Source organism: Geotrypetes seraphini, chromosome 1, assembly GCF_902459505.1.
Source record: "Geotrypetes seraphini chromosome 1, aGeoSer1.1, whole genome shotgun sequence".
Classification (NCBI taxonomy): Eukaryota; Metazoa; Chordata; class Amphibia; order Gymnophiona; family Dermophiidae; genus Geotrypetes; species Geotrypetes seraphini.
The window spans coordinates 127,881,903-129,035,335 of record NC_047084.1 but is presented as its reverse complement, the minus strand read 5'-3'; the positions used below and the strand labels follow the sequence as shown (position 1 = coordinate 129,035,335).

At 44.5% G+C, this 1,153,433-nt stretch overlaps 8 protein-coding genes and 85 non-coding genes across 102 annotated transcripts; 90 read left to right on the top strand and 3 right to left on the bottom strand.

The window, feature by feature from the left end:
• Positions 1 to 73,889: 73,889 nt before the first annotated feature.
• On the bottom strand, positions 73,890 to 159,377 carry LOC117357606 (caltractin). 2 transcript variants are annotated; one of them, XM_033938445.1, is made up of 5 exons: positions 159,149 to 159,377; positions 141,959 to 142,117; positions 112,956 to 113,084; positions 96,794 to 96,931; positions 73,890 to 75,997 (listed from the first exon to the last, which is right to left on the bottom strand). In XM_033938445.1, exons 1-5 carry the CDS (start codon positions 159,149 to 159,151, stop codon positions 75,908 to 75,910), a joined length of 519 nt encoding a protein of 172 aa, XP_033794336.1. In that variant the 5' UTR covers positions 159,152 to 159,377; the 3' UTR covers positions 73,890 to 75,907. The 2 variants fall into 2 exon arrangements, with proteins under 2 accessions (XP_033794336.1, XP_033794329.1); XM_033938438.1 differs by lacking the exon at positions 159,149 to 159,377 and adding an exon at positions 153,994 to 154,014.
• On the top strand, positions 159,377 to 194,816 carry BBS12 (Bardet-Biedl syndrome 12). 3 transcript variants are annotated; one of them, XM_033938416.1, is made up of 2 exons: positions 159,377 to 159,591; positions 192,230 to 194,816. In XM_033938416.1, the coding sequence occupies exon 2, from the start codon at positions 192,237 to 192,239 to the stop codon at positions 194,313 to 194,315; it is 2,079 nt and encodes a 692-aa protein (XP_033794307.1). In that variant the 5' UTR covers positions 159,377 to 159,591; positions 192,230 to 192,236; the 3' UTR covers positions 194,316 to 194,816. The 3 variants fall into 3 exon arrangements, with proteins under 3 accessions (XP_033794307.1, XP_033794299.1, XP_033794316.1); XM_033938408.1 differs by having other exon boundaries at positions 159,377 to 159,595; XM_033938425.1 differs by lacking the exon at positions 159,377 to 159,591 and adding an exon at positions 160,423 to 160,550.
• A 46,507-nt stretch (positions 194,817 to 241,323) lies between these two features.
• On the top strand, positions 241,324 to 241,442 carry LOC117352712. The gene has a single exon (XR_004537781.1). It is a non-coding gene; the product is annotated as a 5S ribosomal RNA (ribosomal RNA).
• A 190-nt stretch (positions 241,443 to 241,632) lies between these two features.
• Positions 241,633 to 241,751, top strand: LOC117352711. Its single transcript, XR_004537780.1, has one exon. It is a non-coding gene; the product is annotated as a 5S ribosomal RNA (ribosomal RNA).
• A 191-nt stretch (positions 241,752 to 241,942) lies between these two features.
• LOC117352710 lies at positions 241,943 to 242,061 on the top strand. The gene has a single exon (XR_004537779.1). It is a non-coding gene; the product is annotated as a 5S ribosomal RNA (ribosomal RNA).
• Positions 242,062 to 242,252: 191 nt separating this feature from the next.
• LOC117352717 lies at positions 242,253 to 242,371 on the top strand. The gene has a single exon (XR_004537786.1). It is a non-coding gene; the product is annotated as a 5S ribosomal RNA (ribosomal RNA).
• Positions 242,372 to 242,561: 190 nt separating this feature from the next.
• On the top strand, positions 242,562 to 242,680 carry LOC117352709. Its single transcript, XR_004537778.1, has one exon. It is a non-coding gene; the product is annotated as a 5S ribosomal RNA (ribosomal RNA).
• A 190-nt stretch (positions 242,681 to 242,870) lies between these two features.
• LOC117352707 lies at positions 242,871 to 242,989 on the top strand. Its single transcript, XR_004537776.1, has one exon. It is a non-coding gene; the product is annotated as a 5S ribosomal RNA (ribosomal RNA).
• A 190-nt stretch (positions 242,990 to 243,179) lies between these two features.
• Positions 243,180 to 243,298, top strand: LOC117352706. The gene has a single exon (XR_004537775.1). It is a non-coding gene; the product is annotated as a 5S ribosomal RNA (ribosomal RNA).
• Positions 243,299 to 243,488: 190 nt separating this feature from the next.
• On the top strand, positions 243,489 to 243,607 carry LOC117352705. The gene has a single exon (XR_004537774.1). It is a non-coding gene; the product is annotated as a 5S ribosomal RNA (ribosomal RNA).
• Positions 243,608 to 243,797: 190 nt separating this feature from the next.
• Positions 243,798 to 243,916, top strand: LOC117352713. Its single transcript, XR_004537782.1, has one exon. It is a non-coding gene; the product is annotated as a 5S ribosomal RNA (ribosomal RNA).
• A 190-nt stretch (positions 243,917 to 244,106) lies between these two features.
• Positions 244,107 to 244,225, top strand: LOC117352703. Its single transcript, XR_004537773.1, has one exon. It is a non-coding gene; the product is annotated as a 5S ribosomal RNA (ribosomal RNA).
• Positions 244,226 to 244,415: 190 nt separating this feature from the next.
• On the top strand, positions 244,416 to 244,534 carry LOC117352722. Its single transcript, XR_004537791.1, has one exon. It is a non-coding gene; the product is annotated as a 5S ribosomal RNA (ribosomal RNA).
• Positions 244,535 to 244,724: 190 nt separating this feature from the next.
• On the top strand, positions 244,725 to 244,843 carry LOC117352702. Its single transcript, XR_004537772.1, has one exon. It is a non-coding gene; the product is annotated as a 5S ribosomal RNA (ribosomal RNA).
• Positions 244,844 to 245,033: 190 nt separating this feature from the next.
• LOC117352701 lies at positions 245,034 to 245,152 on the top strand. Its single transcript, XR_004537771.1, has one exon. It is a non-coding gene; the product is annotated as a 5S ribosomal RNA (ribosomal RNA).
• A 191-nt stretch (positions 245,153 to 245,343) lies between these two features.
• Positions 245,344 to 245,462, top strand: LOC117352700. The gene has a single exon (XR_004537770.1). It is a non-coding gene; the product is annotated as a 5S ribosomal RNA (ribosomal RNA).
• A 190-nt stretch (positions 245,463 to 245,652) lies between these two features.
• Positions 245,653 to 245,771, top strand: LOC117352699. The gene has a single exon (XR_004537769.1). It is a non-coding gene; the product is annotated as a 5S ribosomal RNA (ribosomal RNA).
• Positions 245,772 to 245,961: 190 nt separating this feature from the next.
• LOC117352698 lies at positions 245,962 to 246,080 on the top strand. The gene has a single exon (XR_004537768.1). It is a non-coding gene; the product is annotated as a 5S ribosomal RNA (ribosomal RNA).
• Positions 246,081 to 246,270: 190 nt separating this feature from the next.
• LOC117352697 lies at positions 246,271 to 246,389 on the top strand. Its single transcript, XR_004537767.1, has one exon. It is a non-coding gene; the product is annotated as a 5S ribosomal RNA (ribosomal RNA).
• Positions 246,390 to 246,580: 191 nt separating this feature from the next.
• On the top strand, positions 246,581 to 246,699 carry LOC117352695. The gene has a single exon (XR_004537765.1). It is a non-coding gene; the product is annotated as a 5S ribosomal RNA (ribosomal RNA).
• A 190-nt stretch (positions 246,700 to 246,889) lies between these two features.
• On the top strand, positions 246,890 to 247,008 carry LOC117352694. The gene has a single exon (XR_004537764.1). It is a non-coding gene; the product is annotated as a 5S ribosomal RNA (ribosomal RNA).
• Positions 247,009 to 247,199: 191 nt separating this feature from the next.
• LOC117352693 lies at positions 247,200 to 247,318 on the top strand. The gene has a single exon (XR_004537763.1). It is a non-coding gene; the product is annotated as a 5S ribosomal RNA (ribosomal RNA).
• Positions 247,319 to 247,508: 190 nt separating this feature from the next.
• On the top strand, positions 247,509 to 247,627 carry LOC117352692. Its single transcript, XR_004537762.1, has one exon. It is a non-coding gene; the product is annotated as a 5S ribosomal RNA (ribosomal RNA).
• Positions 247,628 to 247,817: 190 nt separating this feature from the next.
• LOC117352691 lies at positions 247,818 to 247,936 on the top strand. Its single transcript, XR_004537761.1, has one exon. It is a non-coding gene; the product is annotated as a 5S ribosomal RNA (ribosomal RNA).
• Positions 247,937 to 248,126: 190 nt separating this feature from the next.
• On the top strand, positions 248,127 to 248,245 carry LOC117352876. Its single transcript, XR_004537927.1, has one exon. It is a non-coding gene; the product is annotated as a 5S ribosomal RNA (ribosomal RNA).
• A 190-nt stretch (positions 248,246 to 248,435) lies between these two features.
• On the top strand, positions 248,436 to 248,554 carry LOC117352875. Its single transcript, XR_004537926.1, has one exon. It is a non-coding gene; the product is annotated as a 5S ribosomal RNA (ribosomal RNA).
• Positions 248,555 to 248,744: 190 nt separating this feature from the next.
• On the top strand, positions 248,745 to 248,863 carry LOC117352874. The gene has a single exon (XR_004537925.1). It is a non-coding gene; the product is annotated as a 5S ribosomal RNA (ribosomal RNA).
• A 190-nt stretch (positions 248,864 to 249,053) lies between these two features.
• On the top strand, positions 249,054 to 249,172 carry LOC117352873. The gene has a single exon (XR_004537924.1). It is a non-coding gene; the product is annotated as a 5S ribosomal RNA (ribosomal RNA).
• A 190-nt stretch (positions 249,173 to 249,362) lies between these two features.
• LOC117352872 lies at positions 249,363 to 249,481 on the top strand. Its single transcript, XR_004537923.1, has one exon. It is a non-coding gene; the product is annotated as a 5S ribosomal RNA (ribosomal RNA).
• Positions 249,482 to 249,672: 191 nt separating this feature from the next.
• LOC117352870 lies at positions 249,673 to 249,791 on the top strand. The gene has a single exon (XR_004537921.1). It is a non-coding gene; the product is annotated as a 5S ribosomal RNA (ribosomal RNA).
• A 190-nt stretch (positions 249,792 to 249,981) lies between these two features.
• On the top strand, positions 249,982 to 250,100 carry LOC117352869. Its single transcript, XR_004537920.1, has one exon. It is a non-coding gene; the product is annotated as a 5S ribosomal RNA (ribosomal RNA).
• Positions 250,101 to 250,290: 190 nt separating this feature from the next.
• Positions 250,291 to 250,409, top strand: LOC117352718. Its single transcript, XR_004537787.1, has one exon. It is a non-coding gene; the product is annotated as a 5S ribosomal RNA (ribosomal RNA).
• A 191-nt stretch (positions 250,410 to 250,600) lies between these two features.
• LOC117352868 lies at positions 250,601 to 250,719 on the top strand. The gene has a single exon (XR_004537919.1). It is a non-coding gene; the product is annotated as a 5S ribosomal RNA (ribosomal RNA).
• A 191-nt stretch (positions 250,720 to 250,910) lies between these two features.
• LOC117352723 lies at positions 250,911 to 251,029 on the top strand. Its single transcript, XR_004537792.1, has one exon. It is a non-coding gene; the product is annotated as a 5S ribosomal RNA (ribosomal RNA).
• A 190-nt stretch (positions 251,030 to 251,219) lies between these two features.
• Positions 251,220 to 251,338, top strand: LOC117352867. The gene has a single exon (XR_004537918.1). It is a non-coding gene; the product is annotated as a 5S ribosomal RNA (ribosomal RNA).
• A 190-nt stretch (positions 251,339 to 251,528) lies between these two features.
• LOC117352728 lies at positions 251,529 to 251,648 on the top strand. The gene has a single exon (XR_004537797.1). It is a non-coding gene; the product is annotated as a 5S ribosomal RNA (ribosomal RNA).
• Positions 251,649 to 251,838: 190 nt separating this feature from the next.
• Positions 251,839 to 251,957, top strand: LOC117352866. Its single transcript, XR_004537917.1, has one exon. It is a non-coding gene; the product is annotated as a 5S ribosomal RNA (ribosomal RNA).
• A 190-nt stretch (positions 251,958 to 252,147) lies between these two features.
• LOC117352727 lies at positions 252,148 to 252,267 on the top strand. The gene has a single exon (XR_004537796.1). It is a non-coding gene; the product is annotated as a 5S ribosomal RNA (ribosomal RNA).
• A 190-nt stretch (positions 252,268 to 252,457) lies between these two features.
• Positions 252,458 to 252,576, top strand: LOC117352865. Its single transcript, XR_004537916.1, has one exon. It is a non-coding gene; the product is annotated as a 5S ribosomal RNA (ribosomal RNA).
• A 190-nt stretch (positions 252,577 to 252,766) lies between these two features.
• LOC117352864 lies at positions 252,767 to 252,885 on the top strand. The gene has a single exon (XR_004537915.1). It is a non-coding gene; the product is annotated as a 5S ribosomal RNA (ribosomal RNA).
• Positions 252,886 to 253,086: 201 nt separating this feature from the next.
• Positions 253,087 to 253,205, top strand: LOC117352863. Its single transcript, XR_004537914.1, has one exon. It is a non-coding gene; the product is annotated as a 5S ribosomal RNA (ribosomal RNA).
• Positions 253,206 to 253,395: 190 nt separating this feature from the next.
• Positions 253,396 to 253,514, top strand: LOC117352862. The gene has a single exon (XR_004537913.1). It is a non-coding gene; the product is annotated as a 5S ribosomal RNA (ribosomal RNA).
• Positions 253,515 to 253,705: 191 nt separating this feature from the next.
• On the top strand, positions 253,706 to 253,824 carry LOC117352861. Its single transcript, XR_004537912.1, has one exon. It is a non-coding gene; the product is annotated as a 5S ribosomal RNA (ribosomal RNA).
• A 191-nt stretch (positions 253,825 to 254,015) lies between these two features.
• LOC117352859 lies at positions 254,016 to 254,134 on the top strand. Its single transcript, XR_004537910.1, has one exon. It is a non-coding gene; the product is annotated as a 5S ribosomal RNA (ribosomal RNA).
• Positions 254,135 to 254,326: 192 nt separating this feature from the next.
• Positions 254,327 to 254,445, top strand: LOC117352858. The gene has a single exon (XR_004537909.1). It is a non-coding gene; the product is annotated as a 5S ribosomal RNA (ribosomal RNA).
• Positions 254,446 to 254,635: 190 nt separating this feature from the next.
• LOC117352856 lies at positions 254,636 to 254,754 on the top strand. The gene has a single exon (XR_004537907.1). It is a non-coding gene; the product is annotated as a 5S ribosomal RNA (ribosomal RNA).
• Positions 254,755 to 254,944: 190 nt separating this feature from the next.
• On the top strand, positions 254,945 to 255,063 carry LOC117352855. Its single transcript, XR_004537906.1, has one exon. It is a non-coding gene; the product is annotated as a 5S ribosomal RNA (ribosomal RNA).
• Positions 255,064 to 255,254: 191 nt separating this feature from the next.
• Positions 255,255 to 255,373, top strand: LOC117352854. Its single transcript, XR_004537905.1, has one exon. It is a non-coding gene; the product is annotated as a 5S ribosomal RNA (ribosomal RNA).
• A 191-nt stretch (positions 255,374 to 255,564) lies between these two features.
• On the top strand, positions 255,565 to 255,683 carry LOC117352853. The gene has a single exon (XR_004537904.1). It is a non-coding gene; the product is annotated as a 5S ribosomal RNA (ribosomal RNA).
• Positions 255,684 to 255,873: 190 nt separating this feature from the next.
• On the top strand, positions 255,874 to 255,992 carry LOC117352842. Its single transcript, XR_004537893.1, has one exon. It is a non-coding gene; the product is annotated as a 5S ribosomal RNA (ribosomal RNA).
• Positions 255,993 to 256,183: 191 nt separating this feature from the next.
• LOC117352831 lies at positions 256,184 to 256,302 on the top strand. Its single transcript, XR_004537883.1, has one exon. It is a non-coding gene; the product is annotated as a 5S ribosomal RNA (ribosomal RNA).
• A 191-nt stretch (positions 256,303 to 256,493) lies between these two features.
• Positions 256,494 to 256,613, top strand: LOC117352726. Its single transcript, XR_004537795.1, has one exon. It is a non-coding gene; the product is annotated as a 5S ribosomal RNA (ribosomal RNA).
• A 191-nt stretch (positions 256,614 to 256,804) lies between these two features.
• Positions 256,805 to 256,923, top strand: LOC117352820. Its single transcript, XR_004537872.1, has one exon. It is a non-coding gene; the product is annotated as a 5S ribosomal RNA (ribosomal RNA).
• A 190-nt stretch (positions 256,924 to 257,113) lies between these two features.
• LOC117352716 lies at positions 257,114 to 257,232 on the top strand. The gene has a single exon (XR_004537785.1). It is a non-coding gene; the product is annotated as a 5S ribosomal RNA (ribosomal RNA).
• Positions 257,233 to 257,422: 190 nt separating this feature from the next.
• On the top strand, positions 257,423 to 257,541 carry LOC117352809. Its single transcript, XR_004537863.1, has one exon. It is a non-coding gene; the product is annotated as a 5S ribosomal RNA (ribosomal RNA).
• A 190-nt stretch (positions 257,542 to 257,731) lies between these two features.
• LOC117352796 lies at positions 257,732 to 257,850 on the top strand. Its single transcript, XR_004537852.1, has one exon. It is a non-coding gene; the product is annotated as a 5S ribosomal RNA (ribosomal RNA).
• A 191-nt stretch (positions 257,851 to 258,041) lies between these two features.
• On the top strand, positions 258,042 to 258,160 carry LOC117352785. Its single transcript, XR_004537841.1, has one exon. It is a non-coding gene; the product is annotated as a 5S ribosomal RNA (ribosomal RNA).
• Positions 258,161 to 258,350: 190 nt separating this feature from the next.
• Positions 258,351 to 258,469, top strand: LOC117352774. The gene has a single exon (XR_004537833.1). It is a non-coding gene; the product is annotated as a 5S ribosomal RNA (ribosomal RNA).
• A 191-nt stretch (positions 258,470 to 258,660) lies between these two features.
• LOC117352725 lies at positions 258,661 to 258,780 on the top strand. Its single transcript, XR_004537794.1, has one exon. It is a non-coding gene; the product is annotated as a 5S ribosomal RNA (ribosomal RNA).
• Positions 258,781 to 258,970: 190 nt separating this feature from the next.
• Positions 258,971 to 259,089, top strand: LOC117352763. The gene has a single exon (XR_004537827.1). It is a non-coding gene; the product is annotated as a 5S ribosomal RNA (ribosomal RNA).
• Positions 259,090 to 259,279: 190 nt separating this feature from the next.
• On the top strand, positions 259,280 to 259,398 carry LOC117352752. Its single transcript, XR_004537816.1, has one exon. It is a non-coding gene; the product is annotated as a 5S ribosomal RNA (ribosomal RNA).
• A 515-nt stretch (positions 259,399 to 259,913) lies between these two features.
• Positions 259,914 to 260,032, top strand: LOC117352747. The gene has a single exon (XR_004537813.1). It is a non-coding gene; the product is annotated as a 5S ribosomal RNA (ribosomal RNA).
• Positions 260,033 to 260,222: 190 nt separating this feature from the next.
• On the top strand, positions 260,223 to 260,341 carry LOC117352721. The gene has a single exon (XR_004537790.1). It is a non-coding gene; the product is annotated as a 5S ribosomal RNA (ribosomal RNA).
• A 190-nt stretch (positions 260,342 to 260,531) lies between these two features.
• On the top strand, positions 260,532 to 260,650 carry LOC117352746. Its single transcript, XR_004537812.1, has one exon. It is a non-coding gene; the product is annotated as a 5S ribosomal RNA (ribosomal RNA).
• Positions 260,651 to 260,840: 190 nt separating this feature from the next.
• On the top strand, positions 260,841 to 260,959 carry LOC117352720. The gene has a single exon (XR_004537789.1). It is a non-coding gene; the product is annotated as a 5S ribosomal RNA (ribosomal RNA).
• Positions 260,960 to 261,149: 190 nt separating this feature from the next.
• On the top strand, positions 261,150 to 261,268 carry LOC117352745. The gene has a single exon (XR_004537811.1). It is a non-coding gene; the product is annotated as a 5S ribosomal RNA (ribosomal RNA).
• A 190-nt stretch (positions 261,269 to 261,458) lies between these two features.
• On the top strand, positions 261,459 to 261,577 carry LOC117352744. The gene has a single exon (XR_004537810.1). It is a non-coding gene; the product is annotated as a 5S ribosomal RNA (ribosomal RNA).
• A 190-nt stretch (positions 261,578 to 261,767) lies between these two features.
• Positions 261,768 to 261,886, top strand: LOC117352743. The gene has a single exon (XR_004537809.1). It is a non-coding gene; the product is annotated as a 5S ribosomal RNA (ribosomal RNA).
• Positions 261,887 to 262,076: 190 nt separating this feature from the next.
• LOC117352741 lies at positions 262,077 to 262,195 on the top strand. The gene has a single exon (XR_004537807.1). It is a non-coding gene; the product is annotated as a 5S ribosomal RNA (ribosomal RNA).
• Positions 262,196 to 262,385: 190 nt separating this feature from the next.
• On the top strand, positions 262,386 to 262,504 carry LOC117352740. The gene has a single exon (XR_004537806.1). It is a non-coding gene; the product is annotated as a 5S ribosomal RNA (ribosomal RNA).
• Positions 262,505 to 262,694: 190 nt separating this feature from the next.
• On the top strand, positions 262,695 to 262,813 carry LOC117352739. Its single transcript, XR_004537805.1, has one exon. It is a non-coding gene; the product is annotated as a 5S ribosomal RNA (ribosomal RNA).
• Positions 262,814 to 263,003: 190 nt separating this feature from the next.
• LOC117352738 lies at positions 263,004 to 263,122 on the top strand. The gene has a single exon (XR_004537804.1). It is a non-coding gene; the product is annotated as a 5S ribosomal RNA (ribosomal RNA).
• A 190-nt stretch (positions 263,123 to 263,312) lies between these two features.
• LOC117352737 lies at positions 263,313 to 263,431 on the top strand. The gene has a single exon (XR_004537803.1). It is a non-coding gene; the product is annotated as a 5S ribosomal RNA (ribosomal RNA).
• Positions 263,432 to 263,621: 190 nt separating this feature from the next.
• Positions 263,622 to 263,740, top strand: LOC117352715. The gene has a single exon (XR_004537784.1). It is a non-coding gene; the product is annotated as a 5S ribosomal RNA (ribosomal RNA).
• A 190-nt stretch (positions 263,741 to 263,930) lies between these two features.
• LOC117352736 lies at positions 263,931 to 264,049 on the top strand. The gene has a single exon (XR_004537802.1). It is a non-coding gene; the product is annotated as a 5S ribosomal RNA (ribosomal RNA).
• Positions 264,050 to 264,239: 190 nt separating this feature from the next.
• LOC117352731 lies at positions 264,240 to 264,358 on the top strand. Its single transcript, XR_004537799.1, has one exon. It is a non-coding gene; the product is annotated as a 5S ribosomal RNA (ribosomal RNA).
• A 191-nt stretch (positions 264,359 to 264,549) lies between these two features.
• LOC117352719 lies at positions 264,550 to 264,668 on the top strand. The gene has a single exon (XR_004537788.1). It is a non-coding gene; the product is annotated as a 5S ribosomal RNA (ribosomal RNA).
• A 190-nt stretch (positions 264,669 to 264,858) lies between these two features.
• LOC117352708 lies at positions 264,859 to 264,977 on the top strand. Its single transcript, XR_004537777.1, has one exon. It is a non-coding gene; the product is annotated as a 5S ribosomal RNA (ribosomal RNA).
• A 190-nt stretch (positions 264,978 to 265,167) lies between these two features.
• On the top strand, positions 265,168 to 265,286 carry LOC117352729. The gene has a single exon (XR_004537798.1). It is a non-coding gene; the product is annotated as a 5S ribosomal RNA (ribosomal RNA).
• Positions 265,287 to 265,476: 190 nt separating this feature from the next.
• On the top strand, positions 265,477 to 265,595 carry LOC117352724. The gene has a single exon (XR_004537793.1). It is a non-coding gene; the product is annotated as a 5S ribosomal RNA (ribosomal RNA).
• A 190-nt stretch (positions 265,596 to 265,785) lies between these two features.
• On the top strand, positions 265,786 to 265,904 carry LOC117352714. Its single transcript, XR_004537783.1, has one exon. It is a non-coding gene; the product is annotated as a 5S ribosomal RNA (ribosomal RNA).
• A 190-nt stretch (positions 265,905 to 266,094) lies between these two features.
• LOC117352696 lies at positions 266,095 to 266,213 on the top strand. Its single transcript, XR_004537766.1, has one exon. It is a non-coding gene; the product is annotated as a 5S ribosomal RNA (ribosomal RNA).
• A 190-nt stretch (positions 266,214 to 266,403) lies between these two features.
• Positions 266,404 to 266,522, top strand: LOC117352871. Its single transcript, XR_004537922.1, has one exon. It is a non-coding gene; the product is annotated as a 5S ribosomal RNA (ribosomal RNA).
• A 190-nt stretch (positions 266,523 to 266,712) lies between these two features.
• On the top strand, positions 266,713 to 266,831 carry LOC117352860. Its single transcript, XR_004537911.1, has one exon. It is a non-coding gene; the product is annotated as a 5S ribosomal RNA (ribosomal RNA).
• A 190-nt stretch (positions 266,832 to 267,021) lies between these two features.
• Positions 267,022 to 267,140, top strand: LOC117352802. The gene has a single exon (XR_004537858.1). It is a non-coding gene; the product is annotated as a 5S ribosomal RNA (ribosomal RNA).
• Positions 267,141 to 267,330: 190 nt separating this feature from the next.
• On the top strand, positions 267,331 to 267,449 carry LOC117352742. Its single transcript, XR_004537808.1, has one exon. It is a non-coding gene; the product is annotated as a 5S ribosomal RNA (ribosomal RNA).
• Positions 267,450 to 267,639: 190 nt separating this feature from the next.
• On the top strand, positions 267,640 to 267,758 carry LOC117352690. Its single transcript, XR_004537760.1, has one exon. It is a non-coding gene; the product is annotated as a 5S ribosomal RNA (ribosomal RNA).
• Positions 267,759 to 275,873: 8,115 nt separating this feature from the next.
• On the bottom strand, positions 275,874 to 730,686 carry BBS7 (Bardet-Biedl syndrome 7). 5 transcript variants are annotated; one of them, XR_004538826.1, is made up of 21 exons: positions 730,383 to 730,686; positions 665,128 to 665,360; positions 655,835 to 655,900; positions 633,862 to 633,924; positions 625,099 to 625,274; positions 614,137 to 614,323; positions 575,010 to 575,082; positions 561,464 to 561,580; positions 534,813 to 534,943; positions 519,009 to 519,093; positions 509,645 to 509,747; positions 495,850 to 496,042; positions 451,947 to 452,021; positions 437,552 to 437,617; positions 436,909 to 437,048; positions 398,331 to 398,495; positions 369,781 to 369,890; positions 369,598 to 369,701; positions 363,241 to 363,364; positions 323,045 to 323,525; positions 275,874 to 276,067 (listed from the first exon to the last, which is right to left on the bottom strand). XR_004538826.1 is itself a non-coding variant. In XM_033938299.1 (20 exons), the coding sequence occupies exons 2-20, from the start codon at positions 665,161 to 665,163 to the stop codon at positions 323,392 to 323,394; spliced, it is 2,148 nt and encodes a 715-aa protein (XP_033794190.1). In that variant the 5' UTR covers positions 665,164 to 665,360; positions 730,383 to 730,686; the 3' UTR covers positions 321,674 to 323,391. The 5 variants fall into 5 exon arrangements, 4 of the variants coding, with proteins under 4 accessions (XP_033794190.1, XP_033794198.1, XP_033794218.1 ...); XM_033938299.1 differs by lacking the exon at positions 275,874 to 276,067 and having other exon boundaries at positions 321,674 to 323,525; XM_033938307.1 differs by lacking the exons at positions 275,874 to 276,067; positions 730,383 to 730,686 and adding an exon at positions 712,690 to 712,835 and having other exon boundaries at positions 321,674 to 323,525.
• CCNA2 (cyclin A2) lies at positions 730,611 to 797,587 on the top strand. The gene is made up of 8 exons (XM_033938364.1): positions 730,611 to 730,860; positions 736,429 to 736,678; positions 737,205 to 737,320; positions 758,492 to 758,715; positions 758,830 to 759,034; positions 766,964 to 767,077; positions 767,978 to 768,111; positions 796,522 to 797,587. Exons 1-8 carry the CDS (start codon positions 730,723 to 730,725, stop codon positions 796,568 to 796,570), a joined length of 1,230 nt encoding a protein of 409 aa, XP_033794255.1. The 5' UTR covers positions 730,611 to 730,722; the 3' UTR covers positions 796,571 to 797,587.
• On the bottom strand, positions 788,135 to 861,751 carry EXOSC9 (exosome component 9). 2 transcript variants are annotated; one of them, XM_033938350.1, is made up of 12 exons: positions 861,538 to 861,751; positions 852,799 to 852,893; positions 846,815 to 846,934; positions 846,010 to 846,112; positions 844,394 to 844,531; positions 842,832 to 842,914; positions 827,756 to 827,888; positions 823,355 to 823,443; positions 820,248 to 820,394; positions 817,161 to 817,354; positions 811,162 to 811,228; positions 788,135 to 788,298 (listed from the first exon to the last, which is right to left on the bottom strand). In XM_033938350.1, exons 1-12 carry the CDS (start codon positions 861,601 to 861,603, stop codon positions 788,271 to 788,273), a joined length of 1,263 nt encoding a protein of 420 aa, XP_033794241.1. In that variant the 5' UTR covers positions 861,604 to 861,751; the 3' UTR covers positions 788,135 to 788,270. The 2 variants fall into 2 exon arrangements, with proteins under 2 accessions (XP_033794241.1, XP_033794231.1); XM_033938340.1 differs by lacking the exon at positions 788,135 to 788,298 and adding an exon at positions 800,269 to 800,781.
• A 118-nt stretch (positions 861,752 to 861,869) lies between these two features.
• ANXA5 (annexin A5) lies at positions 861,870 to 1,007,092 on the top strand. 2 transcript variants are annotated; one of them, XM_033938384.1, is made up of 13 exons: positions 912,925 to 913,027; positions 913,116 to 913,161; positions 940,900 to 940,975; positions 959,250 to 959,344; positions 962,753 to 962,866; positions 964,599 to 964,689; positions 965,804 to 965,883; positions 966,389 to 966,445; positions 970,200 to 970,293; positions 995,264 to 995,359; positions 995,890 to 995,948; positions 1,002,271 to 1,002,393; positions 1,006,768 to 1,007,092. In XM_033938384.1, exons 2-13 carry the CDS (start codon positions 913,150 to 913,152, stop codon positions 1,006,828 to 1,006,830), a joined length of 960 nt encoding a protein of 319 aa, XP_033794275.1. In that variant the 5' UTR covers positions 912,925 to 913,027; positions 913,116 to 913,149; the 3' UTR covers positions 1,006,831 to 1,007,092. The 2 variants fall into 2 exon arrangements, with proteins under 2 accessions (XP_033794286.1, XP_033794275.1); XM_033938395.1 differs by lacking the exons at positions 912,925 to 913,027; positions 913,116 to 913,161 and adding an exon at positions 861,870 to 861,925.
• Positions 910,576 to 912,270, top strand: LOC117357571. Its single transcript, XM_033938374.1, has 2 exons — positions 910,576 to 910,889; positions 910,995 to 912,270. Exons 1-2 carry the CDS (start codon positions 910,751 to 910,753, stop codon positions 912,080 to 912,082), a joined length of 1,227 nt encoding a protein of 408 aa, XP_033794265.1. The 5' UTR covers positions 910,576 to 910,750; the 3' UTR covers positions 912,083 to 912,270.
• Positions 1,007,093 to 1,039,218: 32,126 nt separating the features above from the next.
• On the top strand, positions 1,039,219 to 1,069,646 carry ATP5ME (ATP synthase membrane subunit e). Its single transcript, XM_033938286.1, has 4 exons — positions 1,039,219 to 1,039,375; positions 1,048,736 to 1,048,790; positions 1,055,426 to 1,055,524; positions 1,069,516 to 1,069,646. The coding sequence occupies exons 1-4, from the start codon at positions 1,039,340 to 1,039,342 to the stop codon at positions 1,069,539 to 1,069,541; spliced, it is 216 nt and encodes a 71-aa protein (XP_033794177.1). The 5' UTR covers positions 1,039,219 to 1,039,339; the 3' UTR covers positions 1,069,542 to 1,069,646.
• Positions 1,069,647 to 1,153,433: the final 83,787 nt, after the last annotated feature.

Here is a 1,153,433-nt window from a genome sequence, read left to right as displayed (position 1 = left end):
ATAAAGCTATAAATTTGGGTGCCAGACAATATGACAAACAAACATACGGTAACGACAGGCATAAGGGATAAGAAATACAATTCAGTAGGATAGAAAGCCATTAAGGGTTGAACGATAGGGGGGGAGGGGGGGATCCTGTCTGTAAGCAAAAAAATTGAGGAGAAAAAAGATTAAAGGCGTCCTTGAATAAAAATGTTTTTAATTTACCTTTGAAATGTTCTAATGTTGTTTCTTCCTGTAATTCTAGGGGCATTGCGTTCCAAAATGTAGGTGATGTAACAGAGAAAATTGCTGTTTGTGTTATACTTAGAAGACGGATTGATGGAACATTTAAGAGGTATTGGGAATGCGATCTGAGAGTCCTAGATGGAATATAAGGGATTAGGACCTATTCAAGAATTCTGGGAGGTTAGAATTACATGTTACATGTTGTGAATGTCAGGAGTAAAGTTTTATTTGTTATTCTGTGGGTTATGGGGTGCCAATGTTCAAACCCCCCCCCCTTCGTGGGTCCAACAGACCCAGTAAATCCTCTCCCACCCCTATGGATAGAAAAGCAAAAAACCCAAAAGCTTTACTTGTGGGTCAGTTCGGACTGACCCCTCTATGCCTCCTCTCCAGTTCCTCTCCCATCCCGCCCTATCAGTACCTTAGGACTGGAGCTTCAGCAACTGAAGAAAGAAATTTCCTGCTCTGGGCCTTCCTTTCCTGCTCTGGGCCTTCCTTCAGCTGAATCTCTCCTTCCAATGTAAATTCTTGTCAGGCAAATCTGGAAATTGGAACTATGAGTGAGGTGATTAAATTTACAGATGACATTAAATTATTTAAAGTTGTTGAAACGCATGCAGACTGTGAAAAACTGCAAGAAAGACCTTAGGAAATTGGAAGACAGGGTGTCCAAATGGCAGAAGAAATTTAATGTGGACAAATGCAAAATGATGCACATTGGGAAGAATAATCCAAATCATAGTTACTGGATGCAGCGGCCAAGAGAGCAAACAAGATGCTAGGAATTATTAGAAAAGGGATGGTTAACAAGACTAAGAATGTTATAATTCCTCTCCGACCTCACCCTAAGTTATTACATTCAATTCTGGTCTCCTTATCTCAAGAAAGATATAGGGGTCCTTTTATCAAGCTGCGATAGGGGTTTAAAGCGCGCTAAACCGCCTGCCGCGCTAGCCGCTAGCGCCCGCATTGAGCAGGCGTTAGTTTTTTAACCGGCTGCGGGGGTTAGTGCGTGATGAAATGTCTGACGGGCTAACCCCGCTAGTGCGGCTCGATAAAAGGACCCCATAGTGGCGCTAGAAAAGACTCACAGAAGAGCGACCAAGATGGTAAAGGGGATGGAGCTCCTCTCGGATGAGGAAAGATTCTTCAGCTTGGAAAAGAGACGGCTGAGGGGAGATAGGATTGAAGTGGCGTAGAACGGGTACAAGTGGATCGATTTTTCACTCCATCTAAGACAAGAGGACACTCGATGAAGTTATAGGGAAATACTTTTAAAACCAATAGGAGGAAATATTTTTTTCACTCAGAGAATAGTTAAGCTTTGGGAATGCGTTGCCAGAGGATGTGGTAGGAGTGGTTAATGTAGCTGCTTTTATTTTTTTTTGTAAATCTTTATTCATTTTTATACGTACAACAAGTGTGATAATACAGAAACACATTTGCACATTGAGAATAACACTTAATATTCAGCAATAATACCAATCATAAGATCTTATCTCCCTCCCTTCCCACCCCTTCATAATAAGTAATTAAATTACTTTATATAAAATGTTATACTTAAAATCCCCCCCCTGAAAAATGAACTTTAAGAATTAAGGGAAAAGTAACAAGTAATCATTAGAAAATTTTGTTAATGGCTCCCAACATCTTGAAATTTCCTTATATATCATCGCTGTGTTGCTATTACGCTTTCCATTTTATACATATGACATAATGAATTCCACCAAAAATTATAATTTAGTCTACTCCAGTTCTTCCAGTTATAAGTAATTTGTTGAATGGCAACCCCAGTCATTATGAGTAATAACGTTATTATTTGATGATATCTGGCTCTTTGCTCTCATTGACATACCAAATAATACAGTATCATATGACAATGCCACTAATAAACAATTAATTTTGTCCCAAATTGATTTTCAAAAAGTCATAATAAATGATCTAAAGTCTCTGCTTCAAGGTGCCAATGCCAACATTTATTAGACTTAGAGCTATCCAATTTGTGTAACCGAACATAACACTCTATGTAACAGAAAAAAACATGTTTGTCTCATAGATGCCGACACTGTACATCTCATCCTCCAAGTCCAAATTTGTGGCCAATGAGACACAGAAATTTGATGTTTGAGCTCTATGCTCCAAATGTCTCTCAGACCAGTGTTTGGTTTCTTTTTAATAAATCCAGTCAGCAATTTATACCACTGGGCAGCCTGGTGACCCAGGAAGTCCGCCTGAAAGCATAAGAACGCCATACTAAATTAATTATTAAGGTTTTTCCACTCAGGGAACCCCGCCTGAATGGCATTCTTCAGTTGCAACCATCTAAAACTTTCTGATTTATTCAGGCCATATTTATATTGCAACTGTGAAAACTCAAGCATTTTACCATTAGAGATAACATCATCTAATAAACTTATTCCTGCTATCCTCCAATGCTTTCAGACGAGCTTTTCTCCGCCAATTTGAATCTTGGAGTTCAGCCATATAGATTGATTTGTAGATTTGTGAATTGGAATAGTTGTTAAATTACTTACATATCGCAATGTTTTCCATGTATCAACTAATATTCTGTTATCTTTACAGTACCTAGGCATTTTGATACTGAGCACATGGCACGACGTATAGGAGACATGAGTTACCATTCTAACCACAACCAATCTGGGAGTTTTTCCATGAACTCTGGGAGGACCCAATACATACCCTGGTGCAAAATATAGGATTGATGGTACCTATAAAAATTGTAGCTGCTTTTAAAAAAGGTTTGAACAATTTCCTGGAGGAAAAGTTGAGACAGACATGGGGGAAGCCATTTCTTGCCCTGGATCAGTGGCATGGAATGCTGCTACTATTTGGGTTTTTCCCAAGTATTTGTGACTTAGATTGGCCTCCATGATTCAGGATACTGGGCTGGATGGACCAATGCAGGGCCGCCATCAGGGCAGTACATTCAGGGGCCCGGAGCTGACAGGGGGCCCGGGCTCCCCCAGGGTCCTAGGCAGTGTTCTAAGGCAGGGGCGCCAGTAGCTCGCTCGATCACCCAGGACTCACTTTGCCTTGGTGATCTATCGGGCCGACCAGCATTCCTCTCCCCGACGTCAATTCTGCAGGCGGAGAGGAAGTTCGGGCCAGCCAATCGCTGCCTGGCTGGGCGGAACTTCCTCTCCGACGGCAGAATTGACGTCGGGGAGAGGAATGCTGGTCGGCCCGAAGCAGGGAGAGCATGCGTCGGCTTTGGGGCCTGTTATCCATTGGTAGGTCCTGTTCCCCGATGGCAGTGGCAGTGGCTTGGGGAACGGCAGGGAGAAAGAAAGAAAGGGGGCAGGCAGGGAGACAGAAGGAAAGAAGAGAAACAGAAAAAAAGAAAGGGGGCATGAAGAGAGGAAGAAAAAGTTGGGGGAGGGAATGAGGTGTGGAGGAGAGGAAGCATACAGGCTGATAGAAGGGAAGAAAGATTGGATGCACAGTCAGAAGAAGAAAGTGCAACCAGAGACTCATGAAATCACCAGACAAGGTAGGAAAAATGATTTTATTTTAAATTTAGCAAAGTGGAGGCAGTATTACCACAGTTTTCAAAGGAATTTGCCCAAATAACTTAATAGTTAACTGGGTAAATTCCCAGAGATGAAAACTTCATAAGCACATAAGCATTGCCTCTGCTGAGTCAGACCACAGGTCCATCACGCCCAGCAGTCCGCTCCCGCGGCGGCCCCCCAGGTCAATGACCTGCAGTGATCTATTTCTCTACTACTCTATTAATTTACAGCCTTCTGTACTGTATAGTAACCCTCTAATTGTACCCATGGATCCCCTTTTCCTTCATGAACTCGTCCAATCCCCTTTTGAACCCCAAAGTTGTACTCTGCTCTACCACCTCCTCTGGAAGCGTATTCCAGGCGTTCACCACCCTCTGCGTGAAGAAGAACTTCCTAGCATTTGTTCTGAATCTATCTCCCTTCAATTTTTTTGAGTGCCCTCTAGTTTTTGCTGCCCCTGCTAGTCTGAAGAATCTGTCCCTCTCTACCGTCACTATACCCTTCATGATCTTATGAGTTTCTATCATATCCCCTCTAAGTCTCCGCTTTTCCAGGGAGAAGAGCCCCAGCTTCTCCAGCCTCTCAGCATATGAGAGGTTTTCCATGCCCTTTATCATTTTTGTCGCTCTCCTCTGGACCCTCTCGAGAATCGCCATATCCTTCTTAAGGTACGGCGACCAGTACTGAACGCAGTACTTCCCTTCACTTACTATGCACAGTTCTGAATTTATATCTGCTGTCTATATTTTACAATATGATCACCTTTTACTAAACCGCAATAGTGGTTTTTAGCGCAGGGAGCCTATGAGCGTCGAGAGCAGCGCTGGGCATTCAGCGCAGCTCCCTGCGCTAAAAACTGCTATTGTGGTTTAATAAAAAGGATGGAGGGTATATTTGTCTATTTGTGTATGGTTCTTCATTAAAGAATTTCAAAAGTCAATCTAAAAAGTTAAAATTAAAACTGAGCCAACGAGGATATCCAGAGCAAGTTTTGAAAAATGCACAAAAAAGAGCCAGATATTACGATCGTGATATGCTTTTGGTTAATACCCCTTTAAAAAATCAAGCAGAACAAGACGACATACAAACATGCAATTTACGCTATTCAGCACATGGTAACATTCCAGCAGCTATTCTGAAAACCAATTGGAAAATTGTACAATCACATCCACTGTTTCAAGAAACAGATTTGAGAATAGCTTTTTCCAGAGAACAAAATTTAAAAGACATACTTTCTCCAGCAGTAATTGCACAAAAGAGTTCATCCACTTCAAAGCTGTTACCACAAGGATTCTTTAAATGTGGCAAATGCAGTTTTTGTGACTCTGTCGTCTCTACAAAACAATTCACAAATCCAAATACAGGCAAAGTGCATAAAATACAATATTTTCTTACTTGCAACTCTGACCATATTATTTATATAATAGTATGTCCATGCAGAATGTGGTACGTGGGAATGTCCACTAGAGCTTTTAAAACAAGACTTTCGGAACATAAATCTAATCTAAAACACAAAAGATTATCTGCACCCCTCGTTGAACACTGCATACATGCAGGACACGTTTTTGAAGATTTAAAAAGCTTTTGTATCGACAAAATTGACTGTCTTACACGAGGGGGCAATAGACAAAAATTACTCCATCAAAAAGAATGTAAATGGATTTTTAATCTTAAAACTTTGAAACCAGCTGGTTTAAATAGTTCTATAGATTGGCATGCTTTTTTCTGAACATCTTAATTCATTGATAATTTTCATTTAGTCCATCTAGTTTGTAGAACTGGGTTACAATATGATATCATAGCATGATGTAGACATACTTTGCCTATTTAACACATGCGCAGAAACGGCAGTGTGCCGACGCCATTTTTAAATCTGCAAATGCGGATTATGCTATACACGGTGAGTACCGCTGAGAATTTCTAAGGCTTAGTCTTTTAAAATATTTGTATTTATAACTTTTAATAAGACACTTTTTCATTTTGTTAGCTTGACGACATTTGACCCCTGAAGAAGCCACACTAGGCGAAACGGGTCCCGTTGGGCCATTAGCTCAAGCTGAAGCCACTATTGCTCAGCAAACAGTTATTCAAACTTCAAAAGATAAGTGTCACGATTTTTTCACTTTTTGGTTTCTGTTTGCTATCACTATAAGTTGAGCATAAAACGTATAATATAAAATTTAAATTAAAAAAAGTGCAGTTAAAAAAACATCATTAAAACACACTGTTAGCCCGATGAAAGAAAACGTGCCAACCTGATAAAAACTGCGTTCCGGTGTGTTCTTTTGGACCACTGTGCAGCACAGGTATCTGAGGGCTACAGTGTTTACACTAAGTGATTTCAAGTCCTTTCTCATTCTGTGATTATAATTTTCTGGGACTTGACACCATTGTTTTGAAAGTAGTGTTACTAAGGTGACAATGCATAGAGTCATCTGCCTTGACCTCTTTGAAAAAAACCCAGAATAGGAATGATAATTAACATTTTCTCAGCGTATAGTGTGCTTTGTGTTTTTTAATTTTATTGTTGGTAGATCATTTTGACTTGGTCATTTTAAAGTAGCTCGCAAGCCCAAAACGTTTGGGCACCCCTGAGCTAGAGCGTTGAAGCTGTGTATTTCTATTTTATCCCCCCCTTTTACAAAACTGTGGAGCGTTTTTTAGCGCCAGCCGTGGTGGTAGCAGCGCTGATGCTCAGAATTCTATGAGCGTCAGGGCTGTTACCACCGTGGCTAAAATCCACACTACAGTTTTGTAAAAGGGGGAGGGATTCGTTTGTGATGACATATTCCATACTAGGCGAAGGTGTTTTCTGTGTTCTGTGTGTTCGAAAGACATGGTTTTCTGTTAGGATTGACGGTGTAGGATTGATCTGTGCTGGTCTGGCTTGTTTAGTTTTACAATGGGTGTATTGCTGTTGTACTGCTCACTGCAATATGTAAGATGCTGCCTTTTCCTAGGTACTCATGTGTGACGTGTGGTTTGTTACTAAAAATCATGTTTTTCTTACAGATGGGGGGGTGCCAAAAAATGATGGGCCCCGGGTGTTACATATGCTACGTACGCCACTGTATGTAAAGATACCAGAAAGCTGGCATAGCAAAAACTTTAAGTAAATTGTTATTCTTCTAAGTTTTCAGTATTTAACCCTCCCACAATCTCACGGGCACTCGTTTCAAGTTTCAAGTTTATTGAGATTTTGATTTAAATGCAATATCAAATATTTTCAATGCGTATAACAAAAATAAATTTGGGGAAATAAATAAAACCATTTGAACAATAAACATACAAACATATCCATAGATGATTAAAATTACATAAGGAGTACAAGGATAAACTACATTTGTTTAAAAATGCGTTCTCCGCGCCTGCTCCTAAATTTGTTGACTGGAAGGATCCAGCAATGTGGCCAGATGTCATTCAGGACAAAGACAGAGAAAGAATTGTGCAATTTGGATTAATGATGGGAGATGATTTAAAGCAAATGGCACAGTCTATGAGTAAAGATCTTGACGGACGTTCTTTTTATGAATATCTCCTCTATGCCAAATCACCCAATGGACGTGAGAAGATTTTAAGGGACTGGCTTAGGTGGAGCATTAGCAGAAAAGTATGTGTGTATTCGGCCCATGGAAGAAGGGGAGGGGGGTGGGGGGGAAGGGGTGCATGAGGGGCCCGATGTCTATTAAGTAAAGTGGGGGGGTTCCCCCCCACACCCCCCCACACCCCCTATCGGAGCCCTAAAAACTGTAATTTTGAGTGGCGCGCGCCTCCGTGCTGCGCTCAATTGTCTGGGCGTGCCTTTGTCCCGGCGCGCTTTTGACCTGACACCCATAAAAATAGCCTTACTGGGTCAGACCAAAGATCCATCAAGCCAAGTGGCCCAATCTAACGATGGCCAATCCAGGTCACTAGTACCTGGCCAAAACCCAAAGAGTAGCAACATTCCTTGCTACTGATGTGAAATATTGGAACATTATAAGAAGAAGTTTACAATATAAAGAAATATAAAGATTTGGGCTCCTTAGAACCAATGAGAGGTGAATATTTGCGACTCACTGATGATTTTTACATCCGTAAGCAACACTGCTGAGGTTCATCGTGATTCATGTTTTTTTAATAATATTTGAAGAGTTTAAAAGGGCTATTTATGGATATGTAAGATGATGATATTGGTCCTATAAGAAGACAATTGCTACAGTAGTATGACAAAAACTGGCCAATAAGACGATACATCTCTACTCCTCCAATCATGACTGCGAGAACAGGGCTTTTCCCAATAGCCATCTCCATAAGGGCTTCCCATTTTTCTTTGCATAAGAACATAAGAATTGCCACTGCTGGGTCAGACCAGCGGTCCATCCTGCCCAGCAGTCTGCTCACACAGCGTCCCTCAGGTCAAATACCAGTGCCTAAATGAGTCCAGTCTCGCCTGTGTACGTTCCAGTTTAGCAGGAACATGTCCAACTTTGTCTTGAATCCCTGGAGGGTGTTTTCCCCTATAACAGACTCCAGAAGAGCGTTCTAGTTGTCTACCACTCTCTGGGTGAAGAAGAACTTCCATATGTTTGTACTGAATCTATCCCCTTTCAGCTTTAGAGAGTGCCCTCTCATTCTTTCTACCTTGGAGAGGGTGAACATTCTGTTTTTATCTACTAAGTCTATTCCCTTCAGTATCTTGAACGTTTCAATCATGTCCCCTCTCAGTCTCCTCTTTTCACAGGAGAAGAGGCCCAGTTTCTCCAATCTCTCACTGGATGGCAACTCCTCCAGCCCCTTAACCATTTTAGTCACTCTTCTCTGGATCCTTTCGAGTAGTACCGTGTCCTTCATGTATAGCGACCAGTGCTGGATGCAATATTCCAGGTGAGGGCACACCATAGCCTGGTACAGCAGCATGATAACCTTCTCTGATCTGTTCGTGATCCTCTTCTTAATCATTCCTAGCATTCTGTTCACCCTTTTCACTGCCGCTGCACATTGTGTGGTCAGCTTCACTGACTTGTTGATCAGAACTCCCAAATCTCTTTCCTGGGAGGTCTCTCCAAGTACTGCCCTGGATATCCTGTATTTGTGCATGAGATTTTTTTTACCGACTTGCATCACTTTACACTTATCTAGGTTGAACCTCATTTACCATGTTGATGCCCATTTCTCAAGCTTGATTATGTCACGTTGCAGATCTTCGCAATCCCCCTGTGTCTTCACTACTCTGAATAACTTCATATCATCCGCAAATTTAATCACCTCACTCGTCGTACCAATGTCCAGATCATTTATAAAGATGTTGAAGAGAATGGGTTCAAGCACCGAGCCCTGTGGTTCTTCCAGTCCGAGTATTGTCCATTTACCCCCCACTCTCTGTTTCCTATGCTCCAGCAAGTTTTTAATCCACGTGAGTATTTCATCCTCAATTCCATGGCTCGCAATTTTACAAAGTAGTTGTACATGTGGAACCTTATCAAACGCCTTCTGAAAATCCAGATATACAATGTCGACCGGGTTACCCTTGTCTATCTGCCTGTTTACTCCCTCGAAGAAGTGCAGCAAGTTCATCAAACAAGATCTACTTTTGCTGAATCCTTGCTAGCTGGTCCTCATCAGACTGTGCCCATCAAGGTGATCAATGATGTGGTCCTTTATCAGCACCTCTACCATCTTTCCTGGTACGGAGGTCAGACTCACTGGTCTGTACTTTCCCGGATCTCCTCTCGAACCTTTTTTGAAGATCATCGTAATATTCGCCCCCTTCCAATCTTCCAGAATCAGAATCTTTCCTGATTTGATCGACAGATTGGTTATTAGTTGAAGCAGTTCAGCTATAGTCCCTTTCAGTTCCTTGATGACCCTCGGATGGATGCCATCTGGTCCCAGGGTTTATCGCTCTTAAGCCTATCTGCCTGCATACCTCTTCTAGACTGATCGTCAACCCTGTCAGTTTCCCATCTTCATTTCCAGCATATAGCCTGATTGGTTCTGGTATGCTGTATATATCCTCTTCGGTAAATACAGACGCAAATAATGTGTTCAGTTTGTCGGCGATTGCTTTGTCCTCCTTTAACACTCCCTTTATTCCATGGTCTTCCAATGGTCCCACTGCTTCCTTCGCAGGTCGTTTCCCCTTAATATATCGAAAGCACGGCTTGAAGCTTTTCGCCTCCTTGGCTGCTTTTTCCTTGTAGTCTCTTTGGGCCCCTTTTACCGCCTTATGGCACCTGCGTTGATGTTGTTTGTGCTTATTCCAGTTTTCGTCCGTTCTTGACCTTTTCCATTCCTTTTTTGTCTCTGATCATTTCCTTCACCTCTACAGTGAGACACACCGGTTCCTTGTTCTTTTTCCTCTTGGATCCCTTGTTGATACGTGGTATATATAGATTTGCGCTCAGAGACTGTGTCCTTAAAAAGAACCAAGCTTGCTCTTGTGTTTTTACATTGCTTATCCACTTCTTAAACTTCTTCCCCACCATGAGTCTCATCCCTTCGTAATTCCCTTTTCGGAAGTTCAATGCCGTGGCCGTCGTTCTGGACCGAAGTTTCGCCCCTGCGTCCAGGTCAAAGCGGATCATGTTGTGATTGCTGTTTCCCAGCGTCCCTTCTACTTCTACACCTTGTGCCGGTCCTCGCAGTCCATTTAGAATTAAGTCCAGAATCGCATTTCCTCTTGTATTTTCCTTGACAAGTTGTTCCAGGCAGTGACGTACCTAGGGTATGTGGCACCCGGGGCCCATCATTTTTTGACCCCCCCCATCTTTATGAAAAATATGATTTTTAGTAACAATCCACATATCGCACAACAAGAGTGTACCTTGGAAAAGGCAGCATCTTAAACACTGCAGTGAGCACTAGAACACCAACACATACATTGTAAAACTAAACAAGTCAGATCCCGCACAGTCAATTGATCCTGTAGTCAATGCCAAATGAAAATTATGTTCTTTTCATACACACAGAACAGAGATGCACCCTTGCCCAATATGGAATAATCACAAACTAAAAATAGAAATATGTAGACAAAAGTTAAACTGAACCGCCAAGAAACCAGACCCTGGATACAATGCAACACCACAAAAACAGTAACACATGTCCTCTAATACAGTGCAAAATATAAAGACAGTAGATGTAAATTTGAAAAAACTGATATATAACAATCACCACTTTACAAATTAACAAATAAAAATAAAACAAATAATGAGAAATAAAAAAATACCATTTTATTGGACTAATCCCCGTAAGCTCGGTCCCCATCCCCCCAAATCACCTGATTCCATCCACACAAGCCTTGAATTGTTTATATTAAAGAATAAAAAGAAACAATATTCTGTACAATTGTCAATTTATAAACCAGCATCTTCTCCCCACTTTCTCTTCCCCATTTCCCTTCAGCGTCCTCAGCCCACTCTCTCTCCACTTTCCTTCAGCGCACGCATATAAAAACAAGCAAGTAATTTTATATCATTTTCATTCTATTCATTCATAGAAATTAAAGTCTAAATAATGCCAGTCACATAACAAAACATGATTTTACAAAAATAATTCCCTGCACAGTCAAGCCTGCAAGGATTACTAGATGTCTTTCAGCAGCTCCCCTCCCTCCCTCTCCCTTATTTTTGTGGCCAAGTCAAAATGATCTACCGACAATAAAATTTTAAAAACACAAAGCACGCTGTACGCAGAGAAAATGTTAATTATCATTTATATTCCGCGTGTTTTCAAAGAGGTCAAGGCAGATGACTTTATGCAATGTCACCTCAGTAACAACTATACAAAAATAGACAAATATTCCCCCTCCCTTTTTACTAAACCGCGATAGCAGTTTTTAGCGCAGTGAGCTGCGCTGAATGCCCCACACTGCTCTCGACGCTCATAGGCTCCCTGCGCTAAAAAACGCTATTGCGGTTTAGTAAAAGGGGGCCCTAGTGCAAAATATAGACAGCATATATAAATTCTCAAAACGGACACATTTTGATCACTAAATTGAAAATAAAATCATTTTTCCTATCTTTGGTAATTTCATCAGTCTCTGGTTGCACTTTATTCTTCTGACTGTGCATCCAATATTTCTTCCCTTCTTTCAGCCTCCTGTATGCTTCCTCTCCTCCAGACCTCATTCTCTTCCCAAACTTTTTCTTTGTTTCACCCTGCCCCCTTCTTTCTTTTTCTCTCTCTCCATACCCCCTTTCTTTCTGTATGTCTGTCTTTCTCTCTCTTTCCGTGCCCCATTTCTTTCTTTGTTTCACCCTGCCCCCTTCTTTCTTTCTCTCTCCATGCCCTCTTTCGTTCTGTCTGTCTTTCTCTCTCTCTCTCTCCGTGCCCCATTTTTCTTTATTTCACCCTGCCCCCTTTCTTTCTTTCTGGCTCCCTGTCCCCCCCTTTCTTTCTTTCTCTCTGCCCACCACTCCCCCATGCCACCACCATTGGGAAAATGCTGCCACCGCCGCTAGGGAATAGACTGCCACTGCTATCATCGGGAACAGGCTGACACCAAGTTCGCCCTGCTTCTCTTCCCCGCGAGGCCGACCAACTCTCGCCGCCGATGTCAATTCTAACATCGGAGAGGACGTTCTGGGCCAGCCAAGCAGCGATTTAACCTCGCGGGTTCCCCGTTGTCCCCATTCAGCTCTCTCCTGTGCACCCCCTTGGGGCGTGCACCCGGGGCAGACCGCCCCCCCACCCCCCCATAGGTACACCACTGGTTCCAGGAAGCAATCGCCTACAGCATCCAGGAACTTGTTCTCCATAGCGCAGCCAGAGGTGCCTAGGTTCCAGCCTATCCCCGGATAGTTGATGTCACCCATGATAACTGCGTTGCCTCCCTTGCAGTTGCATTTAATCTCATCCGTCATTTCTCTATCAATTTCTTTGGACTGCCCTGGGGGTCGGTAGTAGATGACGATCTTCATTTCAAGTCCATTTGTTCCCGGAATTTTGACCCATAAAGACTCTAACTTATCCGTCTGTTGTGGCGTGTTCTCTCCAGTAGATTCAATTCCTTCTTTGACGTATATGGCAGTGTCCCCCCCTTTTTGAGCCACTCTGTCTCTGCGGTACTTGTAACCTGTATTGGCCACTGTGAAAACAGGAGGCTGGGTTAGATGGACCTTTGGTCTGTTCTAGTAGGGCAATTCTTATGTTCTTATGTGAGCCAAGTATAGGACAATCAAGCCATTGTGACATCACTGATGAGGTGGGTCTTAGGCATTAGTGGAATGAGGCATTATGATGTCACAGTCTCAGCTCTGGAATGTTGCTACTATGTGGGTTTCTGCAAAGGTCCCTGTGATCTGGATTGGCCACTGTGGAAACAGGAGACTGGTCTAGATCAGGGCCGCAATCCAGTCGGGTTTTCAGGATTTTCCCAATGAATATGCATTGAAAGCAATGCATGTACATAGATCTCATGCATATTCATTGGGGAAATCCTGAAAACCCGACTGGATTGCGGCCCTCAAGGAGGGACTTTGAGACCCCTGGTCTAGATGGACCATAGATCTGACCCAGTAGGACTATTCTTATGTTCTATATACCTCCTGTTATATTTTTGCTTTTGTTTATGTCTAGATTTGGGATTCTAAATTTTTGAGTCTCTCAGGAAAATAGTCAAAGAAAAAGTGCTGATGCAGTCTGTTTAAAAGATTTGAAAGCTGCAGCTATTTCTGATGAAGAAGATTGTAATGGGCTACAAAAACCTTCTGTCTCTAGAGCTGCACTTGGGATTGTGTCATAGTATGGAAAAGTACGAGTTTGGGCTCTGTTTATATGACCACGCATAGAAATATTGAAGAAAATATGTATTTCCTATTTCCTCTTCTTGAAACTTCCTGTTGCCTGAGTCTGTTTATTCTTCTGAGTGATGCAATGGGTTATGAGATAGTTTACCTCTTATCAGCAAGGAAATCTTTGAGTTGCAGTGACCAGCAGGCGCAACTCCTCATACATGGAAAAATCAATGAGGTGGATGGAGACTTTCATGTATGCAGGTAGAGAAGTCCATGAAAATGATCTCTTTTCTGCTTTCGTTTGGTTTGTCTTCAGTCCTAAGTCTGATTCAAGCTTTCTACAAGCAAACAATAGAAAGAGCTAGAAAAAAGTGATTATCTAGAAAGAGATTAGACATTTCCTTAGATTAGTGAAGCCTTCACTTGCCTGAAAAATCTATTTGTAAATAAATTGGATTATTTAAATGTGGAAGATCAGGCAGAAGGATGAAGAGCTTATGAAGTTGAGAATTAGCTGAATTGAATCCAATTTCATGTTCTTAGTCTGCTTTGCAATAAGGATACAAGGTGGATTATACCCCAAAGAGAATGCTACACTCCCAAGATGAAATACGCCAACATACACCATCAGGACAATCCCTCCAAACAATCCTAGTCCTATTTCTTACCAGCCTACCTCCTCAGATCAGAGCCCTGAAAGGACTTCTTAACTTTAGAAAAGCTGTAAAAACCTACCTCAACCTTTCACCAGCATCAGTAAGTAATCCTATATGAAGATATATTGTTAACAGTGAATGTAATTTTTGGGGCGGACGAGATATAAATCTAAGTAAACATTTATGTATTTATTTATTATTTTAAAAATTTATAGACTGCTTAGATCTAAATGGTTTACATTAGAAATATATATAATGTTAAAATGCATGACATATAACTCAAATATTACAGGACAGTAATGTTTGAATTTCTCAATAAGGCATGTAATAAAGTAACAATGTCAAATATAATAATAATAATTTATTTCTTATATACCGCCCCACCAACAGTTCTGGGTGGTTCACAACCAAGAAGAAAACTGAACAATTCAGCGAAAAATACAAAATTGACAAAAACAGTATGTCCTACGGCAATGATTAATATACAGTTTAAAATATCCTAAAAACTAAAGAAAGAGAAGAATGATATCAAATAATACATCCTACTGCAATCGAGTTAAAATACAATTTAAAATATACTAAGAATTAGGAAATGAAAAAGGGTAAAAATGAAACTCATTTCTATTAAAATCAACATTCTTGTTTATCAAATAGATATGTTTTTAAAGATTTCCTAAAGGTAAAATAAGAATAAGTTTGAGCGATCAGCGGGTGTAACCAGGAATTCATCTTCCTGGCCTGATACTCCAATGTCTTGTCTAAAAAGGTTTTATAACGGCAGGACCTTGGGGCAGGGAAGACGAAAATACCTGAGTTTCTAGTACCTTTTGCTGAACAAGACACCAGATAGGTTGGCAATAATCCAAAAAGTGCCTTGTAATATACGTTTCTCCCTTCCTTTAAATCTCACTAACATCATATCACAATATTATGCACCGTGACCTGCAATCTTGCACATAAAACCTCAAATATTTACCATTGACGCCAAATCCAATATAACATACGAGATGCATTTTACCATTTTAGAGGTCAGGTTTTTAGTTTCCTACAGAAACTCTACCACCATCTTCAATGCAAGCCTCTGGGAATTGTAAGACAGCGCTAAGAAGCCCCGAACTGGCTTTTTTTTCCCCTCGTGAAAAACCTAACTCCATACTGTTAACTTTCACCCCCATCCCTTCGAAACCTCTTTTCCCAACTGTATGGGAGCTCCTAGCTCACAAGTTCAGGGTTTCCTAGGAATGCAAGATTAAAATGAGAAAATGATATTTGTAACAGAGTTTGGGGTGTTTTCTAAAGTGATTAAACTCTGCTTGCATATGAAGGAAGAAGAAATTTGTGTTTATCTTTTGCTGCTGCTGAAATAGCTCAAGACAGATCAGAGAGTTAATTGACTTAACCAGCGGTTTACACAATAGGTACTCAGCATACAATATAAGAATAAAATTCTAAGTAACTAATACAAGCATTCAAAGTAATGAATAAAACCCCCCACACAATATAAACTAAAATAAGTATAGATAAAAAGATTAAAAGTACATTATAACTACATGATAATATGAAAATTGATAATGTATATTATATGGTTTAAATATGTGAGTTTTAAGATCTTTTCGAAATTGATAGTAAGTAAGAAATGGAGAAACGAGAAGATTCAAACATGAATTCATTAATTATGACTTATTAATTAAATATTACTCACGATGATCAGGAACATTAGGGATTTGAATGCTGGCACTTCCCTGGTTCTAACCATGAAGGGGCAAAGTTGGAGCATTCTCCATTGAGGGCTCTACACTTACCCCCTCTTTCACTAAGGTGCACTAACCGATTAGCGAGCACCATTCGAATTAGCGCACTAACGCGTGCATGTTAGTCTATGGACGTGTTAGCATTTAGCAAGCGCTAATCGGTTAGCGCACTTTAGTAAAAGAAGGGGTTAATTCAACGCTTTTCCACTTTTGTCGTTCCATATTTTTCTGACGGAATGAAAAAAGCGGAAAATCACTGGACTAAGTGCATAGCCCTCAATGGACACTGCCCCAACCGGGACAACTAGGGAAAATGCTTGAAGTACCTGTGTGTGAACGGCTTTGAGTGTGGTGGTGAGACTAGAGGTGCCCGATTACCCATTCGTTCATTCTTTTAGAGTCGATCTTCTGAGGATTATCTGTTTATGTTTGTTTGATCTTATTTGTTTTACTGAATTATGTATGTAAAGATATGTAAACCGTTTCAATCAGGGGTGTCCAACCTTTTGGCCGAAAAAAATGTTTCTGGGGCCGCACAAATGCGCAAACGCTGAGCAAGACAGAGGAGGGAGCCGGCAAGACAGTAAACACCAGGGGGCAGCAGAGGAAAACACTGCATCGCCCTCGACCGGGGCCGCAGGTTGGACATCCCTGGTTTAAATGGTATAGAAAAATTTAAAATAAATAAATAAAATTCACTTTGGGTGAATCGATTTGAATTGATTTGTTTCAAGAAAAAAACTGAACTCACCGATTCATGAGCCCTCTTGCCGCTGATCTAATTTTCAGACACCCCTTCAGGCCTTCCCTCTGCCGGAGTCCTTCCATCTAATGTAACTTCCTGTTTCGTGAAACGTGAAGTCACATCAGAAAAAAGGACTATTAAATGTCTGTGTCAAACTTCCTGGGTAACTGATCCAACCTCTTGTAATGTAATCTGACCTTGAACAGAACAGGTAAAGGCGGAATACAAAACCTGATTAACAGAACGGAACGTAATCCCCACACTCTCACTCTGTCCGTTTCCATCTTGGGCTGATTTTGCATCCTAGACCTGCCCCCCAGGCCCACCCAGTTCTACATATCCCTACCTCATTACTCACCAGCTCTGTCCCCGCTGCCCGTTCGTCAGGCAGGAAGGCATTTGCTCATATGTTGTTTCTATAAATTAAGAATGATCCGCTCATTGGTTCCCCTTCTAGATTCATTTTCACTCAATACCTTAATACATTCTCTAGTGATCTCAAAGCTAGACTACTGTAATTCATTGTTAAAAGGGGCATATCTCAAGGATATAAGGCGCCTCCAAATCATACAAAACACTGCAATAAAGGTAATCACAGGTTCAAAAAAATTCGATCATGTTACACCACTGCTTCAAAATGCTCACTGGCTACCAATTTCATATAGAATCACCTATAAAATAGCACTATTAGTCTTTAAGACATTAAGAAACAATACACCTGCATTTATAGACAGGCTTCTGATCCCCTACAGCCCTTCTAGAGTTCTTAGATCTTCCTCACAAGCGTCCCTTTATGTTCCCTCTTTGAAAGTCATAGGTACTCGCCGTGACCTTATTTTTTCGGTTACAGCCCCTACCATTTGGAACTCCCTTCCTCTTCATTTAAGACTTGAACAAGATTTGAATAAATTCAAAAACAGTTTAAAGTGTTTTCTTTTTAAAGAAGCCTTTAACTAAAAGTTTATTTTTCGGTTCATTCCTAATTTTATCATTTTGTATTATACTCTGAGTATATACCCCTTTTTTTTTTTTTCTTTCTCTGTGATTTTCAAGATTGTAAATCCTTTTCTCTTAGATTTTCAAGATTGTAAATCCTTTTCTCACATTATCCTTATGTTTTAACCCAACCTGATTAACTCATCTTGTTTTTTTTATTTTTTTGTTGTATTTTTTCTTTTCCCTCCTTTCCTACTGTTCCATGTGTTTGTTACCCCAGTTCGTTTTTTAATTTTTTAATTAATAATTTTTATTTACGATGTATTTGTATTTTTAATATACCCAATTTTATTTCTTTGTAAAACGCTTTGTATTCTGAAAAGCGTTCAATCAAATATTTTAATAAACTTGAAACTTGAAACTTGAAACTTGATATGCGGATGCGCATTCACACGTGACATCACTGCACTGCATTTGCTCATGCGCGGATGTGACTCGATGACATCACACGTGACATCACTGCACTGCATTTGCTCATGCGCGGGTGCCCCCCTCCCAGTGCAATTACTTTTAAAAACCTGGACAAAGTGCCGGGTTTTGAAAAGCCGATTGGGGAAATCCAGACATCTGGTAAACCTAATTGCAACAGAAGGTGGGAGGGAGAAGAATTAGGGACTGATTATGGGGATTTTAAATACTTGGCTCTGTGCTTTGTATTCCCTTAGCCTGCAAGCACATTTGGGGTTAGATTCACCAAGCAAACCAATCGTGGACCGATCGGTTTGGGACCCCTTTGCGACCCGATTTTACTCCGGCCCGATTCACTTACTTCTCCTCCAATCCATGCATGCAAATGAGGGGAAATCTTGCAAACTGACTGGGCTGGCCGATCAACACCGCTGAGGACCAGTCACTGAAGTCCTTTCCGACTGCCCTGCTTCTCTGCCCCGATCTCCTGCCTGCCTCGATCTCGTGCTCTGCCCTGAATCTCTCCTGCCTGCCACCCCGACTCTCCTGCCCTTCCCTGCACTGTGAGCCCGTGGTTTTAACCCGCGGGTTTAAAGCAGGTTAAAACCACAGTTTTGCTGGGCTAGTAAAAGTTTTTAAAAAAGAGTTGCAGCTCTAGACGGCTCTTAGACGCATGCGCAGACCGTCTACAGATGGTCTGCGCATGCATCGGGATCTAATTTTGTGTAGAGCATTTCATAAATGCATACACAATATTTATATATATATTTTTTTCATAATATATATATATTTCATAAAAGCATACACAATATTTAAACAGCGCTTTCATTCGCCAAGTTTTTAGAATTGATGAAATGCAGCAATATTTAAAAACTCAAGCATGTTGGCTAACATGAACACAGTATATATGGAATATAGCCCTCCCTTTCACAGATCACAATTTATCTTTCTGCTTACTGCCACTTTGCTTTCATTCCATTGAATCCAACTGGTATTGCATTGGCTCTATTGTCCCTTGTATTCGTCATTTTTTACTTTAATATTTGGAAAAAAAATGTATATGTATATATTTATAAACTAGTCTTTAAGCCCGTTACATTAACGGGTGCTAGAGCAGATGTCTGTCTGTCTGGCTTTTTTTCTTTGTCTCTCTCTCCTTGGACGCTGTCTGTCTGTCATTTGTTGTCTGTGTCTCTCCCTGGCCCACTGCCTACCTGTATTTCTCTGTTGCGCCATGCCTGCCTGTCTCTCCGTGGTCCCTTCCCATCTCCCCCCTCCCTCCCAGAGCAAAGCATGATTGTTTTGTGCCCCCCAGCACACCTCTTCCCCCCAGCAACACTAGCGATCCGTGCGGTCGGAGAGGGGTGTTCCTCCAATTGCAGCTTATTTCAATATTTTGGTTTTGTAAATTTGTCGGGCCTGTACGGATCGGCCGCAGATCAGGAACGCAATGGAGGTTAGTGAATCTAGCCCTTGGTCTGTGTCAAAGTTTTGGTGACACACTGGCTGAGAACTGCTGGGGGTGACGGACAAACGGATCCCGAAAACTAATGGGATCTGGCAGTGTTGTTGTGAATCACCCAGAAGTTCAGAAGTGGATGATTCACTGTAGAAAGTCAGACTCACCTTATCTCTGGATTACTGTCTGTGAGATTTTGTGGTTGTGATTCTAGAAGTGTGACAGTGTTTTACTAGAAGAAGGCCAAACAGTCAAAACTGAAGCATCTGGAGGAGGGTTTTTTTCCTCCCTGCTTGATTTTCATTCACTAGATGTCTACCTTTGATCGGCTCCTGGACAGCAGCTGTCGGTACGAGTCGGAGAGCTCAAGGTCCTTCAACAATCCTTTCACCCTAGGCAGTGATTTATGGGAGCTTAAATTCCATCTGTCCTGTCCTCTAAAACTACTTATTATCATATATTTATTTAAAAATGTACATACCGCCTAAAAATCCTAGGCAGTTTACAATCAACATACCAAGGGCTAGATTCGCTAAGGGCACGGATTGGATCCGATCCAATCCAATCCGTGTCCAGGGGGCTGATTCACGAATCACCCTCATGCAAATGAGGGCAATTGGAATTGGTCTGTACATGCATCTAAGAGCCGGGACTTTAAAAAAAAAACCCAAAAAAACACTTTTACTAGCCCAGCAAGCCCATGGTTTTAACCCGCTTTAAACCCACGAGTTAAAACCATGGGCTCGCACTGCGGGGGAAGGCCAAGGCAGCGCTTGGGGCATAGAGCCGTTCAGGAGATTCGAGACAGGGTCAAGGAGCAGGAGAGCAGATTCAGGGCAGAGCAGGGTGGCAGCAGAAAATCACGGCAGAGAGTTGGATAGTTGGGGTAGACAGCAGGCAGAGCAGGAGATGGCGGTCGGAAAGCAGTGAACGACTGGTTCCCCAGCAGCCGCTCGTTTGCGATCGGCCAGCCCAGTCGGTGTTGCAGGGTTTTTGTATGTGAATCGCTGCCTGCCATCATTTGAATGCGCGGATCGGAGGATGATCAGGACAGAGGTTAGTGAATCGGGTCGCAAACCAATCGGTACACGATCGGTTTGCTTAGTGAATCTAGCCCAAAGTAATTAAAAACAATACATCACATATTCACTGAAAGCTGTCCTGCTGCCTACTCTGCCAATCTTTTTTATTTTACTCACATAAATGCATCAACAAATAACTGTCTCTTCAAAAGCTAGCTCTAATCTTGCATAAACGCAGCTGACCTGGCAATGAATTCCAAAATTTCACCCCTGCTACGGAAAAGCTACAATTCCCTTGCATGCATCCCATTCCCCTCTCTCTCCACAGATAGTCTGAAACCATTTTCAGATCTTAATTCCCTCCCTAGATATTTCTAGCTTTTAATCAGCTGAGAAAGATTCAGCTGCCAGATGGCAAGACTGGGTTTGGTTTTTAATCAGATTGTTGGTAAACCCAACCGAACTCTTTCTTAATTGCTGGGTGGGACCGTCCAGTGGAGTAATAAGGGAGAGGTAGACTGCCCCAGGCTCCATGTCGGTGGGGGCGCTGGCACCTCTCTGCTCTGCCCCGCTGCACCATGCCTTTGTAGATCTTTACTAGTACAAGCAACTTCTCCTGCCTGTTGTTCATGCCAGCCTGAATCACTTCTGGATCATGGAAGTGATATTAGGGGGAAATCCAACGTTGGCACGAGGAGCCATTCGCACTAGCGAAGATTTAGAGGTACAAGGGTGGGGAAGGGAGAGCACAAGTGTGGAGTGAGAGGCATGGAATGAGGGGGGGGGGGGGTACCACCCTGTGCACCTCTTACCCTTAGAACATAAGAAGAGCCTTATTGGGTTAGACCAATGGTCCATCAAGCTCAGTAGCCCATTCTCAAGGTGGCCAATCCAGGTCACTACTACCTGGCCAAAACCCAAAGAGTATCAACATTCCATAAAGAATCCCAAGGAATAGCAAGATTCCGGAATCCCAAAGAGTAATGAGATTCTAGAATGCCAAAGAGTAGCAACGTTCCATGCTAGCGATCCAGGGCACTGGGTCCGTCTTACATCAAGGTGCACCACTCTCCGCTGATCCACCTGAGTAGCCTGGGAGATGATTTGATGTTGCAGATCTCCTGCCACTACAGTGGTCTGTGCACCCAATTGCTTATTGTGGATTCCACCCAAAAGAGATTAAGGAGTACCACCTTAAAACTAGTTTGCTAGAAAAGTGCTTCTTATCCATTGCCTCAGGTACAAACTTTGATTGTAAGGTCTCCAGGTGATAAAAATAAAATAAATATAAGAAATTAATTCTCGTTATCTCTTGACTTCAACTGAGGCTTATTAGACATTTCTCATATAACAATAGGGATAGATTTTGTAGTAGGGTTTCAGCTTCATGTAACATTTTTATTTTTTGTGCAAATGGGTTTTGTCCTCAATTAAATCTCAACTAGTGGACACTTCAGATCTTACCCTTTACTCTTTTGTATCTAGCAAATTGTTTAGAACTGCAGGCTTTAAAGGCTAGATTCACTAAGCAAACCGATTGTGTACCATAGAAACATAGAAATAGACGGCAGATAAGGGCCCAAGGCCCATCTAGTCTGCCCAACCTAGTGTCCCTCCCCTACCTTTGCCTTGTGAATAGATCCCATGTGCCGATCCCATTTGGCCTTAAAATCAGGCACGCTGCTGGCCTCAATCACCTGTAGTGGAAGACTATTCCAGCGATCAACCACTCTTTCATTCTTTACGTATCTTTAATGTAACTATGGATAAAATTGCATGTATATGGTTTTAAACTGTTTTATTTGTCCCCCCCCCCCAAATTATTATTGTTATACGCATTGAAAATACTTGATATTGCATTTAAATCAAAATCTCAATAAACTTGAAACTTGAAACCTATCGGTTTGCGACCCAATTTCCCTCCAACTCGATTCACTAACCTTTGTCCCGATCATCCTCAGATCCGCGCATGCAAATGAGGGGGAACAGCATTCAAATGTACCGACTGGGCTGGCCGATTTTTTGCTCTTACATCCTTGAGCAGATGGAAAATTAAACAATGCATTTGATTCTCTCCTATGTGCCCCGGACTCTCCTGCTCTCTACCCCGGCCTTCCCCCGCAATGCGAGCAGGTTTAAAGCGGGTTAAAATCATAGGCTTGCTGGGCTGGCTAAAAAGTTTTTAAAAAGGTCGCTGTTCTTTAAGCATGTGTGGGGATTGCTACAGAGTGATCCGTGTGGTCGGTTGGGGGCGTGATTCCGATCGCCCTCATTTACATGAGGGTGATTCATGAATCAGCCCCCCGGACACAGATATGATCTGATCCGTGCTCTTAGTGAATCTAGGCCTAAGTGTTATCCAATCAAAGCATGAATATGTTTTAATCAGACTTCTTGCTAAGAATATGGAATCATCTCATGGTCTTTGTCTTCTACAAACTCTTAAGAATCTGTGTTCCTTCCCATTTTATTCCTTTAAAGATGCCCCTTTATTAATAAAATACTGAGTGGAGTGCAGCTGGACTCGGCCGCCTGCTGCACCAAGCGTCAATCGGTTCGGCTCCTGCACGGAGCCTGGTTTCAGCCCTCCCCCAGCCAGGCATGCGAGCTTGCTCCGCCCCTCCCAACCTACCGGAAACATTCAAATCCTGCTGAGGGAATAGCACCCAGCCTTAGCGAATCGACTGAGCGGAGCTGAAGAAGCTTCCCTGCAGCCTGGCTCTGCCCTGTGCGACCTAACAGCGGGCATGGGAGCCTGCTCCGCCTCTACCTCTACCTTCCTAGCTGCACTGGGATTGCCAACGGGAGAAACTTCCCTACACCACCACACTTTCTCCTCAGCAACCAGTGCACGCTTGAGCGGTCTCTTCTCCTTTCTTGGAAGACCCCCCCGTAGGCCTACAGACTGGAAAAACTGATAAGTATTTGTATGACTACTCCAGCTAAATTCTACCCTACTCTCTGCATGGTTTAATCTACTAGTTTTATTTCGGATAAAGCTTTTTCAGTCTCTGTTGATCACTCATTATATGATGGCGCTCTTAAGTAATTATCTGATTTGGTTCCAAATGTTGTATTGGCTCTGTTACAAAAGCAGGACAGTTGATGCTTTTTATGCTATTCCTATTCCAGTCCTTATAAGGTCCCGTTCTACTAATTTAGAACCTCTTAGGGCTGCAAATCATTTTCTATACGATTGTTCTGAATGGGGTCCCTTTCAAATCCCGGTTGTACCTCCTTCACGAAAAATTAGCAGACTTTATGGTAAAAAACAGCGGATGCTGAGGAAGCTTACCTACTCAGTAACCACTGATGCTCCTTACTATCAAAATCTTCATGGTTTCTATTTAAATATACGATCTATTAGGAACAAGTCGCAGCTGGTCAAAGATTGACTGGAGGAGACCAACCCTGATTTTGTTCTCCTAACTGAAACATGGTTGGTCTCAGATAATGATATTATACGTGATTGTCTGCCTCCTGGGTTCAAAATTATATCTCAACCTAGAAGCAGGGGAAAAGGGGGAGGATTAGCTATTATCTTAAGAGAGTCCTTCGAGTCTACAATCCTAGCTTCAAATTCCTCAGCGGACCTTGAAATTCTTTCCTGTAAACTCTGGATAGATCAGTTAGAAGATGCTCTAATAATTACCCTGTTTTACATTCCGCCTATGAAATGGCCCGCAGCCAAGGACATTTTCTATGAATTCCTCCTTACAAACTCAATATCAGGCCCCTATAAACTACTGATCGGTGAACTGAATATTCACCTAGAGCAGGTAGAGCAGGGTGACTAACGATTTCCTATCTTTTATTTCTTCATTAGACTTCTTTGTGCCGGCCCCTGAAAACTTCCTTGCATTTGTTTTGAACCTATTTCCCTTCAGTTTCTCCGAATGCCCCCTCAGTTTCTACGAGGGGGCATTCGGAGAAACTGAAGGGAGTTAGATTCAAAACAAATGCAAGGAAGTTTTTTTTCACCCAAAGGGTTGTGGACACTTGGAATGCGCTACCGGAGGAAGTGATCAGGCAGAGTACGGTACAGGGATTCAAACAGGGATTGGACGGATTCCTGAGGGATAAAGGGATCGTGGGATACTGAGAGAGGTGCTGGGATGTAACACAGGTATAGAAAGCTAACCAGGTAATAAGTATAGAAAGCCAACCAGGTCGTGCATGTGCAAGACCGGGGGGTTAGGACTTCGATGGGAAAATAAGGCTTCAATGAGAAACCAAGGTGGCAAGGGGGCCCTTTCTGGTGATTCAGACAGGTCGTGACCTGTTGGGCCGCCGCGGGAGCGGACTGCTGGGCAGGATGGACCTATGGTCTGACCCGGCGGAGGCACTGCTTATGTTCTTATGTTCTTTAAAAAGGCCATCAGTTAGATCTAGTTACTTTTTCCTCCAAAGAACTAGTCAATCCCAAGATTTACTGGAAGCAAGCCACTTGGACTGACTCTCTATGGTCAGACCACCATTTATGTAATTTCTAATTTAGCTGGCAATTAAGATGCTCCCCAACCAAATCCAAGGAGGCAAAAAGAAATAAGAAAATGGTAGCTAGCAGAGATTTGGTGAACCCAGTGGAATTTTGGTCACACTATGACATAACTTCTAGTTCAGACTCAGCCTCTTTTTCGGTGGACTCTTGGACTAACATGAGTATGCACATATTAAACAAAATGGCCCCCACTAAATTAAGGAAAACGAGAAATAAGAATCTGGAAGGCTGGTACGACGCCGAGTTTGGAAATGTGAAATGAGAGTTACAGAAACTCGAAAGACAATGGTTGAAATCAGGGGATAGTGAAGGGAGATCAAATTGGAGACTAAAATTAAAAGAATACAAAAAACTAATAATAAAGAAATGCGCTAACTTTTACGCCCCAAAAATTGGCTCACCGAACACGAATAGTTGAAATCTCTTTGAATTAGTTACCAATCTTTGATATACAGGCCCTTTTCCTGTTCTACCTTAGATTCCTCACCATCTGCAGACGTTATTCCTGAATTTTTCAACAACAAAATCAATAATTTGAGATCCAAACTAACGGGCTCCAAAACCAAACATTTGAACTACTCTGTTGCCCAATACAAAGATGAACCTAGGGTAGATATTTCCTGGAATAATTTTATTACTCCATCCTGGCAACAATTCTGCAAATTTTATATGAAATACGCTGATTCCTATTGCAGAATAGACTGCTGCCCTCCAAATATTATGAAAGTTGCTCTAGTCACATTTAAAGCCAAGCTATACAATTGGCTTTCCTCTCTATTACTAACCGGTACACATCCTGAGGATCTAGGCCAGATTCTGATCACATCGATAGTAAAAAATCCTATGGAATTTATCAAGTTGCCATCAAATTACAGACCTATTGCGAGCACTCCCTTATTTGTTAAGCTGCTGGAAGGTTTGGTCAACCAGGAATTAGTAATGTATTTGGACAAATTTAGCATACTACAAGACAATCAGTCAGGTTTCCGATCAAGGTTTAGCACTGAAACAGTCATTGCATCATTGCTAGATTTCCTTCATACCTTATTCAGTCAAAGCACAAGTGCACTAGTTCTGTAATTAGACTTAAGTAGTGCCTTTGATTTGGTCGATCATGCTATTCTGATTGACTGTTTGGAGTCAATTGGTCTTTCAGGTAATGTATTAAAATGGTTTCAGGGTTTTTTGAGTAAATGATCATATCAAGCCTATACTGATAATAAACAATCCTGCAGCTGGGTAAACTCTTGCAGAGTTCCGCAGGGCTCTCCTCTATTCCCTACATTGTTCAACATTTACCTTGCCTCATTGGGGAACTTACTGCAAAGCTTAAAAGTTAAATATTACATCTACACAGACGATTTCACTATAGTTATTTCCCTAGAATTCAAATTGAAACTCAACTCAGACAAAACCAAATTTTTCTTAGCAAGCCCGGATGATAAAATTAAAGACTCATCCATTTTCTTGAATGGTCAGGTCTTCCCTATTGACTATTCCATAAAAATTCTGGGAGTGACTCTGGACCGTCACCTTACTCTAAATGTTCACATAGATTTATTGGTTAGAAAATGCTTCTCGATACTATGGAAACTCAGAACCATCAGCATCATTCCGCTTATTGGTTCAATCTTACATCTTAAGCATGCTTGATTATTGCAACATCATTTACTTGGGATCCTTCAAATAAACCCTTCAAAGACTCTGAGTTATTCAAAATTTGGCAGTTCGATTGATTTTTGGGTTGAAGAAATAGGAACACATAAGCCCCTATTAGCAAAAACTTCACAGGCTTCCCCTGGAAGCACGAGTTTTGTTTAAATTTTTTTGTCTTTGTTTTAAATCAATATTTGGTCTAGCCCCCACGTACTTGGTTTCTCAATTTAATCTGGATAGTTCTATTAGGCCCACACGTAGAATTCATCTGTTAACCTATCCGACAATAAAGGCCTGCCACTACAAAAGATTCCTGGACAGAACTCTTGCCTTCCAGGCAGGTAAATGGAACGATTGGCTGGGTAACATTATCCCACATTCCTCATCCTACTTAAATTTTAGAAAATCAGTAAAAATGAATATGTTTAATCGATTTGTAACCTAAGAATTTTATAGTTATTCACTTCTTCCATTCTGTAAGCTTGTATTCGATGACTTTGTATGGTGACCACTTCGCTGATTGTCCAGCATCTCTTGTTGTAAACCCCCTCAAACTATCATGGCTTTGGTGGTATATAAGAATAAAATTATTATTATTATGTGAATCATTTGTTTACTCTTTCCCAAAATACTACTGTAGGACTAGGAGACATGCAGTAGTAGATTTTAAACCAACTTGAAAAAATATTTCTTCCCTCAACAGGTAATTAAACTCTGGAATTTGTTGCTAAAAAATGTAGTGAAAGTGGTTAGCTTAGCAGGGTTTTAAAAAGGTTTGGATAATTTCCTAAAAGAAAAGTCCATAAACCATTATTAAGATGGACTTGGGAAAATCCACTGCTTATTCCTAGTATAAGCAGCATATAATCAGTTTTACTCTTAGGATCTTGCCAGGTACTTGGGACCTGGATTGGCCACTATTGGGCTTGATGGGCCTTCGGTCTTTCCCAGTATGGCAGCTCTTATGTTCTTATTTTAAGTAATAATTTCCACCCAGTCCAGATATTCCTATTCATGGCCATCTGTTAATCTTTGTTTGGGCTCTATTTACTGGACTGCATTATTTTATTAAATTTTTATTAATTAAAAAATGTATATACTGCATACAACTGTGTGCAGTTAACATTGTTAATTTGAGTTAAACACTGCGGCCCAAGGCACCAAATGCTTTGACGCTCATAGGCCGCAGTAGAAACCTCTACTGTGGCTTTTTAAATTTTTTTATTATGATTGTTAACTATTTAGATTGCTTTGTAATGTAGTGGTATATCAAATTAAATAAATCTGTACTCCAGGACTCCCTTGAGAAAAATGCCTCAGCTACAAGAGGGTTAAGGGACTTGCCCAGGATCACAAGGAGCTCTAGTGAGAATTGAACTAGGCTGTCCTCATTCTCAGCTCTTGCCTTTAACCATTAGGCTAGGGTTGTCCAATGTTGGTCTTTGAGGGCCACAATCCAGTTGGGTTTTCAGGATTTTCTCAATGAATTTGCATGAGAACTATTTGTATGCACTGCTTCCATTGTATTCAAATAGATCTCATGCATATTCATTGGGGAAATCCTGAAAACCAGGCTGGGTTGTAAACCTCAAGGACCAGATTTGAGAACCCTAAAGTGTAGGACTGTATTTATCAGGCTGTGATACTCTTTTCGTGGATTTTTGGATTTAACTTTTAATAAAGCCTGCATCTTGACCATCTTCTCCACAGTGTCTTTGGTTTTATCAGATTTTTATTTCTGTGGAGCACTTAGGGTCAACCATCTAAGTATGCATCATTTATCACCAAAATACCTCCAGAATTGTGTAACGCCCTATGGGCCCTCTGAACCATTGCGCTTTGTTACATGTTATAATTTGGTTATTCCAACTCATAATGAAGGGGGTTGAAACCTGAGTTGCATTCAGTTGCTTGAGATTGATTTTGGCATAGGAGAAGCGATTGGTGCTGTTATTATTGTCAGGCTTATATTTTATATGGAATTTTTTTACTTTTGTAAAGCTCTAATAGGTGTGTGTTGTACTTCGCCTTGTAAAAAGCGGATTATAAATAAACAAACCATAAACTGTAGCCATAAGAAATTATGTTTACAGATTATGAGATCTGGAAGGGGAGGAGAAAAGGGAGAAGGGGTACTCCTGGACAAGGGAGGGGAAGGGGTTACTGCAGACAGGGGAGAAGGGAAAGGGAAGGGACGAGAGTTACTGTTGGATAAGGGGAGGAAGAAAGGGAGAAGGTACTGCTGGACAGGGGAGGAGGAACATTGGAATGAAACAGCTGGCAGGGAGATTAGAGGAGGGGAAGGAGTCAGGATGGAATGGAGAGATCAGATGAGAGAAAGGGGAGAGACAGAGGAATGACAAAGTAGAAAGAGATTAATGCTGGGAAGGGGGGTCAGATGAAAAATAAGGAAAGAGGGACAAAGATGTTAGATCTGGTGTAGGAGAGAGGGGCATAGAAAGAACGCAGATACCATATGGAAGGGGGAGGGGTAGAGGACAGACAGTGGATGGAAGAGGCAGATGCTGGATTGAAGAGACAGAGGGCAGACGCTGGATGGAAGAGAGTGAAAAGAAGATGAAAGCAGATCCAGTATTTTCCAATGTGCGGGACCTGCTGCGTGGAATAGGATGCTAGAATATATCAAGCAAACAAAAAGATTTGTGGGGAGTGTGTGGTGCAGTGGTTAGAGCTGCAGCCTTAGCACCCTAGGGTTGTGGGTTCAAACCCACACTGCTCCTTGTGACCCTGGGCAAGTCACTTAATCCCCCCATTGCCCCACGTACATTAGGTAGATTGTGAGCCTGCCGGGACAGACAGGGAAAAATGCTTGAGTACCTGAATAACTTCATGTAAACCGTTCTGAACTCCCCTGGGAGAATGGTATAAAAAAAATTTTATGTGATATACCGACATTTTTAACAAAAAAGCCAAATCACAGCGGTATACAATAAATAAAAATAGTGGGCAATATTTAAAATAAAAAGATAACAAGGGGAATGTACACAAACAAATTAGCCAAACTAGATACAAGAGGAAAAAAGGACAGGAAAGGAACAAGAGAATATAAGAATAGCCTTACTGGGTCATGGTGGCCAATCCAGGTCACTAATACCTGGCTAAAACCCAGGGAGTAGCAACATTCCATGCTACCAGTCCAGGGCAAGCAGTGGCTTCCCCCATGTCTTTCTCAATAACAGACTATGGACTTTTCCTACAGGAACTTGTACAAACCTTTCTTAAAACCAGCTACGCTATCCGCTCTTACCACGCGTTCCAGAACTTAACTATTCTCTGAGTGAAAATATATTTCCTCCTATTGGTTTTAAAAGTATTTCCCTGTAACTTCATCGAGTGTCCCCTAGTCTTTATAATTTTTGACGGAGTAAAAAATCGATCCACTTGTACCCATTCTACTCCACTCAGGATTTTGTAGATTTCAATCCTATCTCCCCTGAGCCGTCTCTCTTTTCCAAGCTGAAGAGCCCTAACGAGAGGAGTTCCATCCTCTTTACCATCTTAGTCGCTCTTCTTTGAACCTTTTCTAGCACCACTATATCTTTCTTGAGAAAAGGAGATGAGAATTGAATGCAATACTCCAGATGAGGTTGCACCATGGAGCGATACAGGGGCATTATGACATTCTTAGTCTTGTTAACCATCCGTTTTTAAAAATAATTCCCAGTATCCTGTTTGCTTTTTTGGCAGCCGCCCCACATTGGGAGGAAGATTTCATCATATTATCTACAATGACACCCAGATCCTTTTCTTGGGCGCTAATCCCCAACATCCCCTAGCATCCGGTAACTATGATGCGGGTTATTTTTCTCAATATGTATCCTTTGCATTTGTCCACATTAAATTTCATCTGCCACTTGGCCCAGTCTTCCAATTTTTCACAATCCTCATGCGTTTTAGCAACTTTGAACAATTTAGTGTCAGTGCAAATTTAATCACCTCACTTGTCGCTCTAATTTCCAGATCATTTATAAATAAGTTAAATAGCACCAGTCCCAGTACAGACCCCTGTGGCACTCCACTGTTTGCTCTCCTCCATGGAGAAAAATGACCATTTAACCCTACCCTTTGTTTTCTATTCGATAACCAATTCCAATTCCACAACTGAACTTTGCCACCTATCCCATGACTCTAATTTTCTCAGGAGCCTCTCAAGAGGAACTTTATCAAAAGCTTTCTGAAAATCTAGGGTAGGATACAAAAAGAACAAGAAAAACTACACGTGTAAGATAGTGACTACCTGGTCATAAGTAATATGAAAAAGTTACAAGGAAATTAACTACCTAGTCAGAGTTATGAGAAAATATTGCACAGATAAAGATTCCCTTGTCACAAGTCATGGCAAAAATTGCAAAGTGACAAACTAGAGCAGGGGTGTCAAAGTCGGTCCTTGAGGGCCGGAATCCAGTCGGGTTTTCAGGATTTCCCCAATGAATATGCATGATATCTGTTTGCATGCACTGCTTTCAATGCATATTCATTTGGGGGAAATCCTGAAAATCCGACTGGATTCCGGCCCTCGAGGACCGACTTTGACACCTGTGAACTAGAGTATTAGGATCTAGGTTCAAATGCCTTCAAGTGAGACGTAAATGTCTCCAGAGATTTTTCTGGAGAGAGTTCCAGAGAGTTGGAGCCATTACAGAGAAACTAGAGTCTCTGTAAATATCCCAAAACAGCTTCCTAAAGGATGGAATAGACAGGAAGGATTTAATTTGAGGAACGCAGCTCTCTCCTGGGTGTATAGGGAATCCAATGAGAAAATAAGAATCAAGGAAGACTAGAGTCCGGAATCTGAAAAGTGAGAAGGTTTTATTTGATTGGAAGCATGTGATCAAGTCTGTCGAATTTTGAGCAATTAATTACAAAGAAGCCTGAGCAAAGTATTTTGTACACTTCTCCCTCCGTATTTGCTGTGACAGAACCGCAAATAACATGGTGGGAGACCTGATCTGTTCCTGAAGGAGCAGCAAAACACGGTGAAGAAAGTGCTGGGACTCAGCGATTTTCTCTGTAAACACTTGGACTCAGCGATTTCTTTATGCAAGCTGATATAATTTGGGGGGAGGAGCCAGCAAGCTAAAAACTGTGAATAACTGGAAAAAGTGAATGATGGAATCGCAAATACGGAGGGAGAAGTTTACTAGCTGGAGTCGACGCACTTGGTATTGCGTCATTTGTTTTGTAAGATGAATTATGATGGTTGATGCCTTTTACACAAATTGGCAATTTTGATGTTTTTTGATATGTTTGTTTAAAGGCGGAATATAAGGAATAATTGATAAACTATATTCAACATGGTTTAAGCCAATGCTTCTCAACCCAGGCCCATCAGGGTTTCAGGATATCTACAATGCATATGCATGAGATACAGTTACACACTGTGGAGGCAGTGCATGCAAATGAATCTCATGCATAGTCATTGGGGAAATCCTGAAAACTTGAAGGAACTAGGTGTCCCTCAAGGGCTGGCTTGAGAAGCACTGGTTTAAGCAGGCATGAGAGATCCTGTCTGCTAAACCACAGTTCTTCAACCGCCGGTCCGCGGACCGGTGTCGGTCCGCAAAAAAATGTTGCTGGTCCGCGAAGGATTCGGGTCCCCCCCCCCCCGCAGCAAAAAGTGCCGGCGTCAGCTGATGTGCAACTTCCTGTTGCCGTCGCTATGCCGGCACTCCTGCCTTCCACCTCCTACTCCTGCCGCGTGTCTCCGCACCCCCAGACAAGCAGGGGCAGCTCTGTGTGCTTTTAACTTCGGCACACAGCTGTCCCTAAGCTGTATTTTAGCCGCGGTTTCATGAGGCAGCCTCGGGGCCTTTGGTAGGCCGGCTCGTTTCGATGATGCAATGTAGGCCGGCCTACCAAAGGCCACGAGGCTGCCTCATGAAACCGCGGCTAAAATACTGCTTAGGGGCAGCTGTGTGCCGAAGTTAAAAGTACACAGAGCTGCCGCTAGCCTACATAGAGGAAACATTTGCTGGAGAGGGAAGGGAGTAGGGGTACTCCTGGACAAGGGAGGGGAAGGGGCTACTGCTGACAGGGGAGAAGGGAAAGGGAAGGGACGAGAATTACTGTTGGATAAGGGGAGGAGAAAAGGGAGAAGGAGTACTCCTGGACAAGGGAGGGGAAGGGGTTACTGCAGACAGGGGAGAAGGGAAAGGGAAGGGACGAGAATTACTGTTGGATAAGAGGAGGAGGAAAGGGAGAAGGGGTACTCCTGGACAAGGGAGGGGAAGGGGCTACTGCTGACAGGGGAGAAGGGAAAGGGAAGGGACGAGAGTTACTGTTGGATAAGGGGAGGAGGAAAGGGAGAAGGGGTGCTCCTGGACAAGGGAGGGGAAGGGGCTACTGCTGACAGGGGGAAGGGATGATAATTACTGTTGGATAAGGGGAGGTAGAAATGGAGAAGGTACTGCTGGACAGGGAAGGAGGAACATTGGAAGGAAACAACTGGCAGGGAGATTAGAGGAGGGGAAGGAGTCAGGATGGAATGGAGAGATCAGATGAGGGAAAGGGGAGAGACAGAGGAATGACAAAGTAGAAAGAGATTGATGCTGGGAAGGGGGATCAGATGAAAAATAAGGAAAGAGGGACAAAGATGCTAGATCTGGTGTAGGAGAGAGGGGCATAGAAAGAACGCAGATACCATATGGAAGGGGAGGGGTAGAGGGCAGACAGTGGATGGAAGAGGCAGATGCTGGATTGAAAAGACAGAGGGCAGACGCTGGATGGAAGAGAGTGAAAAGAAGATGAAAGCAGAAACCAGAGACGACAAAAGGTAGAAAAAAATAATTTTATTTCTATCTTGTGATTAGAATATATCAGATTTAAAATATGTATCCTGCTAGAGCTGATGTTAGACATAACTGGGGAGTGCAAAGCCCAGGCAGTGCGTGCGTCTTTAGCTTCCAGCTGGCTTAGGGCTCTCTCTGACCAGGAGGCAGTTGCCCTAGTTCCACTCCCCTAACACCATTCCTGCCATGTGTGACTATGGTATTCTGTTAGCATGATATTTGTGTAGCATTCTGTAATAATTTGGCTTATTCAGTTTTCTTGATAGTAGAGGGGATATATGTGAAGGGGAGGGGAGACGGGGGTTTTGTTGATCCTTGCCCTGTATCATTTATATTTATAAAATGACAATTGTACAGAATATTGTTTCTTTTTATACTTTAATAAAATATGTTCAATATAAAATCATAACTATTTGAGGCTTGTGCGGATGGGATCAGATGGTTAATGGGACCGAGCTCGCGGGGATGGGGCGGCAATGGGGTTTTTAAAAATTTCAGTCTTATTAGTTTGCCGGTCCACGAAATAATTATTTTATTTCCGCCGGTCCATAGGTGTAAAAAGGTTGAAGAACACTGTGCTAAACCACAGTGAGTGGGCCGGACACTGATATTCACTTGCCCTTCATTGGCTCTAACTGCTGCAGCAGTGCCAAGGAAGTCCCGAAGCAGAGTCACAGAAATGCCAGCAGTTGTGTAGACACGAGCCATAGTCTGCACCTCGGATACCACACAAAGGCAGTCCTAATATTACATGACATTAGGGACTTCCATTCCGCCTATACCTGGCAGTTCAAGGCGGATTACAAAAGAGCTAACTGGACATTTCCAGTGAAGTTACAACAGTTTTGGGGGTTTTTTGTTTTTTTTTTTGGTTACAAGGGAGGAAAAGTACCTGGATTAATTCCGGAAGAACTTGCAAATTGCCTCTTCGCTCTGTGGTTCTGGTAATAGATATCAGCCGACACCTGTATAGCTTCCAGATAGAGAATGACATGGGGGCAAATTTTCCCCATCCCGTCCCCATGACTTTTGTCCCTCTCCTTGTCCCATTCCTGTAAGCTCTGCCTTAACCGCACAAGCCTCAAACCCTTATGATTTTAAGCCGTTTGAGGCTTGTGCAGATGAGGACAGAGCTTAGGCATTGGTGGAATGAGGCATTATGACATCACAATCTGAGCTCTAGAATGTTGCTACTTAGGATTTTAAAGTGTTTGAGGCTTGTGCAGATGAGGACAGAGCTTAGGCATTGGTGGAATGAGGCATTATGACATCACAATCTGAGCTCTAGAATGTTGCTACTTAGGATTTTAAAGCGTTTGAGACTTGCGCAGATGAGGAGGAAGCTTGGGCATTGGTGGAATGAGGCATTATGACATCACAATCTGAGCTCTAGAATGTTGCTACTTAGGATTTTAAAGGGTTTGAGGCTTGTGCAAATGAGGACGGAACTTGCAGGAATGGGGCAGGAACAGGACAAGAACTCATGGGGACGGGATGGGGGAATCGAGTTCCTGCAGGGATGGGGAAAAATTTGTCCCGTGTCGTTCTCTATTTCCAGATTAACAACTGACCCTGGTGCCTGGATGTGGCTCAATTCAGCCCATGACTCTCAATGGCTTTAAAGCACTGAACCCTATGGGCTGAATATTGAAGGGAGAGGGGTACCAATTGGGCCATCCAATCTGTCAGTCATCTTGATCTCTGGCCTGAGCAGATGAGGACTGTATATATATTGCTCTGCTTAAACTAGCATCTCCTTCATTTGCTATACAGCAGACCCTCAACATTTGCGGGGGTTAGGGACATAGCCGGACCGTGAATAGTGAAAATCGCAAATAATTTTTTGGGCCTGCTCTGACCCACTCCCGCCTCCCTCCTCCCTCCTGTGTCCCCGACCTTACCTGGTGGTCTAGCAGCGACGTAGGGCAGGAGCAATCTTCCTACATTCCTGCCCCGTGCAGAGCTATCATCAGAATGGCTGCCATGTTTTCCCATTGTAGTCATAACGGGAACTCATGGCAGCCATTTTGATGATGGCTGTGCACGGGGCAGGAGCGTAGGAAGATCGCTCCTGCCCCGCGTCGCCGTTAGACCATCAGGTAAGGTCTAGGGCAGGGGTGTTCAACCTTTTGGTTTCCCTGGGCTGCATTGGCCGAAAAAAATGTGTCTGGGGCCGCACAAATGCGCAAACGCTGCAGCAAGAGAGAGGAGGGAGCTGGCAAGATGGTAAACACCCGGGGGCAGCAGAGGAAAACACTGCATCGCCCTCGACTGGAGCCGCACAAAATACTTCATTGGGCCGCAGGTTGGACACCCCTGGTCTAGGGGATGTCTGAAGCAGCGTTTCTCAATTAAAAATCAAGGAGCAAAAAAAATCGCGAAAAACCAAATTTGCAATTGGGGAAACCGCAAATCACTTTGTTCTTACAACTGCTCTCCATGTCTGTTTTCTTTTAGAGTTGGCCTCCACTTCTACTGTTTTTACCATTCCCAGGACTCTTCCCTGGTTTTACAAGGAGTTGCTGAAAAATTCTCATCCCAACCAACCAACTTCCTAACTTCTGAGCGTTATTTTGCCACTGTTGCTGAAAAGTGTGTTATCTTTTTTCATGAAGTGCCAATTTGCGGAAACAAAATTGTCTATTTTGACATTGTTTCAGTTCATTGATTGGACCATATCCACGTCATTCTCTTCTTGGATGGGCCAGAACTTTTCAGCACCTGGTAACTAGAGCTGAGATTGTGATGTCATGATGCCTCATTCCACCAATAAGAGCCAACCTCATCAGTGATGTCACAATGGCTGAAAGGTTCTCAGCCCAACCAACCAACTTCCTAAATTCTGAGCTTTATTTTGCCACTGTAGCTGAAAAGAGGGTTATCTTATTTCGTTAAGTGCCAATTTGCAGAAACAAAATTCTGTGTTTTGTCATTGATCGAACCATTTCCACGTCATTCTCTTCTTGGATGGGCCAGAACTTTTCAGCACCTGGTAACTAGAGCTGAGATTGTGATGTCATGATGCCTCATTCCACCAATAAGAGCCAACCTCATCAGTGATGTCACAATGGCTGAAAGGTTCTCAGCCCAACCAACCAACTTCCTAAATTCTGAGCTTTATTTTGCCACTGTAGCTGAAAAGAGGGTTATCTTATTTCGTTAAGTGCCAATTTGCAGAAACAAAATTCTGTGTTTTGTCATTGATCGAACCATTTCCACCTCATTCTCTTCTTGGATGGGCCAGAACTTTTCAGCACCTGGTAACTAGAGCTGAGATTGTGATGTCATGATACCTCATTCCACCAATAAGAGCCAACCTCATCAGTGATTTGATTGCCCTATACTTGGCGCACTTTTATTACATACTAGCTGATGCCCCGGCGTTGCACAGGTATTTAATTATAGCAATAACACTGTAAATGGATTCAAATAAAGATACTTTATAGTGGTGAATGAAAGTATTTTTTTACAGCTTAATAAAAAGTACAATATTCAAATTATAATGTGAAATATTTGACAAAATGAATACAATACAACTAACGCAAAACGTGATTATAAACAACAATTTTAGTTTCACCTCCTGGAGCAAGAACATATAAATTCTTGGGTGAACCCACTCTTGAGCAAGCAACATAGAGTTGTGGGCCGCGAGACCCCCAGAACATATCACCCCAGGTAGTGAGGGATCTGCATACCAAGTTTCGTTCAAATCGGTCAAGCCGTTTGTGAATTACTGTGAGAATGGCAGCTTTTTACATTTTTTCCATTGACATGAATGGGTGAAATCTGAATTTCTGTTTGTAGCTCCGCCCACGTGTGCAGGTGGGCTGCGAGACCCCCAGAACATATCACCCCAGGTAGTGAGGGATCTGCATACCAAGTTTCGTTCAAATCGGTCAAGCCGTTTTTGAATTACAGTGAGAATGGCAGCTTTTTACATATTTTCCATTGACATGAATGGGTGAAATATGATTTTCTGTTTGTAGCTCCGCCCACGTGTGCAGGTGGACCGCGAGACCCCCAGAACATATCACCCCAGGTACTGAGGGATCTGCATACCAAGTTTCGTTCAAATCGGTCAAGCCGTTTTTGCATGATCGCGGCACATACACACATACATACACACATACATACCTCCGATTTTATATATATAGATGAGGAGGTGCTGAAAAGTTCTCAACCCAACCAACCAACTTCCTAACTTCTGAGCGTTATTTTGCCACTGTAGCTGAAAAGAGTATTCTCTTATTTCGTTAAGTGTCAATTTGCAGAAAGGAAATTCTATGTTTTTCGACATTGTTTCAGATCATTGATTGAACCATATCTAGGTTATTCTCTTCTTAGTTGGGCTGAGAACTTTTTAGCACCCCCTGGTAGTACCAAGCTTTATAATAATCTACCAGTCAGGCTGTTCTCAGGGTTATAGTGACTCCATATCATAAAGAACAGACTGAGGTAATCCAATCCTATCTAATCCTTGATTTTATATACCAATTCATCCCTTAAAAAGGGCTTGACTCTGTTAACAACATTTCCTAAATTCGGCTAGAGAATGAGATGATTCTAGTCCAAAATTACCTTAGGACACAAGAATCAACCCGAGATTTTTGAAATAGATAAGTTTTTGTTACATTTTCCGAAACGTTGTCAAATGAAACTAACCTGATCTCCGAAGGAAGCTCATTCCACATTTTTGCAGATAGAAAAGTATAAGATTTGCAAAACTTGGATATAGTTTTAATGCTCATAACTGATGGAAAGCCAAGTTTATATTTCTGAGTATTTCTTGAATGAGATGGTAAACAAGAATTGAAAAGGACAGGAATTAATGGGGAGAAAAACCCATACAAAATCTTAATAATCACACAAGTCCATTTGAATTGAATTCTCCAAAACAGAGGAAGCCAATTAAGTGCCCTAAGCCCTGGCTTTAACTCACTGTATCTCTAATCAGAAAAACTGGAAATCCAAAGATGCAGTAGTCAAAATCCAGGCTGGGCTCTGTCTGCCTCTTATGACAACGTCATAGTATGCCTGAGAGCTGTTTAACGCCATTGCTGGCCCCTCACATCATGCATCTCTCTGTTCGCCATGCCCCATCTGCAAACTATTGCAGACACACTCTGAATATTGTATTGGGATGTGAAGTGATATCGTATGAGACTTAGGCAGTAACAGCGGAAACCCCCGTCACACCTGTCTGTCACAGAACCTAGCAAGAGCAACTTTTTCTTCGATCTGTAATTGTTATTGTTGATATTATTATATTAGAATGATCATCCATGGCTGTGCAGCTTGAGGTTACGTAGAAGCCCAGGACTATTCTCACCAAGTTTCAGAATGAATCGTGCATGGGAACAGAAGAAAAAGCACCTAGTGCCCATTTTTACGGTAAGTGCAAAGGAAAAGAAACCCTGTAGGTGGAGAGAAGTCTTTCTGAGACACTACCTCTTGTCAAGTGTCCCCTTCCCCTCCAAGAAATGACAGGAACGTTGCCTTGAGAAGGCTCAAGCCATGTTGATGGAACCAAAGCACCCACTGTTTTGCCACTCGAGACAACGATTCACGCATCACATTTTGACCTGGGGGCCCGCCGCAGGAGCGGACTGCCGGGCACGATGGACCCCTGGTCTGACCCGGCAGAGGCAATTCTTATGTTCTCCAATGTTGTGTCTGCCTCCTAGTATTCACAAGAAGTCCCATGCGATAAAGGAAGGCTTGGGCCACTTTTGATGTTACTTAGTGGTATCTACAGATTTTGATCTTGATTTCCTTACAGACAATGGAATACGTCAAGGGAAAAAAGAATACCTTTTTAATTAGGCTAACTTGAAGTAGTTATGATTAGCTTTCCGAGGTAAAACCCTATTTCTGATCTGATATAAGGAAGAAGGGTTTACCTTGGAAAGCTGCTCATAAACTACATTAACGTCCCCTAATAGCTTTTATTTTAATTATTTAAAAAATTTATATAACATTTAAACCTAAACGGTTTACATATCGTTACATACATAATTCAGTAAAACAAATAAAATCAAACATTAACATATAATCATCAGAAAATCACGTAAAGTGCCCATCAAAAGAACAATCGCAAAGATCAGTTCCTAGAAAAATGCATTAACAAATAACTGTGTTTTTAATAGTTTTCTGAAATTACCCTCGTCATAACATCTGAGTAATTGACCGCCAAGCGAATTCCATTATTTGACCCCCGCACAACAAAAGGCCATTTTAATGGTCTCAGCATATTTGGGATTAGATTTCCAAGCCTACATCATCAAAACTGAAGCAAATAAGAAATTCCAGAAATAAAATTAAGTAACTAACCCCTCCCTTTTACAAAATCGCAATAGCATTCAGGCCAGCACGCTGAATGCTCTGCACTGCTCCCAATGCTAATAGGAGCTCTATGAGTGTCGGGAGCAGCGGACAACATTCAGCATGCTGGCCTGTGCTAAAAACCGCTATCGTGGTAAAGGGGGGGTTTGGGGTAAATTACAAAGAAACAACAAAATATTTTACCCACAATATTAAGGTTCTAGAGATGCAAAAATAGAAAAAGAAATATCTCCCTAAAAAGTCCTCCTTTTATCAAGCTGCATTAGAGATTTTTTATTGCTCGCTGCTGCGGTAAAATCTCCGACACTCATAGAATTCCTATGAGCATTGGAACTTTTACTGCAGCGGCCCTAATGCGGCTTGATAAAAGGGGGCCTAAGTTAGTCAAATAAAAAAGCAAACAGAATGCTAGGAATTATTAAAAAAAGGGATGGTTAACAAGACTAAAAATGTTATAATGCCCCTGTATCGCTCCATGGTGTGACCTCATCTGGAGTATTGCGTTCAATTCTGGTCTCCTTATCTCAAGAAATATATAGTGGCGCTAGAAAAAGTTCAAAGAAGAGCGACCAAGATGGTAAAGGGGATGGAACTCCTCTTGTATGAGGAAAGACTAAAACGGTTAGGGCTCTTCAGCTTGGAAAAGAGACAGCTGAGGGGAGATAGGATTGAAGTCTAGAATATCCTGAGTGGAGTAGAACAGGTACAAGTGGATCGATTTTTTCACTCCATCAAAAATTACAAAGACTAGGGGGACACTCAATGATGTTACAGGGAAATTCTTTTAAGACCAATAGCAGGAATTTTTTTACACTTAGAGAATAGTTAAGCTCTGGAATGGATAGCGTAGCTGGTTTTAAGAAGAGTTTGGACAATTTCCTGGAGGAAAAGTCCATAGTCTGTTATTGAGAAAGACATGGGGGAAGCCATTGCTTGCTCTGTATCGGTAGCATGGAATATTGCTTCTCTTGGGTTTTGAACAGGTACTAGTGACCTGGATTGGCCACCGTGAGAACGGACTACTGGGCTTGATGGACTGACCCAGTAAGGCGATTCTTATGTTCTTAATTTAATACTAAATTCTAAGATGTATGTAGTCAGTTTTAAAAAGAGCAACCCTTTGATTGTTGCTTCAAAATGCTTGTTGTTCCAAACTCCTTCAGACCCATCGCTTCCTGTATAACTGTTGTCCTTGCATTCAATATTTTTTTTAGCAGCAGGTTTAAAATCGTCTCAGGAGAGCCACTACAGAAAAGAGGGCATTATCTTCATTGTCCACAGAGAAGCATAAAGTTACCAGGATTTTTATAAGAGGACAGGTACAAAGACAGAAAAGTTGGAGCCAAATAAGAGTCCTTTTTCAAGAGAGAACATGGGACGACACTGCTGTAGATTTTGAAGATTGGCATTAAAACTAGATGATTTTTTTTAATGTCTTAATGTTTTAGAAAACAAATTAGCCTAAAATGATTCTAAGCCAGGTGTGAGTGTGTCATGGAGAAATGAGCTTCAGAGAATAGAGGATGATTACTCACTGCTTAACAGAAAAGAGAATAGAGGGTTCGACTTCAAACCTAGTCAGCATGGGAAACTGAGTTGTCTAGAGAGAGAGTCATGAAAATACAGTAGAACTTATAAAGATATTCAGAAACATAGACGTGATAACAGAAAAAGACCATATGGCCTATCCTGTCATATGAACATAAGAATTGCCACTGTTGGATCAGACCAGTGGTCCATCATGCCCAGCAGTCCGCTCACGCGGCCGCCCTCTGATCAAAGATCAGTGCCCTGAGACTAGACCTACCTGAGCACATTCCGGTTCAGCAGGAACTTGTCTAACTTTGTCTTGAATCCCTGGAGGGTGTTATCCCCTATGACAGACTCTGGAAGAGTGTTCCAGTTTTCTACCACTCTCTGGGTGAAGAACTTCCTTACGTTCGTATGGAATCTATCCCCTTTCAATTTTAGAGAGTGCCCTTTCATTCTCCCTAACTTGGAGAGGGTGAACAACCTGTCCTTATCTACTGTCTATTCCCTTCAGTACCTTGAATGTTTCTGCCCATACACATCAACAGCCCAGTCTCTATAATCCTTTCTTCTCCTGTGGCTTGGCCCATGCTTTTTTAAATTCTGATATAGCTATTGTCTCCACTGAGAAGCTGTTCCACACATTCCGTAAAGAAATATTTCCTTTGATTACCCCCTTTTCAGGGTTTCTAATCTAATCTAGTATTTCTGAGTCATGCAGGTTCAAGGCAACTCAATGTAAGGAATTGCAGAATATATATAATACATTATAGCAGTCTATAGTAGTTTGAGGAGGGCTGAGTTATGAACGGAGTAATGGGGAGGGAGAGAGAAGGTTCTAAGCCTGCACTGGTAACATAGAAACATAGAAATAGACGGCAGATAAGGGTTGACACTGACCAGGAATTGATGAATAAGTTTATGAGTGGTTTTGCAGTTTTTGCATATAGAATTTGGAACATTATACTTGATAGTTTGAAGGTGATATGAATTTTGACAGTGGCAGCCAATGTAAGTATTTATAGTAAGGTGAGATGGAGTCAAATTTTTTTTAGTTTGAATATTAGTCTGATTGCCGTGTTTTGAATCATCTGTAATTTGTTCAGGAGAGTAGAGTTTAGGCCTACATAAAGGGAGTTGCAGTAATCCAGCAGAGACAGTAGAAGCATTTGCATTCCTTTGTTTCCATTTAAAGAGGCCTGGGTCTTGTGCACATAGACCAGGAATATTGTTAAAAGTCTTTATCATATCTCCCCTTAAGCTCTTTCCTACCTCTTCTGCTCCCTTCCAGGGCTGGGAAGCAAGCTTCACTCAATCTGAACACACCAAGTAAAAGTAAGCATCTTGTGACTGACGGGAAGAAAAACCCCATCCTTTGGAAACACATTGAAATTGTTGGCAACTTTCTATGAACTATTATAGATTTTTGTTTTCATAAACATACAAGAATAAAGCATAGTTTGAATTTTTCTTTTTGTTAAGCTGATCAGTTTATGGGTGTTTCTGTGTTGCAAGATTGTACAATCTGCACAACTCAATGGGGACAAATCTATAAAGGGCCACAATCAGGCCTGTTTAGCACCAATTCTACAAGAGCTTCAGGGTGTACCTAAGCCATTAAAGAAAGATTAGCCCAAAGTTGCACTAGCATGCTGCAATTTAGGTATGCCCACCTACATCAGGACAGAGGCTGGAGGGTCAGTTGGTGCACCTCGGTATGGCAAGCTAAACCCCAGTTATTTAATGCTGAGTATAGAGCCTTATCGTTTCCTACCTGAATAAAACATTTTTTCTATAAGAAGAAAAAGGCCTTAGAAGCCACAGAGAGCAATGATGCCCCCAAGCTGTGAATGAGAGAGCTGTATTCACCTACTGGCTCACCTGCACCCTCCTATCACTGACCACATAAAACCTCCTAGTTCTGAAATATAAACTTTAAGAGCTTCTTGAAGGACTAAAGGCTAGATTCACTAACCTGCCTGATCGTGTGCGATCCGTGGTAGGCTGACAAATTCTCAATGTGTCCTCATGCAAATGGGGGCGATAGGAGGCACGCCCCCCCCCCCCCACCAACCACATAGATCGCTGGAGAGCAATCCTGATGCATGCACAGACCATCTTCTTTGCCTGTAGATGGTCTGCGCATGCTCACTGCGAAGGAAGAGCTGGAAATGTTCAACCACGGGTTGAAAGTGGTGCTGCACCGCAGGTTAAAACCATAGAATCAGGGCAGAGAGCAGGGTTTTTGTACAAGCGACTGGTCCTCAGCAGTCACTTGTTTTTGGATCGGCCAGCCCAGTCGGTGTTCCTGAAATTGTTTTGTGAATCATGTCCTTCCTACTTTGCATGCTGTTCCCCCTCATTTGCATGTGTGGATCGGATCGAAGGATGATCGGCACAGAGGTTAGTGAATCGGATCGGAGGAAAATCGGGTCGGTACACGATCGCAAACACGATGGGTGGGCTTAGTGAATCTAGCCCTAAGTCAAAGTGATCACGGGATGGCAATGTTTACAAGGTAGGGATATAAAACATCTCAAATGAAGGTTTGTAGCTGGAATCAGGAAGAAACTTTCAGGTCAAAATTAGAAGAAAAATAGCTGAAATGGTGTGGAGACCATGGACTAGATTCATTAAGGACACCGATCGTGTCCTGATCACTTTGCAACCAGATTGTTTCCCAACCCGAATCATTAATCTTGGTGCCGATCAACCTCCGATCCGATCCGATCTGCGCATGCAAATGAGGGAAATGGCATGCAAATGTAGGAAGGCAGCGATTCACTAAACAATTTAAGGAACATCGACTGGGCTGGCCGATCAAAAAACAAGCGACTGCTGAGGACACGTCTTTTCCTACCCTCTGCGCCCTAAAATTCCTGCTCTGTAGCAAAAACCCTGCTCTCTGCTGCCCTGCCTGCCTCTCTTCTGCCCTGACTGCCTCTCTGCTGACCTGCCTGCCTGCCTCTCTTCTGTCCTGCCTGCCTCTCTTCTGCCCTGCCTGTCTCTCTGCTGCCCTGCCTGCCTGCCTCTCTTCTGCCCTGCCTGTCTCTCTGCTGCCCTGCCTGCCTGCCTCGCTTCTGTCCTGCCTGCCTCTCTTCTGCCCTGCCTGTCTCTCTGCTGCCCTGCCTGCCTGCCTCTCTTCTGTCCTGCCTGCCTCTCTGCTACTACTGCTCTCTGCCCTGAAAGGAATCAGCGCTCCGACTCTCCTGCTCTCTACCGCCCTTCCCCGCAGTGCGAGCCCATGGTTTTAACCCACGGGTTTAAAGCAGGGCTGCACTGCGGGGAAGGGTGGCAGAGAGCAGGAGAGTCGGAGTGGCATGGGCTTTATTTCAGTCTCCTTTGGCATTCTCCTCCCGGCGGGGCTTGCTGTAACAGCCTGGGCACCTGAGTCATTGCCTGGTACAGAGGACAAACCAAACCCAACGTCCCCGCACCACGTAAAATGCCTGGACCCAGATGGGCATTAAAAAGAAGGGTAAAAGCATAAAAAAGAAAAGTTGCTACGGAGGGCAAGCACGTGCGGTCGGTTGGGGGCGTGATTCCAATCGCCCTCATTTGTATGAGGACGCTTCGTGAATCAGCTCCCGGCCATAGCTTAGATCGAATCGCTCATGGATCAGATCGGATCCGTGGACTTAGTCTACTCTTCAAGGTAATAAAGGAAAAAAAATACCTTTTTTATTGGACTAACTTACGGTAATATAGTTTAGAATCAGTTTTTGAAGTTAATCCCTTCTTCCTTTCTGATCTAAGGAAGAAGGGTTTATATAAGAATATAAGACTAGCCTTACTGGATCAGACCAATGGTCCGTCAAGCCCAGCAGCCCCTTCTCACAGTGGCCAATCTAGATCACTAGTACCTGGCCAAAACCCAAAGAGTAGCAACATACGATATAGAATCCCAAGGAATAACAAGATTCTGGAATCCCAAAGAGTAGCAACATACCATATAGAATCCCAAGGAATAACAAGATTCCGGAATCCCAAAGAGTAGCAACATTCCATATAGAATCCCAAGGAATAACAAGATTCCGGAATCCCAAAGAATAGCAACATACCATATAGAATCCCAAGGAATAACAAGATTCCGGAATCCCAAAGAGTAACAAGATTCTAGAATCCCAAAGAGTAACAAGATTCTGGAATCCCAAAGAGTAACAAGATTCTAGAATCCCAAAGAGTAGCAACATTCCATATAGAATCGCAAGGAATAACAAGATTCCAGAATCCCAAAGAATAGCAACATACCATATAGAATCCCAAGGAATAACAAGATTCTGGAATCCCAAAGAGTAGCAACATTCCGTGCTACCAATCCAGGCCAAGCAGTGGCTTCCTCCATGTCTTTTTCAAGAACAGACTATGGACTTTTCCTCCTTCGAAAGCTAATAATCCAATAAAAAAGGTATTATATTTTTTCCTTTATGTTGTTTTATTTCTACGTTTAACCAAGAAAAATAGCTACTATTTCCTGTGGAGGGGCATTTTCAAAAGGACGTCTAAGCACAACTTTGGATGTTTTGAGAAAAGCATCCAAAAACTGGGTGGAGAAACTGTCCATTTTCAAAATTGCCAGATGTCTATCTTTTTTGGCCATTTTCAAATACAAAACCATCCAAATCTAAGCCATTTGGATGTAGGCAGGGCCACCATCTGTACTAGACTGGCCATACAGACATGCCAGCAGAGCAGTGGGACACCTTAGGGGGCATTGCAGTGAACTTCACATAAAGGGTGCCAGGCACATGTCTCAACAGAACCCCTCCAAAATCTACTGGATACACCTGTCTACCACTCCAATAGCCCTTATAGCTGTGTTTTAAGGTATTCTCGTATTCTCATACCTTTTTAGTAATAGCTCAAGCTGAGTTACGTTCGGGTATCCTAAGTACGAGGGTTCACAATCTAATTTTTTTATTTTTTAAAAGGTATTAGCCAGTTCTGATAAGAACTGTGCCACGGTAATAAATGACGCTGTTAGACCTAGGTCTTCCCTCACCACATCTGCATCATTTCCAAGGGAAGCTGTCTGATGAATGAGCTCTCAAGGAGACTGCAAACCAGAAACGTGTCAAAAGCAAACCTCTCGATATAGCTGCAGGGAAGCAAAACCAACCTGTCCTTTTCTCCCATTTCTCCCTGCATCCTTCAGCAGTGCAGTGCCAACTGGGGAAGTGTTGGCTCCTTTGCTTGTTCAGTCTGAATGCGTTAGCATTTGTTCTCACCCTTTAGGTACAATTAATCATAACCAAAATACTTTCAGCCTGTAAGGGAGGTGTTGACTTTTACTGTTAATAAGAAAGTGTTGGCTGGAATCCTCAGTTTGCCAGATGCATAAACAGTAATTCTTTCCAGAGCAGCAACAAGACAGTTCTTAATGATTTGTTGTGTGTAGTGTGCTTGGGATAGAGACATGATATAGAAACTCAAGTTCCACTATTATTAATCAGATACGTACTACATAAGAACATAAGATTTGCCGCTGCTGGGTCAGACCAGTGGTCTATCATGCCCAGCAGTCCACTCACGTGGCGGCCCTTAGGTCAAAGACCAGGGCCCTATTTGAGCGTATGTTCTGTTCCAGCAGGAACTTATCCAACCTTTTCTTGAATCCCTGGAGGGTGCTTTCCTCTGGAAGAGCGTTCCAGATTTCTACTCCTCTCTGGGGAAAGAACTTCCTTACGTTTGTACGGAATCTATTCCCTTTTAACTTTAGGGAGTGCATGAGTCGAGTCTCTTTCATTTGAAAGGAAACTCTGAAATTAGAGAGCACAGGATGAAGTTAAGAGGTGATAGGCTCCGGAGTAATCTGAGGAAATACTTTTTTATGGAAAGGGTGGTAGATGCAAGGAACAGTCTCCCAGAAGTGGTGGAAACAGAGACTGTGTTTGAATTCAAGAGATAATGGTTACTGTGGATGGGCAGACTGGATGGGCCATTTGGCCTTTATCCCAGGACAAGCAGGCAGCCTATTCTCACAAATGGGCTCCATGGGTGACATCATCCACGGAGCCCGGATGCGGACAGCCTCACAAGCGGACCTGCCTGCAGAAACCCAAAAGTCTCAAGTCTGCTGCACCACGCACGCACAAGTGCCCTCCCGCTCAGCACAGGGACCATGCGGCTTTCTCCTCCCTACCTGCTCTGTCCAATGTCGACCAGACTTGTACGGTCTGTGTCCTGCAAGTGGCGAGAGTCAAATAAGAGTGGCTATATTCAGCATGGGGGAATGAAGCCCAATGCCAGACAGACTTGTATGGTCCGTATTCCATATGTGGCAAAAGATGGGTGAAGGTTTGATAATGCTGGTGGGAGAAATGTGCAGCTTAGGAGGGAGGGTAAGGCATCATGGCGACTTCACAACTGGCATTTAACCCAAGCTGTATACTGTAGAGTGGTGTGCAAGCCTCTGGTCACCTTGTTGGGCAGACTGGGTGGGCCGTGAGGGGGGTTTTTCTGCCATCATTTACCGTGTTACTGTGTGTAATACTTGGGGACAATGGATTTGTTTTTTTGTATATCTTTATTGAATTTTCAAACTACAATTGTGCAACAAGTAATTCATTTACATAAAATATTACAAGACAAGCACAATAAACTTTCAGACATTAATGTACAATTATATTTTCCCCCACCCTCCCACCTAATATTCAAATAAAATAAAACCTTCAAGAAACTATCCATAAATTCCCTGAATCAAATTCCAATGCAACCCCCTCCGCCCACCCTGGATGTGAAATAAAATCACTTATCATTCCTTACAAAATTTAGCCAATGGCTCCCAAACATCCATAAAATTTCTGTAACGTCCCTGTTGTATGGCCATGAAATGTTCCATTTTAAAAATATAACAGAGGGATTCCCACCAGAATGTGTCATTTAACCTATCCCAGTTCTTCCAATTTTTTAAAATAAGCTGCATTATAAGGAGAAGTTTATTATCCCGAGCAGATATTTGACTTTTAGCTCTCATGAACGTACGTCAATGCCACCGGATTTTCCAATAAATTGCTCCCTTGAGTACCCCCTCAATAAAAGCCCTGTTGATGAGAGAGGGGTTTGGTTTTTTTCTCTTTTCTGCCAAGAGCTGGTGCTCAAAGTCTGTGTAAAGTTTGCAACTATATTTGTTAATTGGCATACAGTCTATGTCCCCTGCTTGAAAGCAGGTAGAAATGTTTGTAGGTAAACTTTCAACTCCTATCTAGAGATGAACGAGGGAACGTCAGCAGTGTCTGCACGCGGGAAAATCCCTGAATCGCAAATGCTCCAGTTACATCACAAGAATCCTCCTCTTTGTATACTTTCATTAAACTACTAGTCCCAGCAATTAATAGTCAATATTCAGTATCTCAGTGTCCATCCATATACCACAGTTGAATTCTCCAATTCAAACGGAAAAAGTGCTGTGTTTAAAAGCAACGTCTAACAATTGCCAAACTCAACGGTTTGCCATCACATGTGTAAAATCATATTCATTCTCAAGGCAATGTTCAAGCAACAAACCGGTACTTATTCCTTTTACTTGCTAAGTTCCAGCATAAGATCAAGTTTCTTAAAATTTTGATAAAACGCAAATCAAGACTTCTAAGCATTTTACAATTTGTATTAAAAAGAGGGAAACGATGAATAAATAAGTACTGACTAGACCAGACAATACTTCACAAACATAAAACAATAGGAAAGTGGGGAGAACTCCAATTTTAAAGTAAAGGAAACATAGAGAAGCTAAGGAATGAAGATTATTAGACAGCCCTGGCTGTTTCCAAGTCTATTCAGCAGGGTGACAGGTCAAAAACGCGCAAGACAATTGCGCGCAGACAAAATCGCGCAGACAAATAAGTGCAAAGACAATTGCGCGCAAGACAATTCAGCGCACCGACAACCCAGCGCAAGACAATTGCGCGCAAGACAATTGAGCGCAGCGACAACTCAGCGCAAGACAATTGCGCGCAAGACAATTGAGCGCAGCGACAACTCAGCGCAAGACAATTGCGCGCAAGACAACTGAGCACAAGACAACTGAGCGCGCCACTAGAGGCCGCTTGCCCAACGGAGGACACGCGCACGTACAGCACGTGAACACGTCATCACGTCGACGTTGAACCATTCAGCAGTCATATGCATCTCGGAAGAGGTAGCTTTTTAGATTACCCTTGAATGTATCAACATTTTTTTCCGCCCTGATATGAGTTGGCAAGGAATTCCATACTGTAGGATTCTGAAATTCGCTGGCTATCCAGTCCCCTTCACTGTAATGTTAATATTATATTGTAACATATTAATATTATATTTTGTACTAATTTGTACTCTGCAATCACTGACTGCTCAGTGACATCTTCCCTATTTGTACGCTGTAATTCGCTGATTGCACAGCTCTCTTCACTGTGAACCATTTAGAAGTTGCAAGATTATGGCGGTATAGAAAAAATAAAGTTATTATTATTATAATTGCAAATGAAGTGGCCCGAAGCGTGCTGATTTTCAAGGATGGTGTACAAAGAAGATGTTGAGAGGAGGATCTTAGGATGTCTTCCCTTCCCATCCCCCCGAGATAGGTAAGACCTTTACTCAGATGATTTGAATGTGGTATAAAATATACATTAATTGCACCTGATTCATCTTGCTGTATTTGGGACGAACACCGTAGAAGTCTGTTCAGCAACTCCGCCCCATTAATGGAATTGCCATCAGAGCTAAATTCCAGCCCCTCCTGATCCATCTTGTCATATACGGGCACAGACTGTATAAGTCCGTCCAACATCATCTTCACTTCCCCGATGCTGGGGCTTCCATTTAGACACTAAACTAAATTAAAACTTAGCTTTGTATACCGGGTCATCAACCAAAGGAAGCTCGACACGGTTAACAATAATTAATAAAAAAATATACCAAATTTGCAAGGGAATTAATTTTTAAAATATATTGCAAATAGGAAAGTTTTTAAAGATATATGGAAGACTTGGAAAGGACTAGGACATCGCAAGGTTAAAGGAAGTTCATTCCATAATTGAGAGTTTTTGATCTGTCAACTTTTGTGTCGACACTGTCCTCTTTCTTGAGGGAGCCTTTGTGTCTATGCCATACATTTTTGAACTCCATCCCTGTTTCGGCCTCCACCACCTCTCCAGGGAATGTATTCCAGGCATCCACTACCCACTCCATGAAGAACTATTTCCTGGCATTTCAAGAGGCTTGCGGAGAGTGGGGGAAGCACTCAAGTTGTGAGGGGCAGAGGGTGCATGGTGTGGCGGGGAAGAACAGGGGAGGTGCCAACCCCTCTAGCTATGCCACTGGGTGGGCTTTTACAATGCTATGCATGCTAAATGCTAAGTCGCCCACAGGAACAGCAGCTCAGCAGCACAGCTTTGTAAAAAGACCCGTTAGTGAATAAAATGTAAAAAAAAAAATACAGTATTGCATTGTGGGTTAGATCATGAATTAATAAAGGCGGTGGCTGTTGGGCAAACTGGATGGACTGTTCAGGTCTTTATCTGCTGTTATTTACTATGTTATTGTAACCCTTAATTTAGAAGCTCTATTTGTGTTTTGAACATCTGAAAGGTGGCATCTAGATATCTATATTTCATGGAATCCCGATTTTATAAAACCAGGATATGATTGTCTAAAATTACAGTATGGGGCGAGGTCTAGGATATTTTGGCTGGGACTTGGGAGGGGCCAAAATATGGACATCCCATTCTGATTTCTGAAGGAGAAGAGACGTTCTGGTCAAAAAAGATGGACTTCTGCATTTAGACCTGGACTTGACATGTCCTGGTTTCGAAAAGGTGCTCCAATTGAACAGTTCTCCATTGGAAGGCATAAGAGAAATCATAGAATCATAGTAGGTATTTTTTTCTATCTCTGGAGGGCTCACAATTAAAACCAAAAAAAGAAAACTGAAATCTGCAAAAGTTGTGGGCTTTGAGCTAGCAACCACTGGCTTGCTTCTGGCTGTCTAAGCCACTCCACCTCTTGAGATTGCTGTGGGCATTGTATATAACAGAATAGCAGATTTCTAGACCACATAGCCATAAGTTCAATGCTATGAAAAAATACTGGAATAATATGATATACAGAAATCTAGTTGATCAGAGATTCAGAAAAAAGGAAAATTTCCAACAGTTTTCTAAAATAATAATAATAATAATAATAACTTTATTTTTCTATATCGCCATAGTCAGGCGACTTCTAGGCGGTTTACATTGTAAGAAGGCTGGACATTCAGCGAATAACAAGTACAGTACAATACTAATACAATACAATAAATCCACATATAATACAGTAGGGTGAGTCCAAATTCAATACCATACAATAAGTTTAAATACAGTACCGAATAAAGAGTCTAGATGCAGTACAATAGTCTAAATGGTAAACTTACATATTAATTGGAGATCTAAGGGTAATGAGTGTCTGAAAGATTTAGAACATTTAGAACATCCGTGAGAGGGGTCTTAGTGGGGAGGGGACCGTTTTAGCCAATGAATTTAGCGAATAGGGTGGTTTTGATCGATTTGCGGAAAGTATTATAAGTCGTGTTTGGTTCATTTATGTGGTTTTTCAGCCAGGTTTGCTGTCTGTTCGCTTGGAACTGAAAGGTTCTGTCCAAGAAGGATTTGTATGTTCATAAGATGCAGATCTAATCAATAATGGACGGAAATCTTTATCATAAGAAGTAGCTTGATAAGAAAGACAATGCCCGTGATGTTTGTTGGCTGAAGGGAACGTAAATAGGGCATGAGATTTTCTGCTATTCTGATGTGCCACGATAACAAATCTGTCGGCAACACCAAAAGCAACTTTTATAATCTAGAGATTCCTTTGTTGCCACTTTGTCCCTCATTTTGCCCCATTTATAGTTTGGATGTCTCAGTTTGTGAAGTAGTCAGCACTTGGACATCCTTTTCTCATGTATTGTACGACAGCAGATCCTGTTCTAAAATACATGAGAAATGGACGTCCATATTCTGAGTTTGACCTTTCCTAAAATGCAACTCCATGTTCCAATGCAAGTATTTTATAAAGACATATAGGTGCCTATTTGCCCTCTTAAACCAGGTTCTCTGGTACAAAATCGTATTCCTCCCCCAGAAGGCTCCAGAATTAGATGTAGAGTATAAGATATTGCCCGATCCACAGATATCCCTGGTGCCTGCTGAGAGACTGAGCCGATCAGAGGTTACATAACATAACTTTATTCTTCTATACCGCCATAATCAAACAATTTCTAGGCGGTTTACACAAAAGAGGGCTGGACAATCAGCGAAATACAATACAAATAATTAAAATACAAGAAGTTTCTTAAATATGTTCAATGTCATATCCACATTTAGGAAATGAATTTATCAAACAACGCTGACTTAATGACTTCTCGAAATGCACCATAAGACAGCATAACTCCACCAATCCAATTACCCCACCAGGACTGCTGTCATATGTTATGATGACCACTCAACCCAGTGACTGCAGGAACTCAAGAACCTGAACAGTAACTCGGGAGCTTTCCTGAAAGGACTTTGCTTGAATCAACCAGTTGTCCAGATAGGGATGAACCAGAATGCCCCCCCTGCATAGTGCTGCTGCCACTACCACCATAATTTTGGTGAATGTCCGCGGAGCCATGCCAGACCAAAAGAAAGTGCACAAAACTGAACGTGCTTTCCCAAGATCGCAAAGCAAAGGAACTGCTGATTGGAGGCCCAAATTGGAACATGCAGGTTGCTAGTTTGACACCCAGCTGTCCCCTGAACAGAGATGGCCAAAGTGAAGAGAAACAGAGTGAAGCTGCTCAAGTCTACAGTCATTACCAGGGAAAGGACTGGACTCTGGAGAGTGATGGAGCTGGTAAGTGCTAAGACCCTGAGAAAGAGGAGGTAGGGCCCATGTCCTGAAGGTTGCCTTCAGAGGCTTAGCCAGACACCCAATTGCAGATGTGCCCCCCTATCTGGCATCCCACCCTCTCAGGTGACTGATTGTCTCTCAGCTCCATCCACTGCCTTTTCAGCTTCAGTGCTTTACTGGCAGTGAGCAGTGGCTCAAACCCACTACTTGCAGAAACAAGAAATTGCATCACAGAACCCTACCTAACATTTAAGCCTGCCATTAGGCGACCCTTTAATAATAGTCTGTGTGTATTAGGAAAGAAGGTTTTGAGAAAAAATGTTTTAGCTACATGCCTGAGAGATTTGCAACACAAACCCATGCTGTTGTGTGCAATGTCTAGGGAATGGCATATCTTATCCACTGGTATGTTGTTAGCAATGAAAACAAAGAGAAAAACCAGGACATTTTGTGTTTCCTCATTTGCCGGTAATAGTGCATAGTCTTTCTTGATAGTGAAACCACCACACGTGTGCAAATCATTGCACACGAGTAAACTAGTGTGTAGGCACGCCCTATCAGGAAGAGTATGTCCTCTTTCCCTATTGTTATCAGAAATTGACAAAATGGCCAAATGAAAACAAGTACATAAGAACATAAGCATCGCCTCTGCCGGGTCAGACCAGGGGTCCATCATGCCCAGCAGTCTGCTCCCGCCACGGCAGCCCCCCCCAGGTCCATGACCTGGAAGTGATCTTATACCTAAAACATTCTATTCCCTAATCCTGTATGGTAACCCTCTAAATATACCCTTCAATCCCCTTTTTCTTCAGGAAATCATCTAATCCCATTTTGAAACCCAATATCGTACTCTGCCCTACCACCTCCTCTGGAAGCGCAGTCCAGGTGTCTACCACCCTCTGAGTGAAGAAGAACTTCCTAGCATTTGTTCTGAATCTGTCTCCTTTCAATTTTTCTGAATGCCCTCTTGTTTTTGTTGCCTCCGCTAGTCTGAAGAATCTGTCCCTTTCTACTTTATCAATACCCTTCATGATCTTATAAGTTTCTATCATGTCCCCTCTAAGCCTCCGCTTTTCCAGGGAAAAGAGCCCCAGCTTCTTTAGCCTTTCAGCATATGAAAGGTTTTCCATGCCTATTATAATCCTTGTTGCTCTTCTCTGGACCCTCTCGAATATCGCCATATCCTTCTTAAGGTATGGTGAGCCGCGTGGTCAAAGAAGGAGCAGGCAGCGGCTGAGAGGAGGAAGGAGAGGAAGCCAGAGGGAGGAAGCCAGAAGGGGAGATAGCGGCAGCGAGGAGTGGACAGCGGCGAGAGTAAGCTCTGCCCACTTATACTGCATCAGCAACCGCGTAATCACCTGGACTCCCCCTTAAAAGCAGGGGAGCTGCAGCGCGGAGGCCACTGCGAGACGCGTGGTCGAAGAAGGAGCAGACAGCGGCTGAGAGGAGGTAGGAGAGGAAGCCAGAGGGAAGAAGCCAGAAGGGGAGATAGTGGCGGCAAGGAGCGGGCAGCAGCAATAGTAAGCTCCGCCCACCCACACCGCATCAGCAACCGCGTCATCGCCCGGACTCCCCTTTAAAAGGGGGGGGAGCCAACGGCGCACGGCGAAGGCGAGTGGCAAAGGCGATCGCCTTAGCGAGAGCGCCTTTGCGAAGGGCCAGGCCACTACATCCAGGAACACAAGGAAAGACAGCAGGTAAGGAAGTAGCAGCCGCGAAAGAGAGCATACACATACAAGCAAAGTATACACATACAGGCAAAGTAAGGCAATGGGGCAGCAGGCGCAGAAGACAAGGAACAGGTAGGACCAGGAGGGACCACACCCACACACGACAGGCACAGAGGGCACAGAAGAAGAGCAGCAGGAACAGAAGATAAGAAAAGGGTAGGCTCAAGAGGCAGATCCGAGAGGTAGCATACGCGCACCTCAGCACAAGGGCAGCAGCAGAAGGACAGGAAAAGGCAGACTCTAGAGAGAACATACACCCGCGCACACAAGCAAAAAGGCAGCAGAAGAGGGACAGGAAAAGGCAGACTCTAGAGAGAACACACACACATACACAAGCAAAAGGAACTGGCAGGCACAGAGAGCAAGGAAGAGGCAGACAACACGCACGCACAAGCAAATCCACAATTCTAAGTGGGTAACATAATAAAACATGATAAAAACAAAAGTCCAGGAAATGGCAGGAGAAAAATCTTTCCTGGGGCTCTCTGCAATGGTTAACTTGGTTGCACCAGGCAGCATGTTTTGGAAACAAGTAGGCTTTCTAGAGTACAAATAGAGGTAGCAATGTCGACCATTCACTTTCCTGAGCGAGAAGAAAGCAAGCCAGTGCCTTATGTGAATCTAATCCAGAGGTCTGTACCATGAGTCTCAGCTCTGAATAACAGAACCGTGCCTGGTACAGTCAAAGGAAAATTCTTAACCAGCAGTTGCTTCAGCTGGTGAACGCTTTAGCTAATGTGGTTGAAATATTTGCATGCAGTGATGATCTTCTCACTGACAATATCTATCGGAGAAAACAAACTTGTTCATCAAAGCATTTCTTTATAGCTGCAGATTTGCAGTATTTTTAACCACAATGTGTGAAAATAAGGGGCAGAATTCTGTGTTCCAAAACACCAGAAACATCCCATGATAAGGGCCTTAAATACCTCGCCCTCCGCTAGGAATTATTAATGTAGCCTCAGGGTAGCATCTCCATACCATGACAAAGATGATCCTTACTCCTCTTCCCGAGATCTGTAGAAGAAGATCTTGATCGCTCAGATTTACTGCAAGTGCTAATTTGAACATTTGCATTGTAGCAAAGAGAGCTGCCATCTGAACTTTCTAAGATGTAGCACATATAGGAAAGGTACATTGCAAAATCTGTCTAGAGGCTACACAATACACACAGATTCTTCACATACAAAAATAATCATAGAAATCATATTAAAAATATAATAATCACGGGGCTGATTTTCCTGGAAGGAGTATTGCCAGCTGAATCAGGCACCCCTGCAATCACCACCTGGCATTGCCAACTTCGGGAGGGGAGGTCCTCTCCCCCGAGAGATTTAAACCTGTGAGTGCTATGGAACACGACCCATGGTCGCATGTCCGAAAGGGCGTGGCTTAAAGGGCAAGACATGGCCCTTTTGAGCCTCTTCGGAGCCAAGAGGAGCAAGGACCAGAAAGGAAACAATTATGGGGAAAAGAAAGGCAAAGATTGTCACTGCCTCAACCATTATCGGCCCAACGGATCGTCACCTTTGCCCATCTTCTGATATTCTTTCTGGAGGTAAGACTGAGCTTCGATTCCAATCTGCCTCTCTCTTCGTCTCCACCTCAACCTATGTTAAATTTATTAGATGAAGATGATTCCATCTCCATAGAAGGACTGGAATCAACTTCTCCTCAACCATCTGAGCTGGTTCCAAAAAAGACTTTGATGGAAAAATAAACTTTATCTGTATCTCCTGCTTCAATGCCAATGGGGCCTAATTCTAGTGATAAAATTATCACACTTCAAGATGTTTGGTCAGTAATAAATAGAATTGAGAACTTACTACAAGGCACAGTGGTAAAGCTTTGTCAATTTTTAACAGAAATTACTGACCAAGAAACTCAATTGACTGGAACTGAAAAAAGAGTGGATAAATTGGAGGCATCTGTTTCTGTAATGCAATTAAAGATAACATCTCATTACACCTACAGATGGGAAAAAAATGAAAAATCTATGAGATCTAGGAATCTCAGATTTCTGAATTTTCCTATGCCGCATCATTTGTCTCCTATTGAATTACTGAAAATGTATTTGAAAGAGGTTTTATTATATCCCAGGTGGATCTAAACTTCTATCTGAAGAGGGGGGAATAGATCAAGTAGTAACGCCAGTCCCAAATACCTAAATTTAATCCGACCTTACTTCTAGGTCACAAACTCCTTTACCCTTTTCCCTTAGGTTTAGCCATAATTTTAAAATTATTCTTCATTCCTTAAATGTAGCTTTATCTTCTTTAAAGATTATAGTTCACCCCTCTCTACTTTTGTAGCTATAATTATTTGTTTGTATATATTGTACGTTTATTTGTATAAAATTGTTTTATTTTGTCTCCCAATTTAAAATTGTCATACGCGTTGAAGTACTTGACATTGCGCGTACAACAAACTTTTAATAAACTTGAATCTTCTAAAGATTATATAGCCAAGAGAGCAACATTGTTGGTAACCTTTAGAACTATATTAGAAAATCAACTATATTTTGCAAATAAAAATGCTTTGTTTTGCGGGCAACAATTACATGTTTTTTCCAGATGTTTCTAAACAGACGCAATACAAAAAGATTTCAAAAGAAGGGGGGAAAGATCAATAGTTTGACTATCTCCCAATTTCTGGATAGCCAAAAGAGCAACATTATTAGTCACTTTTAGGAGTGAGATAGAAAACCAAGATATCCTTAAACTGTATTTTCTAAAGAAAACTGCTCTGTTCTGTGGTCAACAGATTAATGTTTTTCCAGACGCAATTCCTGCACATCAAGGCTGAGTCCTGAGTGTGGGGGCTTCATTTTTTCTTAAGTTCCCCTGTAAGTGTTTGGTGGTATATCAGGATACCAGATATATTTTTCTAGATCCAGCTCAGAGAATTTTCTTATAGATGAACGTAAATTGGATATTTTGCCTGTTACTAATGCAGAGGCTGAGATGGAATGAAAATGATAATATCGATGTTTAATTTTACTTTGGATAGAGGCTGCGGCAGAAATAGCCAGCCCTTAATAATGTGGACTTGATAAATGTTAGTATTTTTTTATTTTGATATATTTCCTTTACAGTTGTTTAAATTGTCTGAATTTGTTATATGTTGTAACCATGAATAAATGCATATTCATTGGGGAAATCCTGAAAACCCGACTGGATTGCGGCACTCAAGGAGGGACTTCGAGACCCCTGCTCTATTCCATCTAGACATAAGTGCATGGAAGGTGTAATGTCACAGCATGAGGAAGACCATGAATAGCCTGAAAAATCAAAACTAACACCTTGAATACTACCTGAGATTTATGAGGTAACACGTGTCTAAATTCATTGCCCCCCAAAATCAAATGGTCTCTGATTTGGAACCCGAGGATCTTGTTATTGTGTTTTTCTCCTTTACCACAATGCCCCTCTTGTCTTGCATCATGGTTTTTTTTCTTTTTAGCAGAGAAAATGTCACAGGTGGGGATGAGGATGTCATCAGAATTCAAAGAAACAAGTCGAGGTGACCTCTATAGAAGAGGAAAGGATTGCAGATGTAGGAGAGGAAGGGAAGAGGACAAGGACAGTGAAGAAACAAATGAGAATGAAATCCTGGAAATGAACAGGGATAAAACCAACCAGAGGAAGGAGCAACCCAACTGGAAAATCAAAATGATCAGACAACACAGATCCAAAAAATATACTTTCAGGCTTTAGAAAAATTTGAAAACATCTATTTCTTGTATTTTTTTCTGTTTATCTTTCTTCAGCAGCTCACGTTTCTTCAGGTTTCCATTTCGTTTCTGTGCATGTTTGTTTCAAATTTGTCATCTCAATCTTTATTAGGTGATGGTCTGTGTTGTATTGAGGCGAGCGATTCTGCTAATTTCAATCTTGCTTTTATTCATTTATTTTAAATATTTATAGTTCTATAATGGAGTGAAGGTTTACATACACATTTGAGGTTGCATGTTGGAAACAGGTTATGGACTTCAGTCTGTACCAGTAGGACAAGTACTCCAGCCATACAATATTTGCATTGCTGACTTTTCAGAAGTAGGGCGAGATTCTCAAAACGCACCAGGCATTTAACGATGGACGCTAAATCACTCCTTGACAATTTAGCATCTGCCATTTTTCTGAACGGCTCAGCCTGATGTTTTCCATGCTTCCGAGCAGCCTCCGGGGGAGTGTCTAGGGCTAGGCAAATGTAGTACAAGAATATCATTAATATTAAAACAAGCACATCAGGCCATTCTCTTTTTTCCCCACTTTTTAGACAAAATGTTCCAACAGTGTCTGAGCTGTTGTAGCCTCACTTTCTGGCCAGTGCCTGAGCGGTGATTGGCTCAAACAGTGACAGGAAAGTAAGACCTGACAGCTCAGACCTCACTCAAAAAATCTCCTCCTGCCTACAAATTTTTTAAAAAAGACATTCCTGATTCTTCCCTCCCTCCCATTGAGTCCCTCCTGGGCCATTCAATGCCCCCATCCCCAGTACTTAAAAAAAAAATTCATTAGAAGGGTTGCCCACTCCCCCCTGCCTCTAGAGTTCCCCTCCCCCACAGTAGCCCCACATACCTTTAAATTGAAGGACGGGAGGAGGGATGCCTGCTTGCTAGCCAGAGAGAGTTGGTATCCCTCTTGTCATTGTTCAACTAAAAGGGGTTGAGGGGTTGTTGAGGGATTGGGGGATCCTGGCAGCCCCCCCCCCCGTACCTTTGTTGAAGGATGGCAAAAACTCCTTCTGGCTGGCAGGCCCGCCTCTTCAAAAGGGCAGGTCTTCCCCTTCCCAGTGGATCCCGGAATGCAGTGGGCAGGGGCCTAAGGTCCTGATTGGATCTAGTGCCTAAGGCCCCTCCACTGGGAGGGGCCTTACAACCTTAGCCAATCAGAACTTTAGGCCACTGCCCACTGCATCCTGAAATAGGGAAGGGCCTTAAGCGACTGAGCCAATCAGGGTCTTAGACCCCCTCCTAGTACATTCCAGGATACACCGGGAAAGGGGAAAGCCTGCCATTTTGGAGAAGCAGGCCCTACCGGCCAAAATGAGTGGACATCCCTCCTGCTGTCCTTCAATTCAAAGGTGTAGGTGGGAGGTTATTGGGGGTAGGAACCCTGACAGCAGAAGGGAGTGGGCATCTCTCCTGCCAAGACATGGGATATGTGAGAGAGGGGTATGTATGTGTGGGGTGATATGTGTGGATCTGGGCAACGGTGACCAGGCAGGAGGGAACAGGTATCCCTCCTGCAGATCTTGTACAGGGTGTGAGATGGGCAGCAGCCTGAGATTGGGGGACTTTTCCTTCTGCTGCTTTCTCTGCTGGTCAATCAGTTGAGCTAGCAGTACTTGGGGAGACCTGTGTCTCAGTTGATTGGAGCAGCCTTGACAAGAGGGAGGATATGGACCTAGCGATTACTCTCTGAGGAAGTGCAGGCACAGTCCCTCGCCCACCCATTGGTGATTCTCTGCACAAATACTGTGCATATAATTTGCATGCTATTATGCTGAGAATTGCCAGTAAAAGAAAAATCGCTCCCACTAAGGCCACTACATCAATCCGCCGGATTTTACCAGTGAATTTTGTGAATCCAGCTCTTAGAAGCTTAACACACCATAAGGCAGTGTCTCAAGCTTATTTTGTAGCTCTGGCACACTAAACGGAGCAAATAGTTTTGTGGCATATTATAACTGAAATTATAAAACTGCAAAACCAACAAAAAATTAAATTTGAGCGTTATTTATTTAAAGTTCTTTAAGTTATGGGGCTCATAATTTAAAAAAAGTTCAAAACGTGGCCAAGTCGGTACTTGGACGATCAACAAGACAGATTGTCCAAGTACTGATAACCAAAGCCGGTTTTAGATGTATCTAAAACCAGCTTGGGCCTTTACCCTGCCTCTGTACGCCTAGAGTGAAAAGGGGTGTTTTTGGAGGAGGGCCTAGACTTAGTCGTCTGGCAGCCATAACCAAACAGGTTTGACAGGTTGGCACACAGAACTTATAAGTTTTGACTTAGACCAAGTCAAAATAGGTATAAGTTTTGAATTGGGTCGCTGAGCTGATCGTGGCTGCCGTGATCAGCTCAGCAGCCCAGGCAACCTGTCCCCAACCCTGCACTGATAATGATTGCAGCAGGAGAAATGCCCAATCTCTCCTGCTGAAGAACACCCCCCAACACCACTGCAATTACTGGCAGGAGGGAGCCCAAGCCCTCCTGCCGTAGAACACCCCTCCCCCAAATCTCCATGATTACCGGCAGGAGGGAGCCCAAGAAACCCCCCCCCCGAATCGCCGTGATGCCCAGCAAGAGGGAGCCCAAGCCCTCCTGCCGGAAATAATACCCCTGAACACCTGCGATGCCCGGCAGGAGAGAGCCCAAGCCCTCCTGCCAGAAGGCCAACACCGCCCCGGACCCCTCCTCTAACCTCAATAGTTGAGCAGACAGGTCCTCCTTACATCCGTCCGTCAGGTCTGCCTTCCTCTGAATGGCGGGCCTCCTGGTGCATTGTGGGATGCAGCAGGGAGAGGCCTAGGGCCTAATTGGCAATTTGGGCGGTGTTCTTTTCAGCAGGAGGGCTTGGGCTCCCTCCTGCTTGGCATCACGGTGATTCGGGGGGGGGGAGAGGGGTTCTTCAGCAGGAGAGATTGGGCATCTCTCCTGCTGTGATGGGTGGATGACGACAGTTTAGGATTCTGTAACCGGCGTTGTTTTTGACAGACGCTGGTTACAGAATCCTGCTTTTAGGCGAAGGACTGGCCCTTCCTTCACCTAAAAGGTCTTGTTTTGGGCGTTTGGAACTTGGGTGATTTTTTGATTGAGAATATGTCTTAAGGATAGACATTGTGGTGGTTTGGTAAATTGGTAAACGTAGAGGTAGGCAATTCTCTAAAAACCCAACCTCATTTTGGACCTTTTTTTTTTTTGAGAATGGACATTTCCCTGTTGCCTACTTTCTGAATCTAGGGACTTAGACGTGTCTTTTGATTATGCCCCTCTATGTATGAGAAATTGTAACAATGGTGAAACTAAAGTAGATAGAATAGAATATCTAATCAATGTGATGGATGAGCTTGTTTTTGAGTGCAAATTAACTCAAAATGCAGCTCAATAGTCAACAAGCAAATGCATTTCATCATCCACCATTTGCAGTTGTTCTCTTTTTTTTCGATTTAATTTCAATCAGAGCTGAAAATCCAAGTTCACAAAGATAAGATCCAAACAGTAACAAAGCCTTGATTGCTTTGCTGCTCAAGTTAGGAGAACTACTGCATAAATAATACAATTATTTACCATTAGTTTCAAGGACCAATCATGTCAAAGAATGATGCTCATCTGGACAGTTGTATCCTCACATACACAGGCGCTGATAACATTGACAGACTTTTGCTTACGCAATCCACATGTAGACTATTCTAGTGAGTGTATACGCATGAAGGGAATTTTTAAAAATAAAATTCTGGAATCTCTTGTGGCACAGGTACTAGTGACCTGGATTGGCCACCATGAGAACGGGCTACTAGGCTTGATGGGTCTGACCCAGTAAGGCTAGTCTTATGTTCTTAAGCCCTTTGGGAAACACAGTTTGACACTGCCATAAGGGGATTTTTTGTCATGGCAGTAACATTGCCTGCTTCTACCACTAGATGGTCCTAGTGCATTTCATATAATATTTTATCCTTAAAAGGAATGGGAACCTGGCTCACATCTTTTTCAATAATGGCTCAAGGTGAGCTACAGGCAGGTGACTTACCCCAAATCACAAGGAGGGATTTTTTAGTTCTCCCCTCTCATGTTTTTGATATCCCATCTCCCTTTCCCTCAATTTTAGTATTGTAAGCCGCTTTGGAGGTTTTCCTAAGGCAGGAAAACAAATTTTAAATAAACCCGACTTTCCTAGTTCATCACCTACAGCCTTTACAGATTTGGCTATTCTGCTCCATGCAGAAAAGCTATTTTTCATCCTTTTGTCCTGATGAACTGTCTGGAACCCTCTGGAACTCAGCACCAAATGCTCTGAGATAACTAACCTTGAGAAATTTAAAACATTCCTTTTTAAAGATGCCTTTCAAGTGTAAATGTCCTTTTAAGGATTTTTATAACCCCCCCCCCCCAAAAAAAAAAACTTTATCTTCTACAAGTCCACTTCTATTGGACTTACTTGTTTTTAACCCCACCCCTTTTGTTTATACCTTTAATATCCTACTTTTCTTTCATCATTGTAGTTCTCCCCTTCTTTTCCATTCGTACCCGTTTGTCCAGTCGTGTATGTCAGTGTTCTTCAACCGCCGGTCCACAGAAATTTCTTGCCGGTCCACAGGGCCAGCACGTACATCAGGCTGAAAACAGTGTTCTTCAACCGCTGGTCCACGGTGCGATCGATGTGGCGTTATCTTCGAGCCAGCTTCCTCTTCATCACTGATTCAGTGCACAAAGGCACAGGCAGTGGCTCCTACACACGTCCTGCGCCTGAACCGGAAGCATTCTCTCTGACATTGCAATGTCAGAGGGAAGGCTTCCAGATGAGGCATGGAACGCGCAAGGAGCCGCTGCCCACAGCTTTGTGCACTGCATCAGTGAGGAAGAGGAAGCCAGCCTGAAAATAATACCAGGGCGGCATAAAATGGCCAGGCGGGAGCAGGCCAGAAGGTAAGGCATAACATAGAGGGAGGGAGACAACAAAGGTAGGGGGGGGGAATGATTTTATTTTTGAATTTAGTGATTGAATTATGTCAATTTTGAGAATTTACATCTGCTGTCAGTGTGCTTTGTGTAGTTTAATTTTGTGGTTAACCATTATGTGTTGTTAAAAAGATTATATTATGTATCTTTGAAAAATGAATGGTAAAATAGTGTTACAATTAGTACTATTATGGGGGCGGGGTCTGGGGTGGAGATTGGATAGATATGGGCGGGGTCTGGCCCTCGACTTAGCCCAGTGTTCTTCAACTGATGCCGGTCCACAGAATAATTATTTTATTTTTGCCGGTCCATAGGTGTAAAAAGGTTGAAAAACACTGGTGTATGTCATTGTCTTTATCTAATCATGTATGTTTATTTTGTTAAAGTTATGTTAAATTATATTATCTGTTTTTGCCCTATTTTAAAATGTATAACCATAAGAACATAAGCAGTGCCTCCGCTGGATCAGACCACAGGTCCATCTTGCCCAGCAGTCCGCTCCCGCGGCAGCCCGAACAGGTCACGGCCTGTCTGAGTCACCAGAAGGGGCCCCCTTGCCACCTTGGTTTCCCATTGAGTCTTATCTTCCCATCGAAGTCCTAACCCTCCGGTCTTGCACATGCACGACCTGGTTGGATTTCTATACTTATTACTTGGTTTGCTTTCTATACCTGTGTTACATCCCAGCACCTCTCTCAGTATCCCACGATCCCCCTATCCCTCAGGAATCCGTCCAATCCCTGTTTGAATCCCTGTACCGTACTCTGCCTGATCACTTCCTCCGGTAGCGCATTCCAAGTGTCCACGACCCTTTGTGTGAAAAAAAACTTCCTTGCATTTGTTTTGAACCTATCTCCCTTCAGTTTCTCCGAATGCCCCCTCGTACCTGTTGTCCCCTTCAGCCTGAAGAATCTGTCCCTATCCACCCTCTCTATGCCCCTCATGATCTTGAAGGTCTCTATCATATCTCCCCTGAGCCTCCTTTTTTCCAGAGAGAAGAGCCCCAGCCTATCCAACCTCTCGGCGTATGGGCAGTGTTCCAGCCCTCTTACCAGCTTGAAATAAATGATAAGGTGGTATATCAAAATGTTATTAAACTTATTAGTTACAGATTTTGTAAGCTTAATAATCTGTATCCAGATATTTAGTTAATAAAACTTGTTCTCCTCAGATTACAAGTCATCATAAATAATGGGAACCAACTTTTTTAAATGACTGGGATGCTGAATTCGGCACGCATTCCATGTCTGTAAGAAGGAAAAGAAAGCATGGGACCTACTATATGATTCAGTTATTCATGGCATCTAGGAATTTATCTTCCTGGTAAATTCCTATTATAATTGAATTGTCACTTAGCTTTCTATAGTAAGTGTCCTCATCCTGGTGAGTTAAGTCCACAATGCAGTTTGTGTCTAGCACCTCTCATTTGATACAAAAAGAATCTTTCCCTATTCTTCTTATGATTGCCCAGAAACATATCCTAAGTGGAAAAATTTGAGACAGTTAAACGTTTACTTTTGGTGGCACGATGTTCGACAGCATCATAAATTTAAATGGCTATTGCAGATAAAGTGAGGACAATGAATGAGACAAATCCAACATGGATTTAATCAAGGGAAATCAAGTTTCATCAATCTACATTTCTTTGAAGGGATAAATAAACATGTGGATAAAGGTGAGCCAGTTGATACTGATCATTTGGATTTTCAAAAGGTAAGAGTTTCAGAGAAAGTGGAACTCTCTTAAGCTATATTTGCAAAGCTCCAATCCTTGATTTCTCTTCTTTTCACCCACATTGCTATTTCCATTTCTCTTTTCCCCCTCTTTGTACTGCACTTTTTCTTTAGATTCTTGCTAACAGATGATTGTTTAATATGTTGCTGTATTTCACATGCGTTATACTTTTGTATTGCTACTGTTCTTCCTGTAGTTATCTGTATGACATTTGCTCATAGTTGTACTTTCAATTGTTTATCTCTTATGTATAACAGTACAAAACACAGCCCTGAGACTAATCTATTCACTAAAAAAACATGCTCAATCACTGAGGCATACCTCGACTCACACTGGCTCCCAATTCAAGCAAGAATACTATTTAAATTCTACTGTCTACTATTTAAAACCATAAATGGAGACAGCCCAGCCTACTTGAGCAATCGCCTAATCCAAACACAGACACAGGAGAACCCAAACACTATTCACATACCCTCCAATCAGAGACATCAAACGGAAAAAACTGTACGATGGCCTTCTAGCCACACAGGCAGCAAAACTAGACCACCAACTCTCCAATCTACTAATCGCGACCCCAGACTACAAAACTTTCAGAAAAGAAATAAAAACCCTGCTATTCAAGAAATCCATGAAGACGAACTAAGAACGTATGAAACATTTCAATCCTCTGAAGCAACCAGCTCTACTCTGTAACACCTCTGGACATGTCCAGAAATCCGCCTTGAACCGCAAGGTAATGGCGGAATAAAAATCACTAATGTAATGTAACTTATGAGTTTCAGATCATATGTTTATTCAATTTTATATACAAAACTTTCAATAAATAAACCTTGACTATAAAAAAAATAATGTAGGTAAAGGGGTACAAAATCAACACACAAACAACCCCTTACAATGTCTGATAACAGGAAGGGATTTCAGGCAAAGCCTCAGACTCCAACCTGCCTCTCCTTATTTCAAGCTGGCAATGCACTCAGTTTATTTATCAACTGCCCATGCGCCACCATGTCAAAAGCTTTACTAAAGTCCAAGTACACTACATCTAGAGCCAGACCATAGGAGAGAAGAAGTAGAGGAGAAAGATGCCAGATCATATGAAGGGGAAGGGGGAAAGACAGAGTTGTCTGACCATGGGAGAGGGATGAGCTGGTACACAGGGATGGAGGGGAAGGGGAGACAGGAAGGAACAGGCCACAGCACAACCCACTCCCTAGAAAACTCCAGGAAGGGTGGCCTACAAGAGAAAACCTGCAGCTCAGAAACGCATCTCACAGAAGTAATAGAAACCAGGAAGACTTTGAGAGTAAGGTCCTTCAATGAGCATGAACCCAGAGGCTCAAAAGGAGGGCGCATGAGCACAGACAGGAACAGATTAAGATCCCAGGCCGCAACCGATGGTTGCACTGGAGGCCAAAGCAATTTGGCCACCCTCAAAAAGCGAAGTTATACGTGTACTCTGTAGCAAATCATGAAACGCAGACAAAGCCGCAAGTTGAACCCAGAGAGAAGATTAGGCCAAGCCCCTGTCCAGGCCATCCTGCAAGAACTCCAAGATGTGAGGCAAAGAGGTGTGAAAGGAAACCACTCCTCAAAAATACGCCACATGCGCACATAAGCACAAGAAGTGTAAAGACTCCAGGACCCCAAGAGAGTGGAGCTCACTTTATCCGAATAACCTTTCTTACCTAGGTGTTCCCTTTCAAGAGCCAAGCCGTAAGACAAAAGGGACCCAGATCGAACATTGGAATGGGACCCTGAGTCAGAAGCTCTGGCAAGAGGGGCAGCGGAAGAGGATCTGTCACGAGATGACGAACCAGACCTGCATAACACAGGCACCTGGACCAGTCCAGAGCCACCAGTATCATGCGGCCAGTGTGCCGAGCAATGCGAAGAATGACTCTTCCCACCATCAGCCATGGAGGAAGCACGTACAGGAGGCCCGTTGCAGGCCAAGGCTGTACCAGAGCATCCAGCCCCTCGGCCTGAACATCCCTGCGCTGACTGAAGAACCGGGGTGCTTTGGAGTTGACACTCATAGCCATCAGGTCCATGACTGGCTGACCTCAAGTCTGCACAATCAAATCGAAGGCTGCAGGACCAAGACACTACTCTCCGGGATCTAACACGTGACGAATGAAGAAATCCGCCTGGACATTCTCCACTACTGCTATGTGGGGAGCTGAGATCTCCAGAAGATGAATATCTGCCCAGGCCATGAGCAGAGCTGCCTCCTGCACCACCAGATGACTCCTGGTTCCTCCCTGACTAATGACATAAGCCACCACCGTGGCTTGTCCGAGAGAACTCTAATCAACTTGCCTGTCACCAAAGTCAGGAATGCAGGCAACACCGGCCAGATGGCTCTGGTCTCCAGAACACTGATCGATCAAGATGCCTCCTCCTGAGACCATCTGCCCTGTGCCGAACGACCGAGACATTGAGCTCCCCGACAGGAGACTGGCATCCATGAGAAGCACCGTCCACTGAGGCTAATCCAGACTCACTCCCTGCATCAGACTGGAAGACTGGAGCCACAAACAGAGACTGCGATGAACTAACCACCGAAGAGGAACAGGAGAGTCCAAATCGTGCACCTGGGGTGACTACCACTGAAGCAGAACATTCTGAAGTAGGCACATGATGTGAGCCCAGGCCCACCGCACCATGTCCAGGGAAGTTGCCATAGTCTCCAAAACCTGGAGAAAATCCTGCATCCGAGGACACTGGGAAGCCATCAGAAGGTGAATCTTTGATTACAACTTGACCACTTGGGCCTTTGGCATGAAGACCTTCCTTAAGCTGGTGTCGAAAAGAACCCCAAGGTCCTACAGGTGCTGAGACGTGGCCAATCGGCTCTTGAACAGGTTGACTACCCATCCCAGCGACTGCAGGAACTCCACAACCCAAGCCGTAACTCGGGAGCTCTCCTGAAAGGACTTTGGATCAACCAGTCATGAACCAGCATGCCCTCTTTGTGCAAGGCTGCCGCCACAACCACAATCTTGGTGAATGTCCACTGAGCCGTAGCCAGACCAAAAGGAAGCGCACAGAACTGATAGTGCTGTCCCAAGATCGCAAAGCGAAGGAACTGCTGATGGGAGGCGTGAATCAGAACATGCAAGTAGACCTCCATCAAATTGAGAGAGGTCAGGAATTCCCCCAGTTGAACCACCAGAATGACAGATCCTAGGATCTCCATGCGAAAGGATGGAACTCTGAGAGTCCTGTTGACCCCCTTCAGATCAAAGATGGGCCGAAAAGTCCCCTCTTTCTTGGGAACCACAAAGTAAATAGAATACTGGCCGGTGCAAAACTCCTGAGGAGGCACTGGAACTACTGCTTTGAGATCTAGCAACAGTTGAAGTGTTTGGCGAAAGGCCCGCTTCTTCCATGCCGCCTGACAAGGAGAAGTGAGAAAGTGAGTCGGAAAGGAGCAGGGAAACTAGCGCATAACTGTTCCGAATCACCCCTAGGACCCACTGATCAGTCATGATCTCAGCCCACCCCTGGCAAGGAGTCATTGGGCGGGGTGGGTGATGGAGGGACCGGCGGAGGGATCATGCCCCTCCCGATGGGCTCCGCAAAAGGACTGCAAGTACTGAAAGAAATGGCTCAGGAGAGACCCGGTAGCAGGAAAGGAAGCCGCCCCCGACCAGGATGGTATCTGAGAAAGCCATGCAAACGCCCCCGAGCAATGCCACCCTGCACAAGCAGGCGGGCATAGTCTTCAGGAAGACTTGGCACCTTAGAGTCTGTTAAAGTCTGAACTAACTTGTCCAAATCTTCACCAAACAAGAAAACCCCCGAAAGGGAAATTTCAGATGGCCTAGCTAAAAGAAAGGTGCCTATTAAGAATAAAAAACATAAGTACAGGGAATAGAGGGCTCCCTTTAGACTGGCACTGCCTCAGGATTTTTTTTTTTTATAGAACAGACTCCACTGGCTCTCTAAGCCATATGCCTTGCCGGTATTGGTGGCAAGGCTTACAGCTGAGGTACCTCTACAAACTTTTAGGGAGGTGGAGGAAATGGAGGGAGGGACTAGACCCCATCTAGTGCGACACCCCCGAGGTCAGACAGACCCCCAAAAAGGTCCCTCCAAGCTCAGTCGAGCACCAGACAGGAACAGGCCACTACACAATTTTTAACAGTCCTACACTAACCAAGGGAAGACTAAAACAGCTTATCGCACCTGCTGGAGACTGAGAACAGACTGGTTATGTTAGAGCAGGGGTTTCAAAGTCTCTCCTTGAGGGCCGCAATCCAGTCAGGTTTTCAAGATTTCCCCAATAAATATGCATGAGATCTATGTGCATGTACTTTCAATGCATATTCATTGGGGAAATCCTGAAAACCCGACTGGATTGCGGCCCTCAAGGAGGGACTTTGAGATCCCTGTGTTAGAGGGAAGCATAGCTACATTTTACTACAGCCAAAACTTTGTCTCAGTCTCCACCTGCTGGTCATGGTGAGCTATTACCGGTCTGGAGAGGCACTAACCTCATCATACAAACAGTGGATCATTTCATCTTAAATTTTGCTGTTCAGTGAATATAGCCTATAAGAATAGTGTAGTTGTTTGTTTATTTATCCCTCGCCCTTATCCAGGGCGAATTACACACTTACATACAAAATATAAAAATCTTATAACATACATATTGAATCGACAAACATCACTATAACTATAAAACAATCCATACCATAAAGCAAATTACATACTTACATACAAAATATAAAATGACATACCCGTACCACACAAAGTGCATCAATGACAAACATCACTGTAATAATAAAACAATCCAGACCAAAGAATACATCAGTGACCAGCACCCTGCACTCAAGTCTTCACTCCTCCTCAGGATATCAATCTCAGAACCTGTATTTCATCTGACAGAACAGGAGTCTTTTGAGCAATTTCTTAAAATTTAGTATATTCTGCTGTTGGCGAATGTACTCGGGAAGGTTGTTCCATTCTCTGGGACCGATACAATGGAAAACACTATCCCTTGATGACGAGAACCTGAGATCCCGCACAGATGGAATCAGTAGATCAAAACGGTCAGTAGACAGAAGCAATCGAGACGACTCATGTGGCAGGATACTCAGAATCAGGTAGGCACATGAACATATTTACCAGGAATTTATAGCTTGTGTTGCTTGTGTTTGGATGGTTAAATGAGTTGTATCACTTTAATCTAATCTGAATTTCTGGATCGCACTTATCCAATACAGGTTTAAGGCAATTTACAAGTTAAGAGACCTAAAGGTAGTATGGGCAGTGTTAGATACATCTCATTGATAAGAGAAGGTAATTCCTTGCGAGTAGATAAGGAAAAAGGGGGGAAGGGTTTACATTGCTGGCAGCAGTTCTTGATGAACAGACCAAAAGATTAGGTCCTGATTGCACTACAGCCAGTGATCATCGCTAAACTTGTTTTAACAGCTTTAGTGACAATCGCATTTACCGATCCGATGTAGAAAATGGCTCACCATCTAGTTTTCTGCATGATCACTCAGTCCCCGATTCAACCATGCAAATAAGCTGATTAATATTAAAATGCCATGTAAACTAGTAGAGCGATCGATGCTCTAACATGGCTTCCCAATGCACTAAAAAAAAAAAGTGATCGCTTTAAGTTCAAACAATTTTTATTGATGCAAACAACAACAAATACAACATTAAAACTTTAAGCGATCCAAAAAAGCGACTGGTCAAGACCAGTCGCTTACCTGTCCAACCTTTTTTTTTAAAATGGGCACAGATGCTGTGCATGTTACACATGCACAATATCTGTCCCATTAGTAAAAAAGTAAAAAATAGCACCCCCTCCAACCAATAACAGCCCTCTCCAACGAAGGCACCGTGAACTGCCTCCTCCTCCACAAGCAAAAACTGCAGGAGAAATGCCCACTCCCACACCAGGTGCCCCTCAAACATCCCCTGCCTCACCCCTCATCCCCTGAGAAAAAAGGCAGGTAGGATGCCCACTTCCTCCTGCCACCAGAGGTCCCCCACAAACCCCCCTTCCTACGCATCTAGTTATTGCTAGGTAACAGGTGACTAAACAGCAAAGTGTTCGTGGTGTGCTATAGACTGGCTTCTGCCTTTTCCTTGAGAATTCAGCGTTTATTCCTCTTTTTTTTTTTTACATTGACAGTCCTGTGACCAGTGTGTTATAATTTCTGGTAAGTCACACTTCAAGCAGTCTTTAGAGATCATGTTTATTCCAGTGCATCCCTCTTGCTTATTCATATCTAACGTACTAGTTCTGCAGCTCTGCTTCTGCTTTATATTCACTTCCACTGATTCATTCCTGGTGCCTAGGTTGTTGAATTGTGCTTAACTGTGCTTAGTGACACCTAAAGACAACTCTGCCCATAAATACACCTACTTAGGTGTGCGGCATCACTAGGCGCCCTGTTAGCAGCTGAAACAGAACGTGCCATTTAAAAAAAAAAAAAAAAGTTTAATTGGCTTTTAATGGCACAATTATTGTGCCACTTAAAGCCGATTAAATCAATTAAGTTAAGCACCATCAGCATCTAACTTTAGACGGCCCTTTCAGAATTTCCCTCTTACTTTTTGGCTTTTAGGCCCCTCCCACTGCATCCCAAGATGCAATGGGAGGGGGAGGGTCCGTCATTCTGAGCACGCGGCCCTATAGGCAGGTGAGCCTTCCCTCCTGCAGATTTGTCATCCGAAGGTACAGGGTTTGTCAAGGGATGTGGGGAGATGTTGGGTGGATATGGGGAAGGGTGTAGGTGGATCGGTGGGTGTGATGGAGGGAGGGAGAATTTTTTTTCTCTCTGCCAATTCAGCTGATCCTGGCAGGAGAATCCACCATCAGCTGTGCCAGCAGGACTGCAACAAAACCGGCTAAGCTGATGGGATTCTCCTGCCGTGATCAGACAAGATAGCTGGGTAGGTCTGCAAAACTTTTTTTGTGCATTTTTCTTGTAGATGTTTTTATTTTTGAAAATGGACAAAAGAGACATACTAAGGACCAAAATACTTTTTCTTCTTTTCTTCTTTTAGAGATTTTTTTTTTTTTTTTTTTATGACACACATATAGGGGGGGTAAGGAAAACAATTTATATATAATATATTATAATATATGATACAAAATGTAACATATGATTAAAAAATAATAGAAGGGTGGGGGGAGGGAAAATGAACAAAATTTATCCAGAATATATTGTATTAGATATAAATATGTTATTGAATAATTATCAATTATATTCTAATATGTTGTATACTTTTATAAAATTTGAAATATTAAAAATATTATATTAAAGCAATAAAAGGGTGGGGGGAGGGTGAAGGGGAAAATCAAATCCAGACATACATTGTGTTAGATATAAAAGTGATACCATGCATTTATCAACTGTATTTTATTATTATGTACACTTTTTGTAAAATTTGAAAATAAAAATATAATGAAAAAAAAAAAAAACAAAATGTTTGCATAGTTCATTTTCAAAAATAAAGGACAGATATCTGGCTGTTTTGAAAATAGACATCTGCATCTTGAATATTCTAGTAAAGTTCTGGGAGTCATCATTGACTCTACAACGACCACCTCAACTCCCTAGTAAAAAATGTTTCTTCAGCCTTTACATGCTGAGAAAAGTGAGATCCTGTTTCCATCAAAAACACTTTGCCATCCTTGTCCAATCCACCATCCTTTCCAGACTGGACTACTGCAACTCTATCTACCTTAGCCTAACAAAGAAAAACCTTCAAAGACTCCAGCGGATTCAGAATACCGCTGCTAAGCTTACCTTCGCAAAAAGCAAATTTGACCACGTCTCACCGCTTTTATCCAAGCTCCACTGGCTTCCGATTATCTCCAGAGTCCACTTCAAATGTGCTTGCCTCACTTTCAAGATCTTACACGGTATCCTCCCTCCCTTCATTCCTCTTTCTTGGAACTCCTCTAAACCCAATTCTGCCAGATCCACCCAAAACCTGAAACTTTCCTTTCCCTCTCTAAAAGGCGTTTCACTTGTAGGAAAACTAGGTTCTTCCCTCCCTTTCAGACTCACTCAGCTCTGGAACAACCTTACCTCCCCTCTTAGGAATCTGAGCTCCCTCCAACTCTTCCGTAAACATCTGAAAACCTGGTTATTCTCAAAAATGTAACTCCTCCTCCCTCTCTGGTTATTCTAGTCCTCTAAATTTTCTCTTCATTTTGCCTCTTCCCTCTACTGGAGTTCCTTTCTACCCTAACTCTTGTTAACCGTGTCGAGCTTTACGAATGTAGAGATGATGCGGTATACAAACCTAAGGTTTAGATTAGATTAGACATTTTCTCTACTGGATTTCTGGCTGTTTTTTTCAAAACATCCAAATTAGACTTAGACATCCTACCGAAAATGGGCAGAATGGACCACTGGTCTGACCCAGCAGTGGCAATTCTTATGTTCTTAAATCTTTACTGTGGAGCCTACTTGCACTGGTACAGCTTAAAGGATCAGGATGTTCTTAACCACACAGGCAGAAATGCAAATTTACAGAGACTTCAAGAAAAAAATTGTACAGAGAAATGTATTTGTCTACTGAATTTATTCTATTTCACAGACGATATAAATTCTCTTCGTTTTTAGGTTACAACAATTTTAAACATCACAAAAAATATTCCATTAAAATTCTATCTAAAAGTACCAGAAAATGTTGACTTTTATTCAGCGCTGTGAATCATTCCACCAGAAATGTAAAATAGGTAAGTAGATGAACTAACTGTATGAGCCACACACAGCAGAAATGAAAGATGTTTCTTTGTGGTCCAAAGATGAAACGTTGTGCTAAAAAGCAAAAAGAACCTGTACCTTCTCCATACAGCAGATATAGTTATAGTAAATGAAATGGAAAGGCTTGTGGACACAGTGGCACTAACAAAAAGGTCACCAAGGTGCTATGGAAAGCATTATGTCTCCAGGGCACATCACTAAGCTTTTAAGCAACATGACAGAATATTGTGAGCTCAGAGAGACACCTTCAAATGTGTAGCATACAGTCCCTCAAAGATCACGGAGCTTCACATTTCACATATCACCGTTTGCTGCTCAAAGCTTGGGGGATGCATCACACTGACAAATACTAGTGTCCCACAGTACCTTAGCAATCTTTTACTTATGATCAAGAGAAAAATCTATAAGGACAATTCTGTAGACTAGGTGCCAACGCAGAAATGTTTGGAATAGTAGCCCTTATGCGAGTATATGCCAAAATGCTACCAAACCTCTGTTCTGTAGGTTACTTACAGGGCACAGAGAGGAGCTTAGGCAGGACACTGGTGGAGATCGACTTCGGTGCGTAACTTACGGAACACTGTAAGTTACAATATCCCTGGTACCCTTAGGTACTCTACAGCTGATGTAAGCATGGGCATCTAAACATCAGACATGCCACTATTCAATAATGGAACCTAGGCTCCTACCACCTCCTTATACAAATCAACCCCCACCAACCACTGAAAACACCACTAGCATGAAAAAATGAGGCAATAAGATAGTATATTAGCTTAAGAAAAGGACCAGAATACTTGACTAAAGCTACATAAACGATTAGCAAGCTGGGGAGCGATACTTCAGATACAAGGCATTGAGAAACAGAGAAGCAGCACTTCCAGGAGGCAAGATTTCGAGACGTCAGCTAAGATGGAAGAGGTACTCTGAATACAAGATTCTTGAGCCACGTCAGAAATTCCCAAATTGCTTTTAAGACAAGGCACAAGATGCCTGTGCAATGGCCCAGTTATGTTTTTCTCATTTGTATATGGATACTTTCATGACAGACCAATTAGTTGGCTTTGGCTGGACTCCAGACAGCGTGTGCAATCAGAATCATCTTTATTGCAGGTTACCCAGTTATCCTGCATTTAGATCCCAAAAAAGATCTGTTTGCTCTAAGTTGCATAATTACTCCACTTCCCAAAGGTTAATCACCTGATCTTATTTGCAGGATTATTGGAAACTGCAATGCATCTCTAATCTGCTATGTCATTCTCTATTTTATACATAAGTTTACTGCAGCTTCGCTTCTTCTCTAGTGCATGGGCTGAACGAGACGGTCCCATTTCCAACCATTATAGGCACTTAGCACACAATAACATGTCCAATACAGGGTGATTCACTAAAGGCAGGTAACACTGTTACAACACTCAGCCAGTGATGCCGATGCTAGCACTGAGAGGGAGAAAGGAAGGTGTGAGATTAAGACTCTGGAGCCTAACAGTAATGCTTTAAGTAAAGACCAAAAGACTATAATCCTACAGTGAATGCAGAACATATTCTATGGGCTAAGCCAGAACAAGAGAGCTGGGCCAACTATTAAGGTTACTACTTTGGTCAACAGAGACAATATCAATTTCATAAGGGCCTGATTTACTAAACTTTGTTTCCCCCAGACATTGAAGAGGGAAAAAAAAACGCTTAGTAAATTAAACCTTAGTAAGGGGCTATGGAGGGCAAATTTCTTCTCAATCTCATGGTCCAGTATAGGCCTCTGGTTTCTTGAATGATAAATTTTCCACCCTTCGCAAGCTGAAGTAATAGCTGGGCAGCTAATACAGGCTGGTCTTCTTCATGATGCGCAGAAATTCCTGTTCATTGATCTCTCCATCCCCATCACGATCAGCTTCATCGATCATTTCCTACAAAACATAGTTCACACATTCATTCTTTTTCTGTTCAAGACAAAGTCAAAGCGCAGAATTCCTGGATTACTTCAGTCAATGGCTCTCATGAACTATGTTGATTGTGATGTACAAATGACAGAACAGCCATCGCAACCATCATGTGAGACAATTCATGCCAGATCCATTGAGTGTGAACTAACCCGGGAATTCTGCAATTTCTATGCAGCTAAAATTAATATAAGCTCTATAGGAGAGGAGGGATACAAGAGAAATATCTGAATGTCTCAAAGGCATAAACACACAACCAGCAAGCATTTTTCAAGAGAGAAAAGACTACTGTGCAATCAAAGGACACAGGATGAGGGACCCCAGGTTTAACATGGGTGTTTTCAGTTCTCCTGTTATTGGCCTGGGTCACTGCCGCTAACTGGATTACCGATAGGTCCAAGTTTTTTCAGAGGGGCTCACAATCTATTTTATCACTCAAGGCAATCTTGATTGCAACTTTTGCTCTTAGTCCGATAGACACTGGATTCTTTGGTTGGATTTTTGTTTTTAAACATAAAGGTCCTGTGGCTCTAAAGCAGGGGTGTGCATTTAGCGCTCAATCACATAAGAGGCTGAAATCTAAAGCATAGGCTGTCGCGGGCCAAATTTTTTATTAAAATACTTAGGGGTCAAGATACGCTAACCAATTTAGCAAGCGCTAAATGCACACCTTAATAAAAGGACCCCTTAGTCTTAATAGAAATATAGCTAAAATAATAGATTTACTGTTATAAAAGTTTAATATCCTATAACTAAAAAAAATCACAGGTCTTTGGAACAACCTCATTATCCCGCTGCGGAACCTGGGCTCCTTTCAATTATTCCGCAAACAACTGAAAACCTGGCTTTTCTCTAATATTAAATACTATTTCCCTTCCCCCTTTCTCTTCCCTCTATTTATATATGCTCATATAAATTCTTCCCCTCTCACTTTTTATATTTTTTAGCTTGTAAACCGTGCCGAGCTCCACTTCCGTGGAGATGATGCGGTATATAAACTTAAGGCTTAGATTAGATAATAATAATTTCAAAGTTAGTCTAGAGCACTAGTGCTAGTGTATACTTGGCACATGCTAACATTCTGTAAATTGAATGCAGGTGCCCAGATACAGAATAGGCCTTCCTGTCCTTCCACCTATAAATATGCAGTACCCCCCTCCCCCCACAAAGAGGGCACTATTTTTCTTCACAAGTATTATACTGTAATATAACTGATCTTTCCTATCGTTCTAGGCCTTAGCAGGAATGAGCTATAGTAAAGTCCTAACCCTTTGTAGCAGCAAGTTCAGTATCTACACTTCTCCCTCTGTATTCGTGGGGGATGCGGGCTGACCATAGGTGCGAATACGGAAAAACCACGAATAACTTTTTTAATGTTATTCACGGTTTTTAGAAAAAGCCTTCTGTTTTTATTATTGGAATCGCAAATAACTTTTCTACAGCGATTTCTGGGCAGGCATGCTGGGAAGAAGCCTTTCTCTCTATGGATACTGGGACGCAGTGTTTTTCTCAGTGCACACTGGGAAACATGGAAGCAGCTAATTTGTGGGAGAAAGCATGGTAGCAGCGATTTTCTGAGTAAATGATAAGCGATACACTTTTTTTTATCGGTACAGTAAAAAGAAAAAGAACTTTAATGATGATGTAATTCTTGGGGGCAGAGTCAGCTTCTGAAAAATCGCAAATAAGCGAATCCGCAGATACGGAAACCGCGAATATGGAGGGAGAAGTGTATAACATTTTTGCAAGAAATAAATTTATCATATTTACTTAGTAGAGCAGAATATGGACAGCAATGAAGCACAGTTACTTACCGTAACACGTGTTATCCAGGGACAGCAGGCAGATATTCTCACATGTGGGTGACGTCATCCACGAAGCCCCAATGCGGACAGCTTCACAAGCTGATTTGCTTGCAGAACTTAGAAAGTTCGCGACTGCTGCACCGCACATGCACGAGTGCCTTCTTGCCCAGCGTAGGGCACGTCTCTCCTAAGTTCAGATACCTAGCAGAGAAGCCAACCAGGGAGGTGGGTGAGTTGTGAGAACATCTGCCTGCTGTCCCTGGATAACACGTGTTACGGTAAGTAACTGTGCTTTATCCCAGGACAAGCAGATAGCATATTCTCACATGTGGGTGACCTCCAAGCTAACCAAAATGGGATGGTAGGAGTGTTGGCAATTTAGGAGAATAAATTTTGTAATACTGTCTGGCCAAAAAGGCCATCCCGTCTGGAAAAAGTATCCAGACAATAAGAGAGGATCAAGTGCCAGCTTTGCAGATTTCCTCGTTAGGAGTAGATCTAAGGAAAGCTACTGATGCCACCATGGCTGTGACTTTGTGGGCTGTGACTCGACTCTGTAGATGAAGTCCAGCCTGAGCATAGCAGAAAGAGATGCAAGCAGCTAAACAGTTGGAGATGGTGCGCTTGGAGATTGGATGTCCCAACTTGTTTGGATTGAAGGAGACAAAAAGTTGAGGAGCAGATCTATGTGGTTGAGTGCGTTGCAAGTAGAAGGCTAAAGCACGCTTACAGTCCAGAGTATGAAGAGCTGTTTCTCCAGGATAAGAATGAGGCTTTGGAAAAAACATTGGAAGAACAATGGATTGATTGAGATGAAATTCTGAAACCACTTTAGGTAAGAATTTAGGATGAGTACGAAGGACCACCTTGTCATGATGGAATACTGTGAAAGGTGGGTCCACTACTAAAGCTTATAGCTCGCTTACCCTGTGAGCAGACATAAGAGCAATGAGAAAAACCATTTTCCAAGTGAGATATTTAAGATGAACTGTATCCATTGGTTCAAAAGGAGGCTTCATCAATTGAGCAAGAACAACATTGAGATCCCAAACCACTGGAGGAGGTTTGAGAGGTTGTTTGAAATTGAAAAGTCCTTTCATAAATCTGGATGAGCAGAAAGGGGTTTCCCTTCAATAGGCTGAAGAAAAGCAGCAATTGCACTGAGGTGGATTCGAATGGATGTGGGTTTGAGCCCTGATTGAGACAAGTGGAACAGGTAATCCAAAACTGAAGACAAGGAGGAAGATTGAGGCTCCTTGTGATGAATGGTGCACCAAGCAGAAAATCTAGTCCATTTCTGATTGTAGCATTGTCTAGTGGTAGGCTTCCTAAAAGCCTCTAAAATGTCCTGTACAGATTGAGAAAATTGTAGAGTGGCAGTTAGGTTGAGAGGTGCCAAGCTGTCAGGTGTAGAGACTGGAGGTTGGGATGAAGCAGAGACCCCTGACTGTGTAAATAGAGAGGGAAATACTGGTAGAAGTAGAGGCTCCCTGGTGTTGAGTTGAAGTAGATGGGAGTACCAAGGTTGCCTGGGCCACCAAGGAGCTATCAGAATCATGGTGGTATAATCCTGTTTGAGTTTGATAAGTCTTGAGAATCAGAGGAAATGGAGGGAATGCATACAGAAACTGATTTGCCCATTCCAGAAGGAAAGCATCTGCCTCGAGGCGATGAGGAGAGTATATCCTGGAGCAGAACTGAGGCAGTTTGTTGTTGTGGGGAGATGCAAAGAGACTTATCTGAGGAGACCCCACTGAGATAAATTGTTATGAAGAGGTGAGAAATTTAGTGTCCATTCGTGAGGTTGCAGAAGACGACTCAATTTGTCCGCCAGACAGTTTTCTCTCCTTGAATATAGACTGCTTTCAGGAAGGTGTTGTGATGGATTGCCCAGTCCCACACCTTTTGAGCTTCCTGACAAAGAGGGAGAGATCCTGTTCCTTCCTGCTTGTTGACGTAGTACATGGCGACTTGATTGTCTGTCCGAATGACGACTACTTGGTCGTGAAGGAGATGCTGAAAAGCTTTGAGAACATTGAAGATCGCTCCGAGTTCCAACAGATTGATGCGACACCGATAATCCTTGCTGGACCAGTGGTCTTGAGTACGGAGACTGTCGAAATGAGCCCCCCCCCAAGCATAGGTCGGGGAATCTGTCATGAGGACCTTCTGATGATGGGGTGTCTGAAACAGTAAACCTTTGGAGAGATTGGAAGAGAGCATCCACCAGTGGAGAGAATGTCTTAACGAAGGAGTGACTGTAATGTGTTGAGAGAGTGGGTCGCAAGCCTGTGCCCACTGAGATGCCAATATCCAATGAGGAATTCTGAGGTGAAGTCTGGCAAAAGGAGTCACGTGAATGGTTGAGGCCATGTGACCTAGGAGAACCATCATGTGTCTTGCGGAAATTGTAGTCAAGGAAGATACTTTGTGGCAGAGATGAATGAGAGCATTCTGCTTAGTTGTAGTAGCAGCAGCTCTGGGAACCATGGGCTCCCAGGACAAGCAGTCAGCATATTCTCACATGTGGGTGACATCATCCACGGAGCCCCGATGCGGACAGCTTCGTAAGCTGATTTGCTTGCAGAACTTAGAAAGTTTGCAACTGCCGCACCGAGTGCCTTCCCGCCCAGCATAGGGCGCGTCTCTCCTCAGTTCTCAGCGGAACCGAGAAGTCTTGTTTTTCGATGCTCTGTGCTAGACTCGGTTCTAAACGTCGTGCCTTCTCTCACCATGGCTCATGTTTTGTTATTTTTCGCGGTCGCTGTGTGTTTTGCGTTTTTTTTTTTTAAAAAAATTAAAGACTTTGATTTTCTTTTTCTGTCACAGTGGGGCCTGTTTTGCAGCCTCTGCTGGCGGGTTTCGACTTTGCTGAAGCCATTTTTCTGTCTATGTCCAAGCCGGCCACAGGCTTCAAGAAGTGTAGCCGTTGCCAGCGCACGATCTCCATCACTGACCCACATAAGTGGTGTATTCAGTGTTTGGGACCTGACCATCGTCCAGAGTCATGTACTTGCTGTGCTACCCTTCAACCTCGAGCCCACAAGCGTCGTCGAGTTCAGGTGGAGAAACTTTTCGGTATGGATCCACTTGCCCCAGTCTCGACTTCAACTTCCCATCCAGTCAAGTCTCTCACCGGGATTCCACCTTCTGCCTCGACCTCGTTGATTAAGTCTGCCTTGTTCAGAATGTCCTCATCCTCGGGTAAATCTGCTAAGTATTCCCCTGGTGAGACGCTTGCCTCGCTGCCTCCCTCAGGTCAGATGCCAGCAGTAGTTATCAAGCTATCCTAGAAGCATGTCTCCAAGTCGAAGGGTCATTCTTCCTTCTCTTTTCCGGAGATCATCCCTACACCGACAGTACCAGATCCTCCGGTCTCGGAGTCCCGCTTGGAGGCTATGATCCAGACCATTCTGGATCATCAGCTGGGCAATATTCTTGCCAAACATGCTCCTGCCTCGACTTTGCTTCCTGCAGTTCAGCCTGAGCACTTGGTAGTATCACAAGGAGTCGAGTCCTTGACTGCACCTCGAGCTCAATCTTCTCACTCTATACAAGGAGCCGAGTCCTTAGGAGTGCCTTGAGAGGATTCTTTACACTCTATGCAAAGAGTTGATTCTTTGCGAGTGTCTCATCTGGAGCATCGGCACGCTATCCAAGGAGTCAAGTCCTTGTCAGTGCCTCGACACCAGGAGTTCAATCTCTTGTGGTGTCTCGATCTCCAGCCCTTATTCCTTGCATAAGACTTCGCCCTTCCCTAGGCATAGGGCAAAAACTCCTCGACGCTCTTCTCAACGAGACCTGCCTGGTTCGAGGCACAGTTCTCCACATCAGTCGAGGCATCCTTTCAAACATTCATTGAGGCATAGATCCTCTTCTCGAGACATACCTCATCTCTCTACACCTTGAGGTCATTCGAGGGTTTCTATTCCAAAGTCGAGGACACCACCTCCAACTGCTTCTACAAGGCCTTCATCTGCCAGTGAGTCGCCTACACCGGAATATTCTGGGCTCAGGTGTGAGTATTCCGGGGAAGCTTCGCCCTCGTTCTCTGCTCTTCGAGGCGCTTCGAGGTCACCTTCCCCTCCAGAACAGCCTACTTTGGAACAGATATCTTTCTCTTCTTTTCTACGTCAGATGAGTAAAGAACTCAAGATTACTTTGGGCTCTGATTCCAAATACACTCCTGAGTATTTAGAAGAAATTGGATTCTCTCAACCTCCGGTGGAGTCTCTTAAAATACCCATTAATAGACTTCTGTCTCAAACTTTCAAGAGAAACCTTGAAACACCTTATTCCATTCTTGCTGTACCAAGCAAGCTGGAATCCTGTTACCGAATGATCCATTGAAAGGGCTTCGAGAAGTCTCAGTTATCACATCAATCCCTTCTCATGGAGTCCTTGCTGAAACAGAACAACCTTTCCAAGGTCTATGCCACTATCCCTCCTGGAAGAGAGGGCTGGACCATGGACAAATTTGGACGCCGCTTGTATCAGAATTCTCTGATGGCAACCAGGGTTTTGAACTATAATTTTATCTTCATTTCTTATTTTAAGCATTTAATTGACACGCTACCTGCTTATTTCAAGTATGTTCCTCAACACCGTCTTACAGGGTTTCAGAACACCATCACTACTCTCAATCAACTCTGCATGCATCTTCTTCAATCTTCATATGCATTTGAGCTTTCCTCGAGGGTCACTGCCTTTTCAGTAGCCATGCGCTGGCTTGCCTGGCTTCGCACTGTAGACATGGACCCTGCATATACCATATAAAAACAAAACCTGTGTGCCATCTCATCAGTGCATCCTGTGTGTCCATCTCAGAAGCTGTGTGCCCATCTTAGAAGTAGCATGAAAAGGAACGCGGTAAGTAGGAGATGAATATTTTTATTTTATACATTACAGTACTGTATATTCTATTAAAGTTTTTGGGTTGTGGAATGAATCATCCGAGTTTCCATTATTTCATATGGGGAAACTTGCTTTGATATACAAGTGCTTTGGATTACAAGCATGCTTCCGGAACAAATTATGCTCTCAAACCAAGGTTTGACTGTAATGTATAACTTATATTAAATTAAGCAAATTTGCTACATATTCCTTAAAATCTGTCATCGAGACCATGGTTATTATAGTTAAGATTGTCTAAATTAAAGCCCTCATCCTTTTTTTTAGGACTAACCTCTTCCTGTTAGCCACTAATCTCCAACTATGTAAGTTCAACTCAATTTGTAGAATCTTTGTAATCATTGTAAACTGCATAGAACTTCACAGTCCTGCGGTATATAAACTGTTATTATTCCTATTCTTTTAATGAAACCACAGCATGTATAGGAGTAAGCCTGCCCTTCCAATCCTTATCACAGCACTACCCAATACAAACAAGCACCTTTTGTCAGTTGCAGAGTGCTAATGCTACAAAACTTACAGAGGAAGGATGCACCACAGGCTAACTAATATGTTGAGGCATCTGACAATGTGGATCCTGATCCTCAATAAACTGGTTAGTCTCTGTCAGTTTTGGCACTGCAGACTAGTGCTGCTTGATTTCCGATTCGAATCGAGTGAATCGATTCAAATCGATTTGTTTTGTAATAAAATTGACCTGGCCAATTCGATGACCAACCCTCCTCTCCTGTCTCCTAAAGCAGGAGCGGCAGCGCTGCCTCTTGCTGGCCATCCACTGCCGCTCCTGCTTTAGGGAGCAAGGGGGGAAGGTCAGTCAGGAAGGCACGGACAGGGACCGGGGGGGGGAGGAGTCCGGTGGATTTCAGAGCGAGAGGGAGGGTGCAGTGTCAGGTGTCAGTTGAACGAGGGCAGGAGGGAGCGTGAGCCACTGAGGTGAGCGTGAGGAGGGAGGTGAGCGTGAGCCACTGAGAGCTGGGCGAACTAGGCCCTTTGGATTTCCATCTGCCATTTGTGTCCTGAGCGGCAAGCTGTGCAGGGGTGTAGGAGCTTGCTCAGCCCTCTTCTACTGCGGCAGGAGCTGGGCCATTTAAATGTGCTAGCGCCTAACAGCCTTTGTGAAGTGACTGGTGAAGAGATTAAGAGTTGAATACTTCTAGAAGATAAGTGCTGGTTTACCTGGATATTGTTGTTTATATTGTTGGGTTTTAGTTTATATTTTATGATTTTGCTTTTAGCTTTAGATCAACAATGGCTGATTTTATAGGAGTACTTGTCTTTCTTGTTCTCTACTTGCTAGGTACTAGAAACTAGGTTCCAAGAGCTTTAGCCTTTGAATTAATTCCAACCCATTTTACACAGGACAGAATCACTAGGCCTGAAAAATCTTTTAGTTCCGTTCGTTTTCTTCATGACTGCATGCAATTTGGGCCATTTCCAATTCCGGTGGTCTATACCTCCCGTCAATCCCCAAGATCAATATTTAAAAGACAACGGCTCTTAAAAAATGTGCAATACTCAGAGCCTTTGGTTCTATCAGGTTGCCATCATCTTTTAGAAGCATATTTGAACATTCGCTCAGCTAGGAATAAAAATTAATTAAAGACTGGCTGGAGGGAAGGGGTTAGGGGTTCAAAGATACTTGCATATACCGGACTGGGGGAGGGGGGAAGGAATAATGGGTCTAAAACAGAGGAGATGGAGAGAGATGGTGGACAATGGGATTTAGGGAGGGAAGGAACAGAAAGGGAGATAAGTTGGACACAAGGGATGGTGTGGAGGGATAGATAGGGGATACAGATACTGGATAGGAGGGTAGTTGGGAAGAGAAAGGGACAACTGGTGGACCCTGGGGTTGTGGGGAAGGAGGGAGAGATGCTGGATGAAAGGGTAGTTGAGAAAAGGAGAGATGGTGGATCTGGGGATGGTGATGAAAAAAGGAAAGATGCCAGACCTCCGGGGGACGGAAAGGAAAGGAAGGGGAGAATAGAGATGGAAGATGGATGATTAGTACGGAGAAAGAAGGAGACCCTTGCAAGTGAGTTATCAGAATACAACCAGAGCCTGGGGCCAACAAATGCTCGCAGTCTAAGCAACAAAGTTCATGATCTGCAAGCCCTGATATTAGAAGCAGATCTAGATATTGTTGCTATCACAGAGACATGGTTCAGTGAATCACATGGATGGGATGCAAACATACCGGGATATAATCTTTTTAGGAAGGACAGAGATGGTCATAAAGGTGGAGGAGTAGCTCTCTATGTAAAGATCAATATCCAAGCGAGGGGCGTGGCTTGGACGCGAACGATGACGGTTGGATGAAGAAAGAGCTCCTGTATAAACAAGCTTAAATTTCAGAAAACTACAAAAAAAAAACGATATTAATGGTATAACAAATTGAGTTTACCTCTTTGATTAGATGGAAGAGAAAATTTGAAGGGGAAATCGGGAGAGAGAGGTGCCGTTTTCATTTGATATATGAGGAAAGAGGTGTGAAGGGCTGAATCCGTCTCAACGGCAAAAATAGCAAAATCGGGTCCCTGCTGACAGAGCCGGTAAGATCGGGTCTCCGCTGGCAAAAATAACAAAATCGGGTCCCCCAGGCAGAGCCGGCAAGATCGGGTCCCGCTGACAAAGGCGGCAAGATCAGATCCCTGCTGACAGAGCCGGTAAGATCGGGTCTCCGCTGGCAAAAACAGCAAAATCGGGTCCCCCAGGCAGAACCGGCAAGATTGGGTCCCCCTGGCAGAGGCAACAAGTTTTACTATTAAACGTTACCAGGGTGGGCTGGTCCGGGACGCCGTGAGGCCAAGGAGGCTTTCCTTCCCCTCCTCTTTAACACGATCTCTGGCAGAGAGCAAGAGGAAAGATTTCCCGAAGGTGGGGGTTAACAGGCAGTTGCTCGGTGCACCACGACCGCGGCCATCTTGGATCGGAAAAAAAAAAAAATAAATTTTTACAAAGTCTGGGTCTGCCTAATGACAAAGATCAGTTTTTTGAAATGCCTGATGCCTGTTTAAATCAGGGAATGGGCTTTGAAATAGCTGTCCTCTGCTGGAAATGAGGAGAGATCTGCAGTAAAAGCTACTTGGCAACGGTTTGTTTTTTTTTTTTTTTAACTATTTCCTTGCTGCCAACTTCAAAAATAAACTATGAAAGATCACTATAATTGTTAATCTCTCCTACTATAATTTAAGAGATTCAGATATAAGAGACTATAGGTTTTTGGGCTCTGAGGAAGGTCAAATAAAAGGATTGGTAATTTCTTTGACCTGAAGAAAAGTGATATTGAGACAGTTGAGACAGTTAAGAGACACTGAAATACATATACATGCACATTGAAAGATTAAAGTAAACATATTGGATGGAATATTGCTCTCCTCGGCAAAAGCTGCGATTGGGCTTGTAAGAGGAGAGCTAGAACAAGAAGGTTGCAAAAAAAATTTTTTCAGGCTAGATGCCAACAAGAGTCTGCAATAGAGCCTAAGACAAATAACTTACAGTTGCTTTAAGAATACTGAAAAAAAAAAAAAAGGGGGCGAGGCTTTGTCGAATGGTTGGATAAACGAATAGCTCCTTATAAGCAAATATATTAAAAATATATTAAAAAGAATTACTACTAAATATTTTAAAGAAACTAAAATATATATTGAAATATGACTTCAACTAAACAAAATAAAGCTGACTTAGGAGCTGGAACATCAGGAAGCAATAAGAGGTCGAAACCTGAGCCAGGTACACCCTCTAAAATCCCATTACCAACAGAAAAAAATCTGGATGTTATGGAAGAACTAAGACAAATAAAAGAAATTGTCTTAGATAGTAACAAAAAACTACAAAAAGCAATGGAAGATGCTGCAATCCTAACTAAAAGAGTGGACATTACAGAGAATAGAATTTCAACATTAGAAGATATTACAGAACAATTAAATACAGACATGAATCACAGCAAAATCATATGGAAAGAAATAACAGAGATAAAAAAAAATCTTGAAGACAGCCGGAATCGTGAAAGACGGAATAATTTAAGAATAATCGGATTACCTGAAGGAGTGGAAAAGAATGATCCGATTGCATTTCTTGAAAAATTTCTACCTAAAATACTACCATTGAAATTTAAAACGGAACTGGAAATTGAAAGAGCCCATAGGATTCCAACACAAAGAAATAACACTCAAACAGGTCCAAGAACTTTAATTTTTAAACTTTTAAGACACCAACAAGCAATTGAAATATGCCAATTAGCCAAGGAAATCAAAAATCTTAAATGCCAAGATTCAAAAATATACATTGTTCCGGACTTTGCAAAAGAAACAGCAAAAAGAAGAAAACTATTCTTAGACATGAGACCACAACTAAGATCTCTAGGAGCTAGATTTGGGCTCCTGTACCCGGCAATTATGAAGGTTACCGTTGCTAACAAAACGCAAAACTTTACAGATCCAGAAAAACTACAGGAATTTATAAATCAACTGGAGCAACCTATGACAATCTAAAGAACAATTAATGGGTTCATACTAAAGTCTATTGACGGTTAAAGATAGATCAAAACGGAAAGCAATGGAAAAAGAACACACAAGGATCAAATTAAAGACTTAAACAACTTGCAACATTCTACATAGAAAACAAGAAAACTGAAAAATATAAAAATTCTATTCAGAATAAATAGAATAAACTGAATGGCAGGAACGTAAATGATTTGAAACACATCTCCGAACTCAAATGATGACGAAGAAAGTTTCTTCAACAAACTTAAAAATGTACTGATTGAATCCGAAATTTTGAAAGCGGAGTAATAGTGAGAAGAAAATCATCCTTCAATCACAAAGAATATTATAAAAAAAAAAAAAAAAAAAAAAAAAAAAAGATGAAGTGATTGGTTTGTTATATTTCCGGTTGAAGGTGGTACTTCAGGTTTAAATTTGCGTTTCAGATACATTAAAATGCATTTCAATACGAAATATATGAAAAGAATAAATCTGAAACGCAAATTTTATGTTCTTTTAATTATTAAGTTTAATTTAGTATCCACAATAGTTCAACCTGGGAATCTTCTATGGGAGAAAAAAGGAGAGTTTTTGGCACAGGACTTCACTCTTGTCTGCACAGGCCTCAGATACTTTAAAATCATAGATGTCTAGAGAGTATGCTAATGAGACAAAACTTACAAGAACACTGATGGGAATGTTAGCTCCTCTTAATTGACAATTCTCTCGTGAATCATAAGAAAATAATGAATATAAGAGATGAGTGGATTCCTGTGCTGTAAACTCTTGTTACAGTTCTGAGGAAAGAGGCTAAATTGGAAAGCTTTTTAAAATAAAAATAATATACCACCTGAAAAGAAATGAATAGTAATTGAAATGTTATTAGATATAATTGATTTAATATAATCATTCTTATGGATTTAAAGATATACAAATACAAAAAATAATCTTTCAATACATAAGAATGAAAAACTTTTTACTTATTCTTATAATTAATAATAAAATAAAAGAAAATATACAAAAATAGGGGAAAAAATGGTAGTACTTTAGATAATTATTAATAGCTTGTGGGAGTTATCTAAATCTAACCTCAACCTGCGTATCCAAGTTTTCGTAATTAATAAGGGGGGGAAGGGAGGGATAAGAGGGATGGGAGGGAATAAAAGGGAAATATATAAGGAAATCATGGGAATAAAGGAAAAAAGAGAAATGAAATACTTAAAACATTGGGAAAATATACATAATTTAATACCTGAAAATTTAAAAATAAATGGATATTAAAATTATGTCTTTAAATGTTAACGGTCTAAATCATATGATAAAAAGGAAAAAAGCACTATCATTTTTAAAAAGGCAAGATGCTGATATATGCCTTATACAAGAGACCCACCTCTCACATATAGAATCTAAAAAGCTAGAAGGAGGTTGGGTCAAACAGTGTTTTTTCTCACCAGCTATAGGGAAAAAGGCAGGAGTTGCTATTTTAATTAACAAAAAATGCTCTGCTTCATTTAAACTAAAAGCTTCAGATATTCATGGAAGATGGATAATGGTGGAAATGAATATGGGAAATACTACCATGACGTTAATCAATATATACGCCCCTAATTCGAACCAAAACGAATTCTTTAAAACTCTTCAACAACTGATCATACCACTGGCTACTTCAAATCTTATAGTAGCAGGGGACTTCAACGCTGTAATAGATCCTTTATTAGATAAAAACCCAGGTAGAGTTATGAAATCTATGGGACTAGATAATTTGATTCAATCTTGCGATTTAATAGATATATGGAGAATACTTCATTTTGATGGTCGGGAATTTTCTTTCTGTTCTCATGTTCACAATTCTTTTTCAAGAATAGATTATATCTTTACTTCAAAACATCTTGCACATCAAGTGACACAAGCAGCCATTGATCCAATTATTCTATCTGATCATGGTGGAGTGTGGATCAAAATTAAAACTACAGATCAAAATAATAACAGACCAATTTGGAAAATAGATAATACAATGTTGGTTGACAAAAATTTTTGTGAAAATCTTCTAACAAAAATGAAAGAATTTTTTCAAATAAATGATAATGATGATATTAACATAGAAACTTTATGGGATGCCTTTAAGGCAACCATTAGAGGACAAATAATTTCTTATTCGGCTTTTCTAAAAAAACAAATTAAAAAACAATTTTTAATCTTAGAAAAAGAGATTAAAAATTTAGAATCAAAACTTATAGAAAAATGGGAATATTCTATTCAACAAGAATTATTAAAATTAAAAGGTAAATATAATGAGATCTCATCTAAGATGATTAGGAAAGATTTATTTTCTCAACAAACATTGTACTATGGTAATTCAAACAAATCAGGAAGAATATTGGCAAACTATCTTAAAGCGAAAAAAAGAAAAACAAAATTAATAGCAATAAAAGATGAAAATGGAAATACATATACACAAATTGAACCTATATTAAAACAATTCTTAAAATTCTATAAATCTCTTTATTCTTCTGAAAATTATCCAAATAAAGAAAAAGATGGTTTTGAATTTTTAAAAATGTTAGAGGGTCCAAAAATTCCTGAACATATAAAACGAAGTTTGGAAGAACCAATATCACTAAAAGAATTAGGAACAGCTTTGAAGTCCCTTAGAGTTGGATCCGCTCCAGGTGGTGATGGATATACAGTGGAATTTTATAAAACATTTCAAAACTTTTTATTACCCTATTTATTAAATCTCTATCAATATCAACTCAATAAAGGTTGTATTAAAGGCACTATAGCAGAATCTTTGACTATTGTTTTGCCAAAGTCCAATAAAGATCCCACTTTGGTATCAAACTATAGACCAATATCTTTAATAAATGTAGATGGAAAATTATTAGCAAAAATACTTGCGCTAAGATTAGCTAAAGCTCTCCCCCATATAATAGGTATGCATCAAACAGGATTCGTTGCTCAAAGACATTCATCTCACAATACCAGATTAACATTCCATATGTTATATTTAACAAAGAAAATGAATGAACCTACTTTTGCAGTTTCATTAGATGCAGAAAAGGCCTTTGATAGAGTAGAATGGCCTTTTATGTATCAAGCAATGGAATGGTTTGGTATAGGTCCTGGATTTATACAAATGATACAAACAATGTATAGCTCCCCTTCTGCTAGACTATATATTAATAATACGTTTTCAGAAAAATTTAATCTACAGAGAGGAGTTAGACAAGGATGTCCCTTATCCCCTTTGCTGTTTGATATTGTTTTAGAACCCTTAATATTAGCTATCCAACAAGCTAAGGAGATACAGGGTATACCTCATTCAGATAAAGAATATAAGATATCTGCTTACGCAGATGATTTATTACTATATCTGAAAAATCCAGAATCCACCATTCCGCATCTACTTGAATTGATTGAGAAATTTGGAAAATTTTCAGGATATAAAATTAATTGGAATAAATCAGAAATTCTTCCACTAAATATACATTGTACAAAAGGTTTATTTGATACATTCCCTTTTGTTTGGAAGGAAGAATATATTAAATACCTTGGAATTTTGATAACAAAAACAGTAGATGAAACAATGAAAATTAATGAAAAATGCTTATTACAAAAAGTAATAGAAATGTGTGAGCAATGGAATCCTTTGCACTTATCTTGGTGGGGAAGAGTACAAACTGTAAAAATGATGATTTTACCGGTAGTATGTTACCAAATGGGGATGATACCAGTTTTCTTTCAAGATTCGTTTTATACAAAAATAAATAGGACTTTGACAAAATTTATATGGCTTAATAAAAAACCAAGAATTGCTCTAGCGTCATTACAAAGACCAATTAAGGAGGGAGGGGTAAATTTTCCCAACTTTTATAGGTATCATCAAGCCTATATCTTACGTCATGGTATGTATTGGATCCTCCCAGAACCCACAGATAATATTCCAGACTGGTTTTGGCTAGAATGGAGGCTTATGTTTCCATTACGTCTTAATCATGTAATTAGTATCAAGATGCCAAGGTTATACAAAGATCATAAAATATTTATGGATACCTGGAAAACTCTAAAATACATAAGTAATCTTACTCAAATTCCAATTAGTAAATCAACCAACCAAACTATATGGCTAAACCCCAAGATCAAAATTGGCGGTTTTAAAGTCATCTGGAAACATTGGATGATAGCAGGCATTCGCACTTTGGATGATGTAATTAAAAATGATAAATTGCTGGAGTTTTCACAATTGCAACAAAAATTTGGTCTCAATAAAACACAATATTTTAAATGGTTGCAATTGAAGCAATCTATTCAGAAAGGGTTCCCTGAATGGAAAGATCTCGCTAAATATCACAGTTTGGAATTCTTATGTTTCCAGATGGACTCAATAGGTCACAAAGCCGCACAGTGGTATAAATTAATATCTGGATATATAAATAAAAAACCAAAAAATGGTCTTAGAGACATTTGGAGCATTGAGATAAAACACCAAATTAGTGCATCTCAATGGCCACGACTTTGGTCTTGGAGGTTAAAATGTACGGTGTCAGCATCTATGAGACAAACTTGGTTTTTTCTTCTTCATAGAGCTTTTTGGACCCCTACTCGTTTACAAAAAATAGATAGTTCAAGATCTAATAGATGCTGGCACTGTCATATTGAAATTGGGACACTAGATCATCTTTTATTCTTTTGTCCATTTATCCTATCATTCTGGAAATCAATTTGGCCCCAAATTAACAGAATGTTAGAAAATCCAGTAGCCTTGACATATGATACTATATTATTTGGAACAACTATGAGAGCAAAAAGCCAAATTTCATCCAGTAATAACAAACTTTTATTTATTTTAACTGGAATTGCAATACAACAAATTACATTCAATTGGAAACAACATGATAGATTGAACTATATGTTCTGGTGGAATTCGGTATGCCACATATATAAAATGGAACTTGCTATTGCAACACACAAAGGATACATGAATAAATTTAAAAAAATATGGGGACCATTAACCGATTTTTGTAATGAAGGATAATTTTTCCCATAAATAACACTGGAAACATCTAAAGACCGTTAACATGATTTCTCTAATGAACTTTTCCCATGATAAGAAAATTGTAAAGAGGGAAATGGGGTGGGTTTTTCAATTTTGATTATTATATACTAAATTAATATTTAAAGAATATACAATAAAATTGATTTATGTATTATTGGTTGGGAAGGAGGGTGGGACAGGGGATTATTATATTAATGATAAACTTGATATTAATATATGAGTTAGTCAAGTGTGTATTTAAGTTCCTATTGAGTTTATTTGTAACACTTGTTGTAACACAAAAAAATGAATAAAGAATTTAAAACAAAAGTTTGGAAGGAAAGAGGAGGTTCTGCTGTTGGGAGATTTCAACCTGCCGGATGCGGACTGGAATGTTCCGTCTGCGGAATTGGAAAGAAGTAGGGAGATTGTGGATGCCTTTCAAGAGGCTCTGCTCAGACAAATGGTGACGGAACCCACAAGGGAAAAAGCGATATTGGATCTGGTCCTCACAAATGGAGAGAGTATCTCTAATGTTCGAGTGGGTGCTCACCTGGGTAGTAGCGATCATCAAACGGTTTGGTTTGATATTGTGACCAGCCAGGTATTCTCCCTGCTCAGGTCCCAGTCAGGACAGAGAGAAAAGAAGTAAAAAAGAAATCCCGGGGAGGAATTGGGAAGGGACAGGTTGTTTCTGAGTTAGATAATTACATTGACCACCGGGGGAGCCCAAGAGGCCCTTGGAACACTGCCAGGGCTGACACAGCAGGGCGTTGTCCCAAGGTATATAAACCTGTTACAGAGAACAGGAAGGGAAGCCAGCTAGGGAGAGGTTTTAAGCCCTTTCTCCCTAGAGAGTCCCTGGAGCCAAGCAGGTGCAACAAGCCTATGCCTATGGAGGTGATAGAGGCTGGTCAGGCTGAGGAATTAAATTTTCTAGAAGGTCAGAACATGGATGTGGAAGAAAGCCTGACAGAGTTTGCTCCTGAGTTTGTTGAGCCCATGCAGGTGAACTTGGCTTCCACCCTCAAGCAGTGAATGAGGTTTGTGTTTATGGACTGTTTGAAGAAACTATTTTTCTTTTGAATGCAAGCTAAGGGGTGATTGTATTTTGGGAGAGGTTTTGCTAACACCCTGGGAGGGAATTTTTGAAAGCCGGTCTAGAGGCTTTATTTCGCAAAACCTATCACTCTCCTGACCTGGCAGTGACTGGAACTGGCCAGAGGCTTGTGTGGACTTTTGAGACACTTGTGCTGAATGTGTGCACTGAACTATATTTTGTTTGTGTTTTGGAAGCTGCCTGCTTTGAAGCAGACAACCCTAAGGCTGGGGGCAATTAAACCCTCTGCCACAACTAAAATAGAAACATTGCTGAGAGCAAATTAATGCCTTTATTTGGACTATTATTTGCTGGTTTTGTTTTCTACTTTTTGTGTTACTGTAAGGAAGAACATTCTGACAAGTTTGTCCTCTATTTTGGAAAGCCTACTTACCTTGGGACAAAAGAGAAATAAAATCTGATATTATTTTGTCATTGAAGAATAATCGTGGTGACTTTTGTTATCTGGTTTTTTTTTTCTTTTCTTTTTGGTTCCTGTTTGGAATCCGGTCCTGCAGGGTGGCTCCAGTTCGGGCCACACGACAGGGTGTTATTTTGTGGCCAGCCACTGAGTGTGCTATTGAGCACGGTTTGGAGCTACAGTGGGCCACAATATAACGGCTAAAGTGGAGAGCGGCCGCACGATACTTAAAAGTCCTAGATTTCAAACGTACGGACTTTAATGCAATGGGAAAGTACCTGAAGAAAGAGCTGTTAGGATGGGAGGACATAAGAGAAGTGGAAAGACAGTGGTCTAAGCTGAAAGGAGCGATAAAAATGGCTACGGACCTTTATGTGAAGAAAATCAATAAAAACAAGAGAAAAAGGAAGCCGATATGGTTCTCCAACCTAGTGGCTGACAAAATAAAGGCGAAAGAGTTGGCGTTCATGAAATAGAAAAAAAACCCAAGAAGAGGAGAGCAGAAAGGACTACAGGGTGAAACTGAAAGAAGCCAAGAGAGAGATACGTTTGGCGAAGGCACAGGCGGAAGAACAAATGGCTAAAAATGTAAAAAAGGGAGATAAAAATTTTTTCAGATATATTAGTGAAAGGAGGAAGATAAAAAATGGAATTGCTAGGCTAAAAGATGCTGGGAACAAATATGTGGAGAGTGATGAGGAGAAAGCAAATGTGCTAAACAAATACTTCTGTTCTGTGTTCACAGAAGAAAATCCTGGAGAAGGACCGAGATTGTCTGGCAAAGTTACACGAGAAAATGGAGTAGATTCTGCGCCGTTCACGGAGGAGGGTGTTTATGAGCAACTTGAAAAACTGAAGGTGGACAAAGCGATGGGACCAGACGGGATCCATCCCAGGATACTAAGGGAGCTCAGAGAGGTTCTGGCGAGTCCTATTAAAGACTTGTTCAACAAATCTCTGGAGACGGGAGTGATTCCTGGGGATTGGAGGAGAGCGGATGTGGTCCCTATTCATAAAAGTGGTCACAGGGATGAAGCAGGAAACTACAGGCCGGTGAGCCTCACTTCAGTTGTTGGAAAAATAATGGAAGTGTTGCTGAAAGAAAGGATAGTGTATTTCCTTGAATCTAATGGGTTACAGGATCCGAGGCAACATGGCTTTACAAAAGGTAAATCGTGCCAAACGAACCTGATTGAATTTTTTGATTGGGTGACCAGAGAGCTGGATCGAGGACATATGCTAGATGTAATTTACTTGGATTTCAGCAAAGCCTTTGATACAGTTCCTCATAGGAGGCTGTTGAACAAACTTGAAGGGCTGAAGTTAGGACCCAAAGTGGTGAACTGGGTCAGAAACTGGCTGTCGGACAGACGCCAGAGGGTGTTGGTTAATGGAAGTCGCTCGAAGGAAGGAAAGGTGACTAGTGGAGTCCCTCAGGGTTCGGTGCTGGGGCCAATCCTGTTCAATATATATGTAAGTGACATTGCTGAAGGGTTAGAAGGAAAAGTGTGCCTTTTTGCAGATGATACCAAGATTTGTAACAGAGTAGACACCGAAGAGGGAGTGGAGAATATGAAAAAGGATCTGCAAAAGTTAGAGGAATGGTCTAATGCCTGGCAACTAAAATTCAATGCAAAGAAATGCAGAGTAATGCATTTGGGGATTAATAATAGGAAGGAACCATATATGCTGGGAGGAGAGAAGCTGATATGCACGGACGGGGAGAGGGACCTTGGGGTGATAGTGTCCGAAGATCTAAAGGCGAAAAAACAGTGTGACAAGGCAGTGGCTGCTGCCAGAAGGATTCTGGGCTGTATAAAGAGAGGCGTAGTCAGTAGAAGGAAGAAGGTGTTGATGCCCCTGTACAGGTCATTGGTGAGGCCCCACTTGGAGTATTGTGTTCAGTTTTGGAGACCGTATCTGGCGAAAGACGTAAGAAGACTTGAGGCGGTCCAGAGGAGGGCGACGAAAATGATAGGAGGCTTGCGCCAGAAGACGTATGAGGAGAGACTGGAAGCCCTGAATATGTATACCCTAGAAGAAAGGAGAGACAGGGGAGATATGATTCAGACGTTCAAATACTTAAAGGGTATTAACGTAGAACAAAATCTTTTCCAGAGAAAGGAAAATGGTAAAACCAGAGGACATAATTTGAGGTTGAGGGGTGGTAGATTCAGGGGCAATGTTAGGAAATTCTATTTTACGGAGAGGGTGGTGGATGCCTGGAATGCGCTCCCGAGAGAGGTGGTGGAGAGTAAAACTGTGACTGAGTTCAAAGAAGCGTGGGATGAACACAGAAGATTTAGAATCAGAAAATAATATTAAATATTGAACTAAGGCCAGTTACTGGGCAGACTTGCACGGTCTGTGTCTGTGTATGGCCGTTTGGTGGAGGATGGGCAGGGGAGGGCTTCAATGGTTGGGAGGGTGTAGATGGGCTGGAGTAAGTCTTAACAGAGATTTCGGCAGTTGGAACCCAAGCATAGTACCGGGTAAAGCTTTGGATTCTTGCCCAGAAATAGCTAAGAAGAAAAAAAAAAAAAAAATTGAAATTGAATCAGGTTGGGCAGACTGGATGGACCATTCGGGTCTTTATCTGCCGTCATCTACTATGTTACTATGTTAACATGATTTGAATAATGACCAAACAACAAAAGGTAGAAAAAAATCATTTTATTTTCTGTTTGTGATTACAATGTGTCAGATTTAAAACATGTATCCTGCCAGAGCTGGTGTTAGACCACAAACGTGAGCTAGGATTTAACAGAGAGGAAAAGTCTTTTTTGTTTACAGCACAGCGGGTAGGAGAGGGCAAAAGGGGTGAAGAGGCTATAAAATAAACCCACCAGGATGTTTTAAAAAAACACCCAATAGGCAGGAAAATTGAATTGAAAAATCAATTCAAAAGGCTGAATCGAATTGAATTTTTTTTTCCTGAATCAAGTCGCACTACTGCAGACTAACATAGCTGCCCCCTCTGAAAGTTTCTAATCCTGCAAGGAACTCACCTGCAGCTCTTCATCTGTCAGGTTTTCTCCCAGCTCCTTTGCAACTCTCTTCAGATTTTTGAAGGAGATCTTTCCTGTACCATCATCATCAAACAGCCTAAATGCTTTCATGATTTCTTCTTTAGAATCCTTCTCACTCTGCATTGGAAAACATTAAATGATGATGATGATGGGTGCTTATAGCCCGCCAAATCCTCAAACAAGGTTCAAAGTAGGCTTACATATCAAGAAATGGATTTCACTAATCAGGAAATTGAACAAAATTAAACAGTTATATACTAAAAAAATTAATTAAAAAAAATTCTATCACATGTAAAAGGTTCATGATAAAAATTGAGAAAATAAAGTTTCAATATCTTGTGAACCTGAAAATAATTTGAACACATCTGAATATTCACCAGTAACGTAGTCCAACTTTTGACTAGCTGATATTTAAAAGACTTTTCATATAAGATAACTTCTTTACACCCTTAAGAACAGAACTGCAAACAGGCTTATGATTTCCTAACAATTAGAAACATGATGCAGATAAAGGCCAAATGGCCCATCCAGTCTGCCTATCTTCAGCATTCATTATCTCCTCCTCTCCCAAAGACATCCCACGTGCTTGTCTCATGCTTTTGGGAATTCGGACAGTTTTTGTCTCCACTTCTACTGGGAGACTATTCCACGTATTTCCTTAGATTACTCCTGAGTCTATCGCCTCTTAAGTTTCCAAGTTTTTTCCATGGAGATATTTACATGTCTCTATCATATCTCCTCTTTACTTTTACGACGACTATTAATTATTTCTATAGCGCTACCAGATGCACGCAGCGCTGCACAGAGTCACAAAGAGTAAGAAAACAGTCCCTTGATCTATGTTTAAACAATTTTTTTATTGATGACAAGAAAACCACATAAAGCAATACAACATAACAAAGTCATCAGAGTATACAATAAGCAAGGCAACGACCAACACCAAAAACAAACCCCCTCCCATCCCACCCAAGAACAATCCCCCCCCATGAGCATCCCTTCATACACATACACAATAATAAGAGCTTACAATCTAAACAGGCAAGACAGACAAACAGGATGTGATGGATACAGTTAAGGAGAACGGTTAATCAGCTGGCTGGGTTGGAGGGCAGAGGAGTAGGGTGAAGGATTGAAAGCTATATCGAAAAGGTGGGTTTTCAGTCTGCTTTTAAACAAGGGAAGGGAAGGGGCTTGATGGACAAACTCGGGTAATTTATTCCAGGCATAGGGGGCAGGTAGATGACAGGAATGAAGTCTGGAATTGGCAGTGGAGGAGAAGGGTAACGCTAAGAATGACTTATCTGAGGAACGGAGTTCTCTGGGAGCTGTATAAGGAGAGCTATTGAGGGGCAGCAGAATCAACACACTTGTAGGTCTCTCACCTTTCTTCCAGGGTATACATCTTAAGTTCTCTAGGTCTGTCCGTACATGCTTTATGACAAAAACTACAAACCAGTTTTGTAGCAGCCCTCTGGACCGACTCCATCCTATTTATATCTTTTTGAAGGTGCAGTTTCCTGAATTGCATACAATATTCAAAACGGGGCATCACCAGAGACTTATACAACAGCACTATCATCTCCTTTTTCCTACTGGGCATTCCTCTCTCTATGCACCTGAGCATCCTCCTGGCTTTGATCATCGCCTTTTCTACCTGTTTTTTGCCACCTTAAGATCAGACACAGTCACTCTCAAGTCCTGCTCTTCTTTTGAACAAATAAGTACTTTACCCTTCTCTTTATTTATTCTTATTTTTTGGATAAGATGTTTTGATTGTTGCGAGACTTAAATTTTGAAATTAGTTGTCTAATTGAGAGAAAGATTAGGTGGAATTCAAAAAGGCATGGCATAAAGGCAACTGATCTCTAATTAGAAAATGAATGGTATAAGTTAAAGAATTAAGGTAGGTACTGGGCTTAAAGATAATGACGGAACTACCCTGGATATGCTGTGCCCTCTAGGATACCAAGCAATAGCTTGTTCACACACTGACACTAGAGGTGGAGGAGTAGCCACCATCATTAAGTCCAACCTCAACCCAAGACTGATAGACGCCATCACACTAAACATGCTAGAGTGCCTCACCTTCTCAGTAGGTCACAACAGAGACCTAACCCTTGCCTTGATATATAAAGAACCACACTCTCCAATGACCGTCCTACATGATTTACTATCCATCCTTAGCAAACTGGTCATCACATACAACCAAATCATACTTGGAGACTTCAACTTCACAAACTACCCACATGAGACCGGAGCCCCAGCAGACTTAATCACTTCACTATCGGACCTAGGCTTCCAATAAATGGTCCTCTTGCTGACTCACTCTGCGGGCCACATCCTAATCTTTACTCAAAAAGACACTTCGCTCACCACACAAACTCCAGCCTGTACCAACAAACCAGTATCCTGGTCTGACTACCATTTGATCACATTCAACCACAGTTACACAGCAAAGCAACTGTCAACCAGGAAACAACTTCAACATAAAATAATATACAACGACAACGCAATCAATCTAGAAAATATGTCCACAGGCCTCTCAAACCTAGCAGGAACATTTAAACCAAATTCCCAATCTGTTGACGAAGCTGCGGTGGACTGGCACACCAAAGTAAAAACCCTATACGAAGAACTGGCTCCGGTCAAAGATCAAATACTACCCCTGCAAATATTCCTTCCCCTGGTTTATTGTTGACTAAGAAAAGAGAATTAAGGAGAGCTGAAAGGAAATGGTACAAATCCAGACTTACTAGTGACAGGTCCAAATGGAAGTACTACTCTGAACTACTATTAAAGACCCCCCAATAGATCAAAAAACCTTTTCAAACTAACAAAAAAACTAACAAAAAATATACTCACAACATCACAAGCAGACAATCATAAGAACATAAGAATTGCCGCTGCTGGGTCAGACCAGTGGTCCATCATGCCCAGCAGTCCGCTTACGCAGCGGCCCTCTGGTCAAAGACCAGTGCCCTAACTGAGACTAGCCCTACCTGCGTACGTTCTGGTTCAGCAGGAACTTGTCTAACTTTGTCTTGAATCTCTGGAGAGTGTTTTCCCATATGATAGACTCCGGAAGAGCGTTCCAATTTTCTACCACTCTCTAAGTGAAGAACTTCTTCCTTATGTTCATACGGAATATATCCCCTTTCAATTTTTGAGAGTGCCTTCAGTACCTTGAATGTTTCGATCATGTCCCCTCTCAATCTCCTCTGTTCGAGGAAGAAAAGGCCCAGTTTCTCTAATCTTTCACTGTACGGCAACTCCTTCAGCCCCTTAACCATCTTAGTCGCCCTTCTCTGGACCCTTTCGAGTAGTACCGTGTCCTTTTTCATGTACGGCGACCAGTGCTGGATGCAGTATTCCAAGTGAGGGCGTACCATGGCCCAATACAGCAGCATGATAACCTTCTCTGATCTGTTCATGATCCCCTTTCTTTATCATTCCTAGAATTCTGTTCGCCCTTTTTGCCGCTGCCGCCACACATTGCACAGACAGCTTCATCGACTTGTCGATCATAACTCCCAAGTCTCTTTCCTGGGAGGTCTCTCCAAGTACCACCCCGGACATCCTGTATTCGTGCATGAGATTTTTGTTACCTACATGCATCACTTTACACTTATCCACGTTGAACCTCATCTGCCATGTCGATACCCATTCCTTGAGCCTAATTATGTCAAGTTGCAGATCTTCACAATCCCCCAGTGTCTTTACTACTTTGAATAACTTCGTATCGTCCGCAAATTTAATCACCTCACTTGTCGTACCAATGTCTAGATCATTTATAAAGATGTTGAAGAGCACAGGTCCAAGCACCGAGCCCTGCGGCACCCCACTGGCGACGCTCTTCCAGTCCGAGTGTTGTCCATTTACCCCCCACTCTGTTTCCTATGATCCAGCCAGTTTTTAATCCACATGAGTATTTCATCCTCAATTCCATGGCTCGCAATTTTCTGAAGTAGTTGTTCATGCGGACCTTGTCAAACATTTTCTGAAAATCCAGATATACAATGTCACCAGGTTGCCCTTGTCTATCTGTCTGTTTACTCCCTCAAAGAAGTGCAGCAAGTTCGTCAAACACGATCTGCCTTTGCTAAAACCATGCTGACTGGTACTCATCAGCCCGTGTCCGTCAAGGTGATCAATGATGAGGTCCTTTATCAGCGACTCTACCATCTTTCCCGGTACCAAGGTCAGACTCACTGGTCTGTGGTTTCCTGGATCTCCCTCGAACCTTTCTTGAAGATCAGCGTAACATTTGCAACCTTCCAGTCTTCCAGAATCTTTCCTGATTTGATCGACAGATTGGCTATTACTTGAAGCAGTTCAGCTTCAGTCCCTTTCAGTTCCTTGATGACCCTCGGATGGATGCCATCCGGTTCCAGGGATTTATTGCTCTTAAGCCTATCAATCTGCCTACACACCTCCTTTGGACTGACCGTCAATCATGTCAGCTTTTCATCTTCATTTCCAGCATATAGCCTGATGGGTTCCGGTATGCTGAACTTTACAGTGAAAAGCTCTCAGATTACTTCGCTGACAAAGTAGACAAAACACAGGTCTCACCTTGACTCTGCCACATTACAGACATTGTTCTCCTCCAACTCAGACAAAACTAAAACCACAACTGGGAACCTAACTAATTTCAAAACTGTCTCCCATGATGACATCGTAGAGATACTAGACACAATTCACCCTTCTAGTTCCAACCTGGACCCTTGTGCGCCACACCTCCTAGTGGTGGTGAAAGATGCTTTTATAGACTCCATCCTCCCTCTCATCAACACCTCTCCACAAATGTGCCTAATGCCCACAAACTGGAAGTCATCAGACCGATTTTGAAAAAACACATGCTCAACCCTAACGTGCCCGGAAACTTTAGACCTATCTCCAACCTACCCTTCGTCTACAAGATTCTGGAAAAAACAGCGTTATCCCAATTACATTTCTTCATTGATGAACAAGGCACCCTATCTGCCTTCCAATCGGGATTCAGGAAATTCCACAGTATGAAACGTCCTCTTCGACATAAGAGTATAAGAATAGCCTCACTGGTTCAGACCAATGATCCATTAAGCCCAGTAGCCCGTTCTCACGGTGGCCAATCTAGGTCCCTCGAACCTGGCCAAAACCCAAGGAGTAGCAACATTCCCTCTTACCGATCCAGGGCAAGCAGTGGTTTCCCCATGTCTTTCTTAATAAGACTATGGACTTTTCCTCCAGGAATTTGTCTAAACTTTTCTTAAAACCAGCTATGCTATCCACTCTTACCACAACCTTTGGCAATGCGTTCCAGAGCTTAACTATTCTCCGAATGAAAAAATATTTCCTCCTATTGATTTTAAAAGTATTTCCCTGCAGTTTCATCGAGTGTCCCCTAGTCTTTGTCATTTTTGACAGAGTGAAAAATCAATCCACTTGTATCCATTCTACTCCATTCAGGATTTTGTAGACTTCAATCATATCTCCCCTCAGCCTTCTCTTTTCCAAGCTGAAGAGCCCTACTCTTTTTAGTCTTTCCTCTTACGAGAGGAGTTCCATCCCCTTTATCATCTTGGTCACTCTTCTTTTAACCTTTTCTAGTGCCGCTATATCTTTCTTGAGATAAGCAGACCAGAATTAAACACAATACTCCAGGTGAGGTTGCACCATGAAGCGATAAAGAGGCATTATAATATCTTTAGTCATGTTAACTATCCCTTTTTAAATAATTTCTAGCATTTTGTTTGCTTATTTGGCTGCTGCCACACATTGGTCTATGACCCAGAAATATCAAAGAATGTTTATAACTAATGGGAAGAATGGATGGACTGCCATCATTTACTGCTACTATGTTCTTATTTCAATAAAAATCTCTCTTGTAGATGTGCCTGGTGGTCCTGATCACTAGCGTTATGCATCTAAACCCACAAGTTGCTTGCAGAATGCTGTCAATCATCATTTGAACTCTGCCTCCTGCCCCCTCAGTTTGTACAAAAGCATTCAAGTAGCACTGTAATGACAGACATAACTAGGAGGGAAAAGGCATTTCAATTTAGTTCTGCTCTGTAATAAACATTACTAATTAACATTATAACATTCAAATAACTGCTCAAACCAGATACAAAAATGTGTGCAACCAGCACTAATCTTATATAGAGCTCAGACCTACTCGCATGTCCTGTTATCAAGCAGAGACTTAGATCAGACTTTACATTCTTGAGTGTTTTCTTTTTCTCTCTCTCAGTTCGTCTGAAAGAGAGAATTCTCCAAATTCAGACTGATATTAAGGCACAAGGAAAGTGAAGCCTACTGACAGGGCGGGGCTTTAGGACCACTAGAAACATCTATAAGAAAGATTATCCAAGGTAAAAACCTAATCTTTCTTTCTAGTGCAATGTGTCTTAATGGTCCTGAATGCTACAGACGTACCAAAGCAGTCCCCAGAGTCTAGAGTGTGCCTGTTGAGCCTGCCTTCAAAATGGAGGACCTGAAAGCAGAATCTTTCCTGGCTGCTACATCCACCCTATAACCTGGTAAGGGTGTGAGGGATAGACCAAGTAGCTGCTATACAGATTTCCTTGGGCAAGTTCACCCAAGTCTCTGCCCATGAGGTAGCAATTCCTCTAGTGAAATGCACTTTCAATGCGACTGGCAGCTGCTTACTGCAGCCCATATATGTGTAGGAAATGGCCATCTGGAAATTGGATGGCCTCCCTTTCTTGGCATGTCTGGTCAGAACAAAAAGGTGATCAGATATGCGAAACTCCCTGGTAACTTCAAGGTACCAGAGAAGCACCTGCTTGACTTCCAGAAAATGCACACTTTATCCCTTTTCTTAGACCCATAGGATGAAAATCAGGCAAACGGACTTCCTGATTGACATGGAAGGCCAAGACTTACTGTGTGTAAGGAGAGCCCTGTTTCCATAATCTTAATGAATAGTTCCCTGCAGAACAGAGCTTATAGCTTGGAAACTCATCTTGCTGACATACCTGCCATCAGAAACACCAACTTGACTGTAAGATCCAGAAGGAAAGCTTCCTGTAAAGGCTCTACCGAGACCCTGTAATATGGTGTTAAGATTTGAGGAAGGGAAAGCACCAGAGGGTACAACTGAAGAGCCCCTTTAATTAAATCGGGTGACATCTGGGTGAGAAGCCAGTTAGCTTCTTCCCGTTGAGCTTGGAAACAGAAAAGGCCTGCTGTTTGCACTTTCAATGATCCGATGGATAGACCCTTCTGAAGTCCCTCTTGTGAAAAAGTCCAGGACTACCGAAACTGAAGCTCTTCAAACTAAGTACCTCCTAAGTCTAACAAATATCATCTGAGTACCCCCAACCACCAACAGCCCAAGCTCCGCCCCCAGACCCCACCCCATTACTAATTGTAAAGCAATTTCTTCCATTCAGTGTTCATATACACACAATATACACAGCAGATATAAATTCTCAAAACTGATATTTCAATCACTAAATTGAAAATAAAATCATTTTTTCTACCTTTGTTGTCTGGTGATTTTATTTTTCCAATCATCTTTTCCCAGTCTCTAGTTGCACTTCCTTCTGTCTACACTCTTAACTGTTTTTCCAGGGCCTTCTTATCCAATGACTGGTTTTCTCTCCTTCTCTTTCTGCCCTGCATCCATCTTTGGAAATAACTTTTTAACATTCAATTTTTTTCCATTTTTCTGCTTTCTTCTCAAAATCTACTTTCCCATGTCTTACCTTTCCCTTCCTTTCTCATAGCTTGACACCTCTCTCCTTCCCTTCAACCTCCCAGTGATCCACCTCTCTCCTTCCCTCCACCCCAGAGGTCAGACATCTCTCTCCTGCATTCTCTCCTTCCCCAGTGGTCTGATATCTCTCTCCTGCTCTCCTCCCTCCCAATGGTCTGACAACTCTCTCCTTCCCTCCAACCTCCCAGTGGTCCAACATCTCTCTCCTTCTTTTTCCCCCTTTCCATAGTCTGGCATCTCTCTCCTCTGCTTCCCACAGTCTGGCATATCTCTCTTCCCTTCCGTTCCCTGGTCTGATATCTCTCTCCCTCCTTTTTTCAACCTTCAGATCCAACATCTCTCCTTTCCTTGTGTCATCTCCCCCCTAGTGTAACATTTCTCACTCCCTTCCTTCCCGTTCCCCAATCCCAACTAACATGCTCTCTCCCCATGCACTATTTATTCCTCTCCTTCACCCTATGTCCATTTCTTCCTCTCTAATCACTCACTCCTCCTCAACAATTTTCCATCCTTCCCTCCTTCCAATCCCACTCACAACTAACATGCTCTCTCCCTATGCAGTATCTCTCTGTTCCCCTCACATCATGCCCATTGCTCTCTCTCACCACTCATCTCTCCTGCAACAAATTTCCTTCCTTCCTCCCCAATCCCACATTTCTCCCTCCCATCCATGTTCATTTTTCCCTCTATCACTCACCCCTCCTGCAACAATTTTCCTTCCTTCCTTCCCTCCCCCAACCCCACTCACAACTAATATGCTCTCTTCCAATGCACCATCTTACCCTCTCCTCCAGCGTGCAGCACCTCCCCCTCCCCTTCAATTCCAGCAGCACATCTTCTCCCTTCCCTTTCCCGCCTCCCCTGTTTAGCAGCACCTCTCCCTCCCCCCTCGTCCAGCAGTTATCTCTCCTCTCCCTAGTAGGTCATTGAATTTACTTTTCCAGATAGAGCTTTCTTGAAATTCCAGTAGCTCCATTTCCAAATTTTGAATATCCAACCACTGTAAGCAGGAAAGATCAAGATCTTCAAATGTGGACTTTTCTGGGGAAGTTATAAATGAAAGGGTTGTCTCCATCTTACGGAACTGAGAAAATCTTTTACTAAAATTCTCCTTTGCTTCGGCTACAATGGTGGAATATGCTTTGTGGATTTCCTGGTGTTTTTTATGACTGTCCTCAAATGTTGTAGAATTATCCAAATGTATTTTTAGGTTGGGAAAATATTTTAGCTGTCCACTCTCAAGGTCTTTTTCAAAAATATGCAATTTTCTCTCAAAAGCTTTGATGTCACTAAACATGCTTTCTGCTGTTTTTCCCATGCCTTGTAATTTTTTGTTTAGTACATTAAAGTGGTTAGTAAAATCTGTAAAGAACATGAGGTTGTGTGGTTTTGCAGCATTTACAGATTTGGAGCAATGGTATGATTGTTTCACTTTTGACCATTTGCCATTTAAAGACTACTTGCTACCCAAAGACTTCTAAGACTCCTGATGCAGGCTGGATGGCCGAAACGTGATCATGTCGAGTCATTGAGTTGCTTTGGATGTACGATTTTGTTTTGGATTAATAAAGACCATTGGATTTATCAGATGAGTTGAAAGACACTGTTTTTGTGCACCATCTTGATTGGACATTTCCACTTTGCCCTTGCTTCTACAGCAGGGGTGCCCACACGTTTTGGGCTTGCGAGCTACTTTTAAAATGACCAAGTCAAAATGATCTACCAACAATAAAATTTTTTAAAAAACCCACAAAGCACACTGTATGCAGAAAAAATGTTAATTATCATTTATATTCCGTGGGTTTTCAAAGATGTCAAGTCAGACGATTCTATGCAATGTCACTTCAGGAACAAGTATACAAAAATAGACAAATATACCCCTCCCTTTTTACTAAATCGCAATAGCAGTTTTTAGAGCAGGGAGATGCACTGAATGCCCTGTGCTGCTCTCGATGCTCATAGGCTCCCTGCGCTAAAAACCGCTATTGCAGATATAAATTTATCTAAACAGACACATTTTGATCACTAAACTGAAAATAAAATCATTTTTCCTATCTTTTTGTCTGGTGATTTCATGAGTCTCTGTTTGCACTTCCTTCTTCTGACTATAAATCCAATATTTTTTCTTTCTGCCCCTCCCCTTTTCTTTCTGTCTCTTTCTTTCTCTCTCCCCCCGCCCCCCCAAGCCATCGCGCCAATTTTTCCACTTCCCCGATTCTTTCCCTACCCCCTAAGCCACCATGCCGATTTCTCCCTGCTTCCATGAGCCAGGCCAGGAATGTACAAGCGCTGGACTCACAAGACTTCACCTCTGATGTCAATTCTAACGACAGAGAGGAAGTTCCAAGCCAGCCAGGCAGCGATTGGCTGGCCCAGAACTTCCTCTCTGACGTCAGAATTGACGTCGGAAGTGAAGTCTTGTGAGTCCGGCACTTCTACGCGCCTGGCCTGGCTCAGGGAGGCAGGAAGAAAAAGATTGCCAAGGCAACGCGATCGACTCACATTGCCTTTGCGATCTACTGGTCGATCGCACTTGACCATTTGGGCACCCCTGCTGTTATGGTATCCTGTCCTGACCTGAGGAAAGAGGTTTAGTCCCCAAAAAACTGCCTTATTTCTATTTCCTATTTATACTTTAATCAACAGATACAATACTACTTGATTCTACGTAAAGCAACAAAACAATTTTTTCTACCTTTTGTCGTTTTTGCTTTAATCATCTTGTCTTCACTCTTCTTTCTAGCCAGCATCTGTCCGCTCTGTCTTCCATACAGCATCAGCCCCTTCCATCCACTGTCTGCCCTCTCCCCGTTCCATATGGCATCTTCCCTCTTTTTATGCTCCTTCAATAAACTGTCTATCCTGTGCCCCTTCTCTTCTCCTTTGTACATGATTGATTTCAGCTCTGCCACCTCTCCATTTTTCTCTCTCTGTCACCATCCCGTCCCCTATGCTCTGGCATCTCTCTCTTCTCCTTTCTTTCCTTCGCACCCCATAGTCTGGTATCTTTCCTTCCCTGATTCTCTAGCATCTCACTCCTTTCCTTTTCTTCCATCTCTCCCTCCCCATCCATGCTCTGTCTTCTCCTCCTTCCTTTCCCCCTTCCTTTTCCCTTGGTCTGGCATACTTTCCTCCTTCCCTCCATGCCCTGGCATCTCTTCCTCCCTCCCTTCCCTCCAATCCCTGGCATCTCATTCCATTCCCTCCCTCATCTTCTTTCTCCCTCCAGTTGGGTGCAGCAAGTCTCTCCCCCTCTGCTCCCTTTCCTCCTTCTGTCACCCATGACCTGGCGTCATGAATTTCTTCAGGCAGCAGCATTCACAATTTGCTGCTGTTGCCAGCTTCGGGCCTTCTTCTCTGTCGGGTCCTGCCTTCATGAAAACAGAAGTAGGCAGGACCCGGTGGAGAGGAAGGCCTGAAGTTGGAAACAGCAGTGAATTGTAAATGCTGATGCTAGCCGAAGAAGTTCATGACGCCAGGTCGAACACCCGGGGCAGACTGCTACTCTCCCCCTCCACGACCCTCCTAACGATCCCTCCCTCCCATCACGAGACTCTAAACAGCACTGCTCTACTCTAAGCAGGCTGCTTCAGGACTTTCTCCTGCCGTGATTCCCTCTGGCACGTCACTGATGAGGGAAGGAGGGAGAGATAGGAGGGTCGGATCGGGTTGGGGTTCGCCCGGGATGATGATGAGGCTGCTGCTGCTGCCAGCGAATCCAGCAAGGGTGAGGCCCCAAAGCACAGCACTGGCAGGCCCCCCTGACTATTTCGGGCCCTAGGCCTGTGCCTACAGGGCCTATCCTTTAATCTGGCCCTGCTTCCCCCCCCCCCATATGCCCTGACATCTCTCTCTTCCACTCCATGGTATGGTATCTCCTTTCCCTCCGTCCCATGGTCTTTGCATCTCTTTCCTCCTTTTCCTGATCTTCCTTCTCCCTCCTTCCCTCTCTCTCCCCAATTGGGTACAGCAGTATTTCTCTTCCCCCTCCCCCCACTGAGTACAGCAGTATCATCAGCATTTCTCTTCCCCCCCCCCAATTGGGTACAGCAGAAGCATCATTTCTCTTCCCTCTCCCCCCTAATTGGGTGCAGCAGCATTACTCCTCCCATTCCCCCCACCGTCTCACACACCCGGCAGATTCGCTACAGACAAAGGCAAGTTGCAAGTTTCCCTTGGTCGCTGACCTATCTCCCAAAGGGCAGCGACAGAGGGAAGTTTACAACTTGCTGCTCTTGCTTACTTCGGGCCTTTCTCGTTGCCGGGTCCTGCCTTCACGGAAACAGAAAGTAGGCAGGACCCGGCAGCGAGAAAGGCCCGAAGTAAGCAAGAACAAGTAAGCTTCCCTCCGTGGCTGGCCTATCTCCCGCATGCTCCGGGGCTCTAATGGTCTGTGCTGGCTTCTCTTCTCTACCCGCCCCCCCCCCCCCCCCGACGTAACTTCCGGTTTCGGAGGGAAGCCGGGTTCGAGTCGCTTGCTGGGGGTTTTTTTTGTTTAAAGTCCGGCGGGTTTTTCGGCGGCTCTTCAGGCTGCGCATTAAGCAGTGGCGGCAGCAGGATTCGGCAGATGACAGCCCGGCTGAAAAGCGCTGCGCCCGGCTGAAAAGCGCTGGGGAGAACACTGGGGAGCCCGGGCCCCCTGTCAGCTCCGGGCCCTGCCGGTCGGGTTAACGCCACAAAAGTAAGGGGACCTGGCCGGCTGTGCTGCACACGGGGCGGGGCGCACCGCCCCCCTCCCTTGGTAGCCGCGAGGCTACTCCTCCTTACCTACCCTGCCTGCAGTACAGAGCCGAACGGAGGTCTTCCCGACGTCAGCCCTCCCTCCCTCCGACGTCAGCGCTGACGTCGGGAAGACTTCCGTTCGGCTCTGTGCTGCAAGCAGAGCAGGTAGGGAGAAAAGCCGCGCGACTTAGTACATCTAGCCCCGTTCCAGTGCAGCTCTCTATTGCGGACCTTCCCGCGTGCCAGCTGCAAGGCCTTCGCATGCCACAGCTGGCACGCGTACCATAGGTTCGCAATCGCTGCTCTAGGGTATACATATTCAGGGCTTCCAGTCTCTCTTCATACGTCTTCTGGCGCAAGCCTCCTATCATTTTCGTCGCCCTCCTCTGGACCGCCTCAAGTCTTCTTACGTCTTTCGCCAGATACGGTCTCCAAAACTGAACACAATACTCCAAGTGGGGCCTCACCAATGACCTGTACAGGGCATCAACACCTTCTTCCTTCTACTGACCACGCCTCTCTTTATACAGCCCAGCATCCTTCTGGCAGCAGCCACTGCCTTGTCACACTGTTTTTTCACCTTTAGATCTTCGGACACTATCACCCCAAGGTCCCTCTCCCCGTCCGTGCATATCAGCTTCTCTCCTCCCAGCATATATGGTTCCTTCCTATTATTAATCCACAAATGCATTACTCTGCATTTCTTTGCATTGAATTTTAGTTGCCAGGCATTAGACCATTCCTCTAACTTTTGCAGACCCTTTTTCATATTTTCCACTCCCTCTTCGGTGTCTACTCTGTCAATAGGAAATGGAAATAAGGCAGTTTTTTGGGGACTAAACCCCTTTCCTCAAGTCAGGACAGGATACCATAACAGCAGTATACTGTACTGTCTTGAAGAAAGATTTGGCCTCTGAAAGCTAATTATTGAAAAATGGATTAGTCCAATAAAATGGTATTTTCTTATTTCTCTCTTCCCTGTTTTATTTATATTTGTTAATTTGTAAAGTGGTGATTGTTATGTAGCAGTTTTTTCAAATTTACATCTACTGTCTTTATATTTTGCACAGTTATTAGGGTACGTGTCACTGTTTCTGTGGTGTTGCATTGTATGCAGAGTCTGGTTTATTGGCGTTTCAGTTTAACTTTTGTCTACATATTTCTATTTTTAGTTTGTGATTATTCCATATTGGGTGAGGGTGTATCTCTGTTCTGTGTGTATGAAAAGGACATGGCTTTCTGTTAGCAATGACTGTACAGGATCAATTGACTGTGCAGGATCTGGCTTGTTTAGTTTTACAATGCATGTGTTGGTGTTCTAGTGCTCACTGCAGTGTTTAAGATGCTGCCTTTTCCTAGGTGCACCCTTGTTGTGTAACTCATGGATTATTACTAAAAATGACTTTTTTTATATAGAGGAAGGGACTATTAAAAAATGGTCAGCACTGGCTGTCATATATACTAGGTACGCCACTGGATTTAATGACCCTATGCTAACTTTACTGTTGATGTAGGTGTTGTCCCTCCCACACACACACACACTATAATGAATTAAATTAAAGCTGTATTAACATAAAACAGCTTTCAAATGACATTATAAGCAAATAAAAATAAAATATTTTTAATACATTGCTAATTATTACCTGCATTTTTACCTAAACTGTTTTGCCTAGCTCTCACTTTGATTTTTATCTGCTACTTAATTTTGCTGTAGTGCGATCACACAGGTCTCCTTCAAGGCTCAGTAACACCTCTCCATAAATTATGTGGAAGAGGTTTGGAAGTGGGGATCGCATCTATTTCATATCCTCAGTGAGACCTCAGGAAGGAACCTAGTGATCAAAATATTATTAGAGGTGCTGTAGAGATGTTTCTTATATGACTATATTTATCTTTTTTTTCTTAGTTCTTTAAATTCATGCAGAAATAAATGGCTAGATTGAACCTAATGATTTCATTAATGCATTTCCCTTTTTTAAACCTCTATACCAGGGGTGTCAAAGTCGATCCTCAAGGGCCGCAATCCAGTCGGGTTTTCAAGATTTCCCTAATGAATATGCATGAGATCTATGTGCATGCACTGCTTTCAATGCATATTCATTGGGGAAATTCTGAAAACCCGACTGGATTGCGGCCCTCGAGGACCGACTTCGACACCTGTGCTCTATACCATTTGAAAGAGGGCGAATATCTAATTATTCACTTCTAGAATTGGATACTTCTTAAATTTAGTAAAAATATTCTGGCACAAGTGTCAAACCTTAAAAAAAGGAAGCAATAGTGAACATTGGAAAATAATAATTAATAAAAATAGTACACATTTAGGGCTCCTTTTACAAAGGTGCGCTAGTGTTTTTAGCGCACACACCGGATTAGCGTATGCTATCTGAAAAACTACCGCCTGCTTAAGAGGAAGCAGTAGCGGCTACATGTGCGGCAATTTAGCGCACGCTATTCTGCGCATTAAGGTGCTAACGTATCTTTGTAAAAGGAGCCCTTAATTTTCCCCACCACCAAATTTCCCCGTCTCGCCCACCCCACCCAGCTACTCTTTCATGCCACCCGGCTGGACAAAATTTCTGGGGAGAACACTGCTAATGATCAGACATCTTAAACACCTTGGTATTAGTTAAGATTTAGGGGGGTGGGATTGGGAAAGATAATAATTGCTAATTGTATTATTATTAATAAATGGGTGGGTGGGAAGGGATTCTTTTATATTTATATATTTTAAGGATTATAAGTAAGATTGTCAAGTGATTTGTTAAAAATTTTTCTGATTGATTATTGTACACTTGCTGTAAGATTTGAAAATGAATAAAGAATTAAAAAAAAAAAAAGAACTTTTTCAAGTTCTTGAAGTGTCCGTACCGGGGCTCCGTCGGTGACATCACCCATCAGTGAGAATTTGCTGCCTGCTTTTCCTGGGATAAAGAGCATTACAATAGTCGAGGCGAGAAAGCATAATCGAATGAAGCAATGAAGGGAGCTCAAGGCAGCAATTTCTTGTGAGCAATCTGCACGGGTCAGGAGCGTGGGAAGATTGCTCCTGCCCGAAAACTCGCTAGACCACCAGGTAAGGCTTAAGGGGGGGGAAGAAGGAGTTAAGGGCAGAACCGGCCCAAATATTATTCGGTTTTTTAAATATTCGCGGGCTGGTTCTGCCCCTAACCACCGCGAATACGGAGGGGGAAGAGTATAGAGTGAGGAGGATCAGCTCAAGGCACAGCCAAGGACTCGACTCCTTGTGATACTGCTAAGTGCTCAGGCTGGACTACAGGAAGCAGAGTCGAGGCAGGAGTATGTTTGGCAAGCATATTACCAAACTGACAATCCAAGATCATAGCCTCCAAATGTGACACCGAGACTTGAGGATCTGGTACATTTATCTAACGTTAAGTGTCAGATCAAAGGTCAATCTAACCTAGTATCCTGCTTAATCCAGGTTACAATAATCTCAAACAGTAGCAAGCTACCAATCCTAGGGACAGCAGTGTATTTCCCCATGTTTATCTCAATAGAAGGAATTTGATCATATCTTTTCTCTAAGTAATAAATAGCAGATAACAAAACAGAAAACCACATGCAAACTAAATATATCTGTATTAAGCTAACAATGATAGACATCAGAAAGAATTATTGTATTTATAGACTGAATTAATCAGCACGAAAACAGAAGAAATGTGCTCACTTTACCATTTTCTGGGTCATCATTGAAAAAAAATCCTCAAAGTCAATAGTTCCCGAGCCTTCTTTATCAAAGTCGGCTATCATTTTTTTAATTTCTTCTTTTTTGGGCTCGAATCCTAGAGCTCGCATAGCAACCTGCAATGGGGAAAAAAAGCACAAAAGATCGTTATTAGTCTCATATACCGCTGGCAGAATTTGAAAAATGTGCATCATTTGTGGAAAATATGACAACAGTCTTTCATTTAGGACTACTGGTCAGGTTAAGCAATTGTGTAATCATAATGGGGAGGGGCTATAGGAGCCGTAGCCTCCCCCAAAATTCCTGATACTTCGATCCCCCACGCTTACCTCCTCTTCCTTCCTTCCTGCCCTCCGCTATCGCTATTATTTTAAAGGTAGCTGCAGCGCAGCGTTCACTAGATGAGACTTCTGCCGTCAGCCTGCCCCGGAACTCTTGATTCAGCAACTTCTGGTTCCCACCTAGGCAGGGGCTACTGAATCAAGAGTTCCGGTGTAGGCCGACGGCAGAAGTCTCATCTAGTGAACGCTGCGCTGACCCACTGACATCTCAGAAGTGTGAGGTGCTGTTTAGTGGTGGAGCTGCAGAGCTGGTGTGGGGATGGGGAAGTCCTGAGCTGCAGGGCCGGCATTAGGGGTGTGAACAGGGCAGCTAAGTGTGCTGGTCCTAAGTCGCTGACATTTTTGTCACAGGGGAATGCCGGCTGCAGGAGTGCCTCTAAAACACAGCCTGTGGCCTCCCTCCCCGCCCCAATGATACAACAATGATACAAGAAGAAAGAAACCCCAATGGTTCACTGATAAGGTCTCGCGCCTCGTCAAGGAGAAGAAAAGAGCATTCCTCTCGTACAAACGCACCGGGGAAAAAGAAGCAAACATTTAATACAGGACAAAGTCTGCAGCGGTCAAAACGGCAGTTAGGGAGGCCAAACTTCGAATGGAAGAAACTCTAGCGAAGAACATCAAGAAAGGGGACAAATCATTCTTCAGGTACATTAGTGACAGGAAAAAGAACGCAAACGGGATAGTACGCCTTAGAACGCCAGACGGGAATTATGTGGAAACAGATTCTGAAAAAGCCAAACTACTGAATGATTACTTCTGCTCGATCTTTACCTGCGAGGCACCAGGACACGAGCCAAAGCTGGAAGCAATGCAAAGCAAGGAAGACCCATTTCAGAATTTTGAGTTCACACCAGCTGATGTTTACAGAGAACTGTCAGGACTCAAGGTGAACAAAGCCATGGGACCGGACGAGATGCATCCAAGAGTGCTCAGGGAACTAGGCGATGTTCTGGCGAAACCGTTAGCCATGCTCTTCAATCTCTCCCTAAGTACAGGGAGAGTACCCCTGGACTGGAAAACAGCAAACGTCGTTCCTCTGCACAAAAAGGGTTGCAGAGCAGAGGCAGCGAACTACAGACCAGTGAGTCTCACATCAATAGTGTGTAAACTCATGGAAACTCTACTCAAAGGTAAATTAGACTCGATATTGGATGAAGGGAATCTAAGGGATCCCTGTCAACATGGATTCACAAGAGGCAGGTCATGCCAATCTAATCTTATAAGCTTCTTTGATTGGGTGACAGGAAAACTAGACTCAGGAGAGGCTCTGGACATAGTATACTTGGATTTCAGTAAAGCTTTCGACAGTGTCCCACACCGTAGACTATTAAACAAGATGAAATCGATGGGGTTGGGTGAGAAACTAACTGCATGGGTCAAAGATTGGCTGAGTGGAAGACTTCAGAGGGTGGTGGTCAACGGCACCCTCTCTGAGACTTCGGAGGTGACTAGCGGAGTGCCGCAGGGCTCAGTCCTGGGACCATCCCTTTTTAACATATTCATAAGAGACCTGACCCGGGGGCTTCAGGGTAAAGTATCACTGTTTGCCGACGACGCCAAACTGTGTAACATAGTAAGTGAAAGCAACCTCAAGGACAGCATGACGCAGGATCTGATCACGTTGGAAAACTGGTCCTTGACATGGCAGCTGGGCTTCAACGCTAATAAATGTAAGGTCATGCATCTCGACAGTGGAAATCCATGCAGAACATACTCCTTGAATGGAGAAACGCTAGCTAGGACTTCAGAGGAACAGGACTTGGGGGTAATCATCAGTGCAGACATGAAAGCTGCTAAACAAGTAGAGAAGGCCTCATCTAAGGCAAGGCAAATGATGGGATGTATCAATCGAAGCTTCGTCAGCCGCAAACCTGAAGTCATAATGCCACTCTACAGAACCATGGTGAGACCTCATCTGGAATACTGTGTGCAATTCTGGAGGCCACATTACCGGAAAGATGTGCTTCGAGCTGAATCGGTCCAGCGGATGGCCACTAGGATGGTCGCCGGACTCAAGGGTCTCTCATACGAAGAAAGACTGGGCAAACTGCAGCTCTATACCCTGGAGGAGCGCAGAGAACGGGGTGACATGATTGAGACATTTAAGTACGTCACTGGTCGCGTTGAGATGGAAAACGATATATTCTTCCCCAAGGGACCCTCGGTCACAAGGGGGCACCCCCTCAAACTCAGAGGGGGGAAATTTAGTGGTGACACGAGGAAGTATTTCTTCACAGAAAGGGTGGTAGATCACTGGAACAAACTTCCGGTGCAGGTGATCAAGGCCACCAGCGTGCTCGATTTTAAGAATAAATGGGACATCCACGTGGGATCCCTACGAGGGTCAAGTTAAGGAACCAGGTCACTAGCACTCAATGGGGTGGGTCAATAGAGTGGGCAGACTTGATGGGCTGTGGCCCTTTTCTGCCGTCGTCTTTCTATGTTTCTAACTTCCTTTTCCAGCCTGGATGGACCGTGGCACAAGGAACGCGGAGAGGGAGGCCGCAGGCTGCGTTTCAGAGTCGCTGCCACAGCCAGCATTCCCCTATAACAAAAAGGCAAACAGAGGTGAAGGGGGAGGACATGCAGGGCCAGAAAGCCCCCAGGACTGGGTTTTTTTTCTAAGTAGAATGGGGGATGGGTTTCAAAGACATGCCAGGTGGGAAGTGAAGGGGAAAGACTTATAGGGCCAGAAACATGGGGGAACTAGTGATGGTCTGGAGGGATAGAAAAAGAGAGTAGTTGGATGTGGGGTGTTGTGAAGGAAAGGGGAATGAGATACGAGAAGGGAAGAAAGAAAGAGAAAGGCAGAGATGGTGGATCTGGGGGTGGTGTAGAGGGAGATATATAGGATAGGATAGTTGGAAAGGGAGAGATATGGCATGGGAGGGCAGTTGGGAAGGCAGGGAAGAACATATGTTGCTCAGGCTGGGAGGGGGTTGGGAAGGACAGATTCTGCACAGGCTGGGGGAGGAGACAGGGAAGGACAGATGTTGCATGGGCAAATTCTGCACTGGCTGGGGGAGACAGGGAAGGATAGATGTTGCATAGGCTGGGATGAGGTTGGGAAGGACAGATGATGCATGGAAGGGTTAGAGTGAGAGATGCTGCCGGTGGGGGGAGGGAAGAGAAAAAGAAAATTGTTGGACATAGGTGCATGGAGTGGGAGGGAAAAGCACAGTTACTTACCGTAACAGGTGTTATCCAGGGACAGCAGGCAGATATTCTCTATATGTGGGTGACGTAAGGATAGTGTAAGGAGTCTCCAAATTTTGGAAAAAAGTCTGTTGCAACACCAGATTCAAGGGGAGCCGCAGGGACTCCTTAGGAGGATTGGGAAGTTCCATCTCCTCCAAATATTCCTTGGTATACCTGGAATCAGACTGGAGGTCCAAATGCAACGCCTTCCCCATGTCCTGCACAAATCTGGTGAAGGAAGAAGGCTTGCTCTCAGACTGCCCCTCAATGGGGGAGGCTGAGCAAGACTGCAAAGCAGCAGAAAAGGGGGGGGGGGAAGCCTCCCAGGAGTACTGCGCCAGCACATAAGTGTCAAGAAGCATGGACGCCGAGGAAGCCCTGCTAAAAGAACGGGGGGGGGGGGAGGGGGAGTCAACGACAGCCTGCGTTTAAAGGTTCCCGGAGGCAAGGACCCAGGAGTCCGGGGCACCGAGGCCCGAGGAGGCCGCCCCGGAGAGCCCCAGGACAAACGTCGGGAAAAAGAGGAAGCAACCCCCGACATCGGGTCTTCCTGGTGCGGAGCCCGAGATTGCACTGGAGACCTCTGCAGACTCGGGTCGGATAAAATCAGGTCTGAGGGCTGGATGGACCCCATAGTCCGAGGGCCCAGCGACCTACCCTGCCTCGGGGAAGAATCTCTGGACCGCTTCGGAGACAGACGCCTCGAGCGGTGCTTCAACCGAGGCCGGGCAGCCGGAGAAGCATGCCTCAAGAGAAGAGGAGAGGAATCAGTCGAGGACACGCGTCGAGACCGACGCACCCTGCCTCGAGAAGCCTCGGGGCGACGCTCAGGCTGGTCCCCGACGAGTGAGGTCGAAGTCGGGGCAAGCTGCGCCAAAGCAGAGGAGAGCTCCGAGGAGATGATCGCCTTCAGCATATCCTCGAACATCGGCACCGAGACCAAATTTGGACATACAGGTGCAGCAGTGCTCTCCACCGAGGGCGACCTCGAGGAAGAGTATTCCCTTATGGTGGAGGCATGCTTAGAGGTCTTAGACGGTGGCCTCGTCGAGGCCGGAGGGACTACACTCACAGCCTGGACGGCTAGAGACTCCAAGGGTGGCTTCTTCGGTAACTGCACTGAACCTGAAGGAGGAAGAGGAGACTTACCCGAAGCCGAGGCCTTTGAGGCCGGAGTCACCGAGGCCTTCGAGGTCCAGGGAGACTTGCCCGGGACCGAGGTCTTCGAGGCCGACGTCGAGACCGGGACCGAAGGGAGAGCAGCCTCCATGGCGAAGAGCTCCACAATCCTGGCCCGCCGCCGCCGCAGAGCCCGAGGCTGAAGGATAGCGCAACGAGGGCAAGAGTCCATGGAGTGCCCAGGCACAAAATACACCAGCAGTGCGGGGCTGTGATCGAGATTACCCGACCGCACTGTGAGGACTTCTTTAAACCCGGTAAGAGGCTGGGACATAAGGTAATAGAAAGGCCGTGGCCACGCGAGGCCAGGCAGCCAAGGCAAACCGGGAGCCCCCGGTTCACCAAAAACGAAAAATAAAAAAAATCACACGAGTGGAGAAAAAAACTACAAAATACCGCACAGCGACTCCCGATGTGAAAATAAAGAAGCTGCGGTGCAAGAAAGGCAGAGAAGAGAGACAGGGCTTTCTGGCTCCTTGGAAAACTAAGAACTGAAGACCACTACAAGGGGACGAACCCTCTAGTGGAGCAGGAAGGCACACGCATGCGTGGTGCAGCACTAGCAAACTTTGAGATCTTCAATCAAGTTTGCTTGAAAAGCTGTCCGCGACGGGGCTCCATGGATGACGTCACCCACATGTAGAGAATATGCTGCCTGCTTGTCCTGGGATAAGAGAGATAGTATACATGGGAAAAGGAAGAAGAGGGAGAATTGTTAGATATGATAGTGGTGAAGAGGGAAAGAAAAATATTACACTGGGATGGAGGACAGATGACTCAAAGAAGTGAGAAATGTCAGATTCTGGAGAAGGGTGATGGAAGGAGAGAATTCTCAGACCACTGGAAGGGGAAAGAGATGCCAGACCAGAGAAAGGAAGGAGAAAAGAAAGATTCCAGACTGTGGGAAGGAGAGGAGAGAGATGTTAGACCATAAGAAAAGGGAGGGAAGGAGAGAGAGAGATGCCAGACCATGGGAGAGGAGAAAGATGCCAGACCATATGAGGGTGTAAGAAGGAAGACTGAGAGGGAGAAGATGGTGCACAGGGATGGAGGGGAAGGGGGAAGAGAGAGGAAAGAGATGGTGCACAACAATGGGTGAGGCAGGGAAGAGAGAAAGAAGGAATGCTTCTTATGAAATAGATGGGAATAGAGGAGAAGAAAGAAAAAATGGTACACATGGATAGATGGACAGTGAAGACACGGAAAAGTAGATTTTGAGAAGAAAGTTGAATGATAAAGGTTAATGTCAAAGATAAATGTAGGGCAGAAAATGAAGGAGAGAAAAAGCACAGTTACTTACCGTAACAGTTGTTATCCAGGGACAGCAGGCAGATATTCCCACACATGGGTGACGTCACCGACGGAGCCCCGCAGCGGACAGCCTCGAAATCAAACTTGCTTGAAGATCTCGATCTTTCGAGTGCTGTAGCGCGCATGCCTTCCCGCCCGAACTAGGGGGCGCATCTCCTGTGAGGATCCTCAGTTCAGGTACCTAGCTAAGAAGCCAACCAGGGGAGGTGGGAGGGTTGTGGGAATATCTGCCTGCTGTCCCTGGATAACAACTGTTACGGTAAGTAACTGTGCTTTATCCCAGGACAAGCAGGCAGCATATTCCCACACATGGGTGATCTCCAAGCTAAGTAGAAAGGGATGGAGGGAAGTTGGCAAATTACGAAAAAAGATTTTGCAAAACAGATTGGCCAAATTGGCCATCCCTCCTGGATAAAGTATCCAGACAGTAATGAGAAGTGAAAGTATGAACCGAGGACCAAGTGGCAGCCTTACAGATTTCCTCAATAGGTGTTGATTGAAGAAAAGCTACAGATGCCGCCATAGCTCTGACTTTGTGGCCCGTCACTCGATCTTGCAGAGGAAGACCAGCCTGAGCATAGCAGAAAGAAATGCAAGCAGCCATCCAGTTGGAGATGGTGCGTTTTGAGATAGGAAGACCCAACCTGTTCGGGTCAAATGAGATGAAAAGTTGAGAAGATGTTCTGTGAAGTTGAGTGCGTTGGAGGTAGAATGCTAATGCACGTTTACAGTCCAAGGTATGAAGAGCCGCTTCTCCAGGATGAGAGTGAGGCTTTGGAAAAAACACAGGCAGAATAATAGACTGGTTGATGTGAAATTCTGACACAACTTTAGGTAAAAATTTAGGATGAGTACGGAGGATCACCTTGTCATGGTGAAAAACTGTGAAGGGTGGATCTGCAACCAAAGCTTGTAACTCACTGACTCTTCGAGCAGATGTGAGGGCGATGAGGAACACAACCTTCCAAGTGAGATACTTGAGGTGGGCTTTGTCAAGTGGTTCAAAAGGAGGCTTCATCAGTTGAGCTAGAACAACATTGAGATCCCAGACCACTGGAGATGGTTTAAGAGGTGGAGGAAGATTAAGAAGTCCTTTCATGAAGCGAGAGACCATAGGATGTGCAGAAAGAGGTTTCCCATCTAGAGGTTGATGAAAAGCAGTTATAGCGCTAAGATGGACTCGAATAGATGTAGTTTGAAGTCCAGACTGTGACAAATGAAGTAAGTAGTCCAGAACGGATGTCAAGGAGGAAGATCTGGGTGATAAGTGACGTGTAGAACACCAAGCAGAGAATCTAGTCCACTTCTGGCCATAACATTGTCTAGTTGATGGCTTTCTGGAAGCAAGTAAGATATCTTGAACAGATGGAGAAAATTGAGAAAATTCTGTTATACAGAAAGGTACCAAGCTGTTAAGTGTAGAGACTGCAGATTGGGATGAAGCAAGGAACCGTGACTCTGCGTGAGTAGAGAGGGAAATACTGGTAGAAGAAGAGGCTCCCTGGTGCTGAGTTGAAGTAGAAGGGAGAACCAAGATTGTCTGGGCCACCGAGGAGCTATCAGAATCATGGTGGCATGTTCTGACTTCAGTTTGACTAGAGTCTTGAGAATCAGAGGAAACGGAGGAAAAGCATAAAGGAACAGATTCCTCCAGTCCAGTAGAAATGCATCCGCTTCGAGACGTTGAGGAGTATAGATGCGGGAGCAAAATTGAGGCAGTTTGAAGTTGAGAGGTGATGCAAACAGATCTATCTGCGGAGTTCCCCAATGAGCAAAGATTTGGCGAAGAGTTGGAGAATTGAGTGTCCATTCGTGAGGCTGTAGAAGACGACTCAATTTGTCCGCCAAATAATTGTGTTGACCCTGAATATAAACAGCTCTGAGGTAGATGTTGTGAAGAATTGCCCAATTCCACAATTTCAGAGCTTCTTGATAGAGGGAGTGAGATCCCGTCCCTCCCTGTTTGTTGACATAATACATGGCTACTTGGTTGTCTGTACGTACTAGAATCACCACGTCGTGAAGGAGATGTTGAAAGGCTTTGAGAGCATAGAAGATCGCTCTGAGTTCCAACAGATTGATATGACACCAACGGTCTGCTTGAGCCCATAGACCTTGAGCGCGAAGCCCGTCCACATGAGCTCCCCATGCATACGTTGACGAGTCGGTGGTGAGGACTTTCTGATAAGGAAGAGGGTGGAACAGCAAGCCTCTTGAAAGATTCAAAGAGAGCATCCACCAACGGAGAGACTTCTGCAATGAAGGAGTTATGGAAATCAGTCGAGATGGTGGATCCACGGTTTGCTGCCATTGGGATGCGAGTGTCCATTGAGGAATACGAAGGTGAAGTCTGGCAAAAGGAATCACATGAACTGTAGAAGCCATGTGACCTAGTAGAACCATCATCTTTCGTGCTGGAACAGATGAAAGGTGGAAGACTTGTTGAGAAATCTGAAGAAGGGCGTCCTGACGCGGTTGTGGAAGGTAGGCTCTCTTATTGATAGTGTCCAGAGTTGCTCCTATGAACTGGAGAGACTGAGAAGGAGTCAACTGAGATTTGGGAAAGTTGATGTGAAATCCCAAACTTTGTAGAAAAAGAATAGTCTGTTGGGTCGCTGCAATAACCCCTGAAAAAGAGGGAGCTTTGATGAGCCAGTCATCGAGGTATGGAAATACTTGGAGACCCTGGTTGCGAAGAGCTGCAGCCACCACCACCAGACATTTTGTGAACACTCTGGGAGAAGAAGCCAACCCGAAGGGGAGAACTCGGTACTGCAGATGAAGGCTTCCTACTTGAAATCTGAGGTACTTGCGAAATGCTGGATGAATAGGGATATGAGTATACGCCTCTTTGAGATCGAGGGAGCACATCCAATCCCCTTGATCCATTAAGGAATATAAAGTTTGCAGAGTGAGCATTTGAAATTTCTCTTTGACTAGACATTTGTTGAGAGCTCTGAGATCTAGGATCGGTCGTAAATCCCCCGTCTTTTTGGGAACTAGAAAATAACGGGAGTAGAATCCCAAGTTCCTTTGTGGAAGAGGAAACTCCTCCACAGCTCGCAGGCGAAGAAGGGCCCGAGCTTCCTGAAGAAGAAGGGGAAGGTGCGACAGATTGGAAGGACATTCTCTTGGATGGCGATCTGGAGGTACCTGAAGGAACCGAAGAGAGTATCCCTCTCGTAGGATGGTAAGCACCCAGAGATCTGATGTAATGAGCTCCCACTGGTGATAAAACTGGGAAATGCGACCCCCAATGGGGAGGGGAGAATTTGGAAACAGAGAAATTTGAATGCTCAGGCTGAGACTGTCAAAAAGACTGAGCTGGTTTGGTGGCAGTGGGAGTCTGAGACTTTTGCTGGCGCTGTTGTTGCGGAGGACGACGAGGAGGAGGCCTGGAAAAAGCAGGAGTCGTTTTCCGAGGATAACGACGTGGAGTCTGTTTAAAACCTCTAGTTGGTGTAGGTTTAGGTTTTGGTCTGATGAGGGAAGCAAAAGAGCGTTCATGTTCTGAAAGACGCTTAGTAGCTGCTTCAATAGAATCATCAAACAATTCGTTCCCCTGACAAGGTAGATTCGCCAATCGATCTTGAAGATTGGGATCCATGTCAACAATGCGTAACCATGCCAAACGGCGCATAGCTACAGCAAAAGCAGAGACACGAGAAGAGTCTTAAGAATAAGTTTGAATTCAGACAGACGAGTTGTGGAGATATCCGGGTAAAAAGATGGTAAGATCTTCAGAAAGTGGTTGAAGTAAGATGTAAATATGTAGCTATAATTAAGAACTCTATTTGCCATCATAGAGTTCTGGTATAATCGGCGACCAAACTTATCCATGGTACGACCTTCTCTGCCTGGAGGAACTGAAGCGTAGATTTTTGAGGGATGTGCTTTCTTCAAAGATGATTCCACTACCAGGGATTGATGGGAAAGTTGAGATTTTTCATAACCTTTACATGGAACTGTTCGATAACGAGATTCCAACTTAGATGGAATGGCAGTGATGGAATAAGGAGTATCCATGTTACGAACAAAGGTTTGTTTGAGAACAGGAGTCATTGGTAACCGTAGTGACTCTTTAGGTGGATGAGGAAGCTCCATATCTGCTAAATATTCAGGAGTGTATTTTGAATCTGAATGGAGATCTAGTTTGAGAGCTTGTCCCATATCGAAAATAAATTTGGCAAATGAAATGGATTTGGAATCAGATGCTTCCTCAGGTGACACACTGCGAGATTTAGGAAGTGCTGAGTATGAAGGAGAAGCTTCTCTAGAGTATGGTGAGAGTGGTTCTGATTCAAGACGTAGAGTCACAGAAGAAGCTGTACTGTGTGGTGGAGTAAGAGAATGTTTTCTCTTAAGACTCCTGGATGGAGAAGTACCAGGTGTACGTGGTACTGAGTGGGTCGAAGTTTGAGGAGAAGTGTCTCGAAGGGTGGTCTTCGACGGTGGAGTCCTCGGTCGAGAAGGGCTTCGATTCGATGCTCTGTGGTGTCGAGAGCCCTGCTTCGATTTCGAAGAACGAGGCAATGAAGTCTCGGTGTCAAAAGCAGAAGACTCCCCTCGATGCTTGGAAGCAAGATGTTTCGAATGCTTCGAGCGATGTTTCGGAGGAGGTGATTCTGGAGAAGAATCCGAAGAAGGTGTCCTCTTCGGAGTCCGGGATCGGCCTCGAGACACTGGAAGCTGTGGCTGGGTGACAGGCTGATCCACCCGAGGCAAGGTCGAGGACGGAACCAATTGAGCCACCAATGAGGAAATCTGAGTGGTCAAGATAGACTTTAGCATGTCCTCCAGCATCGGCACCGAGACAGAAGATTCTGGTCTCGTAGGTGCAGCAGTACGCTCCGAAGAGGGCGACCTCGAAGGTGAGTATTCCCTTATCTTGGAGGTACGCTTGGAAGATGGGCGTGAAGAGGACTCGGGTGGCTTCTTAGGTACGGCACCTGAAATAGAACCAGGAGACTTACCCCCTATGGAAGATTTCACCGAGGTCACTGTCTTCGAGGGAACCGAAGGAGGCATGGTCGAGGCTTTCGAGACCGAGGCTCCAGCCGGAACCAGGGTCGAAGCCTTCGAGACCGTGGACGTCGATGTGGAGGGAGTCGAAGCCTTCGAGACCGGGGCAGCCGCCGCGGTCGAGGCCGGATCCAAAGATTGCTCCATGTCTCCAAAAAGTTGAAAAAATTGGGCACACCGTCGTCGAAAGGCCCCTGGAGTGAGAATGAAGCAACGGTGACAGTCTTCTGGGGAATGGGAAGGACCCAGGTACTGAAGACAGCGGCAGTGGAGATCGGTGACCGAAATCACACGATTGCACTGACGACAACATTTAAACCCGGTAAGGGGCCGGGACATAGAAAAAATAAAGTCCGTGTCGAACGGAAGGAGCAATTGGGCCTAGGCCCAAGGCTCACCGGCCGGACAAGAAAGAAAAGAAACAAAAAATGTGTTTGTTTGTTTTTTTGAAAAAGAAAAAATAAAAGGAGAAATTGAAGAGCACAGCGACCGAACTAATCCGAAAAAAAGAAACAGCCGCGGTGAAGAGAAGGCAAATTGCTGCAGAGATGAAGAAAAACGTGTCTTCTTGTCTCCGCGGAATTAAACGAACTGAGGATCCTCACAGGAGATGCGCCCCCTAGTTCGGGCGGGAAGGCATGTGCGCATGCGCACTACAGCACTCGAAAGATCGAGATCTTCAAGCAAGTTTGCTTTCGAGGCTGTTCTCTGCGGGGCTCCGTCGGTGACGTCACCCATGTGTGGGAATATGCTGCCTGCTTGTCCTGGGATAACCATCAAATGGCTAAGAAGGCCATGGAAGCAGAAGAACACAGACAGAAAGAAGTGCAAACAGAGATTGGGAAAAGATGATTAAATCACCAGACCACAAAGGTAGGGAATATGATTTTATTTTCAATTTGCTGATTGAAATGTGTCAGTTTTGAGAATTTATATCTGCTCAAGAAGAAATCAATGTCTTTCTATTTCTCAGGTGTTATAATGCATGTAGAGTCTGACATCTTAGGGTTTTGTTTGTGTATATTAGTACTTTTAGTTTGTAGGCCTGTGTTTGCATAGGGGTTATTATCTGTGTTCTGCATGTGTGACTAAGGCCAGGTGTTCTGGTAGGAATGAATGTTGAGAAGCATACAGTGTGCTTTGTGTAGTTTAATTTTGTGTTTAATCATTATGTGTTGTTGATAAGATTATATTGTGTGTAAATATGATAGATTCCGTACAAACGTAAGGAAGTTCTTCACCCAGAGAGTGATAGAAAACTGGAACGCTCTTCCGGAGTCTGTTATAGGGGAAAACACCCTCCAGGGATTCAAGACAAAGTTGGACAAGTTCCTGCTAAACTGGAACGTACGCAGGTGAGACTAGACTCATTTATAGCACTGGTCTTTGACCTGGGGGCCGCCGCGTGAGCGGACGGCTGGGCACGATGGACCACTGGTCTGACCCAGCAGCGGCAATTCTTATGTAATACTATCATTATTATTATGGGGTAGGGTCAGGGTCGGAGCTTGGGTGGGGTCAGGGGTGGTGTTTGGGTGGAGCTTTTGGGCCCCCTAAACAAAAAAGTGTTCCGCTGCCTATGTAACTGAACTCATACCAATTGCCCCGATCAAAAGTTTACATACTCTTGAATGTTTGACCCAAGAGTATTTACACTTGGGGTGGGTGGATGGGTGGCAAGATATTATTAATCTGAAGAGGGTATGGTTACTGGGAAAATAGATGTCGCTATGTTTTATTGAATAATCATTGAGTGAGGGGTGAGAGAAAATGAGTGGTTATATATATAATTATAAGTTGAATGTGCTTAAACAGATGTATTATGTGTTATAAAGTCATGTATTGCACTTCTGAAGTATGGAAAATCATTAAAGAATTTAAAAATATATTTGTATTTTATGTATATATGTAACTCCTTGTAAACCGTTTTGGAAAAAACAGTATAGAATTTTAAAAATAAATAATGGGCAATTTCAATCACCCTACGTATCGTTGGGGGTGACCGAGTTCATTATATGTCCTACCCATATATAAAATAACAGGAGACTAATTTAGCAATGTGATATTGCCTCTCTCCCACTAAACCCTTATAGGAACCTGAAATCAAAAATTTGGGAGAAAAAAAGCCTCAGTTAGGCTTCATAGGCCCCCAAAAACTTCCCAAACATACTCAGTTTTAATCCTATTCTTATATTATTTTGAAAATCCCAATCATGATATTTCAAAGTCTCAAAAGGTGAAGTTAAACATGGCAGCAAAATGCAGAAAGTACATCCTTAAAGCCATGCACAGCAAAAATAAAAAATAGAAAGCACTTAGTTTGCTCCTGCTCCAAACTGTTTTCTGTTGGTCTTCACAGCTGTTTCCCGTAGGGTCTTCACTTCATGAATCTTTGATGTTGCCTTTATATAAGAAGTGGAATCGTGGTTTGAAGTGAAGATGCCGAGGGAAAGTCCATAGAATGGAAAAGTCTCTGGTAGGTTTAAAGATGTTCTCCCTGTGGAGCTAGATTAGATGTTCTCTCAGTGCCAGCTGCAGAAACCCTGAGAGAACATCTAACCCAGATCCACGGAGAGAACATCTTTAAACCTACCAGACTTTTCCATTCTATGGACTTTCCCGCCAAAATTCAAATTTCTGACCAACTGACTTTCCCGCCAAAATTCAAATTGGTGGACTGCCCTGTTCCCAATCAGGTCAGTGAACCCACTATTTCCAAAGTAACACTGCAGAACATACCCTGAAGAAAGCCACAGCATGGTGACTGAAACGTTGGTTTCTACCAGACAAAGATGCAATGAGACTTGGAAACCTGCAACAAGCACAATGCCAGTTGCGGAAACTCTGAAAACATCTACAAAAAAATTGTTTCAAAACCAAATTCAAATAGTTTTCAAATACAAATGACACCAAAAATGTAGATCTATCAGACATATCAGTAAGATTCTTCCAAAATAGTAGATAAGTCTTGAATCATATTTCCATTTACACAAGACTGAACCTGATTTTCAATTTCCAGAGATAGCTCAGGTATTTTTTCTTTTTGAGGAAACAGGTATATAGAAGACTTTATTCGTAGGTGGAATATTTCCAGAGGAACACTTCAAAATTTCAACAAGGTATTTTTCTTACAGAGATCTACAGGGGTCATCACCGTAACTTTAGGAAAATTCTTAAGTTCAATCATCAATTAAAGTTTTCAATCTTCTGATGTGGCATAGTATTAGATTCATGAGGGATGAAGCTGAAGCTCTAAGATATTTAATGTCCTCATTAACTTGTTCATAAAGCAATGTTACTTACCGCAACAGTTGTTATCCAGGGACAGCAGGCAGCTATTCTCACTAGTGGGTGATGTCATCCGACAGATCCCCGATGCGGACGTCTCACAAGCATACTTGCTTGAAGAAACTTCAGAAGTTTCGAGATGCCAGCACCGCGCATGCGCAAGTGCCTTCCTGCCCGATGCATCGGGCGTGTCTCCTCAGTTCAGGTAGCTAGCAGAGAAGCCAACCCAGGGGAGGTGGGTGGGAAGTGAGAATAGCTGCCTGCTGTCCCTGGATAACAACTGTTACGGTAAGTAACATTGCTTTATCCCAGGACAAGCAGGCAGGTATACTCACTAATGGGTGACCTCCAAGCTAACCTCAATGGGATGGTGGGAGAGTTGGCAACTTAGGAGAATAAATTTTTTAATACTGTTTGGCCAAACTGTCCATCCTGTCTGGAGAAAGTATCCAGACAATAATGAGAGGTGAATGTATGAACAGAGGACCAAGTGTCAGCCTTACAAATCTCCTCAATCGGTGTCGATCTGAGGAAGGCTACCGAGGCCGCCATTGCTCTGACCTTATGGGCTGTGACCTTACAGGGAAGGGGTAATCCAGCCTGGGCATAGCAAAAAGAGATGCAAGCCGCCATCCAGTTGGAGATGGTACGCTTCAATACAGGTCGTCCCAACTTGTTCGGATCAAAGGAGACAAAAAGTTGAGGAGCAGTTATGTGTGGTTTGGTGCGATCCAGGTAGAAAGCCAAAGCATGTTTACAGTCCAGAGTGTGAAGAGCTGATTCTCCAGGATGAGAATGAGGCTTGGAAAAAACACAGGAAGAACTATGGATTGGTTGAGATGAAATTCAGAGACCACTTTAGGCAGGAATTTCGGATGAGTGCAAAGGACCACCTTGTCATGATGGAATACTGTGAAAGGTGGATCCGCCACTAAGGCCTGCAGCTCACTGACCCTGCGAGCAGAAGTGAGGGCAACAAGAAAAACTACTTTCCAAGTGAGAAACTTCAGTGGAGCCTTGTTGAGAGGCTCAAAGGGAGGCTTCATAAGTTGAGAAAGGACAACGTTGAGATCCCAAACCACTGGAGGAGGTTTGAGAGGAGGATTGACATGAAAAAGTCCTTTCATAAATCTGGAAACCACAGGATGAGCAGAGAGAGGTTTCCCTTGCAGAGGCTGATGGAAAGCCACAATTGCACTCAGATGGACTCATATCGATGTAGACTTGAGGCCGGAATGAGATAGGTGCAAAAGATAGTCCAAAACAGAAGACAGGGAGGCTCGTTGAGGCTCCTTACAATTAGAAACACACCAAGTAGAAAATCTAGTCCATTTTTGGGAATAGCATTGTCTAGTAGCAAGCTTCCTGGAAGCCTCCAGCACATCCCTCACCGCCTTGGAAAACTGACGTGGAGTCACGTTGAGAGGAACCAAGCTATCAGGTGGAGAGACTGCAGGTTGGGATGGAGTAGAGATCCTTGCTGCTGAGTAAGCAGTGAAGGAAACACTGGAAGAAGGAACGGCTCCCTGCTGCTGAGTTGAAGTAGAAGGTAGTACCAAGGCTGTCTGGGCCACCGAGGAGCTATCAGAATCATGGTGGCATGGTCGGATTTCAATTTGACCAGAGTCTTTTGAATGAGAGGAAATGGAGGAAACGCATACAGAAAGCGATTCCCCCAATCCAGCAGAAAAGCATCCGCCTCGAGGCGATGAGGAGTGTAGATCCTGGAGCAGAATTGAGGCAGTTTGAAGTTGTGGGGGGCAGCAAAGAGGTCTATCCGAGGTGTCCCCACTGAGAGAAGATCTGATGAAGGGGTATGGAATGGAGGGTCCATTCGTGAGGCTGGAGGAGACAACTTAAGTTGTCCGCCAAGGCATTGTCCTTCCCCTGAATGTAGACAGCTTTGAGGAAGGAGTTGTGGTGAATTGCCCAATCCCAGACTCTGAGAGCTTTCTGGCAGAGGGAGGCTGAGCCCGTGCCCCCCTGCTTGTTGACATAATACATGGCGACCTGATTGGCCATGCGAATGAGGCCCACCATGTCGTGAAGCAGATGTTGAAACGCTTGAAGAGCATTGAAGATCGCCCTGAGTTCCAGAAGATTGATATGGCACAGCCGGTCCGCATTGGTCCAGAAGCCTTGAGTGCGAAGACCGTCCAGATGAGCTCCCCATGCATAATTCGAGGAATCGTTCGTGAGAACTTTTTGGTGGGGAGGAGTGTGAAACAGCAAACCTCTGGATAGATTTGAAGAGGTCATCCACCAATTTAGAGACTGCTGAAGAGAAGGAGTGACTATGATGTGACGAGTCAAAGGATCTGACACCTGTGTCCAATGAGAAGCCAGGGTCCACTAAGGAATCCTGAGGTGAAGTCTGGCAAAGGGAGTCACATGAACTGTAGAGGCCATGTGGCCCAGGAGAACCATCATGTGTCTCGCTGAGATGGACTGGCGAGAAGACACTGACTGGCAGAGATGAAGAAGAGCATCCAGACGCTGTGGAGGAAGGAATGCTCTGAGTTGAATAGTATCCAGAACCGCCCCGATGAAGGGAAGAGCCTGGGTAGGCTGCAGATGAGATTTTGGGAAGTTGATCTCGAAGCCCAAACTCTGCAGGAACCGAATTGTTGTTAGAGTCGCCAAGATGACTCCAGAGGCCGAGGCGGCCTTGATGAGCCAGTCGTCGAGGTAGGGAAATACTTGAAAACCCTGGTTCCGGAGTGCAGCGGCCACTACCACCAGACACTTCATGAAGACTCTGGGAGACGAGGACAGGCCGAATGGAAGCACTCGATACTGCAGATGTAGATGTCCCACCCGAAATCTGAGGAATCTGCGAGAGGCCGGATGAATGGGAATGTGAGTGTAGGCCTCCTTGAGATCCAGAGAGCATAACCAGTCGTTCTGCTCGAGGAGGGGGTAGAGAGAAGCAAGGGTCAGCATGCGAAATCTCTCTTTGACCAGGAACTTGTTGAGGATCCTGAGGTCCAGAATCGGACGCAGATCGCCCGTCTTCTTCGGAACAAGGAAGTACCGGGAGAAAACCCCCCCGGTTGTGTTGGTCCACAGGGACTGGCTCGACAGCCCGAAGCTGGAGCAAAGCCTGAGCTTCCTGAAAAAGAAGGGCGGTCTGGGTCAAGTTGGAAGGATACTCTCTTGAGGGTGGTCCGGGGGGACCCGATGGAACTGAAGAGAGTATCCCTCCCTGATGATGGTAAGGACCCAGAGGTTGGTGGTAATAGCCATCCATCGATGATAAAAATGATGGAGACGACCCCCGATGGGAAAAACAGGGGATAGCAGAACGTTGTTGGTTATGCTCCTTAAGAGAGAGTCAAAAAGGCTGAGGAGCCTTAGGGACAGTAGAAGGCTGAGGTTTTTGCTGAGCCTTCTGTGGAGGCTGTCTCTTCGCTGGTTGCCTCGCAGCAGGAGCCTGCCTGGGTGCATAGCACCACTGATAGATCAAGGGTGGTCGAGAAGGTCGAGACTGCGCAGGCTTAGGCTTGGGACGAAGAATGGATTGAAAGGATTTTTCATGGTCCGACAGCTTCTTCGTCACGGTCTCAATGGATTCGTCAAACAAATCTGCCCCCGCACAGGGAACATTGGCAAGCCTGTCCTGGAGGTTCGGGTCCATGTCAATGGTCTGAAGCCATGCCAAGCGACGCATAGCCACGGAACAGGCGGCAGCCCATGCCGAGAGCTCGAAGGCATCGTAGGAGGATTGCATCAGTTGAAGGCGCAGCTGGGACAGCGAGGTGACCACTTCCTCAAATTCGAAACGAGCCTGAGACTCGATGTAAGGTGTAAACTTCCGAAGCACAGGCAGGAAGAACTCCAAATAAGTTGCAAAATGAAAAGTGTAATTGAGAACTCTGGATGCCATCATCGAGTTCTGGTATATGCGCCTCCCGAACTTATCCATGGTCCGGCCCTCCCTGCCCGGAGGCACCGAGGCATACACCTGGGAAGGATGAGACCTTTTGAGGGAAGACTCGACCAACAGGGATTGATGAGAGAGTTGAATCCCTTGTGATGCACCGTTTGGTACCTGGCATCCAACTTGCCAGGAACAGCAGGAATAGAGTACGGCGTTTCAAAACACCTCATGAAAGTTTGGTCGAGGAGTTTATGCAGAGGTAGACGAAGAGACTCGGCAGGAGGATGAGGCAAATGCATGGTATCGAGGTATTCCTTGGAGTATTCGGAACCGGAGTCCAAGGTGATGTCAAGGTCATCCGCCATCTGCCTGAGGAAAGACGAAAAGGACAATTGGTCTGCCAACACAGGCTGGTGGGACGGGCTAGACGAAGTCGAGGCCTCGGGATCCAGGGAGACCTGTGATCGACAGGGCGAGAACGAGCCATAGGGATCCTCGTACTCCGGCCCCGGAGGAGGAGAGACATCCAAAGAATACCCCACACGAGGAAGCTTCTTCTGAGGCGAGACTTCGACGCCTCTCGAGACGCATTCTAGGCCTGATAAGGAGTGCGGAAGAACTCTTCCTGTTTGCGATGCCCAGGACTTCGATTACTCGAAGGGGGATTCCAAACATCCTCACCCAGAGGCGTAACGGGCTCTAAAGGGGGCATGTCACTAAAAGAGGCCCGCCTCGAGGGACCGACCACCGAGCGCCGCTCCTCCTCTCCGAGCAGCGAGGAGGAACCGGTTGGTCACCTTGGATCGTGGCCAACCACTTGGGTCCCATGGTGGTCATAATCTCGATAAATTGAGCCTCCATAATTGACCGTAACGAAGCCGACAAGGAGGGAGCCGCACCCGAAGTGGGACCTCCTGAACGGTCTTCGCGGTCCCGTGTGGTCGAGTGCTTTGGCTTGGAAGCTTTCGGCACTTTGATAACCACCGGTGGAATGGTAGGAGGAGGTACCTGATTCGAGGAGACGGAGGAAGGCACCGGCGCAGGAGGCGGGGTCGAAGCCGGAATGAAGGAAGCCGGCTTCAGGAGACCCGGCACAGCAGGAGCGGTGGAAGGCTTCGCAGGTGCAGGTGAAGCGCTGGTCGAAGTCGAAGGTTCTTTAGCAGCTTCCATCTTGAACATCGACTCCCACAAAAAACCGCGACGTTTAAAAGCACGTGCTGTGAGAGTGGAACAAGGCCGGCATGATTTCGGAATATGTTCTGGACCAAGACACTGCAGGCAGCGTCAATGCGGGTCCATCAAAGAAATCGCGCGCTGGCACTTGCTGCATTTTTTTAAACCGGTAATTGGCCGGGACATAGGCCGAAAAAGCTCCGCCGCAAGATAGAAGGAGCAGGGCCTGAGCCACGCGGCAGACCCGGTCGAATCACCGGAAGAAATTTTTTTTTTTTTTTTTTAAATAAAAAAACGAAGAAAGAAAGCACACGATAAAGAGTAAAATAACTCAAAACCGCGGCGATTAGAAGGCAAAAAACACGGGTTCAATTAGCACAGAATTGAAGTAAAACTTCTCAGCTCCACGGAAAGAAAAGAACTGAGGAGTCACGCCCGGACCATCGGGCGGGAAGGCACTCGCGCATGCGCGGTGCAGTCGAAACTTCTGAAGTTTCTTCAAGCAAGTATGCTTGTGAGACGTCCGCATCGGGGCTCTGTCGGATGACATCACCCACTAGTGAGAATACCTGCCTGCTTGTCCTGGGATAATGTTTTACATGCTCTTGTTAATAGAGTCCAAAAATTGTGATAAAACTTCAACTTTACTTACAAGTAATGCAGTTTCCTGTGTTGATTTAGTTACCAAATTGTAAATTCTTTGAATCATCTTCTCTGGGCATGGTCCCGCCATCTATGCTCTCAAGCAAAACGTCTTCCGTTGGACCCAAGCACACAGCATCAGCCCGTTCCACAGCCGGGGCACAGGGGAGGGTTAATCATCAGTGGGGACAATGATATGTCTGGTCCCAAGGCAGTGGACGCTCCTTCAAACTGCCAGCAGGAGCGCCTCCCGACAGCTTTTTCAAAAGCTCGACTGCAAAATGATCAATGGACTGCTGAACTGGTGACAATGTCTGCGAAGGCAGCAGAGATGGAATCGCCTTCACACTGCCTTAACACTTAGAATGAGGCATCATTAGAAGAAAAAAAAAAAATCGAGGAAACAACTCCAGCAGCTCTCAACCTCAGAACGTTCGCAGCCTCAGTCCACCATCTTGCCATGTCCCCTCTAAAGCCTCTCAAATCTGAAAACTTGCATATAGCTGGTTTTAAGAAAAGTTTGGACAATTTCCTGGAGGAGAAGTCCACAATCTGTTACTGAGAAAGACATGGGGGAAGCCACTCTATTCTTTGGGTTTTGGCCAGATACTAGTGACCAGGATTGGCTACCGCAAGAACGGGCTTCTGGGCTTGATGGACCATTGGCCTGACACAGTAAGGCTATCTTATGTTCTTATATCTTAACTTTAAGCCATGCTCTTCAATCTCTCACTGAGTACAGGGACAGTCCCCTTGGACTGGAAAACAGCTAACGTCGTTCCTCTACACAAAAAGGGTTGCAGGACAGAGGCTGCAAATTACAGACCAGTGAGTCTGACATCGATAGTATGCAAACTCATGGAAACACTGATCAAACGCCAATTGGACACGGTCTTGGACGAAGGGAATCTACGGGGCCCCAATCAACATGGATTCACCAAGGGTAGGTCCTGCCAATCAAACCTCATCAGCTTCTTTGACTGGGTAACAAAAAGACTGGACGAAGGAGATTCACTGGACATAGTGTACCTAGACTTCAGTAAAGCTTTTGACAGCGTCCCACACCGCAGACTGTTAAACAAGATGAAATCGATGGGGTTAATAGAGACTCTGACGGCATGGGTCAATGATTGGCTGAGTGGCAGACTTCAGAGGGTGATGGTTAACGGTACTTTCTCTGAGACATCGGAGGTGACCAGCGGGGTGCCGCAGGGCTCGGTCTTGGGTCCGCTCCTCTTCAACATATTCATAGGAGATCTGACTCAAGGGCTTCAAGGTAAAGTAACATTATTCGCCGACGACGCCAAACTATGTAATATGGTAAGCGAGGACAATCTACAAGATGGCGCAGGACCTGCGTACATTGGAATGCTGGTCCTCAACCTGGCAGCTGGGCTTCAATGCTGGAAAGTGTAAGGTCATGCACCTAGGTAGCAGAAACCCGTGCAGAACTTATACCTTGAACGGGGAGACCTTGACCAGGACTTCAGCGGAACGAGATTTAGGAGTAATCATTAGTGCAGACATGAAATCTGCCAATCAGGTGGAGAAGGCTTCCTCAAGGGCAAGGCAGATGCTGGGTTGCATCCGTAGAAGTTTCGTCAGCAGAAAGCCTGCTGTCATAATGCCATTGTACAGGACCATGGTGAGACCTCATCTGGAATACTGCGTGCAATTCTGGAAGCCACATTATCGCAAAGACGTGCAGAGGGTCGAGTCAGTCCAAAGGATGGCCACCAGAATGGTCTCAGGGCTTAAAGGTCTCTCGTACGAAGCAAGTCTAAACAATTTGCAGCTCTACACTCTCGAGGAACGCAGGAAGAGGGGAGACATGATTGAGACGTTTAAATACGTCACCGGACGTATAGAAGTGGAAAATAACATTTTCCTTCTCAGAGGCCCCTCAACCACAAGGAGGCACCCGCTCAAACTCAAGGGCGTAAAATTTCACGGCAACACCAGGAAGTATTTCTTCACGGAGCGAGTGATTGATCAATGGAACAAGCTTCCAGTACAGGTAATCGAGGCCAGCAGCGTGCCAGATTTTAAGAATAAATGGGACGCCCATGTGGGATCCCTACGTGGGTCAGGGTAAAACATTGGCTAATCTTAAGGGGAGGGTCTATAGAGTGGGCAGACTTGATGGGCCTTGGCCCTTTTTCTGCCGTCATCTTTCTATGTTTCTATCAGAGATTCTGGTTCCAGCAGTGGAACCTTCCAAGGTGGCAATGTGCTCTATGAGGGCAAACCTCCATGTGCAATAGCAGGTGTAACCCCAGAGGGTGCAGCTATAATCTAATAAGTCATATAGGCATCAAATATAAAATCAGTGATAAAGCCCTGAACAGGATGTGCCAAGGACATCTGCAGGGACTCTCCAAGTCTCTTCATGGGCCCAGAAGCGTCGGCGAATCTGCATTGCACCGAAGACACTTGAGTCGCTGTTTGGGGGCTCTAGAAAGGATTTTTGACCCCCCAGAATGAGCAAACTGCATCACCCTAGAGGGAACACAGGCGACTAAGCCCAGCACTCTCGCCCCCTTCCCTTATATGTGGAACAGGGATGCTCCTCATTCGGCCATCCAGCGCAAATCTGGCAAGAATCAAGTGTAAAACAACCTGAGGAGTCCATCTTGACTGATTTTAATCCAAATTGAGGTGTTTCTGAGGAAATCTAAGACAGTTGCAGTTTGGCACAAAAAAAAACAGCCCAGGAGAGCTGAACATAAAGTTCAAAAAAAATTCAGAGAAGGGATTTTTGGAGATGGGGGGCCCTATAATCAAACCCCAGAAACCACTAAACTCCCATTTAATACCCCCCTCCCGATTTCTCACATAGACTTCAATAGACTATACTGTATGCTGGTGCTGTGCCTTCATCAGCTGAAAACAGCAGCTGTGATATGTAGAATCCTACCTCAGACAAGCATGTAAACATAACCCAAATGTCTTTGGGCTGCCAGTCAGACCCTGAGAGAGTCAGAGAATCCAGTCCCTCACAGCTCCACATGGGTCGGGGGGGGGGGGGATGCAGGTGGCAACCGATAAAAGTCCTCAGGACCAACACAGGACCACACAGCCTATACTCAAACTCCAGTAACAGTCAGGAGCAAGCCTTGCTACCAGGGGAACTGCCCCAGAGCCTCCAAATTCATTAAAGCAGGATAGCCAGATAAGTTCCCTATAAAAGTGTTGCCTTCCCAGCTATAGATTTATGATCCAAAGAATCTTATCTCCAAGGCAGAACTACCTCAGTAACACTCGGGACCTCACGTATCAAGAAGCCTCAAAATCCGGATAAAAACTCGAAAATAAGAAATCAGAATCAAAGTAGATCAGGAAGACACCTTCCAACTTGCTTGCGGAAGGCAGAGCCGAGGAAAAAAAAATGTAAATGCCTTCTATATAACTCGCGAATAGGTGAATAACCCACTGGATCCAAACTCACGTCTTTTGCACTAGAAGTAGTATTTGGATTTCTAATGGCAAGAAAGCACAGTTACTTACCGTAACAGGTGTTATCCAGGGACAGCAGGCAGATATTCTCACATGTGGGTGACGTCATCCAATGAGCCCCAACGCGGACAGCTTTTCAAGCAAACTTGATTGAAGATTTCAAGTTTGCTAGTGCTGCACCACACATGTGTGTGCCTTCCTGATCCACTAGAGGGCGCATCCCCTCCTCATGGTCTTCAGTTTAGATAGCTAGCAAAGAAGCCAACCTTGGGGAGGCGGGCGGGTTGTGAGAATATCTGCCTGCTGTCCCTGGATAACACCTGTTACGGTAAGTAACTGTGCTTTATCCCAGGACAAGCAGGCAGCATATTCTCATATGTGGGTGACCTCCAAGCCAACCAAAAAGGGACGGAGGGAAGTTGGCAATTCAAGAAAACAGATTACGCAAAACCGACTGGCCAAACCGGCCGTCGCTCCTGGACAGAGTATCCAGACAGTAGTGGGAGGTGAAAGAATGAACCGAAGACCAAGTGGCAGCCTTGCAAATCTCCTCGATAGGCGTTGACCTGAGGAAAGCTACAGAAGCCGCCATCGCTCGGACTCTCTGTCCCGGGACTCGACCATGCAGCGCGAGACCAGCCTGAGCGTAGCAAACCAGCAGCCAACCAGTTGGACGAGGTGCGCTGGGAAACAGGGCGTCCCACCCGAGTAGGGTCGAAGGACAAAAACAATTGAGGAACCGTCCGATGAGACTGAGTGCGTTGAAGATAAAAAGCCAACGCCCTCTTACAGTCAATCGTATGAAGCGCCACCACGCCAGGATGAGAGTGGGGCTTCAGAAAAAAGACCGGAAGAACAATGGAACGATTGAGATGAAAGTCTGAAACCTTCTTGGGCAAGAACTTGTAATGAGTACGCAGGACCACTGCGTCCTGATAAAATACAGCAGAAGACGGGTCCGCAACCAGAGGTTGCAGCTCACGGACTCTATGAACAGACGTGAGACCAACCAGGAATACCACCCGCCAGGTGAAACAGATCAAAAAAGCGTTATCAATGGGTTCAAACGGAGGTTTCACCAATTGAGCCAGGACCACCCTAAGATCCTAAACCACCGGAGGGGGCTTGAGCGGAGGATGAACATTGAAGAGACCCTTCAGAAAGCGGGAAACCGTCGGATGGACGGAGAGCAGCTTCCCATCCAGCGGCTAAGGAAAGGCAGCAATCGCACAGAAGTGGACTCGGATAGATGTCGATTTGAGACCAGACCGAGACAAGTGGAACAGAAAATCCAGCACTGAAGGGAAGGAGGCAGAGAGTGGATCCATGCAGTGCTCAGCACACCACGCAGCAAATCAGGAACATTTCTGGGAAAAGCATTGCCGAGTGGAGCCCATACGAGAAGCCTCGAGAATATCCCCACCGACTGAGAGAAACAGAAGGAGGGAGGCACGTTGCGAGGAACCAAGCTGATAAGTGTAGAGACTGCAGATTGGGAGGCAACAGAAACCTCAACACTGAGACAGCAGAGAAGGGAACATAGGTAGAAGCAGAGGCTCCCTGACACGCTGAAGGAGCAGGGAGAACCACAGCTGTCAGGGCCACAGAGAAGCCAGCAAGATCATGGTGGCGCAGCCCGACAGGAGGTGCATCAAAGATCTGAGAATCAGAGTAAAGGGAGGGAACGCATAGAGGAACCTGCCCATCCAATCGAGAAGGAAAGCATCCACCTCGATGCGAACCCAGAAGAATATCCTCGAGTAATATCAAGGCAACCAGTGAGTGAGGGGCGAAGCGAACAGAACTACCTGTGGGGTTCCCCACCGAACAACCACATGCCGCAGAGTCTGAGAATGGAGCGACCATTCATGCGGCCGAGAAGGGCGACTCAACGTGTCCACCAGATAATGCTGCTCGCCCCGGAAATACACCGCCCAAAGAAATAAGTAGTGGTGTAACGCCCCCTGCCAATGACGAAGGGCTCCCCTGCAAAGTAACAGGGAATCTGTACACCCTGGCTTAGTCACAGAATACATCGCCACCGGGATATCGGGACGCACCAGGACCCCGCAATCTTGCAACCAATAACGAAAATCCACCCCAGCATTATAAATGGCCCGGAGCTCCAGCAGATTGATGTGGCTGCGACGGCCCGCACCCGACCAAAGACCCTGAGTCCGAAGGCCGTCGAGGTGCACCCCTAAGCCTATGCCGAGGAGTCCATCGGCAGAACCTTCTGATGCGGGGATATGAAGAGGTGGCACACCAACGAAACAAGCGTGTCAAGGAGGGAGGCACCACAATGTGCCTGGAAGCGGGATCCCGATCCTGCCACCACTGAGATGCTCGGGTCCAGCGGGGAACACGAAGATGAAACCAGGCGAACATCGGGACATGAACCGTGGAGACCCATGATCCCAAAAGGATCAACATCAGCTCGGCCGAGGCCGAAGACTGCGGAGACACCAGCTGACTCAAGCGCAGACAGGCGGCCTGCCGAGGCAGAAAAGACCAGAGGCGGACCGAGGACAGAGGGGCCACCTTCCGGCATAAACAAACAAGGGCCACCCCCTGAGGCCGAGACAAGAAGGAGCGCAGACAAACTGGGTCCAGGTCCGCCCCGACGGACTCCCGAGACTGGGGCGGGCAGAGTCTGAACCACTCCCGGACTAGAACTAGTGCAGGTCACGAAGGGCCTGGACCAGATGCAGATGGGAATGCCCAACCGACAGAAGCGAGGCTATACTCCTGGTGCGTAGACACGGAGACACCCCTCCCGAAGGGAGGGGAGGAATCCCAGAAGGAGAGCAGCCCGGAGGCTATGCGAGAATAGTCAAAAAGACGGCCAGGAGTCGCCGAAGCCGGCGACTGGACCATAACCCGGCGCTGCTGCAGCTATTGCGGCTGCTGCGAAGGAGGCCGAGAACACAAGAAAGGTATCCGGAGGGCCCCTCCGGAGAAGGAGTCCAAACCACCAAGGCAGACGGGATTCAGCTGAAGGCGTCCCGATAGGCGGTTAGTGGCCACCGCAAGAGAGGCCTCAAGAAGCGCAGAACTCACGCAAGTAAAAGTGGCGAGACGATCCTGGAGGTTCGGATCCTCAGCCACACTCTGCGCCAAGCGAGATAACGCATGGCAGGAGCAATAGAGCCGGAGCAGGGAGAGAGTCTCCTCCAGGCAACCAAACTCCATACTACAAGATTCCGTCACGGCTGCCCGGAATGAACCGAAGAGAAAGCAGGGAACCCTTTCGAACAGCAGCCGGAGACGTCGAGGCACAGAGCCCCAGACGACGTCGAGACACTAAGCCCCCGTCGATAACGGGGCGCAAACCCGCAGTCGACGCCGAGGCCCAAAGCCTCAGCCGCTGCCGAGATATAAAGCCCCCAGCGACGTTGCGGCACCAAGCCACAGTCGACATCGAGACACAAGGCCACCGCCAACCAAAGGGCAAAGCCCCAAGCGACGTCAAGTCACAAAGCTCCAGTCGACGGCGAGACACGAAGCCTCGGCAACGACGAGGCACAGATCTCCAGCCGACAATGAGGCCCCCAGCCTCAGTCGACGTCGAGGCACAAGCCTCAGGCGCCGTCGAAGCACAAGCGTCAAGTGACGCGGAGCACACGGCCGCAGCCGACGTCGAAGGTACAAAGCATCCGTCGACGTCGAGACACCCAGCCTCAGTCGACATCGAGACACCAAGCCCCAGTCGACATCGAGGCAGAAAGTCGAAGCACAAAGCCGTAGACGACGTCAAGGCACCAAGCCGCCTCCTACGTCGAGGCACAGGGCCTCAGGCGGCGGTGAGGCACCAAGCCCCAGTCGACGTCGAGGCACCAAGCCGCAGTCGACATCGAGGCACCAAGCCGCAGTCGACGTCGAGGCACCAAGCCGCAGTCGACGTCGAGGCCCAAAGCCCCAGTCGACGTCGAGGCCCAAAGCCCCAGTCGACGTCGAGGCACAAAGCCGGAGTCGACGTTGAGGCACAAAACCCCAGTCGAGGTCGAGGCACAAAGCCTCAGTCGAGGTACGAAGCCCCAGTCGACATCAGGCACCAAGCCCCAGTGGACGTCGAGGCACCAAGCCCCAGTGGACGTCGAGGCACCAAGCCTCAGTGGACGTCGAGGCACCAAGCCTCAGTGGACGTCGAGGCACCAAGCCTCAGTGGATGTCGAGGCACCAAGCCTCAGTGGACGTCGAGGCACCAAGCCTCAGTGGACGGCGAGGCACGAAGCCTCAGTGGACGGCGAGGCACGAAGCCCCAGTCGACGGCGAGGCACGAAGCCCCAGTCGACGGCGAGGCACGAAGCCCCAGTCGACGGCGAGGCACGAAGCCCCAGTCGACGGCGAGGCACGAAGCCCCAGTCGACGGCGAGGCACGAAGCCCCAGTCGACGGCGAGGCACGAAGCCCCAGTCGACGGCGAGGCACGAAGCCCCAGTCGATGGCGAGGCACATCGAGGTTCAGAAGTCGGCACCGTACCAATGAAACTGGTAATAAAGGTGCAGCAGTGCGCTCCATAAAGGGCAACCTCGAGATGAGTATTCCCATGAAAGGAGGCACGCTTCGAAGGTCTCGTAGAGGCGGGCACGACTGCACTCGATGCCTGGAATGCCTGAGACTCAGCCGGCGGCGTTACCAAGGTAACACACCTAGAAGAACAGAAAGAAAGAAAGAAAACTTACCGGGGATCAAAGCTACTCAGTCCGATTCCAACGAAGGAAAAAGGGTCCCGGCCATTCTGCTCACACGAGGTGAGCCCAGAGAGAGGCCAGGGAAGAAGAAAATACAGCCGCAGCCAAATGAGGCCTAGCCACATGGCTGAGGCCCAAGAAGGGCCTGCCAGTGGAACCAGCAGAAACACAATAAAAAGTCCTTTTTTTTTTTTTAAATAAAGAAATACACGATCAATCAACAAACGCACAGCGACTCCCTAACAAAATAAAGAAGCCGCGGTGCTAGAAAGGCACTTAGAAGAACGCAGAGAAGAGAGACAGGGCTTTCTGGCTCCGCGGAAAACTAAGAACTGAAGACCATGAGGAGGGGATGCGCCCTCTAGTGGATCAGGAAGGCACACACATGTGTGGTGTAGCACTAGCAAACTTGAAATCTTCAATCAAGTTTGCTTGAAAAGCTGTCCGCATCGGGGCTCCGTGGATGACGTCACCCACATGTGAGAATATGCTGCCTGCTTGTCCTGGGATAAAGCCTTATACCTTGTCCTTGGTCTTCCTCCTGCCTACTTAAACTCTTGCCCATAGGCATTGCAGTAACTATTAACTTTTGCCTATTTGCCTGCTTTTCCCACTTAATATTGTATCTAAATATGAATCTCAGTGCTTATGCTGCTTTAGAAAACAATTTTCATGATAACAGTGTCCCTGAGCTCAAAGGAAAGGTTCAGAATCACAGTAACCAGGGCCCTGATGTTCATAGTTCTATGCTTCTACATACTACACTGTTTGACAGTTATAAATTACTTAAGAGAGCTGTTAACCTTCAGTTCTTTGACATCAATGGTTCCAGAGCCATCTGTATCGAACAAATCAAATGCCTCCCGGAGTTCCTGCTTCTGTTCCTCGCTCAGCTCTGGTTTCACCCCAGGCTTCTTTCGCTGGGCCATGCTCGAGGCTGGCTTTCTGCTATAGTTAGAAGCCTAAAGGAAAGAGAGAAAAGTCTTTTAAGTCAGCAAATGGCCAAGAAGCCAGATGTGCTAAATGTTTCTTCTCATTTTGCACCTATTGGCAATATGTCTATTTATTTATTAGGAGAAGAGGAGACTTAGGGGGGATATGATAGAGACTTACAAGATCAAGAAGGGCATAGAGAGAGTAGAGAGGGACAGATTCTTCAAACTTTCAAAAAATAAAAGTTGAAAAGGGACAGATTCAAAATGAATGCTAGGAAGTTCTTCTTTACCCAACATGTGGTGGACACCTGGAATGCGCTTCCAGAGGACGTAAAAGGGCAGAGTACGGTACTGGGGTTTAAGAAAGGATTGGACAATTTCCTGCTGGAAACGGGGATAGAAGGGTATAGAGGATTACTGCACAGGTCCTGGACCTGTTGGGCCGCTGCATGAGCGGACTGCTGGGCACGATGGACCTCCGGTCTGACCCAGCAGAGGCACTGCTTATGTTCTTATGTACATGCAGGGCTGTAGAGTTGGTATACCAAGCCTTCAACTCCAGCTCCTGCTGATATTAGGCTTCACGTTTTTTTAATTCTGGATCTAAAGTACTGTACTGGTAAATACTGTATAACTTTAAATCTCAGACAAAGATATGTACATTTAAGTGTAAAATGATAAAGTTACCATATACAGTGATGCCTTGGAATCTGAACTTAATCCGTTCCAGAACCCTGTTCGAGTTCCAAAGCGTTCAAGTTCCAAGATAATTTTTCCCATTGAAAATAATAGAAACTGGATTAATCCTTTCCTGGGTCCAACAAACTCAAATTTTAACAGTAAATACACTGGCTTTTAAGGTAAAATATTAACAAATATTCCAAAGCAGCATTCAGATTCTGGGGCAGGAACACACACATACAATGTGCAGGGAGTTCGGATTCTGGGGCAAAATTTACTACAAAAAAAAGTTCGGATTCCAAAGTGTTCAAGTTCTGGGGTGTTTGGATTCCGAGGTACCACTGTATTATAAATTTTATTTTTTTTTTTTAAGCTGAAGTCGAGTCTATACATTTTTACCAACTTTTGACCAGCCAAAATTGCTTCCAACTACACAGCCCTGGTTTTAATTGACATAAGTACAAGTGAGCTAATTGCTACTCTATAAAGCAGGGGTGTCAAAGTCCCTCCTCGAGGGCCGTAATCCAGTCGGGTTTTCAGGATTTCCCCAATGAATATGCTTTGAAAGCAGTGCATGCACAAAGATCTCATGCATATTCATTGGGGAAATTCTGAAAACCCGACTGGATTCCGGCCCTCGAGGACCGACTTTGACACCTGTGCTATAAAGAAACAAGTTCTATATAGCAAAGTGCGTACAAGTGGGTGGGGCATGGGCAGAACACGAACATCAGCTTACAACAGCCATAGACCTAGTGGAAGCAGGCGAGCCCAACTGTCCCTGTGTCAATGCCGTCATGCACCTATTTTGTATAAAGCAGAATATAAGGAGGCACGTCTATAACATGGTAATAAAGATGCCAGGCACTGAGGCCCAAATTCTGCAAACCGATTGTAGGTAGCAGTAGGTATCCTATAGCTGTCTAACCAGCCAATTGGGATGCATGTTTTCTAAAAAAATGCTCCCCAGGCAGCCCGCCTAAATTAGAGGTGCCTCCGGGAGCCTTGGGAGGCCCGAATTGTACACCTAGGTTCGCCTAAGGTTAGTCATGGGTATGGTTTGCCCCAGAAGTCACCTTAGGTGAAACTAGGCGGCCGTACGCATCTCCCTAGTAGAGCAGGAGATGCTTACAATGTAGCCTACATTGTAAGTAGACGCGGAACCTACACTTATCATGACATGGGATCTCCCTGCTGCGATAAGTATAGCAGCCACGGCTGCCAGTCTCCCCCTTCCCCTTCGAACGAACGAGGCAGGAGATGCCCAATCCCTCCTGCCTGGAAGACACACCCCCCCCCCACCAGCCCCCGACGATTGCCGGCAGGAGGGTGCCCAACCCCTCCTGTCGGAAGGACACCCCCCCCCCCCCACTAACATTAAAAGTTGGTTGGCCGGGTCTTCCTACTGTCCATCCGGCAGGCTCACCTCCGTTGAAATGAGGCGGGCCTGCCTCTTCCCAGTGCATTGTGGGGAGGGGCCTAGGCCTGACTGGCTCAGGCACCTATGCCTGAGCCTATGGGCATAGATGCCTGAGCCTATGCCCCTCCTATGGGCATTTAATACAAAATACTGTACTGTATTTATAGTGTACTGTATAAAATAAAAATATATACAGTAAAACATATAACCTGCACTTTACTTTTGAATAGAATCGTGGCTGGTGTGAGGGAGATGCACTTGTACAGTGCGTATACTATGAGCGCTTGAGCTATGGATAAATTGGGCGTGTTGTTTTTATTATGTTCAGTCGCATTCAGCGTAAGATGTGATCAGAGATGATGTGTGCTTGTACTGCAAGACAACACTCTTTCATAGTTAAAATTTAATAAAATGTTTTGCTCATCTTGTAAAACACTCGCACACCATGTTATTCGCTATCCAAAGTTTGACTGTATTATCACATACCACGATAACAACCACCATGTCAAGTCTCCCGTAGCACAAAAGAAAACCCAAAAAAACTCCACATCTAAATACCTGCAAAAAGAAGGGATATAAATAAATAAATAATGCTCATACAAAATAGTGTGTGTTTAAAAGCTTTTTAATCTGCATGCTTAGCGCAGGGTAACAGGACCTACCCTAGGGCACACTCAGGCATCCCTTAGGAGTTTAATGTTTGGCATGTGCTTTCTGTAAGGTTTATCCTCCAAAATATAAGGTTTGGAGAGGTGATGTTGAACTGGCCTTATAATCTGCCAGGTCCCGGGTTCGTTACCCTCGTTGAATATTCAGTAGGAAGTAAAATTACTGACAAAGACCACTAAGAGTGCTTGCATAAAGAATATACAGTAAAACCTTGGATTGCAAGTAACTTGGTATGCAAGTGTTTTGGAAGACAAGCGGAACATTTTATTAAATTTTAACTTGATATACAAGCAATGTCTTGCAATACAGGTACAGTGGAACCTCGGTTTGCGAGTAACCCGGTTTGTGAGTGTTTTGCAAGACGAGCAAAACACTCAGCAAACTTTTGCCTCGCAAACCGAGCATGTTCTGGTGTACGAGCACCTCCCCCCTGCTCTAACTGGCATCGCCCCCCCCCCCCCCGAACCGGCATCGCAATCCCCCCCCACGAGAACCGCAAAGCACCCCCGTGCTGAAAGCGGCATCCGCCCGCCCTTCCTCCCAAGCACTTGGTCCTTACCCCTTCTGCTCGTTGTAAGTGTGAATGCGAGCTCCCGCCTCTTGCCTGGGCTGGGCCTTGAGCATCTGCGCATGCTCAAGGCCTTCTGGCTCTCGTTCTCTCGGAGAGAACGAGATCTCCGAGAGAACGAAAACCAAGGTACCACTGTATATACAGTATGGTAAAATTATGTTCTCACCTGTTAATTTTCTTTCCTTTAGAAGTAGCAGATGAATCCAGACAAGTGGGAATAGCTCACATCGACCAGCAGGTGGAGATAGAGAAACTGATTAACCGTTGGCCTTATAGCCTGGTATTCTCTCTGTCCATTCAGTTATGCTCCTTGCCCAAGCATCCCGAGATAGGAGAATGAGCATCCTAAAAAAACTTCTTTCCAGTATCAAATGCAACAATGAAACATTACTGAATACAACTACCAACAATAACCCAATAGGAAAATAAACAAAGACTGCCCCCGAACACCTATATAGACATTTAACGTAAAGGGTGGGGCTCTGGATTCATCTGCTACTTCTAAAGGAAAGAAAATTAACAGGTGAGAACATAATTTTACCTTCCTTAGCAAAGCAGCAGATGAATCCAGACAAGTGGGATGTAGCAAAGCAAAACTCAAATCGGGTGGGAAGCTAATGCCGCCTCCGCAATCACTGAAGCGCCAAAACTAACCTCCTCACGGGCTGCCACATCTAACCGGTAATGCTTTGAAAAGGTATTTCCCGACGACCAAGTAGCCGCCCTGCAAATTTCCTCCAAGGAAAGACCCCCGGACTCCGCCCACGACGTAGCTAAAGCTCGAGTCGAATGAGCACGAAGTTGCTCTGGCACTTGCTTCCCTGTCAACAAATAAGCCGAAGCAATCGTCTCCTTGACCCACCGCGCAATGGAAGCTTTCGACGCGGCCATTCCTTTGTTTTTTCCCGCGAACAAAACAAAGAGGTGATTCGACCGACGAAAGTCGTTAGTCACCCCCAAATAATGTAAAATCATCCGGCGCACATCCAGGAGACGCAACAACGAGTACTGCTCCCCCCAATCTTCCTTCCGAAAGGCCGGGAGGAATAAACACTGGTTCATATGAAAGGAAGACACCACTTTCGGCAGGAAGGACGGTACCGTTCGAACCGATACCCCAGCCTCCGAAATCCGCAAAAAAGGATCCCTACAAGATAGCGCCTGCAATTCAGACACCCGTCTTGCCGAAGCCATAGCCACCAAAAACACTGTTTTCAAAGTGACATCTTTTAGCGTAGCCATGGATAAAGGCTCAAAAGGCACCGTTCGTAACCTCCTAAGGACCAGCTTAAGACTCCATGAGGGACACGGTCTCTTCACAGGAGGTCTGATATGGTGAACCCCTTTTAAAAATTGGACTACGTCGGGCTGTGATGCAAGCGCCAAACGAGAAATCCGGCCCCTGTAACAAGCAATGGCCGCTACCTGAACTTTCAGAGAATTATAGGCCAACCCTTTAGCTACGCCTTCTTGCAGAAAGGAAAGAATAGCCGATAAAGACGCCCGGAAGGGCGAAATCCCGTGCCTCCCACACCATGAGTCAAAAACTTTCCAGACTCTAGCATAGGAGGTAGACGTGGAAATCTTCTTTGCTTGAAGAAGCGTGGCAATAACCTGCTCCGAATAACCTCTATTCCTTAGCCGCGACCGTTCAATAGCCAGGCCGTAAGACCAAAGTGGGACGGATCTTCTATGGAGATTGGACCCTGAGTCAGTAATTCCTGAGTCACTTGAAATTTCAACCGATCGCCCGCATATAGTTGCATCAGATCCGCGTACCACGGACGACGTGGCCAATCTGGAGCTACCAGGATCACCTGTCCCTGGAAGAGAGCGATGCGTTGTAACACTCGACTTATCATTGGCCAAGGAGGAAATATGTATAGGAGGGAATTTGGAGGCCAAGGGAGGGTTAACGCGTCTACCCCCTCCGAGTTCGGTTCCTTGCGTCTGCTGAAGAACCGAGGCAGCTTTGCATTGCGAGACGAGGCCATGAGATCTATCTCCGGGAGCCCCCACTTTAGGACTAGCATATTGAATGCCTGAGCGGACAGCTCCCACTCCCCTGGATCGAGACGATTTCTGCTGAGGAAGTCTGCCTGAATATTTTCGTGACCCGCAATGTATGCCGCCGAGAGGAGAGGAACATGCGTCTCTGCCCATTGAAACAGTACCATTGCCTCTTCGGCTAACTGAGGACTCCGGGTACCCCCCTGCCGATTGATATACGCCACTGCTGTGACGCTGTCCGAAAAGATCCTGGTTGGACGGTCCTGAATCCTGGACTGAAATGCCAGAAGCGCCAGCCTGATAGCCCTCAACTCCAGCATATTGATCGACCACTGGGCCTCCACTGAGGACCAAACCCCCTGTATCGATGCTTGGAGGCACTGAGCCCCCCAGCCCCGAAGACTGGCATCTGTCGTGATTACGACCCAATCCGGCGTCGCTAACGGCATGCCCCGAAAAAGAATGACCTCGTTGAGCCACCACTGCATGCTGGAAGCCGCTCGAGGAGTCCACTGTAGACGCTGATCGTAATCCTGGGACGCCGGGGACCACCGTGAAAGAAGAGACATTTGCAACGGCCTCATGTGAAACCGAGCCCAGGGTACCACCTCTAGAGCCGCCACCATCGAGCCTAGAACCTGTACATAATCCCAAACCCGAGGTCTCGGGGATTCGAGAAGTAGACGAACCTGAGACTGTAACTTCTCTCCCCGCTCTCGGGGTAGAAACACCTTTCCCCGACAAGTATCGAACATCACCCCTAAATGCACCAAGGACTGGGACGGGGACAGCGAACTCTTGGGAAAGTTGATGATCCACCCCAAAGACTGAAGGAGAGAAATCACTCTCTGAGTCACCGACAAACTTTCCTGCCTTGAAGAGGCGCGGATCAACCAATCGTCTAAGTAAGGGTGAACTCGAATCCCCTCCTTGCGGAGACATGCTGCCACAACCACCATCACCTTTGAAAAAGTGCGAGGAGCTGTTGCCAGACCAAAGGGCATTGCCCGAAATTGATAATGCTGGCCTAGGATCGCAAACCGCAGAAACCTCTGATGCGGGGGCCAAATCGGAATGTGGAGGTACGCCTCCTTGAGATCGAGGGAAGTGAGGAACTCCCCCGGCCTCACTGCCGCAATGACAGACCGAACTGTCTCCATCCGAAAATGACGGATACTGAGAAATTCGTTGACTCTTTTGAGATCCAGCACCGGTCTGAACGACCCCCCTTTCTTTGGCACAATGAAGTAAATGGAATATCTGCCGAGGCCCACTTCTTCCTCTGGCACCGGCACCACCGCCCCCAGATCCAGAAGTACCTGAAGAGTCATTCGTACCGAGTCCCTTTTGGTTACCCCATTGCATGGGGACACCAAGAAAGAATCGGCGACGGGAGAGGAGAACTCTAACTTGTAACCGTCTCGAATAATTTCTAGCACCCACTGATCCGACGTGATATTGGCCCACTCCGCTAAAAAAGCCGACAGTCTTCCCCCTAAGGGAATAGCGGAGGGAGCCAAGACCCCGTCATTGTGAAGATCGATTTGCTGGGGCACGGGCTGACTGAGCTGAAGGAGGTTTTGCTGCACGAAAGGAACTTTTCTGCGGAGACCTAGGCCTCGAAGAAGGGAAGGAACCACCCGGTTTACCTGCCCGATATCTTCTAACATCCCGAAAACGCTGTCTCGAGGTGGAGGACTTCAACGGGGGTCTAGGCCTATCTTCCGGCAACCGTTGGGTTTTGGTATCCCCAAAATCCTTAACTAATTTATCTAAATCTTCCCCAAAAAGCAAACGGCCTTTAAAAGGGAGCTTTATGAGCCGGAGTTTAGACGCTGCATCTGCCGCCCAATTACGGAGCCATAAAGACCTACGAGAAACCACCGAAAGAGACATTTGTTTTGAGGAAGCCCGAATAATATCATATAAAGCATCTGCTAAATATGCCAGACCTGACTCCAAATCAGCCAGTTCTACTGGAACCGAACCTCCAGACTCCATTAAATTATCAGTCATTAACTGAGACCACTGCAGACACGCTCGTGCCGCATATGAACTACAAATCGCGGCCTGTAGAGTGACCGCAGCTACTTCGAAGGACATTTTCAGAGAGGACTCAATTTTCCTGTCCTGAGTATCCTTTAAAGCAACTCCCCCTTCAACCGGTAAGGTAGTCTTTTTGGTAACTGCGGCCACCAGCGCGTCAACCCTGGGCAATTGAAATTTCTCAAGTTCATTCTGAGCAACCGGGTACAATAGCCGCATGGCCTTTGCTACCCTCAGACTTGCCTCCGGCGTGTCCCACTGCGCCGTGATAAGTTCCTGCATAGCCTCATGCACTGGGAAGGACCTAGGTGGCTTTCGCGTCCCTGTCATAAGGGGATTGGCGGAACCAGAATTAATAGCATCTGCTTGCGAGATGTTTAAGCCTTGCAACGCCTTAGAAATTAAAGAAGAAAGTTCTTCCCTATGAAAAAGACGTAGAGCGGACGGATCATCTACTTCCCTACCCGGGGGATCTTCCAAGTCTAATACCTCACCCTCTTCAAGGGAGTCAGGAAGAGATACCGGGGAGACTGGAATAGGATCTCCCTCGTCCGCGGCTGTGAGTCTGCGTTTCTTTGCTACCCGTGAGTTCCCGGGAGAAACCGCAAGAACCGCAGCCGCACCCGGAGGTTTGCCAGCACAACCAGAAGTGGAAGTAGATGGAACCGGACGCCCTGACACACTCATAGGCACCGGCTGAGCAGGCTGAGAGCCCTGCAACATAAAGGCTCGGTGCATTAACATAACAAACTCTGGCGAAAACGAAGTTAGCCCGAATCCAGCCAACCCAGTCTGATCCGAACAGAGGAGCGGACCCGCGGCTCCTCCCAGCGTCCCTGACGCCACTACCTCCGCTGGCTTCCCCTCCTCCGTCCCAGTAGTTTGTTGTCTGGCCGACTCAACCGCGAGGGAAGGGGAAATAACTTGCGCCTCCCCAACGCGGGAATGAGCCACGTCTGCTGCCTGAGAAGCCTCTGCCGGTGTATCTGAACACCCGGCTGAGCACAGACCTAGCAGTGTTCTTCGCTTACCACAGCGAGAACACCGCTTTGCAGCCTCTGCCGCCATTATTTTCTTTGCTCGTTTAACAAAAAACCAGCCCTCAACTCGCGACCCCGACCCGCCCTCGGTCGACCTTGCAACCCGTGTCGGACGGCCGGAACGCGGAGCGGGGAGACAAAAAATAGCAGAAATGTACTCACCCCAATACGCGATTCAAAGTTATGGCTGGCAGTTGTAAATCTAGCTGACCAAACAGGAACAGCACATTACTATCAGGCTCTATTCTCTTTTTTTTTTTTTTTATACTGGAAAGAAGAACAGCAGAGCCCAATGAATCCCTCAATCCTCCGGAGGGTAGGGTGGAGAAGGGACCTGGGAGGGCCCAGGTGTTACTCCTAAAGCCGGCACCGCTCAGCCAGGCACCCCTGTCTATCTGAAGAGAGCTAGTCTCAACAGCAGACTCAAGTTGCTCAGAAATGCACCCGGCACAGCCAAAATCCAGGAGCTAGAGGACTAGCTCACATTCCTGCTGGGAGATAGAGCAAACTGAATGGACAGAGAGAATACCAGGCTATAAGGCCAACGGTTAATCAGTTTCTCTATCTCCACCTGCTGGTCGATGTGAGCTATTCCCACTTGTCTGGATTCATCTGCTGCTTTGCTAAGGAAACACACATCACAACTGAGCCGATGGATCTTTTCTCTCTGTTTAGAACAGTCACTAAACTCTTGCAGTGTCAAAGTCTTGCAATACGAGTACATACAGGATACACATGTCACATCATCACAACTGAGCCAATGGTTCTTCTCTCTCTCTCTGACACTGAAGGAACGAGGTTCTGCAATACAAGTACATATATTTTTTGTATTAAAGTTTGGGGTTGTGGAATGAATTGTCTTGAGTTTCCATTATTTCCTATGGGGAAATTTGCTTTGATATACGAGTGCTTTGGATTACAAGCATGCTTCTGGAACGAATTATGCTTGCAAACCAAGGTTTGACTGTATATGTATTGTGCAGAAATAAGCTTAATATTACAGAAAAGCAAGATTTATAAATATTACAATTAAGCATTACAGTTAATGAGAGAAAAAAAGGCAGTTTCCCTGCCTTACAGAGTCCACAGGAAAAGAGAGACAGAGAAGCTTGATGTTCCGGGGAGAGCAAGAGAGAGAAGGGGGGGGGGGGAGAGTTCTAATCTCCTATTTGAGGCTACGTTTGAGGCTTGTTCTAAAAAATACAATCTATTGAAGTTAAGTACCCCTATTTTTTGTAAACTGTTTGAAACAATGGTTAGTTTCTTTTTAAAAAAATATTCTTTATTCATTTTATATTTACATCAAGTGTACAGAAAGTAACTATTCTTTACAATAATTTATCAATGGCTCCCACACATCCTTAAACTTATTAAAATATCCTTTTTGAACAGCTAACGCTCTTTCCATTTTATACAAGTGACATGCTGAACTCCACCAAAAACTATAATTCAGTCTTTTCCAATCTTTCCAATTATATGTTATTTGTTGAATGGCAACTCCTGTCAGAATCAGTAAAAGTTTATTATTTTTGGAAGATATTTGGCTCTTAGCTCTCATAGACATGCCAAATAAAACTGTGTCATACGATAATGCCACATGATTCTCTAACAAGCAATTTATTTGGCCCCAAATCGATTTCCAAAAAGCCAAATTAAATGGACAATAGAACAATAAATGATTTAAAAGTCCCTGCTTCGAGATGACAATGCCAACATCTATTAGACTTAGAGCAATCTAATTTTTGTAAACGAACAGGGGTCCAGAATGCTCTATGCAACAGGAAAAACCATGTTTGTCTCATAGATGCACATTTCATCCTCCAAGACCAAATTCGTGGCCATTGAGACACAGTATTTTGATGCTTAATCTCAATGCTCCAAATGTCCCTGAGTTCAGTTTTTGGTTTTTTATTCATATATCCAGATATTAATTTGTACCACTGTGCGGCCTGGTGTCCCAGGAAGTCCGCCTGAAAGCATAAGAACTCTAAACTAAATTGAGCATTAAGATTTTTCCATTCCGGGAACCCCGCCTGAATAGCCTGCTTCATTTGCAACCACCTATAACTTTGTGATTTATCAAGACCAAATTTATGTTGCAACTGTGAAAAATCAAGCAGTTTACCATTAGATATAATATCATCTAACGTGCGTATACCTGCTTTTATCCAATACTTCCAGACAATCTTAAACCCGCCTATTTGAATCTTGGAGTTTAGCCATATAGTTTGATTTGTAGATTTTTGAATTGGAATAGGTATGAAATTATTGACATATCGTAAAGTTTTCCACATATCTATTAATATTCTGTTTTCTTTATATACTCTAGGCATTTTGATACTAAGAACATGACCGAGCCTAAGAGGAAACAAGAGCTGCCATTCCAACCATAACCAGTCTGGGAGCTTTTCCATGACTCTGGGAGGACCCAATACATACCCTGGCGCATAATATAGGCTTGATGATACCTATAGAAATTGGGAAAATTTACCCCTCCCTCCACAATTGGCTTTTGTAAAGACACTAAGGCAATTCTAGCAATTTTACCCAGCCAAATAAATTTTGTAAGAATACTATTTAATTTTTTTATAAAAAAGACCCCTGAAAAAAAAAACTGGTATCATACCCATTTGATAACAAACAACAGGCAAAATGTTTAGTAGATTTAGTCCCTTTGTTAGTTGTGTTTGTTTCCCCTAATTCTGTAATTTTTATTGGATTTGTACATCACTTAGAATTTAGAATAGGCGATTAATCAAATTTTATAATAAACATCTCCTTACGAGAGGCATAAAGGGATACGGGTGACTAAATATTACGCCAGGTGTACACCTGGCTGAGCCTCCGCGTGTGCGGATCGCCAGACTTGATGGACCGAAGGTCTGATCCGGAGATGGCGCTTCTTATGTTCTTATGATAGTTCTTGGTAGACGCTGCCGGCAGTAAATTCAAAGTTTAGGAATGGGTCTTCTGAGCTCTCCCTTGTCTGCAGCTGTGGACTGGATCCCAGCGCCTCACAGGTAAAGACTGAGCAGAAGTATTTATTAAGTAGTTTCCAGTATGCCTCTGACATTGGTTTCTGATTAACTTAACTATCTGTGCACCCGGACTTTTTGTATATCTTAAGCTGTCCATCTTAAGCACCAAAACAAACAACTGGGAAAAGTTATACACAAAGGATTGTTCCAAGCATTGATAACCACAAAAAACAAAAGGGAACAAGCCTAAAGAAGTTTTTAATACCTTTTGTAACCTAGATGGTGCTCAGAATCCACGGATGGAATAGAAAAAACTCAAGATGGGGAGCAAACCCCTAAAGAGATTTTTTCATAGAATCTATCATTGCACCAACTAATGTGTTAGAAAGGTGATTAAAAGTGCTTCATACTGTTTTACATGTCCATAACGTGAGTAAATATTCAATAATTCAAAAAAATTGTTTTTCAAAAAGTGCAAGCAAACTTAACTTGAAAGTCCATACAGCGATGATCCGGCAGGGTTCTGACGCGTTTTGCCAGAGTGGCTTCTTCAGAGAACCCGCTGTGCTGTGTGCAACTCAAAAAATTGAATGCTTCCTAAACAAACAAAGAGAAGGTGTAACTATGTAAAATTCACAAGGAAAGGAGTGTATAAACTTACTCTCGACGCTGTCGGCAGGATACCTGGTTCAAAGGAAAAAGTCTTTCATTTCCTGTGATGTCAGTGCTCAGCTGAGCACCCTGTACTTATGAAATACCAAAATGTCCATCACCGGTGAAGGAACGCCCACCATTCAACTTCTCGATTCAGTCCAGTAGGGGTCACTGTGTTCCAATGATATATCCATCTCTGTTCTTGTTTCCACAGCCAGGCTTGAACATTACCTCCTCTCTTAAGGTGGGCCACTTCCAGGACTATAAACTGGAGATCATGTAGTTGGTGAGATGTAGAATGCCAATGCTGCACTAGAGGGGCAGCTAAATCGTCCCTCCTAATCTTGCTCAGATGCTCAGTTATGCGTACCTTGATACTGCGGATGGTATGACCAATGTATAACATCTTACATGGGCATATAATCATGTATACCACGGATTGTGACACTCAGGGGGTGGTATACATGATTATATGCCCATGTAAGATGTTATACATTGGTCATACCATCCGCAGTATCAAGGTACGCATAACTGAGCATCTGAGCAAGATTAGGAGGGGCGATTTAGCTGCCCCTCTAGTGCAGCATTGGAATTCGACATCTCACCAACTACATGATCTCCAGTTTATAGTCCTGAATTATAGTTTATAGTTTTTGAATTATTGAATATTTACTCACGTTATGGACATGTAAAACAGTATGAAGCACTTTTAATCACCTTTCTAATACATTAGTTGGTGCAATGATAGATTCTATGAAAAAATCTCTTTAGGGGTTTGCTCCCCATCTTGAGTTTTTTCTATTCCATCCGTGGATTCTGAGCACCATCTAGGTTACAAAAGGTATTAAAAACTTCTTTAGGCTTGTTCCCTTTTGTTTTTTGTGGGCATCTTAAGCACCAGACATTAACACATCTTAGCACATCTTAACACCTCTTTGCACTTCTTCGCACCTCTTAGGTGCAAATTCTTTTGTTACCTTTTAAGCACTGATTTAATTTAGGTTGGCTAAGGCTGTTTTCAATGACATTCTCTAAGGTCAGACATGAATGACATGATCTCCCATAGGCCTTTGCTGACATTGGTCAGACCAACTGAAAATGTTGAGGCTGACACTTTCTGTTCTAAAAAATTTTTTTTTAGCGCTGGGGTGGGTATGGAGGCATAGCACTAACCAATTGGTGCAGGAGCCTTTACCAGCAATGCATTCAAGTACACCTGCCACTGAAAAAGCCACCGCACAAGTCTCGGCATAATGCGTCATTGCTACCTCATCAATCGCTAACTATATTGCTGTCTCTGATAAAATACAACTAAAACTTTTACTCCGAGGGAATTCTGCAAATTCTGTGAACAATATTTTAAAATGTTGTACTGTATTTTTATTTGCAATTTCTTATGCATAATTTCCCCAATCAAAGCAGAGGATGAAGGTGATGGGAGATAGATTCAGGAGTAATTTAAAGAAATACTTCTTTATGAAAAAGTGGTAAGATGTGTGGAGCAGCCTTCGACGTAAATGGTGGAAATAAAGACTGCATCTAAATTCAGAAACAAGGGACAAGTACAGAGGACCTCTAAAGGACTAGCAGATGCAATATGCTATTTAGCCTTTATCTGACAAAATTTTCTGTTTTTGTGACCATTTTCATACTTCCTTTTATTTAATTTGATATTGAACACATCTTTGACAACACTCAGGGGCCATTCCATGTCAAGTGGACCAGGAGCCCATGCTCAACCACCCTTGAAATCCAACCAAATTTGGTTAACCAAGTGTTTCAGATAGAAAGAAAAATGGAAGGCAAAGTTGCTGGACCAGTTGACAAGCATGGCATTTTGAAATAATCGTTTGCCAAAGCGGTCCATTGCTCTATCCTCTCTGCCAGGAGGGACAGAAGCATAGACACTGGCTCCTGCAGATTTTGTAAGTGTGGACTCCACCAGGAGAGATTCATGGGGGAGCTGAGACTTGTCAAAGCCCGGAATGGGAACCATCCTATATAGCAAATCAAGCTTGCGAGGAGCCACAGGGATGGTTAAAAGAGTTTCTAAATTTTTGTAAAATCTAATCTAAAAATTGCTTAGATTTTTTTGAGTCAGCTTTAAGGGGTATAGAAAGAGTCTGTGACATTTCTTTCAAAAATTTGGAGAAAGAGGACTTATCCGTTTTTTAAGAAGGCTCTTGAGAAGATGGGAATGGAGAGTCTTCATCGGAAGAGACTTCATGATGAGAAAGAATAGGCTCTTCAGAATCACCCCAGCGATCAGAGTCCCGTGTGAATAGAAGGCGATGTCGAGCACTGGGTGTCGATGGTTCCATATGTTTTATCTTCTTCAAGGCCTTACCCAATTTGACTGACACCGTCTCGGGAGATGTTTGTGAAGAAGAACGGTGTCGAGCTGTCTCCGACATCGAGTCCCTAACCAACCCAAACGGTACCGATGAAGATTTTTGTACTGCCAGTGCCGAGACTGTAGTGGTTGGTATTGACTCAGACCTGACCGTGACTGGCACTGGAGGAGTCGGCATTGCCATAACGGAGTAAGGGCTGTAACTGCTCCTTTAACTCCTCTTGCAGCAGTTCTTGAATTTGCTGCTTGAGAGTGTGCATCGGTACCGCTGGCTTTTTTGCTGGTACCATCGGTGCGGTTCTGCGCTCTGGCAATGAGGCCGCTGATGTCGAGGCACTCACCGCAATAGGAACCGAACGCTTTTTGGGTCTCCTCGAGGTCTGCAGGACTTGGCTCACTGCTGAAGTAACCTGAGGTCCCGAAGGGGTAGGGGAAGGCTTCTTAGCCGGCTTACCTACTGCATGCGACACTGAAGATGATTCCATCGACATCGGATGTTGTGGTGTTAACTTCGGTGCAAACTCCGATGCCGGTGTTGGTGTCGAATCACCCTCCATAATGGGACCAAAGAGGAGATGTTGCTGAATCTGTCGATTCTTAAGGGTCAAGTTTTATTCAAGTTTTATTTCACATTTGATGAATCGCCTATTTTGAAATTCTAGGCGATGTACATAATAATATAATATAGAAACTTTAACCTAATTACAATAAAATCAATTAAGACTCACATGAAAGATAGGGAAGGAGGGTAAAGTTACAATGTGGGAGAAGAAAAAAACAAAAAACCAGGAAAGAACGAAAGGTCCTCTTCAGGAGGGAGGAACAAGTGCAAGATTCAGCCCTGTGCGCTGGCCCCAGACACTGGAGACACCAGCGATGCGGATCTGTGATGGAAATTGGGCGAGCACACCGTCCGCACTTCTTAAAACCCGTTTGAGGACGGGACCATTGAGGGAAAAATGGCTTCGACAAAATCAAAGGTCAAGGCTTGAGGAGTGGAACAGGTCCCACTGGGCTGAACCCGCGAAAGCAAAAATTTTTTTTTTTGATAAAAATGAAAGAAAACGAATACTGACAAAAATATCAGAGAATAAGCTGCGTGAGAGGGAAGGCAGTGAAAAAAGTATCAACGACCATTGATGAGAGATATCTTAGTTCCGCGGAAACTAAGAAACTGAGGGATCACGTGACCTACGTCAGGCGGGAAGGCACTTGCGTACATGCGCCGTTCGGGCTATCGCAAACTTTTTAAACACTTAAAGTGGCGATGCACTTTTAAAGAGGTCCGTACCGGGGATCCGTTGGTGACGTCACCCATTCATGAGACTATGCTGCCTGCTTGTCCTGGGATAAATAAATGAATAAAATAAACATATACAAGTGGAAACGTAGTGAATACTTGTGAGGGGGAGAGACTTATATACAAGCTGAAAAAAATACGACCACATTACCAAGACTCACCCTGGCTCCCAGTACAAGCATGCATACAACACAAATTCTAATGCGAAGGGGGTGGGGCAGAGGAGAGATGGGGGTGGGGTAGAGGAGAGAGCGACGGGGTGGGGCAGAGGAGAGCGACAGGGGTGGGGCATAGGAGAGATGGGGTGGGGCATAAGAGAGAGCAACGGGATGGGGCAGAGGAGAGATGGGGGTGGGGCATAAGAGAGAGCGATGGGGTGGGGCAGAGGAGAGATGGGGGTGGGGCAGAGGAGAGAGCGACGGGGTGGGGCAGAGGAGAGAGCGACGGGGGTGGGGCAGAGGAGAGAGCGACGGGGGTGGGGCAGAGGAGAGATGGGGGTGGGGCAGAGGAGAGAGCGACGGGGGTGGGGCAGAGGAGAGAGCGACGGGGGTTGGGCAGAGGAGAGAGCGACGGGGGTGGGGCAGAGGAGAGAGCGACGGGGGTGGGGCAGAGGAGAGAGCGACGGGGGTGGGGCAGAGGAGAGAGCGACGGGGGTGGGGCAGAGGAGAGAGCGACGGGGTGGGGCAGAGGAGAGATGGGGTGAGGCAGAGGAGAGAGAGATGGGGGTGGGGCAGAGGAGAGAGCGACGGGGGTGGGGCAGAGGAGAGAGCGACGGGGGTGGGGCAGAGGAGAGATGGGGGTGGGGCAGAGGAGAGAGCGACGGGGGTGGGGCAGAGGAGAGAGCGACGGGGGTGGGGCAGAGGAGAGAGCGACGGGGGGTGGGGCAGAGGAGAGATGGGGCGGGGCAGTGGAGAGAGTGACGGGGGTGGGGCAGAGGAGAGAGCGACGGGGTGGGGCAGAGGAGAGATGGGGTGAGGCAGAGGAGAGAGAGATGGGGGTGGGGCAGAGGAGAGAGCGACGGGGGTGGGGCAGAGGAGAGAGCGACGGGGGTGGGGCAGAGGAGAGAGCGACGGGGGTGGGGCAGAGGAGAGCGACGGGGGTGGGGCAGAGGAGGCAACTTGTCAACCCCCAAAGGAATTCGCTCTCGAGATCCGGGCAACAGGAAGAATGCGCATTGGGGGTACTGTCGCGAACCCTTGGCTAGACGGCCCAATTGTGTGTGAGGGTGGGGGGGCTGTTTTCCTACTCTGGTAGCGCTACAGACATATTTGGTAGTAGCCGGGTTGACCATTTACCCTCCCATTTCGACCACTGAGCTCGTCCCACTACTCCTCACCATCGGGAACTCTCTTCTCAGCGTCGGGCCCGGAGCTCTCCTCCCTTCCCGCCTTCCTCTCGCTTCTGCCACCGCGCCACAACAAGCAGCGCAACCCCGGGCAACGTCGTCAACGGGCCCGGCCCCGCCCCCAACTGCAACAGGCCAATCGCGGAGAGGAGAGGCCCATACGGCCCCGCCTTCCTCGCCTCGCAAACCAATAGGGCCCCCGACTGCACGATGCTCGTTTGGTTTTTAACGTTGAAGGACGCGACGCAGTCTCCATGGCGACGCTGCCGCCGCTCAGAACACATCGCGCGCGTGCGCAGTTCGGATGGCGCGCTGCGCGAGAAGGCAAGTCGCGTTCGAGCTCCCTGACAGAACCGCCGCCGGACTCGCTCCTTTTCTCTGACGCTCACGAGGAGATGACAGTGAACAAAGCTTCTCCCGCCTGACTTTGGAAGGAAGGTTTGCTTTCGTTTTCTGTCGGGGGGGCGGGATTGGAAATGCTTAAAAGGCGGTTCTATAACTACGTAACAAGGGGGTGGGGCTCTCATGAGCATGGGGAACTGGCAGGACTGGATACCGGAAGTAACGCCCCACTTTGATGGGCTCAGGGCCTGATGTAACACACAGAAAGACTCAACAGTTCTGCCTATTACTGTTTCTTTCTTCTTTCGTACCTGATTACTTTAAATTCCGTTTGATTTAATCTTGGATCCTATATGAGGACTTGAGCGTGATTTAAGACAGAATCTATTTTTTCTTTTGAAATTTAATATGTTGGATGTTCTTTCTTTATTGAATCTTGCTTTTCTGTACAAGTTTAAATTTGATTGATTATAATTGAAAATTTATAAATATAAAAAAAAAAAAAAAAGAAAGACTCAATAAATGTTGAAAAATATGGTCATGTACAAAACCCCAAATCAAAGACACTGAAATTCATCTTACTTCTGTGACACAAAGAATACCTGAGACTTGGGTTGGCCACTGCTGGAAACAGGATACTCAGCCTTTGGTCTATTCCCAATCTGGCAATTCTTATAAGTCCTGACAAGTAGGTTGAATCCCCCAAATCACCAGCTGTTGCAGAAGGAATCGATACTTTTTCTTCAGCTGCACCTCTTTCCTCAGTGGCCTGTCCTGCCTCTCTTCAGTTTTTCCTTGTGCAAGCGAGCTGGAAGGAGACTTTCTGCTATGAGAAGTTTTATTATTTGGGGGTTTTTTTAAATCTGATTTTGAGGCTTGCTGTGCCAAGTAGCCCTGGGGCAGCTGTGCCTGGGAGAGGATGCAGACTCTCTGATGAGTCGTCTGCTGCTGGCAGGGCAGTGGTAAAGGAACCTGTCTAGCCAGCCTGCACTAACAGTTAAGGAACTTGGGGATCATTCCCTTGGGAACAAGGCTTGCCCTGATTTATCAGGTACTTGAGCACAGCGCTATGGTCTGGGAGTTATTTGACAGATGCCGACTGGTTTTCTCCCCACATTGCAACGCACGGTTTCATTTCATGAGGGTCTGATTCTCAGTCTGGCATCAGCCTGACTGGCAGCCTGAAAACTGAAGGGACCTGGACTGAGGATTACTTGTTTGAGGCAAAGGTCTTCTCTAGGTTTACTGTATTTGTAAAGATAAATTGCTGGAAGTTATTACAGATTCCCTGCAGGAATTAAATCTGGAACCTTTGTAGACCTCAACTAAACAATGTTCTGTGATTGGCTCTAAGATTCAGTCTGCATTTTTCCCTTTGCATCCTTTTATTACTTTCCTAGTCACGGAGCATTGGGAGACCCCGGAGGGCTCCTTGCGGTTGCTAGGACGATGTCAAGTTTATTAGGATTTTATATACCGCCTATCAAGGTTATCTAAGCAGTTTTTACAATCGGTACTCGAGCAATTTTATCCCAGGACAAGCAGGCAGCATATTCTCTACATGTGGGTGACGTCATCTACGGAGCCCTGATCGGACATTCTCGCAAGCAAACTTGCTTGAAGATCTTCAAGCTTGCGAGTGTACTGTGCATGCGCGTGTGCCTTCCCGCTCGAGTCAGGGCATGCGTCTCCTCAGCGTGGCCTCAGTTCTTTGTTTTCCGCGGAGCCAGAATACCTGTTCCTCTGCTCTACGAGATCGGAGTGCCTCTAGCACCGCAGCTTATTTCAATTTTTTGTTTTCGGGTGAGTCACTGTGCGGCGCGTTTCCATATAATACTCAAAAAATAAGCAAAAACCTTTTTCTGCCTTCGTCATTGGGCTCCGGGTCCGACTAGGCCGACGAGCCTCACGCAGCTGCAGCGACACTCTGACCTTATTTCCTGGCCTATCACTGGATTTAAGAAGTGCACCTAGTGCGGTCGGGTGATTTCCATTACTGACCTCCACCGTTGGTGCATCAAGTGCCTCGGAGCCGATCATCGGACTGAAACCTGCCCGCGCTGTGCTACCCTCCAACTGCGGGCGCTTTGTCGGAGACAAGCTCGGATCCTCGAGTTGTTTGGAGCCATGGTTGCAGCGGCCATGGCGACCCCGACTTCAACCTCGGCCCTGGCGGGGGCCTCGGCCTCGAAGGCCTCGACTTCGTCGAAGCCACCCTCTTCCACCAAGGCTTTGGTGGCTGCCCTGACGAAACCTGCGATCTCGGGTAAGTCTCCTCTTCCTCCCTCAGGTTCGCTAGTAAAGAAGCCTTCTCTGGGATCTCAGGGGAAAGCGGTGGGTCGTGCCCCGTTCAGACCTCCTTCTAAGCATGCCTCCACACAACGGGAATACTCTTCATCAAGGTCGCCTTCATTGGAGCGCACTGCTGCACCTGTAAGGCCTGATCCAATGGTCTCGGTGCTGATGTTCGAAGACATGCTGAAGGCCATCCTAAAAATGCAGCTCTCGGTTCTGAGCCAGCTTGCCCCTGCTTCGACCTCGCTCTCGGCAGATCGGCCTGAGCACCCGCTCGATGCCCCCTGGAGATGGTCTCGCAGGCTCTTTTATAGTGGGTCTTCTCCAGCTTCGAGGCTTGGGTCTCCGGCCCATGCGCCTCGGTCGAAGCGCCTCTTTGAAGCCGCTTCTTCGAGGCTCCCGCCCACGAAGTGGCCGAGGGACTCGCCTCGCCGGGGTAGGTCTCCTGCCCTGTGAACCTCGAGGCACTTCGGGACTTCGGTGCAGTCGAGACGCACCTCTCCTTCTCGAAGGCGGCCCTCCCCGTTGGTCTCCCTGGGCTGGTGTGGCTCAAGGTCAAGGACCCCTCCCTCGAAGCCATCGGGGAAATTGGTCTCTTCTCCCATTCCTCGCACTCCAGACTCTTCACCTTACCAGGTGCAACACGGGCGCTCTTCTGCCTCACCGGAGCTTCAGAGCAGGACATCCTCTCCGTCCCTTTCTCATGACTCGGACATCCCTGATCTTTATTCTCGGGAAGCATCCCCATCTTTTTCGGCAGCTAAACGCTCTGGATCTTCCTTACCTCATGAGGTCCTTTCTTCCTCTTGGATCTCCTCCTTTGCAAGGTTTGTCTCAGACATGGTAAGGCTCTTCAACTGGACCTCCAGTCTGACTCCCGGTATACCCAGGAATATCTGGATGAGTTGGAACTCCCCCATCCTCCTAAGGAGTCTTTGCGGCTTCCTCTCAATCAGGTTCTGAAACAGACCTTCTTCCAGAACCTGGAAACTCCTTATGCTATTCCGGCCATCCCTTCCAAGATGGAATCTCGATACCGCACGGTTCCGTAAAATCACAACTTTCTCATCAATCCCTGGTTTTGGAGTCTTTGCTGAAAAAGTCTAAACCCTCCAGGGTTTATGCTGCCGTCCCCCCGGGCAGAGAGGGTTTTATATATAGGATTGTGAGGTGTTACAATACATGGGCTCTATACTGAAATACACAGAGCTCTATGGTGGTGTTACAGAGTTATATGCACGTTTATGCCACCGACGGAGCCCGGATGCGGAAGCCTCGCAAGCAGACTTGCTTGAAGAAACTAGAAGTTTCAAGTCGACCACACCGCGCATGCACGATTGCCTTCCCGCCCAGCGTAGGGCGCGTCTCCTCAGTTCTCAGTTTTCTGCGGAGCCGAGAAGTCCATCTTTGACTCTCTGCATTTAACTTTTCAACTTCGTACCTTCTCTAATCTACATTACATTACATTACATTAGTGATTTCTATTCCGCTTGTGCCTTGCGGTTCTAAGCGGATTACAAGTTAGAAGACTGGACATTTCCAGTAGCATTGCAGTACATATAATCAAGAATGCGTTAAGTTACAATTGTTGTTCTGGACTTTTCCAGGATAAATTGGTAGTAGATAGTAGATAGTGATAGGTTGTTTAGACGAATAGAGATAATATTGTCCGGATTCTGTTGTTTAGATGAGTAGAGATAATACTGTCCGGATTCGGGTGTTGCTGGTGGTGGTGTTTGGGTAGTCATGAGAGCATTTTCTAATACTTTTGTGAGGTTATGATGATGGGAAGTGTTTTTTGAAGAGATGAGTTTTGATTTCTTTTCGGAATGCTTTAATGTCTATTGATTTGGTCAGTAGATTGGTGATGGTAGTATCGATCTTTGCTGCCTGTGTCGCTAAAAGGCTGTCATATAGTTTCTTTCGTCGTGTTCCTTTGAGAGGGGGGTGAGTGAATAGGCTCTGGGTTCTCCTTAATCTGTGTGAGAGGTTACGGTGTAGTCTGTTGTTTAGGTAGCTGGGTGCTGTTCCATGTATTACTTTGTATAGTAGACAGTAGAATTTGAACTGGGATCTTGCTTTTATTGGTAGCCAGTGTGAGTCTAAGTATGCTTTGGTGATGTGGTCATATTTGCCTAGTGAGTAGATGATTCTGAGGGCTGTGTTCTGAACTGTCTGTAATTGTTTTATCATGTAATTTGGGCATGATAGGTATAGGCTGTTACAGTAATCTACAATACTCAGTACTAGGGATTGTACTAATATCTTGTATTGATCTTTGTTGAAGAATTTTCTTATTTTTCTTAGGTTACGTATTGTAAAGAATGCTCTTTGGATGATTTTGTGGATTTGAGACTGCATTGTGCAATTTCTGTCTAGTAGGATTCCCAGGATTTTGAGTGTGCTTTGCATTGGGTACTTGATTGTATTTACTTCTAGTTCTGTGAGAGATGGGTTTTTTTCCCTTTCCAGTAGTAGGAATTTAGTTTTTTCCGAGTTCAGTTTTAGTTTATGACTTGACATCCATTTTTCTACCGTTTCCATTATCATTTTCAGGTGGTTTGTGGATAAGGGGTCTTGAATATTAAAGGGGAGGAGGATAGTTATATCATCTGCGTAGCTGAATGATACTGTGTTTAGGGCGTCTAGGGTTATGCCTAGGGATGCTATGAAGAGGTTAAATAATATGGGTGATAATGGTGATCCTTGTGGTACTCCACATGGGTTTGACCATGGGTCGGATATGTGCTCTTTTGATTTGACTTTGTATGTTCGTGTTTTGAGGAAGCTTTGGAACCATTTGTGAACATTACCTGAGATTCCTATTGCGTCTAATATCTGGAGTAGTGTGTGATGGTCAACTAGGTCGAATGCCGCAGAAAGATCGAGTTGAATGAGAAGCAGCTTGTTTCCTTTGCTGAGGTGTTGTCGGGCAATGTCCAATAGTGATACCAGTAGAGTTTCTGTGCTATGGTTGGATCTGAATCCAGATTGTGATGGATGTAGTATGTGATGGTCTTCAAGGTAGTTGGAGAGGTGTTGTGCGACAAGGCCTTCTGTTATTTTAATGTATAGAGGGATTGAAGCGATTGGTCTATAGTTTGCAGGATTATCTATAGGACCTTTGGGATCTTTTAGGATAGGTGTAATTATGATTTCTCCTAATTCCGGTGGGAAATGACCTTCACTTAGTGTTGTATGAAGCCATAGTGTGAGGCTAGCTTTAAATTTGGTGGAAGCTGTTGCTAGTAAGTATGAGGGACAGTTGTTCAAGTCACATGAGGATTTGCTGTATTTTTTGTAAAGCCTGTTCAAGTCTGACCATTGTATCTTTGGGAAGTTTGTCCATATCCTGTCTGCTGGGATTGCTTCATCTGTTTTGGGATTGATTCGTATTTCTTCTATGTTGATTCTTGAATTGTTGAATGTGGATCTGGTTGTGATGATTTTGTGTTTGAAGTGATCCGCTAATTGGGTGGCTGTGGGAGTTTGGTTTCCTTGGGTGGCGAGAAATGGTTTGGTATCGGTGAGATTTCTTAAGATGTCAAAAAGTATTCTTGTGTCTGGTTTTTCGGTGCTGATGAGTTTGGAGTAGTAGTTTTTTTCGTTTTTCCTTCAGTTTGGTATTGTATTGTTTGATTAGGATTTTCCATTCATCTTTGATGTGGTTGTGTTTTTGTTTTTTCCATGACCTTTCTAATTGTCTGCATTTTCTTTTTAGTTGTAGAAGTTCGTCGTCGAACCATTTATTAGATGGTCTGTCTATTTTGTTTTTGTTTTTTATTGGAGCAAGTTCGTTTAGTGTAGATTCACTGAGGGTCCGCCAGCTGTTTATGAATTCTTTGGGGTTGTTGGGGTCGATTTCGGGGTCGACTGTGTTCCAGAATGTGTGAGGTTCGATTTTCGGTCTGAATTTGATGAGTGTTTTCTTTGGGATGGGTTTGTTGTTATTTTGAGCCCAATTGATGGTGAATGAATATTTGAAATGGTCTGACCATAGAGTAGGGTGCCAGGACCCGTTTGAGATGTAGATGTTTTGTGTGTTTTGATTTGGAGATGAGTAAGCTGCTATATCAAGTTGATGACCTTTTTCGTGTGTGGGTTCTGGGTTGAGAATTTGATAGGATAAAGTGTTGAGGTATGAGAGTATATCTGTTGTTTTTTTGGATGATTGATCTTCTAAGTGGAGATTTAAGTCTCCGAGGATTAAGTTATGTGTGGAGGAGAGTGAGTTCTGGAAGATGAATTCTTCAAGTTCTTGTTTTGAAGTGTTCCATTTACCTGGTGTAATGTAGCAAATAAGACAGTTCAGGTTTCCATTGAGTGATTTGTCAGATATTTGGCAGGCTAGCAGATCAAGATAAGGGGTGGAGTGCTTGGTTAGTACGTCGATGTTGAGATGTTATGATTGCTAGACCTCCTCCTCTTCTGTTTTCTCGACATACTACTTCAAGTTTATATCCTTTGGGGCAGAATTCTGTGATGCTTGGATCTGACTCAGAGGTGAGCCATGTTTCGGTTAGGAAGAGACAGCCTAGATTGTCTTTGGTCAGCCAATCTTTGATTAATTCTGCCTTTGGGCTGACGGATCTGATGTTCATATATGCGCAAGCAATTGTAGTGTATTTTGTGGTTGGTGTAGTGGTTGTATTGATGATAGTTCTTGGTGAGGTTTGGTATTTTTGTGTGTTTGAGTTAGGTTTTGGTGGGGGTCTTTTTCCCCAGATAGTGGGGATGCTGGCTTGGCTGGATAGTGGGCATGGAGTTAGTGTTCTAGTGGTATGCAGTTTTCTGGTATGTTGAACAGGTCTGTGTGTTGTTGTTAGGATAGGGATGGTTTGTATTTGGTAGCCTGTGGTTTTCCATTTTGCTATAAATGTGGCAATTAGTATGAGGGCAAGAATGAGGTTGTGTGTGCGCAGTGCCATTTTTTTTTTTTTTTTTTTTTTAATTTGTGAAGATTGCGGTTTGGTAGTTATTTGAGTTGGTTGTGAGAGTGGATGTATGGGTTGTGTTCAGAGTTCGCTGGAGAGGTGGTTGGAGATGCAGGGGCTCTAATAGAGAGCAGATTCCTCCTGCTTGCACGGCGTCGGGCGGAGGAAGGAGGGACAAGATGGCAGAAACTTCCTCCTTCCTCTGCCTAGGAAGTCGCTGGGTGGGGGAGGCTTTCGGTGGCCCTCAAGGGCTGAAGAAAAAGTCCGACTCAGAAGTCGGTCTGCGTTCGGTGATCCGCGGTTGCTGGAGCGGCAGGGGCTCTAATAGAGAGCAGAGTCCTCCTGCTTGCACGGCGTCGGGCGGAGGAAGGAGGGACAAGATGGCAGAAACTTCCTCCTTCCTCTGCCTAGGAAGTCGCTGGGGGGAGAGGCTTTCGGTGGCCCTCAAGGGCTGAAGAAGAAAAATCCGACTCAAAAGTCGGGCTGCGTCGGCGATCCCCGGTGGCTGGAGAGGCAGGGGCTCTAAGAGAGAGCAGAGTCCTCCTGCTTGCACGGCGTCGGGCGGAGGAAGGAGGGACAAGATGTCAGAAACTTCCTCCTTCCTCTGCCTAGGAAGTCGCTGGGTGGGGGAGGCTTTCGGTGGCCCTCAAGGGCTGAAGAAAAATCTAATCCTTAGGTTTGTATACCGCATCATCTCCACGTTCGTAGAGCTCGACGCGGTTTACAGTAGGAAAAATAGGAAGGAACTACAACAGAAGGTTAGAGGTAGAAGTGGGAAGAAAATTTACAGGACTTGGGATGGCAAGATATAAGAGTTTCCTTGATTTATAAGTTGGAGGGAGACTTACATTTTTTGAGAAAAGCCAGGTTTTCAGATGTTTGCGGAAAACTTGGAGAGAGCTCAAGTTCCGAAGAGGGGAGGTAAGGTTGTTCCAGAGCTCAGTGATTTTGAAGTGGAGGGAGGTCCCTAGCTTTCCTGTGTGGGAAATGCCTTTTAGCGAGGGGAAGGATAGTTTTAATTTCTGGGAGGATCTGGTGGTATTAGGGTTTGAGGAATTCCAAGAAAGAGGGATAAAGGGAGGGAGGATACCATATAGGATTTTGAAAGTTAAACAGGCGCATTTATAGTGGACCCTGGCGATTATCGAAGCCAGTGGAGCTTGGCCAGGAGCGGGGAGACATGGTCAAATTTATTTTTAGCGAAGATGAGCTTGGCCGCGGCATTCTGAATCCGTTGGAGTCTGTGGAGGTTTTTCTTAGTTAGGTTTAAGTAGATAGAGTTGCAATAGTCCAATCTGGGGAGGATGATGGATTGGACAAGGAGGGTAAAATGTTTTTGATGGAAGCTGGATCTAACTTTCCTCAGCATGTGAAGGCTGAAAAGCATTTTTTTACCAAGGATTGGAGGTGGTCATTGAAGGACAATGTGGAATCAATGATGATGCCCAAGACCTTGCTCGAGAACTCAAGCTGCAGAGAGGAGCCAGAGGGTAGTGGGATGGTGGGTAGGTGATCTAGTTTTGGACCGAGCCAAAGAAGTCTTGTTTTGGACTCATTCAATTTCATTTGCACAGTGTGGGCCCAGGATTGTAGGTTCATTATACAAGAGGATATGTTCTTAGACAGGTCGGTGAGGTTCGAATCGGTCTCGAGGAGGACGAGGATGTCGTCTGCATAAGTGTAAATTCTCTACACCGCGGTTTGTGTTTTTTTCTTCATGAATCGCTGTTCGTACGTTCTTTCTTTTATTTTCAGTTTTTAAAAAAACCATAAGAACATAAGAAGTGCCATCTCCAGAACAGACCCTAGTCCGGCACATGCGGAAGCCCTGCCAGGTGTACCCTGGCATCGTATTAGTCCCCATATCACTCTAAGCTTCTCATAAGAGATGCGCATCTAGCTTACCCTTACCTATGTCACCTTAAGCCACTCATAAGGAGGTGTACATCTAACTTACCCTTAAACCCTAGAACGGTGGATTCCGCAATTACCTCTTCTGGGAGAGCATTCTAGGTTTCCACCACTCGTTGCGTGAAGCAGAACTTCCTGATATTTGTCCTGAACCTGTCCCCCCTTAGCTTTAGTCCATGTCCTCTTGTCCTTGTCACATTGGACATTATAAATAGTTTTTTATCCTGCTCTATTTGGTCGATTCCTTTCAGTATTTTGAAAGTCTCGATCATATCCCCTCGCAGTCTCCTCTTCTCAAGGGAGAACAATCCCAGTCTCTTAAGTTGTTCCTCATATTCCAAGTTCTCCATGCCCTTTATTAGCTTTGTTGCTCATCTCTGCACCCTCTCGAGTACTTTTAAATCCTTCTTTAGGTATGGAGACCAATGTTGGACGCAGTATTCCAAGTGTGGTCTGATCATCGCTCTATAAAGCGGTAGTATTACTTTCTCTGATCTACTCGTGATTCCCTTCTTTATCATGCCTAGCATTCTATTCGCTTTTTTTGCTGCCGCCGCACATTGCGCCAACGGCTTCAGGGTCCTATCGATTAATATGCCCAGGTCCCTTTTCTGTTCGTTTTTTCCCAGAGTTGCACCTGACATACTGTACTTGTGTTCCTTATTTTTTCTTCCTAAGTGCATGACTTTGCATTTATCCACATTAAACTTCAAATTTTTAGTTCTTCCGTTTGGCTTCGACCTTGCAGCGGCTGTTTTTCCTTCTATGTCCCGGCCAGCGACAGGATTCAAGAAGTGTAGCCAGTGTCAACGTTCGATTTGTCTCACGGACCCTCACACTAGGTGCCTCAAGTGCCTTGGGCCACAACTTCATCCGAAGTCATGCGAACGCTGTGCTACCCTTCAACCGAGCTCTTAAACGTTGTCAACTTTCGGTGGAGAAGCTCTTCCAGATGGATTCGTCCACATCTTCCACTTCGAAGCCTACTTCGGTCTCACCTTATAGAAACATAGAAGATGAAACATAGAAACATAGAAGATGACGGCAGAAAAGGGCTACAGCCCATCAAGTCTGCCCACTCTGCTTACCCACCCCCTGTCTATGCCCTAATGACCCAATTTCCTTATCTTGACCCTCGTAGGGATCCCACATGGGTATCCCATTTATTCTTAAAGTCTGGCATGCTGTCTGCCTCAATCACCTGCACTGGAAGCTTATTCCAATGATCAACCACTCTCTCTGTGAAGAAATACTTTCTGGTGTCGCCATGAAATTTTCCGCCCCTGAGTTTGAGCGGGTGCCCTCTTGTGGCCGAGGGTCCCTTGAGAAAGAAAATATCATCTTCCACTTCGACACGTCCCGTGAGGTACTTAAATGTTTCGATCATGTCTCCCCTCTTCCTACGTTCCTCAAGAGTGTAGAGCTGCAATTTGTTCAGTCTCTCTTCGTACGAGAGACCCTTGAGCCCCGAGATCATCCTGGTGGCCGTCCGTTGAACCGATTCAATTCTGCGCACATCTTTACTGTAATGTGGCCTCCAGAATTGCACACAGTACTCCAGATGAGGTCTCACCATGGCCCTGTACAACGGCATTATGACTTCAGGCTTTCGGCTGACAAAACTTCTATTGATACAACCCAATATCTGCCTTGCCTTAGATGAAGCCTTCTCCACTTGATTGGCAGTTTTCATGTCTGCACTGATGATTACTCCTAAATCTCGTTCTGCTGAAGTCCTAGTTAAAGTGTCTCCATTCAAGAAGTACGTCCTGCATGGATTTCCGCTTCCGAGGTGCATGACCTTACATTTCTTAGCATTGAAGCCTAGCTGCCAGGTTGAGGACCAACTTTCCAATGTAAGCAGGTCCTGCGCCATATAATTCTGTAAACTGCATTCACTTACTATATTACATAGTTTGGCGTTATCGACGAATAGTGTTATTTTACCTTGAAGCCCTTGAGTCAGATCCCCTATGAATATGTTGAAAAGGAGTGGACCCAGGACCGAGCCCTGCGGCACTCCACTGGTCACCTCCGATGTTTTAGAGAGGGTACCATTAACCACCACCCTCTGAAGTCTGCCACTCAGCCAATCATTGACCCATGCAGTTAGTGTCTCTCCTAACCCCATCGATTCCATCTTGCTTAGCAGCCTGCGGTGTGGGACACTGTCAAAAGCTTTCCTGAAGTCCAGGTACACGACGTTCAAAGACTCTCCCAAGTCCAACTTTCTTGTTACCCAGTCAAAGAAGCTGATGAGATTGGATTGGCAGGACCTACCCTTGGTGAATCCATGCTGACTGGGATCCCGAAGATTCCCTTCATTCAAGATCGTGTCCAATTTGCTTTTAATTAGTGTTTCCATGAGTTTGCACACTATTGATGTGAGACTCACCGGTCTATAATTCGCAGCCTCTGCCCTGCAACCCTTTTTATGCAGAGGAACGACATTAGCTAATTTCCAGTCTAGGGGAACTTTCCCCTTACTTAGGGAGAGATTGAATAGCTCAGCCAACGGTTTCGCCAGGACATCGCTCAATTCTCTGAGCATTCTTGGGTGCAAATTGTCTGGTCCCATGGCTTTGTTCACCTTGAGTCTTGCCAGTTCAATGTAAACTTCACCTGGTGTGAACTCAAAATTCTGAAACGGGTCTTCTGCAGTGTTCCCGCTAAGCTGCGCTGGCGTGCGCTGGCGCACAAAATATTACATCGCAGCGCACAAGTTTCACGTCACAGCGCACACTCGAGCGGAGGTGAGAGGAAGCGGCGGCGGTCTGCCCTGATCGCCTAAGATGCAGCAGCGGCGGCTCCTTTCATGATCCCCGTAAATTACGGGGATGCCGCCGCTGCTGCATCTTAGGCGATCAGGGCAGACCGCCGCCGCTTCCTCTCACCTCCGCTCGAGTGTGCGCTGTGACGTGAAACTTGTGCGCTGCGATGTAATATTTTGTGCGCCAGCGCAGCTTAGCGGGAACACTGGACTCTTCTGTGCTTTGTGTTGCCTTCAACTGGGGACCGTGTCCCGGTGCCTCACAGGTGAAGACTGAGCAGAAGTATTCATTCAGTAGTTCGGCTTTATCGGAATCTGCTTCCACGTAACTTCCGTCCGGTCTTCTAAGGCGTACTATCCCGCCTGTGTTCCTTTTTCTGTCACTAATATACCTGAAGAAGGATTTGTCCCCCTTTTTAATGTTTTTTTGCCAGAATTTCTTCCACTCGAAGTTTTGCCACCCTAACTGCCATTTTGACCGCTGTAGACCTGGTCCTATATTCTACTTTTGCCTCTCTTTTCTCCGTGCACTTGTAGGAGAGAGACGCTTTTTTCTTCTCCTTAATGAGGTGCGAGATCTCCGCGGTGAACCATTGGGGTTTATTGTTTTTGTCGTTTATTTACTGATTTTATGAAGCGGCTAGTTGCTTCATGTATGGTTGATTTCAGTGTTAACCATTTAGCTTCTACATCATCGGTCTCCGCTTGGTCCTGCAGCGTCTGATGGACGAAATCTCCCATGCGTGAGAAGTCTGTGCCCCGGAAATTGAGTACCTTTGTTTTCGTGTTTGATCTAGGGAAGCCTTTCCTAAGGTTGAACCATACTATATTGTGGTCGCTGGAAGCTAGCGTATCTCCTACTGAGACCTCTGAAACGCTTTCACCTTCGACCGAGGGCCCTCCTGCCTCCACCGCTTCGACTTCGAGCCTCATCAGACCTTCTTCGTTTGCAGCAGCTCTTTCTTCGACGACATCTTCCCCTGTTTCCTCAGGTCAGATAGCTCAGCAGACAGTTCCACTGGTAGTGCTTAAGGTGCCTAAGACTTCTAAGTCAAAGCACATTTCCACTGCCTCGGTGGAACCTCCAGCCAAGGTAGGTGATCCAGTTTCAGATGCGGATCCATCTTTGCCGGCTTCCTTCCAGACCATGTTAGAGCAGCAATTTCTTCAGTTCCTTACCAAAATGGGACTGAAGCTAGCTACTCTAATCCATCCTGGGCATTCTGCAGACTCCCGCGAGGTTGAGCCTCTTCCTCTGCTATCGGCTGAAGCTTCACACTCTATGCAGGGAGCAGAGTCTCTGCGAGTGTCTGGTCTGGCATCTAAGCATGTGCAGCAAGGAGCAGATTCTTTGCAAGTGCCTCGGCAGGAATCCTCACACTCTATACAAGGAGTAGAGACTTTCGGAGTGCCTCGAGGTTCCTCCAACAAGCCTCTGGAGCTTCAATCCACAGCCTCTAGTCCCATCCATTCTTTGGTGGCATCGGCTGCTACTGTCTCCGAGGCAAAGTCTCCTCAGTCTTCGAGATCTGCTTCCAAGCACCATTCTCATCGACGATCGAGATCTTCATTGAGGCATCCTTCCAGTCATAGTTCTTCCTCTAAGGAGCATCCTTTTTCCACTAAGCCTCGATCTACACCTACTTCTACTAGACCGCTGACTTCTCATTCAAGGTCTCCACTTCCACACCTTGAGGATTCAGAGGCTTCCATAGCCTCGTCCAAGTCTCCCTATTCTTTTGAGGCCTTTTTTCCGGCCGAAGCTTCATCTTCGACCCAGGCTGCCTCGACAACCTCGAGTCCTTCTCGAGGCAAAGCATTGCCAGATCAGCTATCTTTCTCATCTTTTCTTCATCAGATGGCTGTGGACTTGGACCTTCATCTAGATGCTGGTTCCAAATACTCTAAGGAGTATCTTGAAGTCATGCATCTTCCTCAACCTCCAGCAGAGTCACTTAAACTTCCTATTCACAAGCTTTTGTCTCAAACTTTTACCAGATGCCTGGAGACTCCTTATGCAATTCCAGCGGTTCCAGGCAAATTGGACTCCAGATACAAAACACTCCATTGTAAGGGATTTAATAATTCACAATTATCTCATCAGTCCCTACTTGTGAAGTCCTCCTTGAAGAAACATAGAAACATAGAAAACATAGAAAATGACGGCAGAAAAGGGCCACAGCCCATCAAGTCTGCCCACTCAATTGACCCTCCCCCTTACTGTCCTCTTGGAGATCCCACTTTGATGACCCCTCCCCTTAACTCTACCCTCCTAGAGATCCAACATGTGCATCCCATTTATTCTTAAAATCTGGCACGCTGCTGGCCTCGACCACCTGTACTGGAAGCTCATTCCAATGATCAACCACTCTTTCGGTGAAGAAATATTTCCTGGTGTCGCCGTGAAATTTCCCGCTCCTGATTTTCAGTGGATGCCCTCTTGTGGCCGAGGGTCCTTTAAGAAAGAAAAAGTCATCTTTCACCTCGAAATGACCTGTGATAATTTAAACGTCTCAATCATGTCTCCCCTCTCCCTACGTTCGTCGAGGGAGTATAACCGCAATTTATTCAGCCTCTCCTCGTACGAAAGATCCTTGAACCCCAAGACCATCCTGATGGCCATTTGCTGAACCGACTCAACTCTCAGCACATCTTTATGGTAATGTGGCCTCCAGAATTGTACACAGTATTCCAGATGAGGTCTCATCTGGAATACTGGTTCTGTACAAAGGCTTCCGACTAACGAAACTTCTACAGATACAACCCAGCATTTGTCTAGCCTTGGATGAAGCCTTCTCCACTTGATTGGCAGTTTTCATGTCTTCACTGATGATCACTCCTAAATCCCGTTCTGCTGTAGTCCTAGCCAAGGTCTCTCCATTCAAGGTGTAAGTTCTGCACGGATTTTTGTTGCCAAGGTGCATGACCTTACATTTTTTAGCGTTGAATCCCAGTTACCAGGTCGAGGACCAATGATCTAACAAAAGCAGGTCCTGCGTCATACTGTTGGACAAATTGCTGTCACTTACTAGATTACATAGTTTAGCGTCATCAGCGAATAATATTATTTTCCCTTGAAGCCCTTGAGTCAGGTCAACTACGAATATGTTGAAAAGGATCGGGCCCAAGACTGAGCACTGCGGTACTCCACTGGTCACCTCCGACGTTTTAGAGAGGATACCATTAATCACCACCCTCTGAAGTCTACCACTTAGCCAGTCACCAACCCATGAAGTTAGTGTTTCTCCTAATCCCATCGATTTCATCTTGCTTAATAACCTGCGGTGTGGGATGCTATCAAAAGCTTTACTGAAGTCCAAGTACACGACGTCCAGGGACTCTCCCAAATCCAGCTTTCTTGTTACCCAGTCAAAGAAGCTGATAAGATTAGATTGGCAGGACCTACCCTTGGTGAATCCATGTTGGTGGGGATCACGTAGCTTCTCCACGTTTAGGATCGTGTCCAATTTGAGTTTGATTAGGGTTTCCATGAGTTTACTCACTATCGATGTGAGACTCACTGGTCTGTAATTCACAGCATCTGCTCTGCAACCCTTTTTGCAGAGGAACGACGTTAGCTGTTTTCCAGTCCAAGGGGACTCTTCCCGTACTCAGGGAGAGAGTGAAGAGCACGGATAATGGTTCCACTAGGACATCACACAACTCTCTGACCACTCTGGGGTGTAGATTGTCCGGTCCCATGGCTTTGTCCGCCTTGAGTCTTGATAGTTCGCCGTAGACGTCGCTTCTCTATCACAACTCAGACTCCATCTACTTCAGTCGTCTTATGATGCCTTTGAGTTGTCTGCCCGGGTGGCTGCTTGCTCTGTAGCCATGCGTTGCCTTGCCTGGCTCCGTACCATTGACATGGATCCTAATCTTCAGGACCACTTGGCTAATATTCCTTGTGCAGACCTCTTCGATGAATCGATCGAGGCTGCCACCAAGAAGTTGTCTGAACATGAAAAATATTTTGCTTCTATTGTCAGACCAAAACCAAAGCCGACTCCTACCAAGCTTACACGCCCTCCTCCCATTTACCAGAGGCGTTTTGCTCCAAGGGCGGCTCCTTACACTCGCCCTCCTAAGAAACAGCAGCCTCAGAAGCAACAAAAATCTCACCCTTCTGCACCTAAGGTTTCACAGCTTTTTTGACTGTTTACAACAGACTTCTCTTCCTCCCTATTAGAGGTCGTCTCCATCATTTTTACCTCCGATAGTTGACAATTACATCCGACCTCTGGGAACTTACCATCATCAGAGAGGGATACTCTCTTCATTTCACTCAGGTTCCACCAGAGCTTCCTCCCAAGAGAGTATCCTTCCAATCCATCCCAGACCGCCCTTCTTCTTCAGGAAACTCAAGCCCTGCTTCGTTTCCATTCCATTGAACCAGTTCCTTTGGAACAGCAGAACAGGAGGTTTTACTCCCATTACTTCCTTGTTCCGAAGAAGACAGGCAATCTGCGGCCCATTCTGGATCTCAGGGCTCTCTAGCCTTCAAGATCCTACATGGCATCCTCCCTCCCGTTATCCCACTCTTCTGGAATTCCTCTAACCCTAATTCCACTAGATCCTCCCAAAAACTGAAACTATCATTCCCCTCTACAAAAGGTATATCCCACGTAGGAAAACTAGGAGCATCCCTCCCCTTTAGAACCACAGAACTCTGGAATAACCTCACATCCCCGCTCAGAGTTTCAAGTTCCCTCCAATCCTTCCGCAAACACCTGAAAACTTGGCTCTCTTCAAAAATCTAACACTTCCCACTTTTTGGTTCCCTGTCCCTCTTTATCTTCCTAGCTCCTTTCCTATAACCCTTCATTGTAGCTCCTTTTCAACCTAACCCTGTAAACCGTGCCGAGCTCTACGCTTATGGAGATGGCGCGGTATATAAACTTAAGTTTTAGTTTAGTTTAGTTTAGTTTCCTAAGAAGCCTCCAAAGTCTCAGTCATCCCAGGCCGTGCCTACGGTCCTGCCAGCCTCTACGAGACCTCCAGCTAAGCATGCCTCCAAACATAGGGAATACTCATCCTCGAGGTCGCCGTCTTTGGAGCGCACTGCTGCACCTTCGAGACCTGATTCTTTCGTCTCGGTGCCTATGTTCGAGGACATGTTGAAAGCCATTTTGACCACTCAGATTTCCTCGGTCATGGCTCAACTTGTCCCGACCTCAACCCTGCTTCCTATGAGTGAGCCTGAGCCTCCTGTCGAAGCACCTCGAGGCAAGCCTCGAAAGTCTCGTTGCTTATCATCCAGTGACTCTTCGCCTCCTCCTGGGGCACAATCTCCTCAATCTCGATCGAGGCATCACTCGAGGCATTCGAGGCATCTTGCTTCAAAACGGAGTCAGGAGTCTTCTCTCAAGCAAAAGGGCTCTCCTTCTCCCAGTACTGAGTCTTCTATACCTTGTTTATCGAGGACCGTCAAGGCTCCTTCAAACATAAGTCTCGGTCTCGCAAAGCTTCTACACCTGCTGCTTCACCTCGAAGCCTGTCCAGGTCGAAGACTCCTCCATCGAGATCGCCTCCGAGGGAGCTTTCTCCTCCTGTCTTGACTCACTCTGTTCCTCGGGCCCCGGGGACTTCACCATCGAGGCTTCTCAAGTGCAAACACTCTCTGACTCCTCCTATCACAGGTAATAATAATAATAATAATTTTATTTCTTATATACCGCTATACCATAAGTTCGAAGCGGTTTACAAAGAAGGTCGTGCCGGGAGAGGGTGCAGTGTTTACAGCAGGAGACATATGTTTACAACAAGATACATATGTTTGGAACAGGAAATAAGCTAGGAATTGGAACCAGGGATTTGAGATACATAAGCTATGTGGAAGAGTGTGCATAATAAGTCTGAATTACAATGAATAATATACAGGGAATTACAATGTGGAAGAGATAATGGGGGAGATTTACAGTGAGGAGAGGATATTGCAAAGTGAGCAGGAACAGGAGATGCTTACAATGCGATACAGGTTAATACACATTGAACAGGATATTACAAAGTGAACAGGAACAGAAGTTTACAATACGATACAGGTTAATACAAAGTGAACAGGTACCGGGGAGGTTTACCATAGGATAAAGTAAATTACAGAGTGGACCGGTACAGGATGTTTACAGTAAGATACAGGATATTACAATTTGAACAGGATACAAGAGTTAAACGCTGAATTACGGGAGGAAATAAACAATGTGAGAAGAGAGGAACCCAGCCATAAGCGTTGGAGGGGGAAGGAAGGGTAGGGTGAGCATTTGGAGGGGATATAGCTGGATGAGGGGGAGAAACTTAGGTGGTGTTGAAGAGACGGGTCTTCAGAGACTTTCTGAAGTCAGTGTATGATGTGGCCTCGAGTATTGGTTTTGCTAGCCATGTGTTCAGTTTGGCTGCTTGGAATGAAAGCATTCTGTCTAGGTACTTCATGTAGTGACATGATTTCAGGGATGGGTAAGTGAAGAGGTAGTGGAGCTTCCTCGGTGACCATGGTGCTGGACTCTGAGCCTCCTTGTCAATATTCCAGAGAGGATTCTCCCATCATATTCTGCAGCTCCTAGGTGTTGCTCTCCTTCTGAGGAACCGTCTACCTCCAAGTCTGCCTCATTTGTGAGATTTGTCTTTTACAAGAGAAAAGCTCTTCAGCTGGATCTCCAATCAGACTTCTCTTCTGCCCATTGGAGGTCGACTTCACCATTTTTATCACCAGTGGGAGCTGATCACCTCAGATCTCTGGGTTCTCAACATCCTTCGGGAGGGATACTCACTTCACTTTCTTCAAGTACCTCCAGATCTCCCTCCAAGAGAGTTTCCTTCCAGTTCGTCGCAACTTCCCCTTATCCTTCTGGAAGCTCAGGCTCTTCTTCGCCTTCGAGTTGTTGAGGAGGTTCCCTTGAACCAACGGGACACGGGGTTTTATTCCCATTATTTTCTAGTCCCAAAGAAGACGTGGGATTTGCGACCCATTCTAGACCTCAGAGCCCTCAACAAATTTCTAGTCAAAGAGAAGTTTTGGATGCTTTCTTTACCAACTTTGTATCCCCTAATGGATCAAGGGGATTGGTTATGCTCTCTGGACCTTAAAGAGGCTTACACTCATATCCCGATTCATCCAGCCTCTCGCAGATATTTAAGATTTCTGGTGGGGAATCTTCATCTCCAGTACAGAGTCCTTCCTTTTGGACTCAACTCATCCCCCAGAGTATTCACAAAGTGTCTGGTGGTGGTGGCTGCAGCCCTCGGTACCCAGGGTCTTCGTTTTTCCATACCTGGACGACTGGCTCATCAAAGCCCTCTCTCAACAAGGGGTTATTGCAGCGACCCGATAGACTATTATGTTCCTCCAATATCTGGGGTTCGAAATCAATTTTCCAAAATCCCAGTTGCACCCCTCTCAAACTCTTCAGTTCATTCGGGCCGTTCTGGACACTGTCCGGCTCCGAGCATTCCTGCCTCAACCACGCCAAGATGCTCTTATTCGCCTTTGCCATCAAGTGTCTCCTCTCGCATCAATTTCAGAGACAAATGATGATTCTACTTGGTCACATGGCCTCTACAGTTCACGTGACTCCTTTTGCCAGACTTCACCTTCGCATACCTCAGTGGACCCTGGCATCTCAGTGGCAGCAAGCTATCGACCCACTTTCTCAACACATTACAGTAACTCCTTTGTTGAGGCAGTCTCTCCACTGGTGGATGCTCTCTTCCAATCTTTCCAGAGGTTTGCTTTTCCACACTCTTCCTCATCAGAAGGTTCTCACAACAGACTCGTCAACCTATGCCTGGGGAGCCCATCTCGACGGTCTCTGTACACAAGGCCATTGGTCTCCCTCAGACCGTCTCTGTCACATCAATCTGTTGGAACTCAGAGCAATTTTCAATGCTCTCAAAGCTTTTCAACATCTTCTTCATGACAAATTAGTCCTTGTCCGGACGGACAACCAAATCGCCATGTACTGTGTCAACAAACGGAGGCACAGGATCTCACTCCCTTTGTCAAGAAGCTCTGAAGCTGTGGGATTGGGCAGTTCATCACAACATCTTTCTCAGAGCTTTATACATTCAAGGTCAACAAAACAGTCTGGAAGACAAATTGAGTCATCTTCTACAACCTCACGAATGCTGTTTGCGCCTCCCCTCAACCACAAGCTGCCTTAATTCTTCTCCAGGATATAAACTCCTCATCGCCTCGAAGCAGATGCGTTCCTTCTGGAATGGACAGATCGGTTTTTCTATGCCTTCCCTCCATTCCCTCTGATTCTCAAGTCTCTTGTCAAACTCAAGACAGACCATGCCACCATGATTCTGATAGCTCCTTTGTGGCCCAGACAACCGTGGTACTCCCTTCTACTTCAGCTCAGCACCAGGGAGCCTCTGCTTCTACCAGTTTTTTCCTCTCTGCTTACGCAGTCAGGGGTCCTTGCTTCATCCCAACCTGCAGTCTCTACACTTAACAGCTTGCTACCTTTCAACCTAACTACCTCTCTACAGTTTTCTCAGTCTGTACAGGACATCTTGGAGGCTTCTAGGAAGCCGTCCACTAAGCAGTGTTATGACCATAAATGGACTAGATTTTCTGCTTGGTGTACTACTTGTCACATGGAGCCAGTGTCTACCTCCTTGTCTTCAGTTTTGGATTATTTACTTCACTTATCGCACTCTGGCCTCAAGTCCACATCTATACGAGTCCATCTCAGTGCGATTGCTGCTTTTCATCAGCCTCTTGATGGGAAACCCCTGTCTGCACATCCTGTGGTTTCCCGCTTCATGACTTTTCAATGTTAACCCACCACTCAAACCACCTCCAGTGGTCTGGGATCTCAGTGTCGTCCTGGCTCAATTGATGAAGCCTCCATTTGAACCAATTGATAAGCTCATCTAAAGTATCTCACTTGGAAAGTGGTATTCCTCGCAGCTCTCATGTCTGCTCGAAGATCAGTGAGTTACAAGCTTTAGTTGCGAATCCACCCTTCACAGTTTTCCATCCTGACAAGGTGGTCCTCCGTACTCATCGTAAATTCTTACCTAAAGTTGTTTCAGAATTTCATATTAATTTCATATTAATTGTTCTTCCAGTATTTTTTCCAAAGCCTCATTCTTACCCTGGAGAAATAGCGCTTCATACTTTGGACTGTAAACGTGCCTTGGCTTTCTACTTGCAACACACTCAATCTCATAGAACAGCCCCACAACTTTTCATCTCCTTCGATCCAAATAAGTTGGGGCATCCTGTCTCGAAGTGAACCCTATCCAACTGGATGGCTGCTTGCATCTCTTTCTGCTACGCTCAGACTGGTCTCCCTCTGCAGGGTCGAGTCACGGGTCACAGAGTTAGAGCAATGGTGGCGTCTGTAGCTTTCCTCAGATCAACTCCTATTGAGGAAATCTGCAAGGCTGCCACTTGGTCCTTGGTTCATACTTTCACCTCTCATTACTGTCTGGATACTTTCTCCAGAAGGGATGGCCATTTTGGCCAGTCTGTTTTACAAAATCTCTTTTCTTAACTTGCCAACTCTCCCTCCATCCCATTATGCTTAGCTTGGAGGTCACCAACCTGTTGAGAATATGCTGCCTGCTTGTCCTGGGATAAAGCACAGTTACTTACCATAACAGTTGTTATCCAGGGACAGCAAGCAGATATTCTCACAACTCACCCTCCTCCCCTGGTTGGCTTCTTAGCTAGCTATCTGAACTGAGGTACCTCACAGGAGACGCAGCCCTGACTCGGGTGGGAAGGCACTCGCAAGCTCTTATAAAGATCTTCAAGCAGTCTGCTTGCGAGGCTGTCCGCTGCGGGAATCTGTTGGTGATGTCACTCAACTGTTGAGAATATCTGCCCGCTGTCCCTGGATAACAACTGTTACGGTAAGTAACTGTACTTTTTTGGCTGTCTGATCACCTGTTTGTCCAGACTGGCCCACCTTGGCATGGCAGGTTGGCATGTAAGGCGTTGATTGCCTGTTGGATTTGTATGGATATTTCTGTGTCTTTTATCTCCCGCAGCAAGCAGCTGCCAGTTTACCTTAAGGTTTTCACCTTCGATAATCTTCTTTCTGTTAGTCTCTGGATGATTCAGTACGGCCTGCCCTCTCTGTGTAAGCTCAGTTGTTCTGAATCGCCTGTTTTCTGCCTCGGTTAATCTCCTTCCAGCCAGTAGACGAATCCTGTGGGGAGTTCACTCTTCTGTGAATATGCATATTACCAAAGACTCTTTCATGTGGGTGCTCGTTGCACACCGCAGATTAGTTCTACATTGTTCCTCTGTGTTTTTCTGTATTATCTTTTGCCCGTTTATTACTTGTTTTCATGTTTTGCAGAGCAAACCAAAACAGAAATTATTTATGTGACTGGGGAAGTTCCCCATGCCCTATTATTTTGTTCTGGATTTGTTCTGGTGTGTTGCTTGACTTTGTGACTGAACTGCAGGGAGCTCTAACTCTTTCTCTAAGGTAGGAGGAACACATGCTCAGAAAAGTGCTTGGATTTCTGCAACTCCCGGATTGCAGGAATGGATTGAACACTTAGCGTACTGAATCCTCCAGGGACTAACAGAAAGAATATTATCGATGGTGAAAACCTAATCTTCCTATCATCCTCCATTGTTGTTCCACTGTCAATTGGGGTACCTCAAGGGTCTGTCTTGGGACCTCTCCTTTTCTCCATAGATATCCACTCCCTCGGTGCACTGACCTCCCATGGAGTTCAGTATCAACTGTATGCAGAATACTCCCAGATCTACCTCTCCACACCAGATATCTCTATAGGAATTTAAGTCTCAGCCTGCCTATTTGATAGTGCTGGCTGGATTGTCATCTAAAACTGAATATAGAAACATAGAAGATGACTGCAGAAAAGGGCTACAGCCCATCAAGTCTGCCCACTCTGCTTACCCACCCCCTGTCTATGCCCTAATGACCCAATTTCTTTATCTTGACCCTCGTAGGGATCCCACATGGGTATCCCATTTATTCTTAAAGTCTGGCACGCTGTCTGCCTCGATCACCTGCACTGGAAGCTTGTTCCAATGGTCAACCACTCTCTCTGTGAAGAAATACTTTCTGGTGTCGCCATGAAATTTTCCGCCCCTGAGTTTGAGCGGGTGCCCTCTTGTGGCCGAGGGTCCCTTGAGAAAGAAAATATCATCTTCCACTTCGACAGATCCCGTGAGATACTTAAATGTTTCGATCATGTCTCCCCTCTCCCTACGTTCCTCGAGAGTGTAGAGCTGCAATTTGTTCAGTCTCTCTTCGTACGAGAGACCCTTGAGCCCCGAGATCATCCTGGTGGCCGTCCACTGAACCGATTCAATTCTGCGCACATCTTTACTGTAATGTGGCCTCCAGAATTGCACACAGTACTCCAGATGAGGTCTAAGACCGAGCTCCTTATCTTTCTGCCTAAACCCACCTCCCCCGTTCTCTATTTCTGTGGACAACACTCTGCTCCCTGTCTCGTCAGCTTTCAACCTTGAGGTCATCTTTGACTCCTCTCTCTCCTCTACTCAGATCCAACAGACTCCTAAAGCCTGTCACTTCTTCCTTTATAATATTACCAAAATCTGACCTCTCCTCTCTGAGCACACTACCAAAACCCTTATCCATACTTTCATCACCTCTCGCTTAGAGTACTTCAACTTGCTTCTCTCATTTTTTTGGTTCAACCATCTCTCTCCCCTTCAATCCAGTAAGAGCCATCATGCTCGCATTACCCCTCTCCTGAAGTCACTTCTCTGGCTGCCTATCCATTTCTGAATACATGTGCACTCACTCTGCAGCTCTTCAATATCTATCCATATTCATCTCCTCCTCTGCTCCCTCCCCCCCCCCTGTGAACTCCGTTCATTGGACAAGTCCATATTCTCCTCCACTGCCAACTCCAGACACCATACCTTATATCTTGTTGCATCATATGCTTGGAACAAACTGCCTGAGTCATTATGTTAGGCTCTTTCTCTAGCAGTATTCAAATCCAAGCTAAAAGCCCAGTTTTTCAAGGTTGCTTTCAACTCTTAACTCCTACTCACCATAAAATTACCATACCTATATCCATCCTATCACTCTCTGTAAGAAACTCCCCAACCTCTATATGTCCTCTGTCTCTGTCTAAATTAGATTGTAAGCTCGCCCGAGCAGGGACCATCTATTACATGTTAAATATACAGTGCTGTGTATGCCTCTTAGCACTATAGAAATGATTAATAGTAGTAGTAGTATTCTGGAATCCAGTTTAATATCTGGATATCAAGAAGGGTCATTGTGAGACCACACTTTAAGGGAGGAGTTATCAACCTGGGCTACAGTTAAGATGGGTTATTTTACCACAAGTCATGTTATTTTAGCACAGAGTCTCATTAAATAAAATGGGACTTTGTGATAAAATAACCCATCTTAATGGTAGCCTATGTTGATAACGTCCTCCTACCAGTAGTTCTAAAATATGATTATCCGATTCACTTTGACAGCCTTGGGGCTTTTGCTGAGTCAGGCCCGCCTCTGATGATACAACGTCCTCTTTCCTCAGAGGCAGCACGACCCATCAAAGGACCCAAGGCTGCCTTAGTAAATCACTGCGCTGGCAAGTACCGAGAGGTGCTGGGAGGGGAGAAAGTCACTGTTGGAGTCTGGGAAACTGCTGGACAAGGGAAAATAAAGGAACAGGTGCTACTGGACATGGAGGGAAGGAGAAGGAGAGATGCTGCTGGGAGGGGAGGAGGGAAAGGGAAGGGAAGAGAGTTACTGCTGGACAGGGGGAAGAGGAAAGAGAGAAGGAAATAAGGAAGGAAATAGCTGGCAGGAAGATTAGAGGAGGGGAAGGAGTCAGTGTGGAATGGAGAGATCAGATGAGGGAAAGGGGAGAGATTGAAAAATGAAAAAGTAGAGAGAGATTGCTGGGAAGGGGATCAGCAGAGAAATAAGGAGAGGGAAAAAGATGCTAGATCTGGTGTAGGAGAGAGAAAAATGAAGAGAGCTGGAATGAATCATGTAAAAAAGAGAGAGTGGGCGCAGGCTGGATGGAAAGGGAAAGGGGCATAGAAAGAAGACAGATACGATATCAAAGGGGGAGAGGGCAGACAGTGGATGGAAGGGGCAGATGCTGGATTGAAGAGACAGAGAGGGCAGACGCTGGAAGGAAGAGAGTGAAAAGAAGATGATAGCAGAAACCAAAGACAACAAAAGGTAGAAAAAATAATTTTATTTCTATTTTGTGATTAGAATATATCCGATTTGAAATATATTTTTCGCTCCATAAGACGCACTTTTTCCACCTCTAAAAGGGGGTGGAAATGTAAGTGCGTCTCATGAAGCAAAGATACAAATTAAGGCCGCTGCTGCCGCAACTTTTAAACCCCCCCTGCCGCCGCTACATATTTTATACCCCCTCCCGCCTCTGTGTCTTTTAACCCCCCCCCCCGCAGCCGCGTCTTTCAAACCCCCCCTGCTGCTGCCGCATTTTTTAACCCCCCCCCCCCCCCCCCCGGCTGCATTTTTTTTTTTTTTTTTTTTTTTTAAACCCCGCCACTCCTTAATCTTTAAAACCCACCCGCCCGCTCGCTGCCACAGTACCTGGTGATCCAGTGTATTTCCCGGCCAGCGGCACACAGGCCAGAAGTGCAGGTATGAGGAGCAAGCCCCCCGCGCTCCCGCCTGGGCCTGCTCCGATCTCCGAATGGCTGCAGTCAACTCTCACGGGACTCACAAGAACTGACTGCAGCCATTCCGAGATTGACGTGGGCCCAGGCAGGAGCGCAGAGAGCTTGCTCCTGATCCCTGTGCTTCTAGCCTGTGCGCCTGCTAGCTGGGAAAATGAGAGCCGTCTAAACAGTGAGGAATTTAAAAAGGTACTGAAGGGATATGAATAAAGGTACAGGAGGGGGGATGATTAAAAAAGGTACTGGGGTGGTATGTGGAGGATGATTTAAGGTACTGGGGAGCACGTGGTTGGGGGAATAATTTAAGGTACTGGGGGCACATGGGATGATTTAAGGACATGGGATGATTTAAGGTACTGGGGGGCATGTGGGGGTATGGGGGATGATTTAAGGTACTGGGGGGCATGTGGGGGTATGGGGGATGATTTAAGGTACTGGAGGCATGTGGGGGTATGGGGGATGATTTAAGGTATTGGGGGCATGTGATTGCATGGAGGATGATTTAAGGTACTGGGGGGCATGTGGTTGTATGGGGGATAATTTAAGGTACTGGGAGGGCACATGGGGGATGATTTAAGGACATGGGATGATTTAAGGTACTGGGGCATGTGGGGGTATGAGGGATGATTTAAGGAACTGGGGGGCACGTGGTTGGGGATGATTTAAAGTACTGGGGGGCATGTGGGGGTATGGGGGATGATTTAAGGTATTGGAGGGGTACGTGATGGTTATGGGGCCTACCTGCCACTAGGTCTGCCTGCCTGCCTGTCACTAGGCCACTAGGCCTGCCTGCTCCGTGCTCTGTGGCAGAAACTACCATTCTGGGATTTAAGGGCAAGTTGGACACACATCTTCTTGCAAGACACATTGAGGGATACGAGTGACCAAGGTCCTTGTTGGGGAGCACCTAGCTGAGCCTCCACGGGTGCAGACCACCGGACTAGATGGACCCACGGTCTGATCCGGTGCGGGCATTTCTTATGTTCTTATGTTCTGTCTTGACCTACCACTAGACCACCAGAGGGGGGACAGGGTGCAGAGCCTGGCAGGGAGAATTTGGGTCAGAATGGGGTTTTTTTTCTTGTTTTCCTCCTCTAAATTTAGGGTGCATCTTATGGAGCGAAAAATATGATATATCCTGATAGAGCTGGTGTTAGACATAACTGAGGACTGCAAAGCCCAGGCAGTGCTTCTTTAGCTTCCAGCTGGCTTAGGGCTCTTTCTGACCAAGGGGCACTCCCCTAACACTATTCCTGTCATGTGTGACTGCAGTATTCTGTTAGCATGATATTTCTGTGTAGCATTCTGTAATAATTTGGCTTATTCAGTTTTCTTGATAGTAGAGGGGATCTAAGGGGAGGGGAGACAGGGGTTTTGTTGATCCTTGCTCTGTATTATTTGTATTTATAAAATGTCAATTGTACAGAATATTGTTTCTTTTTATACTTTAATAAAATACATTCAATATAAAATCATAACTGAGGCTTGTGTGGATGGGATCAGATGGTTTGCGGGGACTGAACTCGCGGAAACAGGTTTTTTTAAAATTTCAGTCTTAGTAGTTTGCCGGTCCACAAAATAATTATTTTTTCTTTAGCAACAGCAGCAGATGAATCCAGAGACCAATGGGATAGCACACATCTACCAGCAGGCGAAGATAGAGAAACTGATTAACAGGTGGTCCTATTGGCTGGCCCTCCTCCTGTATCTCCAGTATGCTCCCTCTCCCAGCAGGCGATGGTCGCTATTTGAATAGCTCCTGGATTCTGGCTGTGACTGGAACTTTATTTACTCCTGTTGAGGTTTCTCTTCAGTGAGACTGCCATTTTGTTTCTCCTCTTGAGGTTTCTCTTCAGTGAGCTGGCAATGCTATTTCTCCTGTTGAGATTTTCTCTTCAGTGAGACGGGTGTCTGGCTGAATGGTGCCGGTTTAGGGGTTATACCTGGGCCTCCCCAGGTCCTTGCCTCACCCTCCTTCCATTGCTAGAGGATCTGGCTGGGTCTCAGTTTTTTTCTTCTTTCCTTTTTCTGTTTTAAAAAAAAAAAAAAAATGGAGACCACAGTTGCTACATTCTGCTCTGTTAGTGCTGCATATCCAGCTCTAATTGGCTTCAGCCGGCCCTAACAACAACCTTGTGAGTATGTATGTGGTTTTTACTGTTTGAACTTCAGGCTCTGTTTGGGAGTCTTAGTACTGTGGGTTCGGTCAATGTATGTTTAAGGAATGGATATTTTATTGAGGCTAAGTTTTATGACTAGAAATCCGTTGAGGGAGCCGGGACTTTCCCGCCCTTTGCATACACGTGCTTGGTTTCCTTGTTGGTTGCAGCGCGGCAGTAGTGGTGCGATTTCATGCTCGCACTTGTTCTTCTCGTTGGGTTTCAGTGCAGCAGTAGTAGTCCTGTTTATTCCGAGGCTCTCTTTCATCGGTGTTTGTCGCGGCCATGTGCAGGTGCCAGTTTATAGCAGCGCGCAAGAGATAGGACATGTTTTTTTTTGGCGCTGTGGGAAGCACCACACTGTTCTACTTATTCCCCGAGTCTGATTTTTTTTCTTTGCAGGCCGCGGCGGGGTAAATTTTGCGGGGCTTGAATCTGACTATGTTTCTAGGAGTGTTGATACAGTGGCCACATATCGGCGAGAATCAGGCGCGCGCGTGGGTCTCTGGCGATGGTGGGAGAACTGCAGCATTCCGGTAGTTTATTTCCAGCTGACTTTGGTCAGGGTATGCTGCGGCTTCGCTCCTTTCCGGTTCAGACAAGTTGTACGTGTTTCACCAGCTTTGGGACAAGCTTGGGCAGATTTATATGTCTATGTCTGTGTTCCTGCTGTATTCACTTGAAGGAAGCTTCTAGTTTAATCGGACTTGGGTTAGCACTCAAGGGGATTACCAGAGAGACTCTGACATGTGCTAGGTCACCCAGTCTCGGTTTGTCTCCGGACTGAGTCGACATAAGGCACAGTGAGATCAGCAGTAAGATAGTGCCCTATATTTCACAAGGGTATCTCATTGTCTCTCTTGGGGTCCCTGCAGATTGAGCCTTTGTCTGTTGGTAACTGTTCTTCTTATTTGGGCCTCTGTGTTGCGCTGCATGTGTCTAGTAGTGGCATAGGTAGTACTAATAGTTTCCAAGTTCGGGCTGTCTCTAAGGGCATAATGACACTTTGTATCTTCCTGCGGCCAGGACTCTCTTTCTCTATTTCTGAGAGGGCCTGGACTTCAGATTTCCATGCTTATCACGCTGGTTTCTCCTGTCGCCATCTTCTCATGGCACATGCTATACGGACCCCCCGACCAGACAGGAAGGGCTGTGCATCTCCTTCTAACCAGGTGCCAGTTACCTATTCTATCAAACCCGCGGAGGAGCGCACGCTATGTGGCAGTTAGCCTCATCCCTGAAGCTCTCATTAGTGATGTGCGCTTTGTCTGATGCCTGTTAGGATGCTGTTGTTTTCCACGGGGCAGTAGATGCAGCATCTTGATTGCGTCTAGTACGTATTTACTTTAAAAGACATATGTATTTCGCTCACGTTGCATGGAGTTAGTACTGTTTTCATGGTTCCAGTATACTCCTCTTTACATTGCAAAACTTGATTTTTCCTAGGAGAATTTCTTTCTTCTTACAGATCCTACAGTTCTCATCCTGCCTTTCCCTGACCTTCTGCACTTCATTCTGAGGGGATCTTGACTTCTTCCAATGATTTTTCAGGCTTTCTCATGAGGGAGAAAACGCTATAATGTCAGGTCAGGGGGCTATGAACATTTTTCAGGATGCTTGCAACTTTGCATCCTCCTCAGGTTTCCGGTTTGTTCTTGGAGTCTCTATGTTTTCTGTTTCCCTTTTAAGTGTTATTGGTCCTCAGGGCAGTTCTTGTAGTTCTTCAGGAACTAAGGGACGTTGTTCCACTTACTGCATGGTGCCCAAGATGGGGGCATTGGGCAGGCTGGATCCCATTCTGTTGAATTAGTTTCTCAGGGTTACACATTTCTGCAGAAAAACTGGGAGAATATTTACATTTTCACTATGGACTGCGGTTTGCTTGCCTCTCTTGGAGCAGCGCTTTTGATTTTGGCACATGCCATTTCGCCTACCCAAGGCTTCACAAAACATTTTAGGAAATGTGGGCAGTGGTGCCATTTTGGCGCTACAAGGCGATTCACCTAATTTCTTCTTGACAATGCTTGATTCGGACGTCTTCCAGTCGGACCATTTGATTGACACGAAAAGGGTGGTTTCTTTTCCTCAGTTCTTTGGATGTGAATCTTCGAATTTGCACAGCGCTCTTTTCTCCTGTACTATTTATAGGTATATCGGGGAGATGTTTTTATTCATATAGGAGAGAACAGTGTTTCTTCCCAGAGACTAGGGCTATGGGTCACAGTCTCAGGTTTGCATTCTTCTTCGGTCACCATGACCAAGAGTATGGGATTCTGTACAGCTTCTAGGATCCATATTGCTGACTTCACTGGGAACTTTGGCTTGCTTTCCCATTATAACGCTACAGCAGTCGCTTTTGTTCCGGTAGTTCCCGGTATCTCAGGCCTCCAATTCTTTGGTAGGCTCCTCAAGCATCGATCTATTTGATTTGGTGGCTTGGTGAGATTTCTCTTTTCAAAGGCATGCCTCGGTCTTTGCTGGACTAGCTCATGGCCACCAATAATCCCGGGCTGTCGAGTTGAGGGGCTCGGTGCCTTCCATCCTCAGCTCCAGGAGTCTAGTCTTAAGAGGTGACTCAGTACTTGTTCATTCTTCTACTCTGGAGCATGGTCAGGCCACCGTTTCTGGAGCTTCAGTCCATTCTTCCGGAATGACGCTGAAGGTCTTTTCAGTCAGTATTATGATGGGGGTATTTCTCTACAGCCTGGGCAGTAGGTGATGTACTCTGTTGGCAGGTAAAGTTGTGGTTCTATTTCAATGGGTGGACCCTCATCTTCCTTTTCTGTTGCCAGGTCATTTTATGGGTCAGGAAAAGAGTTTGGATAGACTTTCTCTCTGAGAAATCTGTGCATGGCCCTTTTATTGTATGTTACAGTGTACAGCGCTGTGTACGCTCTAGAAAGTGTAAATGTTAGTACTAGTGAAATCTTCTACATCCTGGATATTGAGAATTTTGGCTCAGGCGTTCCAGCTCTTTTTATGGAAGTGAGATCTCCTGGAACTAGACTTCATGGCCTCGTCTCAAAATTGTAAGCTTCCTAGCTTCTTTGGCAGGCACAGGGAGTGGGAGTCAGATGGGGTAGCAGCGTGGCATTTTTTCTCGCCTCTGGTTTCTCTTTTTTTCAGTGTTTTCCCCTGGCTGATGTTGGCTTCGATTTCCCATCTCAAGCTCGCTTTCAGGGCACAGTATTTGTAGAATCTCTGGATTGGCTGCGCCTTCCTTGCTATGCGGATCTGATGAGTCTTTCGACAGCCGGACTGTTGAGTTTCCTGGTATCTCTGGATTTGCTCACCTAGGGTCCGATCAACATGGATATTTGTACTACTTTGGTATTGCGACCTAGCTTTTGCAAAGTCATAGCTGACGTAAGGATTATGCGAAGCAGGTTGTTTCTTCTCTTATCCAGGCGATACAGACGTCTTCACCTGTGGCTTCTGCTTCCTTTTGGAGGTTTTTCCTTTCTTGGGTACTTCTCAACATTTGCACCCTTCCAGAGTTCTTTTTTGGCACAAGGGCTTAGCGTTCAATTCCCTTCGGCTTCAAGTGCCATTCTTAGCTTGTTACAAGGACTAGGTATATTGCTCTTCGATTACTTCTCAGCTTCATATAGTTCAGTTCCTAAATGTACATCTCTTAGAAAGTACAGTATTAAGGTACTTCTTTGCAGTTTACCGAAGGCTTCATTTCATCCTTGTCTTTTGAGACTCTAAAGGACTGTGCCATTGAACACGGGGTTTTGAATTCAGCTCGTCGGTTTTCTGAGTTGCAGGCCTTGTTTGGCGGGGATTCCTATTTCTGATTTACAAAATCTGGGGTGTCAGTTCGGAGGGTACCACAATTTCTTTCTAAGGAGGTACTCCTTTCTTTTATGACACTCTCACTTTTCCTTCCTTCTTCCTGGGAGGAGAAATGGGGAGACATGCTTTTATTCACTGCATTTTTTGAAAGTGCATAGCATTCTCCGCGAACTAGGTTTCTAACGACTTTTAGTTGTTTAGATCACCTTTTTGTATTCTTCATGGGACGCCTCAAACGTATGGCGGCGTCCAAAGCCTCTATCGCTCGATGGGTCCCGGAGGACATTCTTTACGCTTGCTTGATGGCAGGGAAGCGGTTGGCGAAAGAACTTCATGCCCATTCCGTCAGAACGATGGCTACTTCTTGGATTCGGTCCAGAGGTTTTTTTCCTTGGAGGAGTTTTGTCTCGCGGCTACTTGGTCTTCCGAGAGTGCTTTATATCAGCATAACCAGTTGGATGTGGGGGTGCATGCGTTGGATGCATTTAGTGCTTCAGTTGTTGCGGAGGCGGCGTTTGCTTCCCACCCAGATTGAGGATTGCTTTGCTACATCCCATTGGTCTCTGGATTCATCTGCTGTTGTTGCTAAGGAAGGAAAAATTATGTTCTTACCTGTTAATTTTCTTACCTTTAGACGCAGCAGATGAATCCAGAGCCCCACCCTTTCTGGATATTGCCTGTCGGTTTTTTCTTTTCCAACTTTCGAACTTTGTTATTATTGATGATTGTATTCTGTATTATTGCCCTTTGAGATTTGTTATGGGAAAGAAGTTTTTTACATGCTATGCCTATTGCTGGTTATGTGTGCTTGGGCAAGGAGCTATACTGATGAGACAGGAGGAGTGCCAGCCAATAGGACCACCTGTTAATCAGTTTCTCTATCTCCGCCTGCTGGTAGATGTGAGCTATCCCATTGGTCTCTGGATTCATCTGCTGCGTCTAAAGGAAAGAAAATTAACAAGTAAGAACATAATTTTTCCATTTCCACCGGTCCATAGGTGTAAAAAGGTTGAAGAACACTAGTCTAGTGTAAATTCTGGTGCAAAGTTGTTTTGGTACCATAGCATAAGATTGTTGCTCATCATTCCTAATTCTGGTAACAAAAAGAGCAGCCAAACTAAGCAGAGAATCAAATTTAGCTCCCCTCCCCAAGTTTGGCAATATGTGATGCTATTACTGTTTGATTCTTAACAGAAACTGCTTTTCTTTTTCGTGCAGATACTTAATGGCAATGACAGGAAGAAGCCACATTGGACTTCAGCAGCTTTCATCATTAACAGCATCAGCAAGAACACTTTTAGGGCCAGTAAAATTCTCTAAATTTATAGTAGATCAAAGCACCCATGAAACTGTTTTGACAAGTTCTGCATTTCGACTTGTTGAAGGTTTGAATTTGACCAGCGCAGTTGGACAGCTTCTGTATGAGACTGTTCAGACACACAATAAGGTATATAAAACAGGGACAACCAGCCTGTTGTTTCTTGTTGGAGCTTGGAGCAGTGCCGCATTAGAATGCCTACAGCAAGGTATTCCTGTTTCATTGATTGCATCAGCAATGTCAGAAGGTCTGAACTCTTGCATTGAAGAAGTTCAGTCACTCCAGATCCCATTGCCTAACATATATAAGAAGACTGTCCATGAAAGTAGACCAGGTGACAGCTTTCCACCCAAGCTTGTGCCCAGTCAGGCCAATGTTTGTTTAATAAACAAAGAACAACTTACAGGAAGAGCTTACTTTCAGCAAAAAAACCCTCATGATCTTGGAAAAATAAATTGTGAGTTTCCTACCAGCACAGCAGCTTCATCTGAGCCAGAACACGAGCCTTCACATTGGATCCTTGCACATAGTTTTCCTAGTAGCAGAGCAAAATTAACTCACAGCAGGCATTTGAACAGGTCAGAGAAAAGCTGCTGTCAGTCCCAAAAGTTTGAGAGTTCTCAGGAGCAAGCTGTGGATCCTGCAGGTGTTCTGGCTGAAGGTTATCATTTGGGAAGACTGACAATGTCTTTGAGTCACGGAAGTCAGCATTGCATGAAGCTAGTGGAAGGTGTTGTTGCATGCATGCAACAGAATGTGGACAAAATGAGTAATGTACATTTTGATATTCTAGACATTGTTACTTGTTGTCTTCCTGGTTTGTCCAGTAGCCTCTCCTGTGTCTGTTCTGGATATATTACGTCATTGTCAGTAGAAAGCATCATGGTTGTGAAACATCTGCAAGATAAACCTCTTCGATGTCTTCTTCTTGAAGGTGATTTAACCGATAATTATCGCCATGTGGGGTTCGATAGGATTTCCAATATGAAAAAGTCATCTGATCGCATTAACATTGTAGGAAGTAGCTTGGAAGATAAATGGGTAAAGAGTGCAATAAAAATGTTAATTGAATTAAATGTGAATTTAATTTTAGTGAAAGGATATGTCTCAGAAAGTTTAGTGGAACAGTGTATTCCAAAGAACATATTAATAATCAGTCAAGTGAATCACAACGTTTTACAGGCTTTTTGCGAGGTCACTGGAGCCATTCCTGTGACGTACCTTACACAGGTGACTATGTGTTGTGTAGGTACTGACACCTACGTAAGTATTTGGAAGATAGATAACTCAGGTACAGTACACTTAGACCATGGATTGGTGATCAATGTTAATGCTCCTAGAATTTCTCTGGTGACAGCTGTGCTGGGTAATGCCCTACCTGCAAAGATGCAAGCCATGGAGGATGAGTTTTGGAGCTGTGCTTATAGGTTGAACCATGCCCTAATGGACCAGAAAGTCTTTATTGGTGGGGGTGGGGTTGAACTTTTGTGCATCAGCCACCTTCAAAAACTAGAAACACTTCCTTTAAAACAAAAGAACAAAAGGTGTACTGGAAAGTTTGATTATACTTCATCTTGGCTAGCTGGGTGCGCTGACCACTACAAAGCAAACGTCCTTAAAGCTATGGCAGACGGTTGGTTTAAATACATTGCTACTGTCATGTGCAACACCACTAAATGCAGGTCAGAGTTAGAAGCCAGGACGTTAATACAGAATCACCTCCAGAAAATATCAAAGCTCAGTTCTCCTATAGCATACATCTGTAAAGAATATACCAAAGACCTTGTGTATGTGGATTTTCCTAACAAATCTGAAGACAAATTTGAGATCTATGACAGTGTTACACCTAAGCTAGAGGCATGGCGCCAGGCTCTTGATTTAACCCTACTAGTACTTCAGACAGATGCTGAAATTCTCACAGGTTCATGGACATCCAAGCAGTTGTTAAGCTCTCGGAGATCAGTGAATGAATTTGTATTGCTATAGCACTCTGTAAGCTTAGCTGCAAATCTTCCAAAACCATGTCCCTCTGGTATGTGGTTGAGCAACTTTTATATTCTTAACCCATGAAATGTCTTCTGAAAATTCATTATTGCCGCCATGGGTTGTAAATGTTAATTGCTCACAGATTTGGTTTTCGACTATGAACTTAATATTCCTTGATCACCAAATTGTAAAGCAAATGTTTTAGGAACTATTCATCTGTGAACATTCTCCACAACATGAATGTTTTCAGGTACAGTACAAGCCTTTAGTTGTGATTGGAGGTGCTTTGCGAGGTGTGGTACATTATACTGGACAATTACCTTGTATGTATGTGAATTTTGGGCCCCTACAGGTTCCTTCTGCAAATACCTTATTTCACAATGATATTGTACATGTGCATGAGTGTGTGTATTTTATTCAAAACTGAACCCAGAACCTTGTGAAGGAAAAACTTTTATGGCCACTAACCCATTACAGTAAATTTTTAATTTTTGCATTTTATTACTTTTTTTTTGTTGTTCTTTATTCAGTCACACCACTATCAGAAACTAATAAGAAGAAAAACACCTCAAACACCCCAATCAAAAACTGTGGTGTTTGGTTAAACAATAGAGACGTCCACTTCATCTGTGGTTGTTTTAATCGCAGGTCAAAAAAACCTGTATTTATAAATTGATGACTTGTAACTCAATTATCTCATAAAGCAGAAACAGCACTTGCCTTAGCCATGATGCTAACAGGACCTGTTTCACCATCCGCTTTGTCAGGGGATCGAAAAAATACTACCAGAAAAAATAAAAGTGTTAGCCTATATAGAGTGACATTGACAAATAACGCTCAAAAATCTTTCACTTAACTAAGGCCCCCTTTTATCAAGCCATGCTAGGGTTTTTTAAAGCATAGAATTCCTAAGAGTGTCTGAGCTTTTACTGCAGCATCGAGTGATAAAAAAAACCCTAATGTGGCTTAATAAAAGGGGGCCTACATTTCTAAGCGTGGTGTTCTTTTCTGCTCAGAGTGATAACAGAAAAAAGATGGTGCTGGACAAATAACAAAAATGCTGAGGGTCATAACCAATAACTGGTTTTTGTAAGGATGGTGGTGTAATTTAATAATTTATATTCTGTATATCCTACAATTCTCTGTGGATTACAAATTATTCAGGTATTCAAGCATTTTTCCCTAACTGTCCCAGGGTCACAAGGTACAGTGTGGGATTCAAACCCACAACCTCAGGGTGCGGAGGCTATAGCACTAACCACTGCACCACACACTATGTGAGCTATGTCTTGTAAATTATATCCATTTCTTTCTTTTTGAAATAAAAAAAACACCTTAAGAACTGGCACCAAATGATTCAATGGAACGCCTTCCTAAACAAGCTTGCTTTCAACATGCGGATTCTTTTCATGTTTGGGATGTTTGTAAACCACTTAGACATGATTGCTATCTAAGGAGGTTTAAAAGTTTAATGAAACATTAAACAACCATCTGAATTTAAGGTACTGTACTCACCTTTCAGATGAAATTCTAAGAGCCTGGTGCTAGACACAAACAGATTTACTTTCTAGTGCTGCCCAGATGAAAAAACCCTGAATGCTGGTACAGAAAACAAAAAAAAAAAGATCAGTACAAGACTGTAAACTCTTCTGGGACATAATGCTTAAGTATTACATTACATTAGAGATTTCTATTCCATCATTACCTTGTGGTTCAAGGCGGATTACAAAAAGAGTTAAAGAAAGTGGGTTACAAAAGAAGAACATTGGTCATTTCTAGTAACGGTAAAGAGTAGATCAGGTAGTATCAATGAGTCGGGAAGAAGATGGGAAGAGGAAGGTATTCATGGTGTTAAGACTTTTTCAGGGATTTCTTAAAGAGTATAGTCTAGTTCTTTTCTGAACATCTTGTAATCTGGGGTTGTTATCAGTAGATTGGAGATTTGGTTATCTAGTTTTGCTGCTTGAGTGGCCAGGAGGCCATCATATAGTTTTTTTTCCGTTTAACTTCTTTGATTGGAGGGTGAGTGAATGGAGTGTGTGTTTTTCTGTGTCTGGTTGAGGTAGATTGGATGAGGCAGTTGTTCAGGTAAGTTGTATCTCAAAGATTGAGTTAGAGGAGTCAATTGCCACTGCAAACTGGTACAAAACAGGAGAAAAATAAGCTCTCAAATAACACCCAAAGTAGCCAGAATCAGCTGTACGTTATGTAAGATTTCATAGGCTAACCCACAACAGGCAAAGTATAGTAGTCTCTAGGGGAAACAGCATACAGAGGGTCCACTGGACTGACCCACTTTGGCTATTTTTCAGTTCTTATATTCTCCATCTAAATCTTTGTCGTCCAAGGACTCCAGGATAGGCATGTCCACAACCTCCTCATCCTTTTCCTCCAAATACACAGGCTCCAAGAGAGACATCGGCGGTAGCTGCTGATTCAGTTGTCACTGCCGCACCTCCATGCACAGCTGCTGCCTTGCCATGATTCCAGCCATGGGGGTCTGACACAGTGTGTCAGCAACTCCTTTACTTCTTCCTATTTCTTCACTCCCTGCTTTTCTTTATTCTCCTTGTTGCTGGCCTATTGGAGCTCATGGCCATCTGCGTGGAGAAATAGCATGTCTGTCAGTCATTCTCACACACACAGTGAGCTTTTTTTCAGGTTCAGGTTTATTTAAAATTTGATAATATTGCTTATAATGCTTTTAAGTGATGTACATTTTAAAAACATGGATACAGAGAGAGAAAGAGATAATGGCTACTGCAGATGGGCAGACTAGATGGGCCATTTGGCGACCCGGGGAACTATAGACCGATGAGCTTGACCTCAGTTCCGGGGAAGATGGTCGAATCACTGATCAGGGAAGGTATCAATGAGCATATAGAAAAAAATAAACTGATGAGATCAAGCCAGCACGGTTTCTATAAAGGACGATCGTGCCAAACGAATCTACTACATTTCTTTGAGGGGATAAGCAAACATTTGGACCAAGGTAACCCCATTGACATAGTTTATCTGGATTTCCAAAAAGCCTTTGACAAGGTAGCCCATGAGCGCCTGCTGAAGAAACTGTGGAACCACGGGGTGGAAGGGGACGTCCACAGATGGATCCAAAATTTGCTGGCGGATGGGAAGCAGAGGGTAGTAGTAAAAGGACACTACTCTTGACTGGAAAGGGGTCACGAGTGGTGTCCCGCAGGGGTCAGTGCTGGGACCGCTGCTGTTCAATATATTCATTAACGATCTGGAAACGGACACGAAGTGCGAAGTTATCAAGTTCGTGGATGATACAAAACTCTCCAACAGGGTCAAAACTGTTGAGGAATGTAAAGAACTGCAGAGCGACCTGAACAAACTGTGTGAGTGGGCAAAAAGATGGCAGATGAGCTTCAATGTGGAGAAATGTAAGGTCTTGCACATGGGGAAAGGGAACCCCATGTACAGCTATACGATTGGAGGAAGGGTGATGGGGAAAGGCACCCTAGAAAAAGACCTAGGGGTATTGGTGGATACAACAATGAAGCCAGCGGCGCAATGTGCAGCGGCCTCAAAGAAAGCGAACAAAATGCTGGGCATTATCAGAAAAGGTATCACTACCAGAACGAAGGAGGTTATCCTACCATTGTATCGAGCAATGGTGCGACCACATCTGGAATATTGTGTCCAATACTGGTCACCATACCTTAAGAAAGACATGGCGATACTTGAGAGGGTCCAGAAGAGAGCAACTAGGATGATAAAAGGGATGGAGAACCTTTCATATGCCGAAAGGTTAGACAAACTGGGGCTCTTTACCCTGGAAAAGCGGAGACTGAGAGGAGACATGATACAGACGTAGAAAATCATGAAAGGCATAGAGAGAGTGGAGAGGGACAGATTCTTCAGACTAGCGGGGACAACAAAAACAAGAGGTCATTCAGAAAAACTGAGAGGGGACAGATTCAAAACGAATGCAAGGAAGTTTTTCTTCACTCAGAGGGTGGTGGACACCTGGAACACACTTCCAAAGGAGGTAATAGGACAGAGTACAATACTGGGTTTCAAAAAGGGACTGGATGACTTCCTGGAAGCGAAGGGGATTGCAGGGTATAGATAGAAGGTTACTCTACAGGACATAAGTGAAAAGCGTATGTGAGTTTTAGGGTAGGAGCACTATTAGGTCCTGGACCTGAGGGGCCGCCGCGTGAGCGGACTGCCAGGCATGATGGACCTCCGGTCTGACCCGACAGAGGCAATTCTTATGTTCTTATTACAATTTTAAGAACATAGACAAAATCAAATAAGGAAGGAGGGTCAGGGGTAGAACTGCAATAATTATAGGAAAGAAACAGGTATGGGAAATACAAATTGGGTTAACAGGGAAGAAATGTCTATCCTGTGATTTTTTTGTTTCTTTAAAAAGAAACATTAATCATTTAAAGATTTAATTTTGAAAGGTGTCTTTGTTTGAGAAGAACTTCAGGGAGCTCTTGAATCTATCAAGATTTCGTTCTCTGAGAAAGGAGCGTAGAGTATTCCATAACTGCGGAGCGTATATTGTAAATATTTCATTTCTTCTAGTACTAATTATTTTTAAAGAGGGGATTGCAAGCAAATTTTGGTCTGCGGATCATAAGGTCCTGAATGGTGTGTAAGGGATTAAGAGTTTGTCAAGGAATGCTGGTAAGAGTGTTTTAAAGCAAAGCAGAATAATTTTATATGTAATTCAATGTCAGCAGGAGCCTTGGATCTACCAGGGTTGTCAAACACAGGGCATGCTAGTGGTTACCTTACTAGTACCATACTACCACTAGTGGCTACCATACTAGTGGGACCTTATGTGGTGTGTTCAAATCCTAAGGGCAATCTAGCAGATGGTTTGGGTTGGCAGGTGAGTTTGGGTTGGCACAAAGGATGGCAGGTGAGTTTGATATGGTGTGGTTCTGGCACTTGTATGACACATGTTATAGGAGGCAATGGAATGGTTCAGCAGAGTCTTGTATGCACAATGACAGCTCTACATTTCTGTGGGGGTTATATGACATTACAGTATGTTTGCGTGGCAGTGCTATCTGTTTTGATGTGATTCTTTTGATGCATTAATGATTCTTTTGATGCATTAATGCACATATGCCTTAGTAGATCAGGATCTATCCATGGCTAGCTTATGTTCAACATTGGTTCCACACTTTCCATGCTTCATCCACTTGCAGGTTTGTGTACCTCAGCAGCACCTAGATTGGGTTATATCTTGGCTACATGTTGTGAGCCTAAGGTATGGACCAAGTGAGCACTGGCTCAAGACGCAAGCTTGAAGGGTGCCACAAGCCTATTTCACCTGCAGCAGAAGAGTGAGACTTGAGTGTGATTGTATGTGATGATCTTAAGGTGGCCAAACAGGTTGAAAAGGTGGATGCTAGGGTGCATAGGAAGAGGTATGGCCAGTAGGAAAAAGGAGGTATTGATGCCCCTTTATAAGACTCTGGTGAAACCTCATTTAGAATATTGTATAAAATTCTGGAGGCCGCACCTTCAAAAAGATATAAAAAGGGTGGATTCGGTCCAGAAGAAGGCTACTAAAATGGTGCACGTCATAAGGTGTATGGGGACATACTTAAAGATTTCAATATGTATACGTTAGAGGAAAGGCGAGAAAGAGGAGATTTGATAGAGACATTTAAATACCTACATGCTGTAAATATGCATGAGTCAAGTCTCATTTGAAAGGAAGCTGTGGAATGAGGGCATAGGATGAAGTTAAGAGACGGCTACCTGGACCATGGGAAGGTGTACATCTATCAAAGGAGGGAAGAAGTGTCTGGCAGCAGGCTAGCTAATAATAATAATAATAACTTTATTTTTGTATACCGCAGTACCATAACAGTTCAGAGTAGTTAACAGAGTAAGAGACTGTACATAGACAGCGATGTTACAAAGAAGACAATTGGCTTAACTTAGAAAGTCAGGGGAGTCAAGAAATCCGGAGGAATGTCTGAGATATAAGGCAGGGAAAGAGTCAGAAAAATTTATCAAAGAGATAGGTTTTGATTGATTTCCTGAAAGCTTGGTAGGAGGGGGAGCTGGAAATGAGAGTGGTAAGACATTTATTCCATTTGCGTGCTTGGAATGTCAGAGATCTGTCAAGGAATCTCTTGTAGACGCAGCCCTTTAGGGACAGGAAGGCAAACAGGTGGACATTACGTGTGTGGATGTGAACTGAACGTTCAAAGTGATCCACAGGTAGATTGTAGCAGGGCTGCCATCAGAAATTTCTGGGCCCCTTACTGAGCAATCCTATTGGGCCCCCCACGCACCCCTTCCCCTCCCCCGACCCCCCCTTCTTCCATGGGCCGAATACACACATACTTTTCTCTGTCGCCGCACTCTTTGACCAAAAGATTTGTAAGCCTGCAACCACGTCAAGGTAGACTCTTTCAGCAGGGCCCTAACCTAACCTAAACTAAACTAATCTATACCTATCTATTCTAAACTAACATATGTCTAATACTGAACTAATAACAAACTAACAAACATCTGCATAATAAATAACTAATAAATAATAGTGCTAGTAGCTATAATTCACTTTTGAATGTAAAATCTCAGTTAAGGATTTCTTTTGACCTTTGTAGGCCAGAAGTAGATCACAATTGCACAATATTTTTTGTAATAAGTATTAAATGTGTTTTTATAAATACTGTAAGCTTAATAAATATATCAGAAAAAACTACACATCTGAGCGCATATCTGAACATACACATCTGTATGATCCCATCCTCCTCTGCTTGCCTATAGCTGCATCATGCATGTTAAAAATGTACGATATGTTGATATGTGCACCTTCCTTCCTTCCCATCCATCCTCCTCAGCCTGTCCTTACACATCCACAGCTGCATGTTAATGATGATGTATATGTTATGATGATAAATAAGTGCATATGAGCACATCATTAACATGCAGCTATGGATGAATATAAAAAAGAAACAATATTCTGTATAATTGTCAATTTATAAATCAGCGTCTTCTCCCCATTCCCCTTCAGTGTCCTCAGCCCACTCTCTCTCCACTTTCCTTCAGCACACGCACATAAAAACAAGCAAGTAATTTATATCATTTTCATTCTATTCATTCATAGAAATTAAAGTCTAAATAATGCCAGTCACATAACAAAACATGATTTTACAAAAATAATTCCCTGCACAGTCAAGCCTTCAAGGATTACTAGATGTCTTTCAGCAGTTCCTCTCCCTCCCTCCCCCTTACCTTTGTGGCCAAGTCAAAATGATCTACCAACAATAAAATTTTTAAAACACAAAGCACGCTGTACGCAGAGAAAATGTTAATTATCATTTATATTCCGCGGGTTTTCAAAGAGGTCAAGGCAGATGACTTTATGCAATGTCACCTCAGTAACAACTATACAAAAATAGACAAATATTCCCCCTCCCTTTTTACAAAAACGCGATAGCGGTTTTTAGCTCAGGGAGCTGCGATGAATGCCCCATGCTACTCTCAACGCTCATAGGCTCCCTGCGCTAAAAAATGCTATTGCGGTTTAGTAAAAGGGGACCATAGTGCAAAATATAGACAGCATATATAAATTCTCAAAGCAGACACATTTTGATCACTAAATTGAAAATAAAACCATTTCTCCTACCTTTTGTAATTTCATCAGTCTCTGGTTGCACTTTATTCTTCTGACTGTGCATTCAATATTTCTTCCCTTTTTCAGCCTCCTGTATGCTTCCTCTCCTCCAGACCTCATTCCCTCCCCAAACTTTTTCTTTGTTTCACCCTGCCCCTTCTTTCTTTTTCTCTCTCTCCATACCCCCTTTCTTTCTGTATGTCTGGTTTTCTCTCTCTCACCCTACCCCCTTCTTTCTCTCTCCACACCCTCTTTCGTTCTGTATGTCTGTCTTTCTCTCTCTCTCTTTCCGTGCCCCATTTTTCTTTGTTTCACCCTGCCCCTTTCTTTCTGGCTTCCTGTCCCCCCTTTCTTTCTTTCTCCCTGCCCTCCCCTATGCCACCACCATTGGGAAAATGCTGCCACTGCCACTGGGGAATAAACTGCCACTGCCGCCATTGGGAACAGGCTGGCGCCGAGTTCGCCCTGCTTCTCTTACCCGCGGGGCCGACCAACTCTCGCCACCCGACGTCAATTCTAACGTCGGAGAGGACGTTCTAGGCCAGCCAGGCAGCGATTGGCTGGCCCAGAACGTCCTCTCCGACGTCAGAATTGACGCGAGTGGCGAGAGTTGGCCGGCCTCACAGGGAAAAGCAGGGAGAACTTGGCGCCGGCCTGTTCCCGATGGCGGCGGTGGCACTCAAGTGGCTAAAGAGCCGCAGTTTGCCGGCCTAGGGAGAACACTGGAGGGTGGCCAGCTGTGCACCCCCTTGGGACGTAAACCCGGGGCGGGGAGGACCGCCCCCCTAACCCTAACCCCCCCACCCTGGTATGCCACTTTCTGTACCTCACTCCCTCCCTATGACCAAAAATTCTCCTTTCTTCTATTCCCCGTGTACACAACCATCTCTTTCCCTCCCTTCCTCTCTCCCAAGTCCATGCCTTCTGTGTCCAAAAACTCATTCCCTCCCCCACCTCAGCATCTCTTTCCCTCCCTTCCTCTCTCCCAAGTCCATGCTTTCTGTGTCCAAAAACCCATTCCCTCCCCCACCTCAGCATCTCTTTCCCTCCCTTCCTCTCTCCCAAGTCCATGCCTTCTGTGTCCAAAAACCCATTCTCTCTCCCACCTCAGCATCTCTTTCCCTCCCTTCCTCTCTCCCAAGTCCATGCCTTCTGTGTCCAAAAACCCATTCCATCCCCCACCTCAGCATCTCTTTCCCTCCCTTCCTCTCTCCCAAGTCCATGCCTTCTGTGTCCAAAAACCTATTCCCTCCCCCACCTCAGCATCTCTTTCCCTCCCTTCCTCTCTCCCAAGTCCATGCCTTCTGTGTCCAAAAACCTATTCCCTCCCCCACCTCAGCATCTCTTTCCCTCCCTTCCTCTCTCCCAAGTCCATGCCTTCTGTGTCCAAAAACCCATTCCCTCCCCCACCTCAGCATCTCTTTCCCTCCTTTCCTCTCTCCCAAGTCCATGCCTTCTGTGTCCAAAAACCCATTCCCTCCCCCACCTCAGCATCTCTTTCCCTCCCTTCCTCTCTCCCAAATCCATGCCTTCTGTGTCCAAAAACCCATTCCCTCCCCCACCTCACCATCTCTTTCCCTCCCTTCCTCTCTCCCAAGTCCATGCCTTCTGTGTCCAAAAACACATTCCCTCCCCACCTCAGTATCTCTTTCCCTCCCTTCCTCTCTCCCAAATCCATGCCTTATGTGTCCAAAAACACATTCCCTCCCCCACCTCAGCATCTCTTTCCCTCCCTTCCTCTCTCCCAAGTTCATGCCTTGTGTCCAAAACGCACTCCCTCCCCCCCTTTTGTGTTCCGCGTTTGCCTCCCAGCCCATCTTTGCAACTTTCTCAGCAAAACGAAGCTCAAGCCGCGAGGCTCGTCTTCTGTTCCTGCCTGCCCTGCCGCGCACAAATAGCCGACCGGAAGTATTCTCCGACGTCAGCGCTGACGTCGGAGGGCAAGCTTTGCTTAAGCCCTCCCTCCAACGTCAGCGCTGACATCGGGGAACACTTGCGATCGGCTATATGTGAGCGGCAGGGCAGGCAGGAACAGAAGACGAGCCTCGCGGCTCGAGATGTATTGAACTCCGCGGGTCCCCCGTCCAGCTCTCTCCTGTCCACGTGGGGCGGACCTCCCCTCCCCCTAGACTGTGGCCTAGGACCCTGGGGGAACCCGGGCCCCCTGTCAGCTCCGGGCCCCTGAATGCAGGACTGGTGGTACTGCCCTGATGGCGGCCCTGGATTGTAGACGAGCCTGTTAAGGTTTTGAAGCAGAGGCAGGCAAATTTGAAGATGATCCTAGCCTCCATTAGCAAAAAGTGCAGTTTTTTGTAATAAGGGCTTACATAATCTACTGAAGAGGGCTTTAAACTAGAAGTGATGGGGCAGGGTGATCAAAGCCCCCAAGTGAGTATAAGCCCTCAGGCAAGCAAATCACTGAGTACCTTGAAATAAAAGGCGGTTTATTTTATATCACTGGTGAATGAAAAGCACAAACTTACATTGTATATTCCAAAGCAGATAACTTTCTATTCTAGTAAATAAAAGTATTGTTCATACTGTACTCAGTCAAGCAATCCTGTTATATGAGGTTTTGAATGTTTTTGTATAGTCAATCATGATATTTTCTATTTACTTTCCCTTTCATTTAATATATTGTTATACAGGTTTGGAAGAAGACATTCTGATTGTTTTGGAGGGAAAAATGGCTCCATTTACTCACGATTTTAGAAAAGCCCAACAGAGAATGCAGGAGGGAGGGGGCTGGCTGTGCATGTTCCCTCATAGTAGGAAGGAGGGAGCGAAAGGGAAAGAGATACTGGGCCAAGGGGATGAAGTAAGAGAGAGATAAATATTGAACCCACAGCAGGAAAGAGAAAGGGGAGAAGGACAGGCAGGTGAGCCAGATGCTGGAAGCGTGGGGAGAAAGAGGGAAAGGAGCTAGATGGGGTTGGAGAGGAGAGAGAGATACGTTGGAGTGGAAGAGGAAGAGAGGGGAAATTGACACAGGAAGGTAACAGAAACGGGAAATTATGTGCATGGGGCATAAGGACAGAGATATAAAGGGAGATAGATGCATGGGGATGGTATAAATTCTACTTTACGGAGAGGGTGGTGGATGCCTGGAATGCGCTCCCGAGAGAGGTGGTGGAGAGTAAAACTGTGACTGAGTTCAAAGAAGCGTGGGATGAACACAGAAGATTTAGAATCAGAAAATAATATTAAAGATTGAACTAGGCCAGTTACTGGGCAGACTTGCACGGTCTGTGTCTTTGTATGGCCGTTTGGTGGAGGATGGGCTGGGGAGGGCTTCAATGGCTGGGAGGGTGTAGATGGGCTGGAGTAAGTCTTAACAGAGATTTCGGCAGTTGGAACCCAAGCACAGTACTGGGTAAAGCTTTGGATTCTCGCCCAGAAATAGCTAAGAAGAAAAATAAAAAAATAAAAATTTAAATTGAATCAGGTTGGGCAGAATGGATGGACCATTCGGGTCTTTATCTGCCGTCATCTACTATGTTACTATGTTACTATGTATATGGATATAGGGGAGGGCAATGCCGGACACAGGAGGAAGTATACAGATACAGAGGGGAGATATTAAAAATGGGGAAAATAGGAACACAGAAGGGAGATGGTTTGTGCGGATGGGATCAGATGGTTTGTGGGGACGGGGACCGAGCTTGCGGGGACGGGGCAGAGATGGGGGACAAATTTTTCCAATCTCTCACACCAGTACCCTATATGGAATCGGACATCACTATACAACACTAGAAGGCTTTAATCAAACACATCAGTCATTCACATAGCATAGACAGGCAGGAAAAAAAGAAGTGGAGAAAACGCCTCAGTTCTGCTTCATCTGGCAAAAAACTCCACTTCTTAAAACTAAACACTCCTGCATGTGAACAAAAAAACTAGAAAAAAAGCACTGTAATAGCCTGCAGAGTGATGTCAAACAGCACGCCGGGGCACAAAGCCCAAAATCACTCTGCAGGCTATTACAGTGCTTTTTTTCTAGTTTTTTTGTTCACAGTGTTTAGTTTTAAGAAGTGGAGTTTTTTGCCAGATGAAGCAGAACTGAGGCGTTTTCTCCACTTCTTTTTTCCTGCCTGTCTATGCTATGTGAATGACTGATGTGTTTGATTAAAGCCTTCTAGTGTTGTATAGTGATGTCTGATTCCATATAGAGTACTGGTGTGAGTGAGAGATTGGATTTAACAGACCCTAGTCCTTAGGAGAAGTGTGTAGTGGGACAAATTTTTCCCCATGTCATTCTCTAGTAGACACCCTTGATGGTGTGAATTACATGAGAAAGGCCCTAGCAAAGTTTGAAGAATGGTCTGAAATTTAGCAGCTAAGATTTAATGCTAAGAAATATTTCGGCTGCAAAAAACCAAGGGAACAGTACAATTTAGGAGGTAAAGAACTTTTGTGCATGAAAGAGGAGTGATAGTATGTGATGATCTTAAGGTGGTCAAAAAGGTGACAACGAAATCTAGAAGGATTCTAAGGTGCATAGGGAGAGGTATGGCCAGTAGACAATAGGAGGAATTGATGCCTCTATATAAGACTGGTGAGACCTTCAAAAAGATCTAAAAAGGATGGAATCGGTTTAGAGGAAGGCTACTAAAATGGTGTCTGAATTCAAGAAAGTGTGGGACATGCATGTGGGATCTCTTAGGGAGAGGAGGAGATCGTGGATGCTGTAGATGGGCAGAATGGATGGGTCATTTGGCCTTTATCTCCCATCATATTTCTATGTTTCATTCCTCATTGTTTTTGCTCAGCGTTTCAGTAACTTCTTCCACACACACACACACCCCCGTCCAAAATCTCTTTCTCACTCTCCTCCATTGAAGGGGAAGATATCAATGTGGGCTACCATTAAGACAGCCTATTTTACCATAAGTCATGCTATTTCAGCACAGGTTCCCATTTTATGTAATGAGACCCTGTGCTAAAACAGTATAACTTGTAGTTCAATAACCCATCTTGATAACTATCCCCCTTTTATTTATTAACTGCCTTTTTTAAAGAAGAGATTCACCCAACGTGGTTTACAATATGTTGAATATAAATCAATACTACTTTTCCTATCTGTCCTAGCAGACTCACAATCTGTGGTGTCTGGGGCAATGGTAGATTGAGTGACTTGCCCAGAATCACAAGGAGCAGGTTGGCTGAGGCAGCAGCTTTTACCACTAGGCCACTTCCCTCCCTATGTCCTGTCTCTCTCTTGCTGTGTCTTCCATGTTTCCAGCATCTGCCCTTTTCTCTTCCTGTATCCAACATCTTCTGTCTCATTTCCTCTGTCTCCATTTGCTCCCCCATGTCTAATCTCTCCTCCATCTGTATGTGTCCCATCTCTTATGCCCCCCCCCTCATGATCAATTCCAAACTGTCATCTTCATATGCACCTACTGTGTCCTGTATCTTCCTTCCATCTCCTGTCATCCTGTGTTGAGAATCTCATTTCCATCTCCCAATTCCCACCTCCTATGTATTCACTATCCACTAATGCTACTGCTAATCATTTCTATAGCACTACTGAAGGTACATAGAAACATGATGGCAGATAAAGGCCAAATGGCCAGTGGCGTACCTAGCATATGTGACACCTGGGGCCCATCATTTTTTGACCCCCCCCCCCCATCTATATAAAAAATATGATTTTTAGTAACAATCGCACAAGAGTGTATCTAGGAAAAGGCAGCATCTTAAACACTGCAGTGAGCACTAGAACACCAACACATACATTGTAAAACTAAACAAGCCAGATCCCGCACAGTCAATTGATCCTGCAATCAATGCCAACTGAAAACTATGTCCTTTTCATACACACAGAACAGAGATACACCCTCGCTCAATATGGAATAATCACAAACTAAAAATAGAAATATGTAGACAAAAGTTAAACTGAACCGCCAAGAAACCAGACTCTGCATACAGTGCAACACCACAAAAACAGTGACACATGTCCCCTAATACTGTGCAAAATATAAAGACAGTAGATGTAAATTTGAAAAAACTGATACATAACAATCACCACCTTACAAATTAACAAATAAAAATAAAACAAATAATGAGAAATAAGAAAATACCATTTTATTGGACTAATCCATTTTTCAATTAGCTTTCAGAGGCCAAATCTTTCTTCAGACCAGTACAGTATACTGCTGTTATGCTATTCTGTCCTGAGGAAAGGGGTGTAGTCCAAAAAATTGCCTTATTTCCATTTCCTATTTATAAACTTTTATCAATACAGGTACAATACTACTTGATTCTAAGTAAAGCAACAAAAAAATCTTTCTATCTTTTGTCGTTTGCGCTTGTCCTCTCTCCCTTCCATGCAACATCAGCCCTCTCTTTGCCCCTTCCACCCAGCTTCTACCCTCTCTCTATCTCTCTACCCCTTCCATCTACTGCCTACGCTCTCTCTGCCCCTTCCATCTACTGTCCACCCTCTCTCTCTTTCATATGGCATCTTCCCTCTTTCTATGTCCCTTCAATAAACTATATCCGGGGTCCCTTCTCTCCTTTGCACATGATTCATTTCAGCTTCACCCCCTCTCCATTTTTCTGTCTCCATCCCCTCCCCTATGCTTTGGCATCTCTCTCTTTCTCTTCTCCTTTCCTTCCTTTCCACTCCACACCATGGTGTGGTATCTCTATCTCTATCTCCTTCCCTTCCCTCCCCCCATGCCATGGCATCTCTTCCTCCCCCTCCATGGTCTGGTATCTCCTTTCCTTTCCATCCCTCCCATGGACTTGGCATCTCTGGTCCTCTCCCTTGTCTTCCTTCTCCCTACCCTCTCTCGCCCCAATTGGGTGCAGCAGCAGCAGCAGCAGCAGCATTTCTCTCACCCCCTTCCCTGTGCAGCAGTAGCATTTATCCCCCCCCCCTCCCTGTGCAGCAGCAGCATTTCTCCCCCCTTGCCTGTGCAGCAGGAACATCTCTTCCCTGCCCAGCATGTCTGGCCAGTTCCCCTGCTCAAAGCCTCACTAATCTCTTAAGGTGCAACAACTCCACTCTCGCAACAAATTTTCTGTTCTTCAATTCGACCTCTCCGCAGCCTTCTATGTCGTCCACCACGACATCCTAATCTTCCAACTCTCTGAAATAGGCATAAGCTCCACAGTCCTAGATTGGTTCTCGAAATTCCTACGCTTCCGCTCCTACACCGTTAACACAAACTGTACCTCATCCCCCCCCTGGAAGCCGAAATGTGGAGTCCCGCAAGGCTCACCCCTATCCCCTATCCTTTTCAACATCTACATGTCCTCTCTGAAACTCCTTCATCTATCCCCCCTAGAAACTCTCTACTCCTACGCTGACGACATCCTCATCCTCCTCGAGACCGACTCGAACCTCTCTAACCTCGCTGAGAACATATCCACATGTATTACGAACCTCCAATCCTGGGCCCAATCTGTACAAATGAAACTGAATGAGTCCAAAACAAAACTACTTTGGCTCGGCCCAATTTCAGATCATTTACCCACCTCCATCCCACTACCTTCCGGCCCCACTCTTCAGCTTGAGTTTTCAAGCAAAGTCCTAGGCATCATCTTAGACTCCTCTCTCTCCTTCAATGATCACCTCAACTCCCTGACAAAAAAATGCTTCTTTAGCCTCCATTTGTTGAGGAAAGTAAGATCCTGCTTTCATCATTCTCATTTCGCCATCCTCGTTCAATCCACCATCCTCTCTAAACTGGACTACTGCAACTCCATCTATATAAGCCTAACTAAGAAAAACCTTCATAGACTTCAGCTAATTCAGAACGCCAAGGCCAAGCTTATTTTCGCAAAAGGCAAGTTTGATCACGTCTCCCCACTCCTCTCCAAGCTTCACTGGCTCCCAGTATACTCCAGAGTCCTCTATAAATGTGCCTTCAAGATTCTACATGGCGTCCTTCCTCCCGTTATCCCACTCTTCTGGAATTCCTCAAACCCACTCTCCACTAGATCCTCCCAAAAACTGAAACTATCTTTCCCATCTACAAAAGGTATATCCCGCACAGGAAAACTTGGAACATCCCTCCCCTTTAGAACCACAGAACTCTGGAACAACCTCTCATCCCCACTCAGAAATTCTAGCTCCTTCCAATCCTTCCGCAAACTCTTGAAAACTTGGCTCTTTTCAAAAATCTAATCACCTCCCGTTCTCTAGTACCCTGTTTCCCTCTCTATCTTCTCAGTCCCTCTCCTATATCCCTTTGTAGTTCCTTTCCTCTCAACCTCTGTAAACCGTGCCGAGCTCTGCGCTTGCGGAGATGGTGCGGTATACAAAGCTAAGGTTTAGTTTAGTTAGTTAGTTTAGTTTAGTTTACACCTCACGATCTGCGGCTGCGTTGGAAGCTTTTCTCTGACATCGTGACGTCAGAGGGAACGCTTCCGATGCAGCTGCGGATTGCGTGAGGAGCTGACACCCGCGGCTTTGAACAGGGGAGCCAGCCAGAAGTGAAGCAACCACCGGAGGGAGCACAAGCTGGGACGGACACCACTGTTTACAGAAGGGATGCCCACACTTTTTGGGCTTGCAAGCTACTTTTAAAATGACCAAATCAAAATGATCTACCAACAATAAAATAAAAAAAAAAACAAAGCACACTGTACGCGGAGAAAATGTTAATTATCATTTATATTCGGGGTTTTTTTCAAAGAGGTCAAGGCAGATGACTCTATGCAATGTCACCTCAGTAACAACTATACAAAAATTCACAAATACCCCCCTCCCTTTTTACTAAACCGTGATAGTGGTTTTTAGTGCAGGGAGCTGTGCTGAATGCCTCGAGCTGCTCTCGACGCTCATAGGCTCCCTGCGCTAAAAACCGCTATTGCGGTTTAGTAAAAGGGGGCCATAGTGCAAAATATAAACAGCAGATATAAATTCTGAAAACGGACACATTTTGATCACTAAATTGAAAATAAAATCATTTTTCCTACCTTTTTGTCTGGTGATTTCATGAGTCTCTAGTCCTTCTTTCTCCTCCTGGCCCCCCCTCTTTCTTTCTCTCTCCCCCTGGCCCCCATTTTTATTTCTGCCTTTCTTTCTCTCTCCCCTGGCCCCCCCTCTTTCTTTCTCTCTCCCCCTGGCCCCCCTCTTTCTCTCTCCCCCTGACCCCCTCTTTATTTCTGCCTTTCTTTCTCTCTCCCCCTGGCCCCCTCTTTATTTCTGCCTTTCTCTCTCTCCCTAGCCCCCACAAAGCCATCGTGCCGATTTCTCCACTTCCACAATTCTTTCCCTACCCTACCCCCAAGCCAGCAGCTGATTTCTCCATGCTCCTTCCCCGAGCCAGGCCCGGCGCGTACAAGCATCTGGCCCACAAAAAGTTTTCACTTCCGGCTTCAGTTCTAACGGGGAGGAAGTTGCCGGCCAGCCAGACAGCGATTGGCTGGCCCAGAACTTACCCTCCGACGTTACAATTGACGCCGGAGGTGAAGTCTTGTGGGCCCTGCACTTTTTCCCCATCCACCAGCCCATCTCACCTTTTGTCTCCACCTACCATGCAGTTGCCGGCTGGCCGGGTTAAGGAGTGACTCTGCGGGGAAGCCAGTGCCAGGATGCGGTGGTGAGACGGAGCAGCAGCAGAATAAGGAGAGTGGCCGGCTGTGCACCCCCTTGGGGCATGCAGCCGGTGTGGACCGCCCTCCCCCCACCCCCACTTGGTATGCCACTGCAAATGGCCCATCCAGTCTGCCCATCCACAGTAACCATTATCTCTTCCTCTCTCTAAGACAGGGGTGTCGAACTCAATCAGAGAAGGGGCCAAAATCTAAAATCCAGCCTAAATCGCGGGCCGAATGGTTTACTGAACAGTCATAAACTGACAATGTTAACCAGAAATGTGAATTTAAAATGAGTGGAACAATCTTTTCCTTAACAGTGCTGTTAACCAACTCACATGCTATCAAGCAAAACAGTAATATTGGTATCAAGCAAAACAGTAATATTGGAATGTACCTAAAATGCTCATTGTTTTGTTTTCTGGCTAGATGTCTGACACCGTTTTCCCCGTATCAATGAGTCATTGTTCGGTTTTATTTCTTGGGCTGTAGCAACCCGCAAAACAGCATGGAGGTTGTCATCGGTAATGCGTGATCTGTGCTTGTTTTTGTTCAGATTCATTATTGAAAACATCTGTTCACAAAGATAGGTGCTCCCGAACATGGATAGAATACGGGCAGCATGAAGTCGGAGCTCTGGCATTGAGTCAGGGGGCAGTAGAGGGTAGAAGTCCTCAATTTCAACATCCTGAAACCTTGATTTCAGGCCACTGTCAGACTGAAGCTCGATTATCTCCATCTGAAGGTGATGGGGCACATTGTTGACATCAACTGTAAAAGGATTGGCAAAGATGTCAAAGCCTGAGTGCTGTGTTCTAAAGTCAGAGAAGCGCCGCTCAAATTCACTTAGTAAACGGCTAACTTTGGTAGCCAGCCGACTGCAAGGAAAAGTACCAGAAATAGTGGTTGAGATACTCAAACAAACGGGAAAGTAGGCAAGATTGTCCTGTTCCAGTTGGGACTTCCATAGTTGAAGTTTACGCTGGAATGCTGTGATCATGTCAGACATCTTCGTGATGACTTGTTTGCATCTCTGCAGCTTCAGATTCAGTTGGGCGAGATGCTCGCATATGTCACACATCATAGCAAAATCACATAGCCAGGCGGGATCCGACAGTTCAGGCAAGGGCTTTCCTTTACTTTCCATGAAAAGAGCAATTTGTTCTCTGAGCTCAAAAAATCTTTTGAGGACTGCGCTCTTGCTCAGCCATCTTACTTCTGTGTGGTATGGCACGTCTCCATGCTCTGCACCCACCTCCTGTAAAAACTGCTGGAACTGGCGATGATTCAGGCCACGTGCCCTTATAAAGTTAATAGTTTTAATGACTGTGGTCATTATGTCATTCATGTCCAGAACTTTTCCACACATAGCCTCTTGGTGGATAATGCAATGATAAGTAATCAAGGGTGTGTGGCAGTGACTTTTTTGCATTCTTTTCTTCATTAATCCAACCAAGCCTTTCTTTTCTCCGCACATTGAAGGTGCGCCATCGGTAGTTAGCCCCATCAACTTTTCCTAGGGTAATTTAAAATTATTTATAGATTTCTCCACAGCCTCATAGAACATAGAAACATAGAAGATGACGGCAGAAAAGGGCTACAGCCCATCAAGTCTGCCCACTCTGCTTACCCACCCCCTGTCTATGCCCTAATGACCCAATTTCCTTATCTTGACCCTCGTAGGGATCCCACATGGGTATCCCATTTATTCTTAAAGTCTGGCACGCTGTCTGCCTCGATCACCTGCACTGGAAGCTTGTTCCAATGATCAACCACTCTCTCTGTGAAGAAATACTTTCTGGTGTCGCCATGAAATTTTCCGCCCCTGAGTTTGAGCGGGTGCCCTCTTGTGGCCGAGGGTCCCTTGAGAAAGAAAATATCATCTTCCACTTCGACACGTCCCGTGAGGTACTTAAATGTTTCGATCATGTCTCCCCTCTCCCTACGTTCCTCAAGAGTGTAGAGCTGCAATTTGTTCAGTCTCTCTTCGTACGAGAGACCCTTGAGCCCCGAGATCATCCTGGTGGCCGTCCGTTGAACCGATTCAATTCTGCACACATCTTTACTGTAATGTGGCCTCCAGAATTGCACACAGTACTCCAGATGAGGTCTCACCATGGCCCTGTACAACGGCATTATGACTTCAGGCTTTCGGCTGACGAAACTTCTATTGATACAAACCAATATCTGCCTTGCCTTAGATGAAGCCTTCTCCACTTGATTGGCAGTTTTCATGTCTGCACTGATGATTACTCCTAAATCTCGTTCTGCTGAAGTCCTAGTTAAAGTTTCTCCGTTCAAGAAGTACGTCCTGCATGGATTTCCGCTTCCGAGGTGCATGACCTTACATTTCTTAGCATTGAAGCCTAGTTGCCAGGTTGAGGACCAACTTTCCAATGTAAGCAGGTCCTGCGCCATATAATTCTGTAAACTGCATTCACTTACTATATTACATAGTTTGGCGTCATCGGCGAATAGTGTTATTTTACCTTGAAGCCCTTTAGTCAGATCCCCTATGAATATGTTGAAAAGGAGTGGACCCAGGACCGAGCCCTGCGGCACTCCACTGGTCACCTCCGATGTTTTAGAGAGGGTACCATTAACCACCACCCTCTGAAGCCTGCCACTCAGCCAATCATTGACCCATGCAGTTAGTGTCTCTCCTAACCCCATCGATTCCATCTTGCTTAGCAGCCTGCGGTGTGGGACACTGTCAAAAGCTTTACTGAAGTCCAGGTACACGACGTCCAAAGACTCTCCCAAGTCCAACTTTCTTGTTACCCAGTCAAAGAAGCTGATGAGATTGGATTGGCAGGACCTACCCTTGGTGAATCCATGCTGACTGGGATCCCGAAGATTCCCTTCATTCAAGATCGTGTCCAATTTGCTTTTAATTAGTGTTTCCATGAGTTTGCACACTATTGATGTGAGACTCACCGGTCTATAATTCACAGCTTCTGCCCTGCAACCCTTTTTATGCAGAGGAACGACATTAGCTAATTTCCAGTCCAGGGGAACTTTCCCCTTACTTAGGGAGAGATTGAATAGCTCAGCCAACGGTTTCGCCAGGACATCGCTCAATTCTCTGAGCATTCTTGGGTGCAAATTGTCTGGTCCCATGGCTTTGTTCACCTTGAGTCTTGCCAGTTCACTGTAAACTTCACCTGGTGTGAACTCAAAATTCTGAAACGGGTCTTCTGTGCTTTGTGTTGCCTTCAACTGGGGACCGTGTCCTGGTGCCTCACAGGTGAAGACTGAGCAGAAGTATTCATTCAGTAGTTCGGCTTTATCGGAATCTGCTTCCACGTAACTTCCGTCCGGTCTTCTAAGGCGTACTATCCCGCCTGTGTTCCTTTTTCTGTCACTAATATACCTGAAGAAGGATTTGTCCCCCTTTTTAATGTTTTTTGCCAGAATTTCTTCCACTCGAAGTTTTGCCTCCCTAACTGCCATTTTGACCGCTGTAGACCTGGTCCTATATTCTACTTTTGCCTCTCTTTTCTCCGTGCGCTTGTAGGAGAGAAACGCTTTTTTCTTCTCCTTAATGAGGTGCGAGATCTCCGCGGTGAACCATTGGGGTTTATTGTTTCTTTGTCGTTTATTTACTGATTTTATGAAGCGGCTAGTTGCTTCATGTATGGTTGATTTCAGTGTTAACCACTTAGCTTCTACATCATTGGTCTCCGCTTGGTCCTGCAGCGTCTGATGGACGAAATCTCCCATGCGTGCGAAGTCTGTGCCCCGGAAATTGAGTACCTTTGTTTTCGTGTTTGATCTAGGGAAGCCTTTCCTAAGGTTGAACCATACTATATTGTGGTCGCTGGAGGCTAGCGTATCTCCTACTGAGACCTTTGAAACGCTTTCCCCGTTGGTGAGTACCAGGTCGAGGATCGCCTGGGCCCTAGTGGGCTCCGTTACCATTTGTTTGAGACGTGCTCCCTTTATGGAGGTTAAGAGCCTCCTGCTACCGCTGGTTGTCGCTGAAAATGAGTTCCAGTCTGCATCAGGCATATTGAAGTACCCTAGCAGTACAGCTTCTCCTCGTAGAGTGATATTTTCTATGTCTTCAATTAATTCTGCGTCCATGTCTTCCAGTTGTCTTGGGGGTCTGTAAACCACACCTAGATACAGGCATTTTTCTCTGCCTCTTGCCAGGTTTACCCAGAGGGACTCCCCGGTGTACTTGACATCTGTGATCCTGGTGGTTTTGATGTCCTCTTTAATGTATAGAGCCTCAAATATATCTCTACCAGTCGTCGTCCCATGCATGGCAGCTACATCCAAAAGTTCCTCAGTGACAGAGAGGTCGGTCTTCGTAGCACGTATAAAGATGGACAGCTGCGCTGTATCAGTGTTGTCTGTGCTTTCATCGATAGCAAGTGAAAAAGCGAGATAACTGCATGCCTGTTCGGCAAGCTGTGATGATAGATTTCCTGAGAGTTCTTGAACTCTGTCTGCAATGGTGTTTCTTGACAAACTGACAGTTTGAAAACTCTGTATCTGGTCTGGGCATACTTTCTCACACACTTTTAGCATGCATTGCTTCAAAAAGGCACCCTCTGAAAAACACCTTGAAGTAAGGGCAATTTCTTCAGCCACTATAAAGCTTGCTTTCACTGCAGCATCATTTTTCGCTTTAGCCTTTGTAAACATTTGCTGCTGTGATTGTAGTTTGCCTTTTAGTTCTTTAACAATTTTATGCTTTTCTTCCAAAGTATATTTGCCATACTTAACATTATGTTTGGTGTCAAAATGACGACGTATATTGTACTCTTTCATCACCGACACTGTCTTATAACACAATATACACACTGGTTTGCCCTCACTAAGCACAAACATGTATTCATTTTCCCATTTGTCATTAAATTGTCTGCCTTCACCGTCAACTTTTCTTTTTCTGGACATTTTGGGATCAATATTGGCAGTAAAAGATGTAGTTTATTGGAAATCTGCGTTAGAATGAAAAAGTCAGTCAATAAATGCCTGGCTGGGTACAGATAGCAGATTCTGTTGCGATTTTTATGCCTACACTTTATGCCAGGAACTGGCAGCTTCTGCTGTGTATTTTTTTTACATAGTTCCCCCCCCCCCCGACGTCTGATTCACCCCAAGCAGGACCGCTCGCACGCACCTGCACCCCCACCCCGAAGGACCGCCGACTCCCCGACTCCCAACACAATCGGGGCAAGAGGGAGCTCAAGCCCTCTTGCCCCCCCGACTCCCCGACACGATCGGGGCAAAAAGGAGCCCAAGCCCTCTTGCCCCGCCGATTCTCCAACTCCCCGACAATATCAGGCCAGGAGGGAGCCCAAGTCCTCCTGGCCCTGGAGACCCACCCCCCCCCCGCTAGTTGTTCGGTCCAGGAGGGAGCCCAAACCCTCCTGACCATGGCGACCCCCTACCCCCACCCCGCACTACATTACGGGCAGGAGGGATCCCAGGCCCTCCTGCCCTCGACGCAAACCCCCCTCCCCCCATCGACCGCCCCCCCCAAGAACCTCCGATCCCCCTGGCCGACCCCCACGACACCCCCACCCCCCTTCCCCATACCTTTCTGTAGTTGGCCGGACAGACCGGAGCCAAACCCGCCTGTCCGGCAGGCAGCCAACGATGGAATGAGGCCGGATTGGCCCATCCGTCTCAAAGCTCCGCCTACTGGTGGGTCTATTCTGATTGGCCCAGGCGCCTTAGGCCCCACCAGTAGGCGGAGCTTTGAGACGGATGGGCCAATCCGGCCTCATTCCGTCGTTGGCTGCCTGCCGGACAGGCGGGTTTGGCTCCTGTCTGTCCGGCCAACTACAGAAAGGTACGGGGAAGGGGGGTGGGGGTGTCGTGGGGGTCGGCCAGGGGGGTCGCGGGTCGGCTGGGGGGGCGGTCGGAGGTTCTTGGGGGGGGCGGTCGATGGGGGGAGATAGATAGCAAGTACGGCCGGCGAGATCACAAGCATCCTATGTCACCGCGCGTCATTGTGATGGAACGCAGCGGCGTGCAGTGATGACAGCGCGGTGCGGGCCACATTGTAAGGCCTGGCGGGCCTAAGAGATCCCATGAGATTATACCAGGCCCTTTTGAATTCAGACACAGTCTCTGTCTCCACCACCTCTACTGGAAGACTGTTCCTCGCATCTACCACCCTTTCTGTAAAAAAGTATTTCCTTAGATTATTCCACGTGACTATACCAGGCCCTTTTGAATTCAGACACAATCTCTGTCTCCAGCACCTCTACTGGGAGACTGTTCCACGCATCTACCACCCTTTCTGTGAAAAAGGATTTCCTTAGATTACTCCACGTGACTATCCCAGGCCCTTTTGAATTCAGACACACTCTCTCTCCACCACCTCTACCAGGAGACCTCTTTGCAGCTCCCAACAACTACAAACTGCCTCAGTTCTGCTCCAGGAAATACTGGCCTCACCGCCTCGAGGCAGATGTTTTTCTTCTAGAATGGATGAATCTTTTCCTCTATGCATTTCCTCCATTCCCTCTCATTCTCAAAACTCTGGTGAAATTGAAGAACGATCATGCCACCATGATTTTAATCGCTCCTCGATGGCCGAGACAACCATGGTACTCCCTTCTACTTCAACTCAGCAGCAGGGAGCCATACCTTCTACCAGTTTTTCCATCTTGGCTTATACAGAGTCAGGGATCTCTGCTTCATCCCAACCTGCAGTCTCTACACCTGACAGCTTGATACCTCTCAACATAACTCCTCTTCAGTTTTCTCAATCTGTAAGAGATGTTTTAGAAGCTTCTAGGAAGCCTAATACTAGACAATGCTATCTCCAAAAATGAACTAGATTTTCTACATGGTGTTTTTCTCATAATAAGGAGCCTCAGCATTCCTCCTTATCTTCTGTTTTGGACTACCTGTTGCACTTATCCAATTCTGGCCTCAAGTCTACATCTATCCGAGTCCATCTCAGATCAATTGCTGCTTTTCACCAGCCTATTGAAGGGAAACCCCTCTCTGCTCATCCGGTGGTTTCCAGATTCATGAAAGGACTTTTCAATGTCAATCCTCCTCTAAAACCACCTCCTATGGTTTGGGACCTCAATGTTGTCCTTTCTCAACTCATGAAGCCTCCATTTGAACCAATTGATAAGGCTCATCTGAAGTATCTCACTTGGAAAGTGGTCTTTCTCATTGCTCTCACTTCTGCTTGATGAATCAGTGAGCTACAAGCTTTAGTTACTGATCCACCATTCACTGTGTTCCATCATGACAAGGTGGTTCTTCGTACTCATCCGAAATTCCTACCTAAAGTGGTCTCAGAATTTCATCTCAATCAATCCATCATACATCCAGTATTTTTTCCAAAGCCTCATTCTCACCCTGGAGAATCAGCTCTTCATACTCGGGACTGTAAACGTACTTTGGCTTTCTACTTGGAACACACCAAACCACACAGAACTGCTCCTTAACTTTTTATCTCGTTCAATCCAAATAAGTTGGAACATCCAATTTCTAAACACACCATCTCCAACTGGATGGTGGCTTGTATCTCTTTCTGCTATGCCCAGGCTGGATTACCACTTCACAGTAAAGTCACAGCCTATAAAGTAAGAGCAATGGCAGCTTCTGTAGCTTTCCTCAGATCTACACCTATTGAGGAAATTTGCAAGGCTGCTACTTGGTCCTCGGTTCATACCTTCACTTCTCACTATTGTCTGGATACTTTCTCCAGACGGGATGGACAGTTTGGCCAAACAGTATTAAAAAATGTATTCTCCTAAGTTGCCAACACTCCCACCATCCCATTCTGGTTAGCTTGGAGGTCACCCATATGTGAGAATACCTGCCTGCTTGTCCTGGGAAAGCACATTTACTTACTGTAACAGGTATTATCCAGGGACAGCAGGCAGCTATTCTCACAACCCACCCACCTCCCCTGGTTGACTTCTCTGCTAGCTATCTGAACTGAGGAGACGCGCCCTGTGCCGGGCGGGAAGGCACTCACGCATGCGTGGTGCGGGCGACTCGAAACTTCTAGTTTCTTCAAGCAAGTCTGCTTGTAAGGTGTCCGCATCAGGGCTCTGTCGGATGACTTCACCCATATGTGAGAATAGCTGCCTGCTGTCCCTGGATAACACCTGTTACGATAAGTAACTGTGCTTTCCTTAGCAACAGCAGCAGATGAATCCAGAGACCAATGGTATAGCACACATCTATCAGCAGACTGAGATAGAGAAACTGATTAACAGGTGGTCCTATAGACTGGCACTCCTCCTGTATCTCCAATATTCTCAATTTCCCATCAGGAAATGGTCGCTATTCAACTAGCTCCTGGATTCTGGCTGTGACTGGAACTTTGTTTTCTCCTGTTGAGGTTTCTCTTCAGTGAGACTGCCATTCTGTTGTTCCTGTTGAGGTTTCTCCAGTGTCGTACCAAGGGGCGGGCGGGAGGGGGGGGACAATCCACCCCGAGTGCAGCCTTAGGGGGGATGCACATTCAGCCCGGTCCCTATTAGAAACATAGAAATTGACGGCAGAAAAGGGCCATAGCCCATCGAGTCTGCCCATACCAATGACCCACTCCCTGATTCTTACTCTCCTAGAGATCCCACCTGAATATTCCATTTTCTCTTGAAATCTAACACGCTGCTGGCCTCAACCACCCGCTGAGGCAGCTCGTTCCAATGATCGACCACCCTTTCGGTGAAGAAGTACTTCCTAGCATCACCCCGAAATTTCCCTCCCCTGATTTTCAGCGAGTGTCCTCTGGTTACCGAGGGCCCTGTAAGACTGAAGATATCATCTTTCACCTCTATACGCCCAGTAATATACTTAAAGGTCTCAATCATGTCCCCTCTCTCTCTTCGCTCCTCCAGTGAGTAGATCCGCAGTTTTTTTAACCTTTCTTCATACGTGAGATCCCTGAGCCCCAAGACCATCCTGGTAGCCATTCGCTGAACCGACTCAATTCTCAACACATCCTTTCGGTAGTGTGGTCTCCAGAATTGAACACAATACTCGAGATGAGGTCTCACCATGGATCTGTACAGTGGCATTATGACTTCAGGTTTTCTGCTGACAAAACCCCTACGGATACAGCCCATCATTTGTCTTGCCTTAGACGAAGCCTTCTCTACTTGATTGGCAGCCTTCATGTCGTCGCTAATGATCACTCCAAAATCACGTTCCACCATGGTCCTGGACAAGGTTTCACCATTTAGTGTGTAAGTTCTGTGTGGATTTTTTTTTATTACTTTACATTTTTTAGCATTGAAGCCTAGCTGCCAAGTTGATGACCACTGTTCAAGCTGTCTTAGGTCCTGCGACATAAAGTCGGGCACACTGCTTTTGCCAACTCTGTTGCATAGTTTGGCATCGTCGGCAAACAGTGATACTTTTCCTCTAAGTCCTAGGGTCAAATCTCATATGAATAAATTGAATAGAATCGGCCCTAAGACGGAGCCCTGAGGTACTCCACTCATCACTGCTGACGTTTTGGAGGGGGTACCGTTTACCATCACCCTTTGAAGCCTACCATCTAGCCAATCCCTTACCCATGTAGTGAATGTATCCCCTAATCCCATCGATTTTAGTTTGTTCAACAGCCTGCGGTGTGGGACGCTATCAAAAGCTTTGCTGAAATCCAAATATATCACGTCAAGGGACTCTCCGGCATCCAGATGACTGGTCACCCAATCAAAGAAGTCAATCAGATTAGATTGGCAGGACCTTCCCCTGGTAAATCCGTGTTGATGTGGATCACGTAAATTTTCTTCGTCTAGAATTTTGTCAAGTTCCTGTTTGATCAGTGTTTCCATGAGTTTGCACACTATGGATGTAAGACTCACCGCTCTATAATTTCCTGTCTCTGTTCTGCAGCCCTTTTTGTGGAGTGGAATTACGTTAGCTGTTTTCCAGTCTAGGGGTACTTTTCCCGTGCGCATGGAAAGATTGAAAAGTACGGATAGTGGTTCAGCCAGAACTTCACTCAGCTCTCTGAGAACCCTGGGGTGTAGATTGTCTGGCCCCATGGCTTTGTCTACTTTGAGTCTTGAAAGTTCGTGGTAGACGCTACTAGGTGTAAACTCGTAATCACGAAACAGGTCATTTTGGCTGTCTCTTATTTGTAGTTGTGGACCATTTCCCGGTGCTTCACAGGTGAATACTGAGCAGAAGTATTCGTTTAGCAGTTCTGCTTTGGTAGTATCAGATTCTGCGTAGTTTCCATCTGATTGCCTAAGGCGTTCTATTCCATTTTTGTTTCTCTTCCTGTCGCTAATGTACCTAAAGAAGGATTTGTCCCCTTTTTTAATGTTCTGTGCTAGATCTTCCTCTGTTTGAAGTTTGGCTTCCCTGACTGCCTTTTTGACAGCCTTAGATCTGGCCAGATAGTCTTCTTTTGCCTCCCTTTTCCCAAGATGTTTATAGGTGATAAATGATTCTTTTTTCATTTTAATGAGGTCCGAAATTTCCTTGTTGAACCATTGTGGTTTTTTGTTTCTCCGGCGTTTGCTTACTGTTTTTACGTAGCGGCTAGATGCTTCGTTCAGGATGGATTTTAGATTTGACCACATAGTTTCCGGATTGTCAGTTTCTGCATGGTTTTGCAGCTCTTGATGGACAAAGTCTCTCATGTGTTCGAAATCTGCCTCCCTAAAGTTGAAGACCCTCGTTGCTGTGTTTGATTTAGAGAAGCCTTTCCTGAGGTTGAGCCATACCATGTTGTGGTCACTGGAGGCCAGCGTGTCTCCCACTGATACTTCCGAGACACTGTCTCCATTTGTGAGTACCAGGTCCAGTATTGCCTTTTCTCTGGTGGGCTCTAATACCATTTGTTTGAGTTGTGCACCCTTAATGGAGGTTATTATTCTTTTGCTACCACTTGTAGTTGCTGAGAGGGTGTTCCAGTCTGCATCTGGCATGTTGAAGTCGCCTAACAGTACTGTGTCACCACGCAAAGTGATGTTCTCTATGTCCTCAATCAATTCTTTGTCTTTGTCTTCCTGTTGTCTCGGAGGCCTGTATACCACACCGAGGTAAAGGCATTTTTCGTTCCCTCTGGCCAGGTTTACCCAAAGTGATTCCCCTGTGTATCTAACCTCTGTGATCCTGGTAGTTTTGATATTATCCTTAGTGTATAGTGCTACCCCCCCTCCTGATTTGCCCTCTCTGTCCCGACGAAGTAGATTGTAGCCTGGTATAACCATATCCCACCCATGTGAGTCTGTGAACCAGGTTTCGGATATCGCTACTATGTCAAGGTCAGCATTCCTTATTTCTGTTTCTAGTTCCAGGATTTTGTTGCCCAAGCTGTGTGCATTAACATACATTGCTCTCCAAATTTGTGATGATATGCCTATCCCCGTTAGTGTGGCTCTTGTTTTTTTGTGTATACTATGGGTACTTACATTAGGCTCAGAAGTGTGGGTTTTACTTTCTTCCCCAGTATGGATCCTTACTGCTCTGGTATGTATGTGTGAACCCTCCCCCAACTTACCTAGTTTAAAGCCTTCCGAAGTAGATGTGCTAGTCGATGTCCAAAAACTTTCTTGCCTCTCTTTGTTAGGTGAAGTCCATCAGGTCCCTGTAGTCCTTGTAGCGCTGCTCCGTGGTCTAGGAATCCAAAGTTCTTTTCTAAACACCATTCGCGAAGCCACTTGTTGGTCCTATGGATGCGCTCTTCCCTGTCTCTGCCTTTGTCTCTCCCAGTGAAAGCAGCAATCCTCCCTCCTGTAGCATCAGCTGCTTCGCGGCTTTCTCCTCCCTCTGCCGCGTCACTGATGATGTCATCAGTGACGCTTCACCAGCAGGAGAAAGCCGCGAAGCAGCCGACACTACTGGAAGGAGGTTTGCTGCTCGCTGGGAGGGTCGGAGAGGTTCACTGGGGGGAGGGGGGGAGAAATAGGAGGATCAGTGGGGGTTTGGCTGGGAGGGAGGAGAAGCGGTCTGCCTCGGAGCTCCATTACCTTCTTCGGGCAGCAGCAGCTTTTACAATTCGCTGCTGTTGCCGGCTTCAGGCCTTCCTCTCTACCGGGTCCTGCCTACTTCCTGTTTTCTTGATGACAGGACCCGACAGAGAGGAAGGCCTGAAGCGGGCAACAGTAGTGAATTGTGAATGCTGCTGCTGCCCGATGAAGTTCAGGATATCAGGCCTTGGGTGACAGAAGGAGGAAAGGGAGCAGAGGGGGAGAGAATTGGGGAGAGTGTTGCTGTGCCCAACTGGAGGGAATGAAAGGAGATGCCAGGGATTGGAGGGAAGGAGAGACACCAGGGCATGGAGGGAAGGAGGAAGGTATGCCAGATCAAGGGAAAAGGAAGGGGGAAAGGAAGGAGAAGATGTCAGAGCATGGAGGGGGAGGGCGAGATGGAAGACAAGGAAAGGATAGAGATGCCAGGAATCAGGGAAGGAATGATGCCAGACCGTGAGGTGGGAAGGAAAGAAAGGAGAAGATAGAGATGCCAGAGCATAGGGGAGGGGGTGGTGACAGAGAGAGAAAAACGGAGAGATGACAGAGTTGAAATAAATCATGTACAAAGGAGAGAAGGGGCACGGGATAGATAGTTTATGGAAGGAACATAGAAAGAGGGAAGATGCCATATGGAAGAGAGAGAGAGAGGGTGCACACTGGATAGAAAGAGCACAGAGGGCAGTGAATGGAAGGGGCGAGATAGAGGGTGAACAGTAGATGGAAGGGGTAGAGAGAGGGAAACAGACACTGAATGGAAGTGTGGGGGAGAGGACGGACAGCTGCTGAATGGAAGTGTGAGGGAAAGGGGGAGCAGATGCTGGAAGGAAGTGGGGAGGAGAAAGAAAAAAGGGCACATGCAGGATTGAGGGAAGAGGATAATTACTGGAAGGGATGAGGGAAAGAGGTGGCAAGCTATAGGTAGACAGTGAAAGAGGGAAATTGAGGACTGAATAGTAAAAAAGAATTTAGAGAGAGGCAGAAAATAAATTGAGAAGGAAGACCAGGGAAGAACAGGAGGAAGGGAGCGGAGAGAGAGATGCCAGAGCAGGGGGGAAGGAGAGGAGACAGATACCAGACCAATGGGGGTGAAAGGAGAGATGGAAAGGGGAGGCATACTGTTTCTGGAAGGGGCATAGAAGGAGAGAAGATGCCATATAGGGGCAGAGAGATGGCAGACAGTGGATGGAAGGAAGAGAGTAACAAGAAGATGAGGAAAGCAGAAACCAGAGAAGACAATAGAACAAAAATTTTCTATTTATTGCTTTAGGAGACGTGTCACTGTTTCTGTGGTATTGCATTGTATGCAGAGTCCAGCTTCTTGCTGGTTCAATTTAGTCTTTGTCTATGTATTTCTATTTTATCCCCCCTTTTACAAAACTGTGGAGCGTTTTTTAGCGCCAGCCGTGGTGGTAGCAGCTTTGATGCTCAGAATTCTATGAACATCAGAGCTGTTACCACCATGGCTAAAATCCACACTACAGTTTTGTAAAAGGGGGAGAGGTAAGTTTGTGATGACATTCCATACTAGGCGAAGGTGTTTTATGTGTTCTGTGTGTTTGAAAGAAATGTTTTTTTGTTAGGATTGATTACAGGATTGATCTGTACTAGTCTGGCTTGTTTAGTTTTACAATGGGTGTATTGATGTACTTCTCACTGCAGTATGTAAGATGCTGCCTTTTCCTAGGTACTCATGTGTGACATGTGACTTGTTACTAAAAATCATGTTTTTCGTACAGATGGGGAGGGGGGTGCCAAAAAATGATGGGCCCCGGGTGTCACACAAGCCAGGTACGCCACTGGGTTTCTCTTCAGTGAGCTGGCAATACTATTTCTCCTGTTGAGATTTTCTCTTCAGTGAGATAGGGGTGTCCGGCTGAACGGTGCCGGCTTTAGGAGCCCCCGCCCAGGTCCCTGCCTCACCCTCCCTCCATTGCTAGAGGGTTTGACTGGGTCTCGATTTTTTCTTCTTTCCCTTCTCTGTTAAAAAAAAAAAAAGGAGACCACAGTTGCTACATTCTGCTCTGTTATTGCTGCACATCCAGCTCTAACTGGCTTCAACTGGCCCTAACAACAAACTTGTGAGTATGTATGTGGTTTTTACTGTTTGAATTTCAGGTTCTGTTTGGGAGTCTTAGTACTGTGGGTTCGGTCAATGTACGTTTAAGGAATTGATATTTTATTGAGAGTTTCCACTTTGTACGGAACTGGACAACTTTTTGGGAGAAGAATAAGCTCTACAGGAGGGACGAACTGCACCTGAGCATGGCTGGGACGAGGATACTGGCATGCAACGTCCAGAGCGGCATATACTTGGCTTTAAACTGAGGAGAAGGGGAAAGCCGACAGTCGATCTGACCTCGACTCATCGGACCAAAGTATCAAACAAGGATACTGAACCAGGGAATTGTAAAAGAGGGCTCGGTTCTGAGTGGGAACTTTTGGAAAAAGGACCCAAGGACGCAATGCAGGGGCCCAAAGCACAAATGAACCTAGCAAGCAGGATTCAGAGAGAACAACAGGAGCCAGAGGGGCATCCAAACATGGGGAAGCAGGCTGAGGATGACACAGACACACCGCAGGATGGGGATGAACATAACAAGGCTCGGGGGCTGGCAACCCATGAGGGGGTCGGCAGGAGCGCCAAACCACGAGGAGAACCAGTGAGGAAGGCATACAACTGGGACTTAAATTGCCTATACCCTAATGCTAGGAGCCTAAGAACCAAAACAGGAGAGCTGGAAGTCATAGCCAGTAAAAAGGACCTGGACATAATCGGAGTCACAGAAACATGGTGGACTGATGACAACAAATGGGATGTGGTCATACCAGGGTACAAACTCTATAGGAGAGACAGGAAACACAAGAAGGGTGGAGGAATAGCGATATATATAAAGGACTCCATTCCTTCAGCCAGGATGGAAACAACAGTAAGGGCGGACGGCTTGGAATAGCTTTGGGTTAAGCTACAAAGGGGAACTGGAGCAGACATCAAATTAGGACTGTACTATCGCCCACCTGGACAACCGGAAGAAATCGACCAGGACCTGGAAGCTGAATTGAGGCAGGTATGCAAAAGCGGAAGTGTGGTGGTGATGGGGGACTTCAACTACCCTGGGATAGACTGGAGTATTGGACACTCAAACTGCATGAGGGAGACCAATTTCCTGGAGGCTATGAGGGACTGTTTCATGGAACAGCTGGTCATGGAATCAATACGGGGAGATGCCACTCTTGACCTAATCCTCAACGGGCTAGGGGGGACCCGAAAAGGAGGTGGCGGTACTAGCGCCACTAGGAAACAGCGATCACAACATGATCCAATGCAAACTAGAAAGTGGGACAACAAAGGTGATAAGAACCACAACGACAGCACTCAATTTCAGAAAAGGGAATTACGATGCCATGAGGAAAATGGTGGGAAAGAAACTCAACGGCAGCTCAGGGAAGATGGAGACCGTAGAAAAAGCCTGGTCCCTACTCAAGGACACGAGGCACAGAACCTGTACGTCCCCAGGTTCAGGACAGGGTGCAAAAAGAATCGATCAAAAAATCCAGTGTGGATAACTAATGCGGTGAAAAAGGCAATAAGTGACAAGAAAGCATCTTTCAGAAAATGGAAAAAGGACCAAACAAAGGACAACCAGAAGGAACACAAAAGACACCAAAGAGAATGTCACCGAGTGGTTAGGAAAGCAAAAAGAGAATATGAGGAGAGACTGGCGGGGGATGCAAATCATTCTTCAGGTACATAAAGGGGAAGAAACCGGCCAGGGAAGAAGTGGGACTTTTGGACAATGGAGATAAGAAGGGAGTGGTAAAGGAGGAAAAAGAGATAGCTGACAGGTTAAATGAGTTCTTCTCGTCGGTCTTCACGAGAGAGGACACATCCAATATCCCAGAACCCGAGGAGATCATAAATGGGGATCAGGATGAAAAGCTGGTCCAACTAGAGGTAAGACAAGAGGATGTCCTCCGACAGATAGACTAAAGAGCGACAAATCACTGGGGCCGGACGGATTCCACCCAAGGGTACTCAAAGAGCTAAGGAACGAAATAGCGGAACCACTTCGCCAAATTTGTAACCTATCATTAAAAACTGGGGAGATACCAGAGGACTGGAAAATAGCAAATGTCACGCCCATCTTTAAAAAGGGTTCAAGGGGTGACCCAGGAAATTACAGGTCAGTGAGCTTGACCTCAGTTCTGGGAAAGATGATGGAAGCACTGGTTAAGAACAGCATCTGTGAACACATAGAAAACAGTGGACAGCTGAAGGCGAGCCAGCACGGCTTCTGCAAGGGAAGGTCGTACCTCACAAACTTACTGTACTTCTTTGAGGGAATAAACAGCCAGATGGATAAAGGGGAATCCATGGACATCATTTACCTTGACTTCCAGAAAGCCTTCGACAAGGTAGAAACATAGAAACATAGAAAGATGACGGCAGAAAAGGGCTATAGCCCATCAAGTCTGCCCATTCTACTGTCCCACCCCATTAAGTCAGAGTGCTTCTCGACCCACGTAGAGATCCCACGTGGATGTCCCATTTATTCTTAAAGTCGAGCACGCTAGTGGCCTTGATCACCTGCACCGGTAGTTTGTTCCAGTGATCCACCACCCTTTCTGTAAAGAAATACTTCCTGGTGTCACCACCAAATCTCCCTCCTCTGAGTTTGAGCGGGTGCCCCCTTGTGACCGAAGGTCCCTTAGGAAAGAATATGTCGTTTTCCACCTCGACACGACTCGTGACGTACTTAAATGTCTCAATCATGTCACCCCTCTCCCTGTGCTCCTCTAGAGAGTAGAGCTGCAATTTGCCCAGTCTTTCCTCGTATGAGAGACCCTTGAGTCCGGAGACCATCCTAGTGGCCATTCGCTGGACCGACTCAACTCGAAGTACATCTTTACGGTAATGTGGCCTCCAGAATTGCACACAGTATTCCAGATGAGGTCTCACCATGGCTCTGTACAGTGGCATTATGACTTCAGGTTTACGGCTGACAAAGCTTCTATTGATACATCCCATCATCCGCCTTGCCTTGGATGAGGCCTTCTCTACCTGTTTGGCAGCCTTCATGTCTGCACTGATGATTACTCCCAAGTCCCGTTCTTCTGAGGTCGTAGCTAGTGTTTCTCCATTCAAGGTGTATGTTCTGCATGGATTTCTGCTGCCGAGATGCATCACCTTACACTTCTTTGCGTTGAAGCCCAGCTGCCATGTTGAGGACCAGTTTTCCAACTTGATCAGATCCTGCGCCATACCATTCGTGAGATCGCTTTCACCTACTATATTACACAGTTTGGCGTCGTCGGCAAACAGTGCTATTTTTCCCTGAAGCCCTCGGGTCAAGTCCCTTATGAATATGTTAAAAAGGGATGGTCCCAGGACTGAGCCCTGCGGCACACCGCTAGTCACCTCCGATGTCTCAGAGAGGGTGCCATTGACCACCACTCTCTGAAGTCTTCCACTTAGCCAATCGTTGACCCATGCAGTTAGTTTCTCACCTAACCCCATCGATTTCATCTTGTTTAATAGTCTACGGTGTGGGACACTGTCAAAAGCTTTACTGAAATCCCACGAAACCCCAAGAACGGCTACTTAAGAAGCTGTGGAACCACAGGGTGCAAGGGGATGTCCACTGAGGGATCAAAAACTGGCTGGCAGGCAGGAAACAGAGGGTTGGAGTAAAGGGCCACTACTCAGACTGGCTATGCGTTACGAGCGGAGTTCCGCAGGGGTCGGTGCTGGGACCGCTCCTGTTCAATATATTTATTAATGACCTGGAGGCGGGAACAAAATGTGAGGTTATAAAATTTGCGGATGACATCAAACTCTGCAGGAGGGTTAGAACCGCGGAAGACTGCGAAGACCTGCAAAGGGACCTAACGAGGCTGGAAGGGTGGGCAAAAAAGTGGCAAATGAGCTTTAACATAGAGAAATGCAAGGTCATGCATGTAGGGAAAAAGAACCCGATGTTCAGCTACAAAATGGGGGGATCGCTGCTAGGGGTAAGTAACCTTGAAAGAGACCTGGGGGTGATGGTAGACACAACAATGAAGGCGTCGGCACAATGCGCGACGGCCTCAAGGAAAGCAAACCAAATGTTGGGTATCATTAAAAAGGGTATCACTGCCAGGACAAAAGAAGTCATCATGCCACTATATCGTGCAATGGTGCGCCCGCATCTGGAGTACTGTGTCCAGTACTGGTCGCCATACCTCAAGAAGGACATGGCAGTACTTGAGGAAGTCCAGAGAAGAGCAACTAAACTGATAAAGGGTATGGAAAACTTCTCATATGATGATAGATTGAAAAAGCTGGGGCTATTCTCCCTGGAAAAGCAGAGACTTAGAGGAGACATGATAGAAACCTTCAAAATCCTGAAGGGCATAGAAAATGTAGACAGGGACAGATTCTTCACAATGTGGGGAACCACAAGTACAAGGGGGCACTCAGAGAAATTAAAAGAAATTAGAACAAATACTAGGAAGTTCTTTTTTACCCAGAGGGTGGTGGACACAAGGAATGCGCTTCCGGAGGCCGTGATAGGCCGGAGCACGTTACAGGGCTTCAAAGAAGGTTTAGATAGGTTCCTAGAGGATAAAGGGATTGAGGGGTACAAATAGGAGTTGAGCTAGGTTATAGGAATAGTCAGGGACCATTGCACAGGTAATAAGCCTGAGGGGCTGCCGTGGGAGTGGACCGCTGGGTGGGATGGACCTCCTGTCTAACCCAGCGGAGGCAAATTCTTATGTTCTTATGTTCTAAGTTTTATGATTAGAAATCCGTTGAGGGAGCCGAGACTTTCCCGCCCTTTGCATGCACGCGCTTGGTTTCCTTGTTGGTTACAGCGCGGCAGTAACCAACCAGTAGCGGTGCAATTTCATGCTCGCACTTGTTCTCTATGTTGGGTTTCAGTGCAGCAGTTTATTCCGAGGCTCTCTTTTGTCGGTGTTTGTCGAGGTCATGTGCAGCTGATTGTGCAGGTGCTGGTTTATAGCAGCGCGCATGAGATGGGACATATTTTTTCCGGCGCTGTGGGAAGCACCGCACCGTTCTTCTGGTTATTCCCCAAGTCTGATTTTCTTTCTATGCAGGCCGCAGCAGGGTAAATTTTGCGGGGCTTGAATCCGACTATGTTTCTAGGAGCATTGATGCAGCAGCCACGTGTCAGCGAGAATCAGGCTTGCGCTGGGGTATCCGACGATGGCGGGAGTGCTGCAGCATTCCGGTAGTTTATTTACAGCTGACTTTGGTTAGGGTATGCCACGGCTTCTCTCCTTTCCGGTTCAGACAAGTTGTACGTGTTTCACCAGCTTTGGGACAAGCTTGGGCAGATTTATATGTCTATGTCTGTGTTCCTGCTGTATTCCCTTGAAGGAAGCTGCTAGTTTAATCAAACTCTGGGGTTAGCACTCAAGGGGATTATCAGACAGACTCTGACCAGTGCTAGGTCACCCATTCTCGGTTTATCACCGGACTGAGCCGACATACGGCAACTCACGGCACAGTGAGATCAGCAGTAAGATAGTGCCCTATATTTCACATGGGTATCTCATTGTCTCTCTTCAAACCCTGCAGATTGAGCCTTTGTCTGTTGGTAGCTGTCCTTCTTATTTGGGCCTCTGTGCTACGCTGCATGTGTCTAGTAGTGGCATAGGATATATATGCCTAAAGGTAGTACTAATAATTTACAAGTTCGGGTTGTATCTATGGGCATGACACTTCGCATCTTCCTGCGACCAGGACTCTCTTTCTTTATTTCTGAGAGGGCCTGGACTTCAGATTTCCATGCTTATCACGCTGGTTTCTCCTGTCACCATCTTCTCATGGCACATGCTAGATGGACCCACCGACCAGACAGGAAGGGCTGTGCAGCACCTTCTAACCAGGAGCCAGTTACCTATTCTATCAAACCCGCGGAGGAGCGGGCGCTATGTGGCAGTTAGCCTCATCCTTGAAGCTCTCAGCGATGTGAGCTTTGTCTGATACCGGTTAGGATGCTGTTGTTTTCCATGGGGCGGTAGATGCAGCATCTTGATTGCGTCTAGTACATATTCACTTTAAAGGACATACGTATTTCGCTCACGTTGCATGGAGGTTGTACTGTTTTCATGGTTCCAGTATACTCCTATTTACATTGGCGAAACTTGATTTTTCCTAGGGGAATTTCTTCTTACAGGTCCTACAGTTCTCATCCTGCCATTCCCTGCCCTTCTGTACTTCATTCTGAGGGGATCTTGACTTCTTCCAATGACTCTTCAGGCTTTCTCATGAGGGAGAAGACGCTATAATGTCAGGTCAGGGGGCTTTGAACATTTTTCAGGATGCTTGCAACTTTGCATCCTCCTCAGGTTTCCGGTTCATTCTTGGAGTCTCTATGTTTTGTGTTTCCCTTTTAAGTATTACTGGTCCTCAGGGCAGTTCTTGTAGTTCGGGAACTAAGGGACGTTGTTCCACTTACTGCATGGTACCCAAGACGGGGGCATTGGGCAGGCTGGATCCCATTCTGCTGAATTAGTTTTTCAGGGTTACACATTTCTACAGAAAAACTGGGAGAATATTTACATTTTCACTATGGACTCCGAATCTAAACTAGGTTTGCTTGCCTCTCTTGGAGCAGCGCTTTCGGTTTTGGCACATGCCATTTCGCCTACCCAAAGCTTCACGAACATTTTAGAAAATGTGGGCAGTGGTACCATTTTGGCGCTATCAGGCAATTCACCTAATTTCTTCTTGACTGACTGCTTGATTCGGATGTCTTTCAGTCAGGCCATTTGACTGACACAAAAAGGGTGGTTTCTTTTCCTCAGTTCTTTGGATGTGATTCTTCGAATTTACACAGCGCTCTTTGCTTCTGTACTGTTTATAGGTATATCGGGGAGATGTTTTTATTTATAGGAGAGAAATGTGTTTCTTCCCTGAAACTAGGGCGATGGGTTACAGTCTCAGGTTTGCATTCTTATTCGGTCACCGTGACCGATTATGGTATTCTGTACAGGTTCTAGGATCCATATTGCTGACTCAACTGGGAACTTCGGCTTGCTTTCTCATTATAACGCTAAAGCAGTCGCTTTTGTTCTGGTGGTTCCTGGTATCTCAGGGCTCCAATTATTTGGTAGGCTCCTCAAGCACCACTCTGTATGTTCGGTGGCTCGGCGAGATTTTTCTTTTCAAAGGCATGCCTCAGTCTTTGCTGGACTAGCTCATGGCCACCAATAATCCCGGGCAGTCGGGTTGGGGGGCTCGGTGCCTTCCATCCTCAGCTCCAGGAGTCTGGTCTTAAGAGGCGACTCAGTACTTGTTCATTCTTCTACTCTGGAGCATGGTCAGTCTACCGTTTCTGGAGCTTCAGACCATTCTTCCGGAATGACGCTGAAGGTCTTTTCAGTCAGTATTATGATGGGGGTATTTCTCTACAGCCTGGGCAGTAGATGATGTACTCAGTTGGGGGGTAAGGTAGTGGTTCTATTTCAATGAGTGGACCCTCATCTTCCTTTTCTGTTGGCAGATCATTTTATGGATCAGGAAAAGAGTTTGGATAGACTTTCTGCGAAATCTGTGCACGGTCCATTTATTGTATGTTATAGTGTACAGCACTGTGTATGCTCTAGAACGTGTAAAGGTTAGTACTAGTGAAATCTTCTACATCCTGGATATTGAGAATTTTGACTCAGGCGTTCCAGCTCTTTGTATGGAAGTGAGATCTCTTGGAACTAGACCTCATGGCCTCGTCTCAAAATTCTAAGCTTCCTAGCTTCTTTGGCGGGCACAGGGAGTGGGAGTCAGAGGGGGTAGCAGCATGGCTTCTTTCTTACCTCTGGTTTCTCTTTTTTCAGTGTTTTCCCCTGGCTGATGATGGCTTGGATTTGCCATCTCAAGCTCGCTTTCAGGGCACAATATTTGTAGAATCTCTGGATTGGCTGCGCCATCCTTGCTATGCGGATCTGATGAGTCTTTTGACAGCCGGACTGGTATCCTGGTATCTTTGGATTTGCTCACCTAGGGTCCGATCAACATGGATATTCGTACTACTTTGGTATTGCGACCTAGCTTTTGAAAAGTCATGGCTGACGTGTAAGGGTTATGCGAAGCAAGTTGTTTCTTCTCTTATCCAGGCGATACAGACGTCTTCACCTGTGGCTTCTGCTTCCTTTTGGAGGTTTTTCCTTTCTTAGGTACTTCTCAACATTTGCACCCTTCCAGAGTTCTTTTTTGGCACAAGTGTATTACCAAGGGCTTAGCGTTCAATTCCATTCAGCTTCAAGTGCCATTCTTAGCTTGTTACAAGGACTAGGTATATTGCTCTTCGATTACTTCTCAGCTTCATATAGTTCAGTTCCTAAATGTACACCACTTAGAAAGCCCTGTCCGGAGTACAGTCTTAAGGTACTTCTTCGCAGTTTACCGAAGGCCTCATTTCATCCTTGTCTTTTGAGACTCTAAAGGGCTATGCCGTTGAACATGGGGTTTCTTGTGGCCATGGCTTCAGCTGAGCGGTTTCCTGAGTTGCAGGCCTTGTTTGACGGGGATTCCTATTTCTGATTTACAACATCAGTTCGGACAGTACCACAATTTCTTTCTAAGGAGGTGTCATCCTTTCTTTTATGACACTCACATTTTCTTCCTTCTTCCTGAGAGGAGAAATGGGGAGACGTGCTTTTATTCACTGCATTTTTTGAAAGTGTGTAGCGTTCTTTGCGAGCTAGGTTTCTAACGACTTTTAGTTGTTTAGATCACCTTTTTGTATTCTTCACAGGACGCCTCAAACGTATGGTGGCGTCCAAAGCCTCCGTCGCTTGATGGGTCCAGGAGAACATTCTTTACGCTTGCTTGATGGCAGGGAAGCGATTAGCGAAAGAACTTCATGACCATTCCACCAGATTGATGGGAACTTCTTGGACTCGGTCCAGAGGTTTTTTTTCTTGGAGGAGTTTTGTCTCGTGGCTACTTGGTCTTCCGAGAGTGCTTTCTCTCAGTATTACTGGTTGGATGTGGGGGCGCATGCAGTAGATGCATTTAGTGCTTCGGTTGTTGCAGAGGCGGCGTTTGCTTTCCACTCAGATTGAGGATTGCTTTGCTACATCCCATTGGTCTCTGGATTCATCTGCTGCTGTTGCTAAGGAAGGAAAAATTATGTTCTTACCTGTTAATTTTCTTTCCTTTAGACACAGCAGATGAATCCGGAGCCCCACCCTTTCTGGATATTGTCTGTTGATTGTTTTTTTCTTTTCCAACTTTTGAAGTTTGTTATTATTGGTGGTTGTATTCTATGTTATTGCCTTTTGAGATTTGTTATGGGAAAGAAGGTTTTTACATGCTATGCCTATTGATGGTTATGGATGCTTGGGCAAGGAGCTATACTGGAGATACAGGAGGAGTGCCAGCCAATAGGACCATCTGTTAATCAGTTTCTCTATCTCTGCCTGCTGGTAGATGTGTGCTACCTCATTGGTCTCTGGATTCATCTGCTGCGTCTAAAGAAAAGAAAATTAATAGGTAAGAGCATAATTTTTCCTTTTGTATTTGAGGGATCACAATTGATGTTTGAGAAGAGCTTGTTCCTGACCATACCTAGATTCTGATTTTTTAATTTTTGTAGAGAAACAGTAAGAGATATATATTTTTTTTGGAACAATCAAATCTATCATGTTGAGTAATGTATTATTGAATTCAAGGGTTTCATTTTGAAATGGGAGGTTGACCAATTGTCATGTTGAAGACTGTAGTTATCTAGCATTAAAAATGCATTAATTGTATTAAGATCTCTCCACTGACTGGTTTGGATGACATAAAGCAGGAAGAAGTCAATAGGAAGTGATCATTGTAAGGTAAAGGGAAGGTGGTTTGTTAACAGGTAGATGTTTAAGGATAAATATCATCTCCAAAGTGTAGACTGGGTATGTGTTTTGCCAGTGAAAAGAGGAATGATAAAGATGTCAGAGCTGAATTTGAGAAACTCTTGTGCAAAAGGATGGGAAGTTGTGTCTAGGTATAAATAGAAGTCACCTATACTATGATGGGTTGTCAAAAGAATGACAAAAGTTGCTAAAAATTGATTGAAAAAAGGAGACAACCTATGAACAAGATGGGGGATGGAGATGAACAAGCATGAAGTCTATGATCAAGGTATCAGATAGGCTAAACAAAGTTGATGAGCAAACTTGTGATGTCACTTCTCGAAGAGCTTTGAATAATACTGGAAAAACGCCACTAGATTGCGGAATTGCCTGTCATTTGAAGATCATACTAACGCTCAAGTTAAAAAATGCTTTGGCACCCTCTAGAAACTTTGCACCATCAAACACTATTTTGACTTCCTCTCCTTTAGTTTTCTGGTTCAGTCCCTAATCTTAAGCACCTTAGATTATTGCAATATCATATACCTGGGCTCCTTCAAGAAAATCACCAAACAACTGAGAATCATTCAGAATACAGCCGTCCGCCTCATCTATGGCCTCAAAATATCTGATCATGTAAGCCCGTACTACAGAAAACTACACTGGCTGCCGATGGAGGCAAAGGTCATCTTCAAGTTTGCCTGCCTCTGCTTCAAAACCACAACCGGTCTATTCCCAATCTACCTATAGCATCATTTTGAACTTCCAGGCACCACTTGCACATGTAATGCCTATCTGTTCGCCTTCCCCTCCCCAAAAGGCTGTATTTACATAGACCCAATATCAATCGGTCAATGTGTCATCTATATCAAAAGATTTTTTTGTTCGTTTTTTGGGGCTTCAGACATGCCAATTGTTCGCCCCAATTTTCGGCGATACAACAATCTTAGTGGCTATGGCTGTGGCTTCTTCATTCGCCCACTTACTCAAAAATTTCCACAGTTTTATATTTTTTTAATATGTTTTTAGTTTTTTTATATATATATAAAGTGCTTCATGCTTTCACAAAATATTTGCAAAGAAATAACTTATCTTAAAAGAGTTGTATTCTTGACAGAATCGGGTCAGGGACCTGTCTCATCGACATGTTTCGCCGTGAGGCTTTTTCAAGATTAAGTCCCCCTTTTTTAATTTTTAACAGACCATCCCGATGTTCAACTTTTGTGATCTAACATTGTGATCTAACACTAAGATTGTTGTATCGCCGAAAATTGGGGCGAACAATTGGCATGTCTGAAGCCCCAAAAAACGAACAAAAAAATCTTTTGATGTAGATGACACATTGACCGATTGATATTGGGTATATTACACTGGCCAATGTTGAAGTATTGACTGGCACATTTACTTGTATTTACATAGAAACATAGAAATAGACGGCAGATAAGAGCCACGGCCCATCAAGTCTGCCCACCCTACTGTCCCTCCCCTCCCTTTGCCCTGTGAATAGATCCCATGTATCGATCCCATTTGGCCTTAAAATCAGGCACGCTACTAGCCTCAATCACCTGCAGTGGAAGACTATTCCAGCGATCAACCACCCTTTCAGTGAAAAAGAATTTCCTGGTGTCACCTCGTAATTTTCCGCCTCTGATTTTCCACGGATGCCCTCTTGTTGTCGCGGGACCCCTGAAAAAGAAGATATCTTCCTCAGTCTCGATGCGGCCCGTGAGATACTTGAACGTCTTGATCATGTCCCCCCTCTCCCTGCGCTCCTCGAGCGAGTACAGCCGCAATTTGTCTAGCCATTCCTCGTACGGGAGATCCTTGAGTCCCGAGACCATCCGGGTGGCCATTCTCTGAACCGACTCCAGTCTCAGGACATCCTTGCGATAATGCGGCCTCCAGAATTGCACACAGTATTCCAGGTGGGGTCTCACCATGGATCTGTACAATGGCATAATGACTTCCGGCTTACGGCTGACGAAACCCCTGCGTATGCAACCTATGATTTGTCTTGCCTTGGATGAAGCTTGCTCCACTTGATTGGCAGCCTTCATGTCCTCACCGACGATCACCCCCAAGTCTCGTTCTGCTACCGTTCTTGCTAGGATCTCGCCATTAAGGGTATAGATCTTGCATGGATTTTGGCTGCCCAGGTGCATAACTTTGCATTTTTTGGCATTGAAGCTGAGCTGCCAGGTCCTAGACCAGCGCTCCAGTAGGAGTAGGTCGTGTATCATGTCGGGTGTCGAATCTTCGTCCGTTGTTCATTTGCCTACTACATTACTTAGTTTGGCATCATCGGCGAATAAAGTTATTTTCCCTCGAAACCCTTCTGTCAAGTCCCTTATAAAGATGTTGAATAGGATCGGGCCCAAGACTGAGCCCTGTGGCACTCCACTGATCACCTCCGTCATTTCGGAGGGAGTGCCATTCACCACTACCCTTTGAAGTCTACCTCCAAGCCAGTTCCCAACCCATTTCGTCAATGTGTCTCCTAATCCTATAGAACTCATCTTGCCCAGCAACCTTCGGTGTGGTACGCTATCGAATGCTTTGCTAAAGTCCAGGTACACTATGTCCAGGGACTCCCCAATATCCAGCTTCCCCGTCACCCAGTCAAAGAAGCTGATAAGGTTGGATTGGCATGATCTTCCCTTAGTAAATCCATGTTGACGGGGATCCCGTAGATTCTCCTTATCCAACTGGTGTTTGATTAGAGTTTCCATTAGTTTACTCACTATCGATGTTTGACTCACTGGTCTGTAGTTTGCTGTCTCCGTCTTTGAGCCTTTTTTGTGGAGTGGAATGACGTTGGCCGTCCTCCAGTCCAACGGGACACTGCCTGTACTAAGGGAGAGGTTGAAGAGTGCTGACAGTGGCTCTGCCAAGACATCACTCAACTCCCTAAGCACCCTGGGGTGTAGGTTGTCAGGCCCCATTGCCTTGTTAACCTTGAGCTTTGACATTTCACCGTAGACACTGCTGGGCGTAAACTCAAAGTTACTAAACGGGTCAACTGAGTCGGCCCTTGTCTGTAGCTGAGGGCCTAGCCCCGGCGCTTCACGGGTGAAGACTGAGCAGAAGTATTCATTTAATAATTGGGCTTTTTCCGAATCCTTTTCCACATAGTCTCCGTCTGGTTTCCTAAGACGTACGATCCCGCCTGAGTTCCTACTTCTGTCACTGATATACCTGAAGAAGGATTTATCTCCCTTCCGGATGTTCTTTGCTAGAGACTCCTCCATGTGGAATTTAGCCTCCCTAACTGCTGTTTTGACGGCTTTTGATTTGGTCAAGTAGTCTGCTCTAGAGTCCTGTTTCCCTGATTGTTTGTAAGAGATGAATGCTTTTTTCTTCTCCTTGATGAGGTCTGAGATCTCCACAGTAAACCACTGCGGCTTGTTGTTCCTTTGCCGTTTGCTTACTAATTTAACATAGCGGTTTGTCGCTTCCTGTTTGGTGGCTTTCAAAGTCAACCACATTTCTTCCACGCTATCGGTTTCTGTTTGCCTTTGAAGCGCCTGGTGAACAAAGGAACCCATGTCTATGAAGTTTGTGTCTTTGAATTTGAGGACCTTGGTTAGTGTGGTGGATTTAGTGAAACCTTTCCTAAGATCGAACCATACCATGTTGTGGTCGCTGGAGGCCAATGTGTCCCCCACCGAGACCTCTGTTACACTTTCCCCATTGGTAAGTAATAGGTCCAGTATTGCCTGATCCCTTGTAGGGTCCAACACCAGTTGCTTGAGACCAGCTCCCTTCATAGAGTTTACAAGAGATTCCTTGACAGAACACTGTCATTTTAAGCAGGCAAATGAATAAATATCTAACCAAACTCATTTCCAACTCACCCTCATACCAATCCTTCAGGAAATCAATAAAAACCTATCTCTTTGACAAATTACTCAGACTCCTTCCTGCCTTGTAACTTCTCTGAAACTCTTCCAGATAGACCTAGCTACTCCCGGCTTACCAATATAATTAGAAAATTTTCTTTTGTAACTTTGCTGTCTGTGTACAGTCTCTTCCTCTGTAAACCGCTCTGAACTGTTTGTGGTATTGCGGTATACAAAAATAAAGTTATTATTATTACTAGGGTTTAAGCCCGTTACAATAACGGGTGCTAGAGTAGATGTTTGTATGTCTGTTTTTTGTTTTTTATTTGTCTCTCTCTCTCTCTCTCCCTGGACGCTGTCTGTCATTCTTTGTGTCTGTGTCTCTCCCTGGTCCCCTGTCTGTGCGTCTTTCTTTCTCTCTGTCTCCCTGGCCCCCCTGCTTGCCAAAGCAGCCTCCTTTCCCTCTCCCCCTGTTGTGTAATGCCTGCCTGCTTCTTGGCCCCCTTCTGTTCCCCCCCAAGATTGCTGTCTGCCCCCAGAACAACCATCCCCTCAAAGCAGCCCCCTTTCCCTCCCCCCTTGCCCCCAGTTGTGCCATGCCTGCCTGCTCTGTGGCCCCCTTATGCCCCCCCCATGATTGCTTTCTGCCCCCAGAACAACCATCCCCCCAAAGCAGCCCCTTTTCCCTCTCCTCCTGTTGTGCAATGCCTGCCTGCTCCGTGGCCCCCTTCTGTTCTCCCCCATAATTGCTGTCTGCCCACAGCACAACTCTCCTCCCAAAGCAGCCCCCTATCCCCCTGTTGTGCAATGCCTGCCTGCTCCATGGCCCCCCTTCTATTCCTCCCCCCATAATTGCTTTCTGCCCCCAGAACGACCATCCCCCCAAAGCAGCCCCCTTTGCCTCTCCCCCTGTTGTGCAATGCCTGCCTGCTTCGTGCACTCAGCACAACCCTCCCACCAAAACAGCTCCTTTTTCTGCCTGCTCCATAGCCCTTCTTTTTTGGCTTCCCCTCCCGTTCTTACCTCCCTCCATCCATCCATGGTTCCTGCCGTCGCTGCCGCTCCTGTTCCTGTTCAAAGCGGTCTGCTTAGGTTCATGGGCGGCTGTATTGAACCTCGCAGGCCGCTCTCCATATGATAGCATGTTCCTACTGACGCGATCGCGTCAGAGGGAACGTGCTTCATGTGGAGAGCGACCTGCGAAGTTCGCTACAGCCGGCCGCGAACCTCATCAGGCCACTTCAAACAGGAGCGGCAGCGGTTGGTTCGGGAGGGGGGAGTCGTCGACTTGTTCCCTACTGACACTGCTGTGGCGCAAGGGGATCGGGACCATGCTGGCAGCGAGACAGCCCTCTCCCTCCTCCCCTCGCGGGCTTGGCAGATAAGTAATTCCGTGCTGTGGAGGCGATCGTTGGCTGGCTGCGGTCCAGGCTTGGAGAAGGCAGGGGGTGCTAGCGGCCGGCAGCCGCCACTCCGCAGGTGGAAAGCAGGGAAAGGCGCGCATGTGCACTTGTCTTACCTCGCGTGAGGCCAGACAGTAAGCCGCGCATGCGCACTTCCTATGGGTCGGTACAGCTCACGGAAAACCGGCGCAAGCATAGTAAGTTCGCATGCGCGGCTTACCGTTTTATTATATAAGATTATTATCCTTACTGGAACACAAATTGAGCAAACGATGAAACAAAACAGCACCATTGTAATAAAAATTAAAGACAAATTAAACAATTACAAAGAAGTGCTATTAAAGTGTTCCGCTAATATTGTTATCTAATGCAATGTATTTTGCATTCTAATCTGAATAATTTAACAAAAAAAGGTTAACAACAGACCAAAAAAACCAGTAGAAAAGGGAATATCCTTAGAAATTCACTAGCAATCTTGTAGCACAATGGGAAGACACTGGCCTGGTAAATGCAAGGTTGCAAGTTCAAGACCCTGAAATATTCTATCTGCTTATGCATAATAAAGAAAGTGAAAAAGTCAGTACTAGTAAGCTTTTTTTTTTTTTTTTTTTTTCTCCCCCCAAAGTGCTGTAGGCTTTTGCCTTTTCCCAGAGAGCAATTTTTTTTTTTTCCAGGATGCCTATAGAGGATTTAGACCGAGCATGTTCTGCATCGCCTGAACTCCTCGCAGCCAATATCCGTAGCATTAGGAAGCGGTAAGCTCTGCTCTGCCAAAAGGGATGGCGTGAAATCAAGGCTAAGAAGCCTGAAGAAAAGCCCCATTCTGCCTACGGCCATACCGCCCTGAATGTGCCCGATCCCGTCTGATCTCGGAAGCCAACCAGGATAGGGCCTGGTTAGTACCTGGATGGGTGACCACCTGGGAATACCAGGTGCTGTAGGCTTTCGCCTTTTCCCAGAGAGCAATTTTTTTTTTTTTCCAGGATGCCTATAGAGGATTTAGACCGAGCATGTTCTGCATCGCCTGAACTCCTCGCAGCCAATATCCGTAGCATTAGGAAGCGGTAAGCTCTGCTCTGCCAAAAGGGATGGCGTGAAATCAAGGCTAAGAAGCCTGAAGAAAAGCCCCATTCTGCCTACGGCCATACCGCCCTGAATGTGCCCGATCCCGTCTGATCTCGGAAGCCAACCAGGATAGGGCCTGGTTAGTACCTGGATGGGTGACCACCTGGGAATACCAGGTGCTGTAGGCTTTTCGCCTTTTCCCAGAGAGCAATTTTTTTTTTTTTCCAGGATGCCTATAGAGGATTTAGACCGAGCATGTTCTGCATCGCCTGAACTCCTCGCAGCCAATATCCGTAGCATTAGGAAGCGGTAAGCTCTGCTCTGCCAAAAGGGATGGCGTGAAATCAAGGCTAAGAAGCCTGAAGAAAAGCACCATTCTGCCTACGGCCATACCGCCCTGAATGTGCCCGATCCCGTCTGATCTCGGAAGCCAACCAGGATAGGGCCTGGTTAGTACCTGGATGGGTGACCACCTGGGAATACCAGGTGCTGTAGGCTTTTCGCCTTTTCCCAGAGAGCAATTTTTTTTTTTTTCCAGGATGCCTATAGAGGATTTAGACCGAGCATGTTCTGCATCGCCTGAACTCCTCGCAGCCAATATCCGTAGCATTAGGAAGCGGTAAGCTCTGCTCTGCCAAAAGGGATGGCGTGAAATCAAGGCTAAGAAGCCTGAAGAAAAGCCCCATTCTGCCTACGGCCATACCGCCCTGAATGTGCCTGATCCCGTCTGATCTCGGAAGCCAACCAGGATAGGGCCTGGTTAGTACCTGGATGGGTGACCACCTGGGAATACCAGGTGCTGTAGGCTTTCGCCTTTTCCCAGAGAGCAATTTTTTTTTTTTTCCAGGATGCCTATAGAGGATTTAGACCGAGCATGTTCTGCATCGCCTGAACTCCTCGCAGCCAATATCCGTAGCATTAGGAAGCGGTAAGCTCTGCTCTGCCAAAAGGGATGGCGTGAAATCAAGGCTAAGAAGCCTGAAGAAAAGCACCATTCTGCCTACGGCCATACCGCCCTGAATGTGCCCGATCCCGTCTGATCTCGGAAGCCAACCAGGATAGGGCCTGGTTAGTACCTGGATGGGTGACCACCTGGGAATACCAGGTGCTGTAGGCTTTTGCCTTTTCCCATAGAGCAATTTTTTTTTTTTTCCAGGATGCCTATAGAGGATTTAGACCGAGCATGTTCTGCATCGCCTGAACTCCTCGCAGCCAATATCCGTAGCATTAGGAAGCGGTAAGCTCTGCTCTGCCAAAAGGGATGGCGTGAAATCAAGGCTAAGAAGCCTGAAGAAAAGCCCCATTCTGCCTACGGCCATACCGCCCTGAATGTGCCCGATCCCGTCTGATCTCGGAAGCCAACCAGGATAGGGCCTGGTTAGTACCTGGATGGGTGACCACCTGGGAATACCAGGTGCTGTAGGCTTTTGCCTTTTCCCAGAGAGCAATTTTTTTTTTTTTCCAGGATGCCTATAGAGGATTTAGACCGAGCATGTTCTGCATCGCCTGAACTCCTCGCAGCCAATATCCGTAGCATTAGGAAGCGGTAAGCTCTGCTCTGCCAAAAGGGATGGCGTGAAATCAAGGCTAAGAAGCCTGAAGAAAAGCCCCATTCTGCCTACGGCCATACCGCCCTGAATGTGCCCGATCCCGTCTGATCTCGGAAGCCAACCAGGATAGGGCCTGGTTAGTACCTGGATGGGTGACCACCTGGGAATACCAGGTGCTGTAGGCTTTCACCTTTTCCCAGAGAGCAATTTTTTTTTTTTTCCAGGATGCCTATAGAGGATTTAGACCGAGCATGTTCTGCATCGCCTGAACTCCTCGCAGCCAATATCCGTAGCATTAGGAAGCGGTAAGCTCTGCTCTGCCAAAAGGGATGGCGTGAAATCAAGGCTAAGAAGCCTGAAGAAAAGCACCATTCTGCCTACGGCCATACCGCCCTGAATGTGCCCGATCCCGTCTGATCTCGGAAGCCAACCAGGATAGGGCCTGGTTAGTACCTGGATGGGTGACCACCTGGGAATACCAGGTGCTGTAGGCTTTTGCCTTTTCCCAGAGAGCAATTTTTTTTTTTTTCCAGGATGCCTATAGAGGATTTAGACCGAGCATGTTCTGCATCGCCTGAACTCCTCGCAGCCAATATCCGTAGCATTAGGAAGCGGTAAGCTCTGCTCTGCCAAAAGGGATGGCGTGAAATCAAGGCTAAGAAGCCTGAAGAAAAGCCCCATTCTGCCTACAGCCATACCGCCCTGAATGTGCCCGATCCCGTCTGATCTCGGAAGCCAACCAGGATAGGGCCTGGTTAGTACCTGGATGGGTGACCACCTGGGAATACCAGGTGCTGTAGGCTTTCGCCTTTTCCCAGAGAGCAATTTTTTTTTTTTTCCAGGATGCCTATAGAGGATTTAGACCGAGCATGTTCTGCTTCGCCTGAACTCCTCGCAGCCAATATCCGTAGCATTAGGAAGCGGTAAGCTCTGCTCTGCCAAAAGGGATGGCGTGAAATCAAGGCTAAGAAGCCTGAAGAAAAGCCCCATTCTGCCTACGGCCATACCGCCCTGAATGTGCCCGATCCCGTCTGATCTCGGAAGCCAACCAGGATAGGGCCTGGTTAGTACCTGGATGGGTGACCACCTGGGAATACCAGGTGCTGTAGGCTTTTGCCTTTTCCCAGAGAGCAATTTTTTTTTTTTTCCAGGATGCCTATAGAGGATTTAGACCGAGCATGTTCTGCATCGCCTGAACTCCTCGCAGCCAATATCCGTAGCATTAGGAAGCGGTAAGCTCTGCTCTGCCAAAAGGGATGGCGTGAAATCAAGGCTAAGAAGCCTGAAGAAAAGCCCCATTCTGCCTACGGCCATACCGCCCTGAATGTGCCCGATCCTGTCTGATCTCGGAAGCCAACCAGGATAGGGCCTGGTTAGTACCTGGATGGGTGACCACCTGGGAATACCAGGTGCTGTAGGCTTTTGCCTTTTCCCAGAGAGCAATTTTTTTTTTTTTCCAGGATGCCTATAGAGGATTTAGACCGAGCATGTTCTGCATCGCCTGAACTCCTCGCAGCCAATATCCGTAGCATTAGGAAGCGGTAAGCTCTGCTCTGCCAAAAGGGATGGCGTGAAATCAAGGCTAAGAAGCCTGAAGAAAAGCCCCATTCTGCCTACGGCCATACCGCCCTGAATGTGCCCGATCCCGTCTGATCTCGGAAGCCAACCAGGATAGGGCCTGGTTAGTACCTGGATGGGTGACCACCTGGGAATACCAGGTGCTGTAGGCTTTCGCCTTTTCCCAGAGAGCAATTTTTTTTTTTTTCCAGGATGCCTATAGAGGATTTAGACCGAGCATGTTCTGCATCGCCTGAACTCCTCGCAGCCAATATCCGTAGCATTAGGAAGCGGTAAGCTCTGCTCTGCCAAAAGGGATGGCGTGAAATCAAGGCTAAGAAGCCTGAAGAAAAGCACCATTCTGCCTACGGCCATACCGCCCTGAATGTGCCCGATCCCGTCTGATCTCGGAAGCCAACCAGGATAGGGCCTGGTTAGTACCTGGATGGGTGACCACCTGGGAATACCAGGTGCTGTAGGCTTTTCGCCTTTTCCCAGAGAGCAATTTTTTTTTTTTTCCAGGATGCCTATAGAGGATTTAGACCGAGCATGTTCTGCATCGCCTGAACTCCTCGCAGCCAATATCCGTAGCATTAGGAAGCGGTAAGCTCTGCTCTGCCAAAAGGGATGGCGTGAAATCAAGGCTAAGAAGCCTGAAGAAAAGCCCCATTCTGCCTACGGCCATACCGCCCTGAATGTGCCCGATCCCGTCTGATCTCGGAAGCCAACCAGGATAGGGCCTGGTTAGTACCTGGATGGGTGACCACCTGGGAATACCAGGTGCTGTAGGCTTTTGCCTTTTCCCAGAGAGCAATTTTTTTTTTTTTCCAGGATGCCTATAGAGGATTTAGACCGAGCATGTTCTGCATCGCCTGAACTCCTCGCAGCCAATATCCGTAGCATTAGGAAGCGGTAAGCTCTGCTCTGCCAAAAGGGATGGCGTGAAATCAAGGCTAAGAAGCCTGAAGAAAAGCCCCATTCTGCCTACGGCCATACCGCCCTGAATGTGCCCGATCCCGTCTGATCTCGGAAGCCAACCAGGATAGGGCCTGGTTAGTACCTGGATGGGTGACCACCTGGGAATACCAGGTGCTGTAGGCTTTTGCCTTTTCCCAGAGAGCAATTTTTTTTTTTTTCCAGGATGCCTATAGAGGATTTAGACCGAGCATGTTCTGCATCGCCTGAACTCCTCGCAGCCAATATCCGTAGCATTAGGAAGCGGTAAGCTCTGCTCTGCCAAAAGGGATGGCGTGAAATCAAGGCTAAGAAGCCTGAAGAAAAGCCCCATTCTGCCTACGGCCATACCGCCCTGAATGTGCCCGATCCCGTCTGATCTCGGAAGCCAACCAGGATAGGGCCTGGTTAGTACCTGGATGGGTGACCACCTGGGAATACCAGGTGCTGTAGGCTTTTGCCTTTTCCCAGAGAGCAATTTTTTTTTTTTTCCAGGATGCCTATAGAGGATTTAGACCGAGCATGTTCTGCATCGCCTGAACTCCTCGCAGCCAATATCCGTAGCATTAGGAAGCGGTAAGCTCTGCTCTGCCAAAAGGGATGGCGTGAAATCAAGGCTAAGAAGCCTGAAGAAAAGCCCCATTCTGCCTACGGCCATACCGCCCTGAATGTGCCCGATCCCGTCTGATCTCGGAAGCCAACCAGGATAGGGCCTGGTTAGTACCTGGATGGGTGACCACCTGGGAATACCAGGTGCTGTAGGCTTTTCGCCTTTTCCCAGAGAGCAATTTTTTTTTTTTTCCAGGATGCCTATAGAGGATTTAGACCGAGCATGTTCTGCATCGCCTGAACTCCTCGCAGCCAATATCCGTAGCATTAGGAAGCGGTAAGCTCTGCTCTGCCAAAAGGGATGGCGTGAAATCAAGGCTAAGAAGCCTGAAGAAAAGCCCCATTCTGCCTACGGCCATACCGCCCTGAATGTGCCCGATCCCGTCTGATCTCGGAAGCCAACCAGGATAGGGCCTGGTTAGTACCTGGATGGGTGACCACCTGGGAATACCAGGTGCTGTAGGCTTTTGCCTTTTCCCAGAGAGCAATTTTTTTTTTTTTCCAGGATGCCTATAGAGGATTTAGACCGAGCATGTTCTGCATCGCCTGAACTCCTCGCAGCCAATATCCGTAGCATTAGGAAGCGGTAAGCTCTGCTCTGCCAAAAGGGATGGCGTGAAATCAAGGCTAAGAAGCCTGAAGAAAAGCCCCATTCTGCCTACGGCCATACCGCCCTGAATGTGCCCGATCCCGTCTGATCTCGGAAGCCAACCAGGATAGGGCCTGGTTAGTACCTGGATGGGTGACCACCTGGGAATACCAGGTGCTGTAGGCTTTTGCCTTTTCCCAGAGAGCAATTTTTTTTTTTTTTCCAGGATGCCTATAGAGGATTTAGACCGAGCATGTTCTGCATCGCCTGAACTCCTCGCAGCCAATATCCGTAGCATTAGGAAGCGGTAAGCTCTGCTCTGCCAAAAGGGATGGCGTGAAATCAAGGCTAAGAAGCCTGAAGAAAAGCCCCATTCTGCCTACGGCCATACCGCCCTGAATGTGCCCGATCCCGTCTGATCTCGGAAGCCAACCAGGATAGGGCCTGGTTAGTACCTGGATGGGTGACCACCTGGGAATACCAGGTGCTGTAGGCTTTTGCCTTTTCCCAGAGAGCAATTTTTTTTTTTTTCCAGGATGCCTATAGAGGATTTAGACCGAGCATGTTCTGCATCGCCTGAACTCCTCGCAGCCAATATCCGTAGCATTAGGAAGCGGTAAGCTCTGCTCTGCCAAAAGGGATGGCGTGAAATCAAGGCTAAGAAGCCTGAAGAAAAGCCCCATTCTGCCTACGGCCATACCGCCCTGAATGTGCCCGATCCCGTCTGATCTCGGAAGCCAACCAGGATAGGGCCTGGTTAGTACCTGGATGGGTGACCACCTGGGAATACCAGGTGCTGTAGGCTTTTGCCTTTTCCCAGAGAGCAATTTTTTTTTTTTTCCAGGATGCCTATAGAGGATTTAGACCGAGCATGTTCTGCATCGCCTGAACTCCTCGCAGCCAATATCCGTAGCATTAGGAAGCGGTAAGCTCTGCTCTGCCAAAAGGGATGGCGTGAAATCAAGGCTAAGAAGCCTGAAGAAAAGCCCCATTCTGCCTACGGCCATACCGCCCTGAATGTGCCCGATCCCGTCTGATCTCGGAAGCCAACCAGGATAGGGCCTGGTTAGTACCTGGATGGGTGACCACCTGGGAATACCAGGTGCTGTAGGCTTTTGCCTTTTCCCAGAGAGCAATTTTTTTTTTTTTCCAGGATGCCTATAGAGGATTTAGACCGAGCATGTTCTGCATCGCCTGAACTCCTCGCAGCCAATATCCGTAGCATTAGGAAGCGGTAAGCTCTGCTCTGCCAAAAGGGATGGCGTGAAATCAAGGCTAAGAAGCCTGAAGAAAAGCCCCATTCTGCCTACGGCCATACCGCCCTGAATGTGCCCGATCCCGTCTGATCTCGGAAGCCAACCAGGATAGGGCCTGGTTAGTACCTGGATGGGTGACCACCTGGGAATACCAGGTGCTGTAGGCTTTTGCCTTTTCCCAGAGAGCAATTTTTTTTTTTTTCCAGGATGCCTATAGAGGATTTAGACCGAGCATGTTCTGCATCGCCTGAACTCCTCGCAGCCAATATCCGTAGCATTAGGAAGCGGTAAGCTCTGCTCTGCCAAAAGGGATGGCGTGAAATCAAGGCTAAGAAGCCTGAAGAAAAGCCCCATTCTGCCTACGGCCATACCGCCCTGAATGTGCCCGATCCCGTCTGATCTCGGAAGCCAACCAGGATAGGGCCTGGTTAGTACCTGGATGGGTGACCACCTGGGAATACCAGGTGCTGTAGGCTTTTGCCTTTTCCCAGAGAGCAATTTTTTTTTTTTTCCAGGATGCCTATAGAGGATTTAGACCGAGCATGTTCTGCATCGCCTGAACTCCTCGCAGCCAATATCCGTAGCATTAGGAAGCGGTAAGCTCTGCTCTGCCAAAAGGGATGGCGTGAAATCAAGGCTAAGAAGCCTGAAGAAAAGCCCCATTCTGCCTACGGCCATACCGCCCTGAATGTGCCCGATCCCGTCTGATCTCGGAAGCCAACCAGGATAGGGCCTGGTTAGTACCTGGATGGGTGACCACCTGGGAATACCAGGTGCTGTAGGCTTTTGCCTTTTCCCAGAGAGCAATTTTTTTTTTTTTCCAGGATGCCTATAGAGGATTTAGACCGAGCATGTTCTGCATCGCCTGAACTCCTCGCAGCCAATATCCGTAGCATTAGGAAGCGGTAAGCTCTGCTCTGCCAAAAGGGATGGCGTGAAATCAAGGCTAAGAAGCCTGAAGAAAAGCCCCATTCTGCCTACGGCCATACCGCCCTGAATGTGCCCGATCCCGTCTGATCTCGGAAGCCAACCAGGATAGGGCCTGGTTAGTACCTGGATGGGTGACCACCTGGGAATACCAGGTGCTGTAGGCTTTTGCCTTTTCCCAGAGAGCAATTTTTTTTTTTTTCCAGGATGCCTATAGAGGATTTAGACCGAGCATGTTCTGCATCGCCTGAACTCCTCGCAGCCAATATCCGTAGCATTAGGAAGCGGTAAGCTCTGCTCTGCCAAAAGGGATGGCGTGAAATCAAGGCTAAGAAGCCTGAAGAAAAGCCCCATTCTGCCTACGGCCATACCGCCCTGAATGTGCCCGATCCCGTCTGATCTCGGAAGCCAACCAGGATAGGGCCTGGTTAGTACCTGGATGGGTGACCACCTGGGAATACCAGGTGCTGTAGGCTTTTCGCCTTTTCCCAGAGAGCAATTTTTTTTTTTTTCCAGGATGCCTATAGAGGATTTAGACCGAGCATGTTCTGCATCGCCTGAACTCCTCGCAGCCAATATCCGTAGCATTAGGAAGCGGTAAGCTCTGCTCTGCCAAAAGGGATGGCGTGAAATCAAGGCTAAGAAGCCTGAAGAAAAGCCCCATTCTGCCTACGGCCATACCGCCCTGAATGTGCCCGATCCCGTCTGATCTCGGAAGCCAACCAGGATAGGGCCTGGTTAGTACCTGGATGGGTGACCACCTGGGAATACCAGGTGCTGTAGGCTTTTGCCTTTTCCCAGAGAGCAATTTTTTTTTTTTTCCAGGATGCCTATAGAGGATTTAGACCGAGCATGTTCTGCATCGCCTGAACTCCTCGCAGCCAATATCCGTAGCATTAGGAAGCGGTAAGCTCTGCTCTGCCAAAAGGGATGGCGTGAAATCAAGGCTAAGAAGCCTGAAGAAAAGCCCCATTCTGCCTACGGCCATACCGCCCTGAATGTGCCCGATCCCGTCTGATCTCGGAAGCCAACCAGGATAGGGCCTGGTTAGTACCTGGATGGGTGACCACCTGGGAATACCAGGTGCTGTAGGCTTTTGCCTTTTCCCAGAGAGCAATTTTTTTTTTTTTCCAGGATGCCTATAGAGGATTTAGACCGAGCATGTTCTGCATCGCCTGAACTCCTCGCAGCCAATATCCGTAGCATTAGGAAGCGGTAAGCTCTGCTCTGCCAAAAGGGATGGCGTGAAATCAAGGCTAAGAAGCCTGAAGAAAAGCCCCATTCTGCCTACGGCCATACTGCCCTGAATGTGCCCGATCCCGTCTGATCTCGGAAGCCAACCAGGATAGGGCCTGGTTAGTACCTGGATGGGTGACCACCTGGGAATACCAGGTGCTGTAGGCTTTTGCCTTTTCCCAGAGAGCAATTTTTTTTTTTTTTCCAGGATGCCTATAGAGGATTTAGACCGAGCATGTTCTGCATCGCCTGAACTCCTCGCAGCCAATATCCGTAGCATTAGGAAGCGGTAAGCTCTGCTCTGCCAAAAGGGATGGCGTGAAATCAAGGCTAAGAAGCCTGAAGAAAAGCCCCATTCTGCCTACGGCCATACCGCCCTGAATGTGCCCGATCCCGTCTGATCTCGGAAGCCAACCAGGATAGGGCCTGGTTAGTACCTGGATGGGTGACCACCTGGGAATACCAGGTGCTGTAGGCTTTTGCCTTTTCCCAGAGAGCAATTTTTTTTTTTTTTCCAGGATGCCTATAGAGGATTTAGACCGAGCATGTTCTGCATCGCCTGAACTCCTCGCAGCCAATATCCGTAGCATTAGGAAGCGGTAAGCTCTGCTCTGCCAAAAGGGATGGCGTGAAATCAAGGCTAAGAAGCCTGAAGAAAAGCCCCATTCTGCCTACGGCCATACCGCCCTGAATGTGCCCGATCCCGTCTGATCTCGGAAGCCAACCAGGATAGGGCCTGGTTAGTACCTGGATGGGTGACCACCTGGTAATACCAGGTGCTGTAGGCTTTTGCCTTTTCCCAGAGAGCAATTTTTTTTTTTTTCCAGGATGCCTATAGAGGATTTAGACCGAGCATGTTCTGCATCGCCTGAACTCCTCGCAGCCAATATTCGTAGCATTAGGAAGCGGTAAGCTCTGCTCTGCCAAAAGGGATGGCGTGAAATCAAGGCTAAGAAGCCTGAAGAAAAGCCCCATTCTGCCTACGGCCATACCGCCCTGAATGTGCCCGATCCCGTCTGATCTCGGAAGCCAACCAGGATAGGGCCTGGTTAGTACCTGGATGGGTGACCACCTGGGAATACCAGGTGCTGTAGGCTTTTGCCTTTTCCCAGAGAGCAATTTTTTTTTTTTTCCAGGATGCCTATAGAGGATTTAGACCGAGCATGTTCTGCATCGCCTGAACTCCTCGCAGCCAATATCCGTAGCATTAGGAAGCGGTAAGCTCTGCTCTGCCAAAAGGGATGGCGTGAAATCAAGGCTAAGAAGCCTGAAGAAAAGCCCCATTCTGCCTACGGCCATACCGCCCTGAATGTGCCCTGATCCCGTCTGATCTCGGAAGCCAACCAGGATAGGGCCTGGTTAGTACCTGGATGGGTGACCACCTGGGAATACCAGGTGCTGTAGGCTTTTGCCTTTTCCCAGAGAGCAATTTTTTTTTTTTTCCAGGATGCCTATAGAGGATTTAGACCGAGCATGTTCTGCATCGCCTGAACTCCTCGCAGCCAATATCCGTAGCATTAGGAAGCGGTAAGCTCTGCTCTGCCAAAAGGGATGGCGTGAAATCAAGGCTAAGAAGCCTGAAGAAAAGCCCCATTCTGCCTACGGCCATACCGCCCTGAATGTGCCCGATCCCGTCTGATCTCGGAAGCCAACCAGGATAGGGCCTGGTTAGTACCTGGATGGGTGACCACCTGGGAATACCAGGTGCTGTAGGCTTTTGCCTTTTCCCAGAGAGCAATTTTTTTTTTTTTCCAGGATGCCTATAGAGGATTTAGACCGAGCATGTTCTGCATCGCCTGAACTCCTCGCAGCCAATATCCGTAGCATTAGGAAGCGGTAAGCTCTGCTCTGCCAAAAGGGATGGCGTGAAATCAAGGCTAAGAAGCCTGAAGAAAAGCACCATTCTGCCTACGGCCATACCGCCCTGAATGTGCCCTGATCCCGTCTGATCTCGGAAGCCAACCAGGATAGGGCCTGGTTAGTACCTGGATGGGTGACCACCTGGGAATACCAGGTGCTGTAGGCTTTTGCCTTTTCCCAGAGAGCAATTTTTTTTTTTTTCCAGGATGCCTATAGAGGATTTAGACCGAGCATGTTCTGCATCGCCTGAACTCCTCGCAGCCAATATCCGTAGCATTAGGAAGCGGTAAGCTCTGCTCTGCCAAAAGGGATGGCGTGAAATCAAGGCTAAGAAGCCTGAAGAAAAGCCCCATTCTGCCTACGGCCATACCGCCCTGAATGTGCCCGATCCCGTCTGATCTCGGAAGCCAACCAGGATAGGGCCTGGTTAGTACCTGGATGGGTGACCACCTGGGAATACCAGGTGCTGTAGGCTTTTGCCTTTTCCCAGAGAGCAATTTTTTTTTTTTTCCAGGATGCCTATAGAGGATTTAGACCGAGCATGTTCTGCATCGCCTGAACTCCTCGCAGCCAATATCCGTAGCATTAGGAAGCGGTAAGCTCTGCTCTGCCAAAAGGGATGGCGTGAAATCAAGGCTAAGAAGCCTGAAGAAAAGCCCCATTCTGCCTACGGCCATACCGCCCTGAATGTGCCCGATCCCGTCTGATCTCGGAAGCCAACCAGGATAGGGCCTGGTTAGTACCTGGATGGGTGACCACCTGGGAATACCAGGTGCTGTAGGCTTTTGCCTTTTCCCAGAGAGCAATTTTTTTTTTTTTCCAGGATGCCTATAGAGGATTTAGACCGAGCATGTTCTGCATCGCCTGAACTCCTCGCAGCCAATATCCGTAGCATTAGGAAGCCGTAAGCTCTGCTCTGCCAAAAGGGATGGCGTGAAATCAAGGCTAAGAAGCCTGAAGAAAAGCCTGAAGAAAAGCCCATTCTGCCTACGGCCATACCGCCCTGAATGTGCCCGATCCCGTCTGATCTCGGAAGCCAACCAGGATAGGGCCTGGTTAGTACCTGGATGGGTGACCACCTGGGAATACCAGGTGCTGTAGGCTTTTGCCTTTTCCCAGAGAGCAATTTTTTTTTTTTTCCAGGATGCCTATAGAGGATTTAGACCGAGCATGTTCTGCATCGCCTGAACTCCTCGCAGCCAATATCCGTAGCATTAGGAAGCGGTAAGCTCTGCTCTGCCAAAAGGGATGGCGTGAAATCAAGGCTAAGAAGCCTGAAGAAAAGCCCCATTCTGCCTACGGCCATACCGCCCTGAATGTGCCCGATCCCGTCTGATCTCGGAAGCCAACCAGGATAGGGCCTGGTTAGTACCTGGATGGGTGACCACCTGGGAATACCAGGTGCTGTAGGCTTTTGCCTTTTCCCAGAGAGCAATTTTTTTTTTTTTTCCAGGATGCCTATAGAGGATTTAGACCGAGCATGTTCTGCATCGCCTGAACTCCTCGCAGCCAATATCCGTAGCATTAGGAAGCGGTAAGCTCTGCTCTGCCAAAAGGGATGGCGTGAAATCAAGGCTAAGAAGCCTGAAGAAAAGCCCCATTCTGCCTACGGCCATACCGCCCTGAATGTGCCCGATCCCGTCTGATCTCGGAAGCCAACCAGGATAGGGCCTGGTTAGTACCTGGATGGGTGACCACCTGGGAATACCAGGTGCTGTAGGCTTTTCGCCTTTTCCCAGAGAGCAATTTTTTTTTTTTTCCAGGATGCCTATAGAGGATTTAGACCGAGCATGTTCTGCATCGCCTGAACTCCTCGCAGCCAATATCCGTAGCATTAGGAAGCGGTAAGCTCTGCTCTGCCAAAAGGGATGGCGTGAAATCAAGGCTAAGAAGCCTGAAGAAAAGCCCCATTCTGCCTACGGCCATACCGCCCTGAATGTGCCCGATCCCGTCTGATCTCGGAAGCCAACCAGGATAGGGCCTGGTTAGTACCTGGATGGGTGACCACCTGGGAATACCAGGTGCTGTAGGCTTTTCGCCTTTTCCCAGAGAGCAATTTTTTTTTTTTTTCCAGGATGCCTATAGAGGATTTAGACCGAGCATGTTCTGCATCGCCTGAACTCCTCGCAGCCAATATCCGTAGCATTAGGAAGCGGTAAGCTCTGCTCTGCCAAAAGGGATGGCGTGAAATCAAGGCTAAGAAGCCTGAAGAAAAGCCCCATTCTGCCTACGGCCATACCGCCCTGAATGTGCCCGATCCCGTCTGATCTCGGAAGCCAACCAGGATAGGGCCTGGTTAGTACCTGGATGGGTGACCACCTGGGAATACCAGGTGCTGTAGGCTTTTGCCTTTTCCCAGAGAGCAATTTTTTTTTTTTTCCAGGATGCCTATAGAGGATTTAGACCGAGCATGTTCTGCATCGCCTGAACTCCTCGCAGCCAATATCCGTAGCATTAGGAAGCGGTAAGCTCTGCTCTGCCAAAAGGGATGGCGTGAAATCAAGGCTAAGAAGCCTGAAGAAAAGCCCCATTCTGCCTACGGCCATACCGCCCTGAATGTGCCCGATCCCGTCTGATCTCGGAAGCCAACCAGGATAGGGCCTGGTTAGTACCTGGATGGGTGACCACCTGGGAATACCAGGTGCTGTAGGCTTTTGCCTTTTCCCAGAGAGCAATTTTTTTTTTTTTCCAGGATGCCTATAGAGGATTTAGACCGAGCATGTTCTGCATCGCCTGAACTCCTCGCAGCCAATATCCGTAGCATTAGGAAGCGGTAAGCTCTGCTCTGCCAAAAGGGATGGCGTGAAATCAAGGCTAAGAAGCCTGAAGAAAAGCCCCATTCTGCCTACGGCCATACCGCCCTGAATGTGCCCGATCCCGTCTGATCTCGGAAGCCAACCAGGATAGGGCCTGGTTAGTACCTGGATGGGTGACCACCTGGGAATACCAGGTGCTGTAGGCTTTTGCCTTTTCCCAGAGAGCAATTTTTTTTTTTTTTCCAGGATGCCTATAGAGGATTTAGACCGAGCATGTTCTGCATCGCCTGAACTCCTCGCAGCCAATATCCGTAGCATTAGGAAGCGGTAAGCTCTGCTCTGCCAAAAGGGATGGCGTGAAATCAAGGCTAAGAAGCCTGAAGAAAAGCCCCATTCTGCCTACGGCCATACCGCCCTGAATGTGCCCGATCCCGTCTGATCTCGGAAGCCAACCAGGATAGGGCCTGGTTAGTACCTGGATGGGTGACCACCTGGGAATACCAGGTGCTGTAGGCTTTTGCCTTTTCCCAGAGAGCAATTTTTTTTTTTTTTCCAGGATGCCTATAGAGGATTTAGACCGAGCATGTTCTGCATCGCCTGAACTCCTCGCAGCCAATATCCGTAGCATTAGGAAGCGGTAAGCTCTGCTCTGCCAAAAGGGATGGCGTGAAATCAAGGCTAAGAAGCCTGAAGAAAAGCCCCATTCTGCCTACGGCCATACCGCCCTGAATGTGCCCGATCCCGTCTGATCTCGGAAGCCAACCAGGATAGGGCCTGGTTAGTACCTGGATGGGTGACCACCTGGGAATACCAGGTGCTGTAGGCTTTTGCCTTTTCCCAGAGAGCAATTTTTTTTTTTTTCCAGGATGCCTATAGAGGATTTAGACCGAGCATGTTCTGCATCGCCTGAACTCCTCGCAGCCAATATCCGTAGCATTAGGAAGCGGTAAGCTCTGCTCTGCCAAAAGGGATGGCGTGAAATCAAGGCTAAGAAGCCTGAAGAAAAGCCCCATTCTGCCTACGGCCATACCGCCCTGAATGTGCCCGATCCCGTCTGATCTCGGAAGCCAACCAGGATAGGGCCTGGTTAGTACCTGGATGGGTGACCACCTGGGAATACCAGGTGCTGTAGGCTTTTGCCTTTTCCCAGAGAGCAATTTTTTTTTTTTTTCCAGGATGCCTATAGAGGATTTAGACCGAGCATGTTCTGCTTCGCCTGAACTCCTCGCAGCCAATATCCGTAGCATTAGGAAGCGGTAAGCTCTGCTCTGCCAAAAGGGATGGCGTGAAATCAAGGCTAAGAAGCCTGAAGAAAAGCCCCATTCTGCCTACGGCCATACCGCCCTGAATGTGCCCGATCCCGTCTGATCTCGGAAGCCAACCAGGATAGGGCCTGGTTAGTACCTGGATGGGTGACCACCTGGGAATACCAGGTGCTGTAGGCTTTTCGCCTTTTCCCAGAGAGCAATTTTTTTTTTTTTCCAGGATGCCTATAGAGGATTTAGACCGAGCATGTTCTGCATCGCCTGAACTCCTCGCAGCCAATATCCGTAGCATTAGGAAGCGGTAAGCTCTGCTCTGCCAAAAGGGATGGCGTGAAATCAAGGCTAAGAAGCCTGAAGAAAAGCCCCATTCTGCCTACGGCCATACCGCCCTGAATGTGCCCTGATCCCGTCTGATCTCGGAAGCCAACCAGGATAGGGCCTGGTTAGTACCTGGATGGGTGACCACCTGGGAATACCAGGTGCTGTAGGCTTTTGCCTTTTCCCAGAGAGCAATTTTTTTTTTTTTTCCAGGATGCCTATAGAGGATTTAGACCGAGCATGTTCTGCATCGCCTGAACTCCTCGCAGCCAATATCCGTAGCATTAGGAAGCGGTAAGCTCTGCTCTGCCAAAAGGGATGGCGTGAAATCAAGGCTAAGAAGCCTGAAGAAAAGCACCATTCTGCCTACGGCCATACCGCCCTGAATGTGCCCGATCCCGTCTGATCTCGGAAGCCAACCAGGATAGGGCCTGGTTAGTACCTGGATGGGTGACCACCTGGGAATACCAGGTGCTGTAGGCTTTTGCCTTTTCCCAGAGAGCAATTTTTTTTTTTTTCCAGGATGCCTATAGAGGATTTAGACCGAGCATGTTCTGCATCGCCTGAACTCCTCGCAGCCAATATCCGTAGCATTAGGAAGCGGTAAGCTCTGCTCTGCCAAAAGGGATGGCGTGAAATCAAGGCTAAGAAGCCTGAAGAAAAGCACCATTCTGCCTACGGCCATACCGCCCTGAATGTGCCTGATCCCGTCTGATCTCGGAAGCCAACCAGGATAGGGCCTGGTTAGTACCTGGATGGGTGACCACCTGGGAATACCAGGTGCTGTAGGCTTTTGCCTTTTCCCAGAGAGCAATTTTTTTTTTTTTCCAGGATGCCTATAGAGGATTTAGACCGAGCATGTTCTGCATCGCCTGAACTCCTCGCAGCCAATATCCGTAGCATTAGGAAGCGGTAAGCTCTGCTCTGCCAAAAGGGATGGCGTGAAATCAAGGCTAAGAAGCCTGAAGAAAAGCCCCATTCTGCCTACGGCCATACCGCCCTGAATGTGCCCGATCCCGTCTGATCTCGGAAGCCAACCAGGATAGGGCCTGGTTAGTACCTGGATGGGTGACCACCTGGGAATACCAGGTGCTGTAGGCTTTTGCCTTTTCCCAGAGAGCAATTTTTTTTTTTTTCCAGGATGCCTATAGAGGATTTAGACCGAGCATGTTCTGCATCGCCTGAACTCCTCGCAGCCAATATCCGTAGCATTAGGAAGCGGTAAGCTCTGCTCTGCCAAAAGGGATGGCGTGAAATCAAGGCTAAGAAGCCTGAAGAAAAGCACCATTCTGCCTACGGCCATACCGCCCTGAATGTGCCCGATCCCGTCTGATCTCGGAAGCCAACCAGGATAGGGCCTGGTTAGTACCTGGATGGGTGACCACCTGGGAATACCAGGTGCTGTAGGCTTTTCGCCTTTTCCCAGAGAGCAATTTTTTTTTTTTTCCAGGATGCCTATAGAGGATTTAGACCGAGCATGTTCTGCATCGCCTGAACTCCTCGCAGCCAATATCCGTAGCATTAGGAAGCGGTAAGCTCTGCTCTGCCAAAAGGGATGGCGTGAAATCAAGGCTAAGAAGCCTGAAGAAAAGCCCCATTCTGCCTACGGCCATACCGCCCTGAATGTGCCCGATCCCGTCTGATCTCGGAAGCCAACCAGGATAGGGCCTGGTTAGTACCTGGATGGGTGACCACCTGGGAATACCAGGTGCTGTAGGCTTTTGCCTTTTCCCAGAGAGCAATTTTTTTTTTTTTCCAGGATGCCTATAGAGGATTTAGACCGAGCATGTTCTGCATCGCCTGAACTCCTCGCAGCCAATATCCGTAGCATTAGGAAGCGGTAAGCTCTGCTCTGCCAAAAGGGATGGCGTGAAATCAAGGCTAAGAAGCCTGAAGAAAAGCCCCATTCTGCCTACGGCCATACCGCCCTGAATGTGCCCGATCCCGTCTGATCTCGGAAGCCAACCAGGATAGGGCCTGGTTAGTACCTGGATGGGTGACCACCTGGGAATACCAGGTGCTGTAGGCTTTTGCCTTTTCCCAGAGAGCAATTTTTTTTTTTTTTCCAGGATGCCTATAGAGGATTTAGACCGAGCATGTTCTGCTTCGCCTGAACTCCTCGCAGCCAATATCCGTAGCATTAGGAAGCGGTAAGCTCTGCTCTGCCAAAAGGGATGGCGTGAAATCAAGGCTAAGAAGCCTGAAGAAAAGCCCCATTCTGCCTACGGCCATACCGCCCTGAATGTGCCCTGATCCCGTCTGATCTCGGAAGCCAACCAGGATAGGGCCTGGTTAGTACCTGGATGGGTGACCACCTGGGAATACCAGGTGCTGTAGGCTTTCGCCTTTTCCCAGAGAGCAATTTTTTTTTTTTTCCAGGATGCCTATAGAGGATTTAGACCGAGCATGTTCTGCATCGCCTGAACTCCTCGCAGCCAATATCCGTAGCATTAGGAAGCGGTAAGCTCTGCTCTGCCAAAAGGGATGGCGTGAAATCAAGGCTAAGAAGCCTGAAGAAAAGCACCATTCTGCCTACGGCCATACCGCCCTGAATGTGCCCGATCCCGTCTGATCTCGGAAGCCAACCAGGATAGGGCCTGGTTAGTACCTGGATGGGTGACCACCTGGGAATACCAGGTGCTGTAGGCTTTTGCCTTTTCCCAGAGAGCAATTTTTTTTTTTTTCCAGGATGCCTATAGAGGATTTAGACCGAGCATGTTCTGCTTCGCCTGAACTCCTCGCAGCCAATATCCGTAGCATTAGGAAGCGGTAAGCTCTGCTCTGCCAAAAGGGATGGCGTGAAATCAAGGCTAAGAAGCCTGAAGAAAAGCACCATTCTGCCTACGGCCATACCGCCCTGAATGTGCCCGATCCCGTCTGATCTCGGAAGCCAACCAGGATAGGGCCTGGTTAGTACCTGGATGGGTGACCACCTGGGAATACCAGGTGCTGTAGGCTTTTGCCTTTTCCCAGAGAGCAATTTTTTTTTTTTTCCAGGATGCCTATAGAGGATTTATACCGAGCATGTTCTGCATCGCCTGAACTCCTCGCAGCCAATATCCTCTAGCATTAGGAAGCGTAAGCTCTGCTCTGCCAAAAGGGATGGCGTGAAAATCAAGGCTAACGAAGCCTGAAGAAAGCCCCATTCTGCCTACGGCCATACCGGCCCTGAATGATGCCCGATCCCGTCTGATCTCTGGAAGCCAACCTAGGAGAGGGCCTGGTGGTTAGTACCTGGATGGGTGACACACCTGGGAATACCAGGTGCTGTAGGCTTTGTGGCGAACTGGATTATTCATATTTGCAGGAATTTTTTTATTCAGGATGCTATGTGAGATTTAGACCGAGCATGTTCTGCTTCGCCTGAACTCCTCGCAGCCAATATCCGTAGCATTAGGAAGCGGTAAGCTCTGCTCTGCCAAAAGGGATGGCGTGAAATCAAGGCTAAGAAGCCTGAAGAAAAGCCCCATTCTGCCTACGGCCATACCGCCCTGAATGTGCCCGATCCCGTCTGATCTCGGAAGCCAACCAGGATAGGGCCTGGTTAGTACCTGGATGGGTGACCACCTGGGAATACCAGGTGCTGTAGGCTTTTGCCTTTTCCCAGAGAGCAATTTTTTTTTTTTTCCAGGATGCCTATAGAGGATTTAGACCGAGCATGTTCTGCATCGCCTGAACTCCTCGCAGCCAATATCCGTAGCATTAGGAAGCGGTAAGCTCTGCTCTGCCAAAAGGGATGGCGTGAAATCAAGGCTAAGAAGCCTGAAGAAAAGCCCCATTCTGCCTACGGCCATACCGCCCTGAATGTGCCCGATCCTGTCTGATCTCGGAAGCCAACCAGGATAGGGCCTGGTTAGTACCTGGATGGGTGACCACCTGGGAATACCAGGTGCTGTAGGCTTTTGCCTTTTCCCAGAGAGCAATTTTTTTTTTTTTCCAGGATGCCTATAGAGGATTTAGACCGAGCATGTTCTGCATCGCCTGAACTCCTCGCAGCCAATATCCGTAGCATTAGGAAGCGGTAAGCTCTGCTCTGCCAAAAGGGATGGCGTGAAATCAAGGCTAAGAAGCCTGAAGAAAAGCCCCATTCTGCCTACGGCCATACCGCCCTGAATGTGCCCGATCCCGTCTGATCTCGGAAGCCAACCAGGATAGGGCCTGGTTAGTACCTGGATGGGTGACCACCTGGGAATACCAGGTGCTGTAGGCTTTTGCCTTTTCCCAGAGAGCAATTTTTTTTTTTTTCCAGGATGCCTATAGAGGATTTAGACCGAGCATGTTCTGCATCGCCTGAACTCCTCGCAGCCAATATCCGTAGCATTAGGAAGCGGTAAGCTCTGCTCTGCCAAAAGGGATGGCGTGAAATCAAGGCTAAGAAGCCTGAAGAAAAGACCCATTCTGCCTACGGCCATACCGCCCTGAATGTGCCCGATCCTGTCTGATCTCGGAAGCCAACCAGGATAGGGCCTGGTTAGTACCTGGATGGGTGACCACCTGGGAATACCAGGTGCTGTAGGCTTTTGCCTTTTCCCATAGAGCAATTTTTTTTTTTTTCCAGGATGCCTATAGAGGATTTAGACCGAGCATGTTCTGCATCGCCTGAACTCCTCGCAGCCAATATCCGTAGCATTAGGAAGCGGTAAGCTCTGCTCTGCCAAAAGGGATGGCGTTAAATCAAGGCTAAGAAGCCTGAAGAAAAGCCCCATTCTGCCTACGGCCATACCGCCCTGAATGTGCCCGATCCCGTCTGATCTCGGAAGCCAACCAGGATAGGGCCTGGTTAGTACCTGGATGGGTGACCACCTGGGAATACCAGGTGCTGTAGGCTTTTGCCTTTTCCCAGAGAGCAATTTTTTTTTTTTTCCAGGATGCCTATAGAGGATTTAGACCGAGCATGTTCTGCATCGCCTGAACTCCTCGCAGCCAATATCCGTAGCATTAGGAAGCGGTAAGCTCTGCTCTGCCAAAAGGGATGGCGTGAAATCAAGGCTAAGAAGCCTGAAGAAAAGCCCCATTCTGCCTACGGCCATACCGCCCTGAATGTGCCCGATCCCGTCTGATCTCGGAAGCCAACCAGGATAGGGCCTGGTTAGTACCTGGATGGGTGACCACCTGGGAATACCAGGTGCTGTAGGCTTTTGCCTTTTCCCAGAGAGCAATTTTTTTTTTTTTCCAGGATGCCTATAGAGGATTTAGACCGAGCATGTTCTGCATCGCCTGAACTCCTCGCAGCCAATATCCGTAGCATTAGGAAGCGGTAAGCTCTGCTCTGCCAAAAGGGATGGCGTGAAATCAAGGCTAAGAAGCCTGAAGAAAAGCCCCATTCTGCCTACGGCCATACCGCCCTGAATGTGCCCGATCCCGTCTGATCTCGGAAGCCAACCAGGATAGGGCCTGGTTAGTACCTGGATGGGTGACCACCTGGGAATACCAGGTGCTGTAGGCTTTTGCCTTTTCCCAGAGAGCAATTTTTTTTTTTTTCCAGGATGCCTATAGAGGATTTAGACCGAGCATGTTCTGCATCGCCTGAACTCCTCGCAGCCAATATCCGTAGCATTAGGAAGCGGTAAGCTCTGCTCTGCCAAAAGGGATGGCGTGAAATCAAGGCTAAGAAGCCTGAAGAAAAGCCCCATTCTGCCTACGGCCATACCGCCCTGAATGTGCCCGATCCCGTCTGATCTCGGAAGCCAACCAGGATAGGGCCTGGTTAGTACCTGGATGGGTGACCACCTGGGAATACCAGGTGCTGTAGGCTTTTGCCTTTTCCCAGAGAGCAATTTTTTTTTTTTTCCAGGATGCCTATAGAGGATTTAGACCGAGCATGTTCTGCATCGCCTGAACTCCTCGCAGCCAATATCCGTAGCATTAGGAAGCGGTAAGCTCTGCTCTGCCAAAAGGGATGGCGTGAAATCAAGGCTAAGAAGCCTGAAGAAAAGCCCCATTCTGCCTACGGCCATACCGCCCTGAATGTGCCCGATCCCGTCTGATCTCGGAAGCCAACCAGGATAGGGCCTGGTTAGTACCTGGATGGGTGACCACCTGGGAATACCAGGTGCTGTAGGCTTTTGCCTTTTCCCAGAGAGCAATTTTTTTTTTTTTCCAGGATGCCTATAGAGGATTTAGACCGAGCATGTTCTGCATCGCCTGAACTCCTCGCAGCCAATATCCGTAGCATTAGGAAGCGGTAAGCTCTGCTCTGCCAAAAGGGATGGCGTGAAATCAAGGCTAAGAAGCCTGAAGAAAAGCCCCATTCTGCCTACGGCCATACCGCCCTGAATGTGCCCGATCCCGTCTGATCTCGGAAGCCAACCAGGATAGGGCCTGGTTAGTACCTGGATGGGTGACCACCTGGGAATACCAGGTGCTGTAGGCTTTTGCCTTTTCCCAGAGAGCAATTTTTTTTTTTTTCCAGGATGCCTATAGAGGATTTAGACCGAGCATGTTCTGCATCGCCTGAACTCCTCGCAGCCAATATCCGTAGCATTAGGAAGCGGTAAGCTCTGCTCTGCCAAAAGGGATGGCGTGAAATCAAGGCTAAGAAGCCTGAAGAAAAGCCCCATTCTGCCTACGGCCATACCGCCCTGAATGTGCCCGATCCCGTCTGATCTCGGAAGCCAACCAGGATAGGGCCTGGTTAGTACCTGGATGGGTGACCACCTGGGAATACCAGGTGCTGTAGGCTTTTGCCTTTTCCCAGAGAGCAATTTTTTTTTTTTTCCAGGATGCCTATAGAGGATTTAGACCGAGCATGTTCTGCATCGCCTGAACTCCTCGCAGCCAATATCCGTAGCATTAGGAAGCGGTAAGCTCTGCTCTGCCAAAAGGGATGGCGTGAAATCAAGGCTAAGAAGCCTGAAGAAAAGCCCCATTCTGCCTACGGCCATACCGCCCTGAATGTGCCCGATCCCGTCTGATCTCGGAAGCCAACCAGGATAGGGCCTGGTTAGTACCTGGATGGGTGACCACCTGGGAATACCAGGTGCTGTAGGCTTTTGCCTTTTCCCAGAGAGCAATTTTTTTTTTTTTCCAGGATGCCTATAGAGGATTTAGACCGAGCATGTTCTGCATCGCCTGAACTCCTCGCAGCCAATATCCGTAGCATTAGGAAGCGGTAAGCTCTGCTCTGCCAAAAGGGATGGCGTGAAATCAAGGCTAAGAAGCCTGAAGAAAAGCCCCATTCTGCCTACGGCCATACCGCCCTGAATGTGCCTGATCCCGTCTGATCTCGGAAGCCAACCAGGATAGGGCCTGGTTAGTACCTGGATGGGTGACCACCTGGGAATACCAGGTGCTGTAGGCTTTTGCCTTTTCCCAGAGAGCAATTTTTTTTTTTTTCCAGGATGCCTATAGAGGATTTAGACCGAGCATGTTCTGCTTCGCCTGAACTCCTCGCAGCCAATATCCGTAGCATTAGGAAGCGGTAAGCTCTGCTCTGCCAAAAGGGATGGCGTGAAATCAAGGCTAAGAAGCCTGAAGAAAAGCCCCATTCTGCCTACGGCCATACCGCCCTGAATGTGCCCGATCCCGTCTGATCTCGGAAGCCAACCAGGATAGGGCCTGGTTAGTACCTGGATGGGTGACCACCTGGGAATACCAGGTGCTGTAGGCTTTCGCCTTTTCCCAGAGAGCAATTTTTTTTTTTTTCCAGGATGCCTATAGAGGATTTAGACCGAGCATGTTCTGCATCGCCTGAACTCCTCGCAGCCAATATCCGTAGCATTAGGAAGCGGTAAGCTCTGCTCTGCCAAAAGGGATGGCGTGAAATCAAGGCTAAGAAGCCTGAAGAAAAGCACCATTCTGCCTACGGCCATACCGCCCTGAATGTGCCCGATCCCGTCTGATCTCGGAAGCCAACCAGGATAGGGCCTGGTTAGTACCTGGATGGGTGACCACCTGGGAATACCAGGTGCTGTAGGCTTTTGCCTTTTCCCAGAGAGCAATTTTTTTTTTTTTTCCAGGATGCCTATAGAGGATTTAGACCGAGCATGTTCTGCATCGCCTGAACTCCTCGCAGCCAATATCCGTAGCATTAGGAAGCGGTAAGCTCTGCTCTGCCAAAAGGGATGGCGTTAAATCAAGGCTAAGAAGCCTGAAGAAAAGCCCCATTCTGCCTACGGCCATACCGCCCTGAATGTGCCCGATCCCGTCTGATCTCGGAAGCCAACCAGGATAGGGCCTGGTTAGTACCTGGATGGGTGACCACCTGGGAATACCAGGTGCTGTAGGCTTTCGCCTTTTCCCAGAGAGCAATTTTTTTTTTTTTCCAGGATGCCTATAGAGGATTTAGACCGAGCATGTTCTGCATCGCCTGAACTCCTCGCAGCCAATATCCGTAGCATTAGGAAGCGGTAAGCTCTGCTCTGCCAAAAGGGATGGCGTGAAATCAAGGCTAAGAAGCCTGAAGAAAAGCCCCATTCTGCCTACGGCCATACCGCCCTGAATGTGCCCGATCCCGTCTGATCTCGGAAGCCAACCAGGATAGGGCCTGGTTAGTACCTGGATGGGTGACCACCTGGGAATACCAGGTGCTGTAGGCTTTCGCCTTTTCCCAGAGAGCAATTTTTTTTTTTTTCCAGGATGCCTATAGAGGATTTAGACCGAGCATGTTCTGCATCGCCTGAACTCCTCGCAGCCAATATCCGTAGCATTAGGAAGCGGTAAGCTCTGCTCTGCCAAAAGGGATGGCGTGAAATCAAGGCTAAGAAGCCTGAAGAAAAGCCCCATTCTGCCTACGGCCATACCGCCCTGAATGTGCCTGATCCTGTCTGATCTTGGAAGCCAATCAGGATAGGGCCTGGTTAGTACCTGGATGGGTGACCACCTGGGAATACCAGGTGCTGTAGGCTTTTGCCTTTTCCCAGAGAGCAATTTTTTTTTTTTTCCAGGATGCCTATAGAGGATTTAGACCGAGCATGTTCTGCATCGCCTGAACTCCTCGCAGCCAATATCCGTAGCATTAGGAAGCGGTAAGCTCTGCTCTGCCAAAAGGGATGGCGTGAAATCAAGGCTAAGAAGCCTGAAGAAAAGCCCCATTCTGCCTACGGCCATACCGCCCTGAATGTGCCTGATCCTGTCTGATCTCGGAAGCCAACCAGGATAGGGCCTGGTTAGTACCTGGATGGGTGACCACCTGGGAATACCAGGTGCTGTAGGCTTTTGCCTTTTCCCAGAGAGCAATTTTTTTTTTTTTCCAGGATGCCTATAGAGGATTTAGACCGAGCATGTTCTGCATCGCCTGAACTCCTCGCAGCCAATATCCGTAGCATTAGGAAGCGGTAAGCTCTGCTCTGCCAAAAGGGATGGCGTGAAATCAAGGCTAAGAAGCCTGAAGAAAAGACCCATTCTGCCTACGGCCATACCGCCCTGAATGTGCCTGATCCCGTCTGATCTCGGAAGCCAATCAGGATAGGGCCTGGTTAGTACCTGGATGGGTGACCACCTGGGAATACCAGGTGCTGTAGGCTTTTGCCTTTTCCCAGAGAGCAATTTTTTTTTTTTTCCAGGATGCCTATAGAGGATTTAGACCGAGCATGTTCTGCATCGCCTGAACTCCTCGCAGCCAATATCCGTAGCATTAGGAAGCGGTAAGCTCTGCTCTGCCAAAAGGGATGGCGTGAAATCAAGGCTAAGAAGCCTGAAGAAAAGCCCCATTCTGCCTACGGCCATACCGCCCTGAATGTGCCCGATCCCGTCTGATCTCGGAAGCCAACCAGGATAGGGCCTGGTTAGTACCTGGATGGGTGACCACCTGGGAATACCAGGTGCTGTAGGCTTTTGCCTTTTCCCAGAGAGCAATTTTTTTTTTTTTCCAGGATGCCTATAGAGGATTTAGACCGAGCATGTTCTGCATCGCCTGAACTCCTCGCAGCCAATATCCGTAGCATTAGGAAGCGGTAAGCTCTGCTCTGCCAAAAGGGATGGCGTGAAATCAAGGCTAAGAAGCCTGAAGAAAAGCCCCATTCTGCCTACGGCCATACCGCCCTGAATGTGCCCGATCCCGTCTGATCTCGGAAGCCAACCAGGATAGGGCCTGGTTAGTACCTGGATGGGTGACCACCTGGGAATACCAGGTGCTGTAGGCTTTTGCCTTTTCCCAGAGAGCAATTTTTTTTTTTTTCCAGGATGCCTATAGAGGATTTAGACCGAGCATGTTCTGCATCGCCTGAACTCCTCGCAGCCAATATCCGTAGCATTAGGAAGCGGTAAGCTCTGCTCTGCCAAAAGGGATGGCGTGAAATCAAGGCTAAGAAGCCTGAAGAAAAGCCCCATTCTGCCTACGGCCATACCGCCCTGAATGTGCCCGATCCCGTCTGATCTCGGAAGCCAACCAGGATAGGGCCTGGTTAGTACCTGGATGGGTGACCACCTGGGAATACCAGGTGCTGTAGGCTTTTGCCTTTTCCCAGAGAGCAATTTTTTTTTTTTTCCAGGATGCCTATAGAGGATTTAGACCGAGCATGTTCTGCATCGCCTGAACTCCTCGCAGCCAATATCCGTAGCATTAGGAAGCGGTAAGCTCTGCTCTGCCAAAAGGGATGGCGTGAAATCAAGGCTAAGAAGCCTGAAGAAAAGCCCCATTCTGCCTACGGCCATACCGCCCTGAATGTGCCCGATCCCGTCTGATCTCGGAAGCCAACCAGGATAGGGCCTGGTTAGTACCTGGATGGGTGACCACCTGGGAATACCAGGTGCTGTAGGCTTTTGCCTTTTCCCAGAGAGCAATTTTTTTTTTTTTCCAGGATGCCTATAGAGGATTTAGACCGAGCATGTTCTGCATCGCCTGAACTCCTCGCAGCCAATATCCGTAGCATTAGGAAGCGGTAAGCTCTGCTCTGCCAAAAGGGATGGCGTGAAATCAAGGCTAAGAAGCCTGAAGAAAAGCCCCATTCTGCCTACGGCCATACCGCCCTGAATGTGCCCGATCCCGTCTGATCTCGGAAGCCAACCAGGATAGGGCCTGGTTAGTACCTGGATGGGTGACCACCTGGGAATACCAGGTGCTGTAGGCTTTTGCCTTTTCCCAGAGAGCAATTTTTTTTTTTTTCCAGGATGCCTATAGAGGATTTAGACCGAGCATGTTCTGCATCGCCTGAACTCCTCGCAGCCAATATCCGTAGCATTAGGAAGCGGTAAGCTCTGCTCTGCCAAAAGGGATGGCGTGAAATCAAGGCTAAGAAGCCTGAAGAAAAGCCCCATTCTGCCTACGGCCATACCGCCCTGAATGTGCCCGATCCCGTCTGATCTCGGAAGCCAACCAGGATAGGGCCTGGTTAGTACCTGGATGGGTGACCACCTGGGAATACCAGGTGCTGTAGGCTTTTGCCTTTTCCCAGAGAGCAATTTTTTTTTTTTTCCAGGATGCCTATAGAGGATTTAGACCGAGCATGTTCTGCATCGCCTGAACTCCTCGCAGCCAATATCCGTAGCATTAGGAAGCGGTAAGCTCTGCTCTGCCAAAAGGGATGGCGTGAAATCAAGGCTAAGAAGCCTGAAGAAAAGCCCCATTCTGCCTACGGCCATACCGCCCTGATGTTGAACATTTTTCTTTCCAATTCTATGTGCTCTTTCTATTTCTAAAGAACCTTTTATTTTTATTGGAAGAATTTTTGGTATTAGATCCTCCAAAAAAGAGATCATTTTCTTCCCTTCAGCACCCTCTTTTATTCCAATAATTCTAATATTCTGATTTCTAGATCTGTTTTCCAGGTCAATTATTTTCTTATTCAATTCCATCAAGATATTATGATCTTCCTTGTAAGTTTGTTGTATGTATTCAATTTTTCCCATTTTATCTTCCAATTTGTCCATTCTATTATTGAAAATATCAAACTTACTGTTCATGAGATTCATTTCTTTTTTCATTTCCATTATATTTAAATTAATATTTCTTAATGCTTCCATTACCTCAATTATATCCAGAGCATCCATAGGTAATGGAACCCCACTGGTAGTTTGTGGTTCCTCCTTTAATCTCTTAACCTTTCCTGTTGATTTAGCAGGAGTTTCTTGTAGTTTTAGTTTAGTTGATGCCATACTTTCAAATTTAAACCTGAATCTGGAGAAAATCTAAATTTAAAACTAATAAATTATGCTCATAGGAGGGAGCTCAGCTGTTAGCCTGCCATCTGCTAAGCCTCCAAGTTCCGGAATCAATAACAGTTTATATACCGCAGAACCGTGAAGTTCTATGCGGTTTACAATGATTAAAAGATGTTACAAATGGAATAGAATTAACAAAGTTAAAAGCTAGTGATTAACAGCTCTAGAGATCAGTTATTGTGGAATAAGATTGTACAGGTCAGTTGCCTAAATACTTCAGGAACAGATATGCTTTTAGGTGTTTCCTAAATTCCCCATAAGTAGTAGGCATTAGCAATTCTTCCAGATCTTTACCCCATAATGCTGCCTGATGTGAGAGAAGATGTTGATAATGTCTTTTAAATTTACATCCTCTAACCGATGGAGAAACAAAATTCAAGTGTTGGTTGAGAAAGAGAAAAGGTCCGTTATGTATTTAGGGGCTAAACTGAATAGTACCTTAAAGCAAAATCATCCAAACTTAAACTTCACACGTGCCTTCATCGGCAACCAATGCAGAAGTAGGTAGGAACGTGTTACATGATCGAACTTCTTCAACCAGAAAATCAGTCTGATCACTGTATTTTGCACTAGTTGTAGTCGCCGCATATTCTTCTGTGAAATTGCCAAGTAGGCGATATTACAGTAGTCAAGTTGACTCAGTATGAGGGACTGTACCAGTATTCTGAATGATGACACATCAAAATATGCTCTAATGGACCAAAGCCTTAAGGAAATCTTAAAGATGCTTCAGTAAAGCATAGTCCTATTTTATTTTAGGCATTTATATACTGCCCATCTAAGTGGTTTACAATCAGGGACTCAAGCATTTTCCCTGCCTGTCCTAGTGGGCACATAATCTAGGTAATGTACCTGGGGGCAATGGATTGAGTGACTTGGCCAGTTTCACAAGGAGTAGTGTGAGATTTGAACCCACAACCTCAGGATGTTGAAGTTGTTACTCTAACCACTAGGCCACTCCTTCTTTTGGGTAAAGAAGCTACAGGTTATTGTGACACTTTTGGTCATATTCGCTTTGGCCACAGATCATGGCTAGTTACTCCATATGTATTTTCATCTTTGTGATGCTGCTTTTTTTGAACTGAGTTATCGGGATGTGTCTAGACGTTATTAGACAGACTCAGAAGAGGCAGAAAATGTCTTCCTCTCATATCCGGAGTGCTACAGTTTGGGAGCAGCAAAGACCACGTCCTCATTTGTTTCTCCTGTAATTGTGTTTTTGTGGGAGTTTGTAAGGGAAATGGGATGGGATTTGACAATCAAAGTGGTTTACATATTGCACGAGCAGATACATCCTTTGTACCTGGGGCAATGGTGACTTGAACCCAGTTCCCCAGGATCTTGACCATTAGGCTACTTCTTGTATTATAAAGGACTTTTTAACTTTTCCTCCTACTGCTCTGTGGAGATCTTGTTTTACCCGTTAGGAGAATCTGTGCTTAGTCTTCTTTCTTCTAGGGAATGCTGTGCAATTTGAAGCAGAGAACCTCTGATACAACCAGTCCCCCCTTCTCCCCTAACCTGTCTAGAAGAAACTTCCTCATCCTGGAAGTATGGAACACTATTTTTTAAAGTGGGAGGCATGAATGATGTCACTGACAACTTCCCAGTCCATGTATTTCATTACACTTCCCCCTCCATATTCACAGGTTCAGCACTCGCGACTTCAATTATTTGCAATTTTTAGCCCCCTCCCGCATCTGGAATACTGTGTACAGTACTGGTCACCGTACCTCAAAAAGGACATGGCAATGCTTGAGGGAGTCCAGAGAAGAGCAACTAAACTGATTAAGGGTATGGAAAACCTTACATACACTGACAGACTGAAGAAGCTGGGGCTGTTCTCCCTGGAAAAGCGGAGACTCAGAGGAGATATGATAGAGACCTTCAAGATCCTGAGGGGCATCGAAAAGGTTGACAAAGACAGATTTTTCAATTTGAAAGAAACCACAAGAACAAGGGGTCACTCGATGAAATTGAAGGGGGACAGGTTTAAAACAAACGCAAGGAAGTACTTTTTCACACAGAGGGTGGTGGACACATGGAACACCCTTCCGGAGGCCGTGATAAGAAATAGCACAGTACAGGGTTTCAAGGATGACCTGGATAGGTTCCTGGAAGACAAAGGGATTGAGGGGTACAGATAAGAGCAGTGGAAGGTTTAGAGATAACTGTAGAGGTAGGCAATAAAATTAGTCAGGGACCGCTGACCAGGCAATATGCCTGATGGGCCGCCGCGTGAGCGGACCGCTGGGCTGGATGGACCTCTGGTCTGCCCCGGCGGAGGCGACTACTTATGTACTTATGTACTTATGTAGAACTTATCTTTTAAAACCTCCACAAGTTACTTAGGGCTGATTCTGGCCCACCCCCGCTTACTGGACCCCTCCAAAGAACCTGGTGGTCTAGTGGGGAAGGAGCGATCTTCTTACACTTCTGCCCTGTGCAGAGTCAAGAACATAAATGGCAGTCATGAATTCCTGCTGTAGTCTTGCGAGAGCAAAGGAACTCACGGCAGCCATTTTTGTGTCTCAGCACAGGTTAGGAGTGTGGGAAGATGGCTCCTGCTCCGCTTCACTGCTAGACCACCAGTCTTTAAAAAGAATGTTCTGGAGTTATCCGGGAGGTGGGAAGGGGGTCAGTGTCATCCCTAAGTAAGTTGTGGGGGTGGGTCAGAGATGGCCCTATAGGTATTCACAAATTTTTCTTATTCAAAGGCTGGCTTTGCTCCTAAGCCCCATGAATATGGAGGGAAGAGTGTAGTTGGGAGGGGCAGGGTCCAAATTATAGCAGAGGGTTTCTGATTCAGGGCTGACCTGACCTCAGGCAATCTTTGGATGAGGTGGCAATTGGGCCACATGAGCCCTGTCAGCAGATACTGCACATCATAGAAAACATAGAAACATAGAAATAGACGGCAGATAAGGGCCACGGCCCATCTAGTCTGCCCACCCCAATGATCCTTCCCTACCTTTCTCTGTGAATAGATCCCACGTGTCTATTCCATTTGGCCTTAAAATCAGGCACGCTGCTGGCCTCAATAACCTGAAGTTGAAGACTATTCCAGCGATCAACCACCTTTTCAGTGAAAAAGAATTTCCTGGTGTCCCCTTGCAGTTTCCTGCCCCTGATTTTCCACGGATTCCCCCTTGTTGCCGTGGGACCCTTGAAAAAGAAGATATCTTCTTCCACCTCGATGCGGCCCGTGAGATACTTGAATGTCTCGATCATGTCACCCCTCTCTCTGCGTTCCTCGAGTGAGTACAGCTGCAACTTATCCAGCCGTTCCTCGTACGGGAGATCCTTGAGTCCCGAGACCATCCGGGTGGCCATTCTCTGGACCGACTCCAGTCTCAGCACATCCTTACGGTAATGCGGCCTCCAGAATTGCACACAGTATTCCAGGTGGGGCCTCACCATGGATCTATACAATGGCATAATGACTTCAGGCTTATGGCTGACGAAACTCCTGCGTATGCAACCTATGATTTGCCTTGCCTTGGATGAAGCTTGCTCCATTTGATTGGCAGTCTTCATGCTCTCACTGACGATCACCCCTAAGTCTCGTTCTGCTTCAGTTCTTGTTAGGATCTTGCCATTAAGGGTGTAAGTCTTGCATGGATTTTGGCTGCCCAGGTGCATGACTTTGCATTTTTTGGCATTGAAGCTGAGTTGCCAGGACCTAGACCAGCGCTCCAGTAGGAGTAGATCGTGCATCATGTTGTCGGACATTGAATTTATGTCTGTTGTGCTTTTGCCCACTACATTGCTTAGTTTGGCGAATAATGTTATTTTACCTCGCAGCCCTTCTGCCAAGTCTTTATAAAGATGTTGAATAGGATCGGGCCTAGGACCGAGCCCTGCGGTACTCCACTGATTACCTCCATCATTTCGGAGGGGGTGCCGTTCACCACTACCCTCTGAAGCCTACCTCCAAGCCAGTTCCCAACCCATTTCGTCAATGTGTCGCCCAATCCTATAGAACTCATCTTCCTCAACAACCTGCGGTATGGTACGCTATCGAATGCTTTACTGAAGTCCAGGTATACAATGTCCAGGGACTCCCCAACATCCAGCTTCCTCGTCACCCAGTCAAAGAAGCTGATCAGGTTGGATTGGCAGGATCTCCCCTTAGTAAATCCATGTTGACGGGGATCCCATAGATTCTCCTTGTTCAGGATCGTATCCAATTGGCGTTTGATTAGAGTTTCCATTAGTTTGCACACTATTGATGTGAGACTTACCCGTCTGTAGTTTGCTGTCTCCATTTTGGAGCCTTTCTTGTGGAGTGGAATGACGTTAGCCGTCTTCCAGTCCAACGGGACGTTACCCGTACTAAGGGAGAGATTGAAGAGCACGGATAGCGGTTCCGCCAAGACATCACACAACTCCCTGAACACCCTGGGGTGTAGGTTGTCAGGCCCCATTGCCTTGTTAACCTTAAGCTTTGACAGCTCGCAGTAGACATCGCTGGGTGTAAACTCAAAATTACTAAACGGGTCATCTGCGTCAACCCTTGTCTGTAGCTGAGGACCGAGTCCTGGCACCTCACGGGTGAAGACTGAGCAGAAGTATTCATTTAACAGTTGGGCTTTTTCCGAGTCCACTTCTACATAGTCTCCGTCTGGTTTCCTAAGACGTAATATCCTGCCTGAGTTCTTATTTCTGTCACTGATATACCTGAAGAAGGATTTATCTCCTTTCTGGATGTTCTTCGCTAGAGACTCCTCCATGCGGAATTTGGCCTCCCTAACTGCTGTTTTGATGGCTTTTGACTTGGCCAGATAGACTTCCCTAGAGTCCTGTTTCCCTGATTGCTTGTAAGAGATGAATGCTTTTTTCTTCTCCTTGATGAGGTCCAAAATCTCCGCAGAGAACCACTGTGGCTTATTGTTCCTTCGCCGTTTACTTACTGATTTAACATAGCGGTTTGTTGCTTCTTGTATGGTGGCTTTCAAAGTCGACCACATTTTTTCCATGTTATTGGTTTCTGCTTGGCTTTGTAGCGCCTGGTGAACGAAGTCTCCCATTTCTTTGAAGTTTGTGTCCTTGAATTTGAGGACCTTGGTCAGTGTGGTAGATTTAGTGAAACCTTTCCTGAGATTGAACCATACCATAGCTCAGATAATCTTGCAGTGCCCAAGTAGATCTTTACTACAGAGGAGTTTCTTTTCATGCACTGGGACAAGATTAGTGTGTGAAAGCTTGAAGTAAGGTGAGTACCAGGCTAAAGGTTAGCACAGCTTGTTACAACAGGGCCACAATAATTATCCCGTGCTAGTGTTACAACTCCCCATGGCTTCACCCTCCTTGCTTCCCTGGATTCACTAAGTACTTCCCCGGTGTTTCTTAGATTAATTTGCAGGTATATAGCACTTACAGGAAAATGAGACATGTGTACCCAGACCAAGGCTGGAATATGTGTTAAGGTGAAAAGTAGAAAAACATTCTATCGTTCATTCTACGATGATTGAGAACCACAGCATCTGCATTAGACCTTGCTAGACCCAGTCATATATAGCACACAGACCGTAGAGCATCTTCACAGCTAGAGTTGCCATCCAAATGACGTGTTGAGTGGTACTTAAGTTGGCAACTCTTAGTAGAATGCTGAGCGGAGTCGCCCTCTAAGCCCGACTCGACACATCACACATATGCATCAGTCGTTTGGATGGCGACTCTAGCTGTGAAGAACCTCTATGGTCGGTGTCCTGTATATGGCAAGAGAGATCAGGAAAGGCTGAGTGAGCTTTGACAGCAACTCCAGCAGTTGGAACTTAAGGATATTGCCAGGCAGACGTCTATGGTCTATGTCAAAGAAAGGCCAGGATCAAGCATTTCATAAAACATTTGTTCTTAGTTTTTATCCATGAATTGCTAACAAATGTGAATGTTGCGAAGACTGGGTAGACCATTTGGGTCTTTATCTGCTGTCATTTATTGTATTACCTGGACTGTGTCTTCCAAAGTTGACCAGAGAAAAATGCCAATCTGAATCAATTCAATGGTATTACACTGCAGATCTGGACCTGACTGACGGTGACCTGACCCCCCGTTTCTGGTAACAAATGGAACAGGCCCAGCAGCTTACAAACTTGACTGACTTTGCTGAAGGGTCAGAGCTGCCGTCTTGCCTAGGCTCCAGACCAGGTTCATGAGGTCCTTTTTAGCTGGGTGATAGAAGCCCCATAAATATAAGTGGTATGTTTACCTCAACTATGAAAAGAACTCTTTACCTAACCAGTTGCTCTTGTGTTAGGTTTACAAAATTGTTTACACTGTCGTTTTCATATCAGTCAATTAAAATTTGGAACACTTTATTTAACTTTTAGGAAAGGAGTGAAAACTTTTCTGTTAAGATTTCTCCTTTCCAAAAATGACATTGGCTTCCCATTGAGGCTCGTTGTAATTCCTGGGATATGTCTGGCTCTCTGTAATTTGTGCTACAGAGGCTCCAGCGACTTTTTCATTCCCCTCCCTTTGAACGCATGCAGTGAACCTCAAAGTATGGTGCAGTGGTTAAAGCTACAGCCTCAGCACCCTGGGGTTGTGGGTTCAAACCCATGCTGCTCCTAGTGACCCTGGGCAAGTCACTTAATCCCCCATTGCCCCAGGTACATTAGATAGATTGTGAGCCCACCGGGACAGACAGGGAAAACTGCTTGAGGACCTGGATAAATTCATGTAAACCATTCTGAGCTCCCTTGGGAGAATGGTATAGAAAATTAAATAAATCAGTTGTATTTCAGAGCTCTGGCTTATACATTTTCCCCCCAAATAAGACAGTGTCATATTAATTTGGGGTCCAAAAAACACAATTCTTCCTTTTTCCTTTATCCCCCCCCCATGTGCAGCATCTTTCTATCCCTCCCTCCCATCCCCCTGTGCAGCAGAACCCCATCGACCCTCCCACCATGAGACTGACATACCTCTGCTCCAAGGCCTCCAAAAACAGCAGCAGTGGCAGTGCTCTGAACAGGCTGCTTCATGGCCTTCCCTCTGATGTCATCAGTGATGCGGCAGAAGGAAGGCCCCAGTGGGGAAGGCCACCACCATTTTAGGAGGCCTCAGAGTGGAGGTATGTTAGTCTCACTGGGTGGGAGTTGCGGAATTGACGAGTCCAATTTTTTCCACGAATTGAGCAGCATTACTGTAAGGGTTGGATTCAGGGAGTACAGGGATGTTCAGAGGGAGCTTCGGGGGTCGATCTTAACTAAGGCATATTTTCAGGGAAACATGGTACTTACACAGCACAAAGTATCTAATGCACACCACAAAAACACTGCCACAGAAGAACACTGCTGAATTATATTTATTTTGTTATTTTCATCTTGTTCTTTGTAATTTGAAGTTTGAACTGTACCAGTTACAGCTGGCAACATGAACAATTCTAGGGGTCCAAAAAACGCATTATGGTTTGGAAAGAGTGAGGGAGAGTTCGCTTCTTCTCTTCCTTACCGAGCTCCCTGGCTGATTTTCACGCTTTCATTAAGTTGATTGTAGCTATTGTTGATCCAGAAGAGTATGTCTAAAGTAGAAACAAAGCAAAAGACGCTTAACTAACCAGTTCCCTGTTGCATCTATTTGCATATAACACAGGCAGTGCATGTAAATGGGTCTCATGCACAGGGCCGGATTAAAGGATAGGCCCAGTAGGCACGTGCCTAGGGCCCAAAATTGTTAGGGGGGCCCTCTGAAGGAGGGTAAACAGAGAGCAGCTGTCTCCCTTAACCTTGCCTTTTTTTTTTTTTTCAAACCGCGACAGAAAGTAAGATCGGCAATGCCCCCCCCCCCACACACACACTTAAGATCGGTAACGGGGCCCCCCCGCATGAATGGCAATAAGATCGGCAACGCGGTGCTCAGCCCAAAGCTTTCCTCTGACACAAACTGCCTGGGCGGAAAAAAGGAAGCTGTGTCAGAGGGGAAGCTTTGGGCTGAGTACCGCGTTGCCGATGTTAAGTGCCGTTCTATCACAGCTTCTGTAGCTGTGCTTTAAATAGTATTTCCTTCCCATGCCAGACTGAACTCTACTAAAAAAAGACTTTCAAATGTTCCTTCAGCCGCACTTCCTCACGTCCCATCAGGTCCCAAGAAGAGTCTGTGCAATGCAATCCCTAACATTCTCCCCACCCCCAACTCCCATCCCAAAGGACTATGGAATGTTACAAGAAAGTGTTTCACAACTGACCGAAAGCAGGATTTGCCACTCATTCAGATGGTGTTGCATGTTTATTTTGAAATTATCTGAGCTTTGGTCCATGAGTAAGTAGGAGCAAGTAGGATTTGGTGACTCCACAGATCTCGGCCTTGATTAGGTCATTACCGAAAAAACTGGAGTGTTACTGTGTTAATGTTGACATGTTTGAAAATTGGAGGATGGCTTGGTAAACAAAGTTTAAAGTGTTTTGTTCATGGTTACACATTATTTATTTATTTTATTTACTAGGATTTATTTACTGCCTTTATAAATGAATTCACTCAAAGTAGTGTACAGCAATAAGTCAAAAATAAGCAACAGTCAATTACAGCAGTAAAAATAAGTATGGCATAGTATGTCGATCTTAAGTGCCGTTGATGCCAGAGGAGCGGGGGGAGGGGGCTATAGCCGATCTTACTTGTCACCATTTGAAAAAAAAAAATTGGAAAGAAAGGTGAGTGGAGACCCGTGAAGGTGAGGGGAACATAGTAACATAGTAACATAGTAGATGACGGCAGATAAAGACCCGAATGGTCCATCCAGTCTGCCCAACCTGATTCAATTTAAATTTTTTTTTTTTTTTTCTTAGCTATTTCTGGGCGAGAATCCAAAGCTTTACCCGGTACTGTGCTTGGGTTCCAACTGCCAAAATCTCTGTTAAGACTTACTCCAGCCCATCTACACCCTCCCAGCCATTGAAGCCCTCCCCTGCCCATCCTCCTCCAAACGGCCATACATAGAAGGCAAGGACATGGGCCTGGGGTGGAGGGAGAGAAATAGAGAAGGGGGCAGATGATGATGGAAGTGGGGAGAAGGGGGTATATGGATGTCAGTTGAGAGGGGAGAACAAATGCTGAATGGAAGTGGAGAAAAAGAACACATACTGGATGGAAGGAGGGGTTAAAGAAAAAGGGCATATGCTGGATGGGGGGGAAAAAGATAGAGTTAGTGAGATAGTGGAGAGGTGAAGGAAAGGAGTGGCATGCTGTGGGTAGACACAGTGAAAAGAGGGAAACAAGGACTGTATATTAAGAAAGAATTTAATTTATACGGAGGCAGAAAATAGAGAAGGCAGACCAGAGAAGAAAGGAAAGGGAAGAGAGAGGAGAGAGAGATGCCAGAGAATGGGGAAGGAGGCAGAGAGAGATCTGAGTGGAGGAAATGAGAAGAGAGAGATACTAAAAACCACAGGGGGGAGAGAAGAAGATGGATGCCAGACCAAGGGGGGGAGGGAGGAGGAGAAATGGAAAGATGAAAAGAGATTGGCAGGCAGTTTCTGGAAGGGGCAGACAGTGGATGGAAGGAAGAAAATAACAAGATGAGGAAAGCAGAAACTGGGAGACAAAGGTTGTTAGGTGCCATCAACTCATGCTCGAGTCCTAGTCGAATGTTAGATGAATATTGAAGAAAAGCAAAGAATATCAAAAACCCCTATACCTTTGCTTCATCAACTACAGCAAAGCTTTTGACTGTGTGGATTACAATAAACTATGGCGAACTCTAGTGCAAATGGGAATACTCAAACACATAATTCAGCTGATAGAGAGACTATATGAAAATCAAGAGGACAAAGGTAGAAAACAATTTCTATTTTTTAATTTTTTTGCTTTAGGATAAAGTAGTATTGTGGCTGTGTTGATAAATGTTTATAAATAGAAAATGGAAATACGGTGATCGTTTTATTGGACTAATTTTAATACATTTTTTACTAACTTTACTAACAGGCCAAATTCTCCTTCCTCAGGTCAGGGCAGGATACTGTAACAGTAGTATACTTTACTGACCTAAGGAAAGAGGGTTTTGAACGGACACGTATCAGAACTTTAGTAAGTGTCCTTAGGCATATGTTGTTTAAAGATGCAAAGGTAGGCCCTGTTTATCTTTCCCTTCTTTGAAGATGGTACAAGGACAGGTAATGTTTAAACAGAGATGTAGTGAAGTGAATTCAATTGTTTTGTTAAGCCGTATTTACAGACAGATTTAGATTAGGGTCTCTGCTGGTTAAGGCTTTTTCTGACCCTCTGTGGACTTCAATCTCTAGATAGGAAAAATGCTGATGTGTTTAAAGTTTCATGTGACCTTCCATATATGGTTTGTATTTACGTCACATGCTGACACATGCTGGCAAACCTGATTCGTATAAATATGTGAAACTCATAATAAAAGACGGACATGTTTTGGAAGACGATTTCTGGTCTTTAAGATGTGTCCCCAGGTACCTGACTTCCAAATGACAGAGACAGAGAAAGTATGGGGCAGGAATTGGGACCGAAATCCTTTTCAGTTGGGGGCTTGTCCGCGATGGGCAGATGATATCACCAATATTTTGTGAGTATTTCTGAATTTTTTCTGTTCTTTAATACTCACTGGGTAGTGGTGACCTGTACCCACCCCTTTATTTTAAGTTCAAGCTTTGGGTTCTATTATGGAGTTTTTTTGGGAAAAATCTCGGGGTACTTTCGGTAAGCACCCCTCATAAATATAAGCAGCTGCCATTCTTTCGGGAAGAATGAAATTATTTATAGAACCCCCCTGCCCACTCTGTCATTTGTAAGGTTAAAACTTTTATAGAGTATAAGATTTTATTGTCTCTTATTACTGTACCTCGCTTATAAGGTAAGATAAGCGAATATTTTTGCATTGTTATATTGGGCTTTGTAATGAGTCATAAAGGCACTTACTCCTAGACAAATGAGACTTGTACGGCTGTGTGTGTGTATGACATTTTTCCTTCAGCTCCCATCTTTCTGTGTCACCAATGTTTAATACTGAGGTAGGACATGCTGTTATGTGGAATGAATTGAAAGCGCTGTTTGAATCAGTCTAAGATCTTTCCCTTGTAGTTTGTACACAAGCACTATTTCTTGTCTTCCTTTTGATCCTGACTAATTTTGTGCGTTTAAAAAATTCCGTTTTAGAGGTTTTCTTTCTTGTGCAGAGCAAAGCTAATCTGTTCTTTGCTTTCATTATCAGGGTCTGTGCATGAATGTTTTTGTCCCTTCCCCCAGACTTCTCTGTTTGGGCTTCCACTGACCCCCTATAGTGCTTCTTTGAAGTTACTCATTCTTGGTTTTATCAAGCAGTAAGGTGAGATTCCACTGCTTGTCTCTTGACTTTTCTCCGGCATTATCAAAACCACCATCTCTTCTTATAATACGCCCATCGCTCTTGTTGTCAAAGCTGATGGCATTATTAGGGCTGTTAGAGTTTTGGTAATTCTCATTGCACTTATGTTTCTTCCACCATTCCACCGGCAGCCAATTATTTTTTTTTCTGTCATTGTCCTAAAGAATGTTTTATTTTTAGTCCCTTTGGTGAGGCTGCCTTCACCTTTAAGCAACAGTATACCTAGTGTAGAATTGCCCTTCAGGCTATTCTACAAAGTCATGCACTGCCCTTCATGGTCCTATTCTTATTTTGTACAATTTTTTGTGTTCCATAATTCAGGAGACCTGTCAGGCTGATAGTTTTCACCTTTTATAATGGTTGTCTGTGTGTGGTCACAAGGTGTCACGAAATAAACTGCACTGGTGTACATCTGAAGTGAAATACCTGGGTTTTGTCCTGTCTCATGGTCAGAGGAAAATCTGCACTTTCTGCATTGCTGCTGTTCTGGGTCGGCCCCGCCCAGCTACCAAGAAAGACATGCTTACTTTTCTTGCTATAATTGGTCACTGCCGCCAATGGATCTCTGCTTGTTCCTTCTATGACCAGATTTTGAGACAGACCCTGGTTTCTGAAATGACTGCTCTTATCAGATGGACTTATGAAATGTTGGACATTTAAGATGTGCTTTGGTTTCTAGCTCAAGTTTGGGTTTTCCTGCTTATGCCCACATGTTTTATCTCTTTGTTTGGGACTATTGTAACACCATGAAGGGAGAACATGGCGGTAAGTTACGCTCTGTTGCCTTTTTTTTATAGTCACTCCTGTTCAAGAAAGCCCTGGCTGCTTGTGCTATGGTGGTAGAGATGGTTACTTCTCTGACCCTAGGTCACCCCATTACCCTTCATACTTTTCACGATGTTCAAGCCCTTCTTTTAAATGGGCTTTTGGGTCTCACGGGTGAACAGGATTCTCTTCCTCTCTTTTTTCACAGCTTCCTCTGAATTTGATGCCTGGCGTTTGGCAGGTGCCCAAAGCCGCCTTTTGGACGGACTTTGCTGCAAAGAGGGGAAACCCTGGATACCAAACCCTGGATACCAGCTGTTAGCTCTCCCTTATTCATTGCCCAATATCATGGTATTGGTTATCGTAGTGCTCGCTCGACATTTTAACTTCTTGCTAGTGATATTTTCATTCTTGACCTTTTGCTCCTTGATACAGATATATATAGCTCAATAATTACAACTGGCACGGTTGTGAATTGAAAATAAATTGGAAAATACAATTCCTTTTTATTGTTTTAGCTGAAATTAGGATGTTGCTAATTTAACATGTTTTTTCCAGATTTATACATAGCCATCCCAGATCAGTTTTGGCACAGATATTTCTAATGTTTTCCATGGGTCCTCTTTATCACTGCAGAGATAGAGACGCTCCAAAGAGACATTAGCTTTATGCCTTTTTCCAAATATGAGATGGTTATGATATACATTATTTGTAGTTTTGGTTTTTTTATATCAATGTGTTTATTTGCAGAGTTAAATTCAGCCCTGCACACTTGACAGATGGAGAAATAGCTCCACACTTAAAACTTTATGTTTTGTCTGTGTCATGTCTACTTGTTTTAGTTTAGTGGGTACCCCAGGATACATAATATTGGCCATTTCTAGAGCTCTTTTTCCACTTCTTACTAGCCTAACTGCGCAATGTTCTTTTACTTTTAGCTTTTATATTCTGAATATAGTTTAGTTAGGGGTTATAAGAAAAAGCTTTATTTTATGCAGCATTTATTTCGTGGTGTTCCCTACATATGATCCATTCAGTATACATTTCTGAATACATTCAGTACATCAGTATGGTCTCTCTGAGGTGCATAATAGTTATATGCAGCACGATAAAAACATATCTTTTTGGATTGTTCAATTAAGAACCTTAAGTAACTGAGTATTGTCTCTCTTTTGCCATAGCTATATCAAATACATGAATTGGTATTGTTACATGTTGCCACATTCAGTACAGGCAACATGGTTTCTCTTGTTTTCTATCTCTTATTTGGATCACATTGGAGTACAGCTGCTGAATGATATTTGGAATGCTTTCCAAGCATCTCTTTTCAAGTATCTCTTTCTGTATGCACAGACATCTGGCTGCTCTCCCTTTGAGATTCTCACGGGATGACCTTTCCCCGCCCCATGGGTAGATTTTCCCTTGATACAGGAGGAATACGTCTAAAAGCTAATTGAAATATTAGGGCTTGTTCAAAGAAACGTGTCTTGCACTTCTCCTTTCTCTCCACAGATTCCTACCCATTTTTTCCAGCCTGGTGATTATCCAGCAGCTTTCCAAGGATCGGAAGCAGACGGATTTCCCCTTTGGCCTTCCCACTACTGTGATCGCTGTGACCAGGCCCGCTGCACTCACTGAGGAGTTTCCTGTTTGGATCCACGCAAGTCGCTTGAAGAGGGTTAACCTAAAACCCCAGAAGCAAGTCTTCCCTGCGCAGATTTCACCTCCTCCAGTGGAACAACATGATGATTTCATTGCAGCATTCTACCAACTTTATCATTCTCTTACTGGCACCGCTGCTGCTAGTTTTTCTCCCTGTATGGATCATTTCTAACTGGGTCTACAGGGATGATGTGTTCTGGGTCCACGACACTTTCTGCCCATACCCATCTGTAAATGACACTCCTGCTGTAAACAGCACCCCCGACACCTCTTTGCGAACACGATATCAAGCTGGACTACTCCCTCGCAAAGGCTGTCCTTCAATTGGAATCCAGAAAAGACCGATGCTACCCTTTGGTATAATTCCAGCAGTGTGCAAGTTGCCACCTTCTCCTTTGAGTATTGTGACATTGTGGACTGTTCATCAATTGATATCTCAAGGCTGTGCCATTGATCCTCAGAAATTCCTAAAACTAAAGACATATATATATATGTTACTGACTCACGTTGGGGGTTAAGTGTGCATTCTGGGGAGCGGTAGGGTGGAATGTTAATACTGACTGGGCTTATAAACTAGAAAATACCCTGAAAAACAGTGGACCAAAATGGTAAATCACTGCTTACTTGTATGACCCTTCATAAGATTGGACACTGTTATAGGAAAAGTGTTCCTGCACAAATTATTAAGCTTTCTCTTACTATTGACAACCTTAGACCTACTGATGAAGGTATGTACATTATGGACATGAGGTTTAAGGGTGGGTCTAGGTATCCGACCCATCAGTTTTCTTACGGGATCTATCTACCTCCACTCATCCTCTCCCGCCATTTTGTGGGGGCCCCAAAAAATACTAACCCACTGGCCCCTACATTCAATAAACTTACTGACATGATGGCTATTGCCAATCCCACTTTTGAAGATATTGTGGCTGTTGAGGTAGGGTTTTCAGAACCTAACCTTTGGTTAGAATGGATGAAATTCACTGCTGATCAACATAATAAGAGTAATTGTTACATATGTGCTCAAGCTAGACCCCATCTAGGAACCGTACATCTGGACCTCCCTCCTGGTATCCAACCATGCCTTTCTGGGTTATTTACCAATATCTCCTCTAATTTTACCTATCCTCTTTGTGCACTGCAGTGTTCTAAATACCCTTTGTTGCCAGGACAGCAAAAGCTTGATATTGCCGTTACCATCTATAAGGGCAATTACACATGTCATGTTTCTAATCTGACACAGGGTAGTTTTGTAGGTAATTTACCCCCAGGTTATTGTTCTGTCTTGGCTCATAGGTATGCCCCATTGTTGCTGCATCAGATTTGATATTTACTGGCTTTATGGAGACTTTTGGCTCCCTGTTAAGCTACCCAGCCAGTGGATAGGCCAGTGCACTTTAGTTAAGGTTACCATGCTTCTGCATATTCTTTCTGATAGGCATCCTTCCTATTCACATGGTTTTTCCTTTTATTTGTCTTGATATAAATCTGATCACATGTATACATAGATGCTATAGGGGTCCCAAGAGGGGTCCCAGATGACTTTAAGGCTCGAGCTCAGGTTAAGGCTGGGTTTGAGTTCCTTATTCCCTTTATTACTATTAATAAGAATGTTGATCGGATTAGTTAAAATTATTATAATCAGCAACGCTTTGTGAACTATTCTAGGGACGCCTTGCAAGGTATTACTGATCAATTAGGCTCCACTTCTCAGATGGTTCTCAAAATCATATGGCCCTAGATATGATTCTAGCTGAGAATTCTGAAAAATTCTCCTCAGTATTTTATGCTGTTGTACTTTTCTTTCTGACAATATAGGTCCTCCTATGGACATTCAGAAATTAGCAGACCTCTTTGCTGAGTTCAAATGTAACTCTGATTTATCTAATTCTTGGGATCAGCACTTTAGTTGAATGCATAATCTCTTATTATTTGCACTCTTGTCTTGACTGCTCATGTACTGTGTTATTCGTATTACAGCTCCTAAAAGACCCCTCCTTGAGAGACATATCTAGAGTATCACTCCCTTCCAGCTCATGCTGTGTATTTATGACGTCATTTACATGACGTAAGAGGGGAATTGAACGGACACGTATCAGAACTTTAGTAAGTGTCCTTAGGCATATGTTGTTTAAAGATGCAAAGGTAGGCCCTGTTTATCTTTCCCTTCTTTGAAGATGGTACAAGGACAGGTAATGTTTAAACAGAGATGTAGTGAAGTGAATTCAATTGTTTTGTTAAGCCGTATTTACAGACAGATTTAGATTAGGGTCTCTGCTGGTTAAGGCTTTTTCTGACCCTCTGTGGACTTCAATCTCTAGATAGGAAAAATGCTGATGTGTTTAAAGTTTCATGTGACCTTCCATATATGGTTTGTATTTACGTCACATGCTGACACATGCTGGCAAACCTGATTCGTATAAATATGTGAAACTCATAATAAAAGACGGACATGTTTTGGAAGACGATTTCTGGTCTTTAAGATGTGTCCCCAGGTACCTGACTTCCAAATGACAGAGACAGAGAAAGTATGGGGCAGGAATTGGGACCTGAATCCTTTTCAGGTTTGACCTCTGAAAGCTAATTAAAAAATGTATTAGTCCAATAAAATGATATCTTATTTTCCATTTTATTTCTATTTGTTAATTTGTAAAGTGATTTGTTATTTCTCTTTTTTCAAATTTACATCTGCTATCTTTATATTTTGTTCAGTATTGGGGGATATGCACCACTGTTTCTTCACCCCCTAAACTGTACCGTTCCTTCGGTTTGTAGCACAAGCCAGTATGCTGAATGCTCTGCACTGCTCCAATGATCATAGAATTCCTATGATAGTCAGAACAGCGCAGAACATTCAGCCCATCAGCCAGCGTTAGTTTGTGATTCCTTATTCCATACTGGGTGAGGGTGGTTCTGTGTCCTGTGTGTATGAAAGACATGGTTTTCTGATAGCGTTGACCAGCCTTGTTTGGTGAAATGCAACAGGCATGGTTCCTGGGAGCACCTTGAATAAACCTGATTTGAATCTCCTTATTGTCTGCCGATCTTCTTTTGTTCCACGTTGGATTCTTTGGTGGACCGCTTGCCTTGTTGTTTTGTTACAAATTAACATACATGGAGTGGAACGTACCAGAGGAGTTACAGATTTGATGGAAAGAAATACAAGTGGAAATAAAGAAGTAAAGAAGAAAACAGGTAAATAAATGGGGCGGGGTATGGGCAGTGCGTGGGCAGGGCAGGGCAGGGTGTGTGCAGGGCAGGGCTAGGGGACCCAGTGTACTTGTGTGCCGAGGGGCCTTCAATGAATTAACCCTGACCTGCTCATGCATATTTTTGGGGAAATCCTGAACACCCAACTGGGTTGCAACTGTTGAGGACTGAGCTTGCCCACCCGACTTTCAGGAAAACCCCATTAGTTATGCATAGGAGCCAATTTTTCAAAATGGTTGGGAGTGCTAAACTCAACCAAACTGAATACTCCTTGGCAGTGGCATACCTAGCATATGTGACATCCGGGGCCCATCATTTTTTGCCCCCCCCCCCATCTGTACGAAAAACATGATTTTTAGTAACAAGCCACACGTCACACATGAGTACTTAGGAAAAGGCAGCATCTTACATACTGCAGTGAGCAGTACAACAGCAATACACCCATTGTAAAACTAAACAAGCCAGACTAGTACAGATCAATCCTACACCATCAATCCTAACAGAAAATTATGTCTTTCGAACACACAGAACACAGAAAACACCTTTGCCTAGTATGGAATATGTCATCACAAACTAACCTCTCCCCCTTTTACAAAACTGTAGTGTGGATTTTAGCCACTGTCGTAACAGCTCTGACGCTCATAGAATTCTGAGTATCAGAGCTGCTACCACTACGGCTGGCGCTAAAATATGCTCCACAGTTTTGTAAAAGGGGGGATAAAATAGAAATACATAGATAAATGTTAAATTGAACCAGCAAGAAGCTGGACTCTGCATACAATGCAACACCACAGAAACAGTAACACATGCCTGCTAAAGCAATAAATAAACAGAAAATTTTTGTTCTACCTTTGTCTTCTCTGGTTTCTGCTTTCCTCATCTTTTTGTTACTCCCTTCCTTCCATCCACTGTCTGCCATCTCTCTGCGCTTACATGGCATCTTCTCTCCTTCTATGCCCCTTCCAGAACCTGTATGCCTCCCCCTTCCATCTCTCCTTTCACCCTCATTGGTCTGGTATCTGTCTCCTCTCCTTCCCCCCTGCTCTGGCATCTCTCTCTCCGCTCCCTTCCTCCTGTTCTTCCTTCTCAATTTATTTTCTGCCTCTGTCTAAATTTGTTTTTACTATTAAGTCCTCAATTTCCCTCTTTCACTGTGTCTACCTATAGCTTGCCACCTCTTTCCCTCACCCCTTCCAGTAACTAACTTTATCCTCTTCCCTCAATCCTGCATGTGCCCTTTTTTTCTTTCTCCTCCCCACTTCCTTCCAGCATCTGCTCCCCCTTTCTCTCACACTTCCATTCAGCAGCTGTCCCTCCTCTCCCCCACACTTCTATTCAATGTCTGTTTCCCTCTCTCTACCCCTTCCATCTACTGTTCACCCTCTATTTCGCCCCTTCCATTCACTGCCCTCTGTGCTCTTTCCATCCAGTGTCCACCCTCTCTCTCTCTCTCTCTTTTTCTCTCTTCTTTGGATCACCTCACTACCACTGGATGATACCAGGACTCCTTTCAAGCCGGTGTATCCTTCCCTGTATGCACAGACACCATTTCATCCCAAGGGTGAACTTTACCAGTTTCAAGTGACTGACAAATCCTGTGCAGACATCATTTCATCCCAAGTATGCACCTCACCAGTTTAAAGAGACTGTCAGCTCCTACTGGACTAATTCATATTCCTGCACCCTGACTGCAAATATCTCCTATTTATTTCCTCACACATGCTGTATCACTTCAGAGCTGGATACTTTTGTTTTCACCTGTTCTTTCCACAAAATGTTTCCTGTTCGTTGGATCCCTGGATTCATGACAGCCACCTTCCTAAGAACGCTGTGCTGTTTACTGAACAATACCTGCTGTAGTCATTCATCTCTGTCTTCCATCACCATTAATGGGACAACCTACTCCACATCTCTGGTAACTAATGGTTCTATGGACATTCCAGACTTTATTTTATATGCTGTGCATCCATTACCTCATGGTATGGGGAACAAGACATTTCACAAGCTGCTGAATTTTACAGAACTCCATGCCTTCATTGAACAACTTAAGAAAACCTCCAAAGAAGTAGATCATAACGTCACTTTTAAAAATGGACATATTGCACAAACTTTTGAAAATTTGCTACGAGATGTTCATGTCTGTTTGGGAACTTTTCTTTGGGTATTGAGATGGATAACCTGGACATACTGGCCTCACTACTCATATACTGTCTCTTTTACTCACACACTGGACATACTGGCCTCACTACTCATATACTGTCTCTTTTTCTCACACACAGGGTAGTTCTACATCAACCCCGCAAATTCCATTGAGGAACAGATTCCAGCTGCTTCAGGGAAGACCTGACAATGAGGAGCAGGAAGAGATCCAGCAGGAGGTTCCGGTCCCAGAGACATCAGTACGGCCCTCCCCTAAGAAGCGTAGAGTTGTGGTAATTGGGGATTCAATGCTGAGGGGCACGGAGGGCCCAATCTGCAGACCAGATATTCAATCGAGAGAGGTTTGCTGTTTGCCAGGAGCCAGGATCCGGGATGTAACCGCCTGCTTGGACAGTCTCATCAAGCCCCAGGACCACTTCCCCATGCTTCTTATCCATGTCGGAACCAACGATACTGCCAGGAGCACCCCGGAGAGGATACCTGAGGACTTTGGTGCCCTGGGTGAGAAGCTGAGGAGGTTGGATGCGCAGGTTGTGTTCTCCTCGATCCTTCCAGTAAGAGGCAAGGGAAGAGCCAGAGAGAATTGGATCCAGAAGGCAAACGACTGGCTGCAAGGATGGTGCAAGGAGATGAACTTCGGGTTCCTGAACCACGGAGAGGCACTACAGGGACCAGATGGGTTGCACCTGTCCAGCAGAGGGAAGAACGTCTTTGGACACCGATTAGCCCGCCTACTCCATAGGGCTTTAAACTAGGTAAGTTGGGGGAGGGTACGGGCACTAATAACCTATCTAATGAAGTAAGCTGCAAATACCATTCAGGATCTGAGGTATATACACATAGCAATCATGGATCTGGGGGGGGTGCTCACAATTCCGGGTTCAGGGGGGATACTGACATTTTCGAATCCGGGGTAAGTTCACACTGTGTTTCAGGGTCTAAGAAGAATACACACATCGCAAACAATACCAAAGGAGCCGATGGAGCTCAATCGGGAATATCACTAGATAGCCATAACAAACCTAGGACTTGGAAGGCTATGTACGTCAATGCCCACAGTTTGGGCAACAAGATTCTGGAATTGGAAACGGAAATGAGGGGCGCCGACCTAGATGTGGTGGCAATATCCGAAACCTGGCTTACGGACTCCCACAGGTGGGACATGGTCATACCGGGTTACAATCTGTTCCGCCAAGACAGGGAGGGCAAAATGGGAGGAGGGGTAGCACTATATGCCAAAGATGACATCAAAGTTACCAGAATCACAGATGTTAGGTACACAGGGGAATCCCTGTGGGTAAATATGGCCAGGGGAAAGGACAAATGCCTGTACCTCGGCATAGTATACAGACCTCCAAGGCAACAGGAAGACCTTGATATGGAATTAATCGAGGACATAGAGAATATCACCTTGCGTGGGGACACAGTATTGATGGGGGACTTCAATATGCCTGACGTGAATTGGAACACACTTTCCTCTGCGACCGGAAGCAGCAAAAGGCTATTAAACTCTATAAAGGGAGCCAGACTCAAGCAAATGGTTTTGGAGCCAACTAGGGATCAGGCGATTCTAGACCTAATACTTACCAACGGAGAAAGTGTCACAGATGTCTCTGTGGGAGACACGCTGTCATCCAGTGACCACAACATGGTATGGTTTAACCTCAGAAAAGGTTTCGCCAAACCCAACACATTAACTAAGGTCCTCAGCTTCAAGGACACCAACTTCGAGGACATGGGAGAATTCATCCATCAGTCGCTGCAAAACCAAGCAGAGACTGATAATGTAGAGGAATTGTGGTCAACACTGAAAACTACCATACACGAAGCAACAAACAGATTTATCAAATCTGTAAGTAAACGATGAAGAAAAAACAAACCGCAGTGGTTCTCTACGGAGGTCTCCAACCTCATAAAAGAGAAGAAGAGAGCATTCATCTCCTTCAAACATTCAGGGAAGCAGGGCTCCAGAGAAGACTATCTGGCCAAGTCAAGAACCGTCAAAACAGCAGTCAGAGAGGCCAAATTGCAGGTGGAGGAGAATCTAGCAAAGAATATCAAAAAGGGCGATAAAGCATTCTTTAGGTATATTAGTGATAGAAACAGGAACACAGGAGGGATAGTACGCCTTAGGAAACCGGACGGGAACTATGTAGAATCGGACTCCGAGAAGGCTAAACTGTTAAATGAATACTTTTGCTCAGTTTTCACCCGCGAGGCGCAGGGATCCGGCCCTCAACTACCAACAGGGGATAGCTCGATAGACCCGTTTTGCAGCTTCGAGATAACGCCCAATAGTGTCTACAGTGAACTATCCAAACTCAAGGTTCACAAAGCCATGGGGCCAGACAACATACACCCCAGAGTACTCAGAGAGTTAAAAGACACCTTGGCGAAACCACTATCAACACTCTTCAATCTCTCCCTTAGCAAAGGAAAAGTCCCGCTAGACTGGAAAACGGCTAATGTCATTCCACTCCACAAAAAAGGAAGTAGGACGGAAGCTACGAACTACAGACCAGTGAGTCTCACATCAATAGTAAGCAAACTAATGGAAACTCTAATCAAACACCAATTGGATGCGGTCCTTAACGAGGGGAATCTGCGAGATCCCCGTCAACATGGGTTTACAAAGGGGAGGTCCTGTCAATCCAACCTGATCAGCTTCTTTGACTGGGTGACGAGGAAGCTGGATATTGGGGAGTCCCTGGACGTCGTGTACTTGGATTTCAGCAAAGCATTCGATAGCGTACCACACCGCAGGTTGTTGAGCAAGATGAGCTCTATAGGTTTGGGAGATACCTTGACTACATGGGTGGGGGACTGGCTAGGAGGTAGACTTCAGAGGGTGGTGGTGAATGGCTCCCCCTCCGAAACGACAGAGGTGTTAAGTGGAGTGCCGCAGGGCTCGGTCTTGGGCCCAATCTTGTTCAACATCTTCATAAGGGACTTGGCTGAAGGGCTTCAGGGTAAATTAACGTTATTCGCCGATGATGCCAAATTATGCAATATAGTGGACAAGAACACAACAGGACCTGACAACAAATCCAAGACCGATAGTATGGCACACGACCTCCTCCTACTGGAGAATTGGTCCAGGACCTGGCAACTAAACTTCAATGCCAAAAAATGCAAGGTCATGCACCTAGGCAACAGAAATCCATGTAAGACTTACACTCTTAATGGTGAGATCCTAGAGAGAACTGTAGCGGAACGAGACTTAGGGGTAATCATCAGTGAGGACATGAAGACTGCAACTCAGGTGGAGAAAGCTTCATCTAAAGCCAGACAAATCATGGGTTGCATACGAAGGAGTTTCGTTAGCCGTAAGCCCGAAGTCATAATGCCATTATATAGGTCCATGGTGAGACCCCATCTGGAATACTGTGTACAATTCTGGAGACCACATTACCGCAAAGATGTGCTGAGACTTGAGTCGGTCCAGCGAATGGCCACACGGATGGTCACGGGGCTCAGGGATCTCCCGTATGAGGAACGGCTGAATAAACTGCAGCTCTACTCCCTTGAGGAACGCAGGGAGAGGGGGGACATGATCGAGACATTCAAGTACCTCACGCGCCGTATCGAGGTGGGGGAGGATATCTTCTTCTTCAAGGAACCCACGTCAACACGAGGGCATCCATGGAAAATCAGGGGAGGGACATTACATGGCGACACCAGGAAATACTTCTTCACCGAGAGGGTGGTGGATCGATGGAATGGTCTTCTGATGCAGGTGATTGAGGCCAGCAGTGTGCCTGATTTTAAAGCTAAATGGGATCGAAAGGTGGGATCTCTTCGCAAAGAGAGGTAGGGGAGGGTCATTGATGTGGGCAGACTTGATGGGCCTTGGCCCTTATCTGCCGTCACCTTCTATGTTTCTATGTTTCTATGCTGGACACTACAGACATTTTTAACATATATTTTCTCACAGCCTAAACCAGCTTTCTTTTACAAGCTAACCAGATGGCCCAGCCTATACCTTGCTGTCTGTGAACACATGTATCCTTTGAAATGCTAACCCAGCTGGCGTTTGTTGCAAAGTTCTTGTCTCCATTCCCTGCTGGGAGGATACTTCTCTAAGGTTCTGTGGCCATTGTTCATTTGTGCTGAGCCGTTATCAGTGCTGTATAACATATGCAAAGCACCCTGAAAAGCCATAAAACATTTATAACAAGCAACAACCCCTGCAGGATGAAGGGGGCATAGGAAACATAGGAGCCTGGTACCAAGAGCAAGTTATGGGAACCAGGCACAGCTGGGGTGCTGAAAGATCACCCTTGCCAACTTTCTGCATAAGTATCTACAAGGTCACCATCCTGAAGATGTACAGCGTTGTAAAACCACAAATCAGCATCTGCAAGGTGATAAGGATCTCAGAGCTGGAGGAAGAAAGTTCATAAAGAATTCTCTGTTTTTGCTTGGGCCCCCCTCCTGGGGGGGGAGTGAGAGACATGGACTGGGGGGGAGGAATAGTTAGGTATACATTTTTGTACCAATAGGGAGGTACATGACTAGAGTTCGGGGATGTGCTTTTTGGAACAGAGAGAGAATTTCTTTATATAACAATCCATGCATCACAGTAAAACCAGAAGAGATTCACTTACTTATGTCAGCAGGGATGTGCTAGCCCCCTGCTAGGCATATCAGTGTAAGTTCTACTCTCCATTGCATATTCTGAACTGACAATATATTTCTTTCTGCTATGCCTTTGCTGCTGTAATTTTGTAAGTCTTTATACTAACAATAAAAATATTGTCTGTTTTGGAAAATACAATGCTGTCTCATAGTCATTCCAATGAGGTAAAATAAGTGGCATTACTTCAGTATTCACCCACTGCAAATCATGTCTTTAATGTTTTAATTCACCCTATCGTTATATCTTGCTATGTATTGTTATGATTTTCCTTTGCAGTAAAATGAAACACATGCACATCTCTTTACAATGCATATCCCACAAAGTTCGTCTTAGCTTTTAAGACAGTTATAAATGAATTTCCAGTATCTTCTCTGACACTTGCTAATTTGGTTGATTTGGCATGGCCTACTGCATTGCACACCAGAATCAGAATTAATATATGATCTCATATCCCATACTCGGGGCATCTGGGTACCTTTATGCCTGAACCTCCTGAGAAAGCTTCCTGCATCCCTTATGCACTGTTGATTCGCTCAACGATGGGTAAGATATAGCATATTGGATTTCCCTGCCCAGACAACTGTACAATCTAAGACAGAGGTTTGAACTCATAATGGGAGCTGTTTATCTTCATAGCTTGGAGATTGTGTAGGACAAGGGGACGTGCTGATATAATGTTGGAGGTAAGAGAGGCATTTGCGAGGCAAACTTGCTGTTTACAAAACGATTGCTGAAGTGCATGCCATATAGAAGGGTCCAGCAAGCATGCCTTCATTTCAAAGAATTAAAAAAAAAAACAAACCAAGAAAGTATGGGAGATGTCAGCCTCAGTATTTTCGGTTGACCTAACCAATGTCAGCAAAGGCCTATGGGAGATCATATCATTCATGTCTGACCTTAGGGTATTAATTACTCCTTAAACAATGTTGTGCTACGCACTCCTACCCCAAAAATGTATAGGCTGCTGCCAGAATCACAAGTCCATAATCTCATTCATTGGATTAAATTAAATTCCTTGAACAATTTATAGTGGATCTCAAGTGTTCACAGTTATACCACCACTAGAACATGTCACGGTGTATAACTATCTTGTGTAATAAATAATTTAGTGGACCGATGATAGTTCACAAGATATTTATACACCATGACTTGTTCTAGTGGTGGTATAACTGTGAACACTTGAGATCCACTATAAATTATTCAAGGAATTTAATTTAATCCAATGAATGAGATTTTGGACTTGTGATTCTGACCTTAGGGCATGTCATTGAAAACATCCTTAGCCAGCTTAAATTAAATCAGTGCTTAAAGGTAACAAAGGACCTTGCAGCTAGGAGGTGTGAAGAAGTGCAAAGAGGTGTTAAGATGTGCTAAGATGTGTTAATGTCTGGTGCTTAATATGGACAGCTTAAGATATACAATAAGTCCAGGTGCATGAGCTAACACAGATAACTAAGATTAATCAGATATCATTGTCAGAGGCATACTGAAAATTACATTTAACTCCGGTCTATAAAGGACAAATTCTCCCTCTTTTCTTCTTCAGTCTCTCACACCTCACTCACCTTCCTTATCAATGAAACTAACCACTGTTTCAAACAGTTTACAAATTATAAACAGAAAGATACTGGGAAATACAATACTGTAGTTTCTTTTTATTCCAACCTATAAAAGCCTCCTCTCTGCAATACACCTCTCTCGCTCTCTCTCTGGAACCAGAAGCTTGGAACATCATCCCCCACCCCCCTTTTTCTCTCTATTTCTTTGTCCTCACAGCACCTATTCAGGAAGCTGTTTTTTTCTCTCATTCACAAGTTGTAAAACTTATTTCTACAATTGTAGAAACATAGAAAAGTGATGGCAGAAAAGGGCCAAAGCCCATCAAGTCTGCCCACTCTATTGACCCTCCCCCTAGCTACCCTTGATATATCTTTATAAATCTTGCTTTTCTGTAATATTAAGCTTATTTCTGCACAATATATATATTCTTTATGCAAGCACTCTTAGTGGTCTTTGTCAATAATTTTACTTCCTAATGAATCTTCTACGAGGGTATTGAACCCAGGACCTGGCGGATTGAAAAGCCGCTTCAACATTACTCCCTACAAACCTTACATTTGGGGGGGGCTAAACCTTACACACACAATCGTAAACGTGTTGTGGACAAGACAGCTCAGCCACCCAACTGATTCTCAAAGACTTAGTAGATAAGGACAGGTTGTTCACCCTCTCCAAGGTAGGGAGAACGAGAGGGCACTCTCTAAAGTTGAAAGGAGATAGATTCTGTACAAACGTAAGGAAGTTCTTCTTCACCCAGAATGATAGAAAGCTGGAACGCTCTTCCGGAGGCTGTTATAGGGGAAAACACCCTCCAGGGATTCAAGACAAAGTTAGACAAGTTCTTGCTGAACAAAAACGTGCGCTGTTAGGTCTAGTCTCGGTTAGAGTGCTGGTCTTTGACAAGAGGGCCGCCGCGTGAGCGGACTGCTGGGCATGATGGACCACTGGTCTGACCCAGCAGCGGCAATTCTTATGTTTTGTGTAATCATACATTTTGCCCTTGAATGGAGAACATTGCCTAGATCCCTTTTAATTGTGTCCTAGAAGTTATTACATCTGCCTAACTCGATTTTAAAAGCCACTAGATCATCAGGGCTCCCTGACTAGTTTCTAAATAGGTCTGTGGGCTTCGCCCTTTTGCCTTCTCAGCACACCCTTTTGCCAGTGTCCAAGTTTCTTACACTTCTGGCACAGGTCATGGTTCACCTTGGTCTTATCTCAGCAACATGTTCCACTATGCTGGCTGGGAATCTGCTCTAGAGAATGACAAAATTCATCACCGTCCCCGTCCCCGTGGATAACTGCGGGAAACCATCTTCATGTCATTCTTTAAGGAGAGAGGGAAGAATCAGAGTATGAATGGCCACAACCACTGACCCGCAAACTTTGCTTTGAAAAATGCTAGTGTAGAAGGATTGAGGTTGAATAGACACTAGAAAATGACATGGGATTATTTCCCGCGGTTATCCGCGGGGACGGGAACGTTGATGAATTTTGTCACCATGTCATTCTCTAATCTGCTCCATCATATTCTCCTCGGCAGGGTACAGGTGTTCTTTTCTTGCTTTAACCTCTTCCAGATTTTGACAGCGTCTTACCATCTTTGTCTGGAAAATTGTCAGTATAGCATTTTTGAAAGTAAGGTCTGCTTGAATCTGCACCTGCTGGGATAACTCTATGAAAATTCCTTGTTTTTTTTTTATTCACAAGTATCTGAATGTTCATACTGAGATCACTGCTGTTTTAATGCGTCTCTGAGCCAAAAAAATAGAAATATCGTCTAGTCTCTTTTTGGGCACTATCGTTATGGACACACATTTGTCCCAGAAGTCACTGAATGGCTCCTTCAGTACATAATACTGACAGCTGTGATCTGTACTTTAAAAAAGTGTTGAAAGTCAGATACTAGTGCTGGGCAAAATACTCCAGACCCAATTCCACGGACTAGGGATTGGTACAGAAAAACTTTCAGGAAGAATTGTGGAGGATGTGATATAACTGTAGTTTAGCCTTCTATTGGCTAGAACACCTAGGAAAGAAGGCTCGGACTAAGGCTGACCCACTAAGGGAAGCATGGGCCTTTATGGACTCTTGAGTGACTTGGGGGAGCTCTTCTTTGGGTTTTGGTCAGGTACCTGGATTGGCCATTGTGGGAACAGGTTGCTGGGCTTGATGGACCATTGGTCTGACCCAGTAAGGCTATTCTTATGTTCTTATGAATCACAGCAGTTGTTGGAGATGCCTTCTTTATGGTCTATTACCAAAGCGACTATCCATTCTAGGGTTTTTAGTGTGGTAGGGCTGCAAATGTGGAATTCGCTGCCTAATATAGTCAGATCCCAGTGGATTTAACTTTTCAATAAGACTTAGTTTGTTTGAGTGTACATTGTAACCCGCATAGATTGGTGTGATATGCGAGATAAAAGTTTTTTTAAATAAAATAAAAATGTTCATTCACCACTTCAAAGAAATGTAGTAGATTGGTGAGGCAAGATTTCCTTGACTAAAACCATTTTGGCCTTTTCCTCATTAACCCATGCTTATGTATATGTTCTATCATTTTGTTCTTTATAATAGTCTCTACCATTTTTCCCATCACTGAAATCAGACTCACTGGGCTATAATTTCCCAGATCACCTCTGGAACTTTTTTTAAAAAATCAGCATCACGTTGGCCACCCTCCAGTCTTCTGGTACTATACTGGTTTTTAAAGAAAAATTACAAAGTTCTAACAATAGCTCTGCAAGTTCATTTTTCATTCTATCAGCACTCTAGGATGTATACCATCTAGTCCAGGTGATTTGCTTCTGTTCAGTTTGTCAAATTGACCCATTACATCATCCAGTGTAACAAAAATTTATTTTATATTTTTGTTTTGTTTTTAATCATTTATAACCTGCTTTTTTACAGCAGTTTACAATAAGACCATATACACCGTATTTATGAGTTTCTCTGATTCATCAGAAGTGAATACCATTTCTAGCACCGGTAAGTCCCCCACATCTTCCTCAGTGATGACTGAAACAAAGAATTCATTTAATCTCTCTGCTATGGTCTTGTCTTCCTGAAAGCCCCATTTTATTCCCTGGTCATCTAATGGTCCAATAAATTCTCTTCCTGACTTGCTTTTAATATACCTAAATAGCACAGTTACTTGCCGTAACAGGTGTTATCCAGGGACAGCAGGCAGCTATTCTCACATATGGGCGTCATCGACAGAGCCCGGATGCGAATGCCTCACAAGCAGACTTGCTTGAAGAAACTCAAAGTTTCGAGTTGCCCGCACCGCGCATGCGTGAGTGCCTTCCCGCCCAGCGCAGGGCGTGTCTCCTCAGTTCAGATAGCTAGCAGAGAAGCCAATCAGGGGAGGTGGGTGGGTGGTGAGAATAGCTGCCTGCTGTCCCTGGATAACACCTGTTACGGTAAGTAACTGTGCTTTATCCCAGGACAAGCAGACAGGTATTGTCACATATGAGTGTTACTCTTGACCTCATCCTAAACAGATTAGGGGGGCCTGCAAGAGGGGTAGAAGTGGGAGGACCACTAGGCAACAGTGATCACAACGCGATCAGATTCACATTAGAAAGGGGGACACCCATAGTAAGGAGGACCGCAACAACTGCGCTCAACTTCAAGAAAGGGAACTATGTTGCTATGAGGGAAATGGTGGGGAGGAAGCTCAGAAACATCTTTAGGATGGAGACTGTGGGAAGCGCCTGGACCCTATTCAGGGACACCCTGCAGGAAGCACAAAGAATGTACGTCCCCAGTTTCAGGAAAGGCTGCAAGAACAAGCGATCAAAGGAGCCGGTTTGGATGTCAACTGAAGTAAAGAGGGCAATAAATGACAAAAAAGTATCCTTCCGGAGATGGAAAAAGGACCCAACGGAGGAAAATCACCAGGCGCACAGGAAATGCCAAAAGGAATGCCACCAAGAGGTTAGAAAAGTGAAAGGGGAATACGAAGAGGGGCTGGCCAGGGAGGCGAAAAACTTCAAGGCATTCTTCAGTTACGTAAAGGGGAAGCGACCAGCAAGAGAGGAGGTGGGGCCGTTGGACGATGGGGATAGGAAGGGAGTGATTAAGGAGGATAAAGAGGTAGCTGAGAGGTTGAACACGTTCTTCTTGTCAGTTTTCACGAGCGAAGACACATCTAATATACCGGATTCAGAGGAGCTCATGAGTGGGGAACAGGCCGAAAAATTGGAGCACATAGAAGTAAGTAAGGAGGATGTCCTCAAACAGATAGACAGGTTAAAATGCGGTAAATCACCGGGCCCGGACGGGATCCACCCAAGGGTTCTGAAGGAACTAAGACAAGAAATAGCGGGCACAATCCAGCATGTTTGCAACCTATCCTTGAAAACTGGTGAGGTACCACAGGACTGGAAATTGGCGAATGTCACACCTATCTTCAAGAAGGGATCGAGGGGTGACCCCGGGAACTACAGGCCGGTGAGCCTGACTTCAATTATAGGGAAGATGGTGGAAGCTATGATCAAGGACGGCATTTGCGAGCACATCGAGAGGAATGGCCTACTGAGAACAAGCCAGCACGGATTCTGTAAGGGAAGGTCGTGCCTAACGAACCTTCTGTACTTCTTTGAGGGAATAAGCAGTCGGGTGGACAATGGGGAACCCATAGACATCATTTACCTCGATTTTCAAAAGGCTTTCGACAAGGTGCCACATGAAAGGCTGCTTAGGAAGCTGTGGAACCACGGGGTGGGAGGGGATGTGCACAGATGGATCAAGCACTGGTTGTCGGGTAGACTGCAGAGGGTCGGAGTGAAGGGCCAATATTCTGACTGGCGGGGAGTCACGAGCGGTGTGCCACAGGGATCGGTGCTGGGGCCGTTACTCTTCAACATATTTATCAATGACCTGGAAAAGGAGGCAAAGTGCGAGGTTATAAAATTTGCAGACGATACCAAACTGTGCGGTAGAGTTAGGTCCAGGGAGGAGTGTGAGGACCTGCAAAGGGACCTGGACAAGCTGGAAGACTGGGCAAACAAATGGCAAATGCGCTTTAACGTGGAAAAATGCAAGGTCATGCATATAGAGAAAAAGGACCCGTTGTTCAACTACAAATTGGGGGGGGCATTGTTGGGAGACAGCAGACTTGAGAGAGACTTGGGTGTGCTGGTGGATGCATCACTGAAGCCATCTGCACAGTGCACAGCAGCCTCGAAAAAAGCCAACAGGATGCTGGGCATCATAAAGAGGGGCATAACAACCAGGACGCGGGAAGTCATCATGCCATTGTATCGAGCGATGGTGCGTCCACATCTGGAATACTGCGTTCAGTATTGGTCGCCACACCTCAAGAAGGACATGGCGGTACTTGAGAGAGTCCAAAGGAGAGCAACGAAACTGGTAAAAGGGCTGGAACACTGCCCATACACCGAGAGGTTGGATAGGCTGGGGCTCTTCTCTCTGGAAAAAAGGAGGCTCAGGGGAGATATGATAGAGACCTTCAAGATCATGAGGGGCATAGAGAGGGTGGAAAGGGACAGATTCTTCAGACTGAAGGGGACAACAAGTACGAGGGGGCATTCGGAGAAACTGAAGGGAGATAGGTTCAAAACAAATGCAAGGAAGTTTTTTTTCACCCAAAGGGTCGTGGACACTTGGAATGCGCTACCGGAGGAAGTGATCAGGAAGAGTACGGTACAGGGATTCAAACAGGGATTGGACGGATTCCTGAGGGATAAAGGGATCGTGGGATACTGAGGGAGGAGCTGGGATGTAACACAAGTATAGAAAGCTAACCATGTAATAAGTATAGAAACCCAACAGGTCGTGCATGTGCAAGACCGGAGGGTTAGGACTACGATGGGAAGATAGGACTTCAATGAGAAACCAAGGTGGCAAGGGAGCCCCTTCTGGTGATTCAGACAGGTCGTGACCTGTTTGGGCCGCCGCGGGAGCGGACTGCCGGGCAGGATGGACCTATGGTCTGACCCGGCGGAGGCACTGCTTATGTTCTTATGAGTGACTTCCAAGCTAACCAGAATGGGATGGTGGGAGTGTTGGCAATTTAGGAGAATAAATTTTGTAATACTGTTTGGCCAAACTGTCCATCCCGTCTGGAGAACGTATCCAGAGAATAGTGAGAAGTGAAGATATGAACCGAGGACCAAGTAGCAGCTCTACAAATTTCCTCAATAGGTGTAGATCTGAGGAAAGCTACTGAAACTGCCATTGCTCTGACTTTATGGGCTGTGACTTTACTGTGAAGGGGTAATCCAGCCTGGGCATAGCAGAAAAAGATACAAGCCACCATCCAGTTTGAGATAGTACGCTTAGAAATAGGATGACCCAACTTATTTGGATCGAAGGAAACAAAAAGTTGAGGAGCAGTTCTGTGTGGTTTGGTGCATTCCAAGTAGAAGTTCAAAGCACGTTTACAGTCCAGAGCACAGGTGTCAAAGTCGGTCCTCGAGGGCCAGAATCCAGTCGGGTTTTCAGGATTTCCCCAATGAATCTGCATGAGATCTATTTGCATGCACTGCTTTCAATGCATATTCATTGGGGAAATCCAGAAAACCCGACTGGATTCCGGCCCTCGAGGAGGGACTTTGACACCCCTGGTCCAGAGTATGAAGAGCTGACTCTCCAGGATGAGAATGAGGCTTTGGAAAAAACAATGGAAGTATGATGGATTGGTTGAGATGAAATTCTGAGATCACTTTAGGTAGGAATTTAGGATGAGTATGAAGAACCACCTTGTCATGATGGAACACAGTGAATGCTGGGTCAGTAACTAAAGCTTGCACTTCACTGACTCTTCGAGCAGAAGTGAGGGCTATGAGAAACACCACTTTCCAAGTGATATACTTCAGATGAGCCTTACCAATTGGTTCAAATGGAGGCTTCATGAGTTGAGTAAGGACAACACTGAGGTCCCAAACCACAGGAGGCGGTTTGAGAGGAGGTTTAAAATTGAAGAGTCCTTTCATGAATTTGGAAACCATTGAATGAGCAGAGAGGGGTTTCCCTTCAATAGGCTGATGGAAAGCCGGAATTGCACTGAGATGGACTCCGATAGATGTAGACTTGAGGCCAGAATTGGATAAGTGCATCAAGTAGTCCAAAATAGAAGATAAGGAGAAATGCTGAGACTCCGAAAAACACCACGTAGAAAATCTAGTCCACTTTTGGTGATAGCATTGTCTAGTGGTAGGCTTCCTAGAAGCTTCTAAGACATCTCTTACAGATTGAGAAAACTGAAGAGGAGTTACGTTGAAAGATGCCAAGCTGTCAAGAGTAGAGACTGCAGGTTGGGATGAAGCAGAGATCCTTGACTCTGTTTAAGCAGAGAAGGAAAAACTGGTAGAAGCTATGGCTCCCTGGTGCTGAGTTGAAGTAGAAGGGAGTACCAAGGTTGTCTTGGCCACCGAGGAGCGATTATGATTGTTCTTCAACTTGACTAGAGTTTTGAGAATGAGAGGGAATGGAGGGAATGCATAGAAGAAGAGATTCGTCCGTTCCAGAAGAAAAGCATCTACCTTGAGGCGGTGAGGAGAGTATATCCTGGAGCAGAACTGAGGCAGTTTGAAGTTGTGGGGAGCCGCAAAGAGATCTATCTGAGGGGTTCCCCATTGTGAAAAAATGTGATGAAGAGGCAAGGAATGGACAGTCCATTCGTGAGGTTGCAAAAGACGACTCAAATTGTCTGCCAAGCAATTCTTCGCCCCTTGAATGTAGACAGCTTTGAGGAAGGTGTTGTGGCGGATTGCCCACTCCCAAGCCTTCAGAACTTCTTGACAAAGGGAGGCAGAGCCCATCCCTCCTTGTTTGTTGACATAATACATGGCGACTTGGTTGTCCGTCCGGATGAGGACTACCTGGTCGTGAAGATGTTGAAAAGCATTGAGAGCCTTGAAAATTGCTCTGAGTTCCAATAGATTTATGTGACATTGACGATCCATACTGGTCCAGTGGCCTTGAGTACGGAGATCATCGAGATAAACGCCCCAAGCATAGGTTGAAGAGTCTGTCATGAGGACCTTTTGATGAGGGGGGCGTTTGAAAAAGTAAGCCTCTGGAAAGATTCTCCACTTCTTCAAGGAAGGAATGACTGAAATGTGTCTAGAAGGAGGGTTGCAAACTTGAGATGCCAGGGTCCACTGAGGAATTCTGATGTGAAGTCTGGAAAAAGGAGTCACGTGTACTGTGGAGGCCATGTGACCCAGAAGTACCATCATGTGTTTCGCTGAGATGGAAGAGCGGGAAGACACTGTGTGACAAAGTTGTAGAAGAGCCTCCAGATGTTGTGGAAGGAATGCTCTGAGTTGGACAGTGTCCAGAACAGCTCCAATAAATTGTAGATTCTGTGAGGGTTGAAGTTGAGATTTGGGAAAGTTGATTTCGAATCCCAAACTTTGTAGGAACCAGGTAGTCCATTGGGTCGCTACAATAACCCCTTGAGATGTGGAATCTTTGATGAGCCAGTCGTCGAGGTAGGGAAATACCTGAAGACCATGGTTCCAGAGAACTGCCGCTACCACTACCAGGCACTTGGTGAACACTCTGGGAGATGAGGCCAGGCTGAAGGGTAGTACTATGTATTGACAATGCAGATTCCCCACCCGAAATCTGAGGTATTGATGGGAGGCTGGATGAATGGGGATATGAGTGTAGGCCTCCTTGAGATCCAGAGAGCATAACCAGTCATTCTGCTCGAGGATAAAGAGATGCCAGGGACAGCATTCGAAACTTTTCTTTGACTAAAAATTTGTTGAGAGCCCTGAGATCCAGAATGGGTCGTAGATCGCCCGTCTTCTTCAGAACAAGGAAGTAATGGGAGTAAAACCCCCTGTTCTGCTGTTCCAAGGGAACTGGTTCGATGGCATGGAGAGAAAGCAGAGCTTGAGCTTCCTAAGGCTCCGGGGGGGTCACGGGTCGGGGGCCGATCAGGGGTTCTGGGGGGGCGGTCATTGGGGGGAGGGGGGTTGTGTCAAGGGCAGGAGGGCCTGGGATCCCTCCTGCCCATATTGTAGAGGGGGGTGGGGGGTAGGGGGTCGCTGGGGCCAGGAGGGCTTGGGCTCTTTCTTGGTCCATTTGTGTCAGAGGGGGGGGGTCACCGGGGCCAGGAGGGCTTGGGCTCCCTCCTGGCCTACTTGTAATCAGAGGGGGGCGGGCACATCACCGGGCCAAGAGGGCTTGAGCTCTCTCTTGCCCCGATTCATCGGGGGGGGGGGGGTTGCGTTTCAACGGGGCAAGAGGGCTTGGACTCCCTCTTGCCCCGATGTTGTTGGGGGGGGAGGTTCGCGGTTCGACAGGGCAGGAGGGCTTGGGCACCCTCCTGCCTGGATCGTTGTGGGGAGGGGGGATTCTGTAACCGGTGTTGTTTTTGACAGACACTGGTTACAGAATCTAACTTTTAGGCGTAGGACTATACTTTTTACACCTATATTATATGTACAGGATTTTATGCAAGGAAGGGAGGGGTGGAATCTTTAGAAAGTGGGAGCTAAAAGGGTTAGTGTTTTGGCCAATTAGTTGAAGAAGGGGAGGTCAAAAATTTTACAGATATACAAGACCAATATCAATTAGAAATGAGAGATCTTTTCCTTTATTTACAGATAAAAAATTATATAATGACATATAAGGCAAAGAGGAATGGAAATTTAAAGAGATCTGAATTTTAAAAAGGTTTAGGAAAGCCAGTAGAGAAAGGGTGTGTATACTGGTTATATAAGATTATAAATTGGGGGCGCTGGTGAGCACCGTCTGGGATGGCTGCAGGGTAACAGAGCTCCAGCTTTAAATCAAAAATAATCCGAGATTAACATCGCTTTTTCTTTTGGATTTATTTTTACTTATATTGAACCCTAATAGCGGCCGTCCCATGTCTGCCAACAAACCCGGTAAGAGGAAGAATGCAGAACCGTCCTCTCCTCAAAAATCGAGTGAGGAAAAATCTGAAGAGGTCTCTGGGGCCTCCATTTTGGAAGAACTCCGTTCTATACGGAGCTTATTAATAGACACGAAGCAAGATGTTACTGATATAAAATCAGACCTCACATCGTTGAGGGAAGAATTTGCTAATGTTAAGGCCCGTACTGAATCTCTGGAAGCCAAAATGCAAACTTCGGAGGACTCCATTAAGCTGCTTTTCAAGCAGTCCTCTCGCATTGCCCAATTAGAGCTAGCACTAGAAGCTGAAAAAAATAGGGCTAAGAAGAACAGCTTTCGTATACTTGGCTTACCGGAAGGTCGGGAAGCCTGTGATCTTTCTGATTTCCTTGCTGCTCTATTGCCGGAATTACTTAAACTGCCACCCGAAATGAAAATTGAATTTGATACGGCATATAGGGTTCCTCAGCACGTGGCGCGCCCTAGCAGATTCCCGCGCCCGATAGTGATAACTCTACTGCGACAAGCACAGGTTCAGACTATCCTGCAACGGGCGAAAACACATGCTCCGGTGATGTTTGAAGGATCGAAATTAATTCTTGTTCCTGACCTCTCTAAAGAGACGGCGAAGAAGAGGAAACAACTTTTAGCCTTCCGCCCCAAATTAACCGCTATGGGTGCTAAGCATGGCCTCCTATACCCGGCGAAAATGAGAGTCACCTTTAACAATGCTACTAAGGACTTTACCAACCCGGCTGACTTAGCAGAATACATCGAGAATCTACATCCGACAGCGATTGACAAAACTTGAGCAATTTTGTGCTTTTCCTCTGCTCATGGATCTGACCGGTAACAGTGTGAAACATTTAAAACCTTTTTTTTCACTGGCTCCGTGACATATGGAGCTAGTATAGTGGCCGCGGCCATGTGGCTGCTCAGCTTATTTTTCCTTTTGTGTTTCTTTTATTTTTGATGTTATAACAATGCGTTGTTACTCAGAAAACAGTTCCTTTGCTGGTTTCTCAGTTTCCCTTGGTCCCTGTTCGTGGTTTACCTTCCCATGGTGTCTGACTGTTCTATTTTTCTTATTCATGTTCTCCTCGCTGTAAGCAACTTTTTTTTTATTTCAATGTTTGGTATGTGTTCTTACTTTGTATGTGGCATCAGATATATATGTGCAGCTTCTGACATTTTTTTTTTCCTTTTCAGTTATCTGCTTCTTTGGTTCTGCACAATATGGGTCTTTGTTTCTGCCTCTTATTATGTTGATTTAGATTGTACAATGTGTAGTTTGTGCTTATTGAGACCAGTTTATGCTCCAATATATTGCATTGGCTATATCCTTGTCTTATTTTTCTCGCAAGATAAAATAGCCTGGTTTAGGAATTCCATCCTTCTGATCCTATACAATATGCTACTCAGGTGCAAAATGTACTATATGAGTCTATTTCACTACAGTGTTTTTTACAGGATTGTACTGACTTACATAATTAGACTTCAGTATCTGGTAGACAATTGTCTTATAATATACCTATTTTTTTGGTATACTATTGGGGTTATTTCGATTGTATGGTTAATACATATATATTCTGGCTATAGATTTCAATTTACTTCTCTTCCTTGTTTACAACTATGTATGCACTCTCCTATACCCTTTTTGGTAGATACCCTAGGGTATAACAATTTCAATATATACCATTTGTTCCTCATATACTACTATGCCTGCTGGTATATGTCTATTTTCTACAAAAATCATATTTTACTGCTATGTCAAAGTATATGTTCTCTGGGATCATTCTCATATATGTTGGAATCTTACTGGCTTATGATATACTGTATCCCTGTCTTTAGGATATTTAACCAACTAGATTTCCTAGCATGTTACTGCTTTATACCTGTATTGGGTTTAATTAATATTGATTATATTACTTATATGCTCTGAAATGCCTCTAACTTGTTTTTCATTAAATGTGAAAGGCTTTAATAACCCAATCAAGAGATCCAAAATTCTTCAGTACACGGCACAATATAGTCCAGATGTGGTATTTTACCAAGAAACTCATCTAAATGTATCTGAATCAAAAAAGATCTCTCCCAAATGGGCATACCCGCCTTTATATTCACCAGCAGCGGGTAAGAAGAATGGTGTTATCACACTGATTCGACGTCGGTCTGATATTAAGATTGTGTCACATGCTACTGATGATTGTGGCCGCTGGTCTAAGACTGTGTTATCCATAGATGAATCTCCTATCAATGTTATCAATATTTATGCCCCGAATATGGATGACCCCTCATTTTTCCATAAAATTTCGGATCTGATTGCCTCTGCAGGTGATACACCGTCCTTAGTAGGGGGTGACTTCAATCAAATATTGGATAAACACATGGACAGGCAATCTAAGTCACCTTATCGTCCTACTAAAACAGGGCAAAATATACAAGATCTAATGAGCCATTTGAAGTTAATTGATATCTGGAGAGTATTACATCCGACTGACAGAATGTACACTTTTTATTCACCGCCACATGCCTCTTATTCAAGGATTGACTACTTTCTAATAAGCTATTCCTTGTCTCATAAAGTTGATGCAGCCCAAATCAATTCGATATCAATATCCGATCATGCGTCTATACTTCTTAAACTGAATGATATAGGCAAGCCTCGTCCCTCAAGTCTATGGAGATTTAACTCTTCCCTTCTGTCTGATGAAGATTTTATTAAGACTATCAAACGACATATAGAGTACTATTTTGAATTTAATAATCCTGAGGACACATCTTGGCAGAATACGTGGGATGCATTTAAGGCCTTTATAAGAGGTCATATAATCTCATATGCATCTAATAAACGTAAGACTGAACGTCTTAAGCTACAGCAACTGGAAAATAACATACAAGACGCTGAGAAAATACATCAGGATGATATCAATAACCCTGATAAACTCTCTTCACTCAGGAAATTGAGGTTAGACTACAATCTGACTCTAAGTTCGGAGGCCTCTAAAGAAATCTTTCACAAATCTACCACTTACTACTCAAGTATGAACAAATGTGGCCATCAGCTTGCAACGTACTTGAAACTGAGATCTGAGAAAACATCCATACCAGCTATCAAGGATGAGTCTGGCACTACCCTATTGAATTCCATAGATATTACTAGACAGTTTCGGCTGTTTTATCAGACTCTTTATAGGTCTGAAAACCCAGACCCTGATAGATTTGACTCCTTTCTGGAAAAACTGCCTCACCCTTCTCTGACGGAAGAAGATACGTCCTTCCTCATCACACCACTTACTTTGACCCAAGTGGAACAAGCCCTGTTTTCCATGGCGAAACGCAAAACTCCTGGACCTGATGGCCTGACAGTAGAATTTTATCAAGCCTTTAGTGATGATATACTTCCATTCCTGACTCAATATTTTGCTCACATGATTGATATTGGTGTTGCACATGGAACTTTTACTGAGGCCCTTACTATTGTACTACCTAAATTGGGTAAGGACCCTCTCTACGTTCAAAACTACAGGCCATTGTCATTGATAAATGTTGATGCCAAAATTTATGCGAAATTGTTAGCTAATCGCCTAAACTCCATTCTTCCTGTCATCATTCACAAAGATCAATGTGGGTTTATGAAAAATAGATTATCTAGTGATAACACCAGGCTCTTTGCACATATACTTACACAGGCCAGTTGTTCCAAAGAGCCCATGGTGGCGATGGCTCTAGACGCAGAAAAGGCCTTTGACCGTGTGGAATGGTCCTACCTTTTCAGAGTGCTATCCTGGTTTGGTTTCCCTTCTCAATTTATACAAATGGTCCACGTCTTGTATTCCAACCCTTCTACCAAGCTCAGAATCAATGATGTCCTGTCGGAGGTGTTTCACCCCACCAGAGGAACGAGGCAAGGTTGTCCATTATCCCCCCTACTATTTAACATAGCACTGGAACCATTGCTAATAGCCATTAGAACATCACCCAATATCATAGGAATCAGTTTAGAAGATCTAGACATCAGACTGTCAGCGTATGCGGACGATGTAATGATTTATGCCACTCTTTCTTCTATCCCGAATGTGTTGCAATTGATAGACAGCTATGCCCTCATCTCTGGTTACAAATTAAACGCCTCAAAGACTGAAGTAATGCCCTTGTCTGGCACCCCTTGTGGTGATCTTATTACTGAACTCGGTCTACAATACTCTTCTTCCCGTTTAAAATATCTTGGAGTATATTTTGGCCCATCACTTGAAGAAACTAAACAATACAATGAGGATTATATCATAAAGATAATCAAGGAAACTACATCAGCCTGGTCACCTCTGAAGCTTAGCTGGTGGGGGAGATTGGATTCCATCAAGATGGTTTTGGCCCCTAAAATCATATACGTCCTCTCTATGTTGCCCTTTCTGTTTCCTACTAACACTTATAAAAAATGGGAAACACTGCTCACAGGGTTTTTGTGGAATCACAAAACGCCCCGCATAGCCCTGAAGAAGTTGAAAGCACTTAAATCCAATGGAGGCGTGAACTTCCCTAGTTTATATGACTACCATATTGCTTTCTTGGGGAGACAGGGCTCAAAGTGGCTTATGGAAGACTCAACACATGATAATCCAATCTGGCTACAATTGGAACGACAAATTTATAATAAGACGTTCTTAAAATATTCATCTTTCCTGACTTCTTCTCCTGTACTACGTGAAAATGAGGTATTGAATTCCACAGTTACGGCGGTGAAAGAATTGGACAATGTTGCGCCTATGCAATGGAACTCCACTACTCTAGCTCCCATATGGCTTAACCCTCAAGTTACAATTCAGGGCCTTCATGTAGAGTGGAAATCATGGATCAAGCTTGGCATATGGTCCTTATCGCATGTCATGACAGATGGTAAACTATCTACTTTCGCCATCTTATCACATAATTTTGCCCTCCGGCCGAATCAGTTTTTCCAATGGCATCAACTGTCACATAGCCTACAGGTTTACTTAAGAAACAATTCAGTATCATTTGAGGCACCTACTATTGTTGACTGGTGTAAATTGTTTTCTGGAAAAAAAGGTGAAGCTTCTAAGTGGTACAAGCTGTTAAAACAATTCAAATTTCAAAGTCCCAAGGCGTTATATGACATATGGGCTCATGACACTTCCTTGCAACTATCCTCTACTCAATGGGAATCATTTTGGCTTGTTTCTTTTGGTGCATTACAAGCTGCATCTATTAAACAAATGGTCCTCTATTTGTACCATAGGGCTTACTGGACCCCTCATAGATTGTCCAAAGTTTCATCCAATGTATCTAACAAATGTTGGTCATGCTCATCTCATATGGGTACTTTGAATCATATGTTGTTTTCTTGTAATCTTTTGCACTCTTATTGGACCAATGTTTGGTCCACCATTTGTGATGTTCTACCCATTACAGATCCTCTAGACTACTCTATCCTTATTATGGGTGGACTAGCTTTGACTTCCACATTGGATAAAGGTGGTGTTAAACTACTACATTGTTTATTATTGATTGCAATTAAAACCATCTTATCCCACTGGAAAGACTTTACCACTCTTACTCACCATGAATGGTGGAATACTGTTTGCCTATACGCTAGGTATGAAAAATCAATTGCGGAAAGAGACAGATTATCTCTCTCATCATTTCACCACATGTGGTCTCATGTTTTGACATATGCTGAACATTGTCGCTGACCTATAGTAATATGTATGTATTTACGATGCCACATTTCTTGTGTTACACTTGCATACCCTTGTCTGTATACCAATTGCTTGCAGCGATGAAGATGTGATAGTTCTTCTTGTTCTATGTTTACATTTTTGTATTACTTTTCTTCAAAAATTTAATAAAACTTATTGAACATAAAAAAAAAAAAGATTATAAATTAAGATACAGCAATTAAAACATCATACATGAAAGCATGGGAAAAAGACTTGGGGGAAGGATTGGCCCATAGATGAGTGGGGGGGTAATTGTATCACATCTTTTTCAGACAGCTAGGGCAGCCACTTTGGTGGAAAATGCTATTAAACTCTTAGTACGTTGGTATACCACCCCAATTTTAATTAGTAAATGTAGCAAACAGAGTGATATTAATTGTTGGAAAGGTTGTGGTGAAAGAGGTACATTTTACCATATGTGGTGGGAATGTCAAAGGGTCCAGAAGTTTTGGAAGCAAGTATTTGAATATGTGAGCAGACTAATTTAGACTCCATTAAAGCTGAATCCTGAAACATCATTGTTGTGAGTAAAGATAGAAGGTTTTACACCTTCTCAATCTAAACTTTTGGACTTAGCATTTATAGCTGCTAGATTTTTTTTTAAGATTTATTTTAAATTTACATCAAGTGTACAGAAAGTAATAACAAATTATCTTAATATATCACTTGAAATACCAGAAATTTTCCGTAAAATAAAATTTATCCCTTTCCCATCCACCAATCTAATATCATTTAATGCATACAATATAATAAAATCATCCATTTCCATCATGAACAATAATAAAAAGTCAAAAAAAGCTGCTAGATTGACCCTTGCTCAGCAATGGCGTATGTCAAATGTACCTACCCTAAGAGATGTGAGAGAACGTTTAGGAATAGTCTGTGAAAAATATAGACTTTCGGCCTTTATCTAATCAATGGGCAAAATTTAATGTTATATGGGAGAATTATATTGAACTAGAAAAAGAAACCTTATGAAAATATTATTCTATTGTTATGGAATCAGGTCTCCTGGGAGAGGGAGTTGAGTACGATAGGAAATGGGATTCTTTTAACTTTAACTTTACTATTTGTAAGATGCACTATTTTTTCCCAATTAGTTTCCCAATTGTATGTTGTATTGAGATTACTGTATTGATTGATTGATTGAATGAAAATATTTAAATAAAGAATTTTTTTTTTTTTAAATGGGGACACAGATCGAACATAGGAATGGGCCCCTGAGTCAAAAGATCAGGCAAGAGAGGCAGCGGAAGAGGATCTACCACAAGACGAACCAAGTCCACGTATCAGGGGTGCCTGGGCCACTCCGGAGCCATCAGGATCACACGGCTCGAATGCCAAGCAATGCGAAGAACTCTGCCCACCATCGGCCATGGAGGAAACACATACAGGAGACCCGTCAGCCAGGGCTGCACCAGCGCATCCAACCCTTCGGCCTAAACATCTCTGCGCTGACTGAAGAACTGAGGCACTTTGGTGTTGACACTAGTGGCCAAAAGGTCCAGGACTGGCTGACCCCAAGCCTGCACAATCAACTCGAAGGCTGTGGGACCGAGACATCACTCTCTGGGATCGAGCACATGACTACTGAGGAAGTCCGCCTGAATATTTTCCACCCATGCTATGTGTTAGGCCGAGATGTCCAGTAGATGAGACTGTCCACATCATGAGCAGAGCCGCCTCCTGTGCCAACAGATGACTCCTGGTTCCCTATGATGATTGACATAAGCCACCAACATGGCACTGTCTGAGAGAACCCAAACAGATGGCCATCAACAATGTCTGGAACACTAGCAACACCAGCCAGATGGCTCTAGTCTCCAGAACATTGATCAACAAAGAAGCCGCCTTCTCCTGAGACCAGTGGCCTTGAGGGAGCAACCTAAACACTGATCTCCCCAACCAAGGAGACTGGTGTCCGTTATAAGAACCGTCCACTGGGGTTGATCCAGACTCATCCCTTGCACCAGATTGGAAGATTGTAACCACCAAAGTAAACTGCGACGAACTAACCCCCGAAGGGGAACAAAAGAGTCCATATTGTGCACCTGGGGTGAGCACTGCTGAAACAGAGCATGCTGAAGTGGGCGCAAGTGAGCTCAGGCCCACCGAACCACATCCAGGGAGGCCACCATGGACCCCAAGACCTGGAGAAAACCCTGAACCTGAGGACACGGGGTTGCCATAAGAAAGCAAATCATCGCATGGAAAGTAAACAAAACGTTATATCATTTCATATATATTTTGTGTTGTGAAAAACCACTAACGTTAAGCACATTGTTTACTGAGCATATGTCAAAGCTTTAGAAAAAAACTAAGCAAACTTAACTTGCAGCTTGCGGGTTCCGACGTGCACGTTTCGATCCTGCCTCAGGGAACATACAGGAATGGGTGGAAAAAAACGCTCCTTGCTCGTCCTGTAAAGTCTGCCCGTACAGTGTGCCACTTACCAACATCAATGTACCCTCATGGATGCATAAACGTATTAATATACCTTCTACCAACTGCTCTACTAGCGGAGTCGTGTACGTCATCCAATGTCCTTGCAACATGTTATACGTCGGACATACCATCAGAAGTATTAGAGTACGTATTGGAGAACATCTCAGCAGGATTTCCACTCGAGTAATGGAAGCTCCCCTCACCCAACATTGGGTGACTGAAAATCATCCCCTTACTTCTCTGAAATTTTCCATTTTGGAAGTTCCTGTGCTACCCATGGTGGCAATCTGAAAGCCAAGTTACACGTCAGGGAACAGCATTGGATTTTTAGATTAAACACTCTGCATCCACAGTGTCTTAACAGTGAGATCGAGTGGCGCGCTTTTTTGTAAATCAGCGCTTGTGTAAATCATTTTTTGTAAATCATTCTTTGTATTTTTATTTTTCAACAGTTATTTATTTCTCAATAGTTATTCATTTTTTCCATTTCTTTTTAATGGGTAGTGTCTCTTCAGTCTTTTGGCACTTTCTTTTTTCCGTATTTGTTGTGACGTCATCCCGTGCATTACGCACGTGATCACGTTCCAGACCCCTTTAAATCTCGGCGGTTTTTCCGCTCTTGTTACCTTTCAAAGCAGACAACCTGCGCTATACGTGCTCCTTTGTTTCATGTGAGACAGCAGTCCTTTTTTGGTGAGTCTTTTTTCTGTGTAGCCAAAAGCTGTGTTCAAATTGTTTCAATTTTATATGTAAATTGTTTTTTAACTTATTTTTGAATAAAATATTGATTCGTTTAAATTTCTTTTTTCAGAATCTTTTCATACCCATCGCATGAGCGTTTTTTTCCACCCATTCCTGTATGTTCCCTGAGGCAGGATCGAAACGTGCACGTCGGAACCCGCAAGCTGCAAGTTAAGTTTGCTTAGTTTTTTTCTAAAGCTTTGACGTATGCTCAGTAAACAATGTGCTTAACGTTAGTGGTTTTTCACAACACAAAATATATATGAAATGATATAACGTTTTGTTTACTTTCCATGCGATGATTGGGCTGTGAGGTGATTTTTTCTGGGGTTCGCCCCAGTTTTCCCCTCCATGATTCTGAGCAAGTTTTTGTGAACTTTGTTATTTCATCCATATAACTCTTTGAATAGGTCTATAGAGTGATTTTTCCTTACTACAACAGCAGAGGACCCAGCAGAATCCTGCCACTGTCACTCCAATACAGGGAGAAGGTCACCTGAGGCTACAGACAAGATGGAGGTGCTTCCCACCAAAAACAGTGTCCCCGGGGCCTGTAGCAGCTGAGAGGCCTGAATCATCCCAGCCACTAAAGCAGGCAAGCCGGCAGCAGTGGTAAGGGAGTCCCCAGCACCATCGGCGGTAAGGGAAACCTTATTTCCCTGACTGTCAGCGGATAGGGGAATCCCTGTGTGGGCTCCCCGCTGTCAGCTGCCGGTGAGCAAGGCACTTGCGAAGGGGATCCCTGGATGCCAGCACCCATTGCTGACGAGGATTCCCCTTCACGGCAGCCTGCCCACCGCTTGCACAGGCGAGCCGCAGCTGCCTCGTGTCTGGAGCACTGAGCACTTTTTCCCTTTAAAAGTGCTCACTGCAAAATATGCGACCTAGCAGAAATAAAAGTGCTGGTTAACAATAAGAATGCAATAACAGACAAGGGAAGGATCCCTTCAGACTTACACTGCCTCTGGCTTCATCTAATGATTGAGCTTGTGGTGCAACTTCCATCCTACTGTTGGTTTAGCAAGGAAAATCTTACCAATTTTTTTGAACTTGAGTTATCATATTATTGGTAATTTTTGGTTTTTGAAGCCTTTTTTTAAAAAAACAGACTCCACTGGCTGTCTAACTATATGCCTTGCCGGTATTGGTGGCCAGACTTATAGCTGAGGCACCTCTACAAAAATATGGGGAGGTGGAGGAAAGGGGGGGAGGGACTCAACTCATGACCCATTGAGTGTGACACCCCCGAGGTCAGGCAGACCCCCCAAACAGGATCTCCCCAAGCTCAGTCCGGCACAAGAATTGGACAAGGAGCGCTAAACAAATTCTAACAGCCCTAATTAAGGGGAGACTGGCACAGCTCATCTTCACCTGCTGAGAGACTGAGCAAAGACTGGTTAGATAGAGGGAGCTACAGCTATTAGTACTACAATCAAAATTTGGTCTCAGTCTCCACCTGTGGGATCTGTCTCCACATGTGGGATCTCTAAGAGGGTAAATTGGGGGAGGGCAATCAGAGCGGGCAGACTTGATGGGCTATGGGATATCTAAGAGGGTTAAGTTAGGGGGGTGGGTCATTAGTATGGGCAGACTTGATGGGCCTTGGCCCTTTTCTGCCGTCATTTTCTGTTTCTAAAGTGATCTATTACCCATCAAAGAAGCTATACCAGTTTGGAGAGGTGCTAAAGAATTGGTATTATCGCTTCCCCGATTCTAATTTCTGTAGGCAAATCAGTCATTTAATATTTTGCAAGATACATCATCTGAGTTTTAGAAACATTTAATTTCAATGGTTCCCCTGAATCCAACTACCTATTGCCTACATGCACAGTACAAATTGCTGAATACATGATCCAGAAGAATCTGTAAAAGGTAATAAAAACTGAATCATCAGCATATATACAGTACTGGACATCCAAACAATTTAACAAATTATATAACAGTAGCAGAAATATATTTTAAAAAATGGCAATAAACAAGAGCTCTGAGAGAACTCCATATTGCAATTAACCATACCTGATCTCTTTTTCTTAAAGATACCTGAAACTGTTTGCCATGCAAGAATATAGTAACGTTAGACTAGAAAAAAGTCACAATAAAGCAATAGAACACAACTAGTGATATTCCTTTTATTTTTCTATATAATATTCTTCAGAAATATAGACAGAACTAAAAAAGGGCATTTTTTGCTCTTCTTTAAATAAATAGATCTCATGAGTCAAAGTTAAATATGTTTATGTATACATAGAGTGGTTGAAATAATTTTTAGAAATCTTGGGGGGTCACGTGATGCGCTCGAGGTGATCAGACGTGCGCTGCTGGGCTACGCGCTCCGATCCTCATAAACATCGGCCATTTAGCCACTAACTGCCCTTCCGTGGGATCCGCCTGTGCCGGCTGTGCAACTCGACTTCTGCTGGGAGACTTGGCGGTGGTTTGTGGAGCCGGATGAGCCCCGGCATGCCCGTTAAAGCGGCGAAATCACTCAAGGGAAAATCCTGCACGCCGGAATCCAAAATTGCGTCGGCTCCTACCCTTGCGTCGCCGGAGATGGGTGAGTGGGCCCAGGAGATCTCCCGACTGGTAACCACTGCCCTGGAGGACCGCCTCAATAAGTTGCAGTCGACGGTGGACGGCATACATGAAAAATTTGAGGTCTAGGCGCAGCGGCTGACGGAGGTGGAACAACGTGTCTCCGCCCGGGAGGATGAGGCCCTTCAGGAACAGCGGCGGGTAGATGGCCTGCAGCATCAGGTGGCAGCCCTCCAGGAAAAGCTGGACGACACGGAGAACCACCAACGGCGTAATAATTTGAGGGTTGTGGGGCTCCCTGAGATGAAGACTGCAGATGATCTGTACCACTTCTTTCAGTCGTGGCTGCCGGAAAGCCTTGGCTTGGAGACTTCGGCGGCAACCTTTGTGTGTGAAAGGGCACACCGGCTAGACTCACCTCGGGGTCCTCTCCTCGGCCTAGAGCAGCTATTGCACAGTATGTGAACTGGAGGGAGAAATAAAAAATCTTAAAAGCTTATCGCTCGGACATCAGTCTGCTGTATGAGGGGAAGCGGCTGCTCCTCTTCAATGATTACTCTGCACGTGTTTCTTCTCAGAGAAGGGAAATGGCGCCCATCTGCACCTCCTTGCATCGTAAGGGGGTGCGCTTTGCCCTGGTATACCCTGCCAGTCTGCGGATCTGGAGAGAGGGCAAGATGCAAACGCTGCTGACCAAGGGGGAGGCACAGCGTTTCCTGGACACCATCAATGCCGCCAGCTCATCTGGGGAGGGCAGTGGCGCCTCGGCTCCCTGAAATCGGTGGTGGCTTGCTACTGGGAGTTGGCGGAGTGGGCCTTGGTGCCCTAGTGATCTTCTGTGCTCCCTTTGAATGGCTGTTTTTCTGGACTGGTGTTGACTGCTTCTTCTCCTTTCTCCAGTGCCATGGATTTTCTTGGTAGTTGCGGCTGGGTTTCTGGTGGTTTCGCTGGAGCTGGCCCTCGCTTGTCTTGTGGAGGGGTGGCAGCTGTGCGAGGTAGCCCTTCTGTGGACTTGGTTTCTCACTGCATCCGCCGGTCCTGTTCTGAAGCCTGCATGTTGTGGTGGGGGGTTTCCTCCTGTATTATGTGTACCTTTCTTTCATCTTCACTTTGTGGTGTCATGTTATATCGTACTGGGGTCTATTATGGACAGCAAGCATCGGATCGTGGATAGCCCAGATCCGTGACCTCTTTGTTCTGATTTCCCTTATGGGATTATGTTTTCTTATTCTGGTTTTTTTGGGTTTGGTGGGAGTGTGGGGGGTGTCCTGAAGAAGCATTCTTTGGGCTTGGGTTGGGGGATGGGGTTGTGTGTTTGGGGGTGTGTCTGGATGGTGTGAGTGGGGTGCTTGGTGGGTTGTCTGGTTGTGTTTCTGGGGGAGGGTTGGGAAGTTGTGGGTTGGATCTGCTGTTTTATATCTTTTCTTCCGGACCACTTTTCCCGGGTGGGGCTGGAGGATTCTGGGGGTTGATGTTAGCGTGCCAGGGCCCTGTTTGGGGCGAAGGGGGGGGGGTCTTAGCTGGGAGGGTCCTCGCTTCTTCTTTTTTTCCATGTTTCCTGTCTCATCCTCTCGTACTTCCTTCGATACTGGTTAACCTCCGTTTTTCTACTTATAATGTAGATGGTATTCATTCCCCCGTGAAGAGAAAGAAATTGTTAAATTGGTTCAAGCGAAATCACATAGATATTGCCTATTTATAGGAAACTCACCTCTCTGGTGCTGAGCATGCCAAGTTGCGCAGGAGAGGTGTGTTCCTCCTCCTTTAATTCCAGACAGAGGGGGGTAGCGATCCTGTTCCATAAACAGTTGCCCATTCACATCCATAAAACTCTTTTGGATAAAGAGGGAAGATATGTGATTTTGTTGGGGGAACTTTGGGGTCAGAAATGGCTGTTTTGTAATCTCTACGCCCCTAATGTCTATAGTCATCGCTTTTTCTCTGGGCTCTTGGCCAAGGTGGCTCAGTACTCTGACTACCAACTCCTACTGGGGGGTGATTTTAACATCTCGGCTGACCCCTCGATGGACCGGCGAGGGTGTGCCTGGGGGACCATGGAGCCAAGGGGGTCAATTTTTTGATGGATCAGTTGCATTTCTTGGATCTGTGGCGGATTTTGCATCCTACTGAGCATACTTACACTTTCTACTCCCACCCTCATGATGTTTATGTCCACCTGGATTACTTTCTGGCATCGCCCTCGCTGCTCCCACGGGTCGAACATGTTTCTATTGAGGAGGTTCCATTATCGGACCATTCCCCGATGATATTGTCGGTTCAGCTTACGGACGATGTTTCGCGGCGGGGGTGGCGGTTCCCGAGCCATCTATATAAGGATCTGGAGTTCCACAGGTATCTCAGGGAACGCTGGCAGGAGTATTGTCATCATAATGCTACCCCTGATGTTGACCCGGTGATATTTTGGGAGGCATCTAAGGTCGTACTCCGGGGCTACATTATTGCTTACGTGTCTCGGGCACGGTGGAGGCAGGATGCTGACCTCTTAAGGCTGTCTGGGGAGTTAGAAACATAGAAAGATGACGGCAGAAAAAGGCTACAGCCCACCAAGTCTGCCCACTCTACTGACCCACCCCATCAAGTCTGAGTGCCTTACTAGGCCTCTGTAAGGATCCCACGTAAATGTCCCATTTATTCTTAAAGTCAAGCACGCTGGTGGCCTTGGCCACCTGCTCTGGAAGCTTGTTCAGTGACCCACCACTCTTTCCGTGAAGAAATACTTCCTGGTGTCACCCTTAAATTTCCCTCCTCTGAGTTTGAGCGGATGCCCTCTCGTGGCCGAGGGTCCCTTGAGTTGCGGACTCTGAGACGGCGACATGTAGCTATGCTTTCTGTGGAGGATAAGCATCGGTTGGGGGATGTCCGTTCCCAGTTGGAGGTCCTTTTGACGCAGCGGGCCAATAGGGATATTTATTTCCAACGTTATCGCTTGCATCGCTGGGGGGGAAGGCCGGGCGGCTTATGGCCAACCTCGTGTGTCCTCCTCGAAAACAACAAGTCATTTTGTCTATTAAAGATGGTGGGGGCCGTCTTTATACCGGGGCGGCAGAAATTCAGTCCCAATTTGTGAAATTCTATGAGACTCTTTATTCCCATCGCGAGTCCTCCCAACACGATCGGAGTTTTTTCGGGATCTAGCTTTGCCTCAAGTGACCGCTGCCCAACTTGATATTTTGAATGCACCGGTTACGGTGGAGGAAATTCAGACGGGTATCAAAGCTTTGAAACTCACGAAAGCGCCAGGCCCTGATGGATTCGGGCCCGAATTCTATAAGATAGTGGTGGATTTGATTCCTCCGGCGTTAGGGGATGCTTATAATGTGCTTCATTCGGGACAGAGAAACATGGTCAGAGAAACATGGCCCATGTGGTCTTGCTCCCTAAACCGGGGAAGGATCCTGCCCAGGTGGGATCTTATCGCCCGATCTCTTTGCTCAATCAGGATGTTAAATTACTGGCTGCGATATTGGCCCGCCGTCTGAATGCCGTCCTCCCTCTCTTAATTCATGAAGATCAGGTGGGCTTTATACCGGGTTGGTATGCTTCCATGAATCTTTTTCGGGCCCTGATGGCATTACACTCGAGACGGGGGACGGGGAGTACATCGGCTATAGTGGGTTTAGATATGGAAAAGGCCTTCGACAGCATTTCCTGGCAATATCTATTCTGGGTTCTGCAGCAATATGGATTGGCCGGCCGTTTCCCTGAATGGATTCGTAGTTTATATCTCAACCCGCAGGCGCGTTTGTTGGTGAACGGGGGTCTTACTACTCCTTTTCCTTTGGGTAGAGGTACCCGGCAGGGATGTCCTCTTTCCCCTCTACTCTTTGAGCTAGCCCTCGAACCTTTAGCGGTAAAGATGCGCACTGATCCTTCTATTTGGGGAATTCGGATAGGAGACAGGGAGAGTCGGATAAACCTCTTTGCAGATGATATCCTACTCTATCTTGATAACCCCTTGGACGATCTGGAGCGAGCACTCGGGGTGGTTTGAACTTTTGGTAACTTATCAGGTCTGCGGGTTAATTGCGCCAAGTCCGAGCTATTGCCTTTGGATTCTACTCACAAGGAGGCCTGGCACCCTGCTCTTTCTATACTGCCTGTCGCTGGGCCGTTGCGGTATCTTGGAGTGTATCTGACCCCTGACTTATCCCTCATGTACCAGTATAATGTTTGTCACCTTCTTGAGCAAATCGCGGCTCAATGTGAACGATGGCGGGAGTTACCGTTGGGCTTGTGGGGTAGAGTTGCTTTCACCAAAATGGTTCTCCTACCCAAGATTCTGTATTCATTACAAACTCTCCCTGTGTGGCTCTCCGCCCAGGATGTGCGGGCTTTTCGCTCCACTATTTCTACTTTCATTTGGAAATGCAAGAGGGCTCGCATTAGTTATACTAAATTGATGCTGGACAGATCGCAGGGGGGCCTGAATCTTCCGGATGTTAGAAATTACAACGTTGCGGCTCTGTTTCGCTTTATCCATGAGGACTGGACCGGACATTATAGGTATGCCCCTGGGGGTTGGCTCTCTTCCTGGTGTGCGCCGCACTCATTCTTGGCCCTTTTACATTTGCCGCCCTCGGCAGTTCCCGGGGGTTCCTCGACACTGAGTCTTCTTCAGCCGATTCAGTTGGCGTGGAGGTGGTGGAGGCGTCGATTCCAGGTGTGGGAGCAGCGGGGGTGTAGGACCCTGAGGGATGTTTGGGATGGGGGTGGCGGGAGCGTATTTCCTCCCTTTGCCCAAATTCAGCAGATCTGCCCCCGAACCACTTTTGGGTGTATCTTCAGATCCGCCACTATTATGCTATGCTAGGTCAGCAGTGGTGGGATGCTTGGCTCTGTGGTCCTCTGGATTCTTTCTGGTTCCATCGGCCCAGATTCTGAGAAGGCAGAACTACTAAACCAATACTTCTGTTCAGTATTCACCCGAGAAGCGCCGGGAGTTGGTCCACAGCTGCAGACGGGAGATAACCAGAAAGACCCGTTTCAAGATTTTGAATTTACGCCCAGTAGCGTCTACGACGAACTATCAAGACTCAAAGTAAACAAAGCCATGGGACCAGATAACCTACATCCCAGAATGCTAAGGGAGTTAAGGGAAGTCCTGGCAGAACCATTATCTGTTCTTTTCAATCTTTCCCTAAGCACAGGAAGGGTCCCCTTGGACTGGAAAACCGCCAACGTAATCCCACTCCACAAAAAGGGCTGCAGGACAGAGACAGCAAACTACAGACCAGTAAGTCTCACGTCTATAGTGTGTAAACTCATGGAAACACTGATCAAACAGAATATTGACACAATCCTAGACGAAGAAAAACTGCGTGATCCACACCAACACGGGTTCACCCAGGGTAGATCCTGCCAATCTAATCTGATTAGCTTTTTTGACTGGGTTACTAGACAACTGGATGCTGGAGAGTCACTGGACGTAGTGTATTTGGACTTCAGTAAAGCATTTGATAGCGTCCCTCATCGAAGATTACTGAACAAGCTAAAATCGATAGGATTAGGAGACACTCTAACTACATGGGTTGGAGATTGGCTGAGCGGCAGACATCAAAGGGTAGTGGTGAACGGTACCCCATCTGAAGCATCGGACGTGATAAGTGGAGTGCCGCAGGGCTCGGTCCTGGGTCCGATTCTATTCAACTTATTCATAAGAGATATGACGCAAGGACTTAAGGGAAAGGTATCGCTGTTCGCCGACGACGCCAAACTTTGCAACATAGTAGGTAGAAGCTTATTACCTGATAATATGACACACGATCTACTGCTGCTGGAACAATGGTCAACTACTTGGCAGCTTGGCTTCAATGCTAAAAAATGCAAGGTAATGCACCTGGGAAAGAGAAACCCGCGTAGAACTTATGTACTAAATGGTGAAACCTTGGTTAGGACCACAGCAGAACGCGATCTAGGAGTGATCATTAGCGAGGACATGAAGGTTGCCAATCAAGTGGAGAAGGCTTCCTCCAGAGCAAGACAAATGATGGGGTGCATCCGCAGAGGTTTCGTCAGCAGGAGACCTGAAGTTATGATGCCGTTGTACAGAGCCATGGTGAGGCCTCACTTAGAGTACTGCGTTCAGTTTTGGAGACCTCACTACCGAAAGGACGTGCTGAGAATCGAGTCGGTACAGCGAACAGCCACCAGGATGGTCTTGGGGCTCAAGGATCTCACGTATGAAGAAAGACTAGAGAAATTGCGGATGTACTCACTTGAGGAAAGAAGGGAACGGGGAGATATGATTGAAACGTATAAGTATATCACGGGGCACATCGAGTCAGAAGATGATATATTCCGGCTCATGGGACCCTCAACCACCAGAGGGCATCCGCTAAAAATCAGGGGAGGGAAGTTTCATGGCGACTTCAGGAAGTATTTCTTCACCGAGAGAGTTGTGGATCATTGGAACAGACTCCCACTCCAGGTGATAAAGGCCAGCAGCGTGACGGATTTTAAGAGAAAATGGGATACTCACGTGGGATCTTTAAGGGAGTAAACTCAGGGGGGAGGATACTTGGAATGGGCAGACTTGGTGGGCTATAGCCCTTTTCTGCCGCTTTTTCTATGTTTCTATGTTAAACTCTCTATGTGGGGTCATATGTTGCGGGCACACTTCTCTATGGGTGCCCTTGATGGAGTGGCCTCTGTGTGGTGGAGGGAGCTGGGCTTCATGGGGGATCGGGGCGCGTTCCTTCCACTGTTTGGTCATCTTAAAACTATGGGGGGCTCCTCCGATCTCCAGGAGATGCAGTTTAAGATCTTACACAGGGCGTATATTTCTAGGCAGCACGGGGCTCTTATGGACCTATGGGAGGGGACTGTCTGTACTAGGTGTCGCCAATCTGCTGGAACTTTAGTTCATCATTTTTTGGAATGCCCGTCAACTGATTTGTGGTTGAAGGTTCTCCCTTTTTTGGAGCAAATTGTGCACCGTCCTATCCGCATGACTATGGCATGCTCTTATTGGGCGACCAGAGAGTATTGGAGGAGGCTGGGTTTTCGACTCCTCAGCAGAAATTTCTTTATTTAGCCATCCTCTTGGTGAAAAAACTCCTTTTGCAATATTGGGTGTCTGATCAGGCGGCTTCCTTTACTCATTGGCTACATCGGATTGCACAGGTAGCCCACTTTGAAATTCACCGCTCTCCCAGGGGGGGAAGGATTGACCATCACTGCTATGTGGGGCTCTGGAAGGCAGCTTTGTCGCTGTGTCCCGGGGATTCGGGGGTACAGCTGGACAATTGTTCTTGATACTACAGTTCTTTCTCTTTCTTTTTCTCTCTTTTTTTTTTTTTTCTCTGCTTAGGGGCCATTTGGTGCAGTTTACTGTGAGGGGTGTGTGTTAGTGTGAGAGGGGGGGTGGGTGACTGTGGAGTGTCTGTTGTGATGTGTACGGAGTGTCTGGAGTTTGTGTGCTTGTGGTATGACTGGAGGGGTGATCCTCTGAAAAATTTGCAGACGGCGACGGGATGGTGCTTGCCAGCTCGTTTTTCTATTCGATTTTGTATTCTCTATTATCGGACCTTGTGTCCTTGTACTGTTGGATTTCTGTACCATCTGTGTTGCATTTGCTAATAAAAATTATTTGAAAAAAAAAAAAAGAAATCTTGGAGCTAGGCCAAAAGTTTTAGCGTTATGTGATAGTGCAAGGAGACAGAGCGGTGACAGAAGGGAGTAGCAGGATGGTATTACAGTTCAGTAAGCAGTGCTCCTGTTCAAAGTTGTGGTTCGTCAGCTGGTAGCAGAGACCTTGCAGCCTATGGAGTTCCTGTCCAGTAAGACAGGGGGAGTGAGCTGGCTCTGATACTAAGGAGAGGAGGTTGGACAGTGCTGCTTTACCTGATGGTGGTATTTCTTTCCAGAGGAGAAGTAGTGGCGGGGCAATTGCGCCCTTTGAACTCTAATCCAGGTGAAAGTGGGAACAGCAGCAGTTGTTTGAGTTTGATCCAGATGAGAGGGAATGGCATCAATTTTTTTGTCTGTGGAGGGCTGGCAGTAGAATATTTTTGTGGAATGCAAACTGCTATGATATGTGTAAAGCATTATTCTTCCAATGAAGAGGTACAAGCAAGGCAGTGGACTATGAAACTGCTGAAGCAAAGCCCACTCACAATAAAATCAGCTCTGAAAAATGCTACTAACACCACCTTCCTACGCCCAATCTCCGAGCGCTCTTGCATTCCATATTAAGCAGTGTCAAAGAATGCCATCAATGAATTCTGATCGTAACTGTCCAAAATCTCCAATAGCACTGGAACTTTGGATTTGACATTGGTGCCTTTGAACTTGAATTTATCTATGAAAAGATCTGTAATCATCCCTGCAAAAAGAAAGAGAGAGAGAGAATGAGTTTTAAAATTGGATTCTTATTTAGGAATATTCCTTCAGGATGTGCTATAGGCAATCACTAATAGATATTAGGAAATCTTTCGGAAGCAGTGCAACATATTTCACAAGGAGATGGTAAAATCACCATCATTGAAGGTTTTTAGGAATAGACTAAGTAAAAACCCTCCCAAGACATTATGTTAGTGTAGCAGATGATGGCAGACTTCCCCCCCTACTTCTAGCTGTAGAAAAATGACTTTATTCAGTATGATTTTTGCTTTCTTCCTTCTTTGTACCCTGCCTTAGGCAGACAGACATACCAGACCCTCCATTTAGTTAACAAGGAAAACCCCACCTTTCCCGTGTGAAACTGTAAAGTTTCATTTAACCCTACACAGCTGCTCACAATATTAGCATTGCCAGTGTTGAACTACAGTACAGCTTCTGCCCGAGTTTTCAGCATCCTACGTTGCCTGCACACAAAATCTGCTTTTCCTTCTAGAAAGGAATGGTATGTCTGAGTGTAGACGAGCTGTACTGGAGATCAGTCCTGACTCTGTTCATTATCTTTATAAGTGACGGATAAAGTTTTATCATTTTCTAGATGACACCAAGATTTGCAATAAAGCAGACACCACCTAAGGAAGAAGAAAGCAGGAGAAATGATCTATAAAATTAAGGGTGATGCCTTCATTTATGGAGATTCATTAACTGGCTTTATGAAGAGATTCACCCAAGCTGGTGCAGGCAGTTTAACATAAAACTTACAATATTGTTCAAAATTACCCAATATAAACATAAATTCAATAAATGAGGTAAACTTGAAAACAGCAAAATGAAACATTATATTAGGATTACCATACCATTTAGGCCCTTTTTAATCAAGCCAAGGTAGTGAATGCCACATGGAAAATGCACCAAAGCCTATTCAATCCCTATGGGCTTCAGTGCTTTTACCATGGTATTCGGCTTCATAAAAGAGGCCCTTACAGGCTTAGGGGCTCATTTTCAAAACTCAAAGACATCCAAAAAAATGGCATAAACTGGCACTTGGACATTCTTCTCACCAAAACATCCAAGTCACCATTTTCAAAACCAACTTTCTAGACGTTTTGCTAGGCTTTTTGTCCGAAATGCGTCTAAATCTCAAGGGGGCATGTTGGCGATGTGTTATGGGTGGAATTTCGGCAGGCTTAGCACTTGGACATTTTACAGCGATAATCTAACGTTTTACAAAACACCCAGGGAACAATTTGGACATTTGTCAGTCGTAAGGCGGAAGTCATTATGCCATTGTATAGATCTATGGTGAGGCCCCACCTGGAATACTGTGTGCAATTCTGGAGGCCGCATTATCGCAAGGATGTGCTGAGACTGGAGTCGGTACAAAGAATGGCCACCCGGATGGTCTCGGGACTCAAGGATCTACCATACGAAAAACGGCTTGACAAATTACAGCTATACTCGCTCGAGGAGCGCAGAGAGAGGGGGGACATGATCGAGACGTTCAAGTATCTTACGGGCCGCATCGAGGCGGAGGAAGATATCTTCTTTTTCAAGGGTCCCACGACAACAAGAGGGCATCCGTTGAAAATCAGGGGCGGGAAACTACGAGGTGACACCAGGAAATTCTTTTTCACTGAAAGAGTGGTTGATCGCTGGAATAGTCTTCCACTACAGGTGATTGAGGCCAGCAGCGTACCTGATTTTAAGGCCAAATGGGATCGGCACATGGGATCTATTCACAGGGCAAAGGTAGGGGAGGGACATTAAGGTGGGCAGACTAGATGGGCCGTGGGCCCTTATCTGCCGTCTATTTCTATGTTTCTATGTATTTGGGGCTAGACCTGTTTTAAAAATGATTAAGACTCACAAAGGTGGCCAGATGAAACATAAAAACGTGATGGCAGATAAGAGCCAAATGGCCCATCCGCAGCATCCACCATCTCCTCTTCTCCCTAAGAAATCCTACATGCCTATCCCAGGCTTTCTTGAAATCAGACACATTCTGTCTCCAGCACATCCACTGGGAGACTGTTCCACGCATCTACATTGAAGGGATGAAGGCATGGCCACTCCACACTCCCCCAGTGGTCACTGATCCCCACCCACTCTCCAAAGATCTGAATGAAACAGTACATATCTTTCTCTACGACAGCTGCAGATAGAAAGGACACTCCTAATACAATAGCCAACAGGTGTCTGGAGTAGCCTGGTAGGTAGTGCAGTGGACTCAAGAAGGGCACCCAGATGCATATCTCGCCCTAACTAGTACACTTGTGGTGAAGAGTGTAAGCCCACCAAGATCTGCCAAAATCGTACTATAGAAATAATTGATAGTAGTAGTAGGTGACACCTACAGCTATAAGGGTTATTGGGGTGGTAGACAGGTAGGTCCAGTAGATTTTGGGAATGTTTTGGAGGGCACAGCATACAATGTAAGGGGGTTCTGGTGGGATGTGTACCTAGCACTCTCTATGTGAAGTTCACAGCAGGGCCCCCTAAGATGCTCTACTGCTTGGTGCCAATGAGGATTATCTTGAAACCAAATATGTCCTCAGTGTTTGGTCTGATGCTGACTGGTCTTGGGGTTCCCTATCAGTGCCTGATATATTCAGGTAGGAGATCTCCTCAATACTGGTGCACTCTCAGTGTCAGATATAGTTCCAGCAGCCAAGGGGTCCAATGTTTTTGATGCTGGTGGGACAGATTTAGGAGTGCCAAATAGTTTCTCACAATGGGCCTCTGTTTTTCTGGGTTCTTTTCTGCATATTTAAACAGAGAACACAGTTAGAGGCCGTTTGGCATGACAGACACCAACTATGGGCCTAGGCATGACAGACACCAGCTATGAGGATCAGTCCCAGAGATGACTCTGTTGCACTTAGTCCTCCGCTTAAGTCAAGCTTCAAGTTTATTAATATTTTGATATACCGACCATCACAAGTATCTGGTCGGTTTACAATAAATAATAAGGAATAAAAATTATATTTAAAAAATATATTATATATAAAAAGCAAAATAAAAATGGGGGATAAGGTTGATACAAAGATTTGATTACGAAGGGTATGAGACAAAAGGGGAGAAAAGGGAAGGAAAAGTTTTTAAATTACATTATAGAAATTTAAAAAAAATGGAGGAGGGGAGGATAAAACGAGAGAAAAAAATGGGGTATCCAGATATTAATTTATACCACAATGCGGCTTGATGCCCTAGGAAGTCTGCTATATTGATGCCCTAGGAACTCTAAACTATATTGATTATTCAATGTTTTCCATTCAGGGAACCCAACCTGAATGGCCTGCTTCAATTGCAACCATTTAAAACTTTGTTTTTTACTAAGACCAAATCTATGTTGCAATTGTGAAAATTCCAGCAGTTTACCTTCCGAAATAACATCATTCAGAGATCTAATGCCTGTAATAATCCATTCCTTCCAAAGGATTTGAGCTCCGCCAATTTTAATCTTGGAGTTTATCCATAAAGATTGATTAGTTGACTTGTTTATTGGGACAGGTGTTAATTTACTAATAAACCTCAACGTTTTCCAAGTATCCATTAATATCTTATTTTCTCTGTATCTTCTAGGCATTTTTGATAATTCACTGAGCAACAAAGGTGGGAAGGGTGATTTGTTTTCATTTTGGTGGTTGAAATGTGTCGGTTCTGGAAGTTTGTTTCTGCTGCCGGTGTATGATTGTGGAAGGAAATGTGAGGGGGGCACTTTATGCGATTGAAAATTTTTATTGTGATTAATCATGATTAATTGAATTAAATTAAATGAATGAGAAGAAACGGAAAAATTGCAAAGTCCATGAGTAGTTTTTCAAACTTGTAGGGGTCCGATAAATAACAGCTGTTTAGGTTGATTGCTTTTCTTTCACTGTCAGAAACGAATGAAAACAAACAATAATTTAATTCTACTGATTTTTTTAAAGACTACTGAGGGAAATATGAGTTATGCTCATTTGCTTTGTTGGCTGCAGAAATAGATTTCTTTGGAAAGATATTTCAATATGTCTTTAAATTGCAAGAAAATACACAGTGGTCAGGAATGCTAAACTGAACTCATCTCATAATTTTGTTTTTTGACTATTCATTATCTTGGTTTTTTACCACTGAGTATAGTTTCATGGATTAAGATGACATGATAGATGATTCAGAAAATCTGGGAAAACAGCAGAACACAAAGCAAGAGTACACGGTGATTGTCATTTAACAATAGTGATCCTGGTTCTCTTTCAGCTGATTGGGTGTTTTTGATGAATAGTCTAGTTTTTAACTGTTGTGTAGAATGACAAATTTTTCCCCATCCCTGCAGGAACTCAATTTTCCTGTCCCGTCCCCACGAGTTTTGTCGCTGTCCCTGCCCCATTCCTGTAAGCTCTGCCTTAACCTCACAAGTCTTGAACACTTATGATTTTAAAGTGTTTGAGGCTTGTGCAGATAAGGACAGAGCTTAGTCATTGGTGGAATGAGGCATTATGACATCACAATCCAAGCTCTAGAATGTTGCTACTTATGATTTTAAAGTGTTTGAGGCTTGTGCAGATGAGAGCGGAGATTAGCCATTGGTGGAATGAGGCATTATGACATCACAATCTGAGCTCTAGAATGTTGCTACTTAAGATTTTAAAGTGTTAGAGGCTTGTGCAGATGAGGGCGGAGCTTAGCCACTGGTGGAATGAGGCATTATGACATCACAATCTGAGCTCTAGAACAGTGTTCTTCAACCTTTTTACACCCGTGGACCGGCAGAAATAAAAGAATTATTTTGTGGACCGGCAAACTACTAGGACTAAAATTAAAAAACCCCGTTTACGCCCCTCCGCGAGCTCAGTCCCCGCAAACCATCTGATCCCATCTGCACAAGCTGCAATTATGATTTTATATTGAACATATTTTATTAAAGTATAAAAAGAAACAATATTCTGAACAATTGTGATTTTATAAATACAAATATACAGAGCACGGACCAACAAAACCCCTGTCTCCCCTCCCCTTCACATATATCCCCTCTACTATCAAGAAAACTGAACAAGCCAAGTTATTATAGAATGCTACATAGAAATATCATGCTAGCAGAATACTGCAGTCCCCAGTTATGTCTCTAGCAGGATATATAATTCAAATATTTGTGCGCTGCAGTTTCCCCTATTTGGGAGCGGAGGGAGAGACGACAGGGCTCAGGCAGGCGGCAGGAGGCAGCGATCGAGTCGGGCTCCCAGGATGAGAGCAGCGCAGATGCGCTGTGGTCGTTGGCCTGCAGCTGGGGGAGCTGGAGGGAGACTCCCACGGAACCCACCGTCCGGAGGTACAGGGCGAATCATGCTGGAGCGGGAGACTCGCCGACTTCGGCACCCAAGTGAGTCTCGACATCCATCAGCTCAACTTGCCTCCGGGGTTTCACACCAGAGTCGCGGGATCCATACGATGTGGGGATCGCAGCGGCAGCAGGGCGTGAGTTCCCTGTCAACCTCAGCTCCTGCGGCACTGGCACGCACAGAGATCGGCACCAGATGGTTTTCTTCAGAGGAGGACTTCATCTGCAGTCATTCAAGGTAGCAGCTGGAGCACGGGCAGTGAGACATAATAACTGTAAGGAGGAGACCATCACATTGGAGGAGACAAGACTTCCTGGGACTATCAACCTTATTAACTATCAAACTATCAACTATTTCATTCTCTTCTCTCCTCTATCTTCCATAATACTTAATTCAATACATTCCTGTTAGAATGTTTTCTTTCTTATTTTTTCCTTTTTCTGAACTCTTCACTTCTTTACTAATCTCTAGGCACCTTAGTTAGATTGTGAGCCTTCGGGACAGTGAGGGAATTTCAAAAGTGCCTTTCTTGCTCATAATTTTTAATGTATATTTTCTGTAACCGCTTTGAACCTAACGGATGTAGCGGTATTAAAGAAATAAATTACATTACATTACATTACAAATCTGATATATTCTAATGACAAAATAGAAATAAAATTATTTTTTTCTAACTTTTGTTGTCTCTGGTTTCTGCTTTCATCTTCTTTTCACTCTTTTCCTTCCAGCATCTGCCCGTTACATCCAATGTCTGCCCTCTCCCCCTTCCATATGTATCTGACTTCTTTCTATGCCCCTCTTCCTTGTCCATCCTCCTCTCTCCTTTTTACATCATTCATTCCAGCTTCACTGCCTTCTTCATTTTTATCTCTCCTACACCAGATCTAGCATCTTTATCCCTCTCTCATTTCTCTGCTGACCCCCTTTCCAGCATCAATGTCTCTCTACTTTCTCATTCCTCTCTCTCCCCTTTCTCTCATCTGATCTCTCCATTCCACCCTGACACCCTTCCCCTCCTGTAATCTCCCTGCCAGCTGTTTCCTTCCTTTTTTCTTTCTCCCTACCCTCCTTACTTTTTTTCCTTCTCCCTTCCCTCCTCCCTCTATCCAACATTAACTCTCTTCCCATCCCTTTCCCTCCTCCCCTCCCAGCAGCATCTCTCCTTCTTCTCCCTTCCCTCCTCCCTCTATCCAACATTAGGAGAGCTGGTGGGAGGGGAGTCATCCACTGTGAAGGCTCCCCAGGATCTTGTTCGCACACGCTGACCATCTCCCTCCACCTGTACCTGAATCTGCAAGTCTCTCCGTTCTAATCGCAACTTCCCCGCGGCCCTCTTCAGCAACTCGGCAGGGGCAGCGATCAAGACACGCTGCCGACGTCGGGACCTTCACTCTCTGAGTCCCGCCTATTTTTTTTCAACTTCCTGTTTCTGAACAGGCAAGACTCACAGAGGGAAGGCCCTGACGTTAGCAGCCTATCTTGATCGCCTGAGGCTGGGAGGAACATTAGTCAGCAGGAACTGCAGTCGGGAGGAACCGCAGTCGGCAGGAAATTTAACTGCCGACTTGATTTCGCCGGCCCTGTGCGGACCGGCAGAAATTTTCTGCGGACCGGCGGTTGAAGAACTGTGCTCTAGAATGTTGCTACTTAGGATTTTAAAGAGTTTGAGGCTTGTGCAGATGAGGACGGAGCTTGCAGGAATGGGGCAGGGACAGGAAAAGAAGTTGCCAGGATGGGAAAATGAGTTCCTATGGGGACAAGGAAAAATTTTCTATAGAGGGCCATGGGCATGTGTAGTTCTTTGCCCCATAAGGCAATCCATACTGGCCGAAACATACGCCACATTAGGAGGCTTTCTCTGATCACCTCTGGCCACAAGTGCATGATTGTTAACTGAAATATACACTAATGTTGCTATGGTGTGTACAATATTGAAGAGAGGCTAGCCAGGGAGGTAGGAAATTTCTTCAGATATGTTAAAGGGAAGAAGCCGGCTAGGGAGGAGGTGGGACTGCTGGATGACGGAGAAAGAAAAGGAGTGGTGAAGGAGGAAAAAGAGGTGGCGGATAGACTAAACATATCCTTTTCGTCAGTATTTACAAAGGAGGACACATCCAACGTGCCAGAACCTGAAAAAATCTTCACAGGGGACCAGGTAGAAAAATTAACATCAATGGAGGTAAGCCTCGAGGACGTACATAGGCAGATAGATAGATTAAAAAGTGGCAAATCTCCGAGCCTGGATGAAAATCCACCCCAGGGTTTTGAAGGAACTAAAAGAGGAAATAGCGGAACTATTACAGCAGGTTTGTAACCTATCCCTGATTACAGGCGTGATCCCGGAGGATTGGAAGATAGCAAATGTTATGCCCATCTTCAAAAAGGGATCAAGAGGTGACCCGGGGAACTACAGACCGGTAAGTCTGATTTCAGTTCCGGGGAAGATTGCGGAAGCGCTGATAAAAGACAGCATCGATGAGCATCTAGAAAGAAAAACTGATGAAAACAAGCCAGCATGGCTTCTGCAAGGGAAGATTGTGCCTAATGAACTTATTACACTTCTTCGAAGGAATTAACAAATGAATGGACAAAGGGGACCCCATAGACATCATATACTTGGACTTCCAAAAAGCCTTTGACAAGGTACCCCATGAACGCCTACTACGGAAACTGAAGAGCCATGGGGTGTAAGGAGACATACATAGATGGAGCAAAAATTGGTTGGTGGGTAGGAAGCAGAGGGTAGGAGTGAAGGGCCACTACTCTGACTGGAGGAGGGTCACGAGTGGTGTTCCACAGGGGTCGGTGCTCAGACCGTTGCTGTTCAATGTATTTATAAATGATCTAGAAACAGGGACGAAGTGCGAGGTAATAAAATTTGCACACAACACCAAACTATTTAGTGGAGTTGGGACAAAAGAGGACTGTGAAGATTTACAAAGGGACCTGAACAAACTAGAAGAGTGGGCGGCGAGATGGCAGATGAAATTTAATGTAGAGAAATGTAAAGTCTTACATGTGGGAAACAAAACCCCGAAGTACAGCTATACGATGGGAGGGCTGGAAATGGGTGAGAGTACCCTAGAAAAGGACTTGGGGGTAATGGTGGACAAGACAATGAAGTCGTCGGCACAGTGCGCAGCGGCATCAAAAAAGACACAGCCTCGAGGAAAGCAAACCAAATGTTAGGTATCATTAAGAAGGGTATCTCGACCAGAACGAAGGAAGTCATCCTGCCACTGTACCGGGCTATGGTGCGCCCGCATCTGGAATACTGTGTACAGTACTGGTCACCGTACCTCAAAAAGGACATGGCAATGCTTGAGGGAGTCCAGAGAAGAGCAACTAAACTGATTAAAGGTATGGAAAACCTTACATACACTGACAGACTGAAGAAGCTGGGGCTGTTCTCCCTGGAAAAGCGGAGACTCAGAGGAGATATGATAGAGACCTTCAAGATCCTGAGGGGCATCGAAAAGGTTGACAAAGACAGATTTTTCAATTTGAAAGAAACCACAAGAACAAGGGGTCACTCGATGAAATTGAAGGAGGACAGGTTTAAAACAAACGCAAGGAAGTTCTTTTTCACACAGAGGGTGGTGGACACATGGAACACCCTTCCGGAGGCCGTGATAAGAAATAGCACAGTACAGGGTTTCAAGGATGACCTGGATAGGTTCCTGGAAGACAAAGGGATTGAGGGGTACAGATAAGAGCAGTGGAAGGTTTAGAGATAAGTGTAGAGGTAGGCATAAAATTAGTCAGGGACCGCTGATCAGGCAATATGCCTGATGGGCCGCCGCGTGAGCGGACCGCTGGGCTGGATGGACCTCTGGTCTGCCCCGGCGGAGGCGACTACTTATGTACTTAAGACGAACAGAATGTTAGGCATTATCAAGAAAGGTATTACAACCAGAACGAAAGAAGTTATCCTGCTGTTGTATCGAGCGATGGTGCGCCTGCATCTGGAGTACTGCGTCCAATATTGGTCGCCGTACCTTAAGAAGGATAAGGCGATACTCGAGAGGGTTCAGAAAAGAGCGACGCGATTGATAAAAGGTATGGAAAACCTTTCATATGCTGAAAGACTAGAGAAACTGGGGATCTTTTCACTGGAAAAGCGGAGACTTAGAGGGGACATGATAGAGACTTACAAGATCATGAAGGGCATAGAGAAAGTGGAGAGGGACAGATTCTTCAAACTTTCGAAGACTACAAGAACGAGAGGGCATTCGGAAAAATTAAAAGGGGACAGATTCAAAACCAATGCTAGGAAGTTCTTCTTCACCCAAAGGGTGGTGGACACCTGGAATGAGCTTCCAGAGGGTGTGATACGACAGAGCACGATATCGGGGTTCAAGAAAGGATTAGATAATTTCCTGAAGGAAAAAGGGATAGAAGGGTATAGATAGAAGAATACTATACAGATCCTGAACCTGATGGGCCACCGCGTGAGCAGATTGCTGGGCATGATGGACCTCTGGTCTGACCCAGCAGAGGCAATGCTTATGTTCTTATGTTTAAAGAGAAATGTCTTAAGGAGTGTTTTGAACTTGTTTAAGGAATTTTCAAAACGAAGATTCGATGGCACGGCATTCCAAAGGGAGGGCGTGACAACAGAGAAAATTGTGTTTCTGGTATAGTATAAATCTTTGATTGGAGGGACTGTTAGTAAATTCTGGTTAGTGGACCTGAGGGCCCTGGAAGGGGTGTGTGGAATAATATATTTATCAAGGAAGGCAGGCTGATGAGAGATCTTGATCTTAAAGGCTAAGAGAAGAATTTTATAGTCAAATGTATTTTATTGAGCTCAACAGAAATACCACAGTATGCAGCATATACAAGAAAAACAAGCTCAAATTATAGCAAAGAATCCACAACATCATACCTGGCCACCCAACCCCACCAAACCATCTCTCCCCCTGGTCCTCCTTCCAAGTACAACCCCAAAAGAAACCAAAATACAGTTCATACTACAAAGGTATACGTAAAAGAGCAGAATGGAAGAAAACAATGCATCAGCAATTAAGCAAGTGGCTACGAGCCAGGGGAGTCATAGAGGTCCAAAAGAGTTTCCAAATGCGTTGAAAAGAATACCCTGAGCGGGAGGAAAAGTCTCACACATCTCGATTTTCCCACATCAGGATAGAAACCATCTGGCACCTCCAGAGGTAGTAATCTGGCGCCTCTCCATCAAGCCACTTAAGTAAGATACATTTTAAAACAATAAAAACTGTCCACTTGGGGAAGGTAGCCGCCCCCGATTTCTGGGGGGAAAAATGAGGTATATTACCAAATAACAACACAGGAGAACGTATAATGGTAATGGACCAAATGAGTTCCACAAAGAGAAATACAGCATCCCAAAATGAGCTAATATTGGGGCAGGTCCAGAACATATGTCCCATGCCTGCCTCAGGGGCTTGACAATGAAGACAGGCAGCGGACTCACGAAATCCAGAGAGATAAGCCCTCTTAGGAGAAATATATAAACGAAGGTCTAACCTGTAATGTTGTTCCCAAAAAGTAGTACATTTACGAAAAGCATGTAGTCTGCAAGGACGCGATCCCAGGCATCTCGTAATCTAATGTGGTCAAGCAAGGGGGACTCATCCTTCAGATGACAATGATGAAATTTAAGGGGAACAGGGAGCTGAGAACCAATTGTAAAGGCCGTGGATAACAACTCCTGGCAAGAAGTCGTTAAGGAGTCAGAGGGCAGGGAATTAAGGTAATGGTGAATCTGCATATAAGCAAAAGCATCAGTGGGCGGGAGATCAAAGTTCTCCCTCACTTGAGCAAAGGACCGAGTCTTCCCCCCATCATCCACCAACTGAAACACATATTGAATTCCCCTTGCTTCCCATCATACAAAACTAGCCCCATCTATCCCAGGAAGAAAGGAACCATTAAGGCGGATAATAATAATAACAGTTTATATACCGCAGGACCATGAAGTTCTATGCGGTTTACAATGATTAAAAGGTATTACAGATTGAGTGGAATAACAAAGTTCAGAGTTAATGAATAACAATTTGAAGATTATTTGTTGAGGACTAAGATTGTATAAGTCAGTTACCTAAGTACTTCAGGAACAGATGTGTTTTTCGGCATTTCCTGAATTCCCTATAAGTAGTAGGCACGAGCAGTTGTTCCAGGTCTTTACCCCATAATGCTACATAATGCTGCTTAATGTGAGAAAAGATGTTGGTGATGACTTTTAAATTTACAACCTCTAACTGGTGGAGAAACAAAGTTCAGATGTGAACTTCTCCTATGTCTGTTGGTTGTGAAAGAGAAAAGGCCTGTTATATATATAGGGGCTAAGCCGTAAAGTACCTTGAAGCAAAAACAACCAAACTTGAATTTCACATGTGCCTCCATCGGCAGCCAGTGTAGAAGTCAATAGGAAGGTGTTACATGATCAAACTTCTTCAATCCACAAAGTAGCCTAATCGCTGCATTTTGTACCAGTTCCAATCGCCGCATATTTTTTTGGGAGAGTGCCAAGTAGGCGATGTTACAATAATCGATTTGACTCAGTATGAGGGATTGTACCAGAATTCTAAATGATGAGACACTGAAGTAAGCTCTGATTGACCGAAGTTTCCAGAGGTTGAGAAAGATTTTTATAATAAAGGAGTCTACCTTGTCTTTCATGGTCAGACTCTGGTCCAGTGTTACTCCCAATACCTTCATAGTGGATTGAATGGGATGACTAAGGTTACTGATGCACAGTGATGCTTTAGTGTCAAGTGGGTGTGGCGATGCTATAAAAAAATTTGTTTTCTCTGGGTTTAGCTTTAGTCTGAACTCAGTCATCCATTACTCCATCCGATTTAGTACCTCTGTTGCTTTGGGGGTGACTTCTGAGATAGCGGTATTGAAAGGGATAATTATTGTGAAGTCATCAGCGTAGCTAAATAGTTTTATCCCCAGCTGGTAAAAAAGTAGGGGTAGCTATACTCGTTAACAAAAAATGTAATGCTAATTTTCATTTAGTAAAAACAGATCCTATGGGTAGATGGTTACAAGTGGACATGAGTATGGGAAATAATACCCTGACTTTGTTTAATGTGTATGCTCCTAATTCGAATCAGCAATAATTTTTTTAAAACATTGCAGAGATTGTTACTCCCACTGGCTGCTTCTAAATTAGTGGTGGCTGGAGATTTTAAAGCTGTTATGGATCCTTTATTGGATAAAAAACCTTGTAAAAATATAAAATCTTTAGGGTTAGATAATTTGGTTAATTGATGTGATTTAAAAGATATTTGGCGTATTCTTCATTTTGATGAGCAGGATTTTTCCTTTTGTTCACAGGTTCATGAATCTTTTTCTAGAATAGATTATTTTTTTGTTTCAACTCAAATAGTTCATCAAGTGATTAAAGCTTCCATAGATTCAATCATTGAGCACGGCGGGAACTAGACTACTAGCAAGCAACATCAAGAGAGGAATAGAGCAAGCTTTAAACTGAGAGGAAGGGGAAAGCCGACAGTCAACCAGATGTTGATGATTCGGAAGACAGTATCCCAAAAGGATACTGAGTGGGGAAAGTGCAGGGAAGACACCAACAACGTCAAACAAGCAATGGAATACCAGCAGAGCCAGACAAATCAGGAAAGGGATAGGAGGAATCTACTACATGGGGAAGTCAACAAGGGGCAAGAAGAAGAAAATGAACGTAATGAAGAAACACACCACGCCCCACAGGAGGAAGACAAGAGAGACAATAAACAAAAGTCTGCAGAACAAGAAGGGGACGGAAAGGAAAATGGATCGCAAGGGAAACCAACAAGAAAACAAATCCATCGAGACTTAAACTGTATGTACACTAATGCAAGAAGCCTGACGAACAAAATGGGGGAACTAGAAACCAGGGCCAAAGATGAGAACCTAGACATCATAGCAATCACGGAAACATGGTGGAACGAGGACAACAAATGGGACACAGCACTACCAGGGTACAAGCTCTACCGAAGAGACAGGACACATCAGAAAGGAGGAGGAATAGCACTTTATGTAACGGATACAATTCAATCGATCGGAGTGGACACACCAACAATTAATGACCAACTGGAATCAATATGGGTTAAAATACCAGGAAGAAAGGGAACCGAGATAAAGATGGGGCTGTACTACCGCCCGCCCGGACAAACAGAAGCAATAGATGAAGAACTGAGAGCTGAGTTGAGGCGAGAATGTAAAAACGCAAACACCATAGTTATGGGAGATTTCAACTACCCAGGGATAGACTGGAGCCATGGAGTTTCCAATTGTTCAAAGGAATTGGAGTTCCTAGAGGCTGTAGGGGACTGTTACTTGGAACAGCTAGTCAAAGAACCAATGAGAGGGGCAGCTATTCTGGATTTAATCCTTAATGGGCTGAGAGGACCTGCCCAAGAAGTGGAAGTAGCGGGACCTTTAGGGAACAGTGACCACAACACGATCCAATTCAAAGTGGAACTAAGTATGCCAAAGGGGAGAAGAACCACTGTAACAACATTCAACTTCAAGAAAGGGAACTATGATGCCATGAGACACATGGTAAAGAGAAAACTCAAGAACAGCACCAGAAAGGCACTGACGGTGGACCAAGCCTGGACCCTTTTTAAGGACACGGTGAACGAGGCGCAAAGCCGATATATACCAAGATTTAGAAAAGGGGGCAGAAAGAATCAAGCAAAGGACCCAGCATGGTTAAGAAGAGAAGTTAAGAAGGTGGTAGGAGATAAGAAAAAATCCTTCAGGACATGGAAAAAGGATAAAACTGAGGAAAATTGGAAAAAGCACAGGAAGCACCAAAAAGAATGCCACCGCGTACTCAGAACAGCAAAGAGAGAATATGAAGACAAACTTGCAAAGGAGGCACGGAACTTTAAACCTTTCTTTCGATATGTGAAAGGGAAACAGCCGGCGAGGGAGGAAGCGGGACCCCTGGATGAGGGGGATAGGAAAGGAGTGGTAAAGGAGGAAAAGGAAGTGGCGGACAGATTAAACACGTTCTTCTCGTCGGTCTTCACAAAAGAGGACACATCCAATGTTCCGGAACCGGAAAAATTCTTCAAGGGGGACCAAGAGGAAAAATTATCGTGCATGGAGGTAAGCCTCGAAGACGTACTCAAACAGATAGATAGGCTAAAAACTGACAAATCGCCAGGCCCGGACGGAATTCACCCAAGAATACTTAGAAACGAAATAGCAGAGTTACTGCAGCAGATTTGTAACCTATCCCTGAAAACAGGGATAATACCGGAAGACTGGAGGATAGCAAATGTTACACCTATCTTCAAGAAAGGAACCAGAGGCGACCCGGGGAATTATAGACCGGTCAGCTTGACCTCAGTTCCGGGGAAGATGGCCGAATCATTGATCAAGAACAGTATCAGTGAGCACATAGAAAAAAATAAGCTGATGAGAACAAGCCAGCATGGTTTCTGTACTGGAAGATCCTGCCAAACAAACCTACTGCACTTCTTCAAGGGGATAAGCGGACATTTGGACAAAGGTGACCCCATAGATATAGTATACCTAGACTTCCAGAAAGCCTTCGACAAGGTACCTCATGAGCGCCTTCTAAGGAAACTGTGGAACCACGGGGTGGAAGGGGACATACACAGATGGATCAAAAACTGGTTGGCAAACAGGAAACAGAGGGTAGGAGTAAAGGGACACTATTCTGACTGGAAAGGGGTCACAAGTGGCGTCCCACAAGGGTCAGTGCTGGGACCGCTGCTATTCAATATATTTATTAATGACTTGGAAACAGGGACAAAGTGTGAAGTTATAAAATTTGCGGATGACACAAAACTCTCCGGTAAGGTTAGATCTGTAGAGGAATGTAAAAAACTCCAAAGGGATCTGGACAAACTGAGTGAGTGGGCAGATAAATGGCAGATGAGTTTTAATGTGGAGAAATGTAAAGTTATGCACATAGGGAAAGGGAACCTGATGTACAACTACACGATGGGGGGGATGACATTGGGAAAAGGCAACCTAGAAAAAGACTTGGGGGTTTTGGTGGATAAAACAATGAAACCGGCAGCACAATGCGCAGCGGCCTCAAAAAAGGCGAACAGAATGTTGGGCATTATCAAAAAAGGTATCACTACCAGAACCAAGGAAGTTATCCTCCCGCTGTACAGGGCAATGGTGCGACCACATCTTGAGTACTGCGTCCAGTACTGGTCGCTGTACCTAAAGAAAGATATGGCGATACTCGAGAGGGTCCAGAGAAGAGCGACAAAAATGATAAAGGGCATGGAAAACCTCTCGTATGCTGAGAGGCTGGAGAAGTTGGGGCTCTTTTCCCTGGAAAAGAGGAGACTTAGAGGGGATATGATAGAAACTTATAAGATCATGAAGGGTATAGTGAAGGTAGAGAGAGACAGATTCTTCAGACTGGCGGGGGCAACAAGAACTAGAGGACACTCAAAAAAATTGAAGGGAGATAGGTTTAGAACAAATGGTAGGAAGTTCTTCTTCACCCAGAGGGTGGTGGACACCTGGAATGCGCTTCCAGAGGGGGTGGTTGAGCAGAGTACGGTTTTGGGTTTCAAAAAGGGATTGGACGAATTCCTGAAGGGTAAGGGAATCCAGGGGTACAATTAGAGGGTTACTATACAAGACAAAATGCTCTTGAGTAATAGATCACTACAGGTCATTGACCTGGGGGGCCGCCGCGGGAGCGGACTGCTGGGCATGATGGACCTATGGTCTGACTCGGCGGAGGCCATGCTTATGTGCTTATGTATCCGATCATGCGGGGATATGGATTGAATTTCAACTGGACCAACAGGAGTATTGTAGACCTGTTTGGAGATTTGATAATACATTGCTGGTGGATGCAAAATTTCTTGAAGATTTTAAAACACAAATTAGTGATTTTTTTCACTTTAACTGTTCAGTTGATAGCTCCATGGAAAATTTGTGGGATGCCTTTAAGGCTACCATGAGAGGTTTTATTATTTCATATTCTGCTTATATTAGAAAACAATTTAAAAAAACAATATTCTGAGTTAGAAAAAGAAATAAAAATATTGGAATCTAAATTGATTAATAAATGGGAGCATAATACTTTACAGGCTCTCTTAAAAGCGAAAGGTAAATATAATGAACTATCTTCGAAATTAATTAGGAAAGATTTGTTTTCCAAACAAACATTGTATTATGGAAATTCTAATAAGGCGGGAAGATTATTGGCAAATTATCTCAAAGAAAAGAAGGAGTAATATTATGGCAATTAAAGATGATAAAGGAATTACACATAATCAGATTGAAAAGATATTAAGTCAATTTCTAACTTTCTATAAAGACCTATATTCTTCTGAGCCTTATTTAGATAGGGAAAAAAGATGGTTTAGAATTTTTAAACTTAATTATTGGTCCTAAGTTCCTGTTCATATAAAAAGAAGTTTAGAAGAGCCTATATCTCTAAAAGAATTAGAAACATCGTTGAAGTCTCTTAGAGTTGGATCCGCTACAGGTGGTGATGGTTTCACAGTAGAATTTTATAAAGCATTTCAAATTATTCTTCTACCTCATTTGTTAAATTTATATCAGTCACAACTTACTAATGGTTGCATTACAGGTACTATGGCTGAATCATTAACTATTGTTTTGCCTAAGCCAAATAGAGATCCTACTTTGGTTTCAAACTACAGGCCTATTTCTTTAATAAATGTGGATGGTAAACTTTTAGCTAAGTTATTGGCTTTGCGCTTAGCTAAGTCTCTCCCTTATATTATTGATATGCACCTAGCTGGATTTGTTGCTAAAAGACATTCATCTAACAATTCTAGATTAGAATTTCATATGTTAAATTTAACCCAAAAAATGAATGATCTGGCTTTTTCTGTATCTTTGGATGCAGAGAAAGCTTTTGATAGGGTTGAATGGAAATTTATGAATCAAGCATTAGATTGGTTTGGTATAGGACCTGGATTTATACAAATGATTAAAACATTGTATAGCTCCCCTTCTGCAAGATTGAATATTAATAATAATTTATCTGAAAGATTTAATTTGCAGAGGGGGGTTAGACAGGGTTGTCCTCTATCTCCTTTGCTGTTCGATGTTGTTTTAGAACCCTTATTATTAGCCATTCAACAAGCAAGGGGGATACAGGGTATTTCTCATTCTGACTGGGAATATAAAGTCTCAGCTTATGCAGATGATATTCTGCTTTATTTGAGAAATCCAGAGACTACCATTCCATGTTTGCTGGAATTGATTGATACTTTTGGAAAATTTTCAGGATACAAAATAAATTGAAATAAGTCTGAAATTCTTCCGTTGAATGTGCATTGTTCTAAAGCAGGGGTGCCCAATAGGTCGATCACGATCGACCGGTAGCTCACCAAGGCAAAGTGAGCCAATCACCCAGGACTCACTTTGCCTTGGCGATCTATCGGGCCGATCAGTATTCCTCTCCCCGACGTCAATTCTGCCGTCGGAGAGGAAGTTCGGGCCAGCCAATTGCTGCCTGGCTGGGCGGAACTTCCTGTCCGACGGCAGAATTGACGTCAGGGAGAAGAATGCTGGTCGGCCCGAAGCAGGGAGAGCATGGGGCAGTGTCGGCGTCGGCTTTGGGGCCTGTTATCCATTGGTGGCGGTTTGGGTCCTGTTCCCCGATGGCAGCGGCAGTGGCTTGGGGAAGGGCAGGGAGAAAGAAAGAAAGGGGGCAGGCAGGGAGACAGAAGGAAAGAAGAGAAACAGAAAAAAAAGAAAGGGGGCATGAAGAGAAAAAGAAAGAAAGGTCAGGGAGAGAGGAAGAAAAAAGTTGGGGAGGGAATGAGGTGTGGAGGAGAGGAAGCATATAGGCTGAAAGAAAGATTGGATGCACAGTCAGAAGAAGAAAGTGCAACCAGAGACTTATGAAATCACCAGACAAGGTAGGAAAAATGATTTTATTTTAAATTTAGTGATCAAAATGTGTCTGAATTTATATCTGCTGTCTATATTTTACAATATGGTCCCCTTTTACTAAACTGCAATAGTGGTTTTTAGCGCAGGGAGCCTATGAGCGTCGAGAGCAGCGCTGGGCATTCAGCGCAGCTCCCTGTGCTAAAAACTGCTATTGTGGTTTAGTAAAAAGGGAGGGGGTGGGTATTTGTCTATTTTTGTATGGTTGTTACTGAGGTGACAGTGCATAGAGTCATCTGCATTGACCTCTTTGAAAAAACCCCGGAATAGGAATGATAATTAACAATTCTATGCGTACAGTGTTCATTGTGTTTTTTTTTTTAATTTTATTGTTGGTAGATCATTTTGACTTGGTCATTTTAAAAGTAGATCGAGAGTCAAAAAAGTGTGGGCACCCCTGTTCTAAAGGATTGTTTGATTCCTTTCCATTCATTTGGAAAGATAATGGATTAAAATATTTAGGTATTAAGATTAAAATAATTTGGACGACACAGTTAAAGAGAATGAAAAACTTTTATTAAAAAGAGTTACAGAGTTGTGTGAGCAATGGAATCCTTTACATATTTCTTGGTGGTGGAGAGTTCAAACGATTAAAATGATGATATTGCCTGTGGTTTGCTATCAAATGAGTATGATACCTATTTTTTTTCATGGGTCCTTTTATAAAAAGCTTAATGGTATTCTTATTAAATTTATTTGGCTAGGTAAAATGCCTAGAATTGCCTTAGTATCTCTTCAAAAACCAATTGAGGAGGGTGGGGTAAATTTTCCTAATTTTTATAGGTATCATCAAATCTATATTTTACATCAGGGTATGTATTGGATCCTCCCAGAACTCATGGAGAATGTCCCGGATTGGCTATATTTAGAATGGCGTCTCTTGTTTCCTTTAAACTTGGTTCATGTTATCTCGGTACCTGCAGAGGAGGCTCTGGAACTGCAAAGTAGAGTCCCCTTCCGCTGGGTGAAGGGTCCTATTAGGTATCTGGGGATCCTGCTTGGGGTGGATTGGAATACTTTGTTCTGCCATAATTATCTTCCTTTGGGTACGGCTCTGAGGCAGGACCTTGATAGATGGGACCCCTTATACCTTTCCTGGATGGGCAGAATGGAGGTGGTGCGTATGATGGTCTTGCCCAGATTTCTTTATCTCTTTCAGGTTCTGCCTGTAGAAGTTCCTAAAATCTATTTTACTCGCTGGCACAGGTCTCTTTTACGCTTCATATGGGGGGGAAAGCGTCCCAGGGTGGCGAGATATGCCATGTTCAAATTTAAGGAGGAGGGAGGCTTGGGGTTGCCCAATTTGGAATTGTACTACCGGGCGGCACAGCTTAGGGCGGTTGTGGATTGGCATGCGACTCCGGCCAAGTTATGGGTTCAGGTGGAGCAGGGTCTCTTGGGGGGTCCCAGGGACATCCATGCTTTGTCTTATTTACCGTGGGTGGGTTTACGGGAGAAGGAAATTGCTGCTATTTCTAATCCATTTATACGGTGGACGTTGCGGGTTTGGTGGGGGGCCCTTAGGAAACTGATAGGTAGGGGAAGGGGACTACATTTTTTGCCTATTAGATTTGCGGAGGACTTCATCCCGGGTAGGGAGGGGGGAGTTTTTCGCAGGTGGGAGCGAGGGGGGCTGAGATGTTTTGGCCAGCTGTTGGAGGGGGAGCACATCCGTGAGTTTCCTGAGGTCCGTGCCTCTTTCCACCTGGAACAGCGTGATTTATTCCCCTACTTACAGGTAAAGGATTATGTTATGCGCGTTAAGGCGGGGGACCTCACCTCATATGAGCGTTCGAGGTTTGAAAGGTTGTTGGGGGAACCGGTGCGTCGGGGATGCATTTCGCTCCTTTATAGGTTATTACAAGCTGACCCAGATCAGAAGACATCCTATATGAGGGCTTGGGAACTTGACTTGGGGCTCTCATATACGAAAGAGGAATGGGAACAAATCGCACTGCGAATACACCACGTGGCGGTTGCTCCGCAATTGGTGGAAAATGCTCTTAAGCTTTTGGTGCGCTGGTATGTTACCCCGGTGGTGATTGCCAAGATGAGTACCTCGTGCACAGGAGAGTGCTGGAGAGGGTGTGGTCTGCGGGGAACGTTCTTTCATATGTGGTGGGAGTGCCCTCGCATTGTGGACTTTTGGACCCAGGTGTTCCAATACGTGGAGCGTCTTTTGCAGTGTCCTTTGCTGCTACGGGCGGAAACTGCTTTGTTGGGGGTACTCCCCGGGGCAGTGGAGGACGCACAAGACAAGCTGATGCGTCTAGCCTTTACGGCGGCTAGACTAGTGCTGGCCTCTCATTGGAAGAGTCCCACAGTACCCACGGTAGCGATGATGCGAACGAAATTGGGATGGGTGTGTGAGAAATTCCGGCTTTCAGCTCTACTTACACACCAGAGGCGACAGTTTGAGGGTCTGTGGGGTAGGTTCCTGGAAGTGGAGGGGAGCTCTGAATTTCCTGTACTGGAGTAATGGCTGACTTGTTCCTGCTATGGGAATTCCTTAGCTTCTTGGGCCCACACCCCTTTCCATCTCCTCTATAGGTGCCTCTTGGGTTAGGGGGGGGGACTCGGCTTCCTAATGGAGCTGAATAACTTGGCCTGATCTACGGAGGAGGGGGGAGGTAGGGATAGGGAGGGGGGGAGGGGGGAGGGGTTCTGGCTTGGGGGGAGGGGCGTCTCACTTTGTAATCACTGTATTGTTGCTTGTTTGGTTCTGCCATATTGTTGTAACGATGGCTAACAGTGTTTAAATAAAGAATTACAAAAAAAAAAAACTTGGTTCATGTTCCTAGTATTATATTGCCTAGAATACATAAGGAAAACAGAATTTTATCAGATACATGGAAAACACTGAGACATATTAGTAATTTAACACCTATTCCAATAAGTAAATCTACAAATCAATCTTTATGGATAAACTCCAAGATTCAAATTGGCGGATCTAAAATCTTATGGAAAAATGGATAATTGCAGGCATTCGAACTCTGAAGGATGTTATTTCTGATGGTAAACTGCTTTAATTTTCACAGTTGCAGCATAGATTTGGTCTTAATAAATCACAAAGTTTTAAATGGCTGCAGCTGAAGCAGGCTATTCAGGTGGGGTTCCCTGAATGAAAAAATCTGAATATAGTTTGGAGTTCCTTTGCTTTCAAGCAGATTTCCTGGGACATCAAGCCGCAATGTGGTATAAATTACTTTCTGGATATGAATAAAAAAACCAAAAAATGGTCTTAGAGACATTTGGAGCATTGAGATCAAGCAGCAAATTTCTGCATCTCAGTGGCCACGAATTTGGTCTTGGAGAATGAGATGTACAGTGTCAGCATCTATGAGACAAATTAGGTTCTTTCTGTTGCATAGAGCGTTTTGGACCCCTGTTCGTTTACAAAAAGTAGATAGCTCTAAGTCTAATAGATGCTGGTATTGTAATCTGGAAGCAGGGACATTGGACCATTTACTTTATTATTGTCCCTGTATTAAAAATTTTTGGAATTCAATTTGGACTCAAGTAAATTGTCTATTAGAAAATCATGTTGCATTATCCTATGATACTATTCTGTTTGGCATGTCTATGAGGAAAAAAAGTCAAATATCAGCACATAATAACTAACTATTATTAATCTTGACTGGGGTTGCTATTCAGCATATTACTAATAATTGGAAAAATTATACTAATCTTAATTATACATTTTGGTGGAATTTGGTATGCCATATTTATAAAATGGAAAGAGCAATTGCTTTGCAGAAAGGTAACTATGATAATTTTAAGAAGATCTGGGGGCCATTAGAAAATTATTGTAATGAGTGAACATCATTTTCCTTTGTTAGATTATATATATTTTATGGGGGAGGGGTTTAGGGGAGAAATATTTGATCTTTTTTAATATGTTATGTTTCTACTTGAATTATGTTTATTTGTAGTAACTGAGGATGAATGGGTGGGATGGGTGGTAATTTTTATATTTTATGATTATATGTGTAAGATTTTCAAGTGTTATATGTTTGATACATACTGGTATAATTTTGTACACTTGTTGGATTTAAAATGAATAAAGAATTAAAAAAAAAAATATATATATATATATATATATATATATATAAATAATATGTTCTAAACACAATCTATATCAAAATAGAAAATGAATCTTAATCAAATTCCAATAAATAATAAGTGTTCTCTATTTTAAAAATTACTGACTAAATAAGCTTTTATATTTAACTTAGTAAATTTATAAACTAAATCATCCTTTTTTTTCCTTCTTTTTTTTAAAATTTTCCCTGGAAAATCAGCACTTAATCACCAGTAAGGGGTCCTTTTACAAAGGCGCGGTAGCAGTTTAACGCACGGAAAGCACAGTTACTTACCGTAACAGGTGTTATCCAGGGAAAGCAGGCAGATATTCTTGACTGATTGACTGATGAGTGAAGGCACCGACGGAGCCCCGGTATGGACAATTTTAGAGTGATTGCACTCTAAGAACTTAGAAAGTTCAAGTTAGGCCAGTTGGATAATGTACATTTAGAAACTGGATGTCCCATCCTATTAGGATCAAAGGACAGAAAGAGTTGTGGAGATGATCTGTGAGGCTTAGTACGCTCTAGGTAGTAAGCTAAAGCACGCTTACAGTCCAAAGTATTCAAAGCCTTTTCTCCAGGATGAGAATGAGGTTTCGGAAAGAAAACAGGCAGGACAATGGATTGGTTGAGATGAAAATCAGATACAATCTTAGGTTGGAACTTTGGATGTGTACGTAGAACCACCTTGTCATGATGAAAGACTGTAAAAGGTGGATCAGCAACTAGTTAATGCAACTTACTGACCCTCCTGGCAGAGGTGAGAGCAATAAGGAAGACCACTTTCCAAGTGAGAAATTTGAAAGAAGTGGTGGTTAATGGTTCAAAAGGAGGCTTCATTAAGGCAGAAAGAACCACATTAAGATCCCAGACCACAGGAGGGGCTTTGAGAGGTGGTTTCACATTAAAAAGACCCCGCATGAATCTGGAAACCAAAGGATGAGCAGTAAGAGGTTTTCCGTGAACCGGCTCATGGAAAGCAGTGATGGCACTGAGGTGGACTCTGATAGAAGTAGATTTGAGACCAGAGTCAGACAAGGAAAGGAGATAATCCAACACGAGTTCTACTGCTAAGGAAGTTGGATCATGATGATGAAAAAGACACCAGGAAGAAAAGCGAGTCCACTTCTGCTGATAGCATTGAAGAGTGGCTGGCTTCCTGGAAGCATCAAGAATAGAGCGGACAGGCTGAGAAAGAAGTGAATGAGCCGAGGTCAGCCCGAGAGATACCAAGCTGACAGGTGCAGAGACTGCAGGTTGGGATGAAGAAGGGACTGTTGATGCTGAGTAAGCAGAGAAGGAAACAGAGGTAGAAGTATGGGTTTCCTGGAACTGAGTTGAAGTAGAAGAGAGGACCAATGTTGCCTGGGCCACCGTGGAGCGATGAGAATCATGGTGGCTTGTTCCCTCTTGAATTTGAACAGGGTTCGCAACATGAGAACTTCTCTCTCTATTCTTTCAGATAGCTGCACGCAGAGTTAACTCACACTCACACTCAGCCAACCCTTTCAGATACCCTCAGCTCCTAACTTCGTATTCTCTCAGACACCCAAATCTGTCATAATCTCGCAATAGCTCTCAGTAGGATTTTTTTTTTTCTAACTCTCTTTTCTTTTTCTAATTACTGACAGGCAGATCTCATTTGCAACTCGGAAATGGCAGGGAGGACTAGAAGCGCCAAGGCTACAATCAAATCCAGCATTCCAGCCACCATGGGGACCCTGGAAGAGATCACGGACGGCGTACAAAGGGAGGAGGACTCAGGACGGTGGACAGAGGTCTCCGTGCAGACCGAAGAGGCCGCTCAGCTGGATGGAGCCCTCATGCAGGAACTGTGGAGCCTCAGGGAGGAGGTGGTCCGCCTGAGAAGCATCCGAGAGGATGAAGCCTACATTGACGGAGTCGTCCAGGAGTTGTCCCAAATTACAGAGCAGACCCACGACAATTCCATTCTAGAGACACCCAAATCATCAGCTTTGAAGCCTACATTTGGGATACAGGAAATGGCTGGCGGCAATGACACCTGGCAGTTGGTGACCTCTTCCACAGGTAAACATAGAAGATCCCCCCCCCCCCCCCCCCTTTTTCAACCTCTTCATCCTCTTCTTTTTCTTCCCAACAGGCCAACCCTACATCAACCCCTCAACTCATCCTGAAGAATAGATTCCAGATTCTTCAGGAAGAAGCCGCCGACAAGGTACAGGAGCAGGCCCAGCACGAAGAACTCGAAGAACAGGAGCAGGCCCAACACGCAACCCCATCTGCAGACCGAATTCCCCCTCCACAACGGAAGAAGCGCAGAGTTATAGTCATTGGGGACTCCATGCTGAGGGGCACCGAGGGACCAATCTGCAGACCGGATGCTCACTCAAGAGAGGTTTGCTGTCTGCCTAGAGCCAAAATACGGGACGTCACCACCAGCCTGAGTAAACTACTTACACCTCATGACCATTTTCCTATGCTTCTTATCCATATAGGTACGAATGACACTGCCAGGAACACCCCAGAGACCATCACCAGAGACTTCGGAGCCTTGGGTGAGAGGCTGAAGCAGACAAGTGCGCAGGTAGTCTTCTCATCAATCCTCCCAGTTAGAGGCAAGGGAAGAGCCAGAGATGAATGCATCCGGAGAACGAACGAATGGCTACAAGGATGGTGTCGAGATATGAACTTCGGATTCCTGGATCATAGAGAGGCGCTGCAGGGACTACAGGGACCAGACGGACTCCATTTGACCAGCAGAGGTAAGAACGTCTTCGGACACCGACTAGCCCGCCTGCTTCGCAGGGCTTTAAACTAGGTAAGTTGGGGGAGGGGACCTACTCATATACTGGTGTGGAAAGGAACTATCCTGATGGGACGAGTCGACACTCTGTTTCCGAGGTAAGGACCCAATATGCAAACAGTTCTCTAGGAGCCACACAGACTCAGTCAGGAATAGCCTTACAGGGACTCAGCAAACACAAAGTGTGGAGGGCCATGCATGTTAATGCACACAGTTTAGGCAATAAAATTCTAGAACTGGAAACTGAAATAAGGGATGCCAACCTGGACGTGGTGGCAATATCCGAGACTTGGTTCACGGACGCACATGGGTGGGATATGGCTATACCGGGGTACAATTTACTTCGTCAGGACAGAGAGGGCAGGTTAGGTGGAGGGGTAGCACTATACATTAAAGAGGACATCAAGACCACCAGGATCACTGATGTCAAGTATACCGGGGAATCCCTCTGGGTAAACCTGGCAAGAGGTGGCAAAAAATGCCTGTATCTTGGAGTGGTATACAGACCTCCAAGACAACCGGAAGACATGGACGCAGAATTAATTGAAGACATAGAGAATATAACTCTATGGGGCGAAACTGTACTGCTAGGGGACTTCAACATACCTGATGCAGACTGGAACACATTTTCAGCAAGAACCAGCAGCAGCAGGAGGCTTTTGACCTCCATAAAAGGAGTACATCTCAGACAGATGGTAACGGAACCCACTAGAGCCCAGGCAATCCTAGACCTAGTACTCACCAACGGGGAAAGCGTCTCAGAGGTCTCGGTAGGAGATACGCTAGCCTCCAGCGACCATAACATGGTATGGTTCAACCTTGGGAAAGGATCCCCTAAATCAATTACAAAAACAAAGGTGTTCCAATTCCGGGGCACCGACTTCGCACGCATGGGCGATTTCGTTCATCAGAAGCTGCAGGACCAAGCAGAGACCGGCAATGTGGAAACTATGTGGTCGTACCTGAAATCATCCATACACGAAGCAACTAATCGCTACATAAAATCAGTAGATAAACGACAAAGAAACAACAAACCCCAATGGTTCACTGAAGAGATCTCGCACCTCATTAAGGAGAAGAAAAAAGCATTTCTTTCCTACAAACGTACGCAGAGAAGAGAAACTAAAGTAGAATATAAGACCAGATCTGCAATGGTCAAAACAGCAGTTAGGGAGGCCAAACTTCGAGTGGAAGAAACTCTGGCAAAGAACATTAAAAAAGGGGACAAATCCTTCTTTAGGTATATCAGTGATAGGAAAAGGAACACAGACGGTATAGTACGCCTTAGACAACCGGACGGAAACTACACGGTGGCGGATTCAGAAAAAGCAGAACTACTAAATGAATATTTCTGCTCAGTCTTCACCTGCGAAGCACCGGGACACGGACCACAGTTGATGATAAAACAAGACGTGGATGACCCGTTTCAGAATTTTGAGTTCACACCTGGGGACGTTTACAACGAACTGGCAAGGATAAAGGTAAACAAGGCCATGGGACCGGACAATTTACACCCAAGAGTGCTCAGAGAATTGAGAGACGTTCTGGCAGAACCGTTGGCAGTGCTCTTCAATCTCTCACTAAGTACGGGGAAAGTTCCGTTAGACTGGAAAACAGCCAACGTCGTTCCTCTACATAAAAAGGGCTGCAAGGCTGAGGCTGCAAACTATAGACCGGTAAGCCTCACCTCAATAGTGTGTAAACTCATGGAAACACTAATTAAGTATAAATTAGATACGATCCTGAACGAGGGAAATCTTCGGGATCCCAACCAACATGGATTCACCAAGGGTAGGTCATGCCAGTCAAATCTAATCAACTTCTTTGACTGGGTAACAAGAATACTGGATTCAGGAGAGTCCTTGGACGTCGTGTACCTAGACTTCAGCAAAGCGTTCGACAGCGTCCCACACCGCAGGCTGCTGAACAAGATGAAATCAATGGGATTAGGAGAGACTCTAGCTGCATGGGTTAAAGATTGGCTTAATGGCAGACTTCAAAGGGTGGTAGTTAATGGTACCCTCTCTAAAATGTCGGAGGTGACTAGCGGAGTGCCACAGGGTTCGGTCCTGGGCCCACTCCTCTTCAACATATTCATTGGGGATCTGACTCAAGGGCTTCAAGGCAAAGTATCCTTATTCGCTGATGACGCCAAACTATGCAATATAGTAAACGGCTATAATCTACAGGATGCTATGGAACAAGACCTGCGTACTTTAGAAAATTGGTCCTTGATATGGCAGCTGGGCTTTAACGCCAAGAAATGTAAGGTCATGCATCTCGGTAACGGAAATCCTTGTAAAACTTACACCTTGAATGGAGAAACTTTAACCAGAACTACGGCAGAACGAGACTTGGGAGTAATCATCAGTGCTGACATGAAAGCAGCCACTCAAGTGGAGAAGGCTTCATCTAAAGCACGGCAGATGATAGGTTGTATCAAGAGAAGCTTCGTCAACAGGAAACCTGAAGTCATGATGCCATTGTATAGAGCCATGGTAAGACCTCATCTGGAGTACTGTGTGCAATTCTGGAGGCCACATTACCGTAAGGATGTGCTCAGAATTGAGTCAGTTCAGCGGATGGCCACCAGGATGGTCTCGGAGCTAAAGGGTCTCCCGTACGAGGAAAGACTGAGCAAATTGCAGCTCTACACTCTTGAAGAGCGTAGGGAGAGGGGAGACATGATTGAGACATTTAAGTACATCACAGGACGGGTCGAGGTGGAAGACGATATCTTTCTTCTCAGGGGACCCTCGACCACAAGAGGACATCCGCTCAAACTCAGGGAAGGGAAGTTTCGTGGAGACGTCAGGAAGTACTTCTTCACGGAGAGAGTGATTGAGCATTGGAACAAGCTTCCAGTGCAGGTGGTTGAGGCACGCAGCATCCCAGACTTCAAGAACAAATGGGATACCCATGTGGGATCCCTACGAGGTCATGCCAAGGATAGGGTCACTAGGACTTGAATGAGCGGGTCAGTAGAGTGACAGTATAATTACAATGAGCGGGTCAGTAGAGTGACAGTATAATTACAATTATACTTAAGAGGTCAGAAGACCTAAGAGGGTGGGTAAATAGTGTGGGCAGACTTGATGGGCTATATGGCCCTTATCTGCCGTCATTTTTCTATGTTTCTATGAGAGGCAAAGGGGGAAATGCGTAAAGGAAGAGGTTGGTCCAATCTAGGAGAAACGCATCTGCTGCCAGACGGAGAGGGGAGTAAAGTCTGGAGCAAAAGTGGGGCAGCTGATGATTGTAAGGAGCTGCAAAAAGATCTACTTGAGAAGTCCCCCATTGAGCGAAAATGGACTGGAGAGTCATAGGATCGAGAGTCCATTCGTGGGGTTGGAGAATTCTGCTGAGATTGTCTGCTAGCGAATTCTGCTCCCCCTGAATGTAGACAGCCTTTAGGAATAGATGACGAGTCATCGCCCAAGACCAAATCTTTTGGGCTTCCTGACACAATAGTCGAGAGCCGGTTCCACCCTGTTTGTTGATGTAGTACATTGCAACTTGATTGTCTGTGCAAAGTAGGAGCACTTGAGGAAAGAGGAGATGCTAGAAAGCCTTGAGGGCATAAAACATCGCCCGAAGTTCCAGGAAATTGATGTGATGTTTCTTTTTCTGGGCAGTCCAAAGGCCTTGAGTTTGGAATTCGTTCAAGTGAGCTCCCCAGGCATAGGGGGAGGCGTCTGTGGTGATGACCAGATGATGAGGAGGCAGATGGAATAGGAGGCCTCTGGAGAGATTGTAAGATTTCAACCACCATTGTAGAGATTGACGAAGAAATGATGTCACAGAGATATGTCGAGAGCAGGGATCTGTCGCCTGGGACCACTGGGTAGCAAGGGTTCATTGAGGAGTTCGTAGGTGAAGACGTGCAAGGGGGGTGACATGAACTGTTGAGGCCATGTGACCCAAGAGGATCATCATTTGCTTTGCAGAGATGGAGGGTTGAGGGAGCACTTGCTGACACAGAAGTTGCAGAGTCTGAAGGCGGTTGGATGGAAGAAACGCCCTCATGAGGATAGTGTCTAAGATGGCTCCGATGAACTGAAGTCGTTGAGTGGGAATGAGAAGTGACTTGGGTAGATTGATCTCGAAACCCAGAAGTTGAAGAAAGAGGATGGTTTGGTTAGTAGCGAGAAGCACTTCCTGGGATGAAGGAGCCTTGATCAACCAGTCGTCCAGGTAAGGGAAGACCTGGAGATGGTGAGAGCGCAGAAAGGCGGCTACCACTATGAGACATTTGGTGAATACCCTGGGAGAGGAAGCAAGACCGAAGGGTAACACCTTGTATTGGTAATGGCAACGATTGATCATGAAGCGGAGATACTGACGGGAGCTCAGATTGATCGGTATATGTGTGTAGGCCTGTTTGAGATCGAAGGAGCATAGCCAGTCGCCGTGAGAGAGAAGAGGGTAAAGGGTAGCCAGAGAAAGCATTCTGAACTTTTCTTTGACCAAGCATTTGTTGAGTTCTCGAAGATCTAAGATGGGTCTTAGATCTCCTGTTTTTTTGGGGACTAGAAAATATCGGGAGTAAAATCCCTGCCCCTTCTGATCGAGAGGAACTTCCTCTATGGTGTTCAGAAGAAGAGATTGGACCTCCTGAAGGAGGGAGGACTGAGAGGTGTTTAAAGCAGACTCTTTTGGAAGACTGCAGGTGGGATGAGTCTGAAAATTTAGAGAATAGCCGTGACGGAGGATGTTGAAAACCCATTGATCTGAAGTGATGATTTCCCAACGGCTGAAAAAAATAGAAAGACGGCCTCCTATGGGTTGAGGCAGGAGGGTTGATGGTAGACAACTGGCTAGGCCCTGGAGAACGGAGTCAAAAGGGCTGAGTAGATTTTTGTGGAGCAGGAGGCTTAACCTGTTGCTGTTGTTGAGCACGTGGTGGTTGACGTTACATAGAAACATAGAAGATGACGGCAGAAAAGGGCTACAGCCCATCAAGTCTGCCCACTCTGCTTACCCACCCCCTGTCTATGCCCTAATGACCCAATTTCCTTATCTTGACCCTCGTAGGGAACCCACTGGGTATCCCATTTATTCTTAAAGTCTGGCACGCTGTCTGCCTCGATCACCTGCACTGGAAGCTTGTTCCAATGATCAACCACTCTCTCTGTGAAGAAATACTTTCTGGTGTCGCCATGAAATTTTCCGCCCCTGAGTTTGAGCGGGTGCCCTTTTGTGGCCGAGGGTCCCTTGAGAAAGAAAATATCATCTTCCACTTCGACATGTCCCGTGAGGTACTTAAATGTTTCGATCATGTCTCCCCTCTTCCTACGTTCCTCAAGAGTGTAGAGCTGCAATTTGTTCAGTCTCTCTTCGTACGAGAGACCCTTGAGCCCCGAGATCATCCTGGTGGCCGTCCGTTGAACCGATTCAATTCTGCGCACATCTTTACTGTAATGTGGCCTCCAGAATTGCACACAGTACTCCAGATGAGGTCTCACCATGGCCCTGTACAACGGCATTATGACTTCAGGCTTTCGGCTGACGAAACTTCTATTGATACAACCCAATATCTGCCTTGCCTTAGATGAAGCCTTCTCCACTTGATTGGCAGTTTTCATGTCTGCACTGATGATTACTCCTAAATCTCGTTCTGCTGAAGTCCTAGTTAAAGTTTCTCCGTTCAAGAAGTACGTCCTGCATGGATTTCCCCTTCCGAGGTGCATGACCTTACATTTCTTAGCATTGAAGCCTAGCTGCCAGGTTGAGGACCAACTTTCCAATGTAAGCAGGTCCTGTGCCATATAATTCTGTAAACTGCATTCACTTACTATATTACATAGTTTGGCGTCATCGGCGAATAGTGTTATTTTACCTTGAAGCCCTTGAGTCAGATCCCCTATGAATATGTTGAAAAGGAGTGGACCCAGGACCGAGCCCTGCGGCACTCCACTGGTCACCTCCGATGTTTTAGAGAGGGTACCATTAACCACCACCCTCTGAAGTCTGCCACTCAGCCAATCATTGACCCATGCAGTTAGTGTCTCTCCTAACCCCATCGATTCCATCTTGCTTAGCAGCCTGCGGTGTGGGACACTGTCAAAAGCTTTCCTGAAGTCCAGGTACACGACGTCCAAAGACTCTCCCAAGTCCAACTTTCTTGTTACCCAGTCAAAGAAGCTGATGAGATTGGATTGGCAGGATCTACCCTTGGTGAATCCATGCTGACTGGGATCCCGAAGATTCCCTTCATTCAAGATCATGTCCAATTTGCTTTTAATTAGTGTTTCCATGAGTTTGCACACTATTGATGTGAGACTCACCGGTCTATAATTCGCAGTCTCTGCCCTGCAACCCTTTTTATGCAGAGGAACGACATTAGCTAATTTCCATTCCAGGGGAACTTTCCCCTTACTTAGGGAGAGATTGAATAGCTCAGCCAACGGTTTCGCCAGGACATCGCTCAATTCTCTGAGCATTCTTGGGTGCAAATTGTCTGGTCCCATGGCTTTGTTCACCTTGAGTCTTGCCAGTTCACTGTAAACTTCACCTGGTGTGAACTCAAAATTCTGAAACGGGTCTTCTGTGCTTTGTGTTGCCTTCAACTGGGGACCGTGTCCCGGTGCCTCACAGACGTTGCTGCTGACGTTGGCATCGGGGCTGCTGAGGAGCAGACGGTAAGGGTCGAGCAGTGTATTGTCGCTGGTAAGCTGATGGTTGACGATAAGGCCGGGTAGGTGGAGGCTTCTTCTTGGTTTTATGAAGAGTGTCCCAGCGAGTCTCATGTGCTGACAATTTTTGTGTGGTGGAATCAAGAGAATCACCAAAGAGTTCATCCCCAAGGCACGGAGCATTAGCTAGACAGTCCTGATGGTTGACATCAAGCTCCGAGATTCTCAGCCAAGCCAGACGTCACATGGCGATAGACATCGCTGTAGCCCTAGAGGTAAGTTCAAACGTATCATAGATTGAACGAACCACGAATTTCCTAAGTTGTAAAAGGGAGGAAGAACAATGACGAAATGCAGAGAGTTTGTGCTCAGGTAAATATTTTTCAAAAGAAGCTAATTTTTGAATCAAATGCTTCATATAGAAAGAGAAATGAAATGCATAATTACTTGACCTATTGGCAAGAATAGAATTCTGGTATAATCTCTTGCCAAATTTATCCATGGCCTTTCCTTCTCTGCCAGGAGGGACTGAGGCATAGACACTAGCTCCCGTAGATTTTTTGAGTGTAGACTCAACCAATACTGATTCATGTGGGAGTTGGGGTTTATCAAAACCAGGAATGGGAATGACTTTATATAAAGAATCAAATTTGCGAGGAGCCCCAGGGATGGTCAAGGGAGTCTCTAAATTTTTATAGAAAGTCTCCCGCAAAATATCATGGAGGGGCAACTTTAAGAATTCTTTTGGGGGCTGATCAAAGTCCAAAGCATCAAGAAATGCCTTGGACTTTTTAGATTCAGCCTCCAAAGGAATGGAAAGACATTCGCACATCTCCTTTAAAAATGAGGTAAAGGAGGAATGGTCTGGTTTAGAGGAAGAATCTTGCATAGAAGGGTCCTCTTCACCAGAAGAAACATCATCCTCTGAAAGCATGGGCTCTGCAGAGTCATCCCAGAGATCAGGATCTCTAACCTGGGAACCTTGACTCCGAGAGTCTGGTGTCGAGGAAGTAATGTGTTTGGTCTTACATACCGATTTGCTGGACCGTAAGGAAGCGGTACCGGGAGAAGTAAAAGACTGCTGATGTCGAGACTGTACTGGCTCAGAAGTCTGAACAGCTCTGTTAAGACCTCTTGGTTCCGGAGCTAGTAATGGCACGGAAACCGAGGAAGCCGAATGAACCGGTACCGATAAAGTGGAAGCCGACAATAGGGGTCGTTCTTCAATCGGTACCGGTGGCTCAGACGGGACCGAAGCTGGAAGGTTCGGCGCCAACAGAGCAGGAAGAAGTTGCTGCAACTGCTCTTTGAGTTGGGTCTGGAGGATAGCCGTAATACGGTCATCCAAGGAAGGCACCGGTATCACTTTCTTTTTCTGCGGTACCTGCGGTGTCGCTCGACGCCCAGAGGATGAGGATGCCGAAGAGGATGCACTCACCTCTATGGGGGCGGAGCGTTTACGGGGGCGCCTGGAGGTTGGCAGGACTGGACTCACTGCCACAGCGACCGGAGGACGCTCTAGGGGGGAAGGCTTCTTAGCCGGCTTACCTGTAGGGTGTGACGCCGGAGTGGTGTCATGTGGCGTCGAAGAAGTGGGTGCCGGCTGAGAGGGAGTCAACGTCGGTGCCGATGTCGATGGATCGGTCATGTCGGCACCGAAAAGGAGCTTTTGTTGAATCTGTCTATTTTTCAAAGTCCTTTTCTTCAACGTAGCACAGCGGATGCAGGTGGAAGCCTTATGATCCGGACCCAAACACTGTAAGCACCAATTGTGTGGGTCGGTCAAAGATATAGGCCTCGCACACCGCTGGCACTTCTTGAACCCGGGCTGAGGGGGCATGAAGGTAAACACGGCCTCTGCTAAATCGAAAGCGGAGGACTCGATCATTACAACAGGCCCCGCCGGGTCCGAATCGAAAAATAACGAAAAAAATTGGAAAAAATTTTTTTTTATAAAGAAGAATTAAATAAAAGAATAAGAATGTGAAGAAATTCACGAAAATACGCGAGCGGGAAGGCAAAAAAAGAATTTTCCAACGGCCGTTAGAAAAAAAGCGTCTTCTTAGCTCCGCAGAAACTAAGAAACTGGGGACCGCGCACCTCCGTCGGGCGGGAAGGCACTCACGCACGCGCGGTGCAGCCTAACTAGAACTTTCTAAGTTCTTAGAGTGCAATCACTCTAAAATTGTCCGTACCGGGGCTCCGTTGGTGCCGTCACCCATCAGTCAATCAGTCAAGAATATGCTGCCTGCTTGTCCTGGGATAATACAGCGTGTTAAACCGCCTGCCGCACTAGTACCTAACGTCTCCATTGACGAGACGTTAGGATTTTAGGCTGCCGCGGGGGTTAGCGTGTGATGAAATGTCCGACGTGCTAACCCCCGTAGTGCGTCTTGATAAAAGGAGCCCTAAGTATCAATCTATATATTTTCTTCTTTGAATTTCATCACTTTATCCTTTACTCCCACTAAATTAATATCAAATACATCTAATATAAGTTCATCCTTATACATGTGTATGAATTAAAACCCCATGTGACCTTTGTTATTAACACTGTATAAAGAGAGGCGTAGTCAGTAGAAGGAAGAAGGTGTTGATGCCCCTGTATAGGTCATTGGTGAGGCCCCACTTGTAGTATTGTGTTCAGTTTTGGAGACCGTATCTGGCGAAAGACGTAGGAAGACTTGAGGCGGTCCAGAGGAGGGCGACGAAAATGATAGGAGGCTTGCGCCAGAAGACGTATGAGGAGAGACTGGAAGCCCTGAATATGTATACCCTAGAGGAAAGGAGAGACAGGGGAGATATGATTCAAACGTTCAAATACTTGAAGGGTATTAACATAGAACAAAATCTTTTCCAGAGAAAGGAAAATGGTAAAACCAGAGGACATAATTTGAGGTTGAGGGGTGGTAGATTCAGGGGCAATGTTAGGAAATTCTACTTTACGGAGAGGGTAGTGGATGCCTGGAATGCGCTCCCGAGAGAGTAAAACTGTGACTGAGTTCAGGATGGGCAGGGGAGGGCTTCAATGGCTGGGAGGGTGTAGATGGGCTGGAGTAAGTCTTAACAGAGATTTCGGCAGTTGGAACCCAAGCACAGTACCGGGTAAAGCTTTGGATTCTTGCCCAGAAATAGCTAAGAAGAAAAATTAAAAAAAAAAAAAATTTTTTAATTGAATCAGGTTGGGCAGACTGGATGGACCATTCGGGTCTTTATCTGCCGTCATCTACTATGTTACAATGTTACTATATTCTCAATCATCCTTAACCAATACCTAATTTCAATAAAAACATGTCAATGCACAATATGTCAGACAATTCATAACATTGACCCCAGAATCAACTCATATTTCTATATACATTAAATTCTTCTCAATAAGTCCAATTAAGTCTTCATAAGAACTTTTAAAATTCTAAGCGAACGAGTTCCTTTCTTTAGAAAATATTAATATTAATCTAAGTTTAGAAGATAAAATTTCTATTTTCTATTACTAACAACTTGTATATGAGAATTCTTAAGAGACTCCTCCAAGAATCACAGGCTGACCATATTGAAATTTTTTTTTTGACGATTTGAGTCATACTGTGAACAATCTTGAACTTTTTTTATGTTGTGACCATTCCAGAATGAAGAAACTGTCTCTCTACTTTTATCTACTTAAATGTTTTAATGTCAATTTCAATATTGTAAGTCAATAGTACTTGTTTTCTCCAGTGTTCATATTGTTGAAATTTTTTCTCCCTTTTCTTTTCCTCTTCTTGTTAGATTTTCAAAAATCCATCATCCTCTTCATTTAACTTGTCCAGAAGCCAAGAAATATTGTAATGTCAAGGTTATTAAATCATATCCATTTAAATAGACATTGGCTCAGAATTTGATAAAAAGTCTTTTAACTTTTCCGGATCTTCAAAATATACAGACTTCTTCCCACTTGACACTCTTATTTTTGCGAGGTAGTATAAGCCATAGGTGAGCCCCTTTTCTTTCATTTGAGGTCTTAACATGAGGAATTGCTTTCGTGGATTTGCCATATTTTTTTGCAAAATCTGGCAAGAACAGCAACTTAGAAGCTTTATAATTTAAGTTTCTGTCAGCTTTAGCCAAATTTAATATCTCTAAGGCCTGCTGAAATCGTAAGAGCTTGAAAATTAAAGGCCTTGGCTTCACTTGGCTAGCTGACTGTTTTGATGGAATCATGTGTGCTCGTTCTATTTCTAGGGGATGTTTTGAATTTAACTGTAATAATTTTGGTTAAAGATTTTCTAAAAATTGTATAGCATTTCCCCCTTCCAAACCTTCAGCTAGTCCAGGGGAGGAGTCAAGATGGCGGCAGCGTGAAGCTTGCGATTATACCAGCGGTCCGGGACAGCTTTTTTACTCACGCCGTGATGCCTCATTCTAAACGGAAGGGTAGCGTCCGAGCCGAGCCCTCTGTGGCCCGGACGTCTACCCCCATTCAGCGTTCTATCCTGGACTTTGCTGCAGCTTCGTTTGGCCCCGTAACTCCAGGAGGTAGTCTCGGGCTCTCCCCGGCCGGAAGAGCGGCTGGGGACTTCGGGCAGGAGGTTTCTCTCTCCCCTCCGGAGCCTGTTCCGCCCCCGCACCCTGCTCAACTCGCGGCCCGAATGGAGGCTTCCTCTGCGGAAGTGAACGCTGGGGAGACCCTGTTTCAGGGGCTTGGAGTCGCGAGAGTAGGAGGAGAGCAGGGGGAAGTGAGAGCCAGCATTGTTACTGGCACTGGAACAGCAAAAGCGGAGGCGATTACTCTCGAGAAGATTTGGGATTCTCTCGAGAGACTAAACATCCAGGTAGCCAGATCTTCACGTGACCTGACAACTCTTGTAAGTACTGTGGACGCTTTGGGGAAATCCTTGGAGAAAACTAAAGATGAATTTTCAACGGAGATAAAAGAGGTTAAGGACAATGTGGTAAATATTCAAGCTATAACTAATAATTTGATAAAGGAAAGAATAAGTTTGAGTAAAAAAATTGAACAAATAGAAAATTACAACCGAAGACTGAACTTGCATCTTTTGAACTTTCCAAAGGCTCTGGAGGTTACACCTATAGATATGTGGAAAAGGTATTTAATTGAAGTTTTAAAGTTTTCCCCTGAACATATACCTCCACTTAACAGAATTTACTATTTGCCGAAAAAGAAAATTGAAGGAACCAATCCAGGTGTAGAGGAACGTTTGACAATAGACGCTATAAATGTTACTGAATTATTAGAAACTACACTTTCCGAAACTACAGAGAGAGCCACAATGTTCATATCTTTTGTTTTCGAACAAGATATGAATGCAATTATGCGTTTATATTTCCGAAATCCTCAACAAATGTTTCTAGGAAAGAAAGTATGGATTTTTCCAGACGTCACGAGAACAACGCAGGAGCGAAGAAAATTATTCTTAGCAATAAGAGTAGAGATTTGACCCTTGGAGCGACATTCTTATTAGCATATCCATGCAAATGTTTAATTAAATACCAAGGTGTTAAATATGTCTACTATGCACCAGAACAGCTACGCACCTTTTTAGATTTAAAGAATCTTGCTGCCCGGAATGTTTAAGAGTAGAAAGAAAAGAGGGGGTTAAACACTGTTAAGCCTTTCAAGAATACAATTATTACTTATGTTTGTTATCTCTTCAATATATTCATCTCCTCTCCCTTCAGTGTTAGTGGTCTAAGAAAGAATGAAATTTTTCTGATAGTCGAAATTGTGACCTTATTTAATTTGTTTCTTTTCTGTTTTACTTGTACAAGAGGAATATTCTTGTGAATTATGTAAAATTTCAATAAATATTAAAGTGAAAAAAAAACAAAAACCTTCAGCTAGTCCAATAATTTTCACATTCTTTCTCCTTCCTCTATTCTCGTAGTCTTCAAGTTGTTTCTTCATTTCTTTGATAGTTTGACTGTCAATTTTACATTGCTTCGTGTTGAGTTCCATCTGCTCCATTTTGTTTTCTAATAGCGACATTCTCTGACTGGCAACTTCCATTTGCCTGTTTAAATTCAACACGTCTTCCTTTAGCTCAGTAATTGTTTGCGTTGTCTTGAAGCATTTGTTTAATGCTCCTTAGTTCCGTCATTATTTCGTTTTTGTCTGACAGGTCCGTTGCTTCCACCGGAAGAGGCACTTTCGATGATATCATCTGATTCTATTTTATGCGCTTCGCCATCCCTCCTGCTGCGAAAGCCATTTCAATCTTTGCTTGCTGCGTGTTAGCCATGATAAACAACTTATTATCGCAACTTCAGGGAAGAAAAAAAAGCAAAAAGATATCTTATAATTTTCTATCTGTTGCCCAAGTTAGAGGAGTGCCATGGTTACACCTCCATCTTGTGCGCCGCCAAGCCACACCCCCCAGCTGTTGAATTCCAAATACAAATTTTCAACAGCCATTGAAACGCAACTTCTTAGCTCCGCGGAAACTAAGAAACTGAGGGACCGTGCGCCCATGTCGGGTGGGAAGGCACTTGCGCATGCGCGGTGTGGGCGTCAAGAGTTTTTTCAAGTTCTTGAAGTGTCCGTACCGGGGCTCCATCGGTGCCATCACCCATCAGTGAGAATATGCTGCCTGCATGTCCCTGGGATAAAGGCCGTATACAAGTTCCAATCCCTTTCCATATTCCTATCATGAAAAAGCCCCATGAAATAACAGCATAAAAGATAGAAACATAGAAACATAGAAATAGACGGCAGATAAGGGCCCACGGCCCATCCAGTCTGCCCACCTTAATGTCCCTCCCCTACCTTTGCCCTGTGAATAGATCCCATGTGCCGATCCCATTTTGCCTTAAAATCAGGCACGCTGCTGGCCTCAATCACCTGTAGTGGCAGACTATTCCAGCGATCAACCACTCTTTCAGTGAAAAAGAATTTCCTGGTATCACCTCGTAGTTTCCCGCCCCTGATTTTCAACGGATGCCCTCTTGTTGTCGTGGGACCCTTGAAAAAGAAGATATCTTCCTCCGCCTCAATGCGGCCCGTAAGATACTTGAACGTCTCGATCATGTCCCCCCTCTCTCTGCGCTCCTCGAGCGAGTATAGCTGTAATTTGTCAAGCCGTTTTTCGTATGGTAGATCCTTGAGTCCCGAGACCATCCGGGTGGCCATTCTTTGCACCGACTCCAGTCTCAGCACATCTTTGCGATAATGCGGCCTCCAGAATTGCACACAGTATTCCAGGTGGGGCCTCACCATGGATCTATACAATGGCATAATGACGTCCGCCTTACGACTGACGAAACCCCTTCGTATGCAGCCCATGATTTGTCTTGCCTTGGACGAAGCCTGCTCCACTTGATTGGCAGACTTCATGTCCTCACTGACGATTACCCCCAAGTCTCGTTCTGCTACCGTTTTTGCTAGGATCTCGCCATTAAGGGTATAAGACTTGCATGGATTCTGGCTGCCCAGGTGCATAACTTTGCATTTTTTGGCATTGAAGTTGAGTTGCCATGTCCTAGACCATCGCTCCAGTAGGAGTAGGTCGTGCATCATGTTGTCGGGCACTGAATCTTCGTCTGTTGTGCATTTGCCCACTACATTACTCAGTTTGGCGTCATCGGCGAATAATGTTATTTTACCTCGTAGCCCTTCTGCCAAGTCTCTTATAAAGATGTTGAATAGGATTGGGCCCAAGACTGAGCCCTGTGGTACTCCACTAATCACCTCCGTCATTTCGGAGGGGGTGCCATTCACCACCACCCTTTGGAGCCTACCTCCAAGCCAGCTCCCAACCCATTTCGTCAATGTGTTACCTAATCCTATAGAACTCATCTTGCTCAGTAACCTGCGGTGCGGTACGCTATCGAATGCTTTGCTAAAGTCCAGGTACACGATGTCCAGGGACTCCCCAATATCCAGCTTCCCCTTATAATAGATGCTATCAAACAGAATGCACATTAAGAAATATACAGCCCTAATTGTAGAAAGCCTGACCATAAAGCCTCTCCAGGTGCGCTGGCTGCTTCTTGTACTCCACCAGGAGTTGGTCTGCCTCTTCCAATATAGCACGGTATTCTGGAATCAAGAAGTCCATATTCCCCTCATGGATCTGGAGCTCCTTAGAAAAGGGAAAGCAAAATCAGATATTACCTACTATTCTGAATCAAATGAGAGATCATGAACCCTTCTATATCTTTTTTCCATGTGAAATGTGCACCATAGAAATACAGAACATTGTATAGCATATCCAGTCTCCCTATCTAAACTTATTACTCAGTGCTATAGTCCCTTCTTCACCCTCAAAGACACTGTGCTCTAACTAGGCTTTCTTGTAAAACGCAGCCAGGTTTGTATCCCATAAAACAGTAACTCTTGGGAGGAGGCGTTTTTTTAATGAGCCTAGTCTTCAGTCTCTGGTTCTGAAGAACCAATAGGGATTCAAGATAAACTCAGCTATTCTTTATTTATTTACACTTCTCCCTCCGTATTTGCGGTTTCAGCAATCGCGGTTTCAATTATTTGCGATTTTTAGCTTGCTGGCTCCTCCCCCCAAATTACATCAGCTTGCATAGAGAAATCACTGATTTCAAGCATTTACAGAGAAAATCGCCGATTCCCAGCACTTTCTTCACGGTGTTTTGCCTCTACTTCAGGAACAGGCCAGGTCTCCCACCATGTTATTCGCAGTTTCGCCATATTCACGATGCTTTTTAATAGAAAACTGCGAATAACATATGAAAAAGTTATTTGCGTTTTTTCTATATTTGCGGGTCTGTTAATCCCCATCACAGCAAATACGGAGGGGGAAGTGTACTTATTTAGTCAAATTTCTAGCCCATCCTCCCAGAAGAGGCCAGAACGGGTTACAAGTTTACATACACAATAGAGGTTTAGCAACAAGGTTACAACTTCACATACAGCAGATAGACAGAACAAAAGATATAAAGGATGAAAAGCAATAGTAGACATTGCTATTTACATGTTTTGGGTCCTGAGCATGGAAGCATGGCAAATGAGAGGCCCTATCAGTAAAGCAGCTAGAAATACAATGTAATCGAAATAAAGGCATTCTTGGTATAGGTACATGTAGTAAGGGGGTAAGATCTTACATAGTTGAGCCCCGAGAGTGCAACTAGAGACTTAGTTACATCTGTAAGGCGAGTGGAGGGCACATTTAGCTGGGCTAGAGATTTAGTAAGCCTGACAGTGATTTGATGGTTGATGGGATAGCATTCCATAATTTGGGTAGGAAATGTGAGTAGGAGTGTTTGCGGCACTTTCCAGGAGGGTTGGTACCAGTGGGGTGGAGTCTTCTCTCGGCTTGCGATTGCAGGGGTCGGTTTGGGATGTAGATGGTTAGTTTTGGGGTTTTTTAAAGACATTTACTTCAATTTACCTTGTATCCTAAAAAGAAATCAGCAAAAACCAGATATGGCCTACACAAACTTCACATATCGACATTCCAGTTGATTCTAAGGGCTGTTTTAAAGACTCCTTTGCTCTACTTTTCTTCCACAATGGGGCTTCTGCTCTGTGCTATCAGCTATGAGAACGTAATCCCTCTAATAGTCTAGCTAGGTCTGGCTTTCACTTACTAAACTGAAATGCAAAAACCATGAGCTGCAAGAATTGAGCTGCAGTATCAAGGGCTTGACTCACAAAGGTTTTGCTTCTATTTTCTGTCTATAGGAAAACAAGTTCAGTGACTCGGACACTGGGTAAGATATTGAGAACAGGATTTACATTCTAACACTTCAGACACATGTAGACATTCACATTAAACCAAATTTGATGCTCCTGTACAGGTCATTGGTAAGGCTCCACTTGGAGTATTGTGTTCAATTTTGGAGACCGTATCTGGCGAAGGACGTAAGAAGACTTGAGGCGGTCCAGAGAAGGGCAACGAAAATGATAGGAGGCTTGCGCCAGAAGACGTATGAGAAGAGACTGGAAGCCCTGACTATGTATACCCTAGAGCACAGGTGTCAAAGTCGGTCCTCGAGGGCCAGAATCCAGTCGGGTTTTCAGGATTTCCCCAATGAATCTGCATGAGATCTATTTGCATGCACTGCTTTCAATGCATATTCATTGGGGGAATCCAGAAAACCCGACTGGATTCCGGCCCTCGAGGAGGGACTTTGACACCCCTGCCCTAGAGGAAAGGAGAGACAGGGGAGATATGATTCACACGTTCAAATACTTGAAGGGTATTAACGTAGAACAAAATCTTTTTCAGAGAAAGGAAAATGGTAAAACCAGAGGACATAATTTGAGGTTGAGGGGTGGTAGATTCAAAGGCAATGTTAGGAAATTCTACTTTACGGAGAGGGTGGTGGATGCCTGGAATGCGCTCCCGAGAGAGGTGGTGGAGAGGAAAACTGTGACTGAGTTCAAAGAAGCATGGGATGAACACAAAGGATCTAGAATCAGAAAATAAATTGAACTAAGGCCAGTACTGGGCAGACTTGCACGGTCTGTGTCTGTATATGGCAGTTTGGTGGAGGATGGGCTGGGGAGGGCTTCAATGGCTGGGAGGGTGTAGATGGGCTGGAGTAAGTCTTAACAGAGATTTCGGCAGTTGGAACCCAAGCACAGTACAGGGTAAAGCTTTGGATTCTTGCCCAGAAATAGCTAAGAAGAAAAAATTAAAAAATTTAAATTGAATCAGGTTGGGCAGACTGGATGGACCATTCGGGTCTTTATCTGCCGTCATCTACTATGTTACTATGTTACTATGAAAGGGTGAGAAACCGATTGTTCAGGCAGTACTACTCGAAAGGGTCCAGAGAAGAGTGACTAAAATGGTTAAGGGGCCGTACAGTGAGAGATTGGAGAAAATGGGTCTCTTCTCCCTTGAAAAGAGGAGACTGAGAGGGGACATGATCGAAACATTCAAGATACTGAAGGGAATAGACTTAGTAGATAAAGACAGGTTGTTCACCCTCTCCTAGGTAGGGAGAACGAGAGGGCACTCTTTAAAGTTAGAAAGTTCTTCATCCAGAAAGTGGTATAAAACTGGAACGCTCTTCCGGAGACAGTCATAGGGGAAAACACCCTCCAGGGATTCAAGAAAAAGTTGGACAAGTTCCTGCTCAACTGGAAAGTACGCAGGTGAGGCTGGGCTCATTTAGAACACCGGTCTTTGACCTGGGGGCCGCCGCGGGAGCAGATTGCTGGGCACGATGAACCACTAGTCTGACCCAGCAGCGGCAATTCTTATGTTCTTAGGAATAAGCTACCCTGACTAGCTGTCATTAGGGTATAAACTAAATATACTTTTTTTTTTAAAGTTTTTTATTGAATTTTTTTTCCATTTAACAACAAGTGTCATAAATTTTCATACAATTATCTTAACAATACACTTGATATTTTTATAATATATTTTATATATAACATTTCTTGTCTTATTTTTCTTATGGTTTTATATATCATATAATTGTAATTATTTTTCTTATAAAGTTATACAATATATATATTGTAATGATTTTATCAATTATTATTTAAATATGAACCTTTACCCCTCCCTTTATTACGTTATTTTCATGTAAGAATATCATCTATTATAATATTTTATTTATAATGTATGATAAAGAGAATAATTCCCTCCCCTTAACCCCTCCCCCCCTCCTTCTTTATACTATTTTCTTAACATGGGAAAATGAAATTCAAATATTGCAATATTCTGTTAATGGTCCCCAAATCTTCTTGAACTTATTCATATATCCTTTTTGTGTTGCAAATGCATGTTCCATCTTATATATATGGCAAACTGAGTTCCACCAGAAATTATAGTTCAATCTGTCCCAATTTTTCCAATTACGTGTAATTTGCTGTATTGCTATTCCAGTCATTATAAATAAAAGTTTGTTGTTATTTGATGAGATTTGACTATGGGCTCTCATTGTAGTACCAAATAGAATTGTATCATATGTCAAGGCTACTGGATTTTCTAACATCCTATTTATTTGGGGCCAAATTGATTTCCAAAATGTTAATATGAATGGACAATAGAATAAAAGATGATCTAATGTCCCTGCTTCTAGATGACAATGCCAGCATCTATTAGACTTAGAGCTATCAATTCTATGTAAACGTGTAGGGGTCCATAGAGCTCTATGTAAAATAAAAAACCAAGTTTGTCTCATAGATGCTGACATTGTACATCTTATCCTCCAAGACCAAAGTCGTGGCCATTGAGATGCATTAATTTGATGCTTAATCTCAATGCTCCAAATATCTCTAAGACCATTTTTTTTTTTTAATGTATAAATCCAGATATTAATTTATACCACATTGCGGCCTGGTGTCCCATGGAATCTATCTGAAAACATAAGAATTCCATACTATGATAATTATTAAGATTTTTCCATTCAGAGAACCCTGTCTGAATGGCCTGCTTCAATTGCAACCATCTGAAATATTGTGATTTATTTAAACCAAATTTATTTTGCAATTGTGAAAACTCAAGCAGTTTACCTTTATTTATTACATCTTCTAAAATACGAATTCCAGCCATCATCCAATGTTTCCAGATAATTTTAAAACCGCCAACTTTGATCTTTGGGTTAAGCCATATTGTTTGAGTAGTTGATTTAGTTATTGGAATAGGAGTTAGATTACTTATATATCTTATAGTTATCCAAGTATCCATTAATATTTTATGATCTTTATATAACCTTGGCATTTGAATACTTATCACATGACTCAGACGTAAAGGAAACATTAATCTCCATTCTAACCAGAACCAATCTACCCCTTGCGTTTTACAGTTGGAGGTGTGTCTTAGATGGTTGCAGGTAAAACGCAAGGGGCTAAAGGAGCAAGGGATAGTCTATGTTTTACAATGTTCCTGCAACCTACTTTATGTAGGACAAACCTCCAGGAAATTTAATGTCCGTCTAACAGAACATAAGAGCAACATAAAAAATTCTAGAATAGGAGCTCCTTTAGCCCGTCATTGTTGTGAGAAAAACCATGATTTTTTCTCGCTCAAAGCTATTGTAATAGAGGTCGTTACTCAAAACAACAGAGGGAGTGATTTTAAACGATATTTAGCCCAGCACGAACAACGCTGGATAAACCGTTTAAATACTGTTGATCCTGAGGGTTTAAATGGTAGTTTAGAATGGCAACATTTTTACTAACATTATAGAAGTGATGCCTGGGTTAATAGCTGAAAGTGATGGCTTTCTCTCTGGTAGGGAACTGTTTACTCCTCCCCCTCTAATCTGATAGACATTCTGTCACTTTAATACGTGGGCACGTGGTACCATGGTAACACGTGCTAAAGCATAACGTCGGAGACGTATAAAATGGATGCCGGTGCCATTATGCTACTGTTTTGTAAAACCTGGCAGTGATAAAGTATTGAGTAAGTACCGTTATATATCTTGTTTAAACAACATTTTTGATGTGGTATTAATGCCTATATTTTATTATAGATGTTTGCTGGTTATTGGCCCTGACGCAGTGGACTAATAATGGTGTCCACGAAACGCTGGCCGCGTCGGCTTAGCCATTAAATAGGCTAAATAAAGAACCTGAGGTGGAAGCCTTAAAAAAGAAAAAATAAGAAAAAGCAGATTGAGATAAGTGATTTAGCTGCCTAGTATATAAGGATACACTGTGAATAGGACTGAATTTTAATATCTTAACTTCACCTTTAAGAGTCTTGAATTTTAGTCACTACACTTAAGGTCTATTTATTAGAAAGTTTCAAAAAATTTAATTGGGGTATGGGCCTATGACTGGAGCATGGAGCTATATAAATACGCTGACAGTTGAGTCTGTGATAGGACTACGCGTATGCTCCGAATCTGAGGCCTTCCTCTAAGTCTCCTACACAGTGGATATATAATGTTAAGTGGTATTTTTCTCTATATGAGTAGCTGTCATTAGGCCCAGATTCTATAAATGACAGTGTGTTAGGTGGTGGTAGATGCCCTACCATCCCTCAACTTGTTTGCTTTAAGCGATAAGGTAATTGACTGTGCTGTTAAAAACCAATTAAAAATAAATTATTAAAAAAGTAGGCACCAGAATCACATCCAGGCATGGCACCTAGCAATGCCTATGGTCAAAGTAAGCCTAGTTAGGGGCGGAGATGACCTTAGATGCCTATATGCACAAATCTCTGCCAAACATAGGCACCAGTAATGAAGCTTTAAAACCCTGGCCTACATTATGGGCATCTAAGTTTTTCAGTAGCTGCGATTCTGTTAACGGTGCCTACAAATGACTGACACGCAGTTAGTGCCATTTTTGATGGCACCGGCCAATGCAGGTACTGTTTACAGAATCCAGACCTTAGCATCCTCAGCTGTGCCAGGCACATTCAGATGAATTACCCACCTTCAAAGCATCAATCAGCTGTACTTTCTTAGCCAACAGCAGCTGGTGCTCCAGCTTGGGGTGGATCATCTTTAAGGTGTGTTGAACAGAAGCTTCATTTATATCTGGAGAGCAAAAACCAAGCATGAAAAAGAGCAGAAAACACATGCTGCACAAACACATAGAGATATACACAGCTCTTACCATACGATATATTGAGGTTAATCTTCTTTTTTGTGGCTTCTTTAGAGAGCACATCTTTCAGAATAGATATGGTAGAAATGTTGTCAGATTTGAAAACCCCTTCACCTTTTCTAAAATGTTGAATAAAACAAGCAAACACTTATATGAGAAGAAAAACTCTCAACGTAAAAGCCCTATTTGTGAGTCACAAGTGTACAGCACACAAACTTATGAGATTTGATTTTAGGAAGGTAGCATTCACATGTGAATCTGTACCACGTGCAGTCTATAAGAGGCGTGATTTCAGAAAGGAGATCCATACTTATGTCTCAATAGATCAACCTCAAGATTTATAGCTGCTCCCTTGCACGAGTAGGTTTGGGAAAAATGCTCACTGGGGCCAGCCCTTAATAGGAGGGATTAAAGGAATTCTCCCCCTATTTCCCCTTTAAAAATAAAGGACTGAGGCCTCAGTTGTAAATCAGCAGCACGTATACACATGTAGGTTTGCAAAATGGTAGGCATTCACAAATAAGTAGAAATGTATCATGAAATGATTTTATAATTCTGCTTGGAATTAAAATGTATAGTAGTTTTGTTGGAGGTAAATTATGTAAGTTTGCTGGAATTATTGCCTGACCCAAGACAGGATATGATTTAAATTATGGATTTATAAAGTGAACTTCTATTTTAATTTAAATTAAATAAGTAATTCTGATGGATTTAAATTCTGACTTGGTCTTTGAGCCAGCACAGCCATCTAATCAGAAAGGTGATAAATGCCCCATTCAATGGAGCACAAAAAAAAGGACTGAGCCATCACCTTCAGAAAGTGTTAAGTACAAAGACATTGCCAGGGTGGATACCAGAGCTAAACAGAACTTTAACAGGATGTAGATCAATAAAAGCTCTTCACACCAAATTCATCTCTGGACTACTCCAGTCTGCAAGAACAGAAACTCATCACACCATTTTATTCAATCAGATGACCTCATCCACCTAGAAACAGAGAAAAAGGCTGAACTGCTATAAATCATGGGTCGGACCTAGGATTCTATTTTTAGAACAGGTCTCAACCCTATAAATATGAAGTAGAATCCTTTCTAACACACGCTCTTTTCCCCTTCCTTCGGACCAGCGCTGGATCAAGCTGCAACAACTCTTCTTTTCCCTGGATCACCATGCTGCAACATCACTCTCGGGCCTACCATGCAGCCTGTTCTCCATTTTAAGTGAGTAACTTTTTGAATCCAGATAAATTGATCCTTCTGTTTTAGCAACATTTGTCTTGTGTAATACTATTATCTTTGCTTAAAAATCCTATTTGTAATTGCTTTATCAGCTTGATTTTAATGCTTTTAAATAAATTTTCAGTTTGCTTATAAATGTTCTGAGTCTTAGTTCTTGAATAAATATTCACACACACACACACACACATATATATATATATATATATATATAATTGTTATTACAGAGCTACATTTTAATCAATTTTAAACAATTCTCTGCCTCCTAACGACTCCAACCCTCTCTCTGCTGATAGATCCTGGACTGCCTTCGAAATAGCCTCCGAATCCCAGATCTCTAAACTTTGTCTCAAATTGAAATCCTGCAAATGTATTCTAGATCCTTTCCCATCCTACCTTTACGATAACATTCCTGCGCAGGCCATCTCCTCCCTTACCAATCTTGTAAACACTGCCCTACTATCTGGCCTGTTCTCCACAGAAATGGGACACATTGCCTTATCCCCTCTTCTGAAAAAAGCTGATCTCGACCCTTCCTCATCATCGAACTACCGCCCCAAAGCAAATATCCCCCTCCTAACCAAACTGCTTGAGTCCATAGTCGCTACCCAGCTATCTTCTTATCCAGAGATTCTCCATTCTCCCCCCTATCAACATGGCTTTAGACCCAGCTTCAGCACCGAGTCCCTCCTTATCTCCCTAATATCAAAGGTGCAACAACTACATTCTCGAAACAAATTCGCTGTTCTGTTACAATTCGACCTCTCTGCAGCTTTCGATGTCGTTCACCATGACATACTACTTTATCAACTTTCCGAGATAGGAATTGATTCCACCGTTCTTAATTGGTTCTCAAACTTCCTTCGCTCTCGCTCCTACACTGTCAACTCTAATGGCATCATGTCCGCTCCTTGGTCTCCTTCTTGCGGTGTCCCTCAGGGATCACCCCTATAGAAACATAGAAAGATGACGGCAGAAAAGGGCTACAGCCCATCAAGTCTGCCCACTCTTCTGACCCCCCCCCCCATCAAGTCTGAGTGCTAATGACCCAGTTCCTTAGCTCGACCCCTGAAGGGATCCCACGTGGATGTCCCATTTATTTTTAAAGTCGAGCACGCTGGTGGCCTTGACCACCTGCACCGGAAGTTTGTTCCAGTGATCTACTACCCTTTCTGTGAAGAAATACTTCCTGGTGTCACCATTAAATTTCCCTCCTCTGAGTTTGAGCGGGTGCCCCCTTGTGACCGAGGGTCCCCTGGGGAAGAATATATCGCTTTCCGCCTCGACACAACCTGTGATGTACTTAAATGTCTCAATCATGTCTCCCCTTTCTCTACGTTCCTCAAGAGAGTAGAGCTGCAGTTTGTCCAGTCTTTCCTCGTATGGGAGACTCTTGAGTCCGGAGACCATTCTAGTGGCCATTCGCTGGACCGATTCAGCTCGAAGCACATCTTTTTTGTAGTGCGGTCTCCAAAATTGCATACAGTATTCCAGGTGAGGTCTCACCATGGTTCTGTAGAGCGGCATTATGACTTCAGGTTTGCGGCTGATGAAGCCTCTATTGATGCATTCCAACATTTGCCTTGCCTTGGATGAGGCCTGCTCCACTTGTTTGGCAGCCTTCATGTTTGCACTGACGATTACTCCCAAGTCCCGTTCTTCTGAAGTCCTAGCTAGTGTTTCTCCATTCAAGGTGTTAGTTTTGCATGGATTTCCGCAGCCGAGATGCATGACCTTACATTTCTTAGAGTTGAAGCCCAGCTGCCATGTCGAGGACCAGTTTTCCAACGTGATCAGATCCTGTGTCATACTATCCTCAAGATTGTTTTCACTTACTATATTACACAGTTTGGCATCGTCGGCGAACAGTATCACTTTACCCTGAAGCCCTCGGGTCAAGTCTCTTATAAATATGTTGAAAAGGGATGGTCCCAGGATTGAGCCCTGCGGTACTCTGCTAGTCACCTCCGATGTCTCAGAGAGGGTGCCGTTGACCACCACCCTCTGAAGTCTTCCACTCAGCCAATCACTGACCCATGCAGTTAGCTTCTCGCCTAAACCCATCGATTTCACCTTGTTTAATAGTCTGCGGTGTGGGACACTGTCAAACGCTTTGCTGAAATCCAAGTATACTATGTCCAGACTCTCCTTGGTCTAGCTTTCCCGTCACCCAATCAAAGAAGCTGATAAGATTGGATTGGCATGACCTACCCCTAGTGAATCCATGTTGACGGGGATTCCTTAGGTCTCCCTCATCCAAAATCGTGTCTAATTTACCTTTAAGTAGAGTTTCCATGAGTTTACACACAATTGATGTGAGACTCACTGGTCGGTAATGCGCAGTCTCTGCTCTGCATCCCTTTTTGTGCAGAGGAACGACGTTAGCTGTTTTCCAGTCCAGGGGGACTCTTCCCGTACTTAGGGAGAGATTGAAGAGCATGGCTAACGGTTTTGCTAGAACATCGCATAGCTCTCTGAGCACTCGTGGTTGCAAATTGTCCGGTCCCATGGCTTTGTTCACCTTAAGTCTTGACAGTTCTCTGTAAACATCCGCAGTTGTGAACTCAAAATTCTGAAATGGATCTTCCATGCTTTGCTTTGTTTCCAACCGTGGCCCGTGCCCTGGTGCCTCGCAGGTAAAGACAGAGCAGAAGTAATCATTCAGCAGTTTAGCTTTATCGGAATCTGTTTCCACATAACTCCCGTCTGACGTTCTAAGGCGTACTATCCCATTTGTGTTCTTCTTCCTGTTGCTAATGTACCTGAAGAAGGATTTGTCCCCTTTCTTAATGTTCTTCGCTAGAGTTTCTTCCATTCGAAGTTTGGCCTCCCTGACTGCTGTTTTGACCTCTGCGGACTTTGTCTTGTATTCAATGTTTGCTTCTTTCTCCCCGGTGCGTTTGTATGAGAGAAATGCTCTTTTCTTCTCCTTGACGTGGTACATGACCTCATCAGTGAACCATTTGGGTCTCTTGTTTCTTTGTTGTTTATTCACCGATTTAATGTAGCGGATAGTTGCCTCCTGAAGGGTCGATTTCAAGGTTGACCACATAGCTTCCACATTATCGGTTGCTTCTTGATCCTGTAGTGTCTGATGAACGAAATCTCCCATGCGTGCGAAGTCAGTGCCCCGGAAATTGAGTACCCTTGCTCTTGTTTGAGATCTAGGGAAGCCTTTCCTAAGGTTAAACCATACCATGTTATGGTCACTGGTGGCTAGCGTATCTCCCACCGAGACCTCCGAGACGCTTTCCCCGTTCGTAAGTACCAGGTCCAGGATGGCCTGGGCTCTAGTAGGCTCTAGCACCATTTGTTTGAGCTGTACTCCCTTCATGGACGCTAATATCCTCCTGCTATCACAATTTGTCACTGAGAGTGTGTTCCAGTCTACATCAGGCATATTGAAGTCTCCTAATAGAACAACATTCCCCCGCAAGGTGATATTCTCGATGTCTTCAATTAATTCTGCATCTTTGTCCTCTGATTGTCTAGGAGGTCTGTATACCACACCGAGGTACAGGCATTTTTCTCCGCCTCTGGCCAGGTTTACCCAGATGGATTCCCCAGTATACTTGACATCCGTGATCCTGGTTGTCTTGATGTGCTCTTTGATGTAAAGTGCTACCCCTCCTCCTAACTTACCCTCTCTGTCTTGGCGAAGCAGGTTGTAACCTGGTATAGTCATATCCCACCCTTGAGAGTCCGTGAACCATGTTTCGGACACAGCCACCATGTCTAAGTCTGCATTAACCATTTCTGTCTCCAGTTCTAAAAGTTTGTTCCCTAGGCTGTGTGCGTTAACATACATAGCTCTCCACTCTTGGTGTTTACTAAGCTCCTGATGAGTCCTATCCGCTATCCTTTTTAACATCTATATGTCCTCACTGAAGCACCTCCAGCTTTCCCCCCTTGAAACAATCTACACATACGCCGATGATATCCTTGTCCTTCTTGAAACAGACCACAACCTCACCAACCTCCACGATAACATAACATCCTGCATAATGAGACTCCACTCCTGGTCCCTCTCGGTACAGATGAAACTAAATGAATCAAAAACAAAATTACTCTGGCTCGGCCCAAAGTTAGAACACCTGCCCTCCCTCTTCGCACTAAGATGGTCTAAAGTTCCAACTTCAATTTTACAATGCCAGCATCTATTAGACTTAGAGCAATCTAATTTTTGTAATCTAGTAGGGGTCCAGAATGCTCTATGCAACAAGAAGAACCGTTTGCCTAATAGATGACGAACATCGTACCTTTAATTCTCCAAGACCAAATACGTGGCCATTGAGATGCATTAATCTGATGCTTAATCTCAATGCTCCAAATATCTCTTAATCCATTTTTAGGTTTCTTATTCAAATAATTAGATATAATTTTATACCACTTTGCGGCCTGGTGTCTCAGAAAATCTGCCTGGAAACATAAGAATTCTAAGCTGTAATGATCATTTAAAGATTTCCATTCAGGGAACCCCACCTGAATAGCCTGCTTCAATTGCAACCACTTATAACTTTGTTTTTTATTCAGACCAGCACTGCGACTTTATATTGGGAATTCAATGGATACTCACCATGAATATGATTCTTTTGATTAATAGTGTGCTTATTTACAGATTAAATTCAACCCTGAATCCTTGACTGATGGAAGAAAGTCTACTGGAGCTCTGTTTGTCTGTTTTAGCTTATAGGGGTACCCCAGGAAACATCACACATTGGTCATTTCCATAGAAAGCTTTATACTTGGTGAAATGGTGCTCATTGGTATTTGATTTCATGGTTTTATATATATATATATATATACTAGTCTTTAAGCCTGTTACATTAACTGGTGCTAGAATAGATGTGTCTGTGTTTCTTTATCTCTCTCTCTCCTTGGCCGCTGTCTGTCTCCCCCTCCCTCCCCCGAGCAAAGCTGTCTGCCCCCAGCATCCACCTCCCCCCCAAATGCCTCTCCATGGCCCTCTTCTGTCTTCCCCCCCAGAGCAAAGCTGTCTGTCCCCAGCACACCTTCCCCCAAAGCAGCCCCCTTTCCCTATCTCTCCATGGCCCCTTCTGTCTCCCCCCAGCACACTCCTCCCCCCAAAAGCAGCCCCCTTTCCCTCTCCCGCTGACTCTCTCTCTGGCCCCCTTTCTCTGTCTGTCTTTCTGTCCCTCTCCCTACCCCTGTGTCTTTCTTTCTTTCTGTCTCCCTCCCTCCCGCTGTCTGTCTGTCATTTTTCCCCATTTCCCTGTGCAGCAGCATTTCCATCCCACTTCCCTATGCAGCAGCAACAGCATTTCCTCCTATCCCCCCCTTCCTGTGCAGAAGCAGTAGCAGCATTCCCCCCTTTCCCTTCTCTTACCTTCTCTTCCCTGCTCCGTTCGGCCCATCCCCCTTCTTTTACTGCCGTTGTCCTGCTCGATCTGGCCTGCTCCTGACCCTCCCACCGCCGACAAACCTCGGGGCTCCAGCCGCGCAGGCAGCACTTTAAACAAGCTGCTTCGCGGCCTTCTACTGTCGATTTCCTCTGCCGCGTCTGTCTCTGATGATGTCATCAGAGACCCGGCAGAGGAAATCGGCAGTAGAAGGGTGCGAAGCAGCGTGTTTATAGTGCTGCCTATGCCGCTGGAGCCAGGAGGTTTGTGGAGGGTCAACGGCCGGAGCGGTGTTGCTGTCCACCACTCGGTTGCTGCCACTGGTGCTGCCTACGCCGCTAGAGCCGGGAGGTTTGGAGAGAGCATAGTCGCGCGCATGTGCCTCCAGCTCCTGCAAGCGCCGTGAGGTGTCAATTAGAATGTTGCCACAGAAGCACACCTCACGGCGCCAGGACTCACGAATTTTTGAGAGTGCATGTGCGCTCTAGCGTTTTATTATTATTGATATATATATATATATATATATATATATATTAATGGGAGTAACTAAATAATATCCTGTGATACTATTACAATATATATATATCTAAATCACAGCTTTACACAAAAATATATATATTTCTTAAAATTTATATAGTGCTCAGCCCCACAACCTATTAATTGTTCAAATGTCATCAGACCATCATTGCACCTATATAGCAGTTACTTACCGTAACAGGTGTTATCCAGGGACAGCAGGCAGCTATTCTCACATGTTGGTGACGTCATCGACAGAGCTCAGATGCAGACGCCTCACAAGCAGATTTGCTTGAAGAAACTCGAAGCTTCGAGTCACCCGCATCGTGCATGCGAGAGTGCCTTCCCGCCCACCACAGGGCGCATCTCCTCAGTTCAAATAGCTAGCAGAGAAGCCAACCAGGGAAGGTGGGTGAGTTGTGAGAATAGCTGCCTGCTGTCCCTGGATAACAACTGTTACGGTAAGTAACTATGCTTTATCCCAGGACAAGCAGGCAGCCTATTCTCACATGTGGGTGACCTCCAAGCTAACCAGAATGGGATGGTGGGAGTGTTGGCAATTTAGGAGAATAAATTTTGTAATACTGTTTGGCCAAACTGTCCATCCCGTCTGGAGAAAGAATCCAGACAATAGTGAGAAGTGAATGTATGAACCAAGGACCAAGAAGCAGCTCTACAAATTTCTGAGGAAAGCTACTGAAGCTGCCAATGCTCTGACTTTATGGGCTGTGACTTTACTATGAAGGGGTAATCCAGCCTGGGCATAGCAGAAAGAGATAAAAGCCGCCATCCATTTGGAGATGGTACGCTTAGAAATAGGATGGACCAACTTATTTGGATCGAATGAAACAAAAAGTGGAGGAGCAGTTCTGTGTGGTTTGGTGCATTCCAAGTAGAAGGCCAAAGCACGTGTACAGTCCAGAGTATGAAGAGCTGATTCTCCTCCTCCTCCCTCTCTGGTTATTCTAGTCCTCTAAATTTTCTCTTCATTTTGCCTCTTCCCTCCACTGGAGTTCCCTTCTACCCTAACTCTTGTTAACCGTGTCGAGCTTTACGAATGTAGAGATGATGCGATATACAAACCTAAGGTTTAGATTAGATTCTCCAGGATGAGAATGAGGCTTTGGAAAAAACACTGGAAGTACGATGGATTGGTTGAGATGAAATTCCCAGACCACTTTAGGTAGGAATTTAGGATGAGTACAAAGAACCACCTTGTCATGATGGAACACAGTGAATGGTGTGTCAGTTACTAAACCTTGCAGTTAACTGACTCTTGGAGTGGAAGTGAGGGCTATGAGAAACACCACTTTCCAAGTGAGATACTTCAGATGAGCCTTATCAATTGGTTCAAATGGAGGCTTCATGAGTTGAGAAAGGACAATATTGAGGTCCCAAACCACAGGAGGCGGTTTGAGAGTAGGATTAACATTAAAGAGACCTTTCATAAATTTGAAAACCACTGGATGAGCAGAGAGGGGTTTCCCTTCAATAGGCTGATGGAAAGCCGCAATTGCACTGAGATGGACTCGGATAGATGTAGACTTGAGGCCAGAATTGGATAAGTGCAACAAGTAGTCCCAAACAGAAGATAAGGAGGAATGCTGAGGCTCTGTATGATGAGAAAAACGCCACATAGAAAATCTAGTCCACTTTTGGTGATAGTATTGTCTAGTGGTAGGCTTCCTAGAAGCTTCTATCACATCTCTTACAGACTGGGAAAACTGAAGAGGAGTTACGTTGAAAGGTACCAAGCTGTCAGGTGTAGAGACTGCAGGTTGGGATGAAACAGAGATCCTTGACTCTGTGTAAGCAGAGAAGGAAAAACTGGTAGAAGGTATGGCTCCCTGGTGCTGAGTTGAAGTAGAAGGGAGTACCAAGGTTGTCTTGGCCACCGAGGAGCGATGAGAATCATGGTGGCATAATCGTTCTTCAACTTGACCAGTCTTGAGAATGAAAGGGAATGGAGGGAATGCGTACAGGAAGAGATTCGTCCATTCCAGAAGAAAAGCATCTGCCTCGAGGCGGTGAGGAGAGTATATCCTGGAGCAGAACTGAGGCAGTTTGAAGTTGTGGGGAGCCGCAAAGAGGTCTATCTGAGGGGTTCCCCATTGTGAAAAAATTTGATGAAGAGGCTGTCAGTCTAGCTATCGCTACCATTCAGCATTTTTAGTTGGCATTACTTATGTCAGCGAAGGCCTATGGGAAATTATATCAATCTGACTGTGGCATGGGAATGCAGATAGATCCTGAGGGCAGGGAAACTGTTTTAAGTATCCCTGATATGTTTCAAGTAGCCCTGATTGAATCATGACTAGCTAAAAGGTGTTAATGTCTGATTAAGAGGGTGCTTAGGACAATGGGTCCAGGAGCACATCAAGAAGATAGGCGGCTTGAATGGGACAAAGAAGCCAGAGACTAATCCCATCTAGCATGCCTGCAAGTATCACACCCTCCTTAGCAATTAAATTAACCATTGTTTCAAACAGTTTACAAATTCTAAACAGAAAGATACTGGGACATACAATAGTTTCTATATTCAGAATAAGATTCCAAGGTATAAAAGCCTCCTCTCTGATCTATCAATCAATCTATCTATCTCTTGGCTCTTGGCACTCTGGTCCTCTCTTCTATCTCTTGAGCTCTCTCTTTCTCTGTCTATCTTTCTCTTTATCTATGGAACACGAAGCATCACCCCATCCCCCTTTTCTCTCTCTGCCTTTCCCTGGAACTTCACACTTCCTTCTGGACTCTGTAAGGCAGGGAAACTGCTTTGCTCTCTGCTTAATTGTAATGCTTAATTATTGTAATGCTTCAGAATATTGCTTTTCTGTAAGACTATTTCTATAATATATTCTTTATGCAATCACCTCTGGCTGTGCCTCTTTGATTCTACTTCCTGGTGAGTCTTCAGTGAGGGAACTGAACTTGGGACCGGGCGTTTGTCAGGGCGCCTCTCACTTAACCCCTACCACCTAATATTGTGGGGGCCACTAACAAACCTGACACCCATCTTCCTAGAGGATCTGCCTTAACCATATTAAATGTTGCCGAACATTTTTTGTTAATCAAGATTGCTACTCCTGCCTTTTTTTTTTATCGCTGGTGCAAATAAACACTGTTTTATTCAATTACCTGACAGCTTCATGGATTCTGACCCAGACAAATGTGTCTCCTGTAGAAAACAAATATCTATATTCTGTTGCTTAATATATGACAATACCTTTTTCCTTTATATTGGGTGATTGAGGCCATTTACGTTCAAGGAGAAAATTTTAAAACCCATTATATAAATGAAATTTATTATACAAATATATCCATCTCAAAAATAAAATATAAACTTTTTCCTCATACCAAAAACTTACACCCCCCCTTAAATCCTCATTCTTAAACTCCCCCCATATCCCCTCCCTCATTCCCACCCCTTCCCTCCCCAAAATAAATGCAAACTTCGAAACGCCCATGGTGGCCAAGCAAAAGATAAACTCCCCACAGGCAAATTAAACCCATTCAATCATTAACTTAAAAAACCTTTATAATAAAAAGAGAATCATCATAAGCAAAGGGATAAAATTTCATAACATTCCAAATCTCTTTTCCGTAATATTTATTTTCCCCTATATACTTTTTTTTTTTCAATCCAAAATCAGACCCATTCTTTATATTAACTATATTCAATATCCATCTTATTGAAACCAAGACATTTTTAGTCTTATAACTCTTCCATTCTATAATTGTACCTTACCATAAAATAAAAATATTAGTACTTACTTCTTTTCTAAGTTTCTTTAAAACTTAAAACTTCTTCTATATATATATAAAATCGGAGGTATGTGTGTGTATGTGCCGCGATCACGCAAAAACGGCTTGACCGATTTGAACGAAACTTGGTATGCAGATCCCTCACTACCTGGGGTGATATGTTCTGGGGGTCTTGCGGCCCACCTGCACACGTGGGCGGAGCTACAAACAGAAAATCAGATTTCACCCATTCATGTCAATGGAAAAAATGTAAAAAGCTGCCAACACAAAAACGGCTTGCCCGATTTGAACGAAACTTGGTATGCAGATCCCTCACTACCTGGGGTGATATGTTCTGGGGGTCTCGCGGCCCACCTGCACACGTGGGCGGAGCTACAAACATAAAATCTGATTTCACCCATTCATGTCAATGGAAAAAATGTAAAAAGCTGCCATTCTCACAGTAATTCAAAAACGGCTTGACCGATTTGAACGAAACTTGGTATGCAGATCCCTCACTACCTGGGGTGATATGTTCTGGGGGTCTCGCGGCCCACAACTCTATGTTGCTTGCTCAAGGGTGGGTTCACCCAACAATTTATATGTTCTTGCTCCTGGAGGTGAAACTAAAAATGTTGTTTATAATCAAGTTTTACGTTAGTTGTATTGTATTCATTTTGTCAAATATTTCACATTATAATTTGAATACAGTGGTGCCTCACACAACGAACTTAATCCGTTCCAGGAGCAAGTTTGTTATGTGAAACGTTCGTTGTGTGAAACGCGTTTTCCCATAACAATACATGTTAAAAAAAATAATTCGTTCTGTAGCATAAAATATGCTAAGATGACATAAAAAAAGATAAATTTTTGGTTATTATTTTTATTTAGATACATCTAAAAACATAATTGTTTTTTAAAACAACACACATTTTTTAAATTTAAAGACAGACTAAGTAGAGTCTAATTTTACAGTGAGAGGGCAGAGTCTCAGCGGCAAAAACTGGGACTTAACTGTTCATTTTTTTTTTTTTTCTACCGTGTTTCCCCGATGATAAGGCAGGGCCATCAAATAAGACAGCCCCCCCTTTTTAGAAAAAAATGTAAAATAAGGCACCCCCCCGCAAATAAGCCACCCACCGATACCTGCGCTTACCCGAATCGGGTGGTACGGTGGGTGACGCCGTGTGGTCCCTGGCACCCCCGACACGATCGGGGCAAGAGGGAGCTCAAGCCCTCTTGCCCCCCCGACTCCCCGACACGATCGGGGCAAGAGGGAGCTCAAGCCCTCTTGCCCCCCCCGACTCCCCGACACGATCGGGGCAAGAGGGAGCTCAAGCCCTCTTGCCCCCCCCCGACTCCCCGACACGATCGGGGCAAGAGGGAGCTCAAGCCCTCTTGCCCCCCCCGACTCCCCGACACGATCGGGGCAAGAGGGAGCTCAAGCCCTCTTGCCCCCCCGACTCCCCGACACGATCGGGGCAAAAGGGAGCTCAAGCCCTCTTGCCCCCCCGACTCCCCGACACGATCGGGGCAAAAGGGAGCCCAAGCCCTCTTGCCCCGCCGATTCCCCAACTCCCCGACAATATCGGGCCAGGAGGGAGCCCAAGTCCTCCTGGCCACGGCGACCCCCTAACCCCACCCTGCACTACATTACGGGCAGGAGGGATCCCAGGCCCTCCTGCCCTCGACGCAAACCCCCCCTCCCCCCAACGACCGCCCCCCCCCAAGAACCTCCGACCGTCCCCCCCAGCCGACCCGCGACCCCCCTGGCCGACCCCCACGACACCCCCAACCCCCTTCCCCGTACCTTTCTGTAGTTGGCCGGACAGACGGGAGCCAAACCCGCCTGTCCGGCAGGCAGCCATCGACGGAATGAGGCCGGATTGGCCCATCCGTCCCAAAGCTCCGCCTACTGGTGGGGCCTAAGGCGCCTGGGCCAATCAGAATAGGCCCGGGAGCCTTAGGTCCCTCCTGGGGGCGGGGCCTGAGGCACATGGGCCCAACCCGACCATGTGCCTCAGGCCCTGCCCCCAGGAGGGACCTAAGGCTCCCGGGCCTATTCTGATTGGCCCAGGCGCCTTAGGCCCCACCAGTAGGCGGAGCTTTGGGACGGATGGGCCAATCCGGCCTCATTCCGTCGATGGCTGCCTGCCGGACAGGCGGGTTTGGCTCCCGTCTGTCCGGCCAACTACAGAAAGGTACGGGGAAGGGGGTTGGGGGTGTCGTGGGGGTCGGCCAGGGGGGTCGCGGGTCGGCTGGGGGGGACGGTCGGAGGTTCTTGGGGGGGGCAGTCGTTGGGGGGAGGGGGGGTTTGCGTCGAGGGCAGGAGGGCCTGGGATCCCTCCTGCCCGTAATGTAGTGCAGGGTGGGGTTAGGGGGTCGCCGTGGCCAGGAGGACTTGGGCTCCCTCCTGGCCCGATATTGTCGGGGAGTTGGGGAATCGGCGGGGCAAGAGGGCTTGGGCTCCCTTTTGCCCCGATCGTGTCGGGGAGTCGGGGGGGCAAGAGGGCTTGAGCTCCCTTTTGCCCCGATCGTGTCGGGGAGTCGGGGGGGCAAGAGGGCTTGAGCTCCCTCTTGCCCCGATCGTGTCGGGGAGTCGGGGGGGCAAGAGGGCTTGAGCTCCCTCTTGCCCCGATCGTGTCGGGGAGTCGGGGGGGGCAAGAGGGCTTGAGCTCCCTCTTGCCCCGATCGTGTCGGGGAGTCGGGGGGGGCAAGAGGGCTTGAGCTCCCTCTTGCCCCGATCGTGTCGGGGAGTCGGGGGGGCAAGAGGGAACCAGGTGGAGAGAGGGCAGTTAAGCGCAGTGCCTGCGCGGAAGGATGCAGCTCGGGCGACTTCGTTGTGTGAAACGAAGTTCGTTGTACGGATCAAGACATAAAGTTCGTTGTGCGCAGCGTTCGCTGTGCGAGGCGTCCGTTAAGCGAGGCACCACTGTATATGTGTGTGTGTGTATGTATGTATGTTCCAGCATAACTCTTCAATGCATGGACAGATTTCAACCAAACTTGACATACACATTACTTACTATCTGAGGACAAACACTGTGGGGGTGGGAAGGGGGGGATATGTAAAAATGATTGAAAATGACAGATTTTAGTATCTACCCCATAGTGTTTTCGGGCTCACAGATGAATACTCAGCATAACTCTGAAACGCATGGAGAGATTTCAACCAAACTTGGTACACATATGACTTACTATCTGGGGAAAAATATTGTGCAGGTGGGACGGGGTAAAATACTGTGGAGGTGGGAAGGGGGGTGATATGTTAAAATTATCAAAAGCGACAGATATTAATGTCCAACCCATAGTTTTCGGGCTCGCAGAGATGAATACCGACACTCCCGATGCCGTTTAAGTCTAAGTTCAGCCCCATAGAGAGGGACATTCCTTTGGGACATGTGGAGGGTAGGGGGTTGGGACATGGGGGTGGGGCATATGGGACATGTGGGGGGGGTAACGTGGGGGGTGGGACATGTGGGACATAGGGGGGTGGGACATGTAGGGGGTTGGACATTTTGGGATAAATAAATATCCGGGCAACGCCGGGTAATCAGCTAGTAAACTATATAAGAATTACTTCAATTTAATCATATATGTTAACCTTATACAAGCATCTTGTTATATTTTATATATATACCTTTGCAATATATAATATTTCTCTATTTACCCCATGTATCTCTGAACATTCTCTAATACATCCTAAAAGAATATATTAAACATTAATTTTATTTATTATATATCTCAAAATCCTAGTACCTTGTTCAAGCATTCACACCATTCACATTATCCACTCAGACTTATTATTACATTCTTTATTAATTCATATCCCTTATGTAATAACTTACTAATTAATTTTCATTTTATAATGTCAATATGTCATCTATACTCCCTTATATATTAAAATATTCATATGTTAAATGCTCAGAGAGTAAATCTTATTTTATAATCATTTAATAACCATAAAATCTCTGTATCCTATATTATCAATATCTACTTTTGTATCCAAAAACTCCATTAGTGTATTGCTTTTACTATTCTATCACATATCATTGTCTTCAATAAAATATGTTCAACAGATAACATATATCATTTACTTTCATTTCCTTTTATGTGTTCATTGGCACTTCACATTTTTCTATAAATTCTTTTAATTTACTGGCCTCTTCAAAACTATAAGTTTTATTTTCATACGTAACCTTCATGACTGCTGGGTATATTAACCCATATCTCGCACCCAGAGCTCTCAACTGCGGGCACATTTCCAGCAACATCTTCCTTTTTTGAGCTGTCACTCTTGCAAAATCAGGCACTATTGATATTTTTGAGTCCTGACATTTTATATCTTTATTCTGCTTAGCCAATGCTTATATCTCAGCAACTTTATAATCATTGGCCTTGGTCCTTTTTGTGCAGTTAGTCTTTTTGTTGAGATCCTATGTGCACGTTCCACTTCCAACTGAAATTTGCTTTTAATCGGTAGAATCTTCATTAAAAAGTTAGTCATGAACGTGACTGAATCATTTTTTTCTACCCCTTCAGGTAGACCAAGAACCCTCAAATTGCACCTCCTCTCGCGGTTGGACAAATCTTCAAAATCTCTCTTTAACATTTCAATTTCTTTCTGAGCTTTTTTAAACTGCCCTGATTCCATTTCCGTTTTTTCCACCTTTTTCTCTAGAGTATTCATTTTCAAATCCACTATATACATTCTGCTTTTTAACCCTGCTATCTCATCTCTAACTTCTTTTATATATTTTGAGTTCTCTAACACAATTTCTTGTACCTTTTGAATTTCCCGCAAAAGATCTCTGTTATCTACCTCCTCCACAGGCAAAGGAACTGATTGAGGGGAAATCACTTCCAGTTTTGACCTTTTTCCTCCGCTTGATCTGCTTGCCATCACACTTTTATTTCCTTTACCCGACCCCGATGCCATTTTAACAATCTTAATGCTTCCTTTTTTTAAAATTCTCTTTATTATTTTCCCCTTAAAAGTTCAGTAAACTGCCTGCTTTCACAGAGCTGATCTCCTACACAGCCATCTCTCAGCACGTCGAAGCCATTATTTCCAAACTTGAAAATAAACCAGAACTACATAAAAGGTAATAAGATCTTCAACTTAATCCCACACTAGTCCTCAAAATTAGATCCAAGATTAAAGAATTAGGAGTGAGTACAATACAATAACAATTAAACCAAATCACATTATCTGTTGCTGAAAGAGAGCTTAAATTAATTATTGAGACACAGATGTTTCTCCTTTTTCAAGGCGTTTCATAGAGAGGAAAGCCATCAAATGAGCCGGTTCAAAGAAAATATATTTAAAGGTGCTATATCTGATTATACACTTACAGGGATATCTAAGAAAAAATAAACCCCCTATCTGGGTCACACCTGGTTTTAATAATAAGAATTCCCTCCTTCTCTTTTGGGTTTCTCTCGAAACATCAGGAAAAATTTGGATATGGAAGCCAAGGAAATCTCTAGATCTATTATTAAAGAAAAGTTTAAGGATCCAATCTCTGTCGGAGCCAAAGCCACAGTCAGTAAGACTATCAGATTGTTCCAATAAAGCTGTAACATCCAAAGAACTTTCCTGTGGTTTTCCATCCTCGTCTTTTTTTTTTGAGAGTCCCGATTCTTTTTAGGCAAATAATACACTCTTGACAGTGGTGGCAAAGAGTTCTCAGGAATTTTTAGGATTTCCAGAAAGTAACGTTTTATCATATCTCCTGGAGAAATTGACAAGACCTTTAGAAAATTAATCAAACGCAAATTGTTAAACCGGCTATTATTTTCAAGTGCTTCCAATTTTCTTCTCATAGTCAGGTTATCTTTCACAATTAAATCTTGGTTACTCTTTTGCATAGAGATTTTTGGACCCCTGTTCGTTTACAAAAATTAGATAGCTCCAAGTCTAATAGATGTTGGCACTGTCATCTTGAGGCTGGGACATTAGATCATCTTTTATTCTATTGTCCATTTATATTATTATTTTGGAAATCAATTTGGCCTCAAATAAATAGGATGATGGATAATCCAGTAGCCTTGACTTATGATACTATTTTATTTGGTACAACAATGAGAGCAAAGAGTCAAATTTTGTCACATAATAACAAACTTTTATTCATATTGACTGGAGTAGCAATTCAACAAATAACATACAATTGGAAAAATTATGACAGATTAAGTTATAACTTTTGGTGGAATTCGGTATGCCATATATATAAAATGGAGCGCACAATAGCAACACAGAAAGGTTACTTTGGTAAATTTCAGAAGATTTGGAGACCATTAGCAGATTTTTGTAATGATTAATAACATTTTCCCATAATAAGATATTTGTTAAGTGGGGATGGGGGTGGGTATTATTTTATTTATCTCATATGTATGAATTAATTAATACATTTTGATGTATTAGGTTAGATTTTTTGAAATAGGGAGGGAGGGATTGGTGGGTTTTCTATTTTATTTACATTTGTCATATTTATTAAATGTATTACATAATATTTAAATCATTATAAAATATGAATATAAGTATGATATATTGTACGTAAAGTGTTCATGAAGAAAATCAAGTGTGTATTTATAAGATTATATGAATTTTTCTGATACACTTGTTGTAATATGCAAAACTGAATAAAGAAATTAAAAAAAAGAAAAGAAAGCAAATATAATGCTAGATATAATCAAGAAGGGTATTACAACCAGAACGAAAGAAGTTATCCTGCCGTTGTATCGGGCAATGGTGCGCCCGCATTTGGAGTACTGCGTCCAATATTGGTCGCCGTACCTAAAGAAGGATATGGCGATACTCGAGAGGGTTCAGAAGAGAGCGACACGCTTGATAAAGGGTATGGAAAACCTTTCATATGCTGAAAGATTGAAGAAACTGGGGCTCTTTTCCCTGGAAGAGTGGAGACTTAGAGGGGACATGATAGAGACTTACAAGATCATGAAGGGCTTAGAGAAAGTGGAGAGGGACAGATTCTTCAAACTTTCGAAGACTACAAGAACGAGAGGGCATTCGGAAAAATTAAAAGGGGACAGATTCAAAAGCAATGCTAGGAAGTTCTTCTTCACCCAGAGGGTGGTGGACACCTGGAATGCGCTTCCAGAGGGCGTGATAGGACAGAGTACAGTTTTGGTGTTCAAGAAGGGATTGGATGATTTCCTGAAGGAAAAGGGAATAGAAGGGTATAGATAGAGGATTACTATACAGGTCCTGGACCTGATGGGCCGCTGCGCAAGCGGACTGCTGGGCATGATGGACCTCTGGTCTGACCCAGCAGAGGCATTACTTATGTTCTTTTGAATGTGTGGGGCACAGTGGTTAGAGCTACAGCCTCAGCACCCTGAGGTTGTGGGTTCAAATCCCATGCTGCTCCTTGTGACCCTGGGCAAGTCACTTAATCCCCCATTGCCCCAGGTACATTAGGTAGAGTGTGAGCGCACTGGGACAGATAGGGAAAAATGCTTGAGTATCTGAATGCAAACCACTTAGGTTATAAGTGGTATAATAAATAAATAAATACATTCATATAAACCATTCTGAGCTCCCCTGGGAGAACGGTATAGAAAACTAACTAAACATCTCCACTACCTCTACCAGGAGGTCATTCCACGTATCCATCACCCTTTCTGTGAAGAAGTATAGAACTGTTACTTACCTGTAACAGGACAGCAGGCAGATATTCTCATCCATGTAGATGAAGCCCGGTACAGACAGTGTTAAAATGTAATGTCACTTTAAAAATCTTAAGAGTCTTGAGACTGCCTGTACCGCACACATGCCGGTGCCTTCCTGCCAGACTTTGGCTCATGGGACCATCAGTTCAGTAAAATAGCTAAGAAGTAGGGAAGGTGGGAGGGTTCTGAGAATATCTAACTGCTGTCCTTGGATAATACCTGTTATAGGTAAGTAACTGTGCTTTATCCTAAGACAAGCAGGCAGCATATTCTCACATGTGGGACTCTCCAACTATCATAATTAGGATCGGAGGGAAGTTGGCTTCTAATTGGAGAATAAATTTTGCAGAACTGCTTGGCCGAACTGACTATCCCGTTTGGAAAAATTATACAGACAGTAGTGGGATGTGAAGGTATGGACTGAGGACCAGCTTTGCAGATGTCGTTAATGGGAGTGGAACGTAAATGAGCTACTGAATTTGCCTTTGCTCGGAATATGTGTTTAAATATGGTTTTAAAAAGAACAACCATATTAGTCCATATTATCGTTTACTTTATTGGCTGCCTTTGGAGATAAGAGTATTATTCAAATTTTCCTTTATCTGCTTTAAGCTGATATCGGGATTGTCTCCAGCTTACCTTTTTCCTCATTTTGTGTTGCATAGACCATCAAGAGAAACTAGAAACTTCTACTTATTTGCTTATCCAAAAATTAATGGGTGTAGATATAAGACCTTCTTAGATAAGATCCTAGCATTTCAATAGGTAAATGTATTCAGCAAGCTGTTATCCTGTTGCAGTTTTTGGAAATTAATTAAGACCACTTTGTTCGATAAGTTTATTACTTAGTGAGTTTTATTATTGAAATTCTATTTTACAAATATTTGTATTTTTTACTGTATTATTGTATTTCACTGATTGTCCAGCTTTTTTAAGTGTAAACTGCCTAGAACCTTTGGTTATCCCAGGACAAGCAGGCAGCATATTCTCAACAGTGGGTGATGTCACCAATGGAGCCCCCCAGCGGACAGCCTCGAAAGCAGACTTGTAAGAGCTTCTGAGTGCTGCACTGCGCATGCGCGAGTGCCTTCCCGCCGAAATTAGGGCGCGCGTCTCCTGTGAGGAACTCAGTTCAACGTTTTCTGCGGAGCCGAGAAGTCATCTGTACTTCAGCTCTGCAGCCTTCGTTGCCTTCTCTCACCGCGGCTTTTTTATTTTTATTAAGTCGCTGTGCTCACGTTTCTCTCCGGTTTTCTTTTGTCAAAAAAAAAAAAAAGTTAAAACTTTTATTTTTTGAATTTCTTTCGGCCAGCGGCCTTTTGGCCTAGGCCTGGCCACTTGCCTCATTCGATACGTCAGCCTTTATTTTTTTCTATGTCCCGGCCTCTAGACCAGGTTCAAAAAGTGTAGCCAGTGCAACAAGACCCTTTCAATCACCGATCCTCATAGTCGGTGTATTGTCTGCTTGGGTCCTGAACATTGTCCCGACGCTTGTTCGCGCTGTGCTACCCTTCAACCTCGGGCACTTCGTCGGCGCCGTGCCAAGCTCCTTCAATTTTTTGGCACGATGGATCAGCCGGCTGACAAGGCCTCAACCTCGGCTTTGGGGTTGGCCTCGACCTCTAAGTCCTCGACCTCGACTCCAGCCTCTGCCTCCACCAAGGCCTCGACCTCGACTCCTTCGGCCTCGAAGGCACCTCCTCTGAAGAACTCGACAGGTAAGTCTCCTGTCTCTCCTTCAGGTACCATTCCTAAGAAGCCTCCAGAGTCTCAGGCATCCCAGGCCGTGCCTATGGTCCTACCAGCCTCTTCGAGACCTCCAGCTAAGCGTGCCTCCAAGCATCGGGAATACTCAACCTCGAGGTCGCCCTCCTTGGAGCGCACTGCTGCATCTTCAAGACCTGATCCCTTTGTCTTGGTGCCCATGTTCGAGGACATGTTAAAAGCCATTCTGACCACGCAGATTTCCTCGGTCATGGCTCAACTCCTCCCGTCCTCGACCCAGCTTACTCTGAGTCAGCCTGAGCATCAGTCTGAGACCCTGGTGGAAGCATCTCGAGGCAAGCCTCGGAAGTCTCATCCAGTGACTCTTCACCTACTCGGACACAGTCTCCTCCACCTCGACCGAAGCATTTCTCGAGGCATTCGAGGCATGTCGTTTCCAAGCTTCCTCACAGGACATCTCCACTATAGAAGCTTTCGCCGTCTTTCGATACTGAGACTTCTATGGCTCATTTATCCAAGGCTCCTGAGACTTTTTCCAAATCAAAACATAAGTCTCGAAAAGCTATTACACCGGCTGCTTCTCCTCGAAGTCTATCGAGGTCGAGGACTCCTCCTTCGAGACCGCATCCGAGGGAGTCTTCTCCTCCGGCCTCGACCCAATCTGTTCCACAAACCCCGGCAACTTCACCATCGAGGGTTTTGAAGCGCAAACATTCACTGACTCCTCCTTACGCAGGTTGTGCAGCTTCCTTCATCACTGTGCGCCTGGACTCGGAGCCTCTATCTCAGTATTCCAGGGAGGCTTCTCCCTCCTACTCTGCAGTGCCTCGGTCTTGCACTCCTTCTCTGGAAGATGCCTCGACATTGAAGTCTGCCTCTTTTGCCAGGTTCATTTTTGACATGGGGAAAGCTTTGCAGCTAGAACTCCATTCTGATTCCAAATACACTCCTGAATACTTGGCGGATATGGAGTTGCCTCATCCACCCATGGAAACCTTGCACCTTCCTATGACTCCAGTTTTGAAGTAAACTTTCATCAGGAATATGGAAACTCCTTATTCATTACTGCTATTCCATCCAAGTTGGAATCCAGATATCACACAGTACCTTGCAAAGGCTTTGAAAAATCTCAATTATCACACCAGTCTTTGGTTGTGGAATCCTCTTTAAAGAAAACTCATCCATCAAAAATATATGCAGTGGTCCCTCCAAGCAGAGAGGGCCGTACCATGGACAAGTTTGTATCAAAATTCTATGATGGCTAACCGAATTCTGAATTATAACTACACTTTCACTACTTATTTCAACTACTTCCTCAAACTGATGCCTAAATTCTACCCGGCTCTTGAGGAGCAGTGTCTTCCGGAATTCAAGCAGATTAACACAACTCTGTCTCAACTTCGCCTCTTCATGCTACAAACCACATACGATGCCTTTGAGCTATCTTGCAGTAGCCATGCGTCACCTAGCCTGGCTTCACATTGTTTTATTTTATTTATTTATTTTATTTATTTATTTAGATTTTTATCCCGTCCTCCCAATAGCTCAGAACGGTTTACAAATGAACATACACAGTGCGGAGTAACTAGACATATAAGTAGTACAACAGGTTTAGTGGTTTGTTTTATAGTTTTTAGAGAGAATTGAATATAGGGAGATTAAGCAGAGAGAGAGAGGGGGAAATACCGTAGTTTAATTTACGGAAAGTTATAAGCATATAGATGCAAATTTTTAGTGGATAGAGTAAGAGAGGGTCATACTGGAATTTCGGGAAGGAGATAGGAGAGTGGAGGGAGGGGCTTAAGGGGGGGAGAGACAGAGGAGATCTTTAATTGAAGAGGAGGGTCTTTACCGATTTACGGAATGCTAATAATGAGTTCTGTTGTCTAAGTTGGGGGGGAAGTTTGTTCCAGAGGTGTGGAATGAAGTGGCTGTAGGATCGTTTGTGGGCAGTTTCTGTGAGCAGGGATCTTCCGGGGGGGACGCATAGGCGTGTCTCTGACTTTGAGCAGAGGGTGCGAGTGGGGTTGTAGATGGGAAGTTTGGATTTTATGTAGGAGGGGGTGGTGGAGTAGATTCTCTTGTGGGCAATTGTTAGGGCTTTGAAAGTACAGCGTTGGCTAATTGGGAGCCAGTGTTCAGCATGGAGTGCCGGGGAGATGGAATCGCGGTAGTTGAGGTTGTGTAGGAGGCGGATGGCTGCATTTTGGACCCGTTGGAGGCGTCTGATATTATTTTTGGTTAGTCCGTTAAATAGCGAGTTACAATAATCCATTCTGGAGAGGACATATGCGTATAGGAGTTGGGCGAGGTCTGGTTTGGAGATGTAGGGTTTGATCCTTTTCAGTTGGCGAAGGTAGTAGAAGGAGGTGGAGACTACTTGGGATATGTGGTTGGATAAGGATAGGTGTCCGTCTAGGGTTACTCCCAGGCTGCGAACTTGATCTGCTGCCGTTAGTCGAGTGGAATCCCATGTTAGTGTAGGTCGTAGGTATTTGGTGTTTTTGTTTCTGATCCATAGGAGTTCGGTTTTGGATGCGTTAAGTTGAAGCTTGTTGTTTGACATCCAAGTTTTCATGTCAGTGAGGCAGAGTTCGAGGTTAGCAATTTGGGATGGCCGATTTTCGCCTAAGGGGAGGAGCAGCTGGATGTCATCTGCATAAGAGTGGATTTTGATTTTATATTTTTGCGCTATATCGATGACGGGTTTGATGTAGAGATTGAATAGAAGGGGGGATAGAAGGGCGCCTTGAGGAACGCCATATTTGATAGGCTTAGGGTTAGATTTATGTGTCCCTAGTAGGACTGTTTGGGTCCTTTGGTGAAGGAAGGAGGTGATCCATTGGAGGGCTGTGTCTTTGATTCCGAGGTCGTGGAGCCTAGATGTGAGTAGGTGATGGTCAACTGTGTCGAAGGCAGCGCTAAGGTCAAGTAGGACTAGTAGGGCGTCGTTGCCTTTGTCCAGTATTGACCAGCTGTCGTCGATGATATCAATGAGAACTGATTCTGTGCTGTGGCCCTTACGGAAGCCAGATTGGACTGGGGATAGGGCAGCTTGTTCTTCAATGAAAGGGTGTAGGCGGTGGAGTACAATTCGTTCAAGGAGTTTGGAGGCAATTGGGAGGTTGGAGACTGGGCGATAGTTGCCAGGTTCATTAGGATCAAGGGAGGGTTTTTTGAGAGTGGGCTTGATAATGGCTGATTTCCAGCTGAGGGGGACAGTTCCAGTAGTTAGAGAGGTGTTAATGATGGGGAGGATGGATTCTGCCATGGCGTCTCCGGCAGCCAGCAGGAGGCTGGACGGGCAGGGGTCGAGGATGGTGTTGGAGGGTTTGAGTTCTCTCAGGGTTTCGAGGACCTCCGCATGAGTGGCTAGATGAAATTGGGAGAGAGAGGCGGAAGGGGGGGTGTATGGAGTTGGTTGGAGCTGAGTAGGAGTGGGTTTGGTGTTGAGGTCGAGGTTAGTTCGGATGTTTTGTATTTTGGACTGGAAGAAGTCCGAGAGAGTTTCGCTATCGAGTTCTGTTTGGTTGATTTGATTATTCCTTTGGGCGTTGGTGAAGAGATGGTTGGTGAGGGTGAATAGTTGTTTTGATCTGGAAGGGGCTTGTTGTAGGAGACGAGAGTAGTAGGTCTTTTTTGCTTCTAGAATGGCAGCTTTGTATGTGGTGGATATGTTTTTCCAGTGGGTTTTGGTTTCAATGTTCGGATGTTTGGCCCAGATCCTTTCTGCTTTCCTCAGGGATCGTTTTATAGATCGGAGGTCATTAGTGTACCAGGGAGCAGGTGTTTTGTTGGTGATTGTTTGGGTTGTTTTTGTCTGGACCAGGTTATTATAGAGGGATTGGATGTTAGAGTGCCATGTGGCGGCTGCCAGGTCAATTGATAGGGGATGTTGGGTATAAGATTCGTTTAGGGTGCGAATACCTGCGGCCATATCTTGAGGGTTGACCGAGTTAGGAAGTTGACGTAGGGTGGGGGGGGTGGGATCTTTACGTGGGATTGGGGCAGTATCGAGTGGGAGTTCGAATTCAATGAGGTGGTGGTCTGACCATGGGACAGGTGTGGAGGTGTAGGTTTGCTGGGGTTTTGTCGTTGGGTCTCTGAGGGTGAAAAGCAAGTCTAAGATGTTGCCTGCTGAGTGAGTGGGGGTGGTTATAGTTTGGTGGAATCCTAGGTCGGAGAGGGAGGAGAGGAAGTTGTCAATTTGTCCTGAGGTATTGGGGTAGTCTGGGAAATTGAAATCTCCTAGGATTGTCATGTGTTTGTGTGAGATGGTTAGTTCAGTGATGAATTCGAGGAGGGTTTCTAGGGTATCTGCTGGGGAGTTGGGGGTTCTGTAGAGGAGTATGAGGGCGGTTTTTTGTTTGTGGCCTAATGTGAACGCAATAGCTTCTAGGGAGGGAATGTTGATGGAGTTTATTAGTTTTGGTGTGGCGGAGGTTTTGATAATGGAAGTCACTCCACCTCCTTTTCCAGAGGTACGCGAGCAGGTTAGAGCCTGGTAGCCTGGGGGACATAGTTCGCCTAGCGTTATCCCCTCGTTGTCTTGGAGCCAGGTTTCGGTGATCATGAGGGCGTCCCAAGTCTTGTCGCAAATGAGGTCATGTAGGAGGAAGGATTTGTTGTTGACTGATCTTGCATTGATGAGTGCCAATTTGAGTGTGTTGTGAGAGGGGGTTTGTGGAGAGGGAAGAATGGGGATGAGGTTGGCAGGGTTTCTGGAACGGCTTTTTTTTGGTTGGGGGGAGATATCACCGTATCTGCCTTGGCCTGTAATAATGGGGATGGTAAAGTATAGTGTTGTAAGAAGTGTAGTGGGAGTGGTGGGAGTGGGAATGGGCGGGAGGGTAGTTTGTAAAGTGGTGGGAGGAGGGGCGGGGAAGGTGGTGGCCTGGATAGTTGGTGGCATGGCAAGAGGGGGTTTGGGGCGTTAGGACGGAGGGATTCAGGGGAAACTCACTATCAGGGGAAACTCGGTTTGGTTCTATTGGTGAGTTAAAGTTTGGTGGGAGTCAGTTTTTATAGAATTAGATCAGGAGCTTAGAGTTGAAATGTTATTATTGGGCAGCTGAAGGAGCAAGTAGAGGAGAGAAAGCTGGGAGACAGAAAAGGAAGGAGTCAGAGAGCAATCAGTTAAGTTAAAGAGGATTGAGTAAATTATTGTTACTAGTTATAGTAGTTGTGTAGGTCGTGTATGCTGTTATACTAGTTAAAGAGCATGCAGCTTGTGTGAGGGATAACAGTGGTCTTTAAACAAACAATAGAGGTCTGCTTTCCTGTGTCGGGAGGGGGGCGGAGCAGGGCTCCCACGCTCCTCTCTCGATGCAGGGGCTGAAAAACGAGGGCAGGCACCTCCGAAGAAGTTTTCTGTTTTAAAGGCTGCTTTCCTGTGTCGGGAGGGGGGCGGAGCAGGGCTCCCACGCTCCTCTCTCGATGCAGGGGCTGAAAAACGAAGGCAGGCACCTCTGAAGAAGTTTTCTGTTTTAAAGGCTGCTTTCCTGTGTCGGGAGGGGGGCGGAGCAGGGCTCCCACGCTCCTCTCTCGATGCAGGGGCTGAAAAACGAAGGCAGGCACCTCCGAAGAAGTTTTCTGTTTTAAAGGCTGCTTTCCTGTGTCGGGAGGGGGGCGGAGCAGGGCTCCCACGCTCCTCTCTCGATGCAGGGGCTGAAAACGAAGGCAGGCACCTCCGAAGAAGTTTTCTGTTTTAAAGGCTGCTTTCCTGTGTCGGGAGGGGGGCGGAGCAGGGCTCCCACGCTCCTCTCTTGATGCAGGGGCTGAAAAACGAGGGCAGGCACCTCCGGTGAAGTTTCTGTTTCAAAGGCTGCTATCCTGTGTCGGGAGGGGGGCGGAGCAGGGCTCCCACGCTCCTCTCTCGATGCAGGGGCTGAAAAACGAGGGCAGGCACCTCCGAAGAAGTTTTCTGTTTTAAAGGCTGCTTTCCTGTGTCGGGAGGGGGGCGGAGCAGGGCTCCCACGCTCCTCTCTCGATGCAGGGGCTGAAAAACGAAGGCAGGCACCTCCGAAGAAGTTTTCTGTTTTAAAGGCTGCTTTCCTGTGTCGGGAGGGGGGCGGAGCAGGGCTCCCACGCTCCTCTCTCGATGCAGGGGCTGAAAAACGAGGGCAGGCACCTCCGGTGAAGTTTCTGTTTCAAAGGCTGCTATCCTGTGTCGGGAGGGGGGCGGAGCAGGGCTCCCACGCTCCTCTCTCGATGCAGGGGCTGAAAAACGAAGGCAGGCACCTCCGAAGAAGTTTTCTGTTTTAAAGGCTGCTTTCCTGTGTCGGGAGGGGGGCGGAGCAGGGCTCCCACGCTCCTCTCTCGATGCAGGGGCTGAAAAACGAGGGCAGGCACCTCCGGTGAAGTTTCTGTTTCAAAGGCTGCTATCCTGTGTCGGGAGGGGGGCGGAGCAGGGCTCCCACGCTCCTCTCTCGATGCAGGGGCTGAAAAACGAAGGCAGGCACCTCCGAAGAAGTTTTCTGTTTTAAAGGCTGCTTTCCTGTGTCGGGAGGGGGGTGGAGCAGGGCTCCCACGCTCCTCTCTCGATGCAGGGGCTGAAAAACGAGGGCAGGCACCTCCGAAGAAGTTTTCTGTTTTGTTGATATGGACCCCAATTTGCAGGACCGCCTAGCCAACTTGCCTTGCCAGGGAAGTGAACTGTTTGATGAATCCATTGAAGCTGCTATGAAGCACCTCTCTGAACATGAGCGCTCCTTTGCTTCGTTGATTCGGCCGAAGCCTAAGACTCCCCCTGCTCAGCCATACAAACAACCACTACATTGTTATCCTCAAAAAATGACGCCAGCTTTCTCTAGGCCTCTACCTAGATGACCACCACAGCAACAACGGCAGCAGAAAGCTCAACCACCTGCTGCAACTAAACCAGCTCAGTCTTTTTGACGTTCCCAGTCTGAGCATGCCAATCTCCCTACATCAGAATTCTCTTCTGCCCATCGGAGGTCGTCTTCACCATTTTTATCCCCAGTGGCAACTGATCACCTCAGATCTCTGGGTTCTTACCATCCTTTGGGAAGGGTACTCTCTACACTTTCTTCAAGTACCTCCAGATCGTCCTCCATGAGAATGTCCTTCAAATTCGTCGCAACTTCCCCTTCTTCAGGAAGCTCAGGCTCTTCTGCGCCTTCGAGCTGTCGAAGAAGTCCCTTTACATCAACGGGACAAGGGTTTTTATTCCCGTTGATGGGGGACTGTTGAGAATATGCTGCCTGCTTGTCCTGGAATAAAGCACAGTTACTTACCGTAACAGCTGTTATCCAGGGACAGCAGGCAAATATTCTCACAACCCACCCTTCTCCCCTGGTTGGCTTCTTAGCTAGGTATCTGAACTGAGTTCCTCACAGGAGACGCGCGCCCTAACTCTGGCGGAAAGGCACTCGCGCATGCGCAGTGCAGCACTCGGAAGCTCTTATAAAGGTCTTCAAGCAAGTCTGCTTTCGAGGCTGTCCGCTGCAGGGCTCCATCGGTGACGTCACCCACTGTTGAGAATATCTGCCTGCTGTCCCTGGATAACAACTGTTACGGTAAGTAACTGTGCTTTATGGCGGTATAAAAGAATAAAGTTATTATTATTATTATTCAAGGTCAGCCCAGCCCGAGCATAGCAAAAAGCGATGCGATCCGCCAGCCAAAGTGAGATCGTTCTTTTGGTGACAGGAACTCCAAGTCTATTTGGATCGAATGACAAGAACAGTTGAGTTGAAATTCTGTGAGGTTTGGTGCGATCCAAGAAATAAGCGAGAGCCCATTTGCAATCTAATGCATGGAGTGCTGCTTCACCAGGGTGAGAATGTGGTCTTGGAAAGAAGACAAGCAGTGTGATAATAACAGCAGGTGGGGAAATTGGAGGGGAGGCAGGGAGGAGAGGGGATTGGGGAGGGGCGCTCTCCTTTATTTTCTGCCTTAGCATGTCTAATACCAGTGGGGGTCCCCAAGCATCCTCAGCTGAGGACCTCCTCCAAAGACAGCCAGAACTCCCTTCTACCAAGCTTTGTAGTTGGTGACAACATCCTTGAGCCACTGACAACTAAATGTGCATAGGTTCCAGCATCAGTGGCTTAGGTATGTTGCTGCTGTCTGCTAAGCTTGGTAAAAGGAAATTCTGGTCACCTTCATAAAAGTCTTCAGTTGACAGAGGCTCATTAGCTAAAGTATTTATATTTTGAGATGGGAGTAGGGTGTGACAAAGAAAATTTTGTGCCCACCCACCTTGGCCTAAGACCCACCCAAAATTGGCTGTCTGGTTATGCCACAGCACTGAGGCCCTTTGCATTACCTGTATGTGCATTCCAGCTGCGTGTCCAGAAAGGTGTTCTGAAAGTAGAAGGTGACACTCTCCCCTACTGGAGTCTTCTCTGGAACCTCAGGCATGCAGAACACCACCCAGGAATGAACCTCACCAAAGCTGAACTGTCCTGTCAATGTCAATGTGTTCACTGGTCTAACATAAAAAACAGAAGAAAGAGGTATTATTTTGTTTCTGTCAGATAGCTGTGCAAGAAGAATGGCTGACTGAAAATTTATATGAAATCATGTTTATTAATGACATGATCTAAGTTCCAAGTTTATTTAGCATCTGATATACTGCCCATTTGTTTTTAAAGTCAGTCATATTACTGGCTTCAACTACTTGAAATGGAAGATCGTTCCAACTGTCAACCACCCTTTTGGTGAAGAAGTACTTCCTAGTGTCACTATGAAATCTCCCGCCCCTGATTTTTAGCGGATGCCCTCTTGTCGCCGTAGGGCCTGTAAGGAAAAAGATGTCTTCTTCCACCTCAATACTACCAGTAACGTATTTGAACGTTCTATCCAAAAAGGACCTGTATTTACAACCAGGGACCATGCTTGCTCTAGCGTTCTTACAGTGCTTATTCTCTTCTTAATCTTATTCCCCACCATGAGTCTCATCCCTTCGTAATTCCCTTTTCAGAAGTTCAGTGCCGTGGCCATCGTTTTGAATCGATGTTTTGCCCCTGTGTCCAGGATGAAACCGATCATATTGATCAGTCATGTCACCCCTCTCTCTGCGTTCCTCGACAGAGTAAAGCTGCAACTTACCTAGACGTTCTTCATATGGGATATCCTTGAGTCCTGAGACCATCTTGGTGGCCAATCATTGAACCGATTCCATTCTCAGCACATCCTTCCGATAATGTGGCCTCCAAAATTGCACACAGTATTCTAGATGTGGTCTCATCATGGACCTGTACAGCGGCATTACCACCTCGGGCTTTTGGCTGACAAAACTTTTCCGGATCCAACCCAGCATTTGTCTAGCCTTGGCTGAGGCTTTCTCTACTTGATTGGCTGTCTTCATATCTTCACTAATGATTACTCTCAGGTCCCGTTCTACCACAGTTCTAGTTAAGGTCTCACCATTCAGAGTGTAGGTTCTACCAAGGTGCATAACTTTACACTCCTTGGCATTAAAATTCAGCTGCCAAATAGTAGACCACTGTTCCAGTAAAAGTATGTTCTGTGTCATAGTGTCTGGCAAGGTACCTCCGCCCATTAAGTTGCATAATTTAGCATCCATGTGGGGACAAACAACGTGAGCAACAGGAACTACAGCAGAGAAGTACTGAAGGACCAGTTCCAGATGCTAGGAAGGAAGCTGAAGACCAGAACGCAGAGGGTAGCATTCTCGGAGATCCTCCCAGTACTCAGGGCCAACGAGAAGAGGCAGACGGAGCTGCAAGCAGTCAACGCATGGATGTGGCGCTGGTGTGAAGAAGAAGGACTCCACTTCGTGCGCAACTGGGGAAATAGCAAACTATTCAGGAAGGATGGACTCCACCTTAGCGGAGACGGATCGAGGCTACTTGCAAGCAACATCAAGAGAGAAATTGAGAAGTTTTTAAACTAGGAAGAAGGCGAAAGCCGACAGAGTCGATGGTTCGGAAACCGATATACCCAGAGGATACCGTGCAGGAAGATAGCGAGGAAGACTCACTGGATCATTGGCAAGACAGAAATCCTGAAAGATTGAAAGGGACACAAGAGGGAAGGAAATGCAAGAAAGTAACAGGCCGAAAACTCAAGTGTATGCACACGAACGCAAGGAGTCTAAGGAATAAGATGGGGGAACTGGAAGCTATGGCACAAAAACATAACCTTGACATCATAAGAACATAAGAATTTCCGCTGCTGGGTCAGACTAGTGGTCCATTGTGCCCAGCAGTCCGCTCACGCGGCAGCCCCCAGGTCAAAGACCAGTGCCCTAACTGAGACTAGCCTTACCTGCGTACGTTCTGGTTCAGCAGGAACTTGTCTAACTGTCTTGAATCCCTGGAGGGTATTTTTCCCTATAACAGCCTCTGGAAGAGCGTTCCAGTTTTCCACCATTGTCTGGTTGAAGAACTTCCTTATGTTTGTATGGAATCTATCCCCTTTCAACTTTAGAGAGTGCCCTCTCGTTCTCCCTACCTTGGAGAGGGTGAACAACCTGTCCTTATCTACTAAGTCTATCCCCTTCAGTACCTTGAATGTTTCGATCATGTCCCCTCTCAATCTCCTCTGTTCGAGGGAGAAGAGGCCCAGTTTCTCCAATCTTTTGTTGTACGGCAGCTCCTCCAACCCCTTAACCATCTTGGTTGCTCTTCTCTGGACCCTCTCGAGTAGTACCATGTCTTTCTTCATGTACGGTGACCAGTGCTGGACGCAGTACTCCAGTTGAGGGCGACACCATGGCCCGGTACAGCGGTATGATAACCTTCTCCGATTTGTTCGTGATCCCCTTCTTTATCATTCCTAGCATTCTGTTTGCCCTTTTTGCCGCCACCGCACATTGTGCAAACGGCTTCATCGACTTGTCGATCAGAGCTCCCAGGTCCCTTTCCTGGGAGGTCTCTCCAAATACTGCCCCCTGACATCCTGTATTCATGCTTGAGATTTTTGTTACCGACATGCATCACTTTACACTTATCCATCACAGAAACATGGTGAAACGAAGAAAACGTCTGGGACACTGTGCTACCAGCTATACCGCAGAGACAAAGTGGGTAAAAAAGATAGGGGTATTGCCCTATATGTCAAAGAAGGAATTGAGTTTACCAGAGAGAACACTCCGGAAATGAAGGATAAGTTAGAGTCCCTATGGGTCAAAATTCCGGGAACAAATGGAACGGAAACAAAGATCGGCATCTACTACCATCCCCCAGGGCAGTCCAAGGAAATTGATGGAGAAATGACAGACGAGATTAAACGCAACTGCAAGGGAGGCAACACAGTTATCGTGGGTGACTTCAATTATCTGGGAATAGACTGGAACCTAGGCATCTCCGCCTGCGGTAGGGAGACCAAGTTTCTGGATGCTGTAGGACACAGTTCTTCAACCGCCGGTCTGTGGACCGGTGTCGGTCCGCAGAAAATTTCTGCCGGTCCGCACAGGGCCAGCGAGATCAAGTCGGCAGTTAAATTTCCTGCCGACTGCGGTTCCTGCTGATTAATGTTCCTCCCAGCCTCAGGCGATCAAGATAGGCTGCCAACGTCGGGGCCTTCCCTCTGTGAGTCTCGTCTGTTCGGAAACAGGAAGTTGAAACAAAATAGGCGGGACTCAGAGAGTGAAGGTCCCGACGTTGGCAGCGTGTCTTGATCGCCACCCCTGCCGAGTTGCTGAAGAGGGCCGTGGGGAAGTTGCGATTAGACCGTAGAGAGCTGCAGATTCAGGTGCAGGTGGAGGGAGATGGTCAGCGTGTGCGAACAAGATCCTGGGGCGCCTTCACAGTGGCTGTCTCCCCTCCCACCAGCTCTCCAATTTGTCAGGGCAGTGATTTACCGGCAACTTCCTGCAGGCAAGTACCGAGAGCTGCTGGAAGGGGAGGAAGCCACTGTAGGAGGCTGGGAAGGTGCTGGAAAAGGGAGAGCTGTTACTGGACTTGAAGGGAGATAGAAGGAGAGATGATGCTGGGAGGGGAGGAGGGAAAGGGATGGGAAGAAAGTTAATGTTGGATAGAGGGAGGAGGGAAGGGAGAGGGAGGAGGGAAGGGAGAAGAAGGAGAGATGCTGCTGGAAGCAGAGGAGGGAAGGTATGGGAAGAGAGTTAATGTTGGATAGAGGGAGGAGGGAAGGGAGAAGAAGGAGAAATGCTGCTGGAAAGGGAGGAGGGAAAGGTATGGGAAGAGAGTTAATGTTGGATAGAGGGAGGAGGGAAGGGAGAAGAAGGAGAGATGCTGCTGGGAGGGGAGGAGGGAAAGGGATGGGAAGAGAGTTACTGTTGGATAGAGGGAGGAGGGAAGGGAGAAGAAGGAGAGATGCTGCTGGAAGCAGAGGAGGGAAGGTATGGGAAGAGAGTTAATGTTGGATAGAGGGAGGAGGGAAGGGAGAAGAAGGAGAGATGCTGCTGGAAAGGGAGGAGGGAAAGGTATGGGAAGAGAGTTAATGTTGGATAGAGGGAGGAGGGAAGGGAGAAGGAGAGATGCTGCTGGGAGGGGAGGAGGGAAAGGGATGGGAAGAGAGTTACTGTTGGATAGAGGGAGGAGGGAAGGGAGAAGAAGGAGATATGCTGCTGGGAGGGGAGGATGGAAAGGGATGGGAAGAGAGTTAATGTTGGATAGAGGGAGGAGGGAAGGGAGAAGGAAAAAAAGGAAGGAGGGTAGGGAGAAAGAAAAAAGGAAGGAAACAGCTGGCAGGGAGATTACAAGAGGGAAAGGGGGTCAGGGTGGAATGGAGAGATCAGATGAGAGAGAGGAATGAGAAAGTAGAGAGACATTGATACTGGAAAGGGGGTCAGCAGAGAAATGAGAGAGGGATAAAGATGCTAGATCTGGTGTAGGAGAGATAAAAATGAAGAAGGCGGTGAAGCTGGAATGAATGATGTAAAAAAGAGAGAGGAGGATGGACAAGGAAGAGGGGCATAGAAAGAAGTCAGATACATATGGAAGGGGGAGAGGGCAGACATTGGATGGAACGGGCAGATGGTGGAAGGAAAAGAGTGAAAAGAAGATGAAAGCAGAAACCAGAGACAACAAAAGGTAGAAAAAAATAATTTTATTTCTATTTTGTCATTAGAATATATCAGATTTGAATTATATATCCTGCTAGAGACATAACTGAGGACTTCAGTATTCTGTTAGCATGATATTTCTATGTAGCATTCTATAATAACTTGGCTTGTTCAGTTTTCTTGACAGTAGAGGGGATGTATGTGAAGGGGAGGGGAGACAGGGGTTTTCTTGGTCCGTGCTCTGTATATTTGTATTTATAAAATCACAATTGTTCAGAATATTGTTTCTTTTTATACTTTAATAAAATACGTTCAATATAAAATCATAATTGCGGCTTGTGCAGATGGGATCAGATGGTTTGCGGGGACCGAGCTCGCGGAGATGGGGCGTAAACGGGGTTTTAAAATTTTAGTCCTAGTAGTTTGCCGGTCCACAAAATAATTATTTTATTTCTGCCGGTCCACGGGTGCAAAAAGGTTGAAGAACACTGCTGTAGGAGATTGCTTCCTGGAACAACTTGTCAAGGAAAATACGAGAGGAAATACAATTCTGGGCTTAATTCTAAATCGACTACGAGGACCGGCGCAAGATGTAGAAGTAGAAGGAACGCTGGGAACCAGTGATCACAATATGATCAGTTTCATCCTGGACACAGGGGCAAAACATCGATTCAAAACGATGGCCACGGCACTGAACTTCTGAAAAGGGAATTACGAAGGGATGAGACTCTTGGTGAGGAATAAGATTAAGAAGAGAATAAGCACTGTAAGAACGCTAGAACAAGCATGGTCCCTGGTTGTAAATACAGGTCCTTTTTGGATAGAACTTTCAAGTTTCAAGCAAGCAAACAGCAGTCTTGGTTAAGCAATTACATCAATGGAGCCAGGCTGACTTATGGCGCATTTCAGAAAGAAATTAAGACTGCATTGTTTGACAGATTTATCTCCTAATCAGAAATTATTTTAAAATTAATAATTCTAAACTGATTATTTTTGAGAAATATGTTGTATTTTTGCTATTTGTATTCTGTAATTCGCTGATTGTCCAGTTCTCTTCAGTGTAAACTGTCTAGACGTCGTAACATTGTGGCAGTATAGAAAAATAAAGTTATTATTATTATTATTATTTTTAAGGACATGGTCACCGAGGTACAAAATCTATATATACCACGTATCAACAAGGGATCCAAGAGGAAAAAGAACAAGGAACCGGCTTGGCTCACTGTAGTGGTGAAGGAAGTGATCAGAGACAAGAAGACAAGAAGGAATGGAAAATAATAATAATAATTTTTATTCTTATATACCGCCAAAGCCATAGAAGTTCGAGGTGGTTTACAGCAAGAAGCACTGGATACTCAGCGAACAGGTTACAATCAAAGTCAGCAATACAATCTTACATAATGAAAGAATTTGAAAGCTATATAGTTCTTAGGGTTACTGGTTGAATAAGCAGAGCTGTGTAGATTCTTAGTTTACAAATTGATTGAACAAACTCGTTTTTACCAGTTATCTAAAATTGAAGTAGGATGATGAGAGCGTGAAAACATTACTAAGCCAATCGTTCCATTTGCCTGCCTGGTCAAAAATGGACGAAAAGGTAAAAAATGGACGAATATTGGAAAAAGTACAAACAACATCAAAGCAGGTGCCATAAGGCAGTAAGAGTGGCCAAAATAGACTACAAGGAAAAATAGCTAAGTCGGCAAAAAAAACTTCAAGCGGCTCTTTCAATATATTAAGGGGAAACGACCCGCGAAGGAAGCGGTGGGACCATTGGAAGACCATGGAATAAAGGGAGTGCTAAAGGAGGACAAAGCCATCGCCGACAAACTAAACACATTTTTTGCGTCTGTATTTACTGAAGAGGATATACACAACACACCGGAAGCCGACAGGCTATACGCAGGAAACGAAGATGGGGAACTGACAGGGTTGAGGGTCAGTTTAGAAGGGGTATGCAGGCAGATTGATAGGCTTAAAAATGATAAATCCCCGGGACCGGATGGCATCCATCCGAGGGTAATCAAGGAACTGAATGGGGCTATAGCTGAACAGCTTCAACTAATAGCCAATCTGTCGATCAAATCGGGAATGATTCCGGAAGACTGGAAGGTGGCGAATGTTACGTCAATCTTCAAGAAAGGTTCGAGGGGAGATCCAGGAAACTACAGACCAGTGAGTCTGACCTCGATACCGGGAAAGATGGTAGAGGCGCTGATAAAGGACTAAACTAAACTTTAAGACGAGTTGATGAGGACCAGCCAGCACAGCTTCAGCAAGGAAAGATCTTGCTTGACGAACTTGCTGCACTTCTTCGAGGGAGTAAAAAGGCTGATAGACAAGGGTGAGCCGGTTGACATTGTATATCTGGATTTTCAGAAGGCGGTGACAAGGTCCCGCATGAACGACTACTTCGAAAAATTGCGAGCCATGGATTCGAAGGTGAAATACTCATGTGGATTAAAAGCTGGCTGGCGGGTAGGAAACAGAGAGTGGGGATAAATGGACAATACTCGGACTAGAAAAACATCACGAGTGGAGTGCTGCAGGGTTTGGTGCTTGGGCCCATACTCTTCAACCTATTTATAAATGAACTGGAAACTGGTACGACGAGCGAAGTGATTAAGTTTGCGGATGATACGAAGTTATTCAGAGTGGTGAAGACGCAGAAGGATTGTGAAGACCTGCAACGTGATATAAACATGCTCGAGAAATGGGCCGCCACATGGTAAATGAGGTTTAATGTAGATAAGTGTAAGGTGATGCATGTCGGAAAACAAAAATCTTATTTACAAATACAGGTTGTCTGGTGCGGTACTCGGAGAGACCTCCCAGGAAAGCTGGGAGTACTGGTCGACAAGGCGATGAAGCTGTCAGCGCAATGTGTGGTGGCAGCGAAAAGGGCAAACAGAATGCTAGGAATGATTAAGAAGGGGATCACGAGCAGATCGGAGAACGTTATGCCGCTATACCGGGCCATGGTACGCCCCCACCTGGAATACTGCATCTAGCACTGGTCGCCATACATGAATAAGGACACGGTACTATTCGAAATAGTCCAGAGAGTGGTGGAAAACTGGAATGCTCTTCCAGAGGCTGTTATAGGAGAAAACACCCTCCAGGGATTCAAGATAAAGTTAGACAAGTTCCTGCTGAACCAGAAATTAGAAACATAGAAAAAGACGGCAGATAAGGGCCGCGGCCCATCTAGTCTGCCCACCCTAATGACCCTCCCCTATTTAGCTCTGTGCAGGGATCCCACATGACGATCCCATTTCTTCTTAAAATCAGGCACGCTGCTTGCCTCGATCACCTGAAGTGGAAGTCTATTCCAGCGATCAACCACTCTTTCGGTGAAAAAGTATTTCCTGGTGTCGCCGTGCAATTTCCCGCCCCTGATTTTCCATGGATGTCCTCTTGTCGCTGTCGGACCTTTGAAAAAGAAGATATCTTCCTCTACCTCGATACAGCCCGTGAGGTATTTGAACGTCTCCATCCCAGGGTTCTGAAGGAATTAAAGGAGGAGATAGTGGAACTACTGCAGCAAATTTGCAACCTATTCTTGAAAACAGGCATGATCCCGGAGGATTGGAAGATAGCCAATGTCACGCCCATCTTTAAAAAGGGATCAAGAGGTGACCCGGGGAACTACAGACCAGTGAGTTTGACCTCGGTTCCGGGGAAACTGGCGGAAGAACTGATTAAAGAACACATCGATGAACATTTGGAAAGAAACGAACTTTTGATAACAACCCAACATGGTTTCTGCAGGGGGAGATCGTGCCTAACGAACTTATTGCACTTCTTCGAAGGAATTAACAAACGGATGGACAGAGAAGATCCCATAGACATCATATACCTTGATTTCCAAAAAGCCTTTGACAAGGTGCCTCACGAACGTCTACTCCGGAAACTGAAGAACCATGGAGTGGACGGAGACGTACATAGATGGATCAGAAACTGGTTGGCGGGAAGGAAACAGAGGGTAGGGGTGAAGGGCCACTACTCGGACTGGATGAGGGTCACGAGTGGTGTTCCGCAGGGCTCAGTGCTCGGGCCACTGCTATTTAATATATTCATAAATGATCTAGAAACAGGCACGAAGTGTGAGATAATAAAATTTGCGGACGATACAAAACTATTTAGTGGAGCTGGGACTAAAGAGGAATGCGAAGAATTGCAAAGGGACTTGAACAAATTGGGGGAATGGGCGGCGAGATGGCAGATGAAGTTCAACGTTGAGAAATGTAAAGTATTGCATGTTGGAAACAGAAACCCGAGGTACAACTATACGATGGGAGAGATATTATTGAATGAGAGTAACCAAGAAAGGGACTTGGGGGTAATGGTGGACATGACAATGAAGCCGACGGCACAGTGCGCAGCGGCCGCTAAGAAAGCAAATAGAATGCTAGGCATAATCAAGAAGGGTATTACAACAAGGACAAAAGAAGTTATCCTGCCATTGTATCGGGCGATGGTGCGCCCGCATCTGGAATACTGCGTCCAATATTGGTCTCCGTACCTTAGGAAGGATATGGCGTTACTCGAGAGAGTTCAGAGGAGAGCGACACGCTTGATAAAAGGGATGGAAAACCTCTCATACGCTGAGAGATTGGAGAAACTGGGTCTCTTTTCCCTGGAGAAGAGGAGACTTAGAGGGGATATGATAGAGACTTATAAGATCATGAAGGGCATAGAGAGAGTAGAGAAGGACAGATTCTTCAAACTTTCGAAAAATAAAAGAACAAGAGGACACTTGGAAAAGTTGAAAGGGGACAGATTTAAAATGAATGCTAGGAAGTTCTTCTTTACCCAACGAGTGGTGGACACCTGGAATGCGCTTCCAGAGGGCGTAATAGGGCAGAGTACAGTACAGGGGTTTAAGAAAGGATTGGATAATTTCCTGCTGGAAAAGGGGATAGAGGGGTATAAATAGAGGATTACTGCACAGGTCCTGAACCTGTTGGGCCGCCGCGTGAGCGGACTGCTGGGCATGATGTACCTCAGGTCTGACCCAGCATAGGCATTGCTTATGTTCTTATGTCTCCCCTCTCTCTGCGTTCCTCGAGTGAGTATAGCCGTAATTTATCCAGCCATTCCTCGTACGGGAGATCCTTGAGTCCCGAGACCATCCGGGTGGCCATTCGCTGGACTGACTCAAGCCGCAGTACATCTTTGCGGTAATGAGGCCTCCAGAATTGTACGCAGTATTCCATATGGGGCCTCATCATGGATCTATACAACGGCATAATGACTTCAGGCTTGCGGTTGACGAAACTCCTACGTATACATCCTATGATCTGCCTAGCCTTAGATGAAGCCCGCTCCACTTGATTGGCAGTTTTCATGTCTTCACTGATGATTATCCCCAAGTCCCGTTCTGCAACAGTCCTTGCTAGGATCTCGCCATTTAGGGTGTAAGTCTCGCATGGATTTTGACTGCCAAGGTGCATGACTTTGCATTTCTTGGCATTGAAACTCAGTTGCCAGGTCCTAGACCATTGTTCCAATAGGAGTAGGTTGTGTTTCATATTGTCCGTTGTGCTCTTGCTTGTTATATTACACAGTTTGGCGTCATCGGCGAATAACGTTATTTTACCGCGAAGCCCCTCACCCAAGTTTGCTCACTATTGATGTGAGACTCACTGGTCTGTAGTTCTCAGCCTCTGTCCTGCAACCTTTTTTGTGGAGTGGAATGACGTTAGCCGTTTTCCAGTCCAACGGGACTCTACCTGTACTAAGGGAGAGATTGAAGAGCGCGGATAGTGGTAGGTAAAAAAAGGCTCGGTTAGGGCGCTGGTCTTTAAACCAAGTGTGCAGACTGCTGGGCACGATGGACCACTGGTCTGACCCAGCAGCGGCAATTCTTATGTTCTTATGCTACTCCTTGGGTTTTGGCCAGGTACTAGTGACCTGGATTGGCCACCGTGAGAACTCCCTAGCCCGGGGGTCGGCAACCTGCGGCTCCAGAGCCGCATGCGGCTCTTTTCCACCTTTGCTGCGGCTCTGGTAGTGTGTCACGCAGGCACTTACAAGTCCGGCATCGCGGCGGGAAATAGCCATGCTGAGCAGTGAGCTCAGCACATACACAGATGAAAGCCTTGCTTGCTGATTGGTCCGGCGTCCCCGTGCCGCCGGACCAATCAGCAAGCAAGGCTTTCATCTGTGTAGTGCTGAGCTCACTGCTCAGCATGGCTATTTCCCGCCGCGACGCTGGACTTGTAAGGTGCCTGAAAAAAAAATCATCCTGGCCGGGGTCGGTGTCATGCTCCGGAGATCTACAGCCTTCCTATCTCCCTCTCCCTTCTACCTGCTTCCGGCCACATCCCCTGCTCCGCGGCTCTCTTCGGCAACTCAGCAGCAGCGATCGACACAAGCTTCTAACGTCGGGGCCTACCCTCTGCGAGTCCCGCTTGTTTCAACTTCCTTTTTCCACAAAGGCGGGACTCGTAGAGGGAAGGCCTCGATGTCGGCAGCTTGTCTTGATCACTGCTGCTGACGAGTTGCTGAAGAGAGCCGCGGAGCAGGGGGGTGTTGCCAGGTGCAGGTAGAAGGGAGAGGGCCAGATGCAGGACTCGTGGGTGAGGGAGGAGAAGAGAGAGAGGGGAGGGAAACAAAAGGAAATCTTTCATACTGGGCTGGGCCGGAGTGGAGGGAGGGTGGAAAGATTCTAGCTACAGGGTGCAGTAACAAAGGAAAAGGGGGGAAAGCTGAAAATGGAGATAGTGACACAAAGAAGAGAAAGGATAAGCAGGACCTACTGAATAAGGATAGAGATACAGAGGGGACATGAAGAGGAGGTGAAATAGAGACATAGAAGTAATGCTGAAAAAGTGTGTGGGGGGAGATAAAGACATTGAAAGGGCAAATGGTGAACATGGCGTAAAGATAAGGACAGAGACAAATGAAGATTCTGAAAAAGTGGTGAGATAGGGATATAGGTGAGATGGACACAAAGAAGGGTGATGCTGGAAAATAGGTGGAATGGTAATTCTGACAGACACAGAAGGGAAATGCTGGATCAAGGAGAGATGGGGCTCAGGCTGGATGGAATGAGGAGAAATGCCTTGTTGGCCCGGAACTTCCTCTCCTACGTCAGAATTGACGTCAGGGAGCGGAATGCTGGTCAGCGCAACACTTCTGCAGGGAAAGCTTGGGACGGCGGTGGCTTGGGGCCTGTTCCCCGATTGCGGTGGCAGCAAACCGAGTGGCTTGGGGGAGGGCACGGAGACAGAAAGAAGGGGGAACAGGGAGACAGAAAGAAAAAGTTGGGGGAGAGAATGAGGTCTGGAGGAGAGGAAACATACAGGAGGCTGAAAGAAAGGAAGAAAGATTGGATGCACAGTCAGAAGAAGAAAGTGCAACCAGAGACTCATGAAATCACCAAATAGCAAAGGTAGGAAAAATGATTTTATTTTCAATTTAGTGATCCTGTATATAGCATTAAGATAAGAAACAATATATGCAGTGTTAGATTTGTTTTATAATGGTTTTGCGGCTCCAAGTTTTTTTTTTCTTTTCGAAAACGGGTCCAAGTGGCTCTTTATGTCTTAAAGGTTGCAGACCCCTGCCCTAGCCCATCCTCCACCAAACGGCCATATACAGACACAGACCGTGCAAGTCTGCCCAGTACTGGCCTTAGTTCAATATTTAATATTTTCTGATTCTAAATCCTCTGTGTTCATCCCACGCTTCTTTGAACTCAGTCACAGTTTTACTCTCTACCACCTCTCTTGGGAGCGCATTCCAGGCATCCACTACCCTCTCCGTAAAGTAGAATTTCCTAATATTGCCCCTGAATCTACCACCCCTCAACCTCAAATTATGTCCTCTGGTTTTACCATTTTCCTTTCTCTGAAAAAGATTTTGTTCTATGTTAATACCCTTCAAGTATTTGAACGTCTGAATCATATCTCCCCTGACTCTCTTTTCCTCTAGGGTATACATATTCAGGGCTTCCAGTCTCTCCTCATTCGTCTTCTGGTGCAAGCCTCCTATCATTTTCGCCGCCCTCCCCTGGACCGCCTCAAGTCTTCTTACGTCCTTCGCCAGATACGGTCTCCAAAACTGAACACAATATTCCAAGTGGGGCCTTACCAATGACCTGTACAGGGGCATCAACACCTTCTTCCTTCTACTGACTACACCTCTCTTTATACAGCCCAGCATCCTTCTGGCAGCAGCCACTGCCTTGTCATACTGTTTTTTCGCCTTTAGATCTTCGGACACTATCACCCCAAGATCCCTCTCCTCGTCCGTGCATATCAGCTTCTCTCCTCCCAACATATACGGTTCCTTCTTATTATTAATCCCCAAATGCATTACTCCGCATTTCTTTACATTGAATTTTAGTTGCCAGGCATTAGACCATTCCTCTAACTTTTGCAGATCCTTTTTTATATTTTCCACTCCCTCTTCGGTGTCTACTCTTTTACAAATCTTGGTATCATCTGCAAAAAGGCACACTTTTCCTTCTAACCCTTCAGCAATGTCACTCACAAACATATTGAACAGGATTGGCCCCAGCACCGATCCCTGAGGGACTCCACTACTCACCTTTCCTTCCTTCGAGCGACTTCCATTAACCACCACCCTCTGGTGTCTGTCCGACAGCCAGTTTCTGACCCAGTTCACCACTTTGGGTCCTAACTTCAGCCCTTCAAGTTTGTTCAACAGTCTCCTATGAGGAACTGTATCAAAGGCTTTGCTGAAATGCAAGTAAATTACATCTAGCACATGTCCTCGATCCAGCTCTCTGGTCACCCAATCAAAAAATTCAATCAGGTTCGTTTGGCACGATTTACCTTTTGTAAAGCCATGTTGCCTCGGATCCTGTAACCCATTAGATTCAAGGAAATACACTATCCTTTCTTTCAGCAAAACTTCCATTATTTTACCAACAACTGAATTGAGGCTCACCGGCTAAGCTTACCAGCTGTAATTTCCCATTTCATCTCTTTGACCACTTTTGTGAAGAGGAACCACATCTGCTCTTTTCCAATCCCACAGACCCACTCTTGTCTCCAAGGATTTATTAGACAAATATTTAAGAAGATCCGCCAGAACTTCTCTGAGTTCCCTCAATATCTTTTGATTGATCCTGTTCATTTCCATGGCTTTGTCCACCTTCAATTTTTCAAGTTTTTCATAAACATATTCTTCCGTGAATGGTGCACTATCCACTCCATTCTCTATTACTTTTATTCCACCGAGACTCATCAAGCCTGATGACTATTATCCAATGCTGCTCATTCATTACATTACATTAGTGATTTCTATTCCGCTTGTGCCTTGCGGTTCTAAGCGGATTACAAGTTAGAGGACTGGACATTTCCAGTAGCATTGCAGTACATGTAATCAAGAGTGTGTCCAGTTACAATTGTTAGTCTGGACTTTTCCAGGAGAAATTGATAGCAGGTAGTAGATAGTGATAGGTTGTTTAGACGAATAGAGATAATACTGTCCGGATTCAGGGTGTTGCTGGTGGTGGTGATGGAGGTGGTCGTGAGAGCATTTTCTAATACTTTTGTGAGGTTATGATGATGGGAAGTGTTTTTTGAAGAGATGAGTTTTGATTTCTTTTCGGAATACTTTAATGTCTATAGATTTGGTCAGTAGATTGGTGATGGTAGTATCGATCTTTGCTGCCTGTGTCGCTAAAAGGCTGTCGTATAGTTTATTTTGTCGTGTTCCTTTGAGAGGGGGGTGAGTGAATAGGCTCTGAGTTCTCCTTAGTCTGTGTGAGAGGTTACGGTGTAGTCTGTTGTTTAGGTAGCTGGGGGCTGTTCCATGTATTACTTTGTATAGTAGACAGTAGAATTTGAACTGGGATCTTGCTTTTATTGGTAGCCAGTGTGAGTCTAGGTATGCTTTGGTGATGTGGTCATATTTGCCGAGTGAGTAGATGATTCTGAGGGCTGTGTTCTGAACTGTCTGTAATTGTTTTATCATGTAGTTTGGGCATGATAGGTATAGGCTGTTACAGTAATCTACAATACTTAGTACTAGGGATTGTACTAATATCTTGTATTGATCTTTGTTGAAGAATTTTCTTATTTTTCTTAGGTTACGTATTGTGAAGAAAGCTCTTTGGATGATTTTGTGGATTTGAGACTGCATTGTGCAGTTTCTGTCTAGTTGTATTCCCAGGATCTTGAGTGTACTTTGCATTGGGTACTTGATTGTATTTAATACTAGTTCTGTGAGAGATGGTTTTTTTTTCCTTCTCTAGTAGTAGGAATTTAGTTTTTTCCGAGTTCAGTTTTAGTTTATGACTTGACATCCATTTTTCTACCGTTTCCATTATTATTTTCAGGTGGTTTGTGGATAATGGGTCTTGAATATTAAAGGGGAGGAGGATAGTTATGTCATCCGCGTAGCTGAATGATACTGTGTTTAGGGCGTCTAGGGTTATGCCTAGGGATGCTATGAAGAGGTTAAATAATATGGGTGATAATGGTGATCCTTGTGGTACTCCACATGGGTTTGACCATGGGTCGGATATGTGCTCTTTTGATTTCACTTTGTATGTTCGTGTTTTGAGGAAGCTTCGGAACCATTTGTGAACATTACCTGAGATTCCTATTGCGTCTAATGTCTGGAGTAGCGTGTGATGGTCAACTAGGTCGAATGCCGCAGAAAGATCGAGTTGAATGAGAAGCAGCTTGTTTCCTTTGCTGAGGTGTTGTCGGACAATGTCTAATAGTGATACCAGTAGAGTTTCTGTGCTATGGTTGGATCTGAATCCGGATTGTGATGGATGTAGTATGTGATGGTCTTCAAGGTAGTTGGAGAGGTGTTGTGCGACAAGGCCTTCTATTATTTTAATGTATAGTGGGATTGAAGCGATTGGTCTATAGTTTGCAGGATTATCTATAGGACCTTTGGGATCTTTTAGGATAGGTGTAATTATGATTTCTCCTAATTCCGGTGGGAAATGACCTTCACTTAATGTTGTTTGAAGCCATAGTGTGAGGCTAGCTTTAAATTTGGTGGAAGCTGTTGCTAGTAAGTATGAGGGACAGTTGTTTAAGTCACATGAGGATTTGCTGTATTTTTTGTAAAGCCTGTCCAAGTCTGACCATTGTATCTTTGGGAAGTTTGTCCATATCCTGTCTGCTGGGATTGCTTCATCTGTTTTGGGATTGATTCGTATTTCTTCTATGTTGATTCTTGAGTTGTTGAATGTGGATCTGGTTGTGATGATTTTGTGTTTGAAATGATCCGCTAATTGGGTGGCTGTGGGAGTTTGGTTTCCTTGGGTGGCGAGAAATGGTTTGGTATCAGTTACGATGTTAAAAAGTATTCTTGTGTCTGGTTTTTCGGTGCTGATGAGTTTGGAGTAGTAGTTTTTTCGTTTTTCCTTCAGTTTGGTATTGTATTGTTTGATTAGGATTTTCCATTCATCTTTAATGTGATTGTGTTTTTGTTTTTTCCATGTCCTTTCTAATTGTCTGCATTTTCTTTTTAGTTGTAGAAGTTCGTCGTCGAACCATTTATTAGATGGTCTGTCTATTTTGTTTTTGTTTTTTATTGGAGCTAGTTCGTTTAGTGTAGATTCACTGAGGGTCCGCCATCTGTTTATGAATTCTTTGGGGTTATTGGGGTCGATTTCGGGGTCGACTGTGTTCCAGAATGTGTGAGGTTCGATTTTCGGTCTGATCTTGATGAGTGATTTCTTTGGGATGGGTTTGTTGTTATTTTGAGCCCAATTGATGGTGAATGAATATTTGTAGTGATCTGACCATAGAGTAGGGAGCCAGGACCCGTTTGAGATGTAGATGTTTTGTTCGTTTTGATTTGGAGATGAATAAGCTGCTATATCGAGTTGATGACCTTTTTCGTGTGTGGGTTCTGGGTTGAGAATTTGATAGGATAAAGTGTTGAGGTATGAGAGTATATCTGTTGTTTGTTTGGATGATTGATCTTCTAAGTGGAGATTTATGTCTCCGAGGATCAAGTTATGTGTGGAGGAGAGTGAGTTCTGGAAGATGAATTCTTCAAGTTCTTGTTTTGAGGTGTTCCATTTACCTGGTGTAATAAAGCAAATAAGACAGTTCAGGTTTCCATTGAGTGATTTGTCAGATATTTGGCAGGCTAGCAGATCTAGATAAGGGGTGGAGTGCTTGGTTAGTACGTCGATGTTGAGATTGTTTTTTGTTATGATTGCTAGACCTCCTCCTCTTCTGTTTTCTCGACATACTAATTCAAGTTTATATCCTTTGGGGCAGAATTCTGTGATGCTTGGATCTGACTCAGAGGTGAGCCATGTTTCGGTTAGGAAAAGACAGCCTAGATTGTCTTTGGTCAGCCAATCTTTGATTAATTCTGCCTTTGGGCTGACGGATCTGATGTTCATATATGCGCAAGCAATTGTAGTATATTTTGTGGTGGGGGTAGTGGTTGTATTGATGATAGTTCTTGGTGAGGTTTGGTATTTTTGTGTGTTTGAGTAAGGCTTTGGTGGTGGTCTTTTTCCCCAGATGGTGGGGATGCTGGCTTGGCTGGATATTGGGCATGGAGTTAGCGTTCTAGTGGTATGCAGTTTTCTGGTATGTTGAACAGGTCTGTGTGTTGTTGGTAGGATAGGGATGGTTTGTATTTGGTAGCCTGAGGTTTTCCATTTTGCTATAAATGTGGCAATTAGTATGAGGGCAAGAATGAGGTTGGGTGTACTCAGTGCCATTTTTTTTTTTTTAATATTTGTGAAGACTGCGGTTTAGTAGTTATTTGAGTTGATTATAGGAGTGGATGTATGGGTTTTGTTCAGAGTTCGCTGGAGAGGTGGCTGGAGAGGCAGGGGCTCTAATAGAGAGCAGAGTCCTCCTGCTTGCACGGCGTTGGGCGGAGGAAGGAGGGACAAGATGGCAGAAACTTCCTCCTTCCTCTGCCTAGGAAGTCGCTGGGAGGGGGGAGGCTTTCGGTGGCCCTCAAGGGCTGAAGAAAAAATCCGACTCAAAAGTCGGGTTGCGTCGGTGATCCCCGGTGGCTGGAACGGCAGGGGCTCTATGAGAGAGCAGAGTCCTCCTGCTTGCACGGCGTCGGGCGGAGGAAGGAGGGACAAGATGGCAGAAACTTCCTCCTTCCTCTGCCTAGGAAGTCGCTGGGAGGGGGGAGGCTTTCGGTGGCCCTCAAGGGCTGAAGAAAAAATCCGACTCAAAAGTCGGGTTGCGTCGGTGATCCCCGGTGGCTGGAACGGCAGGGCATGTTGGCACTAACAATACTGCCAGGTATTCCTGCGAACATATCAAAAGTGACTTTGTGTCTCTGGGAGAGAAGGTGAAGCAGTCAGGTGCACAGGTGATATTCTTATCCATTCTCACTGTCGAGGGTAAAGGCCAGGGCAGAGAAGCTCGCAACCTGGAGATGAATGCATGGCTATGTGGATGGTGTCGCTGAGAGATTTTCCAGGGGCTACTGAGCAGGGATGCTGTGCATCTATCAAGGGAAGAAGTGTCTTCAGCAGCAGGCAAGCTAATCTAATGAAGAAGGATTTAAACTAGAAGTGATAGAGCAGGGTGATCAAAGACGCCGGGTGAATATAAGTCCTCGAGTAAGTGAATCATTGAATTCCTCTGCACAGATGGGAAAAGGGGGCAATGTTTGGAAAGCAGTATATACTAATGCTCAAAGTATGGGAAACAAGATTCTGGATCTATGAAGTGTGATGGAAGATGAGTTAGATATAGTGGCGATCACGGAGACATGGTTCACAGAGAACCATAACTAGGATGTAGTTATTCTGGGCTATAATTTGTTCAGAAAAGACAGGATAAGAAGAAAATGAGGGGGGAGTAGCGCTATATGTTAAAGATCATATTAAAGCCACACAATTGCAGGATCAGCAGGGCAAGGAAGAGGCACTGTGGATCAATTTGGAAAGAGGGAATGGTGAATATATTGACAGATGACACTAAACTATTCAAAGTTGTTAAAACGCATGTGGATTATGAAACATTGCAGGCAGACCTTAGGAAACTGGAAGACTGGGCGTCCAAGTAGCAGATGAAATTTAATGTGGACAAATGCAAAGTGATGCATATTGGGAAGAATAACCCAAATTACAGTTACCGGATGCTAGGGTCCCCTTAGGGATTAGCACCCAAGAAAGGAATCATAAGAACATAACATAAGAACATAAAAATTGCCATTGCTGGGTCAGACCAGTGGTCCATCATGCCCAGCAGTCCGCTCACACGGCAGCCCTCTGGTCAAAGACCAGCGCCCTAACTGAGATTGAGACTAGCCCTACCAGCGTACATCCTTGTTCAGCAGGAACTTGTTTAACTTTGTCTTGAATCCCTGGAGGGTTGAAGTAAAGCCGTTTAGTTTACCTCATTGGAATGATTACGAGATGGCATTGTATTTTCCAAAACAGACAATATTTTTATTGTCAGTATAGACTTACAAAATTACAGCAGCAAAGACATAGCAGAAAGAAATATATTGTCAGTTCAGAATATGCAATGGAGAGTAGAACTTACACCCATATGCTGAACAGGGGACTAGCACGTCCCTGCTGGCAAACCCAAGTGAATCTCTCTGGATGTACCTGTGATGCATGTTTTGTTATATAGAGAAATGCTTTTCTTTGTTCCAAAAAGTACATCCCCCAACTCTAGTCATGTACCTCCCTATTGGTACAAAAAATGTATACCTAACTATTTCCCCCCCCCAGTCCACGCCTCTCTCACTCCCCCCCCCAGGAAGGAGGGGGGGCCCAAGCAGCCCAGAAACAGAGGGCTCTTCGTGAACTTTCTTCTTACATGTCTGGAATCCTTATCACCTTGTAGAAGCTGATTTGTGGTTATGCAAAAAGTTGGCAAGGGTGACCTTCCAACACCCCAGCTTCCACTTCCCACTTCCAACTCACTTCCCACTTCCACAACCCACTTCCAACACCCTGGTTCCCATAACTTGCTTCAGAGCCATGCAGCAAATGTCCAGCCTGTGGTTTAAAAGTTCTGTTTTGGTATCAGGCTCCTACGTCTCTTACTCCTCTTTCATCCTGCAGGGGATGTTGCTCGTTATAAATGTTTTATGGCTTTTCAGGGTGCCTTGCATATGTGAAGTCATACAGCACTGACAGCAGCTCAGCAGAACCTTGGAGAAGTATCCTCCCAGCAGGGAATGGAGACAAAAACTTTGTAGCAAAGGCCAGCTGGGTTAGCATTTCAAATGATACATGTGTTCACAGATAGCAAGGTCCAGGCTGTTCCATCTGGCTAGCTTGTAAAAGAAGGCTGGTTTAGGCTATGGGAAAATATTGCCTTGTCACACTGTTTTTTCGCCTTTAGATCTTCGGACACTATCACCTCAAGGTCCCTCTCCTCGTCCGTGCATATCAGCTTCTCTCTTCCCAGCATATAGGTTCCTTCCTATTATTAATCCCCAAATGCATTACTCTACATTTCTTTGCATTGAATTTTAGTTGCCAGGCATTAGACCATTCCTCTAACTTTTGCAGATCCTTTTTCATATTTTCCACTCCCTCTTCGGTGTCTACTCTGTTACAAATCTTGGTATCATCTGCAAAAAGGCACACTTTCCTTCTAACCCTTCAGCAATGTCACTCACAAACATATTGAACAGGATTGGCCCCAGCACCAATCCCTGAGGGACTCCACTACTCACCTTTCCTTCCTTCCTTCCTACTCACCTTTCCTTCAGGTGGTTAATGGAAGGGTCTGTAATGTCCAGCATACACAAATGAGGCCAGTATGTCCAGGTTATCCATCTCAGGGTGTTTTTCCCTATGACAGACTCCGGAAGAGCGTACCAGTTTGCCACCACTCTCGGGTGAAAAAGAACTTCCTTACACAATCTGTGTGTTATTGTAGACAATACAATGAAACCTTCCGCCCAATGTGCGGCGACCTCCAAAAAAGCAAACAGGATGCTAGGAATCATTAAAAAAGGGATGGTCAACAAGACTAGGGATATTATAATGCCTTTGTATCTCTCCATGGTGTGACTTCACCTGGAGTATTGTGTTCAATTCTGGTCTCCTTATCTCAATAAATATATAGTGGCGCTAGAAAAGGTTTAAAGAACAGCAACCAAGATGATAAAGCGGATGGATCTCATCTCGTATGAGGAAAGACTAAAAAGGTTAGGGCTCTACAGCTTGGAAAAGAGAAAGCTGAGGGGAGATATGATTGAAGTCTACAAAATCCTGAGTGGAGTAGAATGGGTACAAGTGATGTAATTTCTTTCTGTTTCTTTAAGTCATATATGGTGATTGTTCCCACACCATATTCTTCAGTCAGCCATTGTGTAGACACACCTTGATCAAGCTTCTTCAATACCTCAACTTTCTGTGCTATTGACAGAGATAAACACTTCCTTTTTTGTTTCTCAATGCCACTCTGAGTGGAATATGCATCTCTCTTTGCCTTTTTCCAACCCTCCGACCTTTCCTCACTGCCACCCTGAGTAGAATCTGTGGCTCTTTTTGCCACTTTCCAGTCTTACAACCTTTACTATTTCTCACTGCCACCCTGAGTGGAATCTGTGGCTCTTTTTTAACATTTTCCAGTCTTCCAACCTCTTCTACTTCTCACTGCCACCCTGGAATCTGCAGCTCTCCACTTGCCAGACACTTTCCAGCCCTCCAACCTTTTCTGCTTCTGTCACCCTGGAATCTACAGCTCTCTATTTTCCAGCCTTCCAACCTGAATTGCACAGAGATCAGGAGAAAAGCATAGAAACATAAAAACATGATGATAGATCTAATCTAATCTAATCTTCCATTTGTGTGTCGCAAAAACCCGTGCAGGCTCTAGGCGAATTACGGTGAGAGGAGAGAGGAGAAAGGCAGGGGAGTACTGAAGGAAAGGCTTGAGAGAAGAGGGGGAATAGTAGGAGCATATAGATTTAATTGTCAAAGAGAAGAGTTTTCAGCTTCTTCCGGAATAAGGTGTAGCTAGTTTCCAATCTGATTGCTTCTGGGAGGTCATTCCAAGTCTTTATTCCCAGGAAGGTAAGCGTGGAGTGGAATATTCGCCTGTAGTGGAGATTTTTTGTGGATGGCATGCTTAGTTGAATTCTATTGAGGATTCTTCTAGAGGTGGACCATGCCGTTGTGAATAGTTGGGTAAGGGAGGCAGTTGAGTTTCCGTGAAGTATGTGGTGTAAGATACATGATATTTTGAAGTTTATCCAATCTGCCCATCTACAGTAACCATTATCTCTTCCTTTCTCTAAGAGATCCCACGTGCATTGGTTTCGGGGTGTGTCACTTCAGGGAAATTGACTACTTTCAGTTTGTGTCAAATGTTGGTTTTCAGAATTTCGGATTAAAGGATCTTGTACCTGTAATTGCTTACGAACTTTTCTTCTAGGAAATTATCCAAACACTTTTTAAACCCTGCTAAGCTGATTTCACCACATTCTCCAACAATGAATTCCAGAGTTTAATTATACATTGAGTGAAAAAATATTTTCTCCTGTTTGTTTTAAATCTGCTACTTAGTAGCTTCATTGCAAGCCTACTAGTACTGGTATTTTTGTTAAGAGTATACAAGTGATTCACATCTACCCATTTTACTCCACTCAGTATTTTATAGTCCTCTATTATATCTTCCTGAGCTGTCTCTTCTTCAGGGTTTGTCAGTTTTAAAATGAATAAAGAATTAAAAAACAAATGCCTTGAAAACAAATGTTAACCCAAAATATGTGGAAACCAATGCAATGACCTTTTCATGTGCAGAGGTACAATTATGGAACGTCCTTGTTGGCCAAATTCGGAAATGCAGTGATTGGAATTCATTTAGAAAACTGTTAAAAACACAATTATTTATTGATGCATTTTTCTGAGTATTGATCATCATTGTTGTAAGAATTAATTCTGTCCGTTTCTACTTGTCTTGATTTGTTTTAACATTTTATGTATGTAACTGTTTTGATATAAAACGGTATAGAAATTTTTAAAATAAATAAATTACATGCATTACAATTTCATGATTAAACGAAAGTGTCTTTTCTTTGATTTTTTTTTTTAATTCTTTATTCATTTTCAAACTTTCATCAAGTGTACAGGCATCAAACAAACAACAGTAAAGGACAACACTTGCAACTCTTTTACTGTATCTTATAATATGTATAATTATAAATAACCCTAATCCCACCCTCCCTATCCATTATTCTTTTCTGAAATGAACAATAAAATATAACCCTCCCCCCTCCCAGCAATAGATGGTGTATTTTCCAATAGAAAATACAATAAATCGTTAATGGCTCCCAAATTTGAATAAACTTCTTATAATTACCATGTTGTATAGCTAATGATCTTTCCATTTTATATATGCGACATAGTGAATTCCACCAAAACTTATAACTTAATCTACTATGATCTTTCCAATTCCTAGTAATATGTTGAATGGCGACTCCTGTCATTATCAATAAAAGTTTATTGTTATTCACTGATATCTGGCTCTTTTTCCTCATTGACATTCCAAATATTATGGTATCAGTGTTCTCCCCAGAAATTTTTTCCAGCCGGGTGGCACAAAAAAGTAGCCGGGTGGGGCGGGACGGGGAAATTTGGTGGTGCAAATTACCCCTCCCTGCTCATGGTGAAGGAGTAGGGCAGGGTTGTCCAACCTTTTGGTTTCCCTGGGCCGCATTAGACAAAAAAAAAATTTCTGGGGCCACACTAACACTAGCTGATGAGCAAAAAAAAAAAAAAAAAAGGGGCTGAGCAGGTCCCAAATTTACAATCTCTAATATAGAAGATGTATGTATCTACTATAATAAAACCCTAAGCGCGCATGCGCACTTCTAACTTTGTGATTCCTGGTTCCGTGATCCGTAGATCGAGCCTGCGCAAGGAAGTGGAGAACATGCCTGCGACTCCCCCCTCCCGCCCTCACTCACTCTAAGATGGTAGAAAATCTATTCATTCGCGTCTGCCCTCTTCTTCAAAGCAGCCTGCTAAGGATCGCCGGCTGGCTGTAGCGTGCCTCACAAGCCGCTCTCCACCTCAGTAGTACGTTCTCTCTGACGCGATCCCGCCCATCCTCTGACATAAGGGATCGCGTCAGATGGAACATGCTACCGAGGTGGAGAGCGGCCTGCGAGGTTCGCTACAGCTGCCAGTGATCCGTGCCGGTGGGCCAGAAGAGACCAGGAAGCCGGGATGGAGAGAGGGTAGGAATGGCGGTTTGGGAGCAGGTATTAGGGAGCAGAGAAGAGGTGCTACTGGATAGGGGGGAGATAAAATGAAGGGAGAAGGGCTGCTGCTGGACAGTGGGGAGATAAAAGGAAGGGAGAACGGCTACTGCTGGACAGGGGGAGCAGTGAAGGGGTGCTGATGGACAGATATTGATGGACAGGGGAAGCAGGGAAGAGGTGCTACTGGACGGGGGGGGGGAGGTAAAAGGAAGAGAGAAGGGCTGATGTTGGACAGGGGGAGAAGGGAAGAGGTGCTGCTGGACAGGGGGGAGGTAAAAGAAAGGTAGAAGGGCTACTACTGGACAGTGGGAGCAGAGAAGGGGTGGTGGTGGACAGCCGAGGAAAGAGAGAGACAGAAAGAAAGACAGAAAACGGCCAAGGAGAGAGAAAGAAAGACAGACACACACATCTATTCTAGCACTCGTTAATGTAACGGGTTTAAAGACTAGTCTAATAATAAACCTTCATTAAAGAGACACTGTGGAGAGGAATGAAAAAAGCAGTAATGCTTACCGTGACTGAGTAATCCTCCATGTGCACCGCTGACAGTGGATACGCACTTCTGGTTTTCCCATTCACATCTATTACAGCTATGGTGAGCCTCTTCAGAGGTGAACCTCATCAGAGCGGAGATGCTGCGTCAGCAGCGCACGTGGAAGATCATTCAGTCAGGGTAAATATTACTGCTTTTTTAGGCCTCCCACTTTGAGTTTAGGCTCCCTCAAAATGAACATCTCCCCTACTGTAGCTGGTAGGGATCCCCAAGCCTTACCAACTGACGGCCACCTCCTCCCCTCCAACTTCCCAAGTTCTGCAGCTGGCAGCAATATTGCAGAGCTGCTGCCTTCCCTCCTCCACCCCCCCCCCCACCTTGGCTTTCATGCATGCACGAAAGCAGTGGCAGCTTGAGGATATTGCCATTGGCTGCAAAGCTTGGAGATTTTGGGTTGTCAGACTGGAAGAAGATGTCTTCAAGTGGCAGGTATTAGAGATCCCCAACAGCTCTAGAATTTGTAAATTGCACTCAGGCAGGGAGAAACTTTGGTGCCTATCCACTAATTTTGGGCTCCAGTCCCTCCCCTAAATCAGCTGTATATAACTAAACCACTGAATACAAAAATAATTGTGATGCACATATCCCAAAGCTAACTTATTTCAGTTAATAAATTCAGAATAAAACATTTTTTTCTAACTTGTTGTCTGGATATTTTGTTTTTCCATCATCTTTGTCCCAGTTTCTCTTTCTGTTTTTTGTCTCTTCAACTAATTCTCTTTCCAGTGTCTGCTGTTCATTTTTTTCTCCTCTCTTGTTCCATTTTCTCCTTATGCTTGTCTCCAGCGTATTGATTTTTCCCTTTCAGCTTTCTTAACTTTTTCTTTTCTTTTTTTGCCTCTGTCCACTCAAATCTTGCCTTCTTTCTTACCCTTCTTCATTTTAAATTTTCAGCTACCTCTCAATTCTCCATCTTCTCTCGGTCCCTAGCTCTCCCATTTCCCATCTCACCCCTTTCTCAGCCTCCTATTTCTTTCTATCTATTCCTCATTACCACATTTCTACCACTATACTCACTGCTCTCTCACTCATCTTGTCATCTCCGTTTTGACCTCATCCACATGGCTCACCACTTTTAGAATCCCCTCCCTCTCTCCACTGGTCAGGCTATAACTCCCTGTCCCTGTCCCTTTCTTTCCATCCCCTTTCTTATCCCAGATCTCATCCCTCCTGCCCTCCCATTGGTCCATCTCTCCTCCTCTATCCCCATGGTCCAACATTTTGATCCCTCTCTTTTCTGTTTTTCTTCTTCCCTCCCCTTGTGATGCTGAACAATGAAATGGAGGGGAAAAAAAAGAGAATGCTGCATCTCTCTGTCTTCCATCCACAGGCCTAAAATTTCTCCCTACCTCCCTTCCATCTCCAGAACCTTCTCTCCCTTTCTCTTCCCAACTACCCCCCACCCCATTTCTTCCCATGCCTGCCTGCCTCCATCCCCCTGGTCCACCATTTCTCCCTCTCTTCCCAACAGTTCTGTCTTTGTGACTCTGTACAGCGCTGCATATGTCTGGAAGCGCTAGAGACATAGTTAATCATAGTAGCAGTTTTTCAACGTAATTATATTTAGATTAGATCCTTTTTTTAAACTGCAGCTGAAGTTCAGATTCGCAGCGCGGCTTTGTACATGGCTCGCTGCTCCTGCGCTCTTTTCGATCCCCTGACTCGCCCCTCTCGGACTTTCTTAGGCTGCTACATGGCTGATGGTTTCTGACCCCTGCCGCTCCCTCCTGCGCTTGTAGCTGCACTCTGCCGCAGTGGCTCCGGAGCCCGGTGGCTCACTGGCCCAGTGCGGCTCATAGCCACCATGGCCACCAAGAGGTCGGGCTCCCGGCTGGAGACGGAGATCGAGCGCTGCGCTCCAAGTGCCAATGGAAGCGGATCCCCGAGCTCGTCAAGCAGCTTTCGGCCAAGCTCATCGGTAACGGTACAGAGCGGGCCTAGGCCTAGTCAAGCCGCGAAGCCTCGGACTTTCTTGCCAGGCAGACCCGGGGAGGGAGTGTTAATGGAAGCGCCCATTCACTTCTGAATATTTATGAGAGGGGGGACTGGCCTTCAGCAATGGGAACTTTACAAGTAAATCTGCAGGGGAATTTGGGTAAGGGCAGAGACGTCAGCAAAACATAACATAAATAGCCTTCCTGTAGGGTTATGGCCACTACATGTCCGGATTTCCCCGTTGGCGCACACGTCGCAAACTCACGCAGCCCGCACATGTTCTGCACCAGTTGCTCAAGCGAAAGTGGCTCACATATGCCTCTCTGTCCGCTGGGGTCTCCGATGCGTGCGATGGCCTGCGCGCTGAAAGCACAGGAACGCCAGTATAGCTGGCAAGTGACCCACGTGTAAGGAATCAGCTGTGGGATCAAAGCCACAGTACACCGTCTGTGTACCCGCTATGCAGTAGAAAAAAAGTCAGGCTGAGGCGGGAATCAAATGTTGAACTTCCGGCGGATCTTCAAGCTGTGCCTGGGGAATCCCCAAGCCGGTGAGAGGGTGTTAAAAAAAAAATATTTGAGCAGCAGGATTTGTGACTGAGATGACAGCTGGGCGGTCATCTAAATTAGCTGGGCGGAGCGCCCGGCTAAAAGGCTCTGGGGAGAACACTGTGGTATCATAAGATAATGCTACATAATTTTCCAATAAACAATTTATCTGACTCCAGATTGAATTCCAAAAGGCTAAAATATAGGGACAGTGAAACAAAAGATGATCTAAGGTCCCTACTTCAATGTTACAATGCCAGGATCTGTTAGACTTTGAACTATTTAACTTCTGTAATCTAACCGGGGTCCAGAATACTCTATGCAAAAGAAAAAACCATGTTTGTCTCATAGATGCAGACATTGTACATCTCATCCTCCAAGACCAAATTTGTGGCCATTGAGATGCTGTAATCTGATGCTTAATCTCAATGCTCTAAATATCCCTAAAACCATTTTTAGGCTTTTTTTTTTAACAGATTCACTAATAATTTTATACCACTGTGCGGCCTGGTGTCCCAGAAAGTTCGCCTGAAAGCATAAATATTCCAAACTATATTGGGTACTAAGACTTTTCCATTCAGGGAACCCCACCTGAATGGCCTGCTTCAATTGCAACCACCTAAAATTTAGTGATTTATTTAAGCCAAATTTATGTTGCAACTATGTAAAATCAAGCTGTTCAGCATTTGAAATAATAGTGTCTTTTCTTTGTTATTTCCAGACCATCGACCTTAGAAGTCCACCCAGTACTGCCACTGAAGCTCACTCTAGCCTACTCAAACCATCTCATCATTTGCGGATTCAGATAGTGAAAGTCTAATCAGCACCGTCCTCATGTTCCAAATAGCTGGGGCTTCCATCGAAGCTCATCCTAAACCGAATAGTCAGATACAGAACACAGATCATGCAAGTTTGCCCGGTACCGGCTGTAGTTCTTTAATTTATATCAATCATGGGGGCGTGGCTTGGAGACATAAGAGAATGGTCGGGTGACTGAACTGCTCCGCGGAAAAAGGCTAAATTTGTTAAATAAGCTACAAAAAAAAATCTTTTAAATCATCTCAAAAGACGAGTACTTGAAGTATAATGACATCGGGTAAGCTGACAAAAGCTAATTCAGCGGGAGGAAGTAACAAAAGGTCAAAAATGGAGTCGGCAGCCCCCTTTAAAGTTCCGTTGCCAATGGATGATTCAGAGGATATTGATATCTTTAAAGAGCTTCGGCAAATTAAGGAAATAGTTTTACAGAATGCAAAAAACATTCAGGATGTTAAGGAAGAGCTTGCAGGTCTTAAAATCAGTCTGCAGGTAGTAGATGTCAAAGTGGATCAATTAGACAAACGAGTTGAAAAGGCAGTAGGAAATAGTTCAGTGCAAGAGGGACTGTAAAGAAATAGAAATATTAAAGAAAGATCTTGAGGAGTGTTCCAATCGAGAAAGAAGGAATAATTTAAGATTGATTGGGGTCTCGGAGGGGGTAGAAAAAAATGACCCCATTGCCTTTCTTGAGCAGTTTATACCTAAAATTCTACCTCTTAAAGTTAAATTTCCTCTGGAAATAGAAAGGCTGGCAAAAGAAAATAAGAACTTGAAGTGCCAGGATTCAAAAATCTACATAGTGCCAGATTTTGCAAAGGCAACGGCTTACAAGAGGAAAAAATTACTTGAATTAAAGCCACAACTTAGGTCGATTGGAGCCAGGTATGGTTTGATATACCCAGCAATCATGCGGGTCACTTTTGCAAAATAAAATTTCAAACTTTGATGATCCATTGAAATTAAAAGAGTTTTTGGAGCAATGTGATCAGCCTATGACTATATGAACTGAGACTGTATTTTTACAGATGGAATGCAGTAGGAAGCATTTTATTTGAGAGGGGTTTTTTTTTTCTCTCTTCTTTGCTTTTCTCTTTGTTTTATTTTTATTCTGATATAAGTTATTTTGTAGGGATTTTTATCTTTGGGGGTTACAGTTTGAATTTGAACTGATTTGAAATTCTGATGGAACTGATTGGAAGGATGTGGATGCAAAACTCTATGATTACATCATTTCACATGCTATGATTCTCAGAGGTTATTGATGTGAATGAACATTCTGAGGTCTCTGCTTGATGTGATTATAATAGTTAAAACATAAACTAAGAGTGACTGGCTCTAATTCCTGAACCTTGGCTCCCTGCAGCAAACAGGGGCAGTCTTAATTAACATTTCCTGCCCTTTATTTGGTCTGAGGGTGGATATGGTGACGACAGCTGTAATAGAAGAACACAGCAAGCTGGGTTAGTGTGAAGTTCCAGGCATTGTGCAGCAGTATATGGGTTCCTGCTTTTTATGCTCTTTGTAGTGCTGGTTAATACTGATGTCATCTTTTTAACATACTCGGCACTTCAGAATTGGATGCAGTCTCGCTGACTTCAGAGAGCGCTTTCCGTCAGTTGTGAACATTAATGGTTTCAATGTTTCAGGAAATGGCGGCCGACGCTGGCGCCTTCCTTAGCCGCGCGGGGCACTTTACAGAAAAGAAGTTTGGTCAAGCAGAGTAAACAGTATTGGATGCTTACTTGGAGTGCACTAAACAATGGATTGAAAATATGAAGCAGACAGAAGCATTATTACAGCCAAATCCAAATCCAAGGAGACTATAAAATTATTTCTAAAGAATGCAAATTGTTTTTAAATAAGAGAATGGATTTAGATGAAGCAAAAGCCAGATCAAAGAAAGCTCGAGCTGCAGAAGCTAAAGCAGCATCTGAACAGGATTTAAGAATAATTCAGAGTGAATTTGACCGTCAAGCAGAGAATGCCAGACTTCTTTTAGATGGAATCAACAGTATGCATGCACATCATCTTCGTTGTGTGAATGACTTTGTAGAAGCTCAGATGACATATTATGTACTGTGGATCTCCAGAAGCGGCTTGAAATCTTTCCTTTTAACTTCTGGTTGAAAAATAATTAATCTTTGTCATCTGTGCAAAATGTTTCAACCCCCACTGTCTCGGTGTCTACTCTGCTGCGTGTTGTTTTAGACTTCACTGAACTGAAAGCTTACAGTGCCAGTAGGAAAGCTAGAGTCCTTTACGACTAGTATGCTGTAAATAACAATATAAAAAACCGGATTATACATTTCAGCATGCCAGTACTGTTGCAAGATGTGGATGCCTGCAGAACTTACTATAGAGTAGAAGAACATTTGTGCAGCAGCTTATGAGTTTCTGCTTTTTAGTCTACTCTGCACTTTAAAATTAGCCGCAAACTGCCCTGTGGTTTATATTCCAACAGCAACAGCAGGATATAGTGCATATTTAACTCAAGTGTGTTTCAACTCTAAGTGGACGCTTGGAGAATTGATTGTAGAATAGAAAGAGAGTGACTGGATTTACTTCAGGTTTTCATCTTAAATAATAAAATGCTAGCCGCGCATGCGCACTTGCCTCGCATGTTCCCTGATCCCTTTTCTGTCGGGATGTGGCAAGACAAGTGCGCATGTGTGCTTATTGCGTCACTGACGGAGAGCAGCAAATGCAGGAAGCGGAGTGGCCAGGTAAACAAAAAAAACAAAAACAAACGAGCGAGCCAGGACGCTGAGCAAGCGCGGGAGGCCTGGCCCGGCCTGCGGACGGGTAAGGAGCTGGGGCAGTGAGCCTTCCCTGTGGCTGAAATGGAGCCTGGCCACCCTCCGCGACAGACCACAGGAGTCCGAGTCCTTTTCCGCTCACCCCCTTTCCCGCGGACCCGACTACCATGGCGATTCAAGCAGCGTGTGCAGCACTCTACACACGCTGCTTCGGGCCCTTCTTCCCTGATTTGCTCTGCCGCGTCTCTGATGATGTCATCAGGGACGTGCCAGAGTAAATCAGGACAGTAGAAGGACCCGAAGCAGCGTGTGAAGACTGCTGCACACGCTGCTTGAATCGCCGGGTAGGTAGTCAGGTCCGTGGGAAGGGAAGGGGGGGGGGGCGCAAGGACTCTGGGGAGAATGGCAGACACCAGCCCTATACTAACTCCCGTGGACGGGGGAGCAGGAAGGGGTGCTGATGGACAGGGGGGGGAAATGAAGGGAGGCCTATTGCTGGACAGAGGGAGCAGGAAGAGGTGATGATGGACTGGGGGGGGAAGGAAGGGAGGCTTATTACTTGACAGGGGGAACAGGAAGAGGTGCTGATGGACAGGGGGGGGAAATGAAGGGAGGCCTACTGCTGGACAGGGGGAGCAGGAAGAGGTGCTGATGGACAGGGGGAAATGAAGGGAGGACTACTGCTGGACAGGGGGAGCAGGAAGAGTTGCTGATGGACAGGGGGGGAAATGAAGGGAGGCCTACTGCTGGACAGAGGGAGCAGGAAGAGGTGATGATGGACGGGGGGAAAGGAATGGAGACCTATTGTTGGACAGGGGGAGCTGGAAGAGGTGCTGATGGATACGGTGGGGGGGAAATGAAGGGAGGCCTACTGCTGGACAGAGGGAGCAGGAAGAGGTGATGATGGACACGGGGGAAAAATGAAGGGAGGCTTACTGCTGGATAAGGGGAGCAGTGAAGGGATGGATGGTGGTGGACACAGGGGAGGTAAAAATAAGGGAGAATGGACAGAAAAAAGCGGCTAAGGAGACAGAGAGAGAAAGAAATAAAGACAGACACACATATATTCTAGCACCCGTTAATGTAACGGGCTATAAAGCTAGTATGACTATAATATGATACAGAGGGAAACTGAAATTGCTCTGGGGATTCTGTAAACAAGATGAAAGAATGCTGTTTGCTGAATTAGTTTAAGTAAGCAACCGAACTGTAGCATCGGAGGGAAACTGAATTTGCTCTGAGAGATTCTGTAAATAAGATGGAAGGATGCTGAAATTGTTCATTTATGATATATAATTACTTATTCTTAATATCAATTTAATGTGTATTTTAATGACAAGAAGGTACTTTATGATTAATTATAGGATTATAGTTAATATACTATATAATTATATGGAGTAGTTAATGGAATGTGGATAGTTGGGATATTGAGTAATACTTTATTAACATTCACTTGTTTTTATAGGCATACAATGTAGTAAAGATTTATTTTAATTTGAAGTAAATTTGACTTTGTAATTGTATGGTATTGGTATAAGGGAATGTGCTTGATTTGATATATTGATTAGATGGTTCTAAGTTTATAGGTTTTATATAATTGAAGGGAGGAGGAGGGAGGAGGGGAGGGGAGGAAAAAAGAAAAAGAAAAAAAATATATATATATATATAAAGAAAAAGAAATTAAAACTTAGATTTTATATAATATTTTATTTATATTATATTATTAGTGTAGCTTATTATGTTTTATAAATGATGTTTATGATTTTAGCCTGATGGGAGCTTTTTGTCACCTGATTCTATATTTGCGTTTCCAAGTTTGTATTATTAATTTGGGGGGATGGGTGGGAGTAGGGAGGGGAATGGGAGGGAGAGAATTAGAAGGGGGGGTTAGTTTTATGTCTGGGGAAAATGATTATATATTGTTATTAAAGGTTTTGTGATTTTCTGGATATTTATTGATAGAGTGATAAAATAATATTATGGATTTTAAAATTTTATCATTAAATGTTAATGGCCTTAATCATCCGGTTAAAAGGAAAAAGACATTATTATATCTCAAACAACAGAATGCGGATATATGTTTTCTTCAAGACACAAACTTGTCCGCTGGAGAATCTAAAAAGTTGGAAGGTAATTGGGTGGAGCACTGTTTCTTTGCTCCTGCTATGAGGAAAAAGGCTGGGGTAGCTATTATAGAAAGTAAAAATTGTAATGCATTATTTACTATGGTAGCTTCAGATCCATTGGGAAGGTGGTTACACGTAGAGATGAGCATGGGCAATACTACTATGGCGCTTTTTAATGTGTATGCCCCTAATTTGAACCAAATTGAGTTTTTTAAGACTCTGTAACAGTTAGTATTACCACTGGCTGATTCTAATTTAGTAGTGGCAGGGGATTTTAATGCTGTTATGGATCCTGTAATGGATAAAAAACCCAGTAAAATCATGAAATCGTTAGGTTTAGAGAATTTTTTGCAATATTGTAATTTGAAAGATATATGGCGAATACTTCATTTTAATGATCGAGAATTTTCTTTTTGTTCCCATGTTCATAAATCTTTTTCAAGAATTGATTGTTTTTATTTCGGATTATTTAGTACAACAGGTTACACAGGCTTCCATTGATCCAATTATTTTATCTGATCATGGTGGGGTGTGGGTTAAATTTAATTTCATTAATAAAGACAGTAGTAGACCAATATGGAGATTTGATAATGCATTGCTTGCGGATTCAAAATTCTGTGAAGAATTTCAATTAAAAATTAATGAATATTTTCAAATTAATAACACGGAAGAAATCTCGTATGAAACCTTATGGGATGCTTTTAAGGCAACTATAAGAGGACAAATTATTTCATTTTCAGCTTTTATTAAGAAACAAATAAAAAAGCAATTTTCTGATTTAGAGAAGGAAATTAAAATTTTAGAAGCAAAATTGATTGAAAAGTGGGAGTATTTAACAATACAAGCTTTATTAAAATCTAAATGCAAGTATAATGAGATTTCTTCTAAATTAGTAAGGAATGATATTTTTTCTCAGCAAGCTCTGTATTATGGAAGCTCAAATAAGGCGGGAAGATTACTGGCAAATTATCTCAAAGCAAAGAAAAGGAAAACACAAATAAATATTATTAAGGATGAAAAAGGAGATACATATTCTCAAATTGAACCTATTTTAAAACAATTTTTAAAATTTTATAAAGACCTTTATTCTTCTGCGCCTTATTTAGATAGAGAAAAGGATGGTTTAGAATTTTTAAAACTAATTGAGGGACCAAAAGTTCCTGATAAGAACATAAGAAACGCCTACACCGGATCAGACCGAGGTCCATCTAGTCTGGTGCTCTGCACACGCGGCGGCCCATTTAGGTACTCCTTTTTGGAGACCCGACTTTACCGTATCCCTCAATATGATATGCAAGAAGGTGTGCATCCAACCTGCGTTTGAATCCCAGTACAGTAGTCTCTGCCACAACCTCCTCCGGGAGTGCATTCTAAGCACCCACCACTCGCTGTGTGAAACAAAACTTTCTGACATTTGTCCTGAACCTGCTGCCACTCAGTTTCAGGCTATGACCTCTTGTCTTGAAGAGCCTATATCATTAAAAAAATTGCAAACAGCATTGAAATCTCTGAGAGTTGGGACCGCTCCAGGTGGTGATGGTTTTACTGTAGAGTTCTATAAATCATTTCAAATTACCCTTTTACCTCATTTACTAAATTTATATCAGAGTCAGCTAAATAAAGGCTGTATTTCAGGAACTATGGCAGAATCATTAACTATTGTTTTACTGAAGCCAAATAAAGATCCTAGTTTGGTATCAAATTACAGGCCTATTTCTTTAATTAATGTTGATGGAAAATTATTGGCTAAGATTTTAGCTTTACATCTGGCCAAGGTTCTTCCTTACGTTATTGGTATGCATCAAACGGGTTTCGTTGCTCAGAGACATTCTTCAAATAATACCAGATTGGCTTTTCAGTTATTATATTTAACGAAAGACATGGAAGATCCGGCCTTCACTGTATCCTTGGATGCAGAGAAGGCCTTTGATAGGGTAGAATGGACCTTCATGTATCAAGCAATGGATTGGTTTGATATAGGTCCAGGATTTATACAAATGATCCAGACTCTGTATAGCTCCCCTGTTGCCAGATTATACATTAATAATAAATTCTCACAAAAAATTTAATTTACAAAGGGGGGTCAGGCAAGGTTGTCCCTTGTCTCCTTTGCTTTTTGATATAGTATTAGAACCCTTATTATTAGCTGTTCAATAGGTAAAGGAGATACAAGGTATTCCGCATTCTGGTAGAGAATATATAATTTCTGCTTATGCAGATGATATATTACTCTATTTGAGGAATCCTGAATCAACCATTACATGTCTGCTTGAATTAATAGAAAAATTTGGGAAACTTTCTGGTTATAAAATAAATTGGAATAAATCAGAAATTCTTCCTCTAAATGTACATTGTGTGAAAGGTTTATTTGATTCATTTCCTTTTGTATGGAAGGAGGAAGGAATAAAATATTTAGGAATTTGGATTAAAAATACATTTGATGAGACAATAAAAGTGAATGAAAAAACGTTATTGCAAAAGTTTACAGAGTTATGTGAACAATGGAATCCGTTGCATCTGTCTTGGTGGGGAAGAGTACAAACTATAAAGATGATGATTTTGCCTGTTGTTTGTTACCAAATGGGTATGATACCAGTTTTCTTTCAGGGGTCTTTTTATAAAAAGTTGAATAGTATTTTGAGTAAATTTATTTGCTCTGGGTAAAAGTGCAAGAATTGCCTTAGTTTCATTACAAAAACCAATTGCGGAGGGTGGGGTAAATTTTCCAAATTTTTATAGGTACCATCAGTCCTATATCTTGCGCCAAGATATGTATTGGGTCCTCCCAGATCTCATGGATAAATTACCAGATTGGTTATGGTTGGAATGGCAACTTATGTTTCCCATTAGGCTTCATCATTTGCTTAGTATTAAGATGCCTAGAATACGGAAAAACAATAGAATTTTAATGGACACTTGGAAAACTTTAAGATATGTAAATAATTTAACACCTCTTCTAATTCAAAAATCTACATATCAAAATATATGGCTAAACTCCAGGATACAATTAGGCGGATTTAAGATTGTCTGGAAGGATTGGATTAAAGCTGGTATACGAACATTAAATGATGTTATATCTAATGGCAAACTGCTGGATTTTTCACAGTTGCAGCTTAAATTTGGTCTTGATAAAAAACAAAGTTATAAGTGGTTGCAACTGAAGCAGGCTATTCAGGCAGGGTTCCCTGAATGGAAACCTCTTAATAATCAATTTAGTTTAGATTTCTTATGCTTTCAGGCAGACTTCCTGGGATACCAGGCCGCACAGTGGTACAAATTATTATCTGGATATATAAATAAGAAACCAAAGACTGGACTTAGAGATATTTGGAGCATTGAGATTAAGCATCAGATTAGTGCATCTCAATGGCCACGTATTTGGTCCTGGAGGATGAAATGTACAATGTCTGAGTCTATGAGGCAAACATGGTTTTTCCTGTTACATAGAGCACTCTGGACCCCTGTTCGTTTACAAAAATAGGATTGCTCTAAGTCTAATAAATGTTGGCATTGTCATCTTGAAGCTGGAACTTTAGATCATTTATTGTTTTACTGTCCATTCATCAAGGTATTTTGGCAATCTATATGGGATCAAATAAATTGCTTGTTAGAAAATCACGTAGCATTGTCTTATGATACAATTTTGTTTGGCATGTCTATGAGATCTAAGTGCCAAATATCTGCTAATAACAACAAGCTATTGATGATATTGACAGGAGTTGCCATCCAACAAATAACATATAATTGGAAGGATTATAAAAGACTAAATTATTGTTTCTGGTGGAATTCAGTTTGTCAAGTGTATAAAATGGAAAGAGCGTTGGCAGTGCAAAAAGGATATTATAGCAAGTTTAAGGATATGTGGGGGCCATTATTAAATTATTATAATAAATAATTTACATTTTTCCCAATTATGATTTACTTGTGGTTTGGGGTGGGGGGTGGGTATTTGGATTTTTTACTAATTATATACATGATCAAAATAAGATATTATAGTCATGTGGTGTATTATGGTTAATTATGAATTGGGTGGGGGGTGGGTGATTAACTTTTTTGCTGTATATTATTGTAGATTTTCAGGTGATGCTAAACTTATAATTGTTTGTTATTTACTGTACACTTGATGTTTATGTTAAAATGAATAAAGAAGTTTAAAAAAAAATTATATCAAGGGGTACAGATAGGAGTAGAGGTAGGTTATAAGTAGAGGATTAGAGGTAAGTTACAAAATAAGTCTGGGACCACTGTTCAGGCGATAGGCCTGATGGGCCGCCGCGTGGGCGGACCGCTGGGCAGGATGGACTTCTGGTCTGTCCCAGTGGAGGCACCTTTTTATGTTCTTAATCATATTCTAATTAGATATCATGTGTTCATCCCATAGAAACATAGAAACTGACGGCAGAAAAGGGCCAAGGCCCATCTAGTCTGCCCATACCAATGTCCCACCCCCTAACTCCCTCCTTGAAGAGATCCCACGGGCCAATCCCATTTTTTCTTAAAATCTGACACGCTGCTGGCCTCAATCACCTCCAGTGGAAGACTATTCCAGCAATCAACCACTCTTTCGGTGAAGAAATATTTTCTGGTGTCACCATGAAATTTCCCACCCCTGAGTTTCAACGGATGCCCTCTTGTTGCCTTGGGACCTTTAAGAAAAAAGATATCTTCCTCCACCTGGATACGGCCTGTGACATATTTGAACGTCTCGATCATGTCCCCCCTCTCTCTGCGTTCCTCGAGTGAATATAGATGCAACTTATCCAGCCGTTCCCACGCTTTTTTGAATTCTACCACCATTTTCCTTTTCACCGCTTCCCTCGGGAGTGCATTCCAGGCATCCACCACTCTATCTGTGAAAAAGAATTTATTAACATTTTCCTAAGTTCTCAATTTATGCCCTCTACTTTTATCAATTTCCCTTCTCTGGAAAATATTTAAATGTCTACATCATATCACCCCTGTCCCTCCTCTCCTCTAGAGTACACATGTTCAGGTCTTCCAGTCTCTTCTTGTACATCTTTTGGCGCAGACACCCAACCATTATCGTTGCCTTCCTCTGAACTGCTTCAAGTCTTCTTATAGCCAGAAACAGCCTCCAAAACCAAACACAATACTCTAAGTGGGGCCTCACTAACAGGGCATCAACCCATCCTTTCTTCTGCTGGTTACACCTCTCTCTATACAGCCTAGCATCATTCTTTCACACCGTTTCATCACCTTCAGATCCTCAGACACTATCACTCCAAGGTCCCTCTCCCCATCTGTACACATCAGCCTCTTGCCTCCCAGTGCATCCATCTCCCTCAGATCTCTACTCCCCAAATTCATCACTCTGCACTTCATTGCACTGAATTTTAGTTGCCAGACATTAGACCATTCTTCCAACTTTTGCAGATCCTTTTTCATATTTTCCACTCCATCTACAAATAACAACATACAATTGCATAAAACATAAATACATTCAAAAACTAATAAACAAGGAGTGTTATTCTTCAGCTGTTACCACAATTCAGAGGCAAAATTCATTAAAAATAGACAATTTGTAAACTTACTCAGGATTTACCAGCCAGAATAAAATCTGTTACTAGCTTACTAGAAAGTTAAAGTTAAGATCAATGAGAAAAAAGGTTTCGGTCTTAAGACTGTCACATCTTTGTATTCTTCTCATGCTGACCCAGAATCCAGTGCTTTCTTGGCAGTCGGAGCAGAATATCTGCTGCTACTACGACCATTTCTCATTTCTATAGCACTATTAGACGTAGAGATGTATTTGGACAGAGTGAATATTCCCCCTTACTCTTCTCTTTTATATATAAGTTCATGTAAACCTTTTTTTTTCCTTCTCTTCCTATATTTTAAGTTCTTGTAAACCGTGCCGAGTTCCACATCTGTGGAGATGATGCAGTATGTAAATTTAAGGTTTAGTTTAGTTTAGTTTAGAGTAGCCTTGAAAGTTGCTGGAATTCAAATGCTCCATTTCCTTCCTAGACCTACCTGTCAGGATCAATAGAATGAGTCCTTTGATGAAGCGACAGCGGCTTGATCTGATACTGCCGAACTTGACAGGTTTTGGGTTGAATTCTTGGAGTTATGTAAGCCTGAAGAGTGCCATACTGGCCTTCAATTGATCGAATCTGCATTAGTAAAGAAAGATAAAGGAATAAAAGGAATAGTGCAATTTAGTCCACCTACATTACCAACCAATCAAGGAAGAAAAGATCTTCACAGATAACCACAAGGAAGACACAAAGTGGAGGTGGCGAAAAATGGAGCGGTGGCCCATGTCCATATGAAAAGACTTCATTTGGACTTGTGGCCATGCCTCTGCTTTGTGTCATCCTTCTAAAATTATTGATTTATTATTACACTTATAACCTGCACTATCAATTTGTTTCTAGGTAGTTTACACATTAACCATATACTCCACTCCACTAATGGCAATAGATGCCCTACAGTCATGAGAGCAGAAGCTACAACAATGAGGCTGAAATAACCGGCCACAGAGATGATCCAAACCACTGCCACCCCAGAGCTCAGTCACATGGACAAGCAGTGAATTCTTAGCTATTTCAGAAGAACCCATGCTGCTCGCCCCAGTACACACAACATGCTTCCTAATGTCACAGGCTCTCTGTACCTTCAGTTCCAGTCTGGAAGTATTAGCTTGACATCGGTAAGTAGCTAGAAGAAAGTTGCCATTTGGCTGTGAAGAAATAAAGACAAAAAACACCAAGCTTAGAAAAAATAGTGTCAAAGACTATCATAGGAAGGGATTTTAAATCACGAGTTGGAATCCTGAGAAACAGTTGCTAGTACACAGTGATTGCGGAACAATAATCATGAAACTCAGACACCACCATCCACTGTGTGCCCTTAGAGAAAACTCTGACATTCCTTAACCCCAGCCCAATCATCTAACTGGCTGGAGCTATTTCTGGCTCTACTTTGTGGGAAAGGTACCAACAAAACCCATCTGCCTTTCAGTTTCCTTTCAAAAAATTATTTCTTAGAGTTTGAGAACCTCACTCATAGTGGACACCACAGCCATTACCATTTCTTTTGGGGGGTGGGGGGGTTTTGCAATATTATGGGAGTATAGGGGCCATTTTCTAAGCTTTTCTCAGTGGTAAACATGAAAAGCCCTCCTAAAAAATGGTTCTCCCTTCTTCAGGGTACAAACCTGTAAAAGTCACAGCTTGATACTTTTTCACTGCCATAAAATGGTGGGGGAACAGAAGAGGTTAAGTTACAGAATGGAAAGTTTGCGTGGGAATCTCACTGTATGAACAAGCTTTCTCCAATTTTTTTAATTTTAGTATAACAGTATGGCAGAATCTTTAACTATAGTTTTACCAAAGCCAAATAAAGATCCCACTTTGGTTTCAAATTATAGGCCTATTTCTTTAATCAATGTAGATGGTAAACTTTTAACTAAGACATTGGCTTTACGCTTGGCTAAAGCTCTCCCTTTTATTATAAGTATGCATCAAACAGGATTCGTTGCTCAAAGACATTCTTCTAATAATACTAGATTGGCGTTTCATATGCTCTATTTAACAAAAGCCATGAAAGATCCGGCTTTTTCTGTGTCCTTGGATGCAGAGAAGGCCTTTGATCGAGTAGAATGGACCTTCATGTATCAAGCAATGGAATGGTTTGGTATAGGTTCAAGATTTATACAAATAATACAAACATATAGCTCCCCTGCTGCTAGATTGTAAATTAATAATAATTTTTCAGAGCACTTTACTTTGCAGAGGGGGGTTAGTCCCTTATCTCCTTTGCTTTTTGATATTGTTTTGGAACCCATGTTATTAGCTATTCAACAGGTGAAGGAGATATAGGGTATTCCGCGTTCAGATAGAGAATATAAAGTATCTGCATATGCGAATTATATTTTGCTTTATTTGAGAAATTCAGAAACAACCATTCCATGTTTACTTGAGTTGATTATGAAGTTTGGACAGTTTTCCGGTTATAAGATAAATTGGAATAAATCAGAAGTTCTTCCACTAAATGTACATTGTACAAAAGGTTTATTTGATGCATTTTCTTTTGTATGGAAGGAAGATGGACTAAAATATTTAGGAATTTGGATTAAAAATACAGTGGATGATACAATGAAAATAAATGAAAAATGTTTACTACAGAAGGTAACAGAAATGTGTGAGCAATGGAATCCTCTGCATTTATCTTGGTGGGGGAGAGTACAAACTTTAAAATGATGATTTTACCTGTGGTTTGTTACCAAATCTAATCTAATCTAATCTAAACCTTAAGTTTATATACCGCATTATCTCCATGAGAATGGAGCTCGACACGGTTTACAAGAACTTAAAATAGTGGGTAGAGAAGAAGAAAAAGGATTACATGAACTTATGTGTAGAAGGGGGGAGAGAAAGGGGGGAAGGATAGAGCTACAATTTGGAAAAAAGCCAGGTTTTCAGTTTTTTGCGGAATAACTGAAGGGAGCTCAGGTTCCGCAGCGGGGTGGTGAGGTCGTTCCAAAGACCTGTGATTTTGAAGAGAAGGGATTTTCCCAGTTTGCCTGAATAGTGGATGCCGCGTGGAGAGGGGAAGGCTAGTTTAAGCCTTTGGGCAGTTCTGGAGGAGTCGGGACTGGAGGAGTTGAAAGACAGTGGGATAAGAGGAGGCAGGATTCCGTGAATGATCTTGAAAGCCAGGCAGGAACATTTGAAAAGGATTCTGGAGATTATTGGGAGCCAATGAAGTTTGGCAAGGAGTGGGGAGGCATGGTCAGACTTGCGTTTTGAGAAGATCAGTTTGGCTGCAGTATTCTGGATTAGCTGGAGTCTTAGAATACTTTTTTTTTGATAGATTTAAGTAGATGGCGTTGCAGTAATCTAGTTTGGAGAGGATGATGGATTGGACAAGGATAGCAAAGTGTTGTTGGCTGAAGTAGGATCTAGCTTTCCTCAGCATGTGAAGGCTGAAAAAGCATGATTTTGCCAAGGAGTTGAGGTGGTCATTGAGGGAGAGAGAGGAATCAATAGTGATACCAAGGACCTTGCATGAGAACTCGAGCTGTAGTGTATCGCCTGTGGGTAGTGTGAAAAGTGTGGGCAGGTGTTCGAATTTTGGGCCGAGCCAGAGTAGTTTTGTTTTAGATTCGTTTAGTTTCATCTGTACCGAGAGGGACCAGGCACAGAGTCTCATTATGCAAGCTGTAATGTTTTCGTGGAGGTTGGTGAGGTTCTGGTCAGTCTCAAGGAGGACAAGGATGTCATCTGCATAAGTGTAGATTGTTTACAGGGGGGATAGTTGAAAGAGTTTCAGGGAGGACATGTAGATGTTAAAGAGAATAGGGCAAAGGGGTGATCCTTGAGGGACACCGCAAGATGGAGTCCAAGGAGTGGACATGGTGCCATTTGTGTTGACGGTGTAGGAACGGGAGCGTAAGAAGTTTGAGAACCACATTAGGACGGTGGAGTCGATTCCAATCTCGGAAAGTTGGTAAAGTAGTATGTCGTGATGGACGACATCAAAAGCAGCGGAAAGATCAAATTGTAGTAGGACAGCGAATTTGTTACGTGAGTGTAGTTGTTGTACCTTTGAAATTAGGGAAACTAGGAGAATGGGAATGTTACCAGTTTTTTTTCCAGGGGTCTTTTTATAAAAAGTTAAATAGTATTCTAACAAAATTTATTTGGTTGGGTAAAATTCCTAGAATTGCTTTAGTGTCTTTTCACCAATTATGGAGGGGGGGTAAATTTTCCTAATTTCTATAGGTATCATCAAGCCTATATTTTGCGTCAAGGTATGTATTGGGTCCTCCCAGAGCCCATTGATAATATCCCAGACTGGTTCTGGTTAGAATGGCGACTCATGTTTTCTTTGCGACTTGGTCATGTTCTTAGTATCAAAATGCCTAGGCTATATAAAGATCATAGAATATCTGTTGATACACAGAAAACTTTACGATATGTAAATAGTCTAACTCCTATTCCTATAAATAAATCAACAAATCAAACGATTTGGCTAAATCCCAAGATCAAAATTGGCAATTTTAAAATCATTTGGAAGCATTGGATGATGGCAGGAATACGTACATTGGAAGATATATTAAATAATGGTAAGCTGCTTGAGTTTTCAGAGTTGTAACAAATTTGGTCTTAACAAATCACAAAGTTTTAGATGGTTACAACTACATAAGTACATAAGTAGTCGCCTCCGCCGGGGCAGACCAGAGGTCCATCCAGCCCAGCGGTCCGCTCATGCGGCGGCCCATCAGGCATATTGCCTGATCAGCGGTCCCTGACTAATTTTATGCCTACCTCTACACTTATCTCTAAACCTTCCACTGCTCTTATCTGTACCCCTCAATCCCTTTGTCTTCCAGGAACCTATCCAGGTCATCCTTGAAACCCTGTACTGTGCTATTTCTTATCACGGCCTCCGGAAGGGTGTTCCATGTGTCCACCACCCTCTGTGTGAAAAAGAACTTCCTTGCGTTTGTTTTAAACCTGTCCCTCTTCAATTTCATCGAGTGACCCCTTGTTCTTGTGGTTTCTTTCAAATTGAAAAATCTGTCTTTGTCAACCTTTTCGATGCCCCTCAGGATCTTGAAGGTCTCTATCATATCTCCTCTGAGTCTCCGCTTTTCCAGGGAGAACAGCCCCAGCTTCTTCAGTCTGTCAGTGTATGTAAGGTTTTCCATACCTTTAATCAGTTTAGTTGCTCTTCTCTGGACTCCCTCAAGCATTGCCATGTCCTTTTTGAGGTACGGTGACCAGTACTGTACACAGTATTCCAGATGCGGGCGCACCATAGCCCGGTACAGTGGCAGGATGACTTCCTTCGTTCTGGTCGAGATACCCTTCTTAATGATACCTAACATTTGGTTTGCTTTCCTCGAGGCTGTGGCGCATTGTGCCGACGCCTTCAATGTCGTGTCTACCATCACTCCCAAGTCTCTTTCCAGATTACTGACCCCTAGCATTGATCCCCCCATTTTGTAAGTGAACATCGGGTTCCTTCTCCCTATATGCATGACCTTGCATTTCCCTACATTGAAGCTCATTTGCCACTTTTTCGCCCATTCTTCCAATGTCGTAAGATCCCTTTGGAGATTCTCGCAGTCAACCGTGGTTTCAACCTTGCTGAATAGTTTGGTGTCATCTGCGAATTTGATGACCTCGCATTTTGTTCCCGCCTCCAGGTCGTCAATGAATATGTTAAACAGGAGCGGTCCCAGCACCGATCCTTGAGGAACCCCGCTCGTGACCCCTTGCCAGTCCGAGTAATGGCCCTTTACACCAACCCTCTGCTTCCTGTCTGCCAGCCAGTTTTTGATCCATCGGTGGACCTCCCCGCGCACCCCATGATTCCATAGCTTCCTGAGCAACCGCTCATGTGGTACCTTATCGAAGGCTTTCTGGAAGTCTAGGTAAATTATGTCTATGGGTTCACCTTTGTCCACCTGGTTATTTACCCCCTCAAAGAAGTACAACAAGTTTGTGAGGCACGACCTACCCTTCCAGAACCCATGCTGGCTCGACCTTAGCTGTCCATTTTTTTCGATATGGTCACAGATGCTGTCCTTAATCAGTGCCTCCATCATCTTTCCCGGGACCGATGTGAGGCTTACCGGCCTATAGTTTCCCGGGTCGCCCCTCAAACCCTTCTTGAAGATGGGCGTGACATTAGCTATTTTCCAGTCCTCCGGGATCTCTCCAGTTTTTAGGGATAGGTTGCATATTTGCTGAAGTGTCTCTGCTATTTCATTCCTTAATTCCTTGAGCACCCTTGGGTGAATGCCGTCCGGACCTGGCGACTTGTCGCTCTTTAGCTTGTCTATCTGCCTGAGGACATCCTCCTGGCTCACCTCTAATTGGACCAGCTTGCTATCTTGATCTCCATTTTCTATTTCCTCTGGTTCCGGAATGTTGGATGTGTCCTCCCTCGTGAAGACCGACGTAAAGAAGTCATTTAACTTGTCAGCTATTTCTTTTTCCTCCCTCACTACTCCCTTTCTATCCCCATCATCCAAGGGCCCCACTTCCTCCCTCGCTGGTTGCTTTCCCTTTACGTACCTGAAGAATGATTTGAAATTTTTTGCCTCTCCCGCTAGTCTCTCTTCATATTCCCTCTTTGCTCTCCTAACCACTCGGTGGCACTCCTTCTGGCTTTCCTTGTGTTCCTTTTGGTTGGCCTGCGTTTGGTCCTGTTTCCATTTTTTGAACGATGTTTTCTTGTTACTGATCGCCTTTTTTACAGCTGCCGTTATCCATGCTGGGTTCTTTATTTGATTTTTCTTGCACTCTTTTCTGAAGCAGGCCATTCTGGTGGGGTTCCCTGAATGGAAAACTCTTAATAATCAATATAGCTTGGAATTCTTATGCTTTCAGGTAGATTTCATGGGACACCAGGCCGCACAATGGTATAAATTAATATCCGGATTTGTTAATAAAAAACCAAAAACTGGTCTTCGAGACATTTGGAGCATTGAGATCAAGCATCAAATTAATGTGTCTCAATGGCCACGAATTTGGTCTTGGAGGATGAGATGTACAGTATCTGCATAAGAACATAAGAAATGCCTGCACCGGATCAGACCTGGGGTCCATCCAGTCCGCGCACGCGGAGGCTCAGCCAGGCTTACCTGGGCGAATACCTTAATCATTTGTATCCCTCAATGTGTCCCGCAAGAAGATGTGCGTCCAATTTTACCTTAATTCCTAAAATGGTGGTTTCCTCCACCACATCCTCTGGGAGAGAGTTCCAGGCGTTCACCATCCGCTGGTTCTTTCTTTTGCATAGAGCTTTTTGGACCCCTGTTCATTTACAAAAACTAGATAGCTCTAAGTCTAATAGATGTTGGCACTGTCATCTTGAGGCTGGGACATTAGATCATCTTTTATTCTATTGTCCATTTATATTATTATTTTGGAAATCAATTTGGCCTCAAATAAATAGGATGTTAGAAAATCCGGTGGCCTTGACATATGATACTATTTTATTTGGCATGTCAATGAGAGTGAAAAGTCAGATTTCGTCAAATAATAACAAGCTTTTATTTATTTTGACTGGAGTTGCCATTCAAGATTACATTCAATTGGAAAAATTATGACAGATTAAACTACAATTTTTGGTGGAATTCTGTTTGTCATATATATAAAATGGAACGCACAATAGCAACACAGAGAGGATATTTTGGTAAATTTCAAAAAATTTGTGGACCATTAACAATGAGTAATAAACATTTTGCAATGAGTAATAAACATTTTCCCAAAGTAAGATATTTGAAATAAAGGGATGTGGGTGGGTAATATTTTATTAAATCCTATAATGCAGTGTTTTTTAACCTTTTTTGGGCAAAGGCACACTTGTTTCATGAAAAAATTCACGAGGCACACCACCATTAGAAAATGTTAAAAAATTTAACTCTGTGCTTATATTGACTATATATAAAGTAATTCACTTGAGTGCCACCGCCGCCATCGGGAACAGGCCGTCGCCAAGTTCTTCCTGCTTCTCTTCCCCGCGGGGCCGACCAACTCTCGCCACCCGTCGTCAATTCTAACGTCGGAGAGGACGTTCTAGGCCAGCCAGGCAGCGATTGGCTGGCCCAGAACGTCCTCTCCGACGTCAGAATTGACGCGAGTGGCGAGAGTTGGCCGGCCCCACAGGGAAAAGCAGGGAGAACTTGGCGCCGGCCTGTTCCCGATGGCGGCGGTGGCACTCAAGTGAATTACTTTATATATAGTCAATATAAGCACAGAGTTAAATTTTTTAACATTTTCTAATGGTGGTGTGCCTCGTGAATTTTTTCATGAAACAAGTGTGCCTTTGCCCAAAAAAGGTTAAAAAACACTGCATTATAGGATTTAATAAAATATTACCCACCCACATCCCTTTATTTCAAATATCTTACTTTGGGAAAATGTTTATTACTCATTGCAAAATGTTTATTACTCATTGTTAATGGTCCACTCAAGTGGCTAAAGAGCCGCAGTTTGCCGGCCTAGGGACAACACTGGTGGGTGGCCAGCTGTGCACCCCCTTGGGACGTAAACCCGGGGTGGGGCAGACCGCCCCCCCACCCTGGTATGCCACTATCTGTACCTCACTCCCTCCCTATGACCAAAAATTCTCCTTTCTTCTATTCCCCGTGTACACAACCATCTCTTTCCCTCCCTTCCTCTCTCCAAAGTCCATGCCTTCTGTGTCCAAACACTCATTCCCTCCCCCACCTCAGCATCTCTTTCCCTCCCTTCCTCTCTCCCAAGTCCATTTCTTCTGTGTCCAAAAACGCATTCCCTCCCCCACCTCAGCATCTCTTTCCCTCCCTTCCTCTCTCCCAAGTCCATTTCTTCTGTGTCCAAAAACCCATTCCCTCCCCCACCTCAGCATCTCTTTCCCTCCCTTCCTCTCTCCCAAGTTCATGCCTTGTGTCCAAAACGCACTCCCTCCCCCCTTTTGTGTTCCGTGTTTGCCTCCCAGCCCATCTTTGCAACTTTCTCAGCAAAACGAAGCTCAAGCCGCGAGGCTTGTCTTCTGCTTCCTGCCTGCCCTGCCGCACACAAATAGCCGAACGGAAGTATTCTCCGACGTCAGCACTGACGTCGGAGGGCAGGCTTTGCTTAAGCCCTCCCTCCGACGTCAGCGCTGACATCGGGGAACGCTTGCGATCGGCTATATGTTAGCTGCAGGGCAGGCAGGAACAGAAGACGAGCCTCGCGGCTCGAGATGTATTGAACTCCGCGGGTCCCCCGTCCAGCTCTCTCCTGTCCACGTGGGGCGGATCGCCCCTCTCCCTAGACTGTGGCCTAGGACCCTGGGGGAGCCCGGGGCCCCTGAATGCAGGACTGGTGGTACTGCCCTGATGGCGGCCCTGACCGTACGGCACACCAGGCAACATCTCGCGGCACACTAGTGTGCCGCGGAACAGCGGTTGAAAAACACTGCTATAATGTATAAGAATATATAAATATTTTTGATGTATTAGGGATGGAATTTTTGTAAAAGGAGGGAGGGGAAGGGAGGGTTTTCTGACCTGATATTAATTGTTTTAGATACTAGGAATAATATATAATATTCAATATATTATATATTATAAAATATAGGGTTTGACTGAAATGGGAAAGGGGGTTTAAATGTTATATTTAAAGTGGTACATGAAAGTTAATCAAGTGTATTTTATAAGTTTGAATGATTTTTTCTGATACACTTGTTGTAATATGTAAACATAAGAAATGCCTTCACCGGATCAGACCGAGGTCCATCCAGTCCGGTGCTCCGCACACGCGGCGGCCCATTTAAGTACTCCTTTCTGGAGACCCGACTTTACCGTATCCCTCAATATGATATGCAAGAAGGTGTGCATGAATAAAGAATTAAAAAAAAAAAAAAAATTAGTATAACAGCTTATTAGTTTAGTGTTTTTTCTTTTGTAAACGGTTTTGTTAACAATTTGTTTTTCTAATTTTATGTATGTTTTTACTATGTAAGCTGCCTAGGGATAGGCGGGGATTTACATTTTTTTAAATAAATAAATTCTGACAGTTTAGCAGATACAAACTGCATGCAAAATCTGTGCAAAGTTTATAAAAATGCTTATTTTATGAAGGCAACATAGATGCCTCCGTGACTCTCAGTAATGCACAAATTGCTCTGAGGCAAGTAGAACTAAGGAAGGCAGAATATTGTAACTTCAGCCCCTCTCCCCCAGGAATGCCTATGCCCAGATCACACAAAAGTCTTGTTAGAATGTATACTTGTTTGCACATATACAGCTTTTCTGTTTAAAGACGCATTTGAATCTTAAAACTCATACAAGGCTTCTCGGTATATTACCAGTTGCTTTTCGGGATTGAGATTTTTTTTTTGTCCCAACCTGTTCTAATTTCCTTTCATAATCTCCTTTACTATAATTATTGTAGCTGTTCCCGCTTCCCTTTTGTACCTTGTTGTTATTTAATCAGTTTTCTCATCCAAGTCTTTGTCCACCAAATACGTGTTGTATGTCCTTACCTTTTTTAATTGTACATTGCTTAGAAATTTTGATAATGATAATACTAAGTTAAATTATACATTTTGGTGGAATTCAGTTTGCCACATATATAAGATGGAAAAGATGATAGCGTTACAACAAGGAAAATTTCATAATTTAAAAAAAATATGGGGACCATTGACTACTTACTCTAATGATCAGATGTCTTAAGCACATGGTTAGGTTATACTTGGGGTGGGGTGGGAAACATGTATCATATGGTCATGGGAATATTGATAATGGGGGGGTATTTATTTTTATTTTATAAGAATATATGAATGTAATTGCAAGTGATTTGTGAAAATTGTTGTATTATTTATAATTCACTTGGTATGAGAACTAAAAATGAATAAAGATAAATTAAAAAAAAAAAAAAAGAAATTTTGATAATGTGATATAATCAAAATTTTTTTTTAAATTTTATAATTTTATATATAGATACATATACATTACTTGTATAAGAAAATAAAGAGAGAACTTCCACAAATTTTTAAAAGGAAAAAATTTATCTGGATACTATCCGTTTCATAATTAAACAAAATTTCACTCTTAGTTAGTCCACATTCTGGAGGAGAAACAATTCACATTTATGAGAGATATTTATAATGGATTAATTTCAGTAAACCATATTTGTAGAGTACATCTTCTTCTTACATTACTATGGGATTGATCCTACATTCCCTTCAGAGATATTTGAAGTTGTTATTCCCTTTCCTTCGAGAAAAAATTGTAATTGTGAGGGCTCAAAAAATTTATATGAATGTTGGTCCAGAAGGATCTTACATTTGCAAGGATATCTCAATTGGTATTTGGCCCCCAACTGTATTACAAACTGTTTCAGTTCAAGGAACCTCTTCCGTCTGGTCTGAGTTGCTTTTGAGACGTCTGGAAACATACTGATCTTACTGTCCAGAAAGGTCACTTCTTTCAGCCTGAAAAACAGTCTAAGAAGTGCCTCTTTGTCTTGTTGAAAGACAAACGACACCACAAGAGTAGTACAACAGATTACTTCATCCACTGAAGTTTCAAGGACTTCTGTTAAATTCAAAGGATTAGGAAGTTCAGGAGAAACTTCTGGACCTGAAGTTTTCTGTTTTGGTACTGGCAAGTAATATATCCTATGTAAAGGAGGTAGTCCGGCTTCAGGATATTTAAATATTTCTTTTAAGAATTTATAAAACATTTCCTTAGGAGGTGTTGTTAACACCTTAGGAAAATTAAGAATTCTTAAATTCAATATTTTCATATAATTTTCAAAGTTTTCCATTTTCCTAGTATAGAGTAGTCTATCCTGCAGTATAACAGTCTGAGAAGCTTGTAAACTTTGAAATTTCTGATCCAAATTTTGAACCTTTCCTTCCTGATCCTTCAATTCCTCCTGTAATTTGTCCAATCTCCTTTCTTGAAGAGTCACCTGAGGTAGGGTTCCTGCACATAGTTTGTACAAAGAGTCTAACGCCGTCCAAATAGACTCTAAAGTTATTTCAGCAGGTCTTACCAAAGGAAGGACTGTTGAAGCTTGTCCTTCACTCGCTGAAATCTCAGCCACCTCCTCCGATATAGTTATTCCTGCCGAGAGCACTTGAGGATTAGGCAAGCCCTCCAGCTCCATCGGCGACGCCATCCGTCCCTGTGGAACCGCCTCTATTCCCCAGTCTCGTGGCTGCAGAAGAGATGGAGGTCCCGCGGGGCTGAGCGAGACTTCGCTCCCGAGAGACAAAATCTCTCTCCGATTCGGCTCAGCCGGCACGCCCTGTGGCGAAGATGTGAAGAAGCGAGTTATTTCCTCCTGCCTCATTGAGGCGGATCCCGGCTGCCGGGCTGAAGCAACCGCTCTGCCTCGTCTTTTCGGCATGTCGGCAACAGAGTAAACCCGATAGCAGGTAGGAAATTTGTATTTCGCAGGAGAGCGCAATTCAGCATCCTCTCTACAACGCGGCCATCTTGTTTCTCCCCCAGATATAATCAAATTTTAATTAAACTTAAAACTACAGCTTACATTTATAACCATTTTTTTGTATGTAAAAGAAAAATTACCGTATTTTCACGTAGATAACGCGCACCCGTGTAAAACGCGCACACGGGTATAGCGCGCGGGAAACCGACATATATGTAAAACATTTTTTATATACCGCGCACACCCGTATACCGCGCATGCTGCCCCAACTCTCCCGTCACCGCCCGACTCTCCTTTCGCCCACCCCGACTCTCCTCTGGCCACCTCGACTCTCCTTTCCCCCACCCCGACTCTCCTTTCCCCCACCCTGACTCTCCTCTCCCCCTTGAAGTCCTGTCCCCACCCTGAAAGCCTGATGCCCCCCCCCTCCGTCCGATTCACCCCCCCGCAGGACCGCTCGCACCCCCACCCCGAAGGACCGCTCGCACGCACCCGCACCCCCACCCCGAAGGACCGCTCGCACCCCCACAGCCTCCCGACCCCCCCCTCATCATGTAGAAGCTCCTACCAGTATCCTGCTGCTTCCTCTTGGCGGTCCCGGCCCTTCTGTGAGCCCTGCGTCTGCGCTGCTTCGTCTTCCGGCGGTCCCGCCCTTTCTCTGACGTCAGACGCCTCTCTTTATATAGTCCAGCATCCTTCTGGCAGCAGCCACTGCCTTGTCACACTGTTTTTTCACCTTTAGGTCTTCGGACACTATCACAAGGACCCTCTCCCCCATCCGTGCATATCACCTTCTCTTCTCCCAGCATATAATAATAATAATAATTTTATTTCTAATATACCGCCCAACCAGAAGATTCCGGCGATTCACAGCAAGAGAACTGAGGCATATCAGTGAAGATGCAAGATACAGTAGGAATCAGTAGAATTCAATGCTATACAATACAATAAAATATAACATGATACAATAGTAAGATTTGCCTTTTTGTGGATGATACCAAGATTTAGAACAGAGTGGATTCCCCAGAGGGAGTGGAAAACATGAAAAAGGATCTGCAAAAAGTTGGAAGAATGGTCTAATGTCTGTGTATTAAAAAAAAAGACTACAATTGTTTTATCAAGGTCTGCTTCTGTTTTATTTTCTTCCCGATGCCTGTTCCAGGACCCTTGGCTCTGGAATTCAGGGACTTGCTCCTCCATCAGCTTCTCTAGTTTCCCCCAAAATAACCAAAAGACTCAACTAAGTTTGATGGCTTCCAGCTTAAAAGCCTTCATGGCTTACCAGTCCTGGCGGTGGCAGAGAAGACCATCTGTCGGGTGAAAGAGAGTTATCAGTGCTGAGGCCAGATGCCAATCTACCCGTTAACAGTGTCATAGCAGCCAGCGACTCCCCGACTTCCAGAGAGGTATGTCTAGTCCAGTGGTCTCAAACTCAAACCCTTTGGAGGGCCGCATTTTGGATTTGTAGATACTTGGAGGGCCTCAGAAAATATAGTTAAAGAAATGACAATTTTGCATGAGGTAAAACTCTTTATAGTTTATAAATCTTTCCTTTTGGCTAAGTCTTAATAATAATATTGTAATTTATAGCTAAAGAAACATATGATCAAGAAACTGTTTTATTTTACTTTTGTGATTATGATAAACATACCGAGGGCCTCATAATAGTACCTGGCGGGCCATGCATTTGAGACCACTGGTCTAGTCCATATATCAAAATAATTTGTCAGACCTTGAAGAGGAGTAGAAGGTTATTATTGAGGGTAAACCCTAACTTTCCCCTTCTTTTTGACCATCGCTGATCTCTAATGCATCAAGGTGCCAGTATTGAAGACCTCTCTGCAGGCAGAATGGAGACCTGCATTGAGGCTGAACTGCAGCTGGCGCAAGTGCCCTTGATGACTGAGCGGTGTGCAGCTGAAACATTTGAACAAGTTCCTCCATGGGCATGGCCCAGTACCACTCATCAAGAGTAGGCATCAGCAAAGGCTATGGAGCTGGTTCAGAGACATCCTAAGAAAGAGCCAGTGCCAAAATGGAAGCAGAAAACTGGCTGCTTAGAAACTGGCGCACCAGCATCTCCATTAAAGAGAGGGAGCGATCCTCTTGGTGCCTGTACTTCTCAGATGCTGGTTATGCTGATGCCCCAGCACCTTGCTTTGAAGATGACCAATGCTTATGCTTCTTTGGCTTCCCTTGACACTCAGCATTGTGGTCCTTTAGTGCTGATGAGAACGACAAACCCATACGTGTTCTCAATTTCAGGTCTGATGTCAAGAAAGATGGCAACCTCCTTGATGCTGATATTGATGCAGTGTAAGATGAAATCTGAGCGACCATCAAGGTCAATGCTTCTAGTGCCGATAATGGACCGGCCTTTGAGAAGTCAAAATTTTCTCCTGATGAACCCGACATGCCCTGCTGCAGGGGTTTTTTTGGACATCGAGAAAAGAATCCTCAATCTTGAGAAACATAAAGGGGCAAGGCTCAAATTGAGGCCGGTGCTCAGACCTAAAAAGCCACGCAATAAAGAAAGAAAACTTGATGAATCAAAATCTAAGAAAATAAAGGGAAAGTTACTAAAAATAAACTTTTGAAGAAAATGTTGAAGAAATAAGAGGCAAACCCAAACAGGAAGGCATTGACAAGGTTTCTGTGAAAACTACTGAAGAGACCATATAAGACCTCCCAGCTCCGCAGAAATAAACAGACTGAGGAATCTGTGCTCACGCATTGGGTGGGAAGATACGTGCATGATGGGATGCTGCTAGAATTTTCTAGTGGCTGTATACGCTAAGCATTAACTGCACCAGGCTCCATCGGATGACATCACCTAAATGGGAGAATACCAATGGCTTGCTTGCCCTTGGAGAAAAACAATACCATAATATTATTCAATCCAAATGCAGATCTACTTAAGGCAGCTAGAAACAGACTGAGTAGCTAATCTGGGTTAGCAGGAAGTACCCTGCAGATCCCTCCCAGGAGTAAGAGGTGGCATATCATAAGTCTTCATGGCTGAAAATGATTTATGAACCTGCTCTCCAAGTACTTGCACATTAGTATTCGGAGCTATTCGAAGCCTGTGTACATCACCCCCAATAGTAATACCTCTCAACTCACCTCAGTGTCACAGCCACTGAAACTGACAACTGCCGAATTCTTATCCACATCTAGAAGGTCAACAGGGACATCGCTCTGTATGGAACAAAAGAAAATTAATTAATTCTGCTTTCAATTATCATTCCTTTTCTGTTAGGTTCAGGTAAAGGTTCATGGATATAATATACCGCCTTCCTGTGGTACAACCAAAGATTACATTTTATTATATACAGGTTCCTAGTACGCTTACAATCTAGGTTTTGTACCTGAAGCAATGGAGACTCACCCCAAAAGCCTGCCCTCAGTACTTCTTACTCCTGTCTCCTAGAGGGAGGGGACAATTTTCAAAGGGTCCTAATGTACCTGAATGTATACCACTTAGGTTATAAGTGGTATATAAATGCTAAAAATAAATAATGTACTGTTAACCAATTAAAATGCATTAATTTGAATTAAGCATACTGGGGTAATTTTATAAAGACTGTTCTTGCATATATCTGCCTGTACATACATGTAAAAGGCCTCAAGTGAATCTCTTCATAAAGGCAGTTATTAAATACCAACAAATACATTTTATAAAATTACTAGGAGTTTAAAAGTACATGTGATGACAACTTTTACAAAACACAGCTTTGGGAGAATAGTGCAGAATAGCAATTTATATGCTTTTTTCTAAAATTTGTGCATACACTTACTTCTAATCCTTAGCAGGCAGAAACATACATGTGTAGGCGTAAAAACGCCTGTAGTAACATAACTAGTGTATTATAGAGCATTATATCAGACCTGTGGTACAGCTTATAACGATCACAGAATATACAGTGCTCTAGTACAGTGTTCTTCAACCACCGGTCCATGGACCAGTGCCGATCCACAGAAATTTCATAGAAACATAGAACATAGAAATTGACGGCAGAAAAGGGCCATAGCCCATCGAGTCTGCCCATACCAATGACCCGCTCCCTGATTCTTACTCTCCTAGAGATCCCACATGAATATCCCATTTTCTCTTGAAATCTAACACGCTGCTGGCCTCAATCACCCGCTGAGGTAGCTCGTTCCAATGATCAACCACCCTTTCGGTGAAGAAGTACTTCCTAGCATCACCCCGAAATTTCCCTCCCCTGATTTTCAGCGAGTGTCCTCTGGTTACCGAGGGTCCTGTAAGACTGAAGATATCATCTTTCACCTCTATACGCCCAGTAATATACTTAAAGGTCTCAATCATGTCCCCTCTGTCTCTTCGCTCCTCCAGCGAGTACATCCGCAGTTTCTTTAACCTTTCTTCATACGTGAGTTCCCTGAGCCCCAAGACCATTCTGGTAGCCATTCGCTGAACCGACTCAATTCTCAACACATCTTTTCGGTAGTGTGGTCTCCAGAATTGAACACAATACTCGAGATGAGGTCTCACCATGGATCTGTACAGTGGCATTATGACCTCAGGTTTTCTGCTGACAAAACCCCTACGGATACAGCCCATCATTTGTCTTGCCTTAGACGAAGCCTTCTCTACTTGATTGGCAGCCTTCATATCATCGCTAATGATCACTCCTAAATCACGTTCCACCGTGGTCCTGGACAAGGTTTCACCATTTAGTGTGTAAGTTCTGTGTGGATTTTTTTTTCCTAGGTGCATCACTTTACATTTTTTAGCATTGAAGCCTAGCTGCCAAGTGGATGACCACTGTTCAAGCTGTCTTAGGTCCTGCGTCATAAAGTCAGGCACACTGCTTTTGCCAACTATGTTGCATAGTTTGGCATCGTCGGCAAACAGTGATACTTTTCCTCTAAGTCCTTGGGTCAAGTCTCCTATGAATAAATTGAATAGAATCGGCCCCAAGACGGAGCCTTGAGGTACTCCACTCATCACTGCTGACGTTTTCGAGGGGGTACCGTTTACCATCACCCTTTGAAGCCTACCATCTAGCCAATCCCTTACCCATGTAGTGAATGTATCCCCCAATCCCATCGATTTTAGTTTGTTCAACAGCCTGCGGTGTGGAACGCTATCAAAAGCTTTGCTGAAGTCCAAATATATCACATCAAGGGACTCACCGGCATCCAGATGACTGGTCACCCAACCAAAGAAGTCAATCAGATTAGATTGGCAGGACCTTCCCCTGGTAAATCCGTGTTGATGTGGATCACGTAAATTTTCTTCGTCTAGAATTTTGTCAAGTTCCTGTTTGATCAGTGTTTCCATGAGTTTGCACACTATGGATGTAAGACTCACCGGTCTGTAATTTCCTGTCTCTGTTCTGCAGCCCTTTTTGTGGAGTGGAATTACGTTAGCTGTTTTCCAGTCTAGGGGTACTTTTCCCTTGCGCATGGAAAGGTTGAAGAGTACGGATAGTGGTTCAGCCAGAACTTCACTCAGCTCTCTGAGTACCCTGGGGTGTAGATTGTCTGGCCCCATGGCTTTTTCTACTTTGAGTCTTGAAAGTTCGTGGTAGACGCTACTAGGTGTAAACTTGTAATCACGAAACAGGTCATTTTGGCTGTCTCTTATTTGTAGTTGTGGACCATCTCCCGGTGCTTCACAGGTGAATACTGAGCAGAAGTATTTGTTTAGCAGTTCTGCCTTGGTAGTATCAGATTCTGCGTAGTTTCCATCTGATTGCCTAAGGCGTTCTATTCCATTTTTGTTTCTCTTCCTGTCGCTAATGTACCTAAAGAAGGATTTGTCCCCTTTTTTAATGTTCCGTGCTAGATCTTCCTCTGTTTGAAGTTTGGCTTCCCTGACTGCCTTTTTGACAGCCTTAGATCTGGCCAGATAGTCTTCTTTTGCCTCCCTTTTCCCAAGATGTTTGTAGGCGATAAATGCTTCTTTTTTCATTTTAATGAGGTCCGAAATTTCCTTGTTGAACCATTGTGGTTTTTTGTTTCTCCGGCGTTTGCTTACTGTTTTTACGTAGCGGCAAGATGCTTCGTTCAGGATGTATTTTAGATTTGACCACATAGTTTCCGGATTGTCAGTTTCTACATGGTTTTGTAGCTCTTGATGGACAAAGTCTCTCATGTGGTCGAAATCTGCCTCCCTAAAGTTGAGGACCCTCGTTGCTGTGTTTGATTTAGAGAAGCCTTTCCTGAGGTTGAGCCATACCATGTTGTGGTCACTGGAGGCCAGCGTGTCTCCCACTGATACTTCCGAGACACTGTCTCCATTTGTGAGTACTAGGTCCAGTATTGCTTTTTCTCTGGTGGGTTCTAATACCATTTGTTTGAGTTGTGCACCCTTAATGGAGGTTATTATTCTTTTGCTACCGCTTGTAGTTGCTGAGAGGGTGTTCCAGTCTGCATCTGGCATGTTGAAGTCGCCTAACAGTACTGTGTCACCACGCAAAGTGATGTTCTCTATGTCCTCAATCAATTCTTTGTCTTTGTCCTCCTGTTGTCTTGGAGGCCTGTATACCACACCGAGGTAAAGGCATTTTTCATTCCCTCTGGCCAGGTTTACCCAAAGTGATTCCCCTGTGTATCTAACCTCTGTGATCCTGGTAGTTTTGATATTATCCTTAGTGTATAGTGCTACCCCCCCTCCTAATTTGTCCTCTCTGTCCCGACGAAGTAGATTGTAGCCTGGTATAACCGTATCCCACCCATGCGAGTCTGTGAACCAGGTCTCGGATATCGCTACTATGTCAAGGTCAGCATTCCTTATTTCTGTTTCTAGTTCCAGGATTTTGTTGCCCAAGCTGTGTGCATTAACATACATTGCTCTCCAAATTTGTGATGATATGCCTATCCCCGTTAGTGTGGTACTTGTTTTTTTGTGTATACTATGGGTACCTACCTTAGGCTCAGAAGTGTGGGTTTTACTTGCTTCCCCAGGATGGATCCTTACTGCTCTGGTATGTATGTGTGAACCCTCCCCCAACTTACCTAGTTTAAAGCCTTCCAAAGTAGATGTGCTAGTCGATGTCCAAAAACTTTCTTTCCTCTCTTTGTTAGGTGAAGTCCGTCAGGTCCCTGCCGTCAGGTCCCTGCCGATCCACAGGGCCAGCACGTGCATCAGGCCCAAAACAGTGTTCTTCAACCGCCGGTCCACGGTGCAATCGATGCGGCGTTATCTTCTAGCCAGCTCCCTCTTCCAAACTGATTCAGTGCACAAAGCCATGGGCAGTGGCTCCTACGGGCATCCTGCGCCTGAACCGGAAGCCTTCTCTCTGAGGTTGCAACGTCAGAGGGAAGGCTTCCAGATGAGGCATGGGACTTGCAAGGTGCAATTAGTACTATTATGGGGGCGGGGTCTGGCCCACGACTTAGCCCAGTGTTCTTCAACCGCCGGTCCACGGACAGATGCTGTTCCATAGAATAATTCTTTTATTTCTGCCAGTTCATAGATGTAAAAAGGTTGAAAAACACAGCTCTAGTATCTTATAAAGGAAATACTTTTACTCAGACATGTCCAGATATGAATTTCTGAAAGTTTCAAGCTTATTTAAAATTTGTTTAATCGCCATATCATATATCCAGGGGCGATGTACAGTTCTAAAAATAATTTAAACAATACACAGGGGAACAAAGAGTTCATATAGCAAATACATGACTTTCAAAACAGACGGGACTATTGGGTAAATAGAACAGAAATACAATAATTGGAGGCAGATGCATCAATCAAGGAGAATTACAAGAGGAGGGATTTTTGTTTTATTTTTTTGTTTGTTTGGGTTAAAAAAAAAAAAAGTATTTTACTTTAATTTAGTGTTTTTTCGATGTCTAGTAGTCAAATGCATCTTTAAAAAGAAAGCATTTTAACTAACTCTTAAATCTGTCAATGTTTCTTTCCTCCCTTAAGTAGACTGGCAAGGAATTCCACAATTGAGGGGTCACGAAGGAAAAAATGTATTGTCTTTGTGTATTAATGGTTTTAAGTGATGGAACGGTTAACAAATGTTGGTCATTAGATCGAAGAGTTCTAGTGGAGGTGTAGGGAATTAGAATCCTTTCAATGAAAGCTGGAGACTTATAGAGTTGGGTCTTATATAACAGACATATTTTGTAAATTATTCTATGCGATACTGGGAGCCAATAAGATTTTTTAAGAAGTGGTGAAACATGGTCAAACTTTTTGCGTTCATGGTAATTTTAATAGAGGCATTTTGAATTAGCTGTAAATTTCTAATCTCTTTTTGAGCAATACCCTTAAATAAAGCGTTACAGTAATCAATTTTAGAAATTATCTAGTTACCATTGGATAATCAAGGAACAAAAGGGGCGCTCAGAGAAAATAAGGACATAGCAAATAAGGACATTTGCTTCAGTCGTTATGGAAGAAGATGTAAGAGATCTACCTGAACAGGAAATGGTTTTCAAGGGTGATGATGCAGAGAAAATGAAAGAAATCTCAGAGAATCTGGAAGATGTACTAAGCCAAATCAACAAGTTAAAAAGGGATAAATCACCTGCACCGGATGGTATACATCCCAGGGTACTAAAGAAACTCAAACAAGAAATTGTTGACCTGCTGTTAGTGATCTATAGCCTGTCACTAAAATCATCTGTAATACCTGAAGATTGAAGGGTAGACAATGTTATGCTGATTTTTAAAAAGGGGTCCAGGGGGGGCGTGGCTTAACGCGAGCACAGAATGGATGTGTGATCGTGACGCTCCTCTCCAAATGGGCAACTGACATTAAATAAAAATATCCCAATACTATTTATTTCAATTGAAAATAATCACAATTGAAGCAGAAACTATTGAAAATCTATATTTAACATCCTCTTGAAGAAACGAAGACAAGAACTGAGTAAGAGAAACCAAAGAGAGATTTGCCGGTTTACTCTCGATGAGACGGCGAGACATTGAATTAAAGACAGAAGAAATTAAAGAGAGAAGAGTTGGCAGATTGGATATTGTCCTCCTCTGAAACTGAAAAAGTTTTTAGCGCTGAAGTGAAGACATCGGGGCACTAGAGCGGAGAGACACTGGTGGCAGGAAGCTGACGGTTGTTTGAATAAAAACTTGTGCCTGCTGAGGGGGATAAATCCCGAAGTAAGAGAACAAGGGGAGTGATAAAATCGGCGAAAACTGTGACAACAGAAAATCAAATGCTGAAGATAATAACTTAAATATAAAAAAAAAAAAAGAAAACAATTCCTGTCAGAAAAAACGCAGAAAAGATCTGAAGCGAAGGAGAAAAGTAAGACAACTAATTTTACCGGTCTTTCTGTGTGGTGATACGGCATGAAAGTGAGAAGAGCTGTAAAAAAAAATTTTATTAACTGACTAATATTGAAAAAGGGACGGATCCTATTGTGAGACCGTTGTTAGCTAGATTCCTGAACTGTGGCGGTTTGAAGCGCTGAGTCGGAGCCGAGAGACTAATTGATTGATACTTTTATTGTTTTTCCCTCGGCGCTAAATCGGCGCAGCATCAAGACAGATAACATATAAAAAGGAAAAAGAAATATCAGCGAAAACAATCTGATGATACTGAAGGTCATAAAAGTTAAAGAAAGTGTGATTATATCATTTGCCGATTTGAAGGCTAAGAAAATGAGAGAAGGCTCTTGAAGACTTAAATTGAAGAAGACTTGCAGCTTTCTCAGAACGGTAAATTATTCAAATTTAACTGAGAGGTGTCTGACAAGAAAGAAAGAGGGGATAAGGAAAGATAAATTACTGATTCTAACGGCTTGTCTCTGTACTGATGTGGAGTTGAACTCCTAAGTGTGGCAGTTTGAAGCAGCCATTTCCAGATTAAAGCTGAAACGGAGACCTGAGTGATTATACTGATCTTATAGCCTGAAGCCAATCTTCTTGTTTGCTCACTCTCAGCGTTGGATCGGCATTGAAGCAGATAACAGGAAAAAAAAAAAAAAAAAAAAAAAAAAAATTAATTAAAAAGGATTTATTCATCAAAGGAGATATTTTGATAGAGAGATTGACATCAATTGAAGACTTGAAAGAAAAGAGACAAGCGGCGAAATATTGAAACTGATACAGAGAGACAGTGAAGGCAGGCTGAAAAAAAAAAAAAAAAAAAAAAATTAAATTGACCAAAAGAGGAACTTTGACTGAAAGTGACTATTGTGTCTCCTAATAAATATAAAGAAAGAAGAACCAAGAAAAAGAAAACAACAACATGGCAAGTACCAGACAAAACAAAAATGAGGCTGGTACATCTGCAAAAAGACAGAAACAAGATCAAATAACACCAAGCAAGATACCACTTCCTATTGATGAACCAGACATATTAAGCAAAGCTGAAGTCATGGAAGAATTAAAACAAATCAAACAAATGCTTAAAGAAACTATAACTAATATGTCTGAAATGAAAGAAGAAATTTTAAATATACATAGACAAATGGAAGTTAACAACAAAAGAACAACTGAACTAGAATCAAAAATGGAAAATATAGAATGTGAATCAAAAAGATGTAAAAACGACAGCCTAGAATTAAATAAATTAAAAGATCAACTGGAGGATTACGAGAATAGAGGAAGAAGAAAGAACATCAAACTCTTTGGAATACAAGAAAATTTAGAGGGAAAAAATACTATCCTTTTCCTTGAAAATTTAATTCCAAAAATTCTACAATTAGACTTGAAACAACCAATTGAAATTGAAAGGGCGCATAGAATCCCAATTAAAAATTTAGAAAATAAAAACAGACCAAGACCAATCATTTTCAAAATGTTGAGATACCAACAAGCAATAGAGATACTAAATGCTGCAAAAAAAGATAAAAACTTAAATTATAAAGGATCAAGATTATGGTTTTTACCAGACTTCGCCAAAAACACAGCAACTAAAAGAAAAAGACTACTAGACATGAGACCTCTACTCAAAGAAAAAGGATTTAAATATGGTCTATACTACCCGGCGAAAATGAGAGTGTCATCTGGAGACAAGTCCTTATATTTTGAGGATCCCGAAAAACTAAAAGATTTTCTCTCTAAACCAGAACCTATGATATATTAACATAATATATTAAGATGGTTTTGAAGACTCTATGAAAAATTAGAAAATATAACATATCGAAATATTTGAAGAAATGGAGGAAAACAATACAAAGAAAAGACAATAATAATTATATGAAAGAAAGAACAGAATACAGAAAAATTATTAAATAATACACTGCATATATGTTTTAAAATAATTATATGTTGAAATCATAATACTAAGGAAATACAAATTAACATATTGTTAAATGGAAAATGATACATTAATAAAATGTTATGGAAAATGATTAAATAAATATAAAAGATCAATATAGATAAATAGAAGGGAAATTTGTTAAACAATTGAATATTGATTGCCTGGAATGGGGAGAGTGTTAGGATTACAGTTCCAATGTGTATCCTTAAGCAGCCAATGTATTGGGTGGGAAAGGGAGGGATAAGGAGAATATTTATTAGAATAATTAAGGGAGATACATTAGGGTTAAATATGTGTGTCGTGAAAAAAATTTTTTGGATATTAAATATGAAAGAGGAGAGGAAGAATAAGATAATGAAAAATATTAAAATATATAATGTCTTTTAAAATATATTCTATTAATGTCAATGGCCTGAATCACGTAATTAAAAGGAAAAAAATATTAACATTTTTAAAAAAACAAAATGCAGATATTTACTGTCTGCAAGAGACCCATCTTAATATGAAGGAATCACAGAAATTATCAGGTGGATGGATAAAAGAATGTTTTTTTGCTCCAGCAGTGGGTAAAAAAGCAGGGGTTGCAATCCTTATAAATAAAAAATGTATGGCCAATATAAAGGTAAAAAATTCAGATCCACATGGAAGATGGATACATATCGATATAGGTATGGGAAATGATACCCTGACGTTATTTAATATATATGCCCCTAATTCGAATCAATCAGAGTTTTTCAAAAAGCTACAAAATATGTTATTACCACTGGCTGCCTCTAATTTAGTGGTGGCTGGAGATTTTAATGCTGTAATGGATCCATTATTGGATAAAAAACCAGGTAAAAATATTAAATCTTTAGGTCTAGATAATTTAATTCGATCATGTGATTTGAAAGATATATGGCGTATTCTTCATTTTAATGATCAGGAGTATTCATTTTGTTCACAGGTTCATAAATCATTTTCAAGAATAGATTATATTTTTGTTTCAACAAATAAAGTGCAACAAGTGATTAAAGCCTCCATTGATCCTATTATCATTTCGGATCATGCGGGAATATGGATAGAATTACAATTAGATCAATTAGAAAATAATAGACCTCTTTGGAGATTTGATAATGCATTGCTTGTGGATGACAAATTTTTGGAAAATTTTAAAACACAAATTAATGAATTTTTTCAAATAAATTTAGTGGAAGATACATCTATAGAGAATGTATGGGATGCATTTAAAGCAACTATGAGGGGTAATATCATATCATATTCAGCTTTTATTAGGAAACAAATTAAAAAACAATATATAGAATTAGAAAAAGAAATAAAAATATTAGAAGCTAAATTGATAAGTAAATGGGAATATGAAGTTTTGCAAGCTCTTTTGAAAGTAAAAGGTAAATATAATGAATTAACTTCAAAAATGATAAGAAAAGATTTGTTTTCCAAACAAACGGTGTATTATGGAAATTCTAATAAGGCGGGAAAATTATTAGCAAATTATCTTAAGGCAAAAAAAAGGAGAACTAATATTAATGGAATAAAAGATGATAATGGTATAATAACAAATCAAACAAATATAATATTAAAACAATTTTTAAATTTTTATAAGGATCTATATTCTTCCGAACCTTATTTGGAGAAACAAAAAGATGGAAAAAAATTTTTAGATTTAATAAATGGACCTAAGATTCCTGATCATATAAAACGAAGTTTAGAAGAACCTATATCATTAAAAGAATTAGAAACAGCATTGAGATCTCTTAGAGTTGGATCCGCTCCAGGTGGTGATGGTTACACAGTAGAATTTTATAAAACATTTCAAAATATCCTCTCCCCACATTTATTAAAATTATATCAGACACAACTTATAAAAGGTAATATAAAAGGTACTATGGCTGAATCAATAATAATTGTTTTGCCTAAGCCAAATAAAGATCCTACTTTGGTTTCAAACTACAGGCCTATATCTTTGATAAACGTTGATAATAAACTTTTGGCGAAAATTTTGGCTTTGAGATTAGCCAAAGCTCTCCCACATATTATAGATATGCATCAAACGGGTTTCGTTGCTAAAAGACATTCCTCCAATAACTCTAGACTATTATTTCACATGCTAAACTTATCAAAAAAAATGGATGAACCGGCTTTTACAGTTTCATTAGATGCTGAGAAAGCATTTGATAGGATAGAATGGAATTTTATGTATCAGGCTTTAGAATGGTTTGGTATAGGTTCTGGATTTATACAAATGGTAAAAACATTGTATAGCTTCCCGATTGCAAGATTAAATATTAATAATAAGATATCTGATGGTTTTCAATTGCAGAGGGGAGTTAGACAAGGTTGTCCTTTATCTCCTTTGTTATTTGATGTTGTATTGGAACCCTTATTGTTAGCAATACAGCAAACGAGGGAGATACAAGGAATTCCATATTCAGATATGGAATATAAAATTTCGGCTTATGCTGATGATATTTTGCTTTATTTGAGAAATCCAGAGTCTACCTTATCTTCTTTATTGGAATTAATTGATAAGTTTGGCAAATTTTCAGGTTATAAAATTAATTGGAATAAATCTGAAATTATACCCTTGAATGTTTACTGTGTAAAAGGATTATTTGATATTTTTCCATTCATATGGAAAGAAGAAGGATTTAAATATCTAGGCATTCAAGTTAAAAAAACAATTGAAGATACTGTAAAAGAAAATGAAAAATATGTATTAAAAAAAGTAACGGAGTTATGTGAACAATGGAACCCATTACATATATCTTGGTGGGGCAGAGTTCAAACTATTAAAATGATGATGTTGCCTGTGGTTTGCTACCAAATGAGTATGATACCTATTTATTTTCAGGGGTCCTTTTATAAGAAGCTTAATAGAATTTTAACAAAATTTCTTTGGCTTGGTAAAACACCTAGAATAGCTTTAGTAACCTTACAAAAATCAATTAAGGAGGGAGGGGTAAATTTTCCAAATTTCTATAGGTACCATCAAGCCTATATTCTACGTCAGGGTATGTATTGGATCCTCCCAGAACTTATAGATAATGCACCTGATTGGTTATATTTGGAATGGCGCCTTATGTTTCCCCTAAATTTAGTTCATTTACCAAGTATTAATATACCTAAAAGATACAGAGAAAATAAAATAATAATGGATACTTGGAAAACATTGAGATTTATTGATAAATTAACACCCATCCCAATATATAAATCAACTAATCAATCCATATGGATAAACTCCAAGATCAAAATTGGCGGAGCTCAAATCCTTTGGAAGAACTGGATTATTGCAGGAATTAGATCTCTAGATGATATTATTTCAGAAGGTAAACTGCTGGATTTTTCACAATTGCAACATAGATTTGGTCTTAATAAAACACAAAGTTTTAAATGGTTGCAATTGAAGCAGGCCATTCAGGTTGGGTTCCCTGAATGGAAATCATTAAACAATCAATATAGTTTAAAGTTCTTATGCTTTAAAGCAGACTTCCTAGGACATCAAGCCGCATTGTGGTATAAATTAATATCTGGATATTTGAATAAAAAACCAAAAAATGGTCTAAGAGACATTTGGAGCATTGAGATTAAACATCAAATTACTGCATCTCAATGGCCACTAATTTGGTCTTGGAGAATGAGATGTACAGTGTCAGCATCTATGAGACAAACTTGGTTCTTTTTATTACATAGAGCTTTTTGGACCCCTACACGTTTGCAAAAATTAGATAGTTCTAAGTCCAATAAATGCTGGCACTGTAATCTAGAACCAGGGACATTAGATCATTTATTATATCATTGTCCTTATATTAAAATATTTTGGAATTCAATTTGGCCACAAATTAATAAATTAATGGAAAATCATATTGCAATATCATATGATACAATTTTATTTGGAACAATGATGAGAAAAAAAAGTCAAATTTCACCAGAAAATAATAAACTTTTATTAATTATGACAGGGGTTGCCATTCAACATATAACTAACAATTGGAAAAATTACAACAACCTAAACTACACATTTTGGTGGAATACAATATGCCATGTTTTTAAAATGGAAAGAACAATAGCAGTACAAAAGGGGACATATAATAAATTTATAAAAATATGGGGGCCATTGACAAAATACTGCAATGATTAAATAATAGAATACTTTTTCTTCTTTTCTTCTTTTAGAGATTTTTTTTTTTTTTTTTTTATGACACACATATAGGGGGGATAAGGAAAACAATTTATATATAATATATTATAATATATGATACAAAATGTAACAAATGATTAAAAAATAATAGAAGGGTGGGGGGAGGGAAAATGAATAAAATTTATCCAGAATATATTGTAGTAGATATAAATATGTTATTAAATAATTATCAATTGTATTCCAATATGTTGTATACTTTTATAAAATTTGAAAATATTATATTAAAGCAATAAAAGGGTGGGGGGAGGGTGAAGGGGAAAATCAAATTCAGACATACATTGTGTTAGATATAAAAGTGATACCATGCATATATCAAATGTATTTTATTATTATGTACACTTTTTGTAAAATTTGAAAATAAAAATATAATGGAAAAAAAAAAATAAAAAAAAAAAAAAATAAAAAGGGGTCCAGGGGAGATCCGGAAAAGTACAGACTGGTAAGCCTGATTTCAGTGTCGGGCACAATGGAGGAAACAATTCTAAAAAATAAAATTCTCCAGATGGGGTGAGGTGGGGGAGGGGAGGTGTTTTGAGATTTTTTGCTCGCAACTTGTAAATTGAAAAATTTGAGTCCTGTTTCATTACAGTATCCGCTGTATTTTTTTTTTAATTCTTTATTCATTTTTACATATTACAACAAGTGTATCAGAAAAAAATCATTCGAACTTATAAAATACACTATCACTTTAAATATAACATTTAAACCCCTCTTTCCCATTTCAGTCAATCCCTATATTCTATAATATATTGAATATTATATAATATTCCTAGCATCTAAGACAATTAATATCAGGTCAGAAAACCCTCCCTTCCCCTCCCTTCCTTTACAAAAGTTCCATCCCTAATACATCAAAAATATTTATATATTCTTATACATTACAGGATTTAATAAAATATTACCCACCCACATCCCATCATTTCAAATATCTTACTTTGGGAAAATGTTTATTACTCATGTTTGTTTTTGAAATTTACCAAAATATCCTCTCTGTATCCGCTGTATTGATTTGGTTTTTGGCTCAATAAAAATCATTTGAACATAAAAAATAAAATTATGGAACACGTAGACAAACAAGATTTAATGGGACAGAGTCAACATGGGTTCAGCTGAGAGAAATCTTGCCTCACCAATTTGCTTGACTTCTTTGAAGGTATGAATAAATATGTGGATAAAGGTAAGCCGGTTGATGTAATGTATCTACTGTAGATTTTCAGAAAGTTTTTGAGAAACATAACATAACATTATACTTATAGACCGCGTTACCAAAAGGTTCTATGCGGCTTACAAAAGATTATAAACATTAAACATAATCGTATATTTGAATGAGTCAGCTAGTCGGGTATTTGGAGAAAAGATAAGTTTTTTTTAGCTATTTTCTAAAATGTCTCTAAGAAACAACTGTGAGCAACAATGATTGAAATTCTTTTTCATGAGAAGCTGCTGAGATGCTAAAGAGTGATTTAGGAATTTCTTGCTTTTACAACTTTTTACAGAAGGGAAATTGAACAGAGCATGAGTTTTTCTACTGCATTTGTGTGTAGCTATGGAAAAACTTTTAGCCAGATAAGTAGGTGCTGCACCAAATAAAACCTTGTAACAAAAACAGCCCAACTTGAACAATACCCAAGCTTCCACAGGCAACCAATGGAATTTGCAATAAAATAACACAACATGATCGTATTTCTTCAATCCGTAAATCAATCCAATTGATGAGTTCTGTATCAATGATAATCTCAATAATTCCTTCTTAGTAATTGATAAATAAGCAATATTGCAATAGTCAAGGAGACTCAACAGATAATTTAAAGGCTGAAAATTAAAAATAGGGTCTATAAAGTAAAATAACTTTTACGTACAACAGCATCTATCTGGTTTTCATAGTAAGATGTTTATCTAATACGATTCCTAAAATTTTAATTGTTGGATGGATTGTATAAGATGTTGAAAGTATATTGATGGAAGGTTCATGAAAAATATTGGTAGGAGATGCTACAAAGAACTTTGTTTTATCAGAATTAAGCTTAAGTTTATCCTCATGAGAGGCTCCTGAGAAAATTAGTCATGGGATAGGTGGCAAGGTTCAGTTGTGGATTAGGAATTGGTTATTGGATAGAAAACAGAGTAAACAGTTGAGTGCCATAGGGATCTGTACTGGAACCAGTGCTATTTAACTTATTTAAAAATGATCTGGAAATTGGAACGACGAGTGAGATGATTCAATTCAAATGGAAGTTCTAAAGAAATACTCAGTTACTCATTACCCATTGAACCCCAATCTGTAACTTTCCCCTCTTCACTATTGTATTATATTTAGACTCATTGTACGATACTGTATTAGACTTATGTATGGTGTTGTCTTTAGACTTATTGTATTGTATTATATTTAGACTCGTTGTATTATATTGTACTGTGTTGTATACACTCATTGTATTATATTGTATTGTTTTGTCTTGTATTGTATGTTGACTTATTGTATTGTATTGTGACCTTGTTATTCGCTGAATGTCCAGCCTTCTTACAGTGTGAACCGCCTAGAAGTCACCTGACTATGGCGGTATAGAAAAATAAAGTTATTATTATTATTATTATTATAAATTTGCAGATGACACTAATGGCCTCTTTTACAAAGCAGCGCTAACGGCCCCGAAGCCCATAGAGATTTAAAGGGCTTCGGGGCTGTTGACGAGTGCGGTGTTGTAAAAGAGGCCCTGAAAAGTTCAAAGTTGTTAAAAAGCATTCAGACTGTGAAAAACTGCAGGCAGACCTTAGGAAATTGGAAGACTGGGCATCCAAGTGGATGATGAAATTTAATGTGGACAAATGTAAAGTGATGCATACTGGGAAGAATAACCCAAATCAGAGTTACCGCGTGCTAGGGTCCACCTTTGGGATTAGAAAAGGGATCTGGGTGTCAATATAGACAATACGATGAAACCTTCTGCCCAATGTGCGATTGCAGCCAAAAAAAGCAAATAAGATGCTAGGAATTATTTTAAAAGCTTTGATTAACAAGGCTAAGAATGTTATAATGCCTCTGTATCGCTCTATGGTGCAACCTCAATCTGGAGTATTGCGTTCAATTCTGATCTCCTTATCTCAAGAAAGATATAGCGAAACTAGAAAAGGTTCAAAAAAGAGCAACCAAGATGATAAAGGGGATGGAACTCCTCTCGTATGAGGAAAGACTAAAAAAGTTAGGCCCTTCAGCTTGGAAAAGAGACAGCTGAGGGGAGATATGATTGAAGTCTACAAAATCCTGAATGGAGTAGAACGGGTACAAGTGGATCTATTTTTCACTCCGTCAAAAATTACAAAGGCTAGGGGACACTCAAAGAAGTTACAGGGAAATACTTTTAAAACCAATAGGAGGAAATATTTTTTCACTCAGAGAATAGTTAAACTCTGGAACGCATTGCCAGAGGTTGTGGTAAGAGTGGATAGCGTTTCTAGTTTTAAGAAAGGTATGGAAAATTTCCTGGAGAAAAAGTCCATAATCTGGTAATGAGACAGACATGGGGGAAGGCCACTGCTTTCCCTGGATCGGTAGCATACAATGTTGCTACTCTGGGGTTTTGCCAGGTACTGGTGGCCTAGATTGGCCACTGTGAGGACCAGTGGTGAATGGCCTTGTCCCCCCAATTAAGGGAGGGAAGGCGTGCGGTCACCGATAGCACGTGACCCCCCTCCCTCCCTACCTATGGCCAAATCTATCTCCCTCTCCCCCCCTTTACCTTTGCGGTGCTTTAGAAAAGAAACTTACTGAAGCCGGCAAAGCCTGCCTGTGCTTCTCCTCTGATGCAACTTTCGGTTGCGTCAGAGGAAAAGCTTCCACTCATACACATGCGACTGCAAGCACAGGCAGGCTTCGCTGGCTTCAGAAAGTTTCTTTACTAAAGCGCCATGAAGGTAAGGGGGAGGGAGGGAGATACTCGAGCCGCTGAAGGGCAGTGAGGTGGCAAAAGGGAAGGGCGGATGCTGCGGGGATGGGGTGGTGAAGGGGACGGTGGGGACAGGGCGGTGAATGGGACGGTGGTCCAGTGACGGGGACAGATTTTTTTCCCTGTGTCATTCTCTATCTCAGGGTTTCATTAGCTGGCATCATGCTTGTTGCAGGTTTCCAGGTCTCACTGCGTCTTGTCAGGTAGAAACTGATGTTATTTCTGTTTCCATTTTTGTTTATATTTCATACTTGTAAATAAATATTTTTGTTATTGTTAGTAGTTATGTGTGTTTTTGTAGATATATAAGAGGGATAGAACAGAGACTAGCTAATAAGAATGCGGCTCATTCCAGAATGTGAAACAGTTATTTTATATTTTTTCACTCAGAGAATAGTTAAGCTCTGGAACATGTTGCCAGTGGTTGAGTTAAAAGCAGATAGCATAGCTGGTTTTAATAAAGGTTTGGACAAGTTCCTGGAGGAAAAGTTTTAATAAAGGTTTGGACAAGTTCCTGGAGGAATAGTCTATTATTAAGACATGGGGGAAACCTCTGCTTGCCCTGGATTGAACATAAGAACATAAGCAATGCCTCTGCTTGGTCAGACCTGAGGTCCATCGTGCCCAGCAATCCGCTCACACAACGGCCCAACAGGTCCAGGACCTGTGCAGTAATCCTCTATCTATACCCCTCTATCCCCTTTTCCAGCAGGAAATTGTCCAATCCTTTCTTAAACCCCAGTACTGTACTCTGCCCTATTACGCCCTCTGGAAGTGTATTCCAGGTGTCCACCACATGTTGGGTAAAGAAGAACTTCCTAGCATTCGTTTTGAATCTGTCCACTTTCAACTTTTCCGAATGCCCTCTTGTTCTTTTAATTTTTGAAAGTTTGAAGAATCTGTCCCTCTCTACTCTCTCTATGCCCTTCATGATCTTGTATGTCTCTATCATATCCCCTCTAAGTCTCCTCTTCTCCAGGGAAAAGAGTCCCAGTTTTCCCAATCTCTCAGCGTATGAAAGGTTTTCCATCCCTTTTATCAGACGTGTCGCTCTCCTCTGAACCCTCTCGAGTTATCGCCATATCCTTCTTAAGGTACGGCGACCAATATTGGACGCAGTACTCCAGATGCGGATGCACCATCGCCCGATACAACGGCAGACTAACTTTTTTCTTTCTGGTTGTAATACCCTTCTTGATTATGCCTAGCATTCTGTTTGCCTTCTTAGCGGCCGCTGCACACTGTGCCGTCGGCTTCATTGTCATGTCCACCATTACCCCCAAGTCCCTTTCCTGGGTACTCTTATTCAATAATATCCCTCCCATCGTATAGTTGTACCTCGGGTTTCTGTTTCCCACATGTAATACTTTACATTTCTCAACGTTGAACTTCATCTGCCATCTCGTCGCCCATTGGTGGCATGGAATGTTGCTACTCCTTGTGTTTGCCACCGTGGATTGGCCACCGTGAGAATAGGCTACTGGGCTTGATGGACCATTGGTCTGACCCAGTAAGGCTATTCTTATGTTCTTATACCTGTCTTTATCCTACCACACCTATTGGTGAGTATTGATACCGTATTTCCCCATATATAGACCGCAGCTTATATAAGGACTTTGCAAGCCGGCCCAGTGGGTGTGGCTTGCATATCTGGGCGTCTATATAGGATTTTAAAATCATCACCCCACCCTCCCTTACTTCCCTCGCTGGCGGTGGCCTCCTTGAGTTGCGCCGCTAGTGTTGCAGAGCAGAAGTGATGTTTATTTACATCTGCAGGCTGGCCCCGTGCTGCTTCCTGTATGGCTTTGCCGTCAGTTCTCGCGGGACTCATCTTGTGAGATTCGTGATAATGAAGGGAACAGACTTAGTAGATAGACTTGAGGTTTGTGCGACTCACAAATGGAAGATTAGATTAGACTTAGTAGATAAGGACAGGTTGTTCACCCTCTCCGAGACGGCACTCTCTAAAGTTGAAAGGGGATAGATTCCGTACAAATGTAAGGAAGTTCTTCTTCACCCAGAGAGTGGTGGAAAACTGGAACGCTCATCCGGAGTCTGTTATAGGTGAAAACACCCTCCAGGGATTCAAGACAAAGTTAGACAAGTTCCTGCTAAAGCAGAACGTACGTTGGTAAGACTAAACTCAGTTAGGGCACTGGTCTTTGACCTAAAAGCCGCCGTGGGAGTGGACTGCTGGGCACGACAGACCACTGATCTGACCCAGCAGCGGCAATTCTTATGTTCTTAACTGACGGCAAAGCCATACATGAAGCAGCGCGGGGCAAGCCTGCAGATGTAAACATCACTCCTGCTCTGCAACACTAGCAGCACGACTCAAGGAGGCTGCTGCCAGCAAGGGAGGTAAGGGGAGCAAGGGAGGGTGGGGTATGTTTTTTAAACATTGTATAGACTGCCCCAGTTACTGGTAGATAAGCCGCGGCTAATACAATGGGGTGGCTTATCTATCAGTTTTAAAACTCATATAGGTATTTTTTGCGGCCTATACAAGGGGGGGGCAATATATGAGGAAATACAGTATTACCCTCACCTATAGATTCATTTTAAGCAAGATTTCTGCAAGTACTGTGTTCATATATCATGTGTCTTTAAAAAATATGCCCCAAATAGGCATCTACTTAGCCTCCTCACTTAGGTGACCTGTAGCTAGTAAATGTTCTCAATGGGGCTTGCAATAAATTGTGTTAACACGCTTTAGTGAAGGAGCCCATAGTTACTTAAATTCCTGTACTGGCAATCTCCAGGTTAAGAAAGTCAGACTTGCGTCAGACTCATACTTACAAAACAGGGTCTTCTCCTCCCTTCCTGTCTCAATGTTACCTTCTTCCTTCCTTCCTTGTCGCAACGCGTCCCTCATTGTCCTTCCCTCCCTCTGTGCTGTGTCCTAAATTTGTGCCTCCCTCCAGCAGGTGTTTACCTCCTCTGGCCAGCTCCCTCCTCCCAGCCACACTTCTCTTCTCAAAGTTGCGAGCAGCAGCTCTTACAAGCAGCCCGCCCAGAAGCCTTCCCTCTGACGTCAAAGGGAAGGCTTCCGGGTCAGCCACATGTAGGAACCACAGCCACGGCTTTATGAAGAGCTGGGAGGAAGAGGGTCACGTTGGGACAGGAAGAGAGAAGCAGGGTCGCTTTGGGATACAGAAGAAAGGGAGGGAACACAAACTTCAGACAAAGGAAGGAAGGAAGGAGTATGAATTTGAGACGTAGGATGGAAGAATGGAGGGAGCGAGGGAAAGAGATGCTGAGGCGGGGAGGGAATAGAAAGGGAGAATTGTTGGGCATGGGTGTGTGAGTGAGAGGGAAAGAGATAGTGCACATAGGGAAATGAAGAAAGAGAATTGTTGGGCGTAGGGAGGGAGAGAGAAATATTGGACATGGTAGTCAAAGAGGCGTGAGGTATAGATGCACAGGGAAGAGAGAGATGAGAGGGAGAAATGTTGGATGCGGTGGTGGTGGAGAGGGAATAGTGGGACAGATGAAGAACGAAAGTATGTGTAAACCTCCCATCTTTTCTTTCCATTTAAACTACAGTACTTCATTTTGAGGACTCATTTCTTTAATGTTTTTTTTTTGTTTTTTTTAAATTTCTTTATTCAGTTTTGCATATCACAACAAGTGCATCAGCAAAAGTCATATGATCTTATAAATACACACTTGATTTTCCTTCATGTAACACTTTAAGTACAACATATCATTCTTATATTCATATTCTATAATATCTTAAATATTATGTAATACATTTAATATGTATAACAATTATAATTAAAATATAAAAACCCCAATCCCTCCCTACCCGTTTCAGAAAATCCAATCTAATACATCACAAATATTAATTAAATTCATACATATTATGAGATGAATAAAATAATACCCATCCACATCCTCGCTTAACAAATATCTTATTATGGGAAAATGTTATCAGTCATTACAAAAGTCTGTTAATGGTCTCCAGATCTTCTGAAATTTACCAAAGTAACCTTTCTGTGTTGCTATTGTGCGCTCCATTTTATGTATATGGCATACAAAATTCCACCAAAAGTTATAACTTAATCTGTCATAATTTTTCCAATTGTATGTTATTTGTTGAATTGCTACTCCAGTCAATATGAATAAAAGTTTGTTATTATGTGACGAAATTTGACTCTTTGCTCTCATTGTTGTACCGAATAAAATAGTATCATAAGTCAAGGCTACTGGATTGTCCATCATCCTATTTATATGAGGCCAAATTGATTTCCAAAATATTAATATGAATGGACAATAGAATAAAAGATGATCTAATGTCCCTGCCTCAATATGACAGTGCCAACATCTATTAAACTTAGAGCTATCTAATTTTTGTAAACGAACAGGGATCCAAAAAGCTCTATGCAAAAGAAAAAACCATGTTGATGCTGAAACTGTACATCTTAACCTCCAAGACCAAAGTCGTGGCCATTGAGATGCATTAATTTGATGCTTAATCTCAATGCTCCAAATGTCTCTAAGACCATGTTTTGGCTTTTTATTTACAAATCCAGATATTAATTTATTCCACATTGCGGCCTGGTGACCAATAGACGCCATCTGAAAGCATAAGTTTATTAGGATTTTTTATATACCGCCTATCAAGGTTATCTAAGCGGTTTTTTACAATCAGGTACTCAAGCATTTTCCCTCTCTGTCCCGGTGGGCTCACAATCTAGCTAACGTACCTGGGGCTATGGAGGATTAAGTGACTTGCCCAGGGTCACAAGGAGCAGCGTGGCTATGATAATTATTAAGATTTTTCCATTCAGGGAACCCCGCCTGAATGGCCTGCTTCAACTGCAACCATCTAAAATATTGTGATTTATTTAGACCAAATTTATGTTGCAATTGTGAAAACTTAAGCAGTTTGCCATTAATTATTACATCCTCTAAAGCAGTGTTCTTCAACCTTTTTACACCTATGGACCGGCGGAAATAAAATAATTATTTTGTGGACCGTCAAACTAATAAGACTGAAATTTTTAAAAACCCCATTGCCGCCCCATCCCGCGAGCTCGGTCCCATTAACCATCTGATCCCATCCGCACAAGCCTCAAATAGTTATGATTTTATATTGAACATATTTTATTAAAGTATAAAAAGAAACAATATTCTGTACAATTGTCATTTTATAAATATAAATAATACAGGGCAAGGATCAACAAAACCCCTGTCTCCCCTCCCCTTCACATATATCCCCTCTACTATCAAGAAAACTGAATAAGCCAAATTATTACAGAATGCTACATAAATATCATGCTAACAGAATACCACAGACACACATGACAGGAATGGTGTTAGGGGAGTGGAACTAGGGCAACTGCCTCCTGGTCAGAGAGAGCCCTAAGCCAGTTGGAAGCTAAAGACGCACTGCCTGGGCTTTGCACTCCCCAGTTATGTCTAACATCAGCTCTAGCAAGATACATATTTTAAATCTGATATATTCTAATCACAAGATAGAAATAAAATTATTTTTTTCTACCTTTTGTCGTCTCTGGTTTCTGCTTTCATCTTCTTTTCACTCTCTTTCATCCAGCGTCTGCCCTCTGTCTCTTCAATCCAGCATCTGCCTCTTCCATCCACTGTCTGCCCTCTACCCCTCCCCCTTCCATATGGTATCTGCGTTCTTTCTATGCCCCTCTCTCCTACACCAGATCTAGCATCTTTGTCCCTCTTTCCTTATTTTTCATCTGATCCCCCTTCCCAGCATCAATCTCTTTCTACTTTGTCATTCCTCTGTCTCTCCCCTTTCCCTCATCTGATCTCTCCATTCCATCCTGACTCCTTCCCCTCCTCTAATCTCCCTGCCAGCTGTTTCCTTCCAATATTTCTCCTCCCCTGTCCAGCAGTACCTTCTCCCTTTCTTCCTCCCCTTATCCAACAGTAATTCTCATCCCTTCCCCTTCTCCCCTGTCAGCAGTAGCCCCTTCCCCTCCCTTGTCCAGGAGTACCCCTTCTCCCTTTCCTCCTCCTCTTATCCAACAGTAAATCTCGTCCCTTCCCTTTCCCTTCTCCCCTGTCAGCAGTAACCCTTTCCCCTCCCTTGTCCAGGAGCACCCCTTCTCCCTTTCCTCCTCCTCTTATCCAACAGTAACTTTCGTCCCTTCCCTTTCCCTTCTCCCCTGTCAGCAGTAGCCCTTTCCCCTCCCTTGTCCAGGAGCACCCCTTCTCCCTTTCCTCCTCCTCTTATCCAACAGTAACTCTCGTCCCTTACCTTTCCCTTCTCCCCTGTCAGCAGTAGCCCTTTCCCCTCCCTTGTCCAGGAGCACCCCTTCTCCCTTTCCTCCTCCTCTTATCCAATAGTAACTCTCGTCCCTTCCCTTTCCCTTCTCCCCTGTCAGCAGTAGCCCTTTCCCCTCCCTTGTCCAGGAGCACCCCTTCTCCCTTTCCTCCTCCTCTTATCCAACAGTAACTCTCCTCCCTTCCCTTTCCCTTCTCCCCTGTCAGCAGTAGCCCTTTCCCCTCCCTTGTCCAGGAGCACCCCTACTCCCTTCCCTCTCCAGCAAATGTTTCCTCTATGTAGGCTAGCGGCAGCTCTGTGTGCTTTTAACTTCGGCACACAGCTGCCCCTAAGCAGTATTTTAGCCGCGGTTTCATGAGGCAGCCTCGGGGCCTTTGGTAGGCCGGCCCACTTTGATGATGCGATATGGGCCGGCCTATCAAAGGCCCCGAGGCTGCCTCATGAAACCACGGCTAAAATACTGCTTAGGGGCAGCTGTGTGCCGAAGTTAAAAGCACACAAAGCTGCCCCTGCTTGTCTGGGGGTGCGGAGACATACGCGGCAGGAGTAGGAAGTGGAAGGCAGGAGTGTCGGCATAGCGACGGCAACAGGAAGTTGCACGTCAGCTGACGCCGGCACTTTTTGCTGTGGCTGGGGACCCGAATCCTTTACGGACCGGCAACATTTTTTTGCGGACCGACACCGGTCCGCGGACTGGCGGTTGAAGAACTGTGCTCTAAAATATGTATCCCTGCCATCATCCAATGCTTCCAAATGATTTTAAAACCGCCAATTTTGATCTTGGGGTTTAGCCAAATCGTTTGAGTTGTTGATTTATTTATTGGAATAGGAGTCAGACTACTTATATACCTTAAAGTTTTCTAGGTATCAACAAATATTTTATGCTCTTTATATAACCTTAAAGCTATATATATCTTGGCCACTTGTCCTATAGTGATAATCCAGCCTCAATATAAATCCACAAACCCAGTATTTACTGGATGGTCCGGATTGAATAATTTTCAAAGATGGCTATATATATGGGCGTGGCTTGGACGCGAATTCCGATGGTCGGGTAAACGAATAGCTCCCTATACTCAAGCTATATTTTTTTGATTTACTACAAAATAAATTCAAATTTTTTCTGAAAATAAACGGGAAGTGACAAAAATGTCATCTAGCAAACAAAACAAAAGCGATTCAGGAGCTGGAGGATCTGGTACAGGGAGTAACAAACGATCAAAACCTGAGCCAAGCACTACTCCATCAAAGGTTCCGTTGCCATCAGATAACAGCCCAGATGTAATGGAGGAATTAAGACAAATTAAAGAAATTGTTTTAGATAGCAACAAAAAATTACAAAAGGCTATTGAAGATGCAGCAGTGTTAACTAAAAGAGTAGAAGAAACGGAACACAGAATAAACATACTAGAAGATAATTCCGAACAAATTAATCTGGACATGAGAAAAAGTAAAATAATATGGAAAGAGGTTGAAGAAATAAAAAAAGACCTTGAAGACAGCCGGAATCGAGAGAGAAGGAATAATTTAAGAATAATAGGGATACCGGAAGGGGTTGAAAAAAATAATCCTATAACTTTCCTGGAACAATTTCTACCTAAAATACTTCCACTAAAATTCAAAACGCCACTGGAAATTGAAAGGGCACACCGGATACCAACACAAAGGAAAACTTCACAAACAGGACCAAGAACATTAATATTTAAACTTTTGAGACATCAACAGGCGCTGGAAATTTGTCAACTGGCAAAAGAAAATAAAAATCTCAAGTGTCAGGATTCAAGAATACATATTGTCCCTGATTTTGCAAAAGAAACCGCATCGAAAAGGAAAATATTTCTGGACATGAGACCGCAATTGAAATCGCTAGGGGCTAGATATGGGCTCCTTTATCCAGCAATACTGAAAGTTACAATTGGAAATAAAACTCAAAACTTCACGGATCCTGCAAAACTACAAGAATTTATGGATCAATATGAGCAGCCTATGACATCCTAAAAGGTTTCTTATTGGAAAGGATTGAAATTTTGACTGAGTAAATTATATGAGTCTTTATACTTTATACTTTATAAAACTTTAATTTATAGTAATAGTTCTTATAAATAAGACCTACGGTTAACTTCAGAATTGTGATTTGGTTTCAAATAACAACGGAATAGAACTACACGTGCTTCAACTCTAAAGTGGAACTATACAAAACCAACATTCTTAACAGAAATAAAACCAGAAATCAATCTACATAATCTTATAATTTTAAAGGAAAATACATGTGCATTTTTAAAGAAAATTTACTTACAAGTGAAACGCAGCTGTAATGGTAATCCGAAAGAAACGTTTGCACAGAAGAAGTATTGGCAACAGTATAGGGGAGTGGCATTGAATGGCTATTTATAGACAAAAGGAGTTGTCTGTAGAAAGGAAGAACTCTCCAATCACAGTACTAAAAAATCGTCAAAACAAAAAGTGATTGGCTGAAAAGAATTACATCCTGTAGGATATACTTCCTGCTTAAAAACTTTACCGAAGGAAAGTTTGACTGACATTAATATGCACTGCTTTCAAAAAGAAGGGGAAATTTCCAAAGAAATTTCTTGCTTATGTCTGTTGATAGACCTGTATAATTTTGTCAGAATTATACAATAACATAAGCTCATTACAAATAGGATAATTTCCAAATTAACTTCTATGTAATCTCAGTCAAGAGAATGTTTCACATTGTTTTGCAGCATGCTCTCCAGTAGATATTTAATTATTTATAGAATCCAGTCACAAGAATATAGCAGGGTAAACGAAAGAAGTAAAAGCTCCAATTTCATGGTTCAGTTAAAGGTATCTTCTGAGTAAGGAATTCACTTAAGATCCTTCTTCACAGCATTTAATTAAAGAATTAATGCATGAAATTGAACCAAATCCAGTGACTATACCATACATTCTCTAAACCTATCTACTCCAAAACTATCTTCACCATATAGACTGTGTTACTTTGATGAACCTTCATTATCTACATAATATTGAAATAATTACAGTAATATAACTATTAATTAAAAGTGTAAAATCAGTAAAGTTTATTTTGAGATAAATATATTTAATATTGCATATTTCATTGATAATTTATATCTAATTTCATCAAGAGGAAATATATTATATTATATTATTTCTTCAGTATGAATTTGAATACATTAAATTTGAGTATATAAACATAAAGAGGGGAAAAAAAAAATATGTATTTGCTAGATACATAGGTATTATAATAATTAACTGGAAATATTTCAAGGTAGTACATAAGAATATTCTGTAGTAGCTTGAGGGAGGTATTTTAAACCTAACCTCATCTTGCGTATCCAAGTTCTCGTATTTAATAGAATGGGGGTGGGAAGGGAGGGGAAGGGATGGATGGGAGGGATTGGGAGGGAGAGACATAAATGGGGGAAAGGATTAAAATGGGGATATTATAATTTACTAAGTGTATTGGGGAAATATATGATTAAGCATCATTATACTATTAATTTTAGAAAATGTATTACAACACTGTAAATATAAATGACTCTTAAAATAATCTCTTTGAATGTTAATGGTCTAAATAATGTTATAAAAAGGAAAAAAGCATTAATGTTCTTAAAAAGGCAAAATGCAGATATATGCTGTATACAAGAGACCCACCTCTCAAACAATGAATCTAATAAGTTGACAGGAGGCTGGGTCAAACATTGTTTTTATTCACCAGCCATAGGGAAAAAAGCAGGTGTTGCTATTCTAATTAATAAAAAATGCTCAGCTTTATTTAAATTTAAAGCATCAGATATTCATGGAAGATGGGTAAGTGTGGAAATATGCATGGGAAATACAACCATGACGTTGTTCAATATATACGCCCCTAATTCAAATCAAAATGAATTTTTTAAGACTCTTCAAAAACTGATCTTACCACTGGCTACTTCAAATTTAATAGTAGCTGGGGATTTCAATGCTGTAATGGATCCTTTATTGGACAAAAACCCAAGTAGATATATGAAATCTATGGGATTAGATAATTTAATACAAACTTGTGATTTGACAGATATTTGGCGAATACTTCATTTTAATGGACGGGAATTTTCTTTCTGTTCTCATGTTCATAATTCTTTTTCAAGGATAGATTATATTTTTATATCAAATCATCTAGCACATCAAGTAACACAAGCTGCCATTGATCCAATTATTTTATCTGATCATGGTGGGGTGTGGATTGAAATTAAAATTTCAGATCAAAATACAAATAGACCAATATGGAGGTTTGATAATACACTGCTTGCTGACCCAATATTTTGTGAAAATTTTCAAATAAAGATGAAAGATTATTTTCAAACAAATGATAAAGATGAGATCTCTAGAGAAATATTATGGGATGCTTTTAAGGCATCAATAAGAGGACAAATTATTTCTTATTCGGCTTATCTTAATAAACAAAATAGAAAAGATTTTTCTAATTTAGAAAAAGAAATAAAAATTTTAGAATCAAAATTAATAGAAAAATGGGAATATTCAATACAACAAGAACTGTTAAAACTTAAAGTAAAATACAATGAAATCTCATCAAAGATGATAAGGAAAGATTTATTTTCTCAGCAGGCGATGTATTATGGAAACTCAAATAAGTCGGGAAGAATTTTGGCAAATTATCTTAAAGCGAAAAAAAAGAAGTCAAAAATAATTGCTATAAAAGATGAAAAAGGTGACACATTAACACAAATTGAGCCTATTTTAAAACAATTTCTAAAATTTTATAAATCTCTTTATTCTTCCGAGACTTACTTAAATAAAGAAAAAGATGGTTTAGAATTTCTGAAAATGTTAGAGGGTCCAAAAGTTCCTGAACATATAAAACGAAGTTTGGAAAAACCAATATCTTTAAAAGAATTAGGAACAGCTTTGAAAACCCTTAGAGTTGGATCCGCTCCAGGTGGTGATGGATATACAGTGGAATTTTATAAAACATTTCAAAATTTTATATTACCCTATTTATTAAATCTTTTTCAATATCAACTTAATAAAGGTTGTACAAATGGCACTATAGCTGAATCTTTAACTATTGTATTACCTAAGCCAAATAGAGATTCCACTCTGGTTTCAAACTATAGGCCAATATCTTTAATAAATGTTGATGGGAAAATATTAGCAAAAATACTTGCGTTAAGATTAGCTAGTGCTCTCCCCCATATTATAAACATGTCTCAAACAGGATTCGTTGCTCACAGACATTCATCTCATAATACAAGATTAGCATTCCATATGTTATACTTAACAAAGAAAATGAATGAGCCTACTTTTATGATATCTTTGGATGCAGAAAAGGCTTTTGATAGAGTAGAATGGTCATTTATGTATCAGGCTATGGAATGGTTTGGCATAGGTCCTGGATTCATACAAATGATACAGACATTATATAGCTCCCCTTTTGCTAGATTATATATTAATAATACATTTTCAGAAAAATTTAATCTACAGAGGGGAGTTAGACAAGGATGTCCCTTGTCTCCTTTACTGTTTGATATAGTTTTAGAACCCTTAATATTAGCAATCCAACAAGTAAAGGAAATACAAGGTATACCTCATTCAGATAGAGAATACAAAATATCAGCTTATGCTGATGATTTATTATTATATTTGAGGAATCCGGAATCTACCATCCCACACTTGCTTGAGCTGATTGAAAAATTCAGAAAATTTTCAGGATATAAGATAAATTGGAATAAATCAGAAATACTCCCATTAAATGTACATTGTACAAAAGGTTTATTTGATACATTCTCTTTTGTCTGGAAGGAGGAAGCTATTAAATATCTTGGAATTTGGATTTCAAAAAATTTAGATGACACAATAAAAATTAATGAAAAATGTTTATTACAAAAAGTGACAGAGATGTGTGAACAATGGAATCCTTTGCATTTATCTTGGTGGGGAAGAGTACAAACGGTTAAAATGATGATCTTACCTGTAGTTTGTTACCAAATGGGAATGATACCAGTTTTCTTTCAAGATTCTTTTTATATAAAGTTAAATAAGGTATTGACAAAATTTATTTGGCTTGGGAAAAATCCTAGAATTGCTTTAGTGACATTACAAAGACCAATTGCGGAGGGAGGGGTAAATTTTCCCAATTTCTATAGGTATCATCAAGCCTATATTTTACGTCAAGGTATGTATTGGATCCTCCCAGAGCCCACTGACAATATTCCAGACTGGTTTTGGCTAGAATGGAGACTCATGTTTCCTTTATGTCTTAGTAATGTTGTTAGTATCATAATGCCAAGGCTATACAAAGAACATAAAATTTTTATGGATACATGGAAGACTTTAAGATATATAAGTAACCTAACTCCTATTCCAATTAGCAAATCAACAACTCAAACAATTTGGTTTAACCCCAAGATCAAAATCGGCGGCTTCAAAATAATCTGGAAAGATTGGATGTTAGCAGGTATTCGTATTTTAGACGATATAATAAAAAATGGTAAGTTGCTGGAGTTTTCACAATTGCAACATAAATTTGATCTTAATAAAACACAATATTTTAGATGGTTGCAATTGAAGCAATCCATTCAGGTAGGGTTCCCTGAATGGAAAAATCTTACTAATTATCATAGTTTGGAATTCTTATGTTTCCAGATAAATTCAACAGGTCATGAAGCTGCACAGTGGTATAAATTAATATCTGGATATATAAATAAAAAACCAAAAAATGGTCTTAGAGACATTTGGAGCATTGAGATAAAACATCAAATTAATGCATCTCAATGGCCACAACTTTGGTCTTGGAGGTTAAAATGTACGGTGTCAGCATCTATGAAACAAACTTGGTTTTTTCTTTTGCATAGAGCTTTATGGACCCCTACACGTTTACATAGAATTGATAGCTCTAAATCTAATAGATGCTGGCACTGTCATGTTGAAATTGGGACATTAGACCATCTTTTATTCTTTTGTCCATTCATCTTAACATTCTGGAAATCAATTTGGCCCCAAATAAATAGGATGTTAGAAAATCCGGTAGCCTTGACATATGATACTATATTATTTAGAACAACAATGAGAGCAAGAAGTCAAATTTCATCAAGTAATAACAAACTTCTATTTATTTTAACTGGAATAGCAATACAACAAATCACTTTCAATTGGAAAAGACATGATAGGTTGAATTACACCTTCTGGTGGAATTCTGTTTGCCATATATACAAAATGGAGCTCACTATAGCAACACAAAAAGGTTATATTAATAAATTTCAAAAAATCTGGAGACCATTAACAGAATTTTGTAAAGAATAATAATTTTCCCATGTTTAGAATTTGATTAAAAGGGAAAGGGGGGGGGGAACATATTTCTGAATAATATACAATATATTAATACTTGAATGTATAATATGAAATATGGAAAGAATTTGCATTTAAAAATTTATTCATGTATATTTGATTAGAAGGGGGGGAGGGGAGGGGATAATATTTTATTAACTAAGAAGTATATAAATTTAGATTTCTGAAATATTAATATGAATATTATATTAATTTTTTTAAATGAAATGTTAACTTAAATATTAATATATGAGCTTATCAAGTATGTATATTTAAAATTATTATTAAATTTATATCATTCACTTGATGTAACATATGAAAATGAATAAAGATTTACAAAACAAAGATGGCTATATAGTATTGAAAAGGACGCCTCAGCCCCACCACTCCACCGCAAAACAACCACTCACATCGCGGGAAGCATAGTGTGGTGCTTCATCATTGGCTGTCACTTCCCATTTATTGTTCACTCAATATTACTCATTTATTTTTCTTTAATTTTCAGATATTTGTACCAAAAATATGTTATAATTATCTTATATGCATTGCTGATAAACTGGCTTAGTACTTATCTCAGCTTATCTCAGCCAACCATGGGGAGTCAGACCCGACATGTTTCGCACAAGAATTGTGCTTTTTCAAGGGTCTCCCTAGGTCGCCGCCGTCATCAGACTCCAAAACTTTAAAGAGCATAAGATCTTATGCTCTTTAAAGTTTTGGAGTCGGATGACGGCGGCGACCTAGGGAGACCCTTGAAAAAGCACAATTCTTGTGCGAAACATGTCGGGTCTGACTCCCCATGGTTGGCTGAGATAAGCTGAGATAAGTACTAAGCCAGTTTATCAGCAATGCATATAAGATAATTATAACATATTTTTGGTACAAATATCTGAAAATTAAAGAAAAATAAATGAGTAATATTGAGTGAACAATAAATGGGAAGTGACAGCCAATGATGAAGCACCACACTATGCTTCCCGCGATGTGAGTGGTTGTTTTGCGGTGGAGTGGTGGGGCTGAGGCGTCCTTTTCAATACTATATAGCCATCTTTGAAAATTATTCAATCTGGACCATCCAGTAAATACTGGGTTTGTGGCTTTATATAACCTTGGCATTTTGATACTTACAACATGACCAAGACGCAAAGGAAACATAAGTCTCCATTCTAACCAGAACCAATCTGGTATATTATCAATGGGCTCTGGGAGGATCCAATACATACCTTGACACAAAATATAGGCCTGATGATACCTATAAAAATTTGGAACATTTACCCCAACCTCCACAATTGGCCTTTGCAAAGACACTAAAGCAATTCTAGGAATTTTACCCAGCCAAACAAAGTTGGTTAGAACCCTATTTACTTTTTTATAAAAAGACCCCTGAAAGAAAATTGGTATCATACCCATTTGGTAACAAACTACAGGTAAAATCATCATTTTAACAGTTTGTACTCTCCCCCACCAAGATAAATGAAGAGGATTCCATTGCTCACACATTTCTGTTACCTTCTGTAATAAATTTTTTTCATTAATTCTCATTGTGTCATCCACTGTTTTTGCAATTTTACAATTTCTTTAATGTTTAATGTTTTTATAGACTGCATACTATACAGGATCCAAGTTACATACAAATTCAACTTAAGAAGAGTCTAAAAAACGGAACTTGTTCTTAACCCAGGGACTGCCTGTATATGAAAATGTTCATTCTGATTGCTAAGAGAAGGCTCACAGTATACAGGTAACAAAGCATAAAGTAATTCAGGCAATGTACATCTTTCTGCAGGTTTTTTCCTATAGTTTTCCATAGCAACAAGCAAAGCTAGTGGCTATCATTTTCAGGTGTGGCCTTTGTGGCCAGGTGATTTAACTCCTGTGCTGCCTCAATTAAACTGACTAAGATAAGCAAATGGCGGTACTGCAACAATTCTGTACAAAATATAAATATTACACCTGGCCAGGATAGTGTTAGGGGATTGCAACATCCCCCTGGCCGAAGAGAACGTTAAGCCTGCTGCCTTATAGTGGGTCCTAACATTAACACTGGCAAGACACATATTTCAAACCTAATATATTTTGATCACAAAATAGAAAATAAAATTATTTTTTCAACCTTTCTTGTCTGGTCATTTTATTTTTCAAACCATGTTGGTCACAGCCTCTAGTTTCCTTTTCCCCGTCTTCTCTTAACTCACTCACCAGGATCTTCTGCTCATTTTACATTTCTTCTTTCTTTGTGCTCATTATCCATCTTCCATCTCTGTGTATCTATCTTTCCCTTCTCTGGGTCCCCTATACTTTCTTGTCCAGCATCTCCTCTGTGTCCATCTCCCAGCATTTATCATCACCACTCTATGTCCTTAACCCCTCCCTTCTGTGTCCACCATCAATCCGGTATCCCTATGCCAAAGTCCAGCATCTCTCTGTGTTCCTATTCTCCCCCAAGTCTAGTACCTTCCCTCTGAGTCCATATACCTCTTCCCATGTCTGGCATTGCTCAGTCATAGAGTCTCTTCAATGGTGGATCCACTCTCCTCTCAAGGAGGATTACCTGTTTCAGCCTCCTCTGCCTCACTTTACCATTACATCAGCTGCCTCCAACACAGGCTGGGGAGCACATTTTGGTCCCTTCAAGAGCCAGGGTCATCGTGGGTCCAGCAGAGCTACATCTATACATCAACTATGTCCCATGTTCTATGCCTGGTGAACCTTCCATCCATAGAAACAGACAGCCAGGGAGCAACATTCTACATCATCAGCAGGGAAGTTCAGGATTCCTATTGCTCTGCAGTGAGGCACACTACCTCTGCTGCTTTGCTCTATCCCTCCAAGTGGACTTCCAAGCAGTTCACGTCCCAGGTCCCAGTTGTATTAGCGAATTCACTCAGTTGCAAACTTAAACCTCAGAAGTGGTCTCTAAACACTGATGGGGAACATAATCATAGACCTCTTTTCCTCAATGGGCCACACAAAGTGCCCACAATATTGTTCCCTCCGACCAGCATAACAAAAGATCGAATAAGGTGTCTCCATTGCTCCTAGGGTGACAAACTCTGGCATGATTTTCTAATAGGGTCCTTCAGAAAATCATCTAAGACTGTGCATCTCATCCTGATTGTTCCTTGATTGGCCAGACAGCTTTGATTTTCTCTTCTGGACCTTCTCGAAGCTCCTCCATTTCCTTTTGGAGCCCACTCTTCTCTTCTCACGCAACAAAACAATCAAATTCTTCATCTAAACCTAGTGAGCCATGAATTTTTAATATCACCTTTCATTTCTCTATCTTTAAAGTACTTAGTTTTAAAAAAATAAGCAGCAACAGAGGTTCCAGACCTTCAACATACTCATCTTCTACATTCATCTATAGCTTCAGATATTTTTTAAAAAAAGGAGAAAGACAGAAACTTAAATTCAACAGGCCTCCACAAGGCCACAGTCAAGTCTCCTGGTCTCCATTTGCAAAAACATCTCTTAAAAAACTGTATTAACTCTGGGGATGTTAGCTAGTCGCTGCCAAGAGCTTTATTATCAATATTCCATTCTCCTTTAATTTGAGGATAATCAAAACTGCCTCATCACACAGTTAGAATGCCATATTTTTCTTCACTACAGCTTATCAGACAGCTTAGAACCAGACACAATTAGATAGATTCAATATCATTAGTTACCAATCCGTTCAGATACCAAAAAAGGTACATGAACTCAAAAGGCATCCTCTTCTATGTCTTGTCTTTCCTCAATATCTAACAATAGTGGCTCCACACTTATGCAGGCACTTTTCTCAGTCATTACATTGATGTGCTGAGTCAGTGATCTCCAAGTCCTAGTGTTTTACTATCCTTTTACTCAGTTCTGTCATAATCATGTCCAACTGGGCACACACCCGGAATTCCTAATGCTGCGCATTCATGGTCCTGATAATAGCGCATAAAATAATTTACACCACCACCCTAGCCTACATAGGATCCAAGCTAACCCCATACATCCCCATCCGCCTCCTCCGCTCTGAAACAGGGAAATGCCTATGCATCCCCCAGGAAGGTCTCTCCTGTCAGAAACTGCTCGCAAACGCTCCTACAGCCACTTCATCCCCCAACTCTGGAACCAACTCCCCCCGCAAATCAGATTACAGAACTCATTGATGACCTTCCAGAAAGCTGTAAAGACCCTCCTCTTCAACTAAAATTCCAACTGCAATCAACCCCCATCCTCTCCTTAAATTCCCCCTTCCTTTCTGCACTCTCTTCTCCATTCTTAACCTATACTTAAGTTGCTGTATAGTCTTTGTACTGTCCAAATGTATTCCACTTGTAACCCGTTCTGAGCTACTGGGAGGACGGGATAGAAATCAAATTAAATAAAAAGTGGTTTTGAATTTCCACCTCAAACAGAATATAGTTCTACCATCCTTCTTCCCTCCTCCACATCCCTCACTAGTGGAACAAAGTCTTCATATGTTAGACTGCAGAAGAGCACTACTGATTTCACCTCCAAGAAACTGCAGCCATCAGTCCTACTAATCACTTCAACCCTACCAATCCTGGTACAAGAAATATGCAAAGCAGCAACCTGCTACTCTCTTCATGTATTCAATAAGCTTTACTGCCTGGACCAGGGAACGGCACAAGACATTAGTTTTGGACAGTCAGTTCTAACCAAATTATTTGCTCCTTGTTTAATTGATTTGTAACCTAAGAATTTTATAACTTTCCACTTCTTCCAAGCTTGTATTCGATGACTTTGTATTGTGACCACTTCGCTGCCTTGAAACATTATGGCTTATATTTGATAACTCTATAGTGTAACCACTTCACTGATTGTCCAGCACATCTTGTTGTAAACCGCCTCGAACTATCATGGCTTTGGCAGTATACAAGAATAGAATTATTATTATTATTATCACCTCCACCCTAATATACATTGTAGCTAGGGACTCACCATCAAGTGTGTCTACATATCCCCTGCTTGTCTCCGGAGAAAGGGGTTCTCCGTAGACAACAGGAGAATGCAGCCACACTTATCCTCCCATGATAATATACATATTTTTCAGCTAGAGACAAAACTGACAAACAAAGGGAGAAATTTTGGAAGGCGGGAGTAGAAAATGACATGGGGAAAAAATTTGTCCCCTTCACCGCCCCATCCCCATGATCACTGTACCTGCCCTGTCCCCGCCCCGTCCCTGTCCCCGTGACCACTGCCCCTGCACCATCCCTGTGACTACTGTCCCCGCAGCATCCATATAAGCCTCAGTACTGCAATATTTAGCTTAGTCCTTCATTATAAATCAAAGTTCTGGCTGCTCAACTAGAGAAAGAGATGTTCAGCTGGCAGGGGTGTTGGGTTTTTTTGTGTTTTTTTTTAAATCTTTATTCGTTTTCATATCTTACAACAAGTGTATAATATTCAATCAAAAATAAATTTTACAAATCACTTGACATTCTTACTTATAATCATCAAAGCATAAAAGAATCCATCCCCACCCATCCCACAATAATAAAAGGCTAAGCGCGCATGCGCTGTCGAAAATCCGTGAGTCCTGGTGGTGTGAGCTGTGCTTCTGTACCAGTGCTCACGGCGCCTGTGCTAGCGACTCCTCCCTCCCACTGCCGGTCCTCTTCAAAGCGGCCTGCTGAGGTTCGCCAGCCAATGTAGCGAACCTTGCAGGCCGCTCTAGCAAATCCATGGAGGCGAAGGCGGGACAGAGGCTGCAATCGGCAGCGGCTGCTGCTACTCCTCCAGCCGCCTAGCTCCTCTCCGCCGGCCCCGGCCCAGTCCTCTCTGCTCCGGTGGCCCGTGCAGGAGAAGGAGCGGATGAAGCAGGGAGACTGTGCAAAGAGAAACAAGGGGGTTGACGGGAAGGGGAAAGGGAGGGGGAGGAAGCCGAGGAATCTCTAGCACCCGTTAATGTAACGGGCTTAAAGACTAGTTAATAATAAACCATTTAAAACAAATATCATATGTCCCAATCCCACCCTACTTATAACCATATATAATAAAAAAAAGGGGTGGTTAAGGTGTCTGATCATTAGAATATGTAATCAATGGCCCCCAAATCTTTTTAAAATTATTATAACAGGGGTGTTGTTTATAAATTTTTATTAACACAACTAATATACTACTTTATCCTAAAGCAAAAAAAAAAAAAAAAGAAAAGAAAAGAAAATAAATAGAATATTTTTTCTACCTTTCTTGTCTGGTTTCTGCTTTCCTCATCTTCTCCTCATTCAATTCCTTCCATCCACTGTCTGCCTTATCTCTACGTCTTCCACTTGCTCTGTTACTGTGCCTCTCCCTTCCATCTCTCCCTCCACACCCCCACCAATTGGTCTGGCACCCATCTTCTTCCCTCCGCTCCCCCCATAGTTTGGCATCTCTGTCTTCTTCCCTTCCAGCGCCTTCTCTCCACTCTGTTCCCCGTTTCCCTTCAGCATCTTCTCCCCACTCTCTGTTCCTCATTTCCCATCAGCGTCTTCTCCCCACTCTCTGTTCCCGATTTCCCTTCAGCGTCTTCTCCCCACTCTCTCTTCCCCATTTCCCTTCAGTGTCTTCTCCCCACTTTCTCTTCCACATTTCCCTTCAGCATCTGTTCCTCTCCACCCCCGTTCAGCACCCCTTGCGAAGTCCAACCATCTCCATCCCTCTTACTTTCCTGGCACGTTACATTGCAATTTGTTCAAGCCGCCAGAGCCTGCCTGAACTCGCATGCGTCTGCGAGTGGAAGCTTCTCCTCTGACACAACTTCTGGTTGCGTCAGAGGAGAAGCTTCCTTCCGGAGACACACAGGGCTTCAGGCAGGCTCCGGCGGCTTGAACAAATTACACTGTAACGTGCCACAAAGGTAAGGGGGAGGGAGAGAGATAGATGCGTAGGTAGGAAGGAGGTAGATAAGTAGATGGGAAGGAGGGAGGGGGGCCGCATGTGTTCCCTCCCTTAACTGCGGAGACAAGGCCATTCACCACTCCATGGGGTGGTGGATGGCCTTGTCCCTGTACCTGCAGTGAGCACTTTTTTCCCCCCACCATTTCGGCGGGTTATCCACTCCTGTGTGTCCAGTACATTTCTCTCTTCCCTCCAGCACTGGCCCCTCTCCTGCAGGTCTAGCACAGTCCCCCAACCACCATCTGCAGGTCCTGCACCTTTCTGCTGGATCCCTCCTTATGATGCAGCTTCCTGTCTTTGTGAAAACAGGAAGCTGCATCATAAAGAGACACCCAGCAGAGAGAAGGCCATGAGCAGGCCTGTGTGGAGATTGGTTGCTTACATAAGGTATGCGCCGGTTGTAGAGCGAGAGGAAGGACAGGATAGTGGTAATTGCGACTTATTTCCCTCATGGGAGCAAGGCTTTGTACCATTAAAAAAAGCCTTTTTTTTCTTTTTTTACTGCAGATTTACCATGGCTACCCATTCCCATGTCATTCTCTACCATCTCCTCTACTCTCCCCTTCCATGATGGGAATAGCTTTCTGCCTGCAACCACATGCTGCATCACTGAAACATAAAGCATGGAAAGAGCAGTCACTTAATCCCCCCATTGCCCCAGGTACATTAGATAGATTATGAGCCCATCAGGACAGACAAGGAAAACTGCTTGAGTACCTGAATAAATTCATGTAAACCCGTTCTGAGCTCCCCTGGGAGAAAACTATAGAAAATTGTTTTTTTTTGTATAAATATAAATATAAATAAGGGGGGCGTGGCTTGGAAGCGCATGAGGAAGGTTGGCTAATAAGTGAGCTCCAAGAAAAAGACCTTGAAAGTCTGCAAAAAGTCTAAAAAAAACTTTAAAAATAAGGAAAAAAAAAGCTTGGATTAATAAAAAAGACAAGATAAAAGAATGGCAACAGGAAAACAGAACAAAAACGACTTTGCGGTGGCTGGTAGCAGCAAAAGATCAAAACCGGAACAGGAGACAGGTTCAAAAATGACAGATATAGAAGTAGTAAAAGAACTAAAGGAAATAAAAGAAATGCTATCAGTATTAACGAAAAAAGTTACGAATATATCAGAGGACGTTTCAGCGCTAAACAAAAAAATGGATCTCCTGGAATTAAAGTCAAATAATCTAGAAGAAAGAATGATGTTTGTAGAAGAAGAAGCAAGTTACAGTCGAACAGATAGAAAAAAAATAGAAATACTTACTAAAGAAATTGAAGATTATTCTAATCGAGAAAGAAGAAGTAATGTCCGTTTGATTGGATTACCAGAAGGAGCAGAAAAGGGAAATCCGGTACTCTTTATTGAAAATCTGTTACCCAAACTACTTCCTATAAAAACAAAATATCCCATAGAGGTAGAAAGAGCACATAGAGTGCCTATGAAGAGAGGAGAAAATCAACACGGACCAAGACCATTTATATTCAAACTATTGCGCCACCAACAGGTCTTAGAAATACTTCAACTAGCAAAGCAAAATAAAGGTCTTAAATATCAAGATGCTTATATCCACTTTGTTCCTGATTTTGCTAAAAACACAGCTATAAAAAGGAAAAAGTTGTTGGAATTGAGGCCAAAACTAAGAGAATTAGGTGCAAAGTTTGGATTAATGTATCCTGCAAACATGAAGGTTACCATCGGAAATAAAACTTTTACATTTGATAATGCTGAGAAACTAGAGAAATTTATTCAAACTCAAGAAATACCTATGTTATCCTAATTTTGAATAATATGTCTTTAATTTATTAATATAAATTTGGGGAAATATTATACTATATATATCATCATATATTAATTATATAGAGAAAAATAACTTTAAAGAATTTACTATATTTCAAAATGCAACGATTTAGAATGTTTTTATTTAGCTTCAAATATATTCTTTTCAACGTCTCTCTTACAATAGAATTAGAATGTAACAGACATTCTAAAAAAAAAAAAATTTCTAAGGCTTAATGCAATTATATGTTTGTAAGTTTAACAGGAAATAATTATAATATAAAATATGAAAAAAAATTAACATAAATTTAAATGAATGTAATATAGAAAGGATAATATAACTAAAAGCCTGCTTTGAAATTGATTACAGACAGAATATATTGGTGGGAACATCAGAGATTAAAAAAAAATAATAATAAAAAATTGAGGGGAATGGTTTTTCGGGTGAAGTTTTTCTTTTCCTGTGGTGAGACTGCTGCGGGGTCGCACACCGGACGCATATATATGCTTGTTTAAATTGTGTTTCCTCTTCTCTCTTTAAAATGACTTAAAAAATCTAAAAACTTACAATCCCGAAGGTCTATGCGTAAAGAACGCAGGAAATGGATTTTTTTCATACCGGAAACACAACATGAACATATAATATAAAATATAAGAAGAAAAAAGAAGAAGAAGAAATCAGAAAATGGATTACAATAACTTTGGAAGATCGTAAAGAACTATTCAATTTAATCTCCTTAAGAAAAGAAGAAGAAAGAAGACAAGGAAAAAGAAGAAAATAAAAATGAGAAGAGAGAGAGAAAGAATCAGATAAGTGGAGAAACGATGTATGTGCCTGGTGTGTGATTTTAGCGGTGTTCTCTCATGGGGGGGAGATTCTTTACTTGTGAAACTATTGTTCCTATATCATTATGTTCCCATATTAATGATATTACTATAATAAAATATAAGATGAGAGGAAAAAGTTTTTTGAGATAGAATGAAAAATACTATATTTATTTAATTATTAATGAATTGATGGTAATAAATATAGACTTTTAAAATATCCTAAGAAATGTATATGTAACTGATTGAATTCACAGATATATAATATATGAATTATTTATATTTTAATTTTATTTAAATATTTAATGACTTAAACTGTATTTGGAAAGCTAAAGGGTCTTCTTGGAGTGTGTTATGGCTGACCTTGATATGCGTGTTACCAAGTATACACTATTTTTGCTAAATGGGGAGGGAAGGGAGGGGGGTGGGAAAAGGGAGATGAAATTAATTAAAGAAAATCTTAAAATTAAGGGTTTAATAATAACTAGAAGAATAAATATTAAACATGTGTGGATATCTGATCAAAAATATATTTATAAAATTTTAATTAAAATATTACTTTTTAATTTAAATGGCTCTTAAAATTTATTCTCTTAACGTCAATGGTCTTAACCATCCAATCAAACGAAAGAAAGTACTAAATTTTCTTCATAAGCAAAAAGCTGATATTTATTTCATACAAGAGACACACTTGTCAGGTATTGAATCTAATAAACTAAAAGAGGGTTGGGTGTCCAAATGTTTTTATGCACCTGCTGATGGAAAAAAAGCAGGAGTAGCTATTCTCATAAATAAAAAATGTATAGCAGATTTTAAGTTAATAAAATTTGATCCATTAGGAAGATGGGTACATATTAAAATGAATCTGAGGAATACAACCCTGGATTTATTCAATTTATATGCTCCTAATTCAAATCAAATGGAGTTTTTCAAAAATATTCAACAGATATTACTACCACTGGCTGCTTCTAATTTAGTAGTAGCTGGAGATTTCAATGCTGTAATGGATCCTATTTTGGATAAAAAACCAAGTAAAATAATGAAATCATTAGGATTAGATAATTTGATACAAACTTGTGATTTAGTAGATATATGGCGTATCCTTCATTTTAATGATCAAGAATATTCTTTTTGTTCTCAGGTCCATAAATCCTTTTCAAGAATTGATTATATATTTGTTTCTAATAACATAGCACAAAAAGTGATGAAAGCAATTATTGATCCTATTATTATATCAGATCATGCTGGTGTGTGGATTGTTTATTCTAAACCAATTTGGAGATTTAACAATGCTTTACTTGCAGACATAAAATTTATAGAAAATATTAAAGAAAAAATGCATGAATTCTTTCAATTTAATGATTTGGATAACATAAACATTGAAATTTTATGGGACGCTTATAAAGCAACAATGAGAGGAAATATCATATCATATTCTGCATATATGGAAAAACAAATTAAAAAACAATTTATACAATTGGAACAAGAAATTAAATTATTAGAACAAAAATTAATTACTAAATGGGAACATGATACATTGCAGAAATTATTAAAAACAAAAGTTAAATATAATGAGATTTCTTCTCAATTTGTAAGGAAAGATATGTTCTGTCGGCAAGTACAGTATTATGGAAATTCAAATAAAAATGGAAGATTATTAGCAAATTTTATTAAAGCAAAAAAAAGAAAATCTAAGATTATTGCAATTAAGGATAAACAGGGCAATACACACACTAGTAATGAAGATATTATAAAACAATTTCTTGATTTTTATAAGGATTTATACACTTCTGATACTTATGAAAATAAAGAACAAGATGGTATAGAATTTTTAAAGGCATTTATTGGACCAAATATTCCGGATCATATAAAAGGAAGTTTAGAAGAACATATATCTTTAAAAGAAGTAGAATCAGCATTGAAAGCTCTTAGAGTTGGATCCGCTCCAGGTGGAGATGGATATACTGTTGAATTTTACAAAACATTTCAAAATATTTTATTACCTTATCTATTAAATTTATATCAATATCAAATAAATAATGGAAATATAACAGGAACTATGGCTGATTCTGTTATAATTGTCTTACCAAAACCAAACAGGGATCCGACATTGATAACAAATTATAGGCCTATATCTTTGATGAATGTAGATGCTAAATTAATTGCTAAAGTGCTAGCTATAAGATTAGCAAAAGCTCTTCCTTTTATTATTGATATACACCAAACTGGATTTGTTGCTAAAAGACACTCTTCACATAACACTAGATTAGCATTTCATTCTCTAAATTTAGCAAAAAATTTGAATGATCCAGCTTTTCTAATATCATTAGATGCAGAAAAAGCATTTGATAGAGTAGAATGGAAGTTTATGTATCAAACTCTAGAATGGTTTGGTATAGGACCTGGTTTTATTAAAATGATTCAAACATTATATAGCTCCCCTGGAGCAAGATTAAATATAAACAATAATTTATCTGATAAATTTAACTTGCTAAGGGGAGTTAGACAGGGTTGTCCTTTATCTCCCTTACTATTTGATATCGTTCTAGAACCCTTATTAATTGCAATAAATCAAACTAAGGGAATAAAGGGAATCACATTTTCTAATTGGGAATTTAAATTATCTGCATATGCAGATGATATATTATTATATTTAAGAGAACCAGAAGACACCATTCCACATCTACTTAATTTAATAGAAAAGTTTGGAAAGTTTTCTGGATATAAAATCAATTGGGAAAAATCTGAAGTTCTTCCAATTAATATCCATTGCACCAAAGGACTATTTGATTCATATTCATTTAAATGGAAAGAGGAAGGACTAAAATATTTAGGTATTCTTATAAAAAATACAATTGATGACACAGTAAAAGAGAATGAAAAACTTTTATTAAAAAAAATAACAGAAATGTGCGAGCAATGGAATCCTTTACATCTTTCTTGGTGGGGAAGAGTCCAAACAGTTAAAATGATGATTTTACCTGTGGTTTGTTATCAAATGAGTTTGATTCCAATATTTTTTCAGGGGTCATTTTATAAAAAATTAAACAATATTCTAACAAAATTTGTTTGGTTTGGGAAAAGACCAAGAATCGCTTTAGCATCATTACAAAAAACAATTAAGGAAGGAGGGGTAAATTTTCCAAATTTCTATAGGTACCATCAAGCCTATATTTTAAGACAGGGAATGTATTGGATCCTCCCAGATCTCATGGAAAATGTACCCGACTGGTTATATTTAGAATGGCGCCTCATGTTTCCTTTACATCCAGAACATTTTATCAGTATAACAATGCCTAGGAGATATAAGGACAACAGAATTCTAATAGATACATGGAAAACACTAAGATTTATAAGCAATTTAACACCAGATCCTTTGACTAAATCTTTAAATCAATCTATTTGGGTAAACTCCAGGATCAAAATTGGTGGATTTAAAATAGTATGGAAACAATGGATAAAAGCAGGTATACGAACTTTAAAAGATGTAATAGTAAATGGATCACTGCTTAGTTTTTCACAATTGCAACAAAAATTTGGATTAGATAAAACACAATATTTTAAATGGATGCAATTGAAGCAGGCCATTCAGGAAGGGTTCCCTGAATGGAAGAATCTTAACACTCAATATAGTTTACCAATCCTTTGTTTTCAAGCGGATTTTCTAGGACACCAAGCCGCAAAATGGTATAAGAAAATAAACGAATTTTTAAACAAAAAAAAGAGATCAGAACTTAGGGATATTTGGAGTATTGAGATAGGACAGATAATTTCTCCATCTCAATGGCAAAAATTTTGGTCCTGGAGAATACATACTACAAGATCAGCATCTATGAGTCAAACATGGTTGTTTTTATTACATAGAGTTTTATGGACCCCTACGAGATTACAAAAATTAGATAGTAGTAGATCTAATAGATGCTGGCATTGTAAGATAGAAGTGGGGACATTAGACCATTTACTATTCTTTTGTCCCTGCATTAATTCCTTTTGGAAATTAATTTGGCCCCAAATTAATAATTTATTAGAAAATCATGTTGGACTATCATATGATACAATATTATTTGGAACAGCAATGAGAACACAAAGTCCGATTTCTGCTGATAATAATAAACTTTTATTAATTTTAACAGGGGTAGCCATACAACAAATTACTCAGAACTGGAAGGATTACACTAAATTGAATTACACTTTTTGGTGGAATTCAATTTGTCATATATATAAAATGGAAAAAGTATTGGCATTACAACAAGGTTATATTAACAAATTTAATAAAATATGGAGACCATTGACAATTTATTCCACTGATCAGATATAATAACACATGTATAGAACATATAGAAGGGGTAGGGAGGGAAAACTATTGTAATATTAATATGATATAAATTCTGAAAAAGGGTTTATTTAATTCACATTGTAAGAAAATTTAATGATAATTTCAAGTGTTTTTTTGTATAATTGAATGTATTACATGTATTTCACTTGATGTAAGAATTTAAAAAAAAGAATAAAAAAAAAAAAAAAAAAACTATAGAAAATTGAATAAATAAATAAAATAAAATAAAGAACAAACACGGCCTGTGGTCGCATTAAGGAGAGCACTCACCTGAACTAGAACATTGTCTATGGCAGTCTGCACCTCCAAGATGAGGCTGTAGCTGGCATCATCTCGATTCAGGGTAAATTTCTCATTCACACTGAAGACAGGAACTGCTGAGATAGCAGTGTTGGACTGAGCAGATTGCTGGTATTTCTCCCGTTCTTGAAGCACTTTAAACTGCAACTGTTCTAACTCGCTCCTGTGGAAAGCATACAGAAGCACAGCTATTTTCACTTTCCTAGGAAGAAGTCTGTTGCTGTTTTCTGCTCAGACTTGGAAACAGAATTTAACTCTTTTCCTGTATGTCTGACAGAAACATTTCTGGGTGTTTCCTGTTTGGAGGTTTTATAAGTGCTTATCTTGTAACAAAATAACAGTTTTCTCGGCTAACATGTTGCTCAGTCAATTGAGCCTGTAATGGAAGCTGGTGAAACCCAAGGTTGATGAATATGCAAAGTCACAAGTGGGGCATTAATTAATTAATTAATTGACATATGATACTATATTATTTGGAACATCCATGAGAGCAAAAAGCCAAATTTCATCAAGTAATAACAAACTTTTATTTATTTTAACTGGAATTGCAATACAACAAATCACATCCAATTGGAAACAACATGATAGATTGAATTATATGTTCTGGTGGAATTCGGTATGCCACATATACAAAATGGAACTCGCTATTGCAACACACAAAGGATACATGAATAAATTTCAAAAAATATGGGGACCATTAACAGATTTTTGTAAGGAATGATAATTTTTCCTATAAATAAAATTTGGAAATATCTGAAGACCGTTAACATGATTTCTCTAATGAAAAATTAACTTTTCCCATGATAAGATATTTGAAAAGAGGGGAATGGGGTGGGCTTTTATTTTTTGATTATTACATACTAAATTAATATTTTAAAGAATTTACAATAAAGTTGATTTATGTATTATTGATTGGGAAGGAGGGAGGGATAGGGGATCATTATATTCAATAAAATATCAGAAATTTAGTTTCATTGCATAATATTATAATTTTATAAAATAATGTTTATCAAAAAAAAAATGTTAAATTTGATATTAATATATGAGTTAGTCAAGTGTGTATTCAAGTTTCTATTGAGTTTATTTGTAACACTTGTTGTAACACAAAAAAAAATGAATAAAGATTTACAAACAAAAAAAAAATAATTGTGGGTTCCATTACCAACTGCTGGAACAGTTCTCCTTGTAGAGAATCCAGGACCTCCCTACTTCTAGAAGATCCTGTAATATCTGGCGTGTTAAAATCACCTATTATAAAAACTTCCCCTTTTTTAGATATACAGTAAAATCGTGGATTGCGAGTAACTTGGTGTGGGAGTGTTTTGCAAGACGAGCAAAATGTTTGATAAAATTTTAACTTGATCAATGAGCACTGTCTTGCAATACGAGAACTTCAGACACCCATCAAGTCATCACAGTACGCACAAAATACGCATGTTGCATCACTGAGCGCAGCTGAACGCAGCAATTAAGCGTAATACAAGCATGCACAGTGTATGCACACAATTTACCTGCAGAACAATATACCCTAGCCCAATACATCCCGGCCTTGCCTTCACTGTTGCACAGTCCCTGAACCCCTACTCATTCTGCCAGTGCCCAATTCCATCCCATTCAGCTCAACATCTACATAGTCCTACCCAATTCCCAGAGTTCCCACCTAATCTCAATATGCTACTGGAGTGTAGTGACTGTTCTAAACGAGCGAGGTCTTGCAATACAAGTACGTACAGTATATTTTATATTAAAGTTTTGGGGTTGTGGAACGAATCATCTGAGTTTCTATTATTTCCTATGGGGAAATTCGCTTTGATATACAAGTGCTTTGGATTACAAGCATGCTTCTGGAACAAATTATGCTCGCAAACCAAGGTACTACTGTATTCTGAATGTCTACTATTAAATCTCTGTCCTCTTCTTCCATCTGTGAAGGAGGCCTGTATATCATACCAATGTAAATATATTCACCATTCCCTCTTTCCAAATTGATCCACAGTGCCTCTTCCTTGCCCTTCAGATCCTGTAATTGTGTGGCTTTATTGTGTGCCCCAACTTTTGAGGGGTGTTGATCTTTCCTGGATTTTATGGGCTATGGAACAACCCCGAAGGACTCAATAGTGAGACTGAATGGCAAGCATTTTTATAGTTAAATATTTTTTCACAATCTCCACATTTCAAGTTCTGCGTTTTCTTAGTTTATTTTATTTTTTCAGTTTACAGTTTAGTTTTTCTAGCTTATTAATTTTTCCAGCTCATCTCTTCAATTTTTTTAAGCTTGTTTTTTCAGCTTCATCATTCTTTTTAGTTCATTTACTCTCGCAGTTCTGTTCGTTCACAGCTCCACCTAGTGGACACATGTCAGCATAGCTCCCCTTTTTAGTCGGCTTTTTTCAGCCTCTCTTATGAACGGACTTTTGAACGAGTCAGCAAAGCTTATCTGATCAGCACGTAGCCCCGTTCCCAGCGGAACCACGTCATCACACCTCATTTTGATATTTAAGCCGGCGTTTGTTAGCCGCCACATCAAAGGAAAATCAGAAGAGACCTTTCGTTTCAACTTATGGCAAGTACCCTTCTCCTGGGAAGCCTTCTAGAGTATCATTATAAATATGATATTATAGAAGCACACTATATATGTTTTAAGGACTGTTATTTATATTTCTATTATCAGAACACAAGTTTTCGTCCGAATCACACAGTAACCATTTCTTTGGCATATGAAGTTTTTCACATCTCCTTTGGGTTCCTTGAAACAGACTCTCGAAACATGGCCCATGTTGGGACCTGCTAACACCTCTTACAGCTAAGTGGAGTGTTTTTTCCTCTTATTGCCATTGAGAACAAATTTAGTATTTTAAGAGCACTTGCCTTTATTTATTATTATTTTTGTACCAAAGTCATACACAGTGATGGGACGGTGGGTTCGGCTATAGGAGCCAGGGCTCTTGGTCGGATTACACAAATCTGAGTGTATGTGAAAACAGTATAATCCTAGCTTTTGACATTCTTATTTAAGTTTCATTATTTGATTTATATTGAGAAGTCTTGTTACCAGCAACATTCCTTTAATGTGATCTTTAACATATAACGCTACTCCCCCTCCTTTTCTTCCTACCCTGTCTTTCCTGAACAGATTATAGCCTGGTATAACTACATCCCAGTCATGATTCTCCGTGAACCATGTCTCTGTGATTGCCACTATATTCAACACCTCTTCTTCCATTACTGCTTCTTAATGATGCTCAACATTCTGTTTGCCTTCCTTGAGGCTGTGGCGCACTGCGCCGACGCCTTCAATGATGTGTCTACCATCACTCCCAGGTCTCTAACCTTGAAAGAGACCTGGGAGTGATGGTAGACACATCATTGAAGGCGTCGGCGCAATGCGCCACAGCCTCAAGGAAGGCAAACAGAATGTTGGGCATCATTAAGAAGGGTATCACGACCAGGACGAAGGAAGTCATCCTGCCACTGTATCGTGCAATGGTGTGCCCGCACCTGGAGTACTGTGTCCAGTACTGGTCGCCGTACCTCAAGAAGGACATGGCGGTACTTGAGAGAGTCCAGAAAAGAGCAACTAAGCTAATAAAGGGTATGGAAGACCTCTCATATACTGACAGACTGAAGAAGCTGGGGCTTTTCTCCCTGGAAAAGCGGAGACTTAGAGGAGACATGATAGAAACCTTCAAGATCATGAAGGGCATAGAAAGGGTAGACAGGGACAGATTTTTCAAATTACGGGGAACCACAAGTACAAGGGGGCACTCAGAGAAATTGAAAGGGGAAAGGTTTAGAACAAACGCCAGGAAGTTCTTTTTCACTCAGAGGGTGGTGGATACATGGAACGCGTTACCGGAGGATGTGATAAGCAGGAGCACGCTACAGGGCTTCAAAGAGGGTCTGGACAGGTACCTGGAGGACAAAGGGATTGAGGGGTACAGATAGGAGTAGAGGTAGGTAATAGGGATAGGATTAGTAGATTAGAGGCAGTTACAAAATTAGTCAGGGACACTGTTCAGGCAATTAGGCCTGATGGGCCGCCGCGAGAGCGGACCGCTGGGCAGGATGGACCTCTGGTCTGACTCAGCGGAGGCAACTTCTTATGTTCTTATGCTTCTAGATCCAGAATCTTGTTTCCCATACTTCGAGCATTCGTATATACCTATTTTGCTTTCCAGATATTGCCCCCTTTTCTTATCCATGTAGAGGTATTCAATGATTTACTTACCCGAGGGCTTATACTCACCTGGTGGCTTTGATCATCCTGACCCCATCCGAGAAATGGCAGTACAGAAGTTCACAGAAATCAAGTAACCATATGCAGACCAGGCTGCCAGAGGAGAACATGAACTAATAGCAGGAATCTTCTGCCAGGAAATCAGCAGCCTGCTTTAGGCACTTCTGCCTGTGGAGGATCCCCCGTTGATTGGTAAATTAATCTGCCCCATCTGCGAGCCCGTGCTGAGTCTGCGAATGAGATCCCATTTGATTGTCCTTGGTAGGCTGAGCATGAGGTGTAAACTGCTCTAGTGGGAAACATAGGATGGCTGCCTCCTCCAGGATACGGACCGTGCAAAGCTTGCCTTCCAAATAAAAAAGCAGACCGAAAGAATACTACCAACAATATTTGATGGTTTTTTCTCTTGTAGATATAACAGAAGGGGCTTCAAGTCTGCATGTCTCCACAAAGTTACTGAGACCAGATCCTAATAAATTTCAACTGACGGAAGCACTGATTAAAGAACACATCGATGAACATCTGGAAAGAAACGAACTTTTGAAAACAACCCAACATGGTTTCTGCAGGGGGAGATCGTGCCTAACGAACTTATTGCACTTCTTCGAAGGAATTAACAAACGGATGGACAGAGGAGACCCCATAGACATCATATACCTTGATTTCCAAAAAGCCTTTGACAAGGTGCCTCATGAACGTCTACTCCGGAAACTGAAGAACCATGGAGTGGACGGAGACGTACATAGATGGATCAGAAACTGGTTGGCGGGTAGGAAACAGAGGGTAGGGGTGAAGGGCCACTACTCGGACTGGATGGGGGTCACGAGTGGTGTTCCGCAGGGCTCAGTGCTCGGGCCGCTGCTATTTAATATATTCATAAATGATCTAGAAACAGGCACGAAGTGTGAGATAATAAAATTTGCGGACGATACAAAACTATTTAGTGGAGCTGGGACTAAAGAGGAATGCGAAGAATTGCAAAGGGACTTGAACAAATTGGGGGAATGGGCGGCGAGATGGCAGATGAAGTTCAACGTTGAGAAATGTAAAGTATTGCATGTTGGAAACAGAAACCCGAGGTACAACTATACGATGGGAGGGATATTATTGAATGAGAGCAACCAAGAAAGGGACTTGGGGGTAATGGTGGACATGACAATGAAGCCGACGGCACAGTGCGCAACAGCCGCTAAGAAAGCAAATAGAATGCTAGGCATAATCAAGAAGGGTATTACAACAAGGACAAAAGAAGTTATCCTGCCATTGTATCGGGCGATGGTGCGCCCGCATCTGGAATACTGCGTCCAATATTGGTCTCCGTACCTTAGGAAGGATATGGCGTTACTCGAGAGGGTTCAGAGGAGAGCGACACGCTTGATAAAAGGGATGGAAAACCTCTCATACGCTGAGAGATTGGATAAACTGGGTCTCTTTTCCCTGGAGAAGAGGAGACTTAGAGGGGATATGATAGAGACTTATAAGATCATGAAGGGCATAGAGAGAGTAGAGAAGGACAGATTCTTCAAACTTTCGAAAAATAAAAGAACAAGAGGACACTTGGAAAAGTTGAAAGGGGACAGATTTAAAACGAATGCTAGGAAGTTCTTCTTTACCCAACGAGTGGTGGACACCTGGAATGCGCTTCCAGAGGGAGTAATAGGGCAGAGTACAGTACAGGGGTTTAAGAAAGGATTGGACAATTTCCTGCTGGAAAAGGGGATAGAGGGGTATAAATAGAGGATTACTGCACAGGTCCTGGACCTGTTGGGCCGCCGCGTGAGCGGACTGCTGGGCATGATGGACCTCAGGTCTGACCCAGCAGAGGCATTGCTTATGTTCTTATGTAATCTCAAAAGTATCCCAAAGAATCACAATTTTTGCTTTTGCTGTTCACATTTTAAACTCCTGAAAACATAGAAACATAGAAATAGACGGCAGATAAGGGCCACGGCCCATCCAGTCTGCCCACCTCAATGACCCTCCCCTACCTTTCTCTGTGAAGAGAACCCACATGTCGATCCCATTTTGTCTTAAAATCGGGCACGCTGCTGGCCTCAATCACCTGAAGTGGAAGGCCATTCCAGCGATCCACCACTCTCTCGGTGAAAAAGTACTTTCTGGTGTCACCATGCAGCTTACCTCCCCTGAGTTTCCATGGATGCCCTCTTGTAGCCTTGGGACCTTTGAAAAAGAAAATATCTTCTTCCACCTCGATACGGCCCGTGAGATATTTGAACGTCTCGATCATGTCTCCCCTCTCTCTGCGTTCCTCGAGAGAGTATAGCCGCAACCTATCCAGCCGTTCCTCGTACGGGAGGTTCTTGAGTCCTGAGACCATCCGGGTGGCCATTCGCTGGACCGACTCCAGTCTCAGAACATCTTTGCGGTAATGAGGCCTCCAGAATTGTACACAGTATTCCAGATGGGGTCTCACCATGGATCTATACAATGGCATAATGACTTCAGGCTTATGATTGACGAAACCCCTACGTATACACCCTATGATTTGTCTAGCCTTAGATGAAGCCTGTTCCACTTGATTGGCAGTCTTCATATCTTCACTGATGATCACCCCTAAGTCCCGTTCTGCTACAGTCCTTGCTAGGATCTCGCCATTAAGGGTGTAAGTTTTGCATGGATTTTGGCTGCCAAGGTGCATGACTTTGCATTTTTTGGCATTGAAACTTAGTTGCCAGATCCTAGACCAGCGCTCCAATAGGAGTAGGTCGTGCTTCATATTGTCGGACATTGAGTTTTTGACCGTTGCACTCCTTTCTACTACATTGCATAGTTTGGCATCATCTGCGAATAACGTTATTTTACCTCGAAGCCCTTCTGCCAAGTCTCTTATAAAGATATTGAACAGGATCGGGCCCAAGACCGAGCCCTGCGGCACTCCACTGATCACCTCCGTCATTTCAGAGGGGGTGCCATTCACCACCACCCACTGACGCCTGCCTCCAAGCCAGTTCTCAACCCATTTTGTCAAAGTGTCACGATGATATCCCGCGGCTTATTGCCATGTGGTGCTAGTAATGTTCTATGGGCATACTCAGACCAATAGATTCAGGAGCCACCGAAGCCATGCTGGATATCTATTGCACAATCATTAGTGTCAGTCCGTTCAGGAACACCCCGTTATCCTAAGGTTTGAGCGCCAGCGTTGGTTTTCAAGGTCCTTCAGCTTATCCAGCATGTAAGCATTTCTTTCATACACACATCCATCTCAAGTTGCAGCTCCTGCTGTTCATCCATACATTCCTCCGCCTCATTCATCCGATGTCCCAGTTCAGCTATCTCACCATGCAAGCTCTTCCCTTACTGTCTTGATGTCCACTCTTGATTTCCTGCAATAACTCCCGAACCTGCAGCATCGGCTTTACTGGAGACAAAGTAGGATAAGTGGTAGGACTCGTCAGAAAGAGCACAACGAGCCACCATCTTAGGAGCCTTGGGGCCGCTGGGTGTATAAAGCAAAATTGTTGAAATTTCTCTGAGCTGGGCCATTTAAGCATTCAACCCACTCTGGCACAACATACCATGAAAACGGGCAGAAGGAACACAATTTACTAGTAAGGCATGCGGAGCTAAGCACTCAGCCATCCATGTTGGCTGGTAATGCCACTTTCCCCCATAAGGACCACTTTTACTTAGGTTATCCCAAAAGAATCTGTTGGCGATTACACTGTTAACCAGGAACAGAATGCCAATCGCATAGAAACATGATGGCAGATAAAGGCCAACTTACCCATCATCCACTATTTCCTCCTCTCCCTAAGAGATCCCATGTGCCTGTTCCACAATTTCTTCAATTCAGACACAGTCTTTGTCTCTTCCACCTCTATTCTATGTGGCCCCAAAGCTCCTAAGAAGGTGCAAAACCCAAGGGAACGGTACAGTTTAGGGGGTGATCTGGAGTGACAATGCAAAAGAAATCTACTGTAGAGGCATTTAATTTTTGAAAGGGACACTATAATGAAATGAGGAAAATGGTTAAAAAGAAGCTAAAAGGATCATCGGCGGCTAGTGAAATTCCTGTGTGGGCATTAGGGGAAGCCTGGGCTTCCCCACTGCCTGCAGCTGACAAGCGGTGCATGCATGAAGGGGAACCCTGCTCGCTGGATTCCCCCTCGTGGTGGCTGGAGTACTTCATGCACACACCGGCCGCATCCACCGCTTGTCGAGCATACAATACACACTTTTTCTGCTTCTTATAAGTGCTCATTGCGAACTGCTAAAAAGTGAAAGGAAAACCGCCGGTTAGCAATTAAAAGCAACTGAAGCTAATTTAAAGCTTCTTTTCAGACTGGCACTGCCTCAGGATGTTTTTTTTTTTTAAATACAACTTTAGTGAGCAAGTGAGCAGACCCCACTGGCTCTCAAAGCTATATGTCTGGCTTGAACAGTGGCAACACTTACAGCTGAGGCACCTTTAAGCCAAAAAATTTTGGGGAGGTGAGGTAATGGGGGAGGGACTTGACCAGTTGAGTGTGGCACACCCGAGGTCAGACAGACCCCCAAAATGGTCCCCCAAGCTCAATCTAGCATCCACAAACAGGGACAAGAAGGCTACTAATTAAATCCAACAGGCCCTACACTAAACAAAGGAAAGACTGCACAGGTTTACCACCTCCATCTACTGGAGACTGATTGTAGACAGGACTGCACAGACTACAGACTCGTTTCGAAATTTCAAGTTTACGCCCAGCAGTGTCTACGAGGAGCTATCAAGACTCAAGGTGAACAAAGCTATGGGACCGGACAAACTACACCCCAGGGTGCTCAGGGAGTTGAGTGACGTCCTGGCAGAACCGTTATCCGCGCTCTTCAATCTTTCCCTAACTACATTAAGAGTCCCGTTGGATTGGAAAATGGTTAACGTCATTCCACTCCACAAAAAGGGATGCAGGACAGAGGCTGAGAATTATAGACCGGTGAGTCTCACATCGATAGTGAGTAAACTTATGGAAACACTAATCAAACGCCAATTGGATATGATCCTGAATGAGGAGAATCTACGAGATCCCCATCAACATGGTTTTACGAAGGGAAGGTCCTGCCAATCAAATCTGATCAGCTTCTTTGACTGGGTAACAAGAAAGCTCGATATAGGGGAGTCCCTGGATGTCGTGTACTTGGACTTCAGCAAAGCGTTTGATAGCGTCCCACACCGCAGGTTATTGAGCAAGATGAGTTCGATGGGACTGGGTGAAACATTAACCGCATGGGTTAGGGACTGGCTTAGAGGTAGACTTCAGAGGGTAGTGGTAAACGGTACACTCTCCGATACGATGGAGGTGATCAGCGGAGTGTCGAAGGGCTCGGTCTTGGGCCCGATCCTATTTAACATCTTAGACTTGGCTGAGGGGCTTCGAGGTAAAATTACATTATTCGCCGATGACGCGAAACTATGCAATGTGGTAGGCAACCGCACAACAGATGAAAGCACAGTGCCCGACAAAAGCTCAATGCCTGACAGTATGACGCAGGACCTACTCCTGCTGGAGCATTGGTCAAAGACTTGGCAACTAAGTTTCAATGCCAAAAAAATGCAAGGTCATGCACCTTGGCGACAAAAATCCATGCAGGACTTACACCCTAAATGGTGAGATCCTAGCAAGGACTGTAGCAGAACGTGACTTGGGGGTGATCATTAGCGAAGACAAGAAGACTGCCAATCAAGTGGAGAAAGCTTCATCCAGGGCTAGACAAATCATGGGCTGTATCCATAGAAGTTTCGTCAGCCGTAAGCCCGAGGTCATAATGCCGTTGTACAGATCCATGGTGAGACCCCCATCTGGAATACTGTGTACAATTCTGGAGGCCGCATTATCAAAAAGATGTGCGGAGAGTTGAGTTGGTTCAGCGAATAGCCACCGGGATGGTCTCAGGACTCAAGGATCTCCTGTATGAGGAACGACTGGGTAAGTTGCAGCTGTACTCAACTCGAGGAACGCAGAGAGAGGGGAGACATGATCAAGACGTTCAAATATGTCACAGGCCATATCGAGGTGGAAGAGGATCTCTTTTTCCTTAAAAGACCCACGGCAACAAGAGGGCATCCGTTGAAAATCAGGGATGGGAAATTTCATGGCGACACCAGAAAATATTTCTTCACCGAAAGGATGGTTGATCACTGGAATAATCTTCCACAACAAGTAATTGAGGCCAGCAGCGTGCCAGATTTTAAGAAAAGATGGGATTGGCATGCGGGATCTCTTCATGGAGGTAGTTAGGGGGTGGGCCATTAGTGTGGGCAGACTAGATGGGCCGTGGCCCTTTTCTGCCGTTATGTTCTATGTTTCTATACTCAAAAGTCAATGTCTATCTCCTCCTGCTGGCAGAGAAGCATAAACCCATCCGTTCTGTGCCAGTCTGGAGGGACGCTAAAGAATAACTCCTTTTTCTTACCTCTCCTTATGAATCCTAGCATCTTTCTAGCTTTCACTATTGCCTGTTTGGCCACCTTAACAACACACTTAAGTCCCGCTACTCTTTCAATTCTTCACTCCCTGAACTGTACCGTTCCCTTAGGTTTTTGCAGCCCAAAAGCATGACCTTGCATTTCTTAGCATTAAATTTTAGCTGCCAAATTTCAGGCCACTCTTCAAGCTTTGCTAGGTCCTTCCTCATGTCATTTACTCCATCAAGGGTGTCTACTCTGTTGTATGTTTTAGTATCATCCGCCAAGAGACAAATATTAACCGAAAGCCTTTCAGCAATATCGCTTACAAAAATGTTTAAGAAAAATAAAAAAGACCCAAGAACTGAACCTTGAGGCACACCACTGGTAACATCCCTTTCCTCAGAGCGATCTCCACTGACCATTACCTTTTGTCACCTTCCACTCAACCAGCTCTTTAGTTTCCAGGTCCCCTCTCTCTGAACTCTGTTCCAGTTAAACATTTTGGTCTAAAGACAGGATTTTTCATCAAGTCTTTGGCTTTGCCCGGCCCGGAGTCTGATAACTTCTACCCCGGAATCCCATCGTCCATCAGCCCGGCTTTTCTCCAGAGCTTCTCGCCGGTGTCGCAAAATCCGTGCGCTGTGATGAACGCAGCAGCAGCAAAGCAGGGGTCCCCTGTCAGCCCCAGCTCCAGTGGCACCAACACACACCAACAACAGCACCGGGCAGCTTTTCCGCAGAAGAGGAATTCTTACAGTCACCATAGGCCTCTTCTGGGGCAGTCTCCTTGGAGCAGCCGTTCAGGGTAGTGGCTAGAGCACGGGCAGTGTGTCATGGGGAGGATGCATGGAGGAGACCATCACAGAGGAGACATGGGCATCCTGGGACTATCAATCAAATCTCTCCACTGAAGAAGCCCTTTTTCTGGGAACGTCATCGCTCCTCCAAAACTTACTTGCTCCACTTCATCACTGACATAGTAACAGAACATAGTAACATAGTAGATGACGGCAGATAAAGACCCGAATGGTCCATCCAGTCTGCCCAACCTGATTCAATTTAAATTTTTTTTTTTTTTTTTTCTTCTTAGCTATTTCTGGGCTAGAATCCAAAGCTTTACCCGGTACTATGCTTGGGTTCCAACTGCCGAAATCTCTGTTAAGACTTACTCCAGCCCATCTACACTGAAACTGTGGATTGAAGACAATGTTTTGATTTTATTTTTATTTTTCTTTCCAGTTTATGAATTATTTTTAATCTCATTCATTGTTTTGCCACTTGTTTTGTTTTATTTCTATCATTTAAATTTCTCCAGAATTCTATTGTTCAACGGTTCCTCCCTTCTGCATTTATTCCTTTCTCTCCTCTCTTCAACCTTCCAAAGTACTTTAGATCAATGTAGTCTTGTTAGAATGTTTATTTTCTTATTTTTTCCTCCATCTCTATTTTTTACTTCTTTATTACTCTCCAGGTACTTTAGTTAGATTGTGAGCCTTCGGGACAGTAAGGGAATTTCTAAGTACCTTTCTTACTTATAATTTTAATGCACCCTAATGTATATTTTCTGTAAACCGCTTAGAACCTAACGGATTAGCGGTATATAAGAAATAAATTACATTACATTACAAATTAAGTTGGGGGTCTACCCTGAGACTGAAAAATGTATTTCTCTGTTCTGTCTGTCTCTCTCCCTTGGATTTTCTCTTTTCTTCTCTGAAGCTGTGAGACTTTCTCTCTTCCTCTGCTTATTCTGTACTGTATAATATGGTTTCTGAAATTGAAATGAAATGCTGTAGAAATTTAGCTATTAGGAATCTCTTCTCTGTGAACCTACAAATTTTCTTTTCAATACATCATATTCTTGGCTCAGTTTGTTTTGACTGCCTAAAACAGGGGTGTCCAACCTGCGGCCCCGGTCGAGGGAGATGCAGTGTTTTCCTCTGCTGCCCTCGGGTGTTTACCATCTTGACGGCTCCCTCCTCTGTCTTGCTGCAGCGTTTGCACATTTGTGCGGCCCCAGAAACATTTTTTCCAACCAATGCGGCCCAGGGAAGCCAAAAGGTTGGATACCCTTGGCCTAAAATGAAAATGGAACTGAAGGTTTAAAAAAAAAAAAGTGTAATTAAGACAAGGACCAGCCCTGAGAAAACACCAACTAAGGCCTCCTTTTACAAAACTGCGATAGCAGTTTCCAGCACGGGGAGCCGCGCTGAATGACCCATGCTGCTCCCGATGCTCATTGAGTTCCTATGAGCGTTGGGAGTAGTGCGGGCCATTCAGCGCAGCTCTCTGCACTAGAAACTGCTATTGCAGTTTCGTAAAAGAGGGGGTTAGTCTTATTGTAAAGGAGAATCATTCTAGTCTTAGGAAGACAATTCTACCACAAATTGCATTGGCTGCCACTTGAATCCAGAGTCCTATTCAAGTTTGCATGCTTCTGCTACAAAACAGTATTCGGCATATCACCAAGCTACCTCAACCCTCACTTCAATTTAAATTACAACAACAACAAGAGCTCCCACAGAATTCACTTGTTCGCCTTCCCCACTCTAAAATCATGTCACTTCAAAAGGTTCCTTGACAGAACTTTTTCCTTCCAGGCAGCCAAACATAACCCTTGGCTAGCTTGAATTATACTCAAGGCCCCCACCTACCTCGCCTTCAGAAAACAACTCAAAACACACCTATTCCATGAACAGAACCCTTAACACCTTCCGCCACCACCCTCCCTCCCCACACCTTGTACTGGAGTCCCTACCTACTCCTTCTTACTGTACTTTCCGAACTCCAATGACTTCATTGTTTGTAACTTCTGTTTAACTGACTTCCGGTCAGCTAACTCTGTTTAACTGACTTCCTAACTTCCACGACTTCTTCATTTGTAACTTTGTTTAACTGATGTGAACCGCCTAGAACTCTCTGGGTATGGCGGTATACAAAATAAAAGTTATTATTATTATTAAAAAGCATACACATACATCATCAAACACATGGGGTCATTTTTGAAAAGAATTTCAGGTTCTGAAAAATCACATCCATATCTTTCCTATGTGTAGCCAGCAGCTTCAATCAGTATTAATCTGCTACATTGATGAGAGAAGCTATTAAGTTATTTTTATCACCTTAAAGATGTAATCTTGTTCTGCATTTCTTGGCTGATCTTGAGCTCTTCTCCGGGCCCAGCTTCCTTATGAGCAGGTTCTGTGCTCAGGCCTGTCACCCAGCCTGTAAAACAAGATAGTGGCCAAAGGCTCATTTCTCCTCCATCCAGTGCAGCCAGAGATGTGCGATTAACTTTTTGGCAAGGTGTTCACACAAGCTGCGATAAGACAAGGTTTGTTTTTATAAAGCAGTTTAACAAGGGGCTCCTTCCTGTACATCAGTTTGCCTTGAAGGGTACAATATCAAATTTTTAATAACCTGTAAACAGCACCTCACTTAGAATCTCTCTAACGGTAAATTGTGTAGGCCTGAAAATCAAAACACATCTCTTCTAGTGCGGCAAAATTATTTTGAAAGAGGCCCTTCTGTGACACTGAACACCTACCGAGTAGGAAGAGGGGAGAATGTGATCTAGTGGCAAGTGTATGAGAACTTTCTTTTTTAAGTCTCCACATGATATCTGATAAGTTATTTTATAAGAATAATAATAACTATACCGCAAAAGTCAAGACGACTTCTAGGCGGTTCACACCGAAGAGAGCTGGACAATCAGCGAATTACAATGTACACATTATAAGATTGTGAGACAACATATTACACAAGAACAGGATACAATTGTTTGAATTTTTAGTGTAGCTTCTGTTTAGGAGATAAATCTATCGAACAATGCAGTTTTGATTTCTTTCCTGAAGGCGCCATAAGTCAGCCTAGTTGTCTAACCAAGACTGCTGTTCTAAGAAGGATTTGTATTTATCATCCTGCAAATGGATAGCAATAATGTGACTTTTTAACTCTCCTTTATGAAAGGTGTCACTTAATATAGTGAAACTATCATTTACATGCCATTTGACTAGTGTCCAACCTTTTGGCTTCCTTGGGCCGCATTGGCTGAAAAAAAAATTTATAATTTGAAAAAAAAAAAATCAAATTTCATCAAGTAATAATAAACTTTTGTTAATCATGACAGGGGTCGCCATTCAGCATATTACCAAAAATTGGAAAAACTACTCTAATCTTAGCTATACATTTTGGTGGAACTCATTATGCCATATTTATAAGATGGAACGAGCTCTTGCTACACAGAAAGGGACTTACAATAAGTTTATAAAGATCTGGGGGGCCAATGGAAAAATATTGTAATGAGTAGACATCACTTTTTATGGGAGATTATATTTTACGCATTGGGGGGTGGGGGTGGTATATTTTCCATTGAGAGTTTGTTTTTATTTCTTTAGGTAGGGCGGGAGGGAGGGGATTAATATTTTTATTTAGATGATTTGGAAAGATGTTCAAGTGTTGTATTGAAATTATAATGATTATATTTCTGTACACTTAGGGCCTGATTCTCTAAAAGTGCGTCCCGATTTTAGGCAGCTGTAGGCGTCCTACAGCTGTCTAATCAGCCAATCGGGATGCACGTTTTTTTAAAAAAATGCTCCCCAGGCAAGCCGCCTATATTGAAGGCGAGGCCCGCAAGACACCTAGGCCCTGATTCTGAATAGGATGGCCAATCAGACCTTAGACTTAGTGGGGATGGGCGGACCTGCTATGCCTAAGGCCTGATTGGTCCAGGCTTCTAGAGCCTGGGCCAATCAGGCCTTAGGCTTCAGCGGGATGGGCCGGGAAGGGGCAGGCCCGCTTCATTTCTACGAGGCGTGCCTGCCGGCTCAAGACGTGCAAGACCCATCTAAGAACAGGTTTGGTGGAGTGGAGGTTTGGGGGTTGTTAGCGCCGGGGGGGGTGCATCTTCGGGTCTTCGGGCAGGAGGGATTGGGCACCCTCCTGCCAGCTATCGATATTGTCGGGGGGGGGGGGGAGATCGGTATTGTCGGGGGGGGCGGTCGATAGTGTCAGGGGCGGTCGATAGTGTCGGGGGGCGGTCGGTAGTAGGGGGGTGCGTCTTCGGGCAGAGGGTTTGGGCCGCCTAGGTTTAGCCTAAGGCCCGCCTAAGGCCCTTAGACGGGCTTAGGCATCTTGCGGGTCTCCCTAGGCTCCCGGAGGCGCCTTCAGGCTTGCCTGGGGAGCATTTTTTTTTTTTTTTTCCCCATTATTTTTTATTTTCAAATTTTACATAAAGTGTACAAAATATTAAAATACAATTGATAAATACATAGTATCACTTTTATATCTAATACATTATATATCTAAATTTGATTTTCCCCCTCACCCTCCCCCCACCCTTTTATTACTTTAATATATAATATTTTTAATTTTCAAATTTTATAGAAAGTGTACAACATGTTAGAATACAATTGATGAATATTCAATAACATTTTTATATCTAATACAATATGTTCTAAATAAATTTTATCCCCTCTCCCTCCCCCCACCCTTCTATTACTTTTCATTCATACATTACATATTGTATAATATATTATAACATATTATGTAGAAATTATTTTCTTTACCCCCTCTCTATGTGTGTCATAAAAAAGATCCTTAAAAGAAGAAAAGAAGAAGAAAAATCCTACTATTTATTCATTACAGTATTTTGCCAATGGCCCCCATATTTTTATAAATTTAGTATATGTCCCCCTTTGTATTGCTATTGTTCTTTCCATTTTAAATATATGACATATTGTATTCCACCAAAATGTATAATTTAGGTTGTTGTAATTCTTCCAGTTATTAGTTATATGCTGAATGGCAACCCCTGTCATAATTAATAAAAGCTTGTTATTTTCTGGTGAAATTTGACTTTTTTTCCTCATCATCATTCCAAATAATATTGTGTCATATGATATTGCAATATGATTTTCCATCAATTTATTAATTTGTGGCCAAATTGAATTCCAAAAAGTTTTAATATAGGGACAATGATACAATAAATGATCTAATGTCCCTGGTTCTAGATTACAGTGCCAGCATTTATTGGACTTAGAACTGTCTAATTTTTGCAAACGTGTAGGGGTCCAAAAAGCTCTATGTAATAAGAAGAACCAAGTTTGTCTCATAGATGCTGACATTGTACATCCCATTCTCCAAGACCAAATTAGTGGCCATTGAGATGCATTAATCTGATGTGGCTTATCGCGCACAAATGGACGTGTGATCACGACGCTCCTCCAAGCTAGGCAACAAAGATTAATAATTCTCCCCTTCAAATTGAAATTTGAAAGAAAATTTGATACTGATCGATAAAACTTATAGATATTTAACAACAGAGAAAATTTGATAATATTTTCTCCTACCGGCACTGAGTAAGATCTGACAACAAGTAAGACCGCTGTTTTTTTTTTTGCCGGCTTGTATCTGTGCTAGTGTGGGCTGCTTGGCGGTTGAACCGGTCAATGGTGAAAGAAAAGAGAGGAGAGGACTGGTTTAGTGGGGAGACTGGTGCCGATCAATTCTGGAGTTGTGGCGGTTAGAAGTAGCCCTCTCCTGACGGTGCTAAGACGGAGCCCTGTGAATTAAGGAAAAAAAAACCTCTTTCGTCGGTTTTCATCTTATATTGTAAAGAGTGACGCTGAAAGTGGAAAAAGTTGTGGAGAAAGACTATTGAACATTGAAATGGATGGTGAGAGACTTCGGTTGAGGGCTAATGATGAAATATGACAGTTTGAAACGACTATCAAGTGTCAGCGGACATATGTAGCCCTCCCCCTCCGGTGTTAAAACAAAACCTTGAGGCTTAAGGAAGGGGAAAGAAAAAAGAGCCGGTTATACTGAAACATATTAAAAACAACTGTAAAGAAAAAAGCTGAAACGAAGCGGTATTAAGATTTGAAATTAAATGACCTGAAGGAGGAGAGCCAATACAAAAGGTCTGTTTCTCTTTTACCGGTTTTTTGACACTTTTTCTTACGCTGGAGTGATGAGTCATAAATAATCAAAAAACTCACAGTGTGTTTGTAACCAGCCTGAAACTAAGCCTTGCTAAAACTAAAGTAGGTACTGAGAGAGAAAGAGCGCATGTTTATCTCAGTACTGAAGAGATACGGTGATGAGGGCTGAGATTCACTGACGAGCTGAATGAATAAAAATTAAAAAGAGGCTTGAAGACCACGGTGACATTGAATTAAACGATAAAAAAATAAAAAATAAAGACTTCCTCAATTTGAACTGGTTTGATGAAGGGCTGAAATTGAGGCAATTTGAAATAGCCCTCCCCTGATGGTTTTGGAGAGAAACATTAAGGGTAAAAAAAACTGACTTTGTACTGTGTGACATTGGAAGAGAAGGAGAAAGAAGGGAAAAACTACTGAAAATTCAACTAATAGAAACTACCCTCCAACGAAATTAGACAGGAACCCTGAAGGAAGGGATCCAAAAAAAAAAAAAAGTTTGCTATTCCCTCAACAATATAGCGTTGAAGGTGGGATATTGTATACTGTGGTGGACAGAAAAATTACTGAACATAAAGAATTTGGAGAAGATAAAATCTATAAAAATATAAAAATAGATTCAAAAATATGGCAAGTACCAGACAAAATAAAAATGAGGCTGGTATGTCAGCAAAAAGACAAAAACAGGATCAAATAACACCAAGCAAGATCCCACTTCCTGCAGAAGAACCTGACATATTGAGTAAAACAGAAGTTATGGAAGAACTAAGACAAATTAAACAAATGCTTAAGGAAACGATAACCAATATGTCTGAAATGAAGGAAGAAATATTGAACATTCACAGACAAATGGAAGTCAATAATAAAAGAACAACTGTATTAGAATCTAAAATGGAAGTCATAGAAGGTGAAGCAAAAAGATGCAAAAATGACAGTCTGGAATTGAATAAATTGAAAGATCAACTGGAAGACTATGAGAATCGAGGAAGAAGGAAAAACATTAAACTTTTTGGAATACAAGAAAATTTAGAAGGAAAAAATGCTATCCTTTTTCTAGAAAATTTAATTCCAAAAATATTACAACTGGACTTGAAACAACCACTTGAAATAGAAAGGGCGCATAGAATCCCAGTTAAAAATGTAGAAAATAAAGGCAGGCCAAGACCGCTAATTTTCAAAATGCTTAGATACCAACAAGCATTAGAAATATTAAATGCTGCAAAGAAAGACAAAAATCTAAATTATAAAGGATCCAGAATATGGTTTTTGCCGGACTTTGCTAAAAACACAGCAAATAAAAGAAAGAGACTATTAGACATGAGACCTCAACTAAAAGAAAAAGGTTTTAAATACGGTCTATATTATCCGGCAAAAATGAGAGTATCATCTGGAGATAAATCCCTGTATTTCGAGGATCCAGAAAAATTAAAAGCTTTTCTTGCTAAACCAGAACCTATGATATTTTAACATAAAACATTAAGATGGGTTTTGATGACTTTATGAAAAATTATAAAAGTATGAAATATTGAAATATCTGAAGAAAAGAAAAATTAAACAAAGAAAAGACAATAAAAATTTATAAGAAAGAAAGAGCAAGATATAGGAAAAACATTGATAAAATATTAAATATATGTTTAAGATAAAATTTTATGATGTAAACAATAATACTAAGGAAATATAAATTAAAAACTGTTAAATGGATAAAGATACATTAATGAAAAGTTATGGAAAAAATGACTAAAGAAATTAAAGATTAATATAGATAGATAGAAGGGGAATTTGATTGAATATTGATTGCCTAGGGGGGAGGAGAACGTTCGGGTTACAGTTCCAATGTGTATCCTTAAGCAGCCATTATATTGGGTGGGAAAGGGAGGGAAAATGAGAGTATTTACTAGAATGATTAAGGGAAAAATAAACAAGGGATTAGATACTTTAGGGGTAAAAATGTGTGTCGTGAAAAACATATTTTGGATTCTAAATATGAAAGAAGAAGAGAGAAGGATTATAATGAGAAGTATTAAAATGTATAATGTCTTTTAAGATATATTCTATTAATGTTAATGGCCTGAATCACGTAATCAAAAGGAAAAAAGTATTGACATTTTTAAAAAAGCAAAATGCGGATATTTACTGTCTGCAGGAGACCCATCTTAGTATAAAGGAATCACAGAAACTATCGGGTGGGTGGGTAAAGGAATGTTTTTTGCTCTAGCAGAAGGTAAAAAGGCAGGGGTAGCAATTCTTATAAATAAAAAATGTATGGCCAAGATTAAGGTAAAAAATTCAGATCCACATGGAAGATGGATACATATTGATATAGGTATGGGAAATGATGCCCTGACGTTGTTTAATATATATGCCCCTAATTCGAATCAATCAGAATTTTTTAAAAAGTTACAGAATATGTTATTACCACTGGCTGCTTCTAATTTAGTGGTGGCTGGAGATTTTAATGCTGTAATGGATCCATTATTGGATAAAAAACCAGGTAAAAGTATTAAATCTTTAGGTTTAGATAATTTGGTTCAATCATGTGATTTGAAAGATATATGGCGTATTCTTCATTTTAATGATCAGGAATTTTCATTTTGTTCACAGGTTCATAAATCATTTTCAAGAATAGATTATATTTTTGTTTCAACAAATAAAGTGCAACAGGTGATTAAAGCTTCCATAGATCCTATTATTATTTCGGATCATGCGGGAGTATGGATAGAATTACAATTAGATCAATTAGAGAATGGTAGACCTCTTTGGAGATTTGATAATGCATTGCTTGTGGATGACAAATTTTTGGAAAATTTTAAAACACAAATTAACGATTTCTTTCAAATAAATTTAGTGGAGGATACATCTATAGAGAACGTATGGGATGCATTTAAAGCAACTATGAGGAGTAATATTATATCATATTCAGCTTTTATTAGGACTTGTTCAACAAATCTCTGGAGACGGGAGTGATTCCTGGGGATTGGAGGAGAGCGGATGTGGTCCCTATTCATAAAAGTGGTCACAGGGATGAAGCAGGAAACTACAGGCCGGTGAGCCTCACTTCAGTTGTTGGAAAAATAATGGAAGTGTTGCTGAAAGAAAGGATAGTGTATTTCCTTGAATCTAATGGGTTACAGGATCCGAGGCAACATGGCTTTACAAAAGGTAAATCGTGCCAAACGAACCTGATTGAATTTTTTGATTGGGTGACCAGAGAGCTGGATCGAGGACATATGCTAGATGTAATTTATTTGGATTTCAGCAAAGCCTTTGATACAGTTCCTCATAGGAGGCTGTTGAACAAACTTGAAGGGCTAAAGTTAGGACCCAAAGTGGTGAACTGGGTCAGAAACTGGCTGTCGGACAGACGCCAGAGGGTGGTGGTTAATGGAAGTCGCTCGAAGGAAGGAAAGGTGACTAGTGGAGTCCCTCAGGGTTCGGTGCTGGGGCCAATCCTGTTCAATATGTATGTAAGTGACATTGCTGAAGGGTTAGAAGGAAAAGTGTGCCTTTTTGCAGATGATACCAAGATTTGTAACAGAGTAGACACCGAAGAGGGAGTGGAAAATATGAAAAAGGATCTGCAAAAGTTAGAGGAATGGTCTAATGCCTGGCAACTAAAATTCAATGCAAAGAAATGCAGAGTAATGCATTTGGGGATTAATAATAGGAAGGAACCGTATATGCTGGGAGGAGAGAAGCTGATATGCACGGACGGGGAGAGGGACCTCGGGGTGATAGTGTCCGAAGATCTAAAGGCGAAAAAACAGTGTGACAAGGCAGTGGCTGCTGCCAGAAGGATTCTGGGCTGTATAAAGAGAGGCGTAGTCAGTAGAAGAAAGAAGGTGTTGATGCCCCTGTACAGGTCATTGGTGAGGCCCCACTTGGAGTATTGTGTTCAGTTTTGGAGACCGTATCTGGCGAAAGACGTAAGAAGACTTGAGGCGGTCCAGAGGAGGGCGACGAAAATGATAGGAGGCTTGCACCAGAAGACATATGAGGAGAGACTGGAAGCCCTGAATATGTATACCCTAGAGGAAAGGAGAGACAGGGGAGATATGATTCAGACGTTCAAATACTTAAAGGGTATTAACGTAGAACAAAATCTTTTCCAGAGAAAGGAAAATGGTAAAACCAGAGGACATAATTTGAGGTTGAGGGGTGGTAGATTCAGGGGCAATGTTAGGAAATTCTACTTTACGGAGAGGGTGGTGGATGCCTGGAATGCGCTCCCGGGAGAGGTGGTGGAGAGTAAAACTGTGACTGAGTTCAAAGAAGCGTGGGATGAACACAGAAGATTTAGAATCAGAAAATAATATTAAAGATTGAACTAGGCCAGTTACTGGGCAGACTTGTACGGTCTGTGTCTGTGTATGGCCGTTTGGAGGAGGATGGGCAGGGGAGGGCTTCAATGGCTGGGAGGGTGTAGATGGGCTGGAGTAAGTCTTAACAGAGATTTCGGCAGTTGGAACCCAAGCACAGTACCGGGTAAAGCTTTGGATTCTCGCCCAGAAATAGCTAAGAAGAAAAAAAAAAAAAAAAAAAAAAAAAAAATTTTTTTAATTGAATCAGGTTGGGCAGACTGGATGGACCATTCGGGTCTTTATCTGCCGTCATCTACTATGTTACTATGTTACTATGTTAAAATACAATATATAGAATTAGAGAACGAGCATTTTTTTTTTTAAAACGTGCATCCCGATTGGCTGATTAGACAGCTGTAGGACACCTAAAATCGGGATGCACTTTGGAGAATCAGGGCCTTATTGTATGTTTGAAAATGATTCATGAATTTTAATTTCAGTAGGGTAGGGGTGGGGATATATACTTTTGTTCTTGATGATATGATTTAAGATTTTCAAGTGTTACATTGAAATTTAATGGATATATTATTGTACACTTGTTTATGATTTAAAATGAATAAAGAATTAAAAAAATAAAATAAAAAAAATTTCTAGGGCCGCGCAAATGCTGCAGTAAGACAGAGGGAGCAGGCAAGATGGTAAACACCAGGGGGCAGCAGAGGAAACCACTGCATCGCTCTCGACAAAGGACACAGGTTGGACACCCCTGCTCTACACTTTTATACACACAAAGGGAAGACATCCTCAGGCACCTGGAGGCAGACTATTGTACACCGCTAGGATATCTCACAGTCAAGATGCTCTAATCTCAGCTGGGTCACACTTTTTTTTGCAAAAAGTAACATAAAGTAATACATAACAAATAATAAAACAGAACAACACATACATACTACTTAGCTCTCTATTTATATCTCTGCCAGTCTAGGTGATTGCAGGGATTTCAGGAAGATACTGAGTGGCCATGCACTAAAAGCTTAAATAAAATTCTACAGACTTAGAATTTAAATAATGCAAACATCAACCAAAGAGGCTGTTTTGAAATATATTACTACCAGAAACCTGATAGTCCTGTAAATAGGTCAAAAGCCATGGCAGCATGATTTCAATCACATTCACTGAAAAGTAGCGGGAATCTTTGAAGTTTCCTACTTAAATTATGCTCCATTTTTCACTGCACTTACCCGAATAAGTAGCTGTCAAAATTTCATCATAACCATCCTTTCCAATGCAGCCACCTTGGATAGACATGATGCTTTCCGACAAGGCCTAGAAAGAAAAGATTTTAAAGATACCATTGACAGATTTGGGATATTCCCCCTCAAGCTATGCTACTTATATTGGATATAACAGCTCTGTACACAAACATCCCCCAAACTTCAGCTATTTCTATTATAAGAGCACATTTGGAAACAATGGATTTGTCCAACAATAGAATACAACTTTTGATCCAACTAGCTCAAATAACCTTGAGCAAAAAAATTCTCTAATTTTCTGACATTCTGATCAGGCTCAGCTGACATGCACGCTGTCCCGCTTCAGTGGGATGACATCAGCATACTCCATTTTAAATCCAAGTCAATGTTCCTAGCCATTACACGAAAGTAAGCAGCAAGAAAAATCTGTCTTCAACCACGTATAGCACAGTTACTTACCGTAACAGGTGTTATCCAGGGACAGCAGGCAGATATTCTTAACGCATGGGTGACGTCACCGACGGAGCCCCGGTACGAACCTTTTTAACTAGAAAGTTCTAGTTGGCCGCACCGCGCATGCGCGAGTGCCTTCCCGCCCGACGGAGGAGAGCGTGGTCCCCAGTTAAGATAAGCCAGCTAAGAAGCCAACCTGGGGAGGAGGGTGGGACGTAAGAATATCTGCCTGCTGTCCCTGGATAACACCTGTTACGGTAAGTAACTGTGCTTTATCCCAGGACAAGCAGGCAGCATATTCTTAACGCATGGGTGACCTCCAAGCTAACAGAGAGGGAGGAGGGATGGTTGGCCATTAGGAAAATAAATTTTGTAACACAGATTGGCCAAAGTGTCCATCCCGTCTGGAGAAGGCATCCAGACAGTAGTGAGTAGTGAACGTGTGAACTGAGGACCAAGTGGCCGCCTTGCAGATTTCCTCGATGGGCGTGGAACGGAGGAAAGCCACAGAAGCAGCCATAGCTCTGACCCTGTGGGCCGTGACAGCACCTTCCAGTGAGAGACCGGCCCGAGCATAACAGAACGCAATACAGGCAGCAAGCCAATTGGAAAGCGTCCGTTTAGAGACAGGACGACCTAGACGGTTAGGATCGAAGGTCAGAAAGAGCTGAGGGGACGAGCGGTGAGCTCTGGTACGGTCAAGGTAGTATGCAAGGGCACGCTTACAATCCAGCGTGTGCAATGCCTGTTCCCCAGGATGAGAATGGGGTTTAGGGAAAAAGACAGGCAACACAATGGACTGGTTGAGGTGAAAAGCCGAGACCACCTTGGGAAGGAATTTAGGATGGGTACACAGAACCACCTTGTCATGGTGAAAAAGAGTGAACGATGGATCGGCGACCAGTGCATGCTGCTCACTAACCCTCCTGGCAGAGGTGATGGCAATGAGGAAAAGCACCTTCCATGTTAGAAGTTTGAGCGAAGTTGTGGTAAGAGGCTCAAAAGGGGGTTTCATGAGGGCTGATAAAACCACATTCAGGTCCCAGATGACAGGAGGAGGCTTCAGAGGTGGTTTGACATTGAAGAGGCCTCTCATGAACCGGGAAACCAGTGGGTGGGCCGTGAGAGGTTTTCCGAGGATAGGCTCATGAAACGCAGTGATGGCACTGAGGTGGACTCTGATTGAGGTAGACTTGAGGCCAGCGTCGGACAGAGAGAGCAAATAGTCCAGTACAGTTTCCACCGCTAATGAGGTGGGATCGAGAGACAGGCTTGGAGATCAAGATGGCATCGGGAGCGGACGCCTGAGCGAGCTCTCTGCTCGTTAGTGCCTGAATCTGCGTTGGTGCCTCTTCTCCGGTGGCGACATGGGGAAGAGGAAGGGAGTTTCCCGCGTTGTTCCTCCAGCGGCTGAACCCCTTCAACGGCTGATTCAGTCTACCATAACGAGCGCTTTTGCTCGCATGGGTGAGGCGACCCCAGTTACTTCGGGAGGGAACCCGGATGTTTCGGCGAACCTCAGCGCAGAGAGTCGGACAACTTTGAGTCCGGACCAGAGGCTGGTTCCTCCCCAGCCTGGAAGTGCACAAGTGCAGGGACTGCTTGGAGTCCGACAGCCCCGAGAGGGAGAGAGCGACTCCAGCATTGGAGGAACATCCCTATCAGGCCTTTCCATGGAAGGAGGAGATGGGAGTCATCAAGAAATCCCCTGCACTTTAGAAGAAGAGGTGAGAGGTGCTTCAGGAGGGAATACTATCAGTTTTGGGGAGATGAAGAAGCCAGATAAGATAGACATGGAGGCGCTATGGCAGGCCATATCAGTCATGGATTCCAATCTCAAATTGACATTATCTACAATTAAAACAGATTATGGAACTGTTTTCTCCAAGGTGGAGCAACAAGGGGTGCTTCTTACTAATGTTAATAAAAGGTTGGAGAAATAGGAAAATAATTTGAATGAAGTAAAGAAGGTTCAAGTGAAATTGGTTAAGGAGAGATCTTATGTTTCCCGTAAGATGGAAAATTTTGAAAACCAATTGAGGAAAAATAATTTAAGATTTTTGAATTTTCCTAAGTGTCCTATTATTTCACCAGTTGAGATGGCTAGGAAATATTTCCGAGAGACTTTAGCCATCCCACCAGAAAATCTACCTCCAATTGTTAGAGCTTACTATTTGAATTTAAAGACAACACAAGGGGAATCCACACCTATAGAAACTCCAGTGGATAAAGTAGTGGATTTGAATTTGTCTTCATTTCTGGAAAACTCCCTTGAGGTTGTCACTCAAAGAACTACCATGTTGTTGACTTTAGCCTTGGAGAGTGACAGGGAATTTATTCTTCGTATGTATTTTCGACATATAAATGATAAGTTTTTGGGTTCTAATGTTCGAGTTTTTCCAGATTTAGCTCAGATGACTCAGAGACGCAGGAAGGAGTTCTTGTCCTTGAGGTCAAGGACCCTGGCTCTGGGGGCTACTTTTCTTGTTAAATTTTCTGCAAAGTGTTATGTATCTTTTCAAAATAAGAATTTTCTTTTTTTTTTGAGCCCAAACAACTTTTGGAATTTATTGGATCAAAAGAGAAAATGGTAACCATGCCTAGTAATGTATGACTTGCCAGCTGATTGTAATTTGGGAATCTAATGCCGTGACCTTGATTAGTTGATTTGCTACTACTGTTTTTGGAAGTTTATTTCCTTTCTTGATCTTCAAATTGTGGTTTAAATTGTGGACTAAATAAGACATAATGTTTTTCTTTACAAGTTTCGTTGAATATTGTTTCTGGATCTTTTGCATTGTATATTGTAATGCTTGTATTAAAATGGAAAATCTTATAAATAAAAAAGAAAAAAAAAAAATGAGGTGGGATCGTGATGACGCAGTAGACACCAAGAGGAGAACATGGTCCACTTCTGATGGTAACATTGGAGGGTGGCCGGTTTCCTGGAGGCATCCAAAATGCGACGGACAGGCTGAGAGATTCTCTGGAGAGGTCAGCCCGAGAGAAACCAAGCTGTCAGGTTGAGCGAAGACAGATTGGGATGCAGTAGAGACTGACGTTGCTGCGTAAGTAGAGTAGGAAACTCAGGAAGAGGAATGGGCTCCCTGGAGCTGAGCTGAAGCAGGAGTGAGAACCAGTGTTGGCGAGGCCACCGAGGAGCGATGAGAATCATGGTGGCCCTGTCCCTGCGGAGTTTGGATAACGTCCGCAACATCAGAGGTAATGGAGGAAAGGCATAGAGGAACCGATCCGTCCAGTCGAGCAGGAATGCATCTGGGGTCAGACGATGAGGAGAAAAGAGTCTGGAACAGAACTGGGGTAGCTGATGGTTGTGAGGCGCTGCAAAGAGGTCCACCTGCGGCGTGCCCCAGCGAGCAAAGATGGAGTGGAGTGTTGAAGGGTCCAGAGTCCACTCGTGAGGTTGAAGGATGCGGCTGAGATTGTCGGCCAGGGAATTCTGTTCGCCCTGGATATAGACAGCCTTGAGGAAGAGACTGTGGGCCGTGGCCCAGGTCCAGATGCGGATGGCCTCCTGACAGAGGAGGGGAGATCCGGTGCCGCCTTGCTTGTTTATGTAGTACATGGCGACTTGGTTGTCTGTGCACAGGAGAAGAACCTGAGGGCAGAGAAGGTGCTGGAAGGCCTTGAGAGCATAGAACATGGCTCTGAGTTCCAGGAAATTGATGTGATGTTGACGCTCCTGAGGGGTCCAGAGTCCCTGGGTGCATAGATCTCCCAGATGAGCTCCCCACGCATAGGGGGAGGCATCCGTGGTTATGATCATGGAGTGAGGGGGTAGATGAAAGAGTAGACCCCTGGAAAGATTTGAGGAGTTCAACCACCATTGAAGAGATTGCTGAAGAGACGATGTCAAAGAGATGGGATGAGAAAGAAGATCCGTGGTCTGTGACCATTGGTTGGCAAGAGTCCATTGAGGTGTCCTGAGGTGGAGTCGCGCCAGAGGAAGCACATGGACCGTCGAGGCCATGTGGCCCAGGAGGACCATCATCTGTCGGGCAGGAATGGAGTGATGAAGGAGCACCTGACGACAGAGGTGGAGCAGGGTCCGTTGACGGTCGGAGGGGAGAAACGCCCTCATTAGTGTGGTGTCGAGAACTGCTCCAATGAACTGAAGTCGCTGTGTGGGAAGCAGATGCGACTTGGGGTAGTTGATCTCGAACCCCAGGAGACGGAGGAAAGAGATGGTGTGATGAGTGGCTTGTAGCACCAGTGGAGACGTAGGTGCTTTCACCAACCAATCGTCCAAGTAGGGGAACACCTGGAGGTTGTGAGACTTGAGGAAGGCCGCCACCACAATAAGGCACTTGGTGAACACCCTGGGCGATGAAGCGAGGCCAAAAGGTAGCACTTTGTACTGATAGTGACGGTGCTGTATCTGAAACCGTAGGTAGCGACGTGAAGTCGGATTGATTGGGATGTGAGTGTAGGCCTCTTTGAGGTCCAGGGAACATAGCCAGTCGTGTTGAGAGAGAAGAGGGTAAAGCGTGGCAAGGGAGAGCATTCTGAACTTTTCCTTGACCAGACACTTGTTGAGGTCCCTGAGATCGAGGATGGGACAAAGGTCTCCTGTCTTCTTGGGAACCAGGAAGTAGCGGGAGTAGAATCCCTGACCCCTTTGGTCCGGAGGCACCTCTTCGATGGCATTGAGAAGAAGGAGGGATTGGACCTCCCTCAGGAGGAGGGGGGTTTGGGAGGAGTGAGAAGCAGACTCTACGGGAGGATTGTCTGGTGGAAGAGTCTGGAAGTTGAGAGAGTAGCCGTGGCGAATGATGTTGAGGACCCATTGGTCTGATGTGATGACCTCCCAACGGCTGAGGAAAATTTGGAGGCGACCTCCGATAGGCTGAGGAAGAGGCAATGATTAGGGGAGACTGGCTATGCCCTGGAGGAAAAAGTCAAAAGGGCTGAGATGGTTTTGATGGAGGGAGAGGCTTGGCAGGTTGGTGAGACTGTGAGCGAGCCTGAGATTGATGCTGTTGACGAGGTCGGCGAGGCTGCTGTTGAGGCGGGTTGAGAGGTCTGGCCGAGAACCTGCGCTGGTATGAAGACTGCTGTCTGTAGGTGCGAGCAGGTGGAGTCTTCTTTTTAGGTTTAATCAGAGTGTCCCACCTGGTCTCATGTGCTGAGAGTTTCTGGGTTGTTGAGTCCAGGGACTCTCCGAAGAGTTCATCACCCAGACAAGGTGCGTTAGCCAGGCGATCCTGGTGGTTAATGTCCAGGTCAGAGACTCTCAGCCATGCCAAACGTCGCATGGCCACCGCCATGGCAGATGCACGAGAGGTCAGCTCAAATGAGTCGTAGATGGAGCGAACCATGAATTTCCTGAGTTGGAGGAGGCTGGAAATATGTTGCTGGAAAAGAGGGACCTTACGTTCAGGAAGGTATTTCTGTAAGGAGGAGAGCTGTTGCACCAGATGCTTCATGTAGAAGGAGAAGTGGAAGGTGTAGTTGTTGGCTCTATTGGCCAACATGGCATTTTGGAAAAGGCGCTTACCAAATTTATCCATGGTTTTTCCCTCTCTGCCAGGAGGGGTGGATGCATATACACTGGAACCCTGAGATTTTTTCAAAGTAGATTCCACTAGGAGGGACTCGTGGGGCAATTGAGGTTTATCAAACTCTGGGATTGGAATAACCCGGTACAAGCTATCCAATTTACGAGGGGCTCCAGGAACCGTGAGGGGAGCTTCCCAGTTTTTATAGAAAGTTTCCCGTAAGATGTCGTGGACGGGCAACTTCAGAAATTCTTTGGGAGGTTGCTCAAAGTCTAGGGTATCTAGGAAAGCCTGAGACTTTTTAGAGTCGGACTCCAAGGGAATGGAAAGAGTTGCTGACATCTCCCTAAGGAATTTGGAGAAAGAGGATTGCTCTGGTTTGGAGACGGTGTCGGTCATGGAGGGTTCTTCATCAGTTGATGAAGCGTCCTCCTCGGTACCGTGAGGGGAGTCTTCCCACAAATCTGGGTCCCTAACGTCGGGGTGCGTACGTTTGGACATCGGTGTGGAGGGCTCGGCATGACGGGTCTTTGAAAGAGATTTGCCTGAGCGCAACGAGGTGGTACCGGGTGAGGAAGACCGATGTCTTTCCTGGGACCGGACAGGATCGGCAGCAGCACGGGTACGTACTGTAGGTGTTTCTGCCAAGAGCACCGGCATGGAAGTATTAATCGGTATCGAGGGGGTCGACACCGATGGCACAGTGTGAGGCTCGGACCGGTCCTGTACCGGAAGGTGCGGGGCCAGTAACGCCGGCAACAGTTGTTGGAGCTGTTGTTGCAGCTGCTCCTGTAATTGTGTTTGGAGTATGGCCGCGTTGCGGTCGTCCAGGGGAGGCACCGGTACCGCTTTTTTCTTCTTCGGTACCATAGGTGCCGCTCTACGCTCCGGCGATGAGGAGGCCGATGATGAGGCACTCACCGAGATCGGAGCGGAGTGTTTGCGGGGCCGGTGTGGCGCTGGGAGGGCCGGTGTCGCAACCGTGGCCGGAGGGCGCTCAAGGGAAGTGGGAGGCTTCTTAGCCGGCTTACCTGGGCCCAAGGACCCCGAGGAAGGGTCCGGTGGTGTCGATGTCGTCGGTGCCGACTTTTGTGGTGCCGTCGACGTCGCAGCCGGTTCCATGGCAGATCCGGTACCAAACAAAATATTTTGCTGGATCTGCCGATTTTTCAAAGTACGCTTTTTAAGCGTAGCACAGCGGGTGCAGGTGTCAGCCCGATGCTCTGGACCCAAGCACTGGAGGCACCAATTGTGTGGGTCGGTGAGGGAGATCGGGCGTGCACACCGCTGGCACTTCTTAAAACCCGGTTGAGGGGGCATGAAGGGAAACACGGCCTCCACAAAATTGAATCCGGAGGCCTGTATGGTGGCAACAGGCCCCGCTGGGGCCGGCCTGAAAAAATAAAGAAAACTCGACGAGTTTTTTTTTTTTAAACAAAAATAAAGGGAATCCGATAAGAAAAAAGGAAAAAAGTGAGAAAATACGCGAGCGGGAAGGCAAAAAGTAGTTTTTCTTTTTTTTAAAATCTTTATTCCTTTTTATTTCTTTCAACAAGTGTACAGTATTATTACAATTAATTTACATAACACACTTGGCATTCATAAACAATATTATTATACATGTTTTTATTCCCCCCCACCTCCCACCCTTTTCCATATCAATAAAATATTCCTTCCAAATTTATATATAATTATACATCCCTTTTTGATAATACAATTAATCTGACATGAAATCTGTCCCTCCCCCCATCCTTCTTCCTCAAACACTTTAAACATTTTATTATACCCAGTAATGCACAACAATAAATATCCCATCCTATTACATATATCTCCTTATTTTTCATAACAACATCTTTCCAATATTTTTCCCTCCCTATCCCTCCCATCCCATCCCATTTCTATATATTATCCCCTAAGGAAAAAGAATAAACTTTACTCGTTATAATATTCAATTAATGGCCTCCACACCTCTTGAAATCTTTTTAAATACCCCCTCTGTATCGCAAAAAATCTTTCCATCTTATACATATGACAAACTGAGTTCCACCAAAAATTACAATTCAATCTAGAACAGTCTTTCCAATTAGTTGTTATCTGTTGAATTCCCACTCCCGTAAGAATCAACAATAATTTATTGTTTGCTGCAGATATTTGGCATTTGGTCCTCATACACATTCCAAAAATCACTGTGTCATAGGATAAAGCCACATAACTCTCCATCAACATATTAACTTGATCCCATATTGATATCCAAAATGCCTGAATACATGGACAATAAAATAAAAGTGGTCTAGAGTTCCAACTTCAATTTTACAATGCCAGCATCTATTAGACTTAGAGCAATCTAATTTTTGTAATCTAGTAGGGGTCCAGAATGCTCTATGCAACAAGAAGAACCATGTTTGCCTAATAGATGCCGACATCGTACCTTTAATTCTCCAAGACCAAATACGTGGCCATTGAGATGCATTAATCTGATGCTTAATCTCAATGCTCCAAATATCTCTTAATCCATTTTTAGGTTTCTTATTCAAATAATTAGATATAATTTTATACCACTTTGCGGCCTGGTGTCCCTGAAAATCTGCCTGGAAACATAAGAATTCTAAGCTGTAATGATCATTTAAAGATTTCCATTCAGGGAACCCCACCTGAATAGCCTGCTTCAATTGCAACCACTTATAACTTTGTTTTTTATTCAGACCATATTTATGTTACAATTGTGAAAATTCAAGCATCTTATCATTATCAATTACTTCCGTTAATGATCTTATACTTGCTTTAATCCAATCTTTCCAGACAACCTTAAACCCGCCTATTTGTATCTTGGAGTTTACCCAAATAGTCTGTTGTTTCGATTTTAAAATAGAATCAGTAGTTAATTTGTCTACAAACCTTAACCCTTTCAGGACCATAAGGATCGTAGGCCAATTTTTGTGGTTTTGACGACATTTTTATGGTAAAAAGGGCTTGCAGATGCCAAAAAATTGATTTTTTTTGTGAAATATCATTATTTTTTTTTATAAAATCAAACTTCTGACTTATGGACAGTGTGGCAAGTGAATCTTCTCGTCAATCTGGCGACGACGCTAATGAATGAATGTCGGAACCAGTTTGTTTACATAAAGGCAGTATCATATGGAATCCGTACATATCAAATTTAGAACTGTAGACTATCCCAATCAAAATTTATAGGATTTTAAAGTTATGGGACAAATATGTCTTTACGTATTCTAGGCACCTTTATACCAAGCAAAAGATCAAGCCTAAGTGGAAAGATAAGTGATCTCTCCACCCTTAACCACTCTGGTAATTGTTCCAAAAGCTCTGGGAGGACCCAATACATACCTTGGCGCATGATATAGGCCTGATGATACCTATAAAAATTGGGAAAATTTACCCCACCCTCCTTAATTGGTCTTTGCAAAGACACTAAAGCCACTCTTGCAATTTTACCCAGCCAAATAAATTTAACCAGAATACTATTTAATTTTTTATAGAAAGACCCCTGAAAAAACACTGGTATCATTCCCAATTGATAGCAACCCACAGGCAAAATCATCATTTTAACAGTTTGTACTCTTCCCCACCAGGACAAATGTAAAGGATTCCATTGCTCACACAATTCTGTAACTTTTTGTAATAAAAATTTTTCATTTATTCTTATTGTCTCTTCAAGTGTTTTATTCAGCCAAATACCTAAGTATTTTATTCCATCCTCTTTCCATATAAAAGGGAAAGTATCAAGTATACCTTTTGTACAATGCACATTTAAAGGTAAAATCTCTGATTTAGTCCAATTTATTTTGTATCCTGAGAATTTTCCAAATGTATCTATGACCTTCAGTAGACATGGGATTGTTGTTTCCGGATTCCTCAAATGAAGCAAGATGTCATCTGCATAAGCAGATACTTTATATTCCACTCCAGCACATGGAATACCCTGTATGTCCTTTGCCTGTCGAATAGCTAATAATAAGGGTTCAAGAACTATATCAAAGAGCAAAGGAGATAATGGACAACCTTGTCTAACTCCCCTCTGCAACTTAAAAGCATCCAAAAAATTATTATTTATATATAAGCGAGCAGTTGGGGAGCTGTACAATGCTTGTATCATTTGTATAAATCCGGATCCAATACCAAACCATTCCATAGCTTGATACATGAAACTCCATTCTACACGATCAAAAGCCTTCTCAGCATCTAGTGAAACCGAAAAAGCCGGATCATTAATTTGTTTTGTTAAATAATACATCTGAAATGCCAGTCTAGTATTATTAGAAGAGTGTCTTTGAGCAACAAATCCAGTTTGATTCATTCCTATTATATGCGGAAGAGCTTTAGCCAATCTTAATGCTAAAATCTTAGCTAATAATTTACCATCTACATTTATTAAAGATATAGGCCTGTAGTTTGAAACCAATGTTGGATCTTTATTTGGCTTTGGCAAAACAATAGTTAAAGATTCTGCCATAGTGCCTGATATACAACCTTTATTCAGTTGATCCTGATATAATTTTAATAAATACGGTAATAGGGAAATTTGAAATTCTTTATAAAACTCTACTGTAAATCCATCTCCACCTGGAGCGGTCCCACTCTAAGGGATTTCAATGCCATTTGTAACTCTTTTAATGATATAGGTTTATCTAAACTTCTCATGGAAGGTCTTGTCAACAATAACCTTACGAATTACCTCGACAAGTTCAATATTCTTCATGACTCCCAGTCCGGTTTCCGCCCAAACCACAGCACCGAAACCGTCCTAGCTGCTCTGACAAATTACCTCCTCCACCTGTTCTCGCTGGGTAAAAGCGCCCTGATACTTCAATTCGATCTGAGCAGCGCCTTCGACCTGGTCGACCACGACATTATGCTCAACTGCCTTGACTCCATCGGCATCTCCGGACAGGTAATAGATTGGTTCAAAGGCTTCCTAACCAACCGTACCTACCAGGTCCACAGCAATGGAGCCTTCTCCCACCACTGGCGTAACCCTTGTGGAGTCCCACAAGGCTCTCCCCTATCCCCCTCCCTATTCAATATTTACTTGACCCCTCTGGCACGAAGCCTAGCAAACTCAAACCTAAAATCGTTCATATATGCAGATGACATCACCATCATTGTTCCCATTACCTCACTCACTCTAGAAACAGAAAAACTCATCGCATCTATCCTCACCAAGTTAGAACTGTGGACCTCAAAACTCAAATTAAAGTTGAACTCTGAAAAAACCAAAATCTTCCTAGCAAGTCCCAACCATAAAATAACAAACACTTCCCTCAGACTGAATGGGCTAGATTACCCCATCCTACCCACCATAAAAATCCTTGGAGTCATCCTGGACCGCACTCTAACCTTCGATGACCATACCAGTGCCCAGGTGAAAAAATGTTTCTGTACCCTCTGGAAACTGCGCACCATCAAACGTTACTTCGACCACCAAGCCTTTCGTCTACTCGTTCAATCTCTGGTATTAAGCATATTAGACTACTGCAACATTATTTACCTGGGATCCTATAAAAATACCATCAAACGTCTTAGAACAGTCCAAAATGCGGCCGTCCGCCTCATCTATGATCTCAAAAAATACGACCATGTTAGCCCCTACTACACCAAACTCCATTGGCTTCCAGTAGAGGCAAGGATCATCTTTAAGTTCGTCTGCCTCTGTTTCAAAACTCTAACAGGATCTTCCCCAATCTACTTGTCTGAGCACCTTGAAATAGCAGGCCCCTCTCGCACACGAAACGCCCACCTATTCACCTTTCCCTCCCTAAAAGGCTGCCTCTACAAGAGATTCATTGATAGAACCCTAGCATTCCAAGCGGGCAAATGGAACAATTGCCTTACTGCCCTCATTTCCAACTCCCCGCCCTACCACCTGTTCAGGAAGTCACTAAAAACCTACCTCTTCGACAAATTCCGCTAACGCTGCCTTCCCCCCTTCCCTGCACCCTCCTGACCTCGATATGCCTCCATGCCCTCCGACTACGCCCCCCTCCCAAGCCACTATGGCCTCTCTTACTCAATCTCTGTTTTATCTAATTGCCCTGCCTTATCATTGCCTCTCATTTAACATCACCGTAAATGTATCACCGCTATAACATGTAACATCGCTGTATACGCACAGCCTCCTCTTTAGTATATGCCTTTTTACTACTGCTATTCATGTAACATCTCTGTAAATGTAACAACACTACAATATGTATCATCGCTGTAAATGTACAGTCTCTTCTATTGTTAACCGCATTGAACTTCCACGGTATTGCGGTATACAAGAATAAAGTTATTATTATTATTATTTTTATATGATCAGGAACCTTAGGACCTTCAACTAAACTCAAAAAATCCATCCCATCTTTCTCTTTATTTAAATAAGACTCCGAAGAATACAATGACTTATAATATTTTAAAAATTGTTTTAATATATTTCCAATTTGAAAATGAGAATTTCCTAACTCATCTTTAATTATGCTTATTTTCTCCTTCCTTTTCTTTGCTTTTAAATAATTTGCCAATAATCTTCCAGCCTTATTTGCACTACCATAATACACCACCTGCTGAGCAAAAATATCTTTCCTTATTAACCCAGAGGAAATTTCATTATATTCACATTTTTTTTTTAACAATATTTGAAATGTCTCCTGTTCCCATTTATTAACCAATTTTAATTCCAAATTCTTAATTTCTTTTTCCAAATTCACATATTGTTTTCTTAACAGTTTCTTTTTATATGCAGAATATGATATAATTTGTCCTCTCATAGTTGCTTTGAAAGCATCCCATAAAATTCCAATTGAAATTTCCTCTAAATCATTAAGTCTAAAATATTCATTTATTTTATTTTGAAATTCTGTGCAGGGGAGGCACCGGTACCGCTTTTTTCTTCTTCGGTACCATAGGTGCCGCTCTACGCTCCGGCGATGAGGAGGCCGATGATGAGGCACTCACCGAGATCGGAGCGGAGTGTTTGCGGGGCCGGTGTGGCGCCGGGAGGGCCGGTGTCGCAACCGTGGCCGGAGGGCGCTCAAGGGAAGTGGGAGGCTTCTTAGCCGGCTTACCTGGGCCCAAGGACCCCGAGGAAGGGTCCGGTGGTGTCGATGTCGTCGGTGCCGACTTTTGTGGTGCCGTCGACGTCGCAGCCGGTTCCATGGCAGATCCGGTACCAAACAAAATATTTTGCTGGATCTGCCGATTTTTCAAAGTACGCTTTTTAAGCGTAGCACAGCGGGTGCAGGTGTCAGCCCGATGCTCTGGACCCAAGCACTGGAGGCACCAATTGTGTGGGTCGGTGAGGGAGATCGGGCGTGCACACCGCTGGCACTTCTTAAAACCCGGTTGAGGGGGCATGAAGGGAAACACGGCCTCCGCAAAATTGAATCCGGAGGCCTGTATGGTGGCAACAGGCCCCGCCGGGGCCGGCCTGAAAAAATAAAGAAAACTCAACGAGTTTTTTTTTTTTTAAACAAAAATAAAGGGAATCCGATAAGAGAAAAGGAAAAAAGTGAGAAAATACGCGAGCGGGAAGGCAAAAAGTAGTTTTTCAACGGCCGTTGAAAACACACGCGTCTTCTTCGCTCCGCGGAAATGAAGAAACTGGGGACCACGCTCTCCTCCGTCGGGCGGGAAGGCACTCGCGCATGCGCGGTGCGGCCAACTAGAACTTTCTAGTTAAAAAGGTCCGTACCGGGGCTCCGTCGGTGACGTCACCCATGCGTTAAGAATATGCTGCCTGCTTGTCCTGGGATAAATGGCAAGTACCCTCAACCTGTATTGCATTTCGTTTAGTTTAGTAATTGTTTTGCACTGAAGAGTGTTACAGAATTATGAATGAGTGATATTTTACCAACAGAACACCTTATCACTGTTCCGATTGCAGTGTTATCATTTCTTTGGCATTTGAAACATTCCAACTTCAATTTGGGTTCCTTGAAAAATAAATTCGAAACATGGCCTATGTCGGGACCTGTTGAAATCCTTGAAAGCCAAGTGGAACTTTTATCTTCCTTATTTGCTATTGAAAATAATTTTTCCTTTTCAATAATACTTTTTATAACAAATAATCACTATACACAATGATTGGGTGGGGGGTTTGACTATAGGAGCCTCGGCTCTTGGTCAAATTACACAATTCTGAGTGTATATAAATTCACCTTATAAGCCTGTGCTTTAAATTATTCACAAACTTGTTTTTTTAGGAGTCTTACTTAGCAACATGATTAGCTATTAGCCATCAGTAAAGAACTGTACCGGTCCAGAAGGTGACATAGAACATGTATTAGAACATAAGAATAGCCTTACTGGGTCAGACCAATGGTCCATCAAGCCAATCCAGGTCACTAGTACCTGGCTAAAACCCAAGGAGTAGCAATATCCCATGCTACCGATCCAGGGCAAGCAGTGGCTTCCCCCATGTCTCAATAACAAACTATGGACTTTTCCTCCAGAAACTTAGGTATAAATAACATATAGAAACATAGAAACATAGAAACATAGAAAGATGACGGCAGATAAGGGCTATAGCCCATCAAGTCTGCCCATACTATTTACCCACCCTCTTAAGTCTACTGACCCCCTAAAGTATAATTGTGATTATACTGTCACTCTACTGACCCGCTCATTCAGTCCTAGTGACCCTATCCCTTGGCATGACCTCGCAGGGATCCCACATAGGTATCCCATTTGTTCTTTAAGTCTGGGATGCTGCGTACCTCGACCACCTGCACTGGAAGCTTGTTCCAGTGCTCAATCACTCTCTCCGTGAAGAAGTACTTCCTGGCGTCTCCACGAAACTTCCCTCCCCTGAGCTTGAGCGGATGTCCTCTTGTGGTCGAGGGTCCCTTGAGAAGAAAGATATCATCTTCCACCTCGACCCGTCCCGTGATGTACTTAAATGTCTCAATCATGTCTCCCCTCTCCCTACGCTCCTCGAGAGTGTAGAGCTGCAATTTGCTCAGTCTTTCCTCGTACGGGAGACCCTTTAGCCCCGAGACCATCCTGGTGGCCATCCGCTGAACCGATTCAACTCTGAGCACATCCTTACGGTAATGTGGCCTCCAGAATTGCACACAGTATTCCAGATGCGGTCTCACCATGGCTCTGTATATTAGTGATATAGTGCACCTTAGTAAGTACTCCTGTAGCATGAGCTTCCGAGTCCACTATACCATAGGACCTCCACACATACACACTGCCCATTAGCTCAACCTTTGTCAAAACCACACCAACTAGTATCACAGTAACACTTCTTTCATGTTATATAATAACATAGTAGATGACAGCAGATAAAAACCCGAATGGTCCATCCAGTCTGCCCAACCTGATTCAATTAAATTTTTTTTTTCTTCTTAGCTATTTCTGGGCAAGAATCCAAAGCTCTGCCCGGTACTGTGCTTAGGTTCCAACTACTGAAGTCTCCGTCAAAGCTCACTCCAGCTCATCTACACCCTCCCAGCCATTAAAGCCCTCCCCAGCCCATCCTCAACCACACAGACACAGACCATAGTGGCCAATTCTAGATCCTCTGTGTTCATCCCACGCTTTTTTAAACTCTGTAACCATTTTCTTCTCCACCACCTCTCTCAGGAGTGCATTCCAGGCATTCACCACCCTCTCCATAAAGAAGAATTTCCTCACATTGCTCTTGAGTCTCCCACCCCTCAACCTCAAATTATGTCCTCTCGTCTTACATAAGAACATAAGAAGTTGCTTCCGCTGGGTCAGACCAGCGGTCCGCTCCCGCAGCAGTCCATCAGGCCTATCACCTGTGCAGGTTTTGTTTTATGTTATTAAACTTGTCTCCCTCTAAAGAGCTTACCTGGTCATAACGAAGAACAGGGTCATTTGCACTGTCAAAGCTGTAGATTTCCACCATTCCATCATCTCGACCCACTAGCAGCTCTTTCACACCATCTCCTAAGATGTCAAAGCTCTCAATACATAGAACGCCTACAATCAGAGTACAAGTGACCAAACATCAACTGGCAGTAAGGTTGACAAGAGCAAAGCAAAGGTTAATAATAAAACTACAAATGGATGAAGGAACTTGAAAGTCTGTTGTTAATTACACAAATATTTGGAGAACAAATAAGTTTTTAATTGTTTCCTAAAATGTAAATAAGAAGTAGAAGATAATAATAAATGTTTAAACTCCTTATCCCAGGTGGCGGCTTGATAGGAAGGTGTGCATTCATGATATTTTTTAAATTTCCAACCTGAAACGGATGGAAATGTAAAAAGAGGATGAATTTTACAAGGACACCTTTGTGCTGATATATAAAAAAGATTTAGCCGCCAGATTTGCGGAGCTTGACCTGGAGATACTTTATAGTAAATGCAGCCCAATTTAAAGATGCAACCAGTGCAAATCCCGGTAGAAAAGAGTAATATGGTCATACTTCTTTAAACCAAAAATAAGTCTGACTGCAGCGTTTTTGATAATTCTTAGTCTGGAGATATATTTTTTAATATCTGCAAGATAAACTATGGGCTCCTTTTATCAAGCCGCACTAGCGGGGTTAGCACGCGCGACTTTTAATTATGCGCTAACCCCCGCGCTGGCCAAAAAACTATCGCCTGCTCAAGGTAGGCGTTAGCGGCTAGCGCGGCCGGCGGTTTAACGTGCATTATTACGCACGTTAAACCACTAGCGCAGCTTGATAAAAGGAGCCCTATATTACAGTAAACCAATTGACTTAAGACTAAGGATTGAACCAACATTTTAAATGCTGGGAGATCAAAAAATGCCCTCAGTGTACGCAATTTCCATAATGTATTAGACTCTTTGGGCCTGATTCTCCAAAGTGCGTCCCGATTTTAGGCAGCTGTAGGCGTCCTACAGCTGTCTAATCAGCCAATCGGGATGCACGTTTTTTAAAAAAAATGCTCCCCAGGCAGGCCACCTATATTGAAGGCGAGGCCCGCAAGACACCTAGGCCCTGATTCTGTATAGGACGCCCGGGAGAGGCGTCTTATTCAGAATCGGCCTACACTAAACCCCGATTCTGTAACCGGCGTCCATGTTAGAGAATCGGGTTAGATTAGACACGGCCCGCTACACTTATCGCGGCAAGGGATCTCTCTGCCGCAATAAGTATAGCGGGCCGCGGCCTGTCCGATCGCTGGCAGGAGGGTGACCAAACCTTCCTGCCCGAAGACGCACCCTCCCCCCCCCCTCGACAATATCGATCGGTGGCAGGAGGGTGCCCAATCCCTCCTGCCCAAAGACGCACCTCCCCCCGACAATATCGATCGCTGGCAGGAGGGTGCCCAATCCCTCCTGCCCGAAGACGCACCCTCCCCCCCGACAATATTGATCGCTGGCAGGAGGGTGCCCAATCCCTCCTGCCCGAAGACGCACCATCCCCTCCCCCCGACAATATCGATCGCTGGCAGGAGGGTGCTCAATCCCTCCTGCCCAAAGACGCACCCCCCCCCCCCCCGGCGCTAACAACCCCCAAACCTCCACCCCACCAAACTAACCTGTTCTTACGGCCAGATGGGTCTTCCCCCTCCAGCCGGCAGGCACGCCTCGTTGAAATGAGGCGGGCCCGTCCCTTCCCGGCCCATCCCTCCGAAGCCTAAGGCCTGATTGGCCCATGCTCTAGAAGCCTGGACCAATCAGGCCTTAGGCATAGCGGGTCCGCCCATCCCCACTAAATCTAAGGCCTTAGATTAAGTGGGGATGGGCGGACCCACTATGCCTAAGGCCTGATTGGTCCAGGCTTCTAGAGCCTAGGCCAATCAGGCCTTAGGCTTCGGCGGGATGGGCCGGGAAGGGGCGGGCCCACCTCATTTCGACGAGGCGTGCCTGCCGGCTGGACGGACAAAACCCATCTGGCCTTAAGAAAAGGTTAGTTTGGTGGGGTAGAGGTTTGGGGGTTGTTAGCGCCGGGGGAGGGGAGGGTGCGTCTTCGGGCAGGAGGGATTGGGCACCCTCCTGCCAGCGATCGATATTGTTGGGGGGGGGGGAGGGTGCATCTTCGGCCAGGAGGGATTGGGCACCCTCCTGCCAGCGATCGGACAGGGGGCCGCAGCCCGCTATACTTATAGCGGCAGAGAGATCCCTTGCCGCGATAAGTGTAGCGGGCTGTGTCTAATCTAACCTGATTCTCTAACCAGCGTCTGTAACATGGAAGCCGGTTACAGAATCGGGGTTTTAGTGTAGGCCGATTCTGAATAGGACACCTCTCCCGGGCGTCCTATACAGAATCAGGGCCTAGGTGTCTTGTGGGCCTCGCCTTTAATATAGGCGGCCTGCCTGGGGAGCATTTTTTTTAAAAAACGTGCATCCTGATTGGCTGATTAGACAGCTGTAGGACGCCTATAGCTGCCTAAAATCGGGATGCACTTTGGAGAATCAGGCCCTTGATGTTGAAAATAAAATGAATAAAGATTAAAAAAAAAAAAAAAAAAAAGAATATTTTCTCATTGACAAATTTTCTAAGAAATTCACCTCTGATGGCTTTAAACTGAGGAGAGGGGGAAAGCCGACAGCTGATCTGATGCTGACGCTTCGGACAACAGTATCCAGAACAGATGCTGAACGGGCTGACTGCAGGGAGGAAGCAGAGGGACCGGAGGATCTTATGATCAGACAGCGAGGGAAACATCAGGTAAAGGGAGCTTGCTGGGAGAAGACTAAGGGGCATGGAGACACAGGGGGACTGGGTGGCACGAGGGCGAAAGCTGAGGGCAATATAGAGGTACCACAAGGCGAGGGGGATCAAACAGAGGCTCAAGAGATGATAGCCCAGGAGGGGGCCGGTAGGGCTAGAAAATCCAGAGGAAAAGCGGGGAAGTGGGGTGGCAGGAATGTGGGGAAGCTGAAAGCTAAGAGGGTAAAGGCTGAGGGCAAAGCAGAAGCACAGGGAACGGGAGAACTGCCCGAAATCCAAAGGCAGGCGGCCCAGGTAAATGCAGAGGTGGAGGAAAAACGACGGGACCTACGGGACCTGCGGTGCTTATACGCAAATGCAAGAAGCCTCATGGCCAAGATGGGTGAACTAGAAGTCGTGGCCAAGGGGAAGGACCTAGATATAATTGGAATTGCAGAAACCTGGTGGACAGAGGAAAATCAATGGGATGTGGCGCTGCCGGGGTACAAGCTCTACAAGAGGGACAGGACCCACAAGAAGGGGGGAGGCATAGCACTATATATAAAGGACTCTATCCACTCGGTCGGGATGGATATGGCAACGAAGGCAGAGGAGCTGGAATCGCTATGGGTCAAATTGCCGGGAAACAAGGGTGCAGGCATAAAACTGGGGCTGTACTATCGCCCACCTGGTACGCCAGAAGGAGTCGGACACGACTTGGAAGCGGAATTGAGACAGGAATGCAGGACTGGAAGTGTAACAGTGATGGGGGACTTCAACTACCCGGGAATAGACTGGAGTACGGGTCACTCCAACTGCACTAGGGAAACAGGATTTGTAGAAGCTGTGAGGGACTGCTTCATGGAGCAACTAGTCAAAGAACCGACGCGAGGAGGTGCTACTCTTGACCTCATCCTAAACGGATTAGGGGGGCCTGCAAGAGGGGTAGAAGTGGGAGGACCACTAGGCAACAGTGATCACAAAGCAAACAGATTCACATTAGAAAGGGGGGCACCCATAGTAAGGAGGACCGCAACAACTGCGCTCAACTTCAAGAAAGGGAACTATGTTGCTATGAGGGAAATGGTGGGGAGGAAGCTCAGAAACATCTTTAGGATGGAGACTGTGGGAAGCGCCTGGACCCTATTCAAGGACACCCTGCAGGAAGCACAAAGAATGTACGTCCCCAGTTTCAGGAAAGGCTGCAAGAACAAGCGATCAAAGGACCCGGTTTGGATGTCAACTGAAGTAAAGAGGGCAATAAATGACAAAAAAGTATCCTTCCGGAGATGGAAAAAGGACCCAACGGAGGAAAATCACCAGGCGCACAGGAAATGCCAAAAGGAATGCCACCGAGAGGTTAGAAAAGCGAAAGGGGAATACGAAGAGGGGCTGGCCAGGGAGGCGAAAAACTTCAAGGCATTCTTCAGTTACGTAAAGGGGAAGCGACCAGCGAGAGAGGAGGTGGGGCCGTTGGACGATGGGGATAGGAAGGGAGTGATTAAGGAGGATAAAGAGGTAGCTGAGAGGTTGAACACGTTCTTCTCGTCGGTTTTCACGAGCGAAGACACATCTAATATATCGGACTCAGAGGAGCTCATGAGTGGGGAAACAGGCCGAAAAATTGGAGCACATAGAGGTAAGTAAGGAGGATGTCCTCAAACAGATAGACAGGTTAAAATGCGGTAAATCACCAGGCCCGGACGGGATCCACCCAAGGGTTCTGAAGGAACTAAGACAAGAAATAGCGGGCACAATCCAGCATGTTTGCAACCTATCCTTGAAAACTGGTGAGGTACCAGAGGACTGGAAATTGGCGAATGTCACACCTATCTTCAAGAAGGGATTGAGGGGTGACCCCGGGAACTACAGGCCGGTGAGCCTGACTTCAATTATAGGGAAGATGGTGGAAGCTATGATCAAGGACGGCATTTGCGAGCACATCGAGAGGAATGGCCTACTGAGAACAAGCCAGCACGGATTCTGTAAGGGAAGGTCGTGCCTAACGAACCTTCTGTACTTCTTTGAGGGAATAAGCAGTCGGGTGGACAATGGGGAACCCATAGACATCATTTACCTCGATTTTCAAAAGGCTTTCGACAAGGTGCCACATGAAAGGCTGCTTAGGAAGCTGTGGAACCACGGGGTGGGAGGGGATGTGCACAGATGGATCAAGCACTGGTTGTCGGGTAGACTGCAGAGGGTCGGAGTGAAGGGCCAATATTCTGACTGGCGGGGAGTCACGAGCGGTGTGCCACAGGGATCGGTGCTGGGGCCGTTACTCTTCAACATATTTATCAATGACCTGGAAAAGGAGGCAAAGTGCGAGGTTATAAAATTTGCAGACGATACCAAACTGTGCGGTAGAGTTAGGTCCAGGGAGGAGTGTGAGGACCTGCAAAGGGACCTGGACAAGCTGGAAGACTGGGCAAACAAATGGCAAATGCGCTTTAACGTGGAAAAATGCAAGGTCATGCATATAGGGAAAAAGGACCCGTTGTTCAACTACAAATTGGGGGGGGCATTGTTGGGAGACAGCAGACTTGAGAGAGACTTGGGTGTGCTGGTGGATGCATCACTGAAGCCATCTGCACAGTGCGCAGCAGCCTCGAAAAAAGCCAACAGGATGCTGGGCATCATAAAGAGGGGCATAACAACCAGGACGTGGGAAGTCATCATGCCATTGTATCGAGCGATGGTGCGTCCACTTCTGGAATACTGCGTTCAGTATTGGTCGCCACACCTCAAAAAGGACATGGCGGTACTTGAGAGAGTCCAAAGGAGAGCAACGAAACTGGTAAAAGGGCTGGAACACTGCCCATACGCCGAGAGGTTGGATAGGCTGGGGCTTTTCTCTCTGGAAAAAAGGAGGCTCAGGGGAGATATGATAAAGACCTTCAAGATCATGAGGGGCATAGAGAGGGTGGATAGGGACAGATTCTTCAGACTGAAGGGAACAACAAGTACGAGGGGGCATTCGGAGAAACTGAAGGGAGATAGGTTCAAAACAAATGCAAGGAAGTTTTTTTTCACCCAAAGGGTCGTGGACACTTGGAATGCGCTACCGGAGGAAGTGATCAGGCAGAGTACGGTACAGGGATTCAAACAGGGATTGGATGGATTCCTGAGGGATAAAGGAATCGTGGGATACTGAGGGAGGAGCTGGGATGTTACACAAGTATAAAAAGCTAACCAGGTAATAAGTATAGAAACCCAACAGGTCGTGCATGTGCAAGACCGGAGGGTTAGGACTACGATGGGAAGATAGGACTTCAATGAGAAACCAAGGTGGCAAGGGAGCCCCTTCTGGTGATTCAGACAGGTCGTGACCTGTTTGGGCCGCCGCGGGAGCGGACTGCCGGGCAGGATGGACCTATGGTCTGACCCGGCGGAGGCACTGCTTATGTTCTTATGGATCCAAGAATATATACATAAGCATGGATTAATGAAAGAAAGCCTCACCAGTCTACTGCATTTCTTTGAAGGGGTGAATGAACATGTGTACCAGTATTATGCTTTTATTTTTATTTATTTATTCAATTTTCTTTACCGTTCTCCCAAGGGAGCTCAGAACAGTTTACATGAATTTAGTCAGGTATTCAAGCATTTTTCCCTATCTGTCCCAGTGGGTTCACAATCTATCTAATGTACCAGGGGCAATGGGGGATTAAATGACTTGTCCAGGGTCACAAGGAACAGTGTGGGTTTAAACCCACAACCCCAGGGTGCTGAGGCTGGAGCTTTAACCACTGCGCCACACACTCCCCTTTTACTTGATATAATTCCTCTCCTTTGAAGAGAGATACCTGGGCAGTGAACCCCATGATGAGAGGTGTTTGGCCACTGGGCCTTATGAAATGCTGTCACTATCTACAAGCACAAATTTTTTTTTTTAAATTTTTATTTATAGATTTTCCATTCTTACAACATCTGAATCATAGTAAATATAATTAATTATTACATATCTAGTATACTATCATTAATAAATCATAGTTTTTAAAATATAATATGATAAAGATTATACATTAACATAAAAATATAAATCCCTCCCCCTTTTTATATAACATGTTTCCAATAATTTATCAAATCCCACCCCATTCATATATAATTTTTATCAATGTGCTAAGAAATCTAATCATTAGAATAATTAGTCAATGGTTGCCAAATTTTCTTGAAATTAAGAAGATTCCCTTGTTGTAACGCTAATACTTTTTCCATTTTATAAATATGACAGACAGAATTCCACCAGAACGTAAAATTTAATTTGGTATAATCTTTCCAATTTTGAGTAATTTGTTGCATGGCGACTCCTGTTAGTATTAATAATAGCTTATTATTATTTGCTGATATCGGACTCTTAGTTCTCATTGCAGTGCCAAATAATATGGTATCATATGAGAGTCCTACATAATTCTCTAGTAACTTATTAATTTGGGGCCAAATTGAATTCCAAAATGCGTTTACACAGGGACAAAAAAAAATTAAATGATCTAACGTCCCTATTTCCAATTTACAATGCCAGCATCTATTGGATCTAGTACTATCTATTTTTTGCAGGCGCGTTGGGGTCCAGAACACTCTATGTAATAAGAACAACCATGTTTGATTCATAGATGCTGACTTTGTAGATCTTAATCTCCAGGACCAAAATCGTGGCCATTGAGACTCAGAAATTGTCTGACCAATCTCAATACTCCAAATATCCCTAAGACCTGTTTTCTTTTTTTTATTTAAAAATCCGTATATCAATTTGTACCATTTTGCGGCTTGGTGACCCAAAAAATCCGTCTGGAAACATAGAACCTGTAGACTATATTGATTATTAAGATTTTTCCATTCAGGGAACCCTACCTGAATGGCCTGCTTCAATTGCATCCATTTAAAATATTGTGTTTTATTTAATCCAAATTTATTTTGCAATTGTGAAAAACTAAGCAGTGATCCTTCTGAAATGACATCATTCAATGTTCGTATTCCTGCATTTATCCATTGTTTCCAGACGATTTTAAATCCGCCAATTCTGATCCTGGAGTTTACCCATATTGATTGATTTAGAGATTTAGCAATAGGTTCTGGTGACAGATTACTGATGTATCTCAATGTTTTCCAAGTGTCAAATAAAATTCTGTGGTCTTTGTATCTTTTAGGCATTGTTATAGTTATTAACTGTTCTGGATATAAAGGGAACAGGAGCCGCCATTCTAAATACAGCCAATCTGGTACATTTTCTAAAAGATCTGGGAGGATCCAATACATACCCTGTCTTAAAATATAGGCTTGATGATACCTATAAAAATTTGGAAAATTTACCCCCCCTTCCATAATTGGTCTTTGTAATGATACTAAAGCGATTCTTGGTCTTTTCCCACACCAAACAAATTTTGTAAGAATATTGTTAAGTTTTTTATAAAATGACCCCTGAAAAAATATTGGTATCATACTCATTTGGTAACAAACCACAGGCAATACCATCATTTTAATTGTTTGAATTCTTCCCCACCAAGAAAGATGTAACGGATTCCATTGCTCACACATTTCTGTTATTTTTTTTAATAAAAGTTTTTCATTCTCTTTAACTGTATCTTCAATTGTATTTTTGATCATAATTCCTAAGTATTTAATTCCATCTTCTTTCCAAATAAATGAATATGGATCAAATAATCCTTTGGTACAATGAACATTGATTGGGAGAATTTCAGATTTGTTCCAATTAATTTTATATCCAGAAAAAGTACCATATTTTTCTATTAAATTAAGTATACATGGAATAGTAGTTTCCGGTTCTCTTAAATATAATAATATATCATCTGCATATGCAGATAATTTAAATTCAAAACTGGTAAATGATAATCCCTTTATCTCCCTAGTTTTGTTTATTGCAATTAATAAAGGTTCTAGGACAATATCAAAAAGTAAAGGAGACAGAGGGCATCCTTGTCTAACTCCCCTATGCAAGTTAAATCTATTTGATAAATTATTGTTAATATATAATCTTGCTCCAGGAGAGCTATACAATGTCTGAATCATTTTAATAAAACCGGATCCTATACCAAACCATTGTAAAGCTTGGTATATAAAATTCCATTCCACTCTATCAAAGGCTTTTTCTGCATCTAAAGATATTAAAAAAGCTGGATCATTTATATTTTTTGCTAAATTTAATGAGTGGAATGCTAATCTAGTATTATTTGATGAATGTCTTTTAGCAATAAATCCTGTTTGATGTACATCAATAATGAAAGGAAGAGCTTTTGCCAATCTTAATGCTAATACTTTAGCCATTAATTTATTATCCACATTCAATAATGAAATAGGCCTGTAATTTGAAACCAGAGTAGGATCTTTGTTTGGTTTTGGTAAGACTATAATTATCGATTCTGCCATAGTACCAGAAATATTTTCATTCTTTATTTGATATTGATACAAATTTAACAGATGTGGTAATATTATATTTTGGAAAAATTTATAAAATTCAACAGTATACCCATCTCCACCTGGAGCGGATCCAACTCTAAGAGACTTCAATGCTGTTTCTAACTCTTTTAAAGATATAGGTTCTTCTAAACTTCCTTTTATATGATCTGGAATATTTGGTCCAATAAATGAATTTAAAAAAGTTAATCCGTCTTGTTCTTTATTTTTATAAGAATTAGAAGTGTATAATTCTTTGTAAAAATCAAGAAATTGTGTTATAATATCTTTTGTGTTGGTATGTGTGTTACCTTGTGTATCTTTAATTGCAATAATCTTAGATTTTCTTTTCTTTACTTTAAGAAAATTTGCTAATAATTTCCCCGCTTTATTTGAATTTCCATAATATTGTACTTGTTTATTGAAAATGTCTTTCCTCACAATTTGAGAAGAAATCTCATTATATTTAACTTTTAATTTTAATATTTCTTGTAATGTATTATTTTCCCATTTCTCAATTAATTTATTTTCTAATAATTTAATTTGCTTTCCCATCTCAAGAAATTGTTTTTTTTTTGTTTATTAATAAATGTTGAATATGAAATAATATTTCCTCTCATAGTTGCTTTAAAAGCATCCCATAAGATCTCAGCATTAATAGTATCTGATTCATTAAATTGAAAGAATTCTTGCATTTTTATTTTAAAATCTTCAAGAAATTTTGAATCCACTAGTAAATCATTATTAAATCTCCAAATTGAATCAAAGTTTTCAACATCATAATTTTGAAGATTAATCCACACACCAGCATGATCTGAAATTATAATGGGATCAATTACTGCTTTTAATACACGCTGCGCTATATTATTAGAAACAAATATATAATCAATTCGTGAAAAGGATTTATGGACCTGAGAACAAAAAGAAAATTCCTGTTCATTAAAATGAAGAATTCGCCATATATCTACTAAATCACAAGATAGTATCAAATTATCTAAGCCTAATGATTTCATAACTTTACTTGGTTTTTTATCCAAAATCGGATCCATTACAGCATTGAAATCCCCTGCTACTATTAAATTAGATGTAGCCAGTGGTAAAAGTAATTGTTGAATTTGTTTAAAAAACTCCATTTGATTCGTATTAGGAGCATATAAATTGAATAAATTCAGGGTTGTATTTCCCAGAACCATTTCGATATGTACCCATCTACCTAAGGGATCATAATTAATTAATTTAAAATCTGCATTACATTTTTTGTTTATTAGAACAGCCACTCCAGCTTTTTTCTTTAAAGCCGGTGCAAATAAACATTTAGAAATCCAACCTCCAGATAATTTTTTTGATTCAATTTCCGAAAGATGGGTCTCTTGAATGAAGTAAATGTCCGCATTTTGATTTTTAAGGAACGATAATAATTTCTTCTTCTTAATAGGATGATTTAAACCATTGACATTCAGCGAATACATTTTTATATCCATCTAATTAATAATTATGTTTTAACCAATATTCTATGATAATTTACAAGATTAGATCCTAGCACATTCAATAAAAATTTATCTCCTATCCCACCCATTATTTTCCCTCCCCCCCCACCCATTATCATATTCTGATCTGGAACACGCATTGGTCATGCAAAACCTAAATCTCCATCCCCAGGCAACTAATAATTCATTATATTATTTAAAAACATATTTCTAAATTCAATACATTCTTTATACTTCCACCCTTATATAATTGAAAATTATATCCATTTAATCTATAAGATTTTATAAAATTACTAAGAATTATATATAGTTGATTCATAAAATTAAATTCAATATCATGCATACATGTAATATAATATTCTTAATAAATAAACATATTACAAATATAGCTCTTATTCTCTATATATCTGTTATTCATCATGTAAATTAAATATATCCATTTTTATAAAAATATTAATATTAATAATAAATGCATTTCAATCATTTTCATAGATCATCTTCATAATGAATTAATTTGAATGATTACTTGAATAAAATATACATTTTATATCAATAAATAAATTTTATAATGAACTCCTATTTTATTAATTATCTACCAATCAATTACTCAATTCCTTATTTTTCCATAATAAGTTAATATGACTAAATAATTGAATTAAATATAAATTTTATAATAGACACCTATTTTATTAATTAATCCCTTCAATAAATCAAATTCTTATCTTGTATATATTTCATAAAATTACAATCTTCTTACATAGAATTAAAATATTGTTTTTATAATAAATTAATATATTTCATTTTTAAGTCTTATTCTCAATATAACAATAACAAATTTTCCTTTCAATAATATTAATAAATTCATTGTAAATCATTTTCATTATTCATTAATCATAATAAGTTAATATGCTTATATAATTGAATAAACTCTCTATTCTGATTAAAATATATATTTTATATAAATAATTTAATTTTATAATTAATTTATTTTTTAATAATTAAAAAAAATTTTTTTTTTCCACTAGTATTAATGAATGTGGATGCAAATATTTTATTAATAATTAATTTGATAAAATAATATTATATTATTGCATCCAATATATCAATAAATTATCTTTCCAGTTAGTAAACATTTCTTATGTCTTATTTATTTATTTATTTTTATTTTTTTTTTTATTAATAATCTTCTTTATTTTTCCCTTTTTTCCATCTTCTTTCTTCTTTCTTCAGCTGAATTGTTCCTTTTATTCTGTTTTTTATGTAAACATAGGTTCTTCTTGTGTCAAAAATTCTTTCAGTTTTGCAGGGTCTTGAAAATATATGGATTTATTTCCACTGGATACTCTCATAGTGGACGGATAATATATTCCATATATGTATCCTTTTTCTTTTAACTGCTGTCTGAATGTGAGGAATTGTTTTCTTATATTTGCAGTATATTTAGCAAAATCAGGAACTAAAATCAGTTTTGATCCTTTATAATTTAAGTTTTTATTTGCTTTTGCCATTTTTAATATTTCCTGAGCATGTTGGTACCTTAATACCTTGAATATCAAAGGTCTTGGAGCAGCCTGGTTTACTGGCTTTCTTATGGGGATTCTGTGGGCTCTTTCTATTTCTAACGGCCATTTTGAATTGAGCTGAAGCAGTTTAGGTAAAAGATTTTCCAAGAATTGTACAGGATCTCCCCCTTCAATATTTTCAGCCAGACCTAAAATTCTGATGTTCTTTCTTTTTCCTCGGTTTTCCATATCCACCAATTGATTTTTTAAAGCTGCTACTTCTTTTTTATCTTTATCATACTCTTGTGTGAAGGATTCAAATTGCTCCATTTTTTCTTCCATCACTGCCATTCTCTGTCTTTCGGTTTGAATCTCTTGTTTCATGTTGAGAAGTTCTTCTTTAACTTCAGAGATTTTATTAGCATTTTCAGTCAGCATCAGTTTTATTTTGAACAGTTCAGTCATAATATCGGACTTTTCAGTGAGTTCTTCAGTTTCCATCGGGAACGGCACACTCGATGGTGACAGGGGAGTTACTTTTGTTCTTTTTGCTGATATACCCGATGTTGAAGGCTTTTCAGATTTTCCCTGCTTCATACTTGCCATTTCCGACGTTGTTTTATGTCATTTTTATATCGATCAGACAAAGTGAAAGTTTTATTTTTTTTCCGTTTGTTGCCTGGATACGAGGAGCGCTGCGGTTAAGCGGCCATATCGTGCGCGCTCCAAGCCACGCCCCCCTACAAGCACAAATTAAAAAACATTTCTACTGTGCATTTCATTTCCACTGTGTTTGACCTGATGATCCTGTGGTCAGATAAGTTTCGTGACTCAAAAACAACTGCCATTGTACATCTGGACAAAGGACCTGCCTGCAGGAAAACCACAGAGAACAGTAGGCACAGGAACAAGGGGGAAATGAGGAAAGGGCGGTAGAGAAGCATTTTTGCACCAATTGAAATAATCCAGGGGTGGCACAGGATGTAAGGGTATAGATCAAAATAAAGCCTATATAATGGGTTTCCTTTCCTGCTTTTATCTTTAGAGATGATCCATACATTCAGACTCTGCCAGCTTCTGTTTGTATATTCTCTCCATTGCATCTACATTCTTACAATACCAACTTGTTACTGGTACACTTCTGCTGTTACATTTTATATACTCTGCTTACAAATAAAACACGCTTACTTACCGTAACAGGTGTTATCCAAGGACAGCAGGCAGATATTCTCACTGATGGGTGACATCACTGACGGAGCCCCGGTACGGACCACTTTAAGTGCATTGCCACTTTAAGAACTTTAGAAAGTTTGCGATAGTCCGAACCGTGCATGCGCAAGTGCCTTCCCGCCTGACGTAGGTGCGCAGTCCCTCAGTTAAGATAAGCCAGCTAAAAAGCCAACCGGGAGAGGTGGGTGGGTTGTGAGAATATCTGCCTGCTGTCTCTGGATAACACCTGTTATAGTAAGTAACTGTACTTTATCCCAGGACAAACAGGCAGTATATTCTCACTGATGGGTGACCTCCAAGCTAACAGAAAGGGATGGTGGGAGAGTTGGCCTTTAGGAAAATAAATGTTGTAATACAGATTAGCCGAAGTGCCCATCCCACCTGGAGAATGACTCCAGACAGTAGTGAGAAGTGAAGGTATGAACTGAGGACCAGGTGGCAGCTTTACAGATTTCCTCAATGGGAGTAGATCTGAGGAAAGCAACAGAAGCTGCCATAACTCTAACTTTATAGGCTGTGACACGGCTCTCCAGTGCCAGTTCGGTCTGAGCACAGCAGAACGAGATGCAGGCAGCAAGCCAGTTGGAAACTGTTCTCTTGGAAACAGGATGCCCCAACTTGTTTGGATCAAATGAGATGAAGAGTTGGGAAGAAGTTCTGTGAGGCTTTGTGCAATAAAGGTAATAAGCCAAAGCTCATTTACAGTCCAAAGTATGCAAGGCTGCCTCTCCAGGATAAGAATGAGGCCTAGGAAAAAATACTGGTAGGACAATCAACTGATTACTTCAAAAAACAATAAGCTTTTATTTATTTTGACTGGAGTTGCTATCCAACAGATTACATTTAATTGGAAAGATCATAGCAGATTAAATTATAGCTTCTGGTGGAATTCAGTTTGTCATATATATAAAATGGAAAGAACAATAGCAACACAGAGAGGATATTTTGGTAAATTTCAGGAAGTGTGGGGACCATTAACAGATTTCTGTAATGAGTAATTAACATTTTCCCAAAGATAAAATAATTGTAAGGATGGGATGGGGTTGGGGATGGGTGGGTAATATTTTAGAAAATAGTTGGATGAATAAAATATATGAATATGTTTGGAGGGTTAGGGTTGGACATATGTAAGGAATAGGGAGGGGAGGGATCTCAGATTTGGTATTAAGAGTTGTAATTAGGAATATTATTAATACAATGAATTTTATATAATATATGCATTATCAGGGTTGGGGGGGTTTATTCATTATATTTATGTGATACATGTAAGTTAATCAAGTGATGTTATATAAGGTCAAATGTGTTTCTATGTTACACTTGGCCTTACACTGCTGGCCTCAATAGTCTTCCACTTCAGGTTATTGAGGCCAGCAGCGTGCCTGATTTTAAGGCCAAATTGGGATAGACACGTGGGATCTATTCACAGAGAAAGGTAGGGGAGGATCATTGGGGTGGGCAGACTAGATGGGCCGTGGCCCTTATCTGCCGTCTATTTCTATGTTTCTATGTTACTATGTGAAAATGAATAAAAAATTATTAAAAAAAAGAAAGTCAGAGACAACTTTTGGAAGCAGCTTTGGATGTGTACGCAGAACCACCCTATCATGATGGAAAACTGTGAAAGGTGGATCTGCTACTAGACCTGGCAGAGGTGAGCACAATAAGAAAGACTACTTTCCAGGTAAGAAATTTTAAATCAGACTGGAAAGCACCACATTAAGGTCCCAGACGACAGGTGGAGGCTTGAGAGGTGGTTTCACATTGAAAAGCCCTTTCTTGAATCTGGAGACCAAAGGATGAGCAGTAAGAGGTTTTCCCTGTACTGGTGCATGATAAGCAGTAATAGCACTGAGATGGACTCTAATGGATGCAGATTTAAGTCCAGAGTCAGACAAATAAAGAAAATAATCCAACACCAATTCCACTGCCAAGGAAGTTGGGCCATGATGATGAAGACGACACCAGGAAGAAAACTGAGTCCACTTTTGTTGGTAATATTGCTGTGTAGCTGGTTTCCTGAAGGTATCAATAATCTGACAAACAGATTGAGAGAGGAGAATTTGAGAAGAACTCAGCCCGAGAGAAACCAAGCTGTCAAGCATAGAGACTGCAGGTTGGGATGTAGAAGCGATTGTTGCTGTTGTTGTAGTAGTACATTGCTACTTGATTGTCCATGCATAGGAGGAGGACTTGAGGGTAGATGATATGTTGAAAAGCCTTGAGGGCATAAAACATCGATCTGAGTTCTAGGAAATTGATGTGAAATTTCCTCTCTCTGGCGGTCCAAAGACCCTGAGACTGCAGATCGTCCATATGTGCCCCCCAGGCATAAGGAGACGTGTCTGTCATGATGATCTTGTGATGAAGGGGCAAGTGAAAAAGGAGACCTCTGGAAAGATTGGATGAGGTCATCCACCATTGAAGCAACTGCAGAAGAGATGTCACAGATATGTGCTGTGAAAGACGATCCGTTGCTTGAGACCACTGGGAAGCCAGAGTTCACTGAGGAGTGTGCAGATGGAGTCTTTCCAGTGGTGTGGCATGGACAGTTGAAGCCATGTAGCCTAGAAGAACCATCATGTGTCTGGCAGAGATGGTTTGAAGCAGAAGTAATTGCTGACAGAGACGGATGAGAGTCTAAAGCTGATCTGGCGGAAGAAACGCTCTCATGAGAGTGGTGTCAAGAATTGCTCCAATGAACTGAAGACACTGAGTCAGAATGAGATGTGATTTGGGGAAGTTGACTTTGAATCCCAGAATCTGAAGAAAAGAAATGGTCTGAGATGTTGCTTGGACCACTTCCTGAGATTAAACAGCCTTGATCAACCAGTCGTCCAGGTAAGGAAAGACTTGAAGACTGTGTAACTGGAGAGATGCAGCCATTACAATAAGGCACTTCGTGAATACTCTGGGAGAAGATGCCAGGCCGAAGGGAAGTACCTTATATTGGTAATGACAACAATTGATTTGAAACCTGAGGTACTTCCTGGAAGCCGGATGAATCGGGATATGTGTGTAGGCTTCTTTGAGGTCTAGGGAGCAAAGCCAGTCCTTCCGATTGAAAAGAGGATAAAGCAGAGCATTTGAATTTGAGAGCTCTGAGATACAGGATGGGTCTCAGTCAGTGTTCCCTCTAAGCGGGCGGGTGTTGTGAGCAAACTTTTTTCACCGTGAGCCAAAAATATCGGGCGCCAGCAAGTTATGAGCCAACTCGCCCGATTCTCCTCTCGCCGCCCTGCCATCTGCCGTACGCCTCTTCCGATCGTGCGCTGTGACGAGAAACGTGTGCGCTGCGATGTAATATTTTGTGCGCCAGCGCACGCCAGCGCAGCTTAGCGGGAACACTGGTTCAAATGGTTTTATTTATTTCCCCAAATTTATTTTTGTTATACGCATTGAAAATATTTGATATTGCGTTTAAATCAAAATCTCAATAAACTTGAAACGAGTGCCCGTGAGATTGTGGGAGGGTTAAATACTCAAAACTTAGAAGTTTTTGCTACGCCAGCTTTCAGGTATCTTTACATACAGTGGCGTACCTAGCATATGTAACATCCGGGGCCCATCATTTTTTGGCACCCCCCCCCCCATCTGTAAGAAAAACATGATTTTTAGTAACAAACCACACGTCACACATGAGTACCTAGGAAAAGGCAGCATCTTACATATTGCAGTGAGCAGTACATCAATACACCCATTGTAAAACTAAACAAGCCAGACCAGCACAGATCAATCCTACACCGTCAATCCTAACAGAAAACCATGTCTTTCGAACACACAGAACACAGAAAACACCTTCGCCTAGTAAGGAATATGTAATCACAAACTAACCCCTCCCTCTTTTACAAAACTGTAGTGTGGATTTTAGCTACGGAGGTAACAGCTCTGATGCTCATAAAATTCTGAGCATCAGAGCTGCTACCACCAAGGCTGGTGCTAAAAACGCTTCACAGTTTTGTAAAAGGGGGGATAAAATAAAAATACATAGACAAAGGTTAAATTGAACCAGCAAGAAGCTGGACTCTGCATACAATGCTTCACAGAAACAGTGACACATGTCTCCTAAAGCAATAAATAAATAGAAATTTTTTTCTACCTTTGTCTTCTGTGGTTTCTCCTTTCCTCATCTTCTTGTAACTCTCTTCCTTCCATCCACTGTCTGCCGTCTCTCTTCCCCTATATGGCATCTTCTCTCCTTCTATGCCCCTTCCAGAAACTGTATGCCTCCCCCTTCCATCTCTCCTTTCACCCCATTGGTCTGGCATCTCTCTCCTCGCCTTCCCTCTCCCACACCTCTCCTCATAGTCTGGTATCTCCCCTTCCCTGATTCTCTGGCATCTCTCTCCTTTCCTTTTCTTCCATCTTTCGCTCCCCCTCCATGCTCTCACATCTCCCCCTTCCTTTTCCCTTAGACTGGCATACCTTCCTCCTACGCTCCAAGCCCTGGCATCTCCTTTAATTCCCTCCCTCATCTTCCTTCTCCCTCCAGCTGGGTACCGCAACACTCTTCCCTGCAGCTCTGCACTTCCCCACAATTGCCATGCTTCGGTTCCTCTTCTTCCTTCCTTCCTCCCCCCCCCCCCCCGCGGGACCCTGCGGCACCATCAACTCTTACTCCCTCTAATGTCGGCCCTGCAGCTCCAGACTTCCTCGCACCTTCTCCCCTCCCCCTTTGGATCGCTATTATTTTAAATGTTATAGCCGCGGAGTTGTATCCATCAGTGGAGATGTCTAACCTCGGCCTGCCCCGGAACTCTTACTGCAACAGTGACTTCCTGTTCCTGCCTAGACGGGCGTCTGCTGCAGTAAGAGTTCCGGGGCAGGCCGAGGTTAGACATCTCCACTGATGGATACAACTCCGCGGCTATAACATTTAAAATAATAGCGATCCAAAGGGGGAGGGGAGAAGGTGCGAGGAAGTCTGGAGCTGCAGGGCCGACATTAGAGGGAGTAAGAGTTGATGGTGCCGCAGGGTCCCGCGGGGGGGGGGGGGGGGGAGGAAGGAAGGAAGAAGAGGAACCGAAGCATGGCAATTGTGGGGAAGTGCAATCCCCCCAATGCGTCCCCTTACCTTACCGACGCGTGTGTGCGCTGTGAAGAGAAACTTTGCGCTGCGATGTAATATTTTGTGCGCGAGCGCAGGCCAACGCAGCTTAGCGGGAACACTGGTCTCAGTCCCCCGGTCTTCTTGGGTACTAACAAGTAACGGGAATAGAATCCCTGGCCCTGCTGATCGAGAGGAACTTCCTCAATGGCATTCACTAGAAGAAGGAATTCCACCTCCTGCAGAAGAAGGGAGGACTGTGCAGGGTCCAAAGCAGAATCTCTTGGAGGACTGTCTGGTGGAAGAGTCTGGAAATTGAGAGACGAATGATGTTGAGGACCCAAAGATCCAAGGTTATAAATTCCCAACGATTTATGAACAACTGAAGACAACCTCCAATGGGCTGAGATAAAGGTTGAGAAATTATGAGACTGGCTATGCTCCGAAGAAACAGGTCAAAAAGGCTTGTAGCTTTAGGTTGCGCAGCCTGTTGTTTCTGCTGTTGTTGCTGCTGCTGTTGCCTTTGTCTACGAGGTTGAGACTGAGCTGGCTGCAGAGGCCTAGCAGCAAAACGACGTTGATAGGAAGACTGTTGTCTGAAAGGACAAGCAGGTGGAGGCTTTTTCTAGTTCTTAACCAAAGTATCCCACCTGGTTTCATGAGCTGATAACTTTTGGGTGGTGGTATTTAAAGACTCTCCAAAACGTTCATTGCCCAAGCAAGGAGCATTGGCCAGACATCCAGCTCAGACACCCTAAGCCAAGCTGCATAGCCACAGCCATGGTTGTAGCTCGAGATGTGAGCTCAAAAGTGTCATAAATAGAGCGTAACAAAAACTTTCTCAGTTGCAGCAAACTAGAAATGTACTTTTGCAAAATAGGTACCTTACACTCAGATAAATATTTTTGTAGTGTAGTGTAGACACTTGCTTGACTAAGTGTTTAAGATAAAATGAAAAATGGAAAGCATAATGCTTGGATGAGGAGATGGTGTGAGGAAGAGGGGTTCCACTTCGTGAGAAACTGGACAACGTTTTGGGGTAAGAGCAAGCTCTTCAGAAGAAATGGACTGCATCTGAGCGCGGCGCGAACTAGACTTCTAGCAAACAACGTCAAGAAAGGAATAGAACAGGCTTTAAACTAAGAAGAAAGGGAAAGCCGACAGTAGACCAAGTGTCAACGATTCGGAAGAAGGTATCCCGCGAAGATACTAAGAGTGAAAAATGCTGGGAAGAAACAACGGGCAAAACACAGGAGTTGACTAACCCAGAAGAGGAGGATAAAAGGATTGCAGCACAAGAGAAGAAAATAAAGTTCGAAGCACAAGGAAAGGAAATGAAGACAAAAAAATACCAGGACCTAAACTGCATATATACTAATGCAAGGAGCCTAAGGAACAAAATGGGGAAATTAGAAGTCATGGCCAAAACTGAGAACATGGACATCATTGGGGCCTCCGAAACATGGTGGAATGAAGAAAACAAATGGGATACAGCACTGCCGGGATACAAACTCTATTGCCAAGACAGATCAGGTCAGAAAGGAGGAGGAATAGCCCTATACATAAAAGAAAGCATACACTCGACCAGAGTGGACACAGCAGCGGGGACCAACAATTTGGAATCACTATGAGTTAAAATACCGGGAAGGAAAGGGCCCGAGATAAAGATGGGCCTGTACTATCGTCCACCTGGGCAAACCGAAGCTATTGATGAAGAAATGGAAGCCAAAATGAAGCGAGAATGCAAAAGTGGTAACATGATTATTATGGGAGACTTCAAATATCCCGGGATAGACTAGAGACTTGGAAGCTCAAAATGCGCTAGACAGACCGAATTCCTGGAGGCTATACAGGATTGCTTCATGGATCAACTTGTCAGAGAACCGACGAGAGGGAATGCCATTCTAGATCTAATTCTAAATGGGCTAAGAGGACCTGTGAAGGAAGTGGAAGTAGTGGGACCATTGGGAAACAGCGATCACAATATGATCAAGTTCAAAGTTGAAGTAGGAATACCAAAGGAAAAGAGAACCATTGCGACATCTTTTAACTTCAAGAAAGGAAACTACAAAGCGATGAGAGTAATAGTAAAGAAGAAACTTAGGAACACCTCAAAGAAATGGCAAACTGTAGAGCAAGCCTGGTCTTTATTCAAGGACACGGTGATCGAGGCGCAAAATCTGCATATCCCAAGATTCAAAAAAGGGTGCAAAAAGAATAGAACAAAAGACCCGGCATGGATAACCAAAGAAGTGAAGAAAACAATAGATGATAAGAAGAATTCATTCAGGAAATGGAAAAAGGGCAAAACTGAAGAAAACTGGAAAGAGCACAGGAAGTATCAAAAAGAATGTCACCATGTGGTTAGAAAAGCCAAAAGAGAATATGAAGAAAGGCTAGCCAAGGAAGCATGAAATTTAAAACCATTCTTCAGATATGTTAAAGGGAAGCAGCCGGCTAGGGAGGAAGTGGGACCGCTGGATGACAGAGATAGGAAGGGAGTGGTGAAGGAGGAGAAAGAAGTGGCAGAAAGACTAAACATGTTCTTTTTGTCTGTATTTACAAAAGAGGACACATCCAACATACCGGAACCTGAGCAAATCTTCAAAGGAGACCAAACAGATAAATTAACATCCATGGAAGTAAGCCTTGAAGATGTACGCAGGCAGTTAGAAAAATTAAAAACTGACAAATCGCCGGGCCCGGATGGAATCCACCCAAGGGTTCTGAAAGAACTAAAGGAGGAAATAGCAGAACTACTACAGCAAATTTGCAATCTATCCCTGAAAACAGGAGTGATCCCGGAGGATTGGAAGATAGCCAATGTTATGCCCATCTTTAAAAAGGGATCGAGAGGTGACAGAGTGAGTCTGAACTCGGTTCTGGGGAAAATGGCGGAAGCGCTGATAAGACAGCATCGATGGAGCATTTTGAAAGAAATAAACTTCTAATCACAAGCCAACATGGCTTCTGCAAGGGGAGATCTTGTCTAACGAACTTACTGCAGTTCTTCGAAGGAATTAACAAACGGATGGACGAAGGGGATCCCATAGACATCGTATATTTAGATTTCCAAAAAGCCTTTGACAAGGTACCCCATGAACGCCTACTTCGGAAACTGAAGTCTACAGACAACAAAGGTAAAAAACAGAATTTATTGACTAATATATGTTAGCTTTGGGAAATGTATATAGCAGATGTCTTTGTATTGTGTTCAAAAGAAAAGGAAATGCATTTCTGGTTTTATTTCTACAGTGTTGAAGTACTTGCTTGCCCTTGCTGTGGCTGGTGGGGATCCCCAAGCACCGCCAGCAGAGGACCTCCTCTAGAGACGGCCAGAACTCCCCTCCATCAAGCACAGCAGTCACTGGCAGCATCCATGAGCCATTGAGGTGCCAGCATCTGTGACTCAGGGACGCTACTACTGCCTGCCAAGCTTGGCAAAAGGGACCCCCGGCCAACTGCAAAGGAAGTCCTCAGCTGACAGCTTTGGAGTTCTCATCAGCTGAGTAGTTATATTTTATATTTACAGTAGAGGCTCTGGTAGAAACCCGCTTACAAAGTATGTATTCTTCCCAATTAATATTTCCAAATTAATAAAGTATCTTTGCTTATTTGTAAATGGGTCTCTACCAGAGCCTTAATTCAGTAGCATAATTAAATGAAATAACTATTTCTGAAGTTTCTGGGGACAGAGGGGATTCCTCGTAGGGACGAATGGGGACAGAGAGATTCCTCACGGGGACGGGTGGGATTTCTGTCCCCGCGCAACTCTCTAGTCTCCTACTAGGATCGCAGACTTTCCCTTCTTCAGTTTTCGCTCCGGTCACAGGTCTATGGTCCTCGGTGTGTTCCGCTGCTTCTTCAAGGCATCAGCATGACCTTGCCTCCCCTTCCAGCTGGATCCCTCTTTGGGTTTCTTCCTTGGAGTCATCTTCTTCTTGTTCTCCATCCCATGTGGGTGTATCTTCATCTTTCCTCTGATGCTCGTGTTCTTCCACCCTCCTCCTGTAGGCCTCCTCAATTAACTCCTCGAGTTCCCTGACTTCCTTCTCGATGTGAAGAAAGATGATGTTGAGCTGCACCCAACATCGGATCTTGAAACAAGCCCACTGACACCGAAGAAGGCTTTCGCTTTGGTGCCGAGGCAGTAGATACCAGTTCCACAAAAGAATCAGACCGAACCGGTTCCGCAAGGGTTGGTGCCGGCAACAAAAGGTCAGACTGAACCGGTGCCGCAAGGGTCGATGCCAATAGCAAAGGCACAGATCGGACTGGCACCGAAGGAGCCAGTGTCGCAATGACAGGGAGTAAGAGTTGCAATTGCTCCCGTAACTGGACTTGCAGCACTGCTTCAATTTACTGCTGAAGAGTCTGCACCAGTACCGCTGGGTTTTTCACCGGTACCTTTGGTGCCACTTTGCGCTCTGGAGATAAGGAGGCCAATGAAGAGGCACTCACCTCAATCAGAGTCGAGCGTTTTTTAGAGCACCTCGATGTCTGCAGGACTTGGCTCACTGCTGAAGCGACCTGAGGGCCTGAAGGGGTGGGAGAAGGCTTCTTAGCCGGCTTACCCACTGGCTGCGACAACGAGGTGGATTCCAGCGACGTCGAGTGATGTGACGCCGATTTCGATGTGAATTCTGACGCCGGAACCGGTGCTGAACCTCCCTCCATACCGGGCCCGAAAAGCAAACACTGTTGAATTTGACAGTTCTTGAGGGTCCTCTTTGAAGGGAAGAACAACAGGTGCACGAATCAGCCCTGTGGTCTGGCCCCAAACACTGGAGGCACCAATGATGCAGGTCAGTGAGAGAAATAGGGCAAGCACACCATTTGCACTTTTTAAAACCCATTTGTGGATGGGACATGGATGGAAAAATGGCCTTGGAAAAATCAAGTCGAGGCTTGAGGCGTGAAACAGGCCCCGCTGGGCCGCAACCGCAAAAGTAAAACTTTAAACTAAAAGAAAAAGAAAACAAAAGCTGAAAAAAAGCCGCGTGAGCGGGAAGGCAGCGAAAAAATATCAATGACCGTTGACAAGCGACGTCTTAGCTCTGCAGAAACTATTTTCGTTTTCCGTTTTAAATTTTTTATTCATTTTCATATATCAACAAGTGTAACATAGAAATTTTAAAAGATCACATAAAACATACACTTGAATTCCTTTTATGTATCACTGTAAATACAATATATGTATTGGATCCTCTCAGAGCCCACTGATAATATACCAGACTGGTTCTGGCTAGAATGGAGACTCATGTTTCCTTTGCGTCTTGGTCATGTTGTTAGTATCCAAATGCCAAGGTTATACAAGGAACACAAAATATTTGTTGATACCTGGAAAACTTTAAGGTATATAAGTAATCTAACTCCTAGTCCAATAAATAAATCAACAACTCAAATGATTTGGCTAAACCCTAAGATCAAGGTCGGCGGTTTTAAAATCATCTGGAAACATTGGATGTTGGCAGGAATACGTATTTTAGAAGATGTAATAAATAATGGTAAACTGCTTGAGTTTTCACAATTGCAACATAAATGTGGTTTAAATAAATCACAATATTTTAGATGGTTGCAATTGAAGCAGGCCATTCAGGCAGGGTTCCCTGAATGCAATAGTCTTATTAATTATCATAGCCTAGAATTCATATGTTTTCAAATGGACTCTATGGGTCACCAGGCCGCAAGGTGATATAAATTAATAGCTGAATTTGTAAATAAAAAACCAAAACATGGTCTTAGGGATATTTGGAGCATTGAGATTAAGCACCAGATTACTGCATCTCAATGGCCACGACTTTGGTCTTGGAGGTTAAGATGTACAGTGTCAGCATCTATGAGACAAACATGGTTTTTTCTTTTGCATAGAGCTTTTTGGACCCCTGTTCGCTTACAAGAATTAGATAGCTCTAGGTCTAATAGATGTTGGCACTGTCATCTTGAGGCTGGGACATTAGATCATTTATTATTCTATTGCCCATTCATATCATTATTCTGGAATTCAATTTGGCCTCAAATAAATAGGATGTTGGAAAACCCAGTAGCCTTGACTTATGATACTATCTTATTCGGCACAGCAATGAGAGCAGAGAGTCAAATTTCTTCAAAAAATAACAAACTTTTATTTATATTGACTGGGGTAGCAGTACAACAAATTACATATAACTGGAAAAATTATGATAGGTTAAACTAGTGTTTTTCAACCTTTTTTGGGCAAAGGCACACTTGTTTCATGAAAAAAATCACGAGGCACACCACCATTAGAAAATGTTAAAAAATTTAACTCTGTGCCTATATTGACTATATATAAAGTAATTCTCTTGAATAGGAATCAAATAAACACAAAGAAAGTATTTTATAATTACTTTATTATGAAATATTAAGTAAACAGAATAGTGAAAAATTATAAAATACTTTATTCAGTGCGAAACCTGGGCCTGTTTGGCTGAACACAAAGCTGATATTCTGGCTGGAATCGAAGAAAGACACACACGTAGCTCTTCGTCAACAGCTCTCAGTCTCTCTCTGTATTTGGTTTTTATAGCATACAAAAATAGACAAATATACCCTCCATCCTTTTTATTAAACCACAATAGCAGTTTTTAGCGCAGGGAGCTGCGCTGAATGCCCAGCGCTGCTCTTGACGCTCATAGGCTCCCTGCGCTAAAAACCACTATTGCGGTTTAGTAAAAGGTGACCATATTGTAAAATATAGACAGCAGATATAAATTCAGAACTGTGCATAGTAAGTGAAGGGAAGTTTTCATCTCTGGGAATTTACCCAGTTAACTATTAAGTTATTTGGGCAAATTCCTTTGAAAACTGTGGTAATACTGCCTCCACTTTGCTAAATTTAAAATAAAATCATTTTTCCTACCTTGTCTGGTGATTTCTGGTTGCATTTTCTTCTTCTGACTGTGCATCCAATCTTTCTTCCCTTCTATCAGCCTGTATGCTTTCTCTCCTCCACACCTCATTCCCTCCCCCAACTTTTTCTTCCTCTCTCCCTGACCTTTCTTTCTTTTTTTCTGTTTCTCTTCTTTCCTTCTGTTTCCCTGCCTGCCCCCTTTCTTTCTTTCTCCCTGCCGTTCCCCAAGCCACTGCCACTGCCATCGGGGAACAGGACCCACCAATGGATAACAGGCCCCAAAGCCGACACCGACGCATGCTCTCCCTGACGTCAATTCTGCAATCGGAGAGGAAGTTCCGCCCAGCCAGGCAGCGATTGGCTGGCCCGAACTTCCTCTCTGACTGCAGAATTGACGTCGGGGAGAAGAAGACTTATCGGCTCGATAGATTAGATCGCCAAGACAAAGTGAGTCCTGGGTGATCGACTCACTTTGCCTTGGCGAGCTACTGGCGCCCCTGCCTCGGGCCCCCTGTCAGCTCCGGGCCCCTGAATGCAGGACTGGTAGTACTGCCCTGATGGCGGCCCTGCGGCACACCAGGCAACATCTCGTTGCACACTAGTGCACACTAGTGCACACTAGTGTGCCGCGGAACAGCGGTTGAAAAACACTGGGTTAAACTATAACTTCTGGTGGAATTCTGTATGCCATATATATAAAATGGAGCATGCATTAGCAACACAGAGAGGTTATTTTGGCAAGTTTCAGAAGATCTGGGGACCATTAGCAGATTTCTGTAATGATTGAAATCAATTTCCCATAATAAAAATCTTATTAAGAAGGGAGGGGGGTGGGATTCATTTTATTTAATTTATCTCATAAAATATTTGTCATTATTTTATTATAATTGTTATGTGTATTGGACCGTGCGCCTACGTCAGGCGGGAAGGCATTTGCGCATGCGCGGTGCGGACTATCGCAAACTTTCTAAAGTTCTTAAAGTGGCAATGCACTTAAAGTGGTCCGTACTAGGGCTCCGTCGGTGACGTCACCCCATCAGTTAGAATATGCTGCCTGCTTGTCCTGGGATAAAAGTATTGTCTGATTTGGAAATACAGTGCACATCTTGTCTGGGTCATTCCCGTAGCCGGGACTACAATGAAGGGCTAAGCAGTGGCCTTTCACCTTTCAGTTAAGGATTTGTAAAGAGTGCAGGAAACATTTTGCTTTCTAACTCTTAGCCTTCTTCCTTGGGCACATTTTAAAGTGCTATCGTTTTTGTTCTGGATTTGTAATTAAAGTACTCCAGAAATGACTGAAGAATGAGAATGTTATTGAGATGCATACCTCCTCTCTTCTTCTCATTAGAGATCTCCCATTTATGCACTGGATAAGCCTGTGTGATTTGACTTAAGCCAAGCTTGCCATCTGATGTTCCATACAAAAGGTCTTCACCAGATTCACCTAAGCATAAAAGTTCAGATTAAGGGGGGGGGGGGGACATTATCAACATTAGCTACTATTATTTTACCACTTACTTATGTGCTAAGGTCATTTTTACCTAATATATCAATACTCTTGTGCAAAAATATAAAACAGCATGAAAACTGTTGTAACTACAAAAATAAACTATTGTATCAGTGTGTTAAAATATGCTCAGAGACCCAGAGACTGTGTGAGGTATTTATCTCGCATTTACAGCCTCACCGACCAATCATTGCATATTTTGAATTTTAGTTGAAATATAATGTGCAGTCATAACCATCAACATAAACTCAAAAAGTACAAATTATCTTAAATGTGTCACATTTGTGGGGTCCCGACACAGACCATGTTTCGTTTTCTGCTTCAGGGAAACCACAAAAAAAACCTTTACATCAAAAAAGCAGGGTCCCTATAAATCAAACACAATGAAAAATGTAGCACAAAAGCTAAATAAGTGTAAAAGGCTTAAATACTTCATAATTGAGTTCAGCTTGCGACTTTGTCTACGTTTTGCGGTTTGTTGCATGGTCGTCATTTGGCCTCTTCTCCAGTCGCCATCATCGAGTTTTGATAGATACGTCTACCAAACTTATCCATCGTTCTCCCCTCCCTGCCAGGAGGCACGGAAGCGTAGACTTGGGAGGGATGAGAACGCTTGAGAGAGGACTCGACTAGAAGGGACTGATGAGAAAGTTGAGCTCCCTCAAACCCTTTGTGGTGAACGATGCGGTATCGAGCATCCAATTTACTGGGAACTGCAGGCATGGAATACGGTGTCTCAAAACAGCGCATGAAAGTCTGGTCCAGCAGCTTATGCAAAGGAAGCCGAAGTGTCTCCGCCGGAGGGTGAGGCAAATGCATGGTGTCCAAATACTCTTTAGAATATTTGGACCCAGTGTCCAAAGTCACATCCAAGTCATCCGCCATCTGTCGGAGAAAGGATGAGAAAGACAGTTGGTCTGCCAAGGCCGGCCGACGAGACGGACTAGAAGAAGTGGAAGCCTCCGGGTCCAGGGAGATCTGAGATTGGCATGGAGAATAGGAGGTAGATGGTTCCTCGTACTCTGGTCCCTCCGGCTGGGACACATCCGACGAGGAGTACCCCAAACGCTGCATCTTTTTCTGCGGAGACACCTCCGAATGACGTGAGGAGTGCCGAGAAGAGTGCCGAGATCGATGCCCCTCCCGGTGACGGGACGGAGAACGAGATCTTCTATGCATCGATTGATCCTTCGAAGCCTCAAAGGAATGGATAGGGCTCGATGCAGTGGATCGCAGAGGTGGCAGAGATGCGGATTCACGCAGCGCCACCCATGTCTGGTATGGAGTGCGGAAGAACTCCTCCTGCGATGCAGTATGCCCAGGACTACGATTATCAGGAGCCGCCCTAGCACCCTGTTGTCGTGGAGGTGTGATGGGCTCCAAAGGCGGCATCTCAGGAAGGGAAGCTCTCCTGGAGGATTCCGCCGCCCTCCGCCGATCCCCCTCGTCGAGCAGAGAGATCGAACGACGAGGAGGAGGGGGAGGGGGCGGACCGCCCCCTGAAACCGGGGTCGGAATCTCACCCTGAATGTTGGCGATAAGCCGGGGTCCCATAGTTTGCATAAGCTCGACAAACTGAGCTTCTAGCAGGGACCGAAGCGAAGCCGATATGGAGGGATCCGCACCGAAAGGGGGTCCTCCTGCACGGTCTTCGCGTTCCTTCGTGGCCAAGTGCTTCTGCTTGCTAGCTTTAGGCACTTTGATGACCACGGGAGGGACAGTTGAAGGCGGTACCTGAACCGAGGAGACGGAGGCAGGCGCCGATGCTGAACTCGAAGCTGAAGCCGGGGCAAACGATGCGGGCTTCACGATGCTCGATGCAGGAGTCGCAGATGTAGGTTTCAAATGCACCGGCGAAACCTCAACAGCCGCAGTAGCAGAGATGTCCTTGGCAGTCTCCATCTTGAACATCGACTCCCAGAGCAAGCAGCGCCGCTTAAACGAGCGCGCAGTGAGCGTGGAACAAGGCCGGCACGATTTCGGAACGTTTTTAAATAAAATAAAAGTGAAATAAATGTAAAGAAATAAACAAAAACGCGGGTTAAAGAAGGCAAAAAACTGAAATTCAGTCAGCGCAGAATGAAGACAAACTTCTCAGCTCCGCGGAAAGAAAAGAACTGAGGAGACACGCCCGGTACATCGGGCGGGAAGGCACTGGCGCATGCGCGGTGCGGGCATCTCGAAACTTCTAAGTTTCTTCAAGTAAGACATGCTTTCAAGATGTCCGTATCGGGGCTCTGTCGGATGACATCACCCACTAGTGAGAATACCTGCCTGCTTGTCCTGGGATAAGACCTGTTTCAAGATTTCGAGTTTATGCCCAGTAGCGTCTACTTTGAACTTTCAAGACTCAAAGTAAACAAAGCCATGGGACCAGACAACCTACACCCCAGGGTGCTCAGAGAGCTGTGTGAAGTTCTGGCGGAACCACTATCCGCGCTCTTCAATCTTTCCCTACGCATGGGAAGAGTCCCCCTGGATTGGAAAACGGCTAACGTAATTCCACTCCACAAAAAGGGCTGCAGGACAGAGACAGCAAATTACAGACCGGTGATAGTGAGCAAACTCATGGAAACACTGATCAAACAGAAACTCGACAAAATCCTAGACGAGGAAAATCTACGTGATCTCCACCAACACGGATTTACCAGGGGCAGGTCCTGCCAATCTAATCTAATTGGTTTCTTTGACTGGGTCACTAGACCAGTGTTCTTCAACCTTTTTACACCTATGGACCGGCGGAAAAAAAAAAATTATTTTGTGGACCGGCAAACTACTAGGACTGAAATTTAAGGAGAAATTAGGTTCTTACCTGCTAATTTACTTTCTTTTAGCTTCTCCAGACCAGTAGAGGTTAACTTTACGAATGGGTATATATCTAATCATGACCAGCAGGTGGAGACTGAAAACAAAACTTTGGGACAGTATATCCTAGCCCCTCCTCTCTACTTCCCTCAGTCTGCCGAATAGCCAAGCAGAACCAAGAACTGGAAAACAACAGAGAGAAAAAACAATACTCCGAAAGGAGCAACAAATAACATACCCAAAAATGCTGTTGGAAAATGCAGAGGAGAAATTCCCGAAGGAAGAAGGTCCCCACAGCTCGCCAGCTAAGCCAGCCGAGCCACAGCCGCTGTTCTTCAATTCTCCCCGGCCCTAGAAAAATACTAGAACCCGCAGCAAAAACCAAAAAAAACTGCCCGCGCAACAGCCCCAACAACAACAACAACAGACAGGGTGGGGACCTCTACTGGTCTGGAGAAGCTAAAAGAAAGTAAATTAGCAGGTAAGAACCTAATTTCTCCTTCTTTAGCACTCTCCAGACCAGTAGAGGTTAACTTTACGAATGGGACGTACCAAAGCAGTCCCTCTCACGGGCGGGACCCCCGAAGGGCCGATACCAGAACACGCTCACCGAACACCGCGTCCCGACGCGCCTGAACATCTACCCGATAATGCCGAACAAATGAATGCAAGGAGGACCAAACCGCAGCCTTACAAATATCCACCGGAGGCACTAGCGACGACTCAGCCCAAGAAGCCGCCTGACCCCTAGTGGAATGAGCCTTGAGAAACTCCGGAACCGGCTTCTGACTCAGAAGATAAGCGGAAGCAATCATCTCCTTGATCCAGCGCGCAATAGTAGCCTTAGAAGCGCCAGCCCCCCGACGAGGACCCGCCAGAAGCACAAAGAGATGATCGGAGCTCCGAAAATCCCGGGTCCGCTGCACATAAGCATGGAGGACCCGACCGACATCCAACTTGCGCAGCTGTCGTTGCTCAGAAGAACCCTCCCGACTACCCAAGACCGGGAGGACCACCGATTGATTGACATGAAAAGGAGAAACTACCTTCGGCAGAAAGGAAGGAACAGGCCGCAAAACAACCCGCTCCTTCGAAAACTCCAGGAAGGGAGCCCTACAAGAGAAAGCCTGTAGCTCAGACACCCGTCTAGCGGAAGTAATGGCCACCAAAAAGACCGACTTCAGCGTAAGGTCCTTCAACGAACAGCCATCCAACGGCTCGAAAGGAGGGCGCACTAGAACAGAGAGAACCAGATTGAGATCCCAAGAGGGAATCGAGGGCCTTATGGGAGGCCTGATCAACTTGGCCGCCCTAAGAAAGCGAATCACATCAGGAATGGCTGACAAACGCTGACCTGTCACCAGCCCCCGAAAAGCCGACAGGGCCGCCAGATGAACCCGGAGAGAAGACCAGGCCAGGCCCCTATCCAGGCCATCCTGCAAAAACTCTAGAATGTTAGGCAGAGAAGCGCGAAAAGAGACCACTCCCCGCGCTCGGCACCATTCCTCAAAAAGACGCCAAACCCGTACATAAGCCCGAGAGGTAGAAAGCCTCCGGGACCCCAAAAGTGTAGAGATCACCTTGTCGGAATATCCCTTCTTACTCAGGCGGCCCCTTTCAAGAGCCAAGCCGTAAGACAAAAGGGAGACGGGTCGAACATGGGAATGGGACCCTGCGTCAGAAGATCGCACCCGAGAGGCAGAGGAAGAGGATCCGCCACCAGATGCCTCACCAGATCCGCATACCACGGACGACGAGGCCAATCCGGAGCCACCAAGACCACCAGCCCCGGATGGCGAACAATGCGAAGCAGTACTCTGCCCACTAATGGCCAAGGAGGGAACACATACAACAGCCCCTCCGTTGGCCACGGTTGGACCAGAGCATACAGACCCTCGGCCAGACCGTCCCTGCGACGACTGAAGAAGCGGGGTACTTTGGCGTTGCCACTTGTAGCCATCAGATCCATCAGGGGCTGCCCCCAAGCACGCACTAGCAACTGAAACGCCTCGGCGCCGAGACACCACTCTCCCGGATCCAAGAAGTGACGACTGAGGAAGTCCGCCTGAACGTTTTCTACCCCGGCAATGTGAGAGGCCGAGAGGTCCAGAAGATGCGACTCCGCCCAAACCATGAGCCGAGCCGCCTCCTGCGCCACCAGAGTGCTCTTGGTGCCCCCCTGACGATTGACATAAGCCACCGCCGTGGCATTGTCCGACAGGACTCTGACCGACTTGCCCAACAAAAGGGAGTGGAAAGCCAACAGCGCCAGCCGGACCGCCCTGGTCTCCAACACGTTGATCGACCAGGAGGCCTCCTCCGTGGACCAGGTTCCCTGAGCTGAGTGACCCAGGCACTGGGCCCCCCAACCCAGGAGACTCGCATCCGTAAGGAGCACCGTCCACCGCGGAAGATCCAGACCCACCCCCTGAACTAGGTGAGGGGTCCGGAGCCACCAACGCAGACTGCAGCGCGCCAAGCCTCGCAGGGGAACCGGAACATCCATCCCGTGCCTCTGGGGAGACCACCTCCGGAGCAGAGCATACTGGAGAGGACGCATGTGGGCCCGCGCCCACCTCACCACGTCCAGGGACGCCGCCATCGACCCCAGGACCTGGAGGAAATCTCGCGCCCGAGGACACCGGGACGCCAAAAGCAGGCGAATCTGAGACTGCAATTTGCTCACCCGGGCCTCTGGGAGGAAGACCTTCCCCAAGGAGGTGTCGAACAGCACCCCGAGGTACTCCAGACGCTGAGCCGGAACCAACCGACTCTTGGCAAGGTTGACCACCCAGCCCAGCGACCGGAGAAACTCCACCACCCGAGCCGTAACCCGGGAGCTTTCCTGCAACGACTTGGCCCGAATTAACCAGTCGTCCAGGTAGGGGTGTACCAGGATGCCCTCCGACCGCAAGGCTGCCGCGACGACCACCATCACCTTGGTGAACGTCCGGGGAGCCGTGGCCAGCCCAAAGGGAAGCGCACAGAACTGATAGTGCCGACCCAAGATCGCAAAGCGCAGGAAACGCTGATGAGAGGCCCGAATAGGAACATGCAAGTAGGCCTCCGTCAGATCGAGAGAAGTGAGAAACTCCCCCGGCTGAACCGCCAGAATGACCGACCGCAGCGTTTCCATACGGAAAGAGGGAACCTTGAGAGCCCTGTTGACCCCTTTCAAATCGAGGATGGGCCGAAAAGTCCCCTCCTTCTTGGGCACCACAAAGTAAATGGAGTACCTGCCCGTGCCCCACTCCGGGGGGGGCACCGGAACTACTGCCCTGAGATCTAGCAAGCGCTGAAGGGTCTGGCGAAACGCCAGCGTCTTCCCAGGAGTCTGACATGGAGAAGCGAGGAAAAAATCCGGCAGAGAGCGGGCGAACTCCAGGGCATAACCGTCCCGCACCACCTCCAGGACCCACTGATCGGACGTGATCTCGGCCCATTTGGGAAAAAAGTCGCGCAGCCGGGCCCCCACCGGAACCAAGGGGGGCGCCGGCAAGGCGTCATTGTGCAGGACGGGAAGCGGGGGAACCGGCGGAGGGATTCCCTGCCCCCCGACGGGCCCCCCGAAAGGGCTGCATGCGCTGGAAGAACCGACCCCGGGAAAACCCCGGAGACTGGAAAGAAGCAGCCCCACGCCCAGGGCGATACTTGCGAAATTCCCGCAAACGCCCCCGGGCCGCACCACCCCGAGACGCCGGGCGGGCACGGTCCTCCGGCAAACGGGGAACTTTCGAGTCCGACAGAGTCTGAATCAACTTATCCAAGTCCTCTCCAAATAAAAACGACCCCCGAAAGGGAAATTTAGTAAGCTTAGCTTTGGACGCAGCATCCGCCGCCCAAGCGCGCAGCCACAACACACGCCTTGCGGCCACGCCAAAAGCCATGGACTTAGCCGAGATCCGCACCAAGTCATACAGAGCATCCGAGAGGAATGAGGCAGCCATCTCAATCTTCGCTACCTCCTGATCCACCAGAGACCAGTCGTCAGACTCTCGATCCAAGACCCGCTCCGCCCACCGAAACACGGCGCGAGCGACCAGTCCCCCACAAATAGCCGCCTGGACCCCAAAGGCAGAGACTTGAAAATTTTGCTTAAGGATGGTCTCCAATTTGCGCTCCTCAGAGTCCCGCAAGGCAGAACCGCCCTCAACAGGCACGGTATGCCGCTTGGAAATAGCCGAGACCACCGCATCCACGACTGGCGAAGCTAACGTAGCCCGATCCCCTTCAGGAATGGGATACAGGCGAGCCATGCTGCACGCCAGCCGAAACGGCGTCTCCGGCGTTTTCCACTGCTCAAGAATAATATCCCGAATATCCTGATGCATAGGAAAAGAGCGGGAAACGGAACGGATCCCTCGTAACAGAGGGTCCCCCACACGCGGAGTCTCCGGCGGCGCGTCCTCAAAACGCAAAGCCGAAGAAACCTGTTGAATAAGGTCAGGCAGCTCATCTCTCTGAAAAAGGCGCACCACGGACGCCTCGTCACTGGAGAACGGGAAACCCGACAACCCGCCGCCAGCCTCCGTCCCCTCCAGAGGGTCCTGGAAATCCTCAGAAGGGTCCAGGTCCTCCTCCAGACCGACACGTTCCTCCGACCACAAATCCTCGTCCCACGACACCCGCGGACGCTTGGACAAGAGAGGCGGCGGAGGGGACGTCACGTCAGACGAGAGAGGCAAAGCCGCAGGGAGCGCGGAGGAAACCCCACCCCCCGAGACCCCCTGGGCGCAACCGGGATCCCCAGCCGCCTGAAAATAGGCTTTGCATAATGAAAAGAAAAAATCAGGGGAAAAACCCCCCGAGGGTCCCAAGGGACTCCCTGCCACAGCAGGGGACCCAGCAGAAACCTGCCCCTGCTTAGCCAAAACAGGGGGAAGGTCACCTGAGGTGGAAGACAAAATGGAGGGGCCAGACAGAGAAGATGGCGTCTTTCCCGCCAAAACAGCTCCCTCCATAGCCTGCAGCGGCTGAGAGACCTGAATAGTCTCAGCCGCTAAAACAGGCAAGCCGGCATCAGCTGTCAAAATATCAGCTGAGAGGGAATCCTCTAAAACCCGACCGTCGGCGGCTTGGGGAATCCCTCCGTGGGCGGACGGAGAAGACCGGGCTTCTCCACCGTTCCCTGCCGACTCGCGAGGCACCATCGGCGGGGAGCTCTGGGCGCCTGCAGCCGCTGCCGACGGAGCTCCTCCACCGCACCGGCCTGAACACCGCTTGCACAGGCCGGCCGCGAGTGCCTCGCGTCTGGAGCACAATGAGCACTTTTTCCCTTTAGAAGTGCTCATTGCTCCATACGCGACCTAGCTGTAAAAAAGTGCCGGTTAGTTGAAAAAATACAGTAAAATACAGTTTTCTTAAAGGGATACAACCCTCCAGACCAGCACTACCTCAGGATTTTTTTTTTTTTTTTTACAGAACAGACTCCACAGGCTCTCGAAGCAATATGCCTTGCTTGATTTAGGGGGCAAGGCTTACTGCTGAGGCTCCTCTAAAAAAATATGGGGAGGTGGAGGAAGTGGGGGGAGGGACCCCGCTCGTGACCCGCCGGGTTTGACACCCCCGAGGTCGGACGAACCCCCAAACAGAGTCCGTCCAAGCTCCGTCCGGCTAAAAACAGGGACAATAAACCCCTAAACAAATTCCAACAGCCCTACCAAGGGAGATGGGTACAGATCACTCAACACCTGCTGGAGACTGAAAGAAGACTGAGGGAAGTAGAGAGGAGGGGCTAGGATATACTGTCCCAAAGTTTTGTTTTCAGTCTCCACCTGCTGGTCATGATTAGATATATACCCATTCGTAAAGTTAACCTCTACTGGTCTGGAGAGTGCTAAAGAAAAACCCGTTTCTGCCCCGTCTTCGCGAGCTCGGTCCTCGCAAACCATCTGATCCAATCCGCACAAGCCTCAGTTATGATTTTATACTGAATGTATTTTATTAAAGTATAAAAAGAAACAATATTCTGTACAATTGTCATTTTATAAATACAAATAATACAGAGCAAGGATCAACAAAACCCCTGTCTCACTGTTTGCCGACAACGCCAAACTATGCAACATAGTAGGTAAAAGCAGTGACCCTGACAGTATGACGCAGGACCTACTACTACTGGAACAGTGGTCATCGACTTGGCAGCTAAGCTTCAATGCTAAAAAATGTAAAGTGATGCACCTATGTAAAAAAAATCCATGCAGAACTTACACACTAAATGGTGAGACCTTGGCCAGGACCACGGCGGAACGTGATTTAGGAGTGATCATTAGTGATGATATGAAGGCTGCCAATCACGTGGAGAAGGCTTCCTCCAGGGCAAGACAAATGATTGGCTGCATCTGTAGGGGTTTTGTTAGCAGAAGACCTGAAGTCATAATGCCGCTGTACAGATCCATGGTAAGACCTCATCTGGAGTATTGTGTTCAATTCTGGAGACCACACTACCGGAAGGATGTGTTGCGAATTGAGTCGGTTCAGCGAATGGCCACCAGGATGGTCTTGGGGCTCAGGGATCTTATGTATGAAGAAAGGCTAAATAAATTACAGCTGTACTCACTGGAGGAACGAAGAGAGAGGGGAGACATGATTGAGACGTTTAAGTATATCACGGGACGTACAGAGGTGGAAGATGATATCTTCTGTCTTACAGGGCCCTCAACCACCAGAGGTCACTCGCTGAAAGTCAGGGGAGGGAAGTTTCATGGTGATGCTTCTTCACCGAAAGGGTGGTCAATCATTGGAATGAGCTACCTCAGCAGGTGATTGAGGCCAACAGCGTGTCAGATTTTAAGAGAAAATGGGATATTCACGTGGGATCTCTAGGGGAGTAAAGTCAGGGGGTGGGCCATTGGTATGGGCAGACTTGATGGGCTATGGCCCTTTTCTGCCGTCATTTTCTATGTTTCTATCTGTCCCTCTTGTATCCTTCTCCTTGTGGTCTTGCATTTCTCTCTCTATCTCTCCATTAGTCCAGCACCTCTCCTCTGCTTTCCTCCCCCTCTTTTTGGTTTGGTCTCTCTCTTCCCTTCACACCAGGTCTGGCATCTCCCCTCCCCTCTCTTACTCCTTCCTCCTCCTCCCTTTATACAAGCCTGCCTCCCCATCGCGAATGCCTGCTCCCCCCGTGAAGGCCTGCCCTCCCACCGCAAAAGCCTGCAAAGTGATAGTGGTCTTGGCAGCTCACCTGAGGAAAATGGGGCTACAGATACACCCATACTTGGACGATTGACTGATCAGAGCCCCCTTGTTTGCCGAGGGTTGGTGAACAGTAGATCAGGTGGTCCAGATCCTGGAAGACCTGGGTTGAATTGTGAATTACATGAAAAGCAATTTGACCCCGATGCAGTCTCTGGAATACCTGGGTGTCTTGTTTGACATGGCAGTTGGTCATGTCTGTCTTCCAGAAGTACGCAGACAGAAACTATGCTCTCAGATTTCTTGTCTCCTGGACAAAGCAGCTCCATCAGTGTGGGACTATCTCCAGGTCCTAGAGTCCATGGCAGCTATAATAAATGTGATTCTTTGGACAAGGGCACAATGTGTAATCTCCAGCACACGTTGCTCTCATGCTGGGCTCTGTAGACGGAAGCTTTACAGACAGCTCTTCCTTGGATTCTGGACCCAGGCCAGCATGAATTGATGGCTCCTTCTGCAATCCGTCTCCAGGGGCATGCCCCTGTAGATTGCGTCTTGGGTGATTGTGATAACGGATGCCAGTCTCTGAGAATGGAGAGCCCATTGCAACTGTTGTCCTATTCAAGGGTGTTAGACACCCTCTCAAAATAAATGGTCAATTAACCAATTGGAGCTGCAGGCCATTCAATCCCTATTGACCTCATTAATCCTATTGGCCATTCAATCCCTACTGATCTCATTAATCTCAAAGGTCCAACATCTTCACTCTTGCAAAAAGTTCGCTGTTCTTCTTCAATTCGACCTTTCTGCAGCTTTCAACATGGTCCATCATGATATACTAATTCTCCAATTTTCTGAAATTGGCATAAACTCAACAGTCTTAGATTGGTTCTCAAAATTCTTACGTTCCCGCTCCTACTTCGTTAACATGAATGGCTCCGCATCCCACCCGTGGAAACCGATTTGTGGAGTTCCTCAGGGTTCACCTCTATCCCCGATTCTCTTCAATGTTTATATGTCCTTCCTGAAACTCCTCCAACTGTCCCCTTGGAAACACTTTACACTTACGCCGATGACATCCTTGTCCTCCTCGAGACCAACTCTAACCTCACCAATCTCTCTGAGAACATCTCCTCATGTATATCGAACCTCCAATCCTGGGCTCACACCGTACAAATGAAATTAAAAGAGACCAAAACAAAACTATTTTGGCTTGGCCCAAAATTAGATAAGCTACCCACCCTCATCCCACTGTCCTCTGGCACCACATTGCAGCTTGAACACTCATGCAAAGTTCTAGGCATCATCATTGATTCCACACTGTCCTTCAATGACCACCTTAATTCCTTAGTAAAAAAATGCTTTTTCAATCTTCACATGTTAAGGAAAGTGAGATCCTGCTTCCATCATCATCACTTTGCTGTCCTCGTACAATCCATCATTCTTTCCAGACTGGATTACTGTAACTCCATCTACTTAAGCCTGACAAAGAAAAGCCTTCACAGACTCCAGCGGATCCAGAACACTGCAGCTAAACCAATTTTCGCTAAAAGCAAATTTGACCACGTCTCCCCACTTCTGGCTAAGCTTCACTGGCTCCCAGTAATTCTTAGGGTTCACTACAAATGCGCCTGCCTAACCTTTAAATCTCTTCACGGTATCCTGCCTCCCCTTTTTCCACTATCTTGGAACTCCTCTAATCCCAACACCATCAGATCCACTCAAAAATTCAAACTATCCTTCCCCTCTTTAAAAGGCATATCCCAAGCAGGAAAATTAGGGACTTCCCTCTCCTTCAGGATCACCAAACTCTGGAACAGCTTTACTACCCCGCTTCGGTGCCTGACCTCCCTCCAACTCTTCCAAAAACATCTGAAAACTTGGCTCTTCTCTAAAATACAATGACCCCTCCCTCATCAATATACTAATTCCCTCTAAACCTCTCTTTCTAAGTCCTTCCAGTTTTCATTGTAGTTTCTTTCTATACCAATTCCTGTAAACCGTGCCAAGCTCTACTTCAGTGGAGATGATGCGGTATACAAACTTAAGGTTTAGTTTAGTTGGAGGGCCAAGCAGTCCAAGTCTTCTCTGACAATGCGATAGCGGTGGTATATGTCAATCCATGGTGGAATCAAGAGTGCTTTTCTGGCTCAGGAAGCCCACCTGCTCTTTTTCTGGAAACAGTGTTATTTCCAGGTCCTTTAGGCAGTGAATGTGATGGAAATTGACAATGTTCAAGCAGACTTTCTCAGCAGACAGACCTTGGATCCGGGTGAGTGGGCACTGTCCTCGGATGCATTTTAAGCCATTGTGTGGTGCTGGGGTCGGCCTCACTTCAACCTAATGGCAAAGGCAAAGAACTCAAAAGCCGTATGATTCTTCAGTCGAAGATCTAAGCCCGGAAGTGAGGGCCTAGATGCTCTAGTTCAGCCACAGGGAGTTCTAATGTATGAAGTTTCAAGTTTATTTAGGTTTTGATATATCGTTTATTGTAAAAAAAACTGAGCGGTGGACAATAAAATATGGAAAAAAGAAAATTATATATTAAGGAGGGATACATACATAATAATAGACAGAAAAATACATTAGGGTACTAAAGTAATAGGGTGGGGGAAGAACTACAATATTTTGATAGGAAAGAGTGAGGGAAAGTCACAAAAGGGAAGAAGGTAAGGGAATTATTTAAATAGATCTTGCATCAAGTTGAGATTAAGGGCTCCTTTTACAAAGGCGCACTAGCAGTTTAACAAGCGTAATACCGCTGGCCGCACTAGCCGCTACCCGCCTCCTCTTGAGCAGGCGGTAGTTTTTAGGCCAGCACGGGGGTTAGCGCGTGATGAAGTCGCACATGTTAACCCCGCTAGCGCGGCTTAATAAAAGGAGCCCTAAATACATAACAGACCTTTTCTCTTTCACAACCAACAGACACAAGCGAAGCTCACACCCAAACTTTGTTTCTCCACCGGTTAGAGGCTGTAAATTTAAAAGTCATCACCAACATCTTCTCGCACATCAAGCAGCACTATGGGGTAAAGACCTTGAACAATTACTCATTCCTACTAGCTATGGAGAATTCAGGAAACGCCTAAAAACACATCTGTTCCTGAAATACTTAGGAAACCAATCTAATCAATCTTAGTCCTCAACAAACGATCGCAAGAACTATCAATCACTAAGTCTGGACTTTGTTTATTCACTCAATCTGTAACATTTCTAATTATTGTGAACCGCATAGAACTTCACGGTCCTGCGGTATATAAACTGTTATTATTATTATTAAATATTTGATCTATTTGGGGGGTTTTGTACTTTTCCCCCCGTTTCAATATATCATATGGAAACAAAGAACCAGACTGGCCTCCCCTGAGAGCTAATCTGCAGTCTGATATTACCATTTCAAAGAGTTTTACATTTCTTATTCACATACCACCATCTCCATTGTGTAAGGCTAGAACAGTTGGAGGACCAGGAACTTCCACTTCATAGATCAAATCAGATCCCTTTGTAGAGAATGAAAAAGAAAACACAGAAAAGTTTTATTCCTCTGAACTGAAACATTGGTAATGGGACTAAGCAGAATTCTTCTCTCTGTATTCTGACTCCTCTGTATAATTGCAATACATTGTGATCCAGCTTTAGGCTGGGGCAGAAGTGATTTTTTTTTCTAATAAGTGACCATGGCACTTTATAGGCCAATGCAGGAAGCCACCATGAGCAGAAGCACATGTTACATACAATTCACAAAGGGGTGAAACACATGAGTGCAGAGTAAATTCAAAGAAACGATAATGAGGCCACCATGCATGCTCAATCTGAGAAATTTACCACCAGGCCTAAGAAAGTGTAGAAGGGTTGGGCGAGAGGATTTAATGTCAGTCTTTGAATTTACTGCCAGTTTTTTCTTTTTTTTTCTGTGACCAAAGCAGTACCTGAAATGTTAAGACAGTTATTTGACCTCTTTCTGACATTTTTCCGCAACAGTGGGTGTTACCTTAAAAATTATTTCCCAGTTTTTGATTAGAGCTCAATTTTGAAGCCAGAAATTTTTCTCCCTTTAAAGGGAGTTTTTCTCTATGGCTCTATGATCCAGTAGCGGACCAGTGATAGTACTCGGCAACTCCTTAAGAGAATTGTATATTCTAGAAGTTTTATCCTTTGGATTCTGATGTCCATTTATTTATTTGTTAAATTATACTGGGAGAGGTGTTGTTCTGTGCATAAATATTAGCCTCACAAAAAATTTTATGTGCAAGAAATTTTCATAAAACCAATGTTCATGTGCAGAACATCATTATGGTTCATTCACTGATGTGCACTGGCATTTTTATTTTCTTCTGACACAGGCACAGCAGAGATTACAAGGGAGTATTATGGCACACACCCTTCCTAACCCTGCTCCACCCAGACCTACCCATAACTCCTGCAGTTCCACCCACAACTCATACCAGATCCACCTGCGGTGGCAAAAAGGGTGAACAGAATGCTAAGAATAATAAAGAAGGAGATCACGAACAGATCGGAGGTTATCATGCCACTGTCCCAGGCCACGGTGTGCCCTCACCTGGAGTACTGCGTACAGCACTGGTCGCCGTACATGAAGAAGGACATGATGCTACTTGAAAGGGTCCAGAGAAGGGCGACTAAGATGGTTAAGGAGCTGTAGGAGTTGCCATATATTGAAAGATTAGAGAAACTGGGCCTTTTCTCCCTCGAACAGAGGAGATTGAGAGGGGACATGATCGAAACATTCAAGGTACTGAAGGAAATAGACTTAGTAGATAAGAACAGGTTGTTCACCCTCTCCAAGGTAGGGAGAACAAGAGGGCACTCTCTAAAATTGAAAGGGGATAGATTCCATACGTATGTAAGAAAGTTCTTCTTCACTCAGAAAGTGGTAGAAAACTGGAACGCTCTTCCGGAGTCTGTCGTAGGGGAAAACACCCTCCAGGGATTCAACACAAAGTTAGAAAAGTTCCTGCTAAATAAGGGCGTACGCAGGTAGGGCTAGTCTCAGTTAGGGCGCTGGTCTTTGACCAAGGGCCGCCACGTGAGTGGACTGCTGGACCACTGGTCTGACCCAACAGCGGCAATTCTTATGTTCTTATGCCCCACCCATAGCAGCACCAGCAGTAGCAGGAAAGGTCTTCCTAAAACGAGATGGGACCAGGGGCAGCAGGAGATGATAGTAACATAGTAGATCACGGCAGATAAAGACCCGAATGGTCCATCCAGTCTGCCCAACCTGATTCAATTTACATTTTTAATTTTTTTTCTTCTTAGCTATTTCTGGGCAAGAATACAAAACTCTACCTGGTACTGTGCTTGGGTTCCAACTGCCGAAATCTCTGTTAAAACCTACTCCAGGCCATCTACACCTTCCCAGCCATTGAAGCCCTCTCCAGCCCATCCTCCCCCAAACGGCCATATACAGATACAGACCGTGCAAGTCTGCCCAGTACTGACCTTAGTTCAATATTTAATATTATTTTCTGATTCTAGATCCTCTGTGTTCATCCCACGCTTCTTTGAACTCAGTTACCATTTTCCTCTCCACCACCTCTTTCAGAAGCGCATTCCAGGCATCCACCACCCTCTCCGTAAAGTAGAATTTCCTAGCATTGCTCTTGAATCTACCACCCCTCAACCTCAAATTATGTCCTCTGGTTTTACCATTTTCATTTCTCTGGAAAAGATTTTGTTCTACGTTAATACCCTTCAAGTATTTGAACGTCTGAACCATATCTCCCCTGTCCCTCCTTTCCTCTAGGGTATACATATTCAGGGCTTCCAGTCTCTCCTCATACGTCTTCTGGCGCAAGCCTCGTATCATTTTTGTTGCCCTCCTCTGGACCGCTTCAAGTCTTCTTACGTCCTTCGCCAGATACAGTCTCCAAAACTGAACACAATACTCCAAGTGGGACCTCACCAATGACCTGTACAGGGGCATCAACACCTTCTTCCTTCTACTGACTACGCCTCTCTTTATACAGCTCTGGCAGCAGCCACCGCCTTGTCACAATGTTTTTTTACCTTTAGATCTTCAGACATTATCACCCCAAGGTCCCTCTCCCCATCCGTGCATATCAGCTTTTCACCTCCCAGCATATACGGTTCCTTCCGATTATTAATCCCCAAATGCATTACTCTGCATTTCTTTGCACTGAATTTTAGTTGCCAACATTAGACCATTCCTCTAACTTTTGTAGATCCTTTTTCATATTTTCCACTCCCTTTTCAGTGTCTACTCTGTTACAAATCTTGGTATCATCTGCAAAAAGGCACACTTTTCCTTCTAACCCTTCAGCAATGTCACTCACAAACATATTGAACAGGACTGGCCCCAGCACCGAACCCTGAGGGACTGATGTTTTAGGAAGGCCTCTTCTGCTGCTACTGGAAGGACAGCCCACTTAGTGGGAGAACCCAGCTACTCAGCGGGCGTGCAAGAGATGGCCTGTAAAAGCTAAGAATTTGATAGGTCTGACAGAGTGAAGCTGCCCATACTACAGAACCTTAGAGCTCATGTGTCTGGAAGACTTTCCATGATTAGCACGCAAGTTCTGTGCACTAAGAATTTGCATCTTGTGCGCTTACTGCATCACCATGAAATATTTTTTCGTTAATCTCACAGAAGACGCCACACACTCAACTATCACTATTACTACTTATCATTTCTATAGCGTTACTAGACATATACAGTGCTATACATTAAACATGGAAGAGATAATCCCTACTTAATAGAGCTTAAAATCTAATTAAAACAGACAAACAGGACAAATAGGGGTTAGGGAATTTCTCACAGAGGAAATGATAAAACAGACATGATTACTTTACAGCTGAGTGGGAGTTAGGAGTTAAAGGAAGCCCCGAAAAATAAGCTTTTAGCTTGGAAATGAACACTTTCAAAGACGGAGCTTGACATACTGACTCAGGCAGTCTGTTCCAGCCACATGGTACAGCAAGATAGAAGGGAAGGAGTTGGCAGTAGAGGGGAAGGATACAAATAAGAGACACTTATCTGATGAACAAAGCTCCCAGGGAAGAGATAAGAAAGAAGAGATACTGAGGAGCTGCAGAGTGAATACACTTGTAAGTCAATAAGAAGAGTTTTGAACTGTCCGATGCTGCTCATCCACATTGTCACTAAGGATACTGCCAGGTACCCCTGGGAGAGAAGGTAAAGCAGTCATTGACCTGGGGGGCCGCCGCGGGAGCATGCTGGGCATGATGGACCTGTGGTCTGACTCGGCAGAGGCGATGCTTATGTTCTTATGTCAGATACACAGGTGGTATTCTCGTCCATCCTCCCTGTCAAGGGTAAAGGCCAGGGCAGAGAAGCTCACATCCTGGAGATGAATGCATGGCTATGTGGATGGTGTTGTTGAGAGATTTTTCAGGGGATGCTGAGCAAGGATGCTGTGCATCTATCAAAGAAGGGAAGAAGTGTCTTCAGCAGCAGGCAGGATAATCTAGTGAACCGTGGCTAAATGGATGGTGTCATCGAGTGCTTTAGCTTCCTGGACCATGGGATGATCTTCCAAGGGCTGCTGAGCAGGGATGGTGTACATCTATCAAAAAAGGGAATAAGTGTCTTCGCCAGCAGGCTGGCTTTAAACTAGAATTGATGGGGCAGGGTGACCAAAACTCCCGGGTGAGTATAAACCCTCAGATAAGTAAATCACTGAATACCTCTACACGGATAGGAAAAGGGGGCAATGTCTGGAAAGCAGTATGTACTAATGCTTGAAGTATGGGAAACAAGATTCTGGATCTAGAATCTGTGATGGAAGAAGAGGAGTTGGATATAGTGGTGATCACAGAGACATGGTTCACAGAGAACCATGACTGGGACGGGCTATAATCTGTTAAAGAAAGAACGGGCAGGAAAAAAAGGAGGAGGAGTATTAAAGCCACACAATTGCAGGATTGGCAGGGCAAGAGGCACTGTGGATCAATTTGGAAAGAGGGAATGGTGAATATATTTACATTGGTGTGATATAAAGGCCTCCTTTACAGACGGAAGAAATAGATAGAGGTTTAATAGTAGACATTCAGAATATATCTATAAAAGGGGAAGTCTTGCTAATAGGTGATTTTAACATGCTGGATGTTGATTGGCATATCCCTATTGTGGGGTCTTCTAGAAGTAGGGATATTCTGGATTCTCTACAAGGAGAACTGTTCCAGCTGTTGGTAATGGAACCCACACGGGATAGGGTCATACTGGACTTAGTGCTTACAAACGGGGAAAGTGTTTCTGATGTTACAGTGGGTGATCATCTGGCATCCGGTGATCACTGCAAAGTACGGATTAATATTAAGATACGTATAGAGAGGGCTCATTCAAAAGCAAAGGTTCTAGACTTTAAAAAAAAACTAACTTTGTTCGGATGGGGGTTTATGTCAAGGAATTATTGTCTGGATGGAAACATCTGGAAGGAGTGGAAAAGCTGTGGGCAAAACTGAAAGGAGCGATTGTAAGAGCGACAAACCTTTTTGTGAGGCAAGTAAGTAAAAGTAAGAGGAAAAGAAGGCCACTTTGGTTCTCAAAAGTAGTAGCTGAGAAGGTAAAGAATAAGAGGTTAGCTTTTATAATCTACAAAAGATCGCAGAAAGAGGAAGACAGAAAAATATCTGGAAAAGTTGAGAGAGGCTGGTCATGTAGTCAGGAAAGTAAAGTTGCAAATGGAAGAAAAAATAGCTGACACAGTAAAATGGGGAGACAAGACATTTTTTAGCTATAGTGATAGGAAGAAGTACAGAAATGGCATTCTGAGACTCAAAGGTGAATGGGAGGAATATGTAGAAGCTGATAAAGAAAAGGCCGAATTGCTTAACAAATATTACATACCCTAGAGCAGGGGTGCCCAACACGTCGATCGCGATCGACCAGTAGCTCAGGAAGGCAACGCGAGTCGATCGCGGAGCCCATCCCGGGCTCCGTGATAGACTCGTATTGCCGTCCTGATCTACTGGGCCGATCAGCCTTCCTCTCCAGTGTTCTCTCTAGGGCCTTTTAGCTGGGCGGTCCGCCCAGCTGTCATCTGCTGCTGCCGCCGCCGCTGCTGAACATAAAAAACCAAAAAAAAAACCGGTTTGGAGATTTCAGCCCGTAGCGAACTTATGCTCCGTGACTCTAACTTGTGCGTGCCAGCTTCCCTTCTCTTCCCTCCGAAACCGGAAGTTATGTCCGGGGGGGGGGGGGGGGAAGAAGGGAAGCCGGCACGCACATGTTGAGAGCCCTGAAGCAAGAGTTCGCTACGGGCTAATGCAAGAGACAGGTTAGTGAAGCATTTGTTCTTCTTCCTGCCGGGTCCTGCCTACTTTCTGTTTCCGTGAAGGCAGGACCCGGCAGCATTTCCCCCAATAGGTTGATCATGATCTTGGGCTGATCAGCCTTCCTCTTCCCGACGGCAGAATTGACGTCGGGGAGAGGAATGCTGGTTGGCCGAAGCAGGGAGAGCTTGGGGCCTGTTATTGGTGGCGTTTGAGTCCTGGTCCCCGATGGCAATGGCAGTGGCTTGGGGGAGGGCAGGAAGAAAGAAAGAAAAAGGGCAGGCAGGGAGACAGAAGGAAAGAAGAGAAACAGAAAAAAAAGAAAGGGAGGCAGAGAGAAAGAAAGGGCAGGGAGAGAGGAAGGAAAAGTTGGGGGAGGGAACGAGGTCTGGAGGAGAGGAAGCATACAGGCTAAAAGAAGGGAAGAAAGATTGGTTGCACAGTCAGAAGAAGAAAGTGCAACCAGAGACTCATGAAATCACCAGACAAGGTAGGAAAAATGATTTTATTTTAAATTTAGTGATCAAAATGTGTCTGAATTTATATCTGCTGTCTATATTTTACACTAAGGTCCCCTTTTACTAAACCGCAATAGAGTTTTTTAGCGCAGGGAGCCTATGAGCGTCGAGAGCAGCGCTGGGCATTCAGTGCAGCTCCCTGCGCTCTAAAAACTGCTATCGTGGTTTAGTAAAAAGGGAGGGGGTATATTTGTCTATTTTTGTATGGTTGTTACTGAGGTGATAGTGCATAGAGTCATCTGCTTTGACCTCTTTGAAAAACCCTGGAATAGGAATGATAATTAACATTTTCTATGCGTACAGTGTGCGTTGTGTTTTTTTTTAAATTTTATTGTTGGTAGATCATTTTGACTTGGTCATTTTAAAAGAAGCTCGCAAGCCCAAAAAGTGTGGGCACCCCTGCCCTAGAGGAAAGGAGGGACAGGGGAGATATGGCTCAGACATTCAAATACTTGAAGGGTATTAACGTAGAACAAAATCTTTTCCAGAGAAATGAAAATGGTAAAACCAGAGGACACAATTTGAGGTTGAGGGGTGGTAGATTCAAGAGCAATGCTAGGAAATTCTACTTTACGGAGAGGGTGGTGGATGCCTGGAATGCGCTGCTGAAAGAGGTGGTGGAGAGGAAAACGGTGACTGAGTTTAAAGAAACGTGGGATGAACAAATATGTTCTGTGTTCACAGCTGAAGCACCGGTAGCGGGCCCACAGAAGACAAAGGTGAATAGGGATGGAGGAGTAATAAACCCTGATCGATTTTCAGAGGGTTGTGTTTGTGACAGAGGGTAATGATCAATGGAGATCGCTCTGAGGAAAGGGATGTTATCAGTGGTGTGCCTCAAGATTCTGTTCTTGGGCCTGTTCTTTTTAACATTTTTATAAATGATATTGCTGAAGGGTTGTCGGGTAAGATTTGCCTCTTTGCGGATGATACCAAAATCTGCAATAGAGTAAACAAGCTGGATGGTGTGAATAACATGAATAAAGACCTGGCGAAGCTTGAAGAATGGTCTGAAATTTGGCAGCTAAAATTTTATGTTAAGAAATGCAAGATCATGCATTTGGGCTGCAAAAACCAGAGGGAACAATACAGAATAGGGAGTGAAGAGCTTATGTGCACGACGGACGAGCGAGACTTGAGTGTGATTGTATGTGATGATCCTAAGGTGGCCAAACAGGCTGAAAAGGTGACGGCGAACGCTAGAAGGATACTAGGTTGCATATGGAGAGGTATGGCCAGTAGGAAAAAGGAGGCATTGATGCTCCTGTATAAGACTTTGGTGAGACCTCATTTAAAATATTGTGTACAATTCTGGAGGCCGCACCTTCAAAAAGATATAAAAAGGATGGAGTCGGTTCAGAGGAAGGCTACTAAAATGGTATGTGGTCTTCATCATGAGATAGGGGAAACTATGGGAGACTTTCACAGGTTGTGAGACCTTATTTCTACATTTTGCTGAAGTCACGGGCATGTATAGACTTATTCCAGTTCAGATGCTGAGATGCTAACATGTGGCTCATGTGAGTTTATAAAACAGACTGTTCTTCTCAAGGACACAAAACAGTGCTGAAAAGACAATGAGCAATTTAACAATGCTGGAAGGAATTGAACAAGTCAGCAGGACACTCCATATATGGGCACCCTGGCTTTAGGAAACTAAGAACTGATAAAGAGATGCCAGGCTAATGCGCTGAGGCACTAATACTGATGTACTGATGTGCCCGTGTGAAGAATGGAAACTTCAAAAAGAAGAAAGTTCCAGAAGCTATGCCTGTCCAGGGCCCCCCAGGGAAGAATGGAGGCGAGGACTGTGGGGTGGACTAGATAGACAGCAGATTTGCTCCAATAGGGTGGTACTTAATCACAGCCAGGGGAGGGTCTTGCATGACAAAGAAACTTTCTGTATAAAACCCCTATGCTTTGGCAGAGTTTCTTTAGAGAAGCTGTACCATACTTACAGAAATATGCTGGCACTCAGTTTGTATGAGTTTTTTTCTTCTCTCTGTTGTATATGTCCAAACTGATTTATTTCTGCTATTCCAAATGCTGCTATAATACTTTTTACTAGAATAAAAAATTATTTGCTTTGGAATATACAATGTAAGCCTTGCGTTTTTCCTTCACGACGGATCCCAGTGATATAAAATAAGCAGCCTTTTATTTCAATCATAAGGCTTATGGGGACAGACTTAAAGATCTCAATTTGTATACTTTGGAGGAAAGGTGGGAGAGGGGAGATATGATAGAGACATTTAAATGCCTACGTAATGTAAATGCGCATGAGTCGAGTTTCTTTCATTTGAAAGGAAACTCTGCAATGAGAGGGCATAGGATGAAGTTAAGAGGTGATAGGCTCTGGAGTAATCTAAGGAAATACTTTTTTACAGAAAGGGTGGTAGATGCGTGGAACAGTCTCTCGGAAGAGGTGGTGGAGACAGAGACTGTGTCTGAATTCAAGAGGGCCTGGGATAGACACATGGGATCTCTCGGAGAGAGAAAGAGATAATGGTTACTGCGGATAGGCACACTGGATGGGCCATTTGACCTTTATCTGCCATCATGTTTCTATGTAGTGTATGTGAAAATGAAAAGGGGGGGCGTGTCTTGGAAGCGCATGCACTCGGTCGGGTAAACAGTGAGCTCTGTCCCGATAGATATTATTTAAAGATTTAATAGGTTACAAATTTGTTTTCTTTCTGTAAAAGCAGGAAAATATTGTGGACCTATGGCGTCTGGTAAACAAAGTAAGGCTGATTCATTGCTGACGGCATCTGTGGGCGCAAAAAGAGCAAAGCCAGATCCTCCGACCCCCTCGAAGAATCAAACGGCTAAAGACAACATGGATAGTGCAGAAATCCTCCGTGAGCTGCGGGCAATTAGAAATATTGTCTCCGAAAACTCTAAGGATATTAAGGAGGTGAAAGAAGAAATGGCTATATTAAACAGGAAAATGGAACTTGTGGAAAATAAAATAGTGAATCTCAATGATAGAATGATGGCAGTTGAAACGCATTTATTTCGAATGAAGCCTGTTAATAAAAAAATTGAGGTACTTACTACATTGCTGGAAGATTACTGTAATGGGAGAGGAGGAGTAACTTGAGATTGCTTGGGCTTCTGGAAGGGGCAGAGAAAAGCAATATGACTTCCTTTTTAGAGAACCTCCTACCTAAAATCCTCCCAATCAAGTCAAAGTACCCTTTAGAAATAGAAAGAGCCCATAGGATACTTTTAAGGAAGTTTGACAAGCAAAATGGGCCGCGTCCAGTAATATTTAAGCTTTTAAGACACCAACAGGTTTTGGAAATTATTAGTCTGGCTAAAGAAAATAGAAATCTGAAGTTTCAGGATTCTCGTTTACATATTGTGCCGGATTTTGCATCTGCCACTGCAAATAAGAGGAAAAGATTTCTTGAATTAAGACCGCAATTGAGAAACATCGGGGCAAAATATGGGCTGATTTATCCGGCTATTATGAGAGTGACATAAGAATAAAACATCTAACTTCAAGGAACCTGAAGATCTGAAGGAATTTTTACAACAGCAAGAAGAACCTATGAACTCATAAATTGTTTTGTGTTAATTCAATTGTATTAGGGATTTCAACAGATCCATTTAAATATTCAGCTAAGTTTATTTTTCCAAAATAAAAGGTTCATGGAAAGTACTGATTTAGAATTAGAATGTTGTTTTCAGTGAGTCTTAGGAATTGTTTCCTTGACAACAGGTTTTTTTTTTGTTTGTTTTTTTTGAAGCATATAGCAGATGGATGTTTTTCTTTGGTTTGAATATATTCAAAAGATGGATTTTATTATATATTGATGTGATGAGTTCTTAAAGTCATGGCAAGAGTTTATTTGTAGGTCCATGATGTTTTTGTGTTTTATTTATGGTCTTATTTTATTTTGCTGAAGGATATTGTCCTTTAGTTTTTATGATTCTGGTTTATTATTTTATTCCAACAGGGTTTTTATTTTAAGTGATTCTATTCTTCACTCATTCATGATCAGATGAATATATGTGAAAGTTAATGTTTAGTTTGGGAAATATATATATTATGAAGATTTATTAGGGATCTTGATAATATGTTTGATATTTTTTTTTTTTTTGTATAATATATTATTTGATGGAGATCTGATTTGACAAATGGGTTTACTCTTTGAAAAGATTATATTATACCTAGCTAGTTAATATTGTAACTTATTGTTATTGATTTTATATTTAATGATTTATCTATTGGGGGAATTCTCTTTACCGGGTCAATATATGTGCGTTTTCAAGTTATTACACTTTCCATTACTTAGGGTGGGTAGGGTGGGTGATAGGGGGGGACTGGGAGGTAGTAGGGAGGGTTTTATAAATTTGGGAAGGTTGAGTGGGAAGATTTGGATTGGAAGGGGGGGTTTAAAAAGATTAATTTGGAATTATGTTATGGCTTATGTGCTTATTTTCGGGAAAATGGTGTTCATTTTGACAGCTTATAATTTTTTTGATTACTTGTTTGTACAGAATCATTTTAGCTTAATATATTATGATGGCTTTTAAAGTTTTTTCACTAAATGTGAATGGTCTAAATCACCAGATCAAAAGAAAGAAAGTGTTATCCTTTCTGAAAAAGCAGAATGCGGATATTTATTGCATACAAGAGACCCATCTTAATTTGATTGAATCAAAGAAACTGGAAGAGGGGTGGGTGAAGCATTGTTTTTATGCTCCTGCTGTTGGGAAAAAAGCAGGAGTGGCTATACTTATTAATAAAAAATGTAATGCCACTTTTCAGTTGGTAAGTGCAGATCCTCAGGGCAGATGGGTACATGTGGATATGAGTATGGGAAATAATACTTTGACTTTGTTTAATGTGTATGGCCTTAATTCGAATCAACAGGAATTTTTAAAAACATTGCAAAGGTTGTTGCTCCCACTGGCTGCTTCTAAATTACCGTATTTTCGCGGATATAACGCGCGCGTTATACGTGATTTTACATACCGCGCATACCCCTCGCGCGTTATATGGCTGAGCGCGGTATACAAAAGTTTTTAAACATAGTTCCCACCCCGCCCGACGCCCGATTCACCCCCCCAGCAGGACCGCTCGCAACCCCACCCCGAACGACCGCTCGCACGCGCTCCCACCCGCACCCGCATCCACGATCGGAGCAAGAGGGAGCCCAAGCCCTCTTGCCCGGCCGACTCCCCGACGTCCGATACATCCCCCCCCGGCAGGACCACTCGCACCCTCACCCCGAAGGACCGCCGACTCCCCAACAATATCGGGCCAGGAGGGAGCCCAAACCCTCCTGGCCACGGCGACCCCCTAACCCCACCCCGCACTACATTACGGGCAGGAGGGATCCCAGACCCTCCTGCCCTCGACGCAAACCCCCTCCCCCCAACGACCGCCCCCCCCAAGAACCTCCGCCCGTCCCCCAGCCGACCCGCGACCCCCCTGGCCGACCCCCACGACACCCCCACCCGCCTTCCCCGTACTTTGTGTAGTTGGGCCAGAAGGGAGCCCAAACCCTCCTGGCCACGGCGACCCCCTAACCCCACCCCGCACTACATTACGGGCAGGAGGGATCCCAGGCCCTCCTGCCCTCGACGCAAACCCCCCTCCCTCCAACGACCGCCCCCCCCCAAGAACCTCCGACCGACCCGCGACCCCCCTGGCCGACCCTCCCACCCCCCTTCCCCGTACCTTTGGAAGTTGGCCGGACAGACGGGAGCCAAACCCGCCTGTCCGGCAGGCAGCCAACGAAGGAATGAGGCCGGATTGGCCCATCCGTCCTAAAGCTCCGCCTACTGGTGGGGCCTAAGGCGCGTGGGCCAATCAGAATAGGCCCTGGAGCCTTAGGTCCCACCTGGGGGCGCGGCCTGAGACACATGGTCGGGTTTGGCCCATGTGCCTCAGGCCGCGCCCCCAGGTGGGACCTAAGGCTCCAGGGCCTATTCTGATTGGTCAAAAAATCAAAAAGAGAAACGATTAACTGATACTCATAAAGATCCGCAAAGAAGTTAATCTAAGAGAGCAATGTGTAAAGTGAAATTTAGTCAAAACAATAGCCAAAATTCTTAATTAGGTGAAGGAAAAGATCTCAGAGTTGCCACTCCTAGGATCATAATAAAATCATCCCAAGTGGAAAGGTGGCGTGGGTTTCTTTCATAGATCATAAAAACCTTCACCAATATTTAGTAATGGATTGACTAAAAAGACTAACATGTGAAATGTAAAAAACTCTCTACATGTTGAAACTCTCTACAAATGATTGAATCAAAGTGACTAGTGCAAAGAATAAAAACTAAAGCTGCAACTAACTGAAAAAGTGTCGAGTGCTGTAAGCAACCTGAATAAAGTGGCTCATGCTGTGTATTGAAACATGTGCAAAAAATACACCTATTAGCAAACTCTACAGTTTAAAAAAATAGCTCATGCTGGAACGAGCTAAATGTTTCAAAGATATTAAATCGTTGATTAACTGCCAGAACTAAATTGGGCAGAATTAAAGTCAGCTATGCAACCAACACAAGAAACTATATTTTATGGACGCTAAAAAAGCTGACCAAAAACTGTAGAGAAAATATACAATCAAAAAGCTGATATGATAGTCAGCCTGATAATATAAGCCAAGAACAGGCACTTAGCTTTTTCGAGAGTGAAAATGCGGCAACAAATTACTATGCCGTTGTAACACTGTGTATCATCAATATCCGACGGGACCCGTTTCGCCGCAAATATGCGGCTTCATCAGGGTTTTGGTGGATACACTGTAGAAAAAATGAGATACAAAGAATACATTATAATCTCTGCCGTAAGATGTTAGTTTATCTAAACAATAAGCACAGCAACTTACTTCAATGTAGATAATTCAGAACGTTCTTACACGGTCTTTCTGAATAAAAAATGGCGCTTTATACTTTAAAGACGCCAGCGCATGCGTGATAGAAGAACCTAATAGAATCAACTGATTGGACAGAAAGTTCTTCAGATCGTTCATTCAAATAAATGATAATGTTGAGCAACAAATTTGAATTAAAGAAACACTGACCAATCAACAGTTGTGTTTAGACCAAAGGGATGTATGCTGTTAAGGTTGTGTATCCATCTTAGTTCCCTTTGCTTGAGTCTTTTTATCCTATCGCCCCCTCTTTGTATTGGGGGCTCATAGTCAACAGCTAGACATCGGAGGTCATCAAACTTGTGATTTAAAACAGTACAATGTTCAACGATAACTTCAGAGCATTTATTTCGCTTGAGATTGGACTTATGCTCCGAGATCCTTGTTTTTAACTCTCTTGTGGTCTAAACACAACTGTTGATTGGTCAGTGTTTCTTTAATTCAAATTTGTTGCTCAACATTATCATTTATTTGAATGAACGATCTGAAGAACTTTCTGTCCAATCAGATGATTCTATTAGGTTCTTCTATCACGCATGCGCTGGCGTCTTTAAAGTATAAAGCGCCATTTTTTATTCAGAAAGACCGTGTAAGAACGTTCTGAATTATCTACATTGAAGTAAGTTGCTGTGCTTATTGTTTAGATAAACTAACATCTTACGGCAGAGATTATAATGTATTCTTTGTATCTCATTTTTTCTACAGTGTATCCACCAAAACCCTGATGAAGCCGCATATTTGCGGCGAAACGGGTCCCGTCGGATATTGATGATACACAGTGTTACAACGGCATAGTAATTTGTTGCCGCATTTTCACTCTCGAAAAAGCTAAGTGCCTGTTCTTGGCTTATATTATCAGGCTGACTATCATATCAGCTTTTTGATTGTATATTTTCTCTACAGTTTTTGGTCAGCTTTTTTAGCGTCCATAAAATATAGTTTCTTGTGTTGGTTGCATAGCTGACTTTAATTCTGCCCAATTTAGTTCTGGCAGTTAATCAACGATTTAATATCTTTGAAACATTTAGCTCGTTCCAGCATGAGCTATTTTTTTAAACTGTAGAGTTTGCTAATAGGTGTATTTTTTGCACATGTTTCAATACACAGCATGAGCCACTTTATTCAGGTTGCTTACAGCACTCGACACTTTTTCAGTTAGTTGCAGCTTTAGTTTTTATTCTTTGCACTAGTCACTTTGATTCAATCATTTGTAGAGAGTTTCAACATGTAGAGAGTTTTTTACATTTCACATGTTAGTCTTTTTAGTCAATCCATTACTAAATATTGGTGAAGGTTTTTATGATCTATGAAAGAAACCCACGCCACCTTTCCACTTTGGATGATTTTATTATGATCCTAGGAGTGGCAACTCTGAGATCTTTTCCTTCACCTAATTAAGAATTTTGGCTATTGTTTTGACTAAATTTCACTTTACACATTGCTCTCTTAGATTAACTTCTTTGCGGATCTTTATGAGTATCAGTTAATCGTTTCTCTTTTTGATTTTTTGATTAATCAACCTTTTTGAGATTATGGCTGAGAGCAATTGGAAAAATTCCACTCTCACATTTAATGACCAAAAAGTTTTTGACATTTTGAATGTCCCTTCTATGTTTGAGCAACAGAGTCAAATTAAAAACATTGACGATTGGTCACAAATATTGAATTTACATAAAAATATTGTTAGAACAGATTTAAACAGTTCCTTTTTGGTAGAATATTGTAAAGTGCAGAGGATTCCCAGGGGGCTTAGAGTCAACATTTACCCACAAATTTTTAAGGAGGATAAACAATTTATAGAACAATGGAATATGATTCTAAACAAGTGTTCATTGGACATTATGTTACTTATTATTGAAAAGAGTAGGAACGTTGTAGCTAATTTGATGAAGCAAAAAGATGAAGAATTAAAAAACCTGAAAAGTAATACCACCACAATTGACTTTGAAACACAGATGAAAACGTTAAACGAGAATATTGATAAATTTAAGGAACAACTTAAGAGGAATAAACTAAGAAAATTCCAAAGAGATGAAAAGGACTACAAAGAAAATAGAGTTTACTGGTGGACCAATATGAATGATAATGATAAGACAGCCTCAACCAGTACTGTCAGACAATCTCCCAGTCCCCATAGTTCCAGTACAGCCAGTAGATCCTCTTCCAATAACAGCAGCAATGGGTCTGGTAATTTTTTATCCAGAAGAAATTATTCAAAGAGAAGAGGAAGAGGGGGCATCAGATGGAATCAAAGAGGCCGGCCAGTCACAAGGTCCCAAAAACAGTAGCATTGAATAACAATATTTTCAATTTATCTGATAGAGTTTTATCTTCATCTGAGGAGCAAGTTCTTAATTGTGGCCTTACATTTGTACCCTCAAAAAAGTTTGATTCTTTCCAATTTAAGATCGATTTGGAAAGATTTATACGCAAATTAAATTTAAAGCTCTATTTTTATGGCAATAATCAAATTTCCAGTAGATCCATTATGAGACCACACTCTAATTGGTCCCCACCAGGTCCAATTGATAATACACTTACTGTATTTAAAGAAAAAATTTTGAAAGAAATACATGCAATACAGTTTGATGAACAACATTGCTTTAATAATTTAACCTCTGCACAGAGAAATGCTTTAAAAAATCTGGCTGAAGACCATAATATTATCATAAGGAAAGCCGATAAAGGCGGTGCAGTAGTTGTATTAAATAAAAGTGATTATATGGATGAAGCATTTAGACAATTGAATGATAAAAACACCTATAAAATGATTAAACTTGATCCAACTAAGCGTTTACAAAGTAAAATCAAGAAACTGATTAAAGAGGGATCCGAATCAGGTTTTTTGACATCAAAGGACGCTAGGTTTTTGTTTATAGCTAATCCTACTACACCAGTTCTTTATTTTTTGCCTAAAGTTCACAAAAGTTTGGAACATCCTCCTGGACGTCCTATCATATCCTCCCGTAATTCTCTGCTTGAGCCACTCAGCAAATTTGTTGATTTCTTTCTTAAAGATTTGGCAAGTGCAAGTGACACATTTATAAAAGACACTGCCCATTTTTTGAATATCATTTCATCTATTCCATCTGATGAATTTCCATTTTTGATGGTAACTTTGGACGTTAATTCCCTATATACTGTTATACCCCAAGATTCAGCAGTTCAGATTGTCAAAGATGCTCTTTTTTCTTCTCCCAGGCCTTTTTTGATCCCCCCAGAATTTTTGGTACAATTAACGAGACTTGCTTTAAAAGAGAATTTTTTTGTATTTGATAAAGAGATGTATTTGCAGCTTTCTGGAGTAGCTATGGGGGCAGCATTTGCGCCGTCTATTGCTAATTTGTATATGATCGATTTCGAACACACATGGATTAAAAATTCCCCATTTGAAGATAAGATCTATTCATGGCACAGATATATTGATGATGTTTTTCTATTGTGGAAGGGCAATTTTAAAGAGTTAACATCATTCCACACATGGTTAAACAATTGCGATAGTAATATATCTTTTTCTATTGAATCATCTACAGAACATATACATTTTTTAGATGTTGATATACGTCAAATTAACAACTCATTTGTGACAAAGGTCTATATCAAACCAACAGATAAAAATACTTTTTTAAAGTTTGACAGCTGCCATCCCAGGAAGTTAAAAGAAAGCTTACCTTTTTCCCAAATGCTTAGAATTCGGAAAAATTGTACACAGCTTGAGGAATACAACAAACAATCAAAGACTCTACAAGAAAAATTTTCCTCACGCGGATATCCACCTCAAGTATTAAAGCAGGCTAGACGACGTGCCAAGTACATTAACAGAGATCTTTTATTGCAGACAGGGAAGAAGAATATCTTGGAAGATGATGCTGAGACTTGTGTTTTAAGATTTTTTTCTAACAGCAATAAGGTAGCGCAGATCATAAAGAATAACTGGGATATTATGAAGTTACATCCAATTTTTGAAAACAAAAATCTCAGGATTGCTTTTTCTAGAAATCTCAATCTTAAAGAAATTCTGTGTTCATCCACTAAGAAAACTGATACAACAACTCACAATATTAAAGGTCATTTTAAGTGCCTTTCATGTAACACCTGTGACATTACGTTACAAACAAAAATCTTTACTAATCCCCAGGATAGAAAATCATATGTATTAAAACATTTCACTAATTGCAGATCTACCTTCATTGTTTATGTGATCATTTGTCCGTGCGATCTATTGTATGTAGGCATGACCACAAGAGAGTTAAAAACAAGGATCTCGGAGCATAAGTCCAATCTCAAGCGAAATAAATGCTCTGAAGTTATCGTTGAACATTGTACTGTTTTAAATCACAAGTTTGATGACCTCCGATGTCTAGCTGTTGACTATGAGCCCCCAATACAAAGAGGGGGCGATAGGATAAAAAGACTCAAGCAAAGGGAACTAAGATGGATACACAACCTTAACAGCATACATCCCTTTGGTCTAAACACAACTGTTGATTGGTCAGTGTTTCTTTAATTCAAATTTGTTGCTCAACATTATCATTTATTTGAATGAACGATCTGAAGAACTTTCTGTCCAATCAGATGATTCTATTAGGTTCTTCTATCACGCATGCGCTGGCGTCTTTAAAGTATAAAGCGCCATTTTTTATTCAGAAAGACCGTGTAAGAACGTTCTGAATTATCTACATTGAAGTAAGTTGCTGTGCTTATTGTTTAGATAAACTAACATCTTACGGCAGAGATTATAATGTATTCTTTGTATCTCATTTTTTCTACAGTGTATCCACCAAAACCCTGATGAAGCCGCATATTTGCGGCGAAACGGGTCCCGTCGGATATTGATGATACACAGTGTTACAACGGCATAGTAATTTGTTGCCGCATTTTCACTCTCGAAAAAGCTAAGTGCCTGTTCTTGGCTTATATTATCAGGCTGACTATCATATCAGCTTTTTGATTGTATATTTTCTCTACAGTTTTTGGTCAGCTTTTTTAGCGTCCATAAAATATAGTTTCTTGTGTTGGTTGCATAGCTGACTTTAATTCTGCCCAATTTAGTTCTGGCAGTTAATCAACGATTTAATATCTTTGAAACATTTAGCTCGTTCCAGCATGAGCTATTTTTTTAAACTGTAGAGTTTGCTAATAGGTGTATTTTTTGCACATGTTTCAATACACAGCATGAGCCACTTTATTCAGGTTGCTTACAGCACTCGACACTTTTTCAGTTAGTTGCAGCTTTAGTTTTTATTCTTTGCACTAGTCACTTTGATTCAATCATTTGTAGAGAGTATCAACATGTAGAGAGTTTTTTACATTTCACATGTTAGTCTTTTTAGTCAATCCATTACTAAATATTGGTGAAGGTTTTTATGATCTATGAAAGAAACCCACGCCACCTTTCCACTTTGGATGATTTTATTATGATCCTAGGAGTGGCAACTCTGAGATCTTTTCCTTCACCTAATTAAGAATTTTGGCTATTGTTTTGACTAAATTTCACTTTACACATTGCTCTCTTAGATTAACTTCTTTGCGGATACCTATTCTGATTGGCCCACGCGCCTTAGGCCCCACCAGTAGGCGGAGCTTTAGGACGGATGGGCCAATCCGGCCTCATTCCTTCGTTGGCTGCCTGCCGGACAGGCGGGTTTGGCTCCCGTCTGTCCGGCCAACTTCCAAAGGTACGGGGAAGGGGGGTGGGGGGGTCGGCCAGGGGGGTCGCGGGTCGGTCGGAGGTTCTTGGGGGGGGGCGGTCGTTGGAGGGAGGGGGGTTTGCGTCGAGGGCAGGAGGGCCTGGGATCCCTCCTGCCCGTAATGTAGTGCGGGGTGGGGTTAGGGGGTCGCCGTGGCCAGGAGGGTTTGGGCTCCCTTCTGGCCCAACTACACAAAGTACGGGGAAGGCGGGTGGGGGTGTCGTGGGGGTCGGCCAGGGGGGTCGCGGGTCGGCTGGGGGACGGGCGGAGGTTCTTGGGGGGGGGGCGGTCGTTGGGGGGAGGGGGTTTGCGTCGAGGGCAGGAGGGCCTGGGATCCCTCCTGCCCGTAATGTAGTGCGGGGTGGGGTTAGGGGGGTCGCCGTGGCCAGGAGGATTTGGGCTCCCTCCTGGCCCAATATTGTCGGGGAGTCGGCGGTCCTTCGGGGTGGGGGTGCGAGTGGTCCTGCCGAGGGGGGAGAAGAATCGGACGTCGAGGGGGGGCATCAGGCTTTCAGGATGGGGACAGGACTTCAAGGGGGGACAGGCAGATCTTCAAGGGGGACAGGCAGACCTTCAAGGGGGACAGGACTTCAAGGGGGGACAGGCAGACCTTCAAGGGGGGACAGGCAGACCTTCAAGGGGGGACAGGACTTCAAGGGGGACAGGCACGGAGAGGCGGGGCAGTGCACCGAAAGTCAGGGCGGGTGAACGGTGAGTCGGGGCAACCAGAGGAGAGTCGGGGCAGTGCACCGAAAGTCAGGGTGAGTCGGGGCAACCAGAGGAGAGTCGGGGCAGTGCACCGAAAGTCAGGGTGAGTCGGGGCAACCAGATGAGAGTCGGGGAGGGCGAAAGGAGAATCGGGGTGGCCAGAGGAGAGTCGGGGAGAGCGAAAGGAGAGTCGGGGTGGCCAGAGGAGAGTCGGGCAGCATGCGCGTTATATGCCTGAGCGCGGTATAGAAAAGTTTTTGTACATATCATCGTGATTTCTGCGCGCTATACCCCTGTGCGCGTTTTACAATGGTGCGCATTATATCCGCGAAAATACGGTAGTTGTGGCTGGAGATTTTAACGCTGTTATGGATCCATTATTAGATAAAAAGCCATGTAAAAATATAAAATCTTTAGGGTTAGATAATTTGGCTCAAGCATGTGATTTAAAAGATATTTGGCGTATTTATATAATTTACCAATTTATATAATGTACCAATGATTGTTTATAAGTGATATATTTATTGTTACTGTGAATGAATATATTTTACACTTAATGTAATTTTGAAAATGAATAAAGAATATTAAAAAAAAAATTAATGAACAAGATTTTTCTTTTTGTTCACAGGTTCATAAATCTTTCTCTAGAATAGATTATATTTTTATTTCTAATCAATTAGTCCATCAAGTGCTTAAAGCTTCTATAGATTCAATCATTATATCTGATCATGCGGGTATTTGGATTGAAGTTCAAATACATCAACAAAAGTATAGTACATCTGTGTGGAGATTTGATAATACAATGCTTGCTGATACAAAATTTATTGAGGATTACAAATCACAAATTAGTGAATTTTTTCTTTTTAATTTATCAGAGGATAGTTCCATGGAAAATTTATGGGATGCATTTAAGGCTACCATAAGAGGTTCGATTATTTCATATTCTGCTTATATTAGAAAGCAATTTAAAAAGCAATATTCTGAGTTGGAAAAGGAAATGAAAATTTTGGAATCTAAATTAATTAACAAATGGGAACATAATACGTTGCAGGATCTTTTAAAAGTAAAAGGTAAATATAATGAACTATCTTCAAAATTAATTAGGAAAGATTTGTTTTCCAAACAAACATTGTATTATGGAAATTCTAATAAGGTTACTGGCAAATTATCTTAAAGCTAAAAAAAGAAGGAACAACATTATGGCAATTAAAGATGATAAAGGAGTTACACATAATCAGATTGGGAAAATTTTAAATCAATTTTTAACCTTTTATAAAGATTTGTATTCTTCAGAGCCTTATGCAGACAGGGAAAAGGATGGATTAGAATTTTTAAATTTAATTATTGGACCTCAGGTTCCGGTTCATATAAAAGGAAGTTTAGAAATGCCGATATCTCTAAAAGAATTAGAAACAGCGTTGAAATCTCTTAGAGTTAGATCCGCTCTAGGTGGTGATGGTTTCACAGTAGAATTTTATAAAACATTTCAAATTCTTCTTTTACCTCATTTGTTAAATTTATATCAGTCACAACTTACTAATGGTTGTATCAAAGGTACTATGGCTGAATCATTAACTATTGTTTTGCCTAAGCCAAATAGAGATCCTACTTTGGTTTCAAACTACAGGCCTATCTCTTTAATAAATGTAGATGGTAAAATTCTGGCTAAGATATTGGCTTTGCGCTTAGCTAAAGCTCTCTCTTATATTATTGATATGCACCAAACAGGATTTGTTGCTAAAAGACATTCTTCTAATAATTCTAGATTAGCGTTCCATATTCTAAATTTAACCAAAAATATGAATGATCTGGCTTTTTCTGTATCTTTAGATGCAGAGAAAGCTTTTGATAGAGTTGAATGGAATTTTATGTATCAAGCATTAGATTGGTTTGGTATAGATTCTGGATTTATACAAATGGTTAAAACATTGTATAGCTCCCCTTCTGCAAGATTGTATATTAATAATAATTTATCAGAAAGTTTTAAGTTGCAAAGGGGAGTTAGACAAGGCTGTCCTCTATCTCCTTTGTTGTTTGATGTTGTTTTAGAACCCTTGTTATTAGCCGTTCATCAAGCAAAGGGGATACAGGGTATTCCTTATTCTGATTGGGAATATAAAGCTTCAGCTTATGCGGATGATATTCTGCTATATTTGAGAAATCCGGAAACTACCATTCCATGTTTATTGGAATTGATTGATACATTTGGAAAATTTTTTGGTTATAAAATACATTGGAGTAAGTCTGAAATTCTGCCTTTAAATGTGTATTGTTCTAAAGGATTATTTGATTCCTTTCCATTTGTATGGAAGGAGGAAGGCTTAAAGTACTTAGGTATTATGATTAAAAATAATTTAGATGATACAGTGAAAGAGAATGAAAAACTTTTATTAAAAAAAGTTACAGAGATTCCGGAACTTGGAGCCAAGTAGATGGCAGGCTAATGGCTGAGCTCCCTCCCATGAGCAATTTTTATTTGAATTAATTAACAGATATTTCTTCTAATTTAACTCAAACAAGAGAAAATGTCTTCAAGTAAACAGAAAATACCAGAATCTCATTCTAAGTCAACAGGAAAAACAAAAAGACTAAAAGAAGATCTACAGTCCAGTGAGATACCTCTGCCTAATTGAGGTACTGGAAGAAATGAGGAAGATAAATTTGAATATGATAGAAATGAAACAAGAAATGAACATTATGAACAGCAAATTTGATATATTAACTAATAAAATAGATAAGATAGAAAATAGAATAGAAAAAATTGAGCACATACAACAAAGTAATAAAGAAGATCATAATATCTTAATGGACTTAAATAAAAAAATGATTGATATGGAGAACAGATCTAGAAATCAAAATTTAAGAATACTTGGATTAAAGGAAGGAGTTGAAGGGAAGGATATGATTGCCTTTTTGGAAGAAGTAATTCCAAAAATTCTACCACTTAAAATAAAAGTTCCATTAGAAATAGAAAAAGCACATAGGATTGGAATGAGAAGAAGTCAAAATAATGATAAGCCAAGAATTGTGATTTTTAAGGTATTAAGATTCCAACATGTACTGGAAATTTTAAAAGCATCAAAAGAAGTTAAAGAAGTAAAATATAAAGATTCCAAAATTATCATTCTACAGGACTTTGCAAAAGAGACTGTTCAAATTAGGAAAAAGTTCTTATAATATAGACAACCTTAGAAGGATATGGGAACTAAATATGGACTGTATTACCCTGCAGTAATGAGAGTTCCTTACAAGGAGAAATTTTATTAATTTAATGACCCAGAGAAGCTTAAGGAATTTTTATCATCACAAGAAACACCTATGATTTAGAGTTGAATTTATTTATGGAAGTAAATATTTAGGAAATTGATAGGGTTTTTTTTTTTAGTTGTTTATATGAGAGTGAAAAGTTTGGATTTAAAGGAAATATAGGAAATTTATTTTCTTCATATACTTTAATGGATACCAAGATGGCTACTGTAATTGAGGGAATAACTGTATTGGAATGATTAGAATAGTTTAAAATTAAACTGATATGGATTCTAATACAGAATGGTGAAGGAAAATAAATATAAAGAATTTTGCTGGCATTTAAGTTTCCCTGATGCCAAAAGGATTCTAAGAAGTAAGGGGAGGAGTTTCAAATGAGGCCTTGAGAAGGTTCTAAGACTTTATCATCCAGGAAGTTTCCTAGTGCTGAAGAGGAGAGACATTGTGACATTATATGGGGTGAAACTAGAGATTGGCACTTGGAATAAACATCGGAACACTAGAGCAGTGCTCTGCCTCCTCCCTCCCCCGAACCTTGTGCTCTGCTCCGTTAAAAATTTACTGTCTTTCGAGTCGGTAAGCGGGCCGGGGAGGAGGGGGTGTTTCCGTTTGTTGAGCACGTCCTGATCCTGTCTTGGTCTGAGAGCTTTGGCGCCGCTGGAAAGGAGTGCACATTTTTGACATAACTAGATGGAAATTACCAATTAAATTAGTTGTGGAAGCTCTGATATAGTATTGTCTTACCATGCAGGAGGAGAACAGGCTGCGTGCTTAACCTGGACATTTTTGGGTCCTTCATGTGATTGCCTGTGTGTAATTGACCCCGGAAGAACTTGTTGCAGTGCCTGGAGCGCGCTGCACTTTCAGACTTTTGGCGCGGGTCCGGGCTGCTGAGTAGGTGAGGAGGGGCTCAAGTGGTGTATAATCAGCCTTTGATGCATTCTGGTATATTTGTTTGTACACGGGGCAGGGTGGATGCACATGATTCTATGCCTGGTTTTAGCGATGTGGGTTGAGAATGCAGGAGTAATGAATGAATGTCAACAACCCTTACAGATATGGAAGCAGCTGAAAGGACATGAAGAACAATGACTTTTAGTGAGAGCCCTTAAGGGTTTTTATGCTGCTTGCTGTGAAAATAATACCATGATTTGTGCAGTTTCACTAGGTTTCAATATTGGTAAGGGAACTGGGAGACAGTTTCACCTGCACATGCCTAATGGGTTTCATGGGATTAAACTGTGGGAAGAAAATGGACTAATATACCAATAATCCAGGACTAAAGGGTGGTTACTGATTTGATTTGAATCACACCTGAATAAGTTACTGTCGTCTTGACTGTGTGGGTTTTAAGTGTGAGATTATCATCTATGAATATGCCTGGAACCCATGCTTTAATACCAAGATTTTGATTAATGAATATAATTTTCTTTGTTTAATGGACTGCAGTGGCAAGAAAATGAGATGTCAAAAACAGAAACATTCTTTGTATCTAGCAGTAAAGTGTTTTTAGTGTTTCAATTAATAGATATATATCTGCCTGCTTCCTGAATTAATAGTGGGTACTGCTGTGAATAATCAGTGTTCACTGAAATTGGAGTTAAGCACTGATATTGATCCTGCGGGAGTCATGGTGGTACAGAATTTGGTGTGGACTGATATATATGACTAATAAAACTCTTGGGGCATATATTGGAGCACTTGCATGAAATGGCAAGCCCCCTATATTAGATTGGGTTTTTGGTAAAAAGTACTGGGGTCTGAATCCTTATGTATTAGCAGGGGATATTGTTTAAAGAATTGAAATGTTTTGATTGATGGAGGGAAGAAGAAAAAGATATGAAAGGAAGAAAAGGGGGAAAAAAATGTATATGCTTTTGTCAATAGATTCTAAATATTTAACAAAATTATAAACAAACAAAAACAGAAAACATAAGATTGTTTCTTATAATGTAATCCTATGTTTATTATTATGGTTTTTAGTTTAAAATTGTTTTATTACAGATAAAGATGTGGTAAATTTCTTAATATGTTTTGTCAATGGGTTCTAAATATTAACAAAATTAAATATTAATGGAATGGAGTTAGGCAGAAGAATATGATATATGTTTGGGATGTATTAAAAGTATGAATGGTTTAATATACATTTTTTAGAGGAAATAGTACTATATAATACTTATGGGGGAGGTGAGAGGGTTTGTTGGGCTGTTCCTATGACTTCAAGTTATCGCAAAATAAGTAAGGGTGGGATAAGGGTGGGATTTGGGAGGGGTTTGTGGGGTATTATGATTATATTATATAAAACAATAAGGGGGAGAGGGATTTGATGCATAATAAATTAAGGGAAATGCTTGATACAAAGGAATATTATAATAGTTCGGAATATTTGTTAGAAAACGTATATGAAAGTGATGCATATATAAATGGAACTTAAAATACTTTCACTAAATGTTAATGGTTTAAACTATCCAATTAAAAAGAAGAAAGCACTTTTATTTTTGAAAGATCAAAATATAGATATATGTTTCATTCAAGAGACTCATTTGTCAGCCTTAGAATCTCAAAAGCTAAAGGGAAGTTGGATTAAACATGTTTTTTATACTCCAGCTGATAAGAAAAAAGCAGGCGTTGCAATACTGGTAAATAAAAGATGTAATGCAAATTTTAAATTAGAGACTTCGGATCTCTGGGAAAGAAACTAAAGCAGACAGGAGCACAGGTAGTATTCTCTTCTATTCTTCCTGTTAGGGGCAGAGGAAGGGACAGAGACGAACGTATCCTGAAGACGAACGAGTGGCTACAACGATGGTGCCGGGAGATGAACTTCGGATTCCTGAATCACGGAGAGGCACTACAGGGACTACAGGGTCCAGACGGACTCCACCTGACCAACAGAGGTAAGAATGTCTTCGGACACAGGCTAGCCCGCCTACTTCGAAGGGCTTTAAACTAGGTAAGTCGGGGGTGGGTACCCACTTTTACACCAGAGCAGTAAGTACCAATCCTGATGGGGCGAACCAAAACTCCGCTACTAAGTCTAAGGTAAGTACCCTTATTGCAAAAGAATCACTAGGTGACACTTTAATTCAAATGGATGGCTCACTACAGGAGCTTAGTAAACAGAAAGAGTGGAGAGCTATGTATGTTAACGCACACAGCCTAGGGAATAAATTTCTAGAACTAGAAACAGAAATGGTTAATGCAGACCTGGACGTAGTAGCAATATCCGAAACATGGTTCACAGACTCTCATGGGTGGGATATAACTATACCAGGATACAACCTGCTTCGACAAGACAGAGAGGGTAAGTTGGGAGGAGGGGTAGCACTTTACATCAAAGAGAACATCAAGACAACCAGGATCACAGATGTCAAGTACACTGGGGAATCCATCTGGGTAAACCTGGCCAGAGGCAGAGAAAAATGCCTGTATCTTGGAGTGGTGTACAGACCTCCAAGGCAATCGGAGGACAAAGACGCAGAATTAATTGAAGACATTGAGAATATCACCTTACGAGGGGATGTCGTTCTGTTAGGAGACTTCAACATGCCTGATGTGGACTGGAACACACTCTCAGCGACAACTTGTGATAGCAGGAGGATATTAACGTCCATGAAGGGAGTAAGGCTCAAACAAATGGTACTAGAGCCCACTAGGGCCCAGGCCATCCTGGACCTGGTACTTACAAATGGGGAAAGCGTCTCGGAGGTCTCGGTGGGAGAAAAGCTAGCCACCAGTGACCATAACATGGTATGGTTTAACCTTAAGAAAGGCTTCCCTAGGTCACAAACAAAAACAAGAGTACTCAATTTCCGAGGCACTGACTTCGCACGCATGGGAGATTTCGTCCATCAGACACTGCAGGTTCATGAAGTATCTGATAATGTGGAAACTATGTGGTCAACCTTGAAATCGACCCTTCATGAGGCAACTCAATGCTACATAAAATCGGTAACCAAACAGCAAAGAAAAAAGAAACCCCAATGGTTCACTGATGAGGTCTCGTACCTCGTCAAAGAGAAGAAAAGAGCATTTCTCGTATACAAATGCTCGGGGGAAAAAGAAGCAAACATTGTATACAGGGCAAAGTCTGCAGCGGTCAAAACAGCAGTCAGGGAAGCCAAACTTCGAATGGAAGAAAATCTAGCGAAAAACATTAAGAAAGGGAACAAATCCTTCTTCAGGTACATTAGCGACAGGAAAAAGAACGCAAACGGGGTAGTACGCCTTAGAACGCCAGAAGGGAACTATGTGGAAACAGATTCCGATAAGGCCAAATTGCTGAATGATTACTTCTGTTCAGTCTTCACCTGCGAAGCACCAGGACACGGGCCACGGATTGAAGCAAAGCAAAGCATGGAAGACCCATTTCGGAATTTTGATTTCACACCAGAAGAGGTTTACAGAGAACTGTCGAAACTCAAGGTGAACAAAGCCATGGGACCGGACAATTTGCATCCAAGAGTGCTCAGAGAGCTATGCGATGTTTTGGCGGAACCGTTAGCCATGCTCTTCAATCTCTCCCTAAGTACGGGGAGAGTCCCCCTGGACTGGAAAACTGCCAATGTTGTTCCTCTGCACAAAAAGGGTTGCAGAGCAGAGGCTGCGAATTACAGACCAGTAAGTCTCACATCAATAGTGTGTAAACTCATGGAAACTCTACTTAAAGGGAAATTAGACACGATATTGGATGAGGGAAATCTGAGGGATCCCTGTCAACATGGATTCACTAGGGGCAGGTCATGCCAATCCAATCTCATCAGCTTCTTTGACTGGGTGACAGGAAAACTAGACTCGGGAGAGTCTCTGGACATAGTGTACTTGGATTTCAGTAAAGCTTTTGACAGCGTCCCGCACCGTAGACTATTAAACAAGATGAAATCAATGGGGTTGGGTGAGAAACTAACTGCATGGGTCAATGATTGGCTGAGTGGAAGACTTCAAAGGGTGGTGGTCAACGGCACCCTCTCTGAGACATCGAAGGTGACTAGCGGAGTGCCGCAGGGATCAGTACTGGGACCGTCCCTTTTCAACATATTCATAAGGGACTTGACCCAGGGGCTTCAGGGAAAAGTAGCACTGTTTGCCGACGACGCCAAACTGTGTAACATAGTAAGTGAAAGCAATCTCAAGGATAATATGACGCAGGATCTGCTCGCGCTGGAAAACTGGTCCTCGACATGGCAGCTGGGATTCAACGCTAAGAAGTGTAAGGTCATGCATCTCGGCAGCAGAAATCCATGCAGAACATACACCTTGAATGGAGAGGCACTAGCTAGGACTTCAGAAGAACGGGACTTGGGAGTAATCATCAGTGCAGACATGAAAGCTGCCAAACAAGTAGAGAAGGCCTCGTCCAAGGCAAGACAAATGATGGGATGTATCAAGAGAAGCTTCGTCAGCCGCAAACCTGAAGTCATAATGCCACTGTATAGAGCCATGGTGAGACCTCATCTGGAATACTGTGTGCAATTCTGGAGGCCACATTACCGTAAAGATGTGCTTCGAGCCGAGTCGGTCCAGCGGATGGCCACTAGAATGGTCTCCGGACTCAAGGGTCTCTCATACGAAGAAAGACTGGGCAAATTACAGCTCTATACTCTAGAGGAACGCAGGGAAAGGGGTGACATGATTGAGACATTTAAATACGTCACAGGTCGTGTAGAGCTGGAAGACGACATATTCGTTCCCAAGGGACCCTCGGTCACAAGGGGGCACCCGCTTAAACTTAGAGGAGGGAAATTTAGTAGTGACACCAGGAAGTACTTCTTCACAGAAAGGGTGGTGGATCAATGGAACAGACTTCCGGTGCAGGTGATCAAGGCCACCAGCGTGCTCGACTTTAAGAATAAATGGGACATCCACGTGGGATCCCTACGAAGGTCGAGCTAAGGAACTAAGTCATATGCACTCAGACTTAATGGGGTGGGTCAGTAGAGTGGGCAGACTTGATGGGCTGTAGCCCTTTTCTGCCGTCATCTTTCTATGTTTCTATGTTTCTATCCTTTAGGGAGGTGGTTGCATGTAGATATGGTTCTGGAAAATACTTCCATGGCGCTTTTCAATCTACCGTATTTTCACGCATATAACGCGCGCGTTATACGTGTTTTTACAAACCGTGCATAACCTTGCGCGGTATATAAAATTTTTTTTATATAGTTCCCACCTCGCTCGACGCCCAATTCATCATCCGGAAGGACCGCTCGCACTCCCACCGCTCGCACTCCCACCCCGATGGACCGCTCGCACTCCCACCCGAAGAACCGCTCGCACCCCCACAGTCTCCCCCCCTCCCCCATGGAGAAGCTGTCTACCTTGTTTCCGGATGCCAGTGAGCCCAGCTGTTTCCTCTGCCGGCGGTCCTGCCCCTTCTCTGAGCCCTGCTGCGCTGCTTTCTCTTCCGGCGGTCCCGCCCTTTCTCTGACGTCAGAGAAAGGGCGGGACCGCCGGAAGAGGAAGCAGCATAGCGCAGGGCTCAGAGAAGGGGCAGGACCGCCGGCAGAGGAAACAGCTGGGCTCACTGGCATCCGGAAACAAGGTAGACAGCTTCTCCATGGGGGAGGGGGGGAGGCTGTGGGGGTGCGAGCGGTGGGGGTGCGAGCGGTCCTTCCGGATGATGAATCGGGCGTCGGGGGGGGGGGCATCAGGCTTTCAGGATGGGGACAGGACTTCAAGGGGGGACAGGACTTCAAGGGGGGACAGGCAGACCTTCAAGGGGGGACAGGACTTCAAGGGGGGACAGGCAGACCTTCAAGGGGGGACAGGACTTCAAGGGGGGACAGGCAGACCTTCAAGGGGGGACAGGCAGACCTTCAAGGGGGGACAGGCAGGACTTCAAGGGGGGACAGGCAGGACTTCAAGGGGGGGACAGGCAGGACTTCAAGGGGGGACAGGACTTCAAGGAGGGACAGGCAGACCGAAGGGAGTGAAAAAGCTATAAAATAAACCCACCAGCGTGTTAATGTGTTGAGAGGAAGAGATGTTCTGGGAAATTCTGCTGAGAAAACTCTGGGTCCATTTCCACCCCCCAGTTACCGTAGTCCACTCCACTAAACTGGTTCACACACTGAGTGGTGTTGTGCCTGCGTAGTTGTTTTGGGATCTCTTCTAGTGGTTTGTCAGTATCTCCTTGTGGTCCAAGGAAGGAAACTTTGTTAACCTTAGCATTGACCTTCAGAATATATTTGTGTGGCATTAGGCTATGTAGTGATCGAAAGAAAAAAACAGACCTTTGCACATTTTTGCACTATATGGTGGGTGTATGAAGAGATTCACATTTCCTGCACAGCTAAGTCCTTGTGAAGTTACCTTGTTCTTTCTGTATTTGACATCTAGCAAGGTCTCTGTTTGGAAGGAAAGATTTAAGTTATGGTAAAAGCAGATAGCGTTGCTGGTTTTAAAAAGGTTTGGACAAATTCCTGGAGGAAAAGTCCATAGTCTGTTATTAAGACATGGGGGAAGCGTCTGCTTGCCCTGGATCCGTAGCATGGAATGTTTGCTATTCTTTGGGTTTTGACCAGGTATTAGTGACCTGGATTGGCTACCATGAGAATGGGCTACTGGGCATGATGGACCATTGGACTGACCCAGTTAGGCTATTCTTATGTTATGTTCTCATCTGTAGGGGCCTTTGTTTTCACTTCTTATTTTAATGTATTTTTTTCTGGAAACTTATCAGTGTTTTTTATAATGGGAACAAAAATGGAAGAGAATTACCGTAATGTGTGTGGAATGGGGGGGGGGGGGGTGTTTAACTACCATAATTTCTTCAGCTAAATACCGGTAATTCAATCCACCTCAACCAGACATAGGAGAACTCACGCACCATTCACACACCCTCCAACTAAACATGTGAAAAGAAAAAAACTGTTCATTCTTATAAACAACCGTATAACTTTTAATCTAGAGTTAGTGAGTATGAATTCAGCAACAAGAACAGAAATTACATGTTCATTCTTATAAACTATAACATTAACCGGTAGATCAAACGAAGTATCGAGGACAAAATAATCTAAATACAGTTACCGTAATTACGGTAAAGTTGTAAATAAACAAAGTTTACAGGTTTATTCAGTCATCATCATCACAGTCATCTGAATCCTTGAATCCATCAAAATCCGAATTGTCATCATCATCATTAAATAAAGTGAGCACGGCCTGCAGACGATCCTCGTTTATTTCCGAAGTAATATCGTCATCATCGTCATCATCATCGCTGATATCCATGTTGTTGCCTCCTTCCGCTGCACTGGTAGTACCCGTAGTGTCATTGGTTTCATAAACAATGCCCGCTTTTCTAAATCCGTTTCGAATGGTATCTGGTGTTATTTTGTCCCATGCTGAAGCCACCCACTTGCAGACTTCTGTGAAAGTTGCCCGCTTCAGCCGCCCCGCGGGTGTGTACTCGTGCATGCCGCTCTGCATCCACTCCTCCCACTCCTTTCTAATAAAAGTCTTGAATGGATGATTCACTGCGATGTCAAGTGGTTGCAGCTTACATGTCAGGCCTCCAGGTATCACAGCGATGTGGGCACGAGTAGAATTAATGTAGGCCTGAACATTTTTTTCTTTGTGGGCAGCCATGGCATCAAAAATTAACAAGGATTTTTTTGCAAAGAATCCACCCTGTCTTGCCCTAAAGCATTTATCTACCCACAATCTCATTACCTTGCAGTCCATCCATCCCTTCTTGTTGCAGTGCACAACCACACTGGTGGGCAGCTTTTCACGGGGCATAGTGACCCTTTTGAAAATGAGCATGGGCTTTAACTTAACCCCGCTAGCTGAGCAACCAAGAACGACTGTAAAACACGTTCTTTCATGCCCAGTTGTGGTGATGGCAACAGATTTAGTACCTGTGGGGGCTATGGTTCTTGTCGCTGGAATGTCGAATGCCATTGGAATTTCATCCATGTTGATGACGTCCTTTGCAGTGATGCCAAGTTCAGATATTTCTTTGGCGACAAAGTCACGGAAATCAATCAATTTTTGCTGCCAGTCATCTGGAAGTCGCTGGCCAACAGTTGTTCTCATTCTAACTGATAATCCGTTCCTTTTCATAAATTTTGAGATCCATGTGAAGCCAGCTTTGAAGTCGGGTATTCCTCTTCCATTGGCAAGTAGTTTTGCCTTCATCTGAATCGCAACAGTAGAGACTGATTGATTTTGCTCCCTTCTCGCCAGAATCCACTGCTTCAAGTCATCCTCCAGCTGAGGCCATTTTGGTTTGGCCTCACGATGTGCCCGTTTTCGCGGATTGCATTTCTCCAGTTCCTTCTTATCTTTTCTCCATTCACGCACCGATGTTTCTCCAACATCGAACTCTCTCGCTGCGGCCCGGTTGCCTATTTCCTCAGCTTTCGCAACGACTTGAAGCTTAAAGTCCGCTGTATATGACTTTCGTCTCATTCCTGCCATTATGGTGGTAAATTTAAATTTAATTGATAAACTCTACTACCGGGTAGATATATGCAGAATACCAATCTGAAGAGATCAAATTAAAATGTGGGCTCTACATGCAGCATTAATCTTTTATAGGCTTATCCAAAGGCTGAGATGCTGTTGTATAGTCAAAATAGTATTCACTGGGCAAATTACAAGGCCAGATAGATGGGGGCCACAGCCACGTGGTGAAAAGCACACCGCCAGAAAAACCGCCTTGGTGACAGGTCAAAAGCGTGCCCCCACAACCCGGCGCAGAAAACTAAGCGGCAAGCATGCTCAGACCATTGCGCATGCTTACAGAGCTGGGAGCAGGGCAGGGCGGGCGAAAGGAGAGTCGGGGCAGCGAACGGAAAGTCGGGGCAGCCAGAGGAGAGTCGGGGCAGCGAACGGAAAGTCAGGGCAGCCAGAGGAGAGTCAGGGCAGCCAGAGGAGAGTCGGGGCAGTGAACGGAAAGTCGGGGCAGGTGAACGGAGAGTCGGGGCAGCCAGAGGAGAGTCGGGGCAGCGAACGGAGAGTCGGGGCAGCGAACGGAAAGTCAGGGCAGCCAGAGAAGAGTCGGGGCAGCGAACGGAAAGTCGGGGCAGGTGAACGGAGAGTCGGGGCAGGTGAACGGAGAGTCGGGGCAGCCAGAGGAGAGTCGGGGCAGCGAACGGAAAGTCAGGGCAGCCAGAGGAGAGTCGGGGCAGCGAACGGAAAGTCGGGGCAGGTGAACGGAGAGTCGGGGCAGGTGAACGGAGAGTCGGGGCAGCGAACGGAGAGTCGGGGCAGCCAGAGGAGAGTCGGGGCGGCATGCGCGGTATACCCGTGAGCGCGGTATATAAAAATTTCTTTACATAAATTTGTGTTTTCCGCGCGCTATACCCGTGTGCGTGTTTTACACGGGTGCGCGTTATCTACGTGAAAATACGGTATATGCACCTAATTTGAACCAAATTGAATTTTTTAAATCTTTACAACAATTGTTGTTACCACTGGCTGCTTCGAATTTAGTAGTGGCTAGGGATTTCAATGCTGTTATTGATCCTATTATGGATAAAAAACCTAGTAGAGTTATGAAATCATTAGGCTAAGATAATTTGGTACAAAATTGTGATCTGAAAGATATATGGAGAATTTTTCATTTTAATGATCAGGAATTTTCCTTTTGTTCCCATGTGCATAAATCTTTTTCAAGAATAGATTATATATTTGTCTCAGATTCATTAGTTCAACAAGTAACACAAGCCTCCATAGATCCAATTATTTTGTCTGATCATGGGGGAGTGTGGATTAAAATTAAAATACGTGACCAAGAGGATAGTAGACCTGTATGGAGATTTGATAATACATTGCTGGTGGAACCAAATTTCATAGAGGAAATGCAAGGGAAAATGAATGAGTATTTTCATATTAATAATACGGAAGATATCTCTATGGAAACGTTATGGGATGCTTTTAAGGCAACCATGAGAGGTCAAATTATTTCATTTTTGGCTTATATTAAAAAACAAATTAAAAAACAATTTTCTAATTTGGAACAAAAAATAAAGATATTAGAATCAAAATTAGTAGATAAATGGGAATATTCAACATTACAAGACCTCTTAAAAATGAAAGGAAAGTATAATGAGATCTCTTCCAAACTGATTAGAAAAGATCTATTTTCTCAACAAGCATTGTATTATGGAAATTCAAATAAGGTGGGAAGATTATTGGCGAATTATTTGAAAGCAAAAAAAAGGAAAACTAAGATAATTGCAATTAAAGATGATAAAGGGAATTCTTATTCTCAAATTGATTCTATTTTAAAACAATTTTTGAAGTTTTATAAAGATCTATATTCTTCTGAGCCTTATTTAGATAAAGAAAAGGAAGGAGTCGAATTTTTAAATTTAATTGAAGGACCGAAGGTTCCTGATCATATAAAAGAAAAGTTAGAAAAACCAATTTCGATAAATGAATTGCAGATAGCATTGAAGTCCCTTAGAGCTGGTTTTACAGTTGAGTTTTATAAATCATTCCAAATTACCCTGTTGCCATATTTGCTAAATTTATTTCAGTCTCAACTAAATAAAGGTTGTATTACAGGTACCATGGCAGAATCGTTAACCATAGTTTTGCCTAAGCCAAATAAAGATCCTACCGTGATTTCAAACTACAGGCCTATTTCTTTAATTAATGTTGATGGAAAACTATTAGCTAAAATTTTGGCTATACGTTTGGCTAAAGCTCTCCCTTTTATTATTGGTTTGCACCAAACAGGATTCGTTGCTCAAAGGCATTCTTCTAACAACACTAGGCTTGCATGTCATATGCTGAATTTGTCAAAAGCCTTAAATGATCTGGTTTTTTCTGTATCTCTTGATGCAGAGAAGGCCTTTGATCGTGTTGAATGGACCTTTATGTACCAAACGTTGGCATGATTTGGTATTGGCCCAGGATTTATACAAATGGTTCAAGCATTGTATAGTTCCCCTGTTGCTAAATTGTATATTAATAATAATTTTTCAGAAGGATTTAGGTTGCAACGGGGGGTTAGACAAGGTTGTCCCTTTTCTCCATTGCTTTTTGATATTGTTTTGGAACCCTTGTTATTAGCTATTCAGCAAGCGGAGGAGATTCAGGGTATTCCTCATAAGGATCGAGAATATAAGATCTCGGCTTATGCGGATGATATTTTGCTCTATTTAAGGAATCCTGAGACAACCATTCCATGTTTACTTAAAATGATTGAGAATTTTGGGAAATTTTCGGGCTATAAGATAAATTGGTCTAAATCAGAAATTCTTCCACTCAATGTACACTGTACAAAAGGTTTGTTTGATTCATTTCCTTTTCTTTGGAAGGAAGATGGAATAAAATATTTAGGCATATGGATTAAAAATACATTGGATGAAACAATGAAAATAAATGAAAAATCGTTGTTGCAGAAGGTTACGGAAATGTGTGAGCAATGGAATCCTTTACACCTTTCTTGGTGGGGGAGAGTCCAAACTATTAAGATGATGATCTTGCCTGTGGTTTGTTACCAGATGGGTATGTTACCGGTATATTTTCAAGGGTCCTTTTATAAAAAATTAAATAGCATTCTGTAAAAATTTATTTGGCTGGGTAAAACTCCTAGAGTGGCTTTGGTATCCTTACAAAGATCAATTTCAGAGGGAGGGGTAAATTTTCCAAATTTTTATAGGTATCATCAAGCCTATATTTTGCGCCATGGTATGTATTGGATCCTCCCAGAACTCATAGGAAAACTCCCAGACTGATTATGGATAGAATGGCAACTCATGTCTCCATTGCGTCTGTGCCACGTGCTCAGTATCAAAATGCCTAGCTACAGTAAGGACAACAGAATACTAGCCGATACATGGAAAACTTTACGGTATGTAAGCAATTTAACAACTATTCCAATTTACAAATCTACAAGTCAATCTATATGGGTAAACTCCAAGATTCAAATTGGCGGAGAAAGGCTAGTCTGGAAGCATTGGATGATAGCAGGAATACGTATATTGGATGATGTTATTTCTAATGGTACTATGCTTGAATTTTCACAGTTGCAGCATAAATTTGGACTTAATAAATCAGAAAATTTTAGATGGTTGCAACTGAAGCATGCCATTCAGGCGGGGTTCCCTGATTGGAAAAACCTTAATAATCATTATAGTATGGAGTTTCTTTGTTTTCAGACAGACTTCTTGGGTCACCAGGCCGCCCAGTGGTATAAAATATTAAGTGAATTTACTAAAAAGAAATTAAAAACTGGTTTAAGAGATATTTGGAGCATTGAGATTAAGCATGAAATTACTGCATCTCAATGGCCACGAATTTGGTCTTGGAGGATGAAATGTACGGTGTCTGCATCTATGAGACAAACTTGGTTTTTTCTGTTACATAGAGCGTTATGGACCCCTGTTAGATTGCAAAAATTAGATAGTTCTTTGTCTAATAGATGCTGGCATTGTCATCTAGAAGTAGGAACTTTAGATCATTTATTGTTTCATTGCCCATATATTATGAATTTTTGGAAATCAATTTGGGACCAAATTAATAATTTATTAGATAACCCAGTGGCATTATCTTATGATACTATGATATTTGGTATGGAAATGAGAGCAAAAAGTCAGATTTCTGCTAACAACAATAAATTACTACTAATAATGACTGGGGTTGCCATTCAGCAAATTACATATAATTGGAAGGATTGGAGGAGATTAAATTATAACTTTTGGTGGAATTCTTTATGCCATATCTATAAAATGGAAAGATTTATTGCTTTACAAAGGGGATACTTTAAGAAGTTTCAGGATGTGTGGAAACCATTAACAAAATATTTTAAGGATTAAGTAAAATTATTTCCCTTTTAATTATCAATTCAGGATATAGGGAGGGGGGTATTTTTATTATTACATATATTATATAATAATGGAAGATATGGATGGGAGGGATGGGAAAGGGGAAGGGGAAGGGATAAAAATTTATACAATGTACCAATGATTGTTTATAAGTGATATATTTATTGTTACTGTGAATGAATATATTTTACACTTAATGTAATTTTGAAAATGAATAAAGAATATTAAAAAAAAAAAAAGTTACTGAGTTATGTGAGCAATGGAATCCTTTATATATTTCTTGGTGGGGGAGAGTTCAAACTATTAAAATGATGATATTGCCTGTGGTTTGTTATCAAATGAGTATGATACCAATTTATGGTATCCTTATGAAATTTCTTTGGCAAGGTAAAATGCATAGAATTGCTTTAGTATCTCTTCAAAAATCAATTGAGGAGGGTGGGGTAAATTTTCCTAACTTCTATAGGTATCATCAAGCCTATATTTTACATCAAGGTATGTATTGGATCCTCCCAGAACTCTTTGAGAATGCCCCGGACTGGTTATATTTAGAATGGCGTCTCTTGTTTCCCTTAAATTTGGTTCATGTGCCTAGTATAAAAATGCCTAGAAGATATAAGGAAAACAGAATTTTATCAGATACATGGAAAACACTGAGATATATTAGTAATTTAACACCTATTCCAATAAATAAATCTACAAATCAATCTTTATGGATAAACTCCAAGATTCAAATTGGCGGATCTAAAATCTTATGGAAAAACTGGATAATTGCAGGCATTAGAACTCTGAATGATGTTATTTCAGATGGTAAACTGCTTGAATTTTCACAGCTGCAACATAGATTTGGTCTTAATAAATCACAAAGTTTTAAATGGTTATAGCTGAAGCAGGCTATTCAGGTAGGGTTCTCTGAATGGAAAAATCTGAATAATCAATATAGTCTGGAGTTCCTTTGTTTCCAAGCAGATTTCCTTGGACATCAAGCTGCATTGTGGTATAAATTATTATCTGGATATGTGAATAAAAAAACAAAAAACAGTCTTAGAGACATTTGGAGTATTGAGATAAAGCAGCAAATTTCTGCATTTCAATGGCCACAAATTTGGTCTTGGAGAATGAGATGTACAATGTCAGCATCTATGAGGCAAACTTGGTTCTTTTTGTTACACAGAGCTTTTTTGGACCCCTGTTCGTTTACAAAAGTTAGATGCTGGCATTGTAATCTGGAAGTAGGGACATTGGATCATTTACTTTTTTACTATCCCTGTATTAAAATATTTTGGAATTCAATTTGGACACAGGTTAACCGTTTACTTGAAAATCATGTTGCTTTGTCTTATGATACTATTCTGTTTGGCATGGCTATGAGGAAAAAAAGTCAAATTTCATCTTATAATAACAAGCTTCTATTGATAATGACAGGGGTGGCAATTCAGCACATTACTAGTAATTGGAAAAATTATACTAATCTTAATTATTCATTTTGGTGGAATTCACTTTGTCATATTTTTAAAATGGAAAGAGCAATTGCTGTACAGAAAGGTAATTATAATAATTTCATAAAGATCTGGGGGCCATTAGAAAATTATTGTAATGAATGAACACTGTTTTCCTTTATGATTGTTACTTGTAATTTGTTAGGGGGAGGGGGGAAATTTGGATGGTTAATATTTTCAACTAAAGATTTGATTTGGGTTTATTATGATTATATTCTTTAAAGGATTGGTGGGTGGGTGGGAGGGGTTATAATTTTTACATTAATGGATGATATGTATAAGAATGTCAAGTGTTGTATTTCTTATTAGTATTGTACTGTTATAATATTAATCACTTGTTTGGTCAGTGTTAAAATGAATAAAGAATTAAAAGAAAATGAAAAGGGAGCTAATGAAGTGAGTTGAAGAGACTTGAGCTTGAGTACCTGAATAAATTCACGGAAACCGTTTTGAGCTCCCTGGGGAGAATGGTATAGAAAATTGAATGAATGAATGAATACCGTAAATGTTGGTAGTGTGCTTTAATGCATGGCTCTCTGTATTGACCCCTCTGTTTAGTAAGTCTCCCTCTCTGTTTCCTGTTTCATATACCATCAGCTGGAATGTCAGGAGCAAGGGGGCTGAGCTAGACAGTTGAACAGTATAGAGCCCATTCTCTAAAAGTCTCACAGTATGGAGAGAATTGTTTCACCTTCTGTGCCCACAAGATAAAGAAACCTGGCTGCAGGGGTACACGAGAGATAAAAGGTATGTAAGCCAGACTGTTGAGCTTTTAAGCCCTCACTAAAATGTACATTTACTTGCTAGAGGTGCCTTTTACTTTCATTGTAGAAGGTGAAAACTGCCTCATAACCACAGCCAAAGTCAGTAAACACATGAATGATCATTTGTATATCTATGAAACAGAAGATAGAGAAAGCACAACCTGTAACACTCTTAGGACTCTGTCTTGGCAGGCCAGTATTGGGGTAATATGTGAGAGTTTCTCCACAGATAGGCAGATAACATCGTTGATTTTATCCCCAGAGAGATAGTAGTGCTGGTCTTTGCAATCACAGTAATGGTTAAAGATGTAACTGGCGCACAGGAAGAGATCTGCACCTGATATGTGCCTGTGAATAAATAAAAAAGCTCCCCAATATAAAACAGATCAAGTATGCATATATTATATTAGCTGATTACCCAGCGTTGCCCGGATATTTATTTATCCCAAAATGTCCAACCCCCTACATGTCCCACCCCCACGTTACCCCCACCCCCACATGTCCCATATGCCCCACCCCCATGTCCCAACCCCCTACCCTCCACATGTCCCAAAGGAATGTCCCTCTCTATGGGGCTGAACTTAGACTTAAACGGCATCGGGAGTGTCGGTATTTATCTATGCGAGCCCAAAAACTATGGGTTGGACATAAATATCTGTCGCTTTTGATAATTTTAACATATCACCCCCTTCCCACCCCCACAGTATTTTACCCCGCACAAACCTGCAAAATATTTTTTCCCAGATAGTAAGTCTTATGTGTACAAAGTTTGGTTGAAATCTCTCCATGCGTTTCAGAGTTATGCTGAGTATTCATCTGTGAGCCCGAAAACACTATGGGGTAGATACTAAAATCTGTCATTTTCAATCATTTTTACATATCCCCCCCTTCCCACCCCCAAAGTGTTTGTCCTCAGATAGTAAGTAATGTGTATGTCAAGTTTGGTTGAAATATGTCCATGCATTGAAGAGTTATGCTGGAAAATACATACATACACATATATTCAAATTATAATGTGAAATATTTGACAAAATGAATACAATACAACTAACGCAAAACTTGATTATAAACAACATTTTTAGTTTCACCTCCAGGAGCAAGAACATATAAAATCTTGGGTGAACCCACCATTGAGCAAGCAACATAGAGTTGTGGGCCGCGAGACCCCCCGAACATATCACCCCAGGTAGTGAGGGATCAGCATACCAAGTTTCGTTCAAATCGGTCAAGCCGTTTTTGAATTACTGTGAGAATGGCAGCTTTTTACATTTTTTCCATTGACATGAATGGGTGAAATCTGATGTTCTGTTTGTAGCTCCGCCCACGTGTGCAGGTGGGCCGCGAGACCCCCAGAACATATCACCCCAGGTAGTTGGAATTACTGTGAGAATGGCAGATTTTTACATTTTTTCCATTGACATGTATGGGTGAAATCTGATTTTATGTTTGTAGCTCCGCCCATGTGTGCAGGTGGGCCGCGAGACCCCCAGAACATATCACCCCAGGTAGTGAGGGATCAGCATACCAAGTTTAGTTCAAATCGGTCCCACAGCTTTTTACATTTTTCCCATTGACTTGAATGGGTGAAATCTGAAGTTCTGTTTGTAGCTCCGCCCACGTGTGCAGGTTGGCCGCAATACCCCCAGAACATATCACCCCAGGTAGTGAGGGATCAGCATACCAAGTTTCGTTCAAATCGGTCAATCCGTTTTTGAATTACTGTGAGAATGGCAGCTTTTTACATTTTTTCCATTGACATGAATGGGTGAAATCTGATGTTCTGTTTGTAGCTCCGCCCACGTGTGCAGGTGGGCCGCGAGACCCCCAGAACATATCACCCCAGGTAGTTGGAATTACTGTGAGAATGGCAGATTTTTACATTTTTTCCATTGACATGTATGGGTGAAATCTGATTTTATGTTTGTAGCTCCGCCCATGTGTGCAGGTGGGCCGCGAGACCCCCAGAACATATCACCCCAGGTAGTGAGGGATCAGCATACCAAGTTTAGTTCAAATCGGTCCCACAGCTTTTTACATTTTTCCCATTGACTTGAATGGGTGAAATCTGAAGTTCTGTTTGTAGCTCCGCCCACGTGTGCAGGTTGGCCGCGATACCCCCAGAACATATCACCCCAGGTAGTGAGGGATCAGCATACCAAGTTTCGTTCAAATCGGTCAATCCGTTTTTGAATTACTGTGAGAATGGCAGCTTTTTACATTTTTTCCATTGACATGAATGGGTGAAATCTGATGTTCTGTTTGTAGCTCCGCCCACGTGTGCAGGTGGGCCGCGAGACCCCCAGAACATATCATCCCGGGTAGTGAGGGATCCGCATACCAAGTTTCGTTCAAATCGGGCAAGCCGGTTTTGCGGAGGCAGGTTTTACATTTTTTCCATTGACATGAATGGGTGAAATCTGATTTTCTGTTTGTAGCTCCGCCCACGTGTGCAGGTTGGCCGCGATACCCCCAGAACATATCACCCCAGGTAGTGAGGGATCAGCATACCAAGTTTAAAATGTAAAATCAGGCACGCTGCTGGCCTCAATCACCTGTAGTGGAAGACTATTCCAGCGATCAACCACTCTTTCAGTGAAAAAGAATTTCCTGGTGTCACCTCGTAGTTTCCCGCCCCTGATTTTCAACGGATGCCCTCTTGTTGTCGTGGGACCCTTGAAAAAGAAGATATCTTCCTCCGCCTCGATGCGGCCCGTAAGATACTTGAACGTCTCGATCATGTCCCCCCTCTCTCTGCGCTCCTCGAGCGAGTATAGTTGTAATTTGTCAAGCCGTTTTTCGTATGGTAGATCTTTGAGTCCCGAGACCATCCGGGTGGCCATTCTTTGCACCGACTCCAGTCTCAGCACATCCTTGCGATAATGCGGCCTCCAGAATTGCACACAGTATTCCAGGTGGGGCCTCACCATGGATCTATACAATGGCATAATGACTTCCGCCTTACGACTGACGAAACCCCTTCGTATGCAGCCCATGATTTGTCTTGCCTTGGACGAAGCCTGCTCCACTTGATTGGCAGACTTCATGTCCTCACTGACGATTACCCCCAAGTCTCGTTCTGCTACCGTTTTTGCTAGGATCTCGCCATTAAGGGTATAAGACTTGCATGGATTTTGGCTGCCCAGGTGCATAACTTTGCATTTTTTGGCATTGAAGTTGAGTTGCCATGTCCTAGACCATCGCTCCAATAGGAGTAGGTCGTGCATCATGTTGTCGGGCACTGAATCTTCGTCTGTTGTGCATTTGCCCACTACATTACTCAGTTTGGCGTCATCGGCGAATAATGTTATTTTACCTCGAAGCCCTTCTGCCAAGTCTCTTATAAAGATGTTGAATAGGATTGGGCCCAAGACTGAGCCCTGTGGTACTCCACTAATCACCTCCGTCATTTCGGAGGGGGTGCCGTTCACCACCACCCTTTGGAGCCTACCCCCAAGCCAGCTCCCAACCCATTTCGTCAATGTGTTACCTAATCCTATAGAACTCATCTTGCTCAGCAGCCTGCGGTGTGGTACACTATCGAATGCTTTGCTAAAGTCCAGGTACACGATGTCCAGGGACTCCCCAATATCCAGCTTCCCCGTTACCCAGTCAAAGAAGCTGATCAGGTTGGATTGGCAGGATCTCCCCTTAGTAAATCCATGTTGTCGGGGATCCCGTAGATTCTCCTCATCCAGGATCTTATCTAATTGGTGTTTGATTAGAGTTTCCATTAGTTTGCTCACTATCGATGTTAGACTCACTGGTCTGTAGTTTGCTGTCTCCATCTTTGAGCCTTTCTTGTGGAGTGGAATGACGTTAGCCGTCCTCCAGTCCAACGAGACGCTGCCTGTACTAAGGGAGAGGTTGAAGAGCGTGGACAGTGGATCCGCCAAAACATCACTCAGCTCCCTAAGCACCCTGGGGTGCAGGTTGTCCGGCCCCATTGCTTTGTTAACCTTGAGCTTTGACAGCTCACCGTAGACACTGCTGGGTGTAAACTCAAAGTTACTAAACGGGTCAACTGAGCCAACCCTTGTCTGTAGCTGAGGGTCGAGCTCTGGCGCTTCTCGGGTGAAGACTGAGCAGAAGTATTCATTTAATAGCTGGGCTTTTTCCGAATCCTTTTCCACATAGTCTCCGTCTGGTTTCCTAAGACGTACAATCCCGCCTGAGTTTTTTCTTCTATCACTGATATACCTGAAGAAGGATTTATCTCCCTTCTGGATGTTCTTTGCTAGAGATTCCTCCATGAGGAATTTAGCCTCCCTGACTGCTGTTTTGACGGCTTTTGATTTGGCCAGGTAGTCTGCTCTAGAGTCCTGCTTCCCTGATTGTTTGTAAGCGATGAATGCTTTTTTCTTCTCCTTGATCAGGTCTGAGATCTCCGCAGTAAACCACTGTGGCTTATTGTTCCTTCGCCGTTTAATTACTGATTTTACATAGCGGTTTGTTGCTTCTTGTATGGTTGCTTTCAAAGTCGACCACATGTCTTCCATGTTATCGGTTTCTTCTTGGCTTTGTAGCGCCTGGTGAACGAAGTCTCCCATTTCTTTGAAATTTGTGTCCTTGAATTTGAGGACATTGGTTAGTGTAGTAGATTTAGTGAAACCTTTCCTGATATTGAACCATACCATGTTGTGGTCACTGGAGGCCAATGTGTCGCCCACCGAGACCTCTGTGACACTTTCTCCATTGGTAAGTATCAGGTCCAGTATTGCCTGATCCCTTGTCGGTTCCAACACCAGTTGCCTGAGGCTTGCTCCTTTCATAGAGTTTAATAGCCTCCTGCTGCTGCCGGAAGCAGAGGTAAGTGTAACCCAATCCACATCAGGCATGTTGAAGTCACCTAGCAATACTGTGTCCCCACGCAAGGTGATATTTTCGATATCTTCGATTATTTCCATATCCAGGTCATCCTGTTGTCTTGGGGGTCTGTAAATTACGCCAAGATACAAGCATTTGTCCTTCCCTCTGGCCAAATTAACCCAAAGGGATTCCCCAGTATACTGGACATCTGAGATTCTCGTTACCTTAATGTCATCTTTAGTATATAATGCTACACCCCCTCCCTTCCTACCCTCTCTGTCCCGGCGAAGCAAGTTGTAACCCGGTATGACCATGTCCCACCCGTGGGAGTCTGTGAGCCAGGTTTCGGATATCGCCACCACATCCAGGTCGGCATTCCTTATTTCTGTTTCCAATTCCAGGATCTTGTTTCCTAAACTGTGTGCGTTGACGTACATAGCCCTCCATGTTATATTTTTGTTATGTCTCAGTGGGGATATAGCCAAACTCTTCACCAACTATCTCGAAGACCATAATTTACTCCATCCCACGCAATCTGGCTTCAGAACTAACTTCAGCACTGAATCATTACTAGGCTCCCTTATTGACACAGCAAGACAACGCCTCAGCACTGGAAAAAAAAATGCTGCTCATACAGCTAGACCTGACGGTGGAATTTGTCTACTACTGCAACATCCTCTACCTCCCTTGCCCGGCAATAATGATTAAACAACTACAAACAATTCAAAATACAGCTCTGAGACTCATTTACTCATTGAAGAAATATGACCACATCACTGAGGCATACATCGATTCACACTGGCTTCCAATCCAGGAAAGAATACAATTTAAATTCTACTGTATACTATTTAAAACTATAAACGGGAACAGTCCAATCTACCTAAACAACCGCCTTATCCAAACTACCTCTATCAGGCATAGAAAAACACACACCCCATTCACATACCCCCCAATCAAGGAAGTAAAACAGAAAAAACTATACGACGGCCTACTAGCCACTCAAGCAGCAAAACTAGATAACCAAATCTCCAACCTATTGATATCAACCCCAGACTACAAGATGTTCAGAAAGGAAATAAAAACTATACTCTTCAAGAAATCCCTGCGTAGATGACAATTCCTGCTCCTCAAAACAGGAGTAACAATGATAGGAGGTCTTTTTTTATTACAATATAGCTGTAAATGTATTGTTAAATATAGATTCAATACATATGTATTCTTTGACCCTTCTCAACTAACAGGGTTCCTCTCTATGAAACGCCTGGAAGGGGTAAATGAAATAACATCCAGTGTTCTCCCTAGGGCCTTTCAGCTGAGCGGTCCGCCCGGGTAATTTAGATGACCGCCCAGCTAAATTCTGCTGCCTCCGCTGCTGCTCAACATTAAAAAAAAAAAGCCGGCTTGAAGATTTCACCTTAGCCCGTAGCGAACTTATGCTCCGGGGCTTTAACGTGTGTGTGCCGGCTTCCCTTCTCTTCCCTCCGAAACCGGAAGTTATGTCCGGGGGGGGGGGGAGGGAAGAGGAGGGTAGCCAGCACACACATGTTAGATCCCCGAAGCATAAATTCGCTACGGGCTAAGGCGGGAGACAGGTCAGTGAAGTTTTCCATTTGCTCTTCTTGCTGCCGGGTCCTGCCTACTTTCAGTTTCCGTGAAGGCAGGACCCAGCAGCATTTCCCCCAATCGATTGTGATCTTGGGCCGATCAGCCTTCTTCGCCGACGGCAGAATTGACATCGGGGAGAGGAATGCTGGTCGGCTCGAAGTAGGGAGAGGTTGGTGGGGGCGGCGGCCAGCGGCTTTGAGGCCTGTTCCCCGATGGCAGTGACATTGGCAGTGGCTTGGGGGAGGGCAAGGAGAAAGAAAGTAAGAGGGCAGGAAGAGAAACAGAAAAAAAGAAATGGGGCATGAAGAGAGAAAGAAAGAAAGGGCAGGAAGAGAGGAAGAAAAAGTTGGGGGGAGGGGAATGAGGTCAGGAGGAGAGGAAGCATACAGGCTGAAAGAAGGGAAGAAAGATTGGATGCACAGTCAGAAGAAGAAAGTGCAACCAGAGACTCATGAAATCACCAGACAATAAGGTAGGAAAAATGAGTTTATTTTTAATTTACTGATCAAAATGTGTCTGAATTTATATCTGCTGTCTATATTTTACACTATGGTCCCCTTTTACTAAACCGCAATAGCGTTTTTTAGCGCAGGGAGCCTATGAGCGTCAAGAGCAGCGTTGGGCATTCAGCGCAACAAACTGCTATCGTGGTTTAGTAAAAAGGGAGGGGGTATATTTGTCTATTTTTGTATGGTTGTTAGTGAGGTGACAGTGCATAGAGTCGTCTGCTTAGACCTCTTTGAGAAAACCCCGGAATAGGAATGATTATTAACATTTTCTCTGCGTACAGTATGCTTTGTGGTTTTTTAAAAAAAATTTTATTGTTAGTAGATCATTTTGACTTGGTCATTTTAAAAGTAGCTCGCAAGCCCAAAAAATAGCCAATGGTAGACTTCAGAGGGTGGTGGTTAACGGTACCCTCTCTAAAACGTCAGAAGTGACAAGTGGAGTACCGCTCCTTTTCAACTTATTCATAGGGGACCTGACTCAGGGGCTTCAAGGTAAAATAACACTATTCGCCGACGCCGCCAAACTATGTAACATAGTGAGCGGCTCCGATTTACACGATAGTATGACGCAGGACCTGGTTTTGTTGGAACGTTGGTCATCTACCTGACAGCTGGGCTTCAACGCCAAGAAATGCAAGGTATCCATATTCAAGTTTCAGCATGGTGCTCTGGTTTTGGCTCCAGTATTTGTCACTTCTGTTCACCAGGTCTGGCTATCCGTTACCGTCTCATATTTTAAAGACTCACTCGTTATAATTAGCGGTGATTCACACATCTCTTCGTAATGGACATGTCCGATTTTAGCATTTGGATCTTAGTACTATGGGTTTGGTCTTTTCTGGTTTCCTTTCTATAGTATGCTTTTCGTCTGGAGTCTTTTGAGTTTAGAATTACATTTTATGACGTATTTTTGTGGTTATAATTGTATGACATGTCTAAATTGGTTAAGTTATCCATTCTTTCTATTATTTTTTGTCCCCTCATACAGTGGCAGACCACCCCGGGTGCCAGCCCTAGGGGGGTACACAGCCGGCTGGATCCAGAACCTTCCAAGCTGCTCTAAATGGCACCTGCACCTCAGCACGGCTGCCATACTTATTCTGAAGCAGAGTCAGAAGCCGCACTGAAGTGCAGGAAGGTCCCACGATGACTGCATTTGCCACCTCTGCCTCCGGAATTGCGGAACCTTGCTGAAATTCCCTGTGTCTGCCGGCCCACCCCCTCCGTCACTTACATCTTCCAGAGGCAGAGGTAACAGAAGCAGTCATCATGGGACCTTGCTGGTTTGGAGGGAGAGAGGAGTATAGAAGGGTGGTGGAGGGAGAAAAAGGAGGTCAGGGTGGTAAGGAAGGGTGGTGGAGGGAAAAAAGGGGGCAGATGCTGATGGAATTGGTATGCAGGGAAAGGAGAGAGAGACATAAGGGAGAAGGATACTGGATGGAATTGGGTTGGAGGGAAAGAAAGGGGGCAGATGCTGATGGAAGTGGGGGGGAGAGGAGAGAGTGAAATGCCAGACCATGGGGGTGAGGGAAGGGAAGAAGAGGAGAGAGATGCCAGACATTGAAGGAGGGAAGGGAAGAAGATGGATGCCAGAATAATAGGGGTGTAGGGAGAGATGGAAGGGGGATACAAGGAGAGAAGATGCCATATAGAAGGGGCAGAGAGAGGGTAGACAGTGGATGAAAGGAAGAGAGTGTCAAGACTATGAGGAAAGCAGAAACCAGAGAAGACAATGTAGAAAAAAATTATATTTATTTGCTTTAGGGGAGATGCATCGCTGTTTCTGTAGTGTTGCATTGTATACAGAGTCCAGCTTCTTGGTAGTTCAATTTAACCTTTGTCTACGTTTTTCTATTTTATCCCCCCTTTTACAAAACTGTAGAGCGTTTTTTTAGCACTGGCCATGGTGGTAATTGCTTAGAATTCTATGAGAGTCTGAACTGTTACCACCATAGCTAAAAACCACATTAGAGTTTTGTAAAAGGGAGAGGGGTTAGTTTGTGATTACATATTCCATACTAGGCGAAGGTGTGTTCGAAAGACATGGTGACACCAGGAAGTATTTCTTCACAGAAAGAGTGGTGGATCACTGGAACAAGCTTCCAGTGCAGGTGATCAAGGCCACCGGAGTGATTGACTTTAAGAATAAATGGGACATCCACGTGGGATCCTTACGAGGGTCGAGATAGGGAACTAGGACATTGGCACTTAGACTTAATGGGGTGGGTCAGTAGAGTGGGCAGACTTGATGGGCTATAGCCCTTTTCTGCCATCATCTTTCTATGTTTCTATGGTTTTCGGTTAGGATTGACTGTGTATGATTGATCTGTACTAGTCTGGCTTGTTTAGTTTTACAATGGGTGTATTGATGTACTGCTCACTGCAATATGTAAGATGCTGCCTTTTCCTAGGTACACTCTTGTGTGATGTGTGGATAGTTACTAAAAATCATGTTTTTCATACAGATGGGGGGTGTCATAAAATGATGGGCCTCAGGTGTCACATATGCTAGTTATGCCACTGCCTTCATAGTTTATATCTAATCCACAAGCCTGCTTTTAGGATATACAGGGTATGTATCCCTCTGATTCATGACAATTTCACTTCTCATGTTATCTTATCCATTCTTTTTATTATACAACTGCCCAGATAAGCATCATTCTTTGATGTGATTGGACCTTGAAAATAAGGGCATCAGTGTTCTCCCCAGAAATTTTTTCCAGCCATGAAAAAACATTTGCTGCATTTAGTGTGCCACAAAAAACATTTGCTCCGTTTAGTGTGCCGGAGTTAAAAAAAGTTTGAGAGACGCTGCTCTGTACCATTTGAAAGAGGGCAAATATCTAATTATTCTAGAATTGGATACTTCTTAAATTTAATATATATATTATGGAACAAGTGTCAAACCTTAAGAAAGCATTGGAAAATAACTAATAATAATTAACTAATACAAATAGTACACATTTAGGGCTCCTTTTACTAAGCTGCGAAAGCGGTTTTACCGCGCGCTTAGTTCGCGTAGAATTGCCGCACATGCTAGACGGTTAGTTCTAGCCGTGTAGCGTGGCAATTCTGCACGCGCTAAAAACGCTATTGCAGCTTAGTAAAAGGAGCCCTTAATTTTCCCCACCACCAAATTTCCCTGTCCCGCCCCACCCGGCTACTTTTTCATGCCACCCGGCTGGAAAAAATTTCTGGGGAGAACACTGAACATCAATAGTAAAGTAATTAGGTAGACTTCTCTACTGCAGTCAGATGTTTTGCTTTTCTTGCTAATAATATGATTTAATTTCATTAGCACTCACTGGAATTCTTGGATCCATATTATGGGATTAATAGTATTGATTAAGAATGTTATTGCCTAATTGAGATTCTGTTTTATTTAAAATATGTTATTTTTCTTATTTTCAATATTCTGTACAAGAGGTTTCTTGGAAAAATTTTAAAAGTAATAAATAAATAATTAAAAAAAAAAAAAAAGAAATCCCTGAATAAAGCTTAAGACCACGAATACCTCCCTTTTACCACCCTCTCCCTAACCCCTGATCCCACCTAACTCTATTAGAAACGACCTCTGATCTAACTTTGTAATCCTCCCTCCACAACTCTTTTTGTAATCTGCTTTGAATTGAAAGGTAATGGCGGAATAGAAATCTGTAATGTAATGTAATGTAATATTGGACATCGCAATTGCCTTTTTTTTTGTACTGTTCACTTTGCTAGGCAAAATATTTTTCCCTTTTGCTGTTTGGTTTTGCCACTTACATATGCAAATGACTAAAATCCAGATATTTACGAGTATTCATACTGTTCATACCTAGAACTAGGTACCATCTTATAATATTACCTTTGTAATGAATATGGGGGAAAAGTTAGGCTCTTGAAAATAATCTTCCACAATAAAATACATAGTAAGCAAATGAACTGCAGATCCAGGCTTTGATAAATTTTCAATAAAAAAAAAATTAGCATCCTGAGTTTGGCTGAAGACATGTCTAGATTTGGGCATCCAAAATTTTAAGATTTTAACTAAAGCACTGAGCAGTGGATGCTGCAGATGAGCAAACTGGAAAGCATTTGCCCTTTATCTGTCATCATGTTTCTAGTTAAATTTCACAACATGGCTTCTCAAACTAATTTTCACTAAGGCAATTTTCATAAACAGGAATTTTAAAAAAAGTCCAAACCCAAAGTGCTGCATACATGGCCTTGATGCTTTCTGTGAGGTTAGTCTCAAAGGAAAGGAACTGTTTCCCTCTTTTTGTGAAACCTCGAACCTCAGAGCCAATGGCCACAAAGATTTTCTCCTGAGGCGTGTGAAAAGCTCCTCCAAGGTCCAACCTGGAGATCTTCTGCCCTGGCAGTGTCTTAAAAACTGGCTGCAAAAGTCAAAACAGAGAGACAAATGTTTAAGAAGCACCCTAACTCGGGTGTAGAGAATGAAATAATAGAAAAACACAAAAAAACTGATGATCCAAGAAATGATAAACATCGGATTTAACTGGTATGAATGCTCTGCATCACAGAACATGGATCCGATAAAAACAGGGAAAGGGATTGGGACTTATATACCACCTTTTTGTAGTTATACAACCACACTCGTAGCGGTTTACTTATATACAGGTCCTTATTTTGTACTGGGGTAATGGAGGATTAGGTGACTTGCCCAGGGTCACAAGGCACAGCCCTCCGATTTGATCCCACAACCTCTGGGTGCAGAGGCAATAGCTCTACCACTAGGCCACTCCTCACCTTGCTATGTGTCTTCTTGAAAAGATTTTAAGCAGATGACACTCAATACTTTTGCCACAGAGCAGAATTAATGGCCAAATTGGCAAACATTTAGGATCGAATTCAGTAAATGGCGCCAAAAGTGGGTACATGGAAAAATCTGTGCTCAGCGTTATCCTCTAAAAGGCGTTCTGGGCTTTAACACTCTTTACAGAATAGTGCTTAGTGCATATGCCGGTTTCCAGCGTTGGATGCGAGGACTTATACCAACTGAAACCTGTATAAATCCTAGCACACAGCTTGAGCATGTAATTTATTTTTATTTCTTTATTTATTATTTATACACCATGTATATCCTAAGTGGTTTACATTTAGGTACTTAAGAATTTCTGCCTATCTGTCTCGATGGGCAATGGAGTGTTAAGTGACTCGCCCAGGATCACAAGGAGCAGCACTGGGCTTGAACCTGCAACCTCAGGGTGCTGAAGCTGCAGCCCTAGCCACTAGGCCACTCCTCCGCTCTTTGGAATGCCTCTGACCTGCTCAAGCCCCTCCAATAGCCCTGTCCCATTTTTGGTTGGGCACAAGAAATGAGCGTGGATCTTTATAGAATCACATGCAACCAGACCCAAGTGCAAATCCAAATAAGAGCCAATTAACATCAATAGTTGATTGCTAATGGCTCATTAATTTATTTCTACACAGATCTCAGAATCGTGCCCAATTGTGGGTGCCATTTATAGAATCCAGGGGTTAATGCTGCTAGTATTTTCTCTGATTTTATGTTTGGCAACAAAAGCAAAGAGACCTCCCAATTGTTCTAATACCTACAGTCCAATGAATTTTTCTAGCTGGATAATTAAGTTTAATAGAGATCAACTATATGCTCAGAATATAGGTTTAGAACTGCCTCAGCATGTAGAGAAAGAAAATCCAAAGGCATAGAAGAACCATCACATGACTTTGTAACCTTGGCTCATTTGTCTCAGGAATATTTACAAAGCTACTAGATTCAATCACTTTTTCAAGACAGAAACATTCAAAATAGAAGAGGGAAATGCCTGGTAACATGAAGCCCACAAAGGTCCAAATTCACTGAACCTCCAAACCATGCACCATCCGTTTCCGTTTGCATGCCGGCCGACAAATTCACTAAAGGCCTGCATGCAAATGGGGACGATCGTTAACATGCCCCCTACCCACGGCCAGGATCAGTAGAGAGTGATCTCCACTCATGCGCACAACCTGACAGTAGTGACAGGAGAAGCAGCCTCCTGTCACTGCTGTCAGGGCTCAGCCCCGATCTCTCCTGCCTGCCCTACTCTGCCCAGATCTCTCTTGCCTGCTTCCGGACTCTCCTGCTCTCTGCCGCCGTTCCCTGCAGTGCAAGCCCGTGGTTTTAAAGCGGGCCTGCACTGCGGAGAACTGCGGCAGAGAGCAGGAGAGTCCAGGAGCAGGCAAGAGAGATCTGGGCAGAGCAGGCCTGTCAAAAAACCTGCAGACATGACGGTAACTCAGTTACCATCAAGAAAAAAAGGGGGTTATAAAGGATAATTATACAAAATCTAATTCAATAAATTCATTTACTACACATCGGTGTCTGGTTACTTTTTTGTAAATAATCTATCATCACTGAAACCCATTTTTTATCATATAGAGAGAACCGTTTTATTAACATGTTTACCCCATTGTGTAAATTAAGAGGCTGAAGTATCAAAAAGGATGCATGGTTCTCAGTAAAGAGACCTCTTATAACTTAGATGTTATTTCAAGTCTTCATCCTGAATGCATGTAATATAATCATTTACTTCAGACCTCCTTCCTACCTCAAATTTTTTTTTATTAATTGTATTATTTAATTAAGTTAAGACTAATTAACTAAGAGTGCAAAGCCTATCCCTATCTTTTATTTAAATTAATTAATAAATATATGTTGTGAACTTAATTTAATTTAATACCTAACTTAAAATCATATGATTCAACTTATCATCATTATATTATAACTTGAAGTCATTTTATTTGAATCACTCTGAAGTAAAGGCTGCTTTGTTTACCTCATTGGAATGACTACGAGACGGCATTGTATGTTCCAAAAACCGACAATATTTGTTTATTGCTAGTATAAAAACTTACAAAAGTACAGCAGCAAAGGCATAGCAGAAAAATATATTGTCAGTTCAGAATATGCAATGGAGAGAAGAACTTACACCCATATGCCTAGCAGGGGGCTAGCATGTCCCTGCTGGCATACCCAAATGAATTTCTCTCTGGCTCTACCTGTGATGCACGTGTTTTTTATACAGAGAAATTCTTCCTTTGTTCCAAAAAGCCCATCCCCGAATTCTGGTCATGTGACTCCCTATTGGTACAAAAATGTATACCTAACTCCTCCTCTCAGTCCACGCCCCTCTCACTTCCCCCCCCCCCAGTAGGGGGACCCTTGCAGAAACAGAGAATTCTTCATGAACTTTCTTCCTCCAGCTCTGAAATCCTTATCACCTTGCAGAGGCTGATTTGTGGTTTTACAACACTGTATATCTTCAGGATGGTGTCCTTGCAGACAGTCTTATGCAGAAAGTTGAAACAAAGATGCAAGGGTGACCTTCCAGCATGGTTCCCATAGGCAAATGTCCAGCATGTTTTTTTTAAAGTTCTGTCTTGGTATCAGTCGCCTATGTCTTCTGCAGAGGATGTTGCTCATTATAAATGGTTTATGGCTTTCCAGGGTGCCTTGCATCTGTGAAGTCATACAGCACTGATAACAGCTCAGTAGAGCCTTAGAGAAGTATCCTCCCAGCAGGGAATGGAGACAAAAACTTTGTAGCAGAGGTCAGCTGGGTTAGCATTTCAAAGGATACATATGTTCACAGATAGCAAAGTCCAGGCTGTTCCATCTGGTTAGCTTGTAAATATTGATTGTAATCCATTAATAATTTTCCCTTTGTTTTGATATTATATGTATAGGTTAAACTATGTATAGGAATGTTTATATTAGTGATTTTAATTTGACATGACTTTTGTTTGTTTGATTTGTTACCTGTACTTGATTATTTAAAAACTGTACATCGCCTAGAAATTGTAATAGGCGATTAATCAAATTATATAATAAACTTGGAAACTTGGCTGTTTTAGGCTGTGGGAAAATATGTGTTAAAATGTCTCTAGTGTCCAGCATACAAGTTTCAAGTTTATTAAAGTTTTGATTTGAATGCAATATCAAGTAATTTCAATGCTTTAAACAATAATAATTTTGGGGGGACAAATAAAAACCATTTAAAACAATAAACGTACAATCTTATCAACAATTATTTAAAGATACATAAGGAATACAAGGATAAACTACATTTCTTTAAAATTAAAAAAACCAAAAAGAAAAACATTTAGGGAAGAACAATCAGGAGACCTGTATGTCCAGTTGATATATCTGTATGTCCAGGTTATTCATTTCAACTCTAACAAGAATACACGCAGAGTTCACCTGTTTACATATCCCCCTATAAAATCTTGACGTTACAAGAAGTTCTTTGAGAGAACTCTCTCATTTCAGGCTGCTAAATTGAATATATGGCTTGGAAAAATTTTGTTAGAGGCTTCTTTCTATTTTGATTTCAGAAAACTGTTAAAGACACTATTCGATAGGTTGGTATCTTAATGCATCTTGTTTTAACTTAATAAGTTTTTTTCTTATTTTAACCTGATGTATTTTATCTGCTTGTACTTTTATCTGCACTGTATGTTTTAGCTCTACTTTTTGTGAACCGCCTTGAACTTTCCCGGTATAGCAGTATACAAGAATAAATTATTATTATTATTATTAAAGTGAGAACTTGGAAAAAGCTATAGGAAGGTTTTCAACTCCTCCTTCTCTAGAGGGCTCTGTTGCCCCTTCAGTTTGTACCAAAGCAGGTGATAGCCCTATATAAGAACAAATAAGGAGGAGTGTAGGGAGATCTGTTCTGCATTGAAAGAATAACATATATTAAATATTTAAATTGAATAATCGATACATTGAAATAACTATACCAATCAGAAACATTTAAGGAACTCAAACATATTCCCAGTGAGTTATAGCAATAGATTATTCTTCATACCCTTAAGGTCTAGCTGACATCTGCGAGGCCTTTGTCAAGACCTGCTTGGAGGAAAACTAGTACCACCACAATTGCATTAAAAGGCTTTACCTTCTGTTTCATGCACCAGTTTTGAAACATCTCCCATGCTTAAGCCTAAGCAGAGACCATCACAGGCTTCTTGGTTCTGAGGAGAGTAGCAATGACTACCTTTGAGTATCTTTTGTGCTCTAATGCCACGTGCTCAAGAGCAATGCTGAAAGACCAAAGTGAGAGCAAGGGGTGGAGCTACAAATTTGAAAAGATAGTGGGAGGAAAAGAACATGAAGGAGAGGCACCATGGTACTTGATCCAAATTCTAAGAAAATATATTCCAAATCGAAATTTATGATCAGAGACAACGACGCGATTAACTTTAAAGAATACTCAGGATGTACAGTATAGGAAAACATGTATGGCATTATTATCCTTGGTGGGCCCGAGGCTATGGAACTTAGTGAAAGGGACATTAAGATTATGTGCAGATTTAAATCTTTCAGGCGGACTTTCTGGGACACCAGGCCGCACAGTGGTATAATATTATAAGTGAATATGTTAAAATGAAACCCAAAAATGGTCTTTAGAGATATTTGGAGCATTGAGATTAAGCATAAATTTCAGCATCTCAATGGCCACAAATTTGGACTTGGAGGATGAGATGTACAGAGTCTGCATCTATGAGACAAACTTGGTTTTTTCTTCTGCATAGAGCGTTTTGGACCCCAGTTAGACTACAAAAGTTAAATAGTTCAAAATCTAATAGATGTTGGCACTGTAATCTTGAAGTAGGGACTTTAGATCATCTTTTGTTTTATTGTCCCTTTATCTTAGCCTTTTGGAACTCAATTTGGGATCAAGTAAATTGTTTATTGGAAAAGCATTATCTTATGAAACATTATTTTATGAAACAGTACTATTTGGTATGTCTATGAGGAAAAAGAGCCAAATATCATCACATAACAATAAACTTTTACTGATAATGACAGGAATCGCCATTCAGCATATCACAAGTAATTGGAAAAATTACAGTAGACTCAATTACGATTTCTGGTGGAACTCATTATGTCACATATATAAAAACTGCCTTATTCAACAAAATCATCACCTAAAAAAGTATCTACACCTAACACTACATATGTCCTCTCCTGCTTTTAAGTCTGATATGTCTAACATTAAATTTTGCTGCCTTTTTAAGATTCTGTTTGCTGTATTTCACTACCTTTTGTAAGACTCTATATGTTCTTTGTAAGATTCTAGATGCTGTATCCCGAACCTTTTGTAAGATTCTATATGCTTTTTTTGTAAGTTTCTATATACTGTCTCCTGGACTTCTACATATTGTAACTCGCTGACTGTCCAGCTCTCTTCAATGTGAACCGCCTAGAAGTCTCACGATTATGGCGGAATAGAAGAATAAAGTTATTATTATTATTATCTCGAATGATTTCACAGAAGGTTGGAACAACAAACGATTCTCTTGTGAGGATCTGAGGGCTCTAGTGGGACAGTACAACATGTCCAGCATGTACAAAATGTGGCAATCAGACTTCTAAAAAAAAAAAACCGCCATGCCCGTGAACCTGTCTCTCAGATTCTATCAACAGTTCACTGGCTGTCCTTAGCTAAACATTGTCTCTTCAAGGGCCTGATGCTAGCGTTCGAATCCTTACACAACATGATGCCAGGCCAAGCTTCCTCATTACGTGCCGAACAGGTCCCTCTGCTCCCAGGATGAAATATGCCTCCCAGGATGAAATATGCTTCAAAACACCCCCTGGTTGTGCCCTTCAAATGCAAATTATCAAACAACGTTCTGACTTCCACTTCATACCAAGCCACTGGAATCAACTGCCCCCGCAGATCAGATCCCTTAAAGAACTCCTCAATTTTAGGAAAGCACTAAAAACATACCTCTTCATTTAACTCCCCCACCATGACCGATGGATTACAAAGAAATGTATATTGGTACTAGATCCTTGGTATGTGTCGCGTTAGGATAAGGAATTACTGTCTGGATGGGAACGTCTGGAAGAATAGTCAAGTTTCTGGAATCCTATGGATTACCAGACCGGAGGTAACATGGATTCACTAGAGGTAGGTCTTGTCAGACAAACCTGATCAATTTCTTTGACTAGGTGACCAGAGAATTGGATAGAGGATGTGCGCTAGATGTGCCGTATTTAGATTTTAACAAAGCCTTTGACAGTGTTCCACACAGACGTCTAAAAAATAAACTGAGTGCCCTCGGGATGGGTCCCAAAGTGACAGGCTGGGTCAGGAATTGGTTGAGTGGAAGGCAACAGAGGGTAGTGATCAATGGAGATCACTCTGAGGAAAGGGATGTTATCACCATGGAGCTGTACAGCTTTCACTCAAGAACTGTGGACAGAACCTGGGGCTCCTAAAGGACCAGATCCCTTGCTCCTGTAACATATGGCAGATAAAGGCCAAATGGCCCATCTGATCTGCCCATCCACAGTAACCATTATCTCTTTCTTTCTCCAAGAAATCTCACGTGCCTATCCCAGGCCCTCTTGAATTCAGACACAGTCTCTGTCTCCACCACCTCTTTTCCATGCATCTACAACCCTGTCTGTAAAAATGTATTTCCTTAGATTATGCTGGAGCCTATCACCTCTTAACTTCATTCTATGCCCTCTCATTGCAGAGTTTCCTTTCAATTGAAAGAGACTCAACTCATGCACATTTACATTATGTAGGTATTTAAATGTCTCTATCTTATCTCCCCTCTCCCGCCTTTCCTCCAAAGTATACAGATTGAGATCTTTAAGTCTGTCCCCATATGCTTTATGATGAAGACTACATACCATTTTAATAGCCTTCCTCTGGACCGTCTCCATCTTTTTTATATCTTTTTGAAGGTACAGCCTCCAGAATTGTACATAATATTCTAAATGAGGTCTCACCTAAGTCTAATACAGGGGCATCAATACCTCCTTTTTCCTACTGGCCATACCTCTCCCTATGCAACCTAGCATCCTTCTAGCTTTTCCCATCACCTTTTCAACCTGTTTGGCCACCTTAAGATCATCACATACAATCACACCCAAGTCCCGCTCTTTTGTTGTGCACATAAGTTCTTCACTCCCTAAACTAGGAGTGTCAAAGTCCCTCCTCGAGGGCCGCAATCCATTCGGGTTTTCAGCATTACCCCAATGAATATGCATGAGATCTATTAGTATACAATGAAAGCAGTGCATGCAAATAGATCTCATACATATTCATTGGGGAAATCCTGAAAACCCAACTGGATTACAGCCCTCGAGGAGGGACTTTGACACCCCTGCCCTAATCTGTACCATTCCTTCAGGTTTTTGCAGCCCAAATACATGACCTTGCATTTCTTAGCATTAAATTTTAGCTTCTAAATTTTAGACCATTCTTCAAGCTTTGCCAGGTCTTTCTTCATGTTATTCACATCATCCAGTGTGTCTACTCTATTGCAGATTTTGGTATCATCCGCAAAGAGGCAAATCTTACCCGACAACCCTTCAGCAATATCGTTTATAAAAATGTTAAAAAGAACAGGCTCAAGATCAGAACATTGAGGCACACCATTGGTAAACACTTTATTGAGTGAACCAATATTTGCTCCTAGTTGAGAAGTGCTCTATTTACTGTCTTGAAAGAGGCAGGGCTTCACTCTGCCAGCTCTTTACTGACACACCGGACTGGCTGAGTCTAGTAACGTACTGTGGATCTTCAGCACCTGGGTTCGGTGTACACACAAATCACTTGTTATATCCTTGCCTCCTCCAACACAAGCTTCCTGTTTTTGAGGGCTGGGGACATAATAGGGCCTTGAGTGTGTGAATGGCTCAAAGGCCTGTTCTTACTTTTGATTTCAGTTCTGAAACTGGAGCCTGGGATCAATAAGCCCCATACATATGCCCCCTTCAATTCACCATCGTTGAGATCTGCCAACTTCAACAGTCAGTTGCTCATATGAAATTTCAAAATATCCTTCTTACCATAACTATTCATATATTCAGCTCAAGCCAACCTGTTTGTTTAAAACACTAAGCTATTCCTCTATTCCACTACAAAAAAATGCACCAATATTACTCCACATAGTGTAAAATAAATGTTAAATTAGTATACTTACCACAACTTCTCCTTTCTTGATACCAAAGCAGGTAACAACACCATCATGATCTCCAATGATCACCTAAAACAGATTTATTGTTTTTAAAAATTTTATCAAGTAATAACAAGCTTTTATTAATTATGACAGGAGTCGCCATACAACATATTACCAACAATTGGAAAAATTACAATAGGCTTAACTACACATTTTGGTGGAATTCATTATGTCATATTTATAAAATGGAAAGATCAATTGCCATACAAAAAGGGAATTATAATAATTTTAAAAAGATTTGGGGGCCATTAACAAATTATTGCAATGAATAGACATCATTTTCCGATGAAAGTACATTTACATGTAGGGGAGGGTAAATAGTTCTTTTAAAGGTCTGATTAATAGATTGAAATATAATATATCTAATCTAATCTAATCCTTAGGTTTGTATACCGCATCATCTCCACGTTTGTAGAGCTCGGTGCGGTTTACAGTAGGAGAAATAGGAAGGAACTACAACAGAGGGTTAGAGGTAGAAGTGGGAAGAAAATTTACAGGACTTGGGATGGCAAGATATAAGAGTTTCCTTGATTCCTAAGTTGGAGGGAGACTTACATTTTTTGAGAAAAGTCAGGTTTTCAGATGTTTGCGGAAAACTTGGAGAGAGCTCAAGTTCCGAAGAGGGGAGGTAAGGTTGTTCCAGAGCTCAGTGATTTTGAAGTGGAGGGAGGTCCCTAGCTTTCCTGTGTGGGAAATGCCTTTTAGTGAGGGGAAGGATAGTTTTAATTTGTGGGAAGATCTGGTGGTATTAGGGTTTGAGGAATATATAAATGATATTTTGAATTAAATTACTTGTGGGAAGTGTGGATGGTGAGGGAATAAATTCATGTATGTAAAATCATAATTGCATGAATATCAAGTGATATGTAAAAGTTAATATGATGTAGTATTGTGCACTCATTATAAGATGGAAAATGAATAAAGAATTAAAAAAAAAAAAAAATTATGTATTTTGAAAGAACCATGTTCCACCCATTACATTTGAATTATGTAATTCAGGGAATTTAAAACTTCAAAGGTCCTCCCACCTCATCTCAGAGGTCATGTGTTGTTAAGTCCCTTGCGCTTAGCTTGGAAATCTATAGTCTCTTTGGAAGATCCCTCAAAGTAATTGTGACCCACTACCTATAATGGACAATTTAGATTTTATTATTATTATTAGGATTTTTTTTTTATATACCGCCTGTCAAGGATATCTAAGCGGTTTTTTTACAATCAGGTACTCAAGTATTTTCCCTCTCTGTCCCGGTGGGCTCACAATCTATCTAACGTACCTGGGGCTATGGAGGATTAAGTGACCTGCCCAGGGTCACAAGGAGCAGCGCGGGGTTTGAACCCACAACCCCAGGGTGCTGAGGCTGTAGATCCAACCACTGCGCCACACCCCAGGGTTGAAGAATGCAACTTTTCGCTAATGGAGAGACAATAGTTTACATTATCTATATCAAGTATATTCTACTACTCGAACCATTCAGACCTTACAGCAAAGATATCAGCTTAGGCATGCAGATAGATTTACTTTCTATCAGTTATGCCATTATGCTCAGAAGTTTTCTTCTACCAGTTTCGGAGCAATGAATACAGTGGCAGGTTTCTTTCTGGAAGATCTAACATATGCGGAATCAGTGGCATGTACTCATAAATCTTTGGTCGAACTCAGTCCACTTTCTGATTTTGTATCCCTAGCTCAATTGTGGATGACTGATTTGGGTGTTGAGATATTGTCCTGTGACATTAAACTCTCTCTCTGTTACATCTATGGTGGTCTGTAGTGCTCTGTTGCGAGAATGTTATTTTAGAATTTTACACAAAGCTTACCTTTCTCACGTTCAAACACACATAGGAATGGGACCCTGAGTCAGAAGATTGTTCAAGAGGGGCAGAGAAAGGGGGACTGCCATGAGCCGACAGAGCAGATCCCCATACCATCAACCCCAAGACCTGAAGAAATTCCTGTGCCTGGGGACAACAAGAACCCAGAATGGAGTGAATCTACAACTGCAACTTCTGCACTCAGGCCTCGGGAAGAAACACCCTCAAACAGAACTCCAAGATTCTCCAATCGTTGAGATGGCATCAACTGACTCTTGAAAAGGTTGACCACCCAGCCTAATGACTGCAGTAACTCCACAACATGAGCCATGACACAGGAACTTTCCTGGAAGGACCGCCTGAATCAACCAGTCGTCCAGATATGGATGAACCAAGATGTCCTCCTTGAATAAGGCCACCCCTGCCATCACCACCATAACTTTGGTGAAGGTACATGGCCATACCAAACGGAAACGCACAGAATTGATAAAGCTTTCCCAAAATTGTAAAGTGAAGGAATCACTAATGAGAGTCCCAAATCGGGATATGAAGGCAGGCCTTCATCAGGTTAAGAGAATTCAGAAATTCCCCAGGCTGAACTACTAGGATCATGGACTTTAGGGTCTCCATGTGAAAAGAAGGGACCAGCAGCGCCCGGTTCACACCTTTCAGATCCAGAATAGGCCAAAAAGACCCCTCTTTCTTGGGCACCACAAAGTAAATGGAGTACCTCCCAGTATAAATCTCTGAAGGGGGCACTGGAACCACTGCCTTGAGCTCTACAAACTTCTGAAGAGTCTGATGAAATGTCTGCTTCTTCCAAGAGGCCTGACAAAGGGAAGAGAGAAAAAAATCTGGCAAGGGTTGGTCGAACTTGAGAGCATACCCATCTCGGATTACCTTCATGACCCACTGATCTTTCTTGATCTCAGTCTACCCCCTGTAAAACTCCTGTAAGCAGGCGCCCACCTGAACTTGGGGAAGGACCCGAGCACATTGGGCAGGTTGAGAGTAGGAGGAGGGGGCCCGGCCTCCATGGCGAGCACCCCGAAAGGACTGCATCCGCTGGAAGAATCAACCTGTAGAAGAAACCCCCACCATAGACACTCTACCAGGTCTATACTGGCAAAATTCATAAAGACAACCTCGACTCAGACCCCCCCTCCCCCCTCTAGCAGACTGGTGAGGTTTGTCTTCTGGTAACTTCAGCACCTTGGAGTCCGCCAAACTCTGAACCAGCGTGTCTCATTCCTCTCCAAAAAGAAAAGAACCTGTAAAGGGAAACTTACTAAGATTGGATTTGGAGGCTGTGTCCGCCGACCAACCACAGAGCCATAAGGTAAGTCTAGTAGCCACCCTTAAGGCTATAGACTTAGTCGAAGCATGCAACAAATCATACACAGTGTCTGAAAGATAAGAAGAGCCTAGCTCAATTTTAGCAACTTCCTAATCCAGCAGAGACCAGTCATTAGACTCCCTATCCAACACATTATCAGCCCACCAGATACAAGCCCTGGCCACCACAAATAATAATAATAATAAATAATAAACTTTATTCTTCTATACTGCCATAGTCGAAAGACTTCTAGGCGGTTCATATTCTAAGAAGGCTGGACAATCAGCAAAATACAGGGTGTAAGAAGAGAGGGTTACATGAGAATACATAAAGGAACAGCAAAAAACAGCGAAATTACATCGAGGAAGAGAGAGGGAGAATATATCATTGCGAGGCTTCTGTTTAGGAGAAGAATTTGTCAAATAGAATGGTTTTAATTGACTTTCAGAATGCGCCGTAGGTCAAACTGGTTCTGCTTATGTAGTTGTCCAGCCAGGACTGCTGTCTGCCTGCTTGGAACTTGAAAGTCCTGTCCAGGAAGGATTTGTATTTGCAGCCTGTGATTTTTGGGTAAGTGAATATGTTTCGGTTTCTGGTTGGTCTTAAGGGGTTATGAAATATGAAGTGTGGTAGTAGGTAGGAAGGCGCTAGACCCCAGACCTTCTTGAAACAAATGCAGGCAAATATGAACAGAACGCGCGCCTCTATTGGCAGCCAGTGCAACTTTTTGTAGTAAGGGCTGATGTGGTCGTTTTTCCTCAATCCGAAGATCAGACGAACTGCTGTGTTTTGCACTATTTTAAATTTTTGTACTGTTTTTGGGGGGATACTTAGGTAAACAATGTTGCAGTAGTCTAGCGTTGATAGGATCAGAGACTGCACCAGTAGCCTAAAGGACATGGTGTCGAAGTATTTTTTGATGGCCCTTAGTTTCCAGAGTGTACAAAAGCATTTCTTCATCACTAATCACCTCCTGGACCGCCAGACCTGCCACATTAAAACTCTGCTTAAGAAGAGACTCCATCTTCTGGTCCTGGGGATCCCTCAGGGCTGAATTCCCATCCAATAGAACAGTATGCCTATTGGCAATGCCTGAAACCATGGCATCCACCATTGGTGACCGAAAAGCACAGTTACTTACCGTAACAGGTGTTATCCAGGGACAGCAGGCATATATTCTCACATGTGGGTGACGTCATCTACGGAGCCCCGATGCGGAAGCATTTTCAAGCAAACTTGATTGAAGATTTAAGTTTGCTCTGCTGCTCCACGCATGCGTGCCTTCCTGCTCCACTAGGGGGTGCATCCCCTCGTGGTCTCCAGTTCACTTAACTAGCCAAGAAGCCAACCTCGGGGAGGTGGGCGGGTTGTGAGAATATATGCCTGCTGTCCCTGGATAACACCTGTTACGGTAAGTAACTGTGCTTTATCCCAGGACAAGCAGGCATGATATTCTCACATGTGGGTGACCTCCAAGCTTACTGAAGAGGGATGGAGGGAAGTTGGCAATTTAAGCAAATAGATTTCGCAATACCGACTGGCCGAACCGGCCATCGCTTCTGGACAGGGAGTCCAGACAGTAGTGGGAGGTGAAGGTATGAACCGAAGACCACGTGGCAGCCTTGCAGATTTCCTCAATAGGTGTGGACCTGAGGAACGCTACGGAGGCTGCCATCGCTCGGACTTTGTGTCCCGTTGCTCGACCATGCAGCGCGAGACCAGCCTGAGCGTAGCAAAAGGAGATGCAATCGGCCAACCAGTTGGACAAGGTGCGTTTGGAAACTGGGTGGCCTAACCGGTTTGGGTCGAAGGACAGAAACAGTTGTGGGACTTTCCGGTGTGGCTGAGTGCGTTGGAGGTAAAAGGCCAACGCTCTTTTGCAGTCAAGAGTGTGGAGCGCCACTTCTCCGGGGTGAGAGTGGGGCTTGGGAAAAAACACGGGTAAGACGATGGACTGATTGAGATGGAAATCAGACACTACTTTAGGTAGGAACTTTGGATGGGTGCGGAGTACCACCTTGTCATGATGGAATACCGTGAAGGGTGGGTCCGCTACCAGAGCTTGTAGCTCACTAACCCGCCGTGCGGACGTGAGCGCGAGTAAGAAAATTACCTTCCAAGTGAGGAATTTTGGATGGCATTTGTCTAGTGGCTCAAATGGAGGTTTCATTAGTTGAGCCAGAACCACGTTAAGGTCCCAAACCACCGGGGGAGGTTTGAGAGGGGGGTGGACGTTCAGCAGACCCTTCATGAAGCGAGTGACTAAGGGATGGAGCGAGAGGGCTTTCCCTTCCAGGGGCTGATGAAAGGCCGCAATCGCACTGAGGTGTACTCGAATGGAGTTGGTCTTTAGGCCGGAATGAGATAGTTGAAGTAGATAGTCAAGGACCAGGGGGACGGGGACCGACACCGGGTCCTGGCTGTGGGAGGAGCACCAGGTTGAGAATCTGGTCCACTTTTGGGAGTAGCAGGTTCTCGTCGAGGTTTTTCTAGAGGCCTCCAATATCTCCTTGACTGATTGAGACATGGGGAGAGCAGTCAGGGGGAGAGAAACCAAGCATTCAGATGAAGAGACTGAAGATTGGGATGTAACAGTGATCCCTGACCCTGTGACAGTAGAGAGGGAAACAGAGGCAGAGGCAGTGGATCTCTGACACTGAGTTGAAGTAGCAGGGAAAACCACGGCTGGCGTGGCCAGCGAGGGGCAATCAGGATCAGGGTGGCTTATACTGTTTTCAGGTGGACAAGCGTCCGCAGTATCAGAGGAAACGGCGGGAACGCGTACAGGAACCTTCCCTCCCAGTCGAGGAGGAAGGCGTCGGCCTCGAGTCGGTCCGGGGAGTATATCCGGGAGCAGAAGAGAGGCAGCTTGTGATTGTGAGGGGACACGAACAGGTCTATTTGAGGTGTCCCCCACCGTTCGAACACCCCTCGTAGGGTCTGAGAGTGTAGTGACCACTCGTGTGGCTGGAGGAGGCGGCTGAGCCTGTCCGCCAGGCAGTTTTGTTCTCCTTTTATGTACACCGCTCGAAGGAAGGTGTTGTTGGAGATTGCCCATTTCCAGAGGCGCAGAGCTTCCCGACAAAGGGACCAAGACCCTGTCCCCCCTTGTTTGTTTACGTAGTACATCGCTACCTGGTTGTCGGTTCGGATGAGAACCACTCGGTCGTGGAGCAGATGTTGGAAGGCTACAGCTGCGAGATAGATGGCCCGAAGTTCTAGCACGTTGATGTGGCAGCGACGGTCTTGTGCTGACCACATTCCTTGGGTGCGTAGGCCGTCCAGATGGGCTCCCCAAGCGTACTCCGACGAGTCCGTGGTGAGTACCTTGCTGTGGGGTGGGGTGAGGAAGAGCAAACCTTTGGAAAGATTTGAAGAGTCGGTCCACCAGCGGAGCGATCGTTGCAATGAAGGAGTCACTGTCACGGGGCGGTCGATCAGGTCCCGGTCTTGACGCCATTGAGACGCCAGGGTCCATTGACGGATTCTCAGATGGAGGCGGGCGAAGGGTGTGACATGAACGATGGAGGCCATGTGGCCCAGGAGGGTCATCATCTGTCGAGCTGATACCGAGGTCAGCAGGGAGATCCTTCGGCTCAGACTTACTAACGCCTCCAGGCGCGGAGGGGGGAGGAAGGAACGAAGGCGAACCGTGTCCAGCGTGGCCCCGATGAACTGTAGGGACTGCGAGGGGCGTAGTTGAGATTTTGGGAAGTTTATTTCGAACCCCAGACTTTGTAGGTAGGTAATAGTCTGTTGGGTCGCTGAGATAACCCCTTCCCTGGACGGGGCTTTGATTAGCCAGTCGTCCAGGTAGGGGAATACCTGGAGGCCCTGGGAACGTAAGGTTGCTGCTACCACCACGAGGCACTTGGTGAAGACCCGAGGTGATGATGCTAGTCCGAAGGGGAGGACTCGGTATTGTAGGTGCCAGTCCCCTACCTGGAAACGCAAGAACTTGCGGTGAGCGGGGTGCACTGGGACATGTGTGTACGCCTCCTTGAGATCGAGGGAGCAGAGCCAGTCGCCCTCGTCGATCAGGGGGTAAAGTGTCGGTAGTGAGAGCATCCAAAACTTTTCCAGTACCAGGAATTTGTTGAGGCGTCTCAAGTCTAGTATTGGGCGTAGGTCTCCCGTTTTTTTCGGTACCAGGAAGTAACGGGAGTAGAAGCCCTTCCCCCGTTGGTCGGGGGGAACCTTCTCCACTGCTCTCAGGCGAAGCAGGTCTCGAGCTTCGGAGAGAAGTAGGGATAGCTGAGTCCGGTTGGGAGGGCAATTCCTTGGGAGGTTGTCCGGGGGAATGGCCCGAAAGTTGAGAGAGTACCCTGATGAGATCACGCCAAGGACCCATGCGTCCGACGTGACTTGTTCCCTGCGAGGGTAAAAGGCTTTGAGTCGACCCCCGATGGGAAGGAGGCCTGGGACTATGGCGGAGGGGGCCCGCCCCCTTCCGCGTGTCCCGTCAAAAGGACGGGGATGGTTTGGTGGTCGCAGGCGGTTGGGACTTGGGCATGGCCCTGTGGTGGGCTTGCGGACGCCTGGGTGGGGGCCACGAGAAAGCAGGGGTGGACTTTTGTGGGTAGCGGCGCGGAGGGGCCCTATACGGCATGGACGCTGGCGGTTTGGGCTTTTGCCGGACAAGGGAGGCAAACGAGCGTTCATGTTCGGAGAGGCGTTTTGTAGCCGCCTCGATAGTGTCATCGAACAATTCCTTTCCCACGCAGGGGAGGTTAGCCAAACGGTCCTGTAAGTTGGGGTCCATGTCGACCAGGCGCAGCCAAGCTAGTCGGCGCATGGCGATAACGAAGGCTGCTTCTCTGGAGGAGAGTTCGAAGCCATCGTAGGCCGCGTGGAATAGATGAAGGCGCAGGTTGGAGAGGGACTCTAAAAGCAGGCCGAACGTTCCTTGCCGGGAGGCCGGTAGGTCAGTCTCAAAGGCTCTCAATAGTCCAATGAGGTGTTTGAGGTAGGATGTGAAGGTGAAAGTGTAGCTTTGCACCCTAGAGGCCATCATTGCGTTTTGGTATAGTCTCCTGCCGAACTTGTCCAGGGTTCGGCCTTCTCGGCCTGGGGGGACAGCTGCTGAGACCCGGGACGGGTGAGCCTTTTTCAAGGAGGATTCTACTAGCAGCGATTGGTGGGAGAGCTGTGGTTGCTCGAATCCCGGGTAAGGTACTGTGCGGTACTTGGCCTCCATTTTGGAGGGTACGACCGTGACCATGTAGGAGGTCTCCAGGTTCCTGAAGAAGGCCTGTTGGAGTACCGGGTTAGGTGGTAAGCGAAGGGACTCTCTGGGCAGTGATGGCATATCCAGCTCCGCCAGGTACTCCTTAGAGTATCTGGAGTCGGACTGGAGGTCTAAGTCCAATGCGTGGCCCATGTCTTGGACAAAGCGAGTGAAGGATGGGCGAGATGTCCCCGGGGCCCCGTGCGGGGTCGGGGAACGAGACCTTCGTCGGGTGGAGAAGGATAGGGAGGCTTCCCTCGAGTATCGAGGTTCATGCTCTGATCCATGCTCCGAGACTGGGGAAGCACTGTGAGAGTGTTCCGGGGTTGTCGATCTTCGGCGTCTCGAGGAGCCCCTCGGAGACGATGCCGGGGTTAGGGGTACCGATAGATGTCGGATTGGTGACCTCGATCCGGACTCCCTCGGAGAATATGTCCGAGGGGGAGTTCGGAGGATGCGCGGGTTGGAGAGTGATAACTCAGCCACCCTTAGTGGTCCCGTACGAGGTGTGGGAGAACGGCCTCGTAGAGTTGGTGAACCTCAGGCCTTCTTGGAGGTACGGCGGTTCGAGGTTTTTGTCGTTTTAGCCCGACGTTTTGCCCCTCGGCAGTCTGCGGAGGGGGAACGTCTCGGGCGCCTCGGCGAGGAGTCCGAGGAGGATGGGATGCGGCGAGGATTGCGCACCTTTCCTCGAGGTTGTTCGATGCGAGGCTCAGGCTGGTCTGGCACATTCGAGGTTGAGGCCGATTGAAGCTGGGCCATTGCAGCGGACAGCTCCGACGTGATCATCGCTCGGAGTAGGTCCTGGAAGACGGGCACGGACAGCATCGAAGGCATGTCCACTGCCTCGGTGCACTCCACCTGGGGCGACCTCGTATCAGAGTATTCCCGTGTGGTGGAGGCACGGCCCGAAGGCTTGGAGGGCTTAGTCGGGGCTGTAAGCATGGGGCTTCCGCCATGCGTCGACGTTGTCCCCGAGGCTGGCTTCTTCGCTGTTACAGAACCTGAAGAGGGAAGAGGGGACTTACCCGGGGCCGAGGCTTTCTGTTGTCCCGAGGACTTCGGGGTCGAGTCTCGAGGCGATGCCGAGGTATCAGGGGCCGAGGTCAAGGCCGGGGCCGAGGCCGGGGCCGACCTCGAGGCCGAGGTGGAGGGTTGGTCCGGAGTGAAGAGGTCCGCCATGCGGGCTTTTCTTCGGCGGAGGGCCCGGTTCTGGAAATTAGCGCACTGGGGGCAGGAGTCGGTTGGATGAGCCGCCCCCAGACAGAGGATGCACCGGCAATGCGGATCTGTGAGAGAAAGAAGCCGCTTGCACCGGGTGCACTTTTTAAAGCCGGTCAAAGGTCGGGACATTAAATCGAAAGTAGCCGCGGCTCGATTAGCCACGCGGCCACGGGGACCCGGAAGCCTCCGGGTCGTCGAAAACGAAGCAGGAATCAAGTAAAAAGGTAAAGAATTCGCGCACAGTGACTTAATCGTGAAAAAACAAGAAAAAATCGCGGTGCTAGAAGGCAGTTGGGGCAGAGCCTGAGAAACACGGCTTCTAGGTTCGCGGAAAATTTTGAACTGGAGACCACGAGGGGATGCACCCCCTAGTGGAGCAGGAAGGCACGCATGCGTGGAGCAGCAGAGCAAACTTAAATCTTCAATCAAGTTTGCTTGAAAATGCTTCCGCATCGGGGCTCCGTAGATGACGTCACCCACATGTGAGAATATCATGCCTGCTTGTCCTGGGATAAAGAATCTTTATCAGGCTGAGAAATAGGATAAACACAGGACATGGATCATGCCAGCCAAAAAGGGGCATCGGGAGTCCTCCACTGAGCATGCACAATATCCCAGAGATCCTGATGCATGGGAAAAGAATGGGAAGCTGTCCAAATCCCATTAAAAAGAGGATCTACCACCCAAGCAACCTCTTTCATGTCTTCTTCAAAACGCAAGACAGAGGACACCTGAAGAATGAGCTCTTGGAGCTCTTCTCGGTGAAAAATGCGCATCACAGACCAATTCTCCCCTGCGGGCGGCTCATACATCTAGCTACCCACATCGTTTGCCCCCCCCTTCCACCACCGAAGGTCCTGTAGGTCCCCAGAAGCTACTGGAGATGAGAGTGGACCACCAGTCGCATGCATGGCCATTCTGCCATCTAGGTGCATATTGATGATGTCAACATTGTACATCAGACATATCCACTTGATCTGAAGCACAGCCATTGTGAATAGTGTATCTCTTTTTCTTTTCTTAACCTTTTGGAATGGAGGTTTAGTAAGCAATTTTTTTATGTGCTTTGCTTGACTAATGCATTATTAAATACCTTTTTACTATTATTATCAAATAGGAGTCCTCTTTACCCCAAAAAGAGAAGTTTAGTATGCAATATATATATTTTTCATGTGCTTTGTTTAAGTAATGCATTATTAAACATATTTTGGCCTTAATATCAACGTAGAGTCCTCTTTAACACAAAAAATAAAGCCCTGTTCACCTAAATGTGGATGCCTCCGACACACCTGACGCCTAAGTTACATTTACCTAACTGTGTCTACCTAGTGCCCAGCTCATGTTCTTTTTTTTTTTAATTCTTTATTCATTTTTACATATTACAACAAGTGTATAAGAAAAATCATTCGTACTTATAAATATACACTTGATTAACTTTCATATATCATTAAAAATACATTTACCTAACTGTGTCTACCTAGTGCCCAGCTCATGTTCTTTTTTTTTTTTTTTAATTCTTTATTCATTTTTACATATTACAACAAGTGTATAAGAAAAATCATTCGTACTTATAAATATACACTTGATTAACTTTCATATATCATTAAAAATATAACTTTTCAGCTAATACCTATATTCTATATTCTGGTTTTGCAACACCTACATTTTAGGTAGACAAATTAGTACGCTCAGCAGTATGCGATTCTGTAAACGGACATCTATTTCAAAGCCACACTCATGCCTATCCTGTTAGATGCAAGTTTTTTTGATGGGCATTCACAAAAGGCTTGAAGCGATCCAAAGGAGAGCGACAAAAACGATAGGAGGTATGCGACAAAAGACGTATGAGGAGAGACTGGAAGCCCTGAATATGTATACCTTAGAGGAAAGGAGGGACAGGGGAGATATGTTTCATACTTTTAAATACTTGAAAGCTATTAAATTATTTTCCAGAGAAAGGAAAATGGTAAAACCAGAGGACATAATTTGAGTTTGAGGGGTGATAGACTCAAGAGTAATGTAAGGAAATTCTTCTTTACGGAGAGGGTGGTAGTGCCTGGAATGCGCTCCCGAGAGAGGTGGTGGAGAGGAAAACGGTGACAGAGTTCAAAAAAGCATAGGATGAACACAGAGGATATAGAATCAGAAAATAATAATAAATATTGAAGAACTAAGGCCAGTGCTGGGCAGACTTGCATGGTCTGTGTCTGTATATGGCCATTTGGAGGAGGATGGGCTGGGGAAGGCTTCAAAGGCTGGGAGAGTGTAGATGGACTGGACTCTGGAGTGAGCTTTGACGGAGACTTCAGTAGTTGGAACCTAAGAACAGTACCGGGTAGAGCTTTAGATTCTTGCCCGAAAATAGCTTAGGAGAAGAAGAAAATAACAACAACAAATTTTTAGACTGAATCAGGTTGGGCAGACTAGATGGACCATTCGGGTCTTCATCTGCCATCATTTACTATGTTACTATGATGTCTATTTGTAGAATCGTGTCCAGCATTTGGACATTTAAATTCCAATTAATGCTTGTTAAAGTCATTAATTTGGCTTATTATCCACTTTATGTGGACGTCTAAGTCGATGGACATCCACATTGTGGACACTTAAAGTTAGATGTCCTTTACAAAATTTGCCCCTTAATATTAGATATTAGGATAGCGAAGACAGTATATTATAGACTACATGTTGTTTATTGAAACGTATGGACCTTTCTACCACATCAGTTTGTTTGCATTTTTCTACTTGTTCATAAAGAGTTTTCCTATATCCGAGGACAGGTGGGTAGTGGGAAAGGCAAAAATCGAGTACAATTTCTCTGCTCTCTTACTCTATTTGAATGTTTATTATTATTGCATTGCATTGTGTTTTGCACTATTTTCTATAAAAAGATAGTAATAATAATAATAATATATTTATTTTTATATACTGCAATACCACAAGCAGTTCAGAGCGTTTTACAGAGGAAGGGTCCAGAGAAGAGCGACTAAAATGGTTAAGGGGCTGGAGGAGTTGCAATACAGTGAGAGATTAGAGAAACTGGGCCTCTTCTCCCTTGAAAAGAGGAGACTGAGAGGGGACATAATCGAAACATTAAAGATAATGAAGGGAATAGACTTAGTAGATAATGACAGGTTGTTCACCCTCTCCAAGGTAGGAGAACGAAAGGGCACTCTCTAAAGTTAAAAGGGGATAGATTCCATACAAACGTAAGGAAGTTCTTCTTCACCCCGAGAGTGGTAGAAACTAGAACGCTCTTCCGGAGTCTGTTATAGGGGAAAACACCCTCCAGGGATTCAAGACAAAGTTGGACAAGTACCTGCTAAACTTGAATGTACGCAGGTGAGGCTGGACTCATTTAGAGCACTGGTCTTTGATCTGGGAGCCGCCGCGTGAGCGGACTGCTGGGCACAATGGACCACTAGTCTGACCCAGCAGCGGCAATTCTTATGTTCTTAAGAGGCTATATACAGACAGCAATATTACAAAAAACTTTCAAAATTACTTTAGCATGTTAAGATTAATTGAGTTTATCTGGAAGTATTTTAAAGATACATCAAGGCAGAAATGGAGTCAGAGAAATTTATCAAAGAGATAGGTTTTAATTGACTTCCTGAAAGTTTGATAGGAAAGTGCGTTTGAAATAAAGTTGGTTAAACATTTATTCCATTTGCCTGCTTGGAATGATAATGTTCTATCAAGGAACCTCAAAAAGATTTAATCTAAAAAGTTGAAAGTATATAATGAAACCTCTCCTGGATATTATTTAAATGTAAATGTCTACCGTCTGGATCTGCTCTGATTCTCTGTGGGCTACTCCTTCACATGGATGTTTGGATGGCCATTTTACAATATAGAGATTTCTCTGCTGTCCCTCTTTTTGTCCCATCCATAGTTTGAATGTTTCAGTTCATGAAATGGATGTTCATGCTAGACAAAGCCAGAATTTGGACGTCCATTTCTCAGTCTATTACGCAGGCAGCTTGTCAGCAGATTGTGTTCTAAAACACATGAGACATCAAGTTCGGAAATTCTTCATCAGAAAACAATTCCAGCTCATTGTCCAGTCCCTAGTCCTAAGTCTTCTAGACTACTGTAAGATAGATCTCCCCTGCCCCGCAACCATGATAAAGCAACTACAAACAGTACAAAACACAGCACATCAAGCAGCATTATGAGGTAAAGATCTAGAACAATTGCTTACGCCTACTACTTATGGGGAATTTAGGAAACGCCTAAAAACATTATCTGTTCTTGAAGTATCTAGACAGCTAACCCGTACAACTCTTTCTCTTCAATAATGGTTCCCTTGAGCTGTTAACCACTATCTTTCACCTCTGTTAAGTTCAATCAATTTGTACCATCTTTAGAACTTCACGGTCCTGCGGTATATAAACTGTTATTATTATTATTATCTATTCAGTGAGGAAACACGACCACATCACCGCAGCATGCCTCGGCTCACACTGGCTCCCAATACAAGCAAGAATACTATTCAAATTCTACTGTTTACTATTTAAATCCATAAATGGTGACAGCCCAGCCTACTTGAACAACTGCCTAATCCAAACTACCACAACCAGACACAGGAGAACCCACACACCATTCACGCACCCTCCAATCAGAGACAAACGGAAAAAAAACTGTACAATAACTTACTAGCCACACAGGCAGCAAAACTAGACCACCAACTCTCCAATTTACTGATCACTAAACTCTAGACTACAAAACTTTCAGAAAAGAAATAAAAACCCTGCTATTCAAGAAATCCTTGAAAACAAACTAATCACCACAGGAATCATCTCAATACCCGGAAGCAACCTCCTCTACTCTACACTACCTCTGGAAATGTCCAGGTAACTTCCTATGTAATCCACCTTGAACCGCAAGGTAATGGTGGAATAGAAATCACTACTGTAATGCTTTATAAGTGAAAAAGCACAGTTACTTACCATAACAGTTGTTATTCAGGGACAGCAGGCAGATATTCTCACACATGGGTGACGTCACCGACGGAGCCCCACAGCGGATAGCTTCGAAAGCAGACTTGCTTGAAGATCTTTATAAGAGCTTCTGAGTGCTGCATCGCGCATGCGCAAGTGCCTTCCCGCCCGAACTAGGGGGCGCATCTCCTGTGAGGATCGCCAGTTCAGATACCTAGCTAAGAAGCCAACCAGGGGAGGTGGGTGGGTTGTGAGAATATCTGCCTGCTGTCCCTGGATAACAATTGTTATGGTAAGTAACTGTGCTTTATCCCAGGACAAGCAGGCAGCATATTCTCACACATGGGTGACCTCCAAGCTAAGCATAAAGGGATGGAGGGAGAATTGGCAATTCAAGAAAAAAGATTTTGCAAAACAGATTGGCCAAAATGGCCATCCCTTCTGGAGAAAGTATCCAGACAGTAATGAGAGGTGAATGAATGAACCGAGGACCAAGTGGCAGCCTTGCAGATTTCCTCAATAGGAGTTGATCTGAGGAAAGCTATAGATGCCGCCATAGCTCGAACTTTATGGCCTGTGACTCGACCCTGCAGCGGAAGACCAGCCTGAGCATAGCAGAAAGAGATGCAAGCAGCCATCCAGTTGGAGATGGTTCGTTTTGAGATAGGACATCCCAACTTATTTGGATTAAAAGAGATGAACAGTTGAGGAGTTGTTCTGTGAGGTTGAGTGCGTTGCAAGTAGAAAGCCAAGGCACGTTTACAGTCCAAAGTATGGAGCGCTACTTCTCCAGGGTGAGAATGAGGCTTTGGAAAAAATACTGGCAGAATAGATTGATTGAGATGAAAGTCTGAAACCACTTTAGGTAAGAATTTCGGATGAGTACAAAGGACCACCTTGTCATGGTGAAAAACTGTGAAAGGTGGGGTCTGCAACCAAAGCTTGTAACTCACTGACTCTTCGAGCAGACGTGAGGGCGATCAGGAAAACTGCTTTCCAAGTGAGATACTTGAAATGAGCTTTATCAAGTGGTTCAAACGGAGGTTTCATTAATTGAGCTAAAACAACATTGAGATCCCAAACCACCAGAGGCGGTTTAAGTGATGGACGAACATTAAAGAGTCCTTTCATAAATCGGGATGCGCAGAGAGATTTCCCATCAAGAGGCTGATGAAAAGCAGCAATAGCACTAAGATGGATTCGAATGGAAGTCCAGATTGCGATAAGTGAAGTAAATAGTCCAAAACAGAAGCCAAGGATGTAGACATTGGCTCCATCTGACGTGTGGAACACCAAGCAGAAAATCTAGTCCATATCTGGCCGTAACACTGTCGAGTGGATGGTTTTCTGGAAGCGACCAAAATATCTTGAACAGACTGAGAGAAGTGCGAGGAGTCTGTCAGGTAGAAAGGTACCAAGCTGTTAAGTGTAGAGACTGCAGATTGGGATGAAGTAAAGATCCCTGACTGAGTAAGCAGAGAGGGAAAAACTGGTAGAAGCAGAGGCTCCCTGATGCTGAGTTGAAGTAGAAGGAAGTACCACGGTTTTTCTGGGCCACCGAGGAGCTATCAGAATCAAGGTGGCATGTTCCGTCCTGAGTTTGACAAGAGTCCTGAGAATCAGCGGAAATGGAGGGAAGGCATAGAGAAACTGACCCGTCCAATCCAGGAGGAAAGCGTCCGCCTCCAGACGTTGGAGAGAGTATATTCGAGAGCAAAACTGAGGCAGCTTGTTGTTGAGGGGGAACGCAAAAATGTCTACCTGTGGGGTCCCCCATTGAGCAAATACCTGACGCAGCGTGGGGGAATTGAGTGTCCATTCGTGAGGTTGCAGAAGGCGACTCAAGTTGTCTGCCAGACAGTTGTGTTGATCCTGAATATAGACAGCTCTGAGAAAGATGTTCCGATTAATTGCCCAATGCTACAGATTCGGAGCCTCTTGACACAGGGAGTGAGAACCTGTACCCCTCTGCTTGTTGACATAATACATGGCCACCTGGTTGTCTGTCCTGACAAGTACCACCGTGAAGAAGGTGTTGAAAAGCTTTGAGAGCATTGAAGATCGCTCTGAGTTTTGACAGATTGATATGACAAAGTCGGTCTGCTGAAGACCACAGACCCTGGGTACGGAGGCCGTCTACATGGGCCTCCCATGCATAGGTTGACAAGTCTGTCGTGAGAACCTTCTGATGAGGAAGAATGTGGAACAGCAAACCTCTGGAATGATTGGAAGAGAGCATCCACCAGTGGAGAGACTGCTTCAACAAAGGAGTTACTGTAATTTGTCGGGAAGGCGGGTCTGTAGCTTGTTGCCACTGAGATACCAGGGTCCACTGAGGAACGCAAAGGTGAAGTCTGGCAAAAGGACTCACATGAACCGTAGAAGCCATGTGGCTGAGCAGAACCATCATTTGTTTTGCAGAAATCGATGGAAGACAAGACACCTGATGACAAAGGCGAATGAGGGTATCTCGACGTGGTGGAGGTAGAAACGCTCTGAGTTGGACAGTGTCCAGGGTGGCCCCAATGAACTGGAGATATTGAGATGGGGGTCAACTGAGATTTTGGAAAGTTGATTTCGAACCCCAGACTTTGGAGGAACATATTAGTCTGTTGGGTCGCTGCAATAACCCCTTGAGGAGAGGGGGCTTTGATAAGCCAGTCGTCCAGGTACGGAAAAACTTGAAGACCCTGAGTACAAAGAGCTGCAGCCACCACCACCAGGCATTTCGTAAAGACTCTGGGGGAGGAGGCGAGTCCGAAAGGAAACATAGAAACATAGACGGCAGATAATAATAGACGGCAGATAAGGGCCACGGCCCATCTAGTTTGCCCACCCCAATGACCCTCCCCTACCTTTCTCTGTGAATAGATCCCACATGTCTATCCCATTTGGCCTTAAAATCAGGCACGCTGCTGGCCTCAATAACCTGAAGTGGAAGACTATTCCAGCGATCAAACACCCTTTCAGTGAAAAAGAATTTCCTGGTGTCCCCGTGCAGTTTCCCGCCCCTGATTTTCCACGGATGCCCCCTTGTTGCCGCGGGACCCTTGAAAAAGAAGATATCTTCTTCCACCTCGATGCGGCCCGTGAGATACTTGAATGTCTCAATCATGTCACCCCTCTCTCTGCGTTCCTCGAGTGAGTACAGCTGCAACTTATCTAGCCGTTCCTCGTACGAGAGATCCTTGAGTCCCGAGACCATCCGGGTGGCCATTCTCTGGACCGACTCCAGTCTCAGCACATCCTTACGGTAATGCGGCCTCCAGAATTGCACACAGTATTCCAGGTGGGGCTTCACCATGGATCTATACAATGGCATAATGACTTCAGGCTTACGGCTGATGAAACTCCTGCGTATGCAACCTATGATTTGCCTTGCCTTGGATGAAGCTTGCTCCACTTGATTGGCAGTCTTTATGTTCTCACTGACGATCACCCCTAAGTCTCGTTCTGCTTCAGTTCTTGTTAGGATCTCGCCATTAAGGGTGTAAGTCTTGCATGTATTTTGGCTGCCCAGGTGCATGACTTTTGCATTTTTTGGCATTGAAGCTGAGTTGCCAGGACCTAGACCAGCGCTCCAGTAGGAGTAGGTCGTGCATCATGTTGTCGGACATTGAATTTATGTCTGTTGTGCTTTTGCCCACTACATTGCTTAGTTTGGCGTCATCGGTGAATAATGTTATTTTACCTCGCAGCCCTTCTGCCAAGTCTCTTATAAAGATGTTGAATAGGATCAGGCCCAGGACCGAGCCCTGTGGCACTCCACTGATTACCTCTGTCATTTCGGAGGGGGTGCCGTTCACCACTACCCTCTGAAGCCTACCTCCAAGCCAGTTCCCAACCCATTTCGTCAATATGTCGCCCAATCCTATAGAATTCATCTTGCTCAGCAACCTGCGGTGTGGTACGCTATCAAATGCTTTACTGAAGTCCAGGTATTGGAGATGAAGATTTCCCACTTTGAATCGAAGGTATTTGCGAGAGGCTGGATGAATGGGGATATGAGTGTAAGCCTCTTTGAGATCCAGCGAGCACATCCAATCTCCCTGAGCCATCAGGGAGTATAAGGTTGGTAACGAGAGCATCCGAGACTTCTCTTTGACCAGAAATTTGTTGAAGGCTCTGAGGTCCAGAATGGGTCGCAAGTCCCCGTCTTCTTTGGAACCAGAAAGTAACGGGAATAAAAACCCAGGTTCCGTTGCAACAGAGGAAGCTCCTCGACAGCTCAAAGGCGAAGGAGAGCCTGAGCTTCTTGAAGAAGAGGCAGTTGCGACAAATTGGAAGGACACTCTCTTGGATGGTGATCTGGAGGAACCTGAAGCAAGTGAAGAGAGTATCCCTCTCACAGAATGGTCAGGACCCAGAGATCTGAGGTGATGGTTTCCCACTGAGAATAAAAATGGAAAGGCGACCCCCTATAGGCAGAAGAGAATTCTGATGCAGAGAGGTTGGAATGCTCAGACTGGGAACGTCAAAGAGACTGAGCCGGTTTAGTGGCTGCAGGAGTTTGAGTCTTCTGCTGGCGCTGTTGTTGCTGAGAACGTCTAGGTGGAGGTCTGGAGAAAGCTGGCGTCGTTTTCTGGGGATAACGACGTTGTGGCTGTTTATCTGCCCGAGCAAGAGGAATCTTGGGATTGGGCCGAATTAAAGAGGCAAAAGAGCGCTCGTGTTCTGAGAGGCGCTTGGTGGCAGCTTCAATGGAGTCATCAAAAAGTTAATTCTCTTGACAAGGTAGGTTGGCTAGACGATCTTGCAGATTGGGATGCATGTCAACAATGCGTTGCCATGCAAGGCGACGCATGGCAACTGCAAAGGCAGAGACTCTGGAGGAAAGTTCAAAAGCATCATATGAGGCCTGCAACATAAAAAGTCTCAATTCAGATAGAGTTTTGAGGATTTGTTTAAACTCTTGAAGACGTGGTTTGGAATGATCTGGATAAAATGAAGGCAACATTTTCAGGAAATGATTGAGATAGGTGGTAAAAATGTAATTATAATTAAGAATTCTGTTAGCCATCATAGAATTCTGGTACAATCTGCGTCCAAATTTATCCATGGTGCGACCCTCTCTGCCTGGAGGAACTGCGGCATAATGTTTAGAAGGATGAGCTTTCTTCAAGGATGACTCCACCACCAGAGACTGATGGGATAATTGAGATTTCTCAAATCCCTTACAGGTTACAGTGCGGTAGCGGGATTCCAATTTGGAAGGAATGGCCGTAACGGAATAAGGAATTTCCATGTTCCTCATGAAAGTCTGTTTGAGAACTGGAGTCATAGGCAGCCTCAAGGTCTCTTTAGGTGGATGAGACAGCTCCATGTCGGCCAAATATTCTGGGGTATACTTGGAATCAGAATGAAGATCCAATTGAAGAGCTTGCTCCATATCGAAGACAAACTTTGCAAAAGAAGTGGACTTCGAGGTCGCGGCATCCTCTGGAGAGGGAGAGCGAGACCAAGGAACCACAGAATAGAATGGAGAAGCCTCTCTAGAATATTGAGACAAGGGCTCCGAGTCCAAGCGCATAGTGATGGAAGAAGCTGTACTATCTGCATGAGGCAGAGTCAGCGAGTGCCTGCGCTTCAAGCTCCTTGACGGCGAGGTCCTCGGGTTTGAGGCACAGAATGTGTCGAGGCAGGAGGGGAAGAGTCTCGCAAAGCAGGCCTCGACGGAAGAATCTGTGAACTGGATGACTTCGAGGAGAAGTAGTTGAGGCATCTCGAAGGCGAGACCTATGTTTCGATTTAGAGGAAACCTCGGGATCCATCGAAGTTGAAAGCTTCTGTACCAGAGACGTCTCCTTACGAAGCTTGGAAGGAAGGTGCCTCGAGTGCTTAGAGCGATGCTTCGATTGAGGCTGCGGAGACATCGACGGAGGCTCAGTCGAAGAGAGCCTATGAGGCTTTCGAGACCTGCCCTGAAGCACCTCGACAGGAGGCTCAGACTGCTGCCCAGGCTGTTCCACAGGAGGCAGGGTCGAGGACGGGACGAGTTTAGCCACTATGGAAGAAATTTGAGTGGTCAATATGGACTTCAACATGTCCTCAAACATCGGCACCGAGACAAAAGGATCAGGTCTCGTAAGTGCAGCAGTGCACTCCAAGGAGGGTGACCTCGAAGATGAGTATTCCCGATGCTTGGAGGCATGTTTAGCTGGAGGTCTCGAGGAGGTGGACAAAACCGGAGGTACGGTTTGTGAAGCCTAAGACTCTGGTGGCTTCTTAGGGACAGTACCTGAAAGAGAGACAGGAGACTTACCCACGGAAGCTGACTTTAGAGGAGGAGCCGACGAGGCCTTCAAGACCGAGGATGTCGAGGATGAGGCCTTCAAGACCGAGGATGTCAAGGTCGAGGCCTTAGCGGGTAGAAAAACTGGAGTCGAGGTCGAAGTCTTCGAGGTCGAGGCCTGCGTCGAAGTTGAAGGCGAGGCTTTCAAAACCGAGGCCGCACCCGAAGCCGAGGCCTTCGAGACCGAGGTCGTCTCCGAAGTCGAGGTCGAGGTCTTCTTGAGCAGTTGTTCCATAGTGCCAAAACGTTGGTCAAAACTGGCACAGCAGTGACGAAAGGCCCGAGGCTGAAGAGTCAAGCAGCGGTGGCAAACGTCGGGGTAATGTCCGGGACCCAAACAGACCATACACCGACTATGAGGGTCGGTGATGGAAATTGTCCTACTGCACTGACTACAACGTTTAAACCCGGTAAGAGGCCGGGACATGGAAAAAATAAAGTCCATACTTTTGAGCGGTGGGCCTAGGCCCAAAACCCGCTGACCGGACTGAAAAGAAACAAAATGAAAAGTAGAAAATACTTTTTTTTTTTTTTTTTTTAAAAGGAAACGCGAACACAGCGACTAAAAGAAAAAGCCACTGTGAAGAGAAGGCACGAAGGCTGCAGAGCTGAGATGAAAAGGTCTTCTCGGCTCCGCGGAAAATGTTGAACTGAGGATCCTCACAGGAGATGCGCCCCTTAGTTCGGGCGGGAAGGCACTCGCGCATGCGCGATACAGCACTCGGAAGCTCTTATAAAGATCTTCAAGCAAGTCTACTTTTGAGGCTGTCCGCTGCAGGGCTCTGTCGGTGATGTCACCCATGTGTGAGAATATACTGCCTGCTTGTCCTGGGATAACATTCATGTACATTTGAAGAAGGAAAATAAACTCTTGGGGAACTTGGGTTTCATTTGCCCAGTTTCTTTCTTTCAGGATTCTATAGGTCCAGTTCACTGCAGACTTTAACATTTCATGCTTTCTAAAGGTTCTCAAGATGATTCAAACACAGTAAAAACACAAGTGCAACTGTTCCTCTATTTTTCATGGAAATCAAACCTTAATTTCTACATTATCTGCACTAGAAATAATTTTACAAGGTTCTTTTTTCTAAAAGAAACTGTACCTTCTGTGTCGCTCTACGCCCTGATGCAGGAAGCAGTCTCATGGTCTTCGGAGATGTCACTCCCACCTAATAAAAGGAAAAGACAGAAAAGTAATTGGCGAATTTTATTCGATCCCAAAATATTATAGTCTGGTTCAGTTCACAGGTTGGAAGGTAATGTAATCAACAAGCTTTTTATACACAATTCATGTTACAATTTCAGCAAATAAAAGGGAGTCTATAGGAAATTACCATTCCCCCCTTTCAGTCCCAGAGTCACCTTATAAGGAAGGTCACAGAGCAAGGAAGAGATCAAGAGCAGAGCAAGAAGGGTGTGGTCAAGGCAGGATAAACTCATAACCTGTATCACAGCCCATGCCCCCCTTCAGCTCGCATTCACATCTGCTCAGTTCTCCCTCTCACAATCCATATCTCTTCGCTCGGACTCTCTTCCCCTCACAACTCATCTCTTCCAGCTCTCAATCCCTGTGCTACTCTTTCAGAGATGCCAAGTCTCCCTCATTAGGAGCGTGTCACCCTCATTTGAAAGCTCTCTCACTCTCTTTGAGCTCTATTTCTCACTCATTTGAAAGCTCTCTCACTCTCTATTTCTCACTTATTAGAGCTTCAGAACCACTACACTGAAAATGACCACTGCTAGCCTCTAAGGCCCAGATTCACTAAAGATAGCGACTCAATCGCTATTGGCCAATTTTCTGGCCAATTTTTAAACAGCAATTGATTCACTATCAAGTTTGCATGCAAATGATTTGCATGGAGGTGCAAATCATTTGCATGCAAACTCACCGACTCAATCGCTCAATAAGCGATTGAGTCAGCACAGAGCCCTGACAGTAGTGACAGGAGAAGCAGCCTCTTGTCACTGCTGTCAGGTCTTCTGCCGGGTTTTTTCCCCCCATTTTTTTTTAATGGCACAGATATTTTGACCAATCAGGGATTTCCTTAGGCTCCTCCCTAAGGAAGTCCCTATTATATTTTGGCCAACCTGAAGTTGCGTCAGAGGAGAAGTTTCTGCCCTCACACACATGACTGCAGGCACAGGCAGGCTTCGCCGGCTTCAGTAAATTTCTTTTCTAAAGCACCGTGAAGGTAAAGGAGGGGAAGGGAGATAGATTTGGCCATAGGGAGGGAGGTGGCCGTGCGCGATCGGTGACCTCCCTTAACTGCGGGGACAAGGCCATTCACTGCTCCATGGGCGGTGGATGGCCTTATCCCCATGCCCACAGTGAGCACTTCCACACACACCCCCCCCCCACCGTTTTGGCAGGTTACCCGCGGCTAAATGCAACCGTGTCATTCTCTAGTATTGTCTACGATGAAACCCAGATCATTTTTTTGGCGTTAAGCCCCAAGGTGGACCCTATCATCCAGTAACTGTGATTCAGGTTATTCTTCCCAATGTGCATCACCTTGAATATTCCACATCAAATTTCATCTGCAGTTTTTCACAATCCGCTTGCATTTTAACAACTTTGAACAGTTTAGTGTCATCTGCAAATTTAATCATCTCACTCGTCGTTCCAATTTCCAGATAATTTATAAATAAGTAAATAGCACCAGTCCCAGTACAGACCTCTGCGGCACACTACTGTTTACTCTCCTCCATTGAGAAAAATGACCATATAACCCAGGGATTTCAAAGTCCTTCCTTGAGGGCCTAAATCCATTCGGGTTTTCAGGATTTCCCCAATGAATATGCATTGAAAGCAGTGCATGCACATATATTTCATGCATATTCATTGGGGAAATCCTGAAAACCCGACTGGATTGTGGCCCTCAAGGAGGGCCCTGATTTAACCCTACCCTCTGTTTTCAATTCGATAACCCAGGGGTATCAAATTTCAGTCCTTGAGGGCTGGACTCCAGTTGGGTTTTCAGGATTTCCCCCAATGAGTATGCATGAGATCTATTAGTATACAATGAAAGCAGTGCATGCAAATAGATCTCATGCATATTCATTGGGGAAAACCCGACTGGATTGGGGCCCTCGAGGACCGACATTTGACACCCCTGTGATAACCATTTCCTAATCCACAACTGAACTTTGCCCCCTATCATATGACACTTTAATTTTCTCAGGAGCCTCTGCACTGTAATAAACAGTTCTCCATATACTGTTCTGTAAATCGCCTTGAACCTTTGTAGGTTAGATTAAATATAAATCTCCATGCCAATATTTGTCAAGTGCACCCTGAAATTACATTATTTTCTAATCCACGTGTACACTGCCACACTCTGCCCAAATTCCACTAGCAAAGTATGCACCATCATGTCATTGCAGGCACTTTTGCACCAATCAGTCTTTTGTAAGAGGTAGAATACAATAAAGCACAGTTACTTACCGTAACAGGTGTTATCCAGGGACAGCAGGCAGATATTCTCACATGTGGGTGACGTCATCCAATGAGCCCCGACGCGGACAGCTTTTCAAGCAAACTTGATAGAAGATTTCAAGTTTGCTAGTGCTGCACCACGCATGTGTGTGCCTTCCTGATCCACTAGAGGGCGCATACCCTCCTCATGGTCCTCAGTTCAGATAGCTAGCAAAGAAGCCAACCTCGGGGAGGCGGGCGGGTTGTGAGAATATCTGCCTGCTGTCCCTGGATAACACCTGTTACGGTAAGTAACTGTGCTTTATCCAAGGACAAGCGGGCAGCATATTCTCACATGTGGGTGACCTCCAAGCTAACCAAAAAAGGGACGGAGGGAAGTTGGCAATTCAAGAAAACAGATTACGCAAAACCGACTGGCCCAACCGGCCGTCGCTCCTGGACAGAGTATCCAGGCAGTAGTGGGAGGTGAAAGTATGAACCGAAGACCAAGTGGAAGCCTTGCAAATTTCCTCGATAGGCGTCGACCTGAGGAAAGCTACAGAAGCCGCCATCGCTCGGACTTATGTCCCGCGACTCGACCATGCAGCGCGAGACCAGCCTGAGCGTAGCAAAAGGAAATACAAGCAGCCAACCAGTTGGACAAGTTGCGCTTGGAAACTGGGCGTCCTAACCGATTAGGGTCGAGGGACAAAAACAATTGAGGATCTGTCTGAGGAGACTGAGTGCGTTGAAGATAAAAAGCCAACGCCCTCTTACAGTCAAGTGTGTAAAGCGCCACCTCACCAGGAGGCGAGTGGGGCTTCGGAAAAGAGACCAGAAGAACAATGGAATGATTGAGAGGAAAGTCCGAAACCACCTTGGGCAAGAACTGGGGTTGAGTACGCAGGACCACCGTGTCATGAAGAAATACAGGAAAAGACGGATCCGCAACCAGAGCTTGCAGCTCACTGACTCTGCGAGCAGACGTGAGAGCAACCAGCCAGGTGAAGTAATTCAAAAGAGCTTTATCAATGGAATCAAATGCAGATATCACCAATTGAGTCAGGACCACACAAAGATCCCAAACCACCGGAGGGGCTTTGAGCGGAGGATGTACATTGAAGAGATCCCTCATAAAGCGGGAAACCGTCGGATGGACGGATAGCAGCGTCCCATCAAGCGGCCGATGAAAGGCAGCAAAAGCACAGAGGTGAGCTCGAATAGATGTCGATTTGAGACCAGACCGAGACAAGTGAAACAGATAAACCAGCACTAAAGGCAAGGAGGCAGAGAGCAGATCCATGCGGTGCTCAGCACACCACGCAGCAAATCAGGACCATTTCTGGGAATAGCATTGCCGAGTGGAGATCTTTCGAGAGGCCTCGAAAATACCCCCACCGACTTGAGAGAAACAGAAGGAGGGAGGCACGTTGCGAGGAACTAAGCTGATAAGTGTAGAGACTGCAGATTGGAATGCAACAGAAACCTCAACACTGAGACAGCAGAGAAGGGAGCATAGGTAGGAACAGAGGCTCCCTGACATGCTGGAGGAGCAGGGAGAACCACAGTTGCCAGGGCCACAGAGGAGCCATCAAGATCATGGTGGCGCAGACCGACAGGAGGTGTATCAAAGACCTGAGAATCAGAGTAAAGGGAGGGAACACATAGAGGAACCTGCCCATCCAATCGAGAAGGAAAGCATCCACCTCGATGCGAACCCGGGAGAACATCCTCGAGCAATATCGAGGCAACCAGTGAGTGAGGGGCAAAGCGAACAGAACTACCTGTGGGGTTCCCCACCAAACAACCACATGCCGCAGAGTCTGAGAATGGAGCGACCATTCATGCGGCCGAAAAGGGCGACTCAACGTGTCCACCAGACAATGCTGCTCGCCCCGGAAATACACCGCCCAAAGAAAGAAGTAGTGGTGTAACTCCCCCTCCAATGACGAAGGGCTTCCCTGCAAAGTAACAGGGAACCTGTACACCCTGGCTTGGTCACAGAATACATCGCCACCGGGATGTCGGGACGCACCAGGACCCCGCAATCCAGCAACCAATAACGAAAATCCACCACGGCATTGTAAATGGCCCGGAGCTTCAGCAGATTGATGCGGCTGCGACTGTCCGCACCCGACCAAAGACCCCGAGTCCGAAGGCCGTCGTGTTGCGCCCCTAAGCCGATGCCGAGTCCATCGGCAGAACCTTCTGATGCGGGGATACGAAGAGGTGGCCCACCAACGAAACCAGCGCACCACAAAAGCGCTGGGAAGCGGGATCCCGATCCTGCCATCACTGAGATGCTCGGGTCCAGCGGGGAACACGAAGAGGAAACCAGGCGAACATCGGGACATGAACCGTGGAGACCTATGATCCCAAAGCATCAGCATCAGCTCGGCCGAGGCCGAAGACCGCTGAGACACCAGCTGACTCAGGCGCAGACAGGCGGCCTGCCGAGGCAGAGGCAGAAAAGACTGGAGGCGGACCAAGGACAGAGGGGCCATCGTCCGGTATAAACAAACAAGGCCTTCCCCCTGAGGCCGAGACAAGAAGGAGCGCAGACAAACTGGGTCCAGGTCCGCCCCGACGGACTCCCAAGACTGGGGCGGACAGAGTCTGAACCGCTCCCAGACTAGAAACTAGTGCAGGTCACGAAGGGCCAGGACCAGACGCAGATGGGAGGATGGGAACGCCCAACCGACAGAGGCGAGGCTATACTCCCAGTGCATAGACACGGTGACACCCCTCCCGAAGGGAGGGGAGGAATCCCCAGAAAGAGAGCAGCCCGGAGGCTATGCGAGAATAGTCAAAAAGACGGCCAGGAGTCGCCGAAGCCGGCGGCTGGACCATAACCCGGCGCTGCTGCAGCTATTGCGGCTGCTGCGAAGGAGGCCGAGATAACACAAGAAAGGTATCCGGAGGGCCCCTCCGGAGAAGGAGTCCAAACCACCAAGGCAGAAGGGATTCAGCTGAAGGCGTCCCGATAGGCGAAGGACCAGTCGCGTTCTGAAAGGCGGTTAGTGGCCTCCGCAAGAGAGGCTTCAAGAAACGCAGTACTCACGCAAGTAAAAGTGGCGAGACGATCCTGGAGGTTCGGATCCTCAGCCACACTCTGTGCCAAGCGAGATGACGCATGGCGGGAGCAATAGAGCCGGAGCAGGGAGAGAGTCTCCTCCAGGAAACCAAACTCCGCACTACAAGAATCCGTCACGGCTGCTCGGAATGAACCGAAGAGAAAACGGGGAACTCTCTCGAATAGGAGCCGGAGACGCCGAGGCACAGAGCCACAGACGAAGTCGAGGCACGAAGCTCCCGTCGAAACCGGGGCGCAAACCCGCAGTCGACGCCGAGGCCCAAAGCCTCAGCCGATGCCGAGGTATAAAGCCCCTAGCGACGTTGCGGCACCAAGCCACAGTCGACTTCGAGGCACAAGGCCACAGTCAACCAAAGGGCACAAAGCCCCAAGCGACGTCAAGTCACAAAGCTCCAGTCAACGGCGAGGCACGAAGCCTCGGTTAACGACGAGGCACAGAGCTCCAGCCGATGATGAGGCCCCCAGCCTCAGTCGACGTCGAAGCACAAGCATGAGGTGATGCGGAGCACATGGCTCAGCCGACGTCGAAGGTACAAAGCATCCGTCGATGTCGAGACACCAAGCCTCAGTCGACATCGTGACACCAAGCCCCAGTCGACGTCCAGGCAGAAAGTCGAAGCACAAAGCCTCAGACAACGTCGAGGCACAAGGCCTCAGGCGGCGGTGAGGCACCAAGCCCCAGCCGACTCCAGGCACAAAGCCTCAGCCGACGTCGAGGCACAAAGCCTCAGCCGACGTCAAGGCACAAAGCCTCAGCCGACGTCGAGGCACAAAGCCTCAGACGACTTCGAGGCACAAAGCCTCAGCCGAGGTCGAGGCACAAAGCCCCAGCCGACGTCGAGGCACGAAGTCCCAGCTGACGTCGAGGCACGAAGCCCCAGTCAACGTCGAGGCACGAAGCCTCAGTCGACGTCGAGGTACGAAGCCTCAGCCTACGTCGAGGTACGAAGCCTCAGCCGACGTCGAGGCACGAAGCCTAAGCCGACGTCGAGGCACGAAGCCTAAGCCGACGTCGAGGCACGAAGCCTCAGTCGACCTCGAGGCACGAAGCCTCAGTCGACCTCGAGGCACGAAGCCTCAGTCGACGTCGAGGCACAAAATCTCAGGCGACGTCGAGGCACAAAACCTCAGGGACGTCGAGGCACGAAGCCCCAGGAGACGTCGAGGCACGAAGCCTCAGCCGACGTCGAGGCACGAAGCCTCAGTCGACGTACGAAGCATCAGTCGACGTCGAGGCACGAAGCCCCAGTCGACGTCGAGGCACACCGAAGTCCGTCGAGGTTCAGAAGTCGGCACCGTACCAATGAAACTGGTAATAAAGGTGCAGCAGTACACTCCATAAAGGGCAACCTCGAGATGAGTATTCCCATGAAAGGAGGCACGCATCGAAGGTCTCGTAGAGGCGGGCACGATTGCACTCGATGCCTGGAATGCCTGAGACTCAGCTGGTGGCGTTACCAAGGTAACGCACCTAGAAGAAAGAAAGAAAGAAAGAAAAACTTACCGGGGATCGAAGCTACTCAGTCCGATTCCAACGAAGGAAAAAGGGTCCCGGCCATTCTGCTCACACGAGGTGAGCCCAGAGAGAGGCCAGGGAAGAAGAAAATACAGCTGCAGCAAAATGAGGCCTAGCAGCATGGCTGAGGCCCAAGAAGGGTCTGCCGATGGAACCAGCAGAAACACAATAAAAAGTCCTTTTTTTTTTTTTTTTTGAAACAAAGAAAATACACGATCAATTAACAAACGCACAGCGACTCCCTAACAAAATAAAGAAGCCGCGGTGCCAGAAAGGCACTTAGAAGAACGCAGAGAAGAGAGACAGGACTTTCTGGCTCAGCGGAAAACTAAGAACTGAGGACCATGAGGAGGGTATGCGCCCTCTAGTGGATCAGGAAGGCACACACATGCGTGGTGCAGCACTAGCAAACTTGAAATCTTCTATCAAGTTTGCTTGAAAAGCTGTCCATGTCGGGGCTCCGTGGATGACGTCACCCACATGTGAGAATATGCTGCCTGCTTGTCCTGGGATAAAATAAAATACAATCTAGACTGTTATACTCTGCCAAATCTCTGGTACCAAAGAAGATTACATAAATTTAACTAGAATGGATACTGGGAATTGCAAATTTCTCAATAAACAAAGTTGTAGAGTCACACAAAAAAATCATAATCATGAAAAGAAATTTATAAAATAAAAACATTTTTAAATGGTGGTGAAAACCCTGGTGAGATGGCTGAACCTTAGGAAAGCTATTCCAGAAAACAGACATTTAATATGAAAAAGAACTATCCAGCAGAATGATATGGGGACAAATATTTCCTCATCCCCATGGGATCTCAATATCCCCATCCCATCCCTGCCAGTTCTATCCCTGTGCCATTCCTGCAAACTCTGCCTTAACCATACAAGCCTCGAACACTTATGCAGATGAGGATAGAGCTTACAGGAATGGGGCAGGGATCGGGGACAGGAAAAAGTTTTTCCCATGTCATTCTCTATAGAGCACTTTATTGTAGATAAGCCTTTAGCTGGTGGAAAGTGTAGAAGAAAGCTATTCTTTGTCTTTACAGATTTAAAGAACTTAGACTACTACCACTAATCATTTACATAGCACTGAAAGGTGTACACAGCACTGTATATTTTGACATTTAATAGACGATCCCTACTTGGAAGAGCTTACAATCTAACCTGGACAGACAGACATGATATATAGGATTGGGGATGCAGAACCCAAGGTGAAAGAAGTTAGGAGTTGAAAGCACTCTTGAAGGACAAGGACAAGAGAGTGCTGTTCTCAGAGCTTGGTTAAGCAGACTAGATAGGCCAGATTGGGCAGACTGGATGGACTATTCGGGTCTTTATCTGCCGTCATCTACTATGTTACTATGTTACTATGGTCTTTATCTGTCTTCATTTTTCTATGTTTCTTATATACAAGACAAGCTACTTTGAATACGATTTCCACTTGAAAAGGTAGCCAAAGAAGATGAATTTATAAAGGCATTAACACGATCACACTTGTGAGATTTATAAGTCAATGCTGTGACTGTGTTCTGTAATAGCTGAAGCCTAGATCTTGAATGCACAAATGGACAAGCATACAATACATAACAGTACTCCAGATGTAATACTATCAATGCCTGAACAACTGAAGGTATTTTTATTCAAAGAACCAACTACTAGGTATAACTGGTGCAGTTTGAAAAAGACTTTTATAATAACCAGAATGAGCCCTAATTTGATAAATTTTTCTAGCAGAAGTATCCCATCCATAGAAACATGACAGCTGATAAAAACCATATGGCCCATCCAGTCTGCCCATCCACATGTAAATAACTAATATATTAAAAGTACATGCCCACCCCCCTTATAAATTTATGACTCAGATCTAATGGTTACTGCCAGTGGAATAGTGAGGTTGAGCAGCACCCAGGGCAGTGGCGCCCCTCTCCCGCCCTGTCACACATGTGCACCCCTTCCCCAGACCTTTTACACTTTGGTGCAAGGAGCCACCAACTTGCTGCCCACATTGGCTTCGGCGCTCTCACTGGCATCACTTCCTAGGCATGGGTCCCGGAAGTGACATCAGAAAGAGCACGGAAGCTGATGCGGGCAGCAAGTTGGTTTTTGCTTGCGCCGAAGTTAAAAAGGTACGGGGGAATGGGTGTGCGCGGCGGGGGGTAGGGGGGGCAGCACCCTGAGCAAGACCATTCCCCTTACTACAGCACTGGCTACTGCCCTCAATGTTAATCTTGGGTTTAAAAAAAAAAAAAAAAAAATCAGTTCTGACTACACCACTGAATTAAATGGTATTTTACTGCTCTTAGCACCAGAACTTGGATGGCTCGTAGTTTAGCTCCTCATTTTCCCAGACCATTGCAATTACCTGTATATAATCCACACGATTCAAGTTTAGTTCCATCTCTAGAGGGAGTCGGAGGGAAGACAGCAGGAAAATGGAGAGTCCGGTTAGCGTCACACTTCAGATGGTGAAGCAAAGTCGACAAAACTTATCAGCGCTGTGTACAACTGCCCAACGCATTGACGCACTGAGGGACAATTCATACTTTCAGAAAAGCCAAGTGATTGGTCCCATCACCAAGTCCACCTGAAAGATATCTGTAGAAGCAGAAAGAAGGTCAAGTGAATTACTGTCTACAACCCACCCAGCAAAACAGCTTCAATCTCCTTGCACAGCAGGCTACAGTGAATACATCCTAAATATTTCCAACCCCAACAGCTTATAGTTTGATGGACAGGACTGTCAAGCTGCTCCTTGCACTTTGTTCCATGGAGCCCCACTTCCTACCTCATGGCACATTGACCCCATCTACCTCAGTCACCTGGAATGCAGCTCTGTTAAATTAATCCTAACAGTTAATGCTCATTATTTTCAACATGTATTGGTGACATTACATGTGGAACTAATTAATACATGGTGGAGTAATAATCTCAGGTACAAACTCGGGATTGTAAGCCCTGTGGAGACAGGGCATTCAAGTACACTGTACTTGAATGTAGTTCACCTTGAACTACCACTAGAAAGGTGTGCGCTTAAAAATATATAGATATATATTAATTACCTCTTTGGCTCAGGAAGTCCACAAAGGAAATTAAGGAGAGAGCAGAATTCTTTTTAGAGAGCATTTGTGAGACTCCAAAGGGTCAACTCAAATTACTGAAGTACTGAATGTATATTGTCGGGAAAGCAAGAAAGCTCAATAACTGCCATGGTTATAGAGAGTGGGATAGATGGAAAAATTAACACAGGTGCTATAAGGCGGTAAGAAGGGCCAAAAGGGACTGCGAGGAAAAAATTGCCAAGAAGGCGAAAAACTTCAAGCCGTTCTTTCGCTACATTAAGGGTAAATGGCCCGCGAAGGAAGCAGTGGGGCCGTTGGACAACCATGGAATAAAGGGAGTGCTAAAAGAGGACAAAGCCATCGCCGACAAACTGAACACATTTTTTACATCTGTGTTTACAGAAGAGGATATAAACAACATACCGGAAGCTGACAGGCTATACCTAGGAAACGAAGATGGGAAACTGACTGAGTTAAGGGTCAGTCTAGAAGAGGTATGCAGGCAGATTGACAGGCTTAAAAACGACAAATCCCCTGGACCAGATGGCATCCATCCGAGGGTAATCAAGGAACTGAAAGGGGTTATAGCTGAACTGCTTCAACTAATAACCAATCTGTCGATCAAATTAGGAAGGATTCCGGAAGACTGGAAAGTGGCAAATGTTATGCCGATCTTCAAGAAATGTTCGAGGGAAGATCCGGGAAACTACAAGCTGGTGAGTCTGACCTCGGTACCGGGAAAGATGGTAGAGGCGCTGATAAAGGACACATCATTGACCACCTTGATGGACACAATCTGATGAGGACCAGCCAGCATGGCTTCAGCAAAGGAAGATCTTGCTTGACAAACTTGCTGCACTTCAAGGGAGTTAACAGGCAGATAGACAAAGGTGACCCGGTCAACATTGTATATCTAGATTTTCAGAAGGTGTTTGACAAGATTCTGCATGAACGACTATTTTGAAAAATTGTGAGCCATGGGATTGAGGGTGAAATACTCGTGTGGATCAAAAACTGGTTGACGGATAGAAAACAGAGAGTGGGGGTACATGGACAATACTCGGACTGGAAAAACATCACCAGTGGAAAAGCATCACTAGAGTGATCATTTATATATATGTTGAAGAGCACAGGCCCAAGCATCGGAGCTTAGGCCTGTGCTCTTCAACATATATATAAATGACCTGGAAATTGGAACGATGAGTGAGGTGATTACATTTGCAGGCGATACAAAGTTATTCAGAGTAGTGAAGACGCAGGAGGATTGCGAAGACCTGCAACGTGACATAAACACGTTCGAGAAATGGGCCGCGACATGGCGAATGAAGTTGTTTGTTGTTTTTTTTTTTTTTAAATCTTTATTCATTTTATGCTCAACAAGTGTACATAATAATTTTTCACAAATAGAATATCATATCACTTGAAACTCTACAACAATTTCCAAAATGAGTTTTATCCCCCTCCCATCCAATCTACCCTATATATCATGTAATATAGAATGTAATAACATATTTCAGTTAATAATACAATATAAGGACCCATCCCCCACCCAAATCAATATTGATAAACCAAAAGGAAAAGTAACAATTATTCATTATTCATTATAATAACTTATTAATGGCCCCCACACATCCTTAAACTTATTAAAATATCATTTTTGCACTGCTAACATTCTTTCCATTTTGTATAAATGACATACTGAGTTCCACCAGAAACTATAATTCAGTCTTGTACAATCCTTCCAATTAAACGTTATCTGTTGAATAGCAACACCCGTAAGGATCATTAAAAGTTTATTATTAGCAGAAGATATTTGACATTTAGCCCTCATAGACAGTCCAAACAACACCGTATCATACGACAGTGCCATATGATTTTCCCAAATCGAATGCCAAAATGCCTTAATATATAGACAATGAAACAATAAATGATCTAAAGCTACAACTTCAATATGACAATGCCAACATCTATTAGACTTAGAGCAATCCAATTTTTGTAAACGAACAGGGGTCCAGAATGCTCTATGCAACAGGAAAAACCATGTTTGCCTCATAGATGCAGACACTGTACATCTCATCCTCCAAGACCAAATACATGGCCATTGAGATGCATTAATCTGATGCTTAATCTCAATGCTCCAAATATTCCTAAGTCCATTTTTTGGTTTCTTATTCAAATAATCAGATAATAATTTGTACCACTGCGCGGCCCAGAATATCTGCCTGAAAGCATAGGAATTCTAAATTAAATTGATTATTAAGAGATTTCCATTCAGGGAACCCTGCCTGAATCGCCTGCTTCAATTGCAACCACTTATAACTTTGTTTTTTATCCAGACCAAATTTATGTTGCAACTGTGAAAAATCAAGCAGTTTACCATTAGATATAACATCATCTAACGTACATATCTCCACTTTAATCCAATCCTTCCAGACAATCTTAAAACCGTCTATTTGGATCTTGGAGTTCAACGAAATAGTTTGATATGTAGATTTTTCAATAGGAATAGGTGTTAATTTATCAACAAATCTCATAGTTTTCCAAGTGTCCATTAATATTCTGTTATCTTTGCGTATTCTAGGTATTTTGATACTAAGAAGAAGACCAAGCCTAATTGGAAACATCAACTGTCTTTCCAACCACAACCAATCAGGAAGCTGTTCCAAGAGCTCTGGGAGGACCCAATACATAATATAGGACTGATAATACATACCTATAGAAGTTGGGAAAACTTACCCCACCCTCCTTAATTGGCCTTTGTAGAGACACTAAAGCAATTCTTGCAATTTTACCCAGCCAAATAAATTTGACAAGAATACTGTTCAACTTTTTATAAAAAGACCCCTGAAAAAACACTGGTATCATACCCATTTGGTAACAAACAACAGGCAAAATCATCATTTTAATAGTTTGAACTCTTCCCCACTAAGATAAATGCAAAGGATTACATTGCTCACATAACTCTGTTACTTTTTGTAATAAAAACCTTTCATTTACTTTCATTGTCTCTTCAAGTTTTTTTTTTAACCAAATTCCTAAATATTTTATTCCTTCCTCTTTCTAAATAAAAGGGAATGAATCAAATAATCCTTTTGTACAATGCACATTCAAAGGAAGAACTTCTGACTTAGTCCAATTTATTTTATAACCTGAGAATTTCCCAAATGTATCAATCAATTCAAGTAAGCATGGAATGGTTGTTTCCGGATTTCTCAAATGAAGCAATATATCATCTGCATAAGCAGATACTTTATATTCCATTCCAGAACATGGAATACCCTGTATATCTTTCACTTGTTGAATAGCTAATAATAAGGGTTCAAGTACTATATCAAAAAGCAAAGGAGACAAGGGACAACCCTGTCTAACTCCCCTCCACAATTGAAAACAATCTGAAAAATTATTATTAATATACAAACGAGCAACAGGGGAGCTATACAGCGTTTGAATCATTTGTATAAATCCGAGATCCAATACCAAACCACTCCATAGCTTGATACATGAAGGTCCATTCTACCCGATCAAAAGCCTTCTCAGCATCTAAGGATACAGAAAAAGCCGGATCATCAATTGTTTTTGTTAGATATAACATATGAAAGGCCAGTCTAGTGTTATTTGAAGAGTGTCTTTGAGCAACAAAACCTTTGATGCATACCAACTATATGAGGAAGAGCCTTAGCCAAATGTAAGGCCAAAATTTTAGCCAACAATTTACCATCTACATTTATTAAAGAAATAGGCCTGTAGTTTGAAACCAATGTAGGATCTTTATTTGGCTTTGGCAAAACAATAGTTAAAGACTCTGCCATAGTGCCTGAAATACAACCTTTATTTAGTTGACACTGATATAAATTTAATAGATAAGGTAAAAGGGTAAATTGAAACGATTTATAAAACTCTACCGTAAATCCATGACCACCTGGAGCGGTCCCAACTCTCAGGGACTTCAATGCTGTTTGTAATTCTTTTAGTGATATTGGCTCATCTAAACTTCTTTTTATATGATCAGAAACTTTAGGGCCCTCAATTAAATTTAAAAAATCTAAACCATCCTGTTCTTTCTCCAAATAAGACTCAGAAGAATAAAGGGTTTTATAAAAACTCAGAAATTGTTTTAATATAGACCCAATTTGAGAATGAGTATTTCCTTTATCATCTTTAATTGCACATATTTTTGTCCTTCTTTTCTTTACCTTCAGATAATTTGTCAATAATCTTCCCGCCTTATTTGAACTACCATAATACAAAGCTTGTTGAGAAAAATTATCTTTCCTTATTAATTTAGAGATCTCATTATATTTAAATTTCGCTTTCAATAGAGCCTGAAGCGTAGAATGCTCCCATTTTCCAACCAGTTTTGATTCTAAGCTTTTAATTTCTTGTTCCAGATTAGAAAATTGCTTCCTTAACTGCTTCTTATTAAACACAGAGAAAGAAATAATTTGTCCTCTCATGGTTGCCTTAAAAGCATCCCATAAGATTTCTACAGAGATTTTCTTTGAATTATTAATTTGAAAATATTCATTAATTTTAACTTGCAATTCTTCACAAAATTTTGGATCCGCAAGCAATGCATTATCAAATCTCCAAACAGGTTTAGAATTATCCTGATCAACTAAATTTAATGCAATCCACACCCCACCATGATCTGATAAAATTATTGGATCTATGGAAGCTTGTGTAATCTGCTGCACCAATTGATCAGTAAAAAGATATAATCAATTCTAGAAAAAGATTTATGAACATGTGAGCAAAATGAAAATTCCCGATCATTAAAATGAAGAATATGCCAAATATCCTTCAAATTACAAGATTGTACAAAATTATCTAACCCTAAAGATTTCACAATTCTACTAGGATTTTTATCCATTAAAGGATCCATAACAGCATTGAAATCCTCTGCTACTACTAAATTGTTAGTAGCCAGTGGTAAAACTAATTGTTGTAGAGGGTGTCAGGTCAATAGCGCGCCGGGACAAAGACGCGCGCAGACAACTGAGCGCAACGCGGAGCCACACGCCGAAGAAAATGACTGTTTTAAAGGGCTCCGAGCCCACGAGATCTCAGGGCTGCCGCGACCACCACCATGCACTTCGTGAAGACTCGAGGGGACGAGGCCAGGCCGAAGGGCAGGACCCTGTACTGAAGATGCCAGTCTCCCACCTGGAACCGTAAAAATTTTCGGTAGGCGGGATGCACCGGGACATGGGTGTAAGCTTCCTTCAGGTCGAGGGAGCACATCCAGTCCCCTTCCTCTAAGAGAGGATACAAGATCGGGAGAGATAGCATTCGAAACTTCTCCCGGACTAAGAATTTGTTGAGCTTCCTGAGATCCAGAATGGGGCGTAAGTCCCCGGTCTTCTTTGGGACCAAAAAGTAACGGGAGTAAAAACCCTTCCCCAGCTGATCTTTGGGGACCGGTTCCACCGCCCGAAGCTTCAACAGAGCCCTGGCTTCGGCCAGAAGGATGGGAAGTTGAGCCCGATTGTAAGAGGCAGCCCCCGGGGGTTGATCCGGTGGCGCTGACAAAAAGTTGAGCGAGTAGCCCTCGGAGACGGTCCGGAGTACCCAAGCGTCTGACGTGATCTCGGTCCAAGCTACATAGAAGGACCGAAGACGCCCCCCTATGGGAAGGGGTTCCTGTGAGATCGCGGAGGGGAACCCGCCCCTTCCGCTCAGCCCGTCAAAAGGAGGGCGCGGGTTTGGAAGGACCCTGCGCCGGGGCTTGTGACCGTCCCCCTCTGCCTCGCTGAGATGGGCGTCTAGGCGGTGGCCTAGAAAAAGCCGGGGTAGACTTTTGAGGATACCGGCGCGGAGGAGGACGGAAGGGTTTCTGCGGCGGGGGCCTAGGCTTGGGACGGACCAGGGAGGCCAACGAGCGCTCCTGTTCCGACAACCGTTTGGTCGCCGCCTCTAACGACTCGTCAAATAACTCGGACCCCACACAAGGCAAGTCTGCAAGACGTTCCTGCAGGTTTGGGTCCATATCGAGGGTGCGAAGCCAGGCCAGACGGCGCATGGCCACTGCGAAAGCCGACACCCTCGAAACCAGCTCAAATGCGTCGTACACCGCTTGGAAGAGGTACAACCGCAATTGAGACAGGTTGGACATAAACTTGTCAAATCCTGCTCTTTGGGAGTCCGGTAAGGAGTCACGATATTGAGGGAGGTCCTTCACCATGCCACGCAGATATGAGGAAAAGGTGAAGGCATAATTTAGTACCCTGGTGGCCATCAGGGAATTAGAATAGAGGCGACGGCCGAACTTGTCCAGGGTCCGACCCTCCCTGCCGGGTGGAACCGCCGCAGAAACCCGAGAGGGCTGTGTTTTCTTAAGGGCAGACTCCACCAGTAAGGACTGGTGGGAGAGTTGCGCCTTCTCAAACCCCTTGGGGGGCACCGTCCTGTATTTCGCTTCCATCTTGGACGGGACAGACGTGACTGTAAGGGGGTTAGCCAAATTTTTCAGCCAGGTCTGCAGGAGGACTTTATTTAAAGGGAGCCGAGGGACCTCCCTAGGTGGGGTGGGGAGGTCCTGCTCCTCCAGAAATTCTTTAGAATACTGGGAACCCACCATGAGGTCCAATCCCAGGGCTCGGGCCATGTCCTGAACAAAGGTGGAAAAGGAGGACGGCCTGGCGGGTGGGGAAGGGGTTCTCGACCTCCCCACCGAAGAAAGGGGAGAGGCCTCGTGGGAATATTGAGGTTCCCTGGCCGACCCCGAGCCCCAGGATCCCCGCTCCAAAGGTCGCGAGGGGGAAAGAGAAAGTCTCCGCCTCGAAGACCCCCTAGGCGAGGACCCCGGAGTCCGGGGGGCACTCTCCCTCTTCCTCGGCGAGGCGGCACACGAAGTCCTTCTAGTAGGAGACCGGAGAAGCCTCGGGTTATCGAGGCGCAACTCCGACACCTGCAATGCCTCGCCCCCGCGCGGCGAGGAACGATCACGCCGCCGAGGCGAGCCCCGCGAGCGCTTCGGCTTCCTCGACCGGCGCCCCGTCCGAGGTCGCGTCGAGGGCGAGGAGCCCCGGGAGGACCTCGAGGAGGAGGAGCTCGGAGGAGGTCCTGAAAGGCCGGAATCCCGACGAAGGTCGGGAGTTCCGTGTCCGGGGCACACTCCCTGGAGGGCGACCTCGGTCTCGAGTATTCCCTCGGGGTGTGCGAGGCCGGAGTCCTAGGCGGGGCCGACGCCGACCCACTCGCCTTAGCCGGGGCAGAGGATGGCTTCTTAGCTGTCGGGGATGGAACAGAGGACTTACCCGAAGCAGGTCTTCCCGAGGTCGCCTTCGAGGTTGAGGGTCGAGGCGAAGCCGAGGCCCCCGAGTGCGCCGAGGCCGAGGTCAAGGCCGGGGCCGAAGCCGAGGCCGACGTCGAGGCCTTCACAGGCGCGTCCACGGCAAACAATTCCGCCATTCTCGCCCGTCGGCGGCGGAGAGCTCTGGGCTGAAAAGTAGAACAACGGTCACAAGAAGCTGTCGGATGATCTGGGCCCAAACAAATAATGCACCACCGGTGGGGGTCAGTAATAGAAAGCAACCTCTCACACCGGCTGCATTTCTTAAAACCCGTCACAGGACGGGACATGTACGAGGAAACAGGCCGGGAACGACCGACGTCCCGCGGCCACGGCTGCCGGGAGCCCCCGGAGCCCAACGAAAAGAAATTTTTTTTTTTATTTTTTTTTTAAACGAAGGAAAATAACACTAAAATGAAAATAAAGAGCACCGCGAATCGAAAAGATACGCAAACGCGGCGGCAGAAAGGCAGCAAAATTGGAGCTCAAATCCACAGGGCTTTCTGGCTCCGCGGAAAAAATTGAACTGAGGACCACGAGGTGGGATGCGCCCTCTAGTGGGCGAGAAGGCATGCACATGCGTGGTGCAGTGTGCAAACTTGAAACTTCAATCAAGTTTGCTTGAAAAGCTGTCCGCGCTGGGGCTCCGTAGATGACGTCACCCACATGTGAGAATATCATGCCTGCTTGTCCTGGGATAATACAGAATACAACCCTCAATAATAACAAACTTCGAAAGTTGGAAAAGAAAAAACCGACAGACAATAACCAGAAAGGGTGGGGCCCTGGATCCATCTGCTACGTCTAAGGGAAAGAAAATTAACAGGTAAGAACATAATTTTTCCTTCCCTAGTAACAGCAGCAGATGAATCCAGAGACCAATGGGATGTAGCAAAGCAATCCTCAATCTGGGTGGGAAGTAAACGCCGCCTCCGCAACAACCAAAGCACTAAACGCATCTACCGCATGCGCCCCACATCCAACCAGTAATGCTGAAAGAAAGCACTCTCTGAAGACCAAGTAGCTGCGAGACAAAACTCCTCCAAGGAAAAAAACCTCTGGACCGAGTCCAAGAAGTAGCCATCGCTCCGGCGGAATGGTCATGAAGTTCTTTCGCCAACCGCTTCCCTGCCATCAAGCAAGCGTAAAGAATGTCCTCCTAGGGACCCATCAAGCGATGGAGGCTTTGGATGCCGCCATACGTTTGAGGCGTCTCGTGAAGAATACAAAAAGGTGATCTAAACCAGTGTTTTTCAACCGCTGTTCCGCGGCACACTAGTGTGCCGCGAGATGTTGCCTGGTGTGCCGTACGGTCAGGGCCGCCATCAGGGCAGTACCACCAGTCTAGGGAGAGGGGCGGTCCGCCCCACGTAGACAGGAGAGAGCTGGACGGGGGACCCGCGGAGTTCAATACATCTCGAGCCGCGAGGCTCGTCTTCTGTTCCTGCCTGCCCTGCAGCTAACATATAGCCGATCGCAAGCGTTCCCCGATGTCAGCGCTGACGTCGGAGGGAGGGCTTAAGCAAAGCCTGCCCTCCGACGTCAGCGCTGACGTCGGAGAATACTTCCGTTCGGCTATTTGTGTGCGGCAGGGCAGACAGGAAGCAGAAGACAAGCCTTGCGGCTTGAGCTTCGTTTTGCTGAGAAAGTTGCAAAGATGGGCTGGGAGGCAAACACGGAACACAAAAGGGGAGAGGGAGTGCGTTTTGGACACAAGGCATGAACTTGGGAGAGAGGAAGGGAAGGAAAGAGATGCTGAGGTGGGGGAGTGAATGGGTTTTTGGACACAGAAGAAATGGACTTGGGAGAGAGGAAGGGAGGGAAAGAGATGCTGAGGTGGGGGAGGGAATGGGTTTTTGGACACAGAAGGCATGGACTTGGGAGAGAGGAAGGGAGGGAAAGAGATGCTGAGGTGGGGGAGGGAATGCGTTTTTGGACACAGAAGAAATGGACTTGGGAGAGAGGAAGGGAGGGAAAGAGATGCTGAGGTGGGGGAGGGAATGAGTGTTTGGACACAGAAGGCATGGACTTTGGAGAGAGGAAGGGAGGGAAAGAGATGGTTGTGTACACGGGGAATAGAAGAAAGGAGAATTTTTGGTCATAGGGAGGGAGTGAGGTACAGATAGTGGCATACCAGGGTGGGGGGGGGGGGGGCGGTCTGCCCCACCCCGGGTTTACGTCCCAAGGGGGTGCACAGCTGGCCACCCTCCAGTGTTGTCCCTAGGCCGGCAAACTGCGGCTCTTTAGCCACTTGAGTGCCACCGCCGCCAACGGTGATGTTGGCGGTGGCAGCATTATAAAATACTTTCTTTGTGTTTATTTGATTCCTATTCAAGAGAATTACTTTATATATAGTCAATATAGGCACAGAGTTAAATTTTTTAACATTTTCTAATGGTGGTGTGCCTCGTGATTTTTTTCATGAAACAAGTGTGCCTTTGCCCAAAAAAGGTTGAAAAACACTGATCTAAACAACTAAAAGTCATTAGAAACCTAGCTCGCGAAGAACACTATGCACTTTCAAAAAATGCAGTGAATAAAAGCACGTCTCCTCATTTCTCCTCCCAGGATGAAGGAAAAGTGAGAGTGACATAAAAGAAAGGATGCCACCTCCTTAGAAAGAAATTGTGGACCGTCCGAACTGACACCCCAGATTTTGTAAATCAGAAATTGGAATCCCTGCCAAACAAGGCCTGCAACTCAGAAAACCGCTGAGCTAAAGCCATGGCCACAAGAAACCCCGTGTTCAATGGCACAGCCCTTTAGAGTATCAAAAGACAAGGATGAAATGAAGCCTTCGGTAAACTGCGAAGAAGTACCTTAAGACTGTACTCCGGACAGGGCTTTCTAAGAGGTGTACGAATATACCGTATTCCGTTTAGGAACTGAATTACATGAAGCTGAGAAGGAAGTGAAGAGCAATATACCTAGCCCTTGTAACAAGCTAAGAATGGCACTTGAAGCTGAAGGGAATTGAACGCTAAGTCCTCGGCAATACACTTGTGTCAAAAAAGAACTCTGGAAGGGTGCAAATGTGGAGAAGTAACCAAGAAAGGAAAAACCTCCAAAAGGAAGCAGAAGCCACCGGTGAAGACGTCTGTATCGCCGTGACAAGAGAAGAAACAACCTGCTTCGCATAACCCTTACACGTCAGCCATGACTTTTCAAATACCAAAGTAGTACGAATATCCATGTTGATCGGACCCTAGGTGAGCAAATCCTGAGATACCAGGAAATTCAACAGTCCGGCTGTCAAAAGACTCAACAGAACCGCAAAGCAAGGATGGCGCAGCCAATCCAGAGATTCTAAAAATACTGTGCCCTGAAAGCAAGCTTGAGATGGCAAATCCAAGCCATCATCAGCCAGGGGAAAACACTGAAAAAGAAAAAGAAAAAAATCAGAGGCGAGAAAGAAGCCACACTGCTACCCCCTCCGACTCCCACTCCCTGTGCCTGCCGAAGAAGCTAGGAAGCTTAGAATTTTGAGATGAGACCATGAGGTCTAGTTCCAGGAGATCTCACTTCCATAAAAAGAGCTGGAACGCCTGAGTCAAAATTCTCAATATCCAGGATGTAGAAGATTTCACTATTACTAACATTTACACTTTCTAGAGCGTACACAACGCTATACACTGTAATATACAATAAATGGGCTATGCTCAGATTTCGCGGAGAGAAAGTCTATCCAAACTCTTTTCCTGACCCATAAAATGATCTGCCAACAGAAGAGGAAGATGAGGGTCCACCCATTGAAGTAGAACCACAACTTTACCCGCCAACTGAGTACTTCACCTACTGCCCAGGCTGTAGAGAAATACCCCCATCATAATACTGACTGAAAAGACATTCAGCGTCATTCTGGAAGAATGGTCTGAAGCTCCAGAAACGGTAGCCCGACCATGCTCCAGAGTAGAAGAATGAACAAGTACTGAGTCGCCTCTTAAGACCAGACTCCTGGAGCTGAGGATGGAAGGCACCGAGCCTCCCAACCCGACAGCCCGGGATGTTTGCTGGCCATGAGCTAATCCAGCAAAGACCGAGGCATGCCTTTGAAAAGAGAAATCTCGCTGAGCCACCAAATCATACAGAGCGATGCATGAGGAGCCTACCAAATAATTGGAGCACTGAGATACCGGGAACCACCGGAACAAAAGCGACTGCTGTAGCGTTATAATGTGAAAGCAAGCCGAAGTTCCCAGTGGAGTCAGCAACATGGATCCTAGAACCTGTATAGAATCCCATACTCTTGCTTATGGTGACCGAAGAAGAATGCAAACCTGAGGCTGTGATCCATCGCCTTAGTCTCTGGGAAGAAACACATTTCTCTCCTATATGAATAAAAACATCTCCCCGATATACCTATAAATAGTACAGGAGAAAAGAGCGCTGTGTAAATTTGAAGATTCACATCCAAAGAACTGAGGAAAAGAAACCACCCTTTTCGTGTCAGTCAAATGGCCCGACTGGAAGAAGTCCAAATCAAGCAGTCAGTCAAGAAGAAATTAGGTGAATCGCCAGGTAGCGCCAAAATGGTACTACTGCCCACATTTTCTAAAATGTTCATGAAGCCTTGGGTAGGCGAAATGGCATGTGCCAAAACCAAAAGCGCTGCTCCAAGAGAGGCAAGCAAACCTAGTGCCGATTCGGAGTCCATAGTGAAAATGTAAATATTCTCCCAGTTTTTCTGCAGAAATGTGTAACCCTGAGAAACTAATTCAGCAGAATGGGATCCAGCCTGCCCAATGCCCCCGTCTTGGGCACCATGCAGTAAGTGGAACAACGTCCCTTAGTTCCCGAACTACAAGAACTGCCCTGAGGACCAATAACACTTAAAAGGGAAACACAAAACATAGAGACTCCAAGAACGAACTGGAAACCTGAGGAGGATGCAAAGTTGCAAGCATCCTGAAAAATGTTCACAGCCCCCTGACCTGACAATATAGCGTCTTCTCCCTCATGAGAAAGCCTGAAGAATCATTGGAAGAAGTCAAGATCCCCTCAGAATGAAGTGCAGAAGGTCAGGGAACGGCAGGAATAGAACTGCAGGATCTGTAAGAAGAAAGAAATTCTCCTAGGAAAAATCAAGTTTCGCAATGTAAAGAGGAACCATGAAAACAGTACGAACTCCATGCAACGTTGAGTGAAATACGTATGTCCGTTAAAGTGAATACATACTAGATGCAATCAAGATGCTGCAACTACCGCCCCGTGGAAAACAACAGCATCCTAACAGGTATCAGACAAAGCTCACATCGCTAATGAGAGCTTCAGGGATGAGGCTAACAGCCACATAGCGCACACTTCTCCACGGGTTGATAGAATAGGTAACTGGCTCCTGGTTAGAAGGAGCTGCACAGCCCTTCCGTCTGGTCGGGGGGGGGGGGGGGGAGGTCCGTCTAGCATGTGCCATGAGAAGATGGCGACAGGAGAAACCAGCTTGATAAGAATGGAAATCTGAAATCCAGGCCCTCTCAGAAATAGAGAAAGAGAGTCCAGGCCGCAGGAAGATGCGAAGTGTCATTATGCCCATAGAGACAGCCCGAACTTGGAAACTGTTAGTACTACCTTTAGGCATATATATCCTACTAGTGTTTAAGCCCGTTACATTAACGGGTGCTAGAATAGATGTGTAGAATTTCTATTTATTTCTGTCTCTCTCCCTCCCACTGTCTTTCTTTCTTTTTTTCTGTCCCTCTCCGTCCCGCAGTCTATCTTTCTTTCTTTCTGTCTCTCTCCCTCCCGCTGTCTATATTTCTTTCTGTCTCTCTCTCTCCCGCTGTCTATCTTTCTTTCTGTTTCTCTCCCTGCCCCGTCTTTCTTTATTTCTGTTTCTCTTCCTGACCCGTGTCTGTCTTTATGTCTTTCTTTGTTTCTTCTATTGGCTCCCGGCGCTATCCATAACCATTTTCTTAATCCTCTGTACCCTTTTGGCCTTCATCGATCCTTCACTGCATTTATCATCCTTTCAGTCCCAGCTCCATTCCTATCTCTCCTTTCTTCCATTACCTCCAAGGCCATTCTTCCTGTCCTATATTCCACCCCCACCCAGCTTCTCTTCCTTTTTTACCCTTTCTCTTGTACCCCACCCCAGGACCAATTTCTCTCTCAAGATATCCCAAATGAATACGCAGAAGAGAGATTTGCATACTTGCCACTGCCATTAGATACATATATCTCAAACATAAATCAATACTTTAAAACCTACAGCAATTATAAGATAAAATTATAAAACCATATCATAAAAAGTTTATCTATATATATATATAGAAAATCGGAGGTATGTATGTATGTATGCATGTATGTATGTATGTGTGTGTGTGTGTATGTGCCGCGATCACGCAAAAACGGCTTGACCGATTTGAACGAAACTTGGTATGCAGATCCCTCACTACCTGGGGTGATATGTTCTGGGGGTCTCTTGGCCCACCTGCACACGTGGGCGGAGCTACAAACAGAACATCAGATTTCACCCATTCATGTCAATGGAAAAAATGTAAAAAGCTGCCATTCTCACAGTAATTCAAAAACGGCTTGACCGATTTGAACGAAACTTGGTATGCAGATCCCTCACTACCAGTGGTGATATGTTCTGGGGGGTCTCGCGGCCCACCTGCACACGTGGGCGGAGCTACAAACAGAAAATCAGATTTCACCCATTCATGTCAATGGAAAAAATGTAAAAAGCTGCCATTCTCACAGTAATTCAAAAACGGCTTGACCGATTTGAACGAAACTTGGTATGCAGATCCCTCATTACCTGGGGTGATTTGTTCTGGGGGTCTCGTGGCCCACCTGCACACGTGGGCGGAGCTACAAACAGAAAATCAGATTTCACCCATTCATGTCAATGGAAAAAATGTAAAAAGCTGCCATTCTCACAGTAATTCAAAAACGGCTTGACCGATTTGAACGAAACTTGGTATGCAGATCTCTCACTACCTGGGGTGATTTGTTCTGGGGGTCTCGCGGCCCACCTGCACACGTGGGCGGAGCTACAAACAGAACATCAGATTTCACCCATTCATGTCAATGGAAAAAAAGTAAAAAGCTGCCATTCTCACAGTAATTCAAAAACGGCTTGGTATGCAGATCCCTCACTACCTGGGATGATATGTTCTGGGGGTCTCGCGGCCCACCTGCACACGTGGGCAGACCTACAAACAGAAAATCAGATTTCACCCATTCATGTCAATGGAAAAAATGTAAACAGCTGCCATTCTCACAGTAAATCAAAAACGGCTTGACCGATTTGAACGAAACTTGGTATGCAGATCCCTCACTACCTGGGGTGATATGTTCTGGGGGTCTCTTCACCCAAGAATTTATATGTTCAAAAAAATGTAAACAGCTGCCATTCTCACTGTAAATCAAAAACGGCTTGACCGATTTGAACGAAACTTGGTATGCAGATCCCTCACTACCTGGGGTGATATGTTCTGGGGGTCTCTTCACCCAAGAATTTATATGTTCAAAAAATGTAAACAGCTGCCATTCTCACAGTAAATCAAAAACGGCTTGACCGATTTGAACGAAACTTGGTATGCAGATCCCTCACTACCTGGGGTGATATGTTCTGGGGGTCTCTTGGCCCACCTGCACACGTGGGCGGAGCTACAAACAGAACATCAGATTTCACCCATTCATGTCAATGGAAAAAATGTAAAAAGCTGCCATTCTCACAGTAATTCAAAAACGGCTTGACCGATTTGAACGAAACTTGGTATGCAGATCCCTCACTACCAGTGGTGATATGTTCTGGGGGGTCTCGCGGCCCACCTGCACACGTGGGCGGAGCTACAAACAGAAAATCAGATTTCACCCATTCATGTCAATGGAAAAAATGTAAAAAGCTGCCATTCTCACAGTAATTCAAAAACGGCTTGACCGATTTGAACGAAACTTGGTATGCAGATCTCTCACTACCTGGGGTGATTTGTTCTGGGGGTCTCGCGGCCCACCTGCACACGTGGGCGGAGCTACAAACAGAACATCAGATTTCACCCATTCATGTCAATGGAAAAAAAGTAAAAAGCTGCCATTCTCACAGTAATTCAAAAACGGCTTGGTATGCAGATCCCTCACTACCTGGGGTGATATGTTCTGGGGGTCTCGCGGCCCACCTGCACACGTGGGCAGACCTACAAACAGAAAATCAGATTTCACCCATTCATGTCAATGGAAAAAAATGTAAACAGCTGCCATTCTCACAGTAAATCAAAAACGGCTTGACCGATTTGAACGAAACTTGGTATGCAGATCCCTCACTACCTGGGGTGATATGTTCTGGGGGTCTCTTCACCCAAGAATTTATATGTTCAAAAAAATGTAAACAGCTGCCATTCTCACTGTAAATCAAAAACGGCTTGACCGATTTGAACGAAACTTGGTATGCAGATCCCTCACTACCTGGGGTGATATGTTCTGGGGGTCTCTTCACCCAAGAATTTATATGTTCAAAAAATGTAAACAGCTGCCATTCTCACAGTAAATCAAAAACGGCTTGACCAATTTGAACGAAACTTGGTATGCAGATCCCTCACTACCTGGGGTGATATGTTCTGGGGGTCTCTTCACCCAAGAATTTATATGTTCTTGCTCCTGGAGGTGAAACTAAAAATGTTGTTTATAATCAAGTTTTGTGTTAGTTGTATTGTATTCATTTTGTCAAATATTTCATATTATAATTTGAATATTGTACTTTTTATAAAGCTGTAAACAAATAATTTAATTCACCACTATAAAGTATCTTTATTTGAATCCATTTACAGTGTTATTGCTATAATTAAATACTCGTGCAACGCCGGGACATCAGCTAGTATATTTATATAAAACAAACTATGTTTACTGTATATACAATTAATAAAGAACCTTGAATGAATTGATGGTATGGTGAAATATTTTTATGTTGTGCAACCAATTATGTTTACTGTATGTGGGACACGAGTAAAAAAAAAACTTTTGAAAACTGATGATGTATTTGGGTGCAATTCTTCAGGATATGTAAACCAACAGTTCTCAATCCAGGAACGAAGCGGCCCTGCCACTCTCTTTCGTGGCCCCCCTTGGGGGAGGGGAACGTATCGCGCTCGGCTGTATTTCGGAACGGGGGGGCAGTTTCCTATCCCTTCCCCCTCCCTCACCTGGACAGATGCTTCAGGATCTGCTTCTTGATGAGTCCTGCCATTGCGGCGTCTCGAGCGGCCTCCGCTCCGTTATCAGCGGGAGTGCGCAGCGCGGGACGGATTCAGGCGTCGCACACGGCAGAGCTTAAACAAATGCCATAGAAACCAAGTAGAGCGCCTGCGACTCTGCCACCTACCCCCTCTCTGACCACTGCACTGAATGTTTGGACAGACTGCCCCTCCCCAGCCCTTCACCCTGATGGACCTCCACACACACACACACACACCTGATCCACCGCCCCCACAGGTCTGTCCTCGCAGCTCCTCTCTCGATCCTGGTGCAGTTCGAGAGAGGAGCCGTGGCGGCAGCTTGAGCATAAGCGTGATGGATGCAGAACCATGCACAGTGAGAGCCGGGGGTGCGCATGCGCACTCTCATGTCCGCGACGGATCAGGGAACACGACTTTTGAGTGCGCATGCACGGCCTAGCATTTTATTATATTAGATGCCACTACTAGACACATGCAGCACAGCACAGAGGCCCAAATAAGAAGGACAGTTACCAACAGACAAAGGTTCAATCTGCAGGGACCCCAAGAGAGACAATGAGATACCTGTGTGAAATACAGGGCACTATCTTACTGCTGATCTCACTGTGCCGTGAGGTGCCGTATGTCGACCCAGTCCGGAGACAAACCGAGACTGGGTGACCTAGCACAGGTCAGAGTCTCTCTGGTAATCCCCTTGAGTGCTAACCCCAGAGTCCATTTAAACTAGCAGCTTCCTTCAAGGGAATACAGCAGGAACACAGCCATAGACATATAAATCTGCCTAAGCTTGTCCAAAAGCTGGTGAAACACGAACAACTTGTCTGAACCGGAAAGGAGAGAAACCGCGGCATACCCTGACCAAAGTCAGCTGTAAATAATCTACTGGAACGCTGCAGCTCTCCTTCCATCGCCAGAGACCCAAGCACACGCCTCATTCTCGCTGACACGTGGCCGCTGCATCAACGCTCCTAGAAACATAGTCAGATTCAAGCCCCGCAAAATTTACCCTGCCGCGGCCTGCATAGAAAGAAAATCAGACTTGGGGAATAACCAGAAGAATGGTGCGGTGCTTCCCACAGCGCCAGAAAAAACATGTCCCATCTCATGCGCGCTGCTATAAACCGGCACCTGCATAATCAGCTGCACATGGCCGTGAAAAACACCGACGAAAGAGAGCCTCAGAATAAACAGGACTACTACTGCTGCAATGAAACCCAACAAGGAGAACAAGTGCGAGCATGAAATTGCACCGCTACTGCCGCGCTGTAACCAACAAGGAAACCAAGCGCGTGCATGCAAAGAGCGGGAAAGTCCCGGCTCCCTCAACGGATTTCTAGTCATAAAACTTAGCCTCAATAAAATATCCATTCCTTAAACATACGTTGACCGAACCCACAGTACTAAGACTCCCAAACAGAACCTGAAGTTCAAACAGTAAAAACCACATACATACTTACAAGCTTGTTGTTAGGGTCGGTTGAAGCCAGTTAGAGCTGGATGTGCAGCACTAACAGAGCAGAATGTAGCAACTGTGGTCTCCTTTTTTTTTTTTTTAAGCAGACAAGGGAAAGAAGAAAAATTGAGACCCAGTCAGATCCTCTAGCAATGGAGGGAGGGTGAGGGAGGGTGAGGCAGGGACCTGGGGAGGCCCAGGTGTAACCCCTAAAGCCGGCACCGTTCAGCCGGACACCCCTGTCTCACTGAAGATAAAATCTCAACAGGAGAAATAGCATTGCTAGCTCACTGAAGAGAAACCTCAACAGGAGAAACAGAATGGCAGTCTCACTGAAGAGAAACCTCAACAGGAGAAAATAACTATCCAGTCACAGCCTGAATCCAGGAGCTAGTTGAATAGCGACCACATCTGCTGGGAGATAGAGCAAACTGGAGATATAGGAGGAGTGCCAGCCAATAGGACCACCTATTAATCAGTTTCTCTATCTCTGCCTGCTGATAGATGTGTGCTATCCCATTGGTCTTTGAATTCATCTGCTGCTGTTTCTAGGGAAATATAACTTGAACTCCTTCAAAACGCAGCACTCCAGGATATTCCATATTGGTCATTCCACAAACTCAATTTTGCTAATATCACAATCCTGTAAATTCTTCAATGAAAATCATCATAATCCAAAAGCAACCTGCAGTAAATTCCTACTTTGACTTTCTTTCATCTATCCAAGACAAAATGTCTTAAATGCTCAAAAAGCAGATGTAAACGTATGGTACATATCAGAGAAAAGGCCGTATCATACATGCACTTCCGCTGTTTGTAGTTCAACATACCATACTGATTATACCTCTCCACATTGCAAGTGTAGGCCAAATCACTAAGGATAATATTAAAACTACCAGGATCACAGAGGTTAGATACACAGGGGAATCACTTTGGGTAAACCTGACCAGAGGGAACGAAAAATGCCTTTACCTCGGTGTGGTATACAGGCCTCCGAGACAAAAGGAAGACGAAGACAAAGAATTGATTGAGGACATAGAGAACATCACTTTGCGTGGTGACACAGTACTGTTAGGCGACTTCAACATGCCAGATGCAGACTGGAACACCCTCTCAGCAACTACGAGCGGTAGCAAGAGAATAATAACCTCCATTAAGGGTGCACAACTAAAACAAATGGTATTAGAGCCCACCAGGGAAAAAGCAATACTGGACCTGGTACTCACAAATGGAGACAGTGTCTCGGAAGTATCAGTGGGAGACACGCTGGGCTCCAGCAACCACAACATGGTATGGCTCAACCTCAGGAAAGGCTTCTCTAAATCAAACACAGCAACGAGGATCCTCAACTTTAGGGAGGCAGATTTCGACCACATGAGAGACTTTGTCCATCAAAAGCTGCAAAACCATGCAGAAACTGACAACCCGGAAAATATGTGGTCAAACCTAAAATCCATCCTGAACGAAGCATCTAGCCGCTACGTAAAAACAGTAAGCAAACGCCGGAGAAACAAAAAACCACAATGGTTCAACAAAGAAATTTCTGACCTCATTAATTTATTTATTTATTTATTTATTTTATTTATTTATTTATTTAGATTTTTATCCCGTCCTCCCAATAGCTCAGAACGGTTTACAAATGAACATACACAGTGCGGAAATGAAAAAAGAAACATTTATTACCTACAAACATCTTGGGAAAAGGGAGGCAAAAGAAGACTATCAGGCCAGATCTAAGGCTGTCAAAAAGGCAGTCAGGGAAGCCAAACTTCAAACAGAGGAAGATCTAGCACGGAACATTAAAAAAGGGGACAAATCCTTCTTCAGGTACATTAGCGACAGGAAGAGAAACAAAAATGGAATAGAACGCCTTAGGAAATCAGATGGAAACTACGTAGAATCTGATACTACCAAAGCAGAACTGCTAAATGAATACTTCTGCTCAGTATTCACCTGTGAAGCACCGGGAGATGGTCCGCAACTACAAATAAGAAACAGCCAAAATGACCTGTTTCGTGATTACGAGTTTACACCTAGTAATGTCTACCACGAACTTTCAAGACTCAAAGTAGACAAAGCTATGGGGCCAGACAATCTACACCCCAGGGTACTCAGAGAGCTGAGTGAAGTTCTGGCTGAACCACTATCCGTACTCTTCAATCTTTCCATGCGCACGGGAATAGTACCCCTAGACTGGAAAACAGCTAACGTAATTCCACTCCACAAAAAGGGCTGCAGAACGGAGACAGGAAATTACAGACCGGTGAGTCTTACATCCATAGTGTGCAAACTCATGGAAACACTGATCAAACAGGAACTTGACAAAATTCTAGATGAAGAAAATCTACGTGATCCACAGCAACACGGATTCACCAGGGGAAGGTCCTGCCAATCTAATCTGATTGACTTCTTTGATTGGGTGACCAGTCATCTGGATGCCGGTGAGTCCCTTGACGTGATATACTTGGACTTCAGCAAAGCTTTTGATAGCGTTCCACACCGCAGGCTGTTGAACAAACTACAATCGATGGGATTAGGGATACATTCACAACATGGGTAAGGGATTGGCTAGATGGTAGGCTTCAAAGGGTGATGGTAAACGGTACCCCCCTCCAAAACGTCAGCAGTGATGAGTGGAGTACCTCAGGGCTCCGTCTTAGGGCCGATTCTATTCAATTTATTCATAGGAGATTTGACCCAAGGACTTAGAGGAAAAGTATCACTGTTTGCCGACGATGCCAAACTATGCAACATAGTTGGCAAAAGCAGTGTGCCTGACTTTATGACGCAGGACCTAAGACAGCTTGAACAGTGGTCATCAACTTGGCAGCTGGGCTTCAATGCTAAAAAATGTAAAGTAATGCACCTAGGCAAAAAAAATCCACACAGAACTTACACACTAAATGGTGAAACATTGTCCAGGACCACGGTGGAACGTGATTTAGGAGTGATCATTAGCGACGATATGAAGGCTGCCAATCAAGTGGAGAAGGCATCGTCCAAGGCAAGACAAATGATGGGCTGTATCCGTAGGGGTTTTGTCAGCAGAAAACCTGAAGTCATAATGCCGCTGTACAGATCCATGGTGAGACCTCATCTCGAGTATTGTGTTCAATTCTGGAGACCACACTACCGAAAAGATGTATTGAGAATTGAGTCGGTTCAGCGAATGGCTGGCCAGGATGGTTTTGGGGCTCAGGGAACTCACGTATGAAGAAAGGTTAAAAAAACTGCGGATGTACTCACTGGAGGAGCGAAGGGAGAGAGGGGACATGATTGAGACCTTTAAGTATATTACTGGGCGTATAGAGGTGAAAGATGATATCTTCAGTCTTATAGGGCCCTCAGTAACCAGAGGACACTCGCTGAAAATCAGGGGAGGGAAATTTCAGGGTGATGCGAGGAAGTGCTTCTTCACTGAAAGGGTGGTAGATCATTGGAACGAGCTGCCTCAGAGGGTGATTGAGGCCAGCAGCGTGTTAGATTTCAAGAGAAAATGGGATATTCATGTGGGATCTCTAGGAGAGTAAGAATCAGGGAGTGGGTCATTGGTATGGGCAGACTCGATGGGCTATAGCCCTTTTCTGCCGTCAATTTCTATGTTTCTATGTTTCTAAATCTAATCAAGGATCTCTCCATCAGCACTGCAAATAACGCATTAGAGTTTCCCTGTTAGAAATTTCAATCCAAACCTTACAGCACTTTAAAATCTTTAGTTAGCAGATGTAAATGATATTTATCCACAGGCAAAATTCCACTTGCTACCCAATTCAAATTCAATTCGATCTTCGAAAATCCGTCTTCACATTTCCTTCTTCTCAAAAAGAAATGCGTGCGACTTCCTCCACCGCTCATTCATAAAAAACTTCCGAAAATGTGCATAGCGTCATCCTCCAAATCAGCAGACCATCTTCAGTGCAACCAAGCACCCCGTGACAGTAACATCAAATACACTTGTATGAAAATCAAAGAACATTACAAATTGAAGAAAAATTATCCATTATTAATGATCTGTAACTATAAATTCTGATCAGGGGAGAAGACTCTTAAAAGCAAACTGTGATAGAATCTTCATACACTTGAAATGGCCGCGAGATAAGTGCAGAATGTTGAGCCATATAATCTAACTGTGGCAGTGTTAAACGGAAAATGACATCTTCAAAAAGCAAAATATTTCCCAAATAATTAAAAGAAATATAAAGATATATCAAACAAATAAAAGAAAAAAGAGCACCAATTATATATTCCCCAACATCAGTTTTAGGTATTCATAGGCACCTCACACTTCTCCAAAAATTTCTTTAATTTTCCTGCATCTTCAAAACTCAAGTTTTTATTATCATAGGTAACCCACATAGTTGCCCTTGTATACCAGTCCAAATCTAGCACCCAATGCCCTTAATTGTGGGCACAAGTCCAGAATCTGTTTCCTTTTATAAGCAGTCACTTTGGCAAAATCAGGAACAATAAAAATCTTCGCATCTTGACATTTAAGATTTTTATTTTCCTTAGCCAAATTCAGTATTTCCATTACTTGCTGATATCTAAGCATTTTAAAGATCAAGGGACGTGGACCTTTTTGATTACTTGATCTTTTCATCTGAATCCTGTGCGCCCTTTCTAATTCTAATGGAAATTTACTCTGAAGTGGCAGAATCTTTGGTAAAAAATTGATCAAAAAGGCAATCGGATCATTTTTTTCTATCTACTCAGATAAACCAATCACCCTCAAATTATTTCTCCTCTCACGATTCGACAAATCTTCCAACTCTTTTTTTAGTAAATCAATCTCCTTATGATCTTTTTTATATTGCAACGCTTCTGCTTCAGTTTTTTCCACCCTCTTCTCCAAACAGTCCATCTTCATATCCACTGCATTCAACCTTTTTGTCAAACTTTAACTTCTTTTATGTCTTGAGTTTTCTAGGACAATATCTTTTATCCTCTTTATTTCTCTCATAAGATCTTTATTATCCACTTCATCCGATGGCAACGACACCAGCAGAGGAGAAGTCGACTCAATTTTTGATCTTTTGACACTGCCTGAGCCAACTCCCGCCGAGGAAGATTTATTTTGTTTACCCGAAGCCATTCCTTTAACACATATACCTCTTTTAAAGCGACTCTCAAATAAAATTTTTCAACTAATAGCTCAATTATTGGCCTGACTCCACAGAGCAACTCAATCACACAGCCATCTCGGTACGTCTTGAAGCCACGCCCCCATGGCGAATGAAGTTTAATGTGGATAAGTGTAGGTGATGCATGTCGGTAACAAAAATCTTGTACACGAATACAGGATGTCTGGTGCAGTACTCGGAGAGACCCCCCCAGGAAAGAGACTTGGGAGTACTGTCAACAAGTCAATGAAGCTGTCCGTGCAATGCGCGGGGGGCGAAAAGGGCAAACAGAATGCTTGAAATGATTAAGAAGGGGATCAAGAACAGATTGGAGAAGGTTATCATGCTGTTGTACCGGGCCATGGTGCGACCCCACCTGGAATACTGCGTCCAGCACTGGTCACCATACTTGAAGAAGGACATGGTACTACTCAAAAGGGTCCAGAGAAGAGCGACTAAAATGGACTTTATTATCGACCCCCGGGACAGACTGAGGAAACAGATCAAGAAATGATGGAGGAAATTAAAAGAAAATCTAAATCAGGAAATACGACAATCATGGGAGATTTCAACTTTCCGGGGATCAACTGGAAATTTGCAACGTCAAACTGCGGCAGGGAGTTAAAATTCCTTGAATTGTTAGGAGATTGCTTCCTTGAACAAATGGTAGGAGAACCAACAAGAGGAAATGCAATCCTGGACTTGGTCATAAATGGCATTGCTGGTAGGGTAGCAGAGGTAGAAGTTACGTCCTCGCTAGGGACAAGTGATCACAATATGATCAACTTTACCATTGGCATCGGAAAGGGGAAACCAATTAAGACTGGAACTACGACCTTTAACTTCAAAAAAGGAAATTATGACAGCATGAGAACTATGGTTAGAAAACGGCTTAAGAAGGGCAAAGCAGACATCCAAACAGTTGATCAAGCATGGTCTCTACTGAAAAACACCATCATAGAAGCAAAGAATCTTCACATACCGAAGATATCCAAAGGAAGGAGAAAAAAGAACAAAGGAGAACCAGCTTGGTTATCCAAAGAGGTGAAAGATGCAGTGAGGGAGAAGAGAAACTCTTTTAAAAAATGGAAACGGGAGAAAACGAAGGAAGCCTGGAACTGTCACAAAATCGACCAAAAAAGTGTCATAAAGTGGTAAGAGACGCCAAAAAAGGTTATGAGGAAAAGATAGCGCATGAAGCCAAAAATTTCAAGCCTTTTTTTAGGTATATAAAAGGAAAGAAACCAGCAAAAGAGGCAGTGGGCCCTCTCGACGACCAGGGAAGGAAAGGGTCAATTAAAGAGGACAAACAGGTTGTCGATAGGTTAAATTCATTCTTTGTCTCAGTCTTTACAAATGAGGACATTTCAGCAGTACCAACCACAGGGAAGATATTCACCGGGGCCATAGAGGAAAGACTCACAACAGTTAATGTGACGTTGGACATGATACACTTTCAGATTGACAAACTAAAAAGCGACAAATCCCCTGGACCGGATGGAATTCACCCAAGGGTATTAAAGGAACTTAAGGTGGAAATTAGTGAATTATTACAATCCGTAGCTAACATGTCTATTAGAACTGGGCAAATACCAGAAGACTGGAGGATAGCAAATGTCATCCCAATTTTCAAAAAAGGATCAAGAGGCGATCCAGGAAACTACCGACCTGTGAGCCTCACATCGGTTCCAGGGAAGATAATTGAAACACTAATAAAAGATAACATTGTACAACACTTGGAGAATCACAATTTAATAAGGGCTAGTCAACACGGCTTCAGAAAAGGGAAGTCATGTTTGACAAATTTACTACAATTCTTTGAGAAAGTGAACAAATAAATGGACAGGGGAGATCCAGTAGATATAATTTACTTGGACTTCCAGAAAGCGTTTGACAAGGTTCCACATGCAAGGCTTATGAAGAAACTACTAAGCCATGGAATAGGAGGAGAAGTACACAGATGGATCGGCAATTGGCTAGAAAACAGAAGGCAGAGGGTTAGCATAAATGGGAAATTCTCGGACTGGGAGAAAGTGACTAGCGGCGTTCCTCAGGGCTCGGTTCTTGGGCCTATCTTGTTCAATATTTTTATAAACGACCTAGAAGAGGAAACAACATGTAATATAATAAAGTTTGCAGATGATACAAAACTATGTCGGGCGGTTGGTTCTCAAAGGGACTGCGAGGACCTCCAGAAAGATCTGAACCAGCTGGAAACGTGGGCAACAAAGTGGCAGATGAACTTTAACATAAGCAAATGCAAAGTGATGCATCTAGGAAAGAAAAACAAGGAACATGAGTACAAGATGTTGGGGGTGACATTAGCAAAATGCGAACAAGAAAGAGATTTAGGGGTACTGATTGACAATACCCTAAAGCCATCGGTACAATGTGCGGCAGCGGCGAAGAAAGCAAACAGGATGTTAGGCATAATTAGGAAGAGGATCACGAGTAGATCGGAAGATGTCATAATGCCACTTTATAAATCAATGGTCAGACCGCACTTGGAATATTGTGTCCAACACTGGTGTCCATACCTCAAGAGGGATATAATTCTGTTGGAGAAAGTGCAGAGGCGAGCCACGAAACTCGTCAAAGGAATGGAGCATTTGAGCTACAAAGAACGACTCGGGAAACTGGGACTGTTTACCCTCGAGAAGAGAAGACTGAGAGGGGATTTGATAGAGACTTTTAAAATATTAAAAGGATTTGATAAGATAGACCAAGAAGCAGAAATGCTAACATTTTCAGATGTGACACGGACAAGAGGTCATAGCCTGAAACTGAGTGGTAGCAAGTTTAGGACAAATCTCAGGAAGTTCTGTTTCACTCAGAGAGTGGTGGGTGCTTGGAATGCACTCCCGGAGGATGTTGTAGCGGAGACTACGATACTGGGATTCAAGCGCAAGTTGGATGCACACCTTCTGGCATATCATATTGAGGGATACGGTAAAGTCAGGTCTCCACAAAGGAGTACTTAATTTGGCCGCCGCATGTGCGGAGCACCGGACTAGATGGACCTCGGTCTGATCCGGTGAGGGCATTTCTTATGTTCTTATGTTCAAGGGGCTGGAGGAGTTGTCGTATAGCGAGAGATTATAGAAACTGGGCCTTTTATCCCTTGAAAAGAGGAGACTGAGAAGGGACATGATTGAAACGTTCAAGATAATGAAGGGAATGGACTTAGTAGATAAAGACAGGTTGTTCATCCTCTCCAAGGTAGGGAGAGCAAGAGGGCACTCTCTAAAGTTAAAAAGAGGATAGATTTCATACAAACATAAGGAAGTTCTTCTTCACCCAGAGAGTGGTGGAAAACTGGAACACTCTTCCGGAGGCTGTCGTAGGGGAAAACACCCTCCAGAGATTCAAGACAAAGTTAGACAAGTTCCTGCTAGACCAGAACGTACGCAGGTAAGGCTAGACTCAGTTAGGGCTCAGGTCCTTGACCTAGGGGCCGCTGCAGTAGCTGACTGCTGGGCATGATGGACCTCTGGTCTGACCAAGCAGCAGCAATTCTTATGTTCTTAACAGCAGTAAGCAAATGAACAGTAGTAAGCCAAGATGTGTTCAAGAAGTGGTTGCCCTTGTAACATACTTCCAAACAAAATGATTATCTACATAAGGCTAGAGGCTGTGATGGGGAGGTAATATAGGGGAAAAATAAAAGATAATTAAATTGTTTTAGGTGTACCAGGTGAAATCTATTATCAAATTCAAGCATAGTGGTATAAAGATACTTGAACTGAATATTGCATAAACTGTCTTCTGAGTATTCAAATAAAAAAAGAGAAATGAAATATAAAAATTAGAAGAATGGTCTGATGTTTGGCTGTTACGATTTAATGCAAAGAACTACTAAGTTATACATTTGAAATGAAGAGATCCAAAAGAGTTGTATGCAATAGGGGGAGAGAGGCTGATGTGCCCGGACCAGGAAAGGCACTTCAAAGTAGTAATGTGCGAGGATCTCAAAGTCACGAACAATGTGATAAAGTGGTGGCTACTCTTTAAACCCACTGCCTCTCCCTTCCTCTTATCCTCTACCCTCTTCTCCGCTCTAAAGATCCTACACTTTCTCCCTCTCATTTGATCATCAACCCTTCTCTCCCACACCTCGCCTGGTTGGTCAAAGAAGAGGCGTGGGGCTACTACTTTCACCTCTTGCAGATTTAAACCCCTTTTCCCACCACCATCTCAACACTCTTCCTCCTCTGAAGTCCATTCCATCAATCTTTTTGCTCCCCTACCTCTCTGAGTAGCAGTCATCTATCAACCCTCAATACGTCCTACTCTTCCTTCCTCACCAACTTTGACTCCTGGCTCGCCTCTTTCCTCGAGCCCTCATCCCCTTCTCTCATCCTCAGTGACTTCAATATCCATGTCGAAGACCCCTCCGACTCCTTTGCCTCTAAGTTCCTTGACCTTACATCCTCATACAATCTCTGCAGTGCTCCACCACCCCTACACATCAGAAAGGACACTGCCTAGACCTAATTCTTTCCTCCAACTGCTCAACCACCAAATTCTGCAATATCACCCTTCCCCTCTCTGATCATCACCTGTTAACATTCACTATTCATCACCCTACCCCCCAGATCCGGTTAATCACCACCAACACATTCAGGAACTTTCAGGCTATTGACCCCAGAGCCCTCTTCACTGCTGTCTCATCCCTCTCCTCAACTATATCACAATGAAGCCATCCTCTTTTACAATACCATTCTCTCCTCTGCTCTAGATACCCTTGCTCCTCCAATCTAACGTCCTGTTAGGCATGCCAAACCCCAACCCTGGCTCACCCCCTGCATCCACCACCTGCGCTCATGTGCCCTTTACGCTGAACGTTTATGGCTTAAATCCCATGCGCACGTCAACTTCATACACTTCAAATTCATGCAAACATCATTCCAGTCTGCCCTCTCACTGGCCAAACAAGAATAATATATCCACTTAACCACTTCTCTTAGCTCCAACCCTCACTGTCTCTTTACCACACTAAACTCCCTACTCAAACCACCTTCGCCACCTATCCCACCTTCAATTTCTCCCCAGATAATGGCAGAGTTCTTCTACAATAAGATTCAGAAGAAATACTGTCTTTGTTGAAATTCCAGGGTTCTGCCCTCTTCTAGTTTTCTTCCTATCTCTCCCATCGCACCTTCAGTGTATGCAATGGTGGTTCTTCCTCCACAGCCTTCCCACTATCAATTGGTGTACCTCAAGGTTCTGTCCTGGGACTACTCCTTTTCTAAATCTACACTTGCTCACTTGGAGCACTGATCTCTTCCCATGGCTTCCAGTATCACCTCAATGCTGACAACTCCCAGATCTATCTCTCTGTGCCAAATCTCCCTACTGAAACCCAGACCAGAATCTCAGCCAGCCTGTCCAACATTGCCACCTGGATGTCTCACTGCCATCTAAAATTGAATATGGCTAAAACAGAGCTGCTCATCTTCCTGCCTAAACCCACCTCTCCGCTTCCCTTGTTCTCTATTTTTGTGGATAACACTCTCACCCTTCTTGTTTTGTCTGCACATTATCTCAGGGTCATCTTTGACTCCTCTCTCTCCTTCACTGCCTAGATGCAACATATTGTTAAAACCTGCTGCTTCTTCCTCTATTATATTACCAAAATCTGACACTTCCACTCTGAGCACACTACTAAAACACTTATCCACGCCCTCATCACCTTGCGCTTAGACTACTGCAACTCACTACTCTAAGGCCTTCCACTTAGCCATCTCGCTCCCCTCCAATCCATCCAGAATTCAGCTGCACGACTTATATTGTGGAGAGCCGCTATATTCACTCAAGGAACGTAAAGAGAGAGGAGACATGATTGAAACGTTTAAATATATCACGGGCTGTATCGAAGTAGAAGAGGATATCTTCTTTCTTAAAGGTCCCTCGGCCACAAGAGGGCATCTGCTGAAAATCAGGGGTGGGAAATTTCATGGCGACACCAGGAAGTATTTCTTCACTGAAAGGGTGGTTGATCATTAGAATGAACTTCCACTTCAGGTGATTGAAGCCAGCAGCGTGCCAGACTTTAAAAGGAAATGGGATATACACGTGGGAACTCTAGGGGGGTAATGTCATGGGGGGTGGGTCATTAGAGTGGGCAGACTTGATGGGCCATGGCCCCTTTCTGCCATCATCTTCTATGTTTCTACTCATGTTATCCCTCTCCTAAAGTCACTTCATCGGTTTCCCATCTGTTTCTGAATACAATTCAAACTCCTCTTACTGACCTACAAATGCACTCAACTGCCCCTCACTATCTCTTTTCACTTACCATATCCCTCCCCTATGTTCCCCCCTGTACATAAGAAGTTGCCTCCACTGGGTCAGACCAGAGGTTCATCGCGCCCAGCAGCCCGCTCCCGTGGCGGCCTATCAGGTCCATGACCTGTAAAGTGATTCTTTGTCTGAAACCCTTTATTCCCCTTTTCCCTTCTATCTATTAACCTTCATAGTCCTATCTCTACCCCTATCTGTATCCCTCAATCCCCGAGTCCTTCAGGAATTTATCCAATCCCTCTTTGAAACTCCGTAATGTACTCTGTCTATCACATCCTCCGGAAGCACATTCCAGGTGTCCACCACCCTCTGAGTGAAAAATAATTTCCTAGCATTGGTTCTGAACCTGTCCCCTTTCAATTTCTCCAAGTGCCCCCTTGTTCTTGTAGTTCCCTATAGGCTGAAGAATCTGTCCCTCTCCACCTTCTCTATACCTTTCATGATCTTGTAAGTCTCTATCATGTCTCCTCTAAGTCACTGCTTCTCCAGGGAGAAGAGCCCCAGCCTTTCTAACCTGTCTGCGTATGAAAGGTTTTCCATACCTTTTATCATTTTTGTCGCCCTTCTTTGAACCCTCTCAAGTATCACCATGTCCTTCTTTAAGTACGGTGACCAATATTGGACACAGTACTCCAAGTGAGGGTGCACCATCGCACGATACAGCGGCATGATGACTTCCTTCGTTCTGGTTGTGATACCCTTCTTAATAATACCTAACATTCTGTTTGCTTTCTTTGAGCTGCTGTGCACTGTGCCGTTGACTTCATTGTTGTATCCACCAGCACACCCAAGTCTTTTTCAAGGTTACTTTCCCCTAGTACTAATCCCCCCATTTTGTAGCTGAACATCGAGGGGTTTTTCCCTATATGCATGACCTTGCATTTCTCTACATTGAAATTCATCTGCCTTTTGTTTGCCCACTCCTCCAGTTTGTTCAGGTCCCTTTGTAGGTCTTCACATTCCTCCACGGTTCTAACCCTGCTACAGAGTTTAGTGTCATCCGCAAATTTTATAACTTCATACTTCGTCCCTGTTTCTAGGTCATTTATAAATACATTGAACAGCAGCGGTCCGAGTACCGACCCCTGCGGAACACCGCTCATGACCCTCCTCCAGTCCAAGTAGTGTCCCTTCACTCCAACCCTTTGCTTCCTGCCTGCCAACCAGTGTTTAACCCATCTGTGTACGTCCCCTTCCACCCCGTGGTTCCACAGCTTTCTGAGTAGCCGCTCATGGGGTACCTTGTCAAAGGCCTTCTGGAAGTCTAGATAAACGATGTCTATGGGTTCCCCTTTTTCCATCTGGCTGTTTATTCCTTCAAAGAAGTGCAGTAAATTCATTTGGCACGATCTTCCTTTGCAGAAGCCAACATCGCTTTCATTAGTCCATTTTTTTCTATGTGCTCACAGATGCTGTCTTTTATCAGTGCTTCTACCATCTTGCCCGGAACTGAAGTCAAGCTTACCAGCCTGTAGTTTCCCGGGTCACCTATCAATCCCTTTTTAAAGATAGGTGTAACATTTGCTATTTTCCAGTCCTCTGGGATCTCCCCAGTTTTCAAGTATAGGTTGCAAACTCGTTGGAGTATTTCCGCTATTTCGTTTCTTAGTTCTTTTAATACCCTTGGGTGGATTCCGTCCGGGCCCGGTGATTTGTCGCTTTTCAGTCTATCTATTTGTTGGAGGACATCCTCATGGATTACTTCTATTGTCGACAGTTTTTCTTCTTGGTCTCCATCGAAGATCTCTACGGGTTCTGGTACATTAGATGTGTCCTCGTTTGTGAAGACTGACGAGAAGAACTTGTTTAACCTATCAGCTACCTCTTTTTCCTCCTTTACCACTCCCTTTCTGTCTCCATCATCCAACGGTCCTACTTTCTCCCTCGCCGGCTGCTTCCCTTTAACTTATCTAAAGTACGATTTGAAATTTCTTGCTTCCTTGGCCAGTCTCTCTTCTAATTCTCTTTTCGCTCTTCTGACCACTCGGTAACATTCCTTTTGGTGTTTCCTGTAAGCTCCACTCAGCTAGTAAATCCCTCCTATCTGTGCCCTTCTCTTCAACTCAAACAAGCGAGACTGTGGAAATCCAATGTTCTTGACGCTGCTTTTATTCAGTAAATCTTTTAAAATACAAAGTCCACATTTGTCATAGAAGGACCAAACATGGACTGTGTATCGGAAAAGCATGCCTTCCTCAGGGATCCGAGATATTAATTATGCAACCTTTGCAAATGTGGAGTAACATGAATAGCTTGAACAGCCAAAATGGAAACCGCCAAAGAGGCACAAAATCTGAACACTGGAGACAAATGTGGACTTTGTATTTTAAAGGATTTACTGAATAAAAGCAGTGTCAAGAAAATTGGATTTCCACAGTCTCATTTGTTTGGATTGTCCTTTTTCTTTTGTTGTCCCTTCTCTTCAACTGACAACTCCAGACTTCGTCCCATCTACCTTGCTACGCTGTATGCTTGGAACAAGCTGACTGAATTCCTACAGCAGGCTCCATCTCTGTCAGTGTTCAAGGCCCAGTTAAAAGCCCACCTCTTTGAGAATGCTTTCGACTCCTAACTCCTCTCACCTTGGGTTCTGCATCCCCATCCTCAACCCTGTCTGTATAAGTTAGATTGTAAACTTTTCCGAGCAGGGACTGTCTATTAAATGTCAAAATGTACAGTGCTGTGTACATCTTTCAGCACTATATTAAGGGGAAACGACCCGCAAAGGAAGTGGTGGGACCGTTGGATGACCATGGAATAAAGGGAGCACTAAAGGAGGACAAAGCAATCGCTGACAAACTGAACACATTTTTAGCATCTGTATTTACCGAAGAAGATGTACACAGCATACCGGAACCCATTAGGCTATATGCTGGAAACGAAGACGGAAAGCTGACAGGATTGACGGTCAATCTAGAGGAGGTATGTAGGCAGATTGATAGGCTTAAGAGCAATAAATCCCCGGGACCGGATGGCATCCATCCGAGGGTCATCAAGGAACTGAAAGGGACCATAGCTGAACTGCTTCAATTAATAGCCAATCTGTCGATCAAATTGGGAAAGATTCCGGAAGACTGGAAGGTAGCGAATGTTACACCTATCTTCAAGAAAGGTTCAAGGGGAGATCCGGGGAACTACAGACCGGCGAGTCTGACCTCTGTACCGGGAAAGATGGTAGAGTCACTGATAAAGGACAGCATCGTTGATCACCTTGACGGAAACGGGCTGATGGGGACCAGTCAGCACGGTTTTAGCAAAGGTATAAGAACATAAGAAGTTGCCTCCACTGGGTCAGACCGAAGTCCATCTCGCCCAGCGGTCCGCTCCCGCGGCGGCCCATCAGGTCTGCGACCTATGAAGTGGTTTCTGACCACTTCTGTAACCTACCTCAAGTTATATCTGTACCCCTCTATCCCCTTATCCTCTAGGAACCTATCCAAACCCTCCTTGAACCCCTGTACAGAGTTCTGGCCTATCACATTCTCCGGAAGCGCGTTCCATGTGTCCACCACCCTCTGGGTAAAAAAGAACTTCCTAGCATTTGTTCCAAACCTGTCCCCTTTCAATTTCGCCAAGTGACCCCTAGTGCTTGTGGCTCCCCACAGTTTGAAGAATCTGTCCTTATTCACTTTCTCTATGCCCTTAAGGATTTTGATGGTTTCTATCATGTTCCCTCTAAGTCTCCTCTTCTCCAGGGAGAACAGCCCCAGCATTTTTAACCTGTCAGCGTATGAAAAATGTTCCATACCTTTTTTCAGTTTAGTCGCCCTCCTCTGCACTCCCTCGAGTATCGCCATGTCCTTCTTGAGGTACGGCGACCAGTTTTGAACACAGTACTCCAGGTGCGGGCGCACCATTGCGCGATACAGCGGCACGATGACCTCCTTCGTCCTGGTTGTAATACCTTTTTTGATGATGCCCAGCATTCTGTTTGCTTTCTTTGAGGCTGTTGCACATTGCGCCGATGGTTTCAGTGATGTGTCGACCATCACCCCCAGGTCCCTTTCAAGGTTACTCACCCCTAGCAGTGTTCCCCCCATTTTGTAGCTGAACATCGGGTTCTTTTTCCCTACATGCATGACCTTGCATTTCTCTACGTTAAAACTCATTTACCACTTTTTTGCCCAGTCTTCCAGTCTCGTTAGGTCCCTTTGCAGGTCTTCACAGTCTTCCGTGTTTCTAACCCTGCTGCAGAGTTTGGTGTCGTCAGCAAATTTGATAACCTCACATTTTGTCCCTGCCTCCAGATCGTTAATAAATATATTGAACAGTAGAGGTCCCAGCACCGACCCCTGCGGAACTCCGCTCGTGACCCATTGCCAGTCTGAGTATTGGCCTTTTACTCCAACCCTCTGTTTCCTGCCTGCCAACCAGTGTTTGATCCATCGGTAGATATCCCCTTGCACCCCGTGGTTCCACAGCTTTTTAAGTAGCCGCTCGTGAGGTACTTTGTAGATCGTGTTTGACGAACTTGCTGCACGTCTTTGAGGGAGTAAACAGACAGATAGACAAGGGCGATCCAGTCGACATTGTATATCTGGATTTTTAGAAGGCGTTCGACATGGTTCCGCATGAACGACTACTTCAGAAAATTGCAAGCCATGGAATTGAGAGTGAAATACTCACGTGCATTAAAAACTGGCTGGAGCATAGGAAACAGAGAGTGGGGGTAAATGGACAATACTCAGACTGGAAGAGCGTCACCAGTGGGGTGCCGCAGGGCTCGGTGCTTGGACCCGTGCTCTTTAACATCTTTATAAATAATCTGGTCATAGGTACGATGAGCGAGGTGATTAAATTTGCGGATGATACGAAGTTATTCAGAGTAGTAAAGACGCAGGGGGATTGCGAAGATCTGTAACGTGACATAATCAAGCTCGAGGAATGGGCATCGACATGGCAGATGAGGTTCAACGTGGATAAGTGTAAAGTGATGCATATCGGTAACAAAAATTTCATGCACGAATACAGGATGTCCGGGGCGGTACTTGGTGAGACCTCCCAGGAAAGAGACTTGGGAGTTCTGATCGACAAGTCGATGAAGCCATCCACACAATGTGTGGCGGCAGCAAAAAGGGCAAATAGAATGCTAGGAATGATTAAGAAGGGGATCATGAACAGATCAGAGAAGGTTATCATGCCGCTGTACCGGTCCATGGTACGCCCTCACCTGGAGTACAGCGTCCAGCACTGGTCGCCGTACCTGAAGAAGGACATGGTACTACTCAAAAGAGAAGAGCGACTAAGATGGTTAAGGGGCTGGAGGAGCTGCCATACAGCGAAAGATTAGAGAAACTGGGCCTCTTCTCTCTCGAACAGAGGAGATTGAGAGGGGACATGATCGAAACATTCAAGATACTGAAGGGGATAGACTTAGTAGATAAGGACAGGTTGTTCACCCTCTCCAAGGTAGGGAGAACAAGAGGGCGCTCTCTAAAGTTGAAAGGGGATAGATTCTGTACAAACGTAAGGAAGTTCTTCTTCACCCAGAGAGTAGTAGAAAGCTGGAACGCCCTTCCAGAGGCTGTTATAGGGTGTAACCACACTGTAGCCCAGGACCAGGGCTCTACAGCACTCCAAGTGGTTACCAAAAAAATAGCACTAACGTGTGACCCGAAATGGAGTCACCCTGCAGGATCGGACTACTATTAGATAGAAACTCCAAAATGAAAGAACAAAATAAAGTCCCAACAATTGAGGCTGCTAGAAAAATTGTTCAATTTACTTATTCCTTAGTTCAGGTAAGCAGTTCATCATACAGTTGTAAAGTTTGTCAGAATAGCAATCAATAATGAAGCAACAAACTTTCAAAACAGGTAAGCAAACAAAACAGCTCAAAAAACACAAGTTCAACAATGTAGCTGAGATTACCAGCTTTTCCTAAAGCTAATGTAAGCCTGCTCCTAAGCAGCTTGCTTAATGCACACAGTCATAGTTCAGGAAACTAGCTCCAAAATACATAACAGTAGAAAAGAAAAAAAATATATACAAAATAAAGCCTCTGGCAGCTTTATACAACTGCCAGGCGAGGAGAGTGTCTCAGGTTTTGTCAAAACAAAAGCCACAGCAAGGGCCTTCAGAATCCCACCCAAGGTGACAGCAAAACCTCTCCCCAACCACACTCCTAGCTTTCCAAAAACAAACATCCAAAATAGTCCAAAAAGCAAACAGTCCAAAAATTCACACTCACTGTTTGCAGCTAGAGACCCAGTCCACCTGCATGGGCTCAGGATAATCAGTTTCACACATTGCACAAGCCTCTTGAAAGTCCATGGGCTCTACATCCAGGAATGGCAAGTCTTCAGCTTGTCCAGCCTCTGTTAGCTCCATAGGTGAGGGTCTATTGCTGCTGTTAGGCACCAGGGGTTCCTCAGGGAGGCAAGGCCTGAACTTCCTCCCTAGCCGGCCTCTCTGACTGATTTCAACTACAGGCTTACATACTCTAGGGGCGTGCCCTATTCTTGGTGAGTCAGCAGACCTGCCTGGGGCTCTTGGGCTCCCCGAGTGGCAACTCGTGCACAGATCTCCTAACCCCTCCTCAGACAATTCAGGCTCCCCCTGCTGGTCAAAGGCATTATTACCAGAATCATAACCCTGGGAGATCTTGGAATTTCCCTTCCGGGTTTTCCCTTTTACTTTTCTCTCTGCCCTAACTGGGACCTTGGCAGGCCTTGTGTCTGACTGGTCACAAGGGGAAAACACCCTCCAAGGATTCAAGACAAAGTTAAACAAGTTTCTGTTGAACAAGAACGTGCGCTGGTAGGGCTAGTCTCAGTTAGGGTGCTGGTCTTAGACCAGAGGGCCGCCGCGTGAGCGGACTGCTGGGCATGATGGACCTCTGGTCTGACTCAGCAGTGGCAATTCTTATGTTCTTATTTAATTGATAAGTAGTAGTTACCAAGGCCAAAGGTATGTTCAGCTGCAAAGAGAGACGCATAACCAGCAGAAAGAAGAAGAGGGAGTAGAAAATATGAAAAAGGATCTGCAAAAGTTAGAGGAATGGTCTAATGTCTGGCAACTAAAATTCAATGCAAAGAAATGCAAAGTAATGCATTTGGGGATTAATAATCAGAAGGAACCGTATATGCTGGGAGGTGAGAAGCTGATATGCACGGACAGGGAGAGGAACCTTGGGGTGATAGTGTCCGAAGATCTAAAGGCGAAAAAACAGTGTGACAAGGTGGTAGCTGCTGCCAGAAGGATGCTGGCCTGTATGAAGAGAGGAGTAACCAGTAGAAGAAAGAAGGTGTTGTTGCCCATGTACAGGTCGTTGGTGAGGCACCACTTGGAGTATTGTGTTCAGTTTTGGAGACCGTATCAGGCAAAGGACGTAAGAACACTTGAAGCGGTCCAGAGGAGGGCAACGAAAATGATAGGAGGCTTGCGCCAGAAGACATATGAGGAGAAACTGGAAGCCCTGAATATGTATACCCTAGAGCAGTGTTCTTCAACCTTTTTACACCTATGGACCGGCGGAAATAAAATAATTATTTCGTGGACCGGCAAACTAATAAGACTGAAATTTTTAAAAACCCCATTGCCGCCCCATCCCCGCGAGCTCGGTCCCATTAACCATCTGATCCCATCCGCACAAGCCTCAAATAGTTATGATTTTATATTGAACATATTTTATTAAAGTATAAAAAGAAACAATATTCTGTACAATTGTCATTTTATAAATATAAATAATACAGGGCAAGGATCAACAAAACCCCCGTCTCCCCTCCCCTTCACATATATCCCCTCTACTATCAAGAAAACTGAATAAGCCAAATTATTACAGAATGCTACACAAATATCATGCTAACAGAATACCATAGTCACACATGGCAGGAATGGTGTTAGGGGAGTGGAACTAGGGCAACTGCCTCCTGGTCAGAGAGAGCCCTAAGCCAGCTGGAAGCTAAAGACGCACTGCCTGTGCTTTGCACTTCCCAGTTATGTCTAACATCAGCTCTAGCAGGATACATATTTTAAATCTGATATATTCTAATCACAAGATAGAAATAAAATTATTTTTTTCTACCTTTTGTCGTCTCTGGTTTCTGCTTTCATCTTCTTTTCACTCTCTTCCATCCAGCATCTGCCCTCTGTCTTTTCAATCCAGCATCTGCCTCTTCCATCCACTGTCTGCCCTCTACCCCTCCCCTTCCATATGGTATCTGCGTTCTTTCTATGCCCCTCTCTCCTACACCAGATCTAGCATCTTTGTCCCTCTTTCCTTATTTTTCATCTGATCCCCCTTCCCAGCATCAATCTCTTTCTACTTTGTCATTCCTCTGTCTCTCCCCTTTCCCTCATCTGATCTCTCCATTCCATCCTGACTCCTTCCCCTCCTCTAATCTCCCTGCCAGTTGTTTCCTTCCAATGTTCCTCCTTCCCTGTCCAGCAGTACCTTCTCCATTTCTACCTCCCCTTATCCAACAGTAATTATCATCCCTTCCCCCTGTCAGCAGTAGCCCCTTCCCCTCCCTTGTCCAGGAGCACCCCTTCTCCCTTTCCTCCTCCCCTTATCCAACAGTAACTTTTGTCCCTTCCCTTTCCCTTCTCCCCTGTCAGCAGTAGCCCTTTCCCCTCCCTTGTCCAGGAGCACCCCTTCTCCCTTTCCTCCTCCTCTTATCCAACAGTAACTCTCCTCCCTTCCCTTTCCCTTCTCCCCTGTCAGCAGTAGCCCTTTCCCCTCCCTTGTCCAGGAGCACCCCTTCTCCCTTTCCTCCTCCTCTTATCCAACAGTAACTCTCCTCCCTTCCCTTTCCCTTCTCCCCTGTCAGCAGTAGCCCTTTCCCCTCCCTTGTCCAGGAGCACCCCTACTCCCTTCCCCCCTTCACTCTCCAGCAAATGTTTCCTCTATATAGGCTAGCGGCAGCTTTGTGTGCTTTTAACTTCGGCACACAGCTGCCCCTAAGCAGTATTTTAGCCGCGGTTTCATGAGGCAGCCTCGGGGCCTTTGGTAGGCCGGCCCGCTTTGATGATGCGATGTGGGCCGGCCTACCAAAGGCTCCGAGGCTGCCTCATGAAACCGCGGCTAAAATACTGCTTAGGGGCAGCTGTGTGCCGAAGTTAAAAGCACACAATGCTGCCCCTGCTTGTCTGGGGGTGCGGAGACATACGCGGCAGGAGTAGGAGGTGGAAGGCAGGAGTGTCGGCATAGGGACGGCAACAGGAAGTTGCACGTCAGCTGACGCCGGCACTTTTTGCTGCGGCTGGGGACCCGAATCCTTCGCGGACCGGCGGTTGAAGAACTGTGTCCTAGAGGAAAAGAGGGACAGGGGAGATATGATTCAGACGTTCAAATACTTGAAGGGTATTAACGTAGAATAAAATATTTTTCAGAGAAAGGAAAATGATAAAATCAGAGGACATAATTTGAGGTTGAGGGGTGGTAGATTCAAGAGCAATGTTAGGAAATTCTACTTTACGGAGAGGGTAGTGGATGCCTGGAATGCACTCCCGAGAGAGGAGGTGGACAGGAATAAGGTGACGGAGTTCAAAGAAGCGTGGGATGAACAAAGAGGATCTAGAATCAGAAAATAATAGTAAATATTGAACTAATGCCAGTACTGGGCAGACTTGCACGGTATGTGTCTGTATATGGCCTTTTGGTTGAGGATGGGCTGGGGAGGGCTTCAATGGCTGGGAGGGTGTAGATGGGCTGGAGTGAGTTTTGACGGAGACTTCGGGAGTTGGAACTCAAGCACAGTACCGGGTAGAGCTTTGGATTCTTGTCCAGAAATAGCTAAGAAGAAAAAATTTAAATTGATTCAGGTTGGGCAGACTGGATAGACCATTCGGGTCTTTATCTGCCGTCATCTACTATGTTACTATGTGAGAAAGAAGATGGAACTCCTCTCATATGAGGAAAGACTAAAATGGTTAGGGCTCTTCAGCTTGGAAAAGAGACGGCTGAGGGGAGATATGATTGAAGTCCTCAAAATCCTGAGTGGAGTAGAACGGGGTACAAGTGGATTGTCAAAAATTACAAAGACTAGGGGACACTCGAAGTTACAGGGAAATACTTGGCTTGATGGACCATTGGTCTGACCCAGTAAAGCTATTCTTATGTTCTTATACACACTTTTAAATTTTGTACTTGAAAGGTATTAATGATCTAACAAACCTTTTCCAAAAACAGAGATGCTACATGAAATGAAATGAAGCTGGAAGGAGGGAAACTTAAAAGCAACATCAGGCAATAACTTTTCCAGAAAGGGTTGCAGATGCCAAAAATACCTTCCTGGTGAAGGAGGTGGGCTCAAAAGCAGTGATGGAATTCAAAAAGGTGTGGGATAAACACAAAGGAGCCCTATACAGGAAGAGGATGGAATCAAAGCAAAAAAAACAAACAAAACATATGGGTCCTTTTATAAAGATGTGCTGTCAAGCAGCACATCCTAAATGCCGAGCCGCCCATTATGTTTCTATGTGTGGTCTGGTGTTTAGCAGCGCACTTTGTAAAAGCCCACCATAGAGTGACTTCCCTAACCACCTTTCTGGGCAGACTAGATGGATCACGCTAGTCTTTATCTGCTGTTACTATATATATAATAAATTAAATGAACAATTTATTTAATTGTCCTGTTTACCTATTTTAAATAAACAATCACGTCTATGGGCAGAGACCATCTCTTATGTGTACGTATGCAGCAGTGTTCACAACTTGTATTGCTACAGAAATAAGTAGGAGGGGGAATAACAGACATGAAGACATTAAAGAATTTAGGATTGCAGCTACATCCGTGTCTTATTTTTATCTGAAGCAGTCTGCAGGTCATTTCTCTTTACCCAACAGCTTATAAGGAGATCATCAAACCTATAATTTTAGCTGTACTCCAGAATTTCTTAGTAGTTCTTCCCCACTACCCTATTGTTTGAGTAAGTCCGTACATTTTAACAGTGTTTTTATTTAAATTTGTCGTTATTTAGTATCCCAAAGTTTTATGTAATTTTATATTGTAAACCACTTAGAAACCTGAAAGCACAGTTACTTACCGTAACAGGTGTTATCCAGGGACAGCAGGCAGATATTCCCACACATGGGTGATGTCAGCAACGGAGCCCCGCAGCGGACAGCCTCGAAAGCAAACTTGCTTGAAGATCTCGAACTTTCGAGTGCTGCATCGCGCATGCGCGCGTGCCTTCCCGCCCGAACCAGGGGGCGCATCTCCTGTGAGGATCCTCAGTTCAGATACCAAGCCAAGAAGCCAACCAGGGGAGGTGGGAGGGTTGTGGGAATATCTGCCTGCTGTCCCTGGATAACACCTGTTACGGTAAGTAACTGTGCTTTATCCCAGGACAAGCAGGCAGCATATTCCCACACATGGGTGACCTCCAAGCTAAGTAAAAAAAAAAGGGAGGAGGGAAGTTGGCAATTTATGAGAAAAGATTTTGCAAAACAGATTGGCCAAAATGGCCATCCCTCCTGGATAATGTATCTAGACAGTAATGAGAGGTGAAAGTATGAACCGAGGACCAAGTAGCAGCTTTGCAAATTTCCTCAATAGGAGTTGATCTAAGGAAAGCAACAGAAGCCGCCATAGCTCGAACTTTGTGGCCCGTCACTCGACCTTGTAGAGGAAGACCAGCCTGAGCATAGCAAAAAGAAATACAAGCAGCCATCCAGTTGGAGATGGTACGCTTCGAGACAGGACGGCCCAACCTATTTGGATCAAAAGAAAGGAAAAGTTGAGGAGAAGTCCTGTGAGGTTGAGTACGTTGAAGATAAAACGCCAACGCACGTTTACAGTCCAAAGTATGTAGAGACGCCTCACCAGGGTGAGAATGCGGCTTAGGAAAAAATACTGGTAGCACAATAGATTGATTTAAATGAAAATCAGATACTACTTTAGGTAAGAATTTTGGATGTGTACGTAGAACCACCTTATCATGGTGAAAAACTGTGAAAGGTGGATCCGAGACTAAAGCCTGCAACTCACTGACTCGACGAGCCGAAGTGAGGGCAATTAAGAAAACAACTTTCCAAGTAAGATATTTAAAATGAGACAAGTCAATAGGCTCAAACGGAGGTTTCATCAGTTGAGCCAGAACCACATTAAGATCCCAAACCACAGGAGGTGGTTTAATTGGAGGATGGAGATTGAAAAGTCCCTTCATAAAACGAGCAACCAGAGGATGTGCCGAGAGAGGTTTTCCATCCAGAGGTTGATGAAAAGCAGCAATGGCACTAAGATGAACTCTAATAGAGGTGGATTGAAGGCCAGACTGAGATAAATGAAGCAAATAATCCAGAACTGAATTCAGAGGGGAAGATTTCGGTTGAAGACTATGAGTGGAACACCAAGCCGAGAACCTGGTCTACTTATGACCATAACATTGACGAGTGGACGGTTTTCTGGACGCCAGAAAGACATCCTGATCAGACTGAGAAAATTGAGAAGGATCAGTCAAGTGGAAAGGAACCAAGCCGTCAAGTGAAGAGACTGTAGGTTGGGATGAAGTAAAGACCCCTGACTCTGAGTGAGCAGAGAAGGAAAAGCTGGTAAAAGAAGAGGTTCCCTGATGCTGAGTTGAAGAAGAAGAGAGAACCAAGGTTGTCGGGGCCACCTGGGAGCTATGAGAATCATTGTGGCATGGTCCGACTTCAATTTGATCAAAGTTCTGAGAATTAGAGGGAATGGAGGGAATGCATAAAGAAACTGACCCCTCCAATCCAGAAGAAAAGCATCCGCCTCTAGACGAACAGGCGAGAAAATGCGGGAACAAAACAGAGGAAGTTTGAAGTTGTTGGGTGACGCAAAGAGATCCACCCGAGGAGTTCCCCATCGAGCACATACTCGACGAAGTATAGGGGAGTTGATCGTCCATTCGTGAGGTAGAAGCAGACGACTCAATTTGTCTACAAGGCAATTCTGTTGACCCTGAATATATACCGCCCTGAGAAGGATGTTGTGAGAAATCGCCCAATGCCACAACCTCAGAGCTTCCTGACAAAGGGAGTGGGAGCCCGTCCCACCCTGTTTGTTGACATAATACATCGCTACTTGATTGTCCGTCCGAACAAGGACTACTTGGTCATGAAGGAGGTGAAGAAAAGCTTTGAGAGCAAGAAAGATCGCTCTGAGTTACAACAGATTGATGTGACAACGACGATCTGTGGCGGTCCACAACCCTTGCTTACGGAGACCATCTATGTGGGCTCCCCATGCGTATTCGGACGAATCTGTTGTGAGTACTTTCTGATGAGGAAGGTGGTGAAACTGCAAACCTCTGGAAAGATTGGAAGAGAGCATCCACCAGTGGAGAGACTTCTTTAATAAAGGCGTCACTGCTATGTGACGAGAAGGCGGATCTAGGCCCTGCTGCCACTGAGACGCCAGGGTCCACTGAGGGACGCGAAGGTGGAGTCTTGCAAAGGGAGTCACATGTACCGTAGATGCCATATGCCCGAGGAGGACCATCATTTGACGAGCCGTGAGCGTTGACATGGAAATTACGCGATGACAAAGGTGTAGTAGGGTTTCTTGACGATTGAGAGGAAGGAAAGCTCTCATGTGAACCGAGTCCAATACTGCGCCAATAAATTGGATCGATTGAGTTGGAACTAGCTGAGATTTTGGAAAATTGATATGAAACCCTAGACTTTGAAGAAAAGAAATAGTCTGAAGGGTCGCTTGAGTAACCCCTGGAAGAGAAGGGGCTTTGATAAGCCAATCGTCGAGGTAAGGAAATACCTGAAGCCCTCGAGCACGAAGGGCTGCAGCTACAATGACTAGACACTTGGTAAAGACCCTGGGGGAGGTCGCCAAGCCAAACGGAAGAATCCTGTATTGAAGATGAAGGTTCCCCACCTTGAACCGGAGATATTTGCAGAAGTTCGGATGAACAGGAATGTGAGTATAAGCCTCTTTGAGGTCCAGTGAGCACATCCAATCTCCCTGATCCATGAGAGAATACAAAATTGGAAGAGAGAGCATGCGAAACTTCTCTTTGACTAGAAATTTGTTGAGAGCACGGAGATCCAGAATAGGTCGCAAATCCCCCGTCTTTTTGGGAACTAGGAAGTATCTGGAGTAAAACCCTAGATTGTGCTCGGAAGGGGGAATCTCCTCCACCGCTCGAAGGCGAAGAAGTGCCTGAGCCTCCCGAAGAAGAAGGGGGAGTTGCGAGAGACTGGAAAGACACTCTCCTGGAGGATGATCTGGAGGCACATGAAGGAGTCGTAAGAGTATCCCTCGCGGATGACCGTGAGGACCCAGAGGTCCGATGTAATGGTTTCCCAGACAGATATAAAAAGGGAAATACGACCTCCGATGGGCAGGGAGGAGTTCGGATGCAAGGCGATTGGAATGCTCACCACTTGACCGTCAAAAAGACGGAGTGGGTTTGGTCGCAGCAGGCGTCTGGGGCTTCTGAGAACGCTGTTATTGAGGCCTTCTAGGTGGAGGCCTAGAGAAAGCTGGCGTGGACTTCATAGGGTATCTACGAGCCGGAGGTTTGTAAGCCCTAGATGTGGAAGGTTTTGGTTTAGGGCGTATAAGAGAGGCGAAAGAACGTTCATGTTCCGAGAGCCTTTTAGTAGCCGCCTCAATCGAGTCATCAAAAAGCTCAGAGCCCTGGCACGGTAGGTTTGCTAACCGATCTTGTAAATTGGGATCCATGTCCACTATTCTGAGCCAGGCCAGACGTCGCATGGCCACTACAAATGCCAATACCCTGGAAGAAAGCTCAAAAGCATCATAAGATGCCTGCAACATGAAGAGACGCAATTGAGAGAGAGACTGAATAATGTGTTTATATTCAGAAAGGCGTTCTCTGGCCCAGTCTGGGCAAAAGGATGACAACTGCTTCAAAAAATAATTAAAATACGAAGTAAAGACATAGTTGTAATTCAAAATTCGATTTGTCATCATCGAATTTTGATAAAGTCTGCGCCCAAATTTGTCCATAGTGTGCCCTTCGCGCCCCGGTGGGACTGTTGCAGACACCTTAGAAGGATGAGCTTTCTTCAGGGATGATTCCACCACTAGAGACTGATGAGAAAGTTGTGATTTCTCGAAACCTTTGCAGGGAACAGTGCGATACCGAGACTCCAACTTCGATGGGATCGCTGTCACAGAATAAGGAGTTTCCATATTCCGCAGAAAAGTCTGCTTCAGCACCGGTGTCATGGGCAGACGCAAAATCTCCTTAGGAGGATGGGGAAGCTCCATATCTGCCAAATATTCAGGCGTGTACTTAGAATCGGAATGTAAGTCGATATTAAGTGCCTGCCCCATGTCGAAAACAAATTTCGCAAACGAAGAAGACTTCGAAGTCGAGGCTTCCTCTGGGGAGGCAGAACGAGAATGAGGCGCCACTGAAAACGATGGAGAAGCCTCGCGTGAATATTGAGAGACGGGCTCCGATTCGAGGTGCAAAGTGATGGAGGATGCTCCACTCAGAGGAGGAGTGGCTGAATGCTTCCGCTTAAGACTCCGAGATGGAGAGGTGCACGGAGTGCGAGGTTTAGCCAGAGGCGATAGATCCCGAGATAAACGCCTCGAAGGCGGAGTCCTCGACCTCGAATGCCTCGATGAAACCAAAGAGGCAACGGTACTGTGAGAGCGAGGCACAATCTTCGAAGTGAGATCCGAAGGCCTCGAGCTCTTCGAGGGAGTGAGCTTCGAAGACCGAGACCGATGCTTCGATCGAGGCAACGATAGTTTAGAAGCCCGTTCAGGAGAGGAATCCGACGAGGAAACCTTAGATCGAGACCTGTGACGAGGAGACCGTCGACGAGGCGCAGACTGCTGCTCAGGCTGGAGTTGCGAAGACAGAGTCGAGGCCGGGACCAACCGAGCCACTATCGAGGAAATCTGCGTAGTCAAAATTGACTTAAGCATGTCCTCAAACATGGGGACGGAGACCAAGGGACTCGGAGTCACAGGTGGTCTCGTGCGTTCCAAGGAGGGCGACCTCGAATGAGAGTATTCCCTGGACTTGGAAGCACGTTTTGAAGATGGTCGAGAAGACGGAGTCGAACCTGGAGCCCCAGGCTGCGTGGACGCAGACTCTGTCGGCTTCTTAGGGATGGTACCTGAAAAGGAAGCAGGAGACTTACCCCCCAATCCAGGCTTCGAGGACACCGCCGAGGCCTTCAAGGCCGAGGACCCGGAGGTCTTCGAGGCCGAGGCCTGTCGAAGAGGCGAGGTCGAGGTCTTAGCACTCGAGGATTGTCCCGAAGTCGAGGGCTTAATAGATGCCTCGACCGAGACCACAGCTTTTTCAGGCTCCATTCGAGGAAAAAGTTCTAAGAACCTGTCGCATCGGCACTTGAAGGCACGAGGTTGAAGAGTGAGGCAGCGAAGACAATCTTCCGGGCGATGAGTCGACCCGAGACAGATCATACACCGACTATGTGGATCAGTGATGGAGATAGTCCTGCCGCACTGATAACACCTTTTAAACCCGGTAACAGGCCGGGACATAGATAGGACAAAGTCCGTGTCGAGAACGAGGAAGAGAGGCCTAGGCCTCAATCTCCCAACCCGACGACAAATAAAACACAAAAGGAATTGTATTTTTTTTTTTTTTTGAAAAGAAAAGAAAAGAACGAGAACACAGCGACCGAAAACAACAAAGAGTACTCAGCCGCGGTGAAGAGAAGGCACAACGCTACGGGAACCAAGTCGACAAGTCTTCTCAGCTCCGTGGAAAACGTTGAACTGAGGATCCTCACAGGAGATGCGCCCCCTGGTTCGGGCGGGAAGGTACGCGCGCATGCGCGATGCAGCACTCGAAAGTTCGAGATCTTCAAGCAAGTTTGCTTTCGAGGCTGTCCGCTGCGGGGCTCCGTTGCTGACTTCACCCATGTGTGGGAATATGCTGCCTGCTTGTCCTGGGATAATAAGCGATTTAAAAAATCTTTTAATAAACTTGAAACTCTATAAGAATTGCAACAGTGCAGAAAGCTGCTCTCACTAGTGTGTGTATAACACAGGGGACCATGACTTTGGGGAAAACCAGGTGTTGGTGAGGATTGTTTTGGCTTTGCTTTTGTAAATCAAGGGGGATATTTGATTGTTTTAGCAATTGTTTGTTTCTATTATGACAGATTTTCATTGTTTGTCAATCATTGCATATTATTTTTAAAGGCTTACGGTTTATTTATGTTCTGCCTGTAACTTTGCATCAAGTCGCTAGGATTCGAACATGAGTCGATGGCACCTAACTAATGTAACTTTGCATACTTTTTCAAGAAAACATGGCTTTGGCTGGCTCCTTTCAACTCCTCAGTGTGCAGAGTGCCCCAGGGCATGACAGGCTGGAGGAGTGAGGACAGGAGCCATGGGAGGGGTTTTGTAGTCCAGATTCTCAAGCAGAGAATCCTGGACCTATCACTGAGGGGCTTGGGTTACCTGGAGCTCAAAAGCTGCCACCCAAATGAACTGGCAGTGAATAGCTGCAACTGGCTGCCCTTAAAACTGCTGAGAAAAAGAGACCCCGGAGTGCTTATATTGCACAGAAAACACAGAGTAAAACACAGGCAGTAGGACTGATTCTCAATTCTGCAGAGCACTTCACTTCACCTGCCGGGATAACTGCACACACCCCTGACGCTCTAGTCTGTCCAAATTAGATTCTGAGCAGGGATCGTCTATTACATGTTAAATGTACAGCGCTGCATACACCTTTCAGTAATAGTAGAATCGATCCACTCCACTGTGCAATCTGGACTCTCCAGAACTGAATCAGCCCCGGCAGAGAAACAAAGCACTCTCCAGGCAACAGCAGACACCTTCCTGCTGGCCAACCTTCCTCTATCACAGAGGAAAAAAGCAGCACACGCAATTGTCTCCTGGCAACCCTGGCTATCTGATGGACAACATTAATTTGTCACAGGGAAAGGGGAATCAAACCCATCTCCCAGCAACTTCAGCTCCTCTCATCCTCAGACAGACTTGCCAAATCTCCCACATTAAGCTTTCACAAGTTATTTTTGCTCCCCAGCACAAGTGCTCGAGAACCCCCATGCATCAGCCTCCCCCTCCATCAGCAGCAGGAGACATGTTAAAATATTATTCGATTTCTATGCCAATGATATGCAGATACTTATACCCAACAAACCAAATCTACCCACACGTCTAACTAAATTGACTACCTCAGGAATGCTTAAAAAGAACCCCTTTGCTTGAATCCAAACAAAACAGATTCCGTAAATTCCTAACACAAGTGGACAAAAACAGTGACAGAATTCAAGAATACATGGGATAAACAAGGAGAAACAACACACAGAAAAAGATTGGAATCTAATTCAAGCAAAATTTAAACGACCACACCTCAACTACTTTGTACAATTCTGTTCGCTATATTTCAAAAGAGATCTAGCGAAATTAGAAAACGTACAGAGAAGGGTGACAAAAATTATAAAAGGGATGGGATGACTTCCCTATTAGGAAAAGCTAAAGCAGTTAGGGAAAACTGATTTTGAAATCCAACTGTTGAAAGACAAGAATTGTCATACAAGTCGCTACTGTCACCCCTTGCGGGGTAGGGTCCTTGATCATCCAGGTAAGAAAAGACTTGAAGATCCTGAGACCGTAATGCAGCTGCCACTACCACCAGGCACTTGGTGAATACTCTGGGAGAGGACACAAGGCCAAAGGGTAGTACTTTGTATTGATAATGGTGTTGAGCCACCTGAAAACAGAGAAATCACCTGGAGGCCGGATGCACTGGAATGTGAGTGTAGGCTTCTTTCAGATCCAGAGAGCATAGCCAGTTGTTGCGATCTAAGAGGGGATATAAAGTTTCCAGGGATAACATCTGAAACTTTTCCTTTACCAGAAATTTGTCCAAAATTGGACAAAGACCCCCCCCCCCCCATCTTCTTCGGAACAAGAAAATACTGGGAGTAAAACCCCCAGTTCCTCTGACTTGAAGGACCTTTCTCAATGGCATTGAAGAGAAGGGATTCTATTTTCTGAAGCAGAAGGGATGTCTGCTGAGGGTAAGAGGAAGACTCTCTTGGAGGATGATCTGGAGGAATGCCGATAAAGTGAAGAGAGTATCCCTCTTGAATGACTTGTAGAACTCAGAGGTCTATGGTAATCAGTTCCCAGCGAGGGTAATAAATTTGAAGCCATCCTCCGATGGGTTGAGGAAGAGGCTGGGATAAAGGAACATCAGCTATGCTCTCTAGAAGCACATAAAAAAGACTGAGCAGGCTTCTGTGGAGCTACAGCCTGGGTTTTTTTTAGGGCACTGTTGCTTCTGTTTCTTCTGCTGTGGTCTAGTATTAGCAGCAGGTTTTGAAGAAAAACGCCTTTGATAGGAAGACTTAAAAGGCTTGGAAGTTGAAGGCTTAGACTTGGATTTCACAAGGCATTCCAATGTTTTTCATATCAGTAAGCTTTTGAGTGGCATTTTCAACAGAGTCACCAAAGAGCTCATCACCAGTGTTCCCTCTAAGCGGGCGGGTGTTGTGAGCAAACTTTTTTCACCGTGAGCCAAAAATATCGGGCGCCAGCAAGTTATGAGCCAACTCGCCCGATTCTCCTCTCGCCGCCCTGCCATCTGCCGTACGCCTCTTCCGATCGTGCGCTGTGACGAGAAACGTGTGCGCTGCGATGTAATATTTTGTGCGCCAGCGCACGCCAGCGCAGCTTAGCGGGAACACTGGTTCAAATGGTTTTATTTATTTCCCCAAATTTATTTTTGTTATACGCATTGAAAATATTTGATATTGCGTTTAAATCAAAATCTCAATAAACTTGAAACGAGTGCCCGTGAGATTGTGGGAGGGTTAAATACTCAAAACTTAGAAGTTTTTGCTACGCCAGCTTTCTGGTATCTTTACATACAGTGGCGTACCTAGCATATGTAACATCCGGGGCCCATCATTTTTTGGCACCCCCCCCCATCTGTAAGAAAAACATGATTTTTAGTAACAAACCACACGTCACACATGAGTACCTAGGAAAAGGCAGCATCTTACATATTGCAGTGAGCAGTACATCAATACACCCATTGTAAAACTAAACAAGCCAGACCAGCACAGATCAATCCTACACCGTCAATCCTAACAGAAAACCATGTCTTTCGAACACACAGAACACAGAAAACACCTTCGCCTAGTAAGGAATATGTAATCACAAACTAACCCCTCCCTCTTTTACAAAACTGTAGTGTGGATTTTAGCTACGGAGGTAACAGCTCTGATGCTCATAAAATTCTGAGCATCAGAGCTGCTACCACCAAGGCTGGTGCTAAAAACGCTTCACAGTTTTGTAAAAGGGGGGATAAAATAAAAATACATAGACAAAGGTTAAATTGAACCAGCAAGAAGCTGGACTCTGCATACAATGCTTCACAGAAACAGTGACACATGTCTCCTAAAGCAATAAATAAATAGAAATTTTTTTCTACCTTTGTCTTCTGTGGTTTCTCCTTTCCTCATCTTCTTGTAACTCTCTTCCTTCCATTCACTGTCTGCCGTCTCTCTTCCCCTATATGGCATCTTCTCTCCTTCTATGCCCCTTCCAGAAACTGTATGCCTCCCCCTTCCATCTCTCCTTTCACCCCATTGGTCTGGCATCTCTCTCCTCGCCTTCCCTCTCCCACACCTCTCCTCATAGTCTGGTATCTCCCCTTCCCTGATTCTCTGGCATCTCTCTCCTTTCCTTTTCTTCCATCTTTCGTTCCCCCTCCATGCTCTCACATCTCCCCCTTCCTTTTCCCTTAGACTGGCATACCTTCCTCCTACGCTCCAAGCCCTGGCATCTCCTTTAATTCCCTCCCTCATCTTCCTTCTCCCTCCAGCTGGGTACCGCAACACTCTTCCCTGCAGCTCTGCACTTCCCCACAATTGCCATGCTTCGGTTCCTCTTCTTCCTTCCTTCCTCCCCCCCCCCCCCCCCCGCGGGACCCTGCGGCACCATCAACTCTTACTCCCTCTAATGTCGGCCCTGCAGCTCCAGACTTCCTCGCACCTTCTCCCCTCCCCCTTTGGATCGCTATTATTTTAAATGTTATAGCCGCGGAGCTGTATCCATCAGTGGAGATGTCTAACCTCGGCCTGCCCCGGAACTCTTACTGCAGCAGCCGCCCGTCTAGGCAGGAACAGGAAGTCACTGTTGCAGTAAGAGTTCCGGGGCAGGCCGAGGTTAGACATCTCCACTGATGGATACAGCTCCGCGGCTATAACATTTAAAATAATAGCGATCCAAAGGGGGAGGGGAGAAGGTGCGAGGAAGTCTGGAGCTGCAGGGCCGACATTAGAGGGAGTAAGAGTTGATGGTGCCGCAGGGTCCCGCGGGGGGGGGGGGGGGGAGGGAGGAAGGAAGGAAGAAGAGGAACCGAAGCATGGCAATTGTGGGGAAGTGCAATCCCCCCAATGCGTCCCCTTACCTTACCTCCCCTTACCTTTGCGACGCGTGTGTGCGCTGTGAAGAGAAACTTTGCGCTGCGATGTAATATTTTGTGCGCGCGCGCAGGCCAACGCACCTTAGCGGGAACACTGCTCATCACCCAAGTATGGAATGTTAGCCAATCTATCCTGGAGGTTGATATCTATATCAGAGACTCTGAGCCATGCTAGACGTCTCATTGCACTGACATAGCCGAGACTCTGGAAGACAATTCAAAGGCATCATAAGCCGATCTCGCTTCTACCCAGGGCAAGGGCGCAAGAAATATGATGAAAATCCTGTAATTGCTTTGAAGGAATGTATCTATCAAAAGAAGACAATTTCTTAATCAAATGCTTGATATAGCATGAAATATAGAAATTGTAGTTAAGGACTCTGTTAGCCAACATGGTGTTTTGGTATAGGTGACAGCTAAACTTGTCCATAGTGTGCCCCTCTCGTCCCGGGGGCACTGAGGCATAAACTCTGGATGGAGTAGATTTTTTCAAAGTCGATTCCCACCACCAGGGACTGATGTTGAAGCTGCTGTTTGTCAAAACCAAGGGAAGAAATGATTTTGTATAGAGAGTCCAATTTTCTGGGAGCCACAATTTTTCTGGGAGCCAATTGTAAGAGGGGTCTCCTAGTTCTTATGAAGAGTCTCCTTGAGAATACCATGCAATGGTAGACGAAGAAGTTCTTTAGGAGATTCATCATAGTCCAAAGCCTCCAAATATTCAGCACTATGAGCAGAATCAGCTTCTAACTTGACTGGAAGCTCTATGTCCAATCACCAAATGAATTTTGTAAAAGACAGGCTTTCAGTAGGCGCTTTAGCTCTTTGTGGTGTCAGAAGTAGTGTCAGAAGCCTCTGTAGAAGACTCAGAGACATCATCCGCTGAGTCAGACTGTAAGTCTGAATCATAAAAGTCTTTTGGTGAGGAAATGCATCGGGATCAATAATGGCTTCGAGACCGGTGTCAATCTGATGAAGATTATTATGTATGATGTGATTTCCTTTTACGCTTAGAAGAGAAGGAAGGAGAACGATGTTTACGCTCGAAGCAGCTGAGGATGACCGATGCTGAGTGGACTGGGATCATCGAGACAGATGAAGAAGAACGCAGATGTCTTGAAGAACTGGATCGACACCGTGAGGAAGAATGTTAATGAGATACACTGCTTTTATGCGTGGAACATCGACGCAGTACCAGAGATCCAGTATCGGCACTGCAGGACCTGGTGGCCTTATGCTCAGGCTGGGCCAGTACCGAAAAAGCCAGTGTCAGAGCATGAAGCTTGAACATATCACTAACTTGGAAAAGTGCTTCGAGCTTCTCATGGTACGAAGGCACTGGCTCCATTTGGTGTTCTGCCGCTACCACTGGTGCCCTATCTGGCCTCAGCAAGGGTGACCATGAAGAGGATGCACATCTCAATGTAGGAGAGGCCAGATGTAAGTGTCAGCATCAAGGGACTCGATGCAATGGTGACCTGTGAGACCTATTGGGAAGCTGACAGCTTTTTAGCTGGCTTACCCAATGGAGCGATGTCCCCTGATGCTGACTTCGACGCTTTCGATGCTGAAGGCTGTGAAGTATTCTTGGTGTCCATTCTGGTGCTGAATAACTTTTCTTGTTGGAGCTTTCGGCTCTTAATTGTATGTTTTTGCAGGGTAGAATACCGCACGCAGAATTTGACACAGTATTCGGGGCCAAGGCACTGTAAGCACCAACTATGTGGGTCAGTGATGGAAATTTGCCATTGGCACCTGCAACACTTTTTTTATGTTTAAAAATCATTTTTTATTGAGCAATTCAAAAGAGCCTGCCACAACACAGCAGTAACAAATGGGCATACAAAAAGGGCACAAAAACAAGAACATCAAGATACACAGGCAACAAATGGCTCACAAGGAATGTCAAACATATGCAAAGCTAACCTCCCATCCCTAACCCCCCTCCCCCCATTCCCATCCAAATCCCCTACAATCCCCACAAACAACTGCAAGGATGGACCAAACCCATTTAGAAATTCAGGATATGGTTCTGATTCCTGGGAGAGAAAGAAGACCACAACACGCCCCAAGTGTGCTGAAAACTTCTCCCACGAACAGAAGCCAGACCCCTAATCTAGGTGTGTTCTAATTTAAGAAAATAAATCATTTGTAATGGCGAGATCCTAACAAGAACTGAAGCAGAACGAGACTTAGGGGTGATCGTCAGTGAGAACATGAAGACTGCCAATCAAGTGGAGCAAGCTTCATCCAAGGCAAGGCAAATCATAGGTTTCATACGCAGGAGTTTCGTCAGCCGTAAGCCTGAAGTCATTATGCCATTGTATAGATCCATGGTGAGGCCCCACCTGGAATACTGTGTGCAATTCTGGAGGCCGCATTACCGTAAGGATGTGCTGAAACTGGAGTCGTTCCAGAGAATGGCCACCCGGATGGTCTCGGGACTCAAGGATCTCCTGTACGAGGAACAGCTGGATAAGTTGCAGCTGTACTCGCTCGAGGAACGCAGAGAGAGGGGTGACATGATCGAGACATTCAAGTATCTCACGGGCAGCATCGAGGTGGAAGAAGATATCTTCTTTTTCAAGGGTCCCGCGGCAACAAGGGGGTATCCGTGGAAAATCAGGGGCGGGAAACTGCACGGGGACACCAGGAAATTATTTTTCACTGAAAGGGTGGTTGATTGCTGGAATAGTCTTCCACTTCAGGTTATTGCCAGCAGCGTGCCTGATTTTAAGGCCAAATGGGATAGACACGTGGGATCTATTCACAGAGAAAGGTAGGGTAGGGTCATTGGGGTGGGCAGACTAGATGGTCCGTGGCCCTTATCTGCCGTCTATTTCTATGTTTCTATTTGCACAGCAATTTACGAGGTTATAAATTTGCTTGTGCTGGCTTTTTATTAAATGCTTTTTTTAGCTGTATGATCTACTTTTTTTTTTTTCTTCCTCTCTTCTTTTTATCCAGTTTCTATGATGTTTTAAATTTGTTGTTTCTGTATGGTTTTTCTAGCTCTTGCTACATAGATTTTGTATTTTTTTGTGTTTCTGTCTTGAGGTTTGTTTTTAATTATTATATAAATTATTATCTCCAACTATCTAAAACTGTCTACCATTTCCAATGTTTTTTGATCCCATACTAAATTCAAATGTGGAGGCTCTCTATCTCCTGTAAAACAGCAAGCTACCGTCTTATTTAAAAACAGTAGAAGAACATTTCAACCTTGCAGAACACTCTCCAATGATCTTAAGGTTGCCATACTCTTACAAAAGAACTTCAGAAGGTTATTCCAATGTGAAACTGTGAATTGGACCACATCTAAAAGCTCAATACCATCACCCTGGGCCTGAATAGGTGCAAATGGACTTCACTACTCAGATCATCCTGAATAGGTGTAAATGGACTTCACTACTCAGGTCATCCTGAATAGGTGTAAATCGACTTCACTACTCAGGTCATCCTGTCACAGATGTCAGTTAACTAAACTATGTAGCCTCTTCCTTTCCACACCCTGCCCTGCATTTTACAATAATTTGTTTTCTATCCCTTTCCCATCTATGTACTCGTGTTCTGAACTTCACTTTATGCATCTTATAGAGTGGATTCAGGTCCTTGAAAGCCCATGCCTCAATAAATTGATTTGTGTGACCTTGATGTGACTAGGTTGCCTTTTTGTGTTATTTCTATTGTAGGATTTTTTGGCAAAATTAGGAGTGTATTGTTGTGGTTCAATAAACTGATTAGCTTATAAGATGCCACACACTTCTGTCAGTTTTGTGACAAAGGCCAACTACCAGCCACATGGTAAAATCTTGATTTACAATTTTTGCTTAGGAAAACCAGAGTAACCCTGTACAGACACAATCTTCTCACCAGCATCTTCTGACACCAATATTAATTACTGAACAACAGAAAATATGACTTTGACAAGGACTTCTCAATTATTTTGTAAATTCCTGAAAACTTTGGTGTTCTTGCAATTTTTAAATGGTTTAACTACAGCCTCAACGAAATGATAATATTATAGTTATTTTTCTTATTCTTTTCTTATGTACTTTAGTTTTTAATTAGTTCTTCCTTCTCCTATGTTTTCTGCTATGTACTCTAGTCTTAATTATATGTGAACCGAATTGAGCTCCACTGGAAGATGACCCGGTATATAAACCAAAGATTAGATTATTGTTATAATACTTTCAGTTTTCAAAACTTCAGGGGAACCTAGCTTTCTCTCGTGGTTACTGAACCATTAAGAGTACCGTATTTTTACGCATATAACGCGCGCGTTATACACGATTTTACAAACCGTGCATAACCATGTGCGTTATACACGTGAGCGCGTTTTACATAGTTTTACAAAGGACCACTCGCACCCCCACAGCCTCCCGACCCCCCCCATCATGTAGAAGCTCCTACCGTTGTCCTGCTGCTTCCTCTGCTGGCAGTCCCGGCCCTTCTGTGAGCCCTGCGTCTGCGCTGCTTCCTCTTCCGGCGGTCCTGCCCTTTCTCTGATGCCGGCAGAGGAAGCAGCAGGACAACGGTAGGAGCTTCTACATGATGGGGGGGGGGTCGGGAGGCTGTGGGGGTGCGAGTGGTCCTTCGGGGTGCGGGTGCGAGCGGTCCTTCGGGGTGGGGGTGCGGGTGCGAGTGCATGCGAGCGGTCCTTCAGGGTGGGGGTGCGAGCGGTTCTGCGGGGTGAATCAGATGTCGGGGGGGGAACTATGTAAAAAAAAAGTTGTAAAACGCGCTCACGTGTATAACGCACATGGTTATGCACGGTTTGTAAAATCGTGTATAACGCGCGCGTTATATGCGTAAAAATACGGTACTCTTAATGGTTCAGTAACCACGAGAGAAAGCTAGGTCCTTCGGGGTGGGGGTGCGAATGCATGCGAGCGGTCCTTCGGGGTGGGGGTGCGAGCGGTCCTGCGGGGGGGTGAATCGGACGTCGGGGAGGGCATCAGGCTTTCAGGGTGGGGATAGGACTTCAAGGAGGAGAGGAGAGTCGGGGCGGGCTAAAGGAGAGTCGGGGTGGCCAGAGGAGAGTCAGGGCGGGCAAAAGGAGAGTCAGGCGGCGACGGGAGAGTCGGGGAGGTATGCGCGGTATATGGGTGTGCGCAGTATATAAAATTTATTTACATAAATTACAGTTTCCCACGCGCTATACCCGTGTGCGCGTTTTACAAAGGTGCGCGGTATATGAGTGAAAATACGGTACTTATGTTCTTGACACAACATTGTTAAATAGTTCCTACTTTCAAAGAACTAGTTTATACTTGACATTCCATTTTCTCATGACTGTACAGGGCCCTAAATTCTGGAACATGTCCCTAGACAGCTAAAGCATCTTAAAGACTTCCCTTGAATGTTTTAAGGTAGTCTTAAAAACTTTTCTCTTTGTGGATACCTGCCACTGAGCCTGCCACTTCCTCTTGCTGAGGGCACTGGATGTGAAGCTCTTTATGTCACAATTAATGACCCTAATGAATACTTCCCTTCCTCCTTGACCTATCATCAATACTGTAGATCTTCCCTCTTCCCCTCTCTTGTCGTGGTCATTATTTCTCTTATGCTATTCCTTTCATTATCCTGTAAGCCCCAGATGGCTTGTCTGATGGTCAGAGTAATAAATTATAAATAAACTTGATACTTGTAACCTCCTATATCCCTTTATGCACTAAACATACAAATTTCTTGATTCAGGGGAATCACTTTCCTCCATTTCCTCTTTTATCTTCCCCATCAAGATCTTAAGATCCTAACTTGCACAGGATTATTATCATGCTAGGTAGAGCCTATTCATTTTAATACAGTTAAATCCCATTATTCAACCAGTTCATTCAGTTGCTTGTCTTTAGAAGCCCCCTCCAAACATGGTGCATTTTTTGTGGAGCTTCTCAATGCATATGAGTCTCCTTACAGTATTCCTGAGCCATCTAACCAAAATCCAAATTGATGAAAAAGTTAATTAGATAATAGTCTGACTAAGGGATAGGTAATTTCTTCATTTCAGAAGAACTTGTACATCATCACTTTTTTCAGAGAAAACCAGCAGATTGTAATTTTTTTAACAAAACCCAGAAACATTGCAAATAGGATGCTTTCCACTGATTTTGCGAGCATGTTCAAATCCACCTGCATATTAAAATCACCAAATATACAGCAACTGCATTGGATAATACAAAATCCAAAGTTAACAGCCATTGAAACAATAAATGTAGGTATATGCAGGGACATATACAACAGAACCCCCTACCTCTTACTTCCTACAAGATTTGCCTCAGAATGATCAGTATTAAATCTGGCTACCAGACTCATCATCAAATCATGTTTAGCTAAGACCATTACACCTTCCCCTCTCACAGACCTCTAATCAACCTACAAGCAAGAGTAATTAATATATTTCAAAGATTCCTAGTATTCCTACTACAGTAATACTAATACAATCTGAGGAAAGGGACTTGGAAGTTCTGATCGACAAGTCGATAAAGCCGTCCACGAAATGTGCGGTGGCGGCGAAAAGGGCGAACAGAATGCTAAGAATGATAAAGAAGGTGATTACGAATAGATGGAAGAAGGTTATTGTGCTGCTGTACTGGGCCATGATGCGCCCTCAGCTGGAGTACTACGTCCAGCACTGGTCGCCGTACATGAAGAAGGACATGGTACTATTTGAAAGGGTCCAGAGAAGAGCGACTAAAATGGTTAAGGACAGCTGAAGACTCTGAGAGAGGCACATCGAGGAACAAGTCAGGGAGCTCGAGGAATTCATCGAGGATGCCTACAGGCGGGTGAAAGAACAAAAACACGAACATGGTAGGAAGGATGAAGATACACCCACATGGAATGGAGGACAAGAGCAACCTGACTCCAAGGAAGAAGAAGCCCATAGAGGAATCTTGCAGGAAGGGGAGGCAAGGTTTTGCCGGTGCCTAGAAGAAGAAGCAGTAAAGCACACCGAGGACACAGACCTGCAACCGGAGCAAAAACTGAAAAAGGGAAAGTCTGCAATCCTAGTGGGAGACTCAACCCTAAGGCAAGTAGATAGTCACATAGCAGGAGGGAGAGAGGATCGACTATTGGACCTGCCTCCCAGGAGCAAGAACAAAAGACATCATCGACAAAATTGAAAGGATCCTAGAAGGAGCAGAGACGGAAGAGACTGCAGTGATGATCCACATTGGGACAAATGATGTCAGCAGGAGAGATTACAACAGGAACAAACTGATCGAACAGTTCAAGATTCTGGGAAGGAAGTTGAAGATGAGGGCTCAGAAGATAGCGTATTCAGAGATCCTACCAGTATCGAGCGCAGATGTGAAGAGGCAGACGGAACTACAATCAATAAATGCATGGATGAGATAGTGTGAGGAAGAGAGTTCTACTTCGTGAGAAACTGGACGTTTTGGGGCAAGAACAAACTCTTCAGGAAAGATGGACTACACCTGAGCATGGCGGGAACTAGACTTCTAGCAAACAACATCAGGAGAGGACTAGAGCAGGCTTTAAACTAAGAAGAAGGGGAAAGCCGATAGTCGATCAGGTGTTGATGATTCGGAAGATGGTATCCCGAGAAGATACTGAATGGGAAAGGTGCTGGGAAGACACAATGGGCAAACAACAAGAGTTGACGGAACAAGAGGATGATAAGAAGAACGTAGCACAGGGGGAAGACAAAATGTGCAAAAAACAAGAGTTGACAGGTCAAGAAGAGAATGAAAAGAAGAACGTAGCACAGGAAAAGAAAACAAAGAAAATACCAGGACTTAAATTGCATGTATACTAATGCAAGGAGCCTAAGGAACAAAATGGGAGAACTAGAAGCCATGGCCAAAAAAGAGAACATTGGGGTCTCTGAAACATGGTGGAATGAAGAAAACAAATGGGACATAGTACTGCCAGGGTACAAACTCTATCACAAAGACAGGTCAGATCAGAAAGGAGGAGGAATAGCCCTATACATAAAGGATAACATACACTCGACCAGAGTGGACACAGCGGTGAGGACCGACAAATTGGGAGTCACTATGGGTGATCAGGAAGAAATGGGCCCGAGATAAAGATGGGCCTGTACTATCGTCCACATGGGCAAACCGAAGTAAACGATGAAGAAATGGAAGCCAAAATGAGGCGGGAATGCAAAAACGGTAACATCAATGTTATGGGAGACTTCAACTATTCCAGGATAGACTGGAGTCTTGGAAACTCAAAATGCGCAAGGGAAAGGGGATTCCTGGAGGCTATACAGGACTGTTTCATGGAGCAGCTTGTCAGAGAACTGATGAGAGGAAATGCCACTCTGGACCTAATCCTCAATGGGCTAACAGGACCTGCAAAGGAAGTGAAAGTAGTGGGACTGTTAGGAAACAGCAATCACAATATGATCCAGTTCAAAGTTGAAGTAGGAATATCAAAGGGGAAGAGAACCACAGCGACAACTTTTAACTTCAAGAAAGGAAACTATGAAGCGATGAGAGTAATGGTAAGAAAGAAACTTAGGAACAGCTTAAAGAAATCGCAGACTGTGGAGCAAGCCTGGTCTTTATTCAAGGACACGGTGAGCAAAGTGCAAAATCTGTATATCCCCAGATTTAGAAAAGGATGCAAAAAGAACCGAACAAAAGACCCGGCGTGGATAACTAAAGAAGTGAAAAAAGCGATAAGAGATAAGAAACATTCATTCCGGATGTGGAAAAAGGACAAAACCGGGGAGAACTGGAAAAAGCAAAGGAAGCATCAAAAAGAATGTCATTGCGTGGTTAAAAGAGCAAAAAGAGAATACGAAGAGAGGCTAGCCAGGGAAGCACGAAATTTCAAACCATTCTTCAGATATGTTAAAGGGAAGCAGCCGGCAAGGGAGGAGTGGGACCGCAGGATGAAGGAGATAGGAAGGGAGTGGTGAAGGAGGAAAAAGAAGTGGCGGATAGACTAAACATGTTCTTTTTGTCAGTATTTACAAGAGAGGACACATCCAACGGAACCCGAAAAAATCTTCAAAGGAGATCAAGCAGAAAAATTAACATCCATGGAGGTAAGCCTCAAAGACGTACTCAAGCAGATAGATAGATTAAAAACTGATAAATCTCCGGGCCCGGACGAATCCACCCTAGGGTACTGAAAGAACTAAAAAAGGAAATAGCGGAATTACTACAGTAGGTTTGTAATCTATCCCTGAAAACAAATCCTGGAGGATTGGAAGATAGCAAATGTTACGCCCATCTTTAAAAAAGGATCGAGAGGTGACCCAGAGAACTATAAACCAGTAAACCGGTTCCGGGGAAGATGGCAGAAGCACTGATAAAAGACAGCATCGATGAGCATCTAGAAAGGAATAAACTGATGAAAACAAGCCAACATGGCTTCTGCAAGGGAAGGTCGTGCCTAAAGAACTTATTGCACTTCTTCAAAGGAATTAACAAACAATGTTAGACATCGTATACTTGGATTTCCAAAAAGCCTTCGACAAGGTACCTCATGAACGCCTACTACGGAAACTGAAGAACCATGGGGTAGAAAGAGAGGATAGATGGATCAAAAATTGGTTGGCGGGAGGAAGCAAAGGATAGGAGTGAAGGGCCACTACTCGGACTAGAGAAGGGTCACGAGTGAAGTTCCGCAGGGGTCGGTACTCGGGACCGCTGCTGTTCAATGTATTTATTAATGACCTAGAAAAAGGACGAAGTGCAAAGTTATAAAATTCGCAGATGACACAAAACTTTTTAGTGGGGTTAGGACTAAAGAGGACTGTGAAGATTTACAAAGGGACCTGAACAAACTGGGAAAGTGGGCAAACAAATGGTAGATGAGCTTTAATGTAGAGAAATGTAAAGTCTTGCATGTAGGAAACAGAAACCCGATGTACAGCTATGTGAGGGCTGGTAATGGGTGAAAGTAGCCTAGAGAAGGACTTAGGGGTACTGGTGGACAAAACAATGAAGCCATCGGCACAGTGTGCAGCGGCCTCTAAGAAGGCGAACAGAATGCTAGGCATTATCAAGAAGGGTATTATTTATTTATTTTTTTTATTAAAAATTTTCAACATTATTACATCCATTTAAATAAACATAATAAGATACGGAATACAAAGAAAATATACGTTATTCACAAAAGAACCAATTTTACCCCTTAGGGGAAATATCCATCTAGCCCACAAATGGAGGAAGATATCTCATAATTCAAATAAACTATATAACAGGAAAACAAAAAATAGGTATAAAGGAGGAGAAAAGAACACATTTACCCCCTTCACAAAACCTATTTACCTCTTAGGGTGATATATTTTAAACCCCTCACTAAGAAAAGCTAATAATGATAACAATAATAATTAATCTTGTTTCTTTCCTTTTAGAAAAAGTTCTAATTGAGAAGGTTCCCAAAATACATAATCTTTATCTTGAACATGCAAAATACATTTACAGGGAAACTTGAGAAAAAATGTTGCACCCATTTCAAGAACTTTAGGACGTAAAGCCAAAAAGGCTTTTCTCCTATATTGAGTAGCCCTTGCCACATCGGGGAACATTAGAACCTTTTCTCCACAGAATTTTGCCTCTCTATTCTGGAAATACAGCTTCAACATTAAAGTTTTATCTACCTCATTTACACAGGTGACTAACAGAGTAGAGCGGGTTTGGATCAAATCCTGAGAATCTTCAAGAAATTTAATTAAATCTACATCTACAATACTTAATTGATCCATTCCCCCTTCTACTGGAAATTTTTTCTTTTGAGGTATATAGAAAAAGTTAGAAAACATCATGGTGTCAGAGTTAGTGACCCCTAATATTTCCTTGAGATACTTTCTCAATAGCATCTCTGGAGATAATAGGTGAGTCAGTGGAAAATTAACTAATCTAAGATTCCTTGATCTAACCTGATTCTCACTCATTTCCAACTTATAGTGAATATTCAAGGAATCTTTTGTAACTGCCACCATAGATGTCTGTAAATTCTTTATCTGCTTTCCGAGAGAGAGCGTGCGTTTATCTAGATTCCCGATGTTAGCATCTACATTTCCCAATTTATCAATAACTTCATTGGAAAAAACTTGAACATGATTAGTAACTTTCCTTAACATCCCCTCCATCCTCATATTTAAAGTCCACAAATCTTTTAAAGTAACTTCCTCTGGGTTTTCTTCCAACCCCTCTGGTTGATTAGTTATTCCAGGAAAAACTTGAGGCATCTGCGAAAATACAATTTCCGCAGACAGTTGGGGGTCGGAGGCTTCAAAAGAAGCCCCTTGTGAACCTGTTGGTTCCAAGTCCCTGGGAAGATCCGGAGGGAGGGGAGGGGTACGTTCTGGAGAACTCAAGGATGCTCCTGAGAATGAGTCAGGTTTATCTGTTAACCTCTGGGTACCTGGTGGCAATAAATGTTTATCCATAGGTCCAACACTAACTGGTGTTGAAACACGAAGTTTCCCTTTACGTTTCCCCATTTTATCAAAAAACAAGCAAATCACACATAGATAAGTAAATTTAACTTAACTAAAAGCTGTTCCTGCTCCAGAGGCTCCAGTGGCTCTCGAGGGGCTCGTGGCCGCGCCACAGGAAGAGAGGCTTCTTATCTCCCGGGCAGACCCGATGTTAAGGTGTACAATTCAGTGCCTGTTCTCAGTAGGCACTGCAATATCGGGAGAAAAACTCTCTGGGGAAGCAGCAAAAACAAAAGTTTCAGAATCAATCCCTTGGCTCCAGTCTCTGCACCCTCCGAGAGACACTTTCCCTGATATTGCCACAGGAGGAGAGGCTTCTTATCTCCCGGGCAGACCCGATGTTAAGGTGTCCAATTCAGTGCCTGTTCTCAGTAGGCACTGCAATATCGGGAGAAAAACTCTCTGGGGAAGCAGCAAAAACAAAAGTTTCAGAATCAATCCCTTGGCTCCAGTCTCTGCACCCTCCGAGAGACACTTTCCCTCCAAGAAGGGTATTACAACCAGAATGAAGGAAGTTATCCTGCCATACTAACGGTGATGGTGCGCTCGCATCTGGGGTACTGTGTCCAATATTGGTCGCCATACCATAAAAAGGATATGGCGATACTCGAGAGGATACAGAAAAGAGCGATGAGATTGCTAAAAGATATGGAAAACCTTTCATATGCTGAAAGATTAGAGAAACTGGGGCTCTTTTCCCTGGAGAAGCGGAGGCTTAGAGGGGACATGATAGAGACTTACAAGATCATGAAGGGCCTAGAGAAAGTGGAGAGGGATAGATTCTTCAAACTTTCAAAAACAACAAGAACGAGAGGGCATTCGGAAAAATTAAGAGGGGACAGATTCAGAACTAATGCTAGGAAGTTCTTCTTCACCAGAAGGTGGTGGACACCTGGAATGCGCTTCCAGAGGGTGTGATAAGACAGAGTACGGTATTGGGTTTCAAGAAGGGATCAGATGATTTCCTGAAGGAAAAGGGGATTGAAGGGTATAGATAGAGGATTACTATACAGGCCTGGACCTGATGGGCCGCCGCGTGAGCGGACTGCTGGGCATGATGGACCTCTAGTCTGACCCAGCAGAGGCAATGCTCTTATGTTAAGGGGTTGGAGGAGGTGCTGTACAACGAGAGATTAGAGAAACTGAGCCTCTTCTCCCTCGAAAAGAGGAGATTGAGAGGGGACATGATCGAAACATTCAAGGTGCTTAAGAGGATAGACTTAGTAGATAAGGACAGGTTGTTCACCCTCTCCAAAGGTAGGGAGAACGAGAGGGCACTCTCTAAAGTTGAAAAGGGATAGATTCCGTACAAACATAAGGAAGTTCTTCTTCACCAAGAGAGTGGTAGAAAACTGGAACGCTCTTCTGGAGTCTGTTGTACGAGAAAACACCCTCCAGGGATTCAAGATAAAGTTGGACAAGTTCCTGCTCAACTGGAAAGTACGCGGGTGAGGCTGGGCTCCTTTAGAGCACTGGTCTTTGACCTGGGGGCTGCCGCAGGAGCAGACTGCTGGGCACGATGGACCACTGGTCTGACCCAGCAGCGGCAGTTCTTATGTTCCGCTCTGAGGATTTGGTGGGAAATAAGCCCATAAATAACATAACATTGCATGTGTTGTCCTTTGAATAGACCTAGCAGTAATAAAAACCAAACTGATTGGAAGCATAGAACCAATTCCACCACTATAAAAGGTTAGACAAATTCACATTTCTGAACCCATTACATCTCCCCACTAATGATAGTAATACAGTACAGTAATAGGTCAGGTTCAGTTTATACAAAGGGGTATACCCCTTTATCCGTGTACCTGAAATGGCACCCTGCAAATCTCACTGCTTTTTATCTATGAAAATCACTATCTAAGAAGGCCTTGGAGCTTACACTCCTCTATTTCTGTGAGCTCCAGCTTTAGCTCCTCAGTATCTGTGACACCCCCCCCCCCACCCCATTTCCTTATCCCCAGCTTTACCCCTCAGCATATGACACCCCTCACCCCCAGCTTAATCCCCTCAGTGACACCCCTCACCTCTAACTTTACTCCTCACCCCCAGCTTCACCCCAGCTTAATCCCCTCATCAGTATGACACCCCTAAACCCCAGCTTTATCCCTCAGTATGACACCCCCGTTTTAATCCCCTCAGTACGACATCCCCTTATCCCTAGCTTATACAATCTTAATTCATCTTTATTTCTTATTCATTTTTCCCTATCCTTTCCCTTCGTTTCTTCCCTGTTTTTAATTGTAATTTTATTCCTCCTTCCCACCTTAGTATGTCTCTCTGTCCTTGTATTGTTTTAACTGTACAACGCTTTGAAATATATTGTAAAGCGTTTTATCAAATTTTAAATAAACGATAAACCCCAGTATACGACATGCCTCACCCCAGCTTAACCCCCTCATCAGTATATGACACCCTCCTCACCCCTCAGATTAATCCCCTCCGAATCTGACACCCCCAGCTTTAGCTGCCATCCTCGACTCCTTCCTTCTGTATTGGTGACGCTCGAGCTCGAGCTCGAGCTCAGCCCCCACCCTCTCGCTGCGAGACCAACTGCTCGCCTCGCGCCCGCCTGTCCCTGGCGGGCCGCCGTAGGCGTGCTGACGCAGGCGCCGCCGCGGCGCGCTGATTGGTCCATTTCAATAGGCGCGGGCTACTTGAATAGAGAAGCGAGCGGCGCGCAGGGAGCGAAGCGCCCGGTGCCCCGGCGGCAGCAGCAGAAGAAGAGACGGCGAACGAGCGGGCAGGCGGGTCTCCTCGCGAAATGTTCCAGGCGCCGCTCTTGGAGGATGAGAACCGGGAGAACGTGCAGCCGGCCAAGCCGCAGCCCGGCGGGCGACACCCTCCAGGGCGGCCGGCGCTGGGCCTCCTCCAGGGCAACCAACGGGGCTCCCGCCCGCAGGTCAGAGCGGGGCGCACGCTGGGGTTTCATGGCGAAGTGCTTTTAGGGGGGCAGCTGAGCGGACCACGAGTTGGACTTGGTCAGACCCATTTGCTTGATCGGCTTCAGCAATTTCCCCTGTTCTGCCTCTGCACTTTTCTTCCTTTAGGCGTGTTGAGCCACTGCAGAAGCCAGGTTCAAAGCCTTCGCATTAGGCGAAACGGATGCCCAGTCCCAGCAGACCCAGTGCCTGGTGGCAAACGAGTTGGGCCATAAACTTCCTTTGGCCTTGAACTTACTAGAAACGGTCGTCATTCACTCCAATAGACGATTCTGTAAAGGTTTAGAAACCTATTTGTCTGCAAAATATCTCTTTCTTTTTCATTCTTATGTTTTAATGCAAGATTGTAATTTCTGGAGATGGCCGGCTTCTTATTAATTTAGAAATCGTATTAAGCTCCTATCGGGGTATATTAGTGATTCATAAATATTTAAACAAATGCTATTTAGAAGAAAACCTTTTGAATTACTTTGATTATATGATCAGATATATTTGTAGGAAGGATTTTGGTGCATCTAGTGTTTTGTTTTTCTTACTTTTCTTTGTTTTTGTTATTTTCCTAACCACGTTGAATGATCTAGCTAGGAAAATGGAATGTAAATGAGTAAATAGGGGTTCTTTTTCAAGGCACACAAAGTACCATAGGTTGCTATAGTATTTTGGGTTTCTTTGAAAATGAGCCTCATGTTGTTCAAAAATCAAAGCTTAACAAATCATATGTGACCTTCTTATACAGTGTTAGACTTTGTTTTAATAAATAGTTTTGAAGAGCCATGTTAACCTTGTCAGGGATATACAGATAGGAGACACTGGAGTTAACTTTTTGATATGCTTTCAGTGGTAAGGTGTATAAAACAGAACAATTCAACATGCATAATCCATGCAAATCTAAAAACTATTTAGGTGCCATCTACTCATGTTTAGGTCCTAGTGACTTGATGGATTGCAGATCTAAAACAAAATGGGTAAGATCCCCCAGCGTCATCACTATGGTTGTTTTCAACTTGTCCAGTCATCTGATCACAGGTCACCCTCTTCACCTGGTTCCTTTGAGCTTCCCAAATATGATGTCTTTCTCTTCTAACAGTGTGACCAAAATAAGACAGTCATAACTTCATCATTTGGGCTTCAAGTGACATAGCCAGTTTGATTTCTTCCAAAATCAGTAGCAATCCATTGCATGGTGGGCTTAGTGAGGGTGGTGTATGTACAAAGGACAATTATAGAGACCACCCTGGCAAAAGAAAAGATGTGATGGTAGTAAAGACTGCAACATAAACAATATCAGCAACTCATTTCTTAGTATTGCAACGGAAAGTGAAACGAAACAAAAATTAATACGAAAAAGAAGATTATCACTGAAAAATAGCTGGAAAGCGATGACCACAAATGCTCGCAGTCAAAGCAACAAAGTTAATGATCTGCAAGCCCTGATGTTAGAGGCAGATCTAGATATTGTCGCTATCACAAAGACATGGTTCAGTGAATCACATGGATGGGATGCAAACAAACCGGGATATAATCTTTTTAGGAAGGACAGAGATGGTCAAAAAGGTGGAGGAGTAGCTTTCTATGTAAAGATCAATATCCAAGCGACCAAAATGCAAGGGACCTGGGGAGAGGAAGAAGTGATATGGATTGCTCTGAAAAGAGAAGATGGAACTTCTATCTATGTGGGTGTAGTCTACTGATCTCCAACTCAATCGCAGCAAATTGATAAGGATTTGATTGTGAATATCCAAAAGTTTGGAAGGAAAGAGGAGGTTCTGCTGTTGGGAGATTTCAACCTGCCGGATGCAGACTGGAATGTTCCGTCTGTGGAATCGGAAAGAAGTAGGGAGATTGTGGATCTCTTTCAAGAGGCTCTGCTCAGACAAATGGTGACGGAACCCACAAGGGAAAAAGTGATATTAGATCTGGTCCTCACAAATGGAGAGAGTATCTCTAATGTTCGAGTGGGTGCTCACCTGGGAAGTAGTGATCCTCAAACGGTTTGGTTTGATATAACAGCTAAAGTGGAGAGCGGCCGCACGATACTTAAAGTCCTAGATTTCAAACGTACGGACTTTAATGCAATGGGAGAGTACCTGAAGAAAGAGCTGTTAGGATGGGAGGACATAAGAGAAGTGGAAAAACAGTGGTCTAAACTGAAAGGTGCAATAAAAATGGCTTCGGACCTTTATGTGAAGAAAATCAATAAAAACAAGAGAAAGGAAGCCGATATGGTTTTCCAACCTAGTGGCTGAGAAAATAAAGGCGAAAGAGTTGGCGTTTGTACAATATTAAAAAAACCAAGAAGAGGAGAGCAGAAAGGACTACAGGGTGAAACTGAAAGAAGCCAAGAGAGAGATACGTCTGGTGCAAGCACAGGCGGAAGAACAAATGGCTAAAAATGTAAAAAAGGAGACACAAATTTTTTCTGATATATTAGTGAAAGGAGGAAGATAAAAAATGGAATTGCTAGGCTGAAAGATGCTGGGAACCAATATGTGGAGAGTGATGAGGAGAAAGCAAATGTGCTAAACAAATACTTCTGTTCTGTGTTCACAGAAGAAAATCCTGGAGAAGGACCGAGATTGTCTGGCAAAGTTGCAAGAGAAAATGGAGTAGATTCTGCGCCATTCACGGAGGAGGGTGTTTATGATCAACTTGAAAAACGGAAGGTGGACAAAGCGATGGGACCAGACGGGATCCATCCCAGAATATTAAGAAAACTCAGAGAAGTTCTGGCGAGTCCTATTAAAGACTTGTTCAAAAAATGTCTGAGACAGGAGTGATTCCTGGGGATTGGAGGAGAGCGGATGTGGTCCCTATTCATAAAAGTGGTCACAGGGATGAAGCAGGAAACTACAGGCCGGTGAGCCTCACTTCAGTTGTTGGAAAAATAATGGAAGTGTTACTGAAAGAAAGGATAGTGTACTTCCTTGAATCTAATGGGTTACAGGATCCGAGGCAACATGGCTTTACAAAAGGTAAAGCGTGCCAAAGAACCTGATTGACCAGAGAGCTGCATCGAGGACATATGCTAGATGTAATTTACTTGGATTTCAGTAAAGCCTTTGATACAGTTCCTCATAGGAGGCTGTTGAACAAACTTGAAGGACTGAAGTTAGGACCCAAAGTGGTGAATTGGGTAGAATCTGACTGTCAGACAGACGCCAGAGGGTGGTAGTTAATGGAAGTTGCTCGAAGGAAGGAAAGGTGAGTAGAGGAGTCCCTCAGAGTCCGGTGCTGGGGCCGATCCTGTTCAATATGTTTGTGAGTGACATTGCTGAAGGGTTAGAAGGAAAAGTGTGCCTTTTTGCAGATGATACCAAGATTTATAACAGAGTAGACACCGAAGAGGGAGTGGAAAATATGAAAAAGGATCTGCAAAAGTTAGAGGAATGGTCTAATGCCTGGCAACTAAAATTCAATGCAAAGAAATGCAGAGTAATGCATTTGGGGATTAATAATGGGAAGGAACCGTATATGCTGGGAGGAGAGAAGCTGATATGCACGGACGGGGAGAGGAACCTTGGGGTGATAGTGTCCAAAGATCTAAAGGCGAAAAAACAGTGTGACAAGGCAGTGGCTGCTTCCAGAAGAATGCTGGGCTGTATAAAGAGAGGCGTAGTCAGTAGAAGGAAGAAGGTATTGATGCCCCTGTACAGGTCATTGGTGAGGCCCCACTTGGAATATTGTGTTCAGTTTTGGAGACCGTATCTGGCGAAGGACGTAAGAAGACTTGAGGTGGTCCAGAGGAGGGCGACAAAAATGATAGGAGGCTTGCGCCAGAAGACATATGAGGAGACACCTGGAAGCCCTAAATATGTATACCTTAGAGCAGTGGTCTCAAACTCGTGGCCCAGGGGCCACATGCGGCCCGCCAGGTACTATTTTGAGGCCCTCGGTATGTTTATCATAATCACAAAAGTAAAATAAAACAGCTTCTTGATCATATGTCTCTTTAGCTATAAATTACAATATTATTATTAAAGACTTAGCCAAAAGGAAAGATTTTTAAACTATAAAGAGTTACCTCATGCAAAATTACCATTTCTTTAATAAGACATTAACTATTTTTTCTGAGACCCTCCAAGTATCTACAAATCCAAAATGCGGCCCTGCAAAGGGTTTGAGTTTGAGACCACTGCCCTAGAGGAAAGGAGAGACAGGGGAGATATGATTCAGACATTCAAATACTTGAAGGCTATTAACGTAGAACAAAATCTTTTCCAGAGAAAGTAAAATGGTAAATACATTTCCAGAGAAAGGACATAATTTGAGGTTGAGAGGTGGTAGATTCAGGGGCAATGTTAGGAAATTCTACTTTACGGAGAGGGTAGTGGATGCCTGGAATGCGCTCCTGAGAGAGTTGGTGGAGAGTAAAACTGACTGAAGCATGGGATGAACACAGAGGATTTAGATTCGGAAAATAATATTAAATATTGAACTAAGGCCAGTACTGGGCAGAATTGCACATGTATATGGTCGTTTGGTGGAGGATGGGCTGAGGAGGGCTTCAATGGCTGGGAGGGTGTAGATGGGCTGGAGTAAGTCTTAACAGAGATTTTGGCAGTTGGAATCCAAGCACAGTACCGGGTAAAGCTTTGGATTCTTGCCCAGAAATAGCTAAGAAGAAAAAAATTAAAAAATTTAAATTGAATCAGGTTGGGCAGACTGGATGGACCATTCGGGTCTTTATCTGCCGTCATCTACTATGTTACTATGCATGCATAAAATTCTTATCAAAGCACCAAAGCTCAAATGAGTCAATCTTCTTTGTCTTGCTTCTGTAGTGTTCAGCTTTTACATCTGTAATTGACCACTGAGAAAATTAGTGTGTAGACAAGTCTGATCTTCATTTGGAGTGTTATTTCCTTGCCTTTGAATACATTGTTGAGGACCTTCATTAAAGAGCGACCAAATGCTATTCAGAGTATTTCTTCCTTGCTTGTTTCTTCTTTGTTTACAAAAGAGCCCAGGAGATTGAAATCCTTTACAACTTCTAGTCTATCACCTTCAAGCTCGGAATCTTCAAAATTTTCTGTGTTCATGATCGTCATCTTGTTTATGTTCAATTCTAATCCCATGTTATGACTTTCAGGTTTGACTCGTCTCAATAGATACAGCATGTCTTCTTTGCTGCTAGTGATGAGTGTTATATCTACAAAGCGCAGGTTGTTTATATTTCAGCCACCAAGTCTGAAACCAACACTCTTCCTAATTTTCTTGGTACTTTAGATTAACCAGTTTGAGGTATGAGCTTTTGAGGACTAAACTGTATTTCAAACATGCAGTGCCTCAGACTGGTTATTCTAAAAAATGCCACCAATCTAATTTTGCTGCTAAAGGCTAAAACTACTCCCTCTGGTAACTCCATGAGTACTGCTATTATGTTCTTTCACTATTTTAGATTTGCATGTCTTGTGGGCTGTGTAGCAAGTTCCTTGTTTCGTGTCCCTATTGGGTGGGCATTAGTGCAGTGGTGTAGCCTAAAAGTTTTGAAATCATATGGTAACTGGCACAGTTCTTATTCTTTTCAGGTTATTCCTGTTCAAGGACACCCAAATCTCAATGATGAGAATTATGGCAAGATCCCAGCTGGAAAAGCAGGCAGCAAACAACCTGCCTTCACTATCCATGTGGATGAGCCTGATGGTGCATGTCGCAAGAGGCCAGTGGCCCCGAAAAAGACTCTATCAAATGAGATCATAACTTTAAATGCAACAGTAACATCACTTGGAACCAGGAAGCCCTTGGCACCCCTTGAGTGTACAATGGATTTTAGCTTTGGTATGTCTCCTGTGATGATGTTCCCTGAGATAGTTGGCTTTCAAATTATAATTGTTTAAAATATAGATGATATTGAATGAGTCCACCAGTTTTTTTGTGGAGGTTTGAGTTGACCCCATTGCTAACTTGACACTTGCTAAACATCTAGTGGAACAGCTAAGCCATTATTTCTCATGAATTAAACTTTTTAAAACAATTGCTCTATTTACAGTCGGACAGGTCTTGGGACTGACTGAAGGAAGGTAGAAGCCCGGATGTCTGATCTAATGGCTTAAGATGAGAACTTGATTCCATCAGTTGTAGTAAATAAAACAAGTTTTTAGATCATTATTGAAACTAAGCATAACATGTATGTGGCACCTTGACAATGCTCTTTTCCATCAGCTTGATTAGCATGAGTACCACAGGTTCCAGGTGAACTATAGGTCCCTGAGCCTCCTCTGGAAAAAAATAAAGCCTTTTTAAAAATTGAATATTAACAGAAGCTTGATCTTAAGTGTAATTGTCTATGTGCTGTTCTCTTCAGATTCTCCAATGGTTTTGGATACTTCACTTACTTCAGATGTGAGAGAGAGACCAGTCAGTGCTAATAACGTGCCAGATTATGCAGAAGACATCCATAAGTACCTCAGGGAAATGGAGGTAACTTCCAGCCTCTCCTTCTAATATCCCTGTTGAGTCTGGACTGACAAGTCCTGGTGGCAGAGTACAGGGAATCTTGGGTTTGTAACTATCCATTGGTTTTCTCCCATTCACAAGTGTAGGAGCTCCTTCTTGATCTTAGCTTGTAAATGTAATGGATGGTCTGCCCTAAGGACCCCCAGGGTTTTAGTCTTTATTGGTGTGGTCAGAATTGCTGTTTTCATTTTTGTTCAATAAACCAATTTTCCTTTGTCCATCTAGGCCAGTCCACACCAGTGGGTTTCATTCCCCCCCACCACCAGCAGCTGTAGATAAAGAACAGGTGACATTACCAGTGTACCAGCAGGTGCATCCAGGAACTAGTCTATATTTCTCTAACAAGCAGGTTGTGCACTGGTTTTCATGAGTACAGCTAGACTCCCATAGCACCTAGTTACGGCTGGTGACTTGCTGATTGAGTTCTAGCTGCATGTCTCCGATGTTTTTGGTCCATAGTCCATTGGGGCAACATGAAGTGATAACTATGGATGAGGGCCCACATGTTGGGGTTCTATGTTCCCAGGATTTGATATTGGTCTTTCAGGAGTCTGGATTGGTAGGACAAGCCGTTAACTGCTCAGAGGGATTCTTCTGGACATCCCTCTGGCTGGTAGTGACAGCTGAGGTGGGTCACAGGTTGGGGAGTATATTGCCTTAGCTGCCTTGCTCAGTGTCAGACTTCAGTTTGGTCCATCAGTTACTTGGAGGCAAGGGCCATTCACTGAACTGCAACAGTTTGGATCCATTGGATTAAGATGACTACATACTTCAAAAAGTAGTACCAAGTTATACATGCTGCTCAAGCCAAGGTAACCTGGGTGGAAGTGTGATCACTGAATTAAAGCACCACTAAATGGATGTCCTAGTCAGGGGCAGTTACTTTGGCAGTGTGTTAACAGGGGGTCTTGTATTCTCCCAGAAAGATATTGCTTTTGTACATCTCATTGGTTTGGACTGATCTAGCAGGATGCATAGGAAGGTGAACCTTTATTTGTACCTGCATTTCCTTGAGTCCTACCAGAGCAGTCCAGAGCCCACATGGAAGACTACAGTTAGCATTCTTACTGAGAAGAGAGAAGGAGGGAAGAGGATGTGTTTTTGGCTCTAATAGCCTCTTTCACTTCACCTTGTAACCATACCGGCTCTCATTTCCTCTTCTTTCCATGTTTGCTGAAATGTGGAATACATCTGGTCAGGGCTTCCACAATATTATTTTTAAATAACATCAATGCCTGGTTTACAGTCCTAACCCTTGCAACTGATCCTTTTAACCATTTTCCTCATTTTATCAGTCGCCCTTTCTAAAATTAAATACCCCTACAGTAAATTTCCTTGGCAACGTTACTCCCGTTATCCCAGGACAAGCAGGCCGCATATTCTATACATGTGGGTGATGTCATCTACAGAGCCCCGAGCGGACAGTCTCGCAAGCAAACTTGCTTGAAGATCTTCAAGCTTGCGAGTGTACCGCGTGTGCCTTCCCGCCGAGTCAGGGTGCACGTCTCCATAGCATGGCCTCAGTTCTTAGTTTTCCGCGGAGCCAGAAGCCCTGTTCCTCTGCTCTGCGCGATCACTAATTGCCTCTAGCACCGCGGCTTGCTCCTTTTTTGTTTTTCAAATTTGGATGAGTCGCCGTGCGGCGCATTTCTTAAAAAAAAAAAAAATAACTTATTTTTTCCAATTTGTCGTTGACTCGGGGGCCCTGGGTCCGACTGGGCCGCCAGGCTGTGGGCGGTGTTTTTGACCCTATGTCCTGGCCTGTTACTGGGATTAAAAAGTGCACTCGGTGCAGTCGGATTATTTCTATTACCGACCCTCATCGTTGGTGCATTGAGTGTCTGGGGGCTGATCACCGGACTGAATCCTGGCTGCGCTGTGTTACTCTCCAGCCTCGGGCGCTTTGTAGAAGGCGAGCGAAAATCCTCGATCTCTTTGGGGCCATGGACCCTTCGGTCGGTGCGACCTTGATCTCAACTCCGGCCCCGGCGTGGGCTTCAACCTCGTCAAAGTCGCCCTCTTCCACCAAGGCCTCAGTGATTGCTCCGAGACCCACGGCTTCGGATAAGTCTCCTCTTCCTCCATCAGGTGCGCTAGCAAAGAAGCCTTCCCTCAGGTCTCAGGTGGGTACGGTGGTCCCAGCCCCGTTGAGACCTTCCTCCAAGCGCGCCTCCACACAAATTGAACACTCTTCTTTGAGGTCGCCCTCATTGGAGCGCACTGCTGCACCTGTCCGACCAGATCCAATGGTCTCGGTGCTGATGTTCGAGGACATGCTAAAGGCCATCCCGAAGACTCAGATCTTATCGGTCTTGAACCAACTTACCTCTGCCTCGACCCTGCTCTCAGCAGGCCAGCCTGAGCATCCGCCTGAGGCCCCGCGGGATTGGTCTCACAGGCTGTCTTCCAGTGGTTCTTCCCCTGCTGCTTCAAGGCTGGGATCCTGGACCCATGAACCTCATTCGAAGCACCTGGTGAAGTCTGCCTCGTCCTCTAGGCACCCGCCCTCGAAGCGACCGAGGGACTCGCCCTTGACGGGGTAGGTCTCCTGGCCTGCGCACCTCGAGGTCCATTGAAGCATCGGTGCAGCCGAGACACAAATCTCGTTCTTGAAGGCCACCCTCCATGTCTGTCTCTCTGGGGCGTGGCATGTCAAGGACTCCCTCCCTCAAAGCCGTCTGGGAGGCTTATTTCTTCTCCGGTTCCTCACACCCCGGGGTCTTCTCCCAGTGGGATGCAGTACAGGTGCTCTTCGACCCCTCCGGGGCCTTGGAGCAGGACTTCCTCATTGTCCTTTTCTCGGGATTCGGACATGCCTGCTCTGTATTCTAGGGAAGCGTCCGCTTCCTTTTCGGCGGCTCGACATTCCGGGTCTTCCTCACTGCATGAGATCCTTTCTTCTTCTCGGACCTCCTCCTTGGAGGTTTGTCTGTGACATGGGTAAAGCTCTTCAGCTGGACCTCCAGTCTGAATCCCGGTATACCCAGGAATATTTGAATGAGTTGGAGCTCCCTCATCCTCCTAGGGAGTCTTTGCATCTTCCCCTGAATCAAGTTCTGAAATGGACGTTCTTCCGGAATCTGGAGACCCCTTATGCCATTCCTGCCATCCCTTCCAAGATGGAATCTCGATACCGCACGGTTCCATGTATAGGCTTTGAGAAGGCGCAGCTTTCCCATCAGTCCCTGGTTGTGGAATCCTCGTTGAAGTAATCCGGGCAGGGAAGGACGGATGATGGACAAATTTGGTCGCCGTCTCTATCAAAACTCAATGGTGGCGAACCGTGTCCTTAATTACAACTTTAACTTCACCTCCTATCTCAAGCATTGCCTGAAGGTCCTGCAGGCTTTTCTTCTTGACTTGCCCGCTCGCCGTCAGTCGGTGTTCAGTCAGCTTCTCGAGACGCTGTCCAAGATCCGTCTCTATGCTCAAGGCCATGTACGACGCCTTTGAGCTGTCATCTAGAGTCACGGCCTTTGTGGTGGCAATGCATCGCTTGGCCTGGCTACGCATAGTGGACATGGACCCCAATTTGCAGGATCGTCTGGCAAATCTTCCTTGTGTGGGGAACGAGCTCTTTGACAACTCGATCGAGGCGGCTACCAAACGCCTTTCAGAACATGAGCAATCCTTTGCCTCCCTGGTGCGGCCTAAGGCGCGAGCTCCCCCTGCTAAGCAGTATAAGCTTCCTCCACAGTGCTACCCACAGAAGTTCACCCTGACTCTTGTCCGTCTCCTCCGTGGCCTCAGCAGCAGCAGCATCCCTCTAAACCTCAGATGCCTGCGGTAGCGAAACTGGCGCCATCTTTCCGACAATTCCAGTCGGAGCACGCCAGTGCCCTTGGTCCATCAGCATTCCTCCCTTGCCCATTGGGGGGTCGACTCCGTCATTTTTATCATCAGTGGGAGTTGATAACAACCAACTCTTGGGTTCTCACCATAATTCGGTATTCTCTTCACTTCCGGCATGTTCCTCCAGTTTATCCCCTACGGGAGTTTCCTTCTGACGGGTCTCAACTTCTGCTTCAGGAAGCTCAGGCTCTCCTCCGCCTCCGAGCTGTCGAAGGTCCCTTTGGGCCAGCGGAACTCGGGGATTTATTCCCGTTTTTTTCTGGTCCCCAAGAAGACTGGGGACTTGTGTCCCATTCTGGATCTGAGGGCTCTCAGCAAATATCTGGTCAAGGAAAAATTTTGCATGCTCTCTCTCCCGAACTGGTAGCCCCTGATGGACAAGGGGGACTGGTTATGCTCCCTGGATCTTAAAGAGGCCTACACGCACATCCCGATTCATCTGTCCTCTCGCCAATTCTTGCAATTTCGGGTGGAGACTCCATTTTCAGTATCGTGTTCTCACCTTCGGTCTTGTGTCTTCCCTGAGGGTGTTCACGAAGTGTCTGGTGGTGGTTGCCGCAGCCTTGCAAACACAGGGTTTTCAAGTGTTCCCTTATCTCGATGACTGGCTCATCAAAGCGTCGTTTCGACCGGAGGTTATTTCAACATCTGGGTTTCGAGATCAACTTCCTCGAATCCCAGTTGTGTCCGCCCCAATCTCTCCAGTTCATCGGAGTGGTGTTGGATACACTTCGTATCCGCTCATTTCTGCCTCAGCCTCATCGGGTGTCTCTTCTTTCAACCATCTCAGCCAAGAGCATGATAGTCCTGCTGGGGCACATGACCTCCACCATTCATGTGACGCCTTTTGCCAGACTTCACCTTTGCGTTCCTCAGTGGACCCTGGCCTTGCAGTGGCGTCAGGATCACGATCCAGTCTCTTGCCAGGTTGCAGTGACTCCTTTATTGAAATGATCTCTCCACTGGTGGATGCTCTCTTCCAATCTTACCAGAGATTTTCTGTTTCATGCGCCCCCTCCGCAGAAGATTCTGACGCTTGGGGGGCTCACCTCGATGGCCTCTGGACCCAGGGCCCTTGGTCCAGCAAGGAGAGGCGCTGTCGCATCAATCTATTGCAGCTTCGAGCCATTTTCAATGCTCTCAAGGCTTTCCTTCATCTGCTTTGCAACCACGTGGTTCTCGTTCGGACGGACAACCAAGTGGCCATGTATTATGTCAACAAACAGGGGAGTACGGGTTCCCTGTCTCTTTGCTGAGAAGCTCTGAGGATTTGGGATTGGGCAATCCACCACAACATCTTTCTCAGAGCGGTCTACATTTAGGGCCAGCAGAACTGCTTGGCTGAAAAACTGAGTCGCCTTCTACAACCTCACGAATGGTCCCTCAATTTGTCAACTCTGCGTCAGGTGTTTGCTCGGTTGGGGACCCCGCAAGTAGATTTGTTTGCATCTCCCTTCAACCACAAGTTGCCTCGTTTCTGCTCCAGGATTTATTCTCCTCACCGGCTCTAGGCGGATGCATTCCTTCTGGATTGGACAGATCTGTTTCTCTATGCGTTCCCTCTATTTCCTCTGATTCTGAAGACTCGTCATGCTCAAGTCCGTTCACGCCACCAGACAACCCTGGTTCTCCCTGCTGCTTCGACTCGGTGCCAGGGAGCCTCTGCTTCTACCGGTTTTTTTCTTGTCTGCTTTCTCAGTCAAGGCTCTCTTCTTCATTCCAACCTGCAGTCCCTGCACTTGACAGCTTGGTATCTCGTCACCTAACTGCCTCGTTCCACTTCTCTCAATCTTTTCGGGATGTTATCGAGGCTTCCAGGAAACGCTCCACTAGGCAGTGTTATTCTCAAAGTGGATCAGATTGTCCTCTTGGTGTACTACGCTGCACCTGGAGCTGCATTCTGCCTCCTTGTCTTCCATGCTGGACTATCTGTTGCACTTGTCTCAGTCTGATCTCAAATCAACATCTATTTGAGTCCACCTCAGTGCCATTGCTGCTTTTCATCAGCCGCTTGATGAGAAACCGGTCTCTGTGCATCCGGTGGTTTCCCGATTTATGAAGGGTCTGTTCAATGTTCATCCTCCACTCAAAACCTCCTCCGGTGGTTTGGGATCTCAATATTGTCCTTGCTCAGTTGATGAAGCTTCCTTTTGAGCCAATCGATCGGGCTCATTTGAAGTATCTCACTTGGAAAGTAGTGTTTCTTATTGCTCTCGTGTCTGTGAGCTGCAAGCTTTGGTTGTGGATCAACCTTTCACCGTTTTTCATCATGATAAGATGGTTCTCCATACCCATTCTAAATTCTTGCCTAAAGTGGTTTCAGATTTCCACTTCAACCATTTTTTTCTAAGCCTCATTCTCACCCTGGAGAAGTGGCGCTTCACACTTTGGACTGTAAGCGTGCATTGGCTTTCTACTTGCAACATACTCAGGCTCATCGGACTGCCCCTCTTCATATCTTTTGATTCAAATCGGTTGGGGCGTCCCGTATCTAAGCAAACCATCTCCAACTGGTGGCTGCTTGTATCTTTCTGCTATGCTCAGGCTGGTCTCCTTCTGCAGGGTCGGGTCACGGAGCATAAAGTCAGAGTGATGCCAGCGTCTGTTGCTTTCCTCAGATCAACTCCTGTTGAGGAAATCTGCAAGGCTGCCACTTGGTCCTCGGTTCATACCTTCACCTCTCACTATTGTCTGGATACCTTTTCCAGATGGGATGGGCAGTTTGGCCAGTCAGTTTTGCGCAATCTATTTTCCTAAATTGCCAACTCTCCCACCGTCCCTTATGGTTAGCTTGGAGGTCACCCACATGTAGAGAATATTCTGCCTGCTTGTCCTGGGATAAAGCATAGTTACTTACTATAACAGGTGTAATCCAGGGACAGCAGGCAGATATTCTCGCAACCACCCACCTCCCCTGGTTGGCTTCTTTGCTAGCTATCTGAACTGAACCCACGCTGAGGAGACGCGCACCCTGACTCGGGCGGGAAGGCACATGCGAATGCATGGTACGCTCGCAAGCTTGAATATCTTCAAACAAGTTTGCTTGCAAGACTGTCCGCTCGGGGCTCCATAGATGACATAGAAACATAGAAACATAGAAATTGACGGCAGAAAAGGGCTATAGCCCATCGAGTCTGCCCATACCAATGACCCACTCCCTGATTCTTACTCTCCTAGAGATCCCACATGAATATCCCATTTTCTCTTGAAATCTAACACGCTGCTGGCCTCAATCACCCTCTGAGGCAGCTCGTTCCAATGATCTACCACCCTTTCAGTGAAGAAGTACTTCCTCGCATCACCCTGAAATTTCCCTCCCCTGATTTTCAGCGAGTGTCCTCTGGTTACTGAGGGCCCTGTAAGACTGAAGATATCATCTTTCACCTCTATACGCCCAGTAATATACTTAAAGGTCTCAATCATGTCCCCTCTCTCTCTTCGCTCCTCCAGTGAGTACATCCGCAGTCTCTTTAACCTTTCTTCATACGTGAGTTCCCCGAGCCCCAAAACCATCCTGGTAGCCATTCGCTGAACCGACTCAATTCTCAACACATCTTTTCGGTAGTGTGGTCTCCAGAATTGAACACAATACTCGAGATGAGGTCTCACCATGGATCTGTACAACGGCATTATGACTTCAGGTTTTCTGCTGACAAAACCCCTACGGATACAGCCCATCATTTGTCTTGCCTTGGACGATGCCTTCTCTACTTGATTGGCAGCCTTCATATCGTCGCTAATGATCACTCCTAAATCACGTTCCACCGTGGTCCTGGACAAGGTTTCACCATTTAGTGTGTAAGTTCTGTGTGGATTTTTTTTGCCTAGGTGCATTACTTTACATTTTTTAGCATTGAAGCCCAGCTGCCAAGTTGATGACCACTGTTCAAGCTGTCTTAGGTCCTGCGTCATAGAGTCAGGCACACTGCTTTTGCCAACTATGTTGCATAGTTTGGCATCGTCGGCAAACAGTGATACTTTTCCTCTAAGTCCTTGGGTCAAATCTCCTATGAATAAATTGAATAGAATCGGCCCTAAGACGGAGCCCTGAGGTACTCCACTCATCACTGCTGACGTTTTGGAGGGGGTACCGTTTACCATCACCCTTTGAAGCCTACCATCTAGCCAATCCCTTACCCATGTTGTGAATGTATCCCCTAATCCCATCGATTTTAGTTTGTTCAACAGCCTGCGGTGTGGAACGCTATCAAAAGCTTTGCTGAAGTCCAAGTATATCACGTCAAGGGACTCACCGGCATCCAGATGACTGGTCACCCAATCAAAGAAGTCAATCAGATTAGATTGGCAGGACCCACATGTAGAGAATATCTGCCTGCTGTCCCTGGATAACACCTGTTACAGTAAGTAACTGTGCTGTATGAGCTCAAATTTGATCATGTTATTATGATCACTGCTTCCCAGCGGACCCAACACAGTTAACTCCTGTATTATGCCTTGCATTCCACTAAGGACCAAATCTAAAATAGCACTCCTCTTGTTAGTTTGTGGACCAGTTGCTCCAAGAAGTCATTTATGGCATCTAGGAATTTTACCTCCCTAGCACTACCGATGTAATATTTAACCAGTCAATGTTGGGGTAATTGAAATCACTACCACAATAATAGGAGAAAGAGTATGTTAAATCACTAATCTCCAAGGCTCATACTCTAAATAATTATATTGGACCCGCCTGCACTCGGCACATAACGCTAATATATCAGAGAGAGTATGGGAAAAAGCACAGTTACTTACTGTAACAGGTGTTATCCAGGGACAGCAGGCAGATATTCTCACATATGGGTGATGTCATCGAAGCCCGGATGCGGAAGCCTCGCAAACAGACTTGCTTGTAGAAACTAGAAGTTTAGAGTCAAGTGCACGGCACATGCGCGTTCCCGCACAGTACAGGGCACGTCTCCTCAGTTCAGATAGCTGGCAGAGAAGCCAACCATGGGAGGTGGGTGGGTTGTGAGAATAGCTACCTGCTGTCCCTGGATAACACCTGTTATCCCAGGACAAGCAGGCAGGTATTCTCACTAGTGGGTGATGTCATCCATCAGAGCCCCGATGCGGACATCTCACAAGCATACTTGCTTGTAGAAACTTTTAGAAGTTTCGAGTTGCCCACACCGCGCATGCGCGAGTGCCTTCCCGCCTGATGCACCGGGCGTATCTCCTCAGTTCTTTCTCTTCCGCGGAGCTGAGAAGTCTGTCTTCGACTCTCTGCGCGAAGTTCCTTCACTTGTGCCTTCTGTGCCTGCAGTTTTGAGGTTTTTTTGGGCTCATTATCGTTGGCTCACGTTGCGTTATCTTGTTTTTTTTAAAAAAAAATTTTCGATCGTTAGACCAGGCAGGCGTGCTTTTAAGCGTCGCTGTGTTTTGTGGGAATCGCTGTTTAGCATGGAGGCATCCCCAGAGCTGCCCTCATCGCAAAGCGCCACGCCTTCGACTTCCGCTTCAACATCTTCGGCCTCGAGTCTGCTCAAGCCTGCCTCGTTCATGCCGGCTACGACTCAGACACCTGCTGCGGTGCCTTCCGCTGTCTCCTCAGGTCAGGTAGCGCAGCCTCCCATTCCTCCAGTGGTGCTCAAGGTGCCCAAGGCTTCTAATCCCAAGCCCCCTGGCGGCCGAGTTAGCGATGTCCATGCTGGAGGTCTCATTGCGGATGCGGATCCCTCTTTGCAGGCTTCGTTCCATGCCATGATTGAGAAGTGATTTGTCAAGCTTTTTACTAAGATTGGGCCGACGCTTCTCTCCCAGATCCAGCCTGGGCACGCGGAAGCCTCCTGCGAGGTCGAGCCGCCTCCGGTGCCTCCTCGGCGCACACTCTCACTGCTGGGAGCAGAGTCTCGGCGAGTGTCTGGTCTGGCTTCAGGGCATGCCTTGCAAGGAGCAGAGTCTTTGCCTATGCCACCTTTGGAACCGATACCCTCGATGCATGGCGCAGTTCTCTTGCCTGGACCGGAGACTTCCTCCTTGATGCCGTGCCTCGAGCCTTGGGGAGCGGCTCGGGGGGCTTCGTCTCAGCCTTCGCTGCTTCGATCCACAGCCTCCAGTCCCATCTACTCGGTGGCTGCCTCGTCTGGGCTAGAGAGTTGCGCGGGGACAGAAATCCCACCCGTCCCCACCCGTCCCCGCCAAAGTCCCACCCGTCCCCGTGAGGACTCCCACCCGTCCCCGCGAGGAATCCCCTCCGTCCCCACCCGTCCCCGTGAGGAATCCCCTACGTCCCCGCCTGTCCCTATAAACTACAGAAATAGTTATTTCATTTAATTATGCTACTGAATTAAAGGCTCTGGTAGAAACCCATTTAAAAATAAGCAAAAAGACTTTATTAATTTGGAAATATTAATTGGGAAGAATACATACTTTGTAAACGGGTTTCTACCAGAGCCTCTAATGTTTATAAATTTTTATCAACACAACTAATATACTACTTTATCCTTAAGCAAAAAAAAAAAATAATAATAATTTTTTTCCTACCTTTATTGCCTGGTTTCTGCTTTCTTCATGTTCTCATTCAATTCCTTCCATCCACTGCCTCTCTTCTCTCTGTGTCTTCCATTTGCTCTGTTACTGTGCCTCTCCCTTTCTCCCCCCTCCCAAATTGGTCTGGCACCCATCTTTTTCCCTCCGCTCCCCCCATAGTCTGGCACCTCTGTCTTCTTCCCTGCCAGCGTCTTCTTCCCATTCCCTCTTCCCCATTTCCTTTCAGTGTCCTTCTCCCCCACCATCTTTCCCATGTCCTGTCAGGCAGCATCCTTCTCCCCTCTCTGCCTTCCCCATGTCCTTTCAGCGGCCTTCTCCCCCCTCTGTCTTCCCCATGTCCTTTCAGTGGCATTCTCCACCCCTTTGTCTTCCCCAGTGCTTTCAGGGTCCTTCCCCCCCCTTCCTCCCGTTTACCCCATGTCCTTTCAGCGGCCTTCTCCACCCCTGTTTTCCCCATGTCTTTTCAGCGGCCTTCTCCACCCCTGTTTTCCCCATGTCCTTTCAGTGGTATTCTCCACCCCTTTGTCTTCCCCAGTGCTTTCAGGGTCCTTCCCCCCCTCATCTCCCGTTTACCCCATGTCCTTTCAGCGTTCTTTTCCACCCCTTTGTCTTCCCCAGTGCTTTCAGCGGCCTTCTCCCCCCTTAAGCGTCTTTTCTTCTCCACTCCACCTTTCCTCCCTCCCTGCCTCCACCTTTGTGGCGCTTTTGCACCCGACCGACAACAGAACAGGCCCGGTCGGACAAATCTCCCTGTCCTGTAGCCGCGAATCTAAATTACCTTCTTACAGCAGCTGAAGTAGTGAAGCTGCTGTAAGAGGTAATTTAGATTCGCGGCTACAGGGCAGGGAGATTTGTCGGCCGGGCCTGTTGTCGGTCGATCGGGGGACCTGACCGGCTGTGCACATTCTCCGGGGCGGTCCGCCCCCTCCCCCCCTCTTTCGTACGCCATTGCCTTCTTCCTACCTGCCCTGCCGCACACAGCCGACCGGAAGTCTTCCTGATGTCAGCGCTGACGTCGGAGGAAGGGAGGGCTTTGCTTAAGCCCTCCCTCCGACGTCAGCGCTGACATCGGGAAGATTTCCGTTCGGATGTGTGCTGCGACAGGGCAGGTAAGGAGAAGGAGACTACCCTCGCGGCTCGACCAATCCCGCTGCGATCCAACCCCGCAGGAACCCCGCGACCCTAGGGGGCGTCCCCACGGGATCCCCGCGACCCTAGGGGGCGTCCCCACGGGATCCCCGTGACCCAAAGGGGGAACCCGCGGGTCCCGCGGGATTCCCGTCATCCCCGTTCCCGTGCAGCTCTCTAGTCTGGGCTTCGCGCGCCTCGACGCTCGAGGCCTGCTTCTCGACACAGCTCCGGTTGTCTATCGAGGCAAGCCTCGCCTCGTCGTAAGCAACCTTTTCGGGAGTTTTCACCGGAGTACTCACCTCCTCTTCCTATGCCAGAACTCGAAGACTGCGGGGGTTCGTTCTCCCCCTGCCGATCCTCGACGGACCAGGCACCCTCATCTTCTTCGAGCCCGTCTCGAGGCTCGGCCCTGGCGGACCAGTTGTCTTTCTCGTCCTTCCTGAGGCAGATGGCGGTGGATCTGGACATCACCCTGGATTCGGGTTCCAAGTTTTCTAAGGAATATTTGGAGACGATGCATCTTCCTCAACCTCCTGCTGAGTCTCTACGTCTGCCTCTACATAATCTTCTGGACCAGACTTTCATGAGATGCTTCGAGACTCCATACTCCATTCCCGCGGTCCCAGGGAAGTTGGATGCCAGGTACCGCACCATAAGGGCTTCGACGGGGTGCAGCTCTCTCACCAGTCCCTATTGGTTGAATCCTCCCTGAAGCGGTCTCATCCCTCCCAGGTCTATGCCTCCACTCCTCCTGGCCGGGAAGGCAAAACCATGGACAGATTTGGCAGGCGCATCTACCAGAACTCGATGATGGCTTCTCGAGTCCTAAATTACAGCTTTCATTTTGCGACCTACTTTGAGTTTTTTCTCTCCATTCTTCAAAAGTTTTTACCCTATCTGGACTCTCAGGCTCGCTTCGAGTACTCGGAGGTACTGGCGTCGTTGTCCCAACTCCGCCTGCAGATGATGCAATCGTCTTAAGATGCTTTTGAACTCTCGTCCAGAGCTGCTGCTTGTTCGGTGGCCATGAGACGCTTGGCGTGGCTTCGGACCATTGATATGGATGACATTGGATAACCTGGACATACAGATGATTCAACTGGACACTACAGACCTATATTCTCACTTGTGTATGCTGGACACTACAGACATATATTTTCCCATAGCCAGTACCTTGCTGTCTGTAAACATCTGCAGCCTTTGCAATGCTAACAATGATGTTCTTGTTTCCATTCCCTGCTGGGAGGATATCCCTTCAAGGTTCTGCTGAACTGTTATCAGTGCTGTATGGCTACATATGCCAGGCACCATAGAAAGCCATAAAACTTTTATAATGAGCAAGGAGCCCTGCTCATGTGGGTGTAACGAGATGAGAGAACTTGGTACCAAAACATTTGCTCCCTGTCTCTGAACCATGTTATGGGAACCAAGCAGCTGGATTGTTGAAAGGTCACCTTTGCCAACTTTTCATCTTACAAGGACACCATCCCGAATATGCACAGAATTGTAAAACCACTAATTAGCAGCTACATGTCTCAGTGCTGAAAGAAGAAAGTTTACCAAGAGTTCTCCGTTTCTGCAAGGCCCCTCTTTTACTAGGGAGGGTGGTGGAGGTGAGAGAGGCATGGACGGAGAGGAGGAGTTAGCTATACATTATTTTATGTACCAATAGGGAATTACATAACCAGAATTCAGGGATGGACTTTCTTGGAACAAAGGAAGAATTGCTCTGTATAAAAAACACGTGTATTCTAGGTAGAGCGAGAGAGATTTGCTTACTTATGCTGCAGGGAACTGCTAGCCCCCTGCTAAGCATATGAGTGTTAGTTCTGCTCTCCATTGCATATCCTGAACTGACAATAAATTTACTACGCCTTTGCTACTGCCATTTTTGTAATCTTTTATACTAACAATAAATAAATATTGTCTGTTTTTAGAACATACAATGCTGTCTCATAGTCATTCCAATGAGGTAAAATAAGTGGCGTTACTTCATGGACCCGAATCTCCAGGACAGGCTAGCGAACGTTCCCTGTGCGGGAGCAGACCTTTTCGACGAGTCCATCGAGACGGCAACGGAGAAGCTATCCAAACATGAAAAATCTTTTCAATCTATTCCCCGCCAGAAGCCCAAGCCTATGTCTCGTCCGCCTATGATTTATCAGAGGCGCTACCCGCCGAAGCAGGCACCCACCATCCGCCCGTCTGTGAAGAGACAGCATCAGCAGAAGTCCCAACAAAAGCCTCAACCTTCTGCTGTCCCAAAGGCTCCCCAGCCTTTTTGACTGTCTGGTAGGGAGTTTAACTTCCATCGTTCTGCCCTCCCCGCTTTTTCCCATCGGAGATCGTCTCCATCATTTTTACCATCGATGGACGACTATTACCACCGACCTCTGGGTCCTTTCCATCGTAAGAGAGGGATACTCTCTTCAGTTCCATCAAGTTCCTCCGGAACATCCTCCAAGAGAGTATCCTTCCAACTTAACCCAGACCACCCTTCTTCTTCAGGAAGCTCAGGCTTTGCTCTGGCTTCGTGCCGTCGAGCCGGTCCTTGTGGACCAACAGAACAAGGGTTTTTACTCCCGGTACTTCCTTGTTCCGAAGAAGACGGGCAACCTGCGTCCTATTTTGAACCTCAGGGTGCTCAACAAGTTCCTGGTCAGGGAGAAGTTTCGCATGTTGACCCTGGCTTCTCTCTATCCCCTCGAGCAGAATGACTGGTTATGCTCCCTGGATCTCAAGGAGGCCTACACATATTCCCATCCATCCGGCCTCCCATCAATACCTCAGATTTCAGGTGGGACACCTTCATCTTCAGTACAGAGTGCTCCCTTTTGGCCTAGCTTCGTCTCCCAGAGTCTTCACCAAGTGCCTGGTTGTGGTGGCCGCAGCACTCAGGAACCATGGTCTGCAGGTGTTTCCCTACCTCGACGACTGGTTCATCAAGGATTCCACGTCTCAGGGGGCCGTCCGGGCCACTCAGAGGACAATCTGGTTTCTGCAGAGTCTGGGATTCGAGATCAACTTTCCCAAATCCCATATTCAACCTTCACAGACTCTTCCCTTCATCGGAGCTCTTCTGGATACTATTCAACTCGGAGCGTTCCTTCCTCCTCAGCACCTAGCGGCTCTTCTTCATCTTTGTCACTCGGTCTCTTCTCGCCCTTCCATCTTGGCGAGACACATGACGGTGCTCCTGGGCCACATGGCCTCTACGGTTCACGTGACTCCTTTTGCCAGACTTCACCTGCGGATTCCTCAGTGGACTCTGGCTTCTCAATGGTCGCAGATCTCCGACCCTCTGACTCGCCACATTCAGGTCACTCCTGCTCTGCTGCAGTCGCTTCGCTGGTGGATGCTCTCTTCCAATCTTTCCAGAGATTTGCTGTTTCACATGCCTACCCATCAGAAGGTCCTCACGACCGACTCCTTGAACTATGCTTGGGGGGCTCATCTGGACGGTCTCCGCACCCAGGGCTATTGGACGAGTGCAGATCGTCTGTGCCATATCAATCTCCTGGAACTCAGGGCGATTTTCAATGCTCTCACTGCTTTTCAGCATCTGCTACACGACATGGTGGTCCTCATTCGCACGGACAATCAGGTCGCCATGTATTATGTCAACAAGAGGGAGGCACGGGATTGGCCTCCCTCTGTCAGGAAGCTCTGAAAGTTTGGGATTGGGCGATTCGCCACAACACCTTCCTCAAAGCTGTCTACATTCAGGGGGCGGACAATGCCTTGGCGGCCAACTTGAGTCGTCTTCTGCAGCCTCACGAATGGACTCTCCATTCCACGCCCCTACATCACATCTTCTCCCTGTGGGGAAATCCTCAGATAGACCTCTTTGCAGCTCCCCACAACTTCAAACTGCCTCAGTTCTGCTCGAGGATCTACACTCCTCATCGTCTCGAGGCAGATGCTTTTCTTCTGGACTGGGGGAATCTTTCTGTATGCGTTTCCTCTCATTCAAAAGACTCTGGTCAAGCTCAAGTCCGACCGGGCCACCATGATTCTGATTGCGCCTCGGTAGCCCATGCAACCTTGGTACTCCCTCCTTCTGCAACTCAGCCGCAGGGAGCCCTTCCTTCTACCAGTGTTTCCGTTTCTGCTTACGCAGCATCAGGGATCTCTGCTTCATCCCAACCTGCAGTCGCTACACCTGACACCTTGGTTACTCTCAGCGTAACTCCCTTTCAGTTTTCACCAGCTGTGCAGGATGTTTTGGAAGCTTCAAGGAAGCCTGCTACTAGACAAAGCTATTCCCAGAAATGGACTAGATTCTCTACTTGGTATGTTTCTCAGCACAAGAAGCCTCAACATGCCCTCTTGTCCTCGGTTTTGGACTATCTTTTGCACCTGTCTCACTCTGGCCTCAAGTCTACATCGATCAGAGTCCATCTTAGTGCAATTACTGCTTTCCACCAGCCTCTTCAAGGGAAACCTCTTTCTGCGCATCCTGTGGTTTCCAGATTCATGAAAGGACTTTTCCATGTAAATCCTCCCCTCAAACCGCCCCCAGTGGTTTGGGACCTCAATGTTGTTCTTTCTCAGCTTATGAAGCCTCCATTTGAACCTCTTAACAAGGCTCCTCTTGGAAAGTGGTGCTTCTCATTGGCCTCACTTCTGCCCATCGAGTGAGTGAACTTCAAGCATTGGTTGCAGATCAGCCCTTTACAGTGTTTCATCATGACAAGGTGGTCCTTCGCACTCATCCCAAATTCCTCCCCAAAGTGGTCTCGGAATTTCATCTGAATCAATCCATTGTTCTTCCTGTGTTTTTTCCAAAGCCGCATTCTCATCCTGGAGAATCAGCTCTTCACACTTTGGACTGTAAACGTGCTTTGGCTTTCTACCTGGAACGCACCAAGCCTCACAGGACTGCTCCTCAACTTTTCATCTCCTTCGATCCGAACAAGTTGGGACGCCCTATCTCTAAGCGCACCATCTCCAACTGGATGGCGGCTTGTATCTCTTTCTGCTATGACCAGGCTGGATTACCCCTTCACAGTAAAGTCACAGCCCATAAAGTCAGAGCAATGGCAGCCTCTGTAGCTTTCCTCAAATCGACACCGATTGAGGAGATTTGTAAAGCTGCCACTTGGTCCTCGATTCATACCTTCACTTCACACTATTGTCTGGATACCTTCTCCAGGCAGGATGGACAGTTTGGCCAAACAGTGTTACAAAATTTATTCTCCTTAGTTTCCAACTCTCCCTCCATCCCATTGTGGTTAGCTTGGAGGTCACCCATTAGTGAGAATACCTGCCTGCTTGTCCTGGGATAAAGCAATGTTACTTACCGTAACAGTTGTTATCCAGGGACAGCAGGCAGCTATTCTCACGTCCCCTGGGTTGGCTTCTCTGCTAGCTATCTGAACTGAGGAGACACGCCCGGTGCATCGGGCGGGAAGGCACTCGTGCATGCGCGGTATGGGCAACTTGAAATTTCTAAAAGTTTCTACAAGCAAGTATGCTTGTGAGATGTCCGCATCGGGGCTCCGTTGGATGACATCACCCACTAGTGAGAATAGCTGCCTGCTGTCCCTGGATAACAACTGTTACGGTACGTAACATTGCTTTACGTAATTAACTGTGCTTTATCCCAAGACAAGCAGGCAGCCTATTCTCGCATATGGGTGACCTCCAAGCTAACCAGAATGGGTGGTTGGAGTGTTGGCAATTTAGGAGAATAAATTTTGTAATACTCTCTGGCCAAAATGGCCATCCCGTCTGGAAAAAACATCCAGACAATAATGAGAAGTGAAAGTATGAACCGAGGACCAGCTTTGCAAATGTCCTCAATAGGAGTGGATCAGAGGAAAGCTACTAAAGCTGCCATTGTTCTGACTTTATGGGCTGTGACTTGACTGTAGTTGTAATCCAGCCTGGGCATAGCAGAAAGAGATACAAGCAGCCATCCAGTTGGAGATGGTGCGCTTAGAGATTGGATATCCCAACTTGTTTGGATCAAAGGAGACAAAAAGTTGAGGAGCAGTTCTGTGTGGTTTGGTGCATTCCAAGTAGAAGTCCAAAGCACATTTACAGTCCAGAGTATAAAGGGCTGATTCTCCAGGAAGAGAATGAGGCTTTGGAAAGAACAATGGATTGGTTGAGATGAAATTCTGATACCACTTTTGGGAGCAATTTAGGATGAGTACGGAGGACCACCTTGTCATGATGGAAGACAGTGAAAGGTGGATCAGTAACAATAGCTTGTAGCTCACTGACTCGTCGAGCAGAAGTGAGGGCAATGAGAAACACCACTTTCCAAGTGAGATGTGAGATACTTCAGATGAGCCTTGGACATTGGTTCAAATGGAGGCTTCATCAATTGAAGAAGAACAACATTGAGATCCCAAACCACTGGAGGCGGTTTGAGAAGAGGCTTGACATTGAAAATTCCTTTCATGAATCTGGAAACCGCCGGATGAGCAGAGAGGGAAACCTCCACTGTAATATAACTGTATGCAAGTATAGTAAGCTCACAATGTCACACTATAACAGAGTGAGGTGATTTAAATTTGGAGATGACACTACACTTCTCCTTCCGTAATCGCGGTTTCGACTATTTGTGGTTTTTAGCTTGCTGGCTCCTCCTTCCAAACTAAGTCAGCTTGCATAGAGAAATCGCTGATTCCAAGCATTTACAGAGAAAATCGCCGATTCCCAGCACTTTCTTCACCGTGTTTTGCCTCTCCTTCAGGAACAGGCCAGGTCTCCCACCATGTTATTCGTGGTTTTTTGCCATATTTACGATGGTTTTTAATAGAAAACAGCAAATAACATATGAAAAAGTTATTTGCGGTTTTTCTGTATTCACGGGTCCGTTAATCCCCTTTCATAGTGAATACGGAGGGAGAAGTGTAAACTGTTCAAAGTTGTTAAAGCACATGCGGATTGTGAAAAATTGCAGGCGGACCTTAGGAAATTGGAAGACTCTGCGTTCAAATAGCAGATGAAATTTAATGTGGACAAATGCAAAGTGATGCACATGCGAAGAATAACCTGAATCACAGTTACTGGATGCTAGGGTCCACCTTGGGGATTAGTGCCCAAGAAAATGATCTGGGTATCATCATAGACAATACGATGAAACCTTCCGCCCAATGTGTGGCAGCGGCCAAAAAAGCAAAGAAGATGCTAGCAATTATTAAAAAAGGGTAGTTAACAAGACTAAGAATGTTATAATGCCCCTGTATCGCTCGCTCCATGGTGCGACCTCATCTGGAGTACTGCGCTCATTTCTGGTCTCCTTATCTCAAAGATAAAGTAGCACTAGAAAAGGTTCAGAGAAGAGCAACCAAGATGATAAAGAGGATGGACCTCCTCTCGTATGAGGAAAGATTGTAACGGTTAGGGCTCTTCAGCTTGGAAAAGAGACGGCTGAGGGGAGATAGGACTGAAGTCTACAAAATCCTGAGTGGAATAGAATGGGTACAAGTGGATCTTTTTTTTTTTTTTTTCCACTCCGCCAAAAATTACAAGGACTAGGGGACACTTAATGAAGTTACAGGGAAATACTTTTTAAAACCACTAGGAGGAAATTGTTTTTCACTCGGAGAATAGTTAAACTCTGGAATGCATTGCCAGAGGATGTGGTAAGAGCAGATAGTGTAGCTGGTTTTAAGAAAGGTTTGGACAAGTTCCTGGAGGAAAAGTCCATAGTCTGTTATTGACAAAGACATGGGGGAGACCACTGTTTGCCCTGGACTGGTAGCATGGAATATTGCTACTCCTTGGGTTTTGGCCAGGTACTAGTGACCTGGATTGGCCACCGTGAGAAGGGGTTACTGGGCTTAATGGACCATTGGTCTGACCTAGTAAGGTTTTCTTTCAAGTTGTACCTGCGCTCTCCATGTTCTATAGGTGTTATCTAAGGGGCTTTAAAGTTTGGATAATAACTTGCTTTGTTCTGCTTTAGCAAAAGCATACTAAAGGATTCAGACTGCATCAGCCCTTATACTGGTGGTGGTAACTGGAATAGTTCAGTTTCTTTATCTCCAGCTGCTGGTGGAAGGACTCAGTCTGTTGGTCTTGACTGGCCTAGCAAAACTAAAAAAAAAAAGACATGTGTGTGGTGGGTTTGTGTTTTTTACTGTAAAGACAAGAAAATGGTTTAATATTTGATACTTTAGCCTGAATGCATGGTGTATGTACAGGTGCAAGGCTGGAAATTTTTCATGTGCCTAAAGTTTAACACTTGGTACCAGCCCGAGTCCTGGTGAGCTAATGTGATCAGGGCTGTTCACCTGCACAAAGACTGGAGAGGATACCCAGCTGCCCTTTAAAAGGGCAATAAGCAAGCAAAAGTGCACAAACATTGGTACATAAGTTTCTTCAAAATATTTCAGGCTTAGGTATTGCATACTTGCTTGAGCTCAGCAGCTCTTTGTTTTCGTTGGATTGTAACCACAGAAAGATGGTATATCAAATCCTGTCCCCTTTCGGGCTTCCAGCACAACACTTTTTGGCACTACAATCCATCTTTCACAGCTGCCTGGGGTTCTCCCACCATTATTGTCCCTTTCCACACTTGCCAGCCATTATAATAATGGACTCTGGCCCCCTAACCAAGGTCTACTATATTTTCATGCATATAACACGCTCAAATTGGGTAAGGATGTAAAAAATCTCAATGCAGACAAGTATAATGCGCACATGTTAAATGTGAAATACCCTGGAGTCTTTGTTGAATTCCATGAGCATTTCTACACCTCAGCTTTCCCCATCTTCCTGCTTAGGCCAGTAGTGGGGCTGCTGCCTTCAGGCTCCCCTCTTAACATGCATGGTTTCTTTCCCTTTGGCTGCATTTGAGCTCCTTGCTGTCTGTTCTCCCCCCCCCCCCCCTCCCCCTCCTTAAAATCTGCTGCAGTGGGAACTCACAGGCAGCCTTATGCGTCACTGGGGCTTTGCTGTCTCTGTATGCTTATACAGGCAGCAAGACCCCAGTGATGTATAAGGCTGAGTCCCTTCTGGATTCTTTAAAGAGGAGGAAGCAGACAGTAAGCTCATGTAGCCAGAAGGTAAGGAGATGACAGTGGCATGTGAAGGAGGAGAGCCTGGTAACTCACAAGGCTGTCTGCGAGTCCCTGCTGGGACATTATTTAAACAGAAGGCTGCAGGGAAACCAAAGGCAGCGGAGGGGAGGAAGAGAGCCTGGCACACAGAGGACTCTGCTATATGAGAGGGGGCTTTGTATAGGGTGTAGGGAGAAGTCAGTTTGTAAAAACATATGTATAATGTCCACATTGTATGAAAATATGGTAATTCTCTTGAACCTGGGTGCTGAAGTTGCTACTTGTCAGATCTTTGACACAAAACTGGGACCCGGTATCGGTCCTAAGGCTTGACCATTTTAGCTCTAAGTTGGTAACCTTTGATGGAAACTGAAACAGAATCTCTTCAATATAACTTATAAAAGGGCTTAACTTGCTAGCCAGGTTTTTCTCTGCCGTCATTTACTATGTTTCTAGGTAACTTTATTGCAGCATTACTGAAGTTATGGCTCTTGGGTCCACAGGAGAAAAGGCGAGACCTTGTATTGAATTACTTGTCCTGCATTTCCATATTTGAGGCTGTTGGCAGAAGTTCTGTTCAAAAGTCAGCTATTTGTTTTTTTTCTTTTAAAACATCTTTGTTTGCCCTCTCACTTTTCATTAGGTTGCCTGCAAGCCTAAAGTGGGTTACATGAAGAAGCAACCAGACATAACGAGCAGTATGAGAGCCATCTTGATTGACTGGCTTGTGGAGGTTGGCGAGGAGTACCAGCTGCAGAGTGAGACGCTGTATCTGGCTGTGAATTACATTGATAGGTTCCTCTCTTCTATGTCTGTGCTGAGGGGGAAACTTCAGCTTGTGGGCACAGCTGCAATGCTGCTGGCCTCGTAAGTAGAAGGGTGGGAACGGGACTTGCCTGAAAACTTAGCTGCTAGAAAAATAATTATTCCTTCTGCTGCCAGTAGACACTAACATTTCCCTCCTTTAAAATAACTCTTTAGAAAGTTTGAAGAAATCTATCCCCCTGAAGTTGCTGAGTTTGTGTACATCACAGATGACACCTACACAAAGAAGCAGGTGTTGAAGATGGAGCACTTGATCCTCAAGGTCTTGTCCTTTGACTTGGCTGCTCCCACTGTCCACCAGTTCCTTACTCAGTACTTCCAGTGTTATCCACTTACTGCCAAAGTCCAGTATTTAAGCATGGTAAGTAGGTCCTGTTAATCTATACTTGGGAGAGGCAGGCAGCCTAGTGTGATTTGATAGCTAATGGTTAATGGGTAGTTGGGACTTGGGGATAACATTATTAAGATCATTATTGTTCTTCATCATCTCTCCAGACCAGCACAGAAACCGATAGCTCACCATGACCAGCAAGAAGAGACTGAGATACAAACTTTTGGCTGTAGTATAAGTGGGCTGTGCAGTCCCAAGTACAATCAGTCTACTCTGTCTCCAGCAGGTGGTGGTAAGCTATTGCAGTCTTCCTGGTTTAGTGTAGGGCTGTTGGACTTTGTTTAGTGGCTTTCTGGTCCCCCATCTCTGGTGCCAGACTGAGCTTGGGGGGGGGACCCTTTCCCCTCCCCCATTTCCTCTACCTCTCCAAAATTTTTTCTGTAGAGGTTCCTCAGCTGTAAGCCTTGCCACCCATATAGGCAAGGCATATGACTTAGAGCCAGTGGCGTCTGTAGTAAAAAAAAAAAATAATAATCTTGAGTCAGTGCTGGTCTGAAGGGAAGCCTTCAATTGTCTCTTAATTGTTTTTATTACTAACCAGCACTTTTTCTTGTAGCTTAGTCGCATATTGCGCAATAAGCACTTGAAAGGGAAAAAGTGCTCATTGTACTCCAGACTCAAAGTCGATGCAGCCAGCTTGTGTTCACGGTGTGCCAGCAAGTAGGGTTCTCCTTCCAGTGCATCGGCAGCAGGCAGTGGGGAAAACTGGGCTTCCCTCACTGCCCATACAGGGATTTCCCCAGCCACCAACGGTCAGAGAAATAAGGTTTCCTTTACCACCGATAGTGTGGGGATTCCTTTAACAACTGCTGCTGGCTTTCTTGATTTAGCGGCTGGGACGATTTGGGCCTCTTTGCAGGCTTTGGGAGATTTTTTTCGGTGGGTTTTGCGCTGGTTTTGTTGGGAAACTCCTCCATTTTGTCTGCAGCCTGTGACCTTCCCCCTGTATTGGAGGGTATCGTAGTTCTCTTCATCAGTGTTCTTCAACCACCGGTCCATGGACCGGTGCCGGTCCACAGAAATTTCCTGCCGGTCCACAGGGCTGGCATGTGCATCAGGCTCAAAACTGTGTCCTTCAACTGCCGGTCTGCGGTGCTTTGTTAATAAGATTATATTGTGTGTATATATGAAAAATGAATGGAAAAAATAGTGTTACAATTAGGACTATGGGTGCAGGGTCTGGGGTGGAGATTGGGTAGAGATGGGCAGAGTCTGGCCCACAACTTAGCCCAGTGTTCTTCAACCGCCAGTCTGCGGACCGATGCCGGTCCACAAAATAATTATTTTATTTCTGCTGGTCCATAGGTGTAAAAAGGTTGAAGAACACTGCTCTTCATTATCTTGCAGGTGTCAGGGATAGGTTCTGATTCCAGGAATTCTCAACTCCACACCCCCCCCCCTGCTGATGTTGCCTGGAGCGGGCGTGGTTTCCACACAGGGGGAGTACTTGCAGGCTGTCTTAGTTTTAAGTTTATTTGTATCTGGTCAGTTTACAATAATAAATACCCTAGCCGCGCATGCGCACTCTTACCGGCGTGTTACCTGATCTGTAGTTCCGTGGTCGGCAGAGTGCACATGCGCGCTTACCACGCATCTATCTCTCTCTCGCAGCGGGCTTGCCGGCTCCGGACAGACTGACAGTTTATTAGCTGCCGCCGCGGCTCCTCTATCGAATCTCACCAGCATCGGAGAAGACTTCCAACACCAAACCTGCCGACTCCAGAAGCGTTTGCAGCACTCTGCACACACTGCTTTGGGGCCTTCTACTACCCTGATTTGCTCTGCTGCGTCTCTGATGTCATCAGGGACGTGCCAGAGTAAATCAGGGCAGTAGAAGGCCCCGAAGCAGCGTGTGTAGAGTGCTGCAGATGCTGCTGGAATCGGCAGGTTTGTCAGGACCGCGGGAAGAGAAGGGGGGGCAGTAAGGGACTAAGGGAGCCGGCCCGATCTCGGGAAGGGAAAGGGGGGGTAGGGGAAACGCTGCTACTGCACAGGGAAGTGGTGTGGGGGGAGGGAAATGGAGGGGGAGGGAATGCTGCTGTGGCTGCTGCACAGGGAAATGGGGGGGCAGACATGCTGCTGCATAGGAGGCAGGGAGAGAGACAGATAGAAAGAAAGACAGACAGCGGGAGGAAGGGAGACAGAAAGAAAAGAAGAAAGACACAGGGGCAGGGAGAGACACAGAAAGACAAGACAGACAAAGGGGGCCAGGGAGAGAGACACAGAAAAAGACAGACATATATTCTAGCATCCGTTAATGTAACGGCCTAAAATACTAGTGTGTGTGTGTATATACAAATACTTATTATTGTAAACTGACCAGATACAAATATTTAAAATTGCATAAATCGCTAAGAAAAAAAATGGGGAAAGTTAATGACTGTTACTGTTTTGTCAGAATGGATTTGACTTTCATCGGACACTTGTCAATCCTACTTTGCCTGCAATATTCTGCATCACCTCTTAGTCTTTGGGATGCTTGAACCTGTTCCAGTACCACGAATGAGGGCTTAGGCAGATGCTCCTTATACTTAATGCCAGAAGGGCTTGGTGATTTGAAGAGACATTCTGGTTCTACGGTCACCCATTTTTTGTGACTTTCTCTTTTCCGAGTGGTCCACAGAGTACTGTGCTAGCTGATGTCTCCAGGGGAGTTTCTAGTGTCCTTGGATCTCCCAGACGTTTATCGCCTTATTTCAGTCTCCCCAGAGCATCGCAGAGTTCTATATTTCCATGTTCCACATCAGCATTTCCAGTTCGCAGCTCTGCCCCTTGGCCTCGCAATGGCTCCGGCACTTTTGTCCCAGTGATTGTAATTGAGACGGCATTCCGCTAACAGGGGGTCCATGTTCACCCTTCCTGGGTCAGCGGGTGCTGCAGACTCCATCTCGTTGGGTGTACGAAATCACTGGGGATGGTAATGTCTCTGCTGCAGGCATGGGTGAGTTCAGGATTTTCTAGGGCTTCTATTCGTCTCCAGATGGAATTGTGCATTTCTTTTCGGTGTGAATAGACTGAACTTTCATCCGGCTCTCTTGGCCTGGGTTTATCTACAGGTTCTGGGGCTCGGGCAGCCTCCTTGAAGGCGATCCCCTAGGCCAGAGTGTCCATGCACCCTTGACGGGAGTCCCTCTTCTCTTTATGATCTCTGCTGAGGTTTTCCATCTTTAACGGCTGCTCTCCTGGACAGAGCCAGATAGCAGCAATTTGAGATGGTGGCTCTCAGCTAGGGCTAGCTTCTTCAGCTTTCCAAGTGGATAACTCTTAGAACGAATGCTGTTGGGTTGCGGGTTCATTGTGGGGCCCATTCCATTCAGGGATGGTGGACTTCTGGTCCGCAACGTTGGTTGACCTTTTGGCTGGCGCTACTCATTCTCCAACCCCTTAAAAAAACCGGTGGCGCAAGTGTTCTTTGACACTGTGGCGGTGGCATATTTACATTATGAGGGAGCTCTAGTTCTCATTCTCTATCGGCAGTATTCCACTGCGAGGAAGTGCTTTTTCTGCCTTTCTTGGCACTCCTTGGGGCTGGAATCGCCAATGTTCTGGAAGTCTTCCTCGGCCAACATTTCCTGGTCACAGGAGCCATTCCGTCTGCTCTTACAAGAGCTGGGGTTTGCCCCAGAGGGTCTTGTTGGCTTCGGCAGAGATCTCGAAGGCTGGGTGCATTTTTCAGTCGATGGCACAGCGTCGGGGGAGTGCAGCATGTGTTCTGAAAAGATTTAAGATTTCTGTAGCACCCAGACTGAGTTGGGATTGAACACCTAGCATATGAAATCCTCTAGGGACTAACAGAAGATTATCGAAGGTATAAACCTAATCTTCCATTATCACTTGTGTGGCTTCCCATTCTTGGGTGACTAAGTTTCTGCTTCAGGTCTTGAAGGTGATTTCATGACACTTCAGTGTATAGCTGTAACTTGTGTTGTACAGTTCCATGGTTTAATTCACTGGAGCCAGTCACTCTTTAACCACACAAGAACTTATGTATTTAGCAGTCCACAGCGAGGCTTCTCTGACATTCACAGCTGGTGAGATTGGGAGCTGTAGGGGAAGCCAGACATAAATCAGTGGTATAAGTCACCCCCAGAGTTGCCCCAACGAGCACAAACTGCTCCTTATTCATGCAGGTATGACAGCACCTGTTACCTGAAACCTTCTTGGTGATGGGCTTTGAACCATTTTTTGAATTTCATGGTATTTGCTGTCTTCCTTCTCATAGTAACATAGTAAATGATGGCAGATAAAGACCCGAGTGGTCCATCCAGTCTGCCTAACCATACATGCTCCATAAATTTAATTTAGTTTAAATGGTCCTTTTTCTTAGATATTTCTGGGCCAGAAACCCAGAGCCCTGCCCAGTAGTGTGCTTCGGTTCTATCTACTGGAGCCTCCATCAAAGCTCACTCCAGCCCATCTTAACCATCCCAGCCATCAAAACCCTCCCCAGCCTGTCCTCAACTGAATGCCAATATACGGGACACAAGCTGTGGAAGCCTGCCCAATACTGGCCTTAGTTCCTTCAATTTATGCCCATTATTTTCTGATTAGAGATCCTCTGTGTTCATCCCATGCTTGTTTGAACTCTGTCAACAGTTTTCTTCACCACCTCCCTCAGGAGCGCATTCCACGCATCAACCACCCTCCATAAAGAAGAATTTCCTAACATTACTCTTGAATCTACCACCCATCAACTGCAAATTATGCACTCTTTTTCTGGAATAGATTTTGTTCTACCTTAATACCTTTGAAGTATTTGAACGTCTGAATCGTATCTTCCCTATCCCTTCTTTCCTCTAGTCTAGGGTATACATATTTAGGACTTCCAGTCTCCCCTCATACGTCTTCTGTCACAAACCTCCTACCATTTTTGTCACCTTCCTCTGGACTGCTTCAAGTCTTTGTCCTTTGCCAGATATGGTCCCCAAAATTGAACACAATACTCCAAGTGGGGCCTCACCATCGACCTGTACAGGGGCATCAACACCTTCTTTCTTCTACTGGTCACGCCTCTCTCTATACAGCCTAGCATCCATCTGACAACAGCCACTGCCTTGTCACACTGTTTCTTCACCTTTAGATCTTATCACCCCAAGGTCCCTCTTCCCATCCGTGTATATCAACCTCTCACCTTCCGATTTCTAATCCCCAAATGCATTACTCTGCACTTTGCATTGAATTTTAATTGCCAGATAGCCCATTATTCTAACTCCTTTTTCATGTTTTCCACTCTATCCGCAGTGTCTACTCTATTACAAATCTTGGTATCATTTGCAAAAACGCAAACTTTTCCTTCTAACCCTTCGGCAATGTCATTTATAAACATATTGAACAGGATCGGCCCCAGCACTAATCCCTGAGGGACTCCACTACTCCTTTCCCTCCTCCAAGCGAATTCCACCCTCTGGCGTCTGTCCGTCAACCAGTTTCTAATCCAGTTCACCACTTTGAGTCCTAACTTCAGCCCATCAAGTTTGTTACATTACATTACGGATTTCTATTCCGCCTGTGCCTTGCGGTTCTAGGCGGATTACAATATAGAAAATATCTGGGACATTCCAGTAGAATTACATTTAAGGATAGGAGTAAGTTACAGGAACAGTGAAGAGTTATGATATTACAATTTCACAGAAGATATTACTTATGACAGAAGATAATACATATAGCAGAAGATAATGCATTTTGCAGAGGTAATACATGTCAACTCGATCAGTTAAGTCAAGAGCCTTCAATGAGGAACCGTGTCAAAGACTTTGCTGACATCTAATTTAATTACGTCTAGCATATGCCCTTGATCCAATTTTCCAGTCACCCAATCAAAGAATTCAATCAGATTGGTCTGGCACGATTTACCTTTAGTAAAGCCATGTTGCCTCGGATCCTATAACCATTTGATTCTAGGAATTTTACTATCCTTTCTTTCAGCAACACTTCCATTATTTTTCCCATAACCGAAGTGAGGCTTAACGGCCTGTAGTTTCCCGCTTCATCTCTGCGACCACTTGTGTGAATAGAGACCACATCCACTCTTCTCCAGTCCCCAGGAATCACTCCTGTCTCCAAAGATTTGTTGAACAAATCTTTAATAGGACCCGCCAGAACTTCTCTGAGCTCCCTCAATATCCTGGGATGGATCCCGTCAGGTCCCATTGCTTTGTCCACCTTCAGTTTTTCAAGTTGTTCATATTCACTTTCTTCCGTGAATGACATATGTAGGTAGTACTTCAGAAAAAGCTACAGGGTGTGTACCAAAAAGTTTTAACTCCTCCCTTGGCTCCCAGAAAGCACTATGTGGTATAAATGGGTTATTGGGCCTGGTCATTTGTTCTCAGCTGGATAACATCAAGGTTAGAATCCTTAGTCTCTTCTCTGATTATAGTCAGTATTTGCCTGGTGGCCCTGAAAGGCATTTCACTGTTGTGGGGTCCCAAGGTTAATGCCTCTGATAGCAGAATCCCCTAGCAGCAATTTTTTTTTTTTTCTGGTTTGAGCTTTTTCATTGCTTTGGGAGTGTCCTCGGCTACCTTCACTGGTTCTGGTTCCATATCAAGTTTTGTTTTGGTTTTTCGTTTCCTTGAGAATCTCTAATTCAGCAAAAGAATTCTTTAGGGGCAACATCTGTTGAGGATGGACGCTTCTGTGCCATATATACAGTGCTGCATATGCCTTTCAACGCTATAGAAATAATTAGTAGTAGTATATCGTAAGCTAACTGAGCCTACTGTCACACACATTTCTGGGTGGTTTTATGCACTGAAAGCCTGTACTAAAAAATTGTTGCTACTAGGGGATTCCATTATTGGCGGCATGAACTTTTGGAACGCAAGTTACTAGGAGTACCAGGCAAATACAGACTATAATCGGAGAAGAAATACTAGGACTAGGGACATGTTTTATTGCATATCAATAACTAAATACAAAGAAGCAAAACCAATGAGCAATAGCCAAAAACATCAAAGTCCAAAGAACAGGATCCCCCCCCATCCCAAGTAGTAGACTTTAAAACAAACCGAATTTGTTTACTCGACATATAATTTAAATTCTGGAGTTTGCTGCCAGAGAATGTGATGAAAGCAGTTAAATTAGCAGGCATTAAAGGTTTGAATAACTTCCTTAAGTCCATAAGCCATTATTAAGATGGACTTTGGGAAAATCCACTGCTTTCAATTCCATCCGTAAAAATCATCAATACAAGACCTACAGAGATCTTTTCAGTTCCAGCTCCTCAACTCTGGAACACCTTAACCATCTATCTCAGGGAAGAGACCATTCTAGATAGGTTTTAAGGAAACCTTTTAAAACCTTTCTTTTCAAGGACACTTTTGATATTTTTGACTAGAGCTCAGTCAATTTTTAAAAAACAACTTTTTAACAATACTTTTTTAATACTATTTTTACTAATTTACATTTCCCCACCCTTTATTCAATTCTTAAATGTCTTACTAAAAATATTGTAGTTCTTCCCCCTTCTCTCATGTTTCTTTTTTGTAAGTCTACATGAGTTTGTCGTATGTATTTAATTGTATCACACATTATATTCATGTACAACGCTTAGAAATGCTATGCATTAAAATCAGTTTTTAAATAAATTTGAAACTTTATTTCTAGGATAAGCAGCATAAAATCTGTTTTACTCTTTTGGGATCTTGGCAGGTGTTTGACCTGGGTTGGCCACTGTTGGAAACAGGATCCTGGGCTAGATTGACATTTGGTCTGTCTCAGTATGGCAGCTCTTATGTAAGAAACTAAGAATTCTAATACTGATGCTGTCACTTTTGAGGTTCTTTGCCACCTCTTGTTTATAACAACAACTATTTGTAATGTTTTTGCCTCAAAAGATCCTAAACTTAAATATATTTGTACCTTCACCTATTGTGTTCTAATTTTATTCCTTTGCAGTACTTGGGAGAGTTGAGTCTGATTGATGCTGACCCATTTCTGAAATACTTGCCATCCGCTATTGCTGCTGCTGCGTTAATTGTGGCCAACTACACAATCACTGGGACTGCCTGGGTACGTATTGAAAGGGAGAGGGACTAGGGAGGAGAGGGTTTAGCTGCTAATGGATATAGAAGTCAGTATCACATGAAGAGATCATCTCCAGCGATGTCTGTATCTGCAAAGCATCACAAGGCCTGATAATCCTTCTAGTGTAATAGGCGTGTTATTCTGGGCAGTAGGGTATTCTCCCCCATGCTCATGAGCTGTGCAGAAGGAATCCATTCCAAGTTTTTCAACTCCTTCCTTCTCCAGATGGCTCTGCTAGCCCTTCAGTTTTTCCTTCTACATGTGAGCCAGAAGGTGTCTTTCTGATTTCTATTTCTTATTTTCAGTTATGGGTTTGTCTGGGGGGGGGGGATCCCTGTTTTGTGGCTATTGCAGGGAAAGCTCTCTCTGTGTGGAGAAGCAGACTTAGGTCTGTAGCTGGTAGGTTAATCCCTTGGAAACCTGTTGGGCTAGCCTGCAGAAAACTTTGTGGTGCGTAGGGTCCATAAGTCTTTGGCGCTTCTATTTCACCTACTTTTCAGACTAATTATTTTCATCAAAGTTTCTTTTGTAGGTGTTTATCATAAATTTCATAATTGTGGCCTGTTTTTTTTGTTTTGTTTTGTTTTTTTGCCGATCTGAAGTGAAAATGGCACAAATCAGATTTCACTTAAAAGTATATTAAATTGTTTTAAGTTTTTTTTAAACTGTCGATCTAATCTCCTGTTTAGACTCCTGGTCTGCACAGTCTCTAGGAAACAAAATTCACTAAGGAGAGCAGGGAATATTTTGCTTTGAAATTTGACTCTTTGATAGGCTAGTTTGGGCTTGGATGTTTGACTTGAGTTGGGTTTGGTGGTTCTCCCACATGTCTTGCTTGCTAATGGACAGTTCTCTGCAAATTGACAAGTTCCTCTTTCCCTATAGCCTGAGTCTTTGGTCCAGATGACAGGATACACTCATGAAAACCTCAAGCCTTGTGTCTTAGACCTCCATCAGACCTACCTCGCTGCAGCATCCCACACGCAACAGGCTGTCCGAGAAAAGTACAAAACTGCCAAGTAAGTGGGCATGTCTAATCTTTCCCAGGCAATTTTTGCTTTTGATTGAGGCTGCCTTTGATGCATCAGAATTGAAGCTGTGGTGAGGGAAGCTCTCGGCCAATAGTTTCCCTTAAATATCTGGATTTGCTTCTCATTTTACATTCAGTACCATTAATGGACTCTCTGGGGAACACTAGACATGCCACCCCTCTCTTGCATCTACGTCCCACAGACTTGGTGCTTGGTTGGATTCCAGCATGATGCAGCTGAACATCATGTTTTTAAGGGATTCAAACTGTTTGCAAATTGGGAAGTGCCCCATATTAAGACTGGAATAATATAGAATCGCTCATCCTGCATTAAGCAACCTTCTTATACAAGTTGAACAATGATTACTTAGTCAAAAAATATATGCTTACCCATTATTTAAGTAATTATATGTACTGTATTGTTTGTTTTATTTTTTATATTTAATAATTGTAAATTTTGAAGTGTACATCGCTTAGAATATTTGATTAAGCGATTGATCAAGTCATCTAATAAACTTGAAACTTGAACTTGATGCTCAGAGACATGGATTAAGATAAGTTCTTTGCTTATGAACTTGTAACAGCATAAAGATAAGTTTGACTGCTGTTTTGCAGCAAAGAATTTGACTTTATCCCAGGACAAGCAGGCAGGTATTCTCACTAGTGGGTGACGTCATCCAACGGAGCCCCGATGCGGACATCTCACAAGCATACTTGCTTGTAGAAACTTTTAGAAGTTTCGAGTTGCCCACACCACGCATGCGCGACTGCCTTCCCGCCCGATGCACCCGGCGTGTCTCCTCAGTTCTTTCTCTTCCACAGAGCTAAGAAGATTGCCTTCGAAACTCTCTGCACGAAGTTCCTTTACTTGTGCCTTCTGTGCCTGCGGTTTTGAGTTTTTTTTCTGGGCTCATTATCGTTGGCTCACGTTGCGTTTTATTGTTTTGGAAAAAAAAGGAATTTATTTCGATTGTTCGACCGGGCAGGCCGCGGCCCCGCGGCTTCGATCTTGCGGTGGAGCTTTTTAGGCCTATGTCCCGGCTTGTTACCGGTTTTAAAAAGTGTGTCAAGTGCCAGCGCGCGATTTTCGTTGACTGACCCTCATCGACGCTGTCTTCAGTGTCTGGGGCCTCAACATCTTCCGAAATCGTGCCAGCCTTGCTCCACACTTACAGCACGTGCTTTTAAGCATCGCTGTATTTGGTGGGAGTCGCTGTTTAGCATGGAGGCGTCCCCAGTGCTGCCCTCTAAGCAGAGCACCACGCCTTAGACTTCCGATTCAACATCTTCGGCCTCGAGTCTGCTCAAGCTTGCCTCGTTCGTGCCGGCTTCGACCCCGACCCCTGCTGCGCTGCCTTCCACTGTCTCCTCAGGTCAGGTAGCGCAGCCTCCCATTCCTCCAGTGGTGCCCAAGGCCTCTAAGAACAAGCCCCGTGGCGGCCGAGTTAGCGATGTCCGTGCGGGAGATCCCATTGCTGATGCGGATCCCTCTGTCGGCTTCGTGCCATGATGGAGAAGCGATTTGTCGAGCTCTTTACCAAGATTGGGCCGATGCTTCTCTTCCAGAACCAGCCTGGGCACGCGGAAGCCTCCCGCGAGGTCGAGCCACCTCCGGTGCCTCCTCGGCGCACACTCTCGCTGCTGGGAACAGAGTCTCGGCGAGTGTCTGGTCTGGCTTCAGGGCATGCCTCGCAAGGAGCAGAGTCTTTGCCCATGCCACCTTTGGAACCGATACCCTCGATGCATGGCTTGCCTGGACAGGAGACATCCTCCGCGATGCCGAGCCTCGAGCCTTGGGGAGCGCCTCGGGGGGCCTCGTCTCAGCCTCTGCCGCTTCGATCCACAGCCTCCAGTCCCATCTACTGTGGCTGCCTCGTCTGGGCTTCACTCGCCTCGACGCTCGAGGCCTGCTTCTCGACACAGCTCCGGTCGTCGATCGAGGCATTCATCGAGACACGCCTCACCTTGTCAAAAGCAACCTTTTCGGGAATTTTCCCCGGAGTACTCGCCGCCTCCTCCGATGCCAGAACTCAAGGACTGTGGGGGTTCGTTCTCCCCTTGCCGGTCCTCGACCTCGGCGAACCAGGCCGCCTCATCTTCTTCGAGCCCGTCTCGAGGCCCGGCTCTGGCGGACCAGTTGTCATTCTCGTCCTTCCTGAGGCAGATGGCGGTGGATCTGGACATCACCCTGGATTCGGGTTCCAAGTTTTCTAAGAAATATCTGGAGACGATTCATCTTCCTCAACCTCCTGCTGAGTCTCTCCGTCTGCCTCTACATAAGCTTCTGGACCAGACTTTCATGAGGTGCTTCGAGACCCCATACTCCATCCCTGCGGTCCCAGGGAAGTTGGATGCTAGGTACCGCACGGTGCACCATAAGGGCTTCGACGGGGCACAGCTCTCTCACCAGTCCCTATTGGTTGAATCCTCTCTGAAGCGGTCTCATCCCTCCCAGGTCAATGCCTCCACTCCTCCTGGCCGGGAGGGCAAAACCATGGACAGATTTGGCAGGCACATCTACCAGAACTCGATGATGGCTTCTCGAGTCCTGAATTACAGCTTTCATTTTGCGACCTACTTTGAGTTTTTTCTCTCCATTCTTCAAAAGTTTTTGCCCTATCTGGACTCTCAGGCTCGCTTCGAGTACTCAGAGGTACTGGCGTCGTTGTCCCAACTCCGCCTGCAGATGATGCAATCGTCTTACGACGCTTTTGAGCTCTCGGCCAGAGCGGTTGCTTGTTCGGTGGCCATGAGACGCTTGGCGTGGCTTTGGACCATTGATATGGACCCGAATCTCCAGGACAGGCTGGCGAACGTTCCCTGTGCGGGAGCGGACCTTTTCGACGAGTCCATCGAGGCGGCGATGGAGAAGCTGTCCAAACATGAAAAATCTTTTCAATCTATTCTCCGCCAGAAACCCAAGCCTGCTATCTCTCGTCCGCCTATGATTTATCAGAGGCGCTACCCGCCGAAGCAGGCCCCCACCATCCGGCCGCCTGTGAAGAGGCAGCACCAGCAGAAGCCCAAACAAAAACCTCAGCCTTCTGCTGTCCCCAAGGCTCCCCAGCCTTTTTGACTGTCTCATAGGGAGCATAACTTCCATCGTTCTGCCCTCCCCGCTTTTTACCATCGGAGGTCGTCTCCATCAATTTTACCATCGATGGACGATTATTACCACTGACCTCTGGGTCCTTTCCATCGTAAGAGAGGGATACTCTTCAGTTCCATCATGTTCCTCCGGAACATCCTCCAAGAGAGTATCCTTCCAACTTCACCCAGACCGCCCTTCTTCTTCAGGAAGCTCAGGCTTTGCTCCGGCTTTGTGCCGTCGAGCCGTTCCCTGTGGACCAACAGAACAGGAGATTATACTCCCGGTACTTCCTTGTTCCGAAGAAGACGGGCGACCCTCGTCCTATTTTGGACCTCAGGGTGCTCAACAAGTTCCTGGTTAGGGAGAAGTTTCGCATGTTGACCCTGGCTTCCCTCTATCCCCTCCTCGAGCAGAACGACTGGTTATGCTTCCATCCATCCGGCCTCCCGTCAATACCTCAGATTTCGGGTGGGACACCTTCATCTTCAGTACAGAGTGCTCCCTTTCGGCCTCGCTTCATCTCCCAGAGTCTTCACCAAATGCCTGGTTGTGGTGGCTGCAGCACTCAGGAACCATGGTCTGCAGGTGTTTCCCTACCTTGACGACTGGCTCATCAAGGATTCCACGTCTCAGGGGGCCGTCCGGGCCACTCAGAGAACAGTCTGGTTTCTGCAGAGTCTGGGATTCGAGATCAACTTTCCCAAATTCCATCTTCAACCTTCACAGTCTCTCCCCTTCATCGATGCTGTTCTGGATACTATTCAACTCAGAGCATTCCTTCCTCCTCAGCGCCTGGCGGCTCTTCTTTATCTTTGTCACTCGGTCTCTTCTCGTCCGTCCATCTCGGCGAGACACATGATGGTGCTCCTGGGCCACATGGCCTCTACAGTTCACGTGACGCTTTTTGCCAGACTTCACCTGCGGATTCCTCAGTGGACCCAGGTTTCTCAATGGTCTCAGATCTCCGACCCTCTGACTCGTCACATTCATGTCACTCCTGCTCTGCTGCAGTCGCTTCGCTGGTGGATGCTCTCTTCCAGTCTTTCCAGAGGTTTGTTGTTTCACATGCCTACCCATCAGAAGGTCCTCACGACCGACTCCTCGACCTATGCTTGGGGGGGCTCATCTGGACGGTCTCCGCACCCAGGTCTATTGGATGAGTGCGGATCGTCTGTGCCATATCAATCTCCTGGAACTCAGGGCGATTTTCAATGCTCTCACTGCTTTTCAGCATCTACTTCACGACATGGTGGTCCTCATTCGTACGGACAATCAGGTCGCCATGTATTATGTCAAAAAGCAGGGAGGTACGGGATCGGCCTCCCTCTGTCAGGAAGCTCTGAAAGTTTGGGATTGGGCGATTCGCCACAACTCCTTCCTCAAAGCTGTCTACATTCAGGGGGCGGACAATGCCTTGGCGGACAACTTGAGTCGTCTTCTACAGCCTCACGAGTAGACTCTCTATTCCACGCCCCTTTATCAAATCTTCTCCCTGTGGGGAACGCCTCAGATAGACCTCTTTGCAGCTCCCCACAACTTCAAACTGCTTCAGTTCTGCTCCAGGATCTACACTCCTCATTGTCTCGAGGCAGATGCTTTTCTTCTGAACTGGGGGAATCTCTTTCTGTATGCGTTTCCTCTCATTCAAAAGACTCTGGTCAAGCTCAAGTCCAACTGGGCCACCATGATTCTGATTGCTCCTCGGTGGCCCAGACAACCCTGGTACTCCCACCTTCTGCAACTCAGCAGCAGGGAGCCCTTCCTTCTGCCAGTGTTTCCATCTCTGCTTACACAGCATCAGGGATCTCTGCTTCATCCCAACCTACAGTCACTACACCTGACAGCTTGGTTCCTCTCAGCGTAACTCCCCTCCAGTTTTCACCAGCTGTGCGGGATGTTTTGGAAGCTTCAAGGAAGCCTGCTACTCGAATGTGCTATTCCCAGAAATGGACTAGATTCTCTACTTGGTGTTTTTCTCAGCACAAGAAGCCTCAACATGCCCTCTTGTCCTCGGTTTTGGACTATCTTTTGCACCTGTCTCATTCTGGCCTCAAGTCTACATCGATCAAAGTCCATCTTAGTGCAATTACTGCTTTCCACCAGTCTCTTCAGGGGAAACCTCTTTCTGCACATCCTGTGGTTTCCAGATTCATGAAAGGACTTTTCCATGTCAATCCTCCCCTCAAACCGCCTCCAGTGGTTTGGGACCTCAATGTTCTTTCTCAGCTTATGAAGCCTCCATTTGAACCTCTTAACAAGGCTTCTCTGAAATTTCTCACTTGGAAAGTGGTGCTTCTCATTGGCCTCACTTTTGCCCGTTGAGTGAGTGAACTTCAAGCATTGGTTGCGGATCTGCCCTTTACAGTGTTTCATCATGACAAGGTGGTCCTTCGCACTCATCCCAAATTCCTCCCCAAGGTGGTCTCGGAATTTCATCTGAATCAATCCATTGTTCTTCCTGTGTTTTTTCCGAAGCCGCATTCTCATCCTAGAGAATCAGCTCTTATCCCAGGACAAGCAGGCAGCTATTCTCACTAGTGGGTGATGTCATCCGACAGAGCCCCGATACGGCATCTTGCAAGCATGTCTTGCTTGAAGAAACTCAGAAGTTTCGAGATGCCCGCACCGCGCATGCGCCAGTGCCTTCCCGCCCGATGCTCCGGGCGTGTCTCCTCAGTTCTTTTTCTTCCGCGGAGCTGAGAAGTCTATCTTCAATTTGCGCCCATTGAATCTCTTTTTTGCCTTCTTTTTTGCTGCGGGTTGAGTTCTTTTGGCTCTCCTGTGCATTTATTTCTTTCTTTGATTTCTTTTTTCATAAAAAAAAAAAAAAAAATTTTTCCTTCCGATACCGGATCGGCCGCGTGGCTGGGGCCTTGCGGCGAAGCTTTTCCGGCCTATGTCCCTGCCGATTACCAGTTTTAAAAAGTGTAGCAAGTGCCAGCGCGCGATTTCGCTCACGGACCCTCATCGACGCTGCTTACAGTGTCTGGGACCGGATCACTTCCCAAAATCGTGCCGGCCTTGCTCCACTCTGACGGCGAGAGCGTTTAAGCGTCGCTGTCTGCTGTGGGAGTCCATGTTCAAGATGGAAGCTTCATCGGATCCTGCAGCTTCGACATCGACGGGTGTTTCGACTCCTTCTGCGAAGCCCTCTGCCTCCCCGGCTGCTTCGGGCCTCCTGAAACCGGCATCGTTCACACCGGTTTCGGCCCCGGCTTCGGCGCCGGAGCCTTCCTCCGTCTCCTCGGAGCAGGTATCGACCCCGACAGTTCCTCCGGTGGTGCTCAAGGTGCCGAAGACTGGCAAGCAAAAGCACGCAGCACCGAAGGAGCGCGGAGACCGTGCGGAAGGGCCCCCTTTTGGTGCGGATCCCTCCATATCGGCTTCGTTGCGGTCCATCCTGGAGGCTCAGTTCGTGGAGCTCATGCAGACCATGGGGCCTCGGCTGATTGCCACCATACAGGGTGACCTTCCAGCTTCGGCTTCGAGGGGCGGACCGCCCCCTCCGCCTCCTCCTCGCCGCATGACCTCGTTGCTCGGTGAGGAGGAGCGGCGAGCGGTGTCCGGGTCCTCGAGGAGGTCCTCCGTTAGCGCTGTACCTCCTTTGGAACCGATTCCCTCGAGGAGGGCCTCCTTTAGTGTTATGCCTCCTTTGGAGCCCATCCCCTCGAGGAAGGCCTCGTTTAGTGACCTGCCTCCCTTGGAACCGATTACTCCGCCCCATGACTCAGTGTGGCGTCCACCTTCGGGGCCACCCAGTCCTGGGCATAGCAGGAAGCAGGACGAGTTCTTCCGAACCCCCTATCAAACCTGGGCGGCATCGGGGGAGCCTCCGACTCTACCGCCTCTGTGATCGACGGCATCGAGTCCAATCTGCTCCTTGGAGGCGTCTGAGCCAGTTTCTCACAGATGGGCTCGATCCCCTTCCAGTCATCGGGAGGGGCATCGATCCAGACATTCTTCGAAGCATTCCTCTCGACACTCGACCGTCTCGCCTCAGAAGAAATTGCCTCGGTTGGGGTATGCTGCTTCGACTGGGTCTCCTCCTCCGGGCCCGGAGTTCGAGGACACCGAGGTTTTCTACTCGTCACGTTGCTCGCAGGCCTCTCTGGAGCCTGAAGCCTCTTCTTCTTCTAGTCCGTCTCGAAGACCGGCGACGGCAGACCAACTGTCCTTTTCATCGTTCCTCAGGCAGATGGCGGATGACATGGACATTACTCTCGATGCTGGGTCTCGATATTCCAAAGAGTACCTCGATACCATGCACTTGCCTCGTCCTCCGGCAGAGTCCTTGCAGCTTCCCCTGCACAAGCTCCTCGACCAGACCTTCATGCGATGCTTCGAGTTGCCTTACTCTATCCCTGCGGTCCCTGGCAAATTGGATGCACGGTACCGCACGGTGCATCATAAAGGCTTTGAGGGTCCTCAGCTTTCTCACCAGTCCCTCCTGGTCGAATCCTCGCTCAAGCGGTCTCATCCTGGCCAGGTCTATGCTTCAGTGCCTCCGGGCCGCGAGGGCAGAACCATGGATAAGTTTGGTCGACGCATCTATCAGAATTCGATGATGGCGTCTCGAGTCCTGAATTACAATTTCCACTTTGCAGCCTACTTGGAATTTTTTCTACCTGTGCTTTGGAAGTTCACACCGTACATCGAATCCCAGGCTAGGTTTGAGTTTGAGGAAGTGGTTGCTTCGCTGTCCCAACTTCGGCTTCAGTTAATGCAATCTGCCTATGATGCGTTCGAGCTCTCCGCCCGAGCGGCGGCCTGCTCGGTGGCGATGCGTCGGTTGGCCTGGTTGCGGACCATTGATATGGACCCGAATCTTCAGGACCGCCTGGCGAACGTCCCGTGTGCTGGGGCGGATTTTTTTGATGAATCCATCGAGACTGTCACGAAGAAGTTGTCTGACCACGAAAAGTCCTTCCAATCTATCCTTCGGCCGAAGCCTAAGCCTCAGCAGTCTCGACCTTCTCGTCAACCGTTGATTTATCAGAGGCGTTATCAGCCGAGGCAAACTCCTCCTGCGAGGCAACCGGCGAAGCCTCCCCAGAAGGGTCAGTCTCAGTCGCCTGCTGCCCCTAAGACCACTCAGCCTTTTTGACTGTCTCGTCGAGGGCATAACCAACCTCGTTCTGCCTCCCCCTGTTTTTCCCATCGGAGGGCGCCTCCATCATTTTTATCATCGCTGGGAGGCCATAACAACCGACCTCTGGGTCCTTACTATCATCAAGGAGGGATACTCTCTTCATTTCCATCGGGTCCCTCCGGACCACCCTCCCAAGAGAGTATCCTTCCAACTTGACTCAGACCGCCCTTCTTCTCCAGGAAGCTCAGGCTTTGCTCCGGCTTCGTGCCGTGGAGCCGGTCCCGACGGACCAACTGAACCAGGGGTTTTACTCCCGGTACTTCCTTGTTCCGAAGAAGACGGGTGACCTGCGACCCATTTTGGACCTCAGGGCCCTCAACAAATTCCTAGTCAGGGAGAGGTTTCGCATGCTGACACTTGCTTCTCTCTACCCTCTCTTCGAGCAGAACGACTGGTTATGCTCTCTGGATCTCAAGGAGGCCTACACTCACATTCTCATTCATCCGGCCTCCCGCAAGTTCCTCAGATTTCGGGTGGGACATCTACATCTGCAGTATCGAGTGCTTCCATTTGGCCTGTCCTCGTCTCCCAGAGTCTTCACGAAGTGTCTGGTGGTGGTGGCCGCTGCATTCCGGAACAGGGGTCTTCAGGTATTTCCATACCTCAACGACTGGCTCATCAAGGCCCCGTCAGCTCCAAAGGTCATTTCGGCGACCTTGACCACGATCTGCTTCCTGCAGAGCCTGGGCTTCGAGATCAATTTTCCCAAATCTCATCTGCAGCCTACCCAGTACCTTCCCTTCATCGGGGCGGTACTGGACACCATTCAGCTTCGAGCATTCCTTCCTCCTCAGCGCATGGATGCTCTTCTTCGTCTCTGCCAGTCTGTGTCTTCTCGCCAGTCCATCTCAGCGAGACACATGATGGTCCTCCTGGGCCACATGGCCTCTACAGTTCATGTGACACCCTTTGCCAGGCTCCATCTCAGAATTCCTCAGTGGACCCTAGCCTCTCAATGGACTCAAGTGTCAGACCCGTTGACTCGACACATCATAGTCACTCCTGCTCTTCGGCAGTCTCTACTTTGGTGGATGACGTCTTCGAATCTATCCAGAGGTTTGCTGTTTCACACTCCTCCTCATCAGAAGGTTCTCACAACCGATTCCTCGACCTATGCCTGGGGGGCTCATCTGGATGGGCTTCGCACTCAGGGATTCAGGACCAGTGCGGACCGCCTCCATCAGATCAATCTTCTGGAGTTTTATTATTATTATTAAGTTTTATTAGGATTTTATATACCGCCTATCAAGGTTATCTAAGCGGTTCTACAATCAGGTACTCAAGCATTTTCCCTATCTGTCCCGGTGGGTTCACAATCTATCTAACGTACCTGGGGCTATGGAGGATTAAGTGACTTGCCCAGGGTCACAAGGAGCAGCGCGGGGTTTGAACCCACAACCCCAGGGTGCTGAGGCTGTAGCTTCAACCACTGCGCCACACACTCCTCTAAGATGGAGCTCAGAGCCATCTTCTATGCTCTTTAAGCTTTTCAACATCTGCTTCACGACATGGTGGTCCTCATCCGTACAGACAACCAGGTCGCCATGTATTATGTGAACAAGCAGGGGGGCACGGGATCGGCCTCCCTCTGCCAGGAAGCTCTCAGAGTCTGGGATTGGGCAGTTCGCCACAATGCCTTCCTCAAAGCTGTCTACATTCAGGGGAAGGACAATGTCTTGGCAGACAACTTGAGTCGTCTCCTCCAGCCTCACGAATGGACTCTCCATTCCAACCCCCTTCATCAGGTCTTTGCACGATGGGGGACGCCTCAAATAGACCTCTTTGCGGCCCCCCACAACTTCAAGCTGCCTCAGTTTTGCTCCAGGATCCACACTCCTCATCGACTCGAGGCAGATGCCTTTCTGCTGGATTGGGGGAATCGATTTCTGTATGCGTTTCCTCCATTTCCTCTCATTAAGAAGACTCTGGTCAAGTTGAAATCAGACCAAGCCACCATGATTCTAATAGCTCCTCGGTGGCCCAGGCAACCTTGGTTCTCCCTTCTACTTCAACTCAGCAGCAGGGAGCCATTCCTTCTTCCAGTGTTTCCTTCACTGCTTACTCAGCATCAGGGATCTCTACTTCATCCCAACCTGCAGTCTCTCCACCTGACAGCTTGGTTCCTCTCAACATAACTCCCCACCAGTTTTCCCAGGCGGTGAGGGATGTCTTGGAGGCTTCCAGGAAGCCTGCTACTCGTCAATGCTACTCCCAGAAATGGACTAGATTTTCTTCATGGTGTATTTCCAATTTTAAGGAGCCTCAGCGAGCCTCCCTATCCTCTGTGTTGGACTATCTTCTACACCTGTCTCAGTCAGGTCTCAAGTCGACCTCTATACGAGTCCACCTGAGTGCTATTGCGGCTTTCCATCAGCCTCTACAAGGGAAACCTCTCTCTTCTCATCCTGTGGTTTCCAGATTTATGAAAGGACTTTTTCATGTCAATCCTCCTCTCAAACCGCCTCCAGTGGTTTGGGATCTAAATGTTGTCCTTTCTCAGCTTATGAAACCTCCTTTTGAGCCTCTGAGCAAGGCTCCACTAAAATTTCTCACTTGGAAAGTGTTTTTTCTGGTGGCTCTCACATCTGCTCGCAGGGTCAGTGAGCTTCAGGCCTTGGTGGCGGACCCACCTTTCACAGTTTTCCATCATGACAAGGTGGTCCTCCGCACTCATCCGAAATTCCTACCTAAGGTGGTCTCTGAATTTCATCTCAACCAATCCATCGTGCTTCCAGTGTTTTTTCCAAAGCCTCATTCTCATCCTGGAGAATCAGCTCTGCACACTCTGGACTGTAAACGTGCTTTGGCTTTCTACTTGGATCGCACCAAACCACACAGAACTGCTCCTCAACTTTTCGTCTCCTTTGATCCAAACAAGTTGGGACGACCTGTAACGAAGCGCACCATCTCCAACTGGATGGCGGCTGGTATCTCTTTTTGCTATGCCCAGGCTGGATTACCCCTTCCCTGTAAGGTCACAGCCCATAAGGTCAGAGCAATGGCAGCCTCTGTAGCCTTCCTCAGATCGACACCGATTGAGGAGATTTGTAAGGCTGCCACTTGGTCCTCGGTTCATACATTCACCTCTCATTATTGTCTGGATACTTTCTCCAGAAGGGATGGACAGTTTGGCCAAACAGTGTTACAAAATTTGTTCTCCTAAGTTGCCAACTCTCCCACCATCCCATTGAGGTTAGCTTGGAGGTCACCCACTAGTGAGAATACCTGCCTGCTTGTCCTGGGATAAAGCAATGTTACTTACCGTAACAGTTGTTATCCAGGGACAGCAGGCAGCTATTCTCACGTCCCACCCACCTCCCCTGGGTTGGCTTCTCTGCTAGCTACCTGAACTGAGGAGACACGCCCGGAGCATCGGGCGGGAAGGCACTGGCGCATGCGCGGTGCGGGCATCTCGAAACTTCTGAGTTTCTTCAAGCAAGACATGCTTGCAAGATGTCCGTATCGGGGCTCTGTCGGATGACATCACCCACTAGTGAGAATAGCTGCCTGCTGTCCCTGGATAACAACTGTTACGGTAAGTAACATTGCTTTCACACTCTAGACTGTAAGCGTGCTTTGGCTTTCTACCAGGAACGCACCAAGCCTCACAAGTCTGCTCCTCAACTTTTCATCTCCTTCGATCCGAACAAGTTGGGACGCCCTATCTCTAAGCGCACCATCTCCAACTGGATGGCGGCTTGTATCTCTTTCTGCTATGCCCAGGCTGGATTACCCCTTCACAGTAAAGTCACAGCCCATAAGGTCAGAGCAATGGCAGCCTCTGTAGCTTTCCTCAGATTGACACCGATTGAGGAGATTTGTAAAGCTGCCACTTGGTCCTCGGTTCATACCTTCACCTCACACTATTGTCTGGATACCTTCTCCAGACGGGATGGACAGTTTGGCCAAACAGTGTTACAAAATTTGTTCTCCTAAGTTGCCAACTCTTCCACCATCCCATTGTGGTAAGCCTGGAGGTCACCCACTAGTGAGAATACCTGCCTGCTTGTCCTGGGATAAAGCAATGTTACTTACCGTAACAGTTGTTATCCAGGGACAGCAGGCAGCTATTTTCACGTCCCACCCACCTCCCCTGGGTTGGCTTCTCTGCTGGCTATCTGAACTGAGGAGACACGCCCGGTGCATCGGGCGGGAAGGCACTCGCGCATGCGTGGTGTGGGCAACTCGAAACTTCTAAAAGTTTCTACAAGCAAGTATGCTTGTGAGACGTCCGCATCGGGGCTCTGTCGGATGACATCACTAGTGAGAATAGCTGTCTGATGACATCACTAATGAGAATAGCTGCCTGCTGTCCCTGGATAACAACTGTTACGGTAAGCAACATTGCTTTTTCAGATCACTCATTTATATACAATGACTGGGTGGTGAGGCGATATTCTTGGGGTTCACCCCGTGTTTTTGCTTCCGTGTCTCTGAGCATATATTGTTTGACTCTTAAGTGATCATTGTTCAAATTGTATGGTTAAATCATTTTTATTGAGCATAACAGCAACAAAGGAACAAGTAGAAACACGGTAATACAAAATGCGAAACAGCGTAGAACAACAAATCGCCAGCTCAAACAATTTTCAATTACTACCACCCCCTTCCAAGCTCACCCTCCCCTCCCCTCCCATCCACCCATATCAACAACAAGAAATAGAAGAGAACCCCCCCAACTATAATATAATAATAACAGAAAATAAAATAAACACAAAAAGAATAATACAAGGAAGAGAACCTCAAGAAAACCAATCAATATCTCAAAAGTTCAACAGTCTACTTCTGTATTGCCTGGTACACTGGTATAGTCCTTACGGATGAGTTATATAGCTCACTGCTACCAGCAGGTGGAAACTGAGAACAAACTTGTATATCAGGATAGCTTCCCCTCTTGCAATCCAACATCAAAGCAGTTGTCAAAGCGGTAAGAGAGGCCAAAAAAGACAAGGAAAAAAATAGCCAAGGAGGCAAAAAAACTTCAAGTTGTTCTTTCGATATGTTAAGGGGAAACGACCCGCGAAGGAAGCGGTGGGGCCGTTGGATGACCATGGAATAAAGGAAGTGCTAAAGGAAGACAAAGCAATCGCCGACAAACTGAACACATTTTTTGCGTCTGTATTTACCAAAGAGGATATACACAACATACTTGGACCCATGCTCTTCAACATATTTATAAACGACCTGGAAACTAGTTCGAGTGAGGTGATTTGCAGATGATAAAAGTTATTCAGAGTAGTGAAGACGTATAAGGATTGCGAAGACCTGCAATATGACATAAACATGCTCAAGAAGTGGGTCGCAACATGTCATGAGGTTTAACGTGGATAAGTGTAAGGTGATGCATGTTGGTAACAAAATTCTTATACACGAATACAGGATGTCCGGTGCAGTACTTGGAGAGACCCCTCAGGAAAGAGACTTGGGAGTACTGGGCAACAAGTCAATGAAGCCGTCCGCGCATAGTGCAGCAGCGGAGAAAAAGGGCGAACAGAATGCTAGGAATGATTAAGAAGGGGATCACAAACAGATCGGAGAAGGTTATGCCGCTGTACCAGGCCGTGGTACGCCCTCACCTGAAATACTGCGTCCAGCACTGGTCATCATATATGAAGAAGGACATGGTACTACTCGAAAGGTTCCAGAGAAGAGCGGCAAATGGTTAAGGGGCTGGAGGAGTTGCCATACAGTGAGATATTAGAGAAACTGGGCCTCTTCTCCCTTGAAAAGAGGAGACTGAGAGGGGACATGATCAAAACATTCAAGGTACTGAAGGGAATAGACATGGTAGATAAGGACAGGTTGTTCACCCTCTCCAAGGTAGAGAGAACGAGAGGGCACTCTCTAAAATTGAAAGGGGATAGATTCTGTACAAATGTAAGGACGTTCTTCTTCACCCAGAGAGTGGTAGAAAACTGGAATGCTCTTCCGGAGTCTGTCATAGGGGAAAACACCCTCCAGGGATTCAAGACAATTAGACAAGTTCCTGCTAAACCAGAACGTACGCAAATAGGGCTAGTCTCAGGACACTGGTCTTTGACCAGAGGGTCACTGCGTGAGCGGACTGCTAGGCACGATGGACCACTGGTCTGACCCAGCAGCGGCAATTCTTATGTTCTCTCTGAACATAAGAATTGCCACTGCTGGGTCAGACCAGTGGTCCACTGTGATCTCCTTGTTTTACTTGTATAAGAAGGTTGTTTAATGCAGGAGGAGTGATTCTATATTATTCTGGACATATTCTCTGTAATCACTCTTAACCTCCCCAACTTCCCTTTTGTTCCATGTACGTCAATGTGAATCCGTCTAGTATTTTAAATATTTATATAGTAGATGACGGCAGATAAAGACCCGAATGGTCCATCCAGTCTGCCCAACCTGATTCAATTTAAATTTTTTTTTTTTTTTTTTCTTCTTAGCTATTTCTGGGCAAGAATTCAAAGCTTTACCCGGTACTATGCTTGGGTTCCACCTGCCGAAATCTCTGTTAAGACTTACTCCAGCCCATCTACACCCTCCCAGCCATTGAAGCCCTCCCCTGCCCATCCTCCACCAAACGGCCATACACAGACACAGACCGTGCAAGTCTGCCCAGTAACTGGCCTTAGTTCAATATTTAATATTATTTTCTGATTCTAAATCTTCTGTGTTCATCCCACGCTTCTTAGAACTCAGTCACAGTTTTACTCTCCACCACCTCTCTCGGGAGCGCATTCCAGGCATCCACTACCCTCTCCGTAAAGTAGAATTTCCTAACATTGCCCCTGAATCTACCACCCCTCATCCTCAAATTATGTCCTCTGGTTTTACCATTTTCCTTTCTCTGGAAAATATTTTGTTCTACGTTAATACCCTTCAAGTATTGAACGTCTGAATCATATCTCCCCTGTCTCTCCTTTCCTCTAGGGTATACATATTCAGGGCTTCCAGTCTCTCCTCATATGTCTTCTGGCGCAAGCCTCCTATCATTTTCGTCGCCCTCCTCTGGACCGCCTCAAGTCTTCTTACGTCTTTCACCAGATACGGTCTCCAAAACTGAACACAATACTCCAAGTGGGGCCTCACCAATGACCTGTACAGGGGCATCAACACCTTCTTCCTTCTACTGGCCACGCCTCTCTTTATACAGCCCAGCATTCTTCTGGCAGCAGCCACTGCCTTGTCACACTGTTTTTTCGCCTTTAGATCTTCGGACACTATCACCCCAAGGTCCCTCTCCCCGTCCGTGCATATCAGCTTCTCTCCTCCCAGCATATACGGTTCCTTCCTATTATTAATCCCCAAATGCATTACTCTGCATTTCTTTGCATTAAATTTTAGTTGCCAGGCATTAGACCATTCCTCTAACTTTTGCAGATCCTTTTTCATATCTTCCACTCCCTCTTCGGTGTCTACTCTGTTACAAATCTTGGTATCATCTGCAAAAAGGCACACTTTTCCTTCTAACCCTTCAGCAATGTCACTTACATACATATTGAACAGGATTGGCCCCAGCACCGAACCCTGAGGGACTCCACTAGTCACCTTTCCTTCCTTCGAGCGACTTCCATTAACCACCACTCTCTGGCGTCTGTCCGACAGCCAGTTTCTGACCCAGTTCACCACTTTGGGTCCTAACTTCAGCCCTTCAAGTTTGTTCAACAGCCTCCTATGAGGAACTGTATCAAAGGCTTTGCTGAAATCCAAGTAAATTACATCTAGCATATGTCCTCGATCCAGCTCTCTGGTCACCCAATCAAAAAATTCAATCAGGTTCGTTTGGCACGATTTACCTTTTGTAAAGCCATGTTGCCTCGGATCCTGTAACCCATTAGATTCAAGGAAGTACACTATCCTTTCTTTCAGCAACACTTCCATTATTTTTCCAACAACTGAAGTGAGGCTCACCGGCCTGTAGTTTCCTGCTTCATCCCTGTGACCACTTTTATGAATAGGGATAAGATTGTTTTTATATACCTTTTTTATTGCTTTCTTCAATCTCATTATATTGTACACCGGTAGACGATATATCAAAAATAAAGAAACTTTAAACTTGAACTTATAGATAAGAGTACCAAGGATTTGGTTCTTCCATAAGACTGAGCAGAATAAAGGGGATGGTTGCATGTACACATCATATATAGCAAGTATAATTCAATGCAAGGCCCAGGGGCCAGCGGCAGCCATCAGACTTTTGGGGTGGCCTCTGTCACTTTTCTGTCCCTACCCAGAAAAATGGTGGAAGAGCCGCATGCATTTTTCAATAGCCAAAAAAGAACTCATTAGATTATATTTTTGTCTCAAATCAAATAGTTCAGAAAGTGACAAAAGCTACCATAGATCCTATCATTTTTTCAGATCATGGTGGTGTATGATGAGCAAGATAATTGTAAGTCTGTTTGGAGATTTGATAATACTTTGATTGCAGATTCAAATTTCCTTGAAGATTTTAAACTAAAAATGATTGAATTTTTCCAACTTAATACCTCAGAAGATATTAACATAGCAACATTATGGGATGCATTTAAGGCTACCATGAGAGGTAATATTTCATATTCGGCATATATTAGAAAACAACATAAACAATTTTATAATTTGGAAAAAGAAATTAAACATTTGGAAAATAAATTAGTTGATAAATGGGAGCAAAATACCCTATAGGCTTTATTAAAAGCAAAAGGCAAATATAATGAGATCTTCTAAATTTGTAAGGAAAGATTTGTTTTCCCAACAAACTCAGTATTATGGAAACTCATATAAGGCGGGAAGATTATTGGCAAATTATCTTAAAGCAAAGAAAAGAAAAACAAAAATTATTGCAATAAAGGATGAAAATGGAGAAACACATACCAAAATTGAAAATATTTTAAGACAATTTCTAAATTTTTATAAAGACCTACCGTATTTTCGCGGATATAACGCGCGCGTTATACGCGATTTTACCTACCGCGCATACCCCTCGCACGTTATATGCCTGAGCGCGGTATAGAAAAGTTTTTAAACATAGTTCCCACCCCGCCCGACGCCCGATTCACCCCCCCAGCAGGACCGCTCGCACCCCCACCCCGAACGACCGCTCGCACGCGCTCCCACCCGCACCCGCATCCACGATCGGAGCAAGAGGGAGCCCAAGCCCTCTTGCCCGGCCGACTCCCCGACGTCCGATACATCCCCCCCCCCCCCCCGAAGGCCCGCCGACTTCCCGACAATATCGGGCCAGGAGGGAGCCCAAACCCTCCTGGCCACGGCGCCCCCCTACCCCCACCCCGCACTACATTACGGGCAGGAGGGATCCCAGGCCCTCCTGCCCTCGACGCAAACCCCCCTCCCTCCAACGACCGCCCCCCCCCCCCAAGAACCTCCGACCGCCCCCCCAGCCGACCCGCGACCCCCCTGGCCGACCCCCACGACCCCCCACCCCCCTTCCCCGTACCTTTGGAAGTTGGCCGGACAGACGGGAGCCAAACCCGCCTGTCCGGCAGGCAGCCAACGAAGGAATGAGGCCGGATTGGCCCATCCGTCCTAAAGCTCCGCCTACTGGTGGGGCCTAAGGCGCGTGGGCCAATCAGAATAGGCCCTGGAGCCTTAGGTCCCACCTGGGGGCGCGGCCTGAGACACATGGTCGGGTTTGGCCCATGTGCCTCAGGCCGCGCCCCCAGGTGGGACCTAAGGCTCCAGGGCCTATTCTGATTGGCCCACGCGCCTTAGGCCCCACCAGTAGGCGGAGCTTTAGGACGGATGGGCCAATCCGGCCTCATTCCTTCGTTGGCTGCCTGCCTGACAGGCGGGTTTGGCTCCCGTCTGTCCGGCCAACTTCCAAAGGTACGGGGAAGGGGGGTGGGGGGGTCGTGGGGGTCGGCCAGGGGGGTCGCGGGTCGGCTGGGGGACGGGCGGAGGTTCTTGGGGGGGGGGCGGTCGTTGGGGGGGGAGGGGGGTTTGCGTCGAGGGCAGGAGGGCCTGGGATCCCTCCTGCCCGTAATGTAGTGCGGGGTGGGGTTAGGGGGTCGCCGTGGCCAGGAGGGTTTGGGCTCCCTCCTGGCCCGATATTGTTGGGGAGTCGGCGGTCCTTCGGGGTGAGGGTGCGAGTGGTCTTGCCGGGGGGGGGGATGTATCGGACGTCGGGGGGGGGGGGCATCAGGCTTTCAGGATGGGGACAGACCTTCAAGGGGGGACAGGACTTCAAGGGGGGACAGTGCACGGAAAGTCAGGGGGGGTGAACGGAGAGTCAGGACAGCGCACGGAAAGTCAGGGCAGTGCACGGAAGTCAGGGGGGGTGAACGGAGAGTCGGGACAGCGCACGGAAAGTCAGGGCGGGCGAAAGGAGCGTCGGGCATCATGCGCGTTATATGCCTGAGCGCGGTATAGAAAAGTTTTGGTACATATCGTGATTTCTGCGCGCTATACCCCTGTGCGCGTTTTACACAGGTGCGCGTTATATCCGCGAAAATACGGTATATTCTTCTGAGCCTTATAGAGATAGGGAAAAAGATGGTTTAGAATTTTTGAATCTAATTATTGGACCTGAACATATAAAAAGAAGTTTAGAGGCGCCTATATCATTAAAAGAATTAGAAGCAGCATTGAGGCCTCTTAGAGTTGGATCCGCTCCAGGTGGTGATGGTTTTACAGCAGAGTTTTATAAATTATTTCAAAGTACCCTTTTACCCTATTTATTAAATTTATATCAGTTTCAACTGACTAAAGGTTGCATTACAGGTACTATGGCAGAATCATTAATTGTTTTGCCAAAGCCAAACAAAGATCCCACTTTGGTTTCAAACTACAGGCCTATCTTGTTAATTAATGTTGATTGAAAACTTTTTGCTAAGATATTGGCTTTACGATTGGCTAAGGCTCTCCCTTTTATTATTGATATGCACCAAACAGGATTTGTTGCTAAGAGACATTATTCTAACAATACTAGATTGGCTTTTCATACTCTAAATTTGACAAAAAACATGAATGATCCGGCTTTCTCTGTTTCTTTGGATGCGGAGAAAGCTTTTGATCCAGTTGAATGGACTCTCATGTATCAGGCGTTAGAATGGTTTGGTATAGGCTCAGGATTTATTCAAATGATTCAGATGTTGTATAGCTCCCCTGCTGCAAGATTATACATTAATAATAATTTATCAGAGCGCTTTAATTTGCGGAGGGGGGTTAGGCAAGGTTGTCCCTAATGTCCTTTGCTTTTTGATATTGTTTTAGAACCCCTTGTTGTTAGCCATTCAACAGGCAAAGGGGATACAGGGTATTCCTCGTGCAGATGGGAATATAAAATCTCTGCTTATGCAGATGATATACTGCTTTATTTGAGGAATCCAGAAACTACCATTCCATGCTTACTTGAATTGATAGAGAAATTTGGAAAGTTTTCAGGATATAAGATAAATTGGAGAAGTCAGAAATTCTTCCAGTTAATGCGCATTGTACTAAAGGATTATTTGATTCATTCTCATTTGTATGGAAAGAAGATGGATTAAAATATTTAGGTATTAGAATAAAATACACACTAGAAGACACAATGAAGGAGAATGAAAATTTTTTATTAAAAAAAGTAACAGAAATGTGTGAACAATGGAATCCTCTACATCTTTCTTGGTGGGGGAGAGTCCAAACTATTAAAATGATGATATTGCCTGTGGTTTGTTATCAAATGAGTATGATAACCAGTTTTTTTCAGGGGTCCTTTTATAAAAAGTTAAATGGTATTCTTACAAAGTTTGTTTGGTGGGGTAAAATGCCTAGAATTGCTTTAGTATCTCTACAAAAATCAATTGTGGAAGGGGGAGGGGTAAATTTTCCAAACTTTTATAGCTATCATCAGGCCTATTTTTTACGCCAGGGTATGTATTGGGTCCTCCCAGAGCTCATGGAAAACACCCCAGATTGGTTGTATCTGGAATGGCGACTCGTGTTTCCTTTACATTTATCTCATCTTCTCAGTATAAAAATGCCTAGAAAATATAAAGAGAATAGAATATTGATTGATACATGGAAAACATTATGTTTTGTTAGCAATTTATCACCTAACCCAATACATAAATCATTAAATCAATCTATTTGGCTAAACTCCAAGATCAAAATTGGCAGTTTTAAAATCGTCTGGAAGCAATGGATTATTGCAGGTATACGAACTTTAAATGATGTTGTTTCCAATGGTAAACTGCTTGATTTTTCACAGTTGCAACATAAATATGGTCTAAACAAATCACAAAGCTTTAAATGGTTGCAGCTGAAGCAGGCTATTCAGGAGGGGTTCCCTGAATGGAAAATTCTTAATAGTCAGTATAGTCTGGAATTCTTATACAGTGGTACCTCAGTTTACGAGTGCACCGGTTTGTGAGTGTTTTGCAAGACGAGGAAAACATTCGCAAAATTGGCGCCTCGGAAACCGAGCGCACTTCGATTTGTGAGCGCCCCCCCCCCCTGCGAACTGGCACCCTCCCTCCTGCGATCCTGGCACCCCCCCCCCCCCCGCCACGACCAGAGGTCCCCCCCCAACCCACTCGAACCCTCTTCTTACTTTGCTGTAGCCTCCGCACCGGCACCAGCATGTCTTGTGCGTGGTGCCGGTGCCTGAAGATCTGCTTCCTGTGCTGGGCCTTGAGCATGTGCGTATGCTCAAGGCCTGAGAGTTCACGTCGAACGTGAACTCTCAAGGCCTAGCACAGGAAGCAGATCTTCAGGCACCGGCACCACGCACAGGACATGCTGGTGCCGGTGCCGCTGCGGAGGCTACAGCAAAGTAAGACGAGGGTTCGGGTGGGTTGGGGGGACCTCAGGTCGCGGCGGGGGGGGGGGGGTGCGGATCGCGGGGGGGGGAGGGTGCCGGTTCGCGGGGGGGAGCAGCGCTGCTAGCCTCGGGGGGGGGGGGGAACCTATCAAAGCGAGTTTCCATTATTTCCTATGGGGAAACTCGCTTTGATAAACGAGCATTTTGGATTACGAGCATGCTCCTGGAACGGATTATGCTCGTAACCCAAGGTACCACTGTACTTTCAGGCGGATTTCTTGGGACACCAGGCCACACAGTGGTATAAATTGATATCTGGATTTATGAATAAAAAACCAAAGACTGGTCTTAGAGACATTTGGAACATTGAGATTAAGCATCAAATTTCTGCATCTCAATGGTCACGAATTTGGTCTTGGAGAATGAGATGTACAGTGTCTGCATCCGAGACAAACTTGGTTCTTTTTGTTACATAGAGCAGTGTTCTTCAACCTTTTTACACCTATGGACCGGCGGAAATAAAATAATTATTTCGTGGACCGGCAGACTACTAAGAAAATTATTTTTAAAAAACCATCGCCGCCCCGTCCCCGCAAGCTCGGTCCCACAAACCATCTGATTCCATCCGCACAAGCCTCAAATAGTTATGATTTTATATTGAACATATTTTATTAAAGTATAAAAAGAAACAATATTCTATACAATTGTCATTTTATAAATACAAATAATACAGGGCAAAGATCAACAAAACTCCTGTCTCCCCTCCCTTTCATATACTATCAAGAAAACTGAATAAGCCAAATTATTATATCATGTAACAGAATACCACACTCACACATGACAGGAATGGTGTTAGTGGAGTGGAATTAGGGCAACTGCCCCCTGGTCAGAGAGAGCCCTAAGCCAGCTGGAAGCTAAAGAAGCACTGCCTGGGCTTTGCACTCCCCAGTTATGTCTAGCAAGATACATATTTCAAATCTGATATATTTGAATCACAAGATAGAAATAAAATTATTTTTATCCCAGGACAAGCAGGCAGCATATTCTCACATGTGGGTGACGTCATCCACGGAGCCCCGATGCGGACAGCTTTTCAAGCAAACTTGATTGAAGATTTCAAGTTTGCTAGTGCTGCACCACGCATGTGTGTGCCTTCCTGATCCACTAGAGGGCGCATCCCCTCCTCATGGTCTTCAGTTCTTAGTTTTCCTGCGGAGCCAGAAAGCCCTGTCTCTCTTCTCTGCGTTCTTATAAGTGCCTTTCTAGCACCGCAGGCTTCTTTATTTTGTTAGGGAGTCAGCTGTGCGTTTGTTGATTGATCGTGTATTTCTTTGTTTAAAAAAAAAATTTTAAAAAAGGACTTTTTATTGTGTTTCTGCTGGTTCCACCGGCAGGCCCTTCTTGGGCCTCAGCCATGCTGCTAGGCCTCATTTGGCTGCAGCTGTATTTTCTTCTTCCCTGGCCTCTCTCTGGGCTCACCTCGTGTGAGCAGGATGGCCAGGACCATTTTTCCTTCGTTGGAATCGGACTGAGTAGCTTCGATCCCCGGTAAGTCTTCTTTCTTTCTTTCTGTTCTTCTAGCTGCGTTACCTCGGTAATGCCACGGGCTGAGTCTCAGGCATTCCAGGCATCGAGTGCAGTCGTGCCCACCTCTACGAGACCTTCGAAGCGTGCCTCCTTTCATGGGAATACTCATCTCGAGGTTGCCCTTTATGGAGCGCACTGCTGCACCTTTATTACCAGTTTCATTGGTACGGTGCCGACTTCTGAACCTCGATGTGCCTCGACGTCGACTGGGGCTTGGTGCCTCGACGTCGACTGGGGCTTGGTGCCTCGACGTCGACGGATGCTTTGTACCTTCGACGTCTGCTGCGGCCGTGTGCTCCGCGTCACTTGACGCTTGTGCTTCGGCGCCTGAGGCTTGTACCTTGACGTCGACTGAGGCTGGGGGCCTCATTGTCGGCTGGAGATCTGTGCCATGTCGTTGCCGAGGCTTCGTGACTTGACGTCGCTTGGGGCTTTGCCCTTTGGTTGGCGGTGGCCTTGTGTTTCGATGTCGACTGTGGCTTGGTGCCGCAACGTCGCTGGGGGCTTTATATCTCGGCTGAGGCTTTGGGCCTCGGCGTCGACTGGGGGTTTGCGCCCCGTTATCGACGGGGGCTTAATGTCTCGACGTCGTCTGGGGCTCTGTGCCTCAGCGTCTCCAGCTCCTGTTCGAAAGGGTTCCCCGCTTTCTCTTCGGTTCATTCCGGGCAGCCGTGACGGAATCTTGTAGTATGGAGTTTGGTTGCCTGGAGGAGACTCTCTCCCTGCTCCGGCTCTATTGCTCCTGCCATGCGTTATCTCGCTTGGCGCAGAGTGTGGCTGAGGATCCGAACCTCCAGGATCATCTCGCCACTTTTACTTGCGTGAGTTCTGCGCTTCTTGAGGCCTCTCTTGCGGTGGCCACTAACCGCCTCTCAGAACGCGACCGGTCCTTCGCCTATTGGGACGCCTTCAGCTGAATCCCGTCTGCCTTGGTGGTTTGGACTCCTTCTCCGGAGGGGCCCTCCGGATACCTTTCTTGTGTTCTCGGCCTCCTTCGCAGCAGCCGCAGTAGCTGCAGCAGCGCCGGGTTATGGTCCAGTCGCCGGCTTCGGCGACTCCTGGCCGTCTTTTTGACTATTCTCGCATAGCCTCCGGGCTGCTCTCCTTCTGGGATTCCTCCCCTCCCTTCGGGAGGGGTGTCTCCATGTCTACGCACCGGGAGTATAGCCTCGCTTCTGTCGGTTGGGCATTCCCATCCTCCCATCTGCGTCTGGTCCAGGCCCTTCGTGACCTGCACTAGTTCTAGTCCGGGAGTGGTTCAGACTCTGCCCGCCCCAGTCTCGGGAGTCCGTCGGGGCGGACCTGGACCCAGTTTGTCTGCGCTCCTTCTTGTCTCGGCCTCAGGGGGTGGCCCTTGTTTGTTTATGCCGGAAGGTGGCCCCTCTGTCCTCGGTCTGCCTCTGGTCTTTTCTGCCTCGGCAGGCCGCCTGTCTGCGCTTGAGTCAGCTGGTGTCTCTGCAGTCTTCGGCCTCGGCCGAGCTGATGCTGATCCTTTTGGGACCATGGATCTCCACGGTTCATGTCCCGATGTTCGCCTGGTTTCATCTTCGTGTTCCCCGCTGGACCTGAGCATCTCAGTGGTGGCAGGATCGGGATCCCGCTTCCAAGCACATTATGGTGCCTCCCTCCTTGACACGCTTGTTTCGTTGGTGGGCCACCTCTTCGTATCCCCGCATCAGAAGGTTCTGCCGATGGACTCCTCGGCATAGGCTTAGGGGTGCACCTCGACGGCCTTCGGACTCAGGGTCTTTGGTCGGGTGCGGGCCGTCGCAGCCGCATCAATCTGCTGGAGCTCCGGGCCATTTATAATGCCGGGGTGGATTTTCGTTATTGGTTGCAAGATTGCGGGGTCCTGGTGCGTCCCGACATCCCGGTGGCGATGTATTCTGTGACCAAGCCAGGGTGTACAGGTTCCCTGTTACTTTGCAGGGAAGCCCTTCGTCATTGGCAGGGGGCGTTACACCACTACTTATTTCTTCGGGCGGTGTATTTCCGGGGCGAGCAGCATTGTCTGGTGGACACGTTGAGTCGCCCTTCTCGGCCGCATGAATGGTCGCTCCATTCTCAGACTCTGCTGCATGTGGTTGTTCGGTGGGGAACCCCACCGCTTCGCCCCTCACTCACTGGTTGCCTCGATATTGCTCGAGGATGTTCTCCCGGGTTCGCATCGAGGTGGATGCTTTCCTTCTCGATTGGATAGGCAGGTTCCTCTATGCGTTCCCTCCCTTTACTCTGATTCTCAGATCTTTGATGCACCTCCTGTCGGGCTGCGCCACCATGATCTTGCTGGCTCCTCTGTGGCCCTGACAGCTGTGGTTCTCCCTGCTCCTTCAGCGTGTCAGGGAGCCTCTGCTTCTACCTATGTTCCCTTCTCTGCTGTCTCAGTGTTGAGGTTTCTGTTGCCTCCCAATCTGCAGTCTCTACACTTATCAGCTTGGTTCCTCGCAACGTGCCTCCCTCCTTTTATTTCTTTCAGTCGGTGGGGATATTCTCAAGGCTTCTCGTATGGGCTCCACTCGGCAATGCTTTTCCCAGAAATTCTCCTGATTTGCTGCGTGGTGTGCTGAGCACTGCATGGATCCACTCTCTGCCTCCTTCCCTTCAGTGCTGGATTTTCTGTTCCACTTGTCTCGGTCTGGTCTCAAATCGACATCTATCCGAGTCCACCTCTGTGCGATTGCTGCCTTTCCTTGGCCGCTGGATGGGAAGCTGCTCTCCGTCCATCCGACGGTTTCCCCGCTTTCTGAAGGGTCTCTTCAATGTTCATCCTCCGCTCAAGCCCCCTCCGGTGGTTTGGGATCTTAGGGTGGTCCTGGCTCAATTGGTGAAACCTCCGTTTGAACCCATTGATAACGCTCTTTTGATCTGTTTCACCTGGCGGGTGGTATTCCTGGTTGGTCTCACGTCTGTTCGTAGAGTCCATGAGCTGCAACCTCTGGTTGCGGACCCATCTTCTGCTGTATTTTATCAGGACGCAGTGGTCCTGCGTACTCATTACAAGTTCTTGCCCAAGAAGGTTTCGGACTTTCATCTCAATCATTCCATTGTTCTTCCGGTCTTTTTTCCGAAGCCCCACTCTCATCCTGGCGTGGTGGCGCTTCATACGATTGACTGTAAGAGGGCGTTGGCTTTTTATCTTCAACGCACTCAGTCTCATCGGACGGTTCCTCAATTGTTTTTGTCCTTCGACCCTACTCGGGTGGGACGCCCTGTTTCCCAGCGCACCTCGTCCAACTGGTTGGCTGCTGGTTTGCTACGCTCAGGCTGGTCTCGCGCTGCATGGTCGAGTCCCGGGACATAGAGTCCGAGCGATGGCGGCTTCTGTAGCTTTCCTCAGGTCAACGCCTATCGAGGAGATTTGCAAGGCTGCCACTTGGTCTTCGGTTCATTCTTTCACCTCCCACTACTGTCTGGATACTCTGTCCAGGAGCGACGGCCGGTTTGGCCAGTCGGTTTTGCGTAATCTGTTTTCTTGAATTGCCAACTTCCCTCCGTCCCTTTTTGGTTAGCTTGGAGGTGAGAATATGCTGCCTGCTTGTCCTGGGATAAAGCACAGTTACTTACCGTAACAGGTGTTATCCAGGGACAGCAGGCAGATATTCTCACAACCCGCCCGCCTCCCCAAGGTTGGCTTCTTTGCTAGCTATCTAAACTGAAGACCATGAGGAGGGGATGCGCCCTCTAGTGGATCAGGAAGGCACACACATGCGTGGTGCAGCACTAGCAAACTTGAAATCTTCAATCAAGTTTGCTTGAAAAGCTGTCCGCATCGGGGCTCCGTGGATGACGTCACCCACATGTGAGAATATCTGCCTGCTGTCCCTGGATAACACCTGTTAAGGTAAGTAACTGTGCTTTTTCTACCTTTTGTCGTCTCTGGTTTCTGCTTTCATTGCCTTTTCACTCTCTTCCATCCAGCGTCTGCCCTAAGAACATAAGAATTGCCACTGCTGGGTCAGACTAGTGGTCCATCATGCCCAGCAGTCCGCTCACGCAGCGGCCCTCTGGTCTAAGACCAGCACCCTAACTGAGACTAGCCCTACCAGCGCACGTTCTTGTTCAGCAGGAACTTGTCTAACTTTGTCTTGAATCCTTGGAGGGTGTTTTCCCCTATAACAGCCTCTGGAAGAGCGTTCCAGCTTTCTACCACTCTCTGGGTGAAGAAGAATTTCCTTACGTTTATATGGAATCTATCCCCTTTCAACTTTAGAGAGTGCCCTCTCATTCTCCCTACCTTGGAGAGGGTGAATAGTGTCTTTCTCTACTAAGTCTATTCCCTTCAGTATCTTGAATGTTTCGATCATGTCCCCTCTTAATCTCCTCTGTTCGAGGGAGAAGAGGCCCAGTTTCTCTAATCTTTTGCTGTACGGTAGCTCCTCTAACCCCTTAACCATCTTAGTCGCTCTTCTCTGGACCCTTTCGAGTAGTACCGTGTCCTTCTTCATGTACGGTGACCAGTGCTGTACGCAGTACTCCAGGTGAGGGCGTACCATGGCCCGGTACAGCGGCATGATAACCTTTTCTGTCTCTTCAGTCCAACATCTGCCCCTTCCATTCACTGTCTGTCTTTCCCTGCCATCTCTCTTCCTGCCCCCCCCCCCTCCCAATTTGGTCTGGCATCCATCATCTTCCTTCTGTTCCCCTCATGGTCTGGCATCTGTCCTTCCCTCCCCCCTGTGGTTTTTAGCATCTCTCTCTTCTCATTTCCTCCACTCAGATCTGATATCGTTCTCTGCTCTCTCTTCCCTTTTCTTCTCTGGTCTTCCTTCTCTATTTTCTGCGTTCTTTTAAATTAAATTCTTTCTTACTATTTAGTCCTGTTTCCCTCTTTTCACTGTGTCTACCCACAGCTTGTCACCGCTTTCCCTCACCCCTCCATTATCTTACTATTTTCTTCCTCCTTTATTTATCTCCTTCTTCCATCCAGTATGTGTTCTTTCCCCACTTCCATTCAGCATCTGCTCTCCCCTCTCAACTGACATCCATCTACCTTCTGCTCTCTCCCTTCTTCTCACTTCCATCATCTGTCCCCTTCTCTCTCTCTCATCTCCTCCATTCCATCATCTGTCCCCTTCTCTCTCCCCCCTCCCAACTTCCATCATCTGCCCCCCTTCCCCTCATCTTTGCAGGTCACTTTCTTTCCCCTGAGGGTGGCTCATGTCAGAGGGGAAGCTTTGGCCGAGCAGAACCGCCTATGACGTCTATGAGACTAAAAAGTCAAATTTCATCAAGCAATAATAAACATAAAATGGAAAAATTATACCAGACTTAATTACACCTTCTGGTGGAATTCATTGTGCCATATATACAAAATGGAAAGAACAATTGCCATACAAAAAGGGAATTATAATAATTTTAAAAAGATTTAGGGGCCATTGATAACATATTGTAATGATTAGACACCTTTTTTACACTAAAAGTATAATAATGGGAAAGGGGTGATATATAGTTATATTATTGGTTTAATCAATATTTTTGAATAACACATGTATGATATGCTTGATTTACAATATTTGTGGAAAGAGAGGGGGGTGCTTAATTTATGTATTTAAGATAATAGAAAAGAATTTCAGATGATGTGTATGATTCAGTTGATGTAATATTGTACACTTGATGTAAGATGAAAAAATGAAGAACTGCTGGCAGCACTACTGCTCTTATCACAGCTTGAGACATGAATGCAATTTTCTTGTGTAAAAACACTGCAGTGCTTCAGCCCTTTTGATAAGGCATCAACAGTTTAGGTCACAAGATAAAATACATGAACTCAAGCCTGCTTCAGACAGTGATCGCATGGCCTTGGAGAGGGAGGAGAAGTAGTTTTCTTGTAACATAACTAGTTCTCTCTCTGTTTCAGGCACCACGGAGTATCACTCATCGATCCACCAGAGGTGGTAACATTTTAGTAATCCGAGGATGGGACTCTTTAAGATGTATATTCCATTGCAAGCACATGATGTACAGAAATGTTTATTTTATTTTGTTTTAATTTGGATTTTACATTGACTTCCTACTGCAATCAAACTTGACAAGACTGCCAAAATGGACTGTGGACAGGCCAATTATGCAGCAGGTTTTAGTTAACCTTTTATAACGTTTTAGGGGTTTTGTACATGCAATCTTGTTCTTGATATTTAGCTCAGCTAAGCTTTTGATACGGCTATGTTGCCATACAAAATTAAGTCAAGTTATCAAATTGTTAATATGACACTCATCAAGGTTTAATATTCAGACTGTTAAGTACAGGAACATTAAATTTGTTAAACTTTTCTGAACTGGAACATGAGGTTGTTTAAATCGTGCAGGCATTCATAAATATTCCTTGTAGAATTGTTTATTATGAAAAATGGCAGACTTGTTGATCAGTCAGATAATGTGACCCCGAGCCCCACTGCAGCTTTGCTGTGCTACAGAGAGTTAAGTTGGCCTGTTAATGCCAAGGACACTGAGGAGATGTGAGCAGCACTGAAAGGATTGTGTTCTACCTGTCTTATCCTCCTCTTTGTAAGAGCAAACTTAAGAAAAAAACTGCCTTTAGTGGTGAACAAGTATGCTTACACTGTGCTGCAGGGCCTTGGATGAGCTCTTTAGGCCCTGCTTGGTAGCTAGAATAAAGGATTAAGCAGGAGTGGACAAATCCTGTTCCATATGTCACAGTTTTTTAGCATTCCTCCAGACTGGTCCAGAGGGATGGTTTATACACTCTTTCCAGGAGATGGAGATTGAGAAACTGACTTCTGGTGTCTTATAATTACCTTGTGCAGTCCTCCTGCTAGTCAAAATTTCTCAGTCTCCAGCAGATAGTGGACATGGTAAGCCTGTGTAGTCTGGGCTAGGGTGGTATCATGGAGTTGACAGTTCCTTGGGATTGTCCTTTTTTTGTATTCCTATGAAAAAAATAAAAGGATACCGTTTGTACTAGACTTGTTGTGAGCCTTCTTTATTTGGTGCAATATAGACTTTGGGCCAGTGGGGCAGAAGTCCATGGAAGCTTTAGGGGCCCTGGGGGGTCAACCTGGAAGGCCAAGTCTTTTCCCCCATCTTCTGGATTCTTCCTCTCCCAGTTTCCTGGGTTGAGTGGAGAGCCTTGGCTTTCCTATGCCTGGAATGGATGGGGGAAGAGACACTTAAGTCACTTGACTGCATCAATAGCAAAAGACAGCTCTTCAAAGTTAAAGCATATGTAGACTATGAAAACTGCAGGAAGACCTTAAGATTTGAAAATTGGGCATCCAAATAGCAGGTGATATTTAATGTGGACAAATGTGAGGTGTTTCACGTTGGGGGAGGGGGGATCCAAATCAGTTACCTGATCCTAGGTTCTACTTTAGTAATTGGTACCTGAGAAAACATTTTAGGTTTCGTCATGGACAATAGGCCAAAACTGCAAACAATGCTGGGACTTAAGAGGAAGGGAGACAGAAAATGACCTATTGTAACTCCTTTGTAGGCTTCATGGTGTGACATGGTGTCAAATCTCAGATCACGGTAGATTAAAGATAAGGGCCTTTTTAATGTTTCTGCCTTTGATTTATGAAGTTCGGGGGTTTTTTTGTTTTTTAAATTCTTTATTCATTTTTACAACTTACAACAAGTGCATCAGGAAATAACATTTGAACTTAAAAAACATCCCTTGATTTCTATCATTATCAACTTAAGTTAGTGATATTTAAACCCTCCCTCCCATCACTATTTCGTATGTAATCAATCCGGTGGCTTTATCATATGATACTATATTATTTGGAATGTCAATGAGGGCGAAAAATCAAATTTCTTCATAAAATAAGCTCTTGCTTATGACAAGAGTTGCCATTCAACAGATTACATTTAATTGGAAAAATTGGAGTAGATTAAACTACAGTTTCTGGTGGAATTCTTTGTGTCATATATATATATATATATATATAATGGAAAGAACATTAACAACACAGGAAATTTTAGTAAATTTCAAGATGTTTGGGGGTCCGTTAACAGAATATTGTAATAAATAGATAACATTTTTCCCTTATAATATAATTGCAAAGAAGTGAAGGGGGAGGGGGATTTCTATTCTTTTATTCAAGGTTTAGATTAATAGAAAATAATATATGATATGATACATGTGATTTATGAAGTTCTACAGGGGTTTTTACGACCTGTGATTACACTGACCCCAATTGGATGGTGCAGAAAGAATTTGACACCATGCTGAAGGGGTGTCTGCAGTCCCTTCCCTGGTCCCCCCCTGTATTTTTACGAAGGTGGATGCTAAAAAGTTCAGCCCAACCAACAAGGGAATAATGTGAAGCAATGAAACTTACAAGTTATTCCACACTTGGCACGTCGTGTCTAGTCACTGAAATACTGCTCCGCTGCTGCAATCGCCTCTGAATCACTCAAATTGTCAAATCTTCCATTTGTGTGTCGCTCATACCTATTCAGGCTCCCACTTTGAATTTTTTTAATTCAAATAAGAATACATGAAAAACTTACTGGTTTACATTTCCATCAGTAAAAGAACCTTAAGAAAAACTTTTGCATTTCAGGTAAGTGCAATGAATTCATGTTGGAATATGCTTATTTCCCAAGCTTAGTCTTATTTAGAAAAATTCTTAAAACTTAACTGTTTGATAAATGTGACTTAATTGCCATTTTGCATCCTCTGAGAAATTTTGATATGCTTCACTGTTTGTGCAGTTCCTTCTTGCTGTAAACCACCTTGAACTAATACTTTGGCGGTATGTAAGAATAAAATTATTATTATTAGAGAGGGTTAAAGGGGCTGGGGGGGAGACTTGTAAAGGAGGTCTTGTTTAAGGAGGGGAGCGGGAAAGGCTCTGTTGACAGGAGTAGTCTGATGCGTCCAGAAAATGAAGATAGGTTCAATTCAAGGAGAGATGTGTTGGATTCATCGGTCGAATAAGAGGGTTTTCAGCTTCTTCCCTTTCAAACTCTTTTTAAGGTTTGGACACCGTATCTTTTCTTATCTGCCTTTAACTGTTTAGTCAGGCACTTATTTCAGCTAATTCCAGAGGAAAGGATATCTTCTCCTAAACAGTATTTACCATTTCCCAAGAACAAACAGATAATGCTGGAAGTCAACATTTCTATAACGATAACTTGGGAAAGACCACCTCTTTCTTCCCTCCAAATAAGCATAAGGTCTGATATTTTTTTAATGCCCAATGTCGTGAATGATCTCTCCTGTCACCAAAATGTTTCTATGAGCCAGTGCTCCCCTGGACACTCGCTCCTTTCCCTAAGACTACCATTCACTGAGCAGGGGATTTCAATTATCCATGACGCTGCCTTAAGCCCTTGCCTGGGTGCTGATGCTAGATGTAGAACCTTACTCGAGGTTTCTCTCTCCCACAGCAAATCTACCTCTGAATGAAATTGGGATGGGCAACTGTCTTATTAAGGCACTGATAAATTTCCAAAGTGGGACTAGATAATAGGCTTAGGCTGGGCTTTTTTCCTTTCTTATATTTTACTGTTATATAGAGTTAATTGTTATCTGCTTTGATCCATCCAGCAGTGGTAAGGTGTGAAATATATATTTTGTAAATTTCTGGTCTTATAAATTAGCTGATGCTGCAAAACTTAAAAGTAGGTCTGGCCAAAATAGGGTGTTTGTCAAAGATTTTTTTTTTTTATTAGAAAATCTCTTTTTAACAGACTGAAAACACACATTGAAAAACCAATTCCACATATTTGTTTTAGTTCACAATATAGAAAGAATCATTACTTTATCAAAACTAAAGGTTTTGTACAAACACTCAGTTTGGGTTTGAAATGGGAACCATTGAGGGGCACAGTAGAAGTTCTGTCAAGATAACCCTTTACTGCTTTCTGCGTACTAGCCGTTTTAGGGCATGCTAAACGTCAACGTGTCCGTTAGCGTTTAGTGCGCCTTAGTAAAAGAACCCCTAAATTCCAGGAGGCATTGATAGAAGACAAAGAATGGGAACATATGAAAAGCAGCCATCAAGCAGAAAGTCACTTAAAACAGAGCGTTAGCGTCAGGGTGGTGTCCCAGGATAGGGCCTCTTAAAGCGTAAATTTCTTCTTCTTTTTCTTTCCGCCTGTTGCCTTTTTAGCAGAAGGGACTGCATAATGTTTGGAACGTGTGTTTTTCCTACAACCAAACAGAAGGGAAAGACAATCTTCAGCCTAGTACCAGCAGGGACATGCAAAACACTCACTTCATTTCACTAGGATTGAGGCCTCAACGATGAGACAATCAAGGCACAACAAAGGAGGCGTGAGGATGAGATGTCAAAAGTTCAAAGTTCACTTTATTGATAGTAGCACTGTGAGGACACAAAGTCTTTGAACATAAGAATTGCCACTGCTGGGTCAGACCAGTGGTCCGCTCTTGCAGCGACTCCTAGGTCACAGACCAGTGCTACTATCAATAAAGTGAACTTTGAACTTTACACCCATGGCTGAATTTTTGACATCTTAGCCTCACGACTCCTTTGTTGTACACTTCCCCCTCCCTATTTGTGGTGGTTTAGGGGCAGAGCTGGGCCACTTCTGCCCCAAAGCCCTGAAAGCCCACCAGGTAAGGCTTAAGGGGGGAGGGGGGGCCTTACAGGGGTTAAAATAGCCCAAAAAAAGAAAAAGGAATTTTAGGTTTAAAATTGCAAATAAGTGAATTCATAGATACGGAAACCGCGAATACAGAGGGGGAAGTGTACTGGGATCGAGGTGCCAGCAGGGGAGCCTGTGTGTCTTTATGAAATAAGCTCAGACAGACAGATTTATACCTTTTAGCACACGGCCTGCTGAGAGGGTAATATCTCATTCTCTTTGCTTGAGTCAGTATCCAGCCCCTATCTCCCACTCAAAGACATTTATCCTTTCCAGTAAGTAGGATTGCTTCTCGTTTCCTGCATGCTTTGAAGCTCAGCTATTCAACAAATAAATAGATTTGTTTGAAGTCTTTGAATAAATCTTTTAAATCTGTAGGAACCAAACTTTGGAATGATCTTCCTACTGAATTAAGGAAAGTTTCTTCATATTTTGAAAATTTGTATAAACTCATTACTTTAATTGATTTATTGTAAATTTGCTGTGAACTTTCAATGTATTATTTTTAAAATATTGTTATCCACCTAGAATCTGATTGGAGATTAGAGTGAGCTATAAAAGTTATACAAAATTGAACCAACATGTAAAAAGGAGACAGGGCAGCCAAATTGTTCACATTACAGTATAATATAAAATTTCTATGCAAAATATTGATGTTCATGCATGAAATAGTATTCCAAATTCATACAAATAATTGGTAGTCATTAAATTCTCATGCGGAGAGGCAATTTTCCCACCACCACCAATATTTATGCAACTGCAAGCACCGATACAATTTAGAAGCTGACTGAAGTTCAGTTTGGGATTTGGCACCAAAACCGATCCAAAATCCAGGTTCAGGGTTTGGGTGAAAATGCTCTGTACCCCCCCTCCCAAGCTGCCACCTGACTACCTCCCCTAACCCTGGTCTAGTGGTCTCTCTTCAGAGGCAGGAAAGAACCCTACTGCTTTGACGGCTGGCTGAGACTCCTGCGAGGTCCCAGTAGCCATACTGAGATTGGCACCAGCTTAAAGCAAGAGCAATCTCAGTACAGCTGCTGGGACCTCATGCTGCAGTGGGCATAAAAGAGTAGGGGGAGGGAAGTGATGTCATCAGGCTGAATGGACGGCTGCCTGCTCAGCTTAATATTCATTGATTTCCCTCTCTAATCAGTGAGTTCAACCCTACAAATTGTTGATACTAGTGTGGCAACATCACAGAGGGTGCCTTTGCTTTTATGGCTCAATTGGTCTAAGATTTTGCCTTTGGCCTGCTGCAGACTGAAGCGGCAAAGATGGCGCCGAAGGGTGGATAGGAGCCTACACATTCACTTAAGAGTGGAGCCTGTCGCTAGGGAGAATACTACCCTGATACTGCCGGATCCCGTGGCTGAAGTGCGTTTTTTGTTTCGAGAGATACGGAACGAGATGAAGGGGCTCTGGGGTGAATTTACAACCCTTGCAGCGGATCTCTGTTCTGAACTGGCTGAGCTTGGCACCCTTGTGGTAGATCTGGAGGTCCAACTCAATGAACAGCATGAAGCTCTTGATGCGCGTTCAAAAGATCTGCAGGCACAGCAAGTTTATATCTATGAAAAACTGGAAGATTTAGAAAATAGAAGCCAGAGGGCTAATCTTAAGATCCGGGGTATACCAGAATCCACGCAATATGTGGGCTCTGCGAAAATTGCATAACAAATAGCATTTCTACTATTTGCTGAAGATCTGGAACTCAGATCGCTAACAGAAATTCCATTTTTTTTTTTTTTAAATCTTTATTCATTTTTAAAACTTATAAGTGTGACAACAAATAATAACATTTAACTTAAATATAACACTTAATATTCTCCAATAATCCACTTTAAGTTCAAGAAATTTTATTGAGTTTGGTATATTAAGTACAATAAATGTTAACAAGGCAAGAAACATGCACGCTGCACCAATGCAATGAGTCACAAGAAATTATCTACATAATGTGATACAGCAGGCAGACCCATGCCTATCTAGAAAGAGGGGAGTAGCAGCACAACACGCAGCCAAAAGTACATGTAATATCCAAAGCACAGAGAGACACCGGAGACTCATGCAAACATTGGGAATGAGCCATAAAGAATGAGCCAGATTTAAATGATGACAATCATGTTTCCACACATGAGCTGAATGTCGTCAGCCTGTGTTGCAATAGGAGTTAACCGGACTCCATATTTTAGTATAGGAGCTTGTGGCCTTGTGTTTTTCCGCTATAACGCTTTCATATTTAACTGTAAGGCATACCGTATTCCACCATGTGTTGTAGTTCACCCAATAATTCACTTTAAAACTTATCTTCCCCACCTTCCCATTCAATAACAATTTTTAACTCACATAAAAGCATACAATAAATTCCCTTCTTAACATTTCTTATAATTATATAGAAACCAAAATCTACTCTTCCCCCAACCTTAGATATACACAATTAAAGGGAAAAAGGTTTTTACTCATTACAATATTTTGTTACTCATTACAAAAATTTGTTAAGGGCTCCCAAACATCCAGAATTTTTTTTAAAATACCCCTGTTGCGTAGCTATTACCCTTTCCATTTTATATATATGACACAGAGAATTTCACCAGAAACTATAGTTTAGTCTATTCCAAGTCTTCCAATTATTCATAATTTGTTGTATGGCAACCCCTGTCATAATAAGTAAAAGCTTATTGTTATTTGAAGATACTTGACTCTTAGCCCCCATTGACATGCCAAATAATACAGTATCATACGACTATGCCACCGGATTTTCTAATAAACAATTTATTTGACCCCCAAATTGATTTCTAAACGCTAATGGAAATTCCTATTGAGTGGGCCCACCGATCATTGGCGGCTCCACAGGGGAATAAGCCTAGAGATATTGTCTGCTTTAAGGATTTCAAGACCAAAGAAGCTATTTTACGGAAAGCCAGATCTCTTGCTATACTTAAGTGGGAGGATATAGAATTTGAAATCTATCAAGATTTGGCTGCTGTCACCTTACGTCGCAGAGTGGATTTGAAACCCTTACTTCACTACTTTGTGGAAAAGAAAATTCAATCCAGATGGCGTTGCCCCTTTGCTCTCCTCTTCTATCTGGAGGGCTCAATTAGTTCATACCAATCAAGCGGGCTTTATTTCCCGGCGACAGCCTTTTGATAATATCAAAACGGCTTTGCACTTAATTTGGCATGTTCGAGAGGGTGTCCCTGATCTTGTTTTGTCCCTTGATGCAGAAAAGGCATTTGACTGGGTGAACTGGGTATATTTATTTAAGGTATTGGACAGAGACTTTATGGTTGGCTCCAATTATTATATGATGCCCCCCTATCCCGGTTGAAACTTAATGATACCTTGCTGTCTGCTATCACTCTTACGCGAGGGATGCGCCCTCTCTCCCTTGCTTTTTGCACTTTCCATGGAGCCTTTGGCAAGCTGGATTCAGCATCAGGGGATATTCAAGGGATTCAATTGGGTGGACAGCAACATAAATTTTTGCTCTATGCAGATAATATTCTGCTTCTTGTTGCATGACCCTGAGATGTCTTTACCTAATTTGATTCGAGAGCTGGAATAGTTTGGTCTGCTTTCCGGTTTTAAAGTAAATATGGCCAAATCAGAGATCTTAAATGTGACCCTGAAGGAGAGTGCTATCCACAGAATGAGTCTGCCTTCCCCTTTATTTGGGCTTCTAACTTTATCACTTACCTGGATGTTAATTTAGTAGCAGATCATATGTAATTATATAAATTTAATTATCCAGAGCGTTTGCATGTCTTATTTGCGGACCTGGAGCATTGGGAGGGATTGAATCTCAGTTGGATAGGCTGGATTTCGGCTGTCAAAATGATGATCCTACCTAAATTGTTATTTTTTTTGGCCCATCCCATAGCTTTGCCTGATAGTTTTTTTTTCATCTACCTTGTAAGGTTTTTGCATATATCTAGTGGAAGAAGGTAAGGGGATTCCCAATTTCTGCTTGTAAGAGGCTGCCCTCTTACAGGAAGTGATAATGTGGGTTACCTATGAAGACCACCCGTGGATTCACACTGAACAAAGCTTTAGCCCTCGGGTATCTCTTTGGATGTTGCCCTGGGTTCCGGAAGACCGTCTGCGAACAGCGTTAAAAACACCTAATCCTTTTCTGCAAGTGGTTCTTTGGAATTGGTATGCACTTTGCAGGCGGATGTTCCCGAAACGTCTTTTTTCTCAAATGGCGATTGTGACGTCTGCTGCCTCGCCAGGTAGAGAGTAACATAGTAACATACATAGTAACATAGTAGATGACGGCAGCTAAAGACCCGAATGGTCCATCCAGTCTGCCCAACCTGATTCAATTTAAATTTTTTTATTTTTTTTTTTATTTTTCTTCTTAGCTATTTCTGGGCAAGAATCCAAAGCTTTACCCGGTACTGTGCTTGGGTTCCAACTGCCGAAATCTCTGTTAAGACTTACTCCAGCCCATCTACACCCTCCCAGCCATTGAAGCCCTCCCCTGCCCATCCTCCACCAAACAGCCATACACAGACACAGACCGTGCAAGTCTGCCCAGTAACTGGCCTAGTTCAATATTTAATATTATTTTCTAATTCTTCTGTGTTCATCCCACGCTTCTTTGAACTCAGTCACAGTTTTACTCTCCACCACCTCTCTCGGGAGCGCATTCCAGGCATCCACTACCCTCTCCGTAAAGTAGAATTTCCTAACATTGCCCCTGAATCTACCACCCCTCAACCTCAAATTATGTCCTCTGGTTTTATCATTTTCCTTTCTCTGGAAAAGATTTTGTGCTACGTTAATACCCTTCAAGTATTTGAACGTCTGAATCATATCTCCCCTGTCTCTCCTTTCCTCTAGGGCAGGGGTGTCCAATGTCGGTCCTCGAGGGCCGCAGTCCAGTCGGGTTTTCAGGATTTCCCCAATGAATATGCATGCACTGCTTTCAATGCATATTCATTGGGGAAATCCTGAAAACCCGACTGGACTGCGGCCCTCGAGGACCGACATTGGACACCCCTGCTCTAGGGTATACATATTCAGGGCTTCCAGTCTCTCCTCATACGTCTTCTGGCGCAAGCCTCCTATCATTTTCATCGCCCTGCTCTGGACCGCCTCAAGTCTTCTTACGTCTTTCGCCAGATACGGTCTCCAAAACTGAACACAATACTCCAAGTGGGGCCTCACCAATGACCTGTACAGGGGCATCAACACCTTCTTCCTTCTACTGACTACGCCTCTCTTTATACAGCCCAGCATCCTTCTGGCAGCAGCCACTGCCTTGTCACACTGTTTTTTCGCCTTTAGATCTTCGGACACTATCACCCCAAGGTCCCTCTCCCCGTCCGTGCATATCAGCTTCTCTCCTCCCAGCATATACGGTTCCTTCCTATTATTAATCCCCAAATGCATTACTCTGCATTTCTTTGCATTGAATTTTAGTTGCCAGGCATTAGACCATTCCTCTAACTTTTGCAGATCCTTTTTCATATTTTCCACTCCCTCTTTGGTGTCTACTCTGTTACAAATCTTGGTATCATCTGCAAAAAGGCACACTTTTCCTTCTAACCCTTCAGCAATGTCACTCACATACATATTGAACAGGATTGGCCCCAGCACCGAACCCTGAGGGACTCCACTAGTCACCTTTCCTTCCTTCGAGCGACTTCCATTAACCACCACCCTCTGGCGTCTGTCCAACAGCCAGTTTCTGACCCAGTTCACCACTTTGGGTCCTAACTTCAGCCCTTCAAGTTTGTTCAACAGCCTCCTATGAGGAACTGTATCAAAGGCTTTGCTGAAATCCAAGTAAATTACATCTAGCATATGCCCTCGATCCAGTTCTCTGGTCACCCAATCAAAAAATTCAATCAGGTTCGTTTGGCATGATTTACCTTTTGTAAAGCCATGTTGCCTCGGATCCTGTAACCCATTAGATTCAAGGAAGTACACTATCCTTTCTTTCAGCAACACTTCCATTATTTTTCCAACAACTGAAGTGAGGCTCACCGGCCTGTAGTTTTCTGCTTCATCCCTGTGACCACTTTTATGAATAGGGACCACATCCGCTCTCCTCCAATCCCCAGGAATCACTCCCGTCTCCAGAGATTTGTTGAACAAGTCTTTAATAGGACTCGCCAGAACCTCTCTGAGTTCCCTTAGTATCCTGGGATGGATCCCGTCTGGTCCCATCGCTTTGTCCACCTTCAGTTTTTCAAATTGCTCATAAACACCCTCCTCCGTGAACGGCGCAGAATCTACTCCATTTTCTCGTGTAACTTTGCCGGACAATCTCGGTCCTTCTCCAGGATTTTCTTCTGTGAACACAGAACAGAAGTATTTGTTTAGCACATTTGCTTTCTCCTCATCACTCTCCACATATTTGTTCCCAGCATCTTTTAGCCTAGCAATTCCATTTTTTATCTTCCTCCTTTCACTAATATATCAGAAAAAATTTTTATCTCCCTTTTTTACATTTTTAGCCATTTGTTCTTCCGCCTGTGCCTTCACCAAACGTATCTCTCTTGGCTTCTTTCAGTTTCCTCCTGTAGTCCTTTCTGCTCTCCTCTTCTTGGGTTTTTTTCTATTTCATGAACGCCAACTCTTTCGCCTTTATTTTCTCAGCCACTAGGTTGGAGAACCATATCGGCTTCCTTTTTCTCTTGTTTTTATTGATTTTCTTCACATAAAGGTCCGTAGCCATTTTTATCGCTCCTTTCAGCTTAGACCACTGTCTTTCCACTTCTCTTATGTCCTCCCATCCTAACAGCTCTTTCTTCAGGTACTTTCCCATTGCATTAAAGTCCGTACGTTTGAAATCTAGGACTTTAAGTATCGTGCGGCCGCTCTCTACTTTAGCCATTATATCAAACCAAACCATTTGATGATCGCTACTACCCAGGTGAGCACCCACTCGAGAGGGGGTGATTCGTAGTAAGTAGATTCCTGCGGGCCTCCGTACGTTGGGACAACTTTGGGAAAATATGCAGATGCATCCCTTTCAAGATTTGCAAGAGGAATTTGGCTTGATCGGATTGGGATTCTTTTCGGTATACGCGTCTGTGGATTTTCTTATTTCAATGGGCTTTTTGGGAGTTGTCCTTGGGGGAGACCTGGCTTGAACAAGCTCTTTGGGCAGGGAGTTTCTTAAGTATATTAGAACATAGAAACATAGAAACATAGAAAGATGACGGCAGAAAAGGGCCAAGGCCCATCAAGTCTGCCCACTCTATAGACCCTCCCCTTAATACTATACAATGTTTTACCCTGACCCACTTAGGGATCCCACATGGGTGTCCCATTTATTCTTAAAATCTGGCACGCTGCTGGCCTCGATCACCTGTACTGGAAGCTTGTTCCATTGATCAATCACTCGCTCCGTGAAGAAATACTTTCTGGTGTCGCCGTGAAATTTTCCGCCCTTGAGTTTGAGCGGGTGCCCCCTTGTGGTTGAGGGGCCTCTGAGAAGGAAAATGTTATCTTCCACTTCTATACGTCCGGTGACGTATTTAAACGTCTCAATCATGTCTCCCCTCTCCCTGCGTTCCTCGAGAGTGTAGAGCTGCAAATTGTTTAGTCTTGCCTCGTACGAGAGACCTTTAAGCCCTGAGACCATTCTGGTGGCCATCCTCTGGACCGACTCGACCCTCTGCACGTCTTTGCGATAATGTGGCCTCCAGAATTGCACGCAGTATTCCAGATGAGGTCTCACCATGGTCCTGTATAATGGCATTATGACTGCAGGCTTTCTGCTGACGAAACTTCTACGGATGCAACCCAGCATCTGTCTTGCCCTTGAGGAAGCCTTCTCCACCTGATTGGCAGATTTCATGTCTGCACTAATGATTACTCCTAAATCTCGTTCTGCTGTAGTGCTGGTCAAGGTCTCCCCGTTCAAGGTATAAGTTCTGCATGGGTTTCTGCTACCCAGGTGCATGACCTTACACTTTCCAGCATTGAAGCCCAGCTGCCAGGTTGAGGACCAGCATTCCAATGTACGCAGGTCCTGCGCCATAATATCTTGTAGATTGTCCTCGCTTACCATATTACATAGTTTGGCGTCGTCGGCGAATAATGTTACTTTACCTTGAAGCCCTTGAGTCAGATCTCCTATGAATATGTTGAAGAGGAGCGGACCCAAGACCGAGCCCTGCGGCACCCCGCTGGTCACCTCCGATGTCTCAGAGAAAGTACCGTTAACCATCACCCTCTGAAGTCTGCCACTCAGCCAATCATTGACCCATGCCGTCAGAGTCTCTCCTAACCCCATCGATTTCATCTTGTTTAACAGTCTGCGGTGTGGGACGCTGTCAAAAGCTTTACTGAAGTCCAGGTACACTATGTCTAGTGAATCTCCTTCGTCCAGTCTTTTTGTTACCCAGTCAAAGAAGTTGATGAGGTTTGATTGGCAGGACCTTATTAAAAAGAGAATCGCCTATAGATCCTTATAAAACACAATGGAATGGGGCATTTTGGGGGGGAGGGGGGCTACCTCGTTGGGACTCTGTATATAGGCGGTTATTTAAATCAATGTTATCCCTTAATTAGAGAGAACGGTTTAAAAATGTACAGAGAGGATTTTTTTCCATGTGGATACTGATCGCTGCTGGCGAAATTGTGGGGAGCGGAGGAGGGGGATTTCATACATATCTGGTGGACCTGCCCTGGAGTGTGACTTTACTGGCAGCGAGTGGGTTGTTGTTTACTAAATGTGGGAGTTCCTGGTTTGACACCACCTGAGCAGAAACTGGCAGCCTATGTTTTCAAAGCCACCAGGCTCGCCCTGACACAATCCTGGCATACTCGCAGGGTGCCTCTCGTTTGGATTATTTGCAATTGATGTCCAACCTGACTGCATTATGTTTAAATGATTTTTATTATTCCAACAGTAAGAAGCAAATACAAACAGTAGTACCATTTAGGAAATAACATTTTCAGCAATATAATCAGTTCCCCTCCCATCCCCCCCTTCCCAAGAATACATGGCCAGTCCAACAGCTGAGAGTGGGAATAAAATCTTAAAGATTCAATAGTCTACTTCGAGCATGCGGTGTGAGGTCCTGCCAGAAGTGCTCCCACACCTGACAAAATTTGCAACCCGGACCAAGAGTCAAGCCTCCCACCATGCATCTCTTCAGTGTTGCGTGCACTACCATTAGGGATCTCCATTGTGCATATGACGGGGGATCACGGGAGAGCCAGTTGATGAGAATGGCTTTTTTTCCCCATCAAAAGGGCTCTGAAGATAAATGCTGACATTCCCCTGGGTTTGGGCGAGGCTATATTATAAAATCCAAATAATGCCCTCGGTTGCGGAAGCCATCGCCTTCCCCAAAGCGATGTGGTATATAGGCCAAGATGTCTCCAAAACTGTTGGATTGCGGGGCAGGCCCAAAACATGTGACTCAAAGATGCGTGAGCCTGATTGCATTTCGGGCAAGAATGTGACGCAGTAATCCCCCCATCCGGGCTGCACGTTCAACCTGACTGCATTAAAGCAGAATACACTATTTTACGATTTGGGACCTGTATTTATGATGGAGACAACACTCTACCTTGTTTTGATTTTCTTGTTGATCTGGGGGATGGTATGATGTTTACTTTTCTGCTTTTGAGTTAGTTTCCTGTATTGTATTTGGCTGTTTTATATTATGAAAATTTAATAAATAAAGTTTTATATATATATATATATTTTAAAAAAAAAGTAGGATTCTTTTCTGACTCGATTAGGGCTTGTTAAGGTAGGCCTACTGATGCTCAGGAGCGGCTCGGGGTAGAAGGGGGGAGGGGTGCAGGCACAATATTTCAGTTCTAGCCAAACCTAACCCACAGACTTTGGGCCAGAATCAAAGCAACCGGTTTCAGTTGGCTCAGCCTGATTTTGCATGCAGCTTAGTTATTGCATTGGGAAGCAAAACTGTACGCTCCCCTTAGTTACCTGGATTCCTCTGGTTCTAAAATGATGACCTCGTCCTCTTCACTGTCAGACAGTATAATCACATCATCTACGTGAGAAACCAGAGTACAAGGCTTATTATACATCTCCCAGGGGAGAAAAAGCACAGTTACTTACCGTAACAGGTGTTATCCAGGGACAGCAGGCAGCTATTCTCACATATGGGTGACGTCATCGACGGAGCCTGGATGCGGATGCCTCACAAGCAGACATGCTTGAAGAAACTCGAAGTTTCGAATCGCCAGCACCGCACATACGCGAGTGCCTTCCCATCCAGCGCAGGGCGCGTCTCCTCAGTTCAGATACCTAGCAGAGAAGCCAACCAGGGGAGGTGGGTGGGTTGTGAGAATAGCTGCCTGCTGTCCCTGGATAACACCTGTTATGGTAAGTAACTGTGCTTTATCCCAGGACAAGCAGGCAGGTATGCTCACATATGGGTGACCTCCAAGCTAACCAGAATGGGATGGTGGGAGTGTTTGCAATTTGGGAGAATAAATTTTGTAATACTTTTTGGCCAAACTGTCCATCCTGTCTGGAGAAAGTATCCAAACAATAGTGAGAAGGGAAGGTATGAACCGAGGACCAAGTAGCAGCTCTACAAATTTACTCAATAGGTGTAGATCTGAGGAAAGCTACTGAGGCTGCTATAGCTCTAACTTTATGGGCTGTGACTTTACTGTGAAGGGGTAATCCAGCCTGGGCATAGCAGAAAAGAGATACAAGACGCCATCCAGTTGGAGATGGCACGCTTAGAAATAGGATGGTCCAACTTATTTGGATCGAAGGAAACAAAAAGTTGAGGAGCAATTCTGTGTGGTTTGGTTCCAAGTAGAAGGCCAAAACACGTTTACAGTCCAGAGTATGAAGAGCAGATTCCCCAGGATGAGAATGAGGCTTGGGAAAAAACACTGGAAGAACAATGGAATGGTTGAGATGAAATTCCGAGACCACTTTAGGGAGGAATTTAAGATGAGTATGAAGAACCACCTTGTCATGATGGAACACAGTGATGGTGGGTCAGCAACTAAAGCTTGCAGCTCACTGATTCTTCGAGCAGAAGTGAGGGCTATGAGAAACACCACTTTCCAAGTGAGATACTTCAGATGAGCCTTATCAATTGGTTCAAATGGAGGCTTCATGAGTTGAGTAAGGACAACATTGAGGTCCCAAACCACAGGAGGCGGTTTGAGAGGAGGTTTAACATTGAAGAGTACTTTCATGAATTTGGAAACACCGGATGAGCAGAGAGGGATTTCCCTTCAATAGGCTGATGGAAAGCCGCAATAGCACTGCGATGGACTCGATAGATGTAGACTCGAGGCCAAAATTGGATAAGTGCAAAAGGTAGTCCAAAACAGAAGATAAGGAGGAATGCTGAGGCTCCTTGTGATGAGAAAACTCCATGTAGAAAATGTAGTCCACTTTTGGTGATAGCATTGTCTAGTTGTAGGCTTCCTAGAAGCTTCTAAAACATCTCTTACAGATTGAGAAAACTGAAGAGGAGTTATGTTGAAAGGTACCAAGCTGTCAGGTGTAGAGACTGCAGGTTAGGATGAAGCAGAGATCCTTGACTGTGTAAGCAGAGAAGGAAAAACTGGTAGAAGGTATGGCTCCCTGGTGCTGAGTTGAAGTAAAAGGGAATACCAAGGTTGTCTTGGCCACCGAGGAGCGATTAGAATCATGGTGGCATGATCGTTCTTCAACTTGACCAGAGTCTTGAGAATGAGAGGAAATGGAGGGAATGCGTAGAGGAAGAGATGCTTCCATTCCAGAAGAAAAGCATCTGCCTCGAGGCACTGAGGAGAGTATATCCTGGAGCAGAACTGAGGCAGTTTGAAGTTGTGGAGAGCTGCAAAGAGGTCTATCTGAGGGGTTCCCCACTGTGAAAAAATGTGATGAAAAGGTGAGGAATGGAGTGTCCATTCATGAGGTTGCAGAAGACGACTCAAGTTGTCCGCCAAGCAATTCTTCGCCCCTTGAATGTAGACAGCTTTGAAGAAGGTGTTGTGGCGGATTGCTCAGTCCCAAACCTTCAGAGCTTCTTGACAAAGGGAGGCAGATCCCGACCCTCCCTGTTTGTTGACATAATACATGGCGACTTGGTTGTCCGTCCGGATGAGGACTATCTGGCCGTGAAGAAGATGTTGAAAAGCATCGAAAGCCTTGAAAATCGCTCTGAGTTCCAACAGATTTATGTGACATTGACTATCCGTACTGATCCAGCGGCCTTGAGTACGGAGACCATCGAGATGAGCACCCCAAGCGTAGGTAGAAGAGTCTGTCGTGAGGACCTTCTGATGAGGGGGCGTTTTGAAAAAGCAAGCCTCTGGAAAGATTGGAAGAGAGCATCCACCAACGGAGAGACTTCTTCAAGGAAGGAGCGACTGAAATGTGTCTAAGGAGGGTCGCAAACTTGCGTCCACTGAGTTGCCAGAGTCCACTGAGGAATTCTGAGGTGAAGTCTGGCAAAAGGAGTCATGTGTACTGCGGAGGCCATGTGACCCAGAAGTACCATCATGTGTCTCGCTGAGATGGAAGAGCGGGAAGACACTGTATGACAGAGTTGAAGAAGAGCTTCCAGGCGTTGTTGTGGAAGGAATGTTCTGAGTTTGACACTGTCCAGAACAGCTCCAATGAATTGTAGATTCTGTGAGGGCTGAAGCTGAGATTTGGAAAAGTTGATTTTGAATCCCAAACTTTGTAGGAACCAGGTAGTCCGTTGGGTCGCTACAATAACCCCTTGAGATGTGGAATCTTTGATGAGCCAGTCGTCGAGGTAGGGAAATACCTGAAGACCATGGTTTCATAGAGCTGCTGCTACCACTACCAGGCGCTTGGTGAACACTCCGGGAGATGAGGCCAGGCCGAAGGGTAGTACTCTGTATTGATAATGCAGATTCCCCACCCGAAATCCGAGGTATTGATGGGAGGCCGGATGAATGGGGATACGAGTGTAGGCCTCCTTGAGATCCAGAGAGCATAACCAGTCATTCTGCTTGAGAAGGGGATAAAGGGATGCCACGGACAACATTCAAAACTTTTCTTTGACTAAAAATTTGTTGAGAGCCCTGAAATCCAGAATGGGCCACAGATCGCCCGTCTTCTTCGGAACAAGGAAGTAACGGGAGTAAAAATCCCTGTTCTGCTGTTCCAAGGGAACTGGTTCGATGGCATGGAGATGAAGCAGAGCTTGAGCTTCCTGAAGAAGAAGGGCGGTCTGGGATGGATTGGAAGGATACTCTCTTGGAGGAAGCTCTGGTAGAACCTGAGTGAAATGAAGAGAGTATCCTTCCCTGATGATGGTAAGCACCCAGAGGTCGGATATAATTATCGTCCATCGGTTGTAAAAATGATGGAGATGACCTCCTATGGGGGAAAAGGAGACAGAGACAGAATGGTGGAAGTTATGCTCTGTTGTAAACAGTCAAAAAGGCTGAGAAGCCTTAGGTGCAGCAGAAGGTTGGGGTTTCTGTTGTTTCTGAGGTTGCTGTTTTTTCAGAGGAGGGCGAGTATAAGGAGCCAGCTTCGGAGCAAAACGCCTTTCATAGATAAGAGCAGGGCGTGCAGGTTTGGCAGGAGCTGGCTTTGGCTTAGGTCTGACTATAGAAGCAAAGGATTTTTCATGGTCAGATAATTTCTTGGTGGCTGCCTCAATGGATTCATCGAAGAGGTTGCTGCCCTCACAAGGAATGTTAGCTAAGTGGTCCTGAAGATTAGGGTCCATGTCAATGGTATGAAGCCAGGCAAGACGACGCATAGCTACAGAGCAAGCAGCCGCTCGGGCAGATAACTCGAAGGCATCATAAGATGATTGGAGGAGATGCAAACGTAGTTGAGATAAAGAAGTAATGACTTCCTGAAACTCAAAATGCATTTGGGTATCCAAATAATTCAAAAACTTTGGTAATAGAGAAATAAGGAATTCAAAGTAAGTGATGAATTGAAAATTATAATTGAGGACTTTAGAGGACATCATAGCATTCTGGTAGATGCGACGTCCGAATTTGTCCATAATTTTCCCTTCCCTTCCAGGAGAGACGGTGGCGTAAACCTTGGAAGGATGGGACCACTTCAAGGAGGACTCGATGAGCAGGGATTGATGAGATAACTGAGTTGTCAAACCCTTTGCGATGCACAGTCTTATACCTAGAGTCCAATTTTCCTAGAACAGCTGGTATGGAAAAAGGTGTTTCCATGCAACGATCAAAAGTCTGATTCAAAAGCTTATGAAGTGGAAGCTTAAGAGACTCTGCCGGAAGTTGAGGAAGATGCATGACTTCTAGATACTCCTTAGAGTATTTGGAGCCAGTATCTAATTGAATATCCAAGTCTACAGCCATCTGACACAGGAAAGACGAGAAAGATAGCTGATCTGCCAATGCTTTGCCTCGAGAAGGACTCGAGGACATCGAGGTAGCCTATGTTGAAGATGAAGCTTCAGCAGGGAAAAAGGCATCAAAGAAACCTGGTGACTTGGGACGAGGCAATCGAAACCGGGATCTCCTCGAGGTCCAGCATCGGAGACCTCAAGCGAGGAGTCGGTGGTCTGGTCGAGGTTGGAGTAGATCGAGGCTTCGAGGAAGATGGTCTGTCGTGAGAAGAACTATGCCTGGAAGGATGCCTCGATGAAGGCCTCAAACATCTGTGAGAACTGTGTCTGGAACTTGATCTCGAGGATCGAGGAGACTTCGCCTCGGAGACGAGGGCAGCTGATGCCAATGTATGAATTGGACTAGAAGCTGTAGATTGAAGCTCCAGAGGCTTGATGGAGGAACCTCGATGCACTCCCAAAGACTCTGCTCCTTGTATAGAGTGTGAGGATTCCCATCGAGGCACTCGCAAAGAATCTGCTCCTTGCTTCACGTGCTTGGATGCCAGACCAGACACTCGCAGAGACTCTGCTCCCTGCAAAGAGTGTGTAAGCTCAGACTGAGGCAAAGGAAGCAGCTTGACCTCGCAGGAGTCTGCTGAATGCCCAGGCTGGATGAAAGGAAGAAGCTTTGGCCCCATATTAGTAAGGAACTGAATGAATTGCTTCTCCAACATGGTCTGGAAAGAAGCCGTCAAGGATGGATCCGCGTCTGATACCGGACCACCTTGCTTTGGCTGGAGATCCCACCGAGGCAGTGCAAATGTGCTTCGACTTAGAAGTCTTAGGCACTTTGAGCACCACCGCTGGAACTTTCTGCTGAGCTATCTGACCTGAGGAAACAGGGGAAGATACAGCAGGTGTCGTCGAAGAGAGAGCTGCTGCAAACAACGAAGGTCTGATGAGGCTCGAGGTGGAAGCAGTAGAAGCAGGAGGAATCTCAGTCAAAGGGAGGAAAAATAGTCACCGCAAGAGCGATGCTCTTGGGCTGTGGCCGAACGGCCTGCCCCGGCAAACGGTCGGAAAATTGAAAAATCATTATTATTTTTTAACTAGAAATAAAAGAAATAAAGAACAGCGATTCGTGAAGAAAAAAATACAAACCGCGGTTCAGAGAAGGCACAAAGGAATGAAGTTAAACGCAGAGAATCAAAGACGGACTTCTCGGCTCCGCGGAAAATTGAGAACTGAGGAGACACGCCCTGCGCTGGGCGGGAAGGCACTCGTGTATGCGCAGTGCGGGCGACTCGAAACTTCAAGTTTCTTCAAGCAAGTCTGCTTGTGAGGCGTCCACATCTGGGCTCCGTCGATGACGTCACCCATATGTGAGAATACCTGCCTGCTTGTCCTGGGATAAACTCTCTTCCCCCAGCTTTCCAATAGCAAGAGAAAAGTGAAATCACAAGCTGAAGCCGAATCCAGACAGAAAGCAGGGTGAAATGCCAGCACACAGCAACAGTCACACTGACTTAGGGAAGATGGTGGTGGGCTGCCTGGAATGAAAAACTGGCAAGTGAGGAGGGAAAGCAGTGGCGGGATGGAACAGATGCGAACACACTGCCCAATGCTCCTTTGCTAGAAGTAAAGGGACGTTACACGGGCTAATACTCACCAGAGTTTTTCTCTTGCTTCCTTGGAATGTCTTCCATGTCAATATTCTGGCTCACTGCAAGGGTGGGATCATCAATGCCACCTTCATCATCCTCATCTTCCACCTCTCCCTCTTCCTCCATGTCTCTCCAGGAACTTTCAAGCCCCTCTCCGATTTGTGCTGTCCCTGGAGCCCATAAGACTGGTTTAGAAGCCCTGCTCTAGTTAAGGAAAAACCAAAAAGAGGCAAGCGTTCATCTTTTCTGCTTACATTGGGTCCAAAAGTAAGATGGGAGCCTACCTGGTTACCCCTGACTGGAGCATCTCTGATCCCACCCCAATTTTCCAAATTTTTTTAAACACAAGTACTATCTTATCACAGGCATTTCGTTCTGACTGAGAAGTCAATGCTGAAAGGCAGCAGTTAGAATCTGTGCCCTCGGCCAATGGCATACAGCTTTAACAGAAATGTAACAAGGAAGTTTTGCCTGCCAATGCAGTAACCTAATAATTTGCTTATGGTCTGTGCCCCGATTATGGTTCGACAGATCAAGATGGACTGGAGTGGGCTTTGAGAACAACTCCAGTAGTTGAGGGAATAAGACTAATATGGTCTGTACCCCCAAAACGGAAGGACAGATCAAAATCAAGTATGTGTGTGTTATAATCGCATCACACCATATGCCATCTTGTTGGGCAGACTGGATGGACTGTACAGTCTTTATCTGCCGTCATCTACTATGTTACTCAGGACGCTATCTGCAACCATCACTGTAAGCTGTCCCTCGCTCCCGGTGTCCATGAAGCGAGTCTGTCTGAGGAGACCAGCAAGGTCTAATGTGTACCCCAAACCACCTCTATGGCTGCCACCACTGACCCCAGGACCTGCAGATAATATCACGCCAGAGCCAGATTCAATAGCAGGTCCGATATCTGCTTCTAGAGCCTCTGTCTACATGGCTCAGGAAGAAATACCTGGCCTACAGGCATTTCGAACAGAGCTCCCAGGTACTCCAAGCAATGGGTCGACTCAAAGTGACTCTTCTTGACGTTGGCTATCCATCCGAAGTCCTGCAGGAGTTGGAACACTCTTGAGACTGCCAGTTCGCCCTCTTCCTTGGACAAGGCCCTGATTAGCCAATCGTCCAAATATGGGTGTACTTGGATCCCTGCTTTGCGTAGCTGCACTGCTACCACCACCATCATCTTGGTAAAGGTGTGAGGCGCCATGGTAAGGCCAAAAGAGAATTGGAAATGCTGCTACAACACATGGAACCACAAGTACCTCCTGTGAGTCAGAAAAAAGGTGAAGATAGGCCTCTGTCAAGTCACAGGAGGCAAGAAATTTTTCAGGCACTACTGCCACAATGACCGAACGTTCTTCTTGTGAAAAAACAGTACTTTCAACACAGCACTGAGTGACTTGAGTTCCAGAATTGGCCTCTACTCATTTTGGCCAGGCTGAAGAGAGCGGAGAATTGGAAATTCTGCTCCAGCACATGAATCACTGGTATCTCATATGGGCTGGGAAGATGAGAATGTGAAGATAGGCTTCTGTCGGATCAAGGGAAGCGAGAAATCCCTCCCCGGTGTCACTGCCACTATGACCGACCAAATGGTCTCCATGCAGAAGTGTAGTATCTTCAATGCTGCACTGACCAATTTGAAGTCTAGAATCAGCCTCCAATTGTCTGAGTCTTCCTTTGGCATGATGAAGTATATGCCCGAGTATGCATCTGGGATTGGCTCTATGGCCCAAAGAGCCAGTAGCCTTTGTACCATAGCCCAGACTTTGGATATTCCCCAGCCGGCCATCCAGCACAACTCTGCCATGATATAAGGGTAAGAAGGACTGTGGGGTCCATCCCTGTTGATTTTAAGCAAAAATCGAGGGATTTTGTAACAGATGGAAGCTTCAAAGGAAAAGACAATTTAAAATTGCTGCAAAAACGGCCTGTGGGAACTTCCCTGAAAGTTTAAAAAATGCAGGGAAAGGGGTTTTAGAGGTAGGAGACCTAGGCTCTGGCTATAGAAACTCTCAAAGATGAGTTTTGGTGAACCTCCCAATTTTTCTCCATAAGCTAATAGAATAGCCTTGTTCACTATGCCATATGGTGCCTGCCTGACTTAGCATAGGATTTCAGCTGGAACAAGTGAAGAACTCTGCCTCACAGATTCACTAGATCAGGGGTAGGCAATTCCAGCCCTCAAGAGTCACAGGCAGATCTGGTTTTCAGGATATCCACAATGAATATGTAGGAAATGGATTTGCATGCACTGCCTCCTTGAGATGCAAATCTATCTCATGCATATTTATTGTGGGTATCCTGAAAACCTGAACTGCCTGTGGCTCTCAAGGGCCAGAATTGCCAACCCCTGCACTAGACGAACTAGGTCTTTTGGCTGCTGGTCGGACTGAGCCTCAACCCCCAGAAAACCACGCCACAAAGGGGGGGAGGACCACACAACCGGCCTACTATTAGTCGTGGCCGATCAGGGAAGGAGCCAAATAGCTTGCACTGAAGCTCCTGAGTAAATCAGAGATTTGAGCAGCTAAGAAGGAGATGGCCCCTGAGTTCAAAAAATATAAAAGTAGGCTGGCTAGCTAGGTGTCTCCAAGGGCTGATCCTGCTATCAGCAGACCTCTGTGGCACGGGTCTGCGTCTTCTCCCAGGCAGAGGACCCCAAAATACCTGAAAGTAATAAAACCACAGATCAGAACTACTTCTGAGCAACTTGCTTGCAGAAACAAACTGATGGAGTAGGAGCAGGCGGAGCTAAAACATGATTGACAGTTTTCTGCAAGCAACTTGTAAGTTGGGATATAGAACCCTGTCGTTCAGGACCACTAGACACATTGCACTAGAATAGGCAGATTATACATTAAGACATGAAAATGAAAGTCTCTCTATAAATCTACACAATGGAGCAGATAATCAAAGGGGATTATAAGTGCTAAGCCTATAAATACCTTAGGTGGATAATTCTAACTCAGTGCAGCCCAAAATACCAGAGCCTGAGAAGAAGAATCTTTCCTACAGAACTGCTCCAGCTGCTGAACTCAGCACCTCCGCGAGAGAGAAACGCAAAGTGGCAGCCTGAAGGATACATTTCTGCAGGAGTCTCAGCCCTGGAAAGGATCTCTTCAGCTTTCTCCTCCACATCTGACATGTCCACTAGGGCCTTCTCCACCTTGAAAGCTGTGATCCACTGCTTGGGCATGGATTCCACAAAACCACACTTGCCCCCTTCTTTCCTGTACATGGCAAGAGATTTGCTGATTAGATGTTGAGGGCTGTAATCCAGCAATTCATCACTAAAACAACAGCAGAGCGTAACTTTCTGTAAGAGGTCTCCCAACTGCCAATTCAGTGGTGAAGTTGTGAGTTCAAACCCCTGGACAAGTCACTTAATCCCCCCATTGCCCCAGGTACATTAGATAAATTGTCAGCACACCGGGACAGATGGGGAAATGCTTGAAGTACCTGTATGTAAACTGCTTTAGTTCCTTTCCCTGATGTCATAATGCCTCATTCCACCAATAAGAACCAACTTCATCAGTGATGTCACAATGGCTTCATTGTTCTATACTTGGCTCACTTCTAAGATGGCATTGGAGGACAGTATGGTGCAGTGGTTAGAGCTCTAGCCTCAGCATCCTTAGGATGTGGGTTCAAACCCTGTGGTGCTCCTTATGACCCTGGGCAAGTCACTTAATCCCCCCATCACCTCAGGTACATTGAGCCCACCGCGACAGACAGGGAAAATGCTTGAAGTACCTGTATGTAAACTGTTTTGAGTATGGTTGAAAAACTACAAAAAGGCCATGTACAAGTCCCAATCCCTTATCCTTATGAGATACATAGCAAGAGATTATACTTTTTTATCACTACAGCAGATCAGGGAAGGGGTTTTGGATTTATTTCATAGTTTATGAGGTAGCAGTACTTCAAGGTGAGTTACATTTAGGTATTTCTCTGTCCTCTGAGACTTTACATGAAGACTGCCAATCAAGTGGAGCAAGCTTCATCCAAGGCAAGGCAAATCATAGGTTGCATACGCAGGAGTTTCGTCAGCCGTAAGCCTGAAGTCATTATGCCATTGTATAGATCCATGGTGAGGCCCCACCTGGAATACTGTGTGCAATTCTGGAGGCCGCATTACCGTAAGGATGTGCTGAGACTGGAGTCGGTCCAAAAAAAGGCCACCCGGATGGTCTCGGGACTCAAGGATCTCCCGTATGAGGAACGGCTGGATAAGTTGCAGCTGTACTCACTCGAGGAACGAAGAGGGGTGACATGATCGAGACATTCAAGTATCTCACGGGCCACATCGAGGTGGAAGAAGATATCTTCTTTTTCAAGGGTCCCGCGGCAACAAGGGGGCATCCGTGGAAAATCAGGGGCGGGAAACTGCACGGTGACACCAGGAAATTCTTTTTCACTGAAAGGGTGGTTGATCGCTGGAATAGTCTTCCACTTCAGGTTATTGAGGCCAGCAGTGTGCCTAACTTCACCGACCGGTATTTTTCCCTCCTATTGTACACGCATGTATATTCCTATTGTACTCCATTGTATATTCTGTCAACTTCTTTGACCTGTACACCCCAAAAAATGTTAATTCTTGTCAACTTAAATGACATGTTCATTCCAAAAAATGTTAATTCCCAATGTTATTTTCTTCTGTAATATTATTAATTGCTGTGAACCGCCTAGAACTCTCTGGGTATGGCGGTATACAAAATAAAAGTTATTATTATTATTATTATTATTAATTTTAAGGCCAAATGGGATAGATACGTGGGCTGGGATCTATTCATAGAGAAAGGTAGGGGAGGGTCATTGGGATGGGCAGACTAGATGGGCCGTGGCCCTTATCTGCCATCTATTTCTATGTTTCTATGAAATAATGGAGGGTTAATTAATTTGCTCAAGACCAGTATGTCAGTAGGATCTGAACCCAGTTTCCCCAGCTCTCAGCCCACTCGAGAGATTCATTTCTTTGTAGGCTTTGTTGTGTTCTGGTACTCTTTTGGCCTCCACCAACTCTAGTGGGAGGCAGTTTCCACCACACTTTCTTTGTAGAAATTGTTTCCATTCTAGTTTTGTTTACTCCAGCGTGAGTTCCTGCAGTCTCGTAAGACTGCAGCTGGAATGCAAGGCAGCCATTTTTGATCACGGTTCTGCATGGGGCAAGGCGCGTAGGAAGATCGTTCCTGCACCACTAGACCAGGCTTTAAAAGTAAGGTGTGGAGAAGTCCAGGAGGCAGGGGTTGGTTCAGAGTCAGTCCTAAAGTTATTTGTGAACTTTTGTTGTTTCCGAAGGGGTTGTGTGTACAGTGATACCTTGGAATCCAAACGTAATCCATTCCAGAACCCCGTTCGAGTTCCAAGACAATTTTTCCCATTGAAAATAATAGAAACTGGATTAATCCGTTCCTGGGTCCCACAAACTCAAATTTTAACAGGAAATACACTGGATATTAAGGTAAAATATTAACAAATATTCCAAAGCAGCATTCAGATTCTGGGGCACAAACACACACATACAATGTGCAGGACGTTGGGATTCCAAAGCATAGTTCAGATTCCAAAACAAAATTTACTACAAAAAAAAGTTTGGATTCCAAGTCGTTCGAGTTCTGGGGCGTTCGGATTCCAAAGCAGAGTTCGGATTCCAAGACAAAATTTACTACAAAAACAAGTTTGGATTCCAAGTCATTCGAGTTCTGCGGCATTCGGATTCCGAGGTACCACTGTATAACTTTTTGGAGATACAGTGACTGGAACTGTGCACAATACTCAAGATATTGATGCACCATGGGACGATACAGAGGCATTAGAATATTCTTGGTCCTATTTACCATCCCTTTTCTAATAATTTCTAGCTCCCTGTTTGCTTTTTGTTTTTGCCACCTCCGCACACTGATCAGAAGATTTCAGCGTAGGTTTACCCTCTCTGGGATTCAGGTACAGTTTTTTAATCACTGAGGGAGGGACCCCCTCTCCATCTTGAATGAGGACTTCTTGTAGCAGATTCATCCTGGGCCCCAAATTCCACTTAAAGGCAAGGCCTGCTTGCGAGTGTTGCTTTGGAGCAACATCTGGCTTCCCTCCCCTGGGCTAAAAATCTCACCTGTGTCTCTCCAGTTTGTAAGAAGAGCTAGGTCTGGGAACCAAACCCAGGTCCCTTACAGAACGACCTCCAGTTCCTCACCTGACGTTCTTGTCATTCTCTAGGGCCTTCTGGATAAGCTCTGTGATTTCGGTCACCTTCACACCTGCTATCTTACTGCAGCGCAGGACCTGTGTGGAAAATGACACAAAGAGCCCCATATGTTCATCAGCACAGGACAATGAATCTGTGCTGGGGGTTGATCCCACCAGGCAGAACTTCCAGCAAAAAAGGAAATCACCAGCATTCCCGTTCATTCCAACTATTCCACAGTTTGGATTCAGGCACCCTAAACATGAAAGATTAAACTCATGCAAAGGGCACAGAATGAATAAGCTTTTACAAAAGAGCAGGTCTACATGGGTCCGAAAGTTGCAGATTTGGATCATCTCCAAGCAGCTAATTTTTTTTACTACACGGAGTAACTATAGCTTTAAACTTCAGTTTCCAACTGCTTTTAGAGTAATTAGGAAGATTCAACTGGTATGATCGTTTTCTTATCAGGCAGTTCAGATGTGGAACAGTGTTCCTTTAGAAATAAGAAGCCTGAATCTATATATTATTTTTCGTAAAGTTTTAAAGTTCTACTGTTGGCATGCTAATGTAATTTGAAAGTCTTTTCTGTAACATCGCTGTCTGTATACAGTCTCTTCCTCTGTAAACCGCTCTAAACTGCTTGTGGTATTGCAGTATACAAAAATTAAGTTGTTATTATTATTATAAATGTTATTCTTGATATTTCTTTGTGCAATAATTTCTAAGCAGATGTGCTCCCCTTAATGTTATAATTTGCTCTGAATCTGAATTGAAAAATAGCAGAAAATCATAAGATAATAACATCTCAACCGCTCATTTACTATGCATAAGTCTAATAACCTGCAAAAAAGATGATATTCAGAAAGTAAAATATTAACTCAAGAAGCAGAATATTAGCTTAAAAATGCTTGAACAAACAAACGGGTCTTAAGCAACTTTCCAAATTGCAATAGATTTCTACAAAAGCATAAGGTACCAGACAATGCATGCCACATAAATGGTTCAGCTAGAGAGAAGCATGAATTTTTGGTCTGTACATATCGTAAAATATTCTCCACAACTGTGACTCCAGCGTTTTGATTAGTGGAGTATATAGTGTTAGGCATTTTGCCAAATAATTGGGCAGGATGTCAGAAACACCTTGTTGGGCAAGTTTCAAAACTTTGAATTGAATACGAAACAAAATCAGCAACCAGTGCAATCTTTTTAAAATAGGTGCAATATGTTTGCATCGAGATACTGCAGCCAGTAGCCAGGCAGCTGAGTTTTGTATCATTTGTAACGCTTTATTGCAAACGCAAGCAGTGTCTCACTTCCGGCTCACCCACGTATTCACCTTTAGAGGACCCCCAGGGACCCCTGAAGATGACTTTTTGTCGAAACGCGGACCGTGTGGGGCCTGTATCCCTAGCGGACTAGGTCCTTTAAGGCTTTTATGTGGATGATTTCAGTGGACCTTTGGAACTTTGACACTTTCAAATAAAGTCCATTTAGGAACATCGTCACTCCACAGAGGTTTTTTGGTATTCTCTGGATTTTCTTCTTTGTGGATATTTTGGGGTCAATTCCTTTTGTTTTTTAAACCTAGATAGATACCATTACAGTAACCTATCTGGGATAGTACTAGCATTTGAAGTACCTGTCTCCAATCCCAGAATATTCTTCAAATGAGACAGTTTCCGCTTGGTGAAACTATCACACCAGCACAGATCTTAATCAAGTGTTCACAAACATTCACCTCACCCACTTGTGATTAAAGCTTAGCATGTACTAAGTGCCAGATGGTAGAGAGATATAAAACAGGATGCACAACTTTAGTAAAAAGGCCCCCAAGTTCTGCTTATGGTTCAGTTGAGCCAAGCAGTTTCCTCTTGTGACCAATTACCAGGGAACTTCTCTGGCCCTATTCTGTCTGTCTGTCTTCCCATCTCATTCAAATCAGTCAGGGGTTCTTCTGCAACTGGGCAATCGAGGGTCAATGGGTGTCCCCTGCTCCCTCTTCCGGTCTGCCAGGGGAAGAGAGGCTGATCCTTGCTTTCTACAGGGCAGAACACAGCCCCACCTCACTGTGACCTCAATCTGTTTTTAACTTGCTACAAACTGATTGGTGGAAATATGATCATGTGACACACATCATCCCCCAGTTCAACTATGGATTTCTCATGCATTATTAAAGGAGTAAAATCACCAATGCATAAGGAAAAAGTACTTAATTTCCAGGGTTTTATATCAGACATTTCACTCACTGCCCTGGTTTAAGAAAAAAAAAAGTTTTACTTCTTGGGCTTTAGGACTCTTACAATTAGATCAATGCACTTAAGAGTGTTAGGACTAAGGGCTAGATTCACTAAAGGCACGGATTGGATCCGATCCATGTCCAGGGGGCTGATTCACGAATTGCCCTCATACAAATGAGGGCGATCGGAATCACGCCCCCAACCGACCGCCCGGATCGCTCTACAGCGATCCCGACGCATGCGCTGGCCCTCCGGTGCCCGGCAGGAGAGATTCGGAGCGATCAACGAAAAACTTGATCAAATTTATCGTTGGCTAGACCTAAATAAAAATAAAGTTATTATTATTATTATTATTAAATAGATTAGCACTCAATATAAAAAAAACTAATGTGATGCTTTTCCCCTGGAAAGACGATTTCTCCCTCACTGCTCCCATTTCTATAAAAAATGTTCCCCTACAATTAGTTAGTAATACCAAAATTTTAGGGGTGACCTTTGATCACAAACTAAATTTTCATGATCACAATAGTAATATTATTAAAACAACCTTTTACAGATTAAGACCAATTCGATCAATCTCAAAATTCCTATGTTCTAAATCACTTAACATTCTAATTCATTCATTGGTGATCTCCAGGATTGACTACTGTAATGCCCTTTTTAAAGGAATCTCCTTAAGTGAAATAAAACGATTACAGATCATTCAAAACGCTTCCATAAAACTTATAACCAAAACTAAGAAATTTGATCATGTAACACCTCTTTTAAAAGACGCAAAATGGCTCCCAGTCTCCCACCGGATAACATATAAACTATGCATACTCACCTTCAAAACTCTTCTTAATAAAACCCCAGCGTTTATTTACAAATTATTGATACCATATTCTCCAATCAGAACCCTTAGATCTAATGAACAGAATTTATTAACTATTCCATCCCTTAAGGTCATCAATACAAGACGACAATTTATTTTTTCTGTTACGGCACCTCAGTTATGGAACGCCCTTCCAATTTATTTAAGGGAAGAGAAGAATCTTGAGAAATTCAAAAGTAACTTAAAAACATTTCTCTTTAAAGACGCTTTTGATAATTGATGAAACTTACTGCAGTCTAGAATATTTTATTGTATTATATTACACTGTTTTTTTGTTATTCATTTTGTATTTTCCCTTTTTTGTTCTACTTTCCTATAATGATTTGTATTTCATCTCCCTTCTTTCCTTGTGGTTCTAAGTTTGTTTTCGTAATTTTTTTTTTTTTTTTTTAATATTGTAAGTTAATATGTATTGTTCTGTTTGTATTAATCCCCAGAAATTGTAATTTTAATTTGTTCATCGCTTTGAAATTCGACAAAGCGATTAATCAAAACAATTATTAAACTTGAAACTTGAGAGCAGGAGATCGGGACTGAGCGCAGATCGGGGCAGAGAAGCAGGGCGGTCAGAAAGGACCTGAGCAACTGGTCCTCAGCAGTCACTTATTTTTGACCGGTCAGCCCAGTCAGTGTCCCTCTTTTATTTTCAGTGAATAGCTGCCTGCCTGCATTTGAATGCCGTTCCCCCTCATTTGCATGCGCGGATCAGAGGATGATCAGGACAGAGGTTAGTGAATCGGGCCGGAGTGAAATCGGGTCACAAAGGGGTCAGAAGTTAATCGGTGGGCTTAGTGAATCTAGCCCTAAATTTCTTATTTTGGGATAACAGGGAATAATTAGGTAGATGTTAATGATAAAATGGAAGACGGGAAGTTGTCTTTCTCTGAGCTTGCTGACAGACCTACATGGAAGCCTGAATGTTTTTATCACACTATTTATTTGGAGCCTCACTCAGTGCATGTTCAGGAAGGACCAAGGCTAGCCAACATGGATTCATGCTGCAGGGCAACGTGATATCTAAAGGTAAAAGTTCAGAGTGACCCAATTGAGCTACTGATTTCTGGGAAAGGGCTGATGGCCTGTATTGAACTTGACCAATGAGGTACCTGGACTAGGGGATGGTATGGGTGGAGCCAACCTAGGCCAATTAAAGTCTTTATTTATAGAGTGGATCCTAACATGCTTTACTGTGTACACAACCAGCCCTGGAGTATGTGGACACTGCTTGGAAGCCAGAGAACATAACTTTACCCTACGATTAATGCTATGGAAATCTGTATGGAAGGTTGGGGTTACCTGCTCTTTCAATAGCATAATCCCACCGCTGGACTGGATGGTGCAAATCTCACGGTGCTTGTTCATGGCGATAACTAGCAGCCCATCCAGGACCCGCTCCTCTCGCTCACTGGGATCCACCAGTAGATACGTCCTACAGAAAACAGGTTTCCAAAGCACATTATGCACATTATTCTGAGTTTGCTGGTATCTATACTAACACTTGAACAGTGCTCTCATATGTAGCATGATGAAGCATTTCAGTAAAGGAAAGTTCACTGATCACCTTATCTCAAAAAAGATATAGTGGAACTACGAGGGTCATTTCATAAATAATGCACACAATTATTATTATTTTTTTTTACATGTTTTATTTTTTTCAAGTATTTCTTTACAATCCTTCAATATAGTCTCCTTGCTTTGCAATGACCAAGTCCCAACGTCCGGGAAGTTTCATTATTCCATCTAAGACACTGTTTTAGTTCAGTTGCTGAATGGCTCGTGTTCCGGCAGAAGAAAGTTTTTCCAGAGATGCAAAATGATGTCCACGCATAGGTTGTTTCAACTTTGGAAAAAGGTCAAAGTCTGGTGGACTCATGTCTTGACTTTAGGGAGCATGAGGTAACACCTCCCAGTCGTATTCATGGAGCTGAAATCACAGTCAAACGAGTGGAGAGCTCCATCTTCCCCATGACCAAAAAGATTGACGAGCTCAATCAAAAGTCAAACAAATGATGATTTTTGCTTATCATGAAGGCATCATCATCACAGACAAAGTTCCATGTGGAAGTGTCACAGCAGTGTATTATCATGATTTTTTTTGCAAAAATGCACAAAACCCAACCTCAGTTGCTCTTGGTTGGGCCACTCATTCTTTTTTTTTTTTAATTCTTTATTCATTTTCACTTCAATTAACAAGTATACAATATGATATCTTATACTATACAAAATCACTTGTACATTCTTAACCATAAACCTTAAATACTTTAAATTACCCCCCCCCCATCCCATCCTCCCATCCCTCCCTATATCAATAAAATTCATTCATATATGTATTATATCCCTTCTTATTATAAAATTTCAAGTATTTAAAGGTCTAATCATTTGAATATTCAATCAATGGCCCCCATATCTTTCTAAACCTATCATAATTCCCATTCTGTAAAACAAGAACTCTTTCCATCTTATACATATAACATATTGAACTCCACCAAAAGGTATAATTGAGTCTTGTATAGTCTTTCCAATTCCTAGTGATATGTTGAATGGCAACTCCTGTCAATATTAATAGTAATTTATTGTTAGACATTGAAATTTGACTTTAAACCTCATTGAAGTACCAAATAAAATTGTATCATATGACAAAGCAACAAAGTTTTCTAATAGCAAATTAATTTGGGGCCAAATTGATTTCCAAAAGGCATTAATACAAGGACAGAAATAAATTAAATGATCTAAAGTCCCTGCATCCTTATTACAATGCCAGCATCTATTAGACCTAGAAGTATCTACGTTTTGTAAACGAACTGGGGTCCAAAACACTCTATGCAATAAAAACAACCATGTTTGCCTCATAGATGCCGACATTGTAGACTTTAATCTCCAAGTCCAAATTTGTGGCCATTGAGATGCAGAAATTTGGTGCTTGATCTCAATGCTCCAAATATCCCTCAACCCAGTTTTCTTTTTTTTATTCAGATATTCATTAAGTAATTTATACCACTGTGCGGCTTGGTGACCCAAGAAATCCGCCTGAAAGCAAAGGAATTCCAAACTATATTGATTGTTAAGATTCTTCCATTCAGGGAACCCCTCCTGAATAGCTTGCTTCAACTGCAACCATCTAAAATGTTGTGTCTTATTTAAACCATACTTATGTTGCAATTGTGAAAAACTAAGCATCGAACCATTTAAAATATCATTCAAAGTACAAATACCTCCACTAACCCATTGCTTCCAGCCGAATTGACATCTGCCAATTTTAATCTTGGAGTTCAGCCAAATGGATTGATGTAATGATTTAGAAATTGGAATAGGTGTCAAATTACTAATATAACGTAAAGTTTTCCATGTATCTACCAATATTTTATTCTCTTTATATCTTCTAGGTATTTTTATACTAAGCAAATGCACCAGATGTATAGGAAACAGGAGTCGCCAGTCTGGGACATTCTCCATGAGCTCTGGGAGGATCCAATACATACCCTGACGTAGAATATAGGCTTGATGATACCTATAAAAATTTGGAAAATTTATCCCTCCCTCCGAAATTGATTTTTGTAAAGATATTAATACAATTCTTGGTCTTTTACCCAACCAAACAAATTTCGTAAGAATACCATTCAATTTTTTATAGAAGGACCCCTGAAAAAAAACCGGTATCATACTCATTTGATAACAAACTACAGGCAATATCATCATTTTTATAGTTTGAACTCTCCCCCACCATGATAAATGCAACGGATTCCATTTTTCACACATTTCTGTTACTTTTTTCAATAAAAGTTTTTCATTCTCCTTTACTGTATCTTCAATATTGTTTTTAATAAAGATACCTAAATACTTTAAACCCTCATCTTTCCAGCTAAAGGAAAAAGAATCAAATAATCCCTTGACACAATGAACATTAAGTGGGAAAACTTCAGACTTACTCCAATTAATCTTATATCCTGAAAACTTTCCAAATCTCTCTATCAATTCAAGTAAGCATGGAATGGTGGTCTCTGGATTTCTCAAATAAAGCAGACTATCATCCGCATAAGCAGAAAGTTTATATTCCCAATTTGAATAAGGAATACCCTGTATCTCCCTTGCCTGATTAATAGCAATTAACAGAGGCTCCAAAACAACATCAAAAAGCAATGGAGATAAGGGACAACCCTGTCTAACACCCCTTCGCAAGTCAAATCTATCTGATAAACTATTATTAATGTATAATCTTGCACCAGGAGAGCTATACAGCATCTGAATCATTTGAATAAAACCAGATCCCACCCCAAACCTTTCTAATGCTCGATACATAAAATTCCACTCCACTCTATCAAAAGCCTTTTCTGCATCTAGAGAGACCAAGAAAGTTGGATCATTCATATTTTTTGTTAAATTTTAAGGTATGAAAAGCCAATCTAGTATTATGAGAAGAATGTCTCCTTGCAACAAATCCTGTTTGATGAGTATCAATAATAAAAGGGAGAGCTTTTGCCAATCTTAAAGCCAATCATTTAGCAATAATTTTCCCATCCACATTTATTAATGAAATAGGCCTGTAGTTTGAAACCAAAGTAGGATCTCTGTTTGGCTTTGGCAAAACAATAACCAACGAATCTGCCATAGTACCTGAAATATAACCTTTAGTCAGTTGATATTGATATAACTTTAACAAATGTGGTAAAAGGTTAATTTGAAATGATTTATAAAATTCTACTGTATAACCATCACCACCTGGAGCGGATCCAGCTCTAAGAGACCCCAATGCTGTTTCTAATTCTTTTAGAGATATAGGTTCTTCTAAACTTCCTTTTATATGCTCAGGAATTTGTGGTCCGGTAATTGAGTTTAAAAATTGCCTACCATCTTGTTCTTTGTTTCTATAAGTCTCTGAAGAATATAATTTCTTATAGAAAGCCAAAAATTGTTGTAAAATATGCTCATTTTTAGTATATGATTCTCCTTTGTTATCTTTTATTACAACAATCTTTGTTTTCCTTTTTTTTGCCTTAAGATAATTTGCTAATAATTTCCCAGCTTTGTTTGAATTTCCATAATACTGAGCTTGCTGATAAAACAAATCATTCCTAACAAGCTTTGAAGATAATTCATTATATTTGGCTTTAGCTTTTAACAAAATTTGTAATGTACTTTGTTCCCATTTATTAATTAACTTATTTTCTAGAATTTTAATTTCTTTTTCCAAATCATTGTTTTTTAGTTTTTCTAACATGCGCTGAATATGAGATAATATGACCTCTCATTGTTGCTTTAAATGCATCCCATAACACCTCACTATTAATATCACCAGAATCATTAAATTGAAAAAACTCAATCATTTTTTATTTAAACTCTTCAAGAAAATTTAAATCTGCAATCAAAGTATTATCAAATCTCCAAATCGGCTTTACCTCAACTTGTTCATCTAATTGTAATTCAATCCAAACACCAGATCTATGATGGCTTTAATCACTTTCTGAGCTATTTTATTTAAAACAAATATATAATCAATTCTTGAGAAAGACTTATGAACTTGTGAACAAAAAGAAAATTCCCGATCATTAAAATGAAGAATACGCCATATATCTATTAAATCACAAGATTGAGCCAAATTATCTAACCCTAATGATTTTATAATTTTACTTGGACTTTTATCCACAATCGGGTCCATTACAGCATTGAAATCTCCAGCCACTACCAAATTGGAAGCAGCCAATGGTAATAATAATTGTTGTATACTTTTAAAAAACTCCATTTGATTCGAATTAGGAGCATATAGATTAAACAAATCAAGGGTATTATTTCCCATGCTCATTTTGACATGCACCCACCTTCCCAACGGGTCAGCAGCAACCATCTGAAAATTTGCTAAACATTTCTTACTTATTAATATAGCAACCCCCGCCTTTTTTCCATTTGCTGGAGCAAAAAAAACATTTTGAAATCCATCCTCCTTCCAGCTTCCTAGATTCATTAAATGACAAGTGTGTCTCTTGAATGAAATATACATCAGAGTTCTGCTTTTTAAGGAAATCTAACATTTTCTTTTTCTTGATCATATAATTGAGGCCATTTACATTTAATGAAAAAAATTTAACCATCATTCAACTAAAAATCTATTCCAATAATAATATACATTTTTAATTATTATAGAATGATTAGACACCAGCACTATCTTAATTTCTAATAATAAATAGATTAAATATCCATTCCCTTTATTCCCAAAATTCATCATTAAGCATATTATTAAACCCCCCCATCCCCATCCCTCCCAAACCCTCCCACCAATTGGTAACACTTGTAACGCACATAGGATATGTAACCCCCTACACTCCCCCAGGCAAAGTTTAAAACATTTCATCTTTATCATAATAAAATAGCCTTATCTTAATTCATTTAATTAAAAAATTAAATACTCCTAATCAGTGTTCCCTCTAAGGTGAGCACATGAGCGATTGCTCACTATTTTCAGTGGCGTCGCTCATGCGCTTTCTCCTGTCGCTCACTCGAGGGCGAGGTGAGAGGAAGCGGCGGCGACCTGTATTTTAAAGTTGAAATATGCAGCGGCGGCTCCTCTCAAGATCCCCGACTGCATCGGACTTCCGATGCAGGTGGGGATTCGTGAGAGGAGCCGCTGCCATGTCTTCAGTGTCATACCGGGGGGGGGGGGGGGGTGGTCCGCCCTGGCTGTGCACCCGCCCTAAGGCTGCAGTCGGAGAGGAAGTTCGGGCCAGCCAATCGCTGCCTGGCTGGGCGGAACTTCCTCTCCAACGGCAGAATTGACGTCAGGGGAAGCAAAGAGAGCTTGGGGCAGCCGCGGCAGTGGCTTTGGGGCCTGTTTCCCCCGATGGTTGCAGCGGTGGCTTTGGGGCCTGTTTCCCCCGATGGTTGCGGTGGTGGCTTTGGGGCCTGTTTCCCCCGATGGTTGCGGTGGTGGCTTTGGGGCCTGTTTCCCCCGATGGTGGCAGCAGTAGCTTTGTGGAGGGTAGGGAGAAAGAAAGGGGGCAGGCAGGGAGACAGAAGGGAAACAGAAAAAAAGAAAGGGGGCATCAAGAGAGAAAAAAAAAGAAAGGGCAGGGAGAGAGGAAGAAAAAGTTGGGGGAGGGAATGAGGTCTGGAGGAAATGAAGCATACAGGCTGAAAGAAGGGAAGAAAGATTGGATGCACAATCAGAAGATGAAAGTGCAACCAGAGACTCATGAAATCACCAGACAAGGTAGGAAAAATGATTTTATTTTAAATTTAGTGATCAAAATGTGTCTGAATTTATATATGCTGTCTATATTTTGCACTATGGCCCCCTTTTACTAAACCGCAATAGTGTTTTTTAGCGCAGGGAGCCTATGAGCATCGAGAGCAGAGCTGGGCATTTAGCGCAGTTCCCTGCGCTAAAAACTACTATTGTGGTTTAATAAAAAGGGAGGGGGGTATATTTGTCTATTTTTGTATGGTTGTTACTGAGATGACAATGCATAGAGTCATCTGCCTTGACCTCTTTGAAAAAAACCCAGAATAGGAATGATAATTAACATCGTATAGTGTGCTTTGTGTTTTTTAATTTTATTGTTGGTAGATCATTTTGACTTGGTCATTTTAAAGTAGCTCGCAAGCCCAAAACGTTTGGGCACCCCTGAGCTAGAGCGTTGAAGCTGTGTATTTCTATTTTATCCCCCCTTTTACAAAACTGTGGAGTGTTTTTTAGCGCCAGCCGTGGTGGTAGCAGCGCTGATGCTCAGAATTCTATGAGCATCAGAGCTGTTACCACCGTGGCTAAAATCCACACTACAGTTTTGTAAAAGGGGGAGGGGTTCGTTTGTGATGACATATTCCATACTAGGCGAAGGTGTTTTCTGTGTTCTGTGTGTTCGAAAGACATAGTTTTATGTTAGGATTGATGGTGTAGGATTGATCTGTGCTGGTCTGGCTTGTTTAGTTTTACAATGGGTGTATTGATGTACTGCTCACTGCAATATGTAAGATGCTGCCTTTTCCTAGGTACTCATGTGTGACGTGTGGCTTGTTACTAAAAATCATATTTTTCGTACAGATGGGGGGGGTGCCAAAAAATGATGGGCCCTGAGTGTTACATATGCTAGGTACGCCACTGTATGTAAAGTTACCAGAAAGCTGGCGAAGCAAAAACTTTAAGTAAATTGTTATTCTTCTAAGTTTAACCCTCCCACAATCTCACGGGCGCTCGTTTAAAGTTTCAAGTTTATTGAGATTTTGATTTAAACGTAATATCAAATATTTTCAATGCGTATAACAAAAATAAATTTGGGGAAATAAAACCATTTGAACAATAAACATACAAACATATCCATAGATGATTAAAAATACATAAGGAGTACAAGGATAAACTACATTTGTTTAAAAATGCATCCTCCGCGCCTGCTCATAAATTTGTGGAGTATGTAACTTGTCGCTCATGCATATTTTTTTTTGCACACACCTCATCAATCCTTAGAGGGAACGTTGCTCCTAATAAAGTAAAATTCATAAACCTTTATATTTGATCAATTCTTAACTCAAAAATCAATTAATTACCCTCATATACTATCCTTTACCCCCATTATAATTATATTATCAATCAATCACATTTAATATAATTGCTCCATAACTCATTATTTAAAAAATAAAAATAAAAAAATAAACAAATCAATTATACAGTTAATGAAATCACATTTCATAGACATAAATCTTATAAAATCAAGACACCATGCTTCAAATTCTTAAATTCATACTCAATTCCCTCTAATTCATTAAATCCACTGCCTCAATTAATAATATCCAACCAAATCTTAAAAAGAACCCAGTAAACAAATGACACATAACATTTATGACATCCTTCCATCATCATACCATGACCTTCATTCAAAAGAAAAAATATTGAAAAGAACACAAATAAATAAACTGAGACCAGAAATATCCTTGAAAAGCAATAGACTCTCTTTAGACTTAACAAAAGCTCAATAATAATATAACTTTAAGACGGTTAATCCTCTTCATTTCCTCCTTCTTCTATTTCTAAAATAATATATCTGGAAATCAGTCAATCTTTTTCATTTCTTCTTTCTTTTATTCCTGGAAACACTTCACATAGACATTGGCTCTGAGGTGGCAAGGAAACTTTTCAGTTTTTCTGGATCCTCAAAGTAGTGACTTATTTCCAGAGGAAATTCTCATTCTTGCAGGGTAGTATAAGCCATATTTGTATCCTTTCTCTTTTAATTGCCTTACAGCCACAGTACTTTTTTCAAAATCCGGCAAGAATATCAGCTTAAAGCCTTTGTAGTTTGCTAAGCTCAATATTTCAAATGCTTGACTGAACCTCAGAAGTTTGAAAACCAGAGGTCTAGGCTTGGAGTTATTTGCTGACCGTTGGAAAGGTCGTTCAATTTCTAGGGGGTACTTAGTGTTCAGCTGCAGCAGCTTTGGGACCAAAAATTGTAATGTTCTTTCTTCTGCCCCGGTTCTCATAATCCACCAGCCTTTTCGGTAACTCTGATGATTTTATTATCTTCCTTAGCTTGAACAGCATTTAGTTCCATCTGATCCATCCTGGATTCTTTGAGAAGCAGCCTCTAACTGCCTGTTAATGTTTAACACTTCTTCTTTTACATCTTGAATGCTTTCTGCATTCTTCTGGATCTGTCGGGCCACTCATTCTTCACGAAAACGCTCGCCTGCACATAGGGATTGTCGTCATTGAAAACCTACGCGAATATGGTTGGCAGGTGTTACCCTAACCCTAACCCCATCGTACATTACGTTCATCTAATCAAAACTTGTTATATATCCCCTCTTTATGACATATTAACACTATGCGCACTAGCATCTTTTCCAATACGGCTCCTACCATCTGGAATTCAGCACCAAATTATATAAGAGAAATTACATCCCTTGATAAATTTAAAAGTAACTTGAAGGCCTTTCTTTTTAAAGACGCATTTGGTGTATAATAGTCCTTCTAAGGACGGTAATGGAAATCTGTTCCTTGCCATTTTTTAATCATTTTAGCTTATTTTATATTATTCTACAATATTTATATTTTGTTCCTCTTCCTTTTGTTTTTGGTCCCTCTCCCCCTCTTTCTCTTTATACAAATTGTATTTCTGCCCGTCTCTATCCTGTATGGGTAAGTTAATGTTTGTTGCATTGTTTGTAATTTGTTTTTAATGTATGTTCTTTTTATACTTTGTTTTTATATTATGTAAAACTGCTTTGAATTTTAATAAGGCGGTATATCAAATTTTTAAAAAAACCTGAAACCTCATGCTCCCTACAGTCCAGACATGAGTCCACCAGACTTTGACCTTTTTCCAAAGTTGAAACAACCTATGGGTGGACATCGTTTTGCATCTCTGGAAGAGCTTTCTTCCGCCGGAACACAAGCCATTCGGCAACTAAACTAAAACGGTGTCTTGAATGGATTAATGAAGCTTCACGGACATTGGGACTCTAGTCATTGCAAAGCAGGGAGACTATATTGAAGGACTGTAAAGAAATACTTGAAAAAAATAATAAAACATGTACATTTTAAATAGTGTGCATTATTTATGAAATGACCCTCGTTTACTAACACTTGAACAGTGCTCTTATACGTTATCATGATGAAGCATTTCAGTAAAGGAAAGTTCACTGATCACCTTATTTCAAACAAGATACAGCGGAACTAGAAAGGTTCAAAGAAGAGCAAACAAGGTGATAAAGGGGATGAAACTCCTCCCGAGAGAGGTGGTGGAGAGTAAAATTGTGACCGAGTTCAAAGAAGCGTGGGATGAACACAGAGGATTTAGAATCAGAAAATAAGATTAAATATTGAACTAAGACCAGTACTGGGCAGACTTGCACGGTCTGTGTCTGTATATGGCCGTTTGGTGGAGGATGGGCTGGGGAGGGCTTCAATGGCTGGGAGGGTGTAGATGGGCTGGAGTAAGTCTTAACAGAGATTTCGGCAGTTGGAACCCAAGCACAGTACTGGGTAAAGCTTTGGATTCTCGCCCAGAAATAGCTAAGAAGAAAAATAAAAAAATAAAAATTTAAATTGAATCAGGTTGGGCAGACTGGATGGACCATTCGGGTCTTTATCTGCCGTCATCTACTATGTTACTATGTATGAGGAAAGACTAGAGGTTAGGGCTCTTCAGGTTGGAAAAGAGATGGCTGAGGGGAGCACTTTTCCCTCTTATTCTATCAGAAACTGCACTGCACGTCTGCTCTTCAAAGCTGGCTGCCTTTTCTATAAAGCACTAAACGTTACTTGTCAATTCATCTTCACCGAGCCAGGCCGACCTACTCGTCAACGATAATTTTTTACCTTCCCCTCAAAGGATGCACCCAAAAAAGATTAATTTTATTTTTTTATTCAGTTTTCTATACCGTTCTCCCAAAGGAGCTCAGAACAGTTTACATGAATTTATTCAGGTCCTCAAACATTTTTCCTCACAATCTGTCTAATGTACTTAGGGCAATAGGGGGATTAAGTGACTTGCCCAGGATCACAAAGAGCAGTGCAGTTTTTGAACCCACAACCTTAGGGTGCTGAGGCTGTAGCTTTAACCACTGTGCCACACTCTTCATCAAGCCGCCTCCAGAAACTCAAAATTGAACCAACTGGTCAAAGCATCAACCACCCACATGCACTTCAGAAAGCTCCTATATTCTGCAGCCCTTCTTAAAGAGACTTTAAAGATGCAACTCCACCTACTCTACCTCCTCCCCAACTCCAGTTGTTAAGCTGTGTAATTATGCTGCCGTTCCTTCCTGACTTAGATCAACTTGACCTCTTCTGTAAACATCTTATGTCAGCTTGTCCTCTTTTGTAAATCACATAGAACTGCAAGGCTTATGCGATATATAAATAAAAATTTATGCTATGTTATAGTACAAGTGAACTTGCACACAAAGCCCAAATTGTCTAAACAGTGCAGCACCCTACCACCATCTAACTCAATTGTTTTAATTGACTGCATCTATTAGGCACGTGGGATCTCTCGGAGAGAGAAAGAGATAATGGTTACTGCGGATGGGCAGACTGGGTGGGCCATTTGGCCTTTATCTGCCATCATGTTTCTATGTTTCCATTAGGCACGTGGGATCTCTCGGAGAGAGAAAGAGATAATGGTTACTGCGGATGGGCAGACTGGGTGGGCCATTTGGCCTTTATCTGCCATCATGTTTCTATGTTTCCATTAGGCACATGGGATCTCTCGGAGAGAGAAAGAGATAATGGTTACTGCGGATGGGCAGACTGGGTGGGCCATTTGGCCTTTATCTGCCATCAAGTTTCTATGTTTCCATTAGGCACATGGGATCTCTCGGAGAGAGAAAGAGATAATGGTTACTGTGGATGGGCAGACTGGGTGGGCCATTTGGCTTTTATTTGCCATCATCTTTTTATGTTTCTATTAGGCATGTGGGATCTCTGAGAGAGAGAAAGAGATAATGGTTACTGCGGATGGGCAGACTGGATGGGCCATTTGGCCTTTATCTGCCATCATATTTCTATGTTTCCATTAGGCACATGGGATCTCTCGGAGAGAGAAAGAGATAATGGTTACTGCGGATGGACAGACTGGGTGGGCCATTTGGCCTTTATCTGCCATCATCTTTCTATGTTTCTGTTAGGCACATGGGATCTCTCGGAGAAAGAGATAATGGTTACTGCGGATGGGCAGACTGGGTGGGCCATTTGGCCTTTATCTGCCATCATCTTACTATGTTTCTATTAGGCACATGGGATCTCTCGGAGAGAGAGAAAGAGATAATGGTTACTGCAGATGGGCAGACTGGGTGGGCCATTTGGCCTTTATCTGCCATCATGTTTATATGTTTCTATCAGGCACGTGGGATCTCTCGGAGAGAGAAAGAGATAATGGTTACTACGGATGGGCAGACTGGATGGGCCATTTGGCCTTTATCTGCCATCATCTTTCTATGTTTCTATTAGGCACATGGGATCTCTGGGAGAGAGAAAGAGATAATGGTTACTGCGGATGGGCAGACTGGGTGGGCCATTTGGCCTTTATCTGCCATCATCTTTCTATGTTTCTGTTAGGCACGTGGGATCTCTTGGAGAGAGAAAGAGATAATGGTTACTGCGGATGGGCAGACTGGGTGGGCCATTTGGCCTTTATCTGCCATCATCTTTCTATGTTTCTGTTAGGCACGTGGGATCTCTCGGAGAGAGAAAGAGATAATGGTTACTGCGGATGGGCAGACTGGGTGGGCCATTTGACCTTTATCTGCCATCCCCTCACTAAAAGGCATTTCCCATCCAGGAAAGCTGGGGACTTCCCTCCCCTTCAGATTCACCGAGCTCTGGAACAACCTTACCTCCCCTCTTCAGAACCTGAGCTCTCTCCAACTTTTCCGTAAACATCTGAAAACCTGGCTTTTCTCAAAAATGTAACACTCCCTCCTCCTCTGTTATCCTAGTCCTCTAAACATTCTTCTTTCCTCCGATCTTCATCCTTTCCTTGGAGTTCCTTTCTCATCCCAATTCCTGTAAACCGTGCCGAACTCCACGACTATGGAGATGGTGCGGTATACAAACCTAAGGTTTAGTTTAGTTTAATTAGATCATCTTTCTATGTTTCTGTTAGGCAGTGGGATCTCTCAGAAAGAGAAAGAGATAATGGTTACTGCGGATGGGCAGACATGTGGGCCATTTGGCCTTTATCTGCCATCATCTTTCTATGTTTCTGTTAGGCATGTGGGATCTCTCGGAGAGAGAAAGAAATAATGGTTACTGCGGATGGGCAGACTGGGTGGGCCATTTGGCCTTTATCTGCCATCATCTTTCTATGTTTCTGTTAGGCATGTGGGATCTCTCGGAGAGAGAAAGAAATAATGGTTACTGCGGATGGGCAGACTGGGTGGGCCATTTGGCCTTTATCTGCCATCATCTTTCTATGTTTCTATTAGGCACGTGGGATCTCTGGGAGAGAGAAAGAGATAATGGTTACTGTGGATGGGCAGACTGGGTGGGCCATTTGGCTTTTATCTGCCATCATCTTTTTATGTTTCTATTAGGCACGTGGGATCTCTGGGAGAGAGAGAGAGATAATGGTTACTGCGGATGGGCAGACTGGGTGGGCCATTTGGCCTTTATCTGCCATCATCTTTCTATGTTTCTGTTAGGCACGTGGGATCTCTTGGAGAGAGAAAGAGATAATGGTTACTGCGGATGGGCAGACTGGGTGGGCCATTTGGCCTTTATCTGCCATCATGTTTCTATGTTTCCATTAGGCACATGGGATCTCTCGGAGAGAGAAAGAGATAATGGTTACTGCGGATGGGCAGCCTGGGTGGGCCATTTGGCCTTTATCTGCCATCATGTTTCTATGTTTCTATTAGGCACGTGGGATCTCTGGGAGAGAGAGAGAGATAATGGTTACTGCGGATGGGCAGACTGGGTGTGCCATTTGGCCTTTATCTGCCATCATCTTTCTATGTTTCTGTTAGGCACGTGGGATCTCTTGGAGAGAGAAAGAGATAATGGTTACTGCGGATGGGCAGACTGGGTGGGCCATTTGACCTTTATCTGCCATCCCCTCACTAAAAGGCATTTCCCATCCAGGAAAGCTGGGGACTTCCCTCCCCTTCAGATTCACCGAGCTCTGGAACAACCTTACCTCCCCTCTTCGGAACCTGAGCTCTCTCCAACTTTTCCGTAAACATCTGAAAACCTGGCTTTTCTCAAAAATGTAACACTCCCTCCTCCTCTGTTATCCTAGTCCTCTAAACATTCTTCTTTCCTCCGATCTTCATCCTTTTCTTGGAGTTCCTTTCTCATCCCAATTCCTGTAAACCGTGCCGAACTCCACAACTATGGAGATGGTGCGGTATACAAACCTAAGGTTTAGTTTAGTTTAATTAGATCATCTTTCTATGTTTCTGTTAGGCAGTGGGATCTCTCAGAAAGAGAAAGAGATAATGGTTACTGCGGATGGGCAGACAGGGTGGACCATATGGCCTTTATCTGCCATCATCTTTCTATGTTTCTGTTAGGCATGTGGGATCTCTCGGAGAGAGAAAGAGATAATGGTTACTGCGGATGGGCAGACAGGATGGGCCATTTGGCCTTTATCTGCCATCATCTTTCTATGTTTCTATTAGGCACGTGGGATCTCTCGGAGAGAGAAAGAGATAATGGTTACTGCGGATGGGCAGACTGGGTGGACCATTTGGCCTTTATCTGCCATCATCTTTCTATGTTTCTATTAGGCACGTGGGATCTCTGGGAGAGAGAAAGAGATAATGGTTACTGCGGATGGGCAGACTGGGTGGGCCATTTGGCCTTTATCTGCCATCATCTTTCTATGTTTCTGTTAGGCACGTGGGATCTCTGGGAGAGAGAAAGAGATAATGGTTACTGCGGATGGGCAGACTGGATGTGCCATTTGGCCTTTATCTGTCATCATCTTTTTATGTTTCTATTAGGCACATGAGATCTCTCGGAGAGAGAAAGAGATAATGGTTACTGCGGATGGGCAGACTGGGTGGGCCATTTGGCTTTTATCTGCCATCATCTTTCTATGTTTCTATTAGGCACGTGGGATCTCTCGGAGAGAGAAAGAGATAATGGTTACTGCGGATGGGCAGACAGGATGGGCCATTTGGCCTTTATCTGCCATCATCTTTCTATGTTTCTATTAGGCACGTGGGATCTCTCGGAAAGAGAAAGAGATAATGGTTACTGCGGATGGGCAGACTGGGTGGGCCATTTGGCTTTTATCTGCCGTCAGGTTTCTATGTTTAAAACAAATTAAAATGTCCCTTTTTACTTTTTAAAATTCCTACCCTCCCATTGTTCTTACCTTTCATGTCTACTTTACTAGGCTTATTGTAGTTCCCCCACTTCCCTCCTGTATAAGTCTGTAATGTCCATGTGTTTGTTGTAGTTAATAAACTTGAAAACTTGATTAAAGAAATGTTGGCGGTTCCAAATAAGGGTGCCACAATCACAACTCCAAAGGAGGCTTGGTTTACGCCGGAGATGACCTTAGGTGCCACTAGGCATCTCCGTAGATGCGATTCACGTCAAACCCAGGTGTTGGGAATGTAGGCCTTTAAAACCCTGGCCTACGTTTAACTGTAGCCAAAATTTTTTAGGTAGCCACCAATGTAGGTGCTGTTTGCAGAATACGGCCCAAAGCGCGCATAACCTACCACGCTCAGTTACAGACTTGCCCCTTATATTCTTATCAGACTTGCGCTGCACTGTCTCTCTGCTCACTTCATGGCACACCTTCAAACTGAAGAGGAAATGATGGTACTTAAGGACCATAAGACCATCTAGTCTTAGCATAATTTACGTCCTGGTATAATGGCATGGACACCAGTTGATCTCTCGTCTCCCCTCACCTCTCTGGCAGTTACTTACCCTTGCTGAAAGAAAGCAAAGCTGACACAGATGGGCATGTGATGGATACTCAGTGGTACAGGTTCCCGTTCCTCTGGGGTATACTAAAAAGAAATTCAATTTACACTGGTTAATAACAAGCACTGAAGAGGCGATTTACAGAGCAAAGCAAAGGGACAGAAATTTCGTGGGGAGGGGGACATCAGAGAGAAGAACTAGGGTAGAAATCCAGGCTTCCTCTCTTACGGGCTAGTTAGTGCAAGAGTGACATATCAGCCATGAAGTTCCTTCTAAAGCTCCACTGCAAAACATGGAGAATCATGGCATCGGCAGTCACATGGCCACTCTACATGGGTTGAGTTTAGCCCCCCCAAAATGTAAGGTTTGGAGGGGTAATGTTGAAGCAGCCTTACAATCCGCCAGGTCCCGGATTCAATACCCTCACAGAAGATTCAGTAGGAAGTAAAATCAAATGACAAGCACAGCCAGAAATGATTACATAAAGAATATAATATAGAAATAGGCTTAATATTATAGAAAGGCAATCTTTAGAAAGATACATAAGCTTTACTGGGTTACAAATGGACCGACAGAAATAGACATAAGCTTTACAAATCCAGAACGGATTCAGAGACTGCTTCTGTGCTCTTGTGAATGACAGAGAAACGTCAGCTTCCTGATTAGGTGCTGTGAGGACAAAGAGAGAGAGAGAGGGGGAGGTGATGTTCCAGACAGAGAAGAGATGTTGCAGAGAGGGCCAGAGAGGCTTTTATAGCTTGGAATCTTATTCTGAATATAGAAACTATTGTATTTCCCAGTATCTTTCTGTTTATAATTTGTAAACTGTTGGTTAGTTTAATTGATAAGGAAGGTGTGATACTTGCAGGCATAGTAGATGGGATTAGTCTCTGGCTTCTTTGTCCCATTCAAGTAGCCTATCTTCTTGATAAACAATCCAGTCTGGCTGGATGCTTAGTGTATGTGAATTCTATGCAGGAGCATTTAGAGTCTATGTGCATCAACATTCCAGAGTCAGATTGATATGTCCCATAGGCCTTTGCTGACGTTGGCTAGGCCAACCGAAAATGCTGACTGCTAACAATGCTAGGCTGACAGCTATATATGGCACCAACATGTCCCACTTCTGGCTTCCAGACGCTGCGGTGAGAAGGGGCAGGAAAGCCAACATAGACTGATTTGCTTTGCTCACAAAATCTGTACCGAGGTTAGAGAAGCCGTTTCTAGAGACACTGCCAGAAACCAATGAGCGGACCCCGTAACGGCTAACTCGAATTCCAGAGCACACGCTGCCAAGGAGAGCATGGACCTGAGAGGGATATGGGCAGGTCAGGTGGGTTATAGCATTTAGCCACCTAACCGCCAACCACTGAGCTAGTGTAAGCGCTTGACCCTAAAGTTTATATAATTCATGCTTAGTGCACGTCACCAAGCACCCAACTTCAGGTGATCTCTAGAGAATTACCCCTTGCTGCCTGCTGACCAGATTGCTCCTGCTTTATCTAGCAGCAGGGAGAAGATGGCTAAAGCAAACCCTTCCTGGAAGATATGGGTCTCTTCCTTACCACGGTGACTTCATTTCCTTGGATGGACACGTCATGTCTCCTGAAGTGGGACAGAGCGACTATCGCTGCTATGCTTGCCGCATCAATAATGTTTCCTTCATGGTTTAACAAGTGAAGATCAACCCGGACTTGCCATACCTGACAGAAAACAGGAGAAAGAAGCTTGAATGTTACTCTTCATGCATGTGAAATTCTCTCTCACATCTCTTGTCCTGGATGTACACAGTCACAGAGAGTAATGCAGTTAATAATGGCAAAGAAACCAAGTGAGCCATTCAGTCTGTCCCGTTATTCTGTCCAGCTGCCAGCCGTGGTGTAACTATTTGAAAAATGTATCTTTATTCATGACAACCCTTGTGTGTCTTATAAGATTGCCTCATAGTTCCTTCCAGCACCCCTTCATCCCATCCCAGCCCTGGCTATGTGTTACCCAAATCAATGATTGCACACAGAGGATTGCAGGCAGAGATACAGGACAAGTGTATACCTTCACAGCATTTGCTTACAACCTCAAGTTACAAATACTACTTTCACAGCTGTAGTGCTTTTTGAGGTTAAGGTCAGCCCGCATCTACCTCTGAGTTATGGCCTTGAAGGGAAATCCCTTCCCCTAGAAAGAGCTTGCTCCCTAGCAGAACACTGTATTTGTTGAGAGTGAAGAGAGAGAGGACTAAGAAGAAATAAGTAAAGTGCTGTTCTTCATTGCAAGGCTCCTGAACCAATGGCAGTCTGTGAGGACCTCCTGTGCGGTTCGCAGCTCCCCAACAGGTTCAAAAGCCTCCCTCACCTCAAAATCTATAAGGAGGGCTGCCGGTGGCCTCCTCTGCACTGCCATGGCCCACCCCCATCTGCACTGCCATGGCCCACCCCTGTTTCTACTTGGGTGGACCGCAGCAAAGGAACCATGCAGAGGCCGCAGGCAGTGCTAGAGAATCGCTGCTGTGCCAGCACCTCCTTGTAATTTTCGTGATGGGGGGAGGCTTCAGAACCGGGTGGGGAGGAAGGAAGGGAGAGATGCTGAATGGGAGAGGTAGCGAGGAGATGGAGAGCGGAGGGAGACAGTGGCATCATGTCTCTCACAGCATCACCATACATGGCAAGACTGTCTGTTTTCAATCAAAACTCAGACTCGCAATACCTGGCTTTGTCAAGTGCCATAGACAGCAAAATGGGAATCATCACATAACAAAGCATTCTTTTACTTAGCCCCTAGCCAGCGGAATCAACTTCCACGTGAGATTCACATAGAATTAAATCATAAGATGTTAAAAAGATTATTGAAAACGTATTTTTTTCAAGAGGCTTTTGGTATTAACTCTACCCCAGATGGACATATTCATTAATTAGAAGGACAAATGGGTAAAATACCTTTTTTTTAGTATGTGAGTGAGTACGATTGTGTCTTGAATGAGTGTGAATTGAGGTCTTTTCTTTTTACAATGGAGTTCTTTATTTTAATTCAGTTTATTTTGTTATATTTAAATTATTTTAATATGTAATATTTGTATGTAATCCACTGAGAACAGGTATAGCAGAAATGCAAATTTTAATAAACAAACAATAAAAAGAAGGATCCTTTTGGAGGATGAAGGGTACTTTTTCAGTCGCTTCCTCACCTTTTCACCAGCAATAACACAGAGAGATTCTGTATCGATACACTTGGAGTTCCTAAGGCATCTCTCCAGCAGACGATTCAGCTTTACCAAGAGTTCTGACTGCCTGCGACAAACAAATCACAGAGAAAAAGATGAATGCAACATATGAAGCCAAGTAGTAGATGTACAATAAATCAGGGAAAGTATTTCTTCATGCAATGTATAATTAAGCTGGAAATGTGGGAGTTTGAGGAGGGAAGATGGGAGAGAGTGTGTGTGGGGGGGGGTGTTGGGGGCTCTCTCTCATTTATAGTCTGTTCCTGATGTTAGAGTTTTGTTACTGAACTATGGTTCCAATCCTATGTTATGTTTTACATGAAGGAATGCAAGAATTCTGGTTACTGTATATGTGTGTTGGCTTTAATAGTTTCTAAGATACTCTATCCATGGAGGGTTTATGCCATCCTCCCCTCAACCCAACCACAAACATATTTAAATCCACACCCAGCACCCCTCTCTTCCCTATATTAAACTAAAAAACATCTGCTCAAACTGATTTGCCGTTTGACAAGCTCAGACTGCAAATAAACAGCTCAACCCAGCAGCAGCTAAACAACTTCTATAGCCATGATGTATACTTGTGAGGTGGGAGAGACTGACCTGCATTCCTTGGCACCCTTGTGATACTGCTATTACATGTATGACCTGTGTACACTGCTGACCCCCAGAAAGCTCAAACTCCACAGTCTGGTTGGCTGTATGGGGCTTTTCTTGGCACCAGGAATCTGCACATAACCAGGCTGTCGTTCACAGGAAGAAGACATACCTGCCAAGTTCAAAAGCTGGCGACGCCATTGGGGAGAGCTCCAGATTGAAGAATATGATGCCCTCTGTTGGGCGATTTATCTTTGGGGGAACAAGTTCACATGAAACTTGTCCAAGAACTCTGCAAAAAATTTAGATATGCCATTAAGTTTTTCTTATGACCCAAAAGACTCTACTCAGAAACCAAAATAAGCTTTGAAGGCTACAATACCACATTTCATTGGATCAACAGAACACTGCAAAGTAGACTCAATGGCAAGAGGAGGTTTGGATGCTCTCACTTCTCTTTTCTTGATTTTGTTTCTTATATTTAACTGGTTAACAACTGGGAGGGAGTGGGTGCAGATTTGCTAACATCTTTCACAGAACAGAGAAAAGAACTGTCCCTCACACCTCCTGGGGGGGGGGGGGTTGGATTTAACATGAAGGAGAGGCTGTATGTTTTCTATACCCTACATCATCTGTGCTGATGTCATCAAGGTACACATCGTATATAACGGAAGAAAGCATGTCTTATTTGTGTTGATTTGTACCTCTATAAAAACCATGTGCCTTTCCAGTCAGTTTGTGAGAGAGAAGGAGAAATTAGGTTCTTACCTGCTAATTTACTTTCTTTTAGCTTCTCCAGACCAGTAGAGGTTAATCTTTACGAATGGGTATATATCCAATCATGACCAGCAGGTGGAGACTGAAAACAAAACTGTGGGACAGTATATAATATACTCCCTTCTCTATTTACCTCAGTCTGCCGACTAGCCAAGCAGAACCAAGAACTGGAAAACAGAAAGAAAACAATACTCCGAACAGGAGTAACAACTAACATACCCAAATGCTGTTGGAAAATGCAGAAGAGAAATACCAGAAGGAAAATGTCCCCACAGCTCGCCAGCTAAGCCAGCCGAGCCACAGCCGCTGTTCTTCAATTCTCCCCGGCCCTAGAAAAATACTAGAATCCGCAGCAAAAAACAAAAACTGCCCGCGAAACAGCCCCAACAACACAACAATAACAACAACAGACAGGGTGGGGACCTCTACTGGTCTGGAGAAGCTAAAAGAAAGTAAATTAGCAGGTAAGAACCTAATTTCTCCTTCTTTAGCACTCTCCAGACCAGTAGAGGTTAATCTTTACAAATGGGACGTACCAAAGCAGTCCCTCTCACGGGCGGGACCCCCGCAGGGCCGATACCAGAACACGCTCACCGAACACCGCGTCCCGACGCGCCTGAACATCTACCCAATAATGTCTAACAAAGGAATGCAAGGAGGACCAAACCGCAGCCTTACAAATATCCACTGGAGGCACGAGCGATGACTCAGCCCAAGAAGCTGCCTGACCCCGAGTGGAATGAGCCTTGAGAAACTCCGGAACAGGCTTCTGTCTCAGAAGATAAGCGGAAGCAATCGTCTCCTTGATCCAGCGCGCAATAGTAGCCTTAGAAGCGCCAGCCCCCCGACGAGGACCCGCCAGAAGGACAAAGAGATGATCGGATTTCCGGACTTCCTGGGTCCGCTGCACATAAGAGCGAAGGACCCGACCGACATCCAACTTGCGCAGCTGCCGTTGCTCAGAAGAGCCCTCCCAACTACCCAAGACTGGGAGGACCACCGATTGATTGACATGAAAAGGAGAAACTACTTTCGGCAGCAAGGAAGGAACAGGCCACAAGACAACCCGCTCCCTAGAAAACTCCAAGAAGGGAGCCCTACAAGAGAAAGCCTGTAGCTCAGAATCACGCCTAGCGGAAGTAATGGCCACCAAAAAGACCGCCTTCAGAGTAAGGTCCTTCAAAGAACAGCCATCCAATGGCTCGAAAGGCGGGCGCACCAAAACAGAGAGAACCAGATTGAGATCCCAAGAGGGAACAGAGAGCCGTAGGGGAGGCCTGAGCAACTTGGCCGCCCGCAAAAAGCGAATCACATCAGGAATGGCCGACAAACACTGACCTGTCACCAACCCTCGAAAAACCGACAGGGCCGCAAGTTGAACCCGGAGAGAAGACCAAGCCAGGCCTCTATCCAGGCCATCCTGCAAGAACTCTAGAATGGTAGGCAGGTAAGCGCGAAAAGAGACCACTCCCCGCGCCCGGCACCACCCCTCAAAGAGACGCCAAACCCGCACATAAGCCCGAGAGGTAGAAAGTCTCCGGGACCCCAAGAGCGTAGAGATCACCTTATCTGAATATCCCTTCTTACTAAGGCGACCCCTTTCAAGAGCCAAGCCGTAAGACAGAAGAGAGACGGGTCGAACATGGGAATGGGACCCTGCGTCAGAAGATCGTCCAAGAGAGGCAGAGGAAGAGGATCCGCCACCAGATGCTTCACCAGATCCGCATACCACGGACGTCGAGGGCAATCCGGAGCCACCAGAACCACCAGACCCGGATGATGAACAATGCGAAGAAGTACTCTGCCCACTAATGGCCAAGGAGGGAACACATACAACAGCCCCTCCGTTGGCCACGGTTGGACCAGAGCATCCAGACCCTCGGCCAGACTGTCCCTGCGACGACTGAAGAAGCGGGGCACTTTGGCGTTGCCACTCGTGGCCATCAGGTCCATCAGGGGCTGCCCCCAAGCCTGCACTATCAACTGAAACGCCACGGAGCCGAGACACCACTCTCCTGGATTCAAGAAGTGACGACTGAGGAAGTCCTCCTGAACATTTTCTACCCCGGCTATGTGAGAGGCCGAGAGGTCCAGAAGATGGGAGCGGGGGAACCGGCGGAGGGATTCCCTGCCCCCCGACAGGCCCCCCGACGGGCTGCATGCGCTGGAAGAACTGACCCCGGGAAAACCCTGGAGCCGGGAAAGAAGCAGCCCCACGCCCAGGGCGATACTTGCGAAACTCCCGCAAACGCCCCTGGGCAGTGCCACCCCAAGAAGCAGGGCGGGCACGGTCCTCAGGCAGACGGGGCACCTTTGAGTCCGTCAGAGTCTGAAGCAACTTATCTAATTCCTCCCCAAACAAAAAAGACCTCCGGAAGGGAAATTTAGTAAGCTTAGCTTTGGACGCAGCATCCGCCGACCAAGCGCGCAGCCACAAAATACGCCGCGCGGCCACGCCAAAGACCATAGACTTAGCCGAGATCCGTACCAAGTCATAAAGAGCATCTGAGAGGAATGAGGCAGCCATCTCACTCTTCGCCAACTCCTGATCCACCAAAGACCAGTCATCAGACTCCCGATCCAGGACACGCTCAGCCCACCGAAACACGGCGCGAGCCACCAGCCCCCCACAAATAGCCGCCTGGACCCCAAAGGCAGAGACCTGAAAATTTTGCTTAAGAATGTTCTCCAACTTGCGCTCCTCGGAGTCCCGCAAGGCAGAACCGCCCTCAACAGGCACGGTATGCCACTTAGAAATCGCCGAGACCACCGCGTCTACGACTGGCGATGTTAAAGTAGCCCGATCCCCCTCTGGGATGGGATACAAACGAGCCATGATGCGCGCCAAACGAAACGGCGCCTCCGGCGTTTTCCACTGTTCCAGTACAATATCCCGAATATCCTGATGCATGGGAAAAGAGCAGGAAACGGTACGGATCCCCCGAAGCAGAGGGTCCCCCACACGCGGAGTCTCCGGCGGCGCATCCTCAAAACGCAACACCGAAGAAACCTGTTGAATCAGGTCCGGTAGCTCATCTCTCTGAAAAAGGCGCCCCACGGACGCCTCTTCGCCGGAGGACGGGAAACCCGACAACCCGCCACCAGCGGGCGTCCCCTCGAGAAGGTCCTGGAAATCCTCAAAAGGGTCCAGGTCCTCATCCAAACTGACATGCTCCTCAGACCATAAATACTCATCCCAAGACACCCGCGGACGCTCGGACAAGGGAAGAGGAGGAGGGGACGCCACAACAGACGAGAGAGGCAAAGCCGCAGGGAGCGCGGAGGAAACCCCACTCCCCGAAACCCCCTGGGCGCATCCGGGACCCCCAGCCGCCTGAAAATAGGCTCTGCACAAAGAAAAAAAGAAATCAGGGGAAAAAACCCCTGAGGGTCCCAAGGGACTCCCTGCCACAGCAGGGGACCCAGCAGAAACCTGCCCCTGTTTTTCCAATACAGGGGGAAGGTCACCTGAGGTGGAAGACAAAATGGAGGGGCCAGATTGTGAAAATGGCGACTTTCCCGCCAAAAATGCTCCCTCCATAGCCTGTAGTGGCTGAGAAGCCTGAACAGTCCCAGCTGCTAAAACAGGCAAGTCGGCATCAGCTGTCAAAAAATCAGCTGAGAGGGAATCCTTCGGGGAATCCCTTCGTGGGCGGTTGGGGAAGACCGGGCTTCCCCACTGCTCCCAGCCGACTCGCGAGGCACCATCGGCGGGGAGCTCTGGGCGCCTGCAGCCGCTGCCGACGGAGCTCCACCACATCACCGGGCCAAACTACCGAGTTCAGTCCGGCCGCGAGTGCCTCGCGGCTGGACCTAATTGTGTCCCACTCCCCCGGAGAAGGGCACAATTGCTCCATACGTGACCTAGCTAGAAACAAAGTGCCAGTTAGATGAAAAAAATACTGTAAAAAACAGGAAACTGACAGGGAAGCAACCCTTCAGACCGGCACTACCTCAGGATTTTTATTTATTTATTTTTACAGAACAGTCTCCACAGGCTCTCTAAGCAATATGCCTTGCTTGATTTAGGGGGCAAGGCTTACTGCTGAGGCTCCTCTAAAAAAATGTGGGGAGGTGGAGGAAGTGGGGGGAGGGACCCCGCTCGAGACCCGCCGGGTTTGACACCCCCGAGGTCGGACGGACCCCCAAACAGGGCCCGCCCAAGCTCCATCCGGCCAAAAACAGGGACTAGAAACCCCCTAAACAAATTCCAACAGCCCTACCAAGGGAGATGGGTACAGATCACTCAACACCTGCTGGAGACTGAAAGAAGACTGAGGTAAATAGAGAAGGGACAAACATGTGGGATCTATCCGCAAAGATAGATAGGGAGGGTCATTGGAGTGGGCAGACTTGATGGGCCGTGGCCCTTATCTGCCGTCTATTTCTATGTTTCTATATTATATACTGACCCACAGTTTTGTTTTCAGTCTCCACCTGCTGGTCATGATTGGATATATACCCATTTGTAAAGATTAACCTCTACTGGTCTGGAGAGTGCTAAAGAAACTACATTTAGGGTTATGGCACAGCACTGATGTAGTATAGTGGAAAAGTCGAACAAGAACAAAGAAACATGATGGCAGATAAAGGCCAAATGGCCCATCTAGTCTGCCCATCTGCAGTAACCATTATCTCTTTCTCTCTCCGAGAGATCCCAGGCCCTTTTGAATTCAGACATAGTCTCTGTCTCCACCACCTCTTTCGAGAGACTGTTCCACGCATCTACCACCCTTTCCGTAAAAAAGTATTTCCTCAGATTACTCCTGAGCATATCACCTCTTAACTTCATCCTATGACCTCTCATTCCAGAACTTCCTTTCAAATGAAAGAGACTGAACTCATGCACATTTATATTATGTAGGTATTTAAACGTCTCTTTCATATCTCCCTTCTCCCGCCTTTCCTCCAAAGTATACAGATTGAGATCTTTTAAGTCTGTCTCCATATGCCTTATGACGAAGACCACATACCATTTTAGTAGCCTTCCTCTGGACCAATTCCATCTTTTTTATATCTTTTTGAAGGTGTGGCCCCTAGAATTGTACACAATATTCTAAATGAGGTCTCACCAGAGTCTTATACATGGGCATCAATACCTCCTTTTTCCTACTAGCCATACCTCTCCCTAAGCAACAGTTGTGTTATGGGCAAAGAGTGTGTGTTTGTGTGTGGGAGGGTTAACAACCGACCATGTCTTGGACATAGAAGCAGGGGCTGAGGTGTGACCAAACCACTGCACAGCTTGCCTGTGGAACCCAGAAAGCAAGAATGCAGCAACCCAACAGCCTGTCTTTCACAGCATTGCCTTGCACCGTGGAGTGTTTTATACAAAGAATAATTAAAGAACTATTTCAACACCAAAATCCAGAAAAATACCTGGTTTTGCCAAGCTCCACAATACAGCAGCCATAGTCCGTTCCAAAGGAGATTTTGACATTGCGGTAGTCATAAGTTTCTCGTCCATCTAGACGCTAGAAGGTGAAAGATTCACAAGTTATATTCAGCCTCTCTTCCGAGAAATGGAAGCAGACACATTTTTCCTTTCCTCCACGCAATTCTTGACCCAAATAACACCAGTCTTTGCTTGGAGAATATAAATATACACTGTGGAGAAATGTGCAATGATATTTGTTCTTTTCCCCATGACTCTTATGTTCCATAGGGGGAGATCCTCCTCCCCTTCCAAACAAAGGCCATACTAATGGCCTTGTAACCTCTGCAATGTTCTCCAAATACTGGCAGAAAGGAGAACCTCCTTTATATCAACCAGGACTGCTAAAGTTAACTTGTCCTCATGAAACAGGCTCATAAATTGGTAAGATAAAAAAAAAAAAAAAGTTAAAGAGAGAGATCTGTGTAGAAGTACAAAACTTGTTAAGCCATATGGCATGAGAGCTTGCTGTAACCAGTAAAGCCCCGAGAAGAGAGATTTGAGGTGAGGGAGATGACACTCTGAAGAATGCAGACTTGCATGCATCTTCCCTTCTAGCTCCGAGACATTACTAAGACTTGGATGAATGCCAAAAGGGCTTTAACCAGACAGTAAAGACTCCCACTGAACTTGCTAGCCACTGATAATCAGTGGCACTCTAACCAGCCATTCCCTAACTAGCTAGTAGAAAAAGAGACAGGGACAAATTTATCCCCATCCCTGTGGGATCAATCTTCATCGCTGTCCAAGTAGAGAATGACACGGGACAAACTTTTCCCTGTCACTGTGGGAACTCATTTTCCTGTTCCGTCCCTGCCCCATTTCTGTAAACTCCTTCCTCATCTGCACAAGCCTCAAACACTTGTGCAGGCTTGTGTGGTTAAAACAGAGCTGATAGGGATAGTGACAAAACTCATGGAGACGGGACAGGGAAATTGAGTTCCTGAAAGAACGAGCACAAACTTGTCCGTGTCATTCTCTACCCACAAGTTCTGTCCCTGTCCTATCCCTGCAAGCTCTGTCCTCATCTGCACAGGCCTATGTTTGAGTTCTGTGTCTTTTCCCTGTCCATTGTTTGCTGATTATTCTAATAAACTGTTGAGCTCATTAGCCCTGTGTCTGTTGCTGACTGGCCACCCCAGCTTTTTCTGTATTTGGTGTGTGGTGAATTTTGAGAAATATGACCTCTGGAATTTGGGGTCTCAGTGTCCCTAGAAACCATCACAGGATAGGTCACCACGTGGATGCTCTGCTTAGAGACAAGAGGGAAGCCACATGGTGGGCTGCAGTTTCCCAGAGTAGGGGCACATGTTGATGTAAATTCTGATATTGTTAGTGAGATTATTATACAGGGTGCCCACAAAAACACTCTGTGATTTTAAATGGTTACAAAACCAAAATTTATTGGCATATTCTTTCACCTTTGAGGCTACAGTTTCATCAACTCAAACTTTCATATGGTATCTGTTGATCTATGTTACTCAGCAAAAATTGATGCGTCAATCCAGCTCGGACCAAACTCTCCGAAGCATATCCGGTGTGATCACGTTCCTGAAGATCATCCATAATTGAGAGTAGCGGAGATTCATACACTCTGTCTTTCACGTCACAAACAGTAACGTCCGGTGATCTCAGGGGTCGCTTGAGGAACACCTGGTCATGTTGGCTGTAATTTCTGCACCAACTGCAGCTTCTAAGGGTGAAAGTGCAAGCGCTTGTGCTTTTTGCCACTTGTATTTGCTGTCGTCTTATATACAGATTCTAAGAAGTTTTGGTTTTGTCACCGTTTAAAACCACAAACAGTAACGTCCGGTGATCTCAGGGGCCGCTTGAGGAACACTTGGTCATGTTGGCTGTAATTTCTGCACCAACTGCAGCTTCTAAGGGTGAAAGTGCAAGCACTTGTGCTTTTTGCCACTTGTATTTGCTGTCGTCTTATATACAGATTCTAAGAAGTTTTGGTTTTGTCACCGTTTAAAACCACAAACAGTAACGTCTGGTGATCTCAGGGGCCGCTTGAGGAACACCTGGTCATTTTGGCTGTAATTTCTGCACCAATTGCAGCTTCTAAGGGTGAAAGTGCAAGCGCTTGTGCTTTTTGCCACTTGTATTTGCTGTCGGCTTATAAACAGATTCTAAGAAGTTTTGGTTTTGTCACCGTTTAAAACCACAAACAGTAACGTCTGGTGATCTCAGGGGCCGCTTGAGGAACACCTGGTCATGTTGGCTGTAATTTCTGCACCAATTGCAGCTTCTAAGGGTGAAAGTGCAAGCGCTTGTGCTTTTTGCCACTTGTATTTGCTGTCGTCTTATATACAGATTCTAAGAAGTTTTGGTTTTGTCACCGTTTAAAACCACAAACAGTAACGTCTGGTGATCTCAGGGGCCGCTTGAGGAACATCTGGTCATGTTGGCTGTAATTTCTGCACCAATTGCAGCTTAAAGTGCAAGCGCTTGTGCTTTTTGCCACTTGTATTTGCTGTCGGCTTATAAACAGATTCTAAGAAGTTTTGGTTTTGTCACCGTTTAAAACCACAAACAGTAACGTCTGGTGATCTCAGGGGCCGCTTGAGGAACACCTGGTCATTTTGGCAGTAATTTCTGCACCAATTGCAGCTTCTAAGGGTGAAAGTGCAAGCGCTTGTGCTTTTTGCCACATGTATTTGCTGTCGGCTTATAAACAGATTCTAAGAAGTTTTGGTTTTGTCACCGTTTAAAACCACAAACAGTAACGTCCGGTGATCTCAGGGGTCGCTTGAGGAACACCTGGTCACTTTGGCTGTAATTTCTGCACCAATTGCAGCTTCTAAGGGTGAAAGTGCAAGCGCTTGTGCTTTTTGCCACATGTATTTGCTGTCGACTTATAAATAGATTCTAAGAAGTTTTGGTTTTGTCACCGTTTAAAACCACAAACAGTAACGTCCGGTGATCTCAGGGGTCGCTTGAGGAACACCTGGTCATTTTGGCTGTAATTTCTGCACCAATTGCAGCTTCTAAGGGTGAAAGTGCAAGCGCTTGTGCTTTTTGCCACATGTATTTGCTGTCGGCTTATAAATAGATTCTAAGAAGTTTTGGTTTTGTCACCGTTTAAAACCACAAACAGTAACGTCCGGTGATCTCAGGGGTCGCTTGAGGAACACCTGGTCATTTTGGCTGTAATTTCTGCACCAATTGCAGCTTCTAAGGGTGAAAGTGCAAGCGCTTGTGCTTTTTGCCACATGTATTTGCTGTCGGCTTATAAACAGATTCTTAGAAGTTTTGTTTTTTGTCACCGTTTAAAACCAGAAACAGTAACGTCTGGTGATCTCAGGGGCCGCTTGAGGAACACCTGGTCATTTTGGGTGTAATTTCTGCACCAATTGCAGCTTCTAAGGGTGAAAGTGCAAGCGCTTGTGCTTTTTCCACTTGTATTTGCAGTCGGCTTATAAACAGATTCTTAGAAGTTTTGGTTTTGTCACCGTTTAAAACCACAAACAGTAACGTCTGGTGATCTCAGGGGCCGCTTGAGGAACACCTGGTCATTTTGGGTGTAATTTCTGCACCAATTGCAGCTTCTAAGGGTGAAAGTGCAAGCGCTTGTGCTTTTTGCCACATGTATTTGCTGTCGGCTTATAAATAGATTCTAAGAAGTTTTGGTTTTGTCACCGTTTAAAACCACAAACAGTAACGTCCGGTGATCTCAGGGGTCGCTTGAGGAACACCTGGTCATTTTGGCTGTAATTTCTGCACCAATTGCAGCTTCTAAGGGTGAAAGTGCAAGCGCTTGTGCTTTTTGCCACATGTATTTGCTGTCGGCTTATAAACAGATTCTTAGAAGTTTTGTTTTTTGTCACCGTTTAAAACCAGAAACAGTAACATCTGGTGATCTCAGGGGCCGCTTGAGGAACACCTGGTCATTTTGGGTGTAATTTCTGCACCAATTGCAGCTTCTAAGGGTGAAAGTGCAAGCGCTTGTGCTTTTTCCACTTGTATTTGCAGTCGGCTTATAAACAGATTCTTAGAAGTTTTGGTTTTGTCACCGTTTAAAACCACAAACAGTAACGTCTGGTGATCTCAGGGGCCGCTTGAGGAACACCTGGTCATTTTGGGTGTAATTTCTGCACCAATTGCAACTTCTAAGGGTGAAAGTGCAAGCGCTTGTGCTTTTTCCACTTGTATTTGCAGTCGGCTTATAAACAGATTCTTAGAAGTTTTGGTTTTGTCACCGTTTAAAACCACAAACAGTAACGTCTGGTGATCTCAGGGGCCGCTTGAGGAACACCTGGTCATTTTGGCTGTAATTTCTGCACCAATTGCAGCTTCTAAGGGTGAAAGTGCAAGCGCTTGTGCTTTTTGCCACTTGTATTTGCTGTCGTCTTATATACAGATTCTAAGAAGTTTTGGTTTTGTCACCGTTTAAAACCACAAACAGTAACGTCTGGTGATCTCAGGGGCCGCTTGAGGAACACCTGGTCATTTTGGCAGTAATTTCTGCACCAATTGCAGCTTCTAAGGGTGAAAGTGCAAGCGCTTGTGCTTTTTGCCACTTGTATTTGCTGTCGTCTTATATACAGATTCTAAGAAGTTTTGGTTTTGTCACCGTTTAAAACCACAAACAGTAACGTCTGGTGATCACAGGGGCCGCTTGAGGAACACCTGGTCATGTTGGCTGTAATTTCTGCACCAATTGCAGCTTCTAAGCGTGAAAGTGCAAGCGCTTGTGCTTTTTGCCACTTGTATTTGCTGTCGTCTTATATACAGATTCTAAGAAGTTTTGGTTTTGTCACCGTTTAAAACCACAAACAGTAACGTCTGGTGATCTCAGGGGCCGCTTGAGGAACACCTGGTCATGTTGGCTGTAATTTCTGCACCAACTGCAGCTTCTAAGGGTGAAAGTGCAAGCACTTGTGCTTTTTGCCACTTGTATTTGCTGTCGTCTTATAAACAGATTCTAAGAAGTTTTGGTTTTGTCACCGTTTAAAACCACAAACAGTAACGTCTGGTGATCTCAGGGGCCGCTTGAGGAACACCTGGTCATTTTGGCTGTAATTTCTGCACCAATTGCAGCTTCTAAGGGTGAAAGTGCAAGCGCTTGTGCTTTTTGCCACTTGTATTTGCTGTCGTCTTATATACAGATTCTAAGAAGTTTTGGTTTTGTCACCGTTTAAAACCACAAACAGTAACGTCTGGTGATCTCAGGGGCCGCTTGAGGAACACCTGGTCATGTTGGCTGTAATTTCTGCACCAATTGCAGCTTCTAAGGGTGAAAGTGCAAGCGCTTGTGCTTTTTGCCACTTGTATTTGCTGTCGTCTTATATACAGATTCTAAGAAGTTTTGGTTTTGTCACCGTTTAAAACCACAAACAGTAACGTCTGGTGATCTCAGGGGCCGCTTGAGGAACATCTGGTCATGTTGGCTGTAATTTCTGCACCAATTGCAGCTTAAAGTGCAAGCGCTTGTGCTTTTTGCCACTTGTATTTGCTGTCGGCTTATAAACAGATTCTAAGAAGTTTTGGTTTTGTCACCGTTTAAAACCACAAACAGTAACGTCTGGTGATCTCAGGGGCCGCTTGAGGAACACCTGGTCATTTTGGCAGTAATTTCTGCACCAATTGCAGCTTCTAAGGGTGAAAGTGCAAGCGCTTGTGCTTTTTGCCACATGTATTTGCTGTCGGCTTATAAACAGATTCTAAGAAGTTTTGGTTTTGTCACCGTTTAAAACCACAAACAGTAACGTCCGGTGATCTCAGGGGTCGCTTGAGGAACACCTGGTCACTTTGGCTGTAATTTCTGCACCAATTGCAGCTTCTAAGGGTGAAAGTGCAAGCGCTTGTGCTTTTTGCCACATGTATTTGCTGTCGACTTATAAATAGATTCTAAGAAGTTTTGGTTTTGTCACCGTTTAAAACCACAAACAGTAACGTCCGGTGATCTCAGGGGTCGCTTGAGGAACACCTGGTCATTTTGGCTGTAATTTCTGCACCAATTGCAGCTTCTAAGGGTGAAAGTGCAAGCGCTTGTGCTTTTTGCCACATGTATTTGCTGTCGGCTTATAAATAGATTCTAAGAAGTTTTGGTTTTGTCACCGTTTAAAACCACAAACAGTAACGTCCGGTGATCTCAGGGGTCGCTTGAGGAACACCTGGTCATTTTGGCTGTAATTTCTGCACCAATTGCAGCTTCTAAGGGTGAAAGTGCAAGCGCTTGTGCTTTTTGCCACATGTATTTGCTGTCGGCTTATAAACAGATTCTTAGAAGTTTTGTTTTTTGTCACCGTTTAAAACCAGAAACAGTAACGTCTGGTGATCTCAGGGGCCGCTTGAGGAACACCTGGTCATTTTGGGTGTAATTTCTGCACCAATTGCAGCTTCTAAGGGTGAAAGTGCAAGCGCTTGTGCTTTTTCCACTTGTATTTGCAGTCGGCTTATAAACAGATTCTTAGAAGTTTTGGTTTTGTCACCGTTTAAAACCACAAACAGTAACGTCTGGTGATCTCAGGGGCCGCTTGAGGAACACCTGGTCATTTTGGCAGTAATTTCTGCACCAATTGCAGCTTCTAAGGGTGAAAGTGCAAGCGCTTGTGCTTTTTGCCACATGTATTTGCTGTCGGCTTATAAACAGATTCTAAGAAGTTTTGGTTTTGTCACCGTTTAAAACCACAAACAGTAACGTCCGGTGATCTCAGGGGTCGCTTGAGGAACACCTGGTCACTTTGGCTGTAATTTCTGCACCAATTGCAGCTTCTAAGGGTGAAAGTGCAAGCGCTTGTGCTTTTTGCCACATGTATTTGCTGTCGACTTATAAATAGATTCTAAGAAGTTTTGGTTTTGTCACCGTTTAAAACCACAAACAGTAACGTCCGGTGATCTCAGGGGTCGCTTGAGGAACACCTGGTCATTTTGGCTGTAATTTCTGCACCAATTGCAGCTTCTAAGGGTGAAAGTGCAAGCGCTTGTGCTTTTTGCCACATGTATTTGCTGTCGGCTTATAAATAGATTCTAAGAAGTTTTGGTTTTGTCACCGTTTAAAACCACAAACAGTAACGTCCGGTGATCTCAGGGGTCGCTTGAGGAACACCTGGTCATTTTGGCTGTAATTTCTGCACCAATTGCAGCTTCTAAGGGTGAAAGTGCAAGCACTTGTGCTTTTTGCCACATGTATTTGCTGTCGGCTTATAAACAGATTCTTAGAAGTTTTGTTTTTTGTCACCGTTTAAAACCAGAAACAGTAACGTCTGGTGATCTCAGGGGCCGCTTGAGGAACACCTGGTCATTTTGGGTGTAATTTCTGCACCAATTGCAGCTTCTAAGGGTGAAAGTGCAAGCGCTTGTGCTTTTTCCACTTGTATTTGCAGTCGGCTTATAAACAGATTCTTAGAAGTTTTGGTTTTGTCACCGTTTAAAACCACAAACAGTAACGTCTGGTGATCTCAGGGGCCGCTTGAGGAACACCTGGTCATTTTGGGTGTAATTTCTGCACCAATTGCAGCTTCTAAGGGTGAAAGTGCAAGCGCTTGTGCTTTTTGCCACATGTATTTGCTGTCGGCTTATAAATAGATTCTAAGAAGTTTTGGTTTTGTCACCGTTTAAAACCACAAACAGTAACGTCCGGTGATCTCAGGGGTCGCTTGAGGAACACCTGGTCATTTTGGCTGTAATTTCTGCACCAATTGCAGCTTCTAAGGGTGAAAGTGCAAGCGCTTGTGCTTTTTGCCACATGTATTTGCTGTCGGCTTATAAACAGATTCTTAGAAGTTTTGTTTTTTGTCACCGTTTAAAACCAGAAACAGTAACATCTGGTGATCTCAGGGGCCGCTTGAGGAACACCTGGTCATTTTGGGTGTAATTTCTGCACCAATTGCAGCTTCTAAGGGTGAAAGTGCAAGCGCTTGTGCTTTTTCCACTTGTATTTGCAGTCGGCTTATAAACAGATTCTTAGAAGTTTTGGTTTTGTCACCGTTTAAAACCACAAACAGTAACGTCTGGTGATCTCAGGGGCCGCTTGAGGAACACCTGGTCATTTTGGGTGTAATTTCTGCACCAATTGCAACTTCTAAGGGTGAAAGTGCAAGCGCTTGTGCTTTTTCCACTTGTATTTGCAGTCGGCTTATAAACAGATTCTTAGAAGTTTTGGTTTTGTCACCGTTTAAAACCACAAACAGTAACGTCTGGTGATCTCAGGGGCCGCTTGAGGAACACCTGGTCATTTTGGCTGTAATTTCTGCACCAATTGCAGCTTCTAAGGGTGAAAGTGCAAGCGCTTGTGCTTTTTGCCACTTGTATTTGCTGTCGGCTTATCAACAGATTCTAAGAAGTTTTGGTTTTGGAGTGTTTTTGAGGGGCCCCTGGGGAGCTCCTTATGTCACCTAAGTGGGCTAGAAATCTTGGCAGGACCCAGCAGGCGGTTTTACTCAGAGACCAAGTTTTTTTGCAAACAGCTTGGGGGATATTTTTGTAGCCTCTTCACCCCCCTCCCCCTTTGTCTTCTCCCTCTTAGGTCTCAGCTCACCCTCGCTGGCACGAGACACGTTTCAAATGTTACCACATAACAGAGAAGAACACCGGTTTTCTACCTCGTGGGGGGGGGGAGGGGGGAAGATTGCCAGGCAGGGGGCGCTCTCGGGTAGTGGAGCGCGTGCCGGGGCTCTTCGGGATGGGGATCCGGCGGCTGTGGGGGGGGGGCGAGGGGTTGGGGTCCTTCTCACCTTCCCCTCCTGGATGGCTTTCAGGAGGAAGCTCTTCTCGCAGTTGGACAGCGGCGGCTCGCGCATGGCCCAGTCCCGGTCGGCGCCTCGGCACTAGTTTGACCCTCGCGGGCCCCCGTCCGCTGCCTCTGTGCGCGCGTCGCTCATACCTCCTCCTCCTCCCCCCGCGTCATAATAGAGCGGCTCGGCACACCGAGGAGCAGAAAGTGCGGGACGCCCGTCCCGTTGCACTGTGGGATTTGTAGTCCCGGAATCTACCCCGTCACAGCCCCTTTTTCTCAGATGACGAAGCCGACCGGAAAGGACGTTGAAAAAGCTGAGGCTCGACCAGAAAGCCGGGTTCACGTCAAGGGGTTGAAAAGCAGGACTGGCCTCTCTCCTGGAATGGGTAACTCGGAAGCGCGGGAATCTGCTCCCGATAAAGGAAACCTGGGAAAGCCACCCAGAAGCCCCCGCGGCATCTAGACCCGATCGCTTATGACCTTGAAGCCCAGCACTGGCGACGTCCCTTTCCTCAGAGCGACCGCCTTTGACCACAGCCCTCTTGTCTCCACTCAACCGGCCCTGTGACCCATCCCGAGGGCACTCCGTTTATTTATCAGACGTCTGGGTGGAAAACTGTCAAAGGCTTTGCGAAAATCTAAATACACCACATCTCTGGCCACCCAGTCAAAGAAATTGAAACCTAGAAGATGACGGCAGAAAAGGGCTCCAGCCCATCAAGTCTGCCCACTCTGCTTACCCACCCCCTGTCTATGCCCTAATGACCCAATTTCCTTATCTTGACCCTCGTAGGGATCCCACATGGGTATCCCATTTCTTCTTAAAGTCTGGCACGCTGTCTGCCTCGATCACCTGCACTGGAAGCTTGTTCCAATGATCAACCACTCTCTCTGTGAAGAAATACTTTCTGGTGTCTGCAGCAGCCACTCTCTCCTCCTCTCCCTATTGGCTAAGGCTCTTAACATTTGCATCTCCTCTTCCTATAGGCTAAGGCTCTTTACACCTGCATTGTGATGTCATAGAACTTTCTGATTATAGAAACATGATGGCAGATAAAGGCCAAATGACCCATCATAGAAACATAGAAGATGACGGCAGAAAAGGGCTCCAGCCTATCAAGTCTGCCCACTCTGCTTACCCACCCCCTGTCTATGCCCTAATGACCCAATTTCCTTATCTTGACCCTCGTAGGGATCCCACATGGGTGTCCCATTTATTCCTAAAGTCTGGCACGCTGTCTGCCTCCATCACCTGCACTGGAAGCTTGTTCCAATGATCAACCACTCTCTCTGTGAAGAAATACTTTCTGGTGTCTGCAGCAGCCACTCTCTCCTCCTCTCCCTATTGGCTAAGGCTCTTAACATTTGCATCTCCTCTTCCTATAGGCTAAGGCTCTTTACACCTGCATTGTGATGTCATAGAACTTTCTGATTATAGAAACATGATGGCAGATAAAGGCCAAATGACCCATCATAGAAACATAGAAGATGACGGCAGAAAAGGGCTCCAGCCCATCAAGTCTGCCCACTCTGCTTACCCACCCCCTGTCTATGCCCTAATGACCCAATTTCCTTATCTTGACCCTCGTAGGGATCCCACATGGGTGTCCCATTTATTCCTAAAGTCTGGCACGCTGTCTGCCTCCATCACCTGCACTGGAAGCTTGTTCCAATGATCAACCACTCTCTCTGTGAAGAAATACTTTCTGGTGTCTGCAGCAGCCACTCTCTCCTCCTCTCCCTATTGGCTAAGGCTCTTAACATTTGCATCTCCTCTTCCTATAGGCTAAGGCTCTTTACACCTGCATTGTGATGTCATAGAACTTTCTGATTATAGAAACATAGAAACATGATGGCAGATAAAGGCCAAATGACCCATCATAGAAACATAGAAGATGACGGCAGAAAAGGGCCCCTGCCCATCAAGTCTGCCCACTCTGCTTACCCACCCCCTGTCTATGCCCTAATGACCCAATTTCCTGATCTTGACCCTCGTAGGGATCCCACATGGGTATCCCATTTCTTCTTAAAGTCTGGCACGCTGTCTGCCTCGATCACCTGCACTGGAAGCTTGTTCCAATGATCAACCACTCTCTCTGTGAAGAAATACTTTCTGGTGTCTGCAGCAGCCACTCTCTCCTCCTCTCCCTATTGGCTAAGGCTCTTAACATTTGCATCTCCTCTTCCTATAGGCTAAGGCTCTTTACACCTGCATTGTGATGTCATAGAACTTTCTGATTATAGAAACATGATGGCAGATAAAGGCCAAATGACCCATCATAGAAACATAGAAGATGACGGCAGAAAAGGGCTCCAGCCCATCAAGTCTGCCCACTCTGCTTACCCACCCCCTGTCTATGCCCTAATGACCCAATTTCCTTATCTTGACCCTCGTAGGGATCCCACATGGGTGTCCCATTTATTCCTAAAGTCTGGCACGCTGTCTGCCTCCATCACCTGCACTGGAAGCTTGTTCCAATGATCAACCACTCTCTCTGTGAAGAAATACTTTCTGGTGTCTGCAGCAGCCACTCTCTCCTCCTCTCCCTATTGGCTAAGGCTCTTAACATTTGCATCTCCTCTTCCTATAGGCTAAGGCTCTTTACACCTGCATTGTGATGTCATAGAACTTTCTGATTATAGAAACATAGAAACATGATGGCAGATAAAGGCCAAATGACCCATCATAGAAACATAGAAGATGACGGCAGAAAAGGGCTACAGCCCATCAAGTCTGCCCACTCTGCTTACCCACCCCCTGTCTATGCCCTAATGACCCAATTTCCTTATCTTGACCCTCGTAGGGATCCCACATGGGTATCCCATTTCTTCTTAAAGTCTGGCACGCTGTCTGCCTCGATCACCTGCACTGGAAGCTTGTTCCAATGATCAACCACTCTCTCTGTGAAGAAATACTTTCTGGTGTCTGCAGCAGCCACTCTCTCCTCCTCTCCCTATTGGCTAAGGCTCTTAACATTTGCATCTCCTCTTCCTATAGGCTAAGGCTCTTTACACCTGCATTGTGATGTCATAGAACTTTCTGATTATAGAAACATGATGGCAGATAAAGGCCAAATGACCCATCATAGAAACATAGAAGATGACGGCAGAAAAGGGCTACAGCCCATCAAGTCTGCCCACTCTGCTTACCCACCCCCTGTCTATGCCCTAATGACCCAATTTCCTTATCTTGACCCTCGTAGGGATCCCACATGGGTGTCCCATTTATTCTTAAAGTCTGGCACGCTGTCTGCCTCGATCACCTGCACTGGAAGCTTGTTCCAATGATCAACCACTCTCTCTGTGAAGAAATACTTTCTGGTGTCTGCAGCAGCCACTCTCTCCTCCTCTCCCTATTGGCTAAGGCTCTTAACATTTGCATCTCCTCTTCCTATAGGCTAAGGCTCTTTACACCTGCATTGTGATGTCATAGAACTTTCTGATTATAGAAACATAGAAACATGATGGCAGATAAAGGCCAAATGACCCATCATAGAAACATAGAAGATGACGGCAGAAAAGGGCTCCAGCCCATCAAGTCTGCCCACTCTGCTTACCCACCCCCTGTCTATGCCCTAATGACCCAATTTCCTTATCTTGACCCTCGTAGGGATCCCACATGGGTGTCCCATTTATTCCTAAAGTCTGGCACGCTGTCTGCCTCCATCACCTGCACTGGAAGCTTGTTCCAATGATCAACCACTCTCTCTGTGAAGAAATACTTTCTGGTGTCTGCAGCAGCCACTCTCTCCTCCTCTCCCTATTGGCTAAGGCTCTTAACATTTGCATCTCCTCTTCCTATAGGCTAAGGCTCTTTACACCTGCATTGTGATGTCATAGAACTTTCTGATTATAGAAACATAGAAACATGATGGCAGATAAAGGCCAAATGACCCATCATAGAAACATAGAAGATGACGGCAGGAAAGGGCTACAGCCCATCAAGTCTTCCCACTCTGCTTACCCACCCCCTGTCTATGCCCTAATGACCCAATCTCCTCATCTTGACCCTCGTAGGGATCCCACATGGGTATCCCATTTATTCTTAAAGTCTGGCACGCTGTCTGCCTCGATCACCTGCACTGGAAGCTTGTTCCAATGATCAACCACTCTCTCTGTGAAGAAATACTTTCTGGTGTCTGCAGCAGCCACTCTCTCCTCCTCTCCCTATTGGCTAAGGCTCTTAACATTTGCATCTCCTCTTCCTATAGGCTAAGGCTCTTTACACCTGCATTGTGATGTCATAGAACTTTCTGATTATAGAAACATAGAAACATGATGGCAGATAAAGGCCAAATGACCCATCATAGAAACATAGAAGATGACGGCAGAAAAGGGCTACAGCCCATCAAGTCTGCCCACTCTGCTTACCCACCCCCTGTCTATGCCCTAATGACCCAATTTCCTTATCTTGACCCTCGTAGGAATCCCACATGGGTATCCCATTTATTCTTAAAGTCTGGCACGCTGTCTGCCTCGATCACCTGCACTGGAAGCTTGTTCCAATGATCAACCACTCTCTCTGTGAAGAAATACTTTCTGGTGTCTGCAGCAGCCACTCTCTCCTCCTCTCCCTATTGGCTAAGGCTCTTAACATTTGCATCTCCTCTTCCTATAGGCTAAGGCTCTTTACACCTGCATTGTGATGTCATAGAACTTTCTGATTATAGAAACATAGAAACATGATGGCAGATAAAGGCCAAATGACCCATCATAGAAACATAGAAACATAGAAGATGACGGCAGAAAAGGGCTCCAGCCCATCAAGTCTGCCCACTCTGCTTACCCACCCCCTGTCTATGCCCTAATGACCCTCGTAGGGATCCCACATGGGTATCCCATTTCTTCTTAAAGTCTGGCACGCTGTCTGCCTCCATCACCTGAACTGGAAGCTTCTTCCAATGATCAACAAGCTTCCAGTGCAGGTGATCGAGGCAGATTTGATCAGATTTGCCTGACAAGACCTACCGCTAGTAAATCCAGAAACGACCATTCTCTGATTTAAAAGTGTTTCCATTAATTTGCTTACCACAGAAGTCAGACTTGCCAGACTGTAATTCCCTACTTCTTCCTTATGCCCATTTTTGTGGACAGGGACCGCATCTGCCCTTCTCCAGGCCTCCGGTACCACTCCCGACTCTAGAGACGCATTGAAAAAGTCAGTCAGTGGAGCCCCCAGAACTTCCCTAAGTTCCTTCAGCACCCTCAGACCGGAATGAGATCATTTATCAGAGCCGTTTCATCGCAGCCATAGTAAAATGCTGCGTTGAATCGTCCCATTCCAGCAGCTGCGCTGCCCAGAATAAGGAAAGCGGCAGCCCCTGCCTCAGGTTAAGCGCTCCTCACGCTGCCAGATAGCAGTGGTTGAGGCCCACTAGGGAGATCCTCCGTTTTGTGCACAAGCCACAGACCTCTAACACAATGCTGCCATCGCTTCCTCTCAGCCTCTGCCTTCTCTTCCTCACTGAGGCGCAGTCTGGCAGTCAGACACGACTTAAGGCAGCCCAGCATGCAATGAAAATGGCAGTGTGGAATGGAACGTTTCATGCAATCTGGGAGGAGAGGGGAAGGGAAGAATTTTTGGAGGGGTGGGGGACATCACCCCCCCTAAATGCTGAATCATCCTATTCCAAGAGGGGATATGATCTTTGAGGAGAGGGGGAGGGCAACCTATTTTATTGGGGGGGTTAAGCATGTTCATTGTGCAACGTTTCATAGACTGATTCATGAGTTTCAAGTTTTATTACCATTTAATGAATCGCCTATACAAACATTCTAAGCGATGAACAATTTAAAAAAACAACAATTTAGAGGACAAACAGTTTTAAAACACACTGAAACAGCCATGCTGAACTAGTCACACTGAACTGGCCACAATGAAACAACTGCGATGAATTTAAGTACCTCACGGGAATTTAAGTACATTTAAGTACCTCACGGGACGTGTCGAAGTGGAAGATGATATTTTCTTTCTCAAAGGACCCTCGGCCACAAGAGGGCACCCGCTCAAACTCAGGGGCGGAAAATTTCATGGCGACACCAGAAAGTATTTCTTCACAGAGAGAGTGGTTGATCATTGGAACAAGCTTCCAGTGCAGGTGATCAAGGCAGACAGCATGCCAGACTTTAAGAATAAATGGGATACCCATGTGGGATCCCTACGAGGGTCAAGATAAGGAAATTGGGTCATTAGGGCATAGACAGGGGGTGGGTAAGAAGAGTGGGCAGACTTGATGGGCTGTAGCCCTTTTCTGCCGTCATCTTCTATGTTTCTATGTTTCTAATTGTTCTTGACCTCCCTCAGATGAACACCATCTGGCTCCATCACTTTGTCCACCTTCACAAACACAGTCCTCTAAAAATCGATCAAGGTCTACCACACCTCCAACCCTATTTGCATTTCTCTTCTGCTGTCCCACTTCCACTGTTCCAGCTGTGAACATAGAACAGAAATATTTATTAAGCAATCAGCCTTATATTTATCAGCTTCTACATATTTCTCCCCTTCACCTTTGAGTCTCACAATACCACTTTTGCACGTCTTCCTATCACTGATATATTTTAAAAATTCTTGTCACCCTTATTTACCATGTTGGCTATTTTTTCTTCCATTTGCTTTCCTGACTACTTGACCAGCCTCTCTTAGCTTTTCCACATATTTCTGCTTGGTTTTCTCCTCCTGTGATCTTTTCTACTTTATGAAAGCTAGCCTCTTTTACTCCCACCTCAGCTACTACATTTGAGAACATAAGAATCACCATACTGGAACATACCTAAGGTCCATCAAGTACAGTATCCTGTTTCCAACAGTGGCCAACCCAGGTCCCAAGTGCCTAGTTAGATCCCAAGTTAGATCACTCACTCAAGAAATGGAACAACTCACCTCTTCTATCCTCACCAAGTTAGAACTATGGACCTCACAATTCAAATTAAAATTGAACACTGAAAAAACAAAAATTTTCCTAGTGAGTCCCAACCATAAATTAACAAACACTTCCCTCAAATTGAATGGTCTGGATTACCCTATCCACCCCACCATAAAAATTCTCGGAGTCATCCTGGACCGCACCCTGACCTTCGATGACCACACCAGCACCCAGGTGAAAAAATGCTTCTGCACCCTCTGGAAACTGCGCACCATCGAACGTTACTTCGACCACCTAGCCTTCCGATTACTGGTTCAATCTCTGGTATTAAGCATACTAGACTACTGCAACATCATTTACCTGGGATCCTATAAAAATACCATCAAACGTCTTAGAATAGTACAAAATGCGGCCGTTCACCTCATTTACGACCTCAAAATACGACCATGTTAGCCCCTACTACACCAAACTCCACTGGCTTCCAGTAGAGGCAAGGATCATCTTTAAGTTCGCCTGCCTCTGCTTCAAAACTTTAACAGGCTCTTCCCCAATTTACCTTGTAATAGCAGGCCCCTCTCGCACACGAAACGCCTACCTGTTCACCTTTCCCTCCCTAAAAGGCTGCCTCTACAAGAGATTCCTTGATAGGACCCTAGCACTCCAAGCGGGCAAATGGAACAATTGCCTAACCGCCCTCATCTCCAACTCTCCGCCCTACCAAATGTTCAGGAAGTCACTAAAAACCTACCTCTTTGACAAATTCCGCTAACTCTCCCCTCCCTCCTTCCTTGCCCCCCTCCCTGACCTCGATATGCCTCCAAACTCTCTGACTTTGCCTACCTTGCCAAGCCACTATATGGCCTCTCATAATCAATCTCTGTTTTATCTAAATGTCCCGTCTTGCCAGGCTTTCATATTATATGCTTTATCATTGCCAAGTATGTAAGATCGCTGTAAATGTACAGTCTCTTCTTTTTGTTAACCGCATTGAACTTCCATGGTATTGCGGTATACAAGAATAAAGTTATTATTATTATTAAAACAGATTCTATGCTGCTTATCCTAGGATTTCCCTAAGCCATCTCAATAATGGCTTATGGACTTCTCTTTTAGGAAATTAGCTAAACCTTTTTTAAACCCCACAAAGCTAACTGATTTCACCATATTTTCTGGCAACAAATTCACTTTTACCTTTTCCACTCCTCTCAGTATTTTATAGACCTCAGTATTTTATATCATATCACCCCTGAGCCATTCTAATCTAATCTAATCTTCCATTTGTGAGTCGCACATACCTATACAGGCTCAAGGCGACAGATCAAAAAGGAGGGGAAGAAGACATGGAGAGATAAGAGGAGGGACTATACAGAAACTGAGATAGTTAGTTGTCAAAAAGGTGAGTCTTAAGGTTTTTTCTGAATGTAGTGTAGTTTGTCTCTTTCCTGATAGCTTCTGGTAGGTCATTCCATATTTTTACACCCAGATAGATTAGCATAGAGTGGAAAATTTGTTTGTAGTGGAGGTATTTTGTGGATGGTAGGTTTAGTTGGACTCTGTTAAGGATTATTTTTTATGTCATCCAAGCATTAGAGAATAATTGGATGAGAGGGGCTGCTGAGCTTACGTATAGGATCTGGTGTGGGATACATGATGATTTGAAGATTATTTGGGATGATATTGGGAGTCAAGCTGAAGAGTCCTAGCTGCTTTAGCCGTTCCATTTGCTCACATTAAACGTCACCTGCCATTTTGACACCCAGTCTTCCAGTCTCACAAGGTCCTCTTGCAATTTTTCATAATCCTCTTAACAACTTTGTGCCATCAGCAAATGTAATTATCTCACTAGTTATTCCCCCTCTCTACATCATTGATAAAAATGTTAAAAAGCAGCGGTCCCAGCACAGACCCCTGGGGAACCAAAGCAACCTTCTTTTCCTCTTACTTACTTTCCTTATAAAACGGTTTGTTGCCCTTACAAAAGCTGCTTTCTATTTTGCCCGTTGCTTTCCCACTTCTTCCAGATGTTCCTATCCAGACAATTCCTTGACATAATTTCCCATCTGAACAAAGAGAGTCCTCTCTCCACCTGTGTTAATATTAAACCACACAGAGCAATGGTTTCTTTTATTTCTAAGCAGTGCAGCTTCCACAGTGTGATAAAATCTCTGAAAGAATTAAGAATGCATCCTCTGACTGGTTTAGTGCTTATTATAGTCAGTGCATTACTTCCACAGATGTCTGATACCCATTTATTAAAATATCTTGAATAGTTGTGGTCCATCATAAGTTTTCACTGTCACTCACTCTCCCAGAGGATCCTAGTGAGCTTATTAAACTCATTACCACTGTGTTTCTAGAACATTATCAGACTGGACGCTTTCCTTAAGCAGTGTTCTTTAATACAGAACTCAAAGAAAATAAACTTACAGTTCAGTTGCTTTAAAATAATTTTGCCTGCTGCAAACAGTCCAGCGCTCTACCAGTGCATCTCATGGGTTGGAGTAGCTGAGATTGTATTCAACACTTGTTGAGGATAATGTTGACTAGAAACATAGAAAGATGACGGCAGATAAGGGCCATATAGCCCATCAAGTCTGTCCACACTATTTACCCACCCCCTTAAGTCTTCTGACCCCTTAAGTATAATTGTAATTATACTGTCACTCTACTGACCCGCTCATTCAAGTCCTAGTGACCCTATCCCTTGGCATGACCCCGTAGGGATCCCACATGGGTATCCCATTTGTTCTTGAAGTCTGGGATGCTGCGTGCCTCGACCACCTGCACTGGAAGCTTGTTCCAATGCTCGATCACTCTCTCCGTGAAGAAGTACTTCCTTGCATCTCCACGAAACTTCCCTCCCCTGAGTTTGAGCGGATGTCCTCTTGTGGTCGAGGGTCCCCTGAGAAGGAAGATATCCTCTTCCACCTCGACCCGTCCCGTGATGTACTTAAATGTCTCAATCATGTCTCCCCTCTCCCTACGCTCTTCAAGAGTGTAGAGCTGCAATTTGCTCAGTCTTTCCTCGTACGGGAGACCCTTTAGCCCCGAGACCATCCTGGTGGCCATCCGCTGAACCGACTCAATTCTGAGCACATCCTTACGGTAATGTGGCCTCCAGAATTGCACACAGTACTCCAGATGAGGTCTCACCATGGCTCTGTACAATGGCATCAAGACTTCAGGTTTCCTGTTGACGAAGCTTCTCTTGACTAGAGCAGTGGTTCCCAACCCTGTCCTGGAGGAACACCAGGCCAATTGGGTTTTCAGGCTAGCCCTAATGAATATGCATGAAGCAAATTTGCATGCCTATCACTTCCATCATATGCAAATCTCTCTCATGCATATTCATTAGGGCTAGCCTGAAAACCCGATTGGCCTGGTGTTCCTCCAGGACAGGGTTGGGAATCACTGGACTAGAGAATGACATGGGACACATTTTTCCCCGTCCCTTCAGGAACTCATTTTCCTGTCCAATCCCAGCGACTTCTTTTCCTGTTCCTGCCCCATTCCTGCAAGATCCAACCTCATTTGCACAAGCCTCAAACACTTTAAAATCATAAGTGTTCGAGGCTTGTGCAGTTAAGGCAGAGCTTACAGGAATGGGACAGGGATGGGGAAATTGAGTTACTGCGGGGACGGGGACAAATTTGTCCCCGTGTCATTCTCTAATGTTGACTTCAGAAACTAACAAAACTTAGAGACTAGCAGCATTAAAAGTGGAAAACTTGATGGGTGAATAATGCTCTCTCGAGCCATGTGGCTGCCTGAAAATGGAGACTTCCACTACTCAACAGAGACAGCATTAAAGAATAACACAGAGGCAACCACCCCGATGTGCTTGAACAGTGTCCTGCTGTTAGTAATCTGTAACCTGTCGCTAAAATCGTCTGTAGTACCTGAAGATTGGAGGGTGGCCAATGTTACGCCGATTTTTTAAAAGGGTTCCAGGGGAGATCCAGGAAATTGTCCAAACCTTTCTTAAAACCAGCTATGCTATCTGCTCTTACCACATCCTCTGGCAAAGCATTTCAGAGTTTAACTATTCTCCGAGTGAAAAAATATTTCCTCCTATAGGTTTAAAAGTATTTCCCTGTAATTTAATTGAGTGTCCTCTAGTCTTTATCATTTTTGATGGAGTGAAAAATCGATCCACCAGTACCGTTCTACTCCACTCGGGATTTTGTAGACTTCAATCCTATCTCCCCTCAGCCGTCTCTTTTCCAAGCTGAAGAGCCCTAACGAGAGGAGTTCCATCCCCTTTACCATCTTGGTCGCTCTTCTTTGAACCTTTTCTAGCGCCGTTATATCTTTCTTGAGATAAGGAGACCAGAACTGAATGCAATACTCTAGATAAGGTCGCACCATGGAGCAATACAGGGGCATTATAACATTCTTAGTCTTATTAACCATCCCTTTTTTTAATAATTCCTAGCATCCTGTTTGCTTTTTTGGCCACTGCCACACATTGGGCGGAAGGTTTCATCGTATTGTCTACAATGTTACCCAGATCCTTTTCTTAGGCGTTAACCCCCAAGTTGGTCCCTAACATCCGGTAACTGCGATTCAGTTATTATTCCCAATGTGTATCACTTTGCATTTGTCCACATTAAATTTCATCTGCCACTTGGATGCCCAGTCTTCCAATTTCCTAAGGTCTGCCTGCAATTTTTCACATCTGCAAGCATTTTAACAATTTAGAACAGTTTAGTGTCATCTACAAATTTAATCACCTCACTTGTCGTTCTAATTACCAGATCATTTATAAATAAGTTAAATAGCACCAGTCCCAGTACAGACCCCTACGGCACTCTACTGTTTACTCTCCTTCATTGAGAAAAATGACCATTTAACCCTACCCTCTATTTTCTATCCGATAACCAATTCCTAATCCACAACTGAACTTTGCCACCTATCCCATGACACTTTAATTTTCTCAGGAGCCTCTCGTGAGGAACTTTGTCAAAAGCTTTCTGAAAATCTACTGTTGATACACTTGAATTAGACGTAGCCCCTCTGGGAGTAAGTTCCAGAATGTGGGGGCTGCTTCTGAGAAGGACCTTTGGGGAGGATCTTGGAGGCTTCAAAGGTGTGGAGAGGACTGGCCTAGTAAGGTACTGGTAGCCAGTGTACGTTTTTGCCAGAAGGGTGTGATGTGATCAGTGACATAGCGAGGGAAGAAGGCACCACTCCCCTCAATAGCCCTTGAAATCTTCACCAGTAGCGAGCAGCATCTTCTACCTCCTGCTCACGTCAGCCTCGGCTTTCCCTCTGATTTCACTTCCTGGTCAGAGGCAGAGCTAATCGCACCCGCAGAGTTTTGAAGAGGTAGGTGGGCGGACAGGAGAGATGACAGCAGCCAGGGCGTTCCACATTCCATACCTCCTTCCTACACCACTGGATATGATCACACTACTTGTACCCTCTAACTGTCATACTATAGTTCTGTATTTTGAATTAGTTGGATCTGATACAAAGTCTTTTTGCTTTAACCAGTGGACAGGGAATTACTGCAAACCAGTTGTGATGGTATCATGTAGTCTGATTTGTCTTTTCGACTCCCCTATTAATAAGAGAAAAATTCAGTTGGTGAAGAGCTGGGGAAAGCAGATTTAAAAAGGACCCAGCAGGCATCCTACTGATTATACTGTGCTTGCACTCTGGCCCCTGCTTTGGACGGAAGTACCTCTCCCCTGGAATGCAGGATTTCACAAAGCATTACTAATGCCTTCTAAATGTGAAAAACCCAAAGCACTCATATCTTTTTTCCAGACTCCATTAATTTAATCAATAAATCCACAGAACCCCTTCTGCACTGCTTTTAGCAACTGTGAGACTGGTTCAGATTTCACATGCTAAGGGATTATTAATATTATTATTATTATTATTTCTGCTAAGGGCTCAGTTCACGCTGAAAACTGTTGTTCTTAATTCACCACCAGCTTCCCTGATGTCACCGTTCACATCATTTTGGGTTTCTTGGCAGAACCATTGTATGCCTTGCGAGGGAGCCAGGAACGCCAAGTAATTCACTTTCTTTACTCTCTTCTCTCTCTCTTACCCACAGCAGGAGCACACCAGCACTTCAAGAGAGCGATGGAGGACCCAGGATCCCAGAGGTACTTTCCGGTATACTGCACAGAGTGTAATATGTATGACTACCTCCCCTTGGGAAGGCGGGAGTACATATGCAGTCGGTGTCAGGAACTGGAAAGCCTGAGGATGGAGGTCAGCAGATTGAGGGTCAGGGTCCAGGAACTGGAGGGACTAGAGGGACTGCGCAACACAGAGGAGACGAGCTGGTCAACCGAGGACACAGACGGAGCAGGCCCCACTGTGGATCAGGTGAGGGACCTCGAGAAATTCATTGAGGAGGCCTATAGAAGGAAGGTGGAGGAACAGGAACAGCAGCTGCACGGACGGATGTCGGCAGACGAGACCCAGGATCCACAAGGTGACACCGGGGAAGGACCTAGCGGAGGAACCACGCAAGAGGAGGAGACCGGGACCCCGAAGGAGAGACACTGCACTACACCGAGGACACGGACCTGAGACAGAAGAGGTTGCTGAGGAAAGGGAAGTCTGCTATTGTGGTGGGAGACTCGATCTTGAGAGAGGTAGATAGTCACGTAGCTGGAGGAAGGGAGGACCGGCTAGTGACTTGTCTCCCGGGGGCCAAGACACGAGACATCACTGATAGGATCGAGAGGATCCTGGACGGAGCAGAGACAGAGGAGACTGCGGTGATAATCCACGTCGGAACGAATGATGTGAGCCGGAGGAACTTCAGCATGGCCACACTGACTGACCAGTTCAGGGTCTTGGGACGAAAGCTGAAGCGGAGTACCCGGAGGATAGCATTCTCAGAGATCCTGCCTGTACCGAGAGCAGATGCAAAGAGGCAGGCAGACCTCCAGGCTGTGAATGCATGATTGAGGAGATGGTGCCAGGAGGAGGGCTTCCACTTTGTGAGGAACTGGACGTCCTTCTGGGGAAAGAGTAAGCTCTACCGGCGGGACAGCCTGCACCTGAGCACAGCGGGAACCAGACTACTGGCAGCCAATGTGAGGAAGGAGATCGAGAGGGCTTTAAACTGAGGAGAGGGGGAAAGCCGACAGCTGATCTGATGTTGACGCTTCGGACAACAGTATCCAGAACAGATGCTGAACGGGCTGACTGCAAGGAGGAAGTAGAGAGACCGGTGGATCTTATGATCAGACAGCGAGGGAAACATCAGGTAAGGGGAGCTTGCTGGGAGGAGACTAAGGGGCATGGAGACACAAGGGGACTGGGTGGCACGAGGGCAAAAGCTGAGGGCAATATAGAGGTGCCACAAGGCGAGGGGGTTCAAATGGAGGCTCAAGGGATGATAGCCCAGGAGGGGGCCGGTAGGGCTAGAAAACCCAGAGGGAAAAGCAGGGAAGTGGGGTGGCGGGAATGTGGGGAAACCGAAAGCTACGAGGGTAAAGGCTGAGGGCAAAGCAGAAGCACAGGGAACAGGAGAACTGCCCGAAATTCAAGGGGAGGCGGCCCAGGTAAATACAAAGGTGGAGGAAAAACGACAGGACCTACGGTGCTTATACGCAAATGCAAGAAGCCTCATGGCCAAGATGGGTGAACTAGAGGTCGTGGCCAAGGGGGAAGACCTGGATATAATTGGAATTACAGAAACATGGTGGACAGAGGAGAATCAATGGGATGTGGCGCTGCCGGGGTACAAGCTCTACAGGAGGGACAGGACCCACAAGAAGGGGGGAGGCATAGCACTATATATAAAGGACTCTATCTACTCGGTCGGGGTGGACATGGCAACGAAGGCAGAGGGGCTGGAATCGCTATGGGTCAAATTGCCGGGAAACAAGGCTGCAGGCATAAAACTGGGGCTGTACTATCGCCCACCTGGTACGCCGGAAGGAGTCGGACACGACTTGGAAGCTGAACTGAGACAAGAATGCAGGACTGGAAGTGTAACAGTGATGGGGGACTTCAACTACCCGGGGATTGACTGGAGTACGGGTCACTCCAACTGCGCTAGGGAAACAGGATTTGTAGAAGCTGTGAGGGACTGCTTCATGGAGCAACTAGTCAGGGAACCGACGCGAGGAAGTGCTACTCTTGACCTCATCCTAAATGGATTAGGGGGGCCTGCAAGAGGGGTAGAAGTGGGAGGACAACTAGGCAACAGTGACCACAATGCGATCAGATTCACATTAGAAAGGGGGACACCCACAGTAAGGAGGACTGCAACAACTGCGCTCAACTTCAGGAAAGGGAACTATGCTGCTATGAGAGAAATGGTGGGGAGGAAGCTCAGAAACATCCTTAGGATGGAGACTGTAGGAAGCGCCTGGACCCTATTCAGGGACACCCTGCAGGAAGCTCAAAGAATGTACGTCCCCAGTTTCAGGAAAGGCGGCAAGAACAAGCGATCAAAGGACCCGGTTTGGATCTCAACAGAGGCAAAGAGGGCAATAAATGACAAAAAAGCATCCTTCCGGAGATGGAAAAAGGACCCAACGGAGGAAAATCACCAGGCGCACAGGAAATGCCAAAAGGAATGCCATCGGGAGGTTAGAAAAGCAAAAGGGAACTACGAAGAGGGGCTGGCCAGGGAGGCGAAGAACTTCAAGGCATTCTTCAGTTACGTAAAGGGAAAGCGACCAGCGAGAGAGGAGGTGGGGCCGTTGGACGATGGGGATAGGAAGGGAGTGATTAAGGAGGATAAAGAGATAGCTGAGAGGTTGAACACGTTCTTCTCGTCGGTTTTCACGAGAGAAGACACATCTAACATACCGGATTCAGAGGAGCTCATAAGTGGGGAACAGGCTGAAAAATTGGAACACATAGATGTAAGTAAGGAGGATGTCCTCAAACAGATAGACAGGTTAAAATGCGGCAAATCGCCGGGCCCAGACGGGATCCACCCAAGGGTTCTGAAGGAACTAAAACAAGAAATAGCGGGCACAATGCAGCATGTTTGCAACCTATCCTTGAAAACTGGAGAGGTACCAGAGGACTGGAAACTGGCGAATGTCACACCTATCTTCAAGAAGGGATCGAGGGGTGACCCCGGGAACTACAGGCCGGTGAGCCTGACTTCAATTACAGGGAAGATGGTGGAAGCTATGATCAAGGATGGTATTTGCGAGCACATCGAGAGAAATGGCCTACTGAGAACAAGCCAGCACGGATTCTGAAAGGGAAGGTCATGCTTAACGAACCTTTTGTACTTCTTTGAGGGAATAAGCAGCCAGGTGGACAATGGGGAACCCATAGACATCATTTACCTCGATTTTCAAAAGGCTTTCGACAAGGTGCCACATGAAAGGCTGCTTGGGAAGCTGTGGAACCACGGGGTGGGAGGGGATGTGCACAGATGGATCAAGCACTGGTTGTCGGGTAGACTGCAGAGGGTTGGAGTAAAGGGACAATATTCTGACTGGCAGGGAGTCACGAGCGGTGTGCCACAGGGATCGGTGCTGGGGCCGTTACTCTTCAACGTATTTATCAATGACCTGGAAAAGGAGGCAAAGTGCGAGGTTATAAAATTTGCAGACGATACCAAACTGTGCGGCAGAGTTAGATCCAGGGAGGAGTGTGAGGACCTGCAAAGGGACCTGGACAAGCTGGAAGACTGGGCAAACAAATGGCAAATGCGCTTTAACGTGGAAAAATGCAAGGTCATGCATATAGGGAAAAAGAACCCGTTGTTCAACTACAAATTGGGGGGGGGGGATTGCTGGGAGACAGCAGTCTAGAGAGAGACTTGGGTGTGCTGGTGGATGCATCACTGAAGCCATCTGCGCAGTGCGCAGCAGCCTCGAAAAAAGCCAACAGGATGCTGGGCATCATAAAGAGGGGCATAACAAACAGGACGCGGGAAGTCATCATGCCATTGTATCGAGCGATGGTGCGTCCACATCTGGAATACTGCGTTCAATATTGGTCGCCGTACCTCAAGAAGGACATGGCGGTACTTGAGAGAGTACAAAGGAGAGCAACGAAACTGGTAAGAGGGCTGGAACACTGCCCATACGCTGAGAGGTTGGATAGGCTGGGGCTCTTCTCTCTGGAAAAGAGGAGGCTCAGGGGAGATATGATAGAGACCTTCAGGATCATGAGGGGCATAGAGAGGGTGGATAGGGAAAGATTCTTCAGGCTGAAAGGGACAACAGGTACGAGGGGGCATTCGGAGAAACTGAAGGGAGATAGGTTCAAAACAAATGCAAGGAAGTTTTTTTTCACCCAAAGGGTCGGGGACACCTGGAATGCGCTACCGGAGGAAGTGATCAGGCAGAGTACGGTACAGGGATTCAAACAGGGATTGGACGGATTCCTGAAGGATAAAGGGATCGTGGGATACTGAGAGAGGTGCTGGGATGTAACATAGGTATAGAAAGCTAACCAGGTAATAAGTATAGAAACCCAACCAGCTTGTGCATGTGCAAGACCGAAGGGTTAGGACTTCGATGGGAAGATAGGACTCAATGGGAAACCAAGGTGGCAAGGGGGCCCCTTCTAGTGATTCAGACAGGTCGTAACCTGTTTGGGCCGCCGCGGGAGCGGACTGCTGGGCAGGATGGACCTATGGTCTGACCCGGCGGAGGCACTGCTTATGTTCTTATGTTCTTATGTGTTTTCAGTAAACAGTCCGAAAGTCAATTAACCGTAAATGACAGACTTTAAGATCATTCCATTAGCAGATATGTACATGGAGGAGCTTCTAGTTTGTAAATGAAGGGCGTGAACTGTGCCAGCTTGCTGCACTTCTTCGAGGGAGTAAACAGGCAAGGGTGACCCGGTTGACATTGTATATCTGGATTTTCAGAAGGCGTTTGACAAAGTTCCACATGAACGACTACTTTGGAAAATTGCATGCCGTGGAATTGAGGGTGAAATTCTCACATAGATTAAAAACTGGCTGGAGCATAGGAAACAGAGTGGGGGTAAATGGACAATTCTCAGACTGGAAGAGCGTCACCAGCGGGATGCCGCAGGGCTCAGTGCTTGGACACGTGCTCTTCAACATCTTTATAAATGATCTGGACATTGGTACGACGAGCGAGGTGATTAAATTTGCAGACGATACGAAGTTATACAGAGTAGTGAAAACACAGGGGGATTGCGAAGAACTGCAACGTGACATAATCAAGTTCGAGAAATGGGCATCATAGAAACATAGAAATAGATGGCAGATAAGGGCCATGGCCCATCTAGTCTGCCCACCCCAATGACCCTCCCCTACCTTTCTCTGTGAATAGATCCCACATGTCTATCCCATTTGGCCTTAAAATCAGGCACGCTGCTGGCCTCAATAACCTGAAGTGGAAGACTATTCCAGCGATCAACCACCCTTTCAGTGAAGAAGAATTTCCTGGTGTCACCGTGCAGTTTCCCGCCCCTGATTTTCCACGGATGCCCCCTTGATGCCGAGGGACCCTTGAAAAAGAAGATATCTTCTTCCACCTCGATGCGGCCCGTGAGATACTTTAATGTCTCGATCATGTCACCCCTCTCTCTGCGTTCCTCGAGTGAGTACAGCTGCAACTTATCCAGCCGTTCCTCGTACGGGAGATCCTTGAGTCCCGAGACCATCCGGGTGGCCATTCTCTGGAACGACTCCAGTCTCAGCACATCCTTACGGTAATGCGGCTTCCAGAATTGCACACAGTATTCCAGGTGGGGCCTCACCATGGATCTATTCAATGGCATAATGACTTCAGGCTTACGGCTGACGAAACTCCTGCGTATGAAACCTATGATTTGCCTTGCCTTGGATGAAGCTTACTCCACTTGATTGGCAGTCTTCATGTTCTCACTGACACTAATTAAGCATAAATTAGATACAATCCTAGACGAGAAGAATCTACGGGATCCCCGCCAACATGGATTTACCAGAGGCAGGTCCTGCCAATCCAATCTGATTAGTTTCTTTGACTGGATAACAAGGAAACTGGATGTGGGTGAGTCCCTGGACGTCGTTTACTTGGACTTTAGTAAAGCTTTTGATAGCGTTCCGCACCGCAGACTATTGAACAAGATGAAATCAATGGGACTGGGAGAGACGTTAACTACATGGGTCGGTGATTGGCTAAACAGTAGACTTCAGAGAGTGGTGGTAAATGGTGCCCCTTCAAAAACGTCGGAGGTGATCAGTGGAGTGCCTCAGGGCTCGGTCTTGGGCCCGATCCTCTTCAACATATTTGTGGGAGATCTGACTCAGGGGCTTCAGGGTAAAATCACATTATTCGCCGATGACGCCAAACTATGCAACATAGTAAGTGAGAACACTTTACCAGACAGTATGACGCAGGACCTACTTCTATTGGAACATTGGTCCTCGACTTGGCAGCTAAACTTCAATGCTAGAAAATGTAAGGTCATGCACCTCGGCAGCAGGAATCCATGCAAAACTTACACACTAAATGGTGAAACCTTAGTTAGGACCAAGGCGGAACGTGATTTGGGGGTGATCATTAGCGAAGACATGAAGACTGCCAATCAAGTGGAGAAGGCTTCATCAAAGGCAAGACAAATGATGGGATGCATCCGAAGAAGTTTTATCAGCCGGAAGCCCGAAGTTATAATGCCATTGTACAGATCCATGGTGAGGCCTCATCTGGAGTATTGTGTACAATTCTGGAGGCCACATTACCAAAAGGATGTGCTGAGAGTTGAGTCGGTTCAGAGAATGGCCACCAAAATGGTCTCGGGACTCAAAGACCTCCCGTATGAAGAAAGGCTGAATAAATTGCAGCTATATTCACTTGAAGAACGTAGAGAGAGAGGAGACATGATAGAGACGTTTAAATATATCACCGGCCGTATTGAGGTGGAGGATGATATCTTCTTTTTTAAAGGCCCCTCTGCCACAAGAGGCCATCCGCTGAAAATCAGGGGTGGGAAATTTCATGGCGACACCAGGAAGTTCTTCTTCACCGAAAGGGTGGTCGATCGTTGGAATGAACTTCCACCTCAGGTGATTCAGGCCAGCAGCGTGAAGGATTTTAAGGGGAAATGGGATACACATGTGGGATCTCTAGGGGGGTAAATTCAAGGGGGTAGGGTTGTTGGAGTGGGCAGACTTGATGGGCTGTGGCCCTTTTCTGCCGTCATCTTCTATGTTTCTATGTTTCTATGATCACCCCTAAGTCTCGTTCTGCTTAGTTCTTGTTAGGATCTCGCCATTAAGGGTGTAAGTCTTGCATGGATTTTGGCTGCCCAGGTGCATGACTTTGCATTTTTTGGCATTGAAGCTGAGTTGTCAGGACCTAGACCAGCGCTCCAGTAGGACATGGCAAATAAGGTTCAATGTGGATAAGTGCAAAGTGATGCATGTCGGGAACAAAACTCTCATGCACGAATACAGAATGTCCGGGGCGGTACTTGGAGAGACCTCCCATGAAAGGGACTTGGGAGTTCTGATCGACAAGTCCATGAAGCCATCTGCACAATGTGCTACGGCAGTGAAAAGGGCAAACAGAATGCTAGGAATGATCAAGAAGGGGATCACGAACAGATCTGAGAAGGTTATCATGCCGCTGTACCAGGCCATAGTGCACTCTCACCTGGAGTACTGCGTCCAGCACTGGTCGCCGTACATGAGGAAGGACACGGTACTATTTGTAAGGGTTCAGAGAAGGGCGACTAAAATGGTTAAAGGGCTGGAGGAGTTGCCGTATAGCGAGAGATTAGAGACACTGGGCCTCTTCTCCCTTGAAAAGAGGAGACTGCGAGGGGACATGATAGAAACATTCAAAATGCTGAAGGGAATAGACTTAGTAGAGAAAGACAGACTGTTAACCCTTTCCAAGGTAGGGAGAACGAGAGGACACTCTCTAAAGTTAAAAGGGGATAGATTCCGTACAAACATAAGAAAATTCTTCTTCACCCACAGAGTGGTAGAAAACTGGAACGCTCTTCCGGAGTCTGTTGTAGGGGGAAACACCCTCCAGGGTTTCAAGACAAAGTTGGACAAGTTCATGCTAAACTGGTGAGACTGGACTCATTTGGAGCACTGGTCTTGACCTTGGGGCCGCTGCATGAGCGGACTGCTGGGCAGGATGGACCATGGTCTGACCCAGCAGCGGCAATTCTTATGTTCTTTAATACTCAAGAGTATCCGCTATCCACTGTCCCCTCATTGTATGAGCAATAACAGCAATTTATTATTTCTATAGCGCTACCAGATACATGCAGCACTATATATTGGACATACAAAAGACAGTCCCTGATTAGAAGATCTTACAATCTATGATAGACACACAGGACAAAAGGGAGAGTCAGAACATAATGTTCATGTAGGGAATTAGAGGGGGGCTGATGAGGTGGAATCACATAGGACAAAGAGGGGATTCTGAACTTAGTACTCATGTAGAGAATTAGAGAGGGCTGAAGAGGTGATAGGGGATCATTGAGGGTTAGGATTTAAACGCAGCTTCAAAAAAGTGGGCTTTCAGGCTGAATTTGAATACTGCCAGAGACAGAGCCTGACGTAATGAGCCAGGCAGGTTGTTCCAGCACATAAAGGTAGAAGGGACAGAGATGGGAGTTGGCAGAAGCGAAGGGTACCGACAGGAAGGATCTGTCTGGCGAACAGAGTTCCCTTAGGGGAGTATTAGGAGAAATTTTATACTAAGTAATTATTAGATTTTAGGGTTTTTAGCTATTGGTCCTTCACTCTAATCTTCAACTTTTATTGTATTTTAAATGTATTTTAAATTATGTAATCCGCATAGAACTTCATGGTTTTGCGATATATAAATAAACTGTTGTTATTATTATTATGAAAGAGGAGAGATACTGAGGAGCAGACTGAAAACCCACCTTTTTGATATAGCTTTCAATCCTTAACCCTACTCCTCTGCCCTCCAACCCAGCCTGCTGATTAACCATTCCCCTTAACTGTATCCATGTCTGTTTTGCCTGTTTAGATTGTAAGCTCTTTCGAGCAGGGACTGTCTTATTCGTTGTGACTCTGTGCAGCGTTGTGTGCGTCTGCGTGCGTGCATGCATCAGCCGTGCATGCAGCACTGCTTGAGTCTGCTATAGAAATCATTAATAGTATAGTAGAGTGAGGGAGAAAAGGTGACAGTATGACAAAATGTGGCAGAGCTTTGTATTACAAAAACAAGGTGTGGTCAGACATAGTAGATAGAAAGTTGGAATCTTGCACAGTGGAGGCTATATATTATACCACAGGAGGTGACTTGGTAGGGTTGAGCTTTATATGGTGGGTGACAGATGGCAGATCATGGTATGGTGGACAAAGCGCATTAGTGTTTGAGGCTCATGACAGCGGAGGGCTGGTGCTCTTCTATGTAAGGTTTGGGAATTTGGGTTGGCACGCTCCATAGAGGGTCAAGGGAAGAGGTGGGTTTTTATTGTCTTCCTAAAGTTCAGTAGACTTGCTAATGATCTTAATGTGGGTAGGAAGCTTGTTCCAGAGGCGCACTAGGTAGGTCATGTAAGATCCCTCACTCTCAAAAATTACAAAGAGTAGGGGACACTCGATGAAGTAACAGGGAAATACTCTTAAAACCAATAGGAGGAAATTTTTTTTCACTCATAGAATAGTTAAGCTCTGGAACGCATTGCCAGAGGATGTGGTAACAGCGGATAGCATAGCTGGTTTTTGGAAAGGTTTGGACAAGTTCCTGGAGGAAAAGTCCATGGTTTGTTATTGAGAAAGACATGGGGGAAGACACTGCTTGCACTGTATTTGGAGTATGGAATATTGCTACACCTTGGGTTTTGGCCAGGTAGTAGTGACCTGGATTGGCCACCGTGAGAATGGGCTTGATGGACCATTGGTCTGACCCAGTAAGGCTATTCTTATGTTCTTATGTTATGTTCTTTTTTGGGCGGTCTCAAGGTGGAGGGTGCATCCCGAGGGTGCACATAATTGGCTTTCTTTTTGCAAGCGGAGCAGTCGATTCAGGGCATAGGGTGGCCATATAGGCTGGTACTATGTCTTGGAAGAGTTTATAGGCCATTACTAGGCCTTTGAATATACATCGTTTGTCATTCGGCAGTCAGTGGGCATTATCTTCCCTCTCCTCCTCCTCCCCCCTTTCCTTGATACTCTTCCTTCAATATCTCACCCTTCCTGATTCCTCACTCCCCTCTTTCCTGACACCCTTCCTCCATCTCCCCTCTGATTCTTCTCTCTCCCCCTTTCCTGATGTCTTTTATTCATTATCTTCCCTCTCTTCTCCTCCTCCCCCCCTTTCCTTGATACTCTTCCTTCAATATCTCACCACTCCTGATTCCTTACTCCCCTCTTTCCTGACACCCTTCCTCCATCTCCCCTCTGATTCTTCTCTCTCCCCCTTTCCTGATGCCTTTTATTTATTATCTTCCCTCTCTTTTTCTTCTCCCTGACTTCTTTTTCCCCTTTCCTTGATACCCTTCCTTCATCATCTCACCCTCCCTGACTCCTCTCTTCCTATCATTGATGCTTGTCCTTCCCCTTCTTTATCTGTCTTTATCTTTCTTCATAAATTTCCTCTCTCCCCCTCTCCTTCTCCCGCAACCCCTCCCTGACCTCTCTTTTATCATCTCATCTCTTCTCAATTCTCTCTCTCTCTGCTTTTATCTCCTTCATCATCATCTCTTGCTCCCCTCCCTAATTTCTTTCTCTCCCCTTCTCTGTTGCCCTTCCTTCATCTCCTCTCTCCCTCCCCCTTTTCGTGAACCCTTCCTCCATTATCTTTCCTCTCTCCCCTCCCTGACTCCTCGCTCTCCCCCTTTCTTGACACACTTCCTTCATCTTCTCCCTTCTCTCCCTTTCTGATGTTGTTCCTTCATCTCCCCGCTCTTCCCTGACTCCTCTTTCCCCCTTCTCTGATGCCCTTCTTTTATCATCTCCCTTTTTTTCCCCCTCCATGACTGCTCTCTACCTGATGTCCATCCTCCATCATTTCCCCTCTTTCCCTAATGTGCTTCCTTCATTTTCTCCCCCTCTTTCTAAGTAGATCTTGCTTTTGATCTTTAACATGCAGCCCAGAGACAAACACCATTTGCAGAAGCAAGACTTTTCCACGTCCTCCGGGTGTCTCCTGCTGGCTTTGCTTCATTCTCGCTCATGCTAGTTTTTATTTTGCAGGAAGTCTTCCAAATTAAACACTGAAGTTTCCTTTAGAATATTTATTTTATGAGTTCTGGTGTACATAGCAGACAGTTCTACTTCAGGAGCAGCATGTGACTCTGTGGGAGCAAATTCTTTCCTGAGGAGGTCATCTTTTCCCAGGACTGGATATGGGACAGCTCTTTCTTTATATTTTTAAACATCCCTTTTCCTTTGCATCTCTGTCTGCTAGCTACCTCTCTGCTTAAATCGTTGTGATATGCTCCCAACTCCTTATGTTATCTTTGGATTCCTTCCTTATCTCCCTGAGCTGCCAACTTACCAGTTCCAAAAGGGAGGCTTTTTGGCCACTCCTGGTTTGGCACTTGCATGACAGATCTCTACTACACTACACTACACTACTTACTACCTGTCCCCGGGACAGGGTTTTTTTTTTTTGGTTTTTTTTTAATCTGACTTGTTCCTTCTGAAGTATTCTGCCTTCTCCTTTTCATGTTATCACTCAGCTAGAGAGAAGTAAACTTAATGCATAGTATAATCTGTGCTGTCACCCACTGAAGCATCATCAGAGGAGATGTGGCCACCCCCTCTCTTCCTCATCCCCTCCCAAGCCCAGACAAAGGCAGGAGACTAACATCAAGACCTCCTTCCGGCCAATCAAGTCTTTGGACCAGGCTGGGCCTCATTCCAGCTAGAGTGAGAAACACACAAACCATTGTTTCTGACACACCAGATAAGCTTATATAGATAGACAGATAAAACATATTCAGAGAATGTGTAGGAAAAGGGAATGCCCTCATTTGAAATTATATCATACTAGAATATGTTACTTACTGATGATATATCCAAAGGAAGTAAAGTAACCAGTGCTGGATCAGCTGCTAAATCAATGCTTCTCAACCCTCTCCTAGTCAGACAGGTTTTCAGGATTAGGGCAGGGCAAGATTAAGGAACAAGTTAAGGGGAGGCCCAGTAGGCACGTGCTTGGGGCCCCAAGGCCGGCTTTAGGGGAGGAGCAAATAGGTGAGGTCAGCTTCCCTCCCTTACAAGCGAACTGAGCTCAGGCCGCAGGGCTCTAAACGGCTTCCCTTCTCTAAAACCGAAGTGATGTCATTCCTGTTTCGGAAGTAAAGGGAAGCCAGCATGTGCAGCGTTAGAGCCCCGTGGCCTGAGCTCAGTTCTCTCTAACACTAGCACCTGGCACACTCCGGCCCCCCCGAGCGTGAGACTTGTGGCAGTTCCAGCGTCAGACACATCCCGCGCATCTCCCTCACGTGGCCACATCGCCATGTCTCCAGACAGCCGAAGCCATGGGAAGTTTCCACTCATGCCGCCCCCAAGGAGATCGCTGCTCTCCCCACCCCCTTCTCTCCTTCCTCACCCGCTTGCTTTGCTCCGCTGGGAGATGCTCAGCGCTACATTGCACCAAGGAATGCTCTGTGCAGAAAAGGTTCTCCGAGTTTTTCTTATGGCAAGACTTGTGCTTGGAGAACGTTTGGCCTTGGGTTTCTGACCGAGATTACCGCTGAAGCAATTCATTGTGTACTGCAAGAACTATGACAGATTGGGGGAGGTGAGAGAAATGCTGATGCCCAATTGGGGAGAGAGAGGGAATGAGAGAGATGCCAAGATCATGGGAGGGAGGGGAAGGAAAAGAGATACCAGACCATGGAGTGAGAGAGAAGGGAAGGAAGGAGAGAAAATGCCAGCTAATGGGGAGGGGGGAGGGAGAGATAGAAAAGAAAGAAAGGAGAGAGATGCCAGGCCATGGGGGTTGAGTAGGAAGGAAAGGAAAAGAGAGAAATGCCAGAGCATAGGGGAAGGGGTGGAGACAGAAAAATGGAGAGGGAGTGAAGCTGAAATGAAAGGGGCACAGGACAGTTTATTGAAGGGACATAGAAAGACAGAAGATGCCATATGGAAAAGAGAGAGAAGGCAGTCACTGGATGGAAAGGGGCGAGACATAGGGTGAACAGTAGATGGAACTGTGGGGGAGAGGAGGGGCAGACACTGAATGGAAGGGGGTGAGAGGGGAGAAGACGCTGGAAAGAAGTGGGAAGAAGAAAGGAAAAAGGGCACGTTACATACTGGAAAGGGTGAGGGAAAGAGGTGGTAGACACAATGAAAGAGGGAAATTGTCTAAATTCTCTTACTATTCAGTCCTCAGAGGCAGAAAATAATTTGAGAAGGAAGAACAGGAGGAAAGGATTGGAGAGAGAGATGCAAGAGCAGGGGGAAGGGGAGGAGATAGATACCAGACCTGGGAGGAGGAAGGAGACAGATACCAGATCTGAGGGGAGGAAAGGGAGAGAGAGAGATGCTAAAATCTGCTGGGAGGGAGAGATGGAAGGGAAGAAGACAGATTCCACACCAGGCGGGGGAGGGCAGAGAGAAGTAGATGGATGCCACACCAATGTGGGAGGGGTGGGAGAGATGAAAGGAAAAGTATATAGTTTCTGGAAGAGGCTTAGAAAGAGAGCAAATGCCATATGGAAGAGGCAGAGAGAGGGCAGACAGTGGATAGAAAGGAGAATGATGAGAAGATGAGGAAAGCAGAAACCAGACAACAAAGGTAGAAAAAAATTTATATTTGTTTTATTTATTTATTTATTTTTGCTTTAGGCTAAAGTATTACTATAGCTATGTTGATAATCGTTTATTAATAGAAAATGGAAATAAGGTGATCCTGTTTATTGGACTAATTTTAACACATTTTTTACTAATTCAGAGGCCATAACTTCTTTCCTCAGGTCAGGACATGGATACTGTAACAGCAGTATAGTTTACTGACCGGAAAAAAAGAGGTTTTAACCTCTGAAAGGTAATTACCATTCCTAATAATTCCTAGCATCCTGTATACTGGGCAGAATTCCTAGCATCCAGAATAGTCTACGATGACACCAACTACTATAGTGGTCTCAAACCCGCAGCCAAGGGGCCACATGTGGCCCGCCAGGTACTATTTTGCGGCCCGCTGTCTGTACTAGGGCTGCCCGCTCTTTGCAGCGTCCTCCGGCTTCCTCCCTGGCCTCCCGCTCTTACCTTCAGCTAATTACCACAGCCTGCAGAGAGGATTGCCGGTGCTGTAGCGTTCCTTGCAGGCTGCCATCGTCCGTAGCAGCATATTCCCTCTGGTGCAATCCTGCCCTTGATGTCAGAAGAGGGGCAGGACCACAGCAGAGGGAACATGCTGTGGAGGCCGATGGCAGCCTGCAAGGAATGCTACAGCACCGGCAATCCTCTCTGCAGGCTGCAGTAATTAGCTGAAACTAAGACCGGGAGGCCAGGGGGAAGCTGGAGGACACTGCAAAGAAGGAGGGAACATACAGGTCTTCAGTTGGGGGAGGGGGGAGGAAGATTTATAAACTATAAAGAGTTTTACCTCAAGCAAAATTGTCATTTCTTTAATAAGACATTAACTATTTTTTCTGTGGCCCTGCAAAGGGTTTGAGTTGGAGACCACTGAACTACTACTACTTATCATTTCTATAGTGCTGAAAGGTGTACACAGCGCCCCGTACATGTTAATATTCAATAGATGGTCCCTGCTTAAAAGAGCTTGCAATCTAATTTGGACAGACAGGACCTAAGAATTTTTATAAATTTTCCTTTTCTTCCTTTCTGTAAGCTTGTATGCAATGTCTTTGTATTGTGACCACTTCACTGTTTGTTCAGCTCCTTTCATTGTGAACTGCCTCGAATCATCATGGCTTATATTTGATAACAATATAGTGTAAAATCTTCGCTGATTGTCCAGCACATCTTGTTGTTTTCAATGACTTTATATTGTGACCACTTCGCTGTTTGTCCAGCTCCTTTCGTTGTAAACTGCCTTGAATCATCATGGCTTATTTGATAACAATGTAGTGTAAACTCTTCGCTGATTGTCCAGCACATCTTGTTGTAAACCACCTCGAACTTTCATGGCTTTGGCGGTATATAAGAATAAAATTATTATTATTATTATCTCGAGGTTGAGGAGTTTCTGGCAGAAGGAATGATATGGGTATAGGTATCTGACAGTGAGTGGGAGTTAAGAATTGAACGCAGCTTCAAAAAAGTGGGCTTTTAGCTTGGATTCGAAGACTGCTAGAGACAGAGCATGACGTATTGACTCTGGTAGGCTGTTCCAGACATTCGGTGCAGCAAGAGACGGAGTCAGGAGTTGGCGATAGAGGAGAAGGGTAGATAGGAGGGACTTATTCAACAAACGGAGTTTACGGGGGACGGGGGCTTAGGGGAGCCAATGAAGTGATTTGAAGACAGGGTTAATGTGAGCGTGGTGGCTCTCGTGAAATATGAGTCATGCAGCAGCATTTTAAATGGATTGAAGAGGAGAGAAATGGTTCAGCAGAAGACCTGAGAGAAGTATGTTGCAGTAGTCTAAGTGAGAGGTGATGAGAGCATGGATAAGGGTATTTGTAGTGGGCTCAGAGAGAAGAGGTTGGATTTTAGTAATATAGAGGAGGAAGCGCCGGGTTTTAAAGGTTTGTTGGATCTGAATGGAAAAGGACAGAGAAGAGTCAAAGATTACCCTGAGGTTGCAAGCTGACAAGACAGAGAGGATAGTGAATTGCGGGAGGGAGGAGTTGGGTTTAGGCAGAAAGATAAGGAGTTCGGTTTTAGCCATATTCAGTTTTAGATGGCGGTGAGACATTCAAATGGCAATGTTGAACAGGCAGGTTGAGATTCAGGCCTGAATTCCTGTAGAAATATTTTGTGTGGAGAGGAAGATCTGGGAGTTGTCAGCATAGAGGTGATTTTGAAAAACATGGGAGGAGATCATTGTGCCAAGAGAGCAAGTATATATGGAGAAGAGGAGAGGGCTCAAAACAGAGCCTTGAGGTACACCGATAGACAGTGGAATGGCAGTGGAGTAGGATCCATGTAATTTACACTGAAAGTACAATGGGAGAGAACCCAGGAAAGAACAGAAGCCTGGAATCCCAGTGAGGACAACGTATCGAGGAGTAGGTGGTGATCAACAGTGTCAGAGGTAGCAGACAGAGCGAGAAGGATGAGGATAGAGTAGAGGCCATTGTATCTATCCAGGAACAGGTCATTAGAAACTTTAGCAAGGACAGTTTCCATAGAATGGAGAGGGCGAAAGCCCAATTGAAGCAGTCAAGAATATCTTAAGAAGAAAGAAAGTCCAGGCAATGGTGGTGAAGAGCATGTTCGAGTAGCTTGGATAGGAAGAGAAGGAGGGAGATGGGATGTAGTTGGAAGGGGATGTGGGGGTCTAGTGAGGGTCTTTTGAGGAGAAGTGTAACTACGGCATGTTTGAGGACATCAGTGGAAAATGATAGATTGAGGATGTGACAGATGGGAGGGATGACAGTGGGAGTGATGGCTCCAAGTAGACACCTAGATATTTTTCTTGGGCGCTAATCCCCAAGGTGGACCCTAGCATCCAGTAACTGTGATTCAGGTTATTCTTCCCAATGTGCATCACTTTGCATTTGTCCACATTAAATTTCATCTGCCACTTGGTCTTCCTTCAGTTTTTCACAGTCCACATGCGTTTTAACAACTTTGAACAGTTTAGTGTCATCTGCAAATTTAATCACCTCACTTGTAGTTCCAATTTCCAGATTATTTATAAATAAGTTAAATAGCACCAGTCCTGTGGCACACCACTATTTGCCCTCCTTCTTTGAGAAAAATAGCCATTTCACCCAACCCTTTGTTTTCTATCTGATAACCAATTCCTTATCCACAACTGATCTTTGCCACCTATCCCATGACTTTAATTTTCTCAGGAGCCTCTCATGAGGAACTTTATTAAAAGCTTTCTGAAAATCTAGATACACACTATCAACCGACTTATCTTTATCCATATGTTTATTCACACCTTCAAAGAAGTCAAGCAAATTGGTGAGGCAAGATCTCCCTCGGCTGAACCCATGCTGACTCTGTCCCATTAAATCATGATTGTCTTTGTGTTCTGTTATTGTATTCTTAATAGTTTCCACTATCTTGCTATCTCTGCACTCTGGTCCAGCTTCTTTCCTCCCCTCCATTTTCCTGCTCACACAGCTTCCAGCAAAATAAATAAAGGGGTGGTGTCTCTAGGCTTCACAGCTGATGGCTCAGTCCTTCCTCTTCTGATAGGAACTTCCTGTTTTTAAGGGGCAGAACCAGCCAAGTCATCATCAGCGTAACCTAAACAGCAGCTCCTTGACTATAGGTTGCATTTGTTTCAATAGGGAGTACTGCCTGGCTGGTAGAAGGCTAAGAAGATGAAGAGGGGGGGTGGTATCCATAAAAGTTTGCCCAGGGCCCCATAGGTAGGGTTGCCAGAAATCACATTCATAAAATCTGGACTAGAAGTCTGCACGGGAACGGGGATTGCAGGAATCCCCCCTAACCCACGGGACTCCCATGGGGATCCCCCTCTGGCCCACGGGAATCCCACAGGGACCCTTCTCTAGCCAACGGGACTCCCACGGGGATGGAAGGCTTTGGAAGCAGGGTTAATCCATATAATATAATGAACATGTCAGCCTTAGTAAAAGTTAATTACCTGAACAGAAAACAAAAAAAGGGTTCCACCAAAGAGATTCCACAAGAAAAGCAGCAGCGCAAACACAAAAGAATCTGGAATTGATGATCCTGTCAGAAGTAATTGCTGCTTTCTATGGGGATGGGCGGGGATGGAGGTAATTCCTTGCAGGGATGGGTGGGAACGGAGAGGATCCTGGCGGGGACGGGTGGGGACGGAGAGGATCCTGGTGGAGACGGGTGGGGACGGAGAGGATCCTGGCGGAGATGGGTGGGGACGGAGAGGATCCAGGTGGGGACGGGTGAGGATGGAGAGGATACTGGTGGGGACGGGTGGGATTTCTGTCCCTTTGCAACTCTCTAATCTGGACCCCCCTAGACCCGCCCCCCAGGCTGCCTATCTCCATCTCGTTACACCCCTGTCCTGCCCCTAATCCCGCCCTAGCCCCACCCCCGCTGCTTGCTGTGGTCGGGCAGGAGGGCACATGACGTTATCGTGTTGTATGTGCGGAGGACCTCTTGCCCGACACAATTTCAAGGAAAGCTTTTCAAAACCCGGACAAAGTGCTGGGTTTTGAAAAGTGTCCGGACCCCCGGACATGTTCTCAAAAAGAGGACATGTCCGGGGAAATCGGGACTTCTGGTATCTCTACCCATAGGCGGTTAAAGCTGCAGATAGTGTACAAGTTATAACTACAGGAAAGCTGGGAAAGGAAGAAGGGGAAAACCTATGTTCTAAAACCCTACATGGATTTGAAAACATAAAATTTGAAGGTTATATATAGTGTTTCTTAAATGCTGACAAAAAGAAAACTCAAGCAGAGAAATTTTGTCTCACAAGCCACCATTCCCTGGAGGGAACATTGATGACGAAACCCAACATTAGTATAGGGTGGATGTACTGGTTCCGGGGGTAGGATTGGGGGAGAGACAGGGAATGTAGTTGTCCATGCTTCTTGGGGGATCCGCTAGGTGTCCTGTAAAGACTGAAGGCTACAGTCAACATATGTCCAATGACAATGGAAAAATGTTCAAACTTAACGTCTGGTTTTGGAGCTCTATATCAGATTATAGAGGGTGGGCTTTAGGGATGGCCTCCCCTTCACAAAAGATATAGCGGAAGTAAAAAAGGTTCAAAGAAGAGTGACCAAGATGATAAAGAGGATTGAACTCCTCTTGTATGAGGAAAGACTAAAAAGGTTAAAGACGGCTGAGGGGAGATAGGATTGAAGTCTACAAAATCCCAAGGGGTGTGGATCGATTTATTTATTTTCTTCATTAAGATTTACAAAGATTAGGGGACACTCGATGAAGTTACAGGGAAATACTTTTAAAACCAATAGGAGGAAATATTTTTTCACTCGGAGAATAGTTAAGCTCTGGAACATGTTGCCAGAGGTTGTGGTAAGAGCAGATAGCGTAGCTGGTTTTAAGAAAGGTTTGGACAAGTTCCTGGAGGAAAAGGCCATACTCTGTTATTAAGACATGGGGGAAGCCTCTGCTTGCCCTGTATTGGTAGCATGAAATATTGCTACTCTTTGGGTTTTGGCCAGATACTAGTGACCTGGATTGGCCATCGTGAGAAGGGGCTACTGGGCTTGATGGACCATTGGTCTGACCCAGTAAGGCTATTCTTATGTTCTTATGCATCATGTCACCCCCTTGTTTCGAGCATTACATTGATTACCAGTTGAGGCACGTATAATTTTCCAAGCTAGGTTGCACTTACTGTAAAGTCCTGATGGGTCAAGCTCCACTGTACAATGGAACCTTGGTTTACGAGCATAATTCGTTCCAGAAGCATGCTCGTAGACCAATTTACTTGTATATCAAAGCGAGTTTCCCCATAGGATGTAAGGGAAATTCACTTGATTCGTTCCACCTCCTCCGCCCCTCTTCCGCTGCTCCACACCCCCCTGCGATCCGGCATCCCCCCCTCCACTCGCATCGCCTCCCCCTCCCCCCCACTGCGATCTGACATCCCCCACTCACCCAACCAAACACATTCTCTTACCCCTATCTGGCACCGGCATCAGCACCAACGAACAGAACATGCCGGTGCCCGAAGATCTTCCCTCTTCCTTGTGCTCAAGGCCCAGCGTTGGTGCTGGTGCCGGTGCCAGATAGGGGTAAGAGAATGTGTGTGGGTAGTTGGGTGGGTGAGTGAGTGGGGGATGCCAGATCACAGGGGGGGACACTCATAAATCGAGTCAAGCTCGGTTTCCGAGGCGCAGATTTTGCAAATGTTTTGCTCGAACACTCGCAAACTGCGGCACTCGTAAACCAAAGTTTGACTGTAATTATTGATTTATTTTCAGCTGCTAATCGAAAATATTCTTATAAAACCCATGCTTTCTTTGTTTATCCATCGGTGAAGGGTTGCAAGTTTAAAAGGTATCATGAACACATGCTTTCATATCAGGCATCTATCTGGGATAAAGATTGTTCACTGTCATTTTCTGACTTAGAATTTAGGAGACACTTGAAAACTTCTTTGTTTTCTAAGGTTTTAGGCAACTAATTTTCATCTTAATTTCTCAATCATTGTATTTCTTTTAGTCTTTTGTAAACCACATAAAACTGCAAGGGTATGCGGTCTAGAAATCGATTTTTATGTTTATGTTCTGCATGTGAGCAGAGCGGTGTTGCACAAAAGTGCAATCAGGAGAAAGGAAGCAGGATGCACTTGTGCTGATGTGGTTATTCATAAAAATGAGTTTGCCCAGCATCTGCTCAGGGCCCCCGTCTGACTCACAGGCTGTGGGCTCAGTTACGGTGACTCATGCTGGTAAAGATCCCCACTTGGAGTAGAGCGATGTGTCAGAACGGAAATCCTGGCTAGTGGCATTACGCTGCCAGGGCAACAGATTTAGTTGACTCCCACCTTTTGGAAAACATTCATCCACCACCACCCACCCACCCAGTGTACCTCAAATCTTCACCAGCAGCAAGCAGCATCCCCTGTCTGCCACTCACGCCATCCTGAGCTTTTTCTGAGGTCCCATCACCTGCAGATACGGGGGCCCTACTGTACTTATTTTGTACCTGGGGTAATGGAGGATTAAGTGACTTGCCCAGGGTCACAAGGAAGGAGACCAAGGTCAAGAAAGTTGCAGGGGGATCGAGAGAGATGCGTGAAAATGATCTCGGCTTGAAGGAAGGAATAAGCAAATGTTACCCCAGCAGCGTTTCTGTGACGCAGAGTGACCTAGCATTCAGGGGGATGCTCTGAAAATTGTTCCTACTTTGCTGAAGCTGCGTTTCGGTCTTAACCCAACCATCGTGTAAAATACCCATTTCTGCTGGTCACCCCTGCCATAGTTCCTCAGCCTACACGCCTCATCGTTCCCCTTCTGATCAGTGTATATAAATTCACCCTTTTATCCGGTGTGTCTGTCATAATTAGATTGTAAGCTCTATCATGCAGGGATTGTCTCTTGTGTGCATCTACTAGCACTAAAGAAATAATAATTTTTTGTTGTTGGAATGGATTCCCCTACACAAGCCAATAAAGGTTCTCGATTACAGCACTGAGAAAAAGGTCACACTGGAAGGAAAACCTGCTCAGAATCCAACACAAGGTAACCTTAGTCTGAGACTTCTGGCTTTCTATCATAGGTTCTGAAAAAACCATGTCACATGTCACAATTTAGTATTTGTTTTGAAAGAATGAACATAAGAACAGCCTTACTGGGTCAGACCAATGGTCCATCAAGCCCAGTAGCCCCTTCTCACGGTGGCCAATCCAGGTCAAAAACAACAAAGTAGCAACATTCCGACATCTCAAAGAATAGCAAGATTCCGGAACCCCAATGAGAGTAACATTCCAGAGCTGAGATTGTGATGTCATAATACCTCATTCCAGCAATGCCTCAGAACCAAACTCATCAGTGATGTCACAATGGCTTGATTGTCCTATACTTGGCTCACATAAGAACATAACATAACTTTATTTTTCTATACCGCCTTAATCAAAAGAATTCTAGGCGGTTTCCACAAAAGAGAAAAACTGGACAATCAGTGAAATACAAAATAATAAGAAAAGGAATACAGCCTGTTATATTAAAAAAAGACATTAAAAATTTAAAATTGATGGAGTAAAATTAATTATGTTAAAGATAAAGGCACAGATTAAGAGACCAATTTGTCAAATAATACTGAGTCAGTCCAATGGTCCATCAAGCCCAGTAGCCCCTTCTCACGGTGGCCAATCCAGGTCACTAGTGCCTGGCCAAAACCCAAGGAGTAGCGACATTCCATGTTAGCGATCCAGGGCAAGCAGAGGCTTCCCCCTTGTCTTAATAAAAGAATGTGGACTTTTCCTCCAGGAATTTGTCCAAACGTTCCCTTTCCCCTCCAGATTCCCCCCCCTCCTCCGACAACACAAATTATATATCGATGAAGAATGTCCCCAGGTAGATGTGAACACAATTGCAATCTATTCAAGACTTGACTACGGCTTCTCGGAGCCAAGATAGTCAAATATGGAATCCAAACTTTTATGAAATCTTTACTTCTTCTGTGAGAATAGTAAGCTGTTCTCTCTTCCCACCCCATCAGTTCATGCAACTTATTTCTCCAGTACCAAAAGGAGGGTAGATCCTCAGACAACCATGATTAACTGTTCCCCTTAACTGTATCCATCATGGCGAAATTTCCATGTAGGATGTGGAAGATTATACAGGAGATTTTGAAGCATGTCGGTAACAAAAATCTCATGCACGAATATAGGATGTCTGGGCCGGTACTTGGAGAGACCTCCCAGGAAAGGGACTTAGGAGTTCTGATTGACAAGTCAATGAAGTCGTCTGCGCAATGTGCGGTGGCGGCGAAAAGGACGAACAGAATGCTAGGTGGGCAGACTTGATGGGCTACAGCCCTTTTCTGCCGTCATATTCTATGTTTCTATGTTTCTATGTCTTGCCTATTTAGACTGTAAGCTCTTGAGCAGGGACTGTTTTCTTACTCTTTGTGACTGTACAGCGCTGCGTGCGTCTGATAGCGCTATAGAAATCATAGTAGTAATATTCCCATAACACCGTACGGTAGTGACATTCTCTGAGCTCAGCATAGCATACTTTTTAATGCCTTAGTAATTTGCATACAAAAGTTGTCTGGACCATTATGTATTAAAGTGATTTATGTTGTATTCCAAAAGGACACCTCAGCCCCACCACTCCACCGCATGTAATGTTTTCTATATAGCGGGAAGCATGTTATGGTGCTTCATCATTGGCTGTCACTTTTTGGTTATTCACTACTAGTTTTCTTATTTTTTGTATATAGAAATTCTCTTTTTAGGTTTTATCTCAATAATTTAAGAAATAAATATTCCCTTAACACTCAACCTTCCAAGTGTCATAGTGTACGATTTAAAAGTAAATTGTACTTATCTCAGCCAACACCAGGGGAGTCTGACCCGACATGTTTCACACAACAGTGTTTTATCAAGGGTCTCTCATTCTCCCTACCTTGGAAAGGGTGAACAACCTGTCCTTATCTACTAAGTCTATCCCCTTCAGTACCTTGAATGTTTTGATCATGACCCCTCTCAATTTCCTGTATTCAAGGGAGAAGAGGCCCAGTTTCTCTAATCTTTCGCTGTACGGCAGCTCCTCCAGCCCTTAACCATTTTAGTCGCTCTTCTCTGGACCCTTTCAAGTAGTACCGTGTCCTTCATGTAGGGCGACCAGTGCTGGATGCAGTACTCCAGGTGAGGGCGCATCATGGCCCGGTACAGCGTCATGATAACCTTCTCCAATCTGTTTGTGATCCCCTTCTTTATCATGCCTAGCATTCTGTTTGCCCTTTTCGCCGCCACCACACATTGCGCAGACGGCTTCATTGACTTGTCGATCAGAACTCCTAAGTCCCTTTCCTGGGAGGACTCTCCAAGTACCGGCCCAGACATCCTATATTCGTGCATGAGATTTTTCTTACCGACATGCTTCAAAATCTCCTGTATAATCTTCCACATCCTACATGGAAATTTCGCCATGCCACTCATAAACTTATCCACCTCAACCAGAAATCTTAGTAAGCTTCTGAAGAGCTACTCCTCAACAAAAGGCCTCAAATACAAACGTATTTTCAACACTATGTTTATGTATATCAGCACAATGATATGGAACAACCTCCCAGCAAACATCAGATCTGAACCGAACTTCCTCACATTTCGAAAGAAACTAAAGACGTGGAGGGGCATAATCAAAAAAAACGTCTAAGTCCCCTTTTGGCCTAAGGCATTAAACGTTGAAAGTAGAAGCAGGAAAAATGTCCATTATCAAAAAAAAACGTCCAAAAGGAGGGTTTTTTTGATAATGGTCTGCCTCTACATTCAGCTGTTTAAACGCCCAGACCACCACTACGTCTAAACTTATATCATATAATCAACCTAAAAAAAGCCTAAGCCCCAAAAGTCCAAAACAAGGGCTTTTAGGCGAAGGAGGAGCCAGTCCTTCGTCTAAAAGCTGGATTTTGTAACCGGTGGCTGTCAAAAACAACACCAGTTACAGAATCCACCCCCCCACACACAACATCGGGGCAAGAGGGAGCCCAAGCCCTCTTGCCCCGCGATCCCCAACGATGACATCGGGGCAAGAGGGAGCCCAAGCCCTCTTGCCCCGTGACACCCCGACCTTCCTTAACTCGATGGGGCAAGAGGGAGCCCAAGCCTTCTTGCCCCGCGATCCCCAAAACCCCCTCGGGCCAAATGTGTTGGGGCCAGGAGGGAGCCCAAGCCCTCCTGGCCCGCGACCCCATCTAACCCCAACCCCCCACTAAAATACAGGCAGGAGGGATCCCAGGCCCCCAACGACCGCCCCCCCCGAATGGCCCCCCTGCTGACCCGTGGTACTTGGGCAGGGTCTTAGGCACATGGACCCAACCTGGCCCATGTACTTAAGACCCCGCCCACAGGAGGAGCCTAAGGCTCCTGGGCCTATTCTGGTTGGCCCAAGCGCCTCAGGCCCCACCTGTGGGCGGGGTTTGAGCCGCCTGGGCCAATCCGGCCCCATTCCTGCGCTGGCTGGCCTGCCAAATGGGCAGGCTTGGCACCCGTCCATCCGTCCAACATTTTTTGAGGTACGGGGAAGGGGGGTGGGGGTGGGGGAGTTGTGGGGTCAGCAGGGGGTCACAAATCAGCAGGGGGGTCCGGTCGTGGGTTCGGGGGGGGCGGTCGTTGGGGGTTGCGTCGAGGGCAAGAGGGCCTGGGATCCCTCCTACCCATATTTTAGTGGGGGGTGGGGGTTAGAGGGGGTCGCGGGCTAGGAGGGCTTGGGCTCCCTCCTGGCCGGATCATGTGGTGGTGGGGGGAGATCGCCGGGACAAGAGGGCTTGGGCTCCCTCCTGGCTGGATCGTGTGGTGGGGGTGAGGGGAGGAGATCGCCGGGCCAAGAGGGCTTGGGATCCCTCCTGGCCCTAACAGATTCGGCCTGGGGGGGGGTTTGGGGATCGTGGGGCAGGAAGACTTGGGCTCCTTCCTGCCCCGATAGTGTTGGGGAGGTCGGGGATGCCACGAGGCAAGAAGGCTTAGGCTCCCTCTTTCCCCGATCGTACTTGGCGGGGCCAGGAGGGCTTGGGCTCTCTCCTGGCCCAATTGGAGGGGTGGATTGCTGCAGGAGAGATGAGTCATCTCTCCTGCCGCTTTAGCGATCCCAAGTGCCGCGTTTGGTGGCACTTGGTGGTATCGCTATTGCGGCAGGGGAGATGACCCATCTCTCCTGTTCCGATGGTTGCGTTGGGGGGGTAGGTTACCGGGCCGCTGAGCTCATCGCGCCAGCCACCATCAGCTTAGCGGCCCCTTTTTCGGCACTTATACCTGCTTTGAATTGGTCTAAGTCAAAATGTATAAGTGCCAACTAGGCAACCTGTCAAAATCTTTGGTTATACGTGTTGTACGCCTAGGTGTAGGTCGGCCCACCTCCCGCCCTTTCCCCTCTTCTAAAAACACCTCTTTTCTCTCTGTGCGTTTAGGAAAAGGCCTAAGCTGGTTTGATTATGGGTACTTGGACGATCAGGCTTTTTGATCGTCCAAGTAACCATTTAGGCCACTTTTTAGACTTTTTTTTTTTGGATTATGAGCCCCTTCACTCTTTGACACCATATACACCACCGAAAACTAACCATTGATCCTACCAAGCATCTTGCAGCCTCTATGACACTGCGCACAAAGTCATCCACATGGCTTTGGACTATGAGTTACCTCCATCTTCTACCTTGTAGCACTACTCTTTAAACAGGACTCGTTTTATCTCTTCTTGTAGTAATTCATCTCCTGTAGTGTCCTTGTACTGTACTAACTTGTACTGTAGTGCCTTTAACAATGGTCACTAAACAAGCTCAGAATTTTACCAACTGATTATCAGAACGGCTCACCGTGGTCTTTTCCGAGCTTCCTAGCAGCCTCCAACTCTACCATGCAAATGATTTACAATGAGGTCATTAATATTAAAGTGGTAGTAAAAGGGACTCTTTAATATTTAAATGAGCACTCCTAGCGATTCTCTATCATTGCCAGGTGATTCTCCAAGCGCGGCGCTGACTTTTGACAACCAAAAATTACCAGCTGGTCTGGGGCTATCAGTACTGTGAAAAGCATGTCTCAGGCGTGTGTCTCTGGCTGTGGCTCATGAAAAATTTTTTTAAAATACACCATTCACATAAATTATAGTAATATAACAGTTTTTTGGTGAAAAAATATCTCAAAAGCACACGTCTCAGGCACATGTATTTAAGACGTGTCTTATGTGTGCTTGTTGAAAGCTAACGCTTTCATCCCTCCCCCCCCCCCCACCCCCTTCTGGAGGATTCCTGCTGTATAATGCTAAGAAAGTGATGGTATATAGTGTGCTCCAATAAGACACGCCCACGATATGCGTGCCTACAGTGTAACTTTTCCCAGCACATGTGCACATTTACGCCTTTCTGTGGACTATTCTGCGCATGTGCTGGTCGCTATCACCAGAAACTTATCTCATGTAAATGTGGCGATCCGCTGTGAACCTCCACAAATATTTGCATGCACGGTTCTTCAAGAATGAATTGTCTTTTTGAAATTGTTACATTTACATCCCTGACAGCTACCCATTGGACTTTACTGGCAATATTAGAGAATTCAGTCCTAAGTTGCCTTGAACCTATTTAGGCATAGTGCAAATCATAAATCCCAGATTACTACAACACTTCCCCGTCTGTATTCGCGAATTCCGTATCTATGGATTCAATTAACCGTTAACACAAACGGTACCTCTTCCCCCCCCTGGAAGCTGAAATGTGGAGTCCCGCAAGGCTCACCCCTCTCCCCTATCCTTTTCAACATCTACATGTCCTCTTTGAAACTCCTCCATCTATCCCCCCTAGAAACTCTCTACTCCTACGCTGATGACATCCTCATCCTCCTCGAGACCGACTCAAACCTCTCTAACCTTGCCGATAACATATCCACATGTATAACGAATCTCCAATCCTGGGCCCAATCTGTACAAATGAAACTGAATGAGTCCAAAACAAAACTACTCTGGCTCGGCCCAATTTTAGATCATTTACCCACCTTCATCCCACTACCATCCGGCCCCACTCTTCAGCTTGAGTTTTCAAGCAAAGTCCTAGGCTTCATCTTAGACTCCTCTCTCTCCTTCAATGATCACCTCAACTCCTTGGTAAAAAAATGCTTCTTTAGCCTTCATATGCTGAGGAGAGTGAGATCCTGCTTTCATCATTCTCACTTCGCCGTCCTCGTTCAATCTATCATCCTCTCTAGACTGGATTACTGTAATTCCATCTACATAAGCCTAACTAAGAAAAACCTCTATAGACTTCAGCTAATTCAGAACGCCGCGGCCAAGCTTATTTTCGCAAAAGGCAAGTTCGATCACGTCTCCCCACTCCTCTCCAAGCTTCACTGGCTCCCAGTATACTCCAGAGTCCTCTATAAATGTGCCTGCTTAGCCTTCAAGATCCTACATGGCGTCCTCCCTCCCGTTATCCCACTCTTTTGGAACTCCTCAAACCCACACCCCACTAGACCCTCACAAAAACTGAAACTGTCTTTCCCCTCTATAAAAGGTATATCCCGCGCAGGAAAACTTGGAACATCCCTCCTCTTTAGAACCACAGAACTCTGGAACAACCTCACACCCCCGCTCAGAAATTCAAGCTCCTTCCAATCCTTCCGCAAACACTTGAAAACTTGGCTCTTTTCTAAAATCTAATTACCTCCCGTTCTCTAGCATCCGGTCCCTCTCTATTTTCTTAGTCCCTCCCCCTTATCCCTTCATTGTAGTTCCTTTCCTCTTAACTTCTGTAAACCGTGCCGAGCTCTGCGCTTGCGGAGATGGCGCGGTATACAAACCTAAGATTTAGTTTAGTTTAGTTATTTGCGATTTTTGACCAGAAAAATCTTTTCATTTTTCGGGCTATTTTTAGCCCTGTAAGTCCCCCCTTAAGCCTTACCTGGTGGTCTAGCAGGTTTTCAGGCAGGAGCAATCTTCCCACACTCCTGCCCCGTGCAGATCGCTCACAGGAAATGGCTCGAGAGACTACGGGTGCTCAAGGCAGCCATTTCCTGTGAACGATCTGCACGGGGCAGGAGCGTGGGAAGATCGCTCCTGACTGAAAACTCACTAGACCACCAGGTAAGGCTTAAGGTGTGGGGGAGGGCTTACAGGGCTAAAAATAGCTGGGGTATAAGGGCAGAACCGGCCCGAATGTTATTTGCGGTTTTTCCATATTTGCGGGCCGGCTCTGCCCCTAACCCCAGTGAATACAGAGGGGCAAGTGTACTACTGTGAATGATTTTTATAGCGCTACCATATGCACGCAGCACTGTACAGAGTCACGAAGGAGAAAGTTCCTGCTCCAAAGAGCTTACAGTCTAAACAGACAAGACAAAAAAACCGGGATGTCATGGATACAGTTAAGGGGAACGGTTAATCTGCTGGCTGGGTTGGAGGGCAAAGGAGAAGGGTTAAGGATTGAAGACTATATCAAAAAGGTGGGTTTTCAGTCTGCTTTTAAACAAGAGAAGGGAAGGGAAGGGGCTTGACGGACAAATTCGGGTAATTTATTCCAGGCATAGGGGCAGCTAGATGAAAGGAACAAAGTCTGGAATTGGCAGTTGAGGAGAAGGGTAACACTAAGAGTGACTTTAGATAGACCCTGCTTTCTAATCTTTCAGCCCTCAGACACAGCCCTGAATCCCTGGCAGAACACAGAAACTCATGTGCACACTGGGATCACAATCGGTGTCTCTGTGGTTATGGGTGTAGCAGCAGTTGGAAAAAATAGATCTATGCAATGACTCAAAGAAGCAGTGCTTAACAGAAGAAATCATATGAAGCAGCTGTTGAAATGCACATTGTATTTCGGATATGCACTGATTGGTTGTTATACAGTAACTTTTATACTATTTACTGTATTTTTCGCTCCATAAGATGCACCCACCTATAGAGGAGGAAAAACCAAGAAAAAAAAATTGGTTCAGAATTTTTTTTTCTTGGTTTTTCCTCCTCTACACATAGGTGCGTCTGGTGTTTTGGTGCTGGGAAGCCTGAAATAGCTTAAAGCCCAAAGCCACCCACAGCCCCCCGGTACCTTTTTTTAAGTAGCGGTGAGCCACTGCGGTCTCCTACTGGACGGCTGCCTTTCTCTTTGCAGAGCGATGGACAACACAGGAACGCGACCTTTGCGCTTCCTGCCTGGTCCCGCGCTGCTCTGTGATTGACTGCAGTCAGTAACTTACCCCCCCTAAAACAAAACCATAGCGTGTTTTTTAGCGCCGGCCACAGTGGTAACAGCTCTGATGTAACATAGTAACATAGTAGATGACGGCAGATAAAGACCCGAATGGTCCATCCAGTCTGCCCAACCTGATTCAATTTAAATTTTTTAATTTTTTCTTCTTAGCTTTACCCAGTACTGTGCTTGGGTTCCAACTGCCGAAATCTCTGTTAAGACTTACTCCAGCCCATCTACACCCTCCCAGCCATTGAAGCCCTCCCCAGCCCATCCTCCACCAAACGGCCATATACAGACACAGACCGTGCAAGTCTGCCCAGTACTGGCCTTAGTTCAATATTTAATCTTATTTTCTGATTCTAGATCCTTTGTGTTCATCCCACGCTTCTTTTAACTCCGTCACAGTTTTACTCTCCACCACCTCTCTCAGGAGCGCATTCCAGGCATCCACCACCCTCTCCGTAAAGTAGAATTTCCTAACATTGCCTTTGAATCTACCACCCCTCAACCTCAAATTATGTCCTCTGGTTTTACCATTTTCCTTTCTCTGAAAAAGATTTTGTTCTATGTTAATACCCTTTAAGTATTTGAACGTCTGAATCATATCTCCCCTGTCTCTCCTTTCCTCTAGGGTATACATATTCAGGGCTTCCAGTCTCTCCTCATACGTCTTCTGGCGCAAGCCTCCTATCATTTTCGTCGCTCTCCTCTGGACTGCCTCAAGTCTTCTTACGTCCTTCGCCAGATATGGTCTCCAAAATTGAACACAATACTCCAAGTGGGGCCTTACCAATGACCTGTACAGGGGCATCAACACCTTCTTCCTTCTACTGACTACGCCTCTCTTTATACAGCCCAGCATCCTTCTGGCAGCAGCCACTGCCTTGTCACACTGTTTTTTCACCTTTAGATCTTCGGACACTATCATCCCAAGATCCCTCTCCCCATCCGTGCATATCAGCTTCTCTCCTCCCAGCATATACGGTTCCTTCCTATTATTAATCCCCAAATGCATTACTCTGCATTTCTTTGCATTGAATTTTAGTTGCCAGGCATTAGACCATTCCTCTAACTTTTGCAGATCCTTTTTCATATTTTCCACTCCCTCTTCGGTGTCTACTCTGTTACAAATCTTGGTATCATCTGCAAAAAGGCACACTTTTCCTTCTAACCCTTCAGCAATGTCACTCACAAACATATTGAACAGGATTGACCCCAGCACTGATCCCTGAGGGACTCCACTACTCACCTTTCCTTCTTTCGAGCGACTTCCATTAACCACCACCCTCTGGCGTCTGTCCGACAGCCAGTTTCTGACCCAGTTCACCACTTTGGGTCCTAACTTCAGCCCTTCAAGTTTGTTCAACAGCCTCCTATGAGGAACTGTATCAAAGGCTTTGCTGAAATCCAAGTAAATTACACCTAGCATATGTCCTCGATCCAGCTCTCTGGTTACCCAATCAAAAAATTCAATCAGGTTTGTTTGGCACGATTTACCTTTTGTAAAGCCATGTTGCCTCGGATCCTGTAACCCATTAGATTCAAGGAAATACACTATCCTTTCTTTCAGCAACACTTCCATTATTTTTCCAACAACTGAAGTGAGGCTCACCGGCCTGTAGTTTCCTGCTTCATCCCTGTGACCACTTTTATGAATAGGGACCACATCCGCTCTCCTCCAATCCCCAGGAATCACTCCCGTCTCCAGAGATTTGTTGAACAAGTCTTTAATAGGACTCGCCAGAACCTCTCTGAGCTCCCTTAGTATCCTGGGATGGATCCCGTCTGGTCCCATCGCTTTGTCCACCTTCAGTTTTTCAAGTTGCTCATAAACACCCTCCTCCGTGAACGGCGCAGAATCTACTCCATTTTCTCGTGTAACTTTGCCAGACAATCTCGGTCCTTCTCCAGGATTTTCTTCTGTGAACACAGAACAGAAGTATTTGTTTAGCACATTCGCTTTCTCATCACTTTCCACATATTTGTTCCCAGCATCTTTTAGCCTAGCAATTCCATTTTTTATCTTCCTCCTTTCACTAATATTTCAGAAAAAATTTTTGTCTCCCTTTTTTACATTTTTAGTCATTTGTTCTTCCGCCTGTGCTTTCGCCAGACGTATCTCTCTCTTGGCTTCTTTCAGTTTCACCCTGTGGTCCTTTCTGCTCTCCTCTTCTTGGTTTTTTTTATATTTCATGAACGCCAACTCTTTCGCCTTTATTTTCTCAGCCACTAGGTTGGAGAACCATATCGGCTTCCTTTTTCTCTTGTTTTTATTGATTTTCTTCACATAAAGGTCCGTAGCCATTTTTATCGCTCCTTTCAGCTTAGACCACTGTCTTTCCACTTCTCTTATGTCCTCCCATCCTAACAGCTCTTTCTTCAGGTACTTTCCCATTGCATTAAAGTCCGTACGTTTGAAGTCTAGGACTTTAAGTATCGTGCGGCCGCTCTCCACTTTAGCCGTTATATCAAACCAAACCGTTTGATGATCGCTACTACCCAGGTGAGCACCCACTCAAACATTAGAGATACTCTCTCCATTTGTGAGGACCAGATCCAATATCGCTTTTTCCCTTGTGGGTTCCGTCACCATTTGTCTGAGCAGAGCCTCTTGAAAGGCATCCACAATCTCCCTACTTCTTTCCGATTCCGCAGACGGAACATTCCAGTCCGTATCCGGCAGGTTGAAATCTCCCAACAGCAGAACCTCCTCTTTCCTTCCAAACTTTTGGATATCCACAATCAGATCCTTATCAATTTGCTGCGATTGAGTCGGAGGTCTGTAGACTACACCCACGTAGATAGAAGTTCCATCTTCTCTTTTCAGAGCAATCCATATCGCTTCTTCCTCTCCCCAGGTCCCTTGCATTTCGGTCGCTTGGATATTGATCTTTACATAGAGAGCTACTCCTCCACCTTTATGACCATCTCTGTCCTTCCTAAAAAGATTATATCCCGGTATGTTTGCATCCCATCCATGTGATTCACTGAACCATGTCTCTGTGATAGCGACAATATCTAGATCTGCCTCTAACATCAGGGCTTGCAGATCATGAACTTTGTTGCTTAGACTGCGAGCATTTGTGGTCATCGCTTTCCAGGTATTTTTCAGTGGTAATCTCCTTTTTCGTATGGATTTTTGTTTCATTTCACTTTCTGTTGCAATACTAAGAAATGAGTTGCTGATATTGTTTATGTTGCAATCTTTACTACTATCACATCTTTTCTTTTGCCGGGGGTGGTCACTATAATTGTCCTTCGTACATACACCACCCCCACCTTCTAGTTTAAATGCCTAGAAAAATATTGTCTAAATTTCTCTGCAAGGTTTCTTTTTCCTGCTGATGGTCATAAAATTCCTATGAACAGTTGGTACCACCACGGCTGGCACTAGAAACTGAGCTATGGCTTTGTAAAAGAAGGGGGGGGTTAATGTAGTTTAGGATTAGCTTTCGAAGACAACTCCTTCTTCCTCAGATCAGAAATCTGATTAGGAAAATAGGCAGCAAAGGAATGCAATAATTACATGAAAATTTTTAGGATTCCCCTTGGTTTTGATTTCTGTCTCATTCTTCAGCCAATATTAGTATGTTTATAGTCTTTCACTCTTACAATGCTTTGAAATATATTGTAAAGCGTTTTATCAAATTTTAAATAAACTATAACTATAAACTACAAACTATTGTTTAGCGCCTAGCTCAACCTCGGTCCTTCAACCCCGGCGTTCCTCAATGCAAGGCTGGAAACTATCGCATGTCATTCTTTAGCGGTTAGCTCAACCTCAGTCTTTCTACACCAGTGTTCGTCAATGCAAGGCTTGAGGGACAGTGGCTGGAAACCATCCCATGTCATTCTTTAGTGTCTATCTCAACCTCAGTCCTTCTACACCAGCAGTCTTCAATGCAAGACTTGATGGTCAGTGGCTAGAAACCATCCCGTGTCGTTCTTTAGTGTCTATCTCAACCTCAGTCCTTCTATACCAGTAGTCTTCAATTCGAGACTCGAGGGTCAATGGCTGGAAACCATCCCATGTCGTTTCTTTAGCGCCTAGCTCAACCTCAGTCCTTCTACAGCAGCAGTCTTCAATGCGAGACTCGAGGGTCAGTGGCTGGAAATCATCCCGTGTTGTTCTTTAGTGTCTACCTGAACCTCAGTCCTTCTACACTGGCATTCTTCAATGCAAGGCTGGAAACTATCGCGTATCATTCTTTAGCGGTTAGCTCAACCTCGGTCTTTCTACACCAGTGTTCGTCAATGCAAGGCTTGAGGGTCAGTGGCTGGAAACCATCCTGTGTCATTCTTTAGCGCCTGGCTCAACCTCAGTCCTTCTACACCAGCAGTCTTCAATGCGAGACTCGAGGGTCAGTGGCTGGAAACCATCCCGTGTCGTTCTTTAGCGCCTGGCTCAACCTCAGTCCTTCTACACCAGCAGTCTTCAATGCGAGACTCGAGGGTCAGTGGCTGGAAACCATCCCATGTCATTCTTTAGTGTCTATCTGAACCTCAGTCCTTCTACACCAGTAGTCTTCAATGCGAGACTCGAGGGTCAGTGGCTGGAAACCATCCCGTGTTGTTCTTTAGTGTCTATCTGAACCTCAGTCCTTCTACACCAGCAGTCTTCAATGCGAGAGTTGAGGTTCAGTGGCTGGAAACCATCCCGTGTCTTTCTTTAGTGTCTATCTCAACCTCAGTCCTTCTACACCAGTAGTCTTCAATGCGAGACTCAAGGGTCAATGACTGGAAACCATCCTGTGTCGTTCTTTAGCGCCTAGCTTAACCTCAGTCCTTCTACAGCAGCAGTCTTCAATGCGAGACTCGAGGGTGGCTGGAAACCATCTGGTGTCGTTCTTTAGTGTCTATCTCAACCTCAGTCCTTCTATACCAGTAGTCTTCAGTGCATTGAAGACTGCTGCTGTAGATGGACTGAGGTTAAGCTAGGCGCTAAAGAACGACACGGGATGGTTTCCCGTGTCATTCTTTAGTGTCTATCTCAACCTCAGTCCTTCTACACCAGCAGTCTTCAATGCGAGACTTGAGAGTCAGTGGCTGGAAACCATCCCATGTCGTTCTTTAGTGTCTATCTCAATCTCAGTCCTTCTATACCAGTAGTCTTCAATGCGAGACTTGAGAGTCAGTGGCTGGAAATCATCCCATGTCGTTCTTTAGTGTCTATCTCAATCTCAGTCCTTCTACACCAGCAGTCTTCAATGCGAGACTCGAGGGTCAGTGGCTGGAAACCATCCCATGTCATTCTTTAGTGTCTATCTGAACCTCAGTCCTTCTACACCAGTAGTCTTCAATGCGAGACTCGAGGGTCAGTGGCTGGAAACCATCCCGTGTTGTTCTTTAGTGTCTATCTGAACCTCAGTCCTTCTACACCAGCAGTCTTCAATGCGAGAGTTGAGGTTCAGTGGCTGGAAACCATCCCGTGTCTTTCTTTAGTGTCTATCTCAACCTCAGTCCTTCTACACCAGTAGTCTTCAATGCGAGACTCAAGGGTCAATGACTGGAAACCATCCTGTGTCGTTCTTTAGCGCCTAGCTTAACCTCAGTCCTTCTACAGCAGCAGTCTTCAATGCGAGACTCGAGGGTGGCTGGAAACCATCTGGTGTCGTTCTTTAGTGTCTATCTCAACCTCAGTCCTTCTATACCAGTAGTCTTCAGTGCATTGAAGACTGCTGCTGTAGATGGACTGAGGTTAAGCTAGGCGCTAAAGAACGACACGGGATGGTTTCCCGTGTCATTCTTTAGTGTCTATCTCAACCTCAGTCCTTCTACACCAGCAGTCTTCAATGCGAGACTTGAGAGTCAGTGGCTGGAAACCATCCCATGTCGTTCTTTAGTGTCTATCTCAATCTCAGTCCTTCTATACCAGTAGTCTTCAATGCGAGACTTGAGAGTCAGTGGCTGGAAACCATCCCATGTCGTTCTTTAGTGTCTATCTCAATCTCAGTCTTTCTACACCAGCAGTCTTCAATGTGAGACTTGAGAGTCAGTGGCTGGAAACCATCCCATGTCGTTCTTTAGTGTCTATCTCAATCTCAGTCCTTCTATACCAGTAGTCTTCAATGCGAGACTTGAGAGTCAGTGGCTGGAAACCATCCCATGTCGTTCTTTAGTGTCTATATCAATCTCAGTCCTTCTACACCAGCAGTCTTCAATGTGAGACTTGAGAGTCAGTGGCTGGAAACCATCCCATGTCGTTCTTTAGTGTCTATCTCAATCTCAGTCCTTCTATACCAGTAGTCTTCAATGCGAGACTTGAGAGTCAGTGGCTGGAAACCATCCCATGTCGTTCTTTAGTGTCTATCTCAATCTCAGTCCTTCTATACCAGTAGTCTTCAATGCGAGACTTGAGAGTCAGTGGCTGGAAACCATCCCATGTCGTTCTTTAGTGTCTATCTCAATCTCAGTCCTTCTATACCAGTAGTCTTCAATGCGAGACTCAAGGGTCAATGACTGGAAACCATCTCGTGTCGTTAAATGGATGATTGGTAGGAGGGATGCCCACTCCCTCGTCTGCCAGCCCCCCCCCCTGTGAATATATGTTGCAATTATAGCTGCTGTTTCTCCTCTTTCTTAGTGGCTTAGAGACTGCTTTCCTGCTCATTATTATGCAGGACATCTTTCATTCTCTCTATAATATTTAGAAACTGTGCATTTCTGATTTCTATGTAATTTGCAAAGTACAGGAGGTAATGTACTTCTCTTTGTACTTCTCTAGGGTTACCTGGGGGTACAGCAAGCTGTAAATATATCATGCACCCTTTATTTTAAAGAAGTTATAACACATCATTATTGCTACAGTGTGCTATAGAGTTTTATTTGGTTTTAACTCACGCCTATTTGAATGGTAATTCAAGGGAGTTATAGTCAGATACATTTGGTTATTTCCCTTTCCCCAGTCCTCATGTACTGTTTCTATGGAAGAGGTGGTGGAAACAGAGACTGTGTCTGAATTCAAGAGGGCCTGGGAATCGGGATAGACTTGTGGGATCTCCCAGAGAGAGAAAAAGATGTTACTGCGGATGGGCAGACTAGATGGGCCATTTGGCCTTTACCTGCCGCATTGTTTCTATGTTCTTGTCCTTCTACACTGGCATTCTTCAATGCAATGCTGGAAACCATCCCGTGTTGTTCTTTATCTCAGTCTCAGTCCTTCTACCCCGGCGTTCCTCACTGCAAAGCTTGAGGGTCAGTGGCTGGAAACCATTCCATGTTGTTCTGTAGTGTCTATCTCAGCCTCCTACCCTATCTCAGGTCCTTCTACCCCGGCGTTCCTCACTGCAAAGCTTGAGGGTCAGTGGCTGGAAACCATTCCATGTTGTTCTGTAGTGTCTATCTCAGCCTCCTACCCTATCTCAGGTCCTTCTACCCCGGCGTTCCTCACTGCAAAGCTTGAGGGTCAGTGGCTGGAAACCATTCCATGTTGTTCTGTAGTGTCTATCTCAGCCTCCTACCCTATCTCAGGTCCTTCTACCCCGGCGTTCCTCACTGCAAAGCTTGAGGGTCAGTGGCTGGAAACCATTCCATGTTGTTCTGTAGTGTCTATCTCAGCCTCCTACCCTATCTCAGGTCCTTCTACCCCGGCGTTCCTCACTGCAAAGCTTGAGGGTCAGTGGCTGGAAACCATTCCATGTTGTTCTGTAGTGTCTATCTCAGCCTCCTACCCTATCTCAGGTCCTTCTACCCCGGCGTTCCTCACTGCAAAGCTTGAGGGTCAGTGGCTGGAAACCATTCCATGTTGTTCTGTAGTGTCTATCTCAGCCTCCTACCCTATCTCAGGTCCTTCTACCCCGGCGTTCCTCACTGCAAAGCTTGAGGGTCAGTGGCTGGAAACCATTCCATGTTGTTCTGAAGTGTCTATCTCAGCCTCCTACCCTATCTCAGGTCCTTCTACCCCGGCGTTCCTCACTGCAAAGCTTGAGGGTCAGTGGCTGGAAACCATTCCATGTTGTTCTGTAGTGTCTATCTCAGCCTCCTACCCTATCTCAGGTCCTTCTACCCCGGCGTTCCTCACTGCAAAGCTTGAGGGTCAGTGGCTGGAAACCATTCCATGTTGTTCTGTAGTGTCTATCTCAGCCTCCTACCCTATCTCAGGTCCTTCTACCCCGGCGTTCCTCACTGCAAAGCTTGAGGGTCAGTGGCTGGAAACCATTCCATGTTGTTCTGTAGTGTCTATCTCAGCCTCCTACCCTATCTCAGGTCCTTCTACCCCGGCGTTCCTCACTGCAAAGCTTGAGGGTCAGTGGCTGGAAACCATTCCATGTTGTTCTGTAGTGTCTATCTCAGCCTCCTACCCTATCTCAGGTCCTTCTACCCCGGCGTTCCTCAATGTAAGTCTTTAGGGTCAGTTTTTGTGCCCAGTCATATGCTGATTCTTCCCTCTCCCTTTAAATAATAATAATAACTTGATTTCTGTATACTGCAATATCATGACAAGTTCTAAGTGGTTGACAAAAAGAAGGCTACGGAATGACATGGGAATGGGAAGGGTGATGAATTCTGTCACACTGTCATTCTCTAGGAGTCACAAAGCCCGTTTCCATCCCTAGTTCGGATTGAATTGGAACCTGCCCATCTTAACTACAGTCAAAGTCCTTGTAGGCATCGCACTTACATGAAAGTTAGAATCAGAAAATAAGATTAAAAATTGAACTAAGGCCAGTACTGGGCAGACTTTCACGGTCTGTGTCTGTATATGGCCATTTGGGGGAGGATGGGCTGGGGAGGGCTTCAATGGCTGGGAGGGTGTAGATGGGCTGGAGTAGGTTTTAACGGAGATTTCAGCAGTAGGAACCCAAGTACAGTACCGGGTAGAGCTTTGGATTCTTGCCCAGAATTAGCTAGGAAGAAATTTGAAAGGATTTGGATTGGGTCGGGTTGGGCAGACTGGATGGACCATTCGGGTCTTTATCTGCCGTCATCTACTATGTTACTATGTTAGGAATACAGCACAGACACCTGAAAAGATCTACAGCAGAGCTGGGCAGTAACTTATTACTTTTCGAATTGATTATTTTTCCATTCACGAGTCCCTGCTGAGTAGAGCTTACAATCTAATGCATGGGTGCTTTACAAGCGAGTGGGGTTAGGAGTTAAAAGCAAGTGACTGGTTGATGTGCAACTTACTCATCGGCTGCAAAATGAACTGTTGCCACATCCCAGTTCCTCTTTGTTGCTTTTGGAGGCGGAGCCTAGAGTGGAGGGGTGGAGTCAGCCCGGGGCGGTGGCTCTGCTCCCTCTCCCTGTCTGCCGCGTTTGCAGGATTCCGGCTCCAGCTGCAACTTCAGGTGAGGGCCGGGACGGGAGGGGATGGGGGTCGGGGGGCTTTGGGGGTGGACCGACTGATGCTCACTGCCATCTCCGTGCTTTTTGCAGGCTTTTGCTTCCGATCGGTATCTCTGAGCGAGCCATGGCTGGAAAGGTGAGTCCGGGTGTAACGCGCTTGGGATCTGCCTTCTTAACTTAGGCTTGGTTTAGACTAGAGCTAGGGCTGCAGCTGGGACGGGCTCTTTCCCCCCTCCCCCTCCTAGATGCGCTTTGGACTTGGTCCAGTGCTGGGCATTGGCTGAGACTTAGCCTAAACCCAGAGGAGTTCTTTACTTTTCGAGAACTAAGTGATGGACTCTCCAGCTTCTTTTGCTTTTTACCTCCATCAGAGTTTGTCCCATCTGCTCCATGTTTTAAGGTCTTGGGTACGTGATATTTTGCCCAACCTGTCTGGAGTGGTAGGTGCGGTTCTGCCCACCTTATTGGCAGACTAGATGCACCACTTGGGCCTTTATCTGCTGTCTTGTTACTATGTTTGTGTGTGGGGGACAGAAAGAACACACACCATCAGTGGCATACTAAGGGAGGGGGGGTCATGTTGGTGGGGACGCCAGCACTCCTCCCTTCCGCCCCTCTTCCCATTCCTCCCCCCCCCCCCCCCCAGTTTACAACATGCTCTTCATGACCCCGTCTGCTCTCCCACTGACATCACGTCCGGGTGCCAGAGGGAGAGCCAACAGGATCTCGAGGAGAATGTTGTTAACCTTTGCGATCAACAGCTTCAACTAGAGGTATGGGGGAACGGAAGGAAGGGGTGCATATGGCAGGCAGGAGCGGGGAAGGAGCCCTCGCCACTGCACACTATATCCCAAAGTTTAATATTGAAAAGACAGTGTCGTGGGGGTCTGAAAGTTAACTGAGCAGCAGAGGAGCTGAAGGATCACTTAGGGCGCCCTGTACCTTTGCAGCGGCTCTGATCTCTCTCAAGTCTTGCCCAGTTACAGCAGTAACAGTCTTCCAGAGAATGGCTGCTTGGGTCTGGACCCCCCCCCCCCCCCGCACAAGTGCATTGAATCCAACAGGCATCATTGTTTTGATAGACCAAATTCCCTCCCCTGCCTCCATGGCCTGAATTGCACTCCCAGCTCCAGCTGAGTCTGGGAGCAGGAGTCGAAGTCTCTTAACCTGCAGCGCCCCCTGTTGGATTAGGCACAACTTTAATGGGAGGAGCTACTGGACCAGTAACTGGCTAGACAGCCAGTTTTGGGCAGGCCTGAGGCCAAAGTGGATGGCTCCCCTGGACAAACATTCCGTTGAGCCCTGCCTGCCCCCCACCTCTGCAGCTGGCGCTGTGACAGGGGAGGACTCGCCCATCCTCAGAGTCAGCACGCTGGGCCACACATACTGCTTCTGTGCCACCACATGCTTGCTCCCTGAGATTGGGTGGTCAGGGCCCGCCCATAGCTATGCCTCAGCAACTGTGGTGAGTTAGACTCAGTTGGGATTGCTGAGTGTGATTTTATTGGTGTAAAAGGGGACGCTGGAGTGGTTAGTGACCTGATATTTCAAAGCTCTTTGGTCCACGGGTCTCCTCTTCGATGTTTTGGGTTTTGCTGCGATGAGAGCTCAAGCCTCCCCACCTCAGCAGTGACCTCTAGAGCACAGATGGAGGCTGGGGTCAGAGTGAAACAGCAGAAAGGGACTGAAGGGGATTAAGATGGAGGGAGGGGGGAAGGAGATATTGAGGGGAAGATGGTGCCTGAAGATGGAAGAGGTGTTTGATGGAGGAAAGAGAAGGAACAAGATGAGTTAACATGGAAGGAGTGTGAAGAGGGAGAGCTGGAAATTATATTAAAAAAAAGAGAGAGAGACAATTGTACAGTGAGCAAAAGCCCCCAAAGCATTTTATATGATGGTAGTAAAGCATTTTTCAATTGCTATTCAAATTGGCATGGTGGATGATGTAACTCTTCCTTGTAGAACTTAGCAAAGTTCTTTGTGTATTTTTGTGGGGAGGGAGGTCAGGTGTTGCAATTCTCTTTTTTTCTCCTCTCTCCTCCCTTCCCCGCCCATACTCCTCCTTCAGTCAGACTTGGGTTGTCAATCTGTCCACCAGACGATGTACCACACTTTCTGTCGCCTGTTTCCTCTCGCAGCTTCCTGGGTCTGGCATTTCCACTTCCATGAGAGGGAACATTTTCTTTAGGGTCAGAGGCAAGCTGACTCCGTGTAGCTGGGTGCATTAGGGTTCTACTGTCTGGATGTGAAAGGAACCACCTCCAGAGCTGTTTGCCCTTCTTGCTTTTTACAGTGTCACTTTTGTTCAAAGAATTGCAGACCGGAGTGGGTGTAACTGGCTCAGCCTGCCAAGAGTTGAAGTATGTTAGCTGGATATGATCTCTCTATGAGGTTCCTGATTTCTGAAAGTTTCTCTTTCTACTCCTTGGGTTTTGGCCAGGTACTAGTGACCTGGATTGGCCCCTGTGAGAAGGGGCTACTGGGCTTGATGGACCATTGGTCTGACCCAGGAAGGCTATTCTTAGTTTTTTGGGTTTTTTGGCTCTGGTGAATAAATTCCAGCTGTTCATAAAATGTGTGTGTAAATGCACGCAGGTTTACATCCCAGGCAGGTAAAAACCGTCAGGTCCTGGCCAGCTTCTTAAATTATCAAGGTCGAAGCATTCCAGATTGTCTGCTAATCATGCATATGTTCGGTCAGCTGTGTCCATAGGTTGGCCTTGCTTAGCCCTGACACATAGGGAAGGAGAACCGTTAAATGGCCTTTTTCTTGTTGTTGTTGTTTTTTTTTTTCTTTGACAATCTTTTACCCAACCTACTGTTTTAGCCTTTGACTTACCTATCCTATATTTATTGTAGTTCTCCCCCATCTGTCCTTTTGTTGCTGTATGTTTGTGTAAGTCACTTGTCTTCCCTGTTTTAATATGTTTAACCTGTTTTTGTGTAATTTTATTATGTTAACCGCTTAGAAATTGGATTAAGCGGTCAAACAAATTTTTAATAAACTTGAAACTTGAACTTGAAAACTAATTTAAAAAGCTTAGACAGCCCTAATGCCTCTGCCCCCCCCTCCAAAAAACCCCCCAAAACTAATAAAACATAGAAAGATGACGGCAGAAAAGGGCTATAGCCCATCAAGTCTGCCCACTCTTCTGACCCACCCCATTAAGTCTGAGTGCTAATGACCTAGTTCCTTAACTCTACCCTCGTAGGGATCCCATGTGGATGTCCCATTTATTCTTAAAGTCAAGCACGCTGGTGGCATTGATCACCTGCATTGGAAGCTTGTTCCAGTGATCTACTACCTTTCAGAGACCGGTTGTTTATGTTAAGTTTACAGAAGTTCTCTGTGTTCCCCTTAGTATTTATTTATTTTTTTATTTACTCTGCTGGAAGTTTGTGTCCTTTTCTCAGACGTTTACTCTGAAGTGCATTGAATTCCGAGCCTTGACTGAAATAGATATTTGAACTCCTTTCACTTATTCATGAGGTGTGTTCTTACGCCAGAAACTGAAGCCAGTTTCATTATTTATAATGTGACAGGCGTAGCCATAGATTTTCATTTGGAGACCGTTGGTAAGTGCTTCCTCTGCGGCAGCAATGCAGCCAGGCCCGGTTGTGGTGGCGGCAGGGTTCATGGATGCTTCCTCCACAGCAGTAACACAGCCAGGCCTGGGCACAGTGGGTGGCTGGAGTCTACCCCTGCTTCCAGTTTCCCATAGGCATCTCATGCTTTTCCCTTCTCGTATTTACCGTATTTGTTTTATACAATAGTACAAAGAAATGAAGAACAATAATAATCTGTGCCATCTTGCACTTATTTTGAGGCTGTTTTTAATAGTTTGCTCTGGACCTTGCTTAAAATCATCTGACTTTAAACCAGTATATTTTTCCAATATGTTGCTGGCGAAGTATCTTTTGGCTTTCTGTTGCAGTTAGCATTACACCTGAGCAATGTACTATCCTGAAAATAACCCCCTCTTCTACAAAGCCGCACTAGCGGTAACGGACCCAAAGCCCATATTGATTTAAAGGGCTTCGGGGCTGTTGCCGCGCGGCTTTGTAGAAGAGGGGGGTAAGATAACAACATTTTATAATTGGAAGGAATCCCAAAAGACAACATTAATATTTTAAAAAAACTCCACCCGCTCAACCGTGAGTTATTTTGAGTGGGTGGTATTCCTGTTTCCAACAGTGACCAATCCAGGTCCCAAGAACCTAGCTAGATCCCAAGTAGTAAAACAGATTTTATGCTGCTTATCCTAGAAAGCAGTGGATTTCCACAAGCCATCTCAATAATGGCCTATGGACTTCTCTTTTAGGAAATTATCCAAACCTTTTTTAAACCCCGCTAAGCTAACTGATTTCACCACAGTCTTCTGCAATGAATTCCAGAATTTCATTTCATGTGGAGTAAAGAAATATTTTATCTGCTACATGCCCCCTAGTCTTAGGGCTCTTTTACAAAGCCGCGTTAGCGGCTTTATTGCACGCACATTTTTAGCGCATGCTAACCCCCGCGCTAGCCGAAAAACTACCACCTGCTCAAGAGGAGGCGGTCGCGGCAAGCGCAGCCGGCAAATTAGTGCGTACTATTACACGTGTTAAATCGCTAACGCGGCTTCGTAAAAGGAGCCCTTAGTATTTTTGGAAAGAGTGAACAAGCAATTCCCATCTACCCTTTCCACTCCATTCTCTATCATATCACCCCTGAGCCATCTCTTCTCCTTGCTGAAGAGCCCTAGCCGTAGAACTTTCCTCGTACGGAAGTTGTCCCATCCCTTTTATCATTTTTGTCTCCCTTTCCTGTACCTTGCCCCTTTTTTGTAGCATCTTTCATTTATATTCTCCTGTAAAGCTGTTTCTATTTTGTTCCTTCTGAATAAAAATGTAGAAAGAATGAAACAGCAATTCCGTGTGCATGTGAAAATCTGTAAAAAGAGTGAACCTCAAAACCTCAAATGGAGGGATGGGGGTGATTTTACTGTAAGGTAAAATCGGCTTGGCCGAGTCCGGGTATAAGAACCCAACCCGGACTTTGTCTCCACCTGTTCTGGTGGTTAGTTATTTTGTGCTCTGTATATTGAAAATGCTGTATCAGTTGCTCTGTTTGTTTGTACTTTAGATCATAAGAATAACCTTACTGGGTCAAGCCCAGTAGCCCGTTCTCACAGTGGCCAATCCAGGTCCCTAGTACCTGGCCAAAACCCAAGGAGTAGCAACATTCCATACAGAACTTCAAAGAATAGCAAGATTCCGGAATCCCAAAAAGTAACAAGATTCTAGAATCCTGAAGAGTAGCAACATTCCATGCTACCAATCCAGAGCAAGCAGTGGCTTCCCCCGTGTCTTTCTCAATAACAGACTATGGGCTTTTCCTCCAGGAACTTGTCCAAACCTTTCTTAAAACCAGCTACGCTATCCGCTCTTACCACAACCTCTGGCAACGCGTTCCAGAGCTTAACTATTCTCTTGTGTGAAAAAATTTTTCTTCCTATGGGTTTTAAAAGTATTTACCTGCAGTTGAGAACATAAGACGTTGCCGCTGCTGGGTCAGACCATTGGTCCATCTTGCCCAGCAGTCCGCATCCGCGGCAGTCCCCGGTGAAAGACCAGTGCCCTGAGACCAGCCCTACCTGTATATGTTCCGGTTCAGCAGGAACTTGTCTTAACTTTGTTTTGAATCACTGGAAGGTGTTTTCCCCTATGACAGACTCCAGAAGAGCGTTCCAGTTTTCTACCACTCTGGGTGAAGAACTTCTTTACATTTGTACAGAATCTATCCCTTTCAATTTTAGAGAGTGCCCTCTTGTACTCCCTGCCTTGGAGAGGGTGGACAATCTGTCTTTTTCTACTAAGTCTATTCCCTTCATTATCTTGAATGTTTCGATCATGTCCCCTCTCAGTCTCCTCTTTTCAAGGGAGGAGAGGCCCAGTTTCTCTAATCTCTCACTGTATGACAACTCTTCCAGCCCCTTAACCATTTTAGTCGCTCTTCTCTGGACCCTTTCGAGTAGTACAATGTCCTTCTTCGTGTATGGCGAAGAGTTCTGGACGCAGTACTCCAAATGAGGGCGCACCATGGCCCGGTACAGTGGCATGATAACCTTCTCTGATCTGTTCATGATCCCCTTCTTTATCATTCCTAGCATTCTATTCGCCCTTTTTGCCGCTGCCGCATTTTGCTTAATCGACTTGTCGATCAGAACTCCCAAGTCTCTTTCCTGGGAGGTCTCTCCAAGTACCGCCCCAGACATCATGTATTCGTGCATGAGATTTTTGTTACCGACATGCATCACTTTACACTTATCCACGTTGAACCTCATCTGCCATGTTGATGCCCATTCCTCGAGCCTGATTATGTCATGTTGCAGATCCTCGCAATCCCCCTGAATAACTTTGTATCGTCTGCAAATTTAATCACCTCACTCGTCGTACCAATGTCCAGATCGTTAATAAAGATGTTGAAGAGCACTGGTGACGCTCTTCCAGACTGAGTATTGTCAATTTGCCCCCACTCTCTGTTTCTTATGCTCCAGCCAGTTTTTAATCCACTTAAGTATTTCACCCTCGATTCCATGGCTCGCAATTTTCCGAAGTAGTCGTTCATGCGGAACCTTGTCAAACGCCTTCTGAAACTCTCTCTTACACCCTTTCTCACTGCATGTCCCCTAGTCTTTGTAATTTTTGACGGTGTAAAAAATTGATCCACTTGTACCCATTCTACCCCACTCAGGATTTTGTAACTTCAATCCTATCTTCCCTCATTCTTCTCTTTTCAAAGCTGAAGAGCCCTAACCTTTTTAGTCTTTCCTGATACGAGGAGCTCCATCCCTTTTATTATCTTGGTCGCTCTTCTTTGAACCTATTCTAGCGCTGCTATATCTTTATTGAGATAAGGAGACCAGAATTGAATGCAGGGCAGGAACATGAGTTCCTCAGTAGTTGGTGGGGGTGGGGGAAGAAAGCTGGAGAGTGGGTAGAGAGTCTGCATTGTACTTATGGGTTAGGATCCGTGCAGTCTGCCAGGGTGGTTTGTATTATAGTAACATAGTAACATAGTAGATGACGGCAGATAAAGACCCGAATAGTCCATCCAGTCTGCCCAACCTGATTCAATTTAAAATTTTTTTTTTTTCTTCTTAGCTATTTCTGGGCGAGAATCCAAAGCTTTACCCGGTACTGTGCTTGAGTTCCAACTGCCGAAATCTCTGTTAAGACTTACTCTAGCCCATCTACACCCTCCCAGCCATTGAAGCCCTCCCCTGCCCATCCTCCTCCAAACGGCCATACACAGACCGTACAAGTCTGCCCAGTAACTGGCCTAGTTCAATCTTTAATATTATTTTCTGATTCTAAATCTTCTGTGTTCATCCCACGCTTCTTTGAACTCAGTCACAGTTTTACTCTCCACCACCTCTCTCGGGAGCGCATTCCAGGCATCCACCACCCTCTCCGTAAAGTAGAATTTCCTAACATTGCCCCTGAATCTACCACCCCTCAACCTCAAATTATGTCCTCTGGTTTTACCATTTTCCTTTCTCTGGAAAAGATTTTGTTCTACGTTAATACCCTTTAAGTATTTGAACGTCTGAATCATATCTCCCCTGTCTCTCCTTTCCTCTAGGGTATACATATTCAGGGCTTCCAGTCTCTCCTCATACGTCTTCTGGCGCAAGCCTCCTATCATTTTCGTCGCCCTCCTCTGGACCGCCTCAAGTCTTCTTACGTCTTTCGCCAGATACGGTCTCCAAAACTGAACACAATACTCCAAGTGGGGCCTCACCAATGACCTGTACAGGGGCATCAACACCTTCTTCCTTCTACTGACTACGCCTCTCTTTATACAGCCCAGAATCCTTCTGGCAGCAGCCACTGCCTTGTCACACTGTTTTTTCGCCTTTAGATCTTCGGACACTATCACCCCAAGGTCCCTCTCCCCGTCCGTGCATATCAGCTTCTCTCCTCCCAGCATATACGGTTCCTTCCTATTATTAATCCCCAAATGCATTACTCTGCATTTCTTTGCATTGAATTTTAGTTGCCAGGCATTAGACCATTCCTCTAACTTTTGCAGATCCTTTTTCATATTCTCCACTCCCTCTTCGGTGTCTACTCTGTTACAAATCTTGGTATCATCTGCAAAAAGGCACACTTTTCCTTCTAACCCTTCAGCAATGTCACTTACATACGTATTGCCAATGTATGATGCTACTTGGCCGTTTCCAGGGATGGGAGTTTGGGTATCGCCCTAAGAGCTTAATTAGGCCCACCTGAGCCTGTTGTTGCCAGCACTTTGCCAGGAACTCAGCACAGTTGAGGTATGGCTGAGGGACCTTAAGGGTATGGAAGCCAAGCTGCAGCCTGCGTGGCATTAATTTATACTCTGCAGCAGGTGGAGCTTGAAAATCCTCCGGCAGCTCCTTCACAGTTCTCCTAAGCCTCAAACAGGCCCCGTAGCTCACTAAAATAAAGTACTGTAGTTTTTAAATAGAAAGAAAAGATACGAGGTTTACACTTTAGTTCTTCATCCATCCCACTCCACCACCACATCCAACATTTCTCCCTCATCTCTCTTCCCCATGTCTAATATTGGTTTTCATTTCCCTCTCACTCCTACCATTATTCCATCTTATATCCCAAGTTCATGCTCCCTCCCTTCTATCCTATGTCTGAAGTTTGTGCTCACTCCCTTCCTTCTGTGTCCCAATGTGACACTTCTTCCTCCCTTCCATGTCCCCATGCGTACGTCGTTGTCTTTTTCTCCATTCTGTATCCCAAATTCATGCCTTCCGCAGGTGGTTCATAGACAACGGTGCGAAAGACAAAGGCGCGCCCGGACAATTGAGCGCAGCGCGGAGGCGCGCACCGCTCAAAATTACTGTTTTTAGGGGCTCCGACGGGGGGTTTTGTTGGGGAACCCCCCCACTTTACTTAATAGACATCGCGCCGGCGTTATGGGGGGTTTGGGGGGTTGTAACCTTCCACATTTTACTGTAAACTTAACTTTTTCCCTAAAAACAGGGAAAAAGTGAAGTTTTCAGTAAAATGTGGGGGGTTACAACCCCCTAAACCCCCCACAAAGCCCCCACAACGCGGCGCGATGTCTATTAAGTAAAGTGGGGGGGTTCTCCCCCACGCCCCCCCGTTGGAGCCCTAAAAACAGTGATTTTGAGTGGCGCGCACCTCCGCGCTGCGCTCAATTGTCTGGGCGCGCTTTTGTCCTGACACCTCCGCAGGTATTTACCTCCTTCGGCTGGTTCTCTCCTCCCAGTGACACTTCTCTTTGCGAAATAGCAATCTCTGGTTCCTGAATGACACTCGCGGCTGACTCGGAAGCCTTCCCTCACTATATGCCATGTCTGTCTGTCCACGTTAGATTGTAACGTCTGTCTGTCCACATTAGATTGCTCTTCTGAGCAGGGACTGTCTATAAATGTCAAAATGTACAGCTCTGCGTATGCCTTTCAGTTCTATATAAGTGATAAGTAGTAGTAGCTGGGGAAGCTCTCAAAACTTTCAAATCACTAGAAGTCAGAGCTTAAATTTTGCCATTCAAATAATAACCAGCTATCCTTCAGAAGGGCTCCTGGGTAGTGCCTTACTGGCTCTGCTTTCTGTGGAAACACAACACATCTGTTAAGACAGGAGTCTTGTACCTGCTTTTACCTTGAAGTGTGTTCTGGAGAGCTGCCTTAGCAGTAGTCGGGGCTCTCCAGGGATGCCTCGTTTAGTGATATCTAAAAATAACCTCTAAACCAGGATGTCTGCATTAATGTGCAGGCAAAGGATTCTGGGATATTAAAGTAATCTGACTCTTGTTGACCTGACCCTGGGAATGTTTGCGAAGAGAGAATGACTGACTCCTGCCCATTCAGTCTAACAAAAGACCTTTTACTCAGAATGCCACTGCTGGCAGAGTAAATGACTAGTTCTTAAGATGAACAAAAGACCTCTTCCCTAGTACTTGGGAGAATCCTGCAAAGCCCTGGACTTTCAAAAGATATAATTGTCAGGTGCTTCTGTCAACCAAAGGCCATATAATCCAGAGTGGATAGTGTAGCTGGTTTTAAGAAGGGTTTGGACAATTTCCTGGAGGAAAAGTCCATAGTCTGCTATTCAGAAAGACATGGGGAACATAAGAACAGCCTTACTGGGTCATACCAATGGTCCATCAAGCCCAGTAGCCCATTCTCATTGTGGCCAATCCAGGTCACTAGTACCTGGCCCAAACCCAAGGAGTAGCAACATTCCATGCTACCAATCCAGGGCAAGCAGTGGCTTCCCCCATGTCTTTCTCAATAACAGACTATGGACTTTTCCTCCAGGAACTTGTCCAAACCTTTCTTAAAACAAGCTACGTTATCCGCTCTTACCACATCCTCTGGCAACGCGTTCCAGAGCTTAACTATTCTTTGAGTGAAAAAAAATTTCCTCCTATTGGGTTTTAAAAGTATTTCCCTGTAACTTCGGGTGTCCCCAAGTCATAATTTTTGACGGATCAGTAGCATGGAATGTTGCTACTTTTTGGATTTTGGCCAGGTACTAGGGACCTGGATTAGCCACTGTGAGGACTGGCTACTGAGCTTGATTGACCATTGGTCTGACCCAGTAAGGCGATTCTTATGTTCTTTTGTTCATTGTTTCAAACAAATACCAAATTGTGACATAGAAAGACTGGAAAGTATGTTAAGACTAGTAATTAAGGTCAACAAAAGTCTTTTGGGGTTTGTGTTTGGACAAACAAAAGGGGAGGGGGAGAGTGTGGCACAGTGGTTGAGGTTGTGGGTTCAAACCCACACTGCTTCTTGTGACCCTGGGCGAGTCACTTAATCCCCCCACTGCTCCCAGTACATTAGATGGATTGTGAACTCATCAGGACAGACAGGGAAAAGTGCTTGAGTACCTGAATAAAGTAATGTATACCATTCTGAGCTCCCTGGGAGAACAGTATAGACAATTAAGTAAATAAAGATACTGGAAGATACTATTTTTTAGAAGAAATTGAGATCTATAAAGATAGGCTTCAAACCCCCTGCCTTTCATCTCTTCTTCCTCGGGCATCCCCACTGGGTGATGGTTTTGGGTTATGTTCAGGCTGGTGGTGGCTGCACGGGCATCCTTCCTCCTCTTCCTTTGGTGGCCCAGCAGCTTTCTCTCAGTGGCTCCAGTATCAGGATGCCTTATTCGGAGTCTGCATGGGGCAGGAACCACCCGAGTGCCTGGGTGACCTAAGCGTGTGAGGGATCTTAGGATTCCTTCCTCCTCTCCCTCTATGGGTTGATCTTTCTGTACATCAAATTATTCAGTAAAGCATTCCGTGTGGGAAATCTCTGAGCCTTTTTTCTGCCTGCTGGTAGGTCAGGGTAGGTTGCATTCAGACGCAGTAGGTAGGTAGTTCTCTATCCCCAGGCTTACCGACTTCAAAGTTTCATTACAAAACTGGGTTAATGATTTAATGGCAAGTCCAGTGTCGCGTTACAGTGATGTTGAACTTTTTTCTCCCTCCTGATTTCCCCTTTTATTCGCACAATGGTTTATGTTCTTTAAAGAAATGTAATACTAGACAAAGGGAGCCTGAGTAAACACAACAGTTTTTAATTCTCTCTTCATTTATTTAAGGAACAAACGTTAGGCCAGATTTTGAAAACGTAAAGCTGTCTTTAATGTGGTCACTAAACCGGTTCCAGCCGGTTTAGCGTGCGTGTATTCTTGCGATGGATTATCAAAGCAACTTAACCGTGGTCGTTTCCGAGCTTCCTAGCAGTCTCCGATTCTGCCATGCAAATGGACTCGTCGGTATTTAAACGACACTCTGGTCGATTTTTCATCCTCGCCTAGTGATTCTCAGTGGCATCGGCTTTTGGCGAGCAAAAATCAGCGACTGGCCCAGAAGTGCCGGTACTCTGGCGTGTGTTTTGACTGTGGCTCATGAAAAAAAATTACAGGATTCACATAAATTACAGTGGTACCTCGGTTTACGAGTGCACCGGTTTGCGAGTGTTTTGCAAGACAAACAAAACATTTGCAAACTTGGTGCCTTGTAAACCGAGCTTGCCTTGCTTTACGAGCGCTCCCCCCCCCCGCAATCCGGCATCCCCCCCAGCGATCCGGCATCCCTCCCCGCTCGCGTCTGCCACACACCCCCGGCGATCCTACATCCCCCCCCCCCGAGCACGGCAATGACATCCCTTACCCCGACTGGGCACCAGTGCTGGTGCCCGAAGATCCTCCCTCTTCTGGCGCGGCCTGGGCTGGGCGGTGCGTCGGAGATCCTCCCTCTTCTGGGCTGTGGCCGGGCTGGACTGGCTTTGAGCATTTGCGCATGCTCAAAGCCTTCTGGTCTCGCTCTCTCCAAGATTCTGAATCTGAGAATCTTGGAGAGAGCGAGACCAGAAGGCTTTGAGCATGCGTAAATGCTCAAAGCCAGTCCAGCCCGGCCCAGCCCAGAAGAGGGAGGATCTCTGACGCACGCCCAGCCCAGGCCGCGCCAGAAGAGGGAGGATCGCGGTGGAGGGGGGGGCACCGCGAGAAGGGGGGAGGATGCCGGTTCGCAGGGGGGGATGCCGGATCTTGGGGAGGGGTATGGAGCAGCGTCGGTAGCCTCAAGGGGGGGGAGGGGAGGAGGTGGAACCAATCAAAGTGAGTTTCCCTTACTTCCTATGGGGAAACTTGCTTTGATATATGAGCAATTTGGTTTACGAGCATGCTTCTGGAACGAATTATGCTCATAAACCAAGGTTCCACTGTATAGCCATTTTTTTTTTTGGGGTGGGGGGTGGACAAAAGCACGCTTCTTGAGCGCATGTATTCTAGCCGTGTCTTATGTGTTTCTGGCTGTGGTTAATAATACATTAAAAACAAATTACAAGATTCACATGAACTATAGCAGTTTGGGGGGTTGAAAAGGCATGTCTTATGCACGCTTGTTGAAAGCCGACGTTGCATCTCCCTTCCCTTTTCTTCATTCAATAGCTCTGGCATATCTTTGATTGACACACCCTTACGGCGATGCTTTTCCTGGCACATACGCACATTTACTTTTCTCTCATGGTGTATTCTGCACATGTGCCGTTCACTATCACCAGCATCTGGAGTACTGCGTCCAATATTGGTCGCCATACCTTAAGAAGGATATGGCATTACTCGAGAGGATTCAGAGGAGAGCGACACGTCTGATAAAAGGGATGAAAAACCTTTCATACGCTGAGAGATTGGAGAAACTGGGTCTCTTTTCCCTGGAGAAGAGGAGACTTAAAGGGGATATGATAGAGACTTACAAGATCATGAAGGGCATAGAGAAAGTGGAGAGGGACAGATTCTTCAAACTTCAAAATATAAAAGAACAAGAGGGCATTCGGAAAACTTGAAAGTGGACAGATTCAAAACGAATGCTAGGAAGTTCTTCTTTACCCAACGTATGGTGGACACCTGGAATGCGCTTCCAGAGGACGTAATAGGGGTTCAAGAAAGGATTGGACAATTTCTTGCTGGAAAAAGGGATAGAGGGGTATAGATAGAGGATTACTGCACAGGTCCTGGACCTGTTGGGCCGCCGCGTGAGCGGACTGCTGGGCATGATGGACCTCAGGTCTGACCCAGCAGAGGCATTGCTTATGTTCTTATGTAAATTTAGCAAACTCTCCGCCAACCTCATTTGCATGCGCAGTGTTTTGAGAATGACTCGCCTTTTTGAAATCGCTACAGTAACGGCTGCGACAGCGATCCATCGTTTTTTACCACAAAGTTTTGAGAATCTAGCCCAAAGTTGTCCAACACCCAGATTGTGAGTTCATTAAAATTAGAGAAAGCATCTGCATATTTTATACGTAAACTGTTTTGGTGGACTCGCGGAAAGACGGTATATCAAACCCATGACCCTTCACCCCTTAAATGCCCCTTTGTTGAAAGATCAGAAGCTATATACAGTAAGCGAAGCCAGGAGAGGAGACAGAGGAAGGAAACAGAAGCCAAGAGGGAGCGAAACAACAGGGGAGAGGCAGAGGAGAGTAACAGTAGGGGAGAAGAAGGCAGGAGCAAGTGAGGGGCAGTGGCGAGAGTTAGCTCTGCCCACCCTCCAACGTCAACCACTGAAGCGCCCCCTTAAAAGGGGAAGGGCCAATGGTGCTCAACCGTTCAGCGCACGTCGAAGGCTAGCCTTAAAGGTGCTTGCTTAGCGAGTGCGCCTTTGCAAAGGTCCTTGAGCCACCGCTAAAGGAGAGCAGAGGACACAAAACCAAGCAGGCGCAGAGGACATGCACAGAGGACAGCCAGAACAGACTGGCAAGCGGGCTGCAATGGAAGCAGCAGACAGAAGCAGGGTGTTGAGCTACCCAGTTTTCTGCACCATCTGCCATATGTATGACTACCTCCCCTCTGGGAGGCAGTCTTACGTATGCGCTCGATGCAGAGGAAACCATCGAGGAAGACGTCAGAGAGCTGGAGAAGTTCATAGAGTAGGCATACAGGGAGGCTGTGGAAAATCACCAGCATCAGTGGAACTGCCGAGATACATCTACAGAGAGGGACAACCACAAGGAAGAAATGGGTGACACAGCAGCGAGATCTGGAAACAGCAGAAGGAACCCACAAAAAAGACGAGTCCGGTGCAAGCTGGATTAAAAAATAGGCCCAGTAGGCACATGCCTAGGGCCCGAAATGGTCAGGAGGGCCCAATGAAGGAGGGTTTTTTTTTTAAACGGCGATGGACCCCCCTCCCCCATCGATGGAAAGTAAGATGAACAAGGAACGCAGGTAAGAAAGGCAACTGCAAGTGTAATTTTCCAAGTGGTGCTGCTTGCCCAAAGCTTCCCTCTGACGCAGCTTCCTGTTACCGCCGGGGTGTGTCGGAGGGAAGCTTTGGGCTAGCAGCACCGCTTGGAAAATTACAGTTCTGCACTGCTCCGATGGTCATAGAATTCCTATGATCGCCAGAACAGCGCAGACCATTCAGCCCGCCAGCCAGCGCTAAAAACCTCTTCCATGCGTTTGTAAAAAAAAAAGGGGGGGGATTGAGTTTGTGATTCCTTATTCCATACTGGGTGAGGGTGGTTCTGTGTCCTGTGTGTACGAAAGACATGGTTTTCTGATAGCGTTGACCAGCCTTGTTTGGTGAAATGGTTCCTGGGAGCACCTTGAATAAACCTGATTTGAATCTCCTTATTATCTGCCAATCTTCTTTTGTTCCACGTTTGATTCTTTGGTGGTCCGCTTGCCTTGTTGTTTTGTTACAAATTAACATACATGGAGTGGAACGTACCAGAGGAGTTACAGATTTGATGGTTTATACATGCATTTGAACACTTTTATATACGTATGGAAAGGGTTCAGAATTAAAGTCCCGGGCAAGTAGGTGGGAAGGGAAGGAAGTGGGGTTTTGTTCAGAGATGTTTGGGGCTTGCATAGAACTAAAACCGTTTACTGGCACTGGTATGGTAATCTTTGTTGTTTGTTTTGAATTTTATAATAAAAGAAAAAAAAGAAATACAAGTGGAAATAAAGAAGTAAAGAAGAAAACAGGTAAATAAATGGGGGCGGGGTATGGGCAGGGCAGGGCTAGGGGGCCCAGTGTACTTGTGTGCCTAGAGGCCCTCGACAAATTAATCCTGCCCTGATTAGGAGCGTGCCACCCTCATTTGAAAGCTCTCTCTCCCTCATTAGAGCTTCAGGACCACTCCATTGACCTTGATCACTGCTAACCTCTTCGTAAACCAAGTAGGAAGCAATCTGAGCGTACGTTCCTTCCTCCCTTTACTGCAAGTACGATGTAAGAATCCATACTTTTAACTACTTGGGTAGAGGAGAATTTTCAGCTCAAAATATTTCCCCAAATTGCTCCCCACTTTGTCTGTATTCTTTCAGAGGCTCCAAAGAAAAGCCACCATCATTTAATTCTCATTTGCAAAGCCATCCTACACTTCAATCATTCTAGATTTAGAGCCTGCATGTACCTTGAGGCAAATCTCGCTCTTAGGGATAGTTGACGCTTGGCATCTCTGTAAGAAAATATGTTCACTGTTCATTAAAACCACAGCCACACATTTAGGCGGAAGTGGCTTGCGAAGGGTGTCTGGTAGTTTTCCAGCTACATGTAATCTTCTTGGCCCGATGTTACGATTTTCTTCTCTACCTCTCTTGATTTCCTGCCTTCCCTCTCCCGGCCCCAACTCTATTGTCTTTTGAGGGCAGACATCCCGAAGCCAGGGAAAGCATTACAAAGGCAGAAAATCGTGGCCCAGAATGTTGGACGACTCCACAGCAGTCTGAAAGTGCTTTGTAGGTTTGAGGTGATTCGTAAACGATGGGTTTCAGACGCTGGGAATCGATTAGAAGGGGCTATGGGTGGATTCACTCGACTTTGCTGCCACGTAGGCACTTAAAAAGACACCCAAAGGAGCAGAAAAACTCCATGGGTTCTCACAGCGAGAGCCATGCCGCACTTAAAGCAAAATTAACAAAACCAGTGTGAATTTTCAAGAATCTAATTAGCGTGAGAGGTGGAGAAAATTCCCCAGCGCTTAACTGAATTGATATGCGAGTGCCATTACTCACGGCCTTATTGCACTTTTAAAACAAACTAAATTAAATATCACTTTCAGTGAACCGCCTAGAAGTCGCAAGATTATGGCGGTATAGAAAAAATAAAGTTATTATTATTATTCTACACTGATCATTATTGGTCTAATGCACACGTGGTGTACCCAGTGATGGTGTACAAGGGTAGTGAGTAATGGCGCTCGCATGCCAATTCAATTAAGTGCTGGGGAATGTTCTCTACCTCTCACGCTAATTAGATTCTTGAAAATTTACACTGGTTTTGTTGTTAATTTTGCTTTAAATGCAGCATGGCTCTCGCTGTGAGAGCCCATGGAGTTTTTCTGCTCCTTTGGGTGTCTTTTTAAATTTCTAAAGCAGATTTTCTCAGCCACCAGCTGTGAAGGTATGTCAGGGTGGTGATTTCTGGATCTGTCACACTTTGTTCAGTTTTCAGGGGAAGGTTGAGCTGCTGCCTCTGCCCCCAGAGCTTGTGAGATCAAATCCCGGTGCTGCTCCTTGTGACCCTGGGCAGGTCACTTAATCCTCCAGTGCCCACCGCTTTGAAATGCCAAAGCCACAAAAAGGCGGTATACAAACCCCCGTTCACTTTCCCCTGCTAATCATTCTTGTATAGCGCTGGGTGTGTTTAGTAGCACCATGAGATAGTGGGAGGATATTGGTGTGTTTTATTATTTTGAAGGTGTTAATGTAAAATAAAAAATTTGAAATGTTAACGGAGTGCAGTAAGGACCACCAGGTAAATTATAGAAAAGTTCAAAATCTAGAAAGATCCTCAAAGTGCAAAAAAAAAAAAGTTCCTGCCCCAAAACAGCTTACGAGCTAAGGAAGTTGGTTTATCCAAGGTCTCAAGGAGTGTCTGAGGCAAACTGCAAAGTGGTCTCCAACCCTGTCCTGGAGAACCACCAGGCCAATCGGGTTTTCAGGCTAGCCCTAATGAATATGCATGAGAGAGATTTGCATAGAATGGAAGTGACAAGCATGCAAATCTGCTTCATGCATATTCATTAGGGCTAGCCTGAAAACCCGATTGGCCTGGCTCTCTAGGACAACCTCTAGGACAAGGTTGGGGGCCACTGGATTAGGAGACTCGGTGTTCCAGCAAGGGCAGATTCTGCTGGCAACGGCAGTGTTAATTTGTATTTCTGAATCGTCTCCTGAAGAACTGCTCATTTCAAAATTAAATTACACATATTTAACTGAGTAGTCCAGACAGGCAGAACTGGGCAGACTGGCTGAGGCGGTTGTCCGTAGATGACAGGAAAAAAGACTACAAATGAAGCTTTTTCCTTATCTAAATCTCCAGGTCCATTGCTCTCGTGAGCTCCCTGGAAGATTCACTTGCCTAGACAGGAGATCGGAGGTTACAGGCGTGATAGGAATCTGATACTGACACAGAGCGGAGAACCAAACCCCAGTTTGTAATTGCAGACCACCAGTCGCTTACAGACTGCTGTCGCCTGCAGGATTTTCTAGCTGGAAAGAAAGTCCTTTGATTTCTTATTCATTCTGTTTATCCTCAGCACAGACGAGCCTGCTGGTTTTAGTTTTATTTATACTTATCTGTCATTAATCATAAAATCTAAGCATGTACAAGGTTATATGGCCAGTATAAAACAAACATAATCAAATACCGTTAATTAAAACTACATTACACAAGCAATCCTAACCACGAAATCGCATAGAGCTTGTGAATAACCAGGTTTCCTCTTTACAAAACTTTCAAATATCAGATGCACCTGTAAGTCCAGTGGCAAGTCGGGCCCTTATAAATGTCTGCCAAGCCATCAGAGGAACCAGCACGCAGAGTCTGTGTCTCTTGTGTCACAAAGTCCTCCACATACAGTTTTCCCAGGGGACCATCAGTGGTACAGCCAGATTCAGTGGTGGTGGGTGGTGAAGACAGTATCTGAATTCAAGAAAGCTGGGTCCATGTACATGGGATCTCTAATGGAGCAGAAGGTGGCATGGATGGGCAAACTGAATAGGCCGTATGGTCTTTGTCAGGAGTGGGAACTGGTACACAAACTAACTTCTCAGAGGTTTGACTGAGAGCCAGTGCCTGCTTTCCGGTGGCCCAGTGTCTGAATGAACAGCTTGTAAACTGCATGCTCTGTCTCAAAGGCAGCTGTGTTATCCTCACTCTTTAATCTTCCCCTTAAGACTTCTTTCATTCGTTGAGCTGCTCCCTGCCCTTCACCACTAGAGAGGAAGACTATCACTACCACAGCGCTGTGTATTTGACATTTAATAGACTGTCCCTGCTCCAAAGAGCTTACAGTCTAACTTGGACAGACACACATGACATAGAGGGTTGGGGATGCAGAACCCAAGGTGAGAGCAGTTAGGAGTCGAAAGCACTCTCAAAGATGTGGGCTGACATTTATAGATGGTCCCTTGTCTGAAGAGCTTACAATCTAACTTGGACAGACAGAGGGTTGGGGGAGAGAAGTTGAGTTGAAAGCAGTCTCGAAGAGGTGGGCTTTTAACTGGGCCTTGAAGACTGCCAGAGACAAAGCCCGCTGTAGTCGCAGGCATCTCATGCTCCTTGCATCTAAGTGGTCCACCCCGACTGAGATCCCAGGTGATCTCGTACGATATGGCAGCCTAAAGCTCCCATTCCCTGTGACATGATTTGTTAGGCTGCGTGCAGGGGGGCTGGTGCTTGCATGGAGAGCATCCCAAGGGAGTCTGATATCCCAGTGCACTCTGGGACTCGCAGTCCTGGCACTCGGCACCAAAGAACCCAGCATGCATGAAGAACAGCTTGTTATAAAGTCAGGCCTGGACCTGCTAGTTCCCTTCAGGGGAGGAGGAAGAGTAAATTCCACTGCTTGGGCAGATCATGTAACCTGTCATTGCCTTGGATATAAACTGAGATCCTTATTTGCTAAGTGACATTATGGTAGTCACATGTGTTTGCCTGTGAATACAAGAGTAACCCCTTCATGCCCGGATCAGTCCTAAGAAGGCCACTTCTCTTATATACCTTAATGTTAGTTGAAACTTGGTCCAGGTCAGGCTCTTGAAATAATAATCCACACTCTCCATTCTCCATTGGTGCTGAATACCCCAGTCCAGAGCAGAGCTGGGGATTCACTTAAAAATGCTTTTAGAGCAGAAAGACAAAAATCTTAACTGCAGTAACGTCAAATTACCAGCAAACACGTAAGTCATTCAGGGCTGGATTCTCAAAACTTACCATGCCTTTAACGATGGTCGCTAAACTGGTTCCAGTCAGTTTAACATGCCAGTATATAAACTTAAGGTTTAGTTTATCAGCTGATTATCAGAATAGTTCACTCTGGCCTTTTCTGAGCTTCATAGCAGAGTCCAACTCTGTCAAGCAAATTTAATTTCATTCTTATATACCGCTAATAACCGTGAGGTTTCAAAGCGGTTTACAAAAATGAATGCATTAAAAGATACAATAAATGAAAATAAATAAGATAGGTACTTGGATGCATCACTGAAGCCATCTGCGCAGTGCGCAGCAGCCTCGAAAAAAGCCAACAGGATGCTGGGCATCATAAAGAGGGGCATCACAACCAGGACGCGGGAAGTCATCATGCCATTGTATCGAGCGATGGTGCGTCCGCATCTGGAATACTGCGTGCAGTATTGGTCGCCATACCTCAAGAAGGACATGGCGGTGCTTGAGAGAGTCCAAAGGAGAGCGACGAAACTGGTAAGAGGGCTGGAACACTGCCCATACGCCGAGAGGTTGGATAGGCTGGGGCTCTTCTCCCTGGAAAAAAGGAGGCTCAGGGGAGATATGATAGAGACCTTCAAGATCATGAGGGGCATAGAGAGGGTGGATAGGGACAGATTCTTCAGACTGAAGGGGACAACAGGTACGAGGGGGCACTCGGAGAAACTGAAGGGAGATAGGTTCAAAACAAATGCAAGGAAGTTTTTTTTCACCCAGAGGGTCGTGGACACTTGGAATGCGCTGCCGGAGGAGGTGGTCGGGCAGAGTACGGTACAGGGATTCAAACAGGGATTGGACGGATTCCTGAGGGATAAAGGGATCGTGGGATACTGAGAGAAGTATCCAGGAAATAAGTATAGAAACCCGACCAGGTCGTGCATGTGCAAAACCGGAGGGTTAGGACTTCGATGGGAAGATAGGACTTCAATGGGAAACCAGGGTGGCAAGGGGGCCCCTTCTGGTGATTCAGACAGGTGACCTGTTTGGGCCGCCGCGGGAGCGGACTGCTGGGCATGATGGACCTATGGTCTGACCCGGCGGAGGCACTGCTTATGTTCTTATGTTCTTATGTAACTGTCCCAATCTAACTAAAGTACCTGAAAAGACAATTTATGAAAAATAAAGATAAAATATAAAGACAGAGATAGAAATGAATATTTCACCAAGTAATGAATAAATAAATTAAAGATAGAATTAAAATAAATAAGTAAAATAAATAAAAAATAGAGATAAAAAATAAGTTATCAATAAAAATAAAAATATATATTTAAAGTACGTAGTCATTGCTATTAAAATGATAGTACAAAAGGGTCATTAATATTCTCTAACCTGGTGGTGCTACATTTGTGGGCAAAGTTTTCTGGCAGGATCTGAGCTGTCATGGCCTTAGTTTCTAGTCAGAGCCTGAGCGCTGATTGGTTCAGGCATTGACAGGAAAGTAAGGCTTGACAGTTCAGACCACCCCCTTTCCCACAAATTAAAAAAAAGACCCCGATTCCTCCCTCCCTCCCACCGATGCCCCTTTTTCATAAGAACTGCCACTGCTGGGTCAGATCAGTGGTCCATCATGCCCAGCAGTCCGCTCCCGCGGCGGCCCTTAGGTCAAAAACCAGTACCCTGAGTCTAGCTATATCTGCGTACGTTCTGATTCAGCAGGAACTTGTCTAACTTTGTCTTGAAATCCTGGAGGGTGTTTTCCCCTACAACAGCCTCCGGAAGAGTGTTCCAGTTTTCCACCACTCTCTGGGTGAAGAAGAACTTCCTTACGTTCGTACGGAATCGATCCCCTTTCAACGTTAGAGAGTGCCCTCTCGTTCTCTCTACCTTGGAGAGGGTGAACAACCTGTCTTTATCTACTAAGTCTATTCCCTTCATTATTTTGAATGTTTCAATCATGTCCCCTCTCAGCCTCCTCTTTTTTTTTTTTTTTTTAAGTTCAATAAATTTTTATTGAGTATTTTGAAAAATACAAGGAGCAATTCAAATACATAAGAATAAGATAATGTTTTGTATATATATGATCTATAAATATAAAATTAATTATAAAGGACCATAGAACATAAGAACATAAGCAGTGCCTCTGCCGAGTCAGACCACAGGTCCATCCTGCCCAGCAGTCCGCTCCCACGGTGGCCAAAAACAGGTCAAGGCCTGTCTGAATCATCAGAAGGGGCTCCCCTGCCACCTTGGTTTCCCATTTAAGTTCTGCCCTCCTATCGAAGTCCTAGCCCTCCGGTCTTGCACATGCACGATCAGGTTGGTTTACTCAGTACCCCACGATCCCTCTATCCCTCAGGAATCCATCCAATCCCTGCTTGAATCCCTGTACCGTACTCTGCCTGATCACTTCCTCCGGTAGCGCATTCCAAGTGTCCACTACCCTTTGGGTGAAAAAGAACTTCCTTGCATTTGTTTTGAACCTGTCTCCCTTCAGTTTCTCAGAATGCCCTCTCGTATTTGCTGTCCCCTTCAGTCTGAAGAATCTGTCCCTATCCACCCTCTCTATGCCCCTCATGATCTTGAAGGTCTCTATCATATCTCCCCTGAGTCTCCTTTTCTCCAGAGAGAAGAGCCCCAGCCTATCCAGCCTCTCGGCGTACGAGCAGTGTTCCAGCCCTTTTACCATTTTTGTTGCTCTCCTTTGGACTCTCTCAAGTACCGCCATGTCCTTCTTGAGGTGCGGTGACCAATACTGAACGCAGTATTCCAGATGCGGACGTACCATCGCTCGATACAATGGTATGATGACTTCCCGTGTTCTGGTTGTTATGCCCTTCTTTATGATGCCCAGCATCCTGTTGGCTTTTTTCGAGGCTGCTGCGCACTGTGCAGATGGCTTCAGTGATGCATCCACCAGCACACCCAAGTCTCTCTCGAGTCTGCTGTCTCCCAACAATACCCCCCCCCCAATTTGTAGTTGAACAACGGGTTCTTTTTCCCTATATGCATGACCTTGCATTTGTCCACGTTGAAGCGCATTTGCCATTTGTTTGCCCAGTCTTCCAGCTTGTCCAGGTCTCTTTGTAGGTCCTCACACTCCTCCCTGGTCCTAACTCTGCCGCACATTTTGGTATCGTCTGCGAATTTTATAACCTCACACTTTGCCTCCTTTTCCAGGTCATAGTATTAAGAAAAGCTCAGAGTAATGGAGTTGTTTGTGAAGACTGTATGAGAAAAAGATGAAAGAAGACGGAGTAAAAATAAAAAGAGAAAGGAAAGAAAGAGGAAAGGTGGAGAAAAGGAAGGGAAGACAGGAGTGTCTACAAAGCAGAGCGTACATATGAATCTAAAAATGACCAGGGTGACTTCTTGCTTTTTAAATTCATGGAGATTCGGAGTGTGATTTTACTCTCATATGCATATGATTCAAGTCTATGATACATACATAGTGAGTTCCACCAAAACATATAATCTAATAACGAAAATGATTTCCAATTTTTCAGAATGTGCATGAGAGCAGTCACAATCATGGTATCAATGAGTTTAGGAGGACATTTTGATTGCGCAAAGCAGGGATGTTGAGATCAAAGGATTATAATGTCCATAGAAATTTCTTCTGAGCAGTTAGTGATAGATTGTATGGTATTCCAAATTTGGGTCCAAAAAGAGCGGACTAAAGTACAATGAAAAAACATATGATCAAGAGTTCCCTCCTCTTTCAAGCAGTTCCAGCAAATAGAGTTAAGTTTTAAGTTGGCTTTCCACATGCGAAATGGGGTCCATATTGCATTCCACATAATAAAGAACATTGATTGTGAAACTCTAGAAGATAGAAGTGGGCGGTTTGTTGAAGACCAAAAGAGTTCCCAATCAATGTCAGATAGCGGAATGGTGAGCATATTATCCCAGTGTTTCATAGATTGATATGAAAAAGTGAATAAATGATCTCTCAGAATATTATAGAAAAAAGATATAGCTTTTCCTTTTGATAGAGACCATAAAGACCAATGGTAGACAGTGTTTTTGGAAGACATGAAGTCATACCGTATATGCACAGAAGACAGCACTTCTTTTTTTTTTTTTTCTCTTTCTTTTTTTTTTATTTCAATAATTTTATTGAATATTATAAATAATATACAAAAAGCAGTTCAAGTACATAAAGATTGAATAAAAAAAAATAGTGATGTATAAACAAAAGAAACCATAATTGCATTCATTTGCATATAACAGATTAGTAAGAAGAATTCAAAGTATTTGAAACTGCTAAGAAAAGAAATAGAAAGGATAGAGAAGCAGAGATGATGAAATAAAAGAAAAAAAAAAGAGAGATAGAGAAAGAGAGAGAGAGTGAGAGAGTGGCAGAAGTGTCTACGAGGCAGAGTGAACATGTGAATCTAAGAATGACCAAGGTGATTTATTTCGCACCAAATTTGTAGAGAAACGGGATATCATATTCTTTTCATATGCATATGATTCGAATTTGTGGTACATGCTCAAAGAGTTCTACCAAAAGACAGCACTTCAATAAGTGAGATCCACTGTGAATAGGCAGAGGAAGGCAACAGGTATGTGGAGCAGAGTATATCAAAAGGAATTGACGTAGTGAGAGTAGACAATTGATGAGCAAACCATATACCTGCTCGCTGCCACCATTTCCATGAAAGGGATTTGCCATGGTTTTGGATTTTGGGATTATTCCAAAGAGACATGAGTGGGCTTACACTAATTGAGATCTCAGCTATATTATCTAAATGATGGAGAGCATGCTGCGTTGAATTCAACAGAGAACACTTTCTCAAATGTCTAGGTATTGATATCGTTAGTAAGCAGGAGATGTGTAGAGGTTTGCATAGAAAACACTCCATTTCAAACCAAGTAGGAGGGTCTTGAGAAAAGGAGTCATTAACCCAGTAGGCTCCATATTTAGCTAATGAAGCAATATAATAATGATAGAAATCTGGGAAGTTAAGACCACCGTTAATTATAGAGGCCTTCAGCTTGGCTAGAGCAATTCGAGGTTTTTTCTTGTTCCATATAAATTCAGATAGCTTCCTATTTAGCCAATGGAAAAATGATTTCTGGCATAAAAGAGGAAGCATAGAGAGAATGTAATTAATTTGAGGTGCTAGGGTCATTTTGATGGATGCTATCCTACCCCACCAAGACAAATAAAGTGGAGACCACCGAGATGTAGTGTTAAGAATTAAATTTTTGATTTTAGATATATTAAGATCTTGAGGGAGGACCGGATCCTTGTGTATTAAAATCCCCAAGTATTTCACAGCTTCATTAGACCATGTGAATGGAAAGTTAGCCAAATCTGATTGAAGAATGTTATTATTCAGAGGAAAGATTTCTGATTTCTCCCAATTGACAGAATATCCGGAAAATCGGGAGTATTGTTTGATGATATGTATAAGATGAGGAAGAGAAGATTGAGGGTTCCTAAGAAAAATTAAGATAAATAAGATAGGTACTTGGAAATTCCCTAACTGTCCCAAAGGCTCACAATCTAACTAAAGTACTAAACTAAACTAAAGAAGAGGCCCAGTTTCTCTAATCTCTCATTGTACGGCAACTCCTCCAACCCCTTAATCATTTTAGTTGATCTTCTCTAGACCCTTTCGAGTAGTACTGTGTCCTTTTTCATGTACGGCGACCAGTGCTGGATACAGTATTTCAGGTGAGGGCGTACCATGGCCCAGTACAGCGGCATGATAACCTTCTCCGATCTGTTCGTGATCCCCTTCTTAATCATTCCTAGCATTTTGTTCGCCCTCTTCATCGCTGCCGCTCATTATGCAGAAGGCTTCATTGACTTGTTGACCAGTATTCCCAAGTCTCATTCCCTCCTGCAGCTGTTGATCCCTGCCCCCTCACCAACAACTCGTCATCCCTCATATCTTTACTTTGAAAGACAGCAGGAGGGATGTCCACTCCCTCCAGCTGGCAGGCCCGCCTCTTCAAAATGGCAAGCCTTGCCCTTCCTGGTGCATCCTGGGATGCCATGGGAAGGGCTTAAGGCCCCGATTGGCTTAGGTGCCTAAAGGACTCGGGGAGACATGTGGCTCAGTTGATCGGGGCTAGGAGAGCAGCTTTTGACAAAAGGGAGGAGCTGTGCTTAGCGATTGCTCTTTTGAGCCAGCACCAGACACAGTTTCTTCCTCCCTCCACCAGCAATTCTTCGCAGAAATAGTGTGCATATAATTTGCATGCTATTATGCTGAGAATCGCCCGTAAAAGTCAAATTGCACCCACTACGTCCACTACATTGACTAGTCGGATTTCACCAGTGAATTTTGAGAATCCAGCCCTCATTTTCTCTCAGGGGGTCTGTGCTCCTGAGAAATTCCTCTAGGGATTCTCCATTCCAAATCGCTTCTCTGAGCAAATGCAGAAGCCTTAGCAGCCATGGCCTCTGCTTATCACTTCTTTAGTCCTCTCGGCTGTATCTGGGATATCGGTGCCAAAGACCCTTGCTATCGTTCTTCAGTACAATGATTAGGGAAGCAGATACCAGAGACACACAATTCAAACAGTGCTGGGGGTTTTATACCAAGTTCAGTTTTCCCCCGAAGCAGGTTGTCATTACCATTATCTAACTGGTCAGGAGATCCCTCCCCTTTTTCTGGAAACTACAGAGGTATTCACAAGTCAAAGTGTAGTACTTTAGTAGAGGCACTAGAGGTCTCTGCTATCTACCCAGAACAGAAGGTTAGTGGTCTCAACATATGCTAATAGACAATAACATGCGTTCCAGGAACAGAACTTAAAATGGGATTTTACTATAACTGAATCAAGTAATTATGAGATGTGAAGAAGTATGAAAATGCATGCAAAGCAGCTCATAATTATGCAACATGAGTAACTCGAGTTTGCATTGAAGTTAGCAAGCTACATTATTTGTTGAGAGGAGTTAACAGCACTTGGGAGCACTGGCCTAGATAAAGTTGAAACCGAAGCTCATTTGGGTATGACGAGAAAGGGCTTGTGTGCTTAAAAACCAAACAACCCAAACACAATATATGCTTCTCCCCTCCCCCAGCCCACAGAAGTCCATTTGGGCAAAATCTATGGCGGTGGGAGACAGGGCACAGGTCACTTCCGCCTCAATGGCTGCTGCAGTCGTCCACAGCCCCGGGTACATTGTGAGCCCCCCAGGACATGTAAAGAAAATGCTTGAAGTTCCTGCATCTAAACTGCTTTGAGTGTGGTTGTAAGTCCCTTTCTCTTTTCCTGATGTCATAACGCCCCATTCCACCAATAAGAACCAACCTCATCAGTGATGACACAATGGCTTCATTGTTCTATACTTGGCTCACCAATGGTCCATCTAGCCCAGTAGCCTATTTCCAGTATCTGTTTCAAACAATGGTTCTTAATTGATAAGGAAGGTATGACTGGTAGGTAGAATCAGTCTGGCTGGCTTCTTTGTTCTATTCAAGCACTGGAAGTTCAGGTTGACTGGATAAACCCATTCTGGCTCAAGATATGTGGATTTTGGGCAGGGGCCTATTCAGTCTACTTTCCCAGGGTCAGATTTGTTTAATATAATATCCCATAATCCTTTGCTGACACTCTAGTTAGGCCAGCACGGAATGAACAAACAAGAAAGGATCTGAGGCTGAAATGTGTACTGGCCCTGCACCTTGCCATCAGCTGTCAGGTCTTGGTGTGTTCACAGAACTGTCAACGCATATCTGCTGCACCCTCACTTCTGTCTCCAGCCACCTCCAGCTCTCTGTGCTGTTTTCTTGCTCTGCTGTTGCTGCCTTCCCTGAGGCCTCTTTGGTTGTTTGTGCTGCTGTCTCGACTCCTCAGGCTGGGAAGTGTCTGGGTGGTACTGTATGGATTTTGATCTCTTTAGTTGTGGGAATACTCTTGGAAAAATTTCAAAGACAAATTTGGATGCCCCCCCACCACACACACATACAATTTTCTCATTGTAATAAAATGTTTTATATTTTTTAAAAATGTTCTAATTGACTTAAAACATCCTAATTTGTAAGTTAAGTATTAGAAACTGATTCAGCATGTGCTAAATAAAGGTGTGAAATCTTCCCCCCTGATGATAGATGAATTCCTCAGGGTCTTAGGATGACGGCTGTGTGAATCACTAATTCAATCCCCTTGTGCTTTCGTTTTTCTTGTTTCTCTCTCCCTGTCCAGGGTACAGTGACCGGCTACCCTGGCTTTAATGCCAACAGTGATGCCGAGACTTTGCGCAAGGCCATGAAAGGGCTGGGTAAGTACTGGCTTGGCGTGGTGGGGGGCAGGGGGCAGACAGAAAAAGTCTAAGTAAGTTCTGGCTCAACGGGGTGGACAGGTAGGGAGTTCTCAAGACCTTGAAAGGGTTGGATAGTGGATATGTACTGGTGGGATTGGATGGGGTGGGGGGTTGCATTCACGGAGAGAAGCCATGCAGGGTTTATGAAATGAGACCCAAAAACCTAATGACAACTTGGGATGGGGGTTGGGAGTATCTACCAGTTGACCTTTTCTCAGGCGTATACTCTACAACAGGTGGGCACGGGGTGAACTGAGCTGGAGCCTGAGGGGGAGGGAGCGTGCCAGGAAGTGGACACTGGGAGTCCTGGTCCTGCTGCAAAAAACCACAGGCGTTCATTCCCTATTGAACTTCACTTCTTACCTCGTGCCCCCAAAAAAGTATAAAGGTTGAAAGGGGGAGACTGCTTCTACTGAAGGGACGGTGGCTTTAGGCCTGGGATCTGTGTAGGCACCCCCCTCCCCCCACCCTGGTCCCGCTGACAGTCCGTGGGCACCGACTAGCTCCTCGGGTCAGGCATCTGCAACCAGGGCTTACAAAAAGCATTTATTTGTAACAGTCTTAAAGTCTATGAGCTGAGCGCAGGCTGAACCCACACGTACTCCGATAGGCTGAAGCATCACAATCCCAGGGTTCAGTTGCCACACTCCGTCCTTTACTTAATCACTTATCAAGGAATCATGCCGAGACCAAGATGCAATTGATAACTGGAACTTTTGCTTGAACTTGACTAGTGTCAATGCATAAACTATTTACACTTTCTCCTGGAGTGAATACTGAAACTCTTTTACAAGCTTCTCACTTCAGAAACACTTCAACTATGTTCCCCAATCTCTTCACTCCACTTCTTCGTACATGCGGAGGAATGCTACAGGGTCCCACCATCTTTCATTCTCTTTCCCGCCAAGCTGAAACACTCCACACGGACTCTGCAAGAAACAGGCTCTTTTTCATTGATGATTTCCTTCTTAAGATGGGTCTCCACACGCTCTGTTCTCTCCTGCAGCAGCATAGTAAAGGGGGGCAGGGGGTGCCGGTGCCTTTCCTCCTCTATCTTCACTGGCTCAGGCAGCATTTTCCACTTGCGGGACCAGGATGTGGCGTCAGAAGGGAGCCAAGGCCACAGTGAGCAGGAAGTGAAAGATGCTGCTTGCGCCGGTGAACTTTTTCAAGAGGTGGGGAAGAGTGGGGGGGGGGGGGGTGGTGTACAGGGTGGCAATGCTGGGTGCCAACATCCTTTTCAAACTGATTGGCGATGCCCAAGCTCTGCCCCAGACCCTGTCCAAGCCCCACTCCTGATTTGGCCTAAGTTCTGCCCCTGACCCCACCCCCATAACAATAGAACTAATTGTTATTCCTAATCTACTGCCGCACATCGGAACCCTCCAGGGCCTTCTAAATGTCAGGAAAGCTACCTCTTTACCTACCTAGTTACACTTCCCTGAACTACCACTGCCAATGTTGCTTTTCTAGACCTAGATCAACTACTCTCGCCCACTACCTACAGGGAATTTAGGAAACGCCTAAAAACATACCTGTTCTTGAAATACCTAAACAGTTGACCCACTCTCCCCTCTCTCTCCCCAATAACGGTCCCCCCTACCCCCTACCTTTACCCCCCCTCCTTAGCCCACCTGAATTTGATGGTACTGTGATACATATAAACTGTTATCTACATCTTATCGTAATTTTTCATTGTTATTTATTCCAAACATTACCTTCCAAAATGTACATCTTATACTCTTGCTCAGAAAATTGTATTTCTATACTCTTGCTTTCTTAAAGTCTCTGCTCTCTATATTTCATCTGATTATCTGCATATTGTATTTCACTGAATGTCCAGCTATCTTGATTGTAAACTGCCTAGAAGTCGCAAGATTATGGCGGTATAGAAGAATAAAGTTGTTATTATTATTATTATTCTCTAAATATTGTAGTTCTACCCTTTTTCCTTTTGTTTCTGTATGTCTGTCCTCAGAATTTATCCTTGTATTATGTATTTTTTGTTACCCCCATATTTTTAATACGTCATTCTCTTTGAAATGAAAATTATAAGCATTTGAATCAAATTTTAATAAACATGAAACACTGAGGAATCCTATAAACAGTGGCCAAAGAAACTGATACAAAGATATAGGCCATCTTTGAATAAACAAAGCCTGCACGTGGGACATTGCGATAACCAAACTATCTGTCACGTCCGTAATATCTATGCCAAGCTCATTTAATTATTTTTTTTTTAAAATTCTTTATTTTAATGATTTTTACCCCCCCCCAAAAAAAAAAAAACCCTCCCAAACAAACAAAACAACAACAATAATAATAATAATTTATTTCTTATATACCGCTATATCGTGAAGTTCGAAGCGGTTTACAATAAAGATACATTTGACAGTGCATGGGATAGAAACGGTTTACAATAAAGATACGTTTAGTCAGTACATGGGATGTAAGTGGTTTACATTAAAGATTCATTTTGTCAGTACATGGGATACAAGTGGGTTACAGTAAAGATATATTTTGTCAGTACATGGGTTACAATAAAGATACGTTTTGTCAGTACATGAGATTCAAGGTGGAAAGTATAATTAGTTTCGGGCCTTGGAATTAGGGGGCGAGGTGGAAGGGTCATGGCGAGGAAGAGTTGGGTATGGGAATTTAGAATTTGTTAAACAGTCGAGTTTTCAGGGATTTTCTAAAGTCTGCGTATGGAGTGGCCTCAAGTATGGGCTTTCCAAGCCATGTGTTCAGCTTAGCTGCCTGGAATGATAACATCCTATCTAGAAACTTTTTGTGTTGGTAAGATTTCAAGGAGGGGTAATTAAATAGGTTTGTTCTGCGAGGGCTCTTGTTGGACTCGTTGGGGGAGAACTGGGAGATTAGGTAAGCTGGAAGCATCCCAAAGACAGCTTTGTAGCAAAAACAAGCCAACTTGAAGAGGACTCTGGATTCTGCGGGTAGCCAGTGGAGTTTCTGATAATAAGGGGAAATGTGTTCCCATTTTTTTAAACCGTGGATTAGTCGGATCACGGCAATACAAGGAATAATTGCAATATCATAATTAACATAATTCAAAAATAAATACATGTTACAATAAAACATCTTATTATATAAACAGTTAACTCCCCCCCCCCCTTTCAGGAGGCCTGGTGACTGTTTTCATAAGGATAATATAATAGACAATTTAGATCTTTTAGAAGTCTTCTTTTTCCATTTTTATATATTTGTCCCATATATCTGTAAACTTCGTCCATTGATTTGTTAGAAGGGCCGACAATCTATATTTTTTGCATACAATTCCTAATCAATCTCTCATATCTCTTATGCTGGGTATATTTGGAGTACGCCATTGTTGGGCCAATATTGCTCATTCAATTCCTGTAGAACATATGTATTAGATTATGCAATTAGATTGAACTCTCATACTGCACACATACTGCGACGAAGATGGTTAAGGGGTTGGAAGAGCTGCCGTACAGCGAAAGATTAGAGAAACTGGGCCTCTTCTCCCTCGAACAGAGGAGATTGAGAGGGGACATGATCGAAACATTCAAGGTACTAAAGGGGATAAGGACAGGTTGTTCACCCTCTCCAAGGTTAAGAGAACGAGAGGACACTCTCTAAAGTTGAAAGGGGATAGATTCCGTACGAATGTAAGGAAGTTCTCCTTCACCCAGAAAGTGGTAGAAGACTGGAGCACTCTTCCGGAGTCTGTCATAGAGGAAGACACCCTCCAGGGATTCAAGGCAAAATTAGACAAGTTCCTGCTAAATAAGGGCCTACGCTGGTAGGGGCTAGTTTAAGGGCGCTGGTCTTTGACCAGAGGGCCGCCGCGTGAGTGGACTGCTGGTCTGACCCAGCAGCGGCAACTCTTATGTTCTTATGTAACCTAACGGTTAGTGTAACCCTATGAATACAAGCTGTAACTCTATGTAACACTGTGAAAGTTAAACTGTAACCCACCCATTCTGAGTTCTCTGGGGAGGACGGGATATAAATCCCAATAAATATATACGTACAATATAATCTTATTAACAACACATAATGGTTAACCAGAAAATTAAACTACACAAAGCACACTGTATGCTTCCCACAGAACACCTGGCCTTGGTCACACATACAGAACACAGATAATAACCCCTACGCAAACACAGGATCACAAACGAACCCCTAAGATGCCAGACTCCACACACAGTACGACAGCAGAGAAATGGAAAGTAATTTCTTCTTGAACAGTAGGTGTAAATTCTGAGAACTGCCACCGCTATCCCCATTGCTTTTCAATGTCTACATGTCCTCTGGGCGCGCAATTAACTCAGCTGGGGCTAAAATTATTCAGTTACGCAGATGACTTTACGATCATCATCCCATTTACTAACTCTATCTCGGAAACTACTCCCAAGGCATCAGAAGCTATAAATCTGATGGAGCAATGGATGTCTGACTTCAAGCTCAAACTTAACTCAGAAAAAACGAAATTCTTTGTTGCCTCACCTCATCCGCTTGACACCAAAACACCACTCTGCATCAATAAACTTAGTTACCCTATTCAGTCTACCATGAAGATACTGGGCGTAACTCTGGATCAATGCCTAACCATGAAAGACCAGGTGGACTCCTTAATCAGAAAGGGTTTTTTTCACTCTCTGGAAACTTAGATCCATTAAATCATATTTTGATACGTCAGCATTCAGAATCCTGGTACAATCCTTCGTATTAAGTCAACTTGATTACTGTAATATCGCCTATCTAGCAATTTCCCAAAAGAATATGCATCGTTTACAATTAATGCAAAATGCAGCGGTCAGACTAATCTTCGGGCTAAAGAAATTTGATCACGTGACACCCTACTACCAATAGTTGCATTGGCTACCGATGGAAACACGAGTAAAGTTTAAGTTCGCCTGCCTCTGCTTTAAAGTACTATACAGACTAGCCCCTAAATACATAACTGATCTTTTCTCCCTCTCAGCCAACAGACACAAGAGAAGCTCACATTTGACCTTAATTTCCCCCCCAGTTAGAGGATGTAAACTAAAAAAACACCATCAATACCTTCTCTCACATCAGGCAGCATTATGGGGTAAAGATCTAGAACAATTGCTCTTGCCCACTACTTATGAGGAATTCAGGAAGCGCCTAAAAACATATCTGTTCCTGAAATATCTAGACAGTTGACCCGTACATCTCTTTCCCCTCATTAACGGTTCCCTTGTCCTCTTAACCACTTTCTCTCACCTCCTTTGAGCTCAATCAATTTGTACCTTCTTTTAATATTATGTAAACCGCATAGAACTTCATGGTCCTGCGGTATATAAACTGTTATTATTATTATCATTTTCCTACCTTCGTTGTCCAGTGATTGTATTTTTTAATCATTAATGCCCAGTCTCTGGCTACACTTCCTTCTGTCTTGCTCTTAACTTTTTCCAGGGCTGCCTTATCCATTTGCTGTTTTTCTCTCCTTGGGGATCCCTACCATCTCCAGTATTAAACAGTATTTTGTATTTGGCAGGGAGAAAATTGGTGCCCACCTATTTTGGTCTCAAGCCCTTTCCCCTCATCAAATATCTGGCTACACCACTAAATGCAATACAAAAAACATCTATGATGCATAAATTCTAAATAAAACACTTTTTTTCTACCTCTGTTGTCTGGACATTTTGCTTTTCCATCATCTTGGTCCCAGTTTCTCTTTTCTGCTTTCTAGTCAGTCTTCTGCTAATTCTCTTTCCAGTGTCTGCTGTCCATTTACATTTCTCCTGTATTCTCACTTGTTCCATTCCTTCACTACAATTGTCTAAGATATTGATTTTTCCCTTTCAGCTATTTCCTTCCTTTTTTTTCTGTTCTGTCTCTGTCCATCCAAATTTCACCCTCTCAACCTTTCTCCTTTTAATTTTCAGCTACCTATCAATTTTCCATCTCCTCTCAGTTCCTAGCTCTCCCATTTCTCATCTTTCACAGCCTGCTATTTTCTTTCATCTAATCCCCATGACCACATTTCTACCTCTGTACTCACTATTCTCCTCTCATCTTGCTACCCCTTTTTTATCTTTCCCTATTTCCAGAATTCATTTCTCTTCTCTCGTAGCCAAACCCAGTCTCATTGCTTGACACCTCTCAGCATCTTCCTGTCCCACCTCTCTTTCCTCTTGCTCCAAGGTCATCACTATTCCCTCTCTTTTCTGTTCTTCTTAAGTTTTAAGATTCAAGTTTTATTAAAATTTGTTTTAAAGCTATCTTTGTGCATAATTGTAAGTGTTCTGCTTTGTTTTGCTGATGTTTGCTTGCACACTAAAATTAATAAATAAATAAATACTCTGCCTCAGACTGAAATCCTGCAAATGCATCTTAGATCCTTTCCCATCCCACCTTTATGAAAACATTCCTGCACAGGCCATCTCCTCCCTTACGAGACTCATTAACTCTGCTCTACTATCAGGCTTGTTCTCCACAAAAATGGGCCACATTGCCTTGTCACCTATTCTGAAAAAAGCCGATCTCGACCCCTCCCTACCATCAAACTACCGTCCCATAGCAAATATCCATCTACTTACCAAACTTCTAGAAACCATAGTTGCTACCCAGCTCTCCTCCTATCTCGAGAGATTCTCCATTCTTCACCCCTACCAACATGGCTTCAGACCCTGCTTTAGCACTGAATCCCTCCTAGTTTCCCTAATTTCAAAGGTACAACAACTACACTCACATAACAAATTCGCTGTCCTACTACAATTTGATCTTTCCATTGCTTTTGATGTCGTCCATCACGACATACTACTTTACCAACTTTCCGAGATTGGAATCGACTCCACCGTCCTAATGTGGTTCTCAAACTTCTTACGCTCCCATTCCTACACCGTCAACACAAATGGCACCATGTCCACTCCTTGGACTCCATCTTGCGGTGTCCCTCAAGGATCACCCTTTTCCCCTATTCTCTTTAACATCTACATGTCCTCCCTAAAACTCTTTCAACTATCCCCCCTGGAAACAATCTACACTTATGCAGATGACATCCTTGTCCTCCTTGAGACTGACCAGAACCTCACTAACCTCCACGAAAACATTACAGCTTGCATAATGAGACTCCGTGCCTGGTCCCTCTCGGTACAGATGAAACTAAACGAATCTAAAACAAAACTACTCTGGCTCGGCCCAAAATTCGAACACCTGCCCACACTTTTCGCACTACCCACAGGCGATACACTACAGCTCGAGTTCTCATGCAAGGTCCTTGGTATCACTATTGATTCCTCTCTCTCCCTCAATGACCATCTCAACTCCTTGGCAAAATCATGCTTTTTCAGCCTTCACATGCTGAGGAAAGCTAGATCCTACTTCAGCCAACAACACTTTGCCATCCTTGTCCAATCCATCATCCTCTCCAAACTAGATTACTGCAACGCCATCTACGTAAATCTATCAAAAAAAAGTATTCTAATACATGAGTCACCAGCTAATCCAGAATACTGCAGCCAAACTGATCTTCTCAAAACGCAAGTCTGACCATGCCTCCCCACTCCTTGCCAAACTTCACTGGCTCCCAATAATCTCCAGAATCCATTTCAAATGTTCCTGCCTGGCTTTCAAGATCATTCACGGAATCCTGCCTCCTCTTATCCCACTGTCTTTCAACTCCTCCAGTCCCGACTCCTCCAGAACTGCCCAAAGGCTTAAACTAGCCTTCCCCTCTCCACGCGGCATCCACTATTCAGGCAAACTGGGAAAATCCCTTCTCTTCAAAATCACAGGTCTTTGGAAAGACCTCACCACCCCGCTGCGGAACCTGAGCTCCCTTCAGTTATTCCGCAAACAACTGAAAACCTGGCTTTTCAGCAAATTGTAGCTCTATCTTTCCCCCCCTCTACACATAAGTTCATGTAATCCTTTTTCTTCTTCTCTACCCACTATTTTAAGTTCTTGTAAACCGTGTCGAGCTCCATTCTCATGGAGATGATGCGGTATATAAACTTAAGGTTTAGATTAGATTAGATTAGATTTAAACATAAAATTTGTTTTATCCCAGGACAAGCAGGCAGCATATTCTCATGTATTGGTGACGTCACTGATGGAGCCCCAAAACGGACCACTTTAAAAGTGCATCGGCACTTTAAGACTTTAGAAAGTTTGCGATAGCCCAAACCACGCTTGTGGGAGTGCCTGCCCATCCGACGTAGGGCACGCGGTCCCTCAGTTTTCTAGTTTCCGCAGAGCTTGTAAGATGTGCTTCAGCTTCTGTTGAAGTTTCTTTTTCTTCGCTTGCCTTCCTGCTCTCTCAGATTGTGACTTTTTGTCATAAATTTTTCTTTTTATAAAGTACTTTCTTTAAAAAAAAAGACAGTCTATTTTCTTTTCTTTTCTTTTCCCGCCGCAGGCGTTGGCCCACCAGGGCCTTATGGACTCTTTTCGCCATAGAGTTCGGTTTATCAATGGCTGTCTTCCTGTCGACAGGTTTCAAAAAGTGTGGTTGCTGTGCTCGGGCATTTCTCTAACCGACCCTCACCGCTGGTGCTTGCAGTGTCTGGGACCTGAGCACTGTGCCGACTCTTGCTCCCGCTGCTCGTCCCTTCAGAAGCTCACCCTAAAAAACCGGTTACTTCAGCACAAGCTACTGTTCGGTGCTGCAATGGACACAGAGGCCAGTTCATCTCCGACACCGTCCACACCGCTCAAGACCGCACCAACCAAGACGACACCGAGGCTGGATCCCCCAGCGTTGACTCCGGTGTCACAACTCGCAGTAGGTAATCCAGCTAAGAAGCCTTCCTCTACCCCCTCTGGGCCTCGGGTCAATACAGCAGTGACCCTAGTCCTGCCAACCTCGAGGAAACCCAAAAAACGCTCCGCTCTGATTTCGGTGAGTGTCTCGACATTGGCCTCCTCATCACCGGAGCGTAGAGCTGCACCGAAGGTACCGGCAAAGAAGCCAGCGGTACCGGTGCATACTTTGAAGCAACAGATTCAGGAGTTGCTTAGGGAAGAGTTACGGGGCCAGCTACAAATGCTGCTACCAACTCAAGGTTTTCCCATGTCGACATCGACTCCATCGGTGCCAGTCTTGTTCTGAGCCTTCGACTCCGGTTGCAGAGCCAACTCTTGTCCAGGAACCTCCCAGTCACCAGCACTGGTCTTTTTCAACTCAGACATCACCTGACTCGACACCGGTGAGGTCTGGAAAAGTATTGCAGAAGTTAAAACACCTTGAACCCTCCGTACCGGTTACTCGCCACCAACTTCTGACAACACAAGATTCAGATCTTTTGGAAGATTCAGCTCTAGAACCTATTCTATCTGACCATGACTGTTCTTCAGAGAAGGATTCGCTTCACCAACCTTCTCAAGAGTTCCCTGTTTTAACTGAGAAATCTTTGTTTTCTAAATTTTTGAGAGAAATGTCTGAGACCATGTCTATTCCTCTAAATGGTCTAAGGAGTTTCTTGATGCTTTACATTATGATCATTCATATGCACAAATACCATCCTATAGGAATTGTGCTGCTGTCTGGACTACACTTGGTTTTCTACTGTTTTTTAAAGGAAGCCTCAGCCCCACCACTCCACCGCAAAATGTTATTTTATTGCGCGAAGATTTGTGTGGCTCTTCATCATTGGCCGTCCTTATTATCTGGTATTCTATTCTATTTTGTTTATATTCCCATTCAAAAAAGTGTTTCAATAAGTTATTCAATAAATAGTGCTGAATGTTTATACATTTGTTATGTGTTACTTAGCTTGCTTTATTCAACTTGAATCACAGCCAAAAACTCAGGAGTCTGACCCGACATGTTTCGCATGAAATGCTTTATCAAGGGTCCCCCGAGTGTGCTGCTGTCATCCGACTCCAAAAAGATAAGTTTCAAGTTTAATGAGGATTTGATTAACTGCTTAATCTGAATTCTAAGCGATGTACAATTCGATAAAATTACAATGTAAAAGGGATAATACAATAAATGAGACTAAAAAAGACTATTGACAAAATTTTACAAGACTGGAAACAGAGGGAAAGGATGGGTAAGAAATTACAATGTAAATAAAAGTTAAAGAAACATGTAGGGAGAACACATAAGGGAAGGGTAATAATGATAATAATGTTAAAATAAAATTGTAGAAAGAAAGTAAAATTAGTTCTAAAACAAAGGATTAATTTAAATAGAACAGGTAATGATTAAAAGGTCATTTTTATGATTAATTTGTGAAGGCGTCATTAAAGAGAAAAGTCTTCAGTTTACATTTAAATTTTTCTATGTTAATTTCTACTCTTAAGAGTAGAGAAAGAGTCGGATGACAGCAGCACACTCGGGGGACCCTTGATAAAGCATTTCATGCGAAACATTCAAGTTGAATAAAGCAAGCTAAGTAACACATAACAAATGTATAAACATTCAGCACTATTTATTGAATAACTTATTGAAACACTTTTTTGAATGGGAATATAAACAAAATAGAATAGAATACCAGATAATAAGGATGGCCAATGATGAAGAGCCACACAAATCTTCTCGCAATAAAATAACATTTTGCGGTTGAATGGTGGGGCTTAGGCTTCACTAATTTATATGATTCTGGACATATATATATATAAAAAAAGTTACTGGCCTATAGAGATTACATTATAGAAACATAGAAACATAGAAAGATGACGGCAGAAAAGGGCCACTGCCCATCAAGTCTGCCCACTCCATTTACCCACCCTATTAAGTCTGAGTGCTAATGACTTAGTTCCTTAACTCGACCGTCGCAGGGATCCCACGTGGATGTCCCATTTATTCTTAAAGTCGAGCACACTGGTGGCCTTGACCACCTGCACCGGAAGTTTGTTCCAGTGATCTATCACCCTTTCTGTGAAGAAATACTTCCTGATGTCACCACTAAATTTCCCTCCTCTGAGTTTGAGCGGGTGCCCCCTTGTGACCGAGGGTCCCTTGGGAAAGAATATATCGTTTTCTACCTCTACACGACCTGTGACGTACTTGAATGTCTCGATCATGTCACCCCTTTCCCTGCGCTCCTCTAGGGTATAGAGCTGCAGCTTGCCCAGTCTTTCTTCGTATGAGAGACCCTTGAGTCCAGCGACCTTCCTAGTGGCCATCCGTTGGACCGACTCAGCTCGAAGCACATCTTTCCGGTAATGTGGCCTCCAGAATTGCACACAGTATTCCAGATGAGGTCTCACCATGGTTCTGTAGAGTGGCATTATGATCAGCCACCTACATAATTCCTCAGGCTCCCTATTCATGACATTCTACGGGAGACCTTTTATAAAAATTTGGAAACGCCACTTACCATTCCAATGGCTCCTCATAAATTGGACACTTGGTATAGGGTAGTCCCTATTCCAGGTTTTGATAAAGCCCACCTTCCTCATGAGTCTCTCCTGGTTGAATCTACCTTAAAGAAATCCTCGGGGGCTAGTGTGTACGCCTCTGTCCCTCCTGGCAGAGAGGGCAAGGCCATAAACTGGTTTGGCAAGAGGCTATTCCAAAATGCTATGTTAGCCAACCAGTCTGGTAAATACACTTCATTTCTCTCTCTAGATTAAACATCTAGTCAAGCAAGTTGCTACATTCCAAAAATACCTCCCAGAATGTAAACTTCCTGCTTTTCAACTTTTCATGGCTGATCTGCTGCGGCTTCATAAGTATATGGTTCATTCCATTTATGACACTTTTGAACTCACTTCCCGGGTGGCAGCAATGTCAGTTGCCATGAGATGCCTAGCCTGGCTTCGAGTCTCTGAGCTTGACGTCAGTCAAGACAGGTTGGCTAATGCTCCTTGTCTGGGGGGGGGAAGAACTTTTTGGTGCTTCCACTGATACCACTACCCAGAAATTGTCTAAGCATGAAACCCGGTGGGACATTCTGGTGAAGCCCAAAAATAAATCTCCTTCTCGCCCTTTCAGACCACAATCTTCCTATCAGAGATGGTTTACTGTAAAATCCTTAGCTCCTGTTCCCCCTCAACCAAGGAGACAGACAGCAACAACTGCAGCAGCAGCAGCAAAAACAGGCTGCTCCTCAGAAGGCTCCTCAGTCTTTTTGATGTGTTTCTTCAGAACATAGCCAAGGTCACCATTCTACAGACTTTGCCTCGGCCAATTTGAGGCCATCTTCAATTTTACATAGCTCGCTGGGAGCTTATAACATCAGATCTCTGAGTCCTCAACATCACTTGTCAGGGTTACACTCTCAATTTCCACACCCTACCTTCAGACCACACTCCAAGAGTCTGCTTTGGACCCTGCACAGTCCTCCCTTCTTCAGGAGGTTCAATCCCTTCTCCTGCTGAATGCCATTGAGGAAGTTCTCCTCAATCAGCAGAACCAGGGAATCTACTCCTGTTTCTTCTTAGTTCCCAAGAAGACCGAAGGACTGAGACTCATCCTGGATCTCAGAGCACTCAACAAATTTCTAGTCAAAGAGAAATTCAGAATGTTATCTCGCTCTGCTTTATCCTCTCCTCAATCAGAACGACTGGCTATGTTCTCTGGATCTCAAGGAAGCCTACACACATATTCCAATTCATCCGGCTTCCAGGAAGTACTTCCAGTTTCAAATCAATCAATGTCATTATCAGTACAAGGTTCTTCCCTTCGGCCTGGCATCTTCTCCCAGACTCTTCACGGAGTGCCTGAATGTAGTGGCCACATATCTCCATTCGCACGACCTTCAAGTCTTTCCTTATCTGGTTGATCAAGGTTGTGTCGCCTCAGGAAGTGGTCCAAACAATATCTCGGACCATTTCTTTCCTTCAGGTTTTAGGATTCAAAGTCAACTTCCCCAAATCACATCTCATTCCGACTCAACAGCTGCAATTTATTGGGGCCATCCTAGACACCACCCTCATGAGAGCGTTTCTTCCTCCAGATCGCCTTCAAACCCTCATACTTCTGTGTCAGCAACTGCTTCCTCTCCAATCCATCTCTACCAGACACATGGTAGTTCTTTTAGGTCACATGGCTTCCACTGTCCATGTGACACAACTGGTAAGGTTCCATTTTCGCACTCCTCAGTGGACCCTTGCTTCTCAATGGTCTCAAGCGACACATCGTCTTTCACAACATATATCTGACATCATCTCTTCTGCAGTTGTTTCAATGGTGGATGACTTGCTCCAATCTATCCAGAGGTCTCCTTTTCTATTTACCCCCTCATCACAAGGTCATCATGACAGATGCATCCCCTTATGCCTGGGGGGCTCATAAGAATGATTTTCAGACTCAGGGTCTTTGGACCGCCAGGGAATGGAAATTTTACATCAATCTCCTGGAACTTGGAGCAATGTTTTATGTCCTCAAGGCTTTTCATCATCTACTCTGCCCTCAAGTTCTCTTCCTTTGCACAGACAATCAAGTAGCAATGTACTACATAAACAAGCAAGGAGGCACAGGCTTTCTCCTCTTTTGCCAGGAAGCCCCAAAAAATCTGGACTTGGGCAACGGCTTGCAACCTGTTCTTGAAGGCTATCTATATTCAAGGGGAGAAGAATTATCTAGCAGACAACCTCGGCAGAATCCTTCAGCCTCACGAATGGACTCTCAACTCTGCAACTCTCCAATCCATCTTTGCTCAATGGGGCACCCTGCAAGTAGACTTGTTTGCGGCCCCCCACAATCACTAGTTGCCCCAGTTTTGCTCCCGGCTTTACTCTCCTCTCAATCTGGAAGCAGATGCCTTTCTCCTGGATTGGACAGGCCTGTTTCTATATGCATTCCCTCCATTCCCTCATGTTAAGAACTCTGTTCAAGCTCAAGAGAGAAGCAGCCACCATGATTCTCATTGCTCCACGGTGGCCCAGGCAACATTGGTTCTCCCTTCTACTTCGGCTCAGCTCCAAGGAGCCCATACATCTTCCAATATTTCCTACTCTGCTTACTCAGAATCAGGAGTCACTTCTACATCCCAACCTGCAATCTTTGCACCTGACAGTTTGTTTTCTCTCGGGCTGAGTGCTTCTGAATTACATCTCTCTCGGCCTGTACGTCACATTATTGATGCCTCCAGGAAACCAGCAACTCAACAATTTTATCAACAAAAGTGGATTAGGTTTTCTTCCTGGTGTCTCTTCATCATTACGACCCAACTTCTTTGGCAGTGGAGTTGGTGTTGGATTATCTACTTTCTCTGTCGGACTCTGGGCTTAAATCTACATTCATTAGAGTCCATAGAAACATAGAAAATGACTGCAGAAAAGGGCCACGGCCCATCTAGTCTGCCCACTAATGACCCACCCCCTAATTACCTCCATGAAGAGATCCTACATGCCAATCCCATCTTTTCTTAAAATCTGGCACGCTGCTCGCCTCAATTACCTGTTGTGGAAGATTGTTCCAGCGATCAACCACCCATCTCAGTGCTATTACTACTTATCACGTACCAGTAGAGGGAAAGCCTCTTACTGTTCATCCTTTGGTCTCCAGGTTCATGAAGGAACTTTTCAATGTCAAACCACCTCTCAAGCCTCCACCTGTTGTCTGGGACCTTAATGTGGTTCTTTCCAGTTTGATGAAACCACCATTTGTACCAATGGCCACAGCTCATCTCAAGTTTCTCACTTGGAAAGTGGGCTTTCTTAGTGCTCTCACCTTTGCCAGGAGGGTCAGTGAGTTACAAGCCTTAGTAGCAGATCCACCCTTCAGTTTTTCATCATGACAAGGTGGTTCTACGTACACATCCAAAGTTTCTTCTAAAAGTTGTTACTGAATTTCTTCTCAATCAATCGATTGTTCTGCCAGTGTTTTTTCCTAAGCCTCATTCTCATGCGGGAGAAACCGCTCTACATACTTTGGCCTATTTCATTGACTGGAGAAAGCCACATCGCACATCTCACCAACTTTTCGTCTCTTTGGATCCAAACAAGTTGGGGCATCCTGTTTCCAAGAGAACAATTTCTAACTGGCTGGCTGGTTGCATCTCGTTCTGTTATGCTCAGACTGGATTGGCACTGGAGAGTCGTGTCACAGCTCACAAAATTCAAGCTATGGCAGCTTCTGTGGCTTTCCTCAGATCTACTCCCATTGAGGAAATCTGTAAAGCTGCCGCCTGGTCCTCAGTTCATACCTTCACTTCTCACTAGTGTCTGGAGTCATTCTCCAGACAGGATGGGCACTTCGGCCAATCTGTATTACAAAATTTATTTTCCTAAAGGCCAACACTCCCACCATCCCATTTCTGTTAGCTTGGAGGTCACCCATACGTGAGAATATGCTGCCTGCTTGTCCTGGGATAAAGCACAGTTACTTACCATTACAAGTGTTATCCAGGGACAGCAGGCAGATATTCTCACAACCCACCCACCTCGCGGGTTGGCTTCTTAGCTGGCTTATCTTAACTGAGGGACCGTGCGCCTTACGTCAGGCGGGAAGGCACTAGCACATGCACGGTTCAGGCTATCGCAAACTTTCTTAAAGTGGCAATGCACTTTTAAAGTGGTCCGTACCGGGGCTCCATCGGTGACATCACCCATACACTGTTGTGAACTGCCTAGAATTACCCCCTTCCCGCCTGCCGTGTTTAAATTCATAGAAAAATGCTGCGCCGCGCTGTCACTGGCCTCGGCGTCTTCTGTCCACTGCGGCCAGCCCTAGCGGAAACAGGAAGCCGTCAGAGAGGGCTGGCCACAATGGAGAGAATACGGCGAGATCAGCGGTACGGCACAGCGGTTTTCTAAGAATTTAAACACGGCGGGCAGGCGAGAGGGAGGAGGATGAAAAGTAGATGCCGGCGGCTGCGGTTTGTTTGGCGGTGAGTGAGGGTGGGAGGGGGGAGTCGCCGGTTTGTTCCCTGCCTCCGTGTTCGAATTTGAAAATAGAATTCGGCACGGAGGGACCCAGCATGGTGTCAGGAAACACGCCATCCTAAGTGTGCATGCACACTTAGGATTTTATTATAGAGGATATATATATAACAATACACCTACATGCCATAAACAATAGGAAAGAGGCAAGAACTACAATGTATAAAGAAAAAGGAGGGAGAAGGGAGGAACGTAAGCAGGGGCAAACAGTTGTTCAGAATAAAGTGCCTCAAGAAACGATTAAAATGTCCTAAAAAGAAAGATTATAATCCAAAAGCATCCTCTCCCCCCTTTGATGGAGCATCTGTTTCACCCTTCATCCCATTGTTCAGCATCTATCCCTTCCTTCACCCCCAAACTCGACATTTTCCCCTCCCCCTCTCATCCCCAGCTCCATACTTCATTCTCTTTAAGAACTGCCATACTGGGACAGACCAAAGGACCATCAAGCCCAGTGTCCTGTTTCCAACAGTGGACAACCCAGGTTCCAAGTACCTAGCTAGATCTCAAGTAGTAAAACAGATTTTATGCTGCTTATCCTAGGAATAAACAGTGGATTTTCACAAACCACAAGCCTATGGATTTCTCTTTTAGGAAATTAGCCAAACCTTTTTAAAACCCTGCTAAGCTAACTGATTTCACCACAAACCGTCTTCCAGACTACCCTCTCATCCAGCATCTCACCTTTTCTTTTCTCAACTACCCTTTCATCTAGCATCTCTCTCCCTCCTTCCCCACCACCCCAGGGTCCACCATCTTTCCCTTTATCTTCCTAACTGCCTTCCTATCCAGTATCTCTATACCCCCTCCCTCCACACCACCCCTTGGGTCCAACTTTTCTCCCTTTCTTTTCCCACCATTTCTGTCCATTAGTTCTTCCCCTCCCCCCAACACCTTCAGTCTGGTATTTCCCCCCTCTCTTTGAACCCCCTCCCCTCATCTACTTCAAGAAGAGCTAGTCCAAGGGGACCCTGTGTGCCTGCATGTTTCTTGATTCTAGCCTTATCTGGTGTCCCCCTGTTCTTCCCAGTCTAGCTTTAAAAAGTAATTATGGTCTACAGAGGATCGCTGGCAACTCAGCAATTCTAACAGGCTGCCTGCTGCCTCCGCTGGACTTTCCCTCTGCCTGTCCCAAACTGAAAAAGGATGTTAAATCAGAGGAGGGGCTGGACTGTGGCAGAGGCAAAGAGCAACGGAGACTGCGGCAGCTTTTTAGAATTGCTGCAGTGCTGGCGAACCTCTGCAGACCATAATTACTTTTTAAAGCTAGAACAAGAAGGCCAGGGGGATGCTGAACAAGGGGAAACATGCCGGCCCTGGTAGTAGTAGTGCATCTGCAGTCACGTGGTCCTCGAAATATTGGGGGTGCTCAGGCACCCACAGAGCTGGCGCCCATGGCTACGCCACTGCTCTCCTTGGAAAAATAAAGTCTCTTCTATTCTCTCTCAGGTTCCACTTTTTCTCCTCTCAGACTTTCCCTGCTCAAGCAGTCGGTACCTTCAGGAGTCTCCCTCAGTACTAGGGCTCTGGCGGGAGAATTGGGATAACCAAAAGCATTGAACTTCCTCTTCACTCCCCTCCTTCACAGGCAATCCACAAGCACACACTTAGTGATTACCCAAAGAATCCAGCACCGCCTCCTCTGTAGTAGAAGCATCCTTTTTTTTAATTTTTTTTTGGTGGGGGGAAGGTTACACCCAGTAAGGTCAAGATCTACTAACTGCCAAAGCAGCGCAGCTGAAGCAGGAACATAATTATGAGGATAGCGTGCTGGGATCTGGAAGCCCTGTGGGATATGAATGTGATTCTGGAGCTTGCAGGCAGATGCATATGATGACAATGCACAGGAAGTCCTGAGTGTGAGAGGGGAAGGGGACACTCAAAGTTACAGGGAAATACTTTTAAAACCAATAGGAGGAAATATTTTTTCACTCGGAGAATAGTTAATCTCTGGAACGCGTTGACAGAGGACGTGGTAAGAGCGGATAGCGTAGCTGGTTTTAAGAAAGGTTTAGGATTACCAAAAGCCTTGAACTTCCTCCTCGCTCCCCTCCTACGCACGCAAAGGGGCTCCAACTCCTCCCATGATTACCCAAAGAATCCAGCCCCCCCTCCTCTGTAGCAGAAGCATTCTTTTTTTTTGGGGGGGGTGGGGGGCTTGCAGGCAGGTACATATGATAGCGCACAGGGAGCCCTGTGTGTGAGAGGAAAGGGGGTGATCATGTTTTTGGGGCTCATAAGTAAGAGCAGTGTGCCAAGAGCCTTGTGGGGTTGTCACTGTGTGTATCATGCTTTTGGTAGGTGCCGTGTGCCAGGAGTCCTGTGGGTGTGTGATTGTGTATCTCAAGGGTGTAGGCAGGTATGGATGAGGCCATTGTGCCAGGGATCCGGAAGTCCTGTTGGCATACGATTGTTCCTTGTGTTCTGTTGGCAGGTACGGATGAAGTCTCCATCCTGAAACTTCTCACTAGCCGAAACAATCATCAGCGCCAGGAGACTTCAACATCTTTTAAAACGCTGTATGGCAGGGTAAGATCAGGAGGAAGCTCTCTCTCTGGGTATAGTTGAAATTTCGATTAAGGTGTCTCGTCCCGTTTTTCGAAGGTTTCCCATGTTCTTCCCTGTATCTCAGGTGGAGCTCCCTTGCTCACCTGATACACCAGCAAGCTGAGACCAGGGAAGGTTCAAATTCTCTATTGCTCCTTTGATAGGCTGAGATCATACTCGGGGTATCATGGTTTAGGATGAGATTCATGATTGGTGCACGAAACTAACCCCTTTGAAGAAAGTGTCCCCGAAAGAAGATTTTAATCCCAAGTGGATTCCAGCCTGCTTTAGTCTTCCCCAGAGGGGAGGCTGGAGATAGTAAAGGGATCGGAGGTTATTTAGAACAAGTGAATTCTAATCCCAGCTGCTTTGGATTACCCACGTAAGGTCCTGGCCATAGGGGGACTGCTTCTCAGTCCCTAATGGATAATGCAGGTGGCTAAAATGTTCCTGTTGAACGGAAAGGCTTCAACAAATTTTCATTAAAATAGGAGTCGGCTGAACAACTTAGGCCTGAACGTCTAAGACTTTTTTTGCTTCCAACATTGTCTCCAATGAATGAGGGGTGGGGGGTTTGGAATGCCCTCCCAGATTAGTAGCTGTTCTTTTCGAAATTAACTTAGGCCTGGTTTCTCTAAATGGCGCTGTTTTTTTAGACACCCAAGCTCAGTGAAAAATGTTGTTTAAATGACATTTATCACTGATTTTCAAGGCACCCACCAAAGCCTAAAACACCAGCAACAGAATCGCATCTCCATAAGCCCTTTATGGCATCTAACGCCACTGTAGCTGTGACTAATGCTCGAAGTGGTGTTAGGTGCTGTAAAGCGCCAATGGAGGCGAGATTCATATTACATTACATTACATTACATTCGGGATTTCTATTCCGCCATTACCTTGCGGTTCAAGGCGGATTACAAAAGGTTAGTTTAAGGACAGGATTACAATGAATTACAGAATTACAGAATTACAGAGTTAGAGAATTATAGAATTACAGAGTTACATAATTACAGAATTACATAATTACATGAATTATAATGAATAGCTAGATAGGTTAGATGTAGATCTTAAGGGCTTTTAGAGGTCGTGTTGTTATTGCTGTTTTAGGAATTTCTTGAAAAGTGTGGTTTTTATTTCTTTTCTGAACGTCTTATAGTCTGGGGTTGTCATCAGAAGGTTGGAAATCTGTTTGTCCAGTCTTGCAGCTTGTGTGGCTAGGAGGCCGTCATGTTGTTTTGTTCTTTTTACTTCTTTGGATGGGGGGGGTATGAATGGGGAGTGCGTTTTTCTGTGTCTGGTGTTGGTTGCTTGGATGAGGCGATTGTTCAGGTATGATGGGCTGTCTCCGTGTAGGGTTTTAAATAATATGCAGTAGAATTTGAATTGGATTCTTTCTTGGATTGGGAGCCAGTGTGAGTTGATGAAGGCCTCAGTGATGTGGTCGTGTTTTTTCAATGAATAGACGAGTCTTAAGGCTGTATTTTGGATTGTTTGGAGTTGTCTTATCGTATTTGCTGGACATGGGAGGAAGAGTATGTTACAGTAGTCCAATATGCCTAGTATCAGGGATTGTACTATAAGTAGGAATTGTGCACTTTCAAAGAATTTTCGGACTTGTCTCAGGTTTCTCATGATTGCGAATGATTTTTGAGTTGTTTTGTTTATTTGCGGTTGCATTGTGCAGCATCTGTCTATGGTCATGCCTAGTAGTTTTATGGTTGTTTGGATGGGATATTTGGTTGCGTTTATGTCTAGTATGGTTTTGGTTTGGATCTTGTCGTTTTCTAGGAGGATGAATTTGGAAAACCTGGAAAACCCTGGCCTACCTTTGCCGGAGGTGCAAACCGTCCTGTGATTCTCAAACCGTCCTGTGATTGATGCACAATCAGCAGCTGCCAGCACCAGTTAGAGAATCCGGACCTTGGTGTACTAAGATTTTTTTTCTCCTATTATGCGTCTGGGGGTAAAGAAGCTGCAGTAAATCATTTCCTTAATGTGCCCCTGCTAATCGCTGCAGAAGTCACTAGCCTCCTTTCCCAAAGCCCGCTGATGGCACTCTTCAGTTAGACGGCCATTGCCTCTTTTGTTTCACCTGCATCCCCATCAGTTCTCTCTTCTAGCCCCTTCCCTCAGATTGTCTCTCGTGCCCTTCTCTGCCGCTGCCGCATGGTGTTCGGGGTCTCTCTATACGTGAGCTGCGCAGCGCAGGGGGTTCAAGGACTAGAAACCAGTAGACTTACCCAACTTCCTGAACCCCACGACTCAAGTATTTAGAGATGCCAGTCGCTTTGCAGGAGAGAGAAGCTGTTTCAGGCAGTGGTGTACGAGAAAAGAAATGTGGGGGGATGAAATCCCAGGCACTAGGCTGCAATTTCCAGGCGATCTGGTGCCTAGGATTTGTGAAGTTCTGGAGCATGTGTTCTAGGATCCTCAAAAGAATCGAGCTATGAGGAGATCGAGACCACACAGGTCCATTCAGTGGGTGCCAGAGATCATGCAGATATCGAGGCTGGGCTGTTGGTCTAATGCAGGGGTAGGCAATTCCAGTCCTCGAGCTAGGTCAGGTTTTCAGGCTATCCACAATACATATGCATGAGGTAGATTTGCATCTCAAGGAGACAGTGCATGCAAATCCATCTCGTACATAGACATTGTGGAGATCCTGAAACCCTGACCTGTCTCTGGCTCTCGAGGACCAAAATTGCCTACCCCTGGTCTAATGATAGAGGAAAACCATCCAGAGAAGAACAGCTCCTGACCTGGGGTACAGAGAAGAGGGAATAGGGTACCTGGGATATTGCTAGCCAAATGGATTTTTCTCCTGTCAAGATGTAATGAGAAGGACCAGCCCAGGGTATCTAATGCCTTAGGCAAGTTTTTAGCCAGCCACACACAGGGAGGCTCAGAACCTTCCCCCTCAGGGTGTTTCCCTCTTTACCTGCTCCAGGTGGCAGCATCCCCCTGCCCCCGCTCTTGCCTCCTCCCTCTCCTCTTCCTGGCTGCTCCAGAAGTACCTTCCAGTAGAGGCTGCACTCACGCACCGCTAGGACCTCTCTGATGTGTTTCCTATCCTGGTGGGTGGTGGTCCTAAGCACTACAATATTCTCCCTGATTTAATTCCTGTTGGGGGGAGGGGGGGCAGCACTTGAGCACAGGCCTCTCTTGGAAGGTCCTGCACTGGTGGTATTTCTGGGGTAGCTGGGAGGGGGGGGGGAAGATGACTACCCTCTTCTATTGCCATGTTGCCACTTTATGCATGTATTGGCAGAGCATGTCCTGGCAACAGGCTGGCTTTTTTTTTAACCATCCTGATATTTGTGACCAGTTGTTCTGGGGGTGGGAGGAGGCTTGTCGCTCGGATATCTAACCGTACCTCATTCATGGCGGCAGGATCTGATGAATGATCTGAAATCGGAACTGACCGGAAAGTTTGAGAAGCTAATCCTTGCTCTGATGAAACCGTCTCTTCAGTACGATGTGTCTGAGCTGAGGCATGCCTTGAAGGTAAGGCTCCAGTCTCTTTTCTGTTAAGATGGATTTTTTTTCTCCTCCCCTGATCCTATCCATGTGGGAAACAGATTTGCCATTGGACGTCTTTTTGTAGACCCTCATGGGAGCAAGGGGGACACCTAGTGGGAGAGTGGGACACAGTGGTTAGCGCTACAGCCTCAGCACCTTGAGGTTGTGGGTTCAAATCCCATGCTGCTCCTTGTGACCCTGGGCAAGTCACTTAATCCCCCACTGCCCCAGGTACATTAGATAGAGTGTGAGCTCACCAGGACAGATAGAGAAAATGCTTGAGGTCCTGAATAAATTCATGTAAACTGTTCTGAGCTGTCCTGGGAGAATGGTATGGAAAACTGAATGAATAAAATAGTGTGTATTGTATATCTTTAGTTTTTAATATATTTCTTTACCATTTTCCTGGCCATAAGGCTGTTCAAAGCAGTGAACAAGCTGCCACAATATAGACAGGACACGTTTAAAGAGATGACGTGTCTATGACTGGCCTGGGCCAGTTGGATCCAGTAGGCGGGCAGACATTGGTCACCCTTTGAGCCACTCCCAACTAATAGAAGGGGCCAGAAAATCCTCCCTCTTATCGGGCTGAGCTGGTTCCGATTGTACTACAGTCCCGGTATTGAGTTGATGAACTGGCAGAGCCTAATCTGGGTCTATAGCAGCGGTCTCAAACTCAAATTCTTTGCAGGGTCACATTTTGGATCTGTCGGTACTTGGAGGGACTCAGAAAAAAAATAGTTAATGTCTTATTAAAGAAATGACAATTTTGCAGGAGGTAAAACTCTTTCCTTTTGGCTAAGTCTTAATAATAACATTGTATTTATGATCAAGAAACTGTTTTATTTTACTTTTTGTGATTATGATAAATATACTGAGGTTCCTTAAAATAGTCCCTGGCGGGCTGTGAGTTTGAGACCACTGGTCTATAGTATTTATGTTTTATTTAACATCTGTGTTTATTTCTTTCATGTTTTTCTTGCTGTTGACCACTTTAAGCCATTTGGAAAAGGTGAGAGAGATAATGAAGTTGTAGTTCTGGTTTCCCTAGGAAAAGCAGGACATGGCCAGCCCGGTTGTGTGTAATAAGTGCTAGGCCCTTCTGGGTTCCAGTCCCAGGTCCAGCTGGGGAAACTGGCAGAGCTATCAGTGCCTACAGTCACTGGAAAGGGTGAGTTAGTGGGATCCAGCAGCCATGGCTCACTGCTGACACCTAGTGGCTAAATCTGAGGTGCAGCTGTATAATTCAAGGGGTGGGGGGTGTCTCATACCAATGCTCCAGACAAGGACCATTACCAGGATGTAAAAATAGATGTTATCATGGGTGATGGTGAATGAAGGCAGAGGCTAGTTCTCACTGTGCTTGGAGCCAAAGATACATTTTTAAAATTAAAATGTAAAAGCTAAATCTATTAACCCACTTTTTCCACTGTGCAGAGGACCTTATGCCTAAACCAGTGGGAGACAGTCACCTGCCCAGGGTCCCAAGGAATTTGGAATTTGAACCCTACTTTCATTGGTTCTCAACCCAGTGCTCTGCCACTAAGCCATGCCCATTGGGAGGGTAGAATGAGGATGGAATACTAGGGCTGGATTAGGCTCTCATAGTTGATGTGATGGGGGCAAAATGAGGACCGGCTAAGCCCACCCCTGCTGATCTTGCATGGTCTCTGTTACTGTTTGGATACTAAGTGCTGGTTCTGGTTGTCATTGGTAGGGGGCAGGGACCTGCGAGACGGTGCTGATTGAGATCTTGGCCTCCAGATCATGTGGGGAGCTCAACAAAATCAAGCAGGCATTTAAGGATGGTAAGATTGTCCGAAAATCCTGTTAACCTGCCATGGAAAGTGGGGAGATCTGTGCGTAGAGAATGACATGGGGACAAAGCTAGTCTCTGTCCTCATCTGCATAAGTCTCGAATACTTGTAATTTTATATTTAAATCTTTTTTTTTTTTTTATTAAAGTATAAAAAGGGACAGTATTCTGTAAAACTGTTTATAAATCACAAAGAGAGCCTTCATCTGGCTTTGGTACAACCTTCCCAAAGATTCAGTTGTCTATGGGTGTAGAAGAGAACCTAAACTGTGTAGTAGATGAACATGAAGATAAATGTCTATTAAATATTAGAAATTTTCCTTAACGCCAGCAACGATGGATGAATCTGTTGCAGTAACAGTAAATTGCCTGAGCAGCTGGGCACATAATGGAATGACATTGCAAATGATAGACAAGACACAAATAATGTCATTTAACAGTAGTTCATTGAAGTCCAAAAGCAGCTTCTGCATTTTTTTTAATAATTGAATTCGTAAGAACAGCCTTACTGGGTCAGACCAATGGTCCATTAAGCCCAGTAGCCCCTTCTCACGGTGGCCAATCCAGGTCCCTAGTACCTGGCCAAAACCCAAAGAGTAGCAACATTCTATAAAGAATCCCAAGGAATAGCAAGATTCCAGAATCCCAGAGAGTAACAAGATTCTAGAATCTCAAAGAGTAGCAACATTCCACGCTACCGATCCAGGGCAAGCAGTGGCTTCCCCCATGTCTTTCTCAATAACAGACTATGGACTTTTCCTCCAGGAACTTGTCCAAACCCTTCTTAAAACCAGCTATGCTATCCGCTCTTACCACAACCTCTGTCAATGTGTTCCAGAGCCTATCTATTCTCTTGAGTGAAAAAAAAAAATGTCCTCCTATTGGTTTTAAAAGTATTTCCCTGTAACTTAATCAAGTGTGGTCATAGGTCTGTGAAAAAACTCCACATAATAAAAATAGAAAATCAGTCGCGTGCTACCCCTATCGTATGCAAATTTATCTTGAGCACCTGACTGGCAGGGGTTCCTTGTCCAGATCTGTAATTTTTTAAAGAGCCCTTTGGTGACTGGGTCTCTTGACCAATGGGTGTCTCTCTTCCTGTACAGAGTACGATGAGGAGTTGGAGGACAGCATCACCAGTGACACCTCAGGCTATTTCGAGAGGATGCTCGTGGTCCTGGTTCAGGTAACTGCAGGGCAGCTTTTCGTGCAAACGTTTCATCAGCTGTCATCGCTCCGTGACATGATGCGTTAAATTTGGCAATTTGGCTTTCAAAGGCACTGACGTGACGTTGCAGCGGTTGGATTAAGAACAGAGAATGCTAGAGATGTACAATTCACTGGAGCTTTGAGTCTTGGGTGTGTTGTGAAGTGATGCCCTTGGATGTGGGGGAAGGGCAGTGTGGCTGCGCAGTGACCGCTGCTGCTGGAAAAGCGTAGTGATGGACTCCTGTTAACCTCCAGCCTTCTGACTTACAAGGGAGACTGAGGTGGATGAGATTCAAGGATTAAGTGGGTTTTGCTATTCCCAATTTATAAACTGACTAAAGGAGATTTTTGCATTATTTACACCTTTTTTAAAAAAAAGCTGATTTTCATGAGTAATACTGTCTCCCAGAAGTGTTATGGGAACCCCTGGGGGAGGGGAGAAAGAGGTTCGTGTGTTAATTTTTCCTCATTATCTCTTGCAGGCTAATAGGGACCCTGAAGGTAGAGTGGATGAGGGTCGCGTGGAACAAGACGCTCAGGTGGGTGAGACATTTATTTCTCTAAGGGTCAGATGTTCTCTGAAGTCAGCCCCCTCCTGTCCGAGGAAGATGTGTAAAAATGCCCTTAAAACCTGAGCCCATCCCTCCATTTTGTCAGCAGCTGTGGGTGTTCCTCTGTCACCAAAAAAGGAGCCAAAGGAGGCCTCAACGATGAGACAATCAAGACACAACAAAGGAGTTGTGAGGAGGAGATGTCAATAATTCAGCCACAGATGTGCAGTTCAAAGTTCACTTCTAAATCTGAATGCTCTGTTTATGTGACAGAACTACCAGCCGTTGAGACTCTTGACAAAGGCCAAGATGCCGAAACACTGTCGGTGTCGAGTCCTCGCAGTGAACTTTGAACTCTTACACCCTTGGTTGAATTATTGACATCTCATCCTCACAACTCCTTTGTGGTGTCCCTGTGTCCTCACGAGCCTCCGGGTATCATTTCACTCTCAGATCCAGTGGGTTGAGAGGCCTGAGACTATTGAGATGCTGCCCTTATGATTCTAGGAATGTGATGGATAATCAAAAGCATTAAAATAAACCACCTTGAGGGATACAGAGGAGATTATGACAGAATCGACCATCCTAGGCTTCAAGAGCAAACTAGATGCATATCTCCTTAAGAGAGGCATATAAGGATTTGGTGGACTATAAATTACGCCAGGTGTACACCTGGCAGGGCCTCCGCGTGTGCGGATCGCCGGACTTGATGGACCGAAGGTCTGATCCGGAGAAGGCAGTTCTTATGTTCTTATGTTCTTATGTCTTGTGCAGTGGCCTGTTGAGGGTTGTTCTTGTCCTTTCCTTGCAGCTCCCGGGGCGGCCCTGAGTTTAGGTATAGTGTGTTTACGATAGGGAAGGAATGTGTTGCCTGGAGCACATGATACAGCTGGGGGACGAGCCAAAACCAGACAACTGGCTGCTTGCTGTGACCAGATGTTTCTACTGCTGCTGCTGAGCAATGCATTCCATGAGTGGGCCCTGTATATTCCAGCAATGCTGCCCAGATAGGGTGGGTGGGGGAGTATTAGGCTGGAATTGTAAAGCCCCACCCTTCTGTGAATTAACTCAAGATGAAGATGACTGTGATGACACTGAGCCTCTACTCCTGAGTCATAACGGCATGTGCTGCTGGCTCTGCCTCTTATACGGTAAGATGTGTGCTGGACTCTGGGTCCTGAGGCTGTTGTCACTGGCAGGATGCTGGGACACATACAGTGCTCCCTCTAAGGATTGGCCAGGTGCATGCAAATTTTACCTCATGTGAGCGACGAGATCTAAAAAAGATTTTTTTGTGTGTGAGCAACAAGTTCTAGAAACAAACAATTTTCCAGATTAGCAAGTATTTTTGTGAGTAAGCATGTAAAATCTATGAGTGATGCTCCTAGAATGTATGATCAATTGCTCATGTGCCAGTGGAGCGGTTTGATGAATCACTCGCTGCCAGGAATCCAAACTATAGCTTTGTGATGCTGGATTCTGTGTTAGGAGTCACTTCCCAGGAAAAGGATGTAGGTGTCATTGCTGAGAATCCATTGAAACCTCAGCTGAATGCATGGCGGCTGCTAAGAAAGCAAATAAAATGTTAGGAATTATCAGGAAAGGAATAGAAAGCAAAGATGAAAATGTTATAATGACTTTGTATCACTCTATGATACGGCCACACTTCAAATACTATATGCAGTTCTGGTTGCTATATCTCAAAAAGATATAGCGGAATTAGAAAAGGTACAAAGAAGGGCGACAAAAATGATAAAAGGGATGGGACGATTCCCTTTGAAGAAAGGCTAATGCGGCTAGGGCTCTTCAGCTTGGAGAAGAGATGGCTCGGAGGTGATATGATAGAGGTCTATAAAATAATGAGTGGAGTGGAAAGGGTAGATGTGAATCACTTGGTCACTCTTTCCCAAAATACTAGGACTAGGGGGCATGCAATGAATCTCCTAAGTTGGAAATTTAAAACAAACTGGAGAAAATATTTCTTCATACAATGTACAATTAAACTCTGGAATTTGTGGCTGGAGAATGTGGTGAAGTCCAGTTAGCTTAGCAGGGTTTAAAAAAGGCTTAGATAATTTATTGAGATGGTTTGGGGAAATCCACCACTTATTCTTAGGATATGTAAACAAGTCAAAATTAATGCTTTTTCCATTTAAAGACGGCCTCTCTCTTCAATCTTCACTAATACTTAAAAATCTTCCTATCAAAGTGGTACCTTCTTTAAAATTGCTGGGAGTGACATTCGACAGTAATTTGTCTTATCACTTACATATTAGTTCTATCGTTCAACCTTGTTTTCACCGTTTATGTATGATGAAAGCTCTAGAGCCAACTTCTCTGAACTGTAACGCCCTCTTCAAAGGCATTACAAAAAAGGAAATAAGAAGACTTCAAATAATACAAAATACCGCAGTAAAAATCATATTTAATGCAAAAAAAATACGGTCATGTCACTCCCCTTTTACAGAAAGCTCATTGGCTTCCAATAGAACATAGGATCACCTACAAAATTCTATTACAGTACTTACTTTTAAAACCAGAGCAAACAATCAACCTGAATTTATTAACAATTTACTTATTCCTTACACTCAAACTAGGTCCTTAAGAGCCACCTTTTTACTATCCCCTCGTTGAAGTATATCAATACAACGAGGGCCACAATTTTTTCCGTCGGTGCCCCTTCACTTTGGAACAGTATTCCAAATCACTTACGTGAAATAACAAGTCTTGCCAATTTTAAGGCGAAATTAAAGACATTTTTGTTTCTTGATGCATTTGATACTTAAACTGCCCTTTTAAGGGCGAATTAGTTTTTGGAAAGGTTTTTTATCCTTAGTCACCCTTCTTTTTGTTTTTTCCCTAAATGTTCTTTTTTCTCCTACCAATTGTAGTTCCAGCCCTTCTTTCCTTCACTTCCATTTGTCCACGTTACTAAAAAAATTGTCACTTTCCCCATTTTGTTTTTAATTAAGAACATAAGAACATAAGAAGTTGCCTCCGCTGAGTCAGACCATAGGTCCATCCTGCGGCGGCCCATCAGGCCCATCGCCTGAGTAGTGGTCTATACCTATCTATACCCCCCAATCCCTTTTTCTTCTAGGAATCTATCCAAACCTTCTTTGAAACCATTTAATGTTTTCTTGTCTACAACAGCCTCTGGGAGCGCGTTCCATGTATCCACCACCCTCTGAGTGAAAAAGAACTTCCTAGCGTTTGTTCTAAACCTGTCCCCTTTCAATTTCTCCGAGTGCCCCCTTGTACTTGTGGCGCCCCTTAATTTGAAAAATCTGTCCCTGTCTACTTTTTCTATGCCCTTCAGGATCTTGAAGGTTTCTATCATGTCTCCTCTAAGTCTCCGCTTTTCCAGTGAGAAAAGTCCCAACTGCTTCAACCTGTCGGTATATGGGAGATTTTCCATTCCCTTTATCAGTTTTGTAACTTACTCTGATACATTGTTTTGGTATTTCTTTGTAAACCACCTTGAAGGTTTGATTAGGCGGTATAAGAAATTTTTAAATAAACTTGAAACTTGATAAGCAGCATGAAAACTGTTTTACTACTTGGGATCTAACTCGGTACTTGGGACCTGGGTTTGCCAGCCAGTCCTCTAGGACCTTTGCAGGTTCCTGAGTCCGGTGACTTCAGTGTGTCCTTGTGTTTATCAGAGAGATGCGAGATCGTATGGCGTAAAGCCTGGAGAAAATGTTAAAACAGACCATAATGTGTTCAAATATTTTGGCAGGATTTGTTTAAAGCTGGCGAGATGAAGTGGGGCACCGATGAGGAGAAATTCATCACCATCCTGGGGACTCGCAGCTATGACCATCTGAAGAAAGGTGAGAGCAGGGAGTGCAACACATTTAGGGGTCCTTTTACTAAGGCGTGCTAGCTGTTTCAGCACGCACTAAACGCTAACACGTCCCTAGAATATTAGCGTTTAGCACGAGCTAATATTTAGTGCACGCTAAAACGGCTAACGCGCATTAGTAAAAGGACCCCTTGGGTTTGCAGTTCTGTGCACTGGGAAGTCTCCCTGCAGTGAGATCTCCACAGACATTGCTGGGGGTTTCAGGCTGCTGTGGATGTTATTATTTATTTTTAAAATTTGTATTCCGCTTATAACCTAAGCAGATATAGCATTTACATACATAATTCCAATTATCACAAGCACACAATTCTTTACAATTACGCAATCATAAGTGACAGGGAAAAAAAATCTGCCAAATCTATAGGAATGCTCTAACAAACAGATGAGCTTTAAGCAGGGTAATCTGACACAAGCGCGCTCTAAAGCGACAGTCCCATCTGGGGTGCCACTTGAGTAGCTAGCTTTGCTCTTAGGTGTGCAAAGTGTGCAGAAATAATGGTAATGATGCAAATGTTCTCAAAAAGATACTGATTTTATTAAATTCCATAACAACTATCATAAGGTATTTGCGTCATGGGGATTATTACAGAAGCCAAAATCTGGCATTTCTAGCAAAGAACCCCACTCTATAATAGTTGTTCACCAATATATACCTTCTGACCAGTATGACATCACACTTGTCAACCAATCAGCCAACAGAGGCCGTCCTTAGGTTTGAACAAAGAAAATTCCTTTTGACATAGAAAAAAGTTTCACAAATCATATTTTTGGTTTACATTAATTTCTGAATATGCATAAAACATTATAACATACCCAATGCACACTTCGTAATTCTCAAAAAGCTTAGATCAAACAGCTTGTCTGTGTCAGATGAAAAACTTGCTTTGGAAAACTGACAGTTTCAAATTTCACTGACACAGGCACAGAAGACCCAGACCCTTCCTATGCTTGAGGTCAAACTAGCTGACCTTTCCTGCTCTGGGCCTCTCAAAGACTGGTATTTACATGGTAACAGTGTCTCTAGCTTTAACTTAACCATTTCCGATGTTGCCTCTTAGGCTCCCTTTAAGTTTATTAAATCTTATATATGTAAAACATTTGAAATTAAATACAAATCATTCTCTCACACATCATTCATAGGGATCCCTCACACATCCATACGCAACACTAATATTTCATTCCTGATCAATACTGTATTCAAACCTATTTATGAAAGATTTTTTTCTATACCCAACATTGGAATGTCTGGACCATCTGTTAATACTTAAGCCATGAGGCTCAAGGCGGGAAACTGCACAAAGACGCAGAGAGAACAAAGAGAGACAGAAAACAAGATGGAGTCATTAATACAAGATTGAGTTCTTAATCCCTCTAGAAGTATGTTACGCATTACCTGATTCCCTCTATGGTCTGGCTTAATAGCAAAATACATAAAGAGAATATTATTATGCTTTTCCTTATCTATAGTGTTTTTTTTCTGGCCTTGGCTACATCCATATTCAGATTTTCATGCACCCACTTTTCCTATACTATATATCGGTTTCCTGGTCTTTTGTTTATTATCCTTACTTTTTCAACGTTTTAAATGTGCTTTATGTATATAAGACCCTCTGATCAGGACTAGGAAGGTCTTTGTCACACCCTGCTAATGCTTCTGTGCAGTTGCACTAACCAGGCCTTCTTCAGCTTTCAAAGATTTTAGTTTTGGCACAATCTCGATGTACTGTTCAGAGCATTCCATAACCGTGGACATGCCACAGAAACTACTGTCATCCATGTTTTCTTATAATATATCTCATGTACATGCTCAAGTGTTAACTTCCTTGCTAGTTCTGAACAGAGAGAGCATGACACTTGCACTAGATACCAGGGTACCTGTCCATTACTTACCTGATATATAACGTATTTTTCACTCCAAAAGATGCACCTGACCATAAGACGCATCCACCTCTAGAAGAGGAGAAATCGAGAAAAAAAAATTCTGAACCAAATGGTGTTCCCTGTACTCTGTCCTCCCTCTGGTAGTCTAGTAGTAGGCTGGGACAGGGTACAGGGCACATCTAGTGGTGGGCACGTCTAATGGTAGGCACGTCTAGTGGCAGCCAGATAGCCAGCTCCCAAACCACCAGCCAGTGCCAAGCCAGCCAGCCAGCCCAAAGGCAACCAGCCAACCCACCCCAACCCCGCTAACCAGTCCCAAGCCAGCTATCCAGCCCTCAGTCAACCCAGCCAGCCAGCCAGCCAGCCCAAAGGCAACCAGGCAACCCACCCCAAGCCATCTAGCCAGTCCCAGGCCAGCCAGCCAGGCCCAGTTCAACCCAGCCAGCCAGTCCCAAGCCAGCCAGCCCAAAGGCAGGCAAGCAGGCACCTCCCCCCCGGGTACCTTTTTTTGGCATGCCGGCGGTCCAGCGTGTTTTCCGCGCTCCTGCCTGGGTTCTGCTGCTCTCTTCCATCAGTGGTGCAGAAGGCAGGCGTGCGCTTTTTCCGTGCTTGCTTGGTCCCTCCCTGTGCTGTGAATGCTGTCAGTTCTTGTCCCGCGAGAACTGACAGCAGCCATTCGGAGTGCAAGGAGGAACCAAGCAGGCACAGATAAAGCGCGCGCCTATGCCGTTGACTCTGCCGGAAGAGAACAGCAGAACCCAGGCAGGAGCACAGAAAGCACGCTGGACCACCGGGACGCCAAAAGGAGGTACGGGTCTTGTTTGAGTTTTTTTTGTGTTTTGTATTTTTTTTTTTACATTCGCTCCTTAAGACACACCCTTATTTCCACCCCATACGAAATGTGACAGGCAACCAGTGTAGCTATTTCAACACTAGGGAGATATGTTAAAAACGGGAAGTTCCAGTGATGACATAAAATCAAATTTCTGTTGTGCCTGGTAGACTAGTATAGTTCTTACGAATGGGTTATATACCTCACTGCTACCAGCAGGTGGAGACTAAGAACAAACTTGTATATCGGGATAGCTTCCCCTCTTGCAATCCAGTCTTCCTCAGTCTCCATTAGCAGGTGGTAAGACTAATTCAGCTCCCCTCTTAGTACTGTTGGAATTTTATTTTGGACTCCTGGGTTCTCCTTTTGTGTCAGATAGAGCTTGGATGGGTCCTGTTTGGGGATCTGTCCGACCTTGGGGGTGTTAAACTCAGCGGGTCTCATGCTGGGTCCATCCCCCCACCTTCCTCCACCTCCCCACATTTTTGTAGAGATGCCTTAACTGGTAGCCTAGCCCCCTGGTTGGTCAGGCCTCCAGCTTTAAGAGTCGTGGAGTCTGTTCTGACTAAGTAAAAAAAAAAAAAAAATCCTTCGATGTCAGTCTAAAGCAGGGGTGTCAAAATCCCTCCTTGAAGGCCGCAATCCAGTTGGGTTTTCAGGATTTCCCCAATGAGATCTATTAGCATACAACGAAAGCAGTGCATGCAAATAGATCTCATGCATATTCATTGGGGAAATCCTGAAAACCCGACTGGATTGCGGCCCTCGAGGAGGGTCTTTGACACCCCTGGTCTAAAGGGCTCATTTCCCTTTAAAACTGCCTTTCTTTCTGTGTTTTCTCATCTAACTGGCACTTTTTGGAGCTAGGGCGGTTTTCAGCACAATGAGCACTTTTAAAGGGAAAAAGTGTTCATTGTGCTCCAGACGCGAGGTACTCGCGGCTGGCCTGTGCAAGTGTTGTGCAGACTGGAGTGGTGGGGGAGTCTCATCGACAGCGGTTGTTGGCGGCCAGGGAACCCCGCTGCATGTAGCTCACGAGTCTGCTTCGGATCGTGGGGAAGCCCAGGCTTCCACTGACGCCCATGCGGAGGGTTCCTCAGCCACCAACGGTCGGGGTGAAAAGGATTCCCTTACCGCTAGAGCAGCTAGAGATTCCCTTTTCGCGTTGGTTGGTTCCTCGGCCTCAGCGATTTTGGCAGTTTCAGGTCCGGAAATTGCATCGGAGGAGAAGCTTTCGCCTACACATGCACGCTACTGCTTGCAGGCTCCGACGGCTTTGTGAAAGTTACTCAAAACACGCCACAAAGGTAAGGGGAAGGAGGGAGCTAGATAGATTCGGGTAAGAAGGAGGGAGGGGGCCGCACACGTTCCTTCCCTTAGCTGCAGGGACAAGGCCATTCACCGTTCTACGGGGCAGTGTATGGCCTTTTCTCCGTACCCGCAGTGAGCACTTCCCCCCTCACTGTTTTGGCGGGCTACTCCGACTAGCCGCGGGTAACAGCCACCATGTCATTCTCTGTTCCACTGTCCATGTAACACCACTGGCAAGGCTGCATCTTCGCACTCCTCAGTAGATCCTTATTTCTCAGTGGTCTCGAGCGACGAATCATCTCTCGCAACATATTTCTATGACCTCATCTCTTCTGCAGTCACTTCAATGGTGGATGACCATCTCTTCCAATATCTCCAGAGGTCTCCTTTTTCACTTTCCCCCTCATCACAAGGTCATTCCAACTTGCACATCCCGTTATGCCTGGGGGGCTCATGGACGATCTTCAGACTTACGGTCTTTGGACCGCCAGGGAGCGGAAATTTCACATCAGTTTTCTGGAACTCTGAGCAATGTTTATGCCCTCAAGGCTTTTCATCATCTCCTCTGCCCTCAAGTCCTCCTCCTTCACACAGACAATCAAGTAGCAATGTACTACATAAACAAGCAAGGAGGCATGGGCCCTCTCCTGTTGTCAGGAGGCCCAGAAAATCTGGACTTGGGTGATAGCCCGCAGTCTATTCTTGAAGGCTGTCTACATTTAAGGGGAGAAGAATTCCCTAGCAGACAACCTCGGCAGAATTCTTTGGCCTCACGAATGGACTCTCAACTCTGTAACGCTCCAGTCCATCTTTGCTCACGGGGCACTCCTCAAGTAGACTTGTTTGTGGCTCCTCACAATCACCAGTTGCCCCAGTTTTGCTCCAGGCTTTACTCTCCTCTCCGTCTGGAAGCAGATGCCTTTCTCCTGGGTTGGACAGGCTTGTTTCTATATGCATTCCCTCCAGTTCCTCTCATGTTGAGAACTCTGTTCAAGCTCAAGCGAGAAGCAGCCACCATGATTCTCATTGCTCCACGATGGCCCAGGCAACATTGGTTCTTCCTTCTACTTTAACTCAGTTCCAGGGAGCCCGTACCTCTTCCAGTATTTCTTATTCTGCTTACTAGGAATCTGTTCTGCATCCCAACCTGCAATCACTACACCTGACAGCTTGGTTTCTCTCAGGCTGAATTCATCTAATTTACATATTCCTCAGCCTGTTCTACAAATTCTTCATGCATCCAGGAAACCAGCCACTCAGCAACGGTATCAACAGAAGTATGGACTAGGTTCTTTTCCTGGTGTCTCCTTCATTATCACGATCCGACTTCATTATCATTGGATTTGGTATTGGCTTATTTGCTTCATCTATCTAATTCTGGCCTCAAATCTACATCTATCAGAGTCCATCTCAGCGCTATTACAGCTTTTCACACCTCTTACTGCTCACCCTTTTGGTCTCCAGATTCATGAAAGGGCTTTTCAATGTTAAACCACCTCTCAAGCATCCGCTTGTCGTCTGGGACCTTAATGTAGTGCTTTCCTGTTTGATGAAGCCACCATTTGAACCAATGGCCACAGCTCATCTCAAGTTTCTCACCTGGAAAATTGTCTTCCTTATTGCTCTCACCTCTGCCATGAGGGTCAGTGAATTGCAAGCCTTGGTGGCAGATCCACCCTTCACAGTTTTTCATCATGACAAAGTAGTTCTGTGTACCCATCCAAAGTTTCTTCCGAAAGTTGTCACTGAATTTCATCTTAATCAGTCTATTGTTCTACCATTGTTTTTTCCTAAGCCTCATTCTCATCTAGGAGAAACCACTTTGCGTACTTTGAACTGTAAACATGCTTTGGCCCACTACATTGACCAGACAAAGCCACATCGAACATCTCCCCAACTATTCATCTCTTTTGATCCAAACAAGTTGGGGCACCCTGTTTCTAAACCAACGATATCCAACTGGCTGACTGCCAGCATCTCGTTCTGTTATGCTCAGACTGGCACTGGAGAGTCGTGCCACAGCCCATAAAATTTGAGTTATGGCAGCTTCTGTTGCTTTCCTCAGATCTACTCCCATTGAGGAAATCTGTAAAGCTGCCACCTGGTCTTCAGTTCATACCTTCACTTCTCACTACTGTCTGGAGTCATTCTTCAGATGGGATGGGCACTTCGGCCAATCTGTATTACAAAATTTATTTTCCTAAGGCAGTACTCCCACCATCCCATTTCTGTTAGCTTGGAGGTCATCCATACATGAGAGTATGCTGCCTGCTTGTCTTGGAATAAAGTACAGTTATTTACCATAACAGGTGTTATCCAGGGACAGCAGGCAGATATTCTCACAACCCACCCACCTCCCTGGGTTGGTTTCTTAGCTGGTTTATCTTAACTGAGGGACCGCACGCCCTACGTTGGGCGGGAAGACACTCGAGCATGCGCGGTTCGGGCTATTGCGAACTTTCTAATGAATTAAAGTGGTGATGTTTAAAGTGGTCCGTACCGGGGTTCCGTCAGTGATGTCACCCATACATGAGAATATCTGCCTGCTGTCCCTGGATAACACCTGTTACGGTAAGTAACTGTGCTTTATGCTCGCACTGTGGCAGGTGCTGGAAGCTCCCTTTCATTTTGCGCGCTCCATGGCCCACCTGTAACCCATTCCTGAAGGGGATAAGGGACACTTTGAAGTTGCCTGAAAAGCCTAGAGAGAGATACGTCTGGTGAAAGCGCAGGCGAAAGAGCATATGGATAAAAATGTAAAAAAAGGGAGACAAAATTTTTTTCTGATATATTAGTGAAAGGAGGAAGATGAAAAATGGAATTGCTAAACTAAAAGATGCTAGGAACCGAAATGTGAAGAGTGATGAGGAAAAAGCAAACGTGCTAAAATACTTCTGTTCTGTGTTCACGGAAGAAAATCCTGGAGAAGGACCGAGATTGTCTGGCAAAGTTACGCAAAAAAATGGAGTAGATTCTGCACCGTTCACGGAGGAAAGTGTTTATGAGTAACTTGAAAAACTGAAGGTGGACAATAGTGCTGCCCGATTCAGGAAAAAAAATTTTGATTTGATTCAGCCTACTGAATTGGTTTTTCGATTCGATTCGATTTTCCTGCCCAATTGGGTGTTTTTTTCAAACATTCTGGTGGGTTTAGTTTATAAACCCGAAATGCAAGTGAAGTGAAGTGAAGTGAAGATTCAGGAAGTTATTGAACTTGATGTTCCATCCAGCATGGGGGTTCTCTGAAGAAGCCTGTCGGCGAAACGCGTTAGAACCCATCTGTACCTGCTGTAGCAAGTTGGCTTCCTAAACTCTCACAGCTAAGTTTTGCCTATTTTGAGGATTATAGTTTTCACTTAAGTATTGGACACTTCAAACAGACATTTAATAGAAAAAAGAAAAATAGTATAAAAAGACACTCACCAAAATTTAAATACCTTTCTACCGCTTGAGGATGGTGCTATGATAGACTCAGGTTGCTGCCCTGGTTTGGTCACTTTCTTACCATGCAATGGTTCTGAGCACCTTCGTGGTTTAAAGGCATTTTCATTTTGTTTTTTGTTCCCTTTTTTGTTTTTGTTAGTTCATAGTCTTTTGGGAACTTTTTCTGTTTGAATTTCACCCAGTTGTTATATTGGGGTTTATTTTATAGTCTCTTTACCCCCTTTGCCTTTTCCTAACCACACTGGCGCTGTGGTGTAAACAAAATAAACAAACAAAAAAGACTTTTCCTCTCTCTCTTAAATCCTAGCTCACATTTGCGGTCTAACACCAGCTCTGGCAGGGTACACGTTTCAAATCTGACATATTGTAATCACAAAAGGGAAAATAAAATTAGTTTTTCTACCTTTTGTTGTCTGGTCATTCAAATCTTGTTGGTCCCAGGCTCTGGTTGTCTTCTGATAACTTGCTTGCCAGGGTCTCCTTCTTTCTTCTTTCTCCGTTCTAACCATCCATCTGCCATCTTCTGCTTCCCTTCCCTCCCCCAGAGGTCTGGCATCTTTTTTTTTTTTCGTCTCTATCCACAGATCCACTTTTTCTTAACTACCCTTTCATCCAGCATCTCTCCCTCCTTCCCCACCACCCCAGGGTCCACCATCTCTCCCTTTCTTTTCCCAACTACCCTCCTATCCAGTATCTCTATCCCCCTTCCACATCATCCCTTGTGTCCAACTTCTCTCCCTTTCCCTCCCTAAATCCCATTGTACATCATCTCTCTTCTATTTTCAGACCCATTATTTCTTCCCCCCAAAGTCTGGCATATGCACGTCTCTTTGAACCCCCCTCCCTCCGTGTACTTAGAAGATGAAACATAGAAGAAACATAGAAGATGACGGCAGAAAAGGGCTACAGCCCATCAAGTCTGCCCACTCTGCTTACCCACACCGGGGCCCCCCTCCCCTGGTCTGTCCCCCCCTTGAAGGCCTGCACCTCCCCCTGAAGGCCTGTCCCCCCTCGAAGGCCTACATCCCCCCCTTTGAAAGCCTGCATCCCCCCCGAAGGCCTGCCTTCCTGTCCCCCCCTTGAAGGCCTGCATCCCCCCCCAAAAGCCTGCCTGTTCCCCCTGAAGGCCTGTCCCCCCCTTTGAAGGCCTGCCCCTCCCCCTTTGAAGGCCTGCATCCCCCCCAAAGGCCTGCCTGTCTGTCCCCCCCCTTTGAAGGCCTGCCTGCCTATCTCCTCTGAAGGCCTGTCCCCCCCCCCCCCCCCCGAAGGACTACACCCCCCCTCTGGAAGGCCTGCTGTTCCCCCTGGCCTCCAGAATCAATCTCACTAACTTCAGCAGACTGCAATAAGATTGCTGGCGCTAGCGATCTTTGCAAGCTGTTGAACGGCTTCTCTCTGCTGCGGTCCCGCCCCTTCTCTGAAGCCGTTCAGCAGCTTGCAAAGATCGCTAGCGCCAATGATCTTATTGCAGTCTGCTGAAGTTAGGGAGATTGATTCTGGAGGCCATGGGGAAGACGGAGAGCACAGCAGTGGGTAAGCCACTTCCCGACTGACCCTCACCACTCGTCCTCTTAAGCAGGAGTGGCAGGCCAGCAAAAGGCAGTGCTGCCGCTCCTGCTTTAGAGGGCGAGTGGGGAGGGTCAGTCAATGAATCGGGAGGGTCAGTCAATGAATCGGGAGGCTGATTTTTTTTGGCGGGGTAAATCGAATCGATTCACCCGAAATGAATCGGTGAATCGGGCAGCACTAGTGGACAAAGTGATGGGACTGGATGGGATCCATCCCAGGATACTGAGGGAGCTCAGAGAGGTTCTGGCGGGTCCTATTAAAGACTTGTTCAACAAATCTGTGGAGACTGGAGTGGTTCCTGGGGATTGGAGAAGAGCGAATGTGTACCCTATTCACAAATGTGATCACAGAGATGAAGCAGGAAACTACAGGCCGTTGAGCCTCACTTCGGTTGTTGGAAAAATAATGGAAGTTTTGCTGAAAGAAAGGATAGTGAACTTCCTAGAATCTAATGGGTTACAGGATCCGAGGCAACATGGCTTTACTAAAGGTAAATTGTGCGAAACGAACCTGATTGAATTTTTTGATTGGGTGACTGGAGAACTGGATCGAGGAGGCCCCACTTGGAGTATTGTGTTCAGTTTTGGAGACTGTATCTGTCGAAGGACGTAAGAAGACTTGAAGCGGTCCAGAGGAGGGCGACAAAAATGATAGGAGGCTTGTGCCTGAAGACGTATGAGGAGAGACTGGAAGCCCTGAATATGTATACCCTAGAGGAAAGGAGAGACAGGAGAGATATAATTCAGACGTTCAAATACTTGAAGGGTATTAACGTAGATCAAAATCTTTTCCAGAGAAAGGAAAATGGTAAAACCAGAGGACATAATTTGAGGTTGAGGGGTGGTAGATTCAGGGGCAATGTTAGGAAATTCTACTTTACGGAGAGGGTGGTGGATGCCTGGAATGCCAATCAAGTGGAGCAGGCTTCGTCCAAGGCAAGACAAATCATGGGCTGCATACGAAGGGGTTTCATCAGTCGTAAGGCGGAAGTCATTATGCCATTGTATAGATCCATGGTGAGGCCCCACCTGGAATACTGTGTGCAATTCTGGAGGCCGCATTATCGCAAGGATGTGCTGAGACTGGAGTCGGTGCAAAGAATGGCCACCCGGATGGTCTCGGGACTCAAGGATCTACCATACGAAAAACGGCTTGACAAATTACAGCTATACTCGCTCGAGGAGCGCAGAGAGAGGGGGGACATGATCGAGACGTTCAAGTATCTTACGGGCCGCATCGAGACGGAGGAAGATATCTTCTTTTTCAAGGGTCCCACGACAACAAGAGGGCATCCGTTGAAAATCAGGGGCGGGAAACTACGAGGTGACACCAGGAAATTCTTTTTCACTGAAAGAGTGGTTGATCGCTGGAATAGTCTTCCACTACAGGTGATTGAGGCCAGCAGCGTGCCTGATTTTAAGGCCAAATTGGATCGGCACATGGGATCTATTCACAGGGCAAAGGTAGGGGAGGGACATTAAGGTGGGCAGACTAGATGGGCCGTGGGCCCTTATCTGCCGTCTATTTCTATGTTTCTATGTTTCTATGAGAGAGGTGGTGGAGAGTAAAACTGTGACTGAGTTCAAAGAAGCGTGGGATGAACACAGAGGATCTAGAATCGGAAAATAATATTAAAAATTGAACTAAGGCCAGTATTGGCCAGACTTGCACGGTCTGTGTCTGTATATGGCCATTTGGTGGAGGATGGGCTGGGGAGGGCTTCAATGGCTGGGAGGGTGTAGATGGGCTGGAGTAGGTTTTAACGGAGATTTCAACAGTTGGAACCCAAGCACAGTACCGGGTAGAGCTTTGGATTCTTGCCCAGAAATAGCTAAGAAGAAAAAAAATTTAAAAATTTAAATTGAATCAGGTTTGGGCAGACTGGATGGACCATTCGGGTCTTTATCTGCCATCATCTACTATGTTACTATGTATGCTAGATGCCATTTATTGAGATTTCAGGAAAGCCTTTGACAAAGTTCTACATAGGAGGCTCTTGAACAAACTTGAACGCCTGAAGTTAGGACCCAAAGTGGTGAACTGGATTAGAAACCGGTTGGAAGTCGCTCGGAGGAAGGAAAGGTGAGTAGTGGAGACCCTCAGGGTTCGGTGCTGGGACCGATCCTGTTCTAAATGTTTGTGAGTGACATTGCTGAAGGGATACAAGATAAGGTTTGCCTTTTTGCGGATGATACCAAGATTTGTAACAGTAGACACCGAAGAGGGAGTGGAAAATATGAAAAAGGATCTGCAAAAGTTAGAGGAATGGTCTAATGCCTGGCAACTAAAATTCAATGCAAAGAAATGCAGAGTAATGCATTTGGGGATTAATAATAGGAAGGAACCGTATATGCTGGGAGGAGAGAAGCTGATATACACGGACGGGGAGAGGAACCTTGGGGTGATAGTGTCCGAAGATCTAAAGGCTAAAAAACAGTGTGACAAGGCAGTGGCTGCTGCCAGAAGGATGCTGGGCTGTATAAAGAGAGGCGTAGTCAGTAGAAGGAAGAAGGTGTTGATGCCCCTGTACAGGTCATTGGTGAGGCCCCACAATGGAGTATTGTGTTCAGTTTTGGGAGACCGTATCTGGCAAAGAACAGAAGAAGACATGAAGAGGTTCAGAGGAGGTGACCAAAAATGATAGGTTTTGTGCCAAAAAACGGATGAGGAGAGACTGGAAGTCCTGAATATGTATACCCTAGAGCAGGGGTGTCAAAGTCCCTCCTCGAGGGCCGCAATCCAGTCAGGTTTTCAGGATTTCCCCAGTGAATATGCATGAGATCTATTAGCATACAATGAAAACAATGCATGCAAATAGATCTCATGCATATTCATTGGGGAAATCCTGAAAACCCAACTGGATTGCAGCCCTCAAGGAGGGACTTTGACACCCCTGCCCTAGAGGAAAGGAGGGACAGGGGAGATATGATTCAGACGTTTAAATACTTGAAAGGTATTAACGTAGAACAAAATCTTTTCAAGAGAAAGGAAAATGGTAAAACCAGCGGGCGTAATTTGAGGCTGAGGAGTGGGAGACTCGGGAGCAATGTAAGGCTATTCTTTTTTACGGAGAGGGTGGTGGATGCCTAGAATGCGCTCCCGAGAGAGATGGTGGAGAGGAAAATGGTGACGAAGTTCAAAAAAGTGTGGGTGAACACAGAGGATCTAGAATCAGAAAATAATAGTAAATATTGAAGAACTAAGGCCAATATTGGGCAGACTTGCACGGTCTGTGTCTATGTATGGCCGTTCGGTTGAAGAAGGGCCGGGGAGGGCTTCAATGGCTGGGAGGGTATAGATGGGCTGGAGTGAGCTTTGACGGAGACTTCAGTAGTTGAAACCTAAGCACAGTACCAGGCAGAGCTTTGGATTCTTGCCCAGAAATAGCGAAGAAGAAGAAAAAAAAATTTTTTTTAATTGAATCAGGTTGGGCAGACTAGATGGACCATTCTGGTCTTTATCTGCCGTCATCTACTATGTTAGTATGCCTGTTGTGGACGCAGTGGTCTCTGACATCTCTAAGCTGCATACCGTGCTTGTTGAGGGCAGTGCGGCCTAGAAGGACCCTGAGGAACGTAAGTTGAAGTCCCTGCTTAAACAGAGTTTTGATGTGACAGTTCTGACAGTCCATGCGGCGATGTGTGGCGGGCTGGTGGCTCTGGCATGTTTTCGCTGGGCCGAGCATGTGCTTAACAGTAAATTTGAGGATTGGAAATTGCTAAAGCGCGAGGTGGCAAAGATTGAATTGGGTGCTTCTTATCTTTCAGATTCCATGTATGACCTCTCGTGAGATTCTGCGAAGTCGTTGGCTTTTGCAGTGGCAGCTCGCTATACCTTGTAGCTTTGCGCTTGGTTTGCAGATTCGGTGTCCAAAGCTAAGTTGACAAAGTTTCCCTTTAAAGAATCTTTCTTGCTTGGTGAGAACCTGGACAAGTTGGTTCAGACTCTCACTGATTCTAAAGTGCCTCGTTTGCTAGGCCTAGGCCACTGGCTCGAGGTGGTGCTGCTTGTGGGTGTGATTTCCGCCCTGGCCGAGGGGCTGCTTCTTTTTACTCTCCTGGGCTCTCTAGAGGCAGGTTCTTCCAGCGCATGCAGTCCTTTCGTGGGGCCCGCCGGGGTGCCCATCCTGCCCAATGACTCCTTGCCATGCCATTCTTGGTTCCGGTGGGTGCCTGGCTGCAGGAATTTTATCCAAAATGGGCAGAGTGGGTTCTGGAGGTAATTCAGGACAGCTATGCTCTGGAGTTAGCACATTCCTTGCCAGATCGTTTTCTCGCTGCTCCCTCGCAGGTGTGGGGTGGAAGCAGTAGGCCTTTTGCCAGACCCTTCAAAGATTGTTGGATCTCCAAAGATTGTTGGATCTCCATCTCCATGTTTCGCCAGACCCTTCAAAGATTGTTGGTTCCAGTTCCCCCTCAGGAGTGGGGCACAGTTTGGTACTCGATTTACTTTGTGGTGCCAAAGAAAGAAGGGACCTTTCACCCCATCCTAAATTTGAAGGGGGTCAACAGGGCTCTTCACATGCCTTCCTTCCACATGGTAACTCTGCAGTGTGTGATTCCAGTGCTTCAGCCGCAGGAGTTTCTGATCTCACTCGATCTGATAGAGGCCTACTTGCACATTCCAATTCAGGCCTCCCATCATCACTTCCTGCACTTTGCGATCCTGGGGCACCACTATCAGTTCTGTGCACTTCCCTTTGGTCTGGCCGCGGCTCCGTGGAAGTTCACCAAGGTGATGATGGTCGTTGAGGTAGCGTTGCGAAAAGAGGGCATTCTAGTTCATTCCTACCTGGACAACTGGTTGATTCGAGCAAAGTCGTTCCAGGATTAGCACCCAGGTCACAGCTCGGGTAGTGGAATTTCTGCAGTCATTGGGATGGGTAGTCAACCTTTCTAAGAGCCAGTTGTCTCCATCTCAGCGTCTGGAGTATCCTAGGAGTACTGTTCAACACCTCCTTGGGAAAGGTCTTTCTTCCAGAGGCCCGGGTAAGCAAATTGCAATCTCAAATTTGCTGCTTGTGTCGTCCCAGTGTCCTCGGGCGCAGGATTTCCTCCAAGTCTTGGGGTCGATGGCTTCCCTCGATGTAGTGAGGTGGTCGCGGGCCCACATGCATCCTCTTCAGTATGCTCTTTTTCGGAGATGGTCGCCTTAGAGGCACAGTCTGGATCATCCTGTTCCACTTTCGGGCTTGCCTCGGTGCAATCTTCATTGGTGGCTCCAGACCTCCCATCTTGTACAAGGGGAAAGTCTCTGGACCAGACACAGTGGACGGTGCTGCTCATGGATGCCAGTCTTCTCGGTTGGGGAGCTCAGTGTCTAGGTCATTCAGCTCAAGGCACCTGGTCCACGGAGGAGGCTTCTTGGTCGATCGATGTCTTGGAGACCAGAGCCATCCGTCTGAAGCTGTTAGTCTTCCAGTCCTTTCTGATGGGCAACTCAGTCAGGGTTGTTTCAGACAATGACACAGCGGTGGCCTATGTCAATGATCTGGGAGACTCCAGGAGCACTTTGGTGACACAGGAGGCAGCTCTGCTCATGGTCTGGGCGGAATCTCATCTTCAGGAAATAGTCTCCCACATAGCCAGAGTGGAGAATGTTCAAGCGGACTTCCTAAGTTGTCACGTGCTAGATCCTGGAGAGTGGTGTCTAAACCCCGTGGCCTTTCAGTTGATAGTGCAGTCTTGGGGATAGCCCCTCATGGACCTGAAGGCCACAAGTGTCAATGCCAAAGCACCCTGCTTCTTCAGTCGTCGCAGAGACAGTCAGGTCGAGAGCCTAGATGCTCTGGTTCAACCATGGCCAACAGAGGGGCTGTTGTATGTGTTCCCTGCATGGCCATTAGTTGGCAGAGTTCTTCTCCGCATAGTTCAACATCGGGCCTTGTGGTTCTGGTGGCTCCAGATTGGTCCAGGCGGCCGTGGTACATGGATCTGGTGAGGCATCTGGTGGCGGATCCTCTTCCTCTGCCTCTCTTGGATGACCTTCTAACTCAGGGTCCCATTCCAATGTTCGATACGGGTCCCTTCTGTCTTACGGCTTGGCTCTTTAAAGGGATCGCCTAGTTAAGAAGGGGTATTCATATAGTGATCTCAACTCTCTTGGGGTCCCAGAGACTTTCCACCTCTCGGGCTTATGTAAGGGTTTGGCATATATTTGAGGAGTGGTGTGCTGCGAGTGGAGAGGTTTCTTTTCGCGCTTCCTTGCCTACAACCTTAGAGTTCTTGCAGCATGGCCTGGATAGGGGACTGGCTTGGTCTTCTCTCCATGTTCAGCTTGCTGCCTTGCCAGCCTTGTCAGTGTTTGACTACCATTCCTGATGTGATTTGCTTCTTGCAGGTGGCCAAATTGCTCAAGCCTCCCATACGACCCTCTGTTCCATCTTAGGATCTTACATTACATTACATTACATTAGGGATTTCTATTCCGCCACTACCTTGCGGTTCAAGGCGGATTACAAAAGGTTAGTTTAAGGAGCAGAATTACAATGAATAGAAGAATTACAGAGTTACAGAATTACAGAATTATATGAATTGTAGATGATAGCTAGAGAGGTAATATGAAGATCTTGAGGGCTTTTGGTGGTCATGTTGTTATATCTGTTTTAGGAATTTCTTGAAAAGTGTGGTTTTTATTTCTTTTCTGAACGTCTTATAGTCCTGGGTGGTCATCAGGAGGATGGAGATTTGGTTGTCCAGTCTTGCAGCTTGTGTGGCTAGGAGGCCGTCATGTAGTTTTGTTCTTTTTACTTCTTTGGATGGGGGGGGTATGAATGGGGAGTGCGTTTTTCTGTGTCTGGTGCTGGTTGCTTGGATGAGGCGATTGTTCAGGTATGATGGACTGTCTCCATGTAGTGTTTTATATAATATGCAGTAGAATTTGAATTGGATTCTTTCTTGGATTGGGAGCCAATGTGAGTTGATGAAGGCTTCAGTGATGTGGTCGTGTTTTTTCAGTGAATATACGAGTCTTAAGGCTGTATTTTGGATTGTTTGGAGTTGTCTTATCGTAATTGCCGGGCATGGGAGGAAGAGAATGTTACAGTAGTCTAGTATTCCTAGTATTAGGGATTGTACTATAAGTAGGAATTGTGTGCTTTCAAAGTATTTTCGGACCTGTCTCAGGTTTCTCATGATTGCGAATGATTTTTGGGTTGTTTTGTTTATTTGCGGTTGCATTGTGCAGCATCTGTCTATGGTCATGCCTAGTAGTTTTATGGTTGTTTGGATGGGATATTTGGTTGCGTTTATGTCTAGGATGGTTGTGGTTTGGATCCTGTCGTTTTCTAGGAGGATGAATTTGGTTTTGTCTTGGTTGAGTTTAAGTTTGTGATTTTCCATCCAGGTTGTGACTGCTTCCAGTGTTTGGTGAAGTTCCTCTGTCATGGTAGGCTTGGAATGATCGTATGGGATGAGGATGGTTCTGATGAGGATGGATCTGAATCTGGTTCTGTCGGTTCTAGTGCGCCCACCTTTTGAACCATCGGGCGACTTCTTTGAAGGACCTTACTCTTAAAGCGGTCTTCTTGGTGGCCATTACTTCTGCTAGATGTGTTTGTAAGCTGCAGGCTTTCTTTGTAGGGTTCCCTTCTTGGAGTTTGCTAGGGAGCGGGTTGTCTTGAGGCCTGTTCTTCCTTTCTGCCAAAGGTAGTTTCTCCTTTTCATGTCAATCAGGTAGTGGTCCTCCTGGTGTTGGGTAGCAGGGAGGGCTCTTCCGAGCAGAGACAGTTGTGCAAGTTGGATATCAGTCGGGTCCTTTGCTCTTATGTGCAGAGGACCCAGGAGATCAGGAAATCAGATCATCTCTTTGTCCTCCTAGCGGGTCCTCGTAAGGGGTCATGGCGCTTCTAAGGCTACTATTGCGCGCTAGATCTTGCCAATCTAATCTGATTAGCTTTTTTGACTGGGTTACTAGACAACTGGACGCCGGAGAGACACTGGACGTGGTATATTTGGACTTCAGTAAAGCATTTGATAGCGTCCCTCATCGAAGATTACTGAACAAGCTGAAATCGATAGGATTAGGAGACACTCTAACTACATGGGTTGGGGATTGGCTGAGCGGTAGACTTCAGAAGGTGGTGGTGAACGGTACCCCATCCGAAGCATCAGAAGTGATCAGTGGAGTGCCGCAGGGCTCGGTCCTGGGCCCGATTCTATTCAACTTATTCATAAGAGATATGACGCGGGGACTTAGAGGAAGGGTATCACTGTTCGCCGACGACGCCAAACTTTGCAACATAGTAGGCAGAAGCTTGTTACCTGATGATATGACACACGACCTACTGCTTCTGGAACAATGGTCGACTACTTGGCAGCTAGGCTTCAATGCTAAAAAATGCAAGATAATGCACCTGGGTAAGAGAAACCCGCGCAGAACCTATGTACTAAATGGTGAGACCTTGGTTAGGACCACGGCGGAACGCGATCTAGGAGTGATCATTAGTGAGGATATGAAGGTTGCCAATCAAGTGGAGAAGGCTACCTCCAGGGCAAGACAAATGATGGGATGTATCCGCAGAGGTTTTGTCAGCAGGAGACCTGAAGTTATGATGCCGCTGTACAGAGCCATGGTGAGGCCTCACTTGGAGTACTGTGTTCAGTTTTGGAGACCACACTACCGAAAGGACGTGCTGAGGATCGAGTCGGTGCAGCGAATGGTCACCAGGATGGTCTTGGGGCTCAGGGATCTCACGTATGAAGAAAGACTAAAGAAATTGCGGCTGTACTCACTTGAGGAAAGAAGAGAACGGGGAGATATGATTGAAACGTATAAGTACATCACGGGACGCATCGAGACAGAAGAGGATATCTTCTGGCTCATGGGACCCTCGACCACCAGAGGGCATCCACTGAAAGTCAGGGGAGGGAAGTTTCATGGTGACTCCAGGAAGTACTTCTTCACCGAAAGAGTGGTGGATCATTGGAACAGACTCCCACACCAGGTGATAGAGGCCAGCAACGTGACGGATTTTAAGAGAAAATGGGATACTCATGTGGGATCGTTAAGGGAGTAAACTCAGGGGGGAGGGATACTTGGAATGGGCAGACTTGGTGGGCTATAGCCCTTTTCTGCCGCTTTTTTCTATGTTTCTATGTTTCTATGATCAAGGAGACTATTGCTTCCGTTTATCTTCTGAAGAAGAAGCCTGTTCCAGAATTTCTCAAGGCTCATTCCACTAGGAGTCAGGCAGCTTCTTGGGCTGAGTCTTTTCTAGTGCCTCCAGTGGATATTTGCAAGGCTTCAGTTTGGTCTTCTCTGCATTCCTTTGTCAGACACTACCGTGTAGATGTTCAAGCGCATCCAGACGCTGTATTCAGTGAACGTGTTCTGGTGTTGGCCCTTTGGGGATCCCACCCTTGATGGGTACTGCTTTGGTACATCCCATTCAAAAGGACTATCCCAGTCTACCAGGCGCTACAGAAGGAGAAATTAAGTTCTTACCTGCTAATTTTCTTTCTGTTAGCCTGTAGACTGGTATAGTCCCCCACCCTATCTGTCTTTGTGTGGTGATTGCGGGTTTTTATTTTGCTTGTGTGCAGATTTTGGTTTTTTTTCTGCAGGTTCTAGAATTTTTCTAGGGCCAGGGAGAATTAAGAACAGTGGCTATGGCTCAGCTGGCTTAGCTGTGGAGATGTTTTCTATGCCAGGATTAAGTTCTACACCTGTTCCAACAGTTGTTTACAGATGTTTGTTGTTTTTGCACTCCTGTTCAGAGTATGTTTTACTGTTTTCAGTTGAAGTCTTTCCTAGGTTCTGCTTGGCTGTTTGGCAGACTGGATTGCAAGAGGGGAAGCTATCCTGATATACAAGTTTGTTCTCAGTCTCCACCTGCTGGTAGCAGTGAGGTATATAACTCATTTGTAAGGACTCTATATACAGGTATATAAAATCGGATGTATGTATGTATGTGCCGCGATCACGCAAAAATGGCTTGCCCGATTTGAACGAAACTTGGTATGCCGATCCCTCACTACCTGGGGTGATATGTTCTGGGGGTCTCACGGCCCACCTGCACATGTGGGCGGAGCTACAAACATAAAATCAGATTTCACCCATTCATGTCAATGAAAAAAATGTAAAACAGCTGCCAACGCAAAAACGGCTTGTCCGATTTGAACGAAACTTGGTATGCAGATTCCTCACTACCTGGGGTGATATGTTCTGGGGGTATCGCGGCCAACCTGCACACCTGGGCGGAGCTACAAACAGAAAATCAGATTTCACCCATTCATGTCAATGGAAAAAATGTAAAAACTGCCTCCGCAAAACCGGCTTGCCCGATTTGAACGAAACTTGGTATGCGGATCCCTCACTTACCTGGGGTGATATGTTTCTGGGGGGTCTCACGGCCCACCTGCACATGTGGGCGGAGCTACAAACATAAAATCAGATTTCACCCATTCATGTCAATGGAAAAAATGTAAAAAGCTGTGGGACCAATTTGAACTAAACTTGGTATGCTGATCCCTCACTACCTGGGGTGATATGTTCTGGGGGTCTCGCGGCCCACCTGCACACATGGGCAGAGCTACAAACAGAAAATCAGATTTCACCCATTCATGTCAATGGAAAAAATGTAAAAAACTGCCATTCTCACAGTAATTCCAACTACCTGGGGTGATATGTTCTGGGGGTCTCGCGGCCCACCTGCACACGTGGGCGGAGCTACAAACAGAACATCAGATTTCACCCATTCATGTCAATGGAAAAAATGTAAAAAGCTGCCATTCTCACTGTGACCAATTTGGACGAAACTTGGTATGCAGATCCCTCACTACCTGGGGTGATATGTTCTGGGGGTCTCGCGGCCCACCTGCACACGTGGGCGGAGCTACAAACAGAAAATCAGATTTTACCCATTCATGTCAATGGAAAAAATGTAAAAAGCTGCCATTCTCACAGTAATTCACAAACGGCTTGACCGATTTGAACGAAACTTGGTATACAGATCCCTCACTACCTGGGGTGATATGTTCTGGGGGTCTCGCGGCCCTCCTGCACACGTGGGCGGAGCTACAAACAGAAAATCAGATTTCACCCATTCATGTCAATGGAAAAAATGTAAAAAGCTGCCATTCTCACAGTAATTCAAAAACGACTTGACCGATTTGAACGAAACTTGGTATGCAGATCCCTCACTACCTGGGGTGATATGTTCTGGGGGTCTCTCGGCCCACAACTCTATGTTTCTTGCTCAAGGGTGGGTTCACCCAACAATTTATATGTTCTTGCTCCTGGAGGTGAAACTAAAAATGTTGTTTATAATCACGTTTTGCATTAGTTGTATTGTATTCATTTTGTCAAATATTTCACATTATAATTTGAATATTGTACTTTTTATTAAGCTGTAAAACAATAATTTCATTCACCACTATAAAGTATCTTTATTTGAATCCATTTACAGTGTTATTGCTATAATTAAATACCCGTGCAACGCCGGGTCATCAGCTAGTAAACTATACAATCTACAGGCTAACGGAAAGAAAATTAGCAGGTAAGAACCTAATTTCTCCTTCTAGACTGCATAACCTTGAAGTTCAGTATGGTTTACAAAAGTTACATAATAACAAAGGAAGGAAACTATGGAGATCTAATCAACCAAATATTTTGAAAAAAGATAAGTTTTCTTTCAATTGTTTTCTCTAAAGTGTACGTAAGAATGAGATGTAAATAGTAAGTGTTGAAAATCCTTATCGTAGAAAGCTGCCTGGAATGAGAGAGTATGATCATGATATTTCTTACTTTTACAACTCTTGATGGAGGGAGATTCAAAAAGGACACGAGATCTTCTTGTTCCTTTGAGAAGCTAATGAAAATCTATTAACTAAGTAAAGTGGGGCATAACCAAAGGCAGCCCAATATAAAGATTTTGTGAGGTTCTTCTGGAAGCCAATGCAATTCATGATAAAAGGGGGTTATATAGTCGAACTTCTTCAGACCATAGATAAATCTCACTGTAGTATTCTGAGTGAGTCTCGATCTGGTCATATTTTTCTTGGTGCTAGTAATATAAACAATGTTACAGTAAGCCAGATGGCTTAATAATAGTGACTGGACCAAAACTTTGAATGCAGGTATTTCTTTTTTTTTATTTTAACATTTTATACATTTTTCATATAACAACAAGTGTATCATAAAAATTCATACAATTGCATTAAGTATACACTTGATATTTCCATAACTTACTGTAAATACAACATATCATTATATAATCCTTACTATACTTTTAGACTTCATATAATATTTAATAATTACATCAACTATTATTCAATTATAATCCCTTTCCCTCCCCTTATTTTGATAGTTGCATGCAATATAACAAATATTATGATAATTTATTGATATTTTGTGATAAAGAGAATAAACCTACCCACCCACCCCCCCTTTATCAAGTATCTTATTATGGGAAAAAATTATATCAATCATTGCAAAAATCTGTTAATGGTCCCCAAATCTTCTTAAACTTATCAATATATCCTTTTTGTGTTGCAAATGAACGCTCCATCTTATATATATGGCAAACTGAATTCCACCAAAAGTTGTAATTTAATCTGTCATAATTCTTCCAATTGTATGTTATTTGTTGAACTGCTACACCAGTCAATATAAATAAATTTGTTATTATTTGACGAGATTTGACTCCGAGTTCTCATTGCAGTACCAAATAAAATCGTATCATATGTCAAGGCTACCGGATTTTCCAACATCCTATTTATTTGAGGCCAAATTGATTTCCAAAATAATAATATGAATGGACAATAAAATAAAAGATGATCTAATGTCCCTGCTTCTATTAGATGACAATGCCAGCATCTATTAGACTTAGAGCTATCAATTCTATGTAAACAAACAGGGGTCCAAAAGGCTCTATGTAAAAGAAAAACCCATGTTTGTCTCATAGATGCTGATATTGTCCACCTTAACCTCCAAGACCAAAGTCGTGGCCATTGAGATGCACTAATCTGATGCAGGTATTTCAAAGTATGGTCTACAGCGTATAATACCCCTTAGGAACCATAGCATCAATCTGATTCTTGAAGGTTAGATTCCAATCAAAGATGACTCCCCTCCCAGTATTTCTTTTTCCTTGGCTTTCCACTACCATCCCGCACCCCTCCTGACCCGACTCCCGCTGTCTTTCTTTCTGTCTGTCTCTGTCCCTGGCCCCCTTTGTCTGTTTGTCTTTCTGTATATGGCCCTGGCCCTGTGTCTTTCTTCTTTTCTTTCTGTCTCCCTTCCTCCCTCTGTCTGTCTGTCAAAAGCAGCATTCCCTCCCCCTCTATTTCCCTCCCCACACCATTTCCCTGTGCACCTGCCCCTGTGTCTTTCTTCTTGTCTTTTTGTCTCCCTTCCTCCCTCTTGTCTGTGCAAAGCAGCATTCTCTTCCCCTTCCATTTCCCTCCCCCCACACCAGTTCCCTGTACAGCAGCATTAGCATTTCCTCTACCCTCTTTCCCTTCCCACAGTGGCGACTACAAACGCGGGTCCGAGTCATTTACTGCCGCCCCCCCCCCCTTCCGTTCCCGCAGGCCCGACTGGCGATTTAAGCAGCGTGTGCATCAGTGTTCACACGCTGCTTCGGGTCCTTCTACTGCCCTGATTTACTCAGGCACGTGTGGAGCAAATCAGGGCAGTAGAAGGGCCCGAAGCAGCGTGTGAAGACTGATGCATACGCTGCTTAAATCGCCAGTCGTGCCCGCGGGAACGGAAGGGGGGGCGGTGGCAAATGACTCGGGTCCCGGGCAGCGGAAAGTTGCTGGGCTCCGCAGGCCTCCCCACCCCACCATCCTAACGTCAAACTGATACCTGAGGCTGGCCACCACCACCACCACTTCCGCAGCTCGCTCGCGCTTCGGCCGGTAGGTGGAGAACAGGGAAGCTTTTGTGATGCACGAACACGCAGCAGCAGGATGGACCAGAAGCCGCGCATGCGCACTTCCTATGTGTCGCTACAGCTCACGGAAAAGCGGCACACACTTAGGAACTGCGCATGCGCGGCCTAGCATTTTATTATATTAGATATACATTGACTGTATGTATCTTCTGTTGTGAACCGCTTAGAACTTATAGCGGTAATAAGAAAAATAAAATTATTATTATCTGTCTCTGTGAGATCAAATCCTGGTGACCCTGGGCAAGTCACTTAATCCTCCAGCGTCCACCGCTTTGAAATGCCAAAACCACAAAAGACGTTATACAAGTCCTCATTCCCTTTCCCTTACAAGACCAGTTTGTAATGACTTATTAACAATTTTAGTTCTTCTACCACAGATTTCACTAATACAAAGATGGGGCAGGGTGGTTTTGTGCACTGAACTACAAGTCATTAATGAAAAACTAGATCAAGTACATCATTGGCTAGATAAAAACAGATTGGCACTCAATATCAATAAAACCAATGTTATGCTATTTCCGTGGAAAGAGAGTTTTCCTCTTGTTGCTCCTATTTCTATTCTTAATGTACCCCTACAATTAGTAAAAAATACAAAAATTTTGGGGGTAATTTTTGATACTAAACTTTCTTACCATGATCATATCAGTAACATTGTAAAAATCACCTTTTATAGGTTACGCAAAATTCATTCCATTTCAAAATTTCTTTGTCCCAAATCAATTACAATACTTATTCACTCTTTGGTGATGTCTAAAATTGATTATTGCAATTCCTTATTTAAAGGAATTGCACTATATGAAATTAAAAGATTACAAATCATACAAAATACAGCCATAAAATTAATAACCAATGCAAAAAAATATGATCATAACACCACTCCTCAAAGAGGCTCATTGGCTCCCTGTTAATTACAGAATTACTTATAAATTATGTTTAATTATCTTTAAGACTCTGATCAACAAGACCCCTGCATTTTTATATCGATTTCTTGTTCCTTATTCTACAAAAAGAACATTACGTTCTAGCGAACAAAATCTGCTATCTGTCCCTTCGTTAAAAATTATCAATACAAGGAGACAATTTATTTTTTCTTGTACTGCACCACAGACATGGAACGCTCTTCCTATTTTCTTACGAGAGGAAAAAGAACTTGGAAAATTTAAATCTGAACTTAAAACCTTCCTTTTTAAAGATGCTTTTATATCATAATTTTAGTTTTAGTATTATGTTTTTCTATATGAAACCTGTGTTAATTATTTCCTTTTGTGTTTCCCCTCAATGTTTCTTCTTTACTTTATGAATTGTAGTTCATCCCTTCTTTCCTATGTTTATCAATGCTAATAATCAAGAGTTCTTACCCATTATTTAATAATTGTATGTACTGTATTGTTTGTTTTTGTTTTTTATATTTAATAATTGTTAAATTTAAAGTGTACATCGCTTAGAATATTTGATTAAGCGATTTATCAAGTCATCTAATAAACTTGAAACTTGAAGTCCCAAGAGCTTCTGGGACACAAAATGCATAAGAACTTGATGTTCCATGCTGGCTCAGACAGAGGGTCCATTCAGGTCTGTGTCCTGTAGGCTTCTGGGTATAGCTCACTTATGCAGAGAATGTACCTCTATAGAACCTAAGCTCTGCAGGACCTGTGCTCAAGGACTACCGTAAGCCTTGATGTGGTCATCTGTAGACTCTAGAGGGCTTTAAGAAACTCATCTGGTGATGGGTAAAAACACATGGGGTCATACAGGAGGGTTATAGTGGGGGAAGGGAGAATCTCAGTTCATTGCTGGACCTCAGAATAGGTTTGCCAATACAGCCCTGGATTTGCTGAGGTCCCCACCATTGTCTTCTCAGCCCCATCCCCCTCCTGAGCTGTGGTAGCCACGTTGAAGTAGAGTGACTAAGGGCTTGATTCTGTTCACGGCTGTGTCTTGTCTAGTAGAGGCCAAGTAAACATGTTTCCCTTTGAATTATTCAGCATTTCTTTTTGTTTTCAGTGTTTGATCGGTATATGACCATATCTGGTTATCAGATTGAGGAAAGCATCGACAGTGAGACCTCTGGCCACTTGGAGAAGCTGCTGTTGGCAATCGGTAATGTCCTGTGGTGGTTAAAGTAGGAAGGGGTTATTGGGATGGACTGAGGCCTTCATCCTGCCATTACTGGAGCTCTTATTGCTGGTTCTGAAAGCGCAGGAGAGCGAGGCAAGCAAGGAGACCTTCTGGCTGTCTGGCTTCAGTTCACATCTGCTCAGCCTGCTGTTTATAAGACACTGCTGAGGAGAACTAGATTGAGAAGCTCAAGCTGGTTCTTTTTGTGACCTGACATACCGCCTCTCTTCTTGTTTGTCATTTCCTGAGTTTTGGCCGGACCCTCTTGTGCTGCTGCTGTGTCTCAGCCAGGGGCCACCTCTAATCTGGTACATCATTTCTTGTCCCCTTTTAATGAGTGCAGCCTACAAACTCCTTCTGTTGCCTTCTTAGGGTCCCTTGTCCATTATGCACCCTGGGTACTGATGGAAAATAATTTTGCACATTGTCCAGCAATTGAATTCAAATGTGAATCTTAGATTTTGTCTATCTATGCTATAGATTAGTGAGTGACTGTCTTTCTTTGCTTTCAGTGAAATGTGCCCGATCAGTTCCTGGTTACTTTGCTGAGTCCTTATATTACGCCATGAAGGTGGGTCTCCAATTTTTTTTTCTCTTCCTACAGGTGAGGGAGAGTGCAGAAGAATTCCTGGAATACAGATGATCTAGTCTTTGGGGAGGGGGGTGTTAATTTCTGGATCAGTCTCTGAGGTGACTTCCCTTCGAACTGCAGGACTGTGTTTGAAAATGCACCAAGTGATTTGTCCTCTAATCCTAAATGCTGCCATGTGAATTCACATATCCACTGCTTGAATGGCATCCGTCTTGGGGCAGCCTTGAAGGCTGAATACAATAACATTTTAGAGCTCTAAAAAAATAAAAAGTTGGGGAGGGGGTCCCATTCTGTAATGGACTATCTGTATCTGGTGAAGGACATAAGAAGACTTGAAGCAGTCCAGAGGAAGATGAGGAAAATGGTGGGAGGTTTGTGCCATAAGACGTATGAGGAGAGATTGGAAGCCCTGAATATGTGTACCCTAGACTAGAGGAAAGAAGGAACAGGGGAGATATGATTCAGACTTTCAAATACTTCAAAGGTATTAACATAGAACAAAATCTTTTCCAGAGAAAGGAAAATGGTAAAACCAGAGGGCATAATTTGAGGTTGAGGAGTGGTAGACTCAAGAGCAATGTAAGGAAATTCTTCTTTACGCAGAGGGTGGTTGATGCGTGGAATGCGCTCCTGAGGGGGGAGGTGGAGAAGAAAACAGTGGTAGAGTTTTTAAAAAAGCATGGGATGAACACAGAGGATCTAGAATCAGAAAATAATAGGTAATCATTGAAGGAGCTAAGGCCAGTACTGGGCAGGCTTGCATGGCTTGTGTCCCATATTTGGACATTCAGTTGAGGATGGGCTGGGGAGGATTTCGATGGCTGGGATGGTTAAATAGGGTTTGAGTGAGCCTTGACGGAGACTCCAGTAGATAGAACCTAAGCACACTACCGGGCAGGGCTCTAGGATTCTGGCCCAGAAATATCTAAGAAAAAGGACCATTATGGAGCATGTATGGTTGGACAGACTGCATGGACAACTTGGGTCTTTATCTACCGTCATTTACTATGTTATGTTACTATATTGCCTAGTATCAAATTTCTGATCCCATAGTGTGCTAAAATCACAGGCCAAGACAACTAACTCTGTTTTTCATTAAAACACTTGGCTTGGGGGCACGTGATGCTGGGAAGGTGAACGGACGTGCCTCTGCGTAGCTCCAGGCCGCGCCTTTTAATCTGTTCCCGACCGACCGGTGACAAAACCAACACTGCGGACTCGATTCCCCTTGCAGCGCAGTATCTGCCTCTTCGCTTACATTCCGAGTGGGACGGATTAAAGGCAGCAAAATCTGCTCGGGCCGCGAGGGACAAGACCAGGGGACCCGAAGGCAAGATGGCGGAACACCACGAGGCACCTGTCTTCACGCTGGATGTGGCGGCGGTACAAGAACTCACCTGATCGCTTACCTTGGTCATGGAGGACAAACTGGCCACTATACATACCTTCATGGAAGGTATTAAAGAAAGTTTGGACTCCCAGGCAGGCAGGATTCAGCGGGCCGAAGATCGCATAGCCCAGCAGGAGGATGTCACGGCTAACTTCGAGGAGCGCATTCACACGTTGGAATCAGCGAATAGGGCCATGGCGGATCACCTCGAGGACCAGGAGAACAGGGGCCGACGCAACAATTTGAGGTTTGTGGAGATCCCTACCACCATTCGGGATGTCGACCTGTGCCAGTGGCTGGAGGACTGGCTGCCTAAAGCTGTTGCACTGCCTGACCCTTTGGCGCCGTTCTCTATCGAACGGGCTCACAGATTGGGCTCCCGACGTGAGGAGGACTCCCGGCCCCTGCCAGTTATTGCACGGTTTCTTAATTATGCCCTGAAGGAGCATGTCCTGGCCCATTATCGTAGAGGACGGGATCTTAACCTGCAAGTTGAGCATGGGTATTGGACGCCAGCACACTCATAAAGCTGCAGTTACCAATTACGCTGCTAGCTTTTACTCAAGTGTGAAAAATAACAAAAAACATGGAAAATGACGCTAACGCAAGGTCATAATTATTTATTTAGTTATTGTTTTTATGTTTCCATTATGAAACTCAAAAGAATAAAGCATAATTGCGTTAACAGTTGCGTTAGTGGGAGGTCGTTATAGTTGCCAAAATGCTGGCCTTCTGATAACGAACTCAGCTCAATACTTTGAAACTCCCCATTATATACCTTTGGCTCAGTGTGACATCATTGGCCCGTGGGCCAACCAAAAACAGAGGTGGTCTTTAAAGTTAGACAAAGAAAATTTCTCTACGTTTAAAAGTTTCAGAAATTACATTTGTTTTGTTTACATTCATTTCTGAATATACATTAACATTTTATAACGTATCCAATATTCCTTTTATCATTCTTAAAACTTATTTCAGACAATTTGTCTGTGTCAGGCAAGATGCTGAAATGTTCTAAGCCTGCTTTGAACAGCTAAGTTTCATGTTACACCGACAAACAGTGCTGAAAATTGGTCAGCCTTAGAGGAAAGGAGGGGCTGTCTTCCCCTCTCCCTAAGCTGACAGTTTCAAATTTCATTGATCTTCACACAGAAGCCTTCCTATGTTAGAGACTGGAATAGCAGTCTCTGACTCTAAGTTAAACATTTCCGGATGTTGTGTTCAGGATTTTTTCCTTAGTATTCTTCCATTTCATTTTTAATACAAAATTCCTTCATCCATCCATACTTGGGCCCAACATCCATACATTCATTCATACTTAAAGCAAGTTATATCTCAGATTGGGATATATAATCTGATATACTTTTTCTAACCAGCCTGAGGTACATCTGGTATCAATTAGAACCACAAAGCAGGAAACCTGAACAAAGACTTGACAGACAGAAAGTCACTGACACAAATGGAGTCCAAGACACAGAAGATATAGAAAGACAGAGAACAAAATGGAGTCCATGTATATCCTGATTTCCTCCATGATCTAGCCTAACAGCAAAGTACATAAAAAGAATATTATTATACTTTCCTTTAATATTAATCTGTAGTGTGTTTTTCTGGCCTTGGCTAATATTCAGAGTTTTATTCACCAATTTTTCGTAAGCTTCTACTGGGCGTGGCCTTATCTAACACATATGCTTGTATCTAACTAGAGTTACCCAGAATTATATGAAAAACAGGCCCTTTTGTAGAAAAACTGTACAAAAAATACTGCACTATCATGTCCTGGCATCCATTCCATTACCGTCCCATAGACATCACCCCCTACTGGCCACGAGCCACTACTGCTCAAACTGGAGGGTCACAAAGTGCTCATCTTTCAGGACTTTTCGTCACAAGTATCATCGCGGCGTTGAGCCATGGCACCCCATTGCAGTGAGTTATTCAAGCGCAACATCAGATTCTGGTGGGGAAAAAGCTCATCCTGAAATACTGGATCTCAGAGGAGGCCTCCTCTTATACTCTGTGGGTTGCCATGATGAAATAGCAAGCTCGCTTTGAGTTGGACACCTACTTGACTCGCCCGCAGGACCAATGGAAGTTCTATTGCACCCTTTGGCAGCAGATTTTAGCTCTTGATGCATAATTGTTGCTGCTGGATTGGTTCCTGTGCGGGCTCGAGTGGTTTCCCAGACCTGCTCTTTTCTCTTTTATTTACCATTTTACTTACTATTGTCTCCGGTGTGGCGCTCTCCGGCAGGGCGAATGTGTTCGAATGTGTTTGATTGTGTGTATGTGTTGTGAGTGTTTGTTGAGTCTGCATGTGTTTTGTAGTGTATAGGTGAGTCTTGGTTCGTTGGAGTAGTGCTAGGGTGATGATTGCTTGTGTTGAAGTGTTTGGGGATTGGGGATGTTCTTTCTATATTCAAAATCGGACGGGGGGCGATGGCTAGCGAGTGGTTTCCGCACTGCACTTTGCCCCTGATGTGGTTCTGCTGTATCATACATGCTCCTTTGTGAACTCCATTCCTACTTGTGCTGCTTGTACCACTATGTTCTTGTGTGATATACTGTTTGCTTTGTTGCCTAATGTTGGGCTCTCGTTGTCTAGACCACAGTTCTTCAACCGCCGGTCCGCAGGAAATTTTTGCCGGTCCACACAGGACCGGCAAGATTGACTCATTTCAACTTCCTGCCGGTCCGCACAGGACTGGCAAGATCAGCATCGGAAGCGTGCACTGGGCCGGAGAGATCTTGGGGAGCCTCCGACAGTGGCTTTCTCCCCTCTCTGCAGCTCTCCTTTACTTCCCAGCGCAGCGATTCATGAAGGCAGCCTCGGGGCTTTTGCTGAGTCGCAGCTGCCTCTGATGATGCAACTTCCTCTTTCCTCAGAGGCGGCGCGACCCAACAAAGGACCCGAGGCTGCCTTCGTTAATCGCTGCGCTGGGAAGTAAGAAGAGCTGCTGGGAGGGGAGAAAACCACTATCAGAGTCTGGGAAGCTGCTGGGCAGGGGAAAAAAGGGACAGCTGCTACTGGAAAGGGAGAAGGAGAGATGCTTCTGGGAGGGGAGGAGGGAAAGGAATCTGGGAAGCTGCTGGGCAAGGAAAAAAAAGGGACCTGCTACTGGAGAGGGAGAAGAAGAAGGAGAGATGCTTCTGGGAGGGGAGGAGGGAAAGAAATCTGGGAAGCTGCTGGGCAAGGAAAAAAAGGGACAGCTGCTACTGGAGAGGGAGAAGGAGAGATGCTTCTGGGAGGGGAGGAGGGAAAGGAATCTGGGAAGCTGCTGGGCAAGGGAAAAAAAAGGGACCTGCTACTGGAGAGAGAGAAGAAGAAGGAGAGATGCTTCTGGGAGGGGAGGAGGGAAAGGAATCTGGGAAGCTGCTGGGCAAGGAAAAAAAAGGGACAGCTGCTATTGGAGAGGGAGACGGAGAAATGCTGCTGGGAGGGGAGGAAGGGAAGAGAGTTACTGCTGGACAGGAGGAGGAGGGAAGGGAGAATGAAAAAAGGAAGGAAACAGCTGGCAGAGAGATTAGAGGAGGGGAAGGGGAGACACAGGCATGAGAAAGTAGAGAGATTGATGATAGGAAGGGGTCAGCAGAAAAATAAGCAGAGGGACAATGATGATAGATCTGGTGTAGGAGAGATAAAAATGAAGAGAGCAGTGAAGCTGGAATGAATCATGTAAAAAGGAGAGGGGGGGCACAAGCTGGATGGAAATGGGAGAGGGACATAGAAAGAAGACAGATACCATATGGAAGGGGGAGAGGACAGACAGTGGATGGAAGGGGCAAATGCTGGATTGAAGAGACAGAGAGGGCATACGCTGGAAGGAAGAGAGTGAAAAAAAGATTGAAAGCAGAAACCAGAGATGACAAAAGGTAGAAAAAAATAATTTTATTTCTATTTTGTGATTAGAATATATCAGATTTGAAATATATATCCTGCTAGAGCTGGTGTTAGACATAACTGGGGACTGCAAAACCCAGGCAGTGCTTCTTTAGCTTCCAGCTGGCTTAGGGCGCTCTCTGACCAGGGGGCAGTTGCCCTAGTTGCACTCCCCTAAAACTATTCCTGTCATGTGTTACTTCAGTATTCTGTTAGCATGATATTTCTGTGTAGCATTCTGTAATAATTTGGCTTGTTCAGTTTTCTTGATAGTAGAGGGGATATATGTGAAGGGGAGGGGAGACAGGGGTTTTGTTGATCTTTGCTCTGAATTATTTGTATTTATAAAATGACAATTCTACAGAATATTGTTTCTTTTTATACTTTAATAAAATACATTCAATATAAAATCATAACTGAGGCTTGTGTGGATGGGATCAGATGATTTGTGGGGACCGAGCTCGCGGAGATGGGGCGGAAACGGGGTTTTTAAATTTTAGTCCTAGTAGTTTGCCGGTCCACAAAATAATTCTTTTTTTTCTGCCGGTCCACGGGTGTAAAAAGGTTGAAGAACACTGGTCTAGACGCCTCTTGTCTCAATAAATATGATATTAAAAAAAAGCAAAAAAACAATACTTGGCTTGTTCAGTGGTCAGAGCCTGTGCAAGGGTGACAGGCACGCTAGGCAAACCCTTAGTCTCATCTCCCCTCCTCCTTCGTTAGTTTAGAGGCTTCTAATTTCCGACCCCTCCACATCCCTAATCAAGCTCAACAATCATGATCCTCACACACAGGTCCTAGAAATATGCAGCTTAAAGTAAGTGCTGGTGGTTTGTTGGTTTGTGTGAGTTGAGATTTATGGTTTTGTTTTTGAGTGCTGTGCTCTTTGCTGCCCCAGATAACCCCCTAGTTTTGCGTAATGGTTGGGCTGGTCCTGGTCAGTTGGGGGGTGTTCTCTATAAGTTTTTATTTTGTTCAGTTTGCTATACTTTTATGGCTGCCAAATGAGACTTAGGTCCTGCTGTCTTCCCTAGGGAGCCGGCACCAGTGACGATACCCTTATCAGGATCATGGTTTCCAGGAGTGAAATAGACTTGTACAACATTAGAAAGGAGTTCCGGAAGAATTATGGGAAGTCCCTGTTCAGTACGATAAAGGTAGGTGTCCTTTGTAGAAGGGGGAGGGAGCCCTGTGTGGCGGGCCGAGTGGGAAGCAATGATACTGTCCTGTAACACTAGACTATGGTGACGAATGACTTGTCTTCATTCACACTCTCACCTGCTGTTATGTTGTATTTCTGGGAAAAACTTTGGCCATTCTTGTTTCCTTACTCTCCCAGTTTCTGTTAAGATTCATTCCCACTGCAGCACTGAGGTGATTTAATTTCCGTCTTTCTCCTCAGACTGACACAGCTGTATTTCGGCAAAGAAAAATCCCGCATCAGGGCTCATTTGCACAGACTGTTTTTAAAATACACTCTTCACACAATTACAGACAATAATAATAATAACTTTATTCTTTTATACCGCCATAACCAAAAGTTCTAGGCGGTTTACACTAAAAAGAGCTGGACAACCGACAAAATACAATAATACAGTAAAAAAATAAAAATATTTGTAAAATAGAATTTCAATAATAAAACTCACTAAGTAATAAACTTATCGAACAAAGTGGTCTTGATTAATTTCCGAAAACTGCAATAGGATAACATATCTTGCTGAATACATAATAATAATAATAATAACAGTTTATATACCGCAATACCGTGAAGTTCTATGCGGTTTACAAAGATTAAGCGAAGGTACAAGTTGATTGAGCTTGAGAAAGGTGGAAGAAAGTGATTAGTAGGACAAGAAAACCATTGTTGAGGAGAAAGATTGTTGCCTACCTGCTTGAAATGCTTGGGTCCTATCTAAGAAGGTCATATCTACACCCATTAATTTTTGGATAAGCAAATAAGTAGAAGTTTCTAGTTTCTCTTGATGGTCTATGCAACACAAAATGAGGAAAAAGATAAGCTGGAGACAATCCCGATATCAGCTTAAAGCAGAAACAGGAAAATTTTAATAATACTGTTGCCTCCAAAGGCAGCCAATGAAGTAAATGATAATATGGACTAATATGGTTGTTCTTTTTTAAACCAAAAATCAATCGAACAGCTGTATTCTGAATTATCCTTAATTTCCTTAGAATTTTTTGGGGTGCTCCTAAATAGATGATGTTACAATAATCTAAAATAGATAAAACTAATGCCTGCACCAATAGTCTGAACAATAAAGGATCAAAATATTTTTTTATGGTTCTTAATTTCCAAAGCATTTTTGTACCACTAAGTTTGTGTGTTCTGCTAGTGTTAAATGTTGGTCTAGTGTGACTCCCAGAATTTTGATAGATTTAATAATCGGGTAGTTATGACCATTAAGATGAAGCATTGAGTTTGTTATTTTGTCGTTGGGACTAGCCAGGAAAAGTTTGGTCTTTTCCATATTGAGTTTCGGTTTGAAATTAATTGTCCATTGTTCTATCTGAGTCATAATAGAAGATATCTGGTTTAAAATTTCAGTGGTAAAATTATGTAGAGGGATTAAAATAGAAATGTCATCTGCGTATATATAAAATTTTACATTTACAATTCCTACCCAGGGTAACAAAAGAGACCAACGCTTAAAATTGCCGATGCCGCAACTTGGTCTCTGGATCTTTTGTTACACTGGGTAAGAATTGTCTGTGGTTGTGTGAAGTGAGTGTGCCTATCCCATTTTTCTTAAATTGTTTTGACTTTCCCTGGGAGACTGTTCAGTGCGTCCAACACTTTCTGAAGTTCTCCCTGAGGCTCCTATGTTTACTCTATTCTAATGCAGGGCTGCCTCTAGGCTCCTAATCCAGCCTGCACAGCTGGTCTCAACCATCTTTGTCTTCTGGCCCACTAATTTAATTTAGTTACAGGCCAACTGAATTTTGATTTCAGATTTGGCACTGAAACTGAACCAAAATCCAAGTTCAGGTTTTAGCTGAAACCAAACCTCTCCCTGCCCCTCCCCTTCCTGTCCAACCACCCGTAGGCCCTCTTCAGGCCTACCTTAGTGAAACTCTGGTGGTCTAGTAGTATCTTTGGGAACAGGAATGGACAGGAGCGAGTGGTTCCAGTTGAAAAATGGCTGCCAGATCCTTCCGTAGTAGTCTTATGAGGCTGCCATGATTTGGATTGGAAGAACAAGGAAGCAGCGCACCACAAAGAATGAGCAAAACCAAAGGGGATGGAACTGTACAGACCCCACAGGAGGAAGAGCTGGAAAGAACATCTCTGAACCACAAAGTCCAATATTTAATCTTTCAGGTAAAACACTCCCATAAATCATCTTCTGTGTTGACGTGTACAGTTCCATCCTCGCTCTTCTTTGGTTTTACTGTTTGGTTTGAAGGGGCAGGAAGGAGTGGCGTTCATTCCTGCCACTAAAGAGACTTCAGTAAGAGAGGCCTGGGAGAGGGACCTTCGGGTGGGAAGTGTGTGTGTGAAAGAGCAATCGTAGGGAGAAAGGTTCTGCCAGCACAGGGGCTTTTATGGTTGGGGGGGCAGTTTTGTTTACGGTTTCAGTTTCTGCTGTAGATTCAATTTCGGCTGAAACCAAAGATCCTGGATTCAGTCAGGCTCTAAATTTAATACGGTTGTTTGCATTCTGCTTTTTCAGTTACAAAGAACAAAATGGAGTATAACATAAGACGACAATTATTTAGAAATATACAGTAACTACAATATTAAATCTCCAACTTTTATTTCCGCTCACACGGGGCCTTAATATTCCTCATTTTAAAATCCCCAAGGGGTAGATATTCAACTGGTAACAACAGGCATTATCTCTGGATGTTCAATGCCAGGCCATGTCCAGGTTTATGCATCTGGTTAGTTAAGTGCAATATTCAGCACTTTAACCACCTCATAAAGACAGAACTCACTCACGCGGTCCGATTTCACACGGTTAGATGTTCAGTATAGGTCTCGAACCACATGAATGCCAAATCTGTCACCAGAGCACGGTGGTGTCCCTCCCCACATCCACGCACTCCTTTCCCCGTACCTCTGTTGCGCTAGTGCCGGCTCTTTCTCTGACGTCGCTTCCTGGACCCGTGCCCAGGAAGTGACGTCGGAGGAAGAGACGATACTGGTGTGACAGCAGCTTGTTGCGTGCACCAGGAACGTTATGGAGGTATGGGGGAAGGGAAGTGGCAGTGCAATATTCAGCACTTTAACCACCTCATAAAGACAGAACTCACTCACGCGGTCCGATTTCACACAGTTAGATCTTCAGTATAGGTCTCGAACCACATGAATGCCAAATCTGTCACCAGAGCACGGTGGTGTCCCTCCCCACATCCACGCACTCCTTTCCCCGTACCTCTGTTGCGCTTGTGCCGGCTCTTTCTCTGATGTCGCTTCCTGGACCCGTGCCCAGGAAGTGACGTCGGAGGAAGAGACGATACTGGTGTGACAGCAGCTTGTTGCGTGCACCAGGAACGTTATGGAGGTATGGGGGAAGGGAAGTGGCATGCACCTTAATAGATTGTGAGCCCGCCGGGACAGACAGGAAAAAATGCTTGAGTACCTGAATAAATTAATGTAAACCGTTCTGAGCTTCCCTGGGAGAACGTATAGAAAACTGAAAAAATAAATAAATACATGGCAATGGGGGGGGGGGGACACCCTCACCAAGATGGCACCTAGGGTGGACCTCCTCCCCCCCTTACGACGCCACTACCAGAGTACTCGCCAGTATTCAGCACTCTTTTTTTTTCAAATTCTTTATTCATTTTTCCATCTTACATCAAGTACACAATATTTTACATCACTTGAATTTCTTTCTATTATCAACTTAAATACATAAAATTATTCCCTCCCCACAAACAAACCTTTAATAGAACTTTATACCATCCCTCCTCCCCCTATGTATAAAAATGTACTTTCAGTGTAAAATGATGTCTAATTATTGCAATAATTTGTCAATGGCCCCCCAATTAAAAAAAAAATATTTAAAAAGTATTCATCACTTAACTGGCTAAGCCCCATTGGGTTTCAGATATGAATTGTATGACGCATGTTCATCCCAATTCTGTTCTTGCACCTTCTGCTTCCACTTGGCCACAGTTTTGATAGAAATGGTTTTGTCTGGGAATAGTTTAACCCTGCCACCCCTTACCACTGAAATTCCTCAAACACAACCCCCATAGTGTTATACTTGAGCCAAAGTGTTTGGGCGCTCCTATTCCAGAATCTTCTTTCCTCTGAGAAAGGGGGAGGGTTGTGTGTGGCAGTTGAACATCTCTGACCTCTAGGGAACACATTCAAGCCATTGAAAGTCCATCTCATAGAGCCTCTGTTAGCCCTGCTGCGCTCAGTCTGCACTCTTGGAGTTAAGACCTACCAGATGGCACTGACATTTGTCTATTTCTACGCAAATGAGCCATAGAATCGCAGATAACAGGTGAACGAGTCTTGTATGTAGGCTGTGGTGTGACTTTTGTGTCTTCTTTTGCAGAATGACTCATCCGGTGACTATCGGGAGGCCCTGCTGCTGCTCTGTGGAGGCGATGACGAGTGATGTGGGCGTGAACGATGGTTCTGCTCGTCAGTCCGCCAGTCCTTCCGTTTCAATGCCTTTAGTGCTCTCTAGCTGCTTCTCTGTATCCGCTAGCCCACTGCCCTTTTTAACGCCTCTATAGCAGAAGCCGGTCTCAGTTGTCCCATGTAGTCTTGCAAGTATGAAGGCGCCAGCCATGACCTTAACGCGCATGGTCTGAAGAAGATGTTTACAAAGCATAGATCAACAATTTATTATAAAATTAAAGAACGTAAAAAGCTGATTCCCATGTGTTCTCCTGATTCATTTCTGGCTGATCTTTGGAAAAAAAAAAGTGTAAATGTGATCTAAGGTCATTGTGGAGCATCTGCTTATATCGGCGTAAAGTAAGTGGCGCACAGCAGCTACTGGTGACCAGCAAGAAAGTAATCCTGCCCAACGAAGGAGGTCCACTTTAATGCATGTTGGAAATGACACTTCCCACCTCTCCCAGCCACCATTTCTGGACTTGTTTGGGCTTTGCTGTTTGTCCTACTCATTATTATACTTCTCCCTCCTATCCCACTGTCTGTCAATGAATGTCTGTTTCTCACTTATAATGTATTAGAAAACAAAAACAAAACTGCAGACAGTATGTACAAATATAAATGCGGTTAATATTACCACCCTTTGAAAAAAAATCTAAGGATCCGACACGGTCCGTGTTTCGGTAAACACGCCTTCTTCAGGGGTCCAGGTTTGGGAAGGTTTGAAATGGACCGCAATTTAAATTGATAATAAACAGAAGCCTGTATCAATGTAGAATCAATCGCGCACTAATAATAATAACTTTATTCTTTTATACTGCCATAACCAAAAGTTCTAGGCGGTTAACACTAAAAAGAGCTGGACAATCGGCGAAATACAATAATACAGTAAAAAAATAAAAATATTTGTAAAATAGAATTTCAATAATAAAACTCACTAAGTAATAAACTTATTGAACAAAGTGGTCTTGATTAATTTCCAAAAACTGCAATAGGATAACAGCTTGCTGAATACATTTACCTAACCAAGATTGTTGCCTACCTGCTTGAAATGCTCGGGTCCTATCTAAGAAGGTCTTATATCTACACTCATTAATTTTTGGATAAGCAAATAAGTAGAAGTTTCTAGTTTCTCTTGATGGTTTATGCAACACAAAGAACTTGCTGAAAAAGCAAAGTGGTTCATTTCAAACCTTCCCAAGCCTGGACCCCTGAAGAAGGCGTGTTTACCGAAACACGGACCGTGTCAGGTCCATAGGTTTGTCTTCAAAGGGTGGTAATATTAACCTCCTTTATATTTGATATAATAAACACAGCCTGTATCTTGTACATACTGTCTGCAGTTTTGGTTTTGTTTTCTCGTTTGTTTTATTTCACTGCAGCCCTTGTTGGATTTTTTTTCCTTGTGGTTTGTACTTATAATGTATTACCCAGATTTTAAACTTATGTATGCTGCTTAGAAACATGATAAGCGGGTTAACAAATTTTAATAAACTTGAAACTTGTTACACCTGGTTGTGCAAGCCATGAGAGTGACCCTTTCTGCATGTCAAACACCCGTACCCGAATTCCCTCCACCCTACCAACAGTTGCATTAACCTAGGTACATAAGCATCGCCATAGTGGGACAGATCGAAGATCCATCAAGTCCAGTATCTTGTTTCTAACAGAACCTGGCAAGATCCCAAAACAGTAAAACAGATTGTATGCTGCTCATCCTAGGAATAAGCAGTAGATATTCCCAAGTACTATATGTTAGGTGCCATCGACTTGTGCTTGAGTCCTAGCGACTTGATGAATTACAGATCTAAAAAGAAATTGGTTTTGTGCTAGTCTGGAAAGGTCCTCCAGTGTCATCCCTGTACATAAGAACATAAGAATTGCCGCTGCTGGGTCAGACTAGTGGTCCATCTTGCCCAGCAGTCCGCTCACACGGGGACAGAAATCCCACCCGTCCCCGCCAAAGTCCCACCCGTCCCCGCGAGGAATCCCTCCGTCCCCGCCCGCCCCGCGAGGAATCCCCTATGTCCCCGCGAGGAATCCCCTACATCCCTGCCCGTCCCTATAAACTACAGAAATAGTTATTTCATTTAATTATGCTACTGAATTAAAGGCTCTGGTAGAAACCCATTTAAAAATAAGCAAAAAGACTTTATTAATTTGGAAATATTAATTGGGAAGAATACATATTTTGTAAACGGGTTTCTACCAGAGCCTCTAATGTTTATAAATTTTTATCAACACAACTAATATACTACTTTATCCTTAAGCAAAAAAAAAAGAATTTTTTTCCTACCTTTGTGGCCTGGTTTCTGCTTTCTTCATGTTCTCATTCAATTCCTTCCATCCACTGCCTCTCTTCTCTCCGTGTCTTCCATTTGCTCTGTTACTGTGCCTCTCCCTTTCTCCCCCCTCCCAAATTGGTCTGGCACCCATCTTTTTCCCTCCGCTCCCCCCATAGTCTGGCACTTCTGTCTTCTTCCCTGCCAGCGTCTTCTCCCCATTCCCTCTTCCCCATTTCCTTTCAGTGTCCTTCTCCCCCACCATCTTCCCCATGTCCTGTCTGGCAGCATCCTTCTCCCCCCTCTGCCTTCCCCATGTCCTTTCAGCGTCCTCCTCCCCCCTCTGTCTTCCCCATGTTCTTTCAGCGGCCTTCTCCCCCCCCCTGTTTTCCCCATGTCCTTTCAGTGGCATTCTCCACCCCTTTGTCTTCCCCAGTGCTTTCAGCGGCCTTCTCCCCCCTTAAGTGTCTTTTCTTCTCCACTCCACCTTTCCTCCCTCCCTGCCCCTTACCTTTGTGGCGCTTTCGCACCCGACCGACAACAGAACAGGCCCGGTCTGACAAATCTCCCTGTCCTGTAGCCGCGAATCTAAATTACCTTCTTACAGCAGCTGGAGTAGTGAAGCTGCTGTAAGAGGTAATTTAGATTCGCGGCTACAGGGCAGGGAGATTTGTCGGCTGGGCCTGTTGTCGGTCGATCGGGGGACCTGACCGGCTGTGCGCATTCTCCGGGGCGGACCGCCCCCTCCCCCCTCTTTCGTACGCCATTGCCTTCTTCCTACCTGCCCTGCCGCACATAGCTGACCGGAAGTCTTCCTGATGTCAGTGCTGACGTCGGAGGAAGGGAGGGCTTTGCCCCTAGGGGGCATCCCCACGGGATCCCCGTGACCCAAAGGGGGAACCACGGGATCCCCGCGGGTCCCGCGGGATTCCCGTCATCCCCGTTCCCGTGCAGCTCTCTACTCACACGGCGACCCTTAGGTCAAAGACCAGTGCTCTAAATGAGTCCAGCCTCACCTGTAAGGTTTTGGATGATGCAGCAGAAAAGCCCCCAATATGGCAGCCTTACAATCCACCAGAGATTCTGGGTTATGCCCTCAGGAGATTTAGTAGGAAGTTAAATTAATGACAGTGACAGCCAAGAGTGATTGCATAAAGAATATTGTGCAGAAATGGGCTTAATATTACAGATATGCAATACTTATAAGAAAGTGTGTGGTGGCAGTGGTTAGAGCTAGAGAATGACACAGGGAAAAAATTTGTCCCCACCCCATCTCAGCAATCACCATCCCTGTCCCCGCAGCATCCATACAAGCCTCAGAACTGCAATATTTAGCTTATTCCTTATAAATCAAAGTTCTAGCTGCTGAACTAGAGAAAAAGATGTTCAGCTGGCAGGGCTTTGTTTATATATTTTTATCAACACAACTAATATACTACTTTATCCTAAAGCAAAAATTAAAGAAAAAGAAAATTAAATAGAAATTTTTTTTCTACCTTTTGTTGTCTGGTTTTTGCTTTCCTCATCTTCTCATTCAATTCCTTCCATCCACTGTGTGTCTTCTCTCTGCGTCTTCCATTTGCTCTGTTACTGTGGCTCTCCCTTCAACCCCCCCCTTCTTACCTCCGCTCCCCCTATAGTCTGTCATCTGTCGTCTTCCCTTCCTTCTGTCTTCTCCCCACTCTCTGTTCTCCTTTTCCCTTCAGCGTTTTCTCCCCACTCTCTCTTCCCCATTTCCCTTCAGTGTCTTCTCCCCACTCTGTCTTCCCCATATCTCTTCAGCTTCTCCCCACTCTCTTCCCCATTTCCCTTCAGCGTCTGTTCCTCCCTACCCCCCCTCACGTGGTCTGAACATCTCCCTCCCATCCCCTTACCTTTCTGGCGTGTTAGTGTAATTTGTGCAGGCCGTTGGAGCCTGTCTGAAGTTGCGTGCATCTGCAGGCGGAAGCTTCTCCTCTGACGCAACTTCCGGTTGCGTCAGAGGAGAAGCTTCCGCCCGCAGATGCACGCAACTTCAGGCAGGCTCCGGCGGCCTGCACAAATTACACTAATGCACCAGAAAGGTAAGGGGGGAGGGAGATAGATGCGGCTGGTAGGTAGGAAGGAGAGAGGGGGCCGCGCGCGATCGGTGACCCTGCGTGTTCCCTCCTTTAACTGCAGAGACAAGGCCATTCACCGCTCCACGGGGCGGTGGATAATCTTGTCCCCGTACCAGCAGTGAGCACCTTTTTCCCCTCCATTTTGGCGGATAACAGCCACCGTGTCATTCTCTACTTAGAGCCACCCGCATTGGCCCATGTACATTAGATAGAGTGTGAGCCTGCCAGGACAGATGGAAAAAATGCTTGAGTACCTCAATGTTGTTCTGTTCATAATTTGGAAACTGTTTGAAACAATGGTAAACTTAATTCATAAGGAAAGTGTGACACTTGTAGGAATGGTAGATGGAATTAGTGTGACTGACGTTTGTCCCATTCACGTAGCATATCTTTTTGATAATCAATGTGGCTGGATGCTTAATGTGCAGGAGCTTTTGGGGTTTATCTGCATCAACATTCCAGAGTCAGATTGATATAATGTCCCATAGCCCTTTTGCTGACACGGCTTAGGCCAACAGAAAATGCTGACAGCTAGCAATATAAGGCTGGGCTGACAATCCCTATGTGTCCAGCCATCTGATTGCAGGTCGCCCTCTTCACCTGCTTCCTTTGATCTTCCCAAACATGATCTCTGCCTCCAGTGATCTTTCGCTTCTGATGGTATGACCAAAATAACATAGTTGTAACTTCATCCATATTATATTCAAATATAAACCTATCTGAATATAAACCGTGGTCAGCTCGTGCCCCAGCCCATGTCCTCACCCCCACTGGACCAGCAGCTAGCATTCTCTCAAGTGAGAGTAAACCCCCCCTAATCCACTCCCCCCCCCCCCACCTACCATGATTTCCTAGTGGTCTAGCGATGCGTCAGGGCAGGAGCAATTCTCACATGTTCCTGCCTATTCTTTCTCTGGAGTAAAAATGGCTGCTGAGACTTCCAGCCGGTTTTGGGGGCTTGTGGTAGAGGGGGGAACAGCAAAATATACAGCAGGAACATTGCTATAACTAACAAAAACATACCCACTCGGATGCTGTTCCTCTTAGCACTGCATAAGAAACCGCAGCATGCAACCGAACAGGTAACAAACAAAAGCACCCCAGTCCATTTTATTGTGAAAACACTCTAGAGCAAGGGTAGGGAACTTCGGTCCTCAAGAGCCGTATACCAGTTGGGTTTTCAGGATTTCCTCAATGAATATGCATGAGATCTATTTCCATGCACTGCTTTCAATGCATATTCATTGGGGGAATCCTGAAAACCCGACTGGAATACGGCTCTCGAGGACCGGAGTTCCCTACCCCTGCTCTAGAGAATCCCCAAATGATTCAACAAAGGCAGACACCCAGACAGTCCCCAAATTCGTGCCATTCATCCCAGCACCCATTCGCCATACCACACACCCACACCAATCACACAAAATCAAAAAGCAATACCCCTAGACATAACTAAATATCGTGGGGGGGGGGGGGGAAATAGAACGAGGATCAAACCCCCAGCTACTCGGAGTGCAGTAGTTGGCCCCCTATGAGAAGGCTGATGGCTCAGCTTTGTATAAAAGCAGAAAGAATAGGCAGAATGGAACACAAACATAGTGAAATGCAAAGAAGCAAAGCAACTATCTGGAAAACAACAGCAGCCACTCAACCAGAGAAGTCAATCCTTAGCACTCAAAAAAGTCGCCCATAGAGCACAATAAGTCTTCTGTAAAATTGTGGATCTAGCAGAGTAAGTGTCCAGTTCATAGCGAGCTTGAATCCTCATCTGCGGGAGCCACATAGCATAGGTAGGTGCCTCCTCGGTCACCCAATGCTGCAGAATAAGTTTTTTACCCCAGAGAATGGCGTGCAGCAGGAACTTGATAGAAGCCTCATCCAAACCTTGTTGCATCAAGTCCTTGTACATCCCCCAGCAACAACGCTGGACCATTCCAGCTTAAAATACAGTGAAACAATCCAGACAGCGTTGTATAGGGGCCCAGAAAGTCAAAACAGGACAATTAAAGAATGAATGAAGAAAGGTGCCCCGCAGGGTTTTACATTTAATACATTTGCTATCTGGCCAGAGCCCCATAACATGACCCCTAGAGCGAGTAAAGTATGCCCTATTGAGAATTTTGAATTGAGTCTCCTGCAGAGACCGCTTTCACATGAGAATAAAGCTTGTGAAAGAACTGCTGGAGTGCATGTATGGAGACCTCCATTCCCAAGTCAGTGGTCCATTCCTGGGCTAATGAGGTCAAAGACCCCTCCCCGTGAGAGTCCCTGCCCGATACATACCAGGTGGAAATCGTATTAGAGGACATGGGTGTAGACAGAAAGATCAAGTCCAAGCTCCCATAAGGTCATCTATCCCCATACTCCCTTACTAGGGAATGGTAGTAGTGCTGAATTTGTAAATAAGTGTAAGAATGAGCGGGTGGCAAATTCCACAAGCCTTGCATCTGTGACAGAGAAGGAAAGTGTCCCCCTCCCAATTGTAGTGCAGCCCCCAGAGTCAGTTCCCTTCCCCCCATCCCCGCCAAACCCCCCCCCCCTAACTGGGAACAAAAGTAGGATTCCTAAGAAGGGATAAGAAGGAAGAGGCCACTGGGGATCTACCCTGCTGCAACCTCCACCGCTGCCAGGCTTTGCACAGAGCTGCTGTTCAATATATTTATTAATGATCTAGAAATGGGGACAAAGTGCGAAGTTATCAAGTTCGCGGATGACACAAAACTCTCCAGCAGGGTCAGAACTGTTGAGGAATGCAAAGAACTGCAGAGCGACCTGAACAAACTGAGTGAGTGGGCAAAAAAATGGCAGATGAGCTTCAATGTGGAGAAATGTAAAGTCTTGCACATAGGGAAAGGAAACTCCATGTACAGCTACACGATGGGAGGGAGGGTACTCGGGAAAGGCAGCCAAGAAAAAGATCTGGGGGTATTGGTAGATAACACAATGAAGCCGGCGGCACAATGTGCAGCGGCCTCAAAAAAAGCGAACAGAATGTTGGGCATTATCAAGAAAGGTATCACTACCAGAACGAAGGAAGTTATCCTGCCACTGTATCGAGCAATGGTGCGCCCACATCTGGAATACTGCGTCCAATACTGGTCGCCATACCTCAAGAAGGACATGGCAATACTCGAGAGGGTCCAGAGGAGGGCAACGAGGATGATAAAGGGTATGAAGAACCTTTCATATGCCGAACGGTTGGACAGGCTGGGGCTCTTTACCCTGGAGAAGCGGAGACTGAGAGGGGACATGATAGAAACTTATAAAATCATGAAAGGCATAGAGAAGGTGGAGAGGGACAGATTCTTTAGACTAGCAGGGGCAACTAAAACAAGAGGTCATTCAGAAAAACTGAGAGGAGACAGATTCATAACGAATGCAAGGAGGTTCTTCTTCACTCAGAGGGTGGTGGACACCTGGAACGCGCTTCCCGGAGAGGTGATAAGACAGAGTACAATTCTGGGGTTCAAAAAGGGACTGGATGACTTCCTGGAAGCAAAGGGGATTACAGGGTACAGATAGAGTTACCTTACAGGACATTGAGCGAATGGGGTATGGATATTTTAGGTTAGGTAGGGAACACTTCCAGGTCATGGACCTGGGGGGCCGCCGCGTGAGCGGACTGCCGGGCACGATGGACCCCTGGTCTGACCCAGCAGAGGCAATGCTTATGTTCTTATGTTCTTATGTTGGAGAAACAAGAATTTAGAAAGAAGGGATCCCACAGAAACTCCCCTAGGATTATGGAGAAGATAAAAAATGGCCCAGGGCGAGCAACAAGCCCCAATGAGACCTGAAGGAGAGTAACACCGGGAAGACACCAGGTGCTCGTGATTCCACCGTAGAAGGACTGCAACATTATAAATGCGGAGGTCAGGTAATCCCAAGCCACCCCTATCTTTGCTTTGGGTCAGTTTGAGAAGATTAATGTGGGCTGCTTTATCTCTCCAGATGAATGTCCGAATGATAGATTGGAAAAGATGCTCGTCACTACAAGAAAGCCAGACCAGGAAGGTCTGAAGTGGATACAATAACATTGGGAACAGTACCATCTTTACTAGGGCTACTCTGCCCATCAGCGGTAGAGGAAGCAAGCGCCATTTATGACAGAGTTTTTATTTTTTGGGTCGCGATGTAGCATAATGCCCAGATATTTCAAGGTCCCTGGTGCAATACTGATATCCAACGTCCCACACCAGGGCTTTAATGCAGGAGCCCCCAGAATTATGGCCTCAGTTTTATCAAAATTAATTTTAAGTCCAAAGAAACGCCCATACTGGTTGATAACAGTCATAAGGGCTGGCATAGTCCTATCAGCATGTCTGACATACAACAGCATATCATCAGCAAACATGCTAATGGGGAACTCCTGGGCCCCTATTTTCATCCCTCCAAATTAGGATCTTGGTGGATACAGGTTGCTAAGGGCTCCAAAGAGAGAAGAAAAAGAAGCGGAGAGAGAGGGCAGCCCTGTAATATACCCCACCCCAAGGGAAAGGGATTGGACACTCCACCATTCACTAGGATTTGGGACTACAGATTATGATACAAAGCGGTCAATCAAGCAATAAATCCCCTTGAATGTCAAAATGCCCCAGCACCCAAAAAAGATGTTTACAGGAAACCATATCAAAAGCTTTTTTGACATCCAGACTGGTAATCAGGGCCCGATCAGCCAACCCTTGAGAGGATTGTAGGTCAGCCAGTACTTTTGACGAGTTCATGGAGGCATGTCTGCCTGGTACAAAACCAACTTGATCTTCATGAATGAGCAGCGGGAGGAACAGATTAAGGCATGTGGCAAGGATGCTGACTAGTATTGTAACATCCTGGTTAAGTAGAGAGAACAAGTGATAGGATCCAAGAACATCTAAAGGTCGGCCCGGTTTAGGAAGAATAATAATGTGAGCCCGATTGTGAGAGTCCCTAGGAGGCGTTGAAATACGAAGGCCTATAAAATTGGCCTGTAAAGGTAAAAGTGCTGTAGGGTCCAAGAGTTTATAAAATTCGGGACCCAACCATCGGGGCCTGGTATTTTAGCCAGCTTGAGTTTACATATGGCCAATTGAATCTCTTCCCCCGTGACAGCACCATTAGACAGCTCATGAGCCCAAAAAAGTCCTCCCTAGCAGCACCATCTTCCGGCTGGGCTGTAGCTCTGTGTAAAATTTTACAAACTGATGAGTGATTGCATTATGGTCGTGATGTAGTGTACCCTAGGCTGTTTATCCTTAATTGAAGTAATAATAAGCTTTACTTTAGGAGGACGCACAAGATTGGCTAGCATACGACCAGTTTTGTCTCCACATCGATGCAAACAGTATTTATAACAATAAATGCTTCGGTTTGCTCTTTGATTTAAAAAGGGTATTAATCTGGAGCTTGAGCTTAGCCGCCTTGGTCGAAGGGTGTAGACGAGCAATATGAAGCCGTTGGATCTCCTTGGACAGTGAAAGAAACTCCTGATCACGCTTCTTTTTTATAACCGTTTTTGCCACTTCACAATAATTAACAGGGCCGGCATCAGTCACAGAATTAGTCTGTACATAGTCATCCCATTTTTGCTTGCAGTAAGCGTGGAAACGAGTGTCCCTATAAAGCTAGGGAGACATCCGCCAAACACGAGTAGCAGTAGAGGGACTGAACCCGAGAAGAACATGACCAGACACCAAAGGTGCTCTCATAGAAGCGGCAGAGAACTTGACGAAGACTAGAATATAAAAAATACGGGAGTACACTGCATGAGGATGGGAGCAAAAGGAAAAATCCAGGTCGTCGGGGTGCAGGATGAACCAAGAGTCTACCAAGCCCAGCTCCGACATAAGAAAATTAACTCCCTTGGTGAAATGACCCTTCTGGGCAGGCTTAGCAGGTTTGCAGTCCTAACTGGGGTTAGCCACCACATTAAATCTCCTCCCATTATGATGAAATTGGAGTTGAGCAGGGCCAGGTGTCCAACAAGTGAGGAGAAAAAACCTTGTGAGTAGGTATTAGGAGCATAGACACTGCAAAGCACTAGTGGATGACCCCACAGGTCCCCTATTAAAATTAGATATCTCCCATTGACGTCAGCAATTTGGTGATGAATGTGGAATGGTATATTCTTATGTAGTAATATTGCTACACCACATTTCCTAGCTGTAAAAGATGCAGAGCCCATCTGTCTGTCCCACCCAGTCTCGTTTAAGTTTAACATGTTCTGTAGGGGGTCAAGTGTGTCTCTTGTACAAATGCTATGTCAGTACGCTCCTTCTTGAGATAAGCTAAAATCTTGGTACGTTTAATCGGGGAGTGTATCCCATCAACATTAAGAGATTGTACATTCAATTGAACCATAGCAGAGAAGCAATACCAGAGACATGAAACAAATAACACACATCAATACTGAAAGGGGGATGGGACGTCCCAACCAAATCCCCTCCCCCCCAGCACAATGTTATACAGTAACCACAGTTCCAACAGTGGTCAAAATAGCAATCAGGCAGTCCCAGGCCATAGCCAGTATAGGAAAGAAGAACCCCTCAGCAGCAGGTAAACAAAAACAGTCAAGGCCCAAAGACTGCACCACTAGCAGTGCAACCAGGTCTCAAAAAGAGAATTAGAAAGGAGAAAGAAAGAACAAAACAAAACAAAGTACAGAGAGCAGTAATATAAAGGAAAAGCTAGAACAAGAAAGCCCGGCATAAGAGACAAGAACAGCAATAAACTTATCCTCCTCCAGCATAACAATGAGCCAACCCAGAAAACAGCTATAAAAAACAACTGCGGATTATCAAGAAGCAGAGGTTCTCAGGCCAGGGCAGCACCCTCAGCAGCCAGGAACAACAGAGGAGAAGAAGCACACAAGTAGGCCCCCCGCGGCTTCACTGCCCTGGTCCTTCCGCAAAACGGAGCCACTAATCAGAAAAACTACAGCATCAGCAAAGTACATTACATTATATTAGTGATTTCTATTTTGCAGTTACCTTACGGTTCAAGGCGGATTACATAAGAATTGTTATGATGCTATGAAATACATTTGGTGGATTACATGAGAATTGTCAAGATACTAGTAAATGCCTAAGGAGTGATTTGAATATTTTTTTATTTGCTATGTAGTTGGTGTTTTGGGTGAAGCTTGAGGCGGGTCTGGTTCTGTTATAGAGGTTTAATGTATTTTTTGAAGAATAGGGTTTTTGTTTCTTAGAACAGGCCCCAGGAACAGGCCACGGCCCCCAGGAAAGCAGACAGCAGGCACCAGCAAAGTGCCCCTTCTCAGGGCATGCATGGCTCCTCAGGTACCGGGGAGGGTAGCCTTTTATTAATGAAGCCATCCAATTCTTCGGACGTGTTCAAATAGGATATGGTGTTGTTATAGGACACCCGGGCTCTTGCGGGGTAAAGCAGTGAGAATCAGATGTTTCTCTTGAAGAGCTCGCTGCAGTAGGGCGCCATACCTCTGCGCCGGGAGGAGACCTGCGGCGAGAAGTCCTGGAAGAGCAGGATCTTGTTGCTATCAAACTGAAGATGCTGAGCTTTCCCTTTTCGGTACTAAGCAAGGATCTGTTCTTTAATGGCATAATTAAGAAATCGAGCGATGACCGGCTGGGGCCTTCGATCGTTCTCTCAGCGAGGTCCTATGTGGTGTGCTCTTTCAATAGAATTTGGCAACAATGGAGCAGGTAAGTCCAAGGCCTTGAGGATCCAGCCCTCCAACCATGTCCGAAGGTCGACATCTCGGATCGAGTCGGGGATGCCCACAAATCGTAGATTATTGCGGCGACCTCTGTTCTCGTGATCCTCAAAGCGCTCCAAGAGGGTCTGGTTGGAGGATTCCAGCATTCTGATACACTCCTCGAAATTGGCGGTAATATCTTTCTGCTGGGCAAAGCGGTCTTTGGCGTGCTGAAGCGGCTGGCATACGAGTCAAGTTTTCTTTAATCTCTTCCATGAAAGTGTGTTTTCGCCAGCTTATCCTCCATTACTAATGTGAGCGATCGCGTGAGTTCCTGAACCGCTGCAGCTTCAAGCGTGAAGATTGGTGCATCGTGGTGCTCCACCATTCTAGGTTCCTGCACCTTCTGCTTTTCTTTGATGCCTCGAGGTGTCTTTGATGCCATAACAATGTTCCACCGCAAACAAAATGGAGCTGCAGAACCAGCAAGATGAGGGCTACACACTAAGATTTAAGAGGCCCGCAGCCAGAGGGGATAAAAAGGGTTTTCAAGGTGTGTTAGATCTACATGGCCTGGAGCAGCTGAGATGCACTTCCAGTCAGTCTCTCGGCATCACGTGCCCCCCCCCTCCCAATCCAAAGCTTTTTAAACCCTGCTAAGCTAACTGCTTTCACCACATTGTATGGCAATGAATTCCCAAGTTTAAGTACATGTTGAGTGAAGAAATATTTTCTCCTATTAGTTTTAAATATACTACTTAAAAGCTTTAATACATGCCCCCCAGTCCTAGTATTTTTAAAAAGAGCAAACAAGTGACTCATTATTTTAAAGACCTCTATCATATCTCCCGAGCCATCTCCTCCACTTTTGCTTTTCATCATAGGGAAGTTGTTCCATCCCTTTTACCATTTCCGTCGCCCTTCTCTATACCTTTTCTAAATTCGCTATATCTTTCTTGAGATGCAGTGATCAGAATTGCATAGTGTTCCAGGTGCGGCTACACTATAAAGAGATACAGAGGCATCATAATATTTTCCATTCCTTTCCTGATAATTCCTAACATTCTATTTACTTTCTTAGCTACCGTCACACACTGAGCTGAGGGTTTCATCATATCAATAAAGCGTGGGACAGGCATGTGAGATCTCTTAGGGAGAGGAGGAGATGGATGCTGTGGATGGGCAGACTGGATGGGCTATTTGGCTTTTATTTGCTGTCATGTTTCTATGATGACACTTAGATAATTTTCCTGGATGGTGACACCTAACATGGAGCCCTGTATCACATAGCTATAGTTCGGGTTTCTCTTTCCCATATGCATCACTTTGCACTTGCTCACATTAAACATCATCTGCCATTTTGATGCCCAGTCTTCCAAGGTCCTTTTGCAATTTTTCACATTCCTCTTACGATTTAACAACTTTGTATCATCAGCAAATTTTAATTATCTCATTAGTTATTCCCATCTCTAGATCATTGATAAATATGTTAAAAAGCAGCGGTCCCAGCACAGACCCTTAAAAGAAAAGAACAATTAAGGAAAAAAAACATGATGGAAGGAGGACCCTGTTGGCTTGAAGTGTCTAATCTTTAAAAAAAAAAAAACCAACAACAAACCAGCTTTAATTGCTGGCAAAAGAGATCCTGGCTTTTTATCCTAAGCTAATTCCCGAAAGCATCTATAAAGAGGAAGCTCTTTAGTGAGCTTTTAAATCATTCTAACATTGATTCTTCCTGGAGATAAATAGGTAAGTGATTCCATTGCTGGGGAGCTGTAACAAAAATATTTCATTCCGCCTTGTACTGATTACCTTTAAAGTAGGGACTGAAAGAGGATTTTTGATTTGTTGATCTTAGGGTTCTAGATGTAGAGTATGGATCAAGGGGGGACAGGTTCAGGACTAATGTCAGGAAGTTCTGCTTCACTCAGAGTGGTTGACACCTGGAATGCCCTCCCAGAGGAGATTATTGCGGAATCGACCGTCCTAGGCTTCAAGAGCAAACTAGATGCATATCTACTTAAGAGAGGCATATAAAGATATGGTGGACTAAAAATTACGCCAGGTGTACACCTGGCGGGGCCTCCGCGTGTGCGGATCGCCGGACTTGATGGACCGAAGGTCTGATCCGGAGATGGCAGTTCTTATGTTCTTATGAGTCTATCTGGGAAGGCTGGTAATTTTGACTGTCTGATCTTGAACGTTAAGAGAGCTAATTTATAGGAAATTCTGTGTTGAATTGGAAGCCAATGAGCTGGTTTTAGTAGTGGAGTATCATGGTCATACTGTTTTGAGTTGGTAATGATTTTTATTGCCGTATTTTGTATTATTTGTAACCTCCTTTTTTCCTTTTGAGAGATGCCTTTATAAAGATAATTGCAATATCTCCCCTCAGCTGTCTCTTTTCCAAGCTGAAGAGCCCTAACCTTTTTAGTCTTTCCTCATACCGGAGAAGTTTCATCCCCTTTATCATCTTGGTCACTCTTCTTTGAACCTTTTCTAGCACCACTATATCTTTCTTGAGATAAGGAGACCAGAACTGAATGTAAAACTCCAGATGAGGTCACACCATGGAGCGATACCAGGGGCATTATAACATTCTTAGTCTTGTTAACCATCCCTTTTTTTTAATAATTCCTAGCATCCTGTTTGCTTTTTTGGCCGCCACCATACATTGAGCGGAAGGTTTCATTGTATTGTCTACGATGGTACCCAGATCCTTTTCTTGGGTACTAATCCCCAAGGTGGACCCTAGCATCTGGTAACTGTGATTCAGGTTATTCTTCCCAATGTGCATCACTTTGCATTTGTCCACATTAAATTTCATCTGCCATTTGGATGTCCAGTCTTCCAATTTCCTAAGTTCTTCCTGCAATTTTTCACAATCTGCATGCGTTTTAACAACTTTGAAAATTTTAGTGTCATCTGCAAATTTAATCACTTCACTTGTTGTTCCAATTTCCAGATCATTTATAAATAAGTTAAATAACACTGGTTCTGGGTTTTCAGAGAAGATCCAAGATGGCCACGGAGGGTTGCAGCTGGTGAGACGCTGCAAATCGTTGCCTGAGTTTGGCAAGATTACCTGAAATTATGCCGAAGCGGAGAGGAAAGAGTGTCGGTGGAGCCTCCCGTAGCTCTGGAATCCCCCCAATCGGCACGATTGATGAACTTTTGCGGTGTCTTCAATGAGAGACAAATTCATCGGGGAATCGCCCGCTGGAGACACCGGCGATGAGTAACACCGTTATGGAAATCCATGAGCTCGTTGCGACTCTGAGCCCCAACACTAGAGTTCCACCCCCACAGCCTCAGAGTGCTATCTCTCCATGTAAGCTGAACACGTCCTTAGAGGCGGTGCTTTTGCTATACAAGGCCAGTGACAGCTTGCAATCGTCTTCAGAGGGGGAGCTTTCCAGCCCTGTGAATCAACCTGAGGCGGGAACATCGCTGAGGGAAACGGACCAAGACAAACGAGAGGTACAGCTGGGGAAAGAGAAAATAACTGAGACACTTGCTATTTCTCCAATAAAACCTCCCGAGGTTACTTTAAGTGCATTGTGGGACCTTGTTGAAAACCTTGGGAAAACTTTGTCCTTACAGGTGAAAGATTTAGGAGAAAACTTAAAGAGGAAACTTCCACTTGATTTTAGAAAACAGATAAAAACTCAATTATTCAATAGACTGGCAACCTAATGTATCTTATTACTTACTTATAATTTTTATTTCATTTTAAATTGTTTGCATCTTCCCACTGTAAGCTTTTAACTTTGCTGAAATGTTAGATGTTTTCAATTTTAAATATCTATTTGTACTGTATGTATAATGATTGATTGATTGTGAACCGCCTAGAACTCCGGGGTATGGCGGTATATAAAAATAAACTATTATTATTATTAATGTTAAAAAGAAACAGAAGAAACCTCAACAGAAGTAAAATCAATTAAGAAAATCCAGGAGACTTTGATTACTGATAATATTTCATTAAGAAGAAAATTAGAGCTAATAACTCTCAAAAATAGAGCTAATTTCCTAAAAATTCCAATGATAACACCAATTGATATGTTGAAAATATATTTTATAGAGGTACTAAATGTACCTGAACAATCTATTCCTCCATTTGTTAAAGCATATAATGTACCATCCAAACTACCACCACAACAAGAAAATAAAAATAATCAACAAGAAATCCCACTAAACATGACAAATATATTAGAAACCTCCGATACAGCTATTGCTACACTGGCAACACTACTGTTAACGGTAGCATTGTTGCCAGATAAAAAATGGATATTGAGAATGTTTTTTCAAAATAGATCTAAGGAATTCCTAGGATATAAAATCCAGATGTTTCTGGATGTTTCAAGGGAAACACAAAAAAGGAGGCGACAATTTCTAATTTTGAGACCTGCACTAACTGAGATAGGAGGTGTATTTCATCTTGGATTTCCTTGCAAGTGTATAATATGATACCAATCTGTAAAATATGTTTTTCAAGAATCTTCTCATTTATCCTGTTTTGTGTCTCTTAAACGTCTTGGGGAAGGAAAAACTCATGATTTTTCCTTTTAAAGAAGGAACAACACTTCAGACTCCCTTGAAGCTTGAATCGCTCTCCATCAAAATTGTTCCTACTTTAAAACTACTAGGAGTTACTTTTGACAATAAATTTTCTTATCATTTTCACATTAGCACATTCGTTCAGAAATGCTTCTATCGACTCAGAATGATATGTTCCCTTGCTAAGTTACTTGAACCGGCCTCCTTGAACACATTGATCCACTCTCTAGTAATCTCTTGTATAGACTACTGCAATGCCCTGTATAAGGGTATTACAAAAAAAGGAAATTAGACGGCTTCAGATTGTACAAAACACAGCTATTAAGATCATTTGATTTGTGGTGCAAAGAAATACGATCACGTTTCACCCCTTTTGATTAGCGCACATTGGTTACCAGTTGAACACAGAATCAGTTATAAAATCCAACTTTTAACATTCACAACAAAATCAACCAACCAACCAGATTTTATCAACAGACTTTTAATTCCCTATAATACATTAAAATCTCTTCGTTCAACATCTCAGAATCTTCTCGTTATACCTTCTTTAAAATTGATGAATACGTTGCGCTCCAATAATTTTGCCGTCACTGCCCCTACTCTCTTGAATTCGCTGCCTAACCACTTGCGTGGTGAATCCGATTTAAAACAATTTAAAGTAAAACTAAAAACATTCTTGTTCCAGGATGCCTTTGGATAACAACTGTCCTTTTAAGGACAAAATTAAAGTAAACTGTTACTTTTTACCCTAACCTATTGTACTTTCCTTTTATGTTGCACTTTTCTGTAACGATTGTAGTTCTTCCCCACTTTCCTATTGTTTGAAGTAGGTCCAAATGTTTTATCTGTGCTTTATTATGACACTTGGATTTTATCCAGTATCCCTTGTTTGTATATGTTTTTACGTTTTAATATGTTTTTATGAAATTTTATATTGTACATTACTTAGAAACCTGATTAAGCAGTTTAAAAAATATTTTAATAAACTTGAAACCTGAAACCTAACAGCCTCAAAAGAATAAGAATCTCACCCACTTATTTTCTTCAATTAGGAATTTCTTTTGATTTTGCTTTTGTCACTCAAGTTAATCTTGGATCTTATGCCTTATTTTTAGAGGACTTGAGATAGATTAAGAATTGATTAAATTCTGCATTAAATTTTACTTTTATATTTTAAATTGTTTGATTTCCTGTATACCGTATTTTTCGCTCCATAAGACACACCTGACCATAAGACGCACTCTAAATTTAGAGGGAATCAAGAAAAAAACATTCTGAACCAAATTCTCCCTGCCAGGCTCTGCACCTAACCCTACACTCCTTGCCAGGCTCTGTACCCTGTCCCACTGCACTGCCTTGTCCTGTAACCTGTCTACCCCAGTTCCTTTTTTAATCCCCCCTCTCTTTTTTATGGTACATTTTTTATTGGTTTCCAAAATAAATTACAAACAGAGCATAGCCCAAACCAGAAACAAGTCCCAAACAAAACTGGAACAATAATCAAGAATACCACAGCATGAACCCCCACCCCCCTCCTAGAGCAGGGAGCAACCTCCAGTATGCAGAACAATGAAACAAAAATTAAAAACAACCTTTTTTAACCCCCGCTCCTTTTTAAAACACCCCTGTCCCATCCCAAAGATATACATTTTTAACACCCCCCGAGCCTTTTAAAAACACCCCAATACCTTTTTTTCCCATAATTGTTTATTAAAGTTTTAAACATAAAAACAAGGTGAAACACCATCAAAACCGCAAAAGTCACACAAAACCAAACGTCCTGACACCTCGCCTAGACACATATCCTCTAGCTATCTACAGAGATCAGCACGCAAAAAAAAAAGGAATCATGACCATGACTAGTATCCATCCCAAAGTGAAACAACCCAACCCCCGAATTACCCCCCCCCCACACACACACACAAAACCTCAACCACACCCAAACCCCCCTCCCTCCTAATCCAATTCTAGTCCCATGTGAAGTGAGGAAGTCCTCCAAGCGACATAACCAGACCACACTTTCCGATAGGGTTCCATGCGCATCCGGCGCATAGCAGTCAATTTACACATCAATTGAATAGTATTCCAAACGATTAAGTGTTCCCTCTCCGGTACCCTAGTGGAGCGCCAACAACCCGCCAAAGCCACCCTCGCTAGGGTCACCACAAAAATAGCCAAATGATGTTCCTGGGGAAGAAACCCCGGGAAAGGCATATTAAGTAGACAGCATTCCATCAAGATCGGAATATGCTTCCCCACAATTTAGACCAATATCTGCCCCACCATATTCCAATATTCCTTAAACTTAGGGCAGGACCACCAAATATGCCGAAAGGAGCCCACCTGTCCACACACCCTCCAAGTGATCAGAAAGAGCAACCCCAAAGGAAACTAATTTCACTGGTGTCAAATACCAGCGATAATAAAGTTTATACCCGTTTTCCAAAAGAGTAGAACTGAGAGGCAAAGAAAAAAGGCTTCGATAACAACCACCCCACTCATCGAAAACTCTCCCCATTTCCCTCTCCCATAGCCTGCGATAACTGTCTTCTGGATCTTCCCGCAATAATAAGGCCTGATATATGCGAGAAATCCTTCCCCGCTCAATCCCTTTCTGCAAAGCCACTTCCAATTTAGTGTCCCCCAATAGCAAGTCCCAATACCTTTTTTAACCCTTGTCCCTTTTTAAAACACCCGTGTCCTGTCCCTCTTCAAAACTCCCCCATTGCCTGGTGGTCTAGTGGTGCATCGGCCGGCAGGCGCGAGCCCTTCGCCCGCCTGCCTGGGCCCGCACCGCCTCTTCCCATCCTGTACCTCCTTAAGCGTCTCTCATTGCCTGGTGGTCCAGTGGTGTCAGCGCTGCCCTCTGAATGGTGCTTTCAGTATCAGAGTCTCTCGTGAGAACTGAAGGCACCATTTGAAGTGCGGTGCTGGCCTAAGCAGGCAGGCAGAAATCTTGCGCCTGCCGGCCGACACTGAAACACCATTCAGAGAGCAGCGCTGACACCGCTGGACCACCAGACAAGGAGGCTGAAGTAATGCCACTTATTTTACCTCATTGGAATGACTATGAGATGACATTGTATTTTCCAAAACAGACAATATTTTTATTGTTAGTATAAAGACTTACTAAATTACAGCAGCAAAGACATTAGCAGAAGAAATATTATATTGTCAGTTCAGAATATGCAATAGAGAGTAGAACTTGCACTGATATGCCGAACAGAGGGCTAGCACATCCCCGCTGGCATACGCAAGTGAATTTCTCTGGTGTGATGCATGGATTTTTATATAGAGAAATTATTTCTATGTTCCAAAAAAGCACATTCCCGAACTCTGGTCATGTACGTCCTTATTGGTACAAAAAAATGTATACCTAACTATTCCCCCCCAGTCCATGCCTCTCTCACTTCCCCTCCCCCTCAGGAGGGAGGCCCGAGCAGGAACAGAGGGCACTTCTTCCTTATCACCTTGCAGATGCTGATTTGTGGTTTTACAACACTATACATCTTCAGGATGGCGTACTTGTAGACAGTCTTATGCAGAAAGTTGAAACAAAGTTGCAAGGGTGACATTCCAGCACCTCAGCCGTGCCTGGTTCCCATGGCTTGCTTCAGAGACAGGCAGCAAATGTCCTGCTTGTGGTTTAAAAGTTCTGTCTTGGTATCAGGCCCCCACATCTCTACTCCTCCTTTGTTCTTCAGGGGTTGTTGCTTGTTATGGGTGTTTTATGGCTTTTCAGGGTGCCTTGCATATGTTAAGTACCGTATTTTCGCGGATATAACGCGCACCCGTGTAAAACGCGCACACGGGTATAGCGCGCAGAAATCACGATGATATGTACAAAAACTTTTGTATACCGCGCTCACGGGTATACCGCGCATGATGCCCGACGCTCCTTTCGCCCGCCCTGACTTTCCGTGCGCTGTCCCGACTCTCCGTTCACCCCCCCCTGACTTCCGTGCACTGCCCTGACTTTCCGTGCGCTGTCCCGACTCTCCGTTCACCCCCCCTGACTTCCGTGCACTGCCCTGACTTTCCGTGCGCTGTCCCGACTCTCCGTTCATCCCCCCTGACTTTCCGTGCACTGTCCCCCCTTGAAGGTCTGTCCCCATCCTGAAAGCCTGATGCCCCCCCCCGACGTCCGATACATCCCCCCCCCCGGCAGGACCACTCGCACCCTCAACCCGAAGGACCGCCGACTCCCCAACAATATCGGGCCAGGAGGGAGCCCAAACCCTCCTGGCCACGGCGACCCCCTAACCCCACCCCGCACTACATTACGGGCAGGAGGGATCCCAGGCCCTCCTGCCCTCGACGCAAACCCCCTCCCCCCAACGACCGCCCCCCCCCAAGAACCTCCGCCCGTCCCCCAGCCGACCCGCGACCCCCCTGGCCGACCCCCACCCGCCTTCCCCGTACCTTTGTGTAGTTGGGCCAGAAGGGAGCCCAAACCCTCCTGGCCACAGCGACCCCCTAACCCCACCCCGCACTACATTACGGGCAGGAGGGATCCCAGGCCCTCCTGCCCTCGACGCAAACCCCCCCCCCCCCAACGCCCGCCCCCCCCAAGAACCTCCGCCCGCCCCCCCAGCCGACCCGCGACCCCCCTGGCCGACCCCCACGACACCCCCACCCCCCTTCCCCGTACCTTTGGTAGTTGGCTGGACAGACGGGAGCCAAACCCGCCTGTCCGGCAGGCAGCCAACGAAGGAATGAGGCCGGATTGGCCCATCCGTCCTAAAGCTCCGCCTACTGGTGGGGCCTAAGGCGCGTGGGCCAATCAGAATAGGCCCTGGAGCCTTAGGTCCCACCTGGGGGCGCGGCCTGAGGCACATGGGCCCAACCCGACCATGTGTCTCAGGCCGCGCCCCCAGGTGGGACCTAAGGCTCCAGGGCCTATTCTGATTGGCCCACGCGCCTTAGGCCCCACCAGTAGGCGGAGCTTTAGGACGGATGGGCCAATCCGGCCTCATTCCTTCGTTGGCTGCCTGCCGGACAGGCGGGTTTGGCTCCCGTCTGTCCGGCCAACTACCAAAGGTACGGGGAAGGGGGGTGGGGGGGTCGTGGGGGTCGGCCAGGGGGGTCGCGGGTCGGCTGGGGGGGCGGTCGGAGGTTCTTGGGGGGGGCGGTCGTTGGGGGGGAGGGGGGTTTGCGTCGAGGGCAGGAGGGCCTGGGATCCCTCCTGCCCGTAATGTAGTGTGGGGTGGGGTTAGGGGGTCGCCGTGGCCAGGAGGGTTTGGGCTCCCTTCTGGCCCGATATTGTCGGGAAGTCAGCGGTCCTTCGGGGTGGGGGTGCGAGTGGTCCTGCCGGGGGGGATGTATCGGATGTCAGGGAGTCGGCCGGGCAAGAGGGCTTGGGCTCCCTCTTGCTCCGATCGTGGATGCGGGTGCGGGTGGGAGCGCGTGCGAGCGGTCGTTCGGGGTGGGGGTGCGAGCGGTCCTGCTGGGGGGGGTGAATCGGGCGTCGGGCGGGGTGGGAACTATGTTAAAAAACTTTTGTATACCGCGCTCAGGCATATAACGCGCGAGGGGTATGCGCGGTAGGTAAAAACGCGTATAACGCGCGCGTTATATCCGCGAAAATACGGTACTCTTGCATATATCATACAGCACTGATAATGGCTCAGCACAAATGAACAATGGCCATAGAACCTTGGAGAAGTATTCTCCCAGCAGGGAATGGAGACAAGAACTTTGTAGCAAAGGCCAGCAGAGTTAGCATTTCAAAGGATACATATGTTCACAGATAACAAGGTACAGGCCGTTCTATCTGGTTAGCTTGTAAAGGAAGGCTGTTTTTAGGCTGTGGGAAAATATGCATTAAAGGGTCTGTAATGTCCAGCTTACACAAGTTAGTCCAGTATGTCCAGGTTATCCATCTCAAGGTGCAGAATTGGACGGGAAGAAGCGGCGCAGGCCCAGGCGGGTAGAGGGCTTGTGCCTACCAGCCGATGCACCGCTGGCCCACCAGGCAATGGGGTGATTTGAAGAGGGACAGGACGGGCAGGGGGTGTTTTAAAAAGGGACGAAGGTTAAAAAGGTTCTGGGAGTGTTTTTAAAAGGCCCGACTGGGGGGGCGGGTGTTAAAAATTTATATCTTTGCTGCATAAGATGCACCGACATTTCCATCCACTTTTGGGTGGAAAAAAGTGCGTCTTAAGGAGCGAAAAATACGGTAAATCATGTTATAGATTATTTGGAATTGTATTTGTCCTAATCTATCTTTCTGTACAAGACAATTATGCTTGGTATATTTTCATGAAAATAATTAAATAAATTTAAAAAAAATAACATATTTCAAAAGGCATGTATGATTGGTCATAAATGCATATTGCAATATTGGTTACAAAAAGATCCTCCAAGTTATTGGCATTGGAGGAATCAATTCCATTGTTTAATTTTATTTGAGGTTTTGGAGGTTCGTAAATTTCCTAAAAGAACACGTTTATTTTAAAAAATCTGGGACCCTTGTATATAAAAATTATCCTCGAAAGCAAGAACTATGATTCTTAATACTTTATATAAAATTTAAGTAAATGTTTTTAATATTTTTATTTATTTGGTATTTCATGTCACCTTTCATTCTAGGGTAGGTAGGGAAATAGGAATGATGATTTTAATATATGTTCAATTACTTGAAATGTATTTCTGTTTAATTCATTTATTATAATATAATAATATTTAAAAAAATCTAAAGTAATAAGGGGGATACAGGAAAAAATAGATTAGATATATAAAAATATATTTTGGAGGAATGATAAAATATGTATGCAAATGTTTTATTACGAATTTAATTGTAATGAATATCTTTTTGTATCATATTATTGTATATTTATTTGATTCCTTCAATAAAATGTTATAATATAAAAAATAACACTGGTTCCAGTACAGACCCCTGTGGCACTCCACTGTTTGCTCTCCTCCATTGGAAAAAAATGGCTATTTAACCCTACCCTCTGTTTTCTATCTGATAACCAATTCCTAATCCACAACTGAACATCAGAGGGGAAAGCTGGTGCAAGCAGGAGGCTGGAGAAGTTGTTTGTCCTGGCGAAGATTTAAAGAGGTGCAGGGGAAAGGAAGGGTATGAGTGTGGAATGGGGTACAAAAGGAGAGGGGGTGGAGAGGTGGGTACAAGGAGGCGCCCCAGGATTCAAGATTCTCTCACTAGCCAGAACATGGGGAAGAGGAGGTGGATTAGCAATAATCTTCCGAGACCGGCTAAACTGTACCATTCTCAACACAATATCCTCGCCTAACGCAGAAATTCTAACCATCTCTCTAACCCCAAAATCACTACCCGCCTCACTAACTATCACTCTATTTTATATCCCTCCAAAAAAATGGACCCTGGACAAAGAGGTCTTCGAGGAATCCCTACTAACCAACTCTTTAACAAGCCCTTATAACCTACTATGCAGGGATATTAACATCCATCTGGAGCAAACTGACCAACCAGAAATCTCGAACTTTTGGTCGCTTCTCACCCAACTAGGCTATGCCAAACAACCCCCTATCAAAACCCACTAAAGGGGTCACCAGCTAGACCTGGTAACTTTCTCCTCCAAGGAACAAGCCAATCCCATATTCTATTGGAAACAAGGCAGCTGGTCAGACTCTCTCTGGTCGGATCACTGTCTATGCACCTTCTCAATAGGATGCCAACATAATCCCCCCCAAAACAGCAAAACTAGAATCATCCAAACCCATACTACCAGAGGAAAGATTGACCCAGTGGATTTTTGGTCTCGGTTCGAACTAACCACCAATCAATCCGAAGAAACGGAGCAACTCATGACCTCCTGGATCAAGGATAGTACTAACATACTAAATGAGATCGCCCCCATTAAGACCCGCAGAATAAGAACTTCAAACCAAGAAGGCTGGTTCGATTCAGAATTGCTACTACTAAAGAAGGAACTCAGAAAAGCAGAAAGAATATGGCATAAATCAGGAACCCAAGAACACAGACTGGCCTGGAGAATAAAACTAAAAAACTACAAAAATCTCACCAACGAAAAAAGAAAAATTTTTTACTCTCACAAAATCGGTAACATTAAAAACAACAGTAGTAACCTCTTTAAATTGGTCAATGACCTATACAATATCGAAACCATCACAAACATGTAATTTGTAATGTAATTTATTTCTTATATACCGCTACATCCGTTAGGTTCTAAGCGGTTTACAGAAAATATACATTAAGATTAGAAATAGGAAAGGTACTTGAAAAATTCCCTTACTGTCCCGAAGGCTCATAATCTAACTAAAGTACCTGGAGGGTAATAGAGAAGTGAAAAGTAGAGTTAGAGGAAAAATAAAAATAAAATAAACATTTTAACAAGACAGCATTGATCTAAATACTTTGGAAGGTAGAAGAGAGGAGAGAAAGGAATAGAAGCAGAAGGGGGAGCCGTTGAACAGTAGATTGATCTCTCCAATGGACTGCAGGGGGAGGAGTTCACACTCCTGGCAGGATCGGGTCTGTGGGCTCTTGGTGGTTGCGGTAGGTCACGCTGCTGCTTGTATGTAAAAGCAGTTGTTTTTCTACTGCTGCTGATATTTAAAGCAGGTAGATTGATCTCTTAAATGGGATATAGGGGGAGGAGTTCACATGCCTGGTTGGATCGGGGCAAGGGCTCCTATTATAGGCAGCTGGTCTTGCTGCTACTTAGGTGTTAAAGCAGTTGATCTTCCCAGCGGACTGCAGGAGGTGTGGAGCTCACACTCCTGTCATGATCTGGTCTATGGGCTCTTGGTAGTTGCGGTTGGTCCCAATGCTGCTTAGGTGTAAAAGCAGTTGTTCTCCCACTGCTGCTGATATTTAAAAGCAGGTAGATTGATCTATCCAATGGAATGCTGGGGGAAGATCTTATATCTAACTCTAACCGCCAATTCTCTTGCAGACTTCTTTAACACCAAGATTCAAAAATTAAGATCAACTTTACCTACCAGGACCAATCCCCTCGAACTGTTCCCCATTCTCCCAGACCCTGGTTTACCTTACCCAGACTCAGGATCCAAAACCGACCTTAGCTGGAAACAATTCTCAACAATAGACTGGCAAACCTTTAATACTTACTACAACAAATACACCCACTCCTTCTGCAAATTGGACACATGCCCACCAAACATCATGAAAACCGCCCCGAGCCTCTTCAAAGCAAACATGATGAGATGGGTTAACTCCCTACTGTCCACAGGAAACTTCCCGCCAGAGCAAGGCCACATTATGATTACCCCTATCATAAAAAACACAAAAGAATCACCAAATTCCCCATCAAACTACAGACCGATTGCAAGCATCCCCTTATTTACCAAAATAGCAGAAGGGATGGTACAAGCTGAGCTCTCCGCATACCTAGAGAAATTCAACATCCTAAGCGACAACCAATCTGGCTTCCGCGCAGATAACAGCACTGAAACCATCATAGCCGCCCTTCTTGACCATCTCCACACGCTCTTTAGTCAAGGCTCTAGTGCCTTAATCATACAACTAGATTTGAGCAGTGCCTTTGATCTGGTCGACCACACCATTCTCCTGGAATGCCTGGCACACATTGGCATCTCCGATCAGGTCCTCAACTGGTTTCAGGGGTTCCTAAAAAATAGATCCTACAAGGTACTCAAGAATAACTCTTTCTCATATAGCTGGGACAACATCTGCGGTGTCCCGCAGGACTCCCCCCTATCCCCCACTCTGTTCAATATCTACCTGGCCTCCCTAGGTAACCTCCTACATACCCTCAAGCTGAAATTTTTCATCTACGCAGATGACATCACAATAGCCATCCCTCTAACCAGTTTTTCACCAGAACTACTCGAATACATCACAAACATCCTCAACCAAATTGAACTCTGGATGCTATCATTCAGACTGAAACTAATCCCTGATAAAACAAAATTTTTTCTAGCCACCCCCAAAGATAAAATCAGGGACACTACAATTCAACTGAAAGGAATGACTTTCCCCCTCGAACATACCTTAAAAATCTTGGGAGTCACGTTTGACAAAAATTTATCCCTAGAATATCACACCGACCTCATAGTCAAGAAATGCTTCTCGGCACTCTGGAAACTCCGCACTATAAAAAAATACTTCGATGACACCTCGTTCCGCCTTCTAGTGCAAGCCTCCATTCTAAGCATCCTAGACTACTGCAATATTATCTACCTGAACTCCACGAAGAAAATTACCAGGAGACTAAAAATGATCCAAAACACCGCCGTTCGCTTCATCTATGGCCTAAAGAAATGGGAACATATCACCCCGTTCTACCACCAACTCCATTGGCTGCTTTTCGAATCCAGAGTGCTCTTCAAGTTCGCATGCTTCTGTTACAAATCGGTAAATGGCTATTCACCAAGATACATCAATCCCCACTTTAACCTCTACTGCTCCTACAAGAAATCCCGCAGAATTCAGCTGTTCGCCTTCCCTTCGCTAAAGCTGTGTCACCTCAAAAGATTCCTAGACAAAACCTTCACTTTCCAAGCAGCCAAGCTGAACCCATGGCTAGAACAAATGATACTGGAGGCCCCCACCTACCTCGGCTTTAGAAAACTACTCAAAACCCACCTATTCAGCAAACAAGACCCCTTCCGGTAATCGCCTGACCTTTGCCCGGCTCAGCTCCTCCTTCTTGATCACTTCTTTCCCCCCTCTCTTCTACCCTCCTCCTTCTTCATCTGCCAAACTTGGCTAATTATGTTGTAAACCTGATATATTGTTGTAAATCTGTAGGTCAATGCGGATCCTAACCTAATTGATGTAAACCGCCTAGTACTCGTTGGGTATGGCGGTATATAAGAATAAAATTATTATTATTCTTCCCTTGCTACGCCTAGGGTTACCAGACGTCCGGATTTCCCCGGACATGTCTGGGAGTCATAAGAACATAAGCAATGCCTCCAATGGGTCAGACCTGAGGTCTATTGTGCCCAGCAGTCCGCTCACGCAGCGGCCCAACAGGTCCAGGACCTGTGCAGTAATCCTCTATCTATACCCTATCCCCTGTTCCAGCAGGAAATTGTCCAATACTTTCTTAAACCCCAGTACCGTACTCTGCCCTATTACGTCCTCTGGAAGCGCATTCCAGGTGTCCACCACACGTTGGGTAAAGAACTTCCTAGCATTTGTTTTGAATCTGTCCCCTTTCAACTTTTCTGAATGCCCTCTTGTTCTTTTATTTTTTGAAAGTTTGAAGAATCTGTCCCTCTCCACTCTCTCTATGCCCTTCATGATCTTGTAAGTCTCTATCATATCCCCTCTAAGTCTCCTCTTTTCCAGGGAAAAGAGACCCAGTTTTTCCAATCTCTCAGCGTATGAAAGGTTTTCCATCCCTTTTATCAGACGTGTCGCTCTCCTCTGAATCCTCTCGAGTAACGCCATATCCTTCTTAAGGTATGGCGCCAATATTGGACGCAGTACTCCAGATGCAGATGCACCATCGCCCGATACAACGGCAGGATAACTTCTTTCGTTCTGGTTGTAATACCCTTCTTGATTATACCTAGCATTCTATTCGCTCTCTTAGCGGCCGCTGCACACTGTGCCATCGGCTTCATTGTCATGTCCACCATTACCCCCAAGTCCCTTTCTTGGGTATTCTCATTCAATAACATCCCTCCCATCATATAGTTGTACCTTGGGTTTCTGCTTCCCACATGCAATACTTTACATTTCTCAATGTTGAACTTCATCTGCCATCTCGTCGCCCATTCCCCTAGTTTGTTCAAGTCCCTTTGCAATTCTTCGCAGTCCTCGCAGCTCCACTAAATAGTTTGGTGTCGTCCACAAATTTTATTATCTCACACTTCGTCCCTGTTTCTAGATCATTTATGAATATATTAAATAGCAGCGGCCTGAGCATCGAACCCTGCGGAAGGTTGTGATAGGCCAGAGCACACTACAGGGTTTCAAGGAAGGTTTAGATAGGTTCCTAAAGGATGAGGGGATTGAGGGTTACAGATAGATGTAGAGGTAGGTTACAGAAATGGTCAGGAACCACTTCACAGGTCACAGACCTGATGGGCCACCGCGGGAGCGGACCGCTGGGCGTGATGGACCTCTGGTCTGACCCAGTGGTGGCAACTTCTTATGTTCTTAACACCACTCATGATCCTCCTCCAGTCCGAGTAGTGGCCCTTCACCCCTACTTTCTGTTTCCTACCGGCCAACTAGTTTCTAATCCATCTATGTACGTCTCCATCCACCCCATGGTTCTTCAGTTTCCAGAGTAGACGTTCATGAGGCACCTTGTCAAAGGCTTTTTGGAAATCTAGGTATATGTCTATGGGGTCTCCTCTGTCCATCCATTTGTTAATTCCTTCGAAGAAGTGCAATAAGTTAGTTAGGCACGATCTCCCCCCGCAGAAACCATGTTGGCTAATTATCAGAAGTTTGTTTCTTTCAAAATGTTCATCGATGTTTTCTTTTATCAGTGCTTCTTCCATTTTCCCCGGAACCGAGGTCAGACTCACCGGTCTGTAGTTTCCCGGGTCACCTCTTGATCCCTTTTTAAAGATGGGCGTAACATTGGCTATCTTCCAATCCTCCGAGATCACGCCTGTTTTCAGGGATAGGTTGCAAATTTGCTGCAGTAGTTCCGCTGTCTCCTCCTTTAATTCCTTCAGAACCCTTGGATGGATTCTGTCCGGACCCGGGGATTTGTCAGTTTTTAGTTTTTCTATCTGCCTGCGCACATCTTCAAGGCTCACTTCCATGGATGTTAATTTTTCTGCTTGATTTCCATTGAAGAATTGCTCAGGTTCTGGTATGTTGCTTGTGTCTTCGTTTGTAAATACAGACGAAAAGAACATGTTAAGTCTTTCCACGACTTCTTTCTCCTCATTCACCACTCCCTTCCTGTCTCCATCGTCCAGCGGTCCCACCTCCTCCCTAGCCGGCTGCTTCCCTTTAACACAGGGGTGTCCAATGTCGGTCCTCGAGGGCCGCAATCCAGTCGGGTTTTCAGGATTTCCCCAATGAATATTTATGAGATCTATTAGCATACAATGAAAGCAGTGCATGCAAATAGATCTCATGCATATTCATTGGGGAAATCCTGAAAACCCGACTGGATTGCGGCCCTCGAGGACCGACATTGGACACCCCTGCTTTAACATATCTAAAGAACGGTTTGAAATTTCGTGCTTCCCTGGCTAAACTCTCTTCATACTCTCTTATGGCTTTTCGAACCACACGGTGACATTCTTTTTGATACTTCCTGTGCTCTTTCCAGTTCCCCTCAGTTTTGTCCTTTTTCCATTTCTTGAATTAATTTTTCTTATTTCTTATCGCTTCCTTCACTATTTTAGTTATCCACGCCGGGTCTTTTGTTCGACTCTTTTTGCACCCCTTTCTGAATCTGGGGATATACAGATTTTGCGCCTCACTTGAATAAAGACCAGGCTTGTTCTACCGTTTGCCATTTTTTTTAAGTGTTCCTAAGTTTCTTCCTTACCATTTCCCTCATTGCTTTATAGTTCCCTTTCCTGAAGTTAAAAGTTGTTGCTATGGTTCTCTTTCCTTTTGGTATTCCTACCTCAACCTTGAACTTGATCATATTATGATCGCTGTTTCCCAACGGTCCCCACTACTTCCACTTCCTTTGCAGGTCCCCTTAACCCATTTAGGATTCGATCTAGAGTGGCATTTCCTCTCGTTGGTTTTCTAACAAGCTGCTCCATGAAGCAATCTTATGTAGCCTCCAGGAATTCTGTCTCCCTAGTGCATCTTGAGCTTCCAAGACTCCAGTCTATTCCGGGGTAGTTGAAGTCTCCCATAATAACCATGTTACCGCTTTTGCATTCTCGCTTCATCTTGGCTTCCATTTCTTCATCGATATCTCCGGTTTGCCCCGGTGGACAATAGTATAGGCCCATCTTTATTTCAGGCCCTTTCCTTCCTGGTATTTTAACCCCTTAGCGATTCCAGCTTGTTGGTCATCTCTGCTGTGTCCATTCTTGTCGATTGTATGCTTTCTTTTATGTATAGGGCTATTCCACCTCCTTTCTGTCCTGAACTAGCCAGGCGATAGAGCTTGTACCCCAGCAGTGCTGTATCCCATTTGCTTTCCTCATTCCACCATGTTTCAGAGATTCCAAAGATGTCTATGTCCTCTGCATTGGTCAGGTAATTCTAATTCCCCCATTTTGTTTCTTAGGCTCCTTGCATTAGTATATATGCAATTTAGATCCTGGTATTTTGTTGTCTTCATTTCCTTTCCCTGTGCTTCGGTCTTTAGTGTCTTCTCTTTTGCTACAATCTTTCTAACCTCCTCTTCTGGGTTAGTTGACTCCTGTAATTTGTCCCTTGTTTCCCCTTAGTATCTTAACAGGATACCTTCTTCCGAATCGTCGACGCTTGGTCGACTGTCGGCTTTCCCCTTCCTCTTAGTTTAAAGCCTGTTCTATTCCTCTCTTGACATTGTTTGCTAGAAGTCTAGTTCCCGCCATGCTCAGGTGCAGTCCATCTCTCCTGTAGAGCTTGCTCTTGCCCCAGAACGTTGTCCAGTTCCTCACAAAGTGGAATCCTTCTTCCTCACACCATTTCCTCATCCATGCATTTATTGATTGTAGTTCCTCCTGCGTTTTCACATCTGCCCTTGGTACCGGTAGGATCTCTGAGAACGTTATCTTCTGGGTCATCTTCAGCTTCCTTCCCAGAATCTTGAACTATTCTATCAGTGTGCTTCTTCTATAGTCTCTCCTGCTGACATCATTCATCCCGATGTGGATCATTACTGTGATCTCTTCCGTCTCCGCTCCTTCCAGGATCTTTCCAATTTTGTCAACGATGTCCTTGGTTCTCGCTCCTGGGAGGCAGGTCACCAGTCAATCCTCTCTCCCTCCTGCTATGTGGCTGTCCACATGCCTCAGGTTTGAGTCTCCCACTAGGATCGCTGACTTTCCCTTCTTCAATTTTCGCTTCGGTCTCAGGTCAATGTCCTTGGTGTGCTTCGCTCTTTCTTCTTCTGGGCAGCGACTAGTCAATTCCTCTCCCTCGTGTGGTATTCCTCTGTGGGTGTCTTCTATGAGGTCATCTGCTTCTTGTTCTCCCTTCCATGTTGGTGTTGGTGTAACTTCATTTTCCATCTGTTTGTTCTCTTCCACCCTCCTCCTGTAGGTTTCCTCAATGAATTTCTCATGTTACCTGACTTCCTCATTGATGTGTCTCTCACTCATGAAGTCTTCAGCTGTCCTGATTGGGTCCTCCGTGGTGTAAAGTCCTTCTAGCTCCTGTATCTTGTCCTCTAGTTGCTTAACTTCCTTCTTCAAGTTTTTCAGCTCCTGACACCAACTGCATACATATGACTGTCTCCCCCAGGGCTTTTCCGAAAAAGTCAACACTTTGTCTGGGTTTTGAAAAGCTTCCTCCACATTGCGTTGAGCAGGAGGTCATCTGTGCACTTGGGCACAATGGGGGGGGGGGGGGGTCTGGATTTTACGAATGTCAAATCTGGCAACTCTAGCTATGCCACTGGTTAAAATAAAACAAAAACTACTGGGTCAAAATATATAAATAACGCCGTCCCCCATGAAGTTCCCCAACTCCGTTACACATGAAGTTCTTTTTGACTGGTTAAAATCATCCATTATTACTGTGTTACCCAGTTTCTTAGCCTCCCTAATTTCTCCTAAGTTGTGTGGAAGTGGCTAAAGTAGGAGAACAAGAGGATGGCATCTGTGGCATTGCTCAGCTCAGCTCAGCTCGCCCTCCCCCTCCCTGGTCCTTCAAGAAGCCACAGCTCTGACATTCGTTTAGCCCGTCCTGCCCTGCGACCTCCCGCCAAGAGAGGGCGCTGCGCATAGAGCCTGACGCGTCGGTGGGCGGCGCGAGGCGCAGCGTTACGTCTCCCGGCCCGACTGCCCGACTTCCTGCTCCGGCGAGCGAGCGGCCCAGAGATGATTCCCCCGGTGGAGGTGTCGCCCCTCATCAAGGTACGGCGGGCGGCGTCCGCTCGACCGTCTAGCGAAGGGCAGCGCGCGCGGGGCTCGTGCCCAAAGGCGACGAAGTGGCGCGACGCGGCTCCCCTCGCTGACCTTGCGCAAGGACTCGCGGCCCCTTCAGCGAAGAGACGCTCGAGGAGGAGGGACGGCGCGAGAAGGCGACGAAGTGGCGGGACGCAGCTCCCCTCGCGCGCTCTCCGCACTGACCTTGCGCAAGGACTCGAGGAGGAGGGACGGCGCGAGGGCTTCGGGGGCTCGTGCTCTCCTCGCGCGCTTTTCACCAAGCTCGAAGGCGACTTTCCCTCAGCCCACGGTTGACTAGAGGAGAAGCCACCCCCCCCCCTCCCCAGTGGTCGCCAAAAGAGAGAATAAGACGGGGAACATGGAAGCAGATCCCAAGCAGTGGCTGGGAAATGGCAAAGGAGCAGAAATGAGCTGGAAATTTGCCTGGTTTTTCCCCTTAGGAACTCCTTTGCCGTTTCCCATCGTGACCTGTCAATGGACTCTGTCCCCAGGCTTTGTGAGAAAGTAGTTGCTGAGGTGACTTCTCAATCCTTCGTCCTGGCTTTCCTGTCATATCTCCCTTCTCCTGTCCAGCCTCCCCGCCAATTCGTGCTGGAGAGGGCAGCGGGCGAGTGAAGGAAATGGCTAACATAGTAGATGACGGCAGATAAAGACCCGAATGGTCCATCCAGTCTGCCCAACCTGATTCAATTAAAAATTTTTTATTTTTTCTTCTTAGCTTTACCCAGTACTGTGCTTGGGTTCCAACTGCTAAAATCTCTGTTAAGACTTACTCCAGCCCATCTACACCCATCAGCCATTGAAGCCCTCCCCTGCCCATCCTCCACCAAACGGCCATACACAGACACAGACCGTACAAGTCTGCCCAGTAACTGGCCTAGTTCAATCTTTAATCTTATTTTCTGATTCTAAATCTTCTGTGTTCATCCCACGCTTCTTTGAACTCAGTCACAGTTCAAAGAAGCGTGGGATGAACACAGAAGATTTAGAATCAGAAAATAAGATTAAATATTGAACTAGGCCAGTTACTGGGCAGACTTGCACGGGCTTCTCTACTAAAGGGCCTTAGCAATCAGGGGTTGCCTGTCAAAGCTTTAGTACAGGAAGAGGCAGTCGGAGCATACCTTCTCCTGTCTCCCCCGATTAAAAAACGTATTTGCCGTTTTTCAAAATTCATGGGGGTCCCTGAAACAGAATACCCACAAATTTCAGGGGAGTACTGTATACAGATTGAGATTAGAGAATGACACCGTGACAAAATTCATCACCGTTCCCGTCCCCGCGGATAACCGCGGGAAACCATCTTCATGTCATTCTTTAAGGAGAGAGAGAAGAATCAGAGTATGAATGGCACAACCACTGACCCGCAAGCTTTGCTTTGAAGAATGCTGGTGTAGAAGGACCGAGGTTGAAATAGACACTAGAAAATGACATGGGATTATTTCCCGCGGTTATCCGCGGGGACGGGAACGGTGATGAATTTTGTCACCGTGTCATTCTCTAATTGAGATCTTTAAAGTCTGTCCCCATACGCCTTATCACGAAGACCACACACCATTTTAGTAGCCTTCCTCTGGACCGATTCCATCCTTTTTATATCTTTTTGAAGGTGCAGCCTCCAGAATTGTACACAATATTCTAAATGAGGTCTTACACAGGGGCATCAATACCTTCTTTTTCTTACTGGCCTTCAGCAACATCACTTACAAAAATGTTAAAATGAACAGACCCAAGAACAGAACCTTGAGGCACACCACTAGTAACATGCCTTGCCTCGGAGCGATCTCCACTGACCACTACCCTCCCACCTTTCACAACAGTTTGTGACCCAATCCATCACTTTGGGGCCCATACTGAGGGCACCACATCTAATGCTCTGCCTCTATCCAATTCTCTGGTCACCCAGTCAAAGAAATAGATCAAATTTGTCTAACAAGACCTGCCTCTTCTGAATCCATGTTGCCTCGAGTCTTGTAGTCCACTGGATTGCAGAATCATCACTATTCTTTATTTTAAAAGTGTTTTCATTAATTTACTTACCACAGAAGTCAGACTTACCAGCCATACCTCTTCCTTCTACTTTTATGGAGAGGGAACCCATCTGCCCTTCTACAGTATCAAAACCAAATCTAGAGAAGCATTGAAAAGGTCAGTTGAGCCGCTACAAAGTTCCTTCAGCATCCTCAGATGTGCCCCATTGCTTTGTCTACCTTTAGTTTAGCTAGCTAGCTCATGAACACAATCATCTAAATCAATCAGGGTCTACCACACCTCTAACCCTATTTGTGTTTGTATTCTATACTCCTAGTGCTTAAGCCGTGAAAACAACAGAAATATTTGTTAAGCAAGTCAGCCTTTTCTTTATCAGCTTCTACATATTTCTCCCCTTGATCTTTCAGTCTCACAATGCCAGTTTTGCATTTCTTCCTATCACTAATATATCAAATAAAATGTCCCCCCCCCCCTCTCAGATTTACCACGTAGGCTGTTTTTCATCTTCAATCGGATTCTTGGACATTTATGGAGGTACCTTTTTTTTGCAATCCATTTCTTGTACTTTTGTGTTGAAGGTCATTTGTTCACTCAGGGATTTCACAACCTTGTATAAAATAGAAAATGCTCTGCATTGTTATTTTCACGTTATCATTAACAAAAATCCAGAACAGATTTAGCTTGCAAGACTGACCTGATCATCCATCTGTCTCCAGTATGAATTCTTTTTATTTTCCAGCTCTAATGGTATGGCCACCCTCATTGCTCACAGAGCAACTCGTAATAAAAATGTCTTGTTATCCTTTTCTTTCTGTCTGTCTGCTTCCCCACCCTCTCCAACCACTCCATTCTCTATCTCCCTTCCTCAACTCTCTCCAATATACTTTCTCCCTTCTCACCCAAGTTCCTCACCGCCTCTCTCTTGTACCATTCAGCTTCCACAGTAAGAACATAAAAATTGCCATACTGGGACAGACTGAAGGTCGATCAAGCTCAGTATTCTGTTTCCAACAGTAGCCAATCCAGGTCCTAAGTACCCACAAGATCCCAGAACTAAAACAGATTTTATGCTGCTTATCCTAGGAATAAGCAGTGGATTTCCTCAAGCCATCTCAATAATGGCCTATGGACTTCCAGTTTAGCAATTTATCCAAACCTTTTTTAAACCCTCCTAAGCTAACTAATTTCACCACATTCTCTGGCAACAAATTTCAGAGATTACACGTTGTGTGAAGAAATATTTCTCCAGTTTGTTTTAAATCTACTACTTAGTAGCTTAATCGCATGTCCCCTAGTCCTAGTATTTTTGGAAAGCGTAAACAAGCAATTCACATCTACCCTTTCCACTCTGCTCATTATTTTATAGATCTGTATTATATTGCATCTGAGCTGTCTCTGAGAGATGGTATGCAATGATTCCTGTTGCTATCTGGAAGTCAGTAGGTATCTTCACTAAGTGTCAGTGTGATGTGAAGTGGAGATCTGCAGGTGTAGCTTTTGGACACACAGTTCTCCAGACTTTGATTGAACTACCCCCTTAGACAGTGTCTACTATGGTCCACTCTGGGGTAAGATGTAGTAGATGTAACTTACCTTATGCCTCAGTTCTGTTGGTCTTGCTCTTGGCTGGGGCAAAACCATCTTATGTTCCTTGTGTTTGTGACTGGTAAATTAAGTGATGGCAGGAGGAAGGAGGTGCCAAGAGCCGTTTTAAACTGCTAGCTTCTCTCCAGCAGGGAGCACTGGCTCCACATGGTCCAGGTAGGGAGTAGAAAGCAGTTATTGGGTAAATCAGCCATTATGACCCAAAATTTGCATATGGCAGTTCTCATGACATCAATGACCTCAACAAATTAGTATCTGGAAGCAGTCTCTCTCCTAATCCTGAAATGACACTGTTCCTTCCTGATGATGATATGCCTTTCTAGCTCCTCCAACGCTACCTTCCTTCTTGCTTCCATTTTCATTAAATGGCATCATTCCCTCATTCTCACCCTCCCATTCCACTCGCACTCCTCCAACGTTTTTCTTACATCCTTTTTGTCTCTACTACTTGTACGTGGGACTATGTTCTCTTATAGGGGACCCCAGGAATGGAATCTCCTACCTTTGTATATTAGAAAGCAATGCAATTTCTGGGTTTAAGAAGCTATTGAAGAGGCATTTATTTTCTCAAAGGAAGTATGGGCATTAAGATTGCTGTTTAGGTGTAAGCGTGGTCACTTAATTCTGTAATTGTTTTATATGGATTTTATGTATTTTTTATTATGTATGTTTATACTTGTGAGTCACTTTGGGAAAAGAGGGTTATAAATAAACAAACTTTCTCAACGAACATCTCCCCCCATTTCCCAGCTCATGTTCATCTCATATTTTTTATTTCCACCTGCAGCTCATGTGCTACTCACATCTTCTTACATAAGAACATAAGAAAAGCCTTACTGGGACAGACCAACGGTCCATCTAGCCCAGTATCCCATCTTCATGGAGGCCAATCCAAGTCATAAGTACCTGGCAGAAACCCAAATAGTAGCAGCATTCCATGCTACCGTCCCATGTCTGTCTCAACAGCAGACTATGGACTTTTCCTCCAGGAACTTGTCCAAACCTTTTTATAAACCACATCCAGAGCTTAACTATTCCCCAGGTGAAAAAAAATATTTGTTCCTATTGGTTTTAAAAGTATTTCCCTATAACGTCGTCAAATCTTTGTAATTTTTGACGTAGTGAAAAATCGATTCACTTGTATCCATTCTACTCCACTCTGAATTTTGTAGATTTCAATTACATTACATTAGTGACTTTTATTCCGCCATTACTTTGCAGTTCAAGGTGGATTACATAAGAGGTTATCTGGACATTTCCAGAAGTGTTACAGAGTAGAACGGTTGCTTCATGGGATTGAAATGCTTCCTGCGGTGTTAGTTTGTCTTGATGGATTTCTTGAATAGAAGGGTTTTTATTTCTATTCTGAAAGTTTTGTAGTCTGGTGTCATGATTAGTTGATTGGAGAGTTGGTAGCCTAGTTGCTTGATCCTGGCCCTTCATATATTTTTGTGATATCCCTTAATTTGCTATCTCCTGGCTTACAATGTTGATTAATTACTAAACTAAACTAAGCCTTAAGTTTATATACCGCATCATCTCCACGGAAGTGGAGCTCGACACGGTTTACAAAGTTTAAAAATATAGGAAAGAGAGGAGAAAGCTTTACAAGAGCATATGAATAGAGGAGGATGTGGACAGGGGAGGAGATGTTAGATGTTAGAGAAAAGCCAGGTTTTCAGTTGTTTTCGGAATAGTTGGAGGGAGCCTAGGTTCCGCATTCTCACTAGTGGTTTTTTTCATCAGCAATGGGACAAATTGTACTTAATCCTTTGTTAAAAAATCCTGAGTTAGATCCAACACTAGCTCTTAATTATCGTCCTTTCGCAAATATACCATTGTTAACAAAGATTTTAGAATCTATTGTTTCAAAGCAATTATTAGATTATTTGGATAAATTCTCCATACATAACATAAGAACATAAGAAATGGCTTCGCCGGATCAGACTCTAGGTCCATCCAGTCCAGCGACCCGCACCCGCGGAGGCCAAGCTAGGTGTTCTCTGCTGAGAAACCTTGTTTACTCGTATCCCCCAATGTGATTTGCAAGAAGGTGTGCATACAACTTGCTCTTGAATCCCAGAATGTTGGTCTCCATCATGACCTCCTCAGGGAGAGCGTTCCAAGCGTCCACCACTCGTGCGAAACAGAACTTCCTAATATTTGTCCTGGGCCTTGTGCCCCTCAGTTTCAGCCCATGACCTCTTGTCCGGGTCACATTTGACAATGTGAATAACGATGTTTCTTGCTCTATTTTGTCAAATCCTTTTAGTATTTTAAAAGTCTCTATCATGTCTCCTCGCAGTCTTCTCTTCTCGAGGGTGAACAATCCCAGTTTTCCGAGGCGTTCTTTGTAGCTCAAATTCTCGATACCTTTAACTAGCTTCGTGGCTCGCCTTTGCACCCTCTCCAGTAGGGTTATATCCTTCTTTAGGTAGGGAGACCAGTGTTGGACACAGTACTCCAAGTGTGGTCTGACCATTTCAATTTGGATTTCGTTCAAATTTTAGTACACATTGGTTGTGAAGGTTCAACACCTCGTGGTCGATGGTCGTTGTGCTGTTTTATTACAATTTGATCTTTCAGCAGTTTTTGATGTGTAGACCATGATTTTCTTATACAACTTTTGCCTGATATTGGATTAGATCCAGGAGTTTTGAATTGGTTTAGTGGTTTCCTGAAACTCCAATCATATTAAGTACATGCTGAGAATAAATTTTCTTCACCATGATCTCCTGTTTGTGCAGTACCTCTGGGTTCTCCATTATCTCCTATAATTTTTAATATATATATGATGACTTTGAAATATTTGAAATTATCTATTTTCAGAATCAATTTTTACATATGCTGATGACATTTTCATCCTACTATAGGTAGACATTAACTCTTGTATCTTAAGACTTCAAGATTGGGCCTATTCTGTGCGTATGAAGTTGAATGTTTCTAAAACCAACCTGTTATGGTTTGGTCCTATGCTACATAATTCTCCCTCCTCTATAAGATTAAATACTCATCTAGAATCTTGGGTTTTGTTCTGGATTCTACTCTTTCTATGACAAACCAAATCAATAATATATCAAAAAAATGTTATTTTAGCCTATGGATGTTAAGGAGAGCTCGTTGTTTCTTTTATCAACATCACTTTACTGTACTGGTTCAGGCCATAATACTAGTTTATCTGGACTATGCCAACTCACTTTATGTTGGTTTGAATAAAGGTAATCTGAAGAGATTACAATTTATTCAGAACTTGGCGACTAAAATAATTTTTGGTAAGAATAAATACAATCATGTCACCCCATTGTTGAGGGCTTTACATTGGCTTCCAGTATATTGGAGAATTCAGTTTAAATGTGTAAATGTTATTTTTAAGAGTTTATATGGGATTTTTCCCCAGTTTCCTCTTTCTTTTAATTCATACCATATTCAGTCTACGAGATATATACATAAGTATAAATTACTATTTCCATCTATTAAAGGGATTCAAACATTAGGTAAACTTTCACATTCTTTGATATTTACTATGGTGAAAATCTGTAATGATCTTTCTTCAGATATTAGAAACCTCTCTTCGTTGACTCATCTTAGAAAAACCTTAAAAACTCATCTGTTAACAAAATATCTTACAGTTAATGATAAAATCCTTTAGCTGATAAGTGTATATCGATATCTACTGACTTTTCTCCTCTATTACTTTTTATCAATCTCTTCCAGATTATGTTCTGTTAACCGGATCGAGTCCCTCTAGGGAATGACCCGGTATATAAGACCAAGGATTAGATTAATTTCTCTTCCTTGCCTATTCCTCACCTTTCTATCTCTCAACCCCCAGTCTGTTCCCCCTCCCCTCACTTCCTCCCCCAAGCCTCATTCCCTCCTTTCTCCTCTTTCACCCTCATTCCCTAGTCAGCTCCCCTCTTCAAACTTGCCCACTCTGCTGGCGGTCATAGGGCAGACAACAGGCCACATCCAATCTATATTTAAAGTTGGAATGGAAGTGGCTGTGATTACGGCATTAGAAAAGAAGGAGCAGTTCAACTACAGACTTGCATTTCTGGCCTCGTCTGTAGGGAAGAGAGCAGAACTGTGGTGGCAAAAGCATTAGCAGTGGTTCTAGTATAATCTCAACCAGCAAGAACACGTGGCTGCTCGTTCATGTCACCTAACAGAAAGGGATTAAGACTTGTATATTCGTCGTATAATAATAAGCTTTTGTTAATCATGACAGGGGTCGCCATTCAGCATATTACCAATAATTGGAAGAACTACTCTAATCTCAATTATACATTTTGGTGGAACTCATTATGCCATATTTATAAAATGGAAAGAGCTATTGCTATGCAGAAAGGGACTTATAATCATTTTTTAAAGATCTGGGGGCCAATGTAAAGATATTGTAATGGGTAGACATCACTTTTTATGGGAGATTATACTTACACAATGGGGAGTGGGGGTGGTATATTTTTTGTTGAGATTTTGTTTTAAATTACTATATGAGGGGTGGGAGGGAGGGGATTTAGATTTTTGTTTCAGATGAACTGGTAAAGATTTTAAAGTGTTATACTGAATTTATAATTGATGTATTTTCGTACTATTGTATATATATATATTGAATTCAATTTTAAACTATTTTAAGAAGGGTGGAAAGGAGGGGATATATATTCTTGTTCTAGATGACATGATAACGATTTTCAAGTGTTATGTATGAAATTATAATGGTTGTATTTCTGTATACTTGATGTATGATTTAAAATGAATAAAGAAATGAAAAAAAAAAAAAAAAGACTTGTATATTCTCTTTTTGTAGTTTTACAACCACACTTAAAGCGGTTTACATAAGGGTACTACAAGCATTTTCCCTCTCTGTCCCGGTGGGCTCACAGTCTCTCTAATGTACCTGGGGCAGTAGAAGATTAAGCGACTTGAACATAAGAATGGCCTTACTGGGTCAGACCAATGGTCCATCAAGCCCAGTAGCCCGTTCTCACGATGGCCAATCCAGGTCACTAGTACCTGGCCAAAATCCAAGATGTAGCAATATTCCATGCTACTGATCCAGGGCAAGCAGTGGCTTCCCCTGTGTCTTTCTCAATAACAGACTATGGACTTTTCCTCCAGGAACTTGTCTAAATCTGTCTTAAAACCAGCTACGCTATCTGCTCTTACCACATCCTCTGGCAATGCGTTCCAGAGCTTAACTATTCTTCAAGTGAATAAAAATTTCCTCTCATTGGTTTGAAAAGTATTTCCCTGTAACTTCGAGTGTCCCCTAGTCTTTGTAATTTTTGGCGGAGTGAAAAATCGATCCACTCAGGATTTTGTAGACTTCAATCATATCTCCCCTCAGCCGTCTCTTTTCCAAGCTAAAGAGCCCTAACCATTTTAGTCTTTCCTCATACGAGAGGTGTTCCATCCCCTTTACCATCTTGGTCGCTTTTCTTTGAACCTTTTCTAGCGCCACTATATATTTCTTGCCCAGGAATTGAACCCATACATGATGCCAACTGTGCTTGTGCTTTTTAAAAATATTATTAAGATGAATTTTTGACTTAACTGATGGGCTTGGGACCTGGATTGGCCACTGTGGTTACAAGATACTGGGCTGGATGGACCACTGGCCTGACCCATTATGGCTATTCCTATGGCTTGGGAACTGTTGATATGAATATTTCTCTAAAGCAGGAAACACATGACTTTAAAATAAATTATACTATGTTTTATCCTTAACAGTTTACAAGATACTCGGCTTTGTTCATCGGCATCATCTATGGAAAGAAAAGATATGGTAAGAAAACTTCACATATTCAGAAAGGAGAACGGTTGTATAACTTGTAAAAATGAACCTTCAGGGCAGCTGAAACACAGCTTTGTTATATAAGTGCTCGTCTTGCATGCATTTTTAAATGCCTCAGAAGTTTCTTATGTTAACTTGTGAGTTGTACAAATATTTAACTTGAGTTTAAGTATATAATATAAAACTCCTCTTGGAGGGAATTCTACACACAATTTTCTACAGTTCTGCAAAATAGTTCATTTCAGGTTAGTCAGAAAATACAATTTATAGCCACTATTTCTGAGTAGTAAAACTTGTAAAAGGTTCTGAAAGACAGTTTAAAGTGTTTGGCACAGATTTCCCCTCCCCCCCCATAATACAGTAGTAATGCACCATAGCTAGGGCTTCTGGCTTTCAAATTTGAGTCCAAGGAGAGCTCTGAGCCGCAGGCATTGCTAACGTTACTTGTGGCAACACAGCTGTTAAGTCAGTGCAACCTGCAGATCCTCTTGGGCTCCACAGATTAGCAAACCCAAATATGTGAAATTGAGAGGCCCTAACCTTAAGATATTAGATCACTCTCTCCCAAACATGTGCCCATGTTCACATTGTGTGCCCCCTCTTTCAGATCATTCATCCCCTGTCAGCAAGTTCTGACTGATCTTTCTCCTTCTTCCCCAGTTTCTTGTCTCTTTTTCTCAGATTCCTCTAGGTCAGGGGTGTCAAAGTCCCGCAATCCAATCGGGTTTTCAGGATTTCCTCAATGAATATGCATGGGATCTATTTGCATGCATTGCTTTCATTGTATGCTAATAGATCTCATGCATATTCATTGGGGAAATCCTCTAAAACCCGACTGGATTGCGGTCCTTGAGGAGGGACTTTGACACCGCTGCTCTAGGTCATTTCTCCTCCTACATATGCCCTCTTACTCCCTATTCCCAGCTCTCTCCCTAACACATAACTCGTATGTCCTAAGTCTTCCAGTCCTTCTCTTCTCCTCCTCCTAGTAATTCTTTATATGGTTCTTCTGAAGTGGTTTGATTAAAGTGAGCTGCCACTGTTTTTCATCATTAGTCCATACAATTTTTTTAACATGCTGCTGTGTTCTTTAAATATGAAATAATTTCATAGTTAAACTAATTTAAAGATACTTAGCTTTAAAGCAGTGTTTTGACTCTTCTTATATTTATTAAAATTTGATATTGCTAAATAGTCAAAATAGTATCATAGTAACATAGTAGATGACAGCAGATAAAGACCCGAATGGTCCATCCAGTCTGCCCAACCTGATTCAATTTAAATTTTTTAATTTTTTCTTCTTAGCTATTTCTGGGCAAGAATCCAAAGCTTTATCCTGTACTGTGCTTGGGTTCCAACTGCCGAAATCTCTGTTAAGACTTACTCCAGCCCATCTACATCCTCCCAGCCATTGAAGCCCTCCCCAGCCCATCCTCCACCAAACGGCCATATACAGACACAGACTGTGCAAGTCTGCCCAGTACTGGCCTTAGTTCAATATTTAATCTTATTTTCTGATTCTAGATCCTTTGTGTTCATCCCACGCTTCTTTGAACTCGTCACAGTTTTACTCTCCACCACCTCTCTCGGGAGCGCATTCCAGGCATCCACCACCCTCTCCGTAAAGTAGAATTTCCTAACATTGACTTTGAATCTACCACCCCTCAACCTCAAATTATGTCCTCTGGTTTTACCATTTTCCTTTCTCTGAAAAAGATTTTGTTCTACGTTAATACCCTTCAAGTATTTGAACGTCTGAATCATATCTCCCCTGTCTCTCCTTTCCTCTAGGGCAGGGGTGTCCAATGTCGGTCCTCGAGGGCCGCAATCCAGTCGGGTTTTCAGGATTTCCCCAATGAATATGTATGAGATCTATTAGCATACAATGAAAGCAGTGCATGCAAATAGATCTCATGCATATTCATTGGGGAAATCCTGAAAACCCGACTGGATTGCGGCCCTCGAGGACCGACATTGGACACCCCTGCTCTAGGGTATATATATTCAGGACTTCCAGTCTGTCCTCATACGTCTTCTGGTGCAAGCCTCCTATCATTTTCGTCGCTCTCCTCTGGACCGCCTCAAGTCTTCTTACGTCCTTCATCAGATATGTTCTCCAAAATTGAACACAATACTCCAAGTGGGGCCTTACCAATGATCTGTACAGGGGCATCAACACCTTCTTCCTTCTACTGACTATGCTTCTCTTTATACAGCCCAGCATCCTTCTGGCAGAAGCCACTGCCTTGTCACACTGTTTTCTCGCCTTTAGATCTTCGGACACTATACCCCAAGGTCCCTCTCCATGTCCGTGCATATCAGCTTCTCTCCTCCCAGCATATACGGTTCCTTCCTATTATTAATCCCCAAATGCATTACTCTGCATTTCTTTGCATTGAATTTTAGTTGCCAGGCATTAACCATTCCTCTAACTTTTGCAGATCCCTTTTCATATTTTCCACTCCCTCTTCGGTGTCTACTCTGTTACAAATCTTGGTATCATCTGCAAAAAGGCACACTTTTCCTTCTAACCCTTCAGCAATGTCACTCACAAACATATTGAACAGATTTGGCCCCAGCACTGATCCCTGAGGGACTCCACTACTCACCTTTCCTTCCTTCAAGCGACTTCCATTAACCACCACCCTCTGGCGTCTGTCTGATAGCCAGTTTCTAAACTAAACTAAACTAAACCTTAAGTTTGTATACCGCATCATCTCCACAGAAGTGGAGCTCGACACGGTTTACAGGAATTAATATAGAAAGGAACTCCAATGGAAAGAAGAAGGGCTTAGTAAAAAAAGAAAGAAAGAGGGGACTTAGTATAATGGAGAAGGAGGGAGTAGTTACATTTTAGAGAAAAGCCAAGTTTTCAAATGTTTTCGGAAGCGTTGGAGGGAAGTAGAACTCTGAAGATGGGCAGTAAAGCTGTTCCACAGCTCGGTGATCCTGAAGAGGAGGGATGTCCCAAGTTTTCCTGTATGGGATATACCTTTTAAAGAGGGGAAGGGTAGTTTGAATTTTTGAGTGGATCTGGTGGAGTTAGGATTCACGGAGAGCCAAGATAGTGGAAAAAGGGGAGGAAGGATGCCGTGTAGAGATTTGAAGGCTAGACAGGCGCATTTGTAGTGAACCCTGAGGATAACTGGGAGCCAGTGAAGCTTAGACAGAAGCGGGGAGACGTGGTCAAATTTGTTTTTTGTGAAGATTAGTTTAGCCGCGGTGTTCTGAATCCGCTGAAGTCTGATAAGATTTTTCTTTGTTAGGCTTAAGTAGATGGAGTTGCAGTAATCCAGTCTGGATAGAATAATGGATTGAACGAGGACAGCAAAGTGTTGTTGATGGAAGCAGGATCTTACTTTCCTTAACATGTGAAGATTGAAAAAGCATTTTTTTTACCAAGGAGTTGAGGTGATCGTTGAAAGACAGTGTAGAGTCAATGATGATTCCCAGAACTTTGCTTGAGTGCTCAAGCTGCAGTTTGGTGCCAGAGGATAGTTGGATGAGGGCGGGTAGCTGATCTAATTTTGGGCTGAGCCAAAGTAGTTTTGTTTTGGTCTCATTTAGTTTCATTTGAATGGTGTGAGCCCAGGATTGGAAATTCGTTATACAAGAAGAGATGTTATCAGAGAGGTTGGTGAGGTTAGAGTCGGTCTCGAGGAGGACAAGTTTCTGACCCAGTTCACCACTTTGGGTCCTAACTTCAGCCCTTCAAGTTTGTTCAACAGCTTCCTGTGAGGAACTGTATCAAAGGCTTTGCTGAAATCCAAGTAAACTACATCTAGCATATGTCCTCGATCCAGCTCTCTGGTCACCCAATCAAAAAATTCAATTAGGTTTGTTTGGCACGATTTACCTTTTGTAAAGCCATGTTACCTCGGATCCTGTAACCCATTAGATTCAAGGAAGTACACTATCCTTTCTTTCAGCAAAACTTCCATTATTTTTCCAACAACTGAAGTGAGGCTCACCAGCCTGTAGTTTCCTGCTTCATCCCTGTGACCACTTTTATGAATAGGGACCACATCCGCTCTCCTCCAATCCCCAGGAATCACTCCCGTCTCCAGAGATTTGTTGAACAAGTCTTTAATAGGACTCGCCAGAACCTCTCTGAGCTCCCTTAGTATCCTGGGATGGATCCCGTCTGGTCCCATCGCTTTGTCCACCTTCAGTTTTTCAAGTTGCTCATAAACACCCTCCTCCGTGAACGGCGCAGAATCTACTCCATTTTCTCGTGTAACTTTGCCAGACAATCTCGGTCCTTCTCCAGGATTTTCTTCTGTGAACACAGAAGTATTTGTTTAGCACATTTGCTTTCTCCTCATCACTCTCCACATATTTGTTCCCAGCATCTTTTAGCCTAGCAATTCCATTTTTTATCTTCCTCCTTTCACTAATATATCTGAAAAAATTTTTATCTCCCTTTTTTACATTTTTAGCCATTTGTTCTTCCGCCTGTGCCTTCGCCAAACGTATCTCTCTCTTGGCTTCTTTCAGTTTCACCCTGTGGTCCTTTCTGCTCTCCTCTTCTTGGGTTTTTTTATATTTCATGAACGCCAACTCTTTCGCCTTTATTTTCTTAGCCACTAGGTTGGAGAACCATATCGGCTTCCTTTTTCTCTTGTTTTTATTGATTTTCTTCACATAAAGGTCCGTAGCCATTTTTATCGCTCCTTTCAGCTTAGACCACTGTCTTTCCACTTCTCTTATGTCATCCCATCCTAACAGCTCTTTCTTCAGGTACTTACCCATTGCAATAAAGTCCGTACGTTTGAAATCTAGGATTTTAAGTATCGTGCGGCCGCTCTCCTCTTTAGCCGTTATATCAAACCAAACCGTTTGATGATCGCTACTTCCCAGGTGAGCACCCACTCGAACATTAGAGATACTCTCTCCATTTGTGAGGATCAGATCCAATATCGCTTTTTCCCTTGTATCACAGCAGTTTACATCATATCAAAAACCATAACATGCAAAATAATAAAACAAAATCAACATAAACACAGATTAACAGCTGAAAGACTGAATGAACAGGTGGGTTTTGAGCAGTTTTTTTAAATTCAGCCAGAGTCAAAAGATTCCTGATGTGAAGTGGAAAATGGTTCCAGAGTTTTGGCCCTATATAACGGAAAACATACTGTCGAGATGAGGTGAGACGAATTTCTGATAATGGTGGAAGACCGAGGAGATGATTACCTGCTGAACGAAAGGAATGAGGGGGAGCATATGGGTTGCTAAGTCTACCGAGACACAGGTGCAGTTGGGAGACTTGATAATACCAAAGTGAGCAATTTGTAGGTAATTGGTGTGGAAAGGAATGTTCCTGTTTAAGTAGTGGGTATAGTAGTTTAATTGCCGTATGAGTTGTTGTCTCTTTAGTGAGGACAAAGGAAGACCTGCAGTAATCCAAATGTGATATAACCAGAGAGTGAACTATTAGCTGGAGAAAACAGACAGCGCCAATGTGTTGTAATGCAAAAAATGAGAGCCTAATAACTGAGTCGATTTGCAGCTTTAACGCTAGTTTTATCATCAAAGTTCATACCCAGAATTCAAACTGTTTAAGAAAGGCTTAAGGGGAGTGTGTGGTGCAGTGGTTAAAGTTACAGCCTCAGCACCCTGGGGTTGTGGGTTCAAACCCATGCTGCTCCTTGTGACCCTGGGCAAGTCACCTAATCCCCCCATTGCCCCAGGTACATTAGGTAGATTGTGGGACAGACAGGGAAAAATGCTTGAGTACCTGAATAAACTTTTGTAAACTGTTCTGAGGTCTCCCGGGAGAACGGTATTGAAAATTGAATGAATAAATAAATAAATTAGGGAAAGTTAATTTGTTAGCACATAAGAATAGCCATACTGGGCGATACCATAGGTCCATCTAACCCAGTAGCCTGTTCTCAAGGTGGCCAATCCAGGTCACAAGTACCTGTCAGAAATCCAAATAGCGGAACACTCCACTCTACCAGTGTCTTTCCCCATGACAAACTATGGCCATTTCCTCCAGAAACGTGTCCAAATCTTTTTTTAAACCCAGATACAATAACCGCTGTTACCACATCATGTGGCAATGAGCTCCAGAGCTTAACTGTTCTTTGAGTGAAAAAATATTTCCTCCTATTTATTTTAAAAGTATTTCCATGTAATTTCTCTTGCTCACTCCAACAACTTTGCTGGGTTTTATTTCAAGTTGGGTGGGCTTTTTTTTACCCCACCAAGAAGACATTGTAATCCTTTGAAGTTGTTTTGCTATTACTACCAGTGCAAACAGTAAATGCAGTCTGGGTGATGGAATTTGTGTTTCTTGTAGAAAGGTAGACATATTTCAGGTGTTCCGCTTAAAAAATTTCATAGAAGCGTTGAACTGAGTGCTTGGGAAATACTTTTCCCTGCAAAATTTCAGAAATGTTCTACTGCAGAGCGGTTCTGTAAATATAAATCTGGATTTTTGTGTGTTCTTCAGAGATCTCAAAGCAACTCATTTAAAGCTTGCAAAGTCATTTGTCTGCCTTACCCTTTTCCCTCCTTGGAGTTCTAAAGTAGATGTTGGGAACAGCAGACGGAAGCAGAGATTTATAAAGTGTCTGTTTAATTCAGTAATGTAGTCTCTCTGCTTCTCTGAATTGCAGATTACCTGAAGCCTGTTGCTGAAGAGGAAAGGAGGATAGAGGAAGAAGAGAAGAAAAAACGTGAGGAATTGGAGCGCATTGCAAAAGAGTTGGCGGCGGGTATGTATCTCATGTGAGAGCAGAGTTCAAAGGACATAAATCTGCTCCGTATAAAGCCGTGCTGAAGCTCTGTCCTTTGAAAATAATAAAAAGGTAATATGGGAGGTGTGGAAGAACCCTAAACCTCAATACCTGACACTCAGTGCTGAATGGAGAGGAAGAGCCCTGCTGCAGCCTGGCATGGTAGAGAACAGAATTGGCCACTATAGGTGGGAAGGGGAGAGAGAGGGGAGCAGAAAACACAAGAGTACAGTGATTATAAGAGTAAAAATGGATATGACTTCCTCACTGGGGCATCGTCCTAATTACCAAAACCTGGCTCAAAGACAATGATGGAGCTACCTTAGGTATGCTTTGTCCACCAGGCTACCAAGCAATAGCTTGCCCACACACAGACACTAGAGGTGGAAGAGTAACCACCATCATTAAGTCCAGCCTCAACCCAAGACTGATAGACACCATCATACTAGATGTGCTAGAGTGCCTCACCTTCTCAGTGGATCACAACAGAGACCTAACCTTCGCCTTGATATACAAAGCACCACACTCTCCAATGACTGTCTTAGATGACCTGCTATCCATCCTTAGCAAACTGACCATCACATACAACCAAGTCGTCATACTTGGAGACTTCAACTTCGCAAGCTACTCACACGAGACTGGAGCCCCAGCAGACTTCATCACTACACAATCGGACCTAGGCTTCCAACAAAAGGTCCCCTCACTGACTTGCTCTGCGGGCCACATCCTAGACCTAATTGTTACTCAAGAAAACATTTTGCTCACCACACAAACCCCAGCCTGTACCACCCATTTGATGTCATTCAACCACAGCTACGCAACAAAGCAACTGTCAACCAGGAAGCAACCTCAACATAAAATAAAATACAGCAATGATGCAATCAACCTAGAGAATCTCTCCACAGGCCTTTCTAGCCTAGTGGGAACATCTAAATTAAATTCTCAATCTGTTGAAGCTACACTGAGATAAGAAGGGCTAGCCCCAGTCAAAGAGATCAAATACTGCCAGTATTCCTCCCCTTGGTTTACCAACGACTTAAGAACTAAGAAAAGAGAACTAAGGAGAGCGGAAAGGAAATAGTACGAATCCAGACTTAATAGTGACAGGTCCAAATGGAAGGATCTGCATAAAGTATATAAAATAGCCACCCTAGGGGCTAAAAAGAAGTACTACTCTGAACAACTCTTAAAGACCTCCAATAGATCAAAAAATATACTCGCATTACAAGGAGACAATCAGTATCTTAACACTGAACTCGACAGCAAAATGCTCTCAGACTACTTTACTGACAAAGTTGACTCCACGCTACAAACATTGTTCCCCCGCGACTCAGACAAAACAACTAAAACCACATCTGGGAACCTAACTAATTTCAAAACTGTCTCCCACGATGACATCGTTGAGGTACGAGACGCAATTTGCCCTTTGGCTCGAACCTGGACCCCTGTCTGCTACACCTCCTAGTGGCGGTGAAAGACACCTTTGTAGACTCCATACTTTCTCTCATCAACACCTCTCTACATACAGGTGTAGTGCCCACAAACTGGAAGTCGGCAGTCATCAGATCAATTTTGAAAAAAAACATTTTTGACCCTAACATGCCCGGCAATTTTAGATCTGTTTCCAACCTACCCTTCATCTCTTAAAATCCTGGAAAAAAACAGTGTTAACCCAATTACATTCCTTCATTGACAAACAAGGCACCCTATCCATCTTCCAATCAGGATTCAGGGAAGTCCACAGCATTGAAACCGTCCTGCTTGACAGTTGACAACTGCTGAAAATTGATGGACAAGGGTAATGATGTCCTTCTGGTGCTGCTGGATCTCAGTGCAGCCTTCAACACTATTGACCTTCCTTTTTTCATTGAGTGGCTCTTTGAAATCGGAATCCGAGACGTTGCACTACAACGGTTCTCCTCTTTCCTGAATAACAGATCCCAAAGCATAAGAACATAAGTAGTGCCTCTGCTGGGTCAGACCAGAGGTCCATCGTGCCCAGCAGTCCGCTCACGCAGTAGCCCATCAGGTCCAGGACTTTTATAGTAATCCTCTATCTATACCCTTCTATCCCCTTTTACTTCAGGAAATCATTCAGTCCCTTCTTGAACCCCAATATCGTACTCTGTCCTATCACACCCTCTGGAAGCGCTTTCCAGGTGTCCACCACCCTTTGGGTGAAGAAGAACTTCCTAGCATTGGTTCTCAATCTGTCCCCTCTTAATTTTTCCGTATGCCTTCTCGTTCTTGTAGTTTTGGAAGTTTGAAGAATCTGTCCCTCTCCACTTTCTCTATGCCCTTCATGATCTTGTAAGTCTCTATCATGTCCCCTCTAAGCCTCCACTTTTCCAGGGAAAAGAGCCCCAGTTTCGCTAATCTTTCAGCATATGAAAGGTTTTCCATACCTTTTATCAATCGCGTCGCTCTTTTCTGAACCCTCTCGAGTATCACCATATCCTTCTTAAGGTATTGGACGTAGTACTCCAGATGTGGGCACACCATCGCCCGATTCAACGGCAGGATAACTTCTTTCGTTCTGGTTGTAATACCTTTCTTGATAATACTTAGCATTCTATTTGCCTTCTTAGAGGCCGCTGCGCACTGTGCTGATGGTTTCATTGTCTTGTCCACTATTACCCCCAAGTCCTTCTTTAGGATACTTTCACCCATTACCAGTCCTCCCATCGTATAGCTGTACTTCAGGTTTCTGTTTCCTATGTGCAAGACTTTACATTTCTCTACATTAAACTTCATATGCCATCTCGTCACCCACTCTTCTAGTTTATTCAAATGTGGTGTTCTGCAGGGGACTGTGCTATCCCCCCTACTATTTAATCTCTACACTAGACCTGTCCTAGACATAGCCTGCAAATATCAAATACAGATTCATTCCTTCACGGATGACATCCAACTGTACCTACCACTAGGAGAAGCCCATGATGCCCAGATTGCAAAACTCCTAATCTGCCTCTTGGAAATCAAAAACTGGATGTCCATCAACAAATTACAACTAAATGTCTCCAAGACGGAACTCCTTTCGATCCGCAAAGAACGCTGTGACCGTGCCCATCCTTCCCTGTGCTGGGACTCGACTACTATAGCTGCAAAAGACCAAGCGTACAGCCTAGGAATACTCCTTGATTGCAACCTGTCGCTATCCGACCATATCCTTCAGGTGTTATCTTCCTCATTTTAGTACCTGTGACAACTCTGAAAAATAAGGAACTACTTTTTCAGAGTCTAACTTTGCCCAACTACTCTATGCCTTAGCATGGATTACTGCAATGCATTATTCAATGGTCTCACAGCGAAGAATGTACGACGTGTTCAAAACGCAGCGATCAAGCTTTTGAAAAACCTCCATGCCCACGACCCTGTCTCCCAGGCTCTAGCATCGGCTTACTGGCTGTCCATAGCCACACATTGTGTCTTCAAGAGGCTGATGCTAGCATTCAAATTCATGCATGACATGGCACTGGGCTACATGACAGCTAAGCTTCCTCCATACATGACAAACCAGTTCCTCTGCTCCCAGGACGAAATACACCTCAAAACGCCCCCTGGCTGTGCCTTCGACTGCAAACAGCCAAGTAACGGTCCTACTCCCACTTCATACTGAGCCACTGGAATCAATTGCCTCTGCAGATCAGATCCCTTGAAGGACTCCTTAGCTTTAGAAAAGCAATAAAAATATACTCCTTCACCTAAATCCCTGCCCTTGACCGATAGACTACAAAGGAATGTAAATTGGTCCTCATTTAGTTCCTCTCTCTTGGAATTCTGCAAGACCCGATGTTACCAGATCTATCCAGAAGCTTAAATTATCTTTCCCCTCGTTAAAAAGGCGTTATCTATATTTGAAAATTAGGGAAATCTCTTTACTTTAAAATCACTGAGCTTTGGAATTATTTTCCTGTCCAGCTGCATAATTTGGTCTCTCTCCAATTATTTCAAAAACATCTGTAAACGTGGCTATTATCAAAAATGTAAATTCTGCTGCTCTCTATATAATCACTAATTCTTTAGCACTCTCCAGACCAGTAGAGGTTAACTTTACGATTGGGTATATATCTAATCATGACCAGCAGGTGGAGACTGAAAACAAAACTTTGGGACAGTATATCCTAGCCCCTCCTCTCTATTTCCCTCAGTCTTCTTTCAGTCTCCAGCAGGTGTTGAGTGATCTGTACCCATCTCCCTTGGTAGGGCTGTTGGAATTTGTTTAGAGGTTTATTGTCCCTGTTTTTAGCCGGACGGAGCTTGGACGGACTCTGTTTGGGGGTTCGTCCGACCTCGGGGGTGTCAAACCCGGCGGGTCACGAGCGGGGTCCCTCCCCCCACTTCCTCCACCTCCCCATATTTTTTTAGAGGAGCCTCAGCAGTAAGCCTTGCCCCCTAAATCAAGCAAGGCATATTGCTTCGAGAGCCTGTGGAGTCTGTTCTGTGTAAAAAAAAAAAAAAAAAAAATCCTGAGGTAGTGCTGGTCTGGAGGGTTGTATCCCTTTAAGAAAACTGTATTTTACTGTATTTTTTCAACTAACCGGCACTTTTTTACAGCTAGGTCGCGTATGGAGCAATGAGCACTTCTAAAGGGAAAAAGTGCTCATTGTGCTCCAGACGCGAGGCACTCGCGGCCGGCCTGTGCAAGCGGTGTTCAGGCCGGTGCGGTGGAGGAGCTCCGTCGGCAGCGGCTGCAGGCGCCCAGAGCTCCCCGCCGATGGTGCCTCGCGAGTCGGCAGGGAACGGTGGAGAAGCCCGGTCTTCTCCGTCCGCCCACGGAGGGATTCCCCGAGCCGCCGACGGTCGGGTTTTAGAGGATTCCCTCTCAGCTGATATTTTGACAGCTGATGCCGGCTTGCCTGTTTTAGCGGCTGAGACTATTCAGGTCTCTCAGCCGCTGCAGGCTATGGAGGGAGCTGTTTTGGCGGGAAAGACGCCATCTTCTCTGTCTGGCCCCTCCATTTTGTCTTCCACCTCAGGTGACCTTCCCCCTGTTTTGGCTAAGCAGGGGCAGGTTTCTGCTGGGTCCCCTGCTGTGGCAGGGAGTCCCTTGGGACCCTCGGGGGGTTTTTCCCCTGATTTTTTCTTTTCATTATGCAAAGCCTATTTTCAGGCGGCTGGGGGTCCCGGTTGCGCCCAGGGGGTCTCGGGGGGTGGGGTTTCCTCCGCGCTCCCTGCGGCTTTGCCTCTCTCGTCTGACGTGACGTCCCCTCCGCCGCCTCTCTTGTCCAAGCGTCCGCGGGTGTCGTGGGACGAGGATTTGTGGTCGGAGGAACGTGTCGGTCTGGAGGAGGACCTGGACCCTTCTGAGGAATTCCAGGACCCTCTGGAGGGGACGGAAGCTGGCGGCGGGTTGTCGGGTTTCCCGTTCTCCAGTGACGAGGCGTCCGTGGTGCGCCTTTTTCAGAGAGATGAGCTGCCTGACCTTATTCAACAGGTTTCTTCGGCTTTGCGTTTTGAGGACGCGCCGCCGGAGACTCCGCGTGTGGGGGACCCTCTGTTACGAGGGATCCGTTCCGTTTCCCGCTCTTTTCCTATGCATCAGGATATTCGGGATATTATTCTTGAGCAGTGGAAAACGCCGGAGACGCCGTTTCGGCTGGCGCGCAGCATGGCTCGCCTGTATCCCATTCCTGAAGGGGATCGGGCTACGTTAGCTTCGCCAGTCGTGGATGCGGTGGTCTCGGCTATTTCCAAGCGGCATACCGTGCCTGTTGAGGGCGGTTCTGCCTTGCGGGACTCTGAGGAGCGCAAATTGGAGACCATCCTTAAGCAAAATTTTCAAGTCTCTGCCTTTGGGGTCCAGGCGGCTATTTGTGGGGGACTGGTCGCTCGCGCCGTGTTTCGGTGGGCGGAGCGGGTCTTGGATCGCGAGTCTGACGACTGGTCTCTGGTGGATCAGGAGGTAGCGAAGATTGAGATGGCTGCCTCATTCCTCTCGGATGCTCTGTATGACTTGGTGCGGATCTCGGCTAAGTCCATGGCTTTTGGCGTGGCCGCAAGGCGTGTGTTGTGGCTGCGCGCTTGGGCGGCGGATGCTGCGTCCAAAGCTAAGCTTACTAAATTTCCCTTTCGGGGGTCGTTTTTATTTGGAGAGGACTTGGATAAGTTGATTCAGACTCTGTCGGACTCGAAAGTTCCCCGTTTGCCGGAGGACCGTGCCCGCCCGGCGTCTCGGGGTGGTGCGGCCCGGGGGCGTTTGCGGGAATTTCGCAAGTATCGCCCTGGGCGTGGGGCTGCTTCTTTCCAGTCTCCGGGGTTTTCCCGGGGTCGGTTCTTCCAGCGCATGCAGCCCTTTCGGGGGGCCCGTCGGGGGGCAGGGAACCCCTCCGCCGGTTCCCCCGCTTCCCGTCCTGCACAATGACGCCTTGCCGGCGCCCCCCTTGGTTCCGGTGGGGGCCCGGCTGCGCGACTTTTTTCCCAAATGGGCCGAGATCACGTCCGATCAGTGGGTCCTGGAGGTGGTGCGGGACGGTTATGCCCTGGAGTTCGCCCGCTCTCTGCCGGATTTTTTCCTCGCTTCTCCGTGTCAGACTCCGGGGAAGACGCAGGCTTTTCGCCAGACCCTTCAGCGCTTGCTAGATCTCAGGGCAGTAGTTCCAGTGCCCCCCCCGGAGTGGGGCACGGGCAGGTACTCCATTTACTTTGTGGTGCCCAAGAAGGAGGGGACTTTTCGGCCCATCCTCGATTTGAAAGGGGTCAACAGGGCTCTCAAGGTTCCCTCTTTCCGTATGGAAACGCTGCGGTCGGTCATTCTGGCGGTTCAGCCGGGGGAGTTTCTCACTTCTCTCGATCTGACGGAGGCCTACTTGCATGTTCCTATTCGGACCTCTCATCAGCGTTTCCTGCGCTTTGCGATCTTGGGTCGGCACTATCAGTTCTGTGCGCTTCCCTTTGGGCTGGCCACGGCTCCCCGGACGTTCACCAAGGTGATGGTGGTCGTCGCGGCAGCCTTGCGGTCGGAGGGCATTCTGGTACACCCCTACCTGGACGACTGGTTAATTCGGGCCAAGTCGTTGCAGGAAAGCTCCCGGGTTACGACTCGGGTGGTGGAGTTTCTCCGGTCGCTGGGCTGGGTGGTCAACCTTTCCAAGAGTCGGTTGGTTCCGGCTCAGCGTCTGGAGTACCTCGGGGTGCTGTTCGACACCTCCTTGGGGAGGGTCTTCCTCCCAGAGGCCCGGGTGAGCAAATTGCAGTCTCAGATTCGCCTGCTTTTGGCGTCCCGGTGTCCTCGGGCGCGAGATTTCCTCCAGGTCCTGGGGTCGATGGCGGCGTCCCTGGACGTGGTGAGGTGGGCGCGGGCCCACATGCGTCCTCTCCAGTATGCTCTGCTCCGGAGGTGGTCTCCCCAGAGGCACGGGATGGATGTTCCGGTTCCCCTGCGAGGCTTGGCGCGCTGCAGTCTGCGTTGGTGGCTCCGGACCCCTCACCTAGTTCAGGGGGTGGGTCTGGATCTTCCGCAGTGGACGGTGCTCCTTACGGATGCGAGTCTCCTGGGTTGGGGGGCCCAGTGTCTGGGTCACTCAGCTCAGGGAACCTGGTCCACGGAGGAGGCCTCCTGGTCGATCAACGTGTTGGAGACCAGGGCGGTCCGGCTGGCGCTGTTGGCTTTCCACTCCCTTTTGTTGGGCAAGTCGGTCAGAGTCCTGTCGGACAATGCCACGGCGGTGGCTTATGTCAATCGTCAGGGGGGCACCAAGAGCACTCTGGTGGCGCAGGAGGCGGCTCGGCTCATGGTTTGGGCGGAGTCGCATCTTCTGGACCTCTCGGCCTCTCACATTGCCGGGGTAGAAAACGTTCAGGCGGACTTCCTCAGTCGTCACTTCTTGGATCCGGGAGAGTGGTGTCTCGGCGCCGAGGCGTTTCAGTTGCTAGTGCGTGCTTGGGGGCAGCCCCTGATGGATCTGATGGCTACAAGTGGCAACGCCAAAGTACCCCGCTTCTTCAGTCGTCGCAGGGACGGTCTGGCCGAGGGTCTGGATGCTCTGGTCCAACCGTGGCCAACGGAGGGGCTGTTGTATGTGTTCCCTCCTTGGCCATTAGTGGGCAGAGTACTGCTTCGCATTGTTCGCCATCCGGGGCTGGTGGTCTTGGTGGCTCCGGATTGGCCTCGTCGTCCGTGGTATGCGGATCTGGTGAGGCATCTGGTGGCGGATCCTCTTCCTCTGCCTCTCGAGTGCGATCTTCTGACGCAGGGTCCCATTCCCATGTTCGACCCGTCTCCCTTTTGTCTTACGGCTTGGCTCTTGAAAGGGGCCGCCTGAGTATGAAGGGATATTCCGACAAGGTGATCTCTACACTTTTGGGGTCCCGGAGGCTTTCTACCTCTCGGGCTTATGTACGGGTTTGGCGTCTTTTTGAGGAATGGTGCCGAGCGCGGGGAGTGGTCTCCTTTCGCGCTTCTCTGCCTAACATTCTAGAGTTTTTGCAGGATGGCCTGGATAGGGGCCTGGCCTGGTCTTCTCTTCGGGTTCATCTGGCGGCCCTGTCGGCTTTTCGGGGGCTGGTGACAGGTCAGCGTTTGTCAGCCATTCCTGATGTGATTCGCTTTCTTAGGGCGGCCAAGTTGATCAGGCCTCCCATAAGGCCCTCGATTCCCTCTTGGGATCTCAATCTGGTTCTTTCTGTTCTAGTGCGCCCTCCTTTCGAGCCGTTGGATGGCTGTTCGTTGAAGGACCTTACGCTGAAGTCGGTCTTTTTGGTGGCCATTACTTCCGCTAGACGGGTGTCTGAGCTACAGGCTTTCTCTTGTAGGGCTCCCTTCCTGGAGTTTTCGAAGGAGCGGGTTGTTTTGCGGCCTGTTCCTTCCTTTCTGCCGAAGGTAGTTTCTCCTTTTCATGTCAATCAATCGGTGGTCCTCCCGGTCTTGGGTAGTCGGGAGGGTTCTTCTGAGCAACGACAGCTGCGCAAGTTGGATGTCGGTCGGGTCCTCCATGCTTATGTGCAGCGGACCCGGGATTTTCGGAGCTCCGATCATCTCTTTGTGCTTCTGGCGGGTCCTCGTCGGGGGGCTGGCGCTTCTAAGGCTACTATTGCGCGTTGGATCAAGGAGATGATTGCTTCCGCTTATCTTCTGAGTCAGAAGCCGGTTCCGGAGTTTCTCAAGGCTCATTCCACCAGGGGTCAGGCGGCTTCTTGGGCTGAGTCGTCGCTCGTGCCTCCGGTGGATATTTGTAAGGCTGCGGTTTGGTCCTCCTTGCATTCATTTGTTCGGCATTATCGGGTAGATGTTCAGGCGCGTCGGGACGCGGTGTTCGGTGAGCGTGTTCTGGTATCGGCCCTTCGGGGGTCCCGCCCGTGAGAGGGACTGCTTTGGTACGTCCCAATCGTAAAGTTAACCTCTACTGGTCTGGAGAGTGCTAAAGAAGGAGAAATTAGGTTCTTACCTGCTAATTTACTTTCTTTTAGCTTCTCCAGACCAGTAGAGGTCCCCACCCTGTCTGTTGTTGTTGTTGTTGGGGCTGTTGCGCGGGCAGTTTTTGGTTTTTGCTGCGGGTTCTAGTATTTTTCTAGGGCCGGGGAGAATTGAAGAACAGCGGCTGTGGCTCGGCTGGCTTAGCTGGCGAGCTGTGGGGACCTTATTCCTTCGGGAATTTCTCCTCTGCATTTTCCAACAGCATTTTTGGGTATGTTATTTGTTACTCCTTTCGGAGTATTGTTTTTTCTCTCTGTTGTTTTCCAGTTCTTGGTTCTGCTTGGCTATTCGGCAGACTGAGGGAAATAGAGAGGAGGGGCTAGGATATACTGTCCCAAAGTTTTGTTTTCAGTCTCCACCTGCTGGTCATGATTAGATATATACCCAATCGTAAAGTTAACCTCTACTGGTCTGGAGAAGCTAAAAGAAAGTAAATTAGCAGGTAAGAACCTAATTTCTCCTTCTTATTATATTTTCCTTTCTTTAAAACTCTTGTAAACCGTGCCGAGCTCTATTTCTATAGAGAAGATGCGGTATATAAGCTTAAGGTTTAGTTTAGTTAGATAAATCACACGCTTCCCACTTATATTTAAGTGCAAAGTCTATTCTATATGTAGGAGTCGGCCTCAGTAATGGAGCCTACGCATAATCGTAGTCAATGACTGGAGTATTCAGCGTAGTTGTTTAGCTCCTTTTTCTCCAATCATTGGCCATACTCCCGTGTTTTTTATTTCAAACTCTACCATTCAACTTATTATAAAAACTACTAATCGTTTATTCAATAATTTATTTTTATGAAAGTTTCTCTTTTTTCTTTAAAAAAATTTTTTTTAACTTATCACACTTTTATATCTTGTTCATTTACTAGGGATGTTTGCACTACTTCATCAAAAGACTACCTTATTTAATCTCTATCTCTTTTTTTCCCAGTTGTTAACAGCAAATTATATTCAGTGCTGGTAAAAAATTACTTAGCTTTTTAGTCAGCGCTTGTATTTCAAGAAGAGCCAACGTTTCGTGGGAAACCGTTCAAACCCACTGCATCAGGGCCAGGATATATAGGAATCAAGCCGTAATCTGTATAGTTCAGCAGCAGTCTTAAAGCTTAAAGGCCACTTCTGTTCATGGCAAGGCTGGCTGGATGCCTGGTTCCCGCCGCTTCCTGCCAGAACTGACGCAGCTGCCTCCTCTTCCGTCCTCTCGGCATAGCAGCGCACCAGGTTGCCTGCCTGGTCCTGCGCCACTTCCCGTGAGAACTGAGTTTCTTACCATCATCATTCTGCGGCGTATCAGACTCCCTGTCCCCCAGGTCACCTGGCACCTCTGGCAAATTTAAGAACCCATTGTGGCCCACGAGTCAAAAAGTTTGCCCACCCCTGCCCTAGTATGTATCAAGTTAGGATAAAAACATCTATCTAGTTTTCCAAGAAGGGGGCAGTTGTGTGATAGCATTCCCGACTGACAACAGAGAGAGTTGCAAATATCTTGACCTTTTGTCCAAAATGCCTGACACGAAGTGCAAAGGAATTGTCCGAGCTGAACCCTCTGATGCAAGGACTTCTTCCCCAATGCAATGCTCCATTTGGGAGTTCACTATTGCCTCTGGGTCCCGCGATGTTGTTGGAGTGCTGTCTGCTGTTTCCTCGGCAGGAGGAGAAGCCGAGGAATTAGACTTGGAAACATCTCTTTCGCCTCCACTAGCTGTACCACCGCTGTGTCCTGCTCCTTTCGTGGTAGAGCCGGGGGATCCCTGTGAAACTACTTTTGCGGGAGAAACCCCATTTCGAGGGGCAGACGCCGCGGGAACTTCAAAGAAGCAGAGAATGTTGGAAGCTGCTGCTCAAGCTACACCACAGCGGTCGGAAACACCGGCGGTGACTCTGGAGAACATTTAGCAGCTTCTCCAGACACTAAATGGAACAGTCAGCAAATCTTCAAATGATATTTCACGACTTGTAAGTACTGTAGATGCTCTTTGTAAAAAGATAGATGGGATACAAGAGGATTTTGCTTCTGAAATGAAACAAGTGAAAGCTAATGTGGAACAGCTTCAAAATTTAACTATTGGGATTGTGAAAGATAAAAATCTACTGACTAAAAAATAGAACAATTTGAAAATTATAACCTCAGATTAAATATGCATATAAGGAACTTTCCAAAATCTTTGCTTGTGACCCCTCTAGATCTGTTTAAAAAATATTTGATTGAAGTCTTGAAGTTTCCTCCAGAAAATTTACCACCCGTCAATAAAATTTACTATTTACCAATGAAGAAGGAAATGGGTCCTAATTTAGGGGGGGGGCAATGAATTTGGGTGAAAGAAAAAATCTTAATATATCTGACCTTCTTGAAACCAGTTTGTCAGAATCAACAGAAAGAGCCATATTATTGGTATCACTAGTTTTGGAGCAAGATATTAATGCTATATTTAGAACCTATTTCCATCAGTCTCAAGAATTGTTCTATGGGAAAAGGATTTGGATGTATCCTGATGTTACTTGACAAACGCAGGATCGAAGAAAATTATTCCTTGAAATGAGATCTGAAACTTTGGCATTAGGAGCCACCACTATCCCCATTGCTTTTCACCACTCCCTATTGCTTTTCAATGTCTACATGTCCTCACTAGGTGCGCAATTGACCCAGCTGGGGATAAAATTATTCAGTTACGCAGATGACTTCACGATCATCATTCCATTCACTAACTCTTTCTCGGAAATTACTCCCAAGGCATCAGAAGCACTAAATTTGATGGAGCGATGGTTGACTGAATTCAAACTGAAACTTAATTCAGAAAAAGCAAAATTTTTTGTAGCTTCGCCACACCCGCTTGATACCAAAACACCGCTATGCATCAATAACCTCAGTTATCCTATTCAATCTACTATGAAGATATTGGGTATAACACTAGACCAGTGCTTAACCATGAAGGACTCCTTAATCAGAAAGGGTTTCTTCACTCTCTGGAAACTTCGATCCATTAGAGCATATTTTGATATGTCAACATTTAGAATCCTGGTACAATCTGTCGTACTAAGTCAACTTGATTACTGTAACATCGCCTATTTAGCAATTTCCCAAAAGAATATGCGACGATTACAATTGGTGCAAAATGCAGCGGTCAAACTGATTTTCGGGCTGAAGAAGTTTGATCATGTGACAGCATTGGCTGCCGATGGAGGCACGCGTGAAATTTAAGTTCGCCTGTTTCTGCTTTAAAGTACTATATGGTCTAGCCCCTAAATACATAACTGACCTTCTCTCCTCAGCCAACAGACATAAGAGAAGTTCACATTCGAACTTTGTTTCCCTTCCAGTCAGAGGATGTAAACTCAAAAGACACCATCAACACCTTTTCTCATATCAGGCAGCATTATGGGGTAAAGATCTAGAACAATTGCTTACACCTACTACTTATGGGGAATTCAGGAAATGCCTAAAAACATATCTGTTCCTGAAATATCTAGGCAGCTGACCCGTACAACTCTTTCTCCTCAATAAATGATCGCTAAAAATAATCAATACGCGTCGGCAGTATATCTTCTCAGTCACAGCTCCCCAAACCTGGAATTCTCTCCCCAATTATCTACGTGAAGAACTCAACTTAGAAAAATTTAAAAGTAAACTAAAAACTTTCTTATTTAATGACGCCTTTGTTATTTAATACTATTTGGTCTCATTTAATATATTTTTACAAGTCTTGGAACCAATCTATTCTCTTCTCTATAACATTTTTTCAATTATCCCTACTCTTATCCCATCCATATGTGTTTTCCTTTATTTGTTTCCCACTCTGCTTAAATATATTGTAATTTCTCCCCCTACTTATCCCAATGTTTCCAGTTCATCTCGTAACTGTCTATGTCTCGTTTGTCTTTAATTATTTTTAAAACTTCTTTTATATTGTAATTTTAATCATGTGTAAATCGCTTTGAAACCGATAAAGCGATCAATCAAATATATATTAAACTTGAAACTTGAAATCCCTTGAGCTGTTAATCACTAGCTTCCACTAAGATTCAGGTCCATGTATTGGCTGCTGCTTAGGGCCCACCTGCCTTACCAGACCATCATGGTATAACATACGCTGTTTTCTAATATTACATTGCATTACATTAGTTTCTTTTATTCCGCCAATACCTTGCGGTTCTCGGCGGATTATAAAAGGATGAGATTCTGGTCATATCCAGAAGATTATAGGGAAGTTATTGGTTGGAACATTTATAGTCTGGTGATAGAGTGAGGTTATTGGTTGTGTCGGGAGTTTGTATAGACATATTTCTTGAATAACCTGGTTTTTATTTCCCTCCTGAAGGTATTGTAGTTTGGTGCTGAGATCAGTAAGTTGGAGATGCTGCTTTTGAATAAACTTGACAGGCTGACGTTAGGGCCCAAAGTGGTGAACTGGATTAGAAACTGGTTGACAGAGAGAACCCAGAGGGTGCTAATTAATAGAATTTGCTCAGAGGAGGGAAAGATGAGTAGTAGAGTGCCTCAAGGATTGGTGCTAATATGTCCTCATTTATCAGCTTTTTCTGATTTTGTTTTCTTTCAGCCAATGAAGACACCATATTAAAATGAAGATTTCGCCTTCTGGTGATGGACCCTTTCGCTGTTGTATCTATTTTGTTCTCAATCTGCTTTCTATGAAGAGTCTGATCAATAAATGCTTTTTGTGAGCACTCATTGTGAGGTTGACCTTTTCTGTGCTACACAAAAGAAATAGATTTTGGTCATTATCAGAGAAGTTTACAGAGGGTAAATTGCTCATTATATGATTGAAAGGAAGCACATTCTGAAATGTCCAGCCTTGTATGGAGACATTCCTGGGGAGGGGGTTTGATCAGGGCAGTGTCAATACTGTTAATTTTCTTCAACATAAGAAAAAGTGGCATTTTCTACAGGTGCATTTCCCAACATAGTTTTCAAAGGGAAAAGTACTAACTGCAGCTAGGGGGACTTAATTTGCCCACTTATTAAAAGCAATGTAAAATGCCAAAAATAACTTCTTTTTTTAACATTTACCGTATATACTCGAATATAAACTGAGATTTTGGGGCCCAAAAAATGGGGGGCTCTGCTTATATTTGGGCTATCGCCTACCCACTCCCCTCCTAGACCTATTGCATGTCTCCACAGCGCCTGCCGCAAGACTCATCTCCTGTCCCGGCTGAATGCAAACCCCCCTCCCCCACACACACCCCGACTCCTTGGCAGCCTCGTGGTGGACAGGAGGATTCCCTTCTGCCTCCTGTGCCTGCCAAAATTGGACATCCACACCTCCCTCCCACCTCCCCCATGCACCTTTTGGGTCCCATGTGGCCAGCTGGTGCAAGGAACAGGATAGATCTTCCTGCTCCGTTCTAGGCTGCTGTTTGATTGGTTGCTGCAAGGGGGGACAGAGCCTGGCAGGGAGTGAGGGGGGCTGGATGCAGAGCCTGGTAGGGGAAGGGAGTGAGGGAGAGGGCACTGGGTGCAGATCCTGGCAGGCCAGGTTATTTGAGTATCAAGCCCCAGAGTCAACCATTTTTCCTCCTTTTTGGGGAGAAAAATGGGGGTCTCGACTTATATTCAGATTGACTTATATTCGAGTATATATGGTACTCTCTTTTTTTATGGAAAATAACCTAGACTTCAGAAAATATAATGCCCCTGTATCACTCCATGGTGCGACCTCATCTGGAGTATTGCGTTCAATTCTGGTCTCCTTATCACAAGAAAGATATAGCGGCGCTAGAAAAGGTTCAAAGAAGAGCGACCAAGATGGTAAAGGGGATGGAACTCTTCTCATATGAGGAAAGACTAAAACGTTTAGGGCTCTTCAGCTTGGAAAAGAGACGGCTGAGGGGGGATATGATTGAAGTCTACAAAATCCTGAGTGGAGTAGAATAAATACAAGTGGATTGATTTTTCACTCCGTCAAAAAGTACAAAGACTAGGGGACACTTAATGAACTTACAGGGAAATACTTTTAAAAGCAATAAAAGGAAATATTTTTTCACTCAGAATAGTTAAGCTCTGGAATGCATTGCCAGAGGATGTGGTAAGAGCAGTTAATGTAGCTGGTCTTAAAAAAGGTTTAGACAAGTTCCTGGAGGAAAAGTCCATAGTCTGTTATTGAGAAAGACACTGGAGAAGCCACTGCTTGCCCTGGATTGGGCCAAATGGGATCGACACGTGGGATCTATTCGCAAAGTAAAGGCAGGGGAGGGTCATTAGGGTGGGCAGACTGGATGGGCCGTGGCCCTTATCTACTGTCAATTTGTATGTTTCTATGATTGGTGGCATGGAATGCTGCTACTCTTTGGGTTTTAGCCAGGTACTAGAGACCTGGATTGGCCACCATGATAAGGGGCTACTGGGCTTGATGGACCATTGGTCTGACCCAATAAGGCTATTCTTATGTTCTTAAATATATTGAGCCCTTTATACAAAGCCACGGTAGCAATGCTACTGCGATAAATACACCAAAGTCCAACTATTTACCACAGCAGCATCACTACCACGGCTTTGTGAAAGGGGCCCTTTGTAAGCAGCCTTCAATTGGTTGTCTGAGCACTTTGACTATTATCTTTTTCTTGTAATCATTTTAAAATAAGTAAAATAATTTTTTGAAAAATTATAGCAACTTTGCATGCCATCATTTTACAGGGATTTCACAGCAAGGGTATATTTTGTGGTTCCTCTTGGAATGGAGCCTGTTATCTCCAGCAGGCAGTAAGTGAAACAGTGGTAAAGGGATATCTGCTTTTGTTCTCTCAGGGTTTCCGCAGTTGGCAATGTGTTTGTTGCAGGTTTCTGGGTCTTGCTGCGGTTTCTACCTGACAGATGCAGCGAGAACTGGAAACCTGCAACAAGCAGATGTCTGCTTTATTGAAAACATTTTGTGCATGTATGAATTCCATTTTCTCTAGACATAGACGTTAAATTTGTGAGCAGTGGTGCTAGTTATCGCAGTTATCCTAACTCCTGTCGAGTTCAGCATTTCATATCCATTTACAGTTTACTGATCTTGCAGCAAAACAATCATGAGTCGTTTGCGTGTTTACCAACTTTGGGCAAAACTTGCCTTATCCTGCTGTACAATATTGGCAGAGTATCTCATGTTGGCTGGGGATTGTCTGTGGACTGCAGGCTGCAAGTCTTGCCACAGATTTTCTGTTAGATTCAGGACTGGGCTTAGACTGGGTCATTTGGAGACTCGGCAAGAAGAAAGTGGATGACCTGAATTTTCAACAGGACAGTGATCCAAAGAGCAAAACAAAAGCAACAGTGAATTATGTTTCCGCTCCCAGGTCTGTGGCAATGTAATTATTTTTTTTAAAAAAAGGGCTGTGGTGGTCCGGTGTGCTGCCAGGGGCGTCAGCAGCGGAACTGAGCTGAGAGCTGCCCGGTTCTGGAAGAGGAGGTGGAGTCAGCCTGATCACAAACCTGAAAATGCAGCGTAAGTGCAACATTCTGGGTCTGACCAGGATGAGGAAAGGAACTGGGGCGATTGGTCCAATGGCTGCAGCGCTTGCCTGTGCTGCGCACTGGGAATTGGACTGGGTTTGGTACACACATGATTACAGGTCAGAGAGGAGGCTTTTGCATGAGAGGTGTGCAGAGCAAGCTGGAATGTCCTGGGACCTGGCAAAGCAATGAGGCTGTGCAGTGGCAGATGGAAAGCCTTGTAAGTCTCTTGGAGGTCATGGCAGGGTGTGAGTGAGGGTTGAGAGCACTGTTCTCTCTAAGCTGAGTAGGAGTTCTCCAACTGTATTGTTGCCAGTAGGGGTGGTGCCTCAGTATTGCATTTTCAGTCACTAAGAACAGGTAGGTTTCCTGGTATCCTACACACCTTGCCTATCTCTCACTATTTAAAATGGGATACTGAAACAGCACCCGCTCAGCTTAGAGCAGTGGTCTCAAACTTGCGGCCCGCCAGGTACTATTTTGAGGCCTTCGGTATGTTTATCATAAGTAAAATAAAACAGTTTCTTGATCATATGTCTCTTTAGCTATAAATTACAATATTATTATTAAGACTTAGCCAAAAGGAAAGATTTATAAACTATAAAGAGTTTTACCTCATACAAAATTGTCATTTCTTTAATAAGACATTAACTATTTTTTCTGCGGCTCTCCAAGTACCTACAGATCCAAAATGTGACCCTGCAAAGGGTTTGAGTTTGAGACCACTGGCTTAGAGGGAACAGGGTTTGAGAGTAAGGAAAATGTTTCATCTGGATCTTCAGTACTGAATTATGTGGGCTTCTAAGTTGAGTGCTCCCCTTTACCCACAGCTAAGCACTAGTGCATAGCTTGCATGAGGCAGCATGAATTTTTGTCTGCATAGGGAACTTGACTTGATATTGGCATCCTAAGGATATGGCTAGCAAAATGCATGTGAGAGTGCTGGCGAGAATCAACTCATTTCGATAGCATTGTGGCTGCCCTAGGTTCAGTATTGATACAGTCTCGAGGCAGAACAGAGGTAAAAATGTTCTTTTTCAGTTGAAAAACATCAGTTGGTTGGTAGAGAATTAAAGCTTATGTAGTTAGAAGAGGAAAAGAGTCGTTAACCACACTGGCTGCCGTTTGGTCTTCCTTCCTCCTTTTTTAATACATGAAATGTATCTAGTCTGGGCTTCCAGGATGGAATTTTTGAATAATGTCCGTTCATCTTGGGCAGGCGACAATAGTACACTCCTTTCACTATTCTTTTCCCACTTACAGAATTTCTACCCATAAGGGTTCCAAGGTGCGTTTCTGCTCCTGTAGAATTTTAAGTCCATTTGATTCAAGGCCCTCCTTAACATATAATGCTACACCTCCACCAATTTGATCCACCCTATCACTATGATATAACTTGTACCCTGGTATGACAGTGTCAGAGATGCCTATTAGATATACAGTGGTGCCTCACACAACGAACTTAATCCGTTCCAGGAGCAAGTTTGTTATGTGAAACGTTCGTTGTGTGAAACGCGTTTTCCCATAAGAATACATGTAAAACAAAATAATTCGTTCTGCAGCCCTGTTGTCCCATAAGAATACCTGTAAAACAAAATAATTCGTTCTGCAGCCCTACATTTCCCTCCCTCCACCTCACCTCACATGCAGAGCCTGCCAGCCTTCTCCCTCACCCAGCTGCACGATCTGCAGGAGGCTAAGAACTTCGGGAACTGGGTCAGTTCCCACTGCAGCTCCATGTGACTCTAGGCAAATCACCTGACCCTCCAGTTGTCCTAGGTCAGTGGTCGGCAAACCGCGGCTCGCGAGCCGCATGTGGCTCTTTAGCCACTTGAGTGCAGCTCTGCACTTGCCTAGGGCCCGAAACTGTCAGAAGGGTCCCAGGGCTGGCGTAAGAGGGGGGAGCATAGATCTAAGGGGCCCTGCGATCCAAACTTCTTTATTAAACACCTAAATTTTCCTTTTCAGAGGGACCCCGACATGGCAGCTGTTCTCATAAACTGCCGGTAGCTGCCCCGAAGCTTTCCCTTTGCGGCGATCTGCCCTATCAGAAACGGGAAGTTGCAGCAGAGGGAAAACTTCGGGGCAGCCGCAGGCAGTTTGTGAGAATGGCTGCCATGTCGGGGTCCCTCTGAAAAGGAAAATTTTGGCTGGAGAGGGCAGTGATCTCTTGCCTTCCCTACTGCTCCTCCCCCGTACTGTCCAGCTTTCCCTCCCCTGCTGGCCAGAACTCCTCATCTTTCCCCCAAGAAATTCAACAGTTTTCCTTCCTCCCTCTTCGGCTGTACCAGCAGGTTAGTTTGTCTGCACAATATTCACTGCTGCTGTGCATCAGCGGGTCTGGCTCCCGGCACGATCTCAAAAAGCTGTGCACGCGCAGCTGCTGGAGTTGATCAATGTTCTCCTCTCCTGCAACTTCCGGTTTCCGATTGCGTCAGAGGAGAAGATTGAACAACAGAGCATGCGCGCATGTGCTGCTCCCTGAAAGCGTGTGGCTGGCCGAAAAAGAAAGCCGGAAAACTCGGCATCCGAGGTAAAGTGAGGGTGCTGCTGTTCCCGGCTCACATTAGGAAGCGGCGAGAGTAGTTCCGCCCCCCCCCCCGGGCCCCTCGGGCGACTTCGTTGTGTGAAACGAAGTTCGTTATAGGGAGCAAGACAAAAAGTTCGTTATGCGCAGCGTTCGCTGTGCGAGGCGTCCGTTATGCGAGGCACCACTTATCTATCTTTTCATTTAGTTCAATATATTCTAACGCTCCCATCTTGTTTCTTAGGCTTCTGGCATTTGCATACAGACATTTCAAATAATGTTTGTGACATCTCTTTACAATTTGCTCAGCAGTTGGCATGGATAATTTGCAATCTTTAAAACTGTAGAGTTTCTGAGCAGTAGTTCTAATTACCAGCCCTGTACATGGAAATCTAGGTCACCAAACCAGTTTTATGCAATACCTTTCTATTAGGGTCAATCAATGGTTCTCAGTCAGTGTGTCAGGACATACTAGTGTGCCACCAAACATTTGACAGACAGGAATCCCCTGCTTTCTTTAACAACCACATGTTCCTGTAGGCTCTGGAAGCATGATGACAGATAAAGGTCAAATGGCCCATTCACTGTCTATTTAACACATTACTTTCCTGTGTGCTACAGTCAGATTCCAGCATGGTTCAGTGAAAGGGTCTCCTAGTAAGGTCCCCCAGGGTTCTCCATTATCGTCAACATATATCTTGTTCCCTTGGCTAATTTATTACAAAGCCTGAATGTGATATTCTAGATTTATGCCGATGACATCACTATATTAATACTGATGAAATCTTTTTCATCCAAATTGAACAATTTAATTTCAAATATTTTGATAAAAATAGAACAATGGACGATGAAGTCACTCCAAACTTAAACTTAATCCTGAAAAAAACTAGGATTTTTCTAGCTAGTCCTGATGAGAAACTTACGGAGACTTCCATTCAACTTAATAGCCAAAATTTTGGAATAGCTACCACTATTAAGGTCTTGGGAGTAACTTTAGATCGTTACTTATCCTTTGAGAATCACACTGATCAAATGATTAACAAATGTTTTGTGATCTTGTGAAAACTTAGAACCATAAAAAAAGTTATTTGATTTGGCTTCTTTTAGGATATTAGTACAAGCCACTACCCTATCTATCCTGGTTTATTGTGATATTATCTATTTGGGGTCATATAAGAAAACATTTACCAGTCTGCGTCTAGTACAGAACCCATCAGTATGTTTGATTTTTGGGTTGAAAAAGTATGATCACGTGAGTCCTTTTTATTTGCAACTCCACTTTTGAAGCCAGAGTCATCTTTAAATTTGGTTGCATTTGTTTTAAAGCAAGTTTCAAGTTAGGTTTTTTTTAAATTTTGATATATTGCAGTATCATGAATTCAAAGCGATTTACAATTAAAAACAAGGTCTTAGTTATTAACTACAATAAACACAAACATTACTGACTGATACATAAGGGAAGTAGGGAAAACTACAATAAGCAGTAAAGGAAACATGAAAGGTAAGTACAAAGGGAGGGTAAAAATTTTAAAAGTATTAATATGAATTAAAAAGAAAATTAAGAGTTGTTATTTTTTTAATTTTCGAAACTTAAGACAGAGGAAACGTGAGTTTCTGCAAAGATCGAAGTCAAAGGAGAATCCGACAATTAGGTCTCAACGGCATCCTTGTACAACCAGCATTTTAATAGTCCTTTAAATTTACTTAGAAATTTTTCTTCCTTAATAAATGATGGTAAGGCGTTCCATATTCTGGGCACTGTAACCGCAAAGATCATATCTTGTCTTGTATTTATTGTACTAAGTGATGGAATTACTAGAAGGTTTTTGTCCTCTGATCTCAAACTTCTAGTAGGAATATATGGAATAAGAAGAGAGAGAAATTTTTTAAAAAAATTGCATCAGGTTGGGCAGACTGGATGCACCATTCGGGTCTTTATCTGCCGTCATCTGCTATGTTCTGCTATGTATGTACCTTTCTAGGAATTATGGGGCTTTAGTTATTAATATTTTGAATGTTAATAGTGCTATTTTATAGGAGATTCTGTGAACAATTGAAAGCCAATGAGCTTCTTTGAGAAGAGGAGTCACATGGTTGAATTTTTTCATTATAATTTTAATTGTGGTGTTTTGAATTAGTTGTAGAAGATGGATTTCTTTAAGAGCAACTCCATTATAGAGCGAATTGCAATAATCTAACTTTGAAATGATCAGTGAATGTACAAGGACATTCAGTGATGAGTCCAAGAATGGAGCAATTGATCTGATCATTCGTAACTTCTGAAAACAACCTCTCACTACTGCACTAATAATAATAATAATAACAGCTTATATACCGCAATACCGTGAAGTTCTATATGGTTTACAAAGATTAAGCAAAGGTACAAATTGATTGACTTTAAGAGGGGAGAAAGAAAGAGGGTTAATAGGACAGGAAATCCATTTTTGAGGAGAGAGTGATCAATAGAACAAGTTAATCGCTATAGAGGGGAGAAAGAAGAGAGGATCAGTTGTCTAGATACTTTAGGAACAGGTGTGTTTTCAGACGTTTCCTAAATTCCTCATAAGTAGTGGGCGAAAGCAATTGTTCTAGGTCTTTACCCCATGATGCTGCTTGGTGCGAGAGAAGATATTCATGGTGTTTTTTCAGTTTACAACCTCTCACTGGGGGGGAAACGAAGTTGGAATGTGAGCTTCTCTTGTGTCTGTTGGCTGAGAAGACAAAAAGGTCAGTTATATATTTAGGGGCAAGTCCGTGTAGTGCTTTGAAGCAGAAGCAGGCAAATTTAAACTTTGCGCGCGCCTCCATTGGCAGCCAATGCAGCTGCCGGTAGTAGGGTGTCACTTGGTCAAACTTCCTCAGCCCAAAGATCAGTTTGACTGCTGCATTTTGCATCAATTGTAAAAGCTGCATGTTCTTTTGAGAAATTGCTAAATAGGCGATGTTACAGTAGTCAAGTAGACTCAGTATGAGGGATTGGACTAGGGTTCTGAATGCCGCTGTATCGAAATAAGCTTTAATGGATCTGAGTTTCCAGAGAGTGAAAAATCCCTTTCTGATCAAGGAGTCCACCTGGTCTCTCATGGTTAGGCACTGATCCAAAGTTACACCTAGTATCTTTATGGTAGGTTGGATAGGGAATTAAGATTATTGATACATAGTGGTGATTTGGTGTTAAGCGGATGTGGCGAAGCAACGAAGAAAGTTGTCTTTTCTGAATTAAGTTTGAGCCTAAAGGTTGTCATCCAGTGCTCCATCACATTTATGGCTTCTGAAGCTTTAGGAATAGTTTCAGAGATAGAATTAACGAATGGGATGTTGATCGTAAAATCATCTGCATAACTAAATAGTTTTATCCCCAACTGGATTAGCTGCGTGCCTAGTGAGGACATGTAGATGTTGATTGAGATATGTCAATTTTTGAGCCAGTCTGAAATTGTACTTAATTTCTTATTGACATTTTGGAATTCCTCTGTGAAATACGAGTCTAATGGAAGTAAGAGTTGAAGATCATTCGCATAGGTGAACGCTGTAAACCCAATAGATTGACAAAGAGTAGAGAGGCTAAAAAGATGTTAAATAGTAGGGGGGATAATATCGACCCCCTGTGGGATGCCATAGTTGGTAGATATCATGTCTGAGGTGGAATTATTAAAGATAACTTTTGATGATCTATCTGAAAAATAAGACAAACTATTGAAGCACAGTTATCACTAATTCCAATGGATTTCAGTCTTTTTATAAGAAGATGGTGATCAAGTAAGAATTCAAGAAATATTGGTATGTTTATGTATCCCATTCCAAAAGCATGTCGTTTCAAGAGTTCTTTGAAAAGACACTTGCTTTCCAAGCTGGAAAAACGAATTCTTGGATGAGTTCTTTGATTGCTCAAACACAATCCTATTATGTATTTAGAAAGTTGATGAAAACTTACCTGTTTGAAAGATTTGTATGCTAATTTTATAGTTATATTCTCTGCTTTTATATTTGTATCAAAATGTATTCTCTGACTCTGTATTTTCACTGAAATATAATAGTTCTCTTGATATGAACCGCCCAGAACTATTGGTTGAGCGGTATATAAAAAATAAAATAATTATTATTATTATAAACTTTTTGCCAACGCAAGCAACTACTCTACACTGTTTCTTGCGCAGGCCTAGCTTCCTTTGAAATCACTTCTGGGTCTTTCATGCTGTTTCTCCTTAAGTTGGATTTGTGTTCAACAGAAACCTGATGGCAGATAAAGACCAAATGACCCATCTAGCCTACCCATCCGCAGTAACCATTATCTCTTTCAAGCAAGTGTGTTCTTAATTCTCTTGTCATATGCATGTGCAAATGATGACATAAACAACATATTCTGACGTGCACATACTAAGAACTTTAAAAACATAGTTTTTGCTGGTGTGGGGAACAATGAACTCTAATTTGTAATATTACTGTACAGATGCAGTTAGGGAGAATCCCCTTCAGGTGAACAGCACCAGCTGCTAAGTCAAAGCTGAGCCTCCCATCTGAAGGTTGCAGCTCTAGGCCTGCGTCTGTGTGGGAGGGAGCTCTACTCACCCTGATACCACTGACCTATTCTGCACAATCACTCTTTCTGGGGCTCACTGCCACCCACACTTCCCCACTATCATTCTGATAAGGCAAATTGTACAGAGGCAGGAGAGAGGAATGGCCTTGTCTCATATAGAGAGGGAAAGGTACAGAGCTGAGGCTGGCGTCTTGCTTGTGGGTGGTGGTGGCTTCTCAGAATGGGTTTCAGGTTCAGTTTCACTTTGCTCTTCGTTTTTTCATTTGAATAAAATCGTGAGCCTGTGGGTAGTAAAAAGTCTGTTCGGAATATGCATTTGCAGGGGGGAGCTGTGAATCTTCCACAGACAACCCAGATTTCCAGTTCTGGGAGACTCCGGAGCTGTCTCTGCTCCCTCCTCTGCCTCCACCTTGGGTTAAAGGGCTGCGCAGGAACCCTATGGGCTCATCTCTGCCTTTCCTCCATAGTCTCCTTTAAAGACACTAAGAGGGTGATTCTGTAAAGTGGGGGCTAAAATTACACTGCCAAATAGAACTCCAAATGATGATAGTCTGTTCATATGCCTATTTTACATAGTACATACTGTAATTGACAAGAAGAACATACACATTGCTGGAGTCTGGGTGATTCTCACACTGACGTGAATAATTCATAAAACACTATAATAATAATAATAACTTTATTCTTCTATACCGCCATAATCTTGCGACTTCTAGGCGGTTTAAACATAGAAACATAGAAATAGACGGCAGATAAGGGCCACGGCCCATCTAGTCTGCCCACCGCAATGACCCTTCCCCACCTAACTCAGTGAATAGATCCCACGTATCTATCCCATTTGGCCTTAAAATCAGACACGCTGCTGGCCTCAGTGACCTGAAGTGGAAGATTATTCCAGCGGTCAACCACTCTTTCAGTGAAAAAGAATTTCCTGGTGTCATTGTGCAGTTTCCCTCCCCTGATTTTCCACGGGTGCCCCCTGGTTGCCGTGGGACCCTTGAGAAGGAAGATATCCTCTTCCACTTCGATGCGACCCGTGAGATACTTGAACGTCTCGATCATGTCTCCCCTCTCTCTGCGTTCCTCGAGTGAGTAGAGCTGTAACTTATCCAGCCTTTCCTCATACGGGAGATCCTTGAGACCCGCGATCATCCGGGTGGCCATTCTCTGGACCGACTCTAGTCTCAGCACATCTTTTCGGTAATGCGGCCTCCAAAATTGCACACAGTACTCCAGGTGTGGTCTCACCATGGATCTATACAATGGCATAATGACTTCAGGCTTATGGCTGACGAAACTCCTGCGTATGCAACCTATGATTTGCCTTGCTTTGGAGGAAGCTTGCTCCACTTGATTGGCAGCCTTCATGTCCTCACTGACGATCACCCCTAGGTCACGTTCTGCTTCAGTTCTTGTTAGGATCTCGCCATTTAGGGTGTAAGTATTGCATGGATTTTGGCTGCCCAGGTGCATGACTTTGCATTTTTTGGCATTGAAGCTGAGTTGCCAGGACCTAGACCAGCGCTCCAGTAGTAGTAGGTCGTGCATCATGTTGTCGGGCATTGAATTTTTGTCTGTTGTACTCTTGGCCACTACATTGCTTAGTTTGGCGTCATCAGCGAATAATGTTATTTTACCTCGGAGCCCTTCTGCCAAGTCTCTTATGTAGATGTTGAACAGGATCGGGCCCAGGACGGAGCCCTGTGGCACTCCACTGATCACTTCCATCGTTTCGGAGGGGATGCCATTCCCACTACCCTCTGAAGCCTACCCTCAAGCCAGTTCCCAATCCATTTCGTCAACGTGTCGCCCAATCCTATAGAACTCATCTTGCTCAGCAACCTGCGGTGTGGTACGCTATCGAATGCTTTGCTGAAGTCCAGGTATACGATGTCCAGGGACTCCCCAACATCCAGCTCTCTCGTCACCCAGTCAAAGAAGCCGATCAGGTTGGATTGGCAGGATCTCCCCTTAGTAAATCCATGTTGACGGGGGTCCCGTAGATTCTCCTCGTTCATGATCGTATCCAATTGGCGTTTGATTAGAGTTTCCATTAGTTTGCTCACTATTGATGTGAGACTCACCGGTCTGTAGTTTGCTGTCTCCATCTTGGAGCCTTTCTTATGAAGTGGAATGACGTTAGCCATTTTCCAGTCCAACGGGACGTTACCTGTACTAAGGGAGAGATTGAAGAGCGCGGATAGCGGTTCCGCCAAGACATCACACAACTCCCTGAGCACCCTGGGGTGTAGGTTGTCAGGCCCCATTGCCTTGTTAACCTTGAGCTTTGACAGCTCGCAGTAGACACTGCTGGGCGTAAACTCAAAATTACTAAACGGATCAGCTGAGTCAACCCTTGTTTGCAGCTGAGGACCAAGTCCCGGTGCCTTGCGGGTGAAGACTGAGCAGAAGTATTCATTTAACAGTTGGGCTTTTTCCGAGTCCGTTTCTGCATAGTCTCCCTCTGGTTTCCTGAGGCGTACTATCCCACCTGAGTTCTTGTTCCTATCACTGATATACCTGAAAAAGGATTTATCTCCTTTCTTTATGTTCCTTGCTAAAGACTCCTCCATGCGGAATTTGCCTCCCTAACTGCTGTTTTGACTGCTTTTGACTTGGCCAGATAGATTTCCCTGGAGTCCTGTTTCCCTGATTGTTTGTAAGAGATGAATGCTTTTTTCTTCTCCTTGATGAGGTCCGAGATCTCCGCAGAGAACCACTGTGGCTTATTGTTCTACTCCGTTTACTTACCGATTTAACATAGCGGTTTGTTGCTTCCTGTATGGTGGCTTTCATAGTTGACCACATTTCTTCCACGTTATCGGTTTCTGCTTGGCTTTGTAGCGCCTGGTGAACGAAGTTCCCCATGTCTTTGAAGTTTGTGTCCTTGAATTTAAGGACCTTGGTCAGTGTGGTAGATTTAGTGAAACCTTTCCTGAGATTGAACCATACCATGTTGTGGTCGCTGGAGGCCAATGTGTCGCCCACCGAGACCTCTGTGACACTTTCTCCATTGGTAAGTATCAGGTCTAGGATTGCCTGATCCCTTGTTGGTTCCAACACCAGTTGCCTTAGTCTTGCTCCCTTCAAGGAGTTTAATAGCCTCCTGCTGCTGCCTGAAGCAGAGGAAAGCGTGACCCAATCCACATCAGGCATGTTGAAGTCACCTAACAATACTGTGTCCCCACGCAAGGTGATATTCTCTATATCTCCGATTAATTCCATATCTTGGTCGTCCTGTTGTCTTGGGGGTCTGTATACTACGCCAAGATACAGGCATTTGTCCTTCCCTCTGGCCAAATTTACCCAAAGGGATTCCCCAGTGTACCGTACATCTGTGATTCTGGTGACTTTAATGTCATCTTTAGTATATAATGCTACACCTCCTCCCATTTTGCCCTCCCTGTCCCGGCGAAGCAAGTTGTAACCCAGTATGACCATGTCCCACCCGTGGGAGTCTGTTAGCCAGGTCTCAGATATCGCCACCACATCCAAGTCGGCATTTGTCATTTCTGTTTCCAGTTCCAGGATCTTGTTTCCCAGACTGTGGGCGTTGACGTACATAGCCCTCCATGTTGTATGTTTGTTACGTCTCAGTGGGGACATTCCTGCTATAGCAACTAGGCCACCTTTAGCATTATTTGCATGTCTCGTACTCTTCCTAGACCCAGAGCTGCAACGTGCACCTTTCCCGGACTCCCCACACCCAGAACTACAGTTTATGCCTAACCCAGACTCAGAATTGTGTGTACCCTGTGGGGGTATTCCTTCTTGAGCAACTTGACTTCCTATAATACAGTTTGCAGTGTGTATTCTGTCGCTGGACCCAGAGTTACAATGTGTACTTCTCCTAGTCCCAGAATCACAATGTGCACCCCTCCTAGATCCAGAATTACAATGTGAACTCCCCTTAGACCCAGAATTACAATGTGTACTCCCCTTAGCCCCAGCATAACAATGTGACCCAGAATTACAATGTGACCCTGAATTATAGTTTTTACTTACTTTAGTCTCCCTTACTTTAGTCTCAAGAAGAAATTGGTAGCTTAGCTCGTCAAGTAGGTTGTTTGTGCCAGTACCCTCCCCCAACTTACCTAGTTTAAAGCCTTGTGAAGTAGGCGGGCTAAGCGGTGTCCAAGGACGTTCTTCCCTCTTCTGGTCAGGTGTAACCCGTCTGGTCCCTGTAATCCTTGCAGTGCCTCTCCATGGTGCAGGAACCCAAAGTTTATCTCCTTGCACCATCCTCGCAGCCAGTCGTTTGCCCTCCGGATGCGATCCTCCCTGGCACTGCCCTTGCCCCTCACTGGGAGGATCGAGGAGAAGACCACCTGCGCATCCATCCTCCTCAGCTTCTCACCCAGGGCTCTGAAGTCATCGGGTATGCTCTCCGTGGTGCTCCTGGCGGTGTCATTGGTTCCGACGTGGATGAGAATCATGGGGAAGAGGTCTCGGGGCTTGATGAGTCTGTCCAGGCAAGCAGTTACATCCCAGATCCTGGCCCCTGGCAAACAGCAGACCTCTCTTGATTGCAGGTGTGGTCTACAAATTGGTCCCTCGGTGCCCCTTAGTAGCGAATCCCCGATGACTACCACCCTGCGCTTCTTAGAGGTGGGCCGATCTGTTGACTCCGGAACTGGAACTGGAACCGTCTGCTGAACATCCTCCTGTACCTCGTTGTCAGGATCTTCCTGAAGCAGCTGGTATCTGTTCTTAAGGGTGATTTGAGGTGTCGATGTGGAGTTGCCCTGCATATGAGAGAAAGAAACAGAATTAGGTTTACTGCGTTTTCCTGTGGAGGAAGTCACAAGCTGCCAGGAATCAGCGTCCTCAGTAACTTCCTGAATACCGATGGTTGGTTTCAAGTTTGTAGGTTTTGAAGCTTTGGGTGTCTCTAGGATGGCCCTGTCAGGTTTTTGTTCAGCGATCTGGGACAGCTCCTGTATGACTCCATCGATGAAGGTTTCGTCGTCACGGATGCTTCTTAAGCGTTGAACCTCTTCTCTCAGGCTCCTCAGCTCTCGCAGAAGGCTTTCATCTGGCTGAACCATTGCTTCCGTCTGTGTGGAGACTGTAGACATCTTTGAGGGGATGGCCTCGGTCTGTACAGAGACCTCCGCTCTCTGTCCTGGCTTTCCTTCCGTCTGTACGAAGACCGTAGCCATCCCCTGGGTACTACCAGCTAATGAAGTGCCTGTCTTGATTGAAGTCTTGCTGCTTCTAGTTCTGCCTGCCATTAATAAAAAATAAAGAAAATTTTTTATTTATTTATTTATTTTTATTATTATTCTTTTTTTTTTTTTTTTTAAAAGGGTAGGGGCTGTTTGGTGTAGGTCAGAAGGTGTTGAGGTTGGAGGGATAGAAGTAGTTAGTTCTTAGTCAGAGGGATAGAGTAGTTAATTAATTGTTGGTTAAAGTTGCCTGCTAGTGTGCTAGTGAGGTCACTCTGATTAGAGGATGTTAGAGGATAGTGTGGTCTGCCTGTTTAAGATGTTTTAGGGATAGAGTGATTGGTGTGGACCGCCTGTTAAGTGCAAGGGTTTGGTTGCTTGTTGGTTAGGTAGAAAGAAGAGAGTTGAAAGATTTGAAAGAGGTGAGATTGAAGAAAGACTGAAGTTAATTGAAGAGAGCTGGACAATCAGCGATTTACAATCTACAGAATCTTAGAAATGCAGCAATTATAATATACAGTTTGTTTAGAAATTCAGAGAGGTCCTTTTTGACAAAGTGGTGAATTACATAATACTGTTTGTTTAGAATTTTTTCAGGGGGGGACATATTAGGTAAAAGAAAAAGAGAGAGGTGTAGTTGAAGTTTAGTTGACATTTGTTGAATAAGGCAGTTTTTATGGTTTTTCTAAAGGCGACGTAGGTCAGTTCAGCTCCATTTATGTAGTTGTCCATCCAGTGTTGTTTGTTTGCTTGGTACTTAAAAGTTCTGTCCAGGAAGGTTTGTATTTACAGCCAGTAATGCTTGGATATGCGAATAGATTGCAATTTCTGGTTTGTCTCGTGGGACTGTATAGTACGAAGTGTGATAATAGGTATGTGGGGGCTAGTCCCCATACTAGCTTGAAGCATATGCAAGCGAACTTGAATATTGTTCATGCTTCCAATGGCAGCCAGTGTAGCAGTCTGTAGTAGGGGCTGACATGGTCACTCTTCTTTAATCCAAATATCAAGCGGACTGCTGTGTTCTGAACTATTCTAAGTTTCCTCACTGTTTTTTTGGGAATGCCCATATAAATGATGTTGCAGTAATCCAGTGTAGAGAGTACTAGTGATTGTACTAGTAGTCTAAATGATAATGGGTCAAAGTATTTTTTGATGGTCATTAGTTTCCATAATGTCAGGAAACACTTTTTTTACCACTGAGTTCGTGTGTTCAACCATTGTCAAATGTGTGTCTAATGTGACTCCCAATATTTATATTGTTTTGGTAATCGGGTAGTCATGATCTTTTATATGCAACGTTGTTTTGGTGATTTTGTCTGTTGGGCTTTCAAGGAAGACTTTAGATTTTTCTGTGTTTAGTTTCAGCTTGAAATTAATTGTCCAGTGTTCTATTTCGGTCATAATATGAGAAATGTATTCTGAAGTCTCGTTTGTTATGCTGTTCAGTGAGATTAAAATGGAAATGTCATCTGCATATATGTAGTAGTTTAAGTTTAGCTTTTGTAGTAAGTGTCCTAGTGATGAGATGTAAATGTTGAATAGTGTTGGTGATAGTGGTGATCCCTGTGGTACTCCCGAGGGGTTTCTCCAGGAGTTCGAGTATGTCCCATCACTAGCTACACGGTAAGATCTCTTTGTTAAGAAACCCTGTATCCAGTTTTTTACTCTTCCAGTAAGTCCTATTGCTTCTAGGTAGTGTAGCATTATTTCGTGATCAACTAGATCAAAAGCACTGCTGAAGTCCAGTTGCAAAATCAGAGCACTTGTTCCATTGCTGAAGAAGCTGTATAGGTGATTAAGGATTGAAGCTAGGACTGTCTCAGTGCTAAAGCCTTTTCTGAATCCTGATTGGTGTTCATTGAGTATGCTAAATTTGTCTAGATAGTTCATTAGCTCCAAGTTGACCAATCCTTCAAGAAGCTTGGTAAATAAGGGGATGCTCGCAATGGGTCTGTAATTGGTTTTTAGGGCTAGTGAGTTTTTTTGGTCTTTAGGGATGGGTGTGATTAGTATATGTCCCATTTCCTCGTGAAATGTTCCTTCCGTGAGAGTGGTTGTTACCCAGTTAAATAGATTCTTTTTAAAATCTAATGTGGCAATTTTCATGGTCTTGGCAGGACATATGTCTAGTAGGCAGTTTGATTTAGTATATTTGTTGTACAAGGTTAGAAATTGGTGCCAGTTTGGAGGTTCAAAATGGTTCCAAAGCATGTCTACTCTGGGTTCTTTTTCGTGGGGTCCGAGTTGAAAATCGAAGTTGGGTGAGGGTGAGGGTATGGTCGCTCTTACGTCTAAGATTTTGTTGAAGAAAGTGGCAAGAGTTTCTGCTGGGGGCATACATTCGTTTTTCTGTATTAGGATTTGGGTAGTGTCTGTTAGTCTGTGTACCAACTTGAACAATTCTTTGCTATTTGTTTTGGGTGTCCCTATTTTTTGTGCGTAGTGTTTTGTTCGTTTTTCTCTGACCAGATTTTTGTAGTTTTTCATTTTTTGTTTCCAGTTTGTTTTGTCTTCATCTTTGTTTTTTGCCAGGTTCTTTCTAGTTTTCTCAGTTCCTGTTTTAGTGTTAGTAGTTCAGTGACGAACCATTCGTATTACCCTTTCTTTCTATTTGTATGTTTGGAGTGGTGCTATTTGATCTAACACTTCTTTGCTGAACTTAGCCCATCTAGTTGGGAAGTCCTGTATTTCCTCAGTTTTGGGTTGTAGTTCGTAATGAGCCCAGAATTCTGTTTGATTTATAGTTCCTCTTCTGGTGATTAAACATAGAACATGACGGCAGAAAAGGGCCATGGCCCATCCAGTCTGCCTACACTAATGGCCCACCCCCTAACTACCTCCATGAAGAGATCCCACATGCCAATCCCATCTTTTCTTAAAATCTGGCACGCTGCTGGCCTCAGTTACCTGTTGTGGAAGATTATTCCAGCGATCAACCACCCTTTCAGTGAAGAAATATTTTCTGGTGTCGCCATGAAATTTTCCACCCCTGATTTTCAACGGATGCCTCTTGTTGCCGTGGGTCCTTTAAGGAAAAAGAGATCCTCTTCTACCTTGATACGGCCTGTGACATATTTGAACGTCTCAATCATGTCTCCCCTCTCTCTGTGTTCCTCAAGTGAATACAGTTGTAACTTACCCAGTCGTTCCTCATATGGGAGATCCTTGAGTCCTGAGACCATCCTGGTGGCCATTTGCTGAACCGACTCAACTCTGCGCACATCTTTTTGATAATGCGGCCTCCAGAATTGTACACAGTATTCCAGATGGGGTCTCACCATGGATCTGTACAACGGCATTATGACCTCGGGCTTACGGCTGACGAAACTTCTACGGATACAGCCCATGATTTGTCTAGCCCTGGATGAAGCTTTCTCCACTTGATTGGCAGTCTTCATGTCTTCGCTAATGATCACCCCCAAGTCACGTTCTGCTACAGTCCTTGCTAGGATCTCACCATTTAGGATGTAAGTCCTGCATGGATTTTTGCCGCCAAGGTGCACGACCTTGCATTTTTTGGCATTGAAACTTAGTTGCCAAATCTTTGACCAATGCTCCAGCAGGAGTAGGTCCTGCGTCATAATGTCAGGCATTGAGCTTTTGTTGGGCATTGAGCTTTTGTCGAGCACCGTGCTTTCATCTGTTGTGCTGTTGCCTACTATGTTGCATAGTTTGGCGTCATCGGCGAATAATGTAATTTTACCTCGAAGCCCCTCAGCTAAGTCTCTTACGAAGATGTTAAATAGGATCAGGCCCAAGACCGAGCCCTGCGGCACTCTGCTGATCACCTCCATCGTATCGGAGAGGGTACCATTTACCACTACCCTCTGAAGTCTACCTCTAAGCCAGTCCCTAACCCATGCGGTTAATGTTTCACCCAGTCCCATCGAACCCATCTTGCTCAATAACCTGCGTTGTGGGACGCTATCAAACGCTTTGCTGAAATCCAAGTACACGACATCCATGGACTCCCCTATATCCAGCTTTCTTGTTACCCAGTCAAAGAAGCTGATTAGATTTGATTGGCAGGACCTTCCCTTCGTAAAACCATGTTGATGGGGATCTCGTAGATTCTCCTCGTTCAGGATCATATCCAATTGGCGTTTGATTAGTGTTTCCATAAGTTTACTCACTATCGATGTGAGACTCATCGGTCTATAATTCTCAGCCTCCGTCCTGCATCCCTTTTTGTGGAGTGGAATGACGTTAGCCATTTTCCAATCCAACGGGACTCTTCCTGTACTTAGGGAAAGATTGAAGAGTGCGGATAACGGTTCCGCCAGGACGTCACTCAACTCCCTGAGCACCATGGGGTGTAGTTTGTCCGGTCCCATAGCTTTGTTCACCTTGAGTCTTGATAGCTCCTCGTAGACACTGCTGGGCGTAAACATGAAATTTCGAAACGGGTCTTCCGAGTTTTCCCTCGTTGGCAGCAGAGGGCCGGATCCCGGTGCCTCGCAAGTGAAGACCGAGCAGAAGTATTCATTTAAAAGTTTGCCGATTCTACATAGTTCCCGTCGGGTTTCCTAAGGCGTACTATCCCATCTGTGTTTCTTTTTCTGTCACTAATATACCGGAAGAAGGATTTATCGCCCTTCTTGATGTTCTTTGCAAGGTTCTCCTCCATTCGGAGTTTGGCCCCCCTGACTGTCTTTTTGACCGCTTTTGACTTGGCCAGATAGTCTTCCTTGGATTCTCGCTTCCCTGATTGTTTGTAGAAGATGAACGCTCTTTTCTTATTTTTTATGAGGTCTGAGATCTCCGCATAGAACCACTGTGGACTATTGTTTCTTCGCCGTTTACTTACTGATTTGATGTAGCGGTTAGTTGCTTCGTGTAAGGTTGATTTCAGAGTTGACCACATTACCTCTACATTATCTGTTTCGGCATGGTTTTGCAGTGCCCAATGGACGAAATCTCCCATTCTTTCGAAGTTTGGGTCCTTAAAGTTGAGGACCTTGGTTGATGTGCTTGACTTAGTGAAACCTTTCCTGAGGTTGAACCATATTATGTTACATAGTAACATAGTAACATAGTAGATGACGGCAGATAAAGACCCGAATGGTCCATCCAGTCTGCCCAACCTGATTCAATTTAAATTTTTTTTTTTTTTTTCTTCTTAGCTATTTCTGGGCGAGAATCCAAAGCTTTACCCGGTACTATGCTTGGGTTCCAACTGCCGAAATCTCTGTTAAGACTTACTCCAGCCCATCTACACCCTCCCAGCCATTGAAGCCCTCCCCTGCCCATCCTCCTCCAAACGGCCATGCACAGACACAGACTGTACAAGTCTGCCCAGTAACTGGCCTAGTTCAATCTTTAATATTATTTTCTGATTCTAAATCTTCTGTGTTCATCCCACGCTTCTTTGAACTCAGTCACAGTTTTACTCTCCACCACCTCTCTCGGAGCGCATTCCAGGCATCCACCACCCTCTCCGTAAAGTAGAATTTCCTAACATTGCCCCTGAATCTACCACCCCTCAACCTCAAATTATGTCCTCTGGTTTTACCATTTTCCTTTCTCTGGAAAAGATTTTGTTCTACGTTAATACCCTGTAAGTATTTGAACGTCTGAATCATATCTCCCCTGTCTCTCCTTTCCTCTAGGGTATACATATTCAGGGCTTCCAGTCTCTCCTCATACGTCTTCTGGCGCAAGCCTCCTATCATTTTCGTCGCCCTCCTCTGGACCGCCTCAAGTCTTCTTACGTCTTTCGCCAGATACGGTCTCCAAAACTGAACACAATACTCCAAGTGGGGCCTCACCAATGACCTGTACAGGGGCATCAACACCTTCTTCCTTCTACTGACTACGCCTCTCTATATACAGCCCAGAATCCTTCTGGCAGCAGCCACTGCCTTGTCACACTGTTTTTTCGCCTTTAGATCTTCGGACACTATCACCCCAAGGTCCCTCTCCCCGTCCGTGCATATCAGCTTCTCTCCTCCCAGCATATACGGTTCCTTCCTATTATTAATCCCCAAATGCATTACTCTGCATTTCTTTGCATTGAATTTTAGTTGCCAGGCATTAGACCATTCCTCTAACTTTTGCAGATCCTTTTTCATATTTTCCACTCCCTCTTCGGTGTCTACTCTGTTACAAATCTTGGTTGTTGTGGTTGATTTTGGGTTTTTTCTTATATTTTTTTGTTGGTGTGACTTTTTATGCCAATATATATCGAAATTACATATGTAGTGATCTGACCAGATGCATTTTTCCCAGGCCCCTGTGTTAAGATGGATTTTGGGGTCAGGGATTTCTTTTTGTGAAAAGTTACACATGTGTCTCTGGCATTTAGGTACAAGCAGCTATACTCATGCTGCTATGTGCCAGTGACTTGTGTTCGAGTCCTAGCGACTTGATGAATTGCGGATCTAAAAAGAAATTGGTTTTGTATTAGTCCAGTAAAGTCTAATCTAATCTGGTATTTGTGTGTTGCACATACCTGTACAGGCTCAAGGCGACTTACAAGATAATGAAAAAAAAAAGAAGAAGGTTACGTATGATAAGGGGTGAAAAGGGGAAGTTGGGGAGAAAGATGGGAAGTAGAGAGAGAGAGAAGCTTGGTCAGTATCAAGAGAATACTGAATCCTCCAGCATCATCCCCATGGTTGTTTTCAACATGTCCAGCCATCTAATTTCAGGCCGCCCTCTTCGCCTGGTTCCTTTGATCTTCCCAAACATGAGGTCCTCCTTCAAAGATCTTTCTCTTCTGACGATGTGACCGAAATAAGACAGTCATAACTTCATCAATTGGGCTTCGAGTGACATAACTGGTTTGATCTCTTCCAGAATCGATTTGTTAGTTCTTCTGGTGGTCCTGCTGGCATATGTACCTGATCATTTTTCACTACATAGTAAGTTTATATAGAGACTTTTGGTCCACGATTTTTCTCCGATTCACACGGGCTCATGTTTATTCTTTTTATGGTTTAATTTGATACCCTGTCAACCTTGGACTCCTGATGAAGGCTTGTTAACTGAAACACGGACCGTGTCGGCTCCCTTGGTTTGTAAAAAGGTGGTAACATTAACCACATGAAATAACTCAAATAATAAACATCGCCTGCATCTTGTATGCTTGTCTGCAGTTAGTCTTTTGTTATTTACGTTATATCCTCTTCACTGCAGGTTGTGTTGGATTTCCTTGTTGTTTTTCGCTCTTTGTACTTGATCCTAACATATAGGCACTTATAGACTCAGTTATGCTTGTGTTCTATGCAGAAAAAGTAGGCACCTCAATATTTTTATTTAGGCAATTTAATATATTGCCATTTCCAAAATCAGGACGATAACAAAAAAAACCCCCACATAACATAATAGCAAGCGAACAATAATTCACATCTAATGAACAACAATGAAAAAGACACACAAACGATGTGTCAGACAAACATACGATGGATTACAAATGGAAAGGGAAATGAGGGAGAGAACATAAGAACAAAGTGTCCTCAAGAGAAGTATGCCAAAGTAACTAGGCTTTCAAAAACTGTTTTAAATTTCACTAAGGAAGGCTCGCAACGAATGTCAACTGGAAGCAGGTTCCAGAGGATAAGAGCGCAATACCCCAAAAAGCAGATTCCCTGTGGTAGAGAATGACACGGGGACTCAACTTCCCCATCCCGTCCCCATTCCTGTAAGTTCTGCCTTAACCACACAAGCCTCAAACACTTATGATTTTACAGTGTTTGAGGCTTGTGCAAAATGCAAATGAGGATGGAGCTTGCAGGAATGGGGCAGGGACAGGAGAAGAACTCGATGGGATGGGAAAATGAGTTCCCATGGGGACAGGCAAAAATTTGTCTCCATGTCATTCTCTACCCTGGAGTCCTGCAGAGCTTACCTATCTCTTGCTATTGAAAATGTGATAGTAAAACAGCACCCCCCACTGGCAGGACTGTAAGTTTTTTGTGAGCTTCTATACCACTACTAATGACTCCCACTCAGCTTGGAACAGGGAAGAAGAAAGCAAACATCTTTGGGGCCATTCTGAAATGAGAAGAGAAATGAGGTATAAAGATAAACCAAAAGAGAGCAATTCTTGATGTGCAGCCAGTGTTGGTCAGATAAGAGAGGCATCAGAGTCAAATTTTTTAGTTTTACATAAATCAATTTCACAGTGGTGTTCTGAATGAATTCAAGTTTATTAAAAATTTGTTGCACACGCACTGTCAAGTACCTGTACTTCAATGCGTATGACAATTTAAAAAAGGAGACAAAAAAATAAAACAATTTTATACAAATAAACATACAGTGTATACATACAAATAATTACCGATACAAAAGAAGAGGGGAATGAACTACAATCTGTAAAGAAAATAACAAAACATTTAGGGAAAATACATCTGGAGGGTAACAAAGAAGAGAAGGCATCTAAGCGAATACAGAAGCAAAAAAATAAAGCTTTACAATAATCTAGTCAATTGAGAAGGCATGGATTAATGTTTTTTTCAACATAAGATTCCAAAAACAGTTTCTGCCACCCTGGATTAGCCATTGTTAGAATCAGGACACTGGGCTAGATGGACCATTAGTCTGACCCAGTATGGCAGTTCTTATGTGAGCCAAGTATAGGACAGTCTAGCCATTGTGACATCACTGATGAGGTTGGCTCTTAGGCATTGGTGGAATGAGGCATTATGACATCACCATCTGAGCTCTGAAATGTTGCTACTCTTTGGGTCTCTGCCAGGTACTTGTGACCTGGATTGGCCACTGTGGGAACAGGAGACTGGGCTAGATGGACAATTGGTCTGACCCAGTATGGCTGGTCCAGGAACCGACAAGAGGAGGAGCTATTTTAGATTTGGTCCTTAGTGGAATGCAAGGCATAGTACAGGAGTTAACTATGTTGGGACCACTGGGAAACAGTGATCATAGCACGATTAAATTTGAGCTGATATCGGGAGTGATGTCGCAAAAGAAATCTACTGTAGAGGCATTTAATTTTCGAAAGGGGACTATGATAAAATGAGGAAAATGGTTAAAAAGAAGCTAAAAGGATCAGTTGCAAAAGTTAGGACTGTAAACCAGGCTTGGATGTTGTTTAAAAATACCATCGTGGAAGCCTGACCAGATGTATTCCACGTATCGGCAAAGGTGGAAAGAAGAGGAAACGAGAGCTGGCGTGGTTAAAACGTAAAGTGAAAGAGTCTATTAGAGCCAAAAACTATCCTTTAAAGCAGTGGTTCCCAACCCTATCCTAGGGGACCCCCAGCCAGTCAGGTTTTCAAGATATCCCTAATGAATATGCAGTTTGATTTCTTGGTAGACAGTGTGTTAGAACATAAGCAATGCCTCCGCTGGGTCAGACCTGAGGTCCATCATGCCCAGCAGTCCGCTCACGCGGCGGCCCAACAGGTCCAGGACCTGTTCAGTAATCCTTTATTTATACCCTTCTATCCCCTTTTCCAACAGGAAATTGTCCAATCCTTTCTTAAACCCCAGTACCGTTCGCTGCCCTATAACGTCCTCTGGAAGCGCATTACAGGTGTCCACCACACGTTGGGTAAAGAAGAACTTCCTAGCATTTGTTTTGAATCTGTCCCCTTTCAACTTTTCCGAATGCCCTCTTGTTTTTTTATGTTCTGAAAGTTTGAAGAATCTGTCCCTCTCTACTCTCTCTATGCCCTTCATGATCTTGTAAGTCTCTATCATATCCCCTCTAAGTCTCCTCTTCTCCAGGGAAAAGAGACCCAGTTTCTCCAATCTCTCAGCGTATGAGAGGTTTTCCATCCCTTTTATCAGACGTATCGCTCTCTTCTGAACCCTCTTGAGTAACGCCATGTCCTTCTTAAGGTACAGCGACCAATATTGGACCATCGCCCGATACAACGGCAGGATAACTTCTTTCGTCCTGGTTGTAATACCCTTCTTGATTATACCTAGCATTCTATTTGCTTTCTTAGCGGCCGCTGCGCACTGTGACGTCAGCTTCATTGTCATGTCAGCTGATCCCGGCTTGTGCCGAACCCTGGGTCCCTGCTCGAGTCATGCTTAGTTTACTGGTGAAGTTGTGATGTTGGTGAGCCTTGCAAACACAGCTCCTGAGGATACCAGGTGACAAAACACAGTCTTGTGTTGAGCTGAATGCTTTACAAATTGAAGAACAGGACCATCATGAGGACAGAGAGGCCTGCCATTGTGTTTAAGAAACTGTGATTTTCATGTGCTAGACTGTTGTACAACTCTGTTTGAAGCCTCTCTGACTAGATGATCATGGACCAATGAACTCATGAACTAACCAAGATCCAGTTTGGGATAAAAGTAATCACAATGACTGTAGTATGTGTGTGAAAGTTGGGAAGTGAGTGTGAGTGTGAGTGATGGGGATTAGGTTCACTGACTAAATTATTCTGATATTTATTAATAAATTAAGTATTGGTAAGTTGTAAAATTATTGTAATGTGGGAGATAAGATTAAAATTGAATTGATCCAGATAATACTTGTTTGTATTAAATATATAATAGCTGGTTTTAAGAATTTGAGTTAAATGAATATGCATGAAACAGATTTGCCACTTCCATTATATGCAAATCTCTCTCATGCATATTCATTAGGGATATCTTGAAAACCAGATTGGCTGGGGGTTCCCCCAGGACAGGGTTGGGAACCACTGCTTTAAAGAATGAAAAAAGGATCTAAATGAAGACAATATGAGACATAGGCACTGGCAAGTTAGATGCAAAGCATTGATAAAGACAGCTAAGAAAGAATAAGAGAAACTTGCCAAAGGGGCTAAAACCCATAGCAATATTTTTAGGTACATCAGAAGCAGATGAGGGAATCCGTGGGACCGTTGGATGATCAAGGAGCAAAAGGGGCACTCAGGGAGGATAAGGCCATAGCCGAAAGACTGAATGAATTCTTTGCTTTGGTCTTTACAGAAGAAGATGTAAAAGATCTACCTGAACAGGAAATGGTTTTCAAGGCTGATGATGTGGAGGAACTGAAAGAAATCTTAGTGAATCCAGAATATGTACTAAGCCAAATTGAGAAGATAAAAAGTGACAAATCACCTGGACCAGATCGTATTCATCCCAGGGTACTAAAAGAACTCAAACATTAAATTGCTGACCTGCTATTAGTGATCTGTAACCTGTTCCTAAAATCATCTGCAATACTGAAGATTGGACGGTAGCCAATGTTACACCAATTTTTAAAAAGGGTTCCAGGGGAGATCTGGGAAATTGCAGACAGTTAAGCCTGACTTCAGTACCGGACAAAATGGGGGAAACAATTATAAAAAATAAAATTGTGGAACACATAGACAAATATGATTTAATGAGACGGAGTCAGCCTGGGTTCAGCTGAGGGAGATCTTGCCTCACCAATTTGCTTGACTTCTTTAAAGGTGTGAATAAACATGTGGATAAAGGTGAGCTGGTTGATGTAGTGTATCTAGAGTTTCAGTAAACTTTTGATAAAGTTCCTCAGGAGAGGCTTCTGAGAAAATTAAAGAGTCATGGGATAGGTGGCAAACAGAGGGTAAGGTTAAATTGTAATTTTTCTTAATAGAGGAGAGTAAACAGTGGAGTGCCACAGGGATCAGTACTGGGACTGATGCTATTTAACTTATTTATAAATGATCTGGAAACTGGAATGATGAGTGAGGTGATTAAATTTGCAGATGACACTACGCTCTTTAAAGTTTGTAAAAACGTATGCAAATTGTGAAAAATTGCAGGCAGACCTTAGCAATTTGGAAGACTGGGCAACCAAAGTGGAAGATTAATTTTAATGTGGACAAATGCAAAGTGATGCACATTGGAAAGAATAACCCAAATCACAGTTACCGAATGCTAGGGTCTTCCTTGCAAAAGTTGCAAAAGTTAGGACTGTAAACCAGGCTTGGATGTTGTTTAAAAATACCATCGTGGAAGCCTGACCAGATGTATTCCACGTATCGGCAAAGGTGGAAAGAAGAGGAAACGAGAGCTGGCGTGGTTAAAACGTAAAGTGAAAGAGTCTATTAGAGCCAAAAAATATCCTTTAAAGCAGTGGTTCCCAACCCTATCCTAGGGGACCCCCAGCCAGTCAGGTTTTCAAGATATCCCTAATGAATATCCCTAAAGAAAAGGCTCTAGGTGTCATTGTAGACAATACGATGAAACCTCCGCCCAATCTGAAGCAGCGGCAAAAAAAAGCAAACAGGATGCTAGGAATTATTTTAAAAGGGATGGTTAACAAGACTAAGAATGTTATAATGCCTCTGTATTGCTCCATGGTATGACCTCACCTGGAGTATTGCGTTCAATTCTGGTCTCCATATTTCAAGAAAGATACAGCGGCACTAGAAAAGGTTCAAAGAAGAGCGACCAAAATGATAAAGGGCATCAAATTCCTCTTGTATGAGGAAAGACTAAAACGGTTAGGGCTCTTCAGCATGGAAAAGAGATGGCTGAGGGGAGATATGACTGAAGTCTACAAAATCCTGAGTGGAGTAGAATGGGTACATACGGATCGATTTTTCACTCCGTCAAAAACTACAAGGACTAGGGGACACTCAATGAAGTTACAGGGAATTACTTTTTAAAACCAATAGAAGGAAATTTTTTTTCACTCAGAGAATAGTTAAACTCTGGAACACATTGACAGAGGTTGTGGTATGAGCAAATAGCATAGCTGGTTTTGAGAAAGGTTTGGACAATTTCCTGGAGGAAAAGTCCATAGTCTGTTATTGAGAAAGACATGGGGGAAGCCATTGCTTGCCCTGAATCACTACCATGGAATGTTGCTACTCTTTGGGTTTTGGCCAGGTATTAGTGACCTGGATTGGCCATTGTAAGAATGGGCTACTGGGCTTGATGGACCCTTGTTCTGACCCAGTAAGGTTATTCTTATGCTCTTAAATGAAACAAGATGACATTTTTGTATGCAATATTGCTGAAGGAGTGTCAGGTAAGATTTGCTTCTTTGGATCCACGCAAGGGGCAAGATGGCGGCGGAGACGGAGCAGTGAGAGGACGCTCTGACCAGCGTTTGATACTGCCTAAAGAAGAACATGGTTAAGAGGAAGGCGAAACCGTGTTCGATCCCAGCTGAACTGACATCACCCCCGGTATCGGGACAACGAACACTGGAGAGCTTCCTCTTACCAAAAAGTGCCAAAGAACTTGGGAGTAATGGCGAGCAACAGACAGAAGATTCCGCCCACAGTGCAGCTGAGGCTTCACTGAGCCCTGAAGACCGCGAGAATCCACTTCAACCAGGAAGTGAAACACAGAGATCGAGGGGAAACTCGAGTATGGATACCGAAGAGGTTGCCATACCAGGTTCCAGTGCTGGAGCAGTTACCAGCTGGGGAAATTGGCTCAGATGCAGCAGAGGTGGGATGGCCTGAGGAGATTCCCGAGAGGTCTGACCCTGCAGCATATGGAGCCACTGAGGCTGGAACAAGGAGCTCCACTAGGTTGAAGGAAAGACCTGACAATATAACCCTGAAGGAGGTTGAGAATTTGGAGGTGAAATTATCTGAACATTTAGATAAAGTTCTACAACTCCCTGAATTGGTTCAGCTTTATGTTAAACAAACTGGGGATACTGTGGCTAAGGTGGACTCCCAAGTTCAGGAATTAAAGAAAACTGTTGAAAAGGTAAACGAGACCCAAGTGACTTTGGTATAGGATAATCTAAATATTCATCAGAGAATTGAAAGACTTGAAAATTATGACCGAAGATTGAATCTAAGATTTTTGAATTTTCCACAATCTTCTTTATATTGGCTTATAGAGATGTTAAAAAAGTTTTTGAAAGAAGTCATACAAATTCCTGATGAATCCATGCCACAGATAACTAAAGCATACTATATCATCTTGGGAAGTCCACTGAAAAAACTGGATGTTACTGGCTTGTTGGAGAATTCTGATATGGCTTTTAATAAAGCGACACTTATTGCTACTTTTACGATGGAGACTGGATCTTACCAATGTATTTCAGGGCTAAAGATGTACAATGTAAGGGCTATTCAGTCAAAATATTTCCTGACCTTTGTAGGTCTGCTCAACAGAGAAGAAAGGCTTTTTTAGCCTTTAAATCTCAGGTAGTAGACCTTAAAGGGACATTCTTTTTGCAATTTCCTTGTAAGTGTATTATAAAATTGGAGGAGAAAACGTATGTATTCTTTAACCCTGAGCACCTGAACAGTTTTCTGGAATCAAGGAAACCTCCAGTTCCGATAGCAATCTCTAAACATAGAAACATAGAAGATGACGGCAGAAAAGGGCTACAGCCCATCAAGTCTGCCCACTCTGCTTACCCACCCCCGTCTATGCCCTAATGACCCAATTTCCTTATCTTGACCCTCGTAGGGATCCCACATGGGTATCCCATTTATTCTTAAAATCTGGCACGCTGTCTGCCTCGATCACCTGCACTGGAAGCTTGTTCCAATGATCAACCACTCTCTCTGTGAAGAAATACTTTCTGGTGTCGCCATGAAATTTTCCGCCCCTGAGTTTGAGCGGGTGCCCTCTTGTGGCCGAGGGTCCCTTGAGAAGAAAATATCATCTTCCACTTCGACACGTCCTGTGAGGTACTTAAATGTTTCGATCATGTCTCCCCTCTTCCTACGTTCCTCAAGAGTGTAGAGCTGCAATTTGTTCAGTCTCTCTTCGTACGAGAGACCCTTGAGCCCCGAGATCATCCTGGTGGCCGTCCGTTGAACCGATTCAATTCTGCGCACATCTTTACTGTAATGTGGCCTCCAGAATTGCACACAGTACTCCAGATGAGGTCTCACCATGGCCCTGTACAACGGCATTATGACTTCAGGCTTTCGGCTGACGAAACTTCTATTGCCTTGCCTTAGATGAAGCCTTCTCCACTTGATTGGCAGTTTTCATGTCTGCACTGATGATTACTCCTAAATCTCGTTCTGCTGAAGTCCTAGTTAAAGTTTCTCCGTTCAAGAAGTGCGTCCTGCATGGATTTCCGCTTCCGAGGTGCATGACCTTACATTTCTTAGCATTGAAGCCTAGCTGCCAGGTTGAGGACCAACTTTCCAATGTAAGCAGGTCCTGCGCCATATAATTCTGTAAACTGCATTCACTTACTATATTACATATTACTATATTACACCCTTAAAGGTTGATGCAGCGGAAACTAATTGATAATTAGCACTTATATCCATCAGTTGGAATCTAGCTTTTCTTTGTAATATATTTCCTTTATTCCTGTTGATTTTTCTTACATCTTGCCTTTCTTTCTAGGTTTGTTTCCTTTTAATGGAGGTTTAAATAGAGAGACAATAATTGTATTTGAAGTTTTGAGGATTATTTTCTTTATTATAATTTGTTCCTTATTGTAACCCTATTTTCTGTGACAAGATTATATGCTTGTATAAATTTGAAAAATCTTAAAAATTAAAAAAAGATTTACTTCTTTGTGGCTAATACCAAAATCTGCTATAGATTAGACACCCAGGATGGTGTGAATAACACGAAGAAAGACCTGACGAAGCATGAAGAAGGGTCTGAAATTTGGCAGCTAAAATTTAATGCTAAGAAATGCAAGACCATGCATTTGGGCTGTAAAAACCCGAGGGAACAGTACAGTTTAGGGGGTGAAGAACTTATGTGCATGACGGAAGAGCGGCACTTGGGTGGGATTGTATGTGATGATCTTAAGGTGGCCAAACAGGTTGAAAAGGTGACGGTGAAAGCTAAAAGGATGCTATGTTGCATAGGGAGAGGTATGGCCAGTAGGAAAAAGGAGGTATAGGACTCTGGCGAGACCTCATTTAGAATATTGTGTACAATTCCAGAGGCCGCACCTTCAAAAAGATATAAAAAGAATGGAGTCGGTCCAGAGGAAGTTTGCCTGCCAGCCTTTCCCTTCCTTGTCTCCTCAGACTGTGACTCTGCACGCCTATATTATAGAATATCACTGAGCATACAGCTCGCACTTATGCATCTAACGGTAATATTCACGCACATAAAACCGCTTGTATTCTATAATTTATGTGCCCATCATCACCTATTACAGAAGGAGGAGGAATCTGTAGGAATGTGGTGCAGATTAAGGGTGGAATGGGAGCAACCCTAAAAATTATGAATTTAGCAGTTCTATTCACCTGTTAAATGCTTACTTTATCAGTTTAACTTGGCCTGCTAAATAAATAGCGATGTCCTGGTCGTGTCAGCGTTTAATGCAAGCTGGTGACTGTCCCCACTGAAGACTGGCCCTGCATTTTGAACCACATGTGGATGTTTCCTTCTGTGACTTTGCTACACAGATTAAGGGAGAGGTATTTTATGAAATCTCTCTAGCAAAATCAGACATTCTTCTAGCTTGAATACCGAGACCTTCCCACGCAGACAGTAACCAGCCACGCATATGCCCTGCCTTGAGGGGGGAGGGGGCGGGGAGGGCCTACTGCTACTAGAGGAAAGAGAATGCAGTACTTTACAAAAAGTACTAGAGATTTCCTGAAAATTGTGGGACCCTGGGGGGGTGATTCATTAACTTGAGGTCTGATGTGGAGAAGTGAATACTCTCTCGACTGGGTTAGCTCCTCTCACCAAAATTCAAGCACATTCTGCGTTCCAAAAATGACACACGTGAATTATCTGGTTTTGACTTGTCCCATTTTTTTTTTCTCCCTTTCCTCTCCTTTTCCTGTCTTATATGATGCTCCTACCATATTAAAAAAAAAAGAGAAATATTCATATGAATCATCATCCTTTACTGGTCTAGTTATTATATGGCTGGAGTGTTTTAGAGGATTTTGTGATCTTTAATCCTTCATTTCCCCTAAGACAAGAGATATACTGACTTAAAAATCCCTTACCTATGAAGGTGATCAAATGTTGCACCCCTCAATCCTGTTAGCAGCACGATCCTATGCCAGCACCTCTCTCTCCTTCCACCAGTCTGTGAGTTCAGTGTGTGAATAAGAGTTGCCATACTGGAACAGATCGAAGGACCATCAAGCCCAGTATCATGTCAATAGTGGCCAACCCAGGTCCCAAGTACCTAACTAGATCCCAAGTAATAAACAGATTTTATGCTGCATATCCTAGGAAATTATCCAAACCTTTTTTAAACTCTGCTAAGCTAACTTCTTTCACCACATTCTTCAGCAATAAATTCCAGACTTTAATTGCACTCTGAGTGAAGAAATCCCCACCCTATTCACTGTGGCAGTGCAATAATCCTCTAGGCCTAAGAGGATTGTTGTACTGTGACTCTATAAAAGCTAGTTTTGAAGGTATCCAGTGAGAGAGACACTACAGGGACTGCAGGGACCAGACGGACTCCACCTGACCAACAGAGGCAAGAACGTCTTTGGACACCGACTAGCCCACCTATTTAGAAGGGCTTTAAACTAGGTAAGTCGGGGGTGGGTACCCACTTTTACACCGGAGCAGTAAGTAACAATCCTGATGTGGCGAACCAAAACTCCGCTTCTAAGTCTAAGGTAAGTACCCTTACTGCAAAAGAATCGCTAGGGGACACTTTAACTCAAATGGGTTGCTCTCTACATGAGCTTAATAAACAAAAAGAGTGGAGAGCTATGTATGTTAACGCACGCAGCCTAGGGAACAAATTTCTAGACCTGGAAACAGAAATAGTTAATGCAGACCTAGACATAGTAGCGATTTCCGAAACATGGTTCACAGACTCTCACGGGTGGGATATAACTATACCAGGATACAACCTGATTTGGCAAGACAGAGAGGGTAAGTTAGGAGGAAGGGTAGCACTTTACATCAAAGAAAACATCAAAACAACCAGGATCACGGATGTCAAGTATACTGGGGAATCCATCTGGGTAAACCTGGCCAGAGGCGGAGAAAAATGCCTGTACCTTGGTGTGGTGTACAGACCTCCAAGACAATCGGAGCTCAAGGACGCTGATTTAATTGAAGACATTGAAAATATCACCTTACGGGGGGGACGTTGTTCTGTTGGGGGACTTCAACATGCCTGATGTAGACTGGAACACACTCTCAGCGACAACTTGTGATAGCAGGAGGATATTGATGTCCATGAAGGGAGTACGGCTCAAACAATTGGTACTAGAGCCCAGGCCATCCTGGACCTGGTACTTACGAACGGGGAAAGTGTTTCAGAGATCTCGGTGGGAGAACTGCTAGCCACCAGTGACCATAACATGGTATGGTTTAACCTTAGGAAAGGCTTTCCTAGATCACAAACAAAAACAAGGGTACTCAACTTCCGGGGTGCTGACTTCGCACACATGGCAGACTTCGTCCATCAGACGCTTCAGGTTCAAGAAGGAACGGATAATGTGGAGGTTATGTGGTTAACCTTGAAATCGACCCTTCATGAGGCAACTATCTGCTACATAAAATCAGTAACTAAACAACAAAGAAGAAAGAAACCCCAATGGTTCACTGATAAGTCTCGCGCCTCGTCAAGGAGAAGAAAAAAGCATTTCTTTCGTACAAACGCACCGGGGAAAAAGAAGCAAACATTGAATACAGGACAAAGTCTGCAGCGGTCAAAACAGCAGTTAGGGAGGCCAAACTTCGAATGGAAGAAACTCTAGCGAAGAACATCAAGAAAGGGGACAAATCATTCTTCAGGTACATTAGTGACAGGAAAAAGAACGCAAACGGGATAGTACGCCTTAGAACGCCAGACGGGAATTATGTGGAAACAGATTCTGAAAAAACCAAACTACTGAATGATTACTTGTGCTCAGTCTTTACCAGCGAGGCACCAGGGCACGGGCCACAGCTGGAAGCAAAGCAAAGCAAGGAAGACCCATTTCAGAATTTTGAGTTCACACCAGTTGATGTTTACAGAGAACTGTCAGGACTCAAGGTGAACAAAGCCATGGGACCGGACGAGATGCATCCAAGAGTGCTCAGGGAACTAGGTGATGTTCTGGTGAAACCGTTAGCCATGCTCTTCAATCTCTCCCTAAGTACAGGGAGAGTACCCCTGGACTGGAAAACAACAAACGTCGTTCCTCTGCACAAAAAGGGTTGCAGAGCAGAGGCTGCGAACTACAGACCAGTGAGTCTCACATCAATAGTGTGTAAACTCATGGAAACTCTACTTAAAGGTAAATTAGATTCGATATTGGATGAAGGGAATCTAAGGGATCCCTGTCAACATGGATTCACCAGAGGCAGGTCATGCCAATCCAATCTTATAAGCTTCTTTGATTGGGTGACAGGAAATCTAGACTCAGTAGAGGCTCTGGACATAGTATACTTGGATTTCAGTAAAGCTTTCGACAGTGTCCCACACCGTAGACTATTAAACAAGATGAAATCGATGGGGTTGGGTGAGAAACTAACTGCATGGATCAATGATTGGCTGAGTGGAAGACTTCAGAGGGTGGTGGTCAACGGCACCCTCTCTGAGACTTTGGAGGTGACTAGCGGAGTGCCGCAGGGCTCAATCCTGGGACCATCCCTTTTTAACATATTCATAGGGGACCTGACCCGGGGGCTTCAGGGTAAAGTATCACTGTTTGCCGACGACGCCAAACTGTGTAACATAGTAAGTGAAAGCAACCTCAAGGACAGTATGACGCAGGATCTGATCATGTTGGAAAACTGGTCCTCGACATGGCAGCTGGGCTTCAATGCTAAAAAATGTAAGGTCATGCATCTCGGCAGCGGAAATCCATGCAGAACATACTCCTTGAATGGAGAAACGCTAGCTAGGACTTCAGAGGAACGGGACTTGGGGGTAATCATCAGTGCAGACATGAAGACTGCCAAACAAGTAGAGAAGGCTTCATCTAAGGCAAGGCAAATGATGGGATGTATCAATAGAAGCTTCGTCAGCTGCAAACCTGAAGTCATAATGCCACTCTACAGAACCATGGTGAGACCTCATCTGGAATACTGTGTGCAATTCTGGAGGCCACATTACCGGAAAGATGTGCTTCGAGCTGAATCGGTCCAGCGGATGGCCACTAGGATGGTCGCCGGACTCAAGGGTCTTTCATACGAAGAAAGACTGGGCAAACTGCAGCTCTATACCCTGGAGGAGCGCAGAGAAAGGGGTGACATGATTGAGACATTAAAGTACGTCACTGGTCGTGTCGAGGTGGAAAACAATATATTCTTTCCCAAGGGACCCTCAGTCACAAGGGGGCACCCGCTCAAACTCAGAGGAGGGAAATTTAGTGGTGACACCAGGAAGTATTTCTTCACGGAAAGGGTGGTAGATCACTGGACCAAACTTCCTGTGCAGGCGATCAAGGCCACCAGCGTGCTCGATTTTAAGAATAAATGGGACATCCACGTGGGATCCCTACGAGGGTCAAGTTAAGGTCACTAGCACTCAGACTCAATGGGGTGGGTCAATAGAGTGGGCAGACTTGATGGGCTGTGGCCCTTTTCTGCCGTCATCTTCTATGTTTCTATGTTTCTATTGACATGCTGAACCCGAAAGGGGAGGGGAAGGCAAGAAGGAACAATTTTGGTCCCCAGATGTGGAAGGGAGACAGAGAGAGAGGTGCTGGCACAAGTGAGAGTTGGGGGGGAGCCTTCACTTGTGCATGGGTGATAGGATTTTTGATCATTTTAGGTCTAACACTGCTCTCAATTCATGCATGAGATTGACTTGTAGGTGAGCTTATACAGTATATCATTTCTATAGTTGACAGCATGAGCTATACGTATGATTAGATGTTTCCAATTATTCCAAAAAGACATTATTGTAAATTTTAATGTGTACATCGCTTAGAAATTGGATTAAGCGATTAATCAAGTCACCTAATAAACTTGAAACTTGAAAACTGACCTAATCACATGTCAAAATAACCATAACAATTACAGTTCAGCTTTATTTAGATACTGAGCTGAAAACTCAACTTTTTAGTACAAATTCCTTGACTAAAGTGATCATCTAACCATGTTTCAGTTTCTTACAACCACACCTTCCTCTCCTCCACAGTCATGATGCTTTACCCAATGGAATAGCTGGATGCATATCCAACTGAAAGCGCAGCACCCCCACCTAGATGCAAGGGGGAACAACTAGCTGGGACCAGTCCCATGAAAAATCCAAAAAACCCAAAGTCAAAATGTTAAACACATGCAAATCCACAGGAAACCAGAGCAGAAATAGCCAAAAAGAGGTTACTTGATAATCTCCTTCCTCTTAAGATCAATTTAGTGGCCGTGTTTTGCTTTAGCTGCAATCGAGCAAGCAGTTTCTTTGATAACCCCACATATGGCTCACGTATATAGAACAGCATTGCATGATTATTGGACACTGATACTGAGGCCTTCATGGTTCATAATCCTAACAGCTCCTCTTATGCAAAGGACTACTCATAAGCAAGAACCTCCAAATTCTGTAAAGTCCATCTAAAGCTAGATGCCTACATTGGCACGCCTAACTTAATTTATTAATAGGCCAAATCTGCACCAATAATTGGCAATTAACATCTCAATTGATGTTGATTAGAGGTAATTGAACGTTAGGCGTACAACTTGGTAGCCGCATACCACACCCTAGTCCAAAGCGGCAACCTAAAAGTGGGTGTGGTTAGGGGCAAATTGTGGGCATGTTTTCTGCTTAGGCCACTATCTCCTATCGTCTTATTTACCAGGTTGTTCACCCTCTCCAAGGTAGGGAGAACGAGAGGGCACTCTCTTAATATTGGAAACTGGAACGCTCTTCTGGAGTCTGTCATTGAGGAACACACCCTCCAGGGACTCAAGACAAAGTCAGACAACATCTTGTTGAATAAGAACGTGCGCTGGTAGGGCTAGTCTTGGTTAGGGTGCTGGTCTTTGACCTAAGGGCCGCCGCGTGAGCGGACTGCTGGGCATGATGGACCACTGGTCTGACCCAGCAGCGGTAATTCTTATGTTCTTATGTACTTTGTCTTGTTTGTGAAATTCTATAGTAGAAATTTCTATTCAGAAAGGGACAATAACGAGGCACATCTCAACCACTGGAAACTTTGTAAACATTACAACATTGCTGAACTGTGATCATGATCCTAAGAGAATTCTGGAGGATGATGAAGTTATGATCACCCAGGACATTTTCACTCAGACTGATAAAACGCTGGATGCAAGAAAACCAAGCAGAGTGGTAAAAGAGAAAAACACAAGAATGACATTAATCATAGAGGTGGCCGTCCCAAGTGATTTCTCTGTGAGTCGTTTAGAGAGAAAGTAAATCCTGAAATATTAAAAAAATATTTTCAGGAATAAATTCATTTTGGGAATTAAAAAAAAAAAAGAATATACCAGTCTTCAACAGATTATCAAGAGCATAAGATCAACCATACTAGGTCAGACCAGTGGTCCATCTAGCCCAGTTTCCTGTTTCCAACAGTGGCCAACCCAGGTTATATCTGGCAGAAACCCAAATAGTAGCAAATCAAATGAAAAATGTAAGGAGATCCATAATGGAGTTCAAATAACTATTCGAAAACATTCACAAACTATTAAACATATTTCAACGTTTTAAAATTAGTGATACATAATTGTAACTAATTATATCTGTAGGCCCTCATCTAGACCCTGCCTGGATGATGGCAGAAGGGGTACAGAAATAATTTTTTTGTTGGGACTCTAGAGCTGGGAGGCCATCGTACGCTGGAATCAGACTGTCCACTCAACCACTTGCTCCATCAAGGCAGACCACACCAGATGTTAAACTCGATGAAAGAGGCAATTTCCTTAAAGTTCCAAAAACCCCCAAACAAACCCCAAAACAGTTCCAAGTTATATGCAGTGGACATCTTCCCTCCTTACTCTTCTCCTCCAAAACAAAGATATTTATTTATTTAAAAAGTTTATATACCGCATATAGCCTATGCGGTTCACATAAAAAAAATACATAAAAATTGGACTATACAAACATAGTGATCATAAAGGCAAGTCCTACATAACTTAAAATAACATCAGAGTACATAAACCAAGTTCTTGATCTACCTAAGCCTCACTTCTCAACCTCAGTCAAACCCCATCACATAAAAGCATTGACAAACAAGTATGATTATAATAATTTCTTAAATCCTAATCTGGACATAACCACAAGGTTCCCTCCAGAGTGTTTCAAAGCTTCACTCCCCCTCCCCCCAATACCATAGCATCTCCAATCCTTGAATGTACAATTGACCTGCTCTTGTTAGAATTGAACTGCAAGTTTGTTTCAGATCTCAAACTTCTTCATGGATGATAGCTTTCAAACCATCCCTTCAATTCAACGGAGAAACATAATGCACTATTGATAATACTTTGGATTGCATCCTCTATTGAATCAGTAACCAATGGAGTCATTTAAGAATCGGTGTTGAATGAGCTATTCTCGACGCACCGGTAATCAACAAAAGGTTAGCAATCTCTACACAGGGTAGGCCGATGGTAAATGCAGATCACAGAAATGCACCTTTGGAGGGAAATTCCATGCAAGGCACCTAAGTTAATTAGTACTGTATATTGGCTTCAATTATGAGCTTTAATGTCGCTGTCTGTATACAGTATCTTCCCTTGTAAACTGCTTAGAACTGTTTGTGGTATGGCGGGATATAAAAATAAAGTTATTATTATTATTATACTCGAAAAAATAAAAATTAATTGGGTGATAGGTTCCTAACTCCAAAGTAGGCGTGTTTAGGGGTGCCATTCTCTAAAGTATGTAGGCCTAGGTCGTTTAGAAATATGTCCAAAACCCGTTTTTAGTATCGGCACTTGGACATATTTGGGAAATGTTCATCCAAGTGCCGACTTAGGCCGGTTTTTGGACGTTTTTCTCTTTCGATTATGAGCCCCATAGTCTCTTTAGCCAATTAGGAACAGGGTATTACTTGGGTAGGAATTTTTTTCTTCTTTTTTTTTTCATCAGGTGCAAATACTTCTGCAACCACAGTATAGCTGAGAAGCACTGTGCGACCAAAGCTGTTGCTCAGGTTATAAGAAAGCAGTGAGCACAACTGAAAGGAGCGATTGTAAGGGCAACAAACCATTTTGTAAGGAAAGTAAATAAAAGTACGAGGCAAAAGAAGGCCAATTTTGGTTTTCAAAAGTAGTAGCTGAAAAGGTAAGGAAAAAGAGGTTAGCTTTCATAAACTACAAAAGATCGCAGAAAGAGGAAGACAGGCAAAAATAGGAAAAATTAAGAGACGCTGGTTAAGTAGTCAGGAAAGGGAAGAAAAAAATAGCCGACACGGTAATATGGGGGACAAGACATTTTTTTAGGAAGAAGTACAAAAGTGGCATTGTGAGACTCAAAGGTGAAGGGGAGAAATATGTAGAAGCTGTAAAAAGGTTGAAAAACACTGCTCTAGAGCAGAGTCGGCAGCAGGAAGGTCCCCCTATGACTCGTCTGCCGGCTTTGCTCCAGAAGAAGTAACTTATGTCGAAGGGAGTGGAACCGGCAGACGCAGTCATCGCGGGTCCTTGCCGCAACTCCCTGCATCTGCCCCCACCGATGTAACTTACTTCTTCCAGAGCAAAGCCTGGAGTCATCGTGGGACCTTCCAGCACGTGGCTGCCAACTCTGCTCCAGAGCTAGTACGTCGGAGTGGGGTGGACCGGCAGCTACATTCATCGCGAGAAAGGAGCAGGACTGCTGGAATGAAAGAATGGTGCAGGGAGAGAAAGGGGGCAGGGTGGTATGGAAGGGTGGTGCTGATGGAATTGATGTACAGGGAAAGGGGAGAGAGACATAAGGGGAAAAGATACTGGATGGAATTGGATTGGAGGGAAAGAAAGGGGGCAGATGCTGATTGAAGAGTGGTGGATGGAGAGAGAAGGGCAGACATTGGATGGTAGTGTGGCGGGTAGAGGGGGAGCCTATGCTGGATGGAAGTGCAGATGGGAGAGATAAGGGAGCAAATGCAGGAAGGAAATGGGAGGAGAGAAAGAGGGGAGCAGACGATGGAAGTGGACAGAGAGAGGAGAAGGTTCTAGATGGAAGGGGTAGAGAAAGAGGGCACATAAGAACATAAGAATTGCCATCTCCGGTCAGATCCTGGGTCCATCAAGTCCAGTGATCCACACACGCGGAGGCCCCTCCAGGTGTATGTACCCTGGCATAGTTTTAGTCCCCATATCACTGTATGCTTCTCAAGGGAGATGTGCATCTAATTTACCCTTACCCGTATCACTCTATGCCACTCTTAAGGAGATGTGCATCTAGTTTACCTTTAAATCCTAGAACGGTGGATTCTGCAATTACTTCCTCTGGGAGAGCATTCCAGGTGTCCACCACTCGCTGCGTGAAACAGAACTTCCTGATATTTGTCCTGGACCTGTCCCCCCCTCAGCTTCAGTCTATGTCCTCTTGTCCTTGTCACATTGGACATTGTAAATAACTGCATTCCCTTCTCCATTTTGTCGAATCCTTTCAGTATTTTGAAAGTCTCGATCAGATCAGATTAGATCGCATAGAACTTCACGGTATTGCGGTATATAAGCTGTTATTATTATTATTATCTCCTCGCAGTCTCCTCTACTCAAGGGAGAACAACCCCAGTCTCCTAAATCATTCCTCATAGTCCAGGTTCTCCATACCTTTCACTAGCTTCGTCGCACCCTCTCTAGCAGTTTTATATCCTTCTTTAGGTATGGAGACCAATGCTGGACACAGTATTCCAGGTGCGGTCTGACCATGGCTCTGTAGAGTGGTACTATAACTTTCTCTGATCTACTCGTAATTCCCTTCTTTATCATGCCTAGCATTCTATTTGCTTTCTTCGCCGCTGCCGCACATTGCGCCAAAGGTTTCAGGGTCCTATCTATCAGTACACCCAGGCCCTTTTCCTGTTCAGTCTTTCCCAGAATTACACCTGACATACTCTACTTGTGATCTTTATTTTTTCTGCCTAAATGCATCACTTTGCATTTTTCCACATTAAAATTCATCTGCCATTTATCTGCCCACTTCTCCAATTGATTCAAGTCGCTCTGGAGTTCCTCGCTGTCCTTCTGTGATCTGATTGCCCGGCATAGCTTTGTGTCGTCTGCAAACTTGATGATTTCACTGGATGTTCCTTCTTCCAGGTCATTTATGAAGATATTAAATAAGATGGGTCCAAGTACTGAGCCCTGGGGTACACCGCTAGTTAATTTTTCCCATTCTGAGAACTTCCCATTTATGCCCACTCTCTGTTTTCTGTTCTCTAGCCATTTGCCTATCCAAATTAGTATATCTCCCTCTATTCCATGGCCTTGTAATTTCCTGAGAAGTCTTACATGTGGAACCTTGTCGAACACTTTCTGAAAGTCAATGATGGAAGGAGGGGATAAATAAAAGGAGGGTACATGATGGGGGGAAAAGGATTGAGTTAGGGAAATACTGGAGGGGGTGAGGGAAAGAGGTGGCGAGCTGTAGGTAGACAGTAAAAAAGGAAATTGATGAGAGGGAAATTGATGAGAGCTATACCCCTCAATCCCCTTCTCCTTTAGGAACATGTCCAACCCCTTTTTGAAACCCAAAATCGTACTCTGCTCTACCACCTCCCCCGGAAGCGCATTCCAGGTATCCACCACCCGCTGGCTGAAGAAGAACTTCCTAGCATTTGTTCTGAATCTGTCTCCCTTCAATTTTCTTGCGTGCCCTCTTGTTTTTGTTTCCCCCACCAGTCTGAAGAATCTGCCCCTCTCCACCTTCTCTATACCCTTCATGATCTTGTAAGTTTCTATCATGTCCCCTCTAAGTCTCCGTTTTTCCAGAGAAAAGAGCCCCAGTTTCTCATATGCTGAGAGGCTGGAGAAACTGGGGCTCTTTTCTCTGGAAAAACGGAGACTTAGAGGGGACATGATAGAAACTTACAAGATCATGAAGGGTATAGATAAGGTGGAGAGGGGCAGATTCTTCAGACTGGCGGGGGAAACAAAAACAAGAGGGCACGCAAGAAAATTGAAGGGAGACAGATTCAGAACAAATGCTAGGAAGTTCTTCTTCAGCCAGCGGGTGGTGGATACCTGGAATGCGCTTCCGGGGGAGGTGGTAGAGCAGAGTATGATTTTGGGTTTCAAAAAGGGGTTGGACATGTTCCTAAAGGAAAAGGGGATTGAGGGGTATAGCTAGAGGGGTACTATAAAGGATAAAATGTCTTAAGTGAAAGAACACTACAGGTCATGGACCTGGGGGGCCGCCGCGAGTGCGGACTGCTGAGCACGATGGACCTATGGTCTGACTCGGCAGAGGCGATGCTTATGTTCTTATGGTAGTAAGAACATAATCTAGATGGATGCAGAAAATAAATTAGAAAGGAAAATGAGGGAAGAAAGGGATTGCAGAAGAGAGGTGTGGGAGAGGGAAGGAGAGGAGAGAGTTGCTAGACCAATGGGGGTGAAAGGAGAGATGGAAGGGGGAGGCATACGGTTTCTGGAAGGGGCATAGAAGGAGAGAAGATGCCATATAGGGGCAGAGAGATGGCAGACAGTGGATGGAAGGAAGAGAGTAACAAGAAGATGAGGAAAGCAGAAACCAGAGAAGACAAAGGTAGAACAAAAATTTTCTATTTATTTATTGCTTTAGGAGACATGTGTCACTGTTTCTGTGGTGTTACATTGTATGCAGAGTCCAGCTTCTTGCTGGTTCAATTTAACCTTTGTCTATGTATTTCTATTTTTTCCCCCCTTTTACAAAACTAGCTCCAGCCATGGTGGTAGCAGCTCTGATGCTCAGAATTCTATGAGCGTTAGAGCTGTTACCAACGTAGCTAAAATCCACACTACAGTTTTGTAAAAAGGGGAAGGGCTAGTTTATGATGACATATTCCATACTAGGCGAAGGTGTTTTTTGTGTTCTGTGTGTTCGAAAGACATGGTTTTCTGTTAGGATTGATGGTGTAGGATTGATCTGTGCTGGTCTGGCTTGTTTAGTTTTACAATGGGTTTATTGATGTACTGCTCACTGCAATATGTAAGATGCTGCCTTTTCCTAGGTACTCATGTGTGACGTGTGGCTTGTTACTAAAAATCATGGTTTTTGTACAGATTGGGGGGGTGCCAAAAAATGATGTCACATATGCTAGGTACCCCACTGAATAAAAGTAGACAAAGTGATGGGGCCGGATGGTATACATCTGAGGGTACTGAAGGAAATTAGGGAAGTTCTTGTGACTCCACTGACTGACCATTTCAATGCTTCTCTAGAGTTGGGAGTGGTACCAGAGGACTGGAGAAGGCCAGATGTGGTCCCTCTACACAAAAGTGGAAGTAAGGAAGAAGTAGAGAATTAGAGACTAGTAAGTCTGACTTCTCTAGTAAGCAAATTAATGGAAATGCTTTTAAAACAGAAAATGGTGACGTTTATGGCATCCATTGGATTACAGGACCCAAGGCAGAATGATCTCACTAGAGGTTGGTCTTGTCAGACAAATCTGATCAATTTCTTTGACTGGGTGACCAGAGAATTTGATAGAGGATGTGTGCTAGATGTGGTGTATTTAAATTTTAGCAAAGACTTTGACAGTGTTTCACACAGGTGTCTAATAAATAAACTGATCGCCCTCAGAATGGGTCCCAAAGTGACAGGCTGGGTCAGGAACTGGTTGAGTGGAAGACGACAGAGGGTAGTGGTCAATGGAGACCGCTCTGAGGAAAGGGATGTTACCAGTGGTGTGTCTCAAGGTTCTGTTCTTGGGCTATTCCTTTTAACATTTTTGTAAACGATATTGCTGAAGGTCTGTCGGGTAAGATTTGCCTCTTTGAAGATGATACCAAAATCTGCAAGAGAGTAGACACCCCGGATGGTGTGAATAAAATGAGGAAGGACTTAGCGAAGCTTGAAGAATGTTTGAAATTTGGCAGCTAAGATTTAATGCTATGAAATGTAAGGTCATCTATTTGGGCTGCAAAAACCAGAGGGAACGGTACAGTTTAGGGGTTGAAGAACTTCTGTGCATGAAAGAGGAGCGTGACTTGGGTGCAGTGGCGTACCTAGGGGGGGGGCGGGGGGGGCGGGCCGCCCCGGGTACCAGCCCTGAGGGGGTGTTCCCAGCCTTGCCGCTCAGTCCCCCCCCACGCCCGAAGGACCGCTCGCCCCACTGACCTTCCAGCACACCTATGAAGCAGCCTGCAGCAGGATCGCGACGTCAGCAATCCCTCAGCTGCTTGGGCGCTGCTTCCTGCGCCGCGGTCCCGTCCCTCCTCTGACATCAGAGGAGGGGGCGGGACCGCGGCGCAGGAAGCAGCGCCCAAGCAGCTGAGGGATTGCTGACGTCGCGATCCTGCTGCGGGCTGCTTCATAGGTGTGCTGGAAGGTCAGTGGGGCGAGCGGTCCTTCGGGCGTGGGGGGGGGCAGTAGCTTAAGGTAGCCCGGCGCAGGAAGCAGCTCCTAAGCAGCGCAAAGATAGCTGACGTCGCGATCCTGCTGCGGCTGCTTCATAGGTAGTGCGGGGAGGCCAGGGGGGCGAATGGTCCTTCGGGGTGGGTCGGGGCATCAGGCCTTCAGGGTGGGGCGGGCGGGCAGGCAGACTTTCAAGGGGGAGGGGGGTGACAGGCAGGCAGGCAGGCCTTCAAGGGGGGGGGCAGGTCTCCGGGGGGGGGGGTGCAGACCTTCAAGGGGGTGCAGGCCTTCAAGGGGGGGACAGGCAGGCAGGCCTTCAAGGGGGGGACAGGCCTACAAGGGGGGGGGACAGGCCTACAAGGGGGTGCAGGCCTACAAGGGGGGGGGGGACAGGCCTTCAAGGGGGGACAGGCCTTCAGGGGGGGTGCATGCCTTCAGGGGGGGTGCCGACCTTCAAGGGGGTGCAGGCCTTCAAGGGGGGGACAGGCAGGCAGGCCTTCAAGTGGGGGGACAGGCTTTCGGGGGGGTGCAGGCCTTCGGGGGGGGGGGTGCAGACCTTCAAGGGGGTGCAGGCCTTCAAGGGGGGGACAGGCAGGCAGGCCTTCAAGGGGGGGACAGGCCTACAAGGGGGTGGGACAGGCCTTCAAGGGGGTGCAGGCCTTTGGGGGGGTGCCAACCTTCAAGGGGGGGTGCAGGCCTTCAAGGGGGGACAAGCAGGCAGGCCTTCAAGGGGGGGACAGGCCTACAAGGGGGGGGGACAGGCCTTCAAGGGGGTGCAGGCCTTTGGGGGGGTGCCAACCTTCAAGGAGGGGACAGGCCTTCAAGGGGGGACAAGCAGGCAGGCCTTCAAGGGGGGGGTCAGGCCTTCAAGGGGGGGCCAGGCCTACAAGGGGGTGGGACAGGCAGACCTTTAAGGGGGGACAGGCCTACAAGGGGGTGGGACAGGCAGACCTTTAAGGGGGGATAGGCCTTCAAGGGGGGACAAGCAGGCAGGCCTTCAAGGGGGGGGTCAGGCCTTCAAGGGGGGGGGACAGGCCTTCGGGGGTGCAGGCCTTCGGGGTGGGTGCAGGCCTTCGGGGTGGGTGCAGGCATTCGGGGTGGGTGCAGGCCTTCGGGATGGGTGCAGGCCTTCAGGGGGGGACAGACCTTCGGGTGGGGGGTACAATCCTTCGGGGAGGGTGCAGGCCTTCAGGGGTGGGGTTTAGGCGTTCAGAGGGGGACAGACCTTCGGGTGGGAGGTAAAGTCCTTCGGGGGGTGCAGGTCTTCAGGGGTGGGGTGTAGCCCTTCTGAGGGAGGACAGACCTTCGGGGGAGGGGGGTCCTGGTGTAAAAGTACACAGAGGGAGAGAGGGAAGGGGGGGTTCAAAGATACGTGCATATGCCAGACTTTGGGGGTTAGAAATAATGGGTCTAAAAACAGAGGAGTGGGAGAGAGATGGTGCATAATGGGATTTAGGGAGGGAAGGAACAGAAAGGGAGAGAACTTGGAAACAGGGGATGGTGTGGAGGGGGGATAGAGATACTGGATAGGAGGATAGTTGGGAACAGAAAGGGAGAGATGGTGGATCCTGGGGTGGTGGGGAGTTGAGAAAAGGTGAATCTGGATGGAGACAAAAAAAAGGAAAGATGCCAGATCTCCGGGAGAGGGAAGGGAAACGGAAGGGGAGAACAGAGATGGCAGACGGATGGTTAGCACGGAGAAAGGAGACCCTGGCAAGCAAGACAACAAGAGCCTGGGACCAACAAGATTTGAATATTGATCAGAGAACAAAAGGTAGAAAAAATAATTTTATTTTCTGTTTTGTGATTACAATATGTTAGATTTGAAAAGTGTACATGAGACAGCTTGAAATGGGAACTTTTCTATTTTTGTGAATGGCAAGGCTGAGTTCAGTTAAAATATATGCTTTATAAGAAAATATAATAATGTGTTTTATAAAGTTTATAAGCATTGCTGGCATACTCGGTGAGGTGTTCCTAGTGTTGGTGGTGGTGGTAGCATGTCAGTGTGTTGAGAGGAAGAGGTAGTCTGGGAAATTCTGCTGAGCAAACTCTGGGCCCATTTCCACCCCCAGTTAGTCCACTCCACTCAACTGGTTCACACACTGAGTGGGTCTTTGGGTGTTATTTCTGGGTAGTTGTTTTAGAATCTCTTCCAGTGGTTTGTCAGTATCTCCTTCTGGTCCAAGGAAGGAAACTTTGTCAACCTTAGCATTGACCTTCAGAATATGTTTGTAACAGCGCTGCTTGTGTGGCATTAGGCTATGTAGTGATCGAAAGAAAAAAACAGACCTTTGCACATTTTTGCACTATATGGTGGGTGTATGAGGAGATTCATTTCCTGCACAGTTAAGTCCATGTGAAGTTACCTTGTGCTGTATTTGACATCTAGCAAGGTCTCTGTTTGGAAGGAAAGATCTAAGCTTAAAAATGAAGTGGCCAGAAGTTATGTTAAAAGTAGATAGCGTAGCTGGTTTTAAGAAAGGTTTGGACAAATTCCTGGAGGAAAAGTCCATTGTCTGTTATTAAGACATGGGGGAAGCGTCTGCTTGCCCTGGATTGGTGCACTCAGCAGCAACAATTTCAAATACTAGTTTTGGCTGGCTCTTTCCCCGCATTTCTCCTCTCTTCCCCACGATTTAATATCCAGTTCAGGCAGTAAGTAAATGCATCGGCAGGGGGGGTCTGGTAAGTCTTGGGGGCTGGGGATGGAAGGTGAGAATCAGTTCTGTAGGCTATCAGAAATTTGCTTAATTATCTACTCACACAGAAAAGCAGTAAAGTCAATAGGTTCTCTGAGTGGGAACAACCTGTTTGATCTTGCACTCTTGTGATTGACCAATTGTTTATCACTGTTTAATTTATCACATTGATTAATTTGAGCACACCTGAGGTGTCCTATGATGGTGTGCACTGCAGGCAGAGGAGCCTTATTGTGTAAAGCACTGGAGAATTCTCTCCTCTCGCTTACCTCTCACGCTGAGGACACCCTGCTTCAGTATAATCATTTATATGATTTATCTTATAAACATTATTACGTGGTCTTTTCCTCAAGTGCTGAGACATCAGGTTGTTCCCACTTGGAGAACCTATTGACTTTTACTGCTTTTCTGTGTGGCTTTAACATTTTTGCTATTCAGTATACCTAAACTATTATTCAGTAGAAAAAATATGGTTTGTTCAATCAAATCCTGTGTGGACATTGGACTTCTATGAGTGAATGTTCTGCTTGATTGAACAAACTAAATTTTTTCTACTGAATAATAGTCTAGGTACAATGAAAGTAAATAGCAAAAATGTTTGAGTAGATAATTAAGGAAATCTTTTTCATATTGCTTGCTTATGGACTGGGAAAAAAGACTGTTCAAGCAAATGTCTCCAGAACTGCTTTAATGGAAAAATGTGATTTTTTTTTTTTAAGTACTTTGTGAAATTTATTGTTGTTGTGAAATTTATTGTTATACTTTGTTTAAACTTAAAAAGCGGTGTCATTAACAGTGAATCTAATCGAAAAATCGATTCAACAGGGTGAATCGAATCGAATGAAATATTTTTCTCTGAATCGGGCAGCACTATTGGCTACCATGAGAATGGGCTACTGGGCATGATGGACCATTGGTGTGACCCAGTTAGGCTATTCTTATGTTATGTTCTCATCTGTAGGGGCCTTTGTTTTCACTTCTTATTTTAATGTATTTTTTTCCTGGGAACTTATCAGTGTTTTTTTATAATGGGAACAAAAATGGAAGAGAATTAATGTGTGTGGAATGGGGGGGTAACTAATTTCTTCAGCTAAATAATTCAATCCACTTCAAACAGACATAGGAGAACTCACGCACCATTCACACACCCTCCAACCAAAAACGTCAAAAGAAAAAAACTGTTCGACAACCTCCTAGCCATTCGAGCTGCAACACTTGACCCCCAACTCTACAACCTATTGACCTCGACCACAAACTACAAAACCTTAAAAAAAGAAATAAAAACCCTTCTATTCAAAAAACACATAAAACCAAACTAACATAATCAGAACTGTCCCAAGCATCACCTGCAACTACTCCATATGTACTTCTGATGTCATGACAATTCCGACATAATTTATGTTATGTTATGTTTGGAATAATGGTTACATAAATGAGGTTCAATAAAAGAAAATTTTCACTGCCTGTTTCTATTCTGACCATTTATTCCATTTCATGGTTATTGCAAAAAAAAAAAAAAAAAAATTTTTCCATGGGGGGGGGGGGGTGTCAAAAAATGATGGGCCCCGGGTGCCACATACCCTAGGTACGCCACTGCTTGGGTGTGATTGTATGTGATGATCTTAAGGTGGCCAAATATTGAAAAAGAGAAGTTGAAAGCTAGAAGGATGTTAGGGTACATAGGGAGAGGTATGGACAGTAGGAAAAAGGATGTATTGATGCCTCTGTATAAGACTCTGGTGAGACCTCATCTATATATATAAAATCGGAGGTATGTATGTGTTTATGTATGTATGTGTGTGTGTGTATGTGCCGCGATCACGCAAAAACGGCTTGACCGATTTGAACGAAACTTGGTATGCAGATCCCTCACTACCTGGGGTGATTTGTTCTGGGGGTCTCGCAGCCCACCTGCACACATGGGCGGAGCTACAAACAGAAAATCAGATTTCACCCATTCATGTCAATGGAAAAAATGTAAAAAGCTGCCATTCTCACAGTAATTCAAAAACGGCTTGACCGATTTGAACGAAACTTGGTATGCTGAACCCTCACTACCTGGGGTGATATGTTCTGGGGGTCTCGCGGCCCACCTGCACACGTGGGCGGAGCTACAAACAGAAAATCAGATTTCACCCATTCATGTCAATGGAAACAATGTAAATAGCTGCCAATGCAAAAACGGCTTGCCCGATTTGAACGAAACTTGGTATGCAGATCCCTCACTACCTGGGGTGATATGTTCTGGGGGTCTCGCGGCCCACCTCCACACGTGGGCGGAGCTACAAACAGAAAATCAGATTTCACCCATTCATGTCAATGGAAAAAATGTAAAAAGCTGCCAACGCAAAAACGGCTTGCCCGATTTGAACGAAACTTGGTATGCTGAACCCTCACTACCTGGGGTGATATGTTCTGGGGGTCTCGCGGCCCACCTGCACACGTGGGCGGAGCTACAAACAGAAAATCTGATTTCACCCATTCATGTCAATGGAAATAATGTAAAAAGCTGCCATTCTCACTGTAATTCAAAAACGGCTTGACCGATTTGAACGAAACTTGGTATGCAGATCCCTCACTACCTGGGGTGATATGTTCTGGGGGTCTCGCGGCCCACAACTCTATGTTGCTTGCTCAAGGGTGGGTTCACCCAAGAATTTATATGTTCTTGCTCCAGGAGGTGAAACTAAAATTGTTGTTTATAATCACGTTTTGTGTTAGTTGTATTGTATTCATTTTGTCAAATATTTCACTTTATAATTTGAATATTGTACTTTTTATTAAGCTGTAAAACAATAATTTCATTCACCACTATAAAGTATCTTTATTTGAATCCATTTACAGTGTTATTGCTATAATTAAATACCCGTGCAACGCCGGGGCATCAGCTAGTTTAGAATATTGTGGACAATTCTGGAGGCCGAACCTTCAAAAAGATATGAAAAGGATGGAGTCGGTCATGAGGCGTATGGGGACAGACTTAAAGGATATAAATACAAGAAATTTCAGGAACGACTATTATCTTTTAAGGCAGCCTCATGGATTAGGGTTTTAACTTATATATTTACACTCCCAACTTCATATCAACAATTTTGACGTGCCTTAAACACGTATCTTTTCAGGGAACCCTTTGGAAGTTAGAAATCGGATGTCTATTCATTTGTATTACTAGTCCTTGTGAACCGCTTAGATCTTAATGGTATTTGCGGTATACAAGTGAGCTTTATGTTATGTTATCTCAATCTGTATACTTTGGGATAGGGGAGATACGATAGAGATGTTTAAATACCTACGAGGCATAAGTGCAATTTGAAAGGAAGCTGTGGAATGAGAGGGCATAGGATGAAGTTAAGAGGTGATAGGCTCCGGAGTAATCTGAGGAAATACTTTTTTACGGAAAGGGTAGTAGATGCGTGGAACAGTCTCCCAGAAGAGGTGGTGGAAACAGAGACTATGGGGCTCATAATCGAAAGAGAAAAACATCCAAAAACCGTCCTAAATCGCCACTTGGACGAACATTTCTCTAAAACGTCCAAGTGCCGATAACCAAACCGGGTTTTGGACGTATTTCTAAACGACTTAGGCCTTCATAGAGCCACTCAACGTCCAAAGGTAAACGGGGCATTTTGGGAGGCATGTCGAGGGCGGGAGTTGGGCGGGACGTGGGCCAGCTTAGACTTAGTCGTACAGCATGTATAACTGAAAATTAAACAACAGAGCCTAGAGGAAACTTGGACGTTTTGACTTAGACCATCTAAAACATGGTCTAAGTCACTAAAACCCACCTAAACTCACCAGATAATCACTGAAAACACTAACACAGACCCCCACACACTACCCCAGTGATCACTAACACCCCACCCCAGGGGTCTGCAACCTTTAAGACATAAAGAGCCACTTGGACCCGTTTTCGAAAAGAAAAAAAAACTTGGAGCCGCAAAACCATTATAAAACAAATCTAACACTGCATATATTGTTTCTTATCTTAATGCTATATACAGGATCACTAAATTGAAAATAAAATCATTTTTCCTACCTTTGCTATTTGGTGATTTCATGAGTCTCTGGTTGCACTTTCTTCTTCTGACTGTGCATCCAATCTTTCAGCCTCCTGTATGTTTCCTCTCCTCCAGACCTCATTCTCTCCCCCAACTTTTTCTTTCTGTCTCCCTGTTCCCCCTTCTTTCTGTCTCCGTGCCGTCCCCCAAGCCACTCGGTTTGCTGCCACCGCAATCGGGGAACAGCCCCCAAGCCACCGCCGTCCCAAGCTTTCCCTGCAGAAGTGTTGCGCTGACCAGCATTCCGCTCCCTGACGTCAATTCTGACGTAGGAGAGGAAGTTCCGGGCCAACAAGGCATTTCTCCTCATTCCATCCAGCCTGAGCCCCATCTCTCCTTGATCCAGCATTTCCCTTCTGTGTCTGTCAGAATTACCATTCCACCTATTTTCCACTTCTTTGTGTCCATCTCACCTATATCCCTATCTCACCACTTTTTCAGAATCTTCATTTGTCTCTGTCCTTATCTTTACGCCATGTTCACCATTTGCCCTTTCAATGTCTTTATCTCCCCCCACACACTTTTTCAGCATTACTTCTATGTCTCTATTTCACCTCCTCTTCATGTCCCCTCTGTATCTCTATCCTTATTCAGTAGGTCCTGCTTACCCTTTCTCTTCTTTGTGTCACTATCTCCATTTTCAGCTTTCCCCCCTTTTCCTTTGTTACTGCACCCTGTAGCTAGAATCTTTCCACCCTCCCTCCACTCCGGCCCAGCCCAGTATGAAATATTTCCTTTTGTTTCCCTCCCCTCTCTCTTTCTCTCTCTCTTCTCCTCCCTCACCCACGAGTCCTGCATCTGGCCCTCTCCCTTCTACCTGCACCTGGCAACACCCCCCTGCTCCGCGGCTCTCTTCAGCAACTCGTCAGCAGCGGTGATCAAGACAAGCTGCCGACATCGAGGCCTTCCCTCTACGAGTCCCGCCTTTGTGGAAAAAGGAAGTTGAAACAAGCGGGACTCGCAGAGGGTAGGCCCCAACGTTAGAAGCTTGTGTGATCGCTGCTGCTGAGTTGCCGAAGAGAGCCGCGGAGCAGGGGGTGTGGCCGGAAGCAGGTAGAAGGGAGAGGGCTGCTGGAAGAGGTAGAAGTTCCGGAGTATGACACCGACCCCGGCCAGGATGATTTCTTTTTCAGGCGTGCACCTTACAAGTCCAGCGTCGCGGCGGGAAATAGCCATGCTGAGCAGTGAGCTCAGCACTACACAGATGAAAGCCTTGCTTGCTGATTGGTCCGGTGGCACGGCGGGGCGGGGCCGCCGGACCAATCAGCAAGCAAGGCTTTCATCTGTGTATGTGCTGAGCTCACTGCTCAGCATGGCTATTTCCCGCCGCGATGCCGGACTTGTAAGCTGCATGCCTGCGTGACACACTACCGGAGCCGCAGCAAAGGTGGAAAAGAGCCGCATGCGGCTCTGGAGCCGCAGGTTGCCGACCCCCGCCCTACCCCAATAAAACTTTTAATCATAACTTGAAATTTCAGCCTCCAGACCATCATTACCTGGCTGCCTAGCATAGGAAAGCCTAGTCGTCCAGCCCAGAGGCAGCTTAAGTCATCTTGGGGGTGGGTTTGGACCCATAGAGAGATGGACCCATGCCCATAAGCCCCTGTAATCACTGTATTGATATTGAAACATGTGCATTCTCCTATACACCCCCAAAACCTTTTTGTACTGGCATATAAGTGGCTCCTGCATCCATAAGGGCTATAGGGGTGGTAGATAAGTGGGTCTAGGGGATTCTGGAGGTGGTTTGGGGGGCTCACCGTCACCTATAAGGGAGCTGTAGTGAGGAGAAGCCATGGCACCCTGTTTGTGAAGTTCACAGCAGTGCCCTGTAAGGCACCCCACTATTTAGGTGCCCTGTCTGGGTGTTCTGTCAATTACTTTGCAGACCCCTTCCACGTCCAACAGGGCTTGTTCTAGACCAATGATCTCAAAGTCCCTCCTTGAGGGCCGCAATCCAGTCGGGTTTTCAGGATTTCCCTAATGAATATGCATTGAAAGCAGTGCATGCACATAGATCTCAGGCATATTCATTGCGGAAATCCTGACAACCCGACTGGATTGCGGCCCTCAAGGAGGGACTTTGAGACCCCTGTTCTAGACGTTTTTGACTTGGACGGACATTTGTACGAAAATGGACCATAAAGATAGACGTGTTAGATCAGATCTGCAGGACGTATAATTTGGACGATTTTCGAAAGTGAAAAGAAGTTGGACGTCTCTTTCGAAAATGTCACTTAGGCACTTTTTGACTTTGGACGACTTGCGAAATGGATGTAAACGGACTTAGACGTCCCTTTTGATTATGCCCCTCCATGTGTGAATTCAAGAAAGCCTGGGATAGGCACGTGAGATCTCTTAGAGAGAGAAAGAGATAATGGTTACTGGAGATGGGAGGTCTAAATGGGCCATTTGGCTTTTATCTAATGTCATGTTTCTATGAGTCTTCCCCATGTCCACATTTCCTGTCCTGCTCTTGGTCATTCACAACCAGCTCTTTGTCATTGCTGGGCGAGGGGAAATTTCTGTGGTGTTCATGAACTTAGCACCCCCCATCATTTTCAAAGGTTGTCTCCTATGACCTGATTCTAAAAATACACCCACCTGTTTATTTAGAAAAGGTGTTAAAAATTGGCAAGACAGCCTTTGACGCAGTATAGGGTAATGAGTGGATTTACTTAAAATAACCACCATCAGAAAACCACATTCCTCCTTTCCTCAGCCCCTCTTTCTGTACTGAAAGTTTTTGAGGTCTTCTGCAGTGTTTTTGTCCCTGTTTGTTCAGGAAATCCCCCTCTGAAGGGTCTGCAATGAGTCAGGACTGCTGACAAGTTAAAAACATACCTTGCTGCATGTAGCAAGCCAAAGAAAGAGTGTGCATGGTCACATCGCGACCAGTGGATTTCGCCTTCGAATAACTTTATTGGCTTGTTCGTTTGAGAACATATGAAAAGCCACAAGGACCCATCAAAGCCTCAATAGCAACCAATTTGGATCACAAGAATCCATCCCTTATTGCATAGCCCCAGCGAAAAGCAGTAGTTTTCCTCGATTCTACCTTGCTAAAAATTGTTTATTTGTTTCATTTTCTATACCATCCTCCCAAGGGAGTAGGGAATGACACAGTGACAAAAATTCATCCCTGTTCCCGTCCCCACGGATAACTGCAGGAAACCATCTCCGCATCATCCTTTAAGGAAAGAGAAGAATCAGTGCCCAGCCATTGACCCTCAAGGTTGAGAGAGACATTAAAGAATGACACGGGATGGTTTCCCACAGGGAGGAGCTCAGAACTTTTTGGCATGAAGTTTTACATGAATCTATTCAGGTACTCAAGTATTTTTTTCAAATGCTGCTGAAAATCACTGCCCTCGATCTGGCACCAGTGGTTTAAATGGTCAATATTCTCAATGGAGAAGGGTAAATAGTAGGGTTCAATATTTACTCTAAATAACCCAACACAGCTAGAATTTTTTACTAAGTTGCACTAGTGTTTTTAGCGCACGCTGCGCTACCCGTGAATACTAACGCCAGCTCAATGGTGGCGTTACCGTCTAGCGCACGCTAAAACCGCAGCTTAGTAAAAAAAAAGCCCATAGTCAAATGTCTCCCAAAAGCTGTGAACCAATCAGTCTACTTGTAACCCGTTCTGAGCTTCTGGGAGAACGGGATAGAAATCGGAATAAATAAATGAAGTCAAAATAGCAGCAAATAACCCTTGTATTGCAAAAAGGAGGAAAAGCCTCAGAACTTTGTTAGGGAAGAATCCTCCTCTAACTTCTAGAGAGGGTAAATCATGTCATAGCAGAAAAACCTCCTTTGCTTATCTTAGAACTGGCATTTTAATAACCGCAATTATAAATTTTGAATTTGCAGAATTAGTGCTGTTAGCAATATTAGTTCAACTGTTATATTAAAAATATCAAAATGATTACTTGTAGTTCATCGTTTAATAAACACTCCCCTCCCCCCCAAAAAAACTTCTCTTCAGGCGTTTTCAGGCAAAGTCCCCGCCCCAACCGACGATGGCCAAAGCATTTTGCCTCACGGCTGCCTCGGGGTAGGGAGGGTAAAGCCTCTAAAACTAAAAGCCTAGTTAGTGGCATGCCCAAAATGTATCAGGGAACTGCATTCAACATAAACGCTGCCAAATTTCCACTTACTTTTCTTCGGCACAAAATTGCTCGAGACACCCATGTCAAAGTGGCCATCCTGCGTCTGACATTTGCAATTTAGACCCTTCCTACTCATGACATCATCTCTAGCCAATCAAACATAGAATTACCGCTGACTCGCTGAACCAGTGTAGGCTGTCCCGTGAACAGGCACTGTAAATCATAACATAACATAATAGCAGATTTCTAGACCGCATAGCCATTAATTCAATGCGGCTAGCAAAATAATGCGTGCCCTGGGGCATTATTGTAAACACAGAAATTTCAGAAATGCTGTCATAAACCTATCGAGTGGTGTATTTCTCCAACACACACATTTAGAAATACAAAAAAACCTTCTCTCAAAATAGGATGCTTCAAAAAAACCTTTTGGGCATATCCCATAGCAGCTGACACATGATGCTGGGTTCTGTGTTAGGAGTCACTGCCCAGGAAAAGGATCTAGGTGTCATTGTTGAAACCCTCAGCTCAATGTGCGGCAGCAGCTAAGAAAGCAAATAGAATGTTAGGAATTATCAAGAAAGGAATGGAAAATGTTATAATGCCCTTATATCGCTCTATGGTTCGGCCACACCTCGAATACTTTGTGCAGTTCTGGTCGCCATATCTCAAAAAAGATATAGCAGAATTAGAAATGGTACAGAGATGGGTGACAAAAATGATAAAAGGGATGGGACAACTTCCCTAGGAGGAAAGGCTAAAGAGGCTAGGGCCCTTCAGCTTGGAGAAGAGACAGCTCAGGGGTGATATGATAGAAGTCTATAAAATAATGAGTGAAGTGGAAAGGGTAGATGTGAATCGCTTGTTCACTCTTTCCAAAAATACTAGGATTAGGGGACATGCAATGAAGTTACTAAGTAGTAGATTTAAAACAAACCTGAGAAAATATTTCTTCACACAATGTGTAATTAAGCCCTAGAATTCATGGTCAGAGAATGTGGTAAAAGTACTTAGCTTAGCAGGGTTTAAAAAAGGCATGGCTAATGTCCTAAAAGAGAAGTCCAAAGGCCATTATTGAAATGGCTTGGGGAAATCCATTGCTTATTCCTAGCATAAGCAGCTTAAAATTTATATGACGCCTTTGTGTAAGGAACTGAGGAAGCTAGGTGTAAGTTTTCATCTTTACGCCAATGATATCCAGTTCCTTATCCCAGTGGATATATTAGTTGATAAAGCCCTGGTAGATCTTAATACTTGCTTTGGGATAATACAGGACTGGATGAATTTTAAGTAAAAATTGAATGTAGATAAAACTGAAGTCCTGTTTCTTAGTTGTCAGAAAAATCTGTCAGCTTGCCCTCTAGAAGTTATGATTGGCGATATCACAGCAATGTAAGTATTTGGGAGTGTTAATGGACTCCTCATTATTGTTTAAGCCACAAGTCAGAGCACTAATTTCTCGTGTCTTCTTTAATTTGCACTTGCTGCGAAAGTGGAGAGATTTGTTATCACAGGACAATTTCAAAATGGTTATCGTATTTGATTACTGCAACACTCTCTATTTGGGGTTGCCCAAATGTGTACGCTGCTGCATGTTTGATTGTATGGGCCTCTAAATTCGATCATATCTTGCTGATTTTGCATGCTCTACATGGGTTACTGATTGACCTTAGAATTGAATTTAAGGTCTTAGGCTATTGCAGAATAACTGCCCGACAGCAAGTCTATCAGCCATCACGCACATTACATTCTATGGACAGGGCGAGTTTGAAAGTGTCATCTCTGACCTTTGTGAAGCTCGATGTAACTCGTAAAGCTATGTTTTTCCTACGGGGTCTGGTTTGCTGGAATGCTCTTCCTCTGGAGTTAAGGCAGGCTCCTACTTTGAATCAGTTCAGGAAAGGTGTGAAAACAGTCTTATTTGCACATCCATTTATGAGGTTATAAATTTGCCTGAGATGGGTTTAATTGAATATCTTTTTTAGTTGTATGATCTGCTTTTGCTTTTTTTTATTATCCAGTTTTTATCATGTTTTAAATTTGTTGCTTTTGTGTTTGGTTTTATAGATTTTGTACTTTTTGTGATTTTTGTTTTGTTTTTTGATTATGTATGTACTGTTGGAACCCACTTCGCATTGTTGGATTTGCAGGATATAAATATTTTAAATAAATAAAATGTTTTACTCCTTGGGCTCTTGCCAAGTACTTGTGACCTGCATTGGCCATTGCTGGAAACATGACATTGGGCTTGATGGATCTTCAGCCTATCCCAGTATGGCAATCCTTATGTTGCCGAGGATGTGCTGTTACATCAGAGTTACTCCTGTTTTCATCCCATGGAGACTATCAGCAGCAGTGGCCAATGTTACGCTGATTTTATAAAAGGGATCCATGGAATAACAGACCGGGAAGCCTGACCTCAGTGCTGGGCAAAATAGTGGAAATAATTATAAAAAATAAAATTGTAGAACATGTAGACAAACATGATTTAATGAGACGGAGTCAGCCTGGGTTCAGCCGAGGGAGATCTTGCCTCACCAATTTGCTTGACTTCTTTGAAGGTGTAAATAAACATGTGGATAAAGGTGAGCTGGTTGATGTAGTGTATCTAGATTTTCAGAAAGCTTTTGACAAAGTTCCTCACAAGAGGCTCCTGAGAAAATTAAAGAGTCATGGGATAGATGGCAAAGTTTAGGTGTGGATTAGGAATTGGTTATCGGATAGAAAACAGAGGGTAGGGTTAAATGGCCATTTTTTTTCAGTGGAGGAGGGTAAATAGTGGTGTGCTGTAGGGATCACTACTGGGGCTGGTGCTATTTAAATGATCTGGAAACAGGAACTACGAGCGAAGTGATTAAATTTGCAGATGACACTAAACTGTTCAAAGTTGTTAAAACGCATGCGGATTGTGAAAAATTGCAGGCGGATCTTAGGAAATTGGAAGTCTGGGCAGATGAAATTTAAAGTGAACAATTGCAATGTGATGCACATTGGGAAGAGTAACCTGAATCACAGTTACGAGATGCTAGGGTCCACCTTGGGGGGTTAGTGCCCACGAAAAGGATCTGGGTGTCATCATGGACAATATGTTGAAACCTTCCTTTCAATGTGTGGCAGCAACCAAGAAAGCAAACAAGATGCTAGGAATTATTAGAAAAGGGATGGTTAACAAGACTAAGAATGTTATAATTCCTCTGAATCGCTCAATGGTGTGGCCTCACCTTGAGAATTGCGTTCAGTTTTGGTCTCACCTCAAGAAAGATAGAGTGTCGCTAGAAAAGGTTCAAAGAAGAGCGACCAAGATGGTAAAGGGAATGGAACTCCTCTCGTATGAGGAAAGACTAAAACGGTTAGGGCTCTTCAGCTTGGAAAAGAGACGGCTGAGGGGAGTCTACAAAATCCTGAGTGGAGTAGAATGGGTACAAGTGGATCGATTTTTCGCTCCGTCAAAAATTACAAAGACTAGGGGGACACTCGATGAAGTTACAGAGTAATACTTGTAAAACCAATAGGAGGAAATATTTTTTCACTCAGAGAATAGTTAAGCTCTGGAATGTGTTGCCAGAGGATATGGTTTTAAGAAAGGTTTGGACAAGTCCCTGGAGGAAAAGTTGAGACAGACATGGGACGGTAGCATGGAATGCTGCTACTATTTGGGTTTTTGCCAGGTACTTGTGACTTGGATTGGCATCTGCGAAGACGGGTTACTGGGATAGATGGACCATTGGTCTGGGCCAGTAAAGCAGTAACAACCCAGAGGCAGAGTCAACAGACACATTTCAGTGATGTTTCCTTGTAAACGTTTTAATTATTTTCTCATATATGATTGCAAACTACTACAACTGTTTTCTTCGTAGAAAAATGGCATAGGCTTGTAAGTAAGTATATGCTGAGTGTGACTTGCTCAGGGCTGGTGGGAGGGGAATTGCTCTAATAACCATTTTCATCGGTGTATCAGAAATGTTAGAGTCACTCTTTGGGCTCCCTCTGGAGACATAAAGAACAGCATATACAGTAGTAAGTTAGGTGAATTCCTAGAAATTGGTAAATGACACTCAGATCTTACAGTAAAGAGGAGGTCTGCTCCTATGCGACATAGCCTTTCCATTCTGGGGGTGGAGGAGAGGGAGGTTGATTCTGCTCTTCTCTTTCCACCCGCACAGTAAGTGTGTTGAGGTGTTGTGACTGTGACTCTTTCCATTGCACGGTCATGTTAACAGGGAATCCTCTGTGTCTGTGGGCAGAGCAGTCTCTTTCTGACCAAAGGGGTTTCCCTCAGGAGCTGCCACATATATACTTTCTACAGATCCCTCAGCACTCAGTTGACAGAGAGAGTCACGTTGATTTGTGTAGCAGCTTCTAAGCAGGACTCGAGGATGGAAGCCAACCTGCAGAGCAGAGGGGTGAGTGCAGCCCAAAATTAGATCAGCTACCTTCGTCCATTTCATTGCCATCTGGATCTTCACTGCAGATTGAATTCTCAAGTAAAGTTTTGGGTATCATTATAGATTCAACACTTCATTCAATGACCATCTTAATTCTCTGGTGAAAAAATGTTTCTTTAGTCTCCATATGCTGAGGAAAGTAAGATCCTGCTGTCACCAACAACATTTTGCTGTCCTTGTACGATCAATCTTCTTTCGAGATTGGATTATTGTAATTCGGTCTATTTAAGTCTAACCAAGAAAAGTCTTCAAAGACTTCAGCAGATCCAGAATACTGCGGCTAGGTTGATCTTTGCAAAAAGCAAATTTGATCATGTTTCCCCGCTTTTGTTAAAATTTCACTGACTCCCAGTAATCTCTAGGGTTTACCTGAAATGTGGCTGCCTAACATTTAAGATCTTGCATGGCACTCTTCCCCCTTTAATTCCTCTTTCCTGGATATTACCAGATCTATCCAGAAGCTTAAATTATCTTTCCCCTCGTTAAAAGGCGTTATCTCTATTGGAAAATTAGGGCAATCTCTTTACTTTAAAATCACTGAGCTTTGGAATAATTTTCCTGTCCAGCTTCGTAACTTGGGCTCTTTCCAATTATGTCAAAAACATCTGAAAACATGGCTATTAGCAAAAATGTAAATTCCGCTGCTCTCTATAGCATCACTAATTCTTATTATATTTTCCTTTCTTTAAAATGTTTGTAAACCGTGCCGAGCTCTATCTTTGTATTTCTGTATTCGTTTATTTCACCCGTCCTCCCAAAGGAGCCCAGAATGGGTTACAGGAGTACATTCATAGTATGGGTAGGACAAACTTTAGTGAGAAGAACAGGCTTTACAGCATTTACAGTAAACACATAACATACAGACTTAGGCATAGGGTGGATTAAATCTTAGCGTTTACAGTGTAGGTATAACATAGCGATGGATGTATCTTTGTTGTCGGAGAATGTGGTGGTAATTCAGGTTATATTTGCGAGTTTAGAGATGTGCCTTTGAGATCCATCCGTCCGGGGTGTAGACGCGGGTTATTACGGAGCTGGGTTTGTAAAGAGAAAGGTTTTCACCACTTTCCTGAAGTTCCAAAGACTGTCTTCATAGAGAAGATGCGGTATATAGTTTAAATACAAATTCACAATAACATCGCAGGGCAAACTGATGATTTGTTACCACAATAAATCAACTCATAAGCCTTCCTAGTATTATATAAGAATAATAATAATAACTTTATTTTTTCTATACCGCCATAATCTTGCGACTTCTAGGCGGTTTACAATGAAAGAGAACTGTACTGTCAGCGAATTACAATGTGAGAACGGGTAGGAAGTCACTGAATAATCAGTGTTTACAGGTTACAAATAGGTTACAGTATAAACTTGAACATTTTACGTCAAATGGGCTGGATGGTCAGCAAATTACAGAATATAGATGGTGAGGAAGAAACTGAATAGTCAAGAGAAGAATAGAATACATTTGTGAAGAAGCGTAGAGTCAGCATAAAGAGAGAAGTATTACATTACATTACATTACATTAGTGATTTCTATTCCGCTTGTGCCTTGCGGTTCTAAGCGGATTACAAGTTAGAAGACTGGACATTTCCAGTAGCATTGCAGTACATATAATCAAGAATGTGTTAAGTTACAATTGTTGTTCTGGACTTTTCCAGGATAAATTGGTAGTAGATATTAGATAGTGATAGGTTGTTTAGACGAATAGAGATAATATTGTCCGGATTCTGCTGTTTAGACGAATAGAGATAATACTGTCCGGATTCGGGTGTTGCTGGTGGTGGTGTTAGGGTAGTCATGAGAGCATTTTCTAATTCTTTTGTGAGGTTATGATGATGGGAAGTGTTTTTTGAAGAGATGAGTTTTGATTTCTTTTCGGAATGCTTTAATGTCTATTGATTTGGTCAGTAGATTGGTGATGGTAGTATCGATCTTTGCTGCCTGTGTCGCTAAAAGGCTGTCATATAGTTTCTTTCGTCGTGTTCCTTTGAGAGGGGGGGTGAGTGAATAGGCTCTGAGTTCTCCTTAATCTGTGTGAGAGGTTACGGTGTAGTCTGTTGTTTAGGTAGCTGGGTGCTGTTCCATGTATTACTTTGTATAGTAGACAGTAGAATTTGAACTGGGATCTTGCTTTTATTGGTAGCCAGTGTGAGTCTAAGTATGCTTTGGTGATGTGGTCATATTTGCCTAGTGAGTAGATGATTCTGAGGGCTGTGTTCTGAACTGTCTGTAATTGTTTTATCATGTAATTTGGGCATGATAGGTATAGGCTGTTACAGTATTAGTATTAGAATCACCGTATCAGTAGTTTGCAAAAACCTCACTAAAAGCCATAAGGTGGGTATATCGTAAAGCTTAGGAAACTCAGATCATAGGATCTCTTATAACTTCTATGTTATTTCAGATGGGACCATAGCTTTAATAATAATAATAATAACTTTATTTTTGTATACCGCAATACCACAAACAGTTCAGAGCGGTTTACAGGGGAAGAGACTGTACATATACAGCGATGATACAGAGAAATATTGTCAAGTACATTAGTAACCAATTTCAATCATGTATACACCACCTGCCCTCACATATACCAGAAAATACCTCCTACAAGTGCTCAAAACAATCCCACTCCCAGATATAAGATCAGCAAATCAATGAATGAACGCAGTATCGGCAACACTTATCTTTAATGGTCATAACTACTTCCAGCGCTGGCGAGACTTAAAGGGCTTCCCTTACATAGAGCAGAGCAGGGATCCATAGTTACAAAACCCGGCATTGTAGACAGCCAGAAAGCAAGAGAGACAGTGTGAGAGGAGGTGAGCAGAGCTGCCAAGTTACCAGGTTGCAGGAGAGAGATTTTATGAAGCTATAGGACTGATTTGAATGAGAAGAACCAAATGGCTTTGGGATTATTTACTGCCTTCCGGAAGAAATTCACCCAAAGCAGTGTAGAGCAAAAATAAGCCAGACTTAGGCAGTAAAATTGGTCTGATAAAATCAAACATAATCATAGAGTATGATACTCACAATGTCAGGATGTAAGTGCAAAACCGGGACTGGCCACATAGCTTCCTTCTGGGACTGGGTTATCTGCTAGCTCTGAAGACTGAGGTCATTCTTGTGCATTCGACTCCCAGCTGCTGCTAACCCCTTGGTTCACTGTCAGACCAGTGTCAAAACAGAAATGGTCCCGCTAAGATTGACCAGCTACACTTAGGCATTTTAAAGGTGTGCTGATCCAATCCTGGTTTAACTGTCTCTCCTTCCATAGTTATCTGGCGTTTATTATTACTTTGACTTCAGGAAGTCAAATAATAGCACAATTAAAACAAACCAGAGAAAATATTTATTCACTCTACAATCATGTACTTAAACTCTGGAATTTGTTGCCTGAGAATATGGTGAAAGCAGTTAGCTTAGCAGGGTTTAAAAAAGGGTTTAGATAATTTCCTAAAAGAGAAGTCCAGAGGTCATTATGGAGATGGTTTGGGATAAGCAGCATAAAATCTGTTTTACCCCTTGGGATCAAGCTTGGTGCTTGGGACCTGGGTTGGCCACTGTTGGAAACAGGACACTGGGCTTGATGGACCCTTTGGTCTATCTCAATAGGGTGATGTTTATGTTCTCTTCTCAGATGAGGGTCTTTCCATCCCCCTAATCTTTATGGTCACTTTTCTATGTACCTTTTTTAATTGTGCTATATATATACACAGTGTATACATTTTTTTTTTTTTGAGAACTGCAAGCAATAATTAAGGTGCCGTCAAACCATGACGAGACGTAGATGCCGGATGACTTTCTGTGTTTATTCTCCTTTCCTAAGTATTCCTAACATTCTCTTTGCTCTTTTGGATGCTGCCACACTCTGCACAGGGACAGAAATCGAACCCAACCCCACCAAAATCCATTCCATCCCCACCCATACCCATAACCTTCAGAAGTAATTATTTAGAAGATCTGGCATTATGTATTCTTCCAAATAAGAAAAGGCACATTATTAATTTGGCAATGTTAACTGGGAAAAATACTTACTTTGTAAGTGAGATTCTGCCAGAGTCTCTAATGTAAATATAAAATATAAAAACTCTAGCAGATTAGGGTCCCCAAGCTCTGTCAGCCGAAGACTTCATCCAAAGGAGCCGAAATGACCTTTTACCAAGCTTGGCAGGCAGCAGCAACACCCCTAAGCCACAGATGCTGGTGCCTAAGTGGCTCAGCGATGTTGCCATGCTCGGTTGAAGACAATTCCAGCTACCTTTGGAGGAGGTCCTCAACTGGCAGTGCTTAGGGAACCCCACTAAGGTCAAGATCAATACTGGACTTGCTGGTTACCCCCAATCTCCCTTCGTCCAATCTCCCCACCTGCCATTACATAGAAACATAGAAACATGACGGCAGCTAAAGGCCAAATGGCCCATCCGCACTAACCATTATCTCTTTCTCTCTTCGAGAGATCCCATGTGCCTGTCCCAGGCCTTTTTGAATTCAGACACAGTCTCTGTCTCCACCACCTCTACCGGGAGACTGTTCCACGCATCTACCACCCTTTCCATAAAAAAGTATTACTCCTGAGCCTATCACCTCTTAATTTCATCCTATGCCCTCTCATTCCTTTCAAATGAAAGAGACTCGACTCAAGCGCATTTACATTACGTAGGTATTTAAATGTCTCTATCATATCTCCCCTCTCCCGCCTTTCCTCCAAAGTATACAGATTGAGATCTTTAAGTCTGTCCCCATACGCCTTATGATGAAGACCACATACCATTTTAGTAGCCTTCTTCTGGACTGACTTCATCCTTTTTATATCTTTTTGAAGGTGCGGCCTCCAGAATTGTACACAATATTCTAAATGAGGTCTCACGCTAACAGACCCTCACCAAATTAGAAACAAAAATTGAACTGGGAACCTCAAAAAGTTAAAGCAAGCAGGTACGTCAATATTGGAGAATAAACGCAATGCAAAGATATCTGCTGTACACCATCAACAACTTCTGTCATACCAAGCAGCCTTATGGGGCAAAGACTTGGAAAAACTAATTACACACACAAACAATTATGGTGAATTTAGGAAACACCTAAAAACACACCTGTTCTCGAAATACCTAGGTGACGAATCAGGACAATAGCCCCCATCGCAATCCCTCCCCAAATTAGATCTTGTAAACTGTTAACCTCTAATCTCTAACTATGAATGTTCCTTTCAATTTATGGAATTTTTCTAATTCATTGTAAACCGCATGGAACTTCACGGTCCTGCAGTATATAAACTGTTGTTATTATTTTTATTGTTGCTACTATCAGATATTCACTGCTACACTCTGTAATTCGATGTCTGTGCAGTTTCTCTTCATTGTAAACCACCTAGAAGTCGCAAGATTGTTGGCGGTATATAAGAATAAAGTTATTATTATTATTATTATTCCCAAAGTTAACATTGCAGTCAATAAATTCAAAAATAAAATGTTTTTCTTTTACCTTTGCTTTCTGGATATTTGTTTTTTCATCATGTTGGTTTCAGTTTCTCTTTTTCACTTTCCTATCTTCCACAAATTGTCCTTAAAGTGGCTGCTGTCTAGAAAATTTTTCCCCGTCCCTGCGGGAACTTATTTTCTCGTCCCATCCTGGCGAGTTCTGTTCCTATACCTGCCCCATTCCTGCAAGCTCCGTCCTCATCTGCACAAGCCTCAAACACTTTAAAATCATAAGTGTCCGAGGCTCATGCAGTTAAGGCTGAGCTTACAGGAATGGGGCAGGGACAAAACTTGTGGGGACAGGACGGAGAAATTGAGTTCCTGCGGGGACATGTCCCCATGTCATTCTCTACTGCTGTCCATTTGTCTTTTCTCCTCTCTCATGTCTTGTTCCATTTCCCCACTCAAATTTCACCCTCCTTCTCCCTTCTCCAAGTTACTTCTCAAATTTCCATCTTCTTCTCACACCCACTCTTCTGTTCTCTTCCATCTTCAGTCTACTCCCCTTTACCATGTTTTATAATCATGTAATCACTATCCTCTGCTCATTCATTTTCCTCTCCCACATGGTTCCACCATTCTCAGCTTCTCCCTCCCTTCACCCTTCCTACCCAGCATCTGCTCCCTCTTTCTCCTCTCCTCACCCTGGAAGCCTGAAATCTCCCTATTCCTTCTACTCCACCCCTTCACCAGCATCCTCCTGTCCCTCCTATAGTCTGGTTAATGTGTATAATAAACAGATAAAGGCGGGGAAAGATGGTTAATGTGTAATATAATACAGAGCTCCAGGGCAAGCTGATTCATGTGTTATATATAACAGATAGAGCCCTAGGGCAGCTGATTAATGTGTGATATAAACAGCTCAAAGCATACTGGTTAAGTATACAATAAACAGATGAAATCCAGGGAAAGATGCTTAATGCGTAACAGATAGAGCTTAGGGCAAGCAGGTTAATGTGTGATATTAATAGATAGAGCCCATGGTAAGCTGGTTAATGTGGACAATAAATAGGTAAAGCCCAGAGCAAGTTGGTTAACTGTTATATACAACAGACAGAGTCCCAGGGTAAGCTGGTTAATGTGTGATATAAAAGAGTTATTACCCCAAGGTAAGCTGGTTAATGTGGACAATAGCTTCCATAAGGAGTGTAAGGAGTAATTTTTCTTAGTGTTACATTTCCACAGGCTAGCACAGGGGTCAGCAATTCTGGTCCTTGAGAGCCACAGGCAGGTCAGGTTTTCAGGATATCCACAATGAATATGTATGAGATGGATTTGCATGCACTGCCTCCTTGAGATGCAAATCTATCTCATGCATATTTATTGAACATCACACACAAAGCTAATTCCATAACCTTTAACAAATTTCTTAAATCTTTTAAATATTTCCAATAAATATGACCCATAAACCATATCATATCACATTTCATACAAACATTCCATCAACAGCGCCCCCCAGTCCATTCAACCCTTTAAAAATACTAATTGTACAATTTCCTTAAATGTCCACCCATGTAAACAGGCACAGCAGTAACCTTTTTGAATTGCACTTGACTTTTAAGAACATAAGAATTGCCGCTGCTGGGTCAGACCAGTGGTCCATCGTGACTAGCAGTCCACTCCCGCGGTGGCCCTTAGGTCAAAGACCAGTGCCCTGAGTCTAGCCTTACCTGCGTATGTTTTGGTTCAGCAGGAACTTGTCTAACTTCATCTTGAATCCCTGGAGGGTGTTTTCCCCTATAATAGCCTCCGGAAGAGCGTTCCAGTTTTCCACCACTTTCTGGGTGAAGAAGAACTTCCTTATGTTTGTACGGAATCTATCCCCTTTTAACTTTAGAGCGTGCCCTCTCGTTCTCCCTACCGTGGAGAGGGTGAACATTCAGTCTTTATCTACTAAGTCTATTCCCTTCAGTATCTTGAATGTTTCGATCATGTCCCATCTCAGTCTCCTCTTTTCAAGGGAGAAGAGGCCCAGTTTCTCCAAACTCTCACTGTACGGCAACTCCTCAAGCCCCTTAACCATTTTAGTCGCTCTTCTCTGGATCCTTTCGAGTAGTACTGTGTCCTTCCTCAAGTATGGCGACCAGTGCTGGACACAGTATTCCAGGTGGGGGGCGTATCATGGCCCGGTATAGTGGCATGATAACCTTCTCCAATCTGTTTGTGATCCCCTTCTTAACCATTCCTAGCATCCTGTTCGCCCTTTTTGCCATAAACATATCTTAATCGGCCTTCCACAATATCAGCTTCACAGACTTCAATTTGTTCAGAACACCACAATCCATCTTCTTTATAACCGCTCCAAATGTGATCATGTTACCCCACTCTTAAAGTTAGATCACATTATCCCAGCCGCCTAGGCTTAAGGCATGAAATAAATAAATAAATATGCTATAGGATTCCTTTTAAAATTAATCTATTTACATTCCAAAGTTTCAAGTTTATTAAGTTTCAAGTTTATTAGTTGTCTTGTTTAATCACTTAATCGGATTTCTAAGCGATGTACAGTAAAATATACATTCATTAGGAAACAAAGACATTACATACACTGAATTAATTATAATATAAACAAAAGGTAAGAGGGGATGAAATACATTTTTTATAGTAAAGAAAGAACATACTGGGAAAATACAAAAGGAAGTTGAAAAAACAAAAAAAGAAAAGGTAAAATAATTCCCTAAAATAACACTATAAAATAAAATTTAATTAACTTGCAAATGCATCTTTAAACAGAAAGGTTTTTAATTTGTTTTTAAACTTCCCAAACACTTTCTCCTCCCGTAAAAACATGGGAAGCACATTCCAAATCTGGGGTGCTGTACATGAGAAGATAAATTGTCTTCTTGTACTAATAACTTTTAGCGAAGGAATTGATAAAAGGTTCCGTTCACTAGATCGTAAGATTCTTTTAACTGAATAGGGGATAAGTAACCTAAATAAAAATGCTGGGGTCTTATTTTCTAATGTTTTAAAAATAATTGTACATAATTTATGAGTTATTCTATGAATGACTGGAAGCCAATGAGCCTTTTTAAGGAGTGGTGTCACATGATCGAATTTTTTAGATTTTGTTATTAATTTAATTGAAGCATTTTGAATTATTTGTAATCGTTTAATTTCTTTTAAAGCAATTCCTGTAAATAGTGAATTGCAATAATCGATTTTAGACATCACCAGAGAGTGAATAAGAATATTGAGTGCTTTGGTACAGAGGAATTTAGAAATAGATCGAATTTTACGCAACCTATAGAAGGTAGTTTTAACAATCCTACTAATGTGATCATGATAATTAAGTTTATTATCAAAAATTACTCCTAGAATTTTAGTATTTCAAACTGTGGGTCTTCCGTCTTCCTTGGCTGCCCTCTTGCTTCTTTATGTCCCAGAGAGGACCCTTCTCTCAACGTAACAAAAACTATTAACCATCCCTTCCTTCAGACAGGTCTTTCTGGACGCTTACAGATGCTTGTGCTTCTTCTTAAATCACTTTGTTTTCCGTATGTCTGTGAATCCAGTTGTTCCCTATTGTTCCACAATGTCAAGAACTTTTCACACCCTCCACATTATTCAAGCTCAGCACGATTTCGTGTCTCGCCACTAGGCGTCTTCAGGAGCTTAATCAGGTCACGGCTCCGTTTCATCGAAGCTCACTTGTTATTCATCATATAACAAACTGAAAGCAGCTTATACGGATAAGATGTCCAAACCAGGATCAGTCAGCAGCCACTGGTGTGAAAGTTCTTGACATCGTGGAACAATAGAGAACAACTGGATGGAGGGAGGCAAGTCCTACATATCCTTATAACTCCATTTCCACCCTCAGACCTCTTTCTCTCTCAGATGCTTCCACAACACCCATTCTGGACCCAAATGCGGAGCACAAAGAGCCCCAGTTTAAATACACTGATGTTAAAAATTAAATTGAAATCCGGGATACCAGATTCTGCTTGCATTTCCTCCTGTACAGTGCAAAATAACAACGGCAGATGTAGATTCTCACAACTGACATAATTCAATCACTAAACTGAAAATCAAATGATCTTTTCCAACCGGTGTTGTTGGGTGATTTTATTACTTTAATCATCTCGCTCCCTGTCTCTGGTTCTGCTTTCCTCTATCTGTGCTCTTAACTATTTCCAGGGTTTTCTGCCCATTTCATATTTCTTTTCTCACCTTTCTACATCTCGTGGGATATAATGGAGAATAATATTTTTAATTTATGTGAGTAATCGAAACAGCATCACTCTCCATTTCCCCTGACCAGAGACCCTCTCAATAGCAGAGATTTTTACTTCCTGCTATTCCATGCTTCCATAACCTCCTCCCTTTTACTAAGCCACACAGCTGACTGCCACTTGGCAAAGGCTTCAATGCCTATTCAATTCCTAGGGGCATCAGAGCATTTACTGTCAGGCTTAGTAAAAGCCTCAGTGACTGCATGGTTGGAAGAAAAGAGCAGACTTTTTAAATTTATTTACTTATGATTCTGCATATCCTACAATTCTACACGGATTACAAATTATTCAGGTACTTGAGCATTTTTCCCTATCTGTCCCCGTGGACTTACATGCTATCTAATGTACCTGGGACACTGGGGTTTAAGTGACTTGTGTAGGATTTGAACCCACAACCCCAGGGTGCACCACACACACCACACACACCAGAAGCTACCCCAAATTCACCCTCCACCACTCTCTTCTCCGCTCCCCCTGCCAAACACATGCCTCCCTTCCTTTCCCCGTACCTTTTTTAATTTTACAGGCGTGAGCAACCTCACGGGGCCCGGAAGTGACATCAGAGAGAGGCAACACTGACGTGAGCAGCAAGTTCATCATGCTACTCGCGCAGGGAAAATGCCCAAGTCCTTAAACATTGTGGTCTACTCTTTAATCATAGCAAAATTAGATTACTGTAATAGCCTACTCACTGGAATTACTGAAAAGGAAATCTGACGCCTACAAATAATTCAAAATGCCGCCATAAAACTCATAACGAAATCTAAGAAATTTGATCATGTGATTCCTCTGCTACGTAAAGCTCATTGGTTGCCAATTAAACAGGATTTCTTATAAAATTTCATTAATAATGTTTAAAACATTACAAACCAAATCTCCCCAATTCATTGAAAAAATGTCTGATTCCTTATGAGCCATCCCGTCTCCTCAGATACAGCAGGAGGGGGAGGGAAAGGAGTATAGTTAGGTCAAATATTGATGAGCTTGTAATTATAAAAAATCATGTGATTGTTTCTGTAAACAAGATATTTGCAATAGAAAAGAACACGTTTGCAAGGACAACGTGACCTCAGTAAGCATGATGTTCACTTCCTTCTATTGCTAACAGAGGTGAGACCAGTAGCAGATGATGAGTTAAGTCCATTATGAGGGTACCATTAACCACCACCCTCTGAAGTCTGCCACTCAGCCAATCATTGACCCATGCAGTTAGTGTCTCTCCTAACCCCATCGATTCCATCTTGCTTAGCAGCCTGTGGTGTGGGACACTGTCAAAAGCTTTACTGAAGTCCAGGTACACGACGTCCAAAGACTCTCCCAAGTCCAACTTTCTTGTTACCCAGTCAAAGAAGCTGATGAGTTTGGATTGGCAGGACCTACCCTTGGTGAATCCATGCTGACTGGGATCCCGAAGATTCCCTTCATTCAAGATCGTGTCCAATTTGCTTTTAATTAGTGTTTCCATGAGTTTGCACACTATTGATGTGAGACTCACCGGTCTATAATTCGCAGCCTCTGCCCTGCAACCCTTTTGATGCAGAGAAACGACATTAGCTAATTTCCAATCCAGGGGAACTTTCCCCTTACTTAGTCCATAATCTGTTATTGAGAAAGACATGGGGGAAGCCACTGCTTGCCCTGTATTGGTAGTATGGAATATTGCTATATCTTGGGTTTTGGCCATGTACTTGTGACCTGGATTGGCCATCTTGAGAACGGGCTACTGGGCTTGATGGACCATTGATCTGATGCTATTCTTATGTTCTTATGTTTACCCTCACCAAGAAGTTGCCTGGGGCAGACCACCACCCGTCCTCCCCCCTTACTACCTCACTGTGCCCAGGGTCACAAGGAGCGGCACTGGGATTGAACCTGCTGCTACCACTAAGCCATTCCTTCTAATGAAAAGTTTCAGCTGATCATCACAGATCTAATCCCACCCAATTCTACATTGCCATGTAACTATGGTGACATAAATGTGATCAGGATGCATGTGTCTTATATCTTGTAAAGGGTGCCTGCGAGTGGCAGCTCTACCCATGTCCCTCCCATGTTCCTTCAAGGCTTTCTCCTTCTTGCCTATGAAAATACTGGCATTCTGAACTGCTTACTAATAATGCGTTGCTGTGCCCGGGACATGCAGCTCACTTACTTTTGCCCTGTGCTCTCATTTAAACTTTATAGGTGTGCTGTGACCAGTTGAACGTGAAAGTGAAACACTTGGAAGGTGCCTTGGGTTTATGCTCCAGCTTGCCTGCAGACTCAGAAAGGTATGAAAATGTTAACCCTGGATAACATAGTTTCATAAACTGAAGAAATTCACAAACAGTCATGATTGCTATTGAGAAAGACATGAGGGAAGCCATTGCTTGTCCTGGATCGGTAGCATGGAATGTTGCTACTCTTTGGGTTTCTGTCTGTTACTTGGGACCTGGGTTGGCCACTGTTGGATACAGGATCCTGGGCTTGATGGACCTTTGGTCTATCTCAGTATGGCAACTCTTATGCTCTTATGTGAGCAAAGTTTAGGACAATCAAGCCATTGTGACATCATTGATGAGATTGACTCTAAGGCATAGGTAGAATGAGGCATTATGACATCACAATCTCAGCTCTGGAATGTTGCTACTACAGGTATTTGGGCTTCTGCTAGGTACTTGTGACCTGGGTTGGCCATTGTGGAAACAGAAGACTGGGCTATTTGAACCACTGGTCTGACCACTGGTCTGACCCAGTATGATTTTTTTTACCAGAGCAGTGGATCGGGGGTGGGGTGTGAGTAGTGACCATTTCAAAATGATTAGAGCGCTAAATTCAATACAAATTACCCCTCCCTGGATACGGTAAAGGAGCTTGCTCAATATTGCGGGTGCTTGGCACTCACTGACACTCACAGAGCTGGCTCCTATGGATGCAGCCTATGTGAATTTCAGTAAAGTCTTTGACAGTTGCTGGAGAGCTGTGACCTATTAGAAAAATTTCAAATTGGCTTAGGTGCTGGTTAAGCAAGAGGATCAGAGAGTGGCAGTCAGTCAGGCCCGTCAGGGAACAGTGCCAGGCAGTGGCATACCAAGGGCGTGGGAGGGGTGTGGACCGCCCTGGGTGCCAGCCCAAGGGGGGTGCACAGCCGGCCGGGTCCGGAACCTCCCGCGCTGCTCTAAACAGCACCAAAGCGCGGCTGCCGTACTTATTCCGGAGCAGAGTCAGCAGCTGCGCTGAAGTGCAGAAAGGTCCTGTGATGACTGCTCCGGAAGAGATGTGACGTCGGAGGGGGTGGACCGGCAGCCGCAGTCATCGCAGGACCTTGCGTCTGCCAGCCCACCCCCCTCCAATATCACTTACCTCTTCCGGAGCAGAGGCAGCAGAAGCAGTCATCGCGGGACCTTGCTGATTTGGATGATGAGAGAAAGGCACATAGCAGGGTGGTGGAAAGAGACAAAGGGGGTCAGGGTGGTATGGAAGGGTGGTGGAGGGAGAGAAAGGGGGCAGATGCTGATGAATGTGGGGGGATAGGAGAGAATGAAATGCCAGCCCATGGTGTGTGGGAGAGGGAAGGAGAGGAGAGGAGAGAGATGCCAGACCATTGGAGGAGGGAAGGTAAGAAGATGGATGGTAGACCAATGGGGGTGAAGGGAGAGATGGAAGGGGGAGGCATAAAGTTTCTGGAAGAGAAATAGAAGGGGAGAAGATGCCATATAGAAGGGACAGAGAGAGGGTAGACAGTGGATGAAAGGAAGAGAGTGACAAGAAGATGAGGAAAGCAGAAACCAGAGAAGACATTGCTGTTTCTGTGGTGTTGCATTGTATGCAGAGTCCAGCTTCTTGGTGGTTCAGTTTAACATGTCTATGTATTTCTATTTTATCCACCCTTTTACAAAACCATAGAGCATTTTTTAGCGCTGGCCGTGGTGGTAACAGCTCTGATGCTCAGAATTCTATGAGCATCTGAGCTGTTACCATCGTGGCTAAAAACCGCACTACAGTTATGTAAAAGGGGGATGGGTTAGTTTGTGATGACATATTCCATACTAGGCGAAGGTGTTTTCTGTGTGTTCGAAAGACATGGTTTTCTGTTAGGATTGACGGTGTAGGATTGATCTGTACTAGTCTGGCTTGTTTAGTTTTACAATGGGTGTATTGACGTACTGCTCACTGCTGCCTTTTCCTAGGTACACTCTTGTTATGTGACATGTGGATTGTTACTAAAATCATGTTTTTCATACAAATGGCGGGGAGGGGTATCAAAAAATGATGGGCCCTGGGTGTCACATATGCTTGATACGCCACCGGTGCCAGGCTCAGTCTTCTTCAGTGTGCTTATAAGGGACATTGGGGAAGGGTTTGTAGATAATATGAACATTAATATGTAGAGGGTCCCTCAGTCTGGCCAGCAATGGCTGATACTCCCTTCCTTCAGGGGCTGAATCAGACACCAGCTCTACAGAATCCCTGAACCTGGGACAAAGACGCCATGGCCCAGAACTGAACCCATGCCATCCACATGCCAATGCACAGCAATCACCATTGACTCACCAGTCCAGCCATGGCCCATTGGACTAAGAGTATGTCCACTCAGAACAATAACATTGTCATCCCTTCCTCATGAAACTGACACAACATGAATTCATGATTCATTTGTAACAAGATACTTCATCCAAGTGAGCAGAAAAGCTGAGAAAGAAACTTAGAGGCCTGCAACCTTGTTATTCTGATCTGGGGGGTCAAGTTTTCTTCTAATTGACTCAGGGGAGGGAAGTTTCGTGGAGACGTCAGGAAGTACTTCTTCACGGAAAGAGTGATAGAGCATTGGAACAAGCTTCCAGTACAGGTGATCGAGGCCCGCAGCATCCCAGACTTCAAGAATAAATGGGATACCTATGTGGGATCCCTGCGAGGGTCATACCAATGAATAGGGTATAGACTTAATAGAGCGGGTCAGTAGAGTGGCAGTATGATCTGACTTAAGGGGGCCAGTAGACTTAAAAGGGTGGGTCAATGGTGTGGGCAGACTTGATGGGCTGTAGCCCTTATCTGCCGTCATCTTTCTATGTTTCTGTCTCTCCTTATTTGATGTATTCTTATTTGATGCATCTTCAAATAATTAAATTTGGAGAGTTAATATATTTTTTATGGGGCCATCTAACAGCTGCTGGCTCTGGGTCTCTCCACATGGGATTTTCTTGTTCAATAGGCTGACATTGAGTCTATATTAGAGAATGACACGGGGACAAATTTTTCCCCGTCCCCTTGGGAACTCATTTTCCCATCCCGGCAAGTTCTTCTCCTGTCCCTGCCCCCATTCCTGCAACCTCTGTTCTCATCTGCACAGCCTCAAACACTTTAAAATCATAAGTGTTCGAGGCTTGTGTGGTTAAGGCAGAACTTACAGGAATGGGACAGGGACAGTGATGGGGAAATTGAGTTCTTACGGGGATGGAGACAAATTTGTCCCCGTGTCATTCTCTAGTCCAGGGCTGCCCAAGTCCAGTTCTCGAGATCTACTGGCAGGCCAGGTTTTCAGGATATCCACAATGAATATGCATGAGGGAGATTTGCCTGCACTGCCTTCTTGTCATGCATGTTCATTGAGGATATCCTGAAAACCTGGCCTGCCAGTAGATCTCGAGGACCGGACTTGGGCAGCCCTGCTCTAGTCTATATCCCCACAGCTACATTATGGCACTCAGTAAAAATGAAAGCCAGAAAGGTTTACTGTTTAATTAAGTCATTAGACTTGACATGCGAGATGAAAACAATCACGGACCATCACTTAAAGTAATGGAAAAATGGAAACATTAAGATTTCAGAATGGGAGAAAGTCCGGAGGGGTAGCTGGGTTAATCTACAGTGCCAAAATGGCACACAGGGCTAACAGAAGAGAAGGATGGAGGGAATTTGGGCTTTAGATCACATCTTTTTCTGCAGCAGGTCAAGTTTCAAGTTTATTTAATATTTGATGAATCGCCTATTAAAATTGCTAGGCGATGTACAAAGAAACAAACATATTAACAATAAAATGACATAAATTACATACTTGAGGTGGGAGGAAAGAAATTAAAAAGTTACAATCTTGGGTTCGGAAAATAAGGTAAAAACAGAAGGTAAGGGGTTATAGAACCAAAGCACAATTTAAGAGGTGTCCCTACAACAAGTAAATTTCAAGTGTTAAAAGCATCATTGAATAAATAAGTTTTTAAAAGTTTTTTAAATGCTACAATGTCGTGTTCAATTCTAATATATTGAGGAAGGGCATTCCACCATTGTGGTCCCATCACTGTAAACATGTCTGCTCTCCTTGTCCTTATAATTTTCAAAGAGGGTACGGAAAGTAGATTTTGATCTGATGATCGGAGTGGGCGTTGGGTTTTGTATGGGATTAGTGATCTAGAAATAAATTGTGGTTCGTTAGTTGCTAAAGTTTTGAAAATGAGAAGCATTATTTTGAACATTATCCTATGGCCGATTGGTAGCCAGTGAGCGTCTTTTAGTAGTGGGGAAACATGGTCATATTTTTTCACATTATAAATTAATTTTCTGGCCGTATTCTGTATTAACTGCAATCTTCTTTTTTCTTTCTGCGTAATATTAATAAATAGAGCATTGCAGTAGTCAATTTTTGATATTACTAGGGAGTGAATAAGTATATTTATTGAAGTTGAATTAAGAAATTTGGCAATTGAGCGAATCTGATGTAATTTAAAGAAACAGTTTTTAACAATAAGAGAAATGTGTTCGTGGTAAGTTAATTTATCATCAAGTACAACGCCGAGAATTTTGACCGAGAATACCAGATTGAGTGGGATATTATTAAGGATGAACGGTTTTGAAAGTATTATGTCTTTTTTCCAATTGAATAACGTTGATTTGGTCTTATTGATGTTTAACGCTAATTTGTTTGAATTAAGCCAGTTTTGAATTTGTTCCAATTTATGGTTAATAGATGTAATTTCAATGTTATTTTCTGGGTCCAAGGGATGAATGAGTTGAATGTCATCGGCGTATGAAAATGGAATGAAACCTATGGACTGACAGATTCCTAATAGTGGTGAGAGAAAAATGTTAAACAGTAGAGGGGACAAAATGGATCCTTGGGGTATTCCAAATGATGAAGAATAAGAAGTAGATTCTTCGTTGTTGAATCTGACAAAAGAAGTACGGTTAGCAAGATAAGAAGTAAACCAGTCAAGAACTCTCTCGTTTATTCCTATTTCGATGGTGTCAAAGGCGGCAGAGATGTCTAAAGAGAAAAGGATAACAGATTTGTGGTGGTCTAGGTAGTATTGAATATTTGAGGTTAAGCCTATTAAAGAGTATTCTGTATTATGAAATTTTCTAAATCCTGTTTGATTGGGATGTAGTGCATTTGTATTTTCAATGAATTCAGAGAGTTGGTTAAAGATTCCTCTCTCCCTGGTGAGTCACAATCTAATTTCGCTCATGAGGCAATGAAGTGGTAAGTGACTTCCCCAGAATCACCAGGACCATTAACTTCTCTGATCTGATGCTCAGCCTAGAGCCGTAACCATTAGGTTACTGCTGTCTTACAAAGGCTATGTATCCTGCCCCTTTCTCCACTCTCCAACAACTTACCTACTACCAGTAGAAGTGATGGATCCAGCACAGCATCCGCCCCAATCCATTACCAAGTCTCTCTCTCTCCCTCCCCCCCCCATACAAACACTCTACCCTCTGTACTACCAGTGGAAAGGATGGATCCCCTTAATCTCTCTCAATATCTACGCCAAATTGACAAGTTAAAAAGTGACAAATCACTTGGACCGGATGGTATTTATCCCAAGAATTCAGACATGAAATTGCTGACCTATTGTTAGTGATCTGTAACCCGTCACTAAAATTAAGAACATAAGAATTGCCGCTGCTGGGTCATTCCAGTGGTCCATCATGCCCAGCAGTCTGCTCACGCGGTGGCCCATATGTCAAAGACCAGCGCCCTGAGACTAGCCCTACCTGCGTACGTTCTGGTTCAGCAGGAACTTGTCTAACTTTGTCTTGAATCCCTGGAGTGTGGCCAATGTTACACTGATTTTTAAAAATGATTCCAGAGGAGATCCGGGAAATTATAGACTAGTAAGCCTGACTTCAGTGCCAGGCAAAATAGTGTTAACAATTATAGAAAATAGCAGAACACATTAGACAAACATGATTGAATTGTTCATTGTTTATGGTAAGCTTCTGTTAATGGGACAACGGTTCAGCCAAGGGATGTCTTGCCTCACCAATTTGCTTGACTTCTTTGAAGGTGTGAATAAACATGTGGATAAAGATGAGCCAGTTGAAGTAGTATATTTGGATTTTCAGAAAGCTTTCGATTAAATTCCTCATGAGAGACGCCTGATAAAATTAAAGAGTCATGGGATAGGAGGCAATGTTTTGTTGTGAATTAAGAATTGGTTATCGGACAGAAAACAAAGGGTAGGGAGAGTAAACAATGGAGTGACGCAGGGATCTGTACTGGGACCAGTGCTATTTAACATATTTATAAATGATCTGGAAATTAGAACAAATGAGGTGTTTAAATCTGCAGATGACACAAAACTATTCAAAGTTCTCAAAAGATATGAAGACTGTGAAAAATTGTAGGAAGACCTTAGGAAGTTGGAAGACTGGGTGTCCAAATGGAAGATGAAATTTAATGTGGACAAATACAAATTGATTTGTTTTTGGGAAGAATAACCCAAATCACAATTATCTTATGCTATGGTCCACCTTAGGAGTCAGAACCCAAGAAACTGTGGTACATAAAGCCAATAGGAGGCTAGGGATTTTTAAGAAAGGGATGGTAAATAAGACCGAGCATCATTCATTGTGTATCCTCACCTTTAGGATTATACACAGTTCTGGTCGGCATATCTCCAAAAAGTTGTGTAGAGGAACTAGAAAAGGTTCAAAGAAGAGCAAAAGATTAGCCTTACTGGGTCTGACCAATGGTCCATTCAGCCCAGTATCCTATCTTTGCGGAGGATAATCCAAGTTGTAAGTACCTGGCCAAAACCCAAATAGTAGCAACATTCCATGCTACCGATCCAGGGCAAGCAGTGGCTTCCCCCATGTCTGTCTCAACAGCAGAGTATGGACTTTTCCTCCAGGAACTTGTCCAAACCTTTTTTAAAACCAGCTACATTAACTGCTCATATCACGACCTCTGGCACTCTCTAAAGTTGAAAGGGGATAGATTCCGTACGAACGTAAGGAAGTTCTTCAACCAGAGAGTGGTAGAAAACTGGAACGCTCTTCCAGAGACTGTTATAGGGGAAAACACCCTCCAGGGATTCAAGACAAAGTTGGACAAGTTCCTGCTAAACTGGAACGTACGCAGGTGAGGCTGGACTCATTTGGACCACTGGTCTTTGACCAAAGGGCTGCCGCGTGAGCAGACTGCTGGGCACGATGGACCCAGCAGCAGCAATTCTTATGTTCTTATGTAACCATTCTCTAAGAAAATTTTTTTCCTCCTATTGGTTTTAAAAGTATTTCCCTGTAACTTCATCGAGTGTCCCCTAATCTTTGTAATTCTTCATGAAATGAAAAGTCAATCCACTTGTACCTGTTCTACTCCACATAGGATTTTGTAGGCTTCAATCCTATCTCCCCTCAGCCGTCTCTTTTCCAAGCTGAACAGCCACTCAATGGCATTACAGGGAAATACTTTTAAAACCAATAGGAGTTAAATATTTTTTCACTCAGAGATTTGTTAAGCTCTGGAATGCATTGCCAGAGGTTGTGGTAAGAGCGGAGAGCGTAGCTGGTTTTAAGAAAGGTTTGGACAAGTTCCTGGAGGAAAAGTCCATAGTCTGTTATTGAGGAAGAAATAGGGGAAACCACTGCTTGCCCTGTATCGGTAGCATGGAATGTTGCTACTTTTTGGATTTTGGCCAGGTACTAGTGACCTGGATTGGCCACCCTGAGAATGGACTACTGGGCTTGATGGACCATTGGTCTGACCCAATAAGGCTAGTCTTATGTTCTTATGTCTAAGGAGAGAGGGAAGAATCAGAGTATAAATCGGCCCAGCCACTGACCCTCAAGCCTTGCATTGAAGAAGGACTGAGGCAGAGGCAGACCCTAAAGAATGATACAGGATGGTTTCCTGTGGGGACAAATTCTGTCCCTGTGTCATTCTCTAGGGCTCCTGGCAGGGCTGGCTGCAGGTAGTCTGTTCACTGCCTCTTCTAGTCACATGCCAGGATGCCGGGGGACCCACATGAGAAGAGAATGGAAAGCAATGCATGCCTCCCCAGTCCACCTTTGCCCCCCCTCTCCCCAATGTACTAATAGGAGGAAATATGCTTTTTATGAACTGGGAACTGGATAAAACGGTCAGTTTTCCAAAATGAGAAGGTTAAAAAAATGAAGCGAGAAATTATTTCCAACTGAAATTCCCTTCAATAAAGAAAGTGAAATCTATCAAGCAATTTTTGTTGTCTCTTCAATGTCAGTTGGTTAGTTTTCGGAACCAACTGCCTTTAGGATTGAGCATTTGTGGACACCTTTTCCAGTTTAGGAAACTCTTAAAATGGCTTTTGTTTCCATCATGATTGATTTTAATTGGGTTTTAATTATCGTAATGTAAGCTTTAATTGGTAAAGACAGAATAGAAAAAACTAGAATAACTCAAGAAGATGGACTGAAGTGATGATATTTGCAAATGACTCAAAATTATTCAGACTGTAAGAAGTTCCAGGAGGACCTTGTGAGAGTGGAAACAGCAGACAAGAGGAAAAGGATGCAGACACCCTTGAAATCCTCTGCAAATTGTACAGAAGTGGTTAAAAAGAAAAGGCAAATAGACTGCTAGGAATTATTCCGAAAGAAACGGAGAATAAAATGCTGAATATTCAAGGCTGGTCCAACCAGTAGACAAGACTAGGCAGTGGCCTTGGCAGCAGTTTCTCAGGGATAGCAAAGAGCAGCTGCTGTCAAAGAAAAACAAACAGGAGCTCAATTTTCCATCCCGTCCCCGCGAGTTTTGTCGCTGTCGCTGTCCCTGCCCCATTGCTGTAAGCTCTGCCTTAACTGCACAAGCCTCAAACACTTACGATTTTAAAGTGTTTGAAGCTTGTGAAAATGAGGGCGGAGCTTGCAGGAATGGGGCAGGGACAGGAAAATGAGTTCCCAAGGGGACGGGGAAAAATTCTCTTCATAGGAGAACAGTATAGAAAATTGACTAAATAAATAGTGTGAAAAGTTTTAGCCTCTGATAACCAGAGCTGAAACTGTGATGTCATAATGCCTCATTCCACCAATAAGAGCCAACCGCATCAGTGATGTGACAATGGCTTTATTGTCCTACACTTGGATCACTTCTACGACATTTTGATTTTTAGAGTGGTGCAGTGTAGAGAAGGACATGGGGACAAATTTTTCTCCGTCTCGGCGGGAACTCATTTTCCCCATCCTGTCCCATCCCATCCTGTGAGTTTTGTCACTGTCCCTGTTCCATTCCTGTAAGCTCTGCCTTAACTGCACAAGCCTCGAACACTTATGCTTTTAAAGTGTTTAAATAGGGTTACCAGATTTTCCTTCGGGGAAAATCTGGCCCCATGGCCAAGCTCACAGGACCGCCCAGTTCAGTCCCCAGCCCCTCCCCCAGATGGTATCCACGCATGCATGGACACAACGTAATGATGTCATATACACTCACGCGTGACATCATCATATTGCTTCCATGCATGCATGGATGCCTCTTTCCGACGCGATTTTGGCAGGAAGCTTTTCAAAACTCGGACAAAGTGCCTGTCCTTTAAATCTGACTTTGGCTCCACAGTTTAATGATACATGGAAGAAACTCCTCACCTCATTGCAAACAGTAAATCCCATAGTGAAATATTAACATCACGAGACCTTTTCTGGGGTGTCGCTGTTCGTGTATCCACTGCATCCTCCTCATACCTGAAAGCCTGATATAATGGCATATTTTAAGGAAAACCTTTGCAAATTCTTTAAATGAAAATAAAAGTGTGGGGGTGGGGGTGGGGGGGGGATTACCAGGAAGAGGAAAACATTTGACAAAGCAATGTGCTTAATTTAAATTTGCATAAATTCAGCTGAGGTTTGTGAGAGATGAGTCACAGTCTGCAGAAACAGCAGCTTCAGCGTGATGAAGCGTCAGGTCTTGGTTTTAGGTTTGCCAGGCTTCCAGTGAGTTGACAAAGCAGGCACCCCACATGTTTCAGACTCCCAGGCTGCCTGCTCCGCCTCCTCCAGGAGAGTGAGGTGTAGTGGGTTCAAACCCTGTGTTGCTCCTTGAGACCTTGGGCAAGTCACTTAATCCTCCACTGCATTTGATAGACTGTGAGCCCACCGGGACAGACAGGGAAAATGCTTGAAGCACCTGTATGTAAACTGCTTTGAGTCCCTTTCCCTGATGTCATAATGCCTCGTTCCACCAATAAGAGCCAACCTCCTCAGTGATGTCACAATGGCTTCATTGTTCTATACTTGGCTCACTTCTAAGCTTGCATTGGAGGAGAGTGTGGTGCAGTGGTTAGAGCTCCAGCCTCAGCACACTGAGGTTCTGGGTTCAAACCCCACGCTACCCTAGTGACCATGGGCAAGTCACTTAATCTCCCCCATCGCCTCAGGCACATTAGATAGATTGTGAGCCCATTGGGATGGTTAGGGAAAATGCTTGAAGTACCTGTATGTAAACCGCTTTGAGTCTCTTTCCCTGATGTCATAATGCCTCTTTCCACCAATAAGAGCCAACCTCCTCAGTGATGTCACAATGGCTTCATTGTTCTATACTTGGCTCACTTCTAAGATTGCATTGGAGGAGAGTGTGGTGCAGTGGTTAGAGCTCCAGCCTCCGCACCCTGAGCTTGTGGGTTCCCTGTGACCCTGGGCAAGTCACTTAATCCCCCCATCGCCTCAGGTTCATTAGATAGATTGTGAGGCCACTGGGACTGATAAGGAAAATGCTTGACGTACCTGTATGTAAACCGCTTTGAGTCCCTTTCCCTGATGACATAATGCCTCGTTCCACCAATAAGAGCCAACCTCATCAGTGATGTCACAATGGCTTCATTGTTCTATACTTGGCTCACTTCTAAGATTGCATTGGAGGAGAGTGTGGTGCAGTGGTTAGAGCTCCAGCCTCTGCACCCTGAGGTTGTGGGTACAAATCCCATGCTGCTCCTTGTGACCCTCAGCAAGTCACTTAATCCAATCTCCAAAACCCTATGTAAGGAGTTGCTTCTAATCCCTTCAGCTCACAATTAGTAAATTCAATTGAGAAAAATTTATATTCTTGAAATTTTAAAGATTTATACAGGAGGAGGAAAAAGCCTCAGACTCACGCTTGCTGCTAGCAGTTTGGCTCATAATTAGTAGGATTTAAAAGAATTCCAAAGAACCAAAGGAATGGATGGAAGAGGAGGTTTCTCTGTTTGCATGCTAATCTGCTAGCAGCAGGCGTGAGGCTGAGGCTTTTCCTCCTCCTTCATCAATCTTTAAAATTTCAAGAATATTGAATTTCCTAATTGTGATCTGAAGGGATTAGATGCAGCCCCTTACATTTTCCAAGGCTTTTGGAGATTTGATCCCTTGAGTTTGTAGTTTTTTACCTGGTCAATCAAGTTACTTAATCCCCCATTGGTACATTAGCTAGAGTGTGAGTCCATCGGGAAACCTCTTTGAGTGTGGTTGTAAAACCACAGAAAAGCCAGATTCAAATCTCAATCCATCCAGTCTCATCCCTCCAGAACAGCAATGAATGGTCTCTGGAATTGTCCTTAAAACTATGCTATAGATGAATATTCCTGAATTAAATACCACAAATGGAAAGTAATAAATGAATCAAATATTCCTTTATAATATTAGGAGTACTCAATTTGAAACTCCATCTCAACACAGCAGTAGTGTTTTCTAATGATGTTGTATCCACCCACCTGCCTGCCACACAATTCATTAAAGTGTTATTATAAATCTGTTGACCAGAATTATCGATTGAATATTGTGTAAAAATAACGCTCAACTTGATGGAAATGTTCTGTGGTCAACTTCCGGTCAGGGATGCGAGAGGATTAAAAAGTCTTGATCATATCAGTACTGCTGGTTGGTTTCCAATTATCAAGTGCTCATACTCCTTGTGATAAATAGAAGTGCAAATCTTGTGATAAAATCCACTGCCTTCACTTCTTCTTCCTCTACACCAGGGGTGACAAAGTCCCTCCTTGAGGGCTGCAATCCAGTCGGGTTTTCAGGATTTCCCCAATGAACATGCATAAGATCTATTTGCATGCACTGCTTTCATGGTATGCTAATAGATCTCATGCATATTCATTGTGGAAATCCTGAAAACCCGACTGGATTGCGGCCCTCAAGGAGGGACTTGGACACCCCTGCTCTACACCGATCGTGTTTCACAAATCCTGCTTCATCAGGAGGAAGACTAATAAATTTGCCTCAGATCTCCAATGGGAGGAACACGAGATCAAAAGCTATCCTGCTGCTTGTTCGTGCTCTGGAAGTATGCCTTAAGAAGAAAAGTGAAAGAGTTCTATGAATTCAGAGAGAAACAGCATAGGA

Coding starts and splice junctions, on each gene's coding strand:
- LOC117357606 (XM_033938445.1), bottom strand. Junction 113,085..141,958: donor TTGATGTCAAAGAACTGAAG/GTTAACAGCTCT, acceptor TCCCCATTGCAG/GTTGCTATGCGAGCTCTAGG. Junction 75,998..96,793: donor TGACAGATGAAGAGCTGCAG/GTGAGTTCCTTG, acceptor TATGTTTTGTAG/GAAATGATCGATGAAGCTGA.
- BBS12 (XM_033938416.1), top strand. CDS start 192,237: ATGGCAATGACAGGAAGAAGCCACATTGGACTTCAGCAGCTTTCATCA.
- BBS7 (XM_033938299.1), bottom strand. CDS start 665,163: ATGGAACTAAACTTGAATCGTGTGGATTATATACAG. Junction 496,043..509,644: donor AACAAGATTACATCTTTAAG/GTGATAAAAATA, acceptor TGCTTTCCACAG/GAGCGAGTTAGAACAGTTGC. Junction 437,049..437,551: donor CTTCCAGACTGGAACTGAAG/GTACAGAGAGCC, acceptor TTACTAATGCAG/ATTCGATCAATTGAAGGCCA.
- CCNA2 (XM_033938364.1), top strand. CDS start 730,723: ATGTTCCAGGCGCCGCTCTTGGAGGATGAGAACCGGGAGAACGTGCAG. Junction 736,679..737,204: donor TACAATGGATTTTAGCTTTG/GTATGTCTCCTG, acceptor TGTTCTCTTCAG/ATTCTCCAATGGTTTTGGAT. Junction 759,035..766,963: donor AAGTCCAGTATTTAAGCATG/GTAAGTAGGTCC, acceptor ATTCCTTTGCAG/TACTTGGGAGAGTTGAGTCT.
- EXOSC9 (XM_033938340.1), bottom strand. CDS start 861,603: ATGCGCGAGCCGCCGCTGTCCAACTGCGAGAAGAGCTTCCTCCTGAAA. Junction 820,395..823,354: donor GAGAATGACAAGAACGTCAG/GTGAGGAACTGG, acceptor TGCCATGTACAG/GAAAGAAGGGGGCAAGTGTG. Junction 811,229..817,160: donor GAAGCAAGAGAAAAACTCTG/GTGAGTATTAGC, acceptor TTTCTCACGTAG/ATGATGTGATTATACTGTCT.
- LOC117357571 (XM_033938374.1), top strand. CDS start 910,751: ATGTTACTGCGGATGGGCAGACTAGATGGGCCATTTGGCCTTTACCTG. Junction 910,890..910,994: donor TGTTCTTTATCTCAGTCTCA/GTCCTTCTACCC, acceptor ACCCTATCTCAG/GTCCTTCTACCCCGGCGTTC.
- ANXA5 (XM_033938384.1), top strand. Junction 959,345..962,752: donor TTAAAACGCTGTATGGCAGG/GTAAGATCAGGA, acceptor TCATGGCGGCAG/GATCTGATGAATGATCTGAA. Junction 1,002,394..1,006,767: donor CCCTGTTCAGTACGATAAAG/GTAGGTGTCCTT, acceptor CTTCTTTTGCAG/AATGACTCATCCGGTGACTA.
- ATP5ME (XM_033938286.1), top strand. CDS start 1,039,340: ATGATTCCCCCGGTGGAGGTGTCGCCCCTCATCAAG. Junction 1,039,376..1,048,735: donor AGGTGTCGCCCCTCATCAAG/GTACGGCGGGCG, acceptor TATCCTTAACAG/TTTACAAGATACTCGGCTTT. Junction 1,055,525..1,069,515: donor TGCAAAAGAGTTGGCGGCGG/GTATGTATCTCA, acceptor GTTTTCTTTCAG/CCAATGAAGACACCATATTA.